This window comes from Hyla sarda, chromosome 3 (genome assembly GCF_029499605.1).
Source record: "Hyla sarda isolate aHylSar1 chromosome 3, aHylSar1.hap1, whole genome shotgun sequence".
Classification (NCBI taxonomy): Eukaryota; Metazoa; Chordata; class Amphibia; order Anura; family Hylidae; genus Hyla; species Hyla sarda.
This window is the reverse complement of record NC_079191.1, coordinates 36,026,884-37,180,316: the sequence shown is the minus strand read 5'-3', so window position 1 is coordinate 37,180,316 and position 1,153,433 is coordinate 36,026,884. Positions and strand designations below refer to the sequence as shown.

At 44.3% G+C, this 1,153,433-nt stretch overlaps 6 protein-coding genes, 4 long non-coding RNA genes and 1 pseudogene across 26 annotated transcripts in view; 7 read left to right on the top strand and 4 right to left on the bottom strand.

The window, feature by feature from the left end:
- Positions 1-25,850: 25,850 nt before the first annotated feature.
- ALKAL2 (ALK and LTK ligand 2) lies at positions 25,851-126,262 on the top strand. 2 transcript variants are annotated; one of them, XM_056564071.1, is made up of 7 exons: positions 25,851-26,026; positions 27,852-28,065; positions 30,017-30,306; positions 66,861-66,914; positions 73,618-73,701; positions 86,819-86,892; positions 125,904-126,262. In XM_056564071.1, the coding sequence occupies exons 3-6, from the start codon at positions 30,054-30,056 to the stop codon at positions 86,881-86,883; spliced, it is 456 nt and encodes a 151-aa protein (XP_056420046.1). In that variant the 5' UTR covers positions 25,851-26,026; positions 27,852-28,065; positions 30,017-30,053; the 3' UTR covers positions 86,884-86,892; positions 125,904-126,262. The 2 variants fall into 2 exon arrangements, with proteins under 2 accessions (XP_056420046.1, XP_056420047.1); XM_056564072.1 differs by lacking the exons at positions 25,851-26,026; positions 27,852-28,065 and adding an exon at positions 28,944-29,487.
- Positions 126,263-140,393: 14,131 nt separating this feature from the next.
- Positions 140,394-153,881, bottom strand: ACP1 (acid phosphatase 1). 2 transcript variants are annotated; one of them, XM_056564070.1, is made up of 6 exons: positions 153,686-153,881; positions 149,941-150,014; positions 147,309-147,422; positions 145,711-145,772; positions 143,981-144,086; positions 140,394-140,714 (listed from the first exon to the last, which is right to left on the bottom strand). In XM_056564070.1, the coding sequence occupies exons 1-6, from the start codon at positions 153,726-153,728 to the stop codon at positions 140,637-140,639; spliced, it is 477 nt and encodes a 158-aa protein (XP_056420045.1). In that variant the 5' UTR covers positions 153,729-153,881; the 3' UTR covers positions 140,394-140,636. The 2 variants fall into 2 exon arrangements, with proteins under 2 accessions (XP_056420045.1, XP_056420044.1); XM_056564069.1 differs by lacking the exon at positions 147,309-147,422 and adding an exon at positions 147,138-147,251.
- Positions 150,052-276,202, top strand: SH3YL1 (SH3 and SYLF domain containing 1). Of its 4 annotated transcripts, XM_056564066.1 has the most exons (11): positions 154,035-155,273; positions 166,620-166,676; positions 180,927-181,037; positions 183,275-183,388; positions 185,718-185,782; positions 212,791-212,903; positions 215,844-215,972; positions 218,229-218,394; positions 230,819-230,879; positions 232,800-232,856; positions 275,862-276,202. In XM_056564066.1, coding segments are annotated over exons 2-11 (1,008 nt in total). In that variant the 5' UTR covers positions 154,035-155,273; positions 166,620-166,675; the 3' UTR covers positions 276,053-276,202. The 4 variants fall into 4 exon arrangements, with proteins under 4 accessions (XP_056420043.1, XP_056420041.1, XP_056420040.1 ...); XM_056564068.1 differs by lacking the exons at positions 154,035-155,273; positions 166,620-166,676 and adding an exon at positions 150,052-150,078; XM_056564065.1 differs by lacking the exon at positions 166,620-166,676.
- Positions 270,832-309,031, bottom strand: LOC130361283 (uncharacterized). The gene is made up of 3 exons (XR_008890944.1): positions 308,728-309,031; positions 294,103-294,192; positions 270,832-272,232 (listed from the first exon to the last, which is right to left on the bottom strand). It is a non-coding gene; the product is annotated as an uncharacterized LOC130361283 (long non-coding RNA).
- Positions 309,032-340,196: 31,165 nt separating this feature from the next.
- On the bottom strand, positions 340,197-343,601 carry LOC130360540 (uncharacterized). Of its 2 annotated transcripts, none has more exons than XR_008890697.1 (4): positions 343,587-343,601; positions 340,558-340,750; positions 340,409-340,463; positions 340,197-340,309 (listed from the first exon to the last, which is right to left on the bottom strand). It is a non-coding gene; the product is annotated as an uncharacterized LOC130360540 (long non-coding RNA). The 2 variants fall into 2 exon arrangements; XR_008890698.1 differs by lacking the exon at positions 343,587-343,601 and adding an exon at positions 341,448-341,462.
- Positions 343,602-363,661: 20,060 nt separating this feature from the next.
- LOC130361280 (uncharacterized) lies at positions 363,662-847,344 on the bottom strand. Of its 6 annotated transcripts, XR_008890939.1 has the most exons (6): positions 847,330-847,344; positions 570,551-570,767; positions 503,614-503,743; positions 465,046-465,148; positions 364,065-364,401; positions 363,662-363,965 (listed from the first exon to the last, which is right to left on the bottom strand). It is a non-coding gene; the product is annotated as an uncharacterized LOC130361280 (long non-coding RNA). The 6 variants fall into 6 exon arrangements; XR_008890941.1 differs by lacking the exon at positions 465,046-465,148; XR_008890940.1 differs by lacking the exons at positions 465,046-465,148; positions 503,614-503,743; positions 570,551-570,767; positions 847,330-847,344 and adding exons at positions 367,197-367,409; positions 375,986-376,000.
- Positions 609,864-610,023, top strand: LOC130363217 (U2 spliceosomal RNA; annotated as a pseudogene).
- On the top strand, positions 612,440-619,924 carry FAM110C (family with sequence similarity 110 member C). Its single transcript, XM_056564063.1, has one exon. It carries the CDS (start codon positions 612,984-612,986, stop codon positions 613,863-613,865), a length of 882 nt encoding a protein of 293 aa, XP_056420038.1. The 5' UTR covers positions 612,440-612,983; the 3' UTR covers positions 613,866-619,924.
- Positions 847,345-888,035: 40,691 nt separating the features above from the next.
- On the top strand, positions 888,036-921,526 carry FBXO25 (F-box protein 25). 6 transcript variants are annotated; one of them, XM_056564058.1, is made up of 11 exons: positions 888,038-888,223; positions 893,170-893,304; positions 895,279-895,388; positions 898,139-898,188; positions 900,296-900,388; positions 906,279-906,372; positions 907,792-907,976; positions 909,197-909,379; positions 911,377-911,520; positions 914,202-914,228; positions 917,799-921,485. In XM_056564058.1, exons 2-11 carry the CDS (start codon positions 893,180-893,182, stop codon positions 917,886-917,888), a joined length of 1,101 nt encoding a protein of 366 aa, XP_056420033.1. In that variant the 5' UTR covers positions 888,038-888,223; positions 893,170-893,179; the 3' UTR covers positions 917,889-921,485. The 6 variants fall into 6 exon arrangements, 5 of the variants coding, with proteins under 5 accessions (XP_056420033.1, XP_056420034.1, XP_056420037.1 ...); XM_056564059.1 differs by having other exon boundaries at positions 893,101-893,304; XM_056564057.1 differs by having other exon boundaries at positions 888,039-888,223; positions 893,173-893,304.
- Positions 921,527-1,075,183: 153,657 nt separating this feature from the next.
- LOC130360539 (uncharacterized) lies at positions 1,075,184-1,077,000 on the top strand. Its single transcript, XR_008890696.1, has 3 exons — positions 1,075,184-1,075,309; positions 1,076,350-1,076,490; positions 1,076,707-1,077,000. It is a non-coding gene; the product is annotated as an uncharacterized LOC130360539 (long non-coding RNA).
- A 45,952-nt stretch (positions 1,077,001-1,122,952) lies between these two features.
- Positions 1,122,953-1,153,433, top strand: part of HS6ST1 (heparan sulfate 6-O-sulfotransferase 1) — a 153,759-nt gene continuing 123,278 nt past the window's right edge. The window contains exon 1 of the mRNA XM_056564056.1: positions 1,122,953-1,123,788. Coding sequence (XP_056420031.1) covers positions 1,123,277-1,123,788 — 512 coding nt within the window. The 5' untranslated portion in view covers positions 1,122,953-1,123,276. The remainder of the gene's footprint in view (positions 1,123,789-1,153,433) is intronic.

Sequence of the window (1,153,433 nt, the reverse complement as noted above, 5' to 3'; positions counted from 1 at the left end):
TCAGTCAGTTCAATTGAAGTTTAGATCAGTCTCAGCTTAATCTAAGTCACAAATTAATCTGTGGTGAGGGTGTGATGAGGGCAGATGAAATTACCCTAGGGGCAGATGGCATTAACCCCTTTTGTCTGTGACGCCAGGTTATGGTTTATCCTCTACACCACCTGAAGGTATACCACTGGATCCTGAGCTAGGCACGGTAACAGTCTATACAGCTTGGCTAGGCCCACGGAGGTGACCAGTGAACTTCAGGGACCACAGGGCTCGCTGGGACTTATGGTGGACTGGGATGATTTGTTGCAGAGCCACGCTGACTTGAGACAGATTGACTTGGACTGACTTGACTATGTCAGACTATGACTGACTTCACCCCTTTCTGTAGCTTATCAGGCTTTGACTTGACCTGTGGGGCAATGGATTTGAGAATCCGTGGCTGCGTGGTAGACTTTAGGCTCCTTGGGGCACCAGACACACTCTGACAGGACTGGACTGCACTAAACTCAGCAAAGACTACAAGAGACTGAAGAGGCTCCACCCAGGGCTTATATGGGGGAGACTCTGAGGGGTCCTATAGGTCACCCTGTAGGTCACTGGTACCTTCCCTGGTTACAATCACATGACAACAGGTCTTAAAGGTATATAACATTTTATGTACAATGCATTACATAATGTAGGCACTTAGGATTTATTATACACAGGTGCAGGGGGGGCCAGCGGTCACAGGATGGATTCTGCCTAACTGGGCAGACAGGGTACAGGGGTGCAACTCCTGTACTGGGCCACCACAAATCTGCAAAGACTAGAAATCTTAAAGGGGAGATTTATCAAAACCTGTCCAGAGGGAAAGTTGCTGAGTTGCCCATAGCAACCAATCAGATCGCTTTCTTAATTTTTGAAAAGGCCTCTGAAAAATGAAACAAGCAATCTGATTGGTTGCTATGGACAACTGTACCACTCTTTCTCTACACAAGTTTTGATACATCATCCCCATAGTGCCCAGAAGCAAGTGTGGTTGTTTGTTGCATTCTTAAGCGAATACTGCACTAAAGTGAACTGTTCCTGTCTGTATAACAATGCAAATTCCTGAAGTAAAATTAAAGGGGTACTCCGCCCCTAGACATCCTATCCCCTATCTAAAGGATAGGGCATAAGATGTGTGATCACGGGGTCTTGCCGTTGGGACCCCCCGCGATCTCCGTGCAGCACCTGGTGTTGGCGGCCACAACGCCCCCTCCCATAGAAATGAATGGAGGGGGCCTGGTGTGACGTCACAAGGGGGTGAGGCGTGATGTTACGATACCTGCCTTGGGAACCCAGCGTTCTAAATGTTTAGAACATCTGGTGCTGCACGGAGATCGCAGGGGGTTCCAGCGGCCAAACCCCCATGATCAGACATCTTATCCCCTATCCTTTGCATAGGGGATAAGATGTCTAGGGGTGGAGTACCCCTTTAACATGGTTTCCCTAACCATGCATTTGAGGTATTTCTTGCCCGGCACCTGGCACAGGCAACTGCTTATCCTTGGTAGTGTGGTGGTTAACACTCCTGGCATCACAAACTCTAATCTACCTACACAACACCACCATATTATGTGAATTGCTGTAAAGGAAAATGTTTAAAATAATTTTCCCTGGCACAAAAATATCTTGTTCTTATCATAGGTGCATAGTGTAAAGCAACTTACCTACTGGGGCTTATATAAAGGGAAAAAATAACCTACTGGAGCCTATATACAAGGGGAAACAACCTACTGGGGTGAATCTACATGGAGAAACTATGTACTGGGGCCAATTTATAGGAAGAAAATACCTACTGGGGCCTATATACAGGGTCAAACTACCTACTGTGACGAATCTATAGGGAGAAACTACCTACCGGGGCCTTTATACAGGGTCAAACTACCTACTGTGGCCAATCTATAGGGAGAAACTACCTGCTGGGGCCAATATACAGGGTCAAGCTACCTACTGTGACCAATCTATAAGGTGAAACTACCTACTGGAACCCATCTAAGGGAAAACCAACTACCAACTGGGAACTATCCAAAGCTCAAGTCCAACAGGCACATGTGGGCTCCTGCACTTTTTTTTTTACAGCAGGAACACTGTTCCCATTAGTAGGAGTCCTGCAGGACCAGCCCTTGAGTAGAAATCTTGGATGAGTGCCCACACTTTTTTTCCTAGGACTTGACCCATGGAACTATCCACAGGGAGAAACTACCTACTGGGTCCTATCTACAGGGAGAAACTACCTACTGGGTCCTATCTACAGGGGGAAACTACCTACTGAGTCCTGTCTACAGGGGGAAACTACCTACTGGGTCCTTTCCATAGGGAGAAACTACCTACTGGGTCATATCTACAGGGAGAAACTACCTACTGGGTCCTATCTACAGGGGGAAACTACCTACTGAGTCCTGTCTACAGGGGGAAACTACCTACTGGGTCCTTTCCACAGGGAGAAACTACCTACTGGGTTCCTTTCTACAGGGGGAAACTACCTACTAGGTCCTATCTATAGGGGGAAACTCCCTACTGGGTACTATCTATAGGGGAAACTACCTACTGGGTCCTATCTACAGGAGGAAACTCCCTACTGGGTACTATCTATAGGGGAAACTACCTACTGGGTCCTATCTACAGGGGGAAACTACCTACTGGGTCCTATCTACTGGGGGAAACTACCTACTGGGTCCTATCTACAGGGGGAAACTACCTACTGGGTCCTATCTACTGGGGGGAACTACTTACTTGGTCCTATCTACAGGGGGAAACTACCTACTGGGTCCTATCTATAGGGAGAAACTGCCTACTGGGTCCTATCTACAGGAGGAAACTACCTACTGGGTCCTATCTACAGGGGGAAACTACCTACTGGGTCCTATCTCCGGGGGGAAACTACCTACTGGGTCCTATCTATAGGGAGAAACTACCTACTGGGTCCTATCTACAGGAGGAAACTACCTACTGGGTCCTATCTACAGGGGGAAACTACCTACTGGGTCCTATCTACAGGGGAAACTACCTACTGAGTCCTATCTACAGGGGGAAACTACCTACTGGGTCCTATCTACAGGGGGAAACTACCTACTGGGCCCTATCTACCGGGGGAAACTACTTACTGGGACCTATCTATAACGAGAAACTCCCTACTGGGTACTATCTATAGGGGAAACTACCTACTGGGTCCTATCTACAGGAGTAAACTCCCTTACTGGGTACTATCTATAGGGGAAACTACCTACTGGGTCCTATCTACAGGGGGAAACAGGGGTCCGACCGGGGCGCTGCATAGAGGAGAACGCCGCGAGCGCTCCGGGGAGGAGCAGGAACCCGGAGCGCTCGGCGTAACAGTACCCCCCCCCCCCCCTTAGGTCTCCCCCTCTTTTTGTCTCCTTGTCCCTTCAAAAGAGACGAGAAAATAGGGGACGCCTCTTGAGTCTCCTTCTGGAAAAAGAAGTCCTGGGTAGCTACACCAGCGGCAGGCAGTTCAGAAGGAATGGGAAGGGGGGGCAGAGGGAGAAGCATGTCACAGGGCAGAGTGTCACCAGGACGGGGGCTATGAGGAGGCACGGCACAGTTCTGATAGGCCTTGGGGAGACCAGGCACAGGAGGAAACACTGAGGCCTGACAGACAGGGCTGGGAGCAGACGTGAGGCATTTCTTGTGGCAAGCAGGACCCCAATTCTTGATCTCCCCGGTGGTCCAGTCAAGGGTGGGAGAATGATGCTGGAGCCATGGCAGACCGAGGAGGACTTCAGAGGTGCAGTTGGGCAGGACCAAAAATTCAATTTTCTCGTGATGCAGTCCAATGTTCATAAGCAGGGGCTCTGTGCGGTAACGCACAGTGCAGTGCAACTTCACTCCGTTGACCGAAGAAATGTAGATCGGCTTGAGGAGACGGGTCATCGGGATGCAGTACCTATCAAGCAAAGAGGCCAAAATAAAATTTCCAGAAGAACCAGAGTCCAAGACGGTCACGGCTGAGAAGGAGGAGTTGGCAGAAAGAGAAATCCGCACGGGCACAGTGAGACATGGAGAAGCAGACTTCGTACCAAGAGACGCCACACCCACGTGAGCTGGGTGCGTGCGTGCGGTTTCCAGACGTGGAGGACGAATAGGGCAATCCACCAAGAAATGTTCGGTACTAGCGCAGTACAGACATAGATTTTTATCCCTACGGCGAGACCTCTCTTCAAGAGTCAGGCGAGACCGATCCACTTGCATAGCCTCCTCGGCGGGAGGCACAGGGGTAGATTGCAAAGGATACCGTGAGAGAGGTGCCCAGGGATTAAGGTCTTTTTCCTGGCAGAGTTCCTGGTGTCTTTCAGAAAAACGCATGTCAATGCGGGTGGCCAAATGGATAAGTTCATGCAGATTGGCAGGAATTTCTCGTGCGGCCAGCACATCTTTGATGTTACTGGATAGGCCTTTTTTAAAGGTTGCGCAGAGAGCCTCGTTGTTACAGGATAATTCAGAGGCGAGGGTACGAAATTGGATGGCGTATTCGCCTACAGAAGAACTACCCTGGACCAGGTTTAACAAGGCAGTTTCGGCAGAAGAAGCTCGGGCTGGTTCCTCGAAGACACTGCAAACCTCAGAGAAGAAGGACTGTACAGTGGCGGTGACAGGATCATCGCAGTCCCAGAGCGGTGTGGCCCATGACAAAGCCTTCCCAGACTGGAGACTAACCACGAAAGCCACCTTCGACCGTTCTGTAGGAAATTGGTCCGACAACATCTCCAAATGTAGGGAACATTGTGACAGGAAACCACGGCTAGAGTCTAAAGTCCCCATCAAATTTGTCCGGCAGGGACAAGCGGAGGTTAGGAGCGGCCACTCGCTGCGGAGGAGGTGCAGGAGCTGGTGGAGGAGATGGTAGCTGCTGTTGCAGCTGCTGTAGCTGTGACTGAAGTTGCTGTAACATGGTGGTCAAGTACGACAGCTGGTGACCTTGTTGGGCGATCTATCGGGATTGCTGGGCGACCACCGTGGATATGTCAGCGATACTTGGCAGCGGCACGTCAGCGGGATCCATGGCCGGATCTACTGTTATGATTCAGCTAGCTGGATGTGGATCCTCTGTGTCAGTGAGGGATTGGCGTGGACCGTGTCGGTGGACCGGTTCTAGGGTTGCTACTGGTTTTCACCAGAGCCCGCCGCAAAGCGGGATGGTCTTGCTGCGGCGGTAGCGACCAGGTCATATCCACCGGCAACGGCTCAACCTCGCTGACTGCTGAGAAGGCGTGGGACAGAAGGACTAGGCAGAAGTAAGGTCAGAAGTAGCAGAAGGTCGGGGCTGGCGGCAAGGTACGTAGTCAATAGCAATAGCAGGAGGTCAGGAACACAGTAATGGTAAACACAGTAGTAGCTTTCTCTAGGCACTAAGGCAACAAGATCCGGCAAGGAAGTGCCGGGGAAGTGAGGTTATATGGACAGGGAGCAGGTGGAAGCTAATCAGACTGATTGGGCCAGGCACCAATCACTGGTGCACTGGCCCTTTAAATCTTAGAGAGCTGGCGCGCGTGCGCCCTAGAGAGCGGAGCCGCGCGTGCCAGAACATGATAGCCGGGGACCGGGACGGCTAAGTGGCTTGGGATGCGATTCGCGAGCGGGCGCGTCCCGCTATGCGAATCGCATCCCCATCATGAATGTCAGTGCAGCGCTCCCGGTCAGCGGGTCCGACCGGGGCGCTGCATAGAGGAGAACGCCGCGAGCGCTCCGGGGAGGAGCAGGGACCCAGAGCGCTCGGCGTAACACTACAGTGACCTACCTATTGCTCCCTCCCCCACCTCCAATCCATTTATCTACTTTTTTTTTTTTTACTACTTTGGGCACCAAGGAGGCATTTTTACTGTTTAGAGCACTATATTTGGGTTAAAGATAAGGAGGGAGATGGAAAAGTACAGACCTAACAATATTTGTCTGACAGATTCTACAGAGATTACTTGTGGATGTGGATTGTGGAAATCGTCCTAGGGGTCTGGGCCAGATGGAGACACAAAAGGGAAAGTACCCGACTCCCATCAGAAATTACGTCACCTGTAGTCGCTGGATGTAACTGCACTGTAATCACTTACCATCTTCAGATACTGTGTAGGACCGGTTTCTACCACTGTATGGGGGAGTATTGGTTTGTATATGTTCCTCAATATACCAAATGAGTTATGAATGGGAACAAGGCCTTACCCTTTTCAGACTTTTAGAATAAACACCTGTCATTTCTCAAACCTTTTTTTTTATACAATGTAGATTATAAGATACATTATGGCCCTCATTTACTTAAAGTGGAGTGTTTATTGTGGAGTGTTTTCTATATCACTCCATTTTTTTTTTCCAGGCTTATTTACTAATCTGTCGCACATGTCGGTTATTTTTCTGTCGCACGTTAATTTTTTTGTGTCGCACTAGTCATTTGTGTCGCACAAACTCCAAACACGTAAAACAAACTTTGTTTTGGACCTTAAAGACCATTTATAAATAAAAATGCATTTTTGTGAGTCAAAAGGTTTTGGACTAGTTTGGTTATAAACAGTTTCATTAATTAAAATTATTCAGGTGTTATAATGTAAAAAAAATAAAAATAAATCATCACCCAAACATTAAATACTTTAGACATAAAACTGTTTAACTGTACAAAATGTTTTCCGGTTATAAACCAAGTTACTTTCACACAAAACACAATGGTAAACGGTCCCTTGTTACAAATCACTCCATTTTTGGAATTACACTCGGCCTCTTGGCTGTCGGTTATTCTGTGAGGCAAACTCACTCTTTTTTTGGAAGTACTCCAAGTATTTTTTGGTTTTTGTCGGTAAAACGCCCATTTTTGCATAAAACACGCCCATTTCAGAGTGAAAAAAAACACTCCGAGTGTTTTCTAAAATGTTTGTTGTGCAACAAAAATTTGGTCGCATAATTAGTCGCACAGACGTTGTGACAAAAATGTAGGCACAATAACCGAAAAAAAGAGTCGCTTGGACTTTAGTAAATGAGGGCCTATATATATATTTGTAATTTACATTGGTTGAAAAATTGTTTTATTTTTTTGGGTGAAAAAATGCTGTCTTGTCCCTGTAGCTATTGCCTGTTTGCCTCTGTGCAGAGACAGAATACAGGAAGTGTATCAAGCTGTCTGCTCCAGCTGTTGCAAAACTACAACTCCCGGCATGCCCGGACAGCCGAAGGCTGTCCAGGCATGCTGGGAGTTGTAGTTTTGCAAATAGATTATGGCAGTCTGTAGTGTATCTCCCTGTAAGGCCCCTTTCACACTACCATTGTACACCAGTGTTTATTACACCAGTGTTTCCCAACCAGGGTGCCTCCAGCTGTTCCAGACTGCTACTCCCAGCATGCCCGGACAGCCTTTGACTTAATTTTTTTTATTTGACTATGCTACAGGGACTGTAAAGTTAATGTAGTTCATAATATAGTGTCTGTACCTGTGTGTTTTCTCACAATTCTTCTGTGATTTTCACTCCAATATTTATTTTTATCAGCATACAAAATGACTGTTGTCTCAGATTTTTCCCAGGATGCAATGCGGCCGAGACCTGACTCACTAGTCAGCTGATGACAGGGAGCCTGTCTGCTTCAATGGGTGGAGGGATCGCTTGGTGGGAGAGAGATCAATCTGCAACAGCTGTAGGCACCCTGATTGAAACCCACACTGATTTGAATGGATGCAGCTCATTTATGTTTCAATGGGTGGGGTGGCTGATGTGTGGGAGGGAGGAAGATGCAATTGTGGGATTTGTAGTCAAAAAAAGAAAAGTCAAACAGGAAATACCAGTTCACAAAAAGCTAGCCACAGTATTATGGTAATCTAATAACATAGCCATTTAGCCCAAGACAAGCGCAGGTCCTTCCTAAGCATGTCCATTACTGCCTGCCAGGTACATACTAAAATCACCTTATGGTGGAGAGCCCCTTTAATATACCAGTGTTTCTCAACCAGGGTGCCTCTAGCTGTTGCAAAACAACAACCTGCAGCATGCCCGGATAGTCGGAGGCTTACTGGGCATGCTGGGAGTTGTAATTTTCCAACTTCTGGAAGCACCCTGCTTGGGAAACACTTCGGTAGGCAGTCAGGTATGTATCTTGGTAACCAGGTATGTAGGTGCTGTTTCCCAATCAGGATGAATTTAGCTGTGGCCATTGGTTGGTCAGGCATCCTGGGAATTGTAGTTTTGCCAACAACTGGAGGAATCTTGGGTCGGAAACACTGGTGTATTATGTCAAAGGCTGTCTGTGCATGCTGGGAATTGTAGTTTTGCAACAGCTTGGGCACCCAGACTGGGAAACACTGAGGTAGGTAGTTTGGTAGCCAGGGTTTTAGGTAGGCAGGTAGCCTCCACCCTGCCACCCTCCCCCCACCTCTTTGGGAAACACTGCAATACACAATCACGAGATACATCTGTATTTCATTCCTATCCTTATTTACGTTGCCTGACAACAAATAACAAGAACGATTTCCTCCCCTGATTATAAGGCTCCACTAATATTACAGCCTTTTGTTGGGATGGAAGGAATGATAAAAGAATGATTGGTATTGATGACTATGGCTTTAATCTTCCTCTGGGCCGCTCATTGGTTGCACAGTAATTGACCTCCGACAACTACGCGTCCGTAACCTCAATATAAGAAGATCGCTGTTGACACTGACTCCAAGCGCTCCCCTCTACTCCGCCAAATATTGACACACTGAAGGAAATCTCGCTGTTTTTCTCATTCAGCGCAGTTGTCTACATGCAGTCCGGTATGGGTGTTCTTAGAATTTTTCTAAGGTGTTTACATTTTTATTCCCCCCCCCCCCTCATCCCCTCATTGTTTTTTAATCCCTTCAGGACCGGACACATTTACATTTTTTGCATTTTCGTTTTCTTCCTACTTTTGCCTTTTATAATAGCCATAAGGGCTCATTCACAGTACGGAATCTCCTTGAGATATTCTGGGTGGAGATGCCATCTGAAGCAGGCGCCAGCAAAACAAGCCAGTAGTAGGACTGCACGGTACCATTACAACAATTGGTATAGTTTCTGTCATTTTTTAATACTTAAACATTTTTAGAATATATATTTTTTTAAATACCTAAACTTTTTAGAATATATTTTTTTTAAATTGCCATTTTCTGACCCCCATGACTTTTTTGCAAAACAAATTATTTGTAAACACCAATTAAGGTGCCGTATAATATAACCTTGCCTGATGGGATTTACCAGAGTGCATATATTATGCCCGAACTGAACAGTATGGGACTTGTAGACCTTTGGGATTGTTGCCATATGGTATATTTTAATTTTATTTTTGTTTTTTATGAGCCGAGGAGCGTGCTCACATTTCACCCAAGTGCAAGTAAAAAGTGCAAGTTTTCACACAAAAAAAAAGGGCTCGAGGATGCGATCCATTGCAAGCCCTTCTCCGAAAGGAGGAAGGCCCCCCAACAATATGGTATATATCAAAGAGTTTGTTAATCAGTTCTGGGCTATTGTTTGTTACTTCTCTTCCCCATGTCAACAACTTATCTTATGTACGGATAGAAACATGTTGGGAGCACATGCAATTGCTTATATATTTTGGGTGGACTTTCATATTTATAGGCATTGACCTTTGACCAACAGGGCTAATAGAATTTTTTCAGCCCAGAATCTGGACTTGTTTCATATGATTAGGGAAATTACTTATTATATCTCTTCACCTGTTATTTTTATTAGCCTTACTGAGTACATATATATATATATATATATATATATATATATATATATATATATACAGTTGCAAGAAAAAATATGTGAACCCTTTGGAATTATATGGATCTCTGAACAAATTGGTCATAAAATGTGATCTGATCTTCATCTAAGTAACAACAATAGACAATCACAGTCTGTTTAAACTAATAACACACAAATAATTAAATCTTACCATGTTTTAAATGAATACACCATGTAAACATTCACAGTGCCGGTGGAAAAAGTATGTGAACCCTTAGACTAATTACATCTCCAAGAGCTAATTGGAGTGAGGTGTCATACAACTGGAGTCCAATCAATGAGATGAGATTAGAGGTGTTGGTTTCAGCTTCCCTGCCCTATAAAAAACACCCACCAGTTCTGGGTTTGCTTTTCACAAGAAGCATTGCCTGATGTGAGTAATGCCTCGCACAAAAGAGCTCTCAGAAGACCTATGATTAAGAATTGTTGACTTGCATAAAGCTGGAAAGGGTTATAAAAGTATCTCCAAAGCCTTGCTGTTCATCAGTCCACGGTAAGACAAATTGTCTATAAAAGTTCTGCACTTCTGCTACTCTCCCTAGAAGTGGCCGTCCTGTAAAGATGACAGCAAGAGCACAGCGCAGACTGCTCAATGAGGTGAAGAAGTATCATAGAGTGTCTGCTAAAGACTTACAAAAGTCTCTGGCATATGCTAACATCCCACGTAAAACACTAAACAAGAATGGATTTCATAGGAGGATAACACAAAGGAAGCCACTGCTGTCCAAAAAAAAAACATTGCACATTTACAGTTTGCACAAGAGCACCTGGAAGCACCTGGATGTTCCACAGCAGTACTGGCAAAATATTCTGTGGACAGATTAAACCAAAGTTGAGTTGTTTGGAAGAAACACAACACTATGTGTGGAGAAAAAGAGGCACAGCACACCAACATCAAAACCTCATCAAAACCTCATCCCTCAAGTATGGTGGTGGGGGCATCATGGTTTGAGGCTGCTTTGCTGTGTTAGGTCCTGGATGGATGGCTATCATCGAAGGCAAAATTAATTCCCAAGTTTATCAAGACATTGTGCAGGAGAACTTAAGGCCATCTGTCCACCAGCTGAAGCTCAACAGAAGATGGGTGTTGCAACAGGACAACGACCCAAAGCATAGAAGTAAATCAACAACAGAATGGCTTAAACGGGTACTCCAATGGAAAACTTTTTTTTTTTTTTTATCAACTGGTGCCAAAAAGTTTTGTAAATGACTTCTATTAAAAAATCTTAATCCTTCCAGTACTTATTAGCTGCTGAATACTACAGAGGAAATTATTTTCTTTTTGGAACACAGAGCTTTCTGCTGACATCACGAGCACAGTGCTCTCTGCTGACATCTTTGTCCATTTTAAGAACTGTCCAGAGTAGGAGAAAATCCCCATAGTAAACATATGCTGCTCTGGACAGTCCCTAAAATAGACAGAAATGTCAGCAGAGAGCACTGTGGTCATGATATCAGCAGAGACCTCTGTGTTCCAAAAAGAAAAGAATTTCCTCTGTAGTATTCAGCAGCTAATAAGTGCTGGAAGGATTAAGATTTTTTCAAAAGAAGCAATTTACAAATCTGTTTAACTTTCTGGCACCAGTTGATTTAAAAAAAAGTTTTCCACCAGAGAACCCCTTTAAACAGAAGAAAATACGCCTTCTGGATTGACCCGTCACAGTCCTGACCTAAACCCAATTGAGATGCTGTGGCATGACCTCAAGAAAGCGATTCACACCAGACATCCCAAGAATATTGCTGAACTGAAACTGTTCTGTAAAGAGGAATGGTCAAGAATTACTCCTGACCGTTGTGCACATCTGATCTGCAACTACAGGAAACATTTGGTTTAAGTTATTGCTGCCAAAGAAGGTTCAACCAGTTATTGAATCCAAGGGTTCGCCTACTTTTTCCACCTGCACTGTGAATGTTTACATGGTGTGTTCAATAAAAACATGGTAAGATTTAATTCTTTGTTTGTTATTAGTTTAACCTCTTCAGGACATAGGGCGTATGGATACGCCCTGCATGCCGAGTCCTTAAGGACCGAGGGCGTATCCATACGCCCGTGGGAATTCCGGCCCCCACCGCTAGCCGGTTGGGGACCGGAGCCGGATGCCTGCTGAAATCGTTCAGCAGGCATCCCGGCATATCGCCCAGGGGGGTCATTATGTCCCCCCATGTCGGCGATCGCCGCAGATCGCTGGACAATTCAGATTACGGATTACCGGCCGACCAATCAGGGCGCCTGCTGCGGGTGTCACTCCCGCACCCGCTCCGCCCCTCTTCCGGAGGACGTGAGCGGGTGCGGGACGTGCACCCCGGGTGCTGGGGACCCCGATCCCCGGCGCCCCTGTTGGGATCGGGGCCCCAGGAGCAGCTGCGGCGGCGGGACTGACCTGCAGCGTCTGGATCGTTGGAGGTGAGTGACAGCCTCCTGCTGTTGCTTAGCAACAGATCCCAGCATGCAAAAAGGGCATGCTGGGGGCTGTAGTTATGCAACAGCAGGAGGCAGACCACCACAACTCCCAGCATTCCCTTATGGGCATGCTGGGACTTATGGTTTTGCAACAGCTGGAGGCACATTCTTTCTATGGAAAAGTGTACCTTCAGCTGTTGTATAACTACAACTCCCAGCTTGCACAAACAGCTAAAGTGCATGCTGGGAGTTGTAGTGGTGCATCTGCTGGTTGCATAACTACAACTTCCAGCATGCCCGTTGGCTGTCGGTGACTGCTGAGAGTTGTAGTTTTGCAACAGCTGAAGGCACACTGGTTGTGAAACTCAGAGTTTTTTTAACCTAACTCAGTGTTTCACGACCGGTGTGCCTCCAGCTGTTGCAAACTACAACTCTCAGCAGTCACCGTACACCATGCACCGTACATGCTGGGAGTTGTAGTTTTGCAACAGCTGGAGGCACACTGGTTGTGAAACACTGAGTTAGGTCACAAACTCAGTGATACATAACCAGTGTGCCTACAGCTGTTGCAAAACTGCAACTCTCAGCAGTCACCGACAGCCAACGGGCATGCTGGGAGTTGTAGTTATGCAACAGCTGGATGTCCCCCCCAATGTGAACGTGCAGAGTACACTCACATGGGCGGAGGATTACAGTAAGTATCTGGCTGCAAATTTGAGCTGCCGCAAACTTTCTGCTGCAGCTCAAATTGCCAGCGAGAAACTACTGTGAACCCCCGCCCGTGCGACTGTACCCTAAAAACACTACACTACACTAACACAAAAAATAAAATAAAAAGTAAAAAACACTACATATACACATACCCCTACACAGCCCCCCTCCCCTCCCCAATAAAAATGAAAAACGTCTGGTACGCCACTGTTTCCAGAACGGAGCCTCCAGCTGTTGCAAAACAACTCCCAGTATTGTCGGACAGCCGTTGACTGTCCAGGCATGCTGGGAGTTTTGCAACAGCTGGAGGCACCCTGTTTGGGAATCACTGGCGTAGAATACCCCTATGTCCACCCCTATGCAATCCCTAATTTAGGCCTCAAATGCGCATGGCGCTCTCACTTTGGAGCCCTGTCGTATTTCAAGGCAACAGTTTAGGGCCACATATGGGGTATCGCCGTACTCGGGAGAAATTGTGTTACAAATTTTGGGGGGTATTTTCTGCTTTTACCCTTTTTAAAAATGTAAAATTTTTGGGAAAACAAGCATTTTAGGTAAAAAAAATTTTTTTTTTTTTACATATGCAAAAGTCGTGAAACACCTGTGGGGTATAAAGGTTCACTTAACCCCATGTTACGTTCCCCGAGGGGTCTAGTTTCCAAAATGGTATGCCATGTGGGGTTTTTTTTGCTGTCCTGGCACCATAGGGGCTTCCTAAATGCGGCATGCCCCCAGAGAAAAATTTGCGTTCAAAAAGCCAAATGTGACTCCTTCTCTTCCGAGACCTGTAGTGCGCCAGCAGAGCACTTTTCACCCCCATATGGGGTGTTTTCTGAATCGGGAGAAATTGGGCTTCAAATTTTTAGGGGTATTTTCTGCTATTACCCTTTTTAAAAATAAAAAATTTTTGGGAAAACAAGCATTTTAGGTAAAAAATTATTATTTTTTTTTTACATTTGCAAAAGTCGTGAAACACCTGTGGGGTATTAAGGTTCACTTTATCCCATGTTACATTCCCCGAGGGGTCTAGTTTCCAAAATGGTATGCCATGTGTTTTTTTTTTGCTGTTCTGGCACCATAAGGGCTTCCTAAAGGTAACATGCCCCCCAAAAACCATTTCAGAAAAACGTACTCTCCAAAATCCCCTTGTCGCTCCTTCCCTTCTGAGCCCTCTACTGCGCCCGCCGAACACTTTACATAGACATATGAGGTATGTGCTTACTCGAGAGAAATTGGGCTACAAAGACAAGTAAAAATTTTGTCCTTTTACCCCTTGTAAAAATTCAAAAATTGGGTCTGCAAGAACATGTGAGTGTAAAAAATGAAGATTGTGAATTTTCTCCTTCACTTTGCTTCTATTCCTGTGAAACACCTAAAGGGTTAAAACGCTGACTGAATGTCATTTTGAATACTTTTGGGGGTGTAGTTTTTATAATGGGGGTCATTTATGGGGTATTTCTAATATGAAGACCCTTCAAATCCACTTCAAACCTGAACTGGTCCCTGAAAAATACTGAGTTTGAAAATTTTGTGAAAAATCGGAAATTGCTGCTGACCGTTGAAGCCCTCTGGTGCCTTCCAAAAGTAAAAACACGTCAATTTTATGATGCAAACATAAAGTAGACATATTGTATATGTGAACCAAAAAAAAATGTATTCGTAATATCCATTTTCCTTACAAGCAGAGAGCTTCAAAGTTAGAAAAATGCTAAATTTTCAAATTTTTCATCAAATTTACGGATTTTTCACCAAGAAATGATGCAAGTATCGACAAAAATTTACCACTATGTTAAAGTAGAATATGTCACGAAAAAACAATCTCGGAATCAGAATGATAACTAAAAGCATTCCAGAGTTATTAATGTTTAAAGTGACAGTGGTCAGATGTGCAAAAAACGCTCCGGTCCTTAAGGCCAAAATGGGCTCCGTCCTGAAGGGGTTAAGCAGACTCTAATATTGTTGCGACTTAGATGAAGATCAGACCATATTTTATAACCAATTTGTGCAGAAATCCATATAATTCCAAAGGGTTCACATTCTTTTTCTTGCAACTGTAGATATATATATATATATATATATATATATATATATATATATATATATAAAGGGGCTGAGTATTTACCACAGGGCGAGGCCACCACTCCTGGTGTAACGGAGCTTCAGAAGGCCATTAAGCACTCCGCGGGCATTCTGGGTAGGGGAATATGCAAAGCAGCTCATTACATCACCTTTTCAGGTAATGTTCCCAGGTATCAGCTTAGCTCCTGTTAAGGAATATAAAAAGCTGATCGGGATTTATGCCAAGCCAGACTACTCCCCAAAAGGGAAGTTTCTACCCATCTGCAGACAGGTGTTTCGTGGTTTTTGCCACTCGTCAGTACAGAGCAGGGTGATCTGGCTTGGCTGGGGTAAGAGGCCTGATCTGTTATGTTTTAATAGTTTGGACAATATATCTAATATAACTAATATGTTTATTTTTATTATGTTTGCATGTTTTTTATATGGGAAAAGGGGGGTGATTTGGACTTTTAATAAGGAAGGTTTATGTGTGTTTTTTAAACTTTATTAAGGGGGCCATGCCCCCTCAATGCAAGTCTATGGGAGTGGGCGTGACGGCCGTAACGCCCCCTTCCATAGACTTGCATTGAGGGGGCGCGGGCGTGACGTCACGGGCGGGGCATGACGGTAACATCATGAGCCTCCGGCGCTGCACCCGATGCTCTAAAAGAACGTTGGGTGCAGCAGAGAGATCGCAGGGGTCCCCAGTGCCGGGACCCCCGTGATCAGACATCTAATCCCCTATCCTTTGGATAGGGGATATCATTTCATGGGGTGGAGTACCCCTTTAAGCTCTGGATATCATCTATCCCAAGACGCTGGAACTTCTGCTTCGTCTGTGTATTTGCTTATAGGCAGTGTCCAGTGCCGGCCATGCAGGGGAGCACTTTGAGCACCTAAACTGGACTCCATACAAATGCGTCCATCTTTATAGCAAATGTCATGAGTTGCGGTTGATTTATTTTATACTGTACACTCCTTACACATTATATCGTACACAGTATTGTAAGGATTCATTGTAAAATATAGGAATGATCCCCATAATCTATCACTGGCGACTGAATTGTGATACAATTGATATAAGCAACAAATTTCCATATACCTATGTATGACAATGTTTGGTCTACATGTTAATATATATTTCTATGTGTGTAAGATGTAAACTAACACTCGGATAGCAGTCATCTTTCCTGGGTTTTTTACATTCATTTGCATTACCAGATGATTCTACAGATGATTTTGCATAATAGAGATAGAAAAATTTATTTTCTTTTCCAATGAGAATTTTTAGAGGAATTTGTTAAATTATCAAAGGTATTATGTGTGAAGCGAATGACATGAATTCATGGTTACACAGGGAGTTCCTGTGGATTTGCAGGCTCTGTGATGTCTCATTTATGTGGTGTATCCTTTCCTAGAAGCTATGCATCTAGAGGAGATTATTTTTGAGTTATGGCATGATGTGGATCACGAGTATGAGCCTATGGGTGGAGCGCAAAACGCGTTCACTTTGCTTGTTGGATACAGGAGTTACTGTTTTTATCATTAAGGACTATGCATGTTGTTATTTTTTTTTTTTTATATATTTTTATATTTTATTTGTTTTGAAGCCATGATAAAATTCCTTTGTATACCTTGTTAGAAAAAAATATAGATGGGGGGGGGGGGTAGAGTATGAGTGGTGTAGAACAGAGCCACATTACATGGATTCCTAATATGTTGCATACGTGAGACATTATAGGAGGTAATGTACCCTACAAAGGCAGTCCATGATGTTGCTGTGGGTCTCATGAAAAGAGGGGCATGCCCTGGTTTATCCTCTCTAACCAGTAAATGTACTGTTAGCAAAAAGGATGGGGAACCAGTTTATGGGAAATTAAATGGATATACAGTAACCCCCCGACATGCGATGGCCCCGACATATGATCAAATCGACATACGATGGCCTCTCAGAGGCCATCGCATGTCGATGTCAGCATCGACATATGATGCTTTTATATGTCGGGGCCATCGCATTAATTGCTATCCGACAGCGCAAAATGATTAAGCTGCTGTCGGATAGCAGTTTAAGCATCCCGGACAGGTTCACTTACCTATCCCCGCTGCTCCGGGTCCACTTTGCGATCCTCCGGCGTTTTCTGCATCTTCTCCGGGGTCCGGGCCTCGCTTTGCAGCGTTGCTATTACGTTGTGCGCACGCCGTCCCGGCGCCGCAACGTAGTAACATCACCAGAAAGCAAGGCCCGGACCCTGGGGAAGTGGTGGAAAAAGCCGTAGGATCCCAAAGAAGACGCCGGAGCAGCAGGACAGCATCGGGAGCCCCTGGGACAGCATCGGGAGCGGTGAGAACGCGGTCGGGAGCGGCGGGGACAGGTGAGTATAACTTCCTATACTTTACATTGCACGAATCTCTCAACATACGATGGATTCGACAAACGATGGGTCATTTGGAACTAATTACCATCGTATGTTGAGGGACCACTGTACAGGAGAAAACATCTGTATTTTGTATTTTCTGCTTTGAGTCCTGTTTAGACATTGTTTTTGTCTAAACAGTTTCTGTTTTAATGCTCTGGTTTGGGAAGAGTTAATGCTTCCAGCCTATGGGATTCCGGGTGGGGTTAGTTAGATCCTAGCTCTGCTGGAACTTCCTGCTAGTAATTAGACCTGTATTCTGGCCATGTTGGCATCATTTTAACTTAGTTTCTGAGCACATATCCTGAGTTTTAACCATGGTTATCTGTCCTGTTTGATATATAGATTTTAGCCTGCTTTGTTTTAGTATATTTGTCCGGTTTTAGTATTTGTGCATGTTTTTTCTGCATTTGCTATGTGTAGCCTTGGTCTTGTAATCACACTGTGAGTTATGTCAGTCCTTTTTTGACCTTGTGTTAACCTGATACTTCGATTTGCCGAATATTAAGAAAAATTTGGTTTGTGGTGAATCGCTATTAAAAACAGCTATATCTGGCCTACGGAGAGCCTCAATAGGGGTGTAGCCAGGGACCCGCCGGTAATGGTGGACATCCGCGATTGCGCGGATGTCTGCCATTAACCCCTCCGATGCCGCGATCAATACAGATCACGGCATCTGCGGCATTGCGGTAGTTTGATTGGATGATTGGATCGCTCGCGGCGCTGCCGCGGGGATCCAATCATCCAGCATGGCGGCCGGAGGTCCCCTCACCTTGCTCCAGCCGTCTCCCGGGGTCTTCTGCTCTGGTCTGAGATCGAGCAGACCAGAGCAAAAGATCACCGATAATACTGAGCAGTGCTGTGTCCTATACATAGTACTGCACAGTATTAGCAATCAACTGATTGCAATGAATTGTCCCCTATGGTCACATAAAAAGTGTTTAAAAAAAAGTAAAAGTAAAAAAATTTGAAAAATCCCCTCCCCCAATAAAAAGTAAAACGTCAGTTTTCCCCCATTTTACCCCCAAAAAAGCGTAAAACAAATAATTAATACACATATTTGGTATCGCCGTGTGCATAAAAGTATGAACTATTAAAATATATTGTTAATTATCCCGTATGGTGAACGGCGTAAACGTAAAAAAAAAAAAAAAAAATTTAAAATTGCTGCTTTTTTTGTCACATTTTATTCCAAAAAAAAATTTGAAAAAATGAATAAAAAGTAAAACCTAAGTAAAAGTGGTACTGATAAAAACTACAGATCATGGCGCAAAAAATGAGCCCTCATATTGCCCCATATACGGAAAAATGTGAAAGTTATAGGTGGTCAAAATAGGGCAATTTCAAACATTCTAATTTTGTTAAAATGGTTTGAGATTTTTTTAAGCGGTACAATTATAGAAAAGAATTTAATCATGGGTATAATTTTAATTGTATTGACCCAGAATAAAGAAAACATGTCATGTTTACCGGAAAGTGTACAGCGTGAAAACAAAACCTTCCAACATTTGCTAAATTGCGGTTTTCTTTTCAATTTTCCCACATAAAGAATATTTGTTTGGTTGCGCCATACAATATATAGTAAAATAAGTGATTTAATTACAAAGTACAATTGGTGACGCAAAAAAACAAGCCCTCATATGGGTCTGTGGATGGAAACATAAGAGAGTTATGATTTTTAGAAGTCGAGGAGGAAAAAACGAAAGTGCAAAAATAAAATTGGTCTGGTCCTTAAGGCCAAAATGGGCCTGGTCCTTAAGGGGTTAAAGATCTTGTCACCTGACCAACGTCATGCTAAACTATGGTTTCACTATACAGCAGGCAGGTGCAAAGAATAGTTAGTGTGGGGGCAGGGAGATGGGATGGGTCAGTGGGGAAGAGAAGATTTATTTTGGGCTGAAAGAAGAGTAAGGGGGTTAGAGAAGACATCAGTGTGGGAGCAGGGGGAGGACATAGTGGCACTGAAGTATAGGAGACTGGGAAAGCTAAGTGGTACACAGTATGCATGCCACCCAGCCTTCCCAGTCTCCTGAATAGCTTTAATTTGGCTCAGAGCAATGAGCCACCACAAGAGCCAGTTTTTTCTCCATTAAGAACACATGAACAAGCAGCTGTGCCGAATGTTCATGTGTACCGGGAGGTCTTGGGAGATAGTTTTTCCAGGGTAAATGACTACCATCAAAAATTTTCCAAAGTAGGAGCCTTTGAGAGGGAATATAGCTACAAGGTCGGCCAATTTGATGAATACTCATTAATTTAATACATGAATAGTTTAAGCCCCTCCATGACATTCTCAGGCCCTGTTATCTTCCTCTTGTGAACCTTTGAAGATTTTCTTCTAATTTGCATAAACATATTTTTTTGTCAAAAAATTAAAATTTTTACATGTCAACAATCTGAGTGTCGATGTCCAAGATTATGTCATTATTTGTTGCATAATGTTGAACATGCGAGGAACAGGACACATGTGATACATTCATTCAAGACTTCATAATTATTAAATAAATGACCAAAATATAACCTCGGGGGCTGCTGCAGGGATTTAGGAGGCATCTGGTTTATCTCTCAAACACTCTGATCAGGGATTACATGGCCATTTTTATCCTAAATTACAATATTATGAATATTATGCTTTGTCTGTGCTTTGAATTGCTGATCCTTTGGAAAAGTTGTTACATTTTTATGAGTAATTACATGGGAATTATCAGGGTTTAATGTTACTATTATATCTATAAAACATTGATTATCCCAGCTATAGACCTTTAACAATTCATTACCCACCATGAAAGGTTCTATTGTTTGTTGGGGGCTCTTAGACCCAGAAATGACTGGCTAGTTTATTATAAAAGTTTCTGGTTGGCTAAAGGGAAGCTCTGTATACTCAGCATAAGTCACTGTGTGCAGGCAGAGGCACCATACTACACTGCCCGATGGGAGAGAAGAGACACAGAGGGACCTAATACTACTACAGGGGGACCTATAAACAGGGGGAGCTAATACTACTACAGGGGGAGTTAATACTACAGGGGGACCTAATACTAAGAAAAGACCAAATACACCGGGGGGAGGGGGGGGGATGCTAATAATACTACAGTGGAAGCAAATATAACAAGGGTACTTAATACTACAGAGGGACCTTATAATACTACAGGTGGAGCTAAAACATGAGGAAACCTAATAATACTACAAGGGGACCTAGTTGTACCACATGGGGGACATAATTTAATGAAGAGACCAATACCATGGGGGGCCTAATACTACAGTAGGGCTAATATTACAGATGGGACCTTATACAATGGGAGGACTAATACTACGGGGACCTAATACTACAGTGGGGGGGGGGGGGGGCTAATACTCCAGGGGGAATCTAATACTACAGGGGGCCCAGAGGTGGCCCAACTATTATGTTGGGCCCAGAGGTGGCCCAACTCATTTGGTGCATAAAATGAGAAGGATGGGGCTGGGGGAGAATGTGTGTAAGTGGGTAAGTCACTGGCTCAGTGATAGGAAACAGAGGGTGGTTATTAATGGTACTTATTCTGATTGGGTGACTGTAACTAGTGGGGTACCACAGGTCAGTATTGGGTCCTGTCCTATTTAATATATTCATTAATTACCTTGTAGAGGGGTTGAATAGTAAAGTAGCAATCTTTGCAGATGATATTAAACGCTGTAAAGCGGTAAACACAATAGAGGACAGTGCACTGTTATAAATGGTTCTGGATAGGTTGGAGGCTTGGGCTGGGAAGTGGCAGATGAGGTTCAACACTGATAAATGTAAGGTAATGCACATGGGGAGTAAAAATCCGGCCTGAGATTATGTATTAAATGAGAGCACACTAGGGACGACTTACGTGGAAAAGGACTTGGGAGTTTTAGTTAACAGTAAATTTAGCTGTAGTGACCTGTGTCAGGCAGCTGCTGCTAAGGCAAATAAAATCATGAGGTGCATCAATAGGGGCATAGATGCCCACGACAAGGAAATAATTCTACCACTCTACAAATCACTAGTCAGACCACACATAGAATACTGTATACAGTACTGGGCACCAGTGTACAAGAAAGATATAGTGGAGCTGGAGAGGGTTCAAAGAAGTGGGCCTTACCACTATTTGGGGGCACTGTGTGAGGCTGGACTGCTATGTTGGCACAAAGGTGGGCCTTACTACTATATAGGGGCACAGTGTGAGGCCTGACTGCTATGTGGCTACAGAGGTGGGCCTTACTACTATATGGGGGCACCTGTGTGAGGCTGGACTGCTATGTTGGCACAAAGGTAGGCCTTACTACTATATTGGGGCACAGTGTGAGGCTGGACGACTATGTGGGCACAGAGATGGGCCTTACTACTATATGGGGGCACAGTGTGAGGCCTGACTGCTAGGTGGGCACCAAGGTGGGCCTTACTACTATATGGGGGCACAGTGTGAGGCCGGACTGCTATGTTGGCACAAAGGTGGGCCTTACTACTATATGGGGGCACAGTGTGAGGCCTTACTTTATTTGGGCACAGAGATGGGCCTTACTACTATATGGAGGCACAGTGTGAGGCCTGACTGCTAGGTGGGCACCAAGGTGGGCCTTACTACTATATGGGGGCACAGTGTGAGGCCGGACTGCTATGTTGGCACAAAGGTGGGCCTTACTACTATATGGGGGCACAGTGTGAGGCCTTACTTTATTTGGGCACAGAGATGGGCCTTACTACTATATGGGGGCACAGTGTGAGGCCTTACTTTATGTGGGCACAGAGATGGGCCTTACTACTATATGGAGGCACAGTGTGAGGCCTGACTGCTATGTGGGCACAGAGGAGGGCCTATCTACTATGTACATGCTTCAACACTTAGAGAGGAGCCTTGGTAAAATCCTAATACACTAAGGGAGTCGTGAACTGGAAAATATTGGGATCCACTGCTTCAGATAAATATTGGACACATCTATGTAAATGTTATTTGAGCAGTTGTATGAAAGGTGTCAGATGTCTCTTCTCATAGACTCAACTTATGGTAGAATGAGTAATAACCTGAATACCTGAATACATCAAGACATGGAAGGTGACTGTGGAAAGGGGTTTATGTGTCGGCTCACACCTGGGTAAATACACTCGCTGGATGGATGTGAAGCATGGACGGGCTTAGTAAATATGCTGATGGATAAAACTCCCCAGAAGGGCCTCTCATTGGTAGTAAAGGATTGTACCTACTCCATACTGTTCCCTCATTGCTATATATATATATATATATATATATATATATATATATATATATATATACAGGAAACAACTGTTTTTAGTCAGGCTGTGTTCATATTTTTGCCGCATTTGTTATGTGATTTTACAGTGTTTGGGGAAAATTTGAGGCAAAAATTTAGCAATTTTATTACAATCAGTGCAATTGCGCCACAATCATGGGGAAATCTGCACAATCGTGGCAATGTGTAAACTAGGGTTTTCCAAACAGTGTGCCTCAAGCTATTGCAAAACTACATCTCCCAGCATGCCCCGACAGCCTTCGGCTGTCCGGGCATGCTGGGAGTTGTAGTTTTGCAACAGCTGGAGGCACACTGTTGGGAAACACTGATGTAAACAAACTTAGTGGTACTGCTGATGTTACAGAACTACAAGTCTCAGCAGCAGTAGGCATTACTGCTCCTGTGCAAATAGGGCCCCATCTACCACGTGCCAGGTGTAATCTCCTTACTACTGGGGTGACACACTGTAACAAACCTCCTCCTCATGTAATCTCCTTACTACTGGGGTGACACACTGTAACAAACCTCCTCCTCATGTAATCTCCTTACTACTGGGGTGACACACTGTAACAAAACTCCTCCTCCTCCTCATGTAATCACTTTACTACTGGGGTGACACACTGTAACAAACCTCCCCCTCATGTAATCTTCTTACTACTAGGGTGACACACTGTAACAAACCTCCTCCTCATATAATCTCCTTACCACTGGGGTGGCACACTGTAACAAACCTCCTCCTCATGTAATCTTCTTGCTACTGGGGTGACACACTGTAACAAAACTCCTCCTCATGTAATCTCCTTACTATGGAGGGGCAAGCTGTGCATAACTAGCTTGCCCCCTGACTGCTGAGATGTAAGGGGTTAAGAAATATACAGGCAAGGTTTTTAGCCCCCTCCCCCGCCTGTAAAACTTGTAGGTAACTATAGTGGTATGTCCCATGGGTGGGGGGGAAGGAGTGGACCAATCAGGAGTTTAATAGTTTCCCGGGCTTTCAGAGGCCCTCCCCTGGGTATTTATAGCTGTGGTGCCTCCCTTCCCCCCCTCAATCTGCCCAGGACCCGGAGTTTTGCCCTCCCTCCCTCCCTTTTTGTATCTTTGTTTATTGTAAGTCACAGCTTGGCGGTAAGAAGACGGTGAAAGCGGGGTCAACCCGGGGTAGACCTCCACACAGGACAGTGTGGCAGCACCTCTCGGGTTGGCAAGAAGCCAATCGGTGTCTTTGTTACAGTTAAATTGTTATTTATATAAGTAATTTTATAAATAAAGCTGTGGCCGATCCCCACCCACGAAAAAGTTAAATTGTTGTTGTGTCAGTTATTATTTAATTATTTATTGAAGTAAGGGGGAGGGGTAATTATAGCCTGCTAGGAGGTAATTGGGTCTCAACAGTCTTGGGGTGAAACACTGTAGCAAACCTCCTCCTCATGTAATCTTGTTGCTACTGGGGTGAAACACTGTAACAAACCTCCTCCTAATGTAATCACTTTACTACTGGGGTGACACACTGTAACAAACCTCCTCCTCATGTAATCTCCTTACTACTGGGGTGACACACTGTAACAAACCCCCTCCTCATGTAATCTCCTTACTACTGGGGTGACACACTGTAACAAACCTCCTCCTCATGTAATCTCCTTACTACTAGGGTGACACACTGTAACAATCGGATGTATGGAGGCGTGCGTGATATCAGGATGCTGGATGGACTTAAAGGGGTATTCCAGGCCAAAACTTTTTTATATATATATATCAACTGGCTCTGAAAAGTTAAACAGATTTGTAAATTACTTCTATTAAAAAATATTAATCCTTCCAATAGTTATTAGCTTCTGAAGTTGAGTTGTTGTTTTCTGTCTAACTGCTCTCTGATGACTCACGTCCCGGGAGCTGTGCAGTTCCTATGGGGATATTCTCCCATCATGCACAGCTCGTGACGTGACATCATCATTGAGCAGTTAGACAGAAAACTTCAGAAGCTAATAACTATTGGAAGGATTAAGATATTTTAATAGAAGTAATTTACAAATCTGTTTAACTTTCCGGAGCCAGTTGATATATATAAAAAAAGGTTTTTCCTGGAATATCCCTTTAACCTGCCCGTCTGGCCTTGGAGGTGGCGCTGCCCTTCTCCAGCAAGCTGAAGAATGCAGACTATTATGGTGATGGTGGGGGGGGGGAGGGGGTACGAAGGTGGTGCTGGCTGGGCGGTTACTTTGGATGAGCGGCGGGTGCTTCGGATGCTGGCTGGCTACAAACTTTATTGCAGCAGGCAGAGTGGCACCGCTATCAAGAAGACACTCTACCTGGCGGCCTATTTTGCCTATAGGCAGAGCCAGGATGACTCAAAAAGGCTGTATTTTCCCCATTGGGTTCTATTAAACTCAATAGGAAAACGTTTCATAGCGGCCACACATTTTTATTTATTATTTACTGTAATTCATTATTTTATTGTTATTTTGTTCATTTTTTTCTGTATTTGTTCTTTTATTTGTTCTTTTATTTATTATTGAATATTTTATTGCTATTTCATTCATTTTTTCTGTTTTGTTTTATTTTTATTGTATTTATTATTTAATGTATTTATTTTATTTATTATTAACTGTAATGTATTGTTTTATTGTTGTTTTGTTTATTATTTTCTGTATTTATTGTTTTATTTGTATTCAATTTCTTTCTGTATTTCTTTATTTTATGTATTTATTTCATTTATTATTTACTGTAATTTTCCTTTTATTGTTATTTTTTTTTATTATTTTCTGCATTTATAGTTTTATTTTTATTTTATTAAATTTTTCTGTGCTTACTGTTTTATTTTTATTTGATCAAAACATTTTTATTTATTTATTGTAATTTATTATTTACTGTCATTTATAATTTTATTGTTATTTTGTTTATTATTTTCTGTATTTATTTTTAAACTTATGTAATTATTTTTTTTTTTCATGTATTTATTTAGATTGCAATTAAAATGTTGCAAACAAACCACCCTGTGAAATGTTTTTTTCTGGCTCAGCGAATACAGGTGGAGATTTTCTATTTTTTTTTTCTATTGTATTCTATAGAAAGGTGGGAAAATTCAGATGCAAAATTGCTGTTTTTTATTCATGCATCCTGGGAATAGGCTTGCAATACCAAGTCTCACCACTGTGTGTCCTCGAAGTAGAGAACAAGCAAGTGCCAGTGTAAATGACTGTTTTTTTTTAACTGTTGCATCTACTAGAGGGTGCCTCCAGCTGTTGCAAAAACTACAACTCCCATCATAAAACAAAGGACTAGAGAGATACAGGAAATACTGGGCAAAGGATCATAGATAAAACACTAATATCCACACAAAACTGCACAAGCTATGGACTTTTAAAGACTGTTTCCCAACCAGTGTGCCTCCAGCTGTTGTAAAACTCCAGCTCCCAGCAAGCCTGGTAAATATGTTACTATAATAATAATAATAATAATAATACCAATATATTTTTTATTATTATTATTATTATGTTTCTGCAAGTGATTCAGATGCCTGCAAAATCTTCAGGCTGCTGTTTATGATGACGTCACCAAACAGCTGTTGCAGAACTACAAATCCCAGCATGCCTAGACAGCCAAAGACTGTCTGGGCATGCTGGTAGTTGTAGTTTTGCAACAGCTGAAGGTCCACTGGTTGGGTAACACTGTATTATTACAGGAAGATACACTACAGGTTGCCGTAATCTATTTGCAAAACTACAACTCCCAGCATGCCCGGACAGCCAAAGGCTGTCCGGGCATGCTGGGAGTTGTAGATTTGGAGCAACTGGAGGCACACTGGTTGGGAAACACTGTCTTAGGGTGCGTCCACACGCTATTACTAGCAGCGGGTTTCCCGCTGCGAGTTACGCTACCATTGATTTAAATCGGTCCAGAGACAGTCCGCAATAGTGTCAGATTTGCGGACTGTCCGCGGACCCATTCAAACGAATGGTAGCGAAACTCGCATTGGGTTTCCCGTAGCGGGAAACCCGCTGCTAGTTACTAGCGTGTGAACGCACCCTTAGGGTTCCGTTCACGCGGGTGGATTACCTGCGGACTTTCGGCAGCGTATTTGCTGCGTAAAATCTGCAGTGGATTTTGCTACCATTGTCTTCAATGGGTCAGCAGAAAATCCGCAATAGAGACAGATTTGCAGATTTTCCTCCCGACCCATTGAAGTCAATGGTAGCAAAATCTGCGGAAAATCCGTCCGTGTGAACGTACCCTTAGGCTGCTTTTACACTATAAAATTCTTCCGTTTTAAAGAGCCGTTATAATGTTTCATCATGAAAACCCTGTGAAAACTGCCGTTACAAAATCCCATTAAAGTCTATGGGATTTTTACATTATCCGTTTTAACCCGTCATAGCCCGTTATTAATAACGGACGTTATTTGTGATGGGAGAAAAAGACGGTACATGCACTATTTTTTCTCCCGTCACAAATAACGTTCATTATTAATAACAGGTTATGACGGGTTAAAACGGATAATGTAAAAATCCCATAGACTTTAATGGGATTTTGTAACGGCCGTTTTTAAGGGTTTTCATAACGGAACATTAAAACGGCTCTTAATAGTGTGAAAGCAGCCTAAGGCTACATTCATACACTACATACACTGCCATTGCGCCCGATCGAGAACGGCCATCAAACTGTTTTGTCTTTTTTTTTAGTTTGATGGCTGTCATTTTGACAGGACGCAACGGGCAACTGTGGGTCCCGATGGACCACATTATAGTCAATAGGGTCCGTCGGACACTGTTGCTTTTTTTTTTTTTGTGGGAGAAAAAGATGGCTGCTATTCTCCCCGTCGGTCCAGACGGCCATCACACTACTGTCTAGAACAATAGTGTGAAAGGGGCCTTACAGGGAGATACACTACAGACTGCCTTAATCTTTTTGCAAAACTACAACTCCCAGCATGCCCGGACAGCCGGAGGCTGTCCGGGCATGCTGGGAGTTGTAGTTCTGCAGCAACTGGAGGCATCCTGGTTGGGAAACACTGCCTTTTACAGGAAGAAAGACTACAGGCTGCCTGGTCATGCTGGTAGTTGTAATTTTGCAACAGCTGGAGGCACCCTGGTTGGGAAACCGTGAAGAAGAACACTGAAATCCAGACAACCCATCACCCTAAGTGATATTTACTTTTGGCTGGGAGTGGTAAACACACACACACACACACAGACATATTAAAGCAAATAGAAAAGTTCAAGCAGCTCAGATTTCTGCATGCTTTCCCCCCAGGCAGGTGTGAACTGGGCACTAGGACTCCTACTGACCCTGCCACCTTTCTCACCATTGCAAGTGTCATTTCCCATTAGCATTGAGCTAATAATAATGCATTTCTCTGGAGCTCTGGAGGAGATGTGAGGATGATGAGTATGGTCTCCTTAATGATTTCCTGTAATATTTCTCCTTGAAGAAGAAAAAAAGAAAAAAGAAAAAGTTGCAGCTGCTGGTAAGAGCTGTGGTGTAAGGGCAGAGAGAGAGAGAGAGAGAGAGAGAGAGAGAGAGAGAGCTAAAGGGTAGACCTGCCTCCTTTGCACATGAGGTGTGATGATCGGGAATACAGCAGTGGATTTTTCCTGGGGATTGCTAATGAAAGGCTGGTGCATGAGATGAGCCACAAGGGACAGCAACTACGTCTGCAAGGAGAGAGGATAAGAAGTGAGGGAACTGCCTGCACAGCTGAAGATCAGGGGGGACCTGCCTGCACAGCTGAAGATCAGGGGAGAACTGCCTGCACAGCTGAAGATCAGGGGAGAACTGCCTGCACAGCTGAAGATCAGGGGGACCTGCCTGCACAGCTGAAGATCAGGGGAGAACTGCCTGCACAGCTGAAGATCAGGGGGGACCTGCCTGCACAGCTGAAGATCAGGGGAGAACTGCCTGCACAGCTGAAGATCAGGGGGGACCTGCCTGCACAGCTGAAGATCAGGGGAGAACTGCCTGCACAGCTGAAGATCAGGGGAGAACTGCCTGCACAGCTGAAGATCAGGGGGGACCTGCCTGCACAGCTGAAGATCAGGGGGGAACTTGACTGCACAGTTGAAGATCAGGGGGGAACTTGACTGCACAGCTGAAGATCAGGGGGGACCTGCCTGCACAGCTGAAGATCAGGGGGTACCTGCCTGCACAGTTCAAGATCAGGGGGGAACTTGACTGCACAGCTGAAGATCAGGGGGGACCTGCCTGCACAGTTGAAGATCAGGGGGGAACTTGACTGCACAGCTGAAGATCAGGGGGGACCTGCCTGCACAGCTGAAGATCAGGGGGTACCTGCCTGCACAGTTCAAGATCAGGGGGGAACTTGACTGCACAGCTGAAGATCAGGGGGGACCTGCCTGCACAGTTGAAGATCAGGGGGGACCTGCCTGCACAGTTGAAGATCAGGGGGGACCTGCCTGCACAGCTGAAGATCAGGGGGGACCTGCCTGCACAGTTGAAGATCAGGGGGGACCTGCCTGCACAGTTGAAGATCAGGGGGGAACCTGCCTGCACAGCTGAAGATCAGGGGGTACCTGCCTGCACAGTTGAAGATCAGGGGGGACCTGCCTGCACAGTTGAAGATCAGGGGGGACCTGCCTGCACAGTTGAAGATCAGGGGGGACCTGCCTGCACAGCTGAAGATCAGGGGGGACCTGCCTGCACCACTCACTCACTATTCCAAATTGACTTTTACTCCCACATTCAATTCAATACTATAGGACATGCTCAACTCTATATAAGAGTCAGCGGAGTAGTCACTGGCATGCTGCAGAGAGACTGACAGAGAACCAAGGCTGCTGCAAACTTCTTCCCTATCAGCAGAAGGGCTGGTAGTGTTATCTCCACCAAAAGCCAAGGGGGCACAGGGACCAGGGGCACAGCTGCAGACCAGGTAACCCCCATGCAGGTGTCTCTTCTCACTTCTAGCTCTGCCTTTGTTGTATGCATCACCTTGACCAGAAGTGTAGTGTGTACTCATGTGTGGAAGTATTCCCAACCAGGGTTGCAAAACTACAACCCCCAGCATGCTCGGACAGCCGAAGGCTGTCCGAGCATGCTGGGGGTTGTAGTTTTGCAACAGCTGGAGGCACCCTGGTTGGGAAACACTGTCTGTAAGGCTAAGTTTCCACTTGGTTTTTCTTTCTGGCAGTTTTTGGAAAACTGTCACTGCAGTTTTTTGAGCCAAAGCCAGAAGTGGATCCATAAGGAATAGAACATATAAAGGAAGGACTTACACTTATCCTCCCTTATGGATCCACTTCTGACTTTGGCTCAAAAACTGCAAGAAAAATAAATAAATAAATAAAAATAAAGAATAAAAAAGTGGAAACTTAGTCTAACACTTTACTAAATATATGTAAAAAAAAATTATTATTATTTTTTTTTTTTTACTTTATTTATTTAATTTTTAATGTTTTCAGTTCTCTTCCACCCCAAAGAAGCTCCACTGAATGAAATATGAGGGATATTATGGGCTCTGCACTGCTGGTGATTACATTTCTATTGCTCTCCCCTGGATACTGCAAAGCCAGGACTGACTCCAGCAACCTGACAGACAAGAACCTGTTTAATTTTATCATGAAAATCATCATAGACTTTAAGAGGTATCACAATACAGAAGACAACAGGGTGCAGTACCCTTCAAAGCAAGACTATTACCCAGAAAACAAGGAGGACATGGAGTATGGGGCTTACCAGGAGCAGAGAGTAGGTAAGAAGTTTGTTCTCTGTTGCTTTGGTGCATTTGTATGTTTCCAAATAGATTGGTATATATTTTTTGTATTTATTGTTTTTTAATTGCTATTTTATTCATTATTTATTGCATTTATTATGTTATTTTTATTTTATTCATTATTTATCCCATGTATTATTTTTTTTTATTTTTTTTATTGCATTTATTATTTTATTTTATTCATTATTTATTGCATTTATTATGTTATTTTTATTTTATTCATTATTTATTCCATGTATTATTTTATTTTTATTTTTTTATTGCATTAATTAGTTTATTTTATTCATTATTTATTTCATTTATTATGTTATTTTTATTTTATTCATTATTTATTCCATGTATTATTATTTTTTATTTTTTTTATTGCATTTTCTTATTGCATTTATTATTTTATTTTATTCATTATTTATTGCATTTATTTATTTTTATTTTATTCATTATTTATCGAGGAATTATTATTTTATTTGTTGCATTTAATATTTAATTTTTATTGCACTTTTTATTTTATTCATTACTTACTGTACTTTATGTTTGTTTTATTATTATATTATTATTTATTTATCATTTATTGCATTTAGTGTTTTTTATTTATCATTTTCTGTAATTCATTACTTTATTATTTTATTTATCATTTTTTTTGTATTTATTTTATTTCATTTTTTTATTTCATTTGTATTTATTATTTTCTGTTATTTGTTATTCTATTGTTATTTGTTCATTATTTTCTGCGTTTATTTTATTATTTAATATACTTTTTATATGTATTTATTTATTCATTAGTTTATTGTTAGTGTATTATTTAGTTTCTGTATTCAAAGTTTTATTTTTATATTATTTATTGTATTATTTCATTTTGCCATGTGTTTATTTTTTAAGTTATGTATTCATTGTTTCTTTTATGTACTTATTCTTATGGCAATTTAAATTGTGCAACCCTACAAATGTACATCAGACTGAGCTGGCTTACAGAACTTTTTTATTTTTTATTTTTTTGCGGCACATGCTCTAGTAAAGTAGTTTCCTAATCAGCGTGCCTCCAGCTTTTGCAAAACTACAACTCCCAGGCTGTTCTGGGCATGCTGGGGGTTGCAGTTATGCAATAGTTTGAGGCACTCTGGCGCGGAAACACTGTGGTAGAATAATCCACAACCTGTGGCTCTCCAGCTGTCAGGGCATGATGGGAGTTGCAGTGTTACTACATGTTGGGAGTAGTAGTTTTGCAACAGCTGGAGAATGGCAGGTTAGGGATCACTGCTTCAGTATATAAAAGGAATATTCATGTTGTAGTGCAGTGTTTCCCAACCAGGGTGCCTCCAGCTGTTGCAAAACTACAACTCCCAGCATACCCGGACAGCCGAAGGCTGTCCGGGTATGCTGGGAGTTGTAGTTTTGCAACAGCTGGAGGCACCCTGGTTGGGAAACACTATTGTAGTGACTTAGGACCGAAGGAAGAATAGTTTACTGTTTCTAGTTTGTGTTAATGCAGATGTAGCAGAGCTTGAATGGTCAATGAACTATTTTCTTTGTGACACTTTACTTATGTAACTCAGTAAGTTTACCTGCAGATCTATAGAAAATCCTAAATACATAGAAACAACCTTGCAGTGCATTAAAGGGGTACTCCCGTGGAAAACTTTTTTTTTTTTTTTTTTTATCAACTGGTACCAGAAAGTTAAACAGATTTGTAAATTACTTCTATTAAAAAATCTTAATCCTTCCAGGACTTATTAGCTGCTGAATACTACAGAGGAAATGGTTTTCTTTTTGGAACACAGAGCACAGTGATCTCTGTCCATTTTAGGAACTGTCCAGAGCAGCATATGTTTGCTATGGGGATTTTCTCCTACTCTGGGCAGTTCTTAAAATGGACAGAGATGTCAGCAGAGAGCACTGTGGTCACGATGTCAGCAGAGAGCTCTGTGTTCCAAAAAGAAAACCATTTCCTCTGTAGTATTCAGCAGCTAATAAGTACTGGAAGGATTGAGATTTTTTAACAGAAGTAATTTACAAATCTGTTTAATTTTCTGGCACCAGTTGATTTAAAGGGTACCTCTCATCAAATAAACTTTTGATATATTTTAAATTAATGAATGTTGAATAACTTTCCAATAGCATGTTAATGAAAAATATGCTTCTTTCTATTTTATTTTTCCCGATCAGTCCTGTCAGCAAGCGTTTCTGACTCATGCTGGAGTCCTTAACACTCAGAGCTGCCAGCCTGCTTTGTTCACAGCCAAACAGGCTGTGATCAAAGCAGGCTGGCAGCTCTGAGTGTTCTCCTTTGTGAACAAAGCAGACTGGCAGCTCGTAGTGTTTAGGACTCCAGCATGAGTCTGAAATGCTTGCTGCCAGGACTGGTAGGGAGACCCCTAGTGGTCATTTCTTCAAAGTGGAAAATTAAATAGAAAGAAGCATATTTTTTAATAACATGCAATTGTGAAGTTATTCTGCATACATTAATCTATAATATATCAAAAGTTTTTTTTGATGAGAGGTACCATTTAAAAAAAAGTTTTCCAGTGGAGTACCCCTTTAAAGCCAATTCGGGAATTTCTTGCCATTTTCTAAATGCTACCATGTAGAATGTATTATGTAGTATAATAATATTTATTAGCTAGGGCTGAATTACCAAATAGTATAGTCTGTTGTTTATTGTTAAATATATGTTCAGATAATGATAGTAAATAATAACAATATTTTATGAATTGTTATTATTTTTATTATTATTGTTAATGATGATATTATTATTATTATTATTATGCCTGCAAAATCCTCAGATGTCTGCAGGCTACTGTTTAGGATGACATCAGAAGTTGGCTATTACAAAACTACAACTCCCATCATGCCCAGACAGCCAAAGGCTGCCATAATCTCCTTGCAAAACGTCAACTCCCAGCATGCCCAGACAGTCGAAGGCTGCATGCTGGGAGTTGTAGTTTTGCAACAGCTGGAGGCACACTAGTTGGGAAACACAACATTACAGCGAGACAGACTACAGGCTGCCAAAGGCTGCCCAGGCCTGCTGGAAGTTGTAGTTTGCAACAGCTGGAGGCACACTGGTTGGAAAACACTGCCTTAGAGGGAGACAGACTAAAGGCTAGTGGGCATGCTGGGAGTTGTACTTTTGCATCAGCTGGAGGCACACTGGTTGGGAAATACTGCCTTATAGGGAGACAGACTAAAGGCAGCCATAATCTCTTTGCAAAACGTCAATTCCCAGCATGCCCAGACAGCCGAAGGCTGCATACTGGAAGTTGTAGTTTGCAACAGCTGGAGGCACATTGGTTGGGAAACACGGTCTTACAGGGAGACAGACTAAAGGCTGCTAGGCATGCTGGGAGTTGTACTTTGCAACAGCTGGAGGCACACTGGTTGGAAAATATTGCCTTACAGGCAGACAGACTAAAGGCGGCCATAATCTCCTTGCAAAACTACATGCCCGGGCATGCTGGGAATTGTAGTTTTGCAACAGCTGGAGGCACCCTGGTTGGGAAAAACTGTCTTACTCTACTGTCAAACTACTTAATCTAATCTAAGATGTTGAAAAACGGTCAACATTTTTACTCAGGATAAGGTAACAAAAAAGTTTTGTAAGGCGAGAAAGTTGGTGCACATGGTTTTACACATTCCCCCCCTTAGTGTTTTACTGTTTCATTTTCTGGGGCTCATGGAGTGCAAAGGGAGGATTGGGCAGGAAGCCTTCGCCATGGGATGTCTTCTTGAAGAATGGCTCCATGTGCTTTCATTATGAGAGACTATTTCATATGTATCGCCGCTGCAGTCCTCTCATGTGTTGTGTGGACCGTGCACATATGTTGGCCAGGATGTCCCATATTTCATCTGGTTTGGTCATCTTTAGCGTAATTCAATTTTCATGGTATAAAAATATATTTCTTTCTTTTCTTTTGTTGTAAAGTATGGTTTATCTTAAACACCATGTGGGGGAAGATTTATCTAAACCTGTGCAGAGGAGACGTTGACCAGTTGCCCATAACAACCAATCAGATCGCTTCTTTCTTTTTTGAAAAGGCCTCTGTAAAAATGAAAGAAGCAATCTGATTGGTTGCTATGGGCAACTGGTCAACTTTTCCTCTGGACAGGTTTTGATAAATCTTCCCCAAAATTCTGAGCCAATATTTGTTTATATAGCTGTAAGAGGTTCTTTCTTGTATCCCCAAATAAATGTTGCAATAGCAGCCGCTTACAGCCACCTCTGTGAGGTACTTAGGCGCTGACTAGTTGATAAAAAAAAATTAATAAATAAAGCTTTCCACCGGAGTACCCCTTTAATGTATAAACTGGTTTCAGTATGATCTTATGTGCCCCTAGTGGTGGCCACAGGTACTTAGCATTTTATCATTTAAAGGGGTACTCTGGAGGGAAAAAAAAAATTTCAAATCAACTGGTGACAGAAAGTTAAACAGATTTGTAAATTACTTCTGTTTAAAAATGTTAATCCTTCCAGGACTTATCAGTAGTATGTTGTATGCTCCACAGGAAGTTGTGTAGTTCTTCCAGTCTGACCACAGTGCTCTCTACTGCCACATCTGTCCATGCCAGGAACTGTCCAGAGCAGGAGCAATTCCCCATAGCAAACCTCTCCTGCTGTGGATGGTCCCTGACCTGGACAGAGGTGGCAGCAGAGAGCACTGTGGTCAGACTGGAAATAACTATGTGGTGAGGGTGTGATACAGAGCAGATGGAATTGCCCTAGGGGCAGATGCCATTAACCCCTTGTGTTCATGACACCAGGGCGTGGTTTAACCGCTTCACCACCCGAAGGTAGGCTGCTAGATCCTGGGCTAGGCACAGGGGGCAAATAATGACTCAGACGCCAAGTTATGGAACAATGGCAGCTTTACTAAGTCAGACAGGTGTAACAGTCTATATAGCTTGGCTAGGTCCAAAGAGGTGACCAGTGACTTCAGAGACCATAGGTCTTGCTGGGACTTCTCGCTGAATTCCACGAGCGGAACTCCGCGAGCGTAATTCCGCGGTGTGAGCTTAACATTAGTGTGAATGGGTCTCCGCGAGACCCGTTCACACTGTGGAATTTCCGCGGCGGACAATTCCGCCACTGAAATTGTTCAGCACAAAGAAAGAACATGTTCATTCTTTGCGCGAATTCCGCGAAGCACTGCAAAGCCTTCAATGGTGACGGCTCAGTGCCCCGCGGCCCTAGCGCCGAAGCAACTCCGGCGGCAGCCGCCAGGCAGAATCTCCGCTTGCAGAATTCAGCGAGCGGAGATTCCGTAGTGTGAACGCACCCTTATAGTGATCTTGGACAATTTGATGCACAGTCACGCTGACTTAAGGCAGATTAACTTGGACTGACTTGACTGTGACTGACTATACCCCGTTTGTAGCTTACCAGGTTTTGACTTGGACCTGGGGGGTGGTGGACTTGTGGATCCATGGCTGCGTGGTAGACTTTAGGCCTCCTTTGGACTCCAGACACTCTCTTACAGGACTTGACCTCACTGCAACTCAACTAAGCAGAAAGAGAGAGAACAGAGGCTCCACCCAGGGCTTATATGGGGAAGACTCTGGAGGGGTCCCATAGGTCACCCTGTAGGTCACATGGTCACTGGTACCTTCCCTGGTTACAATCACATGACAACATCTCTTAAAGGTATAACACATTATGTCAAAATCCAAAGAATGAGATGGCACTCTTCCAAACGGTAAACTTATGTTTATTTGGATAACATCATCCGGTTACAGACACCACATGGCTGGCAGGTCAGGATTAAGCACCCTGTGTGGCGAGAAACGGCCCGTCGGCCATGTGGTATCTGTAACCGGACGATGTTATGCAAATAAATATGTTTACCGTTTGGAAAAGTGCCATCTCATTCTTTGGATTTTGGAACTTCACATACTTTACCTTTCAAGATAGAGCACCATCCAAGGTAATATTTGGACTGATTGTGTACACTGCTCAAGAATCCTAGGTGTGCTTGGGGAGGAAGCAGCAGTGCTAGCTATATGCTGTTCCTTGTAAAGGAATAACAGATTATATGTACAATACATTATATAACATAGGCACTGGCAGTGATATATACAAGACATAGGTGAGGGAGGGCCCAGGCGTCACAGGATGTTGTCTGCCGGAAAGGTCAGCTAGGGAACAGGGGTGCAACTCCTGTACTGGGTCACCACAAACTCCTCCTCTTAACAACAGCCATCCACGGCACCCAGTCCTGGAGGGCGGACGACAGAAAGTGGCCACTGGGGCCTGGAGAAAACATAAGCCATTCCTGGGGCATTTGCAAATGTCCTTCTCAGGGCTGATACACAAATAACTGGGGAATAGTCCATGTGGCATTGATGGTAATGTCCTTACATGCTCCATTTTTGTCAAGGGCATTTGAAAACTGGGATCATGAAATATGTGGAACTGCATGTCTCGTAACTGCATACTTGAGCACATATTTGACTGGATAGGGCTGCCAGAGGCTTTCTACCCAAATGCCTTAGCTTCTGGGGTCCTTCGGCAATAGCTACTTCCCCCCAGAAGATTATATAAGCAGATATACATTTTTTTTGACAATAGAACAATTTGACCTACATACATGGATGCTCTGTCACTGTACGTGTTTATCTAGGCTTCCAGATTTCCTCTCTGGCCAGTAGAGCACCCTGTACACGATGGACAGGAAAATGGTTAGACATAAGACATTACTGACTATTATGGACTTGGTAATATACATTGGTTAGCTATAGTCCTGACTAGACATTGGACTAGTTTAGATACACACAATGCTATGCACATCACTGACTTAGCTATACATGAACTGACATTAGCATTACTTATGCTATACTGACTATCATACAAAACTACTATCACTCTCTGGCCTGGCTGGTAACTGTCACGCAAAGAGGTAGTAGATACTTCTCCCAACCTAGTCAGGATACCTTCTATATAAATTGCCATGGACAAAAAAAACATGGAACATTTCAAAGTTTTGGTATAAACATGTTAAATACACTTTATTACAATGTACCTTAAACTATACAACAATGACAATATTTGCATTTTCTGGTGCAAAAAGGAATAAGCAAAATATATTACTCTGAAAATATATTTTTAGAGTACCTCTCCACAGTCCTGGTACATTAAGAGTTATCAGTAAAGGATCACGGATATAAGTCGGGCACATACACTTACGCAAATGGTTACAGGAGTTCTTGGTGAGTCCACCAGGCGCTTTTCTTAAGCATTTCAGTAACCTGAAAACAACAATAATGCTTCCCAAAGCAAAGTTAGTCTTACGACTTATTAGCAAAGTTATCACACTTTGACTCTTCAACCTGGATATTGTCCATCCCAGCCTCGCCTGTCGGACTGCTTCCGAGGTTGGGACATATAACAGGGTCCACAGGACTCTGCCCCCTCAAATGCACAATGTACTCGTGTGTTCCAATTTACCTGAGACAGGGTAGACTCAGTGATGGTGGGAGTGATGGTAACCACCATTTGCACAGCAGCAGCTTGCGCCACTGGGGGAACAGATGTTGGGCCGGCCAAACCTCCTCCTCAGCAGGAGTAGGCCGAGGCAGTTTAGTTGGTGCCCGGGATTAGGCCAACAGATGACTTGGGTAGATACCTTGGTGCCATGACAGGCGCCTCGGGCAAGAAGACTTCTTCCACTGTACAAGATTCTTTAGACTTGAAAGACAGTAATCCGAAGGGATCTGCTTCCCAGTCGTTTGAAGGAAAATATTCAAAGGGGATCTGCGTGGAGTTCTTCGACGGGTCACCGCTGCCGCCCACTCTCCTCTCATGCTTTGAACAGGAGTGTATTCCACGATCTTCCCGCTCTCTAGAGAATGCAATGGTGTGGGAAGATAGTCCCTTTTACTGCACGACGATTGACCAAGATGGTCCCAACATGATCACAGTCAATGATGGTGCCAAAACCCTGCACTTTGTCAAATTTCACAACTATAACTCTGTGCCTTTCCAGAAGAGGTTCTCCCTCTCGGGGATGATCCAACATTCAGATGTATAGGGCCTTTAACCCTTTCAGGTACAGGCAATGGTTGGTTACGCAGCATAACTTCAGACCTGATCTTACACATGGTCGGCACAGTTCTAGGACAATTCACAATGGCAGAGAACAGTCTTTTCTTCACCTCCCCCTCTATTTCACAAATGCCTCGGAATACACACTTTTCACTGATAAAGTCCCGTACAGTTTCTGGCGCAATTGTTGTTTACACGCAATACTGGACACAGTTCAGACTGGGGGGGGGGGGGTACTTTTTCCATTAGGCGCACACCCGTCTCCTGTTTGTAGGATGCTAAAAGTTGTGGTGAGGGTGTGATGCAGGGCAGATGGAATTACCCTAGGGGCAGATGGCATTAACCCCTTATGTTCGTGAAGCCAGGGTGTGGTTTACCCGCTTCACCACCTGAAGGTAGGCCACTGGATCCTGGGCTAGGCACGGGGGCAAATAATGACTCCGACGCCAAGTTACGGAACAACCGCAGCTTTACTGAGTCAGACAGGTGTAACAGTCTATACAACTTGGCTAGGTCCAAAGAGGTGACCATTGACTTCAGAGACCACAGGGCTTGCTGAGACTTATAGTGGACTTGGACAATTTGATGCACCGCCACGCTGACTTGAGACAGATTGACTTGGACTGACTTGACTGAGACTGACTATACCCCGTTTGTAGCTTACCAGGTTTTGACTTGGACCTGGGGGGTAGTGGACTTGTGGATCCGTGGCTGCGTGGTAGACTTTAGGCCTCCTCTGGACTCCAGACACACTCTGGCAGGACTTGACCTCACTGCAACTCAGCTAAGCAGAAAGAGAGATAACAGAGGCTTCAAACAGGGCTTATATGGGGGAGACTCTGGAGGGGTCCCATAGGTCACCCTGTAGGTCACTGGTACCTTCCCTGGTTACAATCACATGACAACATCTCTTAAAAGTATAACACATTATATGTACAATACATTATATAACATAGGCACTGACGGTGATATATACAAGACATCAGTGAATGGGGGCCCAGGGGTCAAAGGATGGAGTCTGCCGGACAGGGCGGCTAGGGTACAGGGGTGCAACTCCTGTACTGGGCCACCACAAGTACACAACTTCCTCTGGATCATACAGCAGCTGATAAGTACTGGAAGGATTAAGATTTTTACATAGAAGTAATTTACAAGTCTGTATAATTGTCCAACATCTGTTCATTTGAAAAATATGTTTTCCCCTTGGAGTACCCCTTTAATGTATAACCTGTTTTCAGTAAGCTCCTAGGTGCCCCTAGTGTTCGCTGCAGGTAGTTAGCATTTTATAATTTATAGTTGTCCAGGAATATAAAAAAAAAAAAAAAAAAAGTATATCTAGTAGCGGGTGGGTTAAAAATAAAAAACAGCCTATACTCATCTCTCCTGTTCTACAGAGCTGCCATGCCAATGCTCCCAGTGCCTGTTCCTCACCGTTGCTTATTTCGTCCTGATGTTGTTTCAGTATGAAGTGCCCAATCATTAGCCAAGGTGGGGCAGCTTTGCAGCCACTGATTGGCTGAGAGGGAACTTCCAGTCATCAATAACTCAAATACAAGTAAAAAATGGTCTAGGAGGTGTTGCTCATATCCTGAACGCAAATGAAGCACTCGGGACAGCACAGGACAACGTATATTTTATTTTTTACAGTAAGGACAACGCATTTCGGTTTTAACTAGTGCCTTCCTCAGGTCCAACAAGAGTTCACCAGTAAGTTTTCTAGACTTACTGGGCTACTGGTCCGGAGGTCCTGTGTGCTTGCTGTGCTGACGTGATTTGAGTCTCAGACCACGTCAGCACAGCAAGCACACAGGAACTCCGGACCAGTAGCCCAGGGGAGAGCCGCGGCAGAGCCTGGGCCCCGTACAGGTGATCGGATCCCCACACTTATCCCCTATCCTGCTGGTGGAGGTAACTGTGATAGTGGATAACTAGCTGATCTGTACTTTACATTTCCCATGTCTTTTGATCCCACCTCTGACTTTGGTTTAAAGGTTTTAAATATTTTTTTCCTGCTTATATACTGCAGCACAGGCTATTATTAGAGAATAATCTTGTGTATGTCTTTTGCTTACCTGTTTTAGCTAATGCAGCAGGCATAAGATTGGCTCTTTGTTGGTTTGCAATTAGTTAACTAAGGTCATTCTGTAATGCTCGATGTATGGTGACTGCTCCTCCTACAATGGAACACAGGTTGAGCCAACCATAGACCAGCACCAGACCTGAGCCTTCCTAAGGATCGCATCCACAGGAGTAGGAGGAGGGGCCGATGAGGAGCCCATAAAGGTGGGGGCCGATGAGGAGCCCATAAAGGAAGTCTATTTCCTTTATGGACTCCTCATTGCCCCCTCCTACTTCTCCTGTGGCTGTGATCCTTAGGAAGGCTCAGGTCAGGTGCTGGTAAATGGTCGACTCAACCTGTGTCCCATTGTCAGTGCCATTTACTCCCGTCGCTGGTTTGGAGGAAGCTATACACCGTGGATTTTATATAGACATGGAGCGGCTGCAGGCACCTCGATCATACACTTTGTTCCATAGTTATACTTGGTGGAGTGTAACTTTATGGGTAGAGATGAGCGAATCGAAGTTGACGAACCCGAATTCGTTACGAATTTCATGAAAAAATTAGTTTTGCAACGAATACGAATATCGCCGCGATTCTATCGCACAAATCGCTTCATTAAACTCCATTTTACAGCGTTCCAGGCTATTGTAGAGGTAAGATGGCGGATCCACATGTGAGTACATGGGGCAGGGGATTATGGGAGGGCGGGAATGAAGGTAGGCGGGCTGACCCTGAACCACATGTGAGATGCAGCCTATCAGTGTTCACTGACCCTTGTGATGTCACAACCCCTATATAATCGGCAGCCATCTTGCCTCTCTTCATTACATCTATGCACTCAGATGGAGAGGACGGGACTGCGTGTGTGTGAATAGCTCATACCACAGCGTTACACTGCAACTGCTAGTCACATCAGCATTAGGGAAAGGCAGGAGTGCAGAGTGCTGTGCTGTTACTCTGAGAAGGATCATTGATTGCTAAACCTCCTATTCACGTTATTGAGCATTGCAGCAGAGAGGGGCAGATAGCTGTCAGCTGCCTCATACAGATCTCCAAGCTGCCTCAACTTTATCAACCATCTTATCTCCTCATTGTTCTTCCCAATTGAGTTGATTTTTTCTCCACAAATCTTCTGCTGCTCAGAATTGTGTGACAGAGTGTAATTTAGGGTTTAATCCCTGGATTTTTTTTTTTGTGGTGCTGCACTGTTGGGTCCTGCTGCTGTTCAGAAATAAGTCATATTAGTGTGGACTTTAGTGCCTTTTTACAATTTTTCACCTGTTACTCTGTCTCTGTGCTAAATTCAGTGTTATACCACACGTTATACACCTGCCGGTGTATTAAAGAAAAAAAAAATTCCTGAGTACAAATACGCTTAACAGTGGCCTTATCATTGCAAAGGGCCTAAATACAAGCAAATAGTGTACCATATACTAACTTTTTTTCTGTCTCTGTGCTAAATTCAGTGTTATACCACACGTTATACACCTGCCGGTGTATTAAAGAAAAAAAAATTCCTGAGTACAAATACGCTTAACAGTGGCCTTATCATTGCAAAGGGCCTAAATACAAGCAAATAGTGTACCATATACTAACTTTTTTTCTGTCTCTGTGCTAAATTCAGTGTTATACCACACGTTATACACCTGCCGGTGTATAAAAAAAAAAAAAAAAAAAGGTTTTCCTGCGTACAAATACGCTTAACAGTGGCCTTATCATTGCAAAGGGCCTACATACAACCAAGTAGTGTACTATTTATTACCTTTATTTCTGTCTCGGTGCTAAATTCAGTGCTATTCCACACATTAGTATACACCGGCTGGTGTATACAACAAAAAGCATATAAATATGCTTAACAGTGCGCTCATCATTGCAAAGGGCATACATAGAACCAAGTAGTGTACTATTTACTACCTGTTATTCTGTCTCTGTGCTAAATTCAGTGCTATTCCACACATTAGTATACACCTGCTTGTGTAATAAAAAAAAAAAGTGTTTTTTTCTGCGTAGAAATACGCATACCAGTGCGCTCATCATTGCAAAGGGCATACATACAACAAAGGAGTGTACTATTTAGTAACTGTTATTCTGTCTAGGGCCTATATACTTTGAAAGGACAGCCGGAAGTAATCGCCTGCTGCTGTTCTATACCCTCATAAACGCACTATGTCAGGCAGAGAAGTGTCAGGACGTGCACAGAGAAGGGGCAGAGGCCTACATGCAGAGTTGGCAGCAGACTTGGGGCGAGTGGCAGAAGGAGTCGCAGCAATAGGTCTGAGCTCCCGTTAACACCCAGCGGTCGTGTCGTCGACCCATCTATCCTCGTCAATTGGTTTGCACACTCATCCCCATCATCACAAGTGACATCTGACAACCCCAGTCAAGAGTCGGTGGGTTCCTCAGACACAACCCTCAGTTGGCATGGCCCGGGAGCAGTCCCTGTAATCCCATTGCCTTTGTCCTATGCTGTTCCCTCTCCCAAAGAAGTATCTCATGCTTTGGGTTCGGCTCCACTATTTAGCGAGGACGATGTAATAGAGGACAGTCAGCATCTAATGGGCAGCCAAGAATGTGAGGAGACATGCGTCCCTTCCTCCGCAAGGCGGGCAAGTATTGATGCGGAGAGTGACGTGGGAGGCGGTGTTTCAATTGTTCAGGGTCCTGAGGCAGACACTGTTGTGGAACACGAGGAGGACATCGGTGACGTGCACACATCTTTTGATGATGATGGAGCCGATCGCAATTGGGAGCCGGGTGCAGAAGCCGGGGCTTCATCATCATCAGGAGAAGAGATTTGCTCTTTGTCTATGAGGCAGCAAGGCGGTAGCACGGTTGGCAATCAGCGTGGTGGTGGCAGTAGTGGAAATTCAGGAGCCAAACATGCCAGGGGAGGCCACCTGATTCGTGGCAAGCTACCATTCAGGGAGGTAGTGCAACAGGGGTTCCTGGAGACGGTGCCAATAGCAGTGAAATAGTGCGAACTGCGGGTGGGAAAATCAGCTACTCTGCGGTGTGGTTGTTCTTCATAAAGAATCTGGAGGACCTTAGCGTAGTCACATGCAAAATCTGTGGGCAGAAAGTGAAGCGTGGCCAGGGTCCCAATCTCGGCACCACGGCCCTGCATCAACACATGATTCGCCACCATAAAGCGGCCTGGGATAACCGTGGCTCCGAGGTAGTGGTCCGGCCTGCCGCATCACCCAGTGGCCATCCGCTCCCTCCGTCATCCAGCCAAGGCTCCACCACCTCAGCCAAAGGGAGCATTGTATCAAACCCTTCTTCTTGCGCTCCTGCTTCTTCCGCTCGCAGTCAGCCATTCCGCCAACAATCGATCAGCGAAACCATGTCCAAGAGACAACAGTATGTGCCCACTCATCCAACGGCACAGAAGTTGAATGTGCTCCTGTCCAAGTTGCTGGTGTTGCAGTCCCTCCTTTTCCAACTGGTGGACTCTGCAGCTTTCAGGGAATTGATGGCTTGTGCCGAGCCGAGGTGGAGAGTCCCAAGCCGTCATTTCTTTGCGAAGAAGGCAGTACCAGCCCTGCATAAGTTTGTACAAGAGAAGGTGGGCCTGTCCTTGAGCCTGTCGGTGTGTTCAAAAGTGCACGGCAGCGCCAACATGTGGAGCTGTAACTACGGGCAGGGACAATACATGTCTTTTACGGCCCACTGGGTAAATGTTGTTCCTGCACAGCCACAACAGCAACTTGGACAGGTCACACCGCTTCCTCCTCCACGCTCTCGCTCCCAGGCAGTTGGTCCTTTTACAGTGTGCGCCTCCTCCTCCTCCCCCGTGTCCTCGGCCTCCACTGCACATCCAAATCTCGGTGGCCCTTCATCGTACCACGTGTGTAGGGCACAGCGGTGTCAAGCCGTCCTTCACATGGTTTGCCTTGACGAACGGAGTCACACAGGGGAGGAACTGCTAAAGTTCATTAGGGAAGAAATCCGAGTATGGCTTACTCCACTTTGTTTTTGTGGGGATCAGACTGAGACATGACTAAGTTATAAGAACCCACAGCGGCCCCGGAGCACGCGGACTGTGTAAGGCAGCACCACTTCATACAGGAACAAGGATTTGGAATGTCCAGCGCAAATGGTCGTGCAAAAATGGATTTCTTTATTGTTAAAAAGCCATAACAGGGGTCAAAAATAACGCGTTTCAGGTGCGTTAGCACCCTTAGTCATACGACTAAGGGTGCTAACTCACCTAAAACGTGTTACTTTGGACCCCTGTTATGGCTTATTTTTTTGTTCCATGATGGTGGTGGTAGTAGTACAAACACTAATGTAGCCTCCCCAGCTGCCTGCAGACTCTTGCAGCCAGGAAATGACTACTCCCATCATGGAAACAAGTCTGTTCCATGATGGGAGTAGTAGTGGTCCTGGCTGTGGGAGTCTGTAGGCAGAGGTGTTACGGCCATACATGAGGGATGTTATAACAGGTCTTAACGGATTAATAGTAATTCAGCCGTTAGCACCCGTTATTTCATCCGTTATTAAACGTCCGTTTTCACACAGAAAAGGGACGTTTAATAACGGATGAATGCTCATAGTGTGAAAGAGGCCTTAAATGGCCGCTGTCAGATTCAAAAACTTTTTATATGTTGTACATCTTGGCAAAACATTAACCTTTCTAATATACTTCATAAGAAAAATTTGATTCCCATTTTATAGAAATCCTGGCTTATAAAATCATGACTTTGTCCAAGCTGAAGCACAGGCAGGGCCGGTTTTAGGCTTAGCGTGGCCTTAGGCAAAATCAAAAGAGGGGCCCCAAAAGTCGTAATAGTGCACTTACCAGATTTGCACATTTTTGGTCACTTCAAATACCATAAAAAATATCTAAAAAAAGCAATTGAAAAGTCCCATCAAAACAAAAATGGTACAGATAAAAACTACAAATCACAGCGCAAAAAATGACCCTCATACATCCCAATATACAGAAAGATAAAAGAGTTATAGGGATCAGAATAGTACAATTTTATATTTTTGTATAGTTCCCCCACATTAGGTTGGCAATATAGTTCCCCCACATTAGATAGGCAGTATAGTTCCCCCACATTAGGTTGGCAGTATAGTTCCCCCCACATTAGGTTGGCAGTATAGTTCCCCCCACATTAGGTTGTAGTTCCCCCACATTAGGTTGGCAGTATAGTTCCCCCACATTAGGTAGACAGTATAGATCCCCCACATTAGGTTGGCAGTTTAGTTCTCCCACATTAGGTTGCAGTTCCCCCTAATTAGGTTGGCAGTATAGTTCCCCATATTAGGTTTGCAGTATAGTTTCCCCACATTAGGTTGGCAGTATAGTTCCCCCCACATTAGGTTGTAGTTCCCCCACATTAGGTTGGCAGTATAGTTCCCCCACATTAGGTAGACAGTATAGTTCCTCCACATTAAGTTGGCAGTATAGTTCCCCCACATTAGGTTGGCAGTATAGATCCCCCACATTAGGTTGGCAGTATAGTTCCCCCACATTAGGTTGCAGTTCCCCCTAATTAGGTTGGCAGTATAGTTCCCCATATTAGGTTTGCAGTATAGTTCCCCCCACATTAGGTTGGCAGTATAGTTCCCCCCCCCCACATTAGGTTGTAGTTCCCCCACATTAGGTTGGTAGTATAGTTCCCCCACATTAGGTTGTAGTTCCCCCACATTAGGTTGTAATTCCCCCACATTAGGTTGTAGTTCCCCCACATTAGGTAGACAGTATTGTTCCCCCACATTAGGTTGGCTGTATAGTTCCCCCACATTAGGTTGGCAGTATAGTTCCCCCACATTAGGTAGACAGTATAGCTTCCCCACATTAGGTAGACAGTATAGCTTCCCCACATTAGGTAGACAGTATAGCTTCCCCACATTAGGTTGGTAGTATAGATCCCCCACATTAGGTTGGCAATGTGTTCCCCCACATTAGGTAGGCAATATGTTCCCCCACATTAGGTAGGCAGGATGTTCCCCCACATTAGGTTGCAGTTCTCCCCATTAGGTAGGCTGTATAGTTTCCCCACATTAGGTGCAGTATGTTCCCCCACATTAGGTAGGCAGTATGTTCCCCCACATTAGGTTGCAGTCCCCCCCCATTAGGTAGGCAGTATGTTCCCCCACATTAGGTTGCAGTCCCCCCCCCCCTCCATTAGGTTGGCAGTATGTTCCCCCACATTAGGTAGGCTGTATAGTTTCCCCACATTAGGTGCAGTATGTTCCCCATTAGGTTGCAGTCTCCCCCCCCCCCCCCATTAGGTAGGCAGTTTGTTCCCCCACATTAGGCTGGCAGTATAGTTCCCCCCACATTAGGTTGAAGTCCCCCCCCCCCCCATTAGGTTGGCAGTATGTTCCCCCACATTAGGTTGCAGCCCCCCCCCCCCCCAATTAGGTTGGCAGTATGTTCCCCCCACATTAGGTTGCAGTCCCCCCCCCCCCCATCAGGTTGGCAGAACGCTTCACGACACAGTTTTTTTCACTACACCGATGCTGCAGGAAATGAGGACACGTCACTCGTCATATTATTCACACAGCCCGCAAACCTGCCGTTTTAAAGTGACCGCGGCCGGGTTGCTTATCTTTAACAAGCAGCCAGCGCTGCGGACACTTTAAAACAGTTGCCCCCCTACTGAGCAGCCGGCAGGGGGCCCCCTGGGGAATGGGGGCCCTAGGCAATTGCCTGGGTTGCCCCCCCCCCCTAACGCCGGCCCTGAGCACAGGCATGGATGAAGTCAAGTAAGTGAGGGTGGGCTAGCACTCCTCTGTTCTCTCCTGTCTGATAGGACTCCTCTCTGCTCTCTCCTGTCTGATAGCACTCCTCTGTGCTCTCTCCTGTCTGATAGTACTCCTCTGTATTCTCTCCTGTCTGATAGTACTCCTCTGTGCTCTCTCCTGTCTGATAGTACACCTCTGTCTCTATCCTGTCTGATAGTACTCCTCTGTGCTCTCTCCTGTCTGATAGTACTCCTCTGTGCTCTCTCCTGTCAGATAGTACTCCTCTGTGCTCACTCCTGTCTGATAGCACTCCTCTGTGATCCCTCCTGTCTGATAGGACTCCTCTGTGATTTCCTGTCTGATAGGACTCCTCTGTGCTCTCTCCTGTGTGATAGGACTCCACTGTGCTCTCTCCTGTCTGATAGGACTCCTCTCTGCTCTCTCCTGTCTGATAGGACTCCTCTGTGCTCTCTCCTGTCTGATAGGACTCATCTGTGCTCTCTTCTGTCCTTTCAGACAGGAGGGAGCACGGAAGAGTACTAGCTCACCCTCACTTACTGGACTCTGTCCATGCCTGAGCTTCAGCTTGGACAAAGCCATAATTTTACATATAAGATAATGTTGAAATCTTGCGTTTTCAGTCTGGCCACTAGCCCTTATATTAGGCTGAGACTTCCTGTTCTTTACAGATCTCTTTCCAGAAGTGTTTCCTAATCACAGACAGGATTAGAGTGCAATGTTATACTAAAAGATATATAAAACAATGGGTCTGATTTACTCAGTCTCCCCCTCCATAAAAAGGTGACAGAGTATGCCCAGTAGCCTTTCCAATTAATGTCAATGTGACAGGTTCAGTCCTCTGTCTATGCGGCCTTGTAACGATGGCAGTTGTCAACGTCTACCACATTCTGCTGCCTACCTTGGCTAAACAGCACGCATGGCTCCCCCTCCTCGCTGCAGACTGTTCCCTCCGCAGCCAGAGACAGTATCTGATGCTGCAGGAGGCCTGTCTCTTTGGGGATTTGTGCGTGCCTCTCTCCTATTTAATGGTGCTCCGCTCTCACCTTCTTGTCTGAGCTACAAAGTGGTTATTCATTGCAAAGGTTCCATTGATTGTGCTGTTCAGCTGTATCCCGTTTTTCCAGACCTCTGCATGTTTTGTGACCATGCCTCCTGCCTGATCCCTTGGTACTTGCCTGACTCTCCTGGCACAGACTCCGGACTGCTGCTAATCAGATCTGCTGTGCTAAGCTCCAACTCAGCTATAACATCTAGTATGTCTAGTCTCTATTGACTCTGCTGTGCTAACTCCACCTAGCCTCAGCTAGCTCCACCTGCCTGTATCCCAGGTGTTTTGCACAAGGGTCTTCTGACCTTCTTGGCCAGCTGCCACTTTACCAAGACCACTCTTGTTGCATCTGGGGTGGGATAAAGGGTGAAAAACAGAGAGATACTTAGACACCGCTCTCAAGTTTGGCCCAAAGCCAGACCGGTAAGTGGCACAGCGGGTCCACACCCGTTGGGGCATTACAGGCCTGTTGTAAAGGATATCACCAAATACTGTTGGAAACAGAACAAGATGGCTGCCCCTATAATGTACAAAAATAAAATAAATAAGAAAATAGAAACAGATTAGAGAAAAATTCAGTATCAGCAAGAAAAATTGGGCATTCTCCAGCAGGCATGATGTCACTGAAGCCTGCGAGAACTGCGCTTCGCCATGCCCCACATGCACTTCCTGAGCTTGGTCTCCTGCCAGGCAGGGAGGAGACCAAACTGTTTGACCTGAGGCAGGGAACAGAACAGAGCCACCTAGTGAATACATATAAAGGTTAAGAATTTTGACAGCAAGTGAATAGCAAAGTGTCTTATTATTATATAAGGAACAATATATAAAAAACATTTATTTTGGTGACAGGTACTCCTTAAGAAGCAGAGACCCTAAGGACCCTAAGTTTAGAATAAAATGTGCTCCTACCTCATACAGTATTAAGATGAGAAGTGTCTGCTTCTTTGCTCAGTCTTCTGCTTCTGGTTGATAAAATTATATCTCTAATAGTGCAAAATCATGAAAATCCTACCTAACAAAAGGCACCATACCAAGAAGAAATGCGTACATAGATCATAAGTAATTCATCTTCTCCTACATGTTTGCTTCAATAAAGATTAATCATTTGGGATCTATAAATTTTTTTTTTTTCTTGGTATTTTTTCTGTTATATGTTAGAAATAGATATCACATCATGGGCCTTTGATGTGCTGGATCTTTCTTTTTTTACCACATGGGGGCATGTATCACGTTGTCTTATAGTAAGATTCTCTTTGTCTCCCATAACAATCAATCAGAGCTCAGTATTCATGTCTCTGAGCAGTGATTGATTGCTATGGGCAATAAAGAGAATCTTACTATAAGACAGAGCGATTAAAGGAGTACTCCGGTGAAAATGAAATGATCCCCTTTTCACAGGATAGGGGATAAGCAGCTGATTGCAGAGGATCTGACCGCTGGGCCCCCCGCAATCTTTAGGATGGGACCCTGACACTCCCAGTGAGGAGCGCGTGGGAGCACCGATGATGCACACAAGCTGTACTCAACGCTCCCATAGAAATGAATGGAGCACATGTTGCAGCATGCACTCCTCACCGAGTGCCGGTTCCTGTCCTGGGGATCACGTGGGGCCCCAGCGGTTGCACCCCTGTGATCAGCTACTTATCCCCTTTAAGTTAATTTTTTCCAGAGATATATATTTTTAATCTCTTTTATAAATCTATATGTGAGATAGATAGGTCATGGACATTTTTGCCCAGTGTAAGGGACAGACCTCTGAAAACAGGGACTCCAATCAAAACTTACACAGTGAGCCTTGTTGCTTAGTGAGAACTCTCTTGGCTGGGCGAAGCATACAGCATCGAGAAGGCAAGTGCCGATTCTGTATGCATTGCTGCTTACTCTTTCTACATTGGCTTGGCTAGGTGTTCTGCAACAGCTCAGTGAATGTAACCTGAGTGGCAAGTCATACAGAGTATGCCTCATTGATTAGTGTACAGGAGCAGAAACTCCTACATTTGACATAAGTCAATATTCCTGTAAGATTCTGAGGCCATGTTCACACGTCAGAATTTTTGTGCCGGAATCCGCATTGGAATTCGGCATGGAGATTCCACTGCAGCAAAGTCCTGTTGAATTCAACGGGATTCTGCTGCACTGTACACACACAGCATGAAATGCATAGCCGTCTATGAGACAGCACATTCCTGTGTGTTCCTAGCGCCAGCATGTTTATGCCACTGCCCGCAGTTTGCGGAATGTCCGCATGGAGACTTTCCGTGCAGACATTCCGACTTGTGAACATAGCCTAAGTCAACTGTTGAATCCGAATCTAATCTAATAGGCCGATTTTATTGAATCCTCCTGAAACTAATTTTTCCAGCCCAGAATTGGCAATATTAAAATTTAGAACAATTGCCAAACAGCCCATTTAAGGACTTTAAGATAGTTGTTACGCCTAGCGCTCCGGGTCCCCGCTCCTCCCCGGAGCGCTCACGGCGTCTCTCTCCCTGCAGCGCCCCGGTCAGTCCCGCTGACCGGGAGCGCTGCACTGACATGGCCGTCGGGGATGCGATTCGCACAGCGGGACGCGCCCGCTCGCGAGTCGCATCCCAGGTCACTTACCCGTCCCGGGCCCCTCCTGTCATGTGCTGGCGCGCGCGGCTCCGCTCTCTAGGGCGCGCGCGCGCCAGCTCTCTGAGACTTAAAGGGCCAGTGCACCAATGATTGGTGCCTGGCCCAATTAGCTTAATTGGCTTCCGTCTGCTCCCAGACTATATCTGCTCACTGCCCCTGCACTCCCTTGCCGGATCTTGTTGCCTTGTGCCAGTGAAAGCGTTTAGTGTTGTCCAAGCCTGTGTTACCTGATCTCCTGCTATCCATATTGACTACGAACCTTGCCGCCTGCCCCGACCTTCTGCTACGTCTGACCTTGCCTCTGCCTAGTCCTTCTGTCCCACGCCTTCTCAGCAGTCAGCGAGGTTGAGCCGTTGCTAGTGGATACGACCTGGTTGCTACTGCCGCAGCAAGACCATCCCGCTTTGCGGCGGGCTCTGGTGAACACCAGTAGCCTCTTAGAACCGTTCCACCAGCACGGTCCATGCTAATCCCTCGCTGACACAGAGGATCCACTACCTGTAAGCCGAATCGTGACAGTAGATCCGGCCATGGATCCCGCTGAGGTGCCGCTGCCAAGTCTCGCTGACCTTCCCACGGTGGTCGCTCAGCAATCGCAGCAGATTGCCCAACAAGGACAGCAGCTGTCGCAGTTGACCGCCATGTTACAGCAACTTCTGCCTCTGCTACAGCAGCAACCATCTCCTCCTCCAGCTCCTGCACCTCCTCCGCAGCGAGTGGCCGCTCCTAGCCTCCGCTTGTCCCTGCCGGACAAATTTGATGGGGACTCTAGACTCTGCCGTGGATTTCTGTCTCAGTGTTCCCTGCATATGGAGATGTTGTCGGACTTGTTTCCTACAGAACGGTCTAAGGTGGCGTTCGTAGGGAGCCTTCTTTCAGGAAAAGCCTTGTCTTGGGCCACACCGCTCTGGGACCGCAATGATCCTGCCACAGCCACAGTCCAGTCCTTCTTCGCTGAGGTCCGTAGTGTCTTCGAGGAGCCAGCCCGAGCTTCTTCTGCCGAGACTGCCCTGCTGAACCTGGTCCAGGGTAATTCTTCAGTGGGCGAGTACGCCATCCAATTTCGTACTCTTGCTTCCGAATTATCATGGAATAACGAGGCTCTCTGCGCGACCTTTAAAAAAGGCCTATCCAGTCGCATCAAGGATGTGCTGGCCGCACGAGAGATTCCTGCCAACCTGCAAGAACTTATCCATTTGGCCACCCGCATTGACATGCGTTTTTCTGAGCGACATCAAGAGCTCCGCCAGGAAAAAGACTTAGATCTCTGGGCACCTCTCCCACAGTATCCGTTGCAATCTACGCCTGGGCCTCCCGCCGAGGAGGCCATGCAAGTGGATCGGTCTCGCCTGACCCAGGAAGAGAGGAATCGCCGTAGGGAAGAAAATCTTTGTCTGTACTGTGCCAGTACCGAGCATTTCTTGGTGGATTGCCCTATTCGTCCTCCACGTCTGGGAAACGCACGCACGCACCCAGCTCACGTGGGTGTGGCGTCTCTTGGTTCAAAGTCTGCTTCTCCACGTCTCACGGTGCCCGTGCGGATTTCTCCTTCAGCCAACTCCTCCCTCTCAGCCGTGGCCTGCTTGGACTCTGGTGCCTCTGGGAATTTTATTCTGGATTCTTTTGTGAATAAATTCTGCATCCCGGTGACCCGTCTCGTCAAGCCGCTCTACATTTCCGCGGTCAACGGAGTCAGATTGGATTGCACCGTGCGTTACCGCACAAAACCCCTCTTAATGTGCATTGGACCCCACCACGAAAGGATTGAGTTCTTCGTCCTTCCCAACTGTACCTCTGAGGTCCTCGTCGGTCTGCCATGGCTCCGGCTTCATTCTCCCACCCTTGATTGGACCACCGGGGAGATCAAGAACTGGGACTCTGCTTGCCACAAGAGATGCCTCTCCCCCCCTCCCAGTCCCGTCAGGCAAGCCTCAGTGCCTCCTCATGGCCCCCGTCCTTGTGTCACCCTGCCCCGTGCCAAGCTTCACCCTCTGCCCTCCCTCCCCATTCCCACTCCTGTTGTACGGCCTGCCTTTGAGGAAACCCTTCAACCATTCCCGGTGTCCTCATCCCATGGGAAGCAGTTGTCGGACAAAAAAAGGGGGAGACCTAAGGGGGGGGGTACTGTTACGCCTAGCGCTCCGGGTCCCCGCTCCTCCCCGGAGCGCTCACAGCGTCTCTCTCCCTGCAGCGCCCCGGTCAGTCCCGCTGACCGGGAGCGCTGCACTGACATGGCTGTCGGGGATGTGATTCGCACAGCGGGACGCGCCCGCTCGCGAGTCGCATCCCAGGTCACTTACCCGTCCTGGGCCCCTCCTGTCATGTGCTGGCGCGCGCGGCTCCACTCTCTAGGGCGCGCGCGCGCCAGCTCTCTGAGACTTAAAGGGCCAGTGCACCAATGATTGGGGCCTGGCCCAATTAGCTTAATTGGCTTCCATCTGCTCCCAGACTATATCTGCTCACTGCCCCTGCACTCCCTTGCTGGATCTTGTTGCCTTGTGCCAGTGAAAGCGTTTAGTGTTGTCCAAGCCTGTGTTACCTGATCTCCTGCTATCCATATTGACTGCCCCGACCTTCTGCTACGTCTGACCTTGCCTCTGCCTAGTCCTTCTGTCCCACACCTTCTCAGCAGTCAGCGAGGTTGAGCCGTTGCTAGTGGATACGACCTGGTTGCTACTGCCGCAGCAAGACCATCCCGCTTTGCGGCGGGCTCTGGTTAACACCAGTAGCCTCTTAGAACCGGTCCACCAGCACGGTCCACGCCAATCCCTCGCTGACACAGAGGATCCACTACCTGTAAGCCGAATCGTGACAATAGTGCTCAGTCAAATGGATGTTCTGCATATGTACACATACCCAAATAGTGGAGACTATGGAGGTGCTATCCTGAGTAAAGACACACGGCACATACATGCAGTCACAGCCTCTGCTATGTCAGCTTGTACTTTGAACCCCAACAGAAAAACAATCCTCCATTGGAGGGGTCCACTAGAAGGTAGGATATTAGAATATTCCTTAACAGTGAGGCAACTAAGGGATGAAGGGATGTAGGAGAGAGAGCCTTAAAAACATGTGTTAAGTTGGACCAACTTTGCACTAAACGTATTAATAAACTGGGTGGTGAACCCATTAGGTCTTGGACTTTTCCTAGACGAAGCATCACAGATTACCGCCGCAAGTTCAAGGTCTAAAAAAGGGTCTTCCAAAGCAGAAACAGATTCTACATGAAGCGTGGGTAGGACAGTGTTTGTCACATAGGAATCTACTTTTAGTTAAAAATCCTGTGAGGCCATATCAGCCTGGGGGGCTCCAAAGGTTTTAGAGTACTTGATAATACTCCCTAAAAGTATCCAAAATATTGTTTGGGTCGTGGAGAGTACCGCAACAAGGATATACAATTGATGGGACAAATGTATAGGTACTTTGGGGATGCAAAAGCTTTCCTAGAGGGGTCCCTCATTTGTTAAAAAATGTATAGAAAAAATAGCAATCATGGGAACGAGCATGTTATTGGTCAAGCAGCAATCACAATTAAACTCTAAACTCTATAAGCATTGCTAAGACTGCAGGATCACTGGACCTCTTATGAGAGGTTTCTGCCTCTTGTATTTGGGTAAACAATTTCTGGACCTGAAGGCATTTTCCCTTTTCAGACCTGCACCCTGATGAAAAAAAACACCCCGCATGACACACAGGGTCGACGTTAGGGGGGGGCAACTCGGGCAGTTGCCCAGAGCCCCTGAAAAGATTTAGGGCATTACTAACACTACTGCATTTTGCGCAAAATCGGGGTAAAATCATTGTGTTTTGCCGCGATTTTGAGAAAATCGCTGCAAAATACAGTAGTCTTAGTATAGTCCTAAAGCTGTCCAGGCTGCAGAGAGTCTATAGACAGCACTAATAGAGTTACTATGGACCTTCTAGGACCTGTGATGACTCCTATAGGCTAAGACTCCTGATGATGTCATCGCAGGTCTTGGAAGATCCATTGTAAGTCTGTGCTGTGTATGTATGGGCTCTGTGTAATGGATAAAAAAAGAAGGTAATAGGGGAAAGTATGGAGGGGGAAGGGATAAATATTCAATTAAATCACAAAAACCCTAGGGTACAAAGCCCAGGGCAATAATCCCCTTCTTAAACCTTCCCTATAAAACTTAACTTTTATTGCCTATGTATATTAAAATATATGGTGACCAATGAAAATGTTAAAAAGTAATATTGTCACTGCACTTTATTGTATTTCACTATCACAGATTGGGATATTCCCCTTTCAATGTATATATAATCTGTCCCAAATGAGTCTGCAGTACTCAATATAGCCTAATAGCACAGTGGCAACAACCTTATAACCAAAACTTTGCCCCCCTCTACATGTTTCGGGGCACCATCACCATTATCAGGAGGAACATGAGGCAAACATCCTCCAAAATGGCGACCAATGGTATTTAGTGCTTTAGAGCTATCATCATCAGTAAGCGCCTGCAATTCTTGACCCATCATATAAAGTCATACATTATCCAATCATTCTTCAGGGGCCCAGTGTTCACCAATCAATTATCTTGTAAGAGGGCCAGGCAGCACCTGAATCGCTAACTCACCAATCACCAAGCGCTGATTGTATCTTCCGTGAGGATGACATCATCACTTGCCGACTACTCATCATCAGGGATGCGCCGTCACAACCATCCCGTCAATGGTGCGCGGACTTATACAATCACTGAGTCTGCGCTAGAATTCAATCAGCGCAGCCATAGTAGTCTCTGCTTTCCTTTTATCCTCAGATCCATAGCGCATGCGCCACAACATTTCTAGTGCTGAGCAGCCACTAATATGTGCGCATTATGTACTGAAGTGATAATTACAAATGTCATTACTACAATAGAATAGCCACTCAAATAATGCAATTAAAGAATATTATCTTGAAAAGAGATGACACATACTCCCAATTCTTTATATGAAATATAGCTATATCACTTAATGATTATACCTGGTAGATTATTATAATAGAAGTTAGATTATTCTCAGATTAATTATTATAAATATTTTAAATATTATATTGTAGATGTTCTAATCAGCTCAATATTAGAGATATGTTATTGTAGATATTTAATTCATATATATGATGTGTGTGTATGCGATAGTCAATTCCAAAACTCATATTATTCTCATCACCTAACCCAGGTCAACACCATAATACCATAATAAATGGTCAATACCATAATAAATATCTCAGTATGTATAAACTAAAGAGACCCTACGCTCTCCTCATATTTCCCATATTATAACATATTACAACAAGAGGCCATTGTCATCTCATACATACACATGATTTATCATCATAGCAAATGTGAGGGCTATCTAGATTAATATATCTAACTCACCAATTATACTGGAGGAAAAAACTATGTCACCTAAATCAAATCTATTATACTCTGTAATATATATATAGATATTTTACAAGAAAGCCGCAAAAGAAAAGCCCTCATTGAGACCAGATGGGGCCAAACATTTTAACCTATGTATCCATCTTGCCTCCTCTTTAACAAGTTTGGAATCAATGTTGCCACATCTAGGTCCCATATATAGCTGGCATAAACCTACAAACTGTAGTTCTTTCAAATTACCACCGTGTCTAAGATGGATATGACGAGACAAAGTAGTGTCTTTCTGAGTACCAATAGTGCTTAAATGCTGAGCTATTCTGTCTCAATTTCTGCATGGTTTTAGCCACGTAAATGCTTGGACAAGTGCAGATGGCCACAAAAAATCACGTTTTTGCTACTACAGTTAATAAACTGCCAGATTTCGTACATCCATGAATCAATGGGATTGGTAAATGTCATAGAATTAGAAACACAAAGTAGAAACAAAGAGCACTAGGCACTGCTTGCTGTATCTGTAGTCATGGAAGTCTAGGGTTAAATCTTGCTAGCTTCTGTGTGGGGTGCAAATTCTCCTTGCAAACAATCATAGATATGAACTGTATCGGATAGATTCGAGAAATGCACTCACCACACCATTGGGTATGCTGTATATCGCTGGTTTCTTTATTGAAGTCCAGATTAGACATGGTATACAACTCTTGCTGCTAGACAAGGATACAGCGGGGGGGGGGGGGGGGATTTGGAGTTGGTGCGGGGAGGAAAAACAGACAATTGTTAAATGTCTTTGACTTTTTTATGTAAGGACAAAACGATCAGTGCCCACAAGGAAATGAGCCCACAGTTCTATTGGTCAACCAAGACCAGTTTTCTGACCAGTATCCAAATGGCTGTGAACCATTTGGTCTTTCAAGCTAGGACCTCTCCTAAATGTTACACTTGGCTTTTTGCCAACCAACGGATCCAAGTCTGTATCGGATGTTAGGAGATGCCAATTTTTTCTTAGGATCATCATTACTTTGTTAGTCTAGCCGTCCATATGTCCTAATACATAGGATCTTTTCTATCTGATCCCTATTGCGAGAATCTCTTAATAGAATACGTCTATTACTCTCCTTGGCTCTATGAAATGCTCGTTTTAAATGTCCCCTGGGATGTCAAAATCTTTGGAACAGGTCACTACTTTCCTTTTCAAAAACGGATGCATCTGAACAATTGCGCCGAGCACGCAGATATTGGCCAATTGGAATACTTATCTTTAACGATTCTGGGTGCCAACTTTGCCAGTGAAGTAAGGCATTGACAGAAGTTGTTTTTTTTTGGTGTTTGTATTTTTAGGTGATCATCAATATAAATGTGATGATCTAAAAAGTTTATGGCTCTACCACCCACCTCTGATGTGAATAGCATACCAAGGTCATTAGAATTCAAGAGATCAACAAAGGAAAGAAAAAGTGAAGTATCTACGTCCCAGAGAATTTGGACATCATCGATATAGCGCCCTCAAAAAATAATGTGACTAGTGAAAAAACGCAAATCTTCTGAAAAAAACACACATGTCCCCCCCCCCCCCACCAACCAAGGAAAAGATAAGATAAGATAAATTGATGTTAAAAAGTGCCGTTAAATATAAAGTAATTGTGCGTTAGGATGAACTTGAAAGTTCAAGGACAAATTAATTGTGTGAAGAAAAGAAAGTACTCTGTGCATTAAGAAAATGTGCCACCACCTTCAACCCCAGCTCGTGTTGCTATACAAACTCTCGACATCAAGACTGGCAAGTAGTGTTGTATTGGTAACTGAAATGTCTTGAAGCTGTAAAACTGTATCTTTAAGATACGATGGTAAGGAAACCACAAAAGGTGCCAAGACTTTGTTCTCATAGATGCTGGCTCCTTGTGATAAGCAGCCATTGCCAGAAACTATTGGCCATCCGCATATGAGGTTGACAGTTTTGTGCATAGAACGTCAATATAGTAGGGTGTGAATTGTATAGATAGTTAGAGATGAGCGAGTCGAATTGGACAAAGTCAAATTCGTTCTGAATTTCATGTAAAATTCAATTCGGACCACATCCGAACTTCGACTCGATTCAAAATAACAAATTTCTTCATTAGCGGCACCCGCTGCGATCGTCCTGTATAATGTATAGATGTGAATGGCTTTCTCCTGCGCTTGCATCTCTGCAATAGATAGGACGATCACAGCGGGTGACAGGAGTGACACCCGCTGTGATCTGTCCTTAATTGCAGGTACTACTGCTCCCAATATGGAGCACACTCTGCTCCATGCTGGGAGCTGTAGTATCTGCATTAATAGACAGATCGCAGTGGGTGTCACTTCTGACACCTGTTGCGAATTGTCAATAATGCAGGTACTACAGCTCCCAGAATGGAGCAGAGTGTTCTCCATGTTGGGAGCAGTAGTACCTGCAGGTAAGAAAAGATGACAGCTTGTGTCACTCCTGACACTGGCTGCGATCATCCTGTATAATGTATAGATGCGGGCAGCCGGCCGCTCTTCTCTGATCCCACTGTAGTATGAGTATATGCCGTATATATACCTATTATTCATATTTCCCACAGAGAGCTGTGATTGGCTGGAACCATCTGGCCAATTACAGCTGTCTGCGGAAAATATGAATAAGTGATGTGAATTATATTCACATCACTGGCCAGCCCGAGTATAGTGCAGTGATGCGAGCGCAGGAGATAGCCGCTCCATCTCTGCAATAGAAAGGACAAGTAGTGTAGTCAGTAGTGACACCCAGGGCGATCTGTCTATTCGTACAGGTACTACAGCTCCCATCATGGAAGTGTCTTCCATGCTGGGAGTAGTAGTACTAACTAAAAAATGTTCAAAATAGAGAAAAAAAAGTGAAACACACACACTTTATTAAACACAATATTAAAATACATTACTGATAAAATTAAAAAAATGTATTATAAAAAATATATTATTTTTAAATTTAAATGGCCCCTTTCTAAATTTTTATTATTGTCGGCTACATTTTTAGGTCCCTGCTCGCCCACATAAATTGATCCCTGTTTAAAAATTAACATCTTTTTTTTTTGTGTTTCAATTTTTGGGAGCAGACAGGGGCCAGAAAATTCAGCGCTCAATATTAAGTGGAGTGCATTTCATAATTTATTTTTTTCTAGTTTTTGTTCAAAATCATAATTATTTTTATTTTCCATTTACTTTTTTAGCCCCATTTATAAAAATTTTTTGTGCATTTAGATATGCTGCCATGAATAATTACATGAGTCAGAGATAAGCTGAGGACAGGGACATCAGTAATATGTATAATACAGTGGTCAAAAAAAGAGTTTCCCTAATTTACCAAAAATGCATACATTTTCAGAGGTCTTCTATCAGAAATCAAAGATGCTTCAAATTGTAGTTTGCGGAGGCAGTTGGCCGGGACAATAATGTATGTATGTATTTAATGTAATTGTGAAGGACGATGTCATTGTAATTATACAGTATGAGCTGGTTTTAAATGACAAATTACTGCAAAACTCTTCTTGTAATTCCAATGTCTCTGCATATGCAGGAAGACATGGATGGGAGCTATAATTTCAGTAGGATGGAAAGGACTTTTTCATTGCTGTAAACTGTAGAAGGGAATATGTAACAATGGATGTGGGATGTGGGATTACCTTTTTATATATGTGAAAAATCTTTTATTTTTTATGTAGGGGATGATGCGAGTTGTAATTCTTGAATTCCAGTTGTCCCCACTTGCAATAACAGTGGTTGCAGCGGGGACCGTATGAATGGAAGAAAGAAAGTTTTGAAATATACAGTAGCTGCTCTAATTCGAGCAAATTAAGGTTAATTGAATAATGAGACCACAGCCAATTAAGGTCAAATAGGTAAGAGAACATCAAAGGAATGTAGATCAAGGGGTTTGACCTTAAAGGGGTATTCCAGGAAAAACCTTTTTTTATATGTCAACTGGTTCCAGAAAGTTAAACAGATTTATAAATTACTTCTATTAAAAAAATGTTAATCCTTTCAGTACTTATGAGCTTCTGAAGTTAAGGTTGTTCTTTTCTGTCTAAGTAATCTCTGAAGACACATGTCTCGGGAAATGCCCAGTTTAGAAGCAAATTCCCATAGCAAACCTCTTCTAAACTGGGCGGTTCCCGAGACACGTGTCATCAGAGATTACTTAGACAGAAAAGAACAACCTAAACTTCAGAAGCTCATAAGTACTGAAAGGATTAAGATTTTTTAATAGAAGTAATTTACAAATCTGTTTAACTTTCTGGAGCCAGTTGATATATAAAAAAAAGTTTTTTCCTGGATAACCCCTTTAAATGGCTGTGGTTTCATTATGTAATTAAAGAGAGATATGGATATATATATATATATATATATATATATATATATATATATGACAAATATATATATATATATATATATATATATATATATCATCTAATGTAAATATATAATTACATATTATCCATATGGCACATATATTCGATATGCTGGTTCCTGCAACAGTATTGAGATATGCTACGGGACCCACCGACAGTCAATTTGCAAACAGTGCACAATATATGTTCTCCACAGCATCTCCAGACTCTGTCACGTCTGTCATATGTGCTCAGTGTGAACCTGCTTTCATCTGTGAAGAACACAGGGCGCCAGTGGCGAATTTGCCAATCTTGGTGTTCTCTGGAAAATGCTAAATATCCTGCATGGTGTTGGGCTGTAAGCACAACTCCCAGCTGTGAACCCTCATGGAGTTTGTTTCTGACCGTTTCAGTGGACACATGCACATTTGTGGCCTGCTGGAGGTCATTTTGCAGGGCTCTGGGAGTGCTCCTCCTGCTCCTCCTTGCACAAAGGCAGAGTTAGCGGTCCTGCTGCTGGGTTGTTGCCCTCCTCCGGCCTCCTCAACGTCTCCTGATGTACTGGCCTGTCTCCTGGGCACAGCAAACCTTCTTGCCACAGCTCGAATTGATGTGCCATCCTGGATGAGCTGCACTATCTGAGCCACTTGTGTGGGTTGTAGACTCAGTCTCATGCTACCACTAGAGTGAAAGCACCGCCAGCATTAAAAAGTGACCAAAACATCAGCCAGGAAGCATAGGAACTGAGAAGTGGTCTGTGGTCACCACATGCAGAACCACTACTTTTATTGGGGGTGTCTTGCTAATTGCCTATAATTTCCACCTGTTGTCTGTTCCATTTGCACAACAGCATGTGAAATTGATTGTCAATTAGTGTTCCTTCCTGAGTGGACAGTGTGATTTCAAAAATAAGCCATAAAATGGAATTTTAGGTGCAAAATTTAAAGCGTTATGATTTTTAGAAGGTGATGAGGAAAAAATGAAAATGCAAAAATGGAAAAACCCTGCATCCTTAAGGGGTTAAAGTATATGTGGGCGCTATTACTGACAGACAGCACTGAGAAGATCACTGTCATAGTATATGTGGGCGCTATTACTGACAGGCAGCACTGAGATCACTGTTATAGTATATGTGAGCCCCTTGAATTCAACAGGATTCTGCCGCACTGTGCGCATGGATGAATTTCCGTGCCAGATGTTTCCGGCACAGAAATTCCATTTTCTGTGTCCGCACAAAGAATGAACATGTCCTCACAGAATGCATAGTCCTCTATGAGACGGCGCATTCATGTGCGGTCCTAGCGCCAGCACATTATGCCGGTACCCCACAGTTTGTGGAATATCCGCACAGAGATTCTCCGTGTGATCATAGCCTTATAGTATATGTAAGCGCTGTTACTGACAGGCAGTGCTGAGAAGATTGCTGTTATAGTATATGTAAGCGCTATTACTGATAGGCAGCATTGAGAAGATCACTCTTATAGTATATGTGGGCGCTATTACTGATAGGCAGCATTGAGAAGATCACTGTTATAGTATATGTGGGCGCTATTACTGACAGGCAGCGCTGAGAAGATCACTGTTATAGTATATGTGGGCGCTATTATAGACAGGCAGCATTGAGAAGATCACTGTTATAGTATATCACTGTTATAGTATATGTGGGCGCTATTACGGACAGGCAGCGCTGAGAAGATCACTGTTATAGTATATGTAAGCGCTATTACTGATAGGCAGCGCTGAGATCACTGTTATAGTATATGTGGGTGCTATTACTGATAGGCAGCATTGAGATCACTGTGTATCTGTATTCGGGGATTATTACTGTATAAAGAACAAGGTGACAGTATTAGTTTAGGGCTACATGGCAAAAATGGGTCGCACAGTCAAAGATCGTCATGTTGTTCTCCTTGAATGGTGCCGAATCTCAACTAATGTAAGTAAATGTGGTCACACAGAGAAATCCAGCACAAATCAGTTCTTGCTCTTTTAGTGGTTTATTAAACCCTTAAAACAGCATCATAAAAGTTAGATTTTATTTCCATCATTTACACTTTCAAAATAACAGAAAACAAAAAAAATGGCATCTGCAAAAGTTTGGGCACCCTGCAGAGTTAATATCTTGTACTGCCCCCTTTGGCAAGTATCACAGCTTGTAAACGCTTTTTGTAGCCAGCCAAGAGTCTTTCAATTCTTGTTTGAGGTATCTTTGCCCATTCTTCCTTACAAAAGTCTTCCAGTTCTTTGAGATTTCTGGGCTGTCTGTCGCGCACTGCTCTTTTAAGGTCTATCCATAGATTTTCAATTATGTTGAGGTCAGGAGATTATGGAGGTCATGGCAAAAACCTTCAGTTTACGCTTCTCTTGATGTAATCCCCCGTGGATTTCAAGGTGTATTTAGGATCATTATCTATTTGTAGAAGCCATCCTCTCTTTAACTTCAGCTTTTTCACAGATGGCATCAAGTTAGCATCCAAAATTTGCTGAAATTTTATTGAATCCATTTTTCCTTCTACTCGTGAGATGTTCCCTGTGCCACTGGCTGCAATACAACCCCAAAGCATGATTGATCCATCCCCATGATTAACAGTTGGACAGAGGTTCTTTTCATTAAATTCTGTTCCCCTTCTTCTCCAAACGTACCTTTGCTCATTCCGGCCAAAAAGTTCAATTTTAACCTCATCAGTCCACAGAACTTGTTTCCAAAATGCATCAGGCTTGTCCATATGTTCATTTGCAAAGTTCAAACACTGATTTTTGTGGTGAGGACATAGAAGAGGTTTTCTTCTGATGACTCTTCCATGAAGACAATATTTTTACAAGTATCTCTTTATAGTGGAATAGTGTACCACAACTCCAGTGTCTGCCAGATCTTTCTGGAGGGATTGTGCAGTCAAACTTGGGTTTTGAATTGTTTTTCTAACAATCCTGTGAGCTGTTCTGTCTGATATTTTTCTTGGTCTTCCAGATCTTGCTTTAACTTCCACTGTTCCTAATGACTGCCATTTCTTAATTACATTCCGAACAGAGGATATTGACATCTGAAAACCTTTTGCTATCTTCTTATAGCCTTCTCCAGCTTTGTTAGCATCAACTATTTTCAGTTTCAGATTTCTAGACAACTGCTTAGAAGAACCCATGGTGCTGATTGTTGGGGCAAGGTCAGATGAGTCTTGGCATTTAAAACCTTTGAGATTGACATCACCTGGTCTTCCCAGATGATGATTGAGAACAATCCATGACACTGGCAGGTCTCAGCTTTGCAAAGGGGGCAGTGCATGTTATAAATTCTGCAGGGATCCCAATCTTTTGCAGATGCCATTTTTTTGTTTTCTGTTATTTTGAAAGTGTAAATGATGGAAATAAAATCTAAATATTGTTGACATAATATAAGAATGTCTAATCTGTAATTTGATGCCTTTTGGAGATCTTTCCTTGGCTTCTTTATGCACATTAATACAAATTTTTACCTGGGGTGCCCAAACTTTTGATCCCCACTTTAGGTAGGTACTTAGGTTGCTATGTAGGAAAGTAACAGAAGAATACAGCAGCACACTGCTATCACAAAGATATAGATGAAACATGAGTATATAGATAAAACATGAGTATATAGATAGAACATGAAAAGCTATACAGCTGTAATGCAACAAATGAAGATATGAAATTATGAAATTTTGAGGTACTTAGCTTGCAAATTTGGCGCCAAATAGCGTGGACCGTCCCACCACGGTAAGGTGACCTCATTCTGGGACGGACCCTACACTGTGAATATGCCTCTGTGTGAACAGTATAGCAGGCATTGCAAGGTCTGAAACATCCAAGGCACCTTATATACACCTAATAGAGGTGGGTGGGGTGCAGGAGCCAACATGGAGGTAGCCGCTCCCCTTTTGGCTCCTGCATCCCACCCACCTCTATTAGGTGTATATAAGGTGCCTTGTATGTTTCAGACCTTGCAATGCCCGCTATACTGTTCACACAGAGGCATATTCACAGTGTAGGGTCTGTCCCAGAATGAGGTCACCTTACCGTGGTGGGACGGTCCACGCTATTTGGCGCCAAATTTGCAAGCTAAGTACCTTCATTTCTTGCATTACAGCTGTATAGCTTTTCATGTTCTAGCTATATACTCATGTTTTATCTATATTTTTGTGCTAGCAGTGTGCTGCTGTATTCTCCTGTTGCTGTATATTTAGCCCAGCAGCCTGCACCTGCAAGCCAGGTTTTTACAATAGTTTGGAATTAATAGTGCTGGCCAACTTATTCTTTGGTTGTATGTAGGTAAGTAGCTATGTAGGTAAGTAGCTATGTAGGTAGGTAGCCAGGAGGCTAAGTTGGTGAATATGTAACCAGGAAATTAATAGGGTAGGTAGCCAGGCAGTTAACTGTGTAGGTAGCCAGTGCTACTTCACATCCAAATCATCTTCCCCCTCTCTGTCACCTGCAACCCTCCCCCCCATCACCTGCATCCCCCTCCCCATCACCTGCACCTCAATTTACGCTATTTTAATAAACCTAATAATGGGTAGAAATACAATTACTAGCATTACTTAATTGACCTAGGAAACCCACCAGCACATTCCGGTAGTGTATCTGCACTGGCTATGTGTACTATGTACAGTATTATGAAGAAGTTTTGGACAGGTATGGGAAAAAAAATGCAGCAAAGTCAGAATACTTCTTCTGCGTGCACAGTTTTTAAGGAACTCGGCAGGGAAGTCATTCTGAACATTTTGCACCTTTTTATATCTTCATGAAATTCCAGACTAGATGATGTAGAGATCAGGGCTCTGTGGGGGTCATTTCATTACTTTCAGGACTCTTTGTTCTTCTTTACTCTAAAGATAGTTCTGAGTGACTTTTGCTGTATGTTTGTGGTCATTTTCCTTCTATAAAATAAATTTGGAGCCAGATGCCTCCCTGATGGTATTCCATGATGTATAAGTATCTGTCTGTATTTCTCAGCACTAAGGACACCAGTATCCCCCTGACCAAATTCTATTTGCTGAAATGCAGCCCCAAACTTGCAAGGAACCTCCACCATGCTTCACTGTTGCCTGCAGATACTAATTACTGTATCGTTCTTCAGCACTTAGGGGAACAAAACTGCCTTCTGTTATAGCCAAATATTTCAAACTCTGTCCAGAGCACTTGCTGCCATTTTTCTGCAGCCCAGTTAGTATGTTTTAATGCATCGGTGAGTTGCTTTGAATGGAAGTAAGCATGCCACCTTTGTAGCAGAGTTTGGCTGTTCCTCACCCTGTCTCCTAAGTCCCCTACACAGCTGTTTCTGTTTCAGTTAATGACTGTGTTTCAGCCTAAATATGAAAATGATATTACCTGCTTGGTATAAATGGTTAATCATACACCTATAATCTATAATCCTACAAAATACAATTGAAGAGTGGTCACGTTAAATATTGATTTGATTTAGATTTCTCTTCCGTTCATTCAAGTCAGGTTTGGCTGACTCTCCACCGACAGATGAGAACGGTTGGGCATTCTGGAGTTTTGCTATCTGACCCTTTTGTTCAGGAAGGGACAAGCTGGCGCCAGAGCTGTGATGAACGATCATGTGTATGTTGATGTCTGGGAAGATTAGTGTTGTCCAAATAAACTAACATATGTCCAACAGTAATTGAAAATGTATGAGCTCCTTTAAAATTCTAGCACCCAGAAGATAAAGTGAGATAACTGTTCTGGCTATTTGGTTGATAATTGGTTGGATGATTATTTTGTGGATGATTGTTGGTTAGTTTATTGGTTGGTAGGTGAATGGATGGTGGGAGGTGGGTCATTTGGTTGATTGGTTGGTGGGTGACTGGGTGGTGGTTCTTTGTTTGTGTCCGGATTCTCATATTCTCCAGTTCTTCCTTTTTCCTGTTTTTAATATATACAGTAAACTAATTCTAGTGGATTGTTCAGTCTCAACAGTGGAACCAGCCGATTTGTTACCGTTTTACAATAAGACAGTAAAATAAACATGGTTGTGTTATGTATACCAGGTGCAGTATCACTTCTGTTTGACTCTTTCATCATTGCGCTCAGCCAGCAGCGGTTCCAAGAGAGTGTAGTAAACACATTGTGACAGGATGAAAGGATTGTATTTAAATGGATCAGGATGGCACAGGCCGGCTTAGTCTTCAAGCCTGGATTTCCACATCTTATGTACTTTGGCACAATCCAGTATCTACCACTTTCATTTGTCAGTCAGGGGGTCACGTCTTCACATGTACATTAAACTCTCTATAGAACAATTGGACCTTTCTCAGCAAATCTAATGTGTGTTGTCTTTGTTTTTTCTCTGTAGAAATAGTACCCAGAGACCTTCGAATGAAAGAGAAGTTTCTAAAGCATTTAACAGGTATGTTGGTTGACCCCCAGTCTATTACTACAAGGAACTAGGAGGAACATGAACTTCTTAAAAGAGGGGTGTTCAGGGATTTTTTTTTTTTTTTTTTTTTTACTGTCCTACAGAGGCTGTAATGTTAGTGTAGTTAATAATATAGTGTCTGTATCTGTGTTTGATGGCTGGTCTCCCAATTCTTATGGGATATTTGGCCCAGATGTTTATTTTTAGCAGCATACAAGATGAGTGTTGTTTCGGCCTTTCCCAAGACATTACATCACTAGTCAGGTGTTGAAAAGGAGCCTGTCTGCTTCAATGGGTAAGTGACCGATGGGAGGGAGAGCATTCTCCACAGGGCTGCAGGGAATTGTAGCCTAGCTGTGCTACAATGGGTGAGGTGGTTGATATGTGGGAAGGAAATAAGTTACCTCCCACCTAGAAACAAGAGATCCTGGGGATTTTAGTTGAAGGGAGGACACAGAAACAGAAATAGCCAGTTCACAAAAACAAACCAGCAGCGTGATGGGGGACACAGGACACAACCATTTTCCACCAACACAAGCACAGATCCTTGGAAAGCATGTCCATTGTTGTATGGCACTTAATTACTAAAGTCACTTTATGTTGGATGACCCCTTTAGCCTCTTAAAGGAGAACTCCAGACCATAAAAATTGTCCCCCATAGTGCCGGCAGTAAAAAAATTAAGATGTACATACCTTCCTCCACTCCCGCGGGGACTCCGGTAACCGGCTCCGGTCTCCGCCGCAATCCACTTTCTGGTTGCCGGTTGTCGGATGAATCAGCCAATCGCCAGCCGCAGCGCAGTCCGACTCAGCCGGCGATAGGCTGAGCGGCAGTGTGACGTTTTTGGCCCCGGCCACAGGTGCCGGTGTAGTGAAGAATTTTGTGTCCTGAAGTATTTTCACACTGCTGCTCAGCCTATCGCCGTCGGACTGCGCTGCGGCTGGTGATTGGCTGATTCATCCGACCACCGGCAACCAGGAAGTGGATTGCGGCGGAGACCGGAGCCGGTTACCAGAGGCCCCGGGGGAGCGGAGGAAGGTATGTACATCTTTATTTTTTTACTGCCGGCACTATGGGGGACAATTATTATGGTCTGGCGTTCTCCTTTAAGGATGCAGAGCGTACCTGTACGCCCTGCGCCCGGTCTTGGTAAATAAAACGGGGTCACGCCGTGACCCCGCGTCATAACGGGTCAGTCCTGGCCGCTAATGATAGCCGGGACTCTGGGGTTATAGCATGCGGCACTGACCACTGCATCTAAAATGAAAGTGAAAGCTTCCCGGCAGCTCAGTCGGGCTGATCGGGACCATCGTGATAAAATCTCGATGTCCCGATCAGCTAGCACGCAAGCGGAGGTCCCCTCACCTGTCTCCGTCATGTTCGATCGGCGATTGATTACTCCAAGCCTGAGATACACTGATCTGTAACGCCTGTAACACTGATCAATGCAAAGCTATGGCTTAACATATACATTTTCCTGCATGTAGTTATGATTTTTTTCAGAAGTACAACAAAATCAAACCTATATAAGTAGGGGATCATTTTAATCATATGGACCTACAGAATAAAGAGTGTCATTTTTTACAGAAAAATGTACTGCGTAGAAACAGAAGCCCCCAAAAGTTACAAAATGGCAAACGTGGATTTTTTTGTGTTCAAAATATTTTTATTGGGTTTTCTAGAATTTTTACAAGTAAAATAAATAACAAATAGCAACAAATATGAAAATAAAGAGTGAGGAAAATAATACTAACTTAAAAGTGTATCCCGTTCTGATTCACTTTCACAGCCATGGAGAAATAATGAATATATATGGTTGGAGTACCAACACGATTATCTGAAATATAAATACATAGTTTTCACCTAATTTGGTCGTGTAGCTACTAACCTTAAATTTTTAGATACCAAAGTTTGAAATCCGGAGTCTTCCCTCCTCCTCTCCGTGTGAGAGAATATCCAGTTATGACATCAGTGAGCGTCATTATAGGGTTAGCATGATTCCTTCTCAATCAATCTATGTTGGAGGGGCTGAGGTATCTATGGCACTTTAAGCCACATTTTTTGGTATTGTCCAAAATTACTGAAACTAAAACGGGATGTTTACACATTAAAGGGGTACTCCGGTGCTTACACATCTTATCCCCTATCCAAAGGATAGGGGATAAGATGCCTGATCGCGGGAGTCCCGCAGCTGGGGACGCCTGTGATCGTGCACGCGGAACCCCGTTTGTAATCAGTCCCCGGAGCGTGTTCGCTCCGGGTCTGATTACGGGCAACTACAGGGCCGGCGGCGCGTGACATCACGCTTCCGCCCCCGTGTGACATCACGCTCCGCCCTTCTATGCAAGCCTACGGAAGGGGGCGTGATAGCTATCACGCCCCCTCTCGTTGGCTGGCATTGAGGGGAGGAGCATGACGTCACATGGGGGCGGAGGCGTGACGTCACACGCCGCCGGCCCTGTAGTTACCCGTAATCAGACCCGGAGCGAACACGCTCCGGGGACTGATTACAAACGGGGTTCCGCGTGCACGATCACAGGCGTCCCCAGCGGCGGGACTTGTGCGATCAGGCATCTTATCCCCTATCCCTTTAAAAAGATTAATATCAGATAATAACACAGGTCTTAAGAATGAACTGGCTTTATTAAATATAGGCTTACAAAGGGTACATACAGCATACAGAACACCAATTTGCCATATTATCACTACTTATAGGATGAAGATTGCTTCTAAATGGAAAACTGCAGAGACCCCTTATATCTCAGAAATTACAGAAGCGGTTTCAGTTAATTGCACACACGAGAGGACATACGAGTGGAAGGAACAAAGAGGTCCTAAATGCAGCCTAAAGCGGAGAAGTTGGTTAGATCATTATCCACCACCTAGTTAGACCTAGATGCACTGAACCAGACATACTATATACTTTTGTTAAGGGAGAAACGTGGATTTTTTAGTAAAATGACTAATGTCACTGCAAAGTAGAATTGGTGGCGCAAAAAATAAGCCATAATATGGAATTTTAGGTGCAAACTTGAAAGCGTTATGATTTTTAGAAGATGATGAGGAAAAAATGAAAATGCAAAAACTAAAAAACGCTGAGTCCTTAAGGGGTTAAGTGTGAACATGCCCTTTCCCCATCTGTTAGCGGAAACATACTGCTTTGTAAGGATTTTCCTAGAGGAGTGCTACAAAAAGACATAAAGTAAAGTTTCAGGTGCATACTAGGTTCTTTTATCTGCTGTATATTGTGTGATGCTTAAAGCGTACCTGTCATAGTGCAAAAAAAAGAAAAAAAGTGATATGTTACTCAGGACCCAATCCTGATCATGTGCATATAATTTTTATGTGTCTCGGACCTATATATCCAGAGATATAAGCATTTATCTGCTGGTGAGTTACTTTTTCATTGTGCAGGCTGGAGGGGGCGTGTCAGTCTGTCTCCCTCACAGGAGCAAGCCTGTGCAGTCAGCCAATCAGTACTCTCTACTCTGTAACCCTTTCCTCTCTGGTTTTATGCTGTGTCATGTGTCAGAGGAAGATACTTGCCTGCAGTAATCAGAAGACATTATGGTGAATTCATCACAGGATAAAATGTATAAATATAAGAATAAATATATAAAACTAGTGCAAGGATTTTTTAGATAAAAGTACAGAATTTTTATGAATACATGTTCTATCTGTTTTATCTTCTCCTAGTAAAGCTGGATGCTAATCAGCATAGCTGTCACTATGTGTGTCATTCATCTTTCACAGACTCCTGAATGTCTGATCAACTTCTTTGTCATTCAGGAGTCCGAGAAAGCTTTGACTATTTCAGCATGCTGGGAGTTGTAGTTTAGTAACAACTGAAGCTGCAATGTTTGTAAATAACTGTGTTAGAGCAGTGTTGCCTCCAGCTGTTTTAAAACTACAGCTCCCAGCATGTCCACACCTCCTTTATCTGTAGTTTTGCATACACAATAGAAATCTCCTATACTGGATACTGGTATGCTTTAGGGCCGGTATCCAGTATGCTGTAAAATCTAGACTAGTCTCTCTGGCTAAAAGACAGGCGACCCCTAGTGGTGGCTATTTTGAGCTTGAATTTCAGGTGAAATGTCCTATTATAATGAGTCCTGCAATATATGAAAAGTTTTTAACAATGACAGTGCCTCTTTAAGTTGCTTTGTTTATAAGTGGAATTATTCCATGTACTATAGAAGTTCAGGTTCACCAAACCAGCATTCCTGATGTTCTTTGCACAATACAGACACCATTTATCGCATCTGTTCTCTGTCAAATGCTTATTGCTCTGAATTCAAAAAAAATGTAGCCGGCCCCAATATTCTTTTAAAGAAGCAGTGGAAAGCAGATGTGTGAAATGAGCTTCCTTATATAATACGGCTGCTCTTACATAGAAAGGAAGGAATTTTGTTAATATTTACAGGATGTAATAAGACTTTTCTCAAAATTAAATTTACTTTAAAGGGGTTATATCCAGGAATAAACTTTTTTTTATATATCAACTGGCTCCAGAAAGTTAAACAGATTTGTAAATTACTTTTATTCAAAAATCTTAATCCTTTCAGTACTTATGAGCTGCTGAAGTTGAGTTGTTCTTTTCTGTCTAAGTGCTCTCTGATGTCTCGAGAACTGTCCAGAGTAGAAGCAAATCCCCATAGCAAACCTCTTCTACTCTGTGCAGTTCCCGAGACAAGCAGAGATGTCAGCAGAGAGCACTGTTGCCAGACAGAAACCACAACAACTCAACTTCAGCAGCTCATAATTATTGGAAGGATTAAGATTTTTTTTAATACAAGTAATTTATATATCTGAACTTAAATTTCTGAAACCAGTTAATAAGAATAAAAAAAAGGGGGTTTTCTGGAATACCCATTTAATGTTATGGTTTATACCAACACTCCGTGCAAATAAAAAATAAAAAACTCAGTTCTTTTACCACTTTTTGATATTTGCCACTAGCGACAATATTAAAGAGGTTATCCAGGTTTTATTAAAGGGTAGCTCCCACCATGCTTTTTTTTTTCTTTCTGTCCCTGCCTATTGCCCATCTATCCCTAACCCCCTTACTACCAGGCAGACTTCCCCAGCAGGCACGACGTCACTGATGCCTGCTGGGGCCTGCGGAGGACACTTATGCCCTTAGTTCACCTATACAGTGTGCCTCCAGCTGTTTCACTACTACAACTCCCAGCTTGCCCTGACATCTATTGGCTGTCAGGGCATGCTGGGAGTTGTAGTGGGGAAACAACTGGAGGCATACTGTATAGGTGAAAACAGCTGCCGCACATCCCGTACATGCAGCACATCCCGCTCCCACGAAACCTGCTGGGAGTTGTAGTTTTGCATCAGCTGGAAACACAGTATGCAAAACACTGATGAAGGCGTGCTGTGTGGATTCTGGGGCATCCTTTTAGTTTAGGATATTTTGGTGGAATCATACAAAATTAGAGGGGCCTTGGGGTGCAAAAATACTTTTGGGAGACAAGTTGACGCTTTCATTGGTACCATTCTGGGGTACATGTGACATTCTGATCATTTTTTTTTTGTTTTATTTTTTATGAGGTGATATACATTAAAAAAAATCTATTCTGCGGTTATTTTTATTTTATTTTTTTAGGTCGTTCGTCATGCGGTATAAAGGACATGTTAATGTTACACTGCAGGTTGATACGATTACGGCGATACCAAATTTATTTCTTAAAATGTTTTTTTTTTTATCATGTTTGTACGTCGCTGTATTCTGTGTGCTGTAACTTGGGGGGGACTATTTTGGGGGGTGTATCATATACATATATAATTTATTTTATTATTTTTATATATTTTTTTCACATTATTTTTTTCCACAATTTTTTTTCACTTTTTTCACACTTTTTTTTCTACTATTATACACATAATTCAATGGAGTACACATCTGTACTCCGTTGCATTATGCCTATGTATTTCAGTACCAACAGGCATAGTAGGATAGATCAGTCAGGGACTGATTTTTCGGGTTGCCATAGCAACCATCAGCGCTCTACTTTCACTTTGAAGAGCGCCGATCGGTGACAGAGGGAGCTCCCTCCCTCTGTAACCCTAATAGACGCTGTGGTCACAGTGACAGCAGCGTCTACAGGGTTAACTTAGGATCAGAGCGCAGCTCCGATCCTGAGTGCCCGCGGGTAGCCTCCTTCAATAGGGCCTCACTCACCACCGATCGCTTCACACAGTGAAGCGACGGAGGAGAGGGGAAGGTGAAGACCCCGGCCAGATCCCTGCTATTGGTCCATCTGTAATGACGGGCTAATAGCAGCGATCGCTGACCGGCGAACCACTGCCATTGGTCCCTGGCTGGCTTCAGGGAGGCTCGGCTGTGCAGCACAGTCGAGCCCGGCGGCGCTGGGACAGTTTATTTTCATCAGGTACATGTAAGTGGTGATGCGGGAAGTCATCCCTAATCACGTCGTACATGTACCTGATTTTGTGGGGGTTAATAATATAGGGGATTTACCAGGGAAATGCCCCATTCTGATTGGACAGATCTTCCAACCATTCACACAAGCAATACATCTGAACTGTCCGTAGCATTGTATGTTGTTTTTGAGTTAATTAGTCCAGAAAAGACCATTGTATGTTGAAAATATTGAAACCTGTGGCCATTGTAACTTGAGGGGCCACTGTACTTATTTTATCTGGTTTTATCTGTTACAGGGCGACTGTCTTTTACAAGCCCGAACTGCAATAAACACTTTCGAAGACTCTACAACAGCACAAGGGACTGCACCATTCCAGCACGTAAGTAAGAACTAGCTTCTAGGAAAATGCTCAGGACAAGTCTTTAAAAGCAACTTGCTAACTAAAAAATAGTCTTGTACTTACAGCAGCCTCAGCAATGATTTAGGTAGGGTGTAGATACTGTATGTTCTTACAGTTCAACAGCACAAGTGACTGCGCTATGCCAGCATGTAAGTACCTACTAGTTTTAGCAAAATGCTCAGGATATGAGGATGTGATCATACAGCATACTCCAATATATTTTAGTATAGCGCAGAGTAATGGGGGACTTCAAATTGTGCAGCCTTTACTTCCCTACTATTTCCTTCTTGTCAGCTACAAGAGAAAAAATATAGAAAGTGATAGATAGAAAGATATGAGATAGATAGACAGAGATATTCTACTATAACTAGGAATTACAGGCTTTGTCATGAGTCTGTAAAAGATATGTAATGTCCCAGTACAGGTACACGGTCCTGCACTACCCTTAGGTCCTGTCAGGTTGAGACCCTCAGTGACCTGGGGGCTCCCCTGCAGGGTCTCCCCCTGTTGTTTCCAGAATGTTGTGTATACTACTTTAATGTATAGACAGGATCCTAATGTATAGATAGAGCAAAGGACTTGTGGGAGATTGTCTCAAGGACCTGTAAGTCTGTCACATGATATGTTATGCAGTCACATGATTTGTTGTCACATGTTCTCCCAGAGAGCACCAGCTTAACCTATGACCCGCAGCTTGACCAATGGGCCTTAGTCCAGCCCCCCACTATATAAATGGGCAGCCATTACAATTCACTCTCTTAGCCCTAATGCTACCTTACTGAGCACAGCAACCACCAGAGATCTCAGTGCTAGTGATCAGCATCTGGAAGGCCACAAAGCAACAGTCATTCCAGTAAGTCAAAAGTCTATGTCTTCTGTCACTACAAGTAGTCAAGTCCTGCAAATAGTCAAGATAATTGTCTCAAGTTTATTACAAGTATAATTGGTCCCAGCACGCTGCAAGGTCCTTCTGGGTTCCCTGCCACCTCTCTGGGAATCTGGCCTAGCTGTGAAGATAATACCATTTGTTTTAAACTCAATAAAGCCTCCTGTTACGCCGAGCGCTCCGGGTCCCCGCTCCTCCCCGGAGCGCTCACAGCGTTCTCCTGTTCGCAGCGCCCCGGTCAGACCCGCTGACCGGGTGCACTGCGATAATGTCCCTAGCCGGGATGTGATTCGCAATGCGGGACGCGCCCGCTCGCGGTGCGCATCCCGACCCGCTTACCAGACTCGCTCCCCGTCTGTGCTGTCCCGACGCACGCGGCCCCGCTCCTTTGCGATTCAAAGGGCCGGTGCGCCACTGATTGGCGCATGGTTTTTAATTAGTGTGTTCACCTGTGCACTTCCCTATATTACCTCACTTCCCCTGCACTTCCTTGCCGGATCTTGTTGCCATTGTGCCAGTGAAAGCGTTCCTTGTGTATCCCTAGCCAGTGTACCAGACCTCTTGTCGTTGCCCCTGACTACGATCCTTGCTGCCTGCCCTGACCTTCTGCTACGTCCGACCTTGCTCTTGTCTAATCCCTTGTACCGCGCCTATCTCAGCAGTCAGAGAGGTTGAGCCGTTGCCTGTGGATATGACCTGGTTGCTACCGCCGCAGCAAAACCATCCCGCTTTGCGGCGGGCTCTGGTGAAAACCAGTAGCAACTTAGAACCGGTCCACCGACACGGTCCACGCCAATCCCTCTCTGACACAGAGGATCCACCTCCAGCCTGCCGAATCCTGACAGTAGATCCGGCCATGGATCCCGCTGAGGTCCCGCTGCCAGTTGTCGCTGACCTTACCACGGTGGTCGCCCAGCAGTCGCAACAGATAGCGCAACAAGGCCACCAGCTGTCTCAACTGACTGTGATGCTACAGCAGCTTCAGCAACCATCTCCTCTGCCAGCTCCTGCACCTCCTCCGCAGCGAGTGGCCACATCCAGCCTCCGTTTATCATTGCCGGACAAGTTTGATGGGGACTCTAAACTTTGCCGTGGTTTTCTCTCGCAATGTTCCCTGCATTTGGAGATAATGTCGGACCAATTTCCAACTGAAAGGTCAAAGGTGGCTTTCGTGGTCAGTCTTCTGTCTGGGAAAGCCCTGTCATGGGCCACACCGCTCTGGGACCGCAATGATCCTGTCACTGCCTCTGTACACTCTTTCTTCGCGGTGATTCGAAGTGTCTTCGAGGTACCAGCCCGAGCCTCTTCTGCCGAGACTGCCCTGCTGAACCTGGTCCAGGGTAATTCTTCAGTAGGCGAGTACACCATCCAATTCCGTACTCTCGCCTCCGAATTGTCCTAGAATAACGAGGCCCTCTGCGCGACCTTCAAAAAAGGCCTATCCAGTAACATCAAAGATGTGCTGGCCGCACGAGAAATCCCTGCTAACCTGCATGAACTTATTCATCTGGCCACCCGCATTCACATGCGTTTTTCCGAAAGACGTCAGGAGCTCCGCCAGGATATGGACTTTGTTCACACGAGGCGATTTCTCTCCCCGGCTCCTCTCTTCTCTGGTCCGCTGCAATCTGTTTCTGTGCCTTCTGTCGTGGAGGCTATGCAAGTAGACCGGTCTCGCCTGACACCTCAAGAGAGGACACGCCGCCGCAATGAGAACCTATGCCTGTACTGTGCCAGTAGCGAACACTTCTTGAAGGATTGTCCTATCCGACCTCCACGTCAGGAAAGACGCACTCCGATTCCGCACAAAGGTAAGACAGCTCTAGCTGTGAACTCTGCTTCTCCACGTCTTGCTGTGCCTGTGCGGATTTCTTCCTCTAACTTCTCCTTCTCAGCTGTGGCCTTCTTGGATTCCGGATCTGCAGGAAATTTTATTTTGGCCTCTTTCGTTAACAGGTTCAACATCCCAGTGACCAGTCTCGCCAGACCTCTCTACATCGCCTCTGTTAATGGTGAAAGATTGGACTGTACAGTGCGTTACCGCACAGAACCCCTCTTCATGTGCATTGGACCCCATCACGAAAAGATAGAATTTCTGGTACTTTCTAACTGCACCTTTGAAATTCTTCTTGGACTACCTTGGCTGCAACGCCATTCCCCCAGCCTTGACTGGACCACCGGGGAAATCAAGAACTGGGGTACTTCTTGCCACAAAAAATGCCTTATGTCTGCTCCCAGTCCTGCCAGTCAAAACCCTATGGCTCCTCCGATACCAGGTCTCCCCAAGGCCTATCTGGACTATGCTGAGGTTTTTTGCAAAAAACAAGCAGAGACTTTGCCTCCTCACAGGCCTTCTGACTGTCCTATTTATCTCCTCCCTGGTACTACTCCACCCCGGGGCAGAATCTATCCTCTGTCTGCTCCGGATACACAAGCCATGACGGAGTACATCCAAGAAAATTTAAAAAGGGGATGTATCCGCAAGTCTTCTTCCCCTGCCGGAGCAGGGTTCTTCTTTGTCTCCAAAAAAGACGGTTCCTTACGACCATGCATTGATTACGCGGTCTTAATAAAATCACTATAAAAAAACGCTATCCCCTGCCTCTTATCTCGGAACTCTTTGACCGCCTAAGTGGCGCCAACATCTTTACCAAATTGGATTTAAGAGGTGCATATAATCTCATCCGCATCAGGGAAGGGGACGAGTGGAAGACCGCGTTTAACACCAGAGATGGACACTTTGAATATCTGGTTATGCCCTTTGGGCTTTGCAACGCCCCTGCCGTCTTTCAGGACTTTGTAAATGAAATTTTTCGTGATTTATTATATACCTGTGTTGTGGTCTACCTGGACGATATTTCGATTTTTTCTTTTAACCTAGAAGAACACCGCCGACATGTCCGCATGATTCTTCAGAGACTCCGGGACAATCAGTTATATGCCAAGATGGAGAAATGTCTCTTTGAATGCCAATCTCTTCCCTTCCTAGGATATTTAGTGTCTGGCCAGGGACTCCAAATGGACCCGGACAAACTGTCAGCCGTGTTAGATTGGCCACGCCCCTCCGGACTCCGAGCTATCCAACGTTTCTTGGGGTTTGCCAATTATTACAGACAATTTATTCCACATTTTTCCACCATTGTGGCCCCAATTGTGGCCCTAACCAAGAAAAACGCCAACCCTAAGTCCTGGCCTCCTCAAGCGGAAGAGGCGTTCAACCGTCTCAAAACTGCCTTTTCTTCTGCTCCCGTACTCTCCAGACCTGATCCATCTAAACTCTTCTCACTGGAGGTAGACGCCTCCACGGTGGGAGCTGGAGCTGTACTCCTACAGAAAAATTCTTCTGGACATGGTGTTACTTGTGGTTTCTTCTCTAGGACCTTCTCTCCGGTGGAGAAAAACTACTCCATTGGTGATCGAGAACTACTGGCCATAAAACTGGCCCTCGAGGAATGGAGGCACCTGCTGGAGGGGTCCAAATACCCAGTTATTATATACACTGATCACAAGAATCTCTCTTATCTTCAGTCTGCCCAATGGCTGAACCCTCGCCAGGCTAGGTGGTCGTTGTTCTTTGCCCGTTTTAACTTTGAGATTCATTTTTGCCCCGCTGACAAGAACATTAGGGCTGACACCCTCTCTCGTTCCTCGGTTGCCTCTGAAATGGAAGCCTCCCTGCAGCACATTATTCCTCCTGACTGTCTGATCTCTGCTTCCCCAGCTTCCATCAGACAAACTCCTCCTGGAAAGACCTTCGTCCCTCCACGCCAGCGCCTCAGGATTCTCAGGTGGGGACACTCCTCACACCTCGCCGGCCATGCTGGCGTCAAAAAATCCGTCCAGCTCATCTCTCGTTTTTATTGGTGGCCTACCCTGGAAGCAGATGTTGCTGATTTTGTTCGGGCTTGTACAGTCTGTGCCCGGGACAAGACTCCTCGCCAGAAGCCTGCCGGTCTCCTTCATCCTCTGCCTGTTCCTGAGCTACCATGGTCTCAGATTGCTATGGACTTTATTACAGACTTACCTTTATCCCATGGCAACACAGTTATTTGGGTGGTCGTTGATCGTTTCTCCAAGATGGCACATTTTATTCCTCTTCCAGGTCTTCCTTCTGCGCCACAGTTGGCGAAACAATTTTTTGTGCACATTTTTCGCCTTCATGGGCTTCCTACGCATATCGTCTCGGATAGAGGCGTTCAATTTGTGTCGAAATTCTGGAAGGCCCTCTGTAATCAGCTTAAAATCAAATTAAACTTCTCATCTTCCTATCATCCCCAATCCAATGGGCAAGTGGAGAGAGTTAATCAGGTTCTTGGTGACTATTTGCGACATTTTGTTTCCTCCCGCCAGGATGATTGGGCCGATTTCCTACCATGGGCCGAATTCTCGTACAATTTCAAAGTCTCTGAGTCCTCCGCTAAATCCCCATTCTTTGTGGTGTACGGCCGTCACCCTCTTCCCCCCCTCCCCACTCCCACGCCTTCTGGTTTGCCCGCTGTTGATGAGGTGACTCGGGACTTCTCCACCATCTGGAAAGAGACTCAAAAATCTCTCATACAGGCCTCATCCCGGATGAAGAAACATGCCGACAAAAAAAGAAGAACTCCTCCTGTCTTTTCCCCTGGAGACAAAGTGTGGCTCTCCGCCAAGTATATCCGCTTCCGTGTCCCCAGTTATAAACTGGGACCACGTTATCTTGGACCTTTTAAAATCAAATGCCAAATCAACCCTGTCTCCTACAAACTCTTTCTTCCTCCTTCTCTCCGTATTTCCAATGCTTTTCATGTCTCTCTTCTTAAACCACTTATCCTTAACAGCTTCTCTCCTAAGGTTGTTGCTCCTACTCCTGTCTCCGGGTCCTCAGACATCTTCTCGGTTAAAGAAATTCTTGCATCCAAGACGGTCAGAGGTAAAAAAAAATTCTCGTAGATTGGGAGAATTGCGGCCCGGAGGAGAGGTCATGGGAACCTGAAGATAACATCCTTGACAAGGACCTTATCTACAAATTTTCAGGTTCTAAAAAGATGGGGAGACCCAAGGGGGGGGGGGTACTGTTACGCCGAGCGCTCCGGGTCCCCGCTCCTCCCCGGAGCGCTCCTGTTCGCACCTGATTTGGATCTAAATACCCACAATTTAAAGCTGACAATCTTTAATGTTCTTGTTGGTTTCATTTCAAATCCATTGTGGTGGTGTATAGAGCCCATAATGTTAGAATTATGTTGATGTCCCAATATTTATGGACCTGACTGTAGATAGATAGATAGATGGAAAAAAAAAATTCCAGAAGCACTCCCAGAAATGTGATGAATTAGTGTTTGGCTTTATTCATCAAATAGTACACTATTTGATGAATAAAGCCAAACATTAATTCATCTCATTCCTGGGAGTGCTGCTGTATTTTTTTGTTTTCTGTCTTCATGGTCGACCCCTGACCTGGGTTTTTGACAGCGGGCACCTACACAGAGTGATGACGGGAGTGCGGTCCTCTTCAGAATTTTAGATAGATAAACAGATCGATATGAGAGATAGATAGAGATAGATAGATAGATAGATAGATATAAGATTGATAAATAGAAAGAGATATTCTACCATAACTAGGAATTACAGGCTTTGTCATAAGTCTGTAAAAGAAACTTGCTAGTTAAAAAAAAGTCCTGTACTTACAGCAGCCTCAGCAAGGATTTAGGTAATGCGTAGATATGTTCTTACAGTGGAGAAGAGAAGGGGTAGAAAGAGAAGTAAACCATGAGCTAGTAGAATTGTAGAAAATGTGACCATAAATGGGCAGCATTCACAGTATCTGTGTAACATGGCTGACAGCAATAAATAACAGCTCTCCCATAGAGATATATGGAGCACGTGGTGGCCATGGCTTCCTGCGGGGCCCGTGATGCTCCATTCCAGGGGAGAGCAGATAGGGGATAAGTTTTAAATCATGACATACAGTATCTTTAAAGTAAGTTGGGGATCTGAGCATCTACTACTACTGTGAAGTCTATGAGGGGAATGTATCAAAGGTTACTTCAGAAAGTCATTATATAAGTAGTTTCTTTTTTGCTTTGGTTTTTCTTTCGTGCGCAAAAGTTATCAAAATGTCGCATGGCATTGGTAAATTTTGGGCACGAAAGTCAAACTTTAAAAATCACCTCACATACCTTACTAGGCCCATTGATATTGCGTACATAAGTGGTTTTCAAAAGACAGGATTTTATTCGCTTTGCTCTGCGGTATTTTTTACTTCCGTGCAACTTTTTTTTGCGAATGTCGCTATAATAATGTCACTACTACTGCAAAGTGAAATATTGAAAACTTGCTAAGGCTGGGTTCACACTACGGTTTGTAATTACGGTTCCCGTATACGGCTGGGAGGAGGGGTGGGCGGGGCTTATTTGCGGCGCCCGCACTCAGCCGTATTCGGGAACCGTAGTTAATGTATGTCTATGAGCCGACCGGAGTGAACCGCAGCCTCCGGTCGGCTGCTTTTTCGGCCGTATGCGGTTTCCCGACCGCAGGCAAAAATGTGGTCCCTTACCAGCTTTGATAAATTCCCCTCTATATCTTTTACTGGAAGTACACTGAATAGTTTCCAATGGTGTCCACAGTCCTCCTGTACTGTACCCCAGATGTTTTACAGCTGCCCCTCATAATAAAAGATTCAGTGTGACTGCCAAGTGGGCTGTTTGCGTTCTTCACATTACACGTTCAATAAACAAATAATGAATGTACATTAAAAAAATGACTTAACTTAAGTTCCCACGAAACAGAGTTTTTCTTTCTATAGAACGTACATTCTATTCTGGGAAATACGTAAGCAGTGCCTAATGGTAGGATGTTATATAATTACTATGCAGACATTCAAGCTTCAGTATTGTAAGTATTAGGCGCATTAATAAATCACAGATGAATAGAACATCATCTGAATCATTTATTCTCTGCTAAATAGCCCATTTTTTACTTGCATAAAGTGCAATTTCCTATCAAACACAATTAGGTTTATTTATTCTTTTTAAGACATTTGGATATTTTACAGGAAGATTTAGGTTGTGAGGGCCCAAGCACGCTATGGAACATCCAAGTAGAATTTAGCTTTCAGTAGAATCTCATTGATCTCAATAGGATTCTACTACGCTGTGCACACTACAGAACACCCAAGGCCTATCTGGATTCCAATGTAAGAATAAACTTGTTCATTATTATGATGCATTGCAGTCAATGGGATTATGTGGCCATTGAAGGGGTTATCCACCATATGGAGACTTTAGTAGTTACCTGCCAGACAGTAATGGACATTCTTAGGAGGGATCTGTGCTTGCCATGGGTGTTGTGAATCCACAATTACGCTGTTGCTTTTTTGTGAAATGGCTATTTCCTGCTGGCGTTCCCTACCCCCAACTGCAAGTCCCAGGATCCCTTGTTTGTAAGTGTGAGGTCACTAGTCTCTCTTCCACATATCCTATTGCAGCACACCTGTTCTCCCTTCCATGTGTGATGTTCATGAGCCTATAATTCCCTTCAGCCCTGTGGAGAAGGATCTCCTTCCCACCAAATGGTCGCTCCACCCATTGATGCACTGACTTGCTCCCTTTTAACACCTGAATAGTGATTTAATGTCTTGGGCTTCACTGCAACTTGGGAAAACCTGAGACAACATTTTTGTATACTGCTAAAAATGAACATCAGGGAAAAGATCACATAAGAATTGTGAGAGATTACATGTAATAGTCCCCTACAGTGACTTAAAAATAATATAAAAAAATGGACATATGTGGTACTGCTGCGTGTGTAAATGTCCGAACTATAAAAAATATGATGTTAATTAAATTGTACAGTCAATGGAGTAAACGCCCCCAAAAAAATACCAGAGTCCAGAATTGCATATTTTTGGTCACTTTATGTAACAGGAAAAATTTATAAAAAGTGATCAAAAAGACCCATCAAAAGAAAAAAGGCCCTGATAAAAATTACAGATCAGGGCACAAAAAATGAGCTCTCATACAGCCCCATATATAGAAAAAATAAAAGTGTTATAGGGGTCAAAAGAAGATATTTTTAAGCATGCAAATTTTTGTACAAAAAGTTATAATTTTTTAACCTGTCCAGGACCAAGGGCGTACAGGTACGCCCTCGAGCCCTGGTACTTAAGGACCAAGGGCGTACATGTACGCCCTAGTCCCGTTTACAGGGTTTAAACCGTTCTCACCAGTTGAAATGGGTTAAACCCGCTGGGTCCTGGTTGCTACGGGCAGCCAGGACCCATGGCTAATGCCAGGCACCGCCATTCGGGCCGATGCCCGGCATTAACCCTTTAGACACTGTGATCAAAGTTGATTGCGGCGTCTAAAATGAAAGTGAAACTATCCCGGCAGCTCAGCAGAGCTGATCGGGACTATTGTGACAGAATCCCGATGTCCTGATCAGCTTACTGGACAATCAGTCCTCTCGTACCTCCTTGTCATCAGTTCCGCGATCTGCTGCTCCATAGCCTATTAAAAGTTTGAATCACCCCCCTTCTCCCATTTTTTAAATAAAATATTGTAATAAAAAAAAAAATTTAAATCATCATGTGGTACCGCCACGTGCATAAATGTCCGAACTATTCAATTATAAGGTTGGCTTAACCGCACATCGATGGCGTACACCTAAAACAATACCAAAGTCCAAAATTGTGCATTTTTGGTCACTGCATATACCATTAAAAAAAACTAATAAAAAGTGATCAAAAATTTCCATCAAAACAAAAATGGTAACGATAAAATCTACAGACCACAGCGCAAAAAATTAGCCCTCATATAACCCTGTATGCGGAAAAATAAAGTTATAGGGGTCAGAAGATGATAATTTTAAACATACTAATTCTGGTGCATGTAGTTATAATTTTTTTAAAGTAGTCAAATAAATCAAAACCTACATAAATTTGGCATCCTTGTTTTTACCGAAAATTGCACTGTGTAGAAAAACGGAAGCCCCAAAAAGTTACAAAATGGCGTTTTTATTTTTAATTTTAACGCACAAATATATATTTTTTGGTTTTTGCAGTACAGTTTCTTATTAAATAATTCATGTCATTACAAAAAGCAAGCCCTTATATGGGTCTACAGGTGCAAAATTGAAAGCGTCATGATTTTTAGAAGGGGAGGAGGAATAAACGAGAAAGCAAAAACAAAAATTGTCCTGGTACTTAAGGTGTTAAAAGTAGTAAAAAAAATAAAACCTTTCATAAATTTGGTATCTTTGTAATCGTATAAACCTATGCAATAAAGATAATGAGGGTTATTTACTAAGAGTGGAGTGGAGTGGGGTTTTTTTTTTTGTGGGTTTTGATTCCTGACAGGTTTCCCTACATTTTGCACTTTTCTCTATGTTATGCTTTTTTTTTTACAACTGTTCTAATCTGTTTGTTTTTTCAAATCCACCAAATTTTTTGTGGAAACTTTAGCAAATATATTGAAATTTTTCAAAACTGGCGGGGCTACGCCCCCTTTTCAGGTTTTTCTTGTAAGAAAGAGGGTTTTGATTTTTTTTGTGACAAATCAGTGCGACACAATTTAGGCGCAAAACCCGAGAAAAGAGAGTCGGGAGCACCTTAGTTAATAACCCCCAATGTGTAATTTTTACCGAAAAAGCACTGCCTAGAAATAAAATCCCTCAACAGTAACAAAATGGTGTTTTTTTCACCTCATACATTTTTTTTCATTTTTTTTTTCTGTTTCTAAGTAGATTTGGTGGTAAAATGAGTGATGTCCTTACAATGTACAATTGCTTGCACAAAAACAAGCCCTCATGTGGGTCTTCGATTTGAAGCATTTTTGCTCTTAAAGGGCAAGGAGAAAAATATGAAAGTGCAAAAATGAAAAATCTCTGCGTCTTTCAGGGGTTAATAGACATATAAAAACATCACACAACTATATTAGATGTAACCTGTAAAACAAATTTCTTTGATGGGATCAGTGCTCTGAAATTACTTACAATAAACCTGAAGCATCAATTTTGTTTATGATCTTTTGCCACCTCAAACTTTAGATTAAGATATTTTTGGCTGCGGGATAGAAGCTTATCATTACATCAAAGTGTTAAGAAATTAATGTAGAGCAATGATAAGTCCTGTTCATTGGTTAATGCTATGCTATGTAGCTACGTAACCATGCCAGGAAACAAGTCTCGACTGTTCCTCTGTATTCTGTAGAGTCTTGACTGTTTTCTTCCTTGGTTATTACCATATTGTAGATAACATTCATTAATATATCTTTATGGTAAACTAGGTACTAAAGTGGTATTCTACTTTAGATAAACTTATCCCCCTAAGGCCTTCTCTTGCTGAACTGTGACAGCTGAGACAGGGCCCATTTTGAAGAGCACCCAGTGGGGAAAAGCAGCAGCCTCCAGAAGATCACAAAGGTCCACCTGCGATCAGACAGGGGATAAGTTTATCCCACATTGGGCAGGGAATAGAGCGCCCTTAGCTCACCCAGAACCACTTTCCCTGCCTACTTGCGTATCCACCCTAGACAGCGGATCCCCAACTTGACTGCAGTCCCTGTGCCATATAAGGTGCAGGGGTGACAGAAGTCAAAATAATTAACAGAACTTTACAGGGGTCAGGCAAGCAGGTCAAGAACTAACAAACATGTAACCAGGATAATATATAATGGCAGGAATGCAAAGTGGTAACGAACAAGTTATCAGGAAGATATCGTGGTAGGTATATAGAGTGCTGACAGCTTCAGGACCAAGGTAATATGACAGGTATGAGAGAAATGACAAACAGGTTACCAGGAACATATAATGGCAGGTTTACCAGGAATTAAGGAAAGTGAACAGGTAACTTAAGTCAGGACACAAACAAGTAAGAAAACAGGTTCAGATTCAAAGACAAGAAGACATACAACACATAAGGCAAGGAGCAAAGCAGAAAGCAATGGATCAGGACCTATACCGGAGTACGAAACACTACCAAGTCAGAATACAAGTCAAAATACAGGTTCAGGTGACACATACAAACTAGATGGATAAGATCACCGAGGGAATTAATGCTACCTTTAGGCATGCATAAATAGGGAAGGGAAAAGAGGTCTAAAACAGGGGAAAGACACAGGGAAGCTGATAAATGTTTTAGTAAATGTTATAAGGTAATGGAAGAAATTAAGTGGAGCACTCACCAGGTTTTATGCAGGTGCTTCTTTATTGCTTGTCATGGCAAAACAGGGTGAGACATGCAGAGGAGCAGATGGACACGACGCGGGAGTATGGAACTGGCGACGGACCATTGCGCGCCGAAGCGTGCTTTGACGCTCTGGCCTGACATAACGCTTCGGTGCGCAACGGTCCGTCATCAGCTCCATACCCCTGCGTCTTGTCCATCTGCGCCCCTGCATGTCTCACCCCGTTTTGCTGTGACAAGCAATAAAAAAGCACCTGCAGAGAACCTGGTGAGTGCTCCGCTTCATTTATTCCGTTACCATATCATATTTCCTGAGTATCTGTGTGACAGCACCTACAGAGGATTATCAGTGGCTTCTAGGGGCCATGCGGGCACAATCAGTAAACGTAAAAATCTAGTGATGCCGAGTGTTTCTATGTTAACCATTGACTAGTAAATGTTATATTACCCCAGTGCTGGATTTACAGCTATCAATGCTCAGTACTGCAGAATCCATTGTCGTGTGTGCGTGCAATGTATGTGTGGGTCAGGTGCTACCATAGACAGCAGCTAATCCCTAGGAATCCCAATACCGGAGATCAGTTTTTGTCAGAAGCAGAAAACCCCATAAGGCTAGGGGTTGTCACTTTTTTTTTTGTTTATTTTTGTTTTTTATATGATTAAAAAAAATCTTTAATAAATAAAAAAAACACTGTGTACAAGGTTTGCAGCCCAATGGCCCACATTCATCTATCTACCGTGAAACCGGTCTTGTCTGGTTTTGCCAATAACAACCGATTACAGCTCATCTTTTACTTTACCAGAGCTCATTAAGATATGGAAGCTGAGCTGTGATTGGTTGTTATGGGCAAAACCAGACAGATTGATAAATCTGGGCCATCAAGTACGCGAATAATCTGTATAGGAATTTTGTGGATTTATAAATAAAATTTTTTACTATTCCCAAAATTATTTAGTGTCTTTTTTAATGTTTGGTTTTCGATTTTTGACTCACCCAGTACAATGGAATTAAATGGGCACTTGAAATAAGACGCCTTCATTTTTTCCGACAGATTACAAGAGATGCGCAAGACTTCTTACAAGATTAGCGGTCAGTCCTATGTGTATGGATGGATAACAGGCAATGGTAAGTTTTATTCTGATGTTTTCAATTATTTTCCGTTTATTGCGAAATGTGACATTTATCAATTCATAGAAAATCATTGAAAAACCTGGAAAGTTTTATAAAATGAGTCAATTCCTTTTAGGCTAGGCTGTATATACTGTAATGTGGAGCTTTAAATAGACACTATATAGACTCGTAATCCTCTATACCTCTATAGAAGTGTTTCCAGGTTGCCTCCAGCTGTTGCAAAACTTCAACTCTCAACATTCCCGGAAAGCCTGATATGGATTCAGCCCATAGTGCAGTGTGCCCGGCCAAGTGAATGTACTAAAGACTGTAAGTGGTGATGCATTGAGTATCACCTCTGACTGTTTCGTTCACACGGGCGGGTTACCCTCAAGTTCCCCGCTGAGGGTTTGAGTTCCCCGCTGCAGATTTTTTTGCAGTGGAATCTTTGCCGCTGAAAATCTTTAGCAGAGTACATTGACCTTAATAGGGTCTGCTGCAGATTTTCTGCTGAATTAATTCTGCTGCTCAGTACATACAGGAGCAGGGGCTCCTATCTTTGAAAGAAGTCCCTGCTACTCTAGGGTTTGCCTTAATTAAATCACACACAAAAAAAAAAAAAATCAGATTCATACAAATCCCGTTTTTAACATGCTTAGTAACTTTAAAGGACAGTTTAAATTTCTCAACAGTTTATAACAAATTCTGTATGTGAATTTAATCATTCTTTAATACGCTCATATACACACCTATATTATTTACATGGAGAAAGGGAGGCAGTACTATCTGTACCTATATCATTTACATGGAGAAAGGGAGGCAGTTCTATCTGTACCTATATAATTTACATGGAGAAAGGGAGGCAGTACTATCTGTACCTATATTATTTACATGTAGAAAGGGAGGCAGTACTTTCTGTACCTATATCATTTACATGGAGAAAGGGAGGCAGTTCTATCTGTACCTCTATTATTTACATGGAGAAAGGGAGGCAGTACTATCTGTACCTATATTATTTACATGGAGAAAGGGAGGCAGTACTATCTGTACCTATATTATTTACATGGAGAAAGGGAGGCAGTACAATCTGTACCTATATTATTTACATGGAGAAAGGGAGGCAGTACTATCTGTACCTATATCATTTACATAGAGAAAGGGAGGCAGTACTATCTGTACCTATATCATTTACATTGAGAAAGGGAAGCAGTACTATATGTACCTATATAATTTACATGGAGAAAGGGAGGCAGAACTATCTGCACTTATAGAATTTATATGGATAAATAGAGAGGAAATGCTACCTGAGCCTATATTATTTACAACAAGGAACTACTACCTGTGCCTAGATCATACAGTAAGATAGGGGAGAGGACCACTTTTATGGGTACAGATAAGGATGGAATATGTGCCTCCATTATTCTGTAAGAAAAAGGATGTACTCCTTCTCATTGTATGTGATCATCACTTTACACTGACTAACTGCAGAGAAAGTAGTTTTCATGTTGTCCCATGGACTTACTTCAGGACTGCATCTATATTGAGGGTGGGTTGTCCAAATTTGGAGTGCCCACCCTCTATATATACCAAACATTTGCAAGTCAACTTTTAATTATGCCATAACCTTGTATCCACTCAGACAATTGATGTATCATAAATGATAAAGATATGATATATATCTATCTATCTGTGAATTGTCCAAACCAACCCCCCCCCCTCCAAAAATTTATATATATATATATATATATATATATATATATATATATATATATATATATATATATATATATATATATAATAAACCCTAGTGGCAAGTGATTGGCTCCAAAATCAGGTCTGAATGATGTTGTCTTCTGCTTGACCTTGAGGACATGTTGCATTAGGCTATGTTCACATGATTGAATTGCCAAGCGAAATCAGGCAGAAAAATTCTGTTAGGAAATTCCATTGCGTAATATGCCGCGGAAATACCAATTCCGGCCTATGTCAATTTTTTTTTCAGTGGAATCTGCTCAAAAATGCATTGCCGTCTATGGAGATCTAGAATCTGCATTTTCTGCCAGTCTCCGCTACTTGCGGTATGTCCGTCTGTGTTTTCTGGGTGGACATTCCACAAAATTTCCGCCATGTGAACATGGCCTTAGGAGTCCTTTATTCTGCCAGAGCCCCTGTTCAAAAGAAGGTACTCTGGAGGTCCAGTCCAACCCTGCATGCGCTGTAACACACTGGCTCTGCTACATCTGTATATTATTGGCAGAAAATTAATCAGCAAAATACTTATTTATTTATTTATATGGTTTACCAAAATATTAGAAAACTTGCACCAAATTTTCAATTTCGTCTAAGATAAAAAAAAAAATTCTAATAAGAGGGACTTTTCTGCTTGTTAATAATGTTGGAAAAAAGACCGATGGCCGTAGTAAAGTCTCCCCAGGCTTGAGGACACCTACGCTTTCCTGACGTTGTATAGCACGTTAAGCTGCACACAGCATATATCTGACTCCTTGACTGATGATAAATCTATATACGCCCCAGAACAGTGATATGTAAGGGAGTCATTGACCGAGCAGGTGTCAGTACGGCACTTACGTGAGAATGATGGGACTATCTGTAACAGTTGTCAGGGAATAGATAGGGATTAATGGGAGAAAATCCCTGTCTACATCTTATATGAAATGTAATGTTTTACCTTATTGAATTTGTGCTTCTCCCTTAAAGTGTACCCGTCAGATCCAACAAAAAAAATATATTTTTTAATATATCACTCAGTACCTAATCCTGACCATGTACATCTAATTTTTATGTGTCTAGCACCTTTATTTATTTTTTTATTACACTTTTAATTTAGCTCACTAGTCTGAATTCCTGTCAAAGGGAGGGGGAGTGGCCTCACTGTGCAGGTCTCCACCCCCTCCCTCAGTATGCTGTCTGCTCACCTCTCCCCTAGCATTAGCAAAACTACAACTCCCAGCTTGTCCTCACTGACAGTAGCGGGACACAAGCTGATAGTGGGAGGATTTTTCCTCTAGCTGTAAGTCCTGCACTCACATCTGTCAATCAAGGAAGTGTGTCCATGACATAGGTGATGACTCATGGACACAGCAGGACTAGTATGTGTCCAAGCAGGCAGGGGGGGGGGGCAGTAGTTTGACTGGCTTTTTCAGTATGAAATACAGAAAATTTTCTTAGGAAAGCAATTGCAAAACCTATTGGTTATACATGCTTTACAACATATCAAAAGTTTTTGTATCTGACAGTGCCCATTTATATTGTTATTACTGAACGGTGCTGTATGTGACGTGGAGGAGTACGTGTGCTTTAATATATCAGTGCCCCTAGGTCAGTGTTTTCCAAACAGTGTGCCTCCAGTTGCTGCAAAACTACAACTCCCAGCATGCCTGGAGAGCCAAAGGCTCTCCAGGCATGCTGGAAGTTGTAGTTTTGCAACAGCTGGAGGCACATTGTATAGAAAACACTTACCTAGTTGTTCGCAGGTTGATTGTCACTTCAACAGTAATCTGAGTTTGGGATCCATTATGAACCAAAACCACCTTCATTTTCCATTTTAGTATTTTTTTTAATTTTTGTACATTATTATGGGAGCTGCCTTCTTTTCTGAGCTGTTTTGACAGCATTTAGTGATATGCTTTACAGCAGGCCCGATAGACATAAAAAATAGACTGAAGCTGTCCCATTCTCAAAAATTTAAGACAATACTGGCCATTCTCTGTGACCTTTTCCTTTTTTTTTTTTTCTTTATCAAATATCTACGTATTAAAATTTTCATACGTAGAATGAACATTATCCACCCCCCCCCCCCCCCCCAAATAAAAAATAAAAAAGATTCATGAAGAAAAATAGTAATAAACAATACAGGCTCTCCCTCGTACATACAATACAAAAGAAGGCGCATATTTTAAGTGATACTGCTCCACTAAAACAATAAGAGAGCTCCGAAATAATTCCTGCAATGAGAGGTGGGCCGGATTTCACCATAGTGGCACAAGGGAAGTACACCTCTCTACTTCCAGCATAGATTTGGCCTTACTCCATACTTTACATACTAATAAGGTAGTCGGCATTTGGTCTGAAGGCCTTGTAAAAGAACCTTTTTGCAAAATGTGTAGAGGAATCCTTCCTCCATGTTAGACATAAATAATTGTCCTAACTTAGAAAGATCCTCATCCTTCATTGCCAATGTGAGGCCCGACCCAAGCAGGAGGCGTGAATTACTAGCCAATGGTTTACTGCCTTTGCATCCACACCCTGCTGAGCGGGGCTATAAAGAGTTGTTCTCTTGCTGTTGCCTGTTATAGAGATATTTCTTCTAGCAATAGTTCCTAACCTGCATTTATTCTCCTGATCTCTGGTTTTCCTGACCTTTTGCTTGTTCTTTGACTACCCCTATGCCTAGTGTTTTTATATTGCGTAACATTCTGGTTTTGACATTTGGGAGTCCAGAGTTCCACCGAGATGCTGAACAACAAGCCACCCACCACAGGTAATGTTACGCATCTGTAGTCATGTACAGCCTGGTAGTCACTCACACTGACACACTCACTGGCCTCCCGAGTGAATAGTTAATTTTTTTTTCAGTACTCTGCTGCTCAGCATTTGGAACAAACTGTTCTGAACGCTGAAGCCGGCGCCGGGAGCTCGTGATGTCATAGCCCTGCCCCCTCATGATGTCACGCTCCACCCCCTCAATGCAAGTCTATGACGCCCCTATGATGTCACAAGCTCCCGGCGCCAGCTCCATCATTCTGAACAGTTTGTTCCAAACGCTGAGCAGCGGAGTACCCCTGTGTGCATGACTAAGGGGGCGTGCCCCTGAAACGTAGCGCGGTAGGTTTGTACTCATGTCTCTTTCTATCTGACCGAGGTATGAATCCAGTCAATTGAATAAATAAGAATATACAGTTATGTCCATTTTATTGGTGTTAGAAGATTATTCAGTATATCCTACCTGTCTGCAGAATGATACACCTTGATACTGTGATTGAAGTCACTCACACAGACACACTCACCAGCCGAGTCCTGTCACTGAGGTGCCACAGTTGCCTGCACTTGTCCAACTCTCAGGCTCTCCCTGAGTATCTTTGCTCCTGCTACACTCTCTACATAACTCTATCTGATGAATGTGCCACAAGAACATTTTACATTCAACTCTAGTGTTATACTGTTAGTATAGTGAGGGCTGCACAAATGGTATAGCTACTAGCTAGTCAGGAAACACAGGAGTGATCAGGAGTGATTTTTTTTTTCTAACTAGTGACAGGTACGCTTTAAATGGGCACTGTCATGAACCTTTTTTTTTATATGTTGTAGTACTTATGTACTACAATATATCTCTAAAATACATCAATTATTATTTTTTTAAATTAAAATATTGTGTTTTAGATTTGAAAACCGGCCACTAGGGGTCTCCCTCCTAGTGGCCGGCTGCAGCCTGCCATTGACTTCATGACTGAATTCGGACCGATGCCGGCCGGGCACAGCAGTGAGCACAGCAGGTGGGCGATGCTCCTATACTCCTCCTCCCTGGATAACACTACACTGCTAAACAGGGATGAGGAGACCCCGGAGCAGCCTGCCGTGCTATTGGCCACTCATCTATGCGCGCTCCTGACAGGAGCGCAGCATAGACAAGTTAAGGGAAGAAGTCGGCCCCCCACGCAGGCATCAGTGATGTTGTGCCTGCTGGGGAAGTCTGCCTGGTAAGTGAGCACACTACCAGGCAGACAAAATTATATTTCTAAGGGGTAAAAACATTTTTAAAGGCAGGCATGGGGTTAGGGATAGATGGGCAGTAGGCAGGGACAGAATTGTTTTTTTTACATGGTGGGAGCTACTCTTTAAGTGCCAATATCTAGGAATGTCCTTAAATAACCAGGCTACTACAGTATATGGGAATATGTATGTCATGAATATAATTGAATAGATTAGTAGATCGCTATCTAGCTTACAGTCATCATAAATCTGTTGTAATATAGGTCTCTCCTCAGGCGTTTATCTCCATAGAAGCAAAACATACAAAAAAAAAAATCTTGGCCAGATTATAAAGCTGTAAACATTAAAGAGGTCATTCAGCTAAAGGGAGAATTTACATATGTATGCTGAGCAGTGTACACTTGTATCAGGGGTGTGGAAACTTAATAAAAAAACTTCTTGTCCAGGGGACTAAAATGGGACACAATCTACTTGTTCCTTATGACGATCCACTTGCCCTGGTACACAAAATTATTTTAACCAAAATTGTCTGTAAAAAAGGTCTTTATTAGTTTTAGCTTTTGCACTTTCGTTATTTCCTCCTTGCCCTATAATAGCCATAACTCCTATTTTTCCATCTACAGACCCAAATGAGGGCTTGTTTTTTGTGGGACCAATTGTACTTTGTAAGGACACCTTTTATTTTTCTATAAAATATGCTACAAAACAAAGATCAAATTATTTGTGAGGTGAAATTGCTAATTTGTTTATTTTTTTTAATTTTTTACGCCATTCACCTTGTGGTCTGACTTACATGGTATTTTGATACTTTAGGTCGCCCTGATTAGAGATGAGCGAACTTACAGTAAATTCGATTCATCGCGAACTTCTTAGTTCTCACTTCGGCAGTTGATGACTTATCCTGCATAAATTAGTTCAGCTTTCAGGTGCTCTGGTGGGCTGGAAAAGGTGGAGACTCTTTCCTAGGAATGAATCCACCTTTTCCAGCCCACCGGAGCACCTGAAAGCTGAACTAATTAACGCATGCTAAAGTCAGCAACTGCCGAGCCGAGAAGTTTGTGACAAATCGAATTTACTGTAAGTTCGCTCATCTCTAGCCCTGATTTACAGAAATACCAAATTTGTCATCAGCCACAGTCGGATAGGTGTACGTCACAGCTGGCAGGTGTGCATGCACATTGGACTGCTGTGTCATACTACACAGTGGTCCCAGTGCTGACAGGGGGGATAAAAGTGGCGGCGGGGATTTGCGAACCCCAGGCCACACCTATCCAAATGTGGCTGACCACAGAAGAAGAAAATGTATTAAAGGTTGGGAAATGAAGCAAAAAATACAATAAAGGTTTGGCTGCATTTAGTTGCTAATCATCAGTGCTGACATGGTAGCAGTCTGTGGGGTTATAAATTGATGACAGATTTTCTGACCCCTATAACATTTTTATTTTTCCTCATACTGGACTGTATGAGGGCTAATTTTTTGTGCCGTAATCTGCTATTTTTATCGGTACAATCTTGGTATTGATCTGACTTTTTGATCACTTTTTACTATTTTATCTGGATATGATGTTATAAAAAACGCAATTCTGTGGTTTGGTATTTTTTTTTTATATTAACGCCATTTACCTTACGGGATATTTAATGTTATATTTTAATAGTTGGGATAGTGACACACGTGCCTTTACCAAATTTGTTTATTTTTATATTATGTTTACATGTTTTTTGTATGGAAAAATGGGAAGGGGGGTGATGTGAATTTTTGGAAGGGGGTTAATGTGTTTTTTTTTTACTTTTATTAACCTTTTTTTTATTTTTTACACTGTATTAGTCCCTTAGGGGACTTTTGGAAGAATCATTAGATTCCTCCTGTTAGTGTGTTCCGGTGTTTGGGCGGCCCAAACACAGGAACACACTAGCAGGATGCTGCTAAATTATTGTTGTAGACCTGAGGAAGGCATGAGAACATGCCGAAACGCGTTGTCCAGTTGTACCCTTTATGTGCGAATAAAATAAAAGAATCATGTGAATCCATTTGGCATCCTGACTCTTTTACACAGTAGCGCTTGGGAGACAGAACCCCCGCATTTTCTGTGCTTCTATTCCTTTATTGTCTTTTCCGTGACCCCTTCTTGGAGACAACGGACAAGGGGGCACCATGCAGCAAGCTGAAACAGCCCACCACACACCAAGACAGAGTCGTGCTTTACCCAACGCACAACTCCTGGAGGTCAGTGCCACCGCACAGGTGTGGTGGTGGTTTTTTCCTTCTCTTTTCTCTTGAACCATCAAATATCGAATTGACTACGCCAGAGAGCGCCCCGCATCGTTTTTTTTTTCTTCCATCCTTCTCTAGATTGCTCATACAGATCAGTGCTGTGCTATTGAACTCAATTGATCAGTGTGATCTGTGCTCATCAGGCAGGCTCAATCAAATACAGATCCACGGCAGCCTCCGGCTCCCTCCATGGTGGAGCAGCCCCCCACTGGACCACCAGGGATGGTAAAAAGGTCCTTTAGATGCCACTGTATATAATGTGAGGGGTGGACTCACTTATAGGAGATACTGTATATATAATGTGAGGGGTGGACTCACTTATGGGAGATACTGTATATAATGGGAGGGGTGGACTCACTTATAGAAGATACTGTATATATAATGTGAGGGGTGGACTCACTTATGGGAGATACTGTATATATAATGTGAGGGGTGGACTCACTTATGGGAGATACTGTATATATAATGTGAGGGGTGGACTCACTTATGGGAGATACTGTATATATAATGTGAGGGGTGGACTCACTGTGATGTCCCAGTACAGGACATGGTCCTGTACTATCCTTAGGCCCTGTCAGGTTGAGTCCCACAGGTCTTCTGCTCTATCTATACACTAGGAGACTGTCTAGGCATTAAAGTGATATACACAACATTATGGAACAACAGGGGGAGACCATGCAGGGAAGCCCCCAGGTCCTGTACTGGGACATTACAAACCCCCCTACTTAACATAAGTCGTCCTCGGCGTAGGTTCTGTCAGGGTTGAGGAACGAAGTGGCCGCGGGGCCAGATGCAGTCCTGAGGCGATGGGCTCCGCACCGCTTACTTCCCTGGTCTTCACCAAAATGGCAACCTACCGAAAGGATCTCATCTGCGGGGCCTGGGACCCGAAGCGACTGAGCGGTGTACCCTCTTCGTCCTTTAAACTTCCACGTGGGAATGAATACAGCGATTTGATCTCCACTCCCGGGGGCGGGACGCTGGCTCTGGCGGGAACTTATGGCGCGCTTCTCTACCATCAAGTTAACCTGGTACAGCAGACCTTTTGGTACGCAACATGGCCTCCGGCCTGACTTTGCACATAGTTGAATAAATTTTTTGGGGAATATGATATGTCAAAAAGCAGCAATTTTGGCCTTTTTTTTTTTAAATTAAGTTTACATTGCATTTTGATAGTTTGCACATTTACGCATGCTTCGATACCAAATATGTTTATTAATTATTATTTTTACGGGGTAAAATGGGAAAAACTGACATTTTACCTTTTTATTGGGGGAGGGGATTTAAAAAAAAAATACTTTTTATTTTTTACATATTTTTTTTACACTTTTTATGTCCCCATAGGGGACTATCTATAGCAATCATTTGATTGCTAATATTGTTCTGTGCTATGCATAGGGCATAGCACTATCAGTGTTATCAGCGATCTTCTGCTCTGGTCTGCTCGATCTCAGAACAGAGCAGAAGACCCCGGAAGACAGACAGAGGCAGGTGAGGGGACCTCCGTCCGTCATTACAGATGATTGGATCCTTGCAGCAGCGCTGCGGGCAATCCGATCATCCATTTTAAGTGCCGCACTGCCGCGATCTGAGGGGTTAATGTCGGACATCGGCATGATCCCTAATGTCCGCCATTACCAGGAGGTCCCTGGCTGCTGACATGTCAGGAACTGTCCAGAGCAGGAGAAAATCCCCATAGCAAACATATGCTGCTCTGGACAGTTCCTAAAATGGACAGAGGTGTCACCAGAGAGCACTGTGGTTGTGACAGAAAGGAAATCCCAAAAGAAAAGAATTTCCTCTGTAGTATACAGCCACTAATAAGTACTGGAATGATTAAGAATGTTTAATAGAAGTAATTTACAACTCTGTTTAACTTTCTGGCACCAGTTAATTTAAAAAAAAAAAAAAAAGTTTTCCACCGGAGTACCCCTTTAAGGGGAACCTGATATAACTTTCATGCTGCTTGACCCAGGAGTCATCAAGGTGGTCCTCAATCAAAGTAAATGTGGATTACCCTGATGACCCCATGCCAGTCTTGTGTAGAACGGAAAGTATGGCTTTGACAAGTCTTTTCCTATTAGATAGGTGACCCTGCACACCTTTTTGCTGTTCTCTCATCACTCACGCTCCACATTCTTTCACTTGAACGTTCCCTCCTAACAATCTCGCTCTGGCGTCTTTCAGCAGTTTTACTCGCGAGGTGGAGGATCCTTATTTGCTGTTTAATGGAATTCCTCTGTTGGTTGCGCAGCGACGCCACACCTTGTGCTAATGTGTAGTGAAAGCTAATAAAATATTAATATCAATTACTTGTGTTATTAAGTCTCCTCTAGGTGCCTGAGGGGACAGCATCGCTACACGTGTGGCGCAGCATTAGATTTAATAATTTTCCAATTTGCCTAAATTATTAAATAGCGCTAAATTATTAAAGTCGGGGGGGGGGGGGGTGTTATTAAATATGTACATCTGTATTTTAAAAACGTAGATAAGAGACATTTGCTTAATTAAATGGAAAAACAAATGCATGACGGAGAGACCGACAAGTAACCAGAGGTGATAGATAAATGGTTGAGGTAATGTCTACGTTACATGTGTAGCCTGTGTACGTAGAATAGTGTGTCCCAACCAAGGTGTCCGTAATTTGGCGTCAGAGTCTTTATTGCCCTCGTGCCTAGTCCAGGATCCAGCAGTATACCTTCGGTTGGTTTAGGCTAAACCACTCCCTGGCATCAAGAATACAAGGGGTTAATGCCATCTGCCCCTAGGGTAACAACATCTGCCCTCATCACACCCCACTACCACAATCACCTTCACCAGGCTCTGTTGCGCGGTCCTTCCGTAAATTCAGCCATCGGCCACACTTGACCTATTTTATTGGAACATACCGTGTTTCTCCGAAAATAAGAACGGGTCTTATGTTAATTTTAGTCACAAAAAACACACTAGGGCTTATTTTAAGGGTAGGTCTTATTTATTTACGGTATGTACATTGAACAACATACATTGCCGACCAACGTCTGCACCCCACATCGGGGGACTAATCGCACCGTATGTCACCCACGAGCGCTGCTTCTCCCCCACCCCCTGCCAAATAATTATCAGCTGCTGCGCTGTACTTTGTATTCCTGTGCCCAGGCTGCATATATTAAAAATCAAACTTTAACTTACCTCCGTCCTCCGTTCCCCCGTTGCTAAGGAACCGGCCTAATGGTCCCTCTGCTGTTCTTGCTGCTTCCTGGGGATGGGAACGTCAAAGAGCCTTCAGCCTATCACCGGCCGCAGCGATGCCCACCTCTGCCGATGATAGGCTGAGCCCACTGTCATGTAAGAAGCCGGCCGGCTCCTTACATGACAATGCGCTCAGCCTATCATCGGCCGAGGCGGGACATCGTTGCGGCCGGTGATAGGCTGAAGGCTCTAAGACGTCCCAACACCAGGAAGCAGCAAGAGCAGCAGAGAACAGTGAGGCCGGTTCCTTAGCAACGGGGGAACGGAGGACGAAGGTAAGTTAAAGTTTGTTTTTTAATATTTGCAGCCCGGGCATTGCCTAGGTCTTATTTTCAGGGTAGGGTGTATTTTCGGGGAAACATGAGGTGTAGAATGAGGTGTGTCTACAGCATGCTGACTTGTGTTAAACAATACCACAGGCAGAGTAGCAGTCAGGGAATGAATAGCAGGTGCTGCAACCTTACTGACTGTGCGATAGTCTGCTGTGAAATAAGATGTTATACAACAGTGTAGAACCTGGCAGGAGTGCTGTGATGAAGAGCTGAGGGAAAAAAAATGCATTCTGGAAATTGTAGAACTGAGCAACGGCTCAACCAGGAACTACAGGACTAAGACCCCCAAAACAAATGGATTTTTGGTGGTATCAGAACTGAGGCAGACAGGTAAGCAATACTATATGCTTCTGCAACATTTTTCCTTTATCTTTCATGATGTCAGGGTACCCCCTTTTATCATTACAACCTCCTCTGTCAGAGAGTTCCTAGTCTCACTGCTCTTACAGTAAAGAATCCTCATCTATGATGATGCCAAAACCTTCATTTTTTTGGACATAGAGCAGGGGTCTCAAACTCCCGGCCCGCGGAACGAAAGTTTGTGGCCCGCACCAGTTATGTGTAATTTGTATTGCCCGATGTATTGCCGTGTAATTTGTATGGCCCGCACCAGTTATGTGTAATTTGTATTGCGCCGGGCAGGTAACTTCTTCAGACATTTAGCTAAATGCCGGTGTCACGATTCGGCTTACGGGTTGTGGATCCGCTGTGTCAGCGAGGGATTGGCGTGGACCGTGCTAGTGGACCGGTTCTAAGAGGCTACTGGTTTTCACCAGAGCCCGCCGCAAAGCGGGATGGTCTTGCTGCGGCAGTAGCAACCAGGTCGTATCCACTAGCAACGGCTCTACCTCGCTGACTGCTGAGAAGGCGTGGGACAGAAGGACAAGGCAGAGGCAAGGTCAGACGTAGCAGAAGGTCGGGGGCAGGCGGCAAGGTTCGTAGTCAGGATGGATAGCAGAAGTTCAGGTACACAGGCTTTGGACACACTAAACGCTTTCACTGGCACAAGGCAACAAGATCCGGCAAGGAAGTGCATGGGAGGAGATCAGATATAGCCAGGGAGCAGGTGGAAGCCAATTAAGCTAATTGGGCCAGGCACCAATCATTGGTGCACTGGCCCTTTAAGTCTCAGAGAGCTGGCGCGCGCGCGCCCTAGAGAGCGGAGCCGCGCGCGCCAGCACATGACAGCAGGGGACCGGGACGGGTAAGTGACCTGGGATGCGATTCGCGAGCGGGCGCGTCCCGCTGTGCGAATCGCATCCCCAACGGCCATGACAGTGCAGCGCTCCCGGTCAGCGGGACTGACCGGGGCGCTGCAGGGAAAAAGACGCCGTGAGCGCTCCGGGGAGGAGCGGGACCCGGAGCGCTAGGCGTAACAGTACCCCCCCCCTTAGGTCTCCCCTTTTTTTTGTCCGGTGACTGCCTCCCCTGGGATGAGGACACCGGGAAGGAATGGATGGTTTCCTCAATGGCAGGCAGTACAGCAGGAGTAGGAATGGGGAGGGAGGGCAGAGGGTGAAGCTTGGCACGGGGCAGGGAGACACAAGGACGGGAGCCATGAGGGGACACAGAGGCTTGCCTGATGGGACTGGGAGGGGGGGAGAGGCACTTCCTGTGGCAGGCAGAGTCCCAGTTCTTGATCTCCCCGGTGGTCCAATCAAGGGTGGGGGAATGAAGCCGGAGCCATGGCAGACCGAGGAGGACCTCAGAGGTACAGTTGGGGAGAATGAAGAACTCAATCCTTTCGTGGTGGGGTCCGATAGACATCAGGAGGGGTTCTGTGCGGTAATGCACGGTGCAATCCAATCTGGCTCCGTTGACCGCGGAAATGTAGAGCGGTTTGAAGAGACGGGTCACCGGGATGCGGAATTTATTAACAAAGGTCTCCAAAATAAAATTTCCAGAGGCACCAGAGTCCAAGCAGGCCACGGCTGAGAAGGAGGAGTTGGCTGAAGAAGAAATCCGCACGGGCACCGTGAGACGTGGAGGAGCAGACTTGGAACCAAGAGACGCCACACCGACGTGAGCTGGGTGCGTGCGTGGAGGACGGATAGGGCAATCCACCAAGAAATGCTCGGCACTGGCACAGTAAAGACAGAGATTTTCTTCCCTACGGCGATTCCTCTCTTCCTGGGTCAGGCGAGACCTGTCCACTTGCATGGCCTCCTCGGCGGGAGGCCCAGGCGTAGATTGCAACGGATACTGTGGGAGAGGTGCCCAGAGATCTAAGTCTTTTTCCTGGCGGAGCTCTTGGTGTCGCTCAGAAAAACGCATGTCAATGCGGGTAGCTAAATGGATGAGTTCTTGCAGATTGGCAGGAATCTCTCGTGCGGCCAGCACATCCTTGATGCGACTGGATAGGCCTTTTTAAAAGGTCGCGCAGAGAGCCTCGTTATTCCATGATAACTCGGAAGCAAGAGTACGAAATTGGATGGCGTACTCGCCCACTGAAGAATTACCCTGGACCAGGTTCAGCAGGGCAGTCTCGGCAGAAGAAGCTCGGGCTGGCTCCTCGAAGACACTCCGGAGTTCAGCGAAGAAGGCCTGGACTGTGGCTGTGGCAGGATCATTGCGGTCCCAGAGCGGTGTGGCCCAAGACAAGGCCTTTCCTGAAAGAAGGCTTACTACGAACGCCACCTTAGACCGTTCTGAAGGAAACAAGTCCGACAACATCTCCATATGCAGGGAACACTGAGACAAAAATCCACGGCAGAGTTTAGAGTCCCCATCAAATTTGTCCGGCAGGGACAAGCGGAGGTTAGGAGCGGCCACTCGCTGCGGAGGAGGTGCAGGAGCTGGCGGAGGAGATGGTTGCTGCTGTAGCAGAGGCAGAAGTTGCTGTAACATGGCGGTCAACTGCGACAGCTGCTGTCCTTGTTGGGCAATCTGCTGCGATTGCTGAGCGACCACCGTGGGAAGATCAGCGAGACTTGGCAGCGGCACCTCAGCGGGATCCATGGCCGGATCTACTGTCACGATTCGGCTTACGGGTTGTGGATCCGCTGTGTCAGCGAGGGATTGGCGTGGACCGTGCTAGTGGACCGGTTCTAAGAGGCTACTGGTTTTCACCAGAGCCCGTCGCAAAGCGGGATGGTCTTGCTGCGGCAGTAGCAACCAGGTCGTATCCACTAGCAACGGCTCTACCTCACTGACTGCTGAGAAGGCGTGGGACAGAAGGACTAGGCAGAGGCAAGGTCAGACGTAGCAGAAGGTCGGGGGCAGGCGGCAAGGTTCGTAGTCAGGATGGATAGCAGAAGTTCAGGTACACAGGCTTTGGACACACTAAACGCTTTCACTGGCACAAGGCAACAAGATCCGGCAAGGAAGTGCATGGGAGGAGATCAGATATAGCCAGGGAGCAGGTGGAAGCCAATTAAGCTAATTGGGCCAGGCACCAATCATTGGTGCACTGGCCCTTTAAGTCTCAGAGAGCTGGCGCGCGCGCGCCCTAGAGAGCGGAGCCGCACGCGCCAGCACATGACAGCAGGGGACCGGGACGGGTAAGTGACCTGGGATGCGATTCGCGAGCGGGCGCGTCCCGCTGTGCGAATCGCATCCCCAACGGCCATGACAGTGCAGCTGTCACGATGCCGGCTGGCAGGTAGTGGACCCTCTGTGCCAGAGAGGGATTGGCGTGGACCGTGCTAGTGGACCGGTTCTAAGCCACTACTGGTTTTCACCAGAGCCCGCCGCAAAGCGGGATGGTCTTGCTGCGGCGGTAGTGACCAGGTCGTATCCACTAGCAACGGCTCACCTCTCTGGCTGCTGAAGATAGGCGCGGTACAAGGGAGTAGGCAGAAGCAAGGTCGGACGTAGCAGAAGGTCGGGGCAGGCAGCAAGGATCGTAGTCAGGGGCAACGGCAGAAGGTCTGGAAACACAGGCAAGGAACACACAAGGAACGCTTTCACTGGCACTAAGGCAACAAGATCCGGCAAGGGAGTGCAAGGGAAGTGAGGTAATATAGGGAAGTGCACAGGTGAAAACCCTAATTGGAACCACTGCGCCAATCAGCGGCGCAGTGGCCCTTTAAATCGCAGAGACCCGGCGCGCGCGCGCCCTAGGGAGCGGGGCCGCGCGCGCCGGGACAGAACAGACGGGGAGCGAGTCAGGTAGGGGAGCCGGGGTGCGCATCGCGAGCGGGCGCTACCCGCATCGCGAATCGCATCCCGGCTGGCAGCAGGATCGCAGCGCCCCGGGTCAGAGGACGTGACCGGAGCGCTGCAGCGGAGGGAGTGAAGCGAGCGCTCCGGGGAGGAGCGGGGACCCGGAGCGCTCGGCGTAACAGTACCCCCCCCCCTTGGGTCTCCCCCTCTTCTTGGAGCCTGAGAACCTGAGGAGCAGACTTTTGTCAAGGATGTTGTCCTCAGGTTCCCAGGATCTCTCTTCAGGACCACAACCCTCCCAGTCTACTAAAAAAAATTTTTTCCCTCTGACCTTTTTGGCAGCCAAAATTTCCTTGACCGAGAAGACGTCCGAGGAGCCGGAAACAGGAGTGGGAGGAACAGATTTGGGAGAAAAACGGTTGAGGATGAGTGGTTTGAGAAGAGAGACGTGAAAGGCATTAGGGATACGAAGAGAAGGAGGAAGAAGAAGTTTATAAGAGACAGGATTAATTTGACACAAAATTTTGAAAGGACCAAGATAGCGTGGTCCCAACTTGTAGCTAGGGACACGGAAGCGGACATATTTAGCGGAGAGCCATACCTTGTCTCCAGGGGAAAAAACGGGGGGAGCTCTTCTTTTCTTATCCGCGAACCTCTTCATGCGTGAAGAAGCCTGTAAGAGAGAATTTTGGGTCTCTCTCCATATAATGGAAAGGTCACGAGAAATTTCATCCACAGCGGGCAGACCAGAGGGCAAGGGGGTAGGGAGGGGGGGAAGAGGGTGACGGCCGTACACCACGAAAAATGGGGATTTGGAGGAAGATTCAGAGACCCTGAAGTTATACGAAAATTCGGCCCATGGAAGGAGATCTGCCCAGTCATCCTGGCGGGAGGAAACAAAATGTCGCAAATAATCACCCAGGATCTGGTTAATTCTTTCTACTTGTCCATTGGACTGGGGATGATATGCAGAGGAAAAATTTAATTTAATCTTGAGTTGTTTACAGAGAGCCCTCCAGAATTTAGACACGAATTGGACCCCTCTATCCGAGACAATCTGCGTAGGCAACCCGTGAAGACGAAAAATGTGTACAAAAAATTGTTTAGCCAACTGAGGCGCAGAAGGAAGACCAGGAAGAGGGATGAAATGTGCCATTTTGGAGAATCGATCAACGACCACCCAAATAACGGTGTTGCCACGGGAAGGGGGTAAATCAGTAATAAAATCCATACCAATCAGAGACCAAGGCTGTTCGGGGACAGGCAGAGGATGAAGAAAACCAGCGGGCTTCTGGCGAGGAGTCTTATCCCGGGCACAGATAGTGCAGGCTCGCACAAAGTCCCCAACATCCGTCTCCAGAGTCGGCCACCAATAGAATCGGGAGATGAGTTGCACAGATTTCTTGATGCCCGCATGACCTGCGAGATGGGAGGAGTGACCCCATTTGAGGATTCCGAGGCGTTGGCGTGGAGAAACAAAGGTCTTTCCTGGAGGAGTCTGCCTGATGGAGGCAGGAGAAGTGGAGATCAGGCAGTCAGGTGGAATGATGTGTTGCGGAGGGAGATCAACTTCTGAGGCATCCGAGGAACGAGAGAGAGCATCGGCCCTAATGTTCTTATCGGCAGGACGAAAGTGAATCTCAAAATTAAATCGGGCAAAGAACAGAGACCACCGGGCCTGGCGAGGATTTAGCCGTTGGGCCGACTGGAGGTAGGAGAGGTTCTTGTGGTCGGTGTAGATAATAACAGGAAATCTTGATCCCTCCAGCAGATGCCTCCATTCCTCAAGTGCTAATTTAATGGCTAGAAGCTCTCGATCCCCGATGGAGTAGTTCCTCTCCGCTGGAGAGAAGGTCCTAGAGAAAAAACCACAAGTGACAGCATGCCCGGAAGGATTTTTTTGTAGAAGAACAGCTCCAGCTCCTACTGAGGAGGCATCAACCTCCAATAGGAAGGGTTTGGAAGGGTCAGGTCTGGAGAGCACGGGAGCCGAAGAAAAGGCAGACTTGAGTCGTTTAAAGGAGTCTTCTGCTTGAGGAGGCCAGGACTTGGGATCAGCATTTTTCTTGGTTAAAGCCACGATAGGAGCCACAATGGTAGAAAAATGTGGAATAAATTGCCTGTAATAATTGGCGAACCCCAAAAAGCGTTGGATAGCACGGAGTCCGGAGGGGCGTGGCCAATTTAAGACGGCAGAGAGTTTGTCTGGATCCATCTGTAGTCCCTGGCCAGAGACCAAATATCCTAGAAAAGGAAGAGATTGGCATTCAAACAGACATTTCTCAATTTTGGCATAGAGTTGGTTGTCACGAAGTCTCTGAAGAACCATACGGACATGCTGGCGGTGTTCTTCTAGATTGGCAGAAAAAATTAGGATATCGTCCAGATATACCACAACACAGGAGTATAACAGATCACGAAAAATTTCATTGACAAAGTCTTGGAAGACGGCAGGGGCATTGCACAGTCCAAAGGGCATGACCAGATACTCAAAGTGTCCATCTCTGGTGTTAAATGCCGTTTTCCACTCGTCCCCCTCTCTGATGCGGATGAGGTTATAGGCGCCTCTTAAGTCCAATTTAGTGAAGATGTGGGCACCTTGGAGGCGATCAAAGAGTTCAGAGATGAGGGGTAAGGGGTAGCGGTTCTTAACCGTGATTTTATTAAGACCGCGGTAGTCAATGCAAGGACGTAGGGAGCCATCTTTTTTGGACACAAAGAAAAATCCGGCTCCGGCAGGAGAGGAGGATTTACGGATAAAGCCCTTTTTTAGATTCTCCTGGACGTATTCGGACATGGCAAGAGTCTCTGGGGCAGAGAGAGGATAAATTCTGCCCCGGGGTGGAGTAGTACCCGGGAGGAGGTCGATAGGGCAATCATAAGGCCTGTGAGGAGGTAGAGTCTCAGCTTGTTTTTTGCAGAAAACATCCGCGAAGTCCATATAGGCCTTAGGGAGACCGGTTACTGGAGGAACCACAGAGTTACGGCAAGGGTTACTGGGAACCGGTTTTAGACAGTTCTTGGAACAAGAGGACCCCCAACTCTTGATCTCCCCAGTGGACCAATCCAGGGTTGGGGAATGAAGTTGAAGCCAGGGAAGTCCAAGGAGAATCTCCGAGGTGCAATTGGGGAGGACCAAAAGTTCAATCCTCTCATGATGAGATCCGATGCTCATAAGAAGGGGCTCCGTGCGGAAACGTATGGTACAGTCCAATCTTTCATTATTTACACAATTGATGTAGAGGGGTCTGGCGAGACTGGTCACTGGGATGTTGAACCTGTTGACGAGAGAGGCCAAAATAAAATTTCCTGCAGATCCAGAGTCCAAGAAGGCCACTGTAGAGAAGGAGAAGGCAGAGGCAGACATCCGCACAGGCACAGTAAGACGTGGAGAAGCAGAGTAGACATCAAGGACTGTCTCACCTTTGTGCGGAGTCAGCGTACGTTTTTCCAGGCGGGGAGGACGGATAGGACAATCCCTCAGGAAGTGTTCGGTACTAGCACAGTACAGGCAGAGGTTCTCCATACGGCGTCGTGTCCTCTCTTGAGGTGTCAGGCGAGACCGGTCGACCTGCATAGCCTCCACGGCGGGAGGCACAGGAACAGATTGCAGGGGACCAGAGGAGAGAGGAGCCGAGGAGACGAAACGCCTCGTGCGAACAGAGTCCATATCTTGGCGGAGTTCCTGACGCCTTTCAGAAAAACGCATGTCAATGCGAGTGGCTAGGTGAATAAGTTCATGTAGATTAGCAGGAATTTCTCGTGCGGCCAGAACATCTTTAATGTTGCTGGATAGGCCTTTTTTGAAGGTCGCGCAGAGGGCCTCATTATTCCAGGACAATTCTGAAGCAAGTGTACGGAATTGTACGGCATACTCGCCAACGGAAGAATTACCCTGGACCAGGTTCAACAGGGCAGTCTCAGCAGAAGAGGCTCGGGCTGGTTCCTCAAAGACACTTCGGATTTCCGAGAAGAAGGAGTGTACAGAGGCAGTGACGGGGTCATTGCGGTCCCAGAGCGGTGTGGCCCATGACAGGGCTTTTCCGGACAGGAGACTGACTACGAAAGCCACCTTAGACCTTTCAGTGGGAAACAGGTCCGACATCATCTCCAGATGCAGGGAACATTGGGAAAGAAAGCCACGGCAAAACTTAGAGTCCCCATCAAATTTATCCGGCAAGGATAAGCGTATCCCAGGAGCGGCCACTCGCTGCGGAGGAGGTGCAGGAGCTGGCGGAGGAGATGACTGCTGAAGCTGTGGTAGTAACTGCTGTAGCATAACGGTCAGTTGAGACAGCTGTTGGCCTTGTTGCGCTATCTGTTGTGACTGCTGGGCGACCACCGTGGTGAGGTCAGCGACAACTGGCAGAGGAACTTCAGCGGGATCCATGGCCGGATCTACTGTCACGATGCCGGCTGGCAGGTAGTGGACCCTCTGTGCCAGAGAGGGATTGGCGTGGACCGTGCTAGTGGACCGGTTCTAAGCCACTACTGGTTTTCACCAGAGCCCGCCGCAAAGCGGGATGGTCTTGCTGCGGCGGTAGTGACCAGGTCGTATCCACTAGCAACGGCTCACCTCTCTGGCTGCTGAAGATAGGCGCGGTACAAGGGAGTAGGCAGAAGCAAGGTCGGACGTAGCAGAAGGTCGGGGCAGGCAGCAAGGATCGTAGTCAGGGGCAACGGCAGAAGGTCTGGAAACACAGGCAAGGAACACACAAGGAACGCTTTCACTGGCACTAAGGCAACAAGATCCGGCAAGGGAGTGCAAGGGAAGTGAGGTAATATAGGGAAGTGCACAGGTGAAAACCCTAATTGGAACCACTGCGCCAATCAGCGGCGCAGTGGCCCTTTAAATCGCAGAGACCCGGCGCGCGCGCGCCCTAGGGAGCGGGGCCGCGCGCGCCGGGACAGAACAGACGGGGAGCGAGTCAGGTAGGGGAGCCGGGGTGCGCATCGCGAGCGGGCGCTACCCGCATCGCGAATCGCATCCCGGCTGGCAGCAGGATCGCAGCGCCCCGGGTCAGAGGACGTGACCGGAGCGCTGCAGCGGAGGGAGTGAAGCGAGCGCTCCGGGGAGGAGCGGGGACCCGGAGCGCTCGGCGTAACAGCAGCGCTCCCGGTCAGCGGGACTGACCGGGGCGCTGCAGGGAAAAAGACGCCGTGAGCGCTCCGGGGAGGAGCGGGGACCCGGAGCGCTAGGCGTAACAGCCGGAAGGCTTCACTTACCCCACCCTCCTCCTCCCGTCTCCGGTTGGCCGGCCTGAATCTGATGAGGTACGTTGCGCATGTGACGTTCCTCCGCAGACCCGCACAGGAGGACGTCAGTGACGTCACTCGTCAGGCCACTGCCGGAGAGGAGAAGCGCAGTGCAGGACAAGTAAGTGAGTCTATGTGTGTGTGCGTGTCTGTCTGTCTGTGGGAGTCGGGGGGACGACGACGACAATGCTACCTAATGTATGCGGGGAACCTGCTACTACCTAATGCGGGGAACCTGCTACTACCTACCTAATGTCGAGAAACTGCTACTACCTACCTAATGTCGGGAAACTGCTACTACCTACCTAATGTCGGGAACCTGCTGCCTACCTAATGTGGGGAACCCCCAGAATTAGCACCCCATCATCCGTCAGCTCATGCTATTACCAAACAGGGGTAGAGGGAATGGGGGGGGTTGCTGGTGGATGATGAGGGGCGCGTGATGGGGGCATTATATGTAAGGGGCGCATGATGGGGGCATTATATGTAAGGGGCGCATGATGGGGGCATTATATGTAAGGGACACAGGCGGCCCAGCCTCATCCAGCTGCTATCTCCAGTGGCCCCCAGTTAATTTGAGTTTGAGACCCCTGACATAGAGGATGCCACCTTTTCATTGTTTCGGCCAATAAATGAGTGCCGATCTCATTGATCACCTTCACCAGGCTCGATCAGTTGTGTGACCCTTCCCTACATTCAGCTGTCAGCCTTACTTTACCTATTATGTGGGGAGATGGACGGCCAATGATTTTTAGGCGGATCTTATCAACCAGACTAGCCGACATTCTCTCGTTCATTGGCTGATCGCTGGCCCTATTACACAGGGCAAATGGGCCCGTCTGGCGGATAATCACCCCATTATATAGGGCCCTTTAGCTGGCCACACACATGAGTCGGCATTGTCTGACCACCTAATGTGTATGGTGGCCTCCCAACTGTCCCCCAGTGACAGATATCGAAGAAGAAAATGGTCATCCATGGTGAATTTTTAACATACCCGAGCCTTTTGTTCTATGCTATCTAGACCGCCACACCAAAGCTGGCTAGCAGCTGTTTTTCCCCCTCCCCCATCAGAATTCATTTAGACTCTTTCCACACCAGGTTTTGCTGTTTCCTTTTGGACGCATCCGTTTCAAGAGCATAAAGACCCCTCTAAGGTATTTGCATAACCTCTACGTACACCAGCTCAATTGCTTGTTTACACAAATAGCTAATCAGCCAATCACACGGCAGCAACTCAATGCATTTCGGCATGTAGACATGGTCAAGACAACTTGAGGTTCAAATTGAGCATCAGAATGGGGAAAAAAAGTGGATTTGCATGTGGCATGGCATGTAGACTTAGTATTTCAGGAACTGCTGATCTACTGGGATTTTCACGTGAAACCAATTCTGGGGTTTACAGAGAATGGACCGAAAAAGAGAAAATATCCAGTGGTGTGGACGGAAAATGACTTATTGATGTCAGAGGAGAATGGGCAGACTGGTTCGAGATGACAGCCAGGGTACACAGAATAACATTACAACCAGGGTACACACAACACGTCCAACCTTGAAGCAGATGGGCTACAGCAGCAGAAGACCACATCGGGTGCCACTTCTGTCAGCTAAGAACACAAAACTGAGACTACAATTCATACAGGCACCAAAATTGGACAATGGAAGACTGGAAGAATGTTGTCTGGTGTGATGAGTCTTGATTCTAGCTGCAACATTCAGATTTTAGGGACAGATATTGATGTAAACAACATAAAGCATGGATCCTTCCTGCCTTGTATCAGTGGTTCAGTCTGGTGGGGATGTAATGGTGTGGGGGACATTTTCTGGGCACACTTTGGGCACCTTATTACCAATTGAACATGGTATAAACACCACAGTCTACCTGAGTATTGTTACTGACCATTTCCATCCCTTTATGACCACAGTGTCCCCTGTATCTTCTGATGATACTTCCAGCAGGATAATGCCCCATGTCACATGACATCATCTCATACAGGACAATGAGGTCTCTCAATGTGTGTGTGCGTGTATGTGTGTGTGTTCCAGCATCGCGTCCAAACGGCTGAAGATATTAACATGAAACTTGGCACACATGTTACTTACATAGTTAGTATGGTTGAAAAAAGACATACGTCCATCAAGTCCAACCAGGGGATTGAAGGGAAGGATGTAAGGGGATAAGGGAAAGGGATGTAGTTTTATAATTCTGCATAAGCATTAATGTTATTTTGTTCCAGGAATGTATCTAACCCTGCTTTAAAGCTGTTAATTGTTCCTGCTGTGACCAGTTCCTGAGGTAGACCGTTCCATAAATTCACAGTCCTCACGGTAAAGAAGGCGTGCCGCCCCTTTAGACTAAACCTTTTCTTCTCCAGACGGAGGGAGTGCCCCCTCGTCCTTTGGGGGGGTTTAACCTGGAACAGTTTTTCTCCATATTTTTTGTATGGGCCATTTATATACTTATATACGTTTATCATATCCCCCCTTAAACGTCTCTTCTCAAGACTAAACAATTGTAACTCCTTTAATCGCTCCTCATAGCTAAGATGTTCCATGCCCCATATTAGTTTAGTCGCGCGTCTCTGCACCCTTTCCAACTCCGCAGTGTCCCTTTTATGAACAGGCGACCAAAACTGAACAGCATATTCCAGGTGAGGCCGTACCAATGCTTTATAAAGGGGGAGTATTATGTCCCTGCCCCTCGAGTCCATGCCTCTTTTTATACATGACAATATCCTGCCGGCTTTGGAAGCAGCAGCCTGACATTGCATGCTATTTTGTAGTCTGTGATCTACAAGTACACCCAGATCCTTCTCTACCAGTGACTCTGCCAGTTTAATCCCCCCTAAGACATACGACGCATGCAGGTTATTAGTACCCAGATGCATAACTTTACATTTATCCACATTGAACCTCATTTGCCAAGTGGATGCCCAGACACTTAGTCTATCCAAGTCATCTTGTAACTTATGCACATCCTCTATAGACTGTACCGTGCTACAAAGCTTGGTGTCATCTGCAAAGATAGAAACAGAGCTGTTAATACCATTCTCTATATCATTGATAAATAAATTAAACAGCAGCGGGCCCAGTACTGAACCTTGGGGTACACCACTAATAACCGGGGACCAATCAGAGTACGAATCATTTACCACCACTCTCTGGGTACGATCCATGAGCCAGTGTTCAATCCAGTTACAAACTAAAGTTTCCAAGCCCAAGGACCTTAACTTACCTGTCAGACGTCTATGAGGGACAGTATCAAACGCTTTGGCAAAATCCAGAAACACTATATCCACAGCCATTCCTCTGTCAAGGCTTCTACTCACCTCTTCATAAAAACAAATTAGATTGGTTTGACAACTTCTATCCTTAGTAAACCCATGCTGGCTATCACTTATAATACTATTATCCCCTATGTATTCCTGTATGTAATCCCTTATTAGTCCTTCAAACAATTTACCCACAATGCACGTTAGACTTACCGGTCTATAATTGCCTGGCGAAGACCTAGAGCCCTTCTTGAAGATTGGTACCACATTAGCCTTGCGCCAGTCCCTTGGCACAATACCAGACACCAGAGAATCTCTAAATATCATGAACAAGGGTACAGATATTACTGAACTTACCTCTCTAAGAACTCTTGGGTGTAGTCCATCCGGCCCTGGAGATTTGCTTACATTTACTTTACTTAACTTACCTTGTACCATCTCTACATTAAGCCAGTTCAATACATTATATGATGTGTTACCAGCACTGACCTGGCCAATGTCAGCTCCTTCTTCCATAGTATATACAGAACTAAAGAACCCATTCAGTAGCTCCGCCTTCTCTTGATCGCACGTGACAACCTCCCCATTATCATTATTAAGGGGTCCTACATGCTCTGCCCTTGGTTTTTTTGTATTTATATATCTAAAAAAATATTTAGGATTAGTTTTGCTTTCTTCGGCCACCTGTCTCTCATTTTGAATTTTTGCTATTTTTATTACATTTTTACAGATTTTATTAAGCTCCTTGTACTGTTTAAATGTTATAGCTGACCCATCAGATTTGTATTTTTTGAAGGCTATTTTTTTGTTGTTTATTGCTCTTTTAACCTCATTTGTCAGCCATGTAGGATTTAGTTTTAATCGTTTATATTTGTTCCCCTTTGGTATATATTTAGCTGTATAGTTATTTAGAGTCGATTTAAAGATGTCCCATTTACCTTCTGCATCAGCATTTGAGAACACCTCCCCCCAGTCTATGTCCTGTAGTGCAGCCCTCAACCCAGGGAAGTTTGCCTTTTTAAAGTTATATGTTTTTGCTTTCCCCGTCTGTCTTTGTTTTCTACATTTTAAGTCAAAAGTAACTATATTGTGGTCGCTATTACCAAGGTTTTCCCGCACAGTTACATTACCAACCAGCTCTGCGTTGTTGGAAATGATCAGATCCAACAAGGCATCACTTCTTGTTGGGTCCTCCACAAACTGGCCCATAAAATTATCCTGCAATAAATTTAGGAATTTACGCCCCTTTGTAGTTTTAGCCAACCCCCGGCCCCAATCTATATCTGGATAGTTAAAATCTCCCATTATTACCACTGTACCTGCCCGGGCGGCCCTCTCTATTTGTTTATACAGCCGACCTTCTATCTCTTCAGTGATATTAGGGGGTCTGTAAATTACACCAAATATAATTTTTTCAGTATTTCCCTCCTTTTGTAATTCTACCCACAGTGATTCCACCTCCTCAGAATCATCACACACTATGGCATCGTTCACACTGACTTTCATACCACTTCTTACATACAGACAGACTCCACCACCTTTTCTGTTCATTCTATCCTTGCGAAACAATGTAAACCCCTGCAGATTGACAGCCCAGTCATGCGAGGAGTCCAGCCATGTCTCAGTGACCCCAACTATATCAATATGTTCCTCCAGTATCAAGGCCTCAAGCTCCCCCATTTTATTTGCTAGGCTTCTGGCATTTGTGAACATACACTTTACATTTCCATTAAGTTTTACACATATAGTCTCACTAATGGGATTTTCAGAGTTATTGGGGTTAATGTCATTTTTTGAGTTATAAGGGCTAATTGTACTATTTAAGTTATTGGGGCTAATGGGATTTTTTGAGTTATTGGGTCTAACGTTATTTAAGTTATTGGGGCTAATGGGATTTTTTGCGTTATTGCGTCTAACGTTGTTATTTAAGTTATTGGGGCTAACAGTATTTTTTGAGTTAATGGGGCTTATTGTAGTTATTGAGTTATTGGGGCTAATGGAATTTTTTGAATTATTGGGATTACAATTTTTCGGGCTACATTTATTTTTACAGCTGGTTTGTAACGCATGAATCTCCTTATCCACTGTTCTTAACCTCCCCCCACAGGACTCCTCTCCACCCGCCATTATGTCCTGACCCCTCTCTAACCTATCCATCCCACTGTCTGCTTTCTTTGCTTTATTATCCTCCCCCCACTCACCTAGTTTAAATACTCAGCCACCCCTTCCAGGATTCTCTCCCCCAGCACAGAAGACCCCCTTCCATTCAGGTGCAAATTATCCGTAGAATAGAGTTTGTACCCCAATGAAAAGTCAGCCCAGTGCTCTAAAAACCCAAACCCTTCCCCCTCACACCACGACTTAAGCCATGCATTTAACTCCCTAAGCTCCCGCTGTCTTTCCTGCGATGCGCATGGCACAGGAAGTATTCCAGAGAACACAACCTTAGAGGTCCTTCCCTTCAGCTTGGCACCTAGTTCCTTGTAATTATTCTTCAAGGACCTCCACCTACCATGTATTCTGTCGTTGGTTCCCACATGGACCACGACAGCTGGGTCATCCCCAGCCCCCCCTAGTAATTTGTCCACCCTTTCCACCACATGCCGAACCCTGGCACCAGGGAGACAGCAAACCATTCGGTTGAGGTGGTCTTGGCGACAAATTATTCTATCCGTCTTCCTGATTATAGAGTCCCCTACCACAACTAACTGTCTTGGCCTACCTGCATTACCATCCCCCACACTACTAGTTGAGCTGTTCCCCCGGCTGTTAGGGAGACCAGTATCCACTAGGGTTGCCATCTCTGATACTGAGGCCCTCGCATCATTGCCCAACTTGGCAATTTTACTTGGGAGATCAGAAGCAGAAGTGACCTTCCTTTTCCTTGCCCCCTTTCCAGTCCCTCTAACTACATTAACCCAGCTCCCTACTTGGGCCTCCTGGCTAGTTTCTCCAACCTCCATTTCTGCCCCACTAACTGCTTGCTCTGTAAGATTGTCAATCGCCCTCAATGTTGCATTTTGCTCCTCTAGATCTCTAATACGAGCTTCCAGGTGGGCAACATGCTCACATTTGTCACAGCGGTATTCACCCTGAAGCTGCTGCTCCAGAGATGTATACATGTGGCACAATGTGCACTGAAGAAAACCTCCAATCCTGCTGTCCATATCCTTGGTGACAAACAGCTGTTATTAACTATTAAGAAAAACTACTTTTATCAAGGGAGTGTAATACTTACAGTTACAGTGGGTCCTGCTTACAACTCCTGCTTTCTAAACTTCTGCTTATAAAACTTCTCAAATGTAACACTTAATAATACCACACTTTAGAATAAAGACCCAGCTTCAGCTAGACTCAGTCAGAGCAGGGCTCACAGAGTTTCCCAGTTAGTTTTATACACCTGAGAGCAGTTAATCAATTAACCCCTCCCCCAGGTGTGCTACAGACAGGAGGGAAAAAAAAAAAAAAAAAAAAAAAAAAAAGCAAGGGCTATGCAACCGCTGGAGACACCCTGTTTGGAAAACAATGATCCACAGTATACTTAGCACATGAACTTCTGCTTATAAAACTTCTCAAATGTAACACTTAATAATACCACACTTTAGAATAAAGACCCAGCTTCAGCTAGACTCAGTCAGAGCAGGATTATATGTCATTATACTTATATGTCAACAACAAACATAGGATATGTGATTTAACCCTTACTCACCCCCATTTGCCAGGGTCTGGGTTTTTGTTTAAAGTCCCATGCAAATCTATGAGAAATGTATGTTCCCACATAAATTCCGAACGGATGGAGATATTTCACTAGTACCTGGTACATATATTACTTATATGTCAAATAAAAATATATGATAGTTAAATTAACCCTTACCTACACCCTTATATAAAAGATGGGTTTTTGTTTCAAGTACCATGCAAGTATATGGGACTTCCAGTACCTTACTCCACAAGCTCCGCTCTGCATCTCCTGGTGAATGTGTCAGTCCGGCTTGCAAGCCACACCCCATCTCACAAAGACATGCACACTGTTTAAGCCCTACCCCTCTATTATCTACCCTTTTTGTGCTTCGGTCTGGCTTGCAAATCATGCCCAGTCCCACAAAGCTACGTCCCCTTCTATTTTCAGGTTACAATATCTTCATCACAAATCAGTCCCATCTGAGGACAGGATATGAGGATGGGACATAAGGACGGGACATGAGGTCGAGACATGAGGACAGCATATGAGGTCGGGACATAAGGACGGGAAAGGAGGTTGGGATATGAGGACGGGATATGAGGTTGAGATATGAGGTCGGGATAGGAGGTCGAGATATGAGGATGAGATATGAGGATGGGATATGGGGTTGGGATATGACAACAATATATGGGGATGGGCTATGAAGTCAAAAGCTTCCTCCTTTGTTGATTTTCCTCCCCAACAAGGATTAGGAAGGAAAAAACGGGCAACGCCGGTTACTCAGCTAGTTATTAATAAAACTACCATTGCCTGATATTTGGTGAGTGCTGGGACTTTTTTCCTACTATGCATTGATTACTCCTCGTGCACCACCGACCACAGAAGTGCTAACCTTCACCTACTCCATTTTTTTTATGGCGCCCCAGCAAAGTATTAATAATTTTATATACATTTTACAACAGGGAGACAAAAAAGTATTACTTTTTTTTTATTTTACATTTTTCTTTAATATAATGAAACTAGAAAAATGAAAAAAAAAATAGAAAAAAATAAAAAAAAAGCTAATGAAAGCTAATATGAAGGTGCAATCTGTGTTTTCTCAGCAAACTCTTATTGTTGTTATCACGCAATAAAAACATTAATCTACCAGCAGATAACATTTCTTGTACAACCTTCTGCCGGACAAAGGCGATAACATTAAATCAACTGTTTCTTTGTTTATGTAGGAACGTATGACCGCCACCACATGGGTTGCCTTAGCTGTGAACGGGAGCATAATCTCGATAATTCGTTGCCTTTTAGGGTTTTGAGCCAAGATTCAAAGAAAAGCATAAATATGCCTACAAAAATCATCAAACGCTCAGTAGCTTTATGGCTATTTCCTAATTCCAGTCATACACATGCATGCTCATCTCAGTCAGGCATACATGTGTTTTTTTTATTTTTATGGGGAGAGCTAGAAAATAACACAGCCAGAAAACATGGCCTCCGTTGCGGCTTATCATCTGTACTACAGCAATAGCTTCTTTTATGCATTTTATCACATATCTAGCACCTGTGTATAAGAAATATATGGCTAAACAGAAGCAGATGGGAGATCAAAGTAATTCGTAGAAGAGGTGGATGTAGTTCCAAAAAATATTCTCAAACTCGGCCTGGACCAGCCATCTATCTTATGTGCATGTCAGTGGCATTGGGGAAAAGACCCTTTTGCTCTCCCAAATGGTATGGCTCCAGCTACAACTCCTAGCATGCTGGGAGTTGTATTTTTGCAACCTAGGCCTGTAGCCATGACAAGGGGGCATCCTCTCTATCTAAAGAAATGATGGTTTTGCCATCATCATAGACGAGAATTATTTAATGTAAGAGGAGTGAGACTAGGGAACTCTCTGACAGAGGAAGCTGTAATCAAAGGGGTCCCCCGACATCATGTAAAAAATCTAGTGTGGCAGACGCCCATAGCATTGGCAACCTGTCTGCCCCAATTCTGAAACCACCAAAAATCCATTTGTTTTCAGGGTCCCGGTTGAGCCCTTGCTTAGTACTACAATTCCCAGAATGCATTGCTTTCCCTCAGCTCTTAATGACAGCCCTCCTGCCAGATTCCCACCCAAAGCTGATGCAAAACATCTCACTTAACAACAGACTATTGCGCAATTAGTGAGGTTGCAGCACCTGCTATTCATTCCCTGTCTGTTTCTTTGCCTGTGGCATTGTTTAGCACAAGGCAGCATGCTGTGAACACATCTAATTCTACACTAAATGTCCCTCTAAATATATATTTGTGTATGTGTATATGACAGGAAGGTGGTTATATAGCTGGTAAGAGATGATGACATCACTCAGGGGGCAAGGCTAGAGCTCAGACACAAAGTACAGCCACACCTCCTAAAACAGCAGTATCGGGACCTTCTGAGACAACACTATGTTGACTACATAATCTCCTGTCAGGATAGCGGAAGGAGCAAGGAAGCTGTTGAGCCAACAACACACTAACAATAAAAAGACCACACAACTTCCTGTCAGAAGAGAGGGAGGAGCCATGAAGCTGCTGAGACAATACCACACTTAAAATAAGAGGACCACACAACTTCCTGTTAGGAGGGAGAGGAGTATGAAATCCCCTGAGACAATAGCATGCTGACAATGAGAAGACAACATAGCTTCCTGTCCAGAGAGAAGAATGATTTGGGAAGCTGCTGAGACAACACCACAATGACAATGAGAGAACTACACAACTTCCTGTCAGGGTTGAATCACGCATAAACATTCTGAAGCCAGCACAATTTGTGATCAAACTATATTAATAAGTTATATATGTTAAGGTGTTAAATAGTGGCCTGTGTGTCCTTTTTAAAAATAAAATTTCACAGTATGAATTTATTCTCACTGCCATTTTTGGAGTTGGGAAAGAATTTCTCCCCCTAATATGAGATAATGATTAACATGAGTAACATGAGAGATGACAACTGAGGTTTGGTCTTCATCTGGATTAATACTGCATGACACAGGTTCATCGTGGACCATTAACATATGTTACTTTTATAACATTTCAGTCATGCTTGGGTGTATATGGAGAGGTATTGTAGTAGAGAGGGAAGTGATCATGGGTGTATAGGGAGAGGTATTAGCAGTAGAAAGAGGGAAGTGTTCATGGGTGTATAGGGAGAGGTATTAGCAGTAGAGAGAAGTGATCATGCCGCTGTACAGAGCACTGGGAGACCTCACTTGGCGTATTGTGTGCAGTACTGGAGACTGTATCTCCAGAAGGATATAGATATTTTGGAGATAGTTCAGAGAAGATACTAAACTAATACATGGGTTGAAGGATAAAACTCACAGGAAAGGTTAAAGGTCCTTGACATGTATAGAAGAAAGACGAGACAGAGGGGATATGATAGAGACTTTTATATACTTAAAAGGGAATCAATACGGTAAAGGAGAAGAGGTTATTTATATGAGAAAAACTACCACAGGAGGACATAGCTTTAAGGCTATCCTTCATATAAGATAGGAATAGGCATAAAGCTATCCTTCATATAAGATAGGAATAGGCATTAGGCTATCCTTCATATAAGATAGGGGTAGGCATAAGGCTATCCTTCATATAAGATAGGGATAGGCATAAGGCTATCCTTCATATAAGATAGGGATAGGCATAAGGCTATCCTTCATATAAGATAGGAATAGGCATAAGGCTATCCTTCATATAAGATAGGGATAGGCATAAGGCTATCCTTCGTATAAGATAGGAATAGGTATAAGGCTATCCTTCATATAAGATAGGGATAGGCATAAGGCTATCCTTCATATAAGATAGGGATAGGTATAAGGCTATCCTTCATATAAGATAGGGATAGGCATAAGGCTATCCTTCATATAAGATAGGGATAGGCATAAGGCTATCCTTCATATAAGATAGGGATAGGTATAAGGCTATCCTTCATATAAGATAGGGATAGGCATAAGGCTATCCTTCATATAAGATAGGAATAAGGCTATCCTTCATATAAGATAGGGATAGGCATAAGGCTATCCTTCATATGAGATAGGGATAGGCATAAGGCTATCCTTCATATAAGATAGGGATAGGCATAAGGCTATCTTTCATATAAGATAGGGATAGGCATAAGGCTACCCTTCATATAAGATAGGGATAGGCATAAGGCTACCCTTCATATAAGATAGGGATAGGCATAAGGCTATCCTTCATATACTGTAAGATAGGGCCAGGGACTATTCGCAGTATTTAGAATATTGGGTATGGTTCTTACCAGCCGACACCTTCCATGTTTCATGACAAATGACATTGATTGAAAACCTGTTGTGTATAGTAAATAAATCCATTCTCACAGTCTCCGAGGTGCTGGGGCGACAGACCAATTAAAATGTAACAGGATGAAAGTTTATAGCATTAGGACCTAGTAGAAGACAATCATTCCTAGGCTACAGGTCTTCAGTCTTGGGCTTACTTCTGACAGGTCCGGGACTTCTCATATTCAGTCCCTTCTGAATCCTGTTTCCACATCCTTAAATATATCTCCCACATCCATCCTTATCTCTACACTAAAACATTCATTAATGCTCTTATCATGTATCCACTGCTATAAAACAGGAGTGTGTTTGGCTGGGGCTGCTGTATTTTTGCTTGTCCTTGTATCACCTGTTTATTTTCTGGAGAGTGCAGTGGCTTAGCTATAGAGGTCGCAAAGGTTGCCATTGCGACAGGGCCCCATAGCAGCAGTTGGACCCCCACCATAAAAATGGGCTGCTTATTCTTCAATGCCTGTTTTGTCTGTCTGGCCCTGCCTGTTAGTCACGTATATAGTTGTGTATTCTCCTGACTGTGTCCCATCAGAGCTGTAGTCACTGATATCTTTGTGCAGCCGAGTAAGGGAGGGGTCGTCTGGGATTGGGGAAGAGGGTCGTCAAGTGGAAGGGGGGCCCAGGGCAATTTTTCGCACCGGGGCCCTGTGGTTTCTAGCTACGGCCATGCACAAGAGGCTGAGGTTATCCAGGTAGCAATAATATGGAATATATTAGTTATAGCTCGAATTCTTCAAGATTATGCCCTATTCAGGGAAAGGCATAGTAATAGTGCTTGAAGACGCAAAAACCTTAAAGGGGTATTCCAGGCAAAACCTTTTTATATATATATATATATATATATATATATATATCAACTGGCTCCGGAAAGTTAAACAGATTTGTAAATTACTTCTATTAAAAAATCTTAATCCTTCCAATAGTTATTAGCTTCTGAAGTTTTCTGTCTAACTGCTCAATGATGATGTCACGTCCCGGGAGCTGTGCATGATGGGAGAATATCCCCATAGGAACTGCACAGCTCCCGGGACGTGAGTCATCAGAGAGCAGTTAGACAGAAAACAACAACTCAACTTCAGAAGCGAATAACTATTGGAAGGATTAAGATTTTTTAATAGAAGTAATTTACAAATCTGTTTAACTTTCCAGAGCCAGTTGATATATAAGAAAGAGTTTTGGCCTGGAATACCCCTTTAAGGGATAATCCAGGATTCAAAGAAACGTGGCTGCTTTTTTTCCAGGGACATAGCCACTCTTGTCCTTAGTGTGTGGTATTGCAGCTAAATTCCATTGAGGTGAATGGAGCAGAGTCGTAATACCACGCACAACCTAAGGACAGGTGTGGAGCTGTTTTTGAAAGAAAATAGCTATGTTTTCTGAATCCAGGATAACCCATTTAAATAGGCACCAACTTTTAGCATAAATAAATATACGAAACCTTGTAATATATCTTACCAGAGAAAACGCCTTTTTTATTTGACTACATTCCTCTTCCCCTCCAAAAATCCCTCATAAGAAGTGGTTTTGTTAGGCTGAAGCCATGGCATTTCACCCATTCTTGCCACTTGGGCTTTTTTCGGGCCAAAAATGCTAAAGCTAGATGTTAGCTGGGAATTAATAGGCAGTATGGGAAACGCCAGATCCACAGTTTTTATTTTATTTCATTTTTTTACCCTTTAAACTATTTTGTGGTGTTTTTTGGGTCAGTGGCAGTGTTTTAGAATTAAACAAAAAAGAAGGTTCCAGAAGCAAACTCATTCCACCTCTGCACGGCTAAACAGGATTCCACTCCCTCTATCTTGCGCAGGAAACAAAAAAAAATAAAGAGTGGGAAAAATAACCAGCACAACTAACTAATACACGGGTGCACGCTGCTGTGGCAAATAAAAAGTATACAAAAAAGAAGGTTAATAATAATAAAATTATAATAATAGTAATAATAATAATAGTAATAATAAATGATGGCATTTTTCTAACCATAGACTTCTATAGGTGAAAAAAATGTGCATGTTGCCCCCTCCCCAAATTCTTTAAATAGAATTCTTTGAGTCTAATGATGAAAGAATCACATGTAATAAGAAAAATACAAGATAAAACGACACCACCCCCTCCCCCCCCAAAAAAAAAAAAAAAAAAACCACCCATATGTCCATCTGACACAATAGATCAGACTTATATAGACTGAGAAAAACATGTTTAAAGGTTTGCATTCACTTTAAGGCCATGTTCAGATGACAGAATTTCCAAACTGAATTCCGCAGAAATATTCCGCTCTGAAATTCCACTTCAGCAGAGTCCCATTGATTTCAATAGGATTCTGCAGTGATGTCTGTGTACATGCAGAAATCCCTATTCTGACATCTGTAAATAAAATAGACATGTCTATGTTTTCTGCGGATTTTGCTCGGAAATACATTGCCATCTATGAGATGAGGGCATCTAAGCATTCCTAGCTCCCTCCGGATCATTCAAATGTGAGTGTCCGCGCTTTCCGGGCGGACATTCTGCACATTTAGTTGGGAACAAACTGTTCAGAACGCTGGAGCCAGCACCGGGAGCTTGTGATGTCAAAGCCCCGCCCTCTCAATGCAAGTCTATGGGGGCGGGGCGTGACATTATGAGAGGGCGGGGCTATGACGTCACGGCACCGGCTCCAGCGTTCGGAATAGTTTGTTCCAAATCCTCAGCAGCGGAGTACCCCTTTGAGCTGTACAGAAGCTTTTCAGGGTTACTCTAAGGATATGTTCACATGTCAGAATTTCCGTGCAGAATTCCAACGTAGAGCTTCCACAGCAGCAGAGTCCCATTTTATTCAATGGGATTCTGCTGCGCACACGGCGGAATTTCTGCACCAGATGTTTCTGGCAGGAAAGAACACGTCCATTCTTTCTTCAGACTCCGCATGGAATGCAAAGCCGCCTATGAAACAGCGCATTCCCGTGCGGTCCTATCGCCAGCACATTCCGTGGTGTGAACATAGCCTAACCCTTCGTTCGGCGTCAGGGCATGCTGATAGTTGTAGTTTCACAACAGCCAGAGAGACACGTTTCAGGCTATACAAGCCGTCATATTCTACACAAATAACATCAGAAGGGTATTTACAAGGCCTTTTATCCTGGTTAAATTTGTTGCAATATTTTGTCGCAGTGAGTTTTTTGCGACTTTTCATTTACCTGTGTTTAGGATTGTTGCAGTGGAAGACGTGTTTTTGGTTGATTTTTTTTGCAGTGGTCAGGGATTTAGGAAAATGCGACTTAAAAAAAAAAAAAGTTGCATACTTTGGCGCAACCTTCCAAAAAGGTCACTAATCACCACCAAATTAAAAAGAGCTTACAAACCAACTGTGGACAAGCGTTATGAACAAGTCACATAAGTGTAGCACAGGTTAAAAAGTTGCAGAGAAAACACCATACAAAGTGGAGTACTGATGTAAGAAACGTGATCGGCGCCAGATTTATCACGTCTGCAAGATGAAGTTAGTCTAGGTCAGGGTTTTCCAACCAGCTGCTGCCAAACTACAACTCCCAGCATGCCCGGACAGCCTTTGCAGGAACAGCTGGAGGCACCCTAGTTGGAAAACACTGTTCTAGATGATATAGTTTTCTACATTATATCATTTGTTAAAGGGGTACTCTGGTGAAAACCTTTTTTCTTTTAAATCAACTGGTGGCAGAAAGTTAAACATATTTGTAAATTACTTCTATTAAAAAATCTTAATCCTTCCTGTACTTATTAGCTGCTGAATACTACAGAGGAAATTCTTTTCTTTTTGGAATGCTCTCTGATGACATCACGAGCACAGTTCTCTCTGCTAATGTTATTATAATAATAATAACACTTTATTTATTGTTGTTCTTAGCGGGATTTGAACCCAAATCCCCAGCACTGCAAGGCAGCAGTGCTAACCACTGAGCCACCATGCTGCCCTTAGCGTACATCTGCTATGCACGGTTGCTAAAATGGACAGAGATGTCAGCAGAGAGCACTGTGCTCGTGATGTCATCAGTGTTCCAAAAATAAAGTAATTTCCTCTGTAGCATTCAGCAGCTAATAAGTACTGGAAGGATTAAGATTTTTTAATAGAAGTAATTTACAAATATGTTTAATTATCCATATCTCAGGTCCAGAATACTGATTTACAGCTTTTTACTGTGACATTCACACTGGACATCATCCTTTTCTCTCTATTTATCTATCCCTTTTCACTCTTCACGATCGTTTGAGGACTGGTTTACTACGTTTTTATTGTTACAGACCTAGTTTGCAACAGCTGGAGGTACCCTGATTGGGAAACACTGTTCTAGATTATACCGTTTTGCAACAGATCGTGGAACAATCCAGCAATTGTGTCAAACTTCCGAGTACCTCCAGAAGCAGATGTTGTCCCCAAACTCCAAGCAGCACTCCGTATTCTCCAGGCTTCACTATTGATCACTTTGAAGTTCTGGCTCCCAGCAAGGGTTAAGTTTAATATTATGTATTGGATTATAAAAAACCTTTCCAGGTTTCGCTCAGTATTGTGGCCTTGAATGTTTCACGGCTTTACTGACAGTGGAGGAATAAAATAAGAGACAACTACTTATCAGCAGCTCTTAAAAGTAAGTCCCTTGGGAATAGGAGAGATGTGCATACGGTATGTATTGTCCCTACAGTGCACATGGATATACAGCAGGGGGGGGGGAATAAGTATTGAACATGGCAAAAAAAATTAAAATAATTATATATATATATATTTTATTTATTTTATTTATTTTTTTAAACAAATGGTGCTATCGACATGAAATCCTCACCAGATGTTGGTAGTAACACAAGTAATCCATACATACAAAGAAACCAAAATAAATACCGTATTTTTCGCCCTATAGGTCGCACCGGCGTATAAGACGCACCCAATTTATAGGTGCAAAATCTAAAAAAATTAAGATTTTGAACCCAATAGTGGTCTTCAACCTGCGGACCTCCAGATGTTGCAAAACTACAACTCCCAGCATGCTGGGAGTTGTAGTTTTGCAACATCTGGAGGTCCGCAGGTTGAAGACCACTGCATAGGAGGTAATACTCACGTGTCCCCGCCGCTCCGGACCCGTCACCGCTGCCCTGGATGTCGCTCCATCGCTGTCCCCGTCGCTCCGGAACGTCTCTGCTGCCGGCCGGGTATCCTCGCTTTCCGTAGCCGCCATCACGTCATTACGCACGCCGACGCACGTACGCGACGACGTGATGACGAGGAAGGAGAGCGCCGGCCATACAGGGGATCCCTGAACGGAGAAGACACCGAGGAGGCAGGTAAGGTCCCTCCCGGTGTCCTGTAAGCACTAACCCGGCTATTCAGTATGGCTGTTCGGGACCGGCGCGGTGAAATCGCGGCGGTCCCGAACAGCCTGACTGAACAGCCGGGTTAGTGTCACTTTCCCTTCAGACGCGGCGGTCAGCTTTGATCGCCGCGTCTGAAGGGTTAATACAGGGCATCACCGCGATCGGTGATGTCCTGTATTAGCCGCGGGTCCCGGCCGTTGATGGCCGCAGGGACCGCCGCGATAGGGGTGTATTCGCCGTATAAGACGCACCAACTTTTTCCCCCCAGTTTTGGGGAAGAAAAAGTGCGTCTTATACGGCGAAAAATACGGTATGTTCTATGATACCGTTTTCAAATCTGAGGTTCTGTGGGCCGCTCATTACTTTCCATAGATTTAACAAAATAAGTATTTAAAAATAAATAAAAAATAAATTGCCCTATTCTGACCGCTATCCCAGCTTTCTTATATGTCTAGATGTGAAGCTATTTTTTTGTGCCTTGCTCTGTAGTTTTTAGCAGCGCCACTTTATGGCATTCATGTGAATTTTTTAACACTTTTTTTTTCCTTTTAACAAAAAAAATCTGCAATTTTGGACTTTGGTATCTTATTATGTTTACGTCGTTCACTGTACACAATTATTATCAATTTCAATTTGAATAGTCAAAACATTTCCACACACAGCTATACCAAAGATGTGTATTTATTTTTTTGTTGTAAAATGGGAAACAAGAAGGGGATTGGCTTATTCCATTTATTAAAACTTTTTTCTTTTAAAGTCTGTTTCTAACAATGGTTTGATCGCTGATACTGTTAAGTGCTATGCATAGGAAGAGTAGTGAGCAGTGTAATTGGCAATCTACATAAGTGAGGGCTTTATTGCGGGGGTCCAATGAGTCAAGATGGTGACTGGAGCTCCACAGTCTACCAGAAGGCCGCCATCTTGACTCATTTGGGCCCCCGGCAATGAGTCTCTCAAAGCCTCTCCTTATGCTTCAGATGTAGTGATCAGTATTGATCACGGCATCTAAAGGGTTAATGGGGCATCAGTGTGCCGATAGCAGCCGAGATCAGCGGTCTATGCAGTGCTGATGAGACTCAGGACGCCTATGTACGTACTTGGTACCCCAGGCAACCAGGGCATACAGGTAGGTCCTGCGTTCTCTCAGTGTTAAAGGGCTACTCAACTTCTCAGCGTTTGGAACAAACTGTTCCGACCGCTGCAGCCGGCAGCGTGTGACGTCATAGCCCCGCCCCCTCGATGCAAGTCTATGGGAGGGGCATGATGGCTTCCATAGACTTGCATTGAGTGGGCGGGGTGTGACATCATGAGAGGGCGGGGCTATGACATCACAAGCTCCCGGCGCCGGCTCCAGCGTTCGGAACAGTTTGTCCCAAATGCTGAGCAGCAGAGTACCCCTTTAACAAAAAATATATGTTTTCAATAATTCTAATTTACTCCAAAAACCTCTGCTCTAAACTGTATAAAATCCCATTGTAACGTGTTTAATTTTTCTTTCCAAACAGATATCGAAAGAACTTGACAAACCAAGAACTCCAAACAAAAAACAAAAGTGCCTTGGAAGCCAACAGGGAACAGACACAGATGTTTCTAGCATAATCCCATTGTGAACAAATACAATTTATTTTTGCATATTGACTAATAATGTACTTCCATAACTCACAACTTGCTATTTTCTATGTTGTCCTCCCCGTATGCAGATGGATGTAAGTGACTGCCATAATGACAACACGCACTCGAAGGCCATTTTTGCAGTTTTTGTCCCATCTTTTTTCAGAAGAGTCGCTGCCTTTTACTCAAAAATCATCTGTCTTTCTACAATTACAGCTGTTAAAGGGGTACTCCAGAGGGGTGGTCAAATCAGCCGGTGCCAGAAAGGTAAACAGATTTGTGAATTACTTCTATTTAAAAAATCTTAATCCTTCCAGTACTTATCAGCTGCTGTATGCTCCAGAGGAAGTTGTGTAGTTCTTTCCAGTCTGACCACAGTGCTCTGTACCGACACCCCTGTCCATGTCAGGAACTGTCCAGAGCAGGATAGGTTTGCTATGGGGATTTGCTCCTACATGGACTGAGGTGGCAGCAGAGAGCACTGTGGTCAGACTGGAAAGAACTACACAACTTTCTCTGTGGTATAAAGCAGCTGCTAAGTACTGGAAGGATGAAGATTTTTTAAATAGAGGTAATTCACAAATCTGTTTAATGGGGTAGTCCAGGCCAAAACTTTTTTTTTTATATATCAACTGGCTCCGGAAAGTTAAACAGATTTGTAAATGACTTCTATTAAAATATCTTAATCCTTCCGATAGTTATTAGCTTCTGAAGTTGAGTTGTTGTTTTCTGTCTAACTGCTCTCTGATGACTCACGTCCCAGGAGCTGTGCAGTTCCTATGGGGATATTCTCTCATCATGCACAGCTCCCGGGACGTGACATCATCATTGAGCAGTTAGACAGAAAACTATTGGAAGGATTAAGATTTTTTAATAGAAGTAATTTACAAATCTGTTTAACTTTCCGGAGCCAGTTGAATATATATATATATATATATATATATATATATATATATATATATTAGGTTTTGCCTGGAATACCCCTTTAACTTTCTGGCACCAGTTGATTTACAATTTTTTTTCCCTGCCGGAGTACCCCTTTAATGGTATGCTTTACGATTAAACTCAAACTCATTACCTCGAAAAAAAAATAAAAAATTCTTTTGTATGACTTTGTACCTCAAACTGGTACAACAGCTGAAAAAAATGGGGTGTGAACACAGCCAGAAAATGTACATTTTGAGGCATAAAAAAACACTCCAAAAACTGTGTGAGCATAGCCTTAGTGGGTTTGTCACACTTTAGTCACAATCAAGGCAGAGTACGGGAACCTATGTATGAGGTATCGTGTGCCACGTGTTTGATTTCCACTCAGCAAGTGGCTGTTTTTTTCCAGGTATTCCACACGGTGGAATTTCCGCCCAAATATTTAGCTCGGAAATTCCACCGCAGCAGGGTCCCATTGATTTCAATGGGATTCTGCTGCACCGTGCACATGGTGGAAACATCTGCTGCGGAAATCCCGATTTCGGCATCCGCGGAAACAATTAAAGGGGTACTCCCCTTTTTATTTATTTTTAATCAACTGGCTCCTCCAGAAAGTTAAAAAGATTTGTAAATTACTTCTATGCCTCATCTGGACAGTTCCTGACATGGACAGAGGTGTCAGCAGAGAGCACTGTGGTAAGACAGAAAAGAACTACACAACTTCCTCTGAAGCATACAGCAGCTGATAAATACTGGAAGGATTAAGTTTTTTTTAAATAGAAGTCATTTAAAAATCTGTTTAACTTTCTGGCACCAGTTGATTAAACATAAAAGTTTTCCAGTGGAGTACCCCTTTAACATATTGATTGTTTCTGCAGCTTGGAAACACATGGTCGGCTATGGAGACGGCACATTTTTGAACGGTCCTATGGCCGGCTGAACATGCAGATTTGCAGAATTTTCGCTGTGTCAGATGTGTTTTTTTTTTTGCTGCCAAATAAGACTTTTGTGACCTCTTCTAGAACAAATGTTCCGTGTTAGGGTTCATGCACACCACGTTTTTGCTATACAGTTCCGTATACGGTTTCAAGTTAAAAACCGTACGGAACCATATAGAAAACTATATACATTGACTTACAGTTTACAATGTCAAACGCATCATCAGGTTGTGTCCGTTTTGCATCCTATACGGTTTTGTCAGTTTTTTTTCCCGTACCCAAAACCATAGTCTACCACGTTTTATGGTCCGGGTGAAAAACTGTATTAAACCGTATACATTTTTTTTTTTTTTTTTAAACATGGGAGTTAGAGATGAGCGAACTTACAGTAAATTCTATTCGTCACGAACTTCTCGGCTCGGCAGTTGATGACTTATCCTGCATAAATTAGTTCGGCTTTCAGGTGCTCCGGTGGGCTGGAAAAGGTGGATACAGTCCTAGGAGACTCTTTCCTAGGACTGTATCCACCTTTTCCAGCCCACCGGAGCACCTGAAAGCCGAACTAATTTATACAGGATAAGTTATCAACTGCCGAGCCGAGAAGTTCGTGACGAATCAAATTTACTGTAAGTCCGCTCAACTCTAATGGGAGTCAATGGCAACCAGAACTGTGTGTGTGTACGGTTCCATACGGTTTTCAGCATACGTTTTTTTTTTTTTTTTTACTTTGCACAGTTTTTTTTTTTCTTGGAATTTCAATCAAACAAGTGAAACTTTATTCAAAATGGAATGAAAAAGTTAAAACGTATACTTTTTTTTCTTTAAAAAAAAAAAAAAAACGGATGCCACCGGACACCATTTTTCAAACCGCATCCAGTTTTCAACCGTATATGGGTTAAAATTTGTACACACTTTTTGATACAGTTTAGTCAGGTTTTGAGGAATCAGTTTTTCATTAAAAACCTGATACGGGAACTGTATAGCAAAAACGTGGTGTGCATGCAGCCCAAGATTTTTTTTTTTGTTGCACTTCATGTATACAAAGCCTGTAATAGACTCTGCTTTGCAACACTGGCAAAAATCTACGTATTTAATGCTTAAGCAGCACACCTCCCCCCCCCCCCCCCCCAAAAAAAAAAAAAAAATATATACTTTGTTTTTTTTTAAACCTAAAAAGTTTTTGGTCACAGAAGTCCGATTCTTTTTCAATTGCATGACAAATTGCCTTGTTCATTGTCTACACAGGACAATGTATTCTTATACAGAGGTGCTGCGTAGTGTTCACTTTATGCAGAGTTTTCCAACTGGTGTGCCTCCAGCTGTTGCAAAACTACAACTCCCAGCATGCCCGGACAGCCAACGGCTGTCCGGGCATACTGGGAGTTGTAGTTTTGCAACAGCTGGAGGCACACCGGTTGGCAAATGTTGACTTCATGTAAAATCCTGCAGAGCGAGATACACTAGGGGGAGCGCAGATTTGTATATAGACGTATACAGGCTATGACGCCATTCGTTTTCTGTATATTACATGTATAAAAACATTCCAGTGACATGTGCAATATGTATATAGATGTAAATAGGACATACATAATAAAAGTGTTTCATATATACAGCATTCTGTGTGTGCTGGACTCTGCATTACTTACAACAGTTCTAGGTTACAACACCACGAGGAATAAAGTACAGTTACGGTGGCGTTGACAGTCTGCTTTGATGGTATTCCTGCTCTCTGCTGCCACCTCTGTCCATGTCAGGAACTCCCCATAGCAAACCTCTCCTGCTCTGGACAGTTCCTGACACAAGACAGAGGTGGCAGCAGAGAGCTCTGTGATCCGACTGGAAAGAACTACACAACTTCCTCTGGAGCATGCAGCAGCTGATAAGTACTGGAAGGATTAAGATTTTTTAATAGAAGTCATTTACAAATCTGTATAACTTTCTGGCACCAGAGGAATTGAATATATTTTTTCTCTCTCTGGAGCTACCTCAAAAAGGTGGCACACAAGAGCTGCTTTGCATTAACAGTCATGGCCGTAAATGTTGGCACCTCTGAAATTTTTCAAGAAAATTAAGTATTTCTCACAGAAAAGGATTGCAGTAACACATGTTTTGCCTCTCACACACACACACACATTTATTCCCTATGTGTGTATTGGAACTAAAACAAACAAAAAAAAGATTAATAATAATGGCACACCAAAAATGGGCTGGTCAAAATGATTGCCACCCTTTCAAAATTGTGGAAAAATAAGATTGTTTCAAGCGTGTGATGCTCCTTTAACCCCCTTAAGGACCCAGGACGTACGGGGATGTCCACGCACCCTGGGCTTTAAGGACCCAGGAAGTCCCCGTACATCCTGGCGTTTTCCGGTCCCTGCCGCACGCCGGGCAGAGATCGGAACCGGATGCCTGCTGAAATGCTTCAGCAGGCATCCAGGGCAAACGCAGAGGGGGGCCATGTAGAAAATCGCCCTTGCGATCTGCGGCGATACCGGGCTGATCGTGTCTCTGGGACCCGACCGCCCGGTAATTTTGCATGATCCCGGTTGTCACAGACAGCCAGGACCATGCTGGAGGCTAGGAGCGAGGTGGCAAGCCGGCCACCTCCTCCTATCCCCTGCGATCCGTCGGTTAGCTAACCGACCAATCGCAAGGGGGGGGGCGGTTACTTCCTCCCGCCCTGTCTGGCCCCTGGAAGTCCAGAGAGGACGGGAGGAAGACCGGAGGATGCGGCGGGGGACGGGGGAGTGCTGGGGCCCGGCCCCGGTACTTACCTCGTCCCTGAAGACCCGGATCCCGGCGATGAAGACAGCGGCGGCGACAGATGAGTTCCTCTTCAGCCGCGGTTGGGTCCTTTACAGCAATGCACGTCGCCGTAAAGCGACATGCATTGCTGTAATGGGACCCTGTATACTACAACTCCCAGCATGCCCAGATAGCCCTTGGCGTCTGGGCATGCTGGGAGTTGCAGTTTTGCAACATCTGGAGGTCCACCGTTTGGAGACCACTGTGCCCTTCCAGATGTTGCAAAACTACACATCCTCAGCATGCCCTTACAGAACTACAACTCCCAGCATGCCTGGACAGTTTTGGCATACTGGGAGTTGTAGTTTTGCAACATCTGGAAGGGCACAGATTGGGAACCACTGTATTAGTGGTCTGCAAACTGTAGTCCTCCAGATGTTGCAAAACTACAACTCCAAGCATGCTGGGAGTTGTAGTTCGGCAACATCTGGCTCTAAAGATGTTGCAGAACTACTACTTCCAGCATGCCTGAGAATGTTTGGGAGTTGTGGTTTTGCAACAACTGGAGGCACACTGGTTGGGAAACATTGTCTGTTTCCTAACTCAGTGTTTCCCAACCCGTGTGCCTCCAGCTGTTGCAAAACTATAACTAGCAGCATGCACTGATAGACTGTGCATGCTGGGAGTTGTAGTTTTGCAACAGCTGGAGGTCCCCCCCCCTGTGAATGTACAGGGTACACTCACATGGGCAGGGGGCTTACAGTGAGTATCAGGCTGCAAGTTTGCGATGTAGCAAATTTTGCGCGGCAGCTCAAACTCGCAGCAGGAAACTCGCTGTAATCGCCTGCCCGTGTGACTGTACCCTAAAAACACTACACTACCACAAAATAAAATAAAAAGTAAAAAACACTACATATACACATACCCCTACACAGCTCCCCTCCCCAATAAAAATGAAAAACGTCTGGTACGCCACTGTTTCCAAAATGGAGCCTCCAGCTGTTGCAAAACAACAACTCCCATTATTGCCGGACAGCCGTTGACTGTCCAAGCATGCTGGGAGTTTTGCAACAGCTGGAGGCACCCTGTTTGGGAATCACTGGCGTAGAATACCCCTATGTCCACCCCTATGCAAATCCCTAATTCAGGCCTCAAATGCGCATGGCGCTCTCACTTTGGAGCTCTGTCGTATTTCAAGGCAACAGTTTAGGGTCACATATGGGGTATCGCCGTACTCGGGAGAAATTGACTAACAAATTTTGGGGGGCTTTTTCTCCTTTAACCCCTTATGAAAAGGTAAAGTTGGGATCTACACCAGCATGCTAGTGTAAAAAAATATTTTTTTTACACTAACATGCTGGTGTTGCCCTAAACTTCATTTTGACAAGAGGTAAAAAAGCCCCCCAAAATTTGTAATGCAATTTCTCCCGACTACGGAGATACCCCATATGCGGGCGCAAAGTGCTCTGGGGGCGCACAACAAGGCCCAGAAGGGAGAGTGCGCCATGTACATTTGAGGTGATTTGCACAGGGGTGGCTGATTGTTACAGCGGTTTTGACAAACGCCAAAAAAACAAAACAAAACACATGTGACCCCATTTCAGAAACTACACCCCTCACGGAATGTAATGAGGGGTGCAGTGAGAATTTACACCCCACTGGTGTCTGACAGATCTTTGGAACAGTGGGTTGTGCAAATTAAAAATTTCGTACAGCCCACTGTTCCAAAGATCAGACAGACACCAGTGGGGGGTAAATGCTCACTTTATTCCTTGTTACGTTCCTCAAGGGGTCTAGTTTCCAAAATGGAATGCCATGTGGGTATTTTTTGCTGTTCTGGCACCATAGGGGCTTACTAAATGCGACATGCCCCCGAGCAAAATTTGCTCTCAAAAAGCAAAATATGACTCCTCTTCTGAGCATTGTAGTTCGCCCGTAGTGCACTTCAAATCAAGAAATTGGGCTACAAATATAAGTATAAATTTTCTCCTTTTACCCCTTGTAAAAATTCAAAAATTGGGTCTATAAGAACATGCGAGTGTAAAAAATGAAGATTGTGAATTTTCTCCTTCACTTTGCTGCTATTCCTGTGAAACACCTAAAGGGTTAAAACACTTACTGAATGTCATTTTGAATACTTTGGGGGGGGGGGGGGGGGTGCAGTTTTTATACTGGGGTCATTTGTGGGGTATTTCTAAGATGAAGCCCCTTCAAATCCACTTCAAATCTGAACTGGTCCCTGAAAAATTGTGAGTTCGGAAATTCTGTGAAAAATTGGAAAATTGCTGCTGAACTTTGAAGCCCTCTGGTGTCTTCCAAAAGTAAAAACACGTAAATTTTATGATGCAAACATAAAGTGGACATATTGTATATGTGAATAAAAAAATAATTATTTGGAATATCCATTTTCCTTACAAGCAGAGAGCTTCAAAGTTAGAAAAATGCCAAATTTTCAAATTTTGGGATTTTTCACCAAGAAAGGATGCAAGTATCGACAAAATTTTACCACTATGTTAAAGTAGAATATGTTACGAATAAACAATATCGGAATCAGAATGATAACTAAAAGCATTCCAGAGTTATTAAAGTTTAAAGTGACAGTGGTCAGATGTGCAAAAAATGGCCGGGTCCTAAGGTGTAAAATGGCTGGGTCCTTAAGGGGTTAAACTCACCTGGGGCAAGTCACAGATGTGGGCAATATAAAAATCCCACCTGAAAAGCAGATAAAAAAGGAGAGAAGTTCACTTAGTCTTTGCATTGTGTGTCTGTGTGTGCCACACTAAGCATGGACAACAGAAAGAGGAGAATAGAACTGTCTGAGGACTTGAGAACCAAAATTGTGGCAACAATCTCAAGGTTACAAGTCCATCTCCAGAGATCTAGATTTGCCTTTGTCCACAGTGCACAACATTATCAAGAAGTTTGCAACCCATGGCACTGTAGATAATCTCCCTGGGCGTGGACGGAAGAGAAAAAAATTATGGAAAAAAAATAAAATAAATAAAAGTGTCAACACAGGATAGTCTGGATGGGGGATAAGCAGCCCCAAACAAGTTTCAAAGATCTTCAAGCTGTCATGCAGGCTCAGGGAGCATCAGTGTCAGGGCAAATTATCCGTCGACATTTAAATTAAATGAAACGCTATGGCAGGAGACCCAGGAGGACCCCACTGCTGACACAGACACAAAAAAACAAAACTACATTTTTCCAAAATGAACTTGAGTAAACCAAAATCTTTCTGGGAGGACATCTTGTGGACATTATGTTCTGATATTATGTCCAATTTGCATGTTTTTTCCTCCTTTTTTGGTTTAGTTCCAATACACACAAAGGGAATAAACAGGTGTTTAGCAAAACGTGTGTTACTGCAATCCTTTTCTGTGAGAAACACTTCATTTTCTTGAGGGGTGCCAACATTTACGGCCATGACTGTACTTTCTTCCCAGAATTCCTACTAGACCATGAATGGGTTATAAGTCTCCACATATCTTTATGATTCCGCCCCCCCCCCCCCCCCCCAAAAAAAAAAAAAAAAAAGTGACACTCTTAAAAGAGATTATCCACCATAAGGTGATTTTAGTACTTACCTGCCAGAACTGGGTATTTCCTGTTGGATTTTGTTCTCTAAACTACACATCCCACAGTTCCATGTTTAGATCACTTTCCTTCCTCCCACACATCAGCCACCACACCCATTGAAAAAGTGTTTTCTAACTTTCTCACTTTATTCCTTGTTACGTTCCTCAAGGGGTCTAGTTTCCAAAATGGAATGCCATGTGGGTATTTTTTGCTGTTCTGGCACCATAGGGGCTTACTAAATGCGACATGCCCCCGAGCAAAATTTGCTCTCAAAAAGCAAAATATGACTCCTCTTCTGAGCATTGTAGTTCGCCCGTAGTGCACTTCAAATCAACTTATGGGGTACCTCCATACTTAGAAGCGATGGGGTTACAAATTTTGGGGGATATTTTCTGCTATTAACCCTGTTATGGAACCATAGGGGCTTCCTAAATGCAACATGCCCCCAAAAAAACATTTCAGAAAAACGTACTCTCCAAAATCCCCTTGTCGCTCCTTCGCTTCTGAGCCCTCTACTGCGCTGCCGAACACTTTACATAGACATATGAGGTATGTGCTTACTCGAGAGAAATTGGGCTACAAATATAAGTATAAATTTTCTCCTTTTACCCCTTGTAAAAATTCAAAAATTGGGTCTATAAGAACATGCGAGTGTAAAAAATGAAGATTGTGAATTTTCTCCTTCACTTTGCTGCTATTCCTGTGAAACACCTAAAGGGTTAAAACACTTACTGAATGTCATTTTGAATACTTTGGGGGGGGGGGGGGTGCAGTTTTTATACTGGGGTCATTTGTGGGGTATTTCTAAGATGAAGCCCCTTCAAATCCACTTCAAATCTGAACTGGTCCCTGAAAAATTGTGAGTTCGGAAATTCTGTGAAAAATTGGAAAATTGCTGCTGAACTTTGAAGCCCTCTGGTGTCTTCCAAAAGTAAAAACACGTAAATTTTATGATGCAAACATAAAGTGGACATATTGTATATGTGAATAAAAAAATAATTATTTGGAATATCCATTTTCCTTACAAGCAGAGAGCTTCAAAGTTAGAAAAATGCCAAATTTTCAAATTTTGGGATTTTTCACCAAGAAAGGATGCAAGTATCGACAAAATTTTACCACTATGTTAAAGTAGAATATGTTACGAATAAACAATATCGAAATCAGAATGATAACTAAAAGCATTCCAGAGTTATTAAAGTTTAAAGTGACAGTGGTCAGATGTGCAAAAAATGGCCGGGTCCTAAGGTGTAAAATGGCTGGGTCCTTAAGGGGTTAAACTCACCTGGGGCAAGTCACAGATGTGGGCAATATAAAAATCCCACCTGAAAAGCAGATAAAAAAGGAGAGAAGTTCACTTAGTCTTTGCATTGTGTGTCTGTGTGTGCCACACTAAGCATGGACAACAGAAAGAGGAGAATAGAACTGTCTGAGGACTTGAGAACCAAAATTGTGGCAACAATCTCAAGGTTACAAGTCCATCTCCAGAGATCTAGATTTGCCTTTGTCCACAGTGCGCAACATTATCAAGAAGTTTGCAACCCATGGCACTGTAGATAATCTCCCTGGGCGTGGACGGAAGAGAAAAAAATTATGGAAAAAAAATAAAATAAATAAAAGTGTCAACACAGGATAGTCTGGATGGGGGATAAGCAGCCCCAAACAAGTTTCAAAGATCTTCAAGCTGTCATGCAGGCTCAGGGAGCATCAGTGTCAGGGCAAATTATCCGTCGACATTTAAATTAAATGAAACGCTATGGCAGGAGACCCAGGAGGACCCCACTGCTGACACAGACACAAAAAAACAAAACTACATTTTTCCAAAATGAACTTGAGTAAACCAAAATCTTTCTGGGAGGACATCTTGTGGACATTATGTTCTGATATTATGTCCAATTTGCATGTTTTTTCCTCCTTTTTTGGTTTAGTTCCAATACACACAAAGGGAATAAACAGGTGTTTAGCAAAACGTGTGTTACTGCAATCCTTTTCTGTGAGAAACACTTCATTTTCTTGAGGGGTGCCAACATTTACGGCCATGACTGTACTTTCTTCCCAGAATTCCTACTAGACCATGAATGGGTTATAAGTCTCCACATATCTTTATGATTCCGCCCCCCCCCCCCCCAAAAAAAAAAAAAAGTGACACTCTTAAAAGAGATTATCCACCATAAGGTGATTTTAGTACTTACCTGCCAGAACTGGGTATTTCCTGTTGGATTTTGTTCTCTAAACTACACATCCCACAGTTCCATGTTTAGATCACTTTCCTTCCTCCCACACATCAGCCACCACACCCATTGAAACAGTGTTTTCTAACCAGGGGGTCTACATCTGTTATAAAATTGAAGCAGGACAGGCCCTCTGGTCAGCTGACTAGTGATGTCAGGTCTCACTGCACTGCAACCTGAGAAATCCCAGAACATGAATAATTTTGTATGCTGTTAAAAAAAAATATTTGAGCGTCACAGAAGAATTGTGAGAAAACCGTCACACAGGTACAGACACTATTATCCACTACACTGACTTTACAGCACCTGTAGCATAGTAAAAAAAAACTATTCCTGGAATACCCCTTTAACTTCAGTCATGTGATTGGAGCATTATGGATACATTGGATCTATACACCTTTAAAAAAGGAGTACTCCGGGTTATGAAAATGTATCCCCTATCCTAACCTATCTGACCGCTGGGGCCCGGCAGTCAGCAGCAAGGGCGTGTCCGACCACCACATGACGCGGCGGCCGACACGCCCCTCAATACATCTCTAGGGGAGAGCCAGAGTGCTGCATTCGGCAGTCTCCAGCTCTGTCATAGAGATGTAATAAGGGGGCGTGTTGGCCGCCGCGTCATGTGGTGGTTAACATACGCTATTTCAGCATAGAGCCCAGGGCCCCAGCAGTCAGACCCAGTCTACAAGTCGGACCTAATGCTGCTGTAATTCAGTTCCTGGCTTTGTTTATCTGGCACAGGTAGGTTAGCGTTAGGTCCCGCCCAACTTGAGAAACCTTGGCGTTGGTGTGTGGGCTCAGGTATGTCCTTCATATAAGGTTATACTGGCTAATGTCTCCATTTTACATCAGTTTTGAGGGTTAGCCAATGTCATTGTTTACATCTACCAGAGGAGTGAAACCATATTGTGGTCCACAAGTTCCGGTCCTCCATTCCAGCGTAGGTGCATAACTGCACTTGGGGGTTGAGCACCTCCTATCACCTTAGACCACGTTAATGTAATTGTTTGAAGTTAATCATATATTGCGCATCCACATACACATGTATCTGGTGTCAGGAGGCCACTGTGGTACTTGAGACCTGTCTGCAGGCATTCTCCATTGTATGCATTTTTTGCTGGGGATCGCCCATAGCAACGGACTACAAGTGCAGGACCTCCACCCCAGCGAAGGTGCACAACTGCACTTGGGATTGAGTTTCCTGCTACAACCACCTGCATGTAAATATAAGCCGGTATTTTTTTTTGTTTAAGGCTTATACTAATGCACCCTTTTATCTTGTTGGGTAGCATTAGGGTTTTACCTGTGAGGCCGGCTATAAATGAACCAACCAGGATCGGGCTTGAAGCTTGTCTCCCCCCTCCCATTGTACGTGTGCTTAGCCCACACCGGAGGTAACTGGGGAGCAATCTGCAAGTCGGACCTAATTCTGCTGTAATTCAGTTCCTGGCTTTGTTTATCTTGCACAGGTAGGTTTAGTGTTAGGTCCCGTGCCACTTGAGAAACCTTGGCGTGGTGTGCGGGCTCAGGTATGTCCTTCATATGACAATATACTGGCTAATGTCTAAATTTTACATCAGTTTTGAGGGTCAGTTTTGTTTACATCTACCACAGGAGTGAAACCATATTGGGGTCCACAAGTGCAGGTCCTCCATTCCAATGTAGGTGCACAACTGCACTTGGGGTCGAGCACCTCCTATCACCTTAGACCACGTTAATGTAATTGCCTAAAAACTATCCAGCTCCATCTGCAGTCCTCCATATTACACCGAGCTGCATGGAACCGTTCTCTTCCGTAGGCCGCAGCTGCCTCTTGTTAACATTAGAAAGTTACAGGACAATGTCTGTAGAGCGCAATATTACTACCAATAAGATCTGACACCAAAAACACTTCTGCGCTTACTGGTATCCCGAAAACTCTTGATCGCACTTTCATTGTCCACAAAGACATCCAGCAATCCTTGACTTGACCAATGAAGAGGAATACCAGTGCACAAAGCATCTGCTAAAACGACAAAGATCAAATGCAGTATCGGTGCTTAGAATCGGCCATTTGCAATGGACACGCAGAGAGGTTATGTTCTAGGTGTACGCAGGTTGGCCCAATGGCTACCAAGCCCCTTGGAATGAAGCCATGCTGGCCAAGGAACACTAAGGTGCACTAGTTCTAGTCACTGTAGATGGGAACCCACTTAGTGACACAGCGTGCACATATTTCTCACTTTTGGGCACACTCCACCCTACTGGCCAGACCAGTGTTTTCAAAACACTGTTTCCAGCTGTTGTAAAAACTACAACTCCCAGCATGCCCGGACAGCCGGAATGCTAGAATTTGTAGTTTTGCAACAGCTGGAGAAACAGTATTCAAAACACTGGTCTAGCCAATAGGCCATGGGCAATAATTAGAGATGAGCGAACTTACAGTAAATTCGATTAGTCACGAACTTCTCGGCTCGGCAGTTGATGACTTTTCCTGCATAAATTAGTTAAGCTTTCCGGTGGGCTGGAAAAGGTGGATACAGTCCTAGGAGACCCTTTCCTAGGAATGTATCCACCTTTTCCAGCCCACCGGAGCACCTGAAGGCTGAACTAATTTACGCAGGAAAAGGCATCAACTGCCGAGCAGAGAAGTTCGTGACGAGTCGAATTTACTGTAAGTTCGCTCATTTCTAGCAATAATGTGTCTTTAGCTGTTACAAAACCACAGCTCTCAGCATACAGTTGTAGTTTTGCAACAGCTGGAGACACCATTTAAAAAAAAATGTTGTAAAAATTGCAGTCACCGTGTGTTCTCTCTTTACATCTGCCTGTCATCTGATCGTACCAGGGTACAGAGCACTTTTGAGAAGCCCGTCCTGGAGCGGTATTCGTGGCCATTAGGGTCCCCTCCTCCTGTAACCCCAGCTCCCCATTTGGTGAATACAAACCTTCATTTACACATCTTAGTGGACAATGACGTAGAAGTCGGGATCATACTAAGTGTCTGAAGAGCGGCCATTGATCTCCAACTGTTGCGAGTGCCTAGAGCACTGTTTCCCAACCAGGGTGCCTCCAGGTGTTGCAAAACTACAACTCCCAGCATGCCCGGACAGCCGAAGGCTGTCCGGGCATGCTGGGAGTTGTAGTTTTGCAACACCTGGAGGCACCCTGGTTGGGAAACAGTGGCCTAGAGAGAAAAGGAAGGTTTTCATAGACTTGTGCATTTTGTGATTGACATGATGCACATTTTGTATACAGAATTGAGCAGAAGAAAATCTGCTAGATGAAAATGTTCTTTATTTTCCGCTTAAGAATGAAAACAACGCCTGATTAAAACAAACTATTGTGCGTCCTACAAAACCTGACAAAAAGGGACCGAATGTTAAAACTATAGTTCAATCTGTAGGCATCAGCTTATAGATCTGAACAGAGTGAGATATGTATTTGTGGGGAAAAGATTCAGTATGACAGCTTATAGGAGCTGAATAGAGATGAGCGAACTTACAGTAAATTTGATTCGTCACGAACTTCTCGGCTCGGCAGTTGATGATTTTTCCTGCATAAATTAGTTCAGCTTTCCGGTGCTCCGGTGGGCTGGAAAAGGTGGATACATTCCTAGGAGACTCTTTCCTAGGAATGTATCCACCTTTTCCAGCCCACCGGAGCACCTGAAGGCTGAACTAATTTACGCAGGATAAGTCATCAACTGCCGAGCCGAGAAGTTTGTGACGAATCGAATTTACTGTAAGTTTGCTCATCTCTAAAGCTGAACAGAGTGAGATATATTTGTGGGGAAAAGATTCAGTATGACTTGTGCTTAGGTGTCCAGTGGGTGGTCCTAATCAGTAACTGAGTTATCTGATACAGGGGAAACTGTTAATCCCTGATTAGGACCGCCCACCGGACTCTTAGATATATACTACAAGTTCTATATAATAAATATATATATATATATATATATATATATATATATATATATATATATATATATATATATATTTTTTTTTTTTTTTTTTTAAACTACAAATGTATATCAATCTGCTCTACGACATGATGCCTGCAAAGTGGACTGCTTTTTCAAACATGTCAGGTTCCTTTTTACATCATGGTATTCATTATAGATCGATTCTTGTTCCATTGTTAAATACGAGACTAAAAGATGAATGTGATGTCATAACACAACAGATACGGCCATGGCACACAGCTTTAACGTCATTACTTCTATGTAATACTAGGAACTCTTCACCAAAAAGGATTTACAGCATCTAACACATTGCTGGTAGACGGTCTCAAAGTCTTCATCGCTGCCCTGCAAATGGAGGAAAATATAAAAAAATAAAGCCATTTTTTTTTAGTTATACTGGTTATTATTACAGCCTAGTAAAGGAGAAAAAAAAAAATAAATAAAAAAGTTTTCCATTATTAGTGTATCCCTGACTATAGGAGAATGTGTCTGTACATACAGTGAATACACTGTTCAACAAAAAAAAAAAAAAAAAAAAAAAAAAAAAAATATTATTATATATATATATATATATATATATATATATATATATATATATATATATATATATATATATATATATATATATATATATATATATATATATATACACATACACACACATATATACACACACATATATACATACACATATACATATATACATATATATATATATTATCTAGTGTAACTCCAAGTCAATGACACTTCTGTGAAATCCCACTGTCCACTCAGGAAGCAACACTGATTGACAATCAATTTCACATGCTGCTGTGCAAATGGAACAGACAACAGGTGGAAATGATAGGCAATTAGCAAGACACCCACAGTAAAGGAGTGGTTACGCAGGTGGTGACCACAGACCACTTCTCAGTTCCTATGCTTCCTGGCTGATGTTTTGGTCACTTTTGAATGCTGGCGGTGCTTTCACTCTAGTGGTAGCATGAGACGGAGTCTACAACCCACACAAGTGGCTCAGGTAGTGCAGCTCATCCAGGATGACACATCAATGCGAGCTGTGGAAAGAAGGTTTGCTGTGTCTGTCAGCGTAGTGTCCAGAGCATGGAGGCGCTACCAGGAGACAGGCCAATACATCAGGAGATGTGGAGGCCAACAACCCAGCAGGATGACCACTACCTCCGCTTTTGTGCAAGGAGGAGCAGGAGGAGCACTGCCAGAGCCCTGCAAAATGACCTCCAGCAGACCACAAATGTGCATGTGTCCACTCAAACGGTCAGAAACAGACTCCATGAGGGCCCGATGTCCACAGGTGGGGGTTGTGCTTACAGCGTGCAGGACGTTTGGCATTTGCCAGAGAACAAAAAGATTGGTAAATTTGCCACTGGTGCCCTGTGCTCTTCACAGATGAAAGCAGGTTCACACTGAGCACATGCGACAGATGTGAGTCTGGAGACGCCGTGGAGAACCTTCTGCTTCCTGCAACATCCTCCAGCATGACCGATTTGGCGGTGGGTCAGTAACAGTGTGGCGTGGCATTTCTTTGGGGGGGGGGGGGGGGGCGCACAGCCCTTCATGTGTTTGCCAGAGGTAGCCTGACTGCCATTAGGTACTGAGATGAGATCCTTGTGAGACCATATGCTGGTGCGGTTGGCCCTGGGTTCCTCCTAATGCAAGACAATGCTAGACCTCATGTGGCTGGAGTGTGTCAGCATTTTTTGCAAGAGGAAGACATTGATGCTATGGACTGGCCCGCCTGTTCCCCAGACCTGAATCCGATTGAGCACATCTGGGGCATCATGTCTCGCTCCATCCACTAACTAACACCACGTTGCACCACAGACTGTCCAGGAGTTGGTGGATGCTTTAGTCCAGGTCTGGGAGGACATCCCTCAGGAGACCATCCGCCACCTCATCAGGATCATGCCCAGGCATTGTAGGGAGGTCATACGGGCACGTGGAGGCCACACACACTACTGAGCCTCATTGTGACTTGTTTTAAAGGACATTACATAAAGTTGGATCAGCCTGTAGTGGGGTTTTCCACCTTGATTTTGAGTGTGACTCCATATCCAGACCTCCATGGGTTGATACATTTGATTTCCATTGATAATTTGTGATTTTGTTGTCAGCACATTCAACTACATAAAAATGAAAGTATTTCATACGATTAGTTCATTCAGATCTAAGATGTGTTGTCTTAGTGCTCCCTTAATTTTTTTGAGCAGTGTATATAGTTAGTTAACAAAAAAAAAAAAAATAAAAAAAAAAAAAATAAAAAAAAAACGAAACGTGTAAAAGCCATGGATTGTGCTGGTACATGGTAGAATCTGGGGAAGACTTCCACTCAGAAATTCCTTTGCAGCAGAGCCCCATTGGGATTCTGCTGCACTGCACAAATGGCGGAATTTCCACGTTGAAACAAGTTCTGATTCTGCCTCTGCAGAAAGAAGTGACATGTCAATTCTTTCTGTGAAATCTGCTTGGAAATTCATTTCTGTCTATAGAGATGAGGAATTTCCAAGCTGTCCTAGTGCCGACCTGTTCGGTTAGTGCCCGTTGTCTGCAAAATGTCCGCCAGAAATTTGCTGGGTGGACATTCCACAAAAAAAGCCACCTTGTAAACATACCCTGAAGCAGCCACTTGACCAAAACATATTACGTGCAATGGTTTCTTAGCTATTCTGCCTCTCAGCCACATGAGGGATTTAAGATTCCTTCCATCGATGTCATACATTTGCACTGAAATCACAATCAAATATTTGGCCAGCGCTGACATAGGGAGAATATCTGTGGCCATTCCATCACCTGCACAATGCTAAAGTAATCCTGAAAAACATGACCACTTGTCAGCTCTGTTACACAGGATTGCTAGTGGATCCCTTGTAAAGCAGTAAGTACTCCGGGTTTAAAAAAATATATAAAAAAAAAAAAAATATAGGAGATAAGTTACAGATTTCGGGTGTCCAACCACTGGGACCCCCACAATCTCCTGCCCAGTGCCCCGACTCTCTGCATGAAAAGAGCTGTGTCTACACCTGCACTCACGAAGCTGTGTCCGACACTCCCCCTCCATGCAGCTCAATGGGAGAGCTGGAGATACACGAGTGCAGCGCTCCAACTCTCCCAGAGATACATGGAGGGGGCTTGTCAGCTACAGCTTCATGTGGTGGTCTACACGCCCTATTCAGGAGGAGAGGCTGGCACTGTATAGGAGACCGGTGGGGGAGGGTCCCAGCGCTGGTATTGCATCTTTGTGGATGCCCGCAGTATTTGTCCCTCTTGGGAAACTTAACTGACTAATACAGTGGGCATCCACATACACGGGCATCCATACACCTCTCGTCTGTGCTGATGAATGCGCCAAAACAGGGCAAATCCCTCAATATGAGCAAGTTGCTCCTGCAGCCAGGAAAACCTCTACTCCGTCATGAATGAGGACATCTAACTGTCTAAAATGCATTGGCACTTCTAGTGATTTAGGCAGACTCCGAGGCTGCAGTGCTGCAAGCAGCTCCCAGAGGTGGGTGCTGCATGAGAGATAGCGGGGTTCTCAGTGGTAAGATATCTTAGGGCCGGAGTACCCCTTTAAAAGAAATCTATGTAAAACTTACATAATATGGATCTTCAATGATGAGTCGTTTTTGGGGGTCGTAGCTTCCCAGCAGTTCGATTTTTGCTTTGCAGTTTTGTATTTGGCTACATTTACGTTTCAAGTCTCTGCACAAAAAAAAAAAAAAATAAAAAAAAAAAAAAAAATTTAAAAAATTTAAGTCATTAACCCCTTTCCTATTAACAGTTTAAATCACCCCTTTCCCCTTTATTTTTATTTTTTTTTAAATAATGTAATAAAGAATAGAAATAATCATATGTGGTACTGCCACGTGTGTAAATGTCCGAACTAGAGATGAGCGAAGTTACAGTGATTCGATTCGTCACAAACTTCTCGGCTCTGCAGTTGCTTAATTTAGCCTGCATTAATCAGTTCAGCTTTCAGGTGCTCCGGTGGTCTGGAAAAGGTGGATACAGTCCTAGGAGAGAGTTTCCAGCCCACCAGAGCACCTGAAAGCTGAACTAATTTATGCAGGATAAGTCATCAACTGCAGAGCCGAGAAGTTCGTGATGAATTGTATCACTGTAACTTCGCTCATCTCTAGTCCGAACTGTTAAAATATTAGGTGAACTAAACCACACGGTCGATGGCGTACATGTAAAAAAAAAAAATACCAAAGTCCAAAATTGTGTTTTTTGGTCACTTCATATACCACAAAATTATTAAATAAAAAAGCGATCAAAAAGTATAATCCAAACAAATATAGCACCAATAAAAACTACAGATGACTGCGCAAAAAATTAACCCTCATACTGCCCCGTACACAGAAAAATAAAGTTATTAAACTAATTTTGGTGCATGTAGTTTATAATTTTTTTAAGTATTAAAATAAAAATCTAACTATATAAATTGGGTATGCTTGTAACCGTATGGACCTAAAGATAAGGTGTCTTTTTTTACCAAATATTGCATAGTGTAGAAACGGGAGCCCCAAAAAGTAAAAAAATTTGTATTTTTTTTTCCAATTTCATCCCAGGAATAATTTTTGGGTTTTGCTGCAGATTATATTATAAAGTGATGTCATTGCAATGTACAATTGGTGATGCAAAAAACAAGCCCTTATATGGGTCTGTAGGTGCAAAATTTGAAGAGTTATGATTTTTAGAAGGGAAGAAGGAAAAAGCAAAAACGAAAATTTAAGTCCTTAAGGTGAAAATAGGCTGAATCCCTAAGGGGTTAAATAATTATAAATAAATTAGAAATGTAAGTTTTTATTTTATTTTTTTATTTTACCATCTACAGTATATTTTTCAAATAATTTTGAGATCTTGCAGTTTTTATTTCAGCCTTTAGGCTTAAAAACAAAGCTGAGACAACTTTATGCCAGAAACGTGGGGCAAAATTTTGGCACATTTAGGCCACGTCCCATTCCACACTGTTTTGTCTGCAGAAGTGAAAGCAAGCCATGTGAGACAGGTTTTGGGTTTACACTGCTTGAGAATTCTGGCATCTATAAATATAAATTTGCTATTGTGGTTTTTGCCCTGATCAACGAACAAGAAGAATTGCATCTTGGGCATAAAATAAAAAAAATAAAAAAAAAAAATAAAATGGGGCCGAGAGATATTATATCTCTCTGCCCCATTTTATTTTTTTCCTCTATTTTAGATTTTGGAGACACTTATGAATACAGTGATGAAGATAAAAATAAAATGGGTAAATATTGTACATATAGACAAATACGTATTACAAATAAAGCTTTGTGTAAGGGTTGATAAATACTCCACTTACCTTAGATTACTTTCATCCATGCACAGAATATAGTCATAGGAGAGGAAATCCTGCTTTGTGATCTGTATAAAGAAAGAAAACTATTAATGATTTATACGGACAACATTTCTTATTATAAACAGAAGAGATGGAACATTTAAGTCTATGCAGCAAAATAAAAAATTATTTTAAAACCAGGTTAAGAACTGCAGGGAAAACACAGAAGATGATCAAGGAACCAGTAGGGGATGGGGCTAAATATTTATTTATTACAATTTTTTTATATTTTTTATTTTATTTTTATAGCTCCAGCAGGGTTTTTTTTTTTTTTTTTTTTTTTTTTTTTTTTTTTTTATATATAAACGCTGGATAACCCCCAAATAAGCCAGCTTTGATTGTACTTTTTACCTTATGACTAAGGGCAACATACTAGCCTAAAACTGATCAGCTACTGTATTGTGTGTGGAGCATTAAATTAAGCCAAAAATGTTACTTCAAGTGAGGCTGGCTCTAAATTGAGGATCTCCTCCAGTCTGCCCATGTATCATATTAAAGTATCTGTGCTCAGATCAGAACGGGCACAGTTTATTTGAATGAACCGAACCTACTCCTCGGTTAGTACATTTGGGTCATTTACAGGGAAAACCCCTGCCTTATACATTCACAGCAAAATTCTCCACACTGAGAACTGTCAGCTCGCTCCCCCCCATACTAACCAGCGGTACTGGCTGATCAGTTTGATGCTTACTGTGCCTGGTCCGCCCGGCCGATATCTTAGTTTTTCCCTATGTTAATTAAGTGCTAGCTGGCACATGCAAGATAACTGGCACTCAGCGGCCGCAGCGCCGCCCAGCTCATCAATATTCCTCCCTCCACCTCTTCATTACAGAGCAGGGAGAAGAGGGAGAAGCAGAGGAAGGGGAGGAATATTGATGAGCTGAGCGGCGCTGCGGCCGCTGAGTGCCAGTTACCTTGCATGTGCCAGTTAGCACTTAATTAACATAGGGAAAAACGAAGATATCGGCCCAATGGCCGGGCGAATCCAGGCACAGTAAGCATCAAACTAATCAGTGTCCCCCGCACTATCAGCCAGTACCACTGGTTAGTGCAGGGGGAGAAAGCTGACAGTTTTCCTTTAAGGTGTGAAGGTTCCCGGGTTTGCTGGTCCATACACCAATACGTTTTTTTTGGCTTCAGCCTGACTTTATCCCATTCCTGCTGTCCCCGAGCAGTGATATTACAGGTAACTCTATTGTACAGCAGTTTGGCAGAAGAGTTTGAAGTAGTAATAAAGAGATTCTGTAGAAACCAAAGGACCGGTACTCCAGTGCGGAGCGGGCCAGACATTGTGGAGACCACACACAGAACAGTGAGAGAGTCCTGCGGGAGGAATAAAGGCTCCCGGTGCTGTTCAAGCAGAAGATATCAGAATACGGACTGTCCTATACCTGTCGGGCCTTATGCGATGTTTCTGTATCATGGCTTTTAAGGCACTTTATGGCCCTTGAGTCGGGGGGACAACCCACATTCCAGTCAGAGGTAGCAGCGCCGTCTATGGACCACTGCAATACAAAACATATTGGATAGGGTTCAATGAAGGAAGGAGAGGGGTACATTACCTGCCTGGCAGTGTGATTCATATCTACGCCGTGCTTCCTCATACAGCTCTGACCACGGTGATCCGGGGGGTTTCCTATTTCATATGTAGAGGTGGCAGCACTGTCTATGTTCCACTAGAAACAGAAAGACAAGACAGTCCATTTCATCAGAACATTTCCTTCAATTAATCTAAAGCAGTGTTTCCCAACCAGTGTGCCTCCAGCTGTTGCAACACTACAACTCCCAGCATGTCGACAGCCTTTGGCTTGCTGCGAGTTGGTTTGCAAGAGCCAGAGGCACACTGGTTGGAAACACTGGTCTAGGGTAAGTCAAAGGGGGTATTATTGTTTGTGCAATTTATTGGAGTATTTGAGTGGTTTTCCAGTTTGGAAGTCTGTGCACCTTGTTTACAATAAATTTTTTTTTTTTTTTTTTTTTTTTTTTTTTTTACAGTTTGCGTGACTATCACTTCTGGATTTTTTTTGCAGTTGAAGGGGTATGGCCTACTGTGCAAAAATCGATTTAAAGGGGTAGTCGGTGCTTAGACATCTTATCCCCTATCCAAAGGATAGGGGATAAGATGCCTGATCGCGGGAGTCCCGCCGCTGGGGAACCTGGGATCTTGCACGCGGCACCCCGTTTGTAATCAGTCCCCGGAGCGTGTTCGCTCCGGGTACGATTACCGGCGACCACACGGCTGGCGGCGTGACGTCACGCTCCGCCCCTCAATGCAAGCCTACGGGAGGGGGCGTGACAGCTATCACGCCCCCTCCCGTAGGCTTGCATTGAGGGGTGGAGCGTGACATCACATGGGGCAGAGGCGTGACATCACATGCCGCCGGCCGTGTGGTCGCCGGTAATCAGACCCGGAGCGAACACGCTCCGGGGACCGATTACAAACGGGGTGCCGCGTGCAAGATCCCGGGGGTCCCCAGCGGCAGGACTCCCGCGATCAGGCATCTTATCCCCTATCCTTTGGTTAGGGGGATAAGATGTCTAAGCACCGGAGAACCCCTTTAATGTATTTGCAGGGAAAAAATAAAAATGGTGCAAGTATATTCCACTCCCTAGGTGATGTGGAATTAGTGAAGTTCATTGATGAGTGTATTTTGCCTCCGATGTGTAGTATGCGCATCGGAGGCAAAATACACGCATCAACGAACTTCACAAATTCCACATCACCTAGGGAGTGGAATATACTTGCACTATTTTTAATCCACATAAATTATGTTGTACGCACAATTTCTCAAATTAAACCAAAAAAAAAAAAAAATATGTGACAAAATTAAAAATATTGAGTAAACTTTTATGCAAATGATGAATCCTCCCCCAAAGTCTCAGGGACTGGTGCATCTTTAAAATAAATAGATAAAAGTTATTTTCCCTATGTGGGAGAGAGTGTCAGAGAGCGTTCAATTGTTGGAAAAACTTTGTCATCTAAAGTCCAGCAAGTCGTCTACTCGTACAATCGGCTTTTGACAAATCTCATTTCTAACATAATAATATCTTGCCTCCTGGAATTTGGAATTTTACATTAGTTCAGACAAAGATCCACTTCATGCTTCTGATGCTGTAACAGGAATGGGCGACCAGACACTTATTTATAAAGACTTTAGACATCACTGAGCCATGTACATATTTATAGGCTTCTAATACTGGAATTACGCCTTATGTTTTCCCTTTACAATATAACATTATAGTAGAACCAATACATAAAGAAACATCTAATGCAGAAGGAAACTATTAATATAACCATAAAGATTAGGGCTGAGCTCAGAGTATTGTTCCTACATGAGACAGTTTAAAGGCGTACTCCGCCCCTAGATCTCTTATCCCCTATGCAAAGGATAGCATATAAGATGTCTGATCCCCATTGGGACCCCCGCTTTCTGTGCTGAACCTGGCGTTAGTTAAGAACGCTGGGTACGGGTGGCGGGTTGTGACGCCACGCCACACCCCCTCAATGAAAGTCTATGGGAGGGGGCGTGACAGCCGCCACGCCCCCTCCCATAGACTTTCATTGAGGGGGCACGGTGTGACGTCACGACCCCGCCGTCTACTCCAAGCATTCGAGACAAAGTGTTCCCAACGCTGGGGTAGCAGAGTACCCCTTTTAATACTTTAGCAGCCCAGCAATAAAAACCTTGTGTAGTCTTAAAGGGGTACTCTGCCCCTAGACATCTTACCCCCTATACAAAGCATAGGGGACAAGATATCTGAACAAGGGGTCCCGCTGCTTGAACCTCCACAGTCTCTGTGCAGCACCCGGCGCCCCCTTGTGACATCATGCCACACACACACACAATGCAAGTCTATGGGAATTGCATTTAGTGGGTGTGGCATGATGTCACAAGGGGGCATGGCCGTGATGTCACGACCCCACCGCTCGCTCCAAGCATTGGAAACAAAATTTACCCCTTTACATAGCGGAAGATTTATCAAAACCTGTGCAGAGGAAAAGTTGCCCAGTTGCCCATAGCAACCAATCAGATCGCTTTCTTTTTTAACAAGGCTTCTGCAAAATGAAAGAAGCGATCTGATTGGTTGCTATGGGCAACTTGGCAACTTTTCCTTTGCACAGGTTTTGATAAATCTCCCCCCATAGACGCAGACTACACGGCTCCTGGGATGTGTCGTGTATTTTCTTCTTACCTCGTGGGATACTCCTTCATCTGTTACCAACTTTCTAAACACGGCCTCTGCTATTGGAGATCGGCAAATGTTGCCTGCAAGAAAAAAAAACTTAGAAATCAGACATCTGCATGATACTTAGTATCTCATAACCCTACAGTAAGTTCATCTTTATCCAAAAACAGATACTTGTCTAAATAGCAACGATCCCTGGTAAAGTCGTGAACACACATCACATATACTTGTGTGCAGGCAGATTCCTCCTGCTCTTCGGCTACCTGCCCTGTAAAGGGGGATTTATCAATGGATTTTACAGGTTTTGTGGAAAATGGTCATAAATCTTTAAGCCATCACTAATTTGCGAAAAATTTGTAAGCTTTCCCTATGTTTTGCGCAAACTCCAGTGCGTTGTACACTGATTTTATGGTTAAATAATTGATCAATTCCTGGCTTTTTCTCTTGTTCCGCAGAAGAGCCACTCATTTAAAAATAATTTATTTTTTATTTTTTAACCCCTTAAGGACCAAGATCATTTCCACCTTAAGGACCAGAGCATTTTTTTGCACATCTGACCTCCATCACGTTATGAATTAATAATTCTGGGATGCTTTTACTTATGAATTTGATTCCGAGATTGTTTTTTCGTGACATATTCTACTTTATTTTAGTGGAAAATTTCTTTCTTGGTGAAAACTTCCCAAATTTTATGAAAAATTAGAAAATGTAGCATTTTTCTAACTTTGAAGCTCTGTTCTTGTACGGAAAATAGATATCCCAAATAAATGATCTATTGATTCACAAATACAATATGTCTACTTTATTTTTACAACATAAAGTTGACATGTTTTTACTTTTGGAAGACATCAGAGGACTTCAAAAGTTCAGCAGCAATTTTCCAATTTTTCACAAAATTTTAAAAACCGGTATTTTTCAGGGACCAGTTCAGTTTTGAAGTGGATTTGAGGGGTCTTCATATTAGAAATACCCCATAAATGACCCCATTATAAAAACTGCACCCCTCAAAGTATTCAAAATGACATTCAGTAAGTGTGTTAACCCTTTAGGTATTTCACATGAATAGCAGCAGGAAGGAGAAAATTCTAAATCTTCATTTTTTTTTTTTTTTTTTTTTACACTCATGTTCTTGTAGACAGTTTTTATATTTTGACAAGGGATAAAAAGGAGAAGCCCCCCAAAATGTGATTTTTTTTTTTTTTGGGGGGATGGGGGTGGTTGTCGCATTTAGGAAGCCCTGAAAAAAATTACAAAATAAAAATAAAATAAAATAAAAGACACATTGCATACTATTTTGGAAACTACACCCCTCAAGGTATGTTACAAGGGGTTCAGTGAGCCTGTTTCTCCTTATGGTGGTGGGAGGTGACTGGTCCATGAGTCATCTCTTGTCCATGACTCATGGACAAGCCTGATACTGCAGTAGGACTGGTTAGTGTCTCAATAGGTATGGGGACTGAATCAGTGGTGGGATTTTTAGAAGCAGTTTTCTTAATTAAATATAAAAAAATTCAAATGGGCACTGTCAGATAATTATATATATTATATTATATCATGGCAAAACAATAGGTTTACTAATATACTTTAAAAAAAATTTTTTTCACATTTTAATAAAGAAAACTGCCTCAGAAAATCCCACTAGGGGTCCCCATACCTCCTGGGACACTGATGAGTCCCACAGCTGCCTGAGAGTGTCCAGGGGTCATGGACATGAGATGGCTGATGGAAAAGGCTGCAGGAGGAACACAGCCTGCAACAACACTACTGTAACACAGAGTTTTACCAATCATGTGCCTACAGCTGTTGCAAAACTACAACACCAAGGATGTCTGGGCATGCTCAGAGTTGTAGTTTTTCAAAAACTGTAGGCTCACAGCTGAAGGCAACACTGCTAAATAAAACACACACACACCACTTTACAGCCAACTATTCCAAAACTACAAGTCCCAGCGTTACAGGACTGCACACTAAGGATGACACATGAATGACATAGGAGCATAAATAAAATGTTTTCATATAAAACCACTGTACTTTTAGCACTAAATCTTTGCACAAATTTAAGAAGAAGTAAGTTATACACTCACCATTTCTTTGGTGGTAGAGTACAGGCAATCTCCAATAATGTGTGTGTGTGTGTGTGTGTGTGTACGTACAGCATAAAACCAGAGTGGGAAGGGTTACTGGAACAGGGCTGCCAGGCTCACTCCGAGAGCAGTGAGTCAACAGAGTGAGGGAGGGGGAGGAGTCACAGTGCAGGCAAGAGAAGGATACGACCCTTCCCTTTGACAAGACGGAAGAGACATTGAGCAGCTGTAATATGCTTTTTTTGTTAAATATGTGTAATAGAGACAAAAATTACATGTACATGATCAGGATGAGGTACTGAATAACATAACAGTTTTTTTGTGGGATCTGACAGATACACTTTAAACAATCATATTACAAAAGGTCTTTAATTTTGATCAGTAACAACATATAGAATGTTTTTGGATCTGACAGTGTCCATTTAGAGAGATACTCTATTATATCTAATTAAATGAACTGGTGCCAGAAAGTTAAACAGATTTGTAAATTACTTATATTAAAAAAAGCTTTACCCTTCCAGTACTTTTTAGCAGCTGTATGCTACAGAGGAAAAGCTTTTTGAATGTCTTTTTTGTCTTTTCCACAGTGCTCTCTGCTGACACCTCTGTCCATTTCCATAGAAGTAATTTACAAATCTGTTTAACTTTCTGGCACCAATTGATTAAATAAAAAAATAATGTTTTTTTCCACCGGAGTACCCCTTTACTTTAAAGGCTTAAAGGGAATCTGTCATCAGTATCACCCGCACTAACCGGTCATACAGGCTTGTAGTGCTGGTGATACTGATCAAAACAATGCCTACCATGTCCCGAAATGTCCAGCTGTTCCCCCATTATTCTTGGTTTTCTTCTTATGTAAATTAAGGCTTTGGGGTATGGGCGGAGCTATGGCCAGAGCTCTGGGCACCCCTATATCATCTTCAGCCGGGGCGGGAGCTCCGCCCAGCTCATCCCTATGCATCCCCTCCCCACGCGGCAGGCTTTCTCTACGGCACATGCGCCACTTCACCCAGTGGGTCATAGAGCAAGCCTGCCACATAACAGGGAGGGAGGTGATACATAGGGATGAGCTCCCACCTGGCCAAAGACGACATAGGGGTGCCCCGAACTCCAGCCATAGCTCCGCCCATGCCCCAAAAACGTAATTTACATTAAAAAATAAAAAAAACACACACACACAAATAACAGGGGAACAGCTGGGCATGGTAGGCAGTGTTTAGATTAGTGTTTCATTATCAGAATGCTGGGAGTTGTTGTTTTGCAACAGCTGGAGGCACATTGGTTGGGAAACACCATGTTAGACACAGGGACCATCTTCCCCATCTATGTAATCCTGGGGAGGGGGTACTAGGACGATGTTTCCCCAACTATTAACAACTACAACTCCCAGCATGCCAACAGCTAAAGGCTATAGAGCAGGATAACGTTAATACAGTACACCAGTGCTCCACAACCTGTGCACTACAACTCCCATCATGCCCCAAGTGTCTTCAGATTCCTAGCCATGATGGGAGTTGTACTAAGACAACAAGGACCTTGGATGAAGCCATTCATTCTGCAGTTCATTACTAATGGAGATTATCATGTGTCACTAGTAGAACTAGTTGGGAACTTTTCAGGAAGTGCAAAAAAAAACCCGCTTAATATGCACAAGGACCTACACTTACCCAGACACACAAACAGCACAGACTTGCTCCCGGCAGCCGCCATGTCTTCCACCGCCGTCTATCTCTCACTCTCTCTGCCACAGCACAAGAACTAAAGAGGACTCTCACATTACCGGAAGTGCGTCACTTTACGGCACTTTAGGTTCCCATACACGGACCGCATGACCGGCAGCAGAGGCTGACGTCATCGTGCTGTACCACGTGACGCCGCCTCCTACAGATGCGCTTTGACAGCGAGTAAATACAGCGGGGCGGGTCACGTGGTTAGCGGGAGGTGGGCGGGGTCGCGGCTGCAGGTGTCAAGTAAGCCCCGCCTTTCTCTCTGTGTCTCACCTGTCTGCGGGGCGTGGCGCAGCACAGGAGGAAGCGGGGCACGGAGAGAAGCGGTGCTTAGCTGACAGTGCTGCCCCCATAGAGAGAAGCGGTGCCTAGCTGACAGTGCTGCCCCCATAGAGAGAAGCGGTGCCTAGCTGACAGTGCTGCCCCTATAGAGAGAAGCGGTGCCTAGCTGACAGTGCTGCCCCGTATAGAGAGAAGCGGTGTCTAGCTGACAATGCTGCCCCCATAGAGAGAAGCGGTGCCTAGCTGACAGTGCTGCCCCCATAGAGAGAAGCGGTGCCTAGCTGACAGTGCTGCCCCCATAGAGAAGCAGTGCATAGCTGAAAGGGCTGCCCCCATAGAGAGAAGCGGTGCCTAGCTGACAGTGCTGCCCCCATAGAGAGAAGCGGTGCCTAGCTGACAGTGCTGCCCCCATAGAGAGAAGCGGTGCCTAGCTGATAGTGTTACCCCCTATAGAGAGAAGCGGTGCCTAGCTGATAGTGCTGCCCCCATAGAGAGAAGCGGTGCCTAGCTGATAGTGTTACCCCCTATAGAGAGAAGCGGTGCCTAGCTGACAGTGCTGCCCCGTATAGAGAGAAGCGGTGCCTAGCTGACAGTGCTGCCCCCATAGAGAGAAGCGGTGCCTAGCTGACAGTGCTGCCCCCATAGAGAGAAGCGGTGCCTAGCTGATAGTGTTACCCCCTATAGAGAGAAGTGGTGCCTAGCTGATAGTGTTACCCCCTATAGAGAGAAGTGGTGCCTAGCTGACAGTGCTGCCCCCATAGAAAGAAGCGGTGCCTAGCTGATAGTGTTACCCCCTATAGAGAGAAGCGGTGCCTAGCTGACAGTGCTGCCCCGTATAGAGAGAAGCGGTGCCTAGCTGACAGTGCTGCCCCGTATAGAGAGAAGTGGTGCTCAGCTGTCAGTGCTGCCCCCTATAGAAAGAAGTGGTGCTCAGCTGATAGTGCTGCTCCCTATAGAGAGAAGCGGTGCCTAGCTGACAGTGCTGCCCCGTATAGAGAGAAGTGGTGCTCAGCTGTCAGTGCTGCCCCCTATAGAGAGAAGCGGTGCTCAGCTGATAGTGCTGCTCCCTATAGAGAGAAGTGGTGCCTAGCTGATAGTGCTGCTCCCTATAGAAAGAAGCAGTGCCTACCTTTCAGTGCTGCCCCTATAGAGAGAAGCGGTGCTCAGCTGTCAGTGCTGCCCCCTGTGGTGATGTGAGTGATCAGGAGTCTGCAGAGCATTGCGCCCTACATACAGACCGGCATCAGTAAGTAACCTTGTGCTTGTTTCTGGAGTAGCCGTGTATAGATATCACTAATGTTAGTCTATGGCAGATGTACGGGATTAGGAACACATCTGCTGCTTTCTACCAGGAACAGCGCCGCACCTGTCCTTAGGTTGGATGTAGTATTACTTTTGGGCTCCATTTATTTCAGTGGAACTGAGCTGCAATTTCACACGTGACCTGAGGACAGGGGTGGCGCTGATTCTGGGAGAGAGTAGCTGATGTTTTTTTATTAGCTTTTGCCGACCATACACTTAGAGGGGAACTCTGGTACTAAAGTTCCTATCCCCTATACGCAAGGAGTATAGGGCATAGGAACTTTCCCATTGGTCGCCCCCCCCCCCCCCCCATCCCCACTGTCAGATGGGGGATGGAGGTCTACTGGTGTCTACTTACTCTATGAAGAGTCCTCACTGTATTGTTAAAGGGGTACTCCGAGGGTAAGTTTTTTTTTCAAATGACAGAGGCCATTTAAAGGAGTACTCCAGTGGAAAACAATTATTTTTAAATCAACTGGTGCCAGAAAGTTAAACAGATTTGTAAATCACTTCTATTAAAAAATCTTAAGCCTTCCAGTACTTTTTAGGGGCTGTATACTAAAGAGAAATACAACAAAGAAATGCATTTCCTCTGATGTCATGACCACAGTGCTCTCTGCTGACCTCTGCTGTCCATTTTAGGAACTGTCCAGAGCAGCATATGTTTGCTATGGGGATTTTCTCCTGCTCTGGACAGTTCCTAAAATGGACAGCAGAGACCACTGTGGTCATGACATCAGAGGAAATGCATTTCTCTTTAGTATACAGCCCCTAAAAAGTATTGGAAGGATTAAGATTTTTTAATAGAAGTGATTTAAAAATCTGTTTAACTTTCTGGCACCAGTTGATTAAAAAAAAACGGGAGTACCCCTTTAAGGCACCATACAGCGGAGGATCTGCAGCGAAAAATACGCTGTGGGTCGTCTCGTGTGAACACTACAGATTATGAAAGGAATCTCCGCTTGCAGAATTCCGTGAGCAGAGATTGCATTCTGGCAGCGGCCGCCGCAATACTTCGGCGGTAGGACCTGTTCGCGGACCTCTGCGCAAAGGATGAACATGTTCTTGCGCGGAACAATTTTTAGCAACAGAATTGCCTGCCGCTGAAATTCCGCAGTGTGAACGGGTCTCGCGGAAACCCATTCACACTGATGTTTATGTTCACATCATTCCGGAATTACGTAGTGTGAACAGACCCTAAGGATGGAGTAAAGTGATGTGACGGGACAGGTGCTGAGGCGGCATTTTCTACCGCGCGTCATGCTCTAGATGTGACTTGTCCGTCTGGAGACTTTCGGAAGGACAGACTGGTTCTGAATGACCAGTTGTTAAACACAACCTGTCCGATGTGATCTGCGACAGGAAATCACCCCGAGGGCTCCTTGTATCTCTGCTATAATGAATATTCTGATGAGGATACGATGTGGAAGTCAAGTCCGTCCTGCTGAAATGTTGACTTCTCTACGCAGTCCAACATCGCTGCGTAGATTTTTGCCATCTTTTTCAGCTATGGGGGAACGTCAATAATGTGAAACAAAGCAGGAAAAAAGTTAATTTTTTTTTTTTTTTTTTAAAGTACGGTATATTGTAGGGATATCCCCGTACCATTTCTTTCAAGGAGTACCCATACTTTTTTTTTCAATTACTCGCCGATAACAATTACTTATTACTTTTTTTTTTTTTGGCATGTGACCGCAGAGGTAGCTCTAGACTTAGCCTAAGATTAAAGTCAAACCTGAGAACCTCACAGACACTTGAAATTAAAATAAGTCCCCAGTAGATAGGTAGGGAACCCGCTCCCCCTATTAGGTAGAAACATAGAATGTGCATGAATCAAATGAAGGAATAGAAAGCGGCAACTCACCAGTATGTGCAGGTTAAAATTAGGGCCGGGCCGTATACCGGTTCATACCGAATACCGAAATTTTTGTTCTGCACGATATGAATTTTAACCCATACTGCAATACCGGTTTGGCCCCTCCCCCTCGGGAATGAATGAATCAGATGCGCGCTGTCCCCTATGTCACCCGCGAGCGCTGTTCTGCCCCTCCCCCCCCCCCAATTAATTAATAGCCCAGCGCTGTCACCATCAGGGTACTACTCACATGTCACCTGCATGTGCTGCCCTCCTCGTCCTGCTTGTTGCGGCCGCCGGCGCTGACACTCTATACTAATGGTCTCCAACCTGCGGACCTCCAGATGTTGCAAAACTACAACTCCCAGCATGCCTGGACAGCCAACGGCTGTCCAGGCATGCTGGGAGTTGTAGTTTTGCAACATCTGGAGGTCTGTAGGTTGGAGACCACTGCTCCATACTGTGCGGTATCCCTATGCCCCGGGCTGCAAAAAATAAACAAAATGGGGGAGATTTATGAAAACCTGTGCAGAGGAAAAGTTGGCCAGTTGCCCATAGCAACCAATCAGATCGCTTCTTTCATTTTTCACAGGCCTTTTCAAAAATGAAAGAAGCGATCTGATTGGTTGCCATGGGCAACTCAGCAACTTTTCCTCTGGACAGGTTTTGATAAATCTCCCCCAATAAACTTTAACTCACCTCCCGTTGGTCCGGTACCGGCCTCACTGGTTTCCTGGGGACGGGAACGTCGGACAGCCGTCAGCCTATCGCCGGCCGCAGCGATGTTCCGCCTCGGCCGGTGATAGGCTGAGCCCACTGTCATGTAAGGAGCCGGCTTCTTACATAACAGTGCGCTCAACCTTTCACCGGCTGAGGCGGAACATCGCTGCGGCCGGCGATAGGCTGACGGCTGTCCGACGTTCCCGTCCCCAGCGTAAGGCCGACGTAGGTGCGTTAAAGTTTATTTTGTTTACCTTTTGCAGCCCGGACATAGGGATACTGCACAGTATAGAGAGTGCCAGCGCCGGCGGCCGCAACATACAGGACGAGGAAGGCAGCGCATGCGGGTGATATGTGAGTATTTACCCTGATGGGGATGTGGGGTGATAATTAATATGGGGGGGGGGGGGCTAGGAAATATCGTTATATACCGTGGAACCGCCAAAAGTTAAAAAAATACCGTGATACACACATTTGGTCATACCGCCCAGCCCTAGTTAAAATCTTCAATGCTTTATTTCTTTCATGTTAAAATCTGTAAGATGGCAGCGTGGAGGGGAGAGGAGGAACAGGTGTACGAGGGCGGCATGGATCCGGGGCTTTTTCGAGGACCCTATGTCTTGCACTTCTATAAGCAGAGCACCTCCAGGGAGCACATAACTACTAGCCTCTACCTACCTATCACACTACCGTTGTCTACATTCACAAGTAGTAGCCGACTCCACACCCTCCTCATATGTAGAAACATAGAATGTGTCGGCAGATAAGAACTATTCGGCCCATCTAGTCTGCCCAATTTCCTGAAGCTGCTGTTAGGTAGGAAATCCCCCCCCCCCCCCCCCCCCCATCCTGTTAGGTAGAAACCCCCAAAAGGTAAGGAATCACAGACACTTAGAGGTGGGTAGGTAGGGAATCCCTGCTATTAGGTAGATGCCCACAGAAGATAGGTATGTACACTGCTCAAAAAAAATAAAGGGAACACTTAGACAACACAATGTGACTCCAAGTCAATGACACTTCTGTGAAATCACACTGTCCACTCAGGAAGAACACTGATTGACAATCAATTTCACATGCTGTTGTGCAAATGGAACAGACAACAGGTGGAAATTATAGGCAGTTAGCAAGACTCCCCCAATAAAGGAGTGGTTCTGCAGGTGGTGAACACAGACCACTTCTCAGTTCCTATGCTATCTGGCTGATGATTTGGTCACTTTTGAATGCTGGCGGTGCTTTCACTCTAGTGGTAGCATGAGACGGAGTCTACAACCCACACAAGTGGCTCAGGTAGTGCAGTTCATCCAGGATGACACATCAATACGAGCTGTGGCAAGAAGTTTTGCTGTGTCTGTCAGCGTAGTGTCCAGAGCATAGAGGCGCTACCAGGAGACAGACCAGTACATCAGGAGATGTGGAGGAGGCCGTAGGAGGGCAACAACCCAACAGCAGGACCGATAACTCCGCCTTTGTGCAAGAAGGAGCAGGAGGAGCACTGCCAGAGCCCTGCAAAATGACCTCCAGCAGGCCACATATGTGTCACGCCCCCCTCCCATAGACTTGCATTGAGGGGGCAGGGCATGACGTCATGAGGGGGCGGGGCTATGATGTCACGAGCTCCCAGAGCCGACTCCAGCATTCGGAACAGTTTGTTCCAAACGCTGAGCAGCGGAGTACCCCTTTAATGGGATTCCGCTGTCACATTCACATAGTGGAATTTTCACTGCCGTAATTCCGCTTTCTGCATTGCGCAAAAATAGAATATCAGTCTTATATTTTGCATAACTCTCTGGAGGAATCCCATTAAATCTTGATGTTCAGTGGAATTCTGTGTTCCAGCAAAATTCTGAGCAAATTCCAGGGATATTCCCCAATTTGGTTCAGCAACCTTTGCTGTACGGAATTTATGTGAAAGTGTGGAAATTCCATCATGTGAACGTAGCCGTACTATCGTTTTGCTCAACACCAGTCTACCAAATCTCCATTGAAGACTGAAGATGTCTTGAAATGCCTTTTCCTTTTGTCCGCATTCCTGGGAGCTCCTTGGTGGTGTCTTCAGCCACTCAAGAATTGGAGATAAGTGGATTTATCAGTAGCTTAGCATAATGTATGAGACACGCCTCATACCTGACACACATGGTCGGATCGTAGGTAGCACATCAGGTGAAGAAAAACCAGTTCACCTAGTCTGACCAACCCATCATGTATGTCAAGAATGCTCTTCAAGAAGTGTCACACGGGCGCTAAAATCAGATTGTTGGGGTCTCACTGCTGGGGCCAAGCTTTTCCTTACATTTCTTCTGTAGTGGTACTCGGCTTCAACAAAATGGTGTAATACCTAATTTCTCCTGGGGGGGGGGGGGGGGAACACTGCAGGAAATTTAGAGTCAGCTTCAGTAGCATTGAAGCAGCAGCATCTGCTATTGGAATAACAAAGGAATATGAAGGGGTACTCCAATGGCCAGCGTCACGCCCCCTCCCATAGACTTGCATTGAGGGGGCGTGGCCGTGATATCATGAGGGGCAAGGCCGACCCCGGCAGCGTGAAAACAGCATTCGAAACATTTACTTCCGAACGTTGGCCAGTGGAGTACCCCTTTAAAGAAAGTTATAGTAGCGCTGTGCGGTATGACCAAAAATGTATATCACAGCATTTTTCTAAATTATGGCGGTTTCACCGTATTTACAGGTATTTTTTTTTTTTTTTATGAGAATTTTAAATTTAATTACATTTTATTTCATATTTAAAATGGGAAAAGGTGGCGGGTGATTCTGACTTTTATTAGGGGAAGGGTTAAATGATCTTTATTAACTTTTTTTTTTTTCCACTTTTTTTTTTTTGCTATCTTTTACATTGATCATTGTTATGCCATAGGATAATATTGATCAATGATTCTGCCGCGTGACTGCTTCTGCCTGGATCTCAGTCACGGAGCAGTCATTTGGCGATCGGACACACAGGAGGAAGGTAGGGGACACCACTTGTGTTCTCCAGCTGTTCGGGACGCCACGATTTCGCCATGGCGGTCCCGAACAGCCCACTGAGCTAACCAGCACTGATTAGCTATTACTTTAGACGTGACGATCAAGTTTGATCGCCGCGTCTAAAGGGTTAGTAGCGCACGCCGATCAGTGCCACGGTCTATTATCCATGGGTCCCGACCGTTGCTTGGTGCGGAGCCCTACCCGCTATGACGCCGGGCCACGGTGTTGTAGGAAGGGAGCAGGCTGAGGGTGAACAGTTACACCCTCCCTCCTCAACAGGGTATGCACTCACCGGTATTGCGGTATATGAAAAATTTATATAATAAGAAAAAAAAAACAGTATTTGGTATTAACAGGTATACCGTCCAGCACTAAGTTATAGTATATAATAAATTCAGTCAGCTCTCTGCCTTTATGTCGGTGCTCGGAGCGCATAGATAGTACATGTGCAGCCACTCAATATAGGCAAATTGGAAAGAAACATCCACGGCTCCTAAATCCAATAACATTGTGTGTGGTATTACAGCTCAGTTTTATAGAAGTGAGTAGAGCCAAGTTGTAATAACGCACATAATTTGTAAATTACTTCTATTTAAAAATCTTAATCCTTCCAGTACTTATCAGCTGCTGTATATATATTATACAGCAGCTGATAAGTACTGTAAGGGTTAAGATTTTTAAATAGAAGTAATTTATAAATAGGTTTTAACTTTCTGGCACCAGTTGATTTAAAAAAAAAAAAAAAAAATGTTCAGCTTGACTCATTTCAGGCTAACCCCTTAGTCTTCCCCGAAACGCGACAAACTGTACCTTTTCTTAATACTGACTTTTGTATTATTGTGTTTTTAATGGATCAAATTTAAAACTGTAATTTTATGGGGTTTAGGATTTGGATGTTTTGTCCCAATTTGCCTAAGGTAGGTTTACTTTATTTCTTGGCGTTTCTCTTCCATTGAAGTCTATTGGAGCCACCGCCCCCCCCCCCCCCCCCCCCCAAAAAAAAAAAAAAAAAAAAAAGCATCAAAAAATTCCTTGTTGGTTCAGCATTAGCACTTTTTGCCCCCATTTCTTCAGTAGAAATCCTTGAGTCGCATGATAAAAGAGAGGAGGGGGGGTGGGGGGGGGGGGGGGGGGCGTGTAGTCTAAGAAAAAAAAAACAAGACAAAAACACACTATTTAAAAAAAATCAAATAAAATAAAAAAATTTGGTAGTTCAAAATAGCAGGACAGTAGTGTGCTTTTGGTTGACATTATAGCGTGACGTTCTCGCCGGATTAGTGAAGGCAGTCGCTCCCCATTTACTTCTATTGACATGTGACTCCGCTGAGAAATTCTATACTTCTAAAGTCATAAAACATGTGCAATAACTCCTGTGACCCACATCTGGCTGGCATCATCTGAAGCCTACAGGACCTTTATCTACCTTCTTGGGAGGTAGAATTGACAGTGATCCCCAGATTACGATTGCCTTAAAGGGGTACTCCACTGGAAAACATTTTCTTTTAAATCAACTAGTGCCAGAAAGTTAGGGTACGTTCCCACCTGGCGTATTTTGCTGCGTATTTGCTGCTGCCTATTTTATTACCCATTGAAATCAATGGGTAGGAAAATACGCAGCAGCAAAATACGCAAGGTGGGTACGTACCCTTAAACAGATTTGTAAATTACTTCTATTTCAAAATCATAAACCTTCCAGTACTTATCAGCTGCTGTATACTACAGAGGAAGTTCTTTTCTTTTTGAATTTCTTTTCTGTCTGACCACAGTGTTCTCTGCTGACACCTCTGTCCATGTCAGGAACTGTCCAGAGCAGGATAGGTTTGCTATGGGGATTTGCTTCTACTCTGGAATCCTAAAATGGACAGAGGTGTCGGCAGAGAGCACCGTGGTCAGGCAGAAAGGAAATTCAAAAAAAAATAACTTCCTCTTGAGCATAGAGCAGCTGAGAAGTACTGGAAGGATTAAGATTTTTAAATAGAAGGAATTTACAAATCTGTTTAACTTTCTGGCACCACTTGATTTAAAAAAAAAAAAAAAAAAAAAAAAAAAAAAAGAAATGTTTTCCAGTGGAGTACCCCTTTAAGGGTAGGGTCACGCGTACGGTATCCTGCGCATATTTGATGTGCAGGATTTGAAGCGGCAGCTTTCAATGTAGACTAATTGACCGAACACAGCATCAGATCTGCAGCTTCAAATCCAGCGCATCAAATATGTGCAGAATACTGTACGTTTAAATAGACTCTTAGGGTACATTCACACATACAGGATTTGCTGTATATTTAGCTGCATATTTTTGTGCTGCTCATATTGCTAACCAATAAAATAAATAGGTTGGAAAATCAGCTGCAGAAAATATGCAGCAGATCCTGTACATGTGAAAAGACTCTAAGGGGAGATTTATCAAAACCTGTCCAGATGAAAAGTTGCTGAGTTGCCCATAGCAACCAATCAGATCGCTTCTTTCGTTTTTCAGAGGCCTTTTCGGAAATGAAAGAAGAGATCTGATTGGTTGCTATGGGCAACTCAGCAACTTTTACTTCTGGACAGGTTTTGATAAATATCCCCCTAATGGTCTATTTACACGTGGTGCAATGAAAGTACAAACAGAATCTACAGCTCACCTCCCACTGGTCTTGCCCGGATCCTCTGCCTGGCCCAGCTTGATACGTAGTATTTTGAAGAAATATGTTCTGGATCCAGCAATTCCGTAAAACATCAACTTTATTTGTAATCCACAGCGTTAAAAACGTGCAAAATAGCACTCGCGACACACCACCTACCTAGCCAGTGATACACTGCAACATGGACGCGTTTCGAGCGCATGCGCTCGAAACGCGTCCATGTTGCAGCGTATCACTGGCTAGGTGCTGCGTCGTGAGTGCTATTTTGCAAGTTTTTAACGCTGTGGATTACAAATAAAGTTGATGTTTCACGAAATTGTTGGATCCAGAAAGTATTTCATCATAATTCTATTTGCACATACAGTATCCTGCGCATGGGCTTCCTGAGAACAGTACCCTGTCAGCACTGTGACATTATGTTACGGGGGTGCAGTGATCGGACCACTGGACCACCAGGTGTGCTTGCCACACGATACACAGCCCGTCTTTTCAGGCAGGTGTCAGCTGCAGGTAGCAGCCGGTAACTGCCGGGTATGTTGTGGGCCTAACTCCCACGCACGGGTCATACTTCCCCACCCGACCTTTGACGTAAATGAAGGGATTAATGAAAAGAGCTGACAAAAAATCTAGGCGCCAGGTTGAAATTCTCCATTCACCTGACGCCTGGGATTTGTTGAGCCCTGCAACAGATGGTCATTTGGTACTGCTGAAAATGGTCCAGTTGACTTCAATCTAATGCAGGGGTGGAGAACCTAAAATATGATTCTTTATTTTATACTTCCACTTAAAGTGTATGTAACCCCCCCCCCCCCTCATGACCTGGTTTTAGTTTAGTCTGATAAATAGTTTACAATTTATGAGATCATAAGATCATATTGCAGTCACAGCCTAGACACATGTCATGGACTCTATAAGATGCATGTCTCCATTCATTGCTTTAGGACTGAGCGTAACGTGTTATGGCCGTGCATGAGGGAGCCATACAAGATCACAAGTTAACACCGTAGTAATTTTAAATTTTCCTAGTTAACCCTTGTATTATCGCAAGAGTTTCTTCCCTGCACTTCCCCAATCTTGTAATATATCTAAGAGAAATATGGCTGTTTCTTCACCTATTGGGCTCCTTTCTCTACACCCTTTCTAAACTTATTGGGGGAGATTCATCAAAACCAGTGTAGAGGAAAAGTGGTGCAGTTGCCCATAGCAACCAATCAGATTGCTTCTTTCATTTTTTAACAAAGCCTTTGAAAAATGAAAGAAGCAATCTGATTGGTTGCTATGGGCAACCTTTACTCTGCACTGGTTTTGATGAATCTCCCCCATTGACTCTGCAAAACTGTAAAGTGCTTCAAAGTCAGATACAGAGAAGCTGTTAAAGGAGTACTGTAGTGGAAAATAACTCATCATCATCTATCCGACCGCTGGACCCCCCCACGATCTCCTGTACGGGGCCCCGGCAGTCTGCAGGAAGGGAGCGTTCTGTCCCCGCATGATGCTACGGCTGACACGCGCCCTCCATGTATCTCTGTGATGGACACGCCCCCTTCCTGCAGACTGCCGGGGCCCCGTACAGGAGATCGCGGGGGGGGGGGGGTCTTGGGTTCCAGCGGTCGGATAGTGAATGTTATTTTCTACTACAGTACTCCTTTAAGTTTTAATAAGTGTTTTATATCTTCCCAGGGCTGGATTCACAGTTTATACTTCTCAGTACTGCTCTATAGTGTCCTCTATGCTGCTGATGTTTCTAAGGGTGTGCTATAGAGATATAGGGAAGCAGGATCTCCTTTTCCATGTCTCTAGTGTAGGAAGTCCTACAACAGCATCTAGTAAGTCTACACTTACTTGCTCAGGAACAACTAAAAATTAGAGATGGAGCCTGTGAAGGGGAAAACTGGTGGAAAAAATAGCAGCTAAAAGTTATATAATGGGCAGAAATAGTATATACACACAAGAGCTTATCTTAAAAACTCAACTTAAAGTGTACCTGAGATATGCATTAAATGGGCGCTGTCATAAAAAGAAATACTTGAAATGTAGTACAGACATATCAAAAGTTTTGATAGGTCAGGGTCTGAGTGTTCATAACCTGACTGATCACAAGTACGAGCTGGGAGAAGTGTGCACTTAGCGCGTTCTCCCCCAGCTCTGAGTCATGTGACTGCCCCCATCTCTCCCCGCCCGTTCTCATCCCACTCAGACCCCAACGACAAAAACTTATAACATGTCCCTTGGACTTGTCAAAAGTTTTTTTCATTGAAAGGTACACATCAAAAATGTTCTACTTGTTAAAGGGGTACTCCACTGGAAAACATATATATATTTTTTTTTTTATTAACTGGTGCCAGAAAGTTAAGCATATTTGTAAATGACTCCTATTAAAAAATCGTAACCCTTCCAGAAATTATCAGCTGCTCTTTGCTCCACAGGAAGTTCTTTTCTCTTTGAATTTCTTTTCTGTCTCACCACAGTGCTCTCTGCTGACACCTCTGTCCATTTTTAGGTACTGTCCTGAGCAGGATAGGTTTGCTATGGGGATTTGCTCCTACTTTGGACACTTCCTAAAATGGACAGAGGTTTCAGTAGAGAGCACTGTGGTCTGACAGAAAGGAAATTCAAAAAGAAAAGAAATTCCTGTGGAGAAAATAGCAGCTAATAAGTACTGGAAGGATTAAGATTTTTTAATAGAAGTAATTTACAAATATGTTTTAACTTTTTGGCACCAGTTGATTTAAAAAAAAAAAAAAATGTTTTCCAGTGGAGAACCCCTTTAAGGGTAGGGTCACGCGTACAGTATCCTGCGCATATTTGATGTGCAGGATTTGAAGCGGCAGCTTTCAATGTAGACTAATTGACCGCACCCAGCATCAAATCCTGCGCATCAAATATGTGCAGGATACTGTTTTCCAGTGGAGTACCCCTTTAAGAACTTTCTCAACTAGCCATAATTGAAGCTATGGCTACGGGCTTATCACATACAGTTTTCATGTTTTCTATTGCCGTTTGTCGATGATTGAGCCAGTAATATGTGTTAGTCACTATGCAAATCTATTGTGTTGACGCACTTGCCTTATAAACCTCCAAATTAAACAAATAGTCAATTTCTCTCTGATAGACCCGTCTGCTGACTCACCCAGGCTCCGAACCTTCTCATCCGCCACCAAGCTTGGAAGTAAGAGTTGTTCCCAGCAGAGCGCTCCCTAATCATTGTATTCGGAACCTAATAACTCAGCAAATCCTCTCGACAGAAATGACTTATCCGTTGCCTTCTACCCTGTCTCTTTCCTGAGTTCGGCTGAATACCTAATGCACAATTATGTAGATTTAGGTTACTTTATTAAATCCTGTTCACAGCAGATGCACTTTATTAAAGGAAACCGCCTGATGGCGGGAGACATCCAGTTGTGGACCTCGAGGTGTGGACGATAGCTAAAGTCTCTATTGGATATTCAAGTGTACCTGCTGTTTTAAGTAATTTCCAAAATTGGTTAGGACGTGGTAAATTGAGTTAGCATTCCCTGTCCTTCATGGATGTCTTCTGCCTCTTGAGTCAAGCACCAGTCCATCGGTTGTGTTTTACACAAGTGTATTGCGGGTCCAGGCGGCAGTTGTATACTCTGCAGATAGCTTCCCGAAAGAGGAGAGATTTCTGTCTTCCGGTATTGGCGCTATTGTATATGGCAGTGTCCACAAGGATAATGTTGGATTTAAAAGGGTACTCTGCCCCTAGACATCTTATCTCCTATCCAAAGGATAAAGGATAAGATGTCTGATCGCAATCTCGGCTGTGGCACCCCAGACATCTGGTGCATGGAGCAAACTTCGCTCCGTGCCGGATGACTGGCCATGCAGGGCGGAGGCTTGTGATGTCACTGTCATGCCCGCTAGTGCCATCACGGCAACGCCCCCTCAATGCAAGTCTCTGGGAGGGGGCGTGATGTCCATCACGCCCCCTCCCATAGACTTGCATTGAGGGGGCGTGACCGTGACGTCACGAGCCTCCGGCGCTGAACCCACCGCTCTAAACAAACGCTGGGTGCAGCAGGGAGATGGCGGGGGTCCCGCCGCTGGGATAGGGGATAAGATGTCTAGGGCAGAGTACTCCTTAGAGGATACCCCGTACAAAGAACCCAAGTGGTAATGCCAGATGCGGTAGCCTTACCTATATCCCCTGAAAATTACTAATGGCCCCAAAACACCTTTTACACACATTTAATTGGCCAAACCTACCCATTTTGGCGGCAGCTCCTTCTAATCTTTTGTGTATCGGGGCTTCTTCAGTCCCCTATCCCCCTGACAGATTATATTGGGGGAGCTAAGGATCAGGAAGTTTAATTTTAACTGTCTGATCCTTTTGTTGCTATCGTGAAAACAAGCTACTGCTAGAGGAGTCTGGTAGCGACCTACCCCTCTCGCTCTCCTTTCTCTATTTGACTGAACTGGCTGTTCATGTTTGTGGGAGGCTCCGAATAGAGAGCCAAATGACCTGTTATATGGCTACCTACAAATAGTCACTATTATTTTAAAAAACTTTGCATGAGTCAGTAGTACAAGTGAATATAAGAAACTTAGTGATATATCCTATTACAGACAAATGCCTCTTTTACCTGATCGCTCATGACAGCACCCCTGGAGAGGACCTCCCACCACTGGACAGGAAACCTGGGAACATAAAAATGGGACACGCCTCTCCACACCTCAGTTCAGGTTTCCTGTCCCCCGGTAGGAGACCTGGGAGCTGCCTACATACCTCTCCAAGGGGCTGCAGGTCCTCCGGTAGTGGGGCTCCCTGTTCGGCAGAAGTGTCCTCTGGGGCGCAGCCATGAGTCTGCCTGTGGGTCCTGCGGGAGATCCGGTAGGGTCCCGATAGCCCTGCATCTCTGTTCGTTTCCCCAGATCAGTGGCCTTAAGGAGGTGGGGGCTGTGGAGTAGTGCAGTTTCCGCCAGCTCTCCCATCTCTGGAGCCGGCGCGTTGCTCGCGCAGAACTACGGCGGATGTGATGTCAGACTGGCAGCGTAGTGTCCCTTCTGGTTCCAGCTCCATTCAAAAGGGGCGTGGGAATTCGAAGCCCCCAGCAGCCTGCAGCAGTACCAACAGCCTGCAGTAATACCAGCCCGCAGCAGCTGAGCAGACCATTCCTGGTTGCCTGCCGCTGGGACCCCCCCCCCCGATCTCCCTGCATCTCCAGTTTCGGAAACCTCTGGGTTGCCGGGACTGGGGACATGACGTCACGCCACGCCCCCTCCATTCATGTCTATGGACTATAGACATGAATGGAGGGGGCGTGGCGCTACGTCACGTCCCCAGTCCCAGAAAATACGGAGGCTTCCAAAACTGGAGACGCAGCTCCTGCATAGAATGCGCTTGCTGCAGGGAGATCGCTGGGGGTCAGACATCTTATCCCCTATGCTTTGGATAGGGGATAAAATGTTTTTGGCCGGAATACCCCTTTAAAGCATACCACCTAACGGTTAATCTTGAGGAGAGCAGAGAGGCAGTCATGGTCTAAGACGACCTATATGAAGGCTTAGGCCCCAAGAAGTCCCGTACATTTAATTTGCATAAAAGTATAAAGCAAATAATTGTTAAGGAATGGGAAAATCCTGAGAAGAAACCTTTTTTTTCCTAAACTCCTTAAAAGAAGTACCCTTTTGAGGGGTAAGTCACTAAGTCATGGGATAGTGCCCTGTTAATTGATGCCCCAGTGGCTAAAATGACTAAGACATCCACCTTGCCTTTTGAGGATCTAGGAACTCTGTCTCATCCAATGGCCAAAAAAGCTGAGTTCTATAACAAAAAAACCTGGGAGGCGGTCACAGCTTCTATCAGAACCAATGTAGCTGCTACATGTTTTGCTCGCTCCCTAAGAGTCTGGGTTTCACAATTACAATCCCATCTTGTTAACCAGACCCCTAGAGAAGAGATCTTAGAATCCTTACTAGGGATCGGCCGATTATCGGCTTGGCCGATATTATCGTCCGATAATCACGATGTTGGGCATTATCGGTATCGGCAATTACCTTGCCGATATGCCGATAATGCCCTGCCCCCCGCACTGTGACTGCCCCCCGACCCGCCGCACCGTGACCGCCCCCCGACCCGCCGCACCACGTCGCACACCCCACCGCACTGCCCCGGCCCCGTTGCCTCCCCCATCCCCGGTTTTATTATTACTTGTTCCCGGGGCCCACGCTACTTCTGATACCTGCTGCGTCCTGCGTTACGCTGTGCGCAATGACGAGTGACGTGACGTGCGCGACATGACGTCACCGTCAGTGCGCACAGTAACAGCTCAGGAGGACCCCACTGGAGCCAGATGTAGAGTGGACCTCGGGCCCAGGTAATTAGAAAACCGGGGATGGGGGAGGCAATGGAGCCGGGGCGGTGGGGGGGTGCGGCAGCGGTGCGGGGGTGGCGGTGATAGGACTCAGGACCCCCGGACAGGCAGGGGGAGAGTAGCGGGTGGCGGCGGCGGTCTATGGCACCGCAAAAGCCACTGCAGTGCATTGATTTAAAGCGCCCGCTTTAAATCAATGATCTGCAGCGGTGTCGCGGGGGGATAAATAGCCGATAACTTACACCGGAATATCGGTATAAGTTATTGGCTATCGGCCCTAACCTCCTCCGATTATCGGTATCGGCCCTAGAAAAACTATATCAGTCGGTCCCTAATCCTTACCCATAATCTCCAAAGTGGTAGATTTTTTGGCAGACTCCTCGGTAGATTCTGTAAGATTGGGTGCCAGAGCAGACACTTTATCTCATTCTTCTAGGAGGCTTAGGCAGCGGAAGGGTGATGTGAGCTCAAAAGGAAAACTATGTTCAGTCCCTTGCATTGGAGATCACCTTTTTGTTCCCTTTTTGGTCAGACAAAGTACTTGAGAAGGCTTCTGATAGGAAGAAAGGATTTCCCACTCAGAGTTGTGCCCCTGATTCCTTTCGTAGCAAAAAACAATCCAGAAAGCCTAATCAGAAGTTTCAGGACAATAGGGAATTTAAAGTCCCTAGTAAAGGTAGAGATTTCTTCTTCAATAGAGATGTAGCGAATTGTTCGGCGGCGAACAGTTCCCGGCGAATTTAGCATGTTTGCCTCGCCGGGCGAACATATGTGAAGTTCGATCCACCCCCTATACTTTGACTCACAGGGTCAAAGTTTACCGCAATGTTAGAGTCAGCAGACACATTACAGCCAATCAGCAGCAGTCCCTCCCTTCCAGACCCTCCTACCTCTTGCACGGATGCCATTTTACCCTCATTCAGCATACTGCAGGCTTAGGAAGTGGAGGGTCAGAGAAGCTGCCCCTGCTGTATAGGGAAAGCAATAGCTAGATTGCTGCTAGGTGGTGTATTCAGGGTCCAGTTTACTCCTAAAGCACTAGTGTAACATCTGCTTTAAGGACAGCACCCAAAAAAGCCCTTTTTAGGGCTCAAATATCAGTCCGTGTGTCTTGCAACAGCTGGAGGCACCCTGGTTGGGAGGGAACCGCTGGTTAAAAGGGGTACTCCAGTATAAAACTTAAGTTCCTTCAAGTAACTAACTACTACAGTATTCAAAGGGCTGAAAGATATCAGTCTGTGTGTTTTGCAACAGCTGGAGGCACCCTGGTTGGGGACCACTGCTTAAAAGGGGAACTCCGCTGGCAAGCTTTTTTGCTCATTGTCACACTAGTGCAAATCATATTTGGTGTGATAGTTGTGCAAATAAAAAAATAATACTTTTTTGGCTGTTAAATAAAACCAGTCGCTGTCAGTTCACGTCACAGTTGCCAGTTTTTTTGCCTGCAGGGCAAATGGTGTCACCCTAGTGCAAATCACATTTGGTGTGACACTTGTGCAAAAAAAAACAAAAAAACTTGGGAGTCTTTTGGCCCTTAGGGCTCATTGTCACACTAGTGCAAATCATCTTTGGGGTGACCGACCATAGTGTAAATGTGAACAAAAAAAAAAACCTTTTTTGGCTGTGAAATAAAATCAGTCAGTTCACTTCACACTCGGGAGTTTTTGGGCCTGCTGGGCTCATTATCACACTAGTGCAAATCATATGTGGTGTGACAGTTGTGTAAATTAAAAAAAATACAATTTTGACTGTAATAGATTGAATAGCAGTTAGTTGTCTGCAAGCATGTGTGTCAGGCCTACAGCATCTACTCTACGTCTACGTCTGTCAAGGACATGTTTGAGCGTAAGATGCCAATGTCACAAGGTCACCCCCTAGCCCGGCGTCTGACAGCTGGCTTGTCTGAACTCATAGCCCGCCAGCTTTAAAAAAAAAATTATTTAAAAAAATAAAAGAAATGGCAAAAAAATTTTTTTTTTTAGCTATTGAGACACCGCAGTGGAAGGTACCCGGCCAAAATTTCTTTGCACAAAAGGCAATCCCCAACCAGTACTCGGTTGTGCAACAGAATTTTGAATGAAGACTGGCCTCTTGAAGCTGATTGGTCTCTCACTGCTGGATGGTATGGGGGCGACCAATCACGAACATGGCTGTGTACAGTTACGCTGTCATAGGAGAAAGTCGGTGAGGGGATGTCATCCAAACATGGGCATGGGGATGGTAGGCTTAACTCTGATTGGCTGTTCGGGATGTCGAGTGAGCCAATCAGAGAGGGGACGTATGAGTTCAGGTTGCAAGTCTTTGCCGCTGGTGGCGGCAGGATGTCTTTCAAATCTTTCAGCCAATTGCTGCTGGTCAGGTCCAGGCGGCGACCAATCAGGGATGAGACGTGTATTTCGTCTTTGGAGGATTCCAAGAGGCATCGGCGGCAAATCTTTTTTGAAGAATCCGACCAATCACGTTCCGTCTGGGTAAGGTGGCGACCAAGGATGACTTGCATGACTTATCCGCCATCAACTATGGTTCAAGCCGCAATGTTTTAGGGCACTTTCTGGCTGGGAAACAAACATAAATTTTTCTGTCTGTTGCTACAGCAGCGGCTGCAACAATACCAAATTTTTCAGCCATGTGTACATGCCTAATTTTTCTGGTACTCTCTGCTGACATCTCTGTCCATCATGCCAGTGAGGCGCTTGATTTGCGACAGCCCAACACGTTGGAATTCAACACTCCTAATGTTCGACCGCCTGCTCCAACAAGAAAAAGCTGTTAACGAATATTTGTATGACCGGGGTGCTAGGACATCATCTGTGGAGCTGGGAATTTTTTTGCCACGTTACTGGAGGCTCATGCGCAATGCCTGTAGGCTCATGCTTCCTTTTGAGGAGGTGACAAACCTGGTCAGACGCACCGAAGGCACCATCAGCAACATCATACCGTTTGTTTTCTTCCTGGAGCGTGCCCTGCGAAGAGTGCTGGATCAGGCAGTAGATGAGCGTGAAGAGGAAGAGTTGTGGACACCATCACCACCAGAAACAGCCTTATCAGCATCGCTTGCTGGACCTGCGGCAACGCTGGAGGAGGATTGTGAGGATGAGGAGTCAGAGGAGGAATGTGGCTTTGAAGAGGAGGAGGAAGACCAACCACAACAGGCATCCCAGGGTGCTCATTGTCACCTATCTGGTTCCCGTGGTGTTGTACGTGGCTGGGGGGGGAAGAAGATGATACCTTCCCTGACATCACTGAGGACGAGGAACGGGACATGAGTAGCTCGGCATTCAACCTTGAGCAAATTGGGTCTTTCATGCTGTCTTGCCTGTTGAGGGACCCTTTTATTTTGAAAAGGATTTCTTTGTGTTTTTCACCGTCCTGCATTATAGAGTCTTCTGGACTTTATGATAATTTAAACTTGAATTTTCCAGAGTACTAACCATTACACAAAGGAACGCTTGTTGCGTGTGATTTTTTTAACTTACATTTTCAAAAGTAAAATACAGATTGGGAAGAACTGTTTCTTTATTTGCTGAAAATTTTTATTTAGAAAATAATTTATTTGTGTGTTTCTCCGTCCTGCATTATAGAGTCTTCTGGACTCTTGGATATGCGCTTGTTCTTATTTTTCAGCCATGTCTACATGCCTAATTTTTCTGACCTCTGGTGCTGCACTTTTTCTGCTGCTGCAATTTTTCTGGCCGCTGCTACAGCAGCAGTTGCAACAATACCAACTTTTTGAGCCATGTGTACATGCCTAATTTTTCTGGTACTCTCTGCTGACATCTGTGTCCATTTTAGCAACCGTGCATTTAGATGTAACATGCTAAGGCTAGCATGGTGGCTCAGAGGTTAGCACTGCTGCCTTGCAGCGATGGGGCCTTGGGTTCAAATCCCACTATGAGTTGCCTAAAGGGGGGCTCTAACTATGTGCTGCCTAATATGGGGAAATCTATGTGCTGTCTAAAGGGGGGGATCTAACTATGTGATGCCCAAAGGGGGGCTCTATGTGCTGCCCAAAGGGGGGCTCTAACTATATGCTGCCTAACATGGGGGAATCTATGTACTGCCTATAGGGGGGATCTAACTATGTGATGGCTAAAGGGGGATCTAACTATGTGCTGCCTAAAGGGGGCTCTGTGCTGCCCAAAGGGAGGCTCTACCTATGTGCTGCCCAAAGGGGGCTCTAACTGTGCTTCCTAATATGGGGAAATCTGTGTGATGCCTATAGGGGGATCTAACTATGTGCTGCCTAAAGGGGGGATCTAACTATGTGCTGCCTAAAGGGGGCTAAAGCACGTTATTTAGGAATAATAGGTGATTTATGCCCTTTATGGATTAAAACCAGACTCTGCATCAACTATGTAATTTTCCATGGGAGTTTTGCCATGGATCCCACTCCAGCACGCCACAGTCCTTGAAACAACTTTTAAATCACTATTGTGGCCAGAAAGAGTCCCTGTGGGTTTTAAAATTTGCCTGCCCATTGAAGTCAATGGCGGTTCGCCCAGTTCGCGAACATTTTCGGAAGTTCGCGTTTGCCGTTCGCGACCTGAAAATGTTATGTTCGCGACATCACTATTCTTCAATCCCAACAGAGTCTAGTTCCAGAGATCCCAAACAGTGATGACTTTCTCCCAGTGTGTGTGTGTGTGTGTGTGTGTGTGTGGGGGGGGGGGGGGGGGGGGGGGCTGGGGGGGGGTTGTCTGTCCAGATTTTTGGGGGCCTGGGAGAGAATTTCTTCCAGCCCCTGTGTTCTTTATACCCTAAGATTGGGTCTCCTTCTGGAGTTCCGTTTTTTTCCTCTGGACAGATTCTTTCCCACTGGGAAAGTGAAAGATTCCCTGAAACAAGAGGCCATGATAACAGAAATAAAATCTCTTTTGCTCAAAAAAGTCCTGGTTCCAGTCCCCCTGGGGGAGGAGAAGGGGAGGGGATTCTATTCCCCTCTCTTCTTAGAAAAAAAAATATATAAAAATAAAAACGGTTCTTTCAGAGTTATAATAAATCTGAAAAAGTTAAACAACTTTCTGTCATTCAAAAAATTCAGGATGGAGCCTCTAAAATCCACAATTCCTCTATTTACAAATCGCATAATGGCCTCTGTAGATTTAAGATGCCTACTACCATATTCCCATCCACAACTCTCATCAAAAGAGTGGCAGTTTTTATGGAGGGAGCTTGGGTCCATTTACAGTACCAAGCCCTTCCCTTTGGGGTCTCTCAGGCCCCGAGGGTATTCACCAAAGTGATGGAGGAGGTGTCAGCTTTAATAAGAACCTAGAATATTCTGTTAGTTCCATATCTGGACGATTTACTGATTGTATCAGACTCCTCAGAAACCCTTCATTTGAACATTCAAATAGTTTGCTCCATTCTGAAAGATCTAGGTTGGAATCTGAATCTAAAAAAGTCAAACTTAACCCCTTCCAGGCAGTGCATTTTCTTAGGCATCCTTCTGGATTCAGTGTCTCAGCTTTCTCTCCTGCTTCTAGCCAAACAGATCCTCATCAAGGACATAGTAGAAGTTCTTCTCCGGTCTCATCTATGCACCTTCAGGGAAGCAATGTCAGTACTAGGTCTGATGACTTCTTGTATTGTAGCAGTGAAATGGACTCAGTACAGATCCAGGATGTTGCAGACATATCCTTCAAAAGTGGGATGGCAATCCTTCATCACTTAACCAAAAATATTCCCTTTCGTCAAAAGCAAGGATCTCCTTGATATGGTGGATGAACCCCAACAACCTATCTCAAGGGGTACCTTTGTCTCCCTCGTCGGTAGTGAGGATATCTACAGATGCCAGTCCCTGGGGTTGGGGTTCCTCCTGCGGCCAGCATCTCCTTCAAGGCAGATGGTCTCCTCTGATGCATCAGTCTACATCAAATTACATAGAGCTCTATGCATTATCTTTGCTTATTATCTTTGCAGGCATTATCTTTGCTTATTCCTCAAATCCAAGAGAAGGGTGTGCTGATCTATTCAGACAACACCACCGCTGTAGCTTACTTAAACAAACAGGGGGATAAGATCAGACTCCCTGTTAAGTCTCTCCTTCCAGATTTTTTCCCTAGCAGAAGCCAGGTTGGCATCTCTCTCTGTGGTTCACCTGAGAGGGGAAGACAACAAGGTGGCAGACTTCCTGAGCAGAGTTCATCTTCTTCAGTCTGAATAGTGTCCAAACAAGGAGATATTTGCTATGATAGAGGAAAGGTTTGGAAAATTCTCTATAGATCTCTTTGCTTCCAGAAACAACAGGAAGATTCACAGGTTCTATTCGCTCGACCCACTGGATTAAATGCAGCAGTAAAGCCTTCTCCCAGGACTGGGGAAGAGAAAGAGAGTATGTTTTCCCACCTTCTCGCCTTCTCCCTCAGATCTTGAAAAAGATAATAGGACAGAGCCTTAGTGCTATTGATAGCGCCCTTCTGGCCTTGAAGGCCCTGGTTTACCTTGCTAAGGACAATGTCCATCTCACAACCATGGGTTCTTCCACACTGGGAGGATCTACCGTACCAGGGACCAGTTCATCATCCTCAGTTGGCTCACCTTCATCTAATGGCCTAGATGCTGAGAGGTCAATTTTAAAAGCTAGAGGCCTATCTGACCAAGTGATAAACACCTTACTTGCAAGTAGGAAAGGCGTAACATCCACCATATACCGAAGAGCATGGAGGGAGAGCCTTCTTAAGAGGAGTGGGACCTGCAGTCGATCCATTGGGAGATCCTAATATCCCTCAAATCCTTCATTTCCTCCAGTTAGGTCTGGATAAGAAGCTAAGTCCTAGTACGATTAAAGTACAAATTACAGCACTTAGTTCCTTTTTTAACTGCTAGTTAGCAGATAATATCTTAGTTAAATGTTTTATTTCTGGGGCTACAAGATTAAATCCTCTATCAAGACCTACTGTTTCCCCCTTGGGACTTGAATCTGGTGTTAGATGCTTTATCAGGACCATCATTTGAACCTCTGGATTCCATCTCCATCAGGTTGCATACCCTCAAGTTGTGCTTCCTCCTGGCAATAACAACGGCTAGGACGGTAGGAGAATTGTAAGTGCTCTCTGCCTTTCCTCCTTATATCAAGATATTAGATGACAGAGTAGTAATGAGAACATTACCATCTTTTCTGCCGATAGTGGTCTCAGAGTTTCATAAATCTCAGGAGATTATTCTTCCCTCTTTTTGCGATGAGCCGAGACATGAAGGTGAAGTCAAGTTCCATAACCTTGACGTTAGAAGATGCCTCCTGTTGTATCTGGACTCTACTAAGGACTTTTGTTCTACAGAAAATCTTTTAGTCCAATTTTCTGGCCCAAATAAAGGCAAGACTGCTTCTAAACCGTTATTAGTAGATGGATCAGGGCATCAATTACATTAGCCTACACTACAAAGAATCAGGATCCACCTTCCTTTTTTTTTCCATCCTACTCTACCAGAGCAGTGGCTTCTTCCTGGGCAGAGAAGGTTGAAGCCTCTTTGGACCAGATCTGTAGGGCATCTACATGGTCCTCAAAAAACACTTTTTTTAAAACACTAAAGGTTGCAATTAAATCCTGTTTCTGATCTTTCCTTTGGCCGTAAAGTCCTTCAAGTGGTAGTCCCGCCCTGATTGGATACTATGAAAATAAATTTCTCTTATTATTGGTTCCTTTGGAGTACTTTACTTTGAACTGAGGTGTGGAGAGGCATATCCCTTTTTATGTTCCCTGGTTTCCTGTCCTGAGGTGGTAGGTCCTCTCCGGGGGGTGCTGTCATGAGCTAATGAAAAACAGATTACCCGGTAAGTAATCTTTTCCACTTAAGCCTTAAAGGAGAACTCCAGTGGAAACAAGTAGAAAACAAATGTTTTCAAATTAACTGGTGCCTAAAAGTTAAACAGAGTTGTATATAACTTCTGTTAAAAAATCTTAATCCTTCCAGTACTTATTATCTGCTGTATAAAACAGATATTTGTGAATTTCTTTTCTGTCTGACAACAGTGCTCTCTGCTGACACCTCTCTCCGTGTCAGGAACTGTCCAGATTAAAATCATATCCCCATAGAAAACCTCTCCTGCTCTGGACAGTTCCTGACAGGGACAGAGGTGTTAACAGAGAGCACTGTTGTCAGGCTGAAAAGACCTTCACAAATTTCCCAGCTGATAAGTACTAGAAGGGTTAAGATTTTTAAATAGAAGGGATTTACAAATCTGTTTAACTTTCTTGCACCAGTTGATTTGAAAACCTTTTTTTCCCACCGGAGTTCCCCTTTAAGAGCCTATCCTGCTCCCCATCTAACCTATACCCATTTTTCATTCCAAATCCATCTACAAATGGATTAGCTTACTGATGTGTCAGGTTACAGCTGCCCATTAAAGTCTATGTAGAAAGAAAGGAAAGGAGGGAAGGTAGCGGGTGAGAGGCACAAGCCAAGAGACTGCAGGAGTCTGTATTGAGCCAAGAGACAAGGAGTTTGTAGAACTCACTCCAGTACTGGATTCACAGCTAACATTGCTCAAAACTGCGTTATAATGTCCTCCATGCTGCTGCTGTTTCTGAGGGTGTGCTATATGTCCTCTCTTCTGTGTGTATTGGGGGGGGAATCATAAATGTTAAGCTGCACCCAATAGGTCAAGGACAATTGAAAATAGAGATTGGCCTGCACCACTCTGCCTCTGCACAGGTTTTGATAAATCTCCCCCCCTAGACTTTGAATGGAGTGTTCTTAACCACTGTTCCTTCCAAACTCCTCCTGGCTGCCATCATGCGACTAGGGGTTACAAGGGGAGCAGGGTTCCTTGTTATAGCATTAGGTGAGGGTCCCAGCACCAGGGTAACATGTAACACCTATCTCGGGTACAGCGACATATCCCTGAGGAAGGCGCTTGTTATCTCCAAAACATGTCGGTTAGAACATTGGTCTGTGCAAGATCCCGTAGTGATGTCACTAACTCAAAGCACAGAAACCGAGCAGTTGACTGGGCGAGATGACTCCAGCCAGGGCAATGTTTGATAAATGCTTTATTTCATAATATCTGTCCTCCAGACTCAAGGCAGCAGGTGGGAGTATACTGTGATGGTTTTGCAGTGCAGCAGGGAGCCCAGATGCATGTGACTTTGTAGAGGCAGATGTATAACAGACTGACATGAATAGAAATTGCGAACAGAAGTGTGTATTTTCAGAAACTTTTTTTTACTATTCTGGAAAGTATGAAGTAATAACTAGTTGTTTTCATATTGATAACCTCATGTGTATTACAGTGTTTCGCAACCAGGGTGCCTCCAGCTGTTGCAAAACTAAAACTCCCAGCATGCCCGGACAGCCAAAGGCTGTCCGGGCATGCTGGGAGTTTTAGTTTTGCAACAGCTGGAGGCACTCTGGTTAGGAAACGCTGATTTATCACATCTGGTAAATCCAGTATTGTCATGAACTATCCAAGCAATATAAAAGCCGTCAGCTATAAGGACATTGTGAATTATCTGCTGAGTCCCATGTGACCTATGTTATCTATAAAAGACTTAAAGGAGATATCCATAAAAAAAATTTACTTATCCCCTATCCACGGGATAGTTGATAAGTAACTGATTGCTGGGGTCCGACCACAATCAGCTACTTATCCCCTATCCTGTGATTAGGGGATAATTTCATTTTTGCTGGAGTTCTCCTTAGAGGCACTGTCATTATGAAAAACTTTTTATATTTTGTAGTAACACTGATAAGATGACTTTTTAAATATACTTTTATTATAAAAAAAAAAAAATTCAATTTTACTAAAAAATAAAAAAAATTGCTGCCACTAGGGGTCATCTATCTTTATGCAGACAGACTACTCTGTATTTTGCAGCATACTGGATACCAGCCGTAAAGTGTGTTGGTATCCAGTATAGGAGATCACTGTTTCACCACTACAGCCTTCAGCTGTTCCTAAACTACAACTCCCATGATGGGAGTTGTAGTTTTTCAACAGCTGGGGGTACAGCCTTTGTAAAACTCGGTGTTAGAGCTGTGTATTCTTCAGCTGTGTGCCTCCAGCTCTTGCAAAACTACAGACAAAGAATATGTGGGCATGCTGGGAGTTGTAGTTTTGCAACAGCTAAAGGCAACACTGCTCTAACACAGTGCTTTATAAAAACTGCAGCTCCAGCTGTTGCAATGCAAAACTACAACTCGCAACATGTTTGAACAGCCAAAGCTTTCTCTGACTCCTGAATGACAAAGAAGCTGATCATTCAGGAGTCTGTGAAAGCTGAATGACATACAAAGTGCCAGGCAGCTATGTTGATTAGCATCCAGCTTTACTAGGAACAGATAGAAAATCTATGGAACAGATATAAAAACTACTGTGCAGTGATTTGCACACTGCCAGGCTTCTCCCAGACTCAGAGCAGATGAGTCATCACAGTGAGGGAGAGAGATGGACTCGCCCCCTCCTTAAGGCTGCATTCACACCACGTTTTTTACATACAGGTGCCGGATCCGGCTGGGGGAGGGGAAAACCGGGCACTCCCGTACCCAAGCCGGATCAGCCCGTGACTCCATTTACATTAATGAGCCGATTGGAGTCAAACGGTGACTCCGGTCGGCTCAGTTTTGACCCGTATGTGATTTCCTGACCGGACCTAAAACCGTAGTATACTACGGCTTTAGGTCCGGTCCAAAACCGGATACGGGTCAAAACTGAGCCGACCGGAGTCACCGTTTGACTCTGGTCGGCTCATTAAAGTAAATGGAGTCACCGGCTGATTCGGCTGGGGTACGGGAGCGCTTGGTTTGCCCCGCCCCCAGCCGGATCCGGCACCCGTATGTAAAAAAACGTGGTGTGAATGCAGCCTAAGAAAGAACAAAAAGCAAGTGAGCAATATATAAATGCTATTTGTTAGGGATATATAGGTCCAAGACACATAAAAATGATATGTACATGATCAGGATTAGATACTGAGTAACATATTGTTTTTTTATTTTTTTAGTTTTTTTATTGCACCATGACAGGTCCGCTTTAAGTTGTTGCATTATATTTTCAGTGCATAGCAAAATAATGAATGTTAATTAAGTTTTTCTTTATGATGTAGTCGGCTTCTAATATACTAAATCGGTGTCTATTATCTTCACAGTGAACAACCCCATCCCTTCCAACCTGAAGTCCGAAGCCAAAAAAGCCGCAAAAATCCTACGAGAATTCACCGAAATCAGTTCTAGATCTGGACCAGATAAGATCATTCCAGGTATGAACTGTAACTGACTTTTAGCACTGACACTATATTGCGTATGTACATAACTCTGGTGCACTATTGTACTATTAGTTTTCAGAGATTTGTGTGCAATAAATCTTATCTCCCAACCTTGGTGAGAGTATTCTCTCACTATGGGGGAGTATACGTGATGTCCGAGGGGTTGGATGGTAAGACATTGAGGTCTACGTTTTTTTTTTTTTCCCTCAAAAACTCTACTCATTCCAACTTCCTTCCATGGTATTGTAACCCACCATCCCCATTCACATAGCTCATGAATGGTGCTTTGTTTGGATAATAATGAAAATAAAAACCAGACCATGATCCTATTAAGGGGATCTTTAAACTGGATTACATTAGCTTGCTTTATGAAGTAATCACATTATCATTCTGTAGCTATCCGCTGGACATTTGAGGGTCTGATGGGGGCGCTCTCATGTAGACTAGACAGCCCTCAGCGTTGCAAAACTGCAACTCTGAACACCGATAAACATAACCTTACTGAAAAAGTAAGTAAGTGTGCACTGAAAACTGACAACACCCACTGGAAAACTAATTAGTGCACATGACACCAAAAGGAAATTGATAAAATCAACTTTATTGAAAAAATGACAAAGACATAAAATCAACAAACGTAATGAAAAAAAATTTAAAAGAGGCACCAGAATACAACAGGCAGGTAGGTAAAAGGGCTGAAAGTACTGGAAAAATCAGATAAATCAATAATAAATGGACTATGGTTTAAGGATTGTTACCAAAAAAGAGGCATACACCATAACCGAACCCCAATCACCGTTTCGCTATAGAAATGCTTCCTCAGGGGGCGTGAACGCCCCCTGAGGAAGCATTTATATAGCGAAACGGTCATTTGAGTTCGGTAGGTAAGGTCTGCCACCCTGTACACTACTTAGTTCCCGGCATGTTGATATTTTACACATAGGATTTGTGTTGTATTATGGTGTATGCCTCTTTTTTGGTAATAATCCTTAAAGGAGTTATCCACCATAAGGTGATTTTAGTACATACCTAGCATACAGTAATGGACATGCTTAGGAAGGACCTGCGCTTGTCTTGGGGCTAAATGGCTATGTTGTGAGATTACCATAACACTGTGGCTAGCTTTTTGTGAACTGGTATTTACTGTTTGACTTTTTTTTTTTTTTTTTTTTTTACTACAAATCCCACAATTCCATTTTCCTCCCTCCCACACATTAGACACCCCACCCATTGAAACATAAATGAGCTGCATCCATTCAAAAGACCTGTGGTTTTCAATCAGGGTGCCTTCAGTTGTTGCATTAGTTGCAGATTGATCTCTCTCCCACCAAGCGATCGCTCCACCCATTGAAGCAGACAGGCTCCCTGTCATCAGCTGACTAGTGATGTCAGATCTCGGCCGCATTGCAACCTGGGAAAAATCTGAGACAACAGTCATTTTGTATGCTGTTAAAATGAGAAAACCGTCACACACAGGTACAGACACTATATTATGAACTACACTAACTTTACAGCCCCTGTAGCATAGTCAAAAAAAAAAAATTCCTGGAATATCCCTTTAAACCATAGTCCATTCATTATTGATTCAGCTCATTTTTTTCAGTACTTCCAGCCTTTTTACCTACCTGTCTGTTGTATTCTGGTGCCTCTTTTACTTTTTTTTCCATTTCATTTGTTGATTTTATGTCTTTATCATTTTCTCAATAAAGTTGATTTGATCATTTTCCTTTTGGTGTTGTGTGCACTAATTAGTTTTACAATCTGTGTTGAAAACTGCAACTCCCAGTATGCCCAGAGAGCCCTTGGCTGTCTAGGCATGATGGGAGTAGTAGTTTTGCAACAGCTGGAAGCACCCTGGTTGGGAAACACTGCACTATTGAGAACAGTATGTTCTGGGGACCATATATACTATTAGAACCTGACTACAGAGGACACGGTTTGTAGTCAGAATCCTCAAGATAGCCACAGAATTTTTACACTAGTAGAAAATACACTCAGGACTGAAACAGAATACAAATAGCAGTTGATATATTACAAGGTGAAATATTTTTACAGCTATTTTATGAGAGGTACCTTGGTGGTCCCAGAAAACAATGCCTCACCTATCAATGTTCTCTGGGATCCACTATCCTGACCTCCTTCTTATCCATATATGTCCTATATATGTCATTGTTATTTGTTACTTGGACAGACCCTTTTTTTCATCACCATTTGTTCTTGTGATTCTTTTGTAGCTCATGTTATTGCCAAAGCACAAGGCCTTGCTGTTTTATCGGTTATAAAAGCAGGCTTTTTGGTGACGGCTCGAGGAGGAAGTGGTATAGTGTTGGCTCGCCTTCCAGATGGAAGTAAGTATTTCTGAAAGCTGCTCGATTTTAGCTTTTCCTAAATGTTGCCTTAAAGGGTTATGCCGCTCCCCAGCATCCGGAACATTGCGTCCCAAATTCTGGCTGGGGGCTTCCGTCACGTCACACCCCGCCCCCTCAATGAGGGGGCGGGGCAGGGCGTGACAAGGGGGCAGTGTTAACACGGAAGCCCGTACCCAGCATTTGGAACTCAATGTTCCGGACGCTGGGGAGTGGAATAACCCTTTAAATAGAACCTGTATACTGATCCCGAGGGGCTGTAATGGGCAGCTGTATAGTGACCCAGGGTGGCGATGGCAGGCAATTATGTTCTGATTCATAGGGTCAATGATGGGCAACTATATTCTAATACATAGGGCCAATGATGGACAATTATATTTTGATACATAGGGCCAATGATGGGCAACTAAATTGTAATACCATAGGTCAATGATGGACAACTATATTTTAATACATGGGGTAATGATGGGCAACTGTATCCTGTCCCAGAGGTACAATGACAGGTAGCTATATTGTAATGATGGGTAAATCATTGGCAAGTATATTCTAATCCATAGGGTCAATGATGGGCAACTATATTCTAATACATGGGGCTATGATGGGCAACTATATTGTAATACCATAGGTCAATGATGGACAACTATATTTTAATACATGGGTTAATCATGGGCAACTGTATCTTGACTCAGGGGTACAATGACAGGTAGACCTATTCTAATCCCTAGGGTCAATGATGGGCAATTACATTCTAATCCCTAGGAGCAATGATAGGCAAATATATTCTAATCCCTAGGGTCAATGTTGGGCAATTATATTTTAATCCATTGGATCAATGATGGGCAACTGTATTCTAATCCATGTGGTCAGTGTTGGGCAATTATATTCTAATCCATGGGGTCAATGATGGGCAATTATATTCTAATCCATGGGGTCAATGATGGGCAATTATATTCTAATCCATGGGGTCAATGACAGGCAACTATATTCTAATACATGGGTCAATGATGTGTAACTGTATTCTACTCCAGGGGGGCAATGACAGGCAGCTACATTCTAATCCATGGGGACAATGATGGGCAATTATATTCTAATCCATGGGGTCAATGATGGGCAATTCTATTCTAATCCATGGGGTCAATGATGGGCAACTGTATTCCAATCCATAGGGTCAATGACAGGCAAGTATATTCTAATCCATGGGGTCAATGACAGGCAACTATAGTCTAATCCATAGCGCCAATGGTGGGAAACTATATTCTAATACATGGGGCAATGATGGGCAACTGTGTGTTGATTTACGGGGCAATTATCATTTTCCTAGGTGCAGTTTGTCAGATAAACTTTTGCAGGAAGAATAACAGAGGAAAGTTACACTGCACGTTGCCCTCGAATTGCAATTTTGTACGGAATGCACATATTTACAAAGAAAAAAACAATGGGAGTTAATTTTATTGAATTTAAGATCAGTTATCATCTTCTTCTCTTCAGTTTTCTGTCATTAAATGGAAGCATTAATTGGATTTTATTCAGATCATTGTCTGGTTACATTGTATCTGTGTGATTAAGTAATATCAGCCTGGAAACCTGAGCCTCTGCTGTGATTTCCGATGATATATTGTGACCCAAGGGGGCTGATCGCAGGACTGGGTCAGAGCAGCGTATATCTTAAATATGGAGTTTATTGGAAAGTTTCAGAACTTGAATAATATTGCTAAGTTAAAGGGGTACTCCGGTGAAAACCATTTTTTTCTTTTAAATCAACTGGTGGCAGAAAGTTAAACATATTTGTAAATTACTTCTATTAAAAAATCTTAATCCTTCCAGTACTTATTAGCTGCTGAATGCTACAGAGGAAATTCCTTTCTTTTTGGAACACTGATGACATCACGAGCACAGTGCTCTCTGCTGACATCTCTGTCCATTTTAGCAACCATGCATAGCAGATGTATGCTAAGGGCAGCATGGTGGCTCAGTGGTTAGTACTGCTGCCTTGCATTGCTGGGGACTTGGGTTCAAATCCCACTAAGGACAACAATAAATAAAGCGTTATTATTATTATAATAACGTCAGCAGAGAGAACTGTGGTCGTGATGTCATCAGAGAGCATTCCAAAAAGAAAAGAATTTCCTCTGTAGTATTCAGCAGCTAATTAGTACAGGAAGGATTAAGATTTTTTAATAGAAGTAATTTACAAATATGTTTAACTTTCTGCCACTAGTTGATTTAAAAGAAAAAAGGTTTTCACCGGAGTACTCCTTTAAATAAAGAACTACATCTTTTATAAGCTTCTTATACAATGTTTCTTGCTCAGGATGGTCGGCTCCATCTGCCATTGGTATAGCCGGACTCGGTGGTGGATTTGAAATCGGAATTGAAGTAAGTATGTTTTTTGTATGTTTGTTTTTAACATCTAATACATTCATTTTCTTTTTATCTGTCATTATTTTTCTGTTACCTTCATAAGTGATCTTTGTTTTATTGGCTAGTAGTAACCTTTTGTATCTTTAAAGGGGTACTCCACTGGCCATCATTTGGAACATTTTAGTTCTGAACGGTTTGTGCGTGCTGCGGGGGTCGTCTCACACCCCCACGTGACCTCATACCACACCCACTCAATGCAAGTCTATGGGAGGGGGCGTTACAGCAGTCACGCCCCTTCCCATAGACTTGCATTGAGGGGGCGTGGTGTAACGTCACGAGGGGGCATGGATGACCCTTGCAGCGTGAACACAGTGTTCGGAACTACATTTTCTGAACGCTGGCCTGTGGAGTACCCCTTTTAAAGCAAATCAGAAAAATGGTTACATACACGCCTAAAATGGTTACATACACTGTAATAAAAATCAGGGAATCGTACCTTTCCCCAGGCCCATGGTCTGCTGCAGTGCCTCTTTTTCTCTTATTCTCTGTCCTCTCGCTCAATGATTGGCAGACAGGACTCAGGCTCCAGCAATAAGCCCTGTCTAAAGCCAACAGAGATCACCATTGTCACATATTGCAGCACAGGCATAGTGAGCGAGCGAAGCCAATACCAAACTTGGCACACTCACCGCACATGTGCCGCCTGTGCTAGGAGAGGAGAGAATCATAGAATGTGTTGGCAGATAAGAACCATTTGGCCCATCTAGTCTGCCTAACTAGAGTTCCTCATAAAATGTCCCCCACCTGTTACTATGGTCTTTCTGACTGTGGCAACAGCAGCGTCTCAGACGGAATACAGGAAGTGAAAGCGGGGGCTTTATAAGCCTGTGTGCACTCCATGTATGAGGATCTCCGAACACAGAGAGCTGGGGAGAGCAGGCAGTGTGTGAGCTGCTGTGATTGGCTGAGAGGAGGCCACACCCCCTCACACCCCCTATGCAGCTCTTCAGTGCAGACCTCTGTCCATAGCATAGAGGAGAAGGAGCAGAAGTGTGACAGCATCAACACCCTCATACAGCAACATGTACCCCAGTAGTAATGAGATGGGGAGGGGGTTTGTTACAGTGTGCCAGCTCAGTAGTAAGGAGATGGCAAGGGGAGGGGTTTTGTTACAATGTGCACATCAGTAGTAAAAAGATGTCATGAGGAGGAGGTTTGTTAGTGTGCCAGCCCAGTAGTAAGGAGATGGCATGAGGAAGGGGGTGTTACTGTGTGTTATCAGTGTGTGATCCCAGTAGTAAGATTACATGAGGAGGAGGTTTGTTACAGTGTGTCACCCCAGTAGTAAGAAGATTACATAGGAAGAGGTTTGTTACATTGTGTTACCCCAGTATTAAGGAGATTACATGAGGAGGAGGTTTGTTACAGTGTGTCACCCCAGTAGTAAGGAGATTACATGAGGAGGAGGTTTGTTAGTGTGTCACCCTAGTAGTAAGGAGATTACATGAGGAGGAGGTTTGTTACAGTGTGTCACCTCAGTAGTAAGTATGGAAAATGCTGGATAACATACATGTTGACAGCCATATTGCTTGTCATTTAGCTTTACTACATAGTAGAGCCCTGGATTGGGATTGGAAACCCACAGGACCCAAAACGCGAGCGGAGACCCCCTTACCTTGCTCCATCGCATCCGATTGGCGTTTGATTACTCCAAGCCTGTGCTACAAGCTTGAGCAATCAACCCCCTATAACACTGATCCATGCAAAGCTATGGCTTTGCAGGGATCAGTGTAAAAGATCAGTGTGTGCAGTGTTATAGGTCCCTATGGGAGCTATAACACTGCAAAAAAAAAAGTGAAAAAAAAGTTAACAAAGGTCATTTAACCCCTTCCCTAATAAAAGTTTGAATCATCCCCTTTTTCCCATAAAAAAAAAAAAAAAAAACTGTGTAAATAAAAATAAACATATGTGGTATCGCCGCGTGTGAAAATTTCAGAACTATAAAAATATATTGTTAATTAAACCGCACGATCAATGGCGTACGCGCAAAAAAATTCCAAAGTCAAAAAAAGCGCATTTTTGGTCACTTTTTATACCATTAAAAAATGAATAAAAAGTGATTAACAAGTCCGATCAATACAAAAATGGTACCGATAAAAACTTCAGATTACGGCGCAAAAAATTAGCCCTCAAAATGGCCCGTAGGCGGAAAAATAAAAAGTTATAGGGATCAGAAGATGAGAATTTTTAACGTATACATTTTACTGCATGTAGTTCTGATTTTTTTTTTTCAGAAGTACGACAAAATCAAACCTATATAAGTAGGGGATCATTTTAACCGTATGGACCTACAGAATAAAGATAAGGTGTCATTTTTACCGAAAAATTTACTGTGTAGAAACGGATGCCCCCAAAATCACAAAATGAAATTTTTTCTTCAATTTTGTCGCACAATGAATTTTTGTTCTGTTTTTGCCGTGAATTTTTTTTGTAAAATGACTAATTTCACTGCAAAGTAGAATTGGTGGCGCAAAAAATAAGCCATAATATGGAAATTTATTTGCAAAATTTAAATGTTTATGATTTTTAGAAGGTGATGAGTAAAAAATTAAAATGCAAAAAAGGAAAAACGCTGAGTCCTTAAGGGGTTAAGTGTTTAAACATAAAGTCCCATTCACACAGCCACCTGCTGTATGTTACCAGAGCAACTGCTCTCACTTAGAGAGTCCACACTTGTGTCCGTCGCAGCCCTTGCTGTGCCCGCCTGGCAATGGACATGGTGTTTCCCCCTCTAACAACCACTTCTGTCTAAGGGAGAGCCCAGACTACATTGTCTGACGTCCTTTTTAAAGGGGTACTCTGGTGCTGAGCATTTGGAACAAATAGTTCTGAAAGCTTAGAGCCGGCGTCGGGGCTCATGACATCACGACACCGCCCCCTGTGAATTTACGAGCCCCGACGCCAGCTCTAAGCTTTCAGAACTATTTGTTCCGAACGCTCAGCACCGGAGTACCCCTTTTAACACACTTCCCCTCTCTGCTGCCTCATTGATTAGGCAGGGACAGGAATGGCGGTCGTGGATCGCCACATTTCCCTTTTGTTAAGACCTGTTTTTGGACCTGGATTATTATGGGATGAAAGGCAGGTTTAGTCGTGAGTCCTTTCATACCATTCCTGGGCCATTCCAGATTTAAAGACTAGCCCATGTCAACTCAAGTGCTCAAGGCAGCTTCTCACTGGGCTTTAGAACAAGGTGAGTGTCAGTCTGCAAGTGAGACTGTGAGGAACCTGTACCACTGAGAGTTTAAAGGGGTATTCCACTGAGCCGTGTGCGTGCTGCAAGGGTCAGCCATGCACCCTCTGACTGCTAGTTTGCTGCTGTTTGACTGGTTCTATGGAGCTAATCTCCCACAACTCCTTTCTCTTAGGGTGGGTTCACACTACGTTTTGTCCCATACGGGAGCGCATACGGCAGGAGGGAGCTAAAAGCTCGCGCTCCCGTATGTAACCGTATGCGCTCCCGTATGCCATTCACTTCAATGAGCCGACCGGAGTGAAACGTTCGGTCCGGTCGGCTCATTTTTGCGCCGTATGCGCTTTTACAACCGGACCTAAAACCGTGGTTGACCACTAGCTTGTCTGGCATGTCCAAATTGTATGTACTCGAGTATAAGCTGACCCGAATATAAGCCGAGGCCCCTAATTTCACCCCAAAAACCCAGGAAAAAAAAAAAAAGTTATTGACTCGAGTATAAGCCTAGGGTGGGAAATACATCATCCCCCAATGTCATCATCCCCCCTGTCATCATCCAAACCCCTGCCATTAACACCCCTGCCATTAACACCCCTGCCATTAACACCCCTGCCATTAACACCCCTGCCATCATCCCCCCTCATCATCACCCCCCCCCCCGTCATCATCCCCCCCCCCTTCACCATCACTGCCTGTCAATCCCTTCTTCAGTGGTCTTCAACCTGCGGACCTCCAGATGTTGCAAAACTACAACTCCCAGCGTGCCCGGACAGCCATCGGCGGTTTCGGCATTCTAGGATTTGTAGTTTTGAAACATCTGGAGGTCCGCAGGTTGAAGACCACTGCGGCCTTCGTCATCATCCAGACCCCCATTTAGCTTTCTACTTGCCTGCCCTCGGTGGGAAGGAAGGGTGAGCTGGTCCGGGCCATCTGTGCTGCAGGGACCATCCGGTGGGGAGGGTTAGTCATTCTGGGCTGTCTATCTTCACCGGGAGGCCCTCTTCTCCGCTCCGGGCCAGCCCCGGACTAGTAACATTGCCTTGACGACGACGCACAGGGATGTTCATGCGCAGGGACATCACGGACGTCTGCTGCGCACGGACGTCCCTGTGCGTCGTCGTCAAGGCAACGTCACTAGTCCAGGACTGGCCCGGAGCGGAGAAGAGGGCCTCCGGGTGAAGATAGACAGCCTGGAACGACTAACCCTCCCCACCGGATGGTCCCTGCAGCATAGATGGCCCGGACCAGCTCACCCTTCCTTCCCACCGAGGAGAGGTGGGTAGAAAACTAAAGGGGGGTCTGGATGATGACGAAGGCCGCAGTGGTCTTCACCCTGCGGCCCTCCAGATGTTTCAAAACTACAACTCCCAGCATGCCCGGACAGCCGATGGCTGTCCGGGCATGCTGGGAGTTGTAGTTTTGCAACATCTGGATGTCCGCAGATTGAAGACCACTGAAAGGGATTGATAGGTGGAGAGTTCACTCGAGTATAAGCCGAGGGGGGGGGGGGGGGGGGGGGGCATTTTCAGCACAAAAAATCGGCTTATACTCGAGTATATACGGTATCTGTCCAAATATATTGCTCCTCATTATAATGTATTGCTCTTTTTCAAACAACAGTTCTGTCACCCAACCCTGCTTGGTGCTTAGTTGTGCTAATTTGGATTACTCTATTCTAAAAGAGGAATCCTTTCTAAATGAGTGCTTTTTTTCTAACGTTAACGCAAAAATTTTGTGCCTTTTGAACAAAGGCGCAGTTAATAAATACTGTCCACTGCATGGGCAACTGCACGGGCAACTGCACAGCCAGTTTTTGCAAAAACGTCTATTTCAAAAAGGTGCAAAACAATTGTGCAAAATCCCAAATTTGTGCAAAATTGTGCCTTTTTACAGTCAAAAAAAAAAATTATGACGGGAACAGCTTGCTAAATCTCCCCCAATCTGTCTAACTGTAGATTGGTGAAGGCCAAACTCTTTACAGATGGTTTTGTAACCTTTTCTGATGCGCATCAACAACTCTTCGGAGAAATTTCATCTTGTTCGTGTCTGGAAACACTTCCATAAACATGTGTTGTGAAGATCGGACTTTAATAGATCCTTGTTCTTTTAAATAAAGCAGGTCACCGATTAATACCTGACAAATCATCCCATAGATGGGAAAACACCGGAGACTAATTTCAACTTCAGTTTGTCTTTTAATCTGAAAGGTTCATATACTTTTGCTTCTTACATTTATGTGCTATTTAAAGGGGTACTCTGCTGCTCAGCGTTTGGAACAAACTGTTCCGAACGCTGGAGCCGGGAGCTCGTGACGTCATAGCACTGCCCCCTCATAACGTCACACCCCACCCCCTCAATGCTGTCACGCCCCCTCCCATAGACTGGCATCGAGGGGGCGGGGTATGACATCATGAGGGGGCAGGCTATGATGTCACGAGCTCCCGGCTTCAGCGTTCGGAACAGTTTAGCAGCAGAGTACCCCTTTAATTAATTTTCCTCGGTGAATGTTTAATATTTTTGACTTATTTGCTCGATTTGGTCCTCTTTACCTACTTCTAGGACTTGTGCTAAAATGATATGAAGTTTTAGGTCAAATCTATGCAGAAATATAGACAATTCTTAAAAGTTGACAAACTTTCAAGCACATAAAAAAAAATTAAATACCGGTAAATCTTATGTTACTAATCCTGATCATGTACATGTGATTTTTATGTCTCGATCACCCATATTTCATTTAAAAATAACATATTACAGCTGCTTAATCTCTTTTCCATCTTGTCAAAGGGAGGAGGCGTTTCCCTCTCTTGCCTGCACTGTGACTCCTCCCCTCAATCACTCTGCTGACTCACTGCTCTCAGGAGCCTGGCAGCCCTGCTTTGTACCCCTTTCCTCTCTGGTTTTATGCTGTGTACACACACACACACACACATACAATGATTATTGGAGATTGCCTGTACTCTACCACCAAAGACAATATGGTGAGTGTATAACTTAAATCTTCCTGCCATTCATGTGTATCATCCTCAGGCAGTCCTGTAATGCTGGGACTTAGTCAGTTAGTAGTTTTGGATTAGTTGGAGGTACAGAACAGCAGTGTTGTCTTCAGCTGTGCCTACAGCTTTTGAAAAACTATAACTCCCAGCATGCCCATACATCCTTTGAATGTCCAGGCATTCTTGGAGTTGTAGTTTTGCAACAGCTGACGGCACATGATTGGTAAAACTCTGTGTTACTGTATTCCTCCTGCAGCCTTGTCCATCAGCCATCTCGTGTCCATGACCCTTGGACACGCTCATGCTGCTGGGGGACTCATTAGTATCCCAGGAGGTATGGGGACCTCTATTGATGGGATTTTGAAAGGCCGTTTTCTTTAATAAAATGTGATTTTTTTAAATATTTTTTAAAGAAGTGTATTAGAAAAACTATTGTTTTGCCAAGATGTACAACATATCATTATTATTATTTTTTGATATCTTGGCAGTGCCCATTTAACCTGTTTTAATTCAGACACCTTCTTATTAGCAGTCAGAAGAGGGCAATTTTAAGCGTACTCATTTCCTTAAAAATAATTTGAAAGTACTGAAATAAAAACAAAACCTTTATACATTTAGTATTGTTCACCTACAGAATAAAGGTAACAACATTTTAACCATAGTGTGCAGTGTGTAGAGATGAATGCATCCCAAAAAATTGCAGGAATGCAGTTTTTTTTTTTTTATTCCTCCGTACACCCTCCCCCGCTCTATACCTAGTGGAATCTATGGCTGCCATTAGTAGCCGACATGGATCAATCTTCGCTGACAGCTGTTAAAGGGTTACTCCGGTGAAAAACTTTTTTTTTTTTTTAAATCAACTGGTGCCAGAAAGTTAAACAGATTTGTAAATCACTTCTATTAAGAAATCTTAATCCTTCCTGTACTTATTAGCTGCTGAATACTACAGTGGAAATTATTTTCCGTTTGAAACACAGAGCTGTCTGCTGACATCATGAGCACAGTGCTCTCTGCTGACATCTCTGTCCATTTTAGGAACTGTCGAGAGTAAAAGGAAATCTCCATAGCAAACATATGCTGTTCTAGACAGTTCCTAAAATTGACAGAGATGTCAGCAGAGAGCACTGTGGTCATGATGTCAGCAGAGAGCTCTGTGTTTCAAAAAGAGGAGAATTTCCACTGTAGTATTCAGCAGCTAATAAGTACAGGCTGTCCGGGCATGCTGGGAGTTGTAGTTTTCCCACATCTGGAGGTCCGCAGGTGGAAGACCACTGGTATTGGAAGTTATACTCACGTGTCCCCGCCGCTCCGGACCATCACCACTCGTCACCGCTGCCCGGAATGTCGCCGTCCATCGCTGTTGCCGCGCCCCCGGGGTGTCCCTGACGCTCCGGCAAGGCCTCTGCTTCCCCGGCATCCTCGCTCTCCGTCGCCACCATCACGTCGCTACCTATTGGATGACGCATCCTATGGGATGACGGGACGGCATGAGCAGCGACGTGATGACGACGTTGGAGAGTGCCGACGATGCAGGGGATCCCGAAGAGGACGCGCCGGAGCCCCGAGGACAGGTAAGTGATCGTCAGCGGAGCACACGGGGCACCGTAATGGCTATCCGGTGGCAGCTGAAGCAGTCTGCGCTGCCGGATAGCCGTTTATGCGATGGCCCCGACATACAAAAGCCTCGTATGTTGATGCTGCCTCTGAGAGGCCATCGTATGTTGAAATGATCGTATGTCGGGGCCATCGTAGGTCGGGGGGTCACTGTACTGGAAAGATTATGATTTTTAATTAGAAGCAATTTACAAATCTGTTTAAAAGGGGTATTCCAGGAAAAAACTTTTTTTTTATATATCAACTGGCTCCAGAAAGTTAAGCAGATTTGTAAATTACTTCTATTTAAAAATCTTAACCCTTTCAGTACTTATGAGCTGCTGAAGTTGAGTTGTTCTTTTCTGTCTAAGTGCTCTCGGATGACACGTGTCTCGGGAACCGCCCAGTTTAGAAGAGGTTTGCTATGGGAATTTGCTTCTAAACTGGACGGTTCCCGAGACACGTGTCATCAGAGAGCTCTTAGACAGAAAAGAACAACCTTAACTTCAGCAGCTCATAAGTACTGAAAGGATTAAGATTTTTTTAATAGAAGTAATTTTACAAATCTGTTTAACTTTCTGGAGCCAGTTGATATATAAAAAACAGTTTTTTCCTGGAATACCCCTTTAACCAGTTGATTTTTATAACCATTTTTTTCCACCGGAGTACCCCTTTTTAAATGCAAAAATTTAATGCAAAGCTTTTATTTCCCTGAGTCCTCACCAGGGTTAAAGCTGTTGCTCCTTCTGACTGACCCTTTCTGGTTGCAGAAATCATTCTATGAATCCCTGATCTGCGCATTGCTGGAGGATCTGCCCAGCATATTGGCATTTGTCACACTTGGGGATCCGTGCATATGACTTTTTGGTATGTTGAAATGTTTCTTCCTCGCACATCTGGTTGCACTTTTATATAACTTTGAGGACCACATGGTTGATTATATAGAGATATCTATATACCAGTGATCCGATGGGTCAGAAAGCGAGGAAATCTCCAGGCTGTACATTTTTTCTCTAAATGATAATGAATTGTAGTTCTCTCTGTGACAAGGCAGAGGACATAGTGAAGTAATGAAATGTAATGACACGACCGTCCATTGCTGTAACGTACATTATAAAGAAAAAGGATATACCCGGAGCACAGAAGAGTAAGTGCTGACACTAGACTGAAGCCTGTCTGCAGATCTCAGCAGGAATTTCACTCATCAATGTTCGGTGATTGTCATGAAGTTATATGCTGTTCAGTGCCATTTAATTTGAAGGGTTTGTCCAGAATTTTTTTAAATCCTAGACACCCACATATGTGCTGAAATAACATATAATAGCCTGTGAGCTCCCACTCCAGCTCCAGTGGTCTCTTTTGCCCCCTCCAATTGCAGTAGTGATGGTGGGAGGCTGAGCTCCTGTTGTCTTTTCTATCTACTGGTGTCACCTTTTTTCTGCACAGATCACTTTCCAGCAGCCTCCTCCTTATCACAGACAGAACAGGAAGTCTCAGCTTAATTTTAGGCCTAGTGGCCAGACTAAAAACTGCAAGATTTCAGGATTGTTTTAGAATAGAAATAGTAAAATGGAAAAGAGGCACCAAATATTCTTACAAACTGGTGCTTAGCACACAGCAACATACGTGTACTTTGTGACGGTTTACCGCTTATGAAGCAAGCACTGGCGCTGCGCTCGCTTCATATACTGCGGGTCCCGGGGTTAATGGTTAACCTCAGCAATCATTCTAATGTCCACTATTAACCTTTTAGATACCATGATCTATGGCAATTACAGAATCTAAAGACTTACCAACAGGTGCCGATGGGTTCAGGTTGCTAATCGGACCCCCACAGTGAGATTGTGGGGGTCCGATGAGTTAAATGGCTGAGAAGGTCACTTACCCTCCTTTTTCAGGCCAGATTGTTGCTCCAGGGGATTAGCCTGGCAGAACAAGGCTGAAATCAGTGGAGCGCCAATCTTTCTGTACAATGCTATGCAAAAGTTTAGCATTGTACAGTGAATTCAATTCAATCAGTCTTAAAAAGTGTAAAAAAAAGTATGTAAAAACCCCTCCCCTAATGAAAAATTAAATCCCCCTTTCCTAGTTTTACAAAAACATAAATCACATATTTTGGGATCACCGTTTGTGGCATTGTCTGAACTATTAACCCCTTCCCGACCTATGACATACCGGTACTTCATGGGTCGGGTGAGTGGAATATGGTGCAGGCCCTGCTATCAGCTGCTGACATCTGCCGGTATTGACGGACATCGGGCTGGCTCCGATGTCTGTCATTTAAATGGTTAAATGCCGGTCATCCCTGGGGTCTAGAGGACCTATCTGCAGCTCCACAGTGTAATTGTGGGTTACAGGTGGGTTCCTGGGATAAAACTGGGATTTGCCCGTTATTCCTGGTGCTCAGTGGATCGACTATTGCTTAAAGGGTTACTCCGACCCTAAAACATCTTATCCCCTATCCAAGTGATTAGGGGATGAGATGTCTGATCGCGGGGGTCACGCCGCTGGGGATCCCGCAATCTTTCATGCAGCTCCCACCTGTCTCAGCTGCACGAAACGATGATCGCTCCGTGTCTGAAGCCTCATGACCGCGAAGCCGGAGTATCGTGACGTCACGACTCCACCCCCTTGGCGGGACCCCCTCTATCAGACATCTTATCCCCTATCCCCCTTGGGGCTGGAGTACCCCTTTAAGGCTGCCTTAGGCAGCCCTTAGCAATTGAGGGCTGAAAATACAGATCAATGTAATGCAATAGTATTACAATGATCTATGTAAGCCATATACTGATGGCCTATAATAGGCCCCTAGGGGGGGGGGGGGGTGCAAAAAATGTGGTAAGAAAAAGTTTTTAAGAATATGAAAAAATCCCCCCCCCCCCATTCCTTTAATAAAAATTCAAATCACCCAATTTATCCAGTTTTTCGAATAAAAAAATTTCTAAAAAAAATAAACCTATTTGGTATAGATGTGTGTGAAATTGTTTGAACTATTAAATTAGGATGTTCCTGATGCTGCACGGTGAATGGCGTAAATGCAGAAAATTTCAAACAAAAATTCTGGCGCACGACAAATGCGACACAAAAAAACCCTGTAAAATCTACTCGGAAAAGCTTTAGGTAATTAGGCCAATTGTGTCAATTTTACCATAATGTGCACTGTGTAAAAGTAAACCCCACCCCCCCTCCCCCCCAAAAAAAGTTGCAAAATTGCTCATTTTTTTTTCAATTCTTCCTCCCCTACATATATATATAATATTTTTTTTTTTGTTTTTTCCGTATATTTTATGGTACAATGAAAGTAATCATTCGATCATTACAAAGTGCAATTGATGGCGCAAAATACAAGCTCCTATATGGGTCTGTGGATGGAAAAATAAGAGATATGGCTCTTAAAGGGTTACTCCACCCCTAGACATCTTATCCCCTATCCAAAGGATAGGGGATAAGATGTCTGATCGCGGGGGTCCCGCCCCTGGGGACCCCCCGCAATATAGCATGCAGCACCCACCTGTTTCTTGTCTGGAAGCGCTGGAGGGTCTTGGTCCCGTCCACGGAAGTTTGTGCTGTCACGACTCCGCCCCCGTGTGACGTCCCGTCCCGTCCCCTCAATGCAAGTCTATGGGAGGGGGCGTGACGGCCGTCACGCCCCCTCCCATAAACTTGCATTGAGGGGACAGGGCGTGATGTCACATGGGGGCGGAGTCGTGACATCACGAACTTCCGGTGGAGGGGACCCAGACCCTCCAGCGCTTCCGGACTAGGGATGGAGTACCCCTTTAAAAGGTGAGGAGGAAAAAACTAAAATGTAAAAATTATAATTAGCTGTGTCCTTAAAGGGGTATTCCAGGCAAAAACTTTTATTTATTTTTATATATATATATATATATATATATATATATATATATATATATATATATATATATATATATATAATATACATATATCTCAACTGGCTCCAGAAAGTTAAACAGATTTGTAAATTACTTCTATTAAAAAATCTTAATCCTTTCAGTACTTATGAGCTTCTGAAGTTAAGGTTGTTCTTTTCTGTCTAAGTGCTCTCTGATGACACCTGTCTCGGCAAACGCCCAGTTTAGAAGAGGTTTGCTATGGGGATTTGCTTCTAAACTGGGCGTTTGCCGAGACAGGTGTCATCAGAGAGCACTTAGACAGAAAAGAACAACCTTAACTTCAGAAGCTCATAAGTACTGAAAGGATTAAGATTTTTCAATAGAAGTAATTTACAAATCTGTTTAACTTTCTGGAGCCAGTTGATATATTAAAAAAAAATGTTTTTTCCTGGATAACCCCTTTAAGGGGTCAACAATAGGTCATTTTCTTTCTCCCATTCCCTTGAACGTGATGTAGCCGGAGCCTAACAATGATAAAAAAGCAGCAAGACATAAAATGTACATGCCCAATACTACTCTATGGAATATAATGCCTATTGATTATAAATACAGGCCCCAGATGCAGACATGTTTCTAATAACAATGTTTCTTAATTTACTCAGGTTCCCTATAAATGGGTAATAATGAGAATGTCCCGGTAATGAAGTTAGTTGGTCTTTTGATATCTATCTCACGAGCCTCTAATATTATAGTGGATATCCAGGAGGGGATGATTAGAGAAAATCATTCCGATCGTACAGCAGACAGGCTCCTGGCTGAGGATCCGGTCATAGACATCTGCTATCGTACACTGGGGGACCAAACATTTTCCAATTGTCCATAAGTGACCGCACGCAATTCTTCGTGAGCATCGTCCTGGGGCTGTCAGTCATCACTTTACTATCTGGCGTAACCGCTTCCTAAAAATTACTACCTACAGCGTCCCTGTTATTACCTGCTGATCTCTACAGAAGTAGCTAGTTGAGGTGTAGATAAGTAAAATAAAAGCCAAATAATCACTTTATTTTCACAATTCCCTTTTGCGATGAGGTTTAAAGGGGTACTCCCATGGAAAACTTTTTTTTTTTTTTTTAAATCAACTGGTGCCAGAAAGGTAAACAGATTTGCTAATCATTTCTATTAAAAAATCTTAAAGGGTACCTCTCATCAAATAAACTTTTGATATATTTTAGATGAATGAATGTTGAATAACTTTCCAATAGCATGTTAATGAAAAATATGCTTCTTTCTATTGTATTTTTCCCGATCAGTCCTGTCAGCAAGCATTTCTGACTCATGCTGGAGTCCTAAACACTCAGAGCTGCCAGCCTGCTTTGTTCACAGCCAAACAGGCTGTGAACAAAGCAGGCTGGCAGCTCTGAGTGTTCTCCTTTGTGAACAAAGCAGACTGTCAGCTCGTAGTGTTTAGGACTCCAGCATGAGTCTGAAATGCTTTCTGCCAGGACTGGTAGGGAGACCCCTAGTGGTCATTTCTTCAAAGGGGAAAATTAAATAGAAAGAAGCATATTTTTTAATAGCATGCAATTGTAAAGTTATTCTGCATACATTAGTCTATAATATATCAAAGTTTTTTTTTTTTTTTTGATGAGAGGTACCCTTTAATCCTTCCAGTACTTTTTAGGGGCTGTATACTAAAGAGAAATCCAAAAAAGAAATGCATTTCCTCTGATGTCCTGACCACAGTGCTCTCTGCTGACCTCTGCTGTCCATTTTAGGAAATGTCCAGAGAAGCATATGTTTGCTATAGGGATTTTCTCCTGCTCTGGACAGTTCCTAAAATGGACAGCAGAGGTCAGCAGAGAGCACTGTGGTCATGACATCAGAGGAAATTCATTTATTTTTTTAGATTTCTCTTTAGTATACAGCTGCTGATAAGTACTGGAAGGATTAAGATTTTTTTAATAGAAGTGATTTACAAATCTGTTTAACTTTCTGGCATCAGTTGATTTAAAAAAAAAAAAAAAGTTTTCCACAGGAGTACCCCTGTAAAGGGGTTTTCCGACAAAATGAAAATGACCAGCTTTGGGTATAAAGTAACAAAATACACTATATTCGCCTTGCAAAGTGCTTCCTGATGTCTATACAGTGATCCCTCAACTTACAATGGCCTCAACATACAATAGATTCAACATACAATTTGTCTTTTCTGGAGCATCGTAAGTTGAAACCAGACTCAACATACAATGCTACCTACAGTCCAGATCTGTGAAACGTGTCAATGGCTGGAAGAACCGACCAATCAAAATGGGCATTCACTGGTAATACCCCTGTATTACTGAAGTGCATGCACTGCCTGGTGTCTGGTATTACATGTTCTGTACTCTTTACCTGTATCAGGGTTAGCTGTTCCTTTGGACACCAGGTGAGGGCAACTCCTTTACTTTTTTGGGACATTGCATGTACTGTACAGGATCCTGAAGAAGCTCCTGTCCTCTACATAGACCAGTGTTTCCCAAGCAGGGTGGCCCCAGTTTTTGCAAAACTACAACTCCCAGCATGCCCGGACAGCCTTTGGCTGTCCGGGCATGCTGGGAGTTGTAGTTTTGCAACAGCTGGAGGCTCCCTGCTTGGGAAACACTGACCTAGACAGTGATTACAGTTCCCAGCAGCTTTTTCTTACTTTTATATGTAAGGATTTGCTTTATCTATATTAGTTATTTACTTGTTTTTTTCATCCTCACTTTTTCCTATTTTTGGATGACATTTTGGTGGCTTCAGAACCAATTACCAGGTTTCCATAGAGTTCTGGTCTCAACATACAATGGTTTCAACTTACAATGGTCGTCCTGGAACCAATTAATATTGTAACTTGAGGGACCACTGTACTACCGCGACCATGCTCTATGGCTCTTAGAGATATGTTATGGCTCTTAGAGATATGGCTCCCTGATCACCCACACTAAACCAAATACACAGGGTTATAGTGTGGGTGACCAGGAGTGCAAAGAGGTGTCACTTACCAAATTCCATCCAGTGGCTCCTGTGATATTGCCCGACGAAAGTCCGTTCTCAATTCAGTTACCTGCGCGCAGGAGGCGGGGCCCCCGATGGCTGTCCGCCCATTGCTTCTATCTGCCTCCTGAAACAATTTGACCTATTAGTATATTTATTTTCTGTGCTGTGCTCTGAGGCAGGAGCGCAAATGCAGTTAGTTTACAAACAGCTTTCATGTCCTAGTGACATGAGAACTCTTTTTACCGGAGTGCTCTACTACTGTGCCAGAGCGCATGCGCTCCGGCCTCGGAGCGCAACGCTCATGCGACTTGCGTCACTAGGACGTGAGAGCTGTTTGTAAACTAACTGCCCTTGTCTCGTGCCTCAGAGCGCAGCGCAGAATATGAATATACTAATAGAGGCAAATTGTTTCAGGAGGCAGAAAGAAGCAGGGGGCGGACAGCCATCGGGGCCCCACCTCCTGCGCGCAGATAACCGAATTGAGAACGGGACTTTGCTACGGCACTGCGCTATCCTTACAGCACAGAGCGAGTTCGCCCTGCACGTAATGACGCGCAATACAGGGGCCGGAGCATCGTTACGTCACAGCTCCGCCCCTCGTGACGTCACGGCCCGCCCCTTTCAATACAAGTCTATGGGAGGGGGCGCGGCGGTCGTCACGCCCCCTGCCATAGACTTGCATTAAGGGGACGGGCCGTGATGTCACGAGGGGCGGAGCCATGACGTCACGCTGCTCCGTCCCCTGTATCGCCCGTCCTTACGCACAGAGCGAACTCGCTCTGTGCTGTAATGATGGCGGGGTGCCGCAGCGGCGATCCCAGGGCTCCCCAGCAGTGGCACCGCAGTGATCTGACATCTTATCCCCTATCCTTTGTCTTTAACATTGCCGTTTAACATTAAACATTGACGTTTACTTTAGCGATCCAAAAAAGTTAGCTTTTTTTTTTTTTTTATTAAATTTCATAGGTTACCATTAAAAAAAAAAAAAGAAAAAGAAATACAGTAGGGAATGGATGGAAAAAAACGTAGGGAACAAAATTTATATTTTTTTATAACAACATTTTTATAAATTTTTATATGGGACATAAAGATGTAGCCGGCAATATTAAAAATGTACAAAGGGGCCATGTTATTGTAAAAAAAAATATATATTTTTTTTAATACATTTTGTGAAACTTATTCATGTATTTTAATATTGTGTTTTATAAAATGTGTGTGATTTTTACTGCTTTCAACTTTATTCTGTATATTTCCGACATTATTTAGGTACTAATACTACACATATGGAACAGACTGTTTCATGCTGGGAGCAGTAGTACCTGCACTAAGAGAAAGATCGCAGCGGGTGTAACTCCTTACACCTGTTGCGATCATCCTTTTATAATCTGTAGAAGCGGGTGGCATGGCGCACTTCTCTGCAATCCCTGCTTTGAACTGTATTCCGCTGCAATGTGAAGTTCTCTTCACATCACTGATTTATATTTGGCGCTGAGAGTTGTGGTTGGCTGGATGGTACCAGTCAATCACAACTCTGTGGCATATACGAATCTGTGATGTGAAGAGAACTTCACTTCACAGCGGAGTAAAGTGCCAGGCAGGGGAGCGGAGAGGTGCGATGAGTGGGCCAAGATACCTGGAGACTACGGCTGTGATTAATGATTACAGTGATCCCCTGACATACGATCATTTCAACATACAGTACAGACCAAAAGTTTGGACACACCTTCTCATTCAGAGTTTTCTTTATTTTCATGACTATGATAATTGTAGATTCACATTGAAGGCATCAAAACTATGAATTAACACATGTGGAATTATATAAATAACAAAAAAGTGTGAAACAATTGAAAATATGTCATATTCTAGGTTATAGCCACCTTTTGCTTTGATTACTGCTTTGCACACTCTTGGCATTCTCTTGATGAGCTGTAGTCACCTGAAATGGTTTTCTAACAGTCTTGAAGGAGTTCCCAGAGATGCTTAGCACTCGTTGGTCCTTTTGCCTTCACTCTGCGGTCCAGCTCACCCCAAACCATCTCGATTGGGTAAAGGTCCGGTGACTGTGGAGGCCAGGTCATCTGGCGCAGCACCCCATCACTCTCCTTGGTCAAATAGCCCTTACACAGCCTGGAGGTGTTTGGGGTCATTGTCCTGTTGAAAAATAAATGATGGTCCAACTAAACGCAAACCGGATGGAATAGCAGCCGCTGCAAGATGCTGTGGTAGCCATGCTGGTTCAGTATGCCTTCAATTTTGAATAAATCCCCAACAGTGTCACCAGCAAAGCCCCCCCCCCACACACCATCACACCTCCTCCTCCACACCAGCACACCTGTGAAGTAAAAACCATTTCAGGTGACTACATCTTGAAGCTCAACAAGAGAATGCCAAGAGGGTGCAAAGCAAAAGGTGGCTACTGTGAAGAACCTAGAATATGACATATTTTCAGTTGTTTCACACTTTTTTGTTATGTATATAATTCCACATGTGTTAATTCATAGTTTTGATGCCTTCAATGTGAATCTACAATTTTCATAGTCATGAAAATAAAGAAAACTCTGACTGAGAGGGTGTATCCAAACTTTTGGTCTGTACTGTACAATGGCCTCTCAGAGGCCATCGTATATTGAATGCAGCATCAACACAGTGCTGCTGTTTGTCGGGGCCATTGCAAAAACGGCTATCCGGCAGCGCTGACTGCTTCAGCAGCCACCGGATAACCGTTTAATGTGCCCCGTTCTGCCTCCTGGTACTCACATGTCATCCTATTGCTCACGCAGGCCTTCACTGTGAGCTGCATGCAGCCCCCCCAGTGCAGCCATAACCAATAGCCAGCAGCATCTTGCTGCAGGCATCCAATGAGCTGCTGGCTGCCCTCCATTTCCCCGATAGCTAAAGTGTACAGGATCACAATGGAGGACATTGCCTGGGGCATTGTTCGGCACTAGGCATCAGGCTGTAACCATACCTCATTCTCCCTAAATTTCCAATGAAACACATGCAAGTATATAACACAGGAAGATGGTGATATAGGCTTGAGAGTCTGGTCAGAGGTGATGACATAACTCAGGGGACGGGGCTAGATTTGAGAGACTAGATCCAGACAAACCTAGTGAGACCGCTTGAGGTATAAGGAGGAGCTGGGGAGCTGGAGACAACACCACACTAACAATGAGAGGAATACACAACTTCGTGAATCATGCAATAGCATGCTGAAGCCATTGCAACTTTTGATAACCCTATATTAGAAGGTTATATATCTTGGGGTGAGAGCAGTGGCATCACTAGGCATTAAGATTCGGGGCACGTGCCCCTTATAAGAGGATTGGAACACTGCATAGCCCTGGTGACAGCTCTGGCCATGCAGCTTTCTTTTCTCCGGTTCCGACAGGGAAGACCCTAGGGTGATAGTTTTATTTAAATACAATTTTCTGATACCGGAATACACTTTTTTTTAAGTCACTATCCGCAAAGCAGAAATTTGACATTTATTGCTGAATTGTCCCCTGACCACAAATGTTAACACAGAAGTTGTTGGATGGAAATATCTGTATGGTACTCATCACTTATCCTATCCTATATAATACACGGGAGAAATATCAATATAGAATAATGTAAGAGCTGGATATAAATCCCAGAGGAGATCATTTTTTGTATATCACTCATGAAACCTAAAACCATAGATTTATCCAAAAATAACACCAGAGAACGCATTGTCCATGTTTAGTTAGGTGTGAAATGTTGACTATAGAAATTAATTTATAAGGAGTGTAAAGTGCGGAAGTTCAATTCATGTATCAAATAATCTTGTATAATGTAAGTTCTTATTAGATTGACAGATGCTAGATGGGTGGCCACATTTTTATTTTAAGAAGAATTTTAAGAAATTCTTATCAAGGCCTTAAAAGGGAAACTTTCATCAGTGTCACCTGCTAACCTGTTGGTATAGCAGGTAGTGCAGGTGACACTGATTATAACGATACTTACCTGTCCCCGATTCTTTGTCCATTTCGGCCTTTATCTTTTATTTGGCGGCAGGCTAGTTTCCCTTTTAACTAACCTAATTGAAGATTTTCCTACCCTTTGACGACAGAAAATATAGATTTTATGAAAGACAGAAGGCAAATATGCTTAAAACCTTCTTTACTGTGCTCATAGCAGCAAAGTTTTTTAAATATAATATAAAAAAAAAACATGGAAAAACTTCATAGGTACAACCAAGTATGCCATATAATGCTCAGCCAATCAGAGCGTAGTCTAGGGAATTTCCAATGTCATTCCTGGTATATTTCCTCTTTCTTTGAAGATAACAGAATAACAGTAAACGTAAAATAAAGTCCCAAAATATAGGTAATATATAATTCCAGAGTCAAATCAGGAAACAACATACAAGTAGATGAGAATGAAGAACTGGAATCAATATATCAACATTTAAGCTATGGTGAAGGAAATCAATGCCATCTTGAACTTGAGAACCGAATTCAGAAAACACTGGAAGCAGATGAACCAGTCAGTGGATCTAATAAGCTGTAAAAACAGAAAAAACATGATAGAAAGGATGGGTTAGGGTGGGATAATGTTCGCCTCCTGTCTTTCCGAAAATCTTCAATTTTATCTCAAGACAGGAGGCTTCACATTATGCAGGTTTAAAGCTTAAATAATAACAATTAAATGATATTTAAAGATACATGAGGTTCAGGACAAAAATAGAAAGTTTTGAAAGTAGATTCAGATGACCAGTTGACCGCTTTAAGGAGGTCAGAAAGGGAAACACCAGATTGAATAAGTTTAGTAGACCTAGCTCCTATAGTAGAGTGAGCTCCAAAAACAGAGATGTCAATGCCAGCAAGAATCATGGTTTGTCTAACCCATCTAGCCAGAGTAGCAGAAGAGACGAGCAAGTGAAGATTGAAATAACAAATTGAGAATGGGAAGGTCGACGGAAGGATTCAATTCTAGATTCATAAGATCTAAGACAAAGAACCACACATAATTTATCTTGATGTGGAAAAGAGGGATAAAAGACTTGGTGAAGATTTGTTTTTGTACGTCTGTGGATGGTGAGAAGAACTCCTTGAGGAGAACATTTTCTCCGAGATATATATAAAGCTCTAACACCTGAAACTCATTTTATAGAAATGAGACAAAGAAGAGAGGGAAGTTTAAAAGATAGATGTTTTAAAGACAGTGTCATTGTCATCCCAAGAGAGAAAAAGAGAGACAAGTTTAACATCCCAAGTATGATGGCATTTTGGTAAAGGTGGACATTTAAAATGAATGCCTTTCATAAGTTTACAAATCAGAGGATGTTTACCGATGGGAATAGAATCAAGGGGAGCATGGAAAAAAGATATAGCAGATCTATAAAGATTAAGGGTACTATAAGCTTGACCCAAATCAAAAGAAGCCGAAAGGAAGTTTAAGATTTGAGGGATAGGTGTGTGAAAGGGATCCAAGTCCCCTTGAATGCACCATTCAGACCAAAGTTTCCAGGCTGATCGGTAAGCAGTCCTGGTACCTAGAGCCAAGGCGTCAGAAAGGATGTCTCTAGTTGATTGAGAAAATCCTGATTCGAGATAGGATGACCTGATATTCACCAAGCAACCAGAGGAAGTTGATTGGAAAATATTAGAGGGTGAGGATTCCCTGATGGGTCTAGAAGAAAAGGATAATTTGGAATGATCTTCAGAATGTCGATGATCATGCCAAGAATTTGGGGAAACCATGATTGTGTTGGCCACCAAGGGGTGATCAACACAATCATTGCTTTTTGGATCGAGACCTGTAAGAGAACTCTCGGAATTAGATGGAAAGGCGTACAGTACTTTTTGAGGCCATATTTGAAGAAGAGAGTCTACTCCTGCGGCTTCCGGATCGGGACGCCAACTGAAAAACTGCTGAAGTTGACGGTTGAGGCGAGAGGCAAACAGATCGAGATGAATAGGACCCCAAAGAGGATTGATCTGATGAAGTATCGTAGGATCCAATCTCCAATCGCTGTAGTCGGTTAGGTAACGAGAGTTCCAATCCGCTACCGTATTGGAGAGACCTGGAAGATATTCTGTTGCAAGGACTTACACAGAAAATCTACAGGGGCTGTAAAGTTAGTGTAGTTCATAATCTAGTGTCTGTACCTGTGTGTGACGGTGGTCTGGCAATTCTTCTGTGATTTTCACCCCAATATTTATTTTTAACAGAATACAAAATTACTCGGGTCTCTGGATTTCCCAGGTTGCAGTGTGTCAAGATGTTACATCACTAGTCAGATGATGACAGGGAGCCTGTCTGCTTCAATGGGTGGAGCGACCGCTGGGTGGGAGAAAGATCATTTTGCAACAGCTGGTTAGAAAACACTGGTCTTTTGAATGGAATGAGGCTCATTTGTGTTTCAATGGGTGGTTTGGCTGATGTGTGGGAGGGAGGAAAGTGACCTCAAACCTACAAGCATGGATCTATGGGATGTGTAGTTCCAGAACTAGACAAGCACGGATCCTTCCTAAGCATGTCCATTACTGTCTGGCAGATAAGTACTAAAATCCCCTTATGGTGGATAACCCCTTTAATGACGGGATCGCTGATGTCCATCATTAGTGGTGAATGCTGGCTGCTGATAGCAGCTATCACTCGCCATCTATGAAGCAAGCACAGCTGCTGCGCTATCTTCATAGACCCTGAACACTGCTGCATTTAGGACCAGATGGCAAGGGCGTACAGGCACTCACTGTGTCATCAAGGAGTTAAAACTATTGATAAAAGAAGAGAACCTTAATTCTTTGCAATAAGGAAGCTTTAATATGAATGTATATGAAATACAATATAATTTTGTATTGATAAGTGCTCAATAAAGACAACTGATTACACTGCACATATTTGTGTTGGGAACTTGCCCAAGATTTCCACTCAAGGGCTGGTCCTGCAGGACTCCTGTTAATGGGAACGATGTTACTGCTGTGGAAAAAGTGCAGGAACTCAGTTCCCATGTGTTCCTGCAGGACTTCCTAGGCCTAGATAGTACCACACACACTGGTTTTGGTAGGTTAGTAGATGGAGGAAACACAAAAAGTTCATTTTATAGGTATATAGAGTGTCTTCAGCGTAGAGATTGTACTGAAAGTCAAATCTGCTCACAGCTTGCCCAGTGAGTGAGAAGAGGAAGGCACCCAGAACTGACCCCTGAGGAACCCCCGATGGTAAGGGAGAAAGAGGCGTTGAGCCGGTGCAGTGCCATGGATTGCAATTTGCCTTAGAAATGAAAATACGGGAAACCACCCACACACCATTCAGCTGTCTGGGCATGCTGGGAGTTGTGGTCCCTTCCCTGCACTACAACTCTCAGCATACCTGGGCAGCCTTTAGCTGTCTGGGTATGCTGGGAGTTGTAGTCCCTTTGCTGTCTAATCTAAGCTAAACTACAACTCCCAGCATGCCTGGGCAGCCTTTAGCTGTCCGGGCATGCTGGGAGTTGTAGTCCTTTTGCTGTCTAATTTAAGCTAAACTACAACTCCCAGCATGCCTGGGCAGCCTTTAGCTGTCTGGGCACGCTGGGAGTTGTAGTCCTAAACTACAACTCCCAGCATGCCTGGGCAGCCTTTAGCTGTCTGGGCATGCTGGGAGTTGTAGTCCTAAACTACAACTCCTAGTATGCCTGGGCAGCGTAGTACTAAACTACAACTCCCAGCATGCCTGGGCAGCCTTTAGCTGTCTGGGCATGCTGGGACTTGTTGTCCTAAACTACAACTCCCATGCTGGGAGTTGTGGTGCATAAACTATGCTAAATTACAACCTACACTAATCTACCTACCTACGCTATTGCGTAGTGCTGCGCATGCGCAGTACTACTTTAGCTGCGCCTGCTGCTCTACTTTCTGTTCCCCATTCCCTGAGAGTTAACAGGAGACTGGGAGTAGAGCAGCGGGCAGGGAGGCAAGCGGTTGTCAGCGTATTGGGCATAGGGATCCCGATAGCGCTGGCGATCGAGCGCGCTGGCGGGAGGCAATAAAACAGTAAAAGTATTAGCTTCTGTGGGCCACAGAGGCTATAAGAGCTCCATGCAGCTTCAGGCTATCACAGGGAGAGTATTTAATATGTCACGTGAGTCCCCGCAGTAACCAATGGTTGGGGGGTGGTGTGCGAGTGTCAGCCTATAGAATATAATGGAGGCGGAGCACTCGAACAGGGAAAACTGCTGAGTCACTCCGTTACATTCTAATGCAAATTGCAATCCACGGCACTGCACCGGCAAATGATACACTGAATAAGTGATCAAAGTGTTTGGAAGGAAACTAGGATAGAGGCCTTAAAGGGGTGCTCTGCACCTGTCACGCCCCCTCCCATAGACTTGCAATGAAGGGGTGGGGTGTGACATCATGAGGGTAGGGGGCTGTGATGTCACGAGCTCCCACCGACGGCTCCAGCGTTCGGAACAGTTTGTTCTAAATTCTGAGCAATGGAGTACCCCTTTAATATATACTTTAGCTCCAGAATGATTTTATCTTGTGGACGTGCTTCTTTCTCCTTTTGTAGATAATTTAATCGAAGATTATTCACCATTTAAACCTCCTTTTCCTATACATGCAGGCCAACAGCAAAAACAAAACAATACAACCTTTCCATCTCCAACACCCCTCCCCCTCCTCCCCCCACCAGGTTGGGGGTACCCTAAACCTTAAAGTGGTACTACAGTCGAAAACTATTTTTTACACATCAACTGGTGCCAGAAAGTTAAAGGGGTACTCCGGTGCTTAGACATCTTATCCCCTATCCATGACCGATTACCGGCGACTACAGGGCAGGCGGCTTGTGACGTCACGCCCCCGTGTGAGGTCACGCTCCGCCCCTCAATGCAAGCTTACGGGAGGGGGCGTCACACACCGCCCGCCCTGTAGTCGCCGGTAATCAGTCCCGGAGCGAACACACTCTGGGGACTGATTACAAACGGGGTGCCGCGAGCAAAGATCACGGGGGTCCCCAGCGGCAGGACTCCCGCGATCAGGCATCTTATCCCCTATCCTTTGGGTAGGGGATAAGATGTCTAAGCACCGGAGTACCCCTTTAAACAGATTTGTAAATTACTTCTATTATACCTCAGAGAAAGTTGAGTTGTTCTTTTCTGTCTGACCACAGTGCTCTCTGCTGACACCTCTGTCCATGTCGGGAAATGTCCAGAGCAGGAGAGGTCTGCTATAGGGATTTGTTCCTACTCTGGACAATTCCTGACACGGACAGAGGTGTCAGCAGAGAGCACTGTGGTCAAACAGAAGAGAAATTCAAAAAGAAAAGAACTTCCTCTGTAGTATACAGCAGCTGACAAGTACTGGAAGGATTAAGATTTTTTAATAGAAGTAATTTACAAGTCTGTTTAACTTTCTGGAGCCAGTTGATATGAAAAAACTGTTTTCCACCAGAGTACCCCTTTAAGTCAAATACTCTATAATGGTTTGTTGGTTATATTTGATTACTATGAACCCTTTTCTTTTAATTTTGTGACAAACTTTTGACTTTTAAAGTTTCAGGGCCCCGTAAACTTTTTCATAGTTACCATTCCATTTTTACTAAATGACTTTAGGTTTCTGCAGTGCCCCTGCCTCCCACTGGTGCATCTTATCAACAGGTTCATTTAGTTTTTTAGCATTTGTTATTTCCTGTAATAACATTTTTGGCTACTGAATTTTTTTTTATTTCTTAAGCTTCACAAAGGGCGGCTTTCGACAACAAAGGAGATATATATATAAATTGAGTAAAGCAAAATTGTGCTTCAACTATGGGGCCTTAATTTAGGACATCATCATTTTTATCGTTAGTTGTGAAGTTCTTTTTTTAGTTGTTGGGCTTTGTGAAGTGTAACCTTTGTTTGGCAAGCGAGGAAATAACAAAACGTGTCTAAGCACCTTTTGTGCAATTTGCAAGGTATTTATAGTTGTTTGGTTGTTATTTATTAGTTATAAACGTAAGAAACTAGTTATTTATTCCGTTTTTTTTTTACTTAAAAAAAAAAACGTTTAACAAGTTTCTTTTCACATGGTTGTCTATTTGTATATTCTAGTTTTGTTCCTGCTATTACAGTTTTTAATGTGACTTATAAGTGTAAGCTACAGTCCAGCTTTTTATGTGACTATCTTCTTTTGTTCCTTCACGTTTTTTTTTCTTTTTTCTTTTCAGTTTTCTATGATTATATTGTAATTTTTGTGATTATCAAATAAATTAGTGTGATTTTATTCAGTGGTTATGCTCCTGTTTTAGTTCTTTTTTATATAATGCTTTCCTTGAGCTGTTTGGTATATAGTGGGGATCAAAAGTTTGGGCACCCCAGGTAAAAATTTTTATTAATGTGCATAAAGAAGCCAAGGAAAGATGGAAAAATCTCCAGAAGGCATCAAATTGCAGATTAGACATTCTTATAATATGTCAACAAAAGTTAGATTTTATTTCCATCATTTACACTTTCAAAATAACAGAAAACAAAAAAAATGTTGTCTGCAAAAGTTTGGGCACCCTGCAGAATTGCACTGCCCCCTTTGCAAAGCTGAGACCTGCCAGTGTCATGGATTGTTCTCAATCATCATCAGGGAAGACCAGGTGATGTCAATCTCAAAGGTTTTAAATGCCCAGACTCATCTGACCTTGCCCCAACAATCAGCACCATGGGTTCTTCTAAGGAGTTGTCTAGAAATCTGAAACTGAAAATAGTTGACGCTCACAAAGCTGGAGAAGGCTATAAGAAGATAGCAAAACGTTTTCAGATGTCAATATCCTCTGTTTGGAATGTAATTAAGAAATGGCAGTCATCAGGAACAGTGGAAGTTGAAGCAAGATCTGGAAGACCAAGAAAAATATCAGACAAACACTGGTTTTGAATTGTTTTTCTCACAATCCTGCAAGCTGTTCTGACTGCACAATCCCTCCAGAAAGATCTGGCAGACACTGGAGTTGTGGTACACTATTCCACTATAAAGAGATACTTGTACAAATATGGTCTTCATGGAAGAGTCATCAAAAGAAAACCTCTTCTACATCCTCACCACAAAAATCAGCGTTTGAACTTTGCAAATGAACATGTAGACAAGCCTGATGCATTTTGGAAACAAGTTCTGTGGACCGATGAGGTTAAAATTGAACTTTTTGGCAGGAATGAGCAAAGGTATGCTTGGAGAAGAAGGGGAACAGAATTTAATGAAAAGAACCTCTGTCCAACTGTTAAGCATGGGGGTGGATCAATCATGCTTTTGGGTTGTATTGCAGCCAGTGGAACAGGGAACAGATCGCAAGTAGAAGGAAAAGTTGATTAAATAAAATTTCAGCAAATTTTGCATGCTAACTTGATGCCATCTGTGAAAAAGCTGAAGTTAAAGAGAGGATGGCGTCTACAAATAGATAATGATCCTAAACACACCTCGAAATCCACGGGAATTACATCAAGAGGCATAAACTGAAGGTTTTGCCATGGCCTTCACAATCTCCTGACATCAACATAATTGAAAATCGATGGATAGACCTTAAAAGAGCAGTACGTGACAGACAGCCCAGAAATCTCAAAGAACTGGAAGACTTTTGTAAGGAAGAATGAGCAAAGATACCTCAAACAAGAATTGAAAGACTCTTGGCTGGCTACAAAAAGCGTTTACAAGCTGTGATACTTGCCAAAGGGGGCAGTACAAGATATTAACTCTGCAGGGTGCCCAAACTTTTGCAGACACCAATTTTTTGTTTTCTGTTATTTTGAAAGTGTAAATGATGGAAATAAAATCTAACTTTTGTTGACATATTATAAGAATGTCTCATCTGTAATTTGATGCCTTTTGGAGATTTTTCCATCTTTCCTTGGCTTCTTTATGCACATTAATACAACTTTTTACTTTGGGTGCCCAAACTTTTGATCCCCTCTGTAGTGTGGAGACCTAGGACTCCCAAACACATAATGGTTTTTCATATGGGAATATGGCGGTGTGGTCCATGGGAACTTTTTTTTGTTGATAACTCTGCTTTATTTACTTAGGACAGTGGTCTCCAAACTGTAGACCTCCAGCTTTAAAAAAAAACAAACTACAACTCCCAGCATGATGTGGCATACTGGGAGTTGTAGTATTGCAATATCTGGAGGCCCACAGTTTAAAGACCACTGACCTAGAATAACTGTTTTATTTTATTTATATGTATATATTTATATGTATGTATATATATATATATATATATATATATATATATATATATATTATATATAATATATATATTTAGTTGTTCATCAGGCAAACTTGTTGGAAAAACATTTTAGTCATTTGTATGTTAAAGTCCACATGTATGATCCTTCCTTATTAACAGGTGTCTGACTTGGTTATTATCATGAACCACAAAAGGGCGGTGGAAGCTTTTGCCAAAGGTGGGAACCTAACTCTGGGAGGAAACTTTACGGTGGCTATCGGACCTCTTGGCAGGTAGGAGTGTAAAAAAATGAATAAAATAAAATGTAAATATAATGTATTTTTATACATAATTGATGATAATTTATAAGCTGTGATCAGTTTGGGCTAATGTTAGTCACCCTGTCTTATCGAAAACGTATTGCTATTACCTGGTGTATTGTTATAGTCTCCTATAAGATGTCTTCCTTTGCACAAATTCAAGCTTATGGAGACTGTTTTCAAAGAGTCCTGGTTGTTCCAAATGTCTTCCATTTTAGAATTATGGAGGCCTCTATGCTCTTGGGAACTCTTAGTGCAGCAGAAATGTTTTTTTGTACCCCTGCATACCAGAGCAAAAGCAAAGCCAGAAGCTGGAAAGAACTGCCTGTAGAGTGCAGAGATGCATTGTCAGCTGTTTCTTTCCAAATCCTGTCCAGTCAGCTGAATTTACCGCAGGTGACTCCGACCATGGTAGAAACAGCTCAGAGATGATCCAGAGAAATGTGAGGAGCCAGAGATTAGTGGCGGAGTACCCCTTAAAAACTTGACATCTTATCCCCCTATCCAAAGGCTATCTCTCCTGCAGCCCCCCTATAATCTGGTGCACAGAGCGAGCTTCGCTCCGTGCCTGATGACTGGACACGGCTCTGCCCCTCATGACGTCACACCCCGCCCCCTTAATGCAAGTCTATGGGAGGGGGTGTGGCACCATCCAAGCCCCCTCCCATAGACTTGCATTAAGGGGCGGGACGTGACACCACGATCCTCCGGCACCAGATGATAGTGGTGCTGCAGTAGAGATCATGGGGATTCCCCGATCCTTTGGTTTTTCAAAAAAACAACTAAAATTCTATTATCACATTATGGGGTCTTGACTGTAGAATGATGGAGAAATATTTTTATTATTTAATTCTAGAATAAGGCCGCAGCATAACAAAACGTGAAAAAAATAAAAGGGTCTTTTTTTTTTTCCCACCACTAAATAGACCTTGTGGGGATGAATAGTGATTAGTGAGGATGGGTGGGTTTGTACGTGTTATTTGTTTATAGATTTATTTTGTGTATATATTATGTCTGTTTAATTATGCAATGTCTTGGATGTCTTGTTTGTAATATTGAAAATATGAATAAAGAATATTTAAATTAAAAGGATCTAAAAATTTTCCCAATGCATTGTACACAATTATACAGTTAGCAATTTATCTGCTACAACATTTTTCCCCTTTTTCTTCGGATGCCCATGTGGTGGGGGGGGCTAACCAGCCAACATCCTCCCCTAGAGAGACACTACTGTATGTGTACACCTGCATGCCCATTGCAGAAGATGTCCTTTCTAAAGGGGTACTCCGGTGGAAAACTGTGTTTTTTCAATCAACTGGGGCCAGAAAATTATACAGATTTGTAAATTACTTCTAAGAAAAAAATCTTCATTCTTTTCTTTTTGAATTTCTTTTCTGTCTGACCACAGTGCTCTCTGCTGACCCCTCTGCCCATGTCGTGAGCAGGAGAGGTTTGCTATGGGGATTTGTGCCTGCTTTGGACAGTTCCTGACATGGACAGAGGTGTCAGCAGAGAGCACTGTGGTCAGACTGGAAAGAAATTCAAAAAGAAAAGAACTTCCTCTGGAGCATACAGCAGCTGATAAGTACTGGAAGGGTTAAGTTTTTTTTATATAATAGTAATTTACAAATCTGTTTAACTTTCTGGCACCAGTGGATAAAAAAAAAAAATAATAATAATAATGATAATAATTTCACCGGAGTACCCCTTTTAAGTGGTTGTGAAAACACACGTGGAGGCCTCCTGGTGAACATTTGGTTTGATAAGTGTCAGTCTCAGGTTACTTTAATACATCCCCAGTGTCCTTTCAGTCTTTACTTAAAGGGGTACTCTGGCCCTAAGACAAAGGATAGGCTATACGATATCTGATTGTGGGGGTCCCACTGCTGGGGACCCCCGCAATCTATCATTCAGCACCCACCTTTGCGAGCTCTCCACAGCGCTGGAGGCTTCGAGTGTGCAGTGTGACGACCACGGGCCTGTAGTATCGTGACGTCACGACTCCACCCCCGTGTGGGGGTCCCCAGCGGCAGAATCCCCGCGATCAGACATCTTATTAGACCTCTGTATTAGGGGCGGAGTACCCCTTTAACAGGGTTGTGTTTTGCGAAGGTACTTATTGACTGCAAAATAATGGATGTCACAAAGATTTATGGTCTACCTTGACAAATGGTTTCAACTAGGGCTGCATATATTACATTACAATTTTTAGGATTTGTAATATGGAAAATTTGTGATTACCTGTGGCAGTGGCCCTGTATCTTCTGTGCTCCCAACAACCAGCCAGTTACAGGACCTTTCCCACTCAGCCAATCAGTGGCCACGGCGGTTACATGTGTCAGGCCAGTGATTGGCTGAGCAGGAAGGTCCTGTAAGACCCATAAGACACCAGACTATGTGGAGGAGAATGGGATCTGCAGCAGGCCTACAGGGGACCGATGAAAAGGTAAGCATTAGATTTTTTATTTTTTTTAATGCTTCACCCGCACCCTGCCGCAACATTAATATATTTGTTATATGGAAATCACAATATTTACCTCTATAATCGCAATCACACATTTTCCCCAATCGTGCAGCCCTAGTTTGAACAGTCTTTTGGGCAGTGATGTTCACGTACGGCTTAATATACTCCAACCTTTCTTGCAAGAACATAGCGGAACATTAGAATCTGTCATGTCCCTTACACAGTCCTCAAGGCCCACCAAGAGTCCAGAATTAGAATTGTTCTCTGTTCTATTCCATTGGAGTAACTGAATAAACCTGGAATATTTTTGGGCCCTGAGGACTGTGTTGGATGTGCTGATGTACATGATTGTATAACAGGTGAATACACCGCACGCTCAGCTTAGCATTCTGAGGGAATAAATGCTCACTGCTTTGTCCTTGTTACTTATCTTGCGATGGTTCTTCTAGAAATCTGGAGGGAGATGTTGCGATAAGAAGCTCCGCGGCCGTCTACACCTACTGCAAGTCACGGGGATTGTTTGCTGGAATATCATTAGAAGGGTCCGGCTTGATAGAGAGGAAAGAAACTAATCGCAAGTAAGTGAAAGTTTTTTTTTTCTGACCATTAGAAGTAAAGGCATATATTATGGCAGTCCTGAAAAGTCCTTGCAATGCTGCTCCTTTCTGAAAAGCAGAACTTGTATTTCCTTTTCTACCTGCAGCCACTTTTTCTAAAAACTTTCATAAGTAAAATAATAGAAATACATATAAGAAAGTAGGTACCAAATACTTGCACTTTGGTATGGAGTAGCCACTCCACAAATCCCTCTTAGTAGCCAACATCAAGTGCTCTTGTTTTGAGCTTTTGGGCATACATGCACAGACTATGGGACTTTGAAGCAAGCTTAGGAGCTGTGCTGTGGTGGTCGGCCATGCCCCCTTGTGCCGTCAGGCCATGCCCTGTCAATGCCAGTCTAAGGGAGGGGGCCACGCCCCCTCCCATTGACTTGCATTGAGTGGGTGTGGCCTGATGGCTCAAGGGGTGTGGCCGACCACCACAGCACAGCTCCTAAGCTTGCTTCAAAGTCCTATAGTGGGTGCATGTATGCCCAAAAGCTCAAAACAAGAGCACTTGATGTAGGCTACTAAGAGGGATTGGTGGAGTGGCCAACCCCCGCAGTGTAAACACAGGGTACCCCTTAAAGCCGGTGAGTAATTGCTTCTATCAGCAGCCAGGGCTCACTGTTAATGCTGGACATTGGCCATCAAGATGATGTTCGGCATTAACCCTCTTAAAGCGGTAAAATATTGATGCTGGTCCTTTAGGGGGCTGATCAGGACCTCTGCAATGTAATCGCTGAGATGACAGACTAAGGTCCCTTACCCTCCTCCTTCATGTCTTCAGATCTTGAAAAGCAACGCCTGATTTTTATCAGTGAGTTTGGTGCATTATTACTTTTGTCAGTTTCAAGTTATTTTAGGGAGCATTGTGAGTTTTTCTGTCTTTAGCAGAAGGGTACCAACAATTTTGTCCACGTCTGTATGGATGTTTCTGATGGATACAGTATAGTAGCCTCTATCACTGTTAGGATACCATTGTTTATAAAAAAAAAAAAAATTAAGTATGCTTAAAGGAGTATTCCAGGATTTTTTATTTTTTTAATTTAACTATGCTTTTTGGGCTGTAAAGTAAGTGTAGTTCCTAATATAATGTTTGTATCTGTGTGTGATGGTGGTCTCACAATTCTTCTGTGATTTTTGCCCCGATGTTTATTTTTAACAGCATACAAAATAAGTGTTGTCTTAGGTTTTCCCAGGTTGTAGTGTTGCCCGAGACATTACATCACTAGTCAGGTGTTGAAATGAGCCTGTCTGCTTCATTGGGTGGAGCATATGCTGGGAGGGAGAGACATCATTCTGCAAGGAATTAAGTTTTGCAACAGCTGGAAGCACCTGGTCATAAAACACTGGTCTATTGCTTACAGCACAGGTGTGTTTCAATGTGGGTGGGTTGGCTAATATGTGGGAGGGAGAAAAGGGACCTCACACTTACAAATAAGGAATAATGGGACATGTGGTTGGAGGGAGGGAACTCCAACAGGAAAAGATTATTAAATTTTTTTAAGTATACAATTGTATATCATCTAGACGGCAGCTATAGGGAATGAGGGGTTCACAATTTGCCCTTGGGCTAATGGGAGTTTATTTACGCCCTGCTGTGTAGGATAGGCCAAATATAACTTGGTTGCCTCCAGACCATTATTGGGTACATTTATGTACTAGATCTGTTAGTCTTTAGCTCAAGTAGATTAATTGAATCTGATATGTATGAAACAGAGGCCCTCATTTACTTAGAAAATCGGGTTGTAAGTCTATCTTGCTTTCTTACCCGACTGCTTTTTTCTCCTGGTATTTATTATTATGTCGCATCCGGTTTGTCCCACGTGGGTTTTGTTGGTTTTGGTTTCCAACTCCTCTGAGTTATCGGGAAAAAATCCACAACAATTCAACAAATTCGGGTTGGAAACCTTTATAAATATGTGGGAAAGCTCAGAAATGGGCCAGAATGTTCATAAAGAATCTGTTTCTAAAATGCCAAAGGCTTCGCACACAGTTGAACTGGCACCTAATGAATTCCAGCTTCCATTCGTATTGTTTCCATACTGACTTTACCCATATTGAAGATGGTAGAGGTTGTGCACCCCATGCTGGTTATTCTTACATGCTATGGAATGTTGCATTCCCTCAAGAATGTAAATCTGCTAGTAATTTCCATTGATGTCATACATGTAGTATTCCTTGCAGTATATAAAACATTTGTCTTGCAGAGTTATAATAGGGTTCTTATTACAGATTTTATTGTCAAGAGGACATCCGGGCCTATGAGATCCTGTTTGGTGAAATCCCCCGCCCCGCCTTGGCCGAAGAACTTTATGACATTCTTGATTCTTTTACTGAAAAATATGAAATTGAAGAACAGAGTATTAGTAGGAGAAAGACTGTCAGAGAACAAAGAAAGGTAAAACCTATATGATCGTACAGCTACCATACGAGATGACCGGAATGATGGCTTATAGGTTTGGGTGGTCATAAAACTTGTATGAAAAACTTAAAAAGAAAATGGGGATTACTTACTAAGAGTGGAGTCTTGTTTTCTTTGTGGTTTTTTCCCATGGTATTGCTGATTTGGTGCTTTCCCCAAGGTTTTACTGTTATTACAACTACTTTGAGCTGTCGGGTTTTCCAGAGCACAAACTCGCCACATTTTATATGGAAACATTAGTAAATTTGTTGAGATTTTTTTAAACTGTCGAGGACACTCCCCTTTATTGGAAATGGAGAGTTGGTTGTGCTGAATTTGAGACCAAAAAAATCCAAAACACCCAATTTGGGCCCAAAACCTGAGAAAAAGTCTGGGTCACACTAGTAAATAAACCCCTAATGTGTTACTTATTTTATTTTTTTACAATTTAAATAGACAGATACATAATTATTTCCTTCATCTTTTCTACAATTTTCTGATTGTAGATTTTTTTTTTCTCTTCCTTTTTTTTTTTCCTTTTTTTTTCCTGAGCATGATTATTTGGGCTGCTCTTAACAACATTTAGAGAGATACTTTACAGCTGCCACATGGACCATAGGAACCTGTAGTCAGAAGCCTGATTATTGACTATTATGGGAGAGAATGGTGGGCAGGCTTTGTGATGAGGTCACTGTCCTGGGAGGGAGGAGGGGAATTGTGACCATCATCTATTGTGAATGGCCTGATCCTGTCGTATATAGCTACAGGTGTAACCTCTCACTGTAGTCCTGTCTGTGATGTTAACCCCTTAAGGACCCAGCCAATTTTAGCTGTAGGACACGGCCATTTTTTGCACATCTGACCACTGTCACTTTAAACATTAATAACTCTGGGATGCTTTTACCTTTCATTCTGATTCCGAGATTGTTTTTTCGTGACATATTCTACTTTATGTTAGCGGTAAAATTTTGTCGATACTTGCATAATTTCTTGGTGAAAAATTCCCAAATTTGATGAAAAAAATTTAAAATTTAGCTCTCTGCTTATAAGGAAAATGAAGGGTCTTCATATTAGAAATACCCCACAAATGACCCAATTATAAAAACTACACCCCTCAAAGTATTCAAAATGATATTCAAAAGGTTTGTTAACCCTTTAGGTGTTTCACAGGAATAACAGCAAAGTGAAGGAGAAAATTCAAAATCTTCATTTTTTTAAACTGGCATGTTCTTGTAGATCCAGTTTTTGAATTTTTACAAGGGGTAAAAGGAGAGAAATCTTCCTAAAATGTGTAACCCAATGTGTAACCTCGAGTAAGGAAATAACTCATATGTGTATGTTAAGTGTTCAGCGGGTGCAGTAGAAGCCCCTATGGTTCCAGAACAGCAAAATAAAACCACATGGCATACCATTTTGGAAAGTAGACCCCTCAAGGCACGTAACAAGGGGTCCAGCGAGTCTTAACACCCCACAGGTGTTTGACGACTTTTCGTTAAAGTTGGACGTGTAAATTATTATTTTTTTTTTTTTTTTTACAAAAATGCTGGTTTTCCCCCAAATTTTACATTTTTACAAGGGGTAATAGGAGAAAATGACCCCCAAAATTTTTTACCCCATCTCTTCTCAGTATGAAAATACCTCATATGTGCACGTCAAGTGCTCTGTTGGCGCACTACAATGCTCAGAAGAGAAGGATTCACATTTGGCCTTTGCAAAGTAAATTTTGCTGAAATGGTTTTTGGGGGGCATGTCCCATTTAGGAAGTCCCTATGGTGCCAGGACAGCAAAAAAAAAAACACATGGCATACTATTTTGGAAACTACACCCCTCTAGGAATGTAACAAGGGGTACAGTGAGCCTTAACACCCCACAGGTGTTTGACGACTTTGGATGTGTTAAAGTTATTTTATTCTTTTTTTTTTTTAAATAACTGTTTATTTATATAGAAATATTTTCCAAGACATTTTATACACATCAAATATCATGTAAAAAGTAAAGCAAGAAAGTATAAAGTCATCTCCAGTGTAGAAGTAAGCAAAGTAACCAAAGTATAACAGTTATCATCATTACAATTGTCACGATCCCGGCTGGTAGGAGGTGGATCCTCTGTGCCAGAGAGGGATTGGCGAGGACCGTGCTAGTGGACCGGTTCTAAGTCACTACTGGTTTTCACCAGAGCCCGCCGCAAAGCGGGATGGTCTTGCTGCGGCGGTAGTGACCAGGTCGTCTCCACTAGCAACGGCTCAACCTCTCTGACTGCTGAAGATAGGCGCGGTACAAGGGAGTAGACAGAAGCAAGGTCGGACGTAGCAGAAGGTCGGGGCAGGCAGCAAGGATCGTAGTCAGGGGCAACGGCAGGAGGTCAGGAACACGGGCTAGGAACAAACAAGGGAACGCTTTCACTAGGCACAAGGGCAACAAGATCCGGCAAGGGAGTGCAGGGGAAGTGAGGTATAAGTAGGGAGTGCACAGGTGGAAACTAATCAAGGTAATTGGGAAGATTGGACCAGGCACCATCATTGGTGCACTGGCCCTTTAAATCGCAGAGACCCGGCGCGCGCGCGCCCTAGGGAGCGGGGCCGCGCGCGCCGGGACAGGACCGACGGAGAGCGAGTCAGGTACGGGAGCCGGGGTGCGCATCGCGAGCGGGCGCCACCCGCATCGCGAATCGCATCCCGGCTGGAGGCGGTACCGCAGCGCACCCGATCAGTGGATCTGACCGGGGCGCTGCAGCAACGAGGATGAGGCGAGCGCTCCGGGGAGGAACGGGGACCCGGAGCGCTCGGCGTAACAGTACCCCCCCCCTTGGGTCTCCCCCTCTTCTTGGGTCCAAAGAACCTGAGGATCAAAAACACAATTCTTTCGTGATGAGGTCCGATGCACATTAGGAGGGGTTCCGTGCGGTAACGCACGGCACAGTCCAATCTTTCATTGTTAACACAATTGATGTAGAGGGGTCTGGCGAGACTGGTCACAGGGATGTTGAACCTGTTGATAAGAGAGGCCAAAAAAAAATTTCCTGCAGATCCGGAATCCAAGAAGGCCATAGTAGAGAAGGAGAAGGTAGAGGCAGATATCCGCACAGGCACAGTAAGGCGTGGAGAAGCAGAGTTGACATCAAGAACTGTGTCACCTTTGTGCGGAGTCAGCGTACGTCTTTCCAGGCGGGGAGGACGGATAGGACAATCCTTCAGGAAGTGTTCGGTACCGGCATAGTACAGGCAAAGATTCTCCATGCGGCGTTGTGTCCTCTCTTGAGGTGTCAAGCGAGACCGGTCAACTTGCATAGCCTCCACGGCGGGAGGCACAGGAACGGATTGCAGAGGACCAGAGGAAAGAGGAGCCGGGGAGAAAAAACGCCTCGTGCGAACAAAGTCCATATCCAGGCGGAGCTCCAGACGCCATCCGGAAAAACGCATGTCAATGCGAGTGGCAAGATGAATGAGTTCATGTAGGTTAGCAGGAGTTTCTCGTGCGGCCAGAACATCTTTAATGTTGCTGGATAGGCCTTTTTTAAAGGTCGCGCAGAGAGCCTCACTATTCCAGGACAACTCGGAAGCAAGAGCACGGAACTGAATGGCGTACTCGCCAACGGAAGAAACACCCTGGGCCAGGTTCAGCAGGGCAGTCTCGGCAGAAGAAGCTCGGGCAGGCTCCTCGAAGACACCACGGACCTCAGCGAAGAAGGACTGGACTGTGGCTGTGGCAGGATCATTGCGGTCCCAGAGCGGTGTGGCCCCAGACAAGGCCTTTCCAGAAAGGAGACCATGGCAGAGTCTAGAGTCCTCATCAAATTTGTCCGGCAGGGACAAGCAGGGGTTAGGAGCGGCCGGTTGCTGCGGAGGAGTTGCAGGAGCCGGCGGAGGAGATGGTTGTTGCAGCTGTAGCTGTGACTGAAATTGTGACTGAAGCTGCTGTATCTGTGACTGAAGTTGCAGTGTCACGGTGGTCAAGTAAGCCAGCTGGTGATTTCGTTGGGCAATCTGTCGGGCTTGCTGGGCGACCAGTGTGGGGAGGTCGGCGACAACTGGCAGAGGAACTTCAGCGGGATCCATGGCCGGATCTACAGTCACGATCCCGGCTGGTAGGAGGTGGATCCTCTGTGCCAGAGAGGGATTGGCGAGGACCGTGCTAGTGGACCGGTTCTAAGTCACTACTGGTTTTCACCAGAGCCCGCCGCAAAGCGGGATGGTCTTGCTGCGGCGGTAGTGACCAGGTCGTCTCCACTAGCAACGGCTCAACCTCTCTGACTGCTGAAGATAGGCGCGGTACAAGGGAGTAGACAGAAGCAAGGTCGGACGTAGCAGAAGGTCGGGGCAGGCAGCAAGGATCGTAGTCAGGGGCAACGGCAGGAGGTCAGGAACACGGGCTAGGAACAAACAAGGGAACGCTTTCACTAGGCACAAGGGCAACAAGATCCGGCAAGGGAGTGCAGGGGAAGTGAGGTATAAGTAGGGAGTGCACAGGTGGAAACTAATCAAGGTAATTGGGAAGATTGGACCAGGCACCATCATTGGTGCACTGGCCCTTTAAATCGCAGAGACCCGGCGCGCGCGCGCCCTAGGGAGCGGGGCCGCGCGCGCCGGGACAGGACCGACGGAGAGCGAGTCAGGTACGGGAGCCGGGGTGCGCATCGCGAGCGGGCGCCACCCGCATCGCGAATCGCATCCCGGCTGGAGGCGGTACCGCAGCGCACCCGGTCAGTGGATCTGACCGGGGCGCTGCAGCAACGAGGATGAGGCGAGCGCTCCGGGGAGGAACGGGGACCCGGAGCGCTCGGCGTAACAACAATGTATAGAACATGAATTGTCATGTGTAAAGACATAACAGTATAGAATATAACAATCCAAGTCTGTGAGATGAACCAATGGTCGATTGGGTCCGATGTAATATCACATTGTATAACACGTAGAATTCACACTAGAGACGTAAAATTCTTATTTTCCACTAAAATGCTGTTTTTTCCCAAAATTTTAAATTTTTACAAGGGGTAATAAGAGAAATGCCCTCCAAAATGTGTAACCCCATCTTTTCTGAGTATGGAAAGACCCCATGTGTGGACGTCAAGTGCACTGCGGGCGCACTACAATGCTCAGAAGAGAAGGAGTCACATTTGCAAATTTTGCTGAAATGGGGGGGGGGGGGGGGAGACATGTCGCATTTAGGAAGCCCCTATGGTGCCAGGACAGCAAAAAAAAAAAAAAACACATGGCATACTATTTTAGAAACTACACCCCTCAAGGAACGTAACAAGGGGTACAGTGAGCCTTAACACCGCACAGGTGTTTGATAAATATTCATGAATTGGGATGTGAAAATGAAAAATTTGATTTTTTACACTAAAATGCTGGGGTTACCCCAAATTTTTCATTTTCACAAGTGGTAAAAGGAGAAAATTTCATTGTAAATGTGTAAATACATTTCTTAAGAGTAAGGACATACCTCATATCTTGGCGTAAACAGCATGCACACCGGTCTCAGAGGTGCCGGAGATCAGTCAGGGTCCTTGAGCTTTGGCTTTCTCCTATGGAGCCAGAACAGTGGGACCCCCCCCCCTCAAGGGGCATTACATGGGGTAAATAACTGGGGTACACTAAATAACTAAAGTGGGGTACAGTGGGACATAAAATTATAAATTATGTTCCCAGGATGATGACCCAGAGGATAGCCAAAACTAAAAAATATGCCCACCCCAAACCCTATGCTCTGAATTATCATTCTGGGAATGTGATGTGTGTGGCCGTCCCTAACCTGTTGCCTCAAATGCGCACCCCGCTCAGGTGGAGAGAGAGAGCGCTGCACATTTGAGGCAACATAAAGTCCCCGATGATAGTGACTCAGTGACCCATGACCCAGAGAAAAAAATACCCCCAGAGGTCTTTGCAGTTTTTTTTTTTTTTTTCAGATGAAACATTATTTTGGGCAATTTAGTGGTTTTATGGGGTTAAACCTTGGAATGTACTCTGGACTTGGTACATTGGGGTCAAATTATGGAAAATTAAAATGAGAAGGGAAAATTTTGTACTCCATGGAAGTTTGATACTCCCTGAAGCAGTCCTTAATGCAGAGGCCCGGATGATCGGGGCAAGTGTCACATTGAGTGGTGGTGTCCTTCCGTATCCCCCTCTTGTAACACACTCTGCATCTTTTCTGGGATCGTCCCTTCTTTCCAGTGTGGGGGACTTCACCTGGAAAGTGTTGGCCTGGGACGATCCTGGCACCTATTACTCCAGTTCCTTGGGAAGTCCGGCCTGCTCTTTCCCGGTCGCCAAAGATCAGGACCTTTAGGACTTCTTCTTGGAACTGGAGGAATGTCCCTGTGTTGCCAGCATGCTGGGACAGTACAAAAGCGTTGTACATGGCAACCTGTACCATGTAGACCGCAACTTTTTTGTACCATACCCGTGTTTTGCGCATGGCCATGTATGGCTTGAGGACTTGATCAGAAAGATCAACTCCCCCCATATACCGATTGTAGTCCAGAATACAATCGGGCTTGAGGACTGTTGTTGTGGTACCTCGCACAGGGACAGGTGAGCTGCCATTGCCATGAATAGTAGTCAGCATAAGGACATCCCTCTTATCCTTATACTTGACCAACAACAGGTTTTCATGGGCAAGGGCACGGGACTCACCCTTGGGAATAGGTGTCTTAACAAAATTTAGAGGGAGGCCACTCTGGTTTTTCCGCACGGTCCCACAAGCGGACGTCGATCTGGCGGCAAGGGATGTGAAGAGAGGGATGCTGGTATAAAAGTTGTCCACGTACACGTGGTAACCCTTATCCAGCAATGGGTGCACAAGCTCCCAAACGAGTTTCCCGCTAACACCCAGAGTGGGGGAACAATCTGAGGGTTCAATACGGGAATCTCGTCCCTCATACACTCTAAACTTGTAAGTGTACCCGGAGGTACTCTCACAAAGTTTATAGAGCTTCACGCCATATCGCACCCGCTTTGAGGGAATATACTGGCGGAAGATGAGTCTACCCTTGTGTTGGGGGTTGGGGGGGGTGGGGAGTATGTACTGTGTGTGATTGGTGTAACTATAAACTGTATGGGGGGGGGAAACGCTGCGGCCAAAAAAAAAATGGGGGGCCAAATGCAGTGCCCTGAACCCCGCTGAAAAATTGCGGCGGACCCTTGGGGACCTATTAGGGGGTCGGGGGGGGGGGGGAATTTTTTTTAACTCTTTTTAACTTTTATTTTACTTTTTGCCCTACCTTTCCCTGGGCTGTATTCTTTCCCTGATCTATGGGGGGCTTCTTTCCTTCTGTGGAGGCTCCAATCTCAGCAGAGGGGGGGTCCCGGTCTTCCTCCAGCAGCTCTGACCACTGACTGAACCCAGCCAGCCGCGGGAGCTGCAGGAGGATGCGGTTAACCCCTCCCCTGCTGGCTGCTATTGGCTGGACGATCGTCCAGCCAATAGCAGCGATCCTGGGGGGGTGACGAAATCGCCACCTCCCCATAGATACAGGAGGTGATCGGGGGTGTATCCTACACCCCCGATCACCTTGTATCTCCGGGTCAGAGGGTCACCAGTGACCCGCATCACCGGAATCGCATTGATTCACAAGTGTGAATTTGCTTGCGTTTTTTTGCGATCGCCGACATGGGGCGGTCTAATGACCCCCCCCCCTGGGCGTTTGCACGGGATGCCTGCTGAATGATTTCAGCAGGCATCCCGGTCCGATCCCCGCCCGGCGGGGACCTGAATTGTCCATGACTTACGCGTACGTCATGGGTCCTTAAGTACCAGGGTGTCATGACGTACGCGTACGTCAAGGGTCCTTAAGGGGTTAAAGAGAAGGCTAGAGAGAGTAGTGGATGCTTGGAATAGCCTTCCTGCAGAAGTGGTCGCTGCAAATACAGTGAAGGAGTTTAAGCATGCATGGGATAGGTATAAGGCTATCCTTCATATAAGATAGGGATAGGTTTAAAGCTATCCTTCATATAAGATAGGTATAAGGCTATTCTTCAAATAAGATAGGGATAGGTATAAGGCTATCCTTCATATAAGATAGGGATAGGTATAAGGCTATCCTTCATATAAGATAGGGATAGGCATAAGGCTATCCTTCATATAAGATAGGGATAGGCATAAGACTATCATTCATATAAGATAAGGATAGGTGTAAGGCTATCCTTCATATAAGGCAGGGCCAGGGACTATTCCTAGTATTCAGAATACTGTGCAGACTAGATGGGCAAAATGGTTCTTATTTGCAGACACCTTCTATGTTTCTATGTAACTTGAATGCTTGGCTGAGAGATGGATGGAGATAGGTGCCACCACACAACAACCATCTTATGTGTGTAACCAGCTTAAATGGGCACTGTCACCAAACATTTTATTTGATATGTTGTAGTACGTATGTACTACAACATATCTCTAATATAAATCTATTAAAAAAAATTCTCATTAAAATAGTTTTATTTTAATGTTGAAAACCGGCCACTAGGGGTCTCCCTCCTAGTGGCCGACTGCATGCTGGCGTGACGTCATGCTTGAATTCGGACCAATGCCGGCCGGGCAATCGGTCCTAATTCATTCAGCCTGCGCTCGCTCCCTGCCTGTCAATCAGACAGGCTGGAGCGAGCACTGAGAGCGCATTGGCTCCCTGGCTTCACCCGCTGACCCAGTCTCCTGCTGCTCTGCACTCTGGTATGGCTGGGGGGAGCGGGGTCGGGGCCCTTACAAAACTATAGATTTCAACAGAGGGGGGAGCGGGGTTCGGGGTAGCGCCACGGCGCTAACAGTTATTGTTTTCAACACAGGGTGCCTCCAGTTGTTTCACCACTACAACTCCCAGCATGCCCTGACAGCCAGTAGATGTCAGGGTAAGCTGGGAGTTGTAGTGGTGAAACAGCTTGAGGCACACTGTATAGGTGAACTAAGGGCGGAAGTCTCCCCCCCCCAACAGGCATCAGTGACGTTGTGCCTGCTGTGGAAGTCTGCCTGGTTGTGTGCACACTACCAGGCAGACAAAAAGGCATTTTTAATATAGTTTAAAAAAAATTTATGCAGGGAGGGGGTTAGGGATAGATGGGCAATAGGCAGGGACAGAAAAAAAAAAGATGGTGGCAGCTACTCTTTAAGAGTCGTTTTCTCAATGATCGAACATTGTTTATATTGTATGTTCATATAATTTTTGCCTGACTACTTCATCCAATTGTACAGTCTGTAGAAAAGCTTATCAGGAAGGAATAAGATGCAAACTTAGGATAAGAGTCTTTGATGTTTGTGTGGGAACCAGCTCAGTGACGCCTCCTAGTGTGAGCAGATAAGCAGAGTAAACAGTCTGTGCAGAGGGAGATTCTATCAATACAGTCCAAGAGCCACGTGCTGCACCCAGCATACCGAAAAAGGGGGCTGATCAGAGAGATATCTGATTGGTATCTTTTAACTGATGACGTAAGATCAAGAAATTCTAGAAGCTTAAAAGGGGTACTCCTCCCCTAGACATCTTATACCCTATCTAAAGGATAGGGGATAAGATGTCTGATCACAGGGGTCCCCCGCGATCTCTGTGCAGCACCCTGCGTTCATCACGGCCACGCCCCCTCATGGCGTCACCCCACACCCCCTCAATGCAAGTCTATGTGAGGGGGCGTGGTGGATGCCACGCCCCCTCCCATAGACTTGAATTGAGGGGGTGTGGTGTGACGTCAGGAGCGGTGTGGCCGTGACATCACGACCCCCGCCACCCGCTCCAAGTGTTCGGAACAAAATGTTCCGAACGCTGGGACAGCGGAGCACCCCTTTAAGAACATTCTGCTGATCATTGGTACAGATGTAGTAGGGCAGGGGTGTCAAACTCAAATTCATCGGGGGCCGCATCAGCAGTTTGGTCACCCTCAAAGGGCCGGTTGTATCTGTAGGACCCCTCCTCCCCCCCCCACATACCATATATGCCGGCATATAAGACGACTGAGTGTATAAGACGACCCCCAACTTTTACAGTTAAAATGTAGAGTTTGGGATATACTCGCCATATAAGACTACCCATCCTACCGCAATGTACAGTACCTAATAGTTCCCCCCACATTAGGTGGCAGCATGTTCCCCCACATTAGTTGGCAGCATGTTCCCCCACATTAGGTAGGCAGTATAGTTCCCCCCACATTAGGTAGGCAGTATAGTTCCCCCCACATTAGGTAGGCAGTATAGTTCCCCCCACATTAGGTAGGCAGTATAGTTCCCCCCACATTAGGTAGGCAGTATAGTTCCCCCCACATTAGGTAGGCAGTATAGTTCCCCCCACATTAGGTAGGCAGTATAGTTCCCCCCACATTAGGTTGGCAGTATAGTTCCCCCCCACATTAGGTAGGCAGCATGTTCCCCCACACATTAGGTTGGCAGAACTCTCTCTCAGAGGAACAGAGGAAATTCCTTTCTTTTTGGAACACTGATGATATCACGAGCACAGTGCTCTCTGCTGACATCTCTGTCCATTTTAGCAACCATGCATAGCAGGTGTATGCTAAGGGCAGCATGGTGGCTCAATGGTTAGCACTGCTGCCATGCAGTGCTGGGGACTTGGGTTCAAATCCCACTAAGGACAACAATAAATAAAACATTATTATTATAATAACGTCAGCAGAGAGAACTGTGCTTGTGATGTCATCAGAGAGCATTCCAAAAAGAAAAGAATTTCCTCTGTAGTATTCAGCAGCTAATAAGTACAGGAAGGATTAAGATTTTGTAATAGAAGTAATTTACAAATATGTTTAACTTTCTGCCACCAGTTGATTTAAAAGAAAAAAGGTTTTCACCGAAGTACCCCTTTAAAAAAAATGGACAATAATGAATGCACATGGATGTTTTCCGTTTGGATCCGTTATTGTTCAGTTAATAAACAAAACACATTTTTTTTTTAAGTTCTGAGCATGCTCAGAAGTAAAAATGGATAAAAAAAAAACGATTGAAAAAATGGATGCAAATGAATGAAATTAAAGGCTCATCCGTTTTCCATAGACTTCAATGTTAAAATTGCTGTATCCAGTTTTTATTCAGTTTTTTTGATGGAAGAAAAAATACTGCATGTGCTGTTTTTTCTTCTGTCAAAAAAAACTAAATGAGTGCAGACGGGTACAAACGGATGTAAACGAATTGTAAAAAAATCCCATTGAAAGGAATGGGATTTTTTTTATCTGTTTTTAATCTATTTACAGCCTGAAAGAACGGAACTGATACAGGGATAAAAAAAAAACGGGGACAGATGGCCGTGTGAACGCACCCTTACCGGGTCAATGATATCTTTTTACACATCTTTTTTACAGACTAGTTTGTATATTTTTATTCAAACTCCTCCAAGCTGCAGTCTAGCAGCCAGGAGGGGAAATTGAACCGGGGTCTCCTGTTCAAGCAATTGGGTGTTGGTCCCAGAGGTCAGCTTCATCTATCTTGAATTTATCACCCATCCATATACTCTGCTCCATCGGTGTCATAAATATTTAAAGGGGTACTCCACCCCTAGACATCTTAGCCCCTATCCAAAGGATAGGGGATAAGATGTCTGATCACGGGGGTCCCGCCGCTGGGGATCCCCGCCATATAGCATGCGGCTCCCACCTGCTTCTGCTCCGGAAGCGCTGGAGGGTTTGGGTCCCGACCACCTGAAGGGAAGTCTGTGACCTCACGACTCCGCCCCCGTGTGACATCACTACCTGTCCCCTCAATACAAGTCTATGGGAGGGGGCGTGACTCTTGTAAACTCTCTTGTAAACTCTAGTTTAATTGCATCGGGGGGAAAACTCTTTTTTTTTTTTTTTTTTTTTTTAAATCAACTGGTGTCAGATGTTAAACAGATTTGTAAATTTACTTCTATAAAAAAAAAAAAAAAATCATAATCCTTCCAGTATTTATCAGCTGCTGTATACTACAGAGGAAGTTCTTTTCTTTTTGAATTTCTTTCCAGTCTGACCACAGTGCTCTCTGCTGACACCTCTGCCTGTCTCAGGAACTGTCCAGAGCAGGATAGTTTTGCTATGGGGATTTGCTCCTACTCTGGACAGTTCCTGACATGGACAGCGGTGTCAGCAGAGAGCACTGTGGTCAGACCGAAAATAAATTCAAAAAGAAAAGAATTTCCTCTGTAGTATACAGCCGCTGATAAGTGGAAGGATTAAGAATTTTTAATAGAAGTAAAACTTTCTGCCACCAGTTGATTTAAAAAGAAAAAAAATGTTTTCCACCGGAGTACCCCTTTAAGACAGTAATTTTAAGTCTTAGTTTCTTTAAGGTAAATGTTTTATGTAATAATTGTAATCTACATAATCCTCAGCGCTTTACAATTGGGGAAGTAAATGAGAAGTAAAACACAAGATCAAAGCAAATAACAGTTTGCAATGAATCTCTACAGACCTTGTAGTGTAAATGTAGAAGTAACATGTGGTGCGATGTCTTCTTATTTTCATAGAAAGAGATGGTAGTGAAATCGAATAGACTGCAGTCTCACCGGACCGGAAATGGCACAGAAGGTAAGGACCGGTTCAGGGTACGTCATGGGGTTAAAGGGGTATTCCGGGGATATTAAACTTATCCCCTAACCAAAGGATAGGGGATACGTTTCTGATTACGAGGGGTCTGACCAATGGGGCCCGATTATTTACTGACCGGGCTGTCACTCAAATGAGTTATTCAGGACTAGAAAAACAGAGCTGATTTATTAACAAAAAACTGCACCACACCTGTCCTCAGGTTATGTGTGGTATTGCAGCTCAGTCCCATTGAATTGAATGGAGCCAAGTTGTAATACCATACACAACCTGAGAACAGGGGTGGTGCTGTTTTTAAAATAATTTATCTCTGATTTTCTATTTCTGAAAAAAAAAACTTTTTATGCCGGTTTCTGAGCATGGGGGCTGGAGCGCACCTAGGATGGGTGAGTAACCGCCCCCTGTACAGGAGATCGCGGGGGTACCCCCAGCGGTCAGACCCTAGTCTGTGGATAGGGGATATGTTTTATTTCCACAGAGTACCCCTTTAATTGCTTCAATCGTTCCCATGTTTCACAAGTGAATTCTCAGAATTAAAGGGGTACTCTGGAGGAAAACTTTTTTTTTTTTTTTTTCTTTAAATCAACTGGTGCCAGAAAGTTTAAACAGATTTGTAAATTACTTCTATTAAAAAATCTTAATACTTCCAATACTTATTAGCTGCTGAATACTACAGAAGGAATTCTTTTCTTTTTGGAACACAGAGCTCTCTGCTGACATCACAAGCACAGTGCTCTCTGCTGACATCTCTGTCCATTTTAGGAACTGTCCAGAGCAGCATATGTTTGCTATGGGGATTTTCTCCTACTCTGGAAAGTTCTTAAAATGGACAGAGATGTCAGCAGGGAGCACTGTCCTCCCATAGACTTGCATTGAGGGGGCGTGACATCATGAGGGGGCGGGGCTATGACCTCACACGCTCCCAACACCGGCTCCAGCATTTGGAACAGTTTGTTCAAAACGTTGAGCAGCGGAGTACCCCTTTAAATACTACCAGTGTTTCCAGACACACTCCCGGCGCCGGCTACAGCGTTCGGAACAGTTCAAACGGTGAGCAGTGGAGTACCCCTTTAAGGCCTCTTTCACACTATGAAATAGTTCCGTTTAGGAACTTCCGTCACAATATCGGGAAAACCTGCCGTTACAAAACCCCTGACGGCCGTGACTAAATCGCATTGCAGCCTATGGGGTTTTGTAACTGCCCGTTTGCACCCGTATATGCCCGTATTACGCACGTGATACAGTGACGGGACATCGTGGCAGAACAATTACTGCATGCATGTATCACGCCCGTTATGAATTACGGGCATATACGGGTGCAAACGGGCAGTTACAAAACCCCATAGGCTGCAATGCGATTTAGTCACGGCCGTCAGGGGTTTTGTAACGGCAGGTTTTCCCGATATTGTGACGGAAGTTCCTAAACGGAACTATTTCATACTGTGAAAGAGGCCTATGCTGGAGGTATAACATTTCTAGAAATTGAGCTTAAAAAATGCAGAACTAGTAAGGAGATCTCCGGGATCCCTGTATATATATTTGGGGCAGATGATCTTTCTCACTGTACATTATAATGGCACCAGGGAATGTATATACAGTAGCAGAGACTCCTATTTCTCCCAGGACTCCCTGTTCCTCTATTGGCATGAGCTGCAAGGCATATAGTACTGTGTGCATCGCCGCTCACCTCCTAGGATAGGAACGGGTTACAATACGCTAACAACACACAGTACTGCCGCATTCATGGTTGCGAGCACCATATTTGTATAAAATGGATATTTTTGTTTGTTTGTTATTTTTGTCATTTCCATACAGTTACATTTTTAAACTTTTGTATTTGTCAAGAACTCTGTCTCTGTATCCATTGTAATGCAGCATTGTTTATTTTTTTTATTTTTTTAGCTTCAAGACCTACACAAAGAAGTTACCCCGACCTCTCTAGTTTTAATATGAATGAACGTGAGTAGGGGCATGCCGAATTCTGTTTAAATATATTTTTTTTAAAAGGCTCACTTTGCACTTGGTGTCTGATCTGCGGATGTCATGTTATACAGCTAAGGGAGCTGATCAGATTTATGTAAAGTGTTTTTGGGAAAGGATTCAGTTTAACATATTAATTATTACTTTCTGTGCTTAGTAGTCCAATGAGCGGTCCTACATAGTGATTTGCAGCCTTCCTTATAAGGGTGTACATACAGAGATAGCGGTGAGTGGAACCTCCCACTGGACTCTTAAGCCCAGAAATGAATAATCAATAAAATACAAGTTATACAAGGCCGTTCGTTTCATTACTGTAACTGGGTCAAGTGATCACCAGTCTGACCCACCGAAAATCATGGGATCAGGATATATATAGTAGTTATACACCTCTCCTCCCAGCTCTATCTGTATACTGCTGCTGCTATCTCTATGGGATCAGGATATACAGTAATTTCCGTAAATGTTGGCACTCCTGAAATCTTTCTAGAAAAGGATTGCAGTAACACATGTTTTGCTATATACCTGTTTGTTCCCTTTGTGGGTATTGGAACTAAACCAAAAAGGAGGGGAAAAAGCAAATTGGACATAATGTCACACCAAACTCCAAAAAATGGGCTGGACAAAATGATTGGCACCCTTTCAAAATTGTGGAAAAATAAGATTGTTTCAAGCATGTGATGCTCATTTAAACTCACCTGGGGCAAGTAACAGGTGTGGGCAATAGAAAAATCACACCTGAAAGCAGATAAAAAGGAGAGAAGTTCACTTAGTCTTTGCATTGTGTGTCTGTGTGTGCCACACTAAGCATAGACAACAGAAAGAGGAGAAGAGAACTGTTTAAGGACTTGTAACCTTGAGATTGTTGCTATTTTTCCACAATTTAGGTTCTCAAGTCCATCTCCAGAGATCTAGATTTGCCTTTGTCCACAGTGCGCTACAATATCAAGAAATGTGCAACCCATGGCACTGTAGCTAATCTCCCTGTGCGTGGACGGAAGAGAAAAATTGATGAATGGTGTCAATGCAGGATAGTTCAGATGGTGGATAAGCAGCCCCAAACAAGTTCCAAAGATATTCAAGCTGTCCTGCAGGCTCAGGGAACATCAGTGTCAGCACAAACTATCTGTCAACATTTTAATGAAATGAAACGCTATGGCAGGAGACCCAGGAGGAACCCACTGCTGACACAGAGACATAAAAAACAAAACTGCATTTTGCAAAATGAACTTTATTAAGCCAAAATCCTTCTGGGAAAACGTCTTGTGGACAGATGAGACCAAGATAGATCTTTTTGGTAAAGCAAATCATTCTACTGTTTAGTGAAAATGGAATGAGGCCTACAAAGAAAAGAACACCGTACCTACGGTGAAATATGGTGGAGGGTCAATGATGTTTTGGGGTTGTTTTGCTGCCTCTGGCACTGGGTGCCTTGAATGTGTACAAGACATCATGAAATCTGAGGATTACCAACGGATTTTGGGTCGCACTGTACAGCCCAGTGTCAGAAAGCTGGGTTTGCATCCGAGATCTTGGGTCTTCCAGCAGGACAATGACCCCAAACATACGTCAAAAAGCACCCAGAAATGGATGGCAACAAAGCACTGGAGAGTTCTGAAGTGGCAACAATGAGTCCAGATCTAAATCCCATTGAACACCTGAGGATAGATCTTAAAATTGCTGTTGGGAAAAGGCGTCTTCCAATAAGAGAGACCTGGAGCAATTCATAAAGGAAGAGTGGTCCAACATTCCGGCTGAGAGGTGTAAGAAGCTTAATGATGGTTATAGGAAGATACTGATTTCAGTTATTTTTTCCAAAGGGTGTGCAACCAAATATTTAGTTAAGGGTGCCAGTAATTTTGTCCAGACCATTTTTGGAGTTTGGTGACATTATGTCCAATTATCTTTTTTGCTTCTTTTTTGGTTTAGTTCCAACACACACAAAGGGAATAAACATGTGTATAGCAAAACATGTGTTACTGCAATCCTTTTCTGTGAAAAATACTTATTTTTTTTGAAAAATTTCAGGGGTGCCAACATTTACGACTATGACTGTATTGTAGTTATACACCCCCCAGCTCTATGTTTATACTACTGCTGCTATCTCTATGAGATCAGAATATATATATTAGTTATATACCTCCTATTCCAGTTCTATCTGTATACTGCTGCTGCTATCACTATGGGTTCAGGATATATAGTAGTTATATACCTCCCCTCACGCTATATCTGTATACTGCTATCTCTGTGGGATCAGGATACAAAGTAGTTATACACTTCCCCTTAGGGTGTGTTCACTCTTCTTGTTTTTGCCGTGTTTTTTTTTTTTTTATGTGATTTTCCAAACTGAAGGAGAATTACATTATTTTGCTACAATTGTACAATTCGGAATCAAAAATACATAATTTAAACATCAATTATGAAAAATCACCGCAAAAACAGCAACTTCAAATCTTCATAAAACACTGCATTTGTGATTATAGGTCACATCAATACTGCACATGAACTGACTCAAACCCACTTGTGAATCTCAGCTGCTGGGGCCTGGCCTGGTAGTGAGGTCACTAGGCTCCACACCCTCTCTCTGCAAAGAAAATAGTCTTAAAAAAAATCTAGGCAGCATTAAGAAATATTTTCTGTGATTCTGTGTGCAATGAGTGTGGCTGAAATCTCATGCCTGCCACATCAACTACAACAGGTAAGCACAAGGCATACCCAAGAACCTCTACATTATTCTCTAATAAAAGCCTATGCTGCATTGTATAAGCAGAAAACATAAACATTTCCTGGAGTGCTACTTTGAAGGTATGAGATCAATCTATTTAAAAAAAACTATAGGGTAAATGCAAACAGCAGTGTAAAGTTTTATGGTTGAATCCTTTAAATTATTACTTACTTAATTTTTTTTTACTAATATTTGCTATTGCAAAATCTTCTATAGTCACGTTCCATAGGATTGTTAGCAGTCACACAGTAGGTGCACTTCTGGAATAAGTCAATCATCAAAATAGAATTATACAAAGCTTAAAGGGGTACTCGGGCCCTAGACATGTCTGATCGTGAGGGTCCCGCCACTGGGGATCCCCACGATCTCCCTGCTGCACCCGGCATTCCTTTAGAGCGTCGGGTTCAGCGGCGTAGGCTTGTGACGTCACAGCCAAGCCCCGCTCGTCACGTCCACGCCCCCTCAATGCAAGTCTATGGGAGGGGGCGTGACAGCCGTCACGCCCCCTCCCATAGACTTGCATTGAGGGGGCGTGGACGTGACATAACAAGCCTCCGTTCCGCATTGCCAGTCATACGGTTCGGACCCGATCAGACATCTTATCGCGATCAGACATCTTACCCCCTATCCTTTGGAGCGGGGATAAGATGTCTAGGGGCGGAGTACTCCTTTAAGTGAGAAGACTGTCTTGGTATAGGCATCATTCACATGTAGACTAAAACCAGGAGGTCTAGTCAAGGGAACGTCTCGAGTGTGTTATGTCTGTAGAAGAAAATTCATGTGTTTAATGAGTTTTTTAGTTTTTTTGTTTGTTTTGTTTTAAGCAGTACCTAGAGTATCACCCCCTCCCAAATACACTACAGTAAATCCAAAACATGCTAAACTTAACCATGTACAGAAGGTAAAATAAGCATTGAATGCCTCTCCATGTTTATCACTAAATACTGTTTCTTAGAAACAACACTACCAGCCAATTCCAGGTGTTTTTGAAGCTTTCCACAAATGCTCTTGGCTCTTGGACATCTCTTCTGATTCTTCTTCTCACTCTCTTGTGAGGAGCACCTGATCGAGGCAAACTTATGGTGAAAATGATTCTTTCCAATTCTGTATTATGGCCCCAACATCACTGGAACATTCAGAAGCATAGAAATGCGCCTGTAACCAACACTAATGTTATGTTTTACAACAATTAGGTTGTGATGGTCTCGAGACAGCTCTTTGCTTTTACCCATCATGAGATGTGTCTTGTGTGGCACCTCGGCAATGAGACCTTTCTTTTGTAGCCATCAGTTGGGACTGAACCGGCCGACATTAATTTGTACTGACAATGGTCTAGGTTGCTTTGTAATTACTGATAGATTTCAGCTGTTGTCTTGGCTTTCCATGCCTTTTTACACCTCCCTTTCTTTATGTGTTCAATACTTTTTACCTGTGTCATTTCACATTATTACACGTAAGTTAACTTAAAGGGGTAGTCCAGTGGTGAAAAACGTATCCCCTATCCTAAGGATAGGGGATAAGTTTGAGATCGCAGGGGGTCCGACCGCTGGGGCCCCCTGCGATCTCTCTGTACGGGGGCCAGGCTCTCCAGCCAGATAGCGGGTGTCGACCCCCGCACGAAGCAGCGGCTGACACCCCCCCTCAATACATCGCTATGGCATAGCCGGAGATTGCCGAAGGCAGCACTTCGGCTCTGCCATAGAGTTGTATTGAGGGGGCGTGTCGGCTGCCGCTTCGTACGGGGGTCGACACGCCCCCTTCGTGCGGGCTGTCGAGGCCCCGTACAGGAGATTTGCAACTTATTCCCTATCCTTAGGATAGGGGATAAGTTGTTCACCACTTGTTCACTACTGGACTACTCCTTTCATTTGTGAGCTTATTTGCTTTGGTTTCTTTGTATGTATGGATTGCTTGGGTTGTTACCAACATCTGGGGAAAATTTCACCTTTAAAGGCACCTTTTGGAAATATATTTAGTGAGAAAAATGGTGACGTGTTCAATACTTAATTTACCTGCTGTACATGCGAAATGTGTCTAGTGGGTTGTAGAATAAGATTGAGCTACGCTTTTCCATATTTAAAACCCTGTAACAAAATGTGTCTGTGAAAGGGTTACTCCGCTCCCCAGCGTCCGGAACTCAATGTTCCGAACGTTGGGTGCGGGCTTCCGTATTTTTATGCCCGCTCCCTTGTGACGTCATGCCCCGCCCCCTCAATGGAAGTCTATGGGAGTCAGCCCCCTTCCCACAGACTTTCAATTAAGGGGGCGGGGCGGGTGACGTCATGAGGGGGCGGGCGTGAACATGGAAGCCCACACCCAGAGTTCGGAACATTGAGTTCCAGATGCTGGGGAGCGGAGTAACCCTTTAATGATACCATAATAGTCTATGGGTGACAGATGGCATTCTACATCTTTCTTCATGTGTGTTATATGTATACATCAAAACTTTTTCCGGCATATAAATGCTAAACAGAGACATAAAAATAGGCCAAAGGAACTTTTTCTGCAAATGCTTCTAAGTCGCAAACCGTACAGTAACATGTCATATCTGTTCCAATATATATATATATATATATATATATATATATATATATATAATATATGATACGATTACCATAGTGGGATTGTATAGTATAGATTGGTGGCACCTGGACTGGTACGTGGGCACATCACAGTTGATTCACGGCAGGCCGTAGACATGGGGGATAATAGACCCATACTTTATATAAGCCGTAGCCACACGCAGAATAGACCTCTAAAAGGCATCCCCCGTAAATCACTTGTTATGGCAATAATCCTGAGCTGAATGATTTCCCAGTCTTTTCTACATCTCAGCCGCTGTATTTATAAATCACGTAAATATGTTAAATCCATCTGGTCGTCCCTTCCTATGTGTTACATCACCATCTACAAAATACAAAGCAGCAAATGCACCCAAAATATTTTCAGCCTGGTGCTTATGAGGGAATCCTTTGTGGGGATTATCCCATTATCCCATACATAACATGTTCACAGACATTTTCATTTATGAATGAGACTGGATTGTGAATGGAGAAATAAAGTCGCTTGAGGGGGGGCTGGTAAATAAATGCACTCATTCTGCTTTTTGACATATACAGCTCTAAGATAAGGATAATAGGGGCTGAGCACTGACTGATAGATCCCCCGCATGTCACAAACAATACATTTTTACTTTTTTTTTAATTGCTTATATAGCACCAACATATTTCATAGCGCTGTACAGTGGTCCCTCAACATACGATGGTAATTCGTTCCAAATGAACCATCGTTTGTTGAAACCATCGTATGTTGAGGGATCCGTGCAATGGAAAGTATAGGAAGTTATACTCACCTGTCCCCGCCGCTCCGGACCATCACCGCTGCCCTGGATGTCGCCGTCCATCGCTGTCACCGCGTCCCTGTGGTGTCCTCGTCGCTTCAGACCTTCTCCCCTGCCCGGGATCGTTGTTCCTTATCATCGTCATCACGACGCTATGCACGCCGCTCCTATTGGATGACGGGACGGCGTGCGCAGCGACATGACGACTATGTAGAGCGCCGACGATGCAGGGGATCCCAAAGAGGATGGTCCAGAGCGCCGGGGACATGTAAGTGATCGTCACCGGACCACACGCGGCACCTTAAACGGCTATCAGGTGGCAGCTGAAGCAGTCTGCGCTGCCGGATAGCAGTTTGTGATGACCCCGACATACAAAAGCATCGTATGTTGATGCTGCCTTCAACATGGGATGGCCTCTGAGAGGCCATTGTATGTTGAAATGATCGTATGTCGGGGCCATCGTAGATCGGGGGATCATTGTACAGAGATTGTCATCATACAACAGTAGGACCCGCAATGTAAGCTCCCTTTTAGGGCTTATTCCAAGTAAAGTCATTGAGCCAATTTATGGAATTAAGGAGGAAACGGGAGACCCTGGAGGAAACCCAAGAGAACTCGGGAAGAACATACAAATGCTGGGCAGATGTTGCCCATGTCTGGATTTGAATCCAGGAGCTTTAATGGGGTACTCCGCTGCTCAGCATTTGGAATAAACTGTTCCGAACGTTGGACCCGGCGCCTTGAGCTCCTGACCTCATAGCCCCTCCGCCTCATGAAGTCACACCTCGCCCCCTCAATGCAAGTCTATGGTAGGGGGCGTGACAGCTGTCACGCCCCCTCCCATAGACTTGCATTGATGGAGCGGGGTGTGACGGCACCAGGGGGCGGAGCTATTGCTTTATGAGCTCCCAGCGCCGGCTCCAGCGTTTAGAACAGTTTTTCCAAACGCTGAGCAGCGGAGTACCCCTTTAACCCCTTAAGGACTCAGCCCATTTTGGCCTTAAGGACTCAGACAATTTAATTTTTACGTTTTCATTTTTTCCTCCTCGCCTTCTAAAAATCATAACTCTTTTATATTTTCATCCACAGACTAGTATGAGGGCTTGTTTTTTGTGCGACCAGATCCTTTGTAATGACATCACTCATTATATCATAAAATGTATGGCGCAACCAAAAAACACTATTTTTGTGGGGAAATTAAAACGAAAAACGCAATTTTGCTAATTTTGGAAGGTTTTGTTTTCACGCCGTACAATTTATGGTAAAAATGACATGTGTTCTTTATTCTGAGGGTCAATACGATTAAAATGATACCCATTACATACTTTTATATTATTGTTGCGCTTAAAAAAAATCACAAACTTTTTAACCAAATTAGTACGTTTATAATCCCTTTATTTTGATGACCTCTAACTTTTTTATTTTCCCGTATAAGTGGCGGTATGGGGGCTCATTTTTTTGCGCCATGATCTGTACTTTTTCTTGATACCACATTTGCATATAAAAAACTTTTAATACATTTTTTATAATTTTTTTTTTAATAAAATGTATTAAAAAAGTAGGAATTTTGGACTTTTTTTATTTTTTTTCGTTCACGCCGTTCACCGTACGGGATCATTAACATTTTATTTTAATAGTTCGGACATTTACGCACGCGGCGATACCAAATATGTCTATAAAAAATGTTTTTTACGCTTTTTGGGGGTAAAATAGGAAAAAACGGACGTTTTACTTTTTTATTGGGGGAGGGGATTTTTCACTTTTTTTTTACTTTTACATTTTTTTACATTTTTTTTTTTTACACTTGAATAGTCCACATAGGGGACTATTCATAGCAATACCATGATTGCTAATACTGATCTGTTCTATCGGTTATCTCCTGCTCTGGTCTGCTCGATCACAGACCAGAGCAGGAGATGCCAGGAGCCGCACGGAGGAAGGAGAGGGGACCTCCGTGCGGCGTTATCACGAACTGCCGCAGATGCCGGCATCTGTATTGATCCCGGCACCTGAGGGGTTAATGGCGGACGCCCGCGAGATCGCGGGCGTCGGCCATTGCCGGCGGGTCCCTGGCTGCGATCAGCAGCCGGGATCAGCCGCGCATGACACGGGCATCGCTCCGATGCCCGCGGTTATGCTTAGGACGTAAATGTACGTCCTGGTGCGTTAAGTACCACCTCACCAGGACGTACATTTACGTCCTGCGTCCTTAAGGGGTTAAGACAACAATGCTTACCACTGTCTTGGATGAAGGCTGTCAGAAGCAGGATCCGCTGGAGTGGGGCATGTGGCAACGGCAACCAGGGCTCAACAACAAGATAGGAGTCCGCCGGGTGCTATGTGAATGGCAGTCATTATACAACGTAGAGTCACGTAATTTTATTGAACAAACCTCCTAATGATAACAGTATTTTTTTTAAACATAAAAAACTTACAGTGCACTGTTCCGAATTATTACACGTGCAGGGGGGGCCTCCAGCTGCTCCAGAAAGTCCAATTAGAAAGTTAAAACTTCACCTTTAATATAGCATGTTAAAAACAGAGGATATCCATGGTGGAAATAAAAAGGAAGGGAAACCGACGCGTTTCGAGCCTGTACTGGCTCTTAGTCGTGGCACCAATACCGCACCAATACCGTACAGTGGTGAGCTGAATCCCTCCTTTTTCTTTGTTTTTTCTGAATTATTACGCACAGAAAGTTTCAAAACACTTTATAGGTTGTAAAGAACTGAAAATTGTCATTTGTTGTGTTTGCAGCATTTTTACTGAAATCAAAAGCGATTTCAATCAAAGCTTAAGCAACATTTTAACTTTTTAAACATTTTAACAGGTCACATTACATTTTAACTTAGGACCCCTTATTTGATAGCAGCTTCACAAGTCTTGCATCCATTGAACTTGTGAGTTTTTGGACAGTTTCTGCATGAATTTGTTTGCAAGATGTCAGAATGCTGTTTGGATGTAAACTGCCTCCCACCCTCATAGATCTTTTGCTTGAGGATGCTCTGAAGGTTCTCAATAGGATTGAGGTCAGGGGAAGATGGAGGCCACACCATGACTTTCTCTCCTTTTATCTCCATAGCAGCCATTGATGCAGAGGTATTCTTTGCAGCATGAGATGATTTTATTACGGAAAGCATAGTTCTTTCTTCTGTACCAGGGAAGAAAGTGGTCAGTCAGAAACTCCACATACTTTGCAGAGGTCATCTTTACACTTTTGGGGACCCTAAAGGGGCTGACCAGCTCTCTTCCCATGATTCTGGCCCAAAATCCACCACCGCCTTGCTGACGTTGCAGCCTTGTTGGAAAAGGGTGGCCGTCCACCAACCATCCACTACTCCATCGATCTGGATCATCCAGGGTTGTACAGCCCTCATCTGTGAACAGGACTGTTTGAAAATTAGTCTTCATGTATTTTTCTGCCCAATGCAGCAGTTTCTGTTGTGAGCATTGGTTAGTGGTGGCCAAATAGAAGGTTTATGCACAGTTGCAAAACTCTGGAGAACTCTACACCTTGATATCCGTGGGACTCCAGAGGCACCAGCAGATTCAAATATCTGTTTGCTGCTATGTAAGGGTATTTTAGCAGCTGCTCTCTTGATCCGATGCATGGATCTGGCAGAAATCTTCCTCTATGTGCCTTTATCTGCACGAACCAGTCTGTGCTCTGAATCAGCCACAAATCTCTTAATAGTGCGATGATCACGCTTAAGTTTTCATGAAATATCTAATGTTTCCATACCTCTTCCAAGACATTGAACTATTTCACTCTTTTTGGCAGCAGAGAGATCCTTTTTCTTCACCATATTGCTTGAAAATGGTTCTCTGCAACACCCACCTTTAGTAGTTTTTCCTTAAATTGGACTCACCTGGCAATATAAATAACACAGGTGTCCGAGATTCTTTTCAGTGATCAAGAGCCCTGAGACACAATTTCATCCATGAGTTAAACTGAAAAACAAAATATTTTATCTTTGTGACACTTAAATATAATTTGCATAATAATTTGGAACAGGATGTAGAATGGAAGAAATTTTTGTGAAGGTTTAGTGAAGGACAGAAACCAACCACCTTCCCATGGAAGGAATAGATTTTTTTTGGTTTTACCTTTTACATAGGTTGGGCTGAGGTGTCTGGTAAATATTTACACTTTCGCCCTCACATTATTATGTGGAGCCAAGCATGTAGGTTTACAGTGGGGCAAAAAAGTATTTAGTCAGGCACCAATTGTGCAAGTTCTCCTCCCACTTAAAAATATGAGAGAGGCCTGTAATTTTAATTATAGGTATACCTCAAATATAAGAGACATAATGAGAAAAAAAAATCCATAAAATCACATGTCTGATTTTTAAAGAATTTATTTGCAGATTATGGTGAAAAATAAGTATATGATCAATAACAAAAGTTCATCTCAATACTTTGTTATATACCCTTTGTTGGCAATGACACAGGTCAAATGTTCACAGGGTTTTCACACACTGTTGCTGGTATTTTACCCATTCCTCCATGCAGATCTCCTCCAGAGCAGTGATGTTTTAATGGAAGGAGGTTTTTAATCAAAATCTCACGATACATGGCCCCATTCATTCTTTCCTTTACACGGATCAGTTATCCTGGTCCCTTAGCAGAAAAACAGCCCCAAAGCATGATTTCTCCACCCCCATGCTTCACAGTAGGTATGGTGTTCTTTGGATGGCATTCTTTTTCCTCCAAACACGACGAGTTGTGTTTTTAACAAATAGTTCTACTTTGGTTTCATCTGGCCATATGACATTCTCCCAATACTCTTATGGATCATTCAAATGCTCTCTAGCAAACTTCAGACGGGCCAGGACATGTACTGGCTTAAGCAGGGGGACATCTGGCACTGCATTATTTGAGTCCCTGGCAGCATAGTGTGCTACTGATGGTAGCCTTTGTTACTTTGCTCCCAGCTCTCTGCAGGTCATTTTCTAGGTGTGTCCCCCCCCCCCGTGTGGTTCTGGGATTTTTGCTCACTGTTCTTGTGATCATTTTGACACCACGGGATCTTACATGGAGCCCCATATGGAGGGAGATTATCAGTGGTCGTGTATGTCTTTTCTATTTTCTACTAATTGCTCCCACAGCTGATTTCTTCACACCAAGCTGCTTGCCTATTGCAGACTCAGTCTTCCCAGCCTGGTGCAGGTCTACAATTTTGTTTCTGGTGTCCTTTGACAGCTCTTTGGTCTTGGCCATAGTGGAGTTTGGAGTGTGACTGTTTGAGGTTGTGGACAGGTGTCTTTTATACTGATAACAAGTTCACACAGGAGCCATTATTACAGGTAACAAGTGGAGGACAGAGGAGTTACAGGTCTGTGAGAGACAGAAATCTTGCTTGTTTGTTATTGACCAAATACTTATTTTCACCCATAATTTGCAAATAAATTCTATTCTTTAAAATTCAGACAATGTGATTTTATGAATTTTTTCAAGTGGGAGAACTTGCACAATTGGTGGCTGACTAAATACTTTTTGCCCCACTGTACCACTGTGGCTGGTGATTATTTCAACTTAAAGGGATAGTCCCATAGTGTCTTATGGCAAGGGGTATGACCGCTGGTATCCCAATAGGGGATACCTACAGGGTCCCACCTCCTTTTGTTTTGTATAGAGCTTCTGGAGATAGCTGTACAGTGTTCAACTATGTCAGCAGCTCTCATACAGAATGAATGGAGTGAAGGCGCAGTAAATTTCTGCTTAATTCAAAACAAATGTTGGGGCCTCATCCTCAAGATCATGGGGGTCCTAGGGGATGGGCTGCCACAATATGACATGTCCTTCTATCAAATGGTTAGGGATAAATACTTTTATGAAAAACTTTTTATATTTTGTTGTGCTGATGATAAGATGACTTATTTTTTTAAATATACATTTATTTAAATTTCAGTTTTACTAAAAAAATAAAAAATGAAAATAGCCGTCATTTATGTTTATGCAGACAGACTACTCTGTATTTTGCAGCATACTGGATAACGGCCGTAAAGTGTGTTGGTATCCAGTATAGGTGAGCACCATTGCACCACTACAGCCTTCAGCTGTTCCTAAACTATAACTCCCATGATGGAAGTTGTACTTTTGCAACAGCTGGGGGTACAATCTTTGTTAAACTCTGTGTTAGAGCTGTGTATTCTCCAGGTGTGTGCCTCCATATCTTGCAAAACTACAGACAAAGGATGTGAGGGCATGCTGAGAGTTGTAGTTTTGCAACAGCTAAAGGCAACACTGCTCTAACACAGTGCTTTACAAACACTGCAGCTGTTGCAAAACTACAACTCCCAGCATGCTTGATCAGCCAAGCCTATCTCTGACTCCTGAATGAGAAAGAAGCTGATCAGACATTCAGGAGTATGTAAAAGCTGAATGACACACATAGTGACAGCTATGTTGAATAGCATCCAGCTTTACTAGGAACAGATAGAAAATGTATGGAACAGATATAAAACTACTGTGCAGGGATTTGCAGACTGACAGAATGCTCCCAGACTGAATGCAGATGAGTCATCCACAGTGAGGGAAAGAGATGGCCACGCCCCCTCCATAAATCAAGGATACAAAGCAAGTGAGCAACATATAAATGCTATTTATTAGGGATATATAGGTCCTAGACACATAAGTTATATGTACATGATCAGGATTAGGTACTGAGTAACATAACACTTTTTTATTTTATTTATTTATTTTTGGCACTATGACAGGTACGCTTTAAAGGGAACCTGTTACCTGTGTTATGCTTACACCACAGCTGCATGAAACAGGTGCAGGAAGCAGGGACCCAGAACACCATGATTGACTCTGAAATGCTTAGAGCCAGTGGAACAAAGTGAAACTAGCCACAGGGTGGTAGCCTGTGGCTGCCCTCCAACTTGCCAGCCCTGAGTGAGGAGTCTCTCCTTATCTGTGTATTGGGAGAGACGCGTTACTTAAGGCCAGCAGGTCGGAAAGGATCTGCGGGGAACCACCCAAATGACTAGTTATCATGATAATGTATCATTGTATTTTTAAATGGGCGAGGTTGGAGATTTTTATGATCGCCAGATCCTATCTCCATCCAACATGGGCCGTGGTAGGCGTTGTCTATGTGACAGGATAAAGTTTGTCCTAAAGGGCTTTTGCCACCATGGACACTAGTTTACTGTGTATAAAATAGCTTTTCCCTTGGTTCACCACAGTTCACATGGAAGCTAATGTTATCGTAAAAAAAAATGGCAAGCGCCCCAGAATGGCTTTTCATTTGTCTTACGTATCCCTAATTGTTCTCTACCTTCTCATCATTGTGCTATTTTCATTCTGTTTAATATTCACCTCTTTTTATAGCCATGACTCAGAAGATATAATAACACAGAGGGAATTATTTAAGTCTATTTAGCTATCATTTAGATTTGCTTTCCTTTAGTATCTTTGTTCCCTCCCTTATAATTTGTCATTAAGACACCTTTTCCCATTCAGGAATGAATCTATATTCTTAATGGGTTGTCTGTGAGCTAAATTCTCCATGATAGAACCTTACCGTGTGCTTCATATATCTTTTTATTATGACTACTTCCATTTATGTGTTCATTTAGTTCAGAAAGCTTTACTTCATCTAATTCCATAGAGTAACATTATCAAAGGGCAGGATCCACCCAACCATTAACATTCTACACAATCTAAATCACCCACTAGGCTGCAGAACTAGTCTTCACTATGGCTTGGCGGTATGACCAAATGTGTGTATCACGGTATTTTTTTAAACTTTTGGCGGTTCCACGGTAGATAACGGTATTTCCTAGCCCCCCCCCCCATATTAATTATCACCCCACATCCCCATCGGGGTAAATACTCGCATATCGCCCGCAAGCGCTGCCCTCCTCGTCCTGTATGTTGCGGCCGCTGGCACTGGCACTCTCTATACTGTGCAGTATCCCTATGCCCGGGCTGCAGAAGGTAAACCAAAATAAACGCACCTATGTCGGCCTTACGCTGGGGACGGAACGTCGGACAGCCGTCAGCCTATCACCGGCTGCGGCGATGTTCCGCCTCGGCCGGTGATAGGCTGAGCCCACTGTCATGTAAGAAGCCGGCTTCTTACATGACAGTGGGCTCAGCCTATCACCGGCCGAGGCGGAACATCACTGCGGCCGGTAATAGGCTGACGGCTGTCCGACGTTCCCGTGCCCAGGAAACAAGTGAGGCCGGTACCGGACCAACGGGAGGTGAGTTAAAGTTTATTTTGTTTATTTTTTGCAGCACGGGCATAGGGATACAGCACAGTATAGAGCAGTGGTCTCCAACCTGCGGACCTCCAGATGTTGCAAAACTACAACTCCCAGCATGCCCGGACAGCCAATGGCTGTCCGGGCATGCTGGGAGTTGTAGTTTTGCAACATCTGGAGGTCCGCAGGTTGGAGACCACTGGTATAGAGTGTCAGCGCTGGCGGCCGCAACAAACAGGACGAGGAGGGCAGCGCATGCAAGGGACATGTGAGTAGTACCCCGATGGGGACAGCGCTGGGCTGGGCTAATAATTGGGGGGGGGGGGGGGCAGAACTGCACTCTCAGGTCACATAGGATTAGCTCCCCGATGTGGGGACAGCGCAGCGCTGGGCTCATTCATTCATTCCAGAGGGGGAGGGGGCCAAACCGTTATTGCGGTATGGGTTAAAATTCATATCGTGCAACACAAAAATTTCGGTATTCGGTATGAACCGGTATACCGCCCAGCCCTAGTCTTCACCTATAGCAGCCTCGTCCCCGGGTCCTAATAATGGCTCATGTACTCTGATTGCCCCCAGGTCTAAATGGTAGCTTAGGATTGGAAGACCAGTAACCCCACAAGAAATACATACAAACGGGAATCAAATGAGAAATAATGAGTAAATTCTTACCAGGATGATTGTAGCAGAGTGGGAGTAGTAGTACCTGCAGGACAATTAAGCAGCCACTCGCAGATGGTGACTATAGTAGACAGGAGCTGAAACTTGCTGAATGAGTTAACAAGTATTAAAGAAATAATGCTTCTATGTGTTACTCACTAGGTCATGCAAATGCTTTACATGTCTTTTTTTTATGTGTCTAGCTTCTGTATTTGGCTCACAAATCCCTCTGTTCTGCTGCTCACTCATTCTGACATCCACTGCTCAGGAAGGGGCGTGTCCGAGCCCATCCTCCCTCACCATGCATTCACTTCCTCCCCGAATATAATGTTTTGCCAACATGTACAGCATATAAAAAAGTTTTTGAATCTGACAGTGCCCATTAAACTTGGGGTGATTGTAAATATTAGTAGTACTCACAAACTGATTAATACAAATCAGTAACTGGCAAGTACTACAAATTTTGACCAACGCAAACATACGCAAGCTACAGCAGACCAACGACAACAAACTAGTTGCTGGCTACATCAGCTTTACAGAACAGAGACCCTAAATGGCAAAACCAATATGCCCGGAGTGTCCAAACCCTGACCGATCTCTACAACAAGCCCACAGAAGTCTGCACGAAGGCTCTGTGTCTAGTCACTGGAGTGGACTCCCTCTGCATGTCTGTGGGGCCAACAAATTGCCAGAAAACAACTAAAATCTGTCAAAATCCCATGGCTACTGCCAACAACACCAAAATCGAAACATAGACAATGAAATGGTGGACGTTACAACCACTATGTTCAACAGCATCCAATCTAGTAGCTAAACCCCGCACTACCTGTCATTTGTCCTGATGTAGCTGCTAATAGAGACAGATTTCTCCTAACAGGCAGTGGAGGGCAGATTACAGAGAAGTGAGACACCCTGTGGCCAAGAATTTATAGCGTTTTTACTGGTAAATTATTTTGGTAAATTAAGTTAGGAATTGCATTGGCTATCACATGTAGGGAAGATGTTTGAAATAACAGTGCCACTTTAAAGGGATACTCCGCCACTTTAAATGGGTACTTGAGCTGGAGCGCCGGGAGCTCATGACATCATAGCCCCGTCCCCTCATGATGTCACGCCCCTCCCCCTCAATGCAAGTCTATGGGAGGGGGCGTGACACCTGTCATGCCTCCTCCTATAGACTTGCATTGAGGGGGTCGGGCGTGATGTCATGAGGGGGCGGGGCCATGACATCACAAGCTCACGGCTCCAGCTTTCGGGAACAATTTGTTCCAAACGCTAAGCAGCGGACTACCCCTTTAATACGTATTGCTGCCTAAACACCTTGTAGTCAAGTGATATTAACGCAGAAATGTGGTACACTGACCATTATCACCAGTTTACCTAACTTGTCCTGTAATTTAGCCAAATGGGCAAAAAATCTAAATATAGCAACCAACTCTATAGTATTGGAGATGCAACATATAGGGGCCTATTGGAGGCTGAGGACAGTCCATGGGATATCGTTCACAAAACTGAATATTCTCCCTAGGTTTTCCTCCCCAGTTCCTTTTACGTTTCTTTAAATAACACAGCTGCCACAAAAAGCTATTGAAAAATCCAAATGCAAGGAGAAACCAAGTTTCACATCTTCTCTGGTTATTGAAATAGAAGTGATACAACATTTGGCAGGATGCAGCACGATGTAGAGTAGGTGCATAAAGAGCCGCTCCTGTAATGTAACACCGGTGCAGGCATAACCTTCTATGTGCAATGTGATGGGAAATATTGCCTAACAGTTGTTTCTGTCCCAAGGAGCGTTTATTAGATTTTTATCAACATTTTGATATGTCTTTAGCTTTTTATCCAGGATGTGGGGTTTCTCTTGTAGGTTTTTTTTTTTTTTTTGCTTTTTTCACATTTTATGTTGGCTGTAGATCATGTGTTGGTATTTTGTTTTTGCAGCTGAACCATTGTGTTAATGGGATATGTCTTAATTCGCTTTCTCCATGTAGATCCCTTAAAGGGGTACTCCGGTGGAAAACAATTTTATTTTAAGTCAACTGGTGCCAGAAAGTTGAAACAGATTTGTAAATTAGAAAAAGAGACAAAAATAGCCAGACCTCAAGGAAGGTAAACTATATGAATACAATTGAAGGAAACAAGGATCGTGATTCAATTATAATAGGATATAGATTTTATTAAAAAATTAATATAAAATATTCCACCTCACAAGGGGCCCCTTGTGAGAGGAGTAAACAATGACCTAAAATAGACTATCACTGGTAACTAACTTTCTGAAAGTGTCTATCCCTAACGCCTGCCAGCATCGGGACTCGGAGGTAGCCCACCTGCAGTGACCATCCAAGTGCTAGATCCATCCAGCCTCCCGGGAGTCTTCCGCTCTCAGGACCGGTAATGTACGACCAATCCAGCCTCACGGGAGTCTTCCGCTCTCAGGACCGGTAATGTACCCCAAAGCTGCCTGTTATCTGTCCTGACACAGTGATACAGTGAAACCAGCAACTGTGAACTCTAATACTTCTTCAGTTTAACACCCCAAACATTGTTTCATTGCCATCCATTAAGAGGTACTTGTTACAATATTACCTTATCATCTCTCCAGTGAAAAGGACTGATTTCCAAGAGACTTTCCGGCAATTCAAGGGTCTTTAACTCTTTCAGTCCATATCAGCATATTTTGCCTTCACTATTTCAGTGCAATTTGTCTATAACTGTTCCAGATTAATAGTGCATTCTGTGATATTAATTAGTTACCAGTGATAGTCTATTTTAGGTCATTGTCTACTCCTCTCACAAGGGGCCCCTTGTGAGGTGGAATATTTTATATAAATGTTTTAATAAAATCTATATCCTATTATAATTGAAGCACGATCCTTGTTTCCTTCAATTGTATTCATATAGTTTACCTTCCTTGAGGTCTGGGTATTTTTGTCTCTTTTTCTAATATTTATTATTGGCACCATAGGTATAGGTGCATTACCCATTTGTCCTCTGTTGGTGATCTAATTGTGAGCTGCACATATTTCTTCTTCAGATTTGTAAATTACTTCTATTAAAAAAATCTTTATCCTCCCAGTACTTATGAGCTGCTGTATACTGTTACGCCGAGCGCTCCGGGTCCCCGCTCCTCCCCGGGGCGCTCGCAGCATCCTCTCATTCGCAGCGCCCCGGTCAGACCTGCTGACCGGGTGCGCTGCAATATCACTCCCAGCCGGGATGCGATTCGCGATGCGGGAGGCGCCCGCTCGCGATGCGCATCCCGGCTCCCGTACCTGACCCGTTCCCCGTCTGTCTCGTCCCGGCGCGCGCGGCCCCGCTCCTTAGGGCGCGCGCGCGCCGGGTCTCTGCAATTTAAAGGGCCACTGCGCCACTGATTGGCGCAGCAGGCTTAATCAGTATGTTCACCTGTGCACTCCCTACTTATACCTCACTTCCCCTGCACTCCCTCGCCGGATCTTGTTGCCATTGTGCCAGTGAAAGCGTTCCCTTGTGTGTTCCTAGCCTGTGTTCCAGACCTCCTGCCGTTGCCCCTGACTACGATCCTTGCTGCCTGCCCTGACCTTCTGCTACGTCCGACCTTGCTCCCTTGTACCGCGCTTATCTTCAGCAGTCAGAGAGGTTGAGCCGTTGCTGGTGGATACGACCTGGTTGCTACCGCCGCTGCAAGACCATCCCGCTTTGCGGCGGGCTCTGGTGAATACCAGTAGCAACTTAGAACCGGTCCACCAACACGGTCCACGCCAATCCCTCTCTGGCACAGAGGATCCACCTCCAGCCAGCCGAATCGTGACAGTAGATCCGGCCATGGATCCCGCTGAAGTCCCGCTGCCAGTTGTCGCCGACCTCGCCATGGTGGTCGCCCAGCAGTCGCAACAGATAGCGCAACAAGGCCACCAGCTGTCTCAACTGACCGTGATGCTACAGCAGCTATTACCACAGCTCCAGCAATCTTCTCCTCCCCCAGCTCCTGCACCTCCTCTGCAGCGAGTGGCCGCTTCCAGCCTTCGATTATCCTTGCCAGATAAATTTGATGGGGACTCTAAGTTTTGCCATGGCTTTCTTTCGCAATGTTCCCTGCACTTGGAGATGATGTCGGACCAGTTTCCTACTGAAAGGTCCAAGGTGGCTTTTGTAGTCAGCCTTCTGTCTGGGAAAGCTCTGTCATGGGCCACACCGCTCTGGGACCGCAATGACCCTGTCACTGCCTCTGTACACTCCTTCTTCACGGAGATTCGAAGTGTCTTTGAGGAACCTGCCCGAGCCTCTTCTGCTGAGACTGCCCTGCTGAACCTGGTCCAGGGTAATTCTTCTGTTGGCGAGTACGCCATCCAATTCCGTACTCTTGCCTCCGAATTATCCTGAAATAACGAGGCCCTCTGCGCGACCTTTAAAAAAGGCCTATCCAGTAACATTAAAGATGTGCTGGCCGCACGAGAAATTCCTGCTAACCTGCATGAACTTATTCATCTTACCACCCGCATTGACATGCGTTTTTCCGAAAGGCGTCAGGAGCTCCGCCAGGATATGGACTTTGTTCGCACGAGTCGGTTTTTCTCCCCTGCTCCTCTCTCCTCTGGTCCTCTGCAATCCGTTCCTGTGCCTCCCGCCGTGGAGGCTATGCAAGTTGACCGGTCTCGCTTGACACCTCAAGAGAGGACACGACGCCGCATGGAGAATCTTTGCCTGTACTGCGCCGGTACCGAACATTTCTTGAAGGATTGTCATATCCGTCCTCCCCGCCTGGAAAGATGTACGCTGACTCCGCACAAAGATGAGACAGCTCTTGATGTGAATTCTGCTTCTCCACGCCTTACTGTGCCTGTGCGGATATCTTCTTCTACCTTCTCCTTCTCTGCTATGGCCTTCTTGGATTCCGGATCTGCAGGAAATTTTATTTTGGCCTCTCTCATCAACAGGTTCAGCATCCCGGTGACCAGTCTCGCCAGACCCCTCTACATCAATTCTGTTAACAATGAAAGATTGGACTGTACCGTGCGTTACCGCACGGAACCTCTCTTAATGTGCATCGGACCCCATCACGAAAAAATTGAATTTTTGGTCCTCTCCAACTGCACTTCTGAAATTCTTCTTGGATTACCGTGGCTTCAACGCCATTCCCCAACCCTTGATTGGTCCACAGGAGAAATCAAGAACTGGGGTACTTCTTGTCACAGGGACTGTCTTAAGCCGGTTCCCAGTACTCCCTGTCGTGACCCTGTGGTTCCCCCGGTATCCGGTCTTCCTAAGGCTTATATGGACTATGCTGATGTTTTTTGCAAAAAGCAAGCAGAGACTTTACCTCCTCACAGGCCTTATGACTGTCCTATTGACCTCCTCCCGGGTACTACTCCACCCCGGGGCAGAATCTATACTCTGTCTGCTCCAGAGACTCTAGCCATGTCGGAGTACATCCAGGAGAATTTAAAAAAGGGGTTTATCCGCAAGTCCTCCTCTCCTGCCGGAGCTGGATTTTTTTTTGTGTCCAAAAAAGATGGCTCCCTACGCCCTTGCATTGATTACCGCGGACTTAATAAAATCACGGTAAAAAACCGCTACCCCTTACCTCTTATCTCGGAACTCTTTGATCGCCTACAAGGCGCCCACATCTTTACCAAACTGGACTTAAGAGGTGCTTATAATCTCATCCGCATCAGGGAGGGGGACGAATGGAAGACTGCATTTAACACCAGAGATGGACACTTTGAGTATCTGGTCATGCCCTTTGGCCTGTGCAACGCCCCTGCCGTCTTCCAAGACTTTGTTAATGAAATTTTTTGTGATCTCCTATATTCCTGTGTTGTGGTTTATCTGGACGATATTCTGATTTTTTCTGCCAACTTAGAAGAACACCGCCAGCATGTCCGCATGGTTCTTCAGAGACTTCGGGACAATCAACTTTATGCCAAAATGGAGAAATGTCTCTTTGAATGTCAATCTCTTCCTTTCCTAGGATACTTGGTCTCTGGCCAGGGACTACAAATGGACCCAGATAAACTTTCTGCCGTCTTAGATTGGCCACGCCCCTCTGGACTCCGTGCTATCCAACGTTTTTTGGGGTTCGCCAATTATTACAGACAATTCATCCCACACTTCTCCACTATTGTGGCCCCTATCGTGGCTTTAACCAAGAAAAATGCCAATCCTAAGTCCTGGTCTCCCCAAGCGGAAGACGCATTTAAACATCTCAAGTCTGCCTTTTCTTCTGCTCCCGTGCTCTCCAGACCTGACCCATCTAAACCCTTTCTATTGGAGGTAGATGTCTCCTCTGTGGGAGCTGGAGCTGTCCTTCTACACAAAAATTCTTCCGGGCATGCTGTTACTTGTGGTTTTTTTTCTAGGACCTTCTCTCCGGCGGAGAGAAACTACTCCATTGGTGATCGAGAACTACTGGCCATTAAATTGGCGCTTGAGGAATGGAGGCACCTGCTGGAGGGATCAAAATTTCCAATTATCATATACACTGATCACAAGAATCTCTCCTATCTCCAGTCTGCCCAACGACTGAACCCTCGCCAGGCTAGGTGGTCGTTGTTCTTTGCCCGTTTTAACTTTGAAATCCATTTTCGCCCTGCTGACAAGAACATTAGGGCCAATGCCCTCTCTCGTTCTTCTGATGCCTCTGAAGTAGAGGTCTCTCCGCAAAATATCATTCCTCTGGACTGTCTGATCTCCACTTCTCCAGCTTCCATCAGGCAAACTCCTCCAGGGAAGACCTTCGTTTCTCCACGCCAGCGTCTCGGGATTCTCAAATGGGGACACTCCTCCCACCTCGCAGGCCATGCGGGCATCAAAAAATCCTTGCAACTCATCTCTCGATTTTATTGGTGGCCGACTCTGGAGACTGATGTTGTTGATTTCGTGCGGGCCTGTACTGTCTGTGCCCGGGATAAGACTCCTCGCCAGAAGCCTGCTGGTCTTCTTCATCCTCTGCCCGTTCCTGAACAGCCTTGGTCACAGATTGGTATGGACTTTATTACGGACTTGCCCTCATCCTGTGGCAACACAGTTGTTTGGGTGGTCGTTGATCGATTTTCCAAGATGGCACATTTTATTCCTCTTCCTGGTCTTCCTTCAGCGCCTCAGTTGGCAAAGCAATTTTTTGTACACATTTTTCGCCTTCACGGTTTGCCCACGCATATCGTCTCGGATAGTGGCGTCCAATTCGTGTCTAAATTCTGGAGGGCCCTCTGTAAACAGCTCAAGATCAAATTAAACTTCTCTTCTTCTTATCATCCCCAATCCAATGGGCAAGTAGAAAGAATTAATCAGGTCCTGGGTGACTATTTACGGCATTTTGTTTCCTCCCGCCAGGATGACTGGGCAGATCTTCTACCATGGGCCGAATTCTCATACAACTTCAGAGTCTCCGAATCTTCTGCTAAATCCCCATTTTTCGTGGTGTACGGCCGTCACCCTCTTCCTCCCCTCCCTACTCCCTTGCCCTCTGGTTTGCCCGCTGTGGATGAAGTGACTCGTGATCTTTCCACCATATGGAAAGAAACCCAAAATTCTCTTTTACAGGCTTCATCCCGGATGAAAGGATTTGCTGATAAAAAAAGAACTCCCCCCATTTTTGCTCCCGGAGACAAGGTATGGCTCTCCGCTAAATATGTCCGCTTTCGTGTCCCCAGTTACAAACTGGGACCACGCTATCTTGGTCCTTTCAAAATCTTGTGCCAGATTAACCCTGTCTCTTACAAACTCCTTCTTCCTCCTTCTCTCCGTATTCCCAATGCCTTCCATGTCTCTCTCCTTAAACCACTCATCATTAACCGCTTCTCTCCCAAAGTTGTTTCTCCCACTCCTGTTTCCGGTTCATCTGACGTCTTCTCTATGAAGGAGATTCTGGCCTCCAAGACTGTGAGAGGTAAAAGATTTTTTTTAGTGGATTGGGAAAACTGTGGCCCAGAGGAGAGATCCTGGGAACCTGAGGACAACATCCTAGACAAAAGTCTTATCCTCAGGTTCTCAGGCCCCAAGAAGAGGGGGAGACCCAAGGGGGGGGGTACTGTTACGCCGAGCGCTCCGGGTCCCCGCTCCTCCCCGGAACGCTCGCAGCATCCTCTCATTCGCAGAGCCCCGGTCAGACCTGCTGACCTGGTGCGCTGCAATATCTCTCCCAGCCGGGATGCGATGCGGGAGGCGCCCGCTCGCGATGCGCATCCCGGCTCCCGTACCTGACCCGTTCCCCGTCTGTCTTGTCCCGGCGCGCGCGGCCCCGCTCCTTAGGGCGCGCGCGCGCCGGGTCTCTGCAATTTAAAGGGCCACTGCGCCACTGATTGGCGCAGCAGGCTTAATCAGTATGTTCACCTGTGCACTCCCTACTTATACCTCACTTCCCCTGCACTCCCTCGCCGGATCTTGTTGCCATTGTGCCAGTGAAAGCGTTCCCTTGTATGTTCCTAGCCTGTGTTCCAGACCTCCTGCCGTTGCCCCTGACTACGATCCTTGCTGCCTGCCCTGACCTTCTGCTACGTCCGACCTTGCTCCCTTGTACCGCGCTTATCTTCAGCAGTCAGAGAGGTTGAGCCGTTGCTAGTGGATACGACCTGGTTGCTACCGCCGCTGCAAGACCATCCCGCTTTGCGGCGGGCTCTGGTGAATACCAGTAGCAACTTAGAACCGGTCCACCAACACGGTCCACGCCAATCCCTCTCTGGCACAGAGGATCCACCTCCAGCCAGCCGAATCGTGACATATACTGCAAAGAAAGTTAATTTCTTTTTGAATTTTCTTTGTCTGACCACAGTGCTCTCTGCTGACACCTCTGTCCATGTCGGGAACTGTCCAGAGTAGGAGAAAATCCCCATAGCAAACCTGTACTGTAGTCAGACAGAAAAGAAATTAAAAAAGAAAAGAACTTTGTAGTAAACAGCAGCTGATTTAAAATAAATTATTTTCCACTGGAGTAGGGTTAAGTAACTTTATTTTAAATCAGAAGATTTTAAAGAGCTTTGACTAATTTAGTATAAATAGGGCTGTAGGGCAGGGGTCTCCAAACTAACCAATGTCCCTCCTCAACTGGTGATTGGCTGAGCGGACCATCACCTGCTCACTTGCTGAAGGGCGCCAAGGATGAATAAGTAGGATGAGTCCTGTACAGGAGATCATGGAGCGTCCCAGACACTTAGTTCCTATCCTGTCTGATAAGTTCAGTTCCTCATTGTACCCCATTTTATAGGGTCAGCTCCAGTCTATTGGCCTATGTCCATGGGGCTTACTGTAAAGCCTGGGTCTTCAAGCTGGAGATCTCAAGATGTTGCAGAACTTCAACTCGCAGTATGCTTGAACAGCCAGCTGCAAATTTTTGCTCATTTTCTGCAATTGTGTGAAGCCAAATACCTATAAATAAATGGCATTGAGGAGAAAGGTCCTAGAAATCACTACTTAAACTGACTGCAAAATTAGTGGTGCTCGTATATTACAAGAAAGGTATTCAGATAGTAATATATATATATATATATATATTATATATATACAGTACAGGGTAATGCACAAAACATTTATTTCTAGTCACTCAGAACTCTGCTTTATATGGATCACGAAGAGGCTTTTCCAATATAGTGATGGCCAATTCCTGTATATAAATTCTAATTTCACTTGAAACCCAGATGATAGTTCATATAGGAATGTTCACTAAGTAAATTGATATCGCTTTGTTGGTATCAATATAAAAAAAAAAAAAAAAAAAAAATGAAAAAAACCCAACCCAGCTCACCACCCAATGTGAATGGGTTCCAAGGACAAAACTGGCATGTAGCAGCTGTAGCAGCTGTAGAGCTTGGTCTCCCATGGATAGACAACTTGAAATGAAGAGAATGTCCAGCTCCCAAAGTAGTAGATTAAAACTTCACATTTAATAGGTCTGTATTAAAATATGGCTTTTTTCTTTTTCTTTTAGTGTATTATGTTTTTTGTCCATATTTTAAAGGATCTGAAAACTTATTCCCTATACTAAGGATAGAGGATAAGTGTTAGATTGTGGGGGGGTCCCAGCGGTACCCTCTGCAATCTCCGGTATGTGGCCCTGGCAGTCTGCAGAAAGGGAGTGTGTCGACCACCAGACGAAGCGGTGGCCAGCACGGCCCCTTAATTCAACGAGTGCTGCATTTGGCAATCTCCAGCTGTGCCTTAGCACTGCATTTAGGGGGGTTGTCGGTCTCCACTTGCATTGGCCGACATGCCCTTTGTGCGGACTGCCGGTGCCCGGTACAGGAGATAGTGGGGGGTCCCAGTGGTTGGACCCCCGCAATCTGAAACTCATCCCTAGGATAGGGGATAAGTTTTCAGATCCTGGAGTACTTCTTTAATACAGTCCTATTAAATGTGAAGTTTAATCTACATTATGGGTCTTTGTACTCCTCATTATAGTCTTTGTACTCCTCACCTGGTTTCCGCCACACGTTTGACACCATCTGAAACAAATAAGGTTATCTTGTTCTCATCGGACCACAGCACATGGTTCCAGAAATCTTTGTCCTTAGTCTGCATGTCTTCAGCAAACGGTTGGCATCCTTTCTTGTGCTCCATCTTTAGAAGAGGCTTCCTCCTGGAACAACAGTCATGCCGACCAAATTGGTGCAGTGTGCAGCTATGGTCTGAGCACTGACAGGCTAACCTTTCACCCCTTAAACCTCTGCAGAAATCCTGATAGCACTCATATGACTATTTTCTAAAGAATATCTCTGAATATGACGCTGAGCACGTGCACTTAACTTCTTTGGTTGACCATGGTGAGGCCTGTTCTGAGTGAAGCCTGTCCTTTGAAACATTGAACCTCTTCGGGATGCTGGGAGTTGTAATTTTGCAATATCTGGAGATCCACAATTGGGAGACCACTGTCTTAGTAGAATGCAATGTACTAAGCTATGTCAGTGGGGTCTATAGGAGGCTGATGGTTTCCGCTTGTGACCAATTTTGCAGAGCATTATAAACAAAAGTCCCAACACGATGTGGACTCAGTCTAACTATAATTCCAACATCCAGGGAAGTTTTTCCTTTTTCTCCCTTTGCACCCAGTTATTTCACCGCTTTAGGAAATGTTAATGTAGTGTTGATCTGGTTTAATCCTTTTTTATTTATAGCGTGCACAGACGGGGTTTCTTCCTGTTGCGGCCTGGGAAGACCAATCTATAAAGCTAATCTGGATTATCTTTGGTCTTGTCAGGGGAAACCCCTTCTAATGGAGTCATGCTTGAAAGCATTTTGAGTGTTATCAGATAATGATGTATAATACATGGTATTCAGGGAAAAAAACAGACAGAACATTCAAGGCAAAGGGTCCGTGTCACCATAAATGATTGAGATAGATTTACCTGCGGGATTCAGACTCTTAAAGGTCAGCATTTGTAGTTTATTAATATTTATCCAGGGTTGTACAACCAGCGATCACCTATGCAAACAAACAAACACATACATGCGTGTAGCTCTGGCTTAGCACATGTGCACATTAACATCTATGGAAATCCACAGCTGACCCAAACCCAAGGACGCAGCTAAAGTCTTGTGGGCCATGTGGAAAGTCAATGTGCATGTCCCCCATCCATTTAGTTTCCCCTTATCAGCATGTCCACATCCACCCAGTGCCCCCCCCCCAGTATTTCCCACATCAATCAAGTCCCCCCTGCTCAGCATATCCCCATCCATCCACTGCCCCCCCCCCCCCTCAGCATATCCCCATCCATCCACTGCCCCCCTGCTCAGCATATCCCCATCCATCCACTGCCCCCCTGCTCAGCATATCCCCATCCATCCACTGCCCCCTCTCCCACAGCTTGTCCCCCATCCATCTAGTGTCCCCATTCAGCATGTCCCCCAAACTCAGCAGCATATACTAGAGGAGGAGGGACAGAGCTTCCCTCTTCCAGTACATTGCGTACCTCCACTTTCTCGCACTACCACAGACAGAAGGCAGGGGGCAGGCTGTTAGATGCAAGGCAGGGTGGAGCATACGCACCGGACAGGTAAGTGTATGCTTCACCTGTCCCCAGAAACCCTCCTCTGTCAGTCAGTTTTTATACCTGTAGCATGGGATGTTCGGAATCAAGGAGGCAGCGTATAATGTACTGTCACGGGGCCCTGTGTGCAGTCTCCTGGTCACTAGAGTGTTGTAGAGAAAAACCTAGCAGCCTCTAGTGATCAGTAAATGGTCACTAGAAGCCAAAGAGGACCAGGTCACAGACATGAATGGGTAGCTGGTGAGTGTTTATAGCACACACACTACTGAGCCCCTTCAGTGAAATTTCAACCAGTTCACTTATCACTAGGTATAAGAATATGTAAGTCTACACACAGCAAATTAATTTGGTTTAAAGGGGCACTCCACTGGCCAGCATTTGAAAGGAAATCTTTCGAAGGCTGTTTTCGCGCTGCGGGGGTTGGCCACGCCCCTCATGACATCACGGCTATGCCTCCTCAATGCAAGTCTATGGGAGGGGGCGTGACAGCAGTAAAAGAGGGAAGGGTCCTCATATTCCTATATCAGATTGTCTGTGTTTTCTATTATTTTCCCTATTTTAGTAATGTTTGTGAATATGAGGAAACGTGTATAATCTCTACTTTCCGGAATTTAGTTTTGTTGTTTTTCACAATAAAATATCTCCCTGGTGGTCCAGATTCCCCTCAGTATCTCTATCTGTCGGATGTGCAGGTGGTATGTTAAGGACAGTAACTATTCATATTTGGATGTTCTTTGCAAAATATCCTCTGAAGACTTCTATGTAACGTCTTGATTAGTGCTGCGATTTGACAGATGTTCAGGCCTTAAATGTTCTAGCTGCTTATGGGAAGTTTTTTCCCAAATGTTAAAGGGGTACTCCGGTGGAAAAAGTTTTTCCCTTTTTTTTTTTTTTTTTAATGAACTTGTGCCATAAAGTTAAACAGATTTGTAAATTACTAGTAACAAAGAAAAGGGTTGATTTCAACCGGTTAATCGCTTCCTGAGCTTCCCGCACTTACCTCTGCCCCATGGACGGACTTCAAGCCGATTAGCAGCTAGCGTCTAACCGTGAGTTGCCGGGCCCCCTTTTCTTTGTTACTAGCCTTGTCTTGTTTGCATTGGTTCTGTCCTGGCACCACTGTTACGCAGGACATTTTGAATGTACATGGACTACCACTATAGTTTGCTATCTGTGGGACCTCTATTATAGACATTGTTGCATTTTTTCAATATACCGTTAGGTGCCACTGCCACTATCTATTTCTACTTTACATAAGATTTGTAAATTACTTCTATTAAAAAATCTTAATCCTTCCAGTACTTATCAGCTGCTGACTACTACAGAGGAAATTTTCTTTTTGGAACACAGTGCTCTCTGCTGACATCTCTGTCCATTTTAAGAACTGTCCAGAGTAGGAGGAAATCCCCATAGAAAACATATGCTGCTCTGGACAGTTCCTAAAATGGACAGAGATGTCAGCAGAGAGCACTGTGTTCCAAAAAGAAAATAATTTCCTCTGTAGTATTCAGCAGATAATAAGTACTGGAAGGATTAAGATTTTTTAATAGAAGTAATTTACAAATCTGTTTAACCTTCTGGCACCAGTTGATAAAAAAAAAAATTTAAAAAAGTTTTCCACCGGAGTACCACTTTAAGACTGAAATAAATGTTGTCATGGATATTTCTATAAGGTGTTAAAAGGGTCGTCCCACGAACAACTGTCCAGTGGGGGTCCAACCACTAGGGCAACCATGGGTCACTTGAAGTAGTGGGTGTTCTATGAATAGGGGATAAGTATAATTTAAAGGGGCTCTCCACCATAAGGTGATTTTAGTACGTACCTGGCAGACAGTAATGGACATGCTTAGGATAATCTGCGTTTGTCTTGGGGCTAAATGTCTATGTTGTGAAATTACCATAACACTGTGGCTAGCTTTTTGTGAACTTGTATTTCTTGTTTCACTTTTCTTTTTTTGACTACAAATCCCACAATTCTATTTTCCTCCCTCCCACACATCAGCCACCCCACCTATTGAAACAAAAGACCTGTGGTTTTCAATCAGGGTGCCTACAGCTTTTGCATTAGTTGCAGATTGATCTCTCCACCCATTGAAGCAGACAGGCTCCCTGTCATCAGCTGACTAGTGAGTCAGGTCTCGGCCGCATTGCAAGCTGGGAAAAATCTGAGACAACAGTCATTTTGTATGCTGATAAAAATAAATATTGGAGTGAAAATCACAGAAGAATTGTGAGAAAACCATCACACACAGGTACAAACACTATATTATGAACTACACTAACTTTACAGCCCCTGTAACATAGTCAAATAAAAAAAAATCCTGGAATACCCCTTTAAAGTGTACACATACATCCAATGATTAACTCAGCACTGCTAGTGATTTACAACGCCCCTAGGAGTGGTTCCAATAAAGATCCCGGCAGCTCACCTGTTAGGTGGTACTCACTGCGCTTGCAATAATGATATAGTAAATTATGTATAAGAAAGAAATGCAGGGCACTCACCATCAGCGTACTTTATTCAAACAAATACACAAGGGTGCATACAGAACAGGAAGGACGGACAAAGGTTTGGGGATAAATTTACAGGCAACAGTGCCGTTTCGCGCAGCAAGCGCTTCGACTGGCCCACTTGTGGGCCAGTCGAAGCGCTTGCTGTGCGAAACGGCACCGTTGCCCGTGAATCTACAGACCCATATGCGTTTGTTTACAATGCCGGGTGCTACGGGAGATCGCGGGGGGCCCCAGCTATCTTTTGGATAGGGGATAAGATGTCTAGTAGCGGAGTACTCCTTTTTTTTAGGTAGAAAATAAAGCAAAACAAAATGGGGCATTGTTGTGATCACATGGACCTACAGGATAAAGATAACCTGTTTTTTTAACCATAAAGTGCACTACATAGGAACAAAACCCCCTAAAAGTAGCATCATGTTGTTTTTATTTTTGTTGTATTTTTTTTTTCCAATCTCGCCCCACAATAATTTCGGGGGGCTTTGCTGTATATTTTGTGGTTAAATGAATGATGTTTTTACAAAATATAATTGGTCCCACGTACAACAAGCCCTCATATGGGTCTGTAGATGGGAAAAATTAAAGTTATGGATTTTTAAAAGGCAAGGAGGAAAAAAAAAGAAATGCAAAAACGAAAAATCGCTGCGTCATCAAAGGGTTAATTCTATTCAACGCTGTATATAAGGTCAACTTTAATGGGTAAGATCAGTAATATCGTCTAAAATACTCCAACAGTGTCCAGATAATAAGTTGCAGGACTGCAAGGAATTTCCAAATTTTTTTAAGCATCGGCATATAGAGCTGTCAGCACCTCGGACACTGGAGGATCTATGGAGGTTATAATGAGACCGATCCCAGCGCCAAAGGTATTCAGTCATAAAGCTCTAACAGGGTATGAATATATATTATAGTTACAGTGCATAGTGAAAGTATTCGGCCCCCTTGAACTTTTCGACCTTTTGCCACATTTCAGGCTTCAAACATAAAGATATACAATTGTAATTTTTGGTGAAGAATCAACAACAAGTGGGACACAATCATGAGGTGGAATGAAATGTATTGGATATTTCAAACTTTTTTAACAAATAAAAAAACTGAAAAATTTGGCGTGCAAAATTATTCAGCCCCCTTAAGTTAATACTTTGTAGCGCCACCTTTTGCTGCGATTACAGCTGTAAGTCGCTTGGGGTATGTCTCTATCAGTTTTGCACATCGAGAGACTGAAATTTTTGCCCATTCCTCCTTGCAAAACAGCTGGAGCTCAGTTAGGTTGGATGGAGAGCGTTTGTGAACAGCTGGAGCTCAGTGAGGTTGGATGGAGAGTGTTTGTGAACAGCTGGAGCTCAGTGAGGTTGGATGGAGAGCGTTTGTGAACAGCTGGAGCTCAGTGAGGTTGGATGGAGAGCGTTTGTGAACAGCTGGAGCTCAGTGAGGTTGGATGGAGAGCGTTTGTGAACAGCTGGAGCTCAGTGAGGTTGGATGGAGAGCGTTTGTGAACAGCTGGAGCTCAGTGAGGTTGGATGGAGAGCGTTTGTGAACAGCTGGAGCTCAGTGAGGTTGGATGGAGAGTGTTTGTGAACAGCTGGAGCTCAGTGAGGTTGGATGGAGAGCGTTTGTGAACAGCAGTTTTCAGTTCTTTCCACAGATTCTCGATTGGATTCAGGTCTGGACTTTGACTTGGCCATTCTAACACCTGGATACGTTTATTTGTGAACCATTCCATTGTAGATTTTGCTTTAATGTTTCTGATCATTGTCTTGTTGGAAGACAAATCTCCGTCCCAGTCTCAGGTCTTTTGCAGACTCCTTCAGGTTTTCTTCCAGAATGGTCCTGTATTTGGCTCCATCCATCTTCCCATCAATTTTAACCATTTTCCCTGTCCCTGCTGAAGAAAAGCCCAAACCATGATGCTGCCACCACCATGTTTGACAGTGGGGATGGTGTGTTCAGGGTGATGAGCTGTGTTGCTTTTATGCCAAATATAAAGTTTTGCATTGTTGCCAAAAAGTTGGATTTTGGTTTCATCTGACCAGAGCACCTTCTTCCACATGTTTGGTGTCTCCTAGGTGGCTTGTGGCAAACTTTAAACAACACTTTTTATTGATATCTTGAAGAAATTGCTTTCTTCTTGCCCCTCTTCCATAAAGGCCAGATTTGTGCAGTATATGACTGATTGTTGTCCTATGGACAGAATCTCCCACCTCAGCTGTAGATCTCTGCAGTTCATCCAGGGCCTCTTGGCTGCATCTCTGATCAGTCTTCTCCTTGAAATTGTTGTGGGACGGCCAGGTCTTCTTAGATTTGCATTGGTCTGATACTCCGTCCATTTCAATATTATCGCTTGCACAGTGCTCCTTGGGATGGTTAAAGTTTGAGCAATCTTTTTGTATAATCTTTTTGTATCCAAATCCGGCTTTTAACTTCTCCACAACAGTATCTCGGACCTGCCTGGTGTGTTCCTTGTTCTTCATGATGCTCTCTGCTCTTTAAACGGACCTCTGAGATATCACAGTGCAGGTGCATTTATACGGAGACTTGAGTACACACAGGTGGATTCTATTTATCATCATTAGTCATTTAGGTCAACATTGGATCATTCAGAGATAGTCACTGAACTTCTGGAGAGAGTTTGCTGCACTGAAATTAAAGGGGCTGAATAATTTTGCACGCCCAATTTTTCAGTTTTTATTTGTTAACAAAGTTTGAAACATCCAATAAATTTCGTTCCACCTTATGATTGTGTCCCACTTGTTGTTGATTCTTCACAAAAAAAATGACAGTTTTATATCTTTATGTTTTGAAGCCTGAAATGTGGCAAAAGGTCAAAAAGTTCAAGGGGGCCGAATATTTCACACCGTTCCATTTTTTTTTTTTTTTTTTTTAACGTACTCAAAGACATAAGAGAAGTTCGACAGGTTCTAAAATAATACGAAACAGATTTACTTGCTTGGAAGTAATCTCAAAATAATCTTAGGAAGTGTGGGGTCACACGGAGCACATCTGCAAAATATTTAACGCTGGGGATGTGCGAGCGGCAGTCACAAGAGCGAGCTCCCTGCTACGGCTGGGTAGCTCTGTGTGTCCGTTCGTAGCTTACTTTTGTGACTGCAGTCGGAGCATCCGCAGCAATAAATACGCTACGGATGCGCTCCGTGTGATCCTACCCGAAAGGTTAAAACTGTAAATAAGCCAATGATGGATGTCGTAACCAGAGCTAAATTCTTATTGATAGATAAATAAGATTGCTACAGAGAAGTGATGACCCTTTTCCATTCTACCCTATGCCCCCACCATATTGATGTACTTCCCCCTTCCCTGTATAAATAGAACTGGTTTCTAGCCTAGCTGTTTGGGAGCTTCACTCCCCAGCCTTCGCACTTAGTGGGTAGGAGGGGGAGTAGTACATTTTCCACCTGTAAGAAGAAATAAATTAACAAAATAACTTGAACATTTGAAATTCCGAGCATCCAACCTCACTTCCTGGACTCTGACCCAGTCTGTGCTTCAGCTGGGACAAAGATGATGCTGGTATGGAGACCCCTAGTGGTCTTTCTTTACAAGCCATGATTTCTATCAAAAGGAGATAACATTTTTTATTGTGTATATTAGAAAGGTTAAAGGAATATACTTTTTATTTTGTTTGTTTCATATCAACTGGCTCCAGAAAGTTAAACAGATTTGTAAATTACTTCTAGTAAATAATATTAATCCTTCCAGTACTTATCAGCTGCTGAAGTTGAGTTCTTTTCTGTCCATGTCAGGAACTGTCCAGAGCAGGAGAGGTTTGCTTTGGGGATTTGCTCCTACTCTGGACAGTTCCTGAGACAGACAGAGGTGTCAGCAGAGAGCACTGTGATCAGATGGAAAAGAGCAACTAAACTTTAGTAGCTGATAAGTACTAGTAGTATTAAAAAAATATATAATAAAAGTAATTTACAAATCTGATTAGCTTTCTGGAGACAGGTGATATGAAAAAAATCGTTTTTCACTGGAATACCCCTTTAATGTTTTGACGCACAGCATATAAAGAGTTTTTGAATCTGACAGTGCCCATTTAACCATACTGATTCATCCAGCACATATTAATGCTCAGTATTGTGAAGACTCTTTTGTTTCATCCTCTCTCTCTTCTTTAGTCCTCCTTCCAGTCACTAAGGAATGAATCACGGTTCTGATGCAGGATCTATTGTATGCAGCAAAAACATCTGTAACATAATAATTCCCAGCGAGGATTTCTACTACACGGCCCTTTTGTAATCCAATCCTCGCTTCATTATCTTCAAGTCAGCAGTGTGAACGGCGCTGACTAGGGAGGAGGCGAGCTGCGGGATTAGATGCTGGTTATGTTCCCTCATCTGAGGATTTGTGCTGGGAAGCTCTGATATTGTTCTCAGAACTAAGAATACTTAGAATGAAGCCGACTTCTTACTGCAAGACTTTAAGACGCAGAAATGTGCGGGAGAGTTACATCACTATTACGTGATTAGATCTACAGCAAATGGTATAATAAACTATGAGAATAAGATAAGGTTTATAATGATCAATGAGCAAATACATTGGTCCACGGGATTTGTTTAACCTCCAGAAAATCTCTTTGAGAAGAATACCGTATTTTTCGCCGTATAAGACGCACTTTTACTTCCCCAAAACTGGGGGGGGGAAAGTCGGTGCGTCTTATACGGCGAATACACCCCTATCGCGGCGGTCCCTGCGGCCATCAACGGCCGGGACCCGCGGCTAATACAGGACATCACCGATCGCGGTGATGCCCTGTATTAACCCTTCAGATGCGGCGATCAAAGCTGACCACCACGTCTGAAGGGAAAGTGACGCTAACCCGGCTTTTCAGTCGGGCTGTTCGGGACCGCCGCGATTTCACCGCGGTGGTCCCGAACAGCCATACTGAATAGCCGGGTTAGTGCTTACAGGACACCGGGAGGGACCTTACCTGCCTCCTCGGTGTCTTCTCCGTTCAGGGATCCCCTGTATGGACGGCGCTCTCCTTCCTCGTCATCACATTGTCGCGTACATGCGTCGGCGTGCGTAACGACGTGATGACGGAGAGCGAGGATACCCGGCCGGCAGCAGAGACGTTCCGGAGCGACGGGGACACGGCGACAGCGATGGAGCGACATCCAGGCCAGCGGTGACGGGTCCGGAGCGGCGGGGACACGTGAGTATTACCTCCTATGCAGTGGTCTTCAATCCGCGGACCTCCAGATGTTGCAAAACTACAACGCCCAGCATGCCCGGACAGCCAACGGCTGTCCGGGCATGCTGGGAGTTGTAGTTTTGCAACATCTGGAGGTCCGCAGGTTGAAGACCACTATTGGGTTCAAAATCTTTAATTTTTTAGATTTTGCACCTAAAAATAGGGTGCGTCTTATACGCCGGTGCGTCCTATAGGGCGAAAAATACGGTAACTCGTATAAATAAGAATTTATGGTTGCTCCAGGTTTGCTGATTCACAGTAGATACACGTTACTACAGTGTTTTCCAAACAGTGTGCCTCCAACTGTTGCAAAACTACAGCTCCCAGCATGCCCGGACAGCCAACGGCTGTCCGGGCATGCTGGGAGTTGTAGTTTTCAACAGCTGGAGACACACAGTTTGGGAAAACACTGAATTACTGCCAGAAGGAAATCTCTTTGTTCCGGTTGTGTGACCCTTTAGCACCATCTTGTGTGAGATAATGTTCTCACATACCAATAGACTCAGATTTCTTTTTACCAAATACAGCCAGACAGCCGGATATGGAAACATGTTGTTTTTTTTTTTTTTTTTTTGTTCTAATCTGTTTTTTATTTTGTGATTTGTAATTTAATTCTTATTTTTTTTACAGTATTTAGTGATATGTTTTACAGAAAACCCCACTGACTTAGGCACAGAGAACATTTCCAGACCCTCTTTTGTATGGGACAGGTCTCTAAGCATGCTCTGTAACCTGTGAAGAGTCCATTCTACAGGGGAAGGGGAGGCTGAGCTCCAATGAACTTGTGATTTGTTTGCTTGAATTTGTTTGCAAGATGTCAGAATAGCCTCCCAGAGCTGCTGTTTGGATGCAAACTGCCTCCCTCCCTCATAGATCTTTTGCTTGAGTATGCTCCAAAGGTTATCAATATTGAGGATTGAGGTCACGGGAGGATGGAGGCCACACCATGACTTTCTTTCCTTTTAACCCCATAGCAGCCATTGATACAGAGGTATTCTTTGCAGCATGAGATGGTGCATTGTCATGCATGAAGGTGATTTTATGACGGAAAGCATAGTTCTTACTTCTATATCAAGGAAGAAAGTGGTCAGTCAGAAACTTCACATACTTTGCAGTGGTCATCTTTACACGTTTGGGGACATTAAAGGGGCTGACCAGCTCTCTTCCCATGATTCTGGCCCAGAACATGATTCCACAACCGCCTTGCTGACGTTGCAGCCTTGTTGGAACAGGGTGGCCATCCACCAACCATCCACTACTCCATCCATCTGGACTATGCAGGGTTGCACGGTACTCATTAGTGAACAGGACTGTTTGAAAATTAGTCTTCATGAATTTTTCTGCCCAATGCAGCCATTTCTGCTTGTGAGCATTGGTTAGTGGTGGCCGAATAGAAGGTTTATGCACAGTTGTAAGACTCTGGAGAACTCTACACCTTGAAGTCTGTGGGACTCCAGAGGCACCAGCAGCTTCAAATATCTGTTTGCTGCTATGTAATGGTATTTTAGCAGCTGCTCTCTTATCTGATGCATGGATCTGGCAGAAGTATTCCTCAATGTGCCTTTATCTGCACGAACCAGTCTGTGCTCTGAATCAGCCACAAATTTCTTAATAGTGCGATGATCACGCTTAAGTTTTCATGAAATGTCTAATGTTTTCATATCTTGTCCAAGGCATTGAACTATTTCACTCTTTTCGGCAGCAGAGAGATCCTTTTTCTTCCCCATATTGCTTGAAAATGGTGTCTGCTTAATAATGTGGAACACCCACCTTTTAGTAGTTTTTCCTTAAATTGGGCTCATCTGGTAATCTAATTATCACAGGTGTCCAAGATTGTTTTCAGTGATCAAAAGATCCCTGAGACACAATGTCATCCATGAGTTAAACTGAAAAACAAATTATTTAATCTTTGTGCCACTTAAATATAATCTGCATAATAATTTGGAACAGGGTGTATATAAAAGACTACAACCACCATAATGAATGGTATGGCCCGTACCTGCACAGCCAGTGTTCCAATCATTTTCTAAGGGGCCCCAGGACATTAGCACTTGGAAATATTTAGTGGCCCCATAGACAATGATAATAGGGGTGGCCCAGCAGAAGAGGTCCACACCATTCATCCTTTATTGGTAACCTTACAACAACGCCATGATGGATGATGGTGTGCTCTTCCAGATCCTAACGGTAATAGTACCACTGCCTAGGATAAGTTAGGAATATAGAATGTGCTCTGGTTTACAGAAGGAGCAAGCAAATAACACTAACACCGTATACTTCTTCCAAGAGCGATTGAGCTGAAATATAACCACACAGTAATAAGACGGCGCTGATCAAACAACCCCGGAATAGGGTAATGATTAATGGCGTTCTCAAATTATCATCTTCCACTTTCTTCAGACTAATATAGCATAAACAATGTATCCAAGCCAAAGTAACTTCTGCCAAAGCAAACCTCATCCGGCTGTGAGGCCGCTAATGTGTAAATAACTCCAGATCCTTATTAGGATATTTACAGGAGTCAAGTATCTGTATACATCTTATCTTCCTCTAAGGATTGCTGAAACATTATGTAAGCCTCTGAGCTCTGTTCTAGTAATTGTTTGGAATTCCCATAGAGAATGAATTAAATGGTGACCAAAAATGCAACTCCATACGAGGGACATTTGACTTAAAGGGGTATTCTACCCCTAGACATCTTATCCCTTATTCAAAGGGATAGGGTGCAGCGCCGGAGGCTCGTGGCGTCCCAAGACTTGCATTGAGGGGGCATGGCTGAGCAGGGCGTGGCTGTGCAGTCACTAGCCTCTGTCCCTCATCGCTAGTCATCCGGCACGGAGCATAGTTCACTCCATGCACCGGATGTCTGGGGGGCTGCAACCGAGATCGCGGGCATCCTTTGGATAGGGGATAAGATGTCTAGGGGGGGAGTACCCCTTTAAATTCTTGTGATTGGTGGCATTCCCAGTGGTCATAACCCCACCAGTCATCTAGTAGATCACCTGTTTTGTGGACTTTTGAATCTTGGGATAGCTGCGTAAATGGTCTCCGTTGTTCACAGTACATGAGAATAAAATAAACTTACAATATCTTATAAGACAAAAAAATGTTCTTCCTTCTCTTATCAAGCTTCCCTCCCACTACAACTAATCTGTAATTTCCTCTGAAAAGCAGCTCTGTCTCCCCTTCTGCAGACCTGCAGTTCATTCTTAGATCAAACTGCCAGCTGCTTATATAAGTCTATGGAAAGGGGAGGGGTGAGGAGGTCGATGGGAGGGAGAGCAAGTGGTAAGACCAGAAGCTGCGGTGAGAGATAGCAAAGATACTGCACATAGAGACCAGCGTGGGACTGTTTTCTTAGTCCCGCTCCCACTGGATTTCTGACCATTACCCGTAAGATGTGTGTTCCTCTCCCGCAATGTGTGTCCATTCCTGCCTGCTACCACAAACATTTTGTCACAGTTTTTAGAGATAGTACCTCCGTGCCATTTCATCACCTCCGTGCCATTTCATCACCTCCCAGTGGCATTTGAGGTTTACGAGATTTTGCAGCACCTGATGTATGTTCTGTGAGCGTCTGCTCTCGCCCGTAACAACCTCATTAACCACCCGCGCCCTCGGGATCCCAGTTCCGTCGCAGGCGCCCGCAGAGATTTTCCACGCGGACATTCCGAAGTGTGAACACAGCCTCATTGCTGCTGCTTCTTCTGGTGTGTACAGAGACAAAAAAGTACACGATCACCTGTTCTGCGTCTGCAGTGTATGGCAGACACCATAGACGTTCGGATCCACTCACTAACTCAGCAACAACTGAAAATAAAAGATGACGCCTGCACACCAATCTGATGGTAAAGAAAAATCTTGTATACATGTTTATGTAATGGCCAGAAATAGTGCTACTATTCATGTACACACACAAGATAACTTATCCTGAAAAAAATCACCTGAAATAGTATAATAGTAGTATTCCATTAAAAAGGTTTGCCCATCTTATTAAAGGGGTACTCCAGTGGAATTTTTTTTTTAAATCAACTGGTCATCACAACCACTGCCGCAGGAACCCGGTATTTGTTTAGAACGCCGGGTGCTGTGGGAGAGCGCAAGGGGCCAAAGCAGCGGGACCCCCTGGATCAGACATCTTATCCCCTATCCTTTTGGATAGGTGATAAGATGTCTAGCAGTGGAGTACGCCTTTAGGGTACATTCCCACACGGCGTATTTGCTGCTGCGTATTTTATTTTCTCTGTTGAAGTCAATGGGTAGGAAAATACGCAGCACCAAATACGCAGCAAATACGCAGCAAAATACGCTGTGTGGGAACGTACCCTTAAAGGACATTAAACTCGTGTTGAACGCTTCTGGCTCCTGTGATAGATTGGAGCAGTCTGTATGTAGGTGTAGATGGATCTGTAAATAGACGTGATTCTGTACGTAAGTGGGAAGAAGTAAAAAAAAATTGATGTAGAAGAGTGGACAAATACACAACAGGTTTCATACATCACCAGAGAACCTTGTGTTCATTGGTCTAGCCAATACCTTGAGTTTTCCTTTTAATGATCATTGGCATACACTTTTGGAGAGGTTGTTTTCTATATCCTTCGTGTTGGCTGTTAATGGTTTCTCCATGTTGTCATTGTAGCTGGACGCGTTTTCTCCATTGTGTCATCCATTGTGAGTTCCAAGCCGACCATCAAAAAATCTCCTTGTCTTAATGGACCGTGTCCAATTTCTGTACAGCTGTTGGCAGGTGGAGAAGTGAATCTGTCAGTAGAAATGAGTCCCAGTCTATTGCATCGTATATTTCTACACACATGGCGAATTAGCACTATGCGAGTCTAAGAAAAATAGCATTGTCTGGTTTATTTTTGAGTAGTTTACACTTCCTGCTACTCATTTCACACACACAGTATTTTGGTCATTTTTTTTTGTTATTAGCCAAAATCAGGGGTGAAAAACTTTAATGGAAAGATGAGCGTTGGGATAAAGCCTATTGGCCTCCATACGTTTTTGTTTCTTGCTAATTCCTTGAGGACTCCAACCCCGATAAGGGTAATTCTTTTCCATCTATTATGCACAGTTAAAGGGGTACTCCGTCAAAAAACTTATTTTTTTTAATCAACTGGTGCCAGAAAGTTAAACAGATTTGTAAATGACTTCTATTAAAAAATCTTAATCCTTCCTGTACTTATTAGCTGCTGATTACTACAGTGGAAATTCTTTTCCGTTTGAAACACAGAGCTGTCTGCTGACATCATGAGCACAGTGCTCTCTGCTGACATCTCTGTCCATTTTAGGAACTGTCCAGGGTAAAAGGAAATACCCATAGCAAACATATGCTGTTCTGTACAGTTCATAAAATGGACAGAGATGTCAGCAGAGAGCACTGTGCTCGTGATGTCAGCAGACAGCTCTGTGTTTCAAAAAGAAAAGAATTTCCACTGAAGTATTCAGCAGCTAATAAGTACAGGAAGGATTAAGATTTTTTTACAAAATTAAGAAATTATTTACAAATCTGTTTAACTTTCTGGCACCAGTTGATTAAAAAAAATAGTTTTTCACTGGAGTACCTCTTTAAGGGGCTTGTCCAGTAACTATTTTTTATGAGCAAATGTGCTCAGGCCAAGCTAATAAAAAACAAGCCTATACTCACCTGCCCAGATCCCCCACAGCCACCTGTCCAGCAGGTGCCTGGTCCCGCTATTTAGTATTTCAAGGTAACAGATTTGGCACAAGGAAGTGACCACTCGGTCTATTACTGGCTACAGAAGTGCCCTGCCTACTGTGATTGGCTGAACGAGCACTTCAAGACAGACACAGGAAGTGCTTAGCAGCATAACCAGGCACAGTTGAACAGGCGGCAGCAGGGGGTCAGGGAAGATGAATGCAGAATTCTTTATTTTCTTAGCCTGGCCTGAGCACGTTTGCAAATAAAAAATAGTCCCCTGAAAACCCCTTTTACGGCAAACCCCTTTCACGGCAAATCAGATTAGCGGATCATGACTCTATCAGAAACGAAAAAGCTTGGATGACGATTTGAGCCTAGTTTTTAATGATGGGGAGAACACGTCTTCATTCCTCTTCTTGTTACCCTCAACCTTGGATGGAAGGAATGCCAAATAATCCTCAGTATCTGAGAAAAGGGATTTAGGGATCATTATTTCAGAAGGTTTAAAGGGGTACTCCACTGCCCCAGCGTTCAAAACATTTTGTGGCAGTGATGTCACGACCCCGGCAGCATTCGAAACAAAATGTTAAAATACCCCTTTAAAAGGTAGGCAGACAATCTAATAGAGCAGCAGTAAATGCTAGAAGAATGTTTGGGTGTATAGGGAGAGGTATTAACAGTAGAGAGGGAAGTGCTCATGGGTGTAGAGGGAGAGGTATTAGCAGTAGAGAGGGAAATGCTCATGCATCTATAGGTAGAGGTATTAGCAGTAGAGAGGGACGTCCTTGAGGATGTACGGAAAAAGAGGTATTAGCAGTTGAGAGTGAAATGCTCATGGTTGTATAGGGAGAAGTATTAGCAGTAGAGGGACGTGCTCATGGTTGTATAGGGAGAGTTATTAGCAGTAAAAGGAAGTGCTCAAGCCCCTGTACAGAGCACTGGTGAGACCACACTTGGAATATTGTGTGCTGTACTGGAAACCGCATGTCCAGAAGGATATAGATAGTTTGGAGAGATTTCAGAGAAGAGCTACTAAACCAGTACATGGGGAGAGATTTATCAAAACCTGTGCAAAGGAAAAGTTGTCCAGTTGTCCATAGGAACCAATCAGATTGCTTCTTTCATTTTTGACAAGCCTCTGCAAAATAAAAGAAGGAATCGGATTGGTTGCTATGGACAACTGGGCAACTTCTCCTTTGCACAGGTTTTGATAAATCTGCAGGATAAAACCTACCAGGAAAGGTTAAAGTGTACCTGTCATAATGCCAAAAAAAAAAAAGTGATTTGTTACTCAGTACCTAATACTGATTGTACATATAATTTTTGTCTGTCTAGGACCTATATATCCCTAACAAATAGCATTTATATGTTGCTTACTTGCTTTTTGTTGTTGCCTTGTGGAGGGGGGGTGTCCATCTCTCTCCCTCACCGTGACGACTCATCTGCTCCTAGTAAAGGTGGATGCTTATCAACATACCTGTCACTGTGTGCCATTCAGCTTTCACAGACTCCTGAATGTCTGATCAGCTTCTTTGTCATTCAGGAGTCAGAGAAAGCTTTGGCTGTTCAAGCATGCAGGGAGTTGTAGTTTTGCAACAGCTGGAGCTGCTGTGTTTATAAAGCAGTGTTGCCTTTAGCTGTTGCAAAACTACTACTCCCAGCATGCCCACACATTCTTTGTAGTTTTGCAAGAGCTGGAGGCACACAGCTGAAGAATACACAGCTCTAAAACAGAGTTTTTACAAAGATTGTACCCCCAGCTGTTGCAAAAGTACAACAACTTCCATCATGGGGGTTGTAGTTTAGGAACAGCTGAAGGCTGTAGTGGTGCAATGGTGATCTCCTATACTAGATACCAACACACTTTATGGCCGGTATCCAGTATGCTGCAAAATACAGAGTAGTCTGTCTGCATAAAGATAGATGACCCCTAGTGGCAGCTATTTGAATTTTTTTAATTTTTTTTAGTAAAATGTTCTTTTTTTTTTAATGTATATTAAAAAAGTCATCTTATCGGTAGTACTACAAAATATAAAAAGTTTTTCATAATAACAGTGCCTCATAGATTGGAAGAAAGATGAAACAGTAAAGGAGTAGAGGAGCTAGAACAGGACTTAGTTTTAAATCAGAGGGAAAATGTTTCTGCAGTAATATCAGGAAGTATTACTTTACTGAGAGAGTAGTGGATGCATGGAATAGCTTTGCTGTAGAAGTGATCGCTGCAAATACAGTGAAGGATTTGAAAGGGGTACTCTGGGAGAAAAGAAAAAAAATCGAAATAACTGGTGCCGCAAAGTTTTACAGATTTGTAAATTACTTCTATTTTAAAATGTTAATCCTTCCAGTACCTATCAGCTGCTGTATGCTCCAGAGGAAGTTGTGTAGTTCTTTCTATTGTGACTACAGTGCTCTCTGCTGCCACCTCTGTCTCTTTCAGACACCTTCTGGCAGTCTTGAAGAGATCACGTGGGGGGTATCACCAATGGTCAAATACCATCACGGTCAGACACTTATCCTATTATCCTATATCCACAGGATAGGGGTTAAGTGTCAGACATAAGTTGTCTTTCACTGGACAATCCCTGTAACGCTATTCTTTTTTTTTTAGGGGTCTTTACCAGAGCCAACATCTAGAATTACTTTTATGCAAGAAGGATTAATCTATGATCAGTTGGTAATTATAATTTTATCTATTTTATAGGGGGATCGAGGGGAGACTACGTCACTGCCACTGCCATCTATCCATTTGATGCTTTACAGCCGGGAGACCTGTCATTCCAAGCTGGCGATAAGATCATGGTCACCACAAAGACTGACTCTCAATACGATTGGTGGGAGGGGAAACTAAAAGGGGAACTAGGTATTTTTCCTGCTAATTATGTTATGATATAGCTTAGAATAATAATTTATCACAAGGTGCCAAAATGTTACAAATTATAAATGGTTACTATAATAAATATATTTATGTTGCCAACTGTTATGTATGGACATGTATATTGGGAGATTATCACAAATAAGTTATTCTGAAAAATAAATAGTTTACAATTATTTGAGTATTTTTTAAATACATTGGTGACTATTTTATTGGATTTATGTGTGTTATGTTATGAAGATTACTAAATAATTATAACAAACCTTAAAGGGGTACTCTACTCCGCCCCTAGACATCTTATCCCCTATCCAAAGGATAGAGGATAAGATGCCTGATCGTATGGGTCCCGCTGCTGGGGACCCCCGTGATTTCCCTGCTGTACCCAGCATTTGTTTAGAGTATCGGTTGCAGCGCCAGAGGCTCGTGATGTCACGGCCATGCCCCCTCAATGCAAGTCTATGGGAGGGGGCGTGACCGGATATCTGGAGTGCCGCAGCCGAGATCACGGGGGTCCCCTGCGGCGGTCAGGAAATGCAGGTGGCAGGTGGGACCTCAGCTAAGTGCAGTATATACAGTTTATAGAGGAAATGCAGGTCGGACCTCAGTTAAGCACAATGTATACAGTGTATAGTAGAGAGAGTTTATGGGGGGGGGGAGCAGCCTCAGCCAATCACAGTCCATCTCACACTGAACTGCTTTGGGCTGGCTGTAGCAGCTGTATACCGTCACGCCCCTCCCATAGACTTTCATTGGGGGGGTGGCCGTTATGTCACAAGCCTCTGACCCGCATTGACAGTCATCCGGCACGGAGCGAAGTTTGCTCTGTGCACTGGATATCTGGAGTGCCGCAGCCGAGATCACAGGGGTCCCCAGCGGTGGTCAAATGCAGGTGGGACCTCAGCTAAGCACAGTGTATAGAGTGTATGAGAGGTGAGAGAGAGAGTTGATGGGGGGGGGGTGCAGCCTCAGCCAATCACAGTCCATCTCACACTGAACTGCATTGGGCTGTCTGTAGCAGAGTAAGTTCTTTCCTGCAGGGCTTCAGATGATGTCACGCCTGCTGGGGAACTCCCCTTCCCAATCTGAGCATCTGAGGGGGTGGTTTATCATGATTGGGGAGTTAACGTGGAGGATTATAAAATATATCAAGATCATGACAGGTACTCCTTAATGATATGCAGATAATAAAAAAAAATTGAAACAAAGTATTCAAAACATCTTGAGTTATTCAGTATCAAGTATGGCCCCACACACAGAAGTATAGGCACTTGCACATCTTGGTATGTAATTAATCAAAGAGGTTATTAATGGTTGTTTGAGGAATGTTCTGCCACGCTGAATGCTTTTGGGCACAGAAACAATGAAGATCCACTGCTGGCAGCAAACTATGCAATTGCCGACCGTTGACAGACATCGATGGGAAACAAGCCTGAAAACACTGCAAGCCATGGTAGCACATTTAGAGAAGTAGCAAAAGCAACGTGTGGCCTGTCTTTGTTGTGTTTGGAAACGGCTCCTTGGACACTTAGAAGAATTGGCTGTTCCACGACCAGCAGTTAGTGTACCTGGAATGAAGACTAGTGGGGTCCGGCCATCATACATTATACCACCCCTACTATAATCCCAGTAGTAGACCCTCGAGCTATGTTCCCTCGTGAATTCCTCATCATTGTGTTGCCCACATGGTCTCCAGACAAATCTCCAGCTACCATTGCTTCTTAGGCAGATCTCCATTCCGTTGCCATCTTGCTCTGCACAATGATATCCTTTGAGGGTGGTGGCGTGAGATCAATGAAACACCTGTAGCTGGATGTCTGTAGCAGACTTAAAATGTACAGTAAAACTAAAAAAATATAAACATTTTTTTATGGGGGGCAAGCGAAACGAGGGTGGAGGGAATATGATAAAAATACTTTTCATTCTGTGGGTCTTTGAGTTTTAAACCATACCCAATTTATATTACCGTATATACTCGAGTATAAGCCGAGTTTTTCAGATTTTTCGTGCTGAAAACGCCCCCTTGGCTTATACTCGAGTGAACTCTCCGCCTGTCAATCCCTTCGTCAGTGGTTTTCAACCTGCAGACCTCCAGAGGTTGCAAAATTACAACTCCCAGCATGCCCGGACAGCCATCGGCTGGGTGTTGTAGTTTTGAAACCTCTGGAGGACCGCAGATTGAAGACCACTGATGAAGGGATTGACAGGCAGTGATGATGAAGGGGGGGGGTGATGATGACGAAGGCTGTAGTGGTCTTCAACCTGCGGACCTACAGAGGTTTCAAAACTACAACACCCAGCCGATGGCTGTCCGGGCATGCTGGGAGTTGTAGTTTTGAAACCTCTGGAGGTCCGCAGGTTGAAGACCACTGATGAAGGGATTGACAGGAGGTGGTGATGAAGGGGGGGGGGGGATGATTACATGGGGGGATAATGTATTTCCCACGCTAGGCTTATAGTCGAGTAAATAATTTTTCCTGGGTTTTTGGGGTAAAATTAGGGGCCTCGGCTTATATTCGGGTCGGCTTATACTCGAGCATATACGGTAGTTTTTCTATTACTGTATTACCTAAAAGAAAAAATATATAGTTAAACTATCCTTTTTTTGACCCCTAAAACTTTTTTATTTTTCAGTATCCATGGCTGAATAAATGCTCCATGCACCATGATTTTTAGTTCTTAGTTGTAAAATTCTTGTTTAGATGGGGCTTTTTTTATTACATTTACTTATTTATTTTTTAAATATGATGTGACCGAAATTCTGCATTTTTGGAGTTTGGTATTTATTTCCATTCACAGCGTTTACCGTGCGGGATCATAAACATTATATTTTAAATGTTTGTAAAATGGGAAAAGGAGGGTGATGAAAATTTTTTATTAAGGAAAGGGCTTTTATATCATTTTAAAAACATTGTTTATTTTACACATTTTGCATAGCATAGTGCAGTGGGATTGACATTCTATGGTGTATCATTGGAGCGCAATGACCCCCCAATGACAATCGCGTTGTGGGAGTCCGATGAGACCACTGACCTTACCGGCATCTGTCATTTATTCCTATAGATGTTGTGAGCTCTGCTGCCTGTCATTAGCGGTACTGAAAGTAATGCAGATCCTACCCTGGCTTCATAGGCATTAAATGCTCCAGGGTGTACAGGTACACCCTGTGTGGTTAAGTCTTGGGTGGCACAGCTACAATTTATGTCCTCTACAGTGTGTCACCAGCTGTTGCAAGACTACAACTCCCAACATGCTGTGAATTGTAGTTTTTCACTAGCTAGAGGCACCCTGGTTGGGAAATACTGGTCTAGAGGGTACTTAGATTCCAAACCTAAGTATGGCCCAAAGTCAGACTGGTTAACAGACAAAAGCAAACCCAGTGTAAAAAAATGGTAAAAATGCTTAATTCTACTATATTAATTAAAACTAGCTAATTCTTCGTTCCTACAGCCTAAGCACAGTAGTCAAGACGTCTACTTTTATTCTGCTAAACCATTAACTTTTTTATGATTTCCTGAAAAAGATCTCCCAATTCACAATTACATTAACCTCTAATTCAGCAACACCTCAGTTATTATGAAATGAACTACTGTACTGGTGATTTAATAGCTTGTATTTCTTTATTTTACAAGCCCTTGGTGGATATCCTCTTAATAATTGTTTGCAGATGTTTTTCATTAGGTTTCAACACTTGGCAATTGCTTTCGAATTTCCTTTTTTTTGTGTGTGTGTATGTGAAATGATCTTTATATTATTTGTCCCAAACTATCTATAAATTGATAAACCTCATCTGCCACTTCTCAGCATAAGCCTCCAATTTATTCATATCCATTTATAACAGTGCACTGTCCTCCATTGTGTTATCTACTAGACACGGTGAGCTGTCCTCTGTTGTGTTATCTACTATACACAGTGTGCTATGCTCTATTATGTTTGCTATACCCAGTGCACTCTCCTATTGTTATCTACTATACACTGTACACTGTCCTCTACTGTGTTATCTACTATACACAGTGCACTGTCCTCTATTGTGTTATCTACTTTATAAGCGCACAGTCATCTATTGTGTTATCTACTTTATACAGTGCACAGTCTTCTATTGTGTTATGTTCTCTATTGTTATTTACTATACACCGTGCACTCTCCTATTGTGTTATCTACTATACACAGTGGCCCACATTTATCATTGTCTTTAGACTGTTTTTTGTGTCTAAAAAAAAAAGGGGGCAAAAAAGGCGCAAGCAGGGTTTTTTGCGCCTTTTTTTGTCCCTTTTTGTTTACACATTTCTGCTGATATTGAGTTGCAATCCACTGATTTTGGCAATAGACATGATATGGAAGGGATTTATCATTGCGCCTTTTTGTAAAAAGGAGCAAAAAAAGGTTCAAAGCCACTGAAAAGTCTCTAAAACTACACCAGCCCAGACATGGTGTAGCTTTTTGGTGTATATGTAGACAGAAATTTCAGAAAATGTGACCTGCACCAAATTTATCAAAGCTCTTTTACCTTTTAATAAATTTGGTGCTCCTACACATTATCAGCACACAAAATAAAAGGTGTAATGATAAATGTGGGCCAGTGTGCTGTCCTCTATTGTGTTATCTACTGTATAAATTGCACTGTCCTCTATTGTGTTAACCATCTTGCAGAGCTTAGTATCTTCTGAAAAGAATGAAGGATAGGGGATAAGTTTTAGATCACGGTCCACCCCCCCCCCCCCCGCAATCTCCTGTTTAGAGCTTTACAGTGGCGCGTCACAATCTATATGCCCCTCCATATAGCTCAATGGGAGAGCCGTTCGGCAATCTTCGGCTCTTCCATAGAACTATAAGTTTTTTTTTTTCCATGTTACTTTTTCCTTTAATGACCTTGTAGAACGATTCTATAGTAATTATATAAAAAATATATATATCATATCGCCTATAGTGTACAATAAAAAAAAAATCTATTAGTTTAATATAATATAACTTCTTTATAAAGCCTTGGTGTGGCCTCATCTGGAATATGCGGTTCAGTTCTGAGCATCGGTTCATAGAAAAGTCACACAACTAAGCTAATAAGGGAATGGATTAAAATAAATACCCATTCCTTGCACACAATGTAACCTTTGTGCCATTTTTAGCTGTATTTGTATAAATAGTTAGTTAAAATATTTTTATAGAAATATGGTATTTACTTTTAGGGTGGGGTCACACGTAGCGTATATGCTGCATATTTCATACTGCAGAAAATCCGCCAGGCAGGGGGGAATATGTGGCGTATTTTGCTAAGAGCAGACACACAGGGCTACCCTGTCTCATCCCTGTATGCGCAGTAAGGTTTGTAGACAGGCCCAGCATGCTGACGTAACTGTGACACGCGGGCCCGCCTCAAAAGCATATATGGAAAAATAAGAAAACTAAAGGGGTCAGAAAAGGAACATTTTAAGCATAGTTATTTTGTTAAAAAAAAGTTTGACTTTTTTTCTATAAAAGCAGTGCAATAATAGAAAAGCATGTAAACATGGATATAGTTTTAATCACATTGACCCACAGAATAAAGATACTACGTCAGTTTATTGTACAGGGTAAAAATTACGACCCTAAAATTTCCAAAACTGCAGTTTACTTTAACCCCTTAAGGACCAAGGACGTACCGGTACGTCCTTGGTCCTGCTCTTCTGATATAACGCGGGGTTACACAGTAACCCCGCGTCATATCACGGCGGGCCCGGCGTCATAGTGAAGCTGGGACCCGCCTCTATTAGCGTGCAGCGCTGATCACGGCGCCGCACGCTATTAATCCTTAAGCCGCGCGCTCAGAGCTGAGCCGCGCGGCTAAAAGTGAAAGTTCCCGGCTAGCTCAGTCGGGCTGTTCGGGATAGCCGCGGCTAATCGCGGCATCCCAAACAGCTGACAGGACAGCGGGAGGGCCCCTTCCTGCTTCCTCGCTGTCCGATCGCCGAATGACTGCTCAGTGCCTGAGATCCAGGCATGAGCAGTCATGCAGCAGAATCGTTGATCACTGGTTTCTTATGAGAAACCAGTGATCAACATAGAAGATCAGTGTGTGCAGTGTTATAGGTCCCTATGGGACCTATAACACTGCAAAAAAAAAGTGGAAAAAAAAAGTGAATAAAGATCATTTAACTCCTCCCCTATTAAAAATTTGAATCACTCCCCTTTTCCAATAAAAAAAAAAACACAGTGTAAATAAAAATAAAAATAAACATATATGGTATCACCGCGTGCGGAAATGTCCGAATTATAAAAATATATCATTAAACCGCTCGGTCAATGGCGTGCGCGCAAAAAAATTCCAACGTCCAAAATAGTGCATTTTTGGTCACTTTTTATATCATTTGAGTCCTATCAATTATTATAGTTATATGATCAATGAGTCCTATCAATGCAAAAATGGTACCGTTAAAAACTTCAGATGACGGCGCAAAAAATGAGCCCTCATACCGCCCCATACACGGAAAAATAAAAAAGTTATAGGGGTCAGAAGATGACAATTTTAAACATATTAATTTTCCTGCATGTAGTTATGATTTTTTCCAGAAGTTCGACAAAATCAAACCTATATAAGTAGGGTATAATTTTAATTGTATGGACCTACAGAATACATATCAGGTGTCATTTTTACCGAAAAATGTACTACGTAGAAACGGAAGCCCCCAAAAGTTACAAAACAGCGTTTTTTTTTTCAATTTTGTCGCACAATGATTTCTTTTCCCGCTTCACCATAGATTCTTGGGCAAAATGACTGACGTCATTACAAAGTAGAATTGGTGGTGCAAAAAATAAGCCATCATATGGATTTTTAGGTACAAATTTGAAAGAGTTATGATTTTTTAAAGGCAAGGAGCAAAAAACGAAAATGCAAAAACGGAAAACCCCCCGATCCTTAAGGGGTTAAAAAAATGTTTTTTTTGGTTGCGCTGTACATTTTATTTAACCCCTTAACGACATCGGACATAAATGTACATCATGATGCGGCGGTAGTTAACAACACACCAGGACGTACATTTACGTCGTGTACATGATAGCGAGCACTGGAGTGGTGCTCTCATCATGCACGGCCAGGGACTCGCCGGTAATGGCGAACATCACTAAAAACTGCATTTTAGTGAAAAAAAATTGAATTAACACATCCGACTTTAACGAAAAGTCGTCAAACACCTGTGGGGTGTTAAGGCTCTTTGTACCCCCTATGTTCCTTGAGGGGTGTAGTTTCCAAAATAGTATGCCATGTGGGTTTTTATTTGCTGTTCTGGCACCATAGGCGCTTCCTAAATGTGACATGCCCCCCAAAAACCATTTCAGCAAAATTTGCATTCAAAAAGCAAAATATGGCTCCTTCTCTTCTGAGCATTGTAGTGCGCCCACAAAGCATTTTATGTCCACACATGGGTTATTTCCATACTAAGAAGAAATGGGGTTACAACTTTTGGGGGCACTGTCTCCTAATACCTCTTGTAAAATGGTAAATTTGGGGAAAAAACTGCATTTTTGTGAAATAAAAATTTATTTACACATCTGACTTTAACGAAAATTGGTCTCTCTGTATTCCTTGTGCCATGAGGGGTGTAGTTTCCACAATAGTGTGCCATGTGTTTCCCCCCCCCCCCCCCCCCTGTTCTGGCACCACCATAGGGGCTTCCTAAATGTGACATGCCCCCTCCCAAAAAAAAACTAAAACATTTCAGCAAAATTCCCTCTCCAAAATTCCATTGTCGCTCCTTCGCTTCTTAGCCCTCTAGTGCACCCACAGAGCACTTTACATTCATATATGAGGTATTTCCTTACTCGAGAGGAATTTGGTTAAAAAAATTTTTTTTTTTTGGGGGGGGGGGGGTTCTCCTTTTACCCCTTGTAAAGATTCATGTTAGAAGAACATGTTAGTGTAAAAAAAATGGAGATTTTGAATTTTCTCCTTCACTTTGCTGCTATTACTGTGAAACACCTAAAGGGTTAACAAACTTTCTGAATGTCATTTTGTATACTTTGAGGGGTGCAGTTTTTATAATGGGGCCACTTATGGGGTATTTCTAATATGAAGGCCCCTCAAATCCACTTCAAACCTGAACTGGTCCCTGAAAAATTAAGATTTTGAAAATTTTGTGAAAATTTTGAAAATTGCTGCTGAACTTTGAAGCCCTCTGGTGTCTTCCAAAAGTAAAAACATGTCAACTTTTTGATGCCAACATAAAGTAGACATATTGTATTTGTGAATTAATATATAATTTATTTGGAATGTCCATTTTCCTTACAAGCAGAAAGTTTCAAAGTTAGAAAAATGCTAAATTTTCAACATTTTAATGAAATTTGGGGATTTTTCACTAAGAAAGGATGCAAGTAAGGATGAAAATTTACCACTATGTTAAAGTAAAATATGTCACGAAAAAACAATCTCTGAATCATAATAAAAGGTAACAGCATTCCAGAGTTATTAATGCTTAAAGTGACAGTGATCAGATTGAAAAAAAAGTCCACAGTGCTCTCTGCTGACATCTGATGCCCGTATTAGGAACTGTCCAGAGCAGCATAGGTTTGCTATGGGTATTTTCTCCTGCTCTGGAGAGTTCCTGATATGGTCATCAGGTGTCAGCAGAGAGCACTGTGGACAAGACAAAAAAGAAATTCAAAAAGAAAAGAATTTCCTCTGTAGCATACAGCTGCTAAAAGTACTGGAAGGATTAAAAAATTTTTTAATAGAAGTAATTTACAAATCTGTTTAACTTTCTGGCACCAGTTGATTTAAAAAAATGTATTCCACCGGAGTACCCCTTTAAGGTGAAAATGGGCTGGGTCCTTAAGGGTTTAAGGACTCGGCCCTTTTTTGCAATTCTGACCACTGTTGCTTTATGCATTAATAACTGTGAGATGCTTTTACCTTTTATTCTGGTTCCTAGATTGCTTTTTCGTGACATATTATACTTTAACATAGTGGTAAATTTTTGTCGTTACTTGCATCCTTTCTTGGTCAAAAATCCCCAAATTTCATAAAAATGTTGAAAATGTTGCATTTTTCTAACTTTGAAACTTTCTGCTTGTAAGTTAAATGGATATTCCAAATAAATTATATATTGATTCACAAACACTTTATGTCTTCTTTATGTTTCCATCATAAAGTTGACATGTTTTTACTTTTTGAAGACATCAGAGGGCTTCAAAATATAGCAGCAATTTTCTAAATTTTCACGAAAAATTCTAAATCTGAATTTTTCAGGGACCAGTTAAGTTTGGTGGTTATAGGAATAAGTGAGTAGGGACTGTGATTTTATAATAACTTAATAACTCACTAATATTGTTCCACCAGAAGCTATCATTGTATTGCTGATCCTGACGCTTTGATATTTTTCATCTCTTCAGTAACAGTGAGTGTATTTTCATTCATTTGCCCTATATGTTGTGTAGGTACATCCATTCATTGTGTACTACTGAGGATGTGTTTGTGTGGGTATATTTAGGATATATCTCTATAAGCCAATATTGAGGTTACCCTATATGATGGTTGCTCAATACATATTTATATCACATTAGGTTAACCCCTTAAGGACACAGCCCATTTTCACCTCTAGGACGCAGCCCTTTTTTGCACATCTGACCACTGTCACTTTAAACATTAATAAATCTGGAATGCTTTTACTTATCAATCTGATTCCGAGATTGTTTTTTCGTGACATATTCTACTTTAACATAGTGGTAAATTTTTGTGGTAACTTGCATCCTTTCTTGGTGAAAAATCCCAAAATTTGATGAAAAAATTGAAAATTTTGCATTTTTCTAACTTTGAAGCTCTCTGCTTGTAAGGAAAATGGATATTCCAAATATTTTTTTTTTGGATTCACATATACAATATGTCTACTTTATATTTTCATCATAAAATTGACGAGTTTTTACTTTTGGAAGACACCAGAGGGCTTCAAAGTTCAGCAGCAATTTTACAATTTTTCACAAAATTTTCAAACTCGCTATTTTTCATGGACCAGTTCAGGTTTGAAGTGGATTTGAAGGGTCTTCATATTAGAAATACCCCATAAATGACCCCATTACAAAAACTGCACCCCCCAAAGTATTCAAAATGACATTCAGTAAGTGTTTTAACCCTTTAGGTGTTTCACAGGAATAGCAGCAAAGTGAAGGAGAAAATTCAAAATCTTCATTTTTTACACTTGCATGTTCTTGTAGACCCAATTTTTGAATTTTTACAAGAGGTAAAAGGATAAAATTTATACTTGAATTTGTAGCCCAATTTCTCTCGAGTAAGCACATACCTCATATGTCTATGTAAATTGTTCGGCGGGCGCAGTAGAGGGCTCAAAAGCGAAGGAGTTACAAGGGGATTTTGGAGAGTACGTTTTTCTGAAATGGTTTTTTGGGGGCATGTTGCATTTAGGAAGCCCCTATGGTGCCAAAACAGCAAAAAAAAAAAAAAAAAAAACATGGCATACCATTTTGGAAACTAGACCCCTTGAGGAACGTAACAAGGAATTAAGTGAGCCTTAATACCCCACAGGTGTTTCATGACTTTTGCATATGTAAAAAAAAAAAAAAAAAATTTTCACTAAAATGTGTGTTTCCCCCCAAATTTTACATTTTTGCAAGGGTTAATAGCAGAAAATACCCCCCAAAATTTGTAACCCCATCTCTTCTGAGTATGGAGGTACCCCATAAGTTGACCTGAAGTGCATTACGGGCGAACTACAATGCTCAGAAGAGAAGGAGTCATATTTGGCTTTTTGAGAGCAAATTTTGCTCGGGGGGCATGTCTCATTTAGGAAGCCCCTATGGTGCCAGAACAGCAAAAAAAAACACATGGCATACCATTTTGGAAACTAGACTCCTTGAGGAACGTAACAAGGGATAAAGTGAACCTTAATACCCCACAGGTGTTTCACGACTTTTGCATATGTAAAAAAAAAATTTTCTTTTTTTACTAAAAAAGCTTGGTTTAGCAAAAATTTTACATTTTTAAAAAAGGTAATAGCAGAAAATACCCCCCAAAATTTGAAGCCCAATTTCTCCCGATTCAGAAAACACCCAATATGGGGATGAAAAGTGCTCTGCTGGCGCACTACAGGTCTCAGAAGAGAAGGAGTCACATTTGGCTTTTTGACAGCAAATTTTGCTCTGGGGGCATGCCGCATTTAGGAAGCACCTATGGTGCCAGGACAGAAAAAAAAACCCACATGGCATACCATTTTGGAAACTAGACCCCTTGGGGAACGTAACAAGGGGTAAAGTGAACCTTAATACCCCACAGGTGTTTCACGACTTTTGCATATGTAAAAAAAAAAAATTTTTTTTACACTAAAATGCTTGTTTTCCCCCAAATTTTAAATTTTTACAAGGGATAATAGCAGAAAATACCCCCCAAAATTTGTAACCCCATCTCTTCTGAGTATGGAAATGCCCAATAAGTGGACGTGAAGTGCACTGGGGGCGAACTACAATGCTCAGAAGAGAAGGAGCATCATTGAGCTTTTGGAGAGAGAATTTGGCCATGTGCATTTCCAAAGCCCCCCCGTGGTGCCAGAACAGTGGACCCCCCCACATGTGACCCCATTTTTAAAACTACACCCCTCACGGAAGGTAATAAGGGGTGCAGGGAGAATTTACACCCCACTGGCATTTGACAGATCTTTGGAACAGTGGGCTGTGCAAATTAAAAATGTTATTTTTCATTTTCACAGACCCCTGTTTCAAAGATCTGTCAGACACCTGTGGGGTGTAAATGCTCACTGTACCCCTTGTTACATTCCGTGAGGGGTGTAGTTTCCAAAATGGGGTCACATGTGGGTATTTATTGTTTTCCACTTATGTCAGAACCGCTGTAAAATCAGCCACCCCTGTGCAAATCACCAATTTAAACCTCAAATTTACATGGTGCACTCTCCCTTCTGAGCCTTTTTGTGCGTCCCCAGAACACTTTGCGCCCACATATGGGGTATCTCCGTCCTCAGGAGAAATTGCGTTACAAATTTTGGAGGCTTTTTTTCTTTTACCGCTTGTGAAATTTTTAAGTATGGGGCAACACCAGTATGTTAGTGTACAAAAATGTTTTTTTTTTTACACTAACATGCTGGTGTAGACCCCAACTTTACCTTTTCATAAGGGGTAAAAGGAGAAAAAGCCCCCCAAAATTTGTTAGGCAATTTCTCCCGAGTACGGCGATACCCCATATGTGGCCCTAAACTGTTGCCTTGAAATACGACAGGGCTCCAAAGTGAGAGTGCCATGCGCATTTGAGGCCTAAATTAGGGATTTGCATAGGGGTGGACATAGGGGTATTCTACACCAGTGATTCTCAAACAGGGTGCCTCCAGCTGTTGCTAAACTCCCAGCATGCTTGGACAGTCAATGGCTGTCCGGAAATGCTGGGAGTTTTTGTTTTGCAACAGCTGGAGGCTCCGTTTTGGAAACACTGCTGTAGGATACGTTTTTCATTTTTATTGGGGGGGGAAGGGGTGGTGGTGGGGGGGGGGGCAGTGTACGTGTGTATATGTAGTGTTTTACTCTTTATTTTATGTTAGTGTAGTGTTTTTAGGTTACATTCACACTGACTGCGGATTACACTGAGTCTCCCGCTAGGAGTTTGAGCTGCGGCTGCTGCAGCTCAAACTTGAAGCAGGGAACTCACTGTAATCCGCCGCCAGTGTGAATGTAACCTGTACATTCACATGGGAGAGGGGGGGGCAAAACTACAACTCCCAGCATGCACTGACAGAACGTGCATGCTGGGAGTTGTAGTTTTGCAACAGCTGGAGGCACACTGGTTGGAAAATACTGAGTTAGGTAATAGAACCTATTACCTAACTCGGTATTTCCCAACCAGTGTGCCTCCAGCTGTTGCAGAACTACAACTCTCAGCATGTACTGATTGCCAAAGGGAATGCTGGGAGATGTAGTTATGCAACAGCTGGAGGCACGCAAGTACAACTCCCAGCATGCCGAGACAGCCATTTGCTGTTCCTGAATGCTGGGAGTTGTAGTTTTGCAAGATTTAGAGGGGTTCAGGCTGGAGATCACTGACAGTGGTCTCTAGACTGTGGCCCTCCAGATGTTGCAAAACTACAAATCTCAGCATGCTAAGACAGCAAACTGCTGTCTGGGCATGCTGGGAGTTGTAGTTTTGTAATATCTGGAGGGCTACAGTTTAGAGACCACTGTCAGTGATCTCCAGCCTGAACCCCTCTAAATCTTGCAAAACTACAACTCCCAGCATGCCAACACAGCAAACAGCTGTCAAGGCATGGTGGGAGTTGTAGTTTTGCAACATCTGGAGGGCGACAGTTTAGAGACCACTCTCTAAACTGTCGCCCTGCAGATGTTGCTAGGCAACAGACCCCGGACACGCGGCGTCATACTCACCTCCACCGCCGCCGTGATCACAGCCACCGCCGTCATCTGGAGCTCCGCCGCCGGGTAAGTGACCGCCGCTGCCGCCGCTACTACACGGTTCCCCCCGCTGTGCCCGGACACCGATGGGTGGGCATAGCGGAGGGGAACCGAACGTTAACCCCCCCGCCCCCAGTCTGCTATTGGTCGGTCGCTCGGCCGATCAATAGCAGGGATAGGAGGGGTGGCAACCCTGCCACCTCACTCCTATCTCTTCAAGGGGGATCGAGGGTGTCTTGGACACCCCCGATCCCCCTTATTTTATCGCGGAGCCGCCGTTGATGGGCAGGGGGAGAGCGCTCCCCCTGCAAACACCATAGATGCCGTGATCAGAACTGATCACGGCATTTATGGGGTTAATGCTGCCGGGACCGGCGCGATCGCGGCCCCGGCAGCTGCGGTGGGACTCCGGCTGTGAATGACAGCTGAGTCCCACCCGCGATCTCCTGTGCTGCCCGCGGCAGAGCAGGAGATCGCTTGGACGTATGCATACGTCCATTTGCGCGAACGTGTAATTCGCCTGGACGTATGCATACGTCCAATAGCGGGAAGGGGTTAAAATCCATGGTGCCCCACACAAAACTACATTTATTTACCAATATATGCAGACACCTTTTCACATTTCTTTTTGTGGCATATTAGCCCTAGTCTATTGCACATTGGTGTATTGGTCTATTTTAAAAGGATATCAATAAAAGCAATGTTTTAAAAGTTACAAGGGTACTGTGTAAAATGATTGGTTAATCACCAGTTAAGTTTGAAGTGGATTTGAGGGGACTCAGAAGGGAAGGAGCGACAATCGGATTTTGGAGAGTGTATTTTGTTGAAATGTTTTTTGGGGGGCATGTCGCATTTAGGAAGCCCCTATGGTGCCAGAACAGTGAAAAACACCCCACATGGTATACTATTTGGGAAACTACACCCCTCAAGGCATGTAACAAGGGATACAGTGAGACTTAACACCCCACAGGTATTTGTCGACCTTATGTTAAAGTCGGATTTGTAAATGAATTTATTTTTTTCACTAAAATGCATTTTTCCCCCAAAAATTTTACATTTTTACAAGGGGTAATAGGGGAAATTGACCCCCAAAATCGGTAACCCCATTTCTTCTGAGTATGGAAATACCCCATGTGTGGACATGAAGTGCTCTGCTGGTGTACTACAATGCTCAGAAGAGAAGGAGTCACATTTGGCTTTTGGAAAGCAAATTTTGCTGAAATGGTTTTTGGGGGGGGCATGTCACATTTAGGAAGCCCCTATGGTTCCAGAACAGCAAAAATAAAACCTCCAAAAAAAACACATGGCATACTATTTTGGAAACTACACCCCTCAAGGCACATAACAAGTGGTCCAGTGAGCCTTAACACCCTACAGGTGTTTGACAACTTTTCATTAAAGTCAGATGTGTAAATGAAAAAATAAATATAATTTTCACTAAAATGCATTTTTTCCCCCAAATTGTACATTTTTTCAAGGGATAATAGGAGAAAATGACCCCCAAAATGTGTATCACCATTTCTTCTGAGTATGGAAATACCCCATGTGTGGATGTCAAGTGCTCTGCAGGCGAACTACAATGCTCAGAAGAGAAGGAGCACCATTGGGCTTTTATAGAGAGAATGTGTCTGGAATTGAAGGCCATGTGTGTTTACAAAGCCCCCCATGTGACCCCATTTTGGAAACTACACACCTTACAGAATTTAATAAGGGGTGCATTGAGCATTTACTCCCCACTGGTGTTTGACAGATCTTTGGAACAGTGGGCTGTACAAATGAAAAATAAAATTTTTCATTTTCACGGACCACTGTTCCAAAAATCTGTCACACACCTGTGGTGTGTAAATGCTCACTGCACCCCTTATTACATTATGTGAGGGGTGTAGTTTCCAAAATGGGGTCACATGTGGGGGGGTCAATTGTTTTGGCACCCCGGGGGGCTTTGTAAACGCACGTGGCCTTCAATTCCGGACAAATTTTCTCTTCAAAAGCCCAATGTCGCTCCTTCTCTTTTGAGCATTGTAGTTCGCCCGCAGAGAACTTTACATCCACATATGGGGTATGTTCTTTCTCAGAAGAAATGGGGTTACAAATTTTGAGGGGCTTTTTTCCTATTTTCCCTTGTGAAAATGAAAAATTTTGGGTAACACCAGCATGTTAGTGTAAAAATGTATTATTATTTTATTGTTTTTTTACACTAACAGGCTGGTGTAGACCCCAACTTTTCCTTTTTATACAGGGTAAAAGGAGAAAAGGCCCCCCCAAAATGTGTTACCCAATTGCTCCCGAGTTCAGAAATACTCCATATGTGGCCCTAAACTGTTTCCTTGAAATACGACAGGGCTCCTAAGTGGGAGAGCGCCATGCGCATTTGAGGCCTATATTAGGGATTTGCATAGAGGCAGACCCGGATGCAAGCGTTACAATTGCCTCAGCCTCCGTACTTTCTACGCCATTGATTGCCAAACAAGGTGCCTCCAGCTGTTGCTAAACTCCCAGCATGCTTGGTTGTCCGGCAATGCTGGAGGCTCCGTTTTGGATACACTGCCGTACGAGACTTTTTTCATTTTTATTGGGGGGACAGTGTAAGGGGATGTATATGTAGTGTTTTTAGTGTTTTACCCTTTATTATGAGTAAGTGTAGTGTAGTGTTTTTAGGGTTCATTCGCACTGGCAGGGGTTTACGGCGAGTTTCCCGCTAGGAGTTTGAGCTGCGGTGGAAAATTTGCCGCAGCTCAAACTTGAAGCAGGAAACTCACTGTAAACTCCAGCCCATGTTAATGTACCCTGTACATTGACATGGGGGGGACCTCTAGCTGTTGCAAAACTACAACTCCCAGCATGCACGGACAGACCTGGAAAACCTTCAGTTAAGTTCTGTTATTGTACTGATCGCCAAAAAGAATGCTGGGAGTGTAGATATGCAACAGCTGGAGGCACGCAACTACAACTCCCAGCATGCCGAGACAGCCGTTTGCTGTTTGTGAATGCTGGGAGTTGTAGTTTTGCAAGATTTAGAGGGCCAAGGTTTAGAGACCACCACAAAGTGACCTCCAAACTGTGGCCCTCCAGATGTTGCAAAACTAAAAATCCCAGCATGCTGAGACAGCATGCTGTTTGGGCATGCTGGGAATCGTAGTTTTGCAAGATCTGGAATGCTACAGTTTAGAGACCACTGTATAGGCAACTACTCACCAGCAGGATCGCTGCACCTTCAGGAGGATTGCCGCAAGCCGCACCTTCAGAAGGATCGCCGCCCATCGCCGATCAGTAAGTGACCGCCGCCGCTCCGAACTTTACCCCACACCCGGCGAGCGGCAGGGACCGGAATTCCCACAGGTGTACACAGGCCCTGCTTCCCCAAGAGGTTAAAAAAAAATCATAAAAAGCAATTCAAAAGAAAAATATAAGCAAAAATGGTATCAATAAAAACTACAGATTACAGCGCAAACAATTAGCCCTCATACCGCCCTGTATGCGGAAACATTTATACGTGGTCAAAATAGGGCAATTTCAAACATAATAATTTTGTTAAAATAGTTTGAGATTTTTTCAAAGCAGTACAAATATAGAAAAGCATATAACAGTATCATCTTAATCGTATTGGCCCACAGAATAAAGAAAACATGTACATTTTGCCATAAATTGTACAGCGTGAAAACAAAACCATCCAAAATTTGCTAAATTGTGGTTTTCTTTTCAATTTCCCCACATAAATAATATTTTTTGGGTTGTGCCGTACATTTTATGGTAAAATGACTGATGTCATTACAAAGTAAAATTGGTGACGCAAAAAACAAGTCCTTATATGGGTCTGTGGATGGAAATATAAAAGACTCACCAGAAGTTGCTAGCAGAGTTCTTCTTTATTAAATACTCACAGATACATAGGTAAGGAAGGAGGGTAGTGGGGGGACACTGGATGGCAACCAAGGGCTTGCTTCCAACAGGGAATCTAAGATGTAAGAGGTGTAATTTCTGTAAGTTTAGCGTAGAAACTAAACACATCAGACTAGGTGCTGTCCACCATACTATCAATGAGCTTATTACCTGCAGATCCACTAACATTGTATATGCGATTATCTGCCCGTGTGGGTTCTTCTACATTGGGCAAACAAGGCGGCAGCTCCGCATACGGATACATGAGCATTTTTATGCAATACGTACAGGGAGGCCGGGAGCGACACGCCTAATTGCACACGTAGAAGAAGCCCACGGGAATGACCCGGAGATACTGCAATTTCTGGGTCTTGAGAAAATACAACCAAGTAGCAACGATCAGATCGGCCCCAGACTCCTCCGCGCAGAAACTCTTTGGATAGTAAAGACTAGCGCGATGGGAGTTCTGGGGTTAAATGATCGGACAGATCTGGCTGCCTGCTTCTGATTCGTAAATGTGCTACTCCCCTTCATTTCACGTCACTTGGGCACGGGATGTGCACCCAGTGACGTGATTGGATGCACACTTTTACTCACCTGTATATATATTACTCTCTGGGTTTGGTTAACATGGCCGGAGGAAGCACATCTGTGCGAAACGGAGCTTGGTTGCCATCCAGTGTCCCCCCACTACCCTCATTCCTTACCTATGTATCTGTGAGTATTTAATAAAGAAGAACTCTGCTAGCAACTTCTGGTGAGTCGCCGATCTTTTTCTTCATCGACTTGTTATTCATCTACTACCTACTTCTGATCAGAGCACCACCTGCAGCAATCACAAGAGTCCACTTCCACTATTTTGATCGACGTTTCACTATAGGGCTCAGTGCAGTGCCATCTTGTTTTCCGGAAATATAAAAGAGTTATTATTTTCAGAAGGCGAGGAGGAAAAAACAAAATGCAGAAATAAAATTGCCCAGGTCCTTAAAGGGGTATTCCAGGATTTTTTTTTTATTTGACTATGCTACAAGGGCTGTAAAGTTAGTGTAGTTCATAATATAGTGTCTGTACCTGTGTGTGACGGTTTTCTCACAATTCTTCTGTGATTTTCACTTTAATATTTATTTTTACCAGCATACAAAAATGACTGTTGTCTTAGATTTTTCCAAGGTTGCAATGCGGCCGAGACCTGACTCACTAGTCAGCTGATGACAGGGAGCCTGTCTGCTTCAATGGGTGGAGGGATCGCTTGGTGGGAGAGCGATCAATCTGCAACAGCTGTAGGCACCCTGATTGAAAACCACAGGTCTTTTGAATGGATGCAGCTCATTTATGTTTTAATGGGTGGGGTGGCTGATGTGTGGGAGCGAGGAAAATGGAATTAGGGGATTTGTAGTCAAAAAAAGAAAAGTCAGACAGGAAATACCAGTTCACAAAAAGCTAGCCACAGTGTTATTGTAATGTCACAACATAGCCATTTAGCCCCAAGACAAGTGCAGATCCTTCCTAAGCATGTCCATTACTGTCTGCCAGGTACATACTAAAATCACCTTATGGTGGAAAATCCCTTTAAGGCCAAAATGGGCTTAGTCCTTTAAGGGGTTAAAAAAAATGGCTGTGTGGTTGGCTCTTAATATACACAGGGGGAAAACATGTCAGGTTTGCAATAGTAAATGAGGGCCAATATGTCAACAAAAGTTAGATTTTATTTCAATAATAACAGAAAACAAAAAAATGGCATCTGCAAAAGTTTGGGCACCCTGCAGAGTTAATATCTTGTACTGCCCCCTTTGGCAAGTATCACAGCTTGGAAACGCTTTTTGTAGCCAGCCAAGAATCTTTCAATTCTTGTTTCTTTTCCCATTCTTCCTTACAAAAGTCTTCCAGTTCTTTGAGATATCTGGGCTGTCTGTCACACACTGCTCTTTTAAGGTCTATCCATAGGTTTTCAATTATGTTGAGGTCAGGAGATTGTGAAGGCCATGGCAAAACCTTCAGTTTACGCTTCTTGATGTAATCCCCCGTGGATTTCGAGGTGTGTTTAGGATCATTATCCATTTGTAGAAGCCACCCTCTCTTTAACTTCAGCTTTTTCACAGATGGCATCAAGTTAGCATCCAAAATTTGCTGAAATGTTATTGAATCAATTTTTCCTTCTACTCGTGAGATGTTCCCTGTGCCACTGGCTGCCATACAACGCCAAAGCATGATTGATCCACCCCCATGCTTAACAGTTGGACAGAGGTTATTTTCATTCAATTTTGTTCCCCTTCTTCTCCAAACGTACCTTTGCTCATTCCGGCCAAAAAGTTAAATTTTCGGTCCACAGAACTTGTTTCCAAAATGCATCAGGATTGTCTATATGTTCATTTGCAAAGTTCAAATGGTGATTTTTGTTCTGAGGACATAGAAGAGGTTTTCTTCTTATGACTCTTCCATGAAGACCATATTTGTACAAGTATCTCTTTATAGTGGAATAGTGTACCACAACTCCAGTGTCTGCCAGATCTTTCTGGAGCGATTGTGCAGTCAAACGTGGGTTTTGAATTGTTTTTCTCACAATCCTGCGAGCTGTTCTGTCTGATATTTTTCTTGGTCTTCCAGATCTTGTTTTACCTTCCACTGTTCCTGATGACTGCCATTTCTTAATTACATTCCGAACAGAGGATATTGACATCTGAAAACGTTTTGCTATCTTCTTATAGCCTTCTCCAGCTTTGTGAGCGTCAACTATTTTCAGTTTCAGATTTCTAGACAACTGCTTAGAAGAACCCATGGTGCTGATTGTTGGGACAAGGTCAGATGAGTCTGGGCATTTAAAACCTTTCAGATTGACTTCACCTGGTCTTCCCAGATGATGATTGAGAACAATCCATGACACTGGCAGGTCTCAGCTTTGCAAAGGAGGCAGTGCATACTATAAATTCTGCTGGGTGCCCAAACTTTTGCAGACGCCATTTTTTGTTTTCTGTTATTTTGAAAGTGTAAATGATGGAAATAAAATCTAACTTTTGTTGACATATTATAAGAATGTCTAATCTGTAATTTGATGCATTTTGGGGATTTTTCCATCTTTCCTTGGCTTCTTTATGCACATTAATACAAATTTTTACCTGGGGTGCCCAAACTTTTGATCCCCACTGTAAGATATATATATATATATATATATATATATATATATATATATACATGCATATACACATGATATAAAATATATATATATGGGGCTGAAATAAGGTGAGACACAAATAAAAATGAAAATGTGGAATAAAAAAAAAAAAAGTTTCTTAAAAAAACAATAAAAATAATAATTTGGCGTCCTTTGAAAATTTATTTCCAGAAAAAATTCTCACACGGTTGTACAGTACAACTGTATCTGTCATGGTAAGGTTTGTCTTCTGAAATGTTCTACCATCGATGTTATCATCCGTGTTGGAACAATTTCTCCTTGTTAAGTGAGAAGACTTAAACATCTGTTTAGTAAAGTTCTAAACCCCCACGAGTAAAAGCTCTTTTATTTCGGTGTGATCTCAGGAATATATGAGCAGTCATCAAAGGTCTTAGCAAATTTCTCCCAAATGGAGACTTGTAACCAGCAATGATCCTGTCACGTGTCGACAAAGCTCATGCAAGAGGGGTACCGGGGGCGTATAACACCCCAACCAAACGTATGAAGCATCTAGGGATATCATTAAGTTTGTTGACTGCTATTGACAACAGGATTGAGTAACATAACATGAAATTGTCCGAAACCGTTCAAAGCAGGCTGAGGAAATTGCATCTCACTATGGTTTCTCAACTCTATGACTCACATGTTGGAACCCACCGCGAGCCAAGAATAAAGCAGATAAAGTAACACAAGTTTTGGTCGAGCGTACAAATTATGGATATTTTACCTAAAAAGGGAAAACCATTACCCGTGTAGCAAAGGGAGAAAATCTCTGTTATATGGATCAATGATTTATGTAATTTTTCACACAATTTTTCAAATGCGATAATCCTATTTATGCCTGTAAAAATACTGAGAAGGCCAAAGAAACGGATGGCGGAGTATCTCACGCTACTCATTCAACATTCGCATTGATTTTCTAAAAGTATTTCGTGGCTTCATAGACTTTAATGAGTGATTTAATTTTTTGGATATGATCTTGTTGTGTTAAAGGGGTACTCAGCTGCTCAGTGTTTGGAACATACTGTTCCGAACACTGGAGCCATTGCCGGGAGCTCGTGACGTAGCTAGTGACATAGCCCCTCATGACGTCACACCCCGCCCCCTCGATGCAAGTCTATGGGAGGGGGCATGATGGCTGTCACGCCCCCTCCCATAGACTTGCATTGAGGGGGCAGGGTGTGACGTCATGAGGGGGCGTGGCTATGATGTCACGAGTACCCCTTTAAGTATTTATGGGGAAGTTTAGAGTATTTGACCACAATGGATCATTGCATGTTTACAAGGTAAGTGCAGCCAGTAAGCGGTATTAGAGAAGAAGGTTCTTGTGCCTACATGTCCCTGAGCAGGTCTAGCCACAAGAAAAAGTTGTATGTATCCATATGGTGCAAAATATAAATCTCAAATCCAGCAGAGAAGTAATTAAAAAAAAATTTGTGTGAAAAATTTGTGGTGCCCTTCAGTTAAAGACAAAAAAAAAACACAATGCTCCCTGAAATAACTTGAAACTGATAAAAAATAATAATGAACAAAAATGTACTGAAAATTATCCGATGAAGATCAGAAGAGTTGTCGTTAAACAAAATAATGAAACTGTCCTGGACAAAAATTATGATCCCTCAAATTTTGTTGCACAACCTTTTGAGGCAGTTACTGCAATCCAGTAACTCTCCATGGGACTTCTGCACTTGTCTCAAGGTATCTTGGCCCACTCCTCATGAGATCCTGCTCCAGATGTCTCAGGTATGAAGGTGTCTTCTCCAGACTGCAGGTATCTTGGCCCAATCCACACAAGATACTGCTCCAGATGTCTGAGGTGTGATGGCGTCTTCTCCAGACTGCAGGTATCTTGGCCCACTCCTCATAAGATACTGCTCCAGCTGTCTCAGGTATGAAGGTGTCTTCTCCAGACTGCAGTTATCTTGGCCCAATCCACACAAGATACTGCTCCAGATGTCTCAGGTGTGATGGCGTTTTCTCCTGACTGCAGGTATCTTGGCCCACTCCTCATAAGATACTGCTCCAGCTGTCTTAGGTGTGAAGGTGTCTTCTCCAGACTGCAGGTATCTTGGCCTCCTCCTCATAAGATCCTGCTCCAGCTTTCTTAGGTGTGAAGGTGTCTTCTCCAGACTGCAGGTATCTTGGCCTCCTCCTCATAAGATCCTGCTCCAGCTGTCTTAGGTGTGATGGCGTCTTCTCCAGACTGCAGGTATCTTGGCCTCCTCCTCATAAGATCCTGCTCCAGCTTTCTTAGGTGTGAAGGTGTCTTCTCCAGACTGCAGGTATCTTGGCCTCCTCCTCATAAGATCCTGCTTCAGATGTCTCAGGTGTGATGGCGTCTTCTCCAGACTGCAGGTATCTTGGCCCACTCCTCATAAGATCCTGCTCCAGCTGTCTTAGGTGTGAAGGTGTCTTCTCCAGACTGCAGGTATCTTGGCCTCCTCCTCATAAGATCCTGCTCCAGATGTCTCAGGTGTGATGGCGTCTTCTCCAGACTGCAGGTATCTTGGCCCACTCCTCATAAGATCCTGCTCCAACTGTCTTAGGTGTGAAGGTGTCTTCTCCAGACTGCAGGTATCTTGGCCTCCTCCTCATAAGATACCGCTCCAGCTGTCTTAGGTGTGAAGGTGTCTTCTCCAGACTGTAGGTATCTTGGTCCACTCCTCATAAGATCCTGCTCCAGCTGTCTCAGGTGTGAAGGTGTCTTCTCCAGACTGCAGACATCTTGGCTCACTCCTCATAAGATCCTGCTTCAGATGTCTCAGGTGTGATGGCGTCTTCTCCAGACTGCAGGTATCTTGCCCCACTCTTCATAAAATACTGCTCCAGCTGTCTCAGATATGAAGGTGTCTTCTCCAGACTGCAGGTATCTTGGCCCACTCCTCATAAGATCCTGTTCCAGCTCTCTCAGGTGTGAAGGTGTCTTCTCCAGACTGCAGGTATCTTAGCCCACTCCTCATAAGATCCTGCTCCAGCTGTCTCAGGTGTGAAGGTGTCTTCTCCAGACTGCAGACATCTTGGCTCACTCCTCATAAGATCCTGCTCCAAATGTCTCAAGTGTGAAGGTGTCTTCTCTAGACTGCAGGTATGTTGGCCCACTCCTCATAAGATCCTCTTCCAGCTGTCTCAAGTGTGAAGCCGTCTTCTCCAGACTGCAGGTATATTGGCCCACTCCTTATAAGATCCTCCTCCAGCTGTCTCAAGTGCGAAGGCGTCTTCTCCTGACTGCAGGTATCTTGGCCCACTCTTCATAAGATACTGCTCCAGCTGTCTCAGATATGAAGGTGTCTTCTCCAGACTGCAGGTATCTTGGCTCACTCCTCATAAGATCCTGTTCCTGCTGTCTAAGGCGTGAAGGTGTCTTTTCCAGACTGCGGTTATCTTGGCCCACTCCTCATAAGATCCTGTTCCAGCTATCTGAGGTGTGAAGGTGTCTTCGCCAGGTGGCATGTTTTAGCTCCTTCCACAGATGAACAATAGGATTCAGATCAGGGCTCATAGAAGCCACTTCACAATAGTCCAGTGTTTTTAACGGTGTGTTTTTGGTCATTATCCTGTTGGAAGACCCATGTCCTGCAAATGAGACCAAGCTTCCTGACACTGGGCTGCCATCGAAAATGTTGGGGTCCATTACATAGCCTAAGGCCTAGTAATCAGTAGCCCTAATAGGTATTAATAGCAACCCACTTAGATATTAATAGTAGTAGCACCCATAGGTAGTAATCAGCAGCCCTCCTTGGGTAGTTATCAGTAGCCCCAATAGGTAGGAATCAGTAGCCCCCTAACATAGTAATAGTCAGCAGCCCCCTTAGATAGTAATAGCAGCCCCCTTAAGTAACAATAGATGAAAAAAAAAAACATTTACCTGGCTCCAGCACGGTCCATGGCCTCTTCTTTTCTGTCTTCTCTGATCTGTGCTCCGGAACAGGATGATGACATCATTCATGTGTCGGAGCGCAGAGGACGGACGCCCGGGCCTCTTGTCGGCACCTGCATATTGTGGGCAGCCCACAAGAGTGATTGACAGGCGAGGAGCCAATGGCTCTTCGCTCTGTCAATCAGCCAAGCCCGAGAATTGCATTGAACTATAGGTGCGTGGAGAGTTGCTGGGCGTTGAAGTTTTGCAACATCTAAAGGGTGACAGTTTGAGACCACTGTTCTAAAATAACCTTTGCATGGGCTTTAAGGTAACCAGGCATGTCCAATTGTAGACCTCTCTGATGGCTACATTGCTACCTGATATCGAGCACAATGTGTATCCGTATCATTACAATCGCTCTCATTTTCAGTACGACCCGAACCGAAGCAACGTTTGCCTGATTGAAATCCAATCTGCCCCGATTATTTATGGTCACATTAAGAGAATTACAGGCTAAATGATTGAAAGCAATTCCAGATGTTCTTTCAACTTTAGTAACCTTCCATTCAATATATTTTATTCATTTAGGCATAAACTCCTAATTCCTTCACATTTCCTTGTTTTTTTTTTCCCTTTAAGGTTTTATATATTTGACATCTGCTCTGTGTCCCAGATGGAATTTAAGTATTTTCTCAAAAACCATTTAGAAAAGTCTTTCGCTATCATCGCAATTTTCAGCAAGAAGCATCTATATAAGTGGGTAAGTGAGAAATATTGTTGGAAAATTAAGAGAAGACGGTAGAATATTTCCAATGCATCCAGTTATCGTACTTGGTTTTAAGGTTCTTCAGCTTTGATGTTCTCTGATTTTGTCAAATATTTATTTTATCAGGGGTCTTGGAGTTGGCACCCATACCAATAACTGTACTATTTAGTTGTGACCCCTCTATCTATGTAGGCTTCCATAAATCCAAGTGACTGCATTATCAAAAACATATCCATGGTTTGTTGGACGTTAATGAGTGCCTGTGCTTTACTATTCCAAGCTATAGAAGTCAACTAGCAGAGTACCCTGCATTGCCTTGTTTTTCCCCTACCTAAACCTTGTGGGAGAGGAAAAGCAACATAGGTGGATGCTCTTGTCCTCATATTTCGTCCTCAAATCCCAACATCATATCCTGTCCAAATATCTCATCCTCATATCTCGTCCTCATATCTCGTCCTCATATCCCATTCTCATATGCCTTCCTCATATTCTGTCCTCATATACAGACATCATGGGGGAGATTTATCAAAACCTGTCCAGAGGAAAAGTTGCTGAGTTGCCCATAGCAACCAATCAGATCACCTCTTTTTATTTTTCAGAGACTTTTTCAAAAACGAAAGAAGCAATCTGGTTGCTATGGGCAACTCAGCAACTTTTACTCTGGACAGGTTTTGATAAATCTCCCCCCATATCTCATCTTCATACCCCGGTTGTCACGTATGGGCAGGGAAGAGTGAAGCCCTAAACTCGCCCACTGCCACTTGCCCTGCCCACTTGCGTCCCCGCCCTAGGCGATGGGTCCACAACCATGGTGACTGTCCCTGCCTAAATAAGTTCAGGGATTAAAACGTCAACAAAATAAACTTACACTACAGACGGAGGTCGGGATACTGTATGAAATCAGACAGACTAACAGAAATATAAACTAAACAAACACACACCTTTAGTCACAGTACACAAGCTGAGTCAGTACCAAGAGATTACAGAAATGCCAAATCGCAGAAGCAGGAAAGGAGTTAGAGAGCCAAGCCAGTTGGTCAAATATGCCAGAAATTCAAGATACAATACAAACGCTAGCTAGGAGTATGAGCTCTTTCGCAGGTGAGGCCCGGATGCATACTGAGGGTTTAAATAAGGAGATAAGTGGGTGAAAAACCAATGAGGTCAGTGGACCATCCAGAGAAAAGGGCGTTTCCACAGTAACGAGAAAAACAAAAGACCTCGGTGCAGATTAACCCTTCGGGTTCTTACAGCACCCTCCTTTTATATGGGGCCACTGGACCCTTAACCACCTAAGAGTAAAAAGGTCTTGACTTGGATACAGATGGACCATCAATGTGCTCATCTGTATCCTCATCCTCCAAATCACACCACTCATTGGTGTCCTCACAGTCATCTTCCAGAATCTCACTACTTCCCTCTTACCACAAGTCCGCATGAGTGCTCTCGACAATTTTAGTGCCCATGGTGCCACAACAAGCGGAATCCGCCAGAGGTTGCTGCAAAACAATGCCCCCCCCCCCACAAGAACTTTGCCAGGTGTAGCTCTCTGTGAGGCAGGACATACCTGTGTGCCCAAGTGGCCTCCACGATTACCACTTGAGCGCGGATGCTTGAAACAGGAGGCGATGAAGTGTGTATTCTCCCCACAGTAAAAACACAGGCCATTTAGTTGGCAAAATCTTATTTGCTCCTCCGGGGTACGAATAGACCCTATCTGCATGGGTTCCACCTCAGGCACAGTTGGTTGTTACAGTCAGGAAAAGAATCAAGCAAAAGAGGAGGTTTAGAGAAAGATGAACACTCCCGTTTGCGATCACGCAGACGTCTATCTAAATGGACAGCTAATGTCATGGCTTGGTCAAGGATGTCAGGAGAGGGGTAAGTCACTAGTATGTCTTTTAAGGTGTCGGATAATCCCAGTCCAAACTGACAAACCAAAGCTGGGGTGTTCCACCGAGAAGCCACACACCACTTTCTAAAGTCTGCACAATGCTCCTCAACGGGTCTGCGACTCTGCTTTAATGTACGCAGCTGAGATTCAGCATATGCAGAAAGGTCTGGTTCTGCTTACAAGAGCCCCAATCCCGCAAATAGGGAATCCATGAAGGTCAACTCAGGGGCATTGGGACCAAGGGAAAATACCCATTCCTGGGGACCCCCTTGCAGAAGAGACATAATAATTTCCACTCTCTGGGCCTCAGTACCAGAAGAGTAAGGTCTGAGATGAAAGTATAACTTTCACAGAAGGTCTTAAAATTTTTTTCGGTTACCCGAAAAACGATCCGGGAGACTAACTTGCGGCTCAACAGGAGCTGGGACAGAACCAGATGACACCTGGGTACTGGCAGACTCCAACTCCTAGATTCTAGTTAGTAAACTCTGAACTAACTGCTCCTGATCTTGCAGTCTCAGAGTCAAGGTCTGAACTGATGCTGACTGAGACAGAGAAGACTCACACTGCTGAAGTCTTTCAGCTAAATCCTGAACCAGCAGAGTCAAGCCCTGCATTTGCTCTACCAAAACAGACATAGCTTCCATAGCAGGAGCAAGGCAAATGTAGTTATGTGGGCCTGCGAAAATGTCACGTATAGGCAGAGAAGAGTGAAGCCCCAAACTCACCCACTCTCACTTACGTACCCGCCCTAGGCTACGGGTCCACAACCATGGTGACAGTCCCTGCCTGAATAAGTGCAGGGAGTAAAACGTCAACAAAATAAACTTAAAAATACAGATGAAGGTCGGGACACTGTATGGAATCAAACACACTAACAGAAATATAAACTAAACAAACATAAACAATAAATCACGGTCCTCAAGCCGAGTCAGTATCAAAAGATTACAGAAATGCCAAATCGCAGAAACAGGAGAGGAGTCAGAGAGGGGAGCCTGTGGGTCAAATATGCCAGAAATTCAAAATACAATACAAAAACTAGCTAGGAGTATGAGTTCTTTTGCAGGAGAGGCTGAGGGCTTAAATAAGGAGCTAAGCAGGTAAAAAGCCATCCAGAGAACAGGGCGTTTCCACAGTAACCAGAATAACAAAAGACCTCAGTCCAGATTAACCCTTCGGGTTCTTACACCAACCTCATATGTTGTCCTCGTATTCTGACCTCATATCCGGTCCTCATACCCCGTCCTCATATCTCGTCCTCATACCCTGTCCTTATATCCCGTCCTCATATCTCGTCCTCATATCCCGTCCTTATATCCCAACCTCATATCCCGTCTTCATATCCTGTCCTCATATCCCATCCTCATATCTCGTCCTCATATCTCGTCCTTATATCCCAACATCATATCTCGTCCTCATATCCTGCCCTCATATTCTGTCCTCAGTTGTAACGAAGAGATTGTAGGTAGAAAATCAAAGGGTGTGTGCCTTTGAAGGCATGTGTCTTTGTAAGAGTGGGTGTGGATTGCAAGACAGACTGACGCACAAAAAGGGTCGAAAGTAAAAGGGGGTATGGCTCTATGGGAGGTGTGTGGCTTTGCAAGAAGTGCATAATGCAGAGCGGAACTTGTGGAGTAAATCACCAGAAGTCCCATAGACTGTAACTGCCACATGTGGGCGAACCCACCCCTCCATGCCGTGGCCAATGTCTGCATATTGCAGAAACCTTGGCAACATCATGCCACCATTGCCATTGTTTTGAACATGTGGCAGTCGCAACTTAGTAGATGCCTTGGGGGCATGGCCTGACTCCTTCAAGCAGAAAAAAAAAACTATTGGGCAGTGTTGGCCTGGACCTGGAAGTGGAGACCCAGGGAGTGATAAAAATAATGCGTTTGATGGTTTATAATAGCTGTTTGTTACATTTCTTTACTATACAGTATATTGTGTGAAATTCTGCCTATTGTGGCATCACTTTTATTTAATTTTCATGCTTCACTTGCTATTCTCCACCATAAAGGGTTACCGAACATGCAAGATAAGTGTAATTTGATCCATGTCATTAATAACTGGAAGAAGAAAAATACCAATGAGAATGTATTTATTGGTAAACAGGACGTGGTTTCAGCGTGAAAACCCAAGGATATGACAGTTTTGCTACAGATATTACATTATATGAGTCAAATCAATTTCCTGCAGCAGGTAATGAAGCGGATTACTCCGAAGCTTCTCATAAATGAACATCCTGCGCAGAATGTGTTCTGAATTGTTGGTTTCGGCAGCGTAATGTCTGGCGCTGCTGTCGCTTTTACTTCTTTCTAAGCTTCCACCTGATATTACATATCAGCGTCTACCAGGGTCATTGTTCTGGGTAGAAAGTGAAGACAGATCGGAATCCAAGGAGGACAATCGGCTACTGTCACCTAGACGGTGGGGGCAGTGGCCATGCTGACAAGGCTGAAGTACCAGAAATTATGTTGTAGATTTAATAGAAGCTACGTCATTTAAATCTGGAGCAAAGGGGTTACAGATTAGATCTGTCAATCATAGAATGGAAATATATAGGAGGAAATTTATCAGGCAGGTGCTCTAGTTTTCTAAAATATAAAAGCTGTAATTTTTTGTGCCACCTGCAATTTGCACAAAATTTTTTATAAATAAAACTAAAATTCCAGACATGATAAATTTTCCCTGTAGTGTATAAAAGGATGGAATAACTGGATAGATGAGAAATTCTCCTGTGCAGCACAATAGGTAAATCAGGGACTTGGAAAATCTATTCGAGCTGGCACTGGTGAATGAACGTTAACCAGTTAAAAGAGAACTCCTAAAATCAACTTATCCCATATCTACAGAATAGGGAAGAAGTAGCTAATTGCAGGAATCCGACCACTAGGACCCCCCGCGATCTCCGGGCGGGACCACGGCTCTCTTAGTGAAGAGCGCTACCGGTAGACGGCACGCGCTCCATTCATTTCTATGGAAGCACTCATGATGCCCAAGTGCTGTACTGGGGTCTTTTCAGCGCTCCCATAGAAATGAATGGAGCACGTGCTGGCTGCAGCACATGCTCCTCACTGAGATCGCTGGGGTCCCAGCAGTCGGACCCCCCGCGATCAATTGCTTATCCCCTTTTCTGTGGATAGGGGATAAGTTAATTTTAGCCAGAGATCTCCTTTAAAGTTACAGCTGTAGTTACGGTTTTGCATTAATCCTCATATCAAGATAGCAAAATGTAACTTAAAGGAGTAGTCCAGTAGTGAACAAGTGGTGAACAACTTATCCCCTATCCTAAGGATAGGGGATAAGTTGCAGATCACGGGGGGTCCGACCGCTGGGGCCCCCCGCGATCTCCTGTACGGGGCCCTGACAGCCCGCGCGAAGGGGGCGTGTCGACCCCCGCACGAAGCGGCGGCCGACACGCCCCCTCAATACAACTCTATGGCAGAGCCGGAGTGCTGCCTTTGGCAATCTCCGGCTCTGCCATAGCGATGTATTGAGGGGGCGTGTCAGCCGCCGCTTCATGCGGGGGTCGACACCCTCTATCTGGCCAGAGAGCCTGGCCCCCGTACAGAGAAATCGCAGGGGGCCCCAGCGGTCGGACCCCCTGCGATCTCAAACTTATCCCCTATCCTTAGGATAGGGGATAAGTTTTTCAACACTGGACTACCCCTTTAAAGGGGTACTCCGGTACCACAGTTTTATGGTTATCTAGCATGTTTGTAGTGAGTTTAGCACTTTTGTAATTCCCATCTTATACATCTGTCCTCAGCATATCTGTTTTTTACTGACCTCTTTGCTGTGACGGAAGTTCAGTAGTTTTTCTGGTTGCTTTTGATTGTCGGCCACACTCACGGCCATGTTTGTTCACTGCTGTGGACAAGACGTCAGAGCTGCAGGTGTTGCTGTTTTTTTTTCTCCTGCAATGGTTTCGCCCCTTTTCCACACCCCTGTAATGAATATTCATTGAATTTTTGCGGGAGGATGGATGTCTCTTCCCGCTGTCAGCCAGCCCTGCGCCCGGCTCACAATGTACTGAATACCCTGTATCAGCGCTGCAGCTGACATGTAACCCCTCCCCCACCATGGGGACCATGCGCCCGCAGGGGAAATCAGGGGAATCAGCTATCATGATTCCCCAGACGTGCGCACGGTCCCCATGGCGGAGGAATTAGTAACATGTCAGTCGCAGCGCTATCATGTGTTACGCCTAGCGCTCCGGGTCCCCGCTCCTCCCCGGAGCGCTCACGGCGTCTTTCTCCCTGCAGCTCCCCGGTCAGTCCCGCTGACCGGGAGCGCTGCACTGTCATGGCCGTTGGGGATGCGATTCGCACAGCGGGACGCGCCCGCTCGCGAATCGCATCCCAGGTCACTTACCCGTTCCCGTCCCCTGCTGTCATGTGCTGGCGCGCGCGGCTCCGCTCTCTAGGGCGCGCGCGCGCCAGCTCCCTGAGACTTAAAGGGCCAGTGCACCAATGATTGGTGCCTGGCCCAATTAGTTTAATTGGCTTCCACCTGGTCCCTGACTATATCTGACCTCCTCCCATGCACTCCCTTGCCGGATCTTGTTGCCCTTGTGCCTAGTGAAAGCGTATTGTGTGTCTAAAGCCTGTGTACCAGAACTTCTGCTATCCACCCTGACTACGAACCTTGCCGCCTGCCCCCGACCTTCTGCTACGTCCGACCTTGCTTCTGTCTACTCCCTTGTACCTCGCCTATCATCAGCAGTCAGAGAGGTGACCCGTTGCTAGTGGATACGACCTGGTCACTACCGCCGCAGCAAGACCATCCCGCTTTGCGGCGGGCTCTGGTGAAAACCAGTAGTGACTTAGAACCGGTCCACTAGCGCGGTCCTCGCCAATCCCTCTCTGGCACAGAGGATCCACTACCTGCCAGCCGGCATCGTGACATCATGATTCCCCCCGTGGCCGCACTGTCAGCTTCTCACCCCGCAGTCCCCACATCAGGGAATGAATGGTCAGCCGCAGTGCGCTGTCCCTACATTGAGGAACTAATCATATGTGACCCGCGGGTAGCTGCTCTGCTTCCTGCCCCCCCCCCCCCACAAAGTGATGTCCCCGCAAGGGTTAACTGTGAGCCACAGTTGTACATTCTCCCCACGTTGGCGAATTAATGATTTGTGAGTGCGCGTGGGGAGAATGTACAGCGCTGCTGTGGCTCACAGTTAAAGGACATCTGTACTGATGAATTTTACATATTCCTGTGCTTGGGTTGCAAAAATCAACAAAATAAACTTTAACTCACCTTCCTACCTTCCCCCGTTGCTACGGTAACTGTCTCACGGTCCTCTGCTGCGATCCCCATGCTGCTTCCTGGGGACGGGAACGTCACAGAGCCATCAGCGTATCACCGCCCGCGTCATGTAAGGAGCTGGCTTGATGTGGGGACTGTGGGGTGAGTATACTAATGAGCAGGGCGGGGAAAGGGAGTGCTAAAGGGGGGGGGGGGGGGGAAAGCCGGCCACAAACCGGGCTGGGTGGTAACGCAAAACAAGTTGGGCAGGGCACTGAAAGAGGCATGCTGGGAGCTGTAGTTTCAAAAATAAACGCAAAACGGAAATAGATGCTACACTACATGGACACACTTGTGCAAAGAAAGGAAGAGAAAGACAAACAAAGAGCAAGCATGAGACCAGAGATAACAAGAAAACTCACCTGCAAGGGTAAGTAGAAACTGAAAAAACACATTTAGCCACCAGAGTACCCCTTTAAGAATGCTGCTCACCTTATGGTGCTGAGTTCAGGGCTGAACACTTATAGTTGCATATATATCAATATATGATGGTCTCTGGAGTATCCGGCTGCCGCCTGCATCCCGAACCGATGTTTCAGAGATGGCCATGAATTCCAAATGATAATAGAATCCTAAAGAAGCCTAGGAAAGAATGGGTATGCTAATAGTGCTATGCCGGATAGCGGAGGTGAACAACCACAGACCACAGTAAAATAAAAAAGGACGTTTCTTCTTTGCCCTGTGATTGGCAGAGCGGCAATGTGACGTATTGAGCCCCAGCATCAGGATGAAGGCCAGGGATCAATAAGCCACATTGCCGCTCAGCCAATCATTGGCTGAGGTGGGACACCGCTGTGGACAGCAATTCGCTGAGCTGCCCTGTGATGTTTTGGGCCCCAGAACCAGGAAGCAGCCCGCACCGGAGGCGATGAGCACTTGCATTTTTTTAATACAGCATATAAAAAATGCTCTTTGCTGGAGTAACCCTTTAAGGAGGTTATCCCACTATCTATAGTAATGTTTTATTACTTTTCACTCACTTTTTAATTGATTTATTATTATTTATTAATTTCTTATACATATGTTTTATCAGAGAAATCACTATAACATATCATCACATCAGATATCATTTTTAGCAGTTGACTGGATTTCCAAAATACTTCATTACACCTTTATTAAAAAAAAAATTTGGGGGGTCTTTTTCTACTTTTACCCTTATGAAAAGGAAAAGTTGGGAGGTACACCAGCATGTTAGTGTTAAAAAATTTAATTTTTTACACTAACATGCTGGTGATGCCCCATACTTTTCATTTTCACAAGAGGTAAAAGGAGAAGAATAAATAAATAAAACACAATTTCTCCTGAGTACGGAAATACCCCATATATGGAAGTAAAGTGCTCTGCGGGCGCTCAACAGGACTCAGGAGTGAGAACACACCATGTACATTTGAGGCCTAAATTGGTGATTTGCACAGGAGTTACAGCGGTTCTGACAAAAAAAAAAAAAAAACACCCCATGTGACCCCATTTTGGAAACTACACCCCTCAAGGAAGGTAATAAGGGGTACATTAAGCCTTAATACCCCACAGGTGTTTGACGAATTTTTGTTAAAGTTGGATGTGAAAATTAGAAATTTAATTTTTTTCACTAAAATATTGGTGTTGACCCAAATTTTTCATTTTCACAAAGGGTAGTAGGAGAAAAAGCCACCCAAAATTTTTAACCCCATTTCTTCTGAGTAAGAAAATACCCCATATATGGATGTAAAGTGCTCTGCTGGTGCACTACAGGACTCAGAAGAGAAGAAGCTAAATTTGTTTTTTGGAGAGAGAATTTGGCTGGAATTAAAAGCCATGTGTGTTTACAAAGCCCCCATGCTGCTAGAACAGTGAACCCCCCACATGTGACCCCAAATTATAGAAAACTACACCCCTCACGGAATGTAATAAGGGGTACATTGAGCATTTACACCTCACCGGTGTCTGACAGATTTTTTGGTTGAAATAATTTTTATTGGATTTCTTTTTTTGAGAAATTTACAACAAAGGAAAGATTGGCCAAAGAAAACCACGTGGCCAAGGAACAATACATAACATATATAACACAGTTATATAAATATTACTAAAGCAATCACTCAGCTGTATGTAGAAATATTAATTTGCAGAATAATGTCTTTGGATGTTGCGGATATTATAGACATATCCGGTAGATCATTATAGGTCATCTTGAAAAATAAAAACATCACATAAGCAATTTTAAAGTATTTTATAGTCATACCTATAACTCTGCAGCGAAGAATAGGATTTTTCCTTACTAGATCCCGTAGTCCTCCCCTCTCTCGTCACAGGAAGACTCACCGGAAATATGTGCAAAGTGTGACACCCATTAATCATAAGTAGTAATGGGTAGTTAGAGTAGTACCATTTAATAATATAGGATGAACATAATTTAATGGAATGGATCCCAGTACAGCATGAAATCTAATAAAACCGTGATAGAAGTGATGTGCATGGTTAATTAGCAACACCTAGCCCAGTGGATAGTGCTTCGTCCAGGTCTTCCAGAACAGTTGTTCGTGAAAATGAAAATTGTTATTTTTTATTTGCATAGCCCACTGTTCCAAAGATCTGTAAAACGCCAGGGGGGGGGGGGGGGGGGGGGGGATAGTAAATGCTCACTGCACCCCTTGTTACATTCAGTGAGGGGTGTCGTTTTCAAAATGGGGGCACATGTGGGGGGATTCACTTTTCTGGCACCACTCCAAAAGCCCAATGTCGCTCCTTCTCTTCTGAGCCCTGTAGTGCGCCAGCAGAGCACTTTACATCCACATATGGGGTATTTCCTTACTCAAGAGAAATGAGGTTACAAATTTTGAGGGACATTTTCTCCTATTACCCCTTGTGAAAATGAAAAATTGGGGTAACACCAGCATTTTATTGAAAAAAATGTAATTTTTACTTTAAACATCCCACTTTAACGAAAGTTCGTAAATCACCTGTGGGGTGTTAAGGCTCACTGTACCCCTTGTTACATTCATGTGGTTTTCTTTTTGTTGTTCTGACATCATGGGGGCTTCCTAAATGCGACATGCCCCCAAAAAAACATTTCTGTGAAATTTGCTCTCCAAAAGCTCATTGTCGCTCTTTCCCTTCTGAGCCCTCTACTCTACCCAAAGAGCACTTTACATCCATATATGAGGTATTTCCTTACGCGAGAGAAATTGGGTTATAAATTTTGGGGGCTTTTTCACCTTTTACCCGGAGCGTAACTGCGCATGTGCCGGTCCCTTGCTACCCAGAAGTCGGGTGTAGCAAGGGACTGGTGCATGCACACTTACGCTATGCAGATCGGCTCTCCCGATGCACAGCTCTCACATCATCAGGACATGAGAGCTGGGTAAAAACTTCAGCGCATGCGCTCTGCATACAGAGCGCTGCGTTCAGGGGGCGTGTGACTCCACGTCACTAGGACATGGAGTTGAAGAAATTTGATATGCGAATAAGGGGGGTGGGCTTAGGCCCTTTACTCTGAAACCTAAAGCATGACTGCCGGCAGGGGACACACCTGCAGAGCGCAAATAAGGAGATGAATTACAGAACTTTAGAGGATGAAAACTCGGCGGCAACAAAACCAAAAAATGTAAGTGACCCGTGTATGGACTCCTGTTTACCCACACTATAACCCAGTGTATTAGGTTTAATGTGGGTGAACTGGCTGACAGTTTTAAGGTGTTAATTTAAGCATGAAGAGTCCACTAATATTTTAACACCCAAGTAAACAACATTTTCATTATAGGAGTGTAATGTTTCGTTACTTAAAAAAAAAAAAATAAAAAACATTACACAGTATATGATAAAAATACGTTTATCATTGCCATATTCTGACCCCTATATATTCTTTACTTTGCTGCCAATGGAGCTATGTAAGGGAACCCGGTGCTACACTGTTTCCATAACTCCTATTAGCATTATGATGCGTAAAACAGCTTGCTCACCTGTGTTTCGGCTTCCAACCACCCCGGCATCCACAGGCTAACTGGAGGGGGAGGGGGGGGGGGACTGGACCGGCATCTATCAGGAATTTATGGCATGTCCTGTGGAAATGTCCTATATGTCCCAGATGCGACTGTATTTCATCTACAAGTACCAGATTGGTTTTACATGGATGAAATACATCCTATCTAATTGAAAAAATAAGGTGAATTATGAACATGTTTAACAAACCAGGTCCCACGTTCTCTCCATTACCAGGTTTCCAGAATTTTATATTTCCATTTCTTTTTCACCCTGTCCCCGATATGCCCCATTACTTGGATAAAGCAGGGTTAAGTTTTTTGGATACAATGTACCTAATTTCATCTCCCCATCATAGAGGCGACATACGGAGCTATCAGCAGCATTTATTGAATTCCCTATTGGTCATGTCTTCCACAGTATAGACAATACCGTCTCATTCTGCTCCAACCAGGAGGACGACTTGTTTATAGGAACACGGCCAAAAAATTTCAGACCGAAAATTAAATTGAAGCAGATGTAAACAGCAACCTGGATTCTTTGATAAGGTCTAAAAGTCAAAAGGCCTATTATAAATGAGGGACACGTGAAATCGCCAAGTCAGGGCCCATGGTGTCAGCACTCACACACTTGGCCGGATCCTCTGTGTACACCTCCATAGTTACATGTTCCCAATAGGCAAATGTTAAGAATATGGATTCAAGACTAATATAAAACATATATTAAGTGGGAATGTGTCATACGAGGTGATCACATGATGTACAGACTGAATTAGAGACATAAGGGGGGATTTATCAAAACCTGTCCAGAGGGAAAGTTGCCCAGTTGCCCATAGCAACCAATCAGATTGCTTCTTTTATTTTTAACATAGCCTCTGCAAAATGAAAGAAGCGATCTGATTGGTTGCTATGGGCAACTGGGCAACCTTTCGTCTTGACAGGTTTTGATAAATCTCTCCCAATGTATATACTTTATAGGGAAAGTGTCACTTTTTTCGTGAATAGACCCAGATACAGAAACATGTTCTTTTCTTATAATCTGTTTCCATTTTCTGATTGTAATTTTTATTTATTTAATTTTTTCGTGCTTTATTATGGGAGTTGCCATCTTGCCTGAGTGGTTTTTCACAGCATTTAGTGATATGCTTTTCAGCAGGCTCTATGAACATAAGCGACAATGGAGAGGACTTGTCCCATTTAGATGAATTATTGACACTACTGAGCATTCTCTGTGACCTTTTCAGAGGTCATTTAGTCTTATCTATCTACTGGTGTCACTTTTCACTGCTATCCTGTTTCTGATGAGAAGAAAGTCTTTACTATCTCACTTCATCCTTTGGCTCAAAACTTTGTGAGCAACATGTCTACCTTTAAAGGAGTACTCTGCCCCAAGACATCTTATCCCCTATCCAAAGGATAGGGGATAAGATGTTTGATCGTGGCACCCCAGACATCCGGTGCAGGGAGCGAACTTCGCTCCGTGCCAGATGACTGGCGGGGAGGAGGCTCGTGATGTCACGCCCCGCTCGTGATGTCATGGCCATCACGCCCCCTCCCATAGACTAGCATTGAGGGGGCATGGCCAAGACGTCACGAGGGGGCACGACCGTGACGCCATGAGCCTACAGTGCTTAACCCCATGCTCTAAACAAACGCCGGGTGTAGCACGGAGATCGCGGGGGGTCCCCAGCGGCGGGACCCCATGGGATGAGACATCTTATCCGCTAACCTTTGGCTAGGGGATAAGATGTCTAGGGGCAGAAGTACCCCTTTAATTGTCCTCCTACCTCTTATGACTCTATGACTAAAGCGCATTACTGCGTGAAATGCCTCAAAGGTTTCCCATTTGGGCCTGTTTTATCCTGAACAAATCCTAAATAAAGAGTAAGAAGTTTTACCTGAGCGCCTGGTGCTGGACATTCTTTTCTTGTGTGTCCGACAAGTCCTCTGCTTTGGTGTAACCTTCAATTCTGCTGTCTTTTAAATCACATTTATTTCCAGCCTGTTGTGCGGCCCGAGACAATACATCTTAAAGGGTCACTCTCATTAAAACTAATTTTTGCTATTGCACTCCTTATGGTAAATAAAAAATATTTCTAATATATATATATATATATGTATATATTTTAAAATTAAGTTTTCTATGTTTAATTTGTGCTTAAAAAAAGCTCAAGGGCACATTTTCCCCCATCTCATTCACAGCCTTTTGACCGAAGGGGGATGGGTGGTGGTGGGGGGTGTCTAGCCTCATCCAATCATAGCTCCTCTCACACTTAACTGCCATATGCTGTTGGTTGGACCCCCCCCCCCCCCCCCTCAGCACTCCAGGCTGCACTTCCTGTGTTTGGGCTTCGGTACAAAGTCTGTGTATGAAATTTACCACCAACACAAGCACAGATCCTTGGTAAGCATGTCCCTTACTGTATGACGCTTAATTACTAATGTCACCTTTGTTAGATAACCCCTTCTAAGGGGTATTCCACTGTATAATGTTCGGAACTAAATGTTCCAAACACGGTTTTCACGCTGCGGGGGTCGGCCACGGCCCTTGTGATGTCATGGCAGTCACGCCCCCTCCCATAGACTTGCATTGAGAGGACATGGCCGTAACGTCACGAGGGGTGGGACCGACCCCCGCAGCGCGAAAACAGCGTTCGGAACGTTTCGTTCCGAACGCTGGCCAGTGGAATACTCCTTTAATTAATGTATATTAACCCCCTATCACATCAGCACCCTAAAATCAAGGGAGCTTTACAATAAATAATAATAATAATGTAAAAATAAAACATAAATGGATTGCTAATAAAATACCTACATTTTAATACAAATTTCTGCCATAAATCTGCCACTTGTGAACATACCCTTACAGTTACATGTTAGTGTGCATATCCTTTGTCAGCATTCCTTGAGATACGTTAAATAAGAGTCATGACTTCTTTTACATTTTCACATCCAGTCACTCTGCTAGAAATAGCACCCCAGTATGGCATAACTTCATGTTTATTACAAATCCAAAAAAGTTACTATATTTTTTTTACATTGGTTCTCTCATGTAAACTACTCGGAAACCAGAGGAGAAATGACAGAAAACAAGATTTTTATGCCAGTTTCAATTTGTCTTAAGGGCAGGCAGTGTAATTACAGAATTCTCCGGAGAAATCCCGGCTAAGCTTAGAAATACCTATTCTACTGCCATGTCTATTACAGAGTAAACAAGACGGATCAGAACCATCATTTCCATAGCTGAAATTCCTTGTAGGGTTTGAGAAATTGTATCAACCTAATATGAATGAATAAATCATAAAGACTAATAAATACATACCATGTAATAAAACAATTATCTATAGTGCAGAAACAATAGTAAACTATATGAAAATGTTTCCATTTCGGGTTTTCCAACCTCAGCTACGGTATTTATCGACGTATAACACACATTTTTTAAACTTAAATTTTAAACTAAAAGTCTATCTGCGTGTTATACGCCGAGAAATCTTTCTGGCCCCGCAGAAGCTGATGCGGTTCAATGATTTAAGGGGGAATTCCAGGAAAAACTTTTTTTTATATATCAACTGGCTCCAGAAAGTTAAAGGGGTTCTCCGATGCTTAGACAGCTTATACCCTATCCAAAGGATAGGGGATAAGATGCCTGATCACCGGAGTCCCGCCGCTGGGGACCCCCGTGATCTTGCACGCGGCACCCCGTTTGTAATCAGTCCCCGGAGCGTGTTCGCTCCGGGTCTGATTACCGGCGACCACAGGGGGCGCCCTGTGTGACGTCACGCCTGCGCCCCCGTGTGACATCACGCTCCGCCCCTCAATGCAAGCCTATGGGAGGGGGCGTGACAGCTATCACGCCCCCTCCTGTAGGCTTGCATTGAGGGGCGGAGCGTGACGTCACACGGGGCGGAGGTGTGACATCACACGCCATCGCCCCTGTGGTCGAACACGCTCTGGGGACTGATTACAAACGGGGTGCCGCGTGCAAGATCACGGGGGGTCCCCAGCAGCGGGACTCCCGCGATCAGGCATCTTATCCCCTATCCTTTGGATAGGGGATAAGATGTCTAAGCACCGGAGTACCCCTTTAAACAGATTTGTAAATTACTTCTATTAAAAAAATCAATAATTACCAGCTGCTGAAGTTGAGTTGTTGTTTTCTGTCTGGCAACAGTGCTCTCCGCTGACATCTCTGCTTGTCTCGGGAACTGCTTCTAAACTGGGCGGTTCCCGAGACAGGTGTCATCAGAGAGCACTTAGACAGAAAAGAACAGCTCAACTTCAGCAGCTCATACGTACTGAAAGGATTAAGATTTTTTAATAGAAGTAATTTACAAATCTGTTTAACTTTCTGGAGCCAGTTGAGATATATATATATATATATATATATATATATATATATATATATATAAAGTTTTTTCCTGGATAACCCCTTTAAAGCGGCTTTAAAACATTTAACTGCAGCGGCTTCTGCAGGGCCAGAGTCCCGCCACCACTGCCCAATTCCCACATCCCTCCCTATCCCTGGCTTTCATATTTACCTGTCGGTGCGCTCATGCAAGCTCTGGCGGCGTCCTGTGCTGTCGCTGTATGCTGCGCGTTGACAAGCGACTATATACGACGTCACTCGTCAGTGCACAGCGACAGCGCAAGACGCCGCTGGAGCCTGCAGGAGCGCGTCGACAGGTAAATATGAAAGCCAGGGATGGGGAGGGACATGGGACTCAGGCAGCGGTTGGACTCTGGCCCCACAGAAGCCGCTGCAGTTGACATGATTTAAAGCGGCCGCTGGCTTTCATATTTACGCATATTTAGTTGCAAAGAGTTTCTGTCTCTATTGAAGAGTTGCACGTTACATTTAGTGCAGAAGAGAAGGGAGGAAGACAGACATCAGCTCCTCCGGAGCTGATGTCTGTCTTCCTCCCTTCTCTTCTGCACTAAATGTAAAGTGCGGATCTTCAATAAAGACGGATTAACCCTTTGCAACTAACGTGGTGAGTGCAACGTATATTTTTTTTCTCATTTTGACTACATCTAAAAATGAGTGCCCCCCTATTATTTCTCTGATATTCATTTTAAAGGGGTACTCCGGTGGAAAACTTTTTTATTTTTATTTTTTTATTTTTTATCAACTAGTGCCGGGAAGTGAAACAAATTTGTAAATCATTTCTATTAAAAAAATCTTAATCCTTCCAGTACTTATTAGCTGCTGAATACTACAGAGGAGATTCTTTTCTTTTTGGAACACAGAGCTCTCTGCTGACATCATGAGCACAGTGCTCTCTGCTGACCTCTGCTGTCCATTTTAGGAACCGTCCGGAGTAGGAGAAAATCCCCATAGCAAACGTATGCTGCTCTGGACAGTTCCTAAAATGGACAGAGATGTCAGCAGAGAGCACTGTGCTCGTGATGTCAGCAGACAGCTCTGTGTTCCAAAAAGAAAAGAATTTCCTCGGTAGTATTCAGCAGCTGATAAGTACTGGAAGGATTAAGATTTTTTTGATAGAAGTAATTTACAACTCTGTTTAACTTTCTGGCACCAGTTGATTTAAAGAAAAAAAAAAAAGTTTTCCACCGGAGTACCCCTTTAAACTAAGAACGCCCAATTTCCACTAAGCCATGTCTTTTCGGCAAGTGCAGCTAAAGTTGTAAAAAGTCGCAATTTTTGCACAAAACAGGCTAGTGTGAAATTTTTTACTTTTTGTTACTAAAACACGGGGGCACTATTCCCCCCCCCCCCCCCCGATATGAATATAGTCACCATACATACAATTTGTCTGTTTTTTATTCTATGAGAACCAACACAGATAAACATTTCCAGAAATGACAAGGTGATGTGAACGCCGGACAGTATCCTGGCTCTGCTGATCCCATTATATTCATTGTGTAATGAGGGTCATTACATAAACCTCAGACTCTTTAAAATCCCTCATTTTGCATCTGTAAATAAGAAATCGCTTCGATGTCAGTCCAAACAAGAAGCAACAAATCTATTGTCTTTGATAGCTGCCCAACAATGATCCTATTGAATGTAATGAAGTCAATACCAGATGTGCGGATTATCTTTTCACGTTGACGTGCCTCCTCGCTGACCTTCCTATTTGTCACATGGCGAATCTATATGAGATTGTTAAATGCAATAACCTAATAATTTGGGTACATGTAGGATGACACATGACAGATTAAAAGGGTTTTCCAGTGTATCCAGTTTTGTTAGACAGGTCCTCGAAATATTGGGACCCCCAGCAATCAGCTATAGTCTACAGGGGAACCTATAACCTGAGGTGATATTGTACGAAAGTGACTTGTTTAGAGTCACTGGGCTCTTTAGTATGACCCATACAACTACCAATATGTGTCTATGGTGCGCCTGATTTTAGCAGACATTCTACACATGTTCCATCTGTGTGAACCCTTCAGCTGCTGAAGACCTTAAAGGAGAACTCCAGTTTAGCAAAACGTATCCCCTATCTTTATCAGTGTCAGATTGCATGGCGTCCGACTGCTGGGCCCCCCCGCGATCTCCTGTACAGGGCCCAGGCTCTCCTCCTGAATGCAGCATTTTGACCACCGCACGAAGCAGCGGCTGACACTCCCCCTCCATGCAGCTCTATGGAAGAGCCAGAGATTGCCAAGCAAAGAGCTCCGGCAGGTGATTGCAGGGGCTCCATCTGTCAGACCCCCGCAATCTGACACTATGGATAGGGGATACGTTTTGCTATCCAAGAGTTCTCCGTTCATCATGGAAGACAGGAATCTTCCTCTTAGGGCAGTGTTTTCCAAATAGCATGCCTCCAGCTGTTGCAAAACTACAACTCTCAGCATGCCAAGACAGCCTTTGGCTGGGAGTTGTAGATTTGGAACAGCTGGAGGCAGACTGTTTGGAAAACACTGCCTAAGGGTATGTTCCCACAGGCGGATTTATTTGCGGGTTTCCCACTGCATATTTGAAAGGGGGCAGGCTCTTCTCGGCTGTGCGCAGCAGATTTTCCGCGGCGGAATTTACGCTGCGGAAATCCGCCGCAGACCCTACTGACTTCAATGGTGCTTGCGGCGTATTTTCCGCAGCCTAAATTCCGTTGCGGAAAATCTGCTGCGGACAGTTGAGAAGAGCCCACCCCCTTTCAAATATGCAGGGGAAAACCCGCAAATAAACCCGTCCGTGTGAACGTACCCTTAGAGCTACGGAACTTCCATAGTGTGCACTGAGATCGATGGGAGTCTGCTGCAAGTGGATTATGGCTTGGATTAATGCTGAGCGAAATATCTGTAGTGTGCATGGGCTCTTACGCTGGAAAAAAGAGGTTCTGCAGCAGCAAAGTATTATGCTGGGAGTTGTTGCTTTGCAACAGCTTGAAGGCCACGGTTTGGAGACCACCGCTCTAGAGGGACCTCATCTATGTTGCCAATTATAAAACTTCTCAGTAAAATGTCACACTTGGTACAGACCCAAGACTGTAGCTTGGTGTTGAATTAAAATCTCCAGAAATGAGCGAGTATTTTATAGGACTAAGGGGAGATCTAATAATTCATCCACTAAATGTTTATACATTGAAATCAAAGCTCTGTACTTCTCGGGGATATAAATGAGCACTCCGAGCGTTATTTATAAGAAGCCTGTCATGTGGAGAGAATAGGGGAGCCCGGCCAACATGCCTGTTCTCGTGTCTGACCGGGGGCCTCACTCTCTCGCCTGCGCCAGGTATGCCTTGTTTTTCAGGCAGTATTTCCATTGACTTCTCCACGGTTCAGGAATCGGAGCGGCGGAAGTGAAGGCGTAATAATTAATAGTCGGAACCGTCATCTGCAGAGGAATTTACTGGAGGGTTCTCAAGTGTGAGGCCGGCCTGAAGTGCAGGAGGATAGGATTATTCTCTATGGTTCTTCACAATAAACCTAACGTGACAATATAGACATTATGGAGATTTAATGCTTCACAACATAGTCGCTGGAAAACCTCTGGAAGCCTTTCTGGATAATCTAGGACTGTGTTTCCCAACCTGGGGCTTTCTACCTGCTCCAAAACTACAACCCCCACCATGCCATGCCAGCCAAAGAGCACAATGGGGGTTTAGTTTTTTCACTGGTATCTATCCATTATCTATCTCTCTCATTATCTATCTATCTATCTATCTATCTATCTATCTATCTATCTCTCTCTCTCTCTCTCTCTCTCTCTCTCTCTCTCTATCTCTCTCTCATATCTATCCTATATCTATCTATCTATCTGATATCTATCTATCTATTTCATATCAATCTCATATCTATCTATCTATCTCATATCTATCTATCTATCTACAAAAACCACAAGGAAAGCCGCACATCCCTGGTAAAGTGCACGGGTGCCGTCAGCGAGATCCCAGGTCCAGGGGTCCAAATAAATACAAACAGATGAGCAGCAGCAACACCGTTATAAAGTGCAAGATAGTGTCTTTATTCACACAACGTGAGGACGCCTCACGTTGTGTGAATAAAGACACTATCTTGCACTTTATAACGGTGTTGCTGCTGCTCATCTGTTTGTATCTATCTATCTCTCATATCTATCCATTATCTATCTATCTCATATTTATCTATCTCTCTCATATTTATCTATTAGAGATGAGCAAACTTTTCAAAATTCGGTTCGGCCTTATCGCCAAATTTTCCGAAAAAGTTTGTTTCGAACAGAATTTTTGTTGCGATAAATCTATATTAAAAAAGGCTATTTCTAGCCTACATACAGCCTCTATAGGGGTATAGAACACTTTGCTGTGTTCTAACACGCATATGGAGTGTGCTGGGGTAGTGAAATAATACTGTTATTCAGAATAACATGCAGATTACCGGCATCGCTCTTAGAATCACTGCCGCACAGCAGCACAATTATAGAGCCTGGTGGTGGCATCAGTGTCAGGAGACCAGATAGTGGCTGAATGACACAGCACGGAGGTGTTGGCAGCATGAGGACACCATATAGTGGATGAATGGCACAGCCCGGAGTTGCCAGCAGCATGAGTAAGCACTAGGCCTTCACAATCCCTAAGATTAAAAAATGTATTTAGAAATTGAAACCGAAGATAGCTGGTGCTACCTACCATAACAAAATTTATATTCCCAGACCCAGGCACAGCAGCGGCATCAGTAAACCATATATTGCCTGAATGACACAGCCTGGAGTTTACTGAAGCATGAGTACACACCAGGGCTTAACAATCCCTAAGAAAAAGCACAATTTTTGAAATTTTAGAAGAAGATTCTGGATAGCGGGTGCTACCTATCATAACATTTTAATTCCCAGACCCAGGCACAGCAGTGGCATCAGTAAACCACATATTGCCTGAATGACACAGCCTGGAGTTGGCTGATGCATGAGTACACACCAGGGCTTCACAATCCCTAAGAAAAAACACAACAATTTTTGAAATTTTAGAAGAAGATTTTGGCTAGCGGGTGCTACCTATCATAAAATTTTAATTCTCAGACCCAGGGCCAGCAGTGGCATCAGTAAGCCATATATTGCCTGAATGACACAGCCTGGAGTTGGCTGATGCAGGAGTACACACCAGGGCTTCACAATCCCTAAAAAAAAAAACCACAAGATTTTTAGAAATTTTAGATGAAGATTTTGGAAAGCTGGTGCTACCTATCATAAAATTTTAATTCCCAGACCCAGGCCCAGCATCGGCATCAGTAAACCATATATTGCCTGAATGACACAGCCTGAAGTTGGCTGAAGCATAAGGAGACCATTGAAATGTCTGATTTAAACTTTAAATAAAAAAAACTAAGTTTGAGTGTCCCGGACCCCGGCGTGTGGGTACAAAGGACAAAATCTAACAAGCCCCCACAGGGCTCATGTGGCCGTGAGATGTAGGCACAACGTCTCCATTGCCCTGACCGGCCATTGTTTCCAAGACTTTTCGCCAAGGCAAACCATGTGAAGAACAGCGTGACACCGCCGTGCCCTGCACACATGGTTTGCTGAAGGGCCACTGAGACTTGTCCGGGCAGTGGAGGCTTAGGACACAGTGGACGATGTGGAGGCGGAGTCGCACACTGTCACAGGACCAACGGGCTGACAGAGTGGAGCAGGAAGCAGTATGAGTACACAAGAGGGGTTCACAACCCCTAAAATTAAAAGGTGAATGTTGAATTCTCTATTGAAAATGCATGTTAGTTAGTACTACCATCCAAAAATGTAAGGTCCAAGCCCAGAAGCATCAGTAAGCCAAGTAATTCCTGAAACACACAGGAGCAGTCAGGCATCATCAGTACACCCGAGGGTTTCATAACCCCTTACATTTAAAGATCAATGTTGAAATTTGCATTAAGCATGTATTTAGCTACTGCTAAACATCCAAAAATTAAAGGGCCAAGGCCCGAAGCATCAGTGAGGCAAGTAGTTCCTGAAAGACACAGGATCACTCAGGAGCAGGCATTCGCAGTACCCAAGAGGGCTTCATAACCCTAATTGATAACCCAAGAGGGTTTCATAACCATAATTGTGAAGTGTTGGTGCAGCAGCATGGTCAATCTACTCTGAGGCATCTGGCATTGGTGGCTGGAAATCCTGGCTAATCCATGCCTGATTCATCTTCACAAAGGTCAGTCTCTCCACATTTTTCGTGGACAGACGAGTTCGCTATGGAGTCACTATGGCCCCGGCCACAATAAACACCCGCTCTGATGGCACATTACTGGCCGGGCAGGACAGCTTTTCCAGGGCAAACTCTGCTAGTTGCGGCCATAAATCAAGTTTGGCTGCCCAGAACTCCAGCGGATATTCAAGGTTTGTCGGTATGGCCATGTCAAGGTATGCCACCACCTGCTGGTTCAGGTCCTGCTCCTTGTCTACCTGCTGCTGATGAGTTGCTTCACTATGTGGGTGAAGAAAGCTACTCATCACCGACTGTAGATTTAGGCTGTTGATGATAATGGAGCTGCTACTGCTCCTGCCACCCCTCCCCTCCCCAGGAGCCATGGTAGTGGAAGGTGAGCACAGAGGGCCCCCCGGAGTCAGACCTGCGAATGGATGGACCATGTTGCCGATAAGCATCGGCCAACTGACTACGTAGGATCTCTCTGTAGTAGGTCAGTTTTTCCTCCCTCTCAGTGGGTGTAAAAAAAGCCCCCATTCTGTGACGGTAGCAAGGGTCCAATAAGGTGTAGAGACAGAAGTCATCCCGCTGATGAATTTTGACAATTCGGGGGTCACTACGTAAGCAAATGAGCATGCATCATGCCATTTCTGCCAGTGACTCAGAGGGACTACCTGCCTCCATCTCCACTGCATACTGCCACGGTGTGTTTGGGTCCTCTGTCTCGCCTTCCTCATAACCTTCTAGCTCCTCTGGCTGCTCCTGCTCCTCCTCCTTTCCTGTCTGATGACTAGAAACACCGCCGATCTCATCCAACCTAAACTGTGCTCCACTCTGCCCCTCATCCTCCTCCTCCAGTTCAGCCCCCACAGGGCTCATGTAGCCATGAGATGTAGACGCAACGTCTCCATTGCTGTGACCAGCCATCATTTCAATCATTTGTTGTTGGCAATGTAGGAGTGGAATTACGTTGTTCATCCCATAATCCAGGCGATTTACAAATAATGTGGCTTCCTCAAAGAGCCTCAGCAAACGGCAGGTGTCACGGATGAGCTGCCACTGGTTCACATTGAAGTTACACAGGGGAGTACCCCTATCTGCTTGGATCATCAAGAAATCGGTGATGGCTTTTCTTTGTTCGCATAGTCTGTCCAACATGTGGAGGGTGGAATTCCAACGTGTGGCAACGTCACAAATAAGACTTTGTTGTGGGATACCGTTCTGACACTGCAGCTCAAGGAGGGTGTGCTTGGCGGTGTACGAGTGGCTGAAGTGCATGCACAGTTTCCTTCCCATTGTTAGGATGTCTTGCAAATGGGGTGAAGACTTCAGGAAGTGCTTGACAACCAGATTGAACACGTGTGCCATGCAGGGCTTATGTTTCACACTTCCTTGTCGCAGCGCGGACACAATGTTCTTCCCATTGTCGGTCACCATGGTTCCCATTTACGGATTTCGTGGAGTAAGCCATACTCGGATTTCTTGACGAATGAATTTTAGCAGTTCCTCCCGTGTGACTCCGTTCACCAAGGCAAACCATGTGAAGAACAGTCTGACCGCCGTGCCCTACACAAATGGTAAGATGAAGGGCCACTGAGATTTGCATGTGCAGTGGAGGCCGAGGAAACGGTAGAGGATGAGGAGGCGGAGTTGCACACTGTCACTGAACCAACTGCCTGAGAGTGAGAGCGTGGAGGAGGAAGCGGTGTGACCTGTCCAAATTGCTGTTGTTGCTGTGCAGAAACCACGTTTACACTGTGGGCTGTAAAAGACATGTATTGTCCCGGCCCGTAGGTACAGCTCCACACGTCGGTGCTGCCTAAAAAGTGCTTTTTTGGGTGCTGTCCTTAAAGCAGATGTTAGACTAGTGCTTTAGGAGTAAAGTGGACCCTGAATACACCACCTAGCAGCAACTTAGCTATCGCTTTCCCTATTAAAGCTGGAGCAGCTTCTCTGTCCCTCCACTTTCTAAGCCTGCAGCATGCCGAATAAAGGTAAAATCGCGTCCATGCAGCAGGTAGGAGGGTCTGGAAGGGAGGGACTGCTGCTGATTAGCTGTAATGTGTCTGCTGACTCTGACTCACAGGGTCAAAGTTTACCGCAATGTTAAAGTATAGGGGGCGAATTGAACTTCACATATGTTCGCCCGGCCATGCGAACGCGAACATGCTAAGTTCACCGGGAACTGTTCACTGGCGAACAATTCGCGACATCTCTACCTGGCACTTCTCTGCCTGACATACTTAGTGCGTATATGAGGGTATTACAATACGCTTCACTACTCTTTAAGCAGTATTTGTCTAGATCAGCAGCAGGTGATTATTTTTGGCTGTCCTTTCACAGAATGTAGGCTCTTGACAGATTAACAGGTACAAAATGGTACACTAATTTGATGTACGTATGCGGTATGCACTGATGAGGGCAGAAAAATGCGCTACAGTACGCCTAAAAACTCAGTATTTTTGTAAAACACCAGCCCGTGAGTACTGTTGCTTTGACTTTCACAGTATGTAGGCCTTTCACAGATTAACAGGTACAAAATGGTACACTAATTAGATGTACGTATGCGGTATGCACTGATGAGGGCAGAAAAATGCACTACAATGAACCTAAAAACTCTGTCATTTTTGTAAAACACCAGCCGGTGAGTACTATTGTTTGGACTTTCACAGTATTGGGAGACACCTCATGTATTGAGGTGTTTCTCGAATTGGTTTTGAGAGATCTGAAACAGATCCAAAATGAAGGTATTGGCTTGCGGGAAAATTTATCATATCCTGAGAGATGTGCTATTAAACAACTACAGGACAATGATCAGCTAGTTATAAAAGCCTCTGATAAAGGAGGAAACGTAGTCCTTTTGGATCGCTCAAAATACATCAGAATGTGCAGGAGGTTGTTGGACGACAGAGAAATGTGTGAGGTGCTAGGTACTGACCCAACTCCAGAATACATCCAGGAATTGTTGCCCATACTGAAGTCAGCCCTTGATAATAAATTCTTGGACCGTAAAGAATATGAATTTCTTATTCCACACAAACCAATATTCCCTACCTTTTACACCTTGCCTAAGGTCCATAAAGGCCTTGTGCCTTTAAAGGGCCGCACGATTGTTTCGGGCATTGGGGGCCTGACGCAGAGGTTGGGAATTTATATTGATTGTGTCTTGAGACAATTTGTGTTCACTCTACCGTCATACTTGCGAGACACAATGGACTTGCTCCGGCGTGTAGAGGGTGTCACCATGACAGAGGGGTCCATTCTCGCAAGTATAGATGTGGAAGCCCTGTACTCCTCCATCCGCCATGACGTGGGATTACGAGCATGTGAATATTTTTTGAGTACACGAGGCATGTGTAGACGTGGAAGCCCTGTACTCCTCCATCCACCATGACGTTGGATTACGAGCATGTGAATATTTTTTGAGTACACGAGGCATAGAGTACCGTGAACACAGCACCTTCATTTTACAAATACTGCGTTTTGTGTTAAATAGGAACTATTTTCTATTCAATGGGGTCATCTACCACCAAATAAGGGGGCCCGCGATGGGGTCCCCCTGCGCCCCGAGTTACGCAAATCTCACATTAGGTTGGTGGGAGGCGACTTACCTATTCCACGATGAAATGGCCCATTTCAGGGTACAGGCACTGATTTGGTTACGTTTAATAAATGACGTTTTCGTTCTTTGGAACGGAACCAAGTTGGAATTTGAACAGCTAGTAGGTCATATTAACAACAATGACCTGGGCATATTCTTCACTTTTGAAACAAACGAAAATGAGCTCAACTTCCTTGACGTTAAGGTATATAAGGACTTTGAGGGGGTCTTACAAAGCACCATCTACCGTAAATCGACCGCGACGAACAGCCTCCTGAGGTGGGAGAGTTGCCACCCGGGCCCCCTGAGGCAATTTCTCCACCTCAGGAGGAACTGTTTGTCAAATAGGGAGTTTAGGAAGGAGTCAACTGCCATGAAAAAGAGATTCAGGAGCAGGGGTTACCCCAGTTACATACTTACCAGGGCACACCACACAGCCATATCTACACCAAGGAATGACCTTTTGATACCCAAACATTCCCCCCCTACTCAACAGCCAATGAGGATCATAGGCACGTATGATAAATTGTCCAATGAGGTACGTAGGATCATCTCACAGCATTGGGAGATCTTACAAATGGATAATGATCTCAAAGATGTAATTGGACCAACACCACAGATTACATATAGATGTGGTCGGAGCCTAGGAGACATGTTGGTGGCTAGCCACCTACAACCAGTTGGTAATGAATCTGCTAACTGGTTGGGGAGGCTAGGTAAAGTGGAGGGATGTTATAGGTGTGAGCACTGTCGTGCATGTCAGTATGTTGAAAAAACAAAGTCCTCGTCAACCGGACAAACAGTGCCCATACCTGTAAAACAATTCATTAATTGCTCAACTAAAGCCATCATTTATGTAGCCTACTGTACATGCCCGCTCCTTTATGTGGGAAAAACATTGAGGGAATTTAGGAGGAGAGTACTTGAACATGTGGGGGATTGCAGGAACAAAAGGGAGACATCCATTGCCACCCACATCAATATAGTACACAATGGAGATCTCACATGTTTAAAATTTGTGGGAGTCGAAAAAATGACACCCTCACAGAGAGGAGGAGACATGGATAGACTATTGCTCCAGCGAGAGTGCTGCTGGATCCATCAATTGGATACAGTGGCGCCCAAAGGGATCAATGAGCAACTTAATTATGGTTGTTTCCTGTAGCGATTGACTGGTTGGGGTGCTGGAGTGGCGGTGAGGAAGTCAGGGAGGACTTTAGTAAGTCCCTTAGGAGCTAATAGCCACCTCCTAGTTGGGGCATGATAGCTGCATAATAGGAGGTTCCTGCGCGGGACCGCCCTTATTAGGGCGGCCACCCCGCCTAGGCATAGGGCTAGGTTACCAAAGGGCCAAATAGGGTCAGAATAGGCTCATTAGGCCCCTGAATATTATACTCCCCCACCCCTGCTAGGGTCCCCCCCATTGGCACCTCATACCACTCGATTTCTAAAGGAACCAGGTACATGGTTAGATTGAGAATGATTGCTTCCACTTAATATCTATTACAATAATTATGTCCCTTGGGAGCTGTGTGAATTGGCTGGTTCCCTAGCTCCTGATCTCATAGTGGACGTAATGATTACCAACTACTCCCATATATATTGACATTGGCGGTCATCCTACTGTTGTTATAGTGCAAACATACTTAACCTGCCTGTTAAATCCAATCATACATTTTGCTCTGGGTCCAATAGATGAGCGGCTGTTAATAGAAAGCGTAGCTATAGACTCGCCCTCCTGTGTAACGGTGTCGGTGGGAGGGTAGGCGGAGCTATGCACATATACTTCTGCTCACGGCCGGAAGTTGCATCAGACGCAGACACCTTGCCATACAAGGCGGTAAGAGCCGGAGTTCACGGCTCCCTGAGCTACATGCAGGTTTGTGCATCGCCCGCTGTCCACACTACAGAACCGTGAGTAGCAAGGGAAAGGGTTCATATACCTTTCCTTATTCTCTCCACAGGGCAAGTACTGAACGGGCTTGTGCCTGTCCCGTTTTTGTTTTTACAGGTCCATAGACGGCGCTCCTGAAAAGTTTAGAAGTGGCTACAGCAGACTGGTGTTTGTGATTTGTGCAATTTTTTTCCATACAGGTTGAGGGATTACGTCCCCATATGCCACGATATATATATTGTAACGCCGAGCGCTCCGGGTCCCTGCTCCTCCCCGGAGCGCTCGCGGCGTTCTCCTCTCTGCAGCGCCCTGGTCAGACCCGCTGACCGGGAGCGCTGCACTGACATTTACGATGGGGATGCGATTCGCATAGCGGGACGCGCCCGCTCGCGAATCGCATCCCAAGCCACTTACCCGTCCCGGTCCCCGGCTGTCATGTTCTGGCGCGCGCGGCTCCGCTCTCTAGGGCGCGCGCGTGCCAGCTCTCAAAGATTTAAAGGGCCAGTGCACCAATGATTGGTGCCTGGCCCAATCAGTCTATTTAGCCTCCACCTGCTCCCTGTCTATTTAACCTCACTTACCCTGCACTTCCTGGCCGGATCTTGTTGCCTTGTGCCAGAGAAAGCGTTTAGTGTTGTCCAAAGCCTGTGTTCCAGACCTTCTGCTATTGCTATTGACTACGAACCTTGCCGCCTGCCCCGACCTTCTGCTACGTCTGACCTTGTCTCTGCCTAGTCCTTCTGTACCACGCCTTCTCAGCAGTCAGCGAGGTTGAGCCGTTGCCGGTGGATACGGCCTGGTTGCTACCGCCGCAGCAAGACCATCCCGCTTTGCGGCGGGCTCTGGTGAAAACCAGTAGCAACCTAGAACCGGTCCACCGACACGGTCCACGCCAATCCCTCGCTGACACAGAGGATCCACATCCAGCTAGCCGAATCATAACATATATATTGTTTATGGAATGTTGCCGATTTCACTATTGTGGTTGTAGCCACTGAATTTTATGAATATTTTGCATGCCCATGCTGGGTGTTAACTGTGGTATAATTAAGTAATACTGTAATTAAACCTCCCTGATGACACCTCATCATACATCGAGGTAGAAACGCGTTGGTGTTTTTTTTTAGTTTAACTTGCTCACATAGGACCAACATTGGGTTGGTGAGTTAGTGCTGATTATTGTAAGACTAGCCCTGTCAGTACTGGGTTGACAATACCTGACCGACTCATGGGCTAGCGTATATACCGCAGTTGTACATACATTATTTTCAAACATTTGGGGTGCTCAGGCACATTATATTATTTTGGTGATATTTTAACCAAAAACATTAAAAGTTACATTTTAAGCACACCCTGAACACGCATACCTTTTGTTGTTCTATTATTTGACCTATTTATGCTGGGTGACTACATCTGCTAAGCAGGGGTCTATGCAGAACCTACCATCTAATGCTGCATATTTCTATGACTTTCACAGTATGTAGGCCCTTGACAGATTAACAGGTACAAAATGGTACACTAATTAGATATACATATGTGGTATGCACGTATGAGGGCAAAAAAAATGCGCAACAATACACAAAAAAACTCAGTATTTTTTTAAAACAACTGCCTGTGTGTACTGTTGCTTGGACTTTTTACAGTATGTAGGTCCTTGACAGATTAACAGGTACAAAAGGGTACACTAATTAGATGTACGTATGTGGTATGCACTGATGAGGGCAAAAAATCTGCCCCTCTCTGATAAAATGCTCAATAACGAGAATAGGAGGTTTATGTCGTAAGATTCTTCTCAGTGTAACAGCACAGCACTCTGCACTCCAGTGTGGCCGGACTTAAGCAGAGCTAGGGGGAGGCCATCATGACAGGTTTAGCCAGGGAGGGAAGGGTTAATGAGAATATTGTAGGTAAAAATGGTTGGGGATGCTGGGGTGTCAGGTTACAGAGAAATAGAAGGAGAGAAGGGAGAAGGGGGGCCGAAGGGCTAGTGGGGTACGGGGATAGTGTTTGGCACAATGAGGGGTATGGCATGGATGGGAGGAGAAAGGGAGGGGGGAATATATATATATATATATATATATATATATATATATATATATAGTAAGAAGTGGGGGGCTAGGGTACCATTTGGTGAAGTGACAGTTGATAGGAGGCAAAAACTATACTCACCTATAGCTTACCTTATGGATCCTGTAGAGATTCTGATGGCCCAGCTCAGGAGGGAGGCAGAAGGTCATGGCCCAGAGTGGTTAGAGGGTCAGCTTCAGAGTTTGCTGGGTGGTTCTGGAGCAAGGGGGTCGGGGGCTGCTACTGCTGCGGTGGCCCCTGCTGTCCGCAGGTCGGGGAGAAAGAAGGCTCCCACGCGCCTAAGTCCTGAAGAGACCCCCCGGGTCAGGCGCCGTGTACGGAGCCCCTGTAGGGACCCTCCGGGTGGTGGGCCGCAGAGGTCTCCTGCTTCCCGCAGCTCTTGGCTCGGGAGGAATCCGGTCCAGGTGCGTGGCCTACAGCGGGGGGAGGAGTCGCCTCCCCTGCCGGCGCAGAGCAGCGGTGGTTCCGGACCTGGTGCGGCTGCAGGAGCCCTGTGTGCGGTGAGCGGCGAGACTGATTACCGGGCAGGCCAGGAGGTGACGCTGCGCCTGCTGCAGTCGGCAGTGGGGCAACAGCTGGCGTTCGGGCAGCAATCGGCTGGCCCGGGAGTGGGGAGTTCCAGGCGGCAGCGAGAGAGGAGCCGGGAGTGCAGCCGTGACGTCAGGGGAGCAGCCAGAAGTGACGACATGCAGGGAGCCGGAAGTCGCGCTGAGCGTGACATCATCGGGCAGCGTCTGCAGGAGCTGGTCGGTGATGGAGGTCTGCAGGATGCCGGAGATCGGGACGTCAGCGGTGGTGGTCTTCAGAGATCCAGGAGTGACCAGGCCCTCGCTGCTGCGGGTCTCTGTGCCGGCCAGCTTGAGGGCCGTGCTCCTGGCCAGCAACATCTGGATTCCGGATCGTCGGCTGCTAGGACCACAGCACCCAGGCGGCCAGGTGAGAACATACTTGGTGTTTCTGACTTTTTGCCCGGGGATGGGCGGGGGAGGGGGGTGACGGACAGGGGGATGTCTGAATTTTTAGCAGGGTTGAGGGGTTTAATAGCGGGATTGGGGTCTGTGGTTGAGGGAGGGGGTCCAGGTAGTGTCCCTATTTCATCTAGGGGTGTGGCAGCGGCAGGCTCGCCGGTGGTAGCATGGGGGGGGGGGGCACTTTTCTGTTGGGGCTGGTGGCAGCGCAGTTTTTGGGGCTGCAGTCAGTGGGTCCCAAGGAGGGGGGGTGTCAGTTTCGGTGCAGACCCAGGAGCCAGGTAGATGTGGTAGTGCGGATGGGGTGGTGATGAGATTGGCGGATGCAGCGAAAGGGGAGGTTTATGTCTGCTTTGTAGGGCCGCTGGGGGCGCATTTGAAGCAGGATGTAAAGGAGCAGATATGGAAAGGGGATTATGTTGAGATCTTCTCCTTGCTACCTTTGGAGAAGTTTAATTTAGATGGGCGAAGGATTGAGGAAAAAACGGAAAAGGAGGAGAAGCAGCGCTATTGCCTAATCCCTTGGACTTTTCCCAATTGGTTGCAGGCTTTTGCCATTTTAGCCAGTGTGATTGGGGAAAAGGCGCCGGAGAATTGTTCAGCCTTGTTTTGCTATATGGATGCTATTGGGGAGGCTTATCGGGTATATGGGGGTCAGGCTTGGCTGCATGATGAGCAGTTTCGGCAGCGGAAGGCAGTTCTTCCGAATATTGGATGGGATAATAAGGAGCTCAGTTTGTGGTTGAGGGTGACTGCGCCTGTGCGGGCTGGTCCTAGCGGACAGTCCTTTCTTGGGGGGGCCGGGGGTTCGGGATCATCTGGGCTCTCGGCTGTGGTGCAAAAGGGACTTTGTTTTCTCTTCAATGAAGGAAATTGTAAGTTTGGAGCAAAATGTAAGTTTAAGCATGAGTGCTCAGGCTGTGGAGGTGGTTCCCACTGGGTGTCCCGCTGCTTTAAGGGGCGTCCAAAGGGGAGTGGGGATGCATTTGGAAAAGGGGGTGACGCCAGTGCGGGTGGGTGAGATGCGGCCCTTCCTAAAAAGGTATCCGGATAGGGCGGCTGCGCTGTTGTTGGAGGAAGGGTTTTCAAGGGATTTTCGTATTCCGTTTATTGCGGGGGAGGGGATATTGAAGGTTAGGAATTTTAAGAAAAGGAACTTTTCGCTTGCTTCCGGTCCATCCTGACTGTTTGCACTTGCTTGGGTGTTTTTGGGACGGGGGGTATTTTGTTGACCGTTGTTTGCCCATGGGATGTTCAATTTCTTGTTCTTATTTTGAGATTTTTAATACTTTTCTAGAGTGGGTGGTGAGGGAGTTGGCAGGGTGTCAGTCGTTCATACATTATTTGGACGATTTTTTGTGTATTGGCCCGCCGGGACCTAGTGTGTGTTCGGTTTTGTTGCACACTATGGAGGCAGTGTCGCAGCGGTTTGGGGTTCCCTTGGCTAAGGATAAAACGGAAGGTCCCTGTGAAGTTATGAGATTTTTAGGCATTGAAATAGATACAACCTGTATGGAATGCCGCTTGCCGGCGGATAAGTTGCACCCACCCTCCCTGTTTGTTTATGATGTTTTTATGTATGTGTGTCTTGTGTGGTTTGTTTGGTTTGTGATGTGGTGTTGGGTCCGTGGTAAGGATGGAGGAGTTGGCAAGCAGTGGGGTTTTTTCCTTTGTCGCAGCAGTTGGGGGCAGGGGGGTCCTCGAAGTTGGTTAAATAAAAATGTGGAAAAATGGAAAGGGAGGGAACCGACTCGGTTCTGGACTCCTTTTCGGGAGAGGTGGTTAAATATTGGGGGCTGGCGGTTCCGGTCTGGTTATGGGGAGATGGGAGGCTTAGGCCTCTGGGGAGCTACGCAGGCCAGGTTTTTCCTGCCTCCCGAGCCATTTGGTTCGGCTGGAGGCAAAATAGGGCCTGCATGTGATAAAATGGAGGGGAACCGCCAGTGGAAGGATTTTGGGGCTTCGAGGACCACCTTTTCTGCTGGGGGGGGGGTGTTCTTATTGATAAAATGTTTATGTTATTATATTTTGTTTAATAAAATGGCTGCTGTGGCCAATTAAATCCATCACGGTGTATGTCTTTATTTAACCCCTTAACGACGCAGGATATTTACGTCCTGAACCGGCTCCCGCGATATGAAGCATATGGGACCTATAACACTGCAAAAAAAAAGGGAAAAAAAAGGGTTAATAAAGGTCATTTAACCCCTTCCCTAATAAAAGTTTGAATCACCCCCCTTTTCCCATAAAAAAAATAAAACAGTGTATATAAAAAAAAAATAAACATATGTGGCATCGGCGCGTGCGTAAATGTCCGAACTATAAAAATATATCATTAATTAAACCGCATGGTCAATGGCGTATGCGCAAAAAAATTCCAAAGTCCAAAAAAGCGTATTTTTGGTCACTTTTTATACCATTAAAAATGAATAAAAAGTGATCAAAAAGTCCGATCAAAACAAAAATCATACCGATAAAAACTTCAGATCACGGCACAAAAAATGAGTCCTCATACCGCCCTGTACATGGAAAAATACAAAAGTTATAACGGTCAGAAGATGACATTTTTAAACGTATACATTTTCCTGCATGTAGTTATGATTTTTTCCAGAAGTACGACAAAATCAAACCTATATAAGTAGGGTATCATTTTAACCGTATGGACCTACAGAATAAAGATAAGGTGGCATTTTTACTGAAATATGCACTGCGTAGAAACGGAAGCCCCCAAAAGTTACAAAATTGTGTTTTTTCTTTGATTTTGTCGCACAATGATTTTTTTTTCTGTTTAGCCATGATTTTTTGGGTAAAATGACTAATGTCACTGCAAATAAGAATTGGTGACGCAAAAAATAAGCCATAATATGGATTTTTAGGTGGAAAATTGAAAGGGTTATGATTTTTAAAAGGTAAGGAGGAAAAAACGAAAGTGCAAAAACTGAAAAACCCTGAGTCCTTAAGGGGTTAAGGAAGGGTTAGGAGACAGACTTGGCAATACCCTTGTCATGCCTTTCCCTAATGCTGATGTGACTAGCAGTTGCAGTGTAACGCTGTGGTATGAGCTATTCACACACACGCAGTCCCGTCCTCTCCATCTGAGTGCATAGATGAAATAAAGAAAGGCAAGATGGCCGCCGATTATATAGGGGCTGTGACATCACAGGGGTCAGTGAACACAGATAGGCTGCATCTCACATATCTTTCTAATAAAGCAGCACAACTGTGAACAACCTTACCAAAATAGTAGCGGTGCTCGCAGTTATGGAGCCTTTATGAGGGGCTCAGCATCAACATAAAGTAGAACTCTGCAGCACACAAATTAAAGTGATGAAAAAAGTGCTGAGCTTGAAAATGTACACCGGTGCTGCGGAAGTCTACTTTTTTTTTATCTATCTATCTATCTATCTATCTATCTATCTATCTACTGTTAGGACAACATATATTAAAAGGGGATTGCAAGAGGTTTGGTGCTGGGTGCAAGGGATCCTCCCATTCTTCACTTCACAATAAAGTTTGGGCTTCACCAGTCAGATCCCCAGAGTACTGGTTTGCAGCAGCATTGACGAAACTGGAGAATACTCAGAGACGTGCGTCAGAGCCAAATCAATTGAGTGGGTCTTAAAATCTAAAAGGAGCTCAGAACCAAATATTACACAGAAAATCAACAATATAAAGGCAAATGCAATAGACGAAATTCTGGGAAGAGCAGTGTCAAATGCAGGGAGACAATATTGGTATACACTAGGCTAGGTATAAATACTGATACTGAGAGACCTGGCTGGGCCCACATAGCAGGCCCCGAAGACTGCATCAGAAACAGCACAAAGGCAAGCAATAGAATATAAAAAGGTACCAAATATGATTATTAAAAAAATATATTTTACGCTTTTTGGGGGTAAAATGGGAAAAATGGACAATTTTCATTTTTATTGAGGGAGGGGATTTTTTAAAACTTTTTTTTTACTTTTTATTTTTACATTTTTCAACTTCTTTTTTACACTTTTATGTCCCCATAGGGGACCATCTATAGCAATCCTTTGATTGCTAATACTGTGCAGTGCTATGCATAGGACACAGCACTGCTCAATATTATCGGTGATCTTCTGCTCTGGTCTGCTCGATCTCAGACCAGAGCAGAAGGCCCCGGGAGATGGCCGGAGCCAGGTGAGGGGACCTCTGGCCACCATGCTGGATGATCGGATCGTCACGGCAGCGCTGCGGGCGATCCGATCATCCAATCAAAGTACCGCAATACCGCAGATGCCGTGATCTGTATTGATCACGGCATCTGAGGGGTTAATGGCGGACATCCGCGCGATCGCGGATGTCGGCCATTACGGGCGGAACCTGCCGTGTATGACGCGAGCACCGTTCCGATGCTCGTGGTCATACACAGGACGTAAATGTACGTCCTGGTGCAGGAAGTCCCGCCAAGCCAGGACGTACATTTACGTCCGTGGTCGGGAAGGGGTTAAAGGGCTCAATCCCCCTTATGAGTCTATGGCCCTGATTTACTAACATGAACCCGAGTGTTTTTGTCGGTTTTAGCTCCTAATATTCTGTAGCACGATGTATGCGACAGTGTGTGCGAACAAAAAACCCCATCTTTTTGAAAACTCTTTGAGTGTTTAGTAAAACATACCAAATGGGTGTGTTTTCAACTAAATGGGGTGTGTTCCCGAGTAAATAAAAAAAAACTCTCGGAGTATAATGTGAAACACACGGAAAAAGTGTGAGATTGTAAAAATGAAAACCCGATTGCTGTGAGCAGTCGGAAAGTTCATAAAAACAGAGGGTTTATAATGATGTTCACAACAACAGCCATTAGAGATGTTATTTGGTTGATTTTGTGCCCTGATATTGATATTCAAGCTGTCTTCCAGGCTCAGGTAGTATCAGCGCGAACTATCCGTCGACATTTAAATGAAATGAAATGCTATGGAGGAGACCCAGGAGGACCTCACTATGGAGGAGACCCAGGAGGACCCCACTGCTGACACAGAGACATAAAAAACAAGACTACATTTTGCCACAATGAACCTGAGTAAGCCAAAATCCTTCTGGGAAAACGTCTTGTGGACAGATGAGATCAAGATAGAGCTTTTTGGTAAAGCTCATCATTCTACTGTTTACATAAAACGGAATGAGGCCTACAAAGAAAAGAACACAGTACCTACAGTGACATATGGTGAAGGTTCAATGATGTCTTGGGGTTGTTTTGCTGCCTCTGGCACTGGGTGCCTTGAATGTGTACAAGGCATCATGAAATCTGAGGATTACCAATGGATTTTGGGTCGCACTGTACAGCCCAGTGTGAGAAAGCTGGGTTTGCATCCGAGATCTTGGGTCTTCCAGCAGGACAATGACCCCAAACATACGTCAAAAAGCCCCCAGAAATGGATGACAACAAAGCGCTGGAGAGTTCTGAAGTGGCAACAATGAGTCCAGATCTAAATCCCATTGATCACCTGTGGAGAGATCTTAAAATTGCTGTTGGGAAAAGGCGCCTTCCAATAAGAGAGACCTGGAGCAGTTTGCAAAGGAAGAGTGGTCCAACATTCCGGCTGAGAGGTGTAAGAAGCTTATTGATGGTTATAGGAAGCGACTGATTTCAGTTATTTTTTCCAAAGGGTGTGCAACCAAATATTAAGTTAAGGGTGCCAATAATTTTGTCCAGCCCATTTTTGGAGTTTGGTGACATTATGTCCAATTTCCTTTTTTTCCTCCCTTTTTTGGTTTAGTTCCAACACACACAAAGGGAATAAACATGTGGATAGCAAAACATGTGTTACTGCAATCCTTTTCTGTGAGAGATACTTCATTTTCGAGAACAATTTCAGGGGTGCCAATATTTACGGCCATGACTGTATATGATGGTGTTCATTATTATTGTATTTCAGGCCGGTCATATACCCGGTGGATGACTCACACGATCCTGAATAGACCTCCATCTCATTTATCCTGCTGTTTTCGGTCTTGCAGTCGATGGACGTTCCTGTTTACCTTTCTCTAACATTATCCAGACTCCCTTACAGTTTTCATAGAAACATTTCCCCTGTTCTCCGTCCTATCGGCTGTTGATGAATGATGCATACCTGCGTCTGTTGTGTTACCATAAACTCTGCATTAACCAGAGTGGATTTATGAGTATTATCCACTCAGCCAAATCCATCAATTTCTCAATGGCTTGCACAGCAAAAAAATAAAAATGAATAAGAAAAAAAAATATTCTGCAAAATATTTAATGAAAATAAATCAGGTTAAAGGTATTGTCAAGCTGGAAGAGTACTGTAAGGCATGGACTATGTGGTGCCTGCCACCCAGCTTTCCCAGTCTGATGAAGTGAATATTTGTCTGGTAAAGCTGCCATATTGTAGCTCTTCACAAGACTGGGAAAGCTAGGTGACACACATACTGCATGCTGACAAGGTTCCCCAGTTTCCTGTAGCCACACCAGTTATAGATGGCCCAGCATTGCCATCCACTCTCCCTGCCCCCGCACTATTCTTTTCACCTGCCTTCCAGACAGTTAAATTATACTTTTTATATTGCAGCTCTTCAGGAGACTGAAAAAGCTGTATGGCACACAAGATACAATGGTCTCTCAGTACTTACTACAGTGTTTCCCAACCACGGTGCCTCCAGCTGTGGCCAAACTACATCTCCCAGCATGCCCGGACAGCCTTTGGCTGTCCGGGCATGCTGAGAGTTGTAGTTTGGCCACAGTTGGAGGCACCCTGGTTGGGAAAAACTGACTTACCCAGATCTCAGTCTCCTGAAGAGAATATCTGTCTGGTTTAGCAGCCCTATTGGAGAGGCAAGATGTTTAAAACTCCTGGGCAATCTCCGCAGCCCCAGAGTAACTTGATCAGGAGATGTACAGGAAGTCCCATAGACTTGCATACTCTTGGGCAGTGGAGACATCCCTAAACCTTCATTTATTTTTTGTAATTTATTTTATTTTTATTTGACATATAAATAACATGTACCAAGTCTAATGAAAATATCTCAAGCTGTTCAGAAGTTATACTGGAATATACATACACAAATACAATGTGCGTGACATGGTTGTAATAACTATTGGGGGAGAATTATCAAAACATGTGCAGGGGAAAAGTTGACCAGTTGTCCATAGCAACCACTAAAAGTTCTTCTTTTATTCTTGACAAGACCTCTGAAAAATGAAAGCAGCGATCTGATTGGTTGCTATGGGCAACTGGTCAACTTTTCTTCTTCACAGGTTTCGATAAATCTCCCTGATTGTCTTCATATATAGGATGAGAATCTACTGACAAAGTGAGTAGTCACCATTTCTGGCCATAAAACTCTGTAAGAGACATCAGTGTGGGGGGTGTCCGTGGTGGCCGGGAAGGGAGGGGTCTGGGGGTGGGGATTGTCCATGGAAATTTTTTGCATCGGGGTCCTGTGGTTTCCAGCTGCGCCCCTGCACATACCCCACACCGGATTATACATTTCGGCAAGAGCAGCACTTTGGAGACCTTTACACAAAGTCAAGTAAACTTCATGGATACCAATCTATCCAGTTAGGAAACATAAGTCTCATCTTTATCATAGTCACAAGTAGGTTTGCCGTGTCTCCCATGTAGACGGCACGTGCTCCATTCATTTCTATGGAAGCGCGAATGATGCCCAAGTGCTGTACTCGAGGCTTTTCGGCGCTCCCATAGAAAATAATGGAGCGAGTGCCGTCTGCAGCGCATGCTCCTCAATGAGTGGAGGATCTCATCCCAGAGATTGTAGAGAGGCCCCAGCAGACGGACTCCCCGCCATCAGCAACTTACCCCCTATCCCATGTATAAGGGATAAGTTAAAAGAATATTGTAGTACAAAATAACTGATCGCCTAAAGATAGAGGATAAGTTATAGATCTCCTTTAATCGTCCAGGACAAACCCAAAATCGGTCCCAGACAAAATTTGCTTTGCCTCCTTCCATTTCTCCCAGCTGCTCTTCTTCTACTTCTTGTAAGGCATGCCTACACTCCCTTCCTAACTCCTTAAAGGAGTACTCCACCCTACACATCTTATCCCCTACCCAAAGGATAGGGGATAAGATGTCTGACCACGGAGGTCCTGCCACTGAGACCCTCTGCGATCTCTGTGCATCTGGATTCTCGCCATTTATGTCTATGGGAGGTGTGACGTCACGAGGGGGCGGGCTGTGACATCACGACCCCCACTACAGGAAGCCAGTGCTCTAAACATACTGTTTAGAACTCAGAGTGCTGGGTCCCAGCAGCGGGATCCCTGTGATCAGACATCTTATCCCCTATAATTTAGATAGGGGATAAGATGTCTAGGGGTGGAGTACCCCTTTAAGGGCCAGTGCACGTAGCCAAAAGTTGATCCTTTGCAACTGTATGACCCCTAGAAATTTTTCTGCATGCGTCCCGTCATTAGAAAAAGGCTTGTGCCTGGAACTTGCTGGGTGTCCTACAGTTGCCTCGGCAACTGTACCACCCAGCATCAGCTGCCTCTCTCCGCACTCCATTGTGCAGATCGCGCAGGAGAGCAGCTTTGGACACTTAAAATAATTTTAAAAACTCTTGTCATCCATTTGGCTAACACTATTTTTCACACACATGGAAATAAAATAAATGAGTCAAAGATCAGTTTAAAAAAAAGGGGAACTTTATTTATTATTTATTAAAGTGTTTGTGTCAGGATTTTTTTGTAACCTCCATCACTCACAAAGAGCGTACAGTAACTAACTCAGGACAGGAAAAACCTCCAGAGGGGAGGAAACCTGTAGGGAATCCATGGCTACTGTATTGCCCTTCCTCTGGGCATACTAAAGGAGGTTACCTCTAGAATTTGGGCAAATGTGTCTGTGTATGTGCGTGATTCCTGGGGCTGGGCCTTCATCCAACTTCTTGCTGTAAGTCCGGAAATGCGACTCCACATCCTGGAAATACTGCATCGAAAATAGGAAAAGAAAAGAAAGATTATTTATTATGTTTATTATAGAAATGTACATGGAAAATACACTTATCAGTCATGTGTATGTACTTACCAGTCATCTTACTGTAAGTCCGGAAATGCGACTCCACATCCTGGAAATACTGCATCTAAAAGAGAAAAAGAAAAGAAAAGAAAAGAAAAGAAAAGAAAGATTATTTAGTATGTGTTTATTACAGAAATGTATATAGAAAGTGTACTTACCAGTCATGTGTATACACCTATATTCCAGGGTCCCTACAGTGTCCAACATCAGCCCCTCACTGATGAAGAATGAGCAGGAGCCGTGTTATTTCTGCTCAGTGCTGCTCTCTGGTGGACAATGGTTATGACATCACATGTGTGACACGCTGCTCCTCCTGGGAGTTCTATTTCAGTAGTGCTGCTCTCTGATTGGCTGAAAATAAAAAGCTTTTTAACATATTCTGCATGACTATTATCTAAGGGATTTTTGGTAATTTTTAATAAAATGTCGCTACTCCCCGTGGGTGCGTTATATTTGTTTCTCCTAACCAGACACTCAGTATTTGTAATATCATTTGGTGGCCCCAACATCCTGGGCCCATAGGTTTCTTCCCAGCAGGCTCAATGAGCATCGCTGGCTGCTGGGATGTCTGACTAGTGACGCCCCTGACGTTGCGGTGTGGAGTGGAACGACGTCACTCGGCAGACGTCCCGGCAGCCGGCGCTGCTCATTGTGTAAAGTGGTTGTGGCTCCTGCTGCCAGTTCAAGATCAGACAGCATGGGCCGAGATTGACATACAATATCAGTGATTCCCTGTGGCTGTCCAGCTGTTGCAAAACTACTACTACGCCTTCGGCTGTCAGGGCATGCTGGGAGTTGTAGTTTTGCAACATCTGGACGAACGTCTGTTGGAAGGGGGAGAAAAAACGCCAAAGATAAAACAATGTGGACTTTGAAAAACGCCACACATAAGTCATGTTTAATCCCAGCCCAAGCCTAGGAACAAATGCATTTTTTTTTTGAGATTTTTGGCCAAATAAAGAAAAAAAATGCTCCCGTATTTCTTTTCTCCCAAGATGTCATCTTTTTGGCAATTTTGACAAAAACACTGGGGGAGATTCATCAAAACCTGTGAAGAGGAAAAGTGAACCAGTTGCCCATAACAACCAATCAGATCGCTTCTTTCATTTTTAAAAAAGGGCCTCTGAAAAGTGAAAGAAGTGATCTGATTGGTTACTATGGGCAACTGGTGAACTTTTCCTATGCACAGGTTTTCATACATCTCCCCTAATGTGTATAAATATTATTATCATCGTTATTATAATAGGTGTATGTCCCCCCCCGGCTTTTCTCATTACAAGTTATGTGATTCTTTCATCATGTGACCCGCGGATTTCTAGTGAAAAATTGGGAAGAAAATGCCAAAATTTAGTTAAAAAAAACAACAACTATTTGTGGTGTCCCGGTACCGCATCCTATACGGTACCTATGTGTCTGTGGGTCCCCATAGCCAGAGTCCCTAGGACATAGGGGTCCACGTTATATAGTCTGCCCTTGTCACCTCTATTCCATATAGTAAATCAGTAGTTTACTCAAAGGTTTATGTAAATATAGTGATATACATGTAAATAAATGGTTAATTACCTGCGCGTAGCGTACCAGGACCTGCTTGCCACGTGACTAGGTGAACTCTATGCTATTTCTGCTTTAGGACCTTTGGAGGTCCTTATGACGTATGCAATCCCATCATACTGTGTAACAGTGAATGACAGGTATTCGGACAAATCAGATTCCCTCCGCCCCCTGCCCATATAAGGGAGCGGCGGCCATTGTTCTCTCTCTTGTTCCTGCGCAGCCAAGCAGTAAGTATCGCTCTTGTTCCTGGACTGGCAAACAAGAAGGACCTGTGCAGCTATTATCGCAGTGAGTTAGGCTCGAGCCTTGCGGCAACGGCTGAATCTATTCAGAATCGTGAGTGTATCAATCCCAAGCACTCTGCAGGATCACCGGACCTTATCTATCCCCTAAATCCAGACGGATCTGCAATAATTACCCTAAATTCAGAGACTTGTAATATTACTCAAGGTCCGCAACAACTGTCATCCACTGAGCAATATAGAGACTGTTTATATAAGACTGTCACTGTGCATTGGATTTACCGCAAGCACTTAAGTAAAGTTATTCAAGTTCAAGTTCAACTTCCTTGTGGACCTTCAGTCATTTCATGCACCTATCGTTACTGGGAAGGGCGGCGATAGGCCGGAGAATTACCTCAGCATACCAGCCCTCCGCCTGGCATTACGAATTATCGGGTTAATATTAACCCCTCATATACTGAAACAACACCCCCACTACCATACACCCGCCCAAGGGCTACCACATATTCTCTCGGCATCCTAAAAACGCCATAAAAGGATGAAGAAAATTCCATTAGTGTCTGGCGTTTCATATCACCCTAATGATACCAACATAACATGTGCCCGCAGCGATCATGGTGTTTTTTTGACAAACACGCCAAGTGTAATCCCAGCCTAAATGAATGTTTTCACAATAGTTTGGAACAGGCTGCAGGCTGTCTATATATTTGCATAGTTGTGGCGTACAGCGTGTGTTGCATTTATGTGATGGCTTTCCGCTGGCATATATGGCTTTCTGCGCTGGCGAATGCAGCGGGCACTTACTGGGTGTGGTTTCCAAGGCGCACAGTTTACACACTGATTTATGACTTACAACTTTTGCAGACGTAGCACAGTTTTGCACAACAACCACCCCCGCCGGGACCGGGCTGACTGAGCTAAGGACCAAGATGCCGCAGTGAATGTCTTTCTTTCCGTGACACCCATCATGTTCATTTAAAACAACGGGTGCTTTGTGGTGTCGGGGTTTGAGGTTCAGGGTAGATGCAGGGCAGATGTTATGGCCAAAGGGGCAGATGGTATTAACCCCTTCTTGTTGTGACGCCAGGGCGTGGTTTAGCCTTAACCACCCGAAGATAATACCGCTGATGCTGGGTTAGGCAGGGGCAATGAAGACACTAACACCAGATTAAGGATAACGGCAGCTTTACTGAGACAAGACAGGGGATATAGTCTTTGCAGTATTGCCAAATATCCCAGGGAGGTGACCAGTGACACAGGGGGACCTTGCAGGCTTGCTGGGACTTGCAGTAGTTAGACTGACTTTAGTGCAGGCCCCGGTGACTACAGATGGACTTGACTTGACAGAGATGGTGACTGATAATAAGATGATTGATTTACTGATGACCGACTTGTGGCTGAAGGACTTTAGGCTTGATGCCTCCAATGCTGGAACAATGTGACTGCACTGGACCTCAGCAGGAAAGAGAGAGATGCAGCCCCTCCCCTGGTTATATAGGGGGGCTGTGCAAGGAGCCCATAGGTCACTTGGGGGGGGGGGGGGGGGTCACCTGCTCACTGGAGCCCTCTGGGCAACAATCATGTGGTACAAACATTAAAGCAACAGTAAATTAAATGAGGCACACCTATATACATAATGGGGGTATGCTGCAGGGGAGCCCTGGGGACATGTAGAGACTCTGCCTGACAGGGCAGGAGGACAGTACAGGGCCACATCATCCCGTACTGGGACATCACACTTTGTTTGCCTGTGTCCTACAGAAGGTGCCAGTCACTGACAGAATGCAATGGGATGCCTGGCATACACATATACCTAGAAATATACAGTATATAAATGCATGTCTAAATATATATATATATATATATATATATATATATATATATATATAGCAACAGGAGAATACAGCAGCAGACTGCTAGCACAAAGATATAGGTGAAACATGAGTATATAGATAAAACGTGAGTATATAGATAGAACATGAAAAGCTATACAGGTGTAATGCAATAAATGAAGATATGAAACTATGAAATTATGAGGTACTTAGCTTGCAAATTTGGCGCCAAATAGCGTGGACCACGGTAAGGTGACCTCATTCTGGGATGGACCCTACACTGTGAATATGCCTCTGTGTGAACAGTACAGCAGGCATTGCAAGGTCTGAAACATCCAAGGCACCTAATATACACCTAATAGAGGTGGGTGGGGTGCAGGAGCCAACATGGAGGTAGCAACTCCCCCGTATGTGTAATACAACCAAAGAATAAGTTGGCCAGCACTAATAATTCCAAACTATTGTAAAAACCTGGCTTGCAGGTGCAGGCTGCTGGGCTAAATATACAGCAACAGGAGAATACAGCAGCACACTGCTAGCACAAAGATATAGATGAAACATGAGTATATAGATAAAACATGAGTATATAGATAAAACATGAGTATATAGATAGAACATGAAAAGCTATATAGCTGTAATGCATTTGGTTGTATATATATATATATATATATATATATATATATGTGGTGTCCCGGTACCGGACTGCATCCGTTACCTCGTGGTGAGGTCCCCAAAGTCAGAGTCCCTAGGTATTGGTGGGGTCATCATCAATAGTTAGCCCCTTGTAACCCCTTTAATAGTTAAAATTATTCAAATTCAATGTGTAAATATGTAAATAAAGTGTACTTACCTTGTTGTGGCGTCCGAGGACCTGCGGGTCACGTGATGCGTTCCAAAAACTCTATGGTTTTCTGGTTCAAGGACCTTTGGAGGAAGTCAGGTGATCGCCCACCATGCATTGTAACAGTGAGTGACAGCTGACACGGACCAATCCAAAACGGCCCTGCCCCTGCCCATATAACGGAGCGGCGGCCATTAATCTCTTTCCTCGTGGGCTGCTGATGGAGGAGGATCTGCGCAGCTGTCATCAGCAGTGACTAGGCCCAAGCCTTGCCGCAACGGCCATCTTTACAAAACTGTGAGTTATCTCAATCCCTGTTAACTCCGCAAGATCACCGGACCTAAATAGACCCCTAAATCCGGACAGATCTCTGCACCAATCCTAATTCTTATAGTCCTTTGGATAAGTCAATGGTCCTCAGCATCTGTCAATCACTGCCATGCTGTATAGAGTATAGAGTATTAACCCTGTGGGGTAAGGTGTTATTAACCCCTGATTAGTTGTGACGCCAGGATGTGGTTGTTTTCTGTATAAGGCCCTGCCGACAACCAACCCAGAGACAGCAGGCAATAAATGAATGTCCACAGCAGGAATTGTGCGATAACTGGAACTTTTACTTTAACTTCTTATGAAACAGTCTTTACAGTTATGCAGTTTCTCTAGAGGCAACCAGGATGCAGGATACCTCACAGGCTTGCTGGGACTTGTAGTATTGAGATTTATGCAGGTCACTGTCTACTAATTGTATACTTGAGTTGAGTAGCAGTCACTAGAATTGTAGATAGAGCTTGATAACTCACGTTTTGAAGTGGCTGCAGGTTCTTTAGGCTTTGGCCTAGATGAGATGAATTTAGATAGTACAGGTATTGTGCTTTCTTATGAATCCAGGAATCAAGAGAGTGAATTTAGAGACTACAGCCACTTATATACTAAGGAGGCTGGACTAAAGCCCATTGGTTGCAAAGCCTGTAGGTCCTGTACCCAGGGAACTCTGGGTACATCACATGACAGTAGATCACATGACCCAGGAAGGTCCTATACATTTGTACAACTTTATATACAAAGAACAATATGCATAATACAATTACAACATTTATAGAAGGTGAGCAAGGGGTGAGCCCTGCAGGAGAGCCCTATGGGCTTCAGGGACTCTTCCTGAGGGGACCTAGAGATGGCACAGGACCATGTCCTGTACCAGGACACCACAAGCCCCCTTACTTAACAAAAGTCGTCCCCGACGTATGTCCCCTTAGGGAGAGGCACGGAATGGCCAGATGGCCGGATTCAGTCCTGAAGCATTAATCCAAATGTCCCAGTACAGGGTGATGATAACAAAAATAATGAAAGAAATATATAAAGTCTCTGTGCATCTAAGTAATGTCCATACATGCTCTGGAATTTATTCACGAACAGGATGGGATAAATAATTTTTTTTGTTTTTGTTTTGTTTTTTTAAACTTACTAAATAATACTAACAATAACACCAATAACATGACAATTGTGTTATATTACATTTTCATACCCTTGGTATCTCCATTCTACTGTACTTTAGTTTATTAGATTATGCACCTCTAATGACTATGCATGAGATATAATTAGTTAGATCCTAGCTATAACATCCGTCTATAGCTGAAAACTTTAGCAACACATCACATTTGATATTTGATTTATGTCTGACATTTGATATTTGACTGACATGTAGATATTTGACTATGAATATAGAATATTTTTGACTGACACTTGACATAAAGTATATATAATGACTGCAATGCACCTACATACTGAAATTAATCTCACTGTTACCTTTTATTGACATATATTTGATATAATACCACATACTATTTCCCTTGTTATACACTGGTTGCGGATTGGGTTGCCTGAGGCTTTCTGCCCAATGCCTTAGCTACTAGGGTCTATCGGTACCACACTTACCCCTAGAACTATGGATCTAGATAACAATTTCAATTACTGTTACCTTTTTGAATACGTGTATTTTTTAGTTAGCTATAGGAATACCTTCTGACCACAAAAGCATCCTGAACACGTAAAGACAAAAGAACACATTAGCACACGACATTTTGTGCATAACAGTGGTATGGACTGATATAGAACATGTTACAGTCCCTAAGACTCATTTTTTTTCTGTGAGATAGGTATTTGGAGTTTTAGTGAGTTATGTGTACTATTTGGCATTTTATTGTTACTCCAGGAGGAGCTGGGAGAGCACCTTTAAGAAAACACTATAACACCTGTAAGATATATATCAATTTTTTTTCCTGCTTCCCGTACAGGAATTATGTACTTCTGTACAGGAATTTTATACTTATGTACAGTAAACCATTTACATCAGCAACACAACACTTGAGATATTCAGGTTACATTTACCTGCTGTTTGAGTGCAAAATTTTGTGCACAAAAATATATTACTATTATAACATTTACATTAACGGTCATGTAAGGCTCTACAGTCCACCTACATTATGGAGTCCTACTTGATCAATGGGGAGGGTGCAGCTGTGCTCGGGGAGAAGATGGCTGGAAAAGTGGAGAAGTGATTAAACTATGGACTGGGGGAGGGAACCTATAACATAGAGGGGGAAGACATTGTAGATAGAGAGGGGGGACTTATTAATGTTCTTGGGGGTGGAGCGGAAGGGGGGGGGGGGTTAGAATAGTTAATAGGGATAGGCTTCATAGGAAGAAACAATATACACCATTGAATTGCATGATGACTAATGCCAGAAGTGTGACCAATAAAACTGATGAACTGGAGTGGTAGATGTCTGAGGAGAATTATGACATAGTGGGTATAACAGAGACTTGGTTGGATGATAGCTGTGACTGGGCGGTCAAACATACAGGGTTATAGTCTAATCCAACAAAACAGAAAGGGGGAGGAGTTTCTATGTGAAATCAAGTCTGAAGGCCGCACTGCGGGAGGGAAACGATAATGTGGAGTCATTATGGGTAGAAATATATGGAGATAAAAAAAAATTCTGATAGGGGTTTATTATAAGCCACCAAACATAATGGAAGAGGCAGAAGATCAATTACTGAGGCAAATATACAAGTCAGCAAATCAGAATGATGTGATAATAATGGGGGACTTTAACTATCCTGATATAAACTGGGAGACTGAGACCTTTGAATCTCATAAAGGAAACAGGTGTCTGACTGTAACTAAAGACAATTGTGGTCAGGACTTTGAACCGTGCATGGGCTTACCTGTTATCTCCTGCCAAGGCCACCTGCAAGAAACTAGATTTACCAAGACCTAACACAAAACTCTACTTATAACATAGAACAGCGGTTGAGGTGTGCCTGAAAACCGCGTCGAGGGTCCGCCTATAGAGGGCAAAAATACACCACCAGTTAGGGTAATTAAGTATCATTTATTTATAATGCCAAAAATTGAAATGCCTCTGCCATTTCCCTTGAGGGATCTGGGACATAAGTGGTATATGCATCAGAACGCCACCTCCCCAACTTCTGGATGACATGTACAGGCACCTTGTGCCTGGAGGCCGCCGATGCTGCTCCTATGCGGAATGAGTGACCTGAGAACTCTCTGGGGTTGTGTCCTAAATTGCCAAGCAGCGTGCGGACATGCGATGTGAAAAGAGAAGTGGTAAGAGCACCCCCACCGAAAGGCAACAGTGGCGACTCCGGAGGCTTATCATGGAGGAACTCAACCAGTTGTGCCAACACCGCCACCGGGCACCAGTTGTTGCCTGAAGGAAAATACTTAACCACCGCCCCCCACCTACAAGTTTTTGTGACAGACAGTGAAACTTCGAACCAAGAACCCTGCCACCTTAAATGAGCCTTCTGTGGATGTGTCGCTCCCCGCCTGACACATGAAAATTCACCCGGCCGGAGGAAGCCATAGAAGGCTAGATAAATGGCAGATTTGATTATCAGACTGCGCTCGAAGCCAAACGGGTTATTGGCTAATGCGTCAGACATGGCTCGGAACAGCTCGCCGCTGATCGGTTTCCTGAGAGGTGGCGCTGTGGCGCTACGAGCCACCACCCCTCTGAGCGCAGCCTTGACAGCCTGAGATGATAGGATAGATAGCCTGTCTGGGTGGGATAACGAAATGAAATGCTGAATGCCCGAAAGGTAAGATTTAATAGTGCTATGAGACAGGTGCAGAGAAGAGTGGCAGAAACCGATGAAAGATAGAATGATAGTGGTGTCGTAAGAAAAGGGGATGCTATGTTGCGACAGATATGACCTGAAGGTGTCGTGTGCTGCATGATAGGCCTTTCTGGTATTGGGGGCTAAGGCGTCCGACATTAACTCCCGGGCCACCTGTGTGTAATAATTCAGTCCAAGATTAATTGTGCCAGGCAAGGGGGTTGTGTTCCTACTGAAATTAGCCCTGGACAGAGCATCTGCGGACGTGTTGTCTACCCCCGGTATGTGTCTGGCTACAAAATTGAAGTTGTGTTGTAAGGACACCCAGACTAGTCTGCGCATGAATGACATGACAGTAGCATGCCTGGAACTGCCCTTGTTGACTATGGCAACTGTCGCCTGATTGTCACACTGAAACTCCACCGTCTGCCCTGACCACTTGTCGCCCCATGTCACTGCAGCTGCTACAATGGGGAAAACCTCAAAAAGTGCCGAAGTGCTGCTGAAGCCTGCCAGAGCCAATACCTGCTTGGACCATTGGCCCGCCATCCACCTGCCGCCCCACACTGCACCATAACCGGTGGAAGATGACGCATCGGTGCAGATCTTGGGGGACAACTCGGAGGCTGGCGGGACAAACATAGCCGTCCCATTCCATTGTGCCATGAACCTATCCCACATGTTCAGGTCAGCCAGGGCTTGGCAATCTAACCAAACCCTACTGTGTTGATGAGGGACACCATGCAGCAAAGACAATATACTGGATACGAACGCTCTGCCCTGCGGAATTGCTCGCATAGCAAATGCCAGCATTCCCAGCAAGCTCTGCAACTCGCCCTTGGTCGTGACCTGGGAGATCGTGTACTTGTGGATAGTGTCTCTGATACGGTTGAGTTTGTCAGTGGGCAAGCTGACTTGCATTGCGACTGAATCTAGGATTACTCCCAGAAAGGTGAGACACTTAGTTGGACCGACCGTTTTCTTGGGAGACACTGGTACCCCAATATCAGTGAACAGTTTCAGCAATCTGACCAACTGGTCCGGCTCTTCCCTCGGGCGACTGAGCAGAAGAAAGTCATCCAAATAATGGATGACCTGGCTGCATCCAGAGACATTAACCAGCAGCCAGTTCAATGCCTGGGCCAGTTGGTCAAACAGCCACGGGCTGCTCTTGCATCCGAAAGTCAACTTGGAAGCAAAATAATATGCCCCCTGCCATTTGAGCCCAAACCATTGCCACTGGTCCCTGTGCAATGACAGCAACTTGAAGGCGTCAGTGATATCCGCCTTCGCCATCCAAGTCCCTGGGCCGAGCGCCAAAATGACCTGAATAGCCTGGTCTATGGAAGAATAATGCATGCTAAACTCCTCGGATGGAATGAGAGAGTTGATACTGGGGACAAGTGACCCATGAGGAGCCGACAAGTCAAATATCAGTCTCTTTTTCCCATTGAACTTGCCTGTTACCACCCCTACCGGACTGACCCTCCAAGACCTGAATGGAGAAACTAACAAGGGGCCAATCATATAACCTTTCATTAGCTCAGCATTTATTAATTCAGTGACAACAGCGGGATCGTTTACGGCAGACAGCAGATTGTCGCATTCAAATGTGGCCTGCGGCAGTGTGAGCATGCCGGCATGGAAGCCTCTATCAAAACTATTGATCAACCATTGGACCCAATCTGGGTCCGGGTGATCCGCGAGCAGAGCGGCCAGGACTGGGGTACGTACCCCGCCTAGTCATGCTGGCCCTTTCTGCCTACATGCAGAGCCCGGATGTGCCCTGAAGCAGTAGAAGCAGACGTGTAATAACCTGCAATTGCTGAAGTTGCACGAAGACATGTTATAGTTGTTACAAATTTGTGAGCCTCCGAGATAGTGTACTGGACGGCCCAACTTATCCACGGAAGGTGCGGACCTGCTGAAACTGTCCGTGGAAGTGGACGGTCTGGTGGCGCCCTGCTCGCCCTGTTGAGCCAGCCCTACACACCACGCCGTAGTATGCGTGATTGATTGACAGGCGGCACATGCGGGGAATTTGAGATTTGCGAAGTGGCTGCAGAACATCTGTGAATCTTCGATGCTCCAGTCCGTGAGGTACCCATCTTGGCTGAAGGCCGCCGCTGCCATGGCTGAGAAACTTCTATGATAATTGTAGCAATGGGTACCACCGTATTTGTATGCGTATTCAGTAACCCTCAGCAAATACAGGTCAAGCTCCTCTCTGCGCTCCGGCCTGGCTGAGCATATCACCTCCCTGTATTTGCTGAAGGCAATCACAAACTCGTGGATATTTAGCTTTCGTTTCAGCCTGGTGTCCTTACTCTTAAGGACAACAGATAAGTCAGCGCACGCTACCGTTCTAGTGTCCTCAACGTCGAAGGCAGATAGCAACAGGGCCGCCAAATTGATGTCCTTCCCTTCCAGTATGTCCTTTCTCAGGGCCGCTGGGACAAAATGGACTGGTGACACCCTTGGTGGCCCAGAGCGCCTACCTGGGTTGCCTACCGGAACAGGGGCAGACATCTGTGTAGACGTTGGCGCCTGCAATGCTGCTGGAGCTGGAGGCCCCTGAATGCCCCTTCTCTCCAGAGAATCCAGCCTGCCCAACATGGAAGTCATCATTGCATGCAGTTCAGAGAGGGTGGACTGGCCCGAGATCCCCTCCTGACTGTCGCCAGCCCCCTGATCCGCCATGAGGAGTTTGTACAACTCTGCTTTCCGGGCGGTTGCTGGAAATGGAATTGCTCTCTTGCGCAACTCCTCCATCAGCTTGGGGATCGTCCAAGCCCTGTAAGCTGCAGAGGAGGGCGTCCCTCGCACGGAGCTTCTAGCTGGTGTATCAGGGATGGACATCGGGTCCTCTTTGTCTGACACGTGAGACATGACCTGTCCGGGCCGTAACGGGTGCCGGGGAAAAAAACGGTAATCGTGAGTCACCAGATATGAAAAACGTGTACCCCCCTTGCTGAGTACTGACTGACCTTACCACCACTGTAACACAACAGTAAGACGTCTGAAACGAACAGCAAATCGACTGTAACCCTGCAAACAACCGAATACATACTTAATGTTAGCTTACAGCTGCAGACTGCCCGTGCAATGTGGCCGAACCCAAGAGTGCTGACCGTAGTGCCAGTGCGACCCAGAGTACCACCTGAATAGTTTGAAACGAGGCCTGACCGTGTGTCTGACCGAGAACGTGTGCATGACGCGTATAGTCATGAATAATTAAACCGTGAACACCTCCTGACTGCAAGTCAAGATTACAGTGTGCACCGTTTCTAACTAACTAGCGATGGCTCTGAAGACGTGTCAGCAACCACCGCAGGCAAGTGGTCACCCTTGAAGAAGAGTCAAGATCGCAGTGACCACTACCCGTGTAAACGGAATGCTCTGTATGCGTGACAGTAGCAATGACGCCTTGAACCCTATCTGAAATGTCGAGTCAGATATACAGTGATTCAGAGCCTATGTGTAACAGCAGCAGTGCGTAACATTAACTAATGTAACAGGAGTATTAAGCATTTGACTGAAATGACGTGAACTAGCGTCTGCTAGCGAAAGTGATGACCACCGTGAAACGTGAATAAATAACATGAACAACCGCCGTACGGTTGGTACTGACCGTAGCCAAGTTTGCAATGACCAGGAACGTAACGACCACCTAACTGGATACAGCCCACCTAATCTGCAAGAGAAACTAACAGAGTACTAACCATATGGTTTACGCGCCACCTACCACCCCTGACCCATACATGCTGGCACCCCCTAGCCCCCCCCCCCCCCTATGCCTGAAACTACCCCAACCCCACTAATTACTTGACTACCCCAAGCCTCTGACCCGGTACCCCGATATGCATGACCACCCCCCCCCCCCTAAACCGAAGCCACAGTAATATGGATTATCGTATTATTAACTTTACAAGCTGCCCCTTGTCTGCGACAGTGCATGTGTCAGGAACTGTGGCCTGACACCGGTGCACCATGAGCCAGCCCCTTATTACTGCATGGTACCAATACACTCTGTAAGCCTAACACATTTCCTCACACACATTTTTTTTTTTCCAGTGCCACCTGCTGGCCATCCGTGGAGCTATACCGCCGGCTCACTGGCATGCTGTGACTCCGCCCGTTCAGAGCCCCGTGTTACACGTGAGACGCCGGCACAGGGAGACCCACGTGGGTCGCGTCTCCCCGCGCCTGCCATGCCGCCAGCTGCCGCTGGGTCCAGAGGCCGTGTTCACTGCGGCCAGCCCGGGCACGCGCTGCACCGACGGACCGCCGCCTACATAACACGCTGGGTGCCGGAGCCTGCCCGCCAAACGAGGGGAGCAAATAGCAACAGACCAGGGCCCCAGTAAAAGAAACCTGCCAGTCACCCGGCACTTACCTGCACCACCACACACCTGACCCAGCGTACGCAACAAAAGAACCCCCGCAATTTCGCCAACCCAGCATACGCCCAGAGGGAGGGGCCGATGGATGTTAAATAGCCAAAGCCCCTCCCACAAATTCAGCCTGATAGGCTTCCCACTTATCTGTCCCAAATGGCCCGACCAGAGGGGGCGCCCTACTAGACTTAATATTAACCAATAGACCTGACAGAGTAACTAATGTGCTGGTAAAAGGACACCTGAGAAATAGTGATCATAATATAATACATTGTAATTTATTCTTCAATAAGGGAATCTCTCGAGGGGCCACAAAAACAATGAACTTTAGGAAGGCAAAGTTTGATCAGCTCAGAGAAGCCCTTAACAATATAAAATGGGATATTGTCCTCAAAAACAAGAATACTGACACTAAATGGGAGACTTTTAAAGATATCTTAAATTATCCTGTAATAAATATATATCTTATGGGAATAAAAGGGTCAGAAATAAAAGAAAACCAATATGGATGAATAAAAACATTAAAGGGGCAATAAATGACAAAAATAAAGCATTTAAAATACTAAAACAGGACAGCAGTGAAGAAGCATTAAAAAGCTATAGAAAAAAATGTAAAATATGTAAAAAACTGATAAAAGCCTCAAAAATAGAGACAGAAAGACTCAGTGCCAAAGAGAGTAAAACTAACCCCAAAATGTTCTTTAACTATATAAATAGCAAAAAGGTCAAAAATGAAAGTGTGGGCCCCTTAAAAAATGATGAGGAAGAAATTATAAACGGGGATCAGGAAAAAGCTAATATATTAAACAAATTCTTCTCCACTGTGTTCACCGAGGAAAATGAAATGCCAGGTGAAATACAGCGAGATAAGGTAAACTCCCCAGTACAGGTCACCTGTCTTACCCAGGAAGAAGTACAGTGCCGCCTACAAATAATCAAAACAGACAAATCACCAGGTCCAGATGGCATTCATCCCCGTGTTCTAAAGGAATTAAGTAATGTAATAGACAGACCCCTATTTTTAATATTCCGGGGCTCTATAGTTACAGGGACTGTTCCCCAGGACTGGCGCATGGCAAATGTGGTAACAATATTTAAAAAGGGAACAAAAGGTGACCCAGGGAATTATAGGCCTGTTAGTTTAACCTCTTTCTAAGGGATGCTATTTTGAAGTATCTTGATAAAAATAAATGTATGACTCCATATCAGCTTGGCTTTATGAGGGATCGGTCCTGTCAAACAAACCTGATCAGCTTCTATGAGGAGGTGAGCTCCAGACTGGACCAGGGGCAATCGCTGGATGTCGTATACCTGGATTTTTCCAAAGCATTTGATACGGTGCCTCATAAAAGGTTGGTGCATAAAATGAGAAGGATGGGGCTGGGAGAGAATGTGTGTATGTAACTGGCTCAGTGATAGGAAACAGAGGGTGGTTATTAATGGTACTTATTCTGATTGGGTGACTAGTGGGGTACTACAGGGGTCAATCTTGGGTCCTGTTCTGTTATACTTATTAATGACCTTGTAGAGGGGTTGAATAGCAAAGTAGCAATCTTTGCAGATGATACTAAACTCTGTAAAGCGGTAAACACTATAGAGGACAGTGCACTGTTACAAATGGATCTGGATAGGTTGGAGGTTTGGGCTGGGAAGGGGCAAATGAGATTCAACACTGATAAATGTAAGGTAATGCACATGGGGAGGAAAAATCCGGGCTGGGATTATGTATTAAATGGGAAAACACTTGGGACGACTGGCATGGAAAAGGACTTAGGAGTCTTAGTTAATAGTAAATTTAGCTGTAGTGACCAGTGTCAGGCATCTGCTGCCAAGGCTAATAAAATCATGGGGTGCATCAATAGGGGCATGCCCACGACAAGGAAATAATTCTACCGCTGTACAAATCACTAGTCAGACCACACATGGAATACTGTGTACAGTACGGGGCACCAGTGTACAAGAAAGATATAGTGGAGCTGGAGAGGATTCAAAGACGGGTAACCAGGGTAATATGGGGAATGGGAGGACTATAGTACCCAGAAAAATTATCAAAACTTGGGTTATTTAGTTTAGAAAAAAGACGGCTTAGGGGCGACCTAATAACTATGTATAAATATATCAGGGGGCAGTACAGAGATCTCTCCCATGATCTATTTATACCCAGGACTGTATCTATAACAAGGGTTATCCTCTACATCTAGAGGAAAAAAGGTTTCTACACCAGCACAGGGATTCTTTACTGTAAGAGCAGTGAGACTGTGGAATTCTCTGCCTGAGGAGGTGGTCATGGTGAACTCTGTAAAAGAGTTCAAAACGGGTCTGGATGCATTCTTGTTACGTATACTAGATTTAAAGGGACAGAAAGTTGATCCAGGGATTTATTTTGACTGCCATATTTGGAGTCGGGAGGGAATTTTTACCTCTAGTATTAGGTTTTTTTGCCTTCCTCTGGATCAACTCAACTCAGTAGGGACTCATTAGGGATATAGGTTGAACTTGATGGACTCTGGTCTTTTTTCAACCTCATGAACTATGTTACTATGTTACTATGCCAGGCACAAACTTACTAGAATCTCCTCAGGCAAGGAGTCTCTCGGCCACGGGCTGGGCACAAACTTGTGAAGGTGGTTACATTGCAAACAGGAGAACTTCTTGGCATAGTCCTGCCAGGCACTTTTTCTGGAACTTGTTGCAGAACTGAAGAAAACATGTAACAACAATATGATGCTAGTGTACCACACAGTTAGTGATGAACAAAAATGATGACTTTAGAAGTTGGATCTTCTTGCCTCCCAACCTCGCCTATCAGCGTGCTTCCTACTTTGGGACATATATCTAGGAGCACGAGGTTGGGTTTCCCTCATGGTGTTCACAGTAGTGTCCCAAGCTACGCGGGTCAGCCGGGACTGTGTTATGGTCGGATTTGCATTGATAACAACACTAATGGCAGCAGCTGATGCCACTGGTACAACAGTTGGTGTCGGCTGGTTCGGCCTCACCTCCTTAGCTGGAGTAGGCCACGGCACATCCGTTGGTGCCTGCTGATTAGGCCACACCTCCGGGACTGGGATAGGCCTCACCTCCTCAGGGGGAGTAGGCTTGGGCACAATTTCCGCCAATGAAGATGCTGAACTGGACCTTGACATGTGCTTGGGATCCATGATGGGCACCTTGTACACTTCTTCTTCACAGGCTGTATCAGGCAACCTCATCAGCCGAATCCCATGGGGATCTGCGTCCCAGTCGTCCGATGGGAAGTATGTGAAGGGTATCTGAGTTTTATTTTTTATGGCCTAGTTAGGACTGCAGCCCATTCACCCTGCAGACTCTTGACTGGGTTGTACTCCACTATGTCCCCTCGCTCTAGGGAGTGATATCTTGGAGGAAGGTAGTCCCGCTGAATGGCCCTTCTGTTGACTAATATGGTCCCTCCATCCAGGCAGTCCTGGAGGGTACCAAAGCCTCGTACTTCTCAATCAAATTGACAACTGTGGCACATCTGCGCTCTAAGAGTGGCTCACCCTCTCGAGGATAGTCCAGCATGCGTATATATAGAGCTTCCAGCTATTTAGTGTCCACCTATTGCTCTACTTGAACTTCATAAGGGAGGCGTTTCGGCACATACTCTTTATGTTGGGCCCTTTGCTTTTCAATGACGCCAGTAATTTCTGCCTCCCTGTGGGCCCTTTCTGCCTCAGCTGTGTGGACCGGTGGATGAGACTTCCCTTGCAAGGGAAGGATATGGTCCCACATGTACTGTATGAGCGCAGGCTCATCGCCGAACACCCACTGTGGAAGGGGGTGACCGCAGGTGTGCGCTAACGGGTGCAGACTTCTGTACTAGGGGTTCTCTGTCAGGGCTGGAGGAGGATGAAGGAGTAGAAAAAGCGGCTTCAGCCGGCGTACTTACATCGACTTCTTGGTTGTGATCTCCGCCCAGGATCCCCAGGATCTGTGGTGAGGGGACAATCTCACCGGCGATGCAGGTCCTGAAGTCTGCGGTGATTCCCCTCAGGGTGGCTGGCCACTCGTCGTCCTCTGGAAGCGGCGGGCAGGTTGCAGGCCTCCTCGGCCCCAAGGGAGAACTGCTGCAAGCGGTCAGCTAGATTCTGGAAGAGTTGCGCTGCAGCTGCAACAACTTTCCGCTGCTCCGGCACCATCTTGCTGCTCTTCTCACATGTTCCGGTGGGCTCCGCCATCTCTGCACACCTTGCTGCCATCTCCGGACTGTAGAGGTCTGGCCGGTTGGCTGCTTTTATATGAGGCTTCAACAAAATGGCCGCCAGACGGAAGGACGTCACCGGTGCAGCTCTGACTTCCTGTCCCCCCGGCAAACACAAGCAGAAGATAACAGTTCCACTTTGGCATAAGAACAGCTACATGATGTCCACGCCCAGGGGCTGGAGGCAGACCAGCACGGCACATTTTGGCGCGCTTCTCGGGTTCTTTTTTAACCCCTTCAGGTACTTATTGTAGCGGAGCACATAGCATGGCTTCGTTCCTGATTTTACACATGGCCACAATACAATATTCTTCACCTACCCCCTTACTTTTTCTTGTTCCCTGTCAAAGCACAATTTCAGCAACAATGTCCTCTACACTTTTGGGTGCAATTTCAATCGCTACTTGCGAAAATCCTGGACAGTATTCTATACACATTCTTGCATAGGGGAGGACTATGTCACTTGAAATAACAGTGTGCACCTGTTTTTCGTTGCGGGTGGTCAGGGTAGCTGAGATATTAAAGGCACATACCCGTATCCTGTTCGTAGGATGCCAAAAGAACATGTGGTGCCGGGGTGTTGCTATGGTGTAGCAGGGTCTGGTGGCATTAACCCTGTGGGGTAAGGTGTTATTAACCCCTGATAAGTCGTGATGCCAGGATGTGGTTGTTTTCTGTATAAGGCCCTGCTGACAGTCAACCCAGAAACAACAGGCAATAAAGGAATGTCCACAGCAGGAATTATGAGATAACTGGAACTTTTACTTAAACTTATTATGGAACAGTCTTTACAGATATGCAGTTCTAGAGGCACCTGGGATGCAGGATACCTCACAGGCTTGCTGGGACTTGTCGTATTGAGATTTATGCAGGCCACTGTGCTACTAATTGTATACTTGAGTTGAGTAGTCACTAGAATTGTAGATAGAGCTTGATAACTCACGTTTTGAAGTGGCTGCAGGTTCTTTAGGCTTTGGCCTAGCTGAGATGAATTTAGATAGTACAGGTATTGTGCTTTCTTATGAATTCAGGAATCAAGAGAGTGAATTTAGAGACTACAGCCCCTTATATACTAGGGGGGCTGGACTAAAGTCCATTGGTTGCAAAGCTTGTAGGTCCTGTACCCAGGGAACTCTGGGTACATCACATGACAGTAGATCACATGACCCAGAAAGGTCCTATACATTTTCACAACTTTATATACAAATAACAATATGCATAATACACTTTCAATTCATTTACAGAAGGTGAGCAAGGGGTGAGCCCTGCAGGAGAGCCCTATGGACTGCAGGGACTCTTCCTGAGGGGACCTAGAGATGGTACAGGACATGGTCCACATATATATACTAGCTGAGTAACCAGCATTGTCCAGTTTTTCCTTCCTAATCCTTGTGGGGGAGGAAAAAGTACCACCCCCGATGCAGAAAAATTAAAAAGTTATAGGGGTCAGAAGTTGACAATTTTAACCCCTTAAGGACTTAGCCCTTTTTCACCTTAAGGACTCGGCCGTTTTTTGCAATTCTGACCACTGTCACTTTAAACATTAATAACTCTGGAATGCTTTTACTTATCATTCTGATTCCAAGACTATTTTTTCGTGACATATTCTACTTTAACTTAGTGGTAAAATTTTATGGTAACTTGCATCCTTTCTTGGAGAAAATATCCCAAAATTTTATGAAAAAAATGAAAATTGAGCATTTTTTGAACTTTGAAGCTCTCTGCTTGTAAGGAAAATGGATATTCAAAATATATATTTTTTTTGGTTCACATATAAAATATATCTACTTTAAGTTTGCATCATAAAATTGACAAGTTTTTACTTTTGGAAGACACCAGAGGGCTTCAAAGCTCAGCAGCAATTTTCCAATTTTTCACAAATTTTCAAACTCGATATTTTTCAGGGACCAGTTCAGGTTTGAAGTGGATTTGAAGGGTCTTCATATTAGAAATACCCCATAAATGACCCCATTATAAAAACTACACCCCCAAAGTATTCAAAGTATTCAGTCAGTATTTTAACCCTTTAGGTGTTTCACAGGAATAACAGCAAAGTGAAGGAGAAAATTCAAAATCTTCATTTTTTACACTCGCATGTTCTTGTAGACCCAATGTTTGAATTTTTGCAAGTGGTAAAAGGAGAAAATATTTACTTGTATTTGTAGCCCAATTTCTCTCGAGTAAGCACATACCTCATATGTCTATGTAAAGTGTTCGGCGGGCGCAGTAGAGGGCTCAGAAGGGAAGGAGCGACAAGGGGATTTTGGAGAGAACATTTTTCTGAAATGGTATTTGGGGGGCATGTCACCTTTAGGAAGCCCCTAGGGTGTCAAAACAGCAAAAAAAAAAAAAAAACACATGGCATACCATTTTGGAAACTAGACCCCTCGGGGAATGTAACATGGGATAAAGTGAGCCTTAATACCCCACAGGTGTTTCATGACTTTTGCAAATGTAAAAATATTTTTTTTGTTACCTAAAATGCTTGTTTTCCCAAAAATTTTACATTTAAAAAAAGGGTAATAGCAGAAAATGCCCCCCAAAATTTGATGCCCAATTTCTCCCGATTCATAAAACACCCCATATGGGGATGAAAAGTGCTATGCTGACGCACTACAGGTCTCAGAAGCGGAGTAGTCACATTTGGCTTTTTGGAAGCAAATTTAGCTCTGGGGGCATGCCACAATTAGGAAGCACCTATGGCGCCAGGACAGCAAAAATAAACCCCACACGGCATATCATTTTGGAAACTAGACCCCTCGGGGAACGTAACAAGGGGTTAAGTGAACCTTTATACCCCACAGGTGTTTCACGACTTTTGCATATGTAAAAAACAAAAATGCTTGTTTTCCCAAAAATGTGACATTTTTAAAAAGGGTAAAAGCAGAAAATACCCCCCAAAATTTGTAACACAATTTCTCCCGAGTACGGCGATACCCCATATGTGACCCTAAACTGTTGCCTTGAAATACGACAGGGCTCCAAAGTGAGAGCGCCATGCGCATTTGAGCCCTAAATTAGGGACTTGCATAGGGGTGGACATAGGGGTATTCTACGCCAGTGATTCCCAAACAGGGTGCCTCCAGCTGTTGTAAAACTCCCAGCATGCCTAGACAGTCAGTGGCTATCTGGCAATACTGGGAGTAGTTGTTTTGCAACAGCTGGCGGCTCCGTTCTGGAAACAGTGTCGTACCAGACGTTTTTCATTTTTATTGGAGAGGGGAGGGGGGCTGTGTGGGGGTATGTGTATATGTAGTGTTTTTTACTTCTTATTTTATTGTGTGTTAGTGTAATGTAGTGTTTTTAGAGTACAGTCGCATGGCTGGGGGTTCACAGTAGTTTCTAGCTGGCAGTTTGAGCTGCGGCAGAAAATTTGCCTCAGCTCAAACTTGCAGCAGGATGCTTACTGTAAACCTCCGCCCATGTGAGTGTACCCTGTACATTCACATTGGGGGGGGGGACATCCTGCTGTTGCAAAACTACAACTCCCAGCATGCGCTGACAGACTGTACATGCTGAGAGTTTTAGTTTTGCAACAGCTGTAGGCACACTGGTTATGTATCACTGAGTTTGTTACCTAACTCAGTGTTTCACAACCAGTGTGCCTCCAGCTGTTGCAAAACTACAACTCCCAGCATGTACGGTGCATGCTGGGAGTTGTAGTTTGCAACAGCTGGAGGCACACCGGTCGTGAAACACTGAGTTAGGTAAAAAAAAACTCTTGAGTTTCACAACCAGTGTGCCTTCAGCTGTTGCAAAACTACAACTCCCAGCAGTCACCGACAGCCAACGGGCATGCTGGGAGTTGTAGTTATGCAACCAGCAGATGCACCACTACAACTCCCAGCATGCACTTTAGCTGTTTGTGCAAGCTGGGAGTTGTAGTTATACAACAGCTGAAGGTACACTTTTCCATAGAAAAAATGTGCCTCCAGCTGTTTCAAAACTATAAGTCCCAGCATGTCCTTTTTGCTTGCTGGGAGCTATTGCTAAGCAACAGCAGGAGGCTGTCACTCAGCACCAACTGCTGATCCAGGCCACTTCAGGTCAGTCCCTCGCCGCCGCTGCCGCTCCTGGGGCCCCGATCCCAACAGGGACGCCGGGGATCGGGGCCCCCAGCTGCCGGGTTCCACGTCCCTCACCCGATTACGTCCTCCGGGAAGAGGGGCGGAACGGGTTGTGGGAGTGACATCCGCAGCAGGTGCCCTGATTGGTCGGCCGGTAAACCGGCCGACGAATCACGGCGATTGTGAGGTGGCACCAGTGCCACCTCACCCCTGCGTCCTTAAGGACTAGGAATGCAGGGCATATCCATACGCCCTGCGTCCTGAAGAGGTTAAACGTATAATTTTTCCTGCATGTAGTTATGATTTTTTCCAGAAGTATGACAAAATCTAACCTATATAAGTAGGGGATCATTTTAATCATACGGATCTAAAGAATAAAGATATGGTGTCATTGTTACCGAAAAATGTACTGCGTAGAAACGAAGCCCCCAAATGTTACAAAATGGCATTTTTTCTTCAATTTTTTTTTCCGTTTTGCCATAGATTTTTGGGTAAAATGACTGATGTCATTACACAGTAGAAATGGTGGTGCAAAAAAAAAGCCAGGGAAATTTTTGGCACCCGGGCCCTGTGGTTTCCAGCTATGCCCCTGCACATTCCCCACACCGGATTATACACACCACAAGAGCAACACTTTGGAGACCTTTACAAAAAGTCAAATAAACGTCATGGATACCAATCTATCCAGTTAGGAAACATAAGCTCTGATCTTTATCATAGTCACAAGAAGGTTTGCCGTGTCTCCCAGGTAGACGGCACACGCTCCATTCATTTCTATGGGAGCGCCGATGATGCCCAAGTGCTGTACTCAAGGCTTTTCGGCGCTCCCATAGAAAATAATGGTGCGGAAATGCCGGGTGATTCAAACTTTTATTAGGGGAAGGGATAATTCAAAGGGTTAATGATTTTTTTACACTTTTCTTATGTAATCGTAGAGCTCCTATGGGGGGGGGGGGGGGGGGCTATAACATTGCATTAACTGATCTTTAACACTGATTGATCCATCTCCATAGGAATGGATCATCAGTGTTTTCGGCGATTGATTGCTCAAGGCTTGAAGCATTCATTCGGCGATCGGACTGCGGGAAGGAAGGTAAGAGACCTCCTCCTGTGCTACAGCTGTTCGGGATGTCGCGATTATACCGCGGCGATCCCGAACAGCTCCCTGAGCTAGCTGGGCACTTTTACTTTCGTTTTTAGCCACGCGGCTCAGCTTTGAGCGCGCGGCTAAAGGGTTAATAGCATGTGGCACCGCGATCACTGCCGCGCACTATTAGCGGAGGGTCCGGCGCGATATGATGCATGGTCTCTGTGTGTCATATCGCAGGACCAGGACCCAGGACGTACCCATACGTCCTGGGTCCTTAAGAGGTTAAAGGGGTACTCCGTCCTAGACATCTTATCCCCTACCCAAAGGATAGGGGATAAGATGTCTGATCACGGAGGTCCTGCCACTGGGACCCCCTGCGATCTCTGTGCAGTTTGATTCTCGCCATTTATGTCTATGGGAGGTGTTATGACCTCCACTACGGGAAGCCAGCGCTCTAAACATACTGTTTAGAACTCAGAGTGCTGCATGGAGCTCGCTGGGGTCCCAGCAGCGGGACCCATGTGATCAGACATCTTATCCCCTATGCTTTAGATGTCTAGGGGCGGAGTATCCCTTTAAGGGCCAGTGCACATACCCAAAAGTTGATCCTTTGCAACCGTATGACCCCTAGAACTTTTTCTGCATGAGTCCCGTCATCAGAAATAGGCTCGTGCACAGAACTTGCTGGGTGGTCTATAGTTGCCTCGGCAACTGTATCACCCAGCATCAGCTGCCTCTCTCCGCACCGCATTGTGCAGATCGCGCAGGAGAGCAGCTTTGGACACTTAAAATAAATTTAAAAAACTCATGTCATCCATTTTGCTAACACTATTTTTCACACACAGAAATAAAATAAATGAGTCAAACAAGTCAAAGATCAGTTTAAAAAAGGGGAACTTTATTTATTATTTATTAAAATGTTTGTGTCGGGATTTTTTTGTAACCTCCCATCACTCACAAAGAGCGTACAGTAACTAACTCAGGACAGGAAAAACCTCCAGAGGGGAGGAAACCTGTAGGGAATCCATGGCTACTGTATTGCCCTTCCTCTGGGCATACTAAAGGAGGTTACCTCTAGAATTTGGGCAAATGTGTCTGTGTATGTGCGTGATTCCTGGGGCTGGGCCTTCATCCAACTTCTTGCTGTAAGTCCGGAAATGCGACTCCACATCCTGGAAATACTGCATCGAAAATAGGAAAAGAAAAGAAAGATTATTTATTATGTTTATTATAGAAATGTACATGGAAAATGCACTTATCAGTCATGTGTGTGTACTTACCAGTCATCTTACTGTAAGTCCGGAAATGCGACTCCACATCCTGGAAATACTGCATCTAAAAGAGAAAAAGAAAAGAAAAGAAAGGAAAAGAAAGATTATTTAGTATGTGTTTATTATAGAAATGTATATAGAAAGTGTACTTACCAGTCATGTGTATGCACCTATATTCCAGGGTCCCTACAGTGTCCAACATCAGCCCCTCACTGATGAAGAATGAGCAGGAGCAGTGTTATTTCTGCTCAGTGCTGCTCTCTGGTGGACAATGGTTATGACATCACATGTGTGACACGCTGCTCCTCCTGGGAGTTCTATTTCAGTAGTGCTGCTCTCTGATTGGCTGAAAATAGAAAAAAAAAAAGATTTTTAACATATTCTGCATGACTGTTATCTAAGGGATTTTTGGTAATTTTTAATAAAATGGCGCTACTCCTTGTGGGTGTGTTATATTTGTTTCTCCTAACCAGACACTAAGTATTTGTAATATCATTTGGTGGCCCCAACAGCCTGGGCCATAGGTTTCTTCCCAGCAGGCTCAATGAGCATCGCTGGCTGCTGGGATGTCTGACTAGTGACGCCCCTGACGTTGTGGTGTGGAGTGGAAGGACGTCACTCGGCAGACGTCCCGGCAGTCAGCGCTGCTCATTGTGTAAAGTGGTTGTGGCTCCTGCTGCCAGTTCAAGATCAGACAGCATGGGCCGAGATTGACATACATCATCAGTGATCCCCTGTGGCTGTCCAGCTGTTGCAAAACTACTACTACGCCTTCGGCTGTCAGGGCATGATGGGAGTTGTAGTTTTGCAACAGCTGGACAGACGTCTGTTGGAAGGGGGAGAAAAAATGGCAAAGATAAAACAATTAGACACAAAGGTCCCAAAGAACAGACTGCCAACATTGCGCTGTCCTATATAGCCTACATGTTATAAGGAATCCTCTATAACTAAACCATGTAAACTTATAAAGAAATATAGAGTTTTTACGATTCAACAAATACCTTTTTATTGTTTAAAAATTACACATAAATATTAAAAATTACAGGCAGGGAATACTAAGAAAAAAGTCTTTTTTAGTATTCCCTGCCTGTAATTTTTAATATTTATGTGTAATTTTTAAACAAAAAAAGGTATTTGTTGAATCGTAAAAACTCTATATTTCTTTATAAGTATACAAAGATAAAACAATGTGGGCTCTGAAAAATGCCACACATAAATTGTGTTTAATCCCAGCCCAAGCCTAGGAACAGACGATTTTTGTTTGAGATTTTTGGCCAAAAAAAAGAAAAAAATGCTCCCGCATTTCTTTTCTCCCAAGATGCCATCTTTGTGGCAATTTTGACAAAAACACTGGGGGAGATTCATCAAAACCTGTGAAGAGGAAAAGTGAACCAGTTGCCCATAACAACCAATCAGATCGCTTCTTTCATTTTTAAAAAAGGGCCTTTGAAAAGTGAAAGAAGTGATCTGATTGGTTGCTATGGGCAACTGACTAACCTTTCCTCTGCACAAGTTTTCATACATCTCCCCCAATGTGTATTATTATTATCATCATTATTATAATAGGTGTATGTCCCCCCCCCCCCCCCCCCCCCCCAGCTTTTCTCATTACAATTCTTTCATCACGTGACTCGTGGATTTCTAGTGAAAAATTGGGAAGAAAAGCGCCAAAGTTTAATAAAAAAAAACTACAACTTTACTCTCGGCATCCTAAAAACACCATAAAAGGATGAAGAAAATTCCATTAGTGTCTGGCGTTTCATATCACCCTAATGATACCAACATAACATGTGCCCGCAGCGAGCAGGGTGTTTTTTTGACAAACACGCCAAGTGTAATCCCGGCCTAAATGAATGTTTTCACAATAGCTTGGAACAGGCTGCAGGCTGTCTATATATTTTCATAGTCGTGGCGTACAGCATGTGTTACATTTATGTGATGGCTTTCCGCTGGCATATATGGCTTTCTGCGCTGGCGAATGCAGCGGGCACTTACTGGGTGTGGTTTCCTAGGCGCACAGTTTACACACTGATTTATGACTTACAACTTTTGCAGAAGTAGCACAGTTTTTCACAACAACCACCCCCGCCGGGACCGGGCTGACTGAGCTAAGGACCAAGATGCCGCAGTGAATGTCTTTCTTTCCATGACACCCGTCATGTTCATTTAAAGCTAAGGGTGCTTTTGTTGTGTCGGGGTGTGAAGTGCAGGGTAGATGCAGGGCAGATGTTATGGCCAAAGGGGCAGATGGTATTAACCCCTTCTTTTTGTGACGCCAGGGCATAGTTTAGCCTTAACCACCTGAAGGTCATACCGCTGATCCTTTGTTAGGCACAGGGGCAATGAAGACACTAACACCAGATTAAGGATAACGGCAGCTTTACTGAGGCAAGACAGGGGATATAGTCTTTGCAGTATTGCCAAATATCCCAGGGAGGTGACCAGTGACACAGGGGGACCTCGCAGGCTTGCTGGGACTTGCAGTAGTTAGACTGACTTTAGTGCAGGCCCCGGTGACTACAGATGGACTTGACTTGACAGAGATTTTGACTAATAATAAGATGATTTTATTTACTGATGACCGACTTGTGGCTGAAGGACTTTAGACTTGAGGCCTCCAATGCTGGAACAATGTGACTGCACTGGACCTCAGCAGGAAAGAGAGAGATGCAGCCCCTCCCCTGGTTATATAGGGGGGCTGTGCAAGGAGCCCATAGGTCACTTGGGGGTCACCTGGTCACTGGAGCCCTCTGGGTAACAATCATGTGGTACAAACATTAAAGCAACAGTACATTAAATGAGGCACACCTATATACATAATGGGGGTATGCTGCAGGGGAGCCCTGGGGACATGACAGGGCAGGAGGACAGTACGGGGCCACATAATCCCGTACTGGGGCATCACACTTTGTTTGCCTGTGTCCTACAGAAGGTGCCAGTCACTGACAAAATGCAATGGGATGCCTGGCATACACATATACCTAGAAATATACAGTATATAAATACATGTTTAAATATATATAAATATATATATATATATATATATATATATATATATATATATATATATCTGAAGAGAGAGAGAGAGATATGACAGAGTATGCCCAGCTACCTCTGCTGTGCTGGGGGATTGTCACTCACCACTGCCACAGGTTTCTGTTCCATGCCCAACTTTCCCGGCTGCTACCATGCTCCTCCTTCCTCCTCTGCAGTTCATGTTCTGACCCATAGGGTACATGAGCACTCTCTGTGATTTAGAGGGGTAGTGCATGCAACCAATACTTGTCCACCTCCTATCCTGGCTTTGCATGTCTGAGGCCTGACCCTCTGATGTCTGATCTCAAATCTTAAGTTCTAAAGGGAGAAAAATGAGAAGTGACATTGGCTCTCGTGAAGAACGTTAGGATTGTGGAAATAAGTACCAGGTAGAGAGATCCTTATAGGATCAAGTTGCCCTGAGGGTGCAACACCTTAATGAGCATGTAGTATAGCAGTATGAACAGCTCTCATGTGGATCCACCTACCGTATATACTCGAGTATTAGCCGAGTTTTTCAGCACGATATTTCGTGCTGAAAACGCCCCCCTTGGCTTTTACTCAAGTGAACTGTGAGCTTAGCTGTGAGGGCTTAGCTGCTTAGCTGTGAGGGGATGGTCCGGGCCATCCATCTTTGGCCATCTATGCTGCAGGGACCGTCCAGTGGGGAGGGTTAGTCGTTCTGGGCTGTCTATCTTCACCGGGAGGCCCTCTTCTCCGCTCCGGGCCGGCCCCGGAATAGTGACGCTGCATTGACGCCACCGCGCAGAGACGTTCATGCGCAGGGACGTCATTGCGTGTCGTCGTCAAGGCAACGTCACTAGTCCGTGCCGGCCCGGAGCGGAGAAGAGGGCCTCCCGGTGAAGATAGACAGCCCGGAACGACTAACCCTCCCCACTGGACGGTCCCTGCAGCATAGATGGCCAAAGATGGACGGCCCGGACCAGCTCACCCTTCTTTCCCACCGAGGGGAGGTGAATAGAAAACAAAAGGGGGGGTCTGGATGATGACAAAGGCCGCAGTGGTCTTTATCCTGCGCATCTCCAGATGTTTCAAAACTACAACTCCCAGCATGCCCAGACAGCCAATGGCTGTCCGGGCATGCTGGGAGTTGTAGTTTTGCAACATCTGGAGGTCCGCAGGTCGAAGACCACTGAAAGGGATTGACAGGCGGTGATGATGAAGGGGGGGATGATGACGAGGGTGATGATGACAGGGTGATGAGGACAGGGTGATGATGACGGGGGTGTTAATGACGGGTCTGGATGATGACAGGGGGTTGATGAAGGGGGGTTGATGACGGGGGTCTGGATGATGACTTGGGGGGGGGGGTCTCTGACCCCCAGGTGGTCTCACAGGAGGGGTGCTAGGTGGACCAACAGGGCGAGGGTCATCCTTCTTAGGTGGTGGGGTTGCAGATCTAGGAGGATTTGGCCGTACAGCCATCTCTTTAAAGGCCTTGGCTAACTGTTCAATGTCCTGTTTGATGTCTTGTAAGTCAGCTGTCCAAGGGCTAGAAGAAGGTGTTGATGGGGCAGATTGAGAAGGGACAGGTGTCTGGGGCAAAGGCCCTGGAGATTCAGTAACGGGAACACTAGTCTCTTCTGTCTGAGATCCCGACTCTATTACTTAACCGCTAGTCTCTTAAAAGCTGGGAAGGCCATGTCAGGATTTTGCACGGCCAGCATCCTAAATTGAGCCTTGTCCCATTTGTTCAGTGCCCCTTCTATAAAACGGTCCATAAGTACTCGATTGCCCTGATCGGGCGTGATGCCGTCCAACTTCTGTACCGCCTCTAATGCGCTTTGTAAAGCTACTGCATATGCTCTCAGGGTCTCACCCGGCTTTTGATGTCGTTCATATAGTACCTCTGAGGGAGAATGAGATTCAAAAACACTTGCGAGAGTCCTTCAAAAATCTGTCCCACTGTGGCTTTATCAGCCGACGGCCAGGTACGCAATTCTTCCAAGGTGGGTCCCTGGAGCTGTCCCAGAAGCAGCTGTATCTGTTGGTGAGGGGGTAATGCATAAAATCCGAAGAGGCTGTAAAACTTTTCTTTAAAGTCTCTCAATGTAAAAGGGTCACCATTGTAGGTAGGAAGCAGAGGATTCCCCAAGAAGACAGGTGCAACAACAAGGGCTCCCAACACATAGGGAGAGACTAGAGGTGGACTTGCTGGGTCATGCTCCGCCGGTGATGGAGGTCTTGCTGGAATCACAGGTAGAGCACGTCTTTGTGAAGTAGAAGGTGTTGATGAAGGTGGCAACACCCTTCTGACTTGGGGTGGAGACCCCATTGGTGGGGCCACTGGAGCATCGCCCCCTTGCTGTTCAAATGGGGGCTGTGGGGTTGCAGGTTCTGACATTTCTGTATTTGGTATGCTGGCCCTTTAACCCCTTAATGACCACGGACGTAAATGTATGTCCTGGTTTGGCCGTACTTCCCGCACCAGGACATACATTTACGTCCTGTGTATGACCGCGAGCATCGGAAGGGTGCTCGCGTCATACACAGCAGGGACCCGCCCGTAATGGCCGATATCCGCGATCGCGCGGATGTCCGCCATTAACCCCTCTGATGCCGTGATCAATACAGATCACGGCATCTGCGGCATTGCGGCACTTTGATTGGATGATCGGATCGCCCACAGCTCTGCCGCGGGGATCTGATCATCCAGCATGACAGCCGGAGGTCCCCTTACCTAGCTCCGGCCGTCTCCCGGGGTCTTCTGCTCTGGTCTGAGATCGAGCAGACCAGAGCAGAAGATCACCGATAATACTGAGCAGTGCTGTGTCCTATGCATAGCACTGCACAGTATTAGCAATCAAACAATTGCTATAGATAGTCCCCTATGGGGACATAAAAAGTGTAAAAAAAAGTTGAAAAATGTAAAAATAAAAAGTAAAAAAAAGTGAAAAATCCCCTCCGCCAATAAAAATGAAAATTGTCCGTTTTCCCCATTTTACCCCCAAAAAGCGTAAAATGTTTTTTATAATAAACATATTTGGTATCGACGCGTGCGTAAATGTCCGAACCATCAAAATATAATGTTAATGATCCCGTACGGTGAATGGCGTAAACATAAAAAATAAAAAAAAGTCCACAAATGCTGCTTTTTTGTCCCATTTTATTCAAAAAGAAATTAATAAAAAATTATCTAAAGTTTTATATATGCAAATGTGGTATCTAAAAAAAAGTACAGATGACGGCGCAAAAATGAGCCCTCATACCGCCCTATATACGGAAAAATGAAAAAGTTATAGGTGGTCAAAATAGGGCGATTTTAGATTACTGATTTTGTACAAAAAGTTTTAGATTTTTTTTAAGCGGTACAAAAATATAATAGTATCTAGCAATGTGTATCATTTTAATCGTATTGACCCACAGAATAAAGAACACATGTAATTTTTACCGTAAAATGTACAGTGTGAAAACAAAACCCTCCAAAATGTGCAAAATTTTACTTTTCATTTAAATTTCCTCCCTAAAAAAATTTTTTTGGGGGGTTTGCCGTACGTTTTATGGTAAAATGAGAGGTTTTATTACAAAGTAAAATTGGTCACGCAAAAAACAAGCCCTTATATGGGTCTGTACATGGAAATTTAAGAGTTAATAAAGGAGTTATGGATTTTAGAAGACGAGGAGGAAAAAATGAAAACGCAAAAATAAAATTGGCCTGGTCCTTGAGGTGAAAATGGGCTTGGTCATTAAGGGGTTAAATAGATCTCGAATTCCCAGGTCTCGAGAAGATACACAGTTGTTCTCTGATCTGGAACTTAAGAGCGTAGATTTCAAATTTTAGGGCGGTGACTTGAAACTCAACAGCTTTTAATTGAAATTTGAGTGCGTTGATCGGCAGCTGAAGTGATTCTATATAGGACTTCAATTCAGCAATCTGGTGTCTCAAAGTCCCGTACTGTTCCGGCTCTTTGCAGCTTCCAACCCTTTGTCACATTCTGCGCCTTTTCCCGCGCTGAACTTCCTCTCTTTCTTGGTCTCCGGCACTGGACTCCAACAAAATGGCCGCCGCGGTACCGAGGGCTTCGGTGGGCGGGGTCTCTGGATCACGTGTGCAGGGAGGTCCCGCGCTAACTGCTAACTCCAGTACTTCCTTTCACAGCTTGTAGCTCCGCTGTACTGTTCGCCTCCCCCATTAATTTACATGCGCACTTCCTCCACACAGCACCGTGTGTGCAACCCCTTACTCCAGAGTATAAGTCACAGTACATGAATAAAGTTCGTTTTCTGGGGGGGAGTACACTTTCACTAGTGGCGACTGTAGTAGGCACACACCCGAATCTTGTTTGTGCAACGCCAAAAAGACTTTGTGGTATGCTTTGGGGGGTGTATGGTAGTTGGGGTATTGTTTCGGTAGATGAGGGGTTAATGTTAACCCTATAGTTCGTGACGCCAGGCTGAGGGCTAGTATGCTGAGGTAATTCTCCGGCCTATCGCCGCCCTTCCCAATAAAGATAGGTGCATGTATAAAATGACTGAAGGTCCACAAGGTACTTGAACTTGGATAACTTTACTGAACGGCTTGCGGTACATCCAATGCACAATAACAGTCTCAAGAATACAGTCTCTATATAGTGCAATGACTGACAGTTGCTGCGGACCTTGATTTTAGATACAGTCTCTGAATTTAGGGTAATTTTGCAGATCCGTCTGGATTTAGGGGATAGATAAGGTCCGGTGATGTTGCAGAGTGCTTAGGGATTGATACACTCTCAATTTAGAATCGATCAGCCGTTGCCGCAAGGCTCGGGCCTAACTCACTGCGGGAGATAGCTGTATAGGTTCTTCCTCGTCAGGAGCGCAGGAGCAAAAGAGAGAGAGAGCAATGGCCACCGCTCCCTTATATGGGCAGGGCCGCTTTCACTGGTCCAATTAACTGTCACTCACCGTTACAAGGAATGATGGGAGATATACGTCATACGGCCTCCAAAGGTCCTGAAGCACAAAACCATAGAGTTCACCCGATCACGGGACCCGCAGGTCCTGCTACGCTATGGACAGGTAATTAACTATTTATTTACATTTATACAATCCTATAGATATAAATCCCAAATGGTTACTGGATAATTACTATCTGGATGAGAGGTGACTAGGGGTGAACCAAACAATAAGGATCCTAGGGACTCTGGCTAAGGGGACTTATATACAAAGGTACCGGATAGGATACAGTACCGGGACACCACAAGTAGTGCATCTCCTGCTCTGTGACTAGATGCGTTTCAGGGTACTTAGAATAGATAATTTGTCCCTTTCCTCAATAATTGTGCGATCCACCTCAGAATCCCATCCAGAACACTGTAGAAAAGCAAAGGATAGTGCAAAAAATAGACCAATGTCGGGCGCTTCTTCGGAATAGCAAGAAGTATGCCAAGTAGATATTAAATCCTGTTTGTTAGCAACACGTTTCGAATTCGTACAGAATTCTTCGCCAGGCACTGCAGGCTTACATATCTAGTACATGTATTACATACATATGTGAGCCTGCTGTGTCTGACAAAAAATGATGTGAAAACAAATAGACAACAAGCGCTTCCTTGTGCGGGATCACCAACATGGGTAGAGGTACGTGGATAAAGGAAACGTGCTCACCTGGAGAGGTTGTGCAGATTCCAGGCACAACACTTACAAGGGCGTTTCAAGGAGACATGAGCTGCTACGGCTTCCCACACCGAAAGCATCGGCGTTGAACATGGGTGAAGGAGAAGAGTGAAGCGGGTAAGTGATGTCCGTGCTGCTGGCAAGTGGGTGGGATCAGTAAAGATCAGGAACCATAGGAGTTTCATATTATCCTTTATTTTGTCCACACAACGCGTTTCTGGGCAGAAACCCTTTCATCAGGCGTGATCACGCCTGATGAAAGGGTTTACGCCCAGAAACGTGTTGTGTGAGCAAAATAAAGGATAATATCAAATACCTATAGTTCCCTATCTTTGCTGATCCCACCCACTTGCCAGCAGCGCGGACATCACTTCCCGGCTTCACTCTTCTCCTTCACCCAAAAACTTATGTAGGAATACGAAACACGTTGCTAATAAACAGGATTTAATACCTACTTGGCATACTTATTGCTATTCCAAAGAAGTGCCCGACATTGGTCTATTTGTAGCACTTCTACACTGATCTCAAATCTTGTTTGTTACCTGTGCCTGACCACTCGTCTCTGCCTGATCCTTCTGTAATGCTGATTCTACTGTGCTAGACCCGGACTGTTGACCGTGAACCTGCACCTCCTGCCACAACCCTACTACCTGTTCCTCACTATGCCGCCTGTCCATGACCTTTGCCTGGGCCATGACTTGCCTCGGCCTGACCTGTTGGTTCCTTAGACCAGTGTCTTCTCATCCCCCGGGGCCATTAGCAACCCATACTGGGCCCACTCATGGAAAGCGACCTGGTAACCTCTAGCACAGCTTCTACATCACAGAGTGGGTACTTAGGCTTCGCTCCTAAACAGGGCCCAATGCCAAAAACAGGTTAGGTGGTGGAGAACTCAACAAAGCAATAACTCAACAATAAATACTGTATTTATCGGCGTATAACACGCATTTTTAAAACTTAAATTTAAGGCAAAAAGCCTGCCTGCGTGTTATACGCCGATAAGTCTTCTGGTCACTGATTTAAAGCGGCCGCAGCAGCGGCTGCTTGTTAAGTATTTGCAGTACGGCCGCGGCCACTTTAAATCAGTGACCAGCGGTGTCTCCTCCCCGCTCTGTAAAACTGTCACTTGTTTTCTCCCGCACTATACACAGGTACTGGTTTGGTGGATAGTACGGGAGACGCTGATTAAAATGAGCCCTACCTTGTCCGGATCTGCCCTTTTAATCAGCGTCTCCAGCACTATCCACCAGTTCCTGTGGATAGTGCGGGAGAAAACAAGTGACAGTTTTACTTTTCATTTTTCTTACCTCCCTCCTCCCTCATCATTCCCCCTTTTCCCTGCTTTTCATACTTGTTTCATACTTGTTTATTTTCCTTACCTGTCTGCGCTTCGGCAGGTCAGTTCAGGCGGGCGGTCTTCCGGGCTGCGATCAGTGAAGCAGATGAGTGACGTCCTCTCCCGGCTTCTCTGCGTGGCATCAGTGATGTCACTTTTCATTTCCTGTAGTTGCCGCCGAAAAGTGACATCCCTGATGCCGTGCAGAGGAGTCGGGAGAGGACGTCACTCATCTGCTTCACTGACCGCAGCCCGCAAGACAGCCGAAGCGCAGCCAGGTAAGGAAAGTGGAAGAATAGCACATACAGTGGTCTTCAACCTGCGGACCTCCATATGTTGCAAAACTACAACTCCCAGCATGCCCGGACAGCCATTGGTTGTCCGGGCATGCTGGGAGTTGTAGTTTTGCAACATCTGGAGGTCCGCAGGTTTAAGACCACTGGCATAGGAGGAACATGATGGGGGGATGATGAGACAAGGGGAAATGATGAGGGGGGGGGAGGAATGATGAGGGGGGGAATGATGGGGGGATGATGAGACAGGTTGGGGGGATGATGAGACAGGGGGAAATGATGAGGGGGGAAAGATGGGGGGAATGATGGGGGATGATGAGACAGGGGGAAATGATAGTGGGGGGAGGCACTAAATGCTTAATGTCTGTATGGCTAGTGATGGTCTATGACAGGGGGAAATGATGAGACATTGGGGGGATGATGAGACATGGGGGAATGATGAGACATGGAGGATGGTGATCAGAGGGGTAAATGTGGCACAGGGACTGATAAAAGGGAAGGAATGATGTGGCACTGGAGGGGACTGGATCAAACTGAGGTGCAGAAGAAAACAAAGTTGGGGGGGATGATGTGGCATTTAGTCCAAGTCATTTATTTTACATTTTATTTTTTTTACAGAAATTTCCCTGTTAAAATGGGGGTGCGTGTTATACGCCAGTGCGTGTTATACACCGATAAATACGGTAGGTAAAATATATAATAACAGGAATATAATAATTTCCAGCCTGATATTAAATTTTGGTCGTACACTATGTAATAATACCGTAACTGTACATTCAGTAAATCAGATGTGTGGGTTTTCATACAGTTTCCATTACTATTCTTCACGTTGGCCTGAATTCTCTGTGTGAACACATCACTTGGCTCCCAGTCAATATAGAGGAATTCTAGTTTTGTTGAGATCATTATAGTACAGTTAAATAAATATATTCTAAAAATATTTATTTTTTCTGAAAAACTAGTTGGACCTGTCAACCATAAGTTCAAGGGAAATATCAGGAGAGCGTGTGATTTCTCGTCAGGGTGTCCTGACCTTACACATAGTCATTAATGATGGAGACGCTAGTAATCCTCAGGGGTGTTATGGTATCAAGTGGCTTCAAGGAACAGTATTGAAAAAATGCCACTACGATTGTACGTACGATGTGGAAAGGATGTCAAGTGACTGCACCTTTGGGAAAGTGGCCTCTAAATGGTGGACCTACAGATGTTGCCAAACTACAACTCCCAGTGCTTATATATGTTGTTCCCAGGTCGTGCAGATGCTTTACATGTCTTTCTTATGTGTCTAGCTTTTGTATTTGGCTCACAAATCCCTCTGTTCGGTTGCTTACTCATTCTGACATACACTGCTCAGGAAAGGGAAATGTCCGAGGCAAGCACTGAACCCGCCCTCACTCACCATGCATTCACTTCCTCCCTGAGTCTGCTGTGCTGTGTCTCTTAGGGTATGTTCACGCGATCGTAACTCGCTGCAGGAAATCGGCTGTGAGTTACACTACCATTTGCTCCAATTGGTCTGCCGGTAATTTGCAAATCTGCAACTATTGTAGACCTTTGGTAGAACCATTGAAGTCAATGGTGGCTTAATTTGAAGCAGATTTCCTGTAGTGGGTAACCTGCTGCAAATCAAAATCGCGTGGACTTACCATAAAGGGTTATTCCAGGATTTTTTCTCTTAAGCCTGTGAGCCCATGATGCCAAGTTATAATACTGTATAAATGGTTCTATCACATCCGTGCTCCACTTTTTCCCGTTTACAGGACCCACACCCGAAAGTGCAGTAGTGCAAGTCATTTTCTATCATTGTTGTCTTTGACCTTTCCCAGCATTTCATGTGGCCAAAGACAATATGCCACAAGTCACATGATCTCCAGGGGGTGGGCTATACTGCATTGGGTGGGCAGATAAATCCCTTCCACCCTGCTATCTACCCGCCCCCTGCAGCATAGCCAGTATGTGACTTGTGGCATATTGTCTCTGGCAGAAAAAAAAAAGTCAATATGGAAAAACCAGCTCACCACCATGAAGGAAAGACTTCATGTGTTTAAAGGATGCACGGATTTGACGTCCAACCGTATACTTGGAGTGAACAATGCATGACAGAAAAGGACAGGATCCAGCTCCCAAAAAAAGAGTTAAAAGTCCAAAATTTAATTCACATGTTTAAGAAATAAGTGAAAAACAAAAATAGGGTAAAAGCATAGCAGAAACGCCGACGCGTTTCGAACCATATGGTTCTTAATCATGGCATGATTAACCATGATTAAGAACCATATGGTTCGAAACGCGTCTGTGTTTCTGCTATGCTTTTACCTATTTTTTTTTGTTTTCACTTATTTTTAAACATGTGAATTAACCTCTTAAGGACCCAGGACGTATGGGTACGTCCTGGGTCCCGGTCCTGCAATATAACGCGGGGTCACACGGTGACCCCGCATCATATCGCGGCGGGCCCGGCGTCATAGTGAAGCCGGGACCTGCCTCTAATAGCGCGCAGCACTGATCGCTGTGCCGCGCGCTATTAACCCTTTAGCCGCACGCTCAAAGTAGCCGCGCGGCTAAAAACGAAAGTGAAAGTTGCCGGTTAGCTCAGGGAGCTGTTTGGGATCGCCGCGGTATAATCGCAGCATCCCAAACAGCTGTAGCACAGGAGGAGGTCTTCTTACCTTCCCCTGTGCTGTCCGATCGCCGAATGAATGCTTCAAGCCTGAGATCCAGGCTTGAGCATTCAATCGCCGAAAACACTGATTGATCCATTCCTATGGAGATGGATCAGTGTAAAATATCAGTTAATGCAATGGTATAGCCCCCCCCCCCCTATAGGAGCTATAATATTGCATAATAAAAGTGTAAAAAAATCATTAACCCTTTCAATTATCCCTTCCCCTAATAAAAGTTTGAATCACCCGGCATTTCCAAGAATAAAAAAAACACAGTGTAAATAAAAATAAACATATGTGGTATCGCCACGTGCGGAAATGTCCGAATTATAAAAATATACCGCTTTTTAAACCACTCGTTCAATGGCGTACGCGCAAAAAAAATTCCGAAGTCCAAAATAGCGCATTTTTCATCACTTTTTATACCACAAAAAAAGTGAATAAAAGTGATCAAAAAGTCTGATCAGAACAAAAATGATACCGCTAAAAACTTCAGATCACGGCGCAAAAAATGAGTCCTCAAAGCGCCCTGAACACAGAAAAATAAAAAAGTTATAGGGTCAGAAGATGACCATTTTAAACGTATAAATTTTCCTGCATGTATTCATGATTTTTTTCTGAAGTGATACAAAATCAAACCTATATAAGTAGGGTATCATTTTAACCGTATGGACCTACAGAATAAAGATAAGGTATCATTTTTGCCGAAAAATGGACTACGTAAAAACGGAAGCCCCCAAAACTTACAAAATAATGTTTTTTCATCAATTTTGTCGCACATTGATTTTTTTTCACGTTTCACCGTAGATTTTTGGGTAAAATGACTAATGTCATTACAAAGTAGAATTAGTGACGCAAAAAATAAGCCATCATATAGAATTTTAGGTGAAAATTTTTAAGAGTTATGATTTTTTTTAAATTAAGGAGGAAAAATTGAAAATGAAAAAAACGGAAAAAGCCCGGGTCCTTAAGGGGTTAAAGTTTGGACTTTTAACTCTTTTTTTAGGAGCTGGATCCTGTTCTTTTTTGTCAAATATTGTCTCTGGCCACATGAAATGCTGGGAAAGGTCACAGACAACAGTAAAAAGTAAAGTAGTAGTAAGTAAAAAGACTTGCATTATAGCACTTCTTGGTGTGGGTCCTGTGCATGAAAACGGGAGAAAGCGGCGCACGGCGGTAATAGAAGCGTATTACATTGTATTATTACAGAGCATCATAGATCCAAAGCCTGAAGAAAAAATCCTGGAATATCCCTTTAACAGTCTGACATTGGGTATGGCACTGTAATGTCTGCGGAGCACAGTCGTCTTAGACAAGCGGCTATACACTCAGTGACCGACAAGTTACTTCTGAGGACAAATTACAAGAGAAATCCGGCCCCATATTCTTACCTCTTCTCCATAATCGATTCGCTAGGCTACGAATTCCAGAGGCCATTCTGCTAATAGTGACATTACTTTATTTTCTAAATAAAGATATGGATGTCTGTTACCGCCATTTACCTTAAATTACATCCTCATATTCCAGCATGCGGCATTCATTACACCTAGCAGAGCTGAGTTTGTCATCTGGCCCAAGTTATGATGCAGAAAAGAACCAGCTTAGCTGATACCCGTCTAAACCAAGTACAGTGGTCCCTCAAGTTACAATATTAATTGGTTTCCAGGACGACCATTGTATGTTGAAACCATTGTATGTTGAGACCAGAACTCTATGGAAACCTGGTAATTGGTTCTAAAGGCACCAAAATGTCATCCAAAAATAGGAAAGAGTGAAAATGAAAGAAGAATAAGGAGATAACTAATACAGAATAAGCAAATCCTTACATATAAAAGTAAGAAAGATCTGCTGGGAGCTGTAATCACTGTCTATGTCAGTGTTTCCCAAGCAGGGAGCCTCCAGCTGTTGCAAAACTACAACTCCCAGCATGCCCGGACAGCCAAAAGCTGTCCGGGCATGATGGGAGTTGTAGTTTTGCAACAGCTGGGGGCATCCTGCTTGGGAAACACTGGTCTATGTAGAGGACAGAATCTTCTTCGGGGTCCTGTACAGTACAGGCAATGTCCTAAAAAAGTAACATGGAGTCGCCCTCACCTGGTATCCAAAGGAGCAGGTTAACCGGGTACAGGTAAAGTGTACAGAACATGTAATACCTCCCTGTACTGTAGGGGGTGCTAACAGACATCAGTCAGTGCATGCACTTCAGTAATACAGGGGTTTTACCAGTGAATGCCCATTCTGATTGGTCGGTTCTTCCGGCCATTGACACATTTCACAGATCTGGACTGTCCGTACATTGTATGTTGAGTCTGGTTTCAACTTACAATGGTCCAGAAAAGACCATTGTATGTTGAAACTATTGTATGTTGAGGCCATTGTAAGTTGAGAGATCACTGTACAAAGTGCATCAAGCAAACTATTATAATTCAACGTATTGTCTCAGCGTTTTGCTTCCAATAGAAATGATGTATGTTAGTCCGGGAGCTGGTTGTACTGGAGATGAGTAGTAGTCCAGTGGTGACTCAGTGGTTTACAACTTATCCCCTATCTTAAGGATAGGGGATAAGTTTGAGATCGCGGGGGGTCCGACCTGTACGGAGCCCCGACAGCCCGCGGGAAGGGGGAGTGTCGACCTCCGCACGAAGCGGCGGCCGACACGCCCCCTCAATACAACTCTATGGCAGAGCCGAAGCGCTGCCTTCGGCAATCTGCGGCTCTGCCATAGAGATGTATTGAGGGGGCGTGTCGGCCGCCGCTTCGTGCGGGGGTCGACACCCGCTATCTCGGCGGAGAGCCGGGGCCCCGTACAGAGAGATTGCGGGGGGCCCCAGCGATCGGACCCCCCGCGATCTCAAACTTATCCCCTATCCTTAGGATAGGGGATAAGTTTTTCACCACTGGACTACCCTTTTAATGCTGTGTGTAATCCTTTAACTAATAAATCATATTGCAGGTAAAATAATACTGACTCAATAGGGTAACATATTGGACAAACTAGAGTTACTGCACGAGAAGATAAGGGATGGTCTGAGCTGCCCTCTAGTGGTGAATTTTATTAATAAAAAATATTTTCCTGCCTAAAACTTCCTAAATGATTTCAAACTTATGAAATGCATTTCCAAGGTTATTACTAGCACCAAATATTGGGATATAATGTTACACTGTGATGATGTCATATGATTCTGTCTGATAAAGCACACAACGTCCTTGGTGGGCTTTAACCCCTTAAGGACCAAGCCCATTTTCACCTTAAGGACCAGGCCAATTTTATTTTAGCATTTTCGTTTTTTTCCTCCTCGCCTTCTAAAATCCTTAACTCTTATATTTCCATCGACAGACCCATATAAGGGCTTGTTTTTTGCGTGACCAATTGTACTTTGTAATGAAACCTCTGATTTTACCATAAAATGTACGGCGAACCCAAAACAATATTTTTTTAAGGAGGAATTTTAAATGAAAACCACAATTTTGCACATTTTGGAGGGTTTTGTTTTCACACTGTACAATTTATGGTAAAAATGTGTTCTTTATTCTGTGGGTCAATACGATTAAAATGATACCCATGGCTAGATACTTATATATTTTTGCACCGCTTAAAAAAAAATCTAAAACTTTTTGTTTAAAATCAGTAATCTAAAATCGCCCTATTTTGACCACCTATAACTTTTTAATTTTTCCGTATATAGGGCGGTATGAGGGCTAATTTTTTTGTGCCGTCATCTGAACTTTTTATCGATATCACATTTGCATATATAAAACTTTTATAAGATTTTTTTATAAAAAAAAGTTTTAATAAAATGTGACAAAAAAGAAGCATTTTTGAACATTTTTAAATTTTTTTACGTTTTACGCCGTTCACCGAACGGGATCATTAACATTATATTTTGATAGTTCAGACATTTATGCACGCGGCGATTCCAAATATGTTTATTTTTTAAAAATTACGCTTTTTGGAGGTGAAATGGGAAAAATTGACTTTTTTTATTGGGGGAGGGGATTTTTCACTTTTTACACTTTTTATGTCCCCATAGGGGACTATCTATAGCAATCATTTGGTTGCTAATACTGTTCAGTGCTATGCATAGGACATACCACTGATTAGTATTATCGGCTATCTCCTGCTCTGGTCTGCTCGATCTCAGACCAGAGCAGGAGACACTGGGAGACGGCCAGCGCCAGGTTAGGGGACCTCCGGTCGCCATTACAGATAATCGGATCGCCGCGGCAGCGCTGTGGCCGATCCGATCATCTATTTTATTATGCGCACTGCCGCAGATGCTGTGATCTATGAACTCCAGACCATAAAAATTGCCGGCCATTACCGGCAGGTCCCCAGCTACTGATAGCATTTGTACATTTACGTACGTATGTGCAGTGTCCTGGTACCCTTAAAGGTGTACTCTGCCACTAGGCATTTTATCCCCTATCCCTATGCATGCTGCAGCCAGCGTTTGTTTAGAGCGTTCGTTTAGAGGCTTGTGACTTCAGGGCCCCCTCAATGCGAGTCTATGGGATGGCCATCACGCCCCCTCCCATAGACTTGCATTGAGGGGGCATGGCCGTGATGTCACAAGTGGGGCATGACTGTGACGTCACTAGCCTCCGCCCCGTATTGCCAGAGCAAAGTTCCGTGCCGGATTACCGGATGTCTGGGATGCTGCAGCTTTTTTTTTTTTTTTTTTTTTTTTTTAGTTTTCTTTTAATTTTAAAGTTAAATTTTATTTTATTTTACTTAAAGCATTATAAACAATTTCAATATTCAAAATTTTTAATACATAAATTCCCCATCCTGCCCTCCCCTCCCCAGTCCCCACATTGACCACTATTAGGGTGCGTTCACATGCTGTTATTAGTAGTGGGTTTCACGCTGCGGGATACCTGCTGTGAGTTACGCTACCATTGATTTGAATGGGTCCACAGACAGTCCGCAATAGTGTCAGATTTGCGGACTGTCCGTGCACCCATTTCAATCAATAATAGCGTAACTTGCAGTAGATATCCCGCAGCAGGAAACTCGCCTCTAGCTACTAGAGTGTGAACGCACCCTTAGGTGGCAGGGAATCAGGGGGTCAAGAGTGTTTACTCTTGTACTTTTTAATTACTCAACCTATAAAGAATTCACCTCTTCTCAACCTCCCTTAAAGTGATCCCACTTAATTCTAATTTAAATCTCGTGTCCCTTCACATTTTCTAAAGAAACATAGAAGGGGGGGGGGGATTTATTTTTAATTCTATTTCTCTTTACTTATTCATTTTGTCGTTCCCCCTTATAATATAGCCTTCTAACTTCCGCATGTTGTTATACCATTCAACACATTTAGGACTTTTTGGCGATATCCAGTTTTTAAAGGGGTATTCCGGGCAAAAACATCTTATCCCCTATCGAAAGGATAGGGGATAAGATGTCTGATCGTGGGGGGCCCGCCGATGGGACTCCCCGCTATCTCCCTGCAGCAGCCCAGATTCTATGTGTAACTTAACAAGTACCCCCTAGAGGGTCTACGGGCACTTATATATTGAACAACAACCTTGGGGATATATGTCCCCTCAGGGAAACCCTGAATAGAGACTCTCTGCGGTCTAAAACTTAGCTTTTAATAAATTCCAAAATAATAGTTTTTGTGCTCAAAATTACCACTAGGTGGCAGTGTGTGCTTAAAATTACAGTCCCTATTTGTAATGATTTTTATCGCATTCTATGCAGGAATGAACCTGATCACGGATCTCTGTTTGCAGCACTCTGCTCTGACACCGTCTACAGACATAGTGTCACAGCGCACCGTGATCCATCCATATTATAAGTACGGGAACTGAGCAAAAATTTCCTCCTCTGGCTCAGGTACCTCATACTCTTGAAAAAGCTAGGTCCAACTAGCGAAACGTTGAGCCAGAGGAGGAAATTTTAGCTCAGTACTTATATCCATAATATGGATGGATCACGGTGCGCTGTGACACTATGTCTGTAGACGGTGTCAGAGCAGAGTGCTGCAAACAGAGCTCCGTGATCAGGTTCATCCCTGCATAGAATGCGATAAAAATCATTACAAATAGGGACTGTAATTTTAAAGCACACACTGCCACCTAGTGGTAATTTTGAGCACAAAAACTATTATTTTGGAATTTATTAAAAGCTAAGTTTTAGACCGCAGAGGGTCTCTATTCAGGGTTTCCCTGAGGGGACATATATCCCCAAGGTTGTTGTTCAACAGATTCTATGTGTAGTTGCGTCTGCAGTTTCAGAAACCGCCGGACTTCCGAGCTGGGGACGCAATGTCACGCCATGCCCCCTCCATTAATTTCTATGGGAGGGGGCGTAACGGCCGCAACGCCCCCTCCCATAGACATGAATGGAGGGGGCGTGGCGTGGCGTCACATCCCCGTCTCGGAAGCCCGGCGGTTTCAACATTCTGCCATAAAAAAAGCAAATTTTTATTTCTTTCCAATATTTTATTATTTCAGGTCAACACATTAATATGTGTAAATGTTCATCTTTCTCTACTGTATATTGCATCTACTACATTTACTACTCTTCTTATACCTATTTTTTCCAGAAAAAGGGGCGTATAATACAGTCCATATACTATATTAAACTGCATTATCCGATAATTTAAATTTGATGATACATAACTAATATTAGTACCTTCTTTGACCTAGTCACATCAATGTGGCCAATCTCGTTCTTGTTTTTTACTTTTAGATGACCTCCCCAGTTCTGTATACACCGATGATATATGGTTCCTGCTTATTTTACCGCCAAGTATCTTAACCATGATCCCTGATTTTACCGGGTAAATACATCCACCTCTCCCAATGAACTCCATAAAGGTGTTTCTTAATCCATTATATTCTAACCAACCTCCCTCTTTTAAATTAAATTCTTCTTTCAAGTTTGTCCATTCTTTAAACCTACATTTATCCCACACATCTTTTGTCTTTACGCATCCTATATCCTTAAACAAACCTAATTTCCCCAATTTGCTCACCTCCATTATATTTACATTGTCCAACTGCGTTGCCATGTCCAATATGCCTTTAATTTCCATCTCTTTCTTGAATATCCTTCAGGTCTTAACCAGGCTCTTAACCATTAGGATTTTACTCCATCTCACCTCCTCTAATTTACCTGATTCCAATAACTGGTAGACATCCAAATATAACCGCCCCCCCACCACCCCCGGCTGTGGGACAATAAATAATCGAAGAGCGCAAATTTATCCCATTCAATCAAAAAATAAATCTGCCCTGCCCCCCATTTTCTTTCATTTGACACAGATATTCCAATTTTATTCTTGGTCTTTTTCTCCCCCAAATCATTGAGTTAAAAATCGAAATTATATTTCTAAATAACTTCATTTCGCACCATATTGGGGCCACCCTGAATACATACAGAATTTTTGGCATTAAAACAGATTTAATTAATATTCATTTATTGGCCTTGTACAAATTGAAATCATTCGCTTTTTTACTCATTAATTTGATCAGATTTAAGGTATTTGCCTGATAAATTTCTATTGCACATGATAAATACACCCCCCTTTTTTATTACCTTTAATCTGTAAGCATGACCAATATTTCCATCTCCTATAGACATAATTACTGACTTTGTCCAGTTAATTGCTAACCCTGACAATTTGCCAAACTCATTTATTATTTCCATCACACTTGACAAAGATCTACAATATCATCTACGTACATTATTATTTTGTCCCCTCTCCCCCCTGCTCCAAATCCCCTTATTGTTGAATCTCCCCTTATACTCGTTGCCAATGGTTCTATGACCATCGCAAATAGCAGGAGGGAGAGGGGACATCCCTGTCTCGTACCCCTCGTTAACCTAAACCCATTTGAGCTTTTACCGTCTATACTTATTTTTGTCGTCGCCTCCGTCTACATTAATTTAATTATTTTAATCATCTCTCCTCTAATACCATACTTTCTCAGCACCTCCCAAAGGAAGTCCCACTCCACCCTGTCAAATGCTTTAACCACATCTAAAGACAGGATGGAGTGGGATCCCCGTCCCTCACCTAGCTGTATATTTGTTAATACCCTGTGTATGTTGTGTTTTGTAGTTCTTACAGGTATAAACCCACATTGATCTTTACCAATTAATCCTGTAATAACTTTCTGTTTAGCTGTTTGTTTAGCTACAATTTTAATGTCGGTAATTAAAAGTTATGTAGGCCTATACGATCCTATTTCTTCTTTATTTTTATCTGGTTTTAATAGTAGTATTATGTTATCTTCCCTCATAGATCACGGTAACATCCCACATTCCAACAAACTATTTACTACTCTCACCAAAGCGGGTAGGAGGACCTCCTCATATCTACGATAAATTTCAAAGGGAAGTCCATCCCCTCCTGGGGATGTATTTCCCTTTATAGTCTCCAGAGCTTTATACACTTCATTTACTGTTAATGGTCCATTCAACATCTCTACTTCCTTCTCTGGAATTTTAGGCATGTTTTAAATGGGAGAATACTTGGATCGACTTTACAGTTAACAGTAAATTTAGCTGTAGTGACCAGTGTCAGGCAAATAAAATCATGGGGGGCATCAATAGGGGCATAGATGCCCACGGCAAGGAAATAATTCTACCGCTGTACAAATCACTAGTCAGACCACACATGGAATACTGTGTACAGTACTAGTCAGACCACACATAGAATACTGTGTACAGTACTGGTCAGACCACACATAGAATACTGGGTACAGTACTGGGCCCCAGTGTACAAGAAATATATAGTGGAGCTGGAGAGGGTTCAAAGACGGGCAACCAGAGTAATACGGGGAATGGGAGGACTACAGTACCCAGAAAGATTATCAGAATTAGGGTTATTTAGTTTAGAATAAAGAAAGTTTAGGGGCGACCTAATAACTATGTATAAATATATCAGGGGGCCGTACAGAGATCTCTCCCATGATCTATTTATACCCAGGACTGTATCTATAACAAGGGGGCATCCTCTACGTCTAGAGGAAAGAAGGTTTCTACACCAGCACAGACGGGGGTTCTTTACTGTAAGAGCAGTGAGACTGTGGAATTCTCTGCCTGAGGAGGTGTCATGGTGAACTCTGTAAAATAATTTAAAAGGGGTGTGGATGCATTTTTGGAGAATAATATCATTACAGGTTATGGATTCTAGATCTATATCAACTCAGTAGGGACTAATTAGGGTTAGAAGTTGAACTTGATGGACTCTGGTCTTTTTTCAACCTTATGAATTATGTTACTATGACACTATTGTCTCCAGAACAATCTTGTAAAAAATGTTTTTTACATTTCCGCCCTGTTTGCCTCTTCTGTTAAGTTATTTAGCATGCATTATTTACCCCCTGGAGAAATTTAGCTGTTTTCCACACTATTTAATCCTAGGAGGATTCCCAATTTCTCTAAAAAAAAACTCTATTAAATGATTAAATGATTATCTATTAGCTCGAACCATTGTGCGTTAATTCTACCTATTTCCTTATGTTCTTCTATCCCGGTATCAAGCTCTATGCTTAATGGAGAGTGATCAGAAATACAATGGGTACAATAATTTATCTTCTTTATCTTTACACTCCGTCTCTCATCACTTAAAGGGGTACTCTGGCCCCAAGACATCTTATCCCCTATCCAAAGGATAGGGGATAAGATGTCTGATGGCGGGGGTCCCGCCTCTGGGGACCCCCACAATCTAGCATGCAGCACCCAGCTGTAAGCACTGCAGGAAGCACTGGAGGCTCTCAGTGTTATGCCTCCCGACCACGGGGACAGAGTATCATGATGTCACTACTCCGCCCCCGTATGACATCATGCCCCACCCCCTCAAAGCAAGTCTATGGGAGGGGGCGTGAGGGCACTATTCTTAACTTTGCCGGAAATGTAAGGGAAAATTTAATTCCATTAAGGTCCATTCTTTTTTTAACTTCTTTGAAGGCCATACGTTTTTTGGGTCTCAAATGAGTAGTCAGGGAACATCACTATACTGTTGTTATTATACATGACCTCATTCTTCTCTCTCAGAGCTCGTAGAATCCTTTCAGTGTCCCCTTCGTTTTGTAACTTTAACAATATCGTTCTAGGCTTACTACCCGGTGGGAGCGGATGCATCGGGACCCGGTGCGCTCTCTCTATACTAAATGTAGGGGACATTTTCCCCTCTCCACATTCCTCAATTATCCATCTTTGAAAGCAGCCCACCGGGTCCTTCCCCCCCGCCCCTCTGAGAAGCCTAGCATTCTTAAAGGGGTATTCCAGGAAAAAACTTTTTTTTATATATCAACTGGCTCCAGAAAGTTAAACAGATTTGCTAATTATTTCTATTAAAAAATCTTAATCCTTTCAATAATTATCAGCTGCTGAAGTTGAGTTGTTGTTTTCTGTCTGGCAACAGTGCTCTCTGCTGACACCTCTGCTTGTCTCTGGAACTGCACAGAGTAGAAGAGGTTTGCTATGGGGATTTGATTCTAAACTGGGCGGTTCCCGAGACACGTGTCATCAGAGAGCACTTAGACAGAAAAGAACAACTCAACTTCAGCAGCTCATAAGTACTGAAAGGATTAAGATTTTTTAAATAGAAGTAATTTACAAATCTGTTTAACTTGCTGGAGCCAGTTGATATATAAAAAAAAGTTTTTCCTGGATAACCCCTTTAAATTTCCTCTTCTTGATCTATCTTCCATCTCTATTTATTTCTGGGTTAAGAATCTATTTTCATTCTGAATTGTTTCTACCTTTTTTTTTTATATATATTTGCGTTTCATCCTGTAAATCTTACACTCTTTCCTCCATTTCTTTGCATCTTTCCCTAAGTTTTCTCATGTCGTCCCTGATTAATGACACATCTGATCCTACAGTTCCTATCTAATCTGTTAACCCTTCAATAGAGGTATTACATTTCCCTATTGCCTCCAAAATCACTTTCATTGTAACTGTTGAACCTTCCTCTTCCTCCTCCATCAAATTTTCCTGAACATCTTATTTTCCCTGCTTATTTTTCATCGTCAGGGTTGGTGATGCCATATATCTGTCCATTTTTCCCTGCGTTCCTATTGTCTTTTACCAGGCTTGTGGACTTCCTTTTTGGGGGCATTTTTTATTTTCTATATACCTGATGCTCTCACCTGATTCCAGTCTATACGTAGTTGTGCACCAAACCCTTTGCACGTTCTACCAACGCCAAATAATTTACCTAATGACGACCGTTATTTTACTTCACCTTATAATTTCTTATAGCTCTGATCTCTAATTATACAGCCGCAACCGTGAGTTATCCACCCATTACTGTTTTCATGTCCTACTAACCACCAATGAAATAATAACAGACAAAGATGTCAATACAAAAAGTTTGAATTATAACGTCCTTACCACACTCCTGTAAAAATCTCTCCAAATGAAACATATTCATTACGTGTATAGTTAGTGGCAGATTTAACTTGAACTTAACTCATACACAAAAGGTCGCAGTGTTAAATTATTTTGTCCTTGCAGCAGTCCCATTAAAGTCACTCCAGGTGAAGTATACTCATGACATATATACTGTAGCTGGTGGCAAATTTAACTTAAAGGGAACCAATCATCAGATTTTACCCTATATAATGCTTGGCAAAGCGTTATATAGGGTAAAATCTTTATTTTCACCATTCCTGGGGGACGCTCCTGCCCCCAGGGATGGTGAAGATATGAGGTTATAAACTAGTCACCACCGCCGCCGCAAGTAGTCTCCTGGGTGGGGAGCTCTTCTTACCAACTCCCGTTCTTCAGCCGGGAGCGAAGCCCCCTCCGCTTGATTGATGGGCCGCGTCATTGTTCTGCTCACTGAACAGACGGAGCAGAGTGATGACGCGGCCCATCAATCAAGTGGAGGGGGCGTCGCTCCCGGCCGAAGAACGGGAGTTGGTAAGAAGAGCTCCCCGCCCAGGAGACTACTTACGGCAGTAGCGGTGACTAGTTTATAACTTCATATCTTCACCATCCCTGGGGGCAGGAGCGTCCCCTGGGAATGGTGAAAATAAAGATTTTACCCTATAAAACGCTTTGCCAAGCAATATATAGGGTAACATCTGATGATTGGTTCCCTTTAATCTTAGGGTATTCAAAAAATTTCACAAATGTCCTTACAGTGTTAAATTATTATGTCCTTGCCAAAGACCTATAGAAAACACTCCAGATGAAACGTATTCATAACATCTGTGATTAGCAACAGAAATTAACACAATACTGACACCTTGCACGATGAAATCTTAGTTATAGTACTATAGCATGGAAGGGAGCCTAGCTGTGGGTGGGGTGGTTGATGTGTGGGAGGGAGATAAGTCACTAGAAGTCCCTAGGAATAAGGGAACTCCAACCGGAAATAGCCAGTTCACACATACAAGGACACAGGACACAGCCATTTACCACCAACACAAGCACAGATTCTTTGGGCAGTTTTGTAGTTCGCACATTAGGTAAGTATTTTTTAACTATTAATAAGTTAGTAGGTTAGTATGCAAAAGTTATTTCTGCCAATGTGCTTAATAGGTGTTAGTAGCTTGGCAGCTGTTATTGATTAGTTATTTGCTTTACAAGGACAGCACAAGGCGTAAAAGCTAATCAAACCCTTTAAAAGCAAAAAGCAAAGAATGGAGCGGTCTCACCCATCCTGCAGGTTGGGGGAGGAGGAAAGCAGCTGGGAGACGGAGGGGGAGCATGGTGGCAGAAAGCTAAGCTAGGCTCTGCCCCTTCCCCCAACTCGTGAGCCACACCATGGTGGTGGCGACGCGTTGTGGCTGACGGGAGTCGGTACAAGGATCCAGAGGTCACGTGGCGGTTGCTAAGGGAGCGCTGGCGTGCGCAGAGAGCAAAATGCCGAAGCTGAGCTTGTAGGGGGTCCCCAGCGGTGAGACCCCCGTGTTCAGACATCTTATCCCCTATCCTTTGGATAAAAGATAAGATGTCTAGGGGCAGAGTACCCCTTTAAGCCAGCTACAATGTATATGCAGTGCCCTGGTACCCTCGAGCCCGCTACAATGTATGTGCAGTTGTTGTGTGGAGGAGAAATCCCTCTTCTACCTGCCTAAATCTGTATGTGGGGTACTGTGAGTTGACCTGTTTATGTGTATTGCACTGCCATAATAGCATACACTAATATATACTGAGAGTTTAATGGTTAAGTATCTGCATATTCTTATACATGACATGCTCCCCAGCTAGTTTCTATGCAGACACTTCCAGAAAGGCTGTGGGAAGAGTCCCTAGTCCAACTGCCTCTCCCCAGAGGGCTGGACCCAAACCAGTAAAGCAACACCTCACCTAGCTGTGCTCTTGGTAGGCAGACATGTGCCTAGTCTATTGTGTTTCTCCTAGGTTCAGGTAAGTTCATCCCAGAAGGTGTAGAGGGAGAACCCCTATAAAAAAAAAAAAATTTTAGCCTTTTTTTGCATGGAAACAGAGTGTAAACATAATCTAAAAATGTTTTTCTTATGGAGAGAATATGTCTGATCGGGGCGGTCCACTCAGCAAGTCTTCACCTGAGAAGGGGTCCCATCTTAGTTGTTGATTTGCTGAGTGGGCCGCCTCGAGCACGCCAAGGATGGGTAAGTGGCTGAACCCCTGAAAGGAGATCACGGGGGGTCCCAGCAGTTAGATCTCCACAATCAGACACTTATCCCCTATCTACACCCGGAGTACCTCTTTAACAAATGTTTAGCCAAGTGTGCAGCAGGTCATTTATAAAAATGTCTCTTTGTAAATGAAAATCCCAAAATACATTCCAATATATAAAGATGTATTTTAGCATGTAATCGACTGAAAAGAAGTTCCTGGCACTTAAGATGACTAAGATAAGGGACATTTCATTTTAAATTCAATAGAACTCAATGTGAAAAACAAGCCTTTTTTTTTGGGGGGGGGGGGGGTTAAGAAATTAAAGTTCTGTATTTAGTTTTACTTCTTGACAGAACAGCCCTGAAAATAGTTTTCTGATCAAAGCTTCAGTCTAGGTTCGGACATAGTATTTGGTCAGTATTTTAAGATAAAACCGGGAGTGAAGTATAATGAAAAGATTTGGTCCTTTTTCTGTGTTTTGGACCCACTCCTGGTTTTTGCAAAAAAACACTGACTAAAATACTATATGTAAACCCAACCTTACAGAGATGAGTCAAGCAGGTCCTATGGCTATCCTGGTTTCCAGGCCTGGTGACAAGTGTTACCATTGTGACCCCTATAGTTACATCATTGCTTATAAACCTGCAAAGAGATTTGAGACAATAGAGGAAAGATCCTTGAAGCTTTTTGTTCTTGACTCAGAGTCCTTAGACCAGTGATGCCATAAAGCACTGGGACCATAAGCACAAAGAGATGAGTACGGTATTTTACTTGACTGGACCTTTGTTTTAGGGGTATTCCAGGATTTTATTTTATTTTTTGACTGTGCTGCAGCGGCTGTAAAGATAGGGTAGTTCATAATATAGTGTCTGTACCTGTGTTTGATGGCTGGCTGATGTTAATTTTTAGCAGCATACAAAATGAGTGTTGTCTCTGGATTTTCCCAGGCTGCAGTGCGGCCCCAGACCTCACATCACTAGTCAGGTGTTGAAAGGGAACTTGTCTGTGCTTCAATGTGTGGACTGACTGCTGTGTGGTAGAAATATTCTAGAATTCTTCATAGGGCTGCAGGGAATTGTAGTTTCAAGCACAGCACGCATGGAAGGGAGCCTAGCTGTGCTGCAGTGGGTGGGGTGGTTGATGTGTGGGAGGGAGATAAGTCACTAGAAGTCCCTAGGAATAAGGGAACTCCAACCGGAAATAGCCAGTTCACACATACAAGGACACAGGACACAGCCATTTACCACCAACACAAGCACAGATTCTTGGTAAGCATGTCCATTTCTGGCTGACATGTAATAAGAAGTCCCCTTATGTTGGATAACAATTTAAACTGGTTCCTAGAGGAGCTTCGATCTAAGATGAATATACTGGTGAAAATTAAACACAGTGGCACTCATTTACTCAACTAAAACCAACCAGTTTTTGTCTGGTTATTTTGGCGCTGAGTGTCCGTGACCTGTCTGTGCCAGTGTGCAATAGTTCTGTGCCAGGAAAATCCGACAAACCCGACATTGCACTGTGAAAAGCCAAAAAGGGGCGTGGTATGTCGCAAAGGGGGTGTGGCCGGCACAAAAGGGTCGTGGCTTCACAACCCGACCGAATTGCTATTGATGCAATATAAAGGAAAGGAGACTCGGCGACTCACCATGCTGCAGCAAACTTCTCTTTAGTCCAAGAGGTCCATCAAGGTACACATCCTAGCAAGGGAGGGAGGCAGGGGGTGCTCGTAGGACTGCGCCGTTTCGTGCCGACCTGGCACTTCTTCAAACTACACGCACCCCAATGGTGAGTCACCGAGTCTCCTTTCCTTTATGTTGCATTTATATGGACTAGCTTCAAGCTGAGCACCACCTGAGACTGCTACTGTGGATTCCGGTTAGTACAAGTCGTTCATTCAGCACGCTGCTCATTAGGTATACGGTAGTGCCGGATACATTACAGTCTTTCCCGCTATCTATTTACTATTGAATTAACAGAAAATCCTGTGGATGAATGGCTGGAAATTTCCACCTAGAAAATGCTGGTCAGAAAATGTTTCCGACTTTTCCCCATGATAAATACAGAGGAATCCTGCAAGTCTGAAACAACATTTCCCACTAGTAAAAACCCGACACTCTTAGTAATTGAGGCCAAGTAAGTCAATACTCTATGGGTACGTTCACACGCGCGGATTTTCAGCGGATTTTACGCTGCAGATCCGCTGGTGAAGGCCCGCTCTATGCTGGCTTTACATGTGCCTGCTGGTAGCGGCAATACGCCCCTACCAGCAGACACACTGCGATGTGCGAGTCGCAGTATACTCGCACATCGCGGGAGCTCTCTGCCTAGCTCAGAGCAGGGGGGCGGCTGTGATGTGCAAGTACGCCGCGCACATCGCTACGAGCAGGCACATGTAAAGCCAGCATAGAGCGAGCCTTCACCAGTGGAACCGCAGCTAAATACGCTGCGAAACTCCGCGCGTGTGAACGTATCCTATATGTACATTTTGGTTAAAAGTTTCATCTGCATAATCCTTATTTTCTGGGCTGGGCACGATGCAGAATCAGGAGAGCAGCTGGTTTCTCCAGAATGAATGAGTAACTGGAGGGAATTACAGAAAAGGTGCAAAGATTACAGCCCCCGAATTCCAGCCAGATTACACAGATGTTCACAAAAACACAAATGGCCGTTCTGGGACAGGACGTTTACTTCACCTGAAATAAGGCTACGAGGTGATAAATTTTTGATGCGTCATGTTTTTGAGCTGGTTATGTATGCAGGTTTAACATTACAGAAGTGTTTTCCAAACAGCGTGTCTCCAGCTGTTGCAAAACTACAACTCCCAGCATGCCCGGACAGCCTTCGGCTGTCTGGGCATGCTGGGAGTTGTAGTTTTGCAACAGCTGGAGACACGCTGTTTGGAAAAAAAAACACTGCTGTAATGTTAAAACCTGCATACGTTACCAGCTCAAATCCCAAATTTGCACCTTTTTTTGTCTTTTGGACCCACTAGTTTTGGCTAAAATACTGACCGAATATTACATGTGAACCCAGCCATAGGGTACGTTCAGACGAGCGGATTTGCAGCGGATTTTACTCTGCAGATCCGCCGCTGAAGGACCTCTATATGCTGGCTTTACATGTGCCTGCTCGGAGTGGCAATACGCCGCTACATGCAGACACACTGAAGCGATGTGCGAGTCGCCGCGCATGCGCGGAGTACTCGCACACATCGCGGCTGCTCCCCCTGCTCAATGAGCTGCCGCGGTGTGCAAGTATACTGCGCATGCGCGCGGCAACTCGCTCATCGCAGTGTGTCTGCTTGTAGCGGCGTATTGCCACTCCGAGCAGGCACATGTAAAAGCCAGCATATAGGAGGTCCTTCAGCGGCGGATTCGCAGCGAAATACGCTGCAAAATTCCGCTCGCATTCACACCAAAATGTAGCCATTCGGCTGCCAGATCCGGCAGGGAAATTTAAAAACCGTCCGCTGCCGAATCCCCGCCGCATTTAAATGAGACCGTTGGAGTCAGATTGTGAATCCAGTCGACTCATTTTTGCATTGTATTTGGTTTTGTCGCAGGACTGAAAATAGCGGTATGCTGCGATTTTCAGTTCAGCAATTAAACTGATACGGAGCATAAATGAGCCGACCGGAGTCATAATCTGACTCTAGTTGGCTTATTTAAATGAATGGGACGCAGCTCGGGTGCGGCAGCATTCGGTTTTTATAGGGGTACTCCGGCGGAAAACATTTTTTTTAAATCAACTGGTGACAGAAAGTTAAACAGATTTGTAAATTACTTCTATTGAAAAAAAATCTTTACCCTTTCAATACTTTTTACCAGCTGTATGCTACAGAGGAAATTATTTTCTTTTTGAATTTCTTTTTTGTCTTGTCCACAGTGCTCTCTGCTGACACCTCTGTCCATGTCATGAACTGTCCAGAGCAGCATAGGAATTTTCTCCTGCTCTCTACAGTTCCTGATACGGGCATCAGGTGTCAGCAGAGAGCACTGTGGACAAGGCAAAACAGAAATTCAAAAAGAAAATAATTTTCACTGTAGTATACAGTTGCTAAAAAGTACTGGATGGGTAAAAATTATTTAACAGAAGTCATTTACAAATCTGTTTAACTTTCTGCCACCAGTTGATTTAAAAATAAAAAAGTTTACCACCGGAGTACTCCTTTAAATTTCCCTGTATGCCCAAAAAGTGTTGTGAATCCAGCCTTACTGTCGCTGTTATTCAGAGGTGAGGCAAGCAGGTTCTTCGGTTCTTCTAGCTTCCAGGCCTTGTGACAGGTGCGACCACTGCGACCCCATGAATAGTCAGTTTGTATGTCCCATATATGTCACAGTTGTCACAAACTTGTCTGGAATTTCATTGTAAAACATTTCCCACTGTTCTTTACACTATTTGCAGGTGACCATTATACCGATTTATTTTCTTTTTCTTAAAGGGGTACTCCCCCCCCCCCAGACATCTTATCCCCTTTCCAAAGGATATGGCATAAGATGTCTGATCGCAGGGGTCACGCCATTGGGGATCCCCGTGATCTCGGCTGCGGCACCCCAGACATCCGGTGCATGGAGCAATGCGAGGGGGCGCAGCCGTGATGACACGAGCCTCCGGCACTCCGGCGCTGCACCTGGCGAACGCCAGGAGCAGCAGAGAGATCATGGGTGTCCCCAGCAGCGGGACCCCCGTGATCAGACATCTTATCCCCTATCCTTTGGATAGGGGATAAAATGTCTAGAGGCAGAGTACCCCTTTAAACAAAATTATTTCACACTATTGGGTTACTGAACTTCCGTTTAATTTCGCTTATTTAAACCCCTTAAGGACGCAGGTTTTTTTCATTTTTGCACTTTAGTTTTTTTCCTCCTCACCTTCTAAATATCATAACTCGTTCAATTTCCCATAGTATAAAAAGGGAGGCCGTCCTGCTAGGCTAGGTAAGAGTAAAAGATATGTGGTCAAAAATTAGAAAGAAGAGAATGAGAAAACGTGTCTAAAATAGCATAAAATAATGACATTTATTTAGAAAATGATGTGAGGTTTGCGGCAGGGCCCTTGCCGCAGACTGGTCACTAGATAAAATGTTTACAATGGTATAAAATACTAAAAATATAAAATATAAACAGTGATATTGCACTTCAACAATTGGACAATGAGACAATGAAAGTGGGGGCAATGGGACAGTGCAAACAGTATCTGTTTAGTTATACTGTAAAGTCATATTATAGGAGACGGGATTAATCCAGATGAAAGTGCATGGCAAAAAGTTAACAATCCAATAGGGTTATTTTCAGTAGCTCTGGAGCCTCCAAGATTGGGGCCCACTATAAACATTTTTAGGTGCAGAGATACAGGCGATGCCCCCTCTACCCCGACGACACGGGGACTGGATGCAAGAGGGCAATCGCTATGCACTTTGTGCCTCTTACCGGCTACAGTGCGCACGGTCAGATGTGTGCGACTGTACTTGCGATCCGGATGCACGTCCCTCTGTCCCAGCGGCACGGGAGAAATGTAGGAGGGGTGATATGATCCGGTGCTGGGGGTTGGAGATGATGGCTGGGAAGCAGCTTGTGGCAGCGCTGTGAAGCCTAGCGGTCGTAGCAGCGTATGGCAGCGCTGGAGGTATCCTCTCTACCCCGACGGCATGGGGAGCAGGTGAGAGGGTAGGTGAGGACCGGCAATGCGGTAATGATTGTCTCAGATGATGTGCAGGGTTGTCTTAACACCAGACACGTTTCGGGGAGCTGCGTCCCCTTTTTCAATGGTGGAGGTTCAGGAAGACTGTATGGGTCATGGCTGAAAATTTCAGTCTTTTATAACCCATTTTGTTGGTATCATCCTTGTGTAATACAAAGGCTGGATGCGGTTTTGGAAGGGAAGTGTCAGGGTTTACAGTTAGCTTCAATAAAGTTTTTGGACACGTTCAGAAGGAAAAAAAGGATAGGGGATAAGATGTCAGATCGCCGTGGTCCCGCTGCTGGGGACCCCGGGGATCGCACCTGCAGCACCCCGCCATCATTACTGCACAGAGCGAGATCGCTCTGCACTTAATGACGTGCAATACAGGGGCCGGAGCATCGTTACATCACGGCTACGCCCCTCATGACGTCACGGCCCGCCCCCGTCAATACAAGTCTATGGGAGGGGGCGTGGCAGTCGTCACGCCCCCTGCCATAGACTTGCATTAAGGGGACGGGCCGTGATGTCATGAGGGGCGGAGCCATGACGTCACGCTGCTCCGGCCCCTGTACCGCCCGTCATTATGCACAGAGCGAACTCGCTCTGTGCAGTAATGATGGCGGGGTGCCGCAGCGGCGATCCCCGGGGTCCCCAGCAGCGGGACTGCGGCGATCTAACATCTTATCCCCTATCCTTTGGATAGGGGATAAGATGCCAGGGGATGAGTACCCCTTTAAGAAGAAAAATAGAGATACATATGATACTGTGTGTAATGAGTGATATTATGTTTCTAATTAGATAGATGTTGAAAGGTTGCAGTCTTTGACGTTCTTTACTTTTGGTTGCTATGCATTATGTTCGTGAATTAGAGTAACGGATGTAGTGCTCTGAAAGATAGATTTTAGAGTATTCTGACATGCAGAAGGAAGGGGAGAGAAAAGTACGGATACAGTAAGGATAAATGATAAATTTATTTATGATGCATATTTTTATAGATGTTATTTGAGTGGATAATGAATATAATTTAGATGACTTGAGCTGCAAAAATAATAATGATGCTGTTTGTGTGAAAGGTATGGGAAAATAGATCTGAAAGTATTTACCTGGTCAAGAATGATTTTAACTAGATACTCGTATTTTGAATATCAAGTGATCAAAAGAAATGCCATATATTTGAGCACTGTGTGTGCAGATTTGGAGACTAGCCAATAGGGCTAATATTTAATATATAATGATAATAAAAAAGGGGGGTAAAAATTAGGAACAAACCAGAAACCAAATAAATAAGAATTTATTTGGAGGTTTTTTTTTTTATAAAAGAGCGTATATGAATATTGCTATATGTAAAATGAGGGTATAAATATGATGCAGTGAAGGATAAAATAAATGTGGGTATAAATATGATGTAGTAAAGGGAAGGGACGGGGTGTGATCAAATAGAGCCGATAGAATAGATTAAATAGATTTATATGTTCACATAGACCCAGATTTATCAAACTGTGTGAGAGAAAAAGTGGAGTGATTTCCCCACAGCAACCAACCACTTTTTCTCTCACACAGTTTGATAAATTTTGGCCATAGTGTTTATTTACAATAAAATACGTATATAATAATGTAATGATTTATACCTATAAAAATTTGCACCCTATTTAAAATTAAGTAGAAATAAATAATTTTTATATATAATAAAATATAAGGGGGGGGGGGGAATGGTAGAGGGGGAGGGGAGGGAAGGACTGGGAAATGGATAACTAGGGAGGGTATATTTATAAAAAGCCAAATAGTTTTATTTCTGCATTCAAGCCTTTGGGTTCGAGGCTGCCGAACTCATACATTTTTCGTGCTTCGGCCTTTGACATTTGTATAATAAAATTGCCACCTCTCCAATTTCTTTTACTGTCTGATTAGCAACAAAAGTGAGTTCTGATAGGTCTGAATTGTGGTATTTGAGGAAATGGGCCGATAACGGGTGTTTGTCGCTGCTTTCTTTTATATTATAAATATGTTCAGCTATACGTGTTTTAAGGGAACGTTTGGTCCTGCCGATATACTGTTTTTGGCAGCTGCATGTGAAGATGTATATAACACCCTTGGATTTGCATGTTAGGAATTGTTTAATGGACCACTGAAAGTTATTTGAAGTAGAGGTTACTTTTTCTGTTTTCTCTGAAAATTTTGTGTTTTTGCAACCTGAACAGGTGCCGCATCTATGAAAACCGCCGGTGGTCAACCATGTGTCTGGTTTCCTTTCTTTAGTGTTACGTACGGTGGGAGCCACTTGTATGCTCAAATTGGGCGCTCTTGTAAAGACGTTGGGAGGTGTACTGGGGAGAAGAGGGCCTATTAGTTTGTCTTGTAGAAGGAGGTGCCAATTTTTCGAGCAGATTTGTTTACGTTTTTATACTCTTGATTAAAAGGGGAAATTAGACGTGTTTTATTATCAGCGTTGGATGGTCAAGTTTGTTCTTCAAAAAATTCTTGCCTGTTTAATTTTTCAACTTTTTCTTTTGACATTTTAAGTGTTTTAGTGGGATATTTTTTAGCTGCAAATTTTCTGGTGAGATCGGCTGCTTCTAACTGATATTGGGTCTCGTCAGTGCAATTTCTTTTTAGCCTTCTGTATTGGCTAATGGGGATATTAAGTAACCATCTCGGTAGGTGACAACTTGAAAAGAGGATAAAACTATTGCGTGCTGTTGGTTTGGTGAAGGTGCTGCAAACTAGTTTAGTGGGGGTAGATGTGATTAAAAGATCTAAAAATTCGACATGTGTGTTGCTAATATGTGGGGTAAAATTCAGGTTCCAGGAGTTGATATTTAAGTTTTCAATAAAAGAATGAAGTTCACCCATGGGTCCGTTCCAGATTAAAAAGATGTCGTCTATGTAACGGCGCCAGAGTACCAGACCCGCACCGAGTCTTGGGGTTATTTTGCTGTGCTCCCAGTGGGACATGAATAAATTAGCATAGCTCGGTGAAAATCTGGTACCCAGGGCAGTGCCGTTAACCTGTAGGTAAAAATCCCCCTCAAAATAAAAATAATTGTAAGTTAAAATGTATTCAATGGATTCTAGAATAAAAGATGTTTGCTTGGGTAGAATATTGGCTTCAAGTAGGTGATATTCTACTGCAGACAGTCCCAAGTTATGTTTAATAACCGTATAGAGGGAGCTGAAACCTAGGGTGGCTAAAATTTCTCTTTCTCTTCTTTCTAATTTTTGACCATATATCTTTTACTCTTACCTAGCCTAGCAGGACTGCCTCCCTTTTTATACTATTAGTACTCTTTTTTGGCACATGGGTATGTGCAACGCAGTATCCTCGGTATAGGTTTTCCCTCTTTTTTTACGTTGAGCTCCCACATTTTTTGTATATTTTCAATCCTTTTACCCAAGGTGTTAGTGCTCCGTTAAATTCTTCTCTGATCTCCCTTATCTTCATTTCTTCAGTATGGACATCTGGAAACACATAGAGTCCAAAAAACAAGCCACTGAAAATTTCCAATTTAAGGATGATATTGCAGACCCCACTAAATCTGCCAAAGTATATCAACAATCGGACACAGATATGTCCAATACTTTCAGGCAACTTGAAAATATTTATTTTAAAAGGCTTAAGCAACAGTGGGAGACTAAAAGTCTGCAACATCTCCTAACCTTGGACATGATACCTAAAGGGTTAACATTACATAAAGCACCAGCATCTGACCTCTCAAGTCCGAATATTGACAAAAAACGGCACGACTCTTTGAAGGAGCAATCACGCATCCTTATACAATTAATCATAGAGAGAAGGCAACAAATGTTAGAAGAATTTGATAATACACTGGTGTCTATCAAAGACCAACTTTCTAAATATGAGCAAAATGAATTTCATTTAAAATATCAAAACAATATATGCATAAAACTAGATACATTGGAAAAAGATATTATCCAGCGTAAATCTGAAAAATTACTGTGGCTCTCCAGCAATACCAAACCCAATCCGGATACATCAGTTAAACAACCAATTTATAACATTCCTACACAGAACAAATATGCACCACTCACTGAACCCAATTCTCCTTTTTTAGACAAACCTCCGTATCCCCACCATTCACCTTGGAAGTCCACAAGATCCAACCATACATATTATCCACGTGCACACCATTCACCTTGGAGAACCTCCAAACACAATTCAACCTACCAAAACCACCCACAACATTCACCTCAGTGGCACAACATATCCAATCACGCCCACCATCAATCTTGGAGAAAAAAAATCACACAATGGACTTTTACAAAAAGAGACGTCCACATATACCTCACATGCAACCCACACAAAGACCCCCTCCTCTACTATCTTACACGCAACCCACGCCAAGACCCTCTCCACTACTACCCACACCAGAATCAAGCACCCCACACCCAGTCAAGAAGCACATCACCACAGCATATATACACCAGATACCATTGTCACCCCTTCTCAGCACCCCAACACCCAATCTTGCACTCACGCCCAGAAAAAGAGGGTTAGACGAAAAAACAGAATCAAATACACAGACACAACCCCAGTCCAAAATAGGGAAACTACAATAGAACCCAGTGCCATCATCAATTTAAGCAAACACATCCTTTCTCCAGCCCAAACCTCTTTACTTAATAAAGGCCTTAAATTTTCCCCGACACATCCACTAGACAAGTTCAATGCTTATATTGGGATTGAAAAATATATCAGACAATTATGCCTCAAAAAGTATTTTTTGAAACATCCCCTCTCCCCCAAAAAATCAGGATTAGATCCTTTTATACACACAGATTGCTCCCTCAAATCTAAATTTTATCCGAGACAAGAAGCAGGTCCAGCTTTAACTGCCTTTAAACATGCAGTAGAGAACGAATTATCCCAACTGCCATCTAGACAGATCAATAAACCAAATTTGACATATAAAGAAAGAATGGCCATTACTGAGCTCCAAAAAAAATGCACAGATCACCATCAGAGCAGCCGATAAAGGGGGTGGTCTAGTCATATTAAACACATCAGATTACAATTCAGAGTGTCTGACGCAACTAACAGACTCCAATACATACAAAAAACTCAATGGCGATCCACTACTCCTCTTTTCTAAAGAACTTAAAACTATGTGCAACCGTGCCCAAGAAAAAATGATCTTAACAGAAAAAGAGGCTAGGTTCATCCTTGGTACACAAGAACGAATACCGGTATTCTACTGTATCCTCAAGATCCACAAGAACCCCACATACCCCCCCTGGCCGACCAATTGTATCGGGTATAGGCTCCTTGACATCGAATCTGTCTCAATATATTGATAAATTTCTGCAACCCCATGTACAATCCAGCCCATACTACTTAAAAGATACGACACAGATTGTACAGATAATAAAACAGTTCCCTTGGGATCCAATATATTTTAGCCACCCTAGATGTCAGCTCCCTCTATACGGTTATTAAACATAACTTGGGACTGTCTGCAGTAGTATATCACCTACTTGAAGCCAATATTCTACCCGAGCAAACATCTATTATTCTAGAATCTATTGAATACATTTTAACTCACAATTATTTTTATTTTGGTTTAAATAATTTTTATTGGATTTTTTTTTAGAAATTTACAACAAAGGAAAGATTGGCCAATTTGAGGGGGATTTTTACCTACAGGTTAACGGCTCTGCCATGGGTACCAGATTTGTACCGGGCTATGCTTATTTATTCATGTCCCACTGGGAGCACAGCAATATAACCCCAAGGCTCGGTGCGGGTCTGGTACTCTGGCGCCGTTACATAGACGACATCTTTTTAATCTGGAACGGACCCATGGGTGAACTTAATTCTTTTATTGAAAACTTAAATATCAACACCTGGAACCTGACATGAACACACATGTCGAATTTTTTGATCTTTTAATCACATCCACCCCCACTAAACTAGTTTGCAGCAGCTTTACCAGACCAACAGCACGCAATAGTTTTATCCTCTTTTCAAGTTGTCACTTACCGAGATTGTTACTTAATATTGTCACGATGCCGGCTGGCAGGAGGTGGATCCTCTGTGCCAGAGAGGGATTGGCGTGGACCGTGCTAGTGGACCGGTTCTAAGTCACTACTGGTGTTCACCAGAGCCCGCCGCAAAGCGGGATGGACTTGCTGCGGCGGTAGTGACCAGGTCATATCCACTAGCAACGGCTCAACCTCTCTGACTGCTGAAGATAGGCGCGGTACAAGGGAGTAGACAGAAGCAAGGTCGGACGTAGCAGAAGGTCGGGGCAGGCAGCAAGGATCGTAGTCAGGGGCAACGGCAGGAGGTCTGGAACACAGGCTAGGAACACACAAGGGAACGCTTTCACTGGCACAATGGCAACAAGATCCGGCGAGGGAGTGCAGGGGAAGTGAGGTATACATAGGGAGTGCACAGGTGAACACACTGATTAGAACCACTGCGCCAATCAGCGGCGCAGTGGCCCTTTAAATCGCAGAGACCCGGCGCGCGCGCGCCCTAGGGAGCGGGGCCGCGCGCGCCCTAGGGAGCGGGGCCGCGCGCGCCGGGACAGGACCGACGGAGAGCGAGTCAGGTACGGGAGCCGGGGTGCGCATCGCGAGCGGGCGCCACCCGCATCGCGAATCGCATCCCGGCTGGAGGCGGTATCGCAGCGCACCCGGTCAGTGGATCTGACCGGGGCGCTGCGGGAGCAAGAGTGTAGCGAGCGCTCCGGGGAGGAACGGGGACCCGGAGCGCTCGGCGTAACAGTACCCCCCCCTTGGGTCTCCCCCTCTTCTTGGAGCCTGAGAACCTGAGGACCAGACTTTTATCTAGGATATTGTCCTCAGGTTCCCAGGATCTCTCTTCAGGACCACAGCCCTCCCAGTCAACCAAAAAGAAGGTTTTTCCTCTGACCTTTTTGGAGGCCAGTATCTCCTTTACAGGAAAGATGTCTGAAGAACCAGAGACAGGAGTGGGAGAGATAAGTTTAGAAGAGAAACGGTTGATGATGAGTGGTTTAAGAAGAGAAACGTGAAAGGCATTAGGAATACGAAGAGAAGGAGGGAGAAGAAGTTTATAAGAGACAGGATTAATCTGGCACAAAATTTTGAAAGGACCAAGATAGCGTGGTCCCAATTTGTAGCTGGGAACACGGAAGTGGACATATTTAGCGGAGAGCCATACCTTGTCTCCGGGAGAAAAAATGGGGGGAGCTCTTCTTTTCTTATCAGCAAACTTCTTCATGCGTGATGAAGCCTGTAAGAGAGAATTTTGGGTCTCTTTCCATATGGTGGAAAGATCACGAGTTATTTCATCCACAGCGGGCAAACCAGAGGGCAAGGGAGTAGGGAGGGGGGGAAGAGGGTGACGGCCGTACACCACGAAAAATGGGGATTTGGAAGAAGATTCAGAAACTCTGAAGTTATACGAGAATTCGGCCCATGGTAGAAGATCTGCCCAGTCATCCTGGTGGGAGGAAACAAAATGCCGTAAATAATCACCCAGGACCTGGTTAATTCTTTCTACTTGCCCATTGGATTGAGGATGATAAGCAGAAGAAAAGTTTAATTTAATCTTGAGTTGTTTACAGAGAGCCCTCCAGAATTTTGACACGAATTGGATGCCTCTATCCGAGACGATCTGCATGGGCAACCCGTGAAGACGAAAAATGTGTACAAAAAATTGTTTTGCCAACTGAGGCGCAGAAGGAAGACCAGGAAGAGGGATGAAATGTGCCATCTTGGAGAATCGATCAACGACCACCCAAACAACAGTGTTGCCACGGGATGAGGGTAAGTCTGTAATAAAGTCCATACCAATCAGAGACCAAGGTTGTTCGGGAACAGGCAGAGGATGAAGAAGACCAGCGGGCTTCTGGCGAGGAGTCTTATCCCGGGCACAGACAGTGCAGGCCCGCACAAAATCAACAACATCCGTCTCCAGAGTCGGCCACCAATAGAAACGAGAGATGAGTTGCACGGATTTCTTGATGCCCGCATGGCCTGCGAGATGGGAGGAGTGACCCCATTTGAGGATTCCGAGGCGTTGGCGTGGAGTGACGAAGGTCTTCCCTGGAGGAGTTTGCCTGATGGAGGCTGGAGAAGTGGAGATCAGGCAGTCAGGAGGAATGATGTGTTGCGGAGAGAGCTCTACTTCCGAGGCATCCGAGGAACGAGAGAGAGCATCGGCCCTGATGTTCTTATCGGCAGGCCGAAAGTGAATTTCAAAATTAAATCGGGCAAAGAACAGAGACCACCTGGCCTGGCGAGGATTCAGCCGTTGGGCAGACTGGAGATAGGAGAGATTTTTGTGATCGGTGTAAATAATAACTGGAAATCTTGATCCCTCCAGCAGATGCCTCCATTCCTCAAGTGCTAATTTAATGGCTAGTAGCTCTCGATCCCCGATGGAGTAGTTCCTCTCCGCCGGAGAGAAGGTCCTAGAAAAAAAACCACAAGTAACAGCATGCCCGGAAGAATTTTTTTGTAGAAGGACCGCTCCCGCTCCTACTGAGGAGGCATCTACCTCCAATAGGAAGGGTTTAGATGGGTCAGGTCTGGAGAGCACGGGAGCAGAAGAAAAGGCAGACTTGAGCTGTTTAAAGGCGTCTTCCGCTTGAGGAGGCCATGACTTAGGATTGGCATTCTTTTTGGTTAAAGCCACGATAGGAGCCACAATGGTGGAAAAATGTGGAATAAATTGTCTGTAATAATTGGCGAACCCCAAAAAACGTTGGATAGCACGGAGTCCGGAGGGGCGTGGCCAATCTAAGACGGCAGAGAGTTTGTCTGGATCCATTTGTAGTCCCTGGCCAGAGACCAAGTATCCTAGGAAAGGAAGAGATTGACATTCAAACAGACATTTCTCCATCTTGGCATAAAGTTGATTGTCACGAAGTCTCTGAGGAACCATGCGGACATGCTGGCGGTGTTCTTCTAGGTTGGCAGAAAAAATCAGGATATCGTCCAGATACACAACAACACAGGAATATAAGAGATCACGAAAAATTTCATTAACAAAGTCTTGGAAGACGGCAGGGGCGTTGCACAGGCCAAAGGGCATGACCAGATACTCAAAGTGTCCATCTCTAGTGTTAAATGCCGTTTTCCATTCATCCCCCTCTCTGATGCGGATGAGATTATAAGCACCTCTTAAGTCCAGTTTGGTAAAGATGTGGGCACCTTGGAGGCGATCAAAGAGTTCAGAGATAAGAGGTAGAGGGTAGCGGTTCTTTACCGTGATTTTGTTAAGACCGCGGTAGTCAATGCAAGGGCGTAGGGAGCCATCTTTTTTAAATTTTCCTGGATGTACTCAGACATAGCAAGAGTCTCTGGGGCGGACAGAGGATAAATTCTGCCCTGGGGTGGAGTAGTGCCCGGGAGGAGGTCAATAGGACAGTCATAAGGCCTGTGAGGAGGAAGAGTCTCAGCTTGTTTTTTGCAAAACACATCGGCAAAGTCCATATAGGCCTTAGGGAGACCGGTTACAGGGGGAACCACAGGATCACGGCAGGGAGTACTGGTAACCGGTTTAAGGCAGTCCTTGAAACAAGAGGTACCCCAACTCTTGATCTCCCCTGTGGACCAATCCAGGGTTGGGGAATGGTGTTGAAGCCAGGGTAGTCCAAGGAGAATTTCGGAAGTGCAATTGGAGAGGACCAAAAACTCAATTCTTTCGTGATGAGGTCCGATGCACATTAGGAGGGGTTCCGTGCGGTAACGCACGGCACAGTCCAATCTTTCATTGTTAACGCAATTGATGTAAAGAGGTCTGGCGAGACTGGTCACTGGGATGTTGAACCTGTTGATGAGAGAGGCCAAAATAAAGTTTCCTGCAGATCCGGAATCCAAGAAGGCCTTAGTGGAGAAGGAGAAGGTAGAGTCAGATATCCGCACAGGCACAGTAAGACGTGGAGAAGCAGAGTTGACATCAAGGACTGTTTCACCTTTGTGCGGAGTCAGCGTACGTCTTTCCAGGCGGGGAGGACGGATAGGACAATCCTTCAGGAAGTGTTCGGTACCGGCACAGTACAGGCAGAGATTCTCCATGCGGCGTCGTGTCCTCTCTTGAGGTGTCAGGCGAGACCGGTCAACTTGCATAGCCTCCACGGCGGGAGGCACAGGAACGGATTGCAGAGGACCAGAGGAGAGAGGAGCCGGGGAGAAAAAACGCCTCGTGCGAACAAAGTCCATATCCTGGCGGAGCTCCTGACGCCTTTCGGAAAAACGCATGTCAATGCGAGTGGCTAGATGAATGAGTTCATGTAGGTTAGCAGGAATTTCTCGTGCGGCCAGAACATCTTTAATGTTGCTGAATAGGCCTTTTTTAAAGGTCGCGCAGAGGGCCTCATTATTCCAGGAAAGTTCTGAAGCAAGAGTACGGAATTGCACGGCGTACTCGCCAACGGAAGAATTACCCTGGACCAGGTTCAGCAGGGCAGTCTCAGCAGAAGAGGCTCGGGCAGGTTCCTCAAAGACACTTCGAATTTCCGAGAAGAAGGAGTGTACAGAGGCAGTGACGGGGTCATTGCGGTCCCAGAGCGGTGTGGCCCATGACAGAGCTTTTCCAGACAGAAGGCTGACTACGAAAGCCACCTTAGACCTTTCAGTAGGAAACTGGTCCGACATCATCTCCAAGTGCAGGGAACATTGTGAAAGAAAGCCACTGCAAAACTTAGAGTCCCCATCAAATTTATCCAGCAAGGATAGTCGTAGGCCTGAGGCGGCCACTCGCTGCGGAGGAGGTGCAGGAGCTGGCGGAGGAGATGATTGCTGAAGCTGAGGTAGTAGCTGCTGTAGCATCACGGTCAGTTGAGACAGCTGGTGGCCTTGTTGCGCTATCTGTTGTGACTGCTGGGCGACCACCGTGGTGAGGTCGGCGACAACTGGCAGAGGAACTTCAGCGGGATCCATGGCCGGATCTACTGTCACGATGCCGGCTGGCAGGAGGTGGATCCTCTGTGCCAGAGAGGGATTGGCGTGGACCGTGCTAGTGGACCGGTTCTAAGTCACTACTGGTGTTCACCAGAGTCCGCCGCAAAGCGGGATGGACTTGCTGCGGCGGTAGTGACCAGGTCGTATCCACTAGCAACGGCTCAACCTCTCTGACTGCTGAAGATAGGCGCGGTACAAGGGAGTAGACAGAAGCAAGGTCGGACGTAGCAGAAGGTCGGGGCAGGCAGCAAGGATCGTAGTCAGGGGCAACGGCAGGAGGTCTGGAACACAGGCTAGGAACACACAAGGGAACGCTTTCACTGGCACAATGGCAACAAGATCCGGCGAGGGAGTGCAGGGGAAGTGAGGTATACATAGGGAGTGCACAGGTGAACACACTGATTAGAACCACTGCGCCAATCAGCGGCGCAGTGGCCCTTTAAATCGCAGAGACCCGGCGCGCGCGCGCCCTAGGGAGCGGGGCCGCGCGCGCCGGGACAGGACCGACGGAGAGCGAGTCAGGTACGGGAGCCGGGGTGCGCATCGCGAGCGGGCGCCACCCGCATCGCGAATCGCATCCCGGCTGGAGGCGGTATGGCAGCGCACCCGGTCAGTGGATCTGACCGGGGCGCTGCGGGAGCGAGAGTGTAGCGAGCGCTCCGGGGAGGAGCGGGGACCCGGAGCGCTCGGCGTAACAAATATCCCCATTAGCCAATACAGAAGGCTAAAAAGAAATTGCACTGACGAGACCCAATATCAGTTAGAAGCAGCCGATCTCACCAGAAAAGTCGCAGCTAAAAACTATCCCACTAAAACACTTAGAATGTCAAAAGAAAAAGTTGAAAAATTAAACAGGCAAGAATTTTTGGAAGAACAAACTCGACCATCCAACGCTGATAATAAAACACGTCTAATTTTCCCTTTTAATCAAGAGTATAAAAAACTTAAACAAATCTGCTCGAAAAATTGTCACCTCCTTCTACAAGACAAACTAATAGGCCCTCTTCTCCCCAGCACACCTCCCATCGTCTTTACAAGAGCGCCCAATTTGAGCATACAAGTGGCTCCCACTGTACGTAACACTAAAAAAAGGAAACCAGACACATGGTTGACCACCGGCGGTTTTCATAGATGCCGCACCTGTTCAGGTTGCAAAAACACCAAATTTTCAAAGAAAACTGAAAAAGTAACCTCTACCTCAAATAACTTTCAGTGGTCCATTAAACAATTCCTAACATGCAATTCCAAAGGTGTTATCTACATCATCACATGCAGCTGCCAAAAACAGTATATCGGCAGGACCAAACGTTCCCTTAAAACACGTATAGCTGAACATATATATAATATAAAAAAAAAGCAGCGACAAACACCCGTTATCGGCCCATTTCCTCAAATACCACAATTCAGACCCATCAGAACTCACTTTTGCTACTATTCAGACAGTAAAAAGAAATTGGAGAGGTGGCAATTTTATTATACAAATATCAAAGGCCGAAGCACGAAAAATGTATGAGTTCGGCAGCCTCGAACCCAAAGGCTTGAATGCAGAATTAGAACTATCTGGCTTTTTATAAATATACTCTCCCTGATTATCCATTTCCCAGTCCTCCCCCCCTCCCCCTCTACCCTCCCCCCCCCCCCCCCCTATATTTTTTATATATAAAAATGATTTATTTCTACTTAATTTTAAATAGGGTGCAAATTTTTATAGGTATACATCATTACATTATTATATACTTGTTTTATTGTAAATAAACACTATGTGAACATATAAATCTATTTAATCTATTCTATCGGCTCTATTTGATCACACCCCGTCCCTTCCCTTTACTACATCATATTTATACCCACATTTATTTTATCCTTCACTGCATCATATTTATACCCTCATTTTACATATAGCAATATTCATATACGCCCTTTTATAAAAAAAAAACCTTCTCCAAACAAATTCTTTACACTTTTATATTTTTATCACCATCTCCCAACTCATTTTATTACCTCTGGTTTGTTCCTAATTTTTACACCCCTTTTTTATTATCATTATATATTAAATATTAGCCCTATTGGCTAGTCTCTCAATCTGCACACACAGTGCTCAAATATATGGCATTTCTTTTGATCACTTGATATTCAAAATACGAATATCTAGTTAAAATCATTCTTGACCAGGTAAATACTTTCAGATCTATTTTCCTATATCTTTCACACAAACAGCATCATTATTATTTTTGCAGCTTAAGTCATCTAAATTATATTCATTATTCACTCAAATAACATCTATAAAAATATGCATCATAAATAAATTTATCATTTATCCTTACTGTATCCGTACTTTTCTCTCCCCTTCCTTCTGCATGTCAGAATACTCCAAAATCTATCTTTCAGAGCACTACACCCGCTACTCTAATTCACGAACATAATGCATAGCAACCAAAAGTAAAGAACGTCAAAGACTGCAACCTTTCAACATCTATCTAATTAGAAACATAATATCACTCATTACACACAGTATCATATGTATCTGTATTTTTCTTCTTAATTCTTTTTCTTTTATTCCTCTATGCAATTCTGTTTTCTCTGCATTCTATTCTTTTTCCATGTTTTCCTTTGTCCCTCCTCTTTTTTTTTTCCTTCTGAACGTGTCCAAAAACTTTATTGAAGCTAACTGTAAACCCTGACACTTCCCTTCCAAAACCCGCATCCAGTCTTTGTATTACACAAGGATGACGCCCACAAAATGGGTTATAAAAGACTGAAATTTTCAGCCATGACCCATACAGTCTTCCTGAACCTCCACCATTGATAAAGGGGACGCAGCTCCCCGAAACGCGTCTGGTGTTAAGACAACCCTGCACATCATCTGAGACAATCGTTACCGCATTGCCGGTCCTCACCTATCCTCTCACCTGCTCCCCGTGCCATCAGTGTAGAGAGGATACCTCCAGCGCTGCCATATGCTGCTACGATCGCTAGTCTTCACAGCCATCATCTCCGACCCCCAGCACCAGATCCTATCACCCCTCCTACATTTCTCCCGTGCTGCCGGGACAGAGGGACGTGCATCCGGATCGCAAGTACAGCCGCACACATCTGACCGTGCACACTGTAGCCAGTAAGAGGCACAAAGTGCCTAAACTGTATAGCGATTGCCCTCTTGCATTCAGTCCCCGTGCCGTTGGGGTAGAGGGGGCATCGCCTGTATCTCTGCACCTAAAAATGTTTATAGTGGGCCCCAATCTGGGAGGCTCCAGAGCTACCGAAAATTGCCCTATTGGATTATTATCTTTTTGCCATGCACTTTCATCTGGATTAATCCCGGCTCCTACAATATGACTTTACAGTATAACTAAACAGATACTGTTTGCACTGTCCCATTGCCCCCACTTTCATTGTCTCATTGTCCAATTGTTGAAGTGCAATATCACTGTTTATATTTTATATTTTTAGTATTTTATACCATTGTAAACATTTTATCTAGTGACCAGTCTGTGACAAGGGCCCTGCCGCAAACCTCACATCATTTTCTAAATAAATGTCATTATTTTATGCTATTTTAGACACGTTTTCTCTTTCTCTTCTTTGTAATTTTTGACCATATATCTTTTACTCTTACCTAGCCTAGCAGGACTGCCTCTCTTTTTATACTATTAGTACTCTTTTTTGGTACATGGGAATGTGCAACGCATTATCCTCGGTTTAGGTTTTCCCTCTTTTTTTCGTTGAGCTCCCAAATTTTTTGTATGCTTTCAATTTCCCACCTACAGACCATTTTAAGGGCTTGCTTTTTGCACCATCAATTGTACTTGCAATGTAATGGTAGCAAACATTTTACCAGAAAATCTACAGCGAAACCCAAAGGAAAAAAAAAGCCATTTTGTCATTTTTGGTGGCTTCAGATTCTACACAGAGCACTTTTCGGTAAAATTTACACCTTATCTTTATTCCATAGGTCCATACGATTCAAATGATACCCAATTTATATAGGTTTTATTTTCTTTTACTTCTTTTAAAAGATAGCATGTTTAAAAATGTCTTCTTCTGACTTTTTTCTTTTTCTGTATACGGGGATGTATGAGGGCTCATTTTTTGTGCTGTGATCTGAAGTTTTTATCGGTACCATTTTTGTTTTGATGGGATTTTTTGATTGCTTTTTATGAATTTTTTAGGGTATACAAAGTGACCAGAAATACACAATTTTAGACTTTGGTATTTTTTTTCTACGTATACGCCATTGACCGTGCAGTTTAATTAATATAATATTTTTATAATTCGGACATTTACGCACAAGGCAATACCACATATGTTTATGTTTATTTTTGTTTACATATTTTTTTCTAGATAGGAAAAGGGGGGTGATTCCAACCTTTATTAGGGAAGGGATTAAATCACATTTATTCACTTTTTTTTTTACACTTTTTTTAGTCCCCATTGGAGACTATTACATGCAATCCTTGGATTGCATACACTGTTCTGCTTTCCCATAGCATAGCATTGATCAGTGTTATCGGTGCTTAATTGCTGCAGCCTGTCATGGCTATCTGGAGCACAGTAGCACCGATAGGAGGGTGAGGAGGCAGGCAAGAGCCCTCCCATCGTCCTCTTGGCTGATTGGTGAAACAAAGGTGGTCCTGATCAGCCTCGCTGTGCAGCCAGGATCGTTTTCTTCACATTTTAGATACCTAAAGGGGTTAATCTCGGGCATCAACAAGATCGGTGATGTCCAGCATTAGCCTGAGTGTGCATCATAGAAGGGGAGCGGGCTCAGGGCGTACATGTACACCCTTCATCCTTAAAGGGATACTCTGCTGCTCAGCATTTGGAACAAACTGTTCCGAACGCTGGAGCCGGAGTCAGGAGCTCGTGACATCATAGCCCTGCCCCCTCATGACCGGAGGATCGGACCGGGGTGACTGTTGATATCTATCAGCAGGCACCCCGTGCAAATGCCCAGGGGGGTCATCAGACCGCCCCATGTTGGCAATTGCCGCAAATCGCTGGTGAATTCACACCAGCGATTTGCGCCGATCATGCGGGTCTATGGTGACCCGGTGACCCCGAATATAAGGGGGATCGCTGTTGTCAAAGAAAGCCACGATCCCCCTGAAGGGATGGGAGTGAGGTGACAGGGGCGCCACCCCTCCTATCCCTGCTATTGGTCGCCAGAAGGGACGACCAACAGCAGATCTGGGGGGGGGGGTTAACTTTCGGTTTCCCCTACCCTATTGTGAGTGGGCAGAACGGGTAAATTGACAGGGACCGGCGGCAGAAGATCCACTTACCCATCCGGAGGCTGCGGGCAACGGCGAGCGGCGATGTTGTGAGGCTGGCTCACTGGATCCTATGGAAGCCGGTGAATTGCCTAGCAACATCTGGAGGGCTACAGTCTGGGACCACTATACAGTGGTCAAAACTACAACTCCCAACATGCCCAGACAGCTGTTTGCTGTGTGGGTATGTTGGGATTTGTAGTTTTGCAACAGCTGGAAGGCTACAGTTTGGAGATCACTGTGCAGTGATCTCTAAACTGTGGCTCTCTAGATCTTGCAAAACTACAACTCTTAGCATGCCCACACAGGAGTTTGCTGTCTGGGCATGCTGGGATTTGTAGTTTTGCATTATCTGGAGGGCCACAATTTGGAGATCACTGTGCAGTGGTCTCTAAACTGTAGCCCTCCAGATGTTGCAAAACTGCAAATCCCAGCATGCCCAAACAGCAAACAGCTGTCTCGCTACATTCAGGGTACATTTACACGGGCAGGTTTACAGTGAGTTTCCTGCTTCAAGTATGAGCTGCGGCAAATTTTTTGCCGCAGCGCAAACTTCTAGTGGGAAACTCACTGTAAACCTCCGCCCGTGCGAATGTACCCTAAAAACACTACACTACGCTAACACAAAATAAAGGGTAAAACACTACATATACACCCCCTTACACTGCCCCCCCAATAAAAATGGAAAACGTATTGTACGGCAGTGTTTCCAAAACGATGCCTCCAACTCTTGCAAAACAACAACTCCCAGCATTTCCAGACAGCCACTGACTGTCCAGGCATTTTTGGAGTTTAGCAACAGCTGGAGGCACCCTGTTTGGGAATCACTGGTGTAGAATACCCCTATGGAAACCCTAACTTAGTCCTCAAATGCGCATGGCGCTCTCTCCCTTCAGAGCCCTGTCGTATTTCAAGGAAACAGTTTAGTGCCACATATGGTGTATTTCCGTACTCGGGAGAAATTGCACTACAAATTTTGGGGGGCTTTTTCTCCTTTTACCCCTCATAAAAAGGAAAAGTTTGGGTCTACACCAGCCTGTTAGTGTAAAAAAATTTAAAGTTTTACACTAACATGCTGGTGTTGCCCCATTCTTTTTATTTTCAACAAGAGGTAAAAGGAAAAAAAGACCCTCAAAATTTGTAACGCAATTTCTCCTGAGTACGGAAATACCCCATATGTGGGCGTAAAATGGTCTGTGGGCGCACAACAAGGCTCAGGAGTGAGAGCGCACTATGTACATTTGAGGCCTAAATTGGTGATTTGCACAGGGGTGGCTGATTTTACAGCGGTTCTCACATAAACGCAAAAAAAAAAATACCCACATGTGACCCCATTTTGGAAACTACACCCCTCATGGAACGTAAAAAGGAGTATTGTGAGCCTTAACACCCCACAGGTGGTTGATGAATTTTTGTTAAAGTTGGATTGGAAAATGAAAAAAAAAAAAAAATTTTCACTAAAATGCTGGTGTTACCCTAAATTTTTCATTTTCACAAGGGAAAATGCCCCCCAAAATCTGTAACCCCATTTCTTCTGAGTAAGAACATACACCATATGTGGATGAAAACTGCTCTGCGGGTGAACTACAATGCTCAGAAGAGAAGGAGCGACATTGGGCTTTTGAAGAGAAAATTTGTCCGGAATTGAAGGCCACGTGTGTTTACAAAGCCCCCCGTGGTGCTAGAACAGTGAACCCCCCCACATGTGACCCCATTTTGGAAACTACACCCCTCATGAAATGTAATAAGGGGTACAGTGAGCATTTATGCCCTACAGGTGTCGATTTTTGGAACAGTGATCCGTGAAAATGAAAAATGTAATTTTTCATTTGCACAGCCCACTGTTCCAAAGATCTGTCAAAAGCCAGTGGGGTGTAAATACTCACTGCACCCCTTATTAAATTCTGTGAGGGGTGTAGTTTCCAAAATGGGTTCACATGTGGGGGGGGGGGGGTCCACTGTTCTGGCACCACAGGGGGCTTTGTAAACGCACATGGCCCCTGACTTCCATTCCAAACAAATTCTCTCTCCCATAAGCTCAATTGCGCTCCTCCTCTTCTGAGCATTGTAGTGTGCCAGCAGAGCACTTGACGTCCACACATGGGGTATTTCCATACTCAGAAGAAATGGGGTTACAAATTTTGGGGGTAATTTTCTCCTATTACCCCTTGTCACCACCTAGCCGATATTATACCAGCACAGTCGGTATTTTGGCGATGCAATGGCCGTCATTTATCCAACCAATCCTCCAACTCCAGGAATGCTGCACCATATACTATACCAGTGTTTCCCAACCAGAGCACCTCCAGCTGTTGTCCGGGCATGCTGGGAGTTGTAGTTTTCCAACAGCTGGAGGCACCCCTGGTTGGGAAACACTGACCTATACTATATACTACTATATAGTCCAACATGCTGGGAGTTGTAGTTATAGTTTGGGGCAGCTGCTGTATCAGGACATGCTGGGAGTTGTAGTTAGTAATTAACAGCAAATCCCAAATTTAATTTTTTAAAAAGCAATCAAAAAGTCCCATCAAAACAAAAATGCTACTGTTAAAAACTACAGATCAAGGCGCAAAAAATGAGCCCTCATACAGTATAAGGAGAAATAAAAAAGTTATAAGGGTCAGAATAGGACAAATGTGTATCCTGTGATGTTAAACATATATAATTAATTATGCAAATTAGCATGACCGGTATGCTTATTGCAAGAAAGGTGGCTACCCTACATGCCATATTACTTGGTTATTACTGGTTTGTGAATTAGGGGAACAGAACCGTTCCACACCTCGGTTTCTTGTCGGCGTCCTTGTTTCTGTCTAACACATGTTGACAGTTCATTCTGCACTTCACAAGGTCTTTATTTCAATCCATCGTAAGTGTCGAGCGTTTCCCTTACACAAGCAGAGTCAGTGTAATGTATGCCAGGCACAAACGTGTGCAGGATATTAACATGCGGGATGAATGTCTTTGTAATACGACTACATTGCTGTAAGGAATCCATAACCTGTATCCGAATAATGAATTGGAGGAATTACATGGCAGCTTTTCAAGACTGCGGACATATGCAGGTGCCAATGGACAGGGCCAGATTAAGACTGCCTGGAAGACGGAGCACTTCATTATGTTGAGCCCCCCCCGCCTTCTCATTATTCCCCGCCTGCTCATCATTACCCCCCTTCTCATCATTCTCCCTCCCTGCTCATCACTACCCCACTGCTCATAATTCCCCCCTGCTCATTATTACCCCCCTGCTCATCATTCCCCACTGCTCATTATTACCCCCCTGCTCATTATTACCCCACTGCTCATCATTACCCCCCCTGCTCATCATTACCCCCCTGCTCATTATTACCCCCTGCTCATCATTCCCCCCTGCTCATCATTACCCCCCCGCTCATTATTACCCCCCTGCTCATAATTACCCCGCTGCTCATCATTAACCCCCCCTGCTCATCATTAACCCCCCTGCTCATCATTAAACCCCCCTGCTCATCATTAACCCCCCCTACTCATCATTAACCCCCCCCCTGCTCATCATTAACCCCCCCTGCTCATCATTAACCCCCCTGCTCATCATTAACCCCCCCCTGCTCATCATTCCCCCCTCCCCCTGCTCATCATTCTCCCCCTGCCAATCATTCCCCCCATCATTGCTCCCCCCTCCTCCAGCTTTTTCTATATTTCATATTTCCTTACCTGGCCGCGCTCGGCAGGCTCAGGTGATGCGTCGGGTCATGTGGGCTGTGACGAGTGACGTCTCCTGCGGCTCCTCTGCACGGCATCAGGGACGTCACTCGTCATTTCCTGCAGCGCTGGGGTGTAATGAAGAAAACTGTGCCCTGCAAGAAATGATGTGTGACGCCCCTGACGTCGTGCAGAGGAGCCGCAGGAGACGTCACTCGTCACAGCCCACATGACCCGACGCATCACCTGAGCCTGCCGAGCGCGGCCAGGTAAGGAAATATGAAAAAGCAGGAGGAGTCCGGGGTGGGCCCACAGGAGCCGCCGCTCGTCACTGTTTTAAAGTGGCTGCGGCCGGGCTATCGGGGGGCCCCGATCCGCTACTGAGCAGCCCGCAGGGATGTCCCGAATGTGACGGGGCCTCCTGTGGGCACGGGGCCCGGAGCAGGTGCTCCATGAGCGCCAATGATGATCCGGCCCTGCCAATGGATATTAAAGGGGTACTCCGCCCCTAGACATCTTATCCTCTATCCTGCACCCGCTGCTTCGTTTAGAGCGTTGGGTGCAGCACCGGCGGCCGCGCCCCCTCAATGCAAGTCTATGGGACGGGGCTGTCACGCAGATGCCGGGCACTGCCTCCAAGACGGGGACGTGATGTCGCAACCACGCCCCTAGTGACGTCACGCCACACCCTCTCATAGACATGAATGGAGGGGGTGTGGCATGATGTCACTAGGGGTGTTGCCGTGATGTCACGTCCCCGTCTCGGTGGCAGCACCTGGAGCATAATGCCGGGGCTGTACCGAGATCGGGGGGGTCCCCAGCGGCGGGCCCCCCGCGATCATACATCTTATCCCCTATCCTTTGGATAGGGGATAAGATGTATAAAGCTGGAATACCCCTTTAATTATTGATATATAAACCCTGGAATCCATAAGGGACTAGTGATAAGCGTAAAGTAATGTATCTCCTATCCACAGGATAGGAGATAAGACTCCGATCGAGGGGAGTCCGACTGCTGAGACCCCCCCCCCCCGCGATCTCCTCCACGGGCCCCGGCTCTCTGAGAGGAGCACATGCTGGGGACAGCACACGCTCCATTCATTCCTATGGGAGTGCCAGGGATGCATGAGTACAGCACTAGGGTCTCTTTGGTGCTCCTATAGAGAATTAATGGAGAGTCGCCATCCCCAGCATCCTCTCAGAGAGTCGGGGCCCACTCAGGAGATTATGGAGATTCCCAACACTCTGACAATCCTGTTTATAGGGGATAAGTTATTAATGCACATCCCCTTTAATAAAGCCTTAGTGTGCTTTTCTCCATGACAAGGAATAAGACAAGTATAAAGAAAAGGTGCGATCTAGATCTGCATAAATGTTCAGTTTAGGGAAAGGACTCAAGTCTGAATTTTGCACTAAGCTCATAGGGTCCTGTAGGGTTAGTATGGAGACTGCATCTTGAATACATTATTGGATACATCGCAGACATCAGAAGTAATGCAGATATTACAGAACATGCTAAAAATAAACACAATTTTTACTACTTTTCATGGTGCATTTCATTAATATAAATCAGACCATCTGCAGGAAGTCATGTGGTCAGTAAGAATCCATCGCATACAGTTGTTTCCCCAATTACATGTCGTGTACCCTCTGATCTTTTATTGCATCAAGTCAAAGGTTCATAACTTTTCTTTATTTAACATATAATTTTTTTTTTAAGGAAAATAAATAAGTCTCGTAAAAATGACATCTGGTATTGCTTGGACGTTGGCTTTGCCTTTCTGAAAGCAAATCTTCCTTTTTTTTACAATGTGTATTCAAAGGCGCAATCCAAGCTAAACCGGTGGATCCCAGGAGGGCGACTTGTCAGGCATTCTTGAGTGACAATGTGCTGACAGATCCGGATATTTTATAGAATACATGTTTATTTTAAAATTAAAATATGTGGCGGAGAAGTAAAACAAGGTTTGGATGACAGCTGCCGGCTTCAGTGTAAGGTAAAGTAAGACATTAATATGAAATAATATATTCAATGTGCGGACATGCATGTCGTTGTGCTCCAACCCATTTCGGGTCCATTCAGCTCATTTTTTTGCGTTGAATGGACCAAGAACGGCTCGGATCACGAACGCACCTGTGGGTCTCAGCGGATTTGTTGGCTGTCCGGTATTATACAGGAGTTAAAGGAGTATTTCGGCTTAATACATCTTACCCCTATCAAAAGGATAAGGGATTAGATGTATGATCGCAGGGGTCCCGCTGCTGGGGACCCCCGCGATCTTGGTGAAGCCCCTGGCATTCTGTGCCGGGTGCTGCCTCCGAGATGGGGATGTGACGTCATGGCCACGCCCTCTAGTGACATCTATGGGAGGGGGCGTGACGGCTTGTTCCTCTTCTAGGATATAACTTATTAGTTTTTCGGACAGTCCATAAGGGCAACACCCCACTTATTTTCAAAAGTCGGAGAAAATGCTTTAGTTGGAAGTTTTTTAAGGTGCAAACCTTTCGGTAGCATGTCTTTGGCATAATATGTAGACAAGGTTTCATGATCCTACCAAAGTTTAAGCTCTTTCGTCTGTGCCGTTTCCAGCTGTCTCATTAGAGCTACGAGATCTTGTGAAGCCGGGGGATTCTGGCTGGAAAATTGTGTTACAAAGACAGAGCGTGCTAAGATATCAGTATTCATTTGTATTGGCGTCTAAATAGATCCCGCTCTGATCCAGTGCCCTGTTTTATTGTTTGCTAGAAGCTACTGCCATGTGACCCTGAATCGAGTGTATATAAGATTTTAAATGTGTTATATGTATTATGCCAAATTTAAGAGCCCTGTGAGACTCGAAAAGCGTCGTTCTCTGCCTGTGTGTATGTCGCTCAAGAAGTTTTGAACCAAGTATCCCGTTTTATTTTACCGTATCCTGGTGAGCTGGATCTTTCTTTACTTTGGACTGTGCAAGATGCTGTGGGCTTTTCTGTGCTCTGGAATTCAGGGGAGAGCTGACTTTTCTAATATTGGTCTATTACATGGATGGGGGATAAGGTGTATAAACCCGGAATACCCCTTTAAGCAGAAAAAAAAATAGGACATATTGTGAAGCCACCCCTGGTGCCACCAAAACCACTCAGTCCCATCAAGGCTTGGACTGCACAGGAAATCTGTGGTACAGTGGGGATCAAAAGTTTGGCACCTCAGGTAAAAATTTGTATTAATGTGCATAAAGAAGCCAAGGAAAGATGGAAAAATCTCCAAAAGGCATCAAATTACAGATTAGACATTCGTATAATATGTCAACAAAAGTTAGATTGTATTTCCATCATTTACACTTTCAAAATAGCAGAAAACAAAAAAATGGCGTCTGCAAAAGTTTGGGCACCCTGCTGAATTTATAGCATGCACTGCCCCCTTTGCAAAGCTGAGACCTGCCAGTATCATGGATTGTTCTCAATCATCATCTGGGAAGACCAGGTGATGTCAATCTCAAAGGTTTTAAATGCCCAGACTCATCTGACCTTGCCCCAACAATCAGCACCATGGGTTCTTCTAAGCAGTTGTCTAGAAATCTGAAACTGAAAATAGTTGACACTCACAAAGCTGGAGAAGGCTATAAGAAGATAGCAAAACGTTTTCAGATGTCAATATCCTCTGCTCGGAATGTAATTAAGAAATGGCAGTCATCAGGAACACTGTAAGTTAAAGAAAAATCTGGAAGACCAAGACAAATATCAGACAGAACAGTTCGCAGGATTGTGAGAAAAACAATTCAAAACCCACGTTTGACTGCACAATCCCTCCAGAAAGATCTGGCAGACACTGAAGTTGTGGTACACTATTCCACTGTAAAGAGATACTGGTACAAATATGGAGTATATGTACAGGAAAATACAGAGGGAATTAGCGCTCAAATCCAAGTCCCACCACTTATATCAAGATTTAAAATATAAACTCACCCGGTGTATGTGGAGTGGTGCCTTAGGCAACTCCCCACTAACACCCACGGGCCTAGATAGCAGTCAAGTCAATCAATATAAACGTAGTCTCTTCACAGATCCACAATTCTGGAGAGCACACAGTCTTCCGGGAACATAACAATGCCCATACATAGACAATATAAACAAAAAAAGCATAAAAAGTTGACCAGCGCTCAATGACGAACAACTTTAAATATTTAGGTAAAAAGAGTGGTAAATGCACTTACTCCACAGTGGGGGATCTAGGTGATCCTTTCACCAAAGATACCCCATCCAAGACAGCTGCGGTTCACTCCGGTCGGCTCATAGACATGCATTAGATACGGTTCCCGAATACGGCTGAGTGCGGGTGCCGTGATTAAGTCCCCCCCCCCCCCACCTCCCAGCCGTATACGGGAACCGCATTTAACAAAACGTGGTGTGAACCCAGCCTAAGCCTGATGAAGAAGGTATATTTTAAACTTTGAAACGCGTTGCTGTATTAAATGAATTCCTGAATCTCTGGCTGTCCTGGCGCTGTGACTTGTTATCTATATCCGGCGCTGAGTGATACAAGCTGTCTTGGAGGGGGTATCTTTGGTGAAAGGATCACCTAGATCCCCCACTGTGGAGTAAGTGCATATACCACTCTTTTTACCTACATATTTTAAGTCGTACTTCATTGAGCGCTGGTCAACTTTTTATGCTTTTTATGCTTTTTTTGTATACTGGTACAAATATGGTCTTCATGGAAGAGTCATCAGAAGAAAACCTCTTCTACGTCCTCACCACAAAAATCAGCGTTTGAACTTTGCAAATTAACATATAGACAAGCCTGATGCATTTTGGAAACAAGTACTGTGGACCGATGAGGTTAAAATTTAACTTTTTTTTTTTCCCCCAAATTCAAAGTTTATTAAATTTTAGAAGACATACAGAAAAATACAACATTGAGGAAATATGCACATCCTTCCACAACTTGTAACAGTATTATGAGTATGACATATCAGATCTGGAAGAACCCAGGCAGGAGAGGCATCACGTAGTTAAGCTAACAACTTGCTAAGTTGCCCAGTAAAGCCTCCCAGAACACGGCTAGTCAGGTTGTAGACTAAGTATCACAAGTTACAAGATAAGTCAGCCTTGTGGGGGTGCAACGTTACGCTGATAAGAGGGCACAAGTAAGGCTGCGCTAAACCCCATACACATTCCCAAGAACTACATTTAAGAAAATACCTTCTGACAGAATTGCCAGAATAGCGTTGAGGAAGGAGAACAAATGAAGTAGACAGATAGAAGAGGAAACCATAAGGAGAGAATAGAAAGTAGGAAAGCGAGAATGAAGGGGGGGGGGGGGGGGCAGAGAGCAAAGAGGGTGGGGAAAGAAATGGAAATAATCTTAGCCTAAGGTAAAAAGAGAAGAGAAAGGAAAATGTTAGAGGAAAAGCAAAGGGAGAATACGGATAGAGCAGCAACCCTAGAGAACGGGGTGCACGGGTCCTAAGGATAATAGCCATAAGGGCTAATGCACGGTGTACTCTATCCAATTCTAGTGGTGTTTCCAATGGTCTTTTCATTATTTAATTAAAGATTTTCTGCACAGTTTTATCAAGATCCTGTGGGAAGACAGCTTCAGTGAGTCCTTTTATACGGATATTGTTCCGTCTATTCCTATTGTCCATATCATCTATTTGATCTGTCATCGCGGACTGCCTCATGGTAACGGATTTCACTGTATCGCTTAGAGAGTGGACTTGTGACGAAATAGACGAACGGAATTCCTCCAGATCCCGAACTTTAGTAGTAAGTTTTGACACATCATCTTTCACTGGTTTCAAATCTCTGCACCAGGCTGTTTTTAGGTCAGCTGCAAGGGTATGCATATCATTCTTTGTAGGTAGTAACGCTAGGAGAGCTTGGAGTTCAGGGAAGCATTTAAGAGTGTGAGCAGCCGCCTCAGGAGTAGGTAGCTTAGTCTCCATGGGCGTGTTGCCCCTCGAGTGGGTGTGGTCTGGGGTATAATGGCGTCTGGTCTGTCACAGTATCATCAGATGAGGAGTTTCTTGAAGTAATAGGACCTGGATAGACTTTTTTGACTGGCTGTTTGAACAGCGTTTTTTTGGCAGGGGGGCTCGCACCGCAATATTCTGGCGTATCATTATCATTTGCAGAGTCCTGAGATCCATCATTGTCATCAGAGTCCATATTATCTGCCCAGTCAGTGACATCTTGTACAGGTGGACCAGGGGTTTTCTGAAGGGTAGCAGAGGTAGCAATAGGACCTGATGAAAGTAAAGGAGATTTGTCAGTAGCAGATGTCTGGATGCTGTGGGGCTTAGAGTCCCTTATCCTCTTTTCAGGTTGAGTAGCTGCTGCTTCAGCATATGAAGGTGTGCTAGGAGAATGAGCAGAGGGCCCCTTTAGTGAAGTGTGGGGCACAGACACCACCTGTGTAGCTGGGGTGGGGTATGCTGGGGTGCCTGCAACAGTGAACCACCTGCCTTATCAACTCTGGGTGGCAGGTCACAATACTGTGGGATAGCGGTCAATGGTGACAGTTGTGGTGCTGTCTGGGCCAGGGGGAGTCCATACCTTTAACAGTAGAGCCAGAGGAGCCTCTACTCTCATGCTGCAGAGTGGTGTGTTGAGAGGAGGCCGCTCTCCGATCTGCGGCGCCTTGTACTTGCGCTGCAGTTTCCTGTGGTTGTGGTGTCGTTGGCAAGGGTGAGCTGTGCTGAGCCCTCTGCTGTGGAGCTCCCCAGGGCACGTCAGGTAGGCGAGGCGGCTGTTCCCCGCAGCAATCCGCGTACTGGAGAGGACACTCGGCCATGTTTGTGCGCTCCGTCTCCTTCTTGACCGGAAGTGAAGGCGCGGTTAATGGCGGCTGCGTCTGTGAAGCAGCAGGCCGTTCAGCTCCGTCAGATCTGTGCTGCACAGCAAAATAGCTAGTGATGGAGCCGGGCTGTTCCTTAGGTGCTGGGGTGACTTTCTAAACCTTTCTCCCCTTGTGCTTGCCTCTCATGACTGGGAAAGATGCCTTTTTGCTAGGTGCCCTGCAGGAGCTCTTACATGCTGCGTCTCATCCCTGATGCGGCAAGCCACGCCCCCCTCAGAATTGAACTTTTTTTCCGGAATGAGCAAAGGTACGTTTGGAGAAGAAGGGGAACAAAATTTAATGAAAAGAACCTCTGTCCAACTGTTAAGCATGGGGGTGGATCAATCATGCTTTGGGGTTGTATGGCAGCCAGTGGCACAGGGAACATCTCACGAGTAGAACGAAAAATGGATTCAATAAAATTTCAGCAAATTTTGGATGCTAACTTGATGTTATCTGTGAAAAAGCTGAAGTTACAGAGAGGATGGCTTCTACAAATGGATAATAATCCAAAACACACCTCGAAATCCATGGGGGATTACATCAAGAGGTGTAAACTGAAGGTTTTGCCATGGCCTTCACAATCTCCTGACCTCAACATAATTGAAAATCTATGGATAGACCTTAAAAGAGCAGTGCATGACAGCCCAGAAATCTCAAAGAACTGGAAGACTTTTGTAAGGAAGAATGGGCAAAGATACCTCAAACATGAATTGAAAGACTCTTGGCTGGCTACAAAAAGCGTTTACAAGCTGTGATACTTGACAAAGGGGGCATGTCAGGCGCAAGGCCTGATTATTAAAATCCTATATGTGTATTATAATTATAACTGTGTGATGTAGTATCCAAGCCAGGGGTGAGAAGTCATTCAGACTGTGTTTTGTGTATTGCATTTTATTGGGGGGTCTGGCTGCTTGTTTACTTATCCTTTGAAGTCAAAGGCTCTTTTGAAGTCATGCACTTTGGTCCCATCAGATAATCAAACAGATAAGGGGCCAGGAAGAGAGATGCCCAACCTGGTGGGACCAGAGGGGAGGGGGGAATGGAGTCTCCCTCCCAAGAAAGCAGATATGATATTTGAAACAATGCTAGACTCAAAGTTGGGTGTTCAATGCTGGGCAACAAGCTGACAAGACCATCCTAAGAACAGCTGGAACTCACTCATGGACTGATATCATCATGCTGTAAGAACTTCATCTTTTGTTTTCTGAACTTGCCTTGCTAAACTCTTTTATATATTTTTGTAACTGTATGTCATTTGTTTCTATATTTTTATATAGTCAGCACTGTGATACCTTTTATCAGATTAAATGTTAAATTAATCAGCTCTGGTCTTTGATCTCTAAATATATGAGCTCACCTTTCTGAAGGCTGCTCTGGTAAAACACGTTTATCTAAGGGTTAATTTGGTGACTTGCTGGGACTTGTAGTAGATACCCAGAGGTCTGGCAGCTTTAACCCTTGCACCATCACACTCTCTCTAGCATCTTGGCTGGACCGATAGGGTGTGATCGTGACAGGGCAGTACAAGATATTAGCTCTGCAGGGTGCCCAAACATTTGCAGATGCAATTTTTTTTGTTTTCTGCTAGTTTGGAAGTGTAAATGATGGAAATAAAATCTAACTTTTGTTGACATTTGGAGATTTTTCCATCTTTCCTTGGCTTTTTTATACACATTAATACAAATTTTTACCTGGGGTGCCCAAACTTTTGATCCCCACTGTATCTGGCACCAAGACATTAGGGAATTTGGTGGCCAAGTCACCCTATTGATGTCTTTGCCGTGTACCTTATTTGTGAACAATAATCAGAGTATTATTTGGTTGAAAGAGGGCACTGCAATTAGAGGATACTACCGCCATGATGGGGGGACTTGGTTTGTACAATGTTAATGTAGGTGGTACGTGTCACAGTAACATCAACATGATGCCAGGACCTAAGGTTTCCTAGCAGAACATTGCCCGTCCCACTGCCTCTGCTGGCTTGTCTTCTTCTCATATATCATCCTGGCGCCATCTCTTCTCCAGGTAAGTGAAACACACATAATGACATGCACAGGCCTCTTTCTTCCATACAACAGCTGATAAATACTGGAAGGATTAAGATTTTAAATGTACTTCTAGAAATGGTAGCTGGCTCTACCATACTATTCACCGCATTGTGTGGAGTCGGCAGGCTCACAGTTGATCGCTCCAAGGGTCTGGACGGTGCACAAAGCAGACTAGCAGCAGCAATTCCAATAACATGGGTGTAGGAAAAATGTGCAGCACACGTCATGGATTCAACACAACTTTATTGTCAGCTAATGCAGCGCACAGGCAACAATTGTTTATCTTCCAAAGCTTCTTCACAGCATGATTCCAGGAAGATATCCCTCACCTTAAATAGTCCCAAAAAATACAACAACTTTATTGACAATTACAAAAATAGAAAAACCTATTAAAAACATTTCAGCAAAGAGATAGCCAAGAGCACAGTAGATAACCTCTCAACCAGAATATTACATTGCGCTTTCATGGAAATACATTAATATCTTGACGTTCATTGGGACCGAGAGGGCCAAGAGCCCCTGTCTTCAGTATCAATGCTGTCTCACATTGCAATAACTTCTGTTGACGATCACCACCATGTTGTGGAGCCTCAACTCTCTGTAAGCCCATAAATTTCATACATTTCAGGTCCGCATTATGGAATTCACACATGTGCTTAATTAACCTTGGTGATCCTATCTTGGTCCGTAAAGAATGAACATGTTCATTAAAATGCTTGAATAAGGGCCGGATAGTCTTGCCAATGTAGAAACGTTGACACTCACAAATGACAGTATATACTACATATGGGGTTCTGCACGTCATAAAATCCCTAATGAATAGTTCTGTCTGTCCCAGACGGATAAACTGTACCCCCAAAAATCTGCCACAACAATGGCAACTCCCTCACTTGTGGTTTCCCTTGGGTGTAGCCTCGCGTAGCCAGTCTCTGTGGGTAGAGGTATCCAGCCTGCCTCTAAGGGTACCCCTGAGGTTTTTACACCAGCGAAAAGACACTAAAGGATTAAATTGGGTTCTCACAATCAAAATAGGGTCATCATTCACCAGGTGCCAGTTTCTTCTAATGGCAGATTTTATACATTCATTCATAAGGCTATATCTAAAAATTGTCCTTCTTCTTCTGATGTTAGACTTATAAAGAAGTTGCTGCTTAGCTTTGTTCCATGCTTTCTTTACCAGTGGGGCAGGGTATCCACGCTCTTCATTATACGCCACAAACGGGCAAATTGTCCGTACGGTAAAGATTCTTTAATGTAGGAGGGATGGTAGCTATCGTGGTGTAATAATTTATTGGTGCGAGATATTCTCAGGAGGCATTGGATACACTAAGGCTCTGATCTCTTCCAAGACACGGTCTCGGAATTGTTCAATGGATGAGCTGGCAGACAGGGGAGATTGAAGCTGGAGGGAACCCCACCTGTAAAAGTTTCAGTAACAGGCACAATGACCGGTTGCTCTACAGAGGTTAATTCAAGCAAATCCTGTATCACCTCATGCTTTTGACTGAAAATCAAGCCACCAAAGCTGTATCCCACCCTATCTGATCTAACAGGCCCTTCCCCTACACCCATGGTACAGATGTTTCAAGAAGTTATGGAACTGTATAGATGTTAGCCGTGTCTTCAATTCCATTTTGGTTCGTAATAACTCATCAGCCACAGCAGCATATTCTTGTCCGTACGAGTCATGACCAGACAGGTTAATTTCAAAGCATGTTCAGCAGGCAGATCTTTCCATGCTTGAGCAAACGTAATGTCCTCATTAAATTGGGAAATCTCCTAGTAACTGCGGAGACCCCTTGGTGCTCTCTCATGTGCGCAGTATGATTGCAATGAGTTCAGAGTCCAGAAGAGTTTAACCTCCTGTTCAGCTAAGGAGGTGACTCCCCGTTCCAGGGTTTTGGCTCCCAAAACTTGGAGTTCGTCTTGTGTGTTGCACTGTGCAAAAAAAGAATCGGCGTCTGCACGACCAGCTGAGATAGCAATCCAGTCCGTGTCCGCAAGCACCAGCGTAGGCGCTCCCACCATAGGTACCTCCGATTCACGGTCGGTGTGCTCTAGCATTGTGAGACAAGATATATATACATGTATTTTTAAATATAAGCAATTTACAAATCTGTTTAACTTTCTGGCACCAGTTGATAAAAAAAAACATTAATTGTGTTTTCCATCAGAGTACCCCTTTTAATATGTAAAATTTTTCATTACATTATGTCTATACATACACTGATGGATTATGGGTGTGTAAGCGTTGACTTTTTTGCTCTTCACTGCCACCATTGGTGGTCTGTGTTTGCAAAGGATGAATGGAACATTGGTCACATGACTATCCTCAGTCAGTTTCTATGTATAAACTCCTAGAAAGGCTAGGGGGAGGGTCCAGCTCTCTCTCTCCCCAGATTACTAGAACCAAAAATTTTGTTAATTCTGGCTTAGGAAATAGAATTATGAGAAAGTCTTCTTTGAGATCACTCCGATGTCAATTATTTAATTTCCTAGGTGCCAAACAAAAGTATACTGCAAAACATTAGTATCACAGTGTACTGTATAAGGGATCAAATCATCTGTACAAATCCCATGGGGAAGGGTGCTAAAAAAAAAATCATAAAAAAAGATAAGATAAATAAGAAAACTTCCCTCCTAAGCCAAACCAATGCTGCCTTTGAGCCAAACCCAGAAGTGCAGAAGTGAATCCCAAAACAAGGGAAAATATAAAGGGAGGACTTATATTTCTCCTTCCTGTTGAACCCACTTCTGACTTTGGCTCCAAAACTGCAGTGGCAGCTTTACAAAAAACTGCAGAGTGGAAACACAGTCTAATAGAAATAAAAAATTATCCCCCCTTTGCATTTTAAAAACAACAAAAAAATAAATTAACTGTTAACCACATAAGGACGTACAAGTATGCTCTGCGGTTTTCCGGTCCCCGCCACTCACTGGGCGGGGACCAATCCAGGATGCCTGCTCAAATCATTCAATTCAGACTGGGTCATTCAGGTGACCCGATGACCTGGAAAAAGAAGGTGATCAGTGATGTAATATACACCACCAATCACCTTCAGTCCAGAACAGGCATGGTTGGCCGGTCGGAGCAACCGCACCAATCACGGCAGTGAGGGGCGGGGAGGAGGGGAATAAGCCACGCTGCCCCGTTCTGCCCACCACCATTTTACAGTTGGTGAGCAGGACGGAGCCCCATGTACCCCATCTCCTCCCCCCCCCCCCCCCCCCCCAAATTCAATCCAGTGGCATCTGGCCTTGTTTTGTGCCATCCGGCACATTAGCAATCAGGGACAGTTTTAGTTAGTTAGGCAGGGACAGTTGTTAGGAGTAAAAAAAAGAAAAAAATGTATTTTATTTTGCAGCATACCCCTACAGGGTTGCTGCAGTCTGTCCCCAGTGTTTTTTGGGGCGCTGACCTTTTTTTTTGCGCTAATCATGTGGCCGACCCTCTTCCATATAAAAGAGTGGCTGGCCACCATTAGCTAATCGCCCACCCATTGCTGATCAGTTTTGTAATACTGATCAGCAATTGTTTGTGGTGCAGGTGCTTTTTTTTTCCCCAGTTTGGCGGTCCGTTCCACCAGCAGCAGGCCAGTACTGTGTGGATGGACCGTAACTCTGTGTGTGGCCTGCCCCAGCGCTGTCAGTGATTTATCACTGTTCAGCAGTTTTTTGGGGGGTTCAGGCAGGTGCTTTTTTTTCGGGTTTTAGCGGGGTTTTTTTTTCTGGTATTTTGTGTGGGGCATCTGTGTATGTGCCACCAGCCACTGTTCTGGGCTGAGTGGCCAGACCCCCCACTGACTTCTGCGCCCCCTGCTGCCACCACGCACTAATCAGTGCGCACACCATTGATTAGGTAAACACTTCTTTTTTGGCACATGGCTTTTTTGCGCTGGAAGTCCTTTTTTTTTTTTTTTTTTTTTTTATACTTTCTTTTATTTTATTTTTTGTTCAGTAAGGTGGTGGGTAAGGGAGGGTTAGAGCGGGATAGGGTAGGGCAGGAAGTAAAGCACACACCAAATGCAGCATATGCACAAATAAAGTTTTCCCCACACATACATGCACTTCACCCCCCATTAGAGTAGGGAAATAGCCGCAGGGTGTTTTCAGCGGAGGAGGCATATGCCTTACTTGTCTCCGACACTGAAAGCGCCACAGAGGACAATGAAGACCCAACCTTCCTTATTTCTTCCTCACCCTCCTCATCATCTAGTGATGATGGTTGCCCAAGGTGGCGGAGACACTGCCATGCGAAGTCACAAACCTCCTCTGCTCCTGACCCTGTGCCCCAAGCTAGTATGAGTCCCCCTTGGCACTTGTACTAGTGAAACCCCCAGCCAAGTTCACTGGTGCCCCATACCGGTAAATTTGTCTGGACTCAGCCAGCGGACCTTGAGCCCGAGTTTGTTGGTGACTCAGGAATCAAGATTAACATCGTCGGGCAGGGCCGCCATCAGTGGGGTACAGCCAGTACCCCAGTCAGAGGCCCGGGCATCCAGGGGGGTGGCACGGTCCCTGCATGTGCATAACCGGACCCTTCACCTGCTGGCCCCATCGTTACTTCTGCGGCTGGGCCAGCAGGGGAAGGAGGGGGGGGGCTGCACCTGCGGATCCGGGACACCTGTTTTTCTTCACATTATTTTCTTTTTGGATTTCTCTTCTTTCACGACCATGGTGCTCTCTGCTGACACTTCTGTCTATGTCAGGAACTGTCTAAAGCAGGATAAATTCCCCATAGCAAACATATGTTGCTCTGGATATTTCCTAAAATGGACAGAGGTGTCAGCAGAGAGCACTGTTGTTGTGACAGAAAGGAAATCCAAAAAGAAAAGAATTTCCTCTGTAGTATGCAGCTGCTAATAAGTACAGATTTACAAATCTGTTTAACTTTCTGGCACCAGTTGATTAAAAAAATAAAAATAAAAAAAGTTTTTCACCGGAGTACCCCTTTAAGTTGAAAATGGGCTGAATCCTTAAGGGGTTAAAATCTGTTGTTTATCCTAAATGGTGAACATTGTAAATGACAAAAATAAAAATATAGAAATATAATAAAAATACCTATTGCCAGAGTTCTGGTCTTTTAATCGTCTCTCGTCATACAAAACATAGAAGAAAAAGCAATCATACAATCCCATCTACCCCGATATGGTACCAATCAGGGGCGTTCCTAGAGTATTTGCACCAGGGGCAGATCCAATATTTGACAACCCCCTAGAGCCATATTGCATAACAGAAATGATACACAGGTTGATACTCCCCCATTAAGTGGCCTTATAGTAGTAGATTCCAGCAGTGACTCTCAAGTGACGTCTTCTTGGTGTCATTTTCTTTCTTTTTTCTTCTTCAAACCCCCTTGATGACTAATTCCATATTTATTAATTATTTTTTTTGCAGAATGTGCCAGATTAGAAAATACATTTTCGTCTCCTTTCTTTTCCGACACGCATATACAATCCATACAATCTCCCCCATCTATAGTCTTCCAAACTGTTATAAAGCTCCTCTTGGCGCCCCAAACAGGAAAAGTGGTTATGTGAGTATGCCCCCCCCCCCACTAGTTAGCTAGGTTTTCCTTTAAAGGGATACTCCGGTACTTTTGCTGCCAAAAAGTTAAACGGATTTGTAAATTACTTCTATTAAAAAATCTTTACCCTTCCAATACTTATTAGCTGCTAAATATTACAGAGGAAATTATTTTCTTTTTGGATTTCTTTTCTGTCTGTCCACAGTGCTCTCTGCTGACCATTTTAGGAACTGTCCATAGCAGGATAGGTTTGCTATGGGGACTTTCTCCTGCTCTGGATAGTTCCTGACATGGACAGAGGTGTCAGCAGAGAGCAGTGTGACAGACAGAAAAGAAATCCAAAAAGAAAAGAACTTCCTCTGTAGCATACAGCCGCTAATAAGTACTGGAAGGATTAAGATTTTTCAATAGAAGTAATTTACAAATCTGTTTAACTTTCCAGCACCAGTTGATTTAAAAAAAAATAGTTTTCCACTGGGAGTACCCCCCAAAGTAGGCAACAGCTATGTAGACCACCCCCAGTAGACAGTAGTTATCCCCCCCCCCCCCAGTATGCAGCATCTATCTCAGCTCATCCCCCCCCCCCCTCCGATAGACAGCAGTTATCCCTCCCCCCAAAATAGTTAGCAGTTAATCTCCCACTAGGTAGCTAGGTTCCACATTAAGCTTGTCTCCCACAGTAGTTAGGTAGTCACCCCAGTAGGCAGAAGTTATCACTCCAAGTAGGCAGCAGTTATCTCAGCCCCACCCCCACCAGTAAGCAGTTGTTATCCCCCCTCAGTAAACAGCAGTTAATCCCCCAGTAGGCAGCAGTTTATCTCCCCAGTAGGCAGCAGTTACCCCCACCCCAGTAGGCAGCAGTTACCCCCACCCCAGTAGGCAGCAGGTACCCCCACCCCAGTAGGCAGCAGTTTATCTCCCCAGTAGGCAGCAGTTACCCCCACCCCAGTAGGCAGCAGGTACCCCCACCCCAGTAGGCAGCAGTTTATCTCCCCAGTAGGCAGCAGTTACCCCCACCCCAGTAGGCAGCAGGTACCCCCACCCCAGTAGGCAGCAGTTTATCTCCCCAGTAGGCAGCAGTTATCCCACCAGTAGCAAAGATAATAAAAACAAAAAATACGTACCTCTCTCCTGCGCAGAGCAGCATCAGTGGGACCACCTCCATCCTCCTTTGCTCTGGTGCAGGGGGCAATGACATATGAAGTCCCCACCTGCGCCAGGGCAGCGGTCACACTCCAGGTGTCGCTGTCTTCATGCCTTCAGGCTGGGTACTACAACATCAGCTTGAGCTCGCTGACCTGGGGATTGGGGACAAGTATATTGGATTCCCCAGTTAGCGAGCAGGATTATAATGTCGGCCTTTTGGATGCCTGTTCAATCCACCCATATTATCTGTGGTCTGTTTGAACAGTTTTTGAGCCAAAGCCAGAAGTGTATTCAAAAGGAATTGGAAATATAAAGGAAGAACATACACTTCTCCTATCTACTCGAGCCACTTCTGACTTTGGCTCAAAGACTGCAGTGGTAGTTTTCAAATAAAATTCCACAAAAAACCTGTGTGGAAACCTAGCCTAAAGATAGCACATCATATAGAATCTCACAAAATAAGCTAACATGCTACTAAATTGCATTTTTTTTTTGCTCAGTACATTATATGGTAAAATAAAGGATGCTGGTAAAAAAAAACTATGGGGGGTATTTATCAATTTTGCCTGTTGTCAGTTTCTTTTTACCCTTTTTTTTTCACTTTGGTTTTCGTGGACATGCATCAAATTTATCATTTGGTGCAAGTTGTTAGTAATTTTGGCGCAAATGTTGAAATCAGCTGTTCACAGCGCCTTTTACCCAGAACTTACCGCCACAGAGGACGCGTATTTTACCCTGTAGAGCAGCCATTTCGGGGTCCCTCCTGCAGTATATCAGCAAGCGACGCGAGTTATTTTCTTTTGTGGGGTTTATAGCCACCATGTGAAATGGATTTTATTTTCAACTTGAGTATTTATTTATTTTTGGTTACTTTAGTGCAGTGGTCTTCAACCTGCGGACCTCCAGATGTTGCAAAACTACAATTCCCAGCATGCCCGGACATCCGTTGGCTGTCCGGGCATGCTGGGAGTTGTAGGTTTGCAACATCTGGAGGTCCGCAGGTTGGAGACCACTGCTTTAGTGCTTACTAGAGATGAGCGAACTTAAAGTAAATTCGATTCGTCACAAACTTCTCGGCTCGGCAGTTGCTGACTTTTCCTGCATAAATTAGTTCAGCTTTCCAGTGCTCCCGTGGGATGGAAAAGGTGGATGCAGTCCTAGAAGACTCTTTCCTAGGACTGTATCCACCTTTTCCAGCCCACCGGAGCACCTGAAAGCTGAACTAATTTATGCAGGATAAGTCATCAACTGCCGAGCCGAGAAGTTCGTGAAGAATCGAATTTACTGTAAGTTTGCTCATCTCTAGTGCTTACCTTTCCTGAATCTGTGCGGCCATGTCCAATGCTGGCTCAACGGAGGGTGAAGGTTCCTCAGAGACAACTATGTCGCAGGATAGTATTGAGCAGCGCTGGAGGCGTCGCTGCTTTCACAAAAAAAAAAATGTTAATGTATTTTGACGCCTTTACATTTTCTGACATTGCTAAGTGTGTTTTCCATGTGCAAAATTTCTTGGCAGTGATTTGCGCCCCAAAAAACCCCTAAAGGCGCAAAATTGCGCCAAAGATCGATTGCCGCAAATGATGAATCACTGACTAAAGTTAAAATCCCTGACAGGACCGTGTGATTGTGAGAAAGTTGTAAAAATTAGGGATCGACCGATATCGGTTTTTTAGGGCCGATACCGATAATCGGTGCAGGTTAGGGCCGATAGCCGATAACTTATACCGATATTCCGGTATAAGTTATCGGCTATTTAACCCCCTGCGACACCGCTGTAGATCATTGATTTAAAGCGGGCGCTTTAAATCAATGATCTGCAGTGGCTTTTGCGGGGCCATAGGCCGCCGCCGCCACCACACGCTTCTCTCCCCTACCTGCCAGGGTGGTCCGGGCCATCCATCCATCGTTCCTGTAGTGTCCGGGGGCGTTCCGGGTGTAGGTTGGTCCGGTCCGGGCTGTCCTTCTTCTCCGGCGGGCCTCTTCTCCACTCCGGGCAGGTTCCGGCCTAGTACGCTGCATAGACGTCGCTGCGCAGTGACGCCCGTGCGCAGCGACGCACCTGACGTCACGGCGTAGCGGCGTCTATGCAGCGTACTAGAGCCTGCCCGGAGTGGAGAAGAAGACTGTGGGAGAAGAAGGACAGCCCGGACCGGACCACCCTCCACCCGGAACGCCCCCGGACACTACATGAAGGAAGGATGGCCTGGACCACCCCCATTACGGGTAAGTTTAATTTTTTTATTCACTCGGAGGGTGGGGGAGGGGCCCGACCGGTATAGCGCTATGGGAAAAAATCCATACCGGTATACCGCCTAGCATCACGGTGGGGGGTGCGACGCGGTGCGGTGGGTCGGAGGTGCGGTGCGGCGGGTCGAGGGGGTGGCGGTTGCGGTGCGGTGGGGGCGGTGCGGGGGCGGGGCATTATCGGAATATCGGCAAGATAATTGCCGATACCGATAATGCCAAAATTCGTGATTATCGGCCGATAATATCGGCCATACCGATAATCGGTCGATCCCTAGTAAAAATGACAATGGAGAAAATGCGCCAAACTTTGGCGCAAAAAGACACTGAGCCAAAGTATTGCGCCAAAGTTACGTGAAAAAAAACATTTAAATCCTTTGATCAATACCCCCCTATGACTTTACCCACACACTATAACCCTTTACTGCTCTGCTGATGGAAAAGTAAAAATGTTATGGATCTAAGAAAGCAAGGATGAAAACCATGTAATGCTGACCTCCTTGAACAGTCATCCATGCTTCAATGCACTTCCAGGACTTTTTGTGTTGCTGAGCTCTCATCTACTTTATATTCTAAGGCCATGTTCACACCACACTGTTCCACAGTGGAAACATCTGCCATGGAAATCCCAATTTCAGCCTCCGCAGAAAGAATTTTCATGTCTATTCTGTCTGCAGAATCCTCTCGGAAATACATTGCCGTCTATGAAGACAGGCGCATTTCCGAGCGGTCCTAGAGCCGGCATGTTCTGCCGGCGCTCGTTCTTTGTAGAATGTCTGCCTGCGTCTTCAGATGGAAATTCCGTAAATATTCCGCAGCGTGAACATGGCCTCACTATGAATGTACCGGTCTGTTGTCTCCTAATGCTCTCTCTGAGCTTGTAGCTTTTTACTCTCTATTACTGCACTTCTTACTTTTGTCCACTAGATGGAGGTAGAGCACAAGATAAAGTATCAGGTTCTTACAAAGTTCATCTGTGTAGAATAATCATTGGTAATTTATTGTACATTATGTTCAGATCTTCTGTCATTCCGAAAGATAGTAAAATAATGTAAATGAGCCTGTTCTCTGGTAATAGGACAGAAATAATTGGATTGTAGAACAAAGAATCTAGCCTGCAATGAACTATGATATCACATCCTCCACTGCGCAGCGATGCTGTCAAAGGGATTGGGGTGTAAGATCGCTATGTAAATGAGGGGCCACAATATTCCTGCTTTCCCTATTTACATAGATATCCATAGGAGTAGTAAGTCATTGATGTATCCTGATCAAGCTATACTAGTGGTCTCCAACCTGTGGACCTTCAGATGTTGCAAAACTACAACTCCCAGCATGCCCGGACAGCCGTTGGCTGTCCGGGCATGCTGGGAGTTGTAGTTTTGCAACATCTGGAGGTCCGCAGGTTGGAGACCACTGGGCTATACAATGAAAACATAGATAACCATACTCTCTGTTGGGGCAAGAGGAGGAGAGCAATGCATCCTCTTTCTATATAGGCATTATAGGTGTCCTTAACCCCTTCAGGACCAAGCCCATTTTGGCCTTAAGGACCAGAGCGTTTTTTGCACATCTGACCACTGTCACTTTAAACATTAATAACTCTGGAATGCTTTTAGTTATCATTCTGATTCTGAGATTGTTTTTTCGTGACATATTCTACTTTAACATGGTGGTAAATTTTTGTGGTAACTTGCTTCCTTTCCTTGTGAAAAATCCTAAAATTTGATGAAAAATTTGAAAATTTTGCATTTTTCTAACTTTGAAGCTCTCTGCTTGTAAGGAAAATGGATATTACAAATAAAAAAAATTTTTATTCACATATACAATATGTCTACTTTATGTTTGCATCATAAAAGTGACGAGTTTTTACTTTTGGAAGACACCAGAGGGCTTCAAAGTTCAGCAGCAATTTTCCAATTTTTCACAAAATTTTCAAACTCACTATTTTTCAGGGACCAGTTCAGGTTTGAAGTGGATTTGAAGGGTCTTCTTATTAGAAATACCCCACAAAAGACCCCATTATAAAAACTGCACCCCCCAAAGTATTCAAAATGACATTCAGTCATCATTTTAACCCTTTAGGTGTTTCACAGGAATAGAAGCAAAGTGAAGGAGAAAATTCACAATCTTCATTTTTTACACTCGCATGTTCTTGTAGACCCAATTTTTAAATTTTTACAAGGGGTAAAAGGAGAAAATGTATACTTATATTTGTAGCACAATTTCTCTCAAGTAAGGACATACCTCATATGTCTATGTAAAGTGTTCGGCGGGCGCAGTAGAGGGCTCAGAAGGGAAAGAGCGACAAGGGGATTTTGGAGAGTACGTTTTTCTGAAATGGTTTTTGGGGGCATGTTGCATTTAGGAAGCCCTTATGGTGCCAGAACAGCAAAAAACCCTCACATGGCATACCATTTTGGAAACTAGACCCCTTGAGGTACGTAACAAGGAATAAAGTGAGCCTTAATACCCCACAGGTGTTTCACGACTTTTGCATATGTAAAAAAAAAATTAATTTTTTCACTAAAATGTGTGTTTCCCCCCAAATTTCACATTTTTCCAAGGGTCAATAGCAGGAAATACCCCCCAATATTTGTAACCCCTTCTCTTCTGAGTATGGAGGTACCCCATAAGTTGACCTGAAGTGCACTATGGGTGAACTACAATGCTCAGAAGAGAAGGAGTCATATTTGGCTTTTTGAGAGCAAATTTTGCTCGGGGGGCATGTCGCATTTAGGAAGCCCCTATGGTGCCAGAACAGCAAAAAATACCCACATGGCATACCATTTTGGAAACTAGACCCCTTGAGGAATGTAATAAGGAATAAAGTGAGCCTTAATACCCCACAGGTGTTTCATGACTTTTGCATATGTAAAAAAAAAAAAATAATAATTTCCACTAAAATGTGTGTTTCCCCCCTAATTTCACCTTTTTGCAAGGGTTAATAGCAGAAAATACCCCCCAAAATTTGTAACCCCATCTCTTCTGAGTATGGAGGTACCCCATAAGTTGACCTGAAGTGCACTATGGGCGAACTACAATGCTCAGAAGAGAAGGAGTCATATTTGGCTTTTTGAGAGCAAATTTTGCTCGGGGGGCATGTCGCATTTAGGAAGCCCCTAAGGTGCCAGAACAGCAAAAAAAAACACACATGGCATACCATTTTGGAAACTAGACCCCTTGAGGAACGTAACAAGGGGTACAGTGAGCATTTGCCCCCCCACTGGTGTCTGACAGATCTTTGGAACAGTGGGCTGTACAAGTTTTCATTTTCATGGACCACTGTTCCAAAGATCCGTCAGACACCTGTGGGGGGTAAATTCTCACTGCACCCCTCATTACATTCCGTGAGGGGTGTCGTTTCCGAAATGGGGTCACATGTGGGGTTTTGTTTTTTTTGTGTTTGTCAAAACCGCTGTAACAATCAGCCACCCCTGTGCAAATCACCTCAAATGTACATGGTGCGCTTTCCCTTCTGGGCCTTGTTGTGCGCCCCCAGAGCACTTTGCGCTCACATATGGGGTATCTCTGTAGTCGGGAGAAATTGCGTTACAAATTTTGGGGGGCTTTTTTCCCTTTTACCTCTTGTGAAAATGTTAAGTATAGGGCAACATCAGCATGTTAGTGTAAAAAATAAAAAAAAATTACACTAACATTCTGGTGTAGACCCCAACATTTCCTTTTCATGAAGGGTTAAAGAAGAAAAAGCCCCCCAAACCTTGTAACGCAATTTCTCCCGAGTACGGCGATACCCCATATGTCGCCCTAAACTGTTGCCCTGAAATATGACAGGGCTCCAAAGTGAGAGCACCATGTGCATTTGAGGCCTAAATTAGGGATTTGCATAGGGGTGGACATAGGGGTATTCTACGCCAGTGATTCCCAAACAGGGTGCCTCCAGCTGTTGCAAAACTCCCAGCATGCCTGGACAGTCAACGGCTGTCCGACAATACTGGGAGTTGTTGTTTTTCAACAGCTGGAGGCTCTGCTTTGGAAACAGTGGTGTACCGGACGTTCTTATTGGGGGAGGGGGGCTGTGTAAGGGTATGTGTATATGTAGTGTTTTTAACTTTTTATTTTATTTTGTGTTAGTGTAGTGTAGTGTTTTTAGGGTACAGTCACATGGGCGGGGGATTACAGCGAGTTTCCCAGCGCAAAATTTGCTGCATCTCAAGATGCGAGAAACCCACTGTAAAAGCCTCGCCCATGTGAATGTACCCTGTACATTCACGGGGGTGGCGTGGCGGGGGGGGGGGGGGAAGGGGGGGGCTTGCATCAGCTGTTGCAAAACCACAACTCCCAGCATGCATGGTCTGTTAGTGCATGCTGGGAGTCATAGTTTTGCAACAGCTGGAGGCACACAGGTTAGGGAACACTGAGTTAGAAACAGACAATGTTTCCCAACCAGTGTGTCTCCAGTTGTTGCAAAACTACAACTCCCAGCATGCCCAGACAGCTGAAGGGCATGCTGGGAGTTGTAGTTCGGCAACATCTGAAGGGCCAGATGTTGCTGAACTAAAACTCCCAGCATGCCTGGACAGTCAGTGCATACTGGGAGTTGTAGTTTTGCAACAGCTGGAAGAGCACAGATTGGAGACCATTATACAATGGTCTCCAAACTGGGGCCCTCCAGATGTTGCAAAACTACAACTCCCAGCATGCATGGTCTTTTAGTGCATGCTGGGAGTTATAGTTTTGCAACAGCTGGAGGCACACAGGTTAGGAAACACTGAGTTAGAAACAATGTTTCCCAACCAGTGTGTCTCCAGCTGTTGCAAAACTACAACTCCCAGCATGCCCAGACAGCTGAAGGGCATGCTGGGAGTTGTAGTTCGGCAACATCTGAAGGGCCAGATGTTGCTGAACTAAAACTCCCAGCATGCCTGGACAGTCAGTGCATGCTGGGAGTTGTAGTTTTGCAACAGCTGGAAGAGCACAGATTGGAGACCATTATACAATGGTCTCCAAACTGAGGCCCTCCAGATGTTGCAAAACTACAACTCCCAGCATGCCCAGACAGCCAAAGGCTGTCTAGGCATGCTGGGAGTTGTAGTTTTCAGACTCCTAGAAGCAGCAGTGAAGATCTTCACTGCTGCCTCTGAGGACCATGTACTTACCCGTCGCTGCTCGTCCACGTGGCCGGTCCCGCGCTGCTCCTCGGTCCCGCCGCTGGATCAGGTAAGTCTGCCGGTCCCCACGTGTTCCCCCCGAATGCCGCAGGTCCCTGCGAGCCCCTGCAGCCTTCGTCCCCCGTTCTGCCCGACTTACAGGGGCGGGCAGTGCGGGGGATCTGAACTTTCACCCCAGATCACTGTGATTGGTCCACAGGGACCAATCACAGTGATCGCTGACCAGGACCATCAATTGATGGTCCTGGGGGTGAAGCAGAAGTTGTCCCCTGCTGGAAACAGCGGGACTTCTGCCAGTTAACCCGTGCGATGCTGCGCATCGCCGGGTTAACTGCATGTCATTTATAAACGCCGGGATGCGCGAACGCACTGCACAACCCGGCGTTTATATATGACATTCTGCGGGAAGGGGTTAAAGGGGTACTACCGTGGAAAACTTTTTTTTTTTAAATCAACTGGTGCCAGAAAGTTAAACAGATTTGTAAATCTGAAGAAAAGGAAGAAAAAGGGTGCAAGTGCAGCTCACAATTAATGTGTAGACACTGCCTGAGGTCAACAGGGCATGCAACTATACCACAGCTGCAAAAAATAACAAAATATGTATAGAAAAAATATTGCCCGGACCTTCCAAGGTAGTGTGATTTGATTGAATAAACAATAGATAACTGGGTCGTACTCCAATAATAATACAATGGTTATTTATTTAAAATGTATAGTTCATTACTCCTCACAGGGCCCTTGTGAGAAAAAACACATATAATAGATGTACAAAATTAGATATACAAGATTAGACGATCTTGAAATGTAAAAATATTATAAAAATATATCACTGGCATATAAAATAGCTCTATATAGACAAATTCATATAACGTCTTTAGGGTATTGTAAAGGTATAGTATAAATGTCCTTTTATGTGGCAATTATAAATCAAAGTGGATACTCTGTTACCGGTCCTGGATGATGTGGCTCTGTCAGCTCCCGTGCCCAGATAGCGGTCAGCGATCTTAGATAGTGCTGTGGCTTTAACTCTCAAGGTCCAGGTGTTATGCGGTAGTGGTCGTCCCAGGCTGGTGGCACTGGCAGGCGCCGATGGTGAATTCGCCGGGAGGCCGTGCGCTAGCAAGCGCCGATGGAAGATTTGTCAGGAGACCAAGCGCTGGCAGGCGCTGATGGTATCGATCTCCTCACCGCTGGACTTGGAAGCCGGAGACTACACGCTGGGTAGATGGAGTTTGCCTCGTGTAGATGGCGTGTGACGTCAACTTGAGCCGGAGCTGACCAGGTAAAATCAGGACCGGACACTAGTCAGGATCGACTAATGCGTAGGAGATCCACAATGTGATGAATTTGCTCCGTGAGCTATAGCTTAAGTTCATGAAGAGCATAAATGCCAGTGAGCAAGATTAGTGCATAAGACTAGACGCGTTTCAGGGTTCTCAAATACGACCCTTTCCTCAGTAGTCATGATAGTTAAAAACAATGCTTGTCAATTTATAGGAGTACGAATCCCATGATTCAACAGTATTCTAAGTGATAACAAAAACATGAAATGGATAATCAAAAGGAATTACCTAGAGAGCAAAAGTAATGTGAATACCGTCAGAAGACGGGAAATGGACATATTGGATTACGTGTATGGGTGAAACTGACTAAACTATTTGTAGAATTGCAATTGAATATCTTTCCCACAATTGCAATGAAAGTAAACATTATTAATAGAATGGAAATGTAAATAAAATATAAAAATAAAAATGAAAGTGAGGGTAAAATTAAAAATAAAAATAAAAATAAAAATAAAATAAAAATATAAAGATAAAAAATAGAAAAGAAATTAGATAAAATTAAATGAAAACTAAAGGATAAATAAATGGATCAATGATAATGAAATAAATATAAAAATGGAAATAAAAATAAAAAATAAAAAATAATAAAAAATAATAATAAAAAATAAATAAATAAAAATATAAGTACGAAATAAAAAGAAAATGTGATGAAGTGAAAATTAAAATGTATAGGTAAGATGTCATTGTAGAGGATGGAGTCAGTCCATGGGGCACCCCCCCAAAACACTACAGGGGTGATCCCATGGGCCAAGTGCATCCCCTACAGAAATCCAAATAGTTCAAAACTGGAGTTGAGTCCCCCTGGTTCTAAAGTTGCAAATTCAAAGATCTTCTTACTTTCAGCCTTGGACATCTTAAGCAGATAACTGCCACCACGCCAATCTTGTTTGACTAGTTGGAAACCAGTGAAGGAGAGAGAAGACATATCGCTGTTATGGATGGTAGAAAAGTGAGCTGATAACGGATGTTTTAAGTTTTTATTTTTGATGTTATTGAGGTGTTCTGCTATCCTCATCTTAAGGGCCCTTTTGGTACGACCCACATACTGCTTTTTACAGCCGCATTCGATTATATATAGTACACCTTTTGAATTACAGGTAATTAGCTCTTCTATTTTCCATTTGAACGTGTTAATTTTAGAACAAATCTCTAGAACTTTTTTAGGGCCCTTAATTTTTATACAATTAGCACATGTTCCACACCTCACAAATCCCTTTGTGTTTAACCAGGTAGTGTTCTGTTTCCTTGGGGGAGCTTTTATGGATGGTGCAACGGTAAGGCCCAAATTTGGGGCCCGAGTATATACTATCGGGGGACGTGATGGTAAGAGTGCCCCCACCTCACGGTCTTGTTGTAGCAAATGCCAGTGTTTCCGTATTATTTTTTCTACTTTTTTGTAGGAATTATTAAAGGGAATTACCAATTTTCCTCCAAAATCGGCTTCTTTTTTTTCCCTAGTGTTTTCAAAAAAAGTGGTTATGTCTAATAGTTTAATATTTTCAAGAGATTGTTCCAGGAGCTGATCGGGATAGTGTTTCTCCTTAAATTGATTTGTAAGGAGGTTGGCCTCGACCAAAAATTGGTCATCTGAGGTACAATTTCTTTTTAACCTTCGATATTGTCCCTTTGGGACGTTCATTAGCCACCTAGGTAGGTGGCAACTCGAAAACCCTATATAGCTATTTTTAGCCGTTGGTTTATAATAAGTCTTGCAAGTAAGACCATCCCGATCAGCGCTGATAACAATATCCAAAAAATTGATGGATTCCCTGCTAATTGTGGATGTGAAGTGTAAATTATAATCTTGTGTGTTTAAACCTAAGATGAAGTGCTCTAAACTAATCTTGTCACCCTCCCAAATTAAAATAATATCATCAATGTACCGCTTCCAGAGCACCAGGCCTGCGCCAAGATGGGGTATGATGTTACTTTCCTCCCAAGCTGCCATAAAGAGATTGGCATAACTTGGCGCAAACCTGGTGCCCATGGCGGTACCAACTAATTGTAGATAATAATCCCCTTCAAAATAAAAATAATTATGTGTCAAAATAAATCGGATGGCTGAAGTGATAAAATTAATCTGTGATAATTTAATGTGCCCATGTTTCAAAAAGTGTTCGACTGCTGCTATTCCTAAGTCATGTCGAATAATCGTATAAAGTGAAGAAACGTCCAAAGTGGCTAATATGTATTTATTGGACCACTCAAATTTTTCAATGATGTCAACAACTTGAGTGGTGTCCTTAAGGTATGTGTGAGTTTTTTGCACAAATGGTTGAAGGAATCTGTCTACATATTGGGACAGGTTCGAGGTGATTGAGCCTATCCCTGACACAATGGGACGCCCCGGGGGATTGATCAGGCACTTATGTGTCTTCGGGAGACAGTAAAAAATCGGCAAACGGTCTAGGGTCCCTATTATAAATTGATGTTCCTTCTCATTGAGGATACCATCTTCCACTGCCTCCTTACAAAGTAACTGTAATTGTTGACTAAATTCCTGAGTGGGATCGTGTTTTAGTTTTTGGTATGTGCTAGAGTCATTTAATTGTTTTTTACATTCTCGTATGTAATCTGTAGTATTGAGAATGACAACTGCACCCCCTTTGTCGGCGGGGCGGATTGTAACTGTGTCTAATGATTGTAATTCTTTCAAAGCTACTCTTTCTTTCTGAGAAATATTATCCTTCGGGTATTTAGTCTTTTGTATTTTTCTCAAATCATTTTCTACTAATTTTTTAAAAGTGGTAACATCGGGGCCCATAAGGTGTTTAGGATAGAACCATGATTTAGGTCTACACTCGGTATGTATATACTCTGTCTCAGTCGTTAATCGTTGTAGTGGTGTTTTTAGAAAATGTTTTTTTAAACAAATGTTACGAATGTATTTTTCCAAACCAATATAGGTCTGGAACTTGTCCAGTGTGTGGGATGGGGCATATTTCAATCCTTTGTTCAAAAGTGTTTCTTGTGCCGAAGTTAATATATGGTTACTCAGATTTATAATGGGTGTATTCCCTGATGGGGTTTGACTATTTTTTGTGGAGGTAGAATGGCATGGTCTAGCTCTATATCTTCTACGTAACCTCTTTTTTTGTTTGGGGTCCCTAGTGTTTGTTGTGTGGGAGGGGCTTGATGCACTTCTACTGATACTGTATGAGTCTTTAATGGAACTTTGATTGGTTGAGTTTCCCTGTGTGTTATTTGATGTTTTTGTTGATACCTGTTTTGATATGATTGGTGTTTGTAATAATTTGGACGGAAATTGTAAGGACTGTTTGTGTGATTTGTAAATGGTCTGTAGTTGTTTCCCTGGGGGGGATTCCTGTAATATGATTCTTCCCTTGTATGGTGTGGTTTCTTATAGTGTGGGTTTGCCCCTAAAATTTGCAACTTTAGAACCAGGGGGACTCAACTCCAGTTTTGAACTATTTGGATTTCTGTAGGGGATGCACTTGGCCCATGGGATCACCCCTGTAGTGTTTTGGGGGGGTGCCCCATGGACTGACTCCATCCTCTACAATGACATCTTACCTATACATTTTAATTTTCACTTCATCACATTTTCTTTTTATTTCGTACTTATATTTTTATTTATTTATTTTTTATTATTATTTTTTATTATTTTTTATTTTTTATTTTTATTTCCATTTTTATATTTATTTCATTATCATTGATCCATTTATTTATCCTTTAGTTTTCATTTAATTTTATCTAATTTCTTTTCTATTTTTTATCTTTATATTTTTATTTTATTTTTATTTTTATTTTTATTTTTAATTTTACCCTCACTTTCATTTTTATTTTTATATTTTATTTACATTTCCATTCTATTAATAATGTTTACTTTCATTGCAATTGTGGGAAAGATATTCAATTGCAATTCTACAAATAGTTTAGTCAGTTTCACCCATACACGTAATCCAATATGTCCATTTCCCGTCTTCTGACGGTATTCACATTACTTTTGCTCTCTAGGTAATTCCTTTTGATTATCCATTTCATGTTTTTGTTATCACTTAGAATACTGTTGAATCATGGGATTCGTACTCCTATAAATTGACAAGCATTGTTTTTAACTATCATGACTACTGAGGAAAGGGTCGTATTTGAGAACCCTGAAACGCGTCTAGTCTTATGCACTAATCTTGCTCACTGGCATTTATGCTCCCTATGAACTTAAGCTCTAGCTCACGGAGCAAATACATCACATTGTGGATCTCCTACGCATTAGTCGATCCTGACTAGTGTCCGGTCCTGATTTTACCTGGTCAGCTCCGGCTCAAGTTGACGTCACACGCCATCTACACGAGGCAAACTCCATCTACCCAGCGTGTAGTCTCCGGCTTCCAAGTCCAGCGGTGAGGAGATCGATACCATCAGCGCCTGCCAGCGCTTGGTCTCCTGACAAATCTTCCATCGGCGCTTGCTAGCGCACGGCCTCCCGGCGAATTCACCATCGGCGCCTGCCAGTGCCACCAGCCTGGGACGACCACTACCGCATAACACCTGGACCTTGAGAGTTAAAGCCACAGCACTATCTAAGATCGCTGACCGCTATCTGGGCACGGGAGCTGACAGAGCTACATCATTCAGGACCGGTAACAGAGTATCCACTTTGATTTATAATTGCCACATAAAAGGACATTTATACTATACCTTTACAATACCCTAAAGACGTTATATGAATTTGTCTATATAGAGCTATTTTATATGCCAGTGATATATTTTTATAATATTTTTACATTTCAAGATCGTCTAATCTTGTATATCTAATTTTGTATATCTATTATATGTGTTTTTTCTCACAAGGGCCCTGTGAGGAGTAATGCACTATACATTTTAAATAAATAACCATTGTATTATTATTGGAGTACGACCCAGTTATCTATTGTTTATTCAATCAAATCACACTACCTTGGAAGGTCCGGGCAATATTTTTTCTATACAGATTTGTAAATCACTTCTATTAAAAAATCTTAATCCTTCCAGTACTTTTTAGGGGCTGTATACTAAAGAGAAATCCAGAAAAGAAATGCATTTCCTGTGATGTCCTGACCACAGTGTTCTCTGCTGACCTCTGCTGTCCATTTTAGGAACTGGAGAAAATCAGAAAATCCCCATAGCAAACATATGCTTTTCTGGACAGTTCCTAAAATGGACAGCAGAGGTCAGCAGAGAGCACTGTGGTCAGGACATCACAGGAAATGCATTTCTTTTTTGGATTTCTCTTTAGTATACAGCCCCTAAAAAGTACTGGAAGGATTAAGATTTTTTTTAATAGAAGTGATTTACAAATCTGTTTAACTTTCTGGCACCAGTTGATTTTAAAAAAAAAGTTTTCCACGGTAGTACCCCTTTAACCCCTTAAGGACCGAGCCCTTTTTCACCTTAAGGACCGGAGCGTTTTTTGCAATTCTGACCACTGTCACTTTAAACATTAATAACTCTGGAATGCTTTTAGTTATCATTCTGATTCCGAGATTGTTTTTTCGTGACATATTCTACTTTAACTTAGTGGTAAAATTTTATGGTAACTTGCATCCTTTCTTGGTGAAAAATCCCAAAATTTGATGAAAAAAATGAAAATTTTGCATTTTTCTAACTTTGAAGCTCTCTGCTAGTAAGGAAAATGGATATTCAAAATATTTTTTTTTTGGGTTCACATATACAATATGTCTACTTTATGTTTGCATCATAAAATTTATGAGTTTTTACTTTTGGAAGACACCAGAGGGCTTTAAAGTTCAGCAGCAATTTTGAAATTTTTCACAAAATTTTCAAACTCGCTATTTTTCATGGACCAGTTCAGGTTTGAAGTGGATTTGAAGGGCCTTCATATTAGAAATGCCCCATAAAAGACCCCATTATAAAAACTACACCCCCCAAAGTATTCAAAATGACATTCAGTAAGTGTATTAACCCTTTAGGTGTTTCACAGGAATAGCAGCAAAGTGAAGGAGAAAATTCAAAATCTTCATTTTTTACACTCGCATGTTCTTGTAGACCCAATTTTTGAATTTTTGCAAGGGGTAAAAAGGAGAAAATTTTTACTTGTAATTGAAACCCAATTTCTCTCGAGTAAGCACATACCTCATATGTCTATGTTAATTGTTCGGCGGGCGCAGTAGAGGGCTCAGAAGGGAAGGAGCGTCAAATGGTTTTTGGGGGGCATGTCACCTTTAGGAAGCCCCTATGGTGCCAGAACAGCAAAAAAACACACATGGCATACCATTTTGGAAACTAGACCCCTCAGGGAACGTAACAAGGGGTAAAGTGAACCTTAATACCCCACAGGTGTTTCACGACTTTTGCATATGTAAAAAAATTTTTATTTTTTTTACCTAAAATGCTTGGTTTTCCAAAAATTTTACATTTTTAAAAAGTGTAATAGCAGAAAATACCTCCCAAAATTTGAAACCCAATTTCTCCCGATTCAGAAAACACCCCATATGGGGGTGAAAATTGCTCTGCTGGCGCACTACAGGTCTCAGAAGAGAAGGAGTCACATTTGGCTTTTTGAAAGCAAATTTTGCTCTGGGGGCATGCCGCATTTAGGAAGCCCCTATGGTGCCAGAACAGCAAAAAAAAAAACACATGGCATACCATTTTGGAAACTAGACCCCTCGGGGAAAGTAACAAGGGGTAATGTGAATCTTAATACCCTACAGGTGTTTCACGACTTTTGCATATGTAAAAAAAAAAATTTATTTTTTACCTAATATGCTTGGTTTCCCAAAATTTTAACATTTTTAAAAAGGGTAATAGCAGGAAATACCCCCCAAAATTTGAAGCCCAATTTCTCCCGATTCAGAAAACACCCCATATGGGGGTGAAAAGTGCTCTGCTGGCGCACTACAGGTCTCAGAAGAGAAGGAGTCACATTTGGCTTTTTGAAAGCAAATTTTGCTCTGGGGGCATGCCGCATTTAGGAAGCCCCTATGGTGCCAGAACAGCAAAAAAAAAACACATGGCATACCATTTTGGAAACTAGACCCCTCGGGGAACGTAACAAGGGATAATGTGAACCTTAATACCCTACAGGTGTTTCACGACTTTTGCATATGTGAACATTTTTTATTTTTTTTTACCTAAAATGCTTGGTTTCCCAAAATTTTTACATTTTTAAAAAGGGTAATAGCAGAAAACCCCCCCCAAAATGTGAAGCCCAATTTCTCCCGATTCAGAAAACACCCCATATGGGGGTGAAAAGTGCTCTGCTGGCGCACTACAGGTCTCAGAAGAGAAGGAGTCACGTTTGGCTTTTTGAAAGCAAATTTTGCTCTGGGGGCATGCCGCATTTCGGAAGCCCCTATGGTGCCAGGACAGCAAAAAAAAAACACATGGCATACCATTTTGGAAACTAGACCCCTCGGGGAACGTAACAAGGGGTTGAGTGAACCTTTATACCACACAGGTGTTTCATGACTTTTGTATATGTAAAAAAAAAATTTTTTTTTTACCTAAAATGCTTGTTTTCCCAAAAATTTTACATTTTTAAAAAGGGTAATAGCAGAAAATACCCCACAAAATTTGAAGCCCAATTTCTCCCGAGTACGGCGATACCCTATATGTGACCCTAAACTGTTGCCTTGAAATACGACAGGGCTCCAAAGTGAGAGCGCCATGCGCATTTGAGGCCTAAATTAGGGATTGCATAGGGGTGGACATAGGGGTATTCTACGCCAGTGATTCCCAAACAGGGGGCCTCCAGCTGTTGTAAAACTCCCAGCATGCCTGGACAGTCAGTGGCTATCTGGCAATACTGGGAGTAATTGTTTTGCAACAGCTGGAGGCTCCGTTCTGGAAACAGTGGCGTACCAGACGTTTTTCATTTTTATTGGGGAGGGGAGGGGGGCTGTGTATATGTAGTGTTTTTTACTTTTTATTTTATTGTGTGTTAGTGTAGTGTTTTTAGGGTACAGTCACACGGGCGGGGGGTTCACAGTAGTTTCTCGCTGGCAGTTTGAGCTGCGGCAGAAAATTTGACGCAGCTCAAACTTGCAGCCGGATACTTACTGTAATCCTCCGCCCATGTGAGTGTACCCTGTACGTTCACATTGGGGAGGGGGGAACATCCAGCTGTTGCAAAACTACAACTCCCAGCATGTACGGTCTATCAGTGCATGCTGGGAGTTGTAGTTTTGCAACCGCTGGAGGCTCCGTTTTGGAAACAGTGACGTACCAGACGTTTTTCATTTTTATTGGGGAGGGGGGCTGTGTAGGGGTATGTGTATATGTAGTGTTTTTTACTTTTTATTATATTTTGTGTTAGTGTAGTGTAGTGTTTTTAGGGTACAGTCGCACGGGCGGGGGTTCACAGTCGTTTCTCGCTGGCAGTTTGAGCTGCGACAGAAAATTTGCCGCAGCTCAAACTTGCAGCCGGATACTTACTGTAATCCTCCGCCCATGTGAGTGTACCCTGTACGTTCACATTGGGGGGGGGGGGGGGGGGGGGGAGAAACATCCAGCTGTTGCAAAACTACAACTCCAAGCATGTACGGTCTATCAGTGCATGCTGGGAGTTGTAGTTTTGCAACAGCTGGAGACACACAGGTTGTGAAACACCGAGTTTGGTAACAAACTCAGTGTTTTGCAACCAGTGTGCCTTCAGCTGTTGCAAAAGCTACAACCCCCAGCATGTACGGACAGCGGAAGGGCATGCTGGGTCTTGTAGTTATGCAAAAGCCGGAGGCATACTACATTGGCTGGGGATTGTAGTTATGCAACAGCTGGAGACACACTGGTTTACTACTTAACTCAGTGTGCCTTCAGCTGTTGCAAAACTACAACTCTCAGCAGTCACCGACAGCCAACGGGCATGCTGGGAGTTGTAGTTATGCAACCACCAGATGCACCACTACAACTCCCAGCATGCACTTTAGCTGATTGTGCAAGCTGGGAGTTGTAGTTACACAACAGCTGAAGGTACACTTTTACATAGAAAGAATGTGCCTTCAGCTGTTGCAAAACTACAAGTCCCAGCATGCCCATAAGGGCATGCTGGGAGTTGTGGTGGTCTGCCTCCTGCTGTTGCATAACTACAGCTCCCAGCATGCCCTTGTTGCATGCTGGGAGCTGTTGCTAAGCAACAGCAGGAGGCTGTCACTCACCTCCTGCTGCTGCTGATCGCCGCACAGGTCAGTCCCGCCGCCGCTGCCGTCGTCGCTCCTGGGGCCCCGATCCCAACAGGGACGCCGGGGATCGGGGTCCCCAGCACCGGGGGTCGTCTTCCCGCACCCGCTCACGTCCTCCGGAAGAGGGGCGGAGCGGGTTGCGGGAGTGACACCCGCAGCAGGCGCCCTGATTGGTCGGCCGGTAATCCGGCCGACGAATCAGGGCGATCGTGAGGTGGCACCAGTGCCACCTCACCCCTGCTGGTAATGGCTGTTCGGGGCCGTCTCTGACGGCCCCGATCAGCCAGTAATTCCGGGTCATCGGGTCACTGGAGACCCGATTGACCCGGAATCTGCCGCAGATCGCTGGACTGAATTGTCCAGCGATCTGCGGCAATCGCCGACATGGGGGGACATAATGACCCCCCTGGGCGATATGCCGGGATGCCTGCTGAACGATTTCAGCAGGCATCCGGCTCCGGCTCCCCTCCGGCTAGCGGCGGGGGCCGGAAATGCTCAGGGCGTATCCATACGCCCTCGGTCCTTAAGGACTTGGAAACGGGGGCGTATGGATACGCCCTATGTCCTTAAGGGGTTAAAGGAGTACTCCAGTGAAAACTAACTCAAAGGGGTTATCCAGGGGGATATCTTTTTTTTTTAAATATCAACTGGCTCCAGAAAGTTAAACAGATTTGTAAATGATTTCTATTAAAAAATCTTAATCCTTTTAGTACTTATCAGCTTCTGAAGTTAAAGGGGTAGTCCAGTGGGGAAAAACGTATCCCCTATCCTAAGGATAGGGGATAAGTTTGAGATCGAGGGGGGTCCGACCGCTGGGGCCCCCTGCAATCTCTCTGTACGGGGCCCCGGCTCTCGGCCCAGATAGCGGGTGTCGACCCCCACACGAAGCGGCGGCAGACACGCTCCCTCAATACATCTCAATGGCAGAGCCGGAGATTGCCGAAGGCAGCGCTTCGGCTCTGCCATAGAGTTGTATTGAGGGGGCGTGTCGGCCGCCGCTTTGTGCGGAGGCCAACACGCCCCCTTCCCGCGGGCTGTCGGGGCTCCGTACAGGAGATCGCAGGGGGCCCCAGCGGTCGGACCCCCCGTGTTCTGCAACTTATCCCCTATCCTTAGGATAGGGGATAAGTGGTTCACCACTGGACTACTCCTTTAAGGTTGTTTTTTCTGTCTTTTTTTATAACTGTTTTTTTTTTTATTAAATAATTTTTCTTTCAAACAGATATTTGAGAATAAGAAAATAAAAGTACATAGAATCATAAACAGAGTCATTACATATTAATAAGACCAGGTTACAATATGATAACATAGATCCGGCTGTAAAGATGTTGTAAAGTCCAGATTATTTCAGGTCGGCTCTGTGAGTATCCGGGGAAGACCCCACATCAGAGACATGAAGCTTAGATAAAAGGCGTTATCTAACACATAATAAAGAATGAAGCGAGGATAATATGAAGCGCTATTAGAGGATACTAATAATATCTCTTGACTCCGGATCCATTACACCTCAGCTTATAGTCAATTATCCAGGCAATATGCAATGAAGAAGATGTAAAATAATGTAAAAAAAAACAGGAGGTAAAAAGTTTGTAAGAGGTAGAAAGTTAATAGAGAAAAAGACAGGTAAGTATGGAAGGTAAAGATAAAGGGACGGATAAGTAGGGAAGATAAATAGAATAAAGAAGTATCCGCTCGGCTCCAGCTCCTCGGGGTCCGTCCACTGCCTCAGACCACTCTCAGGGACTCCACATATTCATCCCACCGGCGCCACAAAGTATCAAAAGCATCCAGTCTGTTTTCCACCATGGCGGACATATTTTCCATTCTCCGTATATCTGCGAATTTATCTAGTAGCATCTGGAATGGGGGGCTATCAGTTTTCCTCCACCACTGAGCCACAAGACACTTGGCCACAGTGAGTATATGTAAGAAGAGTTTAGACAGAATGGTAGTGATTGCGCTGGGGGGGATGTTCAGAAGATATGTCTCCGCTGACAGTGGGATGTGGGACCCTATAACCCTCCTAACTAGTGACTGCACCTCCAGCCTAAGTTCTCTCTGATGACACGTGTCTCGGGAACCGCCCAGTTTAGAAGAGGTTTGCTATGGGGATTTGCTTCTAAACTGGGCGGTTCCCGAGACACTTGTCATCAGAGAGCACTTAGACAGAAAAGAACAACCTTAACTTCAGAAGCTCATAAGTACTGAAAGGATTAAGATTTTTTAATAGAAGTAATTTACAAATCTGTTTAACTTTCTGGAGCCAGTTGATATATAAAAAAAATTTTTTTCCTGGATAACCCCTTTAAACCCTATTAACAGGATAGGGGATAAGTAGCTGATCGCATGGGTGTCCGGGGGGGGGGGGGGGGTGGGGCCCGGGGCTACCAGTAGATGACACACTCTCCATTCATTCCTATGGGAGCGCCGATGATGCCCGAGTGCTGTACTTTGGTCTCTTTGGCGCTCCTATAGAAATGAATGAAGAGCCGAAAAGTGGAGCAAACGCTTCTCACTGAGACCCGGGGTCCCATCCTGGTGATCGCGGGGGCCCCAGCGGTCGCCCCCAGTGGGGGTGGAAGGGGGCGTGATCACCGGGATGGGACCCACCGGGACATTACCTGCGGATAGGGAATAAGTTAATTTTCAACTGAGATCTTCTTTAATACATGGGCATCATAGCTGTCCTTGATAGCTGTCATCCAGGTATGCCAGGGTGACCAGATTTGAAAAAACTAATCAAAAGCGGGACACCCATTTGTGATACAAAATTGCCCTAAAAAGTGGTAATTGTAATAGTGAAGGGGTCACCCAGATTCTAGCGATGCATATCTTTCACGTGCTGCACGATACTGGTGTGTGGAGTGTTAACACTAGTGGAGTGTTGCACCAACCTGCTATTTCACCATGTACCAGCAGGTTGGTGCGAGTGACCCTGCTGCCAAGGTCCCTTTAGTGAATTCAGTTTGTCCTGTGTTAATACAAAAACTTATATTTTCACACCAGCTGTATGCAAGTGCTCTGCAGACCATATAAGTGATTACAGTGCAGTTATGTCCAGTGATTTACAGGTGACGTGTTCTTTAAATGACTCACAGATTTGTTCACTTTTCCTTTTCTTCTCAATCCCGCCTAGACCGCCATGAAGTTTTCTCCTGCTCAATTCTCCACAGAATCTGCCAGGCAAACATGTTATGCTTCTTTCTCCAGCACAATGCCTGCCTCTTTACAAATTCCCAATGTGTATTGCCGCTCACAGTAATAATGCCTGGTTTGTGTCCCCATATAGTTGTAGGCCAGGCTATTCTGTGTCCCCATATAGTTGTAGGCTCCTTCTGTCCCCATATAGTTGTAGGCTCATTTTGTGCCTCCATATAAGTTGTAGACCCATTCTGTGTCCCCATATAAGTTGTAGGATCAGTTTGTGCCTCCATATAAGTTATAGACCCATTCTGTGCCTCTATATAAGTTGTAGACCCATTCTGTGCCCCTATATAAGTTGTAGGCCCATTCTGTGCCCCCATATAAGTTGTAGACCCATTCTGTGCCCCCATATAAGTTGTAGGCTCATTCTGTGCCCCCATATAAGTTGTAGACCCATTCTGTGCCCCCATATAAGTTGTAGGCTCATTCTGTGCCCCCATATAAGTTGTAGGCCCATTCTGTGCCACCATATAAGTTGTAGACCCATTCTGTGCCCCCATATAAGTTGTAGGCTCATTCTGTGCCCCCATATAAGTTGTAGACCCATTCTGTGCCCCCATATAAGTTGTAGGCTCATTCTGTCCCCCCATATAAGTTGTAGGCCCATTCTGTGCCACCATATAAGTTGTAGGCCCATTCTGTGCCACCATATAAGTTGTAGGCCCATTCTGTGCCACCATATAGGTTGCAGGATCAGTTTGTGCCCCCATATAAGTTGTAGGATCAGTTTGCACCCCCATATAAGTTGTAGGATCAGTTTGTGCCCTCATATAAGATGTAGGCTCAGTCTGTTCCCCTCATATAAGTTGAAGCCCCATTATGTGCCCCCATATAAGTTGTAGGCCCATTCTGTGCCCCCATATAAGTTGTAGGCCCATTCTGTGGCCCCTGTATGTAGGCCTATATTGTGCCCCCATATAGTTGTAGGTGTCCTCTAGATATACTGCCCCCAGCCATGATATACTTCCCTGCTTCGGTGCTACGCTGCTCCTCTGACCATAGCAGTAGGTCCACGGACCGGAGAAGCAGTTTAGCACCGAAGCTGCCGCATATTCTCCTCCAGAGTCCCCAGCAATGTCTTTCTGCTCTGCTCCTCTTGGCGTGAGGTCAGGCATGATTGCACGTCCGCAACCTCTGTCGTCAAGTCCTGGCAGCCACTGCTCTTAAAATGGCCGTCATGCCGGTTGCCACTACAGCATGTACTGTGGCCACTATAATTGCAGTGACCAGTGACTACAGGCCTGCGTCAGGGAAATCAGGACATCCTTGCATCCCAAATCATTTTTCCTGGTCACCCTGCGCATGGGGATTGGGATCAGTTCACATTATGTTCAGTTTTGCTGTGCTTTTATGTGACATATTGCAATGAGGTAAAAGTAATTTGACCTATAATCACATTTAAGGTGTTTTATGAAGATTTGAAGTCTTTTGCCATTTTTGACACATTTTCATCATTTTTTGGCTGTTTTTTTTTTTTGTTTTCAGCAGTTTTCCAAAATTGCTGTAGTATTGGCGTGTTTTTTACCACAATTCCCACAACTGCAGAGGAGGTGTATAAATACACCTGATCCAATAGAGATAGCAGCAGTATGCCGATAGAGCTGGAGGGGAGGTGTAGTACTACTATATATCCTGATCCCATAGAGATAGCAGCAGTATACAGATAGAGCTGGGGGAGGTGTATAACTACTATATATCCTGATCCCATAGAGATAGCAGCAGTATACAGATAGAGCTCGGGGGAGATGTATAACTACTATATATCCTGATTCCATAGAGATAGCAGCAGCATTATACAGATAGAGCTGGAGGGAAGGTGTATAACTACTGTATATCCTGATCCCATAGATATAGCAGCAGTAGTATATAGATAGAGTTGAAGGGGAGGTTTATAACTACTAAATACCCTAACCCCATAGAGATTGTAGCAGCAGTATACAGATGGAGCTAAGAGAGGGGTGTATAACTACTATATATCCTAATCTCATAGAGATAGCAGCAGTAGTATATAGATAGAGCTGTGGGAGGTGTATAACTTCTATATATCCTGATCCCATAGAGATAGCAGCAGTATACAGATAGAGCTGGGGGAAGGTGTATAACTACTATATATCCTGATCCCATAGAGATAGCAGCAGTATACAGATAGAGCTGGGGAGGTGTATAACTACTGTATATCCTGATACCATAGAGATAGCAGCAGTATACAGATAGAGCTGGGGAGGTGTATAACTACTGTGTATCCTGATTCCATAGAGATAGAGCTGTAGAGGTGTATAACTACTATATATCCTGATCCCATAGAGATAGCAGCAGTAGTATATAGATAGAGTTGAAGGGGAGGTTTCTAACTACAAAATATCCTGACCCCATAGAGATTGTAGCAGCAGTATACAGATAGAGCTAAGAGAGGGGTGTATAACTACTATATATCCTAATCTCCTAGAGATAGCAGCAGTATACAGATAGAGCTAAGGGGGGGGGGGGTATATAACTACTATATAGCCTAATCTCATAGATATAGCAGCAGTATACAGATAGAGCTGTAAGGGACCCATAAAGCACTGTGATTTGCTAGTGGTCTGAATGCCGGGCACATGACCCAGTTACAGTAATGAATTACATGTATGCAGCTGTGCTGGAATAAAACAAATGGAGCTGTAGAACCCGCGATGGTGAGGGTGCATGATATGGGCACAATATAACAACCCGGGGTGCCTTTTTAAGGATATCAATGTGGATAAGCGAGTACTCCCAGCATTTCTTTGTACTGAATAACTGTAATGATTCCATTGTCTGAATTCACAATGACAATGAGGGACACGAAGGGCGTATAAGACGGGTGAATGAACTCTGTGTACACAGGACTGCGCCAGAAGGAATGTTAACCCCCTGCGGATCATGGCTTATGAGAACATACACAGAATATAGTAATAACATCTGATCCAGTAGGCAGTACCAGGCTATTGCACATGCCATAGTTATGTATTAATCTGTGACTGGAGCTTCACCCCGCATGGTTGTGACTGGCACGCAGCAGCACCGGAGACATGAAGACTCCTCAGACTAAAGGAGGATGAGGGGTAAGGTAAAAGGCCGGGATTTCACAAAATAACATAAAAAATAAATAAATAAGAATTTAGCTGGAAATAGTCATGTTATTTTTGTTCATATGATCAACTACTGGATCTATTGTTGTATTTTAGTGTTTCGCAACCAGGGTGCATCAAGCTGTTGCAAAACTACAACTCCCAGCATGCCCGGACAGCCAACGGCTGTCCGGGCATGCTGGACGTTGTAGTTTTGCAACAGCTGGAGGCACACTGATTGCCTCCTTCCTGCTGCACCTCTTGTCACTGCTGTGCAAAAGTGTGAAAAAAGTTTAAAAAAAATAAAAAAATAAATCATCACCTTTTCTTATAAATAAAGTAAGAAATAAGTAAATAAAAAATAAAGAAAGAAAGAAATAAGTAGATAAAAAAGAAAAAAAAGAAAGAAAGAAGTAAATAAAAAATAAAGAAAGAAATAAGTAGATAAAAAATAAAAAAAGAAAGAAAGAAATAAGTAAATAAGAAAGAAGGAAAGAAGTAAATAAAGAAAGAAAAGAAAGAAAGAAATAAGTAAATAAGAAAGAAGGAAAGAAGTAAATAAAGAAAGAAAAGAAAGAAAGAAATAAGTAAATAAAAAATAAAGAAAGAAAGAAATAAGTAGATAAAAATAAAGAAAAGAAAGAAATAAGTAAATAAGAAAGAAGGAAAGAAAGAAAAAAAGAAAGAAAAAAATAATTGAATAAATAAATACATTTGTTAAAATTATGAAATGATCACATTTCTGATCCTGCACAGTAAACGGTTTAAACAGGAAAAAATATTCCTAAATGCAAAATTGCCGATTTTTGATCACACTCCAGAAAAAAAAAACTATTTTATAAAAATGTTATCAAAAAGTCAACACTACGCAAAAGTGGTACTGATAAAAGCTGAAGCCACGGCACAGAAATTTTTTTTTTTAAATTATGATGGTTGTTTAAAAAAAAATCCTGGCTCCTAACTTTTTTTTTTTTACTACCTTTGGCTCCTAGATTAAAGGGGTACTACTGTGGAATATATATATATATATATATATATATATATATATATATATATATTTTTTTTTTATCAACTGGTGCCTGAAAGTTCAATAGATCTGTAAGTTACTTCTATTAAAAAAAATCTTAATCCTTCCAGTACTTATCAGCTGCTGTATACTACAGAGGAAGTTCTTTTCTTTCTGGAGTTCTTTCCAGTCTGAACACAGTGCTCTCTGCTGACACTTCTGTCCATGTCAGGAACTGTCCATAGTAGGAGAAAATCCCCACAGCAAACCTCCCTGCTCTGGACAGTTCCTGACATGGACAGAGGTGTCAGCAGAGAGCACTGTGTTCAGACTGGAAAGACATTAAATGGGCACTGTCACCAGCTTTATTTTTTGATATGTTGTAGTACTTATGTACTACAACATATCTCTAATATAGAAAAATTCACTAGTGCTGAATGGATTTGGATGTGATCAGTGGCTGGACTGCTGCTTGGCTAATAGATGTGCTCTCCTGATAATGCACACCGATATATAGTGGATATAACAAAACGTATTATTGAATTGGCAAGCGCTGTCTCAGACACATATCTATTAAAGCTAGGTGGTGGGGACTAACCCTCCAGACGAAGGAAGCCGACGGCCTTCCGAAACGCATCGATAGGTTTGTGGACCATAGAGGATACCGTAGTGACATCACTTAGATCCAAATCACCTCCACCTGATTCACCTAACAGCGAGCGGGCAGGTAGGTCGAGACGCCACCGGCCGGGGCGCACTCCCACTGCCGCCAAACGCTCCCTTTAACTAACCGGATTACAACCAACGATTTCCCGGACAGAACTCCAACTCTACACCTGTTTATTAATCCAGGAATACCTTCATTGAGGGCCCGCAACAGTGCTGACCGCGCAACAGGTACCTGCGGGAGCTTTACCAGGTACGCCACTAAGCGATTTAATAGTAATCATCTACTTATAAAAATACTCCTATGCTTTGTGGACATTCCATTAGCTTACAATACTCTGCTGTGACTATATTATTATTATAAATTACACAGAGTTGAACGGTATAAAGGGGCCTCATTCGCATTTTTTTCAACCTCTGGAGTACCCTCAGGGAGAGCCCACAGCATCAAGCATTTTCCTCTACAATACCCATACAGAATCTGTAATACAGCTCTTGAACAGGTATTAATAAGAACGACTCTGTAGAAAGTATTCATCATTCTTTTCACCATAACCAGATTGTTTAATCCGTTTTATACCATAGGATAATCACCCCTTCAGCTTACCACATCAGCCATTCAAACCACCATCGCTCGCACCAGCGCGACTGATCATTTAAAGGTAGACCATGTTTTAGAGATAGAGCTCATTCAAATTGATATGCATATCTTTATGTAATCCAGTCACTGTATTCCCATTTTTCGGTCATTAGGTGAGCACTTCCTCACACCACCTACAGTTTCATCCATATCATCAGGATCTTTCCCTCCTCCTACAGCAGCATCAGGTTAGTCCCCATATCTCTAATATACTTTTATTTTTATTTTTTTCATTAAAAGGTTTCATTTACATTTAAAAAACGGCCACTGAATAAGGACTGATTTTGGAGTGGCAATCAGTCCTTTTTCAGTTAGGCTGCACTCGCTCCCTGCCTGTCAATCAGACAGGCGGGAGCGAGCGCATTGGCTCCCTGGCCACTGGCTGGGAGGCCACTCCTCCCGCACATCGCCACCGCCTCGTTGCCGCCGCTGTCCCTGCACGCCCGCTGCCGGACTCTGCAGTAACTGCAAGTGTAATGAGGGAACGGGGCATGCGGGGCGGGGGGGGGGGGGGTAGGAGGGAACGGGCTAGTGCCGTAGCGGGGGGGGGGGGGGGGGAACGGGCTAGCAAAAAAAAAATAGGATGGTGGGAGCTACCCTTTAAAAAAGAAAAGAACTTCCTCTGTAGTATACAGCAGCTGATAGGTACTGGAAGGATTACATTTTTTACATAGACGTAATTTACAGGTCTGTATAACTTTCTGGCACCAGTTGATTTAAAAAAATAAAAATAAATTCCACCAGAGTACCCCTTTAACAACAAATGTGTCAAGCCCTGCTCTTAGCTAACTGTGCAACGAACCAATGTTCAGTCAATATGTACAAATATGGGCTGATCTAATGAACTGTCCAGCATTCTCTTAGTTAATCTTCGGTACAAGAAAAAGATACAAAGATGGAGCACTCACCAGATAGATATCAAAAGCACGCTCCCTCAATGTAAGTCTATGGGAGGGGGCGTCACGAAGGCCGTGGTGACCCCCGAAGCCTGCACCCAGTGTTCAGAACAATTAGTTCCAAGTGCTGGGGCAGTGGAGTACCCCTCTAAACTAGCCCTGCAGCAACCAGCCATAACACATCATTGCATCCCCATAGCTTGATGTATAAGCAAACACGCAGCTGATACATTGTGTTATATTCAATACTATCATGTCACTTTAAAGGGGTACACCTCTGGAAAACTATTTTTTTTTTTTTTTTTTTTAAACCAACTGGTTCCAGAAAGTTAAAGAGATTTGTAAATTACTTCTATTTAAAAATCTTAATCATTCTAGTACTTATCAGCTTCTATTTGCTCCACAGGAAGTTATTTCCTTTTCTGTCTGACCACAGTGCTCTCTGCTGACACCTCTGTCCATGTCAGGAACTGTCTGGAGCAGGAGAGGTTTGCTATGGGGATTTGCTCCTGCTCTGGACAGTTCCTAAAATGAACAGAGGTGTCAGCAGAGAGCACTGTGGTCAGACAGAAAGATAATTCAAAAAGAAAAGAACTTCCTCTGTAGTATACAGCAGCTGATAAGTACTAGAAGGATTAAGATTTTTAAATTGAAGTAATTTACAAATCTGCTTAACTTTTTGGCACCAGTTGATTTAAAAAAAATGTTTTCCATTGGAGTACCCCTTTAATGGGATGAAGATGGAGAAGCTGCAATCTATATGAAGTTGTTGTGTGGCTGTGAAAAAACTTTCTTCAAATTGCATAAATCTGCATAGGGGGCTGCTGTGAGTTTACTTACAAAACTGACTTGTACATAACATTGCAATAATAGCATACACCACAGTATCCACATACAGGATCCAGCTGAGGGCCAATCCAAAAAGATTGTACTTAGTGTGCTACGTTTTGGGGGGCGTGGCATGACATCACTGGGGGCGTGGCCGTGACATCACGACCCCCACACTCAGCGTTCGGGACAAAATGTTCTGAAAGCTGGGGCAGTGGAGTACCCCTTTAAAGAGGTTATCCACCATAAACTGATTTTAGTACTTACCTGGCAGACAGTACTGGACATGCTTAGGAAAGATCCGTGCTTGTCTTGGGGCTAAATGGCTGTGTTGTGAATTCACCATAACACTGTGGCTATCTTTTTGTGAACTGGCTATTTCCTGCTCAAGTTCCCTCCCATCAACTACAAGTCTCATGATTCCTTGTTTGTAAGTGTGAGGTCACTTTTATTCCTCCCACCCATCAGTTACCCCACCCATTGAAGCACAAATGATCCGCATTCCATGCAAAAGACCAGTGTTTTCTACCAAGGGAGCCTCCAGCTGTTGCAAAATTACAATTCTCTGCAGAATGATCGCCCTCCCATCTAGCAGTTGCTCCACCCATTGAAGCACAGACATGCTCCCTTTCATCACCTGACTAATGATGCAATGTCTTGGGCCGCATTGAAACCTGGGAAAACCTGAGACGATGTAATTTTGTATGCTGATAAAAATAGACATTGGGGAAAAAATCACGTATTGCAAGACCGCCATCACAGACCGCCATCACACACAGGCACAGACACTATATTATGAACTACACTAACTTTACAGCTGTAGCATAGTCCAAAAAAAAATTCCTGGAATACTACTTTAAGTTGTGCCCTTTTTTGTCTGAAGCTTAAATTGTGTTTTCACCATGTGCAGGCAAATTAAAGCTCACAAAGTGCAGCTCATAAACTCTGCCTTACTTACAGGTCTACATACGCCAAGAAGCCAAAAGTTTTCGGCTCCCCTGATAGCGCGGCTGCTGTGTGTGTGGTCGGTCTATCAGTGAATTACTGGTCATAATAATATTTATCCTCTACAGCAACATGTAACCTGACTGCCCCTTATACTGATGGGAAGGGGCTCCGACTAGATAAACAGCTATGTCTACACAAATGCTATTAAAATTACTGCCACATAAACAGACTGCTAGGAAAGTCTGACCAATAAAATAGATACAGAAAGTTTACAGATCCGTTGTTTTTTTTTTTTTTTTTACATTTTCTTATGTTGCAGCCTTCAACTAAAATAAAAAAAATTTTTTTTTGCTATTGCACTCCTTAGGGTGAATAAAAAATATTTCTAATGTACTTAATTTTTTTTTAAAAAATGCAGTTTTCTATGTTTTATTTGTGCTTAAAAAAGCTCAAGAGCACATTTTCCCCCATCTCATACACAGACTTTGGACCAAAGTCCAAACACAGGAAGTGCCGCCTGAAGTGCTGAGGGGGGGGGGGTCCAGCCTCATCCAATCATAGCTCCTCTCACACTTAACTGCCACATGCTGTTGGCTGGACACACCCCTCTCAGCACTCCAGGCTGCACTTCCTGTGTTTGGATCTTGGTCCAAAGTCTGTGTATGAGTTGGGGGAAAATGTGCTCTTGAGCTTTTTTAAGCTCAAATAAAACATAGAAAACTTCATTTTTTTAAACAAAGTATATTAGAAATATTTGTTATTTTAAGGAGCACAATAGCAAACAATTTTTTTATGAGAGTCACGCTTTAGGTTTCCCCCATCATTCTGCACTCAATACTCCATCATAACAAAGTGATAACAAAATGTTAGAAATTTTTACTAATATATTGAAAAGGAAAATCTTGCGGTGACATAAGTATTCAGACTCTTTACTCAGGACTTAGTTGAAGCCCCTTTGGCAGTGATTCCAGCCTCCAGTCTTCTTGGATGAGGACACAAAGTTTGCACACCTGGATTTGGGGATATTCTGCCATTCTTCTCTTCAGATCCTCTCAGGCTCTGTCAGGTTAGATAGGGACAGTCGGTGGAGGCCATTTTCAGGTCTCTCAAGAGATGTTTTATTGGGTTTGGCTCTGGCTGGGACACTCAAGAACATTCACAGAATAGAAAGTAAAAAGAACCCCAAAATATTTTTCACTTACAGAAATAATAAGAAATATAAAATGGAAAATGTTGGCCCCTTAAGAAATAATCCGGGTGTAATGGTGGAGGAAGATGAGGAAAAGGCCAATCTACTAAATGCCTATTTCTCTACTGTATTTACACAGGAAAATCCAATGTCAGCTACCCAAACAGGGTAAGGGATAATGTAAATTCTCACTTGTTTAACCCACCAAGAAGTGCGGTGCCGCCTTAATAACATTCAGACATACAAATAACCTGGCTTAGATGGCATCCATTCAAGGGTTTTGCAGGAATTAAATACTGTGCTAGACAGACCCTTATTCCTAATTTTTAAAGATTCTATCATGACAGAGATTGTTCCACAGGACTGGCGCTTAGCAAATGTGGTGCCAATATTCAAGAAGGGGTCAAAAATGGATACAGGGAACTATAGGCCTGTAAGGTTAACATCTGTTGTGGGTAAGATTTTTGAGGGTTTTCTGAGAAGTTCTATTCTGGAATTCTTAAGAAAAATAACCTTCTAACACAACACCAACATGGTTTTATGCGGGATCTTTCCTGTTAGACTAATCAGATCAGCTTCTATGAGGAGGTCATTTATAGATTGGACCAGGGTGAGGCTGTGGATGTTGTATATCTGGACTTTTCTAAGGCATTTGATACTGTGCCACACAGAAGGTAGGTACATAAAATGAGGATGCTGGGACAGGGGGAGGATATACATAAATTGGTTGGCATCTGGCTCAGTGACTGGAAGCAGAGGGTGGGGATCAGTGGAACTTACTCTGATTGAGTGACTAGTGGGGACCACAGGGGGGCAGTACTGGGTCCACTTCTGTTTAATATATTTATTAAAAACATTGTAGAGGGATTACAGAGTAGAATTTCTATCTTTGCAGATGACACTATACTGGGTAATGTGATCACCATAGAGAAGAACTTGGCAAATGAAATTTAATGTGAATAAATGTAAAGTTATGCACTTGGGATGTAAAAACAAAATGTACAATTATGTGCTAAATATCAAGACATTAGGTAAAACTACTACCAAAAAAGACTTGTGGTTACTGGTGGATAGTAAACACTACTTTAGTGACCAGTGCCAGGCAGTGGCTGCCAAGGCGAACAAAGTCATAGGATGTATCAAGAGAGGCTCGTGACAAGGACATAGTTTTGCCGCTGTACAAATCATTATTCAGACCACATATAGAGTATTGTGTACAGTACTAGGCCCCTGTATATAAGAAGAACATGGCTGAACTGGAGAGGGTGCAGAGGAGGGTGACAAAGATAATTGGTGGTATGAGAGGATTATAGGACCGGGACAGGTTATCAAGCTTGGGGTTATTTAGTTTAGAGAAAAGACGTCTTAGGGGGATCTGATCACAATGTACAAATATATGATCGGACAGTACAGAGATCTTTCTAGTGATCTTTTTATACCTAGACCGGTAACCAAGACAAGGGGTCATCCTCTACGTCTAGAGGAAAGAAGGTTTCATCATCAGCACAGACAGAGATTCTTTACTGTAAGAGCAGTGAGACTATGGACATGATGATGTGATGTCTGACTCACTAAACAAGTTCAAGGGGGGACTGGATGTTATGCTAGAAAAGTATAATATTACAGGTTATAGATACTACATTTATGGGGACAGAACGTTGATCCAGGGATTTTTTTCTGATGCCATATTGGAGTCTGGAAGGAATTTTTCCTCTGTCATGGGGCAATTGGCATCAGCCTTATGGGGTTGTTTTGCCTTCCTCTGGATAAACACAGTAGGGTTTAAGGTTGAACTCGATGGACTCTTGTCTTTTTTCAATCTTACAAACTATGTTACTATGTTAGAGTTGTCACTAAGCCGCTCCTGTGTTGTCTTAGCTCTGTGCTTAGGGTCATTGTCTTGTTTGAAGGTGAACCTTCGGCCCAGTTTGAGGATCAGGTTTTTATTAAGAATACCTCTGTACTTTGCGCCATTCAGCTTTCCCTCAACCCTGACAATCTCACTGTCTTAGCTGCTGAAGAACATCTCAAAGATGGTCAAGAAAAATAGAAAAATGGGAGGCCCCAGAGCAGTGTGTTATAGCAAAGGGTCTGAATACTTAGGTCCATGCATCATTGCCCCCTCCCCCCGGCAATCCTGAAGTTAACTGCCAGTTAGCTCAGGGATGCAGATTGGAATCACTGCGGTGTCCCGATCAGCTGTGAGGATGGCCGGAGGTCCCTTACCGTGCTCTGTGCCATCCAATCGTCGCTCCTATACTGATGTTAGCCATGGCAGGCAGTAGTAAAGGAGCGCCGATAACACTGATCAATGCTGTGCTATGGCATAGCGTTGATCAATGTGTCCAATCCACAGATTGCATGTAAATCTACTAAAAAACTAAACTAGAAAAGTGAAAAAAATTGTACAAAAATAAATAATAAATGTTAATTGACCCCTTCCATAATAAAAGTTTTAATCACCCCCCCCCTTTAAATAAAATAAAATCATATATATATATATATATATATATATATATATATAAGCCCTTCCTCTAATAAAAACTAAATAAAAACACCCCTTTTCCCCATTAAAAAAAAACTTTTAAAAAAATGGTATTGGGACATCCCTACCACCAAGTACAAATATTATAAACCTAGTCACCACTAGATGGCTCCACATCCTTCTGCTTTGCTTCTAATCTAGTATAACATTTGTTGCACATAGCCTGATCCTTCTAGAGAGGCAAATGGTTGCAGTAAAATGAGATAAGGAGCAATAATACCCGACTACTAGTAATACATTAGACAGCTCACCGAATTATCGACTGATCATGCAATGACACACAGATTCAGTACTTGCCAAGAAAATAACATTATTGCATGAAAACACATGGGCGGGCGCCCCAGGCTATAAAGTGTCCTGATCAATAAGATAGGGGGTCACAGATAGCCTGCAAATAATACAGGTTCAATGGATAGAGATAGGCAAGCTGACATGAAATATACAAATAGTTTAAGAAGATTATTTGAACCTTTAATCACCCAAAAATAAAGGTTTGAAAAATTCTACACCATTCTATTGGATGCAGGAGGTACAGGAATCGGTCACGTGGCCAATGTAGTGGTTGTCTTCTGCTGGTATGGGTTAGCATATTGTGGGGAAACCAAATGTGTCCTGCAAAAATAAAAAAATACAGTTGTGGAACAGACTAAATGTAGTCACAAGTAGGCCATGTTTTTTTTGTCTTTGTGAGTATATTGTGGTATATGTGGGAATAGTACTAGCAAAAGAACTGACAAGGTACCCGCACTCACCGCAGGGCTGCTGTGGCTCGACTCCTCTGGCAATGACGGACTATCCGGTGTCAGACTCGTAGCAGGGCGCTTAGAAGCGAGGTGACTGCTGGCGAAATCTCGCGCAAGTTGCGCATCTTCCAGCCTCGAGGATGCCGGAAGAACTTACCTTAGCCAACGCTTTTAGTCTTGGTCCATTGTGACTATGATTATTTTGTCTGTGATTTTAATACTATTCAGTGTTTTTTATATTAATTTGTACTAATAAAATATATATATATATTAGTTGATCCCTGGCCGATAGAAGCCCAACTAGCGCAACTAGCGTGAAACTCCCTATCCTGTTAATAGGGTTTAAAGGGGTTATCCAGGAAAAAAAATTTTTTTATATATCAACTGGCTCCAGAAAGTTAAACAGATTTGTAAATTACTTCTATTAAAAAATCTTAATCCTTTCAGTACTTTTGAGCTTCTGAAGTTAATGTTGTTCTTTTCTGTCTAAGTGCTCTCTGATGACACTTGTCTCGGGAACTGCCCAGTTTAGAAGAGGTTTGCTATGGGGATTTGCTTCTAAACTGGGCAATCAGAGAGTACTTAGACAGAAAAGAACAACCTTAAAGGGGTATTCCAGGCAAAACCTTTTTTTAACTTCAGAAGCTCATAAGTACTGAAAGGATTAAGATTTTTTAATAGAAGTAATTTACAAATCTGTTTAACTTTCTGGAGCCAGTTGAGATATATATATATATATATATATATATATATATATATATATGTTTTTTCCTGGATAACCCCTTTAACCACTGCAGTGCCCTCATCTTGTGTTTAGCAGTCTGTATATGTGGGAATACCTACACTCACTGGTCACTTTATAAGGTACACCTTGCTAGTAACGGACCCCTTTTGGCCTTCATTCGTCGTCTGATACTTTCTATAAGGTGCTGGAAACATTCCTCAGATATTTCTGTGGTAACCCAGTACAGAACAAGGTGTTCTTCTGTACTCCTGCCCATCCTGTGAGGCAGATGCTGCTTCAATGTCCGTCTTGGGCCCACTCTCCTTAAGGCTCTATAATATAAACTGTTATGCAGTGGTTAATTTATTGGTATTTTCGATGTACTTGTAACTTTAAACCTTAAATCTGTTGTCATGAACCTTGTTGTTAGGGGAGTATGCAAAGGTGAACCAGGTGGCTTATCCGGCCAATGGGACCTGTCTAAATTGCTCCCATATATAGTGTAACTAGAGTTCAGGGTTCAGTCTTATGCTGAGGTACAGTTGAGAGAAGTCTGAGGAGTCTGTGAGGTGATTCTGAAGGAGGCCTGAAGCCTAGTCCAGCAACCTCGCATCTTCTACTACCAGTTAACCCCTGCACCTGGGTGAGAGTCAAAGCCTGGCAGTAAGCACTAAAGTCCGGGGATCAATTCAAGTCAGTCAAGTTAGTCAAGTTCAAGTAACTATAGTCTAGCGTGGGTTGCATACAAGTCCAGTCAGTCATATACAGCACAATCAACTATAAGTCCCAGCAAACCGATAAGCTTCTCAAAGTTCACCCGGCATCTCCTTTATGCTAATCTGAGCTGTGATGGATTGTACCCCCTTTCCTATCTCAGTAAAGCAAGCCAGTTATCCGTAACCTTGCATTGGAGTGATTATTTGTCCCGTGCCTGGGGCAGGAGAAGCTGGTGGTGTATAGGTCAACCACGCCCTGGCATCACGAAAAGGTTAATAATTCACACATTACCCTGACCCGACACCACATTTCCCTCCATACGGACATCAGGACATCACACAATTCCTCCAAGAAAGGTTTTTGCTGCAAGGTACTATCCAGCTCATGGTCCTGAGGATGGCCCCACAACTGCACTACCATAACCAGTAGACAAAGACAAGAGTGATGCAAAACCAAAGAGCAAGCCAAAAGTCTGATACACTGGGTCTCCTATGTGGCAGAAGGGCTTTCGGGCTCCCTTAGGCACTAGTGTCAGTGCTAACTCTTGTCTGTATCCCTTATAACAGTGGTCTCCAAACGGTGGACCTCCAGGTGTTGCAAAACGACAACTCCCAGCATGCCCGGACAGCCAACGGCTGTCCGGGCATGCTGGGAGTTGTCGTTTTGCAACATCTGGAGGTCCACCGTTTGGAGACCACAACCCTATAGCTATACTGAATTGGATCAAGCAAGGAACAGTGGATACACCACCATACTCTTTAGGTGTTCAGCAGGCCCTACTGAATTTAGGAGGTTCGGCCAAAAATAACTTATTTATCTGACCAGCCAAAACAATGAAGTCAATGAATCCTGAGAAAGAAGAATTGACGGCTGGATCTAACATTCATAAAGTAAACCTTGTATCTCATACCTTCACATGTGCAGCATCTGGATAGCATACGCTAAACTCTACTTACTATTGTTATCACTGTGACTACTGGCCATTGACCTGACCCGTCTAAATTACACAGTCCTGACCCCTGACATGTTTATATACACCGAGCCATTATCCCGTGACCCCCAACCTTTGGTCTGTCCCATGATCTTGACTCTTCCATCCAGCCCTAGTTTCCTTCTTCTGGCTCCTTCTCCCATTTGGGAATCGCCTTCAAGGCAGAATAATAAGAGAGTAATGACCTGATGTCCCAGACCTTCTGGGTATTCCTCATAGAAATGAAAGATTATTGGAGTCTGTCTCCAGAAGAGGTGGCACCGGCAGATAGACGACCACTGGGAAGACCATCTGTCTTCTTACGACAAGGTTTCCCACACAACCTGAAGAGTTTGGACACTCATGTTCACTCAAAGACACTCATCCTACCCAATGCTATGTCCTTGACCTTTTGGGTATTTCTGATGGGACTGAAAGCTTATCGGAATCTGTCTTCAGAAGAGGTGGCACCGGCAGATAGACCACCACTGGGCAGAACATCTGTCTTCTTACAACAAGGTTTCCCACACAACCTGAAGAGTATGGACACTCATGTTCACTCAATAACACTCATGGACACTCATCCTACCCAACATCACTCATCCTGGACCTTGTAGGTATTTCTGATGGAAATGAAAGTTTATCGGAGTCTGTCTCCAGAAGAGGTGGCACCCGGAGATAGACCACCACTGGGCAGACCATCTGCCTTCTTTCAACAGGGATTTCCCACACATCCTGGAGAGTATGGGCACTCATGGACACTCATCCTACCCAACGCTTTGTTTCTGGATGGTTTGAGTATGGCTATGTTTTGGCCTAATAACATATATTGTAGACATAACATGACCTGATGTAACTTTATTGATGCATTTCTGGAACTTACTGAATTGTCTTCCCCCCTCCTGTTGCCTTACACACCTTCTATTGTAGAGAACCCAGACTATTTTTATGCTCTGAGCTCTTTCCACCCAGTCTGTAGATGGTCTGGGTGGGACAATGCACAGACGGCTAAGGTAGAGACTAGGGAGGAACAAGAGATGCCCCAGACAATAACATGGATGTGCTATAGGCTATGAGGAAATATGAGGATCAGTGCAACCCAAAACATCTTTTCAGAGATGTCTATTAGTCATGACGACTGATTTATTGCCTATTTATCAGGCCTGTCTCCAGGGATGTGTATGTGTGTGAGGGGGGGGGGGGGGGGGAGGTGGTCACTGATACCCTAAATGATTTCTATCTTAATCTCTTGTTTGTGTTAGTAACAATCACTCATTTATTACATTTCACACAAAAACATTAGGAACAAAAGAGAACATCATTTGCCCATGGGAGATCCTAACAGGATAACGGACAACTGATATGGTGCCCAGCACTTAGGGTACAGTTAGTTATGCCTGTTAGACAGGATTCCATATGTGTGCATTATTCCTGTACAGTGATATAATATTTTTTCTTTGCTGTGCTGTTACTGTGTGCATTATTCCTGAACTCTGACATCACTATGTAAAGTATGCTTATGCTGTGACATCACTTTGTGCATGATCCCTATACTGTGACATCACTGTATACATGATCCCTGTACTGTGACATCAAAGTGTAAATTATTTCTATACTGTGACATCACTGTGTGCATGATCCCTACACTGTGACATCACTAATTAACCCCAATACTGTGACATCGCTGTGTACATGATTACTATACTGTGACATCACTGTGTGCATGATATCTTCACTGTAACATTACTATGTAATTAATCCCTAAACTGTGACATCACTGTGTAGGGATGTCACTATCTGCATGATCCCTGCACTGTGTCATCAAAGTGTTAATTATTTCTATACTGTGATATCACTGTGTGCATGATCTCTACACTGTGACATCATTATTTGATATACTCCAATCTTGCGACATCACTCCGTACATGATTACTATACTGTTACATCACTGTGTGCATGATACTAGAATGTAACACCACTTAGTGATTAATCCCTAAACTGTCACATCAGTGCTTATTATTTCTGTGCTGTGACATCACTGTTAGTGTTGAGCGGCATAGGCCATATTCGAATTCGCGAATATTCGCGAATATATGGACGAATATTCGTCATATATTCGCGAATATTCACATATTCGTTATATACTCGTTTTATTTTCGCATAAGCGAATATTCGCGTATGCGAAAATTAACATGTGTGAATATTAGCATATACAAAATTAGCATACGCGAAAATTCGCATTTGCGAAAATTAGCATATGCTAATTTTCACATATGTGAATTTTCGTATATGCGAATTTTCGCACGCCAGTCTCACACAGTAGTATTAGAGCCTTCTTTACACCACACAAGCTGGAAGCAGAGAGGGGTGATCACTGTGATGTGTACTGTGAAGAAAAAAAACAACAAAAAACCAAAAAAAAACCAGAATATTCGTAATTACGAATATATAGCGCTATATTCGCGAAATTCACGAATTCGCGAATATGCGATATTAGCGAATAATATTCGAATTGCGAATATTTGCGAGCAACACTAATCACTGTGTGCATGAGCCCTACAATGTGACATCACTGTACACATGGTCCCTACACTGTAACATCACTATATGATTAATCCCTATTCGGTGACATCACTGTGTATTATCCGTGTACTGTGAGATCACTGTGTATTATCCCTGTACTGTGACTTCACTGTGTATATTATCTCTGTACTGTGACATCACTGTGTGTATTATCCCTGAACTTAGACTTCACTGTGTGTATTATCCCTATTCGGTGACATCACTGTGTATTATCCCTGTACTGTGACATCACTGTGTGTATTATCCCTGTACTGTGACATCACTGTGTATATTATCCCTGTACTTAGACTTCACTGTGTGTATTATCCCTGTACTGTGACATCACTGTGTGTATTATCCCTGTACTGTGGCATCACTGTATTATCCCTGTACTGTGACATCACTGTGTGTATTATCCCTGTACTGTGACATCACTATGTGTATTATCTCTGTACTGTAACATCACTGTGTGTATTATCCCTGTACTGTGACATCACTGTGTGTATTATCCCTGTACTGTGACATCACTGTGTATATTATCACTGTACTGTGACATTACTGTGTGTATTATCTCTGTACTGTGACATCACTGTGTATATTATCTCTGTACTGTGACATCACTGTGTGTATTATCCCTGTACTTAGACTTCACTGTGTGTATTATCCCTATTCGGTGACATCACTGTGTATTATCCCTGTACTGTGACATCACTGTGTGTATTATCCCTGTACTGTGACATCACTGTGTATATTATCCCTGTACTTAGACTTCACTGTGTGTATTATCCCTGTACTGTGACATCACTGTGTGTATTATCCCTGTACTGTGGCATCACTGTATTATCCCTGTACTGTGACATCACCATGTGTATTATCCCTGTACTGTGACATCACTATGTGTATTATCTCTGTACTGTAACATCACTGTGTGTATTATCCCTGTACTGTGACATCACTGTGTGTATTATCCCTGTACTGTAACATCACTGTGTGTATTATCCCTGTACTGTGACATTACTGTGTGTATTATCTCTGTACTGTGAAATCACTGTGTGTATTATCCCTGTACTGTGACATCACTGTGTGTATTATCCCTGTACTGTGACATTACTGTGTGTATTATCACTGTACTGTGACATCACTGTGTGTATTATCCCTGTACTGTGACATCACTGTGTGTATTATCTCTGTACTGTGACATCACTGTGTGTATTATCCCTGTACTGTAACATCACTGTGTGTATTATCCCTGTACTGTGACATCACTGTGTGTATTATCCCTGTACTGTGACATCACTGTGTGTATTATCCCTATACTGTGACATCACTGTGTGTATTAGCTCTGTACTGTGACATCACTGTATTATCCCTGTTCTGTGACATCACTGTGTGTATTATCCCTGTACTGTGACATCACTATGTGTATTATCCCTGTACTGTAACATCACTGTGTGTATTATCCCTGTACTGTGACATCACTGTATTATCCCTGTACTGTGACATCACTGTGTATATTATCCCTGTACTGTGACATCACTATGTGTATTATCCCTGTACTGTAACATCACTGTGTGTATTATCCCTGTACTGTGACATCACGCTGTGTATTATCCCTGTACTGTGACATCACTGTGTGTATTATCTCTGTACTGTGACATGACTGTGTGTATTATCCCTGTACTGTGACATCACTGTGTGTGTTATCACTGTACTGTGACATCACTGTGTGTATTATCCCTGTACTGTGACATCACTGTGTGTATTATCCCTGTACTGTGACATCACTGTGTGTATTATCCCTGTACTGTGACATCACTGTGTGTATTATCCCTGTACTGTGACATCACTGTGTGTATTATCCCTGTACTGTTACAGTACATGACTGCATGCATTATTCCTGCTACTGTGACATACCTCTGCTCAATATTCCACTACTGACTTTACTATACATTGTCAAATGAGGGTCCTGCTCCAGGTTTTGCTAAAGGACCCTGTGGTGAAGCCACGGGGAGTGAAGTGAGATGTATGGGGCAGGTGTTGTAGCTCAGGGACAGGTGTTGTTAACCCCTTCGTGTTCATGATGCCAGGGCATGGTTTTAACCGAGAACCACCCGAACGGTAGTACCGCTAGTCCTAGTTTAGGCAGGGCAAATAATAGTCCAAGGCCAGGTCAGGGTAAACGGTAGCTTTACTGAGGTAGACAGATGGTACAGTCTATACAGCTAGGCCAGGATCCCAGAGAGGTGACCAGTAACAGAGGGGACCTCGCAGCTTGCTGGGACTTGCAGTGACTTTTACAGACTTTAGCACAGGCACACTGACTATAATAGACTTGACTGAAGATAATTACAGCAGACAGAGATGACTTGACTTACTGTCTTGAGGCTGTAATTTAGGCTTGAGGCCTCCAGATGTGCTGGACACTGGCACTGAGACGTCGGGACTGGACTTGACCTCAGCAGAAAGTGGGGTGGAAGAGCAAAAGAGATTGTATTACCCCCCCCCCCCCCCTCTTATAAAGGGGGCTGAGCAAGGAGCCCATAGGCTAGCTGCAGGTCGTCTGGTGACCTGGTGCTCTCTGGGCAACAAAACATGTGACTTTAGATGTGACAACCATTATCATGTGACAAACAACCGTGTGACCATATCAAAGGTCCTTTACATTCAATGTACAACTAATTACATTATGGGGGAACTCTGCAGGTGAGCCCTGAGGACGTAGAGGGATTCCAGCTGATAAGACTGTAGAATGATTTCCTGTACTGGGATATCACAGCCCCATGGTTGGATGTTATGCCCCTGCAATAACCTATAGTAACATAGTTAAGGTTGATAAAAGACCAGAGTCCATCAAGTTCAACCTATATCCCTATTAAATCCCTACTGAGTTGATCCAGAGGAAGGCAAAAAACCCTTCCCGACTCCAAATATGGCATCAGAATAGATCCCTGGATCAACGTTCTGTCCCTATAAATCTAGTATCCATAACCAGCGATGTTATTATTCTCCAAAAATGCTTCCAGACCCCTTTTGAATTATTTTACAGAGTTCACCATGGCTCCTCAGGCAGAGAATTCCACAGTCTCACTGCTCTTACAGTAAAGAACCCCCGTCTGTGCTGGTGTAGAAACCTTCTTTCCTCTAGATGTAGAGGATGCCCCCTTGTTATAGATACAGTCCTGGGTATAAATAGATCATGGGAGAGATCTCTGTAAGGTCCCTGATATATTTATACATAGTTATTAGGTCTCCCCTAAGCCTTCTTTTTTCTAAACTAAATAACCCCAATTCTGATAATCTTTCTGGGTACTGTAGTCCTCCCCTTCCCAGTATTACCCTGGTTGGCCGTCTTTGAACCCTCTCCAGCTCCACTATATCTTTCTTGTACACTGGTGCCCAGTACTGTACACAGTATTCTATGTGTGGTCTGACTAGTACTGTACACAGTATTCTATGTGTGGTCTGACTAGTGATTTGTACAGTGGTACTGTTTTTTTTAAATTATTATCACATTTTTGTTATAACTAGAGATGAGCGAATCGAATCTGATGAATACGAATTCGTTACGAATTTCAGGAAAAATTAGATTCACAACGAATGTGAATATTGCCGCGATCGCACGAATCGCTTCATTAAACTCCATTTAGTGCGGTCCAGGCTCCAGGGCATCTAAAATGGTGGATCTACATGTGAGGACATGGGGCAAGGACTTTGGGAAGGCGCGAAGGCAAGGCGGGAACAAGGGTTGATGGGATGACCCAGAATCACATGCAGCATGCAGCTTATCAGCAGCCAGCCACCCCTGTGATGTCACAACCCTATTTAATCGGCAGCCATCTTGCGGCCGGTCACATCAGTGTTTTATTACTGAGAGAGAGGGACAGAGAGCAGTGTGTGGCACAGAAAATAATTTTTACAGCAGCGATTCACCTCAAGCCCAAATCCAGCCTAGAAGCACTGATAGGGAAGGGAGAGAGATTGAAAGAGAAAGTGTAATTGTGGGTGTAGTACACAGCAACTGTGTGCTGCAGCACTGGTCTGTACAACAACTGAAAAGCTAATAGTAGCCAGCCAGTTGGGGTGAGCAGGGCACTAAAAGCGTATTGTCCTCTATTAAGTGTAACCTGTGCGTACATCTAAGTGGTGTACCATTTTGTTCCTGTTAGAGTCTTAAGGGGCTCCTCATGCTTCCACCACATCCAGGCTGTGTGACTGTACCGCCATGTGGTCTTCTCATGCTGCTGGCACATTAAATAAAACTTTTTAGGTTTATGTATTTGAAATCTTCAATTTAAATGTTAAAAAATATCTTTAGTCTTTTCAATTGTGAGGCCCTATGGTCTCTTCAGGCTGTTGCCACCTCCAGGCTGGGTCATTCAGCCACTATATAGTCTCCTCATGCTGCCGCCACCTCCAGGCTGTGTCATTCAGCCACTATATGGTCTCCTCATGATGCCGCCACCTCCAGGCTGTGTCATTCAGCCACTATATGTTCTCCTCATGCTGCCGCCACCTCCACACTGTGTCATTCAGTCACTATATGTTCTTCTCATCCTTCCGCCACCTCCAGGCTGTGTCATTCAGCCACTATATGGTCTCCCCATGCTGTCGCCACCTCCACGCTGTGTCATTCAGTCACTATGTGTTCTCCTCATGCTTCCGCCACCTCCAGGCTGTGTCATTCAGCCACTATATGGTCTCCTTATGCTGCCAACACCTCCACCCTGTGTCATTCAGCAACTATAGGGTCTCCTCATACTGATGCCACCTCCAGGCTCTGTCATTGTGCCGTTCTGCGAAACTGATTCAAATAGCGACACCTGTAATCTCCATGTTATTCTGAATAACAGTATTATTTCACTACCCCAGCACACTCCATATGCGTGTTAGAACAAAGCAAAGTGCTCTACACCCCTATTGAAGCTGTCTGTAGGCCAGAAATAGCCATTTTTAATAGAGATTCGCCTCACATAAATTCGGACTGAACCACATTTTTGGGGAAGATTCGGCAAATCGGCAGAATCTAATTTTTCGAAAATTCGCTCATCTCTAGTTATAACATCACTGTTATATCTTTTTCTGACATTTTCATATGATATTGACAAAGTTAGAGTGCAGTGTTATATTATGATTGAACCCGTACCTTAATGTTGTCATATTGGAAGAACATGCATCTACGGCAGTGTTTCCCAACTAGGGTGCCCCCAGCTGTTGCAAAACTAAAACTCCCAGCATGTCCGGACAGCTGAAGGCTGTCCGAGCATGCTGGGAGTTGTCGTCTTGCAACAGCTGGGGGCACCCTGGTTGGGAAACGCTGATGTATGGAATGGACAGTTTTCGGATATTACAGACTTTCGGACAGACTGTAGGAAACAAGTCCTATCTTCAGCAGACTGGACAATGGATGCCTTCAGCTGGGGCTCTGGCTGCACTTTTGGGACCTGTTGTTCTTTTCATCCCTTCTCATCAAAACCGTGAACTGATTCCAGTCCAGGACGAAGATGAAAGAATGGATCCCTTTAATGTTAATGTGAACAGAGGCCAAACCTGGCTTCAGTCCCGAGAACTTTTGGCCGACAGCCCTACAGAAATTCTGGACTATGCACAAGCAAGATGTAGTTACAGAGGTCGTCTGCTTTGTCCAAGGGTCCTCAGGAAATTAAAGCCGTGTTCCAGGACTTTCTGGTTTTTAGTTAATGGCTTATTCTTAGGATAGGCCACATATGTGGAAAGAAAGATATGGTGGCCCAGTACAGAATGGTGTTGCCCAGTACCTTTCCTGCCCTGTCAGGCAGTGTCCCTCAGTGTCCCCAGGGCCCCCTATAGTTGTTTCCCCATTTGTATATATGGTGTATATTAAAAGATGTGTTATGCCTTTCATAAAATGTACCATGTGATTGTTGCCCAGGAGGTACCAGTGACCAGCTGACCCCAAAGGTGACCAATAAAAGTTTCCCCCATAAAAGCCTGGGAGGAGCTAGCCTCTTTCTCGTTTGTAACAAGTCTTTGCTGAGGCCAGTCATGGCTAATGTTTGTGTCCAGAGTAGTGGAGGACTCAAGTCAAGTCCTACAGCCACAGTCAAATGCAAGTAAGATAAAGTCACCATCCTGTCAGTCACAAGTCAGTCAAGTCATCTGTCTATCCAGCGTGGCCTGCACTAAATTCTTCCGTCCAACTACAAGTCCCAGCAAGTCTGCGAGGTCTCTGCATCAATGGTCACCTCCTTGGGCCCTGGCTGTACTGTATAGACTGTTACAACTGTCTACACTCAGTAAATCTACCATTGTCCATAACTTGACGTCGGTGTCTTCATTGCCCCCGTGCCTAGCCCAGGATCCAGCGGTATACCTTCGGGTTGTTAAGGCTAAACCATGCCCTGGTGTCACGAACACAAGGGGTTAATACCATCTGCCCCTAGGATAACAACATCTACCCTGTACTTCACACCCCGCCATACCACAAAGACATGGCCGCAAATCCACATGTTATACAGTGATCCCTCAGGATTAAATATTTTCTCCATACAATGGTCTTTTCTGGACTCAACATACAATGCTACGGACAGTCCAGATCTGCGAAACGTGGCTGGAAGATCTGACCAATCAGAATGGGCATTCACTGGTAAAACACCTGTATTGCTAAAGCGTATGCACTGAATTCCTGTCTGGTAGCGCCTCCTATAGTACAGGGAGGTATTACATGTTTTGTACTACTCTTTACCTGTGCCTGTGTGTGGGTTAGCTGCTCCTTTGGACACCAGGTGAGGACACTGTGTGTTCTGTTCAGGACCCTGAAGAAGCTCCTGTCCTCTACATAGACAGTGATTACAGCTTCGAGCAGATCTTTCTTACTTTTACATTACTTTTTTATACTTACTTTATCTATATTAGTTATCTACTTATTTTTCTTTAATCCTCACTTTTTACTATTTTTGGAAGCCCCACACCAATGTGAACAGATCACTGGGTTTACCATGTGCTCCCTGCCAGCTGATTGGAAAAAGTCAAGAATTAAAGGTGTTATCCAGGAATTGAAAAACAGACTTATTTTCTATCAAAGACTGCTCCCTGTCTGTCTTCACTTTAGGTGGGGTATTACAACTTGGCTCCATTCACTTCAATAGAACTGAGCTGCAGAACCACACCCAACCTGGAGACAGACAGGGAGCGATCTTTGAAAGAAAATATCTCTGTTTTTCGATTCCTGGATAATCCCTTTAACATTTAGACTAGGTTCACAGTACGGAATTTCCAAAATGCCAACTGATGGCTACAAAAATGTCTCATTGTCGAGGCGTCACACAAGAAACATTTCATAAAGGGTAAAAGCAAAGAGCTGTCTCAAAATCTTCACAACCTAATTGTTGTAAAACATAACAATGGCGTTGGTTACAGTCTCATTTCTAAGCTTCTGAATGTTCCAGTGATGTTGGGGCCGTAATATGGAAGTGGCAAGTCAATCATTTCACCATAAATTTGCCTCCACCAGGTTCTCCTCACAAGATTTCTGACAGAGAAGAGAGAAGAATAATCAGAAGAGATGTCCAAGAGCCAAGGACACTTGTGGAGATCTTCAAAAAGACCAGGAATTAGCAGGTAGTGTTGTCTCAAAGAAAACAGTAAGTAATACACTGTGTATGCACGCTCAACACACAAGACTCCATTGCTGAATGAAAAGCAGGCTGAAGCTGAAGAAAGGATGAATGGGCAAATTTACTGAGACATTCGTGACAGAAATCTGCTGCCATCTACCAGGGTGATGAAGATGAAACGAGGGAGGAAATTTCTGCAAGACAATGAACCCAAACCCAGAGCCAAGGAAACTCTCAAATGGTTTCAAAGAAAGAAAATAAAGCTGCTAGAATGGCCAAGCAAATCACCTGACTTATCCTATTGAAAATCTATGGATAGAACTGAGGACCATGGTTCATAGAAGAGGCCCACGGAACCTTCAAGATTTGAAGACTGTTTGTGTGGAAGACTGCTGCTGTGCTGGACCCACTAATCCCTCTTATATTTGGCGTTATTGCACTGTTATGTTGTGGTAAATTATGTTACTGTACCTTTGAGGAGTTGCTGCAGAGTGGATCAGGTGACCCTGACTCCCCAATGGGAGCCCCCGAACATTGGCCTTTATGTAGTGTAGGGGGGAAGGAGCTGTTCAGTGTATAGTGAGTGCCTAGTCAGTGTTCAGTCTGAGCGCAGAGCTCAGTGTGAGCTGAAGTACAGTCTGTGTATGGAGAAGTGTGTGAAGAAGTCAGAGGAGGATTAAGGAAAATAAATCCACCTCAATCTCCACCCCAATCTCAGGACACCCCCTCGCTCAGAAGAAAGTCAAAGCCTAGTGGTGAGCATAACATTTCGGGGGAAAACATTCTCGTCAGTCAGTCTAAAGTCTTCAATTCAGCGTTTGCTGCTATTTAATCTCAAGTCTCAGCAACTACAAGTCCCAGCAAGGCGACGGGCTATCCTAGTTCACTCTGCACTTCCCTCGGCACCAAAGTCTGTACGGTCACAGATTTCTAATTACTGCCTCAGTAAAGATAGTTATCCATAACCTTGCATCAGTGTCATCATTGTCCCTGCGCTTGGCCCAGGAAAAGCGATGTCAATCTCGGAGCATGTAGGTTAACCGTGCCCTGGCATCACAAACTGACCTATACATTCTGCACATCATCACTACTACTTGTGCGGTCCCATACATACATACATTACTATTGGATTCGACATACTCTATCCTATGGCGACACTTCGATCTTCTATTCCTCTATTCCAGAGACATGTCACATTGAATTTCTATGCATTTCACAATAGTCTATCACAATCTCACACGTTTACATCACAATATAATGAGGTTATTTCTTACAAAATGAAGAGGTAATGGCACAATATCTTAACAGTGAGATTCACACCCATGTCATAAATCAGGTTTCCATAGCAATGTTTAAGGGCCTGGTGATCTAAAAAAATGTAGGGCTGGGTCGTTTACCGGTTCATACCGAATACCGAAATTTTTGTACTGCACGATTTCAATTTTAACCCATACCGCAATACCGGTTGGGCCCCTCCCCCTCGGGAATGAATGAATGAGCCCAACGCTGCGCTGTCCCCACATCGGGGAACTAATCACAAGTCACCCGCGAGTGCTGTTCTGCCCCCCAATTAATTATCAACCCAGCGCTGTCCTCATCGCGGTAAATACTGATATGTCACCCACATGCGCTGCCCTCCTCATCCTCATGTTTCTTGTGGCCGCCGGCGCTGATACTCTATACCAGTGGTCTTCAACCTGCCGACCTCCAGATGTTGCAAAACTACAACTCTCAGCATGCCCGGACAGCTGTTGGCTGTCCGGGCATGTTGAGAGTTGTAGTTTTGCAACATCTGGAGGTCGGCAGGTTGAAGACCACTGCTCTATACTGTGCTGTATCCCTATGCCCGGGCTGCAAAAAATAAACCAAATAAACTTTAACTCACGTCCCGTTGGTCCGGTACCGGCCTCATCAGCTTCCTAGTGAATGGAACGTCGGGCAGCCGTCAGCCTATCACCGACCGCAGCAATGTTCCGCCTCGGCCGCTGATAGGCTGAGCCCACTGTCATGTAAGAAGCCGCCCAGAGTTCCTTACATGACAGTGGGCTCAGCCTATCAGCGGCCGAGGTGGAACATCGCTGCGGCCGGTAATAGGCTGACGGCTGTCCGACGTTCCCGTCCCTAGCGTAGGGCCGACGTCGGAACATAGTTTATTTTGTTTACCTTGTGTCGCCGCCGGCGGAGGGCAGCGGGTGACATGTGAGTATTTACCCCAATGGGGGCAGCGCTGGGCTGATAATTAATTTTTGTTGGGGGGGGGGGGCAGAATAGCGCAGCGCTGGGCTGATAATTCATTTTTGTTGGGGGGGGGGCAGAATAGCGCAGCGCTGGGCTGATAATTCATTTTTGTTGGGGGGGGCAGAATAGCGCAGCGCTGGGCTGATAATTCATTTTTGTTGGGGGGGGCAGAATAGCGCAGCGCTGGGCTGATAATTAATTTGGGGGGGGGGAGGAAATACCGTTATATACCGTGGAACCACCGAAAGTTACAAAAATACCGTGATACGCAGATTTGGTCATACCGCCCAGCCCGAAAAAAATTTATTTGTTTTTTAATGTGTTTTTTTTTTCCAGCCCTTCATAACATTCAATAAAAATTCCTGGCATAGTAATATCCATTCTAATGTGCGGTTCCACTCACCTCACATGAATTACCTTTCGCACAGTCCCATAAGCCATTAGAACAATTTAATGCCATCCTTTCCCAGACTACATTCTGAAATATAAAGTATCAGCGACTCCATAGTGGAAACACAGGTCAATGACATCTCCTCAGTTTAGTAATGGAGTCATTTCGCAGCTCCTGTCATCCGTCTACATCCTTGTTCCAAATGATGAAATGCAACTAATCTGTTTACTGGATACACGATTATGCTGCAGATTTCATCACTGTCTGCCCGCGGGGACCTTCCCTTATTTCCTTCACTATGTTGAAATGCTGGATTTGGCAGCGACGTGATATAAGGAAGAAAACTATTATGTAGAAACATTGACAGAGAAGATGCAGTAGACAGCACTGTAAAGCATTGAGTGCACTACTACTTTCCATGACTTTATGTATTATCTGGGTAGTAGAATGCCCTTGGCAGGGATTATTGGGCCCACTATGGCCCTTAAGACTGTGTTCACATAACTGTCACTATCAGTTCTATCAGGTTTCCATTGTTTTTTAAAGGGTGACTGAGATGTCCAAAAACTATTGAAAAACATTTTTTTTTGATCATTCGGAGTCTGGGTGTTCAGACCCAAACTGATCACAAGAACAAGCTGGGAGAAGAGCACGCTTAGCATCTTCTCTCCCTGCTCTGTGTCAGGTGACCAAGACAGTCTCATAATGGAGCTGTGTGGGATCGTCTTGGGTCATGTACACAGAGAGCGGAGAGAAGCAGCGATCAGCCGTGTGATTGGTTTAGGTCTGAGCACCCAAACCTTGGCCAATCAAAACTTTTGACATATCCCCAGGACAGTTATACAGATTTGTAAATTACGTCTATTAAAACATCGTTACCCTTCCAGTATTATCAGCGGCTGTGTGCTCCAGAGGAAGTTGTGTAGTTCTTTCCAGTCTGACCCCAGTGCTCTCTGCTGCCACCTCTGTCCAGGACAGGAGCAAATCCCCATAGAAATCTTCCTGACACAGACAGAGGTGGCAGCAGAAGGCTATGTGGTTAGACTGGAAAGAACTACACAACCTCCTCTGGAGCATACAGCAGCTGATAAGTACTGGAAGGAGTAAGATTTTTTAACAGAGATGACCACAAACTCATACCAAGTACCATTATCTATGTGAGGGTCCTAATCACTACACTACAGTGGGGAAAAAAAGTATTTAGTCAGCCACCAATTGTGCAAGTTCTCCCACTTAACAAAATGAGAGAGGCCTGTAATTTTCATCATAGGTATACCTCAACTATGAGAGATATAATCATTAAAAAAATCCATAAAATCACATAGCCTGATTTTTAAAGAATGTATTTGTAAATTATGGTGGAAAATAAGTATTTGGTCAATAACAAAAGTTCATCTCAATACTTTGTTATATACCCTTTGTTGGCAATGACAGAGGTCAAATGTTTTCTGTAAGTCTTCACAAAGTTTTCACACACTGTTGCTGGTATTTTGGCTCATTCCTCCATGCAGATATCCTCTAGAGCAGTGATGTTTTGGGGCTGTAGCTGGGAAACACAGACTTTCAACTCCCTCTAAAGGTTTTCTATGTGGTTAAAAAGTAGAAGAAAAAAACAGGGATATGCGCCCCCTAGTGAAGGATGTTTATAGGTGAGATGAAAACAAGTTAAGTTGTAACACTCACCTATTTTCGTTGTGCTGAGAGCACAACATCTGTGATAGCCTTAGGTGATGTCTCAGGTCTGCAGCCACGGTCCTCTGGAGCAAAGGTGATGTCCCAGCAGTGTAAATAACAAGAAAAAGGCAAAAGTTGGGCCGTTGGTGGCGCTGGTCCTGATGGAAAGAAAGCTCTGTAGACCCTTCTCAGTGTCTAAATGTGGTTTTATTAGCACAGAAACCAACGCGTTTCTGGTCCGAACTGGACCCTTCGTCTGGCAGTGTCTAGACACTGCCAGACGAAGGGTCCAGTTCGGACCAGAAACGCGTTGCTTTCTGTGCTAATAAAACCACATTTAGACACTGAGAAGGGTCTACAGAGCTTTCTTTCCATCAGGACCAGCGCCACCAACGGCCCAACTTTTGCCTTTTTCTTGTTATTCTATGTGGTTAAGATATGGAGACTGGCTAGGCCACTCCAGGACCTTGAAATGCTTCTTACGAAGCCACTCCTTCATTGCCCGGGTGGTGTGTTTGGGATCATTATAATGCTGAAAGACCAAGCCACTTTTCATCTTCAATGCCCTTGCTGATGGAAGGTGGTTTTCACTCAAAATCTCACGATACATTCATTCTTTCCTTTACACGGATTGGTCATCCATGCCCTTTGCTGAAAGACAGCCCCAAAGCATGTTTCCACCCCCATTCTTCACATTAGGTATGGTGTTCTTTGGATGCAACTCTCCTCCAAACACGATGTTGAGTTTTTACCAAAACGTTCAACTGTGGTTTCATCCGACCTTATGACATTCTCCCAATACTCTTCTGGATCATCCAAATGCTCTATAGCAAACTTCAGACGGGCCCGGACATGTACTGGCTTAAGCAGGGGGACATGTCTGCCACTGCAGGATTTGAGTCCTTGGCAGCGTAGTGTGTTACTGATGGTAGCCTTTGTTACTTTGGTCCCAGCTCTCTGTAGATCATTCACTTGGTCCCTCCATGTGGTTCTGGGATTTTTGCTCACCGTTCTTGCAATCATTTTGACACCACGGGGGGAGATCTTGCGTGGAGCCCCAGAATAAGGGAGATTATGAGTGGTCTTGTATGTCTTCCATTTTCTAATAATTGCTCCCACAGTTGATTTCTTCACACCAAGCTGTTTGCCTATTGCAGATTCAATCTTCCCAGCCTGGTGCAGGTCTACAATTTTGTTTCTGGTGTCCTTGGACAGCTCTTTGGTCTTGGCCATAATGGATTTTGGAGTGTGACTGAGGTTGTGGACAGGTGTCTTTTATACTGATAACAAGTTCAAACAGGTGCCATTAATACAGGTAACGAGTGGAGGACAGAGGAGACTCTTAAAGAAGAAGTTACAGGTCTGTGAGAGACAGAAATCTTGCTTGTTTGTTATTGACCAAATACTTATTTTCCACCATAATTTGCAAAAAAATTCTTTAAAAATCAGACAATGTGATTTTATGGATTTTTTTTCATCATTCTGTCTCTCATAGTTGAGGTATACCTATGATGAAAATAAATTACAGGCCTCTCTCATCTTTTTAAGTGGGAAAACTTGCACAATTGGTGGCTAACTAAATACTTTTTTTCCCCCACTGTATTTACAGCAGTATAGCTCAGCAATACATTGTATACTATATTAAAAAAAAAAACTAGCATAACCATGGCATAAAAACACTTTGCTTTATTGGATTATTAATAAAATAACAAAAAAATAGAAAAGGCAAAGAATGATCATAATGAAAAAATCATGTGCCAGTAAATAGTAGATAGTCACAATAAACGTTGGACTGTTGTATACAGAGTTATATCATATTGCCAATGGGCGTCCCTTGATAAATTTCGGGGCTAGACTGGACCAGCAACATTATGGGTGAGCATGTTAGTGGTACACACAGGGGGAGTAACTAGAGAATATTTTCCATTTATTTCCAGTCTGTAGCAGCTTAGGTACTGTTATTGGTTATTGCTCTGTGAGCTACTATTCACTGGCACATGATTATTTCATTATGATTATTCTTTGCCTTTTCTATTTTTTTTTTTTGTTTTGTTATTTTATTAATTATCCAATAAAGCAAAGTGTTTTTATGCAGTGGTTATGCTCGTTTTGGGTAATTTACAGATCTGTATAATTTTCTGGCATCAGCTGATTGGTTATACCTCTTATATCCGAGAAGCCATTACATCATGAGAACCTCATATCTAGATTCTTGATGTCACATAGACAGCAATAAGGACCATGGCTGGATTTAGAGAGGGCCACAGGCAATTGGCCAGGTGGGCTCCACCAATTCAGAGGCACCACCATCTAGTTGAATCCAATGCTTTCAGTCATATCCACTAGCGATACATACAAGTTAGAAGGTCGTTTGGAGCACAGATTTCCCATCTGCCTCCATTATTGACTAGAAGACATCCAGTTGATAAACATTCATGCTTATTGTCATGTGGAGAGGGAAGGAAGTTGAGGCCAACCCCTTAATTAAAGCATGACAACAACAGTTTTTTGTGCCCCCATACACAGTATATTGTTGTCGGATCCTGTAGGGATTGGTGGGATATGCAGTCCGTTATCTAATGTGTATGTGCAGCTTCACTTAGCCCTGCATCATAAATAAATGTTATTGTTAAGGGACCTATGTGATATTGTTTTTTTTGCCTAGGGGCCTCCTTCAAACCTAAAGAGGTTATAACAAATGTCATCACATATCCAGTGTCTAAATAGTGGGGGTCTGACCGCTGGGACCTCCACAAACCATAAGAAGATAGCTCAATGCTGTACTTGTGGGGTGGCCATGAAGTGGATGGTTGGTTTTGTCCAGGGCAGCTGTGGGTAGAAGTCCCTTAGGCAAAGTCTCTAGTGTGGTCACAGATGTGGATGACTAACCCAGAATATTCCACTGTGGACCGTTGCAACATTTGGAAATGGGGGTCTACACAAATGTAGGTAGTCCTGGACCCCAGAGTGAGGTCCTTGGCACTTGGGTGAGGTGTCTGGGGGGTGTATCCGTTATGGTTTGTGTGATAGATTCAGTCCAGACATGCAGATAACTTGCAAAACAAGGGTTAACTTTACTGTGCACAACCAGACAATTTACTCCTCAGCACAGAGTAGGAAAGTTACGGTATTTTGGATGGATGCTTGGAATTTGGTCAGAGTTCCCTTTTAGTTGCCTTATAAGCAGTAATAACGAAAAGAGAGACTCTAAATAGGCTCTACGCACTTTAGTGTGGTTATTAGTGAAGTATGCAGTACAATAAGATAAATCTCTACCGAGGGCCGACACAGATTGCAGACTGTAGTAAAAATACACTTGAGAAGACTATGGGTATTAAGATTTCCTATCATAGGGCATAAGACAAAGAGTATTGTGATGTGTAAGCCCTGCAGCACAAACTCTGTCTTACAACCCACAAGAGTTAGGTGTTGGCAGAGGAGTACTTTCTCAGCTATTTCCTGTTCTGGCTAGATGATTCTTCCTCTGGGAGCAGACGAAAAGATAAATGAGATGAAGGCCCTCTCCACGTGGATTTAAGACAGTCTTGGATAAACCTTCTGAAACGCCACACAGTCCTATGATCACCACGACTGACTAAGAGCTGACTCAGGTTAGACTTTAGCGACTGGAGCTGGATGTAGATTCACTGGCAGAGCAAGGGCTTGGTTAACTTGGTTCACAGTAGATTTTGCTGTAAAGCAGGGAAACTGGATTAGGCCTAAACCTCCTCTTTTCACATGGCCTAGCACGAGACAGACAGGCACGTCTGAACACTAGTCTAAACTAGACTAGACTAATCTAGAGGGAGAGGGTTGTACTTGGGAGACTCCTCCCTCATGACTTTCCAGCAGCTTCTAGTGGTAGTTTGTCTAAACGAAGGTCAGGTAAGTTCCATGCATTCTTTCCATGTGTAATCCACCAGTGGTGGCAGTAGAGAGCTATATAAAAATCCCTGCTCATCCTTAATAGCAAATTGTATGCAGTTATACATGTAAGACAAGTTATACATGTAAGACTCATACCCATGTAAAAGATTTAAAAGCTTGGAGAGAAACTCTTTGGCCAAACAACAACCATAGACTTCCGCAGCTGGGAGATAGTACTGGGACACTGCACTTGGCTATCTTCGAAAGTCCCATAGGGAGTAAACTGAATGGTAGTAAGCATGGGTGACAGACCCGGTTCCAGCAGTTGGATCCCCAATGATCAGATACTCTGCAGAGTTGTATAATGGAAAATAACTTCACACTTGACATCACCACTCAGGTGGTATTGGCCATGGGGGAGTGAAAATGGGGGGAGTCCAAACTAAGTTTTCAGTAGAAAATAAACTTCAAGAAAACTCATTGTTTCAGGTTACAGGCTATTTAAAAACAAAGGATAGCCTCCAGCAGAGATTGTTTGGGACTATTTTAGTACAAGGAAACGGAACACAGCTCATCTAGAAATAGCACTCGGGGGTGATGAACCTCCACCCTCCTCCATATTTACCTATATCTGTATATCGCTCAGTGTATTATTGATCTGCAGGACTGGGTAAATGGAAAATATCCATAACATTATACATGCGGGTTCTGTATGAATGTAGAATGACCTTAACACATGTACATTCCTGAGTTACAGCATAATGGATGCCACCGGAGTCCTTAACATTTCTTGAAATAATAAAGATATTATCACTGAACTGTGTGTGACATCTATCATAACAACATGAAGATATGAGGGGAGAATTGCTGGTATGTGCTGAAGGGTAATATCTTTCCAGGCTCATATAGATAACACATTATTACTGTACATCCCTGACATATTTATACTTCACAATCCACAGGAGTTCATGGTTTGTTTGTTTTTTAGCATCTTTCCAAAGATCCATAAATCTATAAAATCTGATAAACTTGCATCACTAAGCATCAATCTATAGATTTGTAAGGGCCCCCATACAGTTCCCCATACAGTAGTAAGGGCCCTCATACAGCCTCTGTACAGTAGAAAGGGCCCTCATACAGTAGTAAGGGCCATAATACAGTCCCTCATACAGTAGTAAGGGCCCTCATACAATCCCTCATACAGTAGTAAGGGCCCAAATACAGTCCCTCATACAGTGGTAAGTGCCCTCATACAGTCCCTCACACATTAGTAAGTGCCCTCATACAGCCTCTGTACCGTAGTAAGGGCCCTCATACAGTCCCTGTACTGTAGTAAGGGCCCTTATACAGCCCCTATACAGAAGTATGGGTCCTCATGCAGCCACCATATAGTAGTTAGGTCTCTCATACAACTCTAAAATAGTAGTAAGGGCTCTTATACAGCCACCATATAGTAGGTAGGCCACACAGACTACCTCATATAGTAGTGAGGCCCTATATGCAACCCCCCCCCCCCCCCTTCCCCATCTCCCCAGGTTCCTACACCCATACAGCTAATGGCAGCAAAGAGTGAAGTGGCTGGGCCTGGCTAATGGGCCTGGTCACAACTGCGACCCTTCAACCCCTATTGCTACACCACTGAGTACTGGAGTAGTATATAAGGCAGAAAGATCTTCTTGGTCCCTCAGGCTATAAGCCCCAAGTGCAAAAACAACTTCTGCACCTTTTATAGCAATAACCTCGGTAAAAGTGATCAGCTTAGTTCTCCGCCACCTTTAGAGCTAAAGATAGGCCATAAACTGTACATATACTTTTTTTTTTTTTTTTTTTAACAATTGTTTCTTGACCCATAATGGCATTTTTGTTCAAATATTTAGCCCTAATGTCAACTCAACAGTGACTGAGCTACATGGTTTTTATTGTCTTAAGGGACTGAAAGTCCATAAACGTAAACTTTTAACAATCTAGCTTGTAAGGCTCTATTCACACGGCAGAATATCCGCACGTCCGCACCAATTCTGCGTCCGCATTCATTTGGGTGGTTTCTGGCTTGTGCGGAATCCGCCTGTGTAAATTCTGAAGTGTGAATGGGAGTGTGGAATCCCATTGAAGTCTAATGGGCTTTAATTTGATGCGGAATCCGTGCGGAATTGCACAGGGGGAAATTCACACACCACCTCTTCACCTCCCCCTTTCACTGTTGGTGTCCCTCAATGCTCTGTGCTGTGACCCCTACTCTTCACTTTTGACACATTTGGCCTATGACAGATCATAGAAGCCACTTTTATGTTGAAGTTACCTCTCTAGCATCGAAAATCCCATCTAATATTCTTCTCCCACTCTTTAAAATCTTAATGGGTACTCCACGCCACATCGTTCGGAACATTAGGTTCCAAACGCTGTGTGCACACTGAAGGGGTCGGCCAAGCCCCCTTGTGACGTCACACCATGCCCCCTCAATGCAAGTCTATGGGAGGGGGCGTGGCAACCGCCACGCCCCCTCCCATAGACTTGCATTGAGGAGGCATGGAGTGATGTCACAAGGGGGCGTGGCTGACTCCCGAAGTGCGCACACAGCGTTCGGAAATAAATGTTCCAAACGCTGGCCAGCGGAGTATCCCTTTAACACGAAGAGAACAGAATTTATCATTTTCCTCCCATCTTGCCTCACCACCTACTCGATCTATCAGTCAATGGTTCCGTTCTCTCCTCTGTCCCCCTTTGTATAACCTTGATTGCACACTGTCTTTTAAACTACACATCAATTCCTTCCAATTCCATCTCAAAAACATTTTACAAATCCACTCCTTTCTGAACTACGACCGATCAGAAACGCTAGTGCATGCCCTCATCATCTCCCACTTAGACTACTGCATCATCCTTCTCGGTGGTCTTCCATCTATGTTTCAAAGGTTTTTATTGGGTTTTCAGATATTACAGGTAAATAACCGGGCATACCCGGAAACAAGTAACAGTGTGCAAAACAAAGCGTGCAAATACCCATAATAAACATAGGTGAAATGAAGTATTCATAGTATGTAATGTAAACTGTGTACAGATACATTGTTTACAGGATAAGGATAATGTTTCCTACTACCCTATTAGTAGAAAAAATAAACTGTAGGTGTGGTGAGAGAACGTCATGGACATAAGTATTTCCATATAAAGAGGTATTACAGAGGTACACACAATGGGGATGATATTCAATGGTTCCATTTGGACAGAAAAGCCTTAAATGTAACATTGCCTAAAGCTATAACTCTCTCGAAAGAGGTCGTTAGATTGATAGCAGTAATCAAGTCATTGCGAGATGGAGTATATGTGGATTTCCAATATCTCAGCAGCATCGTTTTAGCCAATACGCAAATTACACAGGTGATAGCTCTAAATTTAGCTGGTAATAGGTTAATTCCTACAAATAATAAAACTAGTTGAGGGGACCACGGGATATGTATTGGTATAATTTGCCTAATTAAAGCGCGGCATACTTCCCAATAAGATTTTAATAGTGGACAGGACCATAAAATATGCATTAGAGTTCCTCTGTGGCCGCACCCCCTCCAGCAGCGGTCTGAGGTGGATGGATATATCCTAGAAAGTCTGTCCGGTGTGAAATACCAACGCAGACATGTTTTCAATAGTGATTCTACGTGGGCTGAACATTTCAGATTTTGGTGGATCATTTTAAATGCGCCCATCCACTCCTCAGCTGTAAACGTGATGCGGAGTTCAATTTCCCAGCTGAGGAGTGTACGGAATTTCAGAAATTGAGAGGGTTTCAAAAGTTGATAAAAAGGTTTAAGACCTCTTTTGTTGTTTGAAATATACAAAATAATAATAAAGGATGTAAAGTAAGGTCCGTTGGTGTTAACTGGTGAAGGAGGTGACGCACCTGGAGGTATGTATAAAATTCAGCATTATGGATTGAAAAGAGGTTACGTATGGATTGGAAGAATAGCATAGAGGCCCCCATCCAGATATCTCCAACCAAGTATTTCAAGTTGGCTAGACAACATGCCTCCTGCACTTTTATTAAATTGTTACCAAGCTTTAAGTGAGGCCAGTAATACTAGGTTTAAGTTAGGTGGAGGCTCAACGTTCCAAAAGAGTGTACATAGGAGATCCTTCAGTGTGAAAGGTGAGACTAGAGATTGTTCCATCTTTACCCACGGAATCGCGAGGTTAGACGACCACCACGCCCACAAGAGGGATGTCAGAGTAGACAAATAATAATTTTGCGTGTCAGGCAGGCCCCTGCCCCCCCATGTGCCGGTGTCTGTGTAAGATGGAGCGAGCAACTCTTGGAGGTTTATCGGACCATAGGAACTTAGAGAGAAGAGATTGTGTACAAGTGAAAACCCTGTCAGGAAGGGGGATGAAAAGTGTCCTAAATTTTAAATGTGGCTATTTTCCCTATCCAGGAAATATCGTATTTAGCCAGTCGTTGTAGTTCCCTTTCAGTGTCCAGTAACAGAGGTTCATAATTTGAAGAATATAGTTGTGATGTGACATTAGTCAGGACAGTCCCTAAATATTTAATTCAAGTAGAAAAAACAGACATGGACATGGTCGCACATCTCGTATTTCGATCTAATTGCTTCTCAGCATAAATTAATAAACTAACAGGTTGTTATTATACATTTTGATCAAAAGGTACAAGCCCACTCGCCACGTCAAGGCCACATAAATGGGTCCCTAGCATAAAATGGCGTAGCACTCGGCGGCGACCACCACTGCCGCAAACCAAATGCCCACAGGGGGAACGACCCACTGACAGAGCGGCCCCAGTGCCACTAAAACCAGTCCCTGGGTCGCACCTCCCTACAGACATGGTGTTACAGCAGCAATGGACGCCGCACAGCACCACACCAGTGTAAACAGGGTGTAAAAGCTCACTTACCATGTGCTCCCAGTCAGACTGGGAAGCTGCCAGAAATGGAAGGGCCCTGTGTAGCTACCTGCTACTTATATAGGATTGGGCTGAGGGGGTGGGGCAGAGTGCAGACAAAAGTGGAAAAAAAAGGAGGGGATAGAAAACACAATGTGAATTCAAGTGGAAAAAACAGACATGGTCGCACATCTACATTTTGTATTTTGATCTAATTGCTTCTCAGCATAAATTCAAAAACTAACAGGTTGTTAGTATAGATTTTGATCAAAAGGTACAAGCCCAGTTGCCACGTCAAGGCCACCTAATTAGAGTGGGTCCCTAACGTCCCTAGCATCAAATATGTAATGCCTGTAGTTTGCCAGTCAAATTCCCCACAGGGAGAGCCTGGGTTTTTGCGGAATTTAAGTGATAGTATGATAAATGGTCAAAAAGGTGGTCAATGACGGCCGGCAAAGACTCCTGAGGACGAGTAAGTGAAGGAAACACATCGTCGGCGTAAAGCGATATGACGTGAGAGCTACCCCCTATCTCCACCCCAGAAATTCTCAGGTCCTCTCTGATCGAGTTGGCCAGAGGCTCCATGGACAGGATGAAGATTAAGGGAGAGAGGGGGCAGCCCTGTCTGGTTCCTATTAGTCAGGTCAAAGTCAGATGAAAGGGTTCCGTTAGTGTATACTCTTGCTGAATGATCGCTATAGAGGGCCTTTATGGCTGATAGAATACGTCCCTGAAAACCAGTCTGCTCAAATACTGAGAAGACAAACGACCATCGAATACAGTCGAACGCCTTCTCGGCGTCCAAAGCTAATGCCAGGGTAGGTATAGCGCTCTTTTCAGCATGGTGGAGAACACCCAGCATCCTCCTAGTATTGTAATATGATTCTCTTGTGGGTACAAAACCTGATTGACCGGCATGGATGATGGATAGAAGTAATTTAGCCATCCTGGTGGCAAGTAATTTAACAAATATTTTAACATATTGATTTAATAGTGATATTGGGCAAAAGTTTTGTGGCCAGTCGGGGGTCTTGCCGGGCTTAGGGAGAGTGATCACCAGGGCTTGTAAATTTTCCCTGGGGAAGGCACCCCTATTCATAGCTGCCTGACAAAAGGCCCGCAGAGGGGGAGCTAATTACTGTCAGAAGCATTTGTAATAATGGGAAGTGGACCCATCGGGTCCCGGGCCTGGCAAGGATCTTATAACTGCATCTATTTCTGCTAATGAGATAGGAGCATTGAGGGATTGTAATCCACAGAGGAAAGGGTGGGGAGATTTAAATGAGTTAAATATGCTTGGATGTCTGACGCAATGTTAGGGGTAGTAGGGACAGTGTCCTTCAGGTTATATAAGTGAGAATAAAAATCTTGAAAGCCATTGGATAGATCTGAGGGCGAGTATAATTTAACTTTTGATGTCGGATGTAATAAAAAGGTAATTTTACTTTTAAGTTGTTGGGCCTTAAGCCTAGAATTCAGCAATTTACCCGCTTTATTGTCTTGGGAATAGTAAGTAGCCCTCAGCTTCGGGAAAGTCTTCTCATACGAATCCAGCGTTAAACCTCTTAAAGGGGTACTCCGCTGCTCAGCATTTGGAACAAACTGTTCTGAACATTGGAGCCGGGACCGATAGCTTGTGACGTCATAACCCTGCCCCCTCATGACGGCTGTCACACCCCCTCCCATAGACTTGCATTGAGGGGGCAGGGCATGGCGTCATGAGAGGGCGGGGTTATGACGTCACAAGCTCCCGGCGCCGGCTCCAGCGTTCGGAACAGTTTGTTCCCAATGCTGAGCAGCGGAGTACCCCTTTAAGGGTCAGGTAGTCAGGTAGAGTCGATTGCATGCGGTCCTTATGGTGGGGGTGGGAGAGAAGGAATGGATTACTTCTCCATAGGTAAATAGGGGGAGAGTCACTGGTCTCCGAGACCAAAAAGGTGATGGCAGCATGTTCTGTCCATTTAATGGATCAATGGATGAGTCCACAATGTAGGGGAGCAAGGACCTACCTGAAAGGAACATGTCCATTCGAAAATAGACATTGTGGACAGCGGAGTGGAATGTGTATGTGTAACAGACCGTCGCCCACCGGCTAAACCCACCCATCCTCGTGTCATCTCTCCACCTCCCTGCTGATTGTCTTACTTGCATTTTCGAATAAAGACCATATTACCGCATGCATCAGTGTCTGAGGTGAGTGCTCCGGTTCCAGTCTTTGATGAAGTTTATGTTCTTGCTGCTATTCTACTGTGAGCACCAGAGCAAGACACATAGGTAACACAGGCTGTCCGGATCCTGCATCTAACATGAGTGTCCTAGGCGAATACAATCAGGATGGTGCCCCGTCATGTATATCTGCATTAGTGATTTCCTCTTCATGGAAATGTTAAGACAATTGACGTTCATACTAGTAAAATTAAGTACCATTATAGCCGATTGACAGGTATGCAATATACAGTGATGGCTGTAATTGTTGGCACCCCTGAAATTTTTCAAGAAAAGGAAGTATCTCTCACAGAAAAGGATTGCAGTAACACATGTTTTGTTATACACATGTTTATTCCCTTTGTGTGTATTGGAACTAAACCAAAAAAGGGAGGAAAAAAAGCAAATTGGACATAATGTCACCAAACTCCAAAAATGGGCTGGACAAAATTATTGGCACCCTTAACTAAATATTTGGTTGCACACCCTTTGGAAAAAATAACTGAAATCAGTCGCTTCCTATAACCATCAATAAGCTTCTTACACCTCTCAGCCGGAATGTTGGACCACTCTTCCTTTGCAAACTGCTCCAGGTCTCTCTTATTGGACTCATTGCTGCCACTTCAGAACTCTCCAGCGCTTTGTTGCCATCCATTTCTGGGGGCTTTTTGACGTACATTTGGGGTCATTGTCCTGTTGGAAGACCCAAGATCTCGGACAATAACCCAGCTTTCTGACACTGGGGTGTACAGTGCTACCCAAAATCCCTTGGTAATCCTCAGATTTCATGATGCCTTGAACACATTCAAGGTACCCAGTGCCAGAGGCAGCTAAACAACCCCAAAACATCAATGAACCTCCACCATATTTCACTGTAGGTACTGTGTTCTTTTCTTTGTTGGCCTCATTCCATTTTCGGTAAACAGTAGAATAATGTGCTTTACCAAAAAAGCTCTATCTTTGTCTTATCTGTCCACAAGACGTTTTCTGAGAAGGATTTTGGCTTACTCAAGTTCATTTTGGCAAAATGTAGTCTTGCTTTTTTTATATCTCTGTGTCAGCAGTGGGGGTCCTCCTAGTTCTCTTACCATAGCGTTTCATTTCATTTAAATGTCGTTAGATAGTTCACGCTGACACTGATGCTCCCTGGGCCTGCAGGACAGCTTAAATATCTTTGGAACTTGTTTGGGGCTGCTTATCCACCATCCGGACTCTCCTGCGTTGACACCTTTCATCAATTTTTCTCTTCCGTACACGCCCAGGGAGATTAGCTACAGTGCCATGGGTTTCAAACTTCTTGATAATGTTGTGCACTGTGGACAAAGGCAAATCTAGATCTCTGGAGATGGGCTGTAACCTTGAGATTGTTGATATTTTTCCACAATTTTGGTTCTCAAGTCCTCAGACAGTTCTCTTCTCCTCTTTCTGTTGTCCATGCAGTCCATGACACACAATGCAAAGACTAAGTGAACTTCTCTCCTTTTTATCTGCTTTCAGGTGTGATTTTAATATTGCCCACACCTGTTACTTGCCCCAGGTGAGTTTAAAGGAGCATCACATGCTTGAAACAATCTTATTTTTCCACAATTTTGAAAGGGTGCCAATAATTTTGTCCAGCCCATTTTTGGAGTTTGGTGTGAAATTATGACAAATTGATTTTTTTTCCTCCCTTTTTTGGTTTAGTTCCAATACACACAAAGGGAATAAACACGTGTATAGCAAAACATGTGTTCCTGCAATCCTTTTTTGTGAGAAATACCTCATTTTCTTTAAAAATTTCAGGGGTGCCAACATTTACGGCAATGACTGTATAGTGTGAGCAGGAAATCAGAATAGTGGCCCGGTTAGCCTCCCAGCGAGAGCCTCCGTGACTCAATGAATAGGGTAGCATAGCATTTGGCACAGTGTAGAAGATCACTACTGTAACATAAAAACAATGTAGAAAAAGTAAAACAAAACCAGTCAGGTAGTTTGAGAAACTAGCTATGAAAATGGGAATGGAACTCATAACAAAACACCGGCTGCAGTCTGAGGGGTAAACGTTCATGCTGCAGCCTAGTTTGGGGACGGGAGATCAGAGACTCACAAGTGCGCACTGAAGGTGGAAGGAATCCGCATACTATACAAGCATAAGGTAACTACAGTCCTGTTATCTTGAACCTTTACACTAGTAGATAGAGTGGTGCGTTCCGGTGAGGAAAAAGCAATGTTCCAGCGGTGGAGGGTCTCCCTTCCTTCTTCAAGAGATTAATAACATTGAGGACGTTGTTATGATGGACCAGCAGGTGGACCGGGAAACCCCACCTATAGGGCATTTTAGCTTGACGGAGAGCTTATGTAATAGAAGCCAGTGCCCGGCGCAACTGCAAAGTCACCGTACATAGAGACCTTGTGAAACGGAGAAGGGAGGCCCCCATTCTTCCTGGCGTACGCCATTAGGTTTTCTTTCATGGTGAAGAAATGAATCCGGGCTAGGATATCACGTGGGACCATATCACCAAGATGTTTCGGGCACACCTCTAGGTCCCGATCGGGTATACCTCTAGGTCCCGATCAGAACATGACGGCAGGGCTGTCTTTATGAGAGATTGCACATAGGCAGTAATGTCATTAGGCATAACTGATTTGGGGATTCCACGTAACTTTATATTGTTGCGCCGACTTCGATCCTCAAGGTTGGGGAACTTTGCCCGAAGTGCAGATACTTCATCTTCAAGGTTGTTGTGGGCATCTATTAGGGTGTTGTGTGAGGTGGCGAAGTCCCCAAATTTCGTCTCAATGTGGTTTACCCTGGATCCCAGGTCCTCTATTTCTCCCTTCAGACGGTGTATAAGAGCTTGCAAGTCAATCAGGAAGGATCTACACTGAGTCACAAGCAGATGGGTCTTACGAGCGTGGCGGGGAGCACCGCTCCTCACAGTCAGTGCCATCTTGGATTTCCTTCGGGTCCTGGGAAAAGTAGAATATAGTAAGTTTAGCCTGGTTAGGCTGCTTTATTCTTCTCCCCCCACATATCAGGAGTGGGTTCTCAGGTACAAGAGCCAAAAAAAAGTTGTGCTGGAAGTTTTTAAAGTCGCTGAATACCAGTGCTAGGACCAGAGCTCACTCTCTAGCCGTGCATTCAGCTGGGCAGCCAGACCACACCCCTCAATATTCCGTCTAATACTCTTGCCACCCCCACCCCCCAATCCACCCTCAACTGTTCTGCCTGGTTAATCCACTTCTCCCCTTAATCCTTTTCTTCCTCTCCCATCTGCCAGTCCCTACCTATTGCCCAGAGAATTCAGTTTGAAATATTAAGATTGTGAACCAAAAAAGACAAAAACAAGAGCACACCTCGTGAAAACTGTAAGGACTACAAGATAAAATAGGGTGGTAAAATGGCTCATTACCAAATGGTGTTACACTCATAGCACAACACCTATAAGCGTGTAAAGGGTATGGATGATCAGCAGCTTCAACGGACTTTGGCCAGTATAACTTATCAGTGTAACAGGTGTAGGAATCATACAGTAGGCAAAACAGACTTCTGTTGGGGGGCTTCACCAAGGCAGATATTGGACAATTAATTCCAACGGGAAATGAGGAACTTAGTCAATGATGTGCTACGCATGAAAAGCGTTTCTAGCCGGTAGGTTGTAATTCATTGTCCAATTTCTGCCTTGGAGAAGCCCCCTGACAGAAGTCCACGCCTGCCGTATGGTTGCTACATGAAATACTAACATTGCAATACAAGACTGTTCACAACCTGTCCTTCCATACATCTCTGACTAATCTCCTGATACCTCCTCTCATGGAATCTCGGAACCTAAGAAGACCTCCATCTGTGATCTCCTCTTGTAGGCTCCTCACAAAACTGTCTCCAAGATTTCTCCCATGCATCCCCCATACTCTGGAACTTATGACCCCAACACTTCAGACTTTCACCCATCATTGAAACCTATAAAAGCTTGAACCCATGTCTTTAGAAAACCCAAACCCACTGTCCTGCCATGTGAGAAGTATCATCTGTCTCCTTTCCTTGTAGATTGCAAACCCTTATGGCCGGGGTCTTCTCTGCCCCTGTAATAGTTTGTCACTCGTGTAGCTCTTGTTTATTGTGTTTGTTTCCTGTCTTATGTTATAGATTTTACCACCTTTTCATCTGTACAGCACCCAGGAAATCAAGGTATAAATAACTAACTAGATAACAAAATTAATAAAAAAGCCAATATTTTGTTTTCCTTTTGCTGGATAATCCATTTAAATGTCACTTAATAGTGATGAGCGGCATAGGACATATTTGAATCCGCGATATTTCACAAATATATGGGGGAATATTCGTCCTATATTCGCGAATTCTGCATATTCGTTAACTTTTTTTTCCATGCAAAATTCATAATGAAATTTGCGAAATGCGCATGCGCGATTACATCTTTCAATTAACTACTTTCCTATTGGTTGCTAGGGATGTTGCTAACCTCTGACAACTCTATTTGCATCCCTCTCATTGGCCCACATGCTAAAAGAAGGGAGGGATCAGTGTCCTCTGGAAGTGCCGATATTCGCGAATTTTCGCATATTCGCCTTCATTGGACCACAAGCTGGAAGCAGGGAGGGATTATCACTATTTATTTACACAGTACACATCATTGTGATGTGTACTGTGAAAAAAGAAAGAAAATTTGTCATAACGAATATATTTCGCTATATTCAAAATATTCGTGAAATTGCGAAGTGCTGACATTCGTGCTAAAAATTTGCTATTCGAATATTCACGCTCAAAACTATCACTTAAAGGGGTACTCCGGTGAAAACCTTTTTTCTTTTAAATCAACTGGTGGCAGAAAGTTAAACATATTTGTAAATTACTTCTATTAAAAAATCTTAACCCTTCCTGTACTTATTAGCTGCTGAATACTACAGAGGAAATTCTTTTCTTTTTGGAATGCTCTCTTATGACATCACGAGCACAGTTCTCTCTGCTGACATTATTATAATAATAATAAAGCTTTATTTATTGTGGTCCTTAGTGGGATTTGAACCCAAGTAGCCAGCGCTGCAAGGCAGCAGTGCTAACCACTGAGCCACCATGCTGCCCTTAGCATACATCTGCTATGCATCTGCTATGCATGGTTGCTAAAATGGACAGAGATGTCAGCAGAGAGCACTGTGCTCGTGATGTCATCAATGTTCCAAAAAGAAAGGAATTTCCTCTGTAGCATTCAGCAGCTAATAAGTACTGGAAGTAATTTACAAATATGTTTAACTTTCTGGCACCAGTTGATTTAAAAGAAAAAAGGTTTTCACCGGAGTACCCCTTTAACTGTTCACCCTTCGGGATAATGGGGCTTAATTTCAGCGCTTATCTGTAAGATATAATGGCGCTAATGATTGCTGTTATTATGGAGGTAAATTATCCACCCAACCCTTCTCACCCTTTTGCGCATTCTTGTTGGGAATCTCACTAATCCCTTGTTGACCTTCATTATAGAGGACCTTACAAGTTACAAGTTAAACATTACAAGAAGACATTTCTCTGTAAACTTTTAAAGGCTATTATCAGAGTCATTGTCAGCGCTGATTACTGGAGAGCGTGCTGTACGTGGTCCTTACATGTATTGGCTGGGTGAGGGTCCGCTGAGGAGCACAGATCTGTTCCTGTAAATTACAGACTGCTCAGATGAACACACTTCAAAGCCAAGGAGCACAGGGTCAGGTACAGATGTCATTGTGGGAAAAACAGGAGACTGCTTCAGGAGCTTATTCAAAGAGAAATATTCAAGCCACAAGAATGAGGACCCTACTGCACATACATTATGTATGGTGTCATCATACACATTTATGGAGGAGTCAGGAGAGGCACTTTAACATGCATGATAATCGAAGAGTTAGCAGAGACACTTTAGCATGCATGATAGTTCAGTGGTCCCTCAACATACGATGGTAATTGGTTCCAGACAAACCATCATTTGTTGAAACCATCGTATGTTGAGGGATTTGGTTTTCATGGATTATACTCGCGTGTCCCCACCGTTCCAGTCCGCCAGTTCGCCGCACCTCCAATGCCATATCACTACGTCGCCGCTGCCCTGCACCATCGCTCTCCGTCATCATGTTGCCGCTACTATTGGATGACGGGGAGACGTGATGGTGGCGATGAGATGACAGCGACAGAGAGTGACAACGCAGGGCAGCAGCGAGAGAAGAGGAGCGGCAAAATGACGGGCCGGAGCGGCAGGGCTGTTTATGCGATGGCCCCGACACACAGAAGCATCGTATGTTGATGCTGTCTTCAACATATGATGGCCTCTGTTGAAATGATCGTATGTATGGACCATCGTATGTTGGGAGACCACTGCAGAGGAGTTAGTAGAGACAGTTTAGCATGCATGATAATAGAGGAGTAAGTACAGTGGGGATGAAAAGTTTGGACACCCCAGGTAAAAATGTGTATTAATGTGCATAAAGAAGCCAAGGAAACATGGAAAAATCTCCGAAAGGCATCAAATTACAGATTAGACATTCTTATAATATGTCAACAAAAGTTAGATTTTATTTCCATCATTTACACTTTGAAAATAACAGAAAAAAAAAATGGCATCTGCAAAAGTTTGGGCACCCTGCAGAGTTAATATCTTGTACTGCCCCCTATGGCAAGTATCACAGCTTGTAAACGCTTTTTGTAGCCCGCCAAGAGTCTTTCAATTCTGGTTTGAGGTATCTTTGCCCATTCTTCCTTACAAAAGTCTTCCAGTTCTTTGAGATTTCTGGGCTGTCTGTCACGCACAGCTCTTTTAAGGTCTATCCATAGATTTTCAATTATGTTGAGATCAGAAGATTGTGAAGGCCATGGCAAAACCTTCAGTTTATGCCTCTTGATGTAGTGGATTTCGAGGTGTGTTTAGGATCATTATCCATTTGTAGAAGCCATCCTCTCTTTAACTTCAGCTTTTTCACAGATGGCATCAAGTTAGCATCCAAAATTTGCTGACATTTTATTGAATCCATTTTTCCTTATACTCGTGAGATGTTCCCTATGCCACTGGCTGCAATACAACCCCAAAGCATGATTGATCCACCCCCATGCTTAACAGTTGGACAGAGGTTCTTTTCATTAAATTCTGTTCCCCTTCTCCAAACGTACCTTTGCTCATTCCGGCCAAAAAGTTCAATTTTAACCTCATCGGTCCACAGAACTTGTTTCCAAAATGCATCTGGCTTGCCTATATGTTAATTTGCAAAGTTCAAACGCTGATTTTTGTGGTGAGGATGTAGAAGAGGTTTTCTTCTGATGACTCTCCCATGAAGACCATATTTGTACAGGTATCTCTTTATAGTGGAATAGTGTACCACAACTCCAGTGTCTGCCAGATCTTTCTGGAGGGGTTGTGCAGTCAAACATGGGTTTTGAATTGTTTTTCTCACAATCCTGCGAACTGTTCTGTCTGATATTTTTCTTGGTCTTCCAGATCTTGCTTTAACTTCCACTGTTCCTGATGACTGCCATTTCTTAATTACATTCCGAACAGAGGATATTAACATCTGAAAACATTTTGCTATCTTCTTATAGCCTTCTCCAGCTTTGTGAGCATCAACTATTTTCAGTTTCAGATTCCTAGACAACTGCTTAGAAGAACCCATGGTGCTGATTGTTGGGGCAAGGTCAGATGAGTCTGGGAATTTAAAACCTTTGAGATTGACATTGCCTGGTCTTCCCAGATGATGATTGAGAACAATCCATGACGCTGGCAGGCCTCAGCTTTGCAAAGGGGGCAGTGAATACTATAAATTCTGCAGGGTGCCCAAACTTTTGCAGACGCCATTTTTTGTTTTCTGTTATTTCGAAAGTATAAATGATGGAAATAAGATCTAACTTTTGTTGACATATAAGAATGTCTTATCTGTAATTTGATGCCTTTTGGAGATTTTTCCATCTTTCCTTGGCTTCTTTATGCACATTAATGCAAATTTTTACCTGGGGTGCCCAAACTTTTGATCCCCACTGTATAGACAGTTTAGCATGATAATAGAGGAGTTAGTAGAGACAGTTTAACATGCATGATAATAGAGGAGTTAGTAGAGACAGTTTAGCTTGCACGATAAAAGAGGAGTTAGTATAGACAGTTTAGCATGCACGATAATGGAGGAGTTAGTATAGACAGTTCAGCATGCATGATAATAGAGGAGTAAGTAGAGACAGTTTATCATGATAATAGAGAAGTAAGTAGAGACAGTTTAGCATGCATGATAATAAAGGAGTTAGTATAGACAGTTTAGAATGCATGATAATAGAGGAGTAAGTAGAGACAGTTTATCATGATAATAGAGAAGTAAGTAGAGACAGTTTAGCATGCATGATAATAGAGGAGTTAGTATAGACAATTTAGCATGCATGATAATAGAGGAGTAAGTAGAGACAGTTTATCATGATAATAGAGAAGTAAGTAGAGACAGTTTAGCATGCATGATAATAGAGGAGTTAGTAGAGACAGTTTAGCATGCACGATAATAGAGAAGTAAGTATAGACAGTTTAGCATGCATGATAATAGAGGAGTAAGTAGAGACAGTTTATCATGATAATAGAGAAGTAAGTAGAGACAGTTTAGCATGCATGATAATAGAGGAGGTAGTAGAGACAGTTTAGCATGCATGATAATAGAGGAGTTAGTAGAGACAGTTTAGCATGCACGATAATAGAGAAGTAAGTATAGACAGTTTAGCATGCATGATAATAGAGAAGTAAGTATAGACAGTTTAGCATGCATGATAATAGAGAAGTAAGTATAGACAGTTTAGCATGCATGATAATAGAGGAGGTAGTAGAGACAGTTTAGCATGCATGATAATAGAGGAGTAAGTATAGACAGTTTAGCATGCATGATAATAGAGGAGTAAGTATAGACAGTTTAGCATGCATGATAATAGAGGAGTAAGTATAGACAGTTTAGCATGCATGATAATAGAGGAGTAAGTAGAGACAGTTTAGCATGCATGATAATAGAGGAGTAAGTATAGACAGTTTAGCATGCATGATAATAGAGAAGTAAGTATAGACAGTTTAGCATGCATGATAATAGAGGAGTTAGTATAGACAGTTTAGAATGCATGATAATAGAGGAGTAAGTAGAGACAGTTTATCATGATAATAGAGAAGTAAGTAGAGACAGTTTAGCATGCATTATAATAGAGGAGTTAGTATAGACAATTTAGCATGCATGATAATAGAGGAGTAAGTAGAGACAGTTTATCATGATAATAGAGAAGTAAGTAGAGACAGTTTAGCATGCATGATAATAGAGGAGTTAGTAGAGACAGTTTAGCATGCACGATAATAGAGAAGTAAGTATAGACAGTTTAGCATGCATGATAATAGAGGAGTAAGTAGAGACAGTTTATCATGATAATAGAGAAGTAAGTAGAGACAGTTTAGCATGCATGATAATAGAGGAGGTAGTAGAGACAGTTTAGCATGCATGATAATAGAGGAGTTAGTAGAGACAGTTTAGCATGCACGATAATAGAGAAGTAAGTATAGACAGTTTAGCATGCATGATAATAGAGAAGTAAGTATAGACAGTTTAGCATGCATGATAATAGAGAAGTAAGTATAGACAGTTTAGCATGCATGATAATAGAGGAGGTAGTAGAGACAGTTTAGCATGCATGATAATAGAGGAGTAAGTATAGACAGTTTAGCATGCATGATAATAGAGGAGTAAGTATAGACAGTTTAGCATGCATGATAATAGAGGAGTAAGTATAGACAGTTTAGCATGCATGATAATAGAGGAGTAAGTAGAGACAGTTTAGCATGCATGATAATAGAGGAGTAAGTATAGACAGTTTAGCATGCATGATAATAGAGAAGTAAGTATAGACAGTTTAGCATGCATGATAATAGAGGAGTAAGTATAGACAGTTTAGCATGCATGATAATAGAGGAGTAAGTATAGACAGTTTAGCATGCATGATAATAGAGGAGTTAGTAGAGACAGTTTAGCATGCATGATAATAGAGGAGTTAGTAGAGACAGTTTAGCATGCATGATAATAGAGGAGTAAGTATAGACAGTTTAGCATGCATGATAATAGAGGAGTTAGTAGAGACAGGTTAGCATGCATGATAATAGAGAAGTAAGTATAGACAGTTTAGCATGCATGATAATAGAGGAGTAAGTATAGACAGTTTAGCATGCATGTTTATGGAGGATTTAGAAGAGACAGTTCTTCATACATGGTGTTTTTGTCACAGCTCAGTGTGTTAGAAGTGGATTTTACTATAAATTTTATTTATAGCCAAGTGTGAAATGATGGTGAAAACCTGTGACAGGTCTACAGGAGAATTCATTTCCTAAAAATGTAAAATGAATTTCCTTAAAATTCTGGAATATTCCATGAGGTTCATTCAATTTTCTTCTGCTACATGTAAACAGGGTTCTATGACTATCCACATATATTGTAAAATGTTGTGTTACGCAGATTTTTTACTGTAACACAATGACAAATCCATGATGTGAGACTCACCCCTAGAGACGTTTTGTTGTCCTTGCTCTTTGTGAGTCCGGATACAGTACGTTCAGGTCATTGCTCAGCAGCGGATGTCACGGCGGGTGGGGGATGGATTACTTTGCTCATATACATGTCATCCAACATTCTGAAATGAGAAATATGCAGGTATTCATTTATTGTTTTTATGAAGTACAGGATGACCTGTCCGTCATGACTGGCGCTTTGTGTGAACATAGGCCAGCACTAACAATGTGCACTTGTCCTGGATCACAGCCCCCAGTCTGATGTCCATTTACAGCTGAAATGTCATCTTGTCTGCTGCCAGGATTGGTATCAACGCAATAACCTATGGATTTGGCAACTTTCAAGGTGAAGGTTTCAGGTTACATTTACATATAAAGCTTTTTGCAAGCTTAGGCTGCATTCACATCTCGTTTTTGCAATACGGTTTCCGTATCCAGTTTCAGTGTAAAAAACGTATGGAAACGTATTGCAAACGGTATATATAGACATTTGATTGAAAACCGTATGCCAACGTAGTATCCGGTTGTGTACGTTTTGCATCATTTACAGTTTTATCCGTTTTTTTCCGGGACACAAAACAGTAGTCTACTACGGTTTTATGTCCGGGTGAAAAACTGGATACAACCAGTAAACGTTGGTCAATGGGAACCGTACTGAACCGTATGTGCGTACGGTTCCATCCGGTTTGCACAATGCGGTTTTGCAGTTTGCACATGCGCAGTGCACGCCGAACGTTCTTCCCACAAATAGAACAAGAAGAACTTTATTTAATTAAGGACAAACATAAAACCGTATCCGTTTTTTTTCTTCAAAAAACATATTAAACCATATGCAACCAGACATCCGTTTTCAAATTGTATGCGGTTTAAAACCATACAGAGGTATATACGGTTGTACATGGTTGTATACAGTTCGGTCCAGTTTTGAGACAAAAAACCTGATACGGGAACCGTATTGCAAAAGTGAGATGTGAATGCAGCCTTAGAAAGGTTATATGTATGTGATGATGCTGTGAAGGGAGTATGGAGATGGCTTAGAAGGCCACTCCATACCAGGTGGCCCCCAGCGGATTTTAGTATTCAAGGGCTGCCGCTAATAGTTGGAATTCCCTTAGTGGCTGTGAACCCTTTAGATGCCATTGTCAAATTTGACAGCAGCATCTAAAGCACAGTTTATTGTGTCATTGGTAGCACAGTGGTTTGGATCTCCCGTCTGCAACGTGATTATGGCAGTAGATCCATTGTCTCAGCAGTAAGCGAGCTTACCTAGCCTACCGTGGTTGCCGGTGATCTTCTATCGATAGACCCTGCTTGAGGCAGACTCTATCAATAGAGCACAGATCTGATGAATCATTGTAGTACAGATGTGGAACATTGATCAAATGATGATTGTTCACACTGGTGTGGTGCTGTGCGGCGTCCATTGCTGCCGTGGCACCGTGTCTGCGGGGAGGTGCGTGTATGCTAGGGACGTTAGGGACCCACTCGAAATAGGTGGCCTTGACGTGGCGAGTGGGCTTGTACTTTTTGATCAAAAATGTATACTAACAACCTGTTAGTTTTTGATATTATGCTGAGAAGCAATCAGATCATTATACAAGATTGTAGATGTGCGACCATGCCTGTTTTCTACCCGAATTCACATTGATCTAATGATGGTTCATGCAAGTCACTAATAAAGTGTAAAGAAAAATCTAATACTGTATAATTTATTCCCTTCCAAAGAAAAACTTAATAAACTTTAAAGGGGTTATCCAGAAATAGAAAAACAGAGCTGATTTCTTCCAAAAATGGCACCATGTCTGTCCCAAGGTTGTGGATTGCAGCTCATTTCCATTGAAAAATGAAAGAAGCAATCTGATAGGTTGCTATGGGCAAATGTTTCACTTTTCCTCTGCACAGAATATGACGAATCTCCCCCATTTTATTTATAAACCTCTGCGCAGTTTGGATCAGGCTTTTTTTTTTTTTTTTTTTACATCATGTGGTCTACAAAATGTCTCCTGTATATTTCTGCTTGCTGTCAGTGAATGGAAACATTCACATTTGCTTGTTCTTTTCCGATCCCAGCAGCTGTGTGAGCAGGACATCATCTATCATTGTATAATGCAGTGTTTTTCAACCAGGCAGCCTCCAGCTGTTGCAAAACTACAACTCCCAGCATGCCCGGACAGCCTTTGGCTGTCCGGGCATGCTAGGAGTTGTAGTTTAGCAACAGCTGCGGCAACACTAATTTGGAAACACTGCATCACATAGGGAGAGATTTATCAAAACCTGTGCAAAGGAAAAGTTGTCTAGTTGCCCATGGCAACCAATCAGATCGCTTCTTTCATTTTTAACAAGGCCTCTGCAAAATGAAAGAAGGGATCTGATTGGTTGCTATGGGCAACTGGGCAACTTTTCCTTTGCACGGGTTTTGATAAATCTCCCCCATAATGATTCAACAGGTTGTGCTAGAACCAACACTTATCCCAGACCTGACACATTGGCCCTCATTTACTATTGCAAACCCGACATGTTTTGTCGGGTTGTGCGCCAGATTCTGACGCACTGCACCAGAAATTCTGTCTGCGCCAGATTTTGCACCAGAATTTGCGCCAGAATTGAAAAAACCCCGACAAAGGGTGGGTTCACTCCACGATCTTACTATACGGTTTCATAAAAAAAAAAAACGTATGCAACCGTACAGAAAACCGCGCCCATAGACTTCTAATTCAAAACCGTATGCACCATAATGTATACGGTTGTCTCCATTTTTCAAACCATCCGGTTTTTAACTTTTTTTTTCCCGGACAGAAAACCGTGGCCTACCACGGTTTTTGGTCCGGGTTAAAAACTGTATTAAATTGTATACGGTTTTTTTTTAACGTGGGAGTCAATGGGAACCGCACAGAACTGTATGTGCGTACGGTTTCATCCGGTTTTCACCATACGATTTTTGGCTTTGCTCAGTTTTTTTTTCTTGGAATTTTAATCAAACAAGTAAAACTTTATTCATAATGGAGTGAGAAGTTAAAAACGTATACGTTTTATTTCTTAAAAAACGGATGCAACCGGACATCATTTTTCAAACCGAATACGGTTTTCAACCGTACACAGATAAAAATTTGTACACACGTTTTGATACAGTTTAGTCAGGTTTTGAGGAATCCGTTTTTTTTAATCAAAAACCTGATACAGGAAGTGTATTGCAAAAACATTTTCACAAAAACCCAACATATTTACTAAGGTTTCCACAGAAAATGTGGTGGATTTGAGCTGAGGAAAACCCCACAGATCAGAGCATGTGTAAAAAAAAAAAAAAAAAAGCGTAGGGAAAGTGGAAAATGTAGGGAAACCTTAGTAAATACCCTGGAAAATAAATTGTAGGGAATTAAAACCCACAAAGAAACCTACACAACACTCTTAGTAAATAAAGGCCATTGGCTGAGTGGGCACATACACTCACTGGCCACTTTATTAGGTACACCATTACACCACCACCAGCCTGACCCGCTGATACAAGGCAGGATGGATCCATGCTTTCATGTTCTTTATGCCAAATTCTGACCCTGCCATCTGAATGTCACAGTAATAATCGAGACTCATCAGACCAGGCAACGTTCTTCCATCTTCCATTGTCCAGTTTTGGTGACCTGTGTGAATTGTAGCCTCAGTTTCCTGTTCTTAGCTGACAGGAGTGCCACCCGGTGTGGTCTTCTGCTGCTGTAGCCCATCTGCTTCCAGATTGGAAGTGTTGTGCATTCAGAGATGGTTTTCTGCATACTTTGGTTGTATCTAGTGGTTATTTAAGTTACTGTTGCCTTTCTGTCATCTCGAACCAGTCAGCCCATTCTCCTCCGTCATCAATAAGTCATTTTTGCTCACACAACTGCCGCTCATTGGATATTTCCTATTTTCCTATTTCTCATTGCAAAGCCCAGAGATGGTTGAGTGTCAAAATCCTAGTATATCAGCAGTTTCTGAAATACTCAGACCAGCCCGTCTGGCATCAACAACCATGACACCTTTAAAGTCATTTAAAGGGGTTATCCAGGAAAAAACTTTTATATATATATATATATATATATATATATATATATATATATATAATCCCTATAGCAAACCTCTTCTACTCTGTGCAGTTCCCGAGACAAGCAGAGATGTCAGCAGAGAGCACTGTTGTCAGACAGAAAATAACAACTCAACTTCAGCAGCTGATAATTATTGGAAGGATTAAGATTTTTTAATAGAAGTAATTTACAAATCTGTTTAACTTTCTGGAGCCAGTTGATATATAAAAAAAAATAAGTTTTTCCCTGGAATACCCCTTTAAATCCATCTTTTTCCCATTCTGAAGCTCGGTTTGAACTTCAGCAAGTTGTCTTGACCACGTCTACATGCCTAAATGCATTGAGCTGCTGCCATGTGATTGTCTGATTAGCTATTTGTAAGAACAAGCAGTTGAGCAGGTGTACCTAATAAAGTGGCCATTGAGTGTGTATGTGTTGGGTAGGAGAACAGGAAGCTCTGAGCAGCAGGAGGTGGAGGATCGGTGACAGGTCAGTACATGGTTTTCTGCCATCCTGAGCACTTTTAATTTTATGTTTTTTTTTTCTCTGGGCAACTCCTTTACCAGTTATTACCTATCCACCGGATCACTGTAAGTCCATGTTCACACGTCAGAATTTCACCAGATTCCGCTCCGAAATTCAGTTGCAGCAGACTCCTATTGCTTTCAATGGGATTCTGTTGCACCATGCACACGGCAGAATTCTTGTGGCAGAAAGTTTGATTCTGCTCTCTGCCGAAAGGATGAACATGTTCATTATTTTGGTGGAATCCGCTCAGAAATGCATCGCTTTCTATGTAGACAGTGCAAAAAAAGGGGTACTCCGCTGGAAACATATTATCCCCTATTCAAAGGATAGGGGATAAGATGTTAGATTGCGGAGGTTCCCAGTGGCGGATCTCCACTGCGGCCCCCTGTCATTCGGTGCACGGAGCGATGACTGGCAAAGCACGCTGTCAGGCCCCCTCCATTCACGTCTATGGGAGGAGGCGTGATAGCTATGTACTAGCCGTCACGCCCCCCCCCCCCCCCCCCCCCACCCATAGACATGAATGGAGGGGGCGTGGCTTGACGCCTGCCTGCCAGGAGATCACGGGAGTCCCCAGCAGAGGACCCCCACGATCTAACATCTTATCCCCTATCCTTTGGATAGGGCATAAGATGTTTCCAACGGAGTACCCCTTTAAGAGTGGTCCTAGTGCCAACAGAACATAATATTTGCGGGATGTCTGCCCGTGGTTACGCAAATTTTCTGCCGTGTGAAAAAAGCCTAAGAATGAACTCAAGCTGTCCTGAAGGATGACAATAACCTACAATACTACATTTCCCTTCTCTGTTTGCCAGGGTTTTGGAGCTGATTGCCACCGTGGCTTCGATATGATAAGGACTGCTGTTACAAGACATCCCCTTTAAAGGGGTACTCCGGTGGAATACTTTTTTTTTATCAACTGGTGCCAGAAAGTTAAACAGATTTGTAAATTACTTCTGTTAAAAAATCTTAATCCTTCCAGTACTTATTAGTTGCTGAATGCTACAGAGGAAATTATTTTCTTTTTGGAACACAGAGCTCTCTGCTGACATCACGAGCACAGTGCTCTCTGCTGACATCTCTGTCCATTTTAGGAACTGTCCAGAGCAGCATATGTTTTCTATGGAGATTTTCTCCTACTCTGAACAGTTCTTAAAATGGACAGAGATGTCAGCAGAGAGCACTGTGGTCATGATGTCAGCAGAGAGCTCTGTGTTCCAAAAAGAAAAGAATTTCCTCTGTAGTATTCAGCAGCTAATAAGTACTGGAAGGATTAAGATTCTTTAATCGAAGTAATTTACAAATCTGTTTAACTTTCTGGCACCAGTTGATTAAAAAAAAATAATAACTTTTCCACCGGAGTACCCCTTTAAGCTCTGTTTACATAAAGGCAGGAAACTCCTTTAAGTAGCAGAAGGTATGAATGATATTTAATTTACAATGTCCTGGGCAGATTTATTACTTAGAACAGGAGAACAACATGTTCCCTCACTCTCCAATGTCTACGGTTGCTTTTGCCTTGCCCTGTCCTTGACTACTCATCGAACAAGACTGGTCATAAACAAATTGTGAAGAGTATAAAATCCTCAACTGAATTCTTATTTAACCTTATACGTTGGCCTTAAATGCTAAAGACACAATTGAACATCATTTTTTTTTCTTTATTGTTTATTTGTTTCCTGAACACAAAATACATCAACTTTCTAAATAGTCTTCATTAAAAATTCCCTACCATTTAGCTGCTGCTCAGAGAAAGATGATCACTGTTAGAGACAACAACAGCAATTCAGTGAAAAAACTTAAGCTTTTTCTGGGCGCTGGTTCTCCAAAATAGGCAGTTGGACACGGTTTCTAGTCCAAAAGATATTTTATTGCACTAAAAACAACGCGTTTCCAGTCCGGACAAGACCCTTCCTCAGGTAAGGTGCTTACAGGTAACAGACAGGTGAGACACTGAAATACCCTTGCAGTGTCTGGTAAAGGTCACATCCATTTAGGTATTCACCAACATTTCTTAAATTCATAAAAGCATTCAAAATATTTTAAAACGAAAAGTGGTATAAGAGCATATGATAAAAAAAAATATAAACATTATATTAAAATCACATTTTGTGTAGCTAAAACCTTCATATTAGTTTAGATCTTTACCAGACACTGCAAGGGTATTTCAGTGTCTTACCTGTCTGTTACCTGTAAGCACCTTACCTGAGGAAGGGTCCTGTCTGGACCGGAAACGCGTTGTTTTTAGTGCAATAAAATATCTTTTGGACTTGAAACCGTGTCAGACTGCCTATTTTGGAGAACCAGCTCCCAGAAAAAGCTTAAGTTCTTTCACTGAATTGCCTTCCCACCGGACCAGCGGAGCTAGGACCGGACGAGCTGAGGCTGCAGGCTCCATATCTCTATCTAAATGTCTTCTGAGGTGTTGTGCTTGGAGCGCAACACCATCTGGTAAGTGGTTTTCCACATTACTGTGACGTACTTCACCAGGGGCGCGTACCCCTTTCTTTTTTCTTTCCTTGTCTGCTAGAGACAACAACAGGGAAGGGTAAGGTTACAGATCAGCTCATACTGCAGACAGAGGGGTAGAAAAACCCTAAAGGACAGCTCACACTGGCTGGAGAGAGATGGGAGAACAGATACAAGTCAGACTGTAAGGAAAAATCATATAGATAGTCTAAAAGTACAATAGAGTTCACAAAACAAACTACAGTCCAATCTAGAGGCAAGATTTTGATAATTGATCAAATAATCAAATAATTGATTGTCCACAACTGTAGATTTGCAGAAACTTGTCGGAACTTTTTCTGAAGATTTTAGGCAATAATGAACAGGAACAGTCCATACAAGTCTATTAAAGCTTGACAAGTGGTTAGGACCTCGTGAGTCTATTGAGCTTAGGAAGATAATTGTTGCGGTGATCCACTGGATTTAGATTTGGTCCAGTAATCACGCTAGCTTTAGCGGGGATAGAGATTTTAACTCACGGTTTAGTTCAGGCTGAGGCTGGCAGGTTTTCTGGCCTAGATTGTCTTTGAAAGTTGCGCAGATCCATCCTGCTAGTCCGGCATCCACGAGAGCAGCAACCCAAGAGAGCGATCATTGGCTACAGCTCCCTTATATGGGCAGGGGCTGGACGTACTCCGGTGGTTAATTTTTTTGACTATATGGCATCTTCTTTGTAAGTTTTGTTTTTTTGCAATATACATGTGTTATATGTTTTGGCAGCATGTATGTGTTTTTCTTACCTGTTTGTTGGGCAGGAAGTTCTGTAGTTCAGAGGGTTTTCTTTTACTGTTGTCCACAGTTCTGAGTCTGTTGTGGACAAGATGGCACAGGTTTTTTTCCCCCTCTGTTTGCATGAGAGGAATAAGCCACGCCCCCTCATCTCATCCAGCTGAGTACACAGCTCCTCACCTCCCCTCCCCCCTGCTCTGTATTCTAAGGATGCAGGTCTGCACAGGAGAAAGACCTCACAGAGAAGATAAGTGTTATCTGAAGGGGAGGATGAGAAGGTGCACGGGCTGGGGATGTATGGACTGCAGGGGAATAAATCTCATACTGGGAATGATCTCTATGGGGGAGATTATCAAAACCTGTGCAGAGCAAAACTTGCCCAGTTGCCCATAGCAACCAATCAGATTGCTTCTTTCATTTTTCACAGGCCTTCATAAAAATGAAAGCAGCAAGCTGATTGGTTGCTAAGGGCAACTGGGCAAGTTTTCCTCTGCGCAGATTTTGATAAATCTCCCCCTATATGTGAAGGGGTAGGGGGGGGGGGAGACTCCTGAATGACACATGCTGGGAGTTGTAGTCCCTGTTGTGTGTGTGTGTGTGTGTGTGTGTGTAGATATGAGAGATAGATAGATGGATATGAGATAGATAGATAGATAGATATGAGATAGATAGATAAATAGATATGAGATAGATAGATAGATATGAGATAGATAGATAGATAGATAGATAGATAGATAGATATGAGATAGATAGATAGATAGATATGAGATAGATATGTGATAGATATGAGATAGATATATAGATAGATATGAGATAGATAGATAGATATGAGATAGATAGATAGATAGATAGATATGAGATAGATAGATAGATATGAGATAGATAGATAGATAGATATGAGATAGATAAATAGATATGAGAACGATCCACTAAATGTATAATAATAAATGGCTTTTGATCTTTATCCTTTAATGTTAAGGAGCCCATACACCATAGAATAAAGTTGGTTGAACTCGCCACTGCTGGGGGGTTCTGCCAGTGGGTTTGGCAAGCTGTCTAAGGTGTTTTGCAGCCTGCCAGATCTTCACCAACAAATGGTTTCGGTGGAGAGAAGGATTAGGCTTGTTGGAGTAAGCAAAAACATAATGGAGTTTTTCGGTTATTGTTCTCTATCCGGTGCATATAATACAGTATAAAAATATCCAATGCCCCCTTCAGAGAATGTCACTGCCCCTTTAAGGTTGTAACCATTTGTATCACTTCTTGTAACAATGGCTTAAAGATCAAAAGCCATTTATTGTCAGCAATCCTTACGGTATGAGAGATAACGATTCTATCTATAGCTCATATACCGTAGCCCGTATGTGTATCCTGTATAAATCCACTTTCAATTTCCGTTCTGAATTCCCTCTTATCTTATAAATGGCATCACTTAAGCATTTATGTGCTCTATCTTCTGCGGAGAGGAGCTTCCATATGTCCCTAAGATTCCGTTTAGTAGTAAATTTGGCACATTCCTATATTTCACTCTGCTGGGAAATGCAGATGCCAAGATATTATGTTATAGATGGTGACGGAGAAGGAAAAGGAAAAGTCATTACATTCACTTTTATAGAAATTAGGTTTTCCACCACCAGCATTAACCTAACCTGTGTTGGAACATAACCTTCATATATTTATATTGTGAGGCAGATATGACCTTCAGTGGCATACAGGTGGAATACAATGACCCATCTACAGTGAAGGAAAAATGTATTTAATCCCCTGCTGATTTTGTACTTTTGCCCACTTAGGCTATGTTCACATAGTGGAATTTCCGATACACAGTGCACTGTCCTATATTGTGTTGTCTACTACACACTATGCACTGTCCTATATTTTGTTATCTGGGCACTATGAAAGACAAAAAGGGACAATGTGCCTATCTATGTGCCGTTATCCTTATTACAAGTGACAGGTGAGGAAGCGTAAGGAATGCTCTCACCTGGTGGTATTATGCTGAGAGCATAACACCTGTTGCAGCTTGAAGGGGCCCAACTGGTGTGGGTAAGTAGAAATCCACGGTGTGCTGCCCGGATCCACCCGTCCGGCCGGACGGTCTGAGAGTATGAGTGGTAGCGGGGAAAAAGGAATCCGATCCTGGCGCTCACCCGTGCGGCAGCTGAGGAAATGATGTCAGGAGCCGTGATGAGGTAAAAGATGCACTTTATTTTGAATAAAGCAGGGACTACGCGTTGCGAGGGGACAGGCTCTCCTCTTCCTCAGGTCCAAGATGATTGGACCTGAGGAAGAGGGGAGCCTGTCCCCTCGCAACGCGTAGTCCCTGCTTTATTCAAAATAAAGTGCATCTTTTACCTCATCACGGCTCCTGACATCATTTCCTCAGCTGCCGCACGGGTGAGCGCCAGGATCGGATTCCTTTTTCCCCGCTACCACTCATATTTTGTTATCTACTATACATAATGTTATTATATCTATTGTGTTATCTACTGTACAGTGCAATGCCCTTTATTGTGTTATCTACTATACCAAGTGAACTGTTCTCTATTGGATTTTCTACTATACACAGTGCACTGTCCTTTATTGTGTTATCTACTACAGTGCACTGTCTTTTATTTTGGGATTTACTATATACAGTTTACTGTCGTCTATTGTGTTATCTAATATACACAGTGCACTGTCCTCTATAGCAGTGTTTCCCAACCAGGGTGCCTCCAGATGTTGCAAAACTACAACTCCCAGCATGCCCGGACTGCCAAAGGCTGTCCGGGCATGATGGGAGTTGTAGTTTTGCAACACCTAGAGGCACCCTGGTTGGGAAACACTGCTCTATAGTGCTATATACACAGTACACTGTCCTCTATTGTGCTATCTACTATACACAGTGCACTGTCCTCTAGTGTGTTATTTACTATACACAGTGTACTGTCCTTTATAGTGTTAACCACTTTACACAGTTTAGTATCAGTTTATTATACAGTTTTTCTACAAATTCATTAATAAGTGTATTAAAAAGAATAGGACCCAAAACTGACCCCTGTGGTCCCCACTAGTAACAGTCACCCAATCAGAATAAGTACCATTAATAACCACCCTCTGTTTCCTATCACTGAGCCAGTTACTTACCCACTTACACACATTCTCCCCCAGCCCAATCCTTCTCATTTTATGTACCAAACTTTTATGTGGCACCGTATCAAATGCTTTGGAAAAATCCAGATATACGACATCCAGTGATTGCCCCTGGTCCAGTCTGGAGCTCACCTCCTCATAAAAGCTGATCAGGTTAGTTTGACAGGACCGATCCCTCATAAAGCCATTCTGATATGGGGTCATACATTTATTTTTATCAAGATATCCCAAAATAGCATCTCTTAGAAAACCCTCAAACCATTTACATACAACGGAGGTTAAACTAACAAGACTGTAATCACTTTTTGACCCATTTTGAAAATTGGCACCACATTTGCCATGCACCAGTCCTGGGGAACAGTTCCTATTACTGAATATTAAAAATAGGGGTCTGTCTATCACATTACTTAATTCCCTTAGAACATGGAGGTGTGTGCCATCTGGACCTGACGATTTGTGGATTTAGATTTTTTGTAGGCAGCACTGTACTTCTTCCTGGTTTAGACAGGTGACCTGTACTGGGGAGTTTACCTTATGTCGCTGCATTTCATCATTTTTTATATTTTTTCCTCTGTGAACACAGTGGAGTAAAATGTACTAAATTTTATAGTATTTAATATATTTGCTTTTTTCTCATCACCATCTATTTTTTCTCTTTCATCACTTTTTAAAGCAGTGTTTCTCAAGCGTGGTCCTCAAGACCCCCCCCCCCCACGGGTCCTGGTTTCAGGATTTCCTTAGTCTTTCACAGGTGATATAACTGTAGTGATGTCTGATTCCCTGACCATCATTATATCACCCGTGAAAGACTAAGGAAATCCTGAAACCAGAACCCGTTGGGGGGGTCTTGAGGACCATGCTTGAGAAACACTGCTTTAAAAGGTCAACGCTTTCATTTTTTACCTTTTTTTCACTTACAGTATGTAGTTGAAGAACACTTTGGGGTTAGTTTTGTTCTCTTCAACAATGAGTCTTTTTGTCTACATTTTTGCTCCTATTATGTGTTTTTTACATACTTTATTTTTTCCCTATAGCTTATCCCCTATTGGATAGAGGATAAGATGTCTAGGGGCGGAGTACCCCTTTAATGCTCCTTCACTGCCTGTTTTAGTAGCTTGAATGCTTTTTTGGTGGCATTTATTGCCCCCTTTTACATTTTTTCTACATTGGTTTTCTCCTTTTCCTGACCCTTTTATTTCCCATACGGTATATACTTCTCACAGTTAGAATTTAAGATATTTTTAAACATCTCCTACTTAGCATCTGTACTCTTGTTTTTGAGGACATGATCCCAATTTATAATATTAAAGGGGTACTCCAGTGGAATTTTTTTTTTTTTTTTTAAATCAATTGGCTCCAGAAAGTTAAATAAATTAAGGGCAGGAGCAAATCCCCATAGTAAACCTCTCCTGCTTTGGACAGTTCCAAACATGGACAGAGGTGTCAGCAGAGAGTAATGTGGTCAGAGTCAGACTGGAAAAAAATACACAACTTCTTCTGGAGCATACAGCAGCTGATAAGTACTGGAAGGATTAAGATTTTTTTAATAGAATTGTTTTACAAATCTGTTTAACTTTCTGGAGCCAGTTGATTAAAAAAACATTTTTTTCCACCAGAGTACCCATTTAATGGCTTCTCTGAGCTGATCAGACTTTGCCTTCCTAATGTTCCTTGTTCTTGTGGCTCCTTGAAGGTTTCCCATATTAAAGTCAAGTTATTTCTGGGAGCCCAAGCAATCAGCTGTAATCTGAGGAATCAGGCAGCAAGAAGTGCTTACCTCTCCTGCAGCGCCACACAAGGAGAAATGAAGCATTACATGGGCTTGTCAGTGTAAGGTCAGGTTCACACAGCATACATACAGCACATTTGACTAATCAGATGGGCGCTAGGACCGCACGGGCCTGTGCTGTTATAATTGATAGCGGTGCAGCCTGCACGGAGTTCTGCCAAAATAATGAACATATTCATTCTTTTTTGCAGAAATTCTGCAATGGAAATTCATCAGCACAATTTCAGCAGTAGAAATTTCTTTGCGAAATCCCATTGGTAGCAATGGGATTCTGCTGCAAAGTGGATTCCCCCTGGAATTTCCAAATTCTGGTCCGAAATGCCCAGTGTAATGGGCCCTAAGGGATGTATCACTGGCAGCACATTTCTACGATTGTCCCATTCATCTGAATGAGGTTTTGAAGAAATCCACTTGCAGCAGAAATAATCCCACCAACTAATCTGCTGCCAGTGAATTCATTCTAAATATATATTGAAAATGAGTTTCCATTACCGGACCGGCCTGGAACCAGCACAGCCCAAAATAGAATTGGGTCAATTATCAGCGGGATTCCGTATGACAATTAACACCTATTGATTTTCTGGGGTAATGCGGGGACAATCGATCTCCCCAGCTCATTCCTTCATGATTACTGTGTGTTGCTGTCTTTATATGTGTCCGATTATAGACAAGCAGTTCTTTATATATATATCCGTATCCATTCTTCAAATCCCCATTTTTTTTTTTGTTTTTTTTTGTTGCTTTTTTTACCTTATTTTTTAATAACTAATGAAGAGCTGAAACATTTTTGCACTTTGGAAAGATGATAATATTCGGCACCTCACACCTCTCCAGCTTTCCATGGGCACTCGCCAGTTTATCCTCATTACACATTCAGTGAGGCAAGGCTGGCATCATTTCCTGATGTTCATGGATTATCCATAAAGTTACTAAAAAGCCAAACTAAGTCCAAAATGTAAAGTCAGTCCTGTACTGATAAGTCTTTATATATGCCATATGTGGGGAAAAGCGGGTATATTGGTTATGATTGGGCTGGTAGGGGAGGGAAAGTGAGGAGGTGTGACAGGCTGTGGCACTTGAGCAGCTTAGCTCCAACTCCTTGACACTTGGCTGAAAAATAAAAGTTTGGCAACCACCATCAGCTCCAGGAAATGTACAGTTTGCTTTTATACCCTAACAGAAAGCAATAGGGGGCCCCCTTGCTAGTTAACAGGATGATATATAAGTATAAAGCTGTTTTGCAGTAAGAACATTACGTACACTTAAAAGAAAGAGATCACACAGTGCGAAGATGAAAGGGCAGCAGCTCCTTCTGTCAGGATCTCTTTCCCACGACCACCATATGCAGAGTATATGAGAGAACCAGAAGGTGCGAGCAGTGAAGGAACGTTATTTGTAGACCCCGTGGGCAAGAACCATACATCGTACATGTTATCACAAGTCAGCAGCCCCAGGGAAGCGTACGCTCATATTGGGCAAAACACATTTTTGTTATAAGCCAGGTAAAGCCTTTCTATAGATCAAAGTGCAGAACAGATTACAGTGAATGATGACATTCCCAATAAATATAAGAAATATTTAGGGATTCTCTGAAGCCATGTTAACTCTTTTCTGCTCTGAAATATATATGAATAGTCTATATTCACAGGGTAAAATTTCCGAGTGGAATCTGGAAATTCCGTTGCAGCAGAGTCCCATTGTTTTCAATACGATTCTGCTCCACCTTTCATATGGCGCAATTTTCCATGTCATCTGCCTTAGAAATTTTGATTCCAGCCTCTGCAGAAAAAAATAACTTCTCAATTCCTTCTGCGGAATCCGCTCGGAAATGCATAGCCATATATGGAGACAGTGCATTTCCGAGCGGTCCTAAACATTTTTTATTATTATTTATTTTACACTTTCGAAAGTTAAACAGATTTGTAGATTACTTTTATTTAAAAATCTTAATCCTTCCAGTACTTATCAGCTGTTGTATACTACAGAGAAAATTGTGCAGTTCTTTCCAGTCTGATCACAGTGCTCTCTGCTGACACCTCTGTCCGTGTCAGGAACTGTCCAGAGCAGGAGAGGTTTTCTATGGGGAAATGCTTCTAATCTGGACAGTTCCTGACACGGACAGAGGTGTCAGCAGAGAGCACTGTTGTCAGACTGGAAAGAACTGCACAATTTTCTCTGTAGTATACAGCAGCTGATAAGTACTGGAAGGATTAACATTTTTAAATAAAAGTAATTTACAAATCTGTTTAACTTTCGAAAGTGTAAAATAAATAATAATAAAAAATGTTTCTGACACCAGTTGATTTGAAAACATTTGTTTTCCACTTGTATCCATCGGAGTTCCCCCTTTAAGTCCCCATAGTAGATCATTAGATTGCATACACTGATCCACCCTCTTCTGCCTAGGCAACCTGAATAATAAGATGAAATATCCTGCGGCAAGGAGGAGGGTAAAAGACCTCCAGATGCCATTTTAACTCATCGGACCCCTGCAAATTACCCTGCGGGGATCTGATGAGCAATCTGAACCCACTGACAAATTCATTTTCCTACATTAGATGCCGTGGTCATCATTGATCAGGGCATCCAAAAGGTTAATGGTGGACATCAGCTCATACGCTTATTTCATAGACAGAAAAACACGCTGCTACGTAAACGTATGGCGATGTGCGCCAAGGACCAGGAGGAAACACTGTAAGTTTACATTGCATGACCTCTATGGGTTAAAATTTTTATGGTGGGCGATCACCTGACTTCTTCCAAAGGTCCTTGAACCAAAAAACCATAGAGTTTTGGAACGCATCAAGCGACCCGCAGGTCCTGCGACACTACAGCAAGGTAAGCATAAATTATATACATATTTACATATTACATTTAAATAATTTTAACTATTAAAGGGGTGACAAGGGGCTAACTATTGATGAGGACCCCCACTGGTACCTAGGGACTCTGACTTTGGGGACCTCACCACAAGGTAACGGATGCAATTCGGTACCGGGACACCACACATGTAAATGTATAGAAAATCAAGACCATTCTAGTCCACCCTAGCTGCATCTGCAAACACACGGTCGAGTGTACAAAATAACGTAATTCGTTGTACGGACTGGTTTATGTCCATTCAGTAAACACAATTATTCTACCAGCATATCCTTAGGGTATGTTCACACGAGCGGATCCACATTCTATATTACGCTGCAGATATGCTGCTGAAGGACCCCTACAGGGTGCCTTTAGATGTGCCTGCTCCGAGCGGAAATCCGCCGCTACGAGCAGACACTGCCGTCATGTGCGAGTTTCCGCACATGCACGGTGTACTCGCACACATTGTAGCCGCTTCCCCTGCTCCCTGAGCGAGGCCGAGAGCAGCCGCAATGCGCGAGTATACTGTGCATGCGTGTGGCGGTGGATCCGCAGCGCAATCTGCGCTAAGGATCCGCTTGTGTGTACGCACCCTAAGAGATGGTGGTAATAGCCATGTGATGAGGGCATCTTGTATGGCATACCCTGCAGTGTGAGCTGTCATTGGGTAATGTTGTGTGAGCCCCCATGAAGAATCCCCCCACACATAACACCATTGGAGGCCTGGAGCTGTAAACATGGTCAGGTATAAGATCCTTGTTTTATTGTCATGATGATGAAAGACGAATGATTGTGATGGAATGTATGGTAAAGATGGAGATACCACCAGTGATGGTGAGAGTAATGAAAAACTCCATTATGTAACTTATAGCTACTACATGACTACTATATGACAACTATAGGGGAGATTTATCAAAACCTGTGCAGAGGTAAAGTTGCCCAGTTGCCCATAGCAACCAATCAGATCGCTTCTTTCATTTTTAACAAGGCCTCTGCAAAATGAAAGAAGCGATCTGATTGGTTGCTATGGGCAACTGGGCAACTCTTCCTCTGGACAGGTTTTGATGAATCTCCCCCTATATGAATACTATTAGAGATGAGCAAATAATTTTTTAATTTTTTATTCGCTTTGGCCGATTCACCGAATCTTCTGAAAAAACACAGAATCTTCCGAAAAAATTTGGTTTGGTCCAAATTTATTTGCGGGCTACAGAGAGCCTCAATAGGGGTGTAGAACACTTTGCCTTGTCCTAACACGCATAGGGAGTGTGCTGGGGTAGTGAAATAATACTGTTATTCAGCATGACATGCAGATTACAGGCATCGCTATTAGAATCACTGCCACACAGCGTCTGGATGTGGCAGAAGGGAGACCATATGGTGTCACAATTGAAGAGATTAAAGGGGTATTCCGGGAAAAATGTTATATATATATATATATATATATATATATATATATATATATATATATATCAACTGGCTCCAGAAAGTTAAACAGATTTGTAAATTACTTCTATTAAAAAATCTTAATCCTTCCAATAATTATCAGCTGCTGTAGTTGAGTTGTTCTTTTCCATCTGGCAACAGTGCTCTCTGATGATATCTCTGCTTGTCTCGGGAATTGCACAGAGTAGAAGAGGTTTGCTATGGGGATTTGCTTCTACGCTGGACAGTTCCTGAGACAGGTGTCATCAGAGAGCACTTAAACAGAAAAGAACAACTCAGCTTCAGCAGCTCATATGTACTGAAAGGATTACCCCTTTAAAGAGTGCTACAGGGGGCGCCGGAGACCCCACCAAGTGTCCTGTCAGTAGGGATGGGCAGGGCATACTCTGGGTCTCTACACGTTCCCAAACTAGCTTAGGGGGCGGTCCCCTGAGCGTCTCTGGTGCTATGAGGCATCCCCCTGTGGGGGGGGGGGAGTGTCCTGGTGCCGGGGTCTGTAAGCAAAATCACCCTTTCACGGGGCGGTCCCCTGGTTGGGAAGGGTGGTGCTGGTCATGGCGCTGTTGGGCACCCCCCCCTGTGAGTGGGGGTGTCCGGGAGTTGGACCTTGACGGCTCGGTCCCCAGGACGGATCCAGTGTCGCGGGTGTCCCCCGCTTGGGAGTAGGAGGTAGGGCTGGAGTGCACTCAGAGGAGCTCCTCCCGCCCAGGTCGATGGCGGCGGTGTCAAGAAAGGGGGCGGGCAACCTGCGCCCATGCCAGAAGATGTCCCTGAGCCCGTGAAGTCAGAGGGATCCAACAAGCCTGCTGCACATAAACAGATGAAGACGGAGGCCAGCCCAGCTAGCAAAGGTGAAAGTGTAAATAAGAGCTTTGAATCTAATAAAGGGAAAATGGAGGCTGGGAGTAGAAGGAGTGATTGCAGTGTGCAAGTGATGGGTGCCAGCAGTATGAATAAGAGGAGTGCTAGTGGATCGAATGAGAGGGGTGCTAGTGGAGTGAATGAGAGGGGTGTTAGTGGTGGAGTAAATGAGAGGGGTGTTTGTGATGCCAACAACAAGAAATATTAGCTAGGCTTTTGATGCGTGTACAGGTTTGGGGTCTGGGTGGGGTGGGGAACTGGAGGCGGATTCTGGCGCTACGGAGGTTAGTCCTGTAATCGCTGAGGCCCTGGAGGATGATGTTTTGGATGAGGAGAATGTCTAAAGAGGAAGGCGATGGGGCCATTCTTTCTGATTCCTCCCAATATGAAAGTGTGGATGAGGAGAGGGAAGAGAGGCCAAAAGTGAAGGGCAATAAAAAGGGGAAAAAGGGGTCAGTGTCCTCTGTAAAGCCCCGTGCTGCGGACCAGGTCCCGAGCGGAAGCCTACCCCCGCCCCCCCCCCCTGATTAACTTATCTAAATGGTACTCCATCCTTGAAAACATCTCCTCCCCCTCCTTGGAGGGGTGGGGGGGGGTGCCTGTAGTGGAGGAGCCTCTAGGGAGAACTGGGCCCTGTCCTGGGGGGGTTTCCCCTGGGGATGGGGTCAACATGGAGGCAGGTGGAGACAGGGACCCAATAATGGATCAGTCAGAATCTAAAAAAAGGGCCAAAGACAAGGAGGCCTCTTCTTCTGGTGATGAAGGGGCCAAAAAAAGGCAAATATGAGGGGGTTAATGACATCTAACTCAATCACCAACGATGGGGGCACTCACCCCACTGACGCTGGTGTCTATTAATTGCACCAGTATTAAGTCTGATATGACTAGATTTGCAGCCTTTGATTTTCTCGGCCGGGTTGAAGCCAACATTTTCTTTTTACAGGAGACCAGGTTGTCAGATCTTGCCTTCTCTGGTTAAAGCCAGGAGAGAGTGGAGGTGCGGGCCCTCCCACTGGTCTCTTGCGGCTGAGCCCTATAGTGAGGTGGCGGTCCTTTTTTCCGCAGCGGTTGAATGCCAATGAGTTATTGAGTTAGAAATGGGTAGGTGCCTGATCTTGGATGTCCTCATGAAGGGACAGGAGCTTCGGCTCATTAATATATACCCCCTCCAGACAAAGTGGGGCGAAAGGATCTCTTTGTGAGGATTAAGCCCCTGCTTTTTACGAGCCATCAGGTGATCTTTGGATGGGATTTCATTAATGTCACGAGATCCCAAGATAGGAGAGGCTCCAATGATCGGTTGGCTTATGATAGCATAGCCCTCAATAGCATAGTTAGGGAAGCTCGCTTAGAGGATGCCCACATCCGGAGCCCCTCAGGCCACGCAGGTTTCACCTATCATCGAGGTAGCTGTAGGTCTAGACTAGACAGGTTTTATTTAAAGGAGGAAGCTGTCTCTCCTGCAGTGTCCGTGTGGAGGTAGAGTTCTCCGACCACTGTTTGATTTCTTTTTCTTTGAATGTTTCAGAAACTCCTCAGGTTGTCAAAGGTTACTGGAAGCGTAATTCATCTCTCCTGGAGGAAACGGAGATAAGACAGTGCTTTGAGGATTTTCTTCAGAGTTAGGTACCTCTACTGGGCCTTTGTAGTAATAAGCTGGAGTGGTGGGAGATGTTCAAGAAGCGGAGTTCTTCTGCCAGCTCTCGAGCCTCAGGTCCCTAAACATGTACCGCCTGTATCAGGGTCTGAGGAGGAATCTCGAGCTCCTTGTCTCGACTGGAGGTAGCTGAGAGGATATCTCCAGAGTGAAATCCTTGCTGATGAGGTGTCAGTACGATAGGCACGCATCTTTGGTTTTTGAGAGGGATTTCGGGAAGTACCGCTCGCCCGACCCTTACAGAAACTGCAAGAAGTCAGCGAGTAGTAAGTTCATTCCAGGACTGGTTGATAGTACGGCATCCCTTGGTCCAGATCAGGGATCTTGGAGTTCATCAGATCCTTCTACTCACACCTTTTGGGAAGGAAGGATCTAGATCGAGACAGGATGTCGGCTTTCCTGGCTGAAACTGTTCCTGAGCCAGCGGTAAATCCCTCTCAACGTTTTGGCCAAGGAAATCAGGGAAGAGGACGTGAGACTAGCGATCGAGGGTCTCGCCCCTAGGAAGTCGCCAGATCTGGATAGCTTAACATCTGAGTGGTACAGGACCTTTAAGGAGTCTTTAGCTCCCCTCTTGACCGAGGTCTTTAATGAGTGTCTTTCCTCGGGCACTCTGCCAAAGTTAATGAGGAGGTCAGCCCTGATTCTTCTGTCAAAGGGTAAAGATCCTAGCCAGATTGAGAACTGGAGGCCCATAGCTCTTCTCAATATGGATAGGAAGCTTCTGGCCAAAATACTGTTTAATCGGTTGGTCAAGTTTGCACCGCAGCTCCTTTCGGAGGCTCAGCACTGCTCCGTTCCAGGCCATAGCACCTTAAGTGCTGTTCTTGGTGTCCGGGAGGCAATGGAGCTGGATAGGGTGGACCTTTGGAAGGGGTACATGCTGTCCTTGAATCAGGCCAATGCATTTGATCGAGTGAACCACGAGTACCTCTGGTCCGCAGGGGCAGGGGCAGAGTGTTTCGCGCTTGTGAACGGATGGTCTGGCCACTCTTTTGAGGTGGGGTCTGGAGTCCAACAGGGTTGTCCTTTGAGCGCGCTTTTATACGTGTTGGCGATCAATCCCTTCGTCCATAGGGTAGATCGCGGTCCGTTGACGGGAGCCGAGTGTCACCCAGAGAGTAGTGGCGTACGCTGATGATGTCACCATTTTCATGTCCTTGATTGAGAGGATGTCGATGTGGTGCTGTCGGAGGTGGAGCGCTGCTCGGAGGCTTCCGGGTCTAAGATCAACTGGGATAAGTGTGAAAGTCTCTGGCTGGGGGGGGGGGGGGGATCCCACGTTTGATCTCTTGGACACCCTTCCAGAGCCCCAGGACTCGGCAAAAATTCTGGGCATCACATTCGGCCAGGATGATTATCCCACCAAAAACTGGGATGGTAAGCTTAAGGATGCCGCTCAGAGGGTGGACCAGTGGAAGGGTTGGTCTTTGACCCTCAGGGAAAGGGAACACCTGATCAAATCATACCTGCTCCCTTTGTTTATCTATCTGGGCAGCGTATGTATTTTGCCAGAGGCTTACTACACTAGGATCTACATCCTGTTTTTCCAACTGTTATGTGGGAGCAGGTTGAACCTAGTCAAGAGGGAGGTTACGTACTGCACAAGGAGAATAGGAGGTTTATCTATGGTGAACCCGGTAGTATTCTTAACGACCACCTTCTTGAAAGCTAACATCTCGAACCTCTGGAAAGAGAGGGCTCCTCCATGGGAACTTTCCTGCAGGGAATGTTTTCAGACTTTCTTCCAGGAATGGGAGACAGGAGGGTGAGTGAAGGACCTCCGTACGCCCCATGGGCATCTTCCGGCTTAAGCTACCTCGACTCTGAGGGCGATACGTTGGTGAGGTCTGGGAGTGTGGGAGATAAGGACCCAGTCAAGGTAGTTCCTTGACAAACGGGTTCTGTTGACCCACTTCCAGAAGCCTCTGGCACTGACTGCCCAGGTCGCGATCTAGAGGTGGGGTTGTATCTTTTAAACATGAAAAGGATCCCCCAGAAGTTTTGGGACTTGGCATGGCGCTGCTTTCAGGGGAAATATGTGAGGGACAACATGAAGTACAGGAACTCTGATGACCAGGGATGTCCCTGAGAAGAGTGTGGGGACACGCTGGAGAGCATGGACCACTTCCTGCTTCATTGTCCCTTTAATATAGGGGTTTACAAACGGGTGGGTGCCTCCATCGGTTCCAGTCAGCTTTTTGTCCTTGCTTATTCCTAGTCGGCTTATGGGGCATTCAAAAACCTGGGTGGCCGAGATCGGGGAACTTTGTTTATAGTCAGCTGAATGGTTAGGTACTACACATGGAATACACAGTGTCTAGTGTCTACTCAGCAGAAAGCCCTCTCCGAGGTGGAGGTGTGTAAGAACATCACTGGTGACCTTGGGAAGATCAGGTTTTTGGAGTATGGCCGTCTTGGTACCAGTAGGGCATCTCTTCTATGGAGATGATTTAATTTTGATGTACCCTAGGTACTAAAACTTTTGGGTAGAGTACCTTTATTCTGGTTAGGGACAGTGATATAGGGATAGAGATAGGGGGAGAGCAGGGTCAGTTTTAATTGAGGGATAGGGAGAATTGTAGGTGGAAGAGTTAGGGGAAGAATTTAAATTTGATTTATCAAGTCTGCCATCCTTCTTCTTGGTGGTGTCCTTCTTGGTGGTGGGTTAATGCATGCACATGCCAGCTTTTTGTTTTGTTTTAGGTTGATATGGTATGAAGGGATTACAGGCAACCAAACTTGGGCCTAAAGTGGGTTGTGTTTTTGTGTGTTAAGTTTGTGTATACAGTGGGGATCAAAAGTTTGGGCACTCCAGGTAAAATTTGTATTAATGTGCATAAAGAAGCCAAGGAAAGATGGAAAAATTTCCAAAAGGCATCAAATTACAGATAAGACATTCTTATAATATGTCAACAAAAGGTAGATTTTATTTCCATCATTTACACTTTCAAAATAACAGAAAACTAAAAAAATGGCTTCTGCAAAAGTTTGGGCACCCTGCAGAATTTATAGCATGCACTGCCCCCTTTGCAAAGCTGAGACCTGCAAGTGTCATGGATTGTTCTCAATCATCATCTGGGAAGACCAGGTGATGTCAATCTCAAAGGTTTTAAATGCCCAGACTCATCTGACCTTGCCCCAACAATCAGCACCATGGGTTGTTCTAAGCAGTTGTACAGAAATATGAAACTGAAAATAGTTGACGCTCACAAAGCTGGAGAAGGCTATAAGAAGATAGCAAAACGTTTTCAGATGTCAATATCCTCTGTTCGGAATGTAATTAAGAAATGGCAGTCATCAGGAACAGTGGAAGTTAAAGCAAGATCTGGAAGACCAAGAAAATTATCAGACAGAACAGCTCGCAGGATTGTGAGAAAAACTATTCAAAACCCACGTTTCACTGCACAATCCCTCCAGAAAGATCTGTCAGACACTGGAGTTGTGGTACACTATTCCACTATAAAGAGATACTTGTACAAATATGGTCTTCATGGAAGAGTCATCAGAAGAAAACCTCTTCTACGTCCTCACCACAAAAATCAACGTTTGAACTTTGCAAATGAACATAGACAAGCCTGATGCATTTTGGAAACAAGTTCTGTGGACCGATGAAGTTAAAATTGAACTTTTTGGCCGGAATGAGCAAAGAGAAGAAGGGGAACAGAATTTAATGAAAAAAACCTCTGTCCAACTGTTGAGCATGGGGGTGGATCAATCATGCTTTGGGGTTGTATTGCAGCCAGTGGCACAGGGAACATCTCACGAGTAGAAGGAAAAATTGATTCAATAAAATTTCAGCAAATTTTGGATGCTAACTTGATGCCATCTGTGAAAAAGCTGAAGTTATAGAGAGGATGGCTTCTACAAATGGATAATGATCCTAAAGACACCTCGAAATCCACCTGAAAGTTTTGCCATGGCCTTCACAATCTCCTGACCTCAACATAATTGAAAATCTATGGATAGACCTTAAAAGTGCGTGACAGACAGCCCAGAAATCTCAAAGAACTGGAAGACTTTTGTAAGGAAGAATGGGCAAAGGTACCTCAAACAAGAATTGAAAGACTCTTGGCTGGCTACAAAAAGCGTTTACAAGCTGTGATACTTGCCAAAGGGGGCAGTAGAAGATATTAACGCTGCAGGGTGCCCAAACTTTTGCAGATGCCATTTTTTTGTTTTCTGTTATTTTGAAAGTGTAAATGATGGAAATAAATTTTTTGTTTACATATAAGAATGTCTAATCTGTAATTTGATGCCTTTTGGAGATTTTTCCATCTTTCCTTGGCTTCTTTATGCACATTAATACAAATTTTTACCTGGGGTGCCCAAACTTTTGATCCCCACTGTAAGTTGGTTGGTAGGCGTAGTAGGTGGGGAGGTTGTATTTGTGGGTGATGGTGTTTTGCTTCTTTGGAGGACCTGACATGGGTCAGTTAAGGACTGGACTTTGTCAACTGTATGGATGGTATGAACTCTGACCCATGTACAGGAGGGGAGGTGTGGGTAAGGGGACAGTTTTAGTGTAGGGTTTTTCTATGGTTTTCTATTCTGTTTTTCTATGTTTTTGTAGGTGTTTCTGCAGTACATTTTTATTACATTCTATTTATGTTATTTAGTTTCTATATTGTGTTTTATATGTATATTATTGTGGTAGCAGGGTGTGATGAGGGCAGATGTTGTTACCCTAGGGGCAGATGGCATTAACCCCATGTATTTGTGATGCCAGGGCGTGGTTTAGCCTAAAACCACATGAAGGTATACCGCTGGATCCTGGGCTAGGCACGGGGGGCAATAAAGACTCCATTGCCAAGTTACGGACAATGGTAGCCTTACTGAGGGTAGACAGTTGGTAAAGTTGGCCTGAAGAAGCGCTAACGTGTGACACGGTCCGTCGCCCTAAGCTCTACCTGATAGTCAGCTCTCCCCTTCACATGTAATCCTTCTGGATCAAGAATGAAGAAATCCTGCAGCAGCAATACGGTCAGTGCTCTGTTTCTTTTCTTTCCTTTCTACATTTGGCTTGATGTTAAGACTCTTGTACGTATCTGCACAAGTGTATAGGCGTCAGCCCTGCAATGTCCTTAGCTGCAGTATCCGTAGTTTCAGGTGCTGCACATCTCGTATCTTCACAGCATAGACAATTGCATCCAGATGACCCCAAAGATAAAAGTCTAAGGGGCCAGATCGGGAGACCTTGGGGGCCATTCAACTGCCCCACGACGACCAATCCACTTTCCAGGAAACTGTTCATCTAGGAATTCTCGGACCTGACACCCATAATGTGGTGGTGCACCATCTTGCTGGAAAAACTCAGGGAACGTGCCAGCTTCAGTGCATAAAGAGGGAAACACATCATCATGTAGCAATTTTGCATTTCCAGTGGCCTTGAGGTTTCCATTGATGAAGAATGGTCCCACTATCTTTGTACCCCATATTCCACACCATACCATCAATTTTTGTGTTTCAACAGTCTTGAAGGGATCTATCCAATGTGGGTTAGTGTCAGAACAATAGCAGTGGTTTTGTTTGTTAACGTCACCATTCACATAAAAGTTTGCCTCATCACTGAACAAAATTTTCTGCGTAAACTGAGGGTCCTGTTCCAATTTTTGTTTTGCCCATTCTGCAAATTCAGATCTGGGTCATCCTCGTTGAGATGCTGTAGTAGCAGGAGTTTGTAAGGGTGCCATTTGTGAGCAGCTAATATCCGCCGAAGGGATGTTCGACTAATGCCATTCTCCAGTGACATGTGGTGAGTGCTACGTTGTGGGCTCTTGCTGAATGAACCTAGGACAGCCACTGATGTTTCTTCATTAGTGACAGATTTCATGCATCCACATTTTGGCAAATCCAACACTGAACCAGTTTCACAAAACTTAGCAAGCAGTTTGCGAACTGTAGCATGGGAGATGGGTGGTCTCGTAGGGTGTCTTGCATTGAAATCTGCTGCAATGACCCGATTACTGCGTTCACCAGACATCAACACAATTTCTATCCGCTCCTCACGTGTTAACCTCGACGACATGTCAATGGCTGTAAACAAAGAGAAACTTGTAAATAACTAATGAAAGAATAAAGTTACGTTAAAACCAAGCACATCATTGTTTTGCTTGTGAAATTCCCAATAAGTTTGATGTGTCACACGACCCTCTTCCTATTGAAAAAACAAAAGTTGGATTCAAAATGTCCGACTTCAAAATGGCCGCCATGGTCACCACCCATCTTGAAAGGCTTCCCCCTCACATATACTAATGTGCTACAAACAGGAAGTTAATATCACCAACCATTCCCATTTATTAAGCTATATCCATATAAATGGCCCACCCTGTATATACACTGGACATTTGTGGACTGGAACTACAAGTAATGTTACAGTTTGTCACTGACTGTGGTACATAACCTTGTACACTATAGTGTGAGTTAATCTTTGTACCTTGCAGGAATTAGTCCTTTTGTTGACCTTTGGGACCTGTGCAACACCACTTCTGGAGAGTCTGGAATGCCTTCGTCTTCGGGAGCTCTTGGAACCTCTGGAATGGCAGCTGGCTCTTCCTCAGCAATCTCAGGAGCTGGTTTTAGTCCAGGACTAGTTGGATTCGGAGTCGCTGGTAGCAGTGGTGGAGAGACTGGTGAAAGGGTCAGCACTCCAGAGACGAGGGTATAAGCTGTAGTAAACGGTGACAAGACTGGGACTGGTGTGGAGATTAGTGTCGGGTGGACCGGCCCCGGGGTTGCTGAGATCGCAGGCTGACTCGGAGAAAACATGGGGAAATCCATAGATGGATGGATCCCTTCGCCTGGGATGTACTCTCTCGCAGGACTGACGGCTGAAAGAGTTGGTGCTGGGAGCACTGGCAGATCTTCTTTTAGACACAACTTGATCCGGTTTTGGTGAACAATTTGCGGCTCATACCCATGCTTTTGTACTTTGTACACATCAGAATCTGGATAGGGTATGGCTGTCACTGTGTACGGTTCTGTCTCCCAGATATAGTCTAACTTATGGGTTCTTGGAAACTTCCGCAGCCACACTTTGTCACCCAATTGAAGTACTTTGGCAGAGGCATGAAAATTATAGTCCTGTCATTGTCTTTGCAGAGCCTCGCACATCTTCTTGCTGACAATTTCTTTGGCTTCTTGGGTTCTTCTCTGGTGGTCAGAGACCCATTCCAGGGAGGCTTACGGAGAGTTGTTAAACGGGGCTTGGAGCCCAAATGTTCAGTCTTTAGGCAGCTGTCTATGTCGCCCCATCATCAAGTAGAAATGGGTGTAATCCGTAGAACAGTGGACTGTGTTATTATAGATCTCCAATAGTTTGGGCTGCTCGCAACATGTGGATAAAGACTTGATTGATGCGTTCACAGAGCCCGTTCCCCTGGGGGTGGTAAGCAGTAGTCTGGAGTTTCTTGCAGGCATGGAATTGACACAGCTCTTTGATGGGGACAACGACAACCCATTTAGAGTAGAGTTCCAGTAAGGTGAGCGCATAGGTGTACCCAGACCAAGTAGGAGACAACTTGACATGGTCTAGCACGACCAACTAGTTAGGCGTTTCACTCTGGAAGGAATGGAGGGGTGCTCTTGCGTCCTTGTGCACGTTCTTGGTGATGTTACAGACAGCACATTCACTGAACCATTTCTCAATGTCACTCCGCATTCCGATCCAATAGAATCTTCGCCTTACAGTAGCTTCAGTCTTGTGGACTCCAAAGTGTCCCGACTGATCATGGTATGCGTTGAGGACCATCGCCCCATCTCTTCGGGGTACCAGAATCTGATGAAGTTGATCACCAGAGACCAGATCCAAAGAATTTCGGTACAACAGTCCTTTGTGCACAAACAGTTGCTTCCTCTGTCACCACAGCCGTTTCAGCTCGTAGTCATACTGGGTTCGGCGTAGACGGGTTGGTACCTTTTTTGCCAGAAGGTAGATCCCCCATGACTCGACTTTCGTCCTGAAGAGTCTTCCAGGTGTATAGGTCTTCTTTAACCTTTTCGGACCTGGGTTTACCATCCATGAGAGCGGTCACAACATTCTGGTTCACTACAATACAAATAGCTCCAAAATAATAGTCAAATATGGAATAGCTTTAGTTCCCCATTACAAAAAAATCTAAAATAATGTAATAAACTGTGGTATGACTTACAAGTTAAAATTGCAATTTATTGGGTATATTATTAAAATTACATATATAACCCCTATGACAAAAACGGAAATTCTCCTGTGACCGCAAGGGAAAAAATAATTCACAGAGAATAGATAACATATAGTGTTAATATCCACCACCTAAATTTTATTGCACTTATATAGTTGTCACTATGGTAGACTCCCAGTAGTGACTATTGCACAAATATAATTTATAACCACTTATAGTCAGTCAGTATGGTTATATTTTAATTCTATTTAATGCACCTGAATTGGGTCTTATTGCAAGGGATACTGGGAGGGGGCAAAAGTCTATGGGAAGACTAATGTATGCTTACCCTATGCTCCCTGCTTGTCCCTATAATGTAGTGCAAGATAAGCCCCTATTCACACCTTCCCCTCACTGTGTGGCATGTAATTGGGGCACTCGTCCTAATAAGGATGACCCCCATGCCTCAGGACCCTGTCCCTACACTATTAAATTCTATTTGTTATGGTGTACACAGGAGACATAGGATTAAACCCTTAACCCCTTAAGGACCAGGCCCATTTTGGCCTTAAGGGCCAGACCAATTTTATTTTTGCATTTTCGGTCTTTTCCTCCTCGCCTTCTAAAAATCATAACTCTCTTATATTTCCATCCACAGACCCATATGAGGGCTTGTTTTTTTTGCGTCACCAATTGTACTTTGTAATTACATCACTTATTTTACCATAAAATGTACGGCGCAACCAAACAAATATTTATGTGGGAAAATTGAAAAGAAAAACGCAATTTAGCAAATTTTGGAAGGTTTTGTTTTCACGCTGTACACTTTCCGGTAAAAATGATGTTTTCTTCATTCTGTGGGTCAATACAATTAAAATGACACCCATGATTATATTATTTTCTATAATTATACCGCTTAAAAAAAATCTCAAACCATTTTAACAAAATGAGTATGTGTGAAATTGCCCTAATTTGACTACCTATAACTTTCTCATTTTTCCGTATATGGGGCGATATGAGGGCTCATTTTTTGCGCCATGATCTGTAGTTTTTATCAGTATCATTTTTGCTTAGGTTTTACTTTTTATTAATTTTTTATACATTTTTTTTTTAGAATAAAATGTGACAAAAAAGCAGCAATTTTGGAATGTTTTTATTTTTTAAAGTTTACGCCGTTCACCGTATGGGATGATTAGCAATATATTTTAATAGTTCAGACTTTTACGCACGTGGCAATACCAAATATGTGTATTAATTATTTTTTTACGCTTTTTTGGGGGTAAAATGAGAAAAACTTGCATTTTACTTTTTTATTGGGGGAGGGGATTTTTCTAATTTTTTTCTTTTACATTTTTTAAAAAATTTTTTTACACTTTTTATGTCCCCATAGGGGACTATTCATTGCAATCAGTTGATTGCTAATACTGTGCAGTGCTATGTATAGGACACAGCACTGCTCAGTTTTATTGGTCATCTTCTGCTCTGGTCTGCTCGATCTCAGACCAGAGCAGAAGACCCCGGGAGACGGCCGGAGCAAGGTGAGGGGACCTCCGGCCGCCATGCTGGACGATCGGATCCCCGCGGCAGCGCCGCGGGCGATCCAATCATCCGTTCAAAGTACCGCATTGCGGCAGATGCCATGATCTGTATTGATCACGGCATCGGAGGGGTTAATGGTGAACATCCGCGCGATCGCGGATGTGCGCCATTACCGGCGGATCCCTGGCTGCTGATAGCAGCCGGGACCTGCCAGGCATGACGCGAGCAGCGGAGTGGCTGCGCGTAAATGTACTTCATGGTGCGTTAAGTACCACGTCACCATGACGTACATTTACGTCCATTGACGTTTAGGGGTTAAGGACCCAGACATTTTTCACTGTAGGACCAGAGCGTTTTTTGCACATCTGACCACTTTCACTTTAACCCCTTCAGGACCAAGCCCATTTTGGCCTTAAAGGGGTAGTCCAGTGGTGAAAAACTTATCCCCTATCCTAAGGATAGGGGATAAGTTTGAGATCGCGGGGGGTCCGACCGCTGGGGCCCCCTGCAATCTCTCTGTACGGGGCCCCGGCTCTCCGCCGAGATAGCGGGTGTCGACCCCCGCACGAAGCGGCGGCCGACACGCCCCCTCAATACATCTCTATGGCAGAGCCGGAGATTGCCGAAGGCAGCGCTTCGGCTCTGCCATAGAGTTGTATTGAGGGGGCGTGTCGGCCGCCGCCTCGTGCGGAGGTCGACACGCCCCCTTCCCGCCGGCTGTCGGGGCTCCATACAGGAGATCTCGGGGGGCCCCAAAGGTCGGACCCCCCGCGATCTGCAACTTATCCCCTATCCTTAGGATAGGGGATAAGTTGCTCACCACTGAATCACCACTAGACTACTCCTTTAAGGACCAGAGCGTTTTTTGCACATCTGACCACTGTCACTTTAAACATTAATAACTCTGGAATGCTTTTAGTTATCATTCTGATTCCGAGATAGTTTTTTCGTGACATATTCTACTTTAACATGGTGGTAAAATTTTGTGGTAACTTGCATCCTTTCCTTGTGAAAAATTTTAAAATTTGATGAAAAATTTGAAAATTTTGCATTTTTCTAACTTTGAAGCTCTCTGCTTGTAAGGAAAATGTATATTACAAATAAAAAAATTTTTTATTCACATATACAATATGTCTACTTTATGTTTGCATCATAAAAGTGACGAGTTTTTACTTTTGGAAGACACCAGAGGGCTTCAAAGTTCAGCAGCAATTTTCCAATTTTTCACAAAATTTTCAAACTCACTATTTTTCAGGGACCAGTTCAGGTTTGAAGTGGATTTGAAGGGTCTTCATATTAGAAATACCCCACAAAAGACCCCATTATAAAAACTGCACCCCCCAAAGTATTCAAAATGACATTCAGTCATCATTTTAACCCTTTAGGTGTTTCACAGGAATAGAAGCAAAGTGAAGGAGAAAATTCACAATCTTCATTTTTTACACTCGCATGTTCTTGTAGACCCAATTTTTGAATTTTTACAAGGGGTAAAAGGAGAAAATGTATACATATATATGTAGCCCAATTTCTCTCGAGTAAGCACATACCTCATATGTCTATGTTAAGTGTTCGGCGGGCGCAGTAGAGGGCTCTGAAGCGAAGGAGCGACAAGGGGATTTTGGAGAGTACGTTTTTCTGAAATGGTTTTTGGGGGGCATGTTGCATTTAGGAAGCCCCTATGGTGCCAGAACAGCAAAAAACCCTCACATGGCATACCATTTTGGAAACTAGACCACTTGAGGAACATAACAAGGAATAAAGTGAGCCTTAATACCCCACATGTGTTTCACGACTTTTGCATATGTAAAAAAAAAAAAAAAATTTTTCACTAAAATGTGTGTTTCCCCCCAAATTTCACATTTTTCCAAGGGTTAATAGCAGGAAATACCCCCCAATATTTGTATCCCCTTCTCTTCTGAGTATGGAGGTACCCCATAAGTTGACCTAAAGTACACTACGGGCGAACTACAATGCTCAGAAGAGAAGGAGTCATATTTGGCTTTTTGAGAGCAAATTTTGCTCGGGGGGCATGTCGCATTTAGGAAGCCCCTATGGTGCCAGAACAGCAAAAAAAAAAAACACATGGTATACCATTTTGGAAACTAGACCCCTTGAGGAACGTAATAAGGGGTACAGTGAGCATTTGCCCCCCACTAGTGTCTGACAGATCTTTGGAACAGTGGGCTGTACAAGTTTTCATTTTCACGGACCACTGTTCCAAAGATCAGTCAGACACCTGTGGGGGGTAAATTCTCACTGCACCCCTCATTACATTCCGTGAGGGGTGTCGTTTCCGAAATGGGGTCACATGTGGTTTTTTTTTTTTTTTGCGTTTGTCAAAACCGCTGTAACAATCAGCCACCCCTGTGCAAATCACTTCAAATGTACATGGTGCGCTCTCCCTTCTGAGCCTTGTTGTGCGCCCCCAGAGCACTTTGCGCTCACATATGGAGTATCTCCGTAGTCGGGAGAAATTGCGTTACAAATTTTGGGGGGCTTTTTTCCCTTTTACCTCTTGTGAAAATGTAAAGTATAGGGCAACATCAGCATGTTAGTGTAAAAAAATGTAATTTTTTACACTAACATTCTGGTGTAGACCCCAACATTTCCTTTTCATAAGGGGTTAAAGAAGAAAATACCCCCCAAACCTTGTAACGCAATTTCTCCCGAGTACGGCGATACCCCATATGTGACCCTAAACTGTTGCCTTGAAATATGACAGGGCTCCAAAGTGAGAGTGCCATGTGCATTTGAGGCCTAAATTAGGGATTTGCATAGGGGTGGACATAGGGGTATTCTACGCCAGTGATTCCCAAACAGGGTGCCTCCAGCTGTTGCAAAACTCCCAGCATGCCTGGACAGTCAACGGCTGTCCGGCAATACTGGGAGTTGTTGTTTTTCAACAGCTGGAGGCTCTGCTTTGGAAACAGTGGTGTACCGGACGTTCTTATTGGGGGAGGGGGGCTGTGTAGGGGTATGTGTATATGTAGTGTTTTTAACTTTTTATTTTGTGTAGGCGTAGTGTAGTGTTTTTAGGGTACAGTCACATGGGCGGGGGATTACAGCGAGTTTCCCAGCGCAAAATTTGCTGCATCTCAAACTTGCAGCGAGAAACCCACTGTAAAAGCCTCGCCCATGTGAATGTACCCTGTACATTCACAGGGGTGGGGGGTGCACCAGCTGTTGCAAAACCAGAACTCCCAGCATGCATGGTCTGTTAGTGCATGCTGGGAGTTATAGTTTTGCAACAGCTGGAGGCACACAGGTTAGGAAACACTGAGTTAGAAACAATGTTTCCCAACCAGTGTGTCTCCAGTTGTTGCAAAACTACAACTCCCAGCATGCCCAGACAGCTGAAGGGCATGCTGGGAGTTGTAGTTCGGCAACATCTGAAGGGCCAGACGTTGCTGAACTAAAACTCCCAGCATACCTGGACAGTCAGTGCATACTGGGATTTGTAGTTTTGCAACAGCTGGAAGAGCACAGATTGGAGACCATTATACAATGGTCTCCAAACTGGGGCCCTCCAGATGTTGCAAAACTACAACTCCCAGCATGCATCGTCTGTTAGTGCATGCTGGGAGTTATAGTTTTGCAACAGCTGGAGGCACACAGGTTAGGAAACACTGAGTTAGAAACAATGTTTCCCAACCAGTGTGTCTCCAGTTGTTGCAAAACTACAACTCCCAGCTTGCCCAGACAGCTGAAGGGCATGCTGAGAGTTGTAGTTCGGCAATATCTGAAGGGCCAGATGTTGCTGAACTAAAACTCCCAGCATGCCTGGACAGTCAGTGCATGCTGGGAGTTGTAGTTTTGCAACAGCTGGAAGAGCACAGATTGGAGACCATTATACAATGGTCTCCAAACTGGGGCCCTCCAGATGTTGCAAAACTACAACTCCCAGCATGCCCAGACAGCCAAACGCTGTCTAGGCATGCTGGGAGTTGTAGTTTTCAGACTCCTAGAAGCAGCAGTGAAGATCTTCACTGCTGCTTCTGAGGACCATATACTCACCTCCCGGTCCCGTCGCTCCTCGTCCACGTGGCCGGTACCGCGCTGCTCCTCGGTCCCGCCGCTGGATCTGGTAAGGCTGCCGGTCCCCACGTGTTCCCCCACCTATGCCGCGAGCCCCCGCAGCCATCGTCCCCCGTTCTGCCCGACTTCCAGGGGCGGGCAGTGCGGGGGATCTGAACTTTCACCCTAGATCACTGTGATTGGTCCACAGGGACCAATCACAGTGATCGCTAACCAGGACCATCAATGGATGGTCCTGGGGGTGAAGCAGAAGTTGTCCCCTGCTGGAAACAGCGGGACTTCTGCCAGTTAACCCGTGCGATGCTGCGCATCGCCGGGTTAACTGAATGTCATTTATAAACGCCGGGATGCGCGAACGCACTGCACAACCCGGCGTTTATATATGACATTCTGCGGGAAGGGGTTAAGCATTAATAACTCTGGGATGCTTTTACCTTTCATTCTGATTCCGAGACTGTTTTTTCTTGACATATGCTACTTTATGTTAGTGGTAAAATTTTGTAGAAATTTGCATCATTTCTTGGTGAAAAATTGAAAATTGGATGAAAAAATTGAAAATTTAGCATTTTTCTAACTTTGAAGCTCTCTGCTTGTAAGGAAAATAGACATTCCCAAAAAAAATTATATATTGATTCACATATATAATATGTCTACTTTATGTTTGCATCATAAAGTTGAAATGTTTTTACTTTTGGAAGACATCAGAGGGCTTCAAAGTTCAGCAGCAATTTTCCAATTTTTCAAAAAATTTTCAAAATCTGAATTTTTCATGGACCAGTTCAGGTTTGAAGTGGATTTGAAGGGCCTTCATGTTAGAAATACCCCACAAATGACCCAATTATAAAAACTGCACCTCTCAAAGTATTCAAAATGACATTCAGTAAGTGTGTTAACCCTTTAGGTGTTTCACAGGAATAGCAGCAAGGTAAAGGAGAAAATTCAAAATCTTCATTTTTTACACTCGCATGTTCTTGTAGAACCAGTTTTTGAATTTTTACAAGGGGTAAAAGGAGAAAAATCCTCTCAAAATGTGTAACCCAATTTCTCTCCAGTAAGGAAATACCTAATATGTGTATGTCAAGTGTTTGGCGGGCGCAGTAGAGGGCTCAGAAGGGAAGGAGCGACAATGGAATTTTGGAGAGTGAGTTTTTCTGAAATGATTTTTGGGGGGCATGTCATATTTAGGAAGACCCTATGGTGCCAGAACAGCAAGAAAAAAAACACATGGCATACCATTTTGGAAACTACACCCCTCAAGGCACATAACAAGGGGTCCAGTGAGCCTTAATACCCCACAGGTGTTTGACGACTTAAAGTTGGATGTGTAAATGAAAAATAAATAAAAAATTTCACTAAGTTTTTTCCCCAAATTTTACAATTTTACAAGGAGTAATAGGAGAAAATTACCCCCAAAATTTGTAACCCCATTTCTTCTGAGTATGGAAAAACTCCATGTGTGGACGTCAAGTGCTCTGTGAGCGAGCTACAATGCTCAGAAGAGAAGGAGTGCCATTGAGCTTTTGAAGAGTGAATTTCTTTGGAATGGAAGTCAGGGGCCATGTGCGTTTACAAAGCCCCTCGTGGTGCCAGAACAGAAACACTGGACCAACTTAACCCTTTCGGGTACTACCTCTGTACAGTTCACAGTAGCAGATAAGTCTTTTCTTCATCTCCCCCTCTATTTCACAAGCGCCACGAGTAAACCACTTTTCATTTGCAAAGTCTCATACCCTTTCAGGCGCAGACTGAAATCGCATTGGCATGCGGTTTTTGCAGACAATATTGGACACATTTCAGACTAGTGGAGGACTTGTGGCACAAGGCGCACACCCGTATCCCGTCCGTGACGCCAAAAGTTGTGGTAGCGGGGTGTGATGAGGGCAGATGTTGTTACCCTAGGGGCAAATGGCATTAACCCCTTGTATTCATGTCTCAAGGGCATGTTTCAGCCTAAAACCACGTGATGGTATACTGCTGGATCCTGGGCTAGGCACGGGGGCAATAAAGACTCCAACGCCTTGTTACGGACAACAATAGCTTTACTGAGGGTAGACAGTTTATAAAGTCTAAACAGTGATGCAGAGACCTTAAGGGCTTGCTGGGACTTGTAGTAGGACTGGACAATTGAATGCAGACCAAGCTGACTTGACAGATGATAGGGACTGACTTGACTTGACTCATAAAGCTGTGACTTTATCTTACTTGACTTGATGGTGGCTGCAGGACTGGACTTTGAGGTCTCCAACACTCTGGACACACACACTAGACAAGACTGCACTGGACCTCAGCAGGAAGAGAGAGAGAAGAGAGAGAAGCTCCATCCATGGCTTATATGGGGGAGACTAGCAGGGAGCCCATAGGTCACTCTTGGGATCACCTGGTCACTGGTACCTCCTCGGTAACAATCACATGACATAACTCTTAAAGATACAACACATTTTATAATACAATACACTCCAGAGTTTATGTACAGGGGGGAAACAGGTGCAAGGGGCCCTTGGGACACAGAAGGAGGCTGCCTGACAGGACAGTAAGGGTACGGGGCAACATCTCCTGTACTGGTCCACACATTATATTTCGTATGTCATACATTATTATAGTAGATAAGGCAGTCGGGCCAGATGTTATGTTGACATGTATGTGCGGTTGTCACAATTATTTTTATTCTCGGATGAGGTTTTAGTTTATTTGATCTAGTTTGTAGGTTAGTGCGTATATGGTGTGTGTGTGTGTGTGTGTGTGTTTATTAAAAGAAAAAACTTTTGGTAAGAGGCAGAGGACTATCTGTTATGTTTTTGTTGGTACTTTTCATATGTGTGTATGGTGTTGTATGTTATTATTATGATTGTGTTACTATTATGATTATTTAAAAAAAATTATGTATGAGTATATTTGTATATGTCAGTGGTATGTTTGTTATGTTTCTGTTTTGTTTTCAGTTTGTATGTGTTGTTTTGATAGCTTGGTTAGGAAACATGCATAGCAGGAATATTTTAGTTACATAAATATTGTATTTATTGAAAAAAACATATATATATATATATATATATATATATATATATATATATATTATTTGTAGTGGTGTGCTTGTTATGGTGTGCTTGTTATGTTTCTGTTATGTGTTCTGTTTTTCCAGAGTATGGAAGATTTTGAGTTACTGCCGTTAGTGCTAACTTTTATGTTTATATAAGCCAAGTTGTGCTATTTTTATGTTATTTTTTGGTATGTGTTTGGATGTGTTGATTTGATAATTTTAATAGTTTGGTTAAGAAAGTAGGCATAGTTTAGTATTTTAACAAAGCTGAGCTGGCCGGTTAGGCAGGGTTTTTGTTATTGTAATTATGTTATAGCTGGTTAAGCTTGTTTCCTTTCGTATTATGTATTGTATAAGTTTTTGTATTTTTTATAATAAAAGTTCTAGCTCCAATAGTGTATAATTGCTGCAGTGTAAACTATGGCAAAGCTCCTAGCTGTATCTTAAAATCGAGCTGGCGGTCCGCCGCGAGGCCAGCTACAGCCTGTTCCACCCCTTCCTCTCAGCGCACCCCCATGCTCTGAGTATCCACTTGAAAAGGGAGGGACTGCAGTACCAGCAAGTTGGACAGGAGCACATTCCGCTTCTGTGCCGTTGGATAAGTGGGCGCATAAAGCTAGAAGTGGCTGCAGTGAAAAAGCTTGTACTTGTATCTTAAAATCGAGCTGGCGGTCCTCTGCAAGGCGAGCTACCTCCTGTTCCACCTCCCGTATACTACGGTTTTTGGTCCAGTCCAAAACCGCAAAACTGAGCCGACCGGAGTCACCGTTTGACTCTGGTCAGATCATTAAAGTAAATGGAGTCACGGGCTGATCGGGCTGGTGTACGGGAACGCCCGGTTTGCCCCTCCCCCCGCCGGATCAGGCACCCGTATGTACAAAACGTGGTGTGAATGCAGCCTAATCCTGCTTTTACCTTAAAAGCGGTTCCCATCACATAATTTTAGTTTCACCCTTTTGGCTCAGTTGCAGCCATTGGAGGTGGTCAGAAAGCCGAAATATGCAGTGGCAGGGAAGTTACAACTTTTAGAGTTACGTAAAGGAAGTTCATTTGCAAATGAAGTTACGCAAATTGCGTAATTTCCCCACCGGCTGCTTTCGTCTTCCTGACCAACTCCGGTGGCCGCAAACAAGCTAAGGGTGGTCGGCAAACTGAAATTATCAGATCAGAATACCATTTGATCAGTCATCCATTTGACGCAGTGTTTTCCAAATAGTGTGTCTCCAGCTGTTGCAAAATTACAACTTCCAGCCTTTGGCTGTCCGGGAATGCAGGGAGTTGTAGTTTTTCAACAGCTGGAGGCAAACTGTTTGGAAAACACCGATCTAACCTGTATTGGAGCCTTCTTACTTTTCCCTGAGGCCTTTTTGAAAATTAAAGAAGTGATCTGATTGGTTGCTATGGGCAACTGCACCACTCTTCCTCTACACAGACTCCTCAGGTCCTCAATTAACCCCTTAACGACGCAGGACGTATATTTACGTCCTGCGCCGGCTCCCGCGATATGAAGCGGGATCGCGCTGCGATCCCGCATCTTATCGCGTCGGTCCCGGCGCTAATCAACGGCCGGGACCCGCGGCTAATACCATACATCGCCGATCGCGGCGATGTGCGGTATTAACCCTTTAGAAGCTTCTAAAGTGAAACTGAAAGTATCCCGGCTGCTCAGTCGGGCTGTTCGGGACCGCCGCGGTGAAATCGCAGCGTCCCGAACAGCTGATCGGACACCGGGAGGGCTCTTACCTGCCTCCTCAGTGTCCGATCGACAAATGACTGCTCCGTGCCTGAGTTCCAGGCAGGAGCAGTCAAGCGCCGATAATGCTGATCACAGGTGTGTTAATACACGCCTGTGATCAGGATGAGAGATCAGTGTGTGCAGTGTTATAGGTCCCTATGGGACCTATAACACTGCAAAAAAAAAAAGTAAAAAAAAGTGTTAATAAAGGTCATTTAACCCCTTCCCTAATAAAAGTTTGAATCACCCCCCTTTTCCCATAAAAAAATAAAACAGTGTAAAAAAAATAAATAAATAAACATATGTGGTATCGCCACGTGCGTAAATGTCCGAACTATAAAAATATATAATTAATTAAGCCGTACGGTCAATGGCGTACGCGCAAAAAAATTCCAAAGTCCAAAAAAGCGTATTTTGGTAACTTTTTATAACATTAAAAAATGAATAAAAAGTGATCAAAAAGTCCGATCAAAACAAAAATCATACCGATAAAAACTTCAGATCACGCTGCAAAAAATGAGTCCTCATACTGCACCGTACGTGGAAAAATAAAAAAGTTATAGGGGTCAGAAGATGACATTTTTAAACATATCAATTTTCCTGCATGTAGTTATGATTTTTTCCAGAAGTGCGACAAAATAAAACCTATATAAGTAGGGTATCATTTTAACCGTATGGACCTACAGAATATTGATAAGGTGTAATTTTCACCGAAATATGCACTGCGTAGAAACGGAAGCCCCCAAAAGTTACAAAATGGCGTTTTTTTTTCGATTTTGTCGCACAATGATTTTTTTTTCCGTTTCGCCGTGCGTTTTTGGGTAAAATGACTAATGTCACTGCAAAGTAGAATTGGCGACGCAAAAAATAAGCCATAATATGGATTTTTAGGTGGAAAATTGAAAGGGTTATGATTTTTAAAAGGTAAGGAGGAAAAAACGAAAGTGCAAAAACGGAAAAACCCTGAGTCCTTAAGGGGTTAAGCTGTACCTCAGCAAAACTAGGCTAGCTCCTACCAGCTAGGTCTGGTAGCAATTTAGAGATCCCATTGACCAGATAAGTCACCTGTTCACCTTGCATTCCTCCCCTTGACAACAAAGGTCCTTAGCAACTGAGATTTAAAGTTACAATAACATATTAATACATAATATAACATTGCATTAACCCATACATAACTTGATATGGTGGAGAGAGTTCTGAGGAGTGTGGTGCCAGGGGACATTGACTGAATCTGCCCGATAGGACTGGCAGGGGAACAGAAGGGCACCTTCTGTACTGGGCCACCTCATATAGTAGTTATGGAGATGGCCCTTTTCTGAATGGTCCTAGCACTGGTATGTTCTGCCGATACCCACTGCCTGCGGAATGTCGGCCATAAAAGTTTGCGGATGGACAGTCTTAAAAAATTCCGCTGTGTGAACATGGCCTTAGGTCTTATTCCGGTGTCCATCTTTGTTTTGTCATCTCCTGTTTCATTACTTTCTGCTATTATTATTATTATTCTTTTGTATCATTATTGTATCCACCATCTCCAGTTCCAATCATAGTTAGTTGCCATCTGGTTCTTGTTGCCTTCTGATAAATTGCTTGTATGTTTTTCTTGAGACTTTCTGTTGGTCATTCTATTCTGCTTTACTGTAAGTCCTGGGGGCATCTGAGTACTGGGAGCCAAGGGTGTAAGGACCAGGAAAGGCAACTCCTATAGGTGAAGACCAGTTCTACAGTTTACTTACCACCCGGTGTTTCCATCAAAACGAGCAACACGACCACCCAACTATAAGTCAGTAGGGTCCACCAGTAGCACCAGTCACATGGGGGAGGCACCGTTGCATTATGGCTACCATCATGGACTCCTACCAATGAGAATATCCGATATGTCTTTTAGAAGACTGAGAAAAACATTAGTCACACAACACAAGCTCCAGATCGATTCTCATTAATAAACATTTTTGCTTTTCTTTCCATTAAGTAACCCTTCCTTAATGCCGGCACTTACCGGGAACATTACTCCTGCAGCAGATCTGACTGTATAATAACATCTCAGCTCAGCTACATCCCACGTCTTGTACATAATTGCTGGGTTATTTTGTGTAATTACGTAAGGAGAGGAGCATTTGTAGTTTTAAGGCCTCTTCTGTAGTAAAGATTTATGTTTCCTTCTCGGCTTTCTTATGAAGAACAAGGCAAGTTAATTGCGCAAGGGTTTATAGACGTCCCCATTGTGAGGACCGCATTATGTTGTCATGCCAAGCTGTCATCTGTGGAGATGGGAAATATGCTGAAGTTGTGGTATGTGAGTAAAGTTCTCGGAGAGCGCTTCTACCTAAACTCAATAAATCCCTAGTGTAATCTTTTAGTATCTTCTTCTACCAAGTTAAAGGGGCGTTCCGGAGAATGAATTTTATACTTAAAGGGGTACTCCGTCCCTAGACATCTTGTTCCCTATTTAAAGGATAGGGGATAAGATGTCTGATTGCGGGGGTCCCGCCGCTGGCGATGCCGGACGGAGGCTCGGGATGTCACGGTCACGCACCGCTCGTGATGCCAAGTCTATGCTCTCTCAATGCAAGTCTATGGGAGGGGGCATGTCACGCCCCCTCCCATAGACTTGCATTGAGGGGGCGTGGCCGTAATGTCACGAGCGGGGCGCGGCCGTGACGTCACAAGCATTCGGCGCTGCACCCAACGCTCTAAACGAAAGCCAGGTGCAGCAGGGTGATTGCGGGGGTCCCCAGTGGTAGGTAGCCTGTGATCAGACATCTTATCCTTTATCCTTTGGATAGGATAAGTTCTGGGACTGGCATCATTGAAATGGCACCAGTGAGGGATTCAAGGTACCTATGACTGAATGAGTCTGCACTGGCCGCACTCTAAAGTTGAGGGCTAAAGCCTCAGAAGGAGTATGCCTTTAACTTGGACTGGTAACTTTAGCTCACGTATCAACCTACACTGGATTCTCCCCATCCATATTTTGATCCTGTACCACTATGTGCCCTTTTTCGGCAATTTATGTTGCGTTAGGAGGGTCACTGCAGTTGCTGGGTTACGTTGAGGTGGCCCACTGGTATGGCCAAATGCATGCCTTTTTTTCCTTTAACCCCTTAAGGACGCAGGACGTAAATGTACGTCCTGGTGCGGTGGTACTTAACGCACCAGGACGTACATTTACGTCCTGTGCATAACCGCGGGCATCGGAGCGATGCCCATGTCATGCGCGGCTGATCCCGGCTGCTGATCGCAGTCAGGGACCCGCCGGCAATGGCCGATGCCCGCGATCTCGCGGGTGTCCGCCATTATCCCCTCAGGTGCCGGGATCAATGCAGATCCCGGCATCTGCGGCAGTGCGCGATTTAAATGAACGATCGGATCGCCCGCAGCGCTGCTGCGGGGATCCGATCATTCAGAACGCCGCACAGAGGTCCCCTCACCTTCCTCCTTCCGGCTCCCGGCGTCTCCTGCTCTGGTCTGAGATCGAGCAGACCAGAACAGAAGATCGCCGATAACACTGATCTGTTCTATGTCCTATACATAGAACAGATCAGTATTAGCAATCATGGTATTGCTATGAATAGTCCCCTATGGGGACTATTCAAGTATAAAAAAAAAATGTAAAAAAATGTAAAAGTAAAAAAAAAGTGAAAAATCCCCTCCCCCAATAAAAAAGTTAAACGTCCGCTTTTTCCTATTTTACCCCCAAAAAGCGTAAAAAATAAATTTTATAGACATATTTGGTATCGCCGCGTGCGTAAATGTCCGAACTATTAAAATAAAATGTTAATGATCCCGTACGGTGAACGGCGCGAACGTAAAAAAAAGAAAGTCCAAAATTGCTACTTTTTTTATACATTTTATAAAAAAAAAAAATTTTTTAAATGTATTCAAAGTTTTTTATATGCAAATGTGGTATCAAAAAAGTACAGATCATGGCGCAAAAAATTAGCCCTCACACCACCGCTTATACGGAAAAAAAAAAAGTTATAGGTCATCAAAATAAAGGGATTATAAACGTACTAATTTGGTTAAAAAGTTTGTGATTTTTTTTAAGCACAACAATAATATATAAGTACGTAATAATTGGTATCATTTTAATCGTATTGACCCTCAGAATAAAGAACACATGTCATTTTTTACCGTAAATTGTACGGCGTGAAAGCGAAACCTTCCAAAATTAGCTAAATTGTGTTTTTCTTTTTAATTTCCCCACAAAAATAGTGTTTTTTGGTTGAGACAGACATTTTATGATATAATGAGTGATGTCATTACAAAGGACAACTGGTTGCGCAAAAAACAAGCCCTCATACTAGTCTGTGGATGAAAATATAAAAGAGTTATGATTTTTTGAAGGCGAAGAGGAAAAAATGAAAACGTAAAAATTTAATTGTCTGAGTCCTTAAGGCCAAAATGGGCTGAGTCCTTAAGGGGTTAATCTTAGTACAGTGGTCCCTCAACATACGATGTTGAAGGATCCATGTAATATAAAGTATAGGACAGTGGTCTACAACCTGCGGACCGTCAGATGTTGCAAAACTACAACAGCCATTGGCTGTCCGGGCATGTTAGGTGTTGTAGTTTTGCAACATCTGGAGGTCCGCAGGTTGAAGACCACTGGTATAGGAAGTTGTACTCACCTGTCCCCGCCGCTCTGGACCGTCACCGCTCGTCACCGCTGCCCTGTATGTCGCCGTCCATCGCTGTCGCCGTGTCCCCGAGGTGTCCCCGACGCTCCGGCAAGGCCTCTGCTTCCCCGGCATCCTCGCTCTCAGTCAGCTATCCGGTGGCAGCTGAAGCAGTCTGCGCTGCCGGATAGCCGTTTATGCGATGGCCCCGACATACAAAAGCATCGTATGATGATGCTGCCTCTGAGAGGCCATCGCATGTTGAAATTATCGTATGTCAGGGCCATCGTAGGTCGAAGGGTCACTGTATATACTTGCTCCCTTAAAGGGGTACTCCGGTGAAAACCGTTTTTTCTTTTAAATCAACTGGTGGCAGAAAGTTAAACATATTTGTAAATTACTTCTATTAAAAAAATCTTAATCCTTCCAGTACTTATAAGCTGCTGAATGCTACAGAGGAAATACCTTTCTTTTTGGAACACTGATGACATCACGAGCACAGTGCTCTCTGCTGACATCTCTGTCCATTTTAGCAACCATGCATAGCAGCTGTATGCTAAGGGCAGCATGGTGGCTCAGTGGTTAGTACTGCTGCCTTGCAGTGTTGGGGACTTGGGTTCAAATCCCACTAAGGACAACAATAAATAATGTGTTTTTATTATTATTATAATAATGTCAACAGAGAGCACTGTGCTCATGATGTCATCAGAGAGCATTCCAAAAAGAAAATAATTTCCTCTGTAGTATTCAGCACCTAATAAGTACAGGAAGGATTAAGATTTTTTAATAGAAGTAATTTACAAATCTGTTTAACTTTCTGCCACCAGTTGATTTAAAAGAAAAAAGGTTTTCACCGGAGTACCCCTTTAATATGAGTTCTTCTATGAGGCTAACCAGTCCTGAATATAATGCTGAAGAGTCTCTAGTCACATTACACAACCACCCCCTACCCGGCCTACATTTTCTTTATAGATAGGAAAGTGTAGGTGGATACAGGTCCCCCCCCCCCCCCCCCTTACAGGTGGATTAACATTCCCTCAGATTCCATCACATTATTTCCTAGCTTCCCCCTTTATCTGCTCAGTACTAAGATGAAGCATTATATTGGAAATATCCATTACGCCAGGAACACGTTATTGCAGCACAAAGAGCCATTGTCAGTAAATGGAATGCAATCGGGTTTATTAGGTCTGATGTAACAAGCAGGACACGTCAAGCCCAGCATCCTGGTGAGAATATACGGCACAAGAAGTGACATTTGCTGTAAGACGCCACAAGATGAAGCATTAACGGGCAATAGAATCTCCAAAGGTCAGGAGTAAATGGGCAGAGCGCGGCTCGGTTGGCTGCAGTGGGCAGGACGCCCGACGTTTACATCTCTAATGGCTTTTGTATTATGTAACTTCACTGACCCATTACGTGTCTTTAGGTTCTCAGAAGTGTGTCTGACATATTGTGTGAACAGGAAGCAAGGAGATCATCAGAACAGAAGACACAGGTCTACTCTATGTCCTCCCTTCATACCCCGAAGCCCTTCTCCTTCCCCTCTATAGACAAATTGCATTGAACCGACCAGGATATAATTCTGTCATCACTCAGCACTATTGTATCCCGTCATCAGTCACAGAATTCTCCCAAATATGTGAAATATCTGTTATATCCATGGCTCAGGGCCTGAACTGGGGGTATTTGTATTCTTCTGTGTCCAGTCCGAGTGACAATTACCCCTGTACCTTCACCACTTAGAGGCATGGAACACCCAGGGCCTTCTCATAAAAGTTGGGGGTTCCAGCAGTCGGAACCCCGCAGATCAGTTTTAGTCTTGGGACAACCCCCTATAATAGTACCAGGAACTCGCTTCCCTTTAACTATAACTCCGGTGGAAAACTTTTTTTTTTTTTTTGTTAAATCAACCAGTGCCAGAAAGTTAAACAGATTTGTAAATAACTTCTATTAAAAAATCTTAATCCTTCCAGTACTTATTAGCTCATGAATACTACAGAGGAATTTCTTTTCTTTTTGGAACACAGAGCTCTCTGCTGACATCACGAGCACAGTGCTCTCTGCTGACATCTCTGTCCATTTTAGGAACTGTCCAGAGTAGGAGAAAATCCCCATAGCAAACATATGCTGTTCTGGACAGTTCCTAAAATGGACAGAGATGTCAGCAGAGAGCACTGTGGTCATGATGTCAGCAGAGAGCTCTGTGTTCCAAAAAGAAAATAATTTCCTCTGTAGCATTCAGCAGCTAAAAGTACTGGAAGGATTAAGATTTTTTTTAATAGAAGTAATTTACAAATGTGTTTAACTTTCTGGCTCCAGTTGATTTAAAAAAAAAAAAAAAGTTTTGCATCGGAGTACCCCTTTAAGCTGACACTTCCTGTTTTGAAGATATCACTTTTCAGCAGTGTCCTCCTTGCAAACAGGATTATAGAGAAGGCAATTGACAATAGGTGAAGACCACAGCTCCTCTTCTTCCCCTTTCTGTAAAATGACCTCTGCAGAGGTCACAAAGCATACCTGGAAAACTCTCCCGTAGTAGTTAAAAGGGGCTACTCAGCTTATCCGACACTTATTCCCTATTGACAGCATAGGAGAAAAGTGTCTGGCCGCAATGTCCCACCTGGGTTCATATCACGTTTTTGCCATACTGTTCTCAATCCGTTTTTGTAAAGAAAACTGTATGGCAAAAAAACGGATGGAACAGTATGGAAAAAGGTAAACCGTATGCGTTTTTAAACAGTATACTGTTTTTAAAAGTGCATACAGTTCAGTCAGTTTTTATAGAAAAAAAACCCATACGTTTTTGAAAATGTCCATTTTTAATGGGAGGGGTCTAGGGTGGGGACTTTAGGATTCAAATGCGCATGTGCAAAGTAAAAAAAAAGTATAAGTTTTTTCCCGTATGGAACCGTATACATATGCGTTTCCCATTGACGTTCATGTTATTAAAAAAAACGTATGCGGTTGCAGTACGGTTTTTAAACCGGAGACAAAATCGTGGTCAACCACCCAAGACCCCTCCCATTAAAAATGGACAAAATTTTCAAAAACGTATGGGTTCTTTTTTCTATAAAAACTGACGGAACTGTATGCACTTTTAAAAACAGCATACTGTTTAAAAACGCAGACGGTTTACTTTTTTCCATACTGTTCCATCCGTTTTTTTGCCATACGGTTTTCTTTAGAAAAACGGATTGAAAACAGTATGGCAAAAACGTGATGTGAACCCAGCCTTAGCTGTTGACTGGCTGAGTGGGGAATCACTTACCCACATCCAGAAAGGTTGGGGCCGGAACAAGCCGAGGATGGATAAGTAGACTGGACCCAGGGGTCAAGTCCTGGAAAAAAAAGTGAGGGAACTCATCCACTCAAGGGCTGGTCCTGCAGGGCTTTTGCTAATGGGAACAGTGTTCCTGCTGTGAAAAAAAGTGCAGGAACTCAGTTCCCATGCGTTCCTGCAGGACTTGAGCCCTGACTGGACCCCATAAAGGAGATCATGGGGGGGGGGGGGGGGGGGTCCAGCGGTTGGAGCCCCCAAAATCAGAAACATATCCACTTCCCTGTGGATAGAAGATAAGTGTCTAAAATGTTCAATTACCTGGAGTACCCCTTTAATAGGGGCAGCTTTAGTCTATGGTGCCTCTGTCCATAGGGCTTGCTGTAAAGCCTAGGTCAGTGGTCTCCAAACTGCGGCCCTCCAGATGTTGCAAAACTACAACTCCCAGCATGCCCGGACAGCCAACGGCTGTCCGGGCATGCTGGGAGTTGTAGTTTTGCAACATCTGGAGGGCCGCAGTTTGGAGACCACTGGCCTAGGTCTCCAAACTGCAGCCCTCCAGATGTTTCAAAACGATAACTCCAAGTTTGCCATGCTTGGAGTTATAGTTTTGCAACATCTGGAGGTCCACAATCTGCAGACCACTGCTGTAAAGCCTATCTCTAAATGCTGTAAATAAAGTCCAGTCAAGATGTCTGCCTCTATAAGAATGGGTTGAAAATTGAAATAAAATAAAAATAAAAAATTACAATCAGAAAAGAGAAACAGGTTAGAAAAAGGACATGTATCAGTATCAAAATAGGTGACAAAGTCCCTTTCAATATTCCAGAACAGGAGAGAATGGGCTCTGAGTACAAGAATGCCGACAACAGGTTAATGTGTAAAAAACAGCACAACTCTCTACAATGGGTTCTATATGGTTTTGCAGCTTTAGCTCCAATCACGTGACGGTGACTGAACAACGATCCCACAGTCCAGGAACAACAAAAAACTCTCTTTCTAGAAAATAGCAGAACTATTTGTATTCCTTTTGTCTCTTTTAGTATTATATTTTGCTTCTTGATCTTTTCAATACATTTCTAGGTAGCACAAAACAGCCTTAGAGGAGATAACTAATAGTATGGGGCAGTGTTTCTTAACCACAGTGCCTCCAGCTGTTGTAAAACTGCAACTCCCAGCATGCTAGGAGTTGTAGTTTTGCAACAGCTGGAGGCACACTGGTGGGAAAACAATGGAATAGAGTATAACCACAAGCAAACTACTGCACAGCCTTATCACAACAGGTCGTTGCCCGATCATGTATCTAAACTATAAAGACAGAGCTATTGATCATAGCACCCTGGTTGGGAAACCTTTAAAGGGGTTATCCAGGAAAAAACTTTTTTTTTATATATATATATATATATATATATCAACTGGCTCCAGAAATTTAAACAGATTTGTAAATTACTTCTATTAAAAAATCTGAATCCTTTCAGTACTTATGAGCTTCTGAAGTTGAGTTGTTTTTTTCTGTCTAAGTGCTCTCTGATGACACGTGTCTCGGGAACCGCCCAGTTTAGAAGCAAATCCCCATAGCAAACCTCTTCTAAACTGGGCGGTTCCCGAGACAGGTGTCATCAGAGAGAACTTAAACAGAAAAGAACAACCTTAACTTCAGAAGCTCATAAGTACTGAAAGGATTAAGATTTTTTAATAGAAGTAATTTACAAATCTGTTAACTTTCTGGAGCCAGTTGATATATATAAAAAAACGTTTTTTCCTGGATAACCCCTTTAAATAGGGATCAGCTGCAATACCAGGCACAACCTGCAGACAAGTGTTGACACTGTTTTGGGGAGAAAGCAGCCATGTTTCCTAATCCTGTACGTCTTCTTTGCCTTAATGGGCACTATCATTAAAACAAATTTTTGCTATTGCTCTACTCATGGTAAATAAAAAAAATCTTTCTAATGTACTTTGTTTTTTGTTTTTGTTTTAAATGAAAATTTCTATGTTTTTTTGTGCTTAAAAAGGCTGCCACTAGGTGTCTCCCTACTTGTCCAGAGCACATTTCTTCCCATCTCTTGCACAGACTTTGGACTCCTGCTGGTCTGGCAGAAATGCTAAATCAGGAAATGCTGAGGGGGAGGGGGGGTGCAGCCTTATCCAATCATAGCTAATCTCACACTGAACTGCTCTGGGCTGTGTGGTGTAACAGAGTGAGTGAGGAAGTTCTCCCCTGTATGGCTTCAGATGATGTCACGCCTGCTGGGGAACGCCCCTTCCCAGTCTGTGAACCTGACTGAGATTGAGCAGAAAATACAGAGCAATATCAAGGTAGAAAACTAATAAATAATACAAATAAAGGCAGGGGGTGGTTTATCATGATTGGGGCAGTGAACTGGGAGAATTATAAAATTTAACAAGATCATGAGACAGGTAAGAAGTAAGGCACCTAAAATAGGGTTCACGTGTCAGTAAATGGCCCGTCAGTAAACAATGCCTTTGCCTGGTTGCAGGAATGTCATCTCTATAGACCTCGCAGTCCACGCTCCATTGTTCTCGCATCCTCATAAAAAATGTGTTTAGCAAACAGTTCAGGTGGTTCCATGGTGACGACGGTTCGAAGCCGGAGAGGCGCAGGCATGTCAAATCGTGAGGAACGTCCATATTATGGATTTCTATGGAATATGTCATTGATATTTACAGCTGCAATATCCCAGGAATGTTCATCATACGCATTGCCCGTCCGTGATTAGGATCTTGTGCGATGCTGGAAGCTTTTATTGGATGTTTATTCATGGACCCGAATGTCTTTATGTGCCCAGGTAATGGGTAGTCTGCCAGCTAGACATTCCTAAGAAATTATAAAGACATCTCCTCCAAGTGAACAACTAGTACGAGGAAGTCGACTAAAAACATCTCCAAGATTCAATACGTCCTATCAACTCCATGTAAGACAATTCTGTAGATGGATTAAAAACAAATAAATAAAAATAAATATATATGCAGTCATGGCCGTAAATGTTGGCGCTCCTGAAATTTTTCTATAAAATGAAGTATTTCTCACAGAAAAGGATTGCAGTAACATGTTTTCTATACAGATGTTTATTCCCTTTGTGTGTATTGGAACTAAACCAAAAAAGGGAGGAAAAAAAGCTAATTGGACATAATGTCACACCAAACTCCAAAAATGGGCTGGGCAAAATTATTGGCACCCTTAACTTAATATTTGGTTGCACACCCTTTGGAAAAAGTAACTGAAATCAGTCACTTCCTATAACCATCAATAAGCTTCTTACACCTCTCAGCCGGAATGTTGGACCACTCTTCCTTTGCAAACTGCTCCAGGTCTCTCTTATTGGAACTTAATATTGGAAAAATTGACCTGGCATCAGGCGCTCGGGGATCCAGAGAGATCTCACAACCAGTTCATGGAGGTGGATAGGAATTCAAGCTTTATTAGTATACAACAACGCGTTTCGGGGTTAGCATACCCCTTCTTCAGATTGACAAATTGACAAATCTGTCAATCTGAAGAAGGGGTATGCTAACCCCGAAACGCGTTGTTGTATACTAATAAAGCTTGAATTCCTATCCACCTCCATGAACTGGTTGTGAGATCTCTCTGGATCCCCGAGCGCCTGATGCCAGGTCAATTTTTCCAATATTAAGTTCACCCACAGGATCTCCTCATTGGATCCATCCTGAAGACTTGTAGGCTTGCACGGAATCCTTCATTACCTCAGACTGAGGTTATATGCGTATTATTATACGCTCCAGGTGAGCGGCCATTCATTAGACCCCTTACGTATCCCCACTCTACGTGGGTCTCTATATAAATTTTTAGGGTAATGCACTAGGCGCCTCCTTGGGCCTTCTCTCTTTTTTTCTATTTGTTTACAGGTTCTCTTATTGGAAGACGCCTTTTCCCAACAGCAATTTTAAGATCTCTCCACAGGTGTTCGATGGGATTTAGATCTGGACTCATTGCTGCCACTTCAGAACTCTCCATCGCTTTGTTGCCATCCATTTCTGGGGGCTTTTTGATGTATGTTTGGGGTCATTGTCCTACTGGAAGACCCAAGATCTCAGATGCAAACCCAGCTTTCTGACACTGGGCTGTACAGTGCGACCCAAAATCCATTGGTAATCCTCATAGTTCATGATGTCTTGTACACATTCAAGGCCCCCAGTGCCAGAGGCAGCAAATCAACCCCAAAACATCATTGAACCTCCACCATATTTCACTGTAGGTACTGTGTTCTTTTCTTTGTAGGCCTCATTCTGTTTTCGGTAAACAGTAGAATGATGGGCTTTACCAAAAAGCTCTATCTTGGTCTCATCTGTCCGCAAGATGTTTTCCCAGAAGGATTTTGGTTACTCAGGTTCATTTTGGCAAAATGTAGTCTTGTTTTAAATGTCTCTATGTCAGCAGTGGGGTCCTCCTGGGTCTCCTCCATAGTGAGGTCCTCCTGGGTCTCCTCCATAGTGAGGTCCTCCTGGGTCCCCTCCATAGCGTTTCATTTCATTTAAATGTCGACGGATAGTTTGCGCTGACACTGATTCTCCCTGAGCCTGCAGGACAGCTTGAATATATTTGGAACTTGTTTGGGGCTGCTTATCCACCATCTGGACTATCCTGCGTTGACACTTTCATCACTTTCATCAATGGACTTGTAACCTTGAGATTGTTGATATTTTTCCACAATTTTGGTTCTCAAGTCCTCAGACAGTTCTCTTCTCCTCTTTCTGTTGTCCATGCTCTGTGTGGCACACACAGACACACAATACAGACTAAGTGAACTTCTCTCCTTTTTATCTTCTTTCAGGTGTGATTTTTATATTGCCCACACCTGTTACTTGCCCCAGGTGAGTTTAAACGAGCATCGCATGCTTGAAGCAATCTTATTTTTCCACAATTTTGAAAGGGTGCCAATAATTTTGTCCCGCCCATTTTTGGAGTTTGGTTCAACATTATGTCCAATTTGCTTTTTTTCTCCCTTTTTTGGTTTAGTTCCAATACACACAAAGGGAATAATCGTGTGTATAGCAAAACATGTGTTACTGCAATCCTTTTCTGTGAGAAATACTTCATTTTCTAGAAAAATTTCAGGGGTGCCAACATTTACGGCCAGCTTGGTATACATCTGGACCTCATTTTGGGTGCGGTTTCCTAGTGAAGGAAGCTTTATATATCACCTTCAGAAGGGATTAATAAAAAATTTTTTAACCAGAAGTAAAAACTTAGTTTTACCTAAAATCTAGATCTCCTAAGTAGTCCAGATAAACTAGATCTGAAAAAAACGAGACAACTGCAGTGGCATGGCGAGTGTGACTGGTGCTCCATTCATTTTCTAAGGGGTTTCTGGATATTGCCAAGCTCTGAGCACTGAAATGTTGGAAAGCCCCATAGAGGAAGCATGAAGTGCTGTCCATTCATGCATGTTTAACTCCATTCAGTCGGGGACAAATTTTCTCCATGAATCAGCTAGTTATTGTCATTCCTGTGAAGAGGGGATACATTTGAATCTTGGGGCAACGCATTTAGGTCTTTTATTTTGGCTGGAGATGGACGTCCTATGTTCTGTACACAGTTATGGAACTGGCGACCCAGCATAAAAAGCCTTTCTGCTGGTTGTGTTTACACTGTAATGTACCTTCGGAAGTCCTGATAAGTCCTGATAAGTCACTTGCCCAACGGCACCAGCAGAGTTTGCATAAGAATTTCTACCCTTGTTCCTTACTTCTAAGTCAGTGGAATTATAGGTCATCTCTACTTCTGTTATATGTTTCTTTGTTTAGTAAGGAAGTTGGAGAAAGGGTTTTATCTTTTTGCAGATTATGGTGTTTGTATTCACCTTATGACATCGATCACTTTCATGTGAGAGACTAAAAATGTTCTTTCTGGTAAAGGTTATGAGGCAGAGATCTATAAAAGCCCCCTGGGGTCAGATCCCATCTATTACATATTTAGAATTCAGAATACCCCTAAAAATGGTGTTTCCCCACGTGGTGTATTTGCTGCAGATTTTCCACACGATAAAATAAGCTGCAGAAAAAACCACAGAATCAGACTAAGTTTCCACGTTTTTTTCAGGTGTTTTTTGTTTTTGTTTTTCTTCACCTGTAAAAAAAAATGACAAAAACTGTCCTGTCTTTTTGCACTCCCAAGATCCAGTTTTTGTGATTTTTTTTTTTTTAAAGTGGGGTTTAGTCTAGGCCTTTTTTGTTTGCCCTTTTTTTCCCCCTGTGATCTTTCATCTTGTGACTTAAAGGGGTACTTTGCTGCTCCAGCATTCAAAACATTTTGTTCTGTGGTGTCCCGGTACCGTATTGCATATAGTGCCTAGTGTAGTGGTCCCCAAAGTCAGAGTTACTACGTTGAGGTAGTCTCCCCCAGGTGGGACAGCCCCTAGTCGCCTCCTTCTTTTCTAATGCTAGGATGCTTATATGTATATATTTAACCCCTTAAGGACTGAGCCCTTTTTCACCTTAAGGACTCAGCCATTTTTTGCAATTCTGACCACTGTCACTTTAAACATTAATAACTCTGGAATGCTTTTAGTTATCAATCTGATTCCGAGATTGTTTTTTCGTGACATATTCTACTTTAACTTAGTGGTAAAATTTTGTGGTAACTTGCATCCTTTCTTGGTGAAAAATCCCAAAATTTGATGAAAAATTTGAAAATTTTGCATTTTTCTAACTTTGAAGCTCTCTGCTTGTAAGGGAAATGGATATTCAAAATATTATTTTTTTTTATTCACATATACAATATGTCTACTTTATGTTTGCATCATAAAATTGACAAGTGTTTACTTTTGGAAGACACCAGAGGGCTTCAAAGTTCCGCAGCAATTTTCCAATTTTTCCCAAAATTTTGAAACTCGCTTTTTTTCAGGGACCAGTTCAGGTTTGAAGTGGATTTGAAGGGCCTTCATATTAGAAATACCCCATAAATGACCCCATTATAAAAACTGCACCCCCCAAAGTATTCAAAATGACATTCAGTCAGCGTTTTAACCCTTTAGGTGTTTCACAGGAATAGCAGCAAAGTGAAGGAGAAAATTCACAATCTTCATTTTTTACACTCGCATGTTTTTGTAGACCCAATTTTTGAATTTTTGCAAGGGGTAAAAAGGAGAAAATTTTTACTTGTATTTGAAACACAATTTCTCTCGAGTAAGCACATACCTCATATGTCTATGTTAATTGTTCGGCGGGCGCAGTAGAGGGCACAGAAGGGAAGGAGCGACAAATGGTTTTTGGGGGGCATGTCACATTTAGGAAGCCCCTATGGTGCCAGAACAGCAAAAAAAAACACATGGCATACCATTTTGGAAACTAGACCCCTCGGGGAACGTAACAAGGGGTAAAGTAAACCTTAATACCCCACAGGTGATTCACAACTTTTGCATACGTAAAAAAAAAAAAAATAATATTCCCTAAAATGCTTGGTTTCCCAAAAGTTTTACATTTTTAAAAAGGGTAATAGCAGGAAATACCCCCCAAAATTTGAAGCCCAATTTCTCCCGATTCAGAAAACACCCCATGTGGGGGTGAAAAGTGCTCTGCTGGCGCACTACAGGTCTCAGAAGAGAAGGAGTCACATTTGGCTTTTTTGAAGGAAATTTTGCTCTGGGGGCATGCCGCATTTAGGAAGCCCCTATGGTGCCAGGACAGCAAAAAATAAACAGATGGCATACCATTTTGCAAACTAGACCCCTCGGGGAACGTAACAAGGGGTAAAGTGAACCTTAATACCCCAAAGGGGTTTCACAACTTTTGCATATGTAAAAAATAAAAATAAAAATTACCTAAAATGCTTGGTTTCCCAAAAAATTTACATTTTTACAAAGGGTTAAAGCAGAAAATACCCCCCAAAATTTGAAGACCAATTTCTCCCGATTCAGAAAACACCCCATATGGGGGTGAAAAGTGCTCTGCTGGCGCACTACAGGTCTCAGAAGAGAAGGAGTCCCATTTGGCTTTTTTAAAGGAAATTTTGCTCTGGGGGCATGCCGCATTTAGGAAGCCCCTATGGTGCCAGGACAGCAAAAAAAACACATGGCATACCATTTTGGAAACTAGACCCCTTGGGGAAAGTAACAAGGGGTAAAGTGAACCTTAATACCCCACAGGGGTTTCACAACTTTTGCATATGTAAAAAAAAAAAAAAAAAAAAAAATTTACCTAAAATGCTTGGTTTCCCAAAAAATTTACATTTTTACAAAGGGTTAAAGCAGAAAATACCCCCCAAAATTTGAAGCCCAATTTCTCCCGATTCAGAAAACGCCCCATATGGGGGTGAAAAGTGCTCTGCTGGCGCACTACAGGTCTCAGAAGAGAAGGAGTCACATTTGGCTTTTTGAAAGCAAATTTTGCTCTGGGGGCATGCCGCATTTAGGAAGCCCCTATGGTGCCAGGACAACAAAAAAAAAAAAAACATGGCATACCATTTTGGAAACTAGACCCCTCGGGGAACGTAACAAGGGGTTAAGTGAACCTTAATACCCCACAGGTGTTTCACGACTTTTGCATATGTAAAAAAAATATATTTTTTTTTACCTAAAATGCCTCTTTTCCCAAAAATTTTACATTTTTAAAAAGGGTAAAAGCAGAAAATACCCCCAAAAAATTTGTAACACAATTTCTCCCGAATACGGCGATACCCCATATGTGACCCTAAACTGTTGCCTTGAAATACGACAGGGCTCCATGCGCATTTGAGGCCTAAATTAGGGACTTGCATAGGGGAGGACATAGGGGTATTCTACGCCAGTGATTCCCAAACAGGGTGCCTCCAGCTGTTGTATAACTCCCAGCATGCCTGGACAGTCAGTGGCTATCTGGCAATACTGGGAGTAGTTGTTTTGCAACAGCTGGAGGCTCCGTTTTGGAAACAGTGGCGTACCAGACGTTTTTCATTTTTATTGGGGAGGGGGGCTGTGTAGGGGTATGTGTATTTGTAGTGATTTTTACTTTTTATTTTATTGTGTGTTAGTGTAGTGTAGTGTTTTTAGGGTACAGTCACATGGGCGGGGGTTCACAGTAGTTTCACGCTGGCAGTTTGAGCCGCAGCTCAAACTTGCAGCCGGATACTTACTGTAATCCTCCGCCCATGTGAGTGTACCCTGTACGTTCACATTGGGGGGGGGGGGGGGGGACGTCCAGCTGTTGCAAAACTACAACTCCCAGCATGTACGGTCTATCAGTGCATGCTGGGAGTTGTAGTTTTGCAACCGCTGGAGGCTCCGTTTTGGAAACAGTGGCGTACCAGACATTTTTCATTTTTATTGGGGAGGGGAGGGGGGTTGTATAGGGGTATGTGTATACGTAGTGTTTTTTACTTTTTATTGTGTGTTAGTGTAGTGTTTTTAGGGTACAGTCGCACGGGCGGGGGTTCACAGTAGTTTCTCGCTGGCAGTTTGAGCTGCGACAGAAAATTTGCCGCAGCTCAAACTTGCAGCCGGATACTTGCTGTAATCCTCCGCCCATGTGAGTGTACCCTGTACGTTCACATTGGGGGGGAACATCCAGCTGTTGCAAAACTACAACTCCCAGCATGTACGGTCTATCAGTGCATGCTGGGAGTTGTAGTTTTGCAACAGCTGGAGGCACACTGGTTGTGAAACACAGAGTTTGGTAACAAACTCAGTGTTTTGCAACCAGTGTGCCTTCAGCTGTTGCAAAAGATACAAACCCCAGCATGTACGGACAGCGGAAGGGCATGCTGGGTCTTGTAGTTATGCAACAGCTGGAGGCATACTACTTTGGCTGGGGATGCTGGGGACTGTAGTTATGCAACAGCTGGAGACACACTGGTTTGCTACATAACTCAGTGTGCCTTCAGCTGTTGCAAAACTACAACTCCCAGCAGTCACCGACAGCCAACGGGCATGCTGGGAGTTGTAGTTATGCAACCAGCAGATGCACTACTACAACTCCCAGCATGCACTTTAGCTGTTGGTGCAAGCTGGGAGTTGTAGTTACACAACAGCTGAAGGTACACTTTTCCATAGAAAAAATGTGCCTCCAGCTGTTGCAAAACTACAGCTCCCAGCATGCCCTTTTTGCATGCTGGGAGCTGTTGCTAAGCAACAGCAGGAGGCTGTCACTCACCTCCAACGATCCTCGCTGCACAGGTCAGTCCCTCGTCGTCTCCGCCGCGGCCGTCGCTCCTGGGGCCCCGATCCCAACATTGACGCCAGGGATCGGGGTCCCCAGCACCCGGGGTGCACGTCCCGCACCCGCTCACGTCCTCCGGAAGAGGGGCGGAGCGGGTTGCGGGAGTGACACCCGCTGCAGGCGCCCTGATTGGTCGGCCGGTAATCCGGCCGACGAATCAGGGCGATCGTGAGGTGGCACCTGTGCCACCTCACCCCTGCAGGCTCTGGCTGTTCGGGGCCATCGGAGACGGCCCCGAACAGCCTGTAATTCCGGGTCACCGGGTCACTGGAGACCCGATTGACCCGGAATCTGCCGCAGATCGCTGGACTGAATTGTCCAGCGATCTGCGGCCATCGCCGACATGGGGGGGCATAATGACCCCCCTGGGCGATATGCCCTGATGCCTGCTGAACGATTTCAGCAGGCATCGGGCACCGGCTCCCCTCCGTCTAGCGGCAGGGGGCCGGGATTTGACAGGACGTACTCAAACGTCCTGAGTCCTTAAGGACTCGGAAAAGGGGACGTTTGAGTACGTCCTGCGTCCTTAAGGGGTTAATAATGTGTGTATTTAATATAAGGTATATTTGAGTACTTACCTTGTTAGCGTCGCAGGACCTTCAGTCATGTGACCATGTTGATTCCTCTATAGTATGTTGGAGGACCTTTGGAGGTCCTTGGGTAACATGTTACCCATAACTCTCTGTACAGGAGATTGACAGTTGTTATGGACCAGTGAGCTTTAGTCCAGCCCCTGCCCATATAAAGGAGCTGTAGCCAATGATCGCTCTCTTAGGTTGCTGCTCTCGTGGATGCCGGACTAGCAGGACGGATCTGCGCAACTTTCAAAGACAAGCTAGGCGTAAAACCTGCCTGCCTCAGCCTGAACTAAACCGTGAGTGAACATCTCAATCCCCGCTAAAGCTAGCGTGATTACTGGACCGAATCTAATCCCCTAAATCCAGTGGATCACCGCAACAATTATCTTCTTAAGCTCAATAGACTCACGAGGTCCCAACCACTTGTCAAGCTCCAATAGACTCTGTTGTATGGACTGTTCCTGTTCATTATTGCCTAAAATCTTCAGTAAAAGTTCTGACAAGTTTCTGAAAATCTCCGGTTGTGGACAATCAATTATTTCCTATCTCCCTATCGCTCTTGGGATGGGTGGCGGTAGGACAAGCTTACAGAGAATAGCCCGCACCCTGGTGTCACAAATAGAAAGGGTTAAAGAGCACCCTTTAGTAACCGCACAGCTACACTCCCCATACCCTACATCCCCCAGGCTATCACAGTTCCGAACACTTGGAGTGGGCGTGAAGTCTTGGCCATGCCGCCTCAGTGCACGTCTATGGAATTGCATTGAGGGGACGTGGCATGACGTCACAAGGGGGTGTTGCAGTGATGTCCCGCACCCAGCTTTCTAAACGAACGCTGGGGACATCTTATCCCCTATCCTTTGGATAGGGCATAAGAAGTCTCGGGGCGGAGTACCACTCAAAGGTTTTTTATTGAAGCAATGGAGAGAAAAGGACACCAGGAAAAAAATTGTCCAAAAAAACGTCATAGTCTCAACATGCGATGATTTTAAAATACTGTCACTGAGCCCAAAACTGCAGAAACCAAACCAAAGATGAGTGGGGGAAAAAAGCCAAAGGAAAAAACGGCAAGAAGTTTTGGGGATTTATAAAAAAAAAAAAAACGGCAGAACTTCCGCTTCAAATTAAAGCCCATAGACATCTATGGGATTCCGCACTCTCTGTCGGAGATCGAGCCGGCGGCACTAGGACAGCATGGACTTCATTGTGGTCCCCATAGATGGCAATGTATTTCTGAGGAGATCTCTTAAAAGATCCACCAAGAAATGCATTGCCTTCTATGGGGGACGGCAAATGCAGACCGCATGGTCCTAGTGCCGCCGGCAGAAATTCTGCCCGGAGATTCCGCAGTGTGAACCTAGTCTTATTCACACTTCTGAATTTCCTCTTGCGGAATTCCGCTAGCGGAATTCCGCAAGAGGAAATTCAGAAGTGTGAATGGGAGTGCGGAATCCCATAGAAGTCTATGAGCTTTAATTTGAGGCGAAATTCCGCAAGCAGAAATTCTGCCGTGTGAATAGACCCTTATACTGAATATGGGTATGCTCACAGGTGCATATTTTGCTGCGCATTTTCCTGCAGACTTTCCGCGGGGGGATTCTGCATTTCATTAATGTCAATGGGTCGCAAAATCAACTGTGGAAAATCTGCAACAAAATACGCACATGTGAACGTACCCTATCGATTGCAGATTTTCCCCACTGACTTCAATAGGGAAGCTAGTAGGAGGGATCTGATAGGTGATGATGTCATCCTGTAGTTCACAGGAAGTCAATACCCAGAATTGACCACCAGTCTGTGGGTCAGACTGGTAATGGCATGACCCAGTTACAGTCATAAAATGCATAGATGCAGCTGTGCTTGAATAAAACAAATGGCGCCATATGACTAGTGGTGAGTGTGCATGATATTGGCAAAAATAAAAAATAAAAGAGAACAAAGCAACGGAGTGCTCCTTTAAGACAGTGTTTGTATCCTTCAGCCAGTTCTCTGCATTGTTCTGGCGGCACCGTCTCCTGTTCCGCAGCTGTTTCCATGAGTCCCATTGTTGCTAGGTAACATACTGCATGTGTATAAGGATTCTCTATTCAGTTCACCTCATAGGTAATATTTAGCAAGTTCTATTACAAGAACCGTATTTTACACGATGAAGACTGTCCTACTTCCTTCTACTTGATGAACAGAAGGTTTTTGGTCGCTCAGTCCCTTCATATCACTGACAATTTATCTTCATTGTGAAATACCACGTATATGTCTGACCTAATTCTGGAACACAGCATTTACACATAGACTGCAGGAGCAAGCGGGATCACTGGAGTTAAAGGGGTACTCCGGTGGAAAATACGTTGTTGTCATATCAACTGGCTCCAGAAGGTTAAACAGATTAGTAAATTGCTTCAATTCAAAAAAATCTTAATCCTTCGAGTACTTATCAGCTGCTGAATACTACAGAGGAAGTAGAGTTGTTCTTTTCAGTTTGACAACAGTGCTCTCTGCTGACACCTCTGTCCATGAGAGGAACTGTCCAGAGCAGGAGCAAATCCCCATAGCAAAGCTCTCCTGCACCGGACAGTTCCTGACATAGACAGAGGTATCAGCAGGGCTACACAACTTCCTGTGGAGCATACAGCAGCTGATAATAACTGGAAGGATTAAGATTTTTTTTACCAGAAGTTAAAAAAAAGTTTCACTTTCTGGCACCAGATGATTTGAAAATAATTGTTTTCCACTGGAGTACCCCTTTAAGGATCTGAGTCCCCATCAGATAATCACTTTATTTAAAATGGAAATCACATCTTATGCTGGCTAGTAAGATAGCTAACAGCTGAATGTTCACTTGTCTCTCACCCAGTCGCCTAATACACATGCACACTCGGCTCGGCCAAGCGTGCATTTGGTGTCATCAGAGGAGCGAACTAAGCTCACAAAGTCAGTTGAGAGCCAACAATCCTGATGCTCCTGTCTCCTGACATCTGCTACTTGGAGAGCACCAGTCACATTACAAAAGCCTGGGCATAAGCCGCAAGTTGTTCGCCGAAAACGAATCAAGTTATGTCTGAAAGAAGATCTACCAGTGCTCCCAGCACCACCTTCTCCAGCTGTCAGACCTGCGGGAGAGTACGTTCCAGGCGAGGGAATCCACCCATCCATGGATGTTTTCTCCAACCCAGCCTACGATCTTCTGTGTCTCACCAGCACTGGGGCTGGTTCAACCTACTCTAGTCTCTACACCAGTCCGAGTCTTGTCACCATTGGCTCCGGTTTACACACCAGTCTTTTGAGAACCAACTCTGTCTCCATCCTCTCCCGCGCAGAAGCCAGCGACTCTGGGCCCTACCAGTCCTGAACTAATACCAGCTCCTGAGTTCGCTGAGGACAAACCAGCTGCGGCCTTGGAAGTTCCAAGAGCTCCAGAAGACGCAAGAGTTCCAGATTCCCCTGAGGTGGTGTTGCGTAGATCCCAAAGGTCTACTCAAGGACAGTTACCCGCTAGATATAGGGAATAAAAATAATACCTATATAAATTGTCAGTATCACACATAGTCCAATTAATTTAGTCAGTCTATATAGTGTGTATATGGCCTAGTCTATCATGCTTAGTTAGGACTGTAGCTAACATCTACAGTGGGGATCAAAAGGTTTGGGCACCCCAGGTAAAAATTTGTATTAATATGCATAAAGAAGCCAAGGAAAGATGGAAAAATCTTCAAATATATCAACAAAAGTTAGATTTTATTTCCATCATTTACACTTTCAAAATAACAGAAAACAAAAAAATGGCGTCTGCAAAAGTTTGGGCATCCTGCAGAATTTATAGCATGCACTGCCCCCTTTGCAAAGCTGAGACCTGCCAGTGTCATGGATTGTTCTCAATCATCATCTGGGAAGACCAGGTGATGTCAATCTCAAAAGTTTTAAATGCCCAGACTCATCTGACCTTGCCCCAACAATCAGCACCATGGGTTCTTCTAAGCAGTTGTCTAGAAATCTGAAACTGAAAATAGTTGACGCTCACAAAGCTGGAGAAGGCTATAAGAAGATAGCAAAACGTTTTCAGATGTCAATATCCTCTGTTCGGAATGTAATTAAGAAATGGCAGTCATCAGGAACAGTGGAAGTTAAGGCAAGATCTGGAAGACCAAGAAAAATATCAGACAGAACAGCTCGCAGGATTGTGAGAAAAAAAATCCAAAACCCACATTTGACTGCACAATCCCTCCAGAAAGATCTGGCAGACACTGGAGTTGTGGTACACTATTCCACTATAAAGAGATACTTGTACAAATATGGTCTTCATGGAAGAGTCATCAGAAGAAAACCTCTTCTACATCCTCACCACAAAAATCAGCATTTAAACTTTGCAAATGAACATATAGACAAGCCTGATGCATTTTGGAAACAAGTTCTGTGGACCGATGAGGTTAAAATTGAATTTTTTGGCCGGAATGAGCAAAGGTACGTTTGGAGAAGAAGGGGAACAGAATTTAATGAAAATAACCTCTGCCCAACTGTTAAGCATGGGGGTGGATCAATCATGCTTTGGGGTTGTATTGCAGCCAGTCGCACAAGGAACATCTCACGAGTAGAAGGAAAAATGGATTCAATAAAATTTCAGCAAATTTTGGATGCCATCTTGATGCCGTCTGTGAAAAAGTTGAAGTTAAAGAGAGGATGGCTTCTACAAATGGATAATGATCCTAAACACACCTCGAAATCCACAGGGGATTACATCAAGAGGTGTAAACTGAAGGTTTTGCCATGGCCTTCACAATCTCTTGACCTCAACATAATTGAAAATCTTTGGATAGACCTTAAAAGAGTAGTGCGTGACAGACAGCCCAGAAATCTCAAAGAACTGGAAGACTTTTGTAAGGAAGAATGGGCAAAGATACATCAAACAAGAATTGAAAGACTCTTGGCTGGCTACAAAAAGCGTTTACATGCTGTGATATTTGCCAAAGGGGGCAGTACAAGATATTAACTCTGCAGGGTGCCCAAACTTTTGTTTTTGTTTTCTGTTATTTTGAAAGTGTAAATGATGGAAATAAAATCTAACTTTTGTGGACATATTATAAGAATGTCTAATGTGTAATTTGATGCCTTTTGGAAATTTTTCCATCTTTCCTTGGCTTCTATATGCACATTAATATTAATTAATTTTTACCTGGGGTGCCCTCATTTTTGATCCCCACTGTACATTTTAAGCCCATATTGTCAAAGTGTTTATGTATCTAACATTTTTCCTGTCCCATGCACAGGGTGCTCTCTTGGCCAGAGGGTTACCCTGCAACTTAAGTAAAGCACGTAGAGTGACAGAAAGGCTGTATACAGAGGTAACAAGAGTATGTTGTGTAAAGTACGTATGGAGTTCTGGGGAGAAGTGTTTAGTACCGAAGGGCCCCAGAAGCTAACGCATTGGGTAGATAGCCTCCGGCAGCCCAATCCGCGAATAATGTGTTTCAGTGTCTAGAGTGTAATGAATCCCACATGTTTACCAGTTTATTTCCCAAAGGAGCATGTATGGACATTTTTCGTAAGTGCCACATGGTCTCTTTTCTGTCTTGTTTTCCACAATCAGACCTGTGAAGAACATTACACCAATATGCCACAGGAACTGTGCCCACCTGGCCCCAGTGGCCACTTACAGTCATCCGCCCTCAAGGACTGGGCACTGAGGACGGCTGTGTTTAAGAGGGGGAGTTTGTGGTGAACCAGTACGGGAGTTGTAGCCCCATACCCTTGCTGCCCTGTCAGGCCGCCACCCTTCAGTGTCCCCTGGGCCCCCTTGCATCTGTTCCCCATGTAAATATGTTTATTATGTATTATGCTGCATAATGTATGAAGAAAGTGTTGTCACTTTACGTCTGTCTAACATGTGATTTGTCATGTGATTGTTACCCAGGAGGTATCAGTGACCAGGTGACTCAAGGGTGACCTATAGGACCCCTGCTAGCCTCCCCTATAAAAGCCCTGGGAGGAGCCAGCTCTCTCTCTATCTTTTCCTTTCTCTTGTTGAGGAGGTCCATTGCAGTCAAGTCGAGCCTAAGTGTGTGTGTCCAGAGTCAAAGGAGGCCTCAAGTCCAGTCTGCAGCCACCATCTACAAAATCATCTGCAAGTAAGCCACAGCCATAGTGTTGTCAGTCACCAGTCAAGTCAAGTCAGTCACAGTCATCATTTGTCAAGTCAACGTGGCCTGCATTAAATTGACCCCATCTACTACATGTCCCAGTAAGTCCTTAAGGTCTCTGAGTCACTGGTCACCTCCTTGGGCCTGGCTGAAATGTATAGACTTTTCCACCTGTCTACCCTCAGTAAAGCTACCGTTGTCCATAGTTTGGCGTCAGAGCCATTATTGCCCCCGTACCTAGCCCAGGATCCAGCGGTATAACTTCGGGTGGTATTGAGGATAAACCACGCCCTGGCATCATGAATACATGGGGTTAATGCCATCTGCCCCTAGGGTAATTACATCTGCCCTTTGCATCACACCCTCTACCACAAGATCATAATACAGATGACGTTCATCTTGTCTTTGTAAGAAGACTATATAGTGGGGATCAAAAGTTTGGGCACCCCAGGTAAAAATTTGCATTAATGTGCATAAAGAAGCCAAGGAAAGATGGAAAAATCTCCAAAATGCATCAAATTACAGATTAGACATTCTTATAATATGTCAACAAAAGTTAGATTTTATTTCCATCATTTACACTTCCAAAATAACAGAAAACAAAAAATTGGCATCTGCAAAAGTTTGGGCACCCTGCAGAGTTAATATCTTGTACTGCCCCCTTTGGCAAGTATCACAGCTTGTAAACGCTTTTTGTAGCCCGCCAAGAGTCTTTCAATTCTTGTTTGAGGTATTTTTGCCCATTCTTCCTTACAAAAGTCTTCCAGTTCTTTGAGATTTCTGGGCTGTCTGTCACGCACTGCTCTTTTAAGTTCTATCCATAGATTTTCAATTATGTTGAGGTCAGGAGATTGTGAAGGCCATGGCAAAAACCTACAGTTTACGCCTCTTGATGTAATCCCCCATGGATTTCGAGGTGTGTTTAGGATCATTATCTATTTGTAGAAGCCATCCTCTCTTTAACTTCAACTTTTTCACAGATGGCATCAAGTTAGCATCCAAAATTTGCTGACATTTTATTGAATCCATTTTTCCTTCTACTCGTGAGATGTTCCCTGTGCCACTGGCTGCAATACAACCCCAAAGCATGATTGATCCACCCCCATGCTTAACAGTTGGACAGAAGTTCTTTTCATTCAATTCTGTTCCCTTTTTTATCCAAACGTACCTTTGCTCATTCGGGCCAAAAAGTTCAATTTTAACCTCATCGGTCCACAGAACTTGTTTCCAAAATGCATCAGGCTTGTCTATATATTCATTTGCAAAGTTCAAACGCTGATTTTTGTGGTGAGGACTTAGAAGAGGTTTTCTTCTGATGACTCTTCCATGAAGACCATATTTGTACAAGTATCTCTTTATAGTGGAATAGTGTACCACAACTCCAGTGTCTGCCAGATCTTTCTGGAGGGATTGTGCAGTCAAACGTGGGTTTTGAATTTTTTTTCTCACAATCCTGCGAGCTGTTCTGTCTGATATTTTTTTTTGGTGTTCCAGATCTTGCTTTAGCTTCCACTGTTCCTGATGACTGCCATTTCTTCATTACATTCTGAACAGAGGATATTGACATCTGAAAACGTTTTGCTATCTTCTTATAGCCTTCTCCAGCTTTGTGAGCGTCAACTATTTTCAGTTTCAGATTTCTAGACAACTGCTTAGAAGAACCCATGGTGCTGATTGTTGGGGCAAGGTCAGATGAGTCTGGGCATTTAAAATCTTTGAGATTGACATCCTCTGGTCTTCCCAGATGATGATTGAGAACAATCCATGACACTAGCAGGTCTCAGCTTTGCAAAGGGGGCAGTGCATGCTATAGATTCTGCAGGGTGCCCAAACTTTTGCAGATGCCATTTTTTTGTTTTCTGTTATTTTGAAAGTGTAAATGATGGAAATAAAATCTAACTTTTGTTGACATATTATAAGAATGTCTAATCTGTAATTTTATTTGATTTTTCCATCTTTCCTTGGCTTCTTTATACACATTGATACAAATTTTTACCTGGGGTGCCCAAACTTTTGATCCCCACTGTAAGCTCACTCAGGGCTTAAGTTACATGCTGCCCATAGAAGTCTATGCTGAGGAGAGGGCTGAAGAGGGAGAAGAGAGGGTAGTGGCTGGAGAGAGCCAGAAGCAAACAGAGAGACTGCAGAAGAGAGGCTATATGAGCTTATAAAAAAAGAAGGTTGCAGCAGCACACTTGGTCACCTCTGCTGGGCATATAGCCTCTGACAGGGTGACATGCTGGATCCATTATCAACTTAAATTAAAATACCTCCTGTGAAAAAGGAGAGGGGTGCACGGCTACAGAGAGGGCCATTCCCCCTAAGTTGCACAAAAAAAACAAACAAACAGAAAATAGCCAGCACAACTACCTAATACACGGGTGCACGCTGCTGTGGCAAATACAGAGTATACAAAAAAGAAGGTTGCAGCAGCACTCTTGATCAAAAAATGGAGGCTCTTAGCGCACTTTTTGACCAAGTGTGCTGCTGTAACCTTCTTTTTTGTATACTTTGTATTTGCAACAGCAGCGTGCACTCGTGTATTAGGTAGTTGTGCTGGCCAATTTTTTGTTTGTTTTTTTGTACATGAACTGATGGTGAGTGTCATATCTCACCCCTATGATGTCTTTTCCCTACTAGATCAGGGAGGGCACAATCTGTTTCCCAGGCATCTGGTGGGATGACAAAATAGGGTGTAAGAGTAAGGTTTAAATTTGCTTAAAGGGGTACTCCAGTGGAAAGAATTTATTTTTAAATCAACTGGTGCCAAAAAGTTAAACAGATTTGTAAATTACTTCTAACTGAAAAATCTTAACCTTTCCAGTACTTATCAGCTGCTGTATGCTCCACAGGAAGTTCTTTTTTTTTTTTTATTTATTTTCTGTCCGACCACTGTGCTCTCTGCTGAAATCTCTGTCCATCTCAGGAACTGTCCAGAGCCGGAGAGGTTTGCTGTGGGGATTTGCTCCTCCTCTGGACAGTTCCTGACAGGGACAGAGGTGTAAACAGAGAGCACTGTGGTCAGATTGGAAAGAAATTCAAAAAGTAAAGAACATCCTCTGTAGTATACAGCAGTTTATAAGTACTGGAAGGATTAAGATTTTTATATGAAAGTAATTTACAAGTCTGTTCAACTTTCTGTTTTCCACTGCAGTACCCCTTTAAGTATATTTTTGTAACCCAAGGCTGTTTGGGCATGCTGGGAGTTGTAGATCTTCAACTACTGGAGTCCCACTGGTTGGGAAACAATTCATTAGACACATAAGAGGACTGCAGCGTAGACTAATCAGTATTGCTCTATAATATCCTCCATGCTGCTGCTACTTCTAAGGATATGCTATAGAGACACAGGGGAGCAGGATGTTCTGTGTGTGTTGCAGCACATGGGAGATACCATAGAAGCTAGTCTATACCTACTAGATTAGACCAGCTATAAATCTCTGTAATCTGATGGGATGACATAGAAAGGGTGTAAGAGTGAGGTTCATCTAGATTTATATAGACTTCTCGATTCATTTTCTTCCCCAACCAGGGGGCCTCCAGCTGTTGCAAAACTACAACTCCCAGCATGCTGGGAGCTGTAGTTCTGCAACAGCTGGAGGCACCCTGGTTGGGAAACACTGCATTAGGCACAGTAAATGCACCCTTTGCCTGAATATAAATGTTATATTTCCAGGAGATGGTTAACACCGGCTCCTACAGTAACACCGACCTGCCTTCTGATCTACATTTCTGATCATCTGCCATGCCTAGGTCAGGCTCAATGCCAGATCATCAAAGGTTCCGCGCTATTGTTTAAAAGTGTAAACGTATACCTGACTGCACCTTTTGAAGTGGAACTCAGGAAAATATGGGATTTCCAGATTTGTTGTAGACTTTTGGTTTGTGTTTTATGCCTTTCGTAACTTTTTCTTTTCTTTATTAACCTCTGCTTACTCAGATTTTCTTAGTTGGACTCCAGGAGAAATTATATCGGCACATTGTGGGATAAGTGGCTGATAAGGAAATGCAAATTATATGTATTTTTTCCTCCAAAACTAACTAAATCTAAAAAGCAGATATATATATATTTTTTTTTTTTTTTTTTTTTTTTTTAAGTATGTACTTACATGTGCCATCTGAATGTTGCAGCTGGAATCCAGACTCATCAGACCAGGCAACGTTCTTCCATCCTCCATTGTCTAATTTTGGTGACCTGTGCGAATTGTAGCCTCAGTTTCTTGTTCTTAGCTAACAGGAGTGGCACCTGTTGTGGTCTTCTGCTGCTGTAGCCCATCTGCTTTAGGTTTGGACATGTTGTGCATTCAGAGATGGTATTCTGTATACCTAAATTATAGTGAGTAGTTACTTGAGTTACTATTGCCCTTTTGTCATCTCAAACCAGTCTGCCCATTCTCCTCTGACACCAACAAGGAATTTTCCCCTTCAAAACTGCTGCTCACTGGATATTTTCTCTTTTTTGGACCATTCTCTGTAAACCCTAGAGATGGTTGTGCGTAAAAATCCCAGTATATCAGCAGTTTTTAAAATACTCAGACCAGCCCATCTGGCACCAACAACCATGACACGTTCAAAGTCACATACATCCCATTCTGATGCTTGGTTTAAACTTCAGCAAGTTGTCTTGACCACATCTACATGCTTAAATGCATTGAGTGGCTGCCATGTCATTGGCTGATTAGCTATTTGTGTTAACAAGCTATTGAACAAGTCTACCTAATAAAGTGGCCAGTGTAGCCCCCTAGAAGCATTGGGGGAGTTTTATCAAAACCTGTCCAGAGGAAAAGTTGTTACCCATAGCAACCAATCAGATCGCTTCTTTCATTTTTGAAAAGGCCTCTGAATAATGAAAGAAGCGAACTGATTGGTTGCTATTGGCAACTCAGCAACTTTGCCTAGACAGGTTTTGATAAATCTCCCTCAATGTTTCTGGGGGAGAAAACGCACATACATGAGGCATCTGGTGGACAGGGCCGGCCCTAATTGCCACCCTTAGAAGATTTTTTACCCCTTCATAACCCATGACGGACCTAGTGGTGCCACTCAGGGTGTATGGGGTGGGCTCCTGACTCGAGTCCACTCCATACCCGGTGACCCCCAGTAGTTTTTAGTAGCTGGGGCAGCACCTTATAGCCGGCATGCAGTGATCGCCGCAGCCAGCTATTATCCCCTTAAAGGAGTAGTCCAGTGGTGACCCAGTGGTGAACAACTTATCCCCTATCCTAAGGATAGGGGATAAGTTTGAGATCGCGGGGGGTCCGACCGCTGGGGCCCCCTGCGATCTCCTGTATGGAGCCCCGACAACCCGCGGGAAGGGGGCGTGTGGACCTCCGCACGAAGCGGCGGCTGACACGCCCCCTCAATACAACTCTATGGTCGAGCCGAAGCACTGCCTTCGGCAATCTTCGGCTCTGCCATAGAGATGTATTGAGGGGGCGTGTCAGCAGCCGCTTCGTGCGGGGGTCGACACCCGCTATCTGGCCGGAGAGCCGGGGCCCTGTACAGAGAGATCGCAAGGGGCCCCAGCGGTCGGACCCCCCTGCGATCTCAAACTTATCCCCTATCCTTAGGATAAAGGATAAGTTGTTCACCACTGGACTACCCCTTTAAGGACCACAGTTTTTTTGATTTTTGCACTTTAGTTTTTTCCTCCTCACCTTCTAAAAATCATAACACTTTTAATTTCCCCCCCCTACAGACCTATATGAGGACCTTGTTTTTTGCGCCATCAATTTTACTTTGTAATGACATCAATCATTTCACCACAAAATCTACAGTGAAACAATACAAAAAATAATAATAATCTTTGTGGAGCAAAATAAAAATAAAAAAGCCATTTTGTAACTTCTGGGGGCTTCCGATTCTACACAGTGCACTTTTCGGTAATATTGACACCTTATATTTATTTTGTGCGATTAAAATGATACCCAACTTATATAGGTTTTATTTTGTTTTACTTCTTTTAAAAAATGATAACTATTTGTACAAAAATATGCATGTTTAAAAATTTCCTCTTCTGACACCTATAACTTTTTCTTTTTTACGTATACAGGACTATATGAGGGCTATTTTTTTGCGCCGTGATCTGAAGTTTTTATCGGTATAATTTTTGTTTTTATCAGACTTTTTGATCTCTCTTTTTATACATTTTTAGGTATTTAAAGTGACCAAAAAAAACGCAATTTTGGAGTTTGAATTTTTTTTTACATGTACGCATTTGACCATGCGGTTTAATTAATGTTATATTTTAATAGTTAAGACATTTATGCACGCGGCGGTACCACGTGTTTATGTTATTTTTGTTTACATAGCATTGATCAGTGTTCTCGTTGCTCGACTGCTCCCGCCTGCTGAGGCTGACTGGAGCATCGAGGGACAGATTGGACGGCGAGGAGGCAGGTAGGGGCCCTCCCACCGTCTTCTCATCTGTTTGGGACATTGCGATTTCACCAACAGTCCACTGAGATAGTCAGGATGACTTTTCTCTCGCTTTAGATGCCGCAATCAACTTTGATCAGAGCCTCTAAAGGGTTGAAACCAGACATCAGCCTGATCGGCGATGACCCAATTAGCTCCTAGCAGGCTATAACTACCCCTCCCCCTTATTACAATAATTAATTAAATAATAACTGACACAACAACAATTCAACTTTTTTATGGGTGGGGATCGGCCACAGCTTTATTTATAAAATTACTTATATAAATAACAATTTAACTGTAACAAAGACACCGATTGGCTTCTTACCAACCCGAGAGGTGCTGCCACACTGTCCTGTGTGGAGGTCTACCCCGGGTTGACCCCGCTTTCACCGTCTTCTTACCGCCAAGCTGTGACTTACAATAAACAGAGATACAAAAAGGGAGGGAGGGAGGGCAAAACTCCGGGTCCTGGGCAGATTGAGGGGGGAAGGGAGGCACCACAGCTATAAATACCCAGGGGAGGGCCCCTGAAAGCCCGGGAAACTATTAAACCCCTGATTGGTGCACTCCTTCCCCCCCACCCATGGGACATACCACTATAGTTACCAACAAGTTTTTACAGGCGGGGGAGGGGGCTAAAAACCTTACCTGTATATTTCTTAACCCCTTAACTGCTCACCAGTCAGGGGGCAAGCTAGTTATGCACAGCTTGCCCCTCCACTCAGCTTCTAAACGCGCTTCATATAATGGGAGTGGGCAATGGATGTAAATATACGTCCATTGTGCTTAAAGAGGTACTCCGCCCCCTAGACATCTTTTCCTCTATCCAAAGGATAGGGGATAAGATGTCTGATCACGGGGGTCCGGCCGCTGGGAACCCCCGTAATCTCTCCTGCAGCAATCCGTATCATCTGCTGCCCGGAGCGATCAGACATCTTATCCCCTATCCTTTGGATAGAGGATAAGATGTCTAGGGGCGGAAAACCCCTTTAAGTTGTTAACCCTTTAGATCGATGCTGTCAAAGCGATCCACTGAACAGGTAGCCGGAGGCCTTACCTTTCTTCCTCTGCTGTCCATGGCTCATGGCTGCACCCGACTCTACCAAATGATCGCAGAGCACTACTACTGATTCTTCCTAAAAGTCTGATAGGGGACCAATAAAGTGTAAAAAAAAAAAGTTCAAATCACCCCCCCTTTTCCCATTCTCCATATAAAAAACATGTAAACATAATAAAAATAAACGTATAAGGTATCGCTGTGTGCGAAATTGTCCAAACTATTAAAATATAACATTATTAACCCCGTACAGTAAATGGCAGAAAAGTTAAAAAATATATACAAAACCCCAGAATTGTGGATTTTTTGTATCACGACCTGATATGCAATGGCAGAGTAAAGTTCACAGACACTTGTCCAGCTCACCAAGACCCCTCCAATGTGCACGGATCGGTGTCCAGCCAACACTCAATAGTAGAACAAAGAAGCAGAAGATATAGCACTATTCTTTGCAGCTTTATTGAAACACAGCACTCGGATAAAATCAGCCAACACATCAGACGCGTTTCGAGCGCATGCGCTCGAAACGTGTCTGATGTGTTGGCTGATTTTATCCGAGTGCTGTGATTCAATAAAGCTGCAAAGAATAGTGCTGGATCTTCTGCTTCTTTGTTCTGCAATGGCAGAGTACTTTATTTATTTATTTATTTTTTGGGGGGGGGGGGGGGGCCAGGCAGCACAATGTATTGGGTCGTCCCTGATGGTGGAGCATACATTCAAATAATATTGGAGAAAAGCAATGGTACAGTTGAGGGCTCATGCACCTCTGTGGCAGATCTATAAGCCCCCAAATACCGTAAATAGTTTTTGGAAATGTATTTTGGGATGTAAAATGTCTATTTTATGTATGTTTTTCCAATTGAATAGAGAAAATATAATGGAAAAACAGCTTATAATTCGTAACAGGACTGTATGTACCATTAAAAACCCATAGGCCTGTGTCTAGGGCGGCAGAGTTGAGTGGGGCAGAACATCCCGAATTTGTGATCGTTCTACGTTCTGTCTAGGGATGAGATCCACAGTGAATCTGTTACAAAATCTGCATTCAAAAAACGTGTTTTTGGACAAAACTGCCAAAAAAATTCTGACGCTTGTATTTTTACTCAAATGGGGTGTATACGGCCCGAGTGCTCAGGGCAGCACAAGCTGTAAATACGGCCCTGTTTACAAGTAGTTTAATTTTACAGCCACAATACGATCAGCTTTAAAAATAAGCGCATGGGGAAATTTCACATCCGAAAGAAATTGTGTTTTTGCTGTAAACTTAAAAAAATTACAAGCAAAAACCTGATCTGCATAAAGCAACTGTAAAATGTCTGAAAGCTGCCATAAAAAGCTCTGTAAAAAATATACAGTGCATAAAACGCATAAAAAACAACAATACATTCTTGAAATGTTTAAGTTAATTTTGCTTAGTTAAGCTTTAAAATACGCTGTGTGAATATTGCCCGGAGATTCCCAACCAGGGTGCCTCCAGCTGTTGCAAAACTACAACTTTTAGCATTCTGCAAGCGATCTTGTTTCCCTATAGCAGTGGTTCTCAACCTTTTTCGTGACTGTACCCCCAAAGGGTGAAAGTATGTCCGCGTATATCCCTCAAGCGTAAATTCGCGCGAGGGGTACCTGCGGACAAAACAAGTCATAAAATGACAAATTTTCATAATGGCGGGTGCTTACCTTTATACTAATGCGATACTTAATCCCCTTGTGGCATTATTCCCCCCTCCCTCTTATGCCCTTTTGCACTTATCTGGGATTAAGATGGAGGGGGGGACCAGAGTCCATCAAGTTCAACCTATAACCCTTACGAGTCCCTACTGAGTTGATCCAGATGAAGGCAAAAAACCCTCTTACTAAAGGTAAAAATTCCTCCCGACCCCAAATATGGCATCAGAATAAATCCCTGGATCAACCATCTGTTTCTATAGATCTAGAATCCATAATCTGTAATGTTATTACTCTCCAAAAATGCATCCAGACCCCTTTTGAACTCTTTTAGAGTTCACCATGACCACCGACTTTGGCAGAGAATTCCACAGTCTCACTGCTCTTACAGTAAAGAACCCCCGTCTCTCCTGGTGTAGAAACCTTCTTTCCTCTAGATGTAGAGGATGCCCCCTTGTTATAGATACAGTCCTGGGTATAAATAGGTCATGGGAGAGAATTCCACAGTCTCACTGCTCTTACAGTAAAGAACCCCCGTCTCTCCTGGTGTAGAAAGCTTCTTTCCTCTAGACTTAGAGGATGCCCCCTTGTTATAGATACAGTCCTGGGTATAAATAGGTCATGATAGAGAATTCCACAGTCTCACTGCTCTTACAGAAAAGAACCCCCGTCTGTGCTAGTGTAGAAACCTTCTTTCCTCTAGACGTAGAGGATGCCCCCCTGTTATAGATACAGTCCTGGGTATAAATAGGTCATGGGAGAGAATTCCACAGTCTCACTGCTCTTACAGTAAAGAACCCCCGTCTGTGCTGGTGTAGAAACCTCCTTTCCTCTAGACGTAGAGGATGCCCCCTTGTTATAGATACAGTCCTGAGTATAAATATGTCATGGGAGAGATCTCTGTACGGTCACCTGATATATTTATACATAGTTATTAGGTCTCCCCTTAGCGGCCCAATAACATCCCTCCCTCCCATACACTTAGTTTTAACTTTTTTTTTTTTCGCATTACCTGGCCTGTTCGGGTTAACAGCGCGTCCCTTTCCGGAGTCCCGTTCGGCGGACCACACTGATGGGTGACGTCCTCCTGCGCTGTGCGGCACCTCCGCGCAAGGTCAGGGGACATCACACGTCTGCCTGGCAACCACGCGGCTCCCGTGAAATTACAGAGAGCTCCCACGGTACTTTACAGAGAGAGGCCATTCCCTGCTCTGCGCTGACAAATGCATGGCCAGTATTTGTCAGCACATTGGCGTACCCCCACACAACCGGTGGCGTACCCCTAGGGGTACGCGTACCACCGGTAGAGAACCCCTGCCTTATAGGGCTGTCTTTCCCATCCAGGGGGCCTCCAGCTGTTGCAAAACTACAACTCCCAGCATGCCCGGACAGCCAACGGCTGTCCGGGCATGCTGGGAGTTGTAGTTTTGCAACAACTGGACGTACCATGGTTGGGAAACACTGTCATAGGGAATAACAAACAAGTGGGTATTGTGAGCAGATATTTTTGCTGTGTATACTAGGTATTGGATTGTTACCCAGTAGTCTGTTATTATAGTAAATAGAAATAAACATATTATCCGTTCCTTAGAATAATGAATTATTGCGTAAATTGCTACTTGTTCTCGAGAAGAACATTAAACTTGCCCATACAGATTACTAAAGGGTGATGACTGGCGATGCAGGATGTGATATGTTATCTATCATCATGTTATTCTGGCTGGAATATTACCTTGCAGAATGACATCACCGTAATACGTCCGCTATTGTATTGTTTTACAAATATATGCAAAATGACACCAAGTAACATAACTGGTTCATAAACATTCAATACAACATTTTTTCTAAATTCTATCCGGAAAGGGAAACTAAAGAATTTCGAATTTCATAAAATACTCTTTCCTGTCTACAATGAGTCTCTAGCTCTGGGGCTTCTCCATTGACCTCACTGGGAAATGTGTAATTCTTTACTTTGCCTGTGGGGGTGCTGCAGGAGAACTGGACACTTGCTGCTGAGGAGGGTAAGTTGATAGGTGTAGAGACAATGCAGATCTGAGCTTGTCCCAAACCACTGTCCCTACCTAACTAATCTGACTCAAATGGCGACCCTCAACTGGGCAACGGTCCCTACACTGGACTAAGTACTTTACTGCTTTAGGGCTCATTAACACTTCATATAAAAGTACAGATTAAGTTAAAGAAGTACTCCACTGGAAATATATTTTTTTTTAAATCAACTGATGCCAGAAAAGTTAAACAGATTGGTAAATTACTTCTATTTAAAAATAAAGAACAAATGGAAAAACCAGCGCTCGGAGGCAGTATATATCATAATAACAATCAAACCAAAATATAGTAGATTGTCACTGAAATGGACTTACTTCACTAGGGGAGATGTGTAGGTACAGTAACCTTTCACATCATCCCCTTCCAGGAGAGTATGACAAAAAAGGCCGGAGGTCCGTGGATGGATAGGGTAGGTTTTATTGCGACGCGTTTCGGAGGGCTTACAGGATCGCCTCCTTCCTCAGGCATATATCAAAACAAAGTAATAACAGCCCCCTTAAATACATACCATGTCCGGGGTAGAGGCGTGTTAATTGGTTCTTATGTTCTAATGGAAGGATGGTTTGAGGACCTGCAGATCTGCAGGTCACATGTTCCAGAGTCACGTGATCATAGATCACGTGATACCCAGAGGGGAGGAAAGCCCGGAGTTCCGGCAATGTGACCCGCGACCACGTGACGAAAATCGCCACGTGATCGGGGATGACACGCCGGCCCTCCGGACAGATGCGTTCCACGCTGGAGCGCTCCCAACGCGCAAGCGGAGATGGATGGAACACTCGACGCCTGCGCACCAGGCGTGTCGGCGACCCGATGCGCTCCAGGGCGGAACGCACTAAGGTGACTATCGGTAGATTATTAAAGAACCAAAAACGCCCATCCTACGGACATGTTTACAAAACAGGGAGGCAAGTAATACATTAAGAGAAACATGTCCAATTAAAAACATACAATACTGATATAGTATAATATAAAAAGAATACAAATATAAAAATATATAAAAATATAGTGTACACATGTACACGCAGGTGCAAGGACATATGCACGCGCATGTACACATGCATAAAGCACTCAGTCACACATATGCTAACATACACACCCATACTCTCATATGTATATATATATATATACATACACATACACATACATACATACATATTCACATATACTTAGAAATAAACATACACACATACACGTATTAACATACACCTACACACATAAATGTATACACACATAAAAAATACATATATCAGTGTACATACATACATGCATGCACATATAGTCACACATAGATATCACATTAAACACATAGAGCATATTCCAACATATCACATCTCAATCACAGGCATATAATTAATTTAACATTAAAAAAAAGGAGAAAGAATAACACATTATATATATATATACACATATACATGTATCCATGTGTATACGCACACACACGCGTAAAAGCACGTGTGTGCACATACACACACAGACACATTCTTCCATATGAAAGGATAGCTAAAATACATACTCCACAATATATGCATGTCATATAAAATTCGCGTCAATTACTTGATGTATAGAGGAATCAATGCACTTGTTCTAAGGATTCGTTTAACCCCCGGGGCATTAAGGTATTCAATTTGAAGATCCAAAACATCTCCTTATTACATAGTAGTTTGTAATTATTATTTGGAATCTTTTCAAGAGGTGTTATTCTTAATAGTGTTGGATCTCTATTGTGTTGGAGGTTAAAATGCCTAGATACACTATGGAGGTTGAAGCCATGGCGTATATTGAATCTATGGCTATTGATACGCTGTCTTAAACTCGTAGTGGTTCTACCAATATATCTAAGGTCACACGGACACTCCAGTAGGTATATGATATAGCCACTAGCACAGTTAAGGTAATCCTTGATGTAATAGGGTTTGCAATCGGCTATGGGAATTTCGGTTCTCCTGTGCATAATAATGTCACAACATTTACAATTCTTAAGTCCACATTTGTAGGCCCCTGTAATAGCCTCACCTCCAAATAACGTACCCACCTCCCTCCGTGGGGTAAATTTTTTTTTTTTGCTTAGTGGGTATTGATGGTGCAATGAGGTTTTTTAGGGTCTTTGATCTTCTAAAGATGCATCTAGGATTTTTAGGGACTATTTTCTCCATAATGGGATCCTGTTTGATGAGGTCCCAATTTTTAGAAAGGATCTTTTTGATGTAGCCATGTGAGGTATTGAATCGAGTCAGAAAGGCTAGATCCAATCTCACCCGGTCCTGTGACCTCCCACATACACCGGGTGAGTACAAACCTCTCCTACTTTCAATCGCTTTTGGGATTTGAGCGCCGCCTCTTTCTGTTTTATCTATTATATTTTCTATTTAAAAATCTTAATCCTTCCAGTACTTATCAGCTATTGTATGCTCCAGAGGAAGTTCTTTTCTTTTGAATTTCCTTTGTGTCTGACCACAGTGCTCTCTGCTGACACCTCTGTCCCTTTTAGGAACTGTCCGGAGCAGGAGAGGTTTGCTATGGGGATTTGCTCCTCCTCTGGACAGTTCCTAAAGTGGACAGAAGTGTCAGCAGAGAGCACTGTGGTCAGACAGAAAGGAAATTCTAAAAGAAAAGAACTTCCTGTGGAGCATACAGCATCTGATAAGTATTGGAAGGGTAAAGATTTTTAAAAAGTAGTAATTTACAAATATGTTTAACTTTCTGGCCTCAGTTGATTAAAAAAATAAAAAAGAATGTTTTCCAGTGAAGTACACCTTTAAGATCAACTTTTTAAATGTTACAATATTTTCCATTGTAGAGGGTATTTTATGCTTTAGGGCTCATCAACACTTTTCAAATAAAAGTACAGAACAAGTCAAGTCAGACAGTCCAGGTCAGCAACACAAGGGCAAAGCATTCCAAAATCAGCAGACAAGGGGTAAATTAGGGACAAACCAGGGAGTCAAAACCTAGAGAAGTGTGAAAATCCAAAAATGAGAAAATCCAGCACAGAAGTTCTTGCGCTTTTGTGGTTCATTGAAAAACATTTAACCCCTTAAGGACCAGGGGCTTTTCCGTTTTTGCATTTTCGTTTTTTTTGCTCCTTGCCTTTAAAAAATCATAACTCTTTCAATTTTGCACCTAAAAATCCATATAATGGCTTATTTTTTGCGCCACCAATTCTACTTTGTAATGACATCAGTCATTGTGCCCAAAAATCTACAGTGAAATGGAAAAAAATATAATTGTGAGACAAAATTGAAAAAAAAGCAGTTTTGTAACTTTTGGGGGCTTCCGTTTCTATGTAGTAAATTTTTCGGTAAAAATGACACCTTATCTTTATTCTGTAGGTCCATACGATTAAAATGATCCCCTACTTATATAGGTTTGATTTTGTCGTACTTCTGGAAAAAATCATAACTACATGCAGGAAAATGAATATGTTTAAAATTGTAATTTCTGACCCCTATAACTTTTTTATTTTTCCGTGTATGGGGCGGTATGAGGGCTCATTTTTTACGCCGTGATCTGAAGTTTTTAACAGTACAATTTTTGCATTGATAGGACTTATTGATCGCTTTTTATTCATTTTTTCATGATATAAAAAGTGACCAAAAATGCACTATTTTGGACTTTGGATTTTTTTTGCGCACACGCCATTGACAGTGCGGTTTAATTAATGATATATTTTTATAATTCGGACATTTACGCACGCGGTGATACCACATATGTTTATTTTTATTTACACTGTGGTTTTTTTTTCATGGGAAAAGGGGGGTGATTCAAACTTTTAATAGGGAAGGGGTTAAATGATATTTATTCACTTTTTTTTCACTTTTTTTTTTGCAGTGTTATAGGTCCCATAGGGACCTATAACACTGCACACACTGATCTTTCACATTGATCACTGGTTTCTCATAAGAAACCACTGATCGATGATTCTGCCGCTTGACTGCTCATGCCTGGATCTCAGGCACTGAGCAGTCATTCGGCGATCGGACAGCGAGGAGGCAGGTAGGGACCCTCCAGCTGTCCTGTAAGCTGTTCGGGATGCCGCGATTTCGCCGCGGCTATCCCGAACAGCCCACTGAGCTAACCGGCATGGTTTCAGTTTCACTTTAGACGCGGTGTTCAACTTTGAACGCCGCGTCTAAAGGGTTAATAGCACGCGGCACAGCGATCAATGCCGCGCTCTATTAGCCACGGGTCCTGGCCGTGGCCCCGCGTTATAGATCGGGAGAGGACACATGACGTTCCAGTACGTCGTGTGTCCTTAAGGGGTTAAAATAAACATCCAAGAAATAAATGGTAACAGAAAAGAGGGAAAAGGGCAGCGTGGTACAAAATCAGAAGAAGAGTCAGGACAAGCAAGGTTCAAACATAGAATGCAGGGAATTACAGAGTAAGCAAGCAAAGACAAGGTCACATCACAAGCAGCTTTCAGTTACATCACAGTAAACACAGAGTACAGGAACTCTGGTAAAGGGACAAACTACAATCATGGGCACATTAGCTAGTGTGATGCCTGTTTAAATATCCTGCTGCCCGGATAACAACACGCAGGGCTGATGAGGATGCTGCCGACCCAGGGCTGGCGGTTGTGCTGTAGACGGGGAGGTTAACGGGATATTCCATGATTTTTTTTTTTATATCAACTGGCTCCAGAAAGTTAAACAGCTATGTAAATTACTTCTATTAAAACATCTTAATCCTTCCAGTACTTATCAGCTGCTGAAGTTGAGCTGTTCTTTTCTGTCTGACAACATTGCTCTCTGCTGACACCTCTGTCTGTCTCAGGAACTGTCCAGAGTAGGAGCAAATCCCAATAGAAAACCTCTCCTACTCTGGACAGTTCCTGAGATAGACAGAGGTGTCAGCAGAAAGCACTGTTGTCAGATAGAAAATAACTCAACTTCAGCAGCTGATAAGTACTGGAAGGATTAAGATTTTTTAATAGAAAGTAATTTACAAATCTGTTTAACTTTCTGGAGCCAGTTCATATGAAATTTTTTTTTCATGGAATACCCCTTTAAGTTTATTGTAGCAGGACTCCATATGATCATTATTTTAATGATGTCTATAAGAAGTCAAGGGTAGAGATAATTTTGGGGGTTGGCAAACTGGACAATTTTCCAGGCCTCCACTCCTAGAGAGGAAAGAGCACCCAGGAGAAACCTACATTTTCTATTTACCTTTCAGAACCTCTATGAATCTGGAGATTAAAGAAATTATTTCAAATGGTGAGCTGTTGTACAACTAGCCCAAGTGGCATATATCATCATGTTTACAAGGCACTGTGTGGTAGCGGGGTGTGATGTGGGCAGATGTTGTTACCCTAGGGGCAGATGGCATTAGCCCCTTGTATTCGTGATGCCAGGGCGTAGTTTAGCCTAAAACCACCCGCTGGATCCTGGGCTAGGCACAGAGGCAATAAAGACTCTGACGCCAAGTTACGGACAACGGTAGCTTTACTGAGGGTAGACAGCTGGTAAAGTCTATACAGTTCAGTCAGGGCCCAAGGAGGTGACCAGCAACGCAGAGACCTTAAGGGCTTGCTGGGACTTGTAGTAGGACTGGACAATTGAATGCAGACCACGCTGACTTGACAGATGACAGGGACTGACTTGACTTGACTCATAAAGCTGTGACTTTATCTTACCCGACTTGATGGTGGCTGCAGGACTGGACTTTGAGGTCTCCAACACTCTGGACACACACACTAGACAAGACTGCACTGGACCCCAGCAGAAGAGAGAGAAGCTCCACCCAGGGCTTATATGGGGGAGACTAGCAGGGAGCCCATAGGTCACTCTAGGGATCACCTGGTCACTGGTACCTCCTGGGTAACAATCACATGACATAACTCTTAAAGATACAAGACATTTTATAATACAATACACTGCAGAACATATGTACAGGGGGGAAACAGGTGCAAGGGGCCCTGGGGACACTGATGGAGGCTGCCTGACAGGACAACAAGGGTACGGGGCAACATCTCCTGTACTGGGCCACCACAACTGCATGTAGCGGATCAATTGCTCGGAATGACTTGTCCTGTCCGGCATTACACAGACAACCCATTGATTTGAATGCGCACTGTGTAATGCTTCGTTTCCCCTGTGGTGGCGCTGCAGGAAAATAAAACACTTACTGCCAGATCTTCCTACAGCTGATTGCTGGGTATCCCATTATGGTGACATTCTATGACAAGCTTATTGCCTTCTAACATACAGGGATCATCCAATTCTAAGAAATTCTGCCATTTTACAATTTTCCATGTCAGTGCCTCCGTGAGTCACTGTACCAGCCCCCGGGCATAAAACAACATAACTAACAATTAATAAAACTCAAACCCTGAATTAGTCATTCCCTGGGAACAAGGAAATGAAGCATAAAGTAGATTCAGTGCCAAGCCCTAAAAAAGTTCTATGAAATGACATAATGACATAATAATAGTAATAATAATAATAACTAACAATATAATGGGTTAACTTATTTCTATAGGGTCAAATAATTGAAAAGTAATTAAAAAAATATATATATAAGCATTAAAACTGTGTATATAAAAAATATATAAATAGAACGATGAACAGAACAAAAGTAAGAAAGCAGACTGCACTCACCCATCAAAGACCAGGGTCCTCTTTATTGTAAATCCATATATAATAGAAGTACCCAAGGCTGTAGAGAGGAGAGAGAAACGCGGCCAGCAAGACTCTGGCTGAACGGCATTGGCGTCTTGCTGGCCCTGTTCTCTCTCGCGGCCTGGTCTTTGATAGGTGAGTGCAGTCTACTTGCTCACTTTTTTGCTGTTTTTGCTATTTGTGTGTTTTTGGATGTGCACCCCCGGTGGTCACTTTCGGTGCTTTCTCTGCATTCCTAGACCTCATTCCAAATAATATTTTTTGTTAGCCTATAATATATAATCTAGATAAAGATGTCTCAAGTCCAGAGAGTCTTTCATTACTTATAGATGTTCTCTACATGGTAGAGCCTTAAAGGGGTTATCCATCATAAGGTGATTTTAGTACGTACCTGGCAGACAGTAATGGACATGCTTAGGAAGAATCTGCGCTTGTCTTGGGCTAAATGGCTATGTTGTGAGATTACCATAACACTGTGTCTAGCTTTTTGTGAACTGGTTATTTTCTGTTTGACTTTTCTTTTTTGACTATAAATCCCACAATTCCATTTTCCTCCCTCCCACACATCAGCTACCCCACCCATTGAAACATAAATGAGCTGCATCCATTCAAAAGACCTGTGGTTTTCAATCAGGGGGCCTACAGCTGTTGCATTAGTTGCAGATTGATCTCTCCACCCATTGAAGCAGACAGGCTCAGCTGACTAGTGATGTCAGGTCTCGGCCGCATTGCAACCTGGGAAAAGTCTGAGACAACAGTCATTTTGTATGCTGATAAAAATAAATAGTGGGGTGAAAATCACAGAAGAATTGTGAGAAAACCGTCACACACAGGTACAGACACTATATTATGAACCACACTAACTTTACAGCCCCTGTAGCATAGTCAAATAAAAAAAATCCTGGAATACCCCTTTAAAACATGACCTGATGTGGACACTTGACCACAGTTGAGGAACAATGATCTAGACATCTATAGATTGAAGTATCATTCTACCTTAATACAGCTAGTGAGTGAGCTAAATACCCTGCCGTGGGGAGGTGTCAGCGCCGGCGCCATAGTTGATTTGTTCGGCGCTCCCACCTCCTGATTGGTTAGGTCGGCCTCATCACTAGTGCCGATGGCAGGATGACGAGGATGCTACCGACCAATGACTGGAGGTGGTGCTGTAGACGTGACGGACAGGGTAGGTTTATTACAGCACAACTCTTTGTTGTTATGGGATATTGTCCACCCCTGAATAACAAATACACTAAAGAGTTGATCAATAGAGATGAGCAAATCTACTGAAATTCATTTTGAGGAAATAATGCTCAAATTGACCATCAGAATCAATTCAGATTTGATGGGACAATTTAGATTTGTAGCGAAGCAGGGACTCCTGTCAAAAGACAGAAGTCCCTGCTCCTGTACAGTGGTGTATTTAGGTTTTGCACTGCCCTAGGCCTGACTTAACTCATGTAACCCAACCAGAGTCCGGACCAGACTAAGGGGTGGTTGCAGTAGACAGGTGTTTCGGCCACCGCTGAGAAAGGGAGTGCTTTGCACATTCAACAGAATGCTGCTGTTAAGCTAACCATACACATTCAGCTATCTCTCCCATGCTCGCTTGGCTTGACTGAGCGTGCATTTGTTTTAAATGGGAAGAAAGCCACTGCCAGACACCTCTGGTAATCTGCCTTTTGGGGAGAGTTAGTAGATGTGCTTTGCCCATGACTGATGTACCTTCACCCATAGTTTCCTTAATCTGCGCTTTGGAAACCTCTTTTTTGACACCATCTTCGTAACATAGAGTCCACGTGGTATTATTCATGTTTTTTTTTAAATGTTCTCTTAGAGAAGTGGTCTCCAAACTGTGCACCTCCAGAAGTTGCAAAACTACAACACCTAGCATACCTGGACAGGCGTTGTCCTAGTTTTGCAACATCTGGAGGTCCACTCTATTTTGACACCATCTTAAGAACATAGAGGCAACATAGTTCTGTTCACATTCAATAATGTTCTCCTAGAGAAGTGGTCTCCAAACTGTGGACCTCCAGAAGTTGCAAAACTCCCAAAGGCTGTCCAGGCATGCTGGAAGTTGTAGTTTTGCAACCTCCGGAGGTCAACTGTTTGGAGACCACTGTCCTAGTTTTGCAAAATCTCAAGGTCAACAGTTTGGAGACCACTGTCCTAGTTTTGCAATATCTGGAGGTCCACAGTTTGGAGACCACTGTCTTGTTTTGCAACATCTGGAGGTCCACAGTTTGGAGACCACTGTCCTAGTTTTGCAACTTCTGGAGGTCCGCTGTTTGGAGACTGCTGTCCTAGTTTTGCAATATCTGGAGGTCCACAGGTTGCAGACTGCTGTCCTAGTTTTGCAACATCTGGAGGTCCACAGTTTTGAGACTGCTGTCCTAGTTTTGCAACTTCTGGAGGTCCACAGTTTGGAGACCACTGTCTTGTTTTGCAACTTCTGAAAATCCACAGTTTGGAGACCACTGTCCTAATTTTGCAACTTCTGGAGGACCCACAGTTTGGAGACCACTGTCCTAGTTTTGCAATATCTGGAGGTCCACAGTTTGGAGACCACTGTCTTGTTTTGCAACATCTGAAAATCCACAGTTTGGAGACTACTGTCCTAGTTTTGCAACTTCTGGAGGCCCACAGTTTTGAGACTGCTGTCCAAGTTTTGCAATATCTCGAGGTCCACAGTTTGGAGACTGCTGTCCTAGTTTTGCAATATCTGGAGGTCCACAGTTTGGAGACCACTGTCTTATTCTGCATCATCTGGAGGTCCACAGTTTGGAGACCACTGTCCTGGAGTAACCCTGCTTTGAGGCCTTGTTCGCACAGTTGTACACAGCCATTATCCATTTACCTGTCACTATCCGTTATGTGTCTATTACATCCAGACCCCATGTATAAACAGCCTTCAAAGTCCCGCCACGTGTTAATATGTTATTCCAAATTATCCATTTTCCGTTTCGTCGTCCCATTTGTGATGATGACCGCACTCCCTCAATGCGTATGATCAAAGGGGGGGGGCGCCATGGCTGACGTAAAAGGGAAACATATGGTGCGTCTTCTTTCGTCCCTCTCACTCTTTCATCTTACATTTCAGCACCAGTTTATCTATGAAGGTTGTGCTGAGCTAATAGTGCGGAGAGTGATCCAAGTAAAAGCGTGTCCGAGGGGGAAACACAGGCTGCTTTCTACAATTGGGTGACCGCATCGGAGCAAAACAAGCCGAAGGAAACATAATAGAATGTATTCATAGAAAAATATTATCAGAATATACAAGATATCCCTGCTGCGGGCCTGCTGATGGATCCAGAACACTGGATGACCTACGTAGGTATAGAGTGGTGCTCCTCAACCAGGATCCCTCCAGCTGTTGCAAAACTACAACTCCCAGCATGCCCGGACAGCCAGAGGCTGTCCGGGCATGCTGGGAGTTGTAGTTTTGCAACAGCTGGAGGCACTCTGGTTGACAAACATTGGTATAGAGTTTTTTATATAAACTGGCTCCAGGACGGTAAACAGATTTGTAAATTACTTCAATTAAAAAATCTCAATCCTAACAGTACTTATCAGCTGCTGAAGTTGAGTTCTTCTTTTCTGTCTGACAACAGTGTTCTCTGCTGACACCTCTGTCTGTCTGTCTGTCTCAGCAAGTCCCTATAGGAAACCCTATTATGCTCTGGACAGTTCCTGAGACAGATAAAGATGTCAGCAGAGAGCACTGTGGTCAGACTGGAAAGAGCAACTCAACTTCAGCAGCTGATAAGTACTGGTAGGATTAAGAATTTATTTTTACTAGAAGTCATTTACAAATCTGTTAAATTTTCTGGAGGCAATTGTTTTTCACCGGAATATAAATATAAAGGACGACTGAATGAGACACTGTACGACATGGAAAATTCCACGTAGTAAATCAGCGCTGAGTCTATATGTTAAAACAACTCAGTCTTATGTAAAAGAAATACAAACGAGTGCGAGAAAGCAGATCCTAAAAAAAATCCCTTTAAATCCAGATACCCAGATACTTGATTAGCTGAGTACCTGGCATTGCCCATGCAACAATAAAAAAAATAAAAAAAATAAAAAAAAATGTATATATATATATATATATATATATATATATATATATATATATATCTGTATTAATTAAATATATATATATTTTTTTATTAATTAAATATGTATATATATATATATATATATATATATATCTATTAATTAAATATATATATATATATATCTATTAATTAAATATATATATATATATGAATTAAATATATATATATATATATATATATATATATATATATGCATAACTTCTTCACCTGACAGATAATCTCTACAAAGCTCTATACTGTTTGCCACCCAGCTTTCCCATCTGCAGAAGGTTTTTTTTTTTCTAATAAAGTGGCCATATTCCAATATTTATGCTCTTTAGGAGACTAGAAAAAGTCCCAGCTTTTCCAGTCTCCCGAAGCCCCAGCAGTAATAGGCTTCTTGTCCTTTCTGCACTCTCCCCGCCCCCTCCCCCCCCCTCACTCTTTTGCCCTGTCCCCTTTCCCTGCCCCAACTAACTATTCTCTGCACCTGCCTGCTGGACAGTTAAATCCTATTTGCCTTATTGGAGCTCTTCAGGAGACTGTGAAGGCTGGGTGGCACACAGTATACAGTGCAGGACACACAATACTTCCACAGTCTCCTAAATAGAATATCTGTTTGGTAAAGCAGCCTTATTGGAGCTCTTCAGTAAACTGAAAAAGCTGGGTGGCACGCCTACTGTATGCCACCCTGCTTTTCCAGTCTACTTAAGCCCCAGCAGTGATAGGTAGCTCGTCCTCCCTGCACTCCAGCACTGCCATGTCCTTTGTTTGTGCTTTGTCCATTGCTGATGTGATCACCTTCACCCATAGTCTCCTACATCTGCTTTTGGGGACCTCTTCCTAAATGTTCTCCTAGACCAGTGGTCACCAAACTGCGGACCTCCAGCTGTTGCAAAACTACAACGCCCAGCATACCCGGACAGCCAGCTCCGTCCGGATTCCGCTTGGATAGTCCGCCATGTGAACGAGGTCTTAGGGTAGGTTCACTCGGGCAGATCTTCAGAGTTTTCCTCTATTTTGCGGCCTTAGCTATTTTGGGATCTCTGTGGCTGAAATCCAAATTAAAGCTTGGAGCGTAGTTGCTTTGTAAGGTCACCATAACAAAAAAAACTTCATAAGCTCCGGCCCAGGGTTATACCCCATGGGGGGCTTCCCCAGTATTGTTGTAAGCACAATGTTATATCGGTGGGAGAGCGACAACTTGAGGAAATACTCGGCGGGTATTTCCTATAAATTAGACAAGAACGGCGGCCAGTGGAGGAAATATATGAGGTTTCGATATCCTGGAGGAGACACAAATTTGGGAAAACCAGACAAAAACAAGGCAGGAGAGTTGAGTGGACGAAAGGTCAATGTTTGACCTTTACACATGTGACACAAAACAGACCACAGGGCTTTACAGGACCTCTATATAGTGATATCATGCTAGTTCCACTCTGTAATGTCTAGTGCAGTATTTTCCAACCAGGTTTCCTCCAGCTGTTGCAAAACTACAACTCCCAGCATGCCCGGACAGCCTTTGGCTGTCCGGGCATGCTGGGAGTTGTAGTTTTGCAACAGCTGGAGGCACACTGGTTGAGAGACACTGGTCTAGCGGGAGCCAAACTCCAAGCTACCATGACAAAATGTCCCCTCTTAATATGGACCGGCTAATTTTTGACCCGTATCCAGTTTTGTGACAGTATACTACGGTTTTAGGTCCAGTCACAAAACTGGATAAGGGTCACAAATGAGCCGACCGGAGTCACCGTTTGACTCCGGTCGGCTCATTAAAGTGAATGAAGTTCAGCGCTGGTCCGGCTGGGGTACGGGAGAGCCCAGTTTGCCGGATCTGGCACCTGTAGTGTACAACCGAGATGTGAATGCAGCTTAAAGGGGTACTCCGGGGTTTAAACATCTTATCCCCTATCCAAAGGATAGGGGGTAAGATGCCTGATCGCGGGAGTCCCGCCGCTGGGGACCCCCGGGATCATGTACGCAGCACCCCGTTTGTAATCAGTGCCCGGAGCGTGTTCGCTCCGGGACTGATTACCGGCGACCGCAGGGCCGGCGGCGTGTGACGTCACGCCTCCGCCCCCGTGTGAGGTCACGCACCGCCCTCAATGAAAGCCTACGGGAGGGGGCATGATAGCTATCACGCCCCCTCCCGTAGGCTTGCATTAAGGGGCGGAGCGTGAGGTCACACGGGGGCGGAGGCGTGACGTCACACGCCGCCCGCCCTGCGGTCGACCATAATCAGACCCGGAGCGAACACGCTCCGGGGACTGATTACAAATGGGGTGCCACGTGCATGATCCCGGGGGTCCCCAGCTGCGGGACTCCCGGGATCAGGCATCTTATCCCCTATCCTTTGGATAGGGGATAAGATGTTTAAGCACCGGAGTACCCCTTTAAACTATGGAGAAACTTGGTAGTAAGTGTTTGTTACCCCGCAGCGCCACCACAGGAGAAATGAAGAATTGCACAGTGGTCATCTAAAAGGGTACTCCGGGGAAAACTTTTTTAATCAATTGGTACCAGAAAGTTAAACAGATTTGTAAATTGCTTCTATTATCAAAACCTGTCCAGAGGAGAAGTTGTTGAGTTGCCCATAGCAACCAATCAGATCGCTTCTTTCATTTTTTTTTTTTTTAAAAGGCCTCTGAAAAGTGAAAGAAGCGATCTGATTGGTTGCTAAGGACGACTATTCCACTTTTCAGATGTGAACGAGGCCTTAAACAGCTTTCTGTTGCTTCCTGTTACAAAAAGAAAGAAAGAAAAACAACTGACTTGGTGACTCTGTTCGGGGTGTTCCCCTCTATTAGACGCTAATTTGACGGGACACAATAGCGCTGACACTAGTTGACTATGCTCAGTCCATTAACCCGTTAATGACGCGCGCCGTAAATGTACGACACTGCAGAGTGCACAGAGCTGTACATTTATGGCGCAGCAATAAAGTGAGTGCAAGAGCTGCGCACATTACACAGCAGGTGAGCTCCGGCAGCTGTCGGCTGCTGGGGACTCATCAATAATGGCGGATATCATAGATCATGCTGATGTCCACCATTAACCCTATAGATGCTGCGATCAATGCTGATCAGGCATTTATAGTAAAACCGGAGGTTCCAGTGGACTATTCGTACCTTCCACTGTGCAATTGTGGGGACCCAATAAGCGCAAATGGCTGCTGGAGGTCTCTTATCTCCCTTTGGCTTGCAGGATGGTTATATTTGTTTGTTTGTTTTTGTTTTTTGTGCAACATGGAGAGCCAGGCAGTACAAGAAGATCACCATTAGTACCGATCTGTGCTATGATTACATAATACGTAACAATACATAGCAACCTAATGACTGCTATTAATAGTCCCCTATGGGGACTTAAAGGACATCTGCAGCGAACAAAACTTATCATCTATCCACAAGATAGGGGATAAGTTTCTGATCACGGGGGGTCCGACTCCCCATGATATCCCGTACGGGGCCCCTGCATTGCCGCGCCGGCTAAAGCATGTAGCATCGACCTCACTGAGGTACGAATGCTGCCTCTCCCCCTCTCCCATACAGAAACATGGAGGAGGCATGTCGACTGCAATGTCATGCTGCGGCCGACACGCGACACGCCTCCTGCATGTGAGAGCTGCAGCAGAGAAGGGGCCCCGTACAGGAGATCGTGGGGGGGGGTCCCAGCGTTCAGACCCCCCTCCATCAGACACTCATCCCCTATCCTGTGGACAGGGGATACGTTTTGTTCGCTGCATATTTCCTTTAAAGGGGTACTCCGCCCCTAGACATCTTATCTCCCTGCTGCTCCCAACGTTCGGTAAGAGTTTCGGGTGCAGCTCCCGAGGCTCGTGACTTCACGGTCACCGTCACACCCTTTCCCATAGGGGCGTGGCTGTGACATCACGAGCCTCCGCCACGCATAGCCAGTCATCTGGCATGGAGCGAAGTTTGTTCCGTGCACCGGAAGTCTTGGGTGCCGCAGTCGAGATCACGGGGTCCCCAGCGGTGGTAGTACTCTGCTCCTAGATGTTTAGGGGCAGAGTACCCCTTTAAAGAGTATTAAAAAAAATATGGAAAAAAAATCATGCAAACAAAAATGGTACCAATAAAAACTACAGATCACATCACAAAAAAGAGCCCTCATCCCCATATACGGAAAAAAAAAAAGTTATAGAGGTCAGAAGTGGGAAATTTTAAACATAATTATGTTTTTTTAAACAGTACCATAATAGTAAAGCATGCTAACATGGGGATCATTTCAATCACCCACATTGACCCACAGAATAAAGGAAACACAGCAGTTTTACCATAAAGCATACAAAGTAAAAACTAACCTCCCAATTGGGTGCACACAAAAAAATTGTCTGTGTACTTAAGGGGTTAAAGGGGTGCTCCAGTGGAAAACATTTACTTTTTTTTATCAACTGGTGCCAGAAAGTTAAACAGATTTGTAAATTACTTCTCTTTATAAATCTTAATCTTTCCAGTACTTCTCAGCAGCTATATACTCCAGACGAAGTTCTTTTCTTTTTGGATTTCTTTTCTGTCTGACCACACTGCTCTCTGCTAACAGGCAACTAGAAAGACAAGGCAGCCGGCACTAACGGAACTAGACCATAGAGAGGAACGGAGAAATACAGCGGGACCGGACCAGATAATATAATCCTGTAGCGGTGGTGCCCAGCCAAATAGACAATAACGAATCAGCAGGAAGACAAAGGAAAGAGGCGACACTCACCATTCAGGAAAACTTATTTATTCATATCAAGCGGGATACAGGTGGGGGAGCAGGTTGCCCCTCCTGCACCCTGCTCTCCCGCCTGTATCCCGCTTGATGTCACCGCCGAGTGAATAAAGAAGTTTTCCTGAATGGTGAGTGTCGCCTCTTTCCTTTGTCTTCCTGCTGATTTGCTCTCTGCTGACACCTCTGTCCGTGTCAGGAATTGTCCAGAGTAGGAGCAATTCCCCATAACAAACCTCTCCTGCTCTGGACAGTTCCTGACATGGACAGAGGTGTCAGCAGAGAGCACTGTGGTCAGACTGGAAAGAAATCCAAAAAGAACTTCCTCAGGAGTATATAGCAGCTGATAAGTTCGGGAAGGATTAAGATTTTTAAATAGAAGTCATTTACAAATCTGTTTAACTTTCTGGCACCAGTTGATTATAAAAAAAAATGTTTTCCAGTGGAGTACCCCTTTAAAGTGTACCTTTTATCAAAAAAACTTTTGATATATTATAGATTAATGTATGCAGAATAACTTTCCAATAGCATGTTATTAAAAAATATGCTTCTTTCTATTAAATTTTCCACTTTGAAAAATGACCACTAGGGGTCTCCCTACCAGTCCTTTTTTTTTTTTTATAGATTTCAGACTCATTCAGGAGTCCTAAATCTCATACTGCAGCCGGGACACAGACAAACTCAGCACTGCTCACTGCCAGGGAGCAGTGCTGTGCTTGTCTGTGTCCCGGCTACAGTCTTAGATTTAGGACTCCAGCATGACTCTGAAATCTATAAAAAAAAAAAAGAAGCATATTTTTTAATAACATGCTATTGGAAAGTTATTCTGCATACATTAATCTATAATATATCAAAAGTTTTTTTTCATGAAAGGTACCTTTTAAAGTGTGTAGGCCCGCTATGTTAGCATAGCTTTCTGCAGGGCACCCTGACATACACCAGCAACATTTTAGGTTGTTGTGAACCTATCCCTTCCTAAACTATAGGTCACCAGATATACAATAGGTCCCAGTGCTGACACAAGGCGCCGCAGTCATCGCAGTATTTTCTTTGATCCTTTTGCTCTTTTTCTGATCCATCTCAGGTATTTCACTTTGGCGTTTATTTGTTAGGTGTCTCGTTTCACAAAATTGTGTCGTCTCTGGCTGCAACAAATTGTGGTGAACACATGTGGAATACAAAAGGAAGAGGTGCGGGTCCACCCCATGTGTCTGCTGTTTGTGCAGCTAAAGGTCAGCGCTCCGCGTACAATTAGAGCTGACAGCAAACTGTGGCATTTGTTAATCCTGCTGATCCCTGTCCTGACACCGTGCATGGGAAAAAAAAGCCTTCAAACAACCGGATGGGGGTGGGAATGAAAAGAACTATGTCCCATGTGAACTCTACACTTCTATAATACAGTGGTCCCTCAACATACGATAGTAATCCCTTCCAAATGGACCATCGTTTGTTGAAACCATCGTATGTTGAGGGATCCGTGCAATGTAAAGTATAGGACAGTGGTCTACAACCTGCGGACCTCCAGATGTTGCAAAACTACAACACCCAGCATGCCCGGACAGCCAACGGCTGTCCGGGCATGCTGGGAGTTGTAGTTTTGCAACATCTGGAGGTCCGCAGGTTGAAGACCACTGGTATAGGAAGTTGTACTCACCTGTCCCCGCCGCTCCGGATCGTCACCGCTCGTCATTGCTGCCCTGGATGTCGCCGTCCATCGCTGTCGCCGCATCCCCGGGGTGTCCCCGACGCTTCGGCAAGGCATCTGCTTCCCCGGCATCCTCGCTCTCCGTCGCCGCCATCACGTCGCTACGCACGGCGCTCCTATTGGATGACGGGACGGCGTGTGCAGCGACGTGATGACGATGATGGAGAGCGCCGACGATGCAGGGGATCCCAAAAAGGACGCGCCGGAGCCCCGAGGACAGGTAAGTGATCGTCAGCGGAGCACACGGGGCACCGTAAACGGCTATTGGGTGGCAGCTGAAGCAGTCTGCGCTGCCGGATAGCCGTTTATGCGATGGGCCCGACATACAAAAGCATCGTATGTTGATGCTGCCTCTGAGAGGCCATCGCATGTTGAAATGATCGTATGTCGGGGCCATCGTAGGTCGGGGGGGGGGGGTCACTGTAGTTCTATACAAGATACATTCTCCTAAGATCGGAGATTTACCAGCAATTAAAGTGTCTGATTATTTATTCTTCTGTCTAGCTTTTTAAAAATGCCATAGTGTTCTTCCTTATTGGTTTCTGAGAACACCAGGTGGAAGCATACATGACTGCCACTACAACTCCTATCATCCTATCAGAATCCATCATGACAGAAAGATTCTTTACTGTAAGAGCAGTGAGACTATGGACATGATGATGTGATGTCTGACCCAATAAACAAGTTCAAGGGGGGCCTGGATGTTATACTGGAGAAATAGAATAGGACTAGAGATGAGCGAACTTACAGTAAATTCGATTCGTCACGAACTTCTCAGCTCGACAGTTGATGACTTATCCTGCATAAATTAGTTCAGCTTTCAGGTGCTCCGGTGGACTGGAAAAGGTGGATACAGTCCTAGGAAAGAGTCTCCTATCATTTATGCAGGATAAGTCATCAACTGCTGAGCCGAGAAGTTTGTGACGAATCGAATTTACTGTAAATTCGCTCATCTCTAAATAGGACGTTGATCCAGGGAATTATTCTGATGCCATATTGGAATCGGGAAAAAAAAAATTCCTCTGTTATGGGGCAATTGGCATCAGCCTCATGGAGGGTTTTCCCCTTCCTCTGGATCAACACAGTAGGATTCTAGGTTGGACGCGATGGTCCGAAATTCCTCTTAAACACTTTAAGTGTGTAAGAGGAAAATATTTTCCAGAAAGGAAAAGCTGTACAAGGACCTTTTTGAATTTGACTGGATTATCTTGGGCCAAGTCAGGGAGGACTTCCCTGGATGCACCTTTCTGAGTGTCCGGACACAGATTGCCACCAAAAGAGTGAGTAAAGTGGAGTCCTGTATTGCATTGTGTGGAGATCCTCCTCCAATAGATTCCTTCATTTGGACTACAACGCTAGAAAACGCTAAAAAAAAATTCTTAAATCAACTGGTGCCAGAAAGTTAAACAGATTTGTAAATTACTTCTATTAAAAAATCTTAATCCTTCCAGTACTTATTAGGTGCTGAATACTAGAGAGGAATTTTTTTTCTTTTTGGAACACAGAGCTCTCTGCTGACATCATGACCACAGTGCTCTCTGCTGACATCTCTGTCCATTTTAAGAACTGTCCAGAGTAGGAGAAAATCCCCATAGCAAACATATGCTACTCTGGACCGTTCTTAAAATGGACAGAGATGTCAGCAGAGAGCACTGTGCTCGTGATGTCAGCAGAGAGCACTGTGTTCCAGAAAGAAAACCATTTCAGCTAATAAGTATTGGAAGGATTAAGATTTTTAATAGAAGTAGTTTACAAATCTGTTTAACTTTCTGGCATCAGTTGATTAAAAAAAAAAAAAAAAGTTTTCCACGGGAGTACCCCTTTAATATTCAGCTAAGCTGCTATCCCAAATCTGCATTCTTGGATAAAAAGAAAGAAAACGGTAAAATAGATAGATAGATGGGCCAGCAGGATGGTCCCTTACCTTGGGGTGTTATGCTCAGAGCATAACACCTATAGTAGCTTTGGGATTAGAGAGGGGTCGCAGCATCCAGGTTCCTCTTATATCAACTGGCTCCAGAAAGTTAAACAGATTTGTAAATTACATCTATTAAAAAAATCTTAATCCTTTCAATAATTATCAGCTGCTGAAGTTGAGTTGTTATTTTCTGTCTGACAACAGTGCTCTCTGCTGACATCTCTGCTCGTCTCGGGAACTGCCCAGAGTAGAAGAGGTTTGCTATGGGGATTTGCTTCTAAACTGGGCGTTTCCCGAGACAGGTGTTATCAGAGAGCACGTAGACAAAAAAATAACAACTCAACTTCAGCAGCTCATAAGTACTGAAAGGATTAAGATTTTTTTTTAATAGAAGTAATTTACAAATCCGTTTAACTTTCTGAAGGCAGTTGATATATATATATATAAGTTTTTTCTTGGATAACCTCTTTATTCTAGTGTTTCCTCCACAAGGGTGCCTCCAGCTGTTGCAAAACTGCAACTCCCAGCATGTCTGGCCACAAATTTTGCATGTCACTGGACGTGACCCAACATGTCACCTGCTAATAGTATCACCATACTGATAAAGGTGACAATATAATCAGGACACTCCACTCCAGTGGTCCCCAAACTGTGGCCCTCCAGATGTTGCAAAACTACAATTCCCAGTGTGCCTGGACAGCCGTTGGCTGTCCAGGCATGCTGGGAGTTGTAGTTTTGCAACATCTGGAGGACCACAGTTTGGGGACCACTGCTCCACTGTATTCTACAGACCCTGCTGGGGGGGGGGGGTTCACCTCTGTGAGACCACCTTACACATTACAAGTAGAGATGAGCGAACTTACAGTAAATTCGATTCGTCACGAACTTCTCGACTCGGCGGTTGCTGACTTTTCCTGCATAAATGAGTTCAGCTTTCCGGTGCTCCGGTGGGCTGGAAAAGGTGGATACAGTCCTAGGAAAGAGTCTCCTAAGACTGCATCCACCTTTTCCAGCCCACGGGAGCACCGGAAAGCTGAACTAATTTATGCAGGAAAAGTCATCAACTGCCGAGCCGAGAAGTTCGTGACGAATCGAATTTACTGTAAGTTCGCTCATATCTAATTACAAGTATAAACATTCCAAAAGTCCAGACGGCTACAATTACGGCAGCAGAAAAAAAAAACGGAAAAAAAAATAAAAAACCCTCAAACGTTCAATCACAGCCGGATTTACATATCAAAAAAACATGGCTGCCCTTTAAAGTGCGGAATTAATTCTAGTATGAGGTTTACTGAGAAAGAAGCAACATATTGTAATGCAGTAGGTAATGGTAGTACTAGGAGCGTTACTATGTAGTATATTGTAGTGTTTACCGATCCTTTTTCCTTTAGGACAGTTGGAACTGCAGGATATCCCTGTCTAGTATAAGTCTATGTTCCCGCGGTGAAAACAAATCGCCAGAAATGTACCGTTTCGTAGATGGCAATGCATCCGCAGAAAGAACAGTCATGTCTATTCTTTTTTCCAACACCAGATTCGGAATTTCTGCATATCTGCCGTACGAACGGCGCAGCAGGATCCCACTGAAATCAATGGGACACTGCTGCGACGGAATGTGCCCACGGCGGAATTTTCATGCGGAATTCGCATTGCGAACATGGCCTAAGCCAGAATCATTAGGGGAGATGTATCAAAACCTGTATAGAGGAAGAGTGGTGCAGTTGCCCATAGCAACCAATCAGATCTCTGCTTTCATTTTTAAAAAGGCCTCTGCAAAATGAAAGAAGCGATCTGATTGGTTGCTATGGGCAACTGGGCAACTTTCCCACTGCACAAGTTTTGATAAATCTCACCCCCCATTATTTTTTGGAATACACATGGCCATCAAAATCTATGGGCTTTTTTTTTACATCTGTGGACTTTCCTTGCATAGGTGTGTAGTGAAGTGAAGTATGGCTGACACATGACTGCTGCTTACATAGTACAGTGGTCCCTCAAGTTACAATATTACTTGGTTCCAGGACGACCATTGTATGTTGAGACCATTGTATGTTGAGACCATAACTCTATGGAAACCTGGTAATTGGTTCTGAAGCCACCAAAATGTCATCCAAAAATAGGAAAAAGTGAGGATTAAAGAAAAATAAGTAGATAACTAATATAGATAAAGCAAATACTTATACATATAAAAGTAATAAAGATCTGCTGGGAGCTGTAAATCAATGTCAGTGTTTCCCAACCAGGGTGCCTCCAGCTGTTGCAAAACTACAACTTCCAGCATGCGGGCATGCTGGGAGTTGTAGTTTTGCAACAGCAGGAGGCACCCTGGTTGGGAAACAATGGTTTATGTAGAGGACAGGAGCTTCTTCAGGGTCCTATACAGTACACACAGTGTCCCAAATGGAGCCGCCCTTAGGCTGGGTCCACACTACGTTTTGTCCCATACGGGAGCGCATACGGCAGGAGGGAGCTAAAAGCTCGCGCTCCCGTATGTGACCGTATGCGCTCCCGTATGCCATTCACTTCAATGAGCCGACCGGAGTGAAACGTTCGGTCCGGTCGGCTCATTTTTGCGCCGTATGCGCTTTTACAACCGGACCTAAAACCGTGGTTGACCACGGTTTTAGGTCCGGTTGTAAAAGCGCATACGGCGCAAAAATGAGCCGACCGGACCGAACGTTTCACTCCGGTCGGCTCATTGAAGTGAATGGCATACGGGAGCGCATACGGTGACATACGGGAGCGCGAGCTTTTAGCTCCCTCCTGCCGTATGCGCTCCCGTATGGGACAAAACGTAGTGTGGACCCAGCCTTACTTGGTGTCCAAAGGAGCAGCTAACCCTGGCACAGGTAAGGAGTAGTACAGAACTTGTAGTTCCTTCCTGTACTGTAGGGGGGCGCTACCAGACAGCCAGTCAGTGCAGGCACTTCAGTAATAGAGGTGATTTTCCAGTAAAATGCCCATTCTGATTGGTCGGTTCCTCCAGTTGTGACACATTTCACAGATCTGGACTGTCTGTACATGTTGAGTCTGGTTTTAAGTTACGATGGCCCAGAATAAAACATTGTATGTTGAAACTATTGTATGTTGAGGCCATTGTAAGTTGAGGGATCACTGTATGTCTCCTTAAGGTTCGCCATATGCACTAGAACAGTGGTCTCCAACCTGCGGACCTCCAGATGTTGCAAAACTACAACTCCCAGCATGCCCGGACAGCCGTTGGCTGTCCGGGCATGCTGGGAGTTGTAGTTTTACAACATCTGGAGGTCCGCAGGTTGAAGACCACTGCAATAGAATGCTACTGGCCCGTACATCAACACATAAATATTTTATTTTATGGCTATACAGTGTTTATGAGTGATGAATGGCACTATAATGCTATACAGTATCTATGGGTAATGTATACCACTATATGGTTATAAAGTGTCTATGGGTGACGTATGGCACTATATGGCAATACAGTGTATCTGGGGGGTGCCTCACCCTCAACATGTAGGATTATTTGCATTATTGGTGAAATATTCCATTATATGGCTATACAGTGTTTATGGCTAAAGTATGCCACTATATGGTTATAAAGTGTCTATGAGTGATGTATGTCACTGTGATGTCCCAGTACAGGTACACGGTCCTGTACTACCTTTAGGCCCTGTCAGGTTGAGTCCCTCAGTGACCTGGGGGCTTTCCTGCAGGGTCTCCCCTTGTTCTACTGTTTGTTTAAAGGGGTATTCTGGGCAAAAACATTGTATCCCCTATTCAAAGGATAGGGGATAAGATGTCTGATCGTGGGGGGCCCGCTGCTGACACCCCCCCCCCCCCCCTTTGAATAGAGGATAAAATGATTTTGGCCGGGATACCCCTTTAATAAATGTGTATATGTTCCTTTAATGCATAGACAGGATACTATGTCTAGATAGTCTCAAGGACCTGTGGGAGGTCTAAAGGACCTGTGTGTAAGTTGGTCACATGTTATGTTAAGTCACATGATCTGTTGTCTCATGTATTCCCAGTGAGCACCAGCTTTAACCTATGACCCTCAGCTTGACCAATGGGCTATAGTCCAGGCCCCCACTATATAAAGGGGTGTCCATTTGGAATTCAGGCTCTTAGCTGTGAAGATAATTACACCTGTCTTCTAGTCAGTAAAGCCTCCAACTGACCATAACTGGTTGTGGACTCTTTATTCACTTCTAGCAATTGGGATAGCGGAGAATCCAGGTGTGTTGTGTTCCGGAACCCAAAAACCACACTGGCGTCACGAACACATAGGGGTTAATACTATCCAACCCCCCTGGGTTAATAATATCAGATCCCACCACTTACACCGCTACACCCGTGGTCCCGCCATTCACCACAGTGGGTCACCACATCACTATATGGCTACGCAGTGTCTATGGGTGATGTATACCATAATATGGCTTTATAGTGTCAATGGGTGATGTACATTCTGGCCCTCATTTACTATTCTAAACCCGACTTATTTTGTCGGGTTTTTTTGGCGCATCTTTGTCTGCGACATGTCGTAGACATGGTGCGCCAGTCTGCGACACGATGCAACATTTTTTCCCGACGGACCAGATGTGGATTCTCCCAAACCCGAAAAAGGGGCGTAACCCGAAATTTCTGAGCTTTCCCACGTATTTATTAAGGTTTCCAACCCGAATTTGTTAAATTGTTGTGGATTTTTTCCCGACAACTCAGAGGAGTTGGAAACCAAAACCAACAAAACCCAGTGCGACAAACAGGATGCGACATAATAATAAATACCAGGGGAAAAAAGCAGTCGGGTAAGAAAGCAAGATAGACTTACAACCCGATTTTCTAAGTAAATGAGGGCCAATATGGTTATATAGGGGGAGGGAAAGTGCAGAGGAAAAGTTGATCAGTTGCCCATAGCAACCAATCAGATCGCTTCTTTTTAGAAGCCCTTTTTCAAAATGAAAGGAGTAATCTGGTTGGTTGCTATGGGCAACTAGTCAACTTTTCCTCTTCACATATTTTGATACATCTCCCCCATAGTGTCTATAGGTGATGTAGGCTACTATTATATGGCTGTACAGTGTCTATAGGTGATGTATGCCACTATTATATGGCTGTACAGTGTCTATAGGTGATGTATACTACTATTCTATGGCTGTACAGTGTCTATAGGTGATGTAGGCCACTATTATATGGCTGTACAGTGTCTATAGGTGATGTATGCCACTATTATATGGCTGTACAGTGTCTATAGGTGATGTATGCCACTATTATATGGCTGTACAGTGTCTATAGGTGATGTAGGCCACTATTATATGGCTGTACAGTGTCTATAGGTGATGTAGGCCACTATTATATGGCTGTACAGTGTCTATGGGTGATGTATACTACTATTATATGGCTGTACAGTGTCTATAGGTGATGTATGCCACTATTATATGGCTGTACAGTGTCTATAGGTGATGTAGGCCACTATTATATGGCTGTACAGTGTCTATAGGTGATGTAGGCTACTATTATATGGATGTACAGTGTCTATAGGTGATGCAGGCCACTATTATATGGCTGTACAGTGTCTATAGGTGATGTATGCCACTATTATATGGCTGTACAGTGTCTATAGGTGATGTATACTACTATTATATGGCTGTACAGTGTCTATAGGTGATGTATGCTACTATTATATGGCTGTACAGTGTCTATAGGTGATGTATGCCACTATTATATGGATGTACAGTGTCTATAGGTGATGTAGGCCACTATTATATGGCTGTACAGTGTCTATAGGTGATGTATGCCACTATTATATGGCTGTACAGTGTCTATAGGTGATGTATGCCACTATTATATGGCTGTACAGTGTCTATAGGTGATGTAGGCCACTATTATATGGCTGTACAGTGTCTATAGGTGATGTATGTCACTATTATATGGCTGTACAGTGTCTATAGGTGATGTATGCCACTATTATATGGCTGTACAGTGTCTATAGGTGATGTAGGCCACTATTATATGGCTGTACAGTGTCTATAGGTGATGTATGCTACTATTATATGGCTGTACAGTGTTAATAGGTGATGTAGGCCACTATTATATGGCTGTACAGTGTCTATAGGTGATGTAGGCCACTATTACATGGCTGTACAGTGTCTATAGGTGATGTATGCCACTATTATATGGCTGTACAGTGTCTATAGGTGATGTATGCTACTATTATATGGCTGTACAGTGTCTATAGGTGATGTATGCCACTATTATATGGCTGTACAGTGTCTATGGGTGATGTAGGCCACTATTATATGGCTGTACAGTGTCTATAGGTGATGTAGGCTACTATTATATGGATGTACAGTGTCTATAGGTGATGCAGGCCACTATTATATGGCTGTACAGTGTCTATAGGTGATGTAGGCCACTATTATATGGCTGTACAGTGTCTATAGGTGATGTATGCCACTATTATATGGCTGTACAGTGTCTATGGGTGATGTAGGCCACTATTATATGGCTGTACAGTGTCTATAGGTGATGTATGCTACTATTATATGGCTGTACAGTGTCTATAGGTGATGTAGGCCACTATTATATGGCTGTACAGTGTCTATAGGTGATGTAGGCCACTATTCTATGGCTGTACAGTGTCTATAGGTGATGTAGGCCACTATTATATGGCTGTACAGTGTCTATAGGTGATGTAGGCCACTATTATATGGCTGTACAGTGTCTATAGGTGATGTATGCTACTATTATATGGCTGTACAGTGTCTATAGGTGATGTATGTCACTTTATGGCTGTATAGTGTCTATAGGTGATGTATGCCACTATTATATGGCAGTACAGTGTCTATAGGTTATGTATGCCACTATTATATGGCTGTACAGTGTCTATAGGTGATGTAGGCCACTATTATATGGCTGTACAGTGTCTATAGGTGATGTAGGCCACTATTATAAGGCTGTACAGTGTCTATAGGTGATGTAGGCCACTATTATATGGTTGTACAGTGTCTATAGGTGATGCAGGCCACTATTATATGGCTGTACAGTGTCTATAGGTGATGTATGCCACTATTATATGGTTGTACAGTGTCTATAGGTGATGTAGGCCACTATTATATGGCTGTACAGTGTCTATAGGTGATGTATGCCACTATTATATGGATGTACAGTGTCTATAGGTGATGTAGGCCACTATTATATGGCTGTACAGTGTCTATAGGTGATGTATGCCACTATTATATGGCTGTACAGTGTCTATAGGTGATGTAGGCCACTATTATATGGCTGTACAGTGTCTATAGGTGATGTAGGCCACTATTATATGGCTGTACAGTGTCTATAGGTGATGTATGCCACTATTATATGGCTGTACAGTGTCTATAGGTGATGTAGGCCACTATTATATGGCTGTACAGTGTCTATAGGTGATGTATGCTACTATTATATGGCTGTACAGAGTCTATAGGTGATGTATGCCACTATTATATGGCTGTACAGTGTCTATAGGTGATGTATGCCACTATTATATGGCTGTACAGTGTCTATAGGTGATGTATGCCACTATTATATGGCTGTACTGTGTCTATAGGTGATGTAGGCCACTATTATATGGCTGTACAGTGTCTATAGGTGATGTAGGCTACTATTATATAGCTGTACAGTGTCTATAGGTGATGTAGGCCACTATTATATGGCTGTACAGTGTCTATAGGTGATGTATGCTACTATTATATGGCTGTACAGTGTCTATAGGTGATGTATGCCACTATTATATGGCTGTACAGTGTCTATAGGTGATGTAGGCCACTATTATATGGCTGTACAGTGTCTATAGGTCATGTAGGCCACTAGTATATGGCTGTACAGTGTCTATAGGTGATGTATGCCACTATTATATGGCTGTACAGTGTCTATAGGTGATGTAGGCCATTATTATATAGCTGTACAGTGTCTATAGGTGATGTAGGCCACTATTATATGGCTGTACAGTGTCTATAGGTGATGTATGCCACTATTATATGGCTGTACAGTGTCTATAGGTGATGTATGCCACTATTATATGGCTGTACAGTGTCTATAGGTGATGTATGCCACTATTATATGGCTGTACAGTGTCTATAGGTGATGTAGGCCACTATTACATGGCTGTACAGTGTCTATAGGTGATGTATGCCACTATTATATGGCTGTACAGTGTCTATAGGTGATGTATGCCACTATTATATGGCTGTACAGTGTCTATAGGTGATGTATGCCACTATTATATGGCTGTACAGTGTCTATGGGTGATGTAGGCCACTATTATATGGCTGTACAGTGTCTATAGGTGATGTAGGCCACTATTATATGGCTGTACAGTGTCTATAGGTGATGTATGCCACTATTATATGGCTGTACAGTGTCTATAGGTGATGTATGCCACTATTATATGGCTGTACAGTGTCTATAGGTGATGTATGCCACTATTATATGGCTGTACAGTATCTATAGGTGATGTATGCCACTATTATATGGCTGTACAGTGTCTATAGGTGATGCAGGCCACTATTATATGGCTGTACAGTGTCTATAGGTGATGTATGCCACTATTATATGGCTGTACAGTGTCTATGGGTGATGTATGCTACTATTATATGGCTGTACAGTGTCTATAGGTGATGTATGCTACTATTATATGGCTGTACAGTGTCTATAGGTGATGTAGGCCACTATTATATGGCTGTACAGTGTCTATAGGTGATGTATGCCACTATTATATGGCTGTACAGTATCTATAGGTGATGTATGCCACTATTATATGGCTGTACAGTGTCTATAGGTGATGCAGGCCACTATTATATGGCTGTACAGTGTCTATAGGTGATGTATGCCACTATTATATGGCTGTACAGTGTCTATGGGTGATGTATGCTACTATTATATGGCTGTACAGTGTCTATAGGTGATGTATGCTACTATTATATGGCTGTACAGTGTCTATAGGTGATGTAGGCCACTATTATATGGCTGTACAGTGTCTATAGGTGATGTATGCCACTATTATATGGCTGTACAGTGTCTATAGGTGATGTATGCCACTATTATATGGCTGTACAGTGTCTATAGGTGATGTAGGCCACTATTATATGGCTGTACAGTGTCTATAGGTGATGTAGGCCACTATTATATGGCTGTACAGTGTCTATAGGTGATGTATGCCACTATTATATGGCTGTACAGTGTCTATGGGTGATGTAGGCCACTATTATATGGTTGTACAGTGTCTATAGGTGATGTATGCCACTATTATATGGCTGTACAGTGTCTATAGGTGATGTATGCCACTATTATATGGCTGTACAGTGTCTATAGGTGATGTATGCCACTATTATATGGCTGTACAGTGTCTATAGGTGATGTAGGCCACTATTATATGGCTGTACAGTGTCTATAGGTGATGTAGGCCACTATTATATGGCTGTACAGTGTCTATAGGTGATGTATGCCACTATTATATGGCTGTACAGTGTCTATGGGTGATGTAGGCCACTATTATATGGTTGTACAGTGTCTATAGGTGATGTATGCCACTACAGTACATGTTTACACAGTGTCTATGTACAGCATTGCAGAATATGTTGGTGCCATATTAAGACATTAAAGGGGTATTCCAGGCCAAAACTTTTTTTTAATATATCAACTGGCTCCGGAAAGTTAAACAGATTTGTAAATTACTTTGATTAAAAAATCTTAATCCCTCCAATAGTTATTAGCTTCTAAAGTTGAGTTGTTGTTTTCTGTCTAACTGCTTTCTGATGATTCACATCCCGGGAGCTGTGCAGTTCCTATGGGCATATTTTCCCATCATGCACAACTCCCGGGACGTGACATCATCATTGAGCAGTTAGACAGAAAACTTCAGAATCTAATAACTATTGGAAGGATTAAGATTTTTTAATTGAAGTAATTTACAAATCTGTTTAACTTTGTAAATTGATATATATATATATATATATATATATATATATATATATATATATATAAAAAAAATATATATATATAAAAAGTTTTTTGCCTGGAATACCCCTTTAATATTCTTCCAGAAGACTCATTTGTGATGTGAACAATCTGTGCAGGATCATACGTGAGACTATGGATGTGCATTTCATATCTGTGACAGCATGCTGGGAGTTGTAGTAAGGTTTTTATTGTGAGAGTGATGGAAGAATTATTCCTACAGAAGGGGGAGCTAACTTCAGGGGTGCCCTACCTAATTGGGCACACTACCCTTACATATGGGGCGGGGGGGGACTACCTACAGAGGGTCCTACATCCATGGGAAAAACTAGAAGGCAAACTGCATATGGGGGGGAAACTACCTACAGGACAGTCCAACATACAGTGGCAAACTACCTGGGGCCCCCCACGATCTCCTGTACGGGGCCCTGGCAGCCTGCGGGAAGGGGGCGTGTTGACCAACTGCACGAAGCGGCGGCCGACACGCCCCCTCAATACAGCGCTTTAGCAGAGCCAGAGATTGCCGAAGGCAGCGCTCCGGCTCTGCCATAGAGTTGTATTGAGGGGGCGTGTCAGCCGCCGCTTGGTTCAGTTGGTCAACACGCCCCATTCCCGCAGGCTGTCAGGGCCCCGTACAGGAGATCGTGGGGGGCCCCAGCGGTCGGATCCCCCGCGATCTGAAACTTATCTGCTATCCTTAGGATAGGGGATAAGTTTTTCAGCACTTGATATTTCCTTTAACATACAGGGGGGGAAACTATCTACAGGGGGTCCTAAATCTGGGGGGAAAACTACCTACAGGGGACAAACTGCATATGGGGAAGGGGGTGTTAGCATGCCCCGTAATAAATATTTTACCGCAAGGTATGCCTGAGCTGAAAAAGGTTGGGAAACACTGTTTTTGGGTAAATTTAATTGTTAAAGATTTTGTAATGGACTAAGGCTCCTTTCACACTACAGTGGTCCCTCAACTTACAATATTAATTGGTTCCAGGACGACCATTGTATGTTGAAACCATTGTATGTTGAGACCAGAACTCTATGGAAACTGGTAATTGGTTCTGAAGCCACAAAATGTCATCCGAAAATAGGAAAAAGTGAGGACTAAACAAAAATAAGTAGATAACTAATATAGATAAAGCAAATCCTTACAAATAAAAGTAAAAAAGATCTGCTGGGAGCTGTAAATCACTGTCTATGTCAGTGTTTCCCAACTAGACTGCCTCCAGCTGTTGCAAAACTACAACTCCCAGCATGCCCGGACAGCCAAAGGCTGTCCGGGCATGCTGGGAGTTGTAGTTTTGCAACAGCTGGAGGCACCCTGGTTGGGAAACACTGGTCTATGTAGAGGACAGGAGCTTCTTCAGGGTCCTATACAGTACACGCAATGTCCTAAAAATGTAAAATGGAGCCGTCCTCACCTGGTGTCCAAAGGAGCAGCTAACCCTGGTACAGGTAAAGAGTACAGAACATGTAATACCTCCCTGTACTGTAGGGGGCGCTACCAGACACCAGTCAGTGCATACACTTCAGTAATACAGGTAAAGAGTACAGAACATGTAATACCTCCCTGTACTGAAGGGGGCGCTACCAGACACCAGTCAGTGCATACACTTCAGTAACACAGGTAAAGAGTACAGAACATGTAATACCTCCCTGTACTGTAGGGGGTGCTACCAGACACCAGTCAGTGCATACACTTCAGTAATACAGGGGTATTACCAGTGAATGTCCATTCTGATTGGTCGGTTCTTCAAGCCATTGACATGTTTCACAGATCTGGACTGTCCGTAGCATTGTATGTTGAGTCTGATTTCAAGTTACAATGGTCCAGAAAAGACCATTGTATGTTGAAACTATTGTATGTTGAGGCCATTGTAAGTTGAGGGATCACTGTATATGTTGGCTCCGTTTTAAAGACCTGTTACAATGTCCCATTAAGAAAACCCTTAAAAACAGCCGGTAAAAAAATCCCATTCAAGTCCATGGGATTTTGTGATTATCCGTTATCACCCATTATGAATAAAGGACGTTATTTGTGACAGGAGAAAAATCAGTGGATGTAACGTTTTTCCTCCCGTCACAAATAACGTCCTTTATTCATAATGGGTGATAACGGATAATCAAAAAATCCCATGGACTTGAATGGGATTTCTTAACGGCTGTTTTTAAGGGTTTTCTTAACGGGACATTGTAACGGGTCTTTAAAACGGAGCCAACATATACAGTGATCCCTCAACTTACAATGGCCTCAACATACAATAGTTTCAACATACAATGGTCTTTTCTGGACCATTGTAACTTGAAATCAGACTCAACATACAATGCTACGGACAGTCCAGATCTGTGAAACATGTCAATGGCTCGAAGAACCGACCAATCAGAATGGACATTCACTGGTAATACCCCTGTATTACTGAAGTGTATGCACTGACTGGTGTCTGGTAGCACCCCCTACAGTACAGGGAGGTATTACATGTTCTGTACTCTTTACCTGTACCAGGGTTAGCTGCTCCTTTGGACACCAGGTGAGGACGGCTCCATTTTACATTTTTAGGACATTGCGTGTACTGTATAGGACCCTGAAGAAGCTCCTGTCCTCTACATAGACCAGTGTTTCCCAACCAGGGTGCCTCCAGCTGTTGCAAAACTACAACTCCCAGCATGCCCGGACAGCCTTTGGACATTAAAACGGAGCAACGTATAGTGTGAATGGAGCCTAAGTTGTGAATTCTACGAGGCTATAAGGGTATTTATTTTCCCTTGCAAAGTGTAAATTTATGGTTTTTGTGCACAAGAATAAGTGTATTGTGGCTTTAACAAGCTGCGGCGGGCTCTATTTTCCATACGGATTTTAAAGCCCCATCCACTTGTAATGTAAATTGCTACAAATTTGCATTGAGTAATCTAGACAAATCTGCTACATCTGAACACAGCCTTAGGGAGCAAGGGCCCCGTGTACTGTTTTGTATAGGAGCTCGCTGCTGTCCCTGAGTTTTTCCTTTGTGTCTGTGATAGAAAAAAAACAACAACCCCAAGGGGCAGATTTCTTATAACTTTCCTGAAGTTACACAGGATAAAACTAGACCAGCATGGTGGATAGTGTGCCAAGTGTATCCCTGTGGTGCAGCCGCATGATACATCTGGTGCATCTTGCTACAATCGCTTCTCTGCCTTTTGGCTAAGATCAAGTGTAGTATCTGTTCTTATCAGTTTTCATGCTGGTGGGGATGGGTGCTGCATGGAGGATGCAGGTGTACCAGGGCTTTCCGGGGCTGGTTCTGAGGAATCAGCTCGACGGCTGCCCCGATGTGACCTGTTCCCTCGGGGTCTCGCCATGAGGCTGAGAGGGTCTCGAGCCGAGGTACTTTTGTGCCTCGGGGAGTGGTGACCCCCGAGGTGCCGAAACTCACTGGGAGGATCGGCTCACTGAGTTGAAGCACGGGCACCATAATCTCTTCACCTTGTGGCACTCACCTCTTGATTCCCGGCCTTCTGGCTAGGATCAGAGAAATTCTTATAGATCCGGCCGGATGTCCGGGCAGTATATCTGCACACATTCACTTATTTATTTCTTTTTGTCTCACTGTGTCACTTTTTGCGTGTTGTGTGTTCACAGGATTTGTCAGGATGCGGTAGCCCTTCTGGGTGTCCCTCCTGGCGGTCTAGGGGAGGTGTGTGTGGCCATTAGGTTCCGCACCTCCCTGCAAACACCCCGGGTACTCCTGCTTTGGCAGGGTACCTACCGTAATCGGCTCTGCGGGCAGATACCTTGGCTAACGCCAAGGGGGATGCCGGGAGCATTTGTGGTCCCCTAGTAGCTTCGGCGAAAAGGGACATCGGACCTGGAACCTCACAGGTACCTTTTGGTCCGGAGGCGAAGGGTAAGGTTTGTTGGGGGGCCTCTCTCCTATCGGAGAAGGGCTTGTGATAGACCGCATCCTTTGTGCACGTTTTTTTAGTGTAACACGTTTGCACTTTTTCTTGCACTTTGGGTGAATCGAGAGCACGTTCCTTGGCTTTAAAAAATCTTGCTACAATGGTTGTTTGGATGGTTGGTTTACCTAACATCATTTTTGTACCAATCTAATGTTGAATGCTGAGAATAAACCTGATGCAATATATATATACACACACATTGTGCCAGAATTGCTCATCTGTTGCAAAACTACAATTCCCAGCATGCCCGACAGCCCAGCTGTGGCAAATCTTCAGCTTCCAGCATACCTTCACAGCCCAGATTTTGTTAAATTACAACTCCCAGCATGCTCAGATGACCCAGCGGTAGCAAAACTACAATTCCCATCATGTCACAACAACACAGCTGTTGCAAAACTACAACTCCCAGCATGCCCCCAATAGCCTAGCTGTTTCAAAATAACAATCCCAGCATGCTCAAACAGTCCAGTTGGGGCAAAACTACAAGTCCCAGCATGCCCTGACATACCAGCTGTTACAAAACTACAAGTCCCAGCATGCCCTGACATACCAGCTGTTACAAAACTACAAGTCCCAGCATGCCCTGACATACCAGCTGTTACAAAACTACAAGTCCCAGCATGCCCTGACATACCAGCTGTTAGAAAACTACAAGTCCCAGCCTGCTCTAACATCCCAACTGTTGCAAAACTACAACTCCCAGCATGCCCAGACAGTCCAGTTGTGGCAAAACTACAACTCTCAGCATGCCCTAACAGCCTAGCTAATGCAAAAACTACAAATCTACAAATCCCAGCATGCCGACAGCCCAGCTGTAAAAGCTCTCAGAAAGGCATAACAGTCCAGCTGTTGCTGAACTACAACTCCCAGCATGGCTAGACAGCTGAAGACTGGGAAAAGACGCAGTTTTGCAACAGCTAAATATTTTCCAACCCCCGTGCCTCCAGCTGTTGCAAAATTACAACTCCCAGCATGTTCAGATGACCCAGCGGTAGCCAAACTACAATTCCCATCATGTCACGACAACACAGCTGTTGCAAAACTACAACTCCCAACATGCCCCCAATAGCCTAGCTGTTTCAAATTTACAATCCCAGCATGCTCAAACAGTCCAGTTGGGGCACATCTACAAGTCCCAGCATGCCCTGACATACCAGATGTTACAAAACTACAACTCCCAGCATGCTCTAACATCCCAACTGTTACAACACTACAACGCCCAGTATGCATTGGAAGCCCAGCTGTTGTAAAACTACAACTCCCAGCATGCCCAGACAGTCCAGTTGTGGCAAAACTACAACTTACAGCATGCCCTAACAGCCTAGCTAATGCAAAAACTACAAATTCCAGCATGCCCTAACAGCCCAGCTGTTCCAAAACTACAACTCCCAGCATGCCGGCAGACCAGCTGTAAAAGCTCCCAGCAAGGCGTAACAGTCCAGCTGTTGCTGAACTACAACTCCCAGCATGGCTAGACAGCTGAAGACTGGGAAAAGACACAGTTTTGCAACAGCTTGAATTCTACAGGTTACCAAATGCTAAAGGTTTTCCAACCAACGTGCCTTCAGCTGTTGCAAAACTACAACTCCCAGCATGCCCGGACAGCCTTTGGCTGTCCGGGCATGCTGGGAGATGCAGTTTTGTAACAGCTGAAGTCCCACTGTTTGTAAACAAAACCCTTGACTAGCTCCTCAAAATTGTATGCCCCAAAAACGCATCTCAGGTGTTAACGTGACGTAAGGACACCGATCTTTTTCCTGGAGCCCGATGACCCCACGCGGGGAACCCACGTAGGGACACCGATCTTTTTCCTGGAGCCCTATGACCCCACACGGAAAACCCGCACACTTCTGACATCCTGGAAGAAAAGAGAAATAACAGGAGGGCGGGGACGAGCCGCACAGCACTGCAGGGAGAAAGTGTGCCGCTGCCAGACACGCCCCCTCCTGGCAGTGCCGAGCGCTGATTGGTGGGGCCGGGGGCAGTCAATGCTTGATGTAGTGGAGTGTCGCAGGAACAGCAGGCAGACAGACAGCAGAGCAGGCGACGAGGAGGCATCACCTGTGCACTGACAGCCTGCAGAGGGGATATCACTAGTGCACTGGACACTGACAGCCAGCAGTGGAGATATTACTAGTACACTGACCGGCAGCAGAGGGGGCATCAGTAGTGCACTGACCAGCAGCAGAGGGGGCATCAGTAGTGCACTGACCAGCAGCAGAGGGGGCATCAGTAGTGCACTGACCAGCAGCAGAGGGGGCATCAGTAGTGCACTGACAGGCAGCAGAGGGGGCATCACTAGTGCACTGGACACTGGTCACTGACAGCCCTCAGCAGGTGCTATGCCCACAGAGGTGATGAGTGCGGTGAGGATGCAGCCCATCTCCCATCTGCAGCACCACAGCCCGGTGCTGCCCATCAGGCTGCTCACCCGGGGCCCCGACTACCTGCGCCGGCAGATAGAGACTGGCACCCCTGCCCGGAGCACCCTGAGCGCCGTGGAGCGGCTGGCAGCGGACAAGGCCAAGTATGTGAAGAGCCAGAAGGTGGCTGGCAGCTCAGCGTCAGAAAGCAGCACAGAAAGCAGCTCCAGGGGCAGCCAGCAGGAGGCAGAGTCCGGGACTCCTGTGAGGAGGGGCAGCAGCAAGAGGCTCCTGAGGCCGGACTCCCTGGTCATCTACAGGCAGAAGAACCGAGGAGAGGCCATGGCAGAGGATGCCAGGACCGGGCTGGTCAGGAGGCTGTTCTTGGGCAGCGCCAAGGAGAAACCCCTGGTCTCTATAGCGCCCTCTATCGCGGAGAGCCGGATGAAGGAGAGATCCCGCTCCGGCCTGCACCGCTCGCAGTCGGACATCAGCTCCAGATACTCCCGATCCTTCTCCGACTTTGACACCTTCTTCAAGTACTGCGGCCTGGAGCCCGAGGTGGTGGAGGAGCTGGGCAAGGACATGTTCACCGCCGCCCCGGAGGATGCCCTGGACAACAGCGCCGGCCACCGACTACGCAGTGCCAGTGTAGCCACGTCCGACAGCGGCTTCAGTCGGAGGAGCGGGGGGGAGGGCAGCAATGGTGGACTGCAGGAGGACGAGCAGCTCGGCGGGGGGCAGCTCCCGGGCAGCAACAGCAACACATCGGTCATAGAACGGAATGCCAGGATCATCAAGTGGCTGTACAGCTGCAAGAAGGCCAAGGAGACCCGGGGGGCATCCCCGGATTTACCCTGAGCATGCATTGGCACTGCCCCCCACCAACATGGCTCTTTTACAGTATTGTGCCTGCAGCCTCATGTAGTGCCACTGTTATAGCTGCTGGACAGCGACCGGACATCAATAAGGGCATTGCAGACTGTGCCAAGCTCCCTGTGCCAAGGGGCAACACTGGAATTCTCCAATAATCTTACATTGGGAATTGTGAGATTTGGAAGGGATTTTTTTTATTATTTTTTATTTTTTTTCTTGCTGCTGTTGGACCCAGTCCTGTTGTATATTGTGCTACAAGCCCATCTCTATATGTTCCTGGCAGCAGCTGGTTTCAGATAGATGCCCAGCCCTGGCATCCTGTATGTATGTGTCCCTGGCAGCAGCTGGATATAATAAATGTACAGAAAGATTTGAGCTTCCCAACCAGGGTGCCTCCAGCTGTTGCAAAACTACAACTCCCAGCATGCCCAGACAGCCTTCGGCTGTCTGGGCATGCTGGGATTGGAGTTTTGCAACAGCTGGAGGCACCCTGGTTGGGAAACACTGATAGACACTCAGCCTTGTGATCCTGTATGTGTATCTGGCAGCAGCTGGCTTATGGAAATGTCTGCTCTGTACTGTACTAATAGATCAGTGTTTCTCAACCAGGGTGCCTCCAGCTGTTGCAAATCTACAGCTTCCAGAATGCTGGGAGTAGTAGTTTTGCAACAGCTGGAGGCACCCTGGTTGGGAAACACTGATAGACGCTCAGCCTTGTGATCCTGTATGTGGATCTGGCAGCAGCTGGCTTATGGAAATGTCTGCTCTGTACTGTACTAATAGATCAGTGTTTCTCAACCAGGGTGCCTCCAGCTGTTGCAAATCTACAGCTTCCAGAATGCTGGGAGTAGTAGTTTTGCAACAGCTGGAGGCACCCTGGTTGGGAAACACTGATAGACGCTCAGCCTTGTGATCCTGTATGTGGATCTGGCAGCAGCTGGCTTATGGAAATGTCTGCTCTGTACTGTACTAATAGATCAGTGTTTCTCAACCAGGGTGCCTCCAGCTGTTGCAAATCTACAGCTTCCAGAATGCTGGGAGTAGTAGTTTTGCAACAGCTGGAGGCACCCTGGTTGGGAAACACTGATAGGCGCTCAGCCCTGTGATCCTGTATGTGTATCTGGCAGCAGCTGGCTTATGGAAATGTCTGCTCTGTACTATACTAATAGATCAGTGTTTCTCAACCAGGGTGCCTCCAGCTGTTGCAAATCTACAACTTCCAGAATGCTGGGAGTAGTAGTTTTGCAACAGCTGGAAGCACCCTGGTTGGGAAACACTGATAGGCGCTCAGCCCTGTGATCCTGTATGTATGTGTATCTGGCAGCAGCTGGCTTATGGAAATGTCTGCTCTGTACTGCACTAAATAGATCAGTGTTTCTCAACCAGAGTGCCTCCAGCTGTTGCAAATCTACAACTCCCAGAATGCTGGGAGTTGTAGTTTTGCAACAGATGGAAGCACCCTGGTTGGGAAACACTGAGATAGATGCTCAGCCCTAGGATCCTGTATGTATGTCGAAGGCGGTCTGAACATGCTGGGTGTTGTAGTTTTACAACAGCTGGAGGCACCCTGCTTGGGAAACACTGATCTATTATGCTCTGCCCTGAGATCCTGTATGTATGTGTACCTGGCAGCAGCTGGCTTTTGAAAATGTCTGCTCTGTACCGTGCAAATAGATCAATGGTTTCTCAACCAGGGGGGCCTCCAGCTGTTGCAAAACTACTACTCACCAGCATGCTGGGAGTAGTAGTTTTGCAACAGCTGGAAGCACCCTGGTTGGGAAACCCCGAGATAGATGCTCAGCCCTAGGATCCTGTATGTATGGAAAGGTCTGCTTATCTGCTACAAGTCGGTGTCACCCGGATGTTACCGTTGCAATCCAATGTGTCTTCTTTTTTTTTTCTTTATGTTTGTATCATTTTTGTTTATTGTTTATGTTTGTATCATTTTTGTTTATTGTTTATGTTTGTATCATTTTTGTTTATTGTTTATGTTTGAATGTATCAACGGTTATTGTTCATGTTAAGATGGCAGGTATATAGCCAGAGACCAGCTGCCTATGGTTATATATATACATCCTGTGGGTGAAGATTTACAACCAGGTGACTAGATAAGAGAATTGCTGTGTCAATAATCTTTCTTTTCAAAGCCAAAAGGCATTAAATAGTTAAACTGGGGGGTGTATAGTGACCCCAATGTTGCCCCAAAATCTGTCACATGGTGCTGTTTATGGTCAGTATTAGGATAGCGTCTCAGCTTAGAATTTTAGATTATGGAACCTGTTGCAAAACTACAACTCCCAGCATGCCCGGACAGCCTTCGGCTGTCCGGGCATGCTGGGAGTTGTAGTTTTGCAACAGCTGGAGGCACCCTGATTGTAAAATAAATGTTTTTTATATATATTGTTGGACTACTCATTCATCTATAGGAAGCGATATCCTAAGCAATTTTCATATCTAATTGTCTTTGAGCAGTGTTCCCCAATGTGTAGCATTTCGGCTGTTGCAAAACTACAACTCCTATCGTGTCAGTGCATAGAGAGAGTTGTACTTTTGCAACGGCTGATGAACCACAACTCCCATCATGTCAGTGTATAGAGAGTTGAAGTTTTAAAGGAGCACAACTCCCATCATGTCAGTGTATAGAGAGTTGAAGTTTTAAAGGAGCACAACTCCCATCATGTCAGTGTATAGAGAGTTGAAGTTTTAACAACTCCCATCATGTCAGTACATAGAGTTGTAGTTTGGCAACAGTTGAGGAACCACAACTCCCATCATGTCACTGCATAGGGTTGTAGGTTTGTTGCAGCTGAAGATGCACAACTCCCATCATGTCAGTACATAGAATTGTAGTTTGGCAACTGCTAATGAACCGCAACTCCCATCATGTCAGTGCATACTGCGTAGAGGTGTTGTTTTTTAGCAGCTGAAGAAGCACAACTCCCATCATGTCAGCACATAGTGAGTTGTCGTTTTAAAGGAGCACAACTCCCATCATGTCCGTACATAGAGTTGTAGTTTGGCAACAGCTAATGAACCTCAACTCCCATCATGTCAGTGTATAGAGCAGTGGTTTTCAACCTGCGGACCTCCAGATTTTGCAAAACTACAACTCCCAGCATGCCCGGACAGCCAACAGCTGAGAGTTGTAGTTTTGCAACATCTGGAGGTCCGCAGGTTGAAGACCACTGGTATAGAGTTGAAGTTTTAAAGGAGCAAAACTCCCATCATGTTGAGTTGTAGTTTGGCAACAGTTGAGGAACCAAAACTCCCATCATGTCAGTGCATAGAGTTGTAGTTTTTTAGCAGCTGAAGAACCACAACTCCCATCATGTCAGCACATAGAGTTGTGGTTTTAAAGAAGCACAACTCCCATCATGTCAGTACATGGAGTTGTAGTTTGTCAGCAGCTAATGAACCACAACTCCCATCATGTCATTACATAGAGTAATGTAGTTTGGCAACAGCTGAAGAACCACGACTGCCAAAATGTCCGCGCATAGAATTGTAGTTTGGCAACAACAGCTGAAGAACCACAACTCCCATCATGTCAGTGTATAGGGAGTCATAGTTTTGCCCCAGGTTGAGGAACACTGCTCTATCGTCGCCCCAGGTACATCATTTCTGGTATTACGGATCCATCTGTGTGTCACATGATCAGCAAAGTTTTTTGTTTTTTTTCCCCCCTTATTTATTCTGTGTTGTGAACATGGACCAATATCCTTTATTTCGTTGTCTGACTCTATTTTATTCATTGATTTATCATTAAAAGCACTGCCAGTTTTTGTTTCTGTCAAATACAGTGTGATTCCTTTAATCCAGCATTCGATAGTTCAGAAATTGTGACCAAAGCTGCAAGATAGTCCGACCAGGCCGGCGGAACCGATCCAAAATCTTTAGTTTTCGGGAATCCAAATAGAATTTTGTTTTTCGTTAACCCATTTTATACACAAGTAGTTGAGTGTTTGATAATCCAGAATGTCCTCTAATCCGGTATATTAATGGATATTTCTGTACATTATTAGAATCGCGTTGTGTTACATATGGGTCATAGTTTGTTATCTAGTATTTTCCAACAAGGGTGTTGTAAAACTACAACACCCAGCATGCCCGGACAGCCGAAGGCTGTCCGGGCATGCTGGGAGTTGTAGTTTTGCAACAGCTGGAGGCACCCTAGTAGGGAAACACTGTTCTAATCTCAATTGCAGAATGGTTTCCAGCTGTTGAAAAAGGACAACTACCACCACGTCCTTACTGGGCATGCTGGGAGTTGTAGTTTTCCAACAGCTGGAGGCACCCTAGTAGGGAAACACTGTTCTAATCTCAATTGCAGAATGGTTTCCAGCTGTTGCAAGAGGACAACTACCACCACATCCTGACTGGGCATGCTGGGAGTTGTAGTTTTGCAACAGCTGGAGGCACCACAGTAGGGAAACACTGTTCTAATCTCAATTGCAGAATGGTTTCCAGCTGTTGCAAGAGGACAACTACCACCACATCCTGACTGGGCATGCTGGGAGTTGTAGTTTTGCAACAGCTGGAGGCACCCTAGTAGGGAAACACTGTTCTAATCTCAATTGCAGAATGGTTTCCAGCTGTTGAAAAAGGACAACTACCACCACGTCCTTACTGGGCATGCTGGGAGTTGTAGTTTTCCAACAGCTGGAGGCACCCTAGTAGGGAAACACTGTTCTAATCTCAATTGCAGAATGGTTTCCAGCTGTTGCAAGAGGACAACTACCACCACATCCTGACTGGGCATGCTGGGAGTTGTAGTTTTGCAACAGCTGGAGGCACCACAGTAGGGAAACACTGTTCTAATCTCAATTGCAGAATGGTTTCCAGCTGTTGCAAGAGGACAACTACCACCACATCCTGACTGGGCATGCTGGGAGTTGTAGTTTTGCAACAGCTGGAGGCACCCTAGTAGGGAAACACTGTTCTAATCTCAATTGCAGAATGGTTTCCAGCTGTTGCAAGAGGACAACTACCACCACATCCTGACTGGGCATGCTGGGAGTTGTAGTTTTGCAACAGCTGGAGGCACCACAGTAGGGAAACACTGTTCTAATCTCAATTGCAGAATGGTTTCCAGCTGTTGCAAGGACAACTACCACCACATCCTGACTGGGCATGCTGGGAGTTGTAGTTTTGCAACAGCTGGAGGCACCCTAGTAGGGAAACACTGTTCTAATCTCAATTGCAGAATGGTTTCCAGCTGTTGCAAGAGGACAACTACCACCACATCCTGACTGGGCATGCTGGGAGTTGTAGTTTTGCAACAGCTGGAGGCACCCTAGTAGGGAAACACTGTTCTAATCTCAATTGCAGAATGGTTTCCAGCTGTTGCAAAAAGGACAACTACCACCATGTCCTGACTGGGCATGCTGGGAGGTGTAGTTCTTTCTCAACTGGAGAGCCACAGCTTGGGAAACCCTGCTTCATTACAAAAAAAAATTTAAAATTTAAAAAACATGAGCAACTTTACAGTCTGTAGCAAAAATTGCCGAGTGGTCCGATTGGTCGCAATAGGCAAGCGCGCCACTTTTTGCTTGTGCGTTTTTCCCGGATCTTGTTTGCAGGTGACAGACGGAGGCAGAGGTGTAAATTAAGGAGTCTCTGGCTTTTTTTTTTTTTTTTTGCATGGAATGCAGATTTCTGGCTAACAAAGTTGCCTGGGGGTGGACTCCACCATTTGGCTCCCAGGCAGGGGGGTGTGTGGGCTGTGTTGAGTGAATCATCTTTAGATAAACAGAAGTACTTAAAGCTGGCATGTCACCTGGTTATGTAGACATGGGCCTGAGACCTAATCAGTCCTCCATTATGCGAACCGTTTCGCAAGTGGTTAATTGGTAATTGAGTCTGGGGTACTGAGGGTGAGTGCACACTCGGCAAATCGGGTGTCTTACCTTAATGCCAGTTACATACAATATCGACAAGTATACCCATCATAAAGAGATCTATCATGCTTTTATTTCTGGTCATTAGACCAGTGTTTACCAACCAATGGTGCCTCCAGCTGTTTCAAAACTTCAACTCCCAGCATGCCCGGACAGCCGAAGGCTGTCCGTGCATGCTGGGAATTTTAGTTTTGAAACAGCTGGAGGCACACTGGTTGAAAAACACTCATGCTTTTATTTCCAGTCATTAGACCAGTGTTTCCCAACCAGGGTGCCTCCAGCTGTTGCAAAACTACAACTCCCAGCATGCCTGGACAGCCGAAGGCTGTCCGGCATGCTGGGAATTGTAGTTTTGAAACAGCTGGAGGCACACTGGTTGAAAAACACTCATGCTTTTATTTCCAGTCATTAGACCAGTGTTTCCCAACCAGGGTGCCTCCAGCTGTTGCAAAACTACAGCCTTCGGTTGTCCGGGCATGCTGGGAATTGTAGTTTTGAAACAGCTGGAGGCTTACTGGTTGAAAAACACTCATACTTTTATTTCCAGTCATTAGACCAGTGTTTCCCAACCAGGGTGCCTCCAGCTGTTGCAAAACTACAACTCCCAGCATGCCCGGATAGCCGAAGGCTGTCTGGGCATGCTGGGAATTGTAGTTTTGAAACAGCTGGAGGCACACTGGTTGAAAAACACTCATGCTTTTATTTCCAGTCATTAGACCAGTGTTTCCCAACCAGGGTGCCTCCAGCTGTTGCAAAACTACAGCCTTCGGTTGTCCGGGCATGCTGGGAATTGTAGTTTTGAAACAGCTGGAGGCTTACTGGTTGAAAAACACTCATACTTTTATTTCCAGTCATTAGACCAGTGTTTCCCAACCAGGGTGCCTCCAGCTGTTGCAAAACTACAACTCCCAGCATGCCCGGATAGCCGAAGGCTGTCTGGGCATGCTGGGAATTGTAGTTTTGAAACAGCTGGAGGCACACTGGTTGAAAAACACTCATGCTTTTATTTCCAGTCATTAGACCAGTGTTTCCCAACCAGGGTGCCTCCAGCTGTTGCAAAACTACAGCCTTCGGTTGTCCGGGCATGCTGGGAATTGTAGTTTTGAAACAGCTGGAGGCTTACTGGTTGAAAAACACTCATACTTTTATTTCCAGTCATTAGACCAGTGTTTCCCAACCAGGGTGCCTCCAGCTGTTGCAAAACTACAACTCCCAGCATGCCTGGACAGCCGAAGGCTGTCCGGCATGCTGGGAATTGTAGTTTTGAAACAGCTGGAGGCACACTGGTTGAAAAACACTCATGCTTTTATTTCCAGTCATTAGACCAGTGTTTCCCAACCAGGGTGCCTCCAGCTGTTGCAAAACTACAGCCTTCGGTTGTCCGGGCATGCTGGGAATTGTAGTTTTGAAACAGCTGGAGGCTTACTGGTTGACAAACACTCATACTTTTATTTCCAGTCATTAGACCAGTGTTTCCCAACCAGGGTGCCTCCAGCTGTTGCAAAACTACAACTCCCAGCATGCCCGGATAGCCGAAGGCTGTCTGGGCATGCTGGGAATTGTAGTTTTGAAACAGCTGGAGGCACACTGGTTGAAAAACACTCATGCTTTTATTTCCAGTCATTAGACCAGTGTTTCCCAACCAGGGTGCCTCCAGCTGTTGCAAAACTACAGCCTTCGGTTGTCCGGGCATGCTGGGAATTGTAGTTTTGAAACAGCTGGAGGCTTACTGGTTGAAAAACACTCATACTTTTATTTCCAGTCATTAGACCAGTGTTTCCCAACCAGGGTGCCTCCAGCTGTTGCAAAACTACAACTCCCAGCATGCCCGGATAGCCGAAGGCTGTCTGGGCATGCTGGGAATTGTAGTTTTGAAACAGCTGGAGGCACACTGGTTGGGAAACACTCATGCTTTTATTTCCAGTCATTAGACCAGTGTTTACCAACCAGGGTTCCTCCAGCTCTTGCAAAACTACAACTCCCAGCATGCCCGGATAGCCTTCGGCTGTCCGGGCATGCTGGGAATTGTAGTTTTGAAACAGCTGCAGGCACACTGGTTGAAAAACACTGTGGGTAGGGGATAACTTTGGACCGCATTAAAAGAGTTGCATAAAATTGCAATGACATGACCACTACCAGAAACAGCGCTATTGGCTGCGACCTACAGCGCCACTCTTGTCCAAGGTTGTGTCGGGCATTACAACTTACCCCTGGGGCAGAATTACAATACCTAGGACATAATACCAACCGTGGACATGAAAGTCACTTTTGTTTTCAGAAGTTCGCCTGTCATTTCAGGTGACTTTTAAGGATAAGCTGCCTTGTATGTGAGGAGCAGAATTATTTTATGATCATTTATGGGGGAGATTTACCAAAACCTGCGCAAAAGGAAAAGTTGTCTAGTTGCCCATAGCAACCAATCAGATCGCTTCTTTCATTTTTAACAAGGCCTCTGCAAAAGAAAGGAAGCAATCTGATTGGTTGCTATGGACAACTGGGCAACTTTTACTTTTGCGCAGGTTTTGGTAAATCTCCCCCAATATAACGTATATCGGGTATGTCTTTTAGCAGATTTTTACTCTGCAGGCTTCTTCTGTAATTTGTAGTTCTCTCCTTCTCCATAGACTTGTCTTGCAGATGCAGGACAAAACTGAGATGATTTTCCGAGTGGAATACAGTCTCACCGGAGAGGGAAGAAGCTTGATAGCAGGAGAAAGAAGCATTTTTGTCTATTAAGATATTTAGCAAAGTTTCTTACATTCGCTTGTACTATTGATCTATGCAAAGTTTGTTCAAATGACGGTGACTATTTTGGGGGATGACAGGGAAGCAGCTCTACCAGGAAAATATGGAAAAACAGCGCCACCGTGGTCCTTTGCTTGTGACTGGTATTGCAGCTTACCCCTATTCGCTGCCCATAAAGAAAAGTAATTGCTTCATTGGCTGTAATGCAAATGGAGCCCTTGGAGAAGGGATTTAAGCCTCCTATCTGCTCCCAATGCTAATGTAACCTGCTCCCTATGACCCGGGGCCACTGTCTCCGCTTGTCACCCGCCCAAGGTGCTGTAAATTAGAATGCAAATTGCTGAGACTTGTCTCAAGGAGTGGAGTGATGTTCATACAGAGCTAAACAAGGAGGAGGGTTAACTGTATTAACCCTTTATTACACCCACCCACTTGTTTACTATTCCCTATGCCAGTGTTTCCCAACCTAGACAGCCTCCAGCTGTTGCAAAACTACAACTCACAGCATGCCCGGACAGCCAAAGGCTGTCCGGGCATGCTGGGAGTTGTAGTTTTGCAACAGCTGGAGGCCCACTGGTCGGTTATGACTGCCCTATAGGGTAACATGATCGCTTGCAGAATGCTGGGAGTTGTATTTTTGCAACAGCTGGAGACACCCTGGTTGGGAAACACTTTTATAGAGGGTGTATGGGTTTGTCTGAGAAGAGCACCTTTCTTGTCCAAGGTTGATTTAAAGGGGTATTCCAGGAAAAAAAAAAACTTTCTTTTATAGATCAACTGGCTCCAGAAAGTTAAACAGATTTGTAAATTACTTCTATTAAAAAAAAAATCTTAATCCTTCCAGTACATATCAGCTGCTGAAGTTGAATAATCACAGGTGGCGGAAGCTTGTTCCCGCAACAACTCACGTAATGCCGATGTATTAGGGATAAACAGAGACCAAGTCCAGCAATCCCGTGCTCAGCGGAAAGTAGCAGCAGCTAGTAGATCCTTAAAGTATGAAGGTCCACGGCACTGGAATATGATGCAATTAAAAGGTTCTTTATTGCGGCATAGCAGTATACAGAGGTGTGTCAAACAGCCGACAAGCATCATCTCGAGAAAGGGTCATTTAAACGCGAAACCTGCGCTTGTCGGCTGATTGACTACACCTCTGTATACTGCTATGCTGCAATAAAGAACCTTTAAATTGCATCATATTCTAGTGCCGTGGACCTTCTTTCTTTGAAGGATCTACTAGCTGCTGAAGTTGAGTTGTTCTTTTCTGTCTCACAAGCTGTCCAGAGTAGGAGCGATTTCCCCATAGCAAATCTCTCATACTTTGGACAGTTCCTGAGACAGACAGAGGTGTCAGCAGAGAGCACTGTTGTCAGACAGAAAAGAAAAACTCAACTTCAGCAGCTGATAACTATTGGAAGGATTAAGATTTTTTAAATCTGTTTAACTTTCTGGAGCCAGTTGATCTAAAAAAAAAAAAAAATTGGATTACAAACCATGACCCATATATAACACAACACGATCCTAATAATGTACAGAAATATCCATTAGGGTGCGTTCACACGCCATTTGTTTTTGTGTGTTTTTTCCGCTGCGTATTTGAAAGGGGACGGGCTCTTCTCGGCTGTCCGCAGCAGATTTTCCACGGAGGAATTTACGCTGCGGAAAATCCGCCGCAAGCCCCATTGAAGTCAGTAGGGACTGCGGCGGATTTTCCGCAGTGTAAATTCCGCCACGGAAAATCTGCTACAAACAGGCGAGAAGAGCCCGCCCACTTTCAAATATGCAGCGGAAAACACGCAAAAACAAATAGCGTGTGAACGCACCCATAAAGGGGTACTCTGGTGGAAAACATTTTTTTTATTTTATTTTTTTTTTTACATCAACTGGTGCCAGAAAGTTAAAAAGATTTGTAAATGACTTCTATTAAAAATCTTTACCCTTCCAGTACTTTTTAGCAGCTGTATGCTACAGAGAAAATTCTTTTTCTTTTTGAATTTCTTTTTTTGTCTTGTCCACAGTGCTCTCTGCTGACACCTCTGTCCGTGTCAGGAACTGTCCAGAGCAGCATAGGTTTTCTATGGGGATTCTCTCCTGCTCTGGACAGTTCCTGATACGGCTGTCCGGGCATGCTGGGAGTTGTAGTTTTGCAACAGCTGGAGACACCCTGGTTGGACAACATTGCCATATGTGTGTTTTTTTTAATTTATTTTTTACATTTCCTAAGTGTATATATACCTGTGTGTGTGTGTGTGTGTGTATATATGTATGTGTGTATATATATATATATATATATATATATATATATATATTCCAGAAAACCTGTTTAACCTCATTGTATGGGCCACAGGACTGTTAATTTTGTATATTTAGAAAATATCGCCCCTAGTGAATGATATATGCACGATACGTAGCGCTGTCCGTCCTGTATATGCAAACAATACGGTTTTTGTATTTTATGGCTGATGTGACTTGTTTAATGCAAAATGACTATGCTGCACTCAAGGCTATGTTCACACTGCGTACAAAATGTGCAAAATATGGTCATTTTTTATGTGCAGACTTGATATTGAGAATAAATGGGCGCAAATACACGTGTACAAAAAAATAAAATAAAAAATTAAACAGTGTGAATATAGCCAAAGGCTGGATGTACCTACAGCGATTTTGGGGGAAACTCTACTGTAGTTTTTGATATAGGTTTATGATTCTAAGCCAGAAGTAGATTCCAGAGTTGGAGATCTGAAAGGAAGGGCTTAGACCCCGATTCACACCAAATCGGCAACAATATTTACACCCCCCCTAAAAAATTTTTTTTTTTAAAAGTGTGTGTGAATGCACTCTAGGGGTAGGTTCACACGGGCGGATTTTTTTGCAGGTTTCCCGCTGCGTATTTGAAAGTGGGCAGGCTCTTCCTGGCTGTCTGCAGCAGATTTTCCACAGCGGAATTTATACTGCGGAAAATCCGCCGCAGTCCCTACTGACTTCAATGCGGACAGCCGAGAAGAGCCCTCCCACTTTCAAATACGCAGCGGAAAACCCACAAAAAAATCCGCCCGTGTGAACCAACCCTTATAGCAACACTACTGCCAAACTTTGCAGTCTTCCAAGCTACAAACTTGAAGATGTAGCAGAGTTGATTGGGGCTTTATGATTACTAAAGGTAGTGTGAAGGCCCCCTGGTTGGGAAACATTGACTTAAAGGAGTACTCCGGCGAAAAATAACTTATCCCCTAGCCACAGGATAGGGGATAAGTAGCTGATCGCGCGGGGTCTGACTGCTGGCACCCCCTGCAATCATCGGGTGCTCTTAGTGAGGAGCGCGTGTCCCCTAATTGTAGACGGCATGCGCTTTATTCATTTCTATGGGAGCGTCGATGATGTCTCCGAGTGCTGTACTGTTTCAGCGCTCTCATAGAAATGAATGGAGCGGGTGCCGGCTGCAGCACGCACTCCTCACTAAGCGGAAATGAAAGAAGCGGGTGCCGGCTGCAGCACGCACTCCTCACTAAGCGGAAATGAAAGAAGCGGGTGCTGGCTACAGCACGCACTCCTCACTAAGCGGAAATTAAAGAAGCGGGTGCCGGCTGCAGCACGCACTCCTCACTAAGCGGAAATGAAAGAAGCGGGTGCCGGCTGCAGCACGCACTCCTCACTAAGCGGAAATGAAAGAAGCGGGTGCCGGCTGCAGCACGCACTCCTCACTAAGCGCCAGGTCCCGTTCCAGTGATCACCATGGGCCCCAGTGGTCAGACCCCGCGTGATCAACTACTTATCCCCTAACCTGTGGATAGGGGATAAGTTATTTTCATCCAGGGAGATCTCCTTTAAGGGGTTATTCAAGAATAGAAAAACGGAGCTGAATTCTTCCAAACACAGCTCCACACCTGTCCATAGGTTGTGTGTGGTATTACAGCTCAGTTCCTTTAAAGTTGTAATACTGCACACAACCTGAGGACAAAAGGTGGCGCTGTTTTTGAAGAATACAGCTCTGATTTTTCTTATTTATTTTTTTTTATTATTGAAGAGTTACCTGCAGGCCCATGTAATGCCAACAACGAGACCGACTCAGCTCTGCCACACCTACTATGTGGCCACCTCTTCCCGCTTGCAAACATGTGAATACCTTGAAGGTGTAACTAGTGACACTGGAAAGTGGAATTTCAGCTATGTATATAAATGTCATTTTTTTTTTTCTGGACCGTTCCCTCGCTGCTTCGAGATAAATCTTTTTACTCCAGGGCTGCTGTTAATATATGTTGACATAACACAATTGCGAGCGGTCTCTGAATCGACCAAAAAAGTGACTTCCGTGGCTTTGTCGTGGACTATGCCGTAAAAGTTCAATGTGCGGAGTTGTATTGTATACATTGTATACCATGCACAGATGCCAAGGTACCTTTTTTTATTTTGTATACAGTGGTCCCTCAAGTTACAATATTAATTGGTTCCGGGACGACCATTGTATGTTGAAACCATTGTATGTTGAGACCAGAACTCTATGGAAACCTGGTAATTGGTTCTGAAGCCACCAAAATGTCATCCAAAAATAGGAAAAAGTGAGGATTAAAGAAAAATAAGTAGATAACTAATATAGATAAAGCAAATCCTTACATATAAAAGTAAGAAAGATCTGCTGGGAGCTGTAATCACTGTCTATGTCAGTGTTTCCCAAGGAGGTTGCCTCCAGCTGTTGCAAAACTACAACTCCCAGCATGCCCGGACAGCCGAAGGCTGTCCGGGCATGCTGGGAGTTGTAGTTTTGCAACAGCTGGAGGCAACCTCCTTGGGAAACACTGGTCTATGTAGAGGACAGAAGCTTCTTCAGGGTCCTGTACAGAACACGCAATGTCCTAAAAAATGGAGCCGCCCTCACCTGATGCCCAAAGGAGCAGACAACCCTGGTGCAGGTAAAGAGTACAGAACATGTAATACCTCCCTGTACTGTAGAAGGCGCTACCAGACACCAGTCAGTGCATGCACTTTAGGGATACAGGGGTTTTACCAGTGAAATATCCATTCTGATTGGTCGGTTCTTCCGGTCATTGGCACATCTCACAGATCTGGACTGTCTGTAACATTGTATGTTGAGTCTGGTTTCAAGTTACAATGGTCCAGAAAAGACGATTGTATGTTGAAACCATTGTATGTTGAGGCCATTGTAAGTTGAGGGATCACTGTATTTAAGAAAAGCTTTGTGCGATGTTCTTTTGTGTTTTTATTTATTTTTAATTTTTATGTTTTGTACAGTTTTTTTTATTTTCCGGTGGTGTAAATAGGAGTGTACATAAGGATTGCATTTCTATGTTATCTATCTTTTGTTTGCAGATTGCTCTGTGTCTATAAGAAATATCTATAATAAAAAAATTATTATAATGTTACAGTATTGATGGACTTTGGCTTTTTTATTTTATTCTATTAAACAGTTATGATCGTACTGACTTCTATTACACACAAATATTTAGCAACAAATCTGCCTTGTTTGAACGTATCCTGGGGGGTTCATGTAAAGGTCCTTGTTACAGCTCGGTACAAGCCGCAAGTTGTCCAGATCGGTAATCCAGCGCTGATAGAAGCCTGTGGGCCCCCAATATGTCCTCACATGCCTCCAATTCTAGAAGGCTATGGCTTTATAGACTCTTAAAACCAGTGTTTCCCCAACCAGGGTGCCTTCGGCTGTTGCAAAACTACAACTCCCGGCATGCCCCGACAGCCAAGGGCTGTCGGGGCATGCTGGGAGTTGTAGTTTTGCAAGCAAAGGAGATGAACGGTCACCTCCCGGTCCTGGCGGATCCCATTGGCTTTAGTGGAGTTGAGTGGAGAAAAAAAAAAATACCAGACATGGAGTTTATTGCTTCTCTCCACTCCTGTCTTTTTGCAATGGAGCTCCCGTTAATGGAGCTCAGTGATTATGTGAATGTGGTGTCCCAGTACCGGATTGCATACCGTACCTAGTGTAGAGGTCCCCAAAAGTCAGAGTAACTACGTTCAGGTAGGGTTCCTGAAGCCCCTAGTCGCCTCTCCTAAAGTCTCTCTTTAATAATAATACATGTATATATTTATTCATTATATATATATATATATATATATATATATATATTGTATAGTACCTACCTTGTTCAGCGTCGCAGGACCTTTGGTCACGTGACCATGCTAGTAACCTCTATGGTATGTTGTAGGACCTTAGGAGGTCCTTGGGTCACATGTTCTTATCATCTACCTCCCTATCGCTCTTGGGAAGGGTGGCGGTAGGAAAAGCATTATTGAGGAGCCCTCACCCTGGCGTCACGAATAGCAAGGGTTAACAAGCACCCTTTAATAACCGCACAGCTACACTCCCCATACCCTACACCCCCCAGGCTATCACATGAAGGTGCCCTAAAAGATCAAGCCAATTTGGGCCTCATTGCCCAATAAGTTTATTTAATTTAAAAACAAATGTTTGCGGCATTCTAAGGCCCGATTCACATGGCTGATTTCCGGAGATGGTCCCACCGGTTGCTTGGTCTTCTGACCTAAACCTTCTGGGAGAGGAAAAGCAACAATGACGCTCTCGTCCTCATATCCCAACCTTATATCCATCCTCATATCCAATCCTCATATCTCCTCCTCGTATTTCATCCTCATATCCCAATCTATTATCCTGTCCTTATGTCCCAACCCCATATCTCGTCATATCACATGCTGATATCTCGTCCTCATATCCCAACCTCATAGCCTGTCCTCATATCCCAAGCTCATATCCTGTCCTCATATCCCGTTCTCAGGGGCTTAGCTATAGGGAGTGCAGAAGAAGCAGTCGCACCAGGGCCTTAGTGCCTAAGGGGCCCCAAAGCACATCTGTCCCATAGGAGATCAGTATTATAATTGCAACACGGGGCCCTGTTGCAGATATTGCTTTGGACCCCAGAAGCTACAAGTTACATCTCTGCCCATGCTGATATCCCAACCTCATATTTCATCCTAATATCCTGTCCCGACCTGATATCCCGTCCTCATATCCTGTCCCGTCCTCATATCCTGTCCCGTCCTCATATCCTGTCCCGTCCTCATATCCTGTCCCGTCCTCATGTCCCGTCCTCATGTCTCGTCCTCATGTCCCGTCCTCATGTCTCAACCTCATGTCCCGTCCTTATTTCTCAACCTCATGTCCCGTCCTCATGTCCCAAACTTTTATCCCGTCCTCATATCCTGTCCTCATATCCTGTCCTCCTATTCCGTGCTCATATCCTGTCCTCGTGTCCCGTCCTCATGTCCCGTGCTGATATCCTGTCCTTATATCTCAACCTCATGTCCCGTCCTCATGTCCCGTCCTTATTTCTCAACCTCATGTCCCGTCCTCATGTCCCAAACTTTTATCCCGTCCTCATATCCAGTCCTCATATCCTGTCCTCCTATTCCGTGCTGATATCCTGTCCTCATGTCCCGCCCTCATGTCCCGCCCTCCTATCTCGTCCTTCTATCTCATTCAAATATCCCAACCTCATATATATACACCAAGGATGTAAAATGAGGGATCCACCTGAAGGATTCTTCTCCAAGCTCTGGATGTGGGGGAAACAATTCCATTCCGGGCCCCTCTATCTTTAAAACACACAGTAGTTATGATAGTTAGTAATGAGTAGTTAAGTTACCATGATATTTTTATCGTTTTTTTTTTTTTTTTTTTACTAAATCCAACAATAAAAACCTCTGTGTGAAGTCAGAGTAAATGCCTTACGTACCTCTATGGTTGCCCAAGTAAAAAAAAAAAAATTGCACAATTATTAGTCAAAAATGTAGAAAACAAACAAATCAAAAGATAATTTAGCATATATAGGAATTCATTGATCTGTATTGAAATACATAGTCATCTACAGTCTGAACTGGTCTATATAGTCCAGTGTTTCCCAACCAGTGTGCCTCCAGCTGTTTCAAAACTACAACTCCCAGCATGCCCGGACAGCCAACGGCTGTCCGGGCATGCTGGGAGTTGTAGTTTTGCAACAGTTGGAGGCACACTGGTTGGGAAACACTGGTATAGTATATAAAATTGCACAATTTTTGTTATACATTTCTAATAATGATACACCACCATACATACATGGCAATATATATATTTTTTTATTTCAATTTTTGTTTTGTTTTTTTATGGCCTAGTAGTGTGCTACTATATACTGTTCCCAGTTGTGCCTGTACAATTTGCTGTTGGCCCAATGCTGCTTCTTCCCATTTGTGACACTTTTGTCACTAACACAAATGCGGACGTCCTTTGTTCTTCAAAGAGTCCTAAGGAATTTTACTGGGACAACTGAGAATTTGGAGACGGCGGTCAGGTCCGGGCATACTTGCATTTGTTACACGCACAACGTGTTTCTGTGTCTCTGCTGGAACCCAAGGGTTTATTGGGGTCAGAGGTCACGGTCGTGTGGGGTACATTTACACTGTTCATATTGTTGGAAGCAAGGAATCGTATCAAAGTCTTTAAAGGGGTACTCTGGTGGAAAACTTTATATATTTTTTTTAAATCAACTGGTGCCAGAAAGTTAAACAGATTTGTAAATTACTTCTATTAAAAAATCTTAATCCTTCCAGTACTTATTAGTCGCTGTATACTATAGAGGAAATTCTTTTCATTTTTGGATTTCTTTTCTGTCTGTTCACAGTGCTCTCTGCTGACACCTGATGCCCGTATCAGGAACTGTCCAGAGCAGGAGAAAATACCCATAGCAAACCTTTTCTGCTTTGGACAATTCCTAAAATGGACAGAGGTGTCAGCAGAGAGCGCTGTGGACAGACAGAAAAGAAATCCAAAAAGAAAAGAATTTCCTCTGTAGTATTCAGCAGCTAATAAGTACTGGAAGGATTAAGATTTCTTAATAGAAGTAATTTACAAATCTGTTTAACTTTCTGGCACCAGTTGATTTAAAAAAATAAAAATAAATACGTTTTCCACCGGAGTACCCCTTTAAGAATTGATGTGGCCGTATGAGAAGTGTTGGTGATACATGCTTGCAATGCCATTGCTGACTGATCCCACCATACGGACTGGTTCACATTACGGAAAGCCAAAGCCGAACCTGCTCGGAATGTCCGTGTTAAATTCCGCAGGGTTTCCTCCTTGAAGCAGACTCTCATTGACTTCAATGGGTTTTCCGTCACTAAGGAGTTTCCATTTCTGATGCGGAACCCAATTCTGGTGGAAGAAGGGAAAAAAAACACCCCCAAAAAAATGCAATGTGGATTTTGAATTGGTGTTTTTTCTTAAGCATTTTTCTTGCGTGAGGAACAACATTTTTACTCGGCAAAAAATTAGCGGAATGTAAGCGCGGAAAACAGCGGGTGCCGACAGAACATGCTAGTGCTAGGACTGTGCGGATTCTGCCGAAATAATTGGCATGTTACTTCTTTCAACAGAGGCCGGAACCGGATTTTTCATGGCGGAAACATCTGCTGCAGAAACTCCGTCATGTGCACAGAGCAGCAGAATCTTATTGAAAGCAATGGGATGAATACATATTTACAACAATGTATGTTGGAGCCCAGAATTCTCACACTGATATTAAAGGAGAACTCCGGCCACGAGTAACTTATCCCCAATCCACAGGATAGGGGATACGTAGCTGATCGCAGGGGGGGGGGGGGGGGGGGGGAGACCGACCGTTGCCCCCCCCCCCCCCCCAGGCGATCACCAGAAAAGAACTCCATCTCTTTCAGTGAGGAGCGCATGTCATCTACTGTTGGACGGCAAGCGCTCCATTCATTTCTATGTGAACACTGATGATGCCGGAGTTCTGTACTCAGGTCTTTTCGGTGCGCCTATTGAAATAAATGGAGCATATGCCATCAGTGGCTGGAGTTCTCCTTTAAAGGGGTACTTTGGTGGAAAACTTTTTTTTTTTTTTAAATCAACAGGTACCAGACAGTTAAACAGATTTGTAAATTACTTCTATTAAAAAAATAGTAATCCTTCCAGTACTTATTAGCTGTTGAATACTACAGAGGAAATTTATTTTCTTTTTGGAACACAGTGATCTCTGCTGACATCATGAGCACAGTGCTCTCTGCTGACATCTCTGTCCATTTAAGGAACTGTCCAGAGCAGCATATGTTTGCTATGGGGATTTTTTCCTACTCTGCACAGTTCCTAAAGTGGACAAAGGTGTCAGCAGAGAGCACTGTGGTCATGATGTCAGCAGAGAGCTCTGTGTTCCAAAAAGAAAAGACAGTGTGAATTCGGGTAGAAAACAGACATGGCGCACATCTCCAATCTTGTATAATGATCTGATTGCTTCTCAGCATAATATCAAAACTAACAGGTTGTTAGTATACATTTTTGATCAAAAAGTACAAGCCCACTCACCACATCAAGGCCACCTATTTAGAGTGGGTCCCTAACGTCCCTAGCATAAAATGGCGCAACACTGGCCAGCGACCACCACCGCCGCGACACCAGTGCCCACGGGGGGGAACAACCCATTGGCAAAGCGGCCCCAATGCCACTCAAACCAGTCTATGGGTCTCACCTGCCCGCAGACACAGCAGCAACGGACGCCGCACAGCACCACACCAGTGTGAACAAGGTATAGATGTGCACCATTTCTGTCTTCTACCCGAATTCACACTGTGATTTCTATCCCCTCCTTTTTTTTTGTTTGAACATGTGCTGCACTCTTCCCCACCCCCTCAGCCCAACCCTATATAAGTAGTAGTTAGCTACACAAGGGCCATTTCTTTCATAGCAGCCTCCCAGTCTGACTGGGAGAGCATGGTAAGTGAGCGATTACACCTTGTTCACACTGGTGTGGTGCTGTGCGGCGTCCGTTGCTGCCGTGGCGCCGTGTCTGCGGGGGGGTGCGGCCCATAGACTGGTTTGTGTGGCATTGGGGCCGCTTTGCCAATGGGTCGTTCCCCCCTGTGGGCACTGGTGTTGCGGTGGTGGTGGTCGCCACCCGGTGCTGCGCCATTTTATGCTGGGGACGTTAGGGCCCCACTCTGAATAGGTGGCCTTGACGTGGCGAGTGGGCTTGTACTTTTTGATCAAAAATGTATATTAACAACCTGTTAGTTTTTGATATTATGCTGAGAAGCAATCAGATCATTATACAAGATTGTAGATGTGCGACCATGTCTGCTTTTCTACCCAAATTCCCAAAAAGAAAAGAATTTCCTCTGTAGTATTCAGCAGCTAATAAGTACTGGAAGGATAAAGATTTTTTAATAGAAGTAATTTACAGATCTGTTTAACTTTCTGGCACCAGTTGATTTAATTTTTATTTATTTTATATATATAGCGCCTACAGATTCCGCAGCGCTTACAATTATGGGGTACAAACAAAGACAAGTATCAGACATAAAATTACACAATACTTATTCAAACAAGAGGGTTGGGGATATGTTGGGGATATGTTGGGGATATGTTGATTTAAAAAAAAAAAAAAGTTTTCCACCAGAATACCCCTTTAAGGGAGACAGCTACAATCCTATCAGCATACATAGACAGTATAACACCGGATAGTGGATGTTACATTCATAAAGATTTACTCCAGGTTTTTGTTTTTCCCCATATGCACAGTCACCATCACTAGTCCTACAGTGTCATTTGTTTCATTTCAGAACAGCTGCATCCATGTGTTTCATTGCTGTAACTAGGTCATATAATCACCAACAAAATTTCAGTGTTTAATGTGTTAGATGAAGTGGTCAGCCTTGGGTCAGCTTACTTCATGTGAACTACAGAATTACATTATCAATTTCTCCTGGCAACTCCCAGACTCCTCCCCTCCCCATTCAGATCTGTATACTGCTGCAGGGAGAAGAGTGAGGGGGGAGAGAAGACATAAGTGTGGGGGCAGGGAGAGGGCATGGCAGCACTGCTGCAGTACGGAGTGCAGGGTGTACAAGCAGCCTATCACTGCTGGGGCTTCAGGAGGCTGGGAAAGCTAGTTGTCACGCACACCAGGTAACATTGGGTACTCAGCTAGGGGGAGAGAAGACATCAGTGTTGGGGCAGAGAGGGGGTATGGCAGCGCTGCTGCAGTAAGGAGTGCACGGTGGAAAAGCAGCCTATCACTGACGGAGCTTCAGGAGACTGGGAAAGCTAGGTGGCATGCACACGGGCAGTGGCGGGTAATCAACTAGGTGGAGAGAAGACATCAGTGTGTGTGCGGGGGGGGGGGGGGCATGGCAGTGCTACTGCAGTGAGGAGTACAGGGGGGATGAGCAGCCTATCACTGCTGGAGCTTCAGGAGACTGGGAAAGCTGGATGGCACGCACACTGGGCAACACCGGGTACTCAGCTATGGGGAGAGAAAACATCATTGTGGACTGGGAAAGCTGGGTGACACACAGTCAGCAAGTACTTACATATACGGACAAAAGTAAGACTGCATCCATTACAGAAAAGAGCATAAAAGACAAGTAAGCATTAAATGCAGCACATTACCCCAAAGCGTGTTTCGCTATGGCTTCATCAAGGGAACCTGAGCTGTTATTGGTTGCTCTGTGTAACATCTAACAGATGGATAAATCTAGGCCCATGTATACAAATCTTCACACTTCACAATAATCTTTTATATATAAGGAAGTTCCTGTCTATCCAAAGAAATCACCACCATCTCTCTGACCTTTATTTTGTAACCCTGGTCAGGTGTTAACCCTTAAGTGACATAAGTTCTAATTTTCGGTGCTGATTTATCTATAGGGAAATCTACCAGTCTAGTTTTTCCTTCTTTTTCCCCCCGTCTGTGGATTCTAGGTCAAAGACATGGAGACATGCAGGTTCAGGTCCGTGGATTGTATGGTCTCCAGGTTATCACAGTAGGATAAGAAGAGGATCCAAGTGGCTTCCTATACAAATGACAGATAATAAGGCACCGTGTTGCCAATGTGGTGAACAACAAAAATAATTATTTCCATGGAAATGTGATGTCACAAACTTGGCAAAGATTCGTCACAGATTGTTGACTCGCTGCTTTTCTGTTCCAACTTTGATTTGTTTTTATACACACAGACGGTTAGACATCTGGTGTGATGTGTTGTTACCCAGCCAGGGCGGGTGCGACAGTCATATCTCTATGAGACCATGAAGAAACAAAATATATATATATATAATGCACCCTGGTTTTTCTCCTCCATGATGTCAGGGCATGCTGGGAGTTGTAGTTGGAGGAACACCAATACGTTACAGTGGGGATCAAAAGTTTGGGCACCCCAGGTAAAAATTTGCATTAATGTGCATAAAGAAGCCAAGGAAAGATGGAAAAATCTCCAAAAGGCATCAAATTACAGATTAGACATTCTTATAATATGTCAACAAAAGTTAGATTTTATTTCCATCATTTACACTTTCAAAATAACAGAAAACAAAAAATGGCGTCTGCAAAAGTTTGGGCACCCTGCAGAATTTATAGCATGCACTGCCCCCTTTGGCAAGTATCACAGCTTGTAAATGCTTTTTGTAGCCAGCCAAGAGTCTTTCAATTCTTGTTTGATGTATCTTTGCCCATTCTTCCTTACAAAAGTCTTCCAGTTCTTTGAGATTTCTGGGATGTCTGTCACGCACTGCTCTTTTAAGGTCTACCCATAGATTTTTAATTATGTTGAGGTCAGGAGATTGTGAAGGCCATGGCAAAACCTTCAGTTTATGCCTCTTGATGTAATCCCCCGTGGATTTCGAGGTGTGTTTAGGATTATTATCCATTTGTAGAAGCCATCCTCTCTTTAACTTCAGCTTTTTCACAGATGGCATCAAGTTAGCATCCAAAATTTGCTGAAATTTTATTGAATCCATTTTTCCTTCTACTCGTGAGATGTTCCCTGTGCCACTGGCTGCAATACAACCCCAATGAGTGATCAACCCCCATGCTTAACAGTTGGACAGAGGTTCTTTTAATTTAATTCTGTTCCCCTTCTTCTCCAAACATACCTTTGCTCATTCGGGCCAAAAAGTTCAATTTTAACCTCATCGGTCCACAGAACTTGTTTCCAAAATGCATCATGCTTGCCTATATGTTCATTTGCAAAGTTCAAACGCTGCTTTTTGTGGTGAGGATGTAGAAGAGGTTTTCTTCTGATGACTCTTCCATGAAGACCATATTTGTACAAGTATCTCTTTATAGTGGAATAGTGTACCACAACTCCAGTGTCTGCCAGATCTTTCTGGAGGGATTGTGCAGTCAAACATGGGTTTTGATTTGTTTTTCTCACAATCCTGCGAGCTGTTCTGTCTGATATTTTTTTTGGTCTTCCAGATCTTACTTTAACTTCCACTGTTCCTGATGACTGCCATTTCTTAATTACATTCCGAACAGAGGATATTGACATCTGAAAACGTTTTGCTTTCTTCTTATAGCCTTCTCCAGCTTTGTGAGCGTCAACTATTTTCAGTTTCAGATTTCTAGACAACTGCTTAGAATAACCCATGGTGCTGATTGTTGGGGCAAGGTCAGATGAGTCTGAGCATTTAAAACCTTTGAGATTGACATCACCTGGTCTTCCCAGATGATGATTGAGAACAATCCATGACGCTGGCAGGTCTCAGCTTTGCAAAGGGGCAGTGCATGCTATAAATTCTGCAGGATGCCCAAACTTTTGCAGACGCCATTTTTTTGTTTTCTGTTATTTTGAAAGTGTAAATGATGGAAATAAAATCTAACTTTTGTTGATATATTATAAGAATGTCTAATCTGTAATTTGATGCCTTTTGGAGATTTTTTCTTTCCTTGGCTTCTTTATGCACATTAATGCAAATTTTTACCTGGGGTGCCCAAACTTTTGATCCCCACTGTAACTAACATGCATACACCAATGGAGTTATCTTTTTTCTATAGAAGTCTATGGGAGGACAAATGCCACAATTTCTTTAAAAATATGGTGTATACAGAGAATGTTGACATTTTTTAAATGCCAATAAAGTGTGAAAAAAATGGCAGACATAAGGACATGTGGGTCTGGGGTATCATATTACCCTATTGTCTTCTAGATAACATTTGGCCGCAGGATTTTTTTTTAGCCCTATAAAACCACAATGCGGCAAATTTGTAGACTATTTATTCACAAGAAGGCCAAATCTTTTTCTTTTTCTTTAGCCTAAGGCTACATTCACACATAACAAAATTGCGTATGGAAAATCCACATCGCATTACAGTGAATGATAACTTTATAAGTCTTCTTCCCATGTTACAATTTTCCATCCCGAAATTCTCCTTCAGGGTACGTTCACACATATGCAGATTTGATACGCAGGATTTGATGCACAGGATTTTCTGCTGCAGATTTCAATGTAAACTAAATAACTAAAGTACAGCTTCTAATCTTCAGTTACAAATCCTGCGCAGTATCTTGTATGTGTGAACGTACCCTCAGAGCTGTTTTGTTTCACACGCAGCATTTTTGAGGAAAAGTCACCGCAGTTTTCAAGCTTTATTTATTTATTTTTTTATTTTTTTGAGCCTATGCCAAAAGTGGATCCACCCCTGATGAAGCATGCTAGGGCAAAACCCGTAGGATATGGTGTGTTCCCTGTTTATTTTATGGTAACTACGCTTATACTTTAGGGGTACTTATGTTGGGGTTAATGTTACATTGATTCTGGCTGTTTCTGGGAGATACTTACACCTGGTACATCACTTATAACTTGTTTGGGTTGCATTGCTACTCTTCCTTTACATAGCGCTGTACAGTTTGTTGGCACTTGCACTTTATTGACACACTGTCAGGCTTTCTCTTGATCTTATTCATTTTTCTTTTATTTTTTGTTGCCTTTAACCCCTTAAGGACTCAGCCCATTTTGGCCTTAAGGACCCAGACAATTTAATTTTTATGTTTTCATTTTTTCCTCCTCGCCTTCTAAAAATCATAACTCTTTAATATTTTCATCCACAGACTAGTATGAGGGCTTGTTTTTTGCGTGACCAGTTGTCCTTTGTAATGACATCACTCATTATATCATAAAATGTATGGCGCAACCAAAAAACACTTTTTGTGGGGAAATTAAAAAGAAAAACGCAATTTTGCTCATTTTGGAAGGTTTCGTTTTCACGCCGTACAATTTATGGTAAAAATGACATGTGTTCTTTATTCTGAGGGTCAATACGATTAAAATGATACCCATTATTATATACTTTTATATTATTGTTGTGCTTAAAAAAAAAATCACAAACTTTTTAACCAAATTAGTGCGTTTATAATCCCTTAATTTTGATGACCTCTAACTTTTATTTTTTCCGTATAAGCGGCGGTATGAGGGCTCATTTTTTGCGCCATGATCTGTACTTTTTTTTTATACCACATTTGCATATAAAAAACTTTTAATACATTTTTTATAATTTTTTTTAAAATAAAATGTATTAAAAAAGTATCAATTTTGGACTTTTTTTTTTTTCCGTTCACGCCGTTCACCGTACGGGATCATTAACATTTTAATAGTTCGGACATTTACGCACGCGGCGATACCAAATATGTCTATAAAATTTATTTTTTACGCTTTTTGGGGGTAAAATAGGGAAAAACGGACGTTTTACTTTTTTATTGGGGGAGGGGATTTTTCACTTTTTTTTTACTTTTACATTTTTTTTTTACACTTGAATAGTTCCATCGCCGACGCTCTCCTTCGTCGTCATCATGTCGCGCGCACGCCGTCCCGTCATCCAATAGGAGCAGTGTGCGTAGCGACGTGATGACGGCGATGGAGAGCGGAGAGCGAGGATCCCGGGGAAGCAGAGACGTCTGGAGCGTCGGGGACGCGGCGGCAGCGATGGAGGGCGACATCCAGGGCAGCGGTGACTGGTCCGGAGCGGCGGGGACAGGTGAGTACAACTTCCTATACTTTACATTGCACGGATCCCTCAACATACGATGGTTTCAACAAACTATGGTTCATTTGGAACGAATTACCATCGTATGTTGAGGGACCACTGTGTGTGTGTGTGTGTGTGTGTGTGTGTGTGTGTGTGTGTATACATATATATATTTATATATTTATATATATATATATATATATATATTATATTATATATATTATATATATATATTATATTATATTATATATATATATATATTATATTATATTATATATATATATTATAATATATATATATTATATATATATTATATAATGTTCGCGTAAGGATAGTTGATTTCTGCAGATTCTTTCTTTCATAGGTGGACCCAGCAAGATGGAGAAGTTGCTAGCACCTAGGTTCAGTGTTTTCCAATCAGGGTGCCTCCAGCTGTTGCAAAACTACAACTCCCAGCATGCCCGGACAGCCGAAGGCTGTCCGGGCATGCTGGGAGTTGTAGTTTTGCAACAGCTGGAGGCACCCTGGTTAGGAAACACTGGCCTAGGGAGCTATATGTTTAGGAACACTACTCTACATAGTTTTCACTCATTTAACCCATTGCGTAACATCTCTCTAACAATCGCAATGTGTGCCAGTATTACACCCCCGCCAGCTAGATGCTTGGAATTGGGTCGGAAAGTGACTTGTGCGATTTCAACACTTTGTAGCCATGACTCACGGTGTGCAGAGCGAGGCTGTGATTCAGGCTGTTATTCACACCCGTCTACCATACACTTCGCTACATATTTAATGCCCAAAGCAGCTGACTCATGAAGGTGTGTGTGTGCGCAGTGCTATAGAAAACCGTAAACCCGGCAATAACACCGTCCCCTGCACCGGAGGTCACCCTTGTAGCAACTCTAGAAAGTTTTATGAATAATAGACCACAGGAAGTAGGGACAGAAATCGGAATATCCTGGATTATACGTGTTTACTGCAATGTCGGTATGTAGGCGGTCAGGTGACACCGGTAATGATAACGTGGGAATAGCTGTAGTGGGAGTTTTGTTACATAGTACGGCCTCCCCCTGTGTCAGTCACTACACTGGTTACCTATTCAGTCCAAATCTTTAGGTTATGTTCACACCTGTGGACATTCTGGAGACCGCGGGCGCCTCCATAATATGCCGGCCCTAGGACCGCACAGGAATGCGCCGTTTCATAGACAGCTATACCTTCCATTCGGAGTCCGCAGAAAGAATGAACAGGTGCATTTTTTTTTCCTGCGGACGCGGAATTCGGAAATTTTTCGTGCCGGAAACATCCGCTACAGAAATTCCGCCGTGTGCACAGCGCAGCAGAATCCAGTTGAATTCAATGGGACTCTGCTGCAGCGGAAACTCCATGCAGAATTCTGCATGAAAATTCCGTCGTGTGAACATAGCCTTAGGGTGGGTTCACGCCACGTTTTTCAAGTACGCTTCCCGTATACGTTTTTCATTATTGAAAACCGTATACATAGACAAATAATTGAAAACCGTATGCACCCGGTTGCGTGCGGTTTGCTTGCAATACGGTTTTCTCCTGTACTCAAAACCGTAGTTGACCACGGTTTTGTCTCCAGTTTAAAAACCGTACTGCAACCTTAACATGGATGTCAATGGGAAACGCACATGTATATGGTTTCATATGGGAAACCGTATAAGTTTTTTGCTTTGCACATGCGCATTTGCATCCTAAAGTCCCCAACCAAGACCCCTCCCATTAAAAATGAACAACATTTTCAAAAATGTATATTTTTTTTTATAAAAACGGACGGAACTTTATGCACTTTTAAAAATAGTATAAGGTTTAAAAACGCATATGGATTAGGGCTGGTTCACATCATGTTTTCTCCCATACGGGAGCGCATACGGCAGGGGGGAGATGAAACCTCGCGCTCCCGTATGTAATTCATTTCAATGAGCCGGCCGGAGTGAAACGTTCGGTCCGGTCGGCTCATTTTTGCGTCGTATGCGCTTTTACAACTGGACTTAAAATCGTGGTTGACCAGTTTTTGGTCCGGGGCAAAAATGCGCATAGCCGGGCAAAAATGAGCCGACCGAACGTTTCACTCCGGCCGGCTCATTGAAATGAATTACATACGGGAGCGCGAGGTTTTATCTCCCCCCTGCCGTATGCGCTCCCGTATGGGAGAAAACGTGATGTGAACCCAGCCTTACTTTTTCCCATACTGTTCCATTCGTTTTTTCCCCGGATTGAAAACAGTATGGCAAAAACGTGATGTGTACCCAGCCTTAGTCTCACCCATGAAGCTCTTCACAGTGCTGCACCGCCCTACATCTCCTCTCTCATCTCTATCATCCTACACCTGCTCTCCGATCTGCTAATGATTGAAAACTAACATCTACTATAATCCGAACCTCTAACGCCCGTCTCCAAGACTTTACTCGTGCTGCACCACTTCTCTGGAATGAGATCCCCCAAACCCTCAGGCTTATACCCAACATCCACAGTTTTAAATGTGCCCTACAGACATATCTCTTCAAGCAGACATATAAGATTTCCTAATGAATCTTCACCACTATCATGTTGCCCCCTTTAAGACCTCTGGGTCTTGAAGACATCCGAAGTGCCTTACTTGGCGTTCTCCCTCTACACTTTGTGCACTGTAGACAATCAAAGATACGTTGATGACTTTTTTTTAAAGATGAAAGATTAAAATAAAAATTTTAGCATATATAACGCTTAAGGGTACGTTCACACAAGCGGATCCCCAGCGCGTATTACGCTGCGGACGCGCCGCTGAAGGACCGCTGTATGCTGCCTTTACAGGTGCCTTCTCGGAGCAGCAATACACCGCTATGAGCAGACACACTGCGATGTGAGATTTGCCTCATGCATGCGCAGTATACTCGCACATCGCGCCAGCTCTCGGCCTAGCTCATAGAGCAGGGGGAGCGGCCGCGATTTGTGCGAGGACACCGCACATGTGCAGCGACTCGCTTATTGCTTCAGTGTGTCTACCTGTAGTCTACGCTCCGAGCAGGCACCTGTAAAGGCAGCATACAGCGGTCCTTCAGCGACGGATCCGCAGTGTAATACGCGCTGGGGATCCACTCGTGTGAACGTACCCTAACAATGCGTTATATATGCGAAAATCGTTATCCACATCACCCCGGAGATGTTTTTGCCCCCAGGAATGGTGAAGATAATAAGTCATAAAGTCTCTACCGCCCTCCCCGCAAGTAGTCCCCTAGGCGGGGACTTCTACTTACCAGCACCCGTCGCTCCAGCCGTGATCCTGTCCCCTCTTCTTGATTGACGGCTCTCATCACCACTCTGCTCCGTCTGCTTAGGGAGCAGAGCAATGACGCAAGCCGTCAATCAAGCCGATGGGGTGGAGCCACGGCCAGAGCATTAGGGAGCTTCTTTTATTTATTTTTTTATTTTTTTCAAAAATAGTTGGTATTAGTACAGGTGTTTTTTTTCCCTTTGACATGTAATGTCCCTGGCATTTTTCTGGTCCTTTGATTATTCCATCATGTGACTCAGGGGTTTCTATTGAAGAATTGGGGGGGGAAAATTGGCAGAAAAAAAAATGCCAATACATATTCCCACATGGGGGGTATTAATCATTAGGATTTTGGCAAAAACATGCAAAAAATTGCATAATTTGTGTGCATGTAAAGGCCTTGTGCACAAATCATGTGACTTTTGCTCTCATTTCTGTTGCGCTTGCTGAGCAGGCTGACTTTTTCGGTGGAAGGTGTGTGAGGGAGCACAGCCACCCCTGTTCTCTGAATTTAACATTGGTCACGCTTTCTGTCCGGGCATGCTGGGAGTTGTAGTTTTGCTACAGCTGGAGGCACACAAGTTGGTGGGCATCAGCTTGCCTAGTGTCCAGACAAGTAGGAGATCCCTGATGAAGAGTAAATACACTGTATAGCCCAGTTATTGTTACACATGCATTAGCACTGGGGGAGGGGTTGGGACAAAATAAACAAAATAGACATTTCCTGTATTTTTCAGTATATGGCAGGATCAAATATGTGAACAGTTCCTGATGTTCTCTTCTGTTTTCTACGTGATAGATTTAAAGTCTCAGTTCATTTATGACAGGGCTATCGCTGACTCTTCCCCTGTAGCCATAAACCCGTCTGTGGGTGTGTTATACCACACATGGTGATTGGCATTAAGAGGAAATAATGCTCAGTGTAACTGCTTATTGACCACCATTACCTCCTGAATGACTCCTATTATTTTTTTAAGAGTAGACAAACTTTTCCGGCCAAGTTCACCTATTGTGCAGCCATCTCTATTCACCATTATCACTGGATGTATCTGATTACATATAATTACATAGAATTCTCTTCGCCTCTCGGCTTGACACACAAGTAGTTCGCAGGTGGTCAGGATAAGGATACCAGAATATTACATCCACCTGTCTGTTCTGTAGGTGGCCCTCGTACTGTAAGTCTTGACAAAACATTAATCTCTATAATATACTTCATAACTTCATATTATTAAAAATGTTATCTCCTTATCATAGAAATCATGGGTTATAAAAAAAAGACCACTAGGGGTCCCCATACCATCCAGAACATAATCCTGTCCGGCTGCAGCGCCATCTTTGTCCCAGCTGAAGCACAGGCTGGGGAAATGTCCAGGAAGTGAGGGAGGGACTAGCACTCCTCTGTGCTCACTCCTGTCCTATCAGACTGCAGCATGAAAACAGAAAGGAGGCGGTTACAGAGCTGCATGCAGTGATTGGATGAAGAGGCCCAGAACAGCACAGCAGACTCATGGAGGAAGTGAATGCATGGAGAGTGAGGGCAGGCTCAGTGCTTGCCTCAGACACACCCTCTTCTGAGCAGTGGATGTCAGAATGAATGAGCAACAGAACAGAGAGATTTGTGAGCCAAATACAGAAGATAGACACATAAAAAAGACATGTAAATTATCTGCATGACCTAGTTAGTTACATACATAAGCATTATTTTTTGTGTGATATCCCAGGTACACTTCATGGTCAGGAATAAAATGGAACCACTATCTGAAAGGAACAACTATGGCCATAATGGATCAGTGAGTATAGAACATTCATTGTCCACTCACTTGGTTGAATCTTGACTTAAAGGGATATTCCAGGAAAAAACTTTTTTTTTATATATATATATATATATATATATATATATCAACTGGCTCCAGAAAGTTAAACAGATTTGTAAATTACCTCTATTTAAAAATCTTAATCCTTTCAGTACTTATGAGCTTCTGAAGTTAAGGTTATTCTTTTCTGTCTAAGTGCTCTCTGATGACACGTGTCTCGGGAAACGCCCAGTTTAGAAGAGGTTTGCTATGGGGATTTGCTTCTAAACTGGGCGGTTCCCGAGACACGTGTCATCAGAGAGCACTTAGACAGAACAACCGTAACTTCAGAAGCTCATAAGTACTGAAAGGATTAAGGATTTTTAATAGAAGTAATTTACAAATCTGTTTAACTTTCTGGAAGCAGTTGATATATAAAAAAAAAGTTTTTTTCCTGGAATACCCCTTTAAATGTGGCCATACACATTGGATAATTAGTTGATCGATGATTAAACAAACAATCGTCTGATGAACAATCATTTCACAGATGCAGCCATACGTATTTCTGTCTATATTGGCCATTAGAGTTGTGTAAATTGCCCATACATAGTCAACAAGACTTGGTGAAGACTGATCGATCTCTATCGGAATATTCCAAGAACATTCTGAGAATATTTTGAGAATATTTACACAAACTTTCCAACACTTTTTTTTTATTTTTGCATGGTAACAGTCTGTCATTGTTCGGCTAAAATGATTGTTTGTTTTTAACATTGACTTTTATTTGAAATTGTCCACTTTCCTCAACTTTAGTATAGGGTGTATGGGCACCTTAAAGGGGCACTCTGATGGAAAACTATTCTTTTTCAGATCAACTGGCTCCAGAAAGTTAAACAGATTTGTAAATGACTTCTATTAAATCCTCATCTATCCAGTACTTATTAGCTGCTGTATGCTCCAGTGGAAGTTGTGTAGTTCTTTTCTGTCTGACCCCAGTGCTCCCTGCTGACACCTCTGTCCATGTCAGGAACTGTCCAGAGCAGGAGCAAATCCCCATAAGAAAACCCCTTCTGCTCCGGACAATTCCTGACATGGACAGAGGTGTCAGAAGAAAGCACTGTGGTCAAACAGAAAAGAAATTCAAAAAGAAAAGAACTTCGTCTGGAGCATACAGCAGCTGATAAGTACTGGAAGGATTAAGATTTTATTAATAGAAGTAATTTACAAATCTGTTTAACTTTCTGGAACCAGTTGATAAGAAAAAAATTGTTTTCAACCCGAGTACCCCTTTAAGGGCCCTATCAGATGGCCTAAGCCATCTCACAGATCAGCACCCAATCCATCTCATAGATCAGCGCCTGAGTTACCTCATAGATCAATGCCTGAAACATCTCCAAGATCAGTGCCCAACCCATCTCATAGATCAGTGCCCGAGCCATCTCCTATATCAATGCCAGAGCCATCTCCTAGATCAGTGTCCGAGCCATGTCATAAATCGGCATCTGAGCCATCTAAAAGATCAGTGTCTGAGCCACCTCCTAGATCAGTGTCTGAGCCACCTCCTAGATCAGTGTCTGAGCCACCTCCTAGATCAGTGTCTGAGCCACCTCCTAGATCAGTGGTCTGAGCCACCTCCTAGATCAGTGTCTGAGCCACCTCCTAGATCAGTGTCTGAGCCACCTCCTAGATCAGTGTCTGAGCCACCTCCTAGATCAGTGGTCTGAGCCACCTCCTAGATCAGTGTCTGAGCCACCTCCTAGATCAGTGTCTGAGCCACCTCCTAGATCAGTGTCTGAGCCACCTCCTAGATCAGTGTCTGAGCCACCTCCTAGATCAGTGTCTGAGCCACCTCCTAGATCAGTGTCTGAGCCACCTCCTAGATCAGTGTCTGAGCCACCTCCTAGATCAGTGTCTGAGCCACCTCCTAGATCAGTGTCTGAGCCACCTCCTAGATCAGTGTCTGAGCCACCGCCTAGATCAGTGTCTGAGCCACCTCCTAGATCAGTGTCCGAGCCACCTCCTAGATCAGTGTCCGAGCCACCTCCTAGATCAGCGTCCGAGCCACCTCCTAGATCAGCGCCCGAGCCATCTCATAGATCAGTGCCTGCGCCATCTCCTAGATCAGTGTCCGAGCCATCTCCTAGATCAGTGCGATAGAACGAGCAATCGTTGACGGGTCAGAACACTACAGTCAGCCGACTTACGCCTGCACTTTAGTTGGTTGAAAATTGGTCCTTTTACATAGGGCAATATTGACCTCTGTAATAGGGCCCTAAAGCTAATAAAGTTACAAGACAAGGCTAGAAAGGGGATAAGATCTTTATCCTGGGTGCTACATTTTTAATGTTCAGTTTTCATTGCACGGTGTGCCAAGAGGCCTTCTCCAAATGTGAAGACATGGTATGATCCACATTTCGGCTCCTGCTAGCCAATTACCACAGCCATAGACATTTATAGCCGTCTGGTTCCTTAACAGATGCTAAGTATGTAGATGGTCATTGCGGCGTTATCAGCGGTAACTGACTATTTATATGTAAAGGACCCACATGCTGGGATCTGCCTGTCAGGCCAATGTTTTCTTTTCTTCAGTCTCACAATCTGCTTATCAATACAGACTAGTGATAATGTGAGCGGAGAGAGTCCTATAAGTAATACTGATAGAGCACTTAGCTAATGCAAACAACCCTAAACTGCTTCAGATAACAAAGAAACGTCCTCACTGTATGTTATATATCCTCCACTGGGTCCACTTGCTACAGAAATTAAAATGCAAGAATTATGCAAGATTTTCTAGAAACTGAATATATAGATAGATGCAAATCAAAAAATGTTGCAGTATCTTGTAATACCTTTTTTATTGGACTAACAGAATTTTGTAGAGACTAATACGGCTACTCAAATTTACTATACAGTGACCCCCCGACCTACGATGGCCCGGACATACGATAATTTCAACATACAATGGCCTCTCAGAGGCAGCATCAACATACGATGCTTTTGTATGTCAGGGCCATCGCATAAATGGCTATCCGGCAGCGCAGACTGCTTCAGCTGTCACTGGATAGCCGTTTATGGTGCCCCGTGTGCTCCGGTGATGTCTCTTACCTGTCTTCGGGGCTCCCGCGCGTCCTCTTCGGGATCCCCTCCATCGTCGGCGCTCTCCATCGTCGTCATCACGTCACCGCACATGCCGTCCCGTCATCCAATAGGAGCGGCGTGCGTAGTGACGTGATGAGGGCGACGTCGGGCGGAGACGGTCTGGAGCGGCGGGGACATCACAGGGACGCGGCGACAGCGATGGAGGGCGACATTCAGGGCAGCGGGGACGAGCGGTGACTGTCTGGAGCGGTGGGGACAGGGGAGTACAACTTCCTATACTTTACATTGCACGGATCCCTCAACATACAATGTTTTCAACAAACGATGGTTCATTTGGAACGGATTACCATCGTATGTTGAGGGACCACTGTATGTATATGTATACATATATATATATATATATATATATATATATATATATATAATATATATATATATAGTGCTAATATGGTCCTCAATACCCAATGATGAGAAAGGGATAACAGAATGTTAGAAATCTTTACTAATTTAGTGACATAAGTATTCATACCCTGTACTCAGGACTTAGTTGAAGCCTCTTTAGCGGTGATTCCAGTCTTCTTGGTGATCCCCTGAATTTGGGGATTTTCTGCAGATCCTCTTAAAGGGGTAGTCCACTGCTCAGCGTTCAGAGCTAAATGTTCCGAACGCTTAAAGCCGGCTCTGGGGCTGGTGACGTCAGGGCCCTTCATCCTCGTGATGTCATGTCCCGCCCCCCTCAATGCAAGTCTATGTGAGGGGGCGTGGCAGCCGCCACGCCCCCTCCCATAGACTTGCATTGAGGGGGCGGGGTGTGACGATCCCCGAACTTGGCTCTAAGCTCTCGGGACACTATTTTCCGAATGCTGAGCAGTGGAGTACCCTTTTAAGCTCTGTGAGGTTGGATGGGGATCATCGTTGGAAGCCGAACTCAAAGATGTTCCATTGGGTTCAGGTTCTGGCTGGGCCACTCAAGGACATTCACAGAGTTGTCCACTTTCTCTATAGAAAACACATGTATGTGATGGCTGGCCCTAAGCCGTGGGCCTGTAAATGTTGTTATCCTTTGCTGAATAGTCTTTGATACCAGGTCTTTATCTAGGGGTGGGATATCACATGATCACTATTCAGTAAATGATAATGAAGACTGTCAGCCCCCGGGGTTACATGGCTCAGCTGCCGATCTATACAGAGTTATCTTATGGATCTCTGCAAACTCCAAAGGAGCCGTTATCTCTTCTTCCCATGATGCTCTGCTTTAGAGACGATTTCCAAAGAGAGTCTTAAAGGGAGAAACTTTATAGTGACAGGAAAATGTTTATTCGGTGGGGCTGTAGGTGCTTACTCCCCCCACCAGTTGCCAAAATGAATGTGCAAAAGGGCCCCGCTGGGCATTGGGTCCATTTTTTTTTCTGCTTGTCTCTCTTTGGAAAGCTGAGTATTCGGGGCCACCGATCACAATGACAGATTAGTAGTTTATAGTTCTTTAAGGATTCTAAGGCCCCCTAGATGTGTGTCTCACAATAGAAGCCATACAAAATGACTGTGTACATTGGTTAAAGCCCTATCACCTTTTTTCCTTTGCCCCCCCCCCCTCCCATGTGATAGGGCCAAAGATCAGCTGACGAACAAGCAAACGCTCGTTCATCGACTTATCTGGTCTTTTGAGCTGCCAAAAAATCATTGTCTATTACTTCAACCACCAGCTGGACCTAGTGTTCACCCCATACGTTTCAGTTTGAATATTCATTCTTCACGGAACTGGTTGAGTAATGCTGCCTACATTTCCAATGAATCTTCTGGCTTTGGGTGTGAAGTTTGATCACTGCACCTCGTCATCTTATCAGGCTGCTTGGGCTTAGGATCATCCAGGTGAACTCATCAGACTCATGAGTGGGTTGGTGTCAGTTCACACTACATATAGTTTTGTATTTTTGGATTTAAAGTATGTTTTTGAGAGAAATTTTACCTAAAATCACAATTAAGGTGTTGAAGATTTGAAGTCTTTAGGCTGTGTTTGCCCATTGAATTTTTACAGGATTTTCACGTTTTTACTGCTTTTTTGCTTTAATTGTTTCAAGATCGCATTTTGGCTACGATTTTCCAATTACAAGTTTTCATTGTGATTTGCACAATTGAGCTAAAAAAGCGCCTTTTTTACAGTAAGTTTTGGGAACAGAAAATCCACAGCAAGAAACGCAATGTGTGAACTATTAACTACTGTATATCCGGATCCCATAGATATAGCAGTGGGAGCAGTATATAGATAGAGTTTAAAGGGGAGGGATCTCAAAGCCAGTAGGAGGGATCTGGTAGGTGATGATGTCATCCTGTGGTTCACAGGAAGTCAGCTGACCCAAGACTGACATACTGTTCTGACACATCAAGCCAGTGTTTCCAAACCAGGGTGCCTCCAGCTGTTGCAAAACTACAATTCATAAACCAAATAAATATGCCCCCAGGGCAAGTAAGGGGCCCTTAATCAGTCAAATTGAAACTCCCTTAAAATGTAACCTTTATTGTTATAATTATTAATAAGTTTCCCAAAAGAAAATAATAAAACCAGTAGAGTGTCAGAGTGTGGGTGGAATATTATCAATACAGGGACTTCCCTGTTGTAGAACAGATAGACGGCAATGCAGTACACCCTATTAGCACTCCGTCACAGTGATATTAAAAAGTTACTGTCATGCCTTCCCCGACATGTTTTGCCGTAATAACGGTGTTATCAAGAGGCTGTTATAGCAATGGCTAACAGTAATGGCCGATGGGGGTATTTATAATCACCCCTTCTTACATCATCAGTACTGGCCCCCTCTCATCATCCAATCCTGCAGGTATTATAGGGCGCGCAGGTATTATAGGGCGCGCAGGTATTATAGGGCGCGCAGGTATTATAAGGCGCGCAGGTATTATAGGGCGCGCAGGTATTATAGGGCACGCCGGTATTATAGGGCGCGCAGGTATTATAGGGCGCGCAGGTATTATAGGGCGCGCCGGTATTATAGGGCGCGCCGGTATTATAGGGCGCGCCGGTATTATAGGGCGCGCAGGTATTATAGGGCGCGCAGGTATTATAGGGCGCGCAGGTATTATAGGGCGCGCAGGTATTATAGGGCGCGCAGGTATTATAGGGGGCGCAGGTTACATTTTAAGGGAAAGCATAATAGGGGTTTTGATTTGATTGAAAGCTATAATTCCCATCATGCCGAGACCGCAGAAGGCTTGCTGGGAGTTGTAGTTTTTCAACAGCTGGATGCACACTGGTTGGAAAACATTGCAACTGGACAGTCAGACTGGTGATCACATGACCAAGTTACAGTAATGAAATGCATAGACGCAGCTGTGCTGGAATAAAACAAATGTAGCACTAGTGATAGTGGGGGTCATTTATCATTGGCTTTACACCACTTCAATGTTCTAAATCTAAATGTCCCTGCAAATTTAGCAATTTTTTTGGGGGCGCAATTTTCGGTAGAACATCTTTCAAAGTTGTCTACTGTTTGGTGCACTGTACCCCACTTTTTAAAGTGGAGCTGTATTTATTATTTGCGCAAATTTAATGTGTTTGTTTCTTTTACTTTTTTTCCGCAAACCTACACCACCTAATAGGACACGCACAAATGTGTCAGATGCCAGAGCACAAAGCTTATCCCAATCTCTGCAGCTCACTGGTTTCTATAATTGAGCAAAATGTATCAAGTCCTTTGCAACTTTTTGGTAAATTTTGAGCAACTGTGCAAACAATACACCAAGCAAACAGGGGTAAAATCTTTACTACCTTATAGGTCCCCCAGTGAGTGTGCATGATATGGCAGGGAACAGTGCTTCTTAAAGGGGTACCTCTCATCAAATAAACTTTTGATATATTTTAGATTAATGAATGTTGAATAACTTTCCAATAGCATGTTAATGAAAAATATGCTTCTTTCTATTGTGTTTTTCCCGATCAGTCCTGTCAGCAAGCATTTCTGACTCATGCTGGAGTCCTAAACACTCAGAGCTGCCAGCCTGCTTTGTTCACAGCCAAACAGGCTGTGAACAAAGCAGGCTGGCAGCTCTGAGTGTTCTCCTTTGTGAACAAAGCAGACTGGCAGCTTGTAGTGTTTAGGACTCCAGCATGAGTCTGAAATGCTTGCTGCCAGGACTGGTAGGGAGACCCCTAGTGGTCATTTCTTCAAAGTGGAAAATTAAATAGAAAGAAGCATATTTTTTAATAACATGCAATTGTAAAGTTATTCTGCATACATTAATCTATAATATATCAAAAGTTTTTTTGATGAGAGGTACCCTTTAAAGGGGGTACTCCACCCCTAGACATCTTATCCCCTATCCAAAGAATAGGGGGATAAGATGTCTGATCGCAGGGGTACCGCCACTGGGGACCCCCACAATATAGAATGCAGCACCCAAATGTTACTGCTCCGGAAGCGCTGGAGGGTCTGGCTCCCAACCACGGGGACGGAAGATCGTGACGTCAGGACTCACGCCCCCTCCCATAGACTTGCATTGAGGGGGCGGGGCGTGACATCAAATGGGGGGGGGGGGGGAGTCCTGACTGTCCCACCTCCTTTCATAGATTTGCATTGAGGGGCGGGGCGTGACATCACACGGGGGCGGAGTCGTGATGTCACGATCTTCCGTCCCCGTGGTCGGGAGCCAGACCCTCCAGCGCTTCCGGAGCAGTAACAAGTGGGTGCTGCATGCTATATTGCGGGGGTCCCCAGCGGGCGTAACCCCCGCGATCAGACATCTTATCCCCTATCCTTTGGATAGGGGATAAGATGTCTAGGGGTGGAGTACCCCTTTAAATTTTACTAAAAGTCTAGGAAACTAACCTAAAATATTCCCCCTGTGCTACATCATCGCATCACTGAAACAATAATAGTGCAAATGGCCCAAAGCTGATGACAGCTGCAGATTTGTAGGTAAAATAATACAGGAACGTATAGCGAAACACACACTGGTATTTTTGGGAACACATAATAGTTAGTTTTCGGATCCCATCGCAGTCCTGAGCACTTTCGTCAGCCCCTTAGTGAGGTTAGTGGGCGAGAGGAGAGAGGACTGTCTCGCCCGTCTTACCTGATGCTTTTGAAGCAGAAATGTCTGGAATCTGCTGGGAATATTTGCCCTTTGTAAATTATGCACCTGACTGGGCACAAAAGGGATTTAGTGTGTTTGACTTTTTTTTTTTGGATGCCCCGTCACATGTTTTTCATCGGCCCGTGCTAAGAGCTATATGAAAACAACATTCCTCCCAGCGCTTGGGTTACTTGCTAAAGCAAAAAAAATAAATGTCTGGATTTTAGCTATACCGTTTGGAAAAATATTAAAGAAGCACTCCGGGATTTTATTTTTATTATTTTTTGGATTATATAGTGCAGCATAGGTTATTATTAGAAAATAATGTAGAGCTTATTGTGTATGCCTTTTGCTTACCTCTTTAGCTACTATATATTCTGATCTTATAGAGATAGCAGCAGCAGTATACAGATAGATATGGAGGGGAGGTGTATAACTACTTTATATACTTTTCCCAAAGAGAAAGCAGCAGCAGTATACAGATAGAGCTGGAGGGGTATAGCTACCATATATCCTAATCCCATAGAGATAGCAGCAGCAGTATACAGATAGATATGGAGGGGAGGTGTATAACTACTTTATATACTTTTCCCAAAGAAAAAGCAGCAGCAGTATACAGATAGAGCTGGAGGGGTATAGCTACCATATATCCTAATCAGATAGAGATAACAGCAGCAGTATACAGATAGAGCTGGAGAGGAGGTGTAAAACTTCTATATATCCTGATCCCATAGAGATAGCAGTTTACAGATAGAGCTGGAGGGAAGGTGTATAACTACTACATATCCTGATCCCATAAAGATAGCAGCAGTATACAGATAGAGCTGGAAGAGATATGTGTAACTACTATATAGCCCCATCCCATAGAGATTGTAGACGCAGCAGCAGTATACAGATAGAGTTGGAAGGGGAGTAATTTAACTACTATATATACTGATCCCATAGAGAGCAGATGGAGCTGGGTGGGGAGCGGTCTGGGTGCAAGTAGAAGGGATCCGGTAGGTGATGATATCATTCTGTATTTAACAGGAAGTCAGACTGGTGATCACATGACCCAGTTAGATCAATGAAACACATAGATGAAGCTGCGCTTGAATAAAACAAATGGCGCTTTATGACTACTGAGAGTGAGTGTGCCTTCCAGTACTTATTAGCTGCCGAATACTACAGAGGAAATTCTTTTCTATTTGGAACACAGAGCTCTCTGCTGACATCATGACCACAGTGCTCTCTGCTGACCTCTCTGTCCATTTTAGGAACTGTCCAGAGTACAAGAAAATCCCCATAGCAAACATATTCTGCTCTGGACAGTTCCTTATATGGACAGAGATGTCAGCAGAGAGCTCTGTGTTCCAAAAAGAAAAGAATTTCCTCTGTAGTGTTCAGCAGCTAATAAGTACTGGAAGGATTAAGATTTTTTTTTAATAGAAGTAATTTACGAATCTGTTTAACTTTCTGGCACCAGTTGATTTAAATAAAAAAAAGTACCCCTTTAATGCATATTTGTCATCCTATAGGTTGTACTGTTCTTGCACTGATGACATCTCTATTGATCATACACAGGTAGCACATTTTGGAAGGTACAATAGATGGAGTACACAGGATATGACAACACCTGCACATTCCTTCTCGCCGGGGTTACATCATATATTGTGACATGGTCTTCACAAGCTGGGATCTAAAGTAGATGGAGAGGTGAATGTTTACCTAGGAGATATGAAGATGATACAGATCTGGAGAGAAGCCAGTCTGCCGGGAAAGAGTCTATTTAAAGAGACACTTACCCTAAAATTGCGCTTTGATAATCGTCAAGGCCGTCCGCTCCCTATTGAAATGAATTGTCTTGCAGAAATTTGGCAAACAAAATCATGATCCGTCACCTCCTTCTTCTGCTTGGATTGAACTGGACTTACCACATCTCTATTAGGGGTATGTTCACACCACGTTTTGTACTTACGGTTCCCGAATACGGCTGGGAGGAGGGGTGGGCGGGGCTTAATGGTGGTGCCAGCACTCAGCCGTATTCGGGAACCGTATTTAATGCATGTCTATGAGCCGACCGGAGTGAACCGCTGCCTCTGGTCGGCTGCGTTTTCGGCCGTATGTGGTGTCCCGACCGCAGGCAAAAAAACGTGGTCAACTGCGTTTTTTGCCTACGGTCGGGAAACCGCATACGGACGAAACCCGCAGCCGACCGGAGGCTGCGGTTCACTCCGGTCGGCTCATAGCCATGCATTAAATACGGTTCCCGAATACGGCTGAGTTCATGCGCCGCAATTTAAGCCCCACCCCCCACCCCTCCTCCCAGCCGTATTCGGGAACCGTAAGTACAAAACGTGGTGTGAAAGCACCCTTAGGGGTATGTTCACACGTACTGTACTTTACACGCTGCAGATTTTATTTTATGATAAAATCTGCAGCTTATACAGTAGGTGTGACCATATCCTAAACCAGTGTGTAGAGATGAGCGAACTTACAAGAAATTTGATTCGTCACGAACTTCTCGGCTCGGCAGTTGATGACTTTTCCTGCATAAATTAGTTCAGCTTTCAGGTGCTCCGGTGGGCTGGAAAAGGTGGATACATTCCTAGGAGACTCTTTCCTAGGACTGTATCCACCTTTTCCAGCCCACCGGAGCACCGGAAAGCTGAACTAATTTATGCAGGAAAATCCTCAACTGCCGAGCCGAGAAGTTCGTGACGAATCAAATTTACTGTAAGTTCGCTCATCTCTACCAGTGTGCCTCCAGCCATTGCAGAACTACAACTCCCAGCATGCCCGGACAGCCGAAGGCTGTCCGGGCATGCTGGGAGTTGTAGTTCTGCAACAGCTGGAGGCACACTGGTTGGGAAACACTGCCCTAAACTATTAAAAATAAATAAAGTGCATACAGCACGTGTGAACATATCCTTACAGATTGACAAGGGGGCCGGAGATTGCTTTTTAAAAAATACGGTAACAAATTACCTCTGTAAAAAGAGTTGAGAAGCTTATAGCAAACAATATAAAATCTTCTAAATAGGGAGCAAAAAGAGAACAACGCTGGCAATTATACAATCTTATACACTTGAATCAGACAAAACCAATAAGCTTTATTGAACACATTTAAAATACATTTTTTTTTTAAAGGGGTACTCCTTGGAAAGTATTTTATTTTATTTATTTTTTTCAAATCAACCGGTGCCAGAAAGTTAAACAGGTTTGTAAATTACTTCTATAAAAAAAAAAAAATCTTAATCCCTCCAGTACTTATCAGCTGCTGCATACTACAGAGGAGGTTGTGTAGTTCTTTTCAGCCTGACCACAGTGCTCTCTGCTGACACCTCTGTCCGTGTCAGGAACTGTCCAAAGCAGGATAGTTTTGCTATGGGGATTTGCTTCTACTCCGGACAGTTCCTCTCATGGACAGAGGTGTCAGCAGAGAGCAATGTGGTCAGACTGAAAAGAACAACTCAACTTCCTCTGGAGCATGCAGCAGCTGATAAGTGCTGGAAGGGTTAAGATTTTTTAATAGAAGTAATTTACAAATCTGTATAACTTTCTGGAGCCAGTTGATATGAAAAAATTTTTTTTTTCACCAGAGTACTACTTAAAGGGGTACTCCGGTGAAAACCTTTTTTCTTTTAAATCAACTGGTGCCAGAAAGTTAAACAGATTTGTAAATTACTTCTATTAAAAAATCTTAATCCTTCCTGTACTTATTAGCTGCTGAATACTATAGAGGAAATTATTTTCTTTTTGGAATTCTCTCTGATGACATCACGACCACAGTGCTCTTTGCTGACGTCATTATAATAATAATAACTCTTTATTTATTGTTTTCCTTAGTGGGATTTGAACCCAAGGCCCCAGCACTGCAAGGCAGCAGTGCTAACCACTGAGCCACCATGCTGCCCTTAGCATACATCTGCTATGCATGGTTGCTAAAAGGGACAGAGATGTCAGCAGAGAGCACTGTGCTCATGATGTCATCAGTGTTCCAAAAAGAAAGGAATTTCCTCTGTGGCATTCAGCAGCTAATAAGTACTGGAAGGATTAAGATTTTTTAATAGAAGTAATTTACAAATATGTTTATCTTTTTGGCACCAGTTGATTTAAAAGAAAAAAGGTTTTCACCGGAGTACCCCTTTAAAAGTTTAAAATAAATTAAATAAATAAATTAAATAAGCAAATAAATAAAAACAGAAAAAGAACCAAATCGAGGAAAAATAAATAAATTGATGTACTACAAAAAGCAGCAGGAGTGTCACCTGATGAAATGAATACCTATATAAAGTGCCAATGAAGCGCCGCAGAAAGATTCCTATGTAAATAAGCTGAAGTCGCAGACAATACTACTAACAAAAGAGGAAAAGATAGATAAAGGGTGCGTAAATCCCAAACAAACTATTAAACCTATTCAAGGATGTAAGTGAATACAGCAACCCTAACAAGATAAAGTGCAAGTGGAATGAATGTAAGGAGGAGACCGCTACACAAACGGATCACGAAACAGGTAAACGCAGAATGCTTAAATGTAGTGCAAAATGGTGGAGGTGCTGAGAAAACGACCTAGGAGCCACACTAATAGTTATCCAATAAATAAATGCATATATTGTAATTGTGGTGTTATGGTTATGTGACAATATTTTGGTTAGAAACTCAGTAAAAGTTAGAAACTCAGTGGCGTGGAAAGTTTTGAATATGTTCCCTTATTGTTTTTGTCTGATCCAATTGGTGTGCAAGATTGTGAAACTGCTAGCCTTGTGTTTTTTTTTTTGTTTTTTTTTTGCTTATTTGTCTTTATTTTTTTGGCAATAATTTCCCCCTCGTGTAGAATTTTGTGGCGCCCATCCTACTTTGTGCATAAGATAGGGAGTGGGGTGGATGCCATTGCTAGACTCCTCTGGAGGCCACTTATTTACCCAGAAGACCAATATTAGAGTCTTTAGTTCATGTGAACGAGTTGACGAACTGGCAGTGAAAGGGTTAAGTTGCACAGCTGTGCAGCGCAACTTAACTTTTGTCAAAGTAAGCCAGCAAATCCGCTTCTTGGGGGGGCTATAAATTTTACAGTCATCTATATGGCTGTATAATGTATACATTAAAGAGAGTGGTACTTACCATCTCTTCGTTGGACTGGGCCCCTTTTTAGTGATGGTTTTATGAGGGGGATGGAGCTACACAAGAAGAGGCCAAGTCCATTGATGAGATGGTAAGTATTTATCTCTTCACTGTGTGCATTACACAGCTAATTACACAGCTATATAGATGGCTGTTAATGTATACACCCCCTCCCCCAAGGAATTAACTAGTGCTGCTCAGCAGAGCTAATTAACTCCTTCCTTGCTGGGCTGAGCTGTGCTCGCGGCTGTCAGCTCAAAGCATAGCTCAGTCCTGACAATGACTGAAAGGTCAGTAAACCGCGAATCCCCCTGAAGTTCATATCGAATCCACACTCAAGAGGCTCGGCTCACTCAAAACTACCCAATACCGGTCTCCTCCTGACATGGCCACCAGACACATTAGACTGTCGTCTGGTCCTGTCAAAATCGGAGCATTCAGCTGACATGTGTCTAGTACAGTGTTTGCACAAACAGTGTGCCGCCAACCTTCGGCTGTCTGGGCATACTGGGAGTTGTAGTTTTGCAACAGCTGGAGACACACTGTTTAGAAAACAATGATCTAATATGTATGGTCAGCTTTACAAAGAGATTGTTGCATGACCTTAACAACTCTTGTTATTTTATTAATGAATATTTCCCAAAAATATTGCGCCCAGCTAATGTTGACTTTTTTTTTTGTATTCACTTTCAGGCAGTGGAAGAGAGAGGGGGTATCTGGTAACTATAAAAGAAAGTATACTAAGTGATTGTCTGAGCTAGTGATTGTGTGTCTGTATACAAGAGTGTGAAGTATACAAGTGAGTGTAAGTACAAAAGTGGGAGAGACTTAAAATTTAAGGGAGTTTAATTGAAATATTAGTTTTTTTTACTGTTAATTTTTGCAATCCCCAAATCTAGTATGGCCTACATGTTGGAAAAGGCAGTCCAGTGTACATCTTGCACAATGTATGCAATCCTTGAACAGCAGTTTGAGGGTGCATATTGTTCTGTAAGATGTGTGCTAGTTGTTCGTTTGGAAGCCCAGATCCTGGATCTAGAGGAGCAACTGGCAACACTGAGACGCATTGACAACTTGGAGAGGAGTCTCCTGCACACTGAGCAAGTACTCTCTGGGGTAGAGGTGGGGGAGGATAGTGGGACAGAGGTGCAGGACAGTCAGGCAGTTAGCTGGGTTACAGTTAGAAAACGGGGTAGGGGAAAAAGTGTCAGGGAGGCTAGTCCTGAACTGGCACACCCCAACAAGTTTGCCCGGTTGGCAGATGAGGGGGATGCCGTTTCAGAGCTAGCAGTACTGCAGCAGGACTCTGCCTCTGACCGCCAGGGGGGTGTCTGCTCCAGTAAGAAGGGAGGGAGGATTGCAGGGCAGGCCAGACAGGTACTGGTAGTGGGGGACTCAATTATTAGGGGGACAGACAGGGCGATCTGTCATAAAGGTAGGTAGAGGGTCCTTAAAAATGATTTCAGGGACTTAGGCCACAAGCTTCAGGCAAGGACTTCCAAGGTAGTATTTTCTGAAATATTACCTGTACCACGAGCCACACCAGAGAGGCAGCGGGAGATCAGGGAGTGGTTCAGAAGCTGGTGTAGGAAGGAGAGGTTTGGGTTCATGGAGAACTGGGCCGACTTCGCTGTCGGATACCGGCTCTACCGTAGGGATGGGCTGCACCTCAATGGGGAGGGTGGAGCTGTGATTGGGGAGAAGATCGCCAGAAGGGTGGAGGAGGGTTTAAACTAGGGACTTGGGGGGAGGGAACCTACAACATAGAGGGGGAAGATAGTGTAGATAGAGAGGGGGGACTTATTAATCTACCTGGGGGTGGAGCGGAGGGAGGGGTTAGAATAGTTAATAGGGATAGGCTTCATAGGAAGGAAAAACATATACCTTTGAATTACATGATGACTAATGCCAGAAGTCTGACCAATAAAACTGACAAACTGTAGTTGTTGATATCTGAGGAGAATTATGACATAGTGGGTATAACAGAGACTTGGTTGGACAATACCTGTGACTGGGCGGTCAACATACAGGGTTATAGTCTATTCAGGAAGGATCGGACAAAACAGAAAAGGGGGAGGAGTTTGTCTTTATGTAATGTCCAGTCCAGGCCGCACTGCGGGAGGATATACGGGAGGGGGACGATAATATGGAGTCATTATGGGTAGAAATATATGGAGATGAAAATAAAAAAAATTCTGATAGTGGTTTGTTATAAACCACCAAACATAATGGAAGAGGCAGAAGATCAATTACTGAGGCAAATAAACAAGGCAGCAAATCAGAATGAGGTGATAATAATGGGGACTTTAACTATCCTGATATAAACTGGGAGACTGAGACCTGTGAATCTCATAAAGGAAACAGGTTTCTGACTATAACTAAAGACAATTATCTGTCCCAAATGGTGCAGGGCCCGACCAGAGGGGGCGCCCTACTAGACTTAATATTAACCAACAGACCTGACATAGTAACTAATGTGAAAACATTATAACTTGTTCTTCAAAAAGGGAATCTCTCGAGGGGCCACAAAAACAATGAACTTTAGGAAGGCAAAGTTTGATCAACTCAGAGAAGCCCTTAACAATATAAAATGGGATATTGTCCTCAAAAACACGAATACTGACACTAAATGGGAGACTTTTAAGAATATTTTTAATTCTCACTGTAATAAATATATACCTTATGGGAATAAAAGGGTCACAAATAAAAGAAAACCAATATGGATGAATAAAAATGTTAAGAGGGCAATAAATGACAAAAATAAAGCATTTAAACTACTAAAACAGGACGACAGTGAAGAAGCATTAAAAAGCTATAGAGAAGAATGTAAAATATGTAAAAAACTGATAAATGCTGCAAAAATAGAGACAGAAAGACTCAGTGCCAAAGAGAGCAAAACTAACCCCAAAATGTTCTTTAACTATAAAAATATGAGCCACGGTGTGTGATGTGAGGTGTAAGGTGCAGATGGAGTTGCCCAGGGGTAGATGGTATTAACCCGTTTGTGTACGTGATGCCAGTGTGTGGTTTGCCTATGTAATCACCCGAAGGTAGTACCGCTAGTCCTAGGTTAGGCAGGGGCAAATAATAGTCCAAGGCCAGATTAGGTTAACGGTAGCTTTTACTGAGGTAGACAGATGGTACAGTCTATACGGTTTGGCCAGGATCGCAGAGAGATGACCAGTAACACAGGGGGCCTCACAGCTTGCTGGGACTTGCAGTGACTTGAGAGACTATGGGTGCAGGTCACGCTGACAACAATTGATTTGACTTGACTTGACTGGAGATGATGACAGCAGATAAAGTTGACTTGACTTACTGACTTGTGGCTGCAATTTAGGTTGAGGCCTCCAGATGTGCTGGACACCGGCTCTGAGACGTCTGGACTGGACTTCACCTCAGCAGAAAGTGAAACACAAGAGAGAGATTGTAGTACCCCCCCCCCTCCTCTGATAAAGGGGGGCTGAGCAAGGAGTCCATAGGCTAGCTACAGGTCACCTGGTGCTCTCTGGGAAACAAACATATGACTTAAACATGTAACAAACATTATCATGTGACTAACAATCATGTGAACCACATCAAAGGTCCTTTGCACTTAATATACAACCTATTCACATTATGGGGGACACTGCAGGAGAGCCAGGGACATATCCGTACTGGGACATCACAAATGGCAAAAAGGTTAAAAATGAAAGTGTTGGCCCTTTAAAAAATGATGAGGAAGAAATTATAAACAGGGATCAAGAAAAAGCAAATACAGTAACCCCCCGACATGCGATGGCCCCGACATATGATAAAATCGACATACGATGGCCTCTCAGAGGCCATCGCATGTCGATGTCAGCATCAACATACGATGCTTTTATATGTCGGGGCCTTAACTGCTATCCGACAGCGCAAAATGCTTAAGCTGCTGTCGGATAGCAGTTTAAGCATCCCTTGCAGGTTCGCTTGCCTATTCCCGCTGCTCCGGTTCCACTTCGCGATCCTCCGGCATCTTCCGCATCTTCTCCGAGGTCCAGGCCTCGCTTTCCGGCGTCGTTATTACGTCACTACGCACACCGCGCCGGCGCAGCAGCGTAATAACGTCACCAGAAAGCGAGGCCCGGACCATGGGGAAGATGCGGAAGAAGCCAGAGGATCGCGAAGAAGACACCGGAGCAGTGGGACAGCATCGGGAGCCCCTGGGACAGCAGCGGGAGCGGTGAGGACGCGGTCCGGAGCGACGGAGACAGGTGAGTACAGCTTCCTATACTTTACATTGCACGGATCCCTCAACATACGATGGATTTGACAAACGATGGGTTGTTTGGAACGAATTACCATCGTATGTTGAGGGACCACTGTATATTAAACAAATTCTTCTCCACTGTATTCACCAAGGAAAATGAAATGCCAGGTGAAATACAGTGTGATAAGGTAAACTCCCCAGTACAGGTCACCTGTCTAATGCAGGAAGAAGTACAGTGCCGCCTACAAATAATCAAAACAGACAAATCACCAGGTCCAAATGGCATCCCCATGTTCTAAAGGAATTAAGTAATGTAATAGACAGACCCCTATTTTTAATATTCAGGGACTCTACAGTAACAGGGACTGTTCCCCAGGACTGGCGCATGGCAAATGTGGTGCCAATATTTAAATAGGGGTCAAAAGGTGACCCCAGGAATTATAGGCCTGTTAGTTTAACCTCCGTTGTATGTAAATTGTTCGAGGGTTTTCTAAGGGATACTATTTTGGAGTATTGTTTTGAGTTGCTCCGCGGCCAGACATTCCGGCCACGGGCACACTCCTACCCCGCCACCCTGTGCTGTCTCCGGCACGGGTGGCACTGCTGTTATCATGTCGGGCTCTGCCTGCAGTCTCCTGGTCGGCGGACACTCACCCTGCCGCATTCCCGGCTCCACCTCTCTCTCACTGCCGGCACTCGCACACCCGCTTCCTAGGGCGCGCGCGCCGGCTCTCAGACTTAAAGGGCCAGGGAACCAATAATTGGTTTCTCTTGAGTGCTGACCCAGTGTACCAGTACCTTTTGCTACGTTTCCTGGCCTCTGAACCTTGCCGCCTGCCCTGACCTACTGCCGCAGCAAGTCCATCCCGCTTTGCGGCGGGCTCTGGTGAAAAGCAGCGGCTCCTTACACTCCGTTCCCTGGTGCGGCTTTCACCATTGTCCACAGTGGTACAGTGGATCCACTACTCCAGACGTTACAGTCTACTCCATATCAGCATGGCTTTATGAGGGATCGGTCCTGTCAAACTAACCTGATCAGCTTTTATGAGGAGGTGAGCTCCAGACTGGACCAGGGGCAATCGCTGGATGTCGTATATCTGGATTTTTCCAAAGCATTGCATACGGTGCCACATAAACGGTTGGTACATAAAATAAGAAGGATGGGGCTGGGAGAGAATGTGTGCAAGTGGGTAAGTAACTGGATTAGTGATAGGAAACAGAGGGTGGTTATTAATGGTACTTATTCTGATTGGGTGACTGTTACTAGTGGGGACCACAGGGGTCAGTCTTGGGTCCTGTTCTATTTAATATATTTATTAATTACCTTGTAGAGGGGTTGAATAGTAACCAGATGATACTATACTATGTAAAGCGGTAAACACAATAGAGGACAGTGCACTGTTACAAATGGATCTGGATAGGTTGGAGGTTTGGGCTGGGAAGTGGCAGATGAGGTTCAACACTGATAAATGTGAGGTAATGCACATGGGGAAGAAAAATCCGGGCTGGGATTATGTATTAAATGGGAGAACACTTGGGATGACTGAGGTGGAAAAGGACTTGGGAGTCTTAGTTAACAGTAAATTTAGCTGTAGTGACCAGTGTCGGGCAGCTGCTGCCAAGGCAAATAAAATCATGGAGTGCATCAATAGGGGCATAGATGCCCATGACAAGGAAATAATTCTACCGCTGTACTAATCACTAGTCAGACCACACATAGAATACTGTGTACAGTACTAGTCAGACCACACATAGAATACTGTGCACAGTACTGGGCACCAGTGTACAAGAAATATATAGTGGAGCTGGAGAGGGTTCAAAGATGGGCAACCAGGGTAATACGGGGAATGGGAGGACTACAGTACCCAGAAAGATTATCAGAATTAGGGTTATTTAGTTTAGAAAAAAGAAGGCTTAGGGGCGACCTAATAACTATGTATAAATATATCAGGGGCCGTACAGAGATCTCTCCCATGATCTATTTATACCCAGGACTGTATCCATAAGAAGGGGGCATCCTCTACGTCTAGAGGAAAGAAGGTTTCTACACCAGCACAGACGGGGGTTCTTTACTGTAAGAGCAGTGAGACTGTGGAATTCTCTGCCTGAGGAGGTGGTCATGGGGAACTCTGTAAAAGAATTTAAAAGGGGTCTGGATGCAGTTTTTGGAGAGTAAGAACATTACAGGTTATGGATTCTAGATCTATAGGGACAGAACGTTGATCCAGGTATTTATTCTGATGCCATATTTGGAGTCGGGAAGGAATTTTTACCTCTAGTATGAGGGTTTTTTGCCTTCATCTGGATCAACTCTGTAGGGACTTATTATAGTTATAGGTTGAACTCGATGGACTCTGGTCTTTTTTCAACCTTATGAACTATGTTACAGAAAATGCCAGAAATAATGAGAGAATCAGCTGCACTGTCGCAATTTTACCATGTGCGGACACATACTAAAAACAACTATTGATCTGCAATAGCTTGTGTGCAATGTAAAAGTTTTTCTAGTCCCATTTAAACCTCTAGTAAGGAACAATAAAGAAAAACCAATGTAACAAATATGTCATTATTTCTTTAAAACCCCTTAAGGACCGGGGGTTTTTCCGTTTTTGCATTTTCGTTTTTTGCTCCTTGCCTTTAAAAAATCATAACTCTTTCAATTTTGCACCTAAAAATCCATATGATGGCTTATTTTTTGCACCACCAATTCTACTTTGTAATGAGGTCAGTCATTGTGCCCAAAAATCTACGGTGAAACGGGAAAAAAAATCATTGTGAGACAAAATTGAAAAAAAAAACGCCATTTTGTAACTTTTGGGGGCTTCCGTTTCTACGTAGTACATTTTTCGGTAAAAATGACACCTGATATTTATTCTGTAGGTCCATATGATTAAAATGATACCCTACTTATACAGGTTTGAATTTGTCGCACTTCTGGAAAAAATCATAACTTCATGCAGAAAAATTTATACGTTTAAAATTGTCATCTTCTGACCCCTATAACTTTTTTATTTTTCCGTGTATGGGGCGGTATGAGGGCTCATTTTTTGCGCCGTGATCTGAAGTTTTTAACGGTATCATTTTTGCATTGATAGGACTTATTGATCGCTTTTTATTCATTTTTTCATGATATAAAAAGTGACCAAAAATGCACTATTTTGGACTTTGGAATTTTTTTGCGCGCACGCCATTGACCGTGCGGTTTAATTAACGATATATTTTTATAATTCGGACATTTCCGCACGCGGCGATACCATTTATGTTTATTTTTATTTTTATTTACACTGTGTTTTTTCTTTTATAGGAAAAGGGGGGTGATTCAAACTTTTAATAGGGAAGGGGTTAAATGATGTTTATTCACTTTTTTTTTGCACTTTTTTTTTGCAGTGTTATAGGTCCCATAGGGAGCTATAACACTGCACACACTGATCTTTTACATTGATCACTGGTTTCTCATAAGAAACCAGTGATCGATGATTCTGCCGCATGACTGCTCATGCCTGGATCTCAGGCACTGAGCAGTCATTCGGCGATCGGACAGCGAGGAGGCAGGTAGGGGCCCTCCCCCTGTCCTGTCAGCTGTTCGGGATGCCGCGATTTCACCGCGGCTATCCCGAACAGCCCACTGAGCTAGCCGGCATGCTTTCGGTTTCACTTTAGACGCGGCGTTCAACTTTGAACGCCGCGTCTAAAGGGTTAATAGCGCGCGGCACAGCGATCAATGCCGCGCGCTATTAGCCACGGGTCCCGGCCGTTGTTAGAGGCCGGGCCCGAACCGCTATGACGCGGGGCCACGCCGTGGCCCCGCGTTATAGATCGGGAGTGGACACATGACGTTCCAGTACGTCATGTGTCCTTAAGGGGTTAATTAATTTGTATGGCGCTGACATATTCCTCAGGGCAGTACAGACGGTCATCAGTCACATTAGACCCTGACACCGATGGGGTTCACAAATTATATTCCATAATTGCGTATCAGTTTTTGGAGTGTGTTGGAAAACTGGAAAACCTTGTGGAAGCCCCCACAAACATAGGGAGAACATACAAACTTCATGCAGATGTTGACTTGAACCCAGGACCCCAGGGCTGTAGGACGACAGTAGTGTGGTGACTGAAGAGAGGACACTGTCTTGGGGTAGTGTAAGGTATTTAGGGTGTTGTTGTGCAGGAAAGTTAAGGGCGCTGTTAACCCTTGTCACTCGTGACGCCAGGGTGAGGGTTAAATGTTGTTTTCTTGCTAGGCCTATTGCCACCCTTCCCAAGAGCAATAGGTGATGCTGAAATAAAGGATTGTCCACAACCGCTACCAACTGAAAACTTGCAGGAACTTTTACTGAGGAATTTCTGAGCATGTAGTAATAATAGCAGTCCAGATAACAGAGTCTCTTTACATACAGCTTGAGCAGCGATTGACAGTCGGTTGGGATCAGATAAGCCCAATTCAGCTTTTGTAGAATTGTATGGCAGAGATCCGCTGGATTTAGGGGAGTAATTAGGTCCAGTGATCTTGCGATGAGTAGCGGGGAATTGCTTAGTCTATCCGCTATGCTATAGGCCTAGGCCGCAAGGCTTTGGCCTACTAAATTGTCTTGTAAGCTACGGAGGTCCTATCTCTTCCAGAGTCAGCAACGCAAGGGAGAAGAGGACAATCAAGATGGTACGGGTTCCTTATATGGGTAGGGGATGGCCGTTTTGGATTGGTCCGTAACGACTGTCACTCACCGTTACAGTGCACTGTGGGTGCATACGTCACGGGAACCTCCAAAGGTCCTAAAGCAAAACCATAGAGTTTCCACCTAATCACGTGACCCGAAGGTCCTGCCACGCTGCGAACAGGTAGATAACAAAATATATACATATATATTCCTATATTTACAGTTATATTAATAAGAACGGCTATATAGTCATTAACGAAGTGTGAGGTGACAAGGGGAAAACTAGACAAGAGGGACCCCGATGTCCTAAAGACTCTGAATATGGGGACCTCTATACAGGTAACGTATAAGATACGGTACCGGGACACCATAGTAGTAACTAGTGCAAAGTGTCTTATTCTCATTACCTTAGCCTAAATATATATTACAAATGTTTGTATTTGGTGATATTATTATTGTAGATGACTCAGTTTCTAGTCTGTATGTCCCATTATAAAGGAGATGATGTAACTTTTTTCTGCAATCCAGGAGACAATATGTATCATGTTCCATGAGCAACGCTGTTTTCATCACTTCTCTGCTGATGTGGTAACTAATAATATCCTGTTTTCCTTTGTATGATATATTATCCCCCCCAGAATCTCCTCACACCTTCCACCTTTTCTAAACCTTAAAGGAAATCTGTAACCATGAAAATTAAAGGGGTACTCCGCCCCTAGACATCTTATCCCCTATCCAAAGGATAAGAGATAAGATGTCTGATCACGGGGGTCCCGCCGATCTCGGCTGCGGCACCCCAGACATCCGGTGCTCCGTTCCAGATGACTGGCGATGCAGGGCGGAGGCTCGTGACGCCAAGGCCATGCCCTGCTCGTGATGTCACAGCCACACACCCTCAAATGGAAGTCTACGGAAGGGGGGGGGATGATGTCCGTCACACTCCCTTCCATAGTCTTTAATTGAGGGTGTGTGGCCGTGACGTCATGAGCAGGTGTAACGTCACGTGCCCCTGGCGCTGCACCTGATGCTCTAAATGAACGCCTGGTGCAGCAGGCAGATTGCGGGGTCCCCAGCAGTGAGACCCCCCCCCCCCCCAATCAGACATCTAATCCCCTGGAGTACCCCTTTAAGTCCAATCTACAGGTAGAACCATGAATGAGGGAGTCAAGGTGCCAGAAACGCGTTGGTGTTCCGGCTGCTATGCAATTTTCTCTGTAATGCATGGACACTTTCAATAAACGGAGAAGTTTTTAACTGGACATGCTGGATCCAATTTTAGTTTTTTTTTTTTTTTTTTTTTTTAGCTCTACTAGTGTCCGGGATCAAGGAATGCAACCATCAAGCTAACCGCGAAGCAGGGTGAATATGGCTGAGACGCCACCGGCCGGGGCGTACTCCCGTCATCCCCAACTGGACTTTCCACAAGAAGCATTCAGGAACAAAAAAAACGCTGCAGAAACGCATCGAAACCGCAAGTACAAACAAAACAAGAAGCAACCTATAGGCAACACTGTGCAGGTCTGGTGTGTTCATGCAAACAACAAGCGGGGACTCTTGTATAGTGCCAAAAGTGGGCACCACTAATAGGTATCTCTTGATATACAGGGCCGCTACCGCTAATCACATCCCACTCTACTAATAGTGCTAAGATCTAACCAGTCCTCACTACAGGTCAATACAGGTATATGTACAAACCCTATACCCCATATATACATCTACATACCATTATACCATCTTATCAGAAACATTCATTACTAATGGGCATTCTTTGACTTGTAGTGCCGCCCTTTCAACTCTATATATAGGAAAAGCAACCAGATATCACTATTGGGCAACTATAAGGATCATCTACTCCTCATCACCACCATATATAGGTATACAGAACTTCTTTATATACAATATATCATCTACTTGCGGTCTTTGTATATTACATTCACTTATTCTTGTTTTTATCCGTAACTTGCTACTATTCATTGTTTTACAATTCACCATTTGTACCACTAGTGCATTCTAATTATTTTATCTATATCCCCTTATTGTCAATTACAGCACCAGTGCACTTTATCTATCTACACTGATATATTGTTACTTTATATACAGCACTAGTGCACTTTATCTATCTACACTGATATATATTGTTACTTTATATACAGCACTAGTGCACTTTATCTATACTGATATATTGTTACTTTATATACAGCACTAGTGCACTTTATCTATCTATACTGATATATTGTTACTTTATATACAGCACTAGTGCACTTTATCTATCTACACTGATATATATTGTTACTTTATATACAGCACTAGTGCACTTTATCTATACTGATATATTGTTACTTTATATACAGCACTAGTGCACTTTATCTATCTACACTGATATATTGTTACTTTATATACAGCACTAGTGCACTTTATCTATCTACACTGATATATTGTTACTTTATATACAGCACTAGTGCACTTTATCTATCTACACTTATATATTGTTATGGTACTTTATATACAGCACTAGTGCACTTTATCTATCTACACTTATCTATTGTTACTTTATATGCAGCACCAGTGCACTTTATCTATCTACACTGATATATATTGTTACTTTATATACAGCACTAGTGCACTTTATCTATCTACACTTATATATTGTTACTTTATATACAGCACCAGTGCACTTTATCTATCTACACTTATATATTGTTACTTTATATACAGCACTAGTGCACTTTATCTATCTACACTGATATATATTGTTACTTTATATACAGCACTAGTGCACTTTATCTATCTACACTGATATATATTGTTACTTTATATACAGCACTAGTGCACTTTATCTATCTACACTTATATATTGTTACTTTATATACAGCACTAGTGCACTTTATCTATCTACACTGATATATATTGTTACTTTATATACAGCACTAGTGCACTTTATCTATCTACACTGATATATTGTTACTTTATATACAGCACTAGTGCACTTTATCTATACTGATATATTGTTACTTTATATACAGCACTAGTGCACTTTATCTATCTACACTGATATATTGTTACTTTATATACAGCACTAGTGCACTTTATATATCTACACTGATATATTGTTACTTTATATACAGCACCAGTGCACTTTATCCATCTACACTGATATATTGTTACTTTATATACAGCACTAGTGCACTTTATCTATCTACACTGATATATTGTTACTTTATATACAGCACTAGTGCACTTTATCCATCTACACTGATATATTGTTACTTTATATACAGCACTAGTGCACTTTATCTATCTACACTTATATATTGTTACGGTACTTTATATACAGCACTAGTGCACTTTATCTATCTACACTGATATATTGTTACTTTATATACAGCACTAGTGCACTTTATCTATCTACACTTATATATTGTTACTTTATATACAGCACTAGTGCACTTTATCTATCTACACTTATCTATTGTTACTTTATATGCAGCACCAGTGCACTTTATCTATCTACACTGATATATATTGTTACTTTATATACAGCACTAGTGCACTTTATCTATCTACACTTATATATTGTTACTTTATATACAGCACTAGTGCACTTTATCTATCTACACTGATATATTGTTACTTTATATACAGCACTAGTGCACTTTATCTACACTGATATATTGTTACTTTATATACAGCACTAATGCACTTTATCCATCTACACTGATATATTGTTACTTTATATACAGCACTAGTGCACTTTATCTACACTGATATATATTGTTACTTTATATACAGCACTAGTGCACTTTATCTATCTACACTGATATATTGTTACTTTATATACAGCACTAGTGCACTTTATCTATCTACACTTATATATTGTTACTTTATATACAGCACTAGTGCACTTTATATATCTACACTGATATATTGTTACTTTATATACAGCACTAGTGCACTTTATCTATCTACACTTATATATTGTTACGGTACTTTATATACAGCACTAGTGCACTTTATCTATCTACACTTATCTATTGTTACTTTATATACAGCACCAGTGCACTTTATCTATCTACACTGATATATATTGTTACTTTATATACAGCACTAGTGCACTTTATCTATCTACACTTATATATTGTTACTTTATATACAGCACCAGTGCACTTTATCTATCTACACTTATATATTGTTACTTTATATACAGCACTAGTGCACTTTATCTATCTACACTGATATATATTGTTACTTTATATACAGCACTAATGCACTTTATCTATCTACACTGATATATTGTTACTTTATATACAGCACTAGTGCACTTTATCTATACTGATATATTGTTACTTTATATACAGCACTAGTGCACTTTATCTATCTACACTGATATATTGTTACTTTATATACAGCACTAGTGCACTTTATATATCTACACTGATATATTGTTACTTTATATACAGCACTAGTGCACTTTATATATCTACACTGATATATTGTTACTTTATATACAGCACCAGTGCACTTTATCCATCTACACTGATATATTGTTACTTTATATACAGCACTAGTGCACTTTATCTATCTACACTGATATATTGTTACTTTATATACAGCACTAGTGCACTTTATCCATCTACACTGATATATTGTTACTTTATATACAGCACTAGTGCACTTTATCTATCTACACTGATATATTGTTACTTTATATACAGCACTAGTGCACTTTATCTATCTACACTTATATATTGTTACTTTATATACAGCACTAGTGCACTTTATCTATCTACACTGATATATTGTTACTTTATATACAGCACTAGTGCACTTTATCTATCTACACTTATATATTGTTACGGTACTTTATATACAGCACTAGTGCACTTTATCTATCTACACTGATATATTGTTACTTTATATACAGCACTAGTGCACTTTATATATCTACACTTATATATTGTTACTTTATATACAGCACTAGTGCACTTTATCTATCTACACTTATCTATTGTTACTTTATATGCAGCACCAGTGCACTTTATCTATCTACACTGATATATATTGTTACTTTATATACAGCACTAGTGCACTTTATCTATCTACACTGATATATTGTTACTTTATATACAGCACTAGTGCACTTTATCTATCTACACTTATATATTGTTACTTTATATACAGCACTAGTGCACTTTATCTATCTACACTGATATATTGTTACTTTATATACAGCACTAGTGCACTTTATCTATCTACACTTATATATTGTTACGGTACTTTATATACAGCACTAGTGCACTTTATCTATCTACACTGATATATTGTTACTTTATATACAGCACTAGTGCACTTTATCTATCTACACTGATATATATTGTTACTTTATATACAGCACTAGTGCACTTTATCTATCTACACTTATATATTGTTACTTTATATACAGCACCAGTGCACTTTATCTATCTACACTGATATATTGTTACTTTATATACAGCACTAGTGCACTTTATCTACACTGATATATTGTTACTTTATATACAGCACTAATGCACTTTATCCATCTACACTGATATATTGTTACTTTATATACAGCACTAGTGCACTTTATCTATCTACACTGATATATATTGTTACTTTATATACAGCACTAGTGCACTTTATCTATCTACACTGATATATTGTTACTTTATATACAGCACTAGTGCACTTTATCTATCTACACTGATATATTGTTACTTTATATACAGCACTAGTGCACTTTATCTATCTACACTTATATATTGTTACGGTACTTTATATACAGCACTAGTGCACTTTATCTATCTACACTTATCTATTGTTACTTTATATACAGCACCAGTGCACTTTATCTATCTACACTGATATATATTGTTACTTTATATACAGCACTAGTGCACTTTATCTATCTACACTTATATATTGTTACTTTATATACAGCACCAGTGCACTTTATCTATCTACACTTATATATTGTTACTTTATATACAGCACTAGTGCACTTTATCTATCTACACTGATATATATTGTTACTTTATATACAGCACTAATGCACTTTATCTATCTACACTGATATATTGTTACTTTATATACAGCACTAGTGCACTTTATCTATACTGATATATTGTTACTTTATATACAGCACTAGTGCACTTTATCTATCTACACTGATATATTGTTACTTTATATACAGCACTAGTGCACTTTATATATCTACACTGATATATTGTTACTTTATATACAGCACTAGTGCACTTTATATATCTACACTGATATATTGTTACTTTATATACAGCACCAGTGCACTTTATCCATCTACACTGATATATTGTTACTTTATATACAGCACTAGTGCACTTTATCTATCTACACTGATATATTGTTACTTTATATACAGCACTAGTGCACTTTATCCATCTACACTGATATATTGTTACTTTATATACAGCACTAGTGCACTTTATCTATCTACACTGATATATTGTTACTTTATATACAGCACTAGTGCACTTTATCTATCTACACTTATATATTGTTACTTTATATACAGCACTAGTGCACTTTATCTATCTACACTGATATATTGTTACTTTATATACAGCACTAGTGCACTTTATCTATGTACACTTATATATTGTTACTTTATATACAGCACTAGTGCACTTTATCTATCTACACTGATATATTGTTACTTTATATACAGCACTAGTGCACTTTATCTATCTACACTTATATATTGTTACGGTACTTTATATACAGCACTAGTGCACTTTATCTATCTACACTGATATATTGTTACTTTATATACAGCACTAGTGCACTTTATATATCTACACTTATATATTGTTACTTTATATACAGCACTAGTGCACTTTATCTATCTACACTTATCTATTGTTACTTTATATGCAGCACCAGTGCACTTTATCTATCTACACTGATATATATTGTTACTTTATATACAGCACTAGTGCACTTTATCTATCTACACTTATATATTGTTACTTTATATACAGCACCAGTGCACTTTATCTATCTACACTGATATATTGTTACTTTATATACAGCACTAGTGCACTTTATCTACACTGATATATTGTTACTTTATATACAGCACTAATGCACTTTATCCATCTACACTGATATATTGTTACTTTATATACAGCACTAGTGCACTTTATCTATCTACACTGATATATATTGTTACTTTATATACAGCACTAGTGCACTTTATCTATCTACACTGATATATTGTTACTTTATATACAGCACTAGTGCACTTTATCTATCTACACTTATATATTGTTACTTTATATACAGCACTAGTGCACTTTATCCATCTACACTGATATATTGTTACTTTATATACAGCACTAGTGCACTTTATATATCTACACTGATATATTGTTACTTTATATACAGCACTAGTGCACTTTATCTATCTACACTTATATATTGTTACTTTATATACAGCACTAGTGCACTTTATCTATCTACACTGATATATTGTTACTTTATATACAGCACTAGTGCACTTTATCTATACTGATATATTGTTACTTTATATACAGCACTAGTGCACTTTATCTATCTACACTGATATATTGTTACTTTATATACAGCACTAGTGCACTTTATCTATCTACACTTATATATTGTTACTTTATATACAGCACTAATGCACTTTATCTATCTACACTGATATATATTGTTACTTTATATACAGCACTAGTGCACTTTATCTATCTACACTGATATATTGTTACTTTATATACAGCACTAGTGCACTTTATCTATCTACACTGATATATTGTTACTTTATATACAGCACTAGTGCACTTTATCTATCTACACTGATATATTGTTACTTTATATACAGCACTAGTGCACTTTATCTATCTACACTTATATATTGTTACTTTATATACAGCACTAGTGCACTTTATCCATCTACACTGATATATTGTTACTTTATATACAGCACTAGTGCACTTTATCTATACTGATCTATTGTTACTTTATATACAGCACTAGTGCACTTTATCTATCTACACTTATATATTGTTACTTTATATACAGCACTAGTGCACTTTATCTATCTACACTGATATATTGTTACTTTATATACAGCACTAGTGCACTTTATCTATCTACACTTATATATTGTTACTTTATATACAGCACTAGTGCACTTTATCTATACTGATATATTGTTACTTTATATACAGCACTAGTGCACTTTATCTATCTACACTGATATATTGTTACTTTATATACAGCACTAGTGCACTTTATCTATCTATACTGATCTATTGTTACTTTATATACAGCACTAGTGCACTTTATCTATCTACACTGATATATTGTTACTTTATATACAGCACTAGTGCACTTTATCTATCTATACTGATATATTGTTACTTTATATACAGCACTAGTGCACTTTATCTATCTACACTGATATATATTGTTACTTTATATACAGCACTAATGCACTTTATCTATCTACACTGATATATATTGTTACTTTATATACAGCACTAGTGCACTTTATCTATCTACACTGATATATTGTTACTTTATATACAGCACCAGTGCACTTTATATATCTACACTGATATATTGTTACTTTATATACAGCACTAATGCACTTTATCTATCTACACTTATATATTGTTACTTTATATACAGCACTAATGCACTTTATCTATCTACACTGATATATATTGTTACTTTATATACAGCGCTAGTGCACTTTATCTATCTACACTGCTATATTGTTACTTTATATACAGCACTAGTGCACTTTATCTATCTACACTGATATATATTGTTACTTTATATACAGCACTAGTGCACTTTATCTATCTACACTTATATATTGTTACTTTATATACAGCACTAGTGCACTTTATCTATCTACACTGATATATTGTTACTTTATATACAGCACTAGTGCACTTTATCTATCTATACTGATATATTGTTACTTTATATACAGCACTAGTGCACTTTATCTATCTACACTGATATATTGTTACTTTATATACAGCACTAGTGCACTTTATCTATCTATACTGATATATTGTTACTTTATATACAGCACTAGTGCACTTTATCTATCTACACTGATATATTGTTACTTTATATACAGCACTAGTGCACTTTATCTATCTACACTGATATATTGTTACTTTATATACAGCACTAGTGCACTTTATCTATCTACACTGATATATTGTTACTTTATATACAGCATTAGTGCACTTTATCCATCTACACTGATATATTGTTACTTTATATACAGCACTAATGCACTTTATCCATCTACACTGATATATTGTTACTTTATATACAGCACTAGTGCACTTTATCTATCTACACTGATATATTGTTACTTTATATACAGCACTAGTGCACTTTATCCATCTACACTGATATATTGTTACTTTATATACAGCACTAGTGCACTTTATCTATCTACACTTATATATTGTTACTTTATATACAGCACTAGTGCACTTTATCTATCTACACTGATATATTGTTACTTTATATACAGCACTAGTGCACTTTATCTATCTACACTTATATATTGTTACTTTATATACAGCACTAGTGCACTTTATCTATCTACACTGATATATTGTTACTTTATATACAGCACTAGTGCACTTTATCTATCTACACTGATATATATTGTTACTTTATATACAGCACTAGTGCACTTTATCTATCTACACTGATATATATTGTTACTTTATATACAGCACTAGTGCACTTTATCTATCTATACTGATATATTGTTACTTTATATACAGCACTAGTGCACTTTATCTATCTACACTGATATATTGTTACTTTATATACAGCACTAATGCACTTTATCTATCTACACTGATATATATTGTTACTTTATATACAGCACTAGTGCACTTTATCTATCTATACTGATATATTGTTACTTTATATACAGCACTAGTGCACTTTATCTATCTACACTGATATATATTGTTACTTTATATACAGCACTAATGCACTTTATCTATCTACACTGATATATTGTTACTTTATATACAGCACTAGTGCACTTTATATATCTACACTGATATATTGTTACTTTATATACAGTACTAATGCACTTTATCTATCTACACTTATATATTGTTACTTTATATACAGCACTAGTGCACTTTATCTATCTACACTTATATATTGTTACTTTATATACAGCACTAGTGCACTTTATCTATCTACACTGATATATATTGTTACTTTATATACAGCACTAGTGCACTTTATCTATCTACACTGATATATATTGTTACTTTCTATACAGCACTAGTGCACTTTATCTATCTACACTGATATATTGTTACTTTATATACAGCACTAGTGCACTTTATCTATCTATACTGATATATTGTTACTTTATATACAGCACTAGTGCACTTTATCTATCTACACTGATATATTGTTACTTTATATACAGCACTAGTGCACTTTATCTATACTGATATATTGTTACTTTATATACAGCACTAGTGCACTTTATCTATCTACACTGATATATTGTTACTTTATATACAGCATTAGTGCACTTTATCCATCTACACTGATATATTGTTACTTTATATACAGCACTAGTGCACTTTATCTATCTACACTGATATATTGTTACTTTATATACAGCACTAGTGCACTTTATCCATCTACACTGATATATTGTTACTTTATATACAGCACTAGTGCACTTTATCTATCTACACTTATATATTGTTACTTTATATACAGCACTAGTGCACTTTATCTATCTATACTGATCTATTGTTACTTTATATACAGCACTAGTGCACTTTATCTATCTACACTGATATATTGTTACTTTATATACAGCACTAGTGCACTTTATCTATCTACACTGATATATTGTTACTTTATATACAGCACCAGTGCACTTTATCTATCTACACTGATATATATTGTTACTTTATATACAGCACTAATGCACTTTATCTATCTACACTGATATATATTGTTACTTTATATACAGCACTAGTGCACTTTATCTATCTACACTGATATATATTGTTACTTTATATACAGCACTAGTGCACTTTATCTATCTATACTGATATATTGTTACTTTATATACAGCACTAGTGCACTTTATCTATCTACACTGATATATTGTTACTTTATATACAGCACTAGTGCACTTTATCTATCTACACTGATATATTGTTACTTTATATACAGCACTAGTGCACTTTATCTATACTGATATATTGTTACTTTATATACAGCACTAGTGCACTTTATCTATCTACACTGATATATATTGTTACTTTATATACAGCACTAGTGCACTTTATCTATCTACACTGATATATTGTTACTTTATATACAGCACTAGTGCACTTTATCTATACTGATATATTGTTACTTTATATATAGCACTAGTGCACTTTATCTATCTATACTGATATATTGTTACTTTATATACAGCACTAATGCACTTTATCTATCTACACTGATATATTGTTACTTTATATACAGCACTAGTGCACTTTATCTATCTACACTGATATATTGTTACTTTATATACAGCACTAATGCACTTTATCTATCTACACTGATATATTGTTACTTTATATACAGCACTAGTGCACTTTATCTATCTACACTGATATATATTGTTACTTTATATACAACACTAGTGCACTTTATCTATCTACACTGATATATTGTTACTTTATATACAGCACTAGTGCACTTTATCTATCTACACTGATATATATTGTTACTTTATATACAGCACTAGTGCACTTTATCTATCTACACTGATATATTGTTACTTTATATACAGCACCAGTGCACTTTATCTACACTGCTATATTGTTACTTTACATACAGCACCAGTGCACTTTATCCATCTACACTGATCTATTGTTACTTTATATACAGCACTAGTGCACTTTATCTATCTACACTGATATATTGTTACTTTATATACAGCACTAGTGCACTTTATCTATCTACACTGATCTATCGTTACTTTATATACAGCACTAGTGCACTTTATCTATCTATACTGATCTATTGTTACTTTATATACAGCACCAGTGCACTTTATCTATCTATACTGATCTATTGTTACTTTATATACAGCACCAGTGCACTTTATCCATCTACACTTATATATTGTTACTTTATATACAGCACTAGTGCACTTTATCTATCTACACTGATCTATTGTTACTTTATATACAGCACTAGTGCACTTTATCTATCTATACTGATCTATTGTTACTTTATATACAGCACCAGTGCACTTTATCCATCTACACTGATATATTGTTACTTTATATACAGCACTAGTGCACTTTATAAATCTACACTGATATATTGTTACTTTATATACAGCACTAGTGCACTTCATCTATCTACACTGATATATTGTTACTTTATATACAGCACCAGTGCACTTTATCTACACTGATCTATTGTTACTTTATATACAGCACCAGTGCACTTTATCTACACTGATCTATTGTTACTTTATATACAGCACCAGTGCACTTTATCCATCTACACTGATATATTGTTACTTAATATACAGCACCAGTGCACTTTATATATCTACACTGATATATTGTTACTTTATATACAGCACCAGTGCACTTTATCCATCTACACTGATATATTGTTACTTAACCCCTTCAGGACCAAGCCCATTTTGGCCTTAAGGACCAGAGCGTTTTTTGCACATCTGACCACTGTCACTTTAAACATTAATAACTCTGGAATGCTTTTAGTTATCATTCTGATTCTGAGATTGTTTTTTCGTGACATATACTACTTTAACATGGTGGTAAATTTTTGTGGTAACTTGCATCCTTTCCTTGTGAAAAATCCTAAAATTTGATGAAAAATTTGAAAATTTTGCATTTTTCTAACTCTGCTTGTAAGGAAAATGTATATTACAAATAAAAAAAATTTTTATTCACATATACAATATGTCTACTTTATGTTTGCATCATAAAAGTGATGAGTTTTTACTTTTGGAAGACACCAGAGGGCTTCAAAGTTCAGCAGCAATTTTCCAATTTTTCACAAAATTTTCAAACTCACTATTTTTCAGGGACCAGTTCAGGTTTGAAGTGGATTTGAAGGGTCTTCATATTAGAAATACCCCACAAAAGACCCCATTATAAAAACTGCACCCCCCAAAGTATTCAAAATGACACTCAGTCATCATTTTAACCCTTTAGGTGTTTCACAGGAATAGAAGCAAAGTGAAGGAGAAAATTCACAATCTTCATTTTTTACACTCGTATGTTCTTGTAGACCCAATTTTTTAATTTTTACAAGGGGTAAAAGGAGAAAATGTATACTTATATTTGTAGCCCAATTTCTCTCGAGTAAGCACATACCTCATATGTCTATGTAAAGTGTTCGGCGGGTGCAGTAGAGGGCTCAGAAGCGAAGGAGCGACAAGGGGATTTTGGAGAGTACGTTTTTCTGAAATGGTTTTTGGGGGGCATGTTGCATTTAGGAAGCCCCTATGGTGCCAGAACAGCAAAAAACCCTCACATGGCATACCATTTTGGAAACTAGACCCCTTGAGGAACATAACAAGGAATAAAGTGAGCCTTAATACCCCACAGGTGTTTCACGACTTTTGCATATGTAAAAAAAAATTTTTTTTTTTCACTAAAATGTGTGTTTCCCCCCAAATTTCACATTTTTCCAAGGTTTAATAGCAGGAAATACCCCCCAATATTTGTAACCCCTTCTCTTCTGAGTATGGAGGTATCCCATAAGTTGACCTGAAGTGCACTATGGGCGAACTACAATGCTCAGAAGAGAAGGAGTCATATTTGGCTTTTTGAGAGCAAATTTTGCTCCGGGGGCATGTCGCATTTAGGAAGCCCCTATGGTGCCAGAACAGCAAAAAAAAAAAAACACATGGCATACCATTTTGGAAACTAGACCCCTTGAGGAATGTAATAAGGAATAAAGTAAGCCTTATTACCCCACAGGTGTTTCACGACTTTTGCATATGTAAAAAAAAAAAATAATAATTTCCACTAAAATGTGTGTTTCCCCCCAAATTTCACATTTTTGCAAGGGTTAATAGCAGGAAATACCCCCCCAATATTTGTAACCCCTTCTCTTCTGAGTATGGAGGTACCCCATAAGTTGACCTGAAGTGCACTATGGGCGAACTACAGTGCTCAGAAGAGAAGGAGTCATATTTGGCTTTTTGAGAGCAAATTTTGCTCGGGGGCCCCTCTGGTGCCAGAACAGCAAAAAAAACTCACATGGCATACCATTTTGGAAACGAGACCCCTTGAGGAACGTAACAAGGGGTACAGTGAGCATTTGCCCCCCACTGGTGTCTGACAGATCTTTGGAACAGTGGGCTGTACAAGTTTTCATTTTCACGGACCACTGTTCCAAAGATCCGTCAGACACCTGTGGGGGGTAAATTCTCACTGCACCCCTCATTACATTCCGTGAGGGGTGTCGTTTCCGAAATGTGGTCACATGTTGGGTTTTGTTTTTTTTGCGTTTGTCAAAACCGCTGTAACAATCAGCCACCCCTGTGCAAATCACCTCAAATGTACATGGTGCGCTCTCCCTTCTGGGCCTTGTTGTGCGCCCCCAGAGCACTTTGCGCTCACATATGGGGTATCTCTGTAGTCGGGAGAAATTGCGTTACAAATTTTGGGGGGCTTTTTTCCCTTTTACCTCTTGTGAAAATGTAAAGTATAGGGCAACATCAGCATGTTAGTGTAAAAAATAAAAAAAATTTACACTAACATTCTGGTGACCCCAACATTTCCTTTTCATGAAGGGTTAAAGAAGAAAAAGCCCCCTTGTAACGCAATTTCTCCCGAGTACGGCGATACCCCATATGTCGCCCTAAACTGTTGCCTTGAAATACGACAGGGCTCCAAAGTGAGAGCGCCATGCGCATTTGAGGCCTAAATTAGGGATTTGCATAGTGGTGGACATAGGGGTATTCTACGCTAGTGATTCCCAAACAGGGTGCCTCCAGCTGTTGCAAAACTCCCAGCATGCGTGGACAGTCAACGGCTGTCCGGCAATACTGGGAGTTGTTGTTTTTCAACAGCTGGAGGCTCTGCTTTGGAAACAGTGGCGTACCGGACGTTCTTATTGGGGGAGGGGGGCTGTGTAGGGGTATGTGTATATGTAGTGTTTTTAACTTTTTATTTTATTTTGTGTTAGTGTAGTGTAGTGTGGTGTTTTTAGGGTACAGTCACATGGGCGCGGGATTACAGCGAGTTTCCCGGCGCAAAATTTGCTGCATCTCAAGATGCGAGAAACCCACTGTAAAAGCCTCGCCCATGTGAATGTACCCTGTACATTCACAGGGGGGGTGCACCAGCTGTTGCAAAACCACAACTCCCAGCATGCATGGTCTGTTAGTGCATGCTGGGAGTTATAGTTTTGCAACAGCTGGAGGCACACAGGTTAGGAAACACTGAGTTAGAAACAATGTTTCCCAACCAGTGTGTCTCCAGTTGTTGCAAAACTACAACTCCCAGCATGCCCAGACAGCTGAAGGGTATGCTGGGAGTTGTAGTTCGGCAACATCTGAAGGGCCAGATGTTGCTGAACTAAAACTCCCAGCATGCCTGGACAGTCAGTGCATGCTGGGAGTTGTAGTTTTGCAACAGCTGGAAGAGCACAGATTGGAGACCATTATACAATGGTCTCCAAACTGGGACCCTCCAGATGTTGCAAAACTACAACTACCAGCATGCCCAGACAGCCAAAGGCTGTTTAGGCATGCTGGGAGTTGTAGTTTTCAGACTCCAAGAAGCAGCAGTGAAGATCTTCACTGCTGCTTCTGAGGACCATATACTTACCTGCCGGTCCCGTCGCTGCTCGTCCACGTGGCCGGTCCTGCCGCTGCTCCTCGGTCACGCCAGGTAAGGCCGCCGGTCCCCTGATGTTCCCCCCTTATGCCGCAGGTCCCCGCGAGCCCCCGCAGCCATCGTCCCCAATTCTGCCCGACTTCCAGGGGCAGGCAGTGCGGGGGATCTGAACTTTCACCCCAGATCACTGTGATTGGTCCCTGTGGACCAGGACCATCAATGGATGGTCCTGGGGGTGAAGCAGAAGTTGTCCCCTGCTGGAAACAGCGGGACTTCTGCCAGTTAACCCGTGCGATGCTGCGCATCGCCGGGTTAACTGCATGTCATTTATAAACGTCGGGATGCGCGAACGCACTGCACAACCCGGCGTTTATATATGACATTCTGTGGGAAGGGGTTAATATACAGCACCAGTGCACTTTATTCTATTACATTCATTTATATTTTCATTGTAACAGCTGAATTAACCCTGCATATATCCCAACACCACATCTACTATATTAAGCCGATCTACGCAGGTATGTGTTATCATATATATCATTAACTAAGCGCGTACTGGTGTATATGTGTATTTTACACTTATATAAATTATATATTTAGATTTGTAAATTACTTCTATTAAAAAATCTTAATCCTTCCAGTACTTATTAGCTGCTGAATACTACAGAGGAAATTATTTTCTTTCTGGAACACAGCGCTCTCTGCTGACATCTCTGTCCATTTTAGGAACTGTCCAGAGCAGCATATGTTTTCTATGGGGATTTTCTCCTACATGAGACAGTTCCTAAAATGGACAGAGCTGTCAGCAGAGAGCACTGTGGTCATGATGTCAGCAGTGAGCTCTGTGTTCCAAAAAGAAAAGAATTTCCTCTGAAGTATTCAGCAGCTAATAAGTACTGGAATGATTAAGATTATTTTTTTTTTTTTTTTATATATTAGTAATTTACAAATCTGTTTAACTTTCTGGCACCAGTTGATTTAAAAAAAAAAAAAAAGTTTTCCACCGGAGTACCCCTTTAAGTTATGAAGTCTCCCCTGTCACCCTGTAAGTAGCCCCCTGGGCGAGGATGGCGAGGACACAGGATATAACTATGTATATCGCGTTGCCAAGCATTATATATAGTAAAATCTAACGCTTGGTTACCTCTGGCCTTGGGTGTGGTGTTTGATCACTGCAGCTGATCATTAATCAGGCTGCTGGTACTGGTGGTTACCCTGATGAGCCCATAAATGGGTTTGGGTCAGTTTACACTGTGCAGTTTTGATGCATCGTCTTATTCAAAGAAAAATATTGCACAATAGAGGTATTTTATGAAAATTTGAAGCTTTCAGGCTGTGTTCACATGTTGAATCCTTACTGTATTTTTCACACATTTTTACTGCATTTTAGCTGTTTTTGCAGCAAATTATCCAAATCATGGTAAAATTACAAATTTTTACTGTGATTTACACAGTCACAGTGACATATCATCATTTTTGCCACGATGCTGAGAAGAATCACAGCAAAAAGAGAAAAAATGTGGTAAAAAAAAATGCTACCGGTATGTTCCAGGGACAAAGCCTTAGGGGAGGTGTATAGCTACTATGTATCCTAATCCCATGAAAATAGCAATAGCAGTATACAGGTATGGCTGGAGAAGAGGTGTATAACTACTATATATATCCTGATCCCATAGAGATAGCAGCAGCAGTATACAGATAAATATGGAGGGGAGGTGTATAACTACTATATATATCCTGATTCCACAGCGATAACAGCAGTATAGAGAGAGAACTGAAATGGAGGTATATAACTACTATAATTCCTAATCCTGTAAGGAAAGCAGCAGCTGTATACAGAGAGCTGGAGGGGAGGTGTATAACTACTATATTTCCTAATCCTATAAGGAAAGCAGCAGCTGTATACAGAGAGCTGGAGGGGAGGTGTATAACTACTTTATATCCTGATCCTATAAGGAAAGCAGCAGCTGTATACAGATAGAGCTGGAGGGGAGGTGTATAACTACTATATTTCCTAATCCTATAAGGAAAGCAGCAGCTGTATACAGATAGAGCTGGAGGGGAGGTGTATAACTACTATAATTCCTAATCCTGTAATGAAAGCAGCAGCTGTATACAGATAGAGCTGGAGGGGAGGTGTATAACTACTATATATCCTGATCCTATAAGGAAAGCAGCAGCTGTATACAGATAGAGCTGGAGGGGAGGTGTATAACTACTATAATTCCTAATTCTATAAGGAAAGCAGCAGCTGTATACAGATAGAGCTGGAGGGGAGGTGTATAACTACTATAATTCCTAATCCTGTAAGGAAAGCAGCAGCTGTATACAGATAGAGCTGGAGGGGAGGTGTATAACTACTATAATTCCTAATCCTGTAAGGAAAGCAGCAGCTGTATACAGATAGAGCTGGGGGGGAGGTGTATAACTACTATATTTCCTAATCCTATAAGGAAAGCAGCAGCTGTATACAGATAGAGCTGGAGGGGAGGTGTATAACTACAATAATTCCTAATCCTGTAAGGAAAGCAGCAGCTGTATACAGATAGAGCTGGAGGGGAGGTGTATAACTACTATATATCCTGATCCACTAGAAATAGCAGCAGCAGTATACAGATAGAGTTGGAGGGGAGGTGTATAACTACAATATATCCTGATCCACTAGAAATAGCAGCAGCAGTATACAAATAGAGTTGCGGGGAGGTGTATACCAGCTAAATATCCTGGTCCCATAGAGAAAGCAGCAGCAGTAGTATACAGATATAGCTGAAGGGGAGGTGTATACCTACTATGTATACTAATCCCTTAGAAATAGCAGCAGCAGTATACAGATAGAGCTGGAGGGGAGGTGTATAACTACTATATGTCCTGATCCAATAGAGATAGTAGCAGTAGACAGAGCTGGGTGGGGAGGAATCTGTAAACTAGCAAGAGTTGATCTGCTAGGTAATGATGTCAGAAAGTCAGCTGACGCAGGACTGACATTCTCTGTTACACGTTAAGCATGGTAAGTTTGTGAAAGCCAGACTGGTGGTCACATGACTAAGTAAGAATGATAAAATGTATGACTGCAGCTGTGCTGGAATAAAACATGATGCTGTAAGGACTAGTGATGGTGTATGATATGGGCATAAAACAACAAACCAGAGTGCTCCATTAATTGCCCTCCAAAATGGGACTTTATGGGCCTCCACTGCAGAAATCCATACATAGTTACATGGTCAGTACGATATAAAAGACACATATCCATCAAGGTCAGCTAAAGGAGGGGAGAAGATGTGGATGTATGGGATGTATTGTGGTTCTACTAATAAAAAATATGTTTATGTCCCCAAACCACAAAAAAAAAACAAGTCTGCATAGAGAAGGAATCGCCTGCCATAAAGCTGACCTTCCAGACGGTGCCCCGAGCTGTAGTCAGACAGTGACGGTTGTATAGATGGTGCTGGTAAAGTTCCGTATGAATCGTTCCTTTCAGTAATTGTTGATATTGGCATAATATTGAAATTTCCTTCATATGACTGAAATGATGTTAAAATACTCTTAGGTACTTGAACTTCTGATAAGTAGACAAGCCTCTCATATGATTCATCACACGTCTATGTGCTCTCATTCCTCTTCATTAGATCTAGAATTATCACACAAATAAACATTAGGAATCTTCCATTTTTAACAGTTCATACTCTAAGGGTATGTTCACACTATGGAATTCCGCAGTGTGAACTTAACATTAGTGTGAATGGGTCTCCGCGAAATTGTTCCGCGCAAAGAAAGAACATGTTCATTCTTTGCGCAGAAGTCGGCGAGCACTGCATTTTATTTATTGATTTATATAGCGCCTACAGATGACGGCGCAGTGCCGCGCGGTCCTTCCACCGTCGCCGGCTGCCAGTCTGAATCTCCGCTCGCTGAATTCAGCGAGCGGAGGTTCCGTTCACACTCTGCAGTGTGAACATACCCTTAGGGTAGGGTCACACGTAGCCCAAAAACAGAACACACGGGCACAGCTGGAGGTTACTCTAGGGGAAGTAAATGGTGCATCCGCAGCATCAAATACGCTGCGGATGTGCCGATGACTGCCCTGTGAGTAACCTCAAGCTGTGCCCGTGTGTCTGGCTTTGTCTGCTCCTAGAAGCGATCCGCCGCTACGAGCAGACACACAGGGATCTGCAAGTCATACGCGCATGCACAGTTTAGTCCCAGACATCTCGGTCGGTCCCCCTGCTGGCAGGAAGCTCACTCTAGGGACAGTCAGTAGCGCATCTGCAGCATATTTGACCCTACCCTCGTCGTATATATAAAGGGTATGTACACCTATGTGCACAATTTATAGCATTAGCGAGAACCTGGGGTCTGGGACCAGGGGGGATGTAATGGGGGTTGCAGTGGTAGCAGTTACACCTGGACCTGACAACCACAATATTATAATAGGCATCTTTTACAGGTTTAGAATCAGAACACAGGAGCTTTTGGCTGGAACCCCCACAATAATTAAAATGAGGAATCCTTACAGCAATACAGAGCTTTGTGTTCATTCGATGTATAGATTAGAAATGTTGGTATATTGAAACTTTCCATAGACTCTATTAAAGAGTCAGTAGTAGAGACAATGCCTACAAGGACCTACTGATGTTAAAATGATAATAGGCTCTCAAGCTACTGGGAACGATCTGCAGGGAAACCTAGCATCAAGGGTACACTATCTTTTCAGTGCCTTTTCTCTGGGAGATAATAGCATAAGCGAAAGATCACCAATAAGGTTTAGATATCAAATCTTAATTTAATTAGTTGATAAAATTGTTATCAAAAAGTGTTAACTAATAATGGGAAGGGGGTGAGGGTACAGGTGAGTGCCTACACTCAGAGCCCTACCTATCTAGGGGGGGGGGGCTCCTAAACTAAGTGTGGATAGGAATAGGGGGCATAGAGACAATACATACAGATAAGTTAGCCTCTTCTACCAACGCGTTTCGCCTAATGTAGATACATAGGCTCATCAGGGGACAAGAGGACAACAAATATATACAACGATAATAAGATATTGGTACATTAAAGCATTAGTGGGTTAACACTTAGATACTAAGATACTAAACGATTAACATAGGACAGATACATTCAGATAGGTAAAGATAGGTAAAAATTGGTCTCAGTGGTCAGGGACAGTCAAACTTGAATATATGTCGTCAGTATCTAAATGTCAAGGTATAGATGAATAGAGACATTTAGAAATGGGATATAGTATCAGACATAAATGATGTATAACAATGTCCTATACAGGTTAAAGTGATAGTAGAGAAATAATCTTCAGAGTATTTCTAGGTTCACTCCATGTAATATTTCATGCACAGATGTTAATGTGTGGTGGGCGCCATGATCAATAGAAAATGGTGATAGACCAAAGAGTAACGTTAGGTCCTGATACGGAGACCTGTACATGCTAGATATCCCATATAGACCAGATTCGATTGGTTCCAGATCTAAATTGATGACTGTCCACAGCAAATAGATAGAGTCAGCGTGTACATAGATAAAGTCAGGCCCATCAGCCCGAGGTGAATCCCAGGTAGCTTATTAGATGGAGGTATGATGTCTGCTACCGAGGATGGTGAGCACCAGCACGCTGCTGTATACCGTGGCTCACCCGGCGTTTAAATAGAGCTCCCGGGCGTCTTTGATGATGCTGCTTCCTGTATGTGGAACGCAGTAAAGACGTCATATCCGGTGAAATGACCCGCAGGGTTCATAAACAGCACAGTGGAGACACTAACTATAATACTTTTGTGTAAAAAAAACCTTTTAATTATCCTAATTATCCTATTTTGTTAAAACAAATCTGTCGCAAATATAATAAAGGGTAAAGTATTTTCTAAGTGGTCTGTCACATGAAAAAAGGGGATTTCATACCACTGTGTCTAATGACCTAAAGGTTTTGTATACAGTTGAAGTACATAGTTTGGTACACGTTGCCTCCTCAACATGTTTCACAGTACCAACTGGGTCATCGGGGATAGAGAGGCTCTAAATAGATTGATTAATTATAGTTGATATCATACAGTATTTTCATGGAGTGGGTCACAATAAAAGTGGGTTTTATTCCCCTGGGTCTAATGACCGAAGGGTTTGGTATATGGTTTTAGCACATGGTTTGGGACATGTTGCCTCCTCAACGTGTTTCACAGTACCAACTGGGTCATCAGGGCTCTAATTAGATTATTGATAATACATGTCTCATATATGAAGTTTTTAAATATGTATCCGTCTGTTATATCCCCCCAGGTGTGCAATGCGTGTTTCTTTTCTGTATCTCACAGGTGCCCACCATATTTGCTTAGCTTATCTTTCTCAGTTAACAAATGATTACATATTCCGGTGACAAGCCGCCTCTATGGTGGTATTATCTATACCGTACGTAATGCATCTGTCATAATATTAGCTCCGAAGGGAAACTGCGGTTAATTGCCTTGTAAAGTATGGCTTCCCAGACTCTTTCACCTGCAAAAGCCGAAATCACACATGTTAACCCCACGGGCGCCGTACCCGGTGCCAACAATGCACTACACTTACGGCATGCGGTGACATATGATCCTTTCATTCTCTACCCACTCCTACAAAAATAATACAAACTTCACAAGTTTAACAAACAAGACTTTTTCCAGGCCCCCAGATGACAGATTGCTCAATGTTTGCTCAAGCCTGTGTTACTGCAGGTTTGGTGTTACCTGGAGTCCTACAAGTTATAGCTTGCGCCCTACAGCTCGCCCCGCTGACATTTGAGCTGCACACACCTTATCAGCTCTGTAGTCATCTACAGACTGTAAATCTGTTTTTTAAACTTTAAAGCTAAAGAGAAGTGTTTCTCAACGAGGGTGCCTCCAGCTGTTGCAAAACTACAACTCCCAGCATGCCCGGACAGCCATCGGCTGTCCGGGAATGCTGGGAGTTGTAGTTTTGCAACAGCTGGAGGCACCCTGGTCAGGGAAACACTAGATTAGAGCGGCTCCGTGGATCATAGGAAAAAAAAACTTTTGAGATGTTATGCAGAAATGTGAAATGTTTTAGTCAGTCCGTGCTAAGACGTCTATTGATTCCTTAATATAGCCAGTGGGGTCGGCAGAGGACTAAGCACTGAGACCCTGACCAATCAAAACTTTTGATATGCCTGCATGACATGTCAAAAGCTTTTAGAAATGACAGTGACACTTTGTTTTATATAAAGGAGTACTCCAGCAAAAATTTACTTATCCCCTATCTAAAGGATAGGGGATAAGTAGCTGATTGTAGTAGTAGTACAGCTCAGCCCAGCAAGGAAGCAGTTTATTTAGCGCTGCTGAGCAGCGCTAGTTAACTCCTTGGGAGGGGGTCATACATTATACAACCATCTATATGGCTGTATAATGTATACAGCGAAGAAAGTGATATTTATTACTTACCATCTCATTGCTGGTCCAGGTCTCTTCTTGTGTTGCTCCGCCCCCTCTTGTGACACCATCGCTAGAGGCGACGTTACACAAAAGCGACGGGATGGTAATTATCACTCTCTTCACTGTATACATTATATATTATACAGCCATATAGATGGCTGTATGATATATACCCCCCCCCCCCCCCCAAGGAGTTAAATAGTGCTTATTAACTCCTTCCTTGCTGGTATTTGCTGGTGTGCTCTGACAAAAGAGTTAAGTTGTGCTGCTGCGAACTCTCTCATAATACTACCAACCAAAGACTCTCCCATAATACTACCAACCAAAGACTCTCCCATAACACTACCAATCAAAGACTTTCTGTAAGAGTACCAACCAATGACTCTCTCATAATACTACTAACCAAAGACTCTCCCATAACACTACCAACCACAGACTCTACCATAATACTACCAAAGACTCTACCATAATACTACCAACCAAAGACTCTACCATAATACTACCAACTAAAGACTCTCCCATAATACTACCAACCAAAGACTCTCCCATAACACTACCAACCAAAGACTCTCCCATAACACTACCAACCAAAGACTCTACCATAATACTACCAACCAAAGACTCTCCCATAACACTACCAACCAAAGACTCTCCCATAACACTACCGACCAAAGACTCTCCCATAACACTACCGACCAAAGACTCTCCTATAACACTACCGACCAAAGACTCTCCCATAACACTACCGACCAAAGACTCTACATAACACTACCAACCAAAGACTCTCCCATAACACTACCAACCAAAGACTCTCCCATAACACTACCAACCAAAGACTCTCCCATAACACTACCAACCAAAGACTCTCCCATAACACTACCAACCAAAGACTCTACATAACACTACCAACCAAAGACTCTCCCATAACACTACCAACAAAAGACTCTCGCACAACACTACCAACCAAAGACTCTACCATAACACTACCAACCAAAGACTCTCCCATAACACTACCAACCAAACACTCTTCCACAACACTACTAACCTGCTCTACAGGTTCACAAATACCTATGTTGGTTGCCTTAACCCTACAATGCTGGAAAAGAAATACAACCACGGCTGTGGTGTCCTATGTCTTAAGCAGAGACAGGGAGAAGTAAGGCAGCTGTACACTGAGGCCCCCTCATTTACTGTTGTGGTATATAACAGGGTACACACAATCACTGGAATCTGTTGTGTTCACTTGTGTATATATATTTTCTGTTATAACATGAACCTTGCATAAATGGTTACACAGAGGGAACAGTCAGTAATAGAATAACAAGTCCCTGTGTAGTAGGTATGACCTATTCATCATGGAGCACTAGATGAAGACAGATAAGAAGATAAGACGTCTTACAAGACCCGACTCGCTGCTGAGCCACATATTTCTCTTGTGTTATTTTATATCTCATATGTCTCTCATATATTCCACAATGTCTGAATGTTTCTTGTTTTATTATATCTAAGGGACAAAGGAAAAAAAGCCAAAAATAGGAAAAAGAAAAAAACATGTTACAAAGACTTTCTCCTTTATAGTAACAAACAATATACAGTATACTACTACTACATTTTATCCATCAATGAAGTGTTTGCTACAATAAAGGAAACAATCATTGGAACATAGTTTTCTCTTTTTACCCTTTTCAAACTTTTTTTATTTTTATTTTTATTTTTATTTTTTTTTGCTATAAACGTGTGTATCTTCTTTCAGCTTTTCCCCTTTATAAAAATAAATGCATTTTATTCCCTCTTTGCATTTTTGCAGGACACCAGGACACTCCTGTGTGTTACATTGAAAATTTTAATATTTGTAAATCTTACTTTTGAAGTTACTATTAAAGGGTACTCCATCCCTAGACATCTTGTCCTATTATAAGAATAGGGGTTAAGATGTCTGACCGGGGGGGGGGGGGGGGGGGGGGAGTGGAGATAGGGGTCCTTCCTATATGGTACCCCGACAATCGAAACTTTTCGTTCTGTATGCTGGGTTCAGGGCTGTGGTCATGACATCACGCCACACCCCCTCATGACTTCACGTCACGCGCCCTCCATTCATATCTGTGGGAGGGGGCATGAAAGCCATCACGCCCCCTCCCATAGACATGAATGGAGGGAGCGTGACGTGACGTCATGAAGGAGCTTGACCTCGCGACCACGGCCTTGAACCCAGTGTTCTAAACATACTGTTTAGAACGTTGGGTGCTGCACAGAGATCGCGGGGGGTCTGCGCGGCAACACCCCCGTGATCAGACATCTTATCCCCTATCCTTTGGATAGGGGATAAGATGTCTAGGGGCGGAGTACCCCTTTAAAGAAGCACTCCGTTTTTGCTTGTTTTTGTCTATATCACCATTACTAGTCATACAGCGCCATTTGTTTCATTTCAGTACAGCTGCATCCATGTGTTTTATTGCTGTAACTCAGTCATGTGATCACCAAAGTGACCAAGAAAAAGTTACCACAATTTTGGAAAATGACAGAAAAACTACTTTTTATTTGTAAAATGGAAAAAGAGGGGTATTTAATTTTTTATTCACATTTATTAAGACTTTTCTTTACATTGCACTGATCAGTAATGTTAGCGATCTCCTTTTCTAGTCTGCTAAAAGGACCAGAGGAGAAAGACCAGAGGAGAAAATGGCTGAAGCAGGCCAGCGAGGGGACCTCCAGCTACCATCTTGACTCATCGGACCCCCGAAATTGTGGGTGATCTGTTGAGTCTCCGTAAACCCCCCTAACACTTTATATGCCATGATCAGTATTGATAATGACGTCTAAAGGGTTAATGGTAAATGAAAGCAGCTCGGACCCGCTGTTAATGAAATTAGCACAGCTAAAGTGCTCGCTACACAGATCAAACACACTGCAGGGCGTAAATGTACTCCCTGGTGTGCTAGGTACCAAGTGTACACACCTCACTTGTCATTATAGGTCAAATCGCTTCCTGCTCATGGCAATATTTCTCTAAAAAACACAATTTGAATAAGAAAATGCCTCAAAACTGCAAATAGTGTGGACTAACCCATTCCCACTTATGAGTCTAATGAGTTTACCTTGGTGACCTTGAGCATTAGCAGCCTAAATAGATGAACAGGCATAATAATCAAACACCACACCCTCAGTCAGAGAATACATGGGAAATTTAGACAGCATTATAGAACCACATTAGTGATGGATTTACATTCAATGTCATGCCAATGTCATGCCTGCCAAATCAGCTACAACAGGTAAACACAAGGCATACACAATAACTTTAACTTTATTCTCTAATAATAGCCTATGCTGCACTATGTGCAAAAACATTTCCGAAGTGCTTTTTTAAGTAACTTTGCAATTTATTCCCTTCTGGTTCCACTTATTATATTCGTTTTTAACCTGTGGCTTTCCAGCTGTAATGAAGCCTGGCAGGACGGTAGTATGGTGAGAATTGTAGATTGTCATGAACTCTTCCTACGAGGAAGCATCTGCATGGGCTTTATTTAAATGATTATTATTTTTATTATTATAAACTATGTCAGAAGTATTGATCTTTGAGTATGTCTGTGACAGGCCGAAACGCGTCAGTGTCTCTGCATTGGATTCATGTTATGCTTTAATATTTTAAACAAAAAAATAAATTAGCACAAAGTGGCGAACCTGTTTGTTCTATATGTGGGGGGTCTCAGCACTCATCCCCCCCCCTCCCCCACACCACCACCAATCAAAACTTCTGATATCTCACCAAGTTTAGGTAGCAGGATTTATTATTATTATTAATATTATTTTAATTTTTTTTTGCATTAAAGGAGATCTCTGGTGAAAATTAACTTATCCCCTATCCACAGCATGGGGGACAAGTAGCTGATCGCGGGAGTCCAACCACTGGGGCCCACCGTGATCACCAGGACGGGACCCAGCACTCAGTTAGGAACACTTGGGAGCAACGAAAAGACCCAAGTACAGCTCGGGCATCATCGGCACTCCTCAGTGAAAGAGCCGGGGTCCCATCCTGAAGATCACGGGGGGCCCCAGTGATCGGACCCCCTGGGATCAGCTACTTATCCTCTATCCTGTGGATAGGGGATAGGTTAATTTTTGCTGACATACTCCTTTAAGCATCGCTATGTCACTTACTGTTTGCTTAATGACTTCAACCCCATGGCTGTATTTATTTGTTCTTCATTACCCTTATGTAATAGATTGATAGGCTTAGCTGTTTTCATTACAGGATACATAATCCATACGTGACTGTGCAACCGCCATGGCACCAAAACACGTCATGCCGGCTACTGCCTTTGACTCGTGCCTGGCAAGATGGAATGTACTTTTAGATCAGTGTTTCCCAAGCAGTGTGCCCAGGGAGGCACCCTGGTAGGGAAACACTATTTTAGATCAACAGCAACTGGATGGTCACATGTTGGATTTTAGGAGCTCAAAAATTGAAAAAACCTCACTAAATATACTCAATATACAATCAGCAAGTATATGGACTAGATTGCAAGTACCCAGCATGCAATAGCAAATCTATAACTAACCAAAGTATATACAGTCAAAACAATCCCAAGACATGTTTCTCCTGTTTGGTACCAGATTCATTAGGGGACGATCACTGGGCAGAGGCAGTTAAAATAGCAGCATGGCTATAATTCATGATAAGAAGCTTAAGATTTAAGTAGTTAATCTTGCTTCCCTTAGTCTGACAGCAACACAATGATGGGGGGTAACTCCGCCCCTGTGAGCTTGCAGGACCTTGCTTCCCTTAGTCTGACAGCAGCACAATGATGGGGGGTAACTCCGCCCCTGTGAGCTTGCAGGACCTTAGGATAATTTTAATAAAAACAACCTGAGTAACTAGAGCCACTACTCCCCACAAGGGGATATAAGGCTCCCTGTAACCCCTCCCCCTGAGTAATTATAACGTATAACACAAAAATAGCATTAAGAGGGAGGGAATGATAGGGATTTACATAGTAGTAACCCCAGGTTGCAATATTACAATATAAAAGCATCTATTGCAATCTTTGGAAAGTAAGATTTTCAGAAGATAAATCTGCAAGTCTCTAATGCTTGAAAAAAATGTCAATGGGGCGGAAACCTTATTCAGCCCAAGAGTCAGCAACCATTCAGGTACAGCGACATTTGTAAATACAGGAGGATCAATGTCAGCTGCTAGTCAAGCAGAAGAGATACAAAACCATCTGGATATTGTGGATTTGGAGACTTTCTTACTGTTCTTTGCGCCTTGGTATACAACAAAGAGATTATTCTCCTTCCTAAAGAGATCCATCCTTAGAAGACACGTTTTTAGACATCTGAGCAGATCTAAGGTTTTCACATTCTCATAATCACCAGTAGAGACATCAGGTATGTACTGTGGAAGAACTATCGTCTGTTTACCATTAATGAAAGAAGGGACTTTTAGAGTCAAAGATGGTAAAAAATTCCAGTAAACCCTCATCAGGTAGAGCATAGTGTGAGGTTCTCTAGCCGAGAGGCCTGTAGATCTTCCCTCATTAGGTAGAAAATAGTGTGAGGTTCTCTAGCCAAGAGGCCTGTATATCTTCCCTCATTAGGTAGAAAATAGTGTGAGGTTCTCTAGCCGAGAGGCCTGTAGATCTTCCTTCATCAGGTAGAACATAGTGTGAGGTTCTCTAGCCGAGAGGCCTGTATATCTTCCCTCATCAGGTAGAACATAGTGTGATGGTTCTCTAGCCAAGAGGCCTGTATATCTTCCCTCATCAGGTAGAACATAGTGTGATGGTTCTCTAGCCGGAAGGCCTGTATATCTTCCCTCATCAGGTAGAACATAGTGTGAGGTTCTCTAGCCGGAAGGCCTGTATATCTTCCCTCATCAGGTAGAACATAGTGTGAGGTTCTCTAGCAGAGAGGCCTGTATATCTTCCCTCATCAGGTAGAACATAGTGTGAGGTTCTCTAGCCGGAAGGCCTGTATATCTTCCCTCATCAGGTAGAACATAGTGTGAGGTTCTCTAGCAGAGAGGCCTGTATATCTTCCCTCATCAGGTAGAACATAGTGTGAGGTTCTCTAGCAGAGAGGCCTGTATATCTTCCCTCATCAGGTAGAACATAGTGTGAGGTTCTCTAGTCGAGAGGCCTGTATATCTTACCTCATCAGGTAGAACATAGTGTGAGGTTCTCTAGCCGAGAGGCCTGTAGATCTTCCCTCATTAGGTAGAAAATAGTGTTAGGTTCTCTAGCCGAGAGGTCTGAAGCTCTTCCCTCATCAGGTAGAACATAGTGTGAGGTTCTCTAGCCAAGAGGCCTGTAGATCTTCCTTCATCAGGTAGAACATAGTGTGAGGTTCTCTAGTCGAGAGGCCTGTAGATCTTCCCTTATTAGGTAGAACATAGTGTGAGGTTCTCTAGCCAAGAGGCCTGTATATCTTCCCTCATCATGTAGACCATAGTGTGATGGTTCTCTAGCCATGAGGTCTGTAGATCTTCCCTCATCAGGTAGAACATAGTGTGAGGTTCTCTAGCCGAGAGGCCTGTATATCTTCCCTCATCATGTAGAACAGTGTGATGGTTCTCTAGCCATGAGGTCTGTAGATCTTCCCTCATCAGGTAGAACATAGTGTGAGGTTCTCTAGCCAAGAGGCCTGTAGATCTTCCCTCGTTAGGTAGAAAATAGTGTGAGGTTCTCTAGTCGAGAGGCCTGTAGATCTTCCCTTATTAGGTAGAACGTAGTGTGAGGTTCTCTAGTCGAGAGGCCTGTAGATCTTCCCTCATTAGGTAGAACATAGTATGAGGTTCTCTAGCCAAGAGGCCTGTAGATCTTCCCTCATCAGGTAGAACATAGTGTGATTGTTCTCTAGCCAAGAGGCCTGTAGTTCTTCCCTCATCAGGTAGAACATAGTGTGAGGTTCTCTAGCCAAGAGGCTTTACATCTGGACCTATCAATCTCCAAGCTGTCAGATTGAGAGACGATGTGGCAGAGCTGTGTGCCCTAAGACACCAGGTTCTGCTGTAAAGGAAGCCTCCAATAAAACCCTCGGCTCATCAACATGAGCTGGGAGAACCATGACCCCTTGGGTCAAAATGACATCCCGCAATGACTGAGGCTAGATCCTGCCAAATCTTATGAATACCCTCGGTATTATTGAAGTTGGCAGAAAAGTAAGCGCTAGTTGGACTGTCCAAGGTATGGACATTGCGTCTACTGCAAAAGGGTAATCCACTGAATAAAGGGAGCAGAAGGTCTTGAGTTTGTTGTTTGAGTGAGCGGCCATAAGATCTATTTCTAGTACTTCCCAGCAGAGTATGATCTGGTTGAAGATCTCTGGATTCAAGGACCATTCATTCTCTTGAAATTGTGATATTACTGTTCAAACTATCCGCTAGAACATTCTGCACTCCCTGATATGAACAGGAGATAACCTCCTTACCCAACTGAAGATCTGGTGCCTCCATGTTTGTTTATGTAAGAGACGGAGGCAATATTGTCTGATCTTAACTGTACTGCTCTGCTCTCTCTAGATGGAGAGGGGAGATTGAGTTCAGTGTGTAAAAGATTGCTTTGAGTTCTTTGTGGTTGGAGGAAAGAAAAAGTTCTTCCAAATACCAGACTCCAGACTGTTCTGTCTTGTAGGTGAGGTCCCTATCCCGAACCTGAAGCATCCATTGTGAGAATCATCCATGGTGGTTCTTCTGAAGACATACCATCCTGTAAGTCCGCCACCAATTTACTGATCTTCTTGTGTTTGTGGACAGTACATAAAGGGAATCCATATCAGACAATCTTCTGTTCCATCTGTGAAGGATCTCTGACTGAAGCGGGTGAGGATGCCACACGCAGAAGGCAAGAGAGAAAAGGTCTAGAAACCTCATCAGAGTTCTGAGGGACACTGCGCCAAGGGTTCAAAGAAACCAAGACCACTTCAATGTCCTTTCTCTCCTTGCTGGCGAGAGATGAAGAGTCATAGACTGAGAGTCTATTCTGAATTCTGAAGCTTTCTGGGTGTATTCGGGGTCAAATCTGATTTGTCCAGATTGATAATCCAGCCTAGTTCTGTATTTCTGATAACTGAAGAGAGCCGGCAATGATCAGCCAGTGGTCAGGCATGGGATAACTATTATTCCCAGTAAACTGAGAATCACCACCATAGCGCAAATAGTACTGATGTTATGCTGAAGGGAAGTACTCTGAATTGAAGGTGATGCAGAATTCCTTGAATTCTTACTGCAATCCGAAGAACCTTCTGTGCACTGGCAGGATGGGAATATGAAAGTGTCTTTCAAATCCAGAGATCCCATAATGTCTACTTTACAGCAGAGATTTGACGGATCTTATTGTTTCCACTTTGAAACTTTTCTTTGCCAAGTGCCGATTTAGGTATCTCAGATCAAAAATCAGCCTGTATTTCACCAATGGTTTTGGTACCAGACTACAGAGATGGTACTTTGAAGGGTTGTCCCTTAGCCAGGTGGGGTCTGCGATTTGATGAGAGCGGGCACATTCAGCATAGGAGGGCATTGACCATAGTCAACTATTGATGTTCTCCTTAGTACCTCTTCGATCCTATGATCCATAGGATCACAAAGGCTGGACTCGTCATCAGACAATAGTCCTCTTGGACAACTTAGCGAAGGCCATGTTCACTTTAAGACACCACTTTGGTGATCATGGTCTCTCCCTTACCACCAGAGCCTTTTCAGGCTTTTTCTACTCAGCCTTAGAAGACTGGTGAGGGCTTCTTCCCACATAAAGGCCCTAGGCCCTTAGGAAGTGGGTGGGACCTCCCACAAACAGCAGTCTGATCCTCGGTCTGCACTAACTGAATACATTTTTTGAGGTCGGAAGGATAGGTCTGTATGACAGACCAGTTGTATAGTCGCTGTCATCAGGCAGCAGATTGTCCCCATTTTGCACACTCATTGGCCCTCATTTACTATTCTAAACCCGACTTGTTTTGGTCGGGTTTTTTTGTCGCATCTTTGTATGCGACATGTCGCAGACATCGTGTGCCAGTCTGCGACACGATACGACATTTTTTCCTCCCGACGGACCAGATGGGGATTCTCCCAAACCCAAAAAAGGGGCATAACCCGACATTTCTGAGCTTTCCCACGTATTTATAAAGGTTTCCAACCCGAATTTGTTGAATTGTTGTGGATTTTTTCCCGACAACTCAGAGGAGTTGGAAACCAAAACCAACAAAACCCACGAGCGACAAACAGGATGCGACATAATAATAAATACCAGGGGAAAAAAGCAGTCGGGTAAGAAAGCAACATAGACTTACAACCCGATTTTCTAAGTAATTGAGGACCATTGTCTTCTTTTAGCAGTGGCTTTGCCTCTCATATCTCGGTTTCCAGAATCCACAGAGACTAAAAAGGAAAAAATAGATTCTGAATCTACAAAAAAATTCTGCAGAAAAATAAATTGTAAGATGGAAGATGAAGCCGCATTGTATAGCAACAAACACAGAAAAGCGAAAATACTGCAACGCAGACCAGCAGTACCAGTAAGAAGAACCAGCAGCTCCAGGAGAATGGGCATCAATCCAGTCTCCGTATATAGAGGCCAGGAGGAAGCAGACATAAGCCTCTCCTGACAGAGGCTAATAATAATGTAATATACATATAATATACAAAACATATCTAAAGTCTGAACCAGCCTTCTTATATAGAGGTCAGGAGGAAGCAGACAAAAACCTCTCCTGACAGAGGCTAATAATAATAATAATAATGTATTATACATATAATATACAGTGGTCCCTCAACATACGATAGTAATCCGTTCCAAATGGACCATCGTTTGTTGAAACCATCGCATGTTGAGGGATCCGTGCAATGTAAAGTATAGGACAGTGGTCTACTACCTGTGGACCTCCAGATGTTGCAAAACTACAACACCCAGCATGCCCGGACAGCCAACGGCTGTCCGGGCATGCTGGGAGTTGTAGTTTTGCAACATCTGGAGGTCCGCAGGTTGAAGACCACTGGTATTGGAAGTTATACTCACGTATCCACGCCGCTCCGGACCATCAGTGCCCTGGATGTCGCCTTCCATCGCTGTCGCCGCGTCCCCGGGGTGTCCCCGACGCTCCGGCAAGGCCTCTGCTTCCCCGGCATCCTTGCTCTCCGTCGCCGCCATCACGTTGTTACGCACGCCGCTCCTATTGGATGACGGGACGGCGTGTGCAGCGACGTGATGACGTCGATGGAGAGCGCCAACGATGCAGGGGATCCCGAAGAGGACGCGCCGGAGTCCCGAGGACAGGTAAGTGATCATCAGCGGACCACACGGGGCACCGTAAACGGCTATCCGGTGGCAGCTGAAGCAGTCTGCGCTGCCGGATATCCATTTATGCGATGGCCCCGACATACAAAAGCATCGTATGTTGATGTTGCCTTCAACATTGTATGTTGAAATGATCGTATGTCGGGGCCATCGTAGGTCGGGGGGGTCACTGTACAAGACATATCAATATTCTGAGCTATTTAAAAAAGGATATAGCAGGAGTGACGACCACAGAGCTACAGCTTGTCTTCATACAGCATAGAGTCGGCAGTCAGGTGATCCCAGTCAGCTGATTGGTCAGGTGATCCCAGTCAGCTGATCCTCCAAATGAAGTCACTCCCAGTTAACACTAAAAAATCATTAAGACCGCAGCGAGCGGTAATACAGGAGAATCACATCCCCCCCCCCCGAACCAGAGACAGACACCAGGCACAGCGCAGCAAGCATAGTGCTACATTAAGCCACGCTGCCCCCGGCATCCACCCTTGACTTTAAGGCCCCGTTCACACTACGGAATTCCTGCGGAATTTCCGGGCGGAATTCCATGGTGTGAACTTTAACATTAGTGTGAACGGGTGATCCGTTCACACTGCGGAATTTCAGCGGCAGACATTTCCGCCACTGAAAGTGTTCCGCGCAAAGAAAGAACATGTTCATTCTTTGCGCGGATTCCGCGAGCACTGCATAGCCGTCAATGGTGATGACTCAGTGCCCCGCGGCCCTAGCGCCGAAGCACTTACGGCGGCGGCCGCCAGGCGGAAGCTCCGCTCGCGGAGTTCATCCGCGAGAATTCCGACATGTGAACGCACCCTAACAGCAAGGAGCGCACAAAAAACACACACAGCAGAGCTGTGTAAGTCCTGTACTCCTGCTCACAGGACAGAAAAAAATCATGAGGAATGGTTACAGGGAGCCATATATCCCCTTGTGGGCAGGAGGGGCTCTAGTTACTAAGGTTTTTATTAAAATTGTCCTAAGGTCCTGCAAGCTCACAGGGGCAGAGTTACTCCCCATCATTGTGCTGCTGGCAGACGACAGGGAAGAAGCCATACATAAGAAAACATTATTGAGCTTCGCACTTTGACCCTGTGCCAGGTGGTCGGAGTGGGTGAAGTTAGCCATACACCTAAGATGAGTGGGGGAGATTTATCAAAACCTGTCCGCAGGAAAAGTCGCCCAGTTGCCCATAGCAACCAATCAGATACCTTCTTTCCTTTAGCAGAGGCCTTGTTAAAAATTAAAGGAGAAATCTGATTGGTTGCCATGGGCAACTGGGCAACTTTACAGGTTTTGATAACTCTGCCCCATTGTTCCCCAACCAGGGTGTCTCTAATTGTTGCAAAACTAAAATTCCCATCATGGCCAGACAGCTTCTCCCCACTTGGTTTAGTGACTGGTGGTGGTGTAAAAGTGGTGAAAAAGTGACCCTTTATTGTCTATCCAGAGATAACCCCTTTAATAAATGTGGCCCACTGTATTCCTCATACTGCATATACAACCTGTTGAACAACCCAATATATATTTATACACATTATAACAAAAATGTACTATTCCTTATATTCTGCCTAGAGGGAACGTCATGGGTACATTTATTTCTGCAGACAAGGTCCGGCCATGGTTGGTAACAACAAATCCCATATAGAAACTACAGCTTCAGGAGCTTTTACTGCTGTGAAGGTGAAACCAGATGTGCGGATGTCTCAACCATAAATCAAAGTCAATGAGAAAAGAGTTTTTAGGAAACAAAGAAAAACATGGGTGTATGGATTGATGAGTAGATAGATATGAGATAGATATGTATGGGATGGATAGATAGATAGATAGATAGATAATGTAGATATAAGATAGATAGATATGAGATAGATAGATATGGGATGGATAGATAGATAGATAGATAATGTAGATATAAGATAGATAGATATGAGATAGATATATATGGGATGGATAGATAGATATAAGATAGATAGATAGATAGATAGATAGATATGAGAGAGATAGATAATGTAGATATAAGATAGATGGATATGAGATAGATAGATAATGTAGATATAAGATAGATAGATATGAGATAGATAGATAGATAGATAGATAGATAGATATGAGAGAGAGATAGATAGATATGAGAAAGATAGATATGAGATAGATAGATAGATAGATAGATAGATATGAGATAGATACGTAGATAGATAGATAGATATGAGATAGATACGTAGATAGATAGATATGAGATAGATAGATAGATGTGAGATAGATAGATAGATAGATATGAGAGAGAGAGATAGATAGATATGAGAAAGATAGATATGAGATAGATAGATATGAGATAGATACGTAGATAGATAGATAGATATGAGATAGATACGTAGATAGATATGAGATAGATAGATATGAGATAGATACGTAGATAGATAGATATGAGATAGATAGATATGAGAAAGATAGATATGAGATAGATAGATAGATATGAGATAAATAGATTTGTGGCGGCCCAGTACGGGAGATGTTACCCCCCCCCCCCCCCCCCCTGTACATATGTTCTGCAGTGTATTGTATTATATAATGTCTTGTATCTTTAAGAGTTATACCATGTGATATGTCATGTGATTGTTACCCAGGAGGTACCAGTGACCAGGTGATCCCAAGAGTGACCTATGGGCTCCCTGCTAGTCTCCCCCATATAAGCCCTGGGTGGAGCTTCTCTCTTCTCTCTCTCTTCCTGCTGAGGTCCAGTGCAGTCTTGTCTAGTGTGTGTGTCCAGAGTGTTGGAGACCTCAAAGTCCAGTCCTGCAGCCACCATCAAGTCAAGTAAGATAAAGTCACAGCTTTATGAGTCAAGTCAGTCCCTGTCATCTGTCATGTCAGCGTGGTCTGCATTCAATTGTCCGGTCCTACTACAAGTCCCAGCAAGCCCTTAAGGTCTCTGCATCACTGGTCACCTCCTTGGGCCCTGGCTGAACTGTATAGACTTTACCATCTGTCTACCCTCAGTAAAGATACCATTGTCCGTAACTTGGCGTCAGAATCTTTATTGCCCCCCGTGCCTAGCCCAGGATCCAGCAGTATACCTTTGGGTGGTTTTGGGCTTAACCACGCCCTGGCGTCACGAATACAAGGGGTAAACAACATCTACCCTCATCACACCCCGCTACCACAGATAAGATATGAGATAGATAGATATGAGATAGAAAGATGCATATGAGATAGATCGATAGATATGCAAATGCGAAAATTTTACGCGAATATTACGAATATGCGAATTTAGCGAATATAGGACGAATATTCGTCCATATATTCGCGAAATATTGCGAATTCGAATACAGCCTATGCCGCTCAACACTAAAACGGAAGCCGAATGGGTCAGTGTTGTCCTAGTGTAATAGGTGAAGTGTGGCTGATAAATTTCGGACAATCCGGCGATCATTCGTGTGGCCCCTCGCCTGCGCGGCGGTGGAGCCGCTTGTCTACGGGAACAGGTCCTACAAGAGAAAGTCCGCACACAGTCGCTGCACGTAAGGCTTCGGGATCTGAGTCAAGTTTTCCCTGAATGAACTCTCGGAGGACTAAGAATAGTCGCAATGGAAATCGTATTCCTTCCCCGAGGTTAACCGTAACCCGTTCTGTGCTGCAGCCGGAGCTTTGTGACATCTTGTTTCCCAGCCAGGATCATTTCCTCCAGTCTTGTAACAATGAAACCTTCCAAGTGCACTTTGCTATATTTCCCCGAGGCTAACTAGATACAATACGAGCTTCCTGAGTATTTACAGCAGTGTTTCCCAACCGGTGTGCCTCCAGCTGTTGCAAAACTACAACTCCCAGCATGCCCGGACCACCGAAGGTGGTCCGGGCATGCTGGGAGTTGTAGTTTTGCAACAGCTGGAGGCACACCGGTTGGGAAACACTGATTTACAGCATGCAGTACACCAGTATTTACCAGCATCGGCTGACTTCACTCATTAACCTTTAACCTGCCACTGTGAGCAATGTCTGGTGCTGAGAAATGATGGGCACTATCCTACAGTAAAGAGACATCCATAGGAAGCTCGTAAAAACAGAAGGTGAAAAACATAAGAGTCTCCCATTAAAAAAAAGTCTTGCGCATTATTAAAGGGGTACTCCACTGGAAAACATTTTCTTTTAAATGAACTGGTGCCAGAAAGTTAATCAGATTTGTAAATTACTTCTATTAAAAAAATCTTAACCCTTCCAGTACTTATCAGCTGCTGTATGCTCCACAGGAAGTTAACCCCTTAAGGACGCAGGACGTAAATGTACGTCCTGGTGCGGTGGTACTTAACGCACCAACGCGTACATTTACGTCCTAAGCATAACCGCGGGCATCGGAGCGATGCCCGTGTCATGCGCGGCTGATCCCGGCTGCTGATCGCAGCCAGGGACCCGCCGGCAATGGCCGACGCCCGCGATCTCGTGGGCGTCCGCCATTAACCCCTCAGGTGTCGGGATCAATACAGATCCCGGCATCTGCGATAGTTCGCGATTTAAATGAACGATCGGATCGCCCGCAGCGCTGCTGCGGAGATCCGATCATTCATAACGCCGCACGGAGGTCCCCTCTCCTTCCTCCGTGCGGTTCCCGGCGTCTTCTGCTCTGGTCTGAGATCGAGCAGACCAGAGCAGGAGATGACCGATAATACTGATCTGTTCTATGTCCTATACATAGAACAGATCAGTATTAGCAATCATGGTATTGCTATGAATAGTCCCCTATGGGGACTATTCAAGTGTAAAAAAAAATGTAAAAAAATGTAAAAGTAAAAATCCCCTCCCCCAATAAAAAAGTAAAACGTCCATTTTTTCCTATTTTACCCCCAAAAAGCGTAAAAAACATTTTTTATAGACATATTTGGTATCGCCGCGTGCGTAAATTTCCGAAATATTAAAATAAAATGTTAATGATCCCGTACGGTGAACGGCGTGAACAAAAAAAAAAAAAGTCCAAAATTCCTACTTTTTTAATACATTTTATTAAAAAAAATTATAAAAAATGTATTAAAAGTTTTTTATATGCAAATGTGGTATCAAAAAAAAGTACAGATCATGGCGCAAAAAATGAGCCCCCATACCGCCGCTTATACGGAAAAATAAAAAAGTTAGAGGTCATCAAAATAAAGGGATTATAAACGTACTAATTTGGTTAAAAAGTTTGCGCAACAATAATATAAAAGTATATAATAATGGGTACCATTTTAATCGTATTGACCCTCAGAATAAAGAACACGTCATTTTTACCATAAATTGTACGGCGTGAAAACAAAACCTTCCAAAATTAGCAAAATTGCGTTTTTCGTTTTAATTTCCCCACAAAAAAAAGTGTTTTTTGGTTGCGCCATACATTTTATGATATAATGAGTGATGTCATTACAAAGAACAACTGGTCGCGCAAAAAACAAGCCCTCATACTAGTCTGTGGATGAAAATATAAAAGAGTTATGATTTTTAGAAGGCGAGGAGGAAAAAATGAAAACGTAAAAATTAAATTGTTTGAGTCCTTAAGACCAAAATGGGCTGAGTCCTTAAGGGGTTAAAGGGGTTATCCAGGAAAAAAACTTTTTTTTATATATATATATATATATATATATATATATATATCAACTGGTTCCAGAAAGTTAAACAGATTTGTAAATTACTTCTATTAAAAAATCTTAATCCTTTCAGTACTTATGAGCTTCTGAAGTTAAGGTTGTTATTTTCTATCTAAGTGCTCTCTGATGACACGTGTCTCGGGAAACGCCCAGTTTAGAAGCAAATTCCCATAGCAAACCTCTTCTAAACTGGGCGTTTCCCGAGACACCTGTCATCAGAGATTACTTAGACAGAAAAGAACAACCTAAACTTCAGAAGCTCATAAGTACTGAAAGGATTAAGATTTTTTTTAATAGAAGTAATTTACAAATCTGTTTAACTTTCTGGAGCCAGTTGATATATAAAAAAAAGTTTTTTCCTGGATAACCCCTTTAATATCTTTTAGAATTTCCTTTCTGTCTGACCACATTGCTCTCTGCTGACACCTCTGTCCATGTCAGGAACTGTCCAGAGCAGGAGCAAATCCCCAGAGCAAACCTCTCATGCTCCGGACAGTTCCTGACATGGACAGAGGTGTTGGCAGAGAGCACTGTGGTCAGGCAGAAAGGAAATTCAAAAAGAAAAGAGCTTCCTCTGTAGCATACAGCAGCTGATAAATACTGGAAGGATTAAGAATTTTAAATAAAAGTAATTTACAAATCTGTTTAACTTTCTGGCACCAGTTGATTTAAAAAAAATAAAAATTTCCAGTGGAGTACCCCTTTAACAAAATGAAAGAAGCGATCTGATTGGTTGCTATGGGCAACTGAGCAACATTTCCTCTGCACAGGTATTGATAAATCTCCCCTATTGTGCAGTCATTCTTGGGAATATAGTAAAAAAGACCAAAAAAGGCTTCAGGTTATAGAGCAGGAGAGGCTGAGCAGATCGATATATAGTTATATGGAGGTTCCAGGATCATTTATTCATGTACATTTCTGATTATTAAGGGCTAAATAGTCAAGTGGGCGGTCCTAATTAGTAATTGACAACTCCTTAGCTCTACTATTAGCACACCTATGCACAGATAACTGTGCATCACTGAGCAGGATCGCCCATTACATCTGTTCAAGGGTACGTTCACACGGCAAGATCTTCTACGAGTTTCCCACTGTGGGTTTAAGCTATGGTGGGTTTTCCGCAGTAGAAAAGCTGCAGTGGACCATGTTAAAGTCAATGTTATCTGCTGTAGATTTTCTGCTACAGAAATGTAGTCACGGGCTACGAATTTGCCGGAGATTAGCGGGTGAGAAGGGGACTAGCACTCCTCTGTGCTCACTCCTGTCCTATCAGACTGCAGCATGAAAGCAAGCAGCCTGCAGTGATTGGATGAAGAGAACCAGCACAGCACAGCAGACTCAGGGAGGAAGTGAATGCATGGTGAGTGAGGGAGGGCTCAGTGCTCGCCTCAGACACGCCCCATCCTGAGCAGAATGAGTGAGCTGCAGAACACTTTGTGAGTCAAATACAAAAGCTAGACACATAAAAAAGACATGTAAAGAATCTGCATGGCCTAGTGACTAACACATAGAAGCACAGGTACACTTTCATAAAAACAAATAAAGAAGTAAATAAAATCCAGTGGTGCGCTCCCGAGCAGCAGTAATGTGTTGTCACAGCAAGGTGCAGTGCTGAGATTTGTGCTCCTTCTTTGGCCTTCTCCAGCACTGCGCTTGTATGGCTCCCAATCATATTTGTTGCCTTCTCAAATCCCACACTTGCCCCCAAGCAATATATACTGTATATGTAATTATGAGATAAAACACTGCTTACCTATTTTTCACACGCACACAACACCCACATACAATCCTATTTATACGTGAGGCTGGGAACCAGTTCATGTTCCATCAGAATCACACAACACACCCATTGCAAGAAATGAAGACAGATTTCCAAAGTTTTGGCAGCCATCAAAAACGCAGTCAAAAATGCCGATGCTAAATCCCTATGGTATTTTTATGCCGTTTTTTTTTTTGCTTCTTATAGACTTCCATGGGAGAGAAACAGCAAGATTTATGGGGAAAAAGAGAAGCAAATAAAACAACAACAACAAAAAAAAAAAAACTATAGTCCAAGCGTGGTACGATTTTGGAAAACTGCCCCCAAGAAGAGTAAAAAAAAAAAAAATCAAATGAGAAAAACTCCAAGTACGTTTGACCTTTCATAATTCCCTTTGGACGCTGAGCTAAAATCTGGCAGAAACATTTTTACCACATAAAAAAACAGCGTTTTGTTGGAATTTTTTTGCCGAAAAAACACAAGTGGAAACCTAGCCTCATTCACGCCTATGCAGACAGCCTGGACTGACTCGGTACATCTGATGATGGAGTTTTTAACAAGACTAATTGATTACAATCACTATGGCCTCCATTATCATGAATTAAAATCTGTCGCTTCAGGTCATTTACATTGTAATAATCTGGTGACACAATCACATGTGATGGTCTGTTTCAAAGGTCGTTGACTTAGTCGTTGACTACTTAAAGTGGTGCACATTTTTTTTCTCAAATGAAATGGAGGTCTTGTTGAAAACCACAAGTGGTTATGATTTCGAGGAAGAACTACCCTTTTCATCAGATCCATACCTCATGGACCTGATGAAGAGTATCTTTTTTCCTCAAAACGTGTCATCCTATCTGTTCCCAATAAATCTTTTTTTTATTATATATCGCAGTGACGACTGTTTGAATTTAGTACTCCTGGTCAGCGCCTGTCAGTATCCCTTGTATCCTGCTGCCTCTCCACAGATTGTCTTGGAATATTGGCTGTTCTTATTCAGAGCACATGAATGCTTGGCAAAGGCAACAGGTTTCTTTGTACCATTCTTTATTAGATGAATTTTTTGTGGCTGAAAGTGAAACAACAGGCTGCCGTTAGCAAAGAAAGTAAAAGGATTTTCCATCTGGTGAAATATGTTTTTTTTATAAATTTTTTTTTTTTAGTTTTGCATTATAAACTACCAGAAATAACAGTGCCCATTAATACTGAGACCCCAATTCCCTTACGACTTCTGGAAATGCACATTGTGATATTTTAATGACTCGACCGAATTCTGGCAGAAGGGCTTAGACATAGAGCCTCATCTGGTCTGAGGGTCCATGCCTATAACAGGTGCATATAAATACCCAGCTAGTCTGTTCAGTCCTCGCTTGTGTTTGCATCTTTCTGCACTAGCTCTTATACTGCTCCTAGCTTGATTTATTCTGTGAATTCTGACCTTGGCTTGTGGCACTTATTTTCTCTACTTTTCTGCTATTTTGGTTTGGACTTGGTTTGTTAGTGTGGTAGCCCTTGGTGGTTATAGTGTAGTTGGGGTGTTGCTGTGTTGTAATATGAGGGGTTAATTTAACCCTTGTCACTCGTGACGCCAGGGTGAGGGTTTATACGCTGAGGTAGTTGCTAGGCCTATCGCCACCCTTCCCAGAAACGATAGGTGCGTGCAGAAATAAACGATTGTCCACGGCAGTGCTGAACTTGAACTTGCAGGAACTTTACTGATGAATTGCGGTACATTCAGTAACGGTAACAGTTTTAGTAACAGAGTCTATTATCAGCACGGCAGTGACTGACAGTTGCTTAGAACCGATAAGTTATCCTGAGATTAGTAGAATTAGGTTTTGCAGAGATCCGCTGGATTTAGCGGTCTGTTTAGGTCCAGTGATCTTGCGGAGTGATAGGGAATTGAAGTAACTCACAGTTTTGGAATGATGGCCGTTGCTGCAAGGCTTTGGCCTGGTGGTTGCCGATGAAAGCTGCGCAGATCCTTCCTCATCAGCAGCCCACGAGGAAAGAGAGAGATTAGTGGCCGCTGCTCCCTTATATGGGCAGGGGCAGGGCCGTTTTGGATTGGTCCATGTCAGCTGTCACTCACCGTTACAAAGCATGGTGGGTGATCACCTGACTACCTCCAAAGGTCCTTGAGTAAAAACCATAGAGTTCTGGAACGCATCACGTGACCCGCAGGTCCTGCGACACCAACAACAAGGTAAGCACACTTTATATACATATAGACAATTAGAATTTGAATAATTTTAATTATTAAAGGGGTGACTAGGGGCTAAGTATAGATACGTAAAGATGAGGGACTCTGACTTTGGGGACCTCACCACAAGTTAACGGATGCAATCTGGTACCGAGACACCACATTAGACTACTGGCACCAATTGATTTGAAAACATTTTTTATCCAGTGTACCCTTTTAATGCAGTGTTTCCAAACCAGGGTGCCCCAGCTGTTGCAAAACTACAGGCACCCCTTGCCAATGCCTGGGGAGGGGGTCCATAGTCAATTCAGACCAGCGATCCACGGCAGGCCCGGTCATACAGGTCACGTGTGACCTGTTGACCCGGAATCTGAAGGTGATTGGCTGTGTACTATACACCGACAATCACCTCCTGTTGCTGGGGGGTGGTGGCGATCACATCACCGCCCCAGCAACGCTGTTATTGGTCGGATGGAACGTCCGACCAATAGCAGCGGCAGGGGAGGGGTTAATGTCCCCCTTTCTCTGCTCTGCTCGCTTGCCAAACTCCGTCAGCGAGCAGAGCAGAGAAAGTGTGCCAGGGACCCCCCCTCTGAGCCTTCTGTGCCCACTCAGTTTCTCCTCCTTCTAATCACACAACGTTATTACAGTTCTCACCAAGCACACACATAAACACTTCCCCCACCCACATTCAGTTCCAGGAGGAAGTCCTAAAGGTCCTGATCTTCGGAGACCGGGAAGGAGCAGGCCGGAGTTCCCAAGGAACTGGAAATATAGGTGCCAGAAAAAATGCAGAGTGTGTCACAAGAGGGGGATACGGATGGACACCACCACTCAATGTGACACTTGCCCCGATCATCCGGGCCTCTGCATTAAAGGACAACTCATACATACTGTCACGATTCGGCTTCCAGGTAGTGGATCCTCTGTGTCAGCGAGGGATTGGCGCGGACCGTGCTAGTGGACCGGTTCTAAGAGGCTACTGGTGTTCACCAGAGCCCGCCGCAAAGCGGGATGGTCTTGCTGCGGCAGTAGCAACCAGGTCGTATCCACTAGCAATGGCTCGACCTTGCTGACTGCTGAGAAGGCGTGGGACAGAAGGACTAGGCAGAGGCAAGGTCAGACGTAGCAGAAGGTCGGGGGCAGGCGGCAAGGTTCGTAGTCAAGATGGATAGCAAGGGTTCAGGTAACACAGGCTTTGGACACACTAAACGCTTTCACTGGCACAAGGCAACAAGATCCGGCAGGGGAGTGCAGGGGCAGTGATCAGATAGTCTGGGAGCAGGTGGGAGCCAATTAAGCTAATTGGGCCAGGCACCAATCATTGGTGCACTGGCCCTTTAAGTCTCAGAGAGCTGGCGCGCGCGCGCCCTAGAGAGCGGAGCCGCGCGCGCCAGCACATGACAGCAGGGGACCGGGACGGGTAAGTGACCTGGGATGCGATTCGCGAGCGGGCGCGTCCCGCTGTGCGAATCGCATCCCCGACGGCCATGACAGTGCAGCGCTCCCGGTCAGCGGGACTGACCGGGGCGCTGCGGGGAGAGAGACGCCGTGAGCGCTCCGGGGAGGAGCGGGGACCCGGAGCGCTAGGCGTAACAGTACCCCCCCCCCCTTAGGTCTCCCCTTTTCTTTGTCCGGTAACTGCCTCCCCTGGGATGAGGACACCGGGAAAGAATGGAGGGTTTCCTCAACGGCAGGCAGCACAGCAGGAGTGGGAATGGGGAGGGAGGGCAGAGGGCGAAGCCTGGCACGGGGCAGTGTGACACCAGGACGGGGGCCATGAGGAGGCACTGAGGCTTGCCTGACGGGACTGGGAGGGGGGGAGAGGCACTTCCTATGGCAGGCAGAGTCCCAGTTCTTGATCTCCCCGGTGGTCCAATCAAGGGTGGGAGAATGAAGCCGGAGCCATGGCAGACCGAGGAGGACCTCAGAGGTACAGTTGAGAAGGACGAATAACTCAATCCTTTCGTGGTGGGGTCCAATAGACATCAGGAGGGGTTCTGTGCGGTAACGCACGGTGCAATCCAATCTGACTCCGTTGACCGCGGAAATGTAGAGCGGCTTGACGAGACGGGTCACCGGGATGCTGAATTTATTCACAAACGACTCCAAAATAAAATTCCCAGAGGCACCAGAGTCCAAGCAGGCCACGGCTGAGAGGGAGGAGTTGGCTGAAGGAGAAATCCGCACGGGCACCGTGAGACGTGGAGAAGCAGACTTAGAACCAAGAGACGCCACACCCACGTGAGCTGGGTGCGTGCGTGCGTTTCCCAGACGTGGAGGACGGATAGGGCAATCCACCAAGAAATGCTCGGTACTGGCACAGTAAAGACAGAGATTTTCTTCCCTACGGCGATTCCTCTCTTCCTGGGTCAGGCGAGACCGATCTACTTGCATGGCCTCCTCGGCGGGAGGCCCAGGCGTAGATTGCAACGGATACTGTGGGAGAGGTGCCCAGAGATCTAAGTCTTTTTCCTGGCGGAGCTCTTGGTGTCGCTCAGAAAAACGCATGTCAATGCGGGTAGCCAAATGGATGAGTTCTTGCAGGTTGGCAGGAATCTCTCGTGCGGCCAGCACATCCTTGATGCGACTGGATAGGCCTTTTTTAAAGGTCGCGCAGAGAGCCTCGTTATTCCATGATAACTCGGAAGCAAGAGTACGAAATTGGATGGCGTACTCGCCCACTGAAGAATTACCCTGGACCAGGTTCAACAGGGCAGTCTCGGCAGAAGAAGCTCGGGCTGGCTCCTCGAAGACACTCCGGACTTCAGCGAAGAAGGACTGGACTGTGGCTGTGGCAGGATCATTGCGGTCCCAGAGCGGTGTGGCCCAAGACAAGGCCTTTCCTGAAAGAAGGCTTACTACGAACGCCACCTTAGACCGTTCTGTAGGAAACAAGTCCGACAACATCTCCATATGCAGGGAACACTGAGACAAAAATCCACGGCAGAGTTTAGAGTCCCCATCAAATTTGTCCGGCAGGGACAAGCGGAGGCTAGGAGCGGCCACTCGCTGCGGAGGAGGTGCAGGAGCTGGCGGAGGAGATGGTTGCTGCTGTAGCAGAGGCAGAAGTTGCTGTAACGTGGCGGTCAACTGCGACAGCTGCTGTCCTTGTTGGGCAATTTGCTGCGATTGCTGAGCGACCACCGTGGTAAGGTCAGCGAGACTTGGCAGCGGCACCTCAGCGGGATCCATGGCCGGATCTACTGTCACGATTCGGCTTCCAGGTAGTGGATCCTCTGTGTCAGCGAGGGATTGGCGCGGACCGTGCTAGTGGACCGGTTCTAAGAGGCTACTGGTGTTCACCAGAGCCCGCCGCAAAGCGGGATGGTCTTGCTGCGGCAGTAGCAACCAGGTCGTATCCACTAGCAACGGCTCTACCTCGCTGACTGCTGAGAAGGCGTGGGACAGAAGGACTAGACAGAGGCAAGGTCAGACGTAGCAGAAGGTCGGGGGCAGGCGGCAAGGTTCGTAGTCAAGATGGATAGCAAGGGTTCAGGTAACGCAGGCTTTGGACACACTAAACGCTTTCACTGGCACAAGGCAACAAGATCCGGCAGGGGAGTGCAGGGGCAGTGATCAGATATAGTCTGGGAGCAGGTGGGAGCCAATTAAGCTAATTGGGCCAGGCACCAATCATTGGTGCACTGGCCCTTTAAGTCTCAGAGAGCTGGCGCGCGCGCGCGCCCTAGAGAGCGGAGCCGCGCGCGCCAGCACATGACAGCAGGGGACCGGGACGGGTAAGTGACCTGGGATGCGATTCGCGAGCGGGCGCGTCCCGCTGTGCGAATCGCATCCCCGACGGCCATGACAGTGCAGCGCTCCCGGTCAGCGGGACCGACCGGGGCGCTGCGGGGAGAGAGACGCCGTGAGCGCTCCGGGGAGGAGCGGGGACCCGGAGCGCTAGGCGTAACACATACCTTCCTACGAGCCCCCGTTGGTCCGGCACAGGCCTCACTGTCCGGCAGTGCTGACGTCATTCCACTTCCTGGGGATGGGAACGCCGCAGAACTGTCGGCGTATCACCGGCCGTAGTGATATCCCGCCCCGGCCTGTGATAGGCTGAGCCCACTGTCATGTAAGGAGCTCTGGCCGGCTTCTTACATGACAGTGGGCCCAGCCTATCACCGACCGGGGCGGGACAATGGGGTTACAAAATTTGGGGGGAATTTTCTCCTATTACCCCTTGTGCACACGAAAAATTTGGGGTAACACCGGCATTTTTGTGAAAAAAAAAGATTTTGTAATTTTACGGCCCAATGTTCCAAACATTGAGATATAAATGAGGTGAGATATAAATACTCCCTTGTTACCTTCCTTGAGGGGTGTCGTTTCCAAAATTATGGCACTTGAGGGGGGGCCCCACTGTTCTGGCACCATGGTAGCTCTGTAAATGCTCAAGGCTGCCGACACAGATTTCAGCTAAATTCCCTCTCCAAAAGCCGAATGGTGCTCCTGCTCTTCTGAGAACTAGTGTGCACCCGCAGAGCAGTTTACGTCCTAAGATAAGGTATGTCCTTACTCCAAAGAAATGTATTTACACATTTTGGGGGGGCATTTTCTCCTATTACCACTTGTGAAAATGAAAAATTTGCAGTAACCCCAGCATTTTAGTGAAAAAAATAAAATTTACCAATAACATAAAGTAGAATATGTCAAGAAAAAACAGTCTCGGAATCAGAATGAAAAGTAAAAGCATTCCAGAGTTATTAATGCTTAAAGTGACAGTGGTCAGATGTGCAAAAAATAGTCGTCCTTAAGGGGTTAAGGGACGACTATATATATATTATTGCATATGGATATAGTTTGATGCATATGGTTCTGGTTATTTAGTTACTAAAGACAAAGGAGGAGATTTATCAAAACCTGTGCAGAGGAAAACTTGCCCAGTTGCCCATAGCAACCAATCAGATAGCTTCTTTCATTTTTCACAAGCCTTCATAAAAATGAAAGAAGCGATCTGATTGGTTGCTATGGGCAACTGGGCAAGTTTTCCTCTGCACAGGTTTTGATAAATCTCCCCCACAGGGCTTACCTGAATGCTCTTGTCCCACTTGCCTTCTATGACGCGGGCTCAGGAGCTGAGTCTGGGTCATAGCGGGGTGGTCCAGGTGGCCATCAGCTGCCAGGACGCGTGGCTAATGCTGGACATTTAGATGCCACAATCAAAGTTGATCGCAGCATCTAAAATGTTTTATAAAAAAAGCCCAGCTCAGTGGAGATGATCGGGACCACTGCAGTGAAAATGCGGTGTGCTGATCAGCTGAGGGGATGGCTGGAGGGCCCTTACCTGCCTCCTCGCTGTCCGATCGGTGCGCCAATGCTTCTGGAAGACTCAGCAGCCTGGAGCAATCGAGCACTGATAACACTGATCAATGCTATGCTATGGCAAGGCATTGAACAGTGTACACAATCCAAGGATTGCATGTAATGGTCCCCTATGGGGGCAAAAATAGTGTAAAAAATAAATAAATAATAAGGAATAATGTGATTTAACCCCTTCCTTAATAAAAGTTTGAATTTCTCCCCTTTTCCCATTTAACCCCTTAAAGGGGTACTCCGCTGCACAGCGTTTGAAACAAACTGTTCCGAACGCTGGAGCCGGTGCCGGGAGCTCGTGACGTCATATCCCTGCCCCCTCATGACGTCACGCCCCGCCCCCTCAATGCAAGTCTATGGGAGGGGGCGTGATGTCATGAGGGGCGGGGCGATGATGTCACGAGCTCCCAAAGCCGGTTCCAGCATTCGGAACAGTTTTTTCCAAATGCTGAGCAGTGGAGTACCCCTTTAAGGACTCTTAAACACTCTTCGTTTTTGCACTTTCGTTTTTTCCTCCTCATCTTCTAAAAATCATAATGCGTTCAATTTTGCACCTCAGACCCATATAAGGGCTTGTTTTTTGCGTCACCAATTGTACTTTGTAATGACATCACTTATTTTATCATATAATCTGTGGCGAAACAAAAATAAATTATTTGTGGCATGAAAAATAACAAAACATTTTGCAACTTTTTAGGGCTTCCGTTTCTACCCAGTGCACTTTTCGGTAAAAATTACACATTATCTTTATTCTGTAGGTCCATATGGTTACAGGGATACCCAATTTATCTTGGTTTTATTTATTTTACTACTTTAAAGAAATTATAACTACCGTATTTATCGGGGTATACCACGCACCGGCCTATAACACGCACCCTCATTTTACCAAGGATATTTGGGTAAAAAAAGTTTTTTATCCAAATATCCATGGTAAAATGAGGGTGCGTATGTGTGCATGCGTATACCCCGATACACCCCCAGGAAAGGCAGCGGGAGAGAGGCCGTCGCTGCCCGCTTCTCTTCCCCTTGCCTTCCCTGGGGTCTAGAGCCCTGCTGCCGCCGCTTCTCTCCCGCTGGCTGTCGGCCCCGCTGCCCGTTCTCTCCCCCTGACTATCGGTGCCGGCGCCGATAGCCAGGGGGAGAGAAGCGGTGGCAGCAGGGCTCTAGACCCCAGGAAAGGCAGGGGGAGAGAAGGGGCAGCGGCACCCATTGCCGACGTCGCTGCCCCGTTGCCTCCCCCCATCCCCGGTTGCATAATTACCTGTTGCCGGGATCGGGTCCGCGCTGCTTCAGGCCTCCAGTGTGCGTCCCCTGCGTCGTTGCTATGCGCTGCACGGTGCGACGCAATGACGCAATTCTGTCGCGATAGCTGCCGAGATAGTTTTACTTTCAGTTTAGATGCCGTAATCAACTTTGATTGCGGCGTCTAAAGGGTTAATGGGCATCCACCCGATCGGCGGTGCCCGGCATTAGCCGTGGGTCCTGGCTGCCCGTAGCAACCGTGACCCACGGGGTTTAATCCGTTCTCCACTCGTGAGAATGGCTTAAACACCATTAGTGGGACTCAGAACATACAGGTATGCCCTGAGTCCTTAAAGGGGTACTCCAGTAGAAAACATTTTTTTTTTTTAAATCAACTGGTGCCAGAAAGTTAAACAGATTTGTAAATGACTTCTATTAAAAAAATCTTTATCCTTCCAGTACTTTTAAGCAGCTGTATGCTACAGAGGAAATTCTTTTCTTTTTGAATTTCTTTTTTGTCTTGTCCACAGGAACTGTCCAGAGCAGGAGAAAATCCTCATAGTAAACCTATGCTACTCTGGACAGTTCCTGACACGGACAGCGGTGTCAGCAGAGAGCACTGTTGACAAGACAAAAAAGAAATTCAAAAAGAAAAGAATTTCCTCTGTAGCATACAGCTGCTAATAAGTACTGGAAGGATAAAGATTTTTTAATAGAAGTCATTTACAAATCTGTTTAACTTTCTGGCACCAGTTTATTAAAAAAAAAAAAAAAAAAGGGTTTCCACCGGGGTACCCCTTTAACCCCTTAAGGACCCGGGGGTTTTCCGTTTTTGCATTTTCATTTTTTCCTCCTTACCTTCCAACTCTTTCACATTTGCACCTAAAAATCCATATGATGGCTTATTTTTTGCGCCACCAATTGTACTTTGTAATGACATCAGTCATTTTACCCAAAAATCTATGGCGAAACGGAAAAAAATCATTGTGAGACAAAATTGAAAAAAAAACTACATTTTGTAACTTTTGGAGGCTTCCGTTTCTACGTAGTACATTTTTCAGTAAAAAAGACACCTTATCTTTATTCTGTAGGTTCATATGATTCAAATGATCCCCTACTTATATAGGTTTGATTTTGTCGGACTTCTGGAAAAAATCATAACTACATGCAGGAACATTTATAAGTTTAAAATTGTCATCTTCTGACCCCTGTAACTATTTTATTTTTTTCCGCGTATGGGGCGGTATGAGGGCTCATTTTTTGCGCCATGATCTGAAGTTTTTAGCGGTACCATTTTTGCGTTGATAGGACTTATTGATCTTTTTATTCATTTATTCATGATATAAAAAGTGACCAAAAATGCACTATTTTGGACTTTGGAATTTTTTTGCACGCACGCCATTGATCGTGCGGTTTAATTAACAATATATTTTTATAATTCGGACATTTCCGCACGCGGTGATACCATATATGCTTATTTTTATTTACACTGTGGTTTTTTTTTATGGGAAAAGCGGGGGGTCCCATAGGGACCTATAACACTGCACACACTGATCTTTTACATTGATCACTGGTTTCTTATAGGAAACCAGTGATCGATGATTCTGCCGCTTGACTGCTCATGCCTGGATCTCAGGCACTGAGCAGTCATTCGGCGATCGGACAGCATGGAGGCAGGTAGGGACCCTCCAGCTGTCTTGTAAGCTGTTCGGGATGCCGCGGCGAAATTTCGCGGCGGCTATCCCGAATAGCTCCCTAAGCTAAGCGGCATGGTTTCACTTCACTTTAGACGCGGCGTTCAACTTTGAACGACGTGTCTAAAGGGTTAATAGCGTGCGGCACCGCGATCAATGCCGCGCGCTATTAGCCACGGGTCCCGGCCGTTGTTAGAGGTTATAGAGGTTATAGATCGGGAGCGGACTCATGACATACACGTACGTCATGGGTCCTTAAGAGGTTAAAATAAACAAATATGTAAACATGACCATATGTGGTATTTCCGCTTGTGTAAATGTCCGAACTATAAAAATATTATGTTAATTAAACTGCACGATCGATGGCATACACATAAAAAAAAATACCAAAGTCCAGAATTGCGTATTTTGGGTCACTTTTTTCCCCCCTAAAAATGTAAAACAGCGATCAAAAAGTCCTATCAAAACAAAAATGTTACCTATAAAAATTACAAATCATGGTGCAAAAAATGAGCCCTCACACATCCCTGTATACGGAAACAAAAACAAAAAGTTATATGGGTCGGTAGAGGACAATATTAAGCTTGCTAATTTTCTTACAAAAAGTTTAAAAATTTTAAAAGAAGTAAAACAAAATAAAACTATTATGATTTAAAAAACAAAAGTGCAAAAATGAAAAAACCTGATGTCCTGAAGGGATTAAGTATTTGATAGTTTTGATTCCGGCTTTTCCCACACTGCGCAAGTTATTAACTCTCAACAGCTGCCGACATCTTATACTACATTAAAGGACCTTATTATATGAAAAATAGCTATTAATTATAATAATACTACTATTGTGTTACTCGTTTTCACAATAATATCAATGGCGTTGTAACCATGGACGATGATAACTGGTCACCAGATATGTATCCCCCCGCTGGTTGCCGCCATGATTTATGGACCTCACCTGTGTTTCTCTCTGTTTAGCTTTGACCTCAGGTCCTCGGTAGTTTAACAATTGCCGCTTTAGGTTAAAACTAATGGAAAACAAACGAAATCCATGTAAAGTCCCGGAGTTCATAACAATGTGACCTTAGACTGTAGAAGGTCAGGCCTAGTACTGAAACCAGATTACCTCATAATCCCAGACCGTCACTATATAGTCAAACAAGGAGACAGATATCTATGGAGGATCCCATTAACCAAGTCACATAAAAGAGAAAGCGAGAGGAAGAGACAGACAAGCGTACAAATCCCCAGAGACAGACAAGGGGCCATGGCCTCAAGTGCTTCCATCCAGGAACATCTGTCCTACAAGGAAATCATATGGTCACACTTCTTATTGAGTACAGGTTAGCTGCAGAGATAAGCAAATGAATATATCACACACACAAAGCTCTCCACAATGCTGCACCTCCGTACATCTCCTCTCTCATCTCCATCTACCATCCTACACATTCTCTCCAATCTGCTAATGACCTCACACTAACATCTTCTATAATCCGAATTTCTCACTCCTGTCTACAAGACTTCACTCGTGCTGCACCGGTTCTCTGGAATGCTATCCCTCAATCCCTCAGACTCAACAACAACATCCATAGTTTCAAACGTGGCCTAAAAACACATCTCTTCAGACAGGCCTATAACAGTCTCTAATTGGCCTCAAAATATCGTCAACATATCCCCAAGATATCCCCAAGATATCCCCAACATATCCCCAAGATATCCCCAAGATATCCCCAACATATCCTCAACATATACCCAACATATCCTCAACATATACCCAACATATCCTCAACATATCCCCAACATATCCCCAACATATCCCCAACATATCCCCAACATATCCCCAACATATCCTCAATATATCCACAACATATCTGTCACGATGCCGGCTGGCAGGAGGTGGATCCTCTGTGCCAGAGAGGGATAGCGAGGACCGTGCTAGTGGACCGGTTCTAAGACACTACAGGTTTTCACCAGAGCCCGCCGCAAAGCGGGATGGTCTTGCTGCGGCGGTAGTGACCAGGTCGTATCCACTAGCAACGGCTCACCTCTCTGGCTGCTGAAGATAGGCGAGGTACAAGGGAGTAGGCAGAAGCAAAGTCGGACGTAGCAGAAGGTCGGGGGCAGGCGGCAAGGTTCGTAGTCAGGGGAGATAGCAAAGTTCTGGTACACAGGGTATAAACACACAAAAACGCTTTCACTAGGCTCTAGGGCAACAAGATCCGGCAAGGAAGTGCAAGGGAGTAGACTAGATATAGCCAGGAAACAGATGGGAACCAATTAAGCTAATTGGGCCAGGCACCAATCATTGGTGCACTGGCCCTTTAAGTCTCAGGGAGCTGGCGCGCGCGCGCCCTAGAGAGCGGAGCCGCGCGCGCCAGCACATGACCGCAGGAGACGGGAACGGGTAAGTGACCTGGGATGCGATTCGCGAGCGGGCGCGTCCCGCTGTGCGAATCGCATCCCCAACGGCCATGACAGGGCAGCGCTCCCGGTCAGCGCTGACCGGGGAGCTGCAGGGAGAAAGGCGCCGTGAGCGCTCCGGGGAGGAGCGGGGACCCGGAGCGCTAGGCGTAACAGTACCCCCCCCCTTAGGTCTCCCCTTCTCTTTATCGGGTAACTGCCTCCCCTGGGATGAGGACACCGGGAAAGGAAGGAGGGATTCCTCAACGGCAGGCAGAACCGCAGGAGTAGGAATGGGGAGAGAGGGCAGAGGGCGAGACCTGGCACGGGGCAGTGTGACACCAGGACGAGGGCCATGAGGGGACACAGAAGCTTGCCTGGGAGGGGGGGAGGGGCATTTCCTGTGGCAGGCAGAGTCCTTAATGACCTTAGGGGGACCGGATACAGGAGGAACCACAGAGTTACGGCAAGGGTTACTGGGAACCGGTTTTAGACAGTTCTTGGCACAAGAGGACCCCCAACTCTTGATCTCCCCAGTGGACCAATCCAGGGTTGGGGAATGAAGTTGAAGCCAGGGAAGTCCAAGGAGAATTTCCGAGGTGCAATTGGGGAGGACCAAAAGTTCAATCCTCTCGTGATGAGATCCGATGCTCATAAGAAGGGGCTCCGTGCGGAAACGTATGGTACAGTCCAACCTGGCTCCGTTGACCGCGGAGATGCGGAGTGGCTTGACAAGACGGGTCACCGGAATATGGAATTTATTCACAAAGGACTCCCGAATAAAATTCCCAGAAGCTCCAGAGTCCAGACAGGCCACGGCTGAGAGGGGAGAGCTGGCTGAAGTGGAAATCCGAACAGGTACCGTGAGACGTGGAGAAGCCGACTTGGCATCAAGAGACGCCACACCCACGAGAGCTGAGTGTGAGCGTGCGTTTCCCAGACGTGGAGGACGGATTGGGCAATCCACCAGAAAATGTTCAGTACTGGCACAGTACAAACAAAGATTCTCTTCCTTACGGCGATTCCTCTCTTCCAGGGTCAGGCGAGACCGATCCACTTGCATGGCCTCCTCGGCGGGAGGCCTAGGCGCAGATTGCAGTGGAGACTGTGGGAGAGGTGGCCAGAGATCTAAGTCTTTTTCCTGGCGGAGCTCTTGATGCCTCTCAGAAAAACGCATGTCAATGCGAGTGGCTAGATGAATGAGTTCATGCAGGCTAGCAGGAGTCTCTCGTGCGGCCAGAACATCTTTAATGTTGCTGGATAGGCCTTTTTTAAAGGTCGCGCAGAGAGCCTCATTATTCCAGGAAAGTTCAGAAGCAAGAGTACGGAATTGTATGGCGTACTCGCCAACGGAGGAATTACCCTGGACCAGGTTCAGCAGGGCAGTCTCAGCAGAAGAGGCTCGGGCAGGTTCCTCAAAGACACTTCGAATTTCCGAGAAGAAGGAGTGTACAGAGGCAGTGACGGGGTCATCACGGTCCCAGAGCGGTGTGGCCCATGACAGGGCTTTTCCAGACAGAAGGCTGACTACGAAAGCCACCTTAGACCTTTCAGTAGGAAACTGATCCGACATCATCTCCAGATGCAGGGAACATTGGGAAAGAAAGCCACGGCAAAACTTAGAGTCCCCATTAAATTTGTCCGGCAAAGACAGGCGGAGGCTAGGAGTGGCCACTCGCTGCGGAAGAGGTGCAGGAGCTGGCGGAGGAGATGGTTGCTGCTGCTGTAGCTGAGACTGAATCTGCTGTAGCTGAGACTGGAGTTGCTGAGTCATGGTGGTCAAGTACGACAGCTGGTGATCTTGTTGGGCAATCTGTCGGGCTTGCTGGGCGACCAGTGTGGGGAGGTCGGCGACAACAGGCAGAGGAACTTCAGCGGGATCCATGGCCGGATCTACTGTCACGATGCCGGCTGGCAGGAGGTGGATCCTCTGTGCCAGAGAGGGATAGCGAGGACCGTGCTAGTGGACCGGTTCTAAGACACTACAGGTTTTCACCAGAGCCCGCCGCAAAGCGGGATGGTCTTGCTGCGGCGGTAGTGACCAGGTCGTATCCACTAGCAACGGCTCACCTCTCTGGCTGCTGAAGATAGGCGAGGTACAAGGGAGTAGGCAGAAGCAAAGTCGGACGTAGCAGAAGGTCGGGGGCAGGCGGCAAGGTTCGTAGTCAGGGGAGATAGCAAAGTTCTGGTACACAGGGTATAAACACACAAAAACGCTTTCACTAGGCTCTAGGGCAACAAGATCCGGCAAGGAAGTGCAAGGGAGTAGACTAGATATAGCCAGGAAACAGATGGGAACCAATTAAGCTAATTGGGCCAGGCACCAATCATTGGTGCACTGGCCCTTTAAGTCTCAGGGAGCTGGCGCGCGCGCGCCCTAGAGAGCGGAGCCGCGCGCGCCAGCACATGACCGCAGGAGACGGGAACGGGTAAGTGACCTGGGATGCGATTCGCGAGCGGGCGCGTCCCGCTGTGCGAATCGCATCCCCAACGGCCATGACAGGGCAGCGCTCCCGGTCAGCGCTGACCGGGGAGCTGCAGGGAGAAAGGCGCCGTGAGCGCTCCGGGGAGGAGCGGGGACCCGGAGCGCTAGGCGTAACAATATCCTCAATATATCCCCAAGATATCCTCAATATATCCTCAACATATCCCCAACATATCCTCAATATATCCCCAACATATCCCCAACATATCCTCAACATATCCCCAAGATATCCTCAATATATCCTCAACATATCCCCAACATATCCTCAACATATCCCCAACATATCCTCAACATATCCCCAACATATCCCCAACATATCCCCAACATATCCTCAACATATCCTCAACATATCCCCAACATATCCCCAACATATCCTCAACATATCCCCAACATATACCCAACATATCCCCAACATATCTCCAACATATCCCCAACATATCCCCAACATATCCTCAACATATCCCCAACATATCCCCAACATATCCCCAACATATCCTCAACATATCCCCAACATATCCCCAAGATATCCTCAACATATCCTCAACATATCCCCAACATGTCCCCAACATATCCCCAACATATCCTCAATATATCCCCAACATATCCCCAATATATCCCCAACATGTCCCCAACATATCCCCAACATATCCTCAATATATCCCCAACATATCCTCAACATATCCCCAACATATCCTCAACATATCCCCAACATATCCTCAATATATCCCCAACATATCCCCAACATATCCCCAATATATCCCCAACATGTCCCCAACATATCCTCAACATATTCCCAACATATCCTCAATATATCCCCAACATATCCCCAACATATCCTCAACATATCCCCAACATATCCCCAACATATCCCCAAGATATCCTCAACATATCCTCAACATATCCCCAACATGTCCCCAACATATCCCCAACATATCCTCAATATATCCCCAACATATCCCCAATATATCCCCAACATGTCCCCAACATATCCCCAACATATCCTCAATATATCCCCAACATATCCTCAACATATCCCCAACATATCCTCAACATATCCCCAACATATCCTCAATATATCCCCAACATATCCCCAACATATCCCCAATATATCCCCAACATGTCCCCAACATATCCTCAACATATTCCCAACATATCCTCAATATATCCCCAACATATCCCCAACATATCCTCAACATATCCCCAACATATCCCCAACATATCCCCAACATATCCTCAATATATCCCCAACATATCCCCAACATATCCCCAACATATCCCCAACATATCCCAACACCTCTTGTTTGAATAGTTATTGTGAAATTTTATGTCTGATACTTGTCTTGTACCCCATAATTGTAAGCGCTGCGGAATCTGTAGGCGCTATATAAATAAATAAATAAATAAATTAATAAATACATCATCCACTTTACAATATGGCCGTCATTATTGTACATTGGGTAAATTGCTTTGTTGCATTTTTGTGCATTTTGGTGGGAAAAAAAATACATTTTGACTAATTGTAACCAACCCAGTTCCAAGATACTCAAAGGAACTATTAAAATAGTCAGCGCAACTACCTAATACACAGGTGCACGCTGCTGTGGTAAATACACAGTATACAATTAGGAGGTTTGCTGCAGCACTCTTTGATCAAAACGTGTCCTCCATCCACCACACGGAGGTGGCCTCACTTTGAATGGGACCCTAAACACCCTCACTCTGCGCACCTCTGCTGGGCTCTGTTCGGATGTACCGTATTTTTCGCCCTATAGGACGCACCGGCGTATAAGACGCACCCAATTTATAGGTGCAAAATCTAAAAAAAACAAAGATTTTGAACCCAATAGTGGTCTTCAATCTGCGGACCTCCAGATGTTGCAAAACTACAACTCCCAGCATGCTCGGACAGCCGTTGGCTGTCCGGGCATGCTGGGAGTTGTAGTTTTGCAACATCTGGAGGTCCGCAGATTGAAGACCGCTGCATAGGAGGTAATACTCACGTGTCCCCGCCGCTCCGGACCCGTCACCGCTGCCCTGGATGTCGCTCCATCGCTGTCGCCGTGTCCCCGTCGCTCCAGAACGTCTCTGCTGCCGGCCGGGTATCCTCGCTCTCCGTCGCCGTCATCACGTCGTTACGCACGCCGACACACATACGTGATGAAGAGGAAGGAGAGCGCCGGCCATACAGGGGATCCCTGAACGGAGAAGACACCGAGGAGGCAGGTAAGGTCCCTCCCGGTGTCCTGTAAGCACTAACCCGGCTATTCAGTCGGGCTGTTCGGGACGATTTCACCGCGGCGGTCCCGAACAGCTCGACTGAACAGCCGGGTTAGTGTCACTTTCCCTTCAGACGCGGCGGTCAGCTTTGATCGCCGTTTCTGAAGGGTTAATACAGGGCATCACCGCGATCGGTGATGTCCTGTATTAGTCGCGGGTCCCGGACGTTGATGGCCGCAGGGACCGCCGCAATAGGGGCGTATTCGCCGTATAAGACGCACCGACTTTTCCCCCCGAGTTTTGGGAAGAAAAAGTGCATCTTATACGGCGAAAAATACGGTATACAGTAAGGGTCCAATCTGAAGAGAGCCCAGGATGGGGGACATGTTTTGATCAAAAAGTGTGCTAAGAGCCTCCATTTTTTTTTTTTTTTTTTTTTTTTACCAAGAGTGCCGCTGCAATCCCCCTATTTGTATACAAAGGAAGGATTGTGTTTTCTGGGATTGGGTTTCTTTAGTCACAAACAGTGGCACTCTTGTCACTAGGGTGTGTGTAGTATTGTGGCTCTGCCCCATTACCTTGAGCTGCTATACATGACTGCAGAAGGAGCCTCCCCCCTTCCCCATAGACACAGCTCATAGACAAGAGCAGCGCTGTTTCTGGAAACAAGCGGACCCTTTAGTGTCCATTCAGACTGCAAAATTCCGGTGCAGCATCACTTAGTTTTCAGAGGGATTCTGCCGCACCATGCACACGGCAGAATTTCTGTGGCGGAAACTCAAATTCTTGACTCTACTAATGAAAACGAAATACACTTAGACATGCATTGCCGTAAATGGCGCATGTCCGAGCGGTCCTAGCGTCTGCCATGTACAGAATGTCCGGGAGGATATCTGAATCTGAATGGGCCCTTGGGCTACGTTCAGACTACAGAATTTCCAAGCGTGATTCCAATAAGCTTCTGCGCTTGGCAATTTTGATGCAGCAGAGTCCTATTCCTCTCAATGGAATTCCGCTGCGCAGTCTACACTAAAGAATTCTTATAGCTCATTGTTTTGGAGAAATTCTGCGCAGAAAACATTACAGTCTATAGGGAATCACAATTGGAGGAGATTCATCAAAACCTGTCCAGAGGAAAAGATGCTGAGTTGTCCATAGCAACCAATCAGATCGCTTCTTTCATTTTCAACAAGGCCTCTGCAAAATGAAAGAAGCGATCTGATTGGTTGCTATGGGCAACTGGGCATCTTTTCCTTTGCACAGGTTTTGATAAATCTCCCCCAATGTCCGTGTGGTCTGATTGTGTTTATACTATTTCTCGTCTGAGATTCATTAATGTAAACCCAGCTTTATTGTAACCCTGCACAAAGGGTAATGATGGTTCTTACCATTAACCTGGGTATGTAAAGAAGCAGGTGTGGGTTAGTGGTTTGATCAGATTGTTGGATCAAACCCAAAAAGGTATGAATGACGGAGACAGAGCCAAAATGTGGTGGTTAGGAGGGGGAGGGGGGTGGACAAACAATAACATAGTCACTCAATCCAGTTAAAATACGGTAATCACAGGCGAGCAGGTAGAGCAAGAAACTGAATGGAAACCACTATAGCTAGAGAACGCAACACCTTGAAGATTGTTCTCTGATTGTTCATTTTTTATTTGTATCTTGCCAATAAACCCCAATAGTTGACATCCAAACCCGCCTACAGCCCTTCATTTTTGGGATAGATAGATAGATATAAGATAGATATGAGATAGATAGATAGATAGATAGATAAGAGATAGATAGATAGATAGATAGATAAGAGATAGATAGATAGATAGATAGATAGATAGATAGATAGATAGCAGGGCAGATGTTGTTACCCTAGGGGCAGATGGAATTAACCCCTTGTATTCGTGACGCCAGGGCGTGGTTTAGCCTAAAACCACCCGAAGGTATACTGCTGGATCCTGGGCTAGGCACGGGGGCAATAATGACTCTGACACCATGTTACGGGTAACGGTAGCTTTACTGAGGGTAGACAGATGGTAAAGTCTATACAGTTCAGCCAGGGCCCAAGGAGGTGACCAGTGATGCAGAGACCTTAAGGGCTTGCTGGGACTTGTAGTAGGACTGGACAATTGAATGCAGACCACACTGACTTGACAGATAACAGGGACTGACTTGACTTGACTCATAAAGCTGTGACTTTATCTTACTTGACTTGATGGTGGCTGCAGGACTGTACTTTGAGGTCTCCAACACTCTGGACACACACACTAGACAAGACTGCACTGGACCTCAGCAGAAGAGAGAGAAGAGAGAGAAGCTCCACCCAGGGCTTATATGGGGGAGACTAGCAGGGAGCCCATAGGTCACTCTTGGGATCACCTGGTCACTGGTACCTCCTGGGTAACAATCACATCCCGACATATCACATAGTATAACTCTTAAACCAACATTACATTTTATAACACTTTACATGGTAAAACATATTTACAATGGAGAAACAAGTGCAGGGGGCCCTGGGGACACTGAAGGAGGCTGCTGACAGGACAGCAGGAGCACGGGGCAACACCTCCCGTACTGGGCCACCACAGGTAGATACATATGAGATCATATATAACCCTTATAACATTGCTATCTTCAGGCTTCCGGCTACAGATTTCTATTTACAATTAATCTAAGTAACAGATTAAATCCAACATAAAGAGAAGTCATCCCCAAGAGCAGGAAAGGTCAGGAAAGGCGTTTTTATTAAAGGAAACTCTCGGCCCACAAGAAGTATTGGAATTGCAGTCTGAAGGAGGTCAGGTCCTAATAGCTGTGTGAGGGATGGTCCTCCTGAAGGGACTGGACGGACTGTATTGTGTGACCAAGGAGGAGGGGGGTAAGAAATAAGGCATTACATTAATGGGAACTTATCTAATATATTCTGTAGATCTAGTCAGTTGCAATATTAAAGTGCAATTTTAAAAGCTAGATAGATGATAGATAAATAGATATGAGATAGATAAGAGATAGACAAATAGATAGATATGAGATAGACAAATAGATAGATATGAGATAGATAGATATGAGATAGATAGATAGATAGGTATGATATATAGATAGATATGATATAGATATGAGAGATAGATATGAGATAGATAGATGTATAGATGAGATGGATATATAGATATGAGATAAATAGATAGCTATGAGATAGATAGATATACAGATGAGATGGATAGATATGAGATAGATAGATATGAGATAGATAGATATGAGATAGATATGAGATAGATATATGTAACGCCGAGCGCTCCGGGTCCCGCTGCTTCCCCGGAGCACTCGCGGCGTTACTCTGCTTGCAGCGCTCCGGTCGGCGCTGCTGACCGAGAGCGCTGCTACCCTCTCACCGGAGGGGATGCGATCAGACTGCCTGTGCAGCCTTTCTAAAGCATCTCTCAAGTAACTGAGTGCCCCAGTTACTTCTTTTGCCTTTGTCTGTATTTTTAGGCCCCTGACCAGGCCCACCAGACTGCTTGCACCAATTTACACCTTTTTTGGTGTGCTGCTCTTTTGCTATTTTTGTCTAGATAGATAGCTATGTGGTAGCGGGTGTGATGAGGGCAGATGTTGTTACCCTAGGGGCAGATGGCATTAACCCCCTTCATGACCCCAGGGCTTGTTTAGCCTAAAACCCTTCAAAGGTATACCGCTGGATCTTGGGCTAGGCACGGGGGGCAATAAAGACTCCAACGACAAGTTACAGACAGCGGTAGATTTACTAAGGGTAGACAGATGGTAAAGTCTATACAGTTCAGCCAGGGCCCAAGGAGGTGACCAGTGACACAGAGACCTTAAGGGCTTACTGGGACTTTTAGTAGGACATTTGTGGACTGGGACTACAAGTAATGTTACAGTCCTAACTTATGTGTTTACATATAAACGGACTATGTGTGGTACATAACCTTTTACACTATATTGTGAGCAAATCTTTGTACCTTGCGGGAATTTGTCCTTGTGTTGAGGTAGCGGCTACGCTTTTCCTGACCGGGTCAGAATACCTCCTATATAAATTGCCATGCACAACAGACACTGTACACCTTGCCATTTTGTACAAACACATTATATACACTATATTACAATACACAATAACCCTTATAGAACACGCACATAAGTATTTACTTGTGCAAAGAGAACGAGCAAAAATATATTACTATAACGGTATATACATATTTTTTATTGTACCGCTCCACAGTCCTGGTACACTTTGGGAGTTCTTTGTAAGGAAACACAGATAAATGCCGGGCACATACACTTACGCAAATGGTTACAAATAAACATCTTGACAAGTTCGTCAGGCGCTTCTTCTTTAAACGCTGCATAACCTGTGGAGAGCAAAAGTACTTCAGAAGGAAAGTTAGTGATATAAAGTGGACTTATCATGGGTAGACTCCTTTAACCTGGGAACTTGCCATCCCAGTCTCATCGGTCGGACTGCTTCCGAGGCTGGGATATGTAACAGGGTCCATGGGACTGTGCCTCCTCTAATGGACTCACTTGGGTGTTCCAGTTCACCTGGTACAAGGTGGACTTTGTAATGGTGGGGCTGATGGTGACCAACATTTGCACTGCAGCGGCTTGCGCACCTGGGGGAACAACAGTTGGTGCTTGTTGGGCCGGCCAAACCTCCTCTGTGGGAGTAGGCTGAGGCACTTCAGTTGGTGCCCGCTGGTTATTCCAAAAATCCTTGACCACAAGAGTAGACCTGGGCACATTCACAGACGACTGTGGTAGATACTTTGGTGCCATGACAGGCACTTCGGGCATGTAGACCTCCTCCTCCTGGATGGTACCTCTGACTTTAGGCAGCAGCAACCCAAAGGGATTAGTGTCCCAGTCATCCGATGGGAAGTAGGCAAATGGAATCTGGGTTGGATTCTTCGGACGGGTCACCGCGGCCGCCCACTCTCCTCTCAAGCTCTGTATAGGAGTATACTCCACGATCTCCCCACTTTCTAGAGAATGCAATGATGGGGGGATATAGTCTCTCTGCACTGCCCGACGATTAACCAAGATGGTGCTACCATGACGACAGTCCATGAGGGTGCCAAACCCCTGCACTTTGTCAAATTTTACGACCGTGGCTCTGCAACGTTCAAGGGGTGGCTCTCCCTCTCGGAGATGTTCTAGCTTCCTAATGTACAGGGCCTCCAATGCTTTTGTGTCCTGCTGCTGCGCATGTCGCATGTATATGGCAGCAGCTTTGGCCCATATCTTTCCATTCTTTGTGCCCTCAGCCCCTCTACAATCTCAGCCACCTAAGCTTCTCTCCTGGCCCTCTCAGACTGGGCCGGTGGGACTGGGGGATGGGACTTCCCTGGCAAGGGAAGAAGGTGATCCCTCATATATTATTTTAGTCCAGGCTCATCGGCAAACAACCACTTTGGGTAGGGGGACCTGGGATGTGCTGCAGACTTGAGTCTGGGGGGTTTACTCTGGGCTAGGAGGAGAAGGAGGGGTAGAGAACGCGGCCTCAGCCGGGGTACTCATTTCTGACTCCTTGGTGTGAATTTCGGCCCAGGACCCCCAAGTCCGGTGGTGAGGGGACAGCCTCACCGGCGATGATGCACATGAAGATGCCAGCGTTCCCTCTTCCAGGGTTTGTGGTCAGTCTCCATCGTCCTCAGGCAGCGGAACTTGGTAGCAGGCCTCTTCGGCCCGAGGGAGATGCGCTGTAAACGATCTGCTAGTTCCTGAAACATTTGCGCAGCGGCAACCTTCTGGGCCTCCGGCTCCACCTTGGGACTCTCTGCACGTGTGCTTGCCTGTTCTGCCATGTTGCTCCTCTGACTGACTTCCGGCAAACTGGGAGGATCCGGCAGGGCTGCTCCTTTTATGCAGGGCTTTGGGAAAATGGCCACCAGACAGAAGTGCGTCAGTTCGTCAGCATCCTGCGAATCTTCGCAGTTCCACTTCAGCATGGATACAGCAACATGGGACGCTGACCAGTGCGGGACATTTCCGCACTTTTCTCCAGCATATCTCTAATCCTTGCGGGTACAGGCAATACTTGGCAACATAACATAGCTTCAGACCTAATCTTGCACATGGGTGACACAGTACTTTTCTTCACCTCCCCCTCTATTTCACAAGCACCACGAGTAAACCACTTTTCATTTGCAAAGTATCATACACTTTCTGGCGCAGACTTATATAGCATCGGCATGCGGTTTTTGCAGACAATATTGGACACATTTCGGACTAGGGGACGACCTGTGGCATAAGGCGCACACCCGTATCCTGTTCGTAGGATGCCAAAAGTTGTGGTAGCATTGTGTGATGAGGGCAGATGTTGTTACCCTAGGGGCAGATGGCATTAACTCATTGTATTCATGATGTCATGGCGTGGTTTAGCCTAAAACCACCGAAGGAATACCGCTGGATCCTGAGCTAGGCTCGGGAGGCAATAAAGACTCCGACGCCAAGTTACGGACAACGGTAGCTTTACAGAGACAGTTGGTAAAGTCTATACAGTTCAGCCAGGGCCCAAGGAGGTGACCAGTGATGCAGAGACCTTAAGGGCTTGTTGGGACTTGTAGTAGGACTGGACAATTGAATGCAGATCACGCTGACCTGACAGATGACAGGGACTGACTTGACTTGACTCATAAAGCTGTGACTTTATCTTACTGGAATTGATTGTGGCTGCAGGACTGGACTTTGAGGTCTCAAACACTCTGGACACACACACTAGACAAGACTGCACTGGACCTCAGCAGGAAGAGAGAGAGAAGAGAGAGAATCTCCACCCAGGGCTTATATGGGGGAGACTAGCAGGGAGCCCATAGGTCACTCTTGGGATCACCTGGTCACTGGTACCTCCTGGGTAACAATCACATGACATAACTCTTAAAGATACAAGACATGTTATAATACAATACACTGGAGAACATTTGTACAGGGGGGAAACAGGTGCAAGGGGCCCTGGGGACACTGATGGAGGCTGCCTGACAGGACTGCAAGGGTACGGGGTAACATCCTGTACTGGGCCACCACAGATAGATAGATATAAAATGAGATGAGGAATCTCTCTGCAGCAAACCAGATTTGTGAGGTTTATTCCATGCTTTTTGTAAAGGTGCTGTTCATGGAATAAACCTCACGATTTTGTCTAATCTGGGTGCTGCGGAGAGATTCCTTTTTTTCTAGATAGATAGATAGATAGATAGACATGACTGTTGAGACCCAATTAGCTCCTAGCAGGCTATAACTACCCCTCCCCCTTACTACAATAATTAATTAAATAATAACTGACACAACAACAATTCAACTTTTCCGTGGGTGGGGATCGGCCACAGCTTTATTTATAAAACTACTTATATAAATAACAATTTAACTGTAACAAAGACACCGATTGGCTTCTTGCCAACCCGAGAGGTGCTGCCACACCGTCCTGTGTGGAGGTCTACCCCGGGTTGACCCCGCTTTCACCGTCTTCTTACCGCCAAGCTGTGACTTACAATAAACAGAGATACAAAAAGGGAGGGAGGGAGGGCAAAACTCTGGGTCCTGGGCAGATTGAGGGGGGAAGGGAGGCACCACAGCTATAAATACCCAGGGGAGGGCCCCTGAAAGCCCGGGAAACTATTAGACCCCTGATTGGTGCACTCCTTCCCCCCCACCCATGGGACATACCACTATAGTTAGCAACAAGTTTTTACAGGCGGGGGAGGGGGCTAAAAAACATTGCCTGTATATTTCTTAACCCCTTAACTGCTCACCAGTCAGGGGGCAAGCTAGTTATGCACAGCTTGCCCCTCCAATTCCAAGGAATCTTCAGTTCCCTTCTTGTACACCAGAGTCAAGAACCATGCTGACAATGCCTCCAAGGGACTGCTATTAGCGGGGGTCCCTATCAAAGAATCCCCTCCAGTTTACTCAGTATATTCCAATGGGGCATTAAAGGACATCTGCAGAAAAATACAACTTATCCCCTATCCCACAACCTCCTAAATGGAGCCCTCTATGTGAGCGGCTAATGCGCGTAGCGTCAACCTCCCTGAGTTCGATGGTACGTCCCCTCCACTCCCACTCCCCATACAGTTCTATGGGAGAGGCACAAACGCTGCGTCCCCACCTCTCCCATAGAGATACCATGGAGGAGGCCGTGACCTCACACTGCGGCCGGCACGCCTCCTGCACTGGAAAGCCGTGGCCCCGTGCAGGAGATCAGGTGGGGGGGGGGGGTCATGTGGATAGGGGATAAGTTGTCTTTCGCTGCAGATGTCCTTTAACAAAGAGGTGTCTATTGTCCCAGGTTTATTGTCATCATGGGATGTAAATGAGAGGAACACCCAGTGTCTGCTACTCCACAGCCCCGGGTGATATGGAGAACGGGGAATGGTGTCTGCACGTCTAGTCTGTCCATCACACGCTGAATACACAGTATTATGTATTCTCCTTTTACTGACTGCAGCATTGTATGGGTTAACATTGGATCAAATATTCATAAAGTTTTTCATAGAAACAATACAACCAACCCCCTGCACTCTACTGTATTATAACTAATTATACGGTTTTATTGTCAGACTTTAAGTTGAGCGGAACTGTAATATGGCACCATAGTAGTCTATGGAAACTTACTGTGCGTCTGTATTTCTGTTGTCAGGATCCGGATACTGTGAGGATACTGGTGGTGAATCCTCTGGGTCAGTGGGGTGATGACGTGGGCCGTACCAGGGGAACGGAGTCTAAGGGGTTACTGGTATTCACCAGAGCCCGCCGCAAAGAGGGATGGACTTGCTGCGGCAGGTAACCCCCAGGTCGTATCCCCCGATAGCGACTCAACCCCGACTGACTGCTGAGATAGGCGCGGTACAAGGGATTAGGCAGGAGCAAGGTCGGACGTAGCAGAAGGTCGGGGCAGGCAGCAAGGATCGTAGTCAGGGGCAACGGCAGGAGGTCTGGAACACAGGCTAGGAACACACAAGGAAACGCTTTCACTGGCACAATGGCAACAAGATCCGACGATACTGGGAAGGGGAAGTGAGGTAATATAGACCAGTGCACAGGTGAAATGACTAATTTGAGCCAGGCACCAATCAGCGGCGCACTGGCCCTTTAAATCGCACAGAGCCGGCGTGCGCACGCCCTAGGGAGCGGGGCCGTGCGTGCCGGGAGTGGACAGACGGAGGACAGGTCTGGTAAGCAGGCTGGGATGCGAACCGCGAGCGGGCGCGTCCCGCATCGCGGATCGCATCCCTGCTAGAGACACTATCGCAGCGCTCCCGGTCAGCGGGTCTGACCGGGGCGCTGCGAGCAGGTAAACGCTGCGAGCGCTCCGGGGAGGAGCGGGGACCTGGAGCACTCGGCGTAACATCTGTGAAACATTTAGACCTTTTTTTGGGGGATTACATAAGAATGTAGCAGAAAAAAAAATCAGATGTTATATGAAGTAGCATTGCTTTTATGGGAAGTGGTCATTTTCTTTGAGAAGACCACCCCTATAGAAGACCACTTTTCTGTGTAATTTTGAGTGGTCTATTTAAAGAGGCTTAAATGTATTATGATGTTTTATCTTTATGAATTACCATTATTATTATTATTATTGTTAACACACTGTAAGATCAAACGAAAACAAATGTCTTCAAAATTAGTAATAAACAATGTATGTACTGATGGATACTTTAAAAGGGGTACTCCAGGGGAAAACCTTTTTTTTTTCAATGAACTGGTGCCAGACAGTTCGGGTATGTTCACACTGAGGGTTTGGAGAGGAATTTCTGCGATTAATTCTGCTCGCTTATTCCTCTCCAATTCATTCAGCAGTGAAAAACCCCATTGTATGTAATGAAAATTCTGCTCCTCAGTTCACACTGAGGAATTTCCGCTGGCGGAATTCCGTCACTGAATTCTGTTCCGCATGAAGAATGAACATGTTCTTTCTTCATGCGGAATTCGCGTCGTAACTCCATAGAAGTCAATGTAAAAGTTTTTTTCAGACCGCCACACTTCCGCGTGGAAATTGCGCGGAATTCCCGCAGAAGTTGTGCGGAATTCCCACGGAATTCGCGCAAAAATCAATAAATTTACAATGTCTCCTATGCTGCGCTGAAGTCCGCACAGATTTCTGTGCGGAATCCGCGCGGAATTCTGTGCAGATTCCACACGGAGAAAAACTGTAATTTCTGAGCGGATTTATTCAGCGCAAATTCCGCTCAGATATTTGTCAGTGTGAACGTACTCTTAAACAGATTTGTAAATTACTTCTATTAAAAAATCTTAATCCTTTTAGTACTTTTTAGCAGCTGTATGCTACAGAGGAAATGTGTTACTTTTTTAATTTCTTTTTTGTGTTGTCCACAGTGCTCTCTGCTGACACCTCTGTCCGTGTCAGGAACTGTCCAGAGCAGCATAGGTTTGCTATGGGGATTTTCTCCTGCTCTGGACAGTTCCTGATACGGGCATCAGGTGTCAGCAGAGAGCACTGTGGACAACACAAAAAAAGAAATGAAAAAAAAATAAAGATTTTCCTCTGTAGCAAACAGCTGCTAAAAAGTATTGGAAGGATTAAGATTTTTCAATAGAAGTACTTTACAAATCTTATAGAAGAGTTGGAGAGGCTCTTGTCTGACTACCCACCAAATAAACCCGGGCTACCTAATTAGACACTTATACCCTAGGTGTCAGATTGTAGTTTGTCTGTAGAAATATATATATTAGGGCTCAGGGTTTGAGACAACTGGACAGGTTGTGTTTAAAGTAATATTTCAATTTATTGATTGTATATAATGTGACAATTGAATATTAGATAAAATGTAAATAGCAGTAAATAGCAAAAATGTAAATAGCAGATAATATTAGATAATTGAGACCCAGTTGCTGCTATTTACATTTTATCTAATATTCAATTGTCACATTATATACAATCAATAAATTGAAATATTACTTTAAACACAACCTGTCCAGTTGTCTCAAACCCTGAGCCCTAATATATATATTTCTACTTTACAAATCTGTTTAACTTTCTGGCACCAGTTCATTTAAAAAAAAAGTTTTCCACCGGAGTACCCCATTAATATTAGATTATTTTTAAAAAAAACACATTTTTATACTTATTTATTTTTGATTATACAGTGTGTGAACACAGCCTTAGGGTACAGAACACATATAGGATATTTCTGACCACAAACTGTCCACAATTGAAGGAAGAATTTTATACTGTTATCTGCAGCTATTGATAGAATAATTATACACATCACATTTCGGTTATACATCTGCGTACTAGATATCATGGACCAAACATGGTCTACTTCTTTTTCTTACTATGTTTTGGTCTATTTTATATCAACATACATTTTATTTTTGGGTAGTATGGAGCTGTTGCTGCCATATGTGTTCCATCACATCCAATACAAAGGGGTAAAGAAACAAAAAGCAGGGTGCGCACCTCGTGAAGAATGGATGGATAACATATAATGGACATATGAAAAGATGGCTTCTTACCTGAGGGTCTTATTTTTTATTTTTTTTTGAAAGCCGAGGTACGTGCTCTCAAATCACCCAAGTGCAAGTAAAAAGTGCAAGTGTTCACACAAAAAACCGTGCACAAGGATGCGGTCTATCGCAAGCCCTTCTCCGAAACGAGAGAGGCCCCCCAACAAACCTTACCCTTCGTCTCCGGGCCAAAAGGCACCTGCGAGGTTCCAGGTACGATGTCCCCTTTCGCCGAAGCTACTCAGGGACCGAAAGTGTTCCCGGCAAACAACTAGGCATTAACCAGGTTGTCACCAAGGAACCAGTAAAACCGGTTTGGCATCCTGCCGAAACAGGATGCCACGGGGTATAGCAGGGAGGTGAGGAACCTAATGGCCACACACACCTCCCCTAGACCGGCAGGAGGGACACCCAGAAGGGCTACCGCACCCTACCAAATCCTAGTTGTCACGATGCCGGCTGGCAGGTAGTGGACCCTCTGTGCCAGAGAGGGATTGGCGTGGACCGTGCTAGTGGACCGGTTCTAAGCCACTACTGGTTTTCACCAGAGCCCGCCGCAAAGCGGGATGGTCTTGCTGCGGCGGTAGTGACCAGGTCGTATCCACTAGCAACGGCTCACCTCTCTGGCTGCTGAAGATAGGCGCGGTACAAGGGAGTAGGCAGAAGCAAGGTCGGACGTAGCAGAAGGTCGGGGCAGGCAGCAAGGATCGTAGTCAGGGGCAACGGCAGAAGGTCTGGAAACACAGGCAAGGAACACACAAGGAACGCTTTCACTGGCACTAAGGCAACAAGATCCGGCAAGGGAGTGCAAGGGAAGTGAGGTAATATAGGGAAGTGCACAGGTGAAAACCCTAATTGGAACCACTGCGCCAATCAGCGGCGCAGTGGCCCTTTAAATCGCAGAGACCCGGCGCGCGCGCGCCCTAGGGAGCGGGGCCGCGCGCGCCGGGACAGAACAGACGGGGAGCGAGTCAGGTAGGGGAGCCGGGGTGCGCATCGCGAGCGGGCGCTACCCGCATCGCGAATCGCATCCCGGCTGGCAGCGGGATCGCAGCGCCCCGGGTCAGAGGACGTGACCGGAGCGCTGCAGCGGAGGGAGTGAAGCGAGCGCTCTGGGGAGGAGCGGGGACCCGGAGCGCTCGGCGTAACAGTACCCCCCCCCTTGGGTCTCCCCCTCTTCTTGGAGCCTGAGAACCTGAGGAGCAGACTTTTGTCAAGGATGTTGTCCTCAGGTTCCCAGGATCTCTCTTCAGGACCACAACCCTCCCAGTCTACTAAAAAAAAATTTTTCCCTCTGACCTTTTTGGCAGCCAAAATTTCCTTGACCGAGAAGACGTCCGAGGAGCCGGAAACAGGAGTGGGAGGAACAGATTTGGGAGAAAAACGGTTGAGGATGAGTGGTTTGAGAAGAGAGACGTGAAAGGCATTAGGGATACGAAGAGAAGGAGGAAGAAGAAGTTTATAAGAGACAGGATTAATTTGACACAAAATTTTGAAAGGACCAAGATAGCGTGGTCCCAACTTGTAGCTAGGGACACGGAAGCGGACATATTTAGCGGAGAGCCATACCTTGTCTCCAGGGGAAAAAACGGGGGGAGCTCTTCTTTTCTTATCCGCGAACCTCTTCATGCGTGAAGAAGCCTGTAAGAGAGAATTTTGGGTCTCTCTCCATATAATGGAAAGGTCACGAGAAATTTCATCCACAGCGGGCAGACCAGAGGGCAAGGGGGTAGGGAGGGGGGGAAGAGGGTGACGGCCGTACACCACGAAAAATGGGGATTTGGAGGAAGATTCAGAGACCCTGAAGTTATACGAGAATTCGGCCCATGGAAGGAGATCTGCCCAGTCATCCTGGCGGGAGGAAACAAAATGTCGCAAATAATCACCCAGGATCTGGTTAATTCTTTCTACTTGTCCATTGGACTGGGGATGATATGCAGAGGAAAAATTTAATTTAATCTTGAGTTGTTTACAGAGAGCCCTCCAGAATTTAGACACGAATTGGACCCCTCTATCCGAGACAATCTGCGTAGGCAACCCGTGAAGACGAAAAATGTGTACAAAAAATTGTTTAGCCAACTGAGGCGCAGAAGGAAGACCAGGAAGAGGGATGAAATGTGCCATTTTGGAGAATCGATCAACGACCACCCAAATAACGGTGTTGCCACGGGAAGGGGGTAAATCAGTAATAAAATCCATACCAATCAGAGACCAAGGCTGTTCGGGGACAGGCAGAGGATGAAGAAAACCAGCGGGCTTCTGGCGAGGAGTCTTATCCCGGGCACAGATAGTGCAGGCTCGCACAAAGTCCCCAACATCCGTCTCCAGAGTCGGCCACCAATAGAAGCGGGAGATGAGTTGCACAGATTTCTTGATGCCCGCATGACCTGCGAGATGGGAGGAGTGACCCCATTTGAGGATTCCGAGGCGTTGGCGTGGAGAAACAAAGGTCTTTCCTGGAGGAGTCTGCCTGATGGAGGCAGGAGAAGTGGAGATCAGGCAGTCAGGTGGAATGATGTGTTGCGGAGGGAGATCAACTTCTGAGGCATCCGAGGAACGAGAGAGAGCATCGGCCCTAATGTTCTTATCGGCAGGACGAAAGTGAATCTCAAAATTAAATCGGGCAAAGAACAGAGACCACCGGGCCTGGCGAGGATTCAGCCGTTGGGCAGACTGGAGGTAGGAGAGGTTCTTGTGGTCGGTGTAGATAATAACAGGAAATCTTGATCCCTCCAGCAGATGCCTCCATTCCTCAAGTGCTAATTTAATGGCTAGAAGCTCTCGATCCCCGATGGAGTAGTTCCTCTCCGCTGGAGAGAAGGTCCTAGAGAAAAAACCACAAGTGACAGCATGCCCGGAAGAATTTTTTTGTAGAAGAACAGCTCCAGCTCCCACTGAGGAGGCATCAACCTCCAATAGGAAGGGTTTGGAAGGGTCAGGTCTGGAGAGCACGGGAGCCGAAGAAAAGGCAGACTTGAGTCGTTTAAAGGAGTCTTCTGCTTGAGGAGGCCAGGACTTGGGATCAGCATTTTTTTTGGTTAAAGCCACGATAGGAGCCACAATGGTAGAAAAATGTGGAATAAATTGCCTGTAATAATTGGCGAACCCCAAAAAGCGTTGGATAGCACGGAGTCCGGAGGGGCGTGGCCAATCTAAGACGGCAGAGAGTTTGTCTGGATCCATCTGTAGTCCCTGGCCAGAGACCAAATATCCTAGAAAAGGAAGAGATTGGCATTCAAACAGACATTTCTCAATTTTGGCATAGAGTTGGTTGTCACGAAGTCTCTGAAGAACCATACGGACATGCTGGCGGTGTTCTTCTAGATTGGCAGAAAAAATTAGGATATCGTCCAGATATACAACAACACAGGAGTATAACAGATCACGAAAAATTTCATTGACAAAGTCTTGGAAGACGGCAGGGGCATTGCACAGTCCAAAGGGCATGACCAGATACTCAAAGTGTCCATCTCTGGTGTTAAATGCCGTTTTCCACTCGTCCCCCTCTCTGATGCGGATGAGGTTATAGGCGCCTCTTAAGTCCAATTTAGTGAAGATGTGGGCACCTTGGAGGCGATCAAAGAGTTCAGAGATGAGGGGTAAGGGGTAGCGGTTCTTAACCGTGATTTTATTAAGACCGCGGTAGTCAATGCAAGGACGTAGGGAGCCATCTTTTTTGGACACAAAGAAAAATCCGGCTCCGGCAGGAGAGGAGGATTTACGGATAAAGCCCTTTTTTAGATTCTCCTGGACGTATTCGGACATGGCAAGAGTCTCTGGGGCAGAGAGAGGATAAATTCTGCCCCGGGGTGGAGTAGTACCCGGGAGGAGGTCGATAGGGCAATCATAAGGCCTGTGAGGAGGTAGAGTCTCAGCTTGTTTTTTGCAGAAAACATCCGCGAAGTCCATATAGGCCTTAGGGAGACCGGTTACTGGAGGAACCACAGAGTTACGGCAAGGGTTACTGGGAACCGGTTTTAGACAGTTCTTGGAACAAGAGGACCCCCAACTCTTGATCTCCCCAGTGGACCAATCCAGGGTTGGGGAATGAAGTTGAAGCCAGGGAAGTCCAAGGAGAATCTCCGAGGTGCAATTGGGGAGGACCAAAAGTTCAATCCTCTCATGATGAGATCCGATGCTCATAAGAAGGGGCTCCGTGCGGAAACGTATGGTACAGTCCAATCTTTCATTATTTACACAATTGATGTAGAGGGGTCTGGCGAGACTGGTCACCGGGATGTTGAACCTGTTGACGAGAGAGGCCAAAATAAAATTTCCTGCAGATCCAGAGTCCAAGAAGGCCACTGTAGAGAAGGAGAAGGCAGAGGCAGACATCCGCACTGGCACAGTAAGACGTGGAGAAGCAGAGTAGACATCAAGGACTGTCTCACCTTTGTGCGGAGTCAGCGTACGTCTTTCCAGGCGGGGAGGACGGATAGGACAATCCCTCAGGAAGTGTTCGGTACTAGCACAGTACAGGCAGAGGTTCTCCATACGGCGTCGTGTCCTCTCTTGAGGTGTCAGGCGAGACCGGTCGACCTGCATAGCCTCCACGGCGGGAGGCACAGGAACAGATTGCAGGGGACCAGAGGAGAGAGGAGCCGAGGAGACGAAACGCCTCGTGCGAACAGAGTCCATATCTTGGCGGAGTTCCTGACGCCTTTCAGAAAAACGCATGTCAATGCGAGTGGCTAGGTGAATAAGTTCATGTAGATTAGCAGGAATTTCTCGTGCGGCCAGAACATCTTTAATGTTGCTGGATAGGCCTTTTTTGAAGGTCGCGCAGAGGGCCTCATTATTCCAGGACAATTCTGAAGCAAGTGTACGGAATTGTACGGCATACTCGCCAACGGAAGAATTACCCTGGACCAGGTTCAACAGGGCAGTCTCAGCAGAAGAGGCTCGGGCAGGTTCCTCAAAGACACTTCGGATTTCCGAGAAGAAGGAGTGTACAGAGGCAGTGACGGGGTCATTGCGGTCCCAGAGCGGTGTGGCCCATGACAGGGCTTTTCCGGACAGAAGACTGACTACGAAAGCCACCTTAGACCTTTCAGTGGGAAACAGGTCCGACATCATCTCCAGATGCAGGGAACATTGGGAAAGAAAGCCACGGCAAAACTTAGAGTCCCCATCAAATTTATCCGGCAAGGATAAGCGTATCCCAGGAGCGGCCACTCGCTGCGGAGGAGGTGCAGGAGCTGGCGGAGGAGATGACTGCTGAAGCTGTGGTAGCAACTGTTGTAGCATAACGGTCAGTTGAGACAGCTGTTGGCCTTGTTGCGCTATCTGTTGTGACTGCTGGGCGACCACCGTGGTGAGGTCAGCGACAACTGGCAGAGGAACTTCAGCGGGATCCATGGCCGGATCTACTGTCACGATGCCGGCTGGCAGGTAGTGGACCCTCTGTGCCAGAGAGGGATTGGCGTGGACCGTGCTAGTGGACCGGTTCTAAGCCACTACTGGTTTTCACCAGAGCCCGCCGCAAAGCGGGATGGTCTTGCTGCGGCGGTAGTGACCAGGTCGTATCCACTAGCAACGGCTCACCTCTCTGGCTGCTGAAGATAGGCGCGGTACAAGGGAGTAGGCAGAAGCAAGGTCGGACGTAGCAGAAGGTCGGGGCAGGCAGCAAGGATCGTAGTCAGGGGCAACGGCAGAAGGTCTGGAAACACAGGCAAGGAACACACAAGGAACGCTTTCACTGGCACTAAGGCAACAAGATCCGGCAAGGGAGTGCAAGGGAAGTGAGGTAATATAGGGAAGTGCACAGGTGAAAACCCTAATTGGAACCACTGCGCCAATCAGCGGCGCAGTGGCCCTTTAAATCGCAGAGACCCGGCGCGCGCGCGCCCTAGGGAGCGGGGCCGCGCGCGCCGGGACAGAACAGACGGGGAGCGAGTCAGGTAGGGGAGCCGGGGTGCGCATCGCGAGCGGGCGCTACCCGCATCGCGAATCGCATCCCGGCTGGCAGCGGGATCGCAGCGCCCCGGGTCAGAGGACGTGACCGGAGCGCTGCAGCGGAGGGAGTGAAGCGAGCGCTCTGGGGAGGAGCGGGGACCCGGAGCGCTCGGCGTAACACTAGTGAACAAACGAACACAAAAAGTGGACACAGTGACAAAAAAAAAAAATAAGTGGATGTGTGCAGTGTGTAATACTGCCCGGACATCCGACCGGATCTATAAAAATTCCCCGATCCTAGCCGGAAGGCCGGGATACTAAGGGTGAGTGCCCAGAAGAGTGAGAGAAAAAGTGCGTGCTACGTGCTTTCCTTCAAGTGGGGTTGCCAATCCCAAGTGAATTCCGGCACCCTGGGGTCACCAATACCAGGGCACTTGTGCACCTCGGCCTTCACTCTACCCGGACCTTAAGGCCAGATCCAGCAGGGAACAGGTCTCATCGGGGATGACTGCTGTGCTATACAGCCATCCCTGGTACACCTGTCTACTGTGTGGTTCCCCATCCTGCCTTGGTGGTCTTCCACACCGCCAACTAACAGGAAAGGTACTACACTTGATCTTAGCCAAAAGGCCAACACCTATGTAAACATCAAGTGGTTAGTAGCAGTCAGCTGCCCAGGTCCCTCCGGTGATCTGGCTGGTCTACCGGTGAAGTGCAGGAGAGAAAAATCGTGTATGGAGGCACAAGGAAAAATGGGACGTCCAGAAAAGGCGCTTCTCTGCAACAGTTTATTGAAAATGGAAACATGCAACGCAACAATAGAGCGTTTCTAGCCCGTACGGGCTAGAAACACTCTATTGTTGCGTTGCATGTTTCCATTTTCAATAAACTGTTGCAGAGAAGCGCCTTTTCTGGACGTCCCATTTTTCCTCGTGCCTCCATACACGATTTTTCTCTCCATCTCATCCAATACGACACAGGATAGACCACATTTATATGAGCTTGTGATAAAAAGTCTTTGTGTGTCTTTAAAGAAATACCACAAAATTGGTACCATACGTACCCTTAGGTGATGGTACTTACTGGATAGCACAGTTGACTTGCTTACGGATGAGCTCATAGAAATAGTGAAGAGGGTGCGGCACTCACCTGGGCACCGTGCCCCCATCAAACAGTTAATGCTATATAAATGCATGTAATGCATACATAAAAAAAATAAAAAAAATAAAATAAAAAAGTACCAAATTTGAAATTTTTGCAACACGGATCTGTAAGGCAGCTATCTGCATTTGTTTGATTATGTCCTAAAGTATCAAACCAGGGAAACAAGGGTTAAAAGGGGTTATCCAGGAAAAAACTTTTTTTTTTTATCAACTGGCTCCAGAAAGTTAAGCAGATTTGTAAATTACTTAATCCTTTCAGTACTTATGAGCTGCTGAAGTTGAGTTGTTCTTTTCTGACTAAGTGCTCTCTGATGACACGTGTCTCGGGAACCGCCCAGTTTAGAAGCAAATCCCCATAGCAAACCTCTTCTACTCTGTGCGGTTCCCAAGACAAGCAGAGATGTCAGCAGAGAGCACTGTTGCCAGACAGAAAACAACAACTTAACTTCAGCAGCTGATAATTATTGAAAGGATTAAGAATTTTTTAATGGAAGTAATATACAAATTTGTTTAACTTTCTGGAGCCAGTTGATAAAAAAAAAAAGTTTATTCCTGGAATACCTCTTTAAGGTGACCATATACCTTCACCTTTGAAAGCTATCCCATTCACCCCATACACATGATCACTCGGCTTGGACGAGCATGCACGTATTCCAAATGGGGAGAGGGAAGAAAACCACAACCATACAGCTCTGGCGTCGGCTTTTTTCACCAAGATCAAAAGGGTACCCCGAGATCATGTGTCAGGGGAGAGTCAGGAGGCCACCATACACTCAAGACAGGCTGCCAGTGCCACCAGAATCATAAGGTTGGACCTACTTTTCTTTAAATGGGCTCTGTCAGAATAGAAATAAACATGAAAATATTATCTCCTCTGAAATTATGGCTTATAAAAAAAGACCACTAGGGGTCCCCATACCATCCAGAACATAATCCTGTCTGGTTGCAGCATCATCTTTGTCCCAGCTGAAGCACAGGCTTGGACAATGTCCAGGAAGTGAGGGAGGGACTAGCACTCCTCTGTGCTCACTCCTGTCCTATCAGACTGCAGCATGAAAACAGAGAGGAGGGGGTTACAGAGCAGCCTGCAGTGATTGGATGAAGAGACCCAACACAGCACAGCAGACTCTGGGAGGAAGTGAATGCATTGTGAGTAAGGGCGGGGCTCGGTGCTCGCCTCAGACATGCCCCTTCCTGAGCAGTGGATGTCAGAATGAATGAGCAGCAGGACAGAGAGATTTTTGAGCCAAATACAGAAGCCAGACACATTAAAAAGACATGTAAAGCATCTGCATGACCTGGTGAGTAACATATAGAAGCATTATTATTATTTCTGTTATATGACAGGTACCCTTCAATGTGTATAGGGGCCTTTAATCTGGTTTGATTTTTGTGTCTGGTAGCAGCTTCTGTTCCTGTTGAAAGACGAGATACGTTTGGCCAAGCTGAAAACAATGGAGCAGATTTATTATTACAACTACTGCATATTTAGTATGCATTTTAGACAACACTTTTTGGCTCCTGACAGACATTGCTTTGTGGAAATGGGACATGTCTTAAAGGGGTACTCCACTGGAAAACATTTTTTTTTTTTTTAAATCAACTGGTGCCAGAAAGTTAAACAGATTTGTAAATTACTTCTTCTAAAAAAAAAAATCTTAATCCTTCCAGTACTTATGATCCACAGGAAGTTATATTCTTTTTGAATTTCCTTTCTGACTGACCACAGTGCTCTCTGCTGACACCTCTGTCCATTTTAGGAACTGTCCAGAGCAGGATAAGTTTTCTATGGGGATTTGCTCCTGCTCTGGACAGTTCCTGACATGAACCGAGGTGTCAGCAGAGAGCACTGTGGTCAGGCAGAAAGGAAATTTAAAAAGAAAAGAACTTCCTGTGCATCATACAGCAGCTGATAAGTACTGGAAGGATTAAGATTTTTTTTTTTTTTTATAGAATTAATTTACAAATCTGTTTAACTTTCTGGCACCAGTTGATTAAAAAAAAAAAAAAAAAAAAAAAAAGTCATGCAATAAAGACAAAATAGGGCCAAGACTGCAAGGCCCCACTATGGTCCTACAGAAAACACTGATATAGCTAAAACATTCATTATATAAGGCAGTTTTTTCCAACTAGTGTGCCTCCAGCTGTTGCAAAACTACAACTGCCAGCATGCCCGGACAGCCTTTGGCTGTCCGGGCATGATGGCAGTTGTAGTTCTGCAACAGCTGGAGGCGCACTGGTTGAGAAACACTGATTTACAACATGTAGTACACCAGTATCGTCTGACTTCGCTCATTAACCTTTAAGCAGCCGCTGTAAGGCTGCATTCACATCTCGTTTTTGCAATACGGGTCCCGTTTCCCGTTTCTGTACAAAAAACGTATGTTTCCAAACCTGACCGAAACGTATGCAACCGTATATGCCTCCTAACGTTTTTAAACCGTATACGGTTTGAAAACGGATGTCCGTTTGCATACGTTTTAATACGTTTTCCTTGAAAAAAAAAAACGGACACGATTTTATGTTTGTCAACATTTTAAATAAAGTTCTTCTTTTATTGAATTTCCCAAAGAAAAAAAAAATATGAAAAACAGTATTGTGCAAACCGGATGTAACCGTACGCACATACGGTTCAATACGGTTACCATAGAACTCCATTTTAAAATAACCGTATACAGGTTGGATACGGTTTTTGACCGGGACACAAAACCGTAGTAGACTACGGTTTGGTGTACGGTTAAAAACCGTATAAACCCGTAAATGATGCAAAACGTACACAACCTGATGCTACGGTTGGCAATGAAATGTCTTTGTATACGGTTTGCAATGCGGTTCGATACTTTTTTTTTCAATGAAACCGGATACGGCAACCATATTGCAAAAACGAGATGAGAATGCAGCCTAAGCAATGTCCAGCGCTGAGAAAGGATGGTGACTATCCTATAGTATAGAGGTGTCCATAGGAAGTTCGTAAAAACAGAACGTAAAAAACATAAGAGCCTCCATAAAAAAAAGCCTTGCCCAATATTAAAGGAGTAGTCCAGTGGTGACTCAGTGGTGAACAACTTATCCCCTATCTTAAGGATAGGGGATAAGTTGCAGATCGCGGGGGTCCGACCGCTGGGGCCCCCTGCGATCTCCTGTACGGAGCCCCGAGAGCCAGCGGGAAGGGGGCGCGTCGACCTCCGCACGAGGCGGCGGCCAACACGCCCCCTCAATACAACTCTATGGCAGAGCCGAAGCGCTGCCTTTGGCAATCTCCGGCTCTGCCATTGAGATGAATTGTGGGGGCGTGTCGGCCGCCGCTTCGTGCGGGGGTCGACACCCGCTATCTGGCCGGAGAGCCGGGGCCCTGTACAGAGAGATCGCAGGGGGCCCCAGCGGTCGGACCCCCCGCAATCTCAAACTTATCCCCTATCCTTAGGATAGGGGATACGTTTTTCACCACTGGACTACCCCTTTAACCCTAATTCTCCGTGCACACTCACTCTTTTAGGCCAATAATTTCAGCCCAGGGCCGGCTCTGCCCATAGGCAAAATAGGCAGCCGCCCTCGGCTGTCTGGACATGCTGGCAGTTGTAGTTTTGCAACAGCTGGAGGCGCACTGGTTGGGAAACACTGATATATGGGTTTCATTTAGGCTTCTGAAGGTGCTTTTTTTTGGACAAGGCCCATAGCTCCTTGTATAAAGATGTTTTCTGTAAAGCCATAAAAATGGCGTCTCTCAGAAGTGAAGTGATGCATATGGAACTAATCCAAGTGACAAAGATGAAAAACACTGGAAAAAGGTCAGGACAACTATAGGCACCGGCCTGTGTTAATGGGGCAGAGAGGATAATAGGACAGGGATGTCTCCACATGTTGTCCCATAACATTCTCCACAGAGGATCCTCATTCTGTCTCCTGCACCATGACGGGGGGAGACAAGCAAAGAAAACAAAGGAGACAAATGAAAGGTGAGAAGTTCACAAAGGAGACCACAACATGGCTGGTCCTCGGCAGACAGGCTCCACAGGCCACCTAATAAAAGGCCATATGAAACCCACAAAAACAAAATGGACCCACTGACCTATGGAAAGGTTAGCGGCATTTAAAGTAAAATGAAACTAATAGCTTAGGAAATGTAGACACCATAGATAAAGCTGGTCAGACGTATAATGGGGGTGACAACCTAACATGTATAGGGCACAACCTAATATGTATAGGACACAACCTAATATGTATAGGGCACAACCTAATATGTATAGGGCAGTGGCGTTGCTAGGGTTGGTGTCACCCGGTGCGGTAGAAAATGGTGTCACCCCTATACCTACCCCCTCCCCCCAGTAAGTTTTTAGCCTGTTGTGACAGACACCACTGTTGTAGCGCATTGTGAGAAATTCCAGTATAATAATCAGATATACCAGTTGCCACAGAATAGGAAAGTGTTAAAAAAGTTTTCACCATTGAAATATACAGCTCCCAGAATTACTTAAAGGGGTACGCCACTGGAAAACATTTACTTTTATATCAACTGGTGCCAGAAAGTTAAACAGATTTTTAAATTACTTCTATTTAAAATCTTAATACTTACAGTACTTATAAGCTGGTGCATGCTCCACAGGAAGTTGTGTAGTTCTTTCCAGTCTGACCACAGTGCTATTTGCTGACACCTCTGTCCATGTCAGGAACTGTCCAGAGCAGGATAGGTTTGCTATGGGGATTTGCTCCTACTATGTACAGTTCTTGACATGGACAGAGGTGTCAGCACAGAGCACTGTGGTCAGACAGAAAATAAATTAAAAAAGAAAATAACTTCCTGTGAATCGCTTATACAGCAGCTAATAAGTACTGGAAGGATTAAGATTTTTAAATAGAAGTAATTTACAAATCTGTTTAACTTTGTAGCACCAGCTGATTAAATTTTTTTTTTTCCAGTAGAGTACCCCTTTGAGCAGTGGTGAGGTTATGCTGGGAGTTGTAGTTTCACTGACCTAACTGTAGAACTGACAAGTGACTACAGCTCTGATGTAGAGAGGAGAATGTACAATGGCATCAGTGACTACAGGTGACATCTTCTCTATAGTGAGGAGAATGTACAATGATATCAGTGACTACAGGTGACGTCTTCTCTATAGTGAGGAGAATACACAATGATATCAGTGACTACAGGGGACGTCTTCTCTATAGTGAGGAGAATACACAATGATATCAGTGACTACAGGTGACATCTTCTCTATAGTGAGGAGAATACACAATGATATCAGTGACTACAGGTGACGTCTTCTCTATAGTGAGGAGAATACACAATGATATCAGTGACTACAGGTGACGTCTTCTCTATAGTGAGGAGAATACACAATGATATCAGTGACTACAGGTGACGTCTTCTCTATAGTGAGGAGAATACACAATGATATCAGTGACTACAGGGGACGTCTTCTCTATAGTGAGGAGAATACACAATGATATCAGTGACTACAGGTGACATCTTCTCTATAGTGAGGAGAATACACAATGATATCAGTGACTACAGGTGACGTCTTCTCTATAGTGAGGAGAATACACAATGATATCAGTGACTACAGGTGACGTCTTCTCTATAGTGAGGAGAATACACAATGATATCAGTGACTACAGGTGACGTCTTCTCTATAGTGAGGAGAATACACAATGATATCAGTGACTACAGGTGATGTCTTCTCTATAGTGAGGAGAATACACAATGATATCAGTGACTACAGGTGACGTCTTCTCTATAGTCTTCCCTTATCTAATTCAGATGGTACATACCGCCTGGTCCAGCTAAAACTTCTCTCTGCAGAATGTGACGCCCAGACGTCTCCTCACTATGTCAGCGCATTCTCATCCTCTATATGAAAACAATAATTATTATAAACCTGACAGACACTGTATCCTCTAAATATAATACTACTATACACTATACTCTTTGATTATAAACCTTCCATACACCATACCCACTGAATATAATAATACCACACACTGTACATTCTGAATATAATACCAACACATACTGTACACTCTGAATATAAATCTGCCACATACTGTACCCCTGAATATACCGCCACACACTGTACCCACTGAATATAATACTACCACACACTGTACATTCTGAATATAATACCAACACATACTGTACACTCTGAATATAAATCTGCCACATACTGTACCCCTGAATATAATACCGCCACACACTGTACCCACTGAATATAATACTACCACACATTGTACATTCTGAATATAATACCAACACATACTGTACACTCTGAATATAAATCTGCCACATACTGTACCCCTGAATATAATACCACCACACACTGTACCCACTGAATATAATACTACCACACATTGTACATTCTGAATATAATACCAACACATACTGTACCCTCTGAATATAAATCTGCCACATACTGTACCCCTGAATATAATACCGCCACACACTGTACCCACTGAATATAATACTACAACACATTGTACATTCTGAATATAATACCAACACATACTGTACCCTCTTAATATAAATCTGCCACATACTGTACCCCTGAATATAATACCGCCACACACTATACCCTCTGAATATAATACTACCACAAACTGCGCCCTCTGAATATAACGTTGCCATACACTGCCCCCTCTGAATATAATACCACAACCAAAGTAACACCCCTCAACATCCGTTAGCTGATGCTATTGGGGTGCTACTACTGGGGGGGGGTGTTGCTGGAGGATGATGAGGGTGCTACTGGCCATCCCCCCTGGCAGTATCACCCCCATCATCCATCGGCAGGATCATCCTCCTGGCAGGAGCACCTCCATCATCCACCATCAGGATATGTTGATGGAGGTGCTGCTGGGGGGGGGGGTGTTGCTGGTGGATGATGAGGGTGCTACTGCCAGGGGGGGAGCATTAGGTAGGCAGCAGTGCCCCCACATTAGGTAGGTCACAGTTTCCCCACATTAGGTAGCATCTATTCCCCACATTAGGCAGCATAGATTCCCCACATTTGGTACCAGTTCCCCCACATTAGGTAGGTACCAGTTACCCCACATTAGGTAGCAATTTCTCCACATTAGGTAGCACAGATTCCCCACATAAGGTAGCATAGACTTCCCACATTTGGTAGCACAGATTCCCCACATTAGGTAGCATAGACTCCCCACATTTGGTAGTAGTTTCCCCACATTAGGCCGCAGGTTCCCTTGCAGGTTCCCCACAATGGGTCAAAGTCTCCCCACAATAGATCACTGGTTATACCCCCCCCCCCCCCCCCCACCCACACACACACACACAAAAAAAAAAAAAAACACATACAACACAGAGAGACAAACACACACACAGTCAGAGAGACACACTCACAGTCACACACACACACAGAGTCGCACAAACACACACACACAGAGTCACACAAACACACACACACAGAGTCACACACACACTCAGAGAGTCACACAAACACACACAGTCACATACACACAGTCACAAACAAGCATAGATAGAGACAGAGAGACAGACACACACACTCACCCATCCAGCGCAGCGCTCCTTCTCACCGGGCGCCGTGCGAGTGACGTAACTCACGTCCTCCTGCGCGGCCATGCGGTGTGACGTCAGGCCGGCGCAGACGTGGGAGCGGAGGACAGGCACAATGCTGGTGAAGGTGAGGGGTGTGATGACGGTCGGGCGCACAGTGAAGTTGAAAAAGGGGGTTTGCTGACGGACGGACGCACCGCACACACAGCGCGCGGGGGGGGGGGGGGCTTGGGTGCTGACGGATGGGAGGCCGGTCTGACACAGATTTGGGGGGGGGGGGGGGTGCTGCGGAGCATCTTGGTGTCACCCCATTAGGTTGGTGTCACCCGGTGCGGGCCTCACCCCCCGCACCCGGGTCGCGACGCCACTGGTATAGGGCACCACCTAATATGTATAGGACACAACCTAATATGTATAGGACACAACCTAATATGTATAGGACACAACCTAATATGTATAGGGCAGGGTAGAACCTATTATGTATAGGGCACAACCTAATATGTATAGGACACAACCTAATATGTATAGGACACAACCTAATATGTATAGGACACAACCTAATATGTATAGGGCAGGGTAGAACCTATTATGTATAGGGCACAACCTAATATGTATAGGGCACAACCTAACATGTATAGAGCACAACCTAATATGTATAGGGCACAACCTAATATGTATAGGGCAGGGTAGAACCTATTATGTATAGGGCACAACCTAATATGTATAGGTCACAACCTAATATGTATAGGACACATCCTAATATGTATAGGGCACAACCTAATATGTATAGGGCACAACCTAACATGTATAGAGCACAACCTAATATGTATAGGGCACAACCTAATATGTATAGGGCACAACCTAACATGTATAGAGCACAACCTAATATGTATAGGGCACAACCTAATATGTATAGGTCACAACCTAATATGTATAGGACACATCCTAATATGTATAGGGCACAACCTAATATGTATAGGGCACAACCTAACATGTATAGAGCACAACCTAATATGTATAGGGCACAACCTAATATGTATAGGGCAGGGTAGAACCTATTATGTATAGGGCACAACCTAATATGTATAGGGCACAACCTAACATGTATAGAGCACAACCTAATATGTATAGGGCACAACCTAATATGTATAGGGCACAACCTAACATGTATAGGGCACAACCTAACATGTATAGAGCACAACCTAATATGTATAGGGCACAACCTAATATGTATAGGGCAGGGTAGAACCTATTATGTATAGGGCACAACCTAATATGTATAGGGCACAACCTAACATGTATAGAGCACAACCTAATATGTATAGGGCACAACCTAATATGTATAGGGCAGGGTAGAACCTAATATGTATAGGGCACCACCTAATATGTATAGGGTACAACCTAATATGTATAGGGCACAACCTAATATGTATAGGGCAGGGTACAACCTAATATGTATAGGGCACCACCTAATATGTATAGGGCACAACCTAATATGTATAGGACACAACCTAATATGTATAGGGCAGGGTAGAACCCAATATGTATAGGGCACAACCTAATATGTATAGGACACAACCTAATATGTATAGGGCACAACCTAATATGTATAGGGCACAACCTAATATGTATAGGGCATAACCTAATATGTATAGGGCACAACCTAATATGTATAGGGCACAACCTAATATGTATAGGGCACAACCTAATATGTATAGGGCAGGGTACAACCTAATAAGTATAGGGCACAACCTAATATGTATGGGGCACAACCTAATATGTATGGGGCACAACCTAATATGTATAGGGCACCACCTAATATGTAAAGGGCACCACCTAATATGTATAGGGTACAACCTAATATGTATAGGACACAACCTAATATGTATAGGACACAACCTAATATGTATAGAGCACAACCTAATATGTATAGGACACAACCTAATATGTATAGAGCACAACCTAATATGTATAGGGCACAACCTAATATGTATAGGTCACAACCTAATATGTATAGGACACATCCTAATATGTATAGGGCACAACCTAATATGTATAGGACACAACCTAATATGTATAGGACACAACCTAATATGTATAGGGCACAACCTAATATGTATAGGACACAACCTAATACGTATAGGGCACAACCTAACATGTATAGAGCACAACCTAATATGTATAGGGCACAACCTAATATGTATAGGGCAGGGTACAACCTAATATGTATAGGGCACCACCTAATATGTATAGGGCACAACCTAATATGTATAGGACACAACCTAATATGTATAGGGCAGGGTAGAACCCAATATGTATAGGGCACAACCTAATATGTATAGGACACAACCTAATATGTATAGGGCACAACCTAATATGTATAGGGCACAACCTAATATGTATAGGGCACAACCTAATATGTATAGGGCATAACCTAATATGTATAGGGCACAACCTAATATGTATAGGGCACAACCTAATATGTATAGGGCACAACCTAATATGTATAGGGCAGGGTACAACCTAATAAGTATAGGGCACAACCTAATATGTATGGGGCACAACCTAATATGTATAGGGCACCACCTAATATGTAAAGGGCACCACCTAATATGTATAGGGCACAACCTAATATGTATAGGGTACAACCTAATATGTATAGGACACAACCTAATATGTATAGGACACAACCTAATATGTATAGAGCACAACCTAATATGTATAGGGCACAACCTAATATGTATAGGGCACAACCTAATATGTATAGGTCACAACCTAATATGTATAGGACACATCCTAATATGTATAGGGCACAACCTAATATGTATAGGACACAGCCTAATATGTATAGGACACAACCTAATACGTATAGGGCACAACCTAATATGTAAAGGGAACAACCTAATATGTAAAAGGCACAACCTAATATGTATAGGGCACCACATAATACGTATACGGCATAACCTAATATGTATAGGGCACCACCTAATATGTATAGGGCACAACCTAATATGTATAGGGCACATCCTAATATGTAAAAGGCACAACCTAATATGTAAAAGGCATAACCTAATATGTATAGGGCACCTCAAACTTCTGCATGGATTGGGCACTAGTGATGAGTGGCTTGGGGCATATTCGAATTAGCGATATTTCGCGAATATATTGATGATTATTCGTCCTTTGTCCGCGAAATTTGCATATTCGCTATGTTCGTTCCCTTTTTTTCCATGCGAAAATTCTCATAAAAATTTCCATGAAAAAAAACCCACAAAAAAGTGAATATTCGTCATTACGAATATATAGCGCTATATTCAAAATATTTACGAAATCGGAAAGTGCTGATATTCGCGATAAAAATTAGCATTACGAATATTCCTGCTCAACACTATTGGGCACCAGAAATGCCTGGCAGCTGCCTATCGCCCTCTCCGAATAGCAATACAGGTTATGGGGAAATTTGGGAGAGATTAAGGGGGAGATTTATCAAAACCTGTCCAGAGGAAAAGTTGCTGAGTTGCCCATAGCAACCAATCAGATCGCTTCTTTCATTTTTCAGAGGCCTTTTCAAAAATGAAAGAAGCGATCTGATTGGTTGCTATGGGCAACTCAGCAACTTTTCCTCTGGATGGGTTTTGATAAATCTCCCCCGGCCAGAATGCGCACGATACAACAACATATGTTTACAGCAGATCTTCCAACCAGAGGTGTAGCTTTTAGCTTCTGGGCCCCCGATGCAAAATCTGCGACAGGGCCCCATATGCCATTTACAATACTGGTCTCTTATGGGGAAGATGTGCTTTGGGGCCCCCTTAGGCACCAGGGCCCTGGTGTGACTGCTACCTCGTCTACCTCTATAGCTACACCTCTACTTCTAACCCAGAGGTCCCCAACCCAGTCCTCAAGGCCACCAACAGTCCAGGATTTGAATTTTTCCTGGTTCTATTCCAATAGGGTAACTAAGAAACCTGGACTGTTGATGGGGCTTGAGGACTAGGTTGGGGATCTTTGGGTTGGGGACACCCCATTTCTACCAAAAATCTAAAAATGACCAGCAAATATAAGTTCTTGAGTTGTCTTCTTCAGTCAAAATGTTAAAGGTCAGGGAAGGTTATTGAGCCCCATGCTGACATTTGACATTCATGTTATGTATGGTGATAATATTCCTCCTTGTATACTGGTATTATTGGTAATATTGGTCTCAGTATAGAGGATTTGGTCAGTAACAGTATGATTGTAATATGTATAGTGATAATATTGTCCTTGTATACAGGTATTATTGGTAATATTGGTCTCAGTATACAGGATTTGGTCAGTAACAGTATGATGATAATATGTATGGTAATAATATTCCTCTTGAATACTGGTATTATTGGTAATATTGGTCTCAGTATACAGGATTTGGTCAGTAACAGTATGGTGGTAATATGTATGGTAATAATATTACTCCTTGTATACTGGTATTATTGGTAAGATTAGTCTCAGTATATAGGATTTGGTGACTAACAGTATGATTGTAATATGTATGGTGATAATATTCCCTCTTGTATACTGGTATTATTAGTAATATTGGTCTCAGTATACAGGATTTGGTCAGTAACAGTATGATGATAATATGTATGGTAATAATATTCCTCTTGAATACTGGTATTATTAGTAATATTGGTCTCAGTATACAGGATTTGGTCAGTAACAGTATGGTGGTAATATGTATGGTAATAATATTCCTCCTTGTATACTGGTATTATTGGTAAGATTAGTCTCAGTATATAGGATTTGGTGACTAACAGTATGATTGTAATATGTATGGTGATAATATTCCCTCTTGTATACTGGTATTATTGGTAATATTTGTCTCAGTATACAGGATTTGGTCAGTAACAGTATGATGATAATATGTATGGTGATAATATTCCTCCTTGTATACTGGTATTATTGGTAATATTGGTCTCTGTATATAGGATTTGGTGAGTAACAGTATGATGGTAATATGTATGGTGATAATATTTACTCCTTAAATACCTGTGTTATTTGGTACTGTATGATTTCTTTAGAGGTACATGTGTTTATCATGGGAAATTTTCTTACCTATGATTATATAGATATATATATATATATATATATTTATATATATATATATATATATATATATATATATATATATATGTGGTAACCTTGGGGGATAAAGCCTTGTGGGGTGTAGGGTAGTTAGGGTGTTGCTGTTCAGGATAGTTAAGGGCGCTGTTAATCCTTGTCACTCGTGACACCAGGGTGCGGGTTAAATACTGAGATCTTGATAGGCCTATTGCCACCCTTCCCAAGAGCAATAGGTGATGCAGAAATAAAGGATTGTCCACAACCGCTGTTAACTGAAAACTTGCAGGAACTTTTACTGAAGAATTTCTGTACATGCAGCAATAGTAACAGTCCAGATAACAGAGTCTCTATAGATATAGCTGAGCAGCGATTGACAGTTGGTTGGGATCAGATAAGCTCAATTTAGCTTCTTAGAGATTTTGTAAACTTTATCACGTTCACACAACACGTTTCTGGGTGTAAACCCTTTCATCAGGCGTGATGGTATCACGCCTGATGAAAGGGTTTACACCCAGAAACGTGTTGTGTGAATGTAATAAAGTTGGATCTACAATTACTGATGACTCCAGAGTTTTTACCGACTCCACCGGACACATAGCAGCGAGGAAACCACTTGCCGGCTTCACCCTCTCCTTTCCCTATCTTGATTCTACGCCGATGGTTTCGGTTTGGGAAGCGGCAGCAGCTTTACCTACTCCTGCATGCCTTTGTAAGCGTTGTGCCTGAATTAGCACAACCTCTTCAGGTGAGCACGTTTCCTCCCTCTATGAATCTCCATGCAACATAGTTGATCCTGCACAAGGAAGCGCCTTTTGTTTATTTGTCTTTCTTTATATATGGTACCTGATATAGTGCCAAGTCCTTGTTCATTGTCAGAAAAATAAAATGGATGGCAGGGATGAAAATACAATTAAAAATCACTGCGGTGAGAAGGGGTTAAAAGGGTTATCCAGGAAAAAGCTTTTTTATATATATCAACTGGCCCCAGAAAGTTAAACAGATTTGTATATCACATCTATAAAAAAAAACTTAATCCTTTCAGTACTTATGAGCTGCTGAAGTTGAGTTGTTCTTTTCTGTCTAAGTGCTCTCAGATGACACCTGTCTCGGGAACTTTCCAGATTAGTAGCAAATCCCCAGAGCAAACCTCTCCTATTCTACGCAGTTACCGAGACAAGCAGAGGTGCCAGACAGAAACGAACAACTTAAAGGGGTACTCCGGTGGAAAACTTTTTTTTTTTAAATGAACCGGTGCCAGAAAGTTAAACAGATTTGTAAATTACTTCTATTAAAAAAATAGCAGCTGTATGCTACGAAGGAAATTCTTTACTTTTTGAATTTCTTTTCTGTGTTGTCCACAGTGCTCTCTGCTGACACCTCTGTCCTTGTCAGGAACTGTCCAGAGCAGCATAGGTTTGCTAAGGGGATTTTCTCCTGCTCTGGACAGTTCCTGATACGAGCATCAGGTGTCAGCAGAGAGCACTGTGGACAAGACAAAAAAGAAATAAAAAAAATTAAGATTTTCCTCTGTAGCATACAGCTGCTAAAAAGTACTGAAAGGATTAAGATTTTTTTTATAGAAGTCATTTACAAATCTGTTTAACTTTCTGGCACCAGTTCATAAAAAAAAAAAAAAAAAAACCTTTTCCACTGGAGTAGCCCTTTAACTTCAGCAGCTGATAATTATTGGAAGGATTAAGATTTTTTTAATAGAAGTAATTTACAAATCTGCATAACTTTCTGGGCCAGTTGATTTAAAAAAAAAGTTTTTTTCCTGGAATACCCCTTTAACCCCTTAACGACTCAGGACTTATATTTATGTCCTGCGACGGCTCCCGCGATATGAAGCATCAACGGCCGGGACCCACGGCTAATACCACACATCGCCGATCGCGGCGATGTGCGGTATTAACCCTTTAGAAGCGCCGCGGCTTCTAAAGTGAAAGTGAAAGTGACCCGGCTGCTCAGTCGGGCTGTTCGGGACCGCTGCGGTGAAATCGCGGCGTCCCGAACAGCTTACAGGACACCAGGAGGGCCCTTACCTGCCTCCTCGGTGTCCGATCGGCGAATGACTGCTCCGTGCCTGAGATCCAGGCAGGAGCAGTCAAGCGCCGATAACACTGATCACAGGCGTGTTAATATACGCCAGTGATCTGTGTAAAAGATCAGTGTGTGCAGTGTTATAGGTCCCTATGGGAGCTATAACACTGGGAAAAAAATGTAAAAAAAAGTGTTCATAAAGGCCATTTAACCCCTTCCCTAATAAAAGTTTGAATCACCCCCCTTTTCCCATAAAAATAATTAAACAGTGTAAAAAAATAAAATAAATAAACATATGTGGTATCGCCGCGTGCGTAAATGTCCGAACTATAAAAATATATCATTAATTAAACCGCACGGTCAATGGCGTACGCGCAAAATAATTCCAAAGTCAAAAAAAGCTTATTTTTGGTCACTTTTTATACCATTAAAAAATGAATAAAAAGTGATAAAAAAGTCTGATCAAAAGAAAAATCGTACCGATAAAAACTTCATATCACAGCGCAAAAAATTAGTCCTCATACCGCCCTTTAGGTGGAAAAATAAAAAAGTTATAGGGGTCAGAAGAGGACATTTTTAACCCCTTAACGACGCAGGACGTATATTTACGTCCTGCGCCGGCTCCCGCGATATGAAGCGGGATCGCGCCGCAATCCCGCATCATATCGCGTCGGTCCCGGCGCTAATCAACGGCCGGGACCCGCGGCTAATACCACACATCGCCGATCGCGGCGATGTGCGGTATTAACCCTTTAGAAGCGGCGGTCAAAGCTGACCGCCGCTTCTAAAGTGAAACTGAAAGTATCCCGGCTGCTCAGTCGGGCTGTTCGGGACCGCCGCGGTGAACAGCTGATCGGACACCGGGAGGGCTCTTACCTGCCTCCTCGGTGTCCGATCGACGAATGACTGCTCCGTGCCTGAGATCCAGGCAGGAGCAGTCAAGCGCCGATAATGCTGATCACAGGCGTGTTAATACACGCCTGTGATCAGGATGAGAGATCAGTGTGTGCAGTGTTATAGGTCCCTATGGGACCTATAACACTGCAAAAAAAAGTTTAAAAAAAGTGTTAATAAAGGTCATTTAACCCCTTCCCCAATAAAAGTTTGAATCACCCCCCTTTTCCCATAAAAAAAATAAAACAGTGTAAACAAATAAATAAATAAACATATGTGGTATCGCCGCGTGCGTAAATGTCCAAACTATGAAAATATATCATTAATTAAGCCGTACGGTCAATGGCGTACGCGCCAAAAAATTCCAAAGTCCAAAAAAGCGTATTTTGGTCATTTTTTATAACATTAAAAAATGAATAAAAAGTGATCAAAAAGTCCGATCAAAACAAAAATCATACCGATAAAAACTTCAGATCACGGCGCAAAAAATGAGTCCTCATACCGCCCTGTACATGGAAAAATAAAAAGTTATAGGGGTCAGAAGATGACATTTTTAAACGTATAAATTTTCCTGCATGTAGTTATGATTTTTTCCAGAAGTGCGACAAAATCAAACCTATATAAGTAGGGTATCATTTTAACCGTATGGACCTACAGAATAATGATAAGGTGTAATTTTTACCAAAATATGCACTGCGTAGAAACGGAAGCCCCCAAAAGTTACAAAATGGCGTTTTTTTTCGATTTTGTCGCACAATGATTTTTTTTTCCGTTTCGCCGTGCATTTTTGGGTAAAATGACTAATGTCACTGCAAAGTAGAATTGGCGACGCAAAAAATAAGCCATAATATGGATTTTTAGGTGGAAAATTGAAAGGGTTATGATTTTTAAAAGGTAAGGAGGAAAAAACGAAAGTGCAAAAACGGAAAAACCCTGAGTCCTTAAGGGGTTAAACGTATAAATTTTCCTGCATGTAGTTATGATTTTTTCCAGAAGTACAACAAAATCAAACCTATATAAGTAGGGGATCATTTTAACCGTATGGACCTACAGCATAATGATTAGGTGTCATTTTTACCGAAATATGCACTGCGTAGAAACGGATGCCCCCCCAAAAGTTACAAAATGGCATTTTTTCTTTGATTTTGTCGCACAGTGATTTTTATTTCTGTTTCGCCATGAATTTTTGGGTAAAATGACTAATGTCACTGCAAAGTAGAATTGATGACGCAAAAAATAAGCCATAATATGGATTTTTAGGTTGAAAATTGAAAGGGTTATGATTTTTAAAAGGTAAGGAGGAAAAAACGAAAGTGCAAAAACGGAAAGACCCGTGGTCCTTAAGGGGTTAATGACACTAAACTGTTGACCTCCAGCTATTGCAAAACTACAACTCCCAGCATGTCCAGACAGTCAATGGCATTAGTTTGGGGGTCCATAGTTTGGAGACCACTGCACTATACTGTAGTATCAAGGCGGGTCGTATAGTGTTATATGGGAAAAAACAAACAAACACAGTATGTAGAAGAAAGAATCTAGCTGACATGATTTAGCTGTTGCAAAACTACAACTGTTGCAAAACTACAACTCCCAGCATGCCCGGACAGCCGTTGGCTGTCCGGGCATGCTGGGAGTTGTAGTTTTGCAATGGGCTCAACATACAGCAGCCTCATAGCTCCATAGACAATACATTATGTCACATTCAGGCAAATCTACTTTTTATATTTCTTTTATTATTTATTTATTATTTATTATTTATTTATTTTTTATTATTTATTTATTTATTTATTTATTAATTATTATTTATTTATTTATTATTTATAATTATTGTTTCTACAATTTTGGAGTTGTAAATGTTATTCCTGCTTGGGCTACAATAAACACATTTACCTACACGATAAGGTCCAGGAAGGAAGGAGTTAATCTCCGCTAATAGATAACACGACGTGTAAATATGTAACAGGTGGCACAGAGGGGTCAGTGTCGTTCCAATCGATATATTATTACAATAAACAACAGACAGTGATGCCCACTGACTTCTGGGGTGCAGCATGGGGGTACCTAGGGGATGCTATGGGGCCCAGAGGTTGAGGGGGCCCACCCAAGTGTAAGAACATTGTAATTTTTGTATAAAGAACAACATGCAAAGCAGCTCTCTGACGACACCTTTTGGCAGTAGTATTCCCTTCATAATAATATTCTGCCTTAGAACATGACTGGGAATTTAATTAAAGGGGTACTCTGCTGGAAATTTTTTTTATTTTTTTATCTTTTAAATTTATGATGTCAGAAAGTTAAACGGACTTGTAAATTATGAATTCGAGTAGAATACATATATAGCGCACATCTACAATCTTGTATAATGATCTGATTGCTTCTCAGCACAATATCAAAAACTAACAGGTTGTTAGTATACATTTTTGATCAAAAAGTACAAGCCCACTCGCCACGTCAAGGCCACCTATTCAGAGTGGGTCCCTAACGTCCCTAGCATAAAATGGCGTAGCACTGGGCGGCGACCACCACCGCTGCGACACCAGTGCCCACGGGGGGGGAGCGACCCACTGGCAGAGCGGCCCCAATGCCACTCAAACCGGTCTATGGGCCGCGCACCCCCCGCCCCCCCCCCGACACGGCGCCACGGCAGCAACAGACACCGCCCCGCACCTCACCAGTGTGAACAAGGTGTAATGGCTCACTTACCATGCTCTCCCAGTCAGACTGGGAGGCAGCTAGGAGTGAAATGGCCCTAGTGTGGCTAATTACCACCTATATAGGTTTGGGCTGAGGGGGTGGGGAAGAGTGCAGCACATGTTCAAAAAAAAAAAAAAAAAAGGGGGAAGATAGAAATCACAATATGAATTCGGGTAGAATACAGACATGGCGCACATCTACAATCTTGTATAATGATCTGATTGCTTCTCAGCATAATATCAAAAACTAACAGGTTGTTAGTATACATTTACTTGTAAATTACTTCTATTAAAAAATCTGAACCCTTTCAGTACTTATGAGCTGCTGTATGCTCCAGAGGAAGTGGTGTAGTTCTTTTCTGTCTGGCCACAGTGCTCTCTGCTGCCACCTCTGTACATGTCAGGAACCGTTCAGAGCAGGAGAGGTTTGCTATGGAGATTTGCTCCTGCTCTTGACAGAGGTGTCAGCAGAGAGGAAATAATAAAAAAATAATGCATTGAGGGGGCGGGGTGTGACATCATGAGGGTGCGGTGTTATGACGCCACAAGCTCCCGGCGCCGGCTCTAAGCATTCGGAACATTTTGTTCCAAACGCTGAGCGGCGGAGTACCCCTTTAAGTCCACAATCAGATATATGGAGGAATCGGGAGACAGATGTTGGCTACCGCACCTTCATAGTCTTAAAGAAATAGATTCTAGTAGCAATTGACTACGCTCCAAAGCATAGACATTTGGTGGGTCCAGATAATTGCTCAAAATCTTGCTCAGTGGTTCATCAAGTGGGCCAGTCCTTTGCTGTTGCTGAGCCAAGCCCAAATTGACCTGTGTGTTTCTAGCTTAAAGGGGTATTCCATAATTTTATTTTTACTTGACTATGCTACAGGGGCTGTAAAGTTAGTGTAGTTCATAATATAGTGTCTCTACCTGTATTTCATGGGGGTCTCATCGTCTCACAATTCTCCTGCCCCAATCTTTTCTTTTTAACAGCATACAAAATGAGTGTTGTCTCAGGTTTTCCCAGGTTGCAGTGCAGCCGAGACGTTACATCACTAGTCAGGTGATCAGAGGGAGCCTGTCTTTGCTTTAATGGCTGGAGCAACTGCTGGGTGGGAGGAAGATCTTTCTGCAAGAATTATGGTTTTGCAACAGCTGGAGGAACCCTGGTTATAAAACACTGGTCTATTGCATAGAAAGAAGCACAGATGTGCTGCAATGGGTGGGGGTGGCTGGTGTGTGGGAGGGAGAAAAGGGACCTCACACCTACAAACAAGGAATCATGGGACTTGTAGTTTAGGAGAACAAACTCCGACAGGAAATAGCCAGTTCACAAAAAGCTTGCCACAGTGTTATGGTAAACTCACACCACAGCTATTTAGCCTCAAGACAAGCGCAGATCCTTCCTAAGCATGTCCATTACTGTCTGGCAGGGGAGTACTAAAATCCCCTTATGGTGGAGAACCCCTTTAAGTGATACAAAGAGACTTAGGTTCTGTCGCTCAAAAATTTTAAAACTTTAGATTAATTCCAAAATGCCTACTTCCAAACAGATTCATGCAATATAATCCAGACTAACTCATACATCTGGCAGGGTTGTGCTTAGTGATCACACCTCTTCCTTGGATCTTATGTTTTTTTGGAAATGGTGGCGAGGATGGTCCATTTCACACACTTGATAGACGTTCAGTGAAGGAAGGAGACACTTGTGTACATCCTGGAGACCCTGGCTGAGCTTTGTAGAACATTGTGCAGGAATCCATGACATGAGGTAAAGTCACTGACCCAATGCACGGCAGTAGTGTGACCATTGTGGGGAGATAAGAGGCCATGTTTCCTGTGTTATGGTCTGAAACAACCTGCGGAGAGGGAGATCTCACTCGATTGGCGCTGGACTCAAAGTCTCTTGTTATGTAAACACTGCTCCTCAAGTGCTGGCGAGGAAGGAATAGGCGCACACAATGTCCTACATGTTTTCTTCTACTTACTTCTTTTCTTATTGCTCATAAAGGGCCTTAAAGGTTTGTAACAGAATACAACATTTAACCCCAGTCACTCAGGTGCTCTACAGATCACATGTATTGCATTCTCACAGTAGTTGTCTTTGTAGTTTTATCACACTTCCCTTTCAGTGACCCATGGGTGTCCCTTAGTGAGGATCACAATTGCCCCCTCTATGATGGTGCCAGCTATTGCCAAAATACCCTCCATGACCAATTCTCTATCCCCCTTTCTGTAAACAAATTTCTTCTGTAGAGTGAGGTCCTGGATATATCAATTCAGTAATCTCCAAGAGCCCCACTGCAGCTGTGGCATCGGACGGGGTATTGTGTGTATTAACCTCTCCGTGACGCCAGGGCGTGTTTGACCTATACACCACCCGAGGTAGACCAGCTTCACCTGTGCCAGGCATGGGGCAAATAATCACTCCGACACAATGTTACGGTTAACTGGTATGTTATACTGAGGTAGACAAGGGGTACCAATTTAAAATATAACTTTTAATAATACTTGATAAAATGTATAAACACAAGTAATAACTTATAAACACCTCTAAAGTGCATAGATCACCATAATGGATAAAGTAAAGTGCAAAAATCCACACAAACAATAATATATTGCACGTAATCCAATATTGCACTTGCACTTTCCTATACCCATAAGCTCATAGTCGATCATGAATTATCAATCAATCAATCTAGGCATGATTCTAAACATTCAAGCAATAAGGTGCATAGATTAGGAGTAAATTGCACATATGCCCAACAATTACATAGATAATAATAGTAAAGGTGGGGGGATATCCAAAAAAGCAGTGGCTTATATTAGGAAACTTGCTGGGAAGCCAAATATGTATCTCTCCCTATGTTCCCTATAAATCCCTATAGTGTAGTGCAAGACTCCCTATTCTATATGCACCCTAACTGTGTGGCACGTAACTGGGGCACTCGCCCTAGAAAGGGCGACCCCCGTGCCTCAGGAACCTGCTTCCTACTCTGTACTGTCCCTGATAAATACACAGTGATACAGAAATAGGGTGCAAATGAATGAAAGTGCAAAGTGCTGTTCAGTGCAATAAACCTGACTGCAGCGTGTCTCCTACGCAGCGTTTCGTCTTTGGCTCATCAGGGAGACTTCAGCAGCATTGGCAGTCATAGCATGATAGCAGCAGGATGGCAGTGGCAACTTACCTTACCAGCATGCGATCTTTAAATATCCTCCTGGCGTCCATTACCTGTGCGCGCCAACACGCCACAGGCAGGGGGAGGGGGCATACGCTCTCACTGGGATTCCTGGTCGGGACTGACGTCACTTCCGGTTGCGGCCGTAGCTTACTGCACCGCCCTCGGAGCGTGTCATGAGGTAATTCCCGGACCATGGATCCCGCCCCCTCTCTCCAGCATTCGGCGCGTCACGCCCAAAGGGGAGGAATCGATAGTAACCATAGGGACTAACAGCGCGTCCCTGACTGAGATTAACTCCTCACAAACCTCCCTGTGAACTGCGTTTACCATCACAAGGTATATAGGTTACTTATAATAAAATACAGCACAGAAACCAAATTACCACTTGTCCTTAGCTAACACGCAAGCAGTTAGCATCTAGAATGTTATATTAGTAACGATATCAATATTCTACAGGAATGTAATCAAACATACCCCGGGTCACCTTACCTAGAGGTCCTCATTGGTGGCTGGTACAATACAGTACCGCCCATAGGTACCCTCTAAAGATGCTGGTGGTGGCCCAAAGTATAGAGTACAATTTTACATTCTAATTCGGGGATAATAGTCCCCAGTACTACCATATCAGAACTAAACTACTAAAAATGAAAGATCACAGTAGTTATAAATACCAAAATTTAAATGAAGCATATGAAATTCTGGGACTCATTTAAGCCCCCTGGTGCCAGAGAATTCAGGCGATGGATCCATCTGCATTCAATTTGTAGCAATTTCTTATCCCAATCACCTCCACGGGGGCCTCTTTCCACGCTTTGAATGCCTATGAATCTTAAATTTTTGGGGTCACCGTTGTGTATTTGGAGAACATGTCGGGCCAAGGACGTGTCCCTCTGGTTTAGAATATCATTATAGTGGTCTCTTACTCTCCGCCTAAACTCACGGCGTGTCTTGCCCACATAGTCCATGGGACACGTACATTGTGCCAAATAGATGACTCCCATACTTTTACAGTTAATGAAGTCACGGATTTCAAAGCTCCTTCCGTTATTCGAACATACAAAGTTTTTACATTTCTTAATGGATGGACATGCTACGCACGAACCACATTGAAATGTGCCGCTAGGTCTGCGGTCCAGCCATGTTGTAGGACCCCTCTTTGGTGGCAGATGACTATGCACGACCAGATCCCTGATACTGGGACCTTTTCTGTATGTAATAAGTGGTCTGCTGCTGAGGATTGGTTTAATATCCTCATCCGCTAGCAGTATGTTCCAGTATTTTTCTAAGATATTTCTGATCTGCCCATGCATAGTATCAAAGGTGCCAATCATGCGAATAGTGTTTTGTTCCTCTATCTTGTCCTCCACATCATTCTTTTTTGGGATTAGGAGATCCCTCCTATCCCGAGAGATAGCCCCATCAAAGGCCACCCTTAATACGTCATCCGGGTATCCTCTTTCATGGAACCGGCACCTGAGGTCCCGAGCTTGATTCAGGAACTCTCTGGTCCCCGAGCAATTTCTTCGCAACCTCAGGTACTGGCCCCTCGGTATACCCTTTTTGAGGGTCACTGGGTGCGAGCTATGATTGGCACTATTCGCATGATTGGCACCTTTGATACTATGCATGGGCAGATCAGAAATATCTTAGAAAAATACTGGAACATACTGCTAGCGGATGAGGATATTAAACCAATCCTCAGCAGCAGACCACTTATTACATACAGAAAAGGTCCCAGTATCAGGGATCTGGTCGTGCATAGTCATCTGCCACCAAAGAGGGGTCCTACAACATGGCTGGACCGCAGACCTAGCGGCACATTTCAATGTGGTTCGTGCGTAGCATGTCCATCCATTAAGAAATGTAAAAACTTTGTATGTTCGAATAACGGAAGGAGCTTTGAAATCCGTGACTTCATTAACTGTAAAAGTATGGGAGTCATCTATTTGGCACAATGTACGTGTCCCATGGACTATGTGGGCAAGACACGCCGTGAGTTTAGGCGGAGAGTAAGAGACCACTATAATGATATTCTAAACCAGAGGGACACGTCCTTGGCCCGACATGTTCTCCAAATACACAACGGTGACCCCAAAAATTTAAGATTCATAGGCATTCAAAGCGTGGAAAGAGGCCCCCGTGGAGGTGATTGGGATAAGAAATTGCTACAAATTGAATGCAGATGGATCCATCGCCTGAATTCTCTGGCACCAGGGGGCTTAAATGAGTCCCAGAATTTCATATGCTTCATTTAAATTTTGGTATTTATAACTACTGTGATCTTTCATTTTTAGTAGTTTAGTTCTGATATGGTAGTACTGGGGACTATTATCCCCGAATTAGAATGTAAAATTGTACTCTATACTTTGGGCCACCACCAGCATCTTTAGAGGGTACCTATGGGCGGTACTGTATTGTACCAGCCACCAATGAGGACCTCTAGGTAAGGTGACCCGGGGTATGTTTGATTACATTCCTGTAGAATATTGATATCGTTACTAATATAACATTCTAGATGCTAACTGCTTGCGTGTTAGCTAAGGACAAGTGGTAATTTGGTTTCTGTGCTGTATTTTATTATAAGTAACCTATATACCTTGTGATGGTAAACGCAGTTCACAGGGAGGTTTGTGAGGAGTTAATCTCAGTCAGGGACGCGCTGTTAGTCCCTATGGTTACTATCGATTCCTCCCCTTTGGGCGTGACGCGCCGAATGCTGGAGAGAGGGGGCGGGATCCATGGTCCGGGAATTACCTCATGACACGCTCCGAGGGCGGTGCAGTAAGCTACGGCCGCAACCGGAAGTGACGTCAGTCCCGACCAGGAATCCCAGTGAGAGCGTATGCCCCCTCCCCCTGCCTGTGGCGTGTTGGCGCGCACAGGTAATGGACGCCAGGAGGATATTTAAAGATCGCATGCTGGTAAGGTAAGTTGCCACTGCCATCCTGCTGCTATCATGCTATGACTGCCAATGCTGCTGAAGTCTCCCTGATGAGCCAAAGACGAAACGCTGCGTAGGAGACACGCTGCAGTCAGGTTTATTGCACTGAACAGCACTTTGCACTTTCATTCATTTGCACCCTATTTCTGTATCACTGTGTATTTATCAGGGACAGTACAGAGTAGGAAGCAGGTTCCTGAGGCACGGGGGTCGCCCTTTCTAGGGCGAGTGCCCCAGTTACGTGCCACACAGTTAGGGTGCATATAGAATAGGGAGTCTTGCACTACACTATAGGGATTTATAGGGAACATAGGGAGAGATACATATTTGGCTTCCCAGCAAGTTTCCTAATATAAGCCACTGCTTTTTTGGATATCCCCCCACCTTTACTATTATTATCTATGTAATTGTTGGGCATATGTGCAATTTACTCCTAATCTATGCACCTTATTGCTTGAATGTTTAGAATCATGCCTAGATTGATTGATTGATAATTCATGATCGACTATGAGCTTATGGGTATAGGAAAGTGCAAGTGCAATATTGGATTACGTGCAATATATTATTGTTTGTGTGGATTTTTGCACTTTACTTTATCCATTATGGTGATCTATGCACTTTAGAGGTGTTTATAAGTTATTACTTGTGTTTATACATTTTATCAAGTATTATTAAAAGTTATATTTTAAATTGGTACCCCAGGACTTTAGGATTTGATTTATGAAACAGTGGGGCTCATATTCAGGCTTCTAATGCCATTATCTCATAAGACTATGAGTTATTGTGTCTAGTTTTTGATCTAATTCGGAGTATTTTAGCGCTTTAATGGCGAGTTTCCTCACAAACACTCTCAACATTGATAGTTGGGTTTCGGAAGTTAGAGAGGTATTTTCTGAACAAGAATACAGCCAGAAACCAATAAGTACTAATATCAAGGGATTGTTTAGAGAACTTACCAAGGCATACAAAGATTACATAGTGTCCTGGTGGGAGATCCAATCCCTTGAGAACTATTTAAAGAACAATATCGTGCCCAAGGGGTTAAGGATAGCTGTCGCCCCAGCGGAACGTATCCGCAGCACGAGCTTGATAGAAAAATGGGAACAGGAGGCGACAGCTAGCTCCATGAGGTTTATGAAATTATTGTTAGAAGAAGAGAAATTGACATGGGAAACCAAAGCTAAAAAATTGGAGGAGTTGCGTGAGCAAGCCCTCAAATTTAAAACAGATCCACAGTTTGTTAAAAAGGAAACATTGCTACAAGGCTCTATTGAAAGATTCCAATATACGCTGAAGGAAAGAAAACACCAGCAGTTCCGAAGGGACCTGCAGGAGTTTAAAGAAAGGAGGGCATATTAATTTCTTAATAAGGAAGTCAGAGAAAAGGAGGTGGATATTTCCTCTTCGGAGGTAGAGGGATCTGATACGGACAGAGAATCGGGTCACGAGAGGAGAGGGGAATATCGCCCCTACCGTGGTAGATCTAGAGGCAGAGGTAGACGCCCTAGAGGAAGAGGTCGAGGAGAGCTTGGTTTTTTGGCCAATGCCCCTCCCCCCAGAGACTACGATCTGAGAGAGAGGAATCAGGGGGGAAGGGGGGGAGTACAACAGAGGTCATAAATTTATCGACCACTATCCTCTCGGACGGACAAATGGAGGTTCTAAGAAAAGGCCTTTCTTTTGTGCCGACTACGAAATATGACTCTTTTTCATGGGTAAAGGATCTTTCCCTCTTTGTGAGGAAAATCAAATGGAAAAAATTTTTCTCCAGGCAAGAAAAAGAAATATGCCAGGAGAAAAATTTGGTGCCATCTGACATGGAGACCTTTAGGACACTAGATTCCCTAGAGAGGGAGGGGTTAAGGGATAAAAGCAAAGGACCGTTTACATCCCTTAAAAATAAAAGTACCAAGGTGTCCCCGATCACTGACTGCCTAAACATTGAGATATTTGAATCCCTGGTTAGTAAGGAACTTAGGGAATTGGAGGCCAGACAGGGTAATGGAGAAGCTTGGTACAACCTGTCTCCTAGAGAAAGGAAAGCCCTAAAGGAACTATCACAAAATTCTGAGATTGTAATAAAACCATCGGATAAAGGAAATAATGTGGTGGTTATGGATCGGGCTCAATATGAAAATATGTGTCTGGCTATCCTTAATGATAAGACCACCTATAAAGCATTAGAACAAGATCCCACCCTAGTCTTCTCCCATAAACTTCAAAGTATCATTTCTAGAGCACTTGAAAATGAACTAGTTGATGAAAATGAAGCATCATTTCTGGTCCCTCCACATCCGGTGATTCCTACCTTCTATTCACTCCCCAAAATTCACAAAGGGGTCAATCCCCTAAAGGGAAGACCAATTGTCTCTGGGGTGGGGAGCTTATCACAGAACGTAGGAATCTATCTTGATGAGATCCTGCGCCCTTTTGTCCTCACGCTGCCATCCTATATCAGAGACACGTCAGACCTACTCTTGAAATTGGATGGGATCTCGATGGATGACAATATGATTTTTGCATCCATCGATGTGGAGGCTCTATATAGCTCAATCAGGCATGACTTGGGCTTACGGGCAGCAAGATTCTTCCTGGCCAGTAGGGACCTGAATCTTGGTCCCCACAGTGAACTCACGATGGAACTCCTGGAATTCTGCCTTATGCATAATTACTTCCTCTACAATGGCCACTTCCTCCACCAGCTCAGGGGCACCGCGATGGGGAGCCCTTGTGCCCCCACGTATGCCAACTTGCTCCTGGGCTGGTGGGAGGAGAGGGTGGTCTTTGAGGAAGGCCTCAGCCCATGGCATAAACATCTGACCATGTGGCTGAGGTATATAGATGACATATTCATCTTATGGGCAGGAACGGGAGAACAATTCCAGGAGTTTGTGGGGGTCCTCAATTGTAATGACCTTGATCTTAGATTCACCTGTGAATGGAATCCGGACAAGTTGGCCTTTTTGGACGTACTGATCAAAAAAGGACCTCTTAACAACATTGAGACATCCATTTATAGAAAACCAACATCTACTAATGGATTATTGAGATGGGATAGCTCGCACCCAGTGACCCTCAAAAAGGGTATACCGAGGGGCCAGTACCTGAGGTTGCGAAGAAATTGCTCGGGGACCAGAGAGTTCCTGAATCAAGCTCGGGACCTCAGGTGCCGGTTCCATGAAAGAGGATACCCGGATGACGTATTAAGGGTGGCCTTTGATGGGGCTATCTCTCGGGATAGGAGGGATCTCCTAATCCCAAAAAAGAATGATGTGGAGGACAAGATAGAGGAACAAAACACTATTCGCATGATTGGCACCTTTGATACTATGCATGGGCAGATCAGAAATATCTTAGAAAAATACTGGAACATACTGCTAGCGGATGAGGATATTAAACCAATCCTCAGCAGCAGACCACTTATTACATACAGAAAAGGTCCCAGTATCAGGGATCTGGTCGTGCATAGTCATCTGCCACCAAAGAGGGGTCCTACAACATGGCTGGACCGCAGACCTAGCGGCACATTTCAATGTGGTTCGTGCGTAGCATGTCCATCCATTAAGAAATGTAAAAACTTTGTATGTTCGAATAACGGAAGGAGCTTTGAAATCCGTGACTTCATTAACTGTAAAAGTATGGGAGTCATCTATTTGGCACAATGTACGTGTCCCATGGACTATGTGGGCAAGACACGCCGTGAGTTTAGGCGGAGAGTAAGAGACCACTATAATGATATTCTAAACCAGAGGGACACGTCCTTGGCCCGACATGTTCTCCAAATACACAACGGTGACCCCAAAAATTTAAGATTCATAGGCATTCAAAGCGTGGAAAGAGGCCCCCGTGGAGGTGATTGGGATAAGAAATTGCTACAAATTGAATGCAGATGGATCCATCGCCTGAATTCTCTGGCACCAGGGGGCTTAAATGAGTCCCAGAATTTCATATGCTTCATTTAAATTTTGGTATTTATAACTACTGTGATCTTTCATTTTTAGTAGTTTAGTTCTGATATGGTAGTACTGGGGACTATTATCCCCGAATTAGAATGTAAAATTGTACTCTATACTTTGGGCCACCACCAGCATCTTTAGAGGGTACCTATGGGCGGTACTGTATTGTACCAGCCACCAATGAGGACCTCTAGGTAAGGTGACCCGGGGTATGTTTGATTACATTCCTGTAGAATATTGATATCGTTACTAATATAACATTCTAGATGCTAACTGCTTGCGTGTTAGCTAAGGACAAGTGGTAATTTGGTTTCTGTGCTGTATTTTATTATAAGTAACCTATATACCTTGTGATGGTAAACGCAGTTCACAGGGAGGTTTGTGAGGAGTTAATCTCAGTCAGGGACGCGCTGTTAGTCCCTATGGTTACTATCGATTCCTCCCCTTTGGGCGTGACGCGCCGAATGCTGGAGAGAGGGGGCGGGATCCATGGTCCGGGAATTACCTCATGACACGCTCCGAGGGCGGTGCAGTAAGCTACGGCCGCAACCGGAAGTGACGTCAGTCCCGACCAGGAATCCCAGTGAGAGCGTATGCCCCCTCCCCCTGCCTGTGGCGTGTTGGCGCGCACAGGTAATGGACGCCAGGAGGATATTTAAAGATCGCATGCTGGTAAGGTAAGTTGCCACTGCCATCCTGCTGCTATCATGCTATGACTGCCAATGCTGCTGAAGTCTCCCTGATGAGCCAAAGACGAAACGCTGCGTAGGAGACACGCTGCAGTCAGGTTTATTGCACTGAACAGCACTTTGCACTTTCATTCATTTGCACCCTATTTCTGTATCACTGTGTATTTATCAGGGACAGTACAGAGTAGGAAGCAGGTTCCTGAGGCACGGGGGTCGCCCTTTCTAGGGCGAGTGCCCCAGTTACGTGCCACACAGTTAGGGTGCATATAGAATAGGGAGTCTTGCACTACACTATAGGGATTTATAGGGAACATAGGGAGAGATACATATTTGGCTTCCCAGCAAGTTTCCTAATATAAGCCACTGCTTTTTTGGATATCCCCCCACCTTTACTATTATTATCTATGTAATTGTTGGGCATATGTGCAATTTACTCCTAATCTATGCACCTTATTGCTTGAATGTTTAGAATCATGCCTAGATTGATTGATTGATAATTCATGATCGACTATGAGCTTATGGGTATAGGAAAGTGCAAGTGCAATATTGGATTACGTGCAATATATTATTGTTTGTGTGGATTTTTGCACTTTACTTTATCCATTATGGTGATCTATGCACTTTAGAGGTGTTTATAAGTTATTACTTGTGTTTATACATTTTATCAAGTATTATTAAAAGTTATATTTTAAATTGGTACCCCAGGACTTTAGGATTTGATTTATGAAACAGTGGGGCTCATATTCAGGCTTCTAATGCCATTATCTCATAAGACTATGAGTTATTGTGTCTAGTTTTTGAGGTAGACAAGGTGTTAAGGTCCATACAGGTCAGATTGGCACTAAGGAGATGCAGGGTGAAATTAGGGAAGTTTATCAGCTTGCTGGGACTTGTAGTTGCAATTGTTTTGACTGATGCAGTCACGCTTGAATTTAGTAATTGATAGACTGATTTGACTGACTACTTGGAATGGACTGGACTTCAGCAGAATCCCCAATAGGTTTAGTCCCTATCGTCAGGCTTTGACTTTCACCCACGGTGCTGGGGTTAACTTGCAGTAGATGCGACGTTACTGGACTAGGCCTCAGGCCTCCTTCAAGAACACCAGACACACTCCTCAGGTCCTGAACCCTGACCTCACTATATAAGGGGACAGTTTAGAGAGATCCCATTGGGCAGATAAGTCACCTGTTTACCACTGGGGGTCTTTAGTAACAATAGATTTCTTAAGGCAACAGTGCATAGAAATACAATATATTATTATGTAACATGACATTAGTGAGTGCAATATAGAGAGTTCTAAGGAGAGGGGACCCATGACCGACATTGAGCAGCATCGGCCACACAGGATGGGCAGGAGTACAGAAGAGCACGTGATTTCTGTACTGGGTCACCACACAGCCATATGGGCTGTTACTATGGTACATATGGCACTGTTCTATGGGGATGTTTCCTATGTATGACCCATTAGCCATCATCGGACAGTCGGTAAGCCCCAATATATTTTTTTGGCAGCCAATGTGACATTAGTATATTATATGGTAATTTGGTATGGGGTGTGATGTAGGGCAGATGGAATTACCCTAGGGGCAGATGGCATTAACCCCTTGTATTCGTAATGCCAGGGCGTGGTTTATCCTCAATACCACCTGAAGGTATACCGCTGGATTCTGGGATGGGCACGGGGGCAATAATGACTCCGATGCCAAGTTACGGACAATGGTATCTTTACTGAGGGTAGACAGATGGTAAAGTCTATACAGTTCAGCCAGGGCCCAAGGAGGTGACCAGTGACACAGAGACCTTAAGGGCTTGCTGGGACTTGTAGTCGATATGGACAATTTAGTGCAGACCACGTTCACTAGACAATTGATGACTGTGACTTGACTGATGACTGGCAATACTGAGACTGTGGTTACTTGTAGCTCCTTGTGGCTGCAGACTGGACTTGAGGCTCCTATGACTCTGGACACAGACCTAGACTCAACTGCACTGGACCTCAGCACGAAGCAAGAGAGCGCGAGCTAGCTCCTCCAAGGGCTAATATGGGGGAGACTAGCAGGGAGCCCATAGTCCACCCTGGGAGTCCATAGTCCACCCTTGGGTCATCTGGTCACTGATACCTCATGGGTAACAATCACATGACATATCACATGACAACCTTCTTAAAGTTGTACAACACAAATAAAGAAACAGCCGCACATCCACCATTTGTATTTTGATCTTCTTGCTTCTCAGCATAATTTAAGAAACTAACAGGTTGTTATTATACATTCTGATCAAAAAGTACAAGCCCACTCGCCATGTCAAGGCCACCTAGTCAGAGTGGGTCCCTAACCAAACACTGGCGTAGCGCCGGGCGGCGACCACTGCCTCCGAGACACCAGGCCCACAGGGGGAATGACCAAGCCCCTGGCTCTGGGCCGCACCACCCCACAGACAAAGCATCACAGAAACAATGGTCGCCACAGAGAACCACACCAGTGTGAACACCTACCAAGTGCTCCCTGCCAGAGGGCTGGAGAATGTAAGGAGGAAACACTTATACAGTCTCCTGCAAATTAAAAACTGTGGGCATGGTGTCTCGGAGGCAGTGGTCACCGCCTGGCGCTACGCCAGTGTCAGGTTAGGGACCCACTCTGACTAGGTGGCCTTGACGTGGCGAGTGGGCTTGTACTTTTTGATCAAAATGTATAATAACAACCTGTTAGTTTTTTAAATTATGCTGAGAAGCAAGAAGATCAAATTACAAATGGTGGATGTGCGGCTGTGTTTCTCTATTCGTGATGTCTTCTTAAAGTTATAACACCTCTTAACACATTTAATAATACAACAATTGGTGAAACATATGTACATGGGGGAGACTAAGTGCAAGGGGGGCCTAGGGGACACTGCAGGAGGCTGCCTGACAAGAGAGCACTGTGCTCGTGATATCAGCAGAGAGCACTGTGTTCCAAAAAGAAAATAATTTCCTCTGTAGTATTCAGCAGCTAATAAGTACTGGAAGGATTAAGATTTTTTAATAGAAGTAATTTACAAATCTGTTTAACTTTCTGGCACCAGTTGATTTAAAAAAAAGTTTTCCACCGGAGTACCCCTTTAAGTATATGGACAATTGTCCAATGCCAATCCAAGCACGGACTGTGCTAACTAGTGGCCAGGTAATCGAGACTAATGCATACTTGAAATGTAATATTTAATGGCAGAATTCATTTAGTTTCAGCTTCAGGTCTCTGTAAGATCTCAACCCTTAGGCTGGGTTCACACTGCAGAATTTCTGGGCAGAATTTCTGCCGGAGAATGAACAGGCGGCGCTAGGACCGAGCAGACTGCATTGCTGCTCCCATAGACTGCAATGCATTTCTGGGTGGATCTTTTGGGAGATCTGCTCAGAAATGCATTGCCATCTATGGGGACAGCAATGTAGTCCACGTGGTCCTAGTACTGCCAACTCGATCTCCGGCAGAAATTAGGCCCAGAAATTCCAGTGTGAACCCAGCCTTATAAGATATTTCTGTTCGCTCGTCTGGAGATCAGGTATGTTGTATAGTCCAGCATCTGTCTGGTCTGTTTAATGTAGGATGAAAGGGATTATTTATCTAAAACTATGAACATATTTACCTAAAGGATTTTCGGTACAATAGATTCTCCATAAAGGGGTGCTCTGAATTGGACAATCCTTAGCATCGGTGACAGTGACAGTCCGGAGCGGCGGGGGGACACAACGACAACGATGGAGAGCAACATCCCGGGCAACGGTGACGGTCCGGAGTGGCGGGGACACAATGACAACGATGGAGAGCAACATCCAGGGGAGAGGTGGCGGTCCGGAGCGAGAGCAACATCCAGGGGAGAGGTGACGGTCCGGAGCGGGGGGGACACAATGACAACGATGGAGAGCAACATCCAGGGCAGAGGTGACGGTCCGGAGCGGCGGGGACACAATGACAACGATGGAGAGCAACATCCAGGGCAGAGGTGACGGTCCGGAGCGGCGGGGACACAATGACAACGATGGAGAGCAACATCCAGGGGAGAGGTGACGGTCCGGAGCGGCGGGGACAGATGAGTATATCTTTCTATATTAACATTGCACGGATCCCTCAACATACGATGGTTTAAACTAACGATGGTTCATTTGGAACACATCCCCATCGTATGTTGAGGGATCACTGTACAATTAAGTATATTCAGGCAGGATAACCATTTTAGACTGTGACCCTGATTTGTCAATCAGCCTGAAACCCTAATTGTCTGTTTTTTCCCATAGCAACCAAGTGTCCCTATGTATGTACCGGAGAGGTACTAATGTGATAAATGTCATATCAATATGTTATCTCCACTTCTACACACACCGTATAGTATTCAAGAACAATATCAAGATAAGTATACAGTGGTCCCTCAACATACGATGGTAATCCGTTCCAAACGAGCCATCGTTTGTCGAATCCATCGTATGTTGAGGGATTCGTGCAATGTAAAGTATAGGAAGCTGTACTCACCTGTCCCCGCCGCTCGAGATGGTGTCCCCGCCGCTCCCGATGGTGACCCCGGGCCTCCACTGGGCTCTCCTGGTCTTCTCCGGTCCTCTGCTGTCTTCTCCGGGCCTCTGCTGTCTTCTCCGGGCCTCTTCTGTCTTCTCCGGTCCTCCGCTGTCTTCTCCGGTCCTCCGCTGTCTTCTCCGGGCCTCCGCTGTCTTCTCCGGTCCTCTGCTGTCTTCTCCGGTCCTCCGCTGTCTTCTCCGGTCCTTTGCTGTCTTCTCCGGTCCTCCGCTGTCTTCTCCTGTCCTCCGCTGTCTTCTCCTGTCCTCCTCTGTCTTCTCCGGTCCTTTGCTGTCTTCTCCTGTCCTCCGCTGTCTTCTCCGGTCCTCCGCTGTCTTCTCCGGTCCTCTGCTGTCTTCTCCGGTCCTCCGCTGTCTTCTCCGGTCCTTTGCTGTCTTCTCCGGTCCTCCGCTGTCTTCTCCTGTCCTCCGCTGTCTTCTCCTGTCCTCCGCTGTCTTCTCCTGTCCTCCGCTGTCTTCTCCGGTCCTTTGCTGTCTTCTCCGGTCCTCCGCTGTCTTCTCCTGTCCTCTGCTGTCTTCTCCGGTCCTCTGCTGTCTTCTCCGGTCCTCCGCTGTCTTCTCTAGTCCTCTGCTGTCTTCCGCAAGGCCTTACTGGGCCTGGGTAGCGACGTCATTACGCCGCTGCGTACGCCATTCCTATTGGAGGACGTGCGCAGCAGTGCATTGACGTCATCAGAGAGGGCCGAGAAGACACCGGAAGACCAGCGCTGGACCCGGAGGGCACCCTGGAGCATCGTGGAGGGGTAAGTAATACTTACCGCACCACACGGGGAATATTAAGCTGCTCTCCGGCAGCAGCTTAAGCATTTGGCGCTGCCGGATAGCACTTAATGCGATGGCCCCGACATAAAAAAGCATCGTATGTCGATTTGATCATATGTCGGGGCCATCGTAGGTCGGGGGGTCACTGTATACAGTGTTCCCTCAAGATATGATAGTAATCCATTCCAAATGGACCATCGTTTTTTGAAACCATCGTATGTTGAGGGATCCGTGCAATGTAAAGTATAGGACAGTGGTCTACAATCTGCGGACCTCCAGATGTTGCAAAACTACAACACCCAGCATGCTGGGAGTTGTAGTTTTGCAACATCTGGAGGTTCGCAGGTTGAAGACCACTGGTATTGGAGGTTTTACTCACCTGTCCCTGACGCTCTGGACCGTCACCGCTCGTCAACACTGCCCTGGATGTCGCCTTCCATCGCTGTCACCGCGTCCCCGGGGTGTCCCCCACGCTGCGGCAAGGCCTCTGGTTCCCCGGCATCCTCGCCCTCCCTCGCCACCATCACGTCGCTACGCACGCCGCTCCTATTGGATGACGGGACGGTGTGCGTAGCGACGTTGTGACGACGTTGGAGAGCGCCGACGATGCAGGGGATCCTGAAGAGGACGCGCCGGAGCCCCGAGGACAGGTAAGTGATCGTCAGCGGACCACACGGGGCACCGTAAACGGCTATCTGGTGGCAGCTGAAGCAATCAGCGCTGCCGGATAGCTGTTTATGCGATGGCCCCGACATACAAAAGCATCGCATGTTGATGCTGCCTCTGAGAGGCCATCGCATGTTGAAATGATCGTATGTCGGGGCCATTGTAGGTCGGGGGGTCACTGTACATCAATGTTACAGTAAGGTGAATCCGAGGGTTATCTCCCTACAGGTACAGGAGAGTATTCCCTATTTAGATAAAAATAAATCTAAATAAATCCTAAAGAACAATTCAGAAAAGCAATGGGGCAGTCTAATAGCCAATAACATGAAAGAGGGAATTCACATATAATATGCATGTTTTGTGACTTATGAAGTAAAATACATTTATTTATAAACAGCATTTTGTTTTATTGTTTATTTTATTTACACCCCCCACAGTTTTTTTTAGTCCCCTTAGGGTGATGTACATTACTTCCACTGCATGTAAAACGCACAGTAATCTGTTAGGCCGTTCCTGGGTTGTGTCATAACAGACGCTGTGACTAGACAGCCCATGGGGCCTTTATTAGGTCAGGGAGTGTCTCCAGTACCAAATCACAAGGGGTCATCAAGTAGCCTAGGTTAAAGGGTACTCCGGTGGAAAACTTTTATTTTATTCTGTGTTTTTTTTTTAAAATCAACTGGTGCCTGAGAGTTAAACAGATTTGTAAATTACTTCTATTAAAAAATCTTAATCCTTCCAGTACTTATTAGCTGCTGAATACTACAGAGGAAATTCTTTTCTTTTTGGAACACAGAGCTCTCTGCTGACATCTCTGACCATTTTAGGAACTGACCAGAGCAGCATATGTTTGCTATGGGGATTTTCTCCTACTCTGGACAGTTCTTAAAATGGACAGAGGTGTCAGCACTGTGTTCCAAAAAAGAAAATAATTTCCTCTGTAGTATTCAGCAGCTAATAAGTACTGGAAGGATTAAGATTTTTTTTTAATAGAAGTAATTTACAAATCTGTACAAAAAAGAAAGTTGCAACAGCACTCTTGGTCAAAAAATTGAGGCTCTTAGTGCACTTTTTGATCAAAATGTGTCCCCCCCATCCACCACGCGGAGGTGGCCTCATATCGGATGGGACCCTAACATGATAATTCACCTCTGCTGTGCATATAGCTTCTCACTGTGTGACATGTTGGATCAGCCATTGACTAAACCACCTCCAGTCTGAGAGGGGTGGGGTGCACGGCTAAAGAGGGTGCCACACCCCCCAACTTACAAAGTAAAAACAAAAGGAAAAATAGCCAGCACAACAACCTAATACACAGGTGCCCGCTGCTGTGGCAAATACAAAATGTACAAAAAAGAAAGTTGCAACAGCACTCTAGGTCAAAAAATGGAGGCTCTTAGCGCACTTTTTGATCAAAATGTGTCCCCCCCATCCACCACGTGGAGGTGGCCTCATATCTTTCTTTTTGTACATTTTGTATTTGCCACAGCAGCGGGCACCAGTGTATTAGGTTGTTGTGCTGGCTATTTTTCCTTTTGTTTTTAATTTACAAATCTGTTTAACTTTCTGGCACCAGTTGATTAAAAAAAAAGAAAAAAAGGTTTTTAAGTTAGATTTGGTTCACACTAGCACAATACAGTCCCGGCCTGACTTTTGGTCTGATGACTCAAATTGACAGATGTCCTGTTTGGGTAATCCGGCCCACAGTCAGGCCTGGACTTGCAGTCATAATACAGATGCAAAACTGTGTCTGTATTACACTATTTGGCTATTCTTGGTGATCAGCATTGACTGTGATACGGGGCTGACTATCCGTGATAATAGTTTTCTCCGCTCCCGGGGGAGCTGTCAATCACCTCATTGCCCCAGCATGTGATCCCGCATGGTCACCACTATATACAGTATATGCCCATTGGGGTGGTGCACTGGTATGAGGTAATGTGGAAGGGGTTAAACAACGTTGCTAAAGAAGGAAGAAGCCTTGTTATATGAATAATAAACATATATGTATATATATAAGTGACTGAGTAGACTGGACGGACTGGTTTTATCTGAGTATTGTATTAACCATTCAAAGAACCCGTCATGTCTGTTATTGTAAATATTTGTACTGACCATAAAATAACAATCCTGGAACATTTTTGCCGTTGTGCTGTTCTTCTGTTATTCCTCCTGGAAAAGTATGAATAAGTCAGCAATTGGGTGCTACCATTTCCTATACTCAAAGAAGGGGTGTTTCTCCTTTACCTCTGCCAAAAAGTTTATTTCTGTTCTTCATTAATAGCCCAAAAAACACTGTATAACATTGCTGGTCACCTAGGAATGTATCTATGGACTTCTGAGCTGGTTTTAAAGGGGTACTCCGCTGCTCAGCGTTTGGAACAAACTGTTCCGAATAATGGAGCCGGCGCCGGGAGCTCGTGATGTCATAGCCCCGCCCCCTCATGACATCATATCCGGCCCCCTCAATGCAAGTCTATGGGAGAGGGTGTGACATCACTTGGGGGGCGTGTGCATGACGTCACAACCCCAGTAGCCCGCACTCAGCGTTCAGAACAAAATGTTTTGGACACGGAGGCAGTTGAGTACCCCTTTAATTCGGGTTTTACATGTTCAGTTTTGCTCATCTCTAGTCATAAATCCCATAAACTACTGTGGTAGGCCTCTGGGGTAGTGGTAGTGTAGTCAGGGTTTTGCTTTAGTATATCAGGGTTTAAGGTTAACCCTATTGTTCGTGACGCCAGGCTGAGGGCTAGTATGCTGAGGTAATTCTCCAGCCTATCGCCGCCCTTCCCAGTAACGATAGGCGCATGCATAAAATGACTGAAGGTTTACCTAAAGGCTTGCGATACATCCAATGAACAGTAACAGTCTCATCAATACAGTCTCTATACACTTCAGTGACTGACAGTTGTTGCGGACCTTGACTTGTTTTATAAGTCTCTGAATTTAGGGTTAATTGCGAAGATCCGTCCGGATTTAGGGGATAGATACGGTCCGGTGATCTTGCAGAGTGCTTAGGGATAGATACACTCACGGTTTGGTAATGATCAGCCGTTGCCACAAGGCTCAGGCCTAAACTCACTGATGACAGCAGCGCAGATCCTTCTCTCACCAAAGCCCGGGAACAAGAGAGCTAACAATGGCCGCCGCTCCCTTATATGGGCAGGGCCGTGTTAATTGGTCCGAATATCTGTCACTCACTGTTACAAGGAATGATGGGCGCAATACGTCACAGGGACCTCCAAAGGTCCTTAAGCAAAAACCATAGAGTTTACCTGATCACGTGACCCGCAGGTCCTGCTACGCTCCGTACAGGTAATTAACCAATTATATACATTTGCACATTTATACTTATATAAATCTGGAATAAACTATTAGATCTACTAATCCTTAGATGAGAGGTGACAAGGGGCGGACTAGATAAGAAGGACCCCGACATCCTAGGGACTCTATACAGGTACCGTATAGGATGCGGTACCGGGACACCACACTACAACCCCCTACTGACAAGGGGAGTAGTAAACCCCAGTCGACAATTTATTTGATAACATAGAAGTAGGAATAACGGAGGAACGGTACGATGCAGAATTCTAAGAAAAGATTCTCTATCTTTGTAATGTCATTGGGAATAAGAGTAATAACCGAAACAGGTCAGGAGAGCTGACGGCTTCTCTTTAAATATTCAACGTCCTATTAGTGTGGAGAAAAAAACATGAATTCTCCATACAGAAATCTCTTCCAGCGCTGGCATATCATTGTGTGAGTGCTTGAACATGACAGCACCTGCTCTGTAAGAGAGGAAACATTCCTGCCTGGCACCCGGTGGGTTGTGACCCAGATTTACATGGTAAGTGTCACATTCAATCACACACCTAAGAAAACATTACATGGCACTGAATCCACATGGAGACATCAGTCCACCCACATAGCAGAGCCGTGTCTGCGGGCCTCACCGCCGTTCTCACACTTGTCTCCATACGATGGAGGTGGTGTAGATCACCGGGGTGTCAGTCAGCGTCATCCGTGGATTTCTATTCGTGGAGTATTCTGCACAATAATTTACAATTAGAGATGAGCGAACTTACAGTAAATTCAAATCGTCATGAACTTCTCGGCTCGGCAGTTGATAACTTATCCTGCGTAAATTAGTTCAGCTTTCCGGTGCTCCGGTGGGCTGGAAAAGGTGGATACAGTCCTAGGAAAGAGTCTCGTAGGACTGTATCCACCTTTACCAGCCCACGGGAGCACCTGAAAGCTGAACTAATTTATGCAGGAAAAGTCATCAACTGCCGAGCCGAGAAGTTCATGACGAATCGAATTTACTGTAAGGGCATGTTGGCTGTCCGGGCATGCTGGGTGTTGTAGTTTTGCAACATCTGGAGGTCCGCAGGTTGTAGACCACTGTCCTATACTTTACATTGCACGGATCCCTCAACATGCGATGGTTTCAACAAACAATGGTCCATTTGGAACGGATTACCATCATATGTTGAGGGAGCACTGTACATGTCAGGCTGTTGTCTAATATGAGACATAGATAGGGCTGGTGCAAGGATTTTTGCCGCCCTAGGCAGAAGCTATGTGGTGAGCTGGGGTGTTGCAATGGTGATGCAGGGTCTGGTGGTATTAACTCTTGATTTGTCGTGACGCCAGGGTGAGGTTTGCTTAGTATGGGAGGTCCTGCCGCCAACCGGCCCACAAACGGCAGGGATAATAAACGGAATGTCCACAGCAGATTTTATGAGATAACTGGAACTTTTACTGAACTTCTTACGCACACAGTCTTTACAATTGAACAGTTTCTCTTGAGGTAACCGGGATGCAGGTTCCTCACATGCTTTGCTGGGACTAATAGTCTTTAGTAGAGATGAGCGAACTTACAGTAAATTCGATTCGTCACGAACTTCTCGGCTCGGCAGTTGATGACTTTTCCTGCGTAAATTGGTTCAGCCTTCAGGTGCTCCGGTGGGCTGGAAAAGGTGGATACAGTCCTAGGAAAGAGTCTCCTAGGACTGTATCCACCTTTTCCAGCCCATCGGAGCACCTGAAGGCTGAACTAATTTATGCAGGAAAAGTCATCAACTGCCGAGCCGAGAAGTTTGTGACGAATCAAATTTACCGTAAATTCGCTCATCTCTCGTCTTTAGCTTTAAGCAGGCCACTGTGCTACTAATTGTATGAGTTGAGTGGAATAGTAGTCACAAGGATTTAGGAAAAAGAGCTTTATATTAAGCTTTCCAATTTTTTGCCGGGACATTTTATTATATCAACTGGCTCCAGAAAGTTAAACAGACTTGTAAACTACTTCTATTAAAAGATCTTAATCCTTCCAGTAGTTATCAGCTGCTGAAGTTGCGTGGTTCTTTTCTTTCTGAACACAGTGCTCTCTGCTGACACCTCTGCTTGTCTCAGGAACTGTCCGAAGCATTATAGGTTTGATATGGGGATTTGCTCCTACTCTGGACAGTTCCTGAGACAGACAGAGGTGTCAGCAGAGAGCACTGTGGTCAGACAGAAAAGAACAACTCAACTTCAGCAGCTGATAACTACTGGAAGCATTAAGATTGTTTTAATAGAAGTAATTTACAGATCTGTTTAACTTTCTGGAGCCAGTTGCTATATATATATATATATATATATATATATATATATATATATATATAAAAGTTTTTTTTCCTGGAATACCCCTTTAAATTACCTGGGACAGAGCCCTAAATCCCAGGACTGTCCTAGCAAAACCGAGACAGCTGACAACTATGTACTCCGGTGATAGGTAGAAGCCCCGATGGCTGGATCCCCACCAATCACTAAGTTATATATCCTAAATACATACTGTATACATAACAGTGATATATTAACACTTTATAGGGTCTCTATGGCAGATTATCCCGTATTTCTTTTAATACGTACAAACTGTTAATAAAAATGTAAGTGTAAATCTACCTAACGATGTGTTTCCCAACCAGGGTGCCTCCAGCTGCTGAAAAACTACAACTCCCAGCATGCCCGGACAGCCAATGGCTGTCCGGGCATGCTGGGAGTTGTAGTTTTGCAACAGCTGGAGGCACCCTGGTTGGGAAACATTTGACCTAAGTGTTATATTTAGACGGCCATGTTGTCAGCGCACATGTTACTGCTTATATTGACAGCCGTACCTATGTGACAGCATGTGGTTGTTATAAACATGCAGATACTAAGGCTAATAGGATTCCTAGAAATGTTCCTATATTTAAAGGAGTACTAACGTGGAAAACTTTATTTTTTATTTTTTTAAATCAACTGGTGCCAGAAAGTTAAATAGATTTGTAAATCACTTCTATTAAAAAATCTTAATCCTTCCAGTACTCTTTAGGGGCTGTATACTAAAGAGAAATCCAAAAAAAGAAATGCATTTCCTGTGATGTCCTGATCACAGTGCTCTCTGCTGACCTCTGCTGTCCTTTGTAGGAACTGTCCAGAAAAGTATATGTTTGCTATGGGGATTTTCTCCAGTTCCTAAAATGGACAGCAGAGGTCAGCAGAGAGCACTGTGGTCATGACATCAGAGGAAATGCATTTCTTTTTTGGATTTCTCTTTAGTATACAGCCCCTAAAAAGTACTGGAAGGATTAAGATTTTTTTTTTTAATAGAAGTGATTTACAAATCTGTTTAACTTTCTGGCACCAGTTGATTTAAAAAAAAAAAAAAGAAAAAGTTTTCCACGGTAGTACCCCTTTAAACATTTAAACATGATTTAGAGCAGCCTCCAGCTGTTGCAAAACTACAACTCCCAGCATGCCCGGACAGCCAACGGCATGCTGGGAGTTGTAGTTTTGCAATGGCTGGAGGCACCCTGTTTGGAAAACACTGATTAAAGGGGATACTCCAGTGGAAAACTTTTTTTTTTTTTTTTTTTTTTTATAAATCAACTGGTGCCAGAAAGTTAAACAGATTTGTAAGTTACTTCTATTAAAAAATCTTAATCCTTCCAGTACTTATTAGCTGCTGAATACTACAGAGGAAATGCTTTTCTTTTTGGAACACAGTGCTCTCTGCTGACATCACGAGCACAGTGCTCTCTGCTGACATCTCTGTCCATTTTAGGAACTGTCCAGAGCAGCAGTTAATAAGTACTGGAAGGATTAAGATTTTTACTAATCTGTTTAACTTTCTGGCACCAGTTGATATATAAAAAAAAAAAAAAAAGTTTTTCACCGGAGTACGCCTTGAATTTGAATCCTATAGGTCAGTCGTCTCCAACTTGCGGACCTCCAGATGTTGCAAAACCACAACTCCCAGCATGCACGGACAGCCGTTGGCTGTCCGTGCATGCTGGGAGTTGTAGTTTTGCAACATCTGGAGGTCCGCAGGTTGGAGACCACTGCTATAGGTTATATGGATGTTATAGATAGAGGGAAGATGTTGGTTTGCATGGCACAGACGTCATTGCGGTACATTGCGGTACATTGTAATCTATACCTTCAGGCCTTATCAGTTCTCTCTGTGCAGGACAATAGTAAATGTGTCACCTATAAATCCCTTTACATAGGAGGCGTTATGTAAGAGGTGACACTGCCGCGTGCCTGTAGGTAGGTATGTTATCAGGGACATTTGTCTGCTGACATAGTGACCGGGGTGTAGTGTCCTGCAAAACACATTCCTCTTTTGTTATCATCTTTTTTTATGCCATTTTTCCCCCCATTGGAATTACATTAAAGTCAATAGGAAATCACTTGACAGTTCACATATTGTTCTATTCAAAGAAGCCCTATGCAGCATAGAGGTTCTTGTGTATGCCTTGTGCACCTGCTTTTGTTAATATGGCTTGTATAAGATAGGCTCCATTTTGGTTACCAAATGTACAATGATGTGGGTTCTGTAATCCTGCAGCAGCAGTATACAGATAGAGCTGGAGGGGATGTGAATAACTACTATATGTATCCTGATCCCATAGAGATAGCAGCAGCAGCAGCAGTATACAGATAGTGCTGGAGGGGAGGTGTATAACTGCTGGATATCCTGATTCCATAGAGATAGCAGCAGTATACAGATAGAGCTAGGAGGGGAGGTGTATAACTACTATATATTCTGATCCCATAGACATAGCAGCAGTAGTAAATGGAGAGAGCTGAGGAGAGGTAAATAACTACTATTTATATCCTGATTTCGTAGAGATAGCAGCAGCAGTATACAGATAGAGCTGGAGCAGAGTTGTATAACTACTGTATATTCTGATCCCATAGACATAGCAGCAGTAGTATACAGATAGAGTTAGGAGGGGGTGGTGTATAACTTCTATTTATCCTGATCCCATAGAGAAAGCAGCAGCAGTATACAGATAGAGCTAGGAGGGGTGGTGTATAACTACTATATATCCTGATCCCATAGAGATAGCAGCAGCAGTATACAGATAGAGCTAGGAGGGGTGGTGTATAACTACTATATATCCTGATCCCATAGAGATAGCAGCAGCAGTATACAGATAGAGTTAGGAGGGGTGGTGTACAACTACTATATATCCTGATCCCATAGAGATAGCAGCAGCAGTATACAGATAGAGCTGGAGGGGTGTATAACTACTATATATCCTGATCCCATGTCAATTCATTCTTGGAATTGCATTGTCATCTACAGAGACAGCGCATTTCTCAGTCGTCTGCCTGTGGACTGCCCACCCGGAAATCTTCCAGTTGGATATTTCGCTTGGGGAACATATCAATACTTCTATGGGAGAAATAAAAAAAAAACGCCAAGAAAATTTTTTTGGGGGCCTTTTTTTTTCTCTACTCTTCATTACTTACAGTCATAAATAAAAAATAAATAAATAAATAAAAAAGTGCATGGTACTTTATTTTGGATATAATATGGCTATTGCTTCAAAACATGTTTGAAAATTGCAAACCAAGGGAGGATTTGGATAAAAGACCAAAAAAGGCCAAGATGGCGCTCTGTACGGCAAACATAGGTTACAACTCCGAAACAAGGTAAACTCAGTTATACGATTACGACTTTTCACCCAGACAGTGGGGGAGATTTATCAAAACCTGTCCAGAGGAAGACTTGCCCAGTTGCCCATAGCAACCAATCAGATCGCTCCTTTCATTTTGCAGAGGCCTTGTTTAAAATGAAAGAAGGGATCTGATTGGTTGCTATGGGCAACTGGGCAACTTTTCCTTTGCACAGGTTTTGATAAATCTCCCCCAGTGTTCCTATATACAGTAGAGCAGAAGAGATCTTCATTCCCAGGGCTGAGGCGGCATGTGAGGGGATTAGTGGGGTCTGCGCGGCGCCTCTCCCCTTGTGGTACTAATTCCCCGACACTATGAGAGTGTAAAATTCTCCGACCCCCATCCCCCTCTCTGCTTCCCCTCACCTGACCCTGTTATCATTATCAGGTGGGAGATACCTCTATTTCTGTCAGATCCCCCCAAACAGTCACCATACCTGCCAGTGCCAGGGGCTGTGTATACAAGGAATGGGGGAGGATGCACTAGATGGCGGTATATAGATCATCTGTAATGTACTGATCTACTGACGGCAATACATTACTGGACAGAGTATATTATATACAGGGCATAGACCAGAGCACACAGCTAGTATAACACCTGTTCTTCTAGATCAGTGCTCTCCAAGCTGTGGACCTCCAGCTGTTGCAAAACCACAACTCCCAGCATGCCCGGACAGCCAACGGCTGTCCGGGCATGCTGGGAGTTGTAGTTTTGCAACAGCTGGAGGCACACTGGTTTGGAAACACTGTTCTTTATAGGACTTCAATAGAGCAAAACAGACATGGATCTAAATCTCGCATATATATATATATATATATATATATATATATATATATATATATACACACACAGTGGTCCCTCAACATACGATGGTAATCCGTTCCAAATGAACCATCGTTTGTTGAAACCATCGTATGTTGAGGGATCCGTGCAATGGAAAGAATAGTTAGTTATACTCACCTGTCCCCGCCGCTCCAGACCGTCACCGCTCGTCACCGCTACCCTGGATGTCGCCCTCCATCGCTGCGGCCGCGGCCCCGGGGTGTTCCCGACACTTCGGATGTCTCTGCTTCCCCGGGATTGTCGCTCTCCGTCGCCATAGTCACGTCACTACGCACGCCACTCCTATTGGATGACGGGACGGCGTGCGCGGCGACGTGATGATGACAATGGAGAGTGCCGGCAATGCAGGGAATCCCGAAGAGGAGCTCCGGAGCCCCGAGGACAGGTAAGAGACCATCACCGGAGCACACGGGGCACCATAAACGGTTATCCGGTGGCAGCTAAAGCAGTCTGCGCTGCCGGATAGCCGACATAAAAAAGCATTGTATGTTGAAATTATCGTATGTCGGGGCCATCGTAGGTCGGGGGTCACTGTATATATTTCATATTTTCATTTATTGCACTACAGCTGTATAGCTTTTCATGTTTTATTTATATACTCATGTTTCATCTATATACTCATGTTTTATCTATATCTTTGTGCTAGCAGTGTGCTGCTGTATTCTCCTGTTGCTGTATATTTAGCCCAGCAGCCTGCACCTGTAAGCCAGGTCCATATAATAGTTTGGAATCAATAGTGCTGGCCAACTTATTCTTTGGTTGTATTACACATATGGGGGAGTGGCTACCTCCATGTTGGTTCTTGCACCCCACCCACCTCTATTAGGTGTATATAAGGTGCCTTGGATGTTTCAGATCCTGCAATGCCTGCTGTACTGTTCACACAGAGGCATTTTCATAGTGTAGGGTCCGTCCCAAAATGAGGTCACCTTACCGTGGTGGGACGGTCCAAGCTATTTGGCCGCCAAATTTGCAAGCTAAGTACCTCATAATTTCATATTTTCATTGGTTGCACTACAGCTGTATAGCTTTTCATGTTTTATCTATACACTCATGTTTCATCTATATACTCATGTTTTATCTATATCTTTGTGCTAGCAGTCTGCTGCTGTATTCCCCTGTGGCTATATATATATATATATATATATATATAGTAGGACAGTGTGGAGTCGGCAACTACTTGTTTAACGTGGAAACGGTTAGTAAGATGCAATTATAGAGGCTGGATAAAAACTGCTGGCCGGGGGTGCTCTGCTCTAGCAAATAGATTTTGGGTCCTTGATTAGTATCTCGGAATTCCGAATGTACAACATACAAATGAGAATAAGAAGGAGTGGCAACTCACCGGTTTAGCTGCAAAAAATCTTCAATGATTTATTTCCTTCATGTTAAAATCAAAAACACGATTGCATGGTGGGGAGAAGGAAGACGGGAGAGGACGGCTGTAGCTACTTCGCGCAAACCTGTCGCTTCGTTAGGCTCGTCCCAGAATTCTGAACGGTGGGTAAAATACCCTCCTTCTCAGGAGGGTCCAGCTATGGAGAGAAGAAAAAACTGGACCGGCAAGGTAAGTTACTCAGCATTCTTTCTCCTCCAAACACGACGAGTTGAGTTTTTACCAAAAAGTTCTACTTTGGTTTCATCTGACCATATGACATTCTCCCAATCCTCTTCTGGATAATCCAAATGCTCTCTAGCAAACTTCAGACAGGCCCGGACATGTACTGGCTTACGCAGGGGGAAACATCAGGTAATGCATGATTTGAGACCCTGGCAGCGTAGTGTGTTACTGAGGGTAGCTTTTGTTACTCTGGTCCCAGCTCTCTGCAGATCACTCACTAGGTCCGCCCGTGTGGTTCTGGGATTTTTGCTCACCGTTCTAGTGATCATTTTGACACCACGGGGTGAGATCTTGCATGGAGCCCCAGATCGAGAGAGATTATCAGTGGTCTTGTATGTCTTCCATTTTCTAATAATTGTTCCCACAGTTGATTTCTTCACACCAAGCTGCTTGCCTATTGCAGATTCAGTCTTTCCAGCCTGGTGCAGGTCTACAATTTTGTTTCTGGTGTCCTTTGACAGCTCTTTGGTCTTGGCCATAGTGGAGTTTGAAGTGTGACTGTTTGAGGTTGTGGACAGGTGTCTTTTATACTGATAACAAGTTCAAACAGGAGCCATTAATACAGGTAACAAGTGGAGGACAGAGGAGACTCTTAAAGAAGAAGTTACAGGTCTGTGAGAGCCAGAAATCTTGCTTGTTTGTAGGTGACCGCCTCTCATAGTTGAGATGTACTTATGATATATTAGGGACATTAGGGACCTATTGCATACAGATGGCCATGACATGGCTGGTGGGCCTGCACCTTATTATCAGTCACGTATTTATTTATTTTTATTTGTGTTACTTGGTTTGCACTCTAAGGGCTCGTTTACACGAGTGGATTTTTTTTCAAACATGCAAATCTCCCGCTGCGAGTTTGAAAAGGGGCGGGGTCTCTGCACACTACAGATTTTTGCCAGCGGAATCGCCACCATTGAAAATCCGCCACAGACTTTTTATTTACAGAGCAACAAAATACTTCACTGTCCGGTACACAGCAATTCAGAGAAGCAATGCTTTTGTTTTAAACTTCTTTTTATTGGTATTTTATGGATACAACATTTACATACCAAACATGCTGGAATAAAAGCAGGATTCATCATCAGACACAATGTAATCGTAATAAAGTCTGGAATTACACTACGTCACAGCATGTGGTGGACAGGTTTATTCAGTACAGTACAGTATGCATGCCGCCTCTTTACATCCAAGTTACGGACAATGGTAGATTTACTGAGGGTAAACAGTTGGTAAAGTCTATACAGTTCAGCCAGGGCCCAAGGAGGTGACCAGTGACGCAGAGACCTTAAGGACTTGCTGGGACTTGTAGTAGGACTGGACAATTGAATGCAGACCATGCTGACTTGACAGATGACAGGGACTGACTTGACTCATAAAGCTGTGACTTTATCTTACTTGACTTGATGGTGGCTGCAGGACTGGACTTTGAGGCCTCCAACACTCTGGACACACACACTAGACAAGACTGCACTGGACCTCAGCAGGAAGAGAGAGAGAGAAGAGAGAGAAGCTCCACCCAGGGCTTATATGGGGAGACTAGCAGGGAGCCCATAGGTCACTCTTGGGATCACCTGGTCACTGGTACCTCCTGGGTAACAATCACATGACCTATCACATGGTATAACTCTTAAAGCAACATTTCATTTTATAACACTGTGGTGGTGGGGTGTGAGGTACAGGGCAGATGTTGTTACCCTAGCGGCAGATGGCATTAACCCCTTGTGATCGTGACGCCAGGGCGTGGTTTAGCCTAAAACCACCTGAAGGTATACCGCTGGATCCTGGGCTAGACACGGGGGCAATAAAGACTCTGACGCCAAGTTACGGACAGTGGTAGCTTTACTGAGGGTAGATAGTTGGTAAAGTCTATACAGTTCAGCCAGGGCCCAAGGAGGTGACCAGTGATACAGAGACCTTAAGGGCTTGCTGGGCCTTGTAGTAGGACTGGACAATTTAGTGCAGACCATGTTGCTTGACAATTTGACAGACAAAGCTGCAGGTTTATCTTACTTGCACTTGACTGTGGCTGCAGGACTGGACTTTGAGGTCTCCAACACTCTGGACACACACACTAGACAAGACTGCACTGGACCTCAGCAGGAAGAGAGAGAGAAGAGAGAGAAGCTCCACCCAGGGCTTATATGGGGGAGACTAGCAGGGAGCCCATAGGTCACTCTGGGATCACCTGGTCCCTGGTACCTCTTGGGTAACAATCACATGACATATCACATGGTATATCTCTTAATGCGATAACATGTTTTATATAGTACAACATATTTACAATGGGGAATCTAATGCAGGGGGCCCTGGAGACACTGAAGGAGGCTGCTGACAGGACAGCAGGAGCACGGGGTAACACCTCCCATACTGGGCCACACCAAAAATTTTAAAAAAGTTAAGAAAATTTTAAGAGAAGAAAGTGTCATCAGAAAATTACCCATAGTTTAAAGCATGTTTTTTTAATTTAAACATATTTTCAAGGATTTTTGGTGATTTTAATTTTACTATCTATTTTATAAAACAATCCTAAATCCTGCAATTTTCATTCTCACCCCTAGGCCTAAAACTAAGCTGAGGCTTCCTGTTCCGCCTGTGATAATAAGGAGGAGGCTGCTGGAAAGTGATCCGTACAGCATTACAGTGAAATGTCAATAAGTGAAGCTCACGGATCAGCCTCCCCCAGACAAGATCCCTAAACATAGGACCAAATCAGACTTCTTAATCAAATACAGACACCAAACCGGACCCTCTAAATATAGACCACCTAAATATAGACTAAAGATCAGGCCCCCTAACACCTACATGAATGCAGACCCCGTAAATAAATACAGATCCAATACAGACCCAAGACCAGATTCTGCAGACACTTACCCTCCTTCTTCCTGCAGTTTGGCATTGCTGCACACAGGAAACGGGGAGATAAAGATGTAATTATACCTAGGGGTACCTGCAACACTTCTATCTTTCCAGAAGCCTCTCAAACATCTTAGGAGGTCCTTGATTTAGACCCATGATGACGACCAGGACAAGGGGAAAGTGAGCTAGGCCACTGCACAAAGCGCCACCTCTCAACAAGTATAGAGTGTGCAATTAAATTAGAAAAAAGTATATTTACTATGTTGCAGACCGGTATGCAGTCATCTGCCGTGGGACCCTTGACATCAGAAGCTTTCAACTGTTCCTGCTGTGACCAGTTCCTGAGGTAGACTGTTCCTGCTGTGACCAGTTCCTGAGGGAGACTGTTCCATAAATTCACAGTTCTTATGGGAAAGAAGGCCTGTTGCCTCTTACAGGGGTACTCCAGTGGAAAACCTTTTATTTAAATTTTTTTTTCATATCAACTGGTTCCAGAAAGTTAAATGAATTTGTAAATTACTTCTATTAAAAAAAAACGTAACCCTTCCAGTAGTTATCAGCTGCTGTATACTACAGAGGAAGCTGAGTTGTTCTTTTCTGTCTGACCACAGTGTTCTCTGCTGACACCTCTGTCCATTTTAAGAACTGTCCAGAGCAGGAGCAAATCCCCATAGCAAACCTCTCCTGCTCCGGACAGTTCCTGACACAGACAGAAGTGTCAGCAGAGAGCACTGCGGTCAGAGAGGAAAGAACTACACAACTTCCTCTGTTGTTTGCAGCAGCTGATAAGTCCTGGAAGGGTTAGGATTTTGAAACAGTTTTCCACCGGAGTACCCCTTTAAGTAGGAGCTGATGCAGGAGAAGACCAGGATCAGCTGCAATTCTTACTACTCGGCTTTATGGCAGGGCACATCTCCTGCTCCTTATCACAGCTGCCCACAGTAGTTTTCTTCCTGATAAATAAACTTTCTGAGCTATGTCTGGGGGATATAATTCGTTTTTTGGATTGTTCCTACCCTTAGAATGTGAAATATTTCATTTACTGCGAGGAAACTCAGCACATAAGCCGCAGTTATAGGATGGCTATTCATACGATGACCTTATATAATCTCCCCTTCCTGTAACCTATAATAGAAATAATTGCTTTTAGTCTTTTACGTCCTCCTATATATGTTGTATGTTCCTCTGAATCATAAGAAAACATTTTCTGTCAGTGACCAATGTGCGTCCCTCAATAAATACTAATAAGAAGAACAATTCCCGTTCATGCTCATTCGCTGACTTAGCAGCCCAGCAGGCGAACTCACTGGAGGAATGACTCAGGACGGAACGTTTTCACTCACGCTATTGTCTCCAAACAAACTTTTCACGTGTCTTTCATCCAGACGGAAGATGCAGTACAAACAGCCAGTCTGTGCCATGTATGACAATGTGTCAGGGAACATAGTGATGGGACGTGTACCCTGCGGCCTCCGCAATTCCTAAATATATCTAATCATTATCAGGGAATGTATCGTTGTATGAAATGTTCATTTCCCACACATCTGACAATCCATAAGCTATTTATAATTGTCCTGTTGCTGGCACCATCAAAGATCAGCGGTAATCTATGGGAACCCTGTCATAGTCTCAGTATTAAAGGGGTACTCCAGTGGATAACTTTTTTTTTTTTTTTTTAAATGGTGCCAGAAAGTTAAACAGATTTATAAATGATATCACCCAAAAGAAGAAAGAAACAGAAGGAGAGCAACTCTGTATATGAGTGGTACCGATACGAGGAGTCTGCGGCAGTTGTCAGGGTCCAGTTACTCCGTAATACCTGCGGGGTGCATGCAACTAGGTAAAGTATCAAAATATAACAATAAAAGAATGTAGCATTCACTCACCGCAAAAATGGTATCGGTGTTCCCGGCCAGAGGGGATCGCGGGTCGGCGTCTTGTGGACTTCAGGAGCGCTCAGAGGCTACAACCGGTTTGTTTCACGCACCGTTGCGCGCTTCGTCCGGCCTGTCCACTGGAGTACCCCTTTAATTCAAATTTGCGTCTGCAGTAAAATTGGCACTTGGGAGGCCACATCCCCTTTGTGCAATGCCTAGACAATTTCACACCACGCTGCGACCACTTGCCGACCTCAAGGCAAAGTGTCAAAAAGTCGCAACATTTTGGCACAAAATGGACATTTGTGCAACTTTTTGAAAAATTCGGCAGGCGCAGGGATGATATACCTCTAAGCCCCCTCCTTTCTGTTAAGCAGATCTGCACTCATGATAGTAGAATATGATCCTGACCAAATGGACCACCATCTATTAACCCCTTAAGGACATGGCTTGTTTTGACCTTAATGACAGGGCCCCATTTTTCAAATCTGACATGTGTCTCTAAGTGGTAATAACTTTGGAATGCTTTTACTGGAATGCTTTTACTTGTTTTTGGTGAGATAGTTTACTTTAAATTAGTGGTACATTTTTGTTGCATTGGTTTTTGTGGGGAAAAACTCCAAAATATTGTGAAAAATTGGAAAATTTGCATTGTTTTTAATTATTTTTAATGCCATTCACTGTGCAGTAAAAATAATGTTATCTTTATTCTGTGGGTCAGTACTATTATGGCGATACCCAATTTATAAAGCTTTTTTATAATGTTCTTTTTTTTCTTTTTACAGTAAAATCCTTTTATCCGTTTGTGTCGCCGTATTCTGACAGCATTAACTTTTTAATTTTATTGTCTGACCGCATTGTATGAGGTCTTATTTTTTGCGGGACAATCTGTAATTTTCATTGGTACCCTTTCTGCAATACACGCTACCTTTTGATCCTTTTTATTCCACTTTTTTGGACCAAAATGAGCAATTCTGCTTTTTTGTTGTTGTTTTTATGTTTTTTTTTACTGTGCGATGCCAATGCCAATGTATGGTTGTGTTTTTTTGTGATAATACAGGGCTTAATTGGAAATGGGGCATTTTATTTATTTATTAAAAACTATTTTAATTTTATACTTTTTACCTGTCAGGCCGATCTCCTGTGTTACATCCTGGTGCGAAGTGAGAATGCAGGATGAATGCTTACGCGCAGTTGTGCAAACATGTTAGCTGCAAGGACGTATGAGTACATTAAAGGGGTTCTCCGGTGCTTACACATCTTATCCCCTATCCAACTACGGACGACCACCGGGCCGGCGGCGTGTGACATCACGCCTCCGCCCCCGTGTGACGTCACGCTCCGGCCCTCAATGCAAGCCTACGGGAGGGGGCGTGACAGCTATCACGCCCCCTCCCGTAGGCTTGCATTGAGGGGCGGAGCGTGACGTCACGCCTATCCAAAAAAAAACTTTCATTGGCAACTTCCAGTGAACAAAAATCTCTCCAGGTCATGTGATGCAGTGGTCCCTAAGCCAGTCCTTAACCTCTTAAGGACCCAGGACGTACGGGGACGTCCCCGCACCCTGGGCCTTAAGGACCCAGGACGTCCCCATACGTCCTGGCGTTTTCCGGTCTCTGCCGCTCGCCGGGCAGAGATCGGAACCGGATGCCTGCTGAAATGCTTCAGCAGGCATCCAGGGCAAACGCCGAGGGTGGCCATGTAGGCCCCCCATGTCGGCGATCGCCGCAAATCGCAAGGGAAATCGCCCTTGCGATCTGCGGCGATACCGGGCTGATCGGGTCTCTGGGACCCGACCGCCCGGTAATTTCGCATGATCCCGGCTGTCACAGACAGCCAGGACCATGCTGACGTATAGGAGCGAGGTGGCAAGCCTGCCACCTCCTCCTATACCCTGCGATCTGTCGGTTAGTTAACCGACCAATCGCAGGAGGGGGGGCGGTTACTTCCTCCCGTCCTGCCCGGCCCCTGAAAGTCCGGAGAGGACGGGAGGAAGACCAGAGGACGCGGCGGGGGGCGGGGGAGTGCTGGGGACCGGCCCCGATACTTACCTCGTCCCTGAAGACCCGGATCCAGACGATGAAGATGGCGGCGGCAGCGACAGGTGAGTAGATCTTCAGCCGCGGTCGGGCCCTTTACAGCAATGCACGTCGCCGTAAAGCGACTTGCATTGCTGTAATAGGACCCTGTAAACTACAACTCCCAGCATGCCCAGACAGCCCTTGGCGTCTGGGCATGCTGGGAGTTGCAGTTTTGCAACATCTGGAGGTCCACAGTTTTTGGACCACTGTGCCCTTCCAGATGTTGCAAAACTACACATCCTCAGCATGTCCTTACTGTCCAGGCATGCTGGGAGTTGTAGTTCTGTAACATCTGGCCCTTCAGATTTTGCAGAACTACAACTCCCAGCATGCCTGGACAGTTTTGGCATACTGGGAGTTGTAGTTTTGCAACATCTGGAAGGGCACAGATTGGGAACCACTGTATTAGTGGTCTGCAAACTGTAGTCCTCCAGATGTTGCAAAACTACAACTCCAAGCATGCTGGGAGTTGTAGTTCGGCAACATCTGGCTCTAAAGATGTTGCCGAACTACTACTCCCAGCATGCCTGAGAATGTTTGGGAGTTGTGGTTTTGCAACAGCTGGAGGCACACTGGTTGGGAAACATTGTTTCCTAACTCAGTGTTTCCCAACCCGTGTGCCTCCAGCTGTTGCAAAACCACAAGTCCCAAACATTCTCAGGCATGCTGGGAGTAGTAGTTTTGCAACAGCTGGAGGTCCCCCCCCTGTGAATGTACAGGGTACATTCACATGGGCAGGGGGCTTACAGTGAGTATCGGGCTGCAAGTTTGCAATGCAGCAAATTTTGTGCGGCAGCTCAAACTCGTTGTAATCCCCCGCCCATGTGACTGTACCCTAAAAACACTACACTACACTACCACAAAATAAAATAAAAAGTAAAAAACACTACATATACACATATCCCTACACAGCCCCCTTCCCTCCCCAATAAAAATGAAAAACGCCTGGTACGCCACTCTTTCCAAAATGGAGCCTCCAGCTGTTGCAAAACAACAACTCCCAGTATTGCCGGACAGCCGTTGACTGTCCAGGCATGCTGGGAGTTTTGCAACAGCTGGAGGCACCCTGTTTGGGAATCACTGGCGTAGAATACCCCTATGTCCACCCCTATGCAAATCCCTAATTCAGACCTCAAATGAAAATGGCGCTCTCACTTTGGAGCTCTGTCGTATTTTAAGGCAACAGTTTAGGGTCACATATGGGGTATCGCTGTACTCGGGAGAAATTGACTAACAAATCTTGGGGGGTCTTTTTCTCCTTTAACCCCTTATGAAAAGGTGAAGTTGGGGTCTACACCAGCATGTTAGTGTAAAAAAATAAACTTTTTACACTAACATGCTGGTGTTGCCCTATACTTTTCATTTTGACAAGAGGTAAAGGGGAAAAAAGCCTCCCAAAATTTGTAACGCAATTTCTCCCGAGTACGGAGATACCCCATATGTGGGCGCAAAGTGCTCTGGGGGCGCACAACAAGGCCCAGAAGGGAGAGTGCGCCATGTACATTTGAGGTGATTTGCACATGGGTGGCTGATTGTTACAGCGGTTTTGACAAACGCAAAAAAAACAAAACCCCACATGTGACCCCATTTCGGAAACTACACCCCTCACGGAATGTAATGAGGGGTGCAGTGAGAATTTACACCCCACAGGTGTCTGACAGATCTTTGGAAGAGTGGGCTGTGCAAATAAAAAATGTACAGCCCACTGTTCCAAAGATATGACAGACACCAGTGGGGGGTAAATGCTCACTTTATGCCTTCTTACGTTCCTCAAGGGGTCTAGTTTCCAAAATGGTATGCCATGTGGGGGTTATTTTGTTGTCCTGGCACCATAGGGGCTTCCTAAATGCGACATGCCCCCCGAGCAAAATTTGCTCTCAAAAAGCCAAATATGACTCCTTCTCTTCTGAGCATTGTAGTTCGCCCGTAGTGCACTTCAGGTCAACTTATGGGGTACCTCCATACTCAGAAGAGATGTGGTTACAAATTTTGGGGGGTATTTTCTGCTATTAACCCTTGCAAAAATGTGAAATTTTGGGGGGAAACAAACCTTTTAGTGATTTTTTTTTTTTTTTTACGTATGCAAAAGTCGTGAAACCCCTGTGGGGTATTAAGGCTCACTTTATTTCTTGTTACGTTCCACAAGGGGTCTAGTTTCCAAAATGGTATGCCATGTGCTTTTTTTTGCTGTCCTGGCACCATAGGGGCTTCCTAAATGCGACAGGCCCCCGAGCAAAATTTGCTCTCAAAAAGCCAAATATGACTCCTTCTCTTCTGAGCATTGTAGTTCACCCATAGTGCACTTCAGGTCAACTTATGGGGTACCTCCATACTCAGAAGAGATGGGGTTACAATGTTTGGGGGGTATTTTCTGCTATTAACCCTTGCAAAAATGGGAAATTTGGGGGGAAACACACATTTTAGTGAAATTTTATTTTTATTTTTTTACATATGCAAAAGTCGTGAAACTCCTGTGGGGTATTAAGGCTCACTTTATTCCTTGTTATGTACCTCAAGGGGTCTAGTTTCCAAAATGGTATGCCATGTGGGGGATTTTTGCTGTTCTGGCAAACATGCCCCCCAAAAACCATTTAAAAAAAACGTACTCTCCAAAATCCCCTTGTCGCTCCTTCGCTTCTGAGCCCTCTACTGCACCCGCCGAACACTTTACATAGACATATGAGGTATGTGCTTACTCGAGAGAAATTGGGCTACAAATATAAGTATACATTTTCTCCTTTTTCCCCTTGTAAAAATTCAAAAATTGGGTCTACAAGAACATGCGAGTGTAAAAAATGGAGATTGTGAATTTTCTCCTTCACTTTGCTGTTATTCCTGTGAAACACCTAAATGGTTAAAACGAGGACTAAATGTCATTTTGAATACTTTGGGGGGTGCAGTTTTCATAATGGGGTCATTTGTGGGGTATTTCTAATATGAAGACCCTTCAAATCCACTTCAAACCTGAACTGGTCCATGAAAAATTGTGAGTTTGGAAATTTTGTAAAAAATTGGAAAATTGCTGCTGAACTTTGAAGCCCTCTGGTGTCTTCCAAAAGTAAAAACACGTAAATTTTATGATGCAAACATAAAATAGACATATTGTATTTGTGAATAAAAAAAAAATTACTTGGAATATTCATTTTCCTTACAAGCAGAGAGCTTCAAAGTTAGAAAAATGCAAAATTTTCAAATTTTTCATAAAATTTTGGGATTTTTCATCAAGAAAGGATGCAAGATACCACAAAATTTTACCACTATGTTAAAGTAGAATATGTCACGAAAAAACAGTCTCGGAATCAGAATGATAACTAAAAGCATCCCAGAGTTATTAATGTTTAAAGTGACAGTGGTAAGAATTGCAAAAAATGGCCGGGTCCTGAGGTGTAAAATGGCTGGGTCCTTAAGGGGTTAAAGGGGTACTCCGCCCATAGTCATCTTATCCCCTATCCAAAAGATAGGGGATAAGACGTGATCGTGGGGGTCCTGCTGCGATCTCCCTGCTGCACCCGGTGTTCGTTTAGAGCGTCAGGTGCAGCATCGGAGGCTCATGACATCACAGCCACTCCCGTTTGTGATGTCCACACCCCCTCAATGCAAGTCTATGGGAGGGGGCGTGATGGCCATCACGCCCCCTCCCATAGATTTGCATTGAGGGGACATGTCCGTGAAGTCATGAGCCTCCGCCCCACATTGCCAGTCATCCGGCACAGAGCGAAATTTTCTCCGTGCACCGGATGTCTGGGGTGCCACAGCCGAGATCGCGGGGGTCCCCAGCGGCAGGACCCCTGTGATCAGATATCTTATCCCCTATCCTTTGGATAGGGGATAAGTTGTCTAGGGGAGGAGTACCCCTTTAAGCCCCACCAACATTCCGTTTTTTAAAGTTACTCTATTGGAATAGAACAGGGGAAAATTCAACCTTGCTCTGTAGTGATACACCCCTCCTGTGGGTGTATACGTGTTAAAGACTGGATGGGCTACCTCAATGTCGTTCAGCTTTTCATTAAATAAATAAAATTAAAAAGTATTTTAACCTGGGGATAGAAGAGGACGAGTAAACACGGTGCCCCTTCTGGTATTTCTTTCAGGCAGTAATGTTCTTGATGGAGCTCCAGCTGTTTACACTATGGGGGCCCCTGCCTGTCCTCTGGCCGGCGATCTGTCACCCTCCTGAGATATTCCTCTGCTGTGCTCCAGGGTGTGAATATTGTTCTTTCCCAGGCAGAAGTGATTGCTCGCTCATGTCTCTGTTGTCTTTCCAGGGGCAGGTAAACACATATAAGCACATTTCTAACTCATCCTCCCGTCCACCCAGTAATGAAGACAAATAATAAATGTGACACAGGCAATCTGTTCACTGGTGGTAACATCATAGAAGCCATGTCCGATCATGTGGTCAATACTAAAGAAAAAACTACCAATGATTTACACAAGGGAAAGACCTCATGTGTAGAAAGGGACAAGAATCTCCACAAAGTCCAAGGTGGAAACAGGCCACATGGGCAAGTATCTCCACAAAGTCCAAGGTGGAAACAGGCCACAATGGCAAGTATCTCCACAAAGTCCAAGGTGGATACAGGCCACATAGACAAGTATCTCCACAAAGTCCAAGGTGGATACAGACCACATAGACAAGTATCTCCACAAAGTCCAAGGTGGATACAAGCCACATAGACAAGTATCTCCACAAAGTCCAAGGTGGATACAGGCCACATGGGCAAGTATCTCCACAAAGTCCAAGGTGGATACAGGCCACATAGACAAGTATTTCCACAAAGTCCAAGGTGGATACAGGCCACATGGACAAGTATCTCCACAAAGTTTAAGGTGGATACAGGCCACATGGGCAAGTATCTCCACAAAGTCTAAGGTGGACACAGGCCACATGGGCAAGTATCTCCACAAAGTCCAAGGTGGACACAGGCCACATGGACAACTATCTCCACAAAGTCCAAGGTTGACACAGGCCACATGGACAAGTATCTCCACAAAGTCCAAGGTGGACACAGGCCACATGGGCAAGTATCTCCACAAAGTCTAAGGTGGACACAGGCCACATGGGCAAGTATCTCCACAAAGTCCAAGGTGGACACAGGCCACATGGACAAGTATCTCCACAAAGTTCAAGGTGGACACAGGCCACATGGGCAAGTATCTCCACAAAGTCCAAGCTGGATACAGGCCACATGGACAACTATCTCGACAAAGTCTAAGGTGGATACAGGCCACATGGACAAGTAATGAAGACAAATAATCAATTTGACACAGGCAATCTGTTCACTGGTGGTAACATCATAGAAGCCATGTCCAATCATGTGGTCAATACTAAAAAAAAAAAAAAAAACTACCATTGATTTACACAAGGGAAAACTTCATGTGTAGAAGGGGACAAGTATCTCCAAAAAGTCTAAGGTGGATACAGGCCACATGGGCAACTATCTCCACAAAGTCCAAGGTGGACACAGGCCACATGGGAAAGTATCTCCACAAAGTCCAAGGTGGACACAGGCCACGTAGACAAGTATCTCCAAAAAGTCTAAGGTGGATACAGGCCACATGGGCATGTATCTCCACAAAGTCCAAGGTGGATACAGGCCACATGGGCAAGTATCTCCACAAAGTCCAAGGTGGATACAGGCCACATGGGCAAGTATCTCCACAAAGTCCAAGGTGGATACAGGCCACATGGGCAAGTATCTCCACAAAGTCCAAGGTGGACACAGGCCACATGGGCATGTATCTCCACAAAGTCCAAGGTGGATACAGGCCACATGGGCAAGTATCTCCACAAAGTCCAAGGTGGACACAGGCCACATGGGCAAGTATCTCGACAAAGTCTAAGGTGGATACAGGCCACATGGACAACTATCTCGACAAAGTCTAAGGGGGATACAGGCCACCTGGACAAGTTTCTCCACAAAGTCTATGGTGGATACAGGCCACATGGACAAGTATCTCCACAAAGTCCAAGGTGGATACAGGCCACATGGACAAGTATCTCCACAAAGTCCAAGGTGGACACAGGCCATATGGGCAAGTATCTCCACAAAGTCTAAGGTGGATACAGGCCACATGGACAAGTATCTCCACAAAGTCTAAGGTGGATACAGGCCACATGGACAAGTATCTCCACAAAGTCCAAGGTGGATACAGGCCACATAGACAAGTATCTCCACAAAGTCCAAGGTGGACACAGGCCACATGGGCAAGTATCTCCACAAAGTCTAAGGTGGATACAGGCCACATGGACAAGTATCTCCACAAAGTCCAAGGTGGATACAGGCCACATCTCAGCTTTTCTTCATATCGCCTAACCAAACTTTTTGTACTAAATATTAAGCCCCTTCCACTATTAGTCACAGCATACATTCTCATTCACCCTCCCAGTGGTCACAGCAGGGATTCTTGTCCACCTTCCCATTAGTCACAGGAGTCATAGGTGGCCCCCACAGACATACTGCCCCATTGCACTAACACTGACATGGGCACTAGTTCAACTACCGTCCCAGCGCCCACTCCAGAGTCCATGCGAGGTAGGGCTGCCACCTGGCTGGTATTTTACCGGCACAGCCGGTATTCTAGCCACCCTGCCGGTATTATTTTTATTAAAAGTACTGGCAATGCAATGGCTAGTATTCATCCAACCAATCTTCCAACTCCCAGAATGTTGCACCATATACTATGCCAGTGTTTCCCAACCAGGGGTGCGTCCAGCTGTTGCAAAACTACAACTCCCAGCATTCCCGGACAGCCAACGGCTGTCCGGGCATGCTGGGATTTGTAGTTTTGCAACAGCTGGATGCACCCCTGGTTGGGAAACATTGACCTATACTATATACTACTATATAGTCCAACATACTGGGAGTTGTAGTTTTGCAACAGCTGGAGGCACCCCTGGTTGGGGAACATTGATCTATACTATATACTACTATATAGTCCAACATGCTGGGAGTTGTAGTTTTCATTTGGAGCAGCTGCTGAGCTACAGGCTGTATCAGGGCATGCTGGGATGAAAAAAAAGCGATCTTAAAGTCACAAAAAATCTAAACAAAAATGGTACTGTTAAAAACTACAGATTGGGGCACAAAAATGAAAAAGATAAAATAAAATAAATGAAAATAAAAAAAAGTTATAGGGGTCATAATAGGACAAAATGTCCCCCACATATGTGTATTCTGTGATGTTATGCATATATAATTAATTATGCAAATTAGCATTGCCAAATATTATTTTTTTTTGCAAGAAAGGTGGCATCCCTAATGCCAGGGTCCAGGCTTGTGCTCTCCTCGCATCACAAGTACCCCAACAGCCACTACCGCTGCCTCTTTTGTGGCCCAAAAAAATATGAAATAAAAAAAACAAAACAGGACTGTCCCATTGAAAGCGGTAAGTATGGTCAGCCGACAGAGATGAGACCCCTATCTGTCAGATATTTATGACACATTTTGTGGATATGCTACATCTATGTTTGTTTTAGTAACTATTTTTATATCCAGTGTGTCCTAGTAAGTGCTGTCTATGTACGAGATACAATTACCTGGAGTACATGGGAACACCTACGTGTTGTATTTCATTTGGCCATTAACATGTCACTCCAAACAATAGCCGGTAAATGAGACAGACTAGACCTTTCTGTCCAGACGGCATAATGCCCTGCACTTACACAGACAACATCAATCAAAGACTTGTAGAACTCCTCATCGCATCGCCTCTAGGGCGAGTTACCTTCTGGTTGTCATACGAGTAAATCACAGCATCGCCACCTCAGTTGTGCCACCTAAGAGGAGGATATGGTAATCTTAGCTATGGTTCAAACAATGCAATGTGCGCTACAATCTACATCTCATTGGGGTCCATTATGAAGATGCAACACAATGCTCAGTTTATCTCATGCTACATGTAGAAATATTACAAAAGATAACAAACTATAGACAATAGTCCTTCAAGAGCTTCCATACAATGCACAGCCAACAGATTCCAAATTATACTTATATACGCTGTCCTGGGGCGTAACTATAGGTGGTGCCAAGGTAGCAGTCGCATCGGGAGAGAAGACATCAGTAGTTTAAATGACAAATGGTAAAAAGGGTCTAGAGCCGAGGTACTTTTGTGCCTCGGGGAGTGGTGACCCCCGAGGTGCCGAAACTCACTGGGAGGATCGGCTCACTGAGTTGAAGCACGGGCACCATGATCTCTTCACCTTGTGGCACTCACTTCTTGATTCCCGGCCTTCTGGCTAGGATCAGAGAAATTCTTATAGATCCGGCCGGATGTCCGGGAAGTATATCTGCACACATTCACTTATTTATTTCTTTTTTTTGTCACTGTGTCACTTTTTGCGTGTTGTGTGTCCACAGGATTGTTAGGATGTGGTAGCCCTTCTGGGTGTACCTATTCGCGGTCTAGAGGAGGTGTGTGTGGCCATCAGGTTCCTCACCTCCCTGCCAAAACCCCGGGTACTCCTGCATGGGCAGGGTACCGACCGTTTACGGCTCTGCGGGCAGATACCTTGGTTAACGCCAAGGGGGGGGGGGGGGGGGGGGGGTTGGGAGCATTTGTGGTCCCTTAGTAGCTTCCTTCTGCAAAAAGGGACATCGAACCTGGAACCTTGCAGGTGCCTTTTGGACCGGAGGCGAAGGGTAAGGTTTGTTGGGGGGCCTCTCTCCTATCGGAGAAGGGCTTTCGATAGACCGCATCCTCTGTGCACGTTTTTTTTTAGTGTAACACGTTTGTACTTTTTCTTGCAATTTGGGTGATTCGAGAGCACGTTCCTCGGCTCTTTAAAAAAATTAAATTAAAAAAAAACACATGGTAAACATGGGGCCCTGTTACAAATTTCGCATTGGGGCCCATAAGATGCAAGTTAAGCCTCTGATGCTGTCCAAATGAAAAAGACAGGATTGTCAAAAACATTGCTATGGAAAATCTCAGATTACCCATAAATATTCATAGAATTGAAATTGCTAAGTTGGGTCCAAATATCATTCCAAAGAATATGTTACAGTGTACAAATACCATGGTGGGCAACGACAAGTACAAAAGAATGCCTAAATAGTAGCAGCATATAGTGCCCAAAAAACACTACAATAAAGTCTCCAAATAAAATATACAGTCAACAGCTGACAGCTATCTCTCCCAATCTCCCCATATACATGCACGCTCAGCTTAGCTACACATTCATGCATTCCGAGACAAAAGGAAGCCTCTTCAATACAGCTGTGGTCAGTGTTACTCTATCTATTTGCTCCCGTTGGTATACAGTGGTCCCTCAACATACGATGGTAATTCGTTCCAAACGACCCATCGTTTGTCGAATCCATCGTATGTTGAGGGATTCGTGCAATAGTAAAAGTGCATTTATACTCATCTGTCCCCGCCGCTCCGGACCGGGTCCTCACCGCTCCCGATGCTGTCCCAGGGGCTCCCGATGCTGTCCCGCTGCTCCGGTGTCTTCTTCGTGATCCTCCGGTGTCTTGCGCATCTTCTGCAGGGTCCGGGCCTCGCTTTCCGGTGATGTTATTACGCTGCTGCGCCGACGCGGCGTGCGTAGTGACGTAATAACGACGCCGGAAAGCGAGGCCCGGACCCTGGAGAAGATGCGCAAGACACCGGAGGATCACGAAGTGGACCCGGAGCAGCGGGGATAGGTAAGTGAACCTGCTGGGGCACATTACACTGCTATCCGACAGCAGCTTAAGCATTTTGCGCTGTCGGATAGCAGTTAATGCGATGGCCCCGACATATAAAAGCATCGTATGTCGATGCTGACATCGACATGCGATGGCCTCTGAGAGGCCATCGTATGTCGATTTTATCATATGTCGGGGCCATCGTAGGTCGGGGGGTTACTGTACAGTACTGTGCTTCTGGAGGACATTGCCACCGGGTTATCTTGATTGTCCCCATTCTGGTCTATTTCTTCACCTCCCATGACTAAGTCTGCCCATTGGCTGTGCACATATGTAGTAGCCACAGGGTGGTGTTAGTAGAAATACCTGATCACTTCGTGATGCCAGGGCACAGTTATCCTATACACGGTCCGAGGCTGGAGACAGCTTCTCCTGGGCCAGACACGGGGGAGTAAATGAACACACCGACGTCAGGTTACGGATAACTCTCTTTACTGAGCCGGGCAGATGGTATTACACGGACAGCTGGTTTTAGGTGAGAGGATGCAGCATAACTCCTTGAGAGCCGTGTTGCCTTGCTGGGACTTGTGGTGCTTTCACCAAACAGATGAATACTGACTTGTGAGACGGGTAGATGAATCCTGGTAGGTAGGGTTCTGTCAAGGTACTGAAGCCTTCTCCGCCGGGGCATGAACTTCCACCGTGTGAGTAATCCTTGCAGAATGACCAAAGAGAGAGAAGATTTGAGCTAGGCCTTTCCTCAGAGCACACGACACACAGCACACCTGAACCAGACTGTGGCTCAGCTTACACACTACTGTCTGGAACTCCTCCCCCCACTACACTATATCGGGGAGACTTTAGGGGTTCCCATTGGCAGGCAGGGTCACATGGGGTTCACTGCTCACTCTTAAAGGGGTACACCAGCCCTAAGATATCTTATCACCTATCCAAAGGACGTCACGACTCCGCCCCGTGTGACGTCAAGCCCCGACCCCGCTATTAAAGTATATGGGAGGGGGTATGACGGCCGTCACGCCCCCTCCCATAGACTTGCATAGCGGGGACGGGGCACAACATCACGCGGGGGCGGAGTCATGACGTCACGATACACCGGCCCCGTGGTCGGCACCCAGCAGTTTGTGAGCTGGCAGTGCGGCGTGCAGCTCAAAGAAGTGGGTGCCGAATGCAAGATTGCCTGGGTCCCCAGTGGCGGGACCCCCGCGGTCAGACATCTTATCCCCTATTCTTTGGATAGGGGATAAGATGTCTTAGGGTCGGAGTACCCCTTTAAGGGTACAGAAACACAGAAGAACATATATGCATATAACAATAATAGAATTAATTTAGAAAAATACATTATTTGGCAATAGAATGTAAACATAATCAATATAGCTACAAGTCTCAACACCGGTGGGCTCAACACCATAAGCTACCAAGCTGCCTGAAACAGTCCAGAGCCACCTCTTAGTGTTGGGACACCACAAAAGAGCCAGCTTGAACACCCAAAACTGGTCCATGGCTTATAGTCTGATAGCAAAAGTTGCCAGAGCAAAAAGGTTCCATAGTGTTCCTGTGGATTTCTGATCACTGCAGCATCTGAAAGAAGTTTTCTGTAAGAGTATAATAAAAGTCCATCCGATAATATTTAAGGGGTACTGATCCGGGAAGGAGCGTACTCTAGCCTGGTGCATATAATAGCCATATGGGCTGCTTAGGTTAAAGGGGAACTCCGGTAGAGACAAGTAGAAAACAAATGTTTTTTTTAAATCAACTGGTCCTTCCAGTACTTCATAGCTGCTGTATAAAACAGAGAAATGTGTTAATTTCTTTTTTGTCTGACAACAGTGCTCTCTGCTGACACCTCTGTCCATGTCAGGAACTGTCCAGATTAGAATCATATCCCCATAGAACACCTCTCCTGATCTGGACAGTTCCTGACACGAACAGAGGTGACAGCAGAGAGCACTGTTGTCAGGCTGGAAAGAACTTCACAGATTTCTCTGTAGTATGTCTGCAGTATACAGCAGCTGATAAGTACTGGAAGGGTAAAGATTTTTAAATAGAAGTGATTTACACATTTGTTTAACTTTCATGCATCAGTTGATTTGAAAAAAAATTTCTTCCACCAGAGTTCCCCTTTAAAGGGGTACTTCCCTGGAAAACATTTTTTTTTTTTTTAAATCAACTGGTGCCAGAAAGTTAAACAGATTTGTAAATGACTTCTATTTAAAAATCATAATCCTTCCAGTACTTATCAGCTGCTGTTTGTACCACAGGTTCTTTTCTTTTTGACTTTCCTTTCTGTCTGACCACAGTGCTCTCTGCTGACACCTCTGTCCATTTTAGGAACTGTCTAGAGCAGGATACATTTGCTATGGGGATTTGCTGCTGCTCAGGACAGTTCCTGACATGGACAGAGGTGTCAGCAGAGAGCACTGTGGTCAGACAGAAAGGAAGTTCAAAAAGAAAAGAACTTCCTCTGGAACATACAGCAGCTAAGTACTGGAAGGGTTAATATTTTTAAATAGAAGTCATTTACAAATCTGTTTAATTTTCTGGCACCAGTTGATTTATAAAAAAAAAAAAAAAAATTTTTCCAGTGGAGTACCCCTTTAAAATTGTAAGGGGGGGGGGGAGGAGGAGATGAGTCATGACGATGCCCATTTTTTACAAAAGTGAATTAGGGCTTAAACCGTATTGAATTGAACAGTGATGACAGGGGGAGCGGGAGGCGTTGGAACGTGCAGCCTTTAACACAGCGAAGAAAGTAAAAACAAGAAGAGATTCCATTCAGATGAGAATGTAGCCTGAGAAGTTTTTGCTGTGGAGACAGTACAGTGATCCCTCAACTTACAATGGCCTCAACATACAATAGTGTCAACATACAATGTTTAATTCCGGACCATTGTAACTTGAAACCAGACTCAACATACAATGTCGAGACAGTTCAGTTCTGTGATAGACAGGTCAATGGCTGGAAGAACTGACCAATCAGAATGGGCATTTTACTGGTAAAACATCTGTATTACTGAAGTGCATGCACTGACTGGCTGCCTGGTAGCGCCCCCTACAGTACAGGGAGGAACTACAAGTTCTGTACTACTCCCTACATAAACCATTTTTTCCCAACCAGGTAGCCTCCAGCTGTTGCAAAACTACAAATCCCAGCATGCCCGGACAGCCAACGGCTAGACAGTGATTACAGCTCCCAGCAGATCTGTCTTACTTTTATATGTAAGGATTTGCTTTATCTGTATTAGTTATCGACTTATTTTTGTTTAATCCTCACTTTTTCCTATTTTTGATGACATTTTGGGGCTTCAGAACCAATTACCAGGTTTCCATAGAGTTATGGTCTCAACATACAATGGGGGGGAAAAGTTGGTGCGTCTTATACGGCGAATACACACCTATCGCGGCGGTCCTTGCGGCCATCAACGGCCTGGACCCGCGGCTAATACAGGACATCACCGATCGCGGTGATGTCCTGTATTAACCCTTCAGATGCGGCGATCAAAGCTGACCGCCACATCTGAAGGGAAAGTGACACTAACCCGGCTGTTCAGTCGGGCTGTTCGGGACCGCCGGGATTTCACCGCGCCGGTCCCGAACAGCCCGACTGAATAGCTGGGTTAGTGCTTACAGGACACCGGGAGGGACCTTACCTGCCTCCTCGGTGTCTTCTCCGTTCAGGGATCCCCTGTATGGCCGGCGCTCTCCTTCCTCGTCATCGCGTATGTGCGTCGGCGTGCGTAACGACGTGATGACGGCGACGGAGAGCGAGGATACCCAGCCGGCAGCAGAGACGTTCCAGGGCGACGGGGACACGGCGACAACGATGGAGCGACATCCAGGGCAGCGGTGACAGGTCCGGAGCGGCGGGGACACGTGAGTATTACCTCCTATGCAGTGGTCTTCAATCTGCGGACCTCCAGATGTTGCAAAACTACAACTCCCAGCATGCGCTGTCCGGGCATGCTGGGAGTTGTAGTTTTGCAACATCTGGAGGTCCGCAGGTTGAAGACCACTATTGGGTTCAAAATCGTAAATTTTTTTTAGATTTTGCACCTATAAATTGGGTGCGTCTTATACGCCGGTGCGTCCTATAGGGCGAAAAATACGGTAATATTGTAACTTGAGGGACCACTGTATTCGGTGTGACTGAGGTGATGAATGAGAGTCTATACATACAGTCTACGCAGTAAGGTGTTCGTTCACACAGTAAGTGAAAACAAGGCTCCGGCTCACATTGGGGTTACCTTAGATGTTTTATCCTGGATAACAATGCGCCAGGTGCTTTTCTCCAATTACCCAAGAAGCCAAACATATTTTTTGACATGTAACATGACCCCAATTACCAAGACTGAAAGCTGGCGGGCAGATGTTTCCCATTAATATACGGAGACCCGCTCATGTGTGTGCGCATTTCTCCCTCTACGCACAATACACATGTTGGCGTTTCATCATAGACTTCTCTATAGTGGGTGATGACTGGTTCATTTCCGACATGTCCTTCAATTGTTCTACAGCCCAAAGTGTATAAACTTCAGCTGTGGTCACAGACATCAGTCACTATGGGATAAGGGCCCTATTATATGAGGTTGTGCTAAGCTTGTGGGAGTGTAGGGTATGTGGGGTGTAGCTGTGCAGTGATGAAAGGGTGCTGGTTTAACCCTGAACTGTCGTGACGCCAGGGTGAGGGCTCCTCTGTATATGCTGGTCCTATCGCCACCCGTCCCAAGAGCGATAGGGAGGGATAATAAATGATTGTCCACAACCAAACGTTTCAGAAAACTGTCGGAACTTTTACTGCAGGTTTTATGCAGAATTAAACAGGAGCAGTCTTTGTACAATCAGAGTCTATTTGGATCCTGACAGTTGGTTGGGACCTTGTGAGATTGATATGCGCTGTTCCGCTGGATTTAGGGGATTGAGTTTAGGTCCAGCAGTCACACGGATTTTAGCGGGGAGTTGTATTGTAACTCACGATTTAGTATTATCAGGCTTTGGCCGGGTCTTGTCTTTGTAAGTTGCACGGATCTTTACTCTCTGCTTGTCCGGAACCCAAGAGAGCGAGGATTGGCTGGCAGCTCCCTTATATGGGCAGGGGCTGGCCTTGAGCTCATTGGTCCATACCATCTGTCAATCACTTTACACAAGGAATTATGGTCTAAACATGTGACCACACACGTGACCTAGGAAGGTCCTCTAACATACCTTAATAGAATTAACATTAGTCATGTGACCTAAGGTCCTGCGACACTATATACACCATTAAATATAGAATTAAATATACATACAAACATCACAAAATTAAAGAAGAAAGAGGTGACTAGGGACTATCCCACCAGGAGGACCCTACTGGAACTAAGTAACTCTGGCTTTGGGGACCACCATACAAGGTACGGTATACTATATGGTACCGGGACACCACAAGGTGATTATTGGTGAACAGGTCGACCATCACCACCCATTATAATAAGGGCAGCGATCAGCTCAATCGTCAGCTGATCGGGTAGTTGTGTCCGCTAGAAAATCATCAGCCGCCAACCGCACATCAGCTTGTGTAATGCAGGTAGTGTATGGCCGATTGCTGCAAAGGGCCACAAGAACCATCCAGTGGCCTGGCTTAAAGGGGGGCTCCACTTCCCCAGCGTTTGGAACATTTTTTTCCAAACGCTGGGTGCGGGCTGCGGGGGTCGTGATTTTACGGCCATGCCCCTTCAATGCAAGTATATGGGAGGGCCACGCTGGGTGCGGGCTGCGGGGGGGGGTCGTGAATTTACGGCCATACCCCCTCAATTCAAGTATATGGGAGGGGGCGTGGCGACTTTACAGAGGATTTATTCAGAAGAAATATAAGGACCCATAGGGAGAGGCTCCATATAAAAAACGTTGCCACGTGCATGAGAATTTACAAGGGTAAATTGTAGCCCAGTCAGGTTGGCGGACATATTGACTTTGTTTACAAGCGTTACCCCCAGAGTCGTCGTTTTCCTCGCACGGAGTAACTTAAAGGTGTATTCACCCAGTGAGCCAGAGCTTAACCGTGAAGAGGTGAACTCCCCTGAGAAGTCTTTATGATCCCTCAAGGCATAACTTATCCATAACGTCATTGACGTTCCCCTTCACTTCTTAGTCCTGCACCTACGATAAATTGTTACAAGGGAAATCACATAAATCCCTTAATAGCAATGATGCAATCCCAGATTATCGTCTAGAATAGCTTTATTTTTCCTGCATTCTTGACGTGTCACTTATATCATGAGTCCATTCACTTTCCTTTATCCACAGGTGATGGAGCGAAAAGAAAAGAAAAAACAGCAGATTGGGGGAAATGATTTGCAATAAGCTTTATTACTGATACCTGAAATGGATTATAATTCATTATGTACTATTATCTACTATATACTAATTTATATCCTTTTCATACATTTATATAGGTAACCTTTGTAAACAATCAGAAATTAATCTCCTCATTGTTGTCAGACATGTGACCTACCAGCTATGTATCACGGGCCTGTCTGTGTCTGTGTATGTGTCTCTATGTGTCTGTGTATATATATATGTGTGTGTGTGTGTGTGTGTGTGTGTAGGGGGGGGGGGAGGGGGGTAAACTGCCTAATCTGGGGGACAACTATGCTGCCTAATCTGGGGGACAACTATGCTGCCTAATCTGGGGGACAACTATGCTGCCTAATCTGGGGGACAACTATGCTGCCTAATCTGGGGGACAACTATGCTGCCTAATCTGGGGGACAACTATGCTGCCTAATCTGGGGGACAACTATGCTCCTAATCTGGGGGACAACTATGCTCCTAATCTGGGGGACAACTATGCTGCCTAATCTGGGGGACAACTATGCTGCCTAATCTGGGGGACAACTATGCTGCCTAATCTGGGGGACAACTATGCTGCCTAATCTGGGGGACAACTATGCTCCTAATCTGGGGGACAACTATGCTCCTAATCTGGGGGACAACTATGCTGCCTAATCTGGGGGACAACTATGCTCCTAATCTGGGGGACAACTATGCTGCCTAATCTGGGGGACAACTATGCTGCCTAATCTGGGGGACAACTATGCTGCCTAATCTGGGGGACAACTATGCTCCTAATCTGGGGGACAACTATGCTCCTAATCTGGGGGACAACTATGCTGCCTAATCTGGGGGACAACTATGCTGCCTAATCTGGGGGACAACTATGCTGCCTAATCTGGGGGACAACTATGCTGCCTAATCTGAGGGACAACTATGCTCCTAATCTGGGGGACAACTATGCTCCTAATCTTGGGGACAACTATGCTGCCTAATCTGGGGGACAACTATGCTGCCTAATCTGGGGGACAACTATGCTGCCTAATCTGGGGGACAACTATGCTCCTAATCTGGGGGACAACTATGCTGCCTAATCTGGGGGACAATTACCCGGCCCTCCACAATCTTTTTAGTTTCTCATGTGGCCCCATGGGATAAATAATTGCCCACCCAATTCCTCCTCAACCCCGGACATTCCTTAACCTGGAGCCGCCCGGGTAAAGGAGAAAGTGAAGACAAGAGACTGGTGAGACCTCTCTGCAAAATTGTGTATTTAATGCTGTGTTTCCCAACCAGGGTGCCTCCAGCTGTTGCAAAACTATTACTCCCAGCATGCCTTTGGCTGTCCGGGCATGCTGGGAGTTGTAGTTTTGCAATAGCTGGAGGCACCCTGGTTGGGAAACACTGATTTAATGTTTTAATGTGTGAAACTATCTGCTGCGCTCTGTATCTAATCCTGTCATGTGCGATACTGTCTGCTGAGCCTGTGTATCTAATCCTGTCATGTGTGATACTGTGAGCTGAGCCTGTATATCCAAATCTGTCATGTGGGATACTATCTGCTGAGCCTGTGCATCTAAATCTGTCATGTGTGATACTGTCTGCTGAGCCTGTGTATCTAATCCTGTTATGTGTGATACTGTCTGCTGAGCCTGTGCATCTAAATCTGTCATGTGTGATACTGTCTGATTAGCCTGTTTATCTGACGTTGCGCAGGGGGACGTCACTTGTCATCACAGAGAGCCAGCGTTGCTGTCGCGCACCACCACTACCGCCGCTGCTGGCATAAATAGGGTTTTGGTAGGTATTCTCTAAATGTAATTTTTTTTTGTGCGATATAGGAAAATTCCCCCCACATATATATTGTATCCCTCCAATCCCCTATGCCATTTCTTAAACCCCCCTCCCATCCCCATGCCATTTCTTAAACCCCTGATCCCTCAGCCCCTGTGCAATCTGGCCCCTCCCCTTTTGTAGCTCCACCCCCACATAGCCACACCCATGACCGGTATTTTTCTGAGGGAAAGGTGGCAACCCTAGTATCACCTGAGATCCCACAATGCACTTTTCTCTCCAAAAAGAAATTCTCAATTTAGCTTGAAGAGGTTTTTAGATACTTTTACCCCTTTTTTGACATTTGACATACATATACATCAAGTGTTGGGTCCAGATGTATGGAGCAGTCCAAGGAGCTGGGCCTGCTGCATATATGTGAGTGTCGGCTGCTATATGCAGCTAACACCCGCTGTCGGTGGGCAGGATTGGAGATAACTTTGATCAATAGTGTCTGCAGCTTTTGTGGGGTGCTGTTCAGTTGTCATGGCGCTCGGGGGGCTTCTGAAGGCCTCACAGTCGGCCATGATTGTGTTTCTATTATACCTTGCCATAAGAAGGTTGTAATACAAGTATTGCAGTGTAATGTACAAGCAATCAAGAAGTCTTCCAAGGAGATAAAAGAGGATGTAAAAAAAAAATATTGGGAAAAAAATACTCCACAATAAGTAAAAAAAAATATCAATCACCCCCTTTATTTCAAACTATGTAGAGATTAACATACCGTATTTTTTGCCGTATAAGACGCACCTTTTCTTCCCCAAAACTGGGGGGGGGGGAAAGTTGGTGCATCCTATACAGCGAATACACAACTATCTCGGCGGTCCCTGCGGCCATCAACGGCCGGGACCCGCGGCTAATACAGGACATTACCGATCGCGGTGATGCCCTGTATTAACCCTTCAGACGCGGCGATCAAAGCTGACCGCCGCGTCTGAAGGTAAAATGACACTAACCCGGCTGCTCAGTCGGGCTGTTCGGGACTGCCGCGGTGAAATTGTGGCGTCCCGAACAGCTTACAGGACACCGGGAGGGACCTTACCTGCCTCCTCGGTGTCTGCTCCGTGCCGGGATCCCCTGCATGGACGGCGCTCTCCTTCGACGTCATCACGTCGTTGCGCACGCCGCCCCGTCATCCAATAGGAGCGGCGTGCGTAGCGACGTGATGACGGCGATGGAGAGCATGGATCCCGGGGAACAAGACGTCCGGAGCGTCGGGGACGCGGCGCCAGCGATGGAGCGACATTGAGGGCAGGGGTGATGAGCGGTGACGGGTCCGGAGCGGCGGGGACACGTGAGTATTATCTACTATCCAGTGGTCTTCAAGCTGCGGACCTCCAGATGTTGCAAAACTACAACTCCCTGCATGCCCGGACAGCCGTTTTGCAGCATTTGTAAGGCAAATACCGAAGCTCATTCTAACGATCAGTCTAGGTCTAAACACCCAGACCTCAACTGATTAAAACTTTCTCTAAAATCTGTCAAAAGTGACAGCGCCCATTTAAGACACTGAGATTTCAGGCCTTGAGAATTATGAATGCAGCTCTTGAGTATAATGCAACTCAGTCTCTATGGCATGTCAATGTTTTTTTAAAGTAACAGTGCCTATTTAAATGTCATTAAAACTAATTTTTACGTTTGAACTCCTTATGGTAAATAAAAAGTCATATACTTTGTTTAAAAAGATGAAGTTTTCTATATTTTATTTGTGTTAAAAAAAAAGCTACCACTAGGTGTCTCCCTAAATGTCCAGAGCACATTTCCCCCATCTCTTTCACAGACTTTGGACTCCTGGGGGGGGGGGGGGATGCAGCCTTAGCCAATCATAGCTCATCTCACACTGAACTGCTCTGGGCTGTGTGTAGCAGAGTGAGGGAGGAAGTCCTCCCCTGTTTGGCTTCAGATGATGTCACACCTGCTGGTGAACGCCCCTTCCCAGTCTGTGAATCTGAATGAGACTGAGCAGAAATACAGAGCAATATCAAGGTAGAAAACTAAAAAATAATAATAATAAAAAAAAAAAAAAAGGCAGGGGGTGGTTTATCATGATGGGGGCAGTGACCTAGGAGGATTATAAAATGTAACAAGATCATGAAAGGTGCTCTTTATGTTAAGACATTGAGCCCGCAAGGACATTTTTAGCTGAACCCTTGAGAATTATGAATGCAGCTCTGGAGTATAAGGCAACCCAGGAACAAGATAAACAATGCAATGTTTTTACTTAGACTTTTTATGTAGACTAACTAAAAGGGTACCTCTCATCAAAAAAACTTTTGATATATTATAGATTAATGTATGCAGAATAACTTCACAATTGCATGTTATTAAAAAATATGCTTCTTTCTATTTAATTTTCCCCTTTGAAGAAATGACCACTAGGGGTCTCCCTACCAGTCCTGGCAGCAAGCATTTCAGACTCATGCTGGAGTCCTAAACACTACGAGCTGCCAGTCTGCTTTGTTCACAAAGGAGAACACTCAGAGCTGCCAGCCTGCTTTGGTCACAGCCTGTTTGGCTGTGAACAAAGCAGGCTGGCAGCTCTGAGTGTTTAGGACTCCAGCATGAGTCAGAAATGCTTGCTGACAGGACTGATCGGGAAAAATACAATAGAAAGAAGCATATTTTTCATTAACATGCTATTGGAAAGTTATTCAACATTCATTAATCTAAAATATATCAAAAGTTTATTTGATGAGAGGTACCCTTTAAGATATCTCAAGGGGAACATGCCGTAAGGTACAAAGTGACCAACAGTACACCATGGAGAAGAACACACAAAAGCACTACTTGTTGGCCCAATCTCCATATTGTCACCTAAAATCCAATTGAGCGAGTCTCTCTTTTGTGCGTCTACACAACACGACTTCTTTACTAGTGAAGTGGCTCCTGATCTCCCCTATTCACACACATACAGGGCCACTCTTTGCAGCCATTGTGCGCCCTATGTGCGGGATTACCTGCTTTATATTAGATGGCACAAAGGTGTAGATCACTAACAAAGGAGAAGTCTGGATTTGATCCTGACAAAGAACTCCTAAATTCTCCCCTAGAGGTATTAAAGCCTTTTCACCGATTCCACTGACATCATAAGATTTCAAGGGGACCTGTCAAGGGAAGACGAAATGCAATGTAAGCTGATATTGTTTTATTACTATGCAACCAATAAATGGGGAATTAACATGGCTTACGGCTACTGAGCATTGTTTTATTATAATGCTAGAGAAGTAGCCTCCAGCTGGTGCAAAACTACAACTCCCAGCATGCCCGGACAGCCTTCGGCTGTCCGGGCATGCTGGGAGTTGTAGTTTTGCAACAGCTCGAGGCACACTGGTTGAGATGTTTGGCAAGGGCAATGTGGAAAGTATAGTCATGTTTTAGCCAAAAACAGTGGTCTCCACTAGAGATGAGCGAACTTACAGTAAATTCGATTCGTCACGAACTTCTCGGCTCGGCAGTTGATGACTTATCCTGCATAAATTAGTTCAGCTTTCAGGTGCTCCGGTGGGCTGGAAAAGATGGATACAGTCCTAGGAAAGAGTCTCCTAGGACTGTATCCACCTTTTCCAGCCCACGGGAGCACCTGAAAGCTGAACTAATTTAGGCAGGATAAGTCATCAACTGCCGAGCCGAGAAGTTCGTGACGAATCAAATTTACTGTAAGTTCGCTCATCTCTAGTCTCCACTCCAAGCCTGCAAAACTACAACTCCCATCATGCCCCGACAAGCTTTTGGCTCATTTGTCAGCTGATCGCTGGACTTATTCCACAGGGCAATAGCGACCAAAGATACATGATAAAACCTAATCATATTGCTAACAATCATGTGACCAATGTCAAAGGTCCTTTACACTTAATATACAACCTATTCACGTTATGGGGGAACACTGCAGGAGAGCCCTGAGGACGTACAGGGACTCAACCTGACAGGACTGTAGGGGCATATCCCGTACTGGGACACCACACATCCACACGGCGGAATTTTCGTGGTGGAAACATCTGTTGTGAGAATTCAGATTCCGGCCTCCACCGAAAGAATTCTTTCTGCGAATTCAGCTTCGGAAATGCATTGCGGCGCATTTTCGAGCAGTCCTAGCGCCGGCATTTTCTGCCGACGCACAATTTCTGTTAAATGTCCGTCCAGAAGGACATTCCGCCGTGTAAACATAGCCTTACAGGGCCCTATAAAACACTGTCTACTCTATGGGGGAGATTTAAGAAAACCTGTGGCTAGGAAATGTTGACCAGTTGCCCATGGCAACCTATCAGATTGCTGCTTTCATTTTAAAAAAGGCCTTTGTAAACTGAAAGAAGCGATCTGATTGGTTGCTATGGGCAACTGTGCAACTTTTCCTCTGCACAGGTTCTGATAAATATTCCCCTATGTGCCCTATAGTCAAGTGGTTTTAAAGGGGTAGTCCAGTGGTGAAAAACTTATCCCCTATCCTAAGGATAGGGGATAAGTTTGAGATCAAGGGGGGTCCGACCGCTGGGGCCCCCTGCGATCTCTCTGTACGGGGCCAGGCTCTCTGGCCAGATAGCGGGTGTCGGCCTCCGCACGAAGCGGCGGCTGACATGCCCCCTCAATACATCTCTATGGCAGAGCCAGAGATTGCCGAAGGCAGCGCTTCGGCTCTGCCATAGAGTTGTATTGAGGGGGCGTGTCGGCCGCCGCTTCGTGCGGAGGTCGACACGCCCCCTTCCCGCGGGCTGTCGGGGCTCCGTACAGGAGATCGCAGGGGGCCCCAGCGGTCGGACCCCCCGCGATCTCAAACTTATCCCCTATCCTTAGGATAGGGGATAAGTTGTTCACCACTGGGTTCACCACTGGACTACTCCTTTAAAAAATAAAAAAAAGGGGGGGGGCAGATGTGTTATCTGCAGTGTTTTGGTGCAACATGGTGCACATATTCTGCACACTTTTTAGTGTCTATTAGCTGTCCAGCATGTACTATGATTGATTCCCCCCGTAATAAATTCCAGCTTATTGTGAAGTGAGACCTTACATTGCGTACAAAACCGCTACACTTTCCAAAGAGAGAGATACGGGGGGAAAAAATTGCAAAATTGGGCACTATTTACGCAATTTTAGTGCTTTTTTCGGAAACCAATGTAAAAATTGCGCCATTCGCAGTAATAAATAGTGCAATCTTTACCGCGATTTCGAAAATAGCAGGGGATCGCAGCCTCAAAGGGGTTATCCACACAAAACTTATTCCCCATTCTGAGGATTCTTTGGATAGGCAATAACCTTTTTAAGCTATGTTCACACGGCAGAATATCCGCCAGGAAAACTTCTGGGCAGACATTCTGCAGGCATGGGCAGAACATGCCAGCGATAGGACCGATCAAAAATGCGCAGTCTCCATAGATGGCAGTGCATTTCCGAGTGGATTACGCAGAAAGAATTGACATGTCGATGCTTTCTGCGGAGGCCAGAATCGGAATTTCCTTGGCAGATGTTTCTGCTGTGGAAAGTCCGCCTTCTATGCTGTGCAGCAGAATCCCATGGGATTCTGCTGCAACGAAATCTCCAAGTAGAATTTTTCTGCCTGATTGCACTTGGAAAATTCACCGTGTGAACATGGCTTCAAAGTAAAGTCTCAGACATATGGAACATTCAATGATAGATAAAGTCACATTTTAAACCAAAGTCACAGATTCTCTTTGTGGACAGGATTGTTTACTTTTAAAGGGGTACTCCCGTGGAAAACTTTTTTTTTTTACATATTTGTTAATGACTTCTATTAAAAAAAATCTTAATCCTTCCAGTACTTTTTAGGGGCTGTATACTACAAAGGAAATTCTTTTCTTTTTGGATTTCTCTTCTGTCACGACCACAGTGCTCTCTGTTGACCTCTGCTGTCCATTTTAGGAACTGTCCAGAGCAGGAGAAAATCCCCATAGCAAACATATTCTGCTCTGGACAGTTCCTAAAATGGACAGCAGAGGTCAGCAGAGAGCACTGTGGTCATGACAGAAGAGAAATCCAAAAAGAAAAGAATTTCCTCTGTAGTATTCAGCAGCTAATAAGTACTGGAAGGATTAAGATTTTTTAATAGAAGTAATTTACAAATCTGTTTAACTCTCTGGCACCAGTTGATTTAAAAAAAAAGTTTTCCACAGGAGTACCCCTTTAAGTAAACATTACCCAGTTAAGTACTGGTGGTGAGGGGTGGCGTGGGATTGCGCAATTTTGTGTGACTTTTCAAAAGATGCAGATGATAAATCTGGCACCAAAAAATTTATCATGCAAACCATTCCCACTTTGTCCACTAAACACTTCCTCTGGCACAGATGGCATAAATGGTATGTGTGTCGGCGAAAAGTTGCAAAATCGATGCAGCAAACGCAGCTTCTCGGTCTGCATTGGCAATTTGCGCTATGTTTACATTTATAAATGCCCCCCATAATTTTCCCAATGATACAAACAGCCTTGTGTTTTTATATGTATGTGTGTTGGGGGTAGTTTATATTAGTAGATCTGCGAAAATTCAAAGCTTTTATTATGATAATTTTGGTGCTTGGTCACTAAAATTAGGAAAGTGTGGCTTTGTTGCCCTCAGAAACAAAATCACATAATAAATATATAAATGAAAAACTAAAAACAAATCAAAGTTTAAAAAAAAATCTACAATACTTTTTTATTTTTATTTTTTACCATACTTAGGCCCCTTTCACACTGCGTTGTGCTCTGTATTTTTAATGGGGCACAACGGAAAACAAGGGGTCTCGACAGATCTCATTTACTATTATGGGGTCCATGGGGCAATGTTGTTTTCTGACGGGAGTGAGGTTATTGGGCAGACTAGATGGGCCAAATGGTTCTTATCTGTCGACACATTCTATGTTTCTATGAGTAGCAGGAGGAAAAAACGTTGCATGATGTATTTTTCTCCCCGGGTTCCACAACGGCTGTGTCAAAAAAGCCTTAAAGTGACAGTAATAAGATCAAGAAGGGAGAATAGTTACAAGACTGACACCTAAAGGTCATTATGGGAAAAACAACTGCCCTTAAAATACAATGCTATAAACCAAAGTAAAACAGAAGAGCAAGAAAAGAAAGAATGAAAACCGGGTGCTCCTGTATCCCAGCCAGACCCGGCCCATATCTAATTAATTTCAATGAGCCAAGTAAAGTCAAATGGTGACTCCGGTTGGCTAATTCTTGCCCCATATCTGATTTTGTGACCAGTCTTCAAACCGCGGCATACCACAGTTTTAGGTCCAGTCAGAAAACTGGATACGGGGCAAAAATGAGCCGACCAGAGTCACCGCTTGACTCCGCTTGGCTCATTGAAATGAATTAGATAGGGGCCGGGTCCACTTGGATACTGGAGCGCTTGGTTTTCGCTCCCCCAGCTGGATCCGGTTCCCGTACTGTAAAAACATAGTGTGAACCCAGCCTTACTTATCCTGTACTGACCCTGAGTTATATCCTATATTATACTCCAGAGCTTTCTACAAACCTGTCTTTAAAGGGGTTCTCCGGTGCTTACACATCTTAGGCTTAGGCACCCCTCCCGTAGGCTTGCATTGAGGGGCGGAGCATGACGTCACACCGGGGCGGAGGCGTGACATCACACGCCTCTGGCCCTGTATTCGCCCGTAATCAGACCCGGAGCGAACACGCTCTGGGGACTGATTACAAACGGGGTGCCGCGTGCATGATCACGGGCATCCCCAGCTGCGGGATTCCCGCAATCAGGCATCTTATCCCCTATCCTTTGGATAGGGGATAAGATGTGTAAGCACCAAAGAACCCCTTTAAAAATCAAAGTTGGTAATTTTTTTGGAAAATTGGAAAGGGGGATTTTGTGATTAGCTGGACTTGTCTAGGGTGTAAAATAGTCTAGCACTGGCTCTGTGTAAGCGACACTGTCAGACCGTCTAGTGTTATTTTATCTCTTTCACCATGCCTTACTGTTACGCCGAGCGCTCCGGGTTCCCGCTCCTCCCCGGAGCGCTCGCTACACTCTCGCTCCCGCAGCGCCCCGGTCAGATCCACTGACCGGGTGCGCTGCGATACCGCCTCCAGCCGGGATGCGATTCGCGATGCGGGTGGCGCCCGCTCGCGATGCGCACCCCGGCTCCCGTACCTGACTCGCTCTCCGTCGGTCCTGTCCCGGCGCGCGCGGCCCCGCTCCCTAGGGCGCGCGCGCGCCGGGTCTCTGCGATTTAAAGGGCCACTGCGCCGCTGATTGGCGCAGTGGTTCTAATCAGTGTGTTCACCTGTGCACTCCCTATGTATACCTCACTTCCCCTGCACTCCCTCGCTGGATCTTGTTGCCATTGTGCCAGTGAAAGCGTTCCCTAGTGTGTTCCTAGCCTGTGTTCCAGACCTCCTGCCGTTGCCCCTGACTACGATCCTTGCTGCCTGCCCCGACCTTCTGCTACGTCCGACCTTGCTTCTGTCTACTCCCTTGTACCGCGCCTATCTTCAGCAGTCAGAGAGGTTGAGCCGTTGCTAGTGGATACGACCTGGTCACTACCGCCGCAGCAAGACCATCCCGCTTTGCGGCGGGCTCTGGTGAATACCAGTAGTGACTTAGAACCGGTCCACTAGCACGGTCCACGCCAATCCCTCTCTGGCACAGAGGATCCACCTCCTGCCAGCCGGCATCGTGACAGTAGATCCGGCCATGGATCCCGCTGAAGTTCCTCTGCCAGTTGTCGCCGACCTCACCACGGTGGTCGCCCAGCAGTCACAACAGATAGCGCAACAAGGCCACCAGCTGTCTCAACTGACCGTGATGCTACAGCAGCTACTACCACAGCTTCAGCAATCATCTCCTCCGCCAGCTCCTGCACCTCCTCCGCAGCGAGTGGCCGCCTCAGGCCTACGACTATCCTTGCCGGATAAATTTGATGGGGACTCTAAGTTTTGCCGTGGCTTTCTTTCACAATGTTCCCTGCACTTGGAGATGATGTCGGACCAGTTTCCTACTGAAAGGTCTAAGGTGGCTTTCGTAGTCAGCCTTCTGTCTGGAAAAGCTCTGTCATGGGCCACACCGCTCTGGGACCGCAATGACCCTGTCACTGCCTCTGTACACTCCTTCTTCTCGGAAATTCGAAGTGTCTTTGAGGAACCTGCCCGAGCCTCTTCTGCTGAGACTGCCCTGCTGAACCTGGTCCAGGGTAATTCTTCCGTTGGCGAGTACGCCGTGCAATTCCGTACTCTTGCTTCAGAACTTTCCTGGAATAATGAGGCCCTCTGCGCGACCTTTAAAAAAGGCCTATCCAGCAACATTAAAGATGTTCTGGCCGCACGAGAAATTCCTGCTAACCTACATGAACTCATTCATCTAGCCACTCGCATTGACATGCGTTTTTCCGAAAGGCGTCAGGAGCTCCGCCAGGATATGGACTTTGTTCGCACGAGGCGTTTTTTCTCCCCGGCTCCTCTCTCCTCTGGTCCTCTGCAATCCGTTCCTGTGCCTTCCGCCGTGGAGGCTATGCAAGTTGACCGGTCTCGCCTGACACCTCAAGAGAGGACACGACGCCGCATGGAGAATCTCTGCCTGTACTGTGCCGGTACCGAACACTTCCTGAAGGATTGTCCTATCCGTCCTCCCCGCCTGGAAAGACGTACGCTGACTCCGCACAAAGGTGAAACAGTCCTTGATGTCAACTCTGCTTCTCCACGTCTTACTGTGCCTGTGCGGATATCTGCCTCTACCTTCTCCTTCTCCACTAAGGCCTTCTTGGACTCCGGATCTGCAGGAAACTTTATTTTGGCCTCTCTCATCAACAGGTTCAACATCCCAGTGACCAGTCTCGCCAGACCTCTCTACATCAATTGCGTTAACAATGAAAGATTGGACTGTGCCGTGCGTTACCGCACGGAACCCCTCCTAATGTGCATCGGACCTCACCACGAAAAAATTTAGTTTTTGGTCCTCTCCAATTGCACTTCCGAAATTCTCCTTGGACTACCCTGGCTTCAACACCATTCCCCAACCCTGGATTGGTCCACAGGGGAGATCAAGAGTTGGGGTCCCTCTTGTTTCAAGGACTGCCTTAAACCGGTTACCAGTACTCCTTACCGTGACCCTGTGGTTCCCCCTGTAACCGGTCTCCCTAAGGCCTATATGGACTTTGCGGATGTTTTTTGCAAAAAACAAGCTGAGACTCTACCTCCTCACAGGCCTTATGACTGTCCTATTGACCTCCTCCCGGGCACTACTCCACCCCGGGGCAGAATTTATCCTCTCTCTGCCCCAGAGACTCTTGCTATGTCTGAGTACATCCAGGAAAATTTAAAAAAGGGCTTTATCCGCAAATCCTCCTCTCCTGCCGGAGCCGGATTTTTCTTTGTGTCCAAAAAAGTTGGCTCCCTACGTCCTTGCATTGACTACCGCGGTCTTAATAAAATCACGGTAAAGAACCGCTACCCTCTACCTCTCATCTCTGAACTCTTTGATCGCCTCCAAGGTGCCCACATCTTTACCAAACTGGACTTAAGAGGTGCTTATAATCTCATCTGCATCAGAGAGGGGGATGAATGGAAAACGGCATTTAACACTAGAGATGGACACTTTGAGTATCTGGTCATGCCCTTTGGCCTGTGCAACGCCCCTGCCGTCTTCCAAGACTTTGTTAATGAAATTTTTCGTGATCTCTTATATTCCTGTGTTGTTGTGTATCTGGACGATATCCTGATTTTTTCTGCCAACCTAGAAGAACACCGCCAGCATGTCCGCATGGTTCTTCAGAGACTTCGTGACAATCAACTTTATGCCAAAATGGAGAAATGTCTGTTTGAATGTCAATCTCTTCCTTTCCTAGGATACTTGGTCTCTGGCCAGGGACTACAAATGGATCCAGACAAACTCTCTGCCGTCTTAGATTGGCCACGCCCCTCCGGACTCCGTGCTATCCAACGTTTTTTGGGGTTCGCCAATTATTACAGACAATTTATTCCACATTTTTCCACCATTGTGGCTCCTATCGTGGCTTTAACCAAAAAGAATGCCAATCCTAAGTCATGGCCTCCTCAAGCGGAAGACGCCTTTAAACAGCTCAAGTCTGCCTTTTCTTCAGCTCCCGTGCTCTCCAGACCTGACCCATCTAAACCCTTCCTATTGGAGGTTGATGCCTCCTCAGTAGGAGCTGGAGCGGTCCTTCTACAAAAAAATTCTTCCGGGCATGCTGTTACTTGTGGTTTTTTTTTCTAAGACCTTCTCTCCGGCGGAGAGGAACTACTCCATCGGGGATCGAGAGCTACTAGCCATTAAATTAGCACTTGAGGAATGGAGGCATCTGCTGGAGGGATCAAGATTTCCAGTTATTATTTACACCGATCACAAGAACCTCTCCTATCTCCAGTCTGCCCAACGGCTGAATCCTCGCCAGGCCAGGTGGTCTCTGTTCTTTGCCCGATTTAATTTTGAAATTCACTTTCGGCCTGCCGATAAGAACATTAGGGCCGATGCTCTCTCTCGTTCCTCGGATGCCTCGGAAGTAGAGCTCTCTCCGCAACACATCATTCCTCCTGACTGCCTGATCTCCACTTCTCCAGCCTCCATCAGGCAAACTCCTCCAGGGAAGACCTTCGTCTCTCCACGCCAACGCCTCGGAATCCTCAAATGGGGTCACTCCTCCCATCTCGCAGGTCATGCGGGCATCAAGAAATCCGTGCAACTCATCTCTCGTTTCTATTGGTGGCCGACTCTGGAGACGGATGTTGTGGATTTTGTGCGAGCCTGCACTGTCTGTGCCCGGGATAAGACTCCTCGCCAGAAGCCCGCTGGTCTTCTTCATCCTCTGCCTGTTCCCGAACAGCCTTGGTCTCTGATTGGTATGGACTTTATTACAGACTTACCCTCATCCCGTGGCAACACTGTTGTTTGGGTGGTCGTTGATCGATTCTCCAAGATGGCACATTTCATCCCTCTTCCTGGTCTTCCTTCTGCGCCTCAGTTGGCAAAACAATTTTTTGTACACATTTTTCGTCTTCACGGGTTGCCCACGCAGATCGTCTCGGATAGAGGCGTCCAATTCGTGTCTAAATTCTGGAGGGCTCTCTGTAAACAACTCAAGATTAAATTAAACTTTTCTTCTGCTTATCATCCTCAATCCAATGGGCAAGTAGAAAGAATTAACCAGGTCCTGGGTGATTATTTACGGCATTTTGTTTCCTCCCGCCAGGATGACTGGGCAGATCTTCTACCATGGGCCGAATTCTCGTATAACTTCAGAGTTTCTGAATCTTCTTCCAAATCCCCATTTTTCGTGGTGTACGGCCGTCACCCTCTTCCCCCCCTCCCTACTCCCTTGCCCTCTGGTGTACCCGCTGTGGATGAAATATCTCGTGATCTTTCCACCATATGGAAAGAGACCCAAAATTCTCTCTTACAGGCTTCATCACGCATGAAGAAGTTTGCTGATAAGAAAAGAAGAGCTCCCCCCATTTTTTCTCCCGGAGACAAGGTATGGCTCTCCGCTAAATATGTCCGCTTCCGTGTTCCCAGCTACAAATTGGGACCACGCTATCTTGGTCCTTTCAAAATTTTGTGCCAGATTAATCCTGTCTCTTATAAACTTCTTCTCCCTCCTTCTCTTCGTATTCCTAATGCCTTTCACATTTCTCTTCTTAAACCACTCATCATCAACCGTTTCTCTCCTAAACTTATCTCTCCCACTCCTGTCTCCGGTTCTTCAGACATCTTACCCGTAAAGGAGATACTGGCCTCCAAAAAGGTCAGAGGAAAAACCTTCTTTTTGGTTGACTGGGAGGGCTGTGGTCCTGAAGAGAGATCCTGGGAACCTGAGGACAATATCCTAGATAAAAATCTGGTCCTCAGGTTCTCAGGCTCCAAGAAGAGGGGGAGACCCAAGGGGGGGGGTACTGTTACGCCGAGCGCTCCGGGTTCCCGCTCCTCCCCGGAGCGCTCGCTACACTCTCGCTCCCGCAGCGCCCCGGTCAGATCCACTGACCGGGTGCGCTGCGATACCGCCTCCAGCCGGGATGCGATTCGCGATGCGGGTGGCGCCCGCTCGCGATGCGCACCCCGGCTCCCGTACCTGACTCGCTCTCCGTCGGTCCTGTCCCGGCGCGCGCGGCCCCGCTCCCTAGGGCGCGCGCGCGCCGGGTCTCTGCGATTTAAAGGGCCACTGCGCCGCTGATTGGCGCAGTGGTTCTAATCAGTGTGTTCACCTGTGCACTCCCTATGTATACCTCACTTCCCCTGCACTCCCTCGCCGGATCTTGTTGCCATTGTGCCAGTGAAAGCGTTCCCTAGTGTGTTCCTAGCCTGTGTTCCAGACCTCCTGCCGTTGCCCCTGACTACGATCCTTGCTGCCTGCCCCGACCTTCTGCTACGTCCGACCTTGCTTCTGTCTACTCCCTTGTACCGCGCCTATCTTCAGCAGTCAGAGAGGTTGAGCCGTTGCTAGTGGATACGACCTGGTCACTACCGCCGCAGCAAGACCATCCCGCTTTGCGGCGGGCTCTGGTGAATACCAGTAGTGACTTAGAACCGGTCCACTAGCACGGTCCACGCCAATCCCTCTCTGGCACAGAGGATCCACCTCCTGCCAGCCGGCATCATGACACTTACCATTGTGTTCCCTGGTGTTTTGGCAGGTAAGGTAACTTTTCAGGATAAACCGTCCTCTGTGTTTACATGAGATGCAGCATTATTTCTGGCCATTTTATGACTAATATGTAATTTCCCCTTGGTTACCCCTCTTTAGGCTCCATCTTTGTGTCAGCTTTCCCTGTACAGTGGATGTAGAGTAGACTTCATTGCTCACTATCACTTCTCATCTTAAATGTTCTTTCCAGACTTTTTACATTGGTGGTCTGTCCTCAGGATAGATCATCAATGTCTGATCAGCAGAGGGCTGAGACATGGCCGATCAGCTGTTCATGCAAGCTTCGGATCTGACACACATACAAAAGGACTATGGCCGTAGGCCATTGTGTAGTAGTGGCACTGGATTACCGCAGCTCGGCTCCCATTGACATGAACGTGAGCTGAGCTGCTCTAACCCAGCAGCACCAATATACAATGAACGGTGCATGGCTTACGACCCCATTCATTTTTTAAGTGTCTTAATGTTTTGAGTCTTTAAGACTGCTTACATCTTGTATACGAGCTCAAAATTGGTTATTTGGGTATGTTAACTTGTGTTGTTCTTATTGAGCATGATGGAACGGGCCGGTGCCCCGGATGTTTTAGATCCCTAGTAACACCTCTGATCTGAACCAATGAATAAAGAATATCCCTGTGATCTGTGATAATGTCAAGTAACAAAGCATAAAACTAATTATATCAAAAGCTGGGTGTACACAGAAACAGCAATACATATGCAATGTATGGTAATACAAATACAATTAACAAAAAACATATTATCTGACCCACAATGTGACATTAAGTGCTACAAAGATAATAATGATTTAGATGCAGAATATATAGGGAGAGATGATAGATTCTTCCTTCTGGGACACATAAAATACTTGTCTGCTGTGTTCATGGGAGGTTAGTTTTTTTTTTTTTTTGCTTATAGGTGTAGAACTACTATATATCCTGATCCCATAAAGATAGCAGCAGCAGTATACAGAAAGAGCTGGAGGGGAATTGTATAACTACTATGTATCCTGATACCATAGAGATAGAAGCAGCAGTATACAGATGGAGCTGAAGAGGAGGGGTATAACTACTATATATTCTGATCCCAAAAAGATAGAATCAGCAGTATACAGATAGAGCTGGTGAGGATGTAGATAACTACTATATATCCTGATCCCATAGAGATAGTAACAGCAGTATACAGATAAAGCTGGAGGGAAGGTGTATAACTACTATATATTCTGACCTCATAGAGATAGCAACAGCAGTATACAGATAGAGCTGAAGCATGGGTGTACAACTACTTTATATCCTGATCCCATAGAGATAGAAGCAGCAGTATACAAATAGAGCTGGAGGGAAGGTGTATAGCTACTATATATCCTAATCCCATAAATATAGCAGCAGTATACAGATAGAGCTGGAGCAGAGGTGTATAACTACTGTATATCCTGATCTCATAAAGATAGAAGCAGCAGTATACAGATAAATATTAAGGGGAGGGGTATAGCTAATATATAAATATCCTGATCCATTAGAGATAGCAGCAGCAGTATACAGATAGAGCTGTGAGGAGATGATCTGCTAGGTGATGATGTCCTCCTGAAGTTCCCAGGAAGTCAGCTAACCCAGGACAGACCACTTCCTTTGACACATTAAACAATGTGATTTTCTGTGAGTCAGGCTGGTGATCACAGGACTCAGTTACAGTAATGAAACTCATGGATGCAGCTGTGCTGGAATGTAACAAAGGGCACTGTAGGTGTAGTGAAAGTAATAACTATTGTCATGCCCAAGGCCTGATTATGGAAACATACATGTGTTTTATAAGACATGGGTGAGGGGTCATTCAGACGGTGTATCCTTTGTTTTTTGTGTATTGCATTTTATTGGGGGGGTCTGGCTGTTTGTTTGTATCTCCTTTGAAGTCATGCACTCTGGTCTCATCATATAATCAAACAGATAAGGGGTCAGGAAGAGAGAAGACCCCCTGGTGGGATCAGAGGGGAGGGGGGAATGGAGTCTCCCTCCAAAAAGGCAGATATATAATATTTAACAATGCTAGACTCAGGGTGTTCAATGCTGTGCAACAAGCTGACAAGACCATCCTAAGAACAGCTGGAACTCACTCTCATGGAATTCTATATCATCATGCTGTAAGAACTTCATCTTTTGTTTTCTGAACTTGCCTTGCTAAACTCTTTTATATATTGTTATACCTGTATGTCATTTGTTTCTGTATTTTTATGCATAGCACTGTGATACCTTTTATCAGATTAAATGTTCAATTAATCTCTAAATATATGAGCTCACCTTTCTGAAGGCAGCTCTGGTGGAAACACGTTTATCTAAGGGTTAATTTGGTGACTTGCTGGGACTAGTAGTGGATACCCAGAGGTCTGGTGGCTTTAACCCTTGCACCATCACACTCTGTCTAGCGTCTTAGCTGGACCGATAGGGTGTGATCGTGACAACTACATTGCTATGATTTATTAAATGTAAATATGATGGACAGAAAACCCCAGTTTGCCTCCATCTGCAGTGTTCACAGGGTGAATGTCTTTTATCCGCCTGGTATATGACAAGGAACCTGTTTTCTTGCAGGCGCAGAATGTGACTGTCATGGGAGATACTGCACTGTGTGTATGGTAATTTAAGTGACTGCAAAGAACATCTCCATGACAGCTCTCCGCAGACTGTCACACACACTGGCATGAAAAAATTAGACCGTACAGGCGGTGGCGGTCGCTTTACGGATAATTGTCTACAACTGTCAGGAGGTAACCGCACACGGAAATCTACGTTCTTGCTCTCCTGTCATCCCAGATCATTCATTCTGAAGTGTCAGTACTAAGAGGCCTCAACCGCATTGACTGCTATAGTGTCAGCATTTCATCATTTTCAATGAATTCAGCTTCATTGCCTTATGACATGGAAACTATGCAAATATTCACATGCTCAGGACATTTGTATGAAATGGAAATAAGAAGAGTAATAAAAGAGTGACTAGTGGGGGTGCAGCTGCTGAGATTCCCCATGATCCCAAGAAGGTGGGTGCTTGGGTCACATTAACACCAGAGAAACATGTACCGCATATACTCGAGTATAAGCCGACCCGAGTATAAGCCGAGGCCCCTAATTTCACCCCAAAATCCCAGGAAAAGTTATTGACTCGAGTATAAGCCTAGGGTGGGAAATACATCATCCCCCCTGTCATCATCCAGACCCCCGTCATTAACATCCTCATCATCATCACCCTGTCATCATCCAGACCCTCATCATCATCACCTGTCATCATCCCCTTGTCATCATCCCACACCCCCCCTTCATCATCCCCTTGTCATCATCCCCACCCCCTTTCATCATCCCGTTGTCATCATCCCACACCACCCCCTTCATCATCCCACACCCCCCCTTCATCATCCCCTTGTCATCATCCCCACCCCCCTTCATCATCCCCTTGTCATCATCCCACACCACCCCCTTGTCACCATCCCACACCCCCCCTTCATCATCCCCTTGTCATCATCCCCACCCCCCTTCATCATCCCCCTGTCATCATCCCACCCCCCCCTTCATCATCCCCTTGTCATCATCCCCACCCCCCTTCATCATCCCCTTGTCATCATCCCACCCCCCCCCCCTTCATCATCCTCTTGTCATCATCCGCCCTCAGTGGTCTTCAACCTGCGGACCTCCAGAGGTTTCAAAACTACAACTCCCAGCAAGCCCGGGCAGCCATCGGCTGTCCGGGCTTGCTGGGAGTTGTAGTTTTGAAACCTCTGGAGGTCCGCAGGTTGAAGACCACTGCGGCCTTCGACATCATCCAGCCCCCTCTCACCCCCTTTAGTTCTGTACAGTACTCACCTCCGCTCGGCGCTGGTCCGGTCCTGCAGGGCTGTCCAGAGAGGAGGTTGTCCGGTGGGATAGTGGTTCCGCCTCTTCTCTGCGCTTTGGGCCCAGAATAGAGGCGTGCCTTGACGATGACGCAGAAGTACGTTGGTAATGAACGTACCTCTGCGTCGTCGTCAAGGCAATGTGACTATTCTGGGGCCGGGCCTGAAGCGCTTAGAAGAGGCCTCCCCGGTGAAGATAGCAGCCCGGAACCACTATCCCACCGGACCACCTCCTCACCGGACAGTCCTGCAGCACCGGACCAGCGCCGAGCGGAGGGGAGTACTGTACAGAACTAAAGGTGGGTGAGAGGGGGCTGGATGATGTCGAAGGCTGCAGTGGTCTTCAACCTGCGGACCTCCGGAAGTTTCAAAACTACAACTCCCAGCAAGCCCGGACAGCCGATGGTTGCCCGGGCTTGCTGGGAGTTGTAGTTTTGAAACCTCTAGAGGTCCGCAGGTTGAAGACCACTGCGGGTGGAGAGTTCACTCGAGTATAAGCCGAGGGGGGTGTTTTCAGCACGAAAAATCGTGCTGAAAAACTCGGCTTATACTCGAGTATATACGGTATGTATGATGTGAGCCCCTGCCTTGTGTGTACATGAGGGGCACTATTTCTGCCCATTATATCACTTGTACAGTGACCCCCCTCACCTACGATGGCCCCGACATACGATAATTTCAACATGCGATGGCCTCTCAGAGGCTTTTGTATGTCGGGGCCATCGCATAAACGGCTATCCGGCAGCGCAGACTGCTTCAGCTGCCACCGGATAACCGTTTACGGTGCCCCGTGTGGTCCGCTGACGATCACTTACCTGTCCTCAGGGCTCCGGCGCGTCCTCTTCGGGATCCCCTGCATTGTCGGCGCTCTCCATTGTCGTCATCACGTCACTGCGCACGCCGTCCCGTCATCCAATAGGAGCACCGTGCGTAGTGACGTGATGGCGGCGACGGAGAGCGAGGATGCCGGGGAAGCAGAGGCCTTGCCGGAACGTCGGGGAAACCTCGGGGACGCGGCGACAGCGATGGACGGCGACATCCAGGGCAGCAGTGACGAGCGGTGACGGTCCGGAGCGGCGGGGACAGGTGAGTACAACTTCCTCTAACAGTGGTCTTCAACCTGCGGACCTCCAGATGTTGCAAGACTACGACACCCAGCATGCCCGGACAGCCGTTGGCTGTCCGGGCATGCTGGGTGTTGTAGTTTTGCAACATCTGGAGGTCTGCAGGTTGTAGACCACTGTCCTATACTTTACATTGCACGGATCCCTCAACATGCGATGGTTTCAACAAACGATGGTCCATTTGGAACGGATTACCATCGTATGTTGAGGGACCACTGTATGGTATATGGTATTTTTCAGCAGATTTCTGCTCTGCATTCTCTATCTATAATTTGCAGTTCTCTCAGAGCTGGTGGGCAGAGCTCCCCCTCCCTTCCCCATAGACTTGTATTGCTTGTCTTGCTGACACAGCAAAAAGCTGAGCTGACTATAAGAGACAAAGATTTGAGCAGCAGGAGGAGACAAAAAAAAGTTTTAATCAAGAAAAAAAAACATTTTTGCCGAATAATAGTTTTTATATTCGTTTGTACTATAGATCTTATTTTAGTTTCTGCATTTTTACCTTTTTCTCCTTTAAGGAAAACGGTAGTGGTACATAACTTATCCCCTATCCGAAGGATCTGACCCCTGGGGCCCCCTGCGATCTCCTGTATGAGTCCCTGGCAGTGCGCAGAAAGGGGGCGTGTCCGTCCCCAGCATGACGCAGCGGTTGACACGCCCCTCCCAAGGGGGCATGACAGCTGCCGCACCATGCGGGGATGAAACACTGCCTTCACGCAGACTGCTGAGGCCCCGTTCAGGAGATCGTGGAGGGTCCCAGCGGTCGGACCCCCCGCAATCTATAACTTATCCACTATCCTTTGAATAGGGGATAAGTTATATACCACTACAGTTTTCCTTTAAAGGGACAATCCAGAATTAGAAACACAGAACACATTTCTTCCAGAAACGGCATCACTCTTGTCCTCAGGTCGTGTGTGGTATTGCAGCTTAGTTTCATTGAAGTGAATGGAGCCAAGCTGCAATACCACAAACAACCAGAGGACATTGGTATCCCTGTTTTAGGAATAAATAAGCTCTGTATTTTATTATGGGGTGGGGGATTTTATTTCCACACTTTCTCATTTTTTTTTTTTTATATTCCCCCTTGGGGATTTGTATAAGCATTTATTTGATTGCCCATACCGATCAATGTTATACTATAGTATTAACCCCTTAAGGACGCAGGACGTAAATGTACGTCCTGGTGAGGTGGTACTTAACGCACCAGGACGTACATTTACGTCCTAAGCATAACCGCGGGCATCGGAGCGATGCCCGTGTCATGCGCGGCTGATCCCGGCTGCTGATCGCAGCCAGGGACCCGCCGGCAATGGCCGACGCCCGCGATCTCGCGGGCGTCCGCCATTAACCCCTCAGGTGCCGGGATCAATACAGATCCCGGCATCTGCGGGAGTTCGTGATTAAAATGAACGATCGGATCGCCCGCAGCGCTGCTGCGGGGATCCGATCATTCATAACGCCGCACGGAGGTCCCCTCACCTTCCTCCGTGCGGCTCCCGGCGTCTCCTGCTCTGGTCTGTGATCGAGCAGACCAGAGCAGGAGATGACCGATAATACTGATCTGTTCTATGTCCTATACATAGAACAGATCAGTATTAGCAATCATGGTATTGCTATGAATAGTCCCATATGGGGACTATTCAAGTGTAAAAAAAAATGTAAAAAAATGTAAAAGTAAAAGTAAAAAAAAAGTGAAAAATCCCCTCCCCCAATAAAAAAGTAAAACGTCCGTTTTTTCCTATTTTACCCCCAAAAAGCGTAAAAAACATTTTTTATAGACATATTTGGTATCGCCGCGTGCGTAAATGTCCGAACTATTAAAATAAAATGTTAATGATCCCGTACGGTGAACGGCGTGAACGAAAAAAAATGAAAAAAGTCCAAAATTCCTACTTTTTTAATACATTTTATTAAAAAAAAATTTATAAAAAATGTATTAAAAGTTTTTTATATACAAATGTGGTATCAAAAAAAAGTACAGATCATGGCGCAAAAAATGAGCCCCCATACCGCCGCTTATACGGAAAAATAAAAAAGTTATAGGTCATCAAAATAAAGGGATTATAAACGTACTAATTTGGTTAAAAAGTTTGTGATTTTTTTTAAGCGCAACAATAATATAAAAGTATATAATAATGGGTATCATTTTAATCGTATTGACCCTCAGAATAAAGAACACACGTCATTTTTACCAGAAATTGTACGGCGTGAAAACAAAACCTTCCAAAATTAGCAAAATTGCGTTTTTCGTTTTAATTTCCCCACAAAAATAGTGTTTTTTGGTTGCGCCATACATTTTATGATATAATGAGTGATGTCATTACAAAGGACAACTGGTCGCGCAAAAAACAAGCCCTCATACTAGTCTGTGGATGAAAATATAAAAGAGTTATGATTTTTAGAAGGCGAGGAGGAAAAAATGAAAACGTAAAAATTAAATTGTCTGAGTCCTTAAGGCCAAAATGGGCTGAGTCCTTAAGGGGTTAAAGTGGTACTCCCCTGGAAAACATTTCTTTTTTAATCAACTGGTGCCAGAAACTAACAGATTTGTAAATTGCTTCTATTTAAAAATCTTAATCCTTTCAGTACTTATCAGCTGTATGCTCCACAAGAAGTTCTTTTCTTTTTGAATTTCTTTTCTGTCTGACCACAGTGCTCTCTGTTGACACCTCTGTCCATTTTAGGAACTGTCCAGAGCAGGATAGGTTTGCTATGGGGATTTGCTCCTGCTCTGGACAGTTCCTAAAATGGACAGAGGTGTCAGCAGAGAGCACTGTGGTCAGACAGAAAGGAATTACAAAAAGAAAAGAACTTCCTGTGAAGCATGCAGCAGCTGATAAGTACTGGAAGGATTAAGATTTTTAAATAGAAGTAATTTACAAATCTGTTTAACTTTCTGGCACCAGTTGATTTAAAAAAAAAATTGTTTACCTGTGGAGTACCCCTTTAACCTCTTCAGGACCCATGACGTATGCATACGTCATCACACCCTGGGTCTTAAGGACCCATGACGTATGCATACGTCATGTCTTTTCCTGGTCTCCGCCGCTCACCCGGCGGAGATCGGAAGCGGATCCCTGCTGAAATCCTTCAGCAGGGATCCAGGGCAAACGCCGAGGGGGGCCATGTAGGCCCCCCATGTCGGCGATCGCCGCAAATCGCAAGGGAAATCGCCCTTGCGATCTGCGGCGATACCGGGCTCATCGGGTCTCTGGTACCCGACCGCCCGGTAATTTCGCATGATCCCGGCTGTCACAGACAGCCAGGACCATGCTGAAGTATCGGAGCGAGGTGGCAAGCCTGCCACCTCCTCCTATCCCCTGCGATTCTTCGGTTGGTTAACCGACCAATTGCAGGGGGGGCGGTTACTTCCTCCCGTCCTGCCCGGCCCCTTGAAGTCCGGAGAGGACGGGAGGAAGACCGGAGGACGCGGCGGGGGACGGGAGAGTGCTGGGGACCGGCCCCGGCACTTACCTTGTCCCTGAAGACCCGGATCCCGGCGAGGAAGATGGCGGCGGCGGCGACAGGTGAGTATATCTTCAGCCACGGTCGGGCCCTTTACAGCAATGCACGTTGCCGTAAAGCGACATGCATTGCTGTATTGGGACCCTATATACTACAACTCCCAGCATGCCCAGACAGCCCTTGGCGTCTGGGCATGCTGGGAGTTGCAGTTTTGCAACATCTGGAGGTCCACAGTTTGGAGACCACTGCACCCTTCCAGATGTTGCAAAACTACACATCCTCAGCATGCCCTTACTGTCCAGGCATGCTGGGAGTTGTAGTTCTGTAACATCTGGCCCTTCAGATGTTGCAGAACTACAACTCCCAGCATGCCTGGACAGTTTTGGCATACTGGGAGTTGTAGTTTTGCAACATCTGGAAGGGCACAGATTGGGAACCACTGTATTAGTGGTCTGCAAACTGTAGTCCTCCAGATGTTGCAAACTACAACTCCAAGCATGCTGGGAGTTGTAGTTCGGCAACATCTGGCTCTAAAGATGTTGCCGAACTACTACTTCCAGCATGCCTGAGAATGTTTGGGAGTTGTGGTTTTGCAACAACAGGAGGCACACTGGTTGGGAAACATTGTCTGTTTCCTAACTCAGTGTTTCCCAACCCGTGTGCCTCCAGCTGTTGCAAAACTATAACTACCAGCATGCACTGATAGACTGTGCATGCTGGGAGTTGTAGTTTTGCAACAGCTGGAGGTCCCCCCTTGTGAATGTACAGGGTACATTCACATGGGCAGGGGGCTTACAGTGAGTATCAGGCTGCAAGTTTGCGATGCAGCAAATTTTGCGCGGCAGCTCAAACTCGCAGCGGGAAAATCGCTGTAACCCCCCCTGCCCGTGTGACTGTACCCTAAAAACACTACACTACACTAACACAAAATAAAATAAAAAGTAAAAAACACTACATATACACATACCCCTACACAGCCCCCCTCCCCTCCCCAATAAAAATGAAAAACGTCTGGTACGCCACTGTTTTCAAAATGGAGCCTCCAGCTGTTGCAAAACAACAACTCCCAGTATTGCCGGACAGCCGTTGACTGTCCAAGCATGCTGGGAGTTTTGCAACAGCTGGAGGCACCCTGTTTGGGAATCAATGGCGTAGAATACCCCTATGTCCACCCCAATGCAAATCCCTAATTCAGGCCTCAAATGCGCATGGCGCTCTCACTTCGGAGCCCTGTCGTATTTCAAGGCAACAGTTTAGGGTCACATATGGGGTATCGCCGTACTCGGGAGAAATTGCCTTACAAATTTTGTGGGGCTTTTTCTCCTTTCACCCCTTATGAAAAGGTGAAATTGGGGTCTACACCAGCATGTTAGTGTAAAAAAATAAATTTTTTTACACTAACATGCTGGTGTTGCCCTATACTTTTCATTTTGACAAGAGGTAAAAGGGAAAAAAGCCCCCCAAAATTTGTAATGCAACTTCTCCCGACTACGGAGATACCCCATATGTGGGCGCAAAGTGCTCTGGGGGCGCACAACAAGGCTCAGAAGGGAGAGTGCACCATGTACATTAGAGGTGATTTGCACAGGGGTGGCTGATTGTTACAGCGGTTTTGCCAAACGCAAAAAAAAAAAAAAAAACACATGTGACCCCATTTCGGAAACTACACCCCTCACGGAATGTATGAGGGGTGCAGTGAGAATTTACACCCCACTGGTGTCTGACAGATCTTTGGAACAGTGGGCTGCGCAAATTAAAAATTTTGTACAGCCCACTGTTCCAAAGATCTGACAGACACCAGTGGGGGGTAAATGCTCACTGTACCCCTTGTTACGTTCCTAAAGGGGTCTAGTTTCCAAAATGGTATGCCATGTGGGGGTTATTTTGCTGTTCTGGCACCATTGGGGCTTCCTAAATGTGACAAGCCCCCCGAGCAAAATTTGCTCTCAAAAAGCCAAATATGACTCCTTCTCTTCTGAGCATTGTAGTTCGCCCGTAGTGCGCTTCAGGTCAACTTATGGGGTACCTACATACTCGGAAGAGATGGGGTTACAAATTGTGGGGGGTATTTTCTGCTATTAACCCTTGCAAAAATGTGAAATTTGGGGGGGAAACACACATTTTAGTGAAATTTTTTTTTTTTTACGTATGCAAAAGTCGTGAAACCCCTGTGGGGTATTAAGGCTCACTTTATTCCTTGTTACATTCCTCAAGGGGTCTAGTTTCCAAAATGGTATGGCATGTGGGTATTTTTTGCTGTCCTGGCACCATAGGGGCTTCCTAAATGCGACATGCCCCCGAGCAAAATTTGCTCTCAAAAAGCCAAATATGACTCCTTCTCTTCTGAGCATTGTAGTTCGCCCATAGTGCACTTCATGTCAACTTATGGGGTACCTCCATACTCAGAAGAGATGGGGTTACAAATTTTGGGGGCTATTTTCTGCTATTAACCCTTGCAAAAATGTGAAATTTGGGGAGAAGCACACATTTTATTGACATTTTTTTTAAATTTTTTTACATATGCAAAAGTCGTGAAACACCTGTGGGGTATTAAGGCTCACTTTATTCCTTGTTACGTTCCTCAAGGGGTCTAGTTTCCAAAATGGTATGCCATGTGTTTTTTTTTCCTGTTCTGGCACCATAGGGGCATCCTAAATGCAACATGCCCCCCAAAAACCATTTCAGAAAAACGTACGCTCCAAAATCCCCTTGACGCTCCTTCCCTTCTGAGCCCTCTACTGCGCCCGCCGAACACTTTACATAGACATATGAGGTATGTGCTTAGTCGAGAGAAATTGGGCTACAAATAGAAGTATACATTTTCTCCTTTTACCCCTTGTAAAAATTCAAAAATTGGGTCTACAAGAACATGCGAGTGTAAAAAATGGAAATTGTGAATTTTCTCCTTCACTTTGCTGCTATTCCTGTGAAACACCTAAAGGGTTAAAATGCTGACTGAATGTCATTTTGAATATTTTGGGGGGTGCAGTTTTTATAATGGGGTCATTTGTGGGGTATTTTTAAGATGAAGACCCTTCAAATCCACTTCAAACCTGAACTGGTCCCTGAAAAATTGTGATTTTGGAAATTTTGTGAAAAATTGGAAAATTGCTGCTGAACTTTGAAGCCCTCTGATGTCTTCCAAAAGTAAAAACTCGTCAATTTTATGATGCAAATATAAAGTAGACATATTGTATATGTGAATAAAATAAAATAATATTTGGAATATCCATTTTCATTACAAGCAGAGAGCTTCAAAGTTAGAAAAATTCAAAATTTTCAAATTTTTCATCAAATTTTGGGATTTTTCACCAAGAAAGGATGCAAGTTACCAAAAAATTTTACCATTAAGTTAAAGTAGAATATGTCACGAAAAAACAATCTCGGAATCAGAATGATAACTAAAAGCATTCCAGAGTTATTAATGTTTAAAGTGACAGTGGTCAGATGTGCAAAAAATGGCCGGGTCCTAAGGTGTAAAATGGCTGGGTCCTTAAGGGGTTAATGTTATATATAGATCATAGTCGGCAGACTATATATCAGTTGCTCAGTACCAGCAGCCATAACAACAGATCCCAGGGGGACGCCCTACACCCCCTGAACCAATGACAAGCGCCAAGCGCAGTTTATTTGCCGCTGTTGGTTTTAAACAGTTAGTAGACGGCAATAGGGATTTGTGATAGCCTGGGGGAGTAGGGTATATGGGGGTGTAGCTGTGCGGTGACTATAGGGTGCTTGTTAACTCTTGTTATTTGTGACGCCAGGGTGAGGGCTCCTCAGTAATGCTTGTCCTACCGCCACCCTTCCCAAGAGCGGTAGGGAGGTAAATAATTAGGGAATGTCCCCAACCGGAGAGTTTGCTGAAACAGGTGTAACTTTTACTGAAGATTTTATGCAAGCTTCAAAACCAGGACAGTTGCTATACATGCAAGCTTTCTTTGGAGATTGACAAAGGTTGGGACTTTAGCAATTTAGAGTCTTTAAGGAAATATTCGCTGTTCCACTGGATTTAGGGGATTTAGTTGTGGTACAGCAGTCACGTTAGCTTTAGCGGGGATTAGTCTAGAACTCGCGGTTTAGTTCAGCTGAGGCCGGTAAGTTTTCAGGCTTAGCGTGTCTTTAAAAGTTGCGCAGATCCGTCCTGCTAGTCCGGCATCCACGAGAGCAGCAACCCAAGAGAGCGATAATTGTCTACAGCTCCCTTATATGGGCAGGGGCTGGACTAGAGCTAATTGGTCCAATACTTGTGTCAATCACCATTACAAAGGATTATGGGCAACATGTGACCCAAGGACCTCCAAAGTTCCTCCAACATACCATAGAGGATTTCAACATGGTCACATGACCGAAGGTCCTGCGACGCTAACAAGGTAAGTACTCTATATATTATATTAAATATACAGTATTACTAAATATATACATATATGAACATTATAGAATTAGAGTAGAGGAGAGGTGACTAGGGGCTGTCCCACCTGGGGGACCCTACCTGAGCGTAGTTACTCTGACTTTGGGGACCACCACACTAGGTACGGTATGCAATACGGTACCGGGACACCACGGATTCATTAAGTGAAAATAAAAATTGGCAATGCTCGGAAGCCTCATAAAACAGTGTTTCCTAACCAGGGTGGCTCCAGCTGTTGCAAAACTACAACTCCCAGCCTGCCCGGACAGCCTTCGGCTGTCCGGGCAGGCTGGAAGTTGTAGTTTTGCAACAGCTGGAGGCATCCTGGTTTCGAAACACTGCCATAAACAATGAATAGAGGGCTGGTGGCACTTGTGCACTGCAGCAAGTGTCCCCATTGTCGGACCCCCTACTAATCCAGTGGAATACCCCTTTAACCTGTGTATTTATTGGCACTATGTGCCGAGCTGCAAGGCACATAATATAATTCTGACTCCTCTCTTCATGCTAAGCAGAGCTGTCAGCGCGCTTCTCATGGCAGATACACTTTAATGCACGAAGCGCGACGTACCACCGAGTATTCAATTACCATGGAAACAAACAATATTTCTGCTGTTTCGTTCTTGCACACTTGACTGACTTTGGTCTGCGGCAGAGGTTTACATGCGTTACGGGAATGTTAACATGCTATTAGCTGGTTATGGGAAGACCTTGGGGGGCTACGGCGTGTTTTTAATTTATCGTATTTTTCACAGGTCATAGGTCACAGTGATCTTCAACCAGTGGACCTCCAGATGTTGCAAAACTACAACTCCCAGCATGCCCGGACAGCCGTTGGCTGTCCGGGCATGCCAGGAGTTGTAGTTTTGCAACATCTGGAGGTCCGCAGGTTGAAGACCACTGGATAGGAGGTTATACTCACGTGTCCCTGCTGCTCCGGACCCGTCACCGCTGCCCTGGATGTCGCCCTCCACCGCTGTCGCCGCGTCCCTGGGGTGTCCTCGTCGCTCCGGAACGTCTCTGCTGCCGGGTATCCTCGCTCTCTGTCGCCGCCATCACGTCGCTACGCACGCTGCTCCTATTGGATGACGGAGCGGCGTGCGCGACGACGTGATGACGACGGAGGAGAGCACCGGCCATGCAGGGGATCCCGGCACGGAGCAGACACAGAGGAGGCAGGTAAGGTCCCTCCCGGTGCAGCCGGGTTAGTGTCACTTTCACTTCAGATGCGGCGGTCAGCTTTGATCGTCGTGTCTGAAGGGTTAATACAGGGCATCGGTGATGTCCTGTATTAGCCGCGGGTCCCGGCCGCTGATGGCCGCAGGGACCGCCGCGATAGGTGTGTATTCGCCGTATAAGATGCACCGACTTTCCCCCCCCCCCCCCCCCCCCCCCCCACAGTTTTGGGGAAGAAAAATTGCGTCTTAAATACGGTAATACGAAAAATACGGTATATCATAGCAATTCTATTATTTTAGTACAAAAGAGAAAACCTCACCTCAGCCCCATGTAATGTGACTGGACTGAATATTTACATAGAAGCGCCGCTGTGTTTAGCGACTAAAGAGGGGGAGATGTATCAATTCAAAACCTGTGCAAAGGAAAAGTTGCCCATAGCAACCAATCAGATCGCTTCCTTCATTTTGCAGTGGCCTTGTTAAAAATGAAAGAAGCGATCTGATTGGTTGCTATGGGCAACTGGGCTACTTTGTCTCTGCACAGGATGTGATAAACCTCCCCCTATATTATTGATGGTGCATCCTTAGGATCCTTAGATCAATGGGGGTCCAACCCCAGTCAAATGAACTGCCGTGTCCGGTCTATTAACCCCTTAAGGACCCGGGCTTTTTCCGTTTTTTCATTTTCAATTTTTCCTCCTTAACTTTAAAAAATCAAAACTCTTAAAAATTTTCACCTAAAATTATATATAATGGCTTAATTTTTGTGTCACTAATTCTACTTTGTAATGACATTAGTCATTTTACCCAAAAATCTACGGTGAAACGGGAAAAAAAATCAATGTGCGACAAAATTGATGAAAAAACACTATTTTGTAAGTTTTGGGGGCTTCTTTTTTTACGCAGTACATTTTTTGTCAAAAATGATACCTTATCTTTATTCTGTAGGTCCATACGGTTAAAATGATACCCTACTTGTATAGGTTTGAATTTGTATCACTTCCGAAAAAAAATCATGAATACATGCAGGAAAATTTATACGTTTAAAATGGTCATCTTTTGACCCCTATAACTTTTTTATTTTTCTGTGTTCAGGGCATTATGAGGGCTCATTTTTTGCGCCGTCATCTGAAGTTTTTAGCGGTACCATTTTTGTTCTGATCAGACTTTTTGATCACTTTTTATTCACTTTTTTGTGGTATAAAAAGTGATCAAAAATGCGCTATTTTGGACTTTGGAATTTTTTTGCGCGTACGCCATTGAACGAGCGGTTTAAAAAGCGGTATAATTTTTATAATTCGGACATTTCCGCACGCGGCCATACCACATATGTTTATTTTTATTATTATTTACATAATGTTTTTTTTATTTTTGGAAATGCCGGGTGATTCAAACTTTTATTAGGGGAAGGGATAATTGAAAGGGTTAATGATTTTTTTACACTTTTCTTATGCAATATTATAGCTCCTATAGGGGGGGCTATAACATTGCATTTACTGATCTTTTACACTGATTGATGCATCTCCATAGGAATGGATCAATCAGTGTTTTCGGCGATAACCTCCTATCCAGTGGTCTTCAACCAGTGGACCTCCAGATGCTGCAAAACTACAACTCCCAGCATGCCCAGACAGCCGTTGGCTGTCCGGGCATGCCAGGAGTTGTAGTTTTGCAACATCTGGAGGTCCGCAGGTTGAAGACCACTGGATAGGAGGTTATACTCACATGTCCCCGCTGCTCTGGACCCCTCACCTCTGCCCTGGATGTCGCCCTCCACCGCTGTCGCCGCGTCCCTGGGGTGTCGTTGTCGCTCCGGAACATCTCTGCTGCCGGGTATCCTCGCTCTCTGTCGCCGCCATCACGTCGCTACGCACGCCTCTCCTATTGGATGACGGGGTGGCGTGCGCGACGACGTGATGACGACGAAGGAGAGCACCGGCCATGCAGGGGATCCCGGCACGGAGCAGACACCGAGGAGGCAGGTAAGGTCCCTCCCGGTGCAGCCGGGTTAGTGTCACTTTCACTTCAGATGCGGCGGTCAGCTTTGATCGTCGTGTCTGAAGGGTTAATACAGGGCATCACCGCGATCGGTGATGTCCTGTATTAGCCGCGGGTCCCGGCCGCTGATGGCCGCAGGGACCGCCGCGATAGGTGTGTATTCGCCGTATAAGATGCACCAACTTTCCCCCCCCCCCCCCCAGTTTTGGGGAAGAAAAATTGCGTCTTAAATACGGTAATACGAAAAATACGGTAATATCATAGCAATTCTATTATTTTAGTACAAAAGAGAAAACCTCACCCCAGCCCCATGTAATGTGACTGGACTGAATATTTACATAGAAGCGCCGCTGTGTTTAGCGACTAAAGAGGGGGAGATGTATCAATTCAAAACCTGTGCAAAGGAAAAGTTGCCCATAGCAACCAATCAGATCGCTTCCTTCATTTTGCAGAGGCCTTGTTAAAAATGAAAGAAGCGAGCTGATTGGTTGCTATGGGCAACTGGGCTACTTTGCCTCTGCACAGGATGTGATAAACCTCCCCCTATATTATTGATGGTGCATCCTTAGGATCCTTAGATCAATGGGGGTCCAACCCCAGTCAAATGAACTGCCGTGTCCGGTCTATTAACCCCTTAAGGACCCGGGCTTTTTCCGTTTTTTCATTTTCAATTTTTCCTCCTTAACTTTAAAAAATCAAAACTCTTAAAAATTTTCACCTAAAATTATATATAATGGCTTAATTTTTGCGTCACTAATTCTACTTTGTAATGACATTAGTCATTTTACCCAAAAATCTACGGAGAAACGGGAAAAAAAATCAATGTGCGACAAAATTGATGAAAAAACACTATTTTGTAAGTTTTGGGGGCTTCTTTTTTTACGCAGTACATTTTTTGTCAAAAATGATACCTTATCTTTATTCTGTAGGTCCATACGGTTAAAATGATCCCCTACTTGTATAGGTTTGAATTTGTATCACTGCTGAAAAAAAATCATGAATACATGCAGGAAAATTTATACGTTTAAAATGGTAATCTTTTGACCCCTATAACTTTTTTATTTTTCTGTGTTCAGGACGCTCTGAGGACTCATTTTTTGCGCCATCATCTGAAGTTTTTAGCGGTACCATTTTTGTTCTGATCAGACTTTTTGATCACTTTTATTCACTTTTTTGTGGTATAAAAAGTGATCAAAAATGCTCTATTTTGGACTTTGGAATTTTTTTGCGCGTACGCCATTGAACGAGCGGTATAATAAGCGGTATAATTTTTATAATTCGGACATTTCCGCACGCGGCCATACCACATATGTTTATTTTTATTATTATTTACATAATGTTTTTTTTATTTTTGGAAATGCCGGGTGATTCAAACTTTTATTAGGGGAAGGGATAATTGAAAGGGTTAATGATTTTTTTACACTTTTCTTATACAATATTATAGCTCCTATAGGGGGGGCTATAACATTGCATGTACTGATCTTTTACACTGATTGATCCATCTCCATAGGAATGGATCAATCAGTGTTTTCGGCGATTGAATGCTCAAGCCTGGATCTCAGGCTTGAAGCATTCATTCGGCGATCGGACAGCACAGGAGAAGGTAAGAAGACCTCCTCCTGTGCTACAGCTGTTCGGGATGCTGCGATTATACCGCGGTGATCCCGAACAGCTCCCTGAGCTAGCCGGGCACTTTTACTTTCGTTTTTAGCCGCGCGGCTCAGCTTTGAGCGCGTGGCTAAAGGGTTAATAGCGCGCGGCACAGCGATCAGTGCCGCGCGCTATTAGAGGCGGGTCCCGGCTTCACTATGACGCCGGGCCCGCCGCGATATGATGCGGGGTCACCGTGTGACCCCGCGTTATATCGCAGGACCGGGACTCATGACGTTCGCATACGTCATGGGTTCTTAAGAGGTTAATATGCAAGAAGGCAGCTAAGGCTAAGGGCACAGTGGAAACTAAGCCACACCTCCTTGTCCAGAGGAAAAGTTGCTGAGTTGCCCATAGCAACCAATCAGATCGCTTCTTTCATTTTGCAGAGGCCTTGTTAAAAATGAAAAAAGTGATCTGATTGGTTGCTATGGGCAACTTTTCTTCTGGACAGGTTTTGATAAATCTCCCCCATGGACACAATTTATAAAGGTATGACTGGTATTATTTTATTGCAGTCTATGCAACACTGCCGGCGGTTTACCACCACCATTGGAGGGTGACAAATGTGTTTTAAAGGGGTCAACCATAAATAGAAAACAGCGCCACGCCTGTCCTAAGGTTGTGTGTGGTATTACAACTTAGCTCCATTCATTTACATGAAAACTGAGCTGCAGTACCACATACAACCCGAGGACAGGAGTGGTGCTGTTTCTGGAATAAAGCAGCAATGTTTTTTGTTTAAATCCTGCATGATACCCAAGTAATAATGTTACAGAAAGTAACTTCAGCAGAATAAAGGCTTCTAACTGATCTATCTATATACATATATATGTATATATATATATATATATATATATATATATATATATATATACTGTTTGTATGTATATATATATATATATATATATATATATATATATGTGTGTGTGTGTGTATATACTGTATACCTGTATATATATATTAATTAATTAATTTATTTGTTTATTTTAATTTAATAGAACAAATCAACATAATTGATATGACTTGATCTATCCATATATAGAACACTGATCATATCTTATTTAAATAACTAAAAATTGTAATATCAATAAGACTTAATCTACTAGGATCCATCTTCTGGTGTCCATTTACATCCCGGGATGGGTAATTATAACTATTCTACCCTCATCCATAGCATTACATTGTTGCCTTAGTGTTTGCGGCAGTGTTTCCCAACCAGGGTGCCTCCAGCTGTTGCAAAACTACAACTCCCAGCATTGCCCAGACAGCCTTCGGCTGTCCGGGCAAGCTGGGAGTTGTAGTTTTGCAACAGCTGGAGGCACCCTGGTTGGGAAACACTGGTTTGTCAATCCTACCTTGGAATGGAGTCTCTTGTTTCTCCCCAGACGTCTCCTGTATGGCACATGGATCATCTATGCAGGTGCTCAGGGCTCTAAAAATAGCCGGGTCTCTGTGATCATCAGACAAAATGTCATCTAACCGTTAAAAGAGCATAATAGAACGTACCGGGGTTTTGTTCTGAGCTATTATAGTCCTAGACGCTGTCAAGACTGTCTGCTTCCAAAAAATGATTTGTACTTAAGAGGAATTGTCATCATGGCTGAGGCTTTAGAAAGCTTAGAGGAGCATAAACACTCGAAATATGTGCGGCTTCTGAATGTCATGTGGTAGTGGCGGGGTGATGTTGTTGTCCTAGGGGCAGATGGTATTAACCCCTTGTGTTTGTGACGCCAGGGCGTGGTTTAGCTTTAACCTCCCGAAGGTATACCGCTGGATCCTGGGCTAGGCACGGGGGCAATGAAGACACCGACACCAAGTTACGGACCACGGTAGCTTTACTGAGGGTAGACAGTTATTACTGTCTATGCAGTACAGCCAGGGCCCAAGGAGATGATCAATGAAGCAGAGACCTCGCAGGTTTGCTGGGACTTGTAGTAGACCGGAGAATTTAGTGCAGGCCACGCTGGATAGACAGAAGACTTGACTTGACCGACAGGACTGTGACTTTAGCTTACTTTGCACTTGACTTGTGGCTGCCGGGCTTGACTTGAGACTGCAGGACTTGACTGGTAGCTGCAGGACTTGACTTGTAGCTGCAGGACATGACTTAAGGCCTCCAGTGTTCTGGACACACACACTAAGACGACTTGACTGCACTGGACCTCAGGAACAAGAGTGAGAAGCTAGCTCCAACCAGGGTTTATATGGGGAAGACTAGCAGGGAGCCCATAGGTCACCTTTGGGGTCAGCTGGTCACTAGTACTTCCTGGGTAACAATCACAAGGTACATTTATTAAACACACAATATAATACACAACATATTTACATAAGGGAAACAACTGGAGGGGGCCCTGGGGACACTGTCTGAAGGGGCTGGAAAGGTATGGGGAAACACCATCCAGTACTGGGACACCACAAACTCCCCCTCTTAATTAAATTCGCCCTCGACGCCCAGTCCTGGAGGACAGAAGTGCTCACTGGGGCAAATGACAGTTCCTGGGGCATTTTTGCACAATGTCCTTACCAGGTGTGGAAACAGCAATGAGTCCATACATGTTCTAAACATGGATGGAGATTTTTGACCTTGTAATCTCCTTCTCGACATTCTCCAACAATAATATACATAACAAATTTATGAGACATTTTGGATTGGGCTGCCTTGGCTATTGGGGTCCCTTGGTTTGACACACCTCCCCCCCCCCCCCCCAGAACTCTATACATAGACTCCAAACATCATGTTACATTTACATTTAGTTAACTCTGTCTCTACATGTGTGTTATGAAGCTATCAGGAATACCTTCTGGCCAGTAAAGTATCCTTCACACTGGGACTAGAGATGAGCGAACTTACAGTAAATTCGATTTGTCACGAACTTCTCGGCTCGGCAGTTGATGACTTTTCCTGCATAAATGAGTTCAGCTTTCAGGTGCTCCGGTGGGCTGAAAAGGGTGGATATAGTCCTAGGAAAGAGTCTCCTAGGACTGTATCCACCTTTTCCAGCCCACGGGAGCACATGAAAGCTGAACTCATTTATGCAGGAAAAGTCATCAACTGCCGAGCCGAGAAGTTCGTGACGAATCAAATTTACTGTAAGTTCGCTCATCTCTAACTGGGACAATAGAAAACATCAGAGATACTCATTATAGACATGGGTGGACTGGAAAATATAGAAATATACAAGGTACAGTCCTATCTAATCATTGACGTTGGATTAGACTAAAGTAATAATAGTGTAATGACTACACTGGACTATGTATGGTACTTAACTTTTATTTATGAGTTATTCTTTGTAACTTGCTGGGAGTTGTTCTTGGGTGGCATGAACAAGGACACTGTACACCTTAATCATTTCTGTACAAACACATTATACACATTTTATTACAGTATACCAACATACATTTTTACTTGTGCAAAAATGATAGACAAAATATACAAATTTGATAAAATATGCAGACCTTCCTTGCACTGCTCTACAGTTCAGGTACATTTTGGAAGTCTCAGTAAAGGTTCACGGCTAAAAAGCCGGGCAGGAACACTTACGCTTGTGGTTACAGGTAAACTTCTTGACAAGTTCGTCAGTCACTTTTCTTAAACGTTGCAAAACCAAAAACAACAATGATTTCTGTACTCAGTCAGTCTCATGACTCAACAATAATACTTCTTCAAATACTGTGGCCTGGCAACTTTCCATCCCAACCTCGACGGCCACCTTACATTCTAGGCTGGGACATGTACCTAGTACCACGAGACTGTGCCCCCTCCATGGGGCTGACCTGAGTGTCCCACAACACATGAGACAAATTGGATTTGGTGATGGTCGGGCTCATGGTGACCACCACCTGGAGAGCAGCAGCTTGTGCCACTGGGGGATCATGTGTAGGTGCCTGTTGGGCCAGCCAAACTTCCTCCTCAGCAGGAGTAGGCCAAGGCACTTTAGTTGGTACCCGTTGGTTAGGCCAAACCTCCTCGACCACAGGAGTAGGCCTGGGCACATCTCTAGTGGACCCTTGATGTAAGTACTTGGGGTCCATAGCAGGTGTCTTAGGATACCATTCTCCTTGGACGACCTTCCCCTTGACTCTCGGTGGAAGGAGACCAAATGGATCTGAGTCCCAATTTTCAGAGGGGAAATAGGTGAAGGGTTTTGGCATAAGATTCTTGGGCCTGGTGACAGCTGCTTCCCATTCCCCTCACAGGCTCTGTATAGGGGTGTATTCCACAATCTCCCCACTCTCTAGGGAGTGTAGAGGTGGAAGGAGATAATCTCTCATCACCGCTCTCCTGTTGACCAGAATAGTACCAACGTGGTGGCAGTCCATTAACGTGCCATACCACCTCACTCTGTCAAACTTGATGACTGTAGCTCTTTGCCGTTCTAGGGGTGGCTCCCCCTCTCAAGTTTGTTCTAGCCTCCTGATATATATATATGGCCTCAAGGCTCTTGGTGTCCTGTTGCTGGACTTGATGTACTTCATACGGCATAACTTTAGGGCCATACTCCCTACTCCTCTGCGCCCTCAACTCTTCCATTATGGCAACCACTTCGGCCTCACCTTTGACCTTCTCGGCATGGGCTGCTGGGACGGGAGGATGGGACTTCCCTGGCAGGGGTAAGGGATGGTCCCTCATGAATTGGACTAGTGCTGGCTCATCAACAAATAACCACTTGGGTAGCGGTGGTGACTGGGGACATGCTGGGGGAAACAACTGCAGGGAGCCCTGGGGACACTGAGGAACACTTTCTGACAGGGCAGGAAAGGTACGGGGAAAAACCATCCTGTACTGGGCCTCCACAGTCACTTTCCCAGATAATCATAGGATCTTCTCTGCACGGTACAAATACCCATCAGGGCCTAAATTTTGTCTCCAGCTATATAGTTACCATCATATTATGATTTATATTGCACTAGAAAATACCTAAAAAATACTATGCATTCCCTCCACCATGGGGACGGAACTACTACTAGTGAACAGGGCTTTGGAAATTCCGGTGCAGCAGAATCCTATTGTCGTCAATGGGATTTCTGCCATTCCGCTGCACAGTGCTCACTATGGAATTTCAGCGGAGATTCATTAGGACGGCAATGGGGACAGCTACAGGAGGGTCTGCACCCAGAATCCATTCCATAGTGTGAGCCTAGCCTGTGTGTTGGCTGAACCCACCGCACCGGACAAACAAACACGTACGGGGGCTTTCTACTCTTCCCCCAACACCAAATATTGGGATAAAGAAGGATCAGGCAAGCAGGATTTTCACTGCCCAACCCTTTTGTTTTTGTAATGATAAGCCCCACCTAAGTGTTTGGCAGCGGCCCTCTCCCTATTCAGAATACATTCACACTCAGCCAAAGCGAACATGCATGTGTATGAGGGTAAATAAAAATTCAAAGAAGAAACACTCCAAAAATGTGAAAAAAAATCTGTGGGTTTTATTCACATATTCCCCCCCCCCCCCAAAAAAAAGGGCACTTTTTCCTTTTTTGGACGTGTGACTAAAATCCACAGATTGTTTTCTCATTTTTTGGAGTGTTGATTCTTTGCATTTTTATTTACATGATTTTTTGGGACAGTGAAGCCCCTTGTAGCTATGCACCCATCAGGACTAAAAGTCCTTCACTGTGCCTATCCACCTCTGGATGTTTTGCATGAGGGGATGCAGATAGTAACATACCTGAAATTATGAAAATAGCTTTTTATTTAACTAAAGTAGGCGCAAGAAAATCTCTAATTTATTGTTTTAAAAAACGTAGCTTTCTTACCACTAAAGTGTTCCTGCCACCAGGTAAAGAGGCATTGTGTTCTTCCTTGTCTGTTCCCGTCTTCATCCTGAGTCCCCCGCACTTTTTCTTTTTTAATTTTTCTCATTATTTCTTGAGTTATGCCTTTATAAAGTCTGCTCACTGCCTGTGAGCTTTATCTGATGCAGGGGGGCGTTATCCGGCAGGTGTGAGGTCACCTGAAGCCTGCCGAGTAACGCTTCCGCCCTTCCCTATGCTGCGCTCGAGCTTAGGAGCGCGCATAGAACAGGGAGCCAATCACGGAAGGCAGGCTGTGAGTCCCCAGAGCCCGTCCTGCTTGCCGTGCACACTCTGTACTTACATTTAATAAAATAAGACCTCGATCAGAGCCAATCACAGCCAAGACAAGATGTGCCACACTCTGTGTCCTAGGACCATCAGCGCTGCGCTGCAGTGAGCGCTGATGGCCGGGCAGCTTATCTGAGGGGTGGGGACAAGAGGCAGGGCGTTGACTATGTCTGTGTCCTTAGCGCGCAGCGCTCACTCCTGCCTGACATGATTGACAGGCAGGGAGTGAGAGATATTGTTACGCCCAGCGCTCCGGGTCCCTGCTCCTCCTCGGAGCGCTCGCGGCGTTCTCCTCTCTGCAGCGCCCCGGTCAGACCTGCTGACCGGGAGCGCTGCACTGACACTGCCGGCGGGGATGCGATCCGCATAGCGTGACGCGCCCGCTCGCGGTTCGCATCCCAATCTGCTCACCTGTCCCGGTCCCCAGCTGTCACGTCCTGGCGCGCGTGGCTCCGCTCTCTAGGGCGCGCGGGCGCCAGCTCTCTAAGATTTAAAGGGCCAGTGCACCACTAATTGGTGCCTGGCCCAATCAGTGTAATTAGCTCCCACCTGCTCCACGCCTTTATAACCTTACTTCCCCTTCCCAGCATTGCCGGATCTTGTTGCCTTGCGCCAGTGAAAGCGTTTTGTGTATGTCCCAAGCCTGTGTTCCAGACCTTCTGCTGTTGCCCCTGACTACGACCCTTGCTGCCTGCCCTGACCTTCTGCTACGTCCGACCTTGCTCTTGCCTTGTCCTTCTGTACCACGCAAGTCTCAGCAGTCAGAGAGGTTGAGCCGTTACCGGTGGATACGACCTGGTTGCTACCGCCGCAGCAAGACCATCCCGCTTTGCGGCGGGCTCTGGTGAATACCAGTAGCAACTTAGAACCGGTCCACCGGTATGGTCCACGCCAATCCCTCTCTAACACAGAGGATCCACCTCCAGCCTGCCGAATCCTAACAGATATGCAGAGCCACGCTCATGTCCCGCCCCACCAGCACTTCCAGACTTTGGACTTGTGCCAGTCCAAAACAAGTCCGAGGGCTATGCAGGGCCTGCTGAACGCTACAGAACAGAGACCCCTAGTGGCCACTTTTTAAACGTAAATAAATGATGGAAAGATTGATTTTTTTTATGAAGATAGATGGCAAATAGGCAGAACCTTATATAAGGAATAACATAGCCAAAGTTTTACTTGATGACAGGTACTCTTTAAAATTATTTTGTTTGATGTTTCAGCCGCTAGGGGTCTCACTTCCACAGAATTTGTTATGCACTGCCTGTTGTTATGCTCAGTCCAGTCATCAAGAGTAAACTCAGAAAAAGGGGGTATGGCTTAGCTAATGCTGTGTGCAGGAGAGGGAGATAACTTGGGGTTTTGAAATGAAAGCTGAGCTTGTCAACCTTCTTCAGAGGATCCATCTTGTGCCTGAAACGTAGATCAAGGCTTCTCTCATACAGTTCTGTCATCATCAGCAGCAATTCACTGCTTAGATAAGGGCAGTCTTTGCAGGACAATAGGAAACCTAGGCACTGCCTGGTATGGGCCTCATCATTCTGCACCATACCCTATTATATTACAGGCCGTATAAATCAGGATATGGCGGGATATAATGGGAAGAGAAGTTAGTCATGCCATGTAGTAAGCGGGCATGGTGTAGAGGAGAGGGCCCAAGGCATGGAACACAAGCAGGGGTAATACAATGGATCAGCCAGGACCTCAGGGAAGGTAACAGGAAGCACTAGAGGCCGTCTGACTTATCACATTGTATAAAACAAAGGTGATCCCGTCTCTCCCTGCAGCCTTTCACTGGAGAGATGACAAACAATTGGAAGTGGCATGTGTGTTTGTCCTGCGCGGATGTCTGAGGCTCATGTTACTCTGACAATCTGAACTGATGTAATAAAAGATTCATGATGCACGAGGTCAGCGCAGGACACATACGGATCTTCCCTCGTTCGCGTCATTAAACATGGCTCCTGCTTTCCAAATCCCCCCCAAAAAACGCTACTACATATTTACTCTATACATTATCATGCACACTGCAGCTGCTGAAGAACCACTTTTTTAACTCTTCATTGCAACTTTTCCAACCAGGGTGCCTCCAGCTGTTGCAAAACTACAACTCTCAGCATGCCCGGACAGCCGTTGGCTGCCCGGGCATGCTAGCATTTGTAGTTTTGCAACAGCTGGAGGTACACTGGTTGGGAACACTGCCTTAAAGTGTGTGGTACCCGGTACTGGATTGTATCCGTTACCTTGTGGTGAGGTCCCCAAAGACCTAGGTACCGGTGGGGTCCTCATCAGTGGTTATCCCCTTTTCACCCCTGTCATAGTTAAAATTATTCAGATTTAATGTGTAGATATGTAAATAAAGTGTACTTACCTTGTTGTAGCGTTGCAGGACCTGCGGGTCACATTATGCCTTCCAATACTCTATGGTTTATGGTTCAAGGACCTTTGGAGGAAGTCAGGTGATCGCCCACCATGCATTGTAACGGTGAGTGACAGTTGACTCGGACCAATCCAAAACAGCCCTGTAACTGCCCATATAAGGGAGCGGCGGCCATTACTCGCTCTCTTTCCTCGTGGGCTGCTGATAGAGGAGGATCTGCGCAGTTGCCGTCAGCAGTGACTAGGCCGAAGCCTTGCGGCAACGGCCATCTTACAGAACTGTGAGTTATATCAATCACTCTTAAGTCTGCAAGATCACCGGACCTAAACAGACCCCTAAATCCGGACGGATCTCTGCATCATCCCTAATTCTAATAACCTCTTGGATAAGCTAATGGTCCGCGACATCTGTCAATTACTGCCGTGCTGTATAGAGACTGTATTGCTAAGACTGTTGCTGTTAATCGGATGTACTGCAACTACTTCAGTAAAGTTCATACAAGTTCAAGTTCATCTCTATTGTGGACCTTCATTCATTTAAGCACGCACCTATCATTTTTGGGAAGGGTGGCGATAGGCCGAAGATTTACCTCAGCGTATTAACCCTCACCCTGGCGTCATGAATGACAGGGGTTAAGTTAACCCCTCATATACCGAAGAAACACCCCAACTACACTACACCCCCTAAGGCCTACCACAAGTGTACCTGTCCTCAAAAAAACTTTTTATAAAATGTAGATAATACCATTATATGCATATTTGAAATATACATTGGTTAAAAAATATGTATATTTTTGTCCCTGCAGCTATTGCCTGTGTGTCTCTATGAGAAGTCCAAATACAGGAAGTGAGGGTGGGACAAGCAGGGCTCTGTGCACTGAGGACAAGCAGGGCTCTGTACACTGAGGACAAGCAGGGCTCTGTACACTGAGGACAAGCAGGGCTCTGTACACTGAGGACAAGCAGGGCTCTGTACACTGAGGACAAGCAGGGCTCTGTGCACTGAGGACAAGCAGGGCTCTGTGCACTGAGGACAAGCAGGGCTCTGTGCACTGAGGACAAGCAGGGCTCTGTGCACTGAGGACAAGCAGGGGGCTCTGTGCACTGAGGACAAGCAGGGTTCTGTGCACTGAGGACAAGCAGGGGGCTCTGTACACTGAGGACAAGCAGGGCTCAGTGCACTGAGGACAAGCAGGGCTCTGTACACTGAGGACAAGCAGGGCTCTGTACACTGAGGACAAGCAGGGCTCTGTACATTGAGAACAAGCAGGGCTCTGTACACTGAGGACAAGCAGGGCTCTGTACACTGAGAACAAGCAGGGCTCTGTACACTGAGAACAAGCAGGGCTCTGTACACTGAGGACAAGCAGGGCTCTGTACACTGAGGACAAGCAGGGCTCTGTACACTGAGGACAAGCAGGGCTCTGTACACTGAGGGCAAGCAGGGCTCTGTACACTGAGAACAAGCAGGGCTCTGTACACTGAGGACAAGCTCTGTACACTGAGGACAAGCAGGGCTCTGTACACTGAGGACAAGCAGGGCTCTGTACACTGAGGACAAGCAGGGGGCTCTGTGCACTGAGGACAAGCAGGGCTCTGTGCACTGAGGACAAGCAGGGGACTCTGTGCACTGAGGACAAGCAGGGGACTCTGTGCACTGAGGACAAGCAAGGATCTGTACACTGAGGACAAGCAGGGCCCTGTGCACTGAGGACAAGCAGGGCTCTATGCACTGAGGACAAGCAGGGTTCTGTGCACTGAGGTCAAGTAGGGCTCTGTACACTGAGGACAAGCAGGGCTCTGTACACTGAGGACAAGCAGGGCTCTGTACACTGAGGACAAGCAGGGCTCTGTACACTGAGAACAAGCAGGGCTCTTTACACTGAGGACAAGCAGGGCTCTGTACACTGAGGACAAGCAGGGCTCTGTACACTGAGGACAAGCAGGGCTCTGTGCAGTGAGTCTCTGTGACATGCTACGGGCTCACACATCAGGATGATTGACAAGCCAGGAGCCTGCACAGAGCCCTGCTTGTTCCGCCCTCACTTCCTGTATATGGACTCCTCACAGAGACACACTCGCAATAGCTGCAGAGACAGCATTTTTTCACCCAAAAATATACACATTTTTTAACCAATGTATATTACAAATATATATGTAATGTTATTATCTACATTATATAAAAAGTTTTTGATGACGACAGGTACACTTTAATGACCAGGCCAATTTTTGTGTTTCATTCTAAAAGCCAAAAGTATTTTATTTTTTTCCACCTACAGACCCATACGAGGGTTTTATGGGGGACCAATTGCCAATTGTACTTTGTAGTGACATTACCACTAAAATTATTTTTGGGGCAAAATAAAAAATAAAAATAGCAATTTGCCAAATTTTGGAAAATTTTGTTTTTTTTTGGGGGGGGGGAGCATTCGTTTCTACGCAGTGAACATTACAGTAAAAATGACACATTCTCTCTATTCTGTAGGTCCATATGATTACAACGATACCTAATTGATATAGGTTTTTGTTTACTTTACTACTTTTAGAAAATTGTAAAAAAAATATTTTTTAAGGACATAAGTATCCTTAAAGGGTTACTCCAATGGAAAAAAATTCTTTCATATCAACTTGCTCCAGAAAATTAAACAGATTTGTAAATTACTTCTATGAAAAAATCTTAATCCTTCCAGTAATTATCAGCTGCTATATGCTCCAGAGGATTGACACCTCTATCCGTGCCAGGAACTGTCTAGAGCAGGAGTAAATCACCATAGCAAACCTCTCCAGCTCTGGACAGTTCCTGACACGGACAGAGGTGTCAGCAGAGAGCACTGTGGTCAGACTGAAAAGAACTACTCAACTTTCTCTGGATCATACAGCAGCTGATAAGTACTGGAAGGATTAAGATATTTTAATAGAAATAATTTACAAATCTGTTTAATGTTCTGGCACCAGTTGATTTAAAAAAAAAAAATTCCACCGGAGAACCCCATTAAAGTTGCCCTATTCTGACCCCTATAATGGTACATTTACATGGGCAGGTTGTGGGCATGTTTCCCACTGGCAGTTTGAGCCATTGTGGGTGTTCCGCATGGAAAAATCTGCAGCAGCGTACATTGACCTCAATGAGGTCTGCTGCGGATTCTCTGCTGTGGAAATTCCGGCTCAAATCCACAGCAGGAAACAGACTTGTAAGTTGCCTGTGTAAATGTACCAAAACCTTTTTAGTTTTCTGTGTATGGGGCTGTATCAGGCTATTTTTCTGTGCTGTGGTCTTTCATTTTTATCATTAGGCTAAGTTGCCACTTAGTTTTTATAGGCAAAAATGTTGTGGCAGTTTTCCGAAATCGCAGCACGTGAAAAATGCCATAGTTTCAGCATGTACGAAGGTACCCCGGCCCTGCAGTATCCAGTAGGGATCGACCGATATCGTTTTTTTAGGGCCGATACCGATAATCGGTGGAGGTTAGGGCCGATAGCCGATAACTTATACCGATATTCCGGTATAAGTTATCGGCTATTTGTCCCCCCGCGACACTGCTGCAGATCATTGATTTAAAGCGGCGCTTTAAATCAATGCACTGCAGTGGCTTTTGCGGTGCCATAGACCGCCGCCGCCACCCGCTACTCTCCCCCTGCCTGTCCGGGGGTCCTGAGTCCTATCACCGCCTAAGGGCCTAAGCCAGTGTTTCCCAACCAGGGTACCTCCAGCTGTTGCAAAACTACAACTGCCAGCATGCCCGGACAGCCAAAGGCTCTCCAGGCATGCTGGCAGTTGTAGTTTTGCAACAGCTGGAGGCGCCCGGGTTGGCAAACACTGCCTTAAGGCCTAACCCAGTGTTTCCCAACCAGGGAGCCTCCAGCTGTTGCAACACTACAACTGCCAGCATGCCCGGAGAGCCTTTGGCTGTCTAGGCATGCTGGGAGTTGTAGTTTTGCAATAGCTGAAGGCTCCTGGGTTGGCAAACACTGCCTTAAGGCCTAACCCAGTGTTTCCCAACCAGGGAGCCTCCAGCTGTTGCAAAAGTACAACTGCCAGCATGCCCGGAGAGCCTTTGGCTGTCTAGGCATGCTGGGAGTTGTAGTTTTCCAATAGCTGGAGGCGCCTGGGTTTGCAAAACTGCCTTAGGACCCAGAGTATTGTATTATACTCCAGAGCTGTACTCACTATTCTGCTGGTGAGATCACTGTGAAACAGAACCACTTTTTACATTTTACATTTGTTATTTTATTATTATATAGATGTATAGAGGGTGGGGTGTAGCTCTGCATATACCTATGGGGAAGAGGGGGGGGGGGGTTGTAGCTCTGTATAGGTATATGCAGAGCTACCCCCTCTTTACCATAGGTATATGCAGGGTTACCCCCCCTCTTCCCCATAGGTATATGCAGAGCTACCCCCACTCTTTCCCATAAGTATATGCGGAGCTACACCCCCCCTCTTTCCCATATGTATATGCAGAGCTACACCCCCCCTTCCCCATAGGTATATAGTGTAACTCTGCATATACCTATGGGAAAGAGGGGGGTAGCTCTGCATATACCTATGGGAAAGAGGGGGGGGGAGTGTAACTCTGCATATACCTATGCGAAAGAGGGGGGGTAGCTCTGCATATACCTATGGGAAAGAGGGGGGGTGTAACTCTGCATTTACCTATGGGAAAGAGGGGGTTTCCTGGCTACCTACCTGCCCTTTTACTGTGCAGGATACAAAGGAGGGCATTATTACAGTTTGTGGGCCTATAGATGGGAAGATTGTAGAGGAGGGCACTGAATATATGCAGAGTCTGACATGTTTTTCCTGCAGATGTCTTATCCGGACAGAGAAGAAAAGGAAAGAGGGCTCCGCTGATCAGAAAATACGTAATTGTGAGTCACAAAATGTAACAGTAATCACTTATATGGTATATACATCCTGTGTACAGCTGATATCTACCACCATATGGTCCTGTATATAATCACTTATATGGTATACACATCCTGTGTACAGCTGATATCTACCGCCATATGGTTCTGTATATAATCACTTATATTGTATACACATTCTTTATAGTATACTGGTCTGTGTATAGTGGTTTTATTCAGTACAGTATGGCAGTATTATCCAGTTATTGAGTGGTAGTATATTTTTACTCCTTGTATACCAGTATTATTGGTCATGCAAATTTACTTACGTTAAAGTGTTTCTTACATATATAAATTTTTATTTATTGTGTGTGGGATTTAGGTGGAAAAGGGCATGGCAGAAGATTGACGAGTTGCAGAGCCTAGCAGGGGCCCTTGCCTTTTTTTTTTGTCCGGGGGCCCCGAGTGTTGTCAGTCCGCCCCTGGGGGTGAGGGGAGGGAGGGGGTGTAATTAAGGGGGGTGCATAAGTGTGGTGGGCGGGTGCCAAACAAAGGGTCCGCCCCGGGTGCCAAATGCTCTAGGTCCTGCCCATTGAAGTCAATGGCGGTTCGGCCGGTTCGCGAACATTTGCGGAAGTTCGCGTTCGCAAACCGAAAAATTTATTTTCGCGACATCACTATTCAGCAGTCTGATTAGCTCCCTGAGCTAACTGGCACCTGTAACTTGATACTTTAGACTCCATGATCGGAATTGGGTTAATGAGAGGGGAACATCAGACTCACGGCTTTGCATCATTAGCAGTGAGTGTTCGGCTACTGACATTAGCCATCACTCACTGATATGAAGCAAGCACAGCCTCTGCGCTCACTTTATAGTCATTTAACTCTCCAGGGGCCCAGTTACACCCTGATGCAACAAGTCCCAGATGGGTAGGGAATACATTTACGCCCTGCATCGTCTAGGTCCTAGACGATGCAGGGCGTAAATGTATTCCCTACCCATCTGGAACTTGTTGCACCTTGTTGCTCCTAGACTCTAGGAGTTAAAGGGGTACTCTGCTGCTCAGTGTTGGGAACTCGTGACATCATACCCCCTGTTCCCCCATGATGTCACGCCCCGTCCCCTCAATGCAAGTCTATGGGAGGGGGAGGGACAGTTACTACATGTAGTAACAAGTAATGAATTTAGATTGTGAGCCCCAATGGGGAAGGGGGCCAATCTGAGTAATGACAAGTTCTGTACAGCACTGCAAAATATGTTGGTGCTATAAAAACAAAGAAACTATACACACTGCTCAAAAAAATAAGGGAGCACTTAAACAACACAATGTAACTAAGAGTCAATCACACTTCTGTGAAATTACACTGTCCACTCAGGAAGCAACACTGATTGACAATCAATTTCACATGCTGTTGTGCAAATGGAACAGACAACAGGTGGAAATTATAGGCAATTAGCAAGACACCCCCAAATAAAGGAGTGGTTCTGCAGGTGGTGACCACAGACCACTTCTCAGTTCCTATGCTTCCTGGCTGATGTTTTGGTCACTTTTGAATGCTGGCAGTGCTTTCACTCTATTGGTAGCATGAAACGGAGTCTACAACCCACACAAGTGGCTCAGGTAGTGCAGCACATCCAGGATGGCACATCAATGCGAGCTGTGGCAAGAAGGTTTGCTGTGTCTGTCAGTGTAGTGTTCAGAGCATGGAGGCGCTACCAGAAGACTAGCCAATATATCAGGAGATGTGGAGGAGACCGTAGGAGGGCAGAAACCAGCAGCAGGACCGCTACCTCCGCCTTTGTGCAAGGAGGAGCACTGCCAGAGTCCTGAAAAAATGACCTGCAGCAGGCCACAAATGTGCATGTGTCCACTCAAGCGGTCAGAAACAGACTCCATGAGGGTGGTATGAGGGCCCAATGCCCACAGGTGGGGGTTGTGCTTACAGCCCAATACCGTGCAGGATGTTTGGCATTTGTCAGAGAACACCAAGATTGTCAAATTCGCCACTGGCGCCCTGTGCTCTTCACAGATTAAAGCAGGTTCACACTGAGCACATGTGACAGACGTGACAGAGTCTGGAGACACCGTGGAGAACGTTCTGCATCCTGCAACATCCTCCAGCATGACCGGTTTGGCGGTGGGTCAGTAAAGGTGTGAGGTGGCATTTCTTTTGGGGGGCCGCACAGCCCTCCATGTGCTTGCCCGAGGTAGTCTGACTGTCATTAGGTACAGAGATGAGATCCTCAGACCCCTTGTGAGACCATATGCTGGTTCGGTTTGCCCTGGGTTCCTCCTTATGCAAGACAATGCTAGACCTCATGTGGCTGGAGTGTGTCAGCAGTTCCTGCAAGAGGAAGGAATTGATGCTATGGACTGGCCCACCCGTTCCCCAGACCTGAATCCGATTGAGCACATCTGGGACATTATGTCTTGCTCCATTCACCAACTGTTGCACCACAGATTGTCCAGGAGTTGGCGGATGCTTTAGTCCAGGTCTGGGAGGACATCCCTCAGGAGACCATCCTCCACCTCATCAGGAGCATGCCCAGGTGTTGTAGGGAGGTCATACGAGCACGTGGAGGCCACACACACTACTGAGCCTCATTGTGACTTGTTTTAATGACATTACATAAAGTTGGATCAGCCTGTAGTGTGGTTTTCCACTTTGATTTTGAGTGTGACTCCATATCCAGACCTCCATGGGTTGATAAATTTGATTTCCATTGATAATTTTTGTGTGATTTTGTTGTCAGCGCATTCAACTATGTAAAGAGGAAAGTATTTCATATGATTAGTTCATTCATTCAGATCTAGGATGTGTTATCTTAGTGTTCCCTTTATTTTTGTGAGCAGTGTATATAAAAACCTTCCTTTACCATGTCTGTATATAATATTTGTATAAACATCACATTCTGATGTGAGAACCTGACCCTCATACATTCTATCTCTCAGTCAGCTCAGATTTATTGTTCTTTCTCATTATTCTCATTCATGTTGTGTATTTAAAGGCCCCTGTGTTTTTGTATTTTCATGTAGGGAACCATGGAAGTTTAAGGAGATCTGCCGCAGTATATAACTTATCCCTATCCGCAGGATAGCGGGGTGCCAACCGCCAGGACCCCCCGCGATCTCCCATACGGGGACAGACACTTTATGCATGGAGGGGGCATGTCTGGGGGATAAGTTATATACCGCTGCAGATCTCCTTTAAAGGTTATGTTTTTCTTTTGTTTTTTCCTCTGTCATAGCTAAAATTTGAAGTGAAGCAATTTTGATAAAGGTTTTGATGAGAAATGTCCAATTGCTTCTGGTCTACAGCTTCTATACAGATCAATATGTCTCTATATGTCTCCATGCAGATAAAAAGACAAGGCCTATATAAAACATGTCATTTTTACCAAAATTTTGTGAAAATCACAGCAAAACAGAAATGTTTCAACACAACCTCAGGGGAGGTATAAAACTATTATACATCTTGATCCTATAGAGATAGCAGCAGTATACCGATAGAGCTGGGAAGGGAGGTGTATAACTATTATATATACTGATACCATGGAAATAGCAGCAGTATATAGAGCTGAGGGGGGGTAATACCTACTATACATCCTAAACCCATGTAGCAGCAGCGGTATACAGATAGAGCTAGAGGGGAGGTGTATAACTACTATATATCCTGATCCCATAGAGATAGCAGCAGTATACAGATAGAGCTGGAGAGGATGTGTATAACTACTATATATTCTGATCCTATCGAGATAGCAGCAGTATACAGATAGAGCTGGGTGAGGAGTGGTCTGGGAGCAAGGAGGAGGGATCAGATAGGTGATGATGCGATCCTGTAGTTCACACTAAGTCAGCTGACTAAGGACTGACCTCTTCCTCTGACACATTAAGCACTGTGATTTTCTGTGGGTCAGACATGACCCAGTTGCAGTAATGAAACCCAGAGCTGCAGCTGTGCTGGAATGAAACAGATGGCGCTGTAAAACTGATGATGGTGAGTGTGTAGATTACTATCCTGATTTGAAATACTATGTAATGCTCCCTTTCTCATGAAGTGGGAGTTCTACATGGATGAAGCATGTATTGTTTAATGGGGCACTGTCACTTGGAAAAACTTTCTACAGGTCCTAGCGACATGTCAAAACTACCCATCAGGAGAAGTTCGTGTTCAGAGTGTTCTCTTGCGGCTCGGTGTCACGTGATCGAAACACACTCGCAATGTAAGTCTATGAAGCGTCTCTCGATCACATGACACAGAGCAGGGAGAGGAGTGCCCAGCCACATGCTCTTTTCCAGCAATTGGCCTGGGTCTTCCCATTTAACTTTCGACATACCGCTAGGGCATGTGATCTGTTTTTTAAGTAACACATACGCCTTCCGTACGTTTCATAGCAATCAATCAGTGGTGGTCCAGAATTTGCTCTAGTATGTACAACAAGAGTATTGTCCGCACCAGGATCGCAGTAAAAATTTTGAAACTTTATTGGGTCATTAGCAGAGGGAACATACACAGCCGACGCATTTCGGACCTACACTAGGTCATTAGTCATGTCATGACTAAGGACCAAATGTAGGTCCAAAACGCGTCGGCTGTGTGTGTTCCGTTTGCTAATGACCCAATAAAGTTTCTACTGTAACGGTCTGTTACTGTAACAGGAGTGGATCCGTTGTCCTGTGTGGACAATGGCTGAACCGCACCAGGGAGCAGAGTCTAAGGTGCCGTTTGTTTTCACCAGAGCCCGCTGCAAAGCAGGATGGTCTTACTGCGGCAGGCGGCACCCAGGTCGCTACCCCTGGCACGATCCGTCCACACAGGTTGCCCAGATGTAACTTGGCACAGAGAATGAAGCATAGTCAGAGGGGGCACGGATCAGAAGGCAGGCAGCAAGAAGAGTAGTCAGGACAAACGCACAAGGTCAGGAGGCAGGCAGCAAGAAGCGTAGTCAGGACACAGGCACAAGGTCAGGAGGCAGGCAGCAAGAAGCGTAGTCAGGACACAGGCACAAGGTCAGGAGGCAGGCAGCAAGAAGCGTAGTCAGGACACAGGCACAAGGTCAGGAGGCAGGCAACAAGAAGCGTAGTCAGGACACAGGCACAAGGTCAGGAGGCAGGTGGCAAAGGAGCAAGGTCAGGTCACAAGCTGGAGGTCAGAAACACTAATATGGCACACTCACAGTAACACTTTCTCTAGTGCAAAAAAGCACAAAGATCCTGCACCATCATAGGGAGGTGCCGGACTAATATCTTGGACAATACTCTTGTTGTACCTACTGGTGGAGGTTGAAGACCCTGTCAATCAAGCCCGTGCACAGGTGCAGTAGGCGGAGGTGGGAGCAGTTACCTTGATTTTGGTTTACCAGAACTTGCTCTATTCTCTTACAAAAAAAAGAGGATCAGCTCAGGTGTGATTTTTAACAAATAATGCACCCCTACTATAAATCCTAAGAATATAAGATGCCCTATGGGGGCAGCCATGCCCCTAATTCGGTGTTTTCCAAACAGTGCGCCTCCAGCTGTTGCAAAACTACAACTCCCAGCATGCCCGGACAGCCATCGGCTGTCCGGGCATGCTGGGAGTTGTAGTTTTGCAACAGCTGGAGACACACTGTTTGGAAAAAACTGCTCTAATGCCTAAAGGAGGTTAATTCCTATAATCCTCCTGTACATGGCGAATACTCCTTGATATTTTACGAGGACGATTTTTCTGCATTACCTTTATTGTATGTGAGAATTGTGTGGATGTATTTGCCTTATGTATCACACCCAGATTTTTCTTTGATGTCTTGTGCAAGGACTTAGACATTTCTCCCCGATCACATTAGGAGCAGCCACATTCCTAAGCATTATGGAGGAAAGTTAATATGGCGGTGGACGCACCACACCTTCCGCAGCTATTGATACTATGTTAGTTTTGTATCGAATCTGCGGCGGTTCCGTGCCATTAACAACATTTACGTTGGATCATCCTCCATTAGTTACATGTTTTCTTTGTCTTCGTTCTATTATCTTTTCAATCATTTACGAGGGGTTAAAATTAAAATTCCTCTATTAAAAACAATGCGATCTAATTACGTCGGGCGTCTGCATTGTCAGACATGGGCCGTCTTGCTTTATAAACACCCTGATAACATTTGGAGACATTCAAAGAAAATAATATATGTTGTAATTAACCCCTTAAAGGGGTACTCCGGTGAAAAACTTATTATTTTTTTTTTTTTAAATCAACAGGTGCCAGAAAGTTAAACAGATTTGTAAATTACTTCTATTAAAAAATTCTTAATCCTTCCTGTACTTATTAGCTGCTGAATACTATTTTCTTTTTGAAACACAGAGCTGTCTGCTGACGTCATGACCACAGTGCTCTCTGCTGACATCTCTGTCCATTTTAGGAACTGTCCAGAACAGTATATGTTTGCTATGGGGATTTCCTTTTACTCTGGACAGTTCCTAAAATGGACAGAGATGTCAGCAGAGAGCACTGTGGTCATGATGTCAGCAGACAGCTCTGTGTTTCAAACGGAAAAGAATTTCCACTGTAGTATTCAGCAGCTAATAAGTACAGGAAGGATTAAGATTTTTTAATAGAAGTTATTTACAAATCTGTTTAGCTTTCTGGCACCAGTTGATTTAAAAAACAAAACAAAAAAAAAAAAAAAGTTTTTCACCGGAGTACCCCTTTAACCCCTTAAGGACCGGGGGTTTTTCCGTTTTTGCATTTTCGTTTTTTGCTCCTTGCCTTTAAAAAATCATAACTCTTTCAATTTTGCACCTAAAAATCCATATGAATGCTTAATTTTTGTGCCACCAATTCTACTTTGTAATGACATCAGTCATTTTGCCCAAAAATCTACGGTGAAACGGAAAAAAAAATCATTGTGCGACAAAATTGAAAAAAAAACGCAGTTTTGTAACTTTTGGGGGCTTCTGTTTCTACGTAGTAAATTTTTCGGTAAAAATGACACCTTATCTTTATTCTGTAGGTCCATACGATTAAAATGATACCCTACTTATATAGGTTTGATTTTGTCGGACTTCTGGAAAAAATCATAACTACATGCAGGAAAATTAATACGTTTAAAATTGTCATCTTCTGACCCCTATAACTTTTTTATTTTTCCGTGTATGGGGCGGTATGAGGGCTCATTTTTTGCGCCGTGATCTGAAGTTTTTAACGGTACCATTTTTGCATTGATAGGACTTGTTGATCGCTTTTTATTCATTTTTAAATGATATAAAAAGTGACCAAAAATGCACTATTTTGGACTTTGGAATTTTTTTGCGTGCACGCCATTGACCGAGCGGTTTAATTAATGATATATTTTTATAATTCGGACATTTCCGCACGCGGTGATACCATATATGTTTATTTTTATTTACACTGTTTTTTTTTTTATTGGAAAAGGGGGGTGATTCAAACTTTTAATAGGGGAGGAGTTAAATGATCTTTATTCACTTTTTTTTTCACTTTTTTTTGCAGTGTTATAGCTCCCATAGGGACCTATAACACTGCACACACTGATCTTTCACATTGATCACTGGTTTCTCATAAGAAACCAGTGATCAACGATTCTGCCGCATGACTGCTCATGCCTGGATCTCAGGCACTGAGCAGTCATTCGGCGATCGGACAGCGAGGAGGCAGGTAGGGGCCCTCCCGCTGTCCTGTAAGCTGTTCGGGATGCCGCGATTTTGCCGCGGCTATCCTGAACAGCCCACTGAGCTAGCTGGCAACTTTCGCTTTCGGTTTTAGCCGCGCTATTAGAGGCGGGTCCCGGCTTCACTATGACGCCGGGCCCGCCGTGATATGATGCGGGGTTACTGTGTAACCCCGCGTTATATCAGAAGAGCAGGACCAAGGACGTACCGGTACGTCCTTGGTCCTTAAGGGGTTAAGGACCGAGCCATTTTTCATTTTTGTACTTTCGTTATTTCCTCCTCACCTAAAAATCATAACACTTTCAATTTTGTACCTATAGACCCATATGAGGGCTTTTTTTTATTTTTATATTTTTTTGTGCCACCAATATCACTTTGTAATGAAATCAATAATTTCAGTAAAAAATCTAAAAAAAAAAATATTTTTGGGGCAAAATTGAAAAAAAAAATGCAATTTTGTAACTTTTGGAGCTTACGATTCTATGCAGTGCACTTTTCGGTAAAAATGACACCTTATCTTTATTCTGTAGGTCCATACGGTTACAAGGATACCTAATTTAACCTAAAAAAAAAATTATAACTACATGCACCAAATGTATGTTGAAAATCGGCATCTTCTGACCCCTATAACTTTTTTTTATTTTTCCATATACGGGGATGTATGAGGGCTCATTTTTTGCACTGTCATCTTAAGTTTTTATCCGTACCATTTTTGTTCTGATGGGACTTTTTTATACATTCTTTTAAGGCATACAAAGTGACCAAAAATATGCAATTTTGAACTTTGGTTTTCTTTTACGTAAACGCCATTGACCGTGCAGTTTAATTAACATTACATTTTTATAAAGTTCGGACATTTGCGCATGCGGCGATACCATATATTTTTATTATGTTTACATATTTTTAATATGGAATTTGGGAAAAGGGGGGTGATTCACATTTTTTATATGGAAGGGGTTAATGGGTGTTTCTTAAAACCTTTTATTCAATTTTTTTTTTTTTTTTTTTTTACACTTTTAGTCCCCTTAGGGGACTTTTAGGAGGAATCAGTAGATTCCTCATACAGATCAATGTGGTTCCATAGAACTACATTGATCTGTGGGCTCTGCGCTTGATTGATAAAGCCTGGTTCACAGAGCCGGGACAGGGACAGAAGTAGAGGTAAGCCCTCCGGCTACCTCCACAGTGGATGGCCCTCGTGATCGTGCTGCGGGAGGTGGGGGGCGATCTAAAGGGTTAATAGCCGGAAGCTGCGATCGCCGGATGTCGGCTATTAAAGGCAGCCCCCAGCTACAGGAATTAGCTGGGGGCCGGACAGTATGGCGTGGGCTTGAGCCAGGAGCCCGCGCCATACACCGCTTGCCGTTGTAGGATGAGCCAGCTCATCCTTAGACGGCAACCGGTTAACTCAGTGTATCCCAATTGCCTTTGGCATGCTGGGAGTTATAGTTTTTGCACCCTGATAAGAAACACTGGTGGGGTACTCCAATATTTTTTTTATTTGACAATGCTACAGAGGCAGGGCCGGTTCTGCCTATAGGCAAAATAGGCAGCAGCCTAGAGCACCCTCTTGATGGGGCGCCGCTCTGCTCACTGCAAGAAAGTTAGTGACCAGCCAGCATCTGAAGCACCCGCCGCTCATCTGAAGCACTGTCCAGCAAGATGTGCGTCACCCCAGTAGTAAGGTGATTACATGAGGAGTGGGTTTGTTACAGTGTGTCACCTCAGTAGTAAGGTGGGGTTTGTCAAAGGGCGGAGACAATGGGTGGGATCAAGGGATGGCAAAATTAGCTTTCGCCTATGGTGGCTTGCACCAGCTCTGTACAGAGTCTGTAAAGTTAGTGTAGTTCAAACTATATTGTCTGTACCAGTGTTTCATGGATGGCCTTGCAATTCATATGTGATATTTGCTTGATGTTTGTTTTTAGCAGCATATAAAATTAGTTTTGTCTCAGGTTTTCTCAGGTTGCAGTGTGGTGTTCAAAGGAAATGCAAAAAACAAAGAAAAAGGGGGATTCAGCTCACCACCGGGCGGTATTGGATGCAGGAGCTCCGTAGTTGCAGGAGAGCAAGGCAGGCAAGGCGCGGGCCGTGTACCGGAGAACAATGGAAGAAGAAAGCACACATGCAGGGGGGCATCCAGCTGCTCCAAAAAAGTCCAATAATTGGACTTTTTTGGAGCAGCTGGAGGCCCCCCTGCACGTGTGCTTTCTTCTTCCGGTGTTCAAAGCAGCCTGTCTGCTTCAATGGGTGGAGCGACCGCTGGGTGGGGGAGAGATCATTCTCCACAGGGCTGCAGGGAATTGTAGTTTTATTTACAGCACAGCATGGTAGGGAGCTCAGGTGTGCTGCAATGGGTGACCTCATACTTACAAACAAGGGATCTTGGGACTTGTAGTTGGAGGGAAGAAACTCCAACAGGAAATAGCCATTTCATAAAAAGAAATCAGCAGCATTATGGTGGACTCACAACACAGCCATTTAGCCCCAAGACAAGCACGGATCCTTCCTAAGCATTAGTGTCTGGCAGGGAAGTACTAAAGATAACTGGTCTGGTGGATAACCCCTTTAACCTCATTAAAGGAGTAGTCCAGTGTTGATTCAGTGGTGAGCAACTTATCCCCTATCCTAAGGATAGGGGATAAGTTGCAGATCGCGGGGGGTCCGACCGCTGGGGCCCCCTGCGATCTCCTGTACGGAGCCCCGACAGCCAGCGGGAAGGGGGCGTGTCGACCTCCGCACGAGGCGGCGGCCGACACGCCCCCTTAATACAACTCTATGGCAGAGCCGAAGCGCTGCCTTCGGCAATCTCCAGCTCTGCCATAGAGATGTATTGAGGGGGCGTGTCGGCCGCCGCCTCGTGCGGGGGTCGACACCCGCTATCTCGGCGGAGAGTCGGGGCCCCGTACAGAGAGATCGCAGGGGGCCCCAGCGGTCGGACCCCCCGCGATCTCAAACTTATCCCCTATCCTTAGGATAGGGGATAAGTTTTTCACCACTGGACTACCCCTTTAAGCTAGGCGCTGTTCATTGATCAGCCACCAGAGGGTGCTGGCCTCTGTGATCAACAGCTCAGAACCAAGTCATTTAAAGTGTACCTGTCTATATATATATATATATATATATATATATATATATATATATTTATTATTATTAATAATAATAACTCTTTATTTATATAGCGCACATAGATTCCACTGCGCTGTACAGTCAAATTTGTCCCTGTCCCCATTGGGGCTCACAATCTAAACCTATCAACATATTTTGACATATCCTAGAAATAGGGGGTCCATTAAGAGTGTATTCCCACATAAAGTATCCTGTGCTGATTTTAACCCCTTCCCGCTATGGGACGTATGCATACATCCTCACGATTCCCTGCTCTGCTGTGGGCAGCCCAAAAGATTGCCGGGGAGACCCGGCTGTCAATCACAGCCAGGGACAAGCCGCAGCTGCCGGGGCCACGATTGCACCGGTCCCGGTAGCATTTACCCCTTAGATGCCGGGATCAATCTTAAATCTGGCATGTTGGATTTCCTTTTTTTTCCCCGATAAGCCAAATTGGCTTATTCACCTCTCGCCATTAAGAACAAGTGCTCAACACAACTAATGTAGGTGTATGCCGTCTTTACACTCCTTATTTGAGCTTCTAAATACTGATGAAGAATACTGACCAACACACTGCTTTGGCCTAAAGCTGGAGCGCCACTATGAGTGCTGCAGCTCAAAATACAGATGGAGGTACACAGCAGGGTCTAAGCAGCTGCTGCATTTTGTATCAGCGATAATAAATCTAATTTAATGGCAATATGAGCACAGCCCTAAAGGCTCCTGACCTATATCTGCAGTCGAGCAGATGTTGTGTTAAATGTTAGGGCAGAGTTGCCTCTCGTATGATGTTATATTGACATGAACAGCTAAATCCTACGAGATAATTCAATTAAAATAACATTTTCACGTCATGTCTTTTGTAAGGGGGTTCTCAACAAGCTAAAAAAAATTAAAAAAATAACCCTACAGAGGCCCATGTATCGCTTTCCCTATCCCAGATTTCCAAATTATAGTTATTTCCTTTTCTTTGTTTATTCTATTCCTGTTTATTTCTTCTATGTTTATTTATTTAATGTTGATTTATATTTATGTTTATTTATTCTATTTCCTGTGATTTATGTCTTTATCTGTCTTGTTTCATAAAATTGGAAATAAAAAAAACTTTAAATAAACGGTTATGTATAAGAGAAACAATATTGTTATTTATCCTGCGTGGTGAATGCTATAACGAAGCAACAAACAACAAAAAAGCAAAAGAAAAGCAAATTTTGATCCAAAAAGTGAAATAAATTGATCAAATGGTAGCAAAAATCATACCACATAAAAGTACAGCTCGTCCCGCAAAAAAATAGACCCTCACACAAAGGGCAAAAAAAAAAAAAACATTGAACATGGCAACACAAAAAAGGGGAAAAAAGGATTTTGATGTGAGCAGAAAGAACAAAAGCTATAGCAATTGGATATCCCCATAATTGTACCAATCTGCAGAATAAAGATAACATAATTTTCACTGCACAATGAAGGCTATAAAAAAAAAACTAATAAAAATGTTTAAATTTTTCACAATATTTTTGGAGTTTTTCTGGAAAAAAAAACACTCAATGTATCAACAAAAATTCACCCCTAATATAGAACAATGTGTCGTGAAAAAAGCAGTCTCAGAATCGCTTTGCTAAGTTAAAGCATTTCAAAGATACCACCACTTAAAGGGGTACTCCGATGGAAAACATTTTTTTTTTTTAATCAACTGGTGCCAGAAAGTTAAACATATTTATAAATTACTTCTATTAAAAAATCTTTAGCCTTCCAGTACTTTTTAGCAGCTGTATACTACAGAGGAAATTCTTTTTCTTTTTGAATATCTTTTTTGTCTTGTCCACAGTGCTCTCTGCTGACACCTGATGCCCGTATCAGGAACTGTCCAGAGCAGGAGAAAATCCCTATTGCAAACCTATGCTGCTCTGGACAGTTCCTGACGTGGACAGAGGTGTCAGCAGAGAGCACTGTGGAAAAGACAAAAAGAAATTCAAAAAGAAAATAATTTCCTCTGTAGCATACAGCTGCTAAAAAGTACTGGAAGGGTAATGATTTTTTTTTTATAAAATGTTTTCCACCAGAGTACCCCTTTAAAGAGACACATGTCAGATTTAAAAAATGGGGTCTGGTCATCAAAGGGGTATTCCGGGATTTTTTTTTTATTATTTGACAATGCTACCGGGGTTGTAAAGTTAGTGAAGTTACATAATATAGTGTCTGTACCTGCGTTTCATGGTGGCATTGCGATTCTTCTGGGAATTTTGCCCCAATATTTATTTTTATTAGCATATAAAATGAGTGTCGTCTTAGGTTTTCTCAGGTTGCAGTGCGGCCCGAGACATTACATCACTAGTCAGGTGTTCAGAGGGAGCCTGTCTTTGCTTCAATGGGTGGAGCGATCGCTGGGTGGGAGGGAGATCATTCTGCAGTAAACTTTAGGTTTGCAACAACTGAAGGCACCCTGGTAAGAAAATGTTGGTCTATTGCATTGAAGGGAGCACCAGTGTGTTTCAATGGGTGAAGTGGCTGCTGTGTGGGAGGGAGAAAAATGACCTCACACTTACAAACAAGGAGTGATGGGACATGTAGTTCGAGGGAGGGAACTCCAACAGGAAATAGCTAGTTTACCAAAAGATAGCCTCTGCATTATGAGTAACTTATTACATAGCTGTTTAGCTCCAAGACAAGCACAGATCCTTCCTAAGCATGTCCATTACTGTCTGGCAGGTAAGTATTAAAATCACCTTATGGTGGAGAACCCCTTTAAGGTATAACAGGTGGAGTGCTTAAGGCTAAGTTTCCACTTGTTTTTTTTTCTGGCCCAAGAAAACACAACATAAAAACGCCAGAAAAAAAGGCCACAACATTTTCCTGTGTTTGGCCTTTTTTTTTCTTGCGTTTTTTTCTGAAATTTTTTGCCTTTGAGTGGAAATTGCATTTTTGGCCCGTTTTTTCGAAATTTGTTGGGTACCAAAAAGACAAAAAAAAAGTTGCAGAAGTGATGGCAAAAAATGTATTTAACAAACTAAATTTTAATTAATTTTTAAACAGGGATCAATTTATGTGGGCGGGCAGGGCACTAAAAATGTAGCCAACAATAATAAAAATGTAGTGTGTGTGTGTGTTTTTCACTTTCTTCTCTTTATTTTTTATATTTTTTAGGTAGTACTACTACTCCCAGCATAAAAACACACTGTTCCGTGATAGGAGTAGTAGTTCCTGTGCCAATAGACAGATCGCCAAGGGTGTCACTCCTGACACCTGCTGTGATCCTCCTGTATAATGTATAGATGCGGCCGGACGCTCTACTATGGTCCCCTCCACTGACGTATATATACTCATATTCATATTTCCCACAGAGTTGTGATTGGCTGGAGCCATCTGGCCAATCACAGCTCTCTGTGGGAAATATGAATAGGTGTATGTATACGTCAGTGCAGGGGACCATAGAAGAGCGGCCGGCCGCATCTATACATTATACAGGAAGATCACAACGGGTTTCAGAAGTGACACCCAGGGCGATCTGTCTATTAGTACAGGAACTACAACTCCCATCATGGATCAGTGTGTTCCATGCTGTGAGTAGCAGTACTACTACCAAAAATAAATCTAAAAAAAGAAAGAAAAAAAAGTGAAAAATACACACTGTCACGATGCCGGCTGGCAGGAGGTGGATCCTCTGTGCCAGAGAGGGATTGGCGTGGACCGTGCTAGTGGACCGGTTCTAAGTCACTACTGGTTTTCACCAGAGCCCGCCGCAAAGCGGGATGGACTTGCTGCGGTGGTAGTGACCAGGTCGTATCCACTAGCAACGGCTCAACCTCTCTGGCTGCTGAAAATAGGCGCGGTACAAGGGAGTAGACAGAAGCAAGGTCGGACGTAGCAGAAGGTCGGGGGCAGGCGGCAAGGTTCGTAGTCAGGGTGGATAGCAGAAGTACTGGTACACAGGCTTTTGGACACACAAAACGCTTTCACTGGCACAAGGCAACAAGATTCGGCCAGGGAGTGCATGGGAGGAGATCAGATATAGTCTGGGAGCAGGTGGAAGCCAATTAAGCTAATTGGGCCAGGCACCAATCATTGGTGCACTGGCCCTTTAAGTCTCAGAGAGCTGGCGCGCGCGCGCCCTAGAGAGCGGAGCCGCGCGCGCCAGCACATGACAGCAGGGGACCGGGACGGGTAAGTGACCTGGGATGCGATTCGCGAGCGGGCGCGTCCCAGGTCACTTACCCGTCCCGGTCCCCTGCTGTCATGTGCTGGCGCGCGCGGCTCCGCTCTCTAGGGCGCGCGCGCGCCAGCTCTCTGAGACTTAAAGGGCCAGTGCACCAATGATTGGTGCCTGGCCCAATTAGCTTAATTGGCTTCCACCTGCTCCCAGACTATATCTGATCTCCTCCCATGCACTCCCTGGCCGGATCTTGTTGCCTTGTGCCAGTGAAAGCGTTTTGTGTGTCCAAAAGCCTGTGTACCAGTACTTCTGCTATCCACCCTGACTACGAACCTTGCCGCCTGCCCCCGACCTTCTGCTACGTCCGACCTTGCTTCTGTCTACTCCCTTGTACCGCGCCTATCTTCAGCAGCCAGAGAGGTTGAGCCGTTGCTAGTGGATACGACCTGGTCACTACCGCCGCAGCAAGTCCATCCCGCTTTGCGGCGGGCTCTGGTGAAAACCAGTAGTGACTTAGAACCGGTCCACTAGCACGGTCCACGCCAATCCCTCACTGGCACAGAGGATCCACCTCCTGCCAGCCGGCATCGTGACAGTAGATCCGGCCATGGATCCCGCTGAGGTGCCGCTGCCAAGTCTCGCTGATCTTCCCACGGTGGTCGCTCAGCAATCGCAGCAGATTGCCCAACAAGGACAGCAGCTGTCGCAGTTGACCGCCATGTTACAGCAACTTCTGCCTCTGCTACAGCAGCAACCATCCTGACTACGAACCTTGCCGCCTGCCCCCGACCTTCTGCTACGTCTGACCTTGCCTCTGCCTTGTCCTTCTGTCCCACGCCTTCTCAGCAGTCAGCGAGGTAGAGCCGTTGCTAGTGGATACGACCTGGTTGCTACTGCCGCAGCAAGACCATCCCGCTTTGCGGCGGGCTCTGGTGAAAACCAGTAGCCTCTTAGAACCGGTCCACTAGCACGGTCCACGCCAATCCCTCGCTGACACAGCGGATCCACCTCCTGCCAGCCGGCATCGTGACACACACACACTACATTTTCAGTATTGTCGGCTACATTTTTAGTGCCCTGCCCGCCCACATAAATTGATCCCTGTTTTAAAATTTATAAAAATGTCATTATAAAAAAGATACATTTCGTTAGATACAATTTTTTCCATCGCTACTGTATCTTTAAAAAAAAAAAAAAAAAATATGTTATGGTACCCTATAAAATTTTATTCAAAAAGTATTTCCATCACTCCATCACAATCCAAAAAAAAAATATTAAAAAAAACCTCCTGTAAAAACGCTAAAGTTAAAACCCACATGGCGTTTTTCTTGCCTTTTTTTTTTTACTCTCATAGACTTCTATGGGAGAAAAACGCCTCAAATTCAGGGGAAAAAAAACGCCATAGGCTCAACATGCTGCGACTTTGCAAAACCGCCAATAAGATTTTTTAAAAATAGTCAAACTGAGAAACAGAATTTTGCGATTTATCATTGATTTACAGCCAACATCTGGTCGCAGCGTTTTTTCAGTGAAAAAAAACGCCATGGGGGCCCTTTTGGCATTTTTTTGGGTGAAAAACCCACACAAAATAGGTAAAAAAAAAGTTATGGCTCTTGGAATGTCATGAAAAAATAAATACATAAGTAAATAAATAAAATAAAAAAATTCAAAGAAGTTAACGTAATTATCCCGTATTCCATGATTATTTTCTTGCTTGGATTTTGCATATTTAGTGCAATCCCGTGACCATGGATTATCCGTAAGGAAGGATCAATGATAGAATAGCAGCAATGGTGTCAATATTTCTATTTTCAGAGATGTTTCACCTTTACTCGGAGCGCACAACCTCGAGGAAATATAATTGGCAGCCGCCGGTGGTATTGGTATTCAAGGCACAGGAGCCCGGGCTGCTTAATATGCACAAGAAAGCCTATGCTCCGAGAAGTTTGCTAATATCAGCAGCATCTCTGTAAATTTACAGGAATATATATCATAAACCGTCTGCCTCAAGGTTGTCTCCATCCACTGCTGAGGTCAGGACAACGCCAATACGTTACAACAGAGAAGCTCTGGGAGCAAGATGGTAAATTACCTAGCTACTATTGAAGAGTTTCCCAACCAGTGTGCCTCCAGCTGTTGCAAAACTACAACTCCCAGCATGCCTGGACAGCCGAAGGCTGTCCAGGCATGCTGGGAGTTGTAGTTTTGCAACAGCTGGAGGCACACTGGTTAGGAAACACAGGTATAGGCATTGCTGGAATAGATCCTCCGCATCCATAACCAGCAATTTACTGCCCTAGCAGACCCAGCAATTTATTCAGGAAACATATTTACTGACTCCTAGTTTGCATGATTGGCGACTACAAATGAAGCATCTTTTTAATACATATTCTTTACTTTTATACTATTTTACGCATTTTTTTCAGTTTGGTGTTATTTATTGCTGGAAAAACAACCCACGCGCCCCCTGAAAACCGTTAACTGGTTGCTGTTCATGGAGGATATTGGGGGAGATTTATCAAAACCTGTCTAGAGGAAAAGTTGCCCAGTTGACCATAGCAACCAATCAGATCGCTTCTTTCACTTTTAACAAGGCCTCTGCAAAATGAAAGAAGCAATCTGATTGGTTGCTATGGGCAACTCAGCAACTTTTCCTCTGCACAGGTTTTGATAAATCTCCCCCAATTATGTTTATAATTTTATATATTGCTATTATGGTGTGTCTTTTAAGTGGTTCTCGGTCCCTAGACATCTTATCCCCTATCCAAAGGTTAGGGGATAAGATGTCTGATTGTAGGGGTCCCTCTGCTTGGACCCCCGCGATCTCTACTGCGGCACCGCAGGAACCCTGGTTGGAAAACACTGACCTACAGAGATAATAGAGTTGCAGCAGTCATTTTTGCAATAGTGACAATCGGAGGTTCCGCCACTTTAAAATGAACTGCCCAAGACTGAACATCATGACCAATCTCCATTAAAGAGGAATGATCACTGACCAATGACAATGGGCAATTTAACATTTTGGGTAGAAATCCTCTTTGCCTTTTAATGGTTTCCTCATAGCAACAGAAGATTTTTTTTTTTTTTTGGCAACTGATATAGAGCTAAAAGTCAGTGTATAAGAACAAGTGACCTCCTTATTCGCCTCCATGTATAGATGTTATTGTACAAGTTTGCAAAAAGACTTTGATACATGATTTATCAGTTCTCTACCGCCATCTAGTGTAAGAAAGTTAAAGAACTGCTGGCTCAGACACAGCGAGGTATTATTGGAAGTTATTGAACGGGATTTAATTACTAGGCTAACTATATTTCCTTGAGACAAAAACCGGACAGGGTTGCATAGTTAGTATGGCCGAAAAAGACATACGTCCATCAAGTTCAACCAAGTAATTGAAGGGAAGGGGAATGGTGGGATGAAGGGGAAGGGATGTGATTATACTGCATTTCTGCATAAGCATTAATGTTATATTGTTCTAGGAATGTGTCTAACCCTGTATTAACGCTTTCAACGGTTTCTGCTATGACCAGTTCCTGAGGTAGACTGTTCCATAAGTTCACAGTTCTTATGGTAAAGAAGGCGATGTCGCCCCTTGAGACTAAACCTTTTCTTCTCCAGATGGAGGGAGTCTTCCATTGTCCTTTGAGGTTTTTTTCCCTGGAACAGTTTTTCCCCATATTTTTGTATGGACCATTTATATACTTATATACGTTGATCATATCCCCCCTTAAACGTCTCTTCTCAAGACTAAACAACCGTTATAGGCCCCCAGTTCTGTGCACCTACATATTGTATATAAATATATATAATACCTATATTATATTGTTTACAGGCCCACGAGCGGCTGTTTCCCCATATAGTTGTTGCAGGTGGCAGCCGCAGGCCCTCGCTCCAGACTATATGCCCCCATATAGTATAGTTTGCTATAGGCCCCCAGGTCTGTGCCCCCCACTATCCTAGGTCCCCATATAGTAGGTAGTCCACAGCTCCCCAGCCATACTACCCTGCTGCTTTGGTGCTCCACTGCTCCTCCGGTCTGGGCCATAGCAGTAGGTCCCCAGACCAGAGGAGCATTAAAGGCTGACGCAGGAGGTAGTTAAAGGGGTACTCCACCTCTAGACATCTTATCCTCTAAGTAAAGGGGATAAAATGTCTGATCGCAGGGGTCCCGCCGCTGGGAACACCCGCGATCTCTACTGCAGCACCCTGTGTCATCTGCTGCACGGAGCGAACTTCGCTCCAGCTTTCAGGGAGGAGTGCGCCACTCTAATCGAATATTCCCAATCTTCCCTAGAATTTTTTTTTACCTAGTACCAATTCCCAGGTATTATATGGGCCAATATTATGGAACAAAAGCTTATTCCTCATATTTCTATAGATAGGGGCCAGACCCTTCCAAGACGCGGATTTCAATAATCAAGTGCAGTATATCCCTCTTGTTAAGGGTCGCGGCAGGTGGTGGACCCTCTGGGCCTGTGTGGAAGATGACGTGAGCCTTGCCAGGGAGTGGAGTCTAAGGTGCCGCTGGTTTTCACCAGAGCCCGTGCAAAGCAGGATGGTCTTCCTGCGGCAGGCGACACCCAGGTCGCTACCCCTGGCATGGCTCGTCCACACAGGTAGCTGGGAGGTGGCATGGCACAGAAGGAGACTGGCAGGATGTGGCAAGATAACAGTAGGTCAGGGCAGGTAACACAGGTGGGGGGTAGGTAAGGTAGCAAGGGACAGGTACACGGTAACAGAGACACAGGATTTTTCCTATAGCAATAGGCAACCAAAAATCTGTTACGGAACCAAGGGAGGTGCTGATATTTAAGGACAGGGTACAGGTTTAGACAATAGATTAAATAGCATTGGCCCTCTAAGATTGAGAACTCTGGCGCGCGTGCCCTAGGAGGCGGGGGCACGCGCGCCGGGACTGCGAGGACACGAGAGGCGGAAGATGAGGGAGGTGAGTGACGGGCTAGGCTTTGCATGCGGGCGCGTCCCGCAATGCGAATCCCAGCTCCGCCGGCAGCGGGGACATAAGCAGAGAGCGCTCACGGCCGGCATGTCAGGCCGGAGCGCAGATGTTACAGTACCCCCCCCCCCCTTTTGGTCTCCCCCTCTTTGGAATTCAGAGAGTTCCCCACTACATGAGACCAGGGGGTTTCTGGAATGGGCAAAGGCTGTAAGGAACTTGCAGGCTTCTGCCATGGAGTCTTCCCTCTTCTAAGGTGACCAACTGGCAAGGAAGAATGTCCCCAATTCAAGACTTTGAGTTTAACAGGCACAGAAGATATCACAGGGGGAACAAGACAGTGATCTCGGCAATATTTTCCCCAACAAGTGATTTCACCAGTTTTCCAGCCAAGTTGTGGAGAATGACGTTGAAACCAAGGAAGACCAAGAAGTTCCCAAGTACAATGTGGTAGCACATAGAACTCAATTTTTTCCTTATGCAAATTTCCTACTTGCATGTCAAGGGGTTCCGTGCGAAATTGCACCTTACAGTTCAGATTTTGTCCATTAACAGAAGAGATGTAGAAGGGCTTGGCAAGACGAGACACTGGAAGACGATGTTTATGGACCTGGGAGGCACCAATGAAGTTACTAGTGGAACAAGAGTCCAAAAGAGCAGAAGCGATGAAAGATGACTTGGCAGAGGAAAATACTTGAGCCGGGGTGGTCAAGAGAGAAGTAATATTAACAAAGATCAGGCAGGGAACAAAGGGAGAAGCTGATATTTAAGGACAGGGGACAGGTTTAGACACTAGATTAAATGAGCACTGGCCCTAGGAAGCGGCGGCATGCACCCCGAGACTTAGAGGACACGGAGAGGCGAAAGATGAGGGAGGTGAGTGACGGGCTGGGATTCGCATGCGGGTGCGTCCCTCGATGTGAATCCCAGCCCCACCGGCAGCGGGGATATAAGCAGAGAGCGCTCACGGCCGGCATGTCTGGCCGGAGCGCAGGTGTTACACCTCTTTTAGCCTTTTTGTTATTGATTGCAATATATACCGTATTCCTATATACTTAAATATAGAGGGAAGAGCATATTGCTCTTGTAGAACAGAGAATTCCACAAAGACATCATCTCTATAATTGATTGATCGCAGTAATACCGCACTCCACCCATCTATGCAAGTCCAAATCAGAGGCAACACCAGAGATAAATTGTAAATTAAACCTATAGACCTATAATTCCTAGCACATTGTTCCCCCGCCCATTCCCCACGGTATCGAGAAGTAGTTACCCTTAGGCTGGGTTCACACTGTGGAATTTCAGGGCAGAATTTCTGCCAGAGATCGAGCCGGCAGCACTAGGACCATGTGGACTGCATTGCCGTCTCCATAGATGTCAATGCATTTCTGAGCAGACCTCCCAAAAGATCCACCCAGAAATGCATTGCGGTCTATGGGGACGGCAATGCAGTCCGCGCGGTCCTAGTGCTGCCGGCTTGATCTCTGGCAAAAATTCTGCCCTGAAATTCCACAGTGTGAACCCAGCCTAAGGGTAACTACTTCTCGATACCGTGGGGAATGGGCGGGGGAACAATGTGCTAGGAATTATTTTCTTACATGCGATTATTGAAGGTCTATAGGTTTAATTTACAATTTATCTCTGGTGTTGCCTCCGATTTGGACTTGCATTGTGAATCCAGTCAGAGGATTACAGCTCATATGATATGTGGCTGAAAATAGAGGAAGCTTTTGGAGAGATGTGATACTGCTGACAATAACAAAACATACCACTAGGTGGCAATATGTGTTAATAATTTCTATATCTTTTCTCATCTGTGTGTAATTCGGAATGGTAATAAACTGGCTTCTCCCTAACTCCAGTGATCATGTCTTTACTATGATACTGTAATAAATATCACTGTCAGCGCATTGCCATTTGATTGAACAACAGACAGCTAAATCTCCATTGAAGTGAATGGGTCTCAGCTGCAATACCACTCACAACCTGTGGACAGGCGTGGCACTAATTTTTGAAAGAGAAAGCAGTCATGAATTTCTATCCATTGTTGATACCCTGTTCATGCTTCGGGTGGCACCCTGGTTTTCATTTTTGCAGTAGATGACATGTGACTGCTGCAGCCAATCAATGTTCCTGCCATCGCAAGATGGGAGCCATCATGCCAGGAGCACAACACATGACCACTGCAGTCAATCACTGGCCTCAGCAGTCACGTGCCATACTACTGGCATAACAAGATGGGAGCCATCATGCCAGGAGTACAACACATGACCACTGCAGTCAATCACTGGCCTCAGCAGTCACGTGCCATACTACTGGCATAACAAGATGGGAGCCATCATGCCAGGAGTACAACACATGACCACTGCAGTCAATCACTGGCCTCAGCAGTCACGTGCCATACTACTGGCATAACAAGATGGGAGCCATCATGCCAGGAGTACATCATGCGATCACTGATTGACTGAAGCGGTCCCTTGTCGTCTTCTCCAAAACTAATACAGGGGTGCCAACCGGAGCATAAACAGAGGGATCGGCGCGTGATACAAAAACATGGCTGCTTTTTTTTTTTTTTTTAAAAACAGCCCCACTACTGAGCCAGACACTCGCTGCTAATGACATGCGATCCCGCCGCTGCCTGTAATTAACCCTTTAGACGCTGCGATCAATGCCGATCATGGTGTCTAACGTGAAACTAAAATATGCTGGTTAGCTGAGTGGAGCTTATCACTAGTGATGAGCGGCATAGGCCATATTCGAATTCGCAATATTTTGCTAATATATGGACGAATATTCGTCCTATATTCGCGAAATTTGCATATTCGTGGTTGTTTTCACATGCGTGTATGCACATGTGCGCATGCGGATAACTATCTACATATCTATATTATCTATCTATCTATCTCCTAATATTCTTTAGTGATGTTCGCGAATATGAGGATATTCGCGAATATTCGCATATTCTCATATTCGTGAATATTCGCTCTCCAGTCTAATACAGTAAATAGTACAGGAACCTTCTTTGGACCACAAGCTGGATGCAGGGAGGGATGAGATCACCGTGATGTGTTCTGTGGGGAAAAAAAATACAAATATTTGTAATTGCGAATATATAGCGCTATGTTCGCCATATTCGTGAATATGCGAAATTCGCAATAAATATCCAAATTGCGAATATTCGCACTCAACACTACTTATCGTATAGCCATGACGTGATCGCAGGGGTTCGATAAGCTAAGATGGCAGAGAAGGGTCTCCTTACCTGCCTCCTGCCGCCAATTCACATATGCAGTCTGGTTTAGCTGGGCTGTATCAGTGGATCACACTATATAATGCTGTGTCATAGGTAAAGCATTATACAGTAAATGCAATCAAATGACTGCATATTATAATCCCCTATAGGGACTTAAAAAGTGTAAAATAAAAAATGATTAAAATGTTTTAAAATTACATAAAAGCCCCTCCCCTTATAAAAAAAATAAAATCACCCTTTTTTCCCATTTTACCCCTTCCCCCAACATACATAAAAATAATAAACATATTTGACATTGACACGTGTAATTGTGCAACCTATTAAAAGGGGTACTACCGTGGAAAACTTTTTTTTTTTTTTTTTTTTTAAATCAACTGGTGCCAGAAAGTTAAACAGATTTGTAAATTACTTCTTTTAAAAAATCTTAATCCTTCCAGTACTTTTTAGAGGCTGTACCACTACAAAGGAAATGTTTATCTTTTTGGATTTCTCTGATGCCACGACCACAGTGCTCTCTGCTGACCTCTACTGTTAATTTTAGGAACTGTCCAGAGCAGGAGAAAATCCCCATAGCAAACATATGCTGCTCTGGACAGTTCCTAAAATGGACAGCAGAGGTCAGCAGAGAGCACGGTGGTCATAACATAAGAGAAATCCAAAAAGATAAACATTTCCTCTGTAGTATACAGCCCCTAAAAAGTACTGGAAGGATTAAGATTTTTAATAAAAGTGATTTACAAATCTGTTTAACTTTCTGGCACCAGTTGATTTAAAAAAAAAAAAAAGTTTTCCACGGTAGTACCCCTTTAAAGGGGTACTCCACTGCCCCAGCGTTCTGAACATTTTGTTCCGAACGCTGGGTGTAGGTGGTGGGGGTCGTGACATCATGGTCACGCCCCTTGTGATGTCATGCCACACCCCTCAATGCAAGTCTATGGGAGGGGGCGTGGTGCTGTTTGTGTGCTTAAAGGGGTACTCCGTTGCAATTTTTTTTAAATCAACTGGTGGCAGAAAGTTAAACAGATTTGTAAATTACTTCTATTAAAAAAATCTTAATCCTTCCAGTACTTATCAGCTGTTGTATGCACCACAGGAAGTTGGGCAGTACTTTTTTTTTCTCTGATCACAGTGCTCTCTGCTGACACCTCTGTCCATGTCAGGACTGGAAAGAACTACACAACTGCTTCTGGAGCATACAGCAGCTGATAAGTACTAGAAGGATTAAGATTTTTTAATAGAAATAATTTACAAATCTGTTTAAAGGGGTACTCCGGTGCTTACACATCTTATCCCCTATACAAAGGATAGGGGATAAGATGCCTGATTGCGGGAGTTCCGCCACTGGGGACGCCCGTGATCATGCACGCGGCACCCCGTTTGAAATCAGTCCCCGGTCGACCGCAGGGCCGGCGGCGTGTGACGTCACGTCCCCGCCCCCGTGTGACGTCACGCTCCGCCCCTCAATGCAAGCCCTCCCGTAGGCTTGCATTGAGGGGCGGATAGGGGATAAGATGTGTAAGCATCGGTGTACCCCTTTAACTTTCTGGAGCCAGTTGATATGAAAAAAAGTTTTCCACTTGAGTACCCCTTTTAAAGGAAATCTGTCATCAGTGTCACTTGCACTAACCTGTTGGGACAGACAGGTAGTGCAGGTGACACTGATGACAACCATACTTACCTGATCCCATTCTCCCGCTATCTTCTTCTGTATCTTCCGTCCCGAGGCCGACTTGGTGCATGGGCGGAGCTTAGTGACGTCACCCCTGCTGTTTGCCAGCAGCAGGACGCAGCAGAGAAGAATCAGCGGTGACATGACTAAGCTCCGCCCATGCACCAAGTCTGCCCCGGAATGTAAGATACCAATAGTGGGAGAAGCGGAGCATGGAACGGAACAGGTAAGTATGGTTGAAAAATATACCAATCTTCCACCCCTGAGGAAGTCACTGACGGGTGACGGAACGCGTGGGTTTTCAGGAGGGCACCTGTTTAAACCTTTACCTTCCATCTGCTTTCCCTGGCTCCTCCATTCTCCTAGTATCAAGGTGGGTTTATTGGATGCAACGCGTTTCGCTGCGCATGCGCAGCGAAACGCGTTGCATCCAATAAACCCACCTTGATTTTATGCTGCACTCCTCCTGGTTCCTTCATCCAGTGCCGACATTTCCTACTATTACAGTCCAACTGCCTATCTACTGTTTCCTAGGAGGGCTGCGGATGAGGACACATTTACTTTCAGGCGCTTCCCATTGTTGTGTGTGTGCACATAACCAACTCTGGTAAGCGGCGTGGGATAGATCCCCTCCCCCTCCCTATGGGCCTGACCTGCTGATCCCGCACATGGAGCGCCTTCTGTTTTCCTTTTAGGTTATTCTCCTAGTATGTCGCTATTAGGCTAGCATTGAAGACAGTTGGCCTACAGGTTGTATCAGGTTCTTTACTGCCCTGGGGAATGTACAGTGATCCCTCAACTTACAATGGGCTCAACATACAATAGTTTCAACATACAATGGTCTTTTCTGGACCATCGTAAGTTGAAACCAGACTCAACATACAATACTACGGACAGTCCAGATCTGTGATACCTGCCAATGACTGGAAGAACCGACCAATCAGAATGGGCATTCACTGGTAAAACCCCTGTATTACTGAAGTGTATGCACTGACTGGCTGTCTGGTAGCGCCCCCTACAGTACAGGGAGGTATTACATGTTCTGTACTCTTTACCTGTATTACTGAAGTGTATGCACTGACTGGCTGTCTGGTAGCGCCCCCTACAGTACAGGGAGGTATTACATGTTCTGTACTCTTTACCTGTATTACTGAAGTGCATGCACTGACTGGTGTCTGGTAACGCCCCCTACAGTACAGAGAGGTATTACATGTTCTGTACTCTTTACCTGTATTACTGAAGTGTATGCACTGACTGGCTGTCTGGTAGCGCTCCCTACAGTACAGTGAGGTATTACATGTTCTGTACTCTTTACCTGTATTACTGAAGTGTATGCACTGACTGTCTGTCTGGTAGCGCCCCCTACAGTACAGGGAGGTATTACATGTTCTGTACTCTTTACCTGTATATCTGAAGTGTTTGCACTGCCTAGTGTCTGGTAGCGCCCCCTACAGTACAGAGAGGTATTACATGTTCTGTACTCTTTACCTGTATTACTGAAGTGTATGCACTGACTGGCTGTCTGGTAGCGCTCCCTACAGTACAGGGAGGTATTACATGTTCTGTACTCTTTACCTGTATTTCTGAAGTGTATGCACTGACTTGTGTCTGGTAGCGCCCCCTACAGTACAGGGAGGTATTACATGTTCTGTACTCTTTACCTGTATTTCTGAAGTGTATGCAATGACTTGTGTCTGGTAGCGCCCCCTACAGTACAGGGAGGAATTACATGTTCTGTACTCTTTACCTGTATTTCTGAAGTGTATGCACTGACTTGTGTCTGGTAGCGCCCCCTACAGTACAGGGAGGTATTACATGTTCTGTACTCTTTACCTGTACCAGGGTTGTCTGCTCCTTTGGACACCAGGTGAGGGCGACTCCATTACTTTTTTTAGGACATTGGGGGACATGTATCATTATTTGTGTATGGTAGAAGCATTTTACCCCTTTTCCCGAATTCTAAATTATGTGCAGAAGTGCTAAATTTATCAATCAAGTGCAATGAGCTTCATAAATTGCGGGTAAATATAGTAATCTCCTAAATCCACTCTTTGGAAAATAGAATCAATGATTTAGAGCATCTTGCTACGTTAAGTCCAAGATGGCTTATATTTGCGCAAAAAAAACAGCTCTTGCGGCAAAATTTTTGGTGTAAAAAAAAAGTATGCAGTTAATAAATCCATGTGTACTACAGATGTCACTCCAAGGTACCCTGATTCAGCCACATCTGGAGGACATGCTCTACCAAAACGTGCGCAAAAAAATGCGCAAAAAAAGGGCTTGCGCAAAATTTTGCGCAAAAAAATACACACAAAACAGGGGTAAAATTTTTGATACATGTCCCCCATTGTGTGTATTGTACAGGACCCCGAAGAAGCTCCTGTCCTCTACATAGACCAGTGTTTCCCAAGCAGGGTGGCCCCAGCTGTTGCAAAACTACAACTCCCAGCATGCCCGGACAGCCTTTGGCTGTCCGGGCATGCTGGGAGTTGTAGTTTTGCAACAGCTGGAGGCACCCTGCTTGGGAAACACTGACCTAGACAGTGATTTACAGCTCCCAGCAGATCTTTCTTACTTTTATATATAAGGATTTGCTTTATCTATATTAGTTATCTACTTATTTTTCTTTAATCCTCACTTTTTCCTATTTTTGGATGACATTTTGGTGCCTTTAGAACCAATTACCAGGTTTCCATAGAGTTCTGGTCTCAACATACAATGGTTTCAACATACAATGGTCGTCCCAGAACCAATTAATATTGTAACTTTAGGGAGCACTGTATTTGTATTTACTGGAGATTGTATTATTGTTGGGCCATAAGGGATAGTGAAATATACACAACTGATACAGGTGCCCTGGGAGGGGTCCTAGGGACTCCCCCTGGTTGTGAGATGGCCATTTCGGCCTTTTTAAATGTCTGTCTAATTGGTTACAGTTTTTTGTAATTATGTAATAAAGATTGGTATATTTTTCAATATTCTGGGCGTTCGCTGTTTGGCGCATTTCTCTTTCTTTTGCTGTTTCTTTTGTTGTATGTGCGTGCATACCTATTACACTAAGCAGCACCCTGGTGTTAAAGGGGAAATCCGGTGGAAACAAATGTTTTCAAATCAACTGGTGCCAGAAAGTTAAACAGATTTGTAAATTACTTCTATTAAAAAAAGAAATCTTAATCCTTCCAGTAATTATTCGCTGCTACATAAAAAAGAGAAATTTGTGAACTTCCTTTCTGTCTGACCACAGTGCTCTCTGCTGACACCTCTGTCCATGTCAGGAACTGATTAGAAGCAAAATCCCCATAGAAAACCTCTCCTGCTCTGGACAGTTCCTGACACGGACAGAGGTGTCAGCAGAGAGCACGGAAAATAACTCCTCTGAAGTATACAGCAGCTGATAAGTACTGGAAGGATTAAGATTTTTAAATAGAAGTCATTTACAAATCTGTTTAACTTTCTGGCACCAGTTGATTTGAAAAAATAAAATAAAATAAAATTCCACCAGAGATCCCCTTTAATTTTTGGGCTGAGCCCACTTATTGCTGTGTAGTCCAGGTAAGTACGGTTGTCAGCGGTGTCACCTGAACTACCTACCGACAGGTTAGTGCAGGTGACACTGATGAAAGATAACCTTTAAGGGGTTAATAAACCAGCCATGTTTTTCTAATCCTGAACAACCCTTTTAGGTAGTAACCCTTTCATTGCCCTTGGCTACCAGGAAAGACGCATTAACCCCTTCACCTGCATTGATAACCAGAAATGTTAGCCCCCCCCCCCCTACCCACTTTTAACATTCCAATATTCTAAATAGTCCATTTACCCCTGTTGCGCAAACCCCATCCTCACCCTTTCCAGGATGAGCACTGCATTCTGCGCATGCGCACCACGGGACCTCGACGAGAAAAAAAAAAAAAACTGAAAACAGAAACACGTGGTAACCATCACATGACCACCTACTCCCAACCCCGCCTGTTCTAACAACGTCCAATCACGGCACAGTCCGGAGGCGGGCTCAGAGATTCAACCAATCAGCACTCACGTGGGCGGGGCTGACAGCGCCTTCTCCGTATGTAGACAGCTGAGCGGACACTTCCGGCAACAAGATCGTCTTGTTCCTCCATGTAGAGCGGATCACAGCGCCTCAGGTGATGTCCGGTGTGTCTGCATGCTGGGGGTTGTAGTTCCCGAGCTAGTATTATTTGTATATATATATATATATATATATATATATATATATATATATATATAGTGTGTGCTGTATATGTCATGTATATGTTTTATATGTAATGTTATTTTTATACCTAACCCAGTGTTTCCCAAGCAAGGTGCCTCCAGCTGTTGCAAAACTACATCTCCCAGCATGCCCGGACAGCCGAAGGCTGTCCGGGCATGCTGGGAGTTGTAGTTTTGCAACAGCTGGAGGCACCCTGCTTGGGAAACACTGACCTAATCTGTAGCAAAACTACAATTCCCAGCAGGCTGAAGGGCATGCTGGGTGTTGTAGTCTTGTTTTAGTTACGGATTGGGGAACGTTGCTGTAGTGCACCTGTAACCATGACGACCACCGCTGTAAGAATAGAAAGAATCAATTACGTAGAAAGCTTCCGCACGCCCTTAAGTACGCAGGGATTTTTTTTCCCCTCGTCTTCTGATATCCCTAAGTCTTTAAAATTACCACCTACAGACCAATTCGGTGGCATGGTTTTTATTTTTTTCTCTTTTTTTATTTTTTTGCCGCCAATTGTACTTTGAACTACATTTTTGTTTTGATCGCTTTTTTATTTATTTTTAAAGTATAAAGTGCTCTAGCAAGGGTGCTGGCAGTTGTAGTTTTGCAACAGCTGTGGGGCCTCAGTTTGGAGACCACTGCCTTTCGCTGTCACTGATCCTTGCTAGAGCATGATGTGGGTTGTAGTACATATTGTACAACACCTATGTGCTGCATGATAGGAGTAGTTGTACCTTTTTTAAAGTAGGATCTACTGTCACAGGTCCTTACTAGAGCATGCTGATTATTGCGGTTCAAGCATAAATATGGCGGTTGTAGGAGACAATAACTTGATAGGAAAATAAAAAGGGGACATGCACCGGCGCACCCTGTGCCTTTACCTCGTGGTGGCAGATGTAAAAAGGTGTGTAAAGTATATCTGCTCACTGTTGTCAGCCTTAAAGGGGTATTCCAGGGCAAAACTTTTTTATATACATATATATATCAACTGGGATGCTGGGAGTTGTAGTTTTGCAACAGCTGGAGGCACCCTGGTTGGGAAACAATGCTATAGGTCAATGCGATTACAATGATATCATACTAGTGCTGCACTAATTAAAGGGGTATTCCAGGCAAAACCTTTATATATATATATATATATATATAGATAGATAGATAGATAGAGAGAATATATATATATATATATATATATATATCTCAACATTAACCGGAAAGTTAAACAGATTTGTAAATTACTTCTATTAAAAAATATTAATCCTTCCAATAGTTATTAGCTTCTGAAGTTTTCTGTCTAACTGCTCAATGATGATGTCACGTCCCGGGAGCTGTGCATGATGGGAGAATATCCCCATAGAAACTGCACAGCTCCTGGGACGTGAGTCATCAGAGAACAGTTAGACAGAAAACAACAACCCAACTTCAGAAGCTAATAACTATTGGAAGGATTAAGATTTTTTAATAGAAGTAATTTACAAATCTGTTTAACTTTCCGGTTAATGTTGAGATATATATATATATATATATATATATATATTCTCTCTATCTATCTATCTATCTATCTATCTATCTATATATATATATATATATATATATATATATAATATATATATATATATATATATAAAGGTTTTGCCTGGAATACCCCTTTAATTAGTGCAGCACTAGTATGATATCATTGTAATCGTATTGACCTATAGCATTGTTTCCCAACCAGGGTGCCTCCAGCTGTTGCAAAACTACAACTCCCAGCATCCCAGTTGAGATATATATATATATGTGTGTTTTGCCTGGAATACCCCTTTAAGCAAGGAGGAAGCAGCAGCCTGTGTCTCTGTGCTCAGCGTCCTGGGGCAGTCTTGCAATGTAGAGGTCCGCACACTCGGTGGGGTTGTAGAAAATTGACAATTTTCTGGCGCTTGCTGGAACCAGAGACTGAGTGTAAAAGATGCCAAAACTCCAGCTAGTCAGGAACAGCGTTCTTTTATTGTAGCAAATAAAACAGTTGACAACGTGTTTTGAGGGGGTCTGCACCCCTCTTCCTCAGGTCAGGGAGCTGACCTGAGGAAGGGGGGTGCAGACCCCCTCGAAACGCATTGTCAACTGTTTTATTTGCTACAATAAAAGAACGCTATTCCTAACTACCTGGAGTAGGAGACAATTAGGCATGCTGGAGCTTGTAGTTTAACTACAGATAGTGACATGAAATGGAGGTGATTGTAAAAGAAATGGTAAGGATTTTACTATTTGTTTATTATATCGCAATAGTAACCTCGATAATCACAATATGACATTTTCCCAAATTAGTGCAGCACTAGTATGATATCATTGTAATTGTATTGACCTATTGCAGTGTTTCCCAACCAGGTTGCCTCCAGCTGTTGCAAAACTACAACTCCCAGCATGCCCGGACAGCCAAAGGCTGTCCGGGCATTCTGGGAGTTGTAGTTTTGCAACAGCTGGAGGCACCCTGGTTGGGAAACCCTGACCTATAGAATACATTTTTAATCATAAAGTGATTTAAAAAAAAGTAGCAAACAAATAAATATATTAAAATATTTATATCCCCTTAAGGACGCAGCCCTTTTTCACCTTAAGGACGCAGCCCTTTTTCACAATTCTGACCACCGTCGCTTTACGAATTAATAACTCGAAAACGCTTTTACCGAATATTTTGATTCTGAGATTGTTTTTTAGTGACATATTCTACTTTATTTTGGTGGTAAATTTTCGGCGTTACTTGCATCCTTTTTTGGTAAAAAAAATCCCAAAATTACATGAAAATTTTGAAAATTTTGCATTTTTCTAACTTTGAAGCTCTCTGTAAGGAAAATGGATATCCCAAATACATTTTATTTTTCTTCACAAATGCCATATTTCCACTTCATGTTGGCATCATAAAATGGACATATTTTTGCTTTTTGAAAAAATTAGAGGGCTTCAAAGTAGAGCAGCAATTTTCACAAATGTCATGAAAATTGCTAAATCTGAAGGGACAGATGTTACAGAACTACAACTCCCAGCATGCCTGGTCAGTCTAGGCATGCTGAGAGTTGTAGTTTGGCAACATCTGGAGGGCAACAGTTTGGGCACCACTGTAACAGTGGTCTCCAAACTGTGACCCTCCAGATGTTGCAAAACTACAACTCCCAGCATGCCCAGACAGCCTTTGGCTGTCTGGGCATGCTGGGAGTTGCAGTTTGGCCTTCCTAGTGGTTGCCACAGTAAAGATCATTTTACTTTCACTTTCAATTATCCTCCCTCCCCACCGTTGCTTCCCTACCTGAGCCAGGATCCAGCAGTCTCCAGCGAAGATCGGGGGGTCCCCAGGCATTTTCTTTGCAGGTACCCGGCCTCCATCTTCTGTCCATGTTCCCCTCGACATCCAGGGGTGGGTAGAATGGGGGGGGGTTGCCATGGCAACCCACTGTCCTGCTCTGCCATTGGTCAGAATCAGTTCTGACCAATGGCAGGGGATAGGAGGAGATTGCAGCACTGCAACCTCACTCCTAGCCCTCAGGATGATCGGGGCTGTCTCTGACAGCTCCGATCATCCCTATTTTCCGGGTGATCGGGTCACCAGAGACCCGATCAGCCCGGAATAGCAGAAAATCGCATGGCTGAATTGACATGCGATTTTCTGCGATCGCCGACAAGGGGGGGGGGGGGGGGGGAGGCTCTCAGGACCCCCCTGAGCAATGTGCCGGGGTGCCTGCTGAATGATTTCAGCAGACATCCCGGTCCGGTCCCCAACCGGCTAGCGGCGGGGACCGGAATTCCCACGGGCGTATGCATACGCCCCACGTCCTTAAGGACTCGGGATGCAGGGCGTATGCATACGCCTGGCGTCCTGAACAGGTTAAAATTTTTTTTTTTTTTATATATTGTTCTTCTATAAATTTTGTGGTAAAATGAGTGCTGTCGTGACAAAGTACAAATGGGTATTGAAAAAAAAATAAGCCCTAAAATTGATCTGTAGGTGGAAAATTAAAACAAGTAATGGCTTAATGGGGTACTCCACCGGAAAACATTTTTTTTTTTTTTTTTAAATCAACTGGTGCTTGAAAGTTAAACAAATATGTAAATGACTTCTATTAAAAAAAAATCTTAATCCTTTCAGTACTTATCAACTGCTGTATGATCCACAGGAAGTTCTTTTCTTTTTGAATTTCCTTTCTGTCTGACCACAGTGCTCTCTGCTGCCACCTCTGTCCATGTCAGGAACTGCCCGTAGCAGGAGAAGTTTTCTATGGGGATTTGCTCCCACTCTGGACAGTTCCTGACATGGACAGAGGTGTCAGCAGAGAGCACTGTGGTCAGATAGAAAGGAAATTCAAAAAGAAAAGAACTTCCTCTGTACTATACAGCAACTGATAGGTACTGGAAGGATTAAGATTTTTTTTAATACAAGTAATTTACAAATCTGTCACTTTCTGGCACTAGTTGATTTAAAAACAAAAAAAGTTTTCCCGTGGAGTACCCCTTTTAAGGGGAAAAAATTAAAACTTTAAATATGAAACAATAGTGCGTTTTTAAGGGGTTAACAAATTATCTCGTCCCTGCCTGGTCTGTAAGGAGTTAAAGAAATACAGTCCATGTCAGATAAGTTCATCACACATTATATCTAGTCTGGTGCCGTTGACCCGTATCTGGTGCAAAGTCCACTTCTCCTGCGCCGCCTGTAGTCTCTATTATGTAACCGTAAAAGGAGTGAGTGGTTTCAGTCTTTGTCGTATCCCGTTCACGTTAGTGTCAGGCCGGGCCGGGAATCGTGACGTAACCTCGTTAATTTAATAGTGGGAAGTCTTCATGAACCCATATGTGAACAAGGCCTAAGACATTGAATAAATACTGTGCCGTTACCAGCAGGACAGTCATGCCATTTCTGGGTCAAGATTGGCGTTCTCCAGGGTGGAGCTGGATGAAGACGGAGGATGGATGGAAAAGATGTGAATACCCCAGTGATGACCTAGAGGGGAACAACAACATTAACCTCCACTTGTGAGTACAGTGAACATACTGTCAGGGTTCACCACATCTGGGCATGTCCGGGCATGCTTGGAGTTGTAGTGTTGCAGCAGCTGGAGGCCCCCTGGTTGGGAAATGCTGCCCTAGGAACAGGAACACTTTAATATAGATTATTACCAGTTTTTGTAATCTACCCAAGATGCACAAATTTAATCAAAATTTAATCAACTGGTGCCAGAAAGTTAAACAGATTTGTGAATTAAAAATATTTGAACCACACCTCAAGAGCATCAATCACCCCACTGGGTGCACAATAAATGTCAATTGAGAACAGTTTGTTTGAAACAAAATTACGAATTTATTAAAATCCAAATAAAAAATATAAACCTAAAATATTTGTCACAGCAATGTTCTAAATTGCATTAATCTGCCATTGGGCCCTAATGGCAGAATAGATTAACCCTTACAGCAATCGCCTGATGTTTAAAGTGCTAGCAGTATTGGATGCCGTTAATCCGGAGTATACTGTTGGTCCGGAAATGTGGTGTATGTATGTATATATATATATGTGTGTGTGTATATATATATATATATATATATATATATATATTAGTAGATAAGATAGAAAGTCAATCTCGCACTAGATCTAATCTGTACTGTCCACACTTGATGGATAAAACATCACCGTGACAGCTGGTCCCGTGTAGCAGCGGGCCGAAGATGGTATATCTCGTATGAAGCTGTATATTGGTGAGCAGGCAGCGTAATCCTCCCGTGCTTGTTGCGAAGGAGCTCCGGCAAGAGACTCCCAGGTAGGCGGTCCGCAATGGCAATCTGCACCTGTTCTCGGTGTCGGACCCCTCTCTTTATTGCAAAACCAGGGCACAAGTGGTTTATATGGTAGTTTTGATCCTACGCCCGGTTGGTGGGATGGATTTATTACTGCAGGTGCAGTGCACGGCTCGGAGAACTTGTAGAATAACCGCTCAAAATCAGGCAATGCGGTATTGGTTATTGCTCTTTTCATACTGGATGCCTAGACGCGTTTCAGGGGGCTGAAATCGACCCCTTCCTCAGTAGGCAAAATTGCGCACTATGTTTTATCCATCAAGTGTGGACAGTACAGATTAGATCTATTGCGAGATTGACTTTCTATCTTATCTACTATATATATATATATATATATATATATATATATATATATACACCACATTTGCCGCACCAACAGTATACTCCGGATTAACGGCATCCAATACTGCTAGCACTTTAAACATCAGGCGATTGCTGTAAGGGTTAATCTATTCTGCCATTAGGGCCCAATGGCAGATTAATGCAATTTATAACATTGCTCTGACAAATATTTTATGTTTATATTTTTCATTTTATTTTAATAAATTTGTAATTTTGTTTCAAACAAACTGTTCTCAATTGACATTTATTGTGCACCCAGTAGGGTGATGCTCTTGAGGTGTGGTTCAAATATTTTTTGATTTACTTTTGAGTGATTTTTGATCGGTGGAGATCGATCTTTTTGCCGGCATTGACCTCGAGCATTTGATTGTGAGCTGCACACATTTTCTGTTTGGTTGGTTCAGATTTGTAAATTACTTCTATTAAAAAATCTTAATCCTTCCAGTACTTATTAGCTGCTCACCACAGTGCTCTCTGCTGACATCTCTGTCCATTTTAAGAACTGTCCAGAGTAGGAGAAAATCCTCATAGCAAACATACGCTGCTCTGGACAGTTCCTAAAATGGACAGAGGTGTCAGTAGAGAGCACTGTGGTCATGATGTCAGCAGAGAGCTCTGTGTTCCAAAAAGAAAAGAATTTCCTCTGTAGTATTCAGCAGCTAATAAGTACTGGAAAGATTAAGATTTTTCAATAGAAGTCATTTACAAATCTGTTTAACTTTCTGGCACCAGTTGAGTTAAAAAAAAAAAGTTTTCCACCAGAGTACCCCTTTAAATTAAGTTTGACATCTTTGATTTTTGTTTTTTTCTTCCTAGACTAAATATTAACGATGGAGAAATGTACGAGAATGAAAACTGCTGCATTCCCCCAACGAAAAGCGAAAAAGAGCAATTCAACAACACTACGAAGTCCCAGTGTAATAACAGTATGTATGGGGGAGATTTATCAAAACCTGTGGAGAGGCAAAGTTGCCCAGTTGTCCATAGCAACCAAGGCCTCTGTGTTTTTGGTGTTACCTGCTTTTATATTCTCTGTTTTTTAAATGCAACATTGTGGCTTTCACTAGACTTTGTGGATGAAATCGTGACTATTTACAGGCGGCTTCTATATTTGAATATAATGTGACAAACCTGGACGATACCGCTTTACAGCGCCTTCATAAACTGTGTAATGGATGTGTCCACTGCATGGTTCATTTCATAGTATATTTTTGAGGGATACTTGTTAAAAAGTACCTGTCACCAAATAAACTTTTCTAAACTAACTCAGGCTATGTTCTCTAACTACTCCTAACACCCCTCCCACCCTTAAAAAAAAAAATAAAATAATGATAAAAATTCTGAGCTTTAAAAAGCTGTGTATCATAACTTTTTTTTATTCTCTCTCACATAGTGCAATCTCCCAGCAGGAGAAGGTGGGCTTTTCCCAGCAGGAATGACATCACTGAAGCCTGCTGTGGGACCACTTCCGCCCTCACATGCTTGCAGTTCTATGATGAATAGAAGACCTCAAGCTCTGTGGAGCTTTCAGTGAGGCTTCATGCATGTGTTAGTGAGGCCTTTAAAGGGGTACTCCACTGGAAAACTTTTTTTCTTTTTCTTTTTTTAATCAACTTGTGTCAGAAAGTTAAACAGACTTGTAGATTACTTCTATAAAAAAAATTCTTAATCCTTCCATTACTTAGCTGCTGTATGATCCACAGGAAGTTCTTATATTTTTGAATTTCTTTTCTGTCTGACCACAGTGCACTCTGCTGACACCTCTGTCCATTTTAGGAACTGTCCAGAGCAGGATAGATTTTCTATGGGGGGATTTGCTCCTACTCCGGACAGTTCATAACATGGACAGCGGTGTCGGCAGAGAGCACTGTGGTCAGGCAGAAAGGAAATTAAAAAAGAAAAGAACTTCGTCTGTAGTAAACAGCAGCTTATACATACTGGAAGGATTAAGATTTTTTTTTTATATAAATGATATACAAACCTGTTTAACTTTCTGGCACCAGTTGATTTAAAAAAAAAAAATGTTTCCAGTGGAGTACCCCTTTTAATGAGTCTTTTTGCAGCTTTAATTGAGGCTATGTGCAGCTGTCTATCAAGCTTAGTGCAGAGAAGCACTTCCTGAGTTTGGTCTCTTGCCAGGCCGGGAGGAGACCAAACTCGCTGTATTAATTTTGGCAGGGAACAGAACAGCACCACCTAGTGGCCATTTTTTCTATTACATTTTTAAACATATTTATGTTGATAATTTTAAAAGCAAGTGAATGGGAAAGCGTCTGATAATTACACAAGGAACACTATATTAAAAGTTTTAATTGGTGACAGGTACTCTTTAACCTTGTGGCTCTCTGGGGGAAAGAAATATGCATAAATATTTGATCTCCTACAGAAGGAATAAAAGTCTCTACTGCAGTGTTTCCCAACCAGGGTGCCTCCAGCTGTTGCAAAACTACAACTCCCAGCATGCCCGGACAGCCTTTGGCTGTCCGGGCATGCTGGGAGTTGTAGTTTTGCAACAGCTTTAGTGCCACCGCTTTAGTGCCATCTGTAGGTAGCTACTCTGTAACAACAGCACCCTGCTCTGTACTGACAAGGGGCAATACCCTGTCTACATATGGGTCTTTCTGGTTTGTCTGTGGTTCCTAGCCATATTTCAACTCTATTTAAAAGGGGTATTCTCATTTCTGAAATGTTGTTTCGTATAACGTGAATATGGGATAGAGAATTGGTGGTGGTCTGACAGCTAGGACACTCAAGAACACCAAGCTCGCTACACATGTGCACAGTCAGAGCTCTGTTCCTTCTGAGCATTCAGCTTGGCAATATCCTGTAACCCCATAGAGAATGAATTGTGCGCTGGCTGTGTCTGTGTTCTGCTGCTCCATTCATTCAAAGGAGGTTGATACCCCATTCTTGGGATCAGTAGGGGTGTCGCCATGTTTAGAGGCACACACTGAACAGCAGTGACTGCCTGCTCAGCCAATCACCAGCCCCATTTTGCACCCTGCCTAAATCTGTGATTGGCGGAGCCGTTTAACACCAGTGTGTCTGTGAAGGTAGAGGCCGGCGCGCGCTGGATCGAAGTGGTGGACCAGAGATGAGAGCCGGGACTTGTTCAGGAGATCACAGTGGGTCCCGGATGTAGTACCCCTCCACCCCACGATCAGACACTTATCCTCTATCCTTTGGATAGCATATGAATTTGTTATAAAGAGGATGAACTGTTTCTTTCAAAACTACAACTCCCAGCATGCCCAGACAGTCAAACGTTGTCCGGGCATGCTGGGAGTTGTAGTTTTGCCACAGCTGGAGGCACACTAGTGTGGGGAAACGCAATCATATGTAAACCTCTTGACATCAGGAGTGATCGCCCTCTCTCCAGTTCAGATATAAGAAATAACACGATTCGCTTTGGCAGACTCCCAATTCTCCAGTGGCCCATTAGCCGACTACAGTCCTCGGCACGGTGATGCATGGCGTATTATCTGTAATGAGAGGGCATTATGGAAATTCACTCTAAGTAATCCCTATACTCCGGTAGAAAGTGAAGCGCTAAATGAGTCTAAAACCAGACAAGCGGCAAGCGAGAGTTTCTGAGGAAAGAGTAGATTGTGAACATTTGTATTCATGTTAAATCCATTTATTTTATATATTTACTTTTTTTTTTCCCCTGATGCAGACTTTTACCAAGAGAAATGGATTTACGTGCACAAGGAAAGTACAAGAGAAGTAAGTAGCTCAGACGTATTGATTTCCCAGAGGTCGGGCCCCTCCAGTCAGCTAGTTATCACCTGTGAATTTTGGGATAATCCTTTTCTAATATTATTATTAATAATTTTATATATATATATATATATATATATATATATATATATATATATATATATATATATATAATTTTTTTTTTTTTTTTTTTATATATATATATAATTTTATTCACAGGAAATATGAAAAACAATATCACTGATACAGATATAAAGCATGTAGTACACATGGTAGAAATTACAATCAGAACAGTGACCTAGTAGTATGTAACATATTAAAGGGGTACTCCGCTGCTCAGCGTTTGGAACAAACAGTTCTGAATGCTGGAGCCGGGAGCTCGTAACTTCATAGCCCCGCCCCCTCCTTACGTCACACCCCACCCCCTCAATGCAAGTCTATGGGAGGGGGCGTGACAGCCATCACGCCCCCTCCCATAGACTTGCATTGAGGGGGCGGGGTGTGACATGAGGGGGCGGGGCTATGACGTCACGAGCTCCCGGCTCCTGCGTTCGGAACAGTTTGTTCCAAACGCTGAGCAGCGGAGTACCCCTTTTAAAGTAGAAAAATGGTATCCTGTGATATTTTCCATTTTCTGTGCCATGTGATGGCTGTCTAGTATGTTTGTATGTAAGTATGAAGAACAATTCATACAATAAAACACAAACGTATGTGGAGTTCCATAGAAACAGAAATAGTAATAAATACAAAAATATTACATCAAAGAATACATGAGTATAAAAGATAAAATTCACAGTAAACCCAAATACAAATACTTGGTTCCTAAGGTATAATCTTGGAACCAAATAATATTGTCAGAGAAACTCCGATATCCCAGAGTGTATCCTAGAACAAAATCTAATATTTTCAAGTCGTAAATTATAATATTTTATTTCTGAATAAAATAAGAACTGTTACCTTCCTCCATGTCTCAGGGACATGTCCCCTACAGTATGAGGCAGGATTCACCAGCAGTATTTCGGCCCATATTTTCAGCTGTTTCCACACGGGTTTTGTCATTGAGTTTTTCAAGCCCTGAACTGACTGTTTTACCGCCCAAAATACAGTATATTCACACCGTGGGGCGTTGTGGTGGCTGACTATGTTCGGCTCATTAAATTAAATGGGGTACGACAGGCAAGAGGCAGCAGGCGGTATCCAAACTCTCACTGGATCCACCTGCCGGAGGCTGAAAAAGTGATGTGAATGCACCCTAAGGCTATGTTCACACGGCAGAATTTCCATGAGGAATTCTGTGGTAGATTTCCACCGGAAATTCCGCCGTAATTTACTGCTCATTGACTCCAATGGGATTCCACAGTGGTAATTCTGCCGCAGAAATTCTGCATTCCTCGAAATTTAAAGACCTGTCTTTAAAGGGGTATTCCAGGAAAAAACTTTATATATATATATATATATAATTAACTGGCTCCAGAAAGTTAAACAGATTTGTAAATGACTTCTATTAAAAAATATTAATCCTTTCAGTACTTATGAGTTTCTGAAGTTAAGGTTGTTCTTTTCTGTCTAAGTGCTCTCTGATGACACCTGTCTCGGGAAACGCCCAGTTTAGGAGCAAATCCCCATAGCAAACCCCTTCTAAACTGGGCAGTTCCCGAGACAGGTGTCATCAGAGAGCACTGAGACAGAAAAGAACAACCTTAACTTCAGAAGCTCATAAGTACTAAAATGATTAAGATTTTTTAATAGAAGTAATTTACAAATCTGTTTAACTTTCTGCAGCCAGTTGATATATTAAAAAAAAAGTTTTTTCCTGGATAACCCCTTTAATTTTGCGGAATTCTGTGTCGGAATCCCATTGAAGTCAATGTGGCTTTGAACTTCAGCAGAATTCTGTTTTTTGAGAACACTGCCGTAACATTGCAGAAATGCGGCGGAATTCCGCAGTGTGAAGGTAACCTGACATAGGAAATGAATACCATATTTGCGTATACCAAAAAAGCTGTGAACTGGTTATTATCAGAACAAAACTTACCAATATGAATCCATCATCTTCCATCTGTACATGTAATACTTACCAGAGAGTGACACAGAATCTCTTGTTTTACTCCAGAGACACGGGTATTGTACCTTGGGGGAAGCCTTTAACCGCTTAGACTTTTCGAGTGCAATTCAGGACATCCGAAGGTTCAATTATGTTGCAAAGGTAAGTCAGCGGACACATTCATTCAGTATAGTCGTATGTCTCCTTACTGTATGTAGTTACACTTGATATATTTGCATGCCACATATATATTTTTTTTTTTCTCATAGAATCCATAGGAAGAAAAACCTTTTCCGAAGAATCAGGGGCATTTGGAGCATGGTATTCCTATAGACCAGTGGTCTCCAACCTGCAGACCTCCAGATGTTGCAAAACTACAACTCCCAGCATGCCCGGACAGCCAACGGCTGTCCGGGCATGCTGGGAGTTGTAGTTCTGCAACATCTGGAGGTCTGCAGGTTGGAGACCACTGCTATAGAGGACGCACATGTGCAGCTGTCTTATGGACAAAATTGCCATCAAAGCTACTCTGAAAGGATGGGGGCAGCGAGATTTGTAAATTACTTCTGTATAAAAATCTTAATGCTTCCAGTACCTATTAGCTGCTGTATGCTCCAGAGGACTTTGTCTAGTTCTTTCCAGTCTGACCACACAACAGACCACAGTCTGATCATACTGGAAAGAACTACACAACTTCCTCTGGAGCATACAGCAGCTGATAAGTACTGGAAGGATTAATATTTTTTAATAGAAGTAATTTAACAAATCTGTATAACTTTCTGGCACCAGTTGATTTGAAAACATTTTTTTTCCTTCGAAGCATTCCTTTAAAAGGGTACTCCCGTGGAAAACTTTTTATTTTTATTTTATTTATTTATTTTTTAAATGAACTGGTGCCAGAAACAGATTTGTAAATTACTTCTATTAAAAAATCTTTATCCTTCCAATACATTTTATGGGCTGTATACTACAGAGGAAATGCTTTTCTTTTTGGATTTCTCTGATGTCACAACCACAGTGCTCTCTGCTGACCTCTGCTGTCCATTTTAGGAACTGTCCAAAGCAGCATATGTTTGCTATGGGGATTTTCTCCTGCTCTGGACAGTAGAGGTCAGCAGAGAGCACTGTGGTCGTGACATCAGAGAAATCCAAAAAGAAAAAAAAATTCCTCTGTAGTATACAGCCCATAAAATGTATTGGAAGGAATAAGATTTTTTAATAGAAGTGATTTACAAATCTGTTTAACTTTCTGGCACCAGTTGATTTAAAAAAAAATAAATAAATAAAGTTTTCCACTGGAGTACCCCTTTAAAAAGAACAAGTACATCATCTCTTTTAACACATTTTGCTTACTATATAGGATCTAGACTGCAGAATGTTTAGTGTTGGGAGACATTATGGGGGGAAACTTATTAAAGTCTGCGCCTAGATTGGTAAGAAGTCTCACATTTTTAATGAGCTGTGCTGTAAATGCCAAATGGGTGGGGATTGGCACATAAGGGGTGTGGTTTTGTGTAAAGGGCTATTACCACATGCTGGATTTACTGCAATTTATGCCTACAAGCAGATGTAAATTGCAGTTAAAATGTATGCCAGATCCGAGCTGGCTTGCTTTTGTACACTGGCGATGTTTACTTAACCCCTTAAGGACCAAGGGCGTACAGGTACGCCTTTGCTCCCTGGTACTTAAGGACCAAGGGCGTACCTGTACGCCCGTGGGAATTTCGGTCCCCGCCGGGCGGGGATCGGACCGGGGTGACTGCTGATATCGATGCTGATATCATCAGACCCCTCCCATGTCAGCGATAGACGCAAATCGCAAGTGAATTCACACTTGCGATTTGCGCGATTCAGGGTCATTATGGGTCTATGGTGACCCGGAATATAAGGGGGATCGCGGTTGTCTAAGACACCTACGATCCCCCTGAAGGGATAGGAGTGAGGTGGCAGGGGTGCAACCCATCCTATCCCTGCTATTGGGCGTCTAGAAGCGACGTCCAATAGCAGACACCTGTCATGCTGGGATTTGTAGTTTTGCAACAGCTGGAGGGCTACAGTTTGGATATCACTGTTCAGTGAACTGTGGCCCTCTAGATCTTGCAAAACTTCAACTCCCAGCATGCCCACATAGCAGTTTGCTGCCTGGGCATGCTGGGATTTGTAGTTTTGCAACAGCTGGAGGGTCACAGTTTGGAGATCACTCTGCAGTGGTTTCTAAACTGTAGCCCTCCAGATGTTGCAAAACTGCAAATCCCAGCATGCCCAAACAGCTGTCTTGGCATGCTGGGAGTTGTAGTTGCGTACCTCCAGCTGTTGCATAACTACATCTCCCAGCATGCACTTCGGCGATCAGTGCATGTGGGAGTTGTAGTTTTGCAACCGCTGGAGGCACCCTGTTTGGGAATCACTGGCGTAGAATACCCCTATGCAATCCCTAATTTAGTCCTCAAATGCGCATGGCGCTCTCTCACTTCGGAGCCCTGTGGTATTTCAAGGAAACCGTTTAGGGCCACATATGGGGTATTTCCGTACTTGGGAGAAATTGCACTACAAATTTTGGGGGGCTTTTTCTCCTTTTACCCCTTATGAAAAGGAAAAGTTTGGGTCTACACCAGCCTGTTAGTGTAAAAAATAAAAAAAAATTACACTAACATGCTGGTGTTGCCCCATACTTTTTATTTTCACAAGAGGTAAAGGGAAAAAAAAGACCCCCAAAATTTGTAACACAATTTCTCCTGAGTACGGAAATACCCCGTATGTGGGCATAAAGTGCTCTGCGGGCGCACAACAAGGCTCAGGAGTGAGAGCGCAGTGATGTGCACAGGGGTGGCTGATTTTACAGTGGTTCTGAAATAAACGCCAAAAAATACCCACATGGGACCCCATTTTGGAAACTACACCCCTCACGGAACGTAACAAGGGGTATAGTGAACTTTATCACCCCACAGGTGTTTCACGAATTTTCATTAAAGTTGGATGGGAAAATAAAAATAAATTTCACTAAAATGGTGGTGTTACCCTAAATTTTTCATTTTCACAAGGGAAAATAGGAAAAAAGCCCCAAAAATGTGTAACCCCATTTTTCTTGAGTATATAAATACCTCATGTGGATGTAAAGTGCTCTGCTGGCAAACTACAATGCTCAGAAGAGAAGGAGCACCATTGGGATTTTGAAGAGAAAAGTTGTCCGGAATTGAAGACCACGTGTGTTTACAAAGCCCCCATAGTGCCAGAACAGTGGACCTCCCCCCCACGTGACCCCATTTTGGAAACTACACCCCTCAGGTAATAAGGGGTACAGTGAGCATTTATGCCCCACAGGGGTCTGACAGATTTTTGGAACAATGGTCCGTGAAAATGAAAAATGTAATTTTTCATTTGCTCAGCCTACTGTTCCAAAGATATGTCAAACGCCAGTGGAGTGTAAATACTCACTGCACCCCTTATTAAATTCTGTGAGGGGGGGTAGTTTCCAAAATGGGGTCACATGTGGGGGGGGTCCACTGTCCTGGCACCACGGGGGGCCCCTGACTTCCATTCCAAACAAATTCCCTTTCCAAAAGCTCAATGGCGCTCCTCCTCTTCTGAGCATTGTGGTTCGCCAGCAGAGCACTTGACGTCCACATATGTGGTATTTCCATACTCAGGAGAAAATTACCCCCAAAATTTGCAACCCCATTTCTTCTATTACCCCTTGTAAAAATGTAAAACTTGGGGGAAAAAATGCATTTTTGTGAAAATTTATTTTTCCCCATTTACACATCCAACATTAACAAAGTCGTGAAATACCTGTGAGGTGTTAAGGCTCACTGGACCCCTTGTTACGTGCCTTGAGGGGTGTAGTTTCCAAAATGGTATGGTATGCCATGTGGGGGGTTTTCTGCTGTTCTGGCACCATAGGGGCTTCCGAAATGTGACATGCCCCCCAAAAAACATTTCAGAAAAACTCACTCTCCAAAATCCCATTGTTGCTCCTTCCCTTCTACACATATGAGGTATTTCCTTACTCGAGAGAAATTGGGTTACAAATTTTGAGAGGATTTGTCTTTTACCCCTTGTAAAAAATCAAAAACTGGGTCTACAAGAACATGCTAGTGTAAAAAATGAAGAGTTTGAATTTTCTCTTATTTTGCTGTTATTCCTGTGAAACACCTAAAGGGTTAACACAATTACTGAATGTCATTTTTAATACTTTGAGGGGTGCAGTTTTTATATTGGGGTCATTTATGGGGTTTTTCTAATATGAAGACCCTTCAAATCCACTTCAAACCTGAACTGGTCCCTGAAAAATTCAGATATTGAAAATTTTGTGAAAATTTTGAAAATTGCTGCTGAACTTTGAAGCCCTCTGATGTCTTCCAAAAGTAAAAACATGTCAACTTTATGATGAAAACATAAAGTAGACATATTGTATATGTGAATCAATATATAATTTATTTGGAATATCCATATTCCTTATAAGCAGAGAGCTTCAAAGTTGGAAAATGCAAAATTTTCAATTTTTTCGTCAAATTTTGGAATTTTTCACCAAGAAATGATGCAAGTATCGACAACATTTTACCACTATCATAAACAAGAATATGTCACGAAAAAACTGTCTCTGAATCAGAATGAAAGGTAAAAGCATCCCAGAGTTATTAATGCTTAAAGTGAAAGTGGTCAGATATGCAAAAAACACTCAGGTCCTACAGTGAAAATTGGCCTGGTCCTTAAGGGGTTAAAGGGGTACTCCCCTGGGGAAAAAAAAAAATTATCAACTGGTGCCAGAGAGTTAAACAGATTTTTAAATTACTTCTATTTAAAAATCTTATTACTTCCAGTACTTATCAGCTGCTGTATACTACAGAGGAAGTTCTCTTCTTTTTGAATTTCCTTTCTGTCTGACCACAGTGCTCTCTGCTGACACCTCTGTCCATTTTAGGAACTGTCCAGAGTAGAAGCAAACCTCTCCTGCTCTGGACAGTTCCTGACATGGACAGAGGTGTCAGCAGAGAGCACTGTGGTCAGACAGAAAGGAAATTCAAAAAGAAGAGAACTTCCTGTGGAACATACAGCAGCTGATAAGTACTGGAAGGATTAAGATTTTTAAATAGAAGTAATTTACAAATCTGTTTAACTTTCTGGCACCATTTGATTAAAAAAAAATGTTTTCCAGGGGAGTACCCCTTTTAAAGGGTCATGTGACACAGACATGCAGCAAAGCTATGATTGGTCAGGGTCATAGTACGAGAACCCCGACACTGATCACTAAATATAGTTGGGTGAAGCGCTTACTCCAGAAACAGGCTCCATTATAGTCTCTTGCAAAGGCATTGAGGGCTGAGCCAGGGAGCACTGCATGCCTTACCAGGCTGCACCTAGTGATCAGTGGGGGTCTCGTGTTAATTGTTTTTTTTTTAAAGACAGTTGCCCTTTAGATAAACTACTGCCAGTGTACAAAATTGTTGCATATATCTAGAGACACGCCATTTATTTTTCTAGGATTTCCATTAATTATGCTTTTATAAGCAGCGTGTGAAACACCAGTCTTAGGAAATCCCCCCCCCCCCAATAGGTCATCTGTATATCACCTACATGGCTGGGAACTGAGCGTTGCCTCCATCCGTCTTTAATCTTTCTGTTTGGAGAAAGAAAGAGAGACTGATACCGGCGCCGAGTGCATTACCCTTGGTAGGAGGAGCAGTAGGTCAGGGGATTTGCCCAGGGACCATATAGATGGCTGCTCACCTTAGGTATGATATAAACAAGCCTATCACCCCAGTGAAAATGGGGTTCTAGTAAAGATGTAGCCGCTGCTTGCCTCTAGGGTTGCAGGGTCCAGCAGTGCTGCTGGCCTGGATGCAGAGAAGGAGAAACCAGAGAAAAAAAACCTTTGGTGATGGCGCTGCGGCTCCCTCAAATGAAGAGGATGGACAAGGAAATATATTTAAAAGGTTCACAGTGGAACCACTTTTATTGAATAGAAAATAAAAAACAGGTGATGACGTGTTTCGGGAGGTGCCCTCCCTTCCTCAGATCAGGTCTGTCTTTAATCTTTGTTTCCCTCTTGTAGTTACTTCAACTCATTGCAAAATCTCAGCTCACGTCCTTGAGTGGAGCAGCACAGAAAAATTACTTTAACATTCTGGAAACCATAGTAAAGAAAGGTAATATTGCTAGTTTAACCCATGTCTCTATTTTGTCCCTACTGTGTTGATCCAGAGGAAGGTAAAAAAATAAATAAATAAATAAATAAAAAGCCTTATAAGGCTGATGCCAACTGCCCCTTACCAGTGGAAAAAATTCTTCCTGACTCCAATATGGCATCAGAATAAATTCCTGGATCAACGTTCTGTCCCTATAAATCTAGTTTTTCATAAATTTATAATTTTTTTTATTTATTCTTTATTATCTTTATTATTTTCACAATTTACAAATCCATAATTACAATAATTGCAATTCAACCATCAGTACATAGTATAAACAACTTTAACTCTTATCCCCCTCTAAACTCCTGTCCCACCTCACCCCACCCATACCCCGAGCTGCTAATAATATTATTATTATTATTATTATTATTATTAATAATAATAAATTAATTATTATTACATTTTTATTACTCTCCAGAAATGTATCCAGGCCCCTCCTGATCTCCTTTTTATTAAGTTCACCAAGACCATTTTCTCTGGCAGAGAGTCCCATAGTCTCACTGCTCTTACAGTAAAGAACCCCACGTCTGTGCTGGTGTAGAAACCTTCTTTGCTGGGAGTTGTAGTTTTGCAACAGCTGGAGGCACCCTGGTTGGGAAACGCTGCTCTAGACGTAGAGCAGTATTTCCCAACCAGGGCACCTCCAGCTATTGCAAAAATACAACTCCCAGCATACCCGGTCAGGCAAAGGCCTTTTTAAAAATGAAAGAAGCAATCTGATTGGTTGCTATGGGCAATTGCACCACTTTTCCTCTGCACCACTTTTCCACTTTTCTCCCCCATTGTGCTGCTAAAATGTGGATGTTCTCTTTAAAGAGGTACTCGGGTGGAAAACCTATTTTTTTTTTTAATTTTATTTTTTTTTTTAAATCAACTGGTGCCAGAAAGTTAAACAGATTTGTAAATGACTTCTATAAAAAAAAAATCTTTACCCCTACGGTACTTTTTAGCAGCCGTATACTACTAATGAAATTCTTTTTCTTTTTTTTATTTATTTATTTTTTTTTTTTTGTCTTGTCCATAGTGCTCTCTGCTGACACCTGATGACCGTATCAGGAACTGTCCAGAGCAGGAGAAAGTCCCCATAGCAAACCTATGCTACTCTGGTCAGTTCCTGACACGGACAGAGGTGTCAGCAGAGAGCACTGTGGTCAAGACAAAAAATAAACTCCAAAAGACAAGAATTTCCTCTGTAGTATATAGCAGCTAATATGTACTGGAAGGATAAAGATTTTTTAATAGAAGTAATTTACAAATCTGTTTAACTTTCTAGCACCAGTTCATTTAAAAAAAAATAAAAAAATACATTTCCACCGGAGTACCCCTTTAAGTTTGATTTTGTGGCTGTCTAAGTGTTCTGTATTTATATGGTTTCAGTTCTTCAAGATCAGTACAATCCACAGCTGATCCGGGATCTCCTCCATGATCTGGGCTCCACACTGGGCATGCTGGTCAGGGAAGCGGATCGATGCCTATTAATAGGAAATACCAACATCTGGATTTCTCGTCTGGAGACAATTCTTTTGTGGCAGGAGCAGCTCATGAACCTTCAGATCAGTCCGGTAGGATGTCTTAAAGCGTACCTGTCAAAATAGTGTTCAGAAGTGTCAAAAGTTTTTGATTGGTCAGGGTCTGAACTCTCAGACCCCAATGACAAAAACTAACCAGGAGAGAGCCTCGCTACTCCATGCTTCTCTGCCTGCTCTGTGTCTGAGACCTGGATGGCCCCATATACTTAAATTATATTAAATTATGAGTCTATACAGGTCACATGACAGAGCATGAAAAGGGAATGCACTAAGCACCCACTTCTCCCAGTTTGCTTTAAAGGGGAACTCCACCCCTAGACATCTTATCCCCTATCCAAAGGATAAGGGATAAGATGTCTGATCGCGGGGGTCCCGCCGCAATATAGCATGCGGCATCCACCTGTTTCTGGTCCTGAAGCGCTGGAGGGTCTGGGTCCTGACCACTGGAATGGAAGAGCGTGACATCACGACTCCGCCCCCGTGTGACGTCACACCCCGTCCCCTCAATGCAAGTCTATTGGACGTCACACGGAGGCGGAGTCGTGACATCACGAACTTCCGTTCCCGTGGTCTGGACCAAGACCCTCCAGCGCTTCTGGAGCAGAAACAGGCGGGTGCCGCATGCTATATTGCGGGGGTCCCCAGCGGCGGGACCCCCGCGATCAGATATCTTATCCCCTATCCTTTTGGATAGGGATAAGATGTCTAGGGGTGGAGTACCCCTTTAAGTGATCGGTCACGCTGACCAACTAAAACTTTGCAACATATATCAGAAGCTTTAAAGGGGTTTCCAGTGAAAAATCTATTTTTTTTTTTTTCATATCAACTGGCTCCAGAAAGGTAAACAGTTTGTAAATTACTTCTGTTAAAAAATCTTAATCTTACCAGCTGCTCAACTTGAGTTGTTCTTTCTGTCTGACCACAGTGCTCTCTGCTGACACCTCTGTCTGTCCCAGAGTAGGAGCAAATCCCCATAGCAAACCTCTCCTACTCTGGACAGTTCTTGAGACAGACAGAGATGTCAGCAGAGAGCACTGTGATCAGACAGAAAAGAACAACTCCACTTTAACAGCTGATAAGTACTGGTAGGATTAAGATTTTTTTTTAATAGAAGTAATTTATAAATCTGTTTAACTTTCTGTAGCCAGTTGTTATGAAAAAAAATGTTTTTAACTGGAATTCCCCTTTTAAGTGTCCTCTCTTACTTGGCTGCCGTGTAGACTTCTCCCTTTATTTCATTCTTTTTATTTCAGAAACTTGGCGACGGCCCCACCCTGTGCGATCTTCCACAACAAATGAAGAGCAACATCCTTTTTAGATTAACTGATTCCTGGGATATCATCAACTTAGGGCAGATGACCCCATCCTGGCATATTCTCAGCGAAGACCTCCATCTCTGGAAAGTGCTCTGCAAATATCACTTTTCAGAGAAAATGGTAACTATATTTTTCCAGCCTCTTCGACAGTTTTTTGCAGTTTTAAGGACTTAAAGGGGTTATCCAGCATGAGAAAAACAGATAATTTCTTCCAAAAGCATCACACCTGTGCTCAGATTGTGTGTGGTTTTGTAGCTCCGTTCCAAAAGGGTACTTTATCAAAAAAAACTTTGATATATTATAGATTAATGTATGCAGAATAACATTCTAATTGCATGTTATTAAAAAATATGCTTCTTTCTATTTAATGTTCCACTTTGAAAAAAATGACCACTAGGGATCTCCCTACCAGTCTTTGCCGCAAGCCCTTTTTTTATAGATTTCAGACTCATGCTGGAGTCCTAAATCTCAGACTGCAGCCGGGACACAGACAAGCTCAGCACTGCTCCCTGCCTGTGAATCAGAAAGGCAGGAGCCAGCACTGTGCTCATAGCCCAGCAGGGCATACTCCTGACTCTTCCTCCCTCACACTAGGACAGCTGAATGAGCAGCCAAGAAGACAATAAATCAGGTAGAAAGGGTTTTAAATGAAAACAAACACAGGGATAGTATCAGTGAGAGTCAGGGACAGATGGGAGGGGGGGGGTTAGGGAGAGTTTAGATCATGATAGGTTTAAATTTAAAGACATGTACAATCTTTTTTGCAGAATTTCCACTGCTGAGTTTTCGCAGTGGAAATTCCGCCGTGTGAATGGGGCAGCGGAATCCCCATTCAACACAACGTGGAGTAAATTTTGTAGAATTTCCTAGCAAAATTTTTCCGGCAGATTCCACTAGGAAATTATGCCGTGTGAACATAGCCTTTTTCTTCACATGAGAAAAATTACAGAGTATGATAGGGGTTATCCCCTATTCACAGGATAGGGGATTCATAGTTAATGGGGGTCAACCACTGGGATGCCTACTATCTGAGCTCCGATCTTTCTTCTCTCTGCACAACCCAAAGGGGAGGGTTTGTGTGCCCCCTAAATTAACCTGTGTGCATGTGCGATCAGTACTCTGCAAGGTTCGGAAGCCCCATAGGAAATAAATTAAGGGATGGCCACACATGCACACTGACCCTTTATTAAGTCATGAGACAGTTGTCCTCCTAGTGGTCGGTCCTCCACCATTCAGCCAGTTATGCCTAGTTATCCTGTGTATAGCAGATAATGTTAGATCTTGGGATATCCCTTTTAAGGCCATAAACACACCTCAGAATTTCCATGCGGAAATCCGTTGAATTCAACTGGATTCTGCTGCGCTGTGCACACAGATGTTTCCGGCACGGAAATTCCAAATTCCGCGTCCACAGAAAGAATGTTCATTCTTCCTGCGGACTCCGTACGGAATGCATAGCGGTCTATGAGATGGTTTATTCCTGTGCGGTCCTAGTGCCGGCATATTATGAACATTACCGATCAAATTAGCAGTTACCTGTTACACCATGTTGGATTATCTCTAAACCAGTGTTATCCAACCAGGATGCCTCCAGCTGTTGCTAAACTACAACTCCCAGCATGCCCGGACAGCCAACGGCTGTCCGGGCATGCTGGGAGTTGTAGTTTTGCGACTTTTTGAGGGCCACAGTTTGAAGACGACTTATCTACCATATAAGGTTAGGTGATTACGGTCACACAGTGACAACCCTTTGGTTCAGTAGTAAACATAGTTGTGTAATAGTTGTTGGCAGACGGCCTGCACACACACTCGCGCACACACACCAGGGCTCTTTGTGCCCATGTATGTGCATCTAGGAAGTGAGCGTGCCCTGCTCCCAGTGCAATGAAAGGTGACAGAGGACCCGTCATATCTCAAAAACCGGCCAAACCTGCACCACACCTTCATTCTTCCACCCTCCACTGCTTATGTAACCTTTTAAAGGGGATTTCCATCCAAAAGTGGCCATATTGTTTGATAAGAAGTTGAGAACGTTTTGTTTCAGCTGCCCTTTTGTTCACAGCTTTATTAATTCAATATTTATTTTTGTTTTGTTTTACTGTTTATTTCTCTCTTAGTTTTGTAAAGATCTGATCTTCACAGAAAATGGTCATATTGACTGGAAACTAATGTTCTTCACACTGGAGAAGTACTATCCGAAAAGGGAACAATACGGGGATACACTGCACTTCTGCCGTCATTGTAGCATTTTGTTTTGGAAGGTAAGATGTGATATATATATATATATATATATATATATATATATATATATATATATATATAATATATATATATATATATATATATATATATATATCAATGTAGAGGGTAGGCAGCACAACCACGTATTCTAGAAGTCTTGGGGTGCAGGCAAGGATAGCAGTCCCAATCGCAGACAGCTCAGATAATCCAAGACGCAGAAAATATAGCAGCACACCCAGTAGTAAAGTGCAAAAATTGGGATTTATTGACCCATATCAGATGCGACGTTTCGACGGCATCCCGCCATCTTTTTCAAGCAATCTTGAAAAAGATGGCGGGATGCCGTCGAAACGTCGCATCTGATATGGGTCAATAAATCCCAATTTTTGCACTTTACTACTGGGTGTGCTGCTATATTTTCTGCGTCTTGGATTATCTGAGCTGTCTGCGATTGGGACTGCTATCCTTGCCTGCACCCCAAGACTTCTAGAATACGTGGTTGTGCTGCCTACCCTCTACATTGATATATATATATATATATATATATATATATATTATATATATCAATGTAGAGGGTAGGCAGCACAACCACGTATTCTAGAAGTCTTGGGGTGCAGGCAAGGATAGCAGTCCCAATCGCAGACAGCTCAGATAATCCAAGACGCAGAAAATATAGCAGCACACCCAGTAGTAAAGTGCAAAAATTGGGATTTATTGACCCATATCAGATGCGACGTTTCGACGGCATCCCGCCATCTTTTTCAAGATTGCTTGAAAAAGATGGCGGGATGCCGTCGAAACGTCGCATCTGATATGGGTCAATAAATCCCAATTTTTGCACTTTACTACTGGGTGTGCTGCTATATTTTCTGCGTCATATATATATATATATATAACCCGAGACTATATAAGAGTATGTTCAATACTGATATAAACACAGTGTGAACACGACCTTTAATAACAGAAGCCACAATGCTCCGCCAGATCCATCGTATGGCCGATTCTTGTGGCATCCAACAGAACCCGTTGACTTAATACAGGTTGTCTGTCTGTTTGTTTTTCTGAAAGTTATTTTCAAAACGCTGGGTTTGGGCGGCCGTATTTGTGTCGTCATGCCACGCATCCATGTCTATGAAAGGAGGCGTGCGGCCATCGAACCCCCCCCCCCCCCTCCAATAGACTTGAATGGAGGGGATGTGGCAGGACATCACGAGGGAGCGTGGCGTGACTTCATAACCACGGCCGCCCGCACCAAGCATTCTAAACAGAAAGTTCATAATGCCGGGTGCTGCACAAAGATCCCAGGGGTCCCAGAGGACTTTGGATAGGGGATAAGATGTCCAGGGGCGGAGTACTCTCTTAAGGGTTGCTCCATAAGGACAACTTTTCACCTATTCACAGTATAGGGCAGTGGTCTTCAACCCGCAGACCTCCAGATGTTTCAAAACTACAACTCCCAGCATGCCCGGACAGCCGATGGCTGTCCGGGCATGCTGGGAGTTGTAGTTTTGCAACATCTGGAGGTCCGCAGGTTGAAGACCACTGGTATAGGGGATCAATGTCTGATCAGTAGATGTGTGATCATTGAGACCCCCACTAATCAGCGGAGTGCCCCTGTTTGAACCGTGTAGAATGTGGGACCTCTGAAGATGGCGGTGTACAGCGACAGTCTATCTTCAGCATTTCCATTCATTCTGTGCAATGAGACAGTATACTTGACTGCTGCGCCGTTTAGATAGAACCTAGTGCATTTTAAAGGGGTATTCCAGGAAATTTTTTTTTTTTGTATATATATCAACTGGTTCCAGAAAGTTAAAAAGATTTGTAAATTACTTCTATTAAAAAATCTTAATCCTTTCAATAATTATCAGCTGCTGAAGTTGAGTTGTTCTTTTCTGTCTGGCAACAGTGCTCTCTGCTGACATCTCTGCTTGTCTCGGGAACTGCACAGAGTAGAAGAGGTTTGCTATGGGGATTTGCTTCTAAACTGGGCGGTTCCCGAGACACGTGTCATAAGAGAGCACTTAGACAGAAAAGAATAACTCAACTTCATCAGCTCATAAGTACTGAAAGGATACAAAATTTTAATAGAAGTAAATTACAAATCTGTTTAACTTTCTGGAGCCAGTTGATATGTATAAAAAAAAAAAAAAAAAAAAAGTTTTTTCCCTGGATAACCCCTTTAAATTCATTCTTCAGGTAGTCACATGTTTTAATCTGAGTTTTCTATATATATATATATGTGGATAGTTGAGTGTTAGGCTCAGAATTTGTGCTAGGTTCCCATCTTAAATGAGGCCACCTCCCCGTGGTGGATGGGGGACACGTTTTGATCAAAAAGTGCGCTAAGAGCCTAAATTTTCTTGACCAATGTGTGCTGCTGAAATCCTCTTTTATTTTTTGTATACTCTGTATATGCCATGGCAGTGTGCACCCGTGTATTAGGCTGTTGTGCTGGCTATCTTTCTTTTTCTTGTGTGTGTGTGTGTGTGTGTGTGTGTGTGTATATATATATATATATATATATATATATATATATATATATATATATTATTTTTTTTTTTTTTTTTTTTATGTAGTTATATATGTTATGTTTTGTAATTCTCAATAATCTGATGCCCCTTTCTGCCTGACTTGTGATGGATATATGAGGATTCTGATCAGTCTGCTTGTGTTCTTCTTCTTCTTTCCTCTTGTGAAGGATTATCAGCTTGCTCTTTTATGTAAGGTATTTAGTGCATGTTTTTATATATGGATAATGTTCCTGCTTCCTATACACTCATGTTTTGGTTTTTTGTTCAGTAATTATATGATTCCCTGTCATTTCCATCCATTCTAAAACACTTATACCCCATCACTGTGCATGTATCACGCGTGGACATTCAGATGTACTTTTATCTGGTGTTTTCTACCATACTCTGTCCATGTTCCTACATATATCTGGCGATTCAGCATATTTGACATTTGGTGCCAGTTCAGACTGTTGGACGTATGTGACCCCTGCCTTACTCTCATAGGGATCTTGTATTATGCATGTACTGTCTGTCCCTAAATATGACTGTCTATACCAGTGGTCTTCAACCTGCGGACCTCCAGATGTTGCAAAACTACAACTCCCAGCATGCCCGGACAGCCCCCTCCCATAGACTTGCATTGAGGGGGCGTGGCGTGACGGCATAAGGGGACGGGGCTATGACGTCACATGCTGCCAGCTCCAGCGTTTGGAACTGTTTGTTCCAAACGCTGAGCAGCGGAGTATCCCTTTAATGAAGCGCAGTGGACCAACACCAGCAGATGACATGGCTCCCCAAATCAATAATATATTATTGTGGAATTGGGGTTTTCATGAGCTGTAACCATAATAATCACAATTATGACAAATCACGGCTTGAACTATGAGTCCCTCTCATATATTAGTATGCATTACTGAAATAAATGAACTTTGCACAAATTTTTCGAGTTTCACCTGTATACAGTGACCCCCCGACCTACGATGGCCCCGACATACGATAATTTCAACATGCGAAGGCAGCATCAACATACAATGCTTTTGTATGTCGGGGCCATCGCATAAGCGGCTATCCAGCAGCGCAGACTGCTTCAGCTGCCACCGGATAGCTGTTTACGGTGCCCCGTGTGCTGCAGTGAGTGTCACTCACCTGTCCCGACGCTCCGGACCGTCCTCTTCAGGATCCCCTGCATCGCCGTCGCTCTCCTTCATAGTCATCACGTCGCCGCGCACGCCGTCCCGTCATCCAATAGGAGCAGTGTGCGTAGCAACGTAATGACGACGATCCCGTGCAATGGTGACGGTCCGGAGCGGCGGGGACGGGACGACAAGGATGGAGAGCGACATCCAGGGCAGAGGTGACGGTCCGGAGCGGCGGGGACACGGGAGTATAACTTTCTATATTAATATTGCACGGATCCCTCAACATACGATGGTTTCAACTAACGATGGTTCATTTGGAACGAATCCCCATCGTATGTTGAGGGACCACTGCATTGCTGACCGTGTATGGTGTAACTGACCAGAGCCAGTACAGAGCTCCTTGAAATTTGGTTGGAAGGGGGGGGGGGGGGGGCAGAGTTCATAGAAAGGGTCACAGCTGGGTCACTCTCCAGTGCCCAAAGAGTTGTAGTTCAGTGAGTGAGGAAAGTTGCATAGTTGGCAGCCAAGTAGAGTAAAAACTGAATGTGATTCAGTTGCTATAATCCCGGACGTGAACACTGGGTTCTCTCGGTAAAAAGATGGCTTCCAAGAAGGAGCAAATATTGTAGCGTCCAAGGTGGGGTGGAGGCCCAAAGGGTGCAGCTGGAGATAATCTATTTAAAAAATGCAAGGAAGATGACTGAGGATGAAGGACTGCTTGCTCATGACTAGAGATGAGCGAACTTACAGTAAATTTGATTCGTCACGAACTTCTCGGCTCGGCAGTTGCTGACTTTTCCTGCATAAATTAGTTCAGCTTTCCGGTGCTCCGGTGGGCTCAGGTGGATACATTCCTAGGAAAGAGTCTCCTAGGACTGTATCCACCTTTTCCAGCCCACGGGAGCACCGGAAAGCTGAACTAATTTATGCAGGAAAAGTCATCAACTGCCGAGCCGAGAAGTTCGTGACAAATCGAATTTACTGTAAGTTCGCTCATCTCTACTCACGACCCACGGCTTCAGTTCTTCATGGCTACAACTTGGGTAGAATGAAATACTAAATAATAGGATTTAAGCTTCAGTAGGACTACTCCACCAGATGATGTAGACCCCCACCACCACCACCTATATAAAATGCTTCTGGAGCACTGTTTCCCAACCAGGGTGCCTCCAGCTGTTGCAAAACTACAACTTCCAACATGCCCAGACAGCTAAAGCTATGTTGACATGGTGACATTTTTACAGTGGATGGAAATTCCAACTCCACAGAAAGAATTGACCTTAAAGGGGTACTCCGATGGAATAAAAAAAATTTTTTAATCAACTGGTGCCAGAAAGTTTTAAACAGATTTGTAAATTACTTCTATTAAAAAATCTTTACCCTTCCAGTACTTTTTAACAGCTGTATGCTACAGAGGAAATTCTTTTCTTTTTGAATTTATTTTTTTGTCTTGTCCACAGTGCTCTCTGCTGACACCTGATGCCCGTATCAGGAACTGTCCAGAGCAGAAGAAAATTCCCCATAGCAAACCTATGCTGCTCTGGAAAGTTCCTGACATGGACAGAGGTGTCAGTAGAGAGCACTGTGGACAAGACAAAAAAGAAATTCAAAAAGAAAAGAATTTCCTCTGTAGCATACAGCTGCTAAAAAGTACTGGAAGAGTAAAGATTTTTTAATAGAAGTAATTTACAAATCTGTTTAACTTTCTGGCACCAGTTGATTTAAGAAAAAAATGTTTTCCACCGGAGTACCCCTTTTAAGTGTCCAATTGGAAATGGATTGCCGTCTATGAAAACAGCGCATTTCTGAGCATTCCTATTGCCAGCATGTCCAGCAGGCGCCCGCTGAACATTCTGCCCTGTGAAAATATCCTAAGGCAGACTGTAGTCGCCATCTTTACTCATCGGACCCCCTGCAATCACGCTGAAGGTGGTATTTCTCTGTTTTTAGATGGTGTGTTGGACATTGATCACGCCATCTAAAAGGTTTAATGTCAGACATCCGCATCATCACTGATATCTGGCATTAGCGGTGAGTCCCAGCTGCTGATAACAGCCGTTACTCGCCAGCTTTAAAGCACGGCCTGCTCCTGAGCTTACATTAAAGTCCCTTAGATGACATAGGGTGTACACAGGGTGTTGCAGTGATGCTTCCGTCTTTATATTGTGATATTACACATTATTCATATTACTTAGGGTTTTCTTACGGGGGCTCAGTGATTTCTGTGCCGTTGCTTTTCCGCGCCAGAGCCCTGGATTCAAATCCCACAATGGGCAATATCTGCAAGGAGTTTGTATGTTCTCCCTGTATGTTTTGAGTGGGGTTTCCTCTAGGTGCTTCAGTTTCCTTCCCCACTCCAAAACAAACTAAGAGATTAGTCAGTGTTTTCCAACCAAGGTACTTCCAGCTGTTGCAAAACTACAACTCCCAGCATGCCCGGACAGCCAAAGGCTGTCCGGGCATGCTGTGAGTTGTAGTTTTGGAAAACCTTGAGGCACCCTGGTTGGAAAACACTGTAGTAGGACAATGTGGAATTTAGATTGTGAGCCCCAATGGGGTCAGGGGCTGATATGAGTGCTGTGCACCGCTCTGGAATATGTTGGCGCTATTTCTCAATGACTGTAAACCCTATGTTTGTCTCATCAGGACTCGGGGCACCCCTGCACGGCCAACGACCCCCGGAGCTGCCTTACGCCGGTCTCCCCACAGCACTTTATCGACCTCTTCAGGTTCTGAGGGCACCGGCCAACTTTCATGTCGCAACGGGAACTTTCTATGTTTTTAATGAGACAAATGTGTTGTTTTTAAGCATATCCCTGTTTATGACAAGGTTATATTGTACCAATGGGAAAGACCAAATGTTTTACTGTTATGTTGTTATGTCATAGTTTTATTGTCAGTTGTGAGTCCCGGGTCCACACTAAGCAGTTAGAACAATAGAAAGATATTGGGGGAGATTTATCAAAACCTGTACAGAGGAAACGTTGCTGAGTTGCCCATAGCAACCAATCAGATCTTTACTTTCACTTTTAAAAAGGCCTCTGAAAAATGAAAGAAGCGATCTGATTGGTTGCCGAGTTGCCCATAGCAACCAATCAGATTGCTTCTTTCATTTTTCAGAGTTGCCCTTAGCAACCAATCAGATCTCTTCTTTCAGAGGCCTTTTCAGAAGTGAAAGCAGCGATCTGATTGGTTGCTATGGGCAACTCAGCAACTTTTCCCCCTGGACAGGTTTTGATAAATCTCCCCCATAGAGTTTTTCCGTTCTATCCAGGTTTCTTTTCTGCAAGCCATTTTTTTCGGGAATGCGAAGTGGCTTTCACATCTCCTATTGGATTCATCATGTCATCATAAATTGTCGTTCTGTGTAACTAGGCTGTATTGTTAATCAGGAGCCCAGAAAAGCTGAGTGGCAAGCCCTTGTCATGCTGTAACAGTGGGCGTATTTCTAGTCCTCCAGCTTTCTCAGAGGCTAAAGTGTCAAAAAATAGGTTTATATTATCCAATCTGTGCAATCAGATTGATGAATGGGCAGAGTTTCCAAACCAGGGTGCCTCCAGCTGTTGCAAAATTACATCTCCCTGCATGCTCGGACAGCCTTTGGCTCTCCGGGCATGCTGGGAGTTGTAGTTTTGTGGGAACTGAAAGCAACCTAGTTGGGAAACACCGGCATAGGGTTTTACAGTGTACTATGAATCTGTCTAAGGCCATGTTCACACGGCGGAAATTCCATTGCAGCAGAGTCCCATTGTTTTCAGCGAGATTCTTCTGCACCGTGCACATGGCGAAAAGAACTTCCGCAGAAATTCCAATTCCAGCCACCGAAATGCATTGCCGTCTATGGAGATGGCGCATTTCCGAGTGGTCCGCTGTCAGCGGAATGTCCGTCTGCAAGTTTTCCGGGTGGACATTCTGCCGTGTAAACCTAGCCCAACAGATCATGTTAAGCAATTGAAATTTGGTAAATCGGACAAAATCTCCTTTCTTTGCCTCTACAATATATAATACTCCTTTTTATGCTTGTATTTTTTGGGGCAAATTTCTCTTATATATTTAATAGAAACCTAGACTGTACGTGATAATACATCAGAGACCTGAAATTGCACATAAATTTGTTTTTCACTTTCATATTGGCCATGGAACTGGTCCTTTTATATTCTATTGATGTATTTGTTTGTTTTCTGTTGTTGTTTTTGGTATTTTTCTTTCTTTCAGAAGTGTGAATTGAAATGTGGAATCCCATAGAAGTCTATGGGCTTTAATTTTAAGATGGAAATTCCGCCGTGTGAATGGACCCTGTGTTTTTTATTTTAGGAAAAAACACCCCAACGCCTACTTTTTTTTTTAAATTTTTTTTTTTGGGCTTCAAAAACTCTTATGAAATACCAAACCCACTTGCTGTCTTTTCGTTTTTGCAGTTTTTCTACACTCATGCTGAGACAATTTTTTATTTTATGTTGATGTTTTTCTCCCATAAAAGTCTATGGTAGGGAAAAAACAGAATCAAAACCTCCATGTGGGTTTACCATTGGCGCTTTTTTTGGTGATTTTGGTGTATGATGAAAGAATCACATGACTTACACAGGGAAAATACACAGGTGAAATTATTTTTTTTATTTTTTTTAAGGCACTAGTAGAAAGCTAGCCTTAGGCCATGTTCACACAACGGAGTTTCCAAGCGAAATCCGGTGAAAAAGTCAGTTGTAGCAAAGTCCCATTGTTTTTAATGGGATGCTGCTGCCCCGTGGACACAGTGGAATTTCCACAGCGGAAACGTCTGCAGCGGATATCTCTATTCCTGCCTCCGCTGAGAGAATCAACATGTCAGTTCTTGTGGTGGAATCTGCTTAAAAATGCATTGCCATCTATGGCGCGTGTTAAAAAAGTCCTAGCATTGGCATGTTCTGCCGCCCCCCCTGCTATTTGCACAATATCCACCTGTGTTTTCTGGATGGATATTTCCCAAATATTCTGCCGTGTGATCATAATGGCATGTGGACGGCAGACTTCATGCGGATTGTTCGCAGCAGCATTTCACAGAAAACCTGCAAATTTTCGACTCCTGCATATTTTCTGCTGACCCATTGAAGTCAATGGCAGCGAAATCTGCGCAAAATATGAACCCTAACCTAAGGCTCAGTTTTTATTTTGCGGGTTATTGCTGAGGACCCCACTAGCGCCCCCTTTTTCATTACAATTTACTTGAATCAAAAATTGGTGCAATATAAAAAAAAAAAAAACAGGCAACTACTTCTTTTTCTGGATAAAATGGATAATTTTTGTTCAGAAATTTTTTTTTTTCCCAGAGCATTATGGGAATGGGATCATAAAACTTTATGCTGCCCAATTTATTTTTATTTTTTTTTCCTTCACTTAGCTTTAACTATTTACATAAACTTTTAAATGCTAAAAATATGAACAACAATAAAAACTGGGAAGCATAGAAATCATCTGGGGTCACGGTACAAATGCTGTTGGATCAGTAGGTGGCGGTGTTATAATTTAATAGAAGTAAACATTAGTTTAAAAACCTGCATTACGTATTGTGTTTTTTTTTTTTTTTTTTTGTATTTATTTTTTTTTTTGTATATATTTGCTTAAGGGAGATCTGCTGCCATAGACACTTATAAGTGTCTGATCACAAGGGGTCCGAGTCTCCTGGACGGGGCCCCATGCAGGAGGTGGCCAACACGCCCCCTCCATGTATCTCAATGAGAGTGGTGGAGGGGGCATGTCGTCGACGTCAGTGAGGTCGACACGCGCATTAGCCGTGCAGAGCCGCGGTAAAGCCGGGTCCCTGTATGGGAGGCGAGTCCCAGCGGTCGGACCCCCCGCGATCAGACACTTATCCCCTATCCTGAGAAAAGGGGATAAGTGTGTATGGCTGCAGTGCTCCTTTAAGATAAGTGGTCTCCAACCAGAACACCTCCAGCTGTTGCAAAACTATAACTCCCAGCATGCCCTGACAGCCTCCGGCTGTCAGGGCGTGCTGGAAGTTGTAGTTTTGCAACAGCTGGAGAGCCACAGGTTAAAGACCACTGCACTACATGATGGTGGCTTATAAAGACGATGTACGCTTATCATGGGAAAACTCCATCTCATCTTGGACTCTAGGGAACAATTACGTTTGCTTTGTTGAATTAGCAAGATAAGAAGTAATTTATGCTGATCCTGAACTGTATTTCTGCAGGTTATGGAAATATCTGTTCGGGAAGGTACAGATCTATATCTGATGTGATGCAGGGTAAAAGTGCTTGTAAAGCGTCTGGTACTGTAATTTGTGATTCAGGATTGTAAACCGCACGTGTACTGCTGCGGAGCTGTGACTACAAGGAATAAATAATAGAAATGTAATAAAGATTCTTAACTATATATTAAAAGGTATGTGTTTTGATTCTTCTTTCTGTAGATAAAATAAAAACTTGTATATAAAAAAAAAAAAAATATATATATATATATATATATATATATATATATATATATATATAATGTGTTTTTTTTTTTTTTTATTATATATAATAATAATAATAATAATAAATAATATAGAAAGAAGATTGAAGCAGCACTCTCAGAAAAGAGGGGTGAATCTGTGGGTGCAAGCAGTCTCAGGGACCCCGGTCCTGGGTCCAAAAATTTTCAGAATGAAGGAAACGGCTGCAGCACACCAGAGTATCAAAAATGAAAAAAAAAGTGTTTTATTTCAGCTAAAAATAAGACAACATTTCTGTGGTCTCACACCACCTTTCTCAAGTCGGACTTGAGAAAGGTGGTGTGAGACCACAGAAACGTTGTCTTATTTTTAGCTGGAATAAAACACTTTTTTTCATTTTTGATACTCCGGTGTGCTTGCAGCCGTGTTTTTTATTTTTTACACAAAAGATATCTATCTATATATAAAACTCAATGGCCCTCATTTATTAACAGGATCCCGGCACTTTTTGTCGGGTTTTGCGCCAGAATTTGCACCAGAATCTGACGCACAACCCGACAAAATCACTCAGGGTGAAAAAAAAAAAAAAAAAGGGCGTGTTCCCGACAAAAAGAGAAAAAAACACTCCGAGTGTGAAGAAAACTCACAGGTAAACCTGTGAGTTTTGACTCACAGAAAACCGACAGCTCAGAGCTGTCGGTAAATTCCTCAAAACGGAGAGAATCCTGCTACCCCCACCCGGCTTAATAACATCTGATCGGATTGGGTCTCAGAAGTGAGACCCGGTGCGATCAATCCCTCAGCCCCTCTACTCCTACCCCCAACATGTAACAGGCCCTGTTCCATGATGGGGATAATAGTACAAGCACTAATGTAGTCAGAATTTGCAGAGACTTTTTTTTTCTGTTGCACAGTATACATTTTGTGCGACAGAAAAAAAAACCTGCGACAGAAACAAAGGGAAATTGGGCGACAGATTAGTAAATAACATCAGAAAAAAAAAGGAGTAAAGGACTTGCAAAAACACAAACCGACACTCCACTCTTAGTAAATGAGGGCCAGTGTGTGTGTATGTTCCAGCATCACATCCAAACGGCTAAAGATATTAACATGAAACTTGGTACACATGTTACAGGGGGGGGATCAAAAGTTTGGGCACCCTAGGTAAAAATTTGTATTAATGTGCATAAAGAAGCCAAGGAAAGATGGAAAAATCTCCAAAAGGCATCAAATTACAGATTAGACATTCTTATAATATGTCAACAAAAGTTAGACTTTATTTCCATCATTTACACTTTCAAAATAACAGAAAACAAAAAAATGGCGTCTGCAAAAGTTTGGGCACCCTGCAGAGTTATTATCTTGTACTGCCCCCTTTGGCAAGTATCACAGCTTGTAAACTCTTTTGGTAGCCTGCCAAGAGTCTTTCAATTCTTGTTTGAGGTATCTTTGCCCATTCTTCCTTACAAAAGTCTTCCAGTTCTTTGAGATTTCTGGGCTGTCTGTCACGCACTGCTCTTTTAAGGTCTATCCATAGATTTTCAATTATATTGAGGTCAGGAGATTGTGAAGGCCATGGCAAAACCTTCAGTTTACGCCTCTTGATGCAATCCCCCGTGGATTTCGGGGTGTGTTTAGGATCATTATCCATTTGTTAAAGCCATCCTCTCTTTAACTTCAGCTTTTTCACAGATGCATCAAGTTAGCGTCCAAAATTTGCTGAAATTTTATTGAATCCATTTTTCCTTCTACTCGTGATATGTTCCCTGTGCCACTGGCTGCAATACAACTCCAAAGCATGATTGGTCCACCCCCATGCTTAACAGTTGGACAGAAGTTCTTTTCATTAAATTCTGTTCCCCTTCTTCTCCAAACGTACCTTTGCTCATTACGGCCAAAAAGTTCAATTTTAACTTCATCGGTCCATAGAAATTGTTTCCAAAATGCATAAGGCTTGTCTATATGTTCATTTGCAAAGTTCAAATGCTGATTTTTGTGGTGAGGATGTAGAAGAGGTTTTCTTCTGATGACTCTTCCATGAAGACCATATTTGTACAAGTATCTCTTTATAGTGAAATATTGTACCACAACTCCAGTGTCTGCCAGATCTTTCTGGAGGGATTGTGCAGTCAAACGTGGGTTTTAAATTGTTTTTCTCACAATCCTGCGAGCTGCTCTGTCTGATATTTTTCTTGGTCTTCCAGATCTTGCTTTAACTTCCACTGTTCCTGATGACTGCCATTTCTTAATTACATTCCGAACAGAGGATATTGACATCTGAAAACGTTTTGCTATCTTCTTATAGCCTTCTCCAACTTTGTGAGCGTCAACTATTTTCAGTTTCAGATTTCTAGACAACTACTTAGAAGAACCCATGGTGCTGATTGTTGGGGCAAGGTCAGATGAGTCTGGGCATTTAAAACCTTTTGAGATTGATATCACCTGGTCTTCCCAGATGATGATTGAGAACAATCTATGACACTGGCAGGTCTCAGCTTTGCAAAGGGGGCAGTGCATGCTATAAATTCTGCAGGGTGCCTAAACTTTTGCAGATGCCATTTTTTTGTTTTCTGTTATTTTGAAAGTGTAAATGATGGAAATAAAATCTAACTTTTGTTGACATATTATAAGAATGTCTAATCTGTAATTTGATGCCTTTTGGAGATTTTTCCATCTTTCCTTGGCTTCTTTATGCACATTAATACAATTTTTTACTTGGGGTGCCCAAACTTTTGATCCCCACTGTACTTATATGTCAACAACAAACATAGGAAAGGTGATTTAACCCTTACTCGCCCCCATTTGCCAGGGTCTGGGTTTTTGCATATGGGACTTCCAGTACCTTACTCTACAAGCTCCGCTCTGCATCTCCTGGTGAATGTGTCAATCTGGCTTGCAAGCCACACCCATCTCACAAAGAGAAGATGTCTGGATAGGAGGTCGAGATATGAGGTCAAGATAGAAGGACAGGATAGGAGGTCGAGATATGAGGTCATGATAGGAGGACGGGATATGAAGTCTAGATAGGAGGACGGGATAGGAGGTCGGCATAAGATGTAGAGATAAGGGGTTGGGATATGAGGACGGGATATGGGGACGGGATATAGGGTTGGGATATGAAGTCAAAAGCGTCCTCCTTTATTGTATATGTATATATATATATATATATTAGTGTGAGTGTGTATATATATATATATATATATATATATATGTGTGTATATATATATATATATATATATATATATATATATATGTTTGGATCCAAAATAAGGTGGAAGCGGAACTCCAAAATGAGTCACGTTTTCTCCCATATGGGAGCGCATACGGTATGGGGGAGCTAAAACCTTGCGCTTTCGTATGCGCTCCCGTATGTAATTCCTTTCAATTAGCCAGCCGGAGTGAAAGGTTCGGTCCGGTCGGCTCATTTTTGCAATGTATGAACTTTTTCCCCGGACCTAAAACTGTGGTCAACCACGGTTTTAGGTCCGGTTGTAAAAGCACATATGGCGCAAAAATGAGCTGATCGGTCCGAACCTTTCACTCCGGCCGGCTAATCGAAAGGAATTAAATACGGGAGCTGAGAGTAGAGTTCTTCCCTGTGGTTGCTCCAAGTGTGGAAGCTGCTGGACAGCCTAGCTGGAGGCCTGGAAAAGTCTTGCTTGATGCCGCATGGCAGGAACTCAGGTGTGAACAAACACCTATGAAATACAGGTGGACTTTTGTTACGTTTTCCTTTTGTTCTGTGTTTACAGACTGCTTGCCATGTGCTTACTGTGAATAACACTAACCTTTGATTTGAAAAGCGCTGTCTCCTTGCCTCTATACTGCAACCGCACCTATCTGCAAGAGTGAGTCATCACTATATATATATATATATATATATATATATATATATATAATGTGTATGTATATATATTGTGTATAGATATATATGTATAGTTAAATTGACCCCTAACCTACGCCCTTAAGTGAAAGATGGCATTTTTGTCTCAAGTCCTATACAAGTATATGGAACTTCCGGTACCTTACTCCACAAGCTCCGCTCTGCATCTCCTGGTGAATGCGTCAGTCCGGGTGGCAAGCCACACTCCTGTAGCATGCCACACCCCACCTTTTAAAGGCACACCCCTTTTATTTTCTACCCTTTTTGTGCATCCATCCAGCATGCAATTCATGTCCACTCCCACAAAGCTATGCCCCCTTCTATTTTCGGCCTACAATCTCTTCCTGACAACTCAGGCCCCCGAGGGTGGGAGATCAGGATGGGATATGAGGTCTGGATATGTATATATAAATATATATCACATAATATAATGCTCCCAGATAGAAATGTTGGATGCTGCAGAGCATGTAGTAATATTTAAGGCAGATCTGTAAATGATCACAGGTTGGGGTCTGGGACTTTCACAAGAAGGCGTAAAAGTTCTTCCTCGGTTACCCTATGGAAAAGACCCTCAGAGGCTACTTTTGGGAAGTGGGCCTATTAGTGAGAGATCATTGCCTGCTAGACATGTCTCTACAATGTGCTCAGAGACCTTTTGAGAGACTTTGAGGGGGAGGGGTGGCCATCACTGGTCTAAAGAAAGCAGGATGATTGTTTCAACAAATTGTCTGCTATCTAGGCTGTTCTGACCAAGCTGTTAAGAGTTGTTGGAAGCAGGGGTTATGTTAGGGCAGGCACACATGGGAACAGGCTCCAGGCGGCTCAGAAAGACCTGCAGTATAGAGGATTGTACGATCCACCGACAAGCAGAAGCAGCTCTCACAGTTTCCTTGTCCATCATCCAGACACAGGTTGCCCCTTCATTACACCCCCTGTCTCTTCATTACACACCCCTGTCTCTTCATTACACCCCCTGTCTCTTCATTACACACCCGTCTCTCCATTACACCCCCTGTCTCTTCATTACACCCCCCTGTCTCTTCATTACACACCCCTGTCTCTTCATTACACACCCCTGTCTCTTCATTACACACCCCTGTCTCTTCATTACACACCCCTGTCTCTTCATTACACCCCCTGTCTCTTCATTACACACCCCTGTCTCTTCATTACACACCCGTCTCTCCATTACACCCCCGTCTCTTCATTACAGCCCCCTGTCTCTTCATTACAGCCCCCTGTCTCTTCATTACACACCCCTGTCTCTTCATTACACACCCCTGTCTCTTCATAACACACCCCTGTCTCTCCATTACACACCCCTGTCTCTCTATTACACCCCCTGTCTCTTCATTACACCCCCCTGTCTCTTCATTACACCCCCCTGTCTCTTCATTACACCCCCTGTCTCTTCATTACACACCCCTGTCTCTCCATTACACACCCCTGTCTCTCCATTACACACCCCTGTCTCTCCATTACACACCCCTGTCTCTCCATTACACACCCCTGTCTCTTCATTACACCCCCTGTCTCTTCATTACACACCCCTGTCTCTCCATTACACACCCCTGTCTCTCCATTACACACCCCTGTCTCTCCATTACACACCCCTGTCTCTCCATTACACACCCCTGTCTCTCCATTACACACCCCTGTCTCTTCATTACACCCCCTGTCTCTTCATTACACACCCCGTCTCTCCATTACACACCCCGTCTCTCCATTACACACCCCTGTCTCTCCATTACACACCCCTGTCTCTTCATTACACACCCTTGTCTCTGCCTGCACCATTTTCAGGGGCTTAGTAGAAATTTGGTGTCACGGCACCCACGTTTCCTTCGCTTGACAGCCAGCCACTGTCGCCTTCATTTGCAGTGGTGTCATGAATGAGAAACCTACCTGAATGAGAAAATTGCTATCGACTAGAAATCTAGAACTGTATTGTCTTTAAGGATGAAGTATGGAGGCCTTGTGGGCTTTTCTGTGGAGCGACACGCTGCCCCCTGTTGGTGTGATGGTCTGGGGATCCATTGCATAGGACAGTCGGTCACCACTAGCAGTGACATGAGGGACACTAACCGATCAGCCATATGTGCGGGACATCCTGTGGCCTCTCAAGCTTTTTAAATCTGGATAATTTATTGCCAATTCAGCATTTATGGCCTCATATTCGGCAACCTACAAGTGTGCAGGATCTACAGGCCCAGAGTATCTGTGCTGCAGGATTCCTATACAGTGGGGGTAAAAAGTATTTAGTCAGCCACCAATTGTGCAAGTTCTCCCACTTAAAAAGATGAGAGTCCTGTAATTTTCATCATAGGTATACCTCAACTATGAGAGACAGAATGAGAAAAAAATCCATAAAATCACATTTGTCTGATTTTTAAAGAACTTATTTGCAAATTATGGGGGAAAATAAGAATTTGCTCAATAACAAAAATTCATCTCAATACTTTGTTATATACCCTTTGTTGGCAATGACAGAGGTCAAACGTTTTCTGTAAGTCTTCACAAGGTTTTCACACACTGTTGCTGGTATTTTGGCCCATTCCTCCATGCAGATCTCCTCTAGAGCAGTGATATTTTGGGGCTGTCGCTGGGCAGCATGGACTTTCAACTCCCTCCAAAGGTTTTCTATGGGGTTGAGATCTGGAGACTGGCTAGGCCACTCCAGGACCTTGAAATGCTTCTTACAAAACCACTCCTTCGTTGCCCAGGTGGTGTGTTTGGGATCATTGTCATGCTAAAAGACAAAGCCACGTTTCATCTTCAATGCCCTTGCAGTGCTCTGGTCCCTTTGCTGATAAACAGCCTCAAAGCATGATGTTTCCACCCCCATGCTTCACAGTAGGTAGGGTGTTCTTCAGATGCAACTCTGCATTCTTTCTCCTCCAAATATGACGAGTTGAGTCTTTACCAAAAAGTTCTTCTTTGGTTTCATCTGACCATATGACACTCTCCCAATCCTCTTCTGGATCATCCAAATGCTCTCTAGCAAACTTCAGACGGGCCCGGACATGTACTGGCTTAGGCAGGGGGAAACGTCTGGCACTGCATGATTTGAGTCCCTGGTTGCGTAGTGTGTTACTGAAGGTGGCCTTTGTTACTTTGGTCCCAGCTCTCTGCAGGTCATTCACTAGGTCCCCCCCCCCCCCCCCGTGTGTTTCTGGGATTTGTGATCATTTTGACACCACGGGTGAGATCTTGCGTGGAGCCCTAGATCGAGGGAGATTATCAGTGGTCTTGTATGTCTTCTATTTTCTAATAATTGCTTCCACAGTTAATTTCATCACACCAAGCTGCTTGCCTATGGCCGATTCAGTCTTCCCAGCCTGGTGCAGGTCTACAATTTTGTTTCTGGTGTCCTTTGACAGCTCTTTGGTCTTGGCCATAGTGGAGTTTGGAGTGTGACTGTTTGAGGTTGTGGACAGGTGTCTTTTATACTGATAACAAGTTCAAACAGGAGCCATTAATACAGGTAACGAGTGGAGGACAGAGGAAACTCTTAAAGAAGAAGTTACAGGTCTGTGAGAGCCAGAAATCTTACTTTTTTGTAGGTGACCAAATACTTATTTTACCGAGAAATAATTCATTAGAAATCCTACAATGTGATTTCCTGTATTCTTTCCCCTCATTCTGTCTCTCATAGTTGAGGTATACCTATGATGAAAATTACAGGCCTCTCATCTTTTTAAGTGGGAGAACTTGCACAATTGGTGGCTGACTAAATACATTTTTTACCCACTGTATAGAACCTGTATACCTCTATGTCCAACCGTATCCCATCTTGTATCCAGGACAGAGGTGCCCAACAGGGAACTAGAGCCTCCTTTTAGTTTTCTTCAATAAACTTTTCCTATATTATTGTAATTACTTCCATAAATCGTCATTATATTCACATATACAAAGATTCATTCTACTCCAAAAAGTCATTAGCTTAGCTATAGTGGGTGCCTAAGGGGGCCTATTGACTTCTTACAGCAGCTGATAAGTACTGAAAGGATTACATTTTTAATAGAAGTAATTTACAAATCTGTTTAACTTTCTGGCACCAGTTGACTTAAAAAATTAGTTTTCCACCTTTAAAGACAGTGTTTCCCAAGCAGGGTGCCCCCAGCTGTTGCAAAACTACAACTCCCAGCATGCCCGGACAGCCTTTGGCTGTCCGGGCATGCTGGGAGTTGTAGTTTTGCAACAGCTGGGGGCACCCTGCTTGGGAAACCCCACCATAGATAACTTGTCAATTTGGACCAACTTTATTCAGATCCAATATGAAGGCAAATTCTTTCCTAATCTGACATGAAACTAATTTTGTGGTGATTGCACGTGTCGAATACTGGATTATTTATGGTTACAAAATGAAATGCTCTGGAAGGAATAACACTGCAAAATGTGATCAGATTTGAACAGTAAAGGAGTGGTTATGCAGGTGGTGACCACAGACCACTTCTCGGTTTCTATGCTTCCTTTCTGATGTTTTGGTCACTTTTGAATGCTGTCGGTGCTTTCACTCTAGTGGTAGCATGAGATGGATTCTACAACCCACACAAGTGGCTCAGGTAGTGCAGCTCATCCAGGATGGCACATCAATGCGAGCTGTGGCAAGAAGGTTTGCTGTGTCTGTCAGCGTAGTGTCCAGAGCATAGAGGCCCTACCAGGAGACAGGCCAGTACATCAGGAGACGTGGGGAGGCTGTAGGAGGGCAACAACCCAGCAGCAGGACCGCTACCTCCGCCTTTGTGCAAGGAGGAGCAGGTGGAGCCCTGCAAAATGACCTCCAGCAGGCCAAAAATGTGCATGTGTCCACTCAAACGGTCAGAAACAGACTCCATGAGGGTGGTATGAGGGCCCGACGTCCACAGGTGGGGGTTGTGCTTACAGCCCAATACCCTGCAGGACGTTTGGCATTTGCCAGAGAACACCAGGATTGACAAATTTGCCACTGGCGCCCTGTGTTCTTCACAGATGAAAGCAGGTTCACACTGAGCACATGTGACAGACGTGACTGAGTCTGGAGACGCCGTGGAGAACATTCTGCTGCCCTTTATTTTTTTGAGCAGTGTGTGCGATGTTACATTATTTCATCTGTAGTACTTCATCTAGCCAGTAGAGGGCAATCCTAATTCATAAACCTAAATTGTATTGTTTTCACGAGAAACATCGAAAAATGAAGAACAGATTTATTTATGTCCCTAAGAAGAATTCCCCAACACAGCCAGCCCTGAGTATACTATACTGATGTTGTTATTACTTCTTAGGCTATACTTCTGTTACAGCTGCAAACCAATATGGGTGCCATAGGAATTTACGGATCCCCGCTTGGTGCGTCTTGACCACGAGTACAATTGATCCAGCACAAAGAGTTGATGCCGTTTTATTTCATAAATTTAAAAGATGAGCAGCACACTTGTTTTAAAGGGGTAGTCCGGTGAAATTTTATTTATTTTTTTAAATCAACTGGTGCCAGATTTGTAAATTACTTCTATTTAAAAATCTTAATCCTTCCAGTACTTATCAGCTGCTGTATGCTCCAGAGGAAGTTATGTAGTTCTTTTCTGTCTAACCACACCTCTGCTGACACCTCTGTCTGTGTCAAGAACTGTCCAGAGCAGGAGAGGTTTACTCTGGGGATTTGCTCCTACTCTGGACAGTTCCTGACATGGACAGAGGTGTCAGCAGAGAGCAGTGTAGTCAGACAGAAAAGAACCACACAACTTTCTGTGGACCATACAGCAGCTGATAAGTACTGGAAGGATTAAGATGTTTAAATAGAAGTAACTTACAAATCTGTACAACTTTCTGGCACATGTTGATTAAAAAGTACCTCTTTAAACCTCTTTGTGAAGACAGGAGTGCATGCGCTCAATCCAGCACAAATAGTTCATGCAGCTTTATTTCCTAAAATCATAGATAATTGAAACCTCTCGCGTTTCGAGCGCATGCTCTCTATGTGAAAAGGTAAGAGTGCGTTCGCTCGAAACCCGGTGAGATTTGAATTAGGGCTAAAAACAAGTGCGCTGTTCATCTACGATATCACAAAATAAAGCTGAATCATCTATTGGTGCTGGATCCATTGTACTCCGCCTTTACGTTTCATTCAGGCCCGTTGTCACAGTTGTATAAAGTCCATCATCTACCAATGCAGTCAGCCTTACCAACATTTGTAAAAGAATTTAGTCTGTATTAAAATTCCAAATTCAAACATGGCATGGGAAATTTGACGCGTTTCGTGGCAGCCCACTTAGTCATCCATCCAGACTCATGACTGAGTTGTCTTGAAATGTGTCAAATTTCCTGTTCTTCTGTCTTGAGACTACACCAAGTTCGTATTTTGATTTTTAATGTAGTTTTATGGTACCTAGAGAATGCTGGACTTCTTTTGCTCATGTTGTCTGGATCCAGTGCACCTGTGGACTATCTGTGTGTTCCCTGACTCCTCTCCTATGGTGAGCGGATTATCCTGTTTTGTGAAAGAACGGGTCATACAAAAGAGCCCCATGAATTCCAGCATGGTACTGTAAGGCCCCGTTCACAATTCCGCATACAGCAGCCAATACTTCAGCAGATTCTAGCATTTAAATATTTGGTGGAATCCAATTCCATTTAGGAAGTTTCATAGTGTGAACTGAGCAGCAGGATCCCATTGACGGCAATTGGAGGCTGCTGCAAGCGGAATCCACAAGCTGTAACTGTAGGGCCACACTGTTCTATCATCATAGAGATGAGTGCAGGGAAGAGATAGAGAGGACTGTGCAGCTGTGACTGTAGGGCCACACTGTTCTATCATCATAGAGATGAGTGCAGGGAAGGGATAGGGAGGACTGTGCAGCTGTAACTGTAGGGCCACACTGTTCTATCATCATAGAGATGAGTGCAGGGAAGGGATAGGGAGGACTGTGCTGCTGTAACTGTAGGGCCACACTGTTCTATCATCATAGAGATGAGTGCAGGGAAGAGATAGAGAGGACTGTGCAGCTGTAACTGTAGGGCCACACCGTTCTATCATCATAGAGATGAGTGCAGGGAAGGCATAGGGAGGACTGTGCTGCTGTAACTGTATGGCCACACTATTCTATCATCATAGAGATGAGTGCAGGGAAGGGATAGGGAGGCCTGTGCAGCTGTAAGGCTGGGTTTACACAATGTACAATTTTCCCCTCTCTCCACAAATAGAGACCAATTACGATAGTAGAATAAACATTCTTTATTAGAAAATGAACATACATTAAAATCAGACATAGAAGATAAGACACCAAGGTACACATACAGAAAAATGGGGCTGAGGATGGTAGCTGGAATATCATGGGGTACAGGATAACAGTCTACATAGAGACTGCTCTGCTACATGGAGACTGCTCCTCTACATGGAGACTGCTCCGCTACAGAGAGACTGCTCCGCTGCAGAGAGACTGCTCCTCTACAGGGAGACTGCTTCTCTACATGGAGACTGCTCCGCTACAGGGAGACTGCTCCTCTACATGGAGACTGCTCCGCTACAGGGAGACTGCTCCTCTACATGGAGACTGCTCCGCTACAGGGAGACTGCTCCGCTACATGGAGACTGCTCTGCTTCATGGAGACTGCTCTGCTACATAGAGACTGCTCCTCTACATGGAGACTGCTCCGCTACAGAGAGACTGCTCCGCTGCAGAGAGACTGCTCCTCTACATGGAGACTGCTCCGCTACAGAGAGACTGCTCCGCTGCAGAGAGACTGCTCCTCTACATGGAGACTGCTCCGCTACAGGGAGACTGCTCCGCTACATAGAGACTGCTCCGCTTCATGGAGACTGCTCCTCTACAAGGAGACTGCTCCGCTTTATGGAGACTGCTCCTCTACATGTAGACTGCTCATCTACAGGGAGACTGCTCCGCTCCAGGGAGACTGCTTCTCTACAGGGAGACTGCTCCGCTACATGGAGACTGCTCCTCTACAGGGAGACTGCTCCTCTACATGGAGACTGCTTTACAACAGGGAGACTGCTCCTCTACATGGAGACTGCTCCGCTACATGGAGACTGCTTCTCTACAGGGAGACTGCTCCTCTACATGGAGACTGCTCCACTACAGGGAGACTGCTCCTCTACAGAGAGACTGCTCCTCTACATGGAGACTGCTCCGCTACAGGGAGACTGCTCTTCTACAGGGAGACTGCTCTGCTACATAGAGACTGCTCTGCTACATGGAGACTGCTCCGCTACATGGCGACTGCTTCTCTACAGGGAGACTGCTCCGCAGCATGGAGACTGCTCCTCTACATGGAGACTGCTTCTCTACAGGGAGACTGCTCCTCTACATGGAGACTGCTCTTCTACAGGGAGACTGCTCCTCTACATGGAGTCTGCTCCGCTACATGGAGACTGCTCATCTACAGGGAGACTGCTCCGCAGCATGGAGACTGCTCCTCTACATGGAGACTGCTCCTCTCCATGGAGACTGCTTCTCTACAGGGAGACTGCTCCGCTACATGGAGACTGCTCCTCTACAAAGAGACTGCTCCTCTACAGGGAGACTGCTCCGCTACAGGGAGACTGCTCCTCTTCATGGAAACTGCTCCGCTACAGGGAGACTGCTCTGCTACATGGAGACTGCTCCGCTACATGGAGACTGCTTCTCTACAGGGAGACTGCTCCGCAGCATGGAGACTGCTCCTCTACATGGAGACTGCTCCTCTACAGAGAGACTGCTCCTCTACAGGGAGACTGCTCCGCTACAGGGAGACTGCTCCTCTACAGGGAGACTGCTCCTCTACAGGGAGACTGCTCCTCTACAGGGAGACTGCTCCGCTACATGGAGACTGCTCCTCTACAGGGAGACTTCTCCGCTACATGGAGACTGCTCCTCTACATGGAGACTGCTCCTCTACAGGGAGACTGCTCCGCTACATAGAGACTTCTTCTCTACAGGGAGACTGCTCAGCTATATGGAGGCTGCTCCTCTACATGGAGACTGCTCCTCTTTTCCTCTACACCTTCGGCTGTCCGGGCATGCTGGGAGTTGTAGTTTTGAAACACCTGGAAGCACCCTGGTTGGGGAACATTGTTCTAAATGGTTACTCTTTTGTAATGTAGAATGTGAAAAGTGGGACTTCAGCCCAAACTTCCCTATGGGTCCCTATGATTAAGCGTTATACCGTCAGATATAAACTTGTAGTTCACCAACAACTGGAAAGTCTTAGATCGCCAGACAAAGTAACAGCGAAGATATTAGCAGCAACAGAAGTGAATTGTTGTCCTGGAGACATGCAGAACAAAGCAACCTGCTTATTAAGAGAATGAAGTGGCTTCCATCCTGGAGAGTCTCGCTGACACTTGCGCGTATTAAATTGTGGTTTTTGGCTGAACGGTTTAGAGAGAATTATTAGAGAATGCTCGGCACATTGTGCTGCCAGAAGTAGACACATAAATCTCTCAGTAAATTCCATATCCTTTATAAACACGTCAATAAAGAGCAGAAATATAGGCGAACGCATCAGCACTAAATGTCTCCTCTGCCGCGGCCGCGGAGCTGAAGCCTCCAGAAATATCCTCTGTGATCGGAGATAAAAACTTTGACTTCACCTAATCTGACAATTTTATTGGTATTAAAACTTGTGATCCCATCTGATCCTCCAATACTACTGGCTCTATTTTCTTTAGTACCTAATATTGCTTGCTATTATTTCCTGCGCACAGATACCTCTATATGTACACCTGTGGTGTCCCAGTACCTGTCCTGTGGCATCAGACTGCTGCAGGCAGTGTGGCAGCACAAGGTGTTGGACCCACTAGAGCACTTCCCAACCTTTTTTCGGCTAGGACACCTTTAGAAAAATAAAAAATTCCGTGGGGCACCCCTACCAAAAAATAAATAAAAAAAAATAAAAAAAAAGGGAAATAGCCGCAGTACTGCTTTATACAGCAACTCACAAATTACGTCTTTTCTAATCAGTGTCATTCCCTTTTCTCCTCCATCTGGTCCGGGCTATCATCGCCACAATTCTTCACCGTTTCACCGTTAGGGTATGTTGACACGTACACAGATTTGATGCGCATCAAATCTACGTAGGATCCTGTACGTGAGAATGTACCCTTAAACCTGCAAAACAAACCTATTAGGCTCCGCACTTTTCCAGCATCAGCCTCCAGATTCCCCTGGGGCGTTTAAAGCGGTAACAGAGAGGTGTACATGGGTGACAGAGGGGTGTAGAGGAGTGTACATGGGTGACAGAGGGGTGTAGAGGAGTGTACATGGGTGACAGGTGTGTAGAGGAGTGTACATGGGTGACAGAGGGGTGTAGAGGAGTGTACATGGGTGACAGAGGGGTGCAGAGGAGTGTACATTGGTAACAGAGGGGTGCAGAGGAGTGTACATGGGTGACAGAGGGGTGTAGAGGAGTGTACATGGGTGACAGAGGGGTGTAGAGGAGTGTACATGGGTGACAGGTGTGTAGAGGAGTGTACATGGGTGACAGAGGGGTGTAGAGGAGTGTACATGGGTGACAGAGGGGTGTAGAGGAGTGTACATGGGTGACAGATGAATGTAGAGGAGTGTACATGGGTGACAGAGGGGTGTAGAGGAGTGTACATGGGTGACAGAGGGGTGTAGAGGAGTGTACATGGGTGACAGAGGGGTGTAGAGGAGTGTACATGGGTGACAGAGGGGTGTAGAGGAGTGTACATGGGTGACAGAGGGGTGTAGAGGAGTGTACATGGGTGATAGAAGGGTGTAGAGGAGTGTACATGGGTGACAGATGAGTGTAGAGGAGTGTACATGGGTGACAGAGCGGTGTAGAGGAGTGTACATGGGTGATAGAGGGGTGTAGAGGAGTGTACATAGGTGACAGAGGGGTGTAGAGGAGTGTACATGGGTGACAGAGGGGTATAGAGGAGTGTACATGGGTGACAGAGCGGTGTAGAGGAGTGTACATGGGTGATAGAGGGGTGTAGAGGAGTGTACATAGGTGACAGAGGGGTGTAGAGGAGTGTACATGGGTGACAGAGGGGTATAGAGGAGTGTACATGGGTGACAGAGGGGTATAGAGGAGTGTACATGGGTGACAGAGGGGTGTAGAGGAGTGTACATGGGTGACAGAGGGGTGTAGAGGAGTGTACATGGGTGACAGAGGTGTGTAGAGGAGTGTACATGGGTGACAGAGGGGTGTAGGAGTGTACATGGGTGACAGGTGTGTAGAGAAGTGTACATGGGTGACAGGGGTATAGAGGAGTGTACATGGGTGACAGAGGGGTGTAGAGGAGTGTACATGGGTGACAGAGGGGTGTAGAGGAGTGTACATGGGTGATAGAAGGGTGTAGAGGAGTGTACATGGGTGACAGATGAGTGTAGAGGAGTGTACATGGGTGACAGAGGGGTGTAGAGGAGTGTACATGGGTGATAGAGGGGTGTAGAGGAGTGTACATGGGTGACAGAGGGGTGTAGAGGAGTGTACATGGGTGACAGAGGGGTGTAGAGGAGTGTACATGGGTGACAGAGGGGTGTAGGAGTGTACATGGGTGACAGGTGTGTAGAGGAGTGTACATGGGTGACAGGGGTATAGAGGAGTGTACATGGGTGACAGGGGTATAGAGGAGTGTACATGGGTGACAGAGGGGTGTAGAGGAGTGTACATGGGTGACGGAGGGGTGTAGAGGAGTGTACATGGATAATAGAAGGGTGTAGAGGAGTGTACATGGGTGATAGAGGGGTGTAGAGGAGTGTACATGGGTGATAGGTGTGTAGAGGAGTGTACATGGGTGACAGAGGGTGTAGAGGAGTGTACATGGGTGACAGAGGGGTGTAGAGGAGTGTACATGGGTGACAGGTGTGTAGAGGAGTGTACATGGGTGATAGAGGGGTGTAGAGGAGTGTACATGGGTGATAGAGGGGTGTACATGGGTGATAGATGGGTGTAAATGGGTGACAGGTGTGTAGAGGAGTGTACATGGGTGACAGAGGGGTGTAGAGGAGTGTACATGGGTGACAGGTGTGTAGAGGAGTGTGCATGGGTGACAGGGGTATAGAGGAGTGTACATGGGTGACAGAGGGGTGTAGAGGAGTGTACATGGGTGACGGAGGGGTGTAGAGGAGTGTACATGGGTAATAGAAGGGTGTAGAGGAGTGTACATGGGTGATAGAAGGGTGTGGAGGAGTGTACATGGGTGATAGAAGGGTGTGGAGGAGTGTACATGGGTGATAGAAGGGTGTAGAGGAGTGTACATGGGTGATAGAGGGGTGTAGAGGAGTGTACATGGGTGACAGAGGGGTGTAGAGGAGTGTACATGGGTGATAGGTGTGTAGAGGAGTGTACATGGGTGACAGAGGGTGTAGAGGAGTGTACATGGGTGACAGAGGGGTGTAGAGGAGTGTACATGGGTGACAGGTGTGTAGAGGAGTGTACATGGGTGATAGAGGGGTGTAGAGGAGTGTACATGGGTGATAGAGGGGTGTACATGGGTGATAGAGGGGTGTAAATGGGTGACAGGTGTGTAGAGGAGTGTACATGGGTGACAGAGGGGTGTAGAGGAGTGTACATGGGTGACAGGTGTGTAGAGGAGTGTGCATGGGTGACAGGGGTATAGAGGAGTGTACATGGGTGACAGAGGGGTGTAGAGGAGTGTACATGGGTGACGGAGGGGTGTAGAGGAGTGTACATGGGTAATAGAAGGGTGTAGAGGAGTGTACATGGGTGATGTACAAGGAGTGTACAAACACCTATGCAAAATATGTCAACAGGTCATCATTTTAGGTGCAGCCTAAAACAAAAATAGAGGAAAAGAAACACAGCCGCACATCCACCATTTGTATTTTGATCTTCTTGCTTCTCAGCATAAATTCAAACACTAACAGGTTGTTATTATACATTTTGATCAAAAAGTACAAGCCCACTCGCCACGTCAAGGCCACCTAGTCAGAGTGGGTCCCTAACCTAACACTGGCGTAGCGTCGGGCAGCGTCCACCACCACCGCAACACCATGCCCACAGGGGAAGTGACCCAGTGGTCATGCAGCCCCACCGCTGCCCGACCAAGTACCCCGGGTCCGGGCCACTCCACCCCACAGACAAAGCATCACAGAAACAATGGCCGCCGCAGTGCACCACACCAATGTGAATACCTACCAAGTGCTCCCTGCCAGAGGACTGGGAGAATGCTAGGAGGAAACACTTATGTGGTCTCCTGAAAACTTAAAAAGTCTGGGCCGAATGGGGGGAGCAGAGTGCTGGCTATGATCAAATGTATAATAACAACCTGTTAGTTTTTGAAATTATGCTGAGAAGCAATTGAACTAAATACAAATGGTGGATGTGCAGCTGTGTTTCTCTATTTGTGTTGTACATTTGTAGTCTCTCCCTTCTTCCATGGCCAGCGCTCCACTCCACCCATTTGGCCCAGGCGTTATTAATTTGCAGGAGACTGCATAAGGGCAAAGTTTCCACTTGTTTTTTTTCTGGCAGTTTTTGGATATCTGCCACTGCAGTTTTCGAGCCAAAGCCAGAAATGTATTCAAAAGGAACAGGACATATAAAGGAAGGACTTACACTTCTCCTCCCTTATGGATCCACTTCTGACTTTAACTCAGAAACTGCAGTGATAGGACTCCAAAAACTGCCAGAAAAAAAAAGTGGAAAAGTGGAAACGTAGCCTAAGGGTTTCCTCCTTACATTCTCCAGCCCTCTGGTGGGGAGCACATGGTAGGTGTTCACACTGGTGTGGTTCTCTGTGGCGGCCATTGTTTCTGTGATGCTTTGTCTGTGGGGTGGTGCGGCCCAGGGGCTTGGTCGGGCAGCAGTGGGGCGGCCTGGCCACTGGGTCATTCCCCCTGTGGGCATGGTGTCTCGGAGGCAGTGGTCGCCGCCAGGCGCTATGTCAGTGTTAGGTTAGGGTCCCACTCTGACTAGGTGGCCTTGACGTGGCGAGTGGGCTTGTACTTTTTGATCAAAATGTATAGTAACAACCTGTTAGTTTTTGAAATTATGCTGACAAGAAATTAGATCAAAATACAAATGGTGGATGTGCGGCTGTGTTTCTCTATTTTTGTTGTATATTGTGCAGCCTACTTAGGGCTTACAGAGAACACAACAATACCTAACAAAACAATACCGGCCATGCTAATTTGCATAATTAACTATATATTCGTAACATCACAGGTTAGATATATGCGGGGGAAATTTTGTGCTATTCTGACCCCTATAACTTTTTTATTTCTTCTTATACGGGCCTGTGTGAGGGCTCATTTTTTTTGCTCCCCAATCTGTAGTTCTTTTGTTTTGATGGGACTTTTTAATCGCTTTTTTTTTTTTTCCAATCAAATTCGGGAGTTGCAGTTGGTTACTAACTACAACTCCCAGCATGCCCTGATACAGCAGCTGCCCCAAACAAAAACTCCCAGCATGTTGGACTATATAGTAGAGGTCAATGTTTCCCAACCAGGGTGCCCCCAGCTGTTGCAAAACTACAACTCCCAGCATATCCGGACAGCTGATATCTGTCTGGGCATGCTGGGAGTTGTAGTTTTGCAACATCTGGAGGCATCCCTGGTTGGTAAACACTGATCTATACTATATACTACTATATAGTCCAACATGCTGGGAGTTGTAGCTTTGCAACAGCTGGAGGCACCCCTGGTTGGGAAACACTGGTATAGGTTATGGTGCAACATTCCGGGAGTTGGAGTATAGGTTGGATAGATACCGGCCATTGCATTGCCGGTATTTTTAATATAAAAATACCGGCAGGGTGGCCAATATACTGGCTGTGCCAGTAAAGTACCAGCCAGGTGGCAACCCTAGTGCTCATGGGCCTGCATTGCAGACCTGTAGGGGACATGTATTGCCAAATAGGGTGCATGTGTTCATTCCATGTGTATGAGCCCTTAGCTTTACTTCTAAGCTTGAGAATCCTCTCCTGTGCTGTGTGAATATAAATTATTGGTGCACAAAATGTTTGGAGACAACACCCAGGGTAACCTATATGTGGTTCTGTGTTAGACTTTTGTAGACTGAATAGTCAGCCCTCCCTGGGTAGATGGCAGGTTAAAGGGGTACTCCGGTGGGAAACAATTTTTTTTTTTTTAAAACAGCTGGTGCCAGAAAGATAAACAGATTTGTAAATGACTTCTATTTAAGAATCTTAATCCTTCCAGTACTTATCAGCTGCTGTATGCTCCACAGGAAGTTGTGTAGTTCTTTTGTCCGACCACAGTGCTCTCTGCTGACATCTCTGTTCGTGTCAGGAACTGTCCAGAGCAGGAGAGGTTTGCTATGGGGATTTGCTCCTGCTCTGGTTCCTGACATGGACAGAGGTGTCAGCAGAGAGCACTGTGGTCAGACAGAAAAGAACTACACAACTTCCTCTGGAGTATACAACAGCTAAGTACTGGAAGGATTAAGATTTTTAAATAGAAGTAATTTACAAATCTTTTAATTTTCTGGCAGCAGCAACAAAAAAAAAAATAGTTTTCCACTGGAGTACCCCTTTAATACTGTCTAGCCATGATCTTGGCATGAATATTTTACAGCAGGTTCCATTTCTGCACATTGCCATCTCTGGACATACTCCGGGGTGATGCGTCTGACAAGCCGTAGCACATTTCCAAAGCAGTTGTTGTGAAATGCCAGTGGGTAAAACCGGCTGCCGTTTATAGTCTTCACCCCAGCGAGTTCATGACAAACAAAGAACAGAGTCAAGTATGCCAGTTTACCGAAGGCAATAAGCAAATACCTGTGTGGTGGCCCAGTACGGGCAATGTTACCCCGTACCCTTCCTGTCCTGTCAGGCAGCTTCCTTCAGTGTCCCCAGGGCCCCTTGCACCTGTTTCCCCCTGTACATATGTTCTCCAGTGTATTGTATTATATAATGTCTTGTATCTTTAAGAGTTATGTCATGTGATATGTCATGTGATTGTTACCCAGGAGGTACCAGTGACCAGGTGATCCCAAGAGTGACCTATGGGCTCCCTGCTAGTCTCCCCCATATAATCCCTGGGTGGAGATTCTCTCTCTTCTCTCTCTTCTGCTGAGGTCCAGTGCAGTCTTGTCTAGTGTGTGTGTCCAGAGTGTTGGAGGCCTCAAAGTCCAGTCCTGCAGCCACCATCAAGTCAAGTAAGATAAAGTCACAGCTTTATGAGTCAAGTCAAGTCAGTCCCTGTCATCTGTCAAGTCAGTGTGGTCTGCATTCAATTGTCCAGTCCTACTACAAGTCCCAGCAAGCCCTTAAGGTCTCTGATTCACTGGTCACCTCCTTGGGCCCTGGCTGAACTGTATAGACTTTACCAACTCTCTACCCTCAGTAAAGATACCGTTGTCCATAACTTGGCATCGGAGTCTTTATTGCCCCCCGTGCCTAGTCCAGGATCCAGCGGTATACCTTCAGGTGGTTTTACGCTAAACCACACCCTGGCGTCACAAAAACAAGGGGTTAATGCCATCTGCCCCTAGGGTAACAACATCTGCCCTCTTCCCACCCCGCTACCACACCAGTAACCGCCGTTGGCTGTCCGGTCATGCTGGGAGTTGTAGTTTTGCAACATCTGGAGGTCCGCAGGTTGTAGACCACTGTTAGAGGAAGTTGTACTCACCTGTCCCCACCGTTCCAGACCGTCATCGCTCGTCACCGCTGCCCTGGATGTTGTCGTCCATCACTGTCACCGCGTCCCCGCGGTGTCCCCGACGCTCCGGCAAGGCCTCTGCTTCCCCGGCATCCGCGCTCTGCATCGCCGCCATCACGTCGCTACGCACGCCGCTCCTATTGGATGTCAGGACGGCGTGCACAGTGACATGATGACGTTGATGGAGAGTGCCGACTATGCAGGGGATCCCGAAGAGGACGCATCGGAGCCCCGAGGACAGGTAAGTGATCGTCAGCGGACCAGACGGGGCACCGTAAACGGCTATCCGGTGGCAGCTGAAGCAGTCTGCGCTCCCGGATAGCCGTTTATGCGATGGCCCCGACATACAAAAGCATCGTATGTTGATGCTGCCTCTGAGAGACCATCGTATGTTGAAATGATCGTATGTCAGGGCCATCGTAGGTTGGGGGGTCACTGTATATCTGATAAGAACTGGGTTCTACTGACTTGGCCTGTGTTATTGAATGCAGACCCTTGTCATTGTGCCCTTGGGGGCTGATAGACATTATAGAGAGGGGCACCGCTCTGAAGACCTACTGTAAAGATTGGCTTGTAAGCATCAACTGAAGAGGCACCATGTAATACTACAATTATGGCCGCTGGCAACTTCCCCTGACTGATTCACTCTGAGGTGACGTTGCCTTAGGGCCTATTCAGAGGGCAGAATTTCCACTTGCAGAATTGCTCCTCAAATTAAAGCCCATAGACTTCTATGGGATTCCTCATTCCCATTTACACTTCTGAATTTCCGCTTGGGGGCCCCACCTCTTTGCCCAAATAGCGCGTGTCTAACACCGCATGACGAGGCGGCTGACACGCCCCTTCAATACATCTCTATGGCAGAGACTGCCGAATGCAGCGCTCCGGCTCTCCAATAGAGATGTATTGAGGGGGCGTGTCAGCAATATTTGGATTGGTTGTACCCTGTATCACAGAGGTCTCTTTTTCGTTGGCCTAGTCCTGGTCTTATCACAGAACATCCTCCCTGAAGACTTGGATCATTTCCTCTATTAACACCCTTTGATCTGCCATGTAAAAAGCCTAATTGGCTGCATTTGTGGGAGTGGCGTGGGGTATATAACCTCCCCTCTCCCACAGGTAGGGGCGTATGACTCGTGGGCGGTATCTCTCTTGCAGAATACCGTGTTAGGGCATACGTCTCGGAGGTGCTAGTCGTTGCAGTTGGATTTGCAGTTATTTTCGTGTTGCTGCCCAGGTCGGTGAGTATCACTCCTGTCACAGCCCCAGGCCCCCTGTCCTGGTTACCCACCTGTGCCTGCTCGTTGCCCGGTCGGGTGAACGATGCTCCTGCGGGTCGCGCGGCCCGTCCTCTCCTGTCGGCCGTTAACAGTGCTCGGCCGGCCGGGGGGGGGGACCGGGTTGTCGGGCCCTGCACTGCGGCGTCTCTCCCGGAGCTGCGTTCAGGGTGTGGGTGGGGGACCTCCCCGGTTCAGCCAGGCCACTATCGCTCCGGCGGTCCCGCCGCTCCGTCCGGGTCTGTTGCCCCGCTTCTGCCTCGTGCGCTGGCTGGGCGGGGCTTCCGGTCCGGAGGGGAGTGACGTCATCGTCCGGCGCCGCGGCGCTGCCGTGGCTCAGCCGGAGGGCGCAGCCGCTGACGGCCTCCCTTCAACTGCCCCGGCCAGAGGGATGTTTTTCACGGGATCCGCCACACAGTCCCGCTCCCCTTCGCCGCTCGGCTGGGGGTGGGGGGGGGGGAGTTTTGTTGGAGCCTCACGCACGGCAGCCGCAGCTACCCTCCAGGTCACGCAGGACCTCCTGATCACGCCGGATTCTCTCAGGTGACAACAGCCCCTTCACACCATTGCCACCCCCCCCTTGTCTTATTCACATGCTAAGGTGGTCACATGGCAGGAGACGCAGGGCCCAGCCGGTCCTGGTTGCCAGAGGGAGGGGGAGGGGGTTTCAGGGGAGAGGGGTTGTGAGCAGTTTGTCACCACTGCTGCACTGAACTTATTGCATGTTGTCACTATGTACTAATCTATGTAGTATAGCGGCCAGTTGCTCATCAGTGTTGGCAGTTACTGTCAGTCAGGTTGAGGTACTTACCAGTTCAGTTGAGGTACTTACCAGAATACCTAATTGGGAGGGAAACTGTATGTTCTCCCTCCATCTTTCACTCCATGCTTATCTCGTACATTTACGCATTCACGGGCACTCCCGCCACCGGTCAGGACGCTGCTACTGACACTCCTTCAGAGCCACGTGCATCACCACACTCACGTCAATCGGCCCCAGCCTGACTCAACTTCAGTTGGGGCTTGACGACATGGTTGTTTCTGACTCTTCTTCAGAGCAACTCGACACCACTCATAGGCAGAGGATCACCTGTATCTGACTCATCTTCAGTGGGGTCCTCTGCGTATGCTGTTCTGACTCTTCTTCAGCGCAACAGCATACACATAGCCTCAGTTACTATCACACCTTCCTCCATCACACCCTTCGTTCATCCACATTCTAGTGCAACTAATCTTTCCACAATGTCCACAGCTGGAAGCCGTTGCCGTGCGGTCGGTACTCCCGGTGTCAGAAGCATTTCAGGAAATTCAGCAGGTCAGTTACCTCCTGTAGTCAGGAGAACTGCGGTAGTAGAAATTAAATTTAAAAAAAATTTAAATAAAAAAAGAAATAGGGTATTTTTCACTAGTCATTTTTAGATTTTTTTCTCTCTCTCCTCTTATTCTCTCTGCCGGTACCCTTCTATGGCCCGGACAGGTTGCCAGCAGCATGTCTCAGCCAGCGGATATCGAGGAGGCACTCTCGGTTCCCGAGACTCCCGCCAGGGCCTCGGACCGAGGTAGCTTGCCCTCGTACAGGTCTTGGACTATCCCCAGGCTAATGGAAGAATTGAGAAGGAGGGGTGTCCCCTTTCCGGCCTCGGGTAGGAAGGGCGAGTTATTCAACTTGCTGAATGCTGACCAAGCCCCCCGGGGAAGTCAGGTAGCTGCGCAGGACCAAGTCTCAAGCGCCTCCTTGTCTCAGCTTCATACGATGATGACTGAGGTGCTTACGACGGTGTCAGGCTTCCAGGCTAGGCTAGACCTAATGGAACCCTCCAGGAGCAACGAAGCAGTCCCGGCCGCTGCGTCACCCACGGTTTCTACCTCTCAGGCCACGCCTTCAGGTATGCCACACCCTCCACCGATCATCACGCACGCACATTTCATCCCGGCAGCCATAAAAAAGGACATTCTTGAGGGAAAAGAGGTCAACCTCGCCTCTCTGCTAATTGCCACCACGGAATTGCATGATACCAAAACCGTTGCCTGCGGGGAGCTAGCGGTCATGTTCAAAAGCAAGGACGCTAGGCTCAGCAGGAAGTTAAGTGTCACTGAGTTTGTGCTTGCATTTGGGCTTTTCAGGGACGTGCTCTGTTCAGTCAGCCCTGGCCGCAGGGTGGAGTTAGATCTGTACTTACATAGGGTGGTGCAGATGGCGCACAAATACGGGGGTACCACGTTTTACGAGTATCACAAATCTTATACTGCGAACATTTCGCTGGTCTGAAAGCCCCCTCCTGCACCGCGTGCGGAGTGACCACGCATTCTTCCAGCTGGTGCCCTCAGGTCAGCAACCTAGGGGAACCCAGCACCAGTAGGAGCCTGAACACCTTCACCCCTCCAGCTCCTAGGAACATGGCTGCTTTAGATAGGCTCGGTAGACCAGTGAGGTACCTGGGCAAGACCCAGATCTGTAACAACTTTATTCTTTCCTCCTGCGCATACAGCAATTGCAGACTACTTCATGTGTGTTTCAATTGTTTCAGGGCTCACCCCAGCTCTATCTGCTCCCAGAAGGGCCCTCAGGCATGATTAGGCATGGTACAAGTCCAGGTCCTCGCCCGGGTCCTAGCTAGTCATCCTGAGCCCAACTGGGTGAGATGGCTGGTAGCGGGTTTCTGCGACGGGTTCCACACAGGGTTGGTCGCTTTGCCACAATGCACGTATGAATGTGGCAACCTGTCATCAGCCCTTTCCGAGCCAGAGATTGTGTCCGGGTTAATCCAGTTGGAACTGGCTAAAGGTTTCATGATAGGTCCTTTCGAAGTGCCCCCCTTTTCATGTTGGAGAGTCAGCCCTCTGGGGCTTGCCACAGGCAAATATTCGAATAAAAGAAGATTAATTTATGATCTCTCGGCGCCTTATTCCTCCGTCATTCCCAGCATCAATGCTTAAATCCCCTCCGACGAGTTCTCCATGGAATATGCTACTATTGACCGAGCCATACAGATCATCCTACAGTTAGGGAGGAACACTTGGTTGTCCAAGGCGGACATAACCGACGCTTTCAAACTACTCCCAATCAGACAAGACCTCTAACAATGGCATGGTGTCAGGTGGCTGGACAAGTACTATTTTGCAGTTAAGCTCACGTTCCGGGCAAAGAGCAGCCCCTGGCTCTTTGACCAGCTAGCCACAGCACTGCATTGGGCACTCCAGAACGTGGCCAACTGTCAGCATGTCATACACTATCTGGATGACTTCTTACTACTCGAACGTCCCGGTCTCTCCCATCTCAACCTCACTTCACTACTGTCTCTGTTCAGAGAAATCGGGGTCCCAGTGGCACCGCACAAGACGGAGGGCCCCGTCAGGCAGCTGGTGTTCTTAGGCATCATCCTAGACACGGTGAGCATGCAGGCTAGGCTTCCCCAGGAGAAACTAGCCAGAACCCGGGAGATGATACACAATCTATCCAGGAGTCGCACAGTGACCAGGGTCGAACTCCAGAGCCTCCTGGGCATGATGGCTTTCGCTATGAGGATCATCCCGCAGGGGAGAGCCTTCATATCCAGACTTTTGGACCTTCTCCCCTCAGTGTCGGATCAAAGGCACATTATTCATATCAACAACGAGGCAATGGCTGACTTACTCATGTGGGATCACTTCCTGGAGAGCTGGAACGGTGTCTCCTTCTTCGTCCCCCCCTTATCAGACGGGTCCCCGACAATAGTGTCCGATGCCTCATCGGTTGGCTTCGCAGCCATTCTCGGGAACTAATGGTTAGCTGGCCCCTGGCCAGCTGAGATCCTCAACATTCCTGACTTTAGAGAAACTTCAGCCCTGTTTGAAACATTCCCCATTGTAGCCGCCGCTGCTGTCTGGGGAAGTTCCTGGGCCAACTCCACAGTTCGATTTTTGTGCGAGAATGCCGCCACAGTCGACATTCTCAACAAAGGACGCTCTAGATCTCCCCACATAATGCGCTTTGTTAGGAGGTTCGTTTTACTGTCTCTCCAGCACAATTTCCATTTTTTGGTGGAACACATAGAAGGTAGGAAGAACTTGGCGGCTGATGCACTCTCTCGGGCTAAATTCAGTGTATTTTTTCAGGTGCAACCAGACGCAGACCGGGTCGGAGTCCCGGTGCCTCCGTTCCAACAACTGCTGACGGACTAGCCAGATACGTCACCATAGCCAACGCTCTAATCAGGAAGTCTTTAGCTCCCAGCACGATCCGGGCTTATGATGCCGCCTTGGCGGTTTTCACCTCCTTCATGCATGGCTTAGGGCTTTCCCCCACAATCACTTTACACTCTGCCCTAGCTTTTGTTGGTTTTTGCCATTCTTCTTTACACTTATCTCAGAACACCATCAAACTTCACTTAACGGGTCTTCAACACCACAGGTCGCTCTCGCACCCTCACGCCTCTTCTCTACTCTCTGCTCATCCGATCAAAGCAGTACTCAAAGGTATTTCAGTCTTGTCACACCCTAAATCTCCTTCTCGCGCACCGGTCACGGGGGATCTTTTCCGGGCTATGTCTTCCTTACTGGACACGCACCCTTTTGGTTTTCACCTCAGCACGGTCGTCAAAGCTGCCATACACCTTGCTTTTTACGGTTTCCTTAGACCGGGGGAGTTCACGCTCACTGGCTGCAGAGCACCCGGGCCAACCCTGAGCCAACTATCGGCCGACAGGCTAGGTTTCACCTTCACTCTACCATCCACCAAAACCTGCAGATGGGGATCATCTATCAGATATTTCCCTACCTCACATCAGTGGTGCCCAGTTTCGTCTCTCACCGACCTCCTTTCAATGCTGTCCGGGCAAGCAGCGGACAGTCCGCTCCTCCCGGTGGCTGGGCATGCTCTATCTTCCTCCCAGTTCATCAAATACGTCCGGTCCCTAGTCACTATGCTGGGTCATGATCCCGCTGTCATCTCAGGACACTCATTCAGGATCGGGGCGGCCTCCGCAGCCTCCAAACATGATGTCCCAGCTCACATCATTAAGAAGTTAGGCAGCTGGAACTCCAGCTGTTTCGACCAGTACATTCCGGATCCCTCTACCGAAATGGCTAATGTATTTAAAATATTGGCGTTGTGATACAAATAAAATAGAGTTACACCCTACTCTTGACTCTTTGCCCTCTATAGGCGTGCCCATGGTCGCGGTTATTGGGCACACCTCATCCGCTGTTTGTATTTCATAATTTTGTACTAGGTATCCCGGGGTTCCAAGTCTCAGGACGGTAAGTACTCTTGTTCTCCTTTCTCGTATATTGCTCCTACTGCCTTTCGAGCCATGACCACAAGTATAACCTTTCTTCTTCCCTGCTTTTACCTCTAAAACTGAAAAAACAGAGAGAATAGAGGGTAACAGAACAGACAGCTATGTGAATGAGTAGCATTGACTCTACAACACCAAAATGGTTGGATATTTTTAATTAAATGGGCACTTTCAGAATCAAAAACTTTTTTTTAATAAGTTTTACATCTGGGCAATACATTGGCCTTTCTTATATACTATTTAAAAATGTGTTAACTCCTTTTTATAGAAATCATGTCTTATAAATAAAACCACTAGGGCTCCCCATACCATCCAGTACATAATCCTGTCCATCTGCAGTATAATCTTTACTCCCAGCTGAAGCACAGGTACAGACAGAGTCCAGGAAGTGAGGGCGGGACTAGTACTGCTCTGTGCTCACTCCTGTCCTATCAGACTGCAGCATGAAAACAGAGAGGAGGGGGTTACAGAGCAGCCTGAAGTGATTGGATGAAGAGACCCAGCACAGCAGACTCAGGGAGAAAGTAAATGCAAGGCGAGTGAGGGCGGGCTCAGTGCTTTCCTTGGACATGCCATTTCCCGAGCAGTAGATGTCAGAATGAGTGAGCAGCAGAACAGATGGATTTGTGAGCCAAATACAGAATCTAGACACATAAAAAGGACATGTAAAGCATCTGCATGACCTAGGGAGTAACATATTGAAGCATTATTTTTTTCGGTGCTATGAAAGGTACGCTTTAATGTTGAGGGAGCTTTCTAGAAAAAAGGGATCATCCAAAACAGACAATCATTCGAGTGATGACCTCGGGCACCTGGTGGAGGTTTCTGGTGAACTATATTATTGACCCTATATGTCTGGTACTTATTTTATAAGTACCCGTTATCTGTCCCCCCGTAGAGGTCATAGAGGTCATTTTCGTTCAATGTGTGTCCAATAATAAAGAGAATCGGGTTATGTAAATTATTAAATAATAATACAATAGAAATGCAGGATAAGCAAAACAAGTCTTCGACTGCGCCAATGGCAACAGTGGGTTGGCGTACTGAAACTAGAGCAGGATGTCCTTATTGTTATTGTTGGATCCTTCGACCTAAACAAAGAGGAAGAAACGTTCAGGTCCCATCAATATCATAATCTACAAATGTCTGAGTTTACAAGACTGTGCACACAGCTGCTGCACTTAAAGGGGTACTCCGGTGGAAAACTTTTTTTTTTTTTTTTAATCAACTGGTGCCAGAAAGTTAAACAGATTTGTAAATCACTTCTATTAAAACATCTTAATCCTTCCAGTACTTATTAGCAGCTGTATGCTACAGAGGAAATTATTTGCTTTTTGTATTTATTTTTTGTCTTGTCCACAGTGCTCTCTGTCTGCTGACACCTCTGTCCGTGTCAGGAACTGTCCAGAGCAGGAGAGGTTTGCTATGGGGAATTTTCTCCTGCTCTGGACAGTTCCTGATACGGGCATCAGGTGTCAGCAGAGAGCACTGTGGACAAGACAAAAAAGAAATTCAAAAAGAAAAGAATACAGCTGCTAATAAGTACTGGAAGGGTAAAGATTTTTTTAATAGAAGTAATTTATAAATCTGTTTAACTTTCTGGCACCAGTTGGTTAAAAACATTTTTTTTTCCAACAGAGTACCCCTTTTAAAGGGTGCTCTTGGTTCTAGATACTGCTGTTGGTGGCCTCATGTTCTTGTGGGTTCCATCTAAGAACATCCACCTAATCTATCCAGTGCTACTTCTAGAGCCTAGGTCTCCAAAGTGCGGACCTCCAGATGTTGCAAAACTACAACTCCCAGAATGCCAACGGCTGTCCGGGCATGCTGGGAGTTGTAGTTTTGCAACAGCTGGAGGTCTGCAGTTTGGCGATCATTGTTCTAGAGCAACAATTCTTATTGACTGATCTGTACAATAACAAGAATAACTCCACTGCATGTGTACATGAGTATGAGCCTGCATGACAATCACAGTAAGTGGAAATTCTTCAAAGCAATCAAAAGAACACCAGGGGGTGCCATTTACTACAAAACCAGACAAGCCCTTAAAGAGTACCTCTCATGATCTTATTACATTTTATAATCCTCCCAGTTCACTGCCCCCATCATGATAAACCACCCCCTGCCTTTATTTTTTATAATTTTTTAGTTTTCTACCTTTATATTGTTCTGTATTTTCTGCTCAGTCTCAGTCAGATTCACAGACAGGGAAGGGGCATTTCCCAGCAGGCGTGACATCATCTGAAGCCATACAGGGGAGAACTTCCTCCCTCACTCTGCTACACACAGCCCAGAGCAGTTCAGTGTCAGATGAGCTATGATTGGCTAAGGCTGCACACATCACCCCCTCAGCACTCCAGACTGCATTTCCTGATTTTGGACTTCTGCCAGGCCAGTGGGAGTCCAAAGTCTGTGTAAGAGATGGGGGGAAATGTGCTCTGGACAAGTAGGGAGACACCTAGTGGCAGCTTTTTTAAACACAAATAAAACATAGAAAACGTCATTTTTTTAAACAAAGTACATTAGAAATATTTTTATTTACCATAAGGAGTGCAATAGCAAAATTAGTTTTAAGGAGAGTGCCCAGTGTAGCTGCTCTTTTACATAATTTTTTTTATGATAGGCTGTTGTGTGTGTACATGAGGAATAGCGCTATTTTTGGAGTGTTTCCCTTGCTGGGCTTCATTTCTAATTTTTAGTGGTCCCTGAGCTAGCGGGGGGAGAGTAGTTGCAATAATGACCCCCCTTATACTACACACACAGAAAAGGGGATTCTACTCCTTTATATCTCTATAGCACACCATCAGAAGCAGCAGCAGCAGCAGCATAGAGGACATTATATAGCAGTATAAGCTATGAATCAAGCACTGGGGTGAAATATAACACTTACCACAATCTGCACCCTGTTCCTGTGTTTCTCTGCCTTTTTTCTCTACAGACACTTCCCTATCCCTTATCCCTACACTCTATTTCCCATAGACTTTTATTGGCAGCTGTAACCGGATGCTTCACTGAAATGCTCCTTCCCTATAAGACTTAAAGTAGTTTTTCAGAGCAAAGGAGGAGCTCAGGGGGTAGGGGGAGTCTTATAAGTGTAGAAATAATTTTGTTATAAAATAAAGTTTGGTAAATTTGCGTATACAAATGATTAATGCAGAAATGATTCATGCAAAAAGTTAGTTAAACTAAGAGCCACAAGGCTGGGGTTCTCATGTCATGTTTAGTCGTCCACAAATCTGAGTAAAATTGTGGTATTACTGTAATCTCAATGTTACATTATATTTATAGTTTTAATATTGGTTGCTTATGAGTCATAGTTAGACCCCTTGCATGTTAGAGAATTTTCTGCTAGAGAAAATCTGGGCAGAGAATACAATGCAGCAGCCTCCTATTGTCTTTAAACGGCTACTCCGCTGCTAGACACCCTTGGATAGGGGATAAGATGTCTGATCACGCAGGTCCCGCTGTTGGGGCCCCAGCGATCTCCCGCAGCACCCCATTGTTCTAAACAAACACCAGGTTCCTGCGGCAGTGGTCATGATGTCACGGACACGCCCCCTCATGAGGTCACACCATACCCCCTCCATTCATGTCTATGGGAGGGGCGTGTTGACAGACATAGACATGCATGTTGGGGGCATGGTGTCACGAGGGGGCATGGTGTCACGAGGGGGCATGGTGTCACAAGGGGGCATGGCCGTGACATCACAATCACGGCCTCCAGCTGTGAGCATTCTGAATGAAATGTTCAGAACGCTGGAGCACCGAAATACCCCTTCTGCTGCACTGTGCACACTACGAAATTTCTGCAGTGGAAAATTCTGCCACGGAAATTCCAATTCCGAATTCCGAAAGATGAATATGCTCACAGAATCCGCTCGGAAATGCGTTGCTGTCCCAGCCAACCTTAGTGTTGAATTATTAAGTCGGCTCCGTAGTATGCAAAGGGCCTAACAGGCAACCAAGTGCCACTGGCCATGGGATAAGTTCATCCATTTCCTATCTTTGGGATCTTTTTACGCAATAGGGTTTCTTTATTAAGAGTGTTGTGTAGGTTGCTTTCTGGGTTTTGATTTCCAACTGGTACTTTCCCAAGGTATTTACTAGGGTTTTGCTACATTTTGCACTTTTCCCTACATTTTGCTTTTCTTACATCTGTTCTGATCTGTCGGGTTTTTCTCAGCTCAAATCCACCACATTTTCTGTGGAAACCTTAGTAAATATGTTGGGATTTTTCAAAACTGTCAGGACACGCCCCTTTTGTCTGGACCACGCCCATTTTTCTCCTGTGACCATGCCCCCTTTTCGTGTTTTTCTTCTAAACTGGAGGGTTTTGTTTTTTTTGGTCGCAAATTGTGTCGCATGGAACATGAGACACAGTTTAAGCGCAAAACCGAGAAAAATTAGTCGGGATCACGTTAGTAAATAAACCCCAATGTGTGTCCGCAGCCTGACCACAGGGGTAATACTGGAATTAATCCAGGTGATCTTACCCCTCCAGTGTTGCAGTAATCTCCAGCACATGTGTTCCGCAACGCTCAATAATTATATATCAAAAACGAATGACCAGGGAGTCAGGAGTTTGTCTGGCGCAGAGAGGAACCATCAGGCAGCCAAGTAAAATCAATGGATTTATTAGATGCAACGCGTTTCGCTGCGCATGCGCAGCTTCATCAGGCATAACAAGGGAAGGCTGGTAACAGATATATATACCTCCAGGAATTAACCATTAGAGTGCTTTTTGAAAAAGTTGTTACATAGAATTACATATCCATGTGACAATGTATGAAAAAAATTTATATAGATAGATATAAATAAATATAAATAGACAAACAAAAAATCACAAAAATAATAATAAAACAGCAATATAAAAACACAATGCAATCCTATTAACATATATATATATATATATATATATATATATATATATATATATATAATATAATATAATTATCGCATGTGGTGTGAATATAACACCACAAGCGACTCAAGAAGTCACACCGTTTAGTCACCGGTGCGGCATTCAACAACACAAGTTGAATAATTATTTCGAAAAATGTATATGATATGTGTCACGATTCGGCTGGCAGGAGGTGGATCCTCTGTGCCAGAGAGGGATAGGCGTGGACCGTGCTGGTGGACCGGTTCTAAGTTGCTACTGGTATTCACCAGAGCCCGCCGCAAAGCGGGATGGTCTTGCAGCGGCGGTAGCAACCAGGTCGTATCCACCAGCAACGGCTCAACCTCTCTGACTGCTGAAGATAGGCGCGGTACAAAGGAGTAGACGAGCAAAGTCGGACGTAGCAGAAGGTCAGGGCAGGCAGCAAGGATCGTAGTCAGGGGCAACGGCAGGAGGTCTGGAACCAATGGCAACAAGATCCAGCGAGGGAGTGCAGGGGAAGTGAGGTATAAATAGGGAGTGCACAGGTGAGAATACTGATTAGGCCTGCTGCGCCAATCAGTGGCGTAGCGGGCCTTTAAATGGCAGAGACCCGGCGCGCGCGCGCGCCCTAAGGAGCGGGGCCGCGCACGCCGGGACAACACAGACGGGGAACGGGTCAGGTACGGGAGCCGAGATGCGCATCGCGAGCGGGCGTGTCCCGCATCGCGAATCGCATCCCGGCTGGGAGTAATATCGCAGCGCACCCGGTCAGCAGGTCTGACCGGGGCGCTGCGAATGAGAGAACGCTGCGAGCGCTCCGGGGAGGAGCGGGGACCCGGAGCGCTCGGCGTAACAGTACCCCCCCCTTGGGTCTCCCCCTCTTTTTGGAGCCTGAGAACCTGAGGATAAGACTTTTGTCCAGGATGTTGTCTTCAGGTTCCCAGGATCTCTCCTCTGGGCCGCAATTCTCCCAGACCAAGAAGAATCTTTTACCTCTGATCGTCTTGGATGCTAGAATCTCCTTCACAGAAAAGACGTCAGAAGATACGGAAACTGGAGTGGGAGAAACAACTTTGGGAGAGAAGCGGTTAAGGATGAGTGGTTTAAGGAGAGAGACATGGAAGGCATTGGGAATACGGAGAGAAGGAGGAAGAAGGAGTTTGTAAGAGACAGGGTTGATCTGGCACTTGATTTTGAAAGGACCAAGATAGCGTGGTCCCAGTTTGTAACTGGGGACACGAAAGCGGACATATTTAGCGGAGAGCCATACCTTGTCTCCGGGAGCAAAAATGGGGGGAGTTCTTCTTTTTTTATCAGCAAATCTTTTCATCCGGGATGAAGCCTGTAAAAGAGAATTTTGGGTCTCTTTCCATATGGTGGAAAGATCACGAGTCACTTCATCCACAGCGGGCAAACCAGAGGGCAAGGGAATAGGGAGGGGGGGAAGAGGGTGACGGCCGTACACCACAAAAAATGGGGATTTAGCAGAAGATTCGGAGACTCTGAAGTTGTATGAGAATTCGGCCCATGGTAGAAGATCTGCCCAGTCATCCTGGCGGGAGCAAACAAAATGCCGTAAATAGTCACCCAGGACCTGATTAACTCTTTCTACTTGCCCATTGGATTGGGGATGATAAGAAGAAGAGAAGTTTAATTTGATCTTGAGCTGTTTACAGAGGGCTCTCCAGAATTTAGACACGAATTGGACGCCTCTATCTGAGACGATATGCGTGGGCAAACCGTGAAGGCGAAAAATGTGAACAAAAAATTGCTTTGCCAACTGAGGCGCTGAAGGAAGACCAGGAAGAGGAATAAAATGTGCCATCTTGGAAAATCGATCAACGACCACCCAAACAACTGTGTTGCCATGGGATGAGAGCAAGTCCGTAATAAAGTCCATACCAATCTGTGACCAAGGCTGTTCAGGAACAGGCAGAGGATGAAGGAGACCAGCAGGCTTCTGGCGAGGAGTCTTATCCCGGGCACAGACAGTACAGGCCCGCACGAAATCAATAACATCAGTCTCCAGAGTCGGCCACCAATAAAATCGAGAGATGAGTTGCAAGGATTTTTTGATGCCCACATGGCCTGCGAGGTGGGAGGAGTGTCCCCATTTGAGAATCCCGAGACGCTGGCGTGGAGAAACGAAGGTCTTCCCTGGAGGAGTTTGCCTGATGGAAGCTGGAGAAGTGGAGATCAGACAGTCCGGAGGAATGATGTGTTGCGGAGAGACCTCTACTTCAGAGGCATCAGAAGAACGAGAGAGAGCATCGGCCCTAATGTTCTTATCGGCAGGGCGAAAATGGATTTCAAAGTTAAAACGGGCAAAGAACAACGACCACCTAGCCTGGCGAGGGTTCAGTCGTTGGGCAGACTGGAGGTAGGAGAGATTCTTGTGATCAGTGTATATGATAACTGGAAATCTTGATCCCTCCAGCAGATGCCTCCATTCCTCAAGCGCCAATTTAATGGCCAGTAGTTCTCGATCCCCGATGGAATAGTTTCTCTCCGCCGGGGAGAAGGTCCTAGAAAAAAAACCACAAGTCACAGCATGCCCGGAAGAATTTTTTTGTAGAAGGACAGCTCCAGCTCCCACTGAGGAGGCATCTACCTCCAATAGGAAGGGTTTAGATGGGTCAGGTCTGAAGAGCACGGGAGCGGAAGAAAAGGCAGACTTGAGATGTTTAAATGCGTCTTCCGCTTGGGGGGACCAGGACTTGGGATTGGCATTTTTCTTGGTTAAAGCCACGATAGGAGCCACAATAGTGGAAAAGTGTGGAATAAACTGTCTGTAATAATTGGCGAACCCCAAAAAACGTTGGATAGCACGGAGTCCGGAGGGGCGTGGCCAATCTAAGACGGCAGAGAGTTTATCTGGGTCCATTTGTAGTCCCTGGCCAGAGACCAAGTATCATAGGAAAGGAAGAGATTGACATTCAAAGAGACATTTCTCCATTTTGGCATAAAGTTGATTGTCACGAAGTCTCTGAAGAACCATGCGGACATGCTGGCGGTGTTCTTCTAAGTTGGCAGAAAAAATCAGAATATCGTCCAGATAAACCACAACACAGGAATATAGGAGATCACGAAAAATTTCATTAACAAAGTCTTGGAAGACGGCAGGGGCGTTGCATAGGCCAAAGGGCATGACCAGATACTCAAAGTGTCCATCTCTGGTGTTAAATGCAGTCTTCCATTCGTCCCCCTCCCTGATGCGGATGAGATTATAAGCACCTCTTAAGTCCAGTTTGGTAAAGATGTGGGCACCTTGTAAGCGATCAAAGAGTTCCGAGATAAGAGGTAAGGGGTAGCGGTTTTTTACCGTGATTTTATTAAGTCCGCGGTAATCAATACAAGGACGTAGGGAGCCATCTTTTTTGGACACAAAAAAAAATCCAGCTCCGGCAGGAGAGGAGGACTTGCGGATAAACCCCTTTTTTAAATTCTCCTGGATGTACTCCGACATGGCAAGAGTCTCTGGAGCAGACAGAGGATAGATTCTGCCCCGGGGTGGGGTAGTACCCGGGAGGAGGTCAATAGGACAGTCATAAGGCCTGTGAGGAGGCAAAGTCTCAGCTTGCTTTTTGCAAAAAACGTCAGCATAGTCCATATAAGCCTTAGGAAGACCGGATACAGGGGGAACCACAGGGTCACGGCAAGGAGTACTGGGAACCGATTTAAGACAGTCCTTGTGACAAGAAGTACCCCAGTTCTTGATTTCTCCTGTCGACCAATCAAGGGTTGGGGAATGGCGTTGAAGCCACGGTAATCCAAGAAGAATTTCAGAAGTGCAGTTGGAGAGGACCAAAAATTCAATTTTTTCGTGATGAGGTCCGATGCACATTAGGATAGGTTCCGTGCGGTAACGCACGGTACAGTCCAATCTTTCATTGTTAACAGAATTGATGTAGAGGGGTCTGGCGAGACTGGTCACCGGGATGTTGAACCTGTTGATGAGAGAGGCCAAAATAAAATTACCTGCAGATCCGGAATCCAAGAAGGCCGTAGCAGAGAAGGAGAAGTTAGAGGAAGATATCCGCACAGGCACAGTAAGGCGTGGAGAAGCAGAGTAGACCTCAAGAACTGTCTCATCTTTGTGCGGAGTCAGCATACGTCTTTCCAGGCGGGGAGGACGGATAGGACAATCTTTCAAGAAGTGTTCGGTATCGGCACAGTACAGGCATAGGTTCTCCATGCGGCGTCGTGTCCTCTCTTGAGGTGTCAAGCGAGACCGGTCAACTTGCATAGCCTCCACGGCGGGAGGCACAGGAACGGATTGCAGAGGACCAGAGGAGAGAGGAGCCGGGGAGAGAAACCGCCTCGTGCGAACAAAGTCCATATCCTGGCGGAGCTCCTGACGCCTTTCGGAAAAACGCATGTCAATGCGGGTGGCAAGATGAATAAGTTCATGCAGGTTAGCAGGAATTTCTCGTGCGGCCAGCACATCTTTAATGTTGCTGGATAGGCCTTTTTTAAAGGTCGCGCAGAGGACCTCATTATTCCAGGATAATTCGGAGGCAAGAGTACGGAATTGGATGGCGTACTCGCCAACAGAAGAATTACCCTGGACCAGGTTCAGCAGGGCAGTCTCAGCAGAAGAGGCTCGGGCAGGTTCCTCAAAGACACTTCGGATCTCCGTGAAGAAGGAGTGTACAGAGGCAGTGACAGGGTCATTGCGGTCCCAGAGCGGTGTGGCCCATGACAGAGCTTTCCCAGACAGAAGGCTGACTACGAAAGCCACCTTAGACCTTTCAGTTGGAAACTGGTCCGACATCATCTCCAAGTGCAGGGAACATTGCGAAAGAAAGCCACGGCAAAACTTAGAGTCCCCATCAAATTTATCCGGCAAGGATAATCGTAAGCCGGAAGCGGCCACTCGCTGCGGAGGAGGTGCAGGAGCTGGCGGAGGAGATTGTTGCTGAAGCTGTGGTAATAGCTGCTGTAGCATCACGGTCAGTTGAGACAGCTGGTGACCTTGTTGCGCTATCTGTTGCGACTGCTGGGCGACCACCGTGGTGAGGTCGGCGACAACTGGCAGTGGGACTTCAGCGGGATCCATGGCCGGATCTACTGTCACGATTCGGCTGGCAGGAGGTGGATCCTCTGTGCCAGAGAGGGATAGGCGTGGACCGTGCTGGTGGACCGGTTCTAAGTTGCTACTGGTATTCACCAGAGCCCGCCGCAAAGCGGGATGGTCTTGCAGCGGCGGTAGCAACCAGTTCGTATCCACCAGCAACGGCTCAACCTCTCTGACTGCTGAAGATAGGCGCGGTACAAGGGAGTAGACAAGAGCAAAGTCGGACGTAGCAGAAGGTCAGGACAGGCAGCAAGGATCGTAGTCAGGGGCAACGGCAGGAGGTCTGGAACCAATGGCAACAAGATCCGGCGAGGGAGTGCAGGGGAAGTGAGGTATAAATAGGGAGTGCACAGGTGAGAATACTGATTAGGCCTGCTGCGCCAATCAGTGGCGCAGCGACCCTTTAAATGGCAGAGACCCGGCGCGCGCGTGCCCTAAGGAGCGGGGCCGCGCGCGCCGGGACAACACAGACGGGGAACGGGTCAGGTACGGGAGCCGAGATGCGCATCGCGAGCGGGCGTGTCCCGCATCGCGAATCGCATCCCGGCTGGGAGTAATATCGCAGCGCACCCGGTCAGCAGGTCTGACCGGGGCGCTGCGAATGAGAGAACGCTGCGAGCGCTCGGCGTAACAATATGAAGAGTTGTGTATATTAATTCAAAGGATAAAAAATTTTTTGAATTGTATATCGCTGCCTTATTAAAATAAAATAAAAAGTAAATAAATGACAGTGCGGTAAACCAAATCGCAACTGACCAGAAGGAAATGTATGAACACTACTTAGAAAAAAGATGAACTAGAATCTTTTTTCTAAGTAGTGTTCATACATTTCCTTCTGGTCAGTTGCGATTTGGCTTACCGCACTGTCATTTATTAACTTTTTATTTTAATAAGGCAGCGATATACAATTAAAATTTTTTTTATCCTTTGAATTAATATACACAACTCTTCATATCATATACATTTTTCGAAATAATTATCCAACTTGTGTTGTTGAATGCCGCACCGGTGACTAAACGGTGGGACTTCTTGAGTCGTTTGTGGTGTTATATTCACACCACATGCGATAATTATATTATATTATATATATATATATGTTAATAGGATTGCATTGTGTTTTTATATTGCTGTTTTATTATTATTTTTGTGATTTTTTGTTTGTCTATTTATATTTATTTATATCTATCTATATAAATTTTTTTCATACATTGTCACATGGATATGTAATTCTATGTCACAACTTTTTCAAAAAGCACTCTAATGGTTAATTCCTGGAGGTATATATATCTGTTACCAGCCTTCCCTTGTCATGCCTGATGAAGCTGCGCATGCGCAGCGAAACGCATTGCATCTAATAAATCCATTGATTTTACTTGGCTGCCTGATGGTTCCTCTCTGCGCCAGACAAACTCCTGACTCCCTGGTCATTCGTTTTTGATTTTACTCTTACCCAGGAGGGCTGCAGTGGACCTTCTTCCATATCTCTTCTGCTCTTAACCTTGTTGTGTGTGGGTGCACAACCAACTTTGGTAAGCGGCTTGGGAATCACCGTCCCCTACCCCCACCTGCAAGATCTACTGATCCCGCACATGAGGCGCCTTCCTTTCTTTCTCTTTCAATAATTATATATGGCACTTTGATAACAAATCTCAGCAGACCGATGTGTTTCGGGTAGCTAAGTGCTCTTAGTCATATGTGCTCTTAGACTATGACTAAGAGCACTTAGCTGCCTCGAAACACGTCAGTCTGATGTGATTTGCTTTCATGATGCAATATACTTGTGGTTCTATTTAGTTTTCTTGTCTCGCTGGTTTCACCATAGCAGGTTGAATAGAGAGGAATTAAAATTTTTTGTTTGTATTTGAAGGGGGTTCTCCACCCCTAGACATCTTATCACCTATCCAAAGGATAGGGGATAGGATGTCTGATTGCTAGGGTCCCGCAGTTGGGACCTTCGCGATCTCTGTGCAGCACCCAACGTTCATTTAGAACACTGGGTGCAGGTGGTGGGGGTCGTGATGTCACGCCCACGCCCACTGTGAAGTCACACCACACCCCCTCAATGCAAGTCTATGGGAGGGGGAGTGGCTTCTGCCACGCCCCCTCCCATAGACTTGCATATAGGGGGTGTGGTGTGATGTCACGGCCACGCCCCTCGTGACCCCCGCTGCCCGCTCCAAGCATTCGGAACTAAATGTTCCAAACACTGGGGCAGCGGAGTACCCCTTTAAGGAGCATATATAGTAAGAAGTAAAGAATTTAGTAGACGCATTTCGATCACTTAAATATGGAATAAATTCCATCTCCGAGGCTCCTATTGCTGCGACTGTATTAGCCGTGAAGTTACAAACACATGATGACAGCTCCATGACTATGAAAAGTCAGGCACGGGGTCTGCAGGCGCATTCCTCTGCCGGATCTGGGCACTTGTGTGCGTCCAATCTGATATAGAGTTAATGAGTTCCAGTGGAAGAAACATATCAAATCAGATTTACAGAAATGTCCTTCATCTGGCGGAGGGTACAAAACACAATCTGGGGCCTCACAGATCCACAGAACTCCATAGACTGCACAGTTAGATTTTACAATGCCTGTCTCTTATGGATACCCTGTGGCATTCTGAAATAAAAAAGAATAGGTCCAATTCACCATGAATATAGATAGAGCTCAGTATGGAAACCACAATGACATGGAAATCCAATATTTACTTCCACTACAGATGGTGGGTTACAGGTCCTCAGATGTAGAGTATCTGCCAAACTACAATTCCCAGTATGCCCAGGCAGCCAAAGGCTAGATAGATGATAGATAGATACATAGATAGATAGATAGATAGATAGATATGTGGTGACTAGGTGGTGCAGGTAATAGTGTAGGGTATGTTGGTATTAACCCAATGTTGTCATGACGCCAGGATGTGGTTTCCTTAGAGTAATGGTCCTACCGCCAACCGTCCCAGAAACAGTAGGGAGAAATAATTGAATGTCCACAGCAGATATTTGATGAAACCGGAATAAACTTTACTGAATATTTTATGCAATTGCAGGTAACAAAGCAGTCTTTATATAGAGGACCATAGTTCAGGTTCCTCACAGGTTTGCTGGGACTTCTTAGATATCAATGAGCTTTGATTTGCTAGCCACTGTGCTACTGGTTTGAAGATAATTGAGTTGCAGTAGTCACACAGGATTTTAGTAGTTTTGAGCCGGGTAACTCACGATTTAGTGGCTGCGGAAGATAAGGCTTCAGGCCTTGCTTGAATTGATGATTTGTGCTGAGATTAGTGCTGCTTGCTAGTCCGTCAGGAAGAGAGTAAGAGAGCTAATTTAGTGGCAGCAGCCCTTTATATATTAAGGGGGTGGGACAAAGCTCATTGGATAGCCAAACCTGTCAGTCCTGACCTCTGGAACTCTGGGTATATCACATGACCCAAAGGTCCTTAAACCACAGCATAACATAAATCAAAGGCACGTGACCTCTAAGGTCCTATACAGAGGTATCCTAGATTAATTAAATAAATATATATATATATATATATATATATATATATATATATACATTAGATATTAACATTTAAGAAGCGACTAGGGGTTAGCCCTTCAAGAGAGTTCATTAACATGGAGGGACTCTGGCTGAGGGGACTCCGGACAAAAGAGACAGGACCAAGTCCTGTACCTGGATACCATAGATAGATATGAGATAGATAGATAGATATGAGAGATGGATGGTGGTGTGAGACTACTGAAGCGTTGCACTTTTTTGTATATCTTGCTAAAGATGGAATAGATAGCACCTTTTTGCACTGAAGACACCTTTCTATGTGCTGCGTTTTTTTCTACTATATTGAAGTTGGAGTACCTAACCAAGCCTCCTATGACTGCGTGATTAAAAAGATGAGGACAGAGGAGACTCTTAAAGAAGAAGTTACAGGTCTGTGAGAGCCAGAAATCTTGCTTGTTTGTAGGTGACCAAATACTTATTTTCCACCAAAATTTGCAAATACATTCTTTAAAAATCAGACCATGTGATTTTATGGATTTTTTTTCTCATTATGTCTCTCATAGTTGAGGTACAGTGAGGATCAAAAGTTTGGGCACCCCAGGTAAAAATGTGTATTAATGTGCATAAAGAAGCCAAGGAAAGATGGAAAATTCTCTAAATGGCATCAAATTACAGATTAGACATTCTTATAATATGTCAACAAAAGTTAGATTTTATTTCCATCATTTACACTTTCAAAATAACATAAAACAAAAAAATGGCGTCTGCAAAAGTTTGGGCACCCTGCAGAGTTAATATCTTGTACTGCCCCCTTTGGCAAGTATCACAGCTTGTAAACGCTATTTGTAGCCAGCCAAGAGTCTTTCAATTCTTGTTTGAGGTATCTTTGCCCATTCTTCCTTACAAAAGTCTTCCAGTTCTTTGAGATTTCTGGGCTGTCTGTCACACACTGCTCTGTAAAGGTCTATTTATAGATTTTCAATTATGTTGAGATCAGGAGATTGTGAAGGCCATGGCAAAACCTTCAGTTTACTCCTCTTGATGTAATCCCCTGTGGATTTCGAGGTGTGTTTAGGATCATTATCCATTTGTAGAAGCCATCCTCTCTTTAACTTCACCTTTTTCACAGATGGCATCAAGTTAGCATCCAAAATTTGTTGAAATTTTATTGAATCCATTTTTCCTTCTACTCATGAGATGTTCCCTGTGCCACTGGCTGCAATACAACCCCAAAGCATGATTGATCCACCCCCCATGCTTAACAGTTGGACAGAGGTTCTTTTAATTAAATTCTGTTCCCCTTCTTCTCCAAACGTACCTTTGCTCATTCCGGCCAAAAAGTTCAATTTTAACCTCATCGGTCCACAGAACTTGTTTCCAAAATGCATCAGACTTGTCTATATGCTCATTTGCAAAGTTCAAATGCTGATTTTTGTGGTGAGGACATAGAAGAGGTTTTCTTTTGATGACTCTTCCGTGAAGACCATATTTTTACAAGTATCTCTTTATAGTGGAATAGTGTACCACAACTCCAGTGTCTGCCAGATCTTTCTGGAGGGATTGTGCAGTCAAACGTGGGTTTTAAATTTTTTTTCTCACAATCCTGCGAGCTGTTCTGTCTGATATTTTTCTTGGTCTTCCAGATCTTACTTTAACTTCCACTGTTCCTGATGACTGTAATTTCTTAATTACATTCCGAACAGAGGATATTGACATCTGAAAATGTTTTGCTATCTTCTTATAGCTTTCTCCAGCTTTGTGAGCGTCAACTATTTTCAGTTTCAGATTTCTAGACAACTGCTTAGAAGAACCCATGGTGCTGATTGTTGGGGCAAGGTCAGATGAGTCTGGGCATTTAAAACCTTTGATATTGACATCACCTGGTCTTCTTAGATGATGATTGAGAACAATCCATGACACTGGCAGGTCTCAGCTTTGCAAAGGGGGCAGTGCATGCTATAAATTCTGCAGGGTGCCCAAACTTTTGCAGACGCCATTTTTTTGTTTTCTGTTATTTTGAAAGTGTAAATGATGGAAATAAAATCTAACTTTTGTTGACATATTATAAGAATGTCTAATCTGTAATTTGATGCCTTTTGGAGATCTTTCCATCTTTTCCTTGGCTTCTTTATGCACATTAATACAAATTTTTACCTGGGGTCCCAAACTTTTGATCCCCACTGTATACCTACGATGGAAATTACCGGCCTCTATCATCTTTTTTAAGTGGGAAAACTTGCACAATTGGTGGCTGACTAAATACTTTTTTTGCCCCACTGTAGAAAGATAGATAGATATGAGATAGATAGATAGATAGATGGATATGAGATAGATAGATAGGATAGATCGGTGGGATGGTACAAACTATTTGGCCAAATGGTGAGCGAAGTGCCTCAATTTTTCATTGTAGCAATATAGCATTTCATATTTTATCTGTGTCTTTGTGCTAGCAGTGTGCTGCTGTATTCTCCTGCTTGTGTAGATAGATATGAGAGAGATAGATATATAGATAGATAGATATGAGATAGACAGATCTACTCAAGGACACTTTTATGTGTTCATTAGGAAATGTTCCTTGTTAATACGCTATCTTGTATGTTAATGTAGTGTAGCTTTATAGAAACCATATTGCAGTACCTTTCAGTCTCTGAATAGCCAGGTAGAATAATACAACAGGATATGATAGAATGTCTTGTATTACAATGACACACATCTTCATGAAAGGCTTCTCTACATCTCATTGTTGTGGTTACAGACAACACATACCGTGAGCTGCCATCCTCAGATCACTAGAAACCCGCCGGCCATGTATGAGGTAAGTCTACACCTGCTCATGGCCTCCCCTGTTAGGACCGAAAGATTACAATGCGAGCGGCACTACAGATCTAATGGCCTGCTAAGGCTTATATTACAAAGACATACTGTATGGCAGGGGTACTGAACTGGCGGCCGCAGTCCAGATATGGACCCCCCGCCGGATCTCCCCTTATTCATTTGTAGTGTCTTTAAGACACCGATACAAATGAATAGCCGTGGCCTGGAGCAAGGGAACGCTGTGTCCCTCCCCGGCCGTCCGGCACTTCTCCTGTGATGCAGGTGGCGTGATTAGCAGCGGGTATCATCTGCTCTGGCCAGGCCTGACTAGAAGAGCAGCGGATCAGCGCGGGACCTGGAACAGGAGCCAAAGTTCTCAGGTAATAATTGGCATCCTTAATTCTGTGGGCACAGTGGCATAATTAATTCGGTGGGCACAGTGGCATCATTAATTCTGGGGACACAGTGGCATCATTAATTCTGGGGGAACAGTGACATCATTAATTCTGGGGACACAGTGGCATTATTCATTATTCTGGAGGCACAGCAGCGTAATTAATTTTGTGGGGCACAGTGGCATCATAAATTCTGGGGACACAGTGGCATTATAAATTCTGGGGGCACAGTGGCATTATAAATTCTGGGGACACAGTGGCATTATAAATTCTGGGGGCACAGTGGCATTATAAATTCTGGGGACACAGTGGCATTATAAATTCTGGGGACACAGTGGCATTATAAATTCTGGGGGCACAGTGGCATTATAAATTCTGGGGGCACAGTGGCATTATAAATTCTGGGGACACAGTGGCATTATAAATTCTGGGGGCACAGTGGCATTATAAATTCTGTTGCACAGTGGCATCATTAATTATGTGGGCACAGTGACATCATTAATTCTGGGGACACAGTGGCATTATTCATTATTCTCGGGGCACAGCAGCATAATTAATTTTGTGGGGCACAGTGGCATTATAAATTCTGGGGGCACAGTGGCATAATAAATTCTGGGGGCACAGTGACATCATTAATTCTGTTGCACAGTGGCATCATTCATTGTGTGGGCACAGTGACATCATTCATTCTGTGAGCACTGACGTAATTTATTGTGGGGACACAGTGGCATCATTCATTGTTTTAAGGGACACAGAGGTACAATTAGTCGGTACAGTAGTGAGCTCTGGTTAAAACCAGCAGCACCTTAGACTCCGATCCCTGGAATGGCTCAAATGATCATCCACACAGGCCCAGAGGATCCACCACCAGCCGTCACCTGTTACAGTACCCCTTTAATGTCACTTTCAGAGACTGTTTTGAGCTCTGTAGTAGTGATACATCAGTAGATAGGAGACTGTTACACATCACATGCTTCAGTACTTGGTTTCCTTGCTGTGTAAGTTTCTGTGATCTGACGTTGTACAGTTGAGCTGTTGTTAGTCCTAGAAATTTCTATACCAGGTTAAAGCATTTATGGCTGACCAGGTGCTCACACTGGGCTACTGCATGTTTCATGTTTGTTTGCTTTTGCATTGCAGACACAGTGGACATGTGATTGCACATATATTTTTCTTTGTTAGTGGATACTGACTAAAGACATATTCACACTGACAAAAACTACTTTGAGAATAAACACAGTTCAAAATCAGCATGGAATCTCCCAACCATACTATGAGTGAGTACCTACTAGTCAGAGAAAGAGAATCATTGTGCAAGAGCCCCTCTGCATACACTAATCTCTTTGGTGACCTATGGAGTTAAAGGGGTACTCCGGTGGAAAACTTTGTTTTTTTAAATGAACTGGTGCCAGAAAGTTAAACTGATTTGTAAATTACTTCTATTAAAAAATCTTAATCCTTTTAGTACTTTTTAGCAGCTGTATTCTTTTCTTTTTGAATTTCTTTTTTGTCTTGTCCACAGTGCTCTCTGCTGACATCTCTGTCCATGTCAGGAACTGTCCAGAGCAGCATAGGTTTGCTGTGGGGATTTTCTCCTGCACTGGACAGTTCCTGATACGGGCATCAGGTGTCAGCAGAGATTTAAAAAATTAAGATTTTCCTCTGTAGCATACAGCTGCTAAAAAGTTCTGAAAGGGTTAAGATTTTTTAATAGAAGTAATTTACAAATCTGTTTAACTTTCTGGCACCAGTTCATTTAAAAAAAAATTTAAATTTTTTTTTTTCACCGGAGTACCCCTTTAACGTGTCACAGCAGTTTCTTTAGCACCCTTCCCTATTCTTGCTAAGTGACAGAAAGTATTAGGCTAGGACAGTGAACCTTAAACTGTTGCAAAACTACAACTTCCAGCATGCCCACACACCCATTGGCAAGCAACATCTAACTTTAGACAGATCTGGTCATGTGCGCAGTGATCACAGCAATGTGCAGAGTTTTGAGGATTTCTTCCAAAAGGTCATCTCTAATTTATGTTGTGAGGGCAAGGTTCTTCCTGTATGCTATTTCTACTACTAGTCAGAGGAGGAGAGTTGCTGTACATGGGCCCTTCTGCATGCACTTATTTCTTTGTTGCCCAATGGAATTTCTTTAGCATCCGCCCTTTACATAGAGTACTATTCTATACTATACACTTATACTTCCCTTGGCTACCACAATATTAAATCAAAATGAGAATGCTGTTTTGGCACTCACTGTCTAGGATAATGACCATTGGTGCTCCAAGCAGGGTAGACATTTATAACAAGTCCATAGGACAGTATGAACCACAAGATAGAAACATGTGTCAGAATATAAGAACCATTTGGCCCATCTAGTCTGCCCAATATCCTGAATACTGTGAATGGCCCCTGGCCCTATCTTATATGAAGGATAGCCTTATACCTGGCCCTATCTTATATGAAGGATAGTATTATGCCTATCCCAAACATATTTACATTTCTTCACTGCGTTTGCAGCGACCCCTTCTGCAGGAAGGCTATTCCATGCATCCACTACTCTCTCAGTAAAGTAATACTTCCTGACATTACTGCAGAAACCTTTCTCTTCTAATATAAAGTTATATCCTGTTGTGGTAGTTTTTATACTACATAAATCTCCTCTCCTCCTTTACCGTGTTGATCCCCTTCATGGATATAAAAGTCTCCATCATATCCCCTCTGTCTCTTCTTTCTTCTATACATGTTAAGGTCCTTTAACCTTTCCTGGTAAGTTATATTCTGCAATCCATGTACTAGTTTAGTATCTTCTCTGAACTCTCTCCAGTGTATCTATATCCTTCGGAAACAGTCTCCAGTACTTCAGCTTTTATGAGGAGGTGAGCTCCAGACTGGACCAGGGGCAATCGCTGGATGTCGTATATCTGGATTTTTCCAAAGCATTTGATACGGTGCCACATAAAAGGTTGGTGCATAAAATGAGAAGGATTGGGCTGGGGGAGAATGTGTGTAAGTGGGTAAGTAACTGGTTCAGTGATAGGAAACAGAGGGTGGTTATTAATTGTACTTATTCTGATTGGGTGACTGTTACTTGTGGGTACCACAGGGGGTCAGTCTTGGGTCCTGTTCTGTTTAATATATTTATTAATGACCTTGTAGAGGGGTTGAATAGTAAAGTAACAATCTTTGCAGATGATACTAAACTCTGTAAAGCGGTAAACACAATAGAGGACAGGGCACTGTTACAAATGGATCTGGATAGGTTGGAGGTTTGGGCTGGGAAGTGGCAGATGAGGTTCGACACTGATAAATGTAAGGTAATGCACATGGGGAGGAAAAATCCAGGCTGGGATTATGTATTAAATGGGAGAACACTTGGGACGACTGACATGGAAAAGGACTTAGGAGTCTTAGTTAACAGTAAATTTAGCTGTAGTTACCAGTGTCAGGCAGCTGCTGCCAAGGCAAATAAAATCATGGGGTGCATCAATAGGGGCATAGATGTCCACGACAAGGAAATAATTCTACCGCTGTACAAATCAATAGTCAGACCACACATGGAATACTGTGTACAGTACTGGGCACCAGTGTACAAGAAAGATATAGTGGAGCTGGAGAGGGTTCAAAGACGGGGAACCAGGGTAATACGGGGAATGGGAGGACTACAGTACTCAGAAAGATTATCAGAATTAGGGTTATTTAGTTTAGAAAAAAGAAGGCTTAGGGGAGACCTAATAACTATGTATAAATATATCAGGGGGCAGTACAGAGATCTCTCCCATGATCTATTTATACCCAGGACTGTATCTATAACAAGGGGGCATCCTCTACGTCTAGAGGAAAGAAGGTTTCTACACCAGCACAGACGGGGGTTCTTTACTGTAAGAGCAGTGAGACCGTGGAATTCTCTGCCAGAGGAGGTGTCATGGTGAACTCTGTAAAAGAATTCAAAACGGGTCTGGATGCATTTTGGGAGAGTAATAACATTGCTGGTTATGTATAATAGATTTATAGGGACAGAACGTTGATCCAGGGATTTATTCTGATACCATATTTGGAGTCGGGAAGGAATTTTTACCTCTAGTATGAGGGTTTTTTGCCTTCCTCTGGATCAACTCAGAAGGGATATAGGTTGAACTTGATGAACTCTGGTCTTTTTTCAACCTCATGAACTATGTTACTGGGCACATAACTTGAGGTCTCACCAGTGCTTTGCACAGCGGCATGAGCACTTCTCTCTACTGCTAATACCTCTCCTTATACACCCATGAGCACTTCCCTCTCTACTGCTAATACCGCTCTATACACCCATAAACACTTCCCTCTCTACTAATAATACCCCCAGATACACTTATGAGCACTTCCCACTCTACTGCCAATACCTTTCCCTATACACCCATGAGCACTTCCCTCTACTGCTAATACCTCTCCTTATACACCCATGAGCACTTCCCTCTTACTGCTAATACCGCTCTATACACCCATAAGCACTTCCCTCTCTACTAATAATACCTCCATATACACTTATGAGCACTTCCCACTCTACTGCCAATACCTTTCCCTACATATCCATGAGCACTTCCCTCTCTACTGCTAATACCTCTCCATATACACCCATGAGCACTTCCCTCTACTGATACCTCTCCATATACACCAATGAGCACTTACCTCTCTACTGTTAATACCTCTCTCTATACACCCATGAGAACTTACCTTTACTTCTAGTTTCCTCCCTATACACCAATGAGCACTTCCCTTTCTACTGTCAAAACCTCTCCCTATTCACCCATGAGTACTTCCCTCTCTACTGCTAATACCTATCCTTATTGATCCATGAGCACTTCCCACTCTACTGATAATACCTCTCATTATACACCCATGAGCACTTCCCTCTTCTGATAATACCTCTCCTTATACACCCACGAGCACTTACCTCTCTATTGCTAATACCTCTCCCTATACACCCACGAGCACTTCCCTCTCTACTGCTAATACCTCTCCCTATACACCCATGAGTACTTCCCTCTCTACTGCTTATACTTCTCCCTATACACCCATGAGCACTTCCCTCTCTACTGCTAATACCTCTCCCTATACACCCATGAGCACTTCCCTCTCTACTGCTAATACCTCTCCCTATACACCCATAAGCACTACCCTCTCTACTGCTTATACTGCTCCCTATACATCTATTAGCACTTCCCTCTTTGTACTGCTAATACCTCTCCCTATACACCCAAGCATCCTGTTAGCATTTCTTTCAGCTCCGTGACATTGTCTGCCTAACTTGAAGTTGTCTTCTGAAATTATGACCACTAAATCCCTTTCCTCAGATACTGAGGTCAGGACTGTATCAAATGCATGCTGGGAATTGCAGTTTTGCAACAGCTGGAGGCCCAATTTGGAGACAATTTAGGGACAAACATACTTGTTTTTTCAGCGCATACCCGTGAAAAATCTTGCCCTGTGCGATGCGCACAGGGCAAGATTTTTCACAGGTATGCGCTGAAAAAACAAGTATGTTTGTCCCTAAATTGTCTCCAAAATGGGCCTCCAGCTGTTGCAAAACTGCAATAGCCTTTGCAACTGCAAACCTGTAGTGAATATCTGTATATTCTGTGAGTACGGAGGCGCTGTGTGTACGGATGGTGGATGCATACACTACACTCATGTTTTCTTTATTTAGCTTCCTGACTGCAGAATCTGATTACAATAGACGTTCTTGTACTAATTCAGATAAAGGAATGCAATGGATGAAACTAATGAGATTTCCTTAATTACAATGTCCCCCGGGGTGGGGAGGATTTTTCTATTTTTATCATTTTTTATTTATTTTTTCTTGGCCTGGAACACTGGAAGAATTTTTTCGGGGAAATGTAATCATTAACAATCAATGGAGATTTTGTTCTTGCATGAAATATTTGCACATTATCGTTCAATATGGTTATACCTGATAAGTGTGCTCCTGCTCATTACTTGCCTCTCGCATCTTATTGGCATATGTAAATGAATTCACATCCGGTGGGGATAGTTAACCCTGTGTGTTACTCTCACATCCACAGCATTGCTGAAATGTGTTTTGAAGATAACGGCAGTAATGTATACTTATTGTTGGCTTTATGGGGAGATTAGAGTCTCGGTAAAGGGGTACTCCGCTACTTACCTCTTATTCCCTATCCACAGTATAAGGGATAAGTGGTCGATCATGTATGATGCTCCAGCTCTCCTTATGCACGGAGTCGGGGGTCAGTTTTTTAAAATCTGGTGCCAGAAAGTTAAACACATTTGTAAATGACTTCTATTAAAAATCTTATCAGCTGCTGTATGCTACAGAGGAAGTTCTTTTCTTTTTGAACTTCTTTTCTGTCTGACCACAGTGCTCTCTGCTGACACCTCTGTCCATGTCAGGAACTGTCCAGAGCAGGAGAGGTTTGCTATGGGAAATTGTTCCTGCTCTGGACAGTTCCTGACATGGACAGAGGTGTCGGCAGAGAGCACTGTGGTCAGACAGAAAAGAAATTCAAAAAGAAAAGAACTTCCTCTGGAGCATACAGCAGCTGATTAGTACTGTAAGGATAAAGATTTTTAATAGAAGTAATTTACAAATCTGTTTAGTTTTCTGGCACCAGTTGATTTTAAAAAACTGACCCCCGACTCTGTGCATAAGGAGAGCTGGAGCACCATACATGATCGACCACTTATCCCTTATACTGTGGATAGGGAATAAGAGGTAAAGTAGCGGAGTACCCCTTTACCGAGACTCTAATCTCCCCATAAAGCCAACAATAAGTTTACATTACTGCCGTTATCTTCAAAACACATTTCAGCAATGCTGGGAACGTGAGAGTAACACACAGGGTTAACTATCCCCACCGGATGTGAATTCATTTACATTTACATTTAAAAAAATAAATGTTTTCCCCCAAAGTACCCCTTTAATCTAATGACACTTTAAAGGGGTTTTCCAATTTAAGATGTTAATGTGTGGAGGCCCTGCACCTAAATTTCCATATTATGGCTTATTTTTTGCGCCACCAATTCTACTTTGCAGTGAAATTAGTCATTTTACCAAAATATCTGTGGCAAACGGGGAAAAAATTCATTGTGCGACAAAATTGAAGAAAAAATTTCAAAAATACGCTATTTTGGAGCTTTTTTTGCGCATACGCCATTGACCGTGTGGTTTAATTAATTATATATTTTTATAGTTCGGACATTTCCGCACCCGGCGATACCACATATGTTTATTTTTATTTACACAATAATTTTTTTTTAAATGGTACAAGGGGGGTGATTCATACTTTTATTAGGGAAGGGGTTAAATGATCTTTATGAATTTTTTTTTCACACTTATTTTTTGCAATGTTATAGCCCCCCCTAGTGGCTATTACACTGCACATACCGTTCTCATACACAGATCATTGCAGTGCATTGACACGGCAAAGATCAGTGTTATCGGCGGTCGATTGCTCAAGCCTGGATTTCAGGCTTGGAGCAATCACCGATCGGACGCGACGGAGGCAGGTAAGGGGACCTCCGCTCGCGTTCTAACTGATTGGGACATCGTAATTTCACCATGATGGTCCCGATCAGCCCGACTGTGCTACTGGGAAGCTTTTACTTTCATTTTAGATGCGGGATCAACTTTGATTGTCGCGTCTAAAGGGTTACTAGAGCGCAGCACAATGATCGGTGCCGCATGCTATTAGCCCAGGTTCCCGGCTGTCATTAGCCGCCGGGACCGACCCGGTATGATACCGGAACGGTATGATACTGGGACAGGGCGCAGGGCGTAAAGGTACGCCCTGCATCCTTAACCCCTTAAGGACACATTCTCATACGTCTCCATTTCCGAGTCCTTAAGGACACATAACGTATGAGAACGTCATGTGTTTTACCGGCCCCCCGCAGCCATCTGGAGCGGAGCCGGTGCCCGATGCCTGCTGAAAACGTTCAGCAGGCATCGGGGCATATCGCCCAGGGGGGTCATGATGACCCCCCATGTCGGCATTGGCCGCAGATCTGCGACAGATTCTGGGTCAATCGCGTCTCCAGTCACCCGGTGACCCGGAATTAGACGGCCCCGAACAGCCATAGCCAGCAGGGGGAGGTGGCACTGGTGCCACCTAACGATCGGCCTGATTCGTCGGCCGGTTTCTCGGCCGACCAATCAGGGCGCCTGCTGCGGGTGTCACTCCCGCAACCCGCTTCGCCCCTCTTCCAGAGGACGTGAGCGGGTGCGGGAAGAAGACCCCGGGTGCTGGGACCCCGATCCCCGTCGTCCCTGTTGGGATCGGGGCCCCAGGACCAACGGCGGCGGCGGCGGGACTGACCTGCGCGGCGTGGATCAGCAGCAGTAGGAGGTGAGTGACAGCCTCCTGCTGTTGCTTAGCAACAGCTCCCAGCATGCAAAAAGGGCATGCTGGGAGCTGTAGTTATGCAACAGCAGGAGGCAGACCACCACAACTCCCAGCATTCCTTTATGGACATGCTGGGACTTATAGTTTTGCAACAGCTGGAGGCACATTTTTTCTATGGAAAAGTGTACCTTCAGCTGCTGTATAACTACAACTCCCAGCTTGCACAATCAGCTAAAGGGCATGCTGGGAGTTGTAGTGGTGCATCTGCTGGTTGCATAACTACAACTCCCAGCATGCCCGTTGGCTGTCGGTGACTGCTGAGTTTTGCAACAGCTGAAGGCACACTGAGTTAAGTAGCAAACCAGTGTGTCTCCAGCTGTTGCATAACTACAATCCCCAGAATCCCCAGCCAAAGTAGTATGCCTCCAGCTGTTGCATAACTACAAGACCCAGCATGCCCTTCCGCTGTCCGTACATGCTGGGGGTTGTAGCTTTTGCAACAGCTGAAGGCACACTGGTTGCAAAACACTGAGTTTTTTACCAAACTCGGTGTTTCACAACCAGTGTACCTCCAGCTGTTGCAAAATTACAACTCCCAGCATGCATTGATAGACCGTACATGCTGGGAGTTGTAGTTTTGCAACAGCTGGATGTTCCCCCCCCCCCAATGTGAACGTACAGGGTACACTCACATGGGCGGAGGATTACAGTAAATATCCGGCTGCAAATTTGAGCTGCGTCAAATTTTCTGCCGCAGCTCAAACTGCCAGCGAGAAACTACTGTGAACCCCCGCCCGTGTGACTGTACCCTAAAAACACTACACTACACTAACAAAAAATAAAATAAAAAGTAAAAAACACTACATATACACATACCCCTACACAGCCCCCCTCCCCAATAAAAATGAAAAACGTCTGGTACGCCACTGTTTCCAAAATGGAGCCTCCAGCTGTTGCAAAACAACTACTCCCAGTATTGCCAGATAGCCACTGACTGTCCAGGCATGCTGGGAGTTTTACAACAGCTGGAGGCACCCTGTTTGGGAATCACTGGCGTAGAATACCCCTATGTCCACCACTATGCAAGTCCCTAATTTAGGCCTTAAATGCACATGGCGTTCTCACTTTGGAGCCCTGTCGTATTTCAAGGCAACAGTTTAGGGTCACATATGGGATATCGCCGTACTCGGGAAACATTTTGGGGGGTATTTTCTGCTTTTATCCTTTTTAAAAATGTAAACATTTTGGGAAACCAAGCATTTTAGGTAAAAAAAAAAATTCTTTTTTACATATGCAAAAGTCGTGAAACACCTGTGGGGTATAAAGGTTCACTTTACCCCTTGTTATGTTCCCCAAGGGGTCTAGTTTCCAAAATGGTATGCCATGTGTTTTTTTTTTTTTTGCTGTTCTGGCACCATAGGGGCTTCCTAAAGGTGACATGCCCCCCAAAAACCATTTGGCGCTCCTTCCCTTCTGAGCCCTCTACTGCGCCCGCCGAACACTTTACATAGACATATGAGGTATGTGCTTACTCGAGAGAAATTGGGTTTCAAATACAAGTAAAAATTTTCTCCTTTTACCCCTTGCAAAAATTCAAAAATTGGGTCTACAAGAACATGCGAGTGTAAAAAATGAAGATTTAGAATTTTCTCCTTCACTTTGCTGCTATTCCTGTGAAACACCTAAAGGGTTAATACACTTACTGAATGTCATTTTGAATACTTTGGGAGGTGCAGTTTTTATAATGGGGTCTTTTATTGGGTATTTCTAATATGAAGGCCCTTCAAATCCACTTCAAACCTGAACTGGTCCCTGAAAAATAGTGAGTTTGAAAATTTTGTAAAAAATTTCTAAATTGCTGCTGAACTTTGAAGCCCTCTGGTGTCTTCCAAAAGTAAAAACTCATAAATTTTATGATGCAAACATAAAGTAGACATATTGTATATGTGAACCCCAAAAAAATATATTTTGAATATCCATTTTCCTTACAAGCAGAGAGCTTCAAAGTTGGAAAAATGCAACATTTTCATTTTTTTTCATCAAATTTGGGGATTTTTTACCAAGAAAGGATGCAAGTTACCACAAAATTTTACCACTAAGTTAAAGTAGAATATGTCACGAAAAAACAATCTCGGAATCAGAATGATAACTAAAAGCATTCCAGAGTTATTAATGTTTAAAGTGACAGTGGTCAGATTTGCAAAAAACGCTCTGGTCCTTAAGGTGTAAAATGGCCTAGTCCTTAAGGGGTTAAGAGGTTAAAGGTACAGTGCAAAACAACATAAATTAACAGGCATGACCTGAGCAGCAGGCCCTAGTGCAGGCACCTGAAGCAATGTTTACCTGACAGGACGCACTCTGGTACTGGAATACCACACCGGCAAGCCTCAAACCAACAGGCCACAATTCCCTAGTCCTGTCTACAAGAAAAATCCAAGCCAATCTGCCCAGCAAATCCAATTGCAAGGATGACCACAGTGCTCTCTGCTGACACCTCTGTCTGTCTCAAGGTAGGAGCAAATCCCCATAACAAACCTCTCCTGCTCTGGACAGTTCCAAGACAAACAGAGGTGTCAGCAGAGAGCACTGTTGTCAGACAGAAACGAAAAACTCAACTTCAGCAGCTGATAAGGACTGGTAGGATTAAGATTTTTTAATAGAAGTAATTTACAAATCTGTTTAACTTTCTGAAGCCAGTTGATATAATTAAAAAAAAGTTTTTTTTCGTGGAATACCCCTTTAAGACACAAGCTAGTGCATCAGAGCCATATACACTTTTTTATCTAACTTTGCACTACCTATTTGATGACTTTATTTGCATCAGAAATATGAGCCAAATTTGTACTCATTGGTATTAGCCCCCTTCACTCCCCTTCACATTTCACCTACACCCCTTTGCTTCTAAGCCATGCCGCTTGTCAGAGGAGGCTTAACAAATTTCCAAAACACATAATAAATGTGAAGCAAGGACCTGGTTTCCAATTTATGATTACATATCCAGGGGGAATAACAGAGGGACACAATTCTAACTCGGAACATAGTACAAATTACTATACTCATTCTTGTGCTGCCTTAACCAGAGGAGTCAGTAATGTGTACAAGTTATGGTGCCCATACACTTTAAACTAAAGTTGCCCAAACCCAACTGAGGTGTCCCGGTACCGTACCTTGGCCCACATTTATCAAACTGTGTTAGAGAAAAAGTGGAGTGATTTCCCCACAGCGGCCAATCACAGCTCAGCTAACAAGCTCTGGTAAAGTGAAAGTTGAGCTGTGATTGGTTGCTGTGGGAAAATCACTCCATTTTTTCTCTCACACCGTTTGATTAATCTGGGCCCTTGTGTGAGTCCCCAAAGTCAGAGTTCCTATGTACCGGTAGGATCCTCCTGGTGGGATAACCCCTTGTCACTTCGTCCTTCTTTATTTTTATTATGTTTGATGTATATAAATGGTATATATTTTATTATTTGTATAGTACTGCAAGGACCTTAGGTCACATGACTAATAAGTCTAAGGTTAAGTTATGCTTAAGGACCTCACAGGGCACGTGATGTGGTCACATGATGTACAATAATGCTTTGTGAAAGGACTGACAGCTGGTGGGAACCAATAAGCTCGAAGCCTGCCCCTCTCCATATAGGGGCGCTGTAACCAATCTCTCGCGCTCTTTCCCCCGGAATATGACATCGATCGGAGCTCAGCACACATATAAAGACAGAACTAGGCCTGAAGCCTATCACTGCTGCAACTTACTAAACGTGAGTCTACCAAATCTAAATCCCGTTAATCCTGCGTAACTGCTGGACCTAAACAATTCCCCTAAATCCAGCGGAACGGAGTAATTCCAGACTCAGAGCTTATATACTACAAGGTCCCAACCAACTGTGAGGAACTTACAGACTACTCTTCTGTATAGACTGTTTGCCGTTATCAACCTGCAGAAAAGCTGCAGTAAAGTTATCTAGTAAAGTAAAGTTTACTAAACCTCCGGTTGTGGACTATCCTTTATTCCTTCCTATAGTTCCTGGGACGGGTGGTGGTAGGATATATATACAGAGGAAGAACCCGCACCCTGGCGTCACGACAGTTAAGGGTTAATCCAACACCCTTTCATCACTGCACAGCTACACCACCTACACCCTACACCCACAAGCTACCACACATCACCTTTGGGTTGTTCGCATGACTATCTCACTGGACTGTCCAGTCCCACAGAAGCAGCCTCCACTGCTCAAGATCAGCAACACGGGCAGTGGCCACTTTAAATCAGTGATCAGCAGAGGCTGCTGGGACTAATGGAGGGGCAAGCTGTGCATAACTAGCTTGCCCCCTGACTGGTGAGCAGTTAAGGGGTTAAGAAATATACAGGCAATGTTTTTTAGCCCCCTCCCCCGCCTGTAAAAACTTGTTGGTAACTATAGTGGTATGTCCCATGGGTGGGGGGGAAGGAGTGCACCAATCAGGGGTCTAATAGTTTCCCGGGCTTTCAGGGGCCCTCCCCTGGGTATTTATAGCTGTGGTGCCTCCCTTCCCCCCCTCAATCTGCCCAGGACCCGGAGTTTTGACTGCTGGCTGGTATGTGTCTGCCCCTTATTTGTGGCCTGGAGGGAGCAGGAGGGTGAGGGCTGGCATGCTCGCTTGTGGCTGAGCTGGCCTTCCCTCCTGTTGCACCCTTGGCGGGTTCAGGAGGCTGGCGGACCTCTTATCAGTCCTGCCCTCCTTTCCCACTGTAATCCCTTTGAGCCCTGTCCCGTTCTCTTGCTCTCCCCTGCCTGTGCTTTGATCCCTCTCTCCGGGGTGCTCCTGGAGCAGGCTCTGATTACCTACTTGCCCCGTCCGTCTCTTTTTTCCCCCCTGTTGCGGTCCCCTTTGTCTGCCCCCCCCCTGTTGCGGTCCCCTTCGTCTGCCCCCCCCTGCTGCCCCCTCCCCCCCCTGTTGCGGTCCTTACCATAACCCCCCCCCCCCTCCCCCTCTCCCCTGTTTGTCCCCTCCGCTCTGGAGGTGGCGGCCCCTGGGTGGCTGCTGCTGTTTTAACCCCCTTTAACGTTTGCGCAAATGGACGTTTATTAACGTCCATTTGCGCGTCCCCAGCTATAATCCGCGCTCACATAGTGAGCGCGCATTATAGCTGCTGGGTCCCAGTTGCTATTAGCGACCAAGACCCCTGATAATGCCAGACATCGCCGATCTGGCAGATGTCCGGCATCACCTTTTCAGACGCGGCGATCAGAGTCATCGCCGCGTCTGAAAATGTAATTGAACGCATCCCGGCTGCTCAGCGGGCTGATCGGGACATCGCGATAAGATCGCGATGTCCCGATCAGCTGGGACGCAGCAGGAGGGTCACTCACCGCCTCCTGTGCGTCCGCTCCTCAATTGATTGCTCCAAGCCTGAAATTCAGGCTTGAGCAATCTATCATTGATAACACTGATCATTGCCATGTTACTACATGGCAAGTGATCGGTGTCAGGTTCAGTGTGTGCAGTGTTATAGCTCCTAGGGGAGCTATAGCATTGCAAAAAAAAAAAAAAAAACTGTTGAAGTATTTGAATAGTTAAGTTAATAAAGATCTTTTAACCCTTGCAATTTTACACGTTTGATCACCCCCCTTTTCCCCATCATAAAATAAATAAATAAATAAAAAAATAAAAAATCATAATAATAAAATATAAAAATATCATAATAGTAATGAAAAAAAATTAAAATCTATAAATAAAATAAAATAATAATACATAAAATACTGTAAATTACAACAACATACACATGTGTGGTATCGCCGCGTGCGTACATGTCCGTAGTATAAAAAATAAATAAATAAAAAAAAAAATAAAAAAAAATTTAAAAAATTAAAATATCGTCATTTTAGGCGCTCCGTCTACGTGTATAATAAAAAAAAAATAAAACATAAAAAATTCAATAATTAATGAATAAAATACATAAATAAGTAATAATATTACTTGAATAAATAAATTTCACAGTCCAAAATAGCGTATTTTTGACCCCTTTTTATACCGTAAATATGAAAAACAGCGATCTCAAACTCTGATCAAAACGACAATGGTACTGCGGACAGCTTCAGATCACAACGCAAACCATATGAGCCCTCATACCGTCCCCACTCCTTTGCCCGGCTCCTTACCCCCACCACACTAGCACTCCCCCCCCTGCCCACTGCTGCTGCTGCCCCCCCCCCTCTTTTTCCTCGTGCTCTTCCAGTGCTCCCCATGGTTCTTGCAGCCACTGCGCCCCCCCCACGCCTCCCCATCACCTCTCTGCCCCGAGTTCCCAACCCCCCCCCCCCTTCCCCCTCTGCTGCCGCTGCTGTCCTCCTTCCTCCTGCCTCTCCAATGCCCCCCATGGAGGGGTAGGGAGTGCTGCCCTGATTTCGTGTTGCTCTTCCCCCCTCTGGGGCCGGATGGGGGCATAGACGTATTTGTCGCCGCTCTCGCTCTGGCCCTGGGGGGGCGGCACAGGCGGTGTTTTTTGGGCCTTCTGCTCACCTGCGGGGAGTAGGTGTTTCGGTTCTTCCCGCAGGGTTCTCCCTCGGAGTCCTCTACTGCTGTTTTCCCGGCGTGGTTTCCGGCGGCGTTCCGGGCGGCGGCCGAGTGCCCGCGACCCGGCGGTCTCCAGCGTGCCTTGTCCCACGCCTGCGGCGGTGGTGAAGTGGTTCCTCCCTCTGTTGTGCTTCTCCATTTTCTGGAATTGGTGGGTGTTCTGCTGTGGGGCTTTGCCCCTTCCCTGGTTTGTGTGCTTATGGCTACGTCTGTGTAGTGTTCGTCCTTTTGTTCCCGTGTGTTTGTTGAGTTTGGGTCTCGGATATGGGTGTATATCTGTGTTGGTCTCTGGTTGTGAGTTGGGTACGTCTCTTCTTGACGGGGTGCTTTGGTAGGGTATCATTTTCTGCGGTGCGCGCTTAGGTGTGTGGTCTTTTGGCCTTACACTCTAGGTGGCCGGGGTTTTGCTGACTTAGCTCCCGAGGCTTGTTCCTTTTCCTGAATCGGTGGCTGCCACCCAGTCACGGTTTTGTTTCTTTGGGTTTTCTCCCCTTTTGTTTGGTTTATCTCTCCATCTTAAGTTGTAGTCTCTCTCCGCTGCTCCACTGTCCTAGTGTATTTGTCTGCTGTTTTTTCCTGTTTCGCCCAATCTCATGTAGGCATGGGACTCCTGTATGTCGTGCTGGGTGCTTTGGCTGATGTGGCGGAGGGTAGGTTTCGCTTGAGTCTCTGGGGGTAGGTTTTGCTTTTGTCTCCGTTTGTCTTGCCTGTGTGGTTTCTTCTGTTCGTGGTGGTATTCCGGAGGGTGATTCTCCTGTGCTCTACACTTGTTGGGGTGTGGTTTGACATGCAAATTTGTGAAGCGTCCATATTTTGTGCTCGCTTCGGCAGCATGTATGTTAAAATTGGAACGATTTTGAGGAGATTAGCATGTCTTCCGCATGCCGTGTTGGCGTTGGTTTGCTGCTTTCCTATGGTCAGGGAGTAATTGCGTTTTCTCTGTTTTGGTTTCTTCGGGGCTCGCTAGGTGCCCCGGTTCCGGTCCTTGCTGGTTTACTGAATGTTCCACGTGGAATGTGGTTCTGGGCGGAGTTTTTTCCTGCAGGTTGTCTCTGGCCGCCGAGGATGTGTGGTATCTGTGCCCCCGCATATGTGCCCCTGGTGCACTAAGGGCTGACGTTCCGGTTGGTTGGGGTTTTTCAGGCGTAATGCAGTGGACAGGCCTGCTTTCAGTCCCCCGTTGCAGCTCATGGGGAGCTCGCTCTGTTCCCAGGTGTGGCTGGTTTGGTTGGTTGTTGGTGTGGTGTTTTGGTTTTCCAGTGGTGCTGCAGGGTGGTTTACTACTGGGTGTCTTGGTAGTCAGTGGGTTTCTGCCATGCTTGGGTTTTTTGTTTGCGCTTTTTCCTTTGGTGTTGGTTGTGGGACTTTGGGTGCTTGCTTCGGCAGTTCATGTTCTAGGATTGTAACGGTACTGTGTGGGTTGGCGTGGCCCCTGCGCTTGGTTGCGCTTTAATTTGGTGATGCTTTTCTTTTTTGGGTGTGATTTGAGTGATCGGGGGCGTTTTGTCGGTCTGACATTTGGGGCGTTGTCACTGCTATTATTTCTTTCTTTCGGCTTTCTTCCTGCGCTCGGCTTGTTGCACCTAGTGCTTCGCTGTTTGGAGATAAGGTTTATTTTGCGGCTGTACTCCCTGGGGTCGGTATTGGGTGTTGACGCTTTGTCCCGTTCTCTGGCAGTGGTTCCGGAGGTTGCTCCCTCGGGTGGAGTCGGAAGGTTTGCTCATGTGGCTGTGGAATGGGAGACCACCTCGGGTTCGGGTCCCGGGGTAGGACTGAGTGATACAGTTGTGGTTACATTTTCGGCCTGTGGGTCATCGTGGAGAGTGGTGTATTTCTTGGTCCGCTTTGGTGGCTCCTGCGACTTGGTCGCACTCACGGTGAGGCGCTTGCGAGTGGTTGGGGTTGGTATGGAGGCCGGGATGTCTACAGTCAAGGAGGGTCCCGAAGGTTCCAAATGTGTCTGTGGATAGGGGATTTGTTTTTTGTACCTACAAGGTTCTGCTGTTTGACTTCCTATTTCGTTTTGATAGGCTGTGATAAAATAAGTTAACTGCTGTGTCTCCTATCCAAGGAGGTTCGAGATTTGGGCTGTATTCTGCATGTATCCAATTAACATTCTTAGTATGTGACGCTGGGTATCTTCACCTGTTCGTGTTAATCACCTACTACTCAGTGCAAAAAAAAAAAAAAAACAGGGTGCTTTCCCGCTGTGCTGCGATCCAGTGGGGTGAGGTTACCGCATGGCGGGGGGTGATTTTTCTTTTCTGCTTTGCGGTTGGTGGGATGTTGGTGTATACCTAGGGGCTGGGCCCGTTAGCGGGTGGCCTTGCTGTCGGCGACTGTTTTTTCCTATCAGTTTTTGGGTCGCTTGGTGGCGGCTGTGGGTCGGATTTTTGGTTGTCGCTTTTGCGTCGTTTTTTCTGATCCAAGGTTTTGCGCTGGCTTTTTTCAGGGCTAGGTGGATGGGGCACTTTCTTTCTCCTCGTCTCCTTCCATGGCACTTGGGTGTCTGATGTGTTTTTTGGGTGCCTATTTTGTGCGTTTTCAGGTCCGTCGGTCCGAGATTGCTTAGGCGATCTGGGACACACAGCTTGTGCTGCATGAGGGTCCATGAATGACTGTTTTTTCCGGTTGTCGTCCTATTGTTGACTGGACTGCGGTGGGGGCCTCCCCCCCCCCCTTTTTTCTTTTATGCTCCCCGCCCTCGATTGTCTGTTTTGGGTTTTGGCTTCTCTTTGTAGGAGGGGGTGTTGTGAGTTTGGGATTCGCTCTCTTTTTGTATCGGTGTCAGCGGAGAGGGCTCGGTTTCCGGAGAGGGTAGCGCAGCACGTGGGGAGCGGGCGATCTGCATGTTGCGTTGCTATTTTCGCCCAGTTTGATGTTTCCCACATGTGTTTTTGTTTTGCGAGCGGCTTTCCGCAAGGTGGTGTGAGTGCTGCGGCACTCTTCGGTGTATGGGCGAGTCTGAGAAATGAGTTCACACAAGAGTTAGTGAATACAAAAAAAAAAAAAAAATGCAAAAACATAGGACCTGGCGGCAGGTACCTCGGATTTCCTGGAGAGGTAATGTGTTGGGCGAATTTCCTGGAGAGGAAATGTGTTGGGTGTGTTCGGGGGGCTGAGTTGGCCCCAGGTGTTGTCTATCCAGTATCTCTTGGGTGGGGGTCGGAGCCCAGTGTAGGGCTAACTGGTCTCCTCCGTGGCGGTAAGAAGACGGTGAAAGCGGGGTACACCCGGGGTAGACCTCCACACAGGACAGTGTGGCAGCACCTCTCGGGTTGGCAAGAAGCCAATCGGTGTCTTTGTTACAGTTAAATTGTTATTTATATAAGTAAATTTATAAATAAAGCTGTGGCCGATCCCCACCCACGGAAAAGTTGAATTGTTGTTTTGTCAGTTATTATTTAATTAATTATTGTAGTAAGGGGGAAGGGTAGTTATAGCCTGCTAGGAGCTAATTGGGTCTCAACAGTCCGGGTGATGCCCGTGACATCAGGCCGAGAAGTGGAGCAGGAGGATGTCACTCGCCAGTGCAGTGCAGAGGACGTCGCTTGTCAGACCCGCAGACCCAAGGCACCTGAGCCTCCCGGAGCATACGAGCAAGGGGAAAAATGCAATGGGCACAGCAGAGGATCAGAGGGGGAGGTGGGGGAGAAAGGTGATGTGGCACAGGGGGGTAGTAACCACATTTCTAATGCTGATACAGAATGCCCTGGAAGGGATAGAATAGGACTGGAGGGGCACATGACAGGGGAATTATGCAGCAGGGATAGGGTTAAATGGAGTTGAGCGGGAAGCTGTTAGAGGAAAGGGAGGAGTTAAGAAGGGGGGTATAAGGAGGGAATAGGAAGTTAGGGTCAGTCGGGACGCAGGAAGGAAAGTGTACCCGCCCGCCCGCCCTTGTTTATTGTCACGGCAGCGGTGGCAGGAGAGAGACCTGGAGGTACATGTGGATGGCATGAAGGTGATGGGATACAGTGTGGAGGTGGACTGGGAGCGGTTCCCAGCCCGATGGAGAAATTCTTCAAGGGGACATGGGTCCCAGGATGGTCGGGGGGCCTCACAAAACGGTGCTCCTGTGCAGGTGCTCACGGCTAGGAGTAAGGGAGGCCCCATTCTAGTTTGGGCTCGGTAACAGTGCCTTCAGGTCCTCCTCCTCCTGTATTAGGGACATGTTAACTTATGTTAAATTATGTTAAATTATGTTTAAGGATGTTTATACAATGTTTATGTATGATGTTCATACTATAGTTGCATTACAACATTTTAATTGTGTTATTTAATAAAGGGGCTGCTGTGGCCTTGTTACCACCAACATTGTGTCTGTCGTGTTTAAGGTAAGGGGTTTTATGGGGACAATGGGGTTGGTGGGAGGTTGGTTACAGCAGCTATAATATCCCCTAGTCATGGATACTGGTGTCATGTAGTGTGTGAGGATGTGCAAAAAGGGTGTCACCAATAAAAGGTGTATGTGGACTCCAGACTCTCCACCAACAGACGACAGGAGGGTAGGGTGTGTTGGATTTTTAGCACTCAACCCTACTGTTCTGAGAGGGATAAGCAGGTAACAGATCTGTCTCTTGCTTACCCCTCCCCATGAAGGAAAGAAGAATGTATGGCCATATTGAACTTTTCTCTGTATGGGGAATTCAGGAATAGTGTTGAGCGGCATAGGCCATTTTCGAATTCGCGATATTTCGCGAATATATGGACAAATATTCGTCATATATTTGCTAAATTCGCATATTCGTAATATTCGTGTTTTATTTTTGCATATGCGAAAATTAGCATGAACAAAAATTAGCATAAGCGAAAATTCGCACGCCAGTCTCACACAGTAGTATTAGAGCCTTCTTTACACTGTGATGTGTACTGTGAGTGAAAAACAAAAACAAAAAAACAATATTCATAATTACGAATATATAGTGCTATATTCGCGAATATTCATGTATTCGTGAATTCGCAAATATGCGATATTCGCAAATAAAATTCGCATTGCGAATATTCGCGAGCAACACTATTCAGGAGCGATAACTGTTTGTTTGACCAACAATTATTGGAAATAATTAAATATATAGCCACCTTTAGGGTGATGCTGTTGTATCTGTTTCATGCTGCCTGCGCAAAATGGCACGGCAGGCCACGTGTAGGCCCAGGCTGCAGGTTGTGCACTATTTATTTAGGTCAATGTAGATTTTATACATTTATTTTCAGTATCCTCTCCCTAATGACGTTTGGAAGCAGCCGGGGTTCTATCATTCAACTCTGGGACTCTGCTAAAGAAAAGAAGGAACTGAGAAAGAAAATGGAGCTCCAACATCTATAAACATATATATTGTAACATACAGTGGTCCCTCAAGTTACAATATTAATTGGTTCCAGGACGACCATTGTATGTTGAAACCATTGTATGTGGAGACCAGAACTCTATGGAAACCTTGTAATTGGTTCTGAAGCCTCCAAAATGTCATCCAAAAATAGGAAAAAGTGAGGATTAAAGAAAAATAAGTAGATAACTAATATAGATAAAGCAAATCCTTATATATATAAAAGTAATAAAGATCTGCTGGGAGCTGTAAATCACTGTCTGTGTCAGTGTTTCCCAACCAGGGTGCCTCCAGCTGTTGCAAAACTACAACTCCCAGCATGCCCGGACAGCCGTTGGCTGTCCGGGCATGCTGGGAGTTGTAGTTTTGCAACAGCTGGAGGCACCCTGGTTGGGAAACAATGGTTTATGTAGAGGACAGGAGCTTCTTCAGGGTCCTATACAGTACACACAGTGTCCCAAATGGAGCCGCCCTTACTTGGTGTCCAAAGGAACAGCTAACCCTGGCACAGGTAAGGAGTAGTACAGAACTTGTAGTTCCTCCCTGTACTGTAGGGGGCGCTACCAGACAGCCAGTCAGTGCATGCACTTCAGTAATACAGGTGATTTACCAGTAAAATGCCCATTCTGATTGGTCGGTTCTTTCAGCCATTGACACGTTTCACAGATCTGCACTGTCTGTATGTAGCATTGTAAGTTGAGTCTGGTTTCAAGTTACGATGGTCCAGAAAAAAACATTGTATGTTGAAACTATTGTATATTGAGGCCATTGTAAGTTGAGGGATCACTGTATTGTAACATATTCTGCTCAGAATTTTATTTATCTACATACATCAAAATAAATACAAAATTATATGTATGCGGTGACCCAGTACGGGATGGTGTTTCCCAATACTTCTCCTGCCCTGTCAGGCAGAGTATCTCCATGTCCCCAGGGCCCCCTTTATGTGTCATCCCCTATGTACATAAGTTGTATAATAAAATTTACTGTTTCTTTAATAGCTATTACCATGTGATTGTTACTCAGGAGGCACTAGGGACCAGGTGACCTCCCAAGTGACCTATTGGCTCCTTGCACAGCCCCCTATTAAACCAGGGGAGGGGCTGCAATCTCTCTCTTAGCTCATTGCTGTTCCTGCTGAGGTCCAGTGCAGTCGTCTCAGTGTCTGTGTTCAGAGCATTAGAGGCCTCAAGCCTAAAGTCCTGCAGCCACAAGGTCAGCTGAAGTCATCTTCATGTCAATTGTCAAGTCAGTCAAGTCAAGTCTTCTATATAGTCACCTTCTAGAGAGAGGGAGGAAGGCGCCTCATGTGCGGGATCAGCAGGTCTTGTTAGTGGGGGAAGGGGACGGTAATTCACAAGCCGCTTACCAGAGTAGGTTGTGCGCCCACACACAAGGTGAAATATAGAATGAATATATGTATAGGTCCACTGCAGCCCTCCTGGGAAGAAGTAGAATCAAAACAGGATGACCGTAAATTCAGGAGTTAGTGCGGCGCAGAGAGGAACCATCAGGGAGCCAGATAAAATCAATGGATTTATTAGATGCAACGCGTTTCGCTGCGCATGCGCAGCTTCATCAGGATGCCTGATGAAGCTGCGCATGCGCAGCGAAACACGTTGCATCTAATAAATCAATTGATTTTAGCTGGCTCTCTGATGGTTCCTCTCTTAGCTGGATTAACTCCTGAATTTACGGTCATCCTGTTTTGATATAGTCACCTTGGCCTGCACTAAAGTGTCTCTACATACTGTAAGTCCCAGCAAGCCTGCGGGGTCCCCCTGTGTCACTCGTCACCTCCTTGGGATATTGGCCGTACTGCATAGACTGTATCACCTGTCTACCCGTTGTCCGTAACTTGGCATCAATGTCTTCACTGCCCCCGTGCCTAGCCAAGGAACCAGCGGTATTACCTTCGGGTGGTTAAGACTAAACCACGCCCTGGCGTCACGACAAGGAGGGGTTAATAACATCTGCCCCTAGGGTTATAACAGCCACCTTGCATGCATTCCGCTGACACCACATGTACATTGGGACATTCTGCCAAATAGTTGTTGCCTACAACTGGTTACTCCAGGGACAATAATCTGGACTTCTAATTTGTAAAGTAGATGCTTCCTTGAGGTGCTAAGGGATTGTTCAAGAAGCTTCTCTTGTCCCAAGTTCCCCAGAGACACCAATGGTCCACTTCCAGTTACACGGCTTTTATCCTGCCTGAAACTAAGTTTCCAGCTTGATGTGGGGTAACTCTTTATTTGTGTGGCAGCCGATCCCGGTGCAGCCCCCAAAAGGTCACTAGGGGGTGGGCGTGATGTCACGACCCGTCTCGGAGCCAGTGCCCGGCACAGAATGCTGGGGTTGCACCAAGGTCACTGGGGTCCCCAGCCACGCCCCCTCCATTCATGTGTATAGGAGGGGGCATAACGGCTGTCTCGGGGGCTGCACCAAGATCGCAGGGGTCCCCAGTGGCAGGACCCCTGCGATCATACTTCTTATCTCCTATTTGGATAGGAGATAAGATGTATAAACCCGGAATACCCCTTTAATTATAATTCTCTATTAACCTTTATTTCAATAAAGATGTATACAAAGGTGTAGCGGACAACGTGTTTCTGAGGGCTCCCCCTCCTTCATCAGGTCCAGGTTCATGGGGATAGCATGACTTTTTCTTGCACTAGTAATTGTCTCTAAGGATTTAAAGAGTTCTCTACCACAAACCCAATGTAGTACTCAGTGTACAGGATCTTTTCTAGGGGTGTAGCTGTGCTGACTGTAGAAGCACACAATCCCACACCACTGCTGCATCAGACTGAGTGCATCCAGGTGGGTATACTCCGACTTGTCTATTGGACTGTAAATGAGACCAGAGTGACATCCAGGTCCTTGATGCCATTGAGTTTGCAGAGTAACCTCCAATGTGACCTTTGTAGCACTATCCGTGCAGCGTGCTCTTGCTAGGTGAGAGTGCATCTTCTTTCTCTCTGCCTCTCTCCCTTTCTGACTTCTCTAACTGGAACTCAACCCAGGGATGGTAACCCAGGGCTCTGGGACACATGGCTTGACATCTGCACTTCTCTAAAGTTTGACCATTAGATGGCACTGTTGGTTAATTCTTGTGTACCCTGCAGCACTTGTATGCAAAGAAAGGGGGTGACTGTGTTATACCAACCAGTACAACTGAGCTATGGAGCAAATACATGTGCATCACATATAGAAAATATTTAAAATGACAGATACCCAACCTCATACCCATGGTGGAACATTACTCTTGCACACAATACAGACTCCCCCAGTACCAGAATGTGTATAGTAATTTGTATTTCTCCAGACTTGTCCTGGAGTAAGTACCGTGGCCGGCATTTATCATTGTAGGTGTAAGTGAAGCATTTATCATTGTAGGTGTAAGTGAAGCATTTATCATTGTAGGTGTAAGTGAAGCATTTATCATTGTAGGTGTAAGTGAAGCCTTTATCATTGTAGGTGTAAGTGAAGCATTTTTCTACACCTTTTTTGTGTGTGCTGGTAATGTATAGGAGCACCAAATTTATAAAATGGTCAAAGAGCTGGATGTGAAAGGAGGCCTGAGGCCCAGCAACCACACATCAACTACCAGTAAACCCCACCACTCAGGTGAAAGTCAAAGCCTTGCGGTAAGCCTTACAGTCTGAGAAATTTAAAGGGGTATTCCAGGCCAAAACTTATTTTTATATATCAACTGGCTCCGGAAAGTTAAACAGATTTATAAATTACTTCTATTAAAAAATCTTAATCCTTCCAATAGTTATTAGCTTCTGAAGTTGAGTTGTTGTTTTCTGTCTAACTGCTCTCTGATGACTCAATAGTCCTATGGGGATATTCTCCCATCATGCACAGCTCCCGGGACGTGACAACATCATTGAGCAGTTAGACAGAAAACTTCAGAAGCTAATAACTATTGGAAGGATTAAGATTTTTTAATAGAAATAATTTACAAATCTGTTTAACTTTCCTGAGCCAGTTGAGATATATATATATATACATATATATATATATAAAGGTTTTGCCTGGAATACCCCTTTAATACAAGTCAAGTCCAGCAAGTTAATCAAGCTGAAGTCACTAAAGTCTAGCGTGGGCTGCATACAAGTCAAGTCAGTCATATACAGCACAATCAACTATAAGTCCCAGCAAGCCGATAAGTTTCCCAAGGTTCACCCTGCATCTCTTTCATGCTTATCTGAGCTGTAACGGATTGTGCCATCTTTCCAACCTCAGTATTGCATACCAGTTACCTGTAACCTTGCGTCAGAGTGATTATTTGCCCCGTGCCTAGCACAGGAGAAGCTGGCCTACCTCGGGTGGTGTATAGGTCAACCACACCCTGGCGTCACGAAACAGTTAATTACACATTACCCTCACCCGGCACCACATAAGTATTTACTGAAACAGACATGTCGAGAGAGCTGAGAGTTCCTCTTTAGATGATTTTAATTTGTCAGAAACCTCTTGTGACGGATAATATTTCAGGGCCGGCACTGATTTATATATAGACAGACTTCATGAGGACATGGACATTGGATTGAGGAATGACAGCGCATACGGAATATTTTAATTTTGTTAAAACATTTTATTACTGCGCCATATAAATCAGGATCGGCCGCTCTTGGGAATACAACTTGTGCTTACTTAGATATTAGTCTGAAGCCTTGTGTCTGCAGCGGTGATGGATGTTTTATTCTCCAAATGGACAATGGGGGAGATTTATCAAAACCTGTGCAGAGGAAGAGTGGTGCAGTTGCCCATAGCAACCAATCAGATTGCTTCTTTCATTTTCCACAGGCCTCTTTAGAGGCCTGTGGAAAATGAAAGAAGCGATCTGATTGGTTGCTATGGGCAACTGCACCACTCTTCCTCTGCACAGGTTTTGATAAATCTCCCCCAATGTGTAGAAGAGGTGGAGTCCAAGGTTCTGTCCTTGAATTGACTGTTATCAAATCTGTAAATAAATTATATCCGTTGTATCAAACAGATAAGGTCCACAGGAGGGCGGCTTGTTTTTCCACTTGACGTGGAGCCAAGGCCGATGCCGGATCTTGCGGCGGGACTGTCACATGGCTTCATGTCACTGCCGGGGGAGCCTAAGAGTATGTTAACATGCAAATACCGCACCGAAAAAAAAAAACATGCAGTTTCCATCTCCCATTGACTTCAATAGGGAAAAAACGTGTGGTTTTCAAAAAGTAGAAAAAAAAATAACAATTTCAGTCCATTTCACATTAAAATCAATTAAAAGCTTGAAAAAGAAAAAAAAGGCTGAAAAGCGACATAAAAAAAGACAAAAATAGGCCAGCAAATTCCATGTCGATGTTGGGGTTGTTTTTTTAGAGTGGTTTTTGCATGCGGACATATCCTAAGACAGTGGTCTCCAAACTGTGGCCCTCCAGATGTTGCAAAACTACAACTCCCACGGCTGTCCGGGCATGCTGGGAGTTGTAGTTTTTCAACATTTGGAGGGCCACAGTTTGCGATCACTTCCCTAAGAGCATCTTTTGTCTACAGTTATACTATGCTGCAGTACAGATAAACATAGTATATAGAAAGTGAAAGTATAAAAATAAAATGTTTTTAATAAATATATAAATAAAGAGTAATAAATATATAAATAAATAAAGAGTAATAAATTAATATATATGTGATAGCCTGGGGGAGTAGGGTATATGGGGGTGTAGCTGTGCGGTTTCTATTCGTGACGCCAGGGTGAGGGCTATTCTCTGTATGCTTGTCCTACCGCCACCCTTCCCAAGAGCGATAGGGAGATAGGAAATAATTGATTGTCCACAACGGGGGATTTGCAGTAACTTGTCGGAACTTTCACTGAAGATTTTAGGCAATAATGAACAGGAACAGTCCATACAACAGAGTCTATTAAAGCTTGACAAGTGGTTGGGACCTCGTGAGTCTATTGAGCTTAGGGAGGTAATTGTTGTGGTGATCCACTGGATTTAGGGGTTTAGATTCGGTCCAGTAATCACGGTAGTTTTAGCGGGGATTGAGAATTTAACTCACGTTTTAGTTCAGGCTGAGGCCGGCAGGTTTTCAGGCCTAGCGTGTCTTTGAAAGTTGCGCAAATCCGTCCTGCTAGTCCGGCATCCACGAGAGCAGCAACCCAAGAGAGCGATCATTGGCTACAGCTCCCTTATATGGGCAGGGGCTGGACTTAAGCTCACTGGTCCATGCAACTGTCAATCTTCTGTACAGAGAGTTATGGGTAAACATGTGACCCAAGGATCTCCAAAGGTCCTCCAACATACCATAGAGGAATTAACATGGTCACATGACCGAAGGGCCTGCGACGCTATAAAGGTAAGAATACTAATATACACTATGTTGAATATATACATTCCTAAATATATACATATAAACATTATAGAATTAGAGTAGGAGGAGGCGACTAGGGGCTGTCCCACCTGGGGGACCCTACCTGAGCGTAGTAACTCTGACTTTGGGGACCACCACACTAGGTACGGTATGCAATATGGTACTGGGACACCACATATAAATAAATGAAGAGTAATAAATAAATAAATGCTCATTGGATAGAAAGAGAAGAGATGACAAAACAATTAATAGTTATAACTCACAAACACCTTTGGCTTATTTTGTTTCTGAAATAGGATGGATGCCTGGCACCTTCTATATCCAGAGGAAAAAATATTTTCTTGTTATTCAGCATCATACCCAGTGGCATCACGCATTGATCTACTCCTATGCAATCTGAATGGATTTAGAGTGGTTAAAAATATTAAATATCAATCAAGGTCTATTTCAGATCACTGTGGCCCTCATTTACTATTGCAAATCCGACATGTTTTGTCGTGTTGTGCGCCAGATTCTGTCGCATTGCGCCAGAAATTCTGTCTGCGCCAGATTTTGCACCAGAATTTGCCTCAGAATTGAAAAAACCCCGACTAACTCTCCAGTTTGCTAAGAAACCTCGAGAAGGGGGCGTGACTGTCGGGAAAAGGAGGCGTGGTCTCCGTAAAGGGGCGTGTTCCCTACATTTTCACAAAAACCCAACATATTTACTAAGGTCAGAGCATGTGTAACCCTACAGGTCAGAGCATGTGTAACCCTACAGGTCAGAGCATGTGTAACCCTACAGGTCAGAGCATGTGTAACCCTACAGATCAGAGCATGTGTAACCCTACAGGTCAGAGCATGTGTAACCCTACAGATCAGAGCATGTGTAACCCTACAGGTCAGAGCATGTGTAACCCTACAGATCAGAGCATGTGTAACCCTACAGGTCAGAGCATGTGTAACCCTACAGATCAGAGCATGTGTAACCCTACAGGTCAGAGCATGTGTAACCCTACAGATCAGAGCATGTGTAACCCTACAGGTCAGAGCATGTGTAACCCTACAGGTCAGAGCATGTGTAACCCTACAGATCAGAGCATGTGTAACCCTACAGGTCAGAACATGTGTAACCCTACAGGTCAGACCATGTGTAACCCTACAGGTCAGAGCATGTGTAACCCTACAGGTCAGAGCATGTGTAACCCTACAGATCAGAGCATGTGTAACCCTACAGGTCAGAACATGTGTAACCCTACAGGTCAGAGCATGTGTAACCCTACAGGTCAGAGCATGTGTAAAAAAAGCAAAGTGTAGGGAAAGTGGAAAATGTAGGGAAACCTTAGTAAATACCCTGGAAAATAAATTGTAGGAAATTAAAACCCACAAAGAAACCTACACAACACTCTTAGTAAATAAGGGCCTGCATCTTGGTTACTGATATTGTTGTTGAAACAGGGAATTTGATTGGGAGACGCAACTTTCAAATAAATCCACACTAGTTAAATATCATAGATAAGAAATTGGTAATAGGGTCCCAGATTCATGAATTTTGGGAGCTTAAAGGGGTACTCTGCTGCTCAGCATTTGGAACAAACTGTTCTGAACGCTGGAGACGGGAGCTTGGGACATCATAGCCCTGCCCCCTTAACCTCTTAAGGACCCAGGACGTATGGGTACGTCCTGGTTCCTGGTCCTGCGATATAACGCGGGGTCACACTGTGACCCCGCATCATATCGCGGCGGGCCCGGTGTCATAGTGAAGCCGGGACCCGCCTCTAATAGCGCGCGGCACTGATCGCTGTGCCGCGCGCTATTAACCCTTTAGCCGCGCGCTCAAAGCTGAGCCGCGCGGCTAAAAACGAAAGTGAAAGTTGCCGGTTAGCTCAGGGAGCTGTTTGGGATCGCCGCGGTATAATCGCAGCATCCCGAACACAGGAGGAGGTCTTCTTACCTTCTCCTGTGCTGTCCGATCGCCGAATGAATGCTTCAAGCCGGAGATCCAGGCTTGAGCATTCAATCGCCGAAAACACTGATTGATCCATTCCTATGGAGATGGATCAATCAGTGTAAAAGAGCAGTTGATGCAATGTTATAGCCCCCCCTATAGGAGCTATAATATTGCATAAGAAAAGTGTAAAAAAATCATTAACCCTTTCAATTATCCCTTCCCCTAATAAAAGTTTGAATCACCCGGCATTTCCAAGAATAAAAAAAACATTATGTAAATAATAATAAAAATAAACATATGTGGTATCGCCGCATGCAGAAATGTCCGAATTATAAAAATATACTGCTTTTTAAACCGCTCGTTCAATGGCGTACGCGCAAAAAAATTCCAAAGTCCAAAATAGCGCATTTTTGATCACTTTTTATATGAATAAAAAGTGATCAAAAAGTCAGAAAGCCCTGGAGGGGACAGAATGGGAACGGAGGGGCCCCATGACAGGGGTATTATGCGGGAAGGTAAGGGTTAAATGTGAGGAGTTTAGAGGAGGGAGTTAGGGAAGCGCGGGCTTTTAGTGAGGGAGTAGGGAGGAGTTAAGGAGGGTATATAGGTGAGGGCATTGTTACGGGGGTCACAATCTGCGTGGCTGAAGAAGTGTCCCTACCTGTGCCATGGCAGACATGGAAGCGATTCTGCGGCGCGTGCGGGATGAGGTCCTCCGGTGCGGCTCCCAGTGGCTGGAGGACGCGCTCCCATCCCTCACCGCCTCTCCGGTGCTTTCGGCGGGGGAGTCCGGGCCCCGTTCTAGCGGTCGGCGCTCTCGCCCGCCGGAGCGCCTGTCACCTGCAGCTTCCCCTGTTCCCAGGCGCCGACGGGTGAGTCCTTCTCCGGCCGCTTCCTGCCGTGGGTCCGGAGCATCGGGCGGGGGGCGGTCCGGTCAGGCACCCCTCGGTCGGCCTGTTGTGAGGAGCGGTGCGGGGCGTGCTGTCGGCGCGCCCCTGGGCTTCGGTGAGGGACCGGTGCGTGGTGCGGCCCGCTCTGGAGGGCGGGCCCGGCGGAGATCCGGAGCTGCTGTTTCCTCTGCCCCTCAGTCGGGGGGGCAGTCTCCTGCAGGCCTGGTTGCTGCCCGGGCCGTGATTCATGTTGCGCCCTCTGCTTCCTCTTCCAGGGGGAGCAGGAGGGCTGGTTCTGCAGTGTCCCCTGCTGCTGCTGCCGGCAGGGGGGCGGTGCTTCTGGGAGGAGACGAGATCGAGGCTGCTCTCAGTGAGGTCAGTGAAGATGATCTGCTGCTGCTGGCTGGAGATTCTACAGAGACCCTGGACCCGCTGTCTTGTCCCCTGCTCCCCTCCGGGGTTGTAGCAGGTGTTGGCGTCAGCGGGGTCCGGTCGCCGCCACTGTCCGTCCAAGCCGCTGGTGGGGCGAATTCTGCTGCTGCGGAGTCGTCGGACGGGGTCCCCCCGGTCCTTTCCTTGGAAGATGTGTCTGTCGCCCGTGATGTCCGGAGTCGCCCTTCTTCTGGAGTTACGGCCGCTGGTTCCGAGCCGGTGAGGTCGGGTGAGTCTACCACTGTCTCCAGTCTGGGGGGTTTTGGGGGGGGGGGGGGTGGGCGATTTACAATTGTTTTTTAATGGCTTGCATGCTTTACTGCGGGGGAGTGGTCTGGGGGCGGGGGGGTCCCAGGTGTCTCCCGTACCTGTTTGGGGGGCTGGGGGGGTGCAGCTGGCCGGGGGGGGTGCTGGGGTGTCAGGACCGGTTGGGGGGACTGGGTCGGGCTCGTCGGTAGGGGCCCCTGTGGTGGCGGCGTCGGGCTCTGGGGGAGGTGTTCGACTAGCGGATGCGGCTAGGGGGGAGATTTATGTTTGTTTTGAGGGCCCATTGGGCGCTCATCTCAAGGCGGAAGTCCGGGATAAAATTTGGAAGCGGGAGTATGTCGACATTTTTTCGCTCCTGCCGCTGGATAAGTTCAACTTGGACAGGGTCCGGCCGGACGAGTCTAAGCGGTTGGAAAAGGTGGAGGAGGAAGAGCGTCGGCGGTATCGGCTGATACCGCGGACGTTCTCTAATTGGCTTCAGGCCTTCGCCATTTTGGCTAGCGTGGTGGGTGAGAAGGCGCCGGAGTCCTGCTCCGGTCTCTTCTGCTACATGGATGCGGTGGGGAAGGCGTATCGGATTTATGGGGGCTCGGCGTGGCTTCGGTACGACGAAAAGTTCCGACAACGCATGGCGGTGCGTCCGGATCTGCGTTGGGAGCATAAGGATATCGGTTTGTGGATGCGGCTGATGGCGGCTCCTCGTAGCGGGACCGGGCCGCAGTCCTTTCGGGACGGTGTCGGGGGTTCGGGTTTGGGGTCAGGGCGGTCAGGGGGGGCCGGGCGTGGGGTTTGTTGGCAGTTCAACGAAGGGAGCTGCAAGTTCGGGGCGGATTGCCGGTTCAAGCACGAATGTTCCGGTTGCGGGGGAGGGGGACACGGTTTGTCACGCTGTTTCCGGCGGGGGAAGGGTAAGCCGGGAGAGGCTGACCAGAAGAGGGGTGACGCCGGTGCGGGTGGAAAGGATGTTGCCTTTCCTCGCGCTTTACCCAAATAGGGAGGCGGCGGAGCTGTTGCGTTTGGGTTTCGCGGAGGGTTTTCGGATCCCCTTTTCCGGGTCGGCGGGTTCGGGGGGGCAGGTGCGGAATTTGGTTTCGGCACGGGCCCGTCCGGAGCTGGTAGAAGAAAAGCTTTTGCGCGAGGTGGAGCTGGGGAGGATGGCTGGTCCTTTTGCTGGCTCTCCTATTGAGGGTTTGCGGGTGTCGCCTTTGGGCCTAGTGCCCAAAAAAGAGCCCGGCAAGTTTCGCCTCATTCACCATCTCTCACACCCTGAGGGGGGATCGGTGAATGACGGCATTGACCCGGTTTTGTGTGCGGTGTCGTACACTTCTTTCGACGCTGCGTTGGTGTGGGTGCGGCGTTTTGGGCAGGGGGCTTTGTTGGCGAAAACGGACATAGAGGCAGCTTTTCGCCTGCTGCCTGTTCATCCTGACAGTTTTTACTTGTTGGGTTGCTGCTTAGGTGATAGTTTTTTCGTTGACCTTTGTTTGCCCATGGGTTGTTCTATCTCGTGTGCATTTTTTGAAAAGTTTAGTTCGTTTTTAGAATGGGTGGTGCGGCGGGAGTCCCAGTTGGACTCGGTGTTGCACTACTTGGATGATTTTCTTTTTTTGGGTCCGGCCGGGTCTCGGGTTTGTGCGGTGCTGTTGCAGGAGATGGAGCGGGTCGCAACGTGGTTTGGCGTCCCGTTGGCGCCGGACAAGACGGAGGGCCCGTCTACGGCGGTTAAGTTTCTGGGGATCGTTATTGATACCGTGGCGATGGAGTGACGGTTGCCGGATGAGAAGCTGAGTGAGCTGAGGGAGGAGGTCAATAGGGCATGCAGGGTTAAGAAATTGCAATTGCGGGAGGTCCAGTCACTACTGGGTCGTCTCAATTTCGCCTGCAGGATCATGCCTATGGGGAGGGTTTTTTGCCGGCGGCTTGCGGCGGCTACCGCGGGGGTTTCGCGGCCTACCCACTATGTCAGGTTGTCGGCGGACTTGAGGGCAGATTTGCGGGTTTGGCAGGATTTTTTGGGCAGGTACAACGGTCGGTCAGTGGTGATGGGTTGCCCGGTTTCTAATTGGGATTTGGAGTTGTTTACCGACGCGGCGGGCGGTTGTGGTTTTGGGGCCTATTTGCAGGGTCAATGGTGTGTGGGTCAGTGGCCGGAGGTCTGGCGGGTGGTGGGTTTGACGCGGAACTTGGCTTTGCTTGAATTGTTTCCGATTGTGGTGGCGCTGGAGGTGTGGGGGGACTTGTTTTGCAATAGAAGGGTCTGCTTTCATTGCGATAACATGGGGGTGGTACAGGCTATCAATAATCAGACGGCGAATTCTCCGCCGGTTGTTACGCTACTGCGTCACCTGGTGTTGCGGGGTTTGGAGCTTAATTCGCATGTTGTCGCTTTGCATGTGCCGGGGGTGGTTAACTCAGTCGCTGATGCTCTCTCTCGTTTGCAGTGGGACCGATTTCGGGAGTTGGCACCGGAGGCCGAGGAGCGGGGGATCCCTTGTCCGGAGTGGCTGTGGAGGCTGGTTTAGCTGTGGCGATGGGCCTTGTGGGACGGTCTGTGACCAGGTCAACGTGGGAGTCTTATAGTCGGTGGTGGGCAGATTGGGAGTTATTGCTTCGGCAGCTTTCCATTACGGGCGCCCCTTCGGAATGGGAGGCGGCTCTTTTATTTTATGTGGGCAGGGCTTTTTGTGAGCGGGTGTCCCCGTCGGGTCTGGGTCGCCGGATGGCGGCTTTGGCCTTTTGGTTCAAGGTCCGGGGAGTGCCGGATGGGACGAAGTCTTTTTTGGTGCGGCAGGCGGTGCGGGGGTTTCGTAAGGGGGCTAGTTCTAGGGATTGGCGCAAACCGGTGACATTTTCGTTGTTGTTGCACTTGGGTTCTTTATTGGCGGGGGTGTGTTTTTCGGTATATGAGCTATGTTTGTTCCGTTTGGCTTTTGCGTTGGCGTTTTTTGGGGCTTTTCGTATATCGGAGTTGGTGTCGCCTAGTCGTTGTCGGGCCGGGGGGCTTCTTTTTTCGGATGTGGTTCTGGTGGAGGGGGTTTTGCAGTGTCGTGTTCGGCGGTCAAAGACGGATCAGTTGGGTCGGGGGGCGGTGGTGCGTTTGGCGCGCCTGGGGAGTTCGGAGATGTGCCCGGTGGCTTGTTACGTTTTTGGCTTTGCGGGTGGGAATTGTGGGTCCGTTGCTGGTCCATGCTGACGGGGGTTTTCTGTCTCGTTTTCAGTTTGTGGGGGTTTTCCGTAAGTGTTTGCGCGCGGGGGGATTCGTGGCAGAGGACTACAGTTCTCATTCCTTCCGGATAGGTGCGGCGACCGAGGCGTCTCGGTGGGGCCTGGGACCGGAAATGGTTAAGCAGATTGGGAGGTGGGAATCGGAGAGGTATAGGCTGTACGTTCGTCCTCATTTGTTGTGATGTGCGTGTGTTTGCGAGTGTGGGTTGTACTGTATTCTTTTCTTTTGTCGTTTCAGGTGGAGCGGCTGGGCTTGTCTGGATTGTCGGCCATTCGTATGTGACGCGTGGGGCAGTGAGGGCAGGGGTTCGGCCGGCGGGCAGACAGTTGGGATTGGACGGTTCGGTGGCCCAGGTTCGCTGGTTGGGAAAGAGGGGCATGAGGTGGTCAGAACTGTTGTCCAGGGTCCAGTTCTTTGTTCAGCTGGACCGGTCCCCAGATATATTGGTGGTCCATTTAGGTGGGAATGATTTGGGTGTGCGCAGGTCTCGGGATTTGATCAGGGACATTAAACTGGACCTGTTGCGTTTGTGGTCCTCTTTCCCGGATTTGGTCCTGGTGTGGTCCGAGATGGTTGCCAGGCAGAAGTGGAGGCAGGCTCGGTCGGTGGTAGCAATTAACAAGGCGAGGATTAAGGTGAATAAGGCGGTGAGTAAGTTCGTGGCCAGGAATGGTGGTTTGGTGGCGCGACACCGGGATTTGGAGGAAGGGGGTGCGGATTTTGTGGCCTCGGATGGTATTCATCTTAATGGGATGGGTATAAATTTGTGGCTTCTTGAGTTGAAGGAGACAGTGGAGAGGGCATTGAGGCTGTGGAGGAACGGGGACAAGTAAGGGGTCACTTGTCCCCGTTGTGGCGGGGTCAGGAGAGGAATCTGGGGAGGCACCAGTGGATGGGCATGGTATGTTGGATGGTGTGGAGGTGGGCTGGGAGCGGTTCCCAGCCAGAAGGTGGAATTCGGGTTGGTGGGCTTCACAAAATGGTGCTCCTGTGCAGGTGAGCTACGGCTAGGAGCAAGTGAAGATCCCATCACCTGTGGTCTGGTAACGGTGCCCCTCAGGTTCTTCTCCTGCGCTAATAGACATCCTAATGTTAGGACAGGTTATATTGTTATGTATGACGTTCATACATCGGTTTACAATGTTGTAATTGATTATTTATGTTATTTAATAAATGGGCTGCTGTGGCCTTTGTTTAACCAACACATGTCTTATGTCATTTATGGGAGGGAATAAGCTAAAATTAAGTTAAAGGTGTTAAATGATAGATGATCTGGTGGGGGTCTTAGCAGCTATAATATCCCCTAGTCAAGAAAGCCCTGGAGGGGACAGAATGGGAACGGAGGGGCCCCATGACAGGGGTATTATGCGGGAAGGTAAGGGTTAAATGTGAGGAGTTTAGAGGAGGGAGTTAGGGAAGCGCGGGCTTTTAGTGAGGGAGTAGGGAGGAGTTAAGGAGGGTATATAGGTGAGGGCATTGTTACGGGGGTCACAATCTGCGTGGCTGAAGAAGTGTCCCGCCCGCCCGCCCTTAATTTTGTCACAGTGGCGGGGTCAGGAGAGGAATCTGGGGAGGCACCAGTGGATGGGCATAGTATGTTGGATGGTGTGGAGGTGGGCTGGGAGCGGTTCCCAGCCCGAAGGTGGAATTCAGGTTGGTGGGCTTCACAAAATGGTGCTCCTGTGCAGGTGAGCTACGGCTAGGAGCAAGTGAAGATCCCATCACCTGTTGGTCTGGTAACGGTGCCCCTCAGGTTCTTCTCCTGCGCTAATAGACATCCTAATGTTAGGACAGGTTATATTGTTATGTATGACGTTCATACATCGGTTTACAATGTTGTAATTGATTATTTATGTTATTTAATAAATGGGCTGCTGTGGCCTTTGTTTAACCAACACATGTCTTATGTCATTTATGGGAGGGAATAAGCTAAAATTAAGTTAAAGGTGTTAAATGATAGATGATCTGGTGGGGGTCTTAGCAGCTATAATATCCCCTAGTCATGATCAGAACAAGAATAGTACCGCTGAAAACTTCAGATGACGGCGCAAAAAATGAGCCCTTGTAGCACCCTGAACACAAAAAAATAAAAAAGTTATAGGGGTCAAAAGATTACCATTTTAAACGTATAAATTTTCCTGCATGTATTCATGATTTTTTTCTGAAGTGATACAAAATCAAACCTATACAAGTAGGGTATCATTTTAACCGTATGGACCTACAGAATAAAGATAAGATATCATTTTTGCTGAAAAATGTACTGCGTAAAAACGGAAGCCCCCAAAACTTACTAAATAGTGTTTTTTCATCAATTTTGTCACACATTGATTTTTTTTCCCATTTCACCGTAGATTTTTGGGTAAAATGACTAATGTCATTACAAAGTAGAATTAGTGACGCAAAAAATAAGCCATCATATAGAATTTTTGGTGAAAATTTTTAAGAGTTATGATTTTTTAAAGTTAAGGAGGAAAAATTGAAAATGAAAAAACGGAAAAAGCCCGGGTCCTTAAGGGGTTAATGACATCATTCCCCGCCCCCTCAATGCAAGTCTATAGGAGGGGGCGTAACAGCTGTCACGCCCCCTCCAATAGACTTGCATTTAGGGGGCGGGGAATGACGCCATGGGGGGGCGGGGCTATGATGTTACGAGCTCCCGACTCCAGCATTCAGAACAGTTTGTTCCAAATGCTGGGCAGCGGAGTACCCCTTTAACTATACCTCAGCACCTATTCAGGTAGTTTGGGACTCATTAAAAGCTTTTTTTGCAGTGATTAATAATTAATGAGATAAAACATAAAAGGAAAGAATTTGGTAAAACGGAAGTTGAGTTAGAGAGGGAGGTATCCCAGGCATAAAAAGCCTACACTAGTAGGCCAACTCAATATAATTACGAGCAAATGAAACTTAATCAAGATAAACTGACTAAATTCCAGCTTGAGAAGGCACAGCCCAAAAACATTTTTTGGGACAGAGGTACTTCATTAAGCGGGGTAGGCCAGGTATGCTACTGTCAAATGTTATTAAAGGTGTACTCCGCTGCTCAGCATTTGTTCCGAACGCTGGAGCCGGCACTGGGAGCTCAAGACGTCATAGCCCCGCCCCCTCATGACATCACACCCTGCCCCCTTGGGGCCATGACGTCACGAGCTCCCGGCACCAGCTCCAGTGTTCAGAACAGTTTGCTCCAAACTCTGAGCAGCGGAGTACCCCTTTAAGGGTCTGTTGGCTGCATTGAACAAATTGGTATGGGGTAGTGGTAGAGTTTGAATGAAGTATTCCTACCTGTCTCTCCCGGAGGCCCAAGGGGATGGGGGCTCCCTAATTTTAAAGGGTTACTCCACTCCCCAGCATCCGGAACATTGAGTTACTTAACGCTGTGTACAGGATTCTGTGTTCATGCCCGCCCCCTTGTGACGTCATGGCCTGCCCCCTCAATGAAAATCTATGGGAAGGGGGCGCGATGGCCGTCATGCCCCCTCCCATAGACTTGCATTGAGGGGGTGGGACGTGACGTGACATGTCGGGATGTGACGTCACGAGGGGGTGGGCGTGAACACGGAGGCTGTTGTCTCAGATTTTTCCCAGGTTGCAATGCAGCCGAGACCTGACTCACTAGTCAGCTGATGACAGGGAGCCTGTTGTGCTTCAATGGGTGGAAGGATCGCTTGGTGGGAGAGAGATCAATCTGCAACTAATGCAACAGCTGTAGGCACCCTGACTGAAAACCACAGGTCTTTTGAATGGATGCAGCTCATTTATGTTTCAATGGGTGGGGTGTCTGATGTGTGGGAGGGAGGAAAATGGAATTATGGGATTTGTAGGCAAAAGAAGAAAACTCAAACAGGAAATATGAGTTCACAAAAAGCTAGACACAGTATTATGGTAATCTCACAACATAGCCATTTAGCCCCAAGACAAGCGCAGATCCTTCCTAAGCATGTCCATTACTGTCTGCCAGGTACGTACTAAAATCACCTTATGGTGGATCCCCTTTAAGTACAACCGCACCATGACGAACATTTATGTCCGATGTCGTTAAAGGTAATTTGAAGTTTACACCTTTGTGGGGAAATAAAACATTTGTGGAATTTAAAGGTTTGGATAGTAAATTATGGAGTTATAGGGGGTTAAAATTTGTATCACAATTTTACACACTGGGGAAATTAAACACTTTTGAAAAAACGAGGAGGTTATATAACTTGGAGGAGAATACGAGATTTTGGTATATGCAAGTACAGCATGCAGACACGTACACGAAGGATAGGGATTATTTGACACTGACTTCACATAAAATGTTTTCTTTTATGAAAATATTAGATGTGATCAATCATAAAAATTATTTTCTTATAAGGGAAATCCCCCGGAACTTTCAAAATAAAATGTAAGATTCTTGGGAAAAAGTAGTAGGGAGAATAGAGGACAAGGTATGGGCGGGGATATTAAAAAATGTAATAATCTGTTCATCCAATAAAAAATTTCAATTCTTACAGCTTAACCCCTTAACGACATAGGACGTAAATGTACGTCCTGGTGCCCTGGTACTTAATGCACCAGGACGTATATTTATGTCCTATACATGACCGTGAGCACCGGAGGGGTGCTCATGTCATGCAAGACCGGTCCTGGCTGCTATCAGCAACCAGGGACCTGCCGGTAATGGCAGACATCAGCGATAGTGCTGATGTCTGCCATTAACCCCTCAGATGCCGTGATCAATACAGATCACGGCATCTGCAGCAGTGAGGCACTTAATATAGATAATCGAATCGCCCCCCAGCGCTGCCGCGGGGATCAGATCATCCAGCATGGCGGCCGGAGGTCCCATCACCTGCCTCCTGCTGTCTCCAGGGGTCTTCTGCTCTGTTCCGAGAACGAACAGACCAGAGCAGAGGATAATACTGATCAGTGCTGTGTCCTGTGCATAGCACTTAACAATATTAGCAATCAAATGATTGCTATAAATTATCCCCCTATGGGGACCATTAAAGTGTAAAAAAAAAAAAAAAAATTTTAAAAATCCCCTCCCCCAATAAAAATGTAAATTGTCTGTTTTTCCCATTTTACCCCCAGAAGTGTAAAATAAATAAATTAATAAACATATTTGGTATGGCCGCATGGGTAAAAGTCTGAACTATCCAAATATTATGTTATTGATCCCGTACGGTGAATGGCGTAAACGTAGAAAGAAGAAAAAAAAAAGGTCCAAAATTTATGTTTTTTATGTCCCATAATATATATATATATATATATATATATTTATATATATATATATATATATATATATATATATATATATAAAGTAAAACTTTAACCCCTTAAGGACGCAGGGTTTTTCAGTTTTTGCATTTTAATTTTTTCCTCATTACCTTCTAAAAATCATAATGCTTTCAATTTTGCACCAAAAATTCCATATTATGGCTTATTTTTTGCACCACCAATTCTACTTTGCAGTGACATTAGTCATTTTACCCCCCAAAAAAACACGCCGAAACGGAAAAAAAATTCATTGTGCGACAAAATTGAAGAAAAAATTTCATTTTGTACTTTTTGGGGGCTTCTGTTTCTACACAGTGCATTTTTCGGTAAAAATAACTCCTTATCATTATTCTGTAGGTCCATACGGTTAAAATGATACCTACTTATATAGGTTGGATATTGTCGTACTTCGGAAAAAAAATCATAACTACATGCCGGAAATTTATATGTTAAAAATTCTCATCTTCTAACCCCTATAACTTGTTTCTTTTTCCACGTACGGATCTGTATGAGGGCTAATTTTTTATGATATAGAAAGTGACCACAAATACGCTATTTTGGAATTTAGAATTTTTTTGCGCGTATTAGCAATCAATAGTCCCTATGGGGACAATTAAAGTGTAAAAAAGAAAAAATATGGGGGGAAAAAAGGAAAAAAAATTGAAAAATCCCCTCCCCCAATAAAAAGGTAAAATGTCCATTCTTCCCATTTTACCCCCAATAAGCCCTCATACTAGTCTGTGGATGAAAATATAAAAGAGTTATGATTTTTTAGAGGGCGAGGACAAAAAAACAAAAACGCATAAAATTGGCTGCATCCTTAAGGGGTTAAAGTGATATATCGTCCTCCATTACTCTCCGGCTTTTGTACATAAGATTGGAAAGAGAAATTATTCAAACTGCCCCAGATGTGGCTCTCCCAATGCTGATCATCATTTACTATGGAGCTGCAATTTGGCAAAAGCTTTTTGGGGAGAAGTTATAGGTGTTATAGAAACTCAACTTAAAGGGGTACTCCCGTGGAAAACTTTTTTTTTTTAAATCAACTGGTGCCAGAAAGTTAAACAGATTTGTAAATTACTTCTATTAAAAAATCTTTATCCTTCCAGTACTTTTTAGCAGCTGTATGCTGCAGAGGAAATTCTATTCTTTTTGAATTTCTTTTTTGTCTTGTCCACAGTGCTCTCTGCTGACACCTCTGTCCGTGTCAGAAACTGTCCAGAGTAGCATAGGTTTGCAATGGGGATTTTCTCCTGCTCTGGACAGTTCCTGATACGGGCATCAGGTGTCAGCAGAGAGCACTGTGGACAAGACAATAAAAGAAATTCAAAAAGAATAGAATTTCCTCTGTAGCATACAGCTGTTAAAAAGTACTGGAAGGGTAAAGATATTTTAATAGAAGTAATTTACAAATTTGTTTAACTTTCTGGCACCAGTTGATTCTAAAAAAAAAAAAAAAGTTTTCCACCGGAGTACCCCTTTAATATTGGTTTAAACCCTTCTTTGAGTGGTGTTATTTTGGGTGATGTACTGCATCTGATATCGAAGGCTGTAGAGAATTGTTGTTAAAATTGTTCATTTTGGCTAAATATCTGATTATGAGAAATTGATGTGACCCAAAACCACTGAACATTGGCCATTGGAAGGCCTAAATTGACAGGATTAAAAAATACGAGAGGTATAGAATAGGGAAGTCTGTAGTAAAAAAGAAAAAAATTGATAGAACATGGGGTAAATGGAACTAAAGACATATCTTTATATATGTATGTATAATTTTTTTTTCTCCACACAGAGGGGCAGGAGAGAGGGGGCAATAATGGTTGTATTGGCTTGTGCCATATTGGATAATATGCTGTTTACTATATACAAAAATATCAAATAAAAATTACATTAAAAAAAAAATAAATAAATGCCCATTTCCCAATAAAGCCCTGCATTATCACAAAAAAACCTATACATAAGGTATTGCAACATTCGTAATGACTTGTACAATTATTGATCACACAGAGTGAATGATGTAAAAGAAGAAAAAAAAAAACAACAAAAAGTGCAAGAATTGCAAATTTTGGTCCAAAAAGTGGAATAAAAAAAAAACTAAATTTATCATGAAAGAGGGAGAAACAATAAGGCTGGGTCCACACTACGTTTTGTCCCATACGGGAGCGCATACGGCAGGGGGGAGCTAAAAGCTTGCGCTCCCGTATGTGACCGTATGCGCTCCCGTATGTCATTCACTTCAATGAGCCGACCGGAGTGAAACGTTCGGTCCGGTCGGCTCATTTTTGCGCCGTATGCGCTTTTACAACCGGACCTAAAACCGTGATCAACCACGGTTTTAGGTCCGGTTGTAAAAGCGCATACGGCGCAAAAATGAGCCGACCGAACGTTTCACTCCGGTCGGCTCATTGAAGTGAATGACATACGGGAGCGCATACGGTCACATACGGGAGCGCGAGCTTTTAGCTACCTCCTGCCGTATGCGCTCCCGTATGGGACAAAACGTAGTGTGGACCCAGCCTAAGCAAAGCTTGTTGCTCCAAATATAAGCCCTCACACAATGGAGTTGGACAAAAAATAAAAAAGTTATGGCTGTCAGAGCATGGCAAGACAAAAATGGGAAAAAAGAACATAAAAAGCTATATAAATTGGACATCCCCATAATCCTACTGACCCACAGAATAAAGATAACATAGTTTTTACCATAGTGAATGCCAACATAGTTTTTACCATAGTGAATGCCATAAAAAAAAATATGCTGCATATATGTACACAAAAAATTACCACTGATATAAGGTACAATATGTCACACACAAAAAAATAATAATAATCTCAGAATGGCTCTGCTCAGTAATAGCATGTCAGAGGTATTACCACTCAAATAGACCGCTCAGAACTGTAGGCCGTGATCGTCCATGCCCCATGCCAAACCCCCTCAATTCATGTCTATGGGAGGGGGCTTGTCTGCCTTCCCACCTCCTCCCATACACATTAATGGGGATGGGGGGGCGTGGTGTGACATCATGACCACTACCTTTAGAACACCGGGTGCTCCAGGAGACTGCGGGGGGCCCCAGCAGCGGGACCTCCACGATCAGACATCTTATGGTTTGGATAGGGGATAAGATGTCTAGCAGTGGAGTACCCCTTTAAGATAAAAAACGGTGGCATACATAAAGGGTAAAAGATAATTTAATCAGTTAAAAACTTTTAGCATACCCGACCATGTAGATCAGTGGTCTCAAACTGTGGCCCTCCAAATATTAAAAAACTTCAACTCCCAGCATGCCTGGACAGCCAACGGTTGAAGTTTTGCAACATCTGGAGGGCCACAATTTGAGGCCACTGATGTAGATGATCCAGGGTTATGATACTTGATGATACTGGAGTTGACCAGCTGTGAAACAGGCACCGAGGGACCAGGTGCCCCGAAAATGCTATCAGTCAGACACATTTTTTAACTTTTTTTATACAAAGATATAAATTAATAATAGGATACCATTCCTCGGCAGTCTCAGGATGGTCATGCAGAGAGAGAAGGATAAAAGACTGTCCCCACTAGGTGCTATTACCAGAGGAAGAAATAAAAAGTGTGGAGAATCCTCTTAATCCAAGAAAAACTTGTTTATTAAATAAACAAAAAATACGCAAGATGCGTTTCGGGTGTTGTACCACCCTTTCTCAGTTCACACATCTGCAACTGAAGAAGGGTGGTACAACACCCGAAACGCGTCTTGTTTTGATGTAGTCTCTTATTTTATTTTTTGTTTATTTAATAAACAAGTTTTTCTTGGATTAAGAGGATTCTCCTCACTTTTTATTTCTTCCTCTGGAGATAGCGCCTAGTGGGGACAGTCTTTTATCCTTCTCTCTCTGCATACTCCCTACCGTTTCCACGCAGTTGGCACCGTTTGAATCCCAGACGGCTGGCAAGTCTCCCAGAGTACCCCAAATACAGGGGTTATACGCTTTACCTGAAGGCTATATCCAGGTGAGAGTCACATCACAGACCCTCACAGACAGCCGATTGGATCCACAGAATTACACGAGGCGCTGTTCTCTGTATTTTTTGCTTCTTTCTCCTATCAGGATGGGCAGCAACAACGGGGTTACCGATGTTGACATTTTTCAAGGCTATCCGCAGCTATTAATACTGAGGTTTCCTATGGAGAATATCCTGGTAAATCCCAGCTAAGCTTCATCATTTCCACACCTGTTCTGCCTATTTTTAGGGATACATGTTTTGTTATTCCACAAAGACACGGAGACACTAATTAAATAAATAGCCACAGGGAACCTGACTGCACATTGTATGTACCAAAATGACAGCAAAACAAATATATATAAAAAACTATATACAGGACGACCATTGTAAGTCGAAACCATTGTATGTTGAAACCATAACTCTATGGAAACCTGGTAATTGGTTCTGAGGCCCCAAAATGTCATCCAAAAATAGGAAAAAGTGAGGATTAAAGATAAATAAGTAGATAACTAATACAGATAAAGCAAATCCTTACATATAAAAGTAAGAAAGATCTGCTGGGAGCTGTGATCACTGTCTATGTCAGTGTTTCCCAAGCAGGGAGCCTCCAGCTGTTGCAAAACTACAACTCCCAGCATGCCCGGACAGCCAAAGGCTGTCCGGGCATGCTGGGAGTTGTAGTTTTGCAAAAACTGGGGCCACCCTGCTTGGGAAACACTGGTCTATGTAGAGGACAGAAGCTTCTTCAGGGTCCTGTACAGTACAGGCAATGTCCTAAAAAAGTAATGGAGTCGCCCTCACCTGGTGTCCAAAGGAGCAGCTAACCCTGGCACAGGTAAAGAGTACAGAACATGTAATACCTCCCTGTACTGTAGGGGGCGCTACCAGACACCAGTCAGTGCATACACTTCAGGAATACAGGTCTTTTACCAGTGAATGCCCATTCTGATTGGTCAATTCTTCCAGCCATTGAAACGTTTCACAGATCTGGACTGTCCGTAGCATTGTATGTTGAGTCTGATTTCAAGTTACGATGGTCCAGAAAAGACCATTGTATGTTGAAACTATTGTATGTTGAGGCCATTGTAAGTTAAGGGATCATTGTATATATATGTGCCATTTTCTACTCAAATAACAACTTTTCTTTGCTGGATGTATAAGCTAACAATGAAGTGCAACACCCAGGATGATCTCTGATACACCGCAGAATGTACGGCTTCCTTTTGCAATGACACCAATCTCTGCAGTTGAACAAATAACGTTTATTTTTCTTATTACATAAGACGAGCACAAATGTAACAAACAATCTCATATAGAACAAATGGATTCAAAAAGCACGCCTGCTATGAGGATTCGTGGAAAGTCTGAAATAGCAGCAATCTTCCTAATTTTTTTTTAAGCTAAAAGCATGATTCCAGTAAGATAGAACACAATTAGGATGCTTGACGCATTTCGACTATAAAGCTTTTAATCATATGATTGCTTAGGATTAAGACCTTGATGATCGAAACCCGTCAAGTATTTTTATTGTTTCTTGTGGTGTGTTACTGCAAGATCCATGCTGGATGCTTCTTTCTTTCTTTGTAAATAATATCATTTGTATTTGAGACCTGCTTGATCATACCAAGATACATCCTAATAAAAATTAAAATCCTTGTTTTTCAAAAATCACAAACATTTACTTTTTTTTTCCTGTCTTTTTCTAATTGGACGCAGGAGTTTTCCATTCTAGCGAGTCTTATAGGTGAGAAGGCGCCTGAACACTGTTCGACCCTTTTTTGTTATTTTAATTCGGTGGGAGAGGCCTATAGGGTTTATGGGGGTATGGCATGGTTGCGCTATGACAAACAATTTCGTCAGTGCAAGGTGGTGCGTCCCACTTTATGCTGGGATCACAAGGATGGTTCTCAGTCCTTTCATGGGGCGGCAGTCGGCCGGATTAAGCCGGGGCTGTTGCTGGCAGTATAATGAGGGATACTGTTTCTTTCCGATTGTAAATTTAAGCATGAATGCCTGGGATGTGGGGGAGCCCATAGCTTGTCAAGGTGTTTTAAAGGGGTACTCCGCTGCTCAGTGTTTGGAATGCTGGAGCCGGCGCCGGGAGCTTGTGACATCATAGCCCCGCCCCCTCATTACGTCCCGCCCCGCTCCCTCAATGCAAGTCTACGGGAGGGGGCGTGATGGCTGTCACGCCCCCTCCCATAGACTTGCATTGAGGGGGCGGGGTGTGATGCCATGAGGGGGCGGGGCTATGATGTCACAAGCTCCCGGTGCCGGCTCCAGCATTCCAAACACTGAGCAGCGGAGTACCCCTTTAAGCGTGGAAAGGGAAAGTCCGCTGATACTTCACAGCCGCGGGGCAACACCGGTGATGGTGTAAAGGATGCTTCCGTTTGTAAGGCTGTACCCAGATAGGGCGGCGGCTGCTCTTTTGGAGGCTGGTTTCAGGGATGGGTTTCGCATCCCTAGTTCTGCTGTGGCATCAGGGGTGGGGGGCGAAATTTGGTGTCTGCCCATAGTTCTCCACAAGTGGTGTCTGATAAGTTGTCTGCGGAAGTTGCCTTGGGGCGTATGGCGGGCCCTTTTGATGAGCCCCATTTGGTGGTTTCACCGCTGGGCCTGGTTCCTAAAAAGGAACCAGAGAAGTACCGGTTTATTCATCATTTATTTTTCTTTCCTGGCTGGGAATGAAGCAATGATAGTATTGCTGAGGATGCTTGTTCTTTTCATTATACTTTGTTTGACACAGTGGTTAGGTGGGTGCGGAAGTTTGGTAAGGGGGCTTTGTTGGCTAAGACAGATGTAGAAGCGCCATTTTGTTTGTTCACAAAAAGATAACTTATATAGTGGCACCGATACTTGAATGTTTCCAGCTCCACGAGATGGATAGTATCACACCCGAACGCGCACCAGAATAGGTCAGCTGACGGCGGTGCAAGGACGATAGGAAACCCAGTCAGTGTAATAAATAATACAAAGAAAAACAGGCGTCCTGCACTCACCGTCCAAATTCTGATCAAACAGCTCCCATCTCGGGCTGGTTCGTCCGGCACAGCAGGCAAAGATAGAGTGGGGCGCTCAGAGGCATTTTGTTTGTTGCCAGTTCACCCGGATAGCTTTCGTTTGTTGGGAAATCATTGGGGTGGGATGTATTATGTGGATTGTTGTTTCCCTATAGGCTGTTCTATTTCAATTGCATATTTTAAAGCTTTTAGTAGTGATGTCGCAAACATAAAATTTTCGGTTTGCGAACGCGAACTTCTGCAAATGTTCGCGAACCGGGCGAACCGCCATTGACTTCAATGGGCAGGCGAATTTTAAAACCCACAGGGACTCTTTCTGGCCACAGTAGTGATTTAAAGGTTGTTTCAAGGGAACTAATACCTGGACTGTGGCGTGCCGGAGGGGGATCCATGGCAAAACTCCCATGCAAAATTACATAGTTGATGCAGAGTCTGGTTTTAATCCATAAAGGGCATAAATCACCTATTATTCCTAAATTCTTTGGAATAACGTGCTTTAGCCCCCTTTAGGCATCACATCACATCAGTTAGATCCCCTCTTTTGGCAGCACATAGATTCCCCCATATTAGGCAGCACATAGTGGGATTTGAACACAAGGCCCCAGCGCTGCAAGGGAGCAGTGCTAACCTCTGACCTACCATGCTACCCCTACCATGCATCTAATATGCACGGTTGCTAAAATGGACAGAGATGTCAGCAGAGAGTACCAGAAAAATTAGGCATGTACACATGGCTCGAAAATTTGGTATTGTTGCAGCCGCAGCTGTAGCAGCGCCCAGAAAAATTGCGGCAGCATAAAAAGTGCAGCACCAGAGGCCAGAAAAATTAGGCATGTACACATGGCTGAAAAATAAGAACAAGCGCATATCCAAGAGTCAAGAAGACTCTATAATGCAGGACGGAGAAACAGACAAAGAAATTATTTTCTAAATAAAATTTTTCATCAAATAAAGAAACAGAGTTCTTCCCTCTCTGTATTTTATTTTTGAAAATTTAAGTTAAAAAATCACACACAACAAGCGTTCCTTGGTGTAATGGTTAGTACTCTGGAAAATTCAAGTTTATATTATCAGAAAGTCCAGAAGACTCTATGATGCAGGACGGTGAAAATCACAGAGAAATCCTTTTCAAAATAAAATTTTTCATCAAATCAAGATGAAAGCAGCGGCCAGAAAAATTGCAGCACCAGAAAAAGTGCAGCACCAGAGGCCAAAAAAATTAGGCATGTACACATGCCTGAAAAATGTCGTATTGTTACGGCCGCTGCTGTAGCAGCGGCCAGAAAAATTTCTGTTTGTTTCGCCAGGCAGAAAGTGCCCTAAAACATTGCGGCTTGAACCCTAGTTGGTGGCGGATAAGGACCATTTTAAGCCCAAGGCAGCTCATCTGATCAGGCCTTGTTCAATCAAATGTATCGCCCAGTGTCAGTCCTTTCGGGATCCGTCCCTGAAGCGGGACAGGCCAGAAGTTTGAGCGCAAATTGGGATAGCTCGGGCCACAGGTCAAGCCGGCACACCCAGTAGTCAAGAGGCTCATCGCTCCTCAGAGTGTCGATATCTGCGGTTAAAGCCTGGTAGTCTGCTACCTGTCGGTCAAGTCGTTCTCTGATGTTGGACCCCGAAGGGCTGTGGCGATGCATAGGACTCAAAAAGCTACGCATGTCCTCCATCAACAGCATGTCTGTACAGCTTCCTGTCCTTGCCGGCGTGTTCGTGGGAGGAGGATGATTACTTTCACCTCTTCCCCTGTTAGATTCCTGCTGTGCTGTGACATGACCCTTATACGCTGTGTATACTTCTTAATTTATTTTGGACCTGCTGAATCCTTTCCGCCTTGCAGTAATGCGGTAACATGTCAGGCACTTTATGTTTATACCGGGGGGGTCTAGTAGCATGGACACCCAGTACAGGTCGTTCTCCTTCAGCCTTTTTATGTGAGGGTCCCTCAACAGGCACCACAGCATGAAAGACCCCATTTGCACAAGGTTGGATGCCGAGCTACTCATGTCCCGTTCCTTGTCCTCAGTGATGTCAGGGAAGGTATCATCTTCTTCCCCGCAGCCACGTACAACACCACAGGAACCAGATAGGTGACAAGGAGCACCCTGGGATGCCTGCTGTGGTTGGTCTTCTTCCTCCTCTTCAAAGACACATTCCTCCTCTGACTCCTCTTCTTCACAATCCTCTTCCAGCGTTGCCACAGGTCCAGCAAGCGATGCTGATAAGGCTGTTTCTGGTGGTGATGGTGTCCACAACTCTTCCTCTTCACGCTCATCTACTGCCTGATCCAGCACTCTTCGCAGGGCACGCTCCAGGAAGAAAACAAACGGTATGATGTCGCTGATGGTGCCTTCGGTGCGACTGACCAGGTTTGTCACCTCCTCAAAAGCCTACAGGCATTACGCATGAGCGTCCAGTAACGTGGCAAAAAAAATCCCAGCTCCGCATATGATGTCCTAGCACCCCAGTCATACAAATATTCACTGACGCCTTTTTCTTGTTGGAGCAGGCGGTCGAACATTAGGAGTGTTGAATTCCAACGTGTTGGGCTGTCGCAAATCAAGCGCCTCACTGGCATGTTGTTTTGCCACTGGATATCTGACAAGTGCGCCATGGCCGTGTAGGAACGCCTGAAATGGCCACACACCTTCCTGGACTGCTTCAGGACATCCTGTAAGCCTGGGTACCTATGCACAAAGCATTGTACAATCAGATTACACACATGTGCCATGCACGGCACATGTGTCAACTTGCCCAACCTCAATGCCACCAACAAATTTGTTCCATTGTCACAAACCACCTTGCCGATCTCCAGTTGGTGCGTAGTCAGCCACTAGTCCACCTGTGCGTGACTCTCCGCTTCGAGGCAAGTCAACCCCAATATGGCGTGACACTGCTGTATCCGGGATGTGGAATAGCACCTGGGGAGCTGGGGGGGTGCCGGTGATGTGGAGCAAGACGTTGCAGTGGAAGAGGACTCGGCCGAGGAGGTTATGGAAGAGGATGGAGTAGGAGGAGTAGAGGAGGTGGCAGCAGGCCTGCCTGCAAGTCGTGGCGGTGTCACCAACTCCTCTGCAGAGCCACGCATTCAATGCTTGGCAGCCGTCACCAGGTTTACTCAATGCGCAGTGTAGGTGATATACCTGCCCTGACCATGCTTTGCAGACCAGGTATCAGTGGTCAGATGGACCTTTGCCCCTACACTGTGTGCCAGACATGCCATAATTTCCTTTTGCACAATGGAGTAAAGGTTGGGGATTGCCTTTTGTGCAGAATTTTTTTGTCCGGGTACCTTCCACTGCGGTGTCCCAATGGCTACAAATTTTTAAAAGGCTTCAGACTCAACCAGCTTGTATGGTAAAAGCTGGCGGGCTAGCAATTCAGACAAGCCAGCTGTCAGATGCCGGGCTAGGGGGTGACTTTGAGACATTGGCTTCTTGCGCTCAAACATCTCCTTGACCAACACCTGACTGTGGGCAGATGAGCAGAAACTGCTCAAGGCGAGACACGGAGAGGTGGATGGTTGAGGAGGGCAGCAGTGGTTGACCTGGCTGAAGATGCTGGACCAGGAGGAGGATGGCGGCTTTGAGTTTGTGAGCTGCTTGTACTGATGTGTTGATCCCATAGGCGTTTGTGATGTGACATCATGTGCCTTCGCAAAGCAGTTGTACCTAGGTGGGTGTTGGACTTCCCACGACTCAGTTTCTTCTGGCACAGGTTGCAACTGGCCTAACTGTTGTCAGAGGCAGACACACCAAAAAAATGCCACACTGCTGAGCTCTACGATGACGGCATTCTGGTGGTGGCAACAGCATGCGTTGATTGGCATCCTGTCTGGCTGACCCCGGGTGCCGATGCATGCTGTCTGACTGTGCCACTAGCTCCTTGCGACGACCTCCCCCTGCTTCCAACTCGTCTCCTCCTCCTCTCTGTATCCCCATCTGAACTTTCCCCCTGTTCTTCTTCTCTTCTAGCGGGCACCCACGTAGCATCCACGGACACATCGTCATCATCAACACCTTCACCGCTATCTGACACCTCAAGAAAGGAAGCAGCAGCGGGTACAACATCATCATCACACCGTACGTCCATGTGTGTAATGCTGCCTGACTGAGACATATCCCTGTTAACTACATCCTCTGGAAATAATGGTTGCGCATCACTCATGTCTTCAAACTGATGTGTAAATAACTCCTCTGACGGATCAAGTAAAGCTGCTGTGGTGCTAGTGTTGGTGGTGGCGGCAGGCGGGCAAGTGGTAGCATGAGAGGTGCCCGAAGCTAAGCTAGAGGAGAAGGATGGTGCGTCAAGGTTCTGAGCGGAAGCTGTAGTAGATTGGGTGTCTTGTGATAGCCAGTCAACTATGTCCTCAGAACTTTGGGGGTTCAGGGTACGTGGCCTCTGAACACTGGCCATTATTCTAGGGCCAAAGGGAATCCCAGCACCACGATGGCCCCTGCGGGGTGGCCTGCCTCTGCCTGTAATTTTTTTTTTGGTTAAATTTGCACAAGTGTCAGACCAAATGTTACGCCGAGCACTCCGGGTCCCCGCTCCTCCCCGGAGCGCTCGCTACACTCTCGCTACTGCAGCGCTCCGGTCAGATCCACTGACCCGGTGCGCTGCGATACTGCCTCCAGCCGGGATGCGATTCGCGATGCGGGTGGCGCCCGCTCGCGATGCGCACCCCGGCTCCCGTACCTGACTCGCTCTCCGTCGGTCCTGTCCCGGCGCGCGCGGCCCCGCTCCCTAGGGCGCGCGCGCGCCGGGTCTCTGCGATTTAAAGGGCCACTGCGCCGCTGATTGGCGCAGTGGTTCTAATTAGTGTGTTCACCTGTGCACTCCCTATGTATACCTCACTTCCCCTGCACTCCCTCGCCGGATCTTGTTGCCATTGTGCCAGTGAAAGCGTTTCCTTGTGTGTTCCTAGCCTGTGTTCCAGACCTCCTGCCGTTGCCCCTGACTACGATCCTTGCTGCCTGCCCCGACCTTCTGCTACGTCCGACCTTGCTTCTGTCTACTCCCTTGTACCGCGCCTATCTTCAGCAGTCAGAGAGGTTGAGCCGTTGCTAGTGGATACGACCTGGTCACTACCGCCGCAGCAAGACCATCCCGCTTTGCGGCGGGCTCTGGTGAACACCAGTAGTGACTTAGAACCGGTCCACTAGCACGGTCCACGCCAATCCCTCTCTGGCACAGAGGATCCACCTCCTGCCAGCCGGCATCGTGACAGTAGATCCGGCCATGGATCCCGCTGAAGTTCCTCTGCCAGTTGTCGCCGACCTCACCACGGTGGTCGCCCAGCAGTCACAACAGATAGCGCAACAAGGCCACCAGCTGTCTCAACTGACCGTGATGCTACAGCAGCTACTACCTCAGCTTCAGCAATCATCTCCTCCGCCAGCTACTGCACCTCCTCCGCAGCGAGTGGCCGCTTCAGGCCTACGACTATCCTTGCCGGATAAATTTGATGGGGACTCTAAATTTTGCCGTGGCTTTCTTTCTCAATGTTCCCTGCACTTGGAGATGATGTCGGACCAGTTTCCTACTGAAAGGTCTAAGGTGGCTTTCGTAGTCAGCCTTCTGTCTGGAAAAGCTCTGTCATGGGCCACACCGCTCTGGGACCGCAATGACCCCGTCACTGCCTCTGTACACTCCTTCTTCTCGGAAATTCGAAGTGTCTTTGAGGAACCTGCCCGAGCCTCTTCTGCTGAGACTGCCCTGTTGAACCTGGTCCAGGGTAATTCTTCCGTTGGCGAGTACGCCGTACAATTCCGTACTCTTGCTTCAGAACTATCCTGGAATAATGAGGCCCTCTGCGCGACCTTTAAAAAAGGCCTATCCAGCAACATTAAAGATGTTCTGGCCGCACGAGAAATCCCTGCTAACCTACATGAACTCATTCATCTAGCCACTCGCATTGACATGCGTTTTTCCGAAAGGCGTCAGGAGCTCCGCCAGGATATGGACTTTGTTCGCACGAGGCGTTTTTTCTCCCCGGCTCCTCTCTCCTCTGGTCCCCTGCAATCTGTTCCTGTGCCTCCCGCCGTGGAGGCTATGCAAGTTGACCGGTCTCGCCTGACACCTCAAGAAAGGACACGACGCCGCATGGAGAATCTCTGCCTGTACTGTGCCGGTACCGAACACTTCCTGAAGGATTGTCCTATCCGTCCTCCCCGCCTGGAAAGACGTACGCTGACTCCGCACAAAAGTGAGACAGTCCTTGATGTCAACTCTGCTTCTCCACGTCTTACTGTGCCTGTGCGGATATCTGCCTCTACCTTCTCCTTCTCTACTATGGCCTTCTTGGATTCCGGATCTGCAGGAAATTTTATCTTGGCCTCTCTCATCAACAGGTTCAACATCCCGGTGACCAGTCTCGCCAGACCCCTCTACATCAATTGTGTTAACAATGAAAGATTGGACTGTACCATACGTTTCCGCACGGAGCCCCTCCTAATGTGCATCGGACCTCATCACGAAAAAATTGAGTTTTTGGTCCTCCCCAATTGCACTTCTGAAATTCTCCTGGGACTACCCTGGCTTCAACACCATTCCCCAACCCTGGATTGGTCCACAGGGGAGATCAAGAGTTGGGGTACCTCTTGTTTCAAGGACTGCCTTAAACCGGTTCCCAGTACTCCCTGCCGTGACCCTGTGGTTCCCCCTGTAACCGGTCTCCCTAAGGCCTATATGGACTTTGCTGATGTATTTTGCAAAAAACAAGCTGAGACTCTACCTCCTCACAGGCCTTATGACTGTCCTATTGACCTCCTCCCGGGCACTACTCCACCCCGGGGCAGAATTTATCCTCTGTCCGCCCCAGAGACTCTTGCTATGTCTGAGTACATCCAGGAAAATTTAAAAAAGGGCTTTATCCGCAAATCCTCCTCTCCTGCCGGAGCTGGATTTTTCTTTGTGTCCAAAAAAGATGGCTCCCTACGTCCTTGCATTGACTACCGCGGTCTTAATAAAATCACGGTAAAGAACCGCTACCCTCTACCTCTTATCTCTGAACTCTTTGATCGCCTCCAAGGTGCCCACATCTTTACCAAACTGGACTTAAGAGGTGCTTATAATCTCATCCGCATCAGGGAGGGGGATGAATGGAAAACGGCATTTAACACTAGAGATGGACACTTTGAGTATCTGGTCATGCCCTTTGGCCTGTGCAACGCCCCTGCCGTCTTCCAAGACTTTGTTAATGAAATTTTTCGTGATCTCTTATATTCCTGTGTTGTTGTGTATCTGGACGATATTCTGATTTTTTCTGCCAACCTAGAAGAACACCGCCAGCATGTCCGCATGGTTCTTCAGAGACTTCGTGACAATCAACTTTATGCCAAAATGGAGAAATGTCTGTTTGAATGTCAATCTCATCCTTTCCTAGGATACTTGGTCTCTGGCCGGGGACTACAAATGGATCCAGACAAACTCTCTGCCGTCTTAGATTGGCCACGCCCCTCCGGACTCCGTGCTATCCAACGTTTTTTGGGGTTCGCCAATTATTACAGACAATTTATTCCACATTTTTCCACCATTGTGGCTCCTATCGTGGCTTTAACCAAAAAGAATGCCAATCCTAAGTCATGGCCTCCTCAAGCGGAAGACGCCTTTAAACGGCTCAAGTCTGCCTTTTCTTCTGCTCCCGTGCTCTCCAGACCTGACCCATCTAAACCCTTCCTATTGGAGGTTGATGCCTCCTCAGTAGGAGCTGGAGCGGTTCTTCTACAAAAAAATTCTTCCGGGCATGCTGTTACTTGTGGTTTTTTTTCTAGGACCTTTTCTCCGGCGGAGAGGAACTACTCCATCGGGGATCGAGAGCTACTGGCCATTAAATTAGCACTTGAGGAATGGAGGCATCTGCTGGAGGGATCAAAATTTCCAGTTATTATTTACACCGATCACAAGAATCTCTCCTATCTCCAGTCTGCCCAACGGCTGAATCCTCGCCAGGCCAGGTGGTCTCTGTTCTTTGCCCGGTTTAATTTTGAAATTCACTTTCGCCCTGCCGATAAGAACATTAGGGCCGATGCTCTCTCTCGTTCCTCGGATGCCTCGGAAGTAGAGCTTTCTCCGCAACACATCATTCCTCCTGACTGCCTGATCTCCACTTCTCCAGCCTCCATCAGGCAAACTCCTCCAGGGAAGACCTTCGTCTCTCCACGCCAACGCCTCGGAATCCTCAAATGGGGTCACTCCTCCCATCTCGCAGGCCATGCGGGCATCAAGAAATCCGTGCAACTCATCTCTCGTTTCTATTGGTGGCCGACTCTGGAGACGGATGTTGTTGATTTTGTGCGGGCCTGCACTGTCTGTGCCCGGGATAAGACTCCTCGCCAGAAGCCCGCTGGTCTTCTTCATCCTCTGCCTGTCCCCGAACAGCCTTGGTCTCTGATTGGTATGGACTTTATTACAGACTTACCCCCATCCCGTGGCAACACTGTTGTTTGGGTGGTCGTTGATCGATTTTCCAAGATGGCACATTTTATTCCTCTTCCTGGTCTTCCTTCAGCGCCTCAGTTGGCAAAACAATTTTTTGTACACATTTTTCGTCTTCACGGGTTGCCCACGCAGATCGTCTCGGATAGAGGCGTCCAATTCGTGTCAAAATTCTGGAGGGCTCTCTGTAAACAACTCAAGATTAAATTAAACTTTTCTTCTGCTTATCATCCTCAGTCCAATGGGCAAGTAGAAAGAGTTAACCAGGTCCTGGGTGATTATTTACGGCATTTTGTTTCCTCCCGCCAGGATGACTGGGCAGATCTTCTACCATGGGCCGAATTCTCGTATAACTTCAGAGTCTCTGAGTCTTCTTCCAAATCCCCATTTTTCGTGGTGTACGGCCGTCACCCTCTTCCCCCCCTCCCTACTCCCTTGCCCTCTGGTTTGCCCGCTGTGGATGAAATAACTCGTGATCTTTCCACCATATGGAAAGAGACCCAAAATTCTCTCTTACAGGCTTCATCACGCATGAAGAAGTTTGCTGATAAGAAAAGAAGAGCTCCCCCCATTTTTTCTCCCGGAGACAAGGTATGGCTCTCCGCTAAATATGTCCGCTTCCGTGTTCCCAGCTACAAATTGGGACCACGCTATCTTGGTCCTTTCAAAATTTTGTGCCAGATTAATCCTGTCTCTTACAAACTTCTTCTTCCTCCTTCTCTTCGTATTCCTAATGCCTTTCACGTTTCTCTTCTTAAACCACTCATCATCAACCGTTTCTCTCCCAAACTTGTTTCTCCCACTCCTGTTTCCGGCTCCTCGGACATCTTCTCCGTAAAGGAGATACTGGCCTCCAAGAAGGTCAGAGGGAAAACCTTTTTTTTGGTCGATTGGGAGGGCTGTGGTCCTGAAGAGAAATCCTGGGAACCTGAGGACAATATCCTAGACAAAAGTCTGGTCCTCAGGTTCTCAGGCTCCAAGAAGAGGGGGAGACCCAAGGGGGGGGGGTACTGTTACGCCGAGCGCTCCGGGTCCCCGCTCCTCCCCGGAGCGCTCGCTACACTCTCGCTACTGCAGCGCTCCGGTCAGATCCACTGACCCGGTGCGCTGCGATACTGCCTCCAGTCGGGATGCGATTTGCGATGCGGGTGGCGCCCACTCGCGATGCGCACCCCGGCTCCCGTACCTGACTCGCTCTCCGTCGGTCCTGTCCCGGCGCGCGCGGCCCCGCTCCCTAGGGCGCGCGCGCGCCGGGTCTCTGCGATTTAAAGGGCCACTGCGCCGCTGATTGGCGCAGTGGTTCTAATTAGTGTGTTCACCTGTGCACTCCCTATGTATACCTCACTTCCCCTGCACTCCCTCGCCGGATCTTGTTGCCATTGTGCCAGTGAAAGCGTTTCCTTGTGTGTTCCTAGCCTGTGTTCCAGACCTCCTGCCGTTGCCCCTGACTACGATCCTTGCTGCCTGCCCCGACCTTCTGCTACGTCCGACCTTGCTTCTGTCTACTCCCTTGTACCGCGCCTATCTTCAGCAGTCAGAGAGGTTGAGCCGTTGCTAGTGGATACGACCTGGTCACTACCGCCGCAGCAAGACCATCCCGCTTTGCGGCGGGCTCTGGTGAACACCAGTAGTGACTTAGAACCGGTCCACTAGCACGGTCCACGCCAATCCCTCTCTGGCACAGAGGATCCACCTCCTGCCAGCCGGCATCGTGACACCAAATATGATTTGCAGACACAATTAGCCCTGCAGGCAAAAAAAAAAAAAACTCACAACTGTGACATGAACTGAATGGTTTTATTTCACAGCCAAAAAAGGTAATTTTTTTTTACTTTTCACAAGTGTCACACCAAATGTGATTTGCACTAGGGTGACACAATTAGCCCTGCAGGCAAAAAAACTCACAACTGTGACGTGAACTGACTGGTTTTATTTCAGAGCCAAAAAAGGTTTTTTATTTTTTTTTATTTGAACAACTATCACACCAAATGTGATTTTCACTAGTGTGACAATGAGCAAAAAAGGTTGCCAGCGGAGTTCCCCTTTTAAGCAGAGGTCCCCAACCAGGGTGCCTCCAGCAGTTGCAAGACACACGGACTGAACTTATAGCCCTTTTAATACTGTAGTTAGTTGCGTGAAGGAAATTAAGTTTTACACCAGAGTACCTCTTTTAACCAGCGGTTCCCTCCCAACCAGGGTGCCTCCAGCTGTTGCAAGACACACGGACTGAACTTATAGCCCTTTTAATACTGTAGTTAGTTGCTTGAAGGAACATAAGTTTTACACTGGAGTACCCCTTTTAACCAGCGGTCCCCTCCCAACCAGGATGCCTCCAGCTGTTGCAAGACACACGGACTGAACTTATAGCCCTTTTAATACTGTAGTTAGTTGCTTGAAGGAACTTAAGTTTTACACTGGAGTACCCCTTTTAACCAGCGGTCCCCTCCCAACCAGGATGCCTCCAGCTGTTGCAAGACACACGGCCCTTTTAATACTGTAGTTAGTTGCTTGAAGGAATTTAAGGAACAGGGTCAAAGTTTACCGCAAAGTATAGGGGGCGGATCGAACTTCACATATGTTCGCCCGGCGATACGAACGCGAACATGCTAAGTTCGCCGGGAACTGTTCGCCGGCGAACAATTCGCGACATCTCTAGCTTTTAGTTGTTTTTTTGGAATGGGAGGTGAAGCAGGAAGCCGGCTGGTCTTCTGTACTTCACAATTTGAATGATTTTTTGTTTTCAGGTCCTGCAGGTTTGGAGCTTTGTTTGGTTATGTTGCACACTATGGAAGCTGTGGCCCGACGCTTTGGAGTGCCGTTGGCGGCGGATAAGACAGAGGGCCCGGCAACAGTTGTTAAGTTTTTGGGTATAGTTAATGACTCAGATCTTATGGAGTGCCGCCTTCCGGAGGACAAGTTGGAGGATTTGAGGCAGTCTGTGGCTCAGTGTCGGCAGAGTAGGAAGGTGTAGTTGTGGGTTGTGCAATCTCTGTTAGGCAAGTTGAGTTTTGCATTTAGGATTTTGCCCATGGGAAGAAATTTTTTTGTCGTCACTTGGCAATGGCGGCGGTGGGGGTTTGGGCCCCTAATCATTTTGTTCATTTGTCTGCAGAGGTTCGGGATGACCTGATGGTGTGGGAGTCCTTTTTGGCGGTCTATAATGGTCGGTCAATGTGGATGGCTGAGGTAGTTGAGAATGCTGACTTTGAATTGTTTACTGACGCTTCTGGGGCAGTTGGTTTTGGTGTGTTTTTCCAGGGGCAGTGGAGTGCGGGTGTGTGGCCGGACTCTTGAAAGTCAGTGGGGTTGGTGGCTACTTTAGTTTTGCTGGAATTGTTTCCAATGTTGGCTACTGAACTTTGGGGCGACCTGTTACGGGGTCGTTGGGTGCGATTCCGTTGTGATAACATGTGTGCAGTTCATGCGATTAACAATCAGACATCTAGTTCACCTCCTGTTTTGCGTTTGTTGCGTCATTTGGTTTTGAGAGGTCTTCTTTCAAATGCTCAGTTTGTAGCGATTCATATTCCAGGTGTACTCAACTCAGTTGAGAATTCTCTTTCTTGTTCACAGTGGTAGAGGTTTCGTGGACTGGCACCAAATGCAGAGCGTTGCAGGATTCTGTGTCCCGAATGGCTGTGGAGCATGGTCTGAGGTCGGCAGCGGAGTTGATCTGGAGGTCTTTGAGTGTCAGCACTTGGTTTGCATATTCTAAGGTTTGGAGTGAATGGGGGCAAGTTTTGAGCAGGGTGGGTGCATGCTTGAGTGCTAATGATTGGGTGTCGGCGGTGTGTGAATGGTCGCATGTCGGCTTTAGCCTTTTGGTTTGCTGCCAGAGGCTTGGCTGATGTGACTAAGCATCTCCTAGTGTGCAGGGCTCTGCACGGGTTTAGAAGGGGAGGTGTTCGGCCTGACACTAGTTGTTTGGTGTCTTTTGATCTTTTAGTTTTTCTGACAGGTAGGTTGGAGTTCGAATGCTTGGATGCTTATGAGGTTTCTTTATTTCGTTTGGCCTTTTCTTTGGCATTTTTCGGTGCATTTCGTGTGTCCGAATTGGTGGCATGTAGTAGGTCTGTGGTGGGTGGTTTGTTGTTTGTGGATGTAGAGTTGAGGGAGGAGGAGGTGTGGTGTAGGATCCGTCAGTCAAAAATGGATCAATTGGGTAAAGAGCGCTGGGTAGTGCTACGGGCATTGATGGGCTCAGTGGTTTGTCCTGTGCAGTGTTTAAGGGTGTTTTTGGATCTGCGTCCAGTAGGTCCAGTTCCGTTGCTGGTTCATAGGGATGGGTCTGCCTTGTCCCGTTTTCAGTTTGTGGCTATTTATCAGCGGTGTTTGGTGGCCAGGGGTTTGGTCCCTAGGTATTACAGTTCCCATTCCTACTGAATTGGTGTGGCTACGGAAGCTGCTCATTGGGGGTTGGGTGATGATCGCATTAGGCAGATAGGGTGTTGGGAGTCCAATCAGTTACGCTTGTACGTGCACCTTTTGTAGGAGTAGGATTTTGGTGCTACATTGTAAGTATATAGTTGTTTTGGTTTATTTTTAGTTGTTTGAATTTCTGTTTTGTGTTCTTCTTTACAGATTCACCTCCTTGTTTGGTATGGATGGTTGACCATTCCTACGTGCAGAGGGGGGCACGTCGGCGGAAGTACATCCGGATGAGCGTCAATTGGGGTTTGATCGTGTTGTAGCAGTGTTGCGGTGGATTGGTGTGGGAGGTATGCTGTGGAGTCAGCTGCTGAGAGAGGTACAATTTCATGTTTCATTGGATAGGCCGCCTAATGTCCTTGTGGTCCATGCAGGGGGCAATGATATGGGATTGTGTCCGTCCCGCAAAATTATCAGGGATATTAAGATGGATCTGCTTCTGCTCAGTCGGTGGTCTGTTTAAACAAGGCCCGGGTGAAATTAAATAAAGAAGTAGGCCACTTTGTTCAGCGTAATGGTGGGATTATTGTGCGCCATGTGGATGTGGAGGGTGAGTCGGGTGAATTTTTGCTGGATGATGGTGTGCATCTGAGTGCAATTGGATCGGATTTGTGGGTTCTTGCATTGCAGGAGGGTATTGAGAAGGCTGTGCAAGTGTGGCGGGATGAAAGTTTGTGAGGTGTCACGCTCTTTCATCTGTGGCAGGTTTAAGGGTCCTTGGAGCTGTTAATGGCAAAAAAATTATTTAGAGTATGGTAATGGAAATGAGTTTGCCAGTTGTTATGGTGTAGCTGGAATGGGCCTCCTGGTGGTGGTTACGGGCCCCAGGAGTTTTGATGGTAACAGGCACTAAGCGAAGTGGGTGCCCTTGGGTCAGGGAGTTGCGGCCAAGGGTAAGAGAGAATTTAGTGCCTCCGATTTTGGTGATGTTCTGGATACAGTTGAGACCTCCAGGGACATTGCTTGTCATTTCTGACAGATTATGTAGTCACATGGGGAGCACTGAGGGAACAAGGTAGGTGAGTATGCATTTGTTTATTTTCTTTGTGTGGACTTCTGGACTTTTCCACATAGAGATGATGCAGAGAGAAGGGTTGGACATGTTGAATTTAAGCTTCAATATCCTATCGTTTTCAGGTAGATAAGCTGCCATCAGAGGCAGTGGTTATCCCAGTATATATTACATTCAGAACATATGAACATTTAGCCGAGGTGAACGTTCACATGTATCACGGGCATGCTGGGAGTTATATCAGTTCTATTCAATAATTTTATTGGAAAACAGTACAAATAACTCTTAAAACATTTAAAAAGGCTTAAAACTGTCTGAGGGGACCATAGACCTCTCATTTGCTGCGCTCGGCTGATACATGAAAAGTAGCGATACCACTGGCCCTATATATACAACACATATTAGTCATAGAATGGTCAATACTTTGCATAATGAAGGCAATAAATAGTGCAGAAAGAGTATAAATAACAGGACTAAATTATACACAAACCTGACCCATACAACAGAATGCTAGATCCAGACAGAACAGATGGAATAGTGTGTTGGTATATGGTAAAGGGACAAGCTCCCCGCTGAAAACCCTACGCGTTTTGTCCACTCCTGGCCACTTCCTCAAGCTTGCTTTATTTAGAACTTGTCGATATGTTCTGTGTGTACAATGAAAACCATAAAGATCATGATGAACTTCATAGTGGACACCTATATGTTCTGTATGGGTGGAGGGTAGTCTTCAGAATAATCTTTTCTGTTGGGTCCAAGAGGGCTGAGTCCAATCCGATCTAACTCCCTAGTTAGATTTCTTTTTGCCTCTTCAATGCACACAAGCACCACACACTATGATGTTCCTTTCAAGTAGATCTGTGATATTTCTTCAGCTAACACAAAGAAGAATGAAAACCCTGCATATTTTGTCACCCCCAGGGGACTTCATCAGGGGTGCTGTGTGTGTGGACTTCTTTAGAAGTTACTGATATGTTCTGTGTCTACAATGATATGATCAATTAGGTTCAAGAGGCCTCAGTCATATCCTATCTAACTCCCTATTTAGACTTCCTTTTGCCTCTTGTATGCACACAAGCACCACACACTATGATGCCCCTTTCAAGTAGATCTAAGATATGTCTTGGGGTAACGCAAAGAAGAATGACATAGTGGTGCCATTGATCTGCCACACAATGCATAAGATTGAGAAACAAATGGCGTATGCCAACCCCAAACCACTTGCAAGACTGAAATACTGACAATTAACGCTGGCGATCTGAAGACATCTATTCTAGGATCGGCGGTGGCAAAATAATGGGACCTTTAACTGGTGTATAGTAGGAGGGAAGTGGTGGCCGACCAATTATACTTATTTATATTCTACAGAGGAATGTTGCTTGCTTTACACGGCATAAGCCACACATTAATAATGGTGGAGAATTTCCAAATGCTGCTATTTCAGACATTCCACGAAACACACATAAGGAATGGGAGGGGGGGGGGGGGGGTTGGTTTGTAGTACAGAGGGAAGAAAGGAAAAGCCAGAAACAAACAGATCAAAAGTTCTTTTATTTTTGTGTTGAGGAATAATAGTAACTAAACATCTGTTGTGTGCGCTCCATCTGCTGCTGTATGGATGCCTTATTTTCACATGCGCTGGAAGCTATTAGAAAATGCCAGGATGAAGGCTGATTAAAGCTTCGGAGAACAAGGACCGTGTGTCTTAAAGGCCCATTGAACTGGCAGCCCCCTAATAAAAGGCATTCTGTGGTTATGAGCGCTTATGCAACCAAAGCTAAATATCTTCTATACTGTCGGAAAGTTTCCTGTAAGAATGTTGTATATGAATAGAAACACGAAGGATGTGAGATAGTGAGGTTATCGCCAGATTAGATTATCGCGTCCCAACACCCAACGTCTTCAAACCGTTTCGAGTGTCAGAGAGATCCTTATCATCTACGGTTAGGGCTCCTTCTGCTCCGTCCTCGGTTCTCCCCGACACTTAGACTCTTCTACTTGTGGTTTATTTTTTAATAGATTCGAGAAATTGCAAAGTTCCGACCCCAATGTAGTATTCAGAGAGAGGCCCAATTAGTGCGGCTAAGTCCCTGGATTTAGGACCACACACACACAGCTAAGAGGGTCTACAAATCACTTTAACCCCCTCAATTTGAACAATGAAGGGGTTAAATGGCCAGGACCAGAAGTTTCCCTAATATGGCTGTTAGTACTGGGGTGGTATTGTCAATCACAACCACCTTCACTTGGGCCCGGCACTTGCATGCACCATCATGTACATGTCTTGCCCTGAAGACCTCTCGCCTATTTGCAAGAATGAGTTAAATTACTCCATTTTATCAACATGAATTATTACACCTTTAAAAATAATTAAAAATTTTTTTTTTTTTAATTTAGCTCTTTTTTCCAACTTGTAAATCTGGCCATTCACATAAGATTGCTGAAGAGGGAAAATAGTTGCTGCCAGATACCTTTGGCAGCAGTTTTTCTTCCTGTATATCAGTGTTTCCCAACCAGGGTGTCTCCAGCAGTTGCAAAACTACAAGTCCCAGCATGCTGTCTGGGCATGCTGGGAGTTGTAGTTTTGCAACAGCTGGAGACAGGGCCAGATTAAGGCTGCCTGCAAGATGGAGCACTTCATTATGATGCCCCCCGACAGTTCCCCCACATTAGGTGCAGTATAGTTCCCCCACATTAGGTGCAGTATAGTCCTCCACATTAGGTTGGCAGGATAGTTCGCTACATTTGGTACAGTATAGTTCCCCCGCATTAGGTGCAGTATAAGTCCCCGCACATTAGGGGTTCAGTACAGTTCCCCCACATAAGGAGTGCAGTACAGTTCCCCCACATTAGGGGTGCAGTACAGTTCCCCCACATTAGGGGTGCAGTACAGTTCCCCCACATTAGGGGTGCAGTACAGTTCTCACACATTAGGAGTGCAGTACTGTTTCCCCACATTAGGTGCAGTACAGTTTCCACACATTAGGTGCAGTACAGTTTCCCCACATTAGGGGCAGTACAGTTCCCCCATATTAGGTGCAGTACAGTTCCCCCATATTAGGTGCAGTACAGTTCCCCCACATTAGGTGAAGTACAGTTCCCCCACATTAGGTGCAGTATAGGTCTCCACATTAGGTGCAGTATAGTTACCCACAATAGGTGCAGTACAGTTCCCCCACAGACATACAGCCTTCAGCCATATACAGTGTATGGCTGGAGGCTGTATGCCTGTTTACTGCCCCAGTGTTCGACCACCACCGCTCCTCCGGTCTGGGGTCATGATCTATTGCTATGGCCTATGGGCCATAGAAGTAGGTCCCGGGACCGGAGAGGAGCAGTGGTCGGAACACTGAAGATGACGTGTTGGTGAGTGGTGACTTACCATGCGTACGCACGCACGGGAGGTCAGTGACATCCCTGTGTGCGCTACCTACTGGCGGCCCCTGCATTTTTAAAGTTAGTGCGGGGCCGCAGAGAGGTAACAGGGACATCCTTGTGTCCTGAAAAGATTTTTTTGGGACACAGGGATGTCACGAACGTGAAGAGGGCCCCCTGCGGGCACGGGGACGGAGCAGGTGCTCCATGAGCACCAATGACGATCCGGCCCTGGCTGTAGCCCCTGGTTGGGAAACACTGCTGTATATGGTGACCTATTGAATATGCCCGTAGCATGTTGCAAAGAGGATGGGCAGATGTGTTGAGTTTATACTGCCTGATCCTTCTCTCCCCAACATGTCTTGTCATAAAATTTACCAAAATCATTGTTTCAGTGGGAACCTAATGTGCATGGCCTGCTTTAGTCTTGCACAGTGCCAATCCCATTCACAGCTGCCTCTGGATCATGACTATTAAGTGGTATTGTGTGCAAATAGAGGCACCTGATGAAGACACCAGTTTAGGGTAGAAACACGCTGTGCATCATTGTTTTTTTATTTTATTTAATAAAGAACCAGTTTAATTTACATGCAGTCTTCAGTTTGTTATTCAAGGAGGGGGTTGGGGGCAGGAGCAGCACAAATGATAGTTGCAATTTCCTTGCTTTTTCACCCATTTCCAAGCATCATAGGGACCGTCAGGAGGGACCCCCTTGTGGGCAACTAGGATTTGAGGTTTTTAACCCCTTTCTAAATCCTTGTTTGGTCTGACAGACCAAAAAGTGTTACACAAGGTTGTGCCTATCCCCACCAGTTGAGCACTCGCCTGTTTTGTTCTTTTTCTCTGCCACTCTGTATGCTAAAACATTTCTAAGATAAAAATAAAAGGAAATAAATAATGTTAGGTGAGGCTACTGTACATGGACTAGTTGTCTTTTTCTTCTGTCAGTCTTTTGGGCCATATTTTCTGCTAAATTTTTTGGCCATTTTGAGTTCTCACAGTTTTCTGTATTTTTGGGCAATTTTTTATGGCTTAACGAGAACCTGTCACCAAATAAACTTTTCCAAACTAACTCAGGCTATGTTCCCTAACTACCCTGAATACCCCTCTCACCCTTAAAAAAAAATTACCGTTCTTCTTGCTTACATATTGAAACCTCCCAGCAGGAGAAAGTGAGCATTTCCCAGAAGGCATGACATCACTGAAGCCTGCTGGGGGACCATTTCTGCCCTCACATCTTTGCAATGCTGTGATGAATAAAAGACCTCAGGCTCTGTGCAGCTTTCAATCTGTGCAGCTTTCAGTGAGGCTCTGTGCAGCTGTCAATCAAGCTCAGTGCAGAGAAGTGTGGTGTCCCAGTACAGGACCTGGTCCTGTCCCTTGTCTCAGGTCCCCACAGCTAGAGTCCCTTCATGTCTATAGGGCTTTCCTGTAGGGCTCACCCCTAGTCGCCTCATATAAATGTGGTAGTTAATGTATATATATATATATATATATATATGTTTAATGTATAGGAAATATATGTATAGGACCTTAGTGGTCACGTGATACACAGTTATAAGGTATAATATGCTTAAGGACCTTTGGTGGTCTTTTGATGTACCCAGAGTTCACTGGGTTCATAACTTACAGGTTTGCTGACCAATGAGCATAGTCCAGCCCCTTATTATATAAAGGACTGTATTCAATCAATTCACTCTCTTAGTTCCGGATTGTCAAGCCAAGCACATCTCATCATCTCAGCATCATCAATTCAAGCTAGGCCCAAAGCCTAAGAATCTGCAGCCACAAAACGTGAGTTACTCAAAGCTCAAACTACTAAATCCTGTGTGACTACTATCAACTCAAATATTCTAAAATAGTAACACAGTGGCTAGCATCAAAATCTCATTGCTTCCAAGTCCCAGCAAACCTGTGAGGAACCTGTATACCTGTTCACTCTTAAGAGATTGTTATGTTCAATACCGTTGCATAAAAGCTGCAAGTAAAGTTTCTTCAGTTTACTTCATAAAACCTTCTGTGAACATTCCGTTATTTCTCCCTGCCGTTTTCGGGACGGTTGGCGGTAGGAACATTACTATTGAGGAAACCATACCCTGGCGTCACGACATTGAAGGGTTAATACCACCAGACCCTACACTATAACCGCAACACCCTAGACACCAAACTTCCTGAGTTTGGACTCCAATCAGGCTGGGAGGAGACCAAACTCACTGTATTAATTGTGGCAGGGAACAGAACAGAGCCACCTAGTGCCCATTTTTTCTATTACATTTTAAACATATTTATGTTGATAATTTTAAAAGCAAGTGAAATGGGAAAGTTTCTTCTAATTACACAAGGAACAGTATATTAAAAGTTTTATTTGGTGACAGGTACTATTTAAATGAAATGAAAAACTTTTTGCATGTTGTACATCTTGGCAAAACATTAACTTTTCTAATATAAAACATAAGAAAATGTATCTCTTTTTTACAGAGATCATGGCTTATAAAAAAAAAAGACCACTAGGGGTCCCCATACCACCCAGAACATAATCCTGTCCAGTTGCAGCAGCATCTTTGTCCCAGCTGAAGCACAGGCTGGGACAAAGTCCAGGAAGTGATGGTGAGACCAGCACGTCTCTGTACTCACTCGGGTCCTATCAGACTGCAGTATAAAAACAGAGAGGAGGGGATTAAAGAGCAGCCTGCAGTGAATGGATAAAGAGACCCAGCACAGCACAGCAGACTCAGGGAGGAAGTGAATGCATGGTGAGTGAGGGTGGGTTCAGTGCTTGCCTCTGACATGCCCTTTCCTGAGCAATGGATGTCAGAATGAGTGAGCAGCAGAACAGAAGGATTTGTGAGCCAAATACAGACGCTAGACACATAAAAAAGACATGCAAATAATCTACATGACCTTGTAAGTAACATATATAAGTATTATTTTTTTCTGTGATATAACAGGTAAGCTTTACAAAATGGCCTAAAACACTATGCATATACGGTACATAGCTTAAGGCTATGTTTCCACAGATTTTGCCCATTTGCTGGGCTGTAAAAGCCTGTAAACCAGCAATTAAAAGCTCAAAAAACCGCCCTTTGTACAGAGACACATTACAGTATTTTACAGCCATAGTTTTACGGCTGTAAAATTAGCTGCCATGTCCTTTTTTTGCTGCCGAAAAAACTGACCGAGTAGATTAGTCATTATTTCCAGCCTTTAGAACTGTATTTTCCAAACAGTGTGCCTCCAGCTGTTGCAAAACGACACCTGCCAGCATGCCCGGACAGCCATTGGCTGGGAATAGTAGTTTAGCAACAGCTGGATGCACACTGTTTAGAAAATACTGTTTTAGAAAAACTAAATGGAAAATGGCTAAAAAAAAAAAAACCTGCCCAAAAATTTCAACATTTTTTTTAAGGCAATTTTCACACAATATTTATTTGACCCTCATTCCCATCTTTATTTTTAGGCAGTTTTTTGTCATTTTACTGTGCAAGTCTGCTTTCCAGTTAGTGGCCCAAATTTACTATCCTCATAGTTTAGTGTTGGCTTTTTGCGACACAATTTTGGCGCCAAAATTATTGCAAATTGCAACACGTTGCAAAGATAAAAACAACCCCCTTTTTAACATATTTACCCCAATAAAGTGGACATGTTCAAAGTTTTTTCTCAAAACCCTTCAGATTTATTATCGAAACCTATATAAAAATTTCCCCACGAATTGTAAACTGGTCAGAAAGGTCCAAGAGAATCGTGTATATTGGAAAATGACTGTGGGGTTTATGTGCGATTGGAGTAAAATGCGCCACGATTTATTGGTGCGCCAAATTAGTAAATGTGGTAAAAGAAAACCCTCGTCGAATAAAATCGAAATAGGAAAAAGCATTGGGGGAGATTTATCAAAACCTGTGCAGAGAAAAAGTTCACCAGTTGCCCATAGCAACCAATCAGATCACTTCTTTCATTTTTAACAAGGCCTCTGAAAAGTGAAAGCAGCGATCTGATTGGTTGCTATGGGCAACTGGTGAACTTTCCCTCTGCACAGGTTTTAATAAATCTCCCCTAAATCTCTAACCATAGTGAATCTTGCGCCATTGTTTGGGTGATCAGACCAGTGAATGATTTCTTTTTTCGCACATCTTTTGGCTGATGTTTTTCTTTTCCATCATTTTCAGGGCAGACATATTCCCGATGTTTTCTACACCCTCCATCTTCAGCCGAGTATTCTCCAGCAGATGCTTACACAGTGATACAATCATTTTAACTCCTCAGAAAATTGCCATTTCCATGCACAATTTCACAGGACACAGGCTTTTTTTCAGCATACATTTTCCGAGATGATGGTGATTTTCTTCTGTTTTTCGAGATTTTTATCGTTGAGAGGCTTTCGCTCGCTATCCACCGCACATACAAAATAACGCTCAGCTCGAGGAACATTTTACTTGTGCTCCTAACAGACAATGAAACATACGGTATAAATATACATCATATACAGTATAAATATACATCATATACAGTATAAATATACATCATATACAGTATAAATATACATCATATACAGTATAAACATACATCATATACGGTAGAAACACATCATGTACGGTATAAATATACATCATATACAGTATAAATATACATCATATACAGTATAAATATACATCATATACAGTATAAACATACATCATATACGGTAGAAACACATCATGTACGGTATAAATATACATCATATACAGTATAAATATACATCATATACAGTATAAATATACATCATATACAGTATAAACATATATCATATACAATATAAGCATACATCATGTACGGTATAAATATACATCATATACAGTATAAATATACATCATATACAGTATAAACATATATCATATACAATATAAACATACATCATGTACGGTATAAATATACATTACATCATATACAGTATAAACATACATCATATACAATATAAACATACATCATGTACGGTATAAATATACATCATATACAATATAAACATACATCATGTACGGTATAAATATACATAATATATAGTATAAACATACATCATGTACGGTATAAATATACATCATATATAGTATAAACATACATCATGTTGGTATAAATATACATCATATACAGTATAAACATAGATCATGTACGGTATTAATATACATCATATACAGTATAAACATACATCATGTACGGTATTAATATATATCATATACGGTATAAATATACATGGTATACGGTACATATATACATCATATACGGTATAAACACATCATGTACAGTATTAATATACATCATATATGGTATAAATACACATCATATACGGTACATATATACATCAAATATGGTATAAACATACATCATGTACGGTATAAATATACATCATATACAGTATTAATATACATCATTTACGGTATAAATATATATTCCTATTGGATGCTTACACCAGGGCTTGACAAATTTGTTATCAATTTAGGAGCAGGCAAAAACGGTTTGGAGTTAGAATGTCACACATCACATAACATTACAGCAGTACACAACATGACATGTGACCCCATATTTAATGTCCCCTTAATCCCCCCCCTGTGTCACAGCCATTGGTGTCCCCACATCTCCTCCCTGTGTCACAGTAATTTATGTCCCCTCATCTCCCTCCTGAGTCATTGTCATTAGTGTCCCTTTATCTCCCCCGTGTGTCACATTCATTATATTCCCCTCATCCCCCGTGTGTCAGTTTTGCCTGTCTCCTCATCTCTCCGTGTGTCAAAGTCAATACTGTCCTCTCAATACTGCCAATACTGTCCTCCTCCTCTCTACCTTTTTTTAAAGGATGGACTACCCCTATTGCAGTGTTTTCCAAACAGTGTGTTTCCAGCTGTTGCAAAATTACAACATCCAACATGCCCAGACAGCCTACGGCTGTCCGGGTATGCTGGAAGTTGTAGTTTTGAAACAGCTGGAGGCACCCTGTTTAGAAAACACTGTCCTATTGGAAAGGGTGGACAAAAACCTGGACACCACTATGAAATTCTTAGCCGATGTGGCAACCTGGCGCCTGGGATTTGTCTAGCCCTGGTTTACATCTATAGGATAAAGTCAGTAGAAAATGACCATCTACAATAGAACTTTATTTGCATTTGCATTCAAATTTGAGTAGGAAATTTAATTAAAACAGTGAATTTTATCATTTCCCACAAACACATAGTTTGTTTGTTTTTCGCCCTGTTTTATCACTGATTCCGAGGACACATGGTCCATCCACTGCGGACTATATTGGTGCAATATAAGCCGAGGGGAAATAAATAAAAATAACTCACAGTCATTTTAAAAACTTCTGAGATAGGAAACTACAAAGTGTCGTCAAATTAATATTTTGCGCGGCACCTTAAAAGCCTCGTATTTCGATGCCAGATTCCGTCAGATGCCGGCACTCGTGGAAACATGAAAACAGAACGCAGGCGGGGATGGAGAGATGTACGCACCAGATTTCTTTTGATTCCTTTTTTTTTTTTTTTTACTCAGTGGAACTTATCTGATAAACCGCTGCCAACGCCGGAGAAAGATAAGAGAGAAACCCGTTCTGCGGATAAGACTCAATCTATCTCGCCTTCTAGGCTTAATCTTGTAACAATCTTTAACAGAATGTAAACGCTTTTACGAGGATTAATTGAAATATCGCTCTTATTATTACGTCAATTATAGGACACGAGACCTGGGGACCGTAACATCTAGGTTAACCGCCGCTCGGCGAGGAAAATCAATAGGTGACCTCGGCAAATTGATCACAATAGTTATTGATCGCACATGAATGTGCTGCATGGAACCCGGACTTTGTTTTCCGATATCCTAATACCTGTACACCTGGACACAGAGAGACGTACAGTACTTGCCCCCTGTCCTACCTGCACTGATGTTGATATCTGTTGTTAATAATATGACGAATATTGCTTAACACAGGGCTTTGTAAACTTTTCATCTTGGTGACGCCCTTTTTTGCCATGCATAGTTTGGTGAAACACCCATCGCCATGTCGGCAATTGCACATATCACATTGTGCGTCCTACAACGACAGAATACCCAGAATACCAGTTTACGGTCATATCAGCATTAGAAATATGGTTGCTACCCCCTGTGCTATTTTATCCCCCCCCCCACTTTCATTATTCCCTGTGCCATTTCATTCCCCCCCTGTACCACTTAATCACCCACTGTGCCACCTTATCCCCCATCACTCCCTGTGCCACTTCATCACCCCCTGTACCACCTTATCCCCCATCACTCCCTGTGCCACTTCATCACCCCCTGTACCACCTTATCCCCCCTGTACTACCTTATCCCCCCCATCACCCCCTGTACCACCTTATCCCCCATCACCCCCTGTGCCTCCTTATCCCCCCTATCATCCCCTGTGCCTCTTCATTCTTCCCCTATATCACCCCATGTGTCACCTCATTTCTCCCCCCCTTTATCCCCCTGTGCCATTTCATTTCCCACTTTATCACCCGCTTTGCCATTTCAGTCCCCTTCGATTCGCTACATGCCATTGCAATCCCTACCCCCCCCCCCCCCCCCCCCTTGCAGAATTGCAGTATAACCCTATTGTGCATATTGCAGAATTTCTTCAGGGTAATTCAGCCAATGAAATGGACATCCACGCAAAGAATGAACATGTTCATCCTTTGAGTGCAATTTTGCGTGACTATATTGCCGTCTATGAGATGGCGCATGTCTGCGTGGCCCAAACACTGATCATTTAAACGCGACTGCTGCAAGCAGAATTCCGCCAGCTGAATGGGGTGGATGGCCCTATTGGGGGAATTGACCCTGAACAAAGCTCCACCATATAATACTACATATTCCCAGCAGGGGCCGCTGTTGAAGAAAATGTTTGCTTGGATTTTATATGCAAAAAAAACAATCAACCAATTGTACGATGTCCATTTTAGGACATCGCCAGCCGTAACTTTGTCCCCCGTCAGGCAAAACAGAGTCCCACCTCCTCCCTCCCCCCAAATGCTGTCATCCATCAGCCACAACTGCCATATCCAAAATTCCCTCGTCCAAAACGTCATCATCCCTCAGACGATTCTCCCTCAGACGAAACTTCCTGCCGCATAGCAGAGCTAACGCTGCACAGCATGTATAGCAGAGTCGAAACTGTGAAACTTGCACGTGTACAGTGCTACAGAGTCTGTATAGCACAATCGACACTAAAAAGCATGTATAGCAGGACCCGTATACCAGAGAGCCAACACTGATTCGGCTCTGCTATACATCAAGTTTTTTTTTCTAAGGGATGACGGAGTTTCGGATGAGGGAGTTTCGGATGACTGGGGAGGGAGTTGTGGCTGATGACTGACTAAAGATTGGGAGCAGGCGGGACACTGTTTTGCCTGACGTGGGACGGAGTTACGGCTGACGATGTCCTAAAATGGACCCCGTACAATTGCTTATTTGTCGGCTGATCGCCTGGGTCTTTTACTAGGGAAAATAATTGGTCTGTTCAGCCAATGATGTAAAAGCTCCCTAAAAGAACAAGCACTGAATGTTTATAGTATATCACTCAAGGCTGTTAGGCCAAATGGGATCATGTGGCTAGGTCCATTATTTCTAGGCAAAATAAATACCACAAGCCTAATGGGCCATTCTGTGGGTACAATAGCGCCCATAAGTTTACACTTATTATATTACCTTCTTACACTTATTATGGTGTCATTCCAGCCGCTGGTGGCTTTTCCATGCCCCTCTGGCCCTCATTAATAAATTCTCCCTATAACCAGGGGAGTTCTTATAGGAGGGGGGCAGTCCACACTGGGTGCCACTGACCTGAGGGGTGCCAGGTCCCCACGAGCCACCTGACGAGTCTCCAAATCGCCCACATTATAGCCTACTCACTATCTCAAGGTCAACAAGCTCCAGTTTATGGTGTAAGCTTCAGCCTGAAGACAGCATCAGACTGCGGCCTACACCTGGAGAGGACCATGACTTTTCCCCTGCTGTAGGCAGGGAGGAAGGAGGAAGAAGGAGGCAGTCCGGTTGCTGCTGGTCTGCATTGGAGAGGAGGTAAGTATGTATATATACACTGTATTTTTTTTTGTTTTTATTATATTTGCTAGTGGGAGGGGGGGGTACTGCCTATTGAGTGGGTACTGCTCCCTTTTGGGGAGATTACTGGCTATTGGGGGTGTTTACTGGCTACAGGAGTGGGGGGGGGGATTACTGCCTATTGGGGCGGATTACTGGCTATTGTGGGAGGATTACTGACGACTAGGGGAATTACTGTGTCTTGGGGGATTGCCTGCTTACTGGGAGAGCTTATTTGCCTACTGAGGAGGCTACCTACCTACTTGGGGGGGGGGTGATTTGTCCTGGGCACGAAACACTCTAGGTACACCCCTGCCTATACACAAACAGGAAGAGATCTATCAATTCAGTCTGGTAGGGTGGGAAGAAACTGCAGGGGGATGCCCCTGATGACTTCGGGCAGCATGAAAGTGATTGCGTGTTTAGAACTCTTTCTCTATGCACCATCCTATTGCTGTAGATATCCTCCGCATCACGTCAGTGCTGCAGCCAGGCCTCCATAGGGCATCAACAAGCAGTCCACGTCTCCGAAAACAATGAAATATATTTGGTGCAATATCCTGGGCTTCTCCTGTCACGTTGTGCCTCTTAATGAAATGACATGCACATCCTTGCCCAGATTGGCGCATTGTTCGCTGCGATGGCCCGGAGCCGTGATGTGCAGCCCGCCGAGCTCTGATTAATAGACTGTGTCATTCTGTTAACCATCGCCTCATGCACCGTCCTCTTGTGCAGCCATCACATAGCCGAGCGCTCCGGATATCTGAGAGGAAGGACGACACACACCGGGGCCTCGTGCTGCCAACTTAATAAATTATGGATGACCCCGGTGACAAAGGGGCCGCAGGAGGCTGACATTTGCAGTTTCTGCTGTCACTTTTCTCTGATATCATAGATAATTCCGCAATATATCATGACCTTTTCCTTTTGACAGGCCGGATCCTTAGTAAAGATACAGTAAACCAAGGGCGACGGTGATGGCACCTGCGGGTGACGTGGATAATATAGGAAAATGATATTCATACCGGTACGGTGTACATGGTATCAGCAGGTATGCCTATAGCAGTGTCTCGCAGCCAGTGTGGCTCCTGCTGTTGCAAAACTACGACTCCCAGCATGCCCGGACAGCCAACGGCTGTCCGGGCATACTGGGAGTTGTAGTTTTGCAACAGCTGGAGGCACACTAGCTGGGAAACGCTCTCTTATAAAGAGTGCACTAGTATTAGTTCTGTAATATATAAAGAATCAATTCTACACAAATCATACTTAGTCAGAATCTCACCAAAAATTTGGTTTTGTTTGAATCAGAACTTTCTCTTCATTTTGGATCGTGGAAGTAAGCGGTGATGCTGTATGCATCATAGCTTTCACTCTACACCCAGTGTATTGTACAGGAGCAGGGACTCATGCCTTTGACAGGTGCCCCCGATCTTCTACATACCTTGCATGGACAAGCAGTGTGGTTCCAAATTCAGGATCCGAAACAGTCAGTCAGATTCCCCGTAACTGACCCGAAAGAATCTTGGGAGATTCCCAAATCTCTGATAACAATAGATCTACTGATAAGGTGACTTTTCAGCATAGGTTGTCCTGTGTGTGCACATGAGGAGCAGCACTTTTTTTTTTTGCCCATTATATAACCTGTATATTGTATTTTTCAGTTCTGCTCTGCAGGCTTTGTCGATAATTTGTAGTTCTCCCAGAGCGTAAAGGAAAAAATATATAATACCATAACCTAGAATTGCTGTTTGTCACAAAAAATGGAATAAAAAGGGATCAAAAAGTCTAAACAAACACGGTAAGAATAAAAGCTACTGATCTTGGCCCTCATACAGCTGCTGATAAGGAAATAAAAAAAAAACAGGATTAGAGAAAGACAATTTTAAAGGGGTATTCCAGGCAAAACCTTTTTTTTATATATATCAACTGGCTCCAGAAATTTAAATAGATTTGTAAATTACTTCTATTAAAAAATCTTAATCCTTCCAATAGTTATTAGCTTCTGAAGTTTTCTGTCTAACTGCTCAATGATGATGTCACGTCCCGGGAGCTGTGCATGATGGGAGAATATCCCCATAGGAGCTGCACAGCTCCCGGGACATGAGTCATCAGAGAGCAGTTAGACAGAAAACAACAACTCAACTTCAGAAGCTAATAACTATTGGAAGGATTAAGATTTTTTTTTTTGATAGAAGTAATTTACAAATCTGTTTAACTTTCTGGAGCCAGTTGATATATAAAAAAAAAAGTTTTGTCCTGGAATACCCCTTTAAGCATACCGCATACTCATTTTCTTCCAAAAAAAAAAAGAAAAATTACATTTCCTAAAAGTACTAAAATAAAAAAGAATCCTATATAAATTTGGTATAATTACAATTGAATTGACCTACAGAATTATGACAACTTGTCATATATATATTGTAAAGTGCATTGCATAAAACCAAACACCCCTCCCCCCCAAAGAAAGTAGCAACATTTTGTTGTTTTTATTTATTTATTTATTTATTTTTTTTCAATTTTACAATTTTGTGATAAAATAAGCAGTGTCTTTACACGGTACAATTGGTCACACATAAAACAAACCTCATATGGGTCTTTACATGGAAAATTAAAGGAGTGATGGATTTTAAAGGAGGAGGAAATTATGAAAATGCAAAAATGAACATTTGCTGTGTAATTAAGGTGTTAAAAGGGGTACTCTGGTGGAAAACTTTTTTTTTTAAATGAACTGGTGTCAGAGAGTTAAACAGATTTGTAAATTACTTCAATTAAAAAATCTTAATCTTTCCAGTACTTATCAGCAGCTGTATGCTCCAGAGGAAGTTCTTTTCTTTTTGAATTTCTCTTCAGTCTGACCACAGTGCTCTCTACTGACACCTCTGTCCATGTTAGGAACTGTCCTGAGCAGGAGAGGTTTGCTATGGGAATTTGCTTCTGCTCTGGACAGTTCCTAACATGGACAGAGGTGGCAGCAGAGAGCACTGTGGTCAGACTGGAAAGAACTACACAACTTCCTCTGTAGTATACAACAGCTGATAAGTACTGGAAGAATTAAGATTTTTTAATAGAAGTAATTTACAAATCTGCATAACTTTCTGCCACCAGTTGATTTGAAAAAAAAAATAAATAAAATTTTTTCCACCGGAGTACCCCTTTAACCCCTTAAGGACTGAGCCCTTTTTCACCTTAAGGACTCGGCCATTTTTTGCAAATCTGACCACTGTCACTTTAAACATTAATAACTCTGGAATGCTTTTAGTTATCATTCTGATTCCGAGATTGTTTTTTCGTGACATATTCTACTTTAACGTAGTGGTAAAAATTTTTGGTAACTTGCATCCTTTCTTGGTGAAAAATCCCCAAATTTGATGAAAAATTTGAAAATTTTGCATTTTTCTAACTTTGAAGCTCTCTGCTTGTAAGGAAAATGGATATTAAAAATAATTTTTTTTTTTAATTCACATATACAATATGTCTACTTTATATTTGCATCATAAAATTGATGAGTTTTTACTTTTGGAAGACACCAGAGGGCTTCAAAGTTCAGCAGCAATTTTCCAATTTTTCACAAAATTTTGAAACTCGCTTTTTTTCAGGGACCAGTTCAGGTTTGAAGTGGATTTGAAGGGTCTTCATATTAGAAATACCCCATAAATGACCCCATTATAAAAACTGCACCCCCGAAAGTATTCAAAATGACATTCAGTAAGCGTTTTAACCCTTTACGGGTTTCACAGGAATAGCAGCAAAGTGAAGGAGAAAATACACAATCTTCATTTTTTACACTCGCTTGTTCTTGTAGACCCAATTTTTGAATTTTTGCAAGGGGTAAAAAGGAGAAAATTTTTACTTGTATTTGAAACCCAATTTCTCTCGAGTAAGCACATACCTCATATGTCTATGTAAAGTGTTCGGCGGGCGCAGTAGAGGGCTCAGAAGGGAAGGAGTGACAAATAGTTTTTGGGGGGCATGTCACCTTTAGGAAGCCCCTATGGTGCCAGAACTGCAAAAAACCCCACATGGCATACCATTTTGGAAACTAGACCCCTCGGGGAACGTATCAAGGGGTAATGTGAACCTTAAAACCCCACAGGTGATTCACGACTTTTGCATATGTAAAAAAAAAAAAAAAAATTTTTACCTAAAATGCTTGGTTTCCCTAAAGTTTTACATTTTTAAAAAGGGTAATAGCAGAAAATACACCCCAAAATTTGAAGCCCAATTTCTCCCGATTCAGAAAACACCCCATATGGGGGTGAAAAGTGCTCTGCTGGCGCACTACAGGTCTCAGAAGAGAAGGAGTCACATTTGGCTTTTTTGAAGGAAATTTTGCTCTGGGGGCATGCCGCATTTAGGAAGCCTCTATGGTGCCAGGACAGCAAAAAAAAAAACACATGGCATACCATTTTGGAAACTAGACCCCTCGGGGAACGTAACAAGGGGTAAAGTGAACCTTAATACCCTACAGGTGTTTCACGACTTTTGCATATGTAAAAAAAAAATTAAAAAATTTACCTAAAATGCTTGGTTTCCCAAAAAATTTACATTTATACAAAGGGTTAAAGCAGAAAATACCCCCCAAAATTTGAAGCCCAATTTCTCCCGATTCAGAAAACACCCCATATGGGGGTGAAAAGTGCTCTGTTGGCGCACTACAGGTCTCAGAAGAGAAGGAGTCACATTTGGCTTTTTGAAAGCAAATTTTGCTCTGGGGGCATGCCGCATTTAGGATGCCCCTATGGTGCCAGGACCGCAAAAAATACCCACATGGCATACCATTTTGGAAACTAGAGCCCTCGGGGAATGTAACAAGGGGTTAAGTGAACCTTAATACCCCACAGGCGTTTCACGACTATTGCATATGTAAAAAAAAATTAAAAAATTTTACCTAAAATGCTTCTTTCCCCAAAAACTTTACATTTTTAAAAAGGGTAAAAGCAGAAAATACCCCCCAAAATTTGAAGCCCAATTTCTCCCGAGTACGGCGATACCCCATATGTGACCCTTAACTGTTGCCTTGAAATACGACAGGGCTCCAAAGTGAGAGCGCCATGCGCATTTGAGGCCTAAATTAGGGATTGCATAGGGGTGGACATAGGGGTATTCTACGCCAGTGATTCCCAAACAGGGTGCCTCCAGCTGTTGCAAAACTCCCAGAATGCCTGGACAGTCAACGGCTGTCCGACAATACTGGGAGTTGTTGTTTTGCAACAGCTGGAGGCTCCGTTTTGGAAACCATGGCGTACCAGATGTTTTTCATTTTTATTGGGGAGGGGAGGGGGGCTGTGTAGGGGTATGTGTATATGTAGTGTTTTTTACTTTTTATTTTATTTTTTGTGGTAGTGTAGTGTAGTGTTTTTAGGGTACAGTCGCACGGGCGGGGGTTCACAGTAGTTTCTCGCTGGCAGTTTGAGCTGTTGCAGAAAATTAGCTGCAGCTCAAACTTGCAGCCCGATACCTACTGTAAGCCTCCGCCCATGTGAGTGTACCCTGTACATTCACATTGGGGGGGACATCCAGCTGTTGCATAACTACAACTCCCAGCATGCGCTGACAGACTGTACATGCTGAGAGTTTTAGTTTTGCAACAGCTGTAGGCACACTGGTTATGTATCACGGAGTTTGTGACCTTACTCAGTGTTTCAAAACCAGTGTGCCTCCAGCTGTTGCAAAACTACAACTCCCAGCATGTACGGTGCATGGTGTAAGGTTACTGCTGGGAGTTGTAGTTTGCAACAGCTGGAGGCACACCGGTCGTGAAACACTGAGTTAGGTAAAAAAAAAACTCTAAGTTTCACAACCAGTGTGCCTTCAGCTGTTGCAAAACTACAACTCTCAGCAGTCACCGACAGCCAACGGGCATGCTGGGAGTTGTAGTTATGCAACCAGCAGATGCACCACTACAACTCCCAGCATGCACTTTAGCTGTTTGTGCAAGCTGGGAGTTGTAGTTATACAACAGCTGAAGGTACACTTTTCCATAGAAATAATGTGCCTCCAGCTGTTGCAAAACCATAAGTCCCAGCATGCCCATAAGGGAATGCTGGGAGTTGTGGTGGTCTGCCTCCTGCTGTTGCATAACTACAGCTCCCAGCATGCCTTTTTTGCATGCTGGGAGCTGTTGCTAAGCAACAGCAGGAGGCTGTAACTCACCTCCTGCTGCTGCTCCATCACTGGACTGTCCCTCGCCGCCGCCGTCGCTCCTGGGGCCCCGATCCCAACATGGACGCCGGGGATCGGGGTCCCCAGCACCCGGGGTCGTCTTCCCGCACCCGCTCACGCCCTCCGGAAGAGGGGCGGAGCGGGTGCGGGAGTGACGCCCGCAGCAGGCGCCCTGATTGGTCTGCCGGTAATCCGGCCGACGAATCAGGGCGATCGTGAGGTGGCACCAGTGCCACCTCACCCCTGCAGGCTCTGGCTGTTCGGGGCCGTCAGAGACGGCCCCGAACAGCCAGTAATTCCGGGTCACCGGGTCACTGGAGACCCGATTGACCCGGAATCGCCGCAGATCGCTGGACTGAATTGTCCAGCGATCTGCGGCGATCGCCGACATGGGGGGGCATAATGACCCCCCTGGGCGATATGCCGGGATGCCTGCTGAACGATTTCAGCAGGCATCCGGCTCCGGTCCCCAACCGGCTAGCGGTGGGGGCCGGAATTCCCACGGGCGTATGGATACGCCCTGCGTCCTTAAGGACTCGGGATGCAGGGCGTATCCATACGCCCTGCGTCCTTAAGAGGTTAAATAGAAACTCATTTTATTACTACTTAAAACCAGATACTGAAACACAGACTTTTTTCTTTATATCCCTGTTTATTTTCTCATTGTAGATTTTTCATTTATTTTATTCTATTCTATGTACAATTGTGGGGACATCCATCTTACCTGAGATGCTTTGAACAGCATATAGAGATATGTCTTACAGCAGCCACATGTGTGAGCAGTATTTGGGAAACACTGCCCTAGAGAGTTGTCGGGTGACTGAGATAAGGCTACATTCACACCTCGTTTTCACTCTACGGGTGGGGAGGGGAAAACCGGGCGCTCCCGTACCCCAGCCGGACCAGCGCTGAAATCCATTTACTTTAATGAGCCGACCGAAGTCAAACGGTGACTCCGGCCGGCTCATTTTTGACCCGTATCTGGTTTTGTGACTGGACCTAAAACCGTAGTATACTCCTAGCGCCAGCTCCAGCGTTCTCAACGTTCCAAACGCTGAGCAGCGGAGTACCCCTTTAAAGGGGTACTACCGTGCTGACAACTTATCCCCCACGATCTCGCACGCAGCACCCCACTCTCATCAACCATCCGCTCCGGGTCTGATGACAGGGCCGGTGATCGTGACGTCACAGCTCCGCCCCCGTGTGACGTCACGCTCCGCCTCTCAATGCAAGTCTATGGCAGGGGGCGAGACAGCATTGAGGAGCGGAGCGTGACGTTACACGGGGGCGGAGCCATGACGTCCCGCCGTGATCGGGAGTCATCAGACCCGGAGCGATGTTCGCTCCAGGGCATAATGACAGCGGGGTGTTGCGTGCGAGATCACGGGGGTCCCCAGCGGCGGGACCCCGCGCGATCAGGCAACTTATCTCCAATCCTTTAGATAGGGGATAAGTTGTCAGCACGGTAGTACCCCTTTCATTCTGCCTATGATAATAAAGAGGAGACTGCAGAGACATGATCTCCGCACAACAGAAAGGTAGACTTCTGCAAGATTTTTTTTCCATTTTTAATGAAGAAAAATGGAAAAAAATAATACCTGATATACTTGTAAAGTAAAAACGTGATGTAAACAAAAGATCAGATTGTGCATTTCCTTTAATTAACAATAAAAATAAACATCCTGGCACCTTGGGACATTAAAAAGAAAATACGTTTGGCTAATATGACAGTAAAAGATGAAAAAAAAACTCATAAACTCGTCTTTGCCCTCTGTCCTTGGGGGCACCTCGGCCTTGAGGTGGATATTGACAGGACCACCTGAGTGATTTAAAGGGAAAATTGGGTAAAGATAGATGTTAGGCCGACAGCTGTGCTACGTCTGGGATGAGGAATATATGTTCGCTGCATTGGAATGTGTCTTCTAATACAAGAGAGAGCTGTAATAATGGCCTTCAAGATGGATGACGATGACATGTGCTCCCTGGCAGTAATCCTACAAATTTATCACCACTGCAACAATTTGTGTCTATGAGAACAGATGTTTTTCATCCAATCCTAAAGATTTCTGTCACAATTTGTGTGGTATGTTACACATAAAGATAAAGCAGGTATCAGGAGACAATCCCCAACGTCAGAGACTGGTCGGGAAAACATGGATTCGGCAAATATTTCATAGGGTTGTCCAGTCAACAACAGTGCAAGATAATGGGCCTCGCGTACTAGAGTTCTCAGTAAAGTTTGGGGGAACATTTTTTGGATAAATGCATTTCCCTCTATTCATTAAAGGGTAGCTCCCACCATCATTTTATTTATTTATTTTTTTGCTAGCCCGTTCCCCCCCCCTCCCCCCCGCTACGGCACTAGCCTGTTCCCTCCTCCCCCCCACCCCGCCACGCATACCCCGTTCCCTCATTACACTTGCAGTTACTGTAGAGTCCGGCAGCGGGCGTGCAGCGACAGCGGCAGCAACGAGGCGGCGGCGGCGATGTGCGGTAGGAGTGGCCTCCCAGCCAGTGGCCAGGGAGCCAATGCGCTCGCTCCCGCCTGTCTGATTGACAGGCAGAGAGCGAGTGCAGCCTAACTGAAAAAGGACTGATTGCCACTCCAAAATCAGTCCTTTTTCAGTAGCCGGTTTTTAAATGTAAATTAAACCTTTTTAATGAAAAAAAAAATAATAAAAGTATATTAGAGATATGTTGTAGTACATAAGTACTACAACATATCAAAAAATAAAGTTGGTGACAGTGCCCATTTAAATCCCTTAAAGGGGTACTCTGATAAAAAAAAAAAACAAACTATTTTATTCTAATCAACTGGTGCCAGAAATTTAAACAGATTTGTAAATTATGCAAGTAAAGAGTATAGATAAAGCACTCACCACGGCCAGAGGTTCAGCAACAAACTTGAGCTTTAATTCCAGACTTGAGCTGGTGAAACAGAGCAGACAGAAACACAGGGAGCATGGGTGGAACAGGTGAGGCGGGGGCGTGACAAAGGGGTGGCAACAGGTTTCACGCACTGAGGCGCTTCCTCTGGCCCACGCGTGCAAGATCCGGGCATGGTAGGACTCAAATTGTTCAGCGTCTCCCGCGCTATCCACAGGTACCTGTGGATAGTACGGGACAAAACATGTGACAGTTTTCCTTTAAGGTTGTTCTTTTCTGTCTAAGTCCTCTCTGATGACACCTGTCTCGGGAACCGCTCAGTTTAAAAGCAAATCCCCATAGCAAACCTCTTCTAAACTGGGCGGTTCCCGAGACAGGTGTCATCAGAGAGCACTTAGACAGAAAAGAACAACCTTAATTTCAGAAGCTCATAAGTACTGAAAGGATTAAGATTTTTTTTAATAGAAGTAATTTACAAATCTGGTTAACTTTCTGGAGCCAGTTGGTATATATATATAAAAAAAAAAAAGTTTTTTCCTGGATAACCCCTTTAAAGCTCAAATTTGTTGCTGAGTGCTTTATCTATATTCTTTACTTGCAAAGTTAGTGTCATTATACTGTACTTTCTTGATACGAGTACCGCCATCACTGTAGCAACTATCTAGCAGACACGACCATTAAGCTGTTTTATACCTTTCCGAATATAGCTCTCTAGATGCATTCACAGTAGCGGTGCCAGACCTAACTTCTCACAAACAGATTTGTAAATTACTTTAGCTGCTGTATGCTCCACAGGAAGTTGTGTAGTTCTTTTTAGTCTGACCACAGTACTCTCTGCTGACACCTCTGTCCATGTCAGGAACTGTCCAGAGCAGGAGAGGTTTGCTATGGAGCTTGGTTTCTGCTCTGAATAGTTCCTGACACAGAAGGAGATATCAGCAGAGAGCATTGTGGTCAGACTGGAAAGAACTACATAACTTCCTCTGGAGCATACAGCAACTGATATGTACTGGAAGGATTAAAACATTTTAATAGCAGTAATTTACAAATCTTTTTAACTTTAACCCCTTAACCCCTTAAGGACCAGGCCATTTTATACCTTAAGGACCGGAGCGTTTTTTGCAATTCTGACCACTGTCACTTTAAACATTAATAACTCTGGAATGCTTTTAGTTATCATTCTGATTCCGAGATTGTTTTTTCGTGACATATTCTACTTTAACTTAGTGGTAAAATTTAATGGTAACTTGCATCCTTTCTTGGTGAAAAATCCCAAAATTTGATGAAAAAAATGAAAATTTTGCATTTTTCTAACTTTGAAGCTCTCTGCTTGTAAGGAAAATGGATATTCAAAATATATTTTTTTGGGGTTCACATATACAATATGTCTACTTTATGTTTGCATCATAAAATTTATGAGTTTTTACTTTTGGAAGACACCATAGGGCTTCAAAGTTCAGTAGCAATTTTGAAATTTTTCACAAAATTTTCAAACTCACTATTTTTCAGGGACCAGTTCAGTTTTGAAGTGGATTTGAAGGGTCTTCATATTAGAAATACCCCATAAAAGACCCCATTATAAAAACTACACCCCCTAAAGTATTCAAAAAAACATTCAGTAAGTGTATTAACCCTTTAGGTGTTTCACAGGAATAGCAGCAAAGTGAAGGAGAAAATTCAAAATCTTCATTTTTTACACTCGCATGTTCTAGTAGACCCAATTTTTGAATTTTTGCAAGGGATAAAAAGGAGAAAATTTTTACTTGTATTTGAAACCCAATTTCTCTCGAGTAAGCACATACCTCATATGTCTATGTTAATTGTTCGGCGGGCGCAGTAGAGGGCTCAGAAGGGAAGGAGCGACAAATGGTTTTTGGGGGGCATGCCGCATTTAGGAAGCCCCTATGGTGCCAGGACAGCAAAAAAAAACACATGGCATACCATTTTGGAAACTAGACCCCTCAGGGAACGTAACAAGGGGTAAAGTGAACCTTAATACCCCACAGGTGATTCACGACTTTTGCATATGTAAAAAATATATATATTTTTTTTACCTAAAATGCTTGGTTTCCCAAAAATTTTACATTTTTAAAAAGGGTAATAGCAGAAAATACCCCCCAAAATTTGAAGCCCAATTTCTCTCGATACAGAAAACACCTCGCATGGGGGTGAAAAGTGCTCTGCTGGTGCACTACAGGTCTCAGAAGAGAAGGAGTCACATTTGGCTTTTTGAAAGCAAATTTTGCTCTGGGGGCATGCCGCATTTAGGAAGCCCCTATGGTGCCAGAACAGCAAAAAAAAACCACATGGCATACCATTTTGGAAACTAGACCCCTCGGGGAACGTAACAAGGTGTAACGTGAACCTTAATGCCCTACAGGTGTTTCACGACTTTTGCATATGTAAAAAAAAAATTTTTTTTTTACCTAAAATGCTTGTTTTCCCAAAATGTTTACATTTTTAAAAAGGGTAATAGCGGAAAATACCCCCCAAAATTTGAAGCCCAATTTCTCCCGATTCAGAAAACACCCCATATGGAGGTGAAAAGTGCTCTGCTGGCGCACTACAGGTCTCAGAAGAGAAGGAGTAACATTTGGCTTTTTGAAAGCAAATTTTGCTCTGGGGGCATGCCGCATTTAGGAAGCCCCTATGGTGCCAGAACAGCAAAAAAAAACACATGGCATACCATTTTGGAAACTAGACCCCTCGGGAACGTACCAAGGGGTAATGTGAACCTTAATACCCTACAGGTGTTTCACGACTTTTGCATATGTAAAAAAATATATATTTTTTTTACCTAAAATGCTTGGTTTCCCAAAATTTTTACAATTTTAAAAAGGGTAATAGCAGAAAATACCCCCCAAAATTTGAAGCCCAATTTCTCCCGATTCAGAAAACACCCCATATGGGTGTGAAAAGTGCTCTGCTGGCGCACTACAGGTCTCAGAAGAGAAGGAGTCACATTTGGCTTTTTGAAAGCGAATTTTGCTCTGGGGGCATGCCGCATTTAGGAACCCCCTATGGTGCCAGGACAGCAAAAAAAAAAACACATGGCATACCATTTTGGAAACTAGACCCCTTGGGGAACGTAACAAGGGGTAATTTGAACCTTAATACCCTACAGGTGTTTCACGACTTTTGCATATGTAAAAAAATATATATTTTTTTTACCTAAAATGCTTGTTTTCCCAAAAATTTTACATTTTTTAAAAGGGTAATAGCAGAAAATACCCCCCAAAATTTGAAGCCCAATTTCTCCCGAGTACGGCGATACCCCATATGTGGCCCTAAACTGTTGCCTTGAAATACGACAGGGCTCCAAAGTGAGAGCGCCATGCGCATTTGAGGCCTAAATTAGGGACTTGCATAGGGGTGGACATAGGGGTATTCTACGCCAGTGATTCCCAAACAGGGTGCCTCCAGCTGTTGTAAAACTCCCAGCATGCCTGGACAGTCAACGGCTATCTGGCAATACTGGGAGTAGTTGTTTTGCAACAGCTGGAGGCTCCGTTTTGGAAACAGTGGCGTACCAGACGTTTTTCATTTTTATTGGGGAGGGGGGTTGTATAGGGGTATGTGTATATGTAGTGTTTTTTACCTTTTATTTTATTTTGTGTTAGTGTAGTGTTTTTAGGGTACAGTCGCATGGACGGGGGTTCACAGTAGTTTCTCGCTGGCAGTTTGAGCTACGGCAGAAAATTTGACGCAGCTCAAACTTGCAGCCGGATACTTACTGTAATCCTCCGCCCATGTGAGTGTACCCTGTACGTTCACATTGGGGGGGGGGGGGGGGGAACATCCAGCTGTTGCAAAACTGCAACTCCCAGCATGTACGGTCTATCAGTGCATGCTGGGAGTTGTAGTTTTGCAACCGCTGGAGGCTCCGTTTTGGAAACAGTGGCGTACCAGACATTTTCATTTTTATTGGGGAGGGGGGTTGTATAGGGGTATGTGTATACGTAGTGTTTTTTACTTTTTATTTTATTGTGTGTTAGTGTAGTGTAGTGTTTTTAGGGTACAGTCGCACGGGCGGGGGGTTCACAGTAGTTTCTCGCTGGCAGTTTGAGCTGCTGCAGAAATTTTGCCGCACCTCAAACTTGCAGCCGGATACTAACCGTAATCCTCCGCCCATGTGAGTGTACCCTGTACGTTCACATTGGGGGGGGGGGAACATCCAGCTGTTGCAAAACTACAACTCCCAGCATGTACGGTCTATCAGTGCATGCTGGGAGTTGTAGTTTTGCAACAGCTGGAGGCACACTGGTTGTGAAACACCGAGTTTGGTAACAAACTCAGTGTTTTGCAACCAGTGTGCCTTCAGCTGTTGCAAAAGCTACAACCCCCAGCATGTACGGACAGCGGAAGGGCATGCTGGGTGTTGTAGTTATGCAACAGCTGGAGGCATACTACTTTGGCTGGGGATGCTGGGGATTGTAGTTATGCAATAGCTGGAGACACACTGGTTTACTACTTAACTCAGTGTGCCTTCAGCTGTTGCAAAACTACAACTCTCAGCAGTCACCGACAGCCAACGGGCATGCTGGGAGTTGTAGTTATGCAACCACCAGATGCACTACTACAACTCCCAGCATGCACTTGAGCTGTTTGTGCAAGCTGGGAGTTGTAGTTACACAACAGCTGAAGGTACACTTTTCCATAGAAAGAATGTGCCTCCAGCTGTTGCAAAACTACAAGTCCCAGCATGCCCATAAGGGCATGCTGGGAGTTGTGGTGGTCTGCCTCCTGCTGTTGCATAACTACAGCTCCCAGCATGCCCTTGTTGCATGCTGGGAGCTGTTGCTAAGCAACAGCAGGAGGCTGTCACTCACCTCCAACGATCCTCGCCGCACCAGGTCAGTCCCGCCGCCGCCGCTGCTCCTGGGGCCCCGATCCCAACAGGGGCGCCGGGGATCGGGGTCCCCAGCACCCGGGGTGCACGTCCCGCACCCGCTCACGTCCTCCGGAAGAGGGGCCGAGCGGGTTGCGGGAGTGACACCCGCAGCAGGCGCCCTGATTGGTCGGCCGGTAATCCGGCCGACGAATCAGGGCGATCGTGAGGTGGCACCAGTGCCACCTCACCCCTGCTGGCTATGGCTGTTCGGGGCCGTCTCTGACGGCCCCGATCAGCCAATAATTCCGGGTCACCGGGTCACTGGAGACCCGATTGACCCGGAATCCGCCGCAGATCGCTGGACTGAATTGTCCAGCGATCTGCGGCCATCGCCGACATGGGGGGTCATAATGACCCCCCTGGGCGATATGCCCCGATGCCTGCTGAACGATTTCAGCAGGCATCGGGGACCGGCTCCGCTCCAGATGGTTGCGGGGGGCCGGTAAAACACATGACGTTCTCATACGTCATGTGTCCTTAAGGACTCGGAAATGGAGACGTATGAGAACGTCATGTGTCCTTAAGGGGTTAAGGACCCAACCAATTTTCACTGTAGGACCAGAGCGTTTTTTGCACATCTGACCACTGTCACTTTAAGCATTAATAACTCTGGGATGCTTTTACTTTTCATTCTGATTTCAAGATTTATTTTTTTCGTGACATATTCTACTTTATGTTAGTGGTAAATTTTTGTCGATACTTAAATCATTTCTTGGTAAAAAATTCCAATATTTGATGAAAAAATTGAAAATTTAGCATTTTTCTAATTTTGAAGCTCTCTGCTTGTAAGGAAAATGGATATTCCAAATAAATTATATATTGATTCACATAAACAATATGTCTACTTTATGTTTGCATCATAAAGTTGACATGTTTTTACTTTTGGACGACATCAGAGGGCTTCAATGTTCAGCAGCAATTTTTCACAAAATTTTCTAAATCAGAATTTTTCAGGGACCAGTTCAGTTTTGAAATGGATTTGAAGGGTCTTCATATTAGAAATACCCCACAAATGACCCCATTATAAAAACTGCACCCCTCAAATTATTCAAAATGACATTCAGTAAGTGTATTAACCCTTTAGGTGTTTCACAGGAATAGCAGCAAAGTGAAGGAGAAAATTCAAAATCTTCATTTTTTTACACTCGCATGTTCTTGTAGACCCAGTTTTTTAATTTTTACAATTTTTACCCTAAGGGGTAATAGGAGTAAAAGCCCCCCAAACTTTGTAACCCAATTTCTCTTTAGTAAGGAGAAATCAAATACCTATGTGTATATCAAGTGTTCGGCGGGCACACTAGTGCACTCAGAAGGTAAGGAGCAACAATGGGATTTTGGAGAGTGAATTTTGCTGAAATGGTTTTTTTTTTTGGGGGGGGGGGGGGGGCATGTCGCATTTAGGAAGCCCCTATGGTGCCAGAACAGCAGAAAACGCCCACATGGCATACCATTTTGGAAATGACACCCCTCAAGGGACGTAACAAGTAGTAATCCAGTAAGCCTTAACACCCCACAGGTGTTTGACGGCTTTTGGTTAAAGTCGGATGTGTAAATGGAAAAAAAAATTTCACTAAAGTGGAGTTTTTTCTCCAAATTTACCATTTTTACAAAGGGTAATGGGTGAAAATGTCCCCTAAAAAATGTGTAACCCCATCTCTTCTGAGTATGGAAATACCCCATGTTAGGACATAAAATGTTCTGCAGGCGAACTACAATACTCAGAAGAGAAGTCATATTTGGCTTTTGGAAAGCAAATTTTGCTGAAATGGTTTTTGGGGGGCATGTCGCATTTAGGAAGCCCCTATGGTGCCAGAACAGCAAAAAAAAAAAAAAACACATAGCATTCTATTTTGGAAACTACACCCCTCAAGGAACATAATAAGGGGTACAGTGAGCCTTAACACCTCACAGGTGTTTGACGACTTTTTGTTAAAGTTGGATGTGTAAATAAAAAAACATTTTTTTTCACAAAAATGCTGTTTTTTCCCCAAATTTTACATTTTTACAAGGGGTAATAGGAGAAAATGACCCCCAAAATTTGTAACCCCATTACTTTTGAGTATGGAAATACCCAATGTGTGGATGTAAAAGGCTCTGCTGGCGCATTACAATGCTCAGAAGAGGAGGAGCGCCATTGAGCTTTTGGAAAGAGAATTTGTTTGGAATGGAAGTCAGGGGCTTGGGCGTTTACAAAGCCCCCCGTGGTGCCAGAACAGTGGACCCCCCCCCCACATGTGACCCCATTTTGGAAACTACACCCATCACAGAATGAGTGAGTATTTACACCCCACTGGCCTTTGACAGATCTTTGGAACAGTGGGCTGTGCAAATGAAAAATGACCCCTGTGCAAATCACCAATTTAGGCCTCAAATGTGCATAGTGCGCTCTCACTCCTGAGCCTTGTTGTGCGCACCGCAGAGCATTTTATGCCCACATATGGGGTATTTCCGTACTCAGGAGAAATTGCGTTACATATTTTGGGGGTCTTTTTTTCTGTTTACCGCTTGTGAAAATAAAAAGTATTTGGCAACACCAGCATGTTAGTGTAAAATGTTTAATTTTTTTACACTAACATGATGGTGTAGACCCCAACTTTTCCTTTTCATAAGGGGTAAAAGGAGAAAAAGCCCACCAAAATTTGTAGTGCAATTTCTCCCGAGTACGGAAATACCCCATATGTGTCCCTAAACTGTTTCCTTGAAATACGACAGGGCTCCAAAGTGAGAGAGCGCCATGCACATTTGAGGACTAAATTAGGAATTGCATAGGGGTGGGCATAAGGGTATTCTACACCAGTGATTCCCAAACAGGGTGCCTCCAGCTGTTGCTAAACTCACAGCATGCCTGGACAGTAAGTGGCTGTCTGTAAATTCTGGGAGTTGTTGTTTTGCAACAGCTGGAGGCTCCATTTTGGAAACACTGCCATATGATTAGTTTTTCATTTTTATTGGGGGGGGACAGTGTAAGGGGGTGTATATGTAGTGTTTTACCCTTTATTATGTGTTAGTGTAGTGTAGTGTTTTTAGAGTACATTCGCACTGGCGGGCGTTTACGGTGAGTTTCCCGCTAGAAGTTTGCGCTGTGGCAAAAAATTTGCCGCAGCTCAAACTTGAAGCAGGAAACTCACTGTAAACTCGCCCGTGTGAATGTACCCTGTACATTCACATGGGGGGGGGGGGGAAACCTCCAGCTGTTTCAAAACTAGAACTCCTAGCATATACTGACAGACCGTGCATGCTGGGAGTTGTACTTTTGAAACAGCTGGAGGCACACTTGTTGGAAAATCTTCAGTTAGAGTCTGTTACCTAACTCAGTATTTTTCAACCAGGGTGCCTCCAGCTGTTGCAAAACTACAACTCCCAGCATGTACTGATCGCCGAAGGGCATGCTGGGAGATGTAGTTATGCAACAGCTGGAGGTACGCAACTACAACTCCCCGCATGCCGAGACAGCTGTTTGCTGTTTGGGCATGCTGGGATTTGCAGTTTTGCAACATCTGGAGGGCTACAGTTTAGAGACCACTGCACAGTGATCTCCAAACTGTGACCCTCCAGCTGCAAAACTACAAATCCCAACATGCCCTAACAGCTGTCTGGGCATGCTGACAGTTGTAGTTTTGCAACATCTGGAGGGCTACAGTTTAGAGACCACTGTATATGGTCTCAAACTGCTGCCCACCAGAGGTTGGTAGGCAACTCACCGGCTTCCGTAGGATCCAGGGAGCTGTATCGCCATCCTCTTCTGCTGGCGATCACCGCCGCCGATCGTCACCCACTGGGTAAGTGGACTTCGGTGCCTGTCCCCGTCAGTTTCCCCATTCTGCCCGACCTACTGTGGGTGGGCAGAACGGGAAACCGAACGTTAACCCCCACGCCCCGATCTGCTATTGGTCGTCACTTCTAGACAACCAATAGCAGAGATAGGAGGGTTTGGCACCCCTGCCACCTCACTCCTATCCCTTCAAGGGGATCGTGGGTGTCTTGGACAACCCTGATTCCCCCTTATTTTCCACGTATGAGCCAGAATCTCAGGACCCCCCCCCCCCCCCCCCCCCCGGGCATTTGCACGGGGTGCCTGCCTGGGGCACGGCAGAGACTGAAAAACAGGTACGTCCTTTGTGCTTCAGTACCAGGGAGGGAATGCCCTTGGTCCTTAAAAGAGTACTCCGCCCCTAGACATCTTATCCCCTATCCAAAGGATAGGTGATAAGATGTCAGATCGCCGGGGTCCCGCTGCTGGGGACCCCCGGGATCGCCGCTGCGGCACCCCGCTATCATTACTGCACAGAGCGAGTTCGCTCTGTGCGTAATGACAGGTGATAGAGGGGACGGAGCAGCGTGACATCACGGCCCGCCCCCTTAATGCAAGTCTATGGCAGGGGACGTGACGACCGCCACGCCCCCTCTCATAGACTTGTATTGAGGGGGCGGGCCGTGACATCACGAGGGGCGGATCCGTGACATAACGATGCTCCGGCCCCTGTATTGCCTGTCAATACGCGCAGAGCGAACTCGCTCTGTGCTGTAATGATAGTGCGGTGCCGCAGCAGCGATCCCGGGGGTCCCAAGCAGCGGGACCCCGGCGATCTGATATCTTGTCCCCTATCCTTTGGATAGGGAATAAGATGCTAGGGGCGGAGTACTCCTTTAAGGGTTTTGGCCATAAGGACACAGCCAATTTTATTTTAGCATATTCTTTTTTTCCTCCTCGCCTTCTAATAATCATAACTCTTTTATATTTCCATCCACAGACCCATATGAGGGCTTGTTTTTTGCGCAACCAATTGTCCTTATTAATGACATCACTTATTTAACCATAAAATGTATGGCGCAACCAAAAAAAATTATATTTGTGTAGGGAAATTGAAAAAAAAAATTGCAATTTTTTGAAGGTTTTGTTTTCACGCTGTACACTTAACGGTAAAAATGACATCATGATACCATGTTACATACTTTTCTATTATTGTACTGCTTTAAAAAAAAAAAAATCCCAAACTTTTTAAACAAAATTAGTATGCTTAAAATTAGGGATGTCCCTATACCGATACTAGTATCGGTATCGGGGCCGATATTCGGCATTTGCATGGTATCGGGGACTCGTTTAATGTCCCCGATACCATGCCCGATACCTGGTGCTGTGCGGCGCTGTCCCGTTCTCCGCTGTCCCGTTCTCCCGATCGCAATCATGGCGTCCTATGGAGGAACATGTGACATACACGTCACTCCTCCTCCCCTGCGCCCAGCGTAACGCTACGGAGGAAGCAGAGTGACGTGTATGTCACATACCTCCTCCGTAGGACGCAATGATGCGATCGGGAGAACGGGACAGTGGATCGACAACACCCGAGGACGGCCGCAGGTGAGTGCTGTCTATATAGGGGGGGGGGGGGGCTGCTGTCTATAAGGGGGAAGGGCTGCTGTCTATAAAGGGGAAGGGCTGCTGTCTATAAAGGGGGGGAGCTGCTGTCTATAAAGGGGGGGGAGCTGCTGTCTATAAGGGGGGCTGCTGTCTATAAAGGGGGGAGCTGCTGTCTATAAGGGAGGCTGCTGTCTATATAAGGGGGGGCTGCTGTCTATAAGGGGGGGGGCTGCTGTCTATAGGGGGGGGCTGCTGTCTATATAAGGGTGGGGATGCTGTCTATAAGGGGGGGCTGCTGTCTATAGGGGGGGCTGCTGTCTATATAAGGGTGGGGATGCTGTCTATAAAGGGGGGCTGCTGTCTATAGGGGGGCTGCTGTCTATGAGGGGGGGCTGCTGTCTATAAGGGGGGGCTGCTCTCTATAAGGGGGGGCTGCTGTCTATAAGGGGGGGGCTGCTGTCTATAAGGGGGGGCTGCTGTCTATGATGGGGGCTGCTGTCTATAAGGGGGGGCTGCTGTCTATGAAGGGGGGGCTGCTGTCTATAAAGGGGAAGGGCTGCTGTCTATATAAGGGGGGGCTGCTGTCTATAAGTGGGGGGGGGCCTGCTGTCTATATAAGGGGGGGCTGCTGTCTATAAAGAGGAAGGGCTGCTGTCTATAACTGAGGGCTGCTGTCTATAAGGGGGGGCTGCTGTCTATAAGGGGGGGCTGCTGTCTATAAGGGGGTGCTGTCTATATAAGGGGGGGCTGCTGTCTATAAGGGGGGGCTGTCAATATAAGGGGGGATGCTGTCTATAAGGGGGGGCTGCTGTCTATAAGGGGGGGGCTGCTGTCTATCAGGGGGGCTGCTGTCTATAAGGGGGGGCTGCTGTCTATATAAGGGGGGGGCTGCTGTCTATAAAGGGGGGAGCTGCTGTCTATAAGGGGGAGCTGCTGTCTATAAGGGGGGAGCTGCTTTCTATAAGGGGGGAGCTGCTGTCTATAAGGGGGGAGCTGATGTCTATAAGGGGGGGATGCTGTCTATAAGGGGGGAGCTTCTTTCTATAAGGGAGGAGATGCTTTCTATAAGGGGGAGCTGCTGTCTATAAGGGGGAGCTGATGTCTATAGGGGGGCTGCTGTCTATAAGGGGGGTTTCTGTCTATAAGGGGGGGCTGCTGTCTATAAGGGGGGGCTGCTGTCTATAAAGGGGGGGCTACTGTCTATAAAGGGGGGGGCTGCTGTCTATAAAGAGGAAGGGCTGCTGTCTATATAAGGGGGGATGCTGTCTATAAGTGGGGGGGCTGCTGTCTATATAAGAGGGGGCAGCTGTCTATATAAGGGGGGGCTGCTGTCTATAAAGGGGGGGCTGCTGGCTATAAGGGGGGGCTGCTGTCTATAAGAGGGGGGCTGCTGTCTATAAGGGGGGGCTGCTGTCTATATAAGGGGGGCTGCTGTCTATAAAGGGGGGCTGTTGTCTATATAAGGGTGGGGATGCTGTCTATAAGAGGGGGCTGCTGTCTATAAGGGGGGGCTGCTGTCTATGAGGGGGGGCTGCTGTCTATAAGGGGGGGCTGCTGTCTATAAGGGGGGGCTGCTGTCTATAAGGGGGGGGCTGCTGTCTATAAGGGGGGCTGCTGTCTATAAGGGGGGGCTGCTGTCTATAAGAGGGGGGCTGCTGTCTATAAGGGGGGCTGCTGTCTATATAAGGGGGGCTGCTGTCTATAAAGGGGAAGGGCTGCTGTCTATATAAGGGGGGGCTGCTGTCTATAAGTGGGGGGGCCTGCTGTCTATATAAGGGGGGGGGCTGCTGTCTATATAAGGGGGGGCTGCTGTTTATATAAGGGGGGGCTGCTGTCTATAAAGGGGAAGGGCTGCTGTCTATAAGGGGGGTCTGCTGTCTATAAGGGGGGTCTGCTGTCTATAAGGGGGGGTGCTGTCTATATAAGGGGGGGCTGCTGTCTATAAGGGGGGGCTGCTGTCTATAAGGGGGGGCTGCTGTCTATATAAGGGGGGATGCTGTCTATAAGGGGGGGCTGCTGTCTATGATGGGGGCTGCTGTCTATAAGGGGGGGCTGCTGTCTATGAGGGGGGGCTGCTGTCTATGAGGGGGGGGCTGCTCTCTATAAGGGGGGCTGCTGTCTATAACGGGGGCTGCTGTCTATAAGGGGGGGGCTGCTGTCTATAAGGGGGGGCTGCTGTCTATGATGGGGGCTGCTGTCTATAAGGGGGGGCTGCTGTCTATGAAGGGGGGCTGCTGTCTATAAAGGGGAAGGGCTGCTGTCTATATAAGGGGGGGGCTGCTGTCTATAAGTGGGGGGGGGCTGCTGTCTATATAAGGGGGGGCTGCTGTCTATAAAGAGGAAGGGCTGCTGTATATAACTGAGGGCTGCTGTCTATAAGGGGGGGCTGCTGTCTATAAGGGGGAGCTGCTGTCTATAAGGGGGTGCTGTCTATATAAGGGGGGGGCTGCTGTCTATAAGGAAGGGCTGCTGTCTATAAGGGGGGGCTGTCAATATAAGGGGGATGCTGTCTATAAGGGGGGGCTGCTGTCTATAAGGGGGGGGGGCTGCTGTCTATCAGGGGGGCTGCTGTCTATAAGGGGGGGCTGCTGTCTATATAAGGGGGGGCTGCTGTCTATAAAGGGGGAAGCTGCTGTCTATAAGGGGGAGCTGCTGTCTATAAGGGGGGGGAGCTGCTTTCTATAAGGGGGGAGCTGCTGTCTATAAGGGGGGAGCTGATGTCTATAAGGGGGAGCTGATGTCTATAAGGGGGGGATGCTGTCTATAAGGGGGGAGCTTCTTTCTATAAGGGAGGAGATGCTTTCTATAAGGGGGAGCTGCTGTCTATAAGGGGGAGCTGATGTCTATAGGGGGGCTGCTGTCTATAAGGGGGGTTTCTGTCTATAAGGGGGGGCTGCTGTCTATAAGGGGGGGCTGCTGTCTATAAAGGGGGGGCTACTGTCTATAAAGGGGGGGGCTGCTGTCTATAAAGAGGAAGGGCTGCTGTCTATATAAGGGGGGATGCTGTCTATAAGTGGGGGGGCTGCTGTCTATATAAGAGGGGGCAGCTGTCTATATAAGGGGGGGCTGCTGTCTATAAAGGGGGGGCTGCTGTCTATAAGGGGGGGCTGCTGTCTATAAGAGGGGGGCTGCTGTCTATAAGGGGGGGCTGCTGTCTATATAAGGGGGGCTGCTGTCTATAAAGGGGGGCTGTTGTCTATATAAGGGTGGGGATGCTGTCTATAAGAGGGGGCTGCTGTCTATAAGGGGGGGCTGCTGTCTATGAGGGGGGGCTGCTGTCTATAAGGGGGGGCTGCTGTCTATAAGGGGGGGGCTGCTGTCTATAAGGGGGGCTGCTGTCTATAAGAGGGGGGCTGCTGTCTATAAGGGGGGCTGCTGTCTATATAAGGGGGGCTGCTGTCTATAAAGGGGAAGGGCTGCTGTCTATATAAGGGGGGGGGCTGCTGTCTATAAGTGGGGGGGCCTGCTGTCTATATAAGGGGGGGCTGCTGTCTATATAAGGGGGGGCTGCTGTTTATATAAGGGGGGGCTGCTGTCTATAAAGGGGAAGGGCTGCTGTCTATAAGGGGGGTCTGCTGTCTATAAGGGGGGTCTGCTGTCTATAAGGGGGGGGTGCTGTCTATATAAGGGGGGGCTGCTGTCTATAAGGGGGGGCTGCTGTCTATATAAGGGGGGATGCTGTCTATAAGGGGGGGGCTGCTGTCTATAAGGGGGGCTGCTGTCTATATAAGGGGGGCTGCTGTCTATAAAGGGGGGCTGCTGTCTATAAGGGGGGCTGCTGTCTATAAGGGGGGGCTGCTGTCTATATAAGGGGGGACTGCTGTCTATAAGGGAGGCTGCTGTCTATAAGGGGGGCTGCTGTCTATATAAGGTTGGGGATGCTGTCTATAAGGGGGGGCTGCTGTCTATAGGGGGGCTGCTGTCTATGAGGGGGGGCTGCTGTCTATAAGGGGGGCTGCTGTCTATAAGGGGGGGCTGCTGTCTATGAGGGGGGCTGCTGTCTATGAAGGGGGGGCTGCTGTCTATAAAGTGGAAGGGCTGCTGTCTATATAAGGGGGGCTGCTGTTTATAAGTGGGGGAGCATGCTGCCTATATAAGGGGGGGCTGCTGTCTATATAAGGGGGGGCTGCTGTCTATATAAGGGGGGTCTGCTGTCTATAAGGGGGGGCTGCTGTCTATAAAAAGGAAGGGCTGCTGTCTATAAGGGGGGGGCTGCTGTCTATAAGGGGGGGCTGCTGTCTATAAGGGGGGGCTGCTGTCTATAAGGGGGGTTGCTGTCTATATAAGGGGGGCTGCTGTCTATAAGGGGGGGCTGCTGTCTATATAATGGGGGATGCTGTCTATAAGGGGGGGCTGCTGTCTATAAGGGGGGGCTGCTGTATATCAGGGAGGGCTGCTGTCTATATAAGGGGGGATGCTGTCTATAAGGGGGTGGCTGCTGTCTATAAGGGGTGCTGCTGTCTATATAAGGGGGGGCTGCTGTCGATAAAGGGGGCTGCTGTGTATAAGGGGGGGGCTGCTGTCTATATAAGGGGGGCTGCTGTCTATAAGGGGGGGCTGCTGTCTATATAAGGTTGGGGATGCTGTCTATAAGGGGGGGCTGCTGTCTATAAGGGGGGCTGCTGTCTATGAGGGGGCTGCTGTCTATAAGGGGGGGGCTGCTGTCTATAAGGGGGGGGGCTGCTGTCTATAAGGGGGGACTGCTGTCTATGAGGGGGGCTGCTGTCTGTGAAGGGGGGGCTGCTGTCTATAAAGGGGAAGGGCTGCTGTCTATATAAGGGGGGGCTGCTGTTTATAAGTGGGGGGGCTGCTGCCTATATAAGGGGGGCTGCTGTCTATATAAGGGGGGCTGCTGTCTATAAGGGGAAGGGCTGCTGTCTATAAAGGGGAAGGGCTGCTGTCCATAAGGGGGGGGCTGCTGTCTATAAGGGGGGGCTGCTGTCTATAAGGGGGGCTGCTGTCTATATAAGGGGGGGCTGCTGTCTATAAGGGGGGTCTGCTGTCTATAAGGGGGGTCTGCTGTCTATATAAGGGGGGATGCTGTCTATAAGGGGGGCTGCTGTCTATCAGGGAGGGCTGCTGTCTATAAACGGGGGCTGCTGTCTATATAAGGGGGGGCTGCTGTGTATAAGAGGGGGCTGCTGTCTATAAAGGGGGGGCTGCTGTCTATAAGGGGGGGCTGCTGTCTATAAAGGGGGGGCTGCTGTCTATAAAGGGGGGGCTGCTGTCTATATAAGGGGGGGCTGCTGTCTATAAGGGGGGCTGCTGTCTATAAAGGGGGGGCTGCTGTCTATAAAGGGGGGGGCTGCTGTCTATAAGGGGGGCTGCTGTCTATAAGGGGGGGCTGCTGTCTATATAAGGGGGGGGCTGCTGTCTATAAAAGGGGAGGCTGCTGTCTGTAAGGGGGGGCTGCTGTCTCTAAGGGGAAGGGCTGCTGTCTATAAAGGGGAAGGGCTGCTGTCTATATAAGGGGGGCTGCTGTCTATAAGTGGGGGGGCTGCTGTCTACATAAGGGGGGGCTGCTGTCTATACAAGGGGGGGCTGCTGTCTATAAGGGGGGCTGCTCTCTATAAGGGGGGGCAGCTGTCTATAAGGGGGGGCTGCTGTCTATAAGGGGGGTGGCCTGCTGTCTATAACGGGCTGGCCTGCTCCCTACAAGGGGGGACACTGCTCCCTGTCTACAAGGAGGGGGCCCACTGTCTACAAGGAGGGGGGGCGCTGTCTACAAGGGGGGGGCCTGTTGTCTACAAGGGGGAGAGAGGGGGTGTGTTCTACAAGGGGGGGGGCTGTTGTCTACAAGGGGGACACGGGGGGCGCTGTCTACAGGGGGGACAAGAGGGGGTGCTGTCTACAAGGTGGGGCCCTGTCTACAAGGGGGGGCTGCGGTCTACAGGGGGGCTGCGGTCTTCAGGGGAGCTGCTACTAATGTCTGCAACTATCCATACTACCTACAAGGGGATACTACCTACTATTAAATACAATCTTACAGCAGAGTCACCTGCGCTAACTTGAATTTATAGGTAGATAGTGCAGGTGACCCGGTTTCTACCGCTGCTCACCATGTAAATGTCAGCCCATTCACTCTGGAGACATTGGTCTCGACGCCAATGCAAATTCCCTGTTCTGTCCAATGGAGAAGAGAGAAATCTTGGCTCATACTACAGCAGCCGCCTCCATTGTACACAACAAGGACCCACATATCATACGGTAAGCAGCGCCAGAAACCGGGTCACCCTGGTGTCAGATTCCCTTTAAAATAAAAGTACTCGTACTTGGTATCGGGGAGGACCAGAATTAAAGTATCGGTACTCGTACTCGTTCTTTAAAAAATGGTATCGGGACATCCCTACTTAAAATCCCTCTATTTTGACCACCTATAACTTTCTCATTTTTTTTTCGTATATGGGGCTGTATGAGGGCTCATTTTTGTGCCATGGTTTGTAGTTTTTATCGGTACCATTTTTGGATATATATGTAACTTTTTAGAATGATTTTTGGAATGTGATGTGACAAAAAAGCTGCAATTTTGGACTATTTTATTTACATTTATGCCATTCACTATAAGGGATAATTAACATTATATTTTGATAGTTTGGACATTTATGCATGCAGTGATACCAAATATGTTTATTTATTTATTTATTTTTACGCTTTTTGGGATAAAAATGGGGAAAAAGGGGTGATTGTTATTTTTATTGGGGGAGGGGATTCCTTTTCAACTTTAATTATTTACAGCATTCCTTAGATTGCAGATACTGAACAGTGCTATGCATAGGCATAGCAATGATCAGTATTATCGGCGATCTTCTCTGGTCTGCTCAATGTCAGATCAGAGAAGAAGACCCTGGGGACCTCCAGCCGATCATCCATTCAAACGCCCGCACTGCCGCAGATGCCATAATCAACAAGCGTATAGTTTTAGGTCAGTTTTTACTGTTTTTTTAACTGAATTTTGTTTGTAATACCTGTATTAATGATGCACCTGTTCCGCACACGTCACTGAGGAGGTGTTCCTGTAAGGCTGACGTGTGAACAGGAACAGGTAGGGTCTGATGAAGCGAGCAGGCGCACGCCCAACAGCTGTAACCCAGCACACAGCTGACCAGCTGCGTCCCTGGAAGACCGTCCGATGTAACTCCCCGTCCTTGCACTGAAGACAATAAAGAAAGTTCACACTGCAACCTGGTGAGTGACGTCCCTTTTTCTATTTCATCGCATGATTTGAAGATTTGTTTCTATGGGACTGGGAACCCGAGAGGATGCAGTGTGTTTCCACATCGAGTAACTGCATAGGATTCCACACACCTGCATAGTGTGAGTGCACGAGACCAGCGGCAGATAGAAGGGTCAATAGGGGTAGTGGTGCCGACTATCTTGTTTCTGAACTGTGTGCCATAATCTGTATTGATCACGGCATCTAAGAGGTTGATGGCAGACCTCAGCGCAATCATCGCAAGCTGACAGCAGCTAGGACCTGCAGTGCATGATGTACAAGACGTAATGGTACTTAAGGGGTTAACATCCACATTGAACTTGCACCCAAATTTCCCAGTATTTTTACACACAATACACTTAACGCAGTGTAGGGAACTGCTCTTTTCACTTTATCTCTAGGTTTAGCCCTTGCTTCTCCTGGCTCTGCCTCTCTTTCGCGATTTTGTTCTACGCTACTCTCTTGGTTCCTGACTACTGGCTTGTCTCTGGTTAACCATTGTCTACTGATTTTAAACTTTTTTTCTGCGTGTGTGTTGCTGACCTGGCTGTCCAACTTACCTGCCGTCCCGTGCACCTAGTCTAGTGTAGGGACCATCGCCCAGTTGGGGACTGCCATTCAGGACAGATCGTCCAAGTAGGTATGGACAGTGGCTGGGGTGAGCACTAGTCTGCACTGTTCCCTACAACAACATGACATCCGCACTGAAAATTCCATCTCATAACCTGCAGAGAATCCTCTGTGCTGATTTTTATATGAATTGTCATGTAGTTTCTCATGCAGATTTTTAAAGCTGCAAAAAAAATACCCCACCTCAACAAAGTTTTTGAAAATTGCATGTTATTTAACTTTTCCGGGTAAAATGAAGGAAAACATTTTAAAGACTAAACCGCAATGTTTTTTAGCCCATGTGAAAATACATTGATGGCTGGGAGAACCGGGCCCTGAAAGAAGTGTCATCTAAAACGTGCAGTGACATCCAGTCATTTTCTCTAAGCAAAATAAGGTTGTGGTGGACCCTACTAGCCAAAAAAATCACTTGTGTTATTGGTCTTTATTTGCAAACCAGCTCTCCTCCAGAGATTAGAAATGTTCTCTCTAGTGCCATGTTTTTAGGGTAGCTACCTCCAGTAGGGGGCACTAGAGGCAGCTCTTTTACCTCTGGAGGAGAGCTCATTTGCATATCTATTTTCATAGAGCATCGTCTCCCCTATCAGAATCAACTGTCAGGGCAACTGTCTCATGGATTCCCCATATAAAACTGTGCATACAAGCTGTATACATGTATAATGCAGTCATTCCTTTGGCTGCATATTCTGTGACTTTATCTCCATAAAATGGACTCTTTCCAACGGTGAACAGTCAGAGAGGCATGGCCAAGGGTCTGCAATGCCCTAGAACTGGCACACCTCTCATCGCTTATGTCATTGCTTTGCCACTGTGTGATTCGCCCTACATGCTCAGCATTACTGCACCCACAAGATGTGTCTGTAAGCACTTGCTCCCAACGCTAGTGGTTGATCAGTATGTCAATCACACAGCGGCAAAGCAATGACATAGGCGAAGAAACGCGTGGTGGTCCACGGGCGTTGCAAACCCCTGGTCACCTCTCTCCAACTGTTCATCGGAGTAACAAGAAGCCTGAGATGTCATGCTTCATGTACATTCTATAGGATACAGCAGCCGGAAGGTCAGAGTAATTTAAACCTGCACCCTTGCTTGCAATTACCCACTGTAGGGCCAGTCCTGAAGGTGGGCCACCTTAGAGACTGGGCCCTGCGCAAGAGCCCACTCTACCCACTGAATAAGGCAGTCCAGACCCGTCTCACCCAGTCACTGGCTGAGCCAACATTTCCTGCATGGTTGTCAATGTACAACGCTTCAACAAATAAAGTGGCACCCTTCTAGAGTGCAGAACTGAGAAAAAAGGGTCACTGTGGTGTGTAGTCACTTGAAAAGTCTTTAGCCCAAAAAGTCCCTCTTCACTCCCCCTGACAAATGCTCATGGATTGTCTCCCAGTGATTTGAATTATATCTGTACAAACAGAATGTGCTGTGCTGCAATTCCCACTGTGGGGTGCAGGTCCTATTATGTAGTGACTGGGAAACCTAAAAGGATACCAGGCCCAGCCTGAGGGAGAGACTCGGTACAGGCTTCTCCCGCCTTCTAATGTGTTCCCTTTGTTACTCTATGGGGCAGTTTAAATGGCAAGGTAAGCTAATACCCCCAGCCATTACTATACAACACCAGTATGTGGTTCAATAATACAATTAAGTGTACATTGTAGATTGTAAGCCCCTGCGGGCAGGGCCTTCTCTCCCTCTGTATCAATCTGTAATTTACTCTGTGTCACATTCATGTTACATATTTTAATTATTATCATATGTGCAGCTTCCTGGATATAAGGGTGCTATAAAAAAAAAAAATAATAATAGTAAAAAATGCATGGAAAAAGAAAATACTTTAACACAGTAACATCATACAATGTGCAATGAAACCATAATATACAGCTTTGAGAAAGAAGAGGGCAATATCCTACAACCAACATAATGTCCTTAGAATAACATGCAGTGTGACACTGCATCTGCGTTTGGTAGATACTATTAAAGGAGTTTTAATTGCTTAGTTCATGTAAAATGAAACATTGATGACATTTGAGCTGCTGGTGAATGGTGATTAATATGTAAAAATAGATCTATAAAAGGTGGCATGTATGTATAAGCACTGACATGTTAGCTCAAATATAGGGCTGAGCTTTAATATATTACTCATCTGACTTGTATATGAATGGAAATGGATGTTGTTTTGGATGTACTGTACAAGTGACAGGTGCAAAAAAAAAAAAAAGTCCAATTAATTACATTTGTAAGTATGGGCGCCATTGAGGCGTTATCACGTAGGGCGCCCGGTCCGTGCCGTGTAATTTATCAAGTACAATTAAGTCAATCTGTGAAAGAGACAAAATAAGCTGGATAATTAATGGCAGTGCCGCCTCTTCACAGCCCAAATCTTTTGTTGAAGAGAACCCAGATTTCCATACAGCTGCTGATGTTTGACAGAGCAATTCTAATCTCATCAGGATGAGCCATGTGATGGTGGACGGCGCTCAGACTGCTCCATGTTTAAGAAAACTGGAAAACCAAGGACGAGACTTCACATTTTCATCATATTTTACCAGTGAATATTACTGGATTCATCTTATGTGGTTCACAAAGCCATCCAGCTATTAAATCTGTCATCCAGGAGCTTATCTGAAGAGCAATAAGACAGCAGAACTTTGAAGGGGTATTCCCACAACTTAAAGTTATCTCCTATCCATGTGAGCGTCCAGCGCTCCATTTATTGACAGCAAAGTTCAGAAGCTGAACTTAAAGGGGTACTCCGGTGAAAAACTTTTTTTTTTTTTTTAAATCAACTGGTGCCAGAAAGTTAAACAGATTTGTAAATGACTTCTATTGCCAAATCTTAATCCTTCCTGAACTTATTAGCTGCTGAATACTTAAGTGTAAATTCTTTTCTTTTTGAAACACAGAGCTGTCATGAGCCATCATGAGTACAGTGCTCTCTGCTGACATCTCTGTCCATTTTAGGAACTGTCCAGAGTAAAAGGAAATCCCCATAGCAAACATATGCTGTTCTGGACAGTTCCTAAAATGGACAGAGATGTCAGCAGAGAGCACTGTGCTCGTGATGTCAGCAGACAGCTCTGTGTTTCAAAAAGAAAATAATTTCCACTGTAGTATTCAGCAGCTAGTAAGTACAGGAGGGATTAAGATTTTTTAATAGAAGTAATTTAGAATTTAATTTACAAATCTGTTTAACTTTCTGGCACCAGTTGATTTAAAAAAAAATAAAAGTTTTTCACCGGAGTACCCCTTTAAAGAGAACTAGCAGAGTACCTGGCACATAAAACTAAACCTTGTTGGAGAGGAAAATCAACAATGATGCTCTCTCCCTCATATCCCGTCCTCATATCCCGATCTTATATCCCAACCTCATGTGCCAACCTCATATCCCATCCTCATATCCTGTCCTCATATCCCGATCTTATATCCCAACCTCATGTGCCAACCTCATATCCCATCCTCATATCCTGTCCTCATATCTTGTTCTCATATCCCGATCTTATATCCTGTCCTCATATCCCAACCTCATATCTCGTCCTCATATCCCGCGCCCATATTCTGTCCTCATATCTCGTCCTCAGCTCTCGTCCTCAGATCCCGCTCTCATATTCTGTCCTAATATTCTGCTCTTATATCCTGTCCTTATATCTTGTTTTCATATCCCGCTCCCGTATTCTGTCCTCATATCTCGTCCTCAGCTCTCGTCCTCAGATCCCAACCTCATATTCCTCCCTTATATCTCGTCCTCATATCCCGCGCCCATATTCTGTCCTCATATCTCGTCCTCAGCTCTCGTCCTCAGATCCCAACCTCATATTCCTCCCTCATATCTCGTCCTCAGCTCTCGTCCTCAGATCCCAACCTCATATTCCTCCCTCATATCTCGTCCTCATATCCCGCTCCCATATTCTGTCCTCATATCTCGTCCTCATATCCCGCTCCCATATTCTGTCCTCATATCTCGTCCTCAGCTCTCGTCCTCAGATCCCAACCTCATATTCCTCCCTCATATCTCGTCCTCATATCCCGCGCCCATATTCTGTCCTCGTATCTCGTCCTCAGCTCTCGTCCTCAGATCCCAACCTCATATTCCTCCCTCATATCTCGTCCTCATATCCTGCTCCTATATTCTGTCCTCCTATCCCGTTGCCACATCCAATCCTCATGGGAATTGGTCTTAGGCAGGTTAGGACAGGTTTTTCTGCACGGTGACCACCTCACCTCATTTTTTCTTCTTTGGACAGCAACTGGGCCCATTCTGGAAATATTACCGTCCTCGTGCTAGCCCTTTAAAGCAGTGCTATACTACCTATAGACCTGCATCCACTTCCAAAAGCATTAGAGACCTAAGGCCATAATATGGGCACAAAAGTGCCCCCATATTATGTCTGTGCGAATCCAACGTTACAGCTGATGAGTGACAACCAGCTGATTCCTCACAGAGATCCTCAACCAGCTGCCTGAATGGGATCCGCATTACTGAGGGCTATGGAATGTCCTCTTTGCTCCCTCTCCGATCGGTTGGCTTATAGTGTCAGTCTTCTTTGTAGTTCTGTATTCTATTCAGGAGGCTTGGCAACTGTTGTAAGTAAAGCATGTGGTTATCATCAGTGAGGAATGCCGCGTCCATTGCTGTAATCTACGGGGATTAGCTCTTTATTTGGGCCATTCCTACCTTGCCATCCTTGCCTCACTCAGAAGTGTGTTTGATGATGATACTTTCTTTGTTTCTGGGTGCCGGCATGGAGCGGAAAACAGCTACGAATAAAGAGATTAAGCTTCAAAATATTAAAGCCTTTATATTCTTTTTTATTTTGAAAGGCTTAAAATCTGGTAATTTCACGCAGCATTTGTACCTGTCTGGTGTCTATGGGGTTGTGTTTAGAAATGAGCACTTTGAAGGAGCCGGATCTACAGTCAGACATTGAAAAATGTTTGATCCCCTTTCCGTATGAAGAGAAAGTGTGAAATTGTGTTCAGAGGCAAAACATAAAAAGCATTATTTCTAGCGCATGTAAGAATAACAAATAAAAAGTAAGTGGGAATTTTCAAGAAACTGTTATTTTTACCAAAAATGTAGTGTTGGGAAGTAATGTACAACACAGCCCAAGTGATAGCACTAATATGTCCCTGTTCTGTAAGGCTATTGCACACATTGGGGGAGATTTGTTAAAACCTGTGCAGAGGAAAAAATGCCCAGTTGTCCATAGCAACCAATCAGATCGCTTCTTTCATTTTCATTTCAAATTGAAAGAAGCGATCTGATTGGTAGATGTGGACAACTGGGCAATTTTTCCTCTGCACAGGTTTTAATAAATCTCCCCCATTGGTTTTTAAGGCTCATTTTGGCTGCTTTTCAGGCTAAAAATATCTGACAATTTCTGATATTTTTTCAGCCTTTTTTAGAGGGATTTTCAGGTGTTTTTGCCCTTTTTATAGACATTTCTTCAGCAGTTTTAGGTCATATTTGCTGACGTCTTATGGGCTACAGGGAAAACTAAATCCCCAAAAATTACTGCTTTTAGTTGGAATGTTTGGGGGAGATTTATCAAAACCTGTCCAGAGGAAAAGTTGCTGAGTTGCCCATAGCAACCAATCAGATCGCTGCTTTCACTTTTGAAAAGGCCTTAGAAAAATGAAAGAAGCAATCTGATTGGTTGCTATGGGCAACTGGACATTTTTTTCTCTGCACAGGTTTTGATGAATTTCCACCAAATTTATGTCTCAGAATAAGTAGCAAAATAAGAGTGTATGTTGGCACATAAATGGCCAAGAAAATGCCCCAACACTTAATTTTATAGGCATAACATATATGGCCACACAACTAATATACTCTGCTCCAAAAAATCCGCTACCTCATCAGGATCATGCCCAGGCATTGTAGGGAGGTCATACGGGCACGTGGAGGCCACACACACTACTGAGCCTCATTGTGACTTGTTTTAAGGACATTACATAAAGTTGGATCAGCCTGTAGTGAGGTTTTCCACTGTGATGTTGAGTGTGACTCCATATCTAGACCTCCATGGGTTGATACATTTGATTTCCATTGATAATTTTTGTGATTTTGTTGTCAGCGCATTCAACTATGTAAAGACGAAAGTATTCCATACGATTAGTTCATTCATTTAGATCTAGGGGAACGACCCACTGGCAGAGCTACCCCAATGCCATTCAAACCAGTCCCAGGACCGCGAGACTGGGAGCACATGGTAAGTGAGCTTTTTCACCTGTTCACACTGGTGTGATGCTGTGCGGCGTTCATTGCTGCTGCGGCACCATGTCTGTGGGGAGACGCGGCCCTGGGACTGGTTTGAGTGGCATTGGGGCTGCTCTGCCAGTGGGTCGCTCCCCTAGATCTGAATGAATGAACTAATCGTATGAAATACTTGACAAAAAAATCACACAATCACAAAATCACACAAAAATGATCAATGGAAATCAAAGTTATCAACCCATGGAGGTCTGGATATGGAGTCACACTCAAAATCTAAGTGGAAAACCACACTACAGGCTGATCCAACTTTATGTAATGTCATTAAAACAAGTCAAAATGAGGCTAAGTAGTGTGTGTGGCCTCCACGTGTCCATATAGTCATGACTAAGACTTGTGAACAAGTCGAAACGCGTTGGTCCGTTTCATTCGTTTGATTTTACTCCTTCTATTTTTGTTCATTTCATATGGATTTTAAATGATCTAAGAAACCTTGGATTTTATCCTACTGGGAGCCGGATGTCCTTTTGTTTTTCCATGTCTATTACATGAGGCCTGCAGATCAGACACCATGGTCATCATGGCTCCCTTCATTCCTATAAAATAAGCCGTAATATGGATTATAATGAATTATATTTTTAATAGAAAAAAAATGGCATTGTAAGGGAAAAATAACTCTCCCCATATCCTGGGAAAAGTTATGTCCTCCCCCCCCCCACTGTATGAATTTTATGAGAAAACAGTATCAGACGCGTTTCACGACTATATATAGTGTAAGAACAACAACATCATTTATGTCCAGGAAATCTCAATGCTTTCGGGCAGACTGTAGGAACCAGTTAAGGACATCCTGATAAATGGGCTGCTCCAGATATCTGGATTCTGCCTGTCTGAATTCCATCCTCTGAACCGCACTTGGCGATATAAAAGGAAATCCCTGTATTGATATTTTCTGCCTCACACATTGTGTTCAGTGAACTAAAAATACGGGATTTCCAGATGGCATTTGAGCTCTGCCCCTGGGTCTGGTAGCAGCACATTTGTCAAAATAATTCTCTCTGCTATCCCATCAGCAATAAAAGTTGGTGGTTTCCAAACGGAAGACCTCCAGCTGTTGCAAAACTACAACTCCCAGCATACCCGGACAGCCAACGGCTGTCCGGGTATGCTGGGAGTTGTAGTTTTGCAACAGCTGGAGGTCCGCAATTTGGAGACCACTGGAGTAGGCGATAAGTGTTGGATCTCTGGGTACCCCATTAATCACAAAAACAGGGGGGTTGCCGATCCCGCCATTTGAATAGGGCTGTAATCAGGTATTTACTCCGTGACTCTATTTTACTCTATGAGGGGCATTTATCAAAAGTGATCTTGGTTTTTGTTCACTTTAGGTAAAAAATAAGTTGCGGACAAAGTGGCGTCCATGCGTCAAATTTATCAAATGGCGCATGGACGTTGATGAACACCCGCTGAACTGCTCTGTTTAAATGTCGCAGAGCAGTGGTGGCCCCTGTGACAATTGTATTAAAAGTCGCACGGACCTTAAGGGGTACTACGGTGGAAAACTTTATTTATTTATTTATTTATTTTAAATCAACTGGTGCCAGAAAGTTAAACAGATTTGTAAATGACTTCTATTAAAAAATCTTAATCCTTCCAGTACTTATTAGCTGCTGAATACTACAGAGGAAATTATTTTCTTTTTGGAACACAGTGCTCTCTGCTGACATCACGAGCACAGTGCTCTCTGCTGACACCTCTGTCCATTTTAGGAACTGACCAGAGCAGCATATGTTTGCTATGGGGATTTTCTCCTGCTCTTGACAGTTCTTAAAATGGACAGAGGTGTCAGCAAAGAGCACTGTGCTCATGATGTCAGCAGAGAGCTCTGTGTTCCAAAAATAAAATAATTTCTTCTGTAGTATTCAGCAGCTAATAAGTACTGGAAGGATTAAGATTTTTTTTAATAGAAGTCATTTACAAATCTGTTTAACTTTCTGGCACCAGTTGATTTAAAAAAAAAAAAAAAAAAAAAGTTTTTCACTGGAGTACCCCTTTAATTGTCACATGGAATGATATAGGGCAGAGTTGAATTGCCCTGTGATTTCTCCTATATCTATAACTTTCGCAGAAAAGTTTCACATGATAAATTAGTGACATTAGTTGACCAGTTGCCCATAGCAACCAATCAGATCGCTTCTTTCATTTTTCAGAGGCCTTTTCAAAAAAGAAAGAAGAGATCTTATTAGTTGCTATGGGCAACTGGGCAACCTTTTCTCAGCACAGGTCTTGATGAATCCCCCCCAATGACTTCACTCGTCGTGCGTGTGCCTGCTGTCGGAGGGGAGGTAAGTATGTAGTATTTATTTTTTAAGGGGCGCTCTCTACAACTGAGGGGGGAGGGCACCTCACTATCTACAAGCAGGGCTGGTGCAAGGTTGTTTGCCAACCTAGGCGAAAGCTAATTTTGCTGCCCCTTGACCCCTCCCATTGGCCCGCCCTTTGATACGCCCCACCTTACTTCTGGAGTGACACACTGTAACAAATCTCCTCCTCATGTAATCTCCTTATTACTGGGGTGACACACTGTAACAAACCTCCTCCTCATGTAATCTCCTTACTACTGGGGTGACACACTGTAACAAACCTCCTCCTCATGTAATCTCCTTACTACTGGGGTGACACTGTAACAAACCTCCTCCTCATGTAATCTCCTTACTACTGGGGTGACACACTGTAACATCCTCCTTCTCATGTAATCTCCTTACTACTGAGGTGACACACTGTAACAAACCTCCTCCTCATGTAATCTCCTTACTACTGAGGTGACACACTGTAACAAACCTCCTCCTCATGTAATCTCCTTACTACTGGGGTGACACACTGTAACAAACCTCCTCCTCATGTAATCTCCTTACTACTGGGGTGACACACTGTAACAAACCTCCTCCTCATGTAATCTCCTTACTGCTGGGGTGACACACTGTACAGCAAAGCACGGCAGGTGCTTTGTATGTTGGCTGGCTACTAACTAGCTACTAATTTTCTTGCAGCAAGCAGAGCGGTGCCCCCATCAAGAGGGTGCTCTAGGCAGCTGCCTATATTGCTTATAGGCAGAACCGTCCCTGTCTACAAGGAGAACAGTGGGACAATGTGATCTTATGTCAGTGTACACTTGCAGAAAAAAAAGTACAGACAAAGGGAGTAAATTGTGCCAAAATCCCCAACGAGTCCTGCAGCATTACTGGAGGCAAGTGCACATTCAACATGTAGCGTTGTGCCATGAACGGTCAGGTGGCAGCCTTCACCAATACCCAGCCTGGGATTAGTAAAGACATGCAATGGATGATGGGAATAGAACTTCTTTGAAAGGCCCAATATACCATTATGAGTTCCCTGATGTCTTCTATAGACACCACAAAGCAGAAGAACAGAGCAATTAAAATAATAGAAGTAAATATTTATTGCAAGGATGGATAACGCGTTTGTGGACCTGAAGAAGGGAGGTGTCCTTCTCCCAAAACGCATTGTCCATCTCGGAAATAAAGATTTACACATGTTATTTAAGTTGTCCTGCTTTGGTCTCCTGTTTAATGGCACACAAAGCAGATACAAGGAAAAAACAATCCAATGTGAACAGGACCTATCACTGTTTAATATATTGGCACTATGTATGCAACCAAAAATACCACAATTGAAATTCTTTGGTCAAAAACTCACAGGCAATTAAAGTCAAAATGTTTTTATATAAGAGTTAGGGCTCGATTTCTCCAAATTCCCTGCTTCTGTTTGCATAGTCATAGAGTTGAAGGGGTATTTTCATTTTTAAAAGTTATTCTCCCCATCCACAGGTTACTAATGACCAATAAGGGGAGAGTCACCTAACCCAACTTATCCTGAGAATGAAGGACAAAGGTCCTCCAAATGAATGTCGTGACACTGCACATGTGTGGCCAGCGCTACATTTATTCTCTATGGGGCTTCCAAACATTGTTGAGCTCAGTGCTTGGCAATTTCCTGAAGCCCCATAGAGAATTAAAGGAGCTCTGGCCGTACACATTCGTTGTTCTCCGTTCATTTGGCCGAACTATTTTCCTGCATTCTCTGGATATATGGGGGTCCCAGAGGTTAAACCCGCACTGTTCCACTGGTGTATAGGGAATTACTTTCTGAAAAGTGAATAACACTTTAAATGGTTATAAATTCAAAAAATTTGGGCTGCCCTTGGCCACCACTAAGGGAAATATGTGACTTACTTTATACAAATGTATTATTGAGTTTATCAGTCGCTATATCAGTACATAAGCACTAAAATATTGAATTTAATTCTATAGCTGTACAGTGAAAATAGATAAAGGTTTATGATGAATCAGCAATGAATTTTCGACCTATTAAGACTATAAAAACAAAAATGCCGAGGGCAGTCGTTTTCTTTAAGGACAATATTCAGTCATGTGTCCATTAGGTGCAATAAATTATGTAACAAGATTCAATACTGTAAAAACAACACTACATCAAAATAGTTGGCTAGATACAAAGTTAGTAGACTGTCCTGACTAGAAACCATTTGGCTACAGATAATCCGCCATCTGTTGTGTTTTCCGTATTTTAGGTACATTGTGATTGATTTTTTTCCTGTACATCTGCAACGTAGACATCAGCAGTGAGACTTGAATTCTCTGCCAGAGGAAGTGGTCATGGTGAACTCAATAAAAGAGTTCAAAAGAGGCCTGGATACAGAATAATATTACAGGTTGTAGTTACTAGAGTCTGGAGAAGGGTTGGGGTTCCAGGGATTTATTTTGAGTTGGAATGAATTGTTCTCCTTAAAATGAGTTAAATTGTTTTCTACCCAATAGGTTTTTTTTTTTGCCTTTATCTGGATCCATACTATAGGGTAATAGATCTGGACAGGCTTATGTACTGTAACTTTCTGCAGCCGGATTCCACAGATCTGTTACAGTGGTCCCCCAGCATACAATGTCTCTGACATATGATCGTTTCAACATATGATTGTTACCATCGTATGTTGAAGGCAGCATCAACATACGATGCTTCTGTGTGTCGGGGCCATCACAAAAATGGCTATCCGGTAGCGCTGACTGCTTCAGCTGCCGACAGATAGCTGTTTAATTTGCCCCATTTGTCCCTCTCAATGATACTTACATGTTCCCGCCACACCGGCCCAACAGTTCGTCGCTCCCCTGCTGCCGCTGCCCTGCTTCGTGGCTCTCCGTCGTCCCATCGTCCAATAGGGGCGGTGTGAGCGGCGATGTGATGATGGCGATGGAGAGCCACGGCGCAGGGAAGCAGCGACATAGTAATACGGCAGCAGAGGAGCGGCGAACTGTTGGGCCGGAGCGGTGAACTGACGGGCCGGAGCTGCAGGGACATGTGAGTATCATTGAGCATCTGTGTGCATCCATGTATTGTCAGTGTTCCCTCAACATACGATGGTTTCAACATACGATGGTCCGCCTGGAACTAATTACCATTGTATGTTGAGGGACCACTGTATCTGTGTCTATGGCCGTTTCCATGTTCCAATGGGAATCTAATGATCAGGATGTATAGGCTGTGTCTCTGCACTTGAAGTGAACTTTAAGAGGAAACATTAAAACGTACTATATATCCATGAAGAACAATATTAAAGGCAACAAGATAATTTAATATTTTAGTGTACCTGAACATTTACATATCTTTTTGGGATAAGATGCCATGTGTGTGTGTGTACATGGGAATAGCAAGAGTCTGACCATTATATAACTTGTAGATAGCATCTCTAATTTTCAGGTGGAGATAGTATGTGGAGATGATGTGCTATAACGTCTCCCATACACTGCACACCCAGAAGTACACCTTAAGAAGCAGCAGCAGCATGGACAACATTATAGAGCAGTATTGAGCGGCATAAGCTGTGAATCCAGCACTGGGGTAAGATCTAACACCCACTTTAAGCTTCTGTAGCCTTTCTATGTGTCTTTCTCCAGACACTCTCCCTTCTCCCCTTTCCCTTTCCATAAAATTTTAAAATTCTCCCCCCACTAGGGGGAGCTCATCACAGATTTTTACAGCTCCCATTAAAGGATTCTCCGAGAACTGTCGCGTCCTTATGATTAGGAAAATCTGACCTATTTTTCTGCTGTGCAGGAACAGTCCTATGCAAGTGAATGGCAGTGGCACTGCAAGAAGAACGAGACCACCACAATGACAGCAGAAAATTGGATAATGGCGGCCATTAGACTGTATAAAAGTATAATAAATTTGGCTAAGAGCTGCGTGGAAAATGGGGCCCATTCTGATTTAGGCACAGGGTCCTATGATTCCTGCCTACACCATTGCTGAACCACGCACGATATCTGCTGCTGACTGATCTTTTTAATAGCTCTAATATTTTTTTTTTAATTAAAGAATCTTTCTATAAAATGCTTTTCCTTATTAAACACGTTGACCCTTCATTAGGGTAATTATGAGCTTTATCGCATCTTTTAGTAACATGTTATTACAGTTCTTGTTGACTATCATTATTATGATTTATTCCAGGGCGCTGTACGTATGATAAAGGGTTTAAGTGCATAACATAACGCAAGAAACAAGAAGAATAAACGTAAAGTAAATAAATGTCTGACTAGTACAGAGGGAGAGAAGGCCCTGCCCACAAGAGCTTACAATCTACAAGATAAGGGTAGAAGCTTCTCATGTGGTAGTGTCGTGGCAGCAGGGTCATTGTAGGTTGTAGATCTTTCCAAAGAGAGGGTGAGAATCTGATGTGTTGGTGTAGGTCAGTGATCTCAAATTGTGCCCCTCCAGATGTAGCAAGACTTCAACTCCCAGCATGTCCGGACAGCCAACGGCTGTCCGGACATGCTGGGAGTTGAAGTTTTGCAACATCTAGAGGGCCACATGTGGTGCCATGGGTGTAGGGAAATACTTTATCACTTCGTGACGCCAGGGCACTGTTATCCTATACACGGTCCGAGGTTGGGCATAGCTTCTCCTGGGCCAGACACAGTAAAGGAACACACCGACGTCAGGTTACAGATAACTGTCTTTACTGAGCTGGGTGCAGATGGTATTACAAGGACAGTCTGGTGCAGAGTGAGAGGATGCAGTGTAACTTCTTGGGAGCCCTGTTGCCTTGCTGGGACTTGTGGTGCTTTCACCCAATAAATTGATACTGACTTGAGAGAATTGAAGATTGATCCTAGTAGCTAGGCTTCTGTCAAGGTCCTGTAGCTTCCTCCACCAGGGCAGGAACTTCCACCGTGCGGGTGATCCTTGCAGAATGACCCTACACTATATGGACAAGAATTTAGGGGTTCCCATTGGCAGGCAGGGTCATATGGGGTACACTGCTCCTCTCTTAAAGGTACAATAACACGTATAAATAACATAGATACAAATAACATAACATGATAATTATGAAAATATATTAACTTTTGGCAAAGTGCTGGGACATATTAGACAGCGGTTTTGTGAGGTGCATAAAAGAAAAAGGCACAGGGGATCTTGTGAGGATCTAAGATTACATGGAAGATCAGGTCAGAGATGTATAGAGGGCACAGATTGTGGACAGTCTTGTATGTCATTGGTAATATTCTAAACTGAATTTACTGGGCAGTGGGTATCCCAATGGGTACCTAGAAAAGGGATGGGCTGAGGGGACAGGAAGAAGTGTTGGGGGGGCATTTTGGATTGTAAGGTAGGAGAGACAGGGACCTGCAGTCCTAAACTCCAACCACACCACTATCCCACCTATGTGAAGTTCTGACCTAAGTAGTGGGGGCCCCAACTAGGCAACAGTCCTTTTCCGACTAGGTGCCCCAGGACCTAGTCTTACAAAAGGAAGAATGGACTATTTAAAGGGGTACTCCGGTGGAAAACAATTTATTTTATTTTATTGTCTTTCAAATCAACTGGTGCCACAAAGTTAAACAGATTTGTAAATTACTTACATTAAAAGAATCTTAATCCTTCCGGTACAATAGAGGTTTAATGTGTGATAGGCCTTACCGGAATCAAAAGAACTAGATAAAAAAGTGTGGAGTAGATACTCGAAAAGGGATCCAGGAAAAAATGAGTAAGTCTTCCGCCCACTGGGAAATGGAAAAAATGTGGATTCAGACTTACCTGATGATGGTCGCGAACGGGATGAACCTCGTTGGCCTCTTGCCCTCCAGGGCCGTACTCGGTAAGGAAAAAAACATTTTTGTTGAAGGATAGGGGCACTGTATGATTGCCTATCCTGTTGAAGGAGGCCTCGATATTGGGGTTTATACTGTGGGGCTCGGCTGGGAAAACGGGCCCGGCTTTTCCCAGCCTTCCCAAACATTGTATTAGAAAGTACTATTTTGAGTGAAGTCTGTGCTTTGTCTAATGTTGAGAACAGGCCAACATATTTAGAAATTTCTTTGATAAATTGATCCCCGAACAAAAGGCCCTCTGTTGGTGTAGAGAATTCTTTATTAGCCAGGTGACCCAACTGGGGGTCTAATTTCATCAAAATAGATAGGGCTTCATTAGCGTTGCCTAGAAGGCATAAAGCTTGTTGTGACCAGCCTTTAAGGGTATCTATGTCAACAGGCATACCTGAAGCAGAGGCCTCTTCTGACATTTGTAAAAATTTTTGTTAAGGGCCCCAAAAGGTCAAGGACTTTGTCCTGACAGGACTTAAATGATCGATCAATGCCTTTCTTCGGGTTTTTCCCAGATTATGAGTATGGGGTCTAATTCAGGTGTTACCGCTTCGTTAGAAGGGAGTGTAGGCCTAGGGCATTCTGCCCTCAAGTTATTACGGGATTTTCTATCTAAACCTTTTTTCTACTAGTGGCATATGTATTGTTCCACCTGAGGGTTAGGAATCCATTCTCCCGAGCGGGGATGCTTTATCTGGGACTGATCAAAATAGGGTACCCCTGTGCTGTCCATTATAGCAGAATCCCTATATTCGGATCCGGCAAATTGGTGTCACTTCCTTCTGAGTCATTAGGATTGTAAGAGGGGTCATCAGAATCTGAGGATATGTAATCCTCTGCAGATGAGTCTCCAGAGCACTCCTCAAAGGAGTCCGGTTTATTACAGTGTGAGGCTTTATGAATCCGTAATGTCTTCCTCACAGGTGAAGGGTGATTTGTGCGATTTTTTAGCTGCATGAGGGGTGCACGCCTGCATCGTTTTCTTGGCTCACCTCTGTATGAGAAATGTTGGAATGTTTAGGAGGATTATGGCCGTCATGATCAGAATACCTCCTTAAAGATTGGCTCTGGGACAATTTAGAGTCTCTATGTGCTTTTTGAGCAAAAGACTGTGATATTGCCATGGCTACTGATTTAGCCACTGATTCATGCATGGTCGCCATAGCAGAATTTACTGTTTTGGTTATGTGGTAGCTTGGGGATGTAGGGTAGGTAGTGTGTAGCTGTGCAGTGATGAAATGGTGTTGGATTAACCCTTAACTGTTGTGATGCCAGGGTGCGGGTTCCTCTCTGTGTATATATTAATCACGTGACCTAAGGTCCTGGAAGCAATATTTACACTATACCTTATATATATTACAAACACATAAAATTAAAGAGGTGACTAGGGGTTTCCCACTAGGAGGATCCTATCAGTACGGAGGAACTCTGACTTTGGGGACTTATACCACAAGGTACAGTACATGTGCAGTACCGGGACACCACAGTTATGTATAGCACACTTGGTTGTACACTCTCATTGTAAAGTTATTTGCTTCACACTGATGATAAACATTTTAATTAGAGATGAGCGAACTTCCAGTAATTAAATTCATCACAAACTTCTCGGCTCGGCATTTGTGGACTTTAGCCTGCATAAATGAGTTCAGCTTTCAGGTGCCCCGGTGGGCTGGAAAAGGTGGATACAGTCCTACGAGACTCTCTCCTAGGAGTGTATCCACCTTTTCCAGCCCACCGGAGCACCTGAGAGCTGAACTAATTTATGCCGGCTAAAGTCAGCAAACGCCGAGCCGAGAAGTTCGTGACAAATCAAATTACTGGAAGTTCGCTCATCTCTAATATTAATGTTGCTGCTATAATTTTCCAGTAAAGAAAGAATTGCATATAATGCGAGGCCTCCTGTCTTGAAATAAAATTACAATTTCTTGCAGTCCTATGGAGAATGATCTGCTGCCCACCTAGCAGTCGCTCCACCCATTGGAAAACAGATAGGCTCCCTTTCAACACCTTACTGGTAATCTAATGTCTCGGGCTGAACAGCAACCTGGGAAAATCTTAGACAACACTCATTTTGTTTGCTGGTAACAATGCCCACGTCATACCGGTCGACCCCCAGCTGATTCCTGTAGCTAGGGGCTGGCATTAATAGCCGACATGCGGCGATTGCCGCGGCTGGCTATTAACCCTTCAGATCGCCACTGTCAAAGTTGACAGCAGCGTCTAAAGGTGCCTGTATTCCGTCCCTGGTGGTCCAGTGGGATGGATCACCCCCCCCTCGCGGTGAGGCGATCCACTGCTGAGGTAGCATGAGGGCTTACTTCTCCTGCTGTGCCGGCTCCGGTGCGCTGAATGATATGGCCTGGCAGGGACAGGCTTTATCAATTGAGCGCAGAGCACACAGAGCAATATGGTTCTATGGAACCATAAGGATCTGTATGAGGAATCTAATGATTCCTCTTAAAAGTCCCCTAAGGAGACTAAAAGTGTAAAAAAAAAAAGTTTAAAAAAAACTTTTAAAAAAAGTTTAAAAACATACACATTAACCCCTTCCATATTAAAAGTTTAAATCACCCCCCTTTTCTCTAATTCCATATAAAAAATATATAAACATAATAAAAATAAACATATGTGGTATTGCCGCATGCATAAATGTCCGAACTATAAAAATATATCATAAATTAAACTGCACGGTCAATGGCGTACGTGCAAAAAAATTCCAAAGTCCAAAATAGAGTATTTTTGGTCACTTTTTATACCATAAAAAAAGGAATTAAAAGTGATCGAAACAAAAATGGTACCAATTAAAACTTCAGATCACAGTGCAAAAAATGAGCCCTCATACCGCCCCATACACAGAAAAAAAAAAAGTTATAGGGGTCAGAAGATGACAATTTTAAATGTATTAATTTCCGTGCATGTAGTTACGATTTTTTTCAGAAGTAATACAAAATCAAACATATATAAGTAGGGTATCATTTTAATCGTATGGACCTACAGAATAAAGATAAGGTATCATTTTTACCCAAAAAATGTACTGCATAAAAGCGGAAGCCCCAAAAATTTATAAAATGGTATTTTTTATTCAATTTTGTCGCACAATGATTTTTTTTCCCATTTCGCCGTAGATTTTTGGGTAAAATGATTGATGTCATTACAAAGTACAATTGGTGGCGCAAAAAATAAGCCATCATATGGATTTTTTGGTGAAAAATTTAAAGGGTTATGATTTTTAAAAGGTAAGGAGGAAAAAATGAAAGTGCAAAAACAGAAAAACGCTTGGTCCTTAAGGGGTTAAGGTAGACACAAGGACCACATTGTGTTTACAGCTTTTAGACCTCTACAGGATGCAGTTTCATAAGTTTATAAATAAAACTAACCAGAATTAGGCTGGGTTCACACTACGCTTTTCAACTACGGTTCCCGCATACGTTTTCTATCAAAAACCGTATGGGAAAAAAACGGATGGAATTGTATGGGAAAAAGTAAACCGTATGCGTTTTTAAACAGTATACTGTTTTTAAAAGTGCATACAGTTCCGTCCGTTTTTGTAGAAAAAAAAACCATACGTTTTTGAAAATTTTGTCCATTTTTAATGGGAGGGGTCTTGGGTGGGGACTTTAGGATTCAAATGCGCATGTGCAAAGTAAAAACGTATACGTTTTTTCCCGTATGGAACCGTACACATGTGCGTTTCCCATTGACGTCCATGTTAAAAAAAAACATATGCCGTTGCAGTACGGTTTTTAAACCGGAGACAAAATTGTGGTCAACCGCGGTTTTGACTCCGGTTTAAAAACCGTACTGCAACCGCATACGTTTTTTTTAACATGGACGTCAATGGGAAACGCACATGTATACTGTTCCATACGGGAAAAAACGTATACGTTTTTACTTTGCACATGCGCATTTGAATCCTAAAGTCCCCATCCAAGACCCCTCCCAAAATAGACAACATATTCAAAAACGTATGGGGATTTTTTCTATAAAAACTGACTGAACTGTATGCACCTTTAAAAGCAGTATACTGTTTAAAAACGCATACGGTTTACTTTTTTCCCATACTGTTCCATCCGTTTTTTCCCCATACGGTCTTTGATAGAAAACGTATGCGGGAACCGTAGTTAAAAAACGTAGTGTGAACCAAGCCTTAGTTGACAGTGATCAGTGATCTCCAAATAAGATGTTGGAAAACTACAACTCCCAGCATGTCCGGACAGCCAAGGGCTGTCCGGGCATGCTGGGAGTTTTAGTTTTGCAACATCTGCAGGTCCACAGTTTGGAAACCACTGCTCTAGACTACAATGAGTTAATAAAGATAATAATTGGAAAAGCTTAACTGTAAAACTGTAAGAAAGTGGTTCCATAAGATAACACAGAGACATTATCAGTGGAGACGAACTGTACATCTAATCTCTAGTACTGGATAGCTTTATGGCCTATCCTCCACCCTCTACAGGAGAGACTGCTTGTCAAATAAACAACACAATAAGATAGTAAATATAGATAGTGAATAGTAAAGATACGTCCATATCTGGTGTCATATGCTCCCCGTACAGTATATCTATTGAAAGACCTCAGATATACTGCATAGTTAGCAAGAGCTCAAAATTCATAGAGAAAGTAATCATTGTGTGGTGTGCCACGGGGGTGAAGATGAGGTGTATGGGGCAGATGTTGGAACCCATAAATGTTCGTGATGCCAGGGCGTGGTTTGTCTATGTAAAGACCCAAAGGTAAATAAGAGTGCAAGGCCAGGTCAGGGTAAACGGTAGCTTTACTGAGGTAGACAGATGAAAATAGTCTTTACAGCTAGGCCAGGATGCCAGAGAGGTGACCAGTAACGCGGAGGGGACCTCACAGCTTTCTGGGACTTGCAGTGACTTTGACAGACTTTAGCACAGCCACGCTGACTATAATAAATTTGACGACTGAAGATAGTGACAGCAGACAGAGAGGACTTGACTTACTGACTTGTGGCTGTAGGTTAGGCTTGAGGCCTCCAGATGTGCTGCACACTGGCTCTGAGACGTCTGGACTTGATCTCAGGATCTAAGAGAGTGATGGTAGTACCTCCCCCTCTTATAAAGGGGGGCTGAGCAAGGAGCCCATAGGTCAAGCTGCAGGTCACCTGGTTAGCTGATGCTCTCTGGGTAACAAACATGTGAATTGAACATGTGACCACATTATCATGTGACTAACTCAAAGGTCCTTTATACCTAATACATATAACACTATGGGGGAGACGCTGCAGGAGAGCCCCTAGGACACAGAGGGACTCAACCTGACAGGGCCTAAGTACTGTACAGGACTATATCCTGTACTGGGACATCATATTTGCATAGCATAATCATTATTAATTGTCAGGTGCTAGGGTGCAGTATATTGCACACTGATATAGTACATTGCACAAGCCCTATTGCAGCAAGATATATTGCACATACAAATGTTACATCGTATTGCATAAGTTTAGATTGCACCTAATGATATTGCCCATACATATAATGCCTTATTGCACATATTCCCCTATAGCGGAGCACTATGCAGTGGGAGGCGGTTATGTAACCAGGCTCCTATACCCACGACACCCCTTGGAGAACTGTGCGGAGCTTGATCCAGCCTATCTCGGCAATGGCCTCAGCACGTGACAATTAATAATGATTATGCTATGCAATGATTACTTCATCTATGAATTCTGAGCTCTTGTTAACTCTTCAGTATATCTGAGATCTGCATTAACCCCTTGGTGACGCTTTATTTGTATTTATCTGTGCAGTAATGATACTCTCCTGAGGATGCTGATAATACCTATACCTTGCTGGTACACACTAAGCAATCTTCATCTGTTCTTTAGTTATCACTTGTGGTGTCTGGACGGTTACGGACCACGGAGCATTTACTCGATCATCTTTCTTATTGTTTGTTTATTTTCTCCCTCACTTATCTAAGTTAGGGAACGGCACCGTGGTTGAGGCCACCCTGTTAAGGAGGTGGGTCCCTCAAAAGGCCGGGACAGAGGGAGGGGTCATCTAGCCTAGTGTGCACCTACCCTTCATCCTTTCATCTGTAATAAGGCCTCAGTTACTATATCCAACAGTAACAAATGAAGATCTATCTTATGTTGTAGGTTGCCTTATCTACCGTATTTATCGGCATATAACACGCACTTTTTAGGCTAAAATTTTTAGTCTAAAGTCTATCTACGTGTTATACGCCGATAAGCCACTGCAGTTCAATGATTTAAAGCGGCCGCTTTAAATCAATGAACTGCAGCGGCTTTGCAGGTGCAGAGACTGCCAGCGCTGCCGGCTTCTCTGACCCTGCCTGTCGTGGGGTCTAGAGCCCTGCTGCCGGCCCTTCTCTCCCCCTGGCTATCGGTGCCGCTGCCCGTTCTCTCCCCCTGACTATCGGTGCCGGCGCCGATAGCCAGGGGGAGAGAAGCAGCGCCAGCCCTGGTTGTATAATTACCTGTTGCCGGGGTCGGGTCCGCACTGCTTCAGGCCCCCGGTGTGTGTGTCCTGCGTCGTTGCTATGCGGTGCGAGACGCAATGACGTCACTCGTCATTGCGCCGCGCCGTGCAGCGCATAGCAACGGCACCGATAGTCAGGGGGAGAGAACGGGCAGCGGCGCAGATAGCCAGCGGGAGAGAAGCGGCGGCAGCAGGGGGAGAGAAGCGGCCAGCGACGGCCCCTCTCCCCCTGCCTTTCCTGGGGGTGTATCGGGGTATACGCATGTACACACACGCACCCTCATTTTACCAAGGATATTTAGGTAAAAAACTTTTTTTACACAAATATCCTTGGTAAAATGAGGGTGCGTGTTATAGGCCGGTGCGTGGTATACCCCGATAAATACGGTAATTCTATAACCCCCCTCTCACATATTCTGCTAAGACCTCATTCCATCTATTGCTCCGCAGTCTGTGACCATCTCCGGACATTCGCATGCACTTTGCTTATTGGTATTTCACATTTTTTTGTGCTACACGTACTACTACATGTTTATTAGCTAGGCAATACTTTTTTAAGTGTATGACATTAAAGGTTTATGTTTTCATATTTTCATAAAGAGGCCCCTTTTCAGTCGCTGATGATAATACTGTCACGATGCCGGCTGGCAGGAGGTGGATCCTCTGTGCCAGAGAGGGATGGCGAGGACCGTGCTAGTGGACCGGTTCTAAGTCACTACTGGTTTTCACCAGAGCCCGCCGCAAAGCGGGATGGTCTTGCTGCGGCGGTAGTGACCAGGTCGTATCCACTAGCAACGGCTCACCTCTCTGGCTGCTGAAGATAGGCGCGGTACAAGGGAGTAGACAGAAGCAAGGTCGGACGTAGCAGAAGGTCGGGGCAGGCAGCAAGGATCGTAGTCAGGGGCAACGGCAGGAGGTCTGGAACACAGGCTAGGAACACACAAGGAACGCTTTCACTGGCACAATGGCAACAAGATCCGGCAAGGAAGTGCAGGGGAAGTGAGGTGATATAGGGAAGTGCACAGGTGATCAGACTAATTGGAACCACTGCGCCAATCAGCGGCGCAGTGGCCCTTTAAATCGCAAAGACCCGGCGCGCGCGCGCCCTAGGGAGCGGGGCCGCGCGCGCCGGGACAGGACCGACGGGGAGCGAGTCAGGTACGGGAGCCGGGGTGCGCATCGCGAGCGGGCGCTACCCGCATCGCGAATCGCATCCCGGCTGGAGGCGGTATCGCAGCGCCCCGGGTCAGTGGATCTGACCGGAGCGCTGCAGTGAGGAGAGTGTAGCGAGCGCTCCGGGGAGGAGCGGGGACCCGGAGCGCTCGGCGTAACAGTACCCCCCCCTTGGGTCTCCCCCTCTTCTTAGAGCCTGAGAACCTGAGGAGCAGACTTTTGTCTAGGATATTGTCCTCAGGTTCCCAGGATCTCTCTTCTGGACCACAACCCTCCCAATCCACTAAAAAAAAGGTTTTCCCTCTGACCTTTTTGGATGCCAGAATTTCTTTGACGGAGAAGATGTCCGAGGAGCCGGAAACAGGAGTGGGAGGAACAGATTTGGGAGAGAAACGGTTGATGATAAGTGGTTTAAGAAGAGAAACGTGAAAGGCATTAGGAATACGAAGAGAAGGAGGAAGAAGAAGTTTGTAAGAGACAGGATTAATCTGGCACAAAATTTTGAAAGGACCAAGATAGCGTGGTCCCAACTTGTAGCTAGGGACACGGAAGCGGACATATTTAGCGGAGAGCCATACCTTGTCTCCAGGGGAAAAAATGGGAGGAGCTCTTCTTTTCTTATCCGCGAACTTCTTCATGCGTGATGAAGCCTGTAAGAGAGAATTTTGGGTCTCTCTCCATATGATGGAAAGGTCACGAGAAATTTCATCCACAGCGGGCAGACCAGAGGGCAACGGGGTAGGGAGGGGGGGGAAGAGGGTGACGGCCGTACACCACGAAAAATGGGGATTTGGAGGAAGATTCAGAGACTCTGAAGTTATACGAGAATTCGGCCCATGGAAGAAGATCTGCCCAGTCATCCTGGCGGGAGGAAACAAAATGTCGTAAATAATCACCCAAGACCTGGTTAACTCTTTCTACTTGTCCATTGGATTGAGGATGATATGCAGAAGAAAAATTTAATTTAATCTTGAGTTGTTTACAGAGAGCCCTCCAGAATTTAGACACGAATTGGACGCCTCTATCCGAGACGATCTGCGTAGGCAACCCGTGAAGACGAAAAATGTGTACAAAAAATTGTTTAGCCAACTGAGGCGCTGAAGGAAGACCAGGAAGAGGGATGAAATGTGCCATTTTGGAGAATCGATCAACGACCACCCAAATAACAGTGTTGCCACGGGAAGGGGGTAAATCAGTAATAAAATCCATACCAATCAGAGACCAAGGCTGTTCGGGGACAGGCAGAGGATGAAGAAAACCAGCGGGCTTCTGGCGAGGAGTCTTATCCCGGGCACAGATAGTGCAGGCTCGCACAAAGTCCACAACATCCGTCTCCAGAGTCGGCCACCAATAGAAGCGAGAGATGAGTTGCACAGATTTCTTGATGCCTGCATGACCTGCGAGATGGGAGGAGTGACCCCATTTGAGGATTCCGAGGCGTTGGCGTGGAGAAACAAAGGTCTTTCCTGGAGGAGTTTGCCTGATGGAGGCTGGAGAAGTGGAAATCAGGCAGTCAGGAGGAATGATGTGTTGCGGAGAGAGTTCAACTTCAGAAGCATCCGAGGAACGAGAGAGAGCATCGGCCCTAATGTTCTTATCGGCAGGCCGAAAGTGAATTTCAAAATTAAATCGGGCAAAGAACAGAGACCACCTGGCCTGGCGAGGATTCAGCCGTTGGGCAGACTGGAGGTAGGAGAGGTTCTTGTGATCGGTGTAAATAATAACTGGAAATCTTGATCCCTCCAGCAGATGCCTCCATTCCTCAAGTGCTAATTTAATGGCTAGAAGCTCTCGATCCCCGATGGAGTAGTTCCTCTCCGCCGGAGAGAAGGTCCTAGAAAAAAAACCACAAGTAACAGCATGCCCGGAAGAATTTTTTTGTAGAAGGACAGCTCCAGCTCCCACTGAGGAGGCATCAACCTCCAATAGGAAGGGTTTGGAAGGGTCAGGTCTGGAGAGCACGGGAGCCGAAGAAAAGGCAGACTTGAGCCGTTTAAAGGCGTCTTCCGCTTGAGGAGGCCAAGACTTGGGATCGGCATTTTTTTTGGTTAAAGCCACGATAGGAGCCACAACGGTAGAAAAATGTGGAATAAATTGCCTGTAATAATTGGCGAACCCCAAAAAGCGTTGAATAGCACGGAGTCCGGAGGGGCGTGGCCAATCTAAGACGGCAGAGAGTTTGTCTGGATCCATTTGTAGTCCCTGGCCAGAGACCAAGTATCCTAGGAAAGGAAGAGATTGGCATTCAAACAGACATTTCTCTATTTTGGCATAGAGTTGATTGTCACGAAGTCTCTGAAGAACCATACGGACATGCTGGCGGTGTTCTTCTAGATTGGCAGAAAAAATCAGGATATCATCCAGATATACAACAACACAGGAGTATAAAAGATCACGAAAAATTTCATTAACAAAGTCTTGGAAGACGGCAGGGGCGTTGCACAGGCCAAAGGGCATGACCAGATACTCAAAGTGTCCATCTCTGGTGTTAAATGCCGTTTTCCACTCATCCCCCTCTCTGATGCGGATGAGATTATAAGCACCTCTTAAGTCCAGTTTGGTAAAGATGTGGGCACCTTGGAGGCGATCAAAGAGTTCAGAGATGAGGGGTAGGGGGTAGCGGTTCTTAACCGTGATTTTATTAAGACCGCGGTAGTCAATGCAAGGACGTAGGGAGCCATCTTTTTTGGACACAAAGAAAAATCCGGCTCCGGCAGGAGAGGAGGATTTACGGATAAAGCCCTTTTTTAAATTTTCCTGGACGTATTCAGACATGGCAAGAGTCTCTGGGGCGGATAGAGGATAAATTCTGCCCCGGGGTGGAGTAGTGCCCGGGAGGAGGTCGATAGGACAATCATAAGGCCTGTGAGGAGGTAGAGTCTCAGCTTGTTTTTTGCAAAAAACATCCGCAAAGTCCATATAGGCCTTAGGGAGACCGGTCACAGGAGGAACCACAGAGTCACGGCAAGGGTTACTGGGAACCGGTTTTAGGCAGTCCTTGGAACAAGAGGGCCCCCAACTCTTGATCTCCCCAGTGGACCAATCCAGGGTTGGGGAATGAAGTTGAAGCCAGGGAAGTCCAAGGAGAATTTCAGAAGTGCAATTGGGGAGGACCAAAAGTTCAATCCTCTCGTGGTGAGATCCGATGCACATTAGAAGGGGCTCCGTGCGGAAACGTATGGTACAGTCCAATCTTTCATTGTTTACACAATTGATGTAGAGGGGTCTGGCGAGACTGGTCACTGGGATGTTGAACCTGTTGACGAGAGAGGCCAAAATAAAATTTCCTGCAGATCCGGAGTCCAAGAAGGCCATAGTAGAGAAGGAGAAGGCAGAGGCAGACATCCGCACAGGCACAGTAAGACGTGGAGAAGCAGAGTAGACATCAAGGACTGTCTCACCTTTGTGCGGAGTCAGCGTACGTCTTTCCAGGCGGGGAGGACGGATAGGACAATCCTTCAGGAAGTGTTCGGTACTAGCACAGTACAGGCAGAGGTTCTCCATGCGGCGTCGTGTCCTCTCTTGAGGTGTCAGGCGAGACCGGTCGACCTGCATAGCCTCCACGGCGGGAGGCACAGGAACGGATTGCAGGGGACCAGAGGAGAGAGGAGCCGAGGAGAAGAAACGCCTCGTGCGAACAAAGTCCATATCCTGGCGGAGCTCCTGACGCCTTTCGGAAAAACGCATGTCAATGCGAGTGGCTAGGTGAATGAGTTCATGTAGATTAGCAGGGATTTCTCGTGCGGCCAGAACATCTTTAATGTTGCTGGATAGGCCTTTTTTAAAGGTCGCGCAGAGGGCCTCATTATTCCAGGATAATTCTGAAGCAAGAGTACGGAATTGTACGGCATACTCGCCAACGGAAGAATTACCCTGGACCAGGTTCAACAGGGCAGTCTCAGCAGAAGAGGCTCGGGCAGGTTCCTCAAAGACACTTCGGATTTCCGAGAAGAAGGAGTGTACAGAGGCAGTGACGGGGTCATTGCGGTCCCAGAGCGGTGTGGCCCAAGACAGGGCTTTTCCAGACAGAAGGCTGACTACGAAAGCCACCTTAGACCTTTCAGTGGGAAACTGGTCCGACATCATCTCCAAGTGCAGGGAGCATTGGGAAAGAAAGCCACGGCAAAACTTAGAGTCCCCATCAAATTTATCCGGCAAGGATAGGCGTAAACCAGAAGCGGCCACTCGCTGCGGAGGAGGTGCAGGAGCTGGCGGAGGAGATGATTGCTGAAGCTGTGGTAGTAACTGCTGTAGCATAACGGTCAGTTGAGACAGCTGTTGGCCTTGTTGCGCTATCTGTTGTGACTGCTGGGCGACCACCGTGGTGAGGTCAGCGACAACTGGCAGAGGAACTTCAGCGGGATCCATGGCCGGATCTACTGTCACGATGCCGGCTGGCAGGAGGTGGATCCTCTGTGCCAGAGAGGGATGGCGAGGACCGTGCTAGTGGACCGGTTCTAAGTCACTACTGGTTTTCACCAGAGCCCGCCGCAAAGCGGGATGGTCTTGCTGCGGCGGTAGTGACCAGGTCGTATCCACTAGCAACGGCTCACCTCTCTGGCTGCTGAAGATAGGCGCGGTACAAGGGAGTAGACAGAAGCAAGGTCGGACGTAGCAGAAGGTCGGGGCAGGCAGCAAGGATCGTAGTCAGGGGCAACGGCAGGAGGTCTGGAACACAGGCTAGGAACACACAAGGAACGCTTTCACTGGCACAATGGCAACAAGATCCGGCAAGGAAGTGCAGGGGAAGTGAGGTGATATAGGGAAGTGCACAGGTGATCAGACTAATTGGAACCACTGCGCCAATCAGCGGCGCAGTGGCCCTTTAAATCGCAAAGACCCGGCGCGCGCGCGCCCTAGGGAGCGGGGCCGCGCGCGCCGGGACAGGACCGACGGGGAGCGAGTCAGGTACGGGAGCCGGGGTGCGCATCGCGAGCGGGCGCTACCCGCATCGCGAATCGCATCCCGGCTGGAGGCGGTATCGCAGTGCCCCGGTTCAGTGGATCTGACCGGAGCGCTGCAGTGAGGAGAGTGTAGCGAGCGCTCCGGGGAGGAGCGGGGACCCGGAGCGCTCGGCGTAACAAATACCTTTAGTAGAAACACGTTGAGAGTTTAGTTGTAACTAAGAGTATACAGATTGAGTGGCAACTGGTGGGGAAAATTAACCGTCCACCGTCTGTTACCCTTACTGTGGTGGATCATCATCATTTCAGTGATTATATTTTGTTTTCAAAGCACTTTATATGGTGTTTTGGGATCACACAATTACTTTGGTGGATTTTAATTGATCCTAATAAAAATACAAATTGTAGGCACTTTTGAACTGTACATCTAGAAAACACTTTAAAAAAAAAAAAAATATATATATATATATATCGGTTTTTGCTTGAAATGTTGAGCTTATACAGAACCCACATAAAAGTTCCAGTATTTGCTTTTCCAGTTCTTTGCAGATGCGACTGACACCCCACTATTTGCTGGTTGTTACTCTTATAAATGAAAAATATCTTTAAAAACAAACCCCTGAGGAAGCTGGTGAAATTCAACAATACCAGACGGGAAGGTTGAGATACCAACCCCTTCAGTAGACTGTAGCTTGGATCAGGCTATTTTATTTATAAGGGATTTTGTCTCCATGCATGGTCTTCATTTCTGGGACATGTACCTAAATCACTTTATGCCTTGTGGCAATATTTCTAAAAAAAATAACTAAAAAAAAATAACTAAAAAAACGCACTTTAAAAAGGAAAATGCATCTAAACTGTATGTAGTGTGAACTGATCTTAACCCACTTATGAGCCTAATGAGTTCACCTCCATCGCTAACAGCTTAATGAGATGACCAGGTGGAGTGATCAAACACCTGATCCTCAGCAAAAGGGGTTCATGGAAAATGTAGGCTGCATTACAGAGCCAGTTCATTGTGGATTTGCAAATGAAAATGAAGCCTGTGTCTGCTACATTAGAAAAAAGAAGTAAGCCCAAGGCATACACAAGAAGAGTGATCAAACACCTGACCCGCAGCCAGAGGATTAAAGGGGTTCTTCCCTGAAAAACATCTTATCCCCTATCCAAAGGTAGGGAATAAGATGTCTCTTAGAGCTTCCGCATTCGTCATGCCATGCCCCCTCCATTCATGTCCATGGGGGGGGGGGGGCGTGATGGCTAGTACGTAGCTGTCACACCTCCTCCCATAGAAATGAATGGAGGGGGCGTGGTGACTATAGCTGCCAGTCATCCAGCACGGAGCCAAGTTTGCTCCATGCACAGATGACTGAGGTGCATAAGGGGATAAAAAGTTTTTCAGCGGAGTACCCCTTTAAGAGGAAATGCAGTCTGCAATACAGAACCACATCATTGTGGATTTGCAAACAAAATGGAGCCTGCACGTGCTACGTCATCAAAAATAGGTAAGCCCAAGGCATACACAAGAACCTTTACATTATTCCCTAAGAGTAGCCTATACTGCACAAAAAAAAAAATCCCAGATTGCTTTTTTGACACAGTGATAACTCTGACTCACTCGCAATGAAATGATGTAAATTCCTTATGACTAATATTTCGGTTGCTTACAGTGCAACAACTCATATCAATGAAGGAAATTTTACCATCATGATATGGAAATCAGATTCCGGTAGATTAGTCATCTCTGCCCTAACATGACAGTTTTCTCCCAATATTAACAAAAAAAATACGCAATACAAAAGTGATGACTAATCCATAATAATACATGTAGATTCTTGTGCTTATCAGGTCTTCTCTGTCTGTAATTCCTCAAACCGCCATGTGGTGTCTCCATGAGCATCCGCATTTTTGCAATATGTTGAAATAGATAGATAGATATGAGATAGATATGAGAGATAGATAGATAGATAGATAGATATGAGATAGATATGAGAGATAGATAGATAGATAGATAGATAGATAGATATGAGATAGATATGAGAGATAGATAGATAGATATGAGATAGATATGAGAGATAGATAGATAGATAGATATGAGATAGATATGAGATAGATAGATAGATAGATATGAGATAGATAGATAGATATGAGATAGATAGATATGAGATAGATATGTTGAAATAGATAGATAGATATGAGATAGATATGAGAGATAGATAGATAGATAGATAGATAGATAGATATGAGATAGATATGTTGAAATAGATAGATAGATATGAGATAGATATGAGAGATAGATAGATAGATAGATATGAGATAGATATGAGAGATAGATAGATAGATATGAGATAGATATGAGAGATAGATAGATAGATAGATAGATAGATATGAGATATATAGATAGATAGATATGAGATAGATAGATAGATAGATAGATAGATAGATAGATAGATAGATAGATAGATAAATAGATAGACAGACAGATAGATACAAAGAAAGGATATGGTGGGAATATGATAAAGCAGCAGACTACATGGTACGATGCTTATGTTTGAATTCCATATCTCTTATCTGATTCTCTATTTCCATGGTGCATGCCCCAGACTTCAGGCTTTATTACCCCGAGGTCTTGTTTTCGTTATGGTTTTCCTGGCATTGAATTGGATTTGCCTGCATTCTGATCCCTGGATAGGCACAGTGTGGGACTTATAGTCCAAATGAGTGCACAACTTCAGGGTGCTTGACTCACAGTCCCAAATAATTCCAGGCAAAAAATATATGGGGAAGCTGCACGCCCAGAATGCCGCTTCCCTAGATATATTTTTGCCTGATCTCTAATACTGATATTAACTCTATGGGGGAGAATCATCGAAACTTGTGCAGAGAAAAAGTTGACCAGTTGCCAATAGCAATCAATCAGATCGCTTTTTTCAGAGGCCTTTTTAAAAACTAAAAAGGCGATCTGATTGGTTGCTATGGGCAACTGGCCAACTTTTCCTCTGCACAGGTTTTGATAAATTTCCCCCTATAACTTTCCTAAATGTCTCCTATTTCAGCCCATCACACATTCCTAAATAATGACAAGGAGACGTTACAAGTATTTGTGAACCATGCCTGGAGATTTACTTTACAGCACTTTGCGTTGGTTTCCCCCTACTTACGTGTTTTTATTGCGGCAGTTTAGTGTTCTGTCAATAACCAGCGACAGCTGAGCGTCTAGACTACTGGAGCTGAATTATGACACTTTCAGGCCACTGGGCAGAAAAATGGACAAAATTGCTGTCAACTGCAGATCTGCAGATGGTGGAGAGTGTGGGATAAATACAGTACTTAGTGTGGGATGACTACTGTTAGCAATCAGGACTTGAATATATGGATTTTTCATTTCCAATGTAGATGCCAGAGATGGGCTGACGATGTGGGTATTAGTGCAGTGCTTTAGTGCCAACAGCTCTTTAGTCAGTCAGAGCACTCAGGGCCCAGAACCAGGACTGCAATTCAGCCCTGGCGTGTAACAGCTCACAGACCCACTTACTGTATTGTGACTGTAAAATATGCTTGTGTGCATTTTTAGTTTTTTAACCCAAAGTATATTTTTATGTTAAAAAGGATGCCATTAAAAAGAGCAACTTGTTTCACAAAAAACAAGCCCTCATATGGCTATGCTAATGAAAAGTACAATTTGGCCCACAAAAAGCAAGCCCTCTTAGAGGGATCAAAAACAATTTTGTAAGCATCAGGTCTGGGCCTATATAAGCTGGAAGTCTACTCCCAATCCTTGCCTGCTAAAGAGCTCTGTGTACTCCTAGCTAGCATTTATACTGCATCTGTATTTCTGGCATTTTGACCCTTTGGCTACGTTCTCTGACTCTTCTCCTGGCTTTGCGAATTGGCTTATTTGTAACCTCTTGGTATCGACTCAGACTGTGGACAGCGACTTATTGTGTGTATGTTTACTTGTTTTTCTGTTAGTCTGAGTCATTTCATTCTGTGTCCCAACCTCCGTCTACATTATAGTTTATTATTTTGACTGGACTGCCCTCACTTATTGTAAATAGGCACAATCACTGTGGTTACTGACCCGCTACCTAGGGCGGGTACATAAGCTGGCAGGGATAGGGGGAGTGGGCGAGAATAGTGTGCACTCCATCCCTGCCCAGATGTGACAGTTGTCAATGTAAAGTACAAACTGTCCAAAAAAAAATACTGAAAAAGAAAACAATCCTTCATATGGGTCTGCTAACAAAAAGTACAACTTGTCGTAAAAAAGGCCTCAAATGGCTCCATCAAAGTACTAGTCCCACAAAAAATATGCCCTCATATGGCTCTGTCAATGAAAGATACAACTTGTCCCAAAAACCACAAGCCCTCATATGGCTCTGTTAAAAAATTCTATTTGCCCCGCAAAAAAAAACAAGTCCTCATACTACTCTGCTATAAAAACGTACAGCTTTTCCAATTAAAAACAAGTCCTCATGTAATTTCTGCTAACAAAGGTACAACTTTTTCCACAAAAAGCAGGACACACATGTTCATGGGGTCCAGCCTGAAGACACTCGGGGTGCAGCTGCTGCCACTTGGTGAATCGGGTTGTTGGTGTTTACAGGCAGTGGACTCCTGCCCAGAGAAGTACTGGCTGAGGGGATCCGGCTGGAGGAAGGAGACCACAGAGGCCCTGATCAACCACCCCTCCGGGTATCTTCAGTACGCTCTACTGTGCTCCCTCTCTGATCCATCTCCGTAAAGACACAAAAAACACTGGGGTGTGTTGGGGAAGAAGCCCCTTTTAAAGGGGTACTCCCGTGCCCCATCCTTCTGAACATCTGGTTCAGAAGGCTTCGAGCAGCGGTCGCGAAGTCACGGCCACGCCCCCTCGTGACATCGCGCCATGCCCCCTCCATTGATGTCTATGGGAGGGGGCGTGACTCCCCTAGACATCAATGAAGGGAGGCGTGGTGTGATGTCACGAGGGGGTGTGGTCATGACATCACGACCGCTGCTCCAAGCTTTCTGATCCGGATGTTCAGAAGGATGGGGCACGGGAGTACCCCTTTAAACCTGTCTGTTTCCTGTCCCTAAAGTGATGAGGGAGCATCCACGAATCCACAAGCGGAATATGTTGCTACCCATTTCTATGGATCTTCAGCAAATCTGCTGAGGATTTTCCACTGCAGAAAACCCACAGAGAATTATGTAAGTGTGCAGGTATCCTAAGAAGGCTTTCCCAGGCTCTTACAAAAAAAACATCTATGAGCTGTACGTGAGATAAGAAAAAGTCACAACATGCTTGCACCTGCCTGTAGGTGAGACTTAGTTGCAGTGCCAAGTTTAATGTATAAATGTCACGCACAGTGTTTTCACATATAGTATATTTCAAATATATAGTTTATGTTCATGAATTTCAATATGTTAATATGTTAATATCTATGAGGTCCGAGATATAGATTTATGTGGTTTTGTTGCTTTAGGGAGAGAGTTGGGGCCCACAAAAGGGACCTGCTGCTGTCTGTGTCCACTGCTGGTCAGAATCCTGCCCTAGGGATAGGAATGGTGAGTTCCCTGCCCAGTTCCGGTTCTCGGAGATCCTCAGACTGCAGAGCAAATATGATCCCTGCACAGTCATTGATAGAGCCGTTCTATTTTGCTACATTCAGCAGGTGAAGGTTGAATTTTGGTTGGGGTTTTTACATTTCTCACTAAAAATACCATCCAGGGTTAAAAGAGTATAACTGCAGTGTCCCACTAGGGATCTCTACAGGGCTTGTGGATGGGTGTCGTATGTCATATGTGCCTTTATTCATGTTCACTCTTTGTATGCTAGTTTGCATTGCTTGCATTGTTCTATGCAATATGTGTATGCACATGTGAACTGTGTACCAGGCAAGGCTGAGAGTTATGCAATGGTTAAAACACACATACATCAAGAACTATGCAGAAAGCAGAAGAGGATCTTACCATAGTCCAGTGTGGTGTCCCGGTACAGGACCTGGTCCTGTCCCTTTGTCTAAAGTCCCCTCAGCCAGAGTCCCTCCATGTCAAAAGGACTCTCCTGTAGGGCTAACCCCTAGTCGCCTCATATAAATGGTATTTAATGTATAAATATATATAATATGTTATATAGGAATACCTCTGTATAGGACCTTAGAGGTCACATGTCTTTAATTAATTTGTATTATGGTTTACGGACCTTTGGGTCATGTGATACCCAGAGTTCACTGGGTCAGGACTGACAGGTCTGCTGACCAATGAGCTTTGTCCCACCCCCTTGATATATAAGGGTCTGCAGCCACTAGATTCTCTCTCTTTGCACTCTCTCTTCCTGCCGGACTATCAGAGAAGCCCATCTCAGCACAAATCTCAAATCAAGCTAGGCCTGAAGCCTAATACCTAGCGGCCACAAAACCGTGAGTTATCCAAGCTCAATCTACTAAATCCTGTGTGACTACTAGAAACTCAAATCTCCTAAAAATAGTAGCATAGTGGCTAGCATCAAAGCTCATTGATCCCGGAGTCCCAGCAAACCTGTGAGGAACCTGTACCACGGTCCTCTCTTGCAAAGACTGTTCTGTTACATGCCGTTGCATAAAATATACAGTAAAGTTACTTCAAGTTTGCTTCATAAAATCTTTCTCCCTGCCATTTGTGGGACGGTTGGCGGTAGGACCATTACATTGAGGAAACCTCACCCTGGCGTCACGGCAATTAAGGGTTAATGCCCATATACCCTACTCTATCACTGCAACACCCAGTCACCGTTTACCCTCATCCAAGACCACCACACCAGTCTGTCTGCTGAAAGGAAGAGAAAGAAGTTCAGGCCAGCCTCTCTAGGTAAAAAAGTGAGTTGAGAGCACTTGTGTAGTTGAGGTCATTATTAAGGCCCCATTTTAAGTGTGTGTTCTGAAGAGGAGAAATGAGAAGATTTTAGTATGTGAGAGTAAGATGAACAAAGACTCCAAAGCATCATACTAGGACCTAATTGGATTTCTGGCCAGGTCTATTGCAGTATGGTTAATAAGTCATAAACCTCAGACCTGCATCTTATTATTGGGCACTGCAGTACTGGTGAGACAAGCAAAACTGCCCCTTCCTCACCGTGAGACAAGCATATGGGTTTGTCTGCCCCTGAGCTATATGCTACTGCATAGAGCACGAATGTATACTATACAGGAGCAAGGAGTGCATCATAGGCAATCTGTGAATGATAGGGGTTGTAGTTTAGAACCAGCTGGTGGCTCCCTGTTTGTTAGACACTGCCAGAAAGGGTCTGTTCACAATATCCTGGCTCTGGGCTGTAGCTCCGCCTCTAATTACATCATCACTAGGGGCAGAGCTACAGCAAGGGCTCACAGTTAACCAGCAATGTATATAGATCGCTGTTTTTACTGTAAATTCATGATGGGCAAGAGAGATATCATATACACTGCACGGCATCAGCTGTACACAAGGCTGTATAATCACAGGCACAGCTCATCCTCGCTGACAGCAGCGATAGTATACAGATAGTATACAGTGCTGTGCTATGCATCACTACTTCCCTCTGATGATGAAACCATGGCATTTTTACTTTAAAAAAAAAAATTACCATAGCTTAGCTGCCAAATCGTAGCAAAACACCATGGTCGGAAAAAAATCAGCAATCCCACTATAGCAAAGAGGGTTTGGGGTTTTGCAATTCCCTAATGGCTCCTTGCTAATATCTGGCCGCAGCGATCTTCCAGGGTAAAGTGTCGTGGGGCAGTTTAGGTGGGTTTTTTTCGGGGTTTTTTTTTTGTAAAAAATAAAAGTTTTAAAAAAAAGTGGAAACCTAGCCTTAGGGGTGTGTGAACTCTGTGACTATACAGAGCATATTCTTTCCCCACTTAGTCAAGGGTCAGAAGTGCACATCAGCGGAGATGGAGAATATTGTGTAGAGGAAGAGCGGTGCAGTTGCCCAAAGCAACCAATCAGATCACTTCTTTAATTTTTCACAGGCATAAAAGAAGTGATCTGAATAGTTGCTATGGCTGTAAAAAGAAGGAAGGGCGGAGGTGAAACAACCCTAAGGGTGCGTTCCCACAGGGCGTATACGCAGCGTATTTGACGCTGCGCAAATTATACGGCAGCAGCGGGAAATACGCTGCGTATCCCTTGCTCACTATACACACAGGGCTTTCCGGCGGCAGCCCTATGTGTGTAGTGAGTTTTGGAGGCTCCGCCTCCAAAACTCACTACACAAATAGAGCTGCCGCCGGAAAGCCCTGTGTGTATAGTGAGCAAGGAATACGCAGCGTATTTCCCGCTGCTGCCATAAATTTTGCGCAGCGTCAAATACGCTGCGTATACGCCCTGTGGGAACGCACCCTAAACTAAACCACCTATGACAGGTAGAGTGACCTAGACCAGGACAAGGCAGATGAGACAATACGCCGATTATTAGTATAGACGAGATGTATATATAAACACAGCGCATGTCACTCCGCACCGATATGACCACCGGCTGCTATAAGAAAGCAAAGCTTTGTTCTCCAGCAGTTAAAGGCCCTCGCAGATCAAGGGTTCTAAGGGGATTAGCAATCCAAATGAACTGAAGGAAACTCCATTCTCTGCTGTGTGCTCCAGGGCATTAAATTGGATTTCCCTCCATCGGCAGAGTTCATGCAGCCTCACGATGATTTTCTACAGGCCCAACATCCTGCTTTGTGCATCTTTTTTAGGATCAGTGCATATAATGGAAAAAATATTCAAATAATGCTGTCAAAAAAATTCTTATTTTTTATTCAATTTATACCACACTTTTGTATCAGGTTTTTGATAAATATAGACCACAAAGACTAAAATATATTTGGGGATAGCTGCTTAGCAGTGGATGCTTAAAGGGGTAGTCTAGGGAACTGAAGTTATCAGACACTTATCCACAGAAATAATGATAATAAGTGTCCGGCTGCTGGGACCCCCCCCCCCCCGATCTCCTTTACGGGGCCCTGGCTTTTTACTCGTTCTTGGTTCACTCCTGTCCCCACATTCCTAGACGAGAGCAAGTGAAGTCTCACTCACCACTCACCAGCCACAGCATTGTCCCGCCTCAGCACGGGCTAGCGTGAAGGTACGCACTTCCGATTCTTCCGTCACGATTTCGGCCCAGGACCCCCAGGTCCGGTGGTGAGGCGACACCGGCATTGATGCACCTGATGACTTGGATGTTTCCTCCTCTGAGGTTGCTGGCCAGTCCCTGTCTTCCTCCGACAGTGGGACTAGGTGGCAGGCCTCCTTGGCCCCGAGGGAAAGATGTTGCAAGCGGTCAGCCAGTTCCAGTTCTTAAAACAGCTGCGCAGCGGCAACTTGCTGGGCCTCTGGCGCAATCTTGGGACTCTCCACACGTGCACTCACTTGTTCTGCCATGTTACTCCTCTCTGTGTCTTCCGGTATACTGTGTACCTCCGGCCGCGTGGTCCCTTTTATATTGGGCTCCAAGAAAATGTCTGCCAGCCGGAAGGACGTCAGCGGTGCATCGCTAACTTCCGCTCCCCTGGCAACAAGTTCCACTTCGGCATGGAGACAGCGACATGATCTCCACTCCCAGGGGCGGGACGTTGACCAGCACGTGACATTTTTTGTGTGCTTTTCCAGCACATCTTTAACCCGTTCAGGCACAGGCCATGCTGGATAATGTAACATGGCTTCTGTTATGCGACTTTTGCAGTTTTCAAAACAACAGGCAGCAAACTTTTCTTCACCTCCCCCCTCTATTTCACAAACGCCTCGGTTAAAACTCATCTCAATGACAAAATCCCGTACACTTTCTGGCGCAAACTTCTGTTGCATCGGCATGCGATTTTTGCAAACAGCATTGGACATTGTTCAGACTAGGGGGGAGGACTTGTGGCATATGGCGCACACCCGTATCCTGTTCATAGGACGCCAAAAGTTGTGGTATAGTGGAATGCAATGCAGGGCAGATGTTGTAACCCTGGGGGCAGATGTTATTAACCCCTTCTTGTCATGACGCCAGGGAGTGGTTTATCCTTAACCACCCGAAGGAGATACCACTGGTCCTGGGCTAGGCACTGGGGCAATGAAGACACCGACGCCAAGTTACGGACAACGGTAGCTTTACTGAGGGTAGACAGGTGATACAGTCTATGCAGTATGGACAATATCCCAAGGAGGTGACCAGTGACACCGGGGGACACCGCAGGCTTGCTGGGACTTGCAGTATCTAGAGACACTTTAGTGCAGGCCACGGTGACTGTATAGAAGACTTGACTTGATTGACTTGACAATTGACATGAAGATGACTTTGAGCTGACTTTGTGGCTGCAGACTTTAGGCTTGAGGCCTCCAATGCTCCGGACACTCTGAGATGTCTTGACTGAACTGGACCTCAGGAACAAGAACTAAGAGCTCCAAGAGAGAGATTACAGCCCCTCCCCTAGTTTTATAGGGGAGTTTAGCAACGATCCCATAGGTCACTTGGGGGGTCACCTGGTCACTAGTGCCTCCTGGGTAACAAGCATATGGTATAATATTTAAAGCAACAGTACACTAGAAATACACTAGTAATAATATATACAATAGGGGTTACACAGTAAGGGGGGCCCTGAGGACATGGAGGGACTCTGCCTGACAGGGCAGGAGAAATGTATGGGGACATACCCTCCCGTACTGGGCCACCATACACTGTTACTGTGTTGGGACACTATAGGGTCACTGTTGCTGTATGTAGGCACTATAGAGGCACTATTACTGTGTGGAGGCACTATAGGGTCATTGCTTCTGTATGGAGGCACTATAGAGGCACTGTTACTGTGTGCAGGCACTAAAGAGGCACTGTTACTTTGTGAAGTCACTATAGGTTCACTGTTACTGTATGGAGGCACTACAGAGGCACTGTTACTGTATGGAGGCACTATAGAGGCACTGTTACTGTATGGAGGCACTATAGAGGCACTGTTACTGTGTGCAGGCACTATAGAGGCACTGTTACTGTGTGGAGTCACTATAGGTTCACTGTTTCTGTATGGAGGCACTATAGAGGCACTGTTACTGTGTGGAGGCACTATAGAGGCACTGTTACTGTGTGGAGTCACTATAGGGTCACTGTTACTGTGTGGAGTCACTATAGGTTCACTGTTACTGTATAGAGGCACTGTTACTGTGTGGAGGCACTATAGAGGCACTGTTACTGTATGGAGTCACTATAGAGGCACTGTTACTGTGTGGAGTCACTATAGAGGCACTGTTACTGAGTGGAGACACCATAGGGTCACTGTTACTGTGTGGAGTCACTATAGGTTCACTGTTACTGTATAGAGGCACTGTTACTGTGTGGAGGCACTATAGAGGCACTGTTACTGTATGGAGTCACTATAGAGGCACTGTTACTGTGTGGAGACACTATAGAGGCACTGTTACTGTGTGGAGACACCATAGGGTCACTGTTACTGTGTGGAGGCACTATAGAGGCACTGTTACTGTGTGGAGTCACTATAGGGTCACTGTTACTGTGTGGAGACACCATAGGGTCACTGTTACTGTGTGGAGGCACTATAGAGGCACTGTTACTGTATGGAGGCACTATAGAGGCACTGTTACTGTGTGGAGACACCATAGGGTCACTGTTACTGTGTGGAGGCACTATAGAGGCACTGTTACTGTGTGGAGTCACTATAGAGGCACTGTTACTGTATGGAGGCACTATAGAGGCACTGTTACTGTGTGGAGACACCATAGGGTAACTGTTACTGTGTGGAGGCACTATAGAGGCACTGTTACTGTATGGAGGCACTATAGAGGCACTGTTACTGTATGGAGACACCATAGGGTAACTGTTACTGTGTGGAGTCACTATAGAAGCATTGTAACTGTGTGGAGACACTATAGAGGCACAGTTACTATATGGTGGCACTATAGAGGCACTGTTACTGTGTGGAGTCACTATAGGGTCACTGTTACTGTGTGGAGACACCATAGGGTCACTGTTACTGTGTGGAGGCACTATAGAGGCACTGTTACTGTGTGGAGGCACTATAGAGGCACTGTTACTGTGTGGAGACACCATAGGGTAACTGTTACTGTGTGGAGGCACTATAGAGGCACTGTTACTGTATGGAGGCACTATAGAGGCACTGTTACTGTATGGAGGCACTATAGAGGCACTGTTACTGTATGGAGGCACTATAGAGGCACTGTTACTGTGTGGAGACACCATAGGGTCACTGTTACTGTATGGAGGCACCATAGAGGCACTATTACTGTGTGGAGACACCATAGGGTCACTGTTACTGTGTGGAGGCACTATAGAGGCACTGTTACTGTATGGAGGCACTATAGAGGCACTGTTACTGTATGGAGGCACTATAGAGGCACTGTTACTGTATGGAGGCACTATAGAGGCACTGTTACTGTATGGAGGCACTATAGAGGCACTGTTACTGTGTGGAGTCACTATAGAGGCACTGTTACTGTGTGGAGTCACTATATAGGCACTGTTACTGTGTGGAGACACCATAGGGTAACTGTTACTGTGTGGAGGCACTATAGAGGCACTGTTACTGTGTGGAGTCACTATAGAGGCACTGTTACTGTGTGGAGACACCATAGGGTAACTGTTACTGTGTGGAGGCACTATAGAGGCACTGTTACTGTGTGGAGACACCATAGGGTAACTGTTACTGTGTGGAGGCACTATAGAGGCACTGTTACTGTATGGAGGCACTATAGAGGCACTGTTACTGTATGGAGGCACTATAGAGGCACTGTTACTGTGTGGAGGCACTATAGAGGCACTGTTACTGTATGGAGGCACTATAGAGGCACTGTTACTGTATGGAGGCACTATAGAGGCACTGTTACTGTATGGAGGCACTATAGAGGCACTGTTACTGTATGGAGGCACTATAGAGGCACTGTTACTGTATGGAGGCACTATAGAGGCACTGTTACTGTGTGGAGTCACTATAGAGGCACTGTTACTGTGTGGAGACACCATAGGGTAACTGTTACTGTGTGGAGGCACTATAGAGGCACTGTTACTGTGTGGAGACACCATAGGGTAACTGTTACTGTGTGGAGGCACTATAGAGGCACTGTTACTGTATGGAGGCACTATAGAGGCACTGTTACTGTATGGAGGCACTATAGAGGCACAGTTACTATATGGAGGCACTATAGAGGCACTGTTACTGTGTGGAGACACCATAGGGTAACTGTTACTGTGTGGAGGCACTATAGAGGCACTGTTACTGTGTGGAGACACTATAGAGGCACTGTTACTGTGTGGAGTCACTATAGAGGCACTGTTACTGTGTGGAGACACTATAGAGGCACTGTTACTGTGTGGAGACACTATAGAGGCACTGTTACTGTGTGGAGGCACTATAGAGGCACTGTTACTATGTGGAGGCACTATAGAGGCATTGTTCCTGTGTGGAGACACTTGACTAGGGGATATCCTAGCTGCTTACCTTTTGCCCCACCCTAACATCCCAATAACGACTGACACCGGTTAGTGGTACAAAAGGCCACAACAGCCCATATTTATTAACATTAAACAATTTAAACATTGTCATAACATATTGTATGAACATCATACAAAAAACCATAAAACATAACCACCCTACAGCGGCAGAGAGATCTGGAGGCAACGTCCCCTTTTAACCCCAAGTGAACCAATGTGCCAAGCCTCCTACATTTGCCCTTAGCCGTAAGGCACCAGACCTAGGGACACCATTTCAGAGGCCCAATCCTCTCCCCGGGGCCCATGCCCACGGGGAATCCTTCACCAGGCTGAGTACCGTCGCCAGCCTCCTCCCCCAACACCTTCTCAAACCACCAAAATTGCCACTCCTGCCTCCAAATCCCTCTCCCGCTATCGCTGCCGCGACAAGAAGAACCCAAACCTAGCACAAGGGCGGGCGGGCGGGAACTTCTCTGGCCTCGTGCCGACTGACCCCTGACCCAACCCCTTCTCTCTTAAATTCCCTCCTAACTCCTCCCCTTACGTAACGTCCCTAAACATATGTCCAGCCCAGTCTCCCCCTGTCATGTGCCCCTCCGCTCTGATACTCTCCACTACAGGGCGTCCTATAGAGGCACTGTTACTGTGTGGAGACACTATAGAGGCACTGTTACTGTGTGGAGACACTATAGAGGCACTGTTACTGTGTGGAGTCACTATAGAGGCACTGTTACTGTGTGGAGGCACTATAGAGGCACTGTTACTGTGTGGAGACACTATAGAGGCACTGTTACTGTGTGGAGACACTATAGAGGCACTGTTACTGTGTGGAGGCACTATAGAGGCATTGTTCCTGTGTGGAGACACTATAGAGGCACTGTTACTGTGTGGAGACACTATAGAGGCACTGTTACTGTGTGGAGACACTATAGAGGCACTGTTACTGTGTGGAGACACTATAGAGGCACTGTTACTGTATGGAGGCACTATAGAGGCACTGTTACTGTGTGGAGACACTATAGAGGCACTGTTACTGTATGAAGGCACTATAGAGGCACTGTTACTGTGTGGAGACACTATAGAGGCACTGTTACTGTGTGGAGACACTATAGAGGCACTGTTACTGTATGGAGGCACTATAGAGGCACTGTTACTGTGTGGAGGCACTATAGAGGCATTGTTCCTGTGTGGAGACACTATAGAGGCACTGTTACTGTGTGGAGACACTATAGAGGCACTGTTACTGTGTGGAGACACTATAGAGGCACTGTTACTGTGTGGAGACACTATAGAGGCACTGTTACTGTGTGGAGACACTATAGAGGCACTGTTACTGTGTGGAGACACTATAGAGGCACTGTTACTGTGTGGAGACACTATAGAGGCACTGTTACTGTGTGGAGACACTATAGAGGCACTGTTACTGTGTGGAGACACTATAGAGGCACTGTTACTGTGTGGAGACACTATAGAGGCACTGTTACTGTGTGGAGACACTATAGAGGCACTGTTACTGTGTGGAGACACTATAGAGGCACTGTCACTGTGTGGAGACACTATAGAGGCACTGTCACTGTGTGGAGACACTATAGAGGCACTGTTACTGTGTGGAGACACTATAGAGGCACTGTTACTGTGTGGAGACACTATAGAGGCACTGTTACTGTGTGGAGACACTATAGAGGCACTGTTACTGTGTGGAGACACTATAGAGGCACTGTTACTGTGTGGAGACACTATAGAGGCACTGTTACTGTGTGGAGACACTATAGAGGCACGGTTACTGTATGGAGGCTTTACAGGGACACTGCTGCTGTGTGATGCACTATGAAGGCACTGTTACTGTGTAAAGGGAAAAAAGGCGCACTGTTACTGTATTGATGCCCCGACGAGAGAACTCAGACTGTGCTTGGCACTATTGCTATCTGGGGCATTATCTGCCACTATTTTATGAAAGGAAACTTCAGTTATAATGACACTGGGGGCAGTAGTGGGCACAGGGTAACAGTGTGAAGGGGGGAGCAGAATTTATGTGTTGTTTATATAGAGGGTAGAGAATATGTGGACAGTATGCTGGGAAACAGAGCAGCTAAAACACCTAGGTAGAGAACTCTGAGAAGAGGTGCAGGTGACAGAAGTTGTCATGGTGGTCTGGGGTCGGATGAAGAAGAAAAGTAAGGGACTGTGATCAGAGAAGACGTCATTTGTGAGTCAGTGGATATAACTGCACTGTAATCACTTATACGGTCTGCAGAGAACTGTTATCTGTTACTCTACTTGGTCAATGTATGGTGGGGAGCATTGGTCTGTGTTTAGTGGTCATACAGTATATGGCTCTGGGGTCAGGGGGCATCAATACATCTGATCCATGGCTGGTTACATTGGAGGATATTCACAAGTCTTCAGCCAGAGATTCTTCTCTTTTCTTGTTTCTCATTTTGTACAAATGTGAGAAAAGAACTTTGCCGACCCTCACTGACCTTCATCATAAAAAAGTGAAAAAATGTGAAAGCAGCACAAAATTATTTCTGTCATTAAATGGGTTTTCTGTATTTTTAAAAATAACGTTCATGGGAACAAACACATGATGAACTCACACACTATTAATGTGACTCTTACTAAAAGTGTTAGTATCATGGAAATTAACCTTTGGATATTTCGCACAGACAAGTCAAACATTAAGTTGAAGCTGAGACCCCCTTTAAGCACTAGTTATAGCCAGGTGTAGTGTGCAGCTCTATTCCCCAGCTTGGCACCCTTTCCGATTGATGAGCTCCATTATAGTCTATAGAGTCCATCTGCTAAAATCAGTCAGACAGCGCGCCAAGCCGGGGAGTGAAGAGTGCTGCTGCGTGCTTCACCTGGCTATAACTAGCAACTGGAGGCACATAGGTCACCATGCAGGGGAAATGGCCAAGAAAATGCAGCTCTTTATTTTCACAACCGATGAGGGATCCAGATGTTGGACTTTCAACGATCATAAATGGGACCATTAGTTAGGTAGTTCCCCCATTAGGTAGGTACGTCTATAAACAGGTAGTTCCCCCATTATGTAGGCAGTCCCCCCATTAGGCAGGTATGTCTCTCCAGTACTCAGATAGTCCACCCAGCAGGCAGAAAGCCCTCTCAATAGGCAGGTAGCCCCCCTCCAGTAGGCAAGCAAACCAAGAGAAAACCAAAAGTAGGCACTAGGCTGGCAGTTCTCCCCATTAGGCATGTAGTCCCTCCATTAGCCAGGACTCCCTTCTCCCAGTAGGCAGTTAAGCAGTTATTCGCATTATGCAGGTAATCCTCATTACCCAGCTAGCCCCACCTTGTAGGCAGTTAGTCCCCCCAGTAGGCTGGTAGCCCCCCTATTATCAAGACAGTTGTTATACAGGAAGTTCTCCCCATTAGGCATGTATTCCCCCCATTAGCAAGCCACATTTATTCACATTAGGCATGTAGCCCCCCCCCCCCAGTAGGCAGGCAGTTCTCTTCATTAAGCATGCAGTCCCCGCCCCCCCCCCCCCCCAGTAGGCAGGTAGTTCTCTTCATTAGGCATAATGTCCCCCCGTAGGCAGGCAGTTCTCTTCATTAGGCATGTAGTCTCCCCGTAGGTAGGCAGTTCTCTTCATTAGGCATGCAGTCCCCCCAATAGGCAGGCAGTTGTCTTTAATTAGGCATATAGTGCCCCCCCCGGTAGGCAGGCAGTTCTCTTCATTAGGCATGCAGTCCCCCCAATAGGCAGGCAGTTCTCTTTATTAGGCATATAGTGCCCCCCCGTAGGCAAGCAGTTCTCTTCAGTTAGGCATGTAGACCCCCAGTAGGCAGGCAGTTCTCTTCATTAGGCATGTAGACCCCCCCAGTAGGCAGGCAGTTCTCTTCATTAGGCATGTAGACCCCCAGTAGGCAGGCAGTTCTCTTCATTAGGCATGTAGTCCCTCCAGTAGACAGGCAGTTCTCTTCATTAGGCATGTAGTCCCCCCCCCCCAGTAGGCAGGCAGTTCTCTTCATTATGCATGTAGTCCCCCCAGTAGGCAGGCAGTTCTCTTCATTAGGCATGTAGTCCCCCCCCCCCCCCCAGTAGGCAGGCAGTTCTCTTCATTAGGCATGTAGTCCCCCCAGTAGACAGGCAGTTCTCTTCATTAGGCATGTAGTCCCCCCCCCCCCCCCCCCCCAGTAGGCAGGCAGTTCTCTTCATTAGGCATGTAGTCCCCCCAGTAGGCAGGCAGTTCTCTTCATTATGCATGTAGTCCCCCCAGTAGGCAGGCAGTTCTCTTCATTAGGCATGTAGTCCCCCCAGTAGGCAGGCAGTTCTCTTCATTAGGCATGTAGTCCCCCCAGTAGGCAGGCAGTTCTCTTCATTAGGCATGTAGTCCCCCCCCCAGTAGGCAGGCAGTTCTCTTCATTATGCATGTAGTCCCCCCAGTAGGCAGGCAGTTCTCTTCATTAGGCATGTAGTCCCCCCAGTAGGCAGGCAGTTCTCTTCATTAGGCATGTAGTCCCCCCAGTAGGCAGGTAGTTCTCTTCATTAGGCATGTAGTCCCCCCAGTAGGCAGGCAGTTCTCTTCATTAGGCATGTAGTCCCCCCAGTAGGCAAGCAGTTCTCTTCATTAGGCATGTAGTCCCCCCAGTAGGCATGTAGTTCTCTTCATTGGGCATGTTGTACCGATTTGCCAGGCAGCCCCCAGTAGGCAAATAGCCCCTTATTAGCCAGACAGTTCCCCCCATTATGCTTGTAGTATACTATTCAGGTCTATGGGAAAGCTGGGTGACATCCACAGTGTCTTATACAAGAGGACACACAATGCACCTATAGCAATTTATGATGTTGTGTATTGAAGACTAAAAATGCCAGCATCACCACAATGTCCTCAAATCACGCAGAGGCGGCATTTACCCTATGTTCAGCAGCAATCACAGTGACATTTAAATAAGAAGGCCACATTAATTCTTCTGCCAACATCACAGGACGGGTGAACTGCGCTAAATCAGGACAAATACAGAACACGCAATTACATTTAATAACCCACACACCTGGCAGAGCAGGATTATACAACACGTCACAACAACAAACAATAACCATATACCAGTGTTTCCCAACCAGGGTGCCTCAGGATGATGCAAAATTACAACTCTCAGCATGCCCGGACAGCCAACGGCTGTCCGGGCATGCTGGGAGTTGTAGTTTTTGCAACAGCTGGGGGCACCCTGGTTGGGAAACACTGCCTTTTTCGGTTTATTTTTTACATTGAGAGTCCATAGCACACATATGGGGATACATTAGCATTAATATGGGGTGCTGTGCAAATGTATGCGACATTTTAATAAAACCCATACAAATAACCCCATAATAAATGCTTCACCTGCGTGTTTCAGATGAATGAGACTGCACATTTCTGCCACAAATCTGCTTTGTCTGGCTGTTTCTTAAAGGGGCACTCCGGTGAAAAATATTTTTTTCATATCAACTAGCTCCAGAAGGTTAAAGAGGTTTGTAAATTATTAATCCTACCAGTACTTATCAGCTGCTGAAGTTGTGTAGTTCTTTTCTGTCTGACCACAGTGCTCTCAAACCAGTCAGCTATTTTGATGCCCGGCTGTGCCACCTGCTCACGTGATTGCTATGGGGACTTTCTCCTACTCTGGACAGTTCTTAAAGGGGTACTCCGGTGAAAACCTTTTTTCTTTTTAAATCAACTGGTGCCAGAAAGTTAAACATGTTTGTAAATTACTTCTATTAAAAAATCTTAATCCTTCCTGTACTTATTAGCTGCTGAATACTACAGAGAAAATTCTTCTTTTTTTGGAATTCTCTCTGATGACATCATGAGCACAGTGCTCTTTGCTAATGTAATTATTATAATAATAATAACTCTTTATTTATTGTTGTCCTTACTGGGATTTGAACCCAAGGCCCCAGCACTGCAAGGCAGCAGTGCTAACCACTGAGCCACCATGCTGCCCTTAGCATACATCTGCTATGCACGGTTGCTAAAATGGACAGAGATGTCAGCAGAGAGCGCTGTGGTCTTGATGTCATCAGTGTTCCAAAAAGAAAGGAATTTCCTCTGTAGCATTCAGCAGCTAATAAGTACTGGAAGGATTAAGATTTTTCAATAGAAGTAATTTACAAATATGTTTAACTTTCTGGCACCAGTTGATTTAAAAAAGAAAAAAAAATTGTTTTTCCACCAGAGTACCCCTTTAAATCCAAATGAGTCTTGGGGGGAAGAGGGGTCTGTAAGGGGGAAACAGGTCTGTAAGAGGAGACAGAGGGCTCTGTAAGGTGGAGACAGAGGGGCCTGTAATGGGGAGACAGAATGTTCTGTAAGGGAGAAACAAAGGGGGGGGTAGAGGGTTCTGTAAGGGGGAGAAGGGGGGTTCTTTAAGAATAGACCAAAGGGGGGGGGGCTGAGGGGTCTGTCAGGAGGAGTCAGAGGGTACTGTAAGGGGGAGACATGGGGGCTGAGGGTCGGTAAGGAGGAGACAGAGGGTTCTGTAAGGGGGAGAAGGGGGGTTCTTTAAGAATAGACCAAAGGGGGGGGGGGGCTGAGGGGTCTGTCAGGAGGAGTCAGAGGGTACTGTAAGGGGGAGACAGGGGGGCTGAGGGTCGGTAAGGAGGAGACAGAGGGTTCTGTAAGGTTGAAATAGATGAGTCTGTAAGGTAGAAATAGAGGGGTCTGTAAGGAGGAGACAGAGAGGGTACGGAGGGTTCTGTAAGGGGGAAAGATTATTCTGACACCAATCCCAGCTATGTCACTGAACAGATGAAACATGGAGGACACGTACAAAGGAAAAACTGGGGCTTCTCCTGTTTTCAAATCCAGTCCTGTGTTTGCATTCAATAATTGCAATTAAAAACCTGAACAAATAACTTAAGACAATGGAGGTGGAATCCATGCGGAATACAAAGCGGATTCCACGTCAAATTTTGCATGGAGTCCGCTTTGAATCAGACTCCCATTGACTTGTGTACACACAGTAATTTCTGCGTTAGGGTGCTTTACTCAAGTAATTCCTCTTGAATTCTCCGCTCCATATTAATGCTCATCTCCTCTGCCCATTGACTTTAATGTTATTTCTGCTGTCCTGTTCACACTGTGGAAATTCTGCTAGCAGAATTCCGACGCTGAATTCCTTTCCGCTTGAAGAAAGAACATGTTCATTCTTCAAGCGGAATCCGCGAGCAGAATCCAATATAAGTCAATGGTATAAAAAAAAAATCTGCCCGACATTGTTTTCAAGCGGAATTCAGAAAAGTAGATTAAATAGCCTCCTTCTTCATTCCTCTTCATTTCCGCATGGAAATTCCACTTGAATTTCGATTGAATTCCGCTCGAATTCTGCTTGAATTTTGCTTGATGGAGAAGGCAACCATTTCCTGACCGAAATTATTCCTCGTGAATTCCTCTTGAATTGCTCAGTGTGAATTCACCCTTAAAATTTCCAACACAAATCCGAATTCCACTGGAAGAATGTGCAAACCGCAAGTTAAATCCTATGAAGTCAAAGGGAGTCCAAATTTCCGCACCATTTTCTGTGCCAAAATTCTGCGCAAGATATGCGCCAATTGCAGATCATTTCTGGATCATTTGTACCATGAAGTATAAAGAAGATGAGAAAATGTTCCTTTCCATTTCCTTAGTGTTAACATACCCTTAGGGGTTAAAAAAAAAAAAAAAAAAAAAAGAACAATAACGAAATAATACCAATAAAGAACAATAGAACCAACAACATGAAAATCAATAAATAAATTACAATATAGAACAATAGAACCAACAAGAAGATAAATACATAAATAATAAAAATAAACAATAGAACAATCAACAAGAAAATAAATAAATAAATAACAATAAAGAACAATAGAACCAACAAGAAGATAAATAAATAAATAATAAAAATAAACAATAGAACCAACAAGAAGATAAATAAATAAATAAATAATAAAAGTAAGCAATAGAACCATCAACAAGAAAATAAATAAATAACAATGAACCACCATAGAACCAACAAGAAGATAAATACATAAATAATAAAAAATAAACAATAGAACCATCAACAAGAAAATAAATAAATAATAACAATGAACAACAATAAATAAATAAATTAACAAATAAATAGGTAAATACTAACAGTAAAGCCAAATCATAAATATGTGATTGAGAATTCCCGTTCCGAGGGCAATTGGGACACATCCGAATCAGGATCCGAAGTAAATGTGAACCAAAATGAATCTCAGGACATTGGCTCTTCGCTGCTAGTGTTGAGCAGCATAGGCCATATTCGAATTCGCGATATTTCGCGAATATATGGACGAATATTCGTCATATATTCGCTAAATTCGCACATTCGTAATATTTGTGTTTTATTTTCACGTAATATTCACGTATGCGAAAATTAGCATATGCGACAATTCGCTCGCCAGTCTCACACAGTAGTATTAGAGCCTTCTTTACACCACATAAGCTGGAAGCAGAGAGGGATGATCAATGTGATGTGTACTGCGAAAAAAAAACAACGAATATTCGTAATTACGAATATATAGTGCTATATTCGCGAATAAAATTAGCATTGCGAATATTCGCGAGCAACACTATTCGCTACCTGTGGTGAACAATATTTATTTTATTCATTTATTTATTTAGCACCAACATATCCCACAGCGCTGTAAAGAGATTGTCGGCCTCTGTAGCATTTTCTGTCCCCCATTGGGGCTCACAATCTAAATCAGTGTTTCCCAACCAGTGTGCCTCCAGCTGTAACAAAACTACAACTCCCAGCATGCCCGGACAGCCTTCGGCTGTCCGGGCATTCTGGGAGTTGTAGTTTTGCGACAGCTCGAGGCACACTGGTTGGGAAACAATGATCTTAATGATCTCTAGTTAGTTGTGATTCTTCATTTTAAAGAGTCACTCTCATTAAAATAAATTTATGCTATTGCACCTTATGGTAAATAAAAAATATTTCTAATATACTTTGTTTAAAAGAAATGAAGTTTTCTATGTTTTATTTGTGCTTAAAAAAGCTCAAGAGCACATTTCCCCCCAACTCCTACACAGACTTTGGACCAAGGTCCAAACACAGGAAGTGCAGCCTGGAGTGCTGAGGGGGGGGGGGTCCAGCCTCATCCAATCATAGCTCCTCTCACACTTAACTGCCATATGCTGTTGGTTGGACCCCCCCCCCTCAGCACTCCAGGCTGCACTTCCTGTGTTTGGACTTTGGTCCAAAGTCTGTGTATGAGTTGGGGGAAAATGTGCTCTTGAGCTTTTTTAAGCACAAATAAAACATAGAAAACTTCATTTCTTTTAAACAAAGTATATTAGAAATATTTTTTATTTACCATAAGGAGTGCAATAGCAAAAATGTATTTTAATGAGAGTGACCCTTTAAAGCTGGCTGAGATTTGTAGTTCCACAGCTCTTCAGGTGACTATCCAGGAGTTTCTTACTATGTCCCTTTACTATAGTTACAGGGGGGACATTTATCAAAACCTGTGCAGAGGAAGAGCGGTGCAGTTGCCCATAGCAACCAATCAGATTGCTTCTTTCATTTTTAAAAAGAGGCCTGTGAAAAATGAAAGCAGTGATCTGATCGGTTGCTATGGGCAACTGCACCACTCTTCCTCTATACAGGTTTTGATAGATCTTAAAGGGGTAGTCCAGTGCTGAAAAATGTATCCCCTATCCTAAGGATAGGGGATAAGTTTCAGATCGCGGGGGGTCCGATCCTGTACGAGGCCCCAACTAGCTGGCCAGATAGCGGGTGTCGACCCCCGCACAAAGCGGCGGCTGACACAACCCCTCAATACATTGCTATGGCAGAGCAGGAGATTGCCGAAGGCAGCGCTCCGGCTCTGCCATAGAGTTGTATTGAGGGGGCGTGTCAGCCGCCGCTTCGTGTGGTGGTCAACACGCCCCCTTCCAGTAGGCTGGAAACTTATCCCTGCGATCTGAAACTTATCCCCTATCCTTAGATATTTTTATTTTTTTTAACAAAGACGCCCAAAAAAATGCCCAAACTGCCCCACGGCACTTTTCCTTGGAAAAACGCCGCGAACAGATATTAGCAAGGAGCCAATAGGGAACTGCAAAACACCAAACCCTCTTTGCTATAGTGGGATTGGCGTTTTTTGTTTTCCTGACCATGGCGTTTTGCTGCAATTTGATGGAAGCAGCGATCTGATTGGTTGCTATGAGCAACTGCACCACTCTTCCTCTACACAGGTTTTGATAAATCTCCCCTATTGGGCCTCATTTACTAAGGCTTGGCCGAAGGCTGTCCGGGCGTGCTGGGAGATGTAGTTTTGCAACATAGTTATTAATATTATTATTTATTAACATTATTATTAAGATTGTTGTTATTTATTATTAAGAATGTTTATATTAACCCCTTAAAGGAGTAGTCCAGTGGTGACCCAGTGGTGAACAACTTATCCCCTATCCTAAGGATAGGGGATAAGTTGCAGATCGCGGGGGGGATCCGACCGCTGGGGCCCACTGCAATCTCCTGTACGGACCCCCGGCAGCCCGCGGGAAGGGAGCGTGTCGACCTCCGCACGAAGCGGCGGCCAACACGCCCCCTCAATACAACTCTATGGCAGAGCCGGAACGCTGCCTTCGGCAATCTCCGGCTCTGCCATAGCAATGTATTGAGGGGGCGTGTCGGCCGCCGCTTCGTGCGGTGGTCGACACCCGCTGTCTGGCCGGAGAGCCTGGCCCCCGTACAGAGAGATCGCAGGGGGCCCCAGCGTTCGGAAATATGTGTGAAATATGCTGCGGATGTGCTCGATGTGACCCTACACTGCATCCCGTTCATACTGCGTTTCCGCTGTTTTAGAGGTATCCATCAGCATCACGTCAAAAAGAGTGATGCTGACGTATACTGTTTATTTCTGAATGAGACGGCTACCGTATACATTGGATCCCTTTTTTTGACATGACAACGGACACCTATACTGCAGAAACACAGTATGAATGGTAGGGATGTAAGAAAAAATCGATTCCCGCGATTATCGCGATTTTTCATTTGCCGATACTGAATCGATTCAAAATATTTTTGAATCGATTCTTTTAGTGATGTGGAATTTGTATCTCCTGATCCCTGGAACAGCATGTCCCGGGCATCAGGAGATACAAGTTCCACATTTTGTCAGCCGGATCTGACGCAGCGGCGGCGCTCTGGGTGTATGGAGCGGGCTCCGACTCGTGCCCGCTCCATACTCTGCGGCCCCCGGCTGATTTCAGTAGCCGGGGGCCGCTGATGCATCACCGCCGCTAATATCCAGCATGCGGTGCTCTGCAGTGTGTATGGAGCGGGCTCCCGACTCGTGCCCGCTCCATACTCTGCAGCCCCCGACTGTTCTCAGTAGCCGGGGGTCGCCGCTAATAGCCAGCATGCGGCGATCGCCGCGGCTGGCTATTAACCCTTTAGATCGCCGCTGTCAAAGCTGATAGCGGCGTCTAAAGGGACATGTGTATGCTCCCTGGTGGGCTAGATCGCCCCCCCGCAGCACGATTGCGGGCGGGCGATCCACTGTGGAGGTAGCCGGAGGGCTTACCTCTGCTTCCCTGCTCTCCGTGGCTCTGTCATTGATAGAGTCTGGCTGGACCAGGCTCTATCAATGGATCTTAGATAAATGGAGTTCAATAGAACTCTATTCATCTGTCTGAGGAATCTAATGATTCCTAAAAGACTAAGAAAGTGTATAAAAAAAGATTAAAATAAAGTTTTAATAAAAGTGTAAAAGACATTGTTTTTTAGACAGAATCGGGATATATCACGATGTATCGTCACCTACACGGTATTGCGATATATCGGGATATATCGAATCGCCACACTGGTATCTTGGCGATTCAAATTCTTGGCGATTCACACCCCTAAATTGAATGGGGACTATTCATATAATGATGCCCTGAAAGCCAAATGGCGCTCCTCTCCTTCTGATTCCTACCACGCGGCCAAGGAACCAAATATGGCCAAAGTGGGGGTATTTCCGAACATGGGAGAAGCAGCTAAATAAATATAGGGTGCATTTCTTGCAATATCAGAAGTGATGTACAAAAAATATGCCCCCCAAATGATGCATTTGTGAAAAAATGAAAATTTCGAATTTTTAACACTGACTTTGTAATAATTCCTGCCAAAAAAACTATGGTGTTAAAATACTCACTGTACCCCCTAGCGAATACCTTGAGGGGTTTAGTTTTTAAAATGGGGTCATTGGGGGGGGGGGGGTGTTCCTATGTTCTACTACCTTTAAACTTCTGCAAACCTTGCATAGCACATAAAAAAAAGATGTACTTTTCAAATTTTCTAAATTTCAAGTTAAATTGTTAGGCTTCTAATTAATTTAAAATGTTAATTAAAAAAAATGCTGTCAAAATAAAGTAGACATCTGAAAGTATAAGTTTCATAAACTATTTGGTCAGTAAGTATAAATATATGCAACCAATTAGTGTTAAAATAGCAAAAAATCGTAATTTTTAAAAAAATGTCATGATTTTTTGCATTGTTAAAAAAAAAAAAACTACAAATAATATCGGCTACTTTTACTATGTACATGAAAGACAACTTGTGACAAAAAAAACAATGTCAGAATTATCGTGATTGGCAAAACGTTACCAGAGTTATTCTCTAATAAAGACAGACATCCCCCATTTGAAAAAACAGGCCTGGTCTTTCAGGGGCGTACAGGTTTATTTGTATTGGTCCTTAAGGGGTTAATAATACTAATACATAATAATAATGCTGGGAGATGTAGTTTTGCAACGTAGTTATTAATCTTATTATTTATTATTATTATTGTTATTAAGGTTGTTATTATTTATTATTAACCCCTTAGGGACCAAGACCATTAATAATGTTTATAATAATAATACTAATACATAATAATAATGCTGGGAGATGTAGTTTTGCAACATAGTTATTAATATTATAATTTATTAATATTATTATTATTAAGATTGTTGTTATTTATTATTAATAATGTTTATATGAATAATACTAATACATAATAATAATGCTGGGTGATGTAGTTTTGCAACGTAGTTATTAATCTTATTATTTATTATTATTGTTATTAAGGTTGTTATTATTTAGTATTAACCCCTTAAGGACCAAGCCCATTAATAATGTTTACATTAATAATACTAATACATAATAATAATGCTGGGAGATGTAGTTTTGCAACGTAGTTATTAATATTATAATTTATTAATATTATTATTATTATTAAGATTGTTGTTATTTATTATTAATAATGTTTATATGAATAATAATAATACATAATAATAATGCTGGGAGATGTAGTTTTGCAACATAGTTATTAATCTTATTATTTATTATTATTGTTATTAAGGTTGTTATTATTTATTATTAACCCCTTAAGGACCAAGACCATTAATAATGTTTACATTAATAATACTAATACATAATAATGCTGGGAGATGTAGTTTTGCAACGTAGTTATTAATATTATAATTTATTAATATTATTATTATTATTAATAAGATTGTTGTTATTTATTATTAATAATGTTTATATGAATAATACTAATACATAATAATAATGCTGGGTGATGTAGTTTTGCAACGTAGTTATTAATCTTATTATTTATTATTATTGTTATTAATGTTGTTATTATTTAGTATTAACCTCTTAAGGACCAATGACGTTGTGGAACGTCATGGCACCCTGGGCTTTAAGGACCAATGACGTTCCACAACGTCATGGCATTTTCCGGTCTCTGCCGCTCGCCGGGCAGAGATCGGAACTGGATGCCTGCTGAAATCCTTCAGCAGGCATCCAGGGCAAACGCCGAGGGGGGCCATGTAGGCCCCCCATGTCGGGGATCGCCGCAAATCGCAAGGGAAATCGCCCTTGCGATCTGCGGCGATACCGGGCTGATCGGGTCTCTGGGACCCGACCGCCCGGTAATTTCGCATGACCCCGGCTGTCACAGACAGCCAGGACCATGCTGAAGTATAGGAGCGAGGTGGCAAACCGGCCACCTCCTCCTATACCCTGCGATCCGTTGGTTAGTTAACCGACCAATCGCAGGAGGGGGGGCGGTTACTTCCTCCCGTCCTGCCCGGCCCCTGAAAGTCCGGACAGGACGGGAGGAAGACCGGAGGAAGCGGCGGGGGACGGGGGAGTGCTGGAGACCAGCCCCGGTACTTACCTCGTCCCTGAAGACCCGGATCCCGGCGGCGGAGACGGCGGCGGCGGCGACAGGTGAGTAGATCTTCAGCCGCGGTCGGGCCCTTTACAGCAATGCACGTCGCCGTAAAGCGACATGCATTGCTGTAAAGGGACCCTGTAAACTACAACTCCCAGCATGCCCAGACAGCTCTTGGCGTCCGGGCATGCTGGGAGTTTCAGTTTTGCAACATCTGGAGGTCCACAGTTTGGAGACCACTGTGCCTTCCAGATGTTGCAAAACTACACATCCTCAGCATGCCCTTACTGTCCAGGCATGCTGGGAGTTGTAGTTCTGTAACATCTGGCCCTTCAGATGTTGCAGAACTACAACTCCCAGCATGCCTGGACAGTTTTGGCATACTGGGAGTTGTAGTTTTGCAACATCTGGAAGGGCACAGATTGGGAACCACTGTATTAGTGGTCTGCAAACTGTAGTCCTCCAGATGTTGCAAAACTACAACTCCAAGCATGCTGGGAGTTGTAGTTCGGCAACATCTAGCTCTAAAGATGTTGCCGAACTACTACTTCCAGCATGCCTGAGAATGTTTGGGAGTTGTAGTTTTGCAACAACAGGAGGCACACTGGTTGGGAAACATTGTCTGTTTCCTAACTCGGTGTTTCCCAACCCATGTGCCTCCAGCTGTTGCAAAACTATAACTACCAGCATGCACTGATGGACTGTGCATGCTGGGAGTTGTAGTTTTGCAACAGCTGGAGGTCCCCCCCCCCCCACTGTGAATGTACAGGATACATTCATATGGGCAGGGGGCTTATCAGGCTGCAAGTTTGCGATGCAGCAAATTTTGCGCGGCAGCTCAAACTCGCTGTAATCCCCCGCCCATGTGACTGTACCCTAACAACACTACACTACACTTACACAAAATAAAATAAAAAGTAAAAAACACTACATATACACATACCCCTACACAGCCCCCCTCCCCAATAAAAATGAAAATGTCTGGTACGCCACTGTTTCCAAAATGGAGCCTCCAGCTGTTGCAAAACAACAACTCCCAGTATTGCCGGACAGCCGTTGACTGTCCAGGCATGCTGGGAGTTTTGCAACAGCTGGAGGCACCCTGTTTGGGAATCACTGGCGTAGAATACCCCTATGTTCACCCCTATGCAAGTCCCTAATTTAGGCCTCAAATGCGCATGGCGCTCTCACTTTGGAGCCCTGTCGTATTTCAAGGCAACAGTTTAGGGCGACATATGGGGTATCGCCAAACTCGGGAGAAATTTCTTAACAAATTTTGGGGGGCTTTTTCTCCTTTCACCCCTCATGAAAAGGTGAAGTTGGGGGTCTACACCAGCATGTTAGTGTAAAAAAAAAAATTTTTTACACTAACATGCTGGTGTTGCCCCATACTTTTCATTTTGACAAGAGGTAAAAGGGAAAAACGCCCCCCAAAATTTGTAATGCAATTTCTCCCGACTACGGAGATACCCCATATGTGGGCGCAAAGTGCTCTGGGGGCGCACAACAAGGCCCAGAAGAGAGAGTGCACCATGTACATTTGAGGTGATTTGCACAGGGGTGGCTGATTGTTACAGCGGTTTTGACAAACGCAAAAAAAAAAAAAAAAACTCACATGTGACCCCATTTCGGAAACTACACCCCTCACGGAATGTAATGAGGGGTGCAGTGAGAATTTACCCCCCACTGGTGTCTGACAGATCTTTGGAACAGTGGGCTGCGCAAATTAAAAATTTTGTACAGCCCACTGTTCCAAAGATCTGACAGACACCAGTGGGGGGTAAATGCTCACTGTACCCCTGGTTAAATTCCTCAAGGGGTTTAGTTTCCAAAATGGTATGCCATGTGGGGGTTATTTTGCTGTCCTGGCACCATAGGGGCTTCCTAAATGCGACATGCCCCCCGAGCAAAATTTGCTCTCAAAAAGCCAAATATGACTCCCTCTCTTCTGAGCATTGTAATTTGCCCGTAGTGCGCTTCAGGTCAATTTATGGGGTACCTTCATACTCATAAGAGATGGGGTTACAAATTTTGGGGGGTATTTTTTGCTATTAACCCTTGCAAAAATGTGAAATTTGGGGGGGAAACACACATTTTAGTGAAATTTTTTATTTTTATTTTACGTATGCAAAAGTCGTGAAACCCCTGTGGGGTATTAAGGCTCACTTTATTTCTTGTTACATACCTCAAGGGGTCTAGTTTCCAAAATGGTATGCCATGTGGGTATTTTTTGCTGTCCTGGCACCATAGGGGCTTCCTAAATGCGACATGCCCCCGAGCAAAATTTGCTCTCAAAAAGCCAAATATGACTCCTTCTCTTCTGAGCATTGTAGTTCGCCCGTAGTACACTTCAGGTCAACTTATGGGGTACCTCCATACTCAGAAGAGATGGGGTTACAAATTTTGGGGGGTATTTTCTGCTATTAACCCTTGCATACATGTGAAATTTGGGTGGAAACACACATTTTAGTGACATTTTTAAAACATTTTTTTTACATATGCAAAAGTCGTGAAACACCTGTGGGGTATTAAGGCTCACTTTATTCCTTGTTACGTTCCTCAAGGGGTCTTGTTTCCAAAATGGTATGCCATGTGGGTATTTTTTCCTGTTCTGGCACCATAGGGGCTTCCTAAATGCAACATGCCCCCCAAAAACCATTTTAGAAAAACGTACTCTCCAAAATCCCCTTGTCGCTCCTTCGCTTCTGAGCCCTCTACTGCGCCCGCCGAACACTTTACATAGACATATGAGGTATGTGCTTACTCAAGAGAAATTGGGCTACAAATATAAGTATACATTTTCTCCTTTTACCCCTTGTAAAAATTCAAAAATTGGGTCTACAAGAACATGCAAGTGTAAAAAATGAAGATTGTGAATTTTCTCCTTCACTTTGCTGCTATTCCTGTGAAACACCTAAAGGGTTAAAACGCTGACTGAATGTCATTTTGAATACTTTGGGGGGTGCAGTTTTTATAATGGGGTCATTTATGGGGTATTTCTAATATGAAGACCCTTCAAATCCATTTCAAACCTGAACTGGTCCCTGAAAAATTGTGATTTTGGAAATTTTGTGAAAAATTGGAAAATTGCTGCTGAACTTTGAAGCCCTCTGGTGTCTTCCAAAAGTAAAAAATCGTAAATTTTATGATGCAAACATAAAGTGGACATATTGTATATGTGAATAAAAAAAAAAATTATTTGGAATATCCATTTTCCTTACAAGCAGAGAGCTTCAAAGTTAGAAAAATGCTAAATTTTCAATTTTTTCATCAAATTTTGGAATTTTTCACTAAGAAACGATGCAAGTATCGACAAAATTTTACCAATAACATAAAGTAGAATATGTCACGAAAAAACAATCTTGGAATCAGAATGATAGGTATAAGCGTCTTAGAGTTATTTATGCTTAAAGTGACAGTGGTCAGATGTTCAAAAAACGCTCTGGTCCTAAGGTGTAAAATGGCCTGGTCCTTAAGGGGTTAACCCCTTAAGGACCAAGACCATTAATAATGTTTACATTAATAATACTAATACATAATAATAATGCTGGGAGATGTAGTTTTGCAACGTAGTTATTAATATTATAATTTATTAATATTATTATTATTATTATTAATAAGATTGTTGTTATTTATTATTAATAATGTTTATATTAATAATACTAATACGTAATAATAATGCAGGGAGATGAAGTTTTGCAACGTAGTTATTAATCTTATTATTTATTATTATTGTTATTAAGGTTGTTATTATTTATTATTAACCCCTTAAGGACCAAGACCATTAATAATGTTTATATTAATAATACGAATACATAATAATAATGCTGGGAGATGTAGTTTAGCAACAGCTGGAGGCACCCTGGTTGGGAAACAACGATTTAATAGGTGAAGTCCCCGGGTGTCGCCTGCAGGATGTGCTGCACACAGCTCTATGTGGAATTGCTGGGTGAAGGGCTTTATAGGGTTAAAAGAAATCAGTGCAGGGAAAGGGCGCGGGCGGCTGACGACAAGCAGAGAATCAGCGGCGGCGCGTGAGAGTGTATGTAAATGAGTCGTAGTAGGAGCAGGCGCGGTGCATGCTGGGCAGTGATCATGGTGGTGTACGGACAGGAAGGAGGCTGGGAAGCTGCCGGGAGCCCCAGATCTCCGTAGATCTGCTGGAGGACACCACCGGGGATGGCTGCTCGGTGGTGAGGAGGAGCGGGTGACCGGGGAGGTGACACCGGGGCCGGGGCCGCCTGCTTTACCGTCTCCCTACCGCATGCAGCACAGTGTACACTCCAGGTGAAGATCACACAGGTCCTTGGCGATCTCTGCTGATACATTGTATCTTCTCCAGGAACCCCCCAAGAGGACACCCTGGGAGATGGTGACATATGAAGTGTGGTGGAAGGACCATGGTTGAGAGGACCAGCAAATTCTTGCTGATCTTGGCTGGCTCTGTGTGCTTCATGCTGATCCTGTACCAGTATGTGGGGCCAGGGCTTAGTTTGGGACCTCAAGGCAGATACTACCCAGAGGACCTAGACCTCTTCCCCACCCCGGACCCCCACTATGTCAAGAAGTTCTTTTTCCCAGTCCGGGATCTGGACCGCTCCTTGACCTTTGATATGAAAGGGGACGATGTCATTGTGTTCCTGCACATCCAGAAAACCGGGGGCACCACTTTTGGGCGACACCTGGTGCAGAACGTGAGGTTGGAGGTGCCCTGCGACTGCAGACCCGGCCAGAAGAAGTGTACCTGCTACCGGCCCAACAGGAAGGAGACCTGGTTGTTTTCCCGATTCTCCACTGGTTGGAGCTGTGGACTGCACGCCGACTGGACCGAGCTCACCAACTGCGTTCCGGGGGTACTGGACAAGAAGGAAACCTCCATGAAAAACCGAAGGTGGGTGACGTCCCTGGGCACGGGTGGGTTTGGAGAGGGCGATGGCACGAGAAGTTCCAGCAACCTAACTTGAGAGCTGGAACGCCTAGTGCCATCACCTTCTTCGTTTGGCACCTGATTTGGTTGGGTTCTGATTGGGTCGGCTCCGAATATACTTCTTGACTTTGGTTGATACACTTTAGGGACCATAAATGGTGGCTTTTTGGAAAATATTGAGCATTCTGTACCGTACGTAACCATCCCTCACCCCATTGATTAATCTCACGATGGACGTCTGTCCGTATACATGACCAAGGCAATTCGGTGTGAATCTACTTGAATCCGGTTTCACTCCATCGATCTGTTTTTTTTTTTTTTTTTTTTTTAAATCTAGATTTGTTGAGTCCCAGAGTTAAGTAGCGATACTGTGTACATTGCAGCAGCTTCTCATTACATTTTCTCCACCAGCCTTTTAGTGTACTTTGCAGGAGCAGGGACGCCTGTCTTTGACAAGAGTCCCTGCTCCTGTAAAAGGGCAATGGGGATACCTCAGTCTGCCACAAAATCGTTCATTTCTACCTGTGACGAAATAGCGCCGATGTATACCACAGCTTCGTACCGAGATTGTCATCGTCTTCATCACATCACGATCTAAATGTAATTCCCAAATGACGTGCCTCCAGCTGTTGCTAAACTACAAATCCCAGCACGCACGGACAGCCTTCGGCTGTCCGTGCATGCTGGGATTTGTAGTTTAGCAACAGCTGAAGGCACCCTGGTTGGTAAACGTGGATCTAAATGACCTTCGTTATAAAGCTGGCTGAGACTTGTAGTCCTACAGCTGCTCTAAAGCTCGTCAGGTGACTTAGTGTCTTACTATGTCCCATTCCTATAGTTACAATGTTTTATTAGTAAACATATGGTGACCATACATTGTATCCATTCTATCACATATGCCTCTAGGACTCTTTCGGGGGAAATGTTTGGCAGGGGTAGAGGCGTCCGGGAACAGTAAGGTTACACAAGAGCTACAGGCGTTTTTAAGGCTTCTTGTATGGTCATCTTGGTTCCTAGTAGAAGATCTTGGATCAGCTTCTTATAGATCATCTGTTGACTTTTTTATTTTATTATGGTGGTAGTAGTAATAATAATCCAATATATTATTATTAGTATTTATTATTTATTATTAGTATTAGTAGTAGTAGTAATAATAGTAATAATAATCAATATATTAGTATTATTTATTAATATTATTATTATTATTAGTAATAAATGTATTTATTATTAGTATTAGTAGTACTATTATTATTAATATAAACATTATTAATATAAACAATAACAATAATTAATAAAAATGTAAAATATAATTTGGTTATTAAATTAAAATTATATTACCGTAATAGCATTATTAAAAATGTTTTTTTTTTTAAATAATATATATATATATATATATATATATATATATATATATATATATATTAGTTATTATTATTAATAAATAATAATAAACAATAATATATATTATGTATGTTAATATTATTTATTAACAATATTAGATCTTTTTATTTTAATAATTCTATTACTATAAATATTATAATTTCATTTAATAACCAAATTATAGTTTACATATTTATTAGTTATTATTATTATTATTATTATTGTTAAGATTTGTTTTATATTAATGTTTATATTAATAATAAAAATAATATGATTCCAGCACTTGCAGCACTACAACTCCCAGTATGCCCCTGGGTATGCTGGGAGTTGTAGTTTCGTAACAGCTATAAGTTGGCGATCGGTTGCATAACGCAACCCATGACCGTGAGTTTCTCGGCTGATGTTTTCTGCTTTGTCAATGTCTTTTTTTTTTTACTATGTGCGCATTCCTTACCTTTCGAAATATTTTTGTCATGTGCGTCGGAAAAAAAAAAAAAAAAACTCCAGGCTTTGGCTCTGTTTCTGGGCTGAGGGATTCCTATGGCCCCTTGGAGGTCACCAAAAAATGACCCCCTTCCTTCCTCGCATGCTCCTGGCTTTGAACGTGCTAAGGAAAATAAGCCGAATGAAATCTATACAGGCGATGATCTCACTTTCCTCCCCTCCAGTAGGTTACATTCTAAAATCCTGTAACTATCTATTCTTTGCGTTTTTAAACTATGCAATAGACCCCCAGCTGTTGCAAAACTACAACTCCCAGCATGCCCAGACAGCCAAAGGCTGTCCGGGCATGCTGGGAGTTGTAGTTTTGCAACAGCTGCAGGTCCGCAGTTTGGAGACCACTGTACTAGATGATAGGATTAGTTAATTTTGGTGGCACCACAAGTCCCAGCATACCGAGAGCATCAGATTATTGAAGTGTAGATCGTGACCTAGTTCTGTCTTTTGTAATAACTCTACAAAGTTTCTGCGAATAGAACAATTGTGGTTTCCTTCTATTCTTTGGGTGCCCTTAGGCTCTGTTCACACGGCGGCAAAACTCAGTTCGGAAATTCCGTCGCAGCAGAGTCCCATTGTTTTCACTTGGATTCTGCTGCAGCGTACACACGGTGGAAACATCTGCTGCGGAAAATTCCGATTCCGGCTTCCGCAGAAAGAATTGACTTGTCAATTCTTTCTGCGGAATCTGCTTGGAAATGCATTGCCGTCCATGGAGAAAACTCATTTCCGAGCGGTCCTAGTGCCGGCACGTTCTTCTGTCTGCGAAACGTCCACCTAAAAAAAACGTTTTCGTTCCGCCGCATAAACATGCAGTGTTTTTCAACCAGGGGGCTCCAGCTGTAGCAAAACTACAACTCCCAGCATGCCCGGACAGCCTTCGGCTGTCCGGGCATGCTGCGAGTTGTAGTTTTGCAATGGCTGGAGGCACCCTGGTTGGGAAACGCTGCATTAGGGCACGTTCCCACGTGCCATATTTTTCTGCGTATTTGCTTCTGCGTCTTTTCTATCCCATTGAAGTTCATAAAGAAAATACGAAGCAAAATACGGCACGTGGGAGCGTGCCCTTAGAGAAAAGTCAGCATAAGCTGTGTTAAAGGGGTAGTACTCCGGTGGAAAACATTTTTATTTATTTATTTTTTAATCAACTGGTGCCAGAAAGTTACAGATTTGTAAATTACTTCTATAAAAAAAAAATAAAAAAATAAAAATCTATATCCTTCCAATACTTTTTAGCAGCTGTAAGCTACAGAGGAAATTCTTTTCTTTTTGAATTTCTTTTTTGTCTTGTCCACAGTGCTCTCTGCCGACACCTCTGTCCGTATCAGGAACTGTGCAGAGCAGGAGAAAATCCTCATAGCAAACCTATGCTGCTCTAGACAGTTCCTGATACGGACAGAGGTGTCGGCAGAGAGCACTGTGGACAAGACAAAAAAGAAATTCAAAAAGCAAAGAATTTCCTCTGTAGCATACAGCTGCTAAAAAGTACTGGAAGGATAAAGATTTTTTTAATAGAAGTAATTTACAAATCTGTATTAACTTTCTGGCACCAGTTGAATGAAAAAAAAAAAAAAAAGTTTTCCGCTGGAGTACCCCTTTAAGTGGGACTGACCATCTACTAATGTGTATGGGGGACCTCCGGATTCTCCTCCTGTCAGAAGATATTTGGGTCGGGGCTCGTCTCCAAAGAGAATAAAATGATCTGGTGGTGAAATTTAACATGCCTGATCCATAGGGAAGAGCAGTGTTTCCCAACCAGTGTGCCTCCAGCTGTTGCAATACAACAGCCTTTGGCTGTCTGGGCATGCTGGAAGTTGTAGTTTTGCAACAGCTACAGGCGTACTGGTTGGGAGACACCTGGAGAGGGTAGAATAAGCGGATCCTACCACTGGACAGCACTGCATTCATTCTCTGTGGGGCCGCTGAACATTGCAGAGCTTTGTGCTTGGCAATGCTCGGCCGTCCCATAGAGAATAAATGGAGTGCTGGCCGCACGTGCCTGGTTCATTCGGGGATCATTTAGTCCTCGTTCTTGGGTTTGGTTTGGAACCCCTACATATCAGTTTGGAAAGGGAATAGCTTATTCAGATCGGGAATACCCCTTTAACCCATCAGTCCATTAACCCTTCCTTTGTCCAGCTATGGCCCCATCTTGCTTCTTCCCTTTGCCTCAAAACAACTTGAACATGTTAACCTTGAACTGTCCTCCTTCTTTCCATCCAATTCACTTTTCTTTCCTCTACAATTTGGCCTCGCCCCTCCCACCACTCTGCTGAAGCCATCCCTAACCACAGCGGCCATTTATCTCCTAACCACCAAAACCTCACGTCTATACTCTGTGCATCGCCGTCTAGGCCTTTCTGACCACCCTCCCCTGTTATAGAGAAGAGACTGCTTTTATATAAGGGATCCAGCAGCGGGGACCAAAATAATAAAGTGAGACAATAACTCCCTCCAAAAAAAATGTGAATAAAAATTATTTTACAAATCCAAAAAGGATAGGAAAATGTGTGGGGAGACAATATAATACTTAGTTTTTAATGGATACGCTAAAATATGGACTAACCTGTCCAAATATAGTAACAATGCCGGTGTATTGATGGGAATAGAGAACTATAAATTCCCCAAAATAGTGCGTAGAAATATCAGTCGGGCCACCAAGGGTCAAGGTAAGTAGATAGCCCTAGGTTTAGCCCTTGATAGTATATCACAGAATCAACATGAAATTGGTAACAATTTCATGTTGATTCTGTGAAATACTATTAAAGGCTAAACCTAGGGCTCTCTGACATCTTATGTCTAGGGACAGAGTACCCCTTTATCTCAAATGATTACCAGTGACTTACGAGGCTGTCCACGACCTGTCCTCTCTGTGGTGGCCAAGTACAGGAGTTGTCCTCCTTAACCGTCCTGTGTGGTGGATTCGGTCAGTGTCCCCTGGGTCCACATCCCTCTTATGGACTGTCAAGTGTTAAACTTGCAATATTTTCTTGTTATATGCTGGTTAGTCTTTTGAGGCATGTGTGCCTTTTAAAGGAGTACTCCGGTGAAAACCTTTTTTCTCTTAAATCAACTGGTGGAAGAAAGTTAAACATATTTGTAAATTACTTCTATTAAAAAATCTTAATCCTTCCTGTACTTATTAGCTGCTGAATACTACAGAGGAAATTCTTTTCTTTTTGGAATGCTCTCTGATGACATCACGAGCACAGTGCTCTCTGCTGACGTTATTATAATAATAATAAGTCTTTATTTATTGTTGTCCTTAGCGGGATTTGAACCCATGTCCCCAGCACTGCAAGGCAGCAGTGCTAACCACTGAGCCACCATGCTGCCCTTAGCATACATCTGCTATGCATGGTTGCTAAAAATGGACAGAGATGTCAGCAGAGAGCACTGTGCTCGTGATGTCATCAGTGTTCCAAAAAGAAAGGAATTTCCTCTGTAGCATTCAGCAGCTATTAAGTACTGGAAGGATTAAGATTTTTTTATAGAAGTAATTTACAGATATGTTTAACTTTCTGCCACCAGTTGATTTAAAAGAAAAAAGGTTTTCACCGGAGTACCCCTTTAAATATTGTTTGCTAAGCCTGTCTAACCAGGGAAGGTGCCAGTGACCAGGTGACTTGTTGGTGACCTGTAGGACCCCTCCAAATGGCTCCATTTTATAGCAGGGAGGAGCTAGTCAGTTCTGGTTATTGCTGAGCTACAGTACAGTGAAGACCCTGAGTGCCTGGAGTTCCTGAGGGAGACCAAGGCCTAACCACGCAGCCACTATCCGTGGAGCCCCCTACAGGTGAAAGTCAAAGCCTGGTAAGCCTAAATACAGGGGAGAAGTCTAGTCAGCATAGTCAAGTCTAAAGTCAGCGTGGGACTGCATAATTGAGTCCAAGTCCCAGCGAGCCCACAAGTCCACTGGAATACCAAGGGTTAATAACATCTGCCCTTAGGGTTACAACATCTGCCCTTCGTCACACCCCTCACCACATCTCCATACATCTGACTGATCTTCTGATCCTCCCTTGTCATCTCATCTTCTTATCCGCTCCTCGCACAACTGTCTTTAAGGGTGCGTCGACACGGCCGCCTGTCCCCGTTTTTAACACAATTTTTTTTTTATCCCCGTTTCGGCTCCGTTCTTGCAGGCTGTAGGCGGATTAGAAAACGGTTTAAAAAAATATAAAAAAATAGGCCATTCATGTCAATGGGATTTTTATTTTTTTTTTACAATCCGTTTTAATCCGTTTGTACCCGTCTGCACTCATTTCCATTTTTTTTTTGACTGCAGAAAAAAACGGCACATGCAGTATTTTTTTTCTTCCGTCAAAAAAAAAAAAACGGAAGAAAAAACAGATACAGTAAATTTAACATCGAAGTCTGTGGAAAAGGGATGAGCCTTTCTCATCAGTTTGCATCCGTTTTTTTCAATCCGTTTTTTGATCAGTTTTTACTTCTGAACATGCTCAGTTTATTAATTGAACAAGAACTGATCCAAAAGGATAACATCCGTTTGCATCAGTTACTGTCAGTTTCTTTTTAAAGTCCGTTTTTTATTTTTGACGGGAGAAGAACGGGACGGGTCTAGACGGCCGTGTGAACGCAGCCTAAGATTACTTTAAAGCAGTTGTCTCCAAACTGTGGACCTCCAGATGCTGCAAAACTACAACTCCCCAGCATGCCCGGACAGCCGTTGGCTGTCCGGGCATGCTGGGGAGTTGTAGTTTTGCAACATCTGGAGGTCCACAATTTGGCGACCACTGCTCCAGAACGTACTATCCACCACTTCAGACCTTCAAAAGCAACTTTGAAAACCCATTGTAGAAGAGTCTAGAACCTACAATTGTTCTAAAGCCACCACACTGCCAAATGAGCATCTTCTCCCCCCACCTACTGTCTCTATCCTACTGTCTCTATCCTCTCTCCCTCTGTACCGGTCTGTCATTTAAAGGGGTACTCCAGTGAAAACTTTTTTTTTTTTTTTTTTTTAAATCAACTGGTGCCAGAAAATTAAACAGATTTGTAAATTACTTCTATTAAAAAAATCTTAATCCTTCCAGTACTTATTAGCTGCTGAATACCACAGAGGAAATTCTTTTCTTTTTGGAACACACAGCTTTCTGCTGACATCATGACCACAGTGCTCTCTGCTGACTTCTTTCCATTTTAAGAACTGTCCAGAGCAGGAGAAAATCCCCATAGCAAACATATGCTTCTCTGGACAGTTCCTAAAATGGACAGAGGTGTCAGCAGAGAGCACTGTGGTCATGATGTCAGCAGGGAGCTCTGTGGTTGTGATTAGAGATGAGCGAATTGACAGTAAATTCGATTCGTCACAAACTTCTCGGCTCGGCAGTTGATGACTTATCCTGCATAAATGAGTTCAGCTTTCAGGTGCTCCGGTGGGCTGGAAAAGGTGGATACATTCCTAGGAGACTCTTTCCTAGGACTGTATCCACCTTTTCCAGCCCACCGGAGCACCTGAAAGCTGAACACATTTATGCAGGATAAGTCATCAACTGACGAGCCGAGAAGTTCGTGACGAATCGAATTTACTGTAAATTCGCTCATCTCTAGTCGTGATGTCAGCAGAGAGCTCTGTGTTCCAAAAAGAAAAGAATCTCTTCTGTATTATTCAGCAGCTAATAAGTACTGGAAGGATTAAGATTTTTTTTTAATAGAAGTCATTTACAAATCTGTTTAACTTACTGGCACCAGTTGATAAAAATAAATAAATAAATAAATTCCACCAGAGTATCCCTTTTAAATATTTTGTTGTTTTGAATTTAAAATTTTTTTTTTTTTTTTTTTTATCCTCAGTATATTGGCATTATTTAAATTATTATATACACATTGCCCTGGAACAAATGGAGCTTTGGAATGAATACTAATCATCGTTAGGCTCATCTAGGAAAAGTGTTCTAAGAAATGGAACATTCATTGATCTCTATAGAAAGTTTTCTGCTGACGAGGTGGAGTGTAAAAAAAACAAAAAACCTATTAAAGTAAGAGCCTATAAATGATTGTGGAGCTTGAGAACTGGACAGGATGAATGGGGGAGGGGAGGTCGTGTATGAATGGCGCTTGGACAGGAATTTTAGCATCGTTTTTTTAATGTTGCAAGATACAAAAGTGGCGCATGTTTTGAGTACAGCAGCATTTTCTATTGGGTACGTACAATACATGTAAAAATACACTTTGGGCTCTATAATATAAGCTATAGAAGTGTCTGCAGCAGTAGTCTTTAAACTGGGGGCCTCCAGCTGTTGCAAAGTACAACTCCCAGCATGCCTAGATGTTGGCTGTCCGGGCATGCTGGGAGTTGTAGTTTTGCAACAGCTGGAGGTGGTCCATACTTTAGGGAATAATAACTAAATTAAATAAATGAATGCACATATTTATCATGTGTGTGTGTGTGTGTGTGTATATATATATATATATTCACAAAACATGTATTACTGTAATAAAAAATATACATATGTATAAATATATTAACATGTATACAGTACATAAATATATTTTTTTAATGAAGAAAAACTTTTTTGTTAAATCTTATATATTAGAAAAATATAAAGTTTTTATAATTTTTTTTTATTACTATGTGTATAAAATTATGTATGCGTATAAATAGATATACACTGCTTAAAAAAAAAATATAAAGGGAACACTTTGTAAAGGAAAGGGGGCGTTCCGTCTCCGCATGATGCGGCACGCCCCTCCATGTATCGGATAGGGGATAAAGTTCAGAGCACTACAGATCTCCTTTAAAGGGGTACTCCCGTGGAAGACTTTTTATTTTTTATTTTTTTTAAATCATCTGGCACCAGAAAGTTAAACAGATTTGTAAATCACTTCTATAAAAAAAAAATCTTAATCCTTCCAGTACTCTTTAGGGGCTGTATACTGAAGATAAATCCAAAAAGAAATGCATTTCCTGTGATGTCATGACCACAGTGCTCTCTGCTGACCTCTGCTGTCCATTTTAGGAACTGTCCAGAGAAGCTTGTTTGCTATGGGGATTTTCTCCAGTTCCTAAAATGGACAGCAGAGGTCAGCAGAGAGCACTGTGGTCAGGACATGCATTTCTTTTTTGGATTTCTCTTTAGTATACAGCCCCTAAAAAGTACTGGAAGGATTAAGATGTTTTAATAGAAGTGATTTAAAAATCTGTTTAACTTTCTGGCACCAGTTGATTTAAAAAATAAATAAAAATAAATAAATAAAAATTTTCCACGGGAGCACCCCTTTAAAGGAGATCTGTAGTGCTCTGAACTTTATCCCCTATCCGATTCATGGAGGGACATGCCGGCTGCCGCATCATGCGGAGACGGAATGCCCCCTTTCCTTTACATTGCCGTGGACCCGTACAGGAGATCGCGGGGGGCCCCAGCGCTCGGACCCCCGCAATCTAAAACTTATCCCCTATCCTTTTGGATAGGTAATAAAGTTCAGAGCACTACAGATCTTCTTTAAGCAACACAATGTAACTCCAAATCCATCACACTTCTGTGAAATCACACTGTCCACTCAGGAAGAACACTGATTGACAATCAATTTCACATGCTGTTGTGCAAATGGAACAGACAACAGGTGGAAATTATAGGCAATTAGCAAGACACCCCCAATAAAGGAGTGGTTCTGCAGGTGGTGACCACAGACGACTTCTCTGTCCCTATGCTTCCTGGCTGATGTTTTGGTCACTTTTTAATGCTGGCAGTGCTTTCACTCTAGTGGTAGCATGAGATGGATTCTACAACCCACACAAGTGGCTCAGGTAGTGCAGTTCATCCAGGATGGCACATCAATGTGAGCTGTGGCAAGAAGGTTTGCTGTGTTTGTCAGCGTAGTGTCCAGAGCATAGAGGCGCTACCAGGAGACAGGCCAGTACATCAGGAGACGTGGAGGAGGCCGTAGGAGGGCAACAACCCAGCAGCAGGACCGCTACCTCCAACTTTTGTACAAGGAGGAGCAGGAGGAGCACTGCCAGAGCCCTGCAAAATGACCTCCAGCAGGCCACAAATGTGTCCACTCAAACGGTCAGAAACAGACTCCATGAGGGTGGTATGAGGGCCGAACGTCCACAGGTGGGGGTTGTGCTTACAACGTGCAGGACGTTTGGCATTTGCCAGAGAACACACAGATTGGCAAATTTGTCACTGGCGCCCTGTGCTCTTCACAGATTAAAGCAGGTTCACACTGAGCACATGTTACAGACGTGACAGTTTGGAGACGCCGTGGAGAACGTCCTGCTTCCTGCAACATCCTCCAGCATGACCGGTTTGGCGGCGGGTCAGTAATGGTGTGGGGTGGCATTTCTTTTGGGGACAGAGATCTTCAGACCCCTTGTGAGACCATATGCTGGTGCAGTTGGCCCTGGGTTCCTCCTGATGCAAGACAATGCTAGACTTCATGTGGCTGAAGTGTGTCAGCAGTTCCTGCAAGACGAAGACATTGATGCTATGGACTGGCCCGCCCGTTCCCCAGACCTGAATCTGATTGAGCACATCTAGGACATCATGTCTCGCTCCATCCACCAACGCCACGTTGCACCACAGACTGTCCAGGAGTTGGCGGATGCTTTAGTCCAGGTCTGGGAGGACATCCCTCAGGAGACCATCCGCCACCTCATCAGGATCATGCCCAGGCATTGTAGGGAGGTCATACGGGCACGTGGAGGCCACACACACTACTGAGCCTCATTGTGACTTGTGTTAAGGACATTACATAAAGTTGGATCAGCCTGTAGTGGGGTTTTCCTCTATGATTTTTGAGTGTGACTCCATATCCAGACCTCCATGGGTTGATAAATTTGATTTCCATTGATAATTTTTGTGTGATTTTATTGTCAGCGCATTCAACTATGTAAAGACGAAAGTATTCCATACGATTAGTTCATTATTTTTTTGAGTAGTGCGTGACTATATATATACACAAATTTTATTATAGTAATAAAAAAAATTTTGTAGAGAGAGAGAGATAATACATAAAAAAAGAATATATATATATATATATATATATATATATATATATATTTAAAAAAAATTATTATATAATTTTATTTTTATTTTTTGAGCTGCTTATTCCTCCTTACCCCTTAGATGAGGCTTGTAATTCTTAGCACAGGTAAAGTCTGTATCTGGACAGTAACATAGCATAAATGCAGCACATGGGTTACGGGCGGATCAGAATATACTAGACTCTAGTGATGTAAGAAGTCTCTGCATGTCTAATAGGTGGAAGTGATGTTTACCTATAAACAAGGTCTCTTTTTTTTAACCGTTTGCCGTCTACGGGGTTATTTGTCCTCTTATTGTGATACAAGGCCCTGAAGCTCGCGGTTAAGGTGTCCGGCCGCCTTTATTCTCTCTTAGATTTTAATCCATTTAAATGTGAATTTGACCTCATTAAAACGTAACGACAAACAAACAAATTCTGTGTCTGCACAAGGTGAATGTATCACAAGGAGACAAATGCAAAGTCTAGACCAGTGGTCTTCAACCTGCGGACCTCCAGATGTTGCAAAACTACAACTCCCAGCATGCCCGGACAGCCAACGGCTGTCCGGGCATGCTGGGAGTTGTAGTTTTGCAACATCTGGAGGTCCGCAGGTTGAAGACCACTGGTCTAGACCACCCTCCTGAACTTACAGAGCAGCAGGGGTCCATGCACATGGAAATTCATCAAATTCACTGAATTCGGTCAGTCTGTGATGCCCCTGCAATTTCTCAGCAAAGTCCAATTGACTAAATGGTCTGAAGTAGAGATGAGCGAACTTACAGTAAATTCGATTCGTCACGAACTTCTCAGCTCGGCGGTTGCTGACTTTTCCTGCATAAATTAGTTCAGCTTTCCGATGCTCCGGTGGGCTGGAAAAGGTGGGTACAGTCCTAGGAGACTCTTTTCTAGGACTGTATCCACCTTTTCCAGCCCACGGGAGCACCTGAAAGCTGAACTAATTTATGCAGGAAAAGTCATCAACTGCCGAGCCGAGAAGTTCGTGACGAATTGAATTTACTGTAAGTTCGCTCATCTCTAGTCTGAAGTACCTAGCTGCAGGAAACAGCTGTCCCCACTTGTTCACATTGGCAAGGTGTCGTTCTGTACTGCACCTTATTGAAATAAAGATTGAAGACCTGATTTCCGGTGAGTGCCGTTGTAGTTCTACCATAGACTGTATCCAATTGGACTTTGTCTCTATAACAATAAAGCGCCACCGATGGTTTGCATCTACGTCTTATCTGAGCACCGCCCAGAAGTGGAGCATTAAAGGGTTACTCCATTGGAAAACTACATTTTTCTATTTTTTTTCAAAATCAACTTGTGCCAGAAAGTTTTATACAAATTTGTCAATTTCTTCTATAAAAAATTCTTAATCCTTACAGTACTTATCAGCTATTGTATACTACAGTTCTTTCCTGACTGACCACAGTGCTCTCTGCCGACACCCCTGTCCACAACTGTCCGGAGCAGGAAAGGTTTGCTATGGGGATTTGCTCCTACTCTGGACAGTTCCTGACACTGGCAGAAATGTCAGCAGAGAGCACTGTGGTCAGATTGTAAAGAACTTCCTCTGGAGCATACAGCAGCTGATAAGTACTGGTAGGATTAAGATTTTTAAATAAAAGTAATTTACAAATCTGGATAACTTTCTGGCACCAGTTGATTAGAAAACATCCCCCCCCCCCCCCCCCCCCCCCCGGAGTACCCCTTTTAATATAGTACCAACTTTTCCCACCGTGAATGGCGGTCTACCCAGCTGTAGCACTGGGATTTGGACAGTCACCAGTACACAGACAGACGCCGTTGTTTGCCGAGCAGTCTCTTTGCACAGCAGGGCTTAAAGCTCTGGCATGAAGGAAATCTGCCGAGAGCCCCTGGTCAGGCCGAGCTCCACGAGCTGCCGTCCCCAGCGCCGATTCATTAGACAGGCCGTAATAACAGAATAAGCTTCTCTCCCAAGAGGATGCGGCACAAAACTGCAAGCATGAAATATCAGCTTTCTGCAGAGCGGGGAAGGCTAAATATATTACTCGGATCAGCGAGGTATCTGTGAGCGGCAGATAAGTTCCTGCCTACCGCGAAAATTACTGACAAAAGACCCACTTATCCCGGGTCATTATTGGTCCGAGCGAGATGGCAATGAGCATCAGTTATGGTAATCGATCCAGGCGGTTGAGAAAAGAATGGAGGGTTTTTAATTTTAATTTTTTTATTCTGAAAACGAATCTGCTGCAATGTGCGCCATCACCGGTAGCGTTATAGTGATCCCCATAATGGCAGTCACTAGACCTTTACACCAAAATACAAAAATAGGTAACCTGTATAGTCATACGGGACTCATGGTTATGGTATGTTTAGAAGTGAAGAAGTGAGATTGTGGGGGTAGGACAGCTAGATCCCTTCACCAGCACCGGTATGGAAGCTCCTTCCCCATTGGTTAAGAATGGTAGGTATCATTAGACATATGAGAACGAAGTGGGGGGGGGGGGGGGGGGGGGGGACTTGTGGTAAATAAACTGTCTAATTCTTAGACCGTGTACACTTAGACTAGACAGGCTAAGAATGTGCCAAATGTATTACAGTGGCCAAGGCTGTTTGCCAATAAAGCGCATCTGTACATGGTCTAGTCTGGTGTTTTTGCATTCACAGGGGGCCTCCAGCTGTTGCAAATCTGCAACTCCCAGCAGGCCTGGACAGCGTAAAGAGTTTTTTCTTATTCAATGTAATTCATTTAAAGAAAAAATAACAGATGTAAACAAACGAAGTGTGACCCTTTTGTTAAAATCCAGGACATCCCCTATAACTTGGGAATGTTTATTGTGTGGCTGATGTGAAGATCAGATGTGGTCGGGATTACTCTATAAGCATTTCCTTTATTTTGATTACCTGTCAGAAATCTCTGGTCATTTTGGAAAACTTTGCTAGAAACTTCCTGTGTTTTCGCTCTCCCTTCAGTCTTCAATGGGTTTTCTTACCTCTATCGTGAGCTGCGTGCACAGGGCCGGCAGTTTAAATGTGCGCAGCGAGGGGGTGGCGGTATTGTTTTCAGTTCATTCATCATCTGTAGGTTTGCTGGCATCGGTCCCAGTAAGCTACTATGTGAGTACCAGGTAAATTCCTTGTACAGAGTCCATAAACTGGCAGCTTTGTACAGACATTCGTGACTTTCCGACATCATTGAGTAATATATACTCGGACTGGCTCTGGCAGGAATTAGGAGGCTGGAAGGCGTAAGTTCTCCGGCTGTAATGGCGTGATAAAAAACGGAATGGTTCCAAAAAAAATCACTAAGGAAATAGAATCAGAAGGAGCCAATCGATATGTCTGCTCAGCCAAGAGCTCTTCTACCGGGGCCAACAAGCTGTAGATGGGGTTGTCTGATCTCTGTGATCGGCGCTCGTTTGTTGATCCTTCACAAGACTTGATCAGTCGAGCTGCATCCTGGCCCATTATGTTCATTATAATAGGCCACACATCCCCGGTTTACACAGGAAAAAGTGCGACTTGTAGTAACAATTTCAATGGGCCAACAAAAGATCCAATTGTTCTCTCGTTCATTGGCTGTTCACTGGCCCCTTTACACAATTTGATTATTTGACCTATAAATGTGTTCTTCATTTTTATTTTTTTTTATATGCTGAAAACTAGATGATGCTTGCTCCGTACCCACGGTTGTGGCCGCACGGTTTGCTGGCAAATTTAATTTCACTTGCAGAATTGGTTTATTTCACGCGAAACTCCTAAAATAAGAATGGGGGGGGGGGGGGGGGGGTATAAACTCCAAGGCTATGTTCAGACTGCGAAATATCTGCCATTTCACACAAACTCTGTTCAGCAAAGCTTGCTGAATGGAATTGCGGAATTCCAATGGAATTTTGGCGGAAATCTGTGTTTGCAAATCACAGAATTCTGGTGAAATTTCAAATCCCTATGGACTTCAATGGTATCCTGCCGCGGAATGCCGCAAAATTTAAAGACCAGGTTTTTAAATTTAGTAAAATGAGGAAATTTTGCAGTGTAAATGGGACAATGAAATGACATTATAGTCAATGGGCAGTTAATTTCGGCAGAGTTTCCACCATCCGAACGTAGTACAAGACTGGAAACGGACACGGTGTTTTTACCTCTGGGAGTTGGTAAGGAAGCATTTGGACCTCCGCGATCAGACATCTCATTCCTTATCCTTTTATGTAGGGGATAATATGTCTAGCGGCAGAGTACCCCTTTAATCTAAGTTTTGCAAAGGAGAAATACTGTTTTCCTTTTTGCAGAAAACTATTGATATTCGCAAAGGGTCAACCAATATGGCTACTTGTTTTGGCTACCACAGCGCTTGCTAGTTTTTCCAGAATTGGTCTGACTAATGATGCACACATGCGAAATTCATAGCAGAGCCCCACAAGGAGCTGTTTGGTAACCATATTGTTGTCCTTCAGCTTTTCCAGAAAATTTATAGATTTCAGTGTTTATTTTTTTTTTTTTTAATTTTTTTTTTCATCTAATAGGTTGTAGCAGTAAAAATTCAGGATATTGCCTGTAGACAATAAAATGTCCCTCCTAGATTAAAAATCTATATGTACTCGTAATGACAGGCGTGGACCCCTTGGGTCTATTCACACGACAGTATATCCACTTGCGGAATTCCACCTCAAAATTAAAGCCCATAGAAGTCTATGGGCTTTAATTTTGAGGCGGAAATTGAGAAGTGTGGAATCCCATAGAAGTGTGTGGGCAAGTGGAAATTCTGCCTTGTGAATAGACCCTTACAGTCCTGCTTATAAAACATTGTGCGCAGTCTACAGAAATGAGCATTTTTCAAAGAGAAAAATCCAGAATTGCAAAAATTTTCAGTGGACCATCTGTCCATTTAATTCCGATCTAGTGACGGCGGTGAAGAGCTACCGGAAGGTTTATGGTTAGACGGTCTATGGGCTGTTTATTCACTTAAGCGCTAGAAGCCGCATTATGTCCCATTAAGTGATGTAATAACAATTTTCTCGTATTTTCGTGTTTTGGAATTACAATCGTACGACGTTACCCCCCCCCCCCGGTCTGTTGATTAGACCTCCCTATAGTGCCGCCTTCATTATGTGGAGAATTGTTCACTCGTCTGTGATTACCGTGATACCAGTTCGCCGCGCGCCAGTCCTTCAGAGCTCATCTATTGTGAATTCCAAATGGTCTACGGTTTATGTACAAGAGCCACCTAGCGTGCGCGTCTTTGTGAGATGGCGCTCGCTCCCTCTGTTTCCCTCTCTCTCCGTACACCGCTACAATACAATTCCATTTAATTTGTTTCCACTTGTCGACTCGCCTGCCTATATACGCGTCATGTAAATGTCAAGACTCGTAAGAGTTGTTTAATCTCTATTCAGTCGTTGACACTTTAATGTCAGGATACGCCTACCATGCGCCTTTCGCGCCCCCCCCCCCTTTTTCCACTGACGTTGTTATTCTTTATTATGACTGATTTAATGTTTTGTTTTTCTGTACGAATAGGAATCGCAGCTTCAGTTTGAGGTTTTATTTTTGCCTTTTTGTCCTTGTACTGCAAGCCTTAAAGTATTAATTTGTACATGATTTGAGTTTGTTTTTAGTCGGGTTAGTTGTTTTTAGTCGGGTTAGTTGTTTTTAGTCGGGTTAGTTGTTTTTAGTCGGGTTAGTTGTTTTTAGTCGGGTTAGTTGTTTTTAGTCGGGTTAGTTGTTTTTAGTCGGGTTAGTTGTTTTTAGTCGGGTTAGTTGTTTTTAGTCGGGTTAGTTGTTTTTAGTCGGGTTAGTTGTTTTTAGTCGGGTTAGTTGTTCTTAGTCGGGTTAGTTGTTCTTAGTCGGGTTAGTTGTTCTTAGTCGGGTTAGTTGTTCTTAGTCGGGTTAGTTGTTCTTAGTCGGGTTAGTTGTTGTGTATTTTTTATTTTATTTTCCTGTCTGGTTAGTTGTTGTTGTTTTTAGGGGGTTTGTTAGTTGGTGTCAGGCAGCTGCTGCCAAGGCTAATAAAATTATGGGGTGCATCAATAAGGGGCATAGATGCCCATGACAAGGAAATAATTCTACCGCTGTACAAATCACTAGTCAGACCACACATACAATACTGTGTACAAGAAACATATAGGGGAAGATTTATAAAAACCTGTGTAGAGGAAGAGTGGTGCAGTTGCCCATAGCAACCAATCAGATTGCTTCTTTCATTTTTCACAGGCCTCTTTTTAAAAATGAAAGCAGTGATCTCTCCCATAGTGGAGCTGGAGAGGGTTCAAAGACGGGTAACTAGAATAATACGGGGAATGGGAGGACTACAGTACCCAGAAAGATTATCAGAATTAGGGTTATTTAGTTTAGAAAAAAAAAGGCTTAGGGGCGACCTAATAACTATGTATAAATATATCAGGGGACAGTACAGAGATCTCTCCCATGATCTAATTATACCCAGGACTGTATCTTTAAGGCTGCATTCACACCACGTTTTTGCAATACAGTTCCCGTATACGTTTTCAATGTGAAAACAGTACGGAACCGTATTGAAAACCTTATGCATTGCCTCTCCATTGAAAACCGTATGCCAAAAGATGCATCAGGTTGTGTCCGTTTTTTGCATCCTGTACAGTTTTGTCCGTTTTTTTTTCCCGTACGCTAAACTGTAGTCTACCACAGTTTTTGGGCCGGGTGAAAAACTGTATTAAACCGAATACGTTTTTTTTTTTTTTTTTCCCTTTAACATGGGAGTCAATGACAACCGTACAGAACCGTATGTGCATACGGTTCCATCCGGTTTTCTCCATACGGTTTTTGACTTTGCACAGTTTTTTTTTTTTTGGAATTTCAATCAAACAAGTGAAACTTTATTCAAAATGAAGTGAAAAGTTAAAAACGTATACGTTTTTTTCTTTAAAAAAAAAGGATGCCACCGGACATCATTTTTCAAACCCAATACAGTTTTTAACTGTATACGGTTTGAAATTTGTACACACGTTTTGATACAGTTTAGTCAGGTTTTGAGGAATCCGTTTTTCATCAAAAACCTGATACGGGAACTGTATAGCAAAAACGTGGTGTGACTGCACCCTAACAAGGGGGCATCCTCTATGTTTAGAGGAAAGCAGGTTTCTACACCAGCACAGACAGGGATTCTTTACTGTAAGAGCAGTGAGACTGTGTAGAATTATCTGCCTGTGGAGGTGGTCATGGTGAACTCTGTGAAAGAGAGTTCAGGAGGGGCCCCAATACATTTTCTAGAGAGTGATAAAATTACAGGTTATGGATATTAGATTTATAGGGACAGAACATAGATACAGGGATTTATTCTGATGTCATATTGGAGTCGGAAAGGAATTCCCCCCCCCCCCCCCCCCTATTATAGGGACATTGGCATCAGCCTCATGGGTTTGGTGTTTTTTCGTCTGGCTCAACACAGTAGGGACACTATAGGGATATAGGTTGAACTTGATGGACGTTTGTCTTTTTTCAACACTATAAATATGTTACTAGTTATGTATTTAGTTAGTTTATTTAGTTTATTTTAGACCTATCCTATACAAGTGACTCTAGTTTTCTGATATAAAATTCTGATATTGCGCACCACAGGCTACATCTTCTATAATGCTGATCCCTTGAGATACCAGTTGAGGTCTATGATGACTACTAGAGATGAGCAAACTTACAGTAAATTCGATTCGTCACGAACTTCTCGGCTCGGCAGTTGATGACTTATCCTGCGTAAATTAGTTCAGCTTTCAGGTGCTCCGGTGGACTGGAAAAGGTGGATACAGTCCTAGGAAAGAGTCTCCTAGGACTGTATCCACCTTTTCCAGCCCACCGGAGCACCGGAAAGCTGAACTAATTTATGCAGGAAAAGTCATCAACTGCCGAGCCGAGAAGTTCGTGACGAATTTACTGTAAGTTTGCTCATCTCTAATGACTACCTACTGTAGAGGAGCTTCTCTGGGGATCCCGATTGCGTGCGAAAAGCTTAAATTTTTCCCTCGTTCGAGGGAACACCTGGGGAACCACATCCTTTGTAATTGAGTTGATAATGTTTTGTAATGAATCCATTGGAGGGTGCTTAATCCCATAATGCGGTGATGTGCCTGTGTGAACAGAACGTCTCAACTGGATACACTATTTGCAGGATACCCAGTAGATCAATTCTTCATGGGGAAACCCATGTAGGCATTGTTTCCCAACCGGAGTGCCTCCAGCTGTTGCAAAACTACAACTCCCAGCATGCCCGGACAGCCGTTGGCTGTCCGGGCATGCAGTGAGTTGTAGTTTTGCAACAGCTGGAGGCACCCCGGTTGGGAAACGAAGCTATAGATGTTCAGTTGCTTTTTCATGTCGGTTAAACTTATTTCTTGCAGTCTCTTCCAATTGAAGCTGCTTTATGACTGTAATTTGCCATAGAACATTGGTCTTCAAGTAAATGTCAACCTCCTAGCACCATCACCATGTCATTTTTATTTTTTTGGGTCCAGGGTTTCTTAACCCCTTTAATACCACTATTTTATTAACATAGCTGTGTGATGATGTGGCTTGTTTTCTACAATGAGGTGAGCTATTTTGAAGTACTTTTATATTTAATTGATTAATCTTTTATTAATTGTGTGTAAAAATAAATAAATAAAAAAATAAAAAAATAAATTTATAAAAACAAAAATTAAATTTTTTTTTTTTTTTTTATTAGTGATTGCTTGAGCAGGGCAGTTTCTGTGAGAATGATGCTTCATCACAAACCAGGACATGGCAGGTAATGTTGCCAGCTACATTGGATCTAGGTAGGAGAGTGTAGGAGTATAGGTTTTTTTTATTTATTTTTATTTTTTTTTATAATTAATATTTTTACCCCACTCCCAACCAGAGCAATTTTTTTGTTAGAAACTGCTACATTTGCCGCATTCCTTTTTTTTAATTTTTTTTTTTAAATAATTAATATTTTTATCCCACTTTATTTTTTATATTTAAAAAAAATAAAAAATGTTATCTTGTAAAACACACAGTGGAATGTCTAAGCGGAGTCCAGTAGAAAAATTCTCCTTATTCAATGCAGATGGCTGAATTTATGGGACGGGAATAGCTGCCTCGGTAATTCCGATACCAGCTTCCGCAGAAAGAATTGACATGTCAATTCTTTTTGTGGAATCCGCTTGAAAATTCATTGCCTTCTATGGAGATTAGGGATGTAAGAAAAAAATCGATTTGCGCGATTATCGCGATTTTTTACTTGCCGATACTGAAACGATTCAAAATACTTTTGAATCGATTCTGTTAGTGATGTGGAATTTGTATCTCCTGACGCCCGGAACAGCATGTCCCGGGCATCAGGAGATACAATTTCCACATTATGTCAGCCGGATCTGATGCGGCGTCGCTCTGGGTGTATGGAGCGGGCTCCGACTCGTGCCCACTCCATACTCTGCGGCCCCCGGCTGATTTCAGTAGCGGGGGCCGCTAATGCATCACCGCCGCTAATATCCAGCATGCGGTGCTCTGCAGTGTGTATGGAGCGGGCTCCCGACTCGTGCCCGCTCCATACTCTGCAGCCCCCGGCTGTTCTCAGTAACCGGGAGCCGCCGCTAACAGCCAGCATTCGGCGATCGCTGCGGCTGGCTATTAACCCTTCTGGATAGCCTCTGTCAAAGCTGACAGCGGTGTCTAAAGGGATCTGTGAATGCTCCCTGGTGGGCTAGTGGGGTGGATCGCCCCCAGCAGCGCGATCGCGGGCGGGCGATCCACTGTGGAGGTAGCCGGAGGGCTTACCTCTGCTTCCCTGCTCTCCGTGACTCTGTCATTGATAGATCCTGGCTGGACCAGGCTCTATCAATGGATCGCAGATCAATGGAGTTCAATAGAACTCTAGTCATCTGTCTGAGGAATCTAATGATTCCTAAAAGACTAATAAAGTGTATAAAAAAATAAATAAAAATAAAGTTTTAATAAAAGTGTAAAAAACATTGTTTTTTTAGACAGAATCGGGATATATCGCGATGTATCATCACCTAGACGGTATCGCGATATATCGAATCACCACACTGGTATCGTGATTCGAATCGTATCGCCAAATTCTTGGCGATTCACACCCCTAATGGAGATGGCGCATTTGTGAGTGATCCTAGCGCCAGTATGTTCTGCCGGCGTCTGATATTTGCGGAATGTCCTCCACTGTTTTCTGGATGGACAATCTGCAAATATTCTGCCGTGTGAACAAAGCCCAAAGGTTCTTTTACTGAGGCCGAACAGGTGCCCAATTCCAGACAGCATGAATGATCACTACTGGATGGTTAGTGCACCCCGATAATGTCTCTGTGTCATCGCTTTTTACCCATTTACACAGGGAGATGATCAGACGATAATGATTATAATGCCTGCACCGCCAGCTAATCACAGACACTTTTACAAGGTTCTGTTTGGTCAACGATCTGACCACGTAAAAGCACCATTCGTTGTTTCTGCATGGGATCGACTCCCACACTAAGCTGTTGCGCTGCTGAAGGAAGGAAAGCTTCAATATACATTTGCATGAGTAATTTACTGCTGGATCGGGGATTTTTTCAAGTGCACTGTGGGATGTTTTTATTGCTGGTTGTAGCGTGATCCTCGGTTACTGATAGGTGTGTGACATGGAGGGCATCAGTGAACACATAAGCTAAAGTGTCTGCATGTGATGTGCATTTTGGTGCAGTTGACATGGTTGCCTTTCTTTTTTTTAATTATTTTTTTTATTTTTTTATTTTTTTTTGAGGTGGGGGGTTGACCTTGTACCCCCACCATTACCCTTGTGGCCCTTGCTGGCACACACTCTCTCTGTGATGGTCAGAGAGCCAGTTCCTATTCTGAGTATTGCAGGGTGTCCCGTAGGACCCGAGATAATCAGACACTTATCCTGTGGATGGGGTATAAGTCGTTTGTCACCAGACTATCCCCCTGTAAATGGGTTGTCCAAGGCACAGAAAAGTTATTGCCTCCACTGCGCACCACTTCCACCCTGTGGATGTCTCAGAAACTTACTTTCCAAGATAAGAGGGTGGGTACCAAAGCGTAACATGGTGCTTCTATTGGACAACATGTGTGGGTGTGGTTTTGCCCGCATGTGATTTATTGCGATTTGGTGCTGTCCCCCTCTTGCCTTGAAAGGTATACTTAGAAGACATGCTCAGGGCAAAAATACAGTTCCAGGGAGCAGGGGTTTTCCAGAGGGTGATCCCTTTTTTGAAGGGGTTATCCAGATATAGAAAAAATTATTCCTTCCAAAAACCGCACCACACCTGCACTGAGGTTGTGTGATCTATTACAACTCATATAATGAAGAAAACTGTGTACCCTTAGCGGAACGTGACCCGTGCATTGGTTGGCTGAAGCGCACACACCTTCCTTGGCTACAGGGACACAGTTTTATCAATCCCAGCCCCTCTCACTCCATCCCCACTACCCACCCTCTCTCACTGTGGGACAGGGACACAGTTTTGTGCATTCCTGCTCCCAGTGACCACAGGACGGGTAGCCAGGCTTCTAACTGCCCGCTCAGCAAATCACCAGCTGTGCCAGAGCCATGTAGATCGTAGGGGGGCCCCAACAGTCGGACCCCCTGTGATCATAAACTTATCCCCTACCCTGTGGATGATAAATGTAGAAACAAAAACAGAGAAGGACCCGTGCGCATCTAAGCACGATTATCTTTTTTTACAAGAAAAAAAAATAAGACAAAATCACAAGAGGGTTTTGCTCACCTTCTGAGAACCTGACGAAGAGGGGTTCTCCGCCCCTCGAAACGCGTTGTTCCTGTTTTACAATTGCAAATAAAATCTTCTATGGTTTTATGAACGAGCCTGTATCCTGAATGTTAATTCAAGTTGCCGGTTGACAAGAGGTGAGTGCCGCTCTGCCAGCACCGTTTTTCTTTGGAAGATCCCTGCATCTTCTCTCCTTCTCCACTACCCTGTGGATGGGAATACATTGTTGTACCCTCTAGAGTACCCCTTTAAAGTACTTGTCTGAATGAATGTGGTCCAGCGTTCTTTAAAGGGGTACTCCGTTGCTAGACCTCTTATCCCCAATCCATAGCATAGTTATTTTCAGTTATTTGCCAGGTTCAGGAGACCGTGGTCGTGACGTCATGCCACGCCTACTCGTCACGTCCCCTCTATTCAAGTTTTATAGGAGTGGGCGTGAAGTCAACTTTCAGAATGCCGGGTGATACACGTAGATCACGGGGGGGGTCCCAGGGCCAGTACCACCGCGATCAGACATCCATAGGATAGGGGATAAGATGTCTAGCAACGGCGTACCCCTTTAATACCCACTTAGAGCAGCGCATTGACTGACTGTAATGATGTGAAATAAATGTTTAGTAAACTATCAGGTATAATGAGCTTTTCCATCATTATTGATGATCATATTAATCACCTCGGTGATCAGGACAGCGATCGGTGGCGTTCTCCTCGTTCACTCTTCAAGGATATCTGATTTAATTTCACGCCTGGCTATTACCATGTATTGTTTGACATGCAATAGATTATCGGGGGCTTCTATTAATCTTGTACGAGCCGGACCGGATTATCTTATTTCGTAATGGCGTATTTCCTTGGCATACATTAGCTCCCTGATATAATGTTGTGCGTTTCTTAAATACTAACTTTGTCCTTTGTTCCATCAAGGTTATCAGATTAGTTAATATGAGGCCTACATGGAATGTTCTGGATAATGTTACCATTTAGCAGCGATGCGCAAATTGTCAATTACCGGTACTATCTGGGAGAATTTATGAACTTCCAAAAAAAAAAAAAAAAAAATACATTTAAATAAGTAAATAAATAAAACATTTATAAATAATAAAAAAAATAAACTAAAAATCCATAGGGCAAACCTCCCCACTCCTCATTTTTAGTAATTTTGGGAAATTGCAGCCAAAACCCATTAACACGTGAAACATGCAGTAAAAACTTAACCTGTAAACACAGCCTGAAGACTTCCAATCTTCATAAAATACCTCAATTGGGATTATGGGTAAAAACTTTCTCCTTATGGCAAAAGGTCTAGACGAAATGCTCTTTGAAAAAGAAAACTCATAAAAACTGCTCCTAATGTAAACTGACCCCAAAACATTTGAGTCTCGGTAGTTTAAACTGATACGGGATCTCATTGGGGCGACTGCAGTAATGACTTTACATCCTACTTTCTGCAACACAAGAGGATTCATGGGAAATGTAGGCAGCAAAGGAAAATCATTTCAGTGATAAAATTGCAGTATGACTGAAAACCCATGCCTGCCACATCAGCTAAAATGGGTAAACGGGTAAAAAAAAATTCTAATAGCCTAAGCTCTATATAAGATATACAAAAGATCCTGGAGTGCTTCTTTAAGAGAATACCTAACTCCATGGGGGAGATTTATCAAAACCTGTGCAGAGGAAGAGTGGTGCAGTTGCCCATAGCAACCAATCAGATTGCTTCTTTCATTTTCCACAGGCCTCTTTAGAGGCCTGTGGAAAATGAAAGAAGCAATCTGATTGGTTGCTATGGGCAACTGCACCACTCTTCCTCTGCACAGGTTTTGATAAATCTCCCCCACCCATGAGACTATAGATTGGTGTTTCACAAGCAGGGGTCAAGTACTGGGGGGGAAAAAGTGAGGGAACTCGCCCAGGGGCTGGTCCTGCAGGCTAATGAGAATGGTGTTCCTGCTGTGGAAAAAGTGCAGGAACTCTGTTCCCACATGTTCCTGGAGGACTTGAGCCCTATTCACAAGTAAGGGCTGGGCGGTACTACGGTTCATACCGAATACCGAATTTTTTGGGCTGCACGATGTGAATTTTCCCCCATACCGCAATACCGGTTGGGCCCCTCCTCCTCGGGAATGTATTATCAGCCTAGCGCAGCGCTGTCCCCACATCGGGGAACTAATCCTATGCTACCCGCCAGCACTGTTCTGCCCCCCCCCCCCCAATTAATGATCAGCCCAGCGGGGTACTACTCACATATGTCAAGCACTGCCCTCCTCCTCTTGGGGGGGCCGCCGGGCGCTGGAACTCTATACTGTACGCCAGTGGTCTCCAACCTGCAGACCTCCAGATGTTGCAAAACTACAACTCCCAGCATGCTCGAGCGATGCCCCGCCCCGGCCAGTGATAGGCTGAGCCCACTGTCATGTAAGAAGCCGGCTCCGGCCGGTGATAGGCTGACGGCTGTCCAGCGTTCCAGTCCCCAGCGTGCGGCCGAGGTGGGGGAGTTAAAAGTTTATTTTCTGTATCTTTTGCAGCCCGGGCATAGGGATACAGCGTACAGCAGTGGTCTCCAACCTGCGGACCTCCAGCTGTTGCAAAACTAAACTCCCAGCATGCCCGGACAGCCAACGGCTGTGAGTTGTAGTTTTGCAACAACTGGAGGTCCGCAGGTTGGAGACCACTGGCGTACAGTGAATTCCATCGCCGGCTGCCCCCAACAAGGAGGAGGAGGGCAGTGCTTGACATATGTGAGTAGTACCCTGCTGGGCTGATCATTAATTGGGGGGAGCAGAATAGTGCTGGCGGGTCACATGATTTTGGGGTGGGGAAGCCGAACACCGCGCGCGGGACACATGATTGGGGCGGGGGTGTTGGTGGGGGGGGGGGGGGGGGGGGGTCAGAACAACACTGGCGGGTCACATGATTTTGGGGGGGGGGGGGGGGGTGAGAAAATACCGTTGGGATCTCCGTGCAGCCCCGGCCTGGCATTCTCTAGGATGGTACCCCTTTAAGAAATAATTCTCGAGGATGGCTATAGAGTATATTGAAAATGGTACAAAAATACCTTTATCTCCCAGTTTTTGCTCCCCCCCCCCTCAACTTAATGTAACTTATTGGGTTAAAAATCTGTGTGTGGTGTGGGGAGTAAAACATTGTGTACATGGCTCTGCAGCACCATCCCATATGGATCTTACTGGAAACAATTGAGGATCACCCCCCCCCCCCCCCCCTCTTTTTATTATTATTTTTTTTTAACATGAGTTAGGCCAATTGTGTACATATAGGTCTTTTAATAATTCATCTTCTGCTGCTCTGATCTATGATCCCTCTGTAGAAGACATATGGTTTACCTTCTCATATAATGGAGTATGAATTATTCAGTCTTCCTGTCAATGTTCATGGCAGGAGATTGTCATCTTGTCATCAAAGTCTCTTGGAATAGTCAGAAGGTCCTAAGACCTGACCTCCGTTGACTTTTTTTTGGTCTATTGGTGTCATGTATTTTAACCTCCAATCAAAGACATTTCTGGTGCCATTCCTCCTTAGATTCTGCACATTTTTCTTTGTGGTTCCTACACAGTAACTTTTTCATATATGGGAGATCTTAAATAGATACAAGATTTGTCCTGACTTTTTCTTGGAAGTTGGAAAAGCCAAGTGCTGGAACTGGAGCTGCTCTTAATGAAGATCATCGGAAGATGTTGGGTTTTAATAATGTATCAGTTTTTTTGACGCAATAAAAAATAAAAAGGCTAACAGTATGAAAAATGTAATACGTCAGTTTATATGAGTAAATGTTTTGTCATTTTATGTTTTTTTATTTAACAAGCCCCTTTTTAGATTCTTTTTGGTGCTCTTAAATATCGAGACTTACACTGTATGTATAGATCAGCAATCTGAAGAGGGAGTCGCCTCCCGAAATGCGTTAGTACCACTGTTCATTTTTATTTATTTTTTTTATTATATCAATAAAAAGTGATAAATCTTAAATATTGAGACTAACATTAGCTAAGGATCTTCATTGAGATCAGTGCAACTTCTGGCACCTACCATTTCCACAACCTCCATGTTTTGCTTAGGCTAGGTTCACATTGCCGTTCGCATCTGGCCCTTTTAAAGGAATACTCCGGCACTAAGACATCTTATCCCCTATCCAAAGGATAGGGGATAAGATGCCTGATCGTGGGGGTCCTGCCACTGGGGACCCCCCATGATCTTGCATGCAGCACCCCGTTACAATCAGTCCCCGGAGCATGTTCGCTCCGGGTCTGATGGCTGGCGATCACGGGGCCGGAGTATTGTGACATCACGGCCCCGCCCCCCGTGTGACGTCACGCTCTGCCCCCTAAATGCAAGCCTATGGGAGGGGGGGGTGACAGGCTTGCATTGAGGGGGCAGAGCGCGACGTCACACAGGGGCGGGGCCGTGACGTAACACTGTTCTGGCCCCGTGATCGCTAGTTATCAGACGCGGCGTGAACATGCTTCGGGGACTGATGGTAAAGGGGTGCTGCATGCAAGATCATGGGGGTCCCCAGCGGCGCCCCCCACCCCCGTGATCAGGCATCTTATCCCCTATCCTTTGGATAAGGGATAAGATGTCTTGGCGCTGGAGTACCCCTTTAAGGATTACATTGCCGTTCGCAGCTATCCAACCTCAAGAGCCTCAACTGAGCGAAGGGAAATTGTATTGTAAAAAATGGAATTAACCACGCGGCTGGTTACATGTTACAAATTATTAAATCAAACAATGAGATGTTAAAAAGAACAACCCCAATCCGCGCCCCCTCCCGCCCCTCCCCCCCCCCCCTTCGAATGCCTAAACAAAAAGACAAAAACTGGCATTTGGAAACTGTAACGGGGACCCGAGTGCTTCCCCTCTACGTAAGACAGTCAATTTCGAAGAGCTGCAAGCAGTGATTGACTCCACTGGTATCCTGAGCAAGGAACCGGTAAGGCCTCATTCACATTGCCGTCCGACTCCACTATTCAGAGTTCTGTCGGCAATCCGGCCAGAAGGACAGGAGTTTAGCGGAGAACAAAAAAAAACGTTTGCATCCGACCCGTTTTAGGGTACGATTGGCTGAGCCGATCAGACCCTAAAACGGGTCGAATGCAAACTTTTTTTGGGGTTTTTTTTTTTTTTTTTTGGTTCTTGTTAGGCATTCAAAGGGGGATGCTGATTGGGGTTGTTCCTTTTTAACATCTCATTGTTTGATTTAATAATTTGTAACATGTAACCAGCCGCTTGGTTAATTCCATTTTTACAATACAATTTCCCTTCGCTCAGTCGAGGCTCTTGAGGTTGGACAGATGCGGCTCTACCAGCTGTGCGAGGAAACGTCAATTAGTATCATCTTGTTACGGGGTGTCCCTGGATCTCTGTGCCATGGAAACTGGTTTATCACAGTGCTTACCAGATGGCTCCCGGTCTGCAGGGACAGCTCAGGAAGAGCCGCTAATATTTCAACTCCCTTCAGCATTACATTTCGCCTTCCTTGAGGGGAATCTAATGCACAGGACCTAACATGTCCTAAGACAAAGCGGTCTTGCCCAGTTCTCATTGAGCTCTCGGCTCCAGTATGATAGCTCTTCAGGAAAAGAAAAAAATGAGACCTAGTCACAACAAAGGAACCTGTTCAGATTTCACCCACCGGGCTATGGGAGCTTTGCCTGCTCTGTTCATTGTACTGTGCCCTGCTCAGGTTCCAGATATTAAATATTAGTTCTGGCTTCTATAATGGGAACATTTCGTCTTGTATATTATCATGGAACAGCTGTGTCACCCGTGTGTTTGGATAAAGCTATTTAATTTTGTATCATCTATAGTCAGGTTTGGCGACCATTACAGAATAAATGTACCTAATGTGCTATAATTGGCCTCAAAACTATAGGAATCAGCAAATATATCAAGACAAGGGTTCTGAAAGGTTTCCTTTTTTATGCACCCAGTCCCAGCTGTAAGGTATCTAGGTAGTCCTCTCTATTAGATCATCATGCTTGGTCGTCCTCTCTATTAGATCATCATGCTTGGTAGTCCTCTCTATTAGATCATCAAGCTTGGTAGTCCTCTCTATTAGATCATCATGCTTGGTAGTCCTCTCTATTAGATCATCATGCTTGGTAGTCCTCTCTATTAGATCATCATGCTTGGTCGTCCTCTCTATTAGATCATCATGCTTGGTAGTCCTCTCTATTAGATCATCAAGCTTGGTCGTCCTCTCTATTAGATCATCAAGCTTGGTAGTCCTCTCTATTAGATCATCATGCTTGGTAGTCCTCTCTATTAGATCATCAAGCTTGGTAGTCCTCTCTATTAGATAATCATGCTTGGTAGTCCTCTCTATTAGATCATCAAGCTTGGTAGTCCTCTCTATTAGATCATCAAGCTTGGTAGTCCTCTCTATTAGATCATCATGCTTGGTAGTCCTCTCTATTAGATCATCAAGCTTGGTAGTCCTCTCTATTAGATAATCATTCTTGGTAGTCCTCTCTATTAGATCATCAAGCTTGGTAGTCCTCTCTATTAGATCATCATGCTTGGTCGTCCTCTCTATTAGATCATCATGCTTGGTAGTCCTCTCTATTAGATCATCATACTTGGTAGTCCTTTCTATTAGATCATCATGCTTGGTAGTCCTCTCTATTAGATAATCATGCTTGGTAGTCCTCTCTTAGATCATCAAGCTTGGTAGTCCTCTCTATTAGATCATCATGCTTGGTAGTCCTCTCTATTAGATCATCAAGCTTGGTCGTCCTCTCTATTAGATCATCATGCTTGGTAGTCCTCTCTATTAGATCATCAAGCTTGGTAGTCCTCTCTATTAGATCATCATGCTTGGTCGTCCTCTCTATTAGATCATCAAGCTTGGTAGTCCTCTCTATTAGATCATCAAGCTTGGTAGTCCTCTCTATTAGATCATCATGCTTGGTAGTCCTCTCTATTAGATCATCATGCTAGGTAGTCCTCTCTATTAGATCATCATGCTTGGTAGTCCTCTCTATTAGATCATCAAGCTTGGTAGTCCTC

Excerpts from the sequence above, each read along its gene's own strand:
- ACP1 (XM_056564070.1), bottom strand. The coding sequence starts at position 153,728 with ATGGCGGCTGCCGGGAGCAAGTCTGTGCTGTTTGTGTGTCTGG. Across the intron at positions 147,423-149,940 it reads ATGAAGGAGTATCCCACGAG|TGGAACATAGACAGTGCTGC; the intron begins GTAAGAAGAAAA and ends TTCTGTTTCTAG. Across the intron at positions 145,773-147,308 it reads TGAATCACACTGCCAGGCAG|ATCACAAAGCAGGATTTCCT; the intron begins GTAATGTACCCC and ends TTCTTTATACAG.
- FAM110C (XM_056564063.1), top strand. The coding sequence starts at position 612,984 with ATGCCCACAGAGGTGATGAGTGCGGTGAGGATGCAGCCCATCTCCCAT.
- FBXO25 (XM_056564058.1), top strand. The coding sequence starts at position 893,180 with ATGCCATTTCTGGGTCAAGATTGGCGTTCTCCAGGGTGGAGCTGGATG. Across the intron at positions 906,373-907,791 it reads GGAAACCATAGTAAAGAAAG|TTCTTCAAGATCAGTACAAT; the intron begins GTAATATTGCTA and ends ATATGGTTTCAG. Across the intron at positions 907,977-909,196 it reads TGAACCTTCAGATCAGTCCG|AAACTTGGCGACGGCCCCAC; the intron begins GTAGGATGTCTT and ends TTTTTATTTCAG.
- ALKAL2 (XM_056564071.1), top strand. The coding sequence starts at position 30,054 with ATGAGGGATATTATGGGCTCTGCACTGCTGGTGATTACATTTCTATTG. Across the intron at positions 30,307-66,860 it reads TTACCAGGAGCAGAGAGTAG|AAATAGTACCCAGAGACCTT; the intron begins GTAAGAAGTTTG and ends TTTTCTCTGTAG. Across the intron at positions 73,702-86,818 it reads GGACTGCACCATTCCAGCAC|ATTACAAGAGATGCGCAAGA; the intron begins GTAAGTAAGAAC and ends TTTTTCCGACAG.
- SH3YL1 (XM_056564064.1), top strand. Across the intron at positions 181,038-183,274 it reads ACCAGATAAGATCATTCCAG|CTCATGTTATTGCCAAAGCA; the intron begins GTATGAACTGTA and ends ATTCTTTTGTAG. Across the intron at positions 212,904-215,843 it reads GCTATCGGACCTCTTGGCAG|AAATCTGGAGGGAGATGTTG; the intron begins GTAGGAGTGTAA and ends TGGTTCTTCTAG.